We start from the raw sequence: 1096337 nt of genomic DNA, 5'->3' as shown, positions 1-1096337 counted from the left end.
CTTCTTTCCCATCCACCCCCCGCTCATGCCCTGTGTCTTCCTTCTTCCCCCCACCCCCGCTCATGCCCCGTGTCTCCCTTCTTCCCCCCCACCCCCCGCTCATGGCCCGTGTCTCCCTTCTTACCCCCCCACCACCCGCTCATGCCCCGTGTCTCCATTCTTTCCCCCCCACCCCCCGTTCATGCCCCGTGTCTCCCTTCTTTCCCATCCACCCCCCGCTCATGCCCCGTGTCTCCCTCTTTCCCCCCACCCCCCGCTCATGCCCCGTGTCTCCCTTCTTCCCCCGCACCCCCCCGCTCATGCCCTGTGTCTCCCTTCTTTCCCCCCACCCCCGCTCATGCCCGTGTCTCCCTCCTTTTTCCCCCACCCCCCCTCATGCCCCGTGTCTCCCTTATTTCCCCCCCACCCCCGCTCATGGCCTGTGTCTCCCTTCTTACCCCCCACCCCCCGCTCAAGGCCCGTGTCTCCCTTCTTCCCCCCACCCCCGGCTCCTGCCCCGTGTCTTCCTTCTTACCCTTCATGCCCCGTGTCTCCCTTCTTCCCCCTACCCCCCGCTCATGCGCCGTGTCTCCCTTCTTCCCCCCATCCCCCCGCTCATGGCCCATGTTTCCCTTCTTACCCCCCACCACCCGCTCGTGCCTCTCCCCTGTTCCCCCCGCTCATGCCCCGCCTGTGTCTCCCTTCTTTCTCCCCCAACCGCCGCTCATGCCCTGTGTCTCCCTTCTTTCTCCCCCACCCGCCGCTCATGCCCTGTGTCTCTCCCCTGTTCCCCCCACCCCCGCTCATGCCCCGTGTCTGCCCTGTTTCCCCCAACCACAGGCTCATGCCCCATGTCTGTCCTGCTCCCCGCACCCCTACACATGCCCCATGTCTCCCTCGTGTACCTTTCCCTGTTTGGGACCGGTATACCCAGATGTGGAGCCCAGGTTGCTGTGCAGAAGGGATGTGACCTAGCAGTTTGGGCTGCACTGCCCTTTTGGGGATGGGGCCATGCCTGAATTGCATATGGTTTTTCCCCGTTCTATAATGACTTGGCAGGTGAAAAACGATGGTCAGGGGGGTTGCCCAGAGCAATGCAAGTGGTTTAATATCAATTCTAAGCCTTCCAGCCATCACCTCTTTGTTTTTGCTTACATTATATAGCGCCATTGGCACACTCATGTGATATCATGATGTGAGCTGTTTGATGTCATGGCTTGCACTCTTTGTCACATATTTTATTTTAAAGGTCACTTGTTTCTAAGTTAAGGAGCAGGTCGAGCATGGCGACTGCTAATAACGTTGAACTGAACTTGCGCTATTATTATCACTCGAGTTAGCAGCTAGAGCACGATTTCGTTGTGTGTAGGTCTTGACACCCAAAACTTAAATATTTGTTCTAAGTAAAGCGTGGAAGAAATTGGCCATGCCCAAATTCAAAGTGTGGGTTAAAATCCCTGCTTCGCTGTTTAGCGTAAGTGTGTGATCCTGGGCAAATATTGTAATCTCACCCTAATTTCAACTGCAAAAATTGGAGTGCTTATGAATGATTACACATACACGGTACCGTTGTTAGGACCATCCTTTAGGGACTTTGACCCAACTACTGCAATAAAACTATGGCATGCAGGGAAGAAAAGACGTCCAGCCAGGCTTTCACAGCAATACACACCTAGACAAAAGAAAACTAAAATTAACTGATTTCTTGTAGGTTTTCTTCACCGTGGTACTTTGTTTCTGCCGTGATGCTTTCAAAAGCATTATAAACATTTGATGGGTGTGTGTGTATTAGCAAGGACACAGCAAGCCTGGAGTTTTGCATATTCAATCCTCTTAAGCATGGTTGTAGGAGTGAAAGTGGAGACTTTATTTGCCAGAGACTAAACTTCACCCCAAAACAGGGCAGTCATGTACTGTGTAGCCAGGAGTGTTAGTGGATGCAGATGTTTGCAACAATATATAAGATTGTCTTTTGAAATGTAGACTGATCCGTTTACCTCCATTCTCTAGGTGACAATCACACACACCTATAATCAGCTTGCTTTTTAAGTGTATCAGGCTGTTTTTTCATGTTTTAGTGTGTGATTGTGTAATGGGTGGCTCAGTTTACCTTGCTCTGAGCTACCATGTAAGCCAGTAAAAGTTGATTCTGGCTAGTGAGTAATGTGTGGAATACTTGGTGATCAAAACAGATTACCTTGGCTCTACGTAAGGGTAACACTTTTATTTGTGAAGCGTTGCATGTTATTTTCAGAATTTGTGAAGTCTGTTTTAAATTATAGGAAAGGAGACCACATGTAATCTTTCCAATGAGAACAACACACAGAACATGTTATAGAAATTGATTTTGAAGTTATATAGTTCCTAAACTCTAGCCTCGCACTGTTTTGTTGACTGCTTTCACTTCTTTCAAACTACGTAAGCAAGTTCTGTACTGTAACACTTGCTTACTCACGCTCCATCTGCAGGAAATGCATTAGTCTCATTCTATAGTTCTTAACAGAGTTTCTAGGCCCAGAATTTTGAAAATGAAGCTGCGTATGTAGCATGTACTCACAAGTTATTTTATGGCAGAATATTTTCCACAAGTGTAATAAAATGGTTAAAGGCAAGCCAGACAACTTTGATCTACAACTCTTTTTGTCTACGGGTCTGACTTTACGTATGCATTGGGTGTATATGTTGGATAGGTTTTACTCTCTTGCAGAGGAGAAAACTCATTTTTACTCTCTTAAAATTGCATTTACTCTCTAATTTCAAAAATCATGCGTAAAATACTCCCAACTCAAAATCCTATCTGGAGCACTGATTGTAATGTATTACTACTAGGCACCTCCAACACTAATATAGCCAAAATGCAACTCTTGCAAAACAAAGTCTTGAGGGCAGCTCTAGGCATAAAAAAATCAGACCAAACCTCAAGACTAGGAAAGACGCCAACTGGCTCCCCATCAAAGCCAGAATTATCTTCAAAACATTATGCATCACATACAAATGCCTGACCAAAAAGGACCTATCTCTCTCAACAATACTCTACACCCCAAAGTTGACAGGAGATCACTAAGATCTAATGACAAATTCCTCCTGGACCCCCCTCGATTCAAAACAACCAAAGCTGGGGGTAGTAGCTTCACCTCTCTAGCCCCCAAACACTGGAACACCCTACCCATTAATATCAAGAAAGAGTCTTCCTTCACGGCTTAAAAGAAACTGCTAAAACCTGGTTATTCAACCAATATTAGTCTCTATAGATAGGATCCCATTCAACTGTATATTGTTGTGAATATTTGTAAATTGTATCTCTGCACCAAATGCCCACTAATGTAACTATTGTATTGTTGACTTTTTACTAATTACCAAGCTGTCTTATTTCCACGCCGTGACACCTGAGGGTCTGGGCGTGTAACAAATAAAATAAATAAATCAATAAAAATAAATAAAATCCTTCTTTTCTAATCGAATCACTAGAGTTTTCTCACCCTTAGCCAACCCGATCCCGATACTCTGCAGGGATCCTCAGGGATCCTGCGTGTCACAAACGCTATACAATATATTCACGAAGCTCCTCTTCGAACGCTTGGATAACATGGGTGTCATCTACACCAACTACGCAGATGACACCCAGGTCCTCATCACGGTCACTGGCCGTTATGAGGAGGATTCCAAGTTAATCAATCCAATCTACCTAGAATTCCAGGCTAGGATGGCCACTAACAGTCTCTGTCTCAATTACGAAAAGACAAAGCTCCTGATTGTCGCCACCCAGGTACGCCTAAATAAACTAGACCAGAGGTACACAGCCTTTAATATTGACAGGAACATGATCAAAGTCGCCAAGGAAATAAAAACCTTGGGAGTCTATCTTGGCTCGACCTTGTCCCTAAAGAAACAAGTCAGCTCTGTGGCCTCCTCTACAGCCTACACCAACAAGTTAATCTACAGTTGTAAACCCTATCTTTCCACTAGCAGTTGCAAAATGCTAGCCAGAGCCCTAGCATTGTCAAAGATTGACTATTGTAACACACTTTTCCAAGGAAGCACTGAACAGAACCTAAATAGGCTACAGGTCCTACAAAATAATTCCTTGAGGGCAGCACTTAACCTTCCCAGATCCAGCCATATCTCAAGTTTCAGACAGGAAGCCAACTGGCTGTCAGTTCACGACAAAATTACTCTTCGCACATTGGCAATTACACACAAATGCCTGTCTAACACAGCTCCCAAACATCTGTCTGATAAATTCAGCATATACCAACCATCTCGGACCACCAGATCGGCCCATGCCCTTTGCCTATCAGTACCAAGGTTCAACCTAATAATTGCGGGAGTCGCCAGTTTCCCAGTCCAAGCAGCCTAATGCTGGAATTCCCTGCCTCTCTCCTACAGGCTAGAACCAGCTCTCGCTGCCTTCAAAGCTGGTGTAAAAACCTGGCTTATTTTTATTTTTATTTTTTTTTTATTTTTTTTTTTAATTCAAACCGTTATTTTATTAGTTCGATCAACAAACTTTTACAACTTGTATAATATATACATTTTCTTCCTTTTGCATATTTAAAAACAATGTTTTCTAAGTCATAAATTTCGTTTTATCTATAAATACATTATCTAAATCTAGTCAACCTAATTCCTGGTCTAATATTTTACTCATGTAACCATCAATTCATAAGCTGTATTTTGTTTGCCATCCTTACATTTGCATTTAGTTGTGGGATCCTAGTTGTACAATCATTCGTAACAGAGGTTCAAATGGAAAAAGCAAACAACTCATGCATAGCTTACAAGTTTAGTTATGTGGAGAGGCCTACGCGGTGCCTACATTAGAGGAGTATTCCAACAGTTTCCAAACTTCATGCTTTCAGGATGAAATATAATGGGGCCACATAAACTCATCTGTAGACTTCAAGTTTTATTATATTATAAGGACCTACATGATGCTTGCATTAGAGGAGTGTTACGACAGTTTTTCAAACTTCTTGGGTTCAGAACAACAGGTAATATGTAATTGTGTTGGGGTCACGTCAATAAGTTGTCTATCCGTTTTTCAATTTAAACAATTTCTCCAATTGATTATGTATGGAGTTTAAAAAACGACAAAGGGCTAAAATGAAGCTTGTTCGAGTCCCCCACATACAGGCTAGCCATAACCATTCCCTTGTTATATCAGTTTCCATACAATAAGGTGCGATTGTTAATGCTTGTTCTGCCTCAAAGTAAGGACAGAATAGAACCATATGTTTTAAGGTTTCCTGAATCGAACCATCCTTACACAATCTGCATCCTAGCCCTGCTTGTTGTTTCCATTGCGGGCTCCAGGCATATATTCGTTCTAGGGTATGGAATTGATTCATTTTAAAGCGCAAGTAGGTGTCCCTTGCCTTGCTACAAGGGAATTGAATTAGGTATGGTTTGTGTGGCCGTCTAGATGAACAAAAACGAGCTGCCTCTTTGTAGCCCTTAAGCGCCGCCATACCAGTTACCGTTTTACACAATCATTCTCAATAATGCGATATTTCACATAATTAGGTCTATGTTCTAAGTCAGCTGGTGCAAGTGCAATTTCGTCGAGAAGAGCAATCATTTTCGCATAGTAGGTCGTAAGGGACGATCTTTCGGATGTGATCATTAGTTGTCCCAAGTCTTCATAAAGACAATTAGCGGGTGGATATAGCATCCTAGCAAAGTTAGCCAGCATACGCCAATTCCTACGTGCAGACAAAGCAGTGATACCCAATTCCTGCCTTATCACAATATTAGGTGTGGACTTGGCTATCCTCATTTCCCCCTTCCACATACACCCTTGAAGTTGATCAAGGTAGCAATTGATATTCACTAAACACATATCTAAAGCAAAAAGAATAATAGACTCTACTTTCAGGATGTAAAATTGCAGTAAGGGAAGCAAGGAAAATTTACAAAACTTCAAATAGACTATCCGCATTTGCGTGGCGAGTGGAGCAGCTTTTTTATTAAGTACATCCCTCCACATTGCTAAGGACTGCGAGTCTGTTATATTATAGCCCAAATAGCGGATCTGGGGAACTATGGTTAGAGGGAAGTTGTCAATTCTCCAATTACGAGTGATGTTCTTCCTCTTGAAGTTTCTCAATACTACTATATTGGATTTACCAACATTACATTTTAGATTGTGCGCAAAACAGTAGGCTGAAAATAAATCTAATTTGATTTGCATGCCTTTTGGCGTCCGATCAAATATTACAATATCGTCCGCAAATGCCAGCCATTGAATTTTGAGATGACCGAGCCTTGCTGGATAAGAGATTTGTTGTTCCCAAATATCATTAATTCCGGATAGAGATTAAACAGCGTGGCAGCCAGATTACATCCCTGCTTAACACCAATATGTATCTGTATTGGGTGGGTCGTTGCACCTTCGTTGTTCACTCTTACTAAATAGGTAGTATTCGTGTGGAGCTTTGATAACAGTTGTATAACATACAAAGGGATATTCATTGCAATCATTTTTTTCCACAATAATGCTCGAATAACAGAATCGAAGGCAGAAGTGAGGTCTATAGAAGCCATGTATAGCGGTCCTGAATCTTTAATTTTGTGTTTTGCTATAAGATGCGCCATAATTGTTGCATTTAATGGCGTACCCATCCTTGCACGAAACCCAATCTGATATTTTGATAAAATATTACGCTCTTCAACTAACGCTTGTAACTCTCCCAACAGCAAGATGGCAAACACTTTGGCAGCAGTATCAATTAATGCTATTGGACGATAATTACATGGTTGTGATCTTAACCCTTTTTTATAAATTGGCACAACTATAGAGTTTAGCCATGACGGCGGAGTAAGTGGGGTTGTCAGCATGTTATGAAACAGTTTTACATAGTAACCAGCCCACATTGTTGGCTGCTGTTTGATAACACACGGGGGGATCCCATCTGGGCCTGCTGCCTTCGAGAATTTAAGTGCAGCTATCGTAGCCTCAATATGCGCAAAATCCCAAGGCGCGAAGGATGCAGGAGCCAGACAGGTCCATTTGAATTCGATTTCGTTATATATCAGGGGGAGGGCAAATTTGTGTTCGAAGTAGGTTCCCCAGGCCTGGGCCGAAATGGACAAGGCCTGGACAGAAGAGAGTACAGTGGTTCCGGCCCTAAGCAGACCCCAGGTAGAGCGTCTATCTCGATGACATAATGTACTAAACATTTTTAAATTCTCCTGAGTATGGAGAAAATGCCTGTGATCCCTGCATTTATTACGATAATTGTTCAGGACACTTTTTTTCTCAATCATATAATGCTCCCATGTCAGTGAAGTTTTAAGAAGTGTCCGCAAAGCTACCCTCTTAGCTCTTTTTGCTTCATGAATAAAACTTGAATGTTGCCCAGGCATGCACCCACGTGGATATATTGGTCTAGTCCTCAGCGATTTCATTATCTCAGTTATTAGATTATTTATAATGTAAACCTGTTGAGTCAGGGTGTTCTGAAGGAAGCAAGAACCGTAGCATGAATGTAATCGTGCAGCAATCATGTCATTTACCCTATTACAAAGTTTGGTATCCCATCGAAGTGACAATCCGGGGCGGTCCCCCATTAAAAACTCGTGCTGCGGATCAATTGGGAGGCGGGCCACGTATAGGTGTAAATTTAGATGTATCATATGGTGGTCGCTAGCCCCTGTATCATAGATTGAGATGGTATCAGCACATCCCTGAATACCGCGTGAGGTGGCAAAATAGTCAATACAGGTAACTCTATGCCCTCTTTGCCAGGTGTTACAACAATCACTATTAACGAAGGGGAGAATATCTAGTTCCCAAGACTTCAGGTATTCGTGCCATAAATTCCCTCTGTGGTGTGCTTGACTAAGTATCACAGGATTTGTGTGGGGTAAATTAACTTCCATCCAGTGGGCATTAAAGTCTCCTCCCAGAATAATTTCACATGTGGGATGTTGGGTCAGAACCTTATCAAAACCTGGCTTAAAGATAAGCCTATTCAATGAAACTACCATCGTTAAACGTTATGCTTTTGCTCCTCTAGGTTGTCCAATATATGTAAATAAGAATGTATCCCACCCAAAATCAAACGAAATCTGAAAATAAATTTTAGTCATCACTCAGTAGTACCTTTACGAGTGACATCTAGGTTCCATCAATCATCCAATTCAGTTATTTATCTAAGTCTTGGGATTATTGAGCTTATTAGAGAGGAAAGACAATTTTTTCACATGTGCTCTTTTAATTCACATTAGTAAAGTGCATAAAAATAAGGAGTGTGTGAACTCAACAGTAATGTCTGTGTAACATTTGATAATTAACATTTTGTGATGAAAAAAACATTTATCTTCATGATTCATGACAAAAAAAACATTGAACAGCATAAAAGATAAAAATAAAAATTACAGAATGTGACATTGAAAGTGAATTTAAGGGGGGGGGGGGCGTTGCTAACTGCCGAACGATGGAGACGTAAACCTCCATTGCTCCTGTGCCACCAGCCGAATCCTGCATCCATCCTGCGCATCTATCCACCCCAGATGGCTTAAAGTTCTCCTACAGCTGTGTGATTATATGCTGCATCGACCTCCGACTAAAACCGGAACGGAGGTGCTGTGAGATCCTGTAGAACTGTAGTTTTGTGGCCGCGGTCCCTGCGCCGGGCAGCGCTCCCAAGATGGCCACCATGAGACCGATGTAAGCAGTGGACGGAGAGATCAAACGCGGCAGCGGAAGGCGAGCTACAGTGAGGTGTACACAAGCCTGCCCCAGTGTCTGGGGACTGCCTGTGGCAGCGAGACACCGATCCTCCTGGTGCCTGTAAACACGAGGGACGGGCACCCTGTGCGAACTGGCACACGTGTTGTGGTGCCAGCGCTCCCGCCCCTGAGGTGACACTGCACGACCAACTGTGCCCTGGCTGCTCTGCGAGGCGAGGGGTGATACGGTGCTGATCCGACTTCTGCGACAGAGGGGATGCATTTGTGCACTGCTTACCCACCCCCGGCGGCGTCTTTCACACACTGAGATGCGTCGAGTCCTGCTCATTGGGTCGCCCACTACCTGATACACCGCCTGCAATGGCGCAGGCGCGCCGCATCGCGTACAGCGCCTGCGGAGTCATCTACGCCCTGCAGCCACTGACACCTGCTGCTCCGTTCCAGAGAACAACTGTGCGGTAAGGAGAGGGGGCCGGCATCGGGCCGGGGCTCGAGCTTCAAGACACTGTCGACCCCCCGAACCCCTCTTTTTTGCTCGTTGGAACGGCCCTGCTGAAGCCCTGGTGTTCCCCCTGGATCTACGAAGCGAACAGGGGCCTGGGACTGGGAGAACCCACAGGCCTGTCCCCGGAGCGCGGACTAACATCCTTGCCCCGACCGTCCCCCACCCAGTGAAAGGAACCACGACACAACAGACCCGGGTGGGTCCCAGTGACTGGTGGGCGCACTGATCACAAATGGCTCCTTGGGCCATCAACATCACAATTGGCGCAGTTCCCTGGGTGTTCCGCCCGCGCAACACCTGGACTCAGCGACAATACTCCTGGCCCAGCAGCACTACCAGCCTCTTGCCCCGCCGCTGTCCCCTCTCGCTCCACCCGGGATGAACCCCGGCCGGTGTCGGACCAGATACCCAGCAATGGGGAAGGATAAACCCAGGAAGACCTCTACGCAGAGCAGAATTGAACAATACGCTACCATGCCAGTGACTCGCTCCCCGGAGAGGTCGCAAATATCTGAGTCAGACTGCGTGGAAGAGGATATCTCCCTCAGAGATATAACGAGTGCCATTGCCAGCTCCAGAACTTCAATGGAAAAAAGATGGACAGTATCTGTGCGAACGTGTTCCTACTAAGACATGACCTGCAAAAACTGACCTCGCGCACTGGGGAGGCGGAGGCACGAATTTCGGAAACCGAAGACAGCCTACGAGGGATAAACCACAACGTGTCCTTCATGATGGCACGCATCAAGCTCCTGGAGGCTAGAGTGGACGATAGCGAAGGCAGATCCAGGTGAAACAATGTTCGCATACTTGGCCTTCCCGAGAAGGCGGAGGGGGATTGTATGGAACTATTCCTCGAGGAATGGCTTGTTGACACATACGACGCGCAATCCTTCTCGAAATTTTTCTCCATCGATCGGGCCCATTGCATTCCAACTGGCAGGCTCAACCGGGGAGCACCGCCATGCACAGTTATCGCAAGATTTCTAAACTATAGAGATAGGGATACGGTGCTGCAGTTGGCGAGATCGAAAGGGACAATCACGTATAATGGATCAAAAATCGCCTTCTTCCCTGACTTTACCAAGGAGGTGCAAAAGGTACGCCAGTCATTCGATCCGCTCAAGAGGCACCTCCACTCACTGGGTGTCAAATACGGACTAATCTTTCTGGCCCAGCTCAAGATTTACCATAAGGGGACATTGGTGCATTTTATAGATCCCAAGGAAGCGTGGAGTTGGACCGAGAGGCACAGAGATGGAGACTGGGGCCCTGGTGGAGGGGGAGGGGAGAAGAGAAAGCAATAGATCACATCCTGAGCACCCACCCGACATGGATTTGCAACAGCAACAACAAATTGAGAATCAGCACCAAGAAAACGCATAAGGAGCTATAACAGCCAGTGAAGATGCCTGAAACATCGCACAAGTAACGCAACGGAGCGCACGCTCCATAATGGAAACCGAACCATAAGGCATATCTAGGCTGGCGGCCGACCGTACAGCCGACCCCGATCAAGGCAACGAATCAAAAGTTAAAGATTTAATTGGTTGAATGTTTATATTGGGTCGACAGATGCTTCAGTTGGGGGTGGAGTATGTGGTGGGGGGAGTTGAGGATGACATTTTTTTCTGTTTTCAATGTTTAGCATCCAAGGGCAAGATGAGTACGCTGTACAGATCAAATGCGGTACAACTGCCGCGTATACAATCGAGGAAACACATGCGCAAATCTACACCCCAAACAGACAATGGCACCTGAGACTAATTCAGCCCAGAGAAGGCTCAAACTCCTGTCATGGAACGTGAATGGGCTGGGATCCAGCATCAAAAGAAGACTGGTACTGCAACACCTAAATAGACATTCCCCGGATATAGTCTTTCTGTCCGAAACACACTTTGCAGGAAATGTGTGCAAATTCTTCCAAAGATCAAACTACCGCACAGCAGTGCACGCTGGTTTCTCCATGGGTGCGAGAGGGGTGCTCATACTGATCCATAAAAGACTTCCGCTTGTGATCACGCACATGCTACAAGATAGAGGAGGCCGCTATGTACACATCCAAGCAACGCTATGGAGCCAAACCCTGGCACTCATGGCAGTATACTCCCCGCCACTTCTCCTTAATGACCTGCTAACCGAAATTACCCCCATCCTGGCAGCAAACCCCGCAGACACATGGGTGTTAGGAGGGGACTTCAATTAAGTCATGAACAATATCCTTGATCGCACGCACTTGAGAGCCAGGAATCCCGCCACCACCACCAAATTGGCTTCCTTCGCGTCAGCACTGGGCCTGTGTGACGCGTGGAGAGACCTGCACGCTGAGGTTCGACAATACTCTTTTCATTCTGGGGCACACGCCTCGATGTCCAGAATAGACTATTTCTTCTTACCATGCCAAAATATTCATAAAGTATCCAGCGCATTCTTCCTCCCGTGGGGGATCTCCGACCACCCCCCACTGGTACTCGAACTGGAAACGGCAAGACCATGACCGCCCCCCCTTGTGGAGTCTGAACACCTACTACTTGAGGTTCCCAGACCTTCAGGAAAAGATGGAGGCAGCTACTTCCAACTATTTTGAGTTGAATGCATTCTCGGTTGACGATCCCAATACACTATGGGAAGCGTACAAAACAGTCTTACGCGGTGAAATCATCTCATGGACCTCGGCAAAAAAGAAGTTACAACGCGAGAGAATCACCGAAGCCGAAAGCGAAGTCACGTCCAAGGAATTAGATCACATTGCCAGAGACACCCCAGAGACGAACAGAGCCCTTATAATGGCACAGCAGAAGCTCCACAATTTAGCCTTAGACTGTGCCAAAAAGGCACACATTGCTATGAAAGCACGGCTGTACGAGACGGGAGAAAAAGCAGGCAAAATGCTCACATGGCTGGAAAAGCGCGACGAAGGACAACAGAAGGTGAAGTGCATCAGAACCTTGAATACAGATCTTGTCTACTCCGATGCCGAGATTGCAGAGCGCTTTGCAGAATTCTATGAGGACCTTTACAAACCCCCTACCAACGCTGCAGTCAGCACCATACTGAACGACATTGACCTCCCAACACTTACCACAGAACAAGCTACCACTCTAGACAACAAAATTACAGCTGACGAAATATCAACAGCCATTGCCCAACTCCAAACAGGCAAGACCCCAGGTCCCAATGGGTTCCCACTTGACATCTGGAAAAAGCTGAACCATCTAGATATACCCACGCACTTGCTCAACATGTTCGAACACTCCCTGGCCAAGGGCGAACTCCCACCAGACCTCCGTAAAGCCACCATCGTAGTGATCCCCAAAAGGGCAAACCCCCGGAGGAATGCACCTCCTACCGACCCATCAACATTGAAGCCAAAATACTTGCCAAAATACTTCCCAACAGGCTAGAACACCCCTCTCCATGTCCACACAGAAGAGTTCCGTAGAATAGATGGAACAACACGTAAACTCCTTTGGGGTGGGAAACACCCGAGAATTGCCCTCAAAACTCTCCAACGCTCAGTCTGGGAGGGGGGAATAGGACTTCCAAACATCCAGATCTACTACTGGGCGACACAGATGGCGACAGTCAATGATATATTGCACAGAGACCCGTCCATTCCCCATATGAAAGCTGAATTAGCTGCACGACACGGCATGTCCCCGATTGAAAGCCTCTACTATAAACAGACTCGCCCTCCTGAACGCGCGATTGTGGCACATACAGCCCTGGTGTGGAAGGAAGTACACAAACACTTAGGATGGGAAAACAAAATTACCCCAGTCCAACCCATCTGGAACAATGCTCACCTCTCGAGCCTCAGCAATCTCCCGAAATGGCCAAACTGGGTAACAGCCGGCATACTGACCATTCAGCAGGTATTTGTGAACAATCAGTTGATACAGTTCCCCGAGCTCGTGGCAACATATGGTCTCCCGGACACTGAACACTTCCACTATGGACAATTACAACATGCCCTCGCCATACATAGGGCCCAAATGGCGGACATGGCGGAATGTACGCCCATGGAAAGGAATATATTCATAGACAGTGTGAACAACAAGGTCACGTCTACCATGTACAACGCTATCTCCTCATTTGCCACAAAAGAGCTGCTGAACCTGAGGATGAAATGGGAATGCGATGTGGGTCCAATATTACCTGAAGAATGGATCTCGACTCTGATGTATCCTAGAGACTCTGCCATCTCCGCAAGAATCAGACTCGTTCAATTGAAGATTCTTCATAGCATATATTATCCCAGAGTGGCTTTGTATAACTGGGGCAAAACGACCGACCCCAAATGCCTGCGCTGCAAACAGGAAGAAGGGACCTTCTATCATATCCTCTGGCAATGTACACATATACAAAACTTCTGGCATAAGTGTAACGAAAGACTCAATAAAGTAATGTGCCGTCCGATCCCAACAGACCCTAAACTCCTCCTTTTGGGTATTGAAGATGCAGTAGACATGTCTCGCTTTGAAAAGCTTCTTCTCTCGTCAGCAACAGGAATTGCCAAAAGGAACATTGTGCAATTGTGGGACTCAGAAGTTACCCCGAAATATGACCAATGGATGTCAGATGTGGACGCCATCATCCTAATGGAACGCCGAGTCTATCAAGCTAGAGGCTGTCCGGGCAAAGCAGATAGAATCTGGGGTAAATGGGAAAAGACATTATAACCCAGATCCAGAATGGACAACGAGCTTTGTTGCGCAATTCTGCCAAGGCCACGAACGATGACGTCACTTTTTGAGGCTGCTTTAGAAAGACTAATACGTAAACGGCCATTTGCTGACTTGTTTGCACCTATTTCTCACAACAACTGTGTCTCCACGTCTGCTTATATCCAGATCATATCAGAGTGTACTACTCTGCCTTCTGTATGCAAAGTTATATGGTTATGTTTTGTATGTTTTTGTATTATCGCACAAAATGCAATAAAATGTGTTATAAAAAAAAGAAAGTGAATTTAAAATAGGAAAGCTTGAATACAGTTTCCTTTTTTGTGAACCCTATTGCAGGTGTCCTGGAAAAATACCTGTAAATTTCCCTGCCGGTTGCTCTATTTGGTAAGGAAGCAGGAATTTCTAAGGGTTCAAAAAAATGTCCTGGGGGTTCAATGTAGCCTGGGTAACTGGGTCTTTAATGTTAAAGAATTCTTAGCCTACGTGGGGCTTGGTCTCCAACCAAGCTCTTCACGTTTCGGCAATTATTGGGCGTTTTGTTAGTCCGCCTTCATCAGGGCGTCTCGTTTGAAGACCCTGTGTGGATATGCAAAAAAAGAGAACAGACATTGTAATTCCCCATCTCAATACTGGTCAGATTGTATCAGACCCTCTACATTCTAAATGAAGTCTCAGATACATCGGCTATAAACTTACCTGCCGATGCTGTAATCCCAAGTCTTGGGTCGTGTCAGGTCTGGAGTTCTAGACCATCCCTAGACTTCCCGTGTGGTTGCTTCTATGTACCTTTATTGCAACAGGTAAAGTGTGTCTTTGAATGGCGCCCTTCACTAATGGTATTAGGTCGGATTCCCTGTTGGTATAAAACAAAATGGTGGAAACCTCCCATTAGTGAGGACAGTTGGTACATAGCATGTGGTCATGCAAATTATGGCACCATCTTTAAAAGTAAAAGGCCCCTAATTAATTACCTCGGTATGGCTCCCGAATTCTCTTTCCGTGGAATAGTCCAGAAAAAACTATTTGGGCATACCAGGAGGTGCAGAGGTGGTTTGCAGCCTTAATGTTTTCTGTGGCACTCAGATATAACTGAAAAGACAAGATACAGGACCATGTGTTCACTCTGACATCTAATGGTGAAGTCACTGGTGGTGAACAAAAATAGTTGTCCAATAGTCAAAGCATATCTACCTGTGAGATGCGATCTCCAAAGTAGATGCGGTGGGTCCCATGATATCCCCTATGGTCTGGGAGCCTGTAATAAATAAATAAAAATGTTTTTACAAAAATAAAAAATAATAAAAACTGTCATTACCTTCTGTGTAATGTTAGTTTGTTCTGTGCGTTGTGAGACGCTTGTGTTACATTAAACAGAAGAAGCGTTTGTTTGGGGCTGAGTGATAATGGGTCATAGCCCGTAATTTTAATGGCATTGAGCCATACAAAAAAATCCTTAAAGGCTTGCTCTTAGTGGGATGCTGGTATTGCACTGCTCAAGAGAAGCGTGTGTCTTGGGCTAGGTGATGATGGGTCATAGCCCGTGATTATGGTTGCCTGAATCCATGCGGGAAAAATCCATGGAGGCTTGCTCATAGTAGAGCAAAATACTGTGGGCGTCGCAATTGTAGGGGGCGTTTATAGGGCTTGTGACTAAACACTAAGCTTACCTGCATAGCCCTTGTCAGTACCACGGGGGTCCAGTCCAGTGCTGCTGTGTCTGTCTGCTGCACGAACCGCGTCTCTGTGAGTTGGGAGGCGTACTGGTTTTCAGGGAAGTTGCAGACGTAGGCTCTGCAGCAGGATTGGTGCACGTGACCCCGGAAGTCACGTCCCGGTTCTGACTACGTGCATCGTTGTGGATTGTAGTCTAGGCAACGGGGCTGCTACCCTGTATTGTGATAGTCCTAGATCCTGGCTGTGGATCTGTATTGGCTATAATCGAAGGAAATGCGACACAGAGCACGGCATTCCTGGCGTTGCCATGTCACTCCGCTGCAAGAGTGTGGAAATCAATCATGTGTTGCCGGTGAGAAGTCTGTAGCCTGCCGTGAGGTTTCATAGTGTCACGGGCAAATACAGAACGAGGCGAAAAGCCAGAAGGTTCAGCCTAAATTCACATATTGTAGATATGGCGTGTGGTGGGGGAGTACAAAGGAGGGGGCCCGCCCGATGTTTGGTGTGAGCCCTTCACGTTCCTAATCGCCGCTGGAGACCTAATGCTGTTGGAGTCCAGACTTAAAGCATATTATGTGTTCACACATGAGATCTTTCAGGGAGATATAGCCCTAATGTGGTGGTTCTGTCCACTATGTATTTCAGGTGGACCTGCAACCTATTGGGATCGGTATGTAAAAATGTTGCTCCCGTATTGTGTGCAGTCACGACTCAATGTACTACTGGTTGAAAGATTTCATTCAATCCCTGGTGGTACGAGTCTAATCGGTGAATCCATCTGGATTCCTTGTGTAACAAGCTGTGTGTTAAGTCAGCTCCACCCTTTACTTTCTCTAATACCCACCACATAATGGCCCTCGTTAGGACCCTGGCGTTAAGGGGTTAATGGCGCCGTAAAAGGTGTCAGTGCCGTTAAACCCTTAATGCCTTACTACGAGGTCCCTTTGCGGGACCCGACCCTAACGGCGGGTCTAGACCAGCCGTTAAAGTAGGGGCCCGCAAAGGGACTCTCGAGGTAAGTAATTTACCGCAATTTGCGGTACCGTACTTACCACCTTCCCCATTCCCAATATGCCCTATGGGGCAAAAATGGGAATGGGGAAGGGCCATGGTGGCATGGGGAATTACCGCCCCGCCAACCTTGGAATGGGGTGGTAATTCCCCCATTCCGCCATGGCGGACTCCGGCATCAACCATGGTGCTAGTAGCACCATGGTTTTCCGCCGGAGTCCTAATGAGAGCCAATGTCATTAGGGGAGTGTTTAGCCTCCATAAAGTGTGCCACCAAAGGTGCTGTCAAAGTTTTGCAACAGATTTTGGATCTGTGTTCGGAAATCCTTAGATGTACCGATCTCATTGTCTGTCCTACGTATCTCAAGCCTCAAGGGCATTCAATACAATAGATGACATGCAAACTCTTGCAATTGGTGAAGTCTTTCAGTGTCCATTCCCTCTGGCCAATCTTAAAGGTTTTCATTTTCCTCGTAAATTGACATGCCACGCAATTGCCACAGGGGTGGTGCCCTTGTATTGGGCGTAGCGTTCTTTGTCCTGTTTGGGAAGGTTCTGCTTGAAAAAGGGAAGGAAGCCGGCCCTTCCTAGAAAGGCCCTGAACAACTGTCCTGAGACTGTCCCGAGCAGACCAGAGCCCAGGGCCAGGCCCCCTGCCCATGCACATTGAGACTGTGAGTTACCCACCAGTGCCTTCTGTCCCATGCTAATACAATAACTGGGCACCTGTAACTTAAAGACCGAATCTACACAGAACCTCCCCTCACTATGTATACTTGCCCTTGCCTTCCAAACACTGTGACAACTTGTACATTTTCCTGCATGTGCACTCTTGACTAATCATTCTGATCGCTAAGCTCACACTGAATTTAGGTGAACCCCTCTGTCTATTTGCACATGCCACTTTTAGCCTGAGCGTGATTTCTGTATTTAGGTGAACCACTTTGTCTATTTGCACATGCCATCTTTACCCTGAGCGTGATTTCTGTATTTAGGTGAACCACTTTGTCCATTTGCACATGCCATTTTTAGCGTGATTTCTGAATTTAGGTGAACCCCTTTGTCCATTTGCACATGCCATTTTTAGCCTGAGCGTGATTTCTGTATTTAGGTGAACCCCTTTGTCCATTTGCACATGCCATTTTTAGCGTGATTTCTGAATCTAGGTGAACCCCTTTGTCCATTTGCACATGCCATTTTTAGCCTGAGCGTGATTTCTGATTTTAGGTGAACCGCTTTGTCTATTTGCACATGCCAAACCGCACAATATACCTTAGTAAGAGCCAAACAGCCACCCTACCGTACCTCCTCATACCTTTATTACACCTTAACATCTTTATTGCTGCCATAACCATGTACCCTGCAGAAAGTGCACCCTGTCCAACCCCAGAAAGAAACACCAGACTACGAGCCAGACTACCCTGCCTCTACAAGCCCATCTACCACAACAAGAGACCCACCTCGCAACACACTAAATTCCGTCCGAACCACACCCTGCTACAATTCAACCCAACCCAAACTCATCCCTACAACAATCCAGGACACACCCAATACTACCACTATATCCGGAGCTCTGATCAACGCTAGATCGCTAGTGGCCCACGCCACAGAAATAGCTGACACCTCCTCCTCAAACAACCTAGACCTCCTAGCTATCACTGAATCATGGCTGCACGAAGCAGCAGGCCCAGCACTTTCAATGGCCATTCCAGAAAATTACCAAATAATCAGAATGGACAGGCCCAACAACAGAGGAGGTGGCCTAGCCATTATAGCTAAAACAAACCTCGAGCTAAGACCACTGCCTCAAGCACCTCTCAAATCCTGCGAACTCCTAGTAGCCAAATTACTCATCTCCAACTGTCGCACCTTAACCATTTATCTAATATACAGGCCACCTGGCCCCATTGGCTCATACGAAGCAGACCTATCCAGCCTCCTAGGCAACAACATAAAAGACACCACCCAAATATTATTGCTAGGCAACTTGAATCTAGGGTTAAACGACCCTGACGACAAAACAGCACAAGCTATAGCTAACATGCTAGATGAACACGGCCTAATCCTTACCCCCACCCATAATAAAGGTAGGACCTTGGACTGGATCACCACTCTGAACTGCGACACCGTCATCACCAAAACCGCTCCCCATCACTGGACAGACCATCACCTCATTGACTTCACCTTATCTCTCAATAAAGAAGTCAACCAAGAAAAAATCATGGCACCACCACTGCCTACTAGAGCAAAAAGAAAACATAACCCCTGACAATCTCCTACCACTACTACTACCAACCCTCAATGCTCTTCCCGATAACCTAAATCCAGAGTGTCTAGTAGAAAACTATAACAATGCCATAAAGAAAGGACTAGACATCATTGCCCCTCTTAAACTGCAAAAGAGCAAACAGCAAGCCCACCTGAACACCTGGTTCACCCCACATCTGAAAGAACTTAGATTGCACAAAAGGAAACTCGAAAGCCAATGGCGCAATTCCCCTACAGAAGAGAACAAATCACAACTTAAACTTTGTGCAAACAACTATAAAAAAGAAATTCTTCTCACAAAAAAGAATCTCTTCAATGAAAGAATCGAAAAATCTAGCTCCAACACCAGAGAAGTATTTGCCATACTAAGGGAACTAGAATCCCCCATACTCCCACCAGACAATATAATTAAGGACAAAGTATGGTGCACCAGCGGCCAAAACGCCCTAACTAATAAAATCAAAACTCTCCAAGCTAAAATCGCATTGAAAAAAGACTCCTTCACCACCAATGAAGCATCTCACGGCAGCCACGTCAAAATAACCAACCCTCCAGGCCAGAATCTCTTCAGATTCACCAAAATATCTATCCAAGAAACAGAAAGAGTTATAGCCTCACTTAAACCATCTAACTGCAAAGGCGACAACTGCCCTCCCCAGATAATCAAGGATGCTACTAGGGACCCAGCCCCCTTTATGAGCAAGCTGATCAACGCATCCTTCTCCTCCAACACCATACCAAGTAACCTCAAAGAATCTTGGGTCCTGCCTCTCCTCAAGAAGCAAACCCTAGACCCTGCTATTCCCACCAATTACAGGCCCATCACCACAGTGCCATTCCTGTTAATGATAATAGACAGAGTAGCATACCTGCAAATTCAGCAATATCTTGAAACTCACAAACTATTAGGCACCCGCCAATCGTGCTTCAGACCGCAGCACGGTACCGAGACAGCCTTAATCGATCTTAAAACCCAGATCAATGAGATTAACGACAAAGGGAACACCGCCATGTTGCTCCTCCTCGACCTGTCGGCAGCATTCGACCTGGTGGATCACTCAGTCCTGTGCGAACACCTGGCCTCAGCTGCCCACTTCTCAAAAGAGGCCATAGCCTGGATCCAATCATTCTTGGACAACCGAACCATGAGGGTCTTCTCTACCCTAACCTCAGCAGACCCCATTAAAATAACTTGTGGGGTACCCCAGGGCTCCTGCGTCTCTCCCACCCTCTACAACATCTTTACCAAGCCCCTATTTGACAAGTTGGACAGACTGGGTGTCTCATATACCAATTATGCAGATGACACCCAGATCCTCATACCCCTTTCGGGCAACTTAGTTTCAGATTAGGCCTTGGTAAACAAAATATATCTCATCATTCAGGCATGGATGGCCACACACGGCTTATGCCTGAATGATGAGAAAACCGAAATCCTGCTCCTCGGATCCAATACCAATCTAAAAAAACTCAGTTCCAACTATAAGGCCTTCAACATTGATGGCAACACCATCACAGTGGCCAAAACAGTGAAAACGCTAGGCTTTCACCTTGATGCAACCATGTCACTAAAAAAACAAATCAACTCACTAGCATCCTCCACCGCCTACACATGCAAGCTAATCAGGGCAAGTAGAGCCTTCCTCACACAAGCTAGCTGCATCATCATAGCCAACGCCCTAATACTATCCAGACTGGACTATTGCAACGCCATGTACCTAGGAGCCAACAAATACATAACCAACAAACAACAGACACTACAAAATAACACTCTCAGAACAGCCCTCAACCTACCCTCTAAGGAACACATCTCCAACAGAAGGAGAGAACACAAATGGCTCAAAATCTCTGACCGCATCACTCTCAAAACAGCATCACTCACTTACAAATGCTTAAACAACGCAGCCCCCCCCCCCATCTGGCATCCAGAATAAAGAAAAAAACCTCCACCCGCCCCACCAGATTGATTAACTCTTACTGCCTGCAGGTACCCAATTTCAGACTAAAGAAAACCGGCAGCAGTAGCTTCCCTGTCTTGGCAGCCCAATACTGGAACGCCCTCCCACTCAACATTAGGACAGACCAATCCTACTATAGCTTCTGGCGAAACACCCTCACCTGGTTGCGGGCCAATGATCCTCATGACTAACCCTGCCATCTCATCTGCCCATGCCGTTGTTCTAACCTGACTGCCATGCACAGCTTTAAATATGTAAATATGTAAGTGCAACCAAACTGCCCCTATGCACAGCACTAAATATGTAAATATGTAAGCATTCGTTTAACTATATGTATATATGTACACTCCACGCAATGTAATGATATGCCTCTTTTTTTTTTGTTCTTTGCTCATGTGTGCCTTATCCTGCAACTAAGTTTTTATGTAATCCTATCTTCCAGCCCTCTGTTGCGCCCTGTTACCTCTGGGTTTTGCGCGCCATACTAAATAAATAAACAAAGAAATAAATAAATGGTCTTTCAGGTTTTTAGCCCTCTTATATGCGAATCGTGGCGGTAGGTCCTCTGGCAAATTTAGTTTGGCAATCTGCCAATATTTCTGTATAATCCTTTTGATTTTCGCTGTGTCTCTGCCATGCGTAACCACGCAAATGAGGTGGTCATCCTCCGGATCCGTCCGTGTATTTTTTGGCTGCAGGAGTAGTTCTCTGTTCGTATTGAGAGCTCTTCTGGCTGAATGATCCAGCAGTTTCTTTGGATAGCCTCTTTCCTGTAATCTCTCTGATAATATTTTGGAATGTGTGAGAAAGTCTTGTTTTAAGGTGCAGTTTCTCCGTATCCGCAGGTACTGTCCATAGGGCAGATTCTATTTGGTATGCATCGGGTGGTTACTGGTATGGTGTAGCAAAGTGTTTCTATCCGTTGATTTTCGATGGAGATCGCAAAGTAGTTTACCATTGAAATGTTGGTTCTCCAGCATGGGGTCTGGCATGAAGAAAAAAACAGTATCAGTTTCGTTTCTGATCTGTCTTTCGTAGTAATAACCAATCACTGGTCTCTGCGTCATACTGACCACAGCCAATGACTGCCCTCTACCTAAGCACCGCCTCTGGCAGCCATCTTCAGATTTTTACCGCACGTTCATGTGTTGGGATCCTCGTGCTATTGCTCTCGAGCGTTAGTGCTATTTTTCACGTTTTTTCTCAAAAACTTCGTTTTTTTCGGTCAAAAGAGCCTCAAGCTCCACCGACTCTCCATCCGATCAACGGGGACCCGTGTCGGATTCGTCTGCGCCCCTCAAGGGTGAAGATTTCGTCGAGCTACGCTTTTGGAGGACTCCAGAAGCTTCTCAGGCCCGGACATGGCCCAGGAGAAGGGAAGCTCGACGCCCGGAAAGCTGTTCAGGATCTGCCCTGGATGCCAGCTGCAGAACGTCTTTAAGGAGGACAAACACTCCTTTTGTCTCTACTGCTTACATGAGGACAAGACGCACGTGGAGAAGGACTGTGCATTTTGCGGCAATATGTCGGAGCGGACCATGAAGGACCGCCATCAACGTCTCGCCAACTGGCTGGAAGGGAAGAGCCCGTCAGGCGAGAAGAAGAGGAAGAAATCCGAGCGGTCTTCTAAGACCTTTGAGGACGCCCCGGCGACGGGGGTCCAACACAAGGCCAAGCACCGCGAGTCCGCTGGCACCGGGAGCACCGAACGGTCAGGCTCTACGGGCGCCAGGCAGGGCGCACCCTCCCCGGCACCTTCAGCCACGAGCCAACGCTCTGGGTCGGGTAAGAGGAAGGGCGAGCACCCGGCGAAGCTCCTGGAGAGGCCCCGGTCGAGCTCGAAGGCCCCATCGGAGGGGGAGCGAGGCAGTGTCCCCCCCCTCAAGGATAAGGCGGTGAGCGCACCTAAGGTGGTGAAGGCCTTAATCCATCCGGCCAAGCCCTCTATCGATACTGTCGCGGCGGCCCTGGCTCAGCCTGTGGAGGCTACACCAGTGGTGGCGACCTCGGGGCTCAGAGTCTCCCTGCCACCTCGGAGGGAGTCCTCTTTTGTGCCCATCGATAGGACCCCCGTGAAATCCCCGGCGGGGAAGAAAAAGGGGGGGCAGGGCGTCGTCGTAGATTCGGCTTCAACCTCGGAGGAAGAGCTGATCGAGGTCTTAAGCCACGGCCTTGGCGTGGAAGAAGACCGGCCCGTCGGGATGGATCCCGACGCAGGTGATGACGACATCGTCGAGGGTGCCGACGGGGCCCCTGATCGCCCGTCGGATTCCCCTCTGCCAGCGCCGCAAGACAACTCGGCGGCCATTTTGTTGGCTATACAGTCCTTATGCTCAGAGATAAGGACGAGACTACCGTTGCCGACGGAGGAACCTCTCCCGTCGGGGGATCCTGAACTGGGACCTTCTGGTGTTCCCCCGCCCAAGAAAAGAAGGATTCACCCTCCACCTCCTTTTCAGCCGTCGCGCCCCGTCCAGCCCTCCTCCCCGTCCACCCGAGGGGATGATACGGGGACTGACACGGCAGCGACGGGTACGGACGACGAGGTATACGACGAGGATCTACCGTCGTCACCTCCCACCAGGGCTTCTCCGCCCGACGAGATCGGATCGTTCCACTCCATGATCGCCAGGGCATCCGAGCTTTTCCAACTCTGCCCTGAGGAGAAGAAAAAGGAAGGATTCCTTTATCAACGGCGCGAGGCCAAGAGGAAGACGGTCCTCGCGGTGCCTCTACTGGACGACATTTGGGATGAGGGCCTCGCCTTCCTCAAGAACCCTTCCACGACGCCAGCTAGAAGAGACCGGTACGAGAAGAAGTACCGGGTCCCGGACGCGGCCCCCCTGTGCCTCCGGGCGCAGCCTACCCCGGACTCCGTCGTCTCCGCGGCGGCCAGGAAGAAAGCGGGGGGGGGGGTGCGGCCTCCACATCGACTTCCCCACCGAACGGCGAGGGAAAGAAATTGGACGCTATGGGACGCAGGGTCATCTCGTCTGCAGCGACGACGATTAAAGCGGCCAACGCCTTGGCTATCGTGGCCCGCTACGACAGGGAGCTATGGTTACAAACTGGCTCCCCTGCTGGACTTCCTACCGGACGACAAGAGGGCGGATGCCCTGGAGATCCTACAGGAGGATGAGGTGGCGTCGGACCACGCCATCACTATTGCGACGGACATCGCCGACACTGGGTTTCGCCAGTTGGGCAACGGCGTGTGCCTTAGGCAGCGTGGATGGCTCAAGGCTACGGACTTCCGTCAAGACGTACAGACCAGAGTCCTGGACATGCCGTTCGATGGGAACAACCTGTTTGGGAAAACAGTGGACGATTCCCTTCAGGCCATTAAAGCGGACACTGAGACGGCCCGGGCCCTTGGGGTTCTGCAGCAACGACGGACGCCCTTTCGGAGCAGCGGAGGCAAGGGCGCCTCCAAAGGTTCCGGCGGCGGTTTCTCCACCTACCGTCAAGCGGCCCGCTCGTCGTCTCAGGAGGCCTACAGAGGACGAGGCAAGTCTGGCGGACCCCGCCGTCGTCGCCAAGGAGATCAAGGCGGCAAAGCCTCGTCGAAACAGGATTGAACCGGCCGTGGGGTCGGGCCCCCACCGAAGCACCCCGGTGGGAGGCCGGCTGGCGAGCTTCGTCAGCGTGTGGGAGTCCATCTCCACCGACCGTTGGGTGCTGGACGCCTTAGCCCGGGGCCACGCGCTCGAGTTTCAAAGAAGGTGCCCGCGCGTCCCCCCCGTGGCCAGGAAAGAGCTTCACGTCCCTCAGCTTCTCCTGGAGGTAAAGGCGATGCTCAGGAAGGGCGCCATCGAACTCGTCCCAAAGAGGCTTCGGGGCTCCGGAGTTTACTCGAGATACTTCCTCGTGAAGAAGAAGACGGGAGGATGGCGCCCCATCCTAGACCTGCGACGTCTGAACAAGTTCATCAAGGCGCAGAAGTTCCGGATGGTCACCCTCCAGCACGTCCTGGGTCAGCTGGAGGAAGGAGACTTCCTGTCGTCGTTGGATTTGGAGGATGCCTACTTCCATATTCCCATCCTAAAGGGGCACCGAAAATTCCTCAGGTTTGTGGTCCAAGGGCGTCACTACCAGTTCAAAGCCCTCCCCTTCGGACTACGGTCGGCACCCAGGGTATTCACCAAGTGCCTTGCACCGGTGGCGGCGCAGCTGCGCCGCGAGGGGATCCACGTCTACCCCTACCTGGACGACTGGCTCATCCGAGCCAAGACGAGGGAGCTCACCGTGGAGCACACGGCAAGGACCGTCCAACTTCTCACGGACCTGGGATTCTCCGTGAACTACGCCAAGTCCCACCTGGTACCCGCGCAAAACGCACTGTTTCTGGGAGCGAAGCTCGACACAGTGTCCCTTCTGGCCTCCCCGTCGGAGGAGAGGACCAGGTCCATCCTGGGCAAGGTACAGCGGATGTTGGTTTCCGACGCGGCCAAGGTGAGGTCCATCAAGTCCCTCCTCGGAATAATGTCTTCTTGCATCTACCTCATTCCCATGTGCAGGCTCCGGATGCGCCCGTTGCAGGAGTTCCTGGACGCGCGCTGGATCCAAACGACGGGCGGCTTCGAGGAGAGGATCACACTCGACGAGAGTTTCCGCCGAGCGGTCCGGTGGTGGGGCACCCGCGCGCATCTGACGGCGGGCATGGACTTCCAGACCCCAGACCACCAGGAGACAGTGACCACGGATGCCTCCCTGGAAGGGTGGTGAGCGCACACCGAAAATCTGCACGCGAGAGGCCTTTGGCTCCCGACGCAGAAGTCCCTCCATATCAACGTCCTGGAGCTCCGTGCAGTGTTCTGGGCCCTCAGGTCCTTCCTTCCGTCCCTCAAGGGCAAGGTGGTGAGGATCTTCACCGACAACACCACCACCATGTTTTACATCAGGAAACAGGGCGGAACCAGGTCCCCAGCACTGTCCAAGGAGGCGCAGGACCTGTGGCATTGGGCCGTCGCCCAAAGGATGTTTCTGGTGCCGTTTCATCTGGCAGGGATAAAAAACACCATCGCCGACTCACTCAGCAGGGAGCTGCGCTCGTGCCACGAGTGGGAACTACGGCAGGATCTAGTGGATCGCCTCTTCTGACGGTGGGGCACACCCCAGATCGACCTGTTCGCGACGGCGATGAACTCCAAGTGCCGGAGGTTCGCCAGCAGGTTTCCCCAGGCGAGGAGCATGGGCGATGCTTTCTCATTCCCCTGGGAGGGCCTGTTCCTCTACGCGTTCCCTCCTTTGCCACTGCTAATCCGGCTCGTCAACCAGCTCAAGAGGTCACGGTGCAGGATGATCCTCGTCGCACCTGCGTGGCCGAGGCAGATATGGTTCCCGGACCTCCTGGACTTGTCAGCGTCCCCGCCAATCAAGCTGCCGGTGGACGCGGATCTACTCTCCAGGGAAAGAGGCGCCATCCTCCACCACGACCCGAAATCGCTGAACTTGCAGGCCTGGCTCCTGCAGCGCTAGAGTTTGGAGGATACGACATACCGGCCGACTGCAGAGAGGTTCTTGCAAAGGCCAGGGCGTCCTCGACTCTTAAATGCTACGGACACAAATGGAAGAGGTTCTCTGTCTGGTGCCATGCACAGAAGATTAACCCTCTACGGATTACGGCTCCCCAGGTACTGCCGTACCTGCTGACGCTGGCCAAAGCTGGACTGGCACACGCGTCCATCAAGATTCATCTTGCTGCGATCTCCCGATACACCAGAACCACGGGCCAGACGTCCTTGTGGTCTCATCGTCTGGTGAAAGAGTTCATGAAGGGACTGTTCAGATCGTTCCCGCCGGTGAAGGCTCCGGCCCCGGCGTGGGAGCTCAACGTGGTGCTGACCAAGCTCATGGGACCTCCGTTCGAGCCTCTGCACTCGGCCCCGTTGAAGTTTCTGTCGTGGAAAACAACGTTTCTTGTGGCCATCACCTCCGCACGACGGGTGGGAGAGATCCAGGCCCTTTCCTGCAAGGCCCCATACTTGACTTTTCACGACACGAGGGTAGTGCTCAGGACGCACCCCTCCTTCATGCCCAAGGTACCGTCGGACTTCCATCTCAACGAACCCTTGGTGTTGCCTGTGTTCTTCCCGTCGCCTTCGTCGCCGGCTGAGAGGACTTTGCACTCGCTGGATGTGGCTAGAGCGCTGAAGTTCTACGTGGACCGCACGAAGTGTTTTCGGAAGACGTCACAACTCTTTGTGAACTTTGGACCTGTCAATCAGGGGAAGGCTCTCTCGAAGGCTTCCATTTCCAGATTGTTCTCCGGCTGTATCATGTACTGTCATCGGTTGGCAAACCGACCGCTGCCTGGCCGTCCGAGAGCCCATTCCACCAGAGCGATCGCAGCTACCACGGCGTTCCTTTCTGGTGTGCCCCTGCTGGACATATGCAGGGCTGCTACGTGGAGGTCGACGCACACCTTCACGAAATTCTACTGCGTCGATCGGGATTCCAGGGAGGAGTCCAGGGTCGGCCAAGCAGTGCTGCGCAACCTGTTCGCCTGAGGTGAGCCTGGTGAGGAGGTAAGATGCTTAATGTTGAGTTTGATGTAATGCTTAATGTTGAGCCTTTGCCACCTCCTGTGGTTGTGCATGTGTGTACTGCTATGTATTCTTTATTCATGAGCATGTGAATCCATGCCAGACCCCATGCTGGAGAAGGAACAAGTTACTTACCTGTAACTGTTGTTCTCCAGCATGGGTCTGGCATGGATTCACATGCGAACCCTCCCGCCTACCCCTCTGCGGCTCTTCACTTGGTCATACTGCCACTTCACGTGCTTCCAAATCTGAAGATGGCTGCCAGAGGCGGTGCTTAGGTAGAGGGCAGTCATTGGTTGTGGTCAGTATGACGCAGAGACCAGTGATTGGTTATTACTACGAAAGACAGATCAGAAACGAAACTGATACTGGTTTTTTCTTTACCGAGGATTCCCAGCCTGACGACGGGGAATATTCATGAGCATGTGAATCCATGCCAGACCCATGCTGGAGAACAACAGTTACAGGTAAGTAACTTGTTCCATAGTCAGGTCCAAAAAGGGCACCAAGAATTTGCTATGCTCAATGGTAAACTGTATGTCAGAATTACAGGAATTCAACCATTCACAAAAGTGTAGAAGATGACTCAATTGACCTGTCTAGATGAAGATGACATCATCTATGTACCTGTACCAATGATTTATTTGTTGCCTCCAATGATTGAGTGGGGAAAACACGTATTCTTCCTCATATTTGGCCATAAATAGGATGGCCAAACTTGGGGCAAATGCTGCCCCCATCGCAGTTCCCTTGGTTTGGAGGCGCATTTGTTTGTCAAAAGTGAGAAAATTCTTTTGGAGGGCTATCGTCATGAGTTCTATGATAAAGTTTGTGGGAACCCGATCTTGTAAAGGGTTTCTGGTGAGCCACTCTCGAGTGCATTCTATTGCTGCTTCTTGAGAAATATTTGAGTAGAGACTTTATATCCATTGTGACAAGAATCTGGGTAGCTGGGTCGAAAAGTAACTCCTCAAAAATTGTGATGGTGTGGGTAGTGTCTCTCAGGTATGTACTTGTTTGCATACTGAGTGGCTGTAAAAAACTGTCCATGAATTTACACAAAGGTTCCAAGACCGACCCACAGCCTGAGATGATTGGTCTGCCTGGTGGGTTGATTGGATCCTTATGTATTTTCTGTAAGGCATAACAACATGGCGTTCTTCCCCCTGTAGTGGTGAGTAAATCAGCTTCTTTGGAAGATAGCCAGTCTCCCTAGTGCAAAGTTAACCACTTGTGATATTTCCATACTGAGGTCTTTTGTGGGGTCCTTCCGGAGAATAGAGTAACATTCACAGTCATTTAAAATGGCCAGCACCATGTCTTTGTATTGAGTGGTGGTCATGATCACAATTCCCCCTCCTTTGTCTGCCGATTTTATGATGATACCCTTGTTGTTTTGTAGGTCAGTGAATGCTCGTTTTTCATCCTTGGTTAAGTTGTGATAGACTCCTGTTTTATTTTTCTTGTTATTGTTTTTAACTTTAGCGAAGTCCTGTAGGATGCATTTCTCGAACATCAGAAGTTCATTAGGTATCTGACTATCCGATGGAGTGAAAGTCGATGGTCTATGAAACCCTGTATCTGTTTCTAGATTTTCTGAGACCATAGAATGTTCTTTAAAGAAAGTACAAAGTCTCACTTTCCTAAGAAATGTGCGGATCTCCATTTCAGAGTCGTACCAATCAGTGTCTACCCTGGGTACGAATGATAATCCCTTCATGAGTACAGATGTTTGGCCCTCTGTTAAATCAATGTCCGCTAGATTAAATATGGGTGTCAAGTGTTTGTTCCTATTAGAGCCAGCTATCTCTGTCTGCCTCTTCTGGGTCTGTAGCCCTGCCTTCCTCCTCTTTGTGCTGGTCCCCATTGGGGATCTCCCCAAGGGGGGGTTGCCAAAACCACCACCCCCTAAAAAAGGAAAAAACTGTGGTGGTGGATATGGAAAATTGGATTGTGGTGGACCTGTTGGTCGTTTTGATTGATCGTCCGAGGAGGATCCGCTACTAGATCCAGAGAAGGTCACCCCTCTGCGACGATTGCGTCTGGTAGACTGGGGATCCGACTGCCCTCCTTGATTCAGGTTTGCTAAGTAATTGTCAACAATGTACAGGTATACAATGTCTAATTGAAAGTCTTTAATATCCTTTTGCAGTTTTTTAGTCTTTCTGGATAGTGTGGTTGTTTTAAAGTCCTCGAATGATTTGTTGAGATCCAACAATTGTTTTTGGGCATCAGTAATGGTCGTGTTAGATTTGAATTTGTTTTCCTCTGTCTCTAGTTCTTTCTGCATCTGATGGCTAATTCTCTGTGCCATGGTGATTGTTAGGACCATTAGGTCCCGGCTGCATTGTGTTGCAATATTACTAAAATTGGTCACATATTCTTTGTCATCTAAGAAGAGACCTGGAGTATTTCTCACTATCAGGCCATTAGGAATGATGCTTGCTTTCAAATATTGCCTAAGAAAGTGGGCATGTAGTTCCGTTCTGAAAGTCTTCTTTCTTAGTCAAAGTATTTCATCCCCTATGTTGCTAGTCCCTCCTGTTGGGTCATTGCCTGTTATTGTATCAAAAAATGATGGCCCTTCTATGGTGTCCTGTATTTGCTGTTCAGCGAAACTGAGCGTTGCATGCTCTGCCATTCCCTTGTGTATGTGGGAGAAATATAATTTGTGATTAACCTGTTTTGTATAGGCGATGAAAATACACTGAAGTTATCAGGTTGTCAAGACTCCAGACCTGACACTGGGTGACGCAAGTTATATTTTACTTGGGAGAGGCAAAAATAATAAAAAGGTGATGGACTTGTTTCTTGTGAAAAAAGGCTCCCAATGAGGTCCTATCTAGTGCGGTTAGTCCTTAGCAATTTGGGTTGCCCGTGTTTGAACTCAAGGTAAACCCCCATGGGGGTGATAGGACGAGGCTATACGGGTGAGGATGCTAAGCCTCGAAATCCAAAATATGTAAATAAGAATGTATCCCACCCAAAATCAAACGAAATCTGAAAAGAAATTTTAGTCATCACTCAGTAGTACCTTTACGAGTGACATCTAGGTTCCATCAATCATCCAATTCAGTTATGTATCTAAGTCTTGGGATAATTGAGCTTATTAGAGAGGAAAGACAATTTTTTCACATGTGCTCTTTTAATTCACATTAGTAAATTGCATTAAATAAGGAGTGTATGAACTCAACAGTAATGTCTGTGTAACATTTGATAATTAACATTTTGTGATGAAAAAAACATTTATCTTCATGATTCATGACAAAAAAACCATTGAACAGCATAAAAGACAAAAATTTAAATTACAGAATTTGACGTTGAAAGTGAATTCAAAATAGGAAAGCTTGAATACAGTTTCCTTTTTTGTGAACCCTATTGTATGTGTCCTGGAAAAATCCCTGTAACTTTCCCTGCCGGCTGCTATATTTGGTAAGGAAGCAGGAATTTGTAAGGGTTCAAAAAAATGTCCTGGGGCTTCAAGGTTGTCCATCCTAGGATATTCTAAGTCACATGTTCTCACTTGTAATGTTTGTCCCCAGACCTAACTGTAACCACTGGTCTCTCCTGTTGCGCTCACTTGTAATGTTTGTCTGCTGACCGAGGTTCAGAGCGTGATCCAAATAATAAACAAATACAAATACACTCCCCGAACACCCCTCAACCAGGTGATCCTCCCGCACTGGTCCACCCCCAGGAACTGGATCAAAAGGTGATGGACGTGTCCTGGTCACCTGGATGACAGATCCCCGGGGGTTAGTGGGTGAGACACCTTCAGGTTTCTCATAAACCTCAATGACTTCTTCATCCAGCATACATTGTAGTTCAACCTCCACATCCTTTCTTAACGCAAGAGGAACTGAGCGCAACTTTCATACTGTGGGAACTGCACCTTTTTTCAATCTAATATTGTGTATAAACTCCTTCAAGCAACCTATCCTTTTCGCAACCAAACAAGGCACCCATTTCTGCACATCACAGTGCATCACATTTGACACATTAGCAACCTTGGAACCATCCATGTACACGTGTTCACTGGCATTGGGATTGAGTTTAATTCGTAGAGCTGCTTTTCCCTCCCAAAACTCTGCTGGTAATGTACTTTCCTTGAAATTCTACTTTAGCTTTCATATCTCCTAAAATCTCAAAGGACTTTTCTCCATAAGCATTGGCCTCAACAGTGGCCTCTTGTAAGACACAACGTCCCAGCTCAGATTCCCATGTATCCTTCCCAATGATTGTATAATCATCACCACTATCAATCAGCATCAGAATCTTCACATCATTCACTTGAACCATAGTTTTGTTTTGTGTGTTTACACAGACTCCTGAAACACCATTGACTAAATTCACAATCTTTAACCCTTCATACTCTTCATCATCAACCTCCTCTTGAAAACAATTTCCATTCACACCTCCACTCCTGACCACACTCACCCTGCAATATTGTGCTAAATTTCCTCTTTTCCCACACAACCGGCACTCAACATGTACTGCTGTACGCTCCTTACTCCTGGCAAAATACTGTCTGCTATCACACCTATAAAATCTCTTAATCTGTCTGTTAACCATCTGACCGAATGATCAGACATTCCCGCCAAGGATGCATCTGTTTTGGCTGTGGCACAATTGGTCGCGGCCAAATTGACCGTGGTCCAATCGGCCACAAAGCCAATTTTGCTGCGGTCAAAACCGGCCTGTTTAAAATTCCACCCCACACCCCCACTCACCCCCTACTTACCTTTTCACTGTCTGGGCCTTCAATGACCATTCGGCGTCGGATCCCAAATTGGTTGTTTCAAAACAACCAAATTGTACTGACTGAATTTGTCCAATTTGGACAATTGTACCAGTCACTCCGAAATTACCAATTTGGGTAATACCGCTTCCAATCCTTTGGCTATTGATAGACTTCGATTGATCCTTATTTCTCCAATCACCCTCCCTCTTCTATGATCTATTTGGTTGTCTTTTCCTAACAACCACATTGTTTTCCCCAGTCAACTTGTCTTCCTCTCTATTAAGTTCCTTATTGCAGGATGCTGTACTTGGTAAACTATCGCAATAGCCCTGTCCAGATCTGAATCTTTTTCTCTCCACAGTTCTTCCGGCAATTTATCATTGGCAGACTTTATCATCAGTTGGTCCCTGAGATGTTCATGGAACTGTGCAAAGTGGATTTTTGCAGTGCAAAGTCATTGCAAGTGTTCATTTTTGCAGTACAAAATGACTGCACTGGCTTTGCACTGCAGAAATACACTTTGCACAGTTCCATGAATCAGGGTTTGCATCAGCAGTGCAAAGTCACTTTGAACTGTGCAACCATTCCATGAATGTGGCCATTAATGGCTAATCACTGAAGCACTGTAACAAACTCTTCAATGGTCTCTCCTTTCTTCTGTTCTCTTGTGGTGAAGTGATTTCTTGACTGAATGTTATTTTCGTTCATCTCAAAATGTTTATCCAATTTAGCTATGCGACTTTCAAACATGTTCAACACAAACACACCGGGGTGCACTAGCTCTGGCAACCTCTGGTATATTTCATGTCCCCATGTCCTAAACAATGATATACCAGTGCATACGTTCTTTCAATAGAATAGTTTGGACCATAAACTGCTACTACAAATTTCTAAAAGTCTTCTTTTCAATCTTTCCACTCTATCAACGGCTCAGCAGCCTTTTGAAGAAACAGTGCTGGCCCTGGATTTTTGACATCTTGGCAGGCAAATGACTACTTCTCCAAGTGCATTGTATTCTCCTTATTACCCCTGCACACTTTACTTGTTCCACTGGTATCGTTTTCCTTTAAGTAAAAGGTAACCTTGTCAGATTCACAACCCAATCTCTCAAATCCAATTCTCGATTTCACCACTAGATGACAGTTTTCTCATCACCAATCCATCTAATTCACTCCTTGTAGATGCATGTGTATTGTCTTTTCCTTCACTGAACAGCACCTCTTCATGCTAGTGCTCGTGACCCTAGGAGTAATAAACACACTCGCCACACATAACCTGCACTTCAAAGTGCCACTACACCACAACAACCTTGGGCCCTGTAGCACTGTCCAGCAACCTCCAGACACTTCTGTTAGGCAAGCATGGCTGCATCCTTGCACATGATGTGCAGCAAAGTACAGACACTGATATCCTTGCAGAATGCTCTGAAGAGCGGCTTGATGAGCACATCTAGGTTCCATTGAGCCTATGCTACGCACTCCCCACATTCACAAAAGTGTGGTACCTTTGTCTCCTCTTGCACTGCTCCACATCTCCCTGTGTAATCATTGATGGCTCACCACCTGCTTCAGCAGCCACAGCTGGACTGATTGCACACTCCATCAACTTGGATCCGATGTGCCCCACTCACTCTCCTGCAGCCGCAAGGAGGGCCCCGCTCATCGCCAATATAATAAGTGCCAGCATTCATCAATTGGAGTGTAATTCGTTTACTGATAACATCATTGGTTGACGATACCTGGCTGCAGTCTCCCTACTCTCACCTTCTCAACCGCCCTCTCTCTCATTCTATTCACATCAACCTTCTAAGAACCTACACTCCTAACAAAACTATATTTGCAGAACATGAAATGCATTCCAGGATACCATAGTAGCCATAGTTAAATGGTTTGTCCACCAGCTCTTGCAAGACGAAGTCATCAGGGGAAATGCCATTGTTGCAGCACAATAAGCTGCCCTTTCTCTATGCACTTAGGCTCTACATATGTTACCCCAAATCAAAGTGCAGCAACCTCACTTGACTTCCCTCAAAGAACTTGCCAACATTCAAAGTGATGCCGCTGGTGTAGATAAGTGTGCATGGACTATGGCAGTGTGTTCCTTACATTCTAATAACATTTGTTGATTCACAGACGTCGTTTATTTCTGCCAAGGGTACTGTTAGATTACTTTGCCAGTGTACATCATTGTGTGGCACAGACAGGAAAGGGGGAATGGTTTCTGCTGTGAAACATGACTGGTATATTCCATGATTTACTTCTGTGATGCAACTATGTGCATTGTGAGTCAACAGCACAATGTTGGGAATACTATCAAAACCTATAGAAGAGCACACCTACACCTGTGTGGACCCTTAATTAACAGCCAGGTTGATTTCATCCCGATGCCAACATTTCAGGAGTCAGAATATGTTCTTGCCTTGGTGGATATGTTTCCAAGTTGGGTGGATGCTTACCCCATTTGGAAGGCGGATACCCAGACTGTGGATTTTGTCCCTTGATTTGTAGTGCCTGTTCCATTGACAGTGGTACACACATTTCAGGATCAGCTGTAAAAGAGCTTTGCTCCACCCAACAGCAGTAGGGACAGTCAAAAGATACAATGGGGTCCTGAAGAACAAACAGCAAAACTTTGAACGCCCTCATGTCATACCTCCTTCCTCGTACCGTCACGAGGGCGGATGGCTGACTATGCAAAACAGGGCCAGATTTAAATTTCTTCTCCTGGTTCCCAAATCTATCCACGGTATGGCACCACTGTATATATCCTCCTCTATCCAACTCTACAAGCCTTCTCGTAATCTCCTCTCTGCCTCCTTAACTACCCTTGTGGCTCCTCGCCCTTCCTGTGCTTCCAGTCTTTCCCTCTTCTTGCTCCACTTATGGAATTCTCTTCCACCGGACATCTGAGATACAGTCCACATGTATTTTTTCATAATCAAATTAAAAGCCTACCTCCTCGCCTGCACGTTACCTGCTTACCCTACCTCTCATCTGCCTGCTAGCTAACATTTTTTCTTGCCTCTAAACTGCCTTGTCCCTCACTTCCTCTGCCTCCACTCTAGCACTTCACACACCATGGTCACATCCTGCGCACATCTGGCCATACTGCCTACCTGCACTGTCCTTAATCTATAGATGTCCACTTATGTATTGTCCCCGGGGAATGTTCGATTTACTCCCCTCCACAACCTGGTCAGAATATCCCTCACACTCACCCCATTGTAAGAAGCTCAATGCTTCCCATCAAATCGGATTTCTTATCTATCGTATGTTCTTTTGTGATCAAAAGAACATTGTTCCTCCTGCATATATAAAAAATATAAAAACTGTGATCAAACTAACCTAAAATTGTCTGATGCTCTTACCTGGTCTTTGATGAGCATGAGATGTGTTTGCAATAAGGAAACCGGGTTGAACACACAGGAGGGTTCTATGTGATTACACACACCTCTTTTTGATGGTCTGCTGTTTGGTCGACTTTGTTTGATCAGCCTGTAGTTGTCCCTTTTTTTTGTTTTATGGGGCCCCCAAAATGTCCCTTTCTCCATCCCACACACTTTCCCCCACTCCTCTGTTAGCAATATACATGTCTCACTGTGTGTGTGTTTGTCAACTGAGTCAACCAAAAGTCTGACCTTTAAAAAGAGGTCTTTCTAATCAGTGCACACTGTGCATGAGATCCTGATGAGCTAGCCAATGCACCTGCCTGAGTCACCCCCACTGTCTCTAGCTAGAATGAATAAAGATTTGATTGACAATGCCGTTTTACTTATCAAAAACATCAGACTTATTCATTCACATGTAAAAGAAAAACACTCCTGAAGAAGGAAGAGCAACTGCCATCGACTGGAACCTGGAGGTTTTGTTTTTTTTGTCAAGGTATATCAAACCCAATGCCCACTGGCTCCCAGGTGGAGAGTACAGACCTCTTTGTATTGGCTTCAGACCCTGAAGTACCAGAATGTGCCTGAGTGGATTTATGTCAACCATTGAAGAGCAGATACTCACAAGGATGCTGCAGCTACATTACTAGTTAGTAGACCTGCTGTATTAATGGCTTTACAGGACCAGGTGAGAACATTTTAATTTACAAGGCTATTATGATCAGCATAAAGACTATAAGGAGCAGATAATCCAGATAACTCAAGAATACTGCAATGGTTACTACAGAGCAGGCCAGGGAGTGTCCAGGGCGGAAATGCCACTTAGTTGTGATCTAGCAAGGGGTACCTGTAAATCAACCTCCTGCGGCCAAATTATAGAACCTTTGCACCGGTCCAAGTGCAAAGTTGCACACTATTAGCAGTAGGGCAAACATTTGCCCTACTTTTAAAAGTACTGGGACATATTTCAAAACCATTGCAACATGATAAGTGCAGTTTGGCATGTTATAAGCATCAGGGCAAAAATTGCCCTAGTGCAAAAAAGGTACATTTCTGATGCACTTTTGCACCAGGGCAAACTTTGCCCTGATGTGAAAATGTATGTTTTTTGCACTACTGGAATTTTTACTCTGGTGCTCATAACATGCCAAACTGCACTTGTCATGGTGCAATGGTTTTCTAATATACCTCAGTGTTTTTAGAAATAGTGCTAATACCGTGCAGCTTTGCACTTGCGCTGGTACAAAGTTTCTGTAATCTGCCCCCTGGAGTGTATTACTGGGTATTATGTTGTTTCTCTTTGTAGAGCAGCCTCTTGTACATTTGAACAGGTGCCCTCTGAGTGAAATGCCCTTTCAAACTGATTTGCACAAATGGATTTCCCACGCTTCAAAATGGTAGCCACAAGTGCTGCTGTGAAGACGGCTGCCAGTGGAGGTGACAGTGCTGCAGCTTCTTGCAGTCCGGGATGCGCTGCTGTTCAGGCGGTGTTGTGGTCCGAGGGTGTTGCTGTCTGTTTGTCGGGCACGGTTGCAGAAGCCTTGCTGTGGTAGCAGATCAGGGTGGTCTGTCTTCTGGTGCTTGGGCTGCCCTGTTGGGGCCACAGAACTGGAGCTTGGTTGCTGGAGCTGCCCTGGTGTGGCTGCAGAGTTGGAGAGTGGTGGTTGAAAATACATTTTGTTTGTTGCAGGTGGCTGGATGTATGTCTTTTAACAATTCTTTATGTTGCTCGACTCTCAACCTGACCATGTTTCCGGATTATCATTGCATTTCATCTGTAAGGTTTCTCTTTACTCTTTCTTTTTTTTGTACCCTGTTGTTGTATACCATCATTGCTACTTTTGTACAAACTCATTACATTTTGTAAAGTGTACGCCAAGGCACAATAAAAGCAAATAAAATACAATGCAAACGGACTCCCTAATTTAGAGGAACAGGAAGCTCCTTCTGAAAAAATGCAGATAGTAAGCCGATTGGGCTCTGCAACGTAGAACTTGCTAAAATATGTATAAGCAAAAGTACTTCAGCATGAGTCTGGCATGGATTCACATGCTCATGAATATTCCCTACCGTCAGTCTGGGAATTCTCGGTAAAAGAAAAAACGGTTTCACTTTCACTTTAAAACTGTATTTCTCCTCTAAACCAATCACTGTCCTCTGGGTCATACTGCCCCATCCAATGACAGTCCTCCCCCTAAGCTCCGCCTCTGTCAGCTATCTTCAGAATATTACTGCACGCTTTAGTGTTGGGAGTCCTCAAGTTTGCTCTCTGAGCTATCTAGAATGTTTTTCCAGATTTTTTTATGGAAAAGTTACATTTTTGTGTACAAGAGCCTGTGCGCTCTTTTCCTCAACAGCCAACAACAGGGATCCATTGTCAGTGAAGTTTTACGCCCCTCAAGGGCCGAGGATTTGTCGAAGTTTCCAGAAGGCCACCCCTACTTTGCGCCATCCGACCATGTCAGAGGAGAAGACGGAGGGAAGGATCCTCTTCAGGCCCAGCAGCAAATGTGGGCTACAAAATGTCTTTGTGGAAGACAAACATGTGCAGTGTCTTTACTGCCTGCACATGGACCACATGTAGGTGGAGTGCAAGATATGCCTGGGCTTCTCGAAGAAGACGATGAAAGACAGGCACAGCAGGCTGGTGGCATAGCTTAACTCGAGCAAGGCCTCTGCCCTGTGCTCCGAGCAGGGGCATGCCACTCCCAGGACAGGCGGGTCCAAAGGGCACTTTTCTAAGTCCTCTGAGGTTGCCCCATCCATGAGGGTCGAAGATAAGGCCAAGAGACGCAAGTCTGAGTCCACTGGGTCCCAGGTTGGATACGCCACGATCACCATCCACCTCCATAGCCAGCCTGCAATCAAGCTCCTTCTCAAAGATGAAGTCATCCACCCAGCCACGTTGCGGGAGAAGTCACATAGGCCTAAGCTGGAGGAGGAGAAGGCGACCGCGCAGCCCAAACAGGCTCCACAGGCTCAGCCAAAGTCCTTGTCGACCGCTTGATTGACGACTACTGTGACGACCACTGCAGTGGTGAGAGTCGATCCTACGAGGTTTGCTCCTGCAACGCAGAGGGTGTCCCTGTCCATCGGCCAGACACGGCCGCAGAGGCATCAGCAAAGGCTGCAGGTACCCTTAGAGGGATTAAGACACCAGTCCAGGCCCTGGGGTGGAAAAAGGGGGGGGCATACGCTCATAAGGAACCCATTCACGGCTCCAGCCAAGCGAGACAGGTTGCAGAAAAAGTACAGGGTGGCCGATTCCACGACCAGGTGCCCGAGGTCTCAACCGTTGCTAGACTCGGTAGTGTCGACTGCCGCAAGGAAACGTTGGGCTAACCCGGTCTCATAGTCATCAGTCCCACCGGACAGCGAGGGAAAAAGGATGGTGTAACGCTCACCTGATTCCCATAGAGGCGCCGGTCTTGACTGGGCGTATACCGTATCTTCAAAGTTCAGTTCCGATCCAGGTAAGTGAACGCCATGCTCTCCATCTGCCTCGGGGCAGGGTGCTGTAACCAGTTTCTTCACTGGATAAGGGGAGCAGGCCTCTTGACTTCAGTGGACTGCTGTCCGTCGTTTACTGCACGAACGGTAAGTTTCGAGTAATTCTAATGTCTTTGAAAGTCTTTAGGAATGATGTCTCTTGTTTTGCAGGGTTCCGGCGATGGCGGATGACTGGCTGAAGTGAGTTGAAGATGGAGCCCGTGTGATGAATAGAAGCGCCTGGAAGCACGTAAGTAAGCGCTTGTTGCCTGCTTCACGATGCGCTCTAACTGTCTTTTTATTTTGCAGGTACAAGTTCGGAGCGGCTGCAGGGTGCCGGAATACCCACTGGGTTGGATGTGGAAAGGAGTAATGGCACGTGAGTATTAAAGTTCCCCAATGTCTTTAAACGCACCTTGTTTTGTCTTTCAGATGCGGGATGCAGCGCCGAAGGCCTCCGGAGCGTGCGAAGAGTTGGTAAGCTTTTGTCTTTCAGATGCCGGAATGCAGTGTGAAGACCTCCGGAGCGCACGAAGAGTAGGTAAGCCTTTGTCTTTCAGATGCCGGAATGCAGCGCGAGGCGTTGGTGACAGCCGATGGACCAGGTAAGTGAAGAACTGTCACTGAAGACCGTAATGCTAACCTGTTCTTTCTTGTCTTTATAGGTGTTGCTGAAGACTGGATTCAGGATGGTAAGCCTTTTTCCTTAGGCCCAGGATCAGATGCAGAAGACACGATGAGCGTTCTGCTGCAGAGGTTGCAGAATAACGCAAAGCAAGATTCATCCATCGGGTGTGGTTTAAATAGCCTCCTGTAGTGCTTAGGTGTATCCTTCCACAGCCACGCCTAGGTAAGAAAAGAGTTCCTGCTTTCCAGAAGAGTTCCAGTGTTCTGAATCTAGGGAGTGGCTCCTGCCCCACCCAACAGGAAAAGTAGTTCCAAACAGAAGAGGATCAGAGGCTCAACTGGCAGGCAAGTAAGCAGCATGGTCTGCTGCAGGTAAGTCCACCCAATCATTATGAGCCCGGCGCTTCCAGCGCTGGGACTGGGCATATTTATGAGCCTGGTGCCACTGGCGGCAGGACTGGGTCCAAAAGGTCCCAATTGGGACTGGTTGGCACTCGGAACCTGGGTTATGGATCTGCTTCCAAGGGAGTTGGGAAAACCCTGACCTTTTGGAAGCAGAGATCATGACAGATGGTCGCCATGGGGAAGAAGGTCATTTACAAAGTGGCATCCACAATCAAGGCGGCCAACGCCCTGGCTATCTTGGCCTGGTATGACAGGGAGCAGTGGTACAAGCCAGGGCCTATTCTGGAGTTCCTCGACAAGAAAATGGAAGCTATCATCCTCTTTCAGGAAGGGGAAGTGTCGTCATACCATGCCATTTCGGTGGCAGTGGACATCGCCAATACAGGTTTCCGGCAGATGGGGAACGGAGTCTGCCTTCATCGGCAGTGATGGTTGAAGGTGACTAACTTTCATCAGGACATTCATGCGAAGGTGCTGGACATGCCTTTTGACAGTGAGAATCTGTTCGGGAAGGCTGTCGATGAGTCCCTCCAAGCCATAAAACCAGATACGAGACGGCATGTTACCTTGGCACCCTTCAACAGCATCACTGGTCTTCTTTTCACTCCTCCAGGGGAATGTCAAACAGATCGTCCAAACGTATCTCCTCATCTTACTGGCAACCTCCACGATCCTCCACGCAGGAGGACTACAGGGGCCGCTCCCAGGCCTACGGTAATGGAGGCCAGCATCGCTGTCAGCCACAGGGCAGGGCCCCGGCACCCAAGCAGGCCTGAACCAGACAAGACGTTGGGCCTCCACTTTTGCACCCCGGTGGGAGGCCGGCAGACAAGGTTTGTCAGCGAGTGCAAGAAGATCACCACCGACAGTTGGATGCTGGATGCTCTCGCCCAGGGGCACCCCTTGGAGCTCCAACACAGGTGACCCCGCTTTCCACCAGTTCACCTGAAGAAACCACGCATTCCTCATCTCCTGGTGGAAGTGCGAGCCATGGTACAGAAAGGGGAGATAGAGCTCATTCCCCTGGGGCTCCGGAGCCTATTCCAGATACTTTCTGGTAAGAAAGAAACAGGGGGTTGGAGACCGATCTTGGACCTACGCCACCTGAACAAGCACCTGACGTCCCAAAAATTCAGGATGGTCACATTGCAGCACATGCTCGGCCAACTGGAAGAAGGGGATTTCTTAATGTTATTGGACCTGAAGGACGTTTACTTCCATGTCCCCATTCACAAGAAACATCTAAAGTTCCTACGGTTCGTGGTGCAAGGCCAGCACTACCAATTCAAGGCCATGCCATTTGGATTGAAATCAGCCCCAAGTATGTTTACAAAATCCCTTGCCCTGGTGGCGGCCCATCTGCTTCTGCAGGGCATACATATGTACCCATACCTGGACGACTGACTGATATGCGCCCGCTCTCGGGAGCTGGCCGACGAGCACACAAAGGAGACCATCCGACTACTGACGGAGCAGGGATTCTCTGTGAACTATCCGAAGTCCTGGTCCTCAGCACTAGACTCAGCACAGGGGCTTGTCTGGCGTCACCCTCGGAGGAGAAGCTAGCTGCCATTCAAGGGAAGGTGCGACGACTGTCAATGGTGAAGACGGACACGGTACGGACCATCAAGTCGCTGCTGGGCATGATGTCATCCTGCATCTACCTCGTCCATCTCTGCAGGTTGCAGATGGGACCCCTACAAGAAGATCCCTCTCAAAGAGTAGTTCCGGTGGGCTATAGTGTGGTGCGCTCCCACATCACCCAGGGAACAGAATTTCAAACCCTGCCATACCAAGAGACGATCACCACGCACGCCTCTCTAGAAGGATGGGGGCTCACACCGGGCATGTGAGAGGTCTGTGGCTTCCATAGGAGAAGGATCTGCACATCAACATCTGAAAGCTACGGCCGGTCTTCTGAGCCCTCAAGTCTTTCCTACCATCTCTGAAGTGCAAGGTGGTGCGGATAATAACAGACAACACCACCACCATATTCTACATCAGGAAGCAAGAGGGCACTCGGTCTCCAGCATTCTCCAAAGAAGCTCAGGACCTGTGATATGATATGGCATTTGTAAAACGCCTATACACAAGTGTTTCAAGGCGCGATGATGCAAGGAAGGGAGAACAGAGGGAGGGCAGAGACAATGATCTTACTAGGCCAAGTGACATTGATACTGCGCTAGTGCAGGGGAATCTGGGCCATCGTACAGGGGATGTTCCTTTGTCCCTCTCCACCTGGCAGGCATCAAGAACACCATTGCAGACTCCCTCAGCAGGGAACTGCGCTCCTGCCACGAGTGGCAACATCATGAGGATCATGTGGACCGCCTGTTCGTCGAATGGGGCAGACCCTGAATCGATCTCTTCGCCACTGCAGCAAAATCCAAATGCCAGAAGTTTGCCAGCAGATTTCATCAACCGAGGCGCTTGGTGACGTGTTCTCCTTCCCGGGTGAAGTCCTGTTTCTGTACACCTTTCCGGAACAAAGGAAATAGTGGTGCACACCAAATATTTCAAATGCAGGTTAATAGGAGTCTGCAATTCCTTAAATGAGTTAGTGGTGCAGGAGAGGAACTGTGATTGTTGCACAAACCAATTCATCTTATTTTGAAAAAAAACTTGGTTTAAGTCACAGTATTTTTGCTAATTAAATGAAGTTTTCAGGACACGCCAGTTTTTTATAAAGAAAATATATGTATATGTTCTGTACACTTTCCCCCCCGTTTCCTTTCCTGCTACGTGTCATCACCACACTCAGACAGTGTCGATGCAAATGATACTCATCGCCCTGGCGTGGCCCAGACAGATATGGTATACAGACCTGCTCAGCCTGTCAGCGTTGCTGCCAGTCAAGTTGTCGGGACTTCCAGATCTGATCATCAGAGAGGAAGGTGCAATCCTTCATCACGACCCAGGATCGCTGAACCTGAAGGGATGGCTCCTGCAGCCTTAGAGTTTGGAGGTTATGAGCTTCCGGTGGACTGCAGGGAAGTCCTCGCCAAGGCCAGGGCAATGTCTACTCTGAAGTTCTACGGCCATAAGTGGAAGCGTTTTGCTACGTGGTGCCGGTAACAGACGAATACCCGCCTGAGGGTCATGGTTTCACAGATCCTTCCATACTTACTGTCCTTGGAAAGAGCTGGGCTGACTCACGCATCCATCAAAGTACACCTGGCGGCCAGCTTCCGCTACACCCGGTCTCCAGGAAGATCCTTGCTGTGGTCTTTTCCGATCTTTCTCGCTGGTGAAGGTGCCTGCCCCGGCATGGGAACTCAACTTTGTTCTAACAAGGCTCATGGGGACACCTTTCGAACCTATGCATCAGGCCCTGCTCAGGTTTCTCTCATGAAAAACAGCTTTCCTCGTGGCCATCACCTCTGCCAGTTGTATGGGTAAGATCCAGGCCCTATCCTGCAAACAACCATACTTGACTTTCCACGAGTCAAGGGTGGTGCTGCCTACACATCGCTCTATCATGCCGAAGGTTCTGTCGGAATTCCACCTCAGCAAGCATTTGGGTTTGCCTGTTTTCTTCCTGAAACCTTTGTGTTCGGCGGAGAGGGCCTTGCATTCGCTGGATGTGGCTCGTGCTCTGAAATTCTACGTGGCACGCACAAAGATTTTCTGGAAGACTTCTCAATTGTTTGTGAACTTTGGTCCTGTGAACCATGGGAAGGCATTGTCCAAGGCCTCCATCTCAAGATGGCTCTCTGCCTACATCATGCAGTGTCATCGGCTGGCGAACCAGCTACTGCCGGGCCGTCCGAGAGCCTACTCCACCAAAGGGATCACTGCAACAACAGCATTCCTTTCTGTTGTGCCCATGCTGGACATTTGTAGGGCTTCGATTCGGAGGTCCACGCATACCTTCATGAAATTCTACTGCGTCAACGAGGATTCCATAGTCGGCCAAGCAGTGTTCATTGCTTCTGTTGAGCCTTGCCACCTCCTGTGGTTGTGTAATGTTGTCCTGCTGTTCATTTGTTATTCATGAGCATGTGAATCCATGCCAGACCCCATGCTGGAGAAGGTTTAAGTGACTTACCTGTAACTATTGTTCTCCAGCATGGGTTTGGCATGGATTCACATGTGAATCCTCCATCCAGCACCTCTGTGGCTCTTCTTGGTCATACTGCCACTTTAAGTGCTTACCAAATCTGAAGATGGCTGCCAGAGGCGAGGGTTAGGGAGTGGACTGTCATTGGATGGGGGCAGTATGACCCAGAGGACACTGATTGGTTCAGAGGAGAAATACAGTTTTAAAGTGAAAGTGAAACATTTTTCCTTTTACAGAACATTCCCAGCCTGACGACAGGGAATATGAGCATGTGAATCCATGCCAGACCCATGCTGCAGAACAATAGTTACAGGCAAATAACTTAAACCTTCTCTAATATCACATTTGCAGGACAGTGAACGAAATTTGACATTGCCTGTTTTCAGATGGAAGACTTTCTGAATGTTCAGGTAAGAACTATCCTTCATGACATCATGCATCTGTCCTAGCCAACAGCAAACATCTTTGGCGTACTGTATGACCTTTGGCCATGGTGAAACCTCTGGACTTTCTCTGGATGGTGATTAAAGTCCTCTCAATGCTCATTTCTTGCATATGATCTGATGCATGGAACATGGGCCTTTCTGCATCCTGCCCGGTCCTTGGTCAAGGTGTAATTGGGATTGGATAGTTCATCGGGATGTCTGGGAGGTGAAGACTCCTGTCGAGCAGAGCAGATTTGTCGTCAGCACCCCCAGCGTTACTCTTGATGGCTCGATAGGAGTTGGAACTGAAAAGAGACTCGGTCCTTTGGAGCCACCGCAGCCTCAGTGCATGGTGAAACTTAGACCAGGTCAAGTATTGACTATTGGTTAAAAAATCTGCTGGGAATATATAGCTGGCAATCTTTCCCTGGAGGGAAAGGAACTCTTTGAAGCTGATAATAGCTGCATCTGGCCCAATAATAAACTTGCACAGGACATATATTTCTCATTACCTACACAAAGTAAAATATACACTATTTATTAGCCAGCTCAGCAAGAAAAACAAGTACGCTTCAGTTTTGACTGTACTTCCTTAGTTTCCCAACATTTTCCCAACCTGGTAGAACTGTGGCCCCAAATACGGAACATTTCAGATATAGTCAAGCAGATCCATATCTTGCAAAATAATTATTACAATGATAAACCCTCTTTCCAAACAAATTGTAGAAAAGCCACTTTGCGTACCCCTAGCAATTTTCTCTGTACTCTCAACAGTTAATTACAACTCCCCATGTGGGATTGTCAACTTGCAGTAATATTGATAACCATTGTTATGTTTTTTTTGTTGAAATTCAGCCATATTTGATCAGGGTGGTGGGATCCCTTGCAGATAAATGGATTCCCTTAGTGGTGAACTTCAGATCCTAGCTCATGGGAATAAACTATCTCCACCCAGGGATAGTTCACTAAAAGGTCCCTGAGTTGGACCCATGTTTAGAATCATATAACCAACATAATAAATATGAATGTAAAGTAGTTGTGTGTGTTAGTTGTGCTTAGAAACACAAAAAGGGGGATTGTGAAAAATAGGTATTGTCCGAAACCCCTGTAGCCATGTTTGAATGCAACATCATAAGGAGCAGAGCAGAAAAGCCCTGTGATTGGCTTGTGTGCGATGTCTTGACCCACTTTTGCTCTGCCATGCAGCATCCCTGTGTTCTAATGGTGCCAGAAATATCAAAATGGCCACAAAACCCTTGTGCGTGCCAAACCCGATGGAAATCGTGCTTTGCAACACAAAAAGATGGCTGCCAAATCTACCATGCAGGTTGTCAGCGGTGGAACAGAGATCTCACTCCTGAAACATGTCACTGGGCTTCACAACAAGTAAAAAGCAGTGCTTTGCTGAAAGAAATCCAAAATCTTGCTTTTAAATCCTTTTTTCTTGGTTGCTGAAACTGCGGAATGCCGGTACAAAACACCCTCAAACATCCAATATTCTTGCTGGGTGCTACAATTCACTTAGTTCAAGAAATCATTGTGAACTTACAATATCCTGAAAAGCTGAATTTGTCAAAGAAACATCCACGGCAAAAGTTGCCTGCCTGTGGAATCTGTCAAAATCTGGGCGTAGTACCCTCGGCCGCCTGAATGACAGCTGTCAGAAGCCTGCATGATAAACCTTAAACTTGTACAAACTGAAATCAAATGGTTGAAAACTAAGTGGCCCCTTACTGAGAGTAACCTATGTTGTAACTGTTTAATCCTATGGTTTAGAATCTGGAATAAGTGTTCTAGCTGCTTGTTTTGAAATTACAAGTTGGTTTTAAGCAAAGAAAAAATGCAACAGAATTAACATTTGAATTTAAGCCTGACTAAAAGCAACCAAACCAGTAGAACAGCTTTCCCCACAGAGGCAGGGCCTCTCCCTTCTGCTTCCCTCCACCAGGAAATCACATCTAAGTGATGATTATAGCGTGGGAGGAGAATTTGGTCTACAGGGGGAAGGAGACAATGGACATCCTCCAGCTACAGGAGCTGCCAAGTGTGAAGGGTCGTAAAATGACCTGGGCCCAGGAGGAACTGGAAGGAGACTGTTTTTGAACTGCAGGGAGACAGGAGGAGGCGGAGACAAACAACCATTTGTTGCTTAACAAGGACCAAAGACACATTTTAAAAAGACTGATAACTTAATGTGTAAAATTGTGAAAAACACAAAAATAACAGCATTGTTAATGTAAATATTGGCTGCACATTTTAAAAAGGCGCCGGAACTCTGACATGTTCTAGGAAGATACGGCAGAAAATGTGATATTACACAAAATGTATTTTTGATAGAAGCATGAAACTTCATACACTTATGCCCATATTCAATGCACACATTTGTAGAAATATTCTCCTAAATTGGACATTGTGTTCCGGATAAAAAGGACCAAATTCTGTAAAAAGCAGACACTAGATTTTACAGCAACGGGGTTTGGAGGAGTATCTGCTACACACAATTTGTAATCTGTATATATGATTGTTATAGAGGTTGCACACATGGAAATATGTAATGTACCAAAAGTAGATTTTGTGTTCAAGAGGCTAGGGGTGGACTCTAGACCTCATAAACCCACATCATAAAGATATCACACTGTTTTTCTCCTCCTATCAAGGAAGAGAGGAGACCCTGACCAATCCCTGTCCAAGGGCGTGCTTAGGATAAACCAGCACACACACCCTTTTATCAAAAGCATAAATAGAGACAGCTCAGCACTCAGAAAAACACACAGATTCACCCCCTTACCGATTGCTGGCGGAGTACCCTGCAGCAGAGCCATCCATCTTACTTGCTTCAGACTCCAGAAACTTGGAAAAGCAGAAAGGCCCATTGCATAGCTGAACCATTTTCAGCTAGGCCTTAAAATTCCAGAACCAGAACCCCAGAAACCTAAGAGGAAATAGACAGCCGGGCTGTGCTGTACTGCTTGCCTGCTGAAAATAATTATCATCAGAACCAAGAGATCCAGGCCTGTGCCGAGCTGTGACCAGAGCCATTGCAGACCCAGTCCAATCCGGTGTGCCCAGCTGTCTGCCCTGACCAGAATCCCTGGCCAGAATCCTGATGGTTCCGTTTCAAAACATATCTATAAGTATCCATTTACCCAATCCATTCTCAAGATAACTTTAAAACCATTCTGACCGCTTGCCAATCAATTCTGTTTTTCTCTTGTGTTGCTGGGGGGAAATTGGGATTGATATCTTGTTTGAATTCTGCCATTCCTGAAAACCTGTTCTCTCCTCCTATCTCTTTACATTGTCTATTGGGGGGTTGAGGGGTGTGCAGGGGGAAATAATAACCACACTGCTATTTGATCTCAACACACACACAAAAGTATTATTTCTGTGCGGAATTGTTTTGCTCACTGTTACTCCTTGTGTATTAAAGACATTATTTATTGTTACATCACCCCATTGGTGATTATTGTATACCCATTATACATAGTGTGATTAATGTGTAACTACATAAATAAATATTTTAACTTTGCAAACCAGCCTGATTCCTGGTTCCAAGAGAGGGGCGTGATATGAGTGGTACATCGTTCAGAATAAAAGAACTTTTAGACACAAATAAATAAGGATTTCAGTTGTGCATTACACACTAGGTGTTGACTTAGGTGAAGTGCCGGATTGAAATCACTTACAGATTGGGGCCTCATCCCGAGATCCTGAATTAGACATACCACTTGTGACAGTCTAACACAGCGTGCTAACTGACGGGTTACATACACCTTGTTGGGCTACCACACTGTGCTACAATATAAAAACACCCGTCAATAGAAGCACTCAATGGAGTTGGGCCTGTTTTGCAAAGGTAAAAGTAACCCTGAGATAAGTCAGAAGGAAATTAATATTTCTGGAATGGCGACCCCAGTGTAAATTAATATGGCAAAAGAACACCTACTGCACAAATTGTTAGGGGTGAATGGGTTGATCAGGATCAGAATGTTTTGCCTGCAGAAAATCAAACAAGCCACTTCCACAGGATTAGCTATATGGCAGGACCAGGGTGCATTACACCAGGCACTTAGTGAGCTGTATATGGCCCCAAGGGTAAAAGAAGTGCAATGTAAAATTGCCAAAATAGCGGCGTACCTGTACCTCCACATTGGAGAAATACAGGAAAGATATGCCGAAAACCTAGACCTGGCAAAAAGGCAAGTACAATCCCTAGAGAAGGCCTAAACTGATCTGGACTCTGCAGGGCAAAGGCTACAAAAGAGCCGAGAATCAGAGAGTGAAACCAGACATTACCTGACAAAAGTAAAAGAAGATCTGGATCTCCTGTAGCAAGAGAAGGTAGAGCAGGATACCAAATTCCGGACACTGCAAAAAGAGTGCCAAGAAAAGTTAGATTCTCTACTACAGAGCCAACAAAAGCTGGAACAGCAATTAAATTATAATAGGGCCTGTGCAGGGCAGATAATAGCCGTGGAAAATCAGATTGATGAGATAAAAGAAGAAAATAATAAATTAATTCGTAAAGACCTTGAATCCCAAACAGAATTTGATGAAGAGCTCCAGAAAGCTGGTGCATTCAAAAACAAAGGGACGACCTGGCTGCACAGATGGGCACTCCAATTCTGGAAAGGGACACCTTAGGCCAGGAAGTCAGTTATTTAAAAACCAAGATGGAAGACAATCACCTGGCCCTTCAGGGACTGGGTGAGCTCAAAATATACTATGATAAGCTGTTACAGCACACCAGGAGGGTGGAAGATGCTCTGGCAAAGAATGACCAGGCCAGTAAGGATAGACCTCAGGAGGTGAACCTCCTGCAGCAAAAGGTGGCCCAGTACTCCCAAATCAGACAGGAAGCACAGAGAGGCAATGAGGCTCTCTGTGAGAAAAATGACAGGCTCCATAGACAAATAGCCATGCAGGAACAACTAATAGAGACCAGTAAGGCCTTAATAGAAGAACAAAAGGGTCAGATCCTTGCATGCCATCTGGGAGTAGGGGCTGAGAGAGATGAGGTCAGATGGGAGAGGGAAACCCCTGAGCATAACCTCAGGAACCCTGGCACCAGAGACTTTAATCTATTCCATTCCATGGACTCTGTCACCCCATGTCCACTGGCTCACATGAGCCAAGGGCCACGGGGATGGTAGACTTCAAGCCAATGGGAAATATGGGGCTAATAGGTCAGCGTCTCCCAGAAAGGGATGGGCAGGCATCTATGTTTGGGTTCCCAAGTGCTAGGGCCATCTTCTCTGATCAGGGAGACTCCAGTGAGGGGAGAAACAGAGAAATCTATCCTCAGAAATATAACTTACCCAGAGATCAGACGGTAACATTTGGTGGGGAATTCCATGAGAGTAGGCTTACTAAGAGCATACTAAAAACCTCTTCCAGCTAGGACAGTGTGGGGGGGGGGTACTCAGCCAATCCTGGGAGCAAGGAAGAGTCAAGAGACTCTTCTGAGCGCCACAGGTCCCTAGAAACTAGGCCCCCACAATCTGCCAGCCATTCCAAAGCTTGTCGAATCTGGGAGAGCCTAGAAGACCAAACAGCCACCTCTGGGAGCAGTGCCTCTGAGTCAGAGGACGAATGGACCAGGGTGACGAGGACTAAAAAGGCCAACAAAGTCAAGAGGGCCTTACTCAAGGATCCCCTGAAACAAATAAAAGCTATTAGGAGTGTCATTAGCCCTACCACAAGAATGCAAAATATTCGGTTTGGGAGCACATTGAGTTATTTGAACAGATGATGGAAAGTTTCCATCTGATGGACAGCCAAAGCTGTATTCAGTATGTAAAGTGGACATTTTCTCCTGAGTACTCCAGCTTCTTTGCAGGGCTGGAGGATCAGAACCATTCCAGATGGTCCAACTATAGGGCGGCCATCCTGAAACATTTTTCCATTGATAGGAACCCTAAGGAGGCTTGCAAGGCAGCCTACAACTTACAATGTGGGGAAGATCAGGCCCCACAAGAATGTATTTAGGAATTAAAACGCACCTTTGCGCAGACTACTAGAAGGGTGCGCACTGACAGTAAAGAATTTGTGAACACCTTCTTTCATGCTCTCCTTAAGTATATTATGACCCAGCTAGTGAGGGACATTCACAAGAAAAGATCACTAGACTGAGTCATTGAACACGCCATGCCCATCTATGAAGTGCAGAAGCCGTTGGAAAATAAAAATAGTAGTAAAAGCCCCAAAATAACCTACACCCCTGCTGCTGCTAAGGTGGCAGAGGTGAAGGTTGCCCCCATTTTAGATCTGGAGATGGGGGGCCTAAAATCTTTCCCGCACAGAATCCAAACAACCCCAAACCCAGAAGGCCCTTGGGCCAATCCCAAACAGGGAGCCAGGGAGGTAACCCCACAAGTGGGACCTCTAACTCCCCTGACTACATCAGCCCATGCTACAAGGGAAATAGACCCATCCTGGGTTATGTGTGGACTCTTCCAGCCCAAGGAGAGGGGGGTCCAACCAGACAGCAGGAAACCCAAGGAACTTCCCTCCTCACTTCCCCCAGGAGGGCAGTAATCCCCCAAATGCTGGATCAAATTTCTTTCTCAGGTACCCGCCAAACTTCCACCCCCAAAACAATCCATCCTTCTTTCCCCACTTTCCTGAGCTTAGGCAGCCCAATCCGGGAGAAGGGAGGCCAAGGGTGGAGGGGTACCCAAACTTTCCTAACCAGGGGTATTCTGCAAGAAGGGATAGTTACCCTTCCCGGGATCAACCCAGGGAGACCTGAGGACCCCGTACCAGCCAGAGCGGGTGTCCCAATTAGAGCGCCAGGTCCAGAACATGGCACAGGATCTGGGTCGCATGCTGAGGGCTAAACAGAACCCTCAAATGAGCATGGCGGCTCAGAACTCCTCGAATGCAGGGTCTGGTGCTCCACAGCAATGACAGGGGAAGAACCCCGACAATCCACCGGTTCCCAGGGAGGAGGCACAAGGGGAAGGGGGGTGTAAAGCCTTGGAGGAAGCTTCCTTCCCCACTTGTGGAAAGCCCCTGGAAACCCAGGAACCGGAACCAAAATCTCCTGCCCCCGAAAGTCTGCAACCCAAGGAGCAGAGAGCGGGTAGGAGGAAAAAAGAGCCCAAAGAGACCCATTTTGTGGAGGAGGTACAAATCTTCCAGTTTGAAGGAGAGGGGTCCTCAGAGGATTCTGGGAAAATGAACTTCTCCTTCAAGGATGGGGGAACTCCTCCCAAAGAAAAATGGGTCCCAAAGGATCCAAATCCAGACTGGGTAGATGTGGGGACCGAGTTAAAACTGCCCATCATCAAACCTCATAATAACCAGCACGAAAGTCCCCTGGTTCAAACCCATCCTGGTGACTGCCTCAAAAAAGGGGGGTGGGGGGGGGAAAGCCCAGAATCAGAACCAGGGGAACCCAAAACTTCTCCCATATCTAGCTGTCACCTTTTTCTTACAGGTTCCCAAGATCATAAACAGAATCATGCCCAAATCACCTCTCTGTCAGTATCCAAAGCAAGGAAATTAACCCACCAGTTGGCCAAAAATGTGCATTATCTTTGCCCTCTGAAGGAAAAGGAGGGAAGGTTTTATGCCCCAATCCAAATACAGGGGCAATGTACAATTTTGGCACTGGTGGACACTGGATCCCAAGCGACCCTTCTGTTAAAAAGGGCCTTTGATCAACTGAATTCGGGAAGGGGGGAGAAATACCAAATTCCTCTCACCCCTCTTCCTGGACACCTTCAGAACTTCGACGGGAAGGAAATTCCCATCGAGGGGACTGTGGATTTAGACATTAAAATTGGGCGACACAAGGTGAAGCACCCGGTCATAGTTGTGACTCCAGAGGGCACACCTTGTTTACTAGGGAATGACCTCCTGCGTAGATTGTCTCCCCTCATAGATTGTGTAAACAAGGTCCTCTGGACCCAGACTAGCTGACCAATAAAATTAAAACAGAGTGTCAACCATGTTAGTTTAAACGGCACATGCCACATGGTTGAACAAAAACCAGAGCAAATTAATTTTTACTTCCAGAATAATCAGATCCCAGACGTGACAGTAATTGCAGTAGGACAACAAACTGGTGATGGAGAGTCCTCTCTATTTCTGAAAATCAACCTTCCTTCCAGTCTAAGGTGGTATTCCACACTGGAAGGAAACACTCTGAAATTCTATACAAATGCACAATCAGAAAATCCCATTCCTATAGTCCTAAAATATAAAAAAAAATCAGCTCAAAGCTTGGCTGATATACAGAAAATTGGAGAGCAGTTGTTCATCCCTATTCAGTTAAATGAAGAAACGGACTCTGTTCTCGGCCGAGTATGTGTGAGCAACAGTAAGAGCTTCATCAGCGAGGCCATGTTCCGCAAACTCCCAAAAGATCCAGCCATTCCCACATTTAAACTGATAGACAAATTGGAAACTGACCTGGAAACACCCAATTCCAAACATCTCCTGCCTAGCAGGTGCATGCTCTAAATTTCCAAAGGCAACAAGAGCATAAACCATAATTGTTGGGTCGTGCAAGATGTCCCTGCTGCATTTTATTTAGGCAGTGACATTCTCAATCGTTTTTCCAATAGTTTGGACCTAATAAACCTCAAGGCTTGGTCCCGATTAGCGGGTAATCCCATGGACTTTGATGATCTACAGAAAGCATTTCGGTCAGCTCAATTGCTGCCATATGCAGTTGAAATTCAGATTGGAGAGGAAGTCACCATCCCAGAACAGACTCGACAATTCTCCCTTGAAATAAAAATGAAAAGAGGACAGAAACTGAAAAACCCTGACGCCTATGTCCATCCTAATGCTCGTTTCCAACAGCAAGGTTTGGGGGTAAACCCAACACCACTAGTCAACATAGAACACAACGCCATTCCAATAGAGGTGGATAACATCGACCTAAAGAGTATCACTCTGGCCGCAGACACCATTATTGGAATGGCTGTTGATGACCAACATGTTTCCATAGATTTAGATAATGAACTGTTGGGAACAATCCCCAAGGACTGTTTTGACCGTGATAGTGACAATGACACAGCACCAGACAGGATCTTCACCCGGTATGGGGGGAATTTCCTGGTGTACTCTTCCTGCCCTTATGGTAAGGAAGATGTGACCTGTGACTTCAGGCGGGATGAGGTGATCTTTCTAGTACAAAAGGACTGCCTCCCCCACCTGAAGCCATCAGTCCAAATCAGCACTTTGACCAGGGACTTCTCCACCCAGCTGGAGGAGGCACCAAGATAGCCCAACCAGAAGTCTTTCCAGGCTTCAGGCAGATGGTTTAAGAGAGTCAACCTAGCTGATGCCTGTGAGACTCTGGAGCAAAAGCAAAAATTGAAACAAGCTTTCTTAGATTTTCAAGATCTCTTTGCAGTGGACTCATATGACTGTGGTCGCACCGGCATCCACACAACAACAATTCCCACAGACCCTGGCATGACTCCAGTGTTTGTGAAGAAATATCGCTTGCCTCTCGCATCAATGGAGTCCCTTACTGAAATAACTAAGAACCTTGAGTCCCGTGGGATAATTCGTCCAGTCCACAGCACCGGATTGAATAATCCGGTGCTGGGAAACCCAACGGCCAGTGGAGACTCTGTGCTGACCTGAGGGAGCTCAACAAACGGGTCCATACTTCCAGATGGCCTCTTCCCTACATTGACCAAGGGCTGGCCCAGATCGAGGGGTCAAAAGTATTCACTACAATTGACCTGACTAATGGGTACTGGACTGTATCTGTCAGTAGGGAGGACAAATACAAGCTGGCCTTTACCTTCGGCGGGCAGCAGTACACGTGGACCTGGACACCCTTTGGATACAACAACTCCGGCAATGAATTTAACATCTTTCTACATAAGGCCATGCCCGACTTAGGTGAAAGGGGTAACCTGGCCTATGTAGATGATGATCTAGTCAAAAGCTCAACTGTGGAGGAACACATAGCGGAGATCCGTTATGTCTTGACACAATTGAGGCTGCCGGAGCAAAACTCTCCTTTCAAAAGGTACAATGGTGCAGAACCTGTGTCAATTTCTTGGGGCATGAGATAACTCCTCAGGGTCTCTGTCCCCAGGAAAAGAAAGTGGAAGCACACCAGAAATTGAAAGACCCCACAACTCTGCGGGAACTAAGGAGGCTCTTTGGACTAACTAATTACGTCAGAAAGTTCATTGAGGACTACGCAGAGATCACAAGACCCCTGATCCATCTTTTGAAAGTGGGGGGGTCAAGTGGGAGTGGGGTCCAGAACAAGCCGAGGCAGTAAGACCACTCAAAAGAAGCCTCTCACATGTGCCTTGCCTAGCTTACCCTGTCAAAAACAAGGAGTTCTTCTTGGAGACAGGTTTCTCTAATACATGCTTGACTGTTTTATTATATCAAAAGCATGACAAGGTCAATAAATTAATCTCCTATGCGAGTAAAACTTTATCCTCTGTGGAGGAAAAATTCAACGATTGTGAGAAGGCACTCCTGGCAACGGTGTGGGCATTGACAAATTACCGCCCGTTTATCCAGGAGGAACACATCATAGTGGAGACTCCACACCAACCTTTGCAATATCTTCAGAGTGACAGAATCCGGGCCGGAAATTCCAAATTACTTCCTGGATTCTGTCAATGCAAGGCTTTCCTGTGGAGGTCAGATAAGGCCAAAACAAGAAGAGTCCCCTTGCGCAAGGTCTAGCTGACTTGCATGATTGTGCCAGAGAAAACTGTCTTGAGGACGAAAGTCTTAAAATCAAGGACAACATGGAGGCATACCTTAATTCCCCCACACAAAGTCTATGAAGAAGACCAGTGTGAGGGAATGCCCACTGTCTATGTGGATGGGTGCTCCTACCATGTTGACAACGGGGAAAAGGAACTTGTGGCGGGCATAGGGAATGCATGGGTGAATGATGCCTCAGAACCCTCCACTGGGTACAAAATTGGTCCCTGAAGTAGTCACGTGACAGAGCTGATTGCTGTGCATCAAGCCATCCTCACTGCTGTCCAACACCAACTCCACGAACTGGTCATAATCACTGATTCAGATTATGTACGTAACGGGTTTGTGGAGCACCTGGTTAACTGTAAAACCAGAGGCATGCTATGTGCTAATAATAAACCATTGAAACATGGAAAATTAATCCAAAATATTGATGATCTGGTCACCTCAAATGGGATGACCATCTACTGGAAAAAGATCAAGGGTCATTCTAAAGTAGAGGGACCAGACAAAACTGGGAATGATCTAGCTGATCAGCTGGACAAAACCAGAGCCATCCAAGGGGATCTACTTGAGATCGAGTCCCTGTTGGGGGAAATCCAGGTCACTGCTATCACAAGGTCCCAGACAAATGCTCACAATGAACTCTCAACTGCCCAATGGAGTACGGAGACACCAGATGCTGATTTGATTACGGCTCAAAAAGGGGATCCAATAATTGGTACATTTTATCACTAAATGGGTGGAATGTCTCCCGGCCCCAAATTGCATGGCAGAAACAGCAGCTGACCTGATGATCAATCACATCTTCTCGCGTTTTGGACTACCCCAAAGGATTGAGTCAGACCGAGGTAGCCACTTTACTAGCGAAGTAATGACAAAGATGTGGGAGATCTTGGGGTCAAAAGGAAACTACACATTGCCTACCGGCAACCTCTAGTGGTGGATTTGAGAGATACAAAAAGACAATTGTGAGCATATTAAAAAAGTTTATGGCAGATTCTGTGCCAAGTTGGGACATTCGATTACCTCTTGTCCTGATGGCCATCAGATCTACCCCTTCTTCTGCAACAAAAATGTTGCTGTTTAAGCTGATGACTGGACGAAGGATGGTGCTTCTCCAGCATCTGCCCTACAGAACTCAAGAGCAGACCTTGATAAACGCCTCCACAACTCACGAGTATGTTGAGAATCTGAGAAGACACCTTCAACATGCTTTTGCCTATGCTCAGCAGAATCTAGAAAGATCTGCAGACGGTATGAAGACCCACTATGACCTTAAGACAACTAAAAAAGAATACCAAGTAGGAGACCGAGTCTACTTGTACAATTTCCAAAGGAACCAGGCCAAACAGCGCAAATTCCTCCCTACTTGGCGGGGTCCTTTTGAAATTGTAGACAGAATCTCACCAGTCGTCTACAAAATCCATATCCCCAAGGGCAGTTTGGCAGAAGGGGAAGACAAGTGTGACCACATCAACCAGCTGAAGTGTTGCCATCCTAGGCATACTCTGTGGCAAATAGAGGAGCCATCCGGAAACCCAGAGGGTGACATTCCGGATCCCTAGAAAAATTCCGACTGTTAAAACCATTTGACCTGTCAAAATCATTGGGAATTACAGATGGGGGTATTGTAAACAGTATTAAATGTATGCATATGCCCCACTACATGAATAGTGGTAGGGAAATGTCCATAACCATGCTCTGTTCTGTCTCATGGTACAGAAACCATGGACTCGGGGACCGGGAGGAAAGACCCAAGGAGCCCGGAGTATCGCTCCATACTCCCATCCGGAACCGGCGAGGAGAACCTGTCGATCCAACACTGAGGGGAGAAGCAGATGACTTTCTCCATCTGGACCAAAAGAAAGAACATCCCAATCTCCCGGCTTCCCCTTGACGGGCGGTCAACCTCAAGTCGTGAGGGGGGGCTCTGTGGGAATAATAAATATGAATGTAAAGTAGGTGTGTGTGTTAGTTGTGCTTAGAAACACAAAAAGGGGGATTGTGGAAAATAGGTATTGTCCGGAACTCCTGTAGCCATGTTTGAATGCAACATCATAAGTAGTAGAGCAGAAACGCCCTGTGATTGGCTTGTGTGCGATTTCTTGACCCACTTTTGCTCTGCCATGCGGCATCCCTGTGTTCTGATGGTTCCAGAAATATCAAAATGGCTGCAAAATCCTTGTGCGCACCAAAACCAATGGAAATCGTGCTTTGCAACACAAAAAGATGGCTGCCAAATTTACCATCCAGGTAGTCAGCGGTGGAACAGAGATCGCACTCTTGAAACATGTCACTGGGCTTCATGACAAGTAAAAATGGAGCACAAAGGGAAAAGCAGTGCTTTGCTGAAAGAAATCCAAAATCTTGCTTTTAAATCCTTTTTTCTTGGTTGCTGAAACTGCAGAATGCCAGTACAAAACACCCTCAAACATCCAATATTTTTGCTGGGTGCTACAATTCACTTAGTTCAAGAAATCATTGTGAACTTACAATATCCTGAAAAGCTGAATTTGTCAAAGAAACATCCACAGCAAAAGTTGCCTGCCTGTGGAATCTGTCAAAATCTGGGCGCAGTACCCTCGGCTGCCTGAATGACATCTTTCAGAAGCCTGCAACCTTAAACTTGTATAAACTGAAATCAAATGGTTGAAAACTAAGTGGCCTGTTACTGAGAGTAACCTATGTTGTAACTGTTTAATCCTATGGTTTAGAATCTGGTATAAGTGTTCTAGCTGCTTGTTTTGAAATTACAAGTTGGTTTTAAGCAAAGAAAAAATGCAACAGAATTAACATTTGAATTTAAGCCTGACTAAAAGCAACCAAACCAGTATAACAGCTTTCCCCACAGAGGCAGGGCCTCTCCCCTCTGCTTCCCTCCACCAGGAAATCACACCTAAGTGATGATTATAGGGTGGGAGGAGAATTTGTTCTGCTGAGGGAAGGAGACAATGGACATCCTCCAGCTACAGGAGCTGCCAAGTGTGAAGGGTCGTAAAATGGCCTGGGCCCAGGAGGAACTGGGAGGAGACTGTTTCTGAACTGCAGGGAGACAGGAGGAGGCGGAGACAAACAACCATTTGTTGCTTAACAAGGACCAAAGACACATTTTAAAAAGACTGATAACTTACTGTGTAAAAGTGTCAAAAACTCAAAAATAACAGCATTGTTAATGTAAATATTGGCTGCACATTTTAAAAAGGCACCGGAACTCTGACATGTTCTAGGAAGAAACGGCAGAAAATGTGAAATTACACAAAATGTATTTTTGATAGAAGCATGAAACTTCATACACTTATGCCCATATTCAATGCACACATTTGTAGAAATTTGCTCCTAAATTGGACATTGTGTTCTGGATAAAAAGGGCAAAATTCTGTAAGAAGCCGACACAAGATCTTACAGCGACGGGGTTTGGAGGAGTATCTGCTACACAAAATATGTAATCTGTATATATGATTGATATAGAGGTTGCACACATGGAAATATGTATTGTACCAAAAGTAGATTTTGTGCTCAAGAGGCTACGGGTGGACTCTATGCCTCATAAACCCACATCATAAAGATGACACAAAGTTTTCTCCTCATATCAAGGAAGAGAGGATACCCTGACCAATCACTGTCCAAGGGACACACTTAAGATAAACCAGCACACACCTCCCCCCTTATCATAAGCATAAATTGAGACAGCTCAGCACTCAGAAAAACACACAGATTCATCCACTAACCGATTGCTGGCGGAGCACCCTGCAGCAGAACCATCCATCTTACTTGCTCCAGACTCCAGAAACCTAGAAAAGCAGAAAGGCCCATTGCATAGCTGAACCATTTTCAGCTAGGCCTTAAAATTCCAGAACCCCAGAAACCTAAGGGGAAATAGTCAGCCGGGCTGTGCTGTACTGCTTGCCTGCTGAAAATAATTATCATCAGAACCAAGAGATCCAATGCAGTCCTGTGCCGAGTTGTGACCAGAGCCATTGCAGACCCAGTCCAATCCGGTGTGCCCAGCTGTCTGTCCTGACCAGAATCCCTGACAGTTCCGTTTCAAAACATATCTAGTGAGTATTTATAGAATAGAACTGTGTCACTAGCTTAAGTGACAATAGAAACAGTATTCCGATATTTCGGACAATTATCCTCCCCAAGGTAGCATTAATGGGGTTAGGAGTACACTTAAAAGATATATTACTTATAGAGTAGTATCCTTTAGTAATAGGGAACTAATGAGCTACCGACCATTTGGTCTCTTTAGAGTAAGTGGTCACCCTTAAGTTGTACACTATCAAGTTTTGTATAGGCAGGTGATGCAAGGGTGAACACCACATAGGTGATTAACACATGGGAATTGTTTTATTGGGATTTTTTTGTAAAAAGGATGTTATGTATTTTTGCAAATTTTAATCAATAATGTTTTATAAAATCAAGTGTTATGTTGTTTATGAAATTAAAAATGTGATTTATAAATTGTGACTGTGACTAAGTGCCTATTTGTTAAAAGCACTTGGTGTTGGTTGACTTGGGAGATACAAGATGTGAGAACAAGGTGACGTGGTTTGACCTTTGGTGTTAGGATTGTCCCGAATTTGTATTTAAGGAGTCTGGTCACCACGTCAGTAAATTGGCTCCATGTCTCTAGATGGTGATTGTATCAATAGCCTATGTACCTGGCTTAGTCCAATCCCTACCTGAAGTCCATCCTACTTTGTCTTCAGAGCCTGCATTGTTAGAAATATTTTTGAATTGCCTGAACTCTCTATCCTATCCCTTCCATCTTTCCTCCTATGTTAGTATTGTTAAAACTATCTTTTCCCTAATATTTTTCATCTGAAGTAGGGAGCTCCACTGCAGGCAGTCGCCCTGATCCAGTGGCTATGTTCCTGTGTGGTATTCGTTTATTCATAGTCATCCTCTAGTGTAAGAAATCCTTTTTGTAATTTTTAAGTGCATTCCTGCTTCCCATTCTTGCGCGCAACTCAAAAAACGACCTCCACTAAAACGTCCATAACTTCCTCAATTTTTGTGCTAGTATTAAATCATTGCTAGTGTTTGTCTGTAACTATCTAATGCGGCTCCCATAAGAATTTAAACAATTTCAGCAATTTAAACCATATTTAGTGTTTTTACCCAATCCGTTCTCAAGAAAACTTTAAAACCATTCTGACCGCTTGCCAATCAATTCTGTTTTTCTCTTGTGTTGCTGGGGGGAAATTGGGATTGATATTGTGTTTGAATTCTGCCATTCCTGAAAACCTGTTCTCTCCTCCTATCTTTTTACATTGTCTATTGGGGGGTTGAGGGGTGTGCAGGGGGGGAAATAGTAACCACACTGCTATTTGATCTGAACACAAACACAAAAGTATTATTTCTGTGCTGAATTGTTTTGCTCACTATTACTCCTTGTGTATTAAAGAGATTATTTATCGTTACATCACCCCATTGGTGATTATTGTATACCCATTAAACATAGTGTGATTAATTTGTAACTACATAAATAAATATTTTAACTTTGCAAACCAGCCTGATTCCTGGTTCAGTGTGACCGGGGGGGTAGGGGTTCCAAGAGAGGTGTGTGACATTACTGGTCCATCGTTCAGAATTAAAGAGCTTTTAGACACAAATAAATAAGGATTTCAGTTGTGCATTACACGCTAGGCGTTGACTTAGGTGAAGTGCCGGATTGAAATAACTTACAGATGTCACTCAGAAGTGCTAAATCCCGCCAGGCTGTGCAATTAGAAAGTGACAGGCCTCCAGAGCAAGGCCTGCCTCTGAAAGCATGAGAAATGTATAGCACATCCTATAGCAGTATTTGAGCAGGCAGATGTTTCCAGTCTGAACCATGTGATCCACTGGAGCCGCGATCCAAAGCGAAGAAGAGGCTGTCTGGGGAATATGTTGGATAGAACAGTGCAAGCGTGAGATGGGATGCTCCTCAGATAACATCTGCAAGAACGAACCACTGTGAGAATCATACTAGAATGTGATCTAATGTGTAACACCCCAAAATATATCAATTATCCTGCAGGGGAAAAGCCTGCAAAAGGGTGTTGAATCTTTGTTTGTTGTCGCTACTTTGTCAGATATGCTTACTTTGCCTGTTTCTTTCTTTCATTGCAATGAAATAAAGCTGATTCTATTATTGCTAAATACAATTACTTGGTCACTGTTTTGACAGGTTCTAACCCTTTGTGTTTGGTCAGAGAGGTGATCACCCCATTCCCTTGCACCCGGAATCCTCCTTTTACATTCTTTATATTCCTTGCGTCTTTCCCCACATTTTTCAATATTTGCAAGTCTAACAGTGGGGTTAGAACCCAGTCACAAACCTTTGCCAAGTGGCCCCGCCTCATTTCATCTATAATTACCCTCTTCCTCCCGACTACCACATTCCCTCGAAACCCTCTTCTTCCAACTTTTTTCCTCGTTTACCATTATCCTTTTCCTTTGTCAAAAACATTTGTGATCCTTGGGGGCATTTATCATTATGTTGATGTTTTGATGATTGTCAGAATCAACATAAAACACTCTTCTAAATGGCTGTATATGATTTATTTGCTTGGACAATGGAAGGTGTACTTCGACATATGGCAAAACGACTGTTTACCATGTTTGCTCTAGTGGAGAAAGAAGTCCCTCATAAGCAGCTCCCCTTCGGGGTCCGCTTTACCATGTAGACTGTGACGAATCCAGAGAATGTAGACCTCCCCAAGAGGGAGCCTCCCCCTTTGGGCCTAGGGCTGTGAGCCCGCTATTTAAAACATTATCTAGGGCACAGGGCGAGAAGGATCCCGCTGGGGGTAACACCCCACCTTTGGGGACAAGGCATCCACCAACAGAGATGCTTCCATACCTCCCTGGTATGTTGAATCCCAAATTTGTACAGTATAGATGGCAGTTTAGCCGTGTCATAATATACAGGGCCCTTTAAAGTGGATTGGCTTGGTTTCTGACCCACGTCGGTCGATGTCCTTAACTGAAACCCAGGACCAATGGCATCCTCACTCGTTCCAGGAAGGAAGTAAAGGCTCGGGCCCATGCAGAATCAGAAAGCACCAGCCCGTTGCTGAAGCCCATCAGTCTGCATCAGAGCACAGCAACCTGGAGGCAGGATCACATTGGAGGCGTGGTGGGCCCAAAGCTGCCTGACCAGAGGAGCAACTAACCATAAATGGAGCACTTTGCCAGCATCCAGCAAAACCGATGACGAGGTCCTGTCCATGGCCAACAGGATGAACCATTGAGGACCCGACTGTCATGACGTCGGAGTCATAGTTCTCCAGCATGGGGTCTGGCATGGATTCACATGTTCATGAATATTCCCCGTCAGGCCGGGAATCCTCGGTAAAAGAAAAAACTGTTTCACTTTCACGTACAAACTGTCTTTTGTTATAAACCAATCGCTGAGCTCTGGGTCATACTGCCCCCAACCAATGACTGCCCTCTGCCTAAGCCCCTCCTCTGCCAGCCATCTTCAGATTTTTACTGCACTTTCAAGTGTTGGTAGTCCTTGTGTTTTGCTCTGTGAGCGTATCTATAATTTTTCACGCTTTTGCAGCAATAAGTACAATTTTAGTCAAATAGAGCCTGTGTGCTCTTCCATTCCTTTGACCGGCAAGTGGTCATCAGTTTGTCGGCATCTTTCGTAGCACCTCAAGGGCAAGAATCATTGAGTTTTCATCGAAGATTCCAGAAGGCCAATTGGGCCTACACTGCACGCCGGACCATGTCGGAGGAGGAGGACAGAGGTTCCATCTTCAAGCTCTGCTCCAGCTGCAGATTGAGTAATGTGTTTGTGGAGGACAAACACTCCCAGTGCCTCTACTGTCTCCATCTGGGTCACAAGAAGGCCACAAGAAGGCGGATTGTGAGATCTGCCTGGGATTCACCAAACGCACTTTAAAGGATCGGCACAGCAGATTGGCGGCATGGCTCAACGCCAAGGCCTCTACCCCGTGCAGCAAGCAGAGGCATGCCTCACTCAGGCCGGCCAGTCTGAGGAGCGTGCTTCTAAGTCCTTTGAGGGCACTCCATCCGTGGGGGCCCAGGACAAGGCCAAGCACTGCAAGTCCATTTCCGTTGGGGTTGCCGCGGAAGCAGGTCCCGCAACAAGCAGGGCGCGATCATCCTCACCATCTGCATCCATCCCCAGCCATTGCTCCAGCTCCTCCTCGAAGAGGAAGTTGAACAACCCAAGGAAGCTGCGGGAGAATCCAAAAAGATCAAGGGTACGGGTAAGGTGGCCGACCTGGCCTTGAAGGCCCAGGTGGTCCAGGAGAAGTAATCCTCGACAATAGAGCTGGTGGCAACCGCCCTCTCGAAGGCAAAAGGAGTTGACCCCAGAGTGGCCCTTCCTCCCAGGAGGGAGACTTCAGCCAAGCCAGTGGAGAAAACACCAGAGAAGAGGATGCCAGCCCTGAGCCCAGGTCTGACCCCATAGGACACACATATTTCTTTGACGATGACGGCATTAACACCAAGGAGGACAGCGACGGTGAGATCGTAAAGGGGGGGGGTGACGACGATGGCGGTGCCGACGATGACATAGGCGCTGGGCCCAGCAAGCCCACTCCCCCTCCAACTCCCAGAGACGTCTCGCTGGACATGCTATCAACTCTCCACACGCTTGTGTCGGAGATCCAGAGGAAGATGCCAACGGAAGCCCTGGTGGCAGTACGGCACCAGGCCCACCGCCGGCAAAGAAGAGGAAACAGCAACCTACATTGCCTCACATGCCCTCCCACCCTAGAGATATGGGGACGAACATAGCGACGACGGACGACAATGGCAGTGTTTCCCCACCACTGAGAGCATCTCCACCGGACGAAGTGGGATCATTCCACTCCATGGTCACCCGCACGTCTGAGCTCTTCCAGCTGATGCCAGAAGAGACCAAAAAGGAATGGTTCCTGTACCAGCGCCGAGAGGCTAAAAGGAAGACCATTCTGGCAGTGCCTCTCCTGGATGGCGTTTGGGATGAGAGCCTGGCTCTGATGAAAAATCCCACCTCAGCACTTGTGAAAAAAGACCAGTTGGAGAAGAAGTACCGGGTGTGGGGGTCCGCACCCAGTTGCCGGCAATCACAGCCTTCCCCAGACTCAGTCGTCTTGGCGGCTGCAAGGAAGAAGTCCTCCACCCGTCAGTCTCCATTCCCCTGGACAGCAAGGGGAAGAAGTTGGACGCCATGGGCCGAAAGGTAATATACTCAGCGGCAACGATGGTCAAGGCAGCAAATGTTCTTGCGATCCTGGGCAGGCACGACAGGGAGCTGTGGTACAAGATGGCCCCGTTGTTGGAATTCCTCCTCGACGAAAAGTGGGTGGAGGTGTTGGAGATCCTCCAGGAGGGCGAAGTGGCATCTGACCATGCCATCACCATGGCCCTGGACATCGTGAACATGGGGTTATGCCAGATGGGGAACGGTGTCTGCCTCTGTCGTTGAGGCTGGTTGAAAGCCACCAACTTTCGTCAGGAAGTTCAGACGAGGGTCCTAGACATACCGTTCGACGGGGACAATCTCAGGGGGAGGCTGTCCATGAAAAGTTGCAAGCCATCAAGACCATCAGGGAGACGGCCCGGGCCCTAGGCACGCTTCAGCAACATCGCCCGTCCTTTCGTGCCTCAGGAGGTAAGTCCGGGCAGATCATCAAAGGTTTGCAATGGCTGATTGTCCTCTATCACCCTTCCCGTTCCACGACCCAGGAGGCCTACAGGGGTCGCTCCAAGGCTTTTGGAGGTGGCCACCATTGTTGGCGCACACAGGCCTTGAAGCAGGACTTAAAAGTCGAGCCCCCACCCATGCACCGTGGTGAGAGGCTGGCTGGCGGGCTTCGTCACCAAGTGGAAGAAGCTCTCCACTGACCGATGGGTGCCGGAGGCTTTCGTCCATGGACACACTCTAGAATAGCAGCAGAAGTGTCTGCAAATACCACAGGTGGCCCGACAGGAGCAACACATCCCTCAGCTCCTGCAGGAAGTACGAGCCATGCTAAGAAAAGGGGCAATAGAGCGGTTCAGAAGCGACTCCGGGGTGCCAGAGTTTACTCCAGATACTTCTTAGTAAAAAAAAGAAGACCAGGGGCTGGAGGCCCATTCTCGACCTGCGGCGACTAAACAAGTTCCTCAAGTCCCAGAAATTCCGGATGGTCATGCTCCAGCATGTACTCGGCCAACTGAAGGAAGGGTACTTTCTAACATTGCTGTATCTACAGGACGCTTACGTCCACGTCCCCAATCACGAGAAGCATCGGCAGTTCCTGCGCTTCGTTGTACAGGGAAAGGACTACCAATTCAAGGCCCTTCCCTTCAGACTAAAGACGGTGCCCAGGGGATTTACGAAGTGTTTGGCACCAGTGGTGACCCATCTATGTCTGCAAGGGATACATTTGTACCCATACCTCGAAGACTGGCTCATCCGGGCCAAGTGAAGGGAAATCACTGTCAACCACATGAACAGGACTGTCCGGATACTGATGGATTTGGGATTCTCCGTGAATTATGCAAAGCCCTGCTTGATTCCATCGCAGTACGCTCTGCTCCTGAGGTTCAGGTTCAACATGGTCTACTGCCTGGCAACCCCCTCAGAAGAGAGGATCGCTGCTATTTTGGGCAAGGCGCAACGGCTGTTGGCACTGAAGATCATCGCCACGGTGCGGGTCACCAAGTCGCTCCTCGGCATGATGTCATTGTGTATCTACCTGATAAGACTCTGCAGGTTGTGGATGCAACCCCTTCAGGAATTCGTCAACACTTGGTGGTTCCAAGTGTCCGGAAGCTTCATGGACAGGATTGCTCTTGACCAGGAGTCCCGTCGAGCTATAAGGTGATGGGCGTGCGCTCCAACATCACCGGCGACACAGATTTCCCCCATATCAGGAGACTGTCACCACGGACGCTTCCCTGGAGGGCTGGGGAGCCCACACCGGACGTCTCCACGCCAGAGGCCTGTGGCTGCTAGAGAGGGATCGCCTCATCAATGTCCTGGAATTGCAGTTAGTGTTCTGGGCCCTCAAGTCGTTCCTTCCATCCCTCAAGGGCAAGTTGGTGAGGGTCTTCATGGACAATACCACCACAATGTTATACATCAGGAAGCAGGAGGGCACCTGATCACCAGCGCTCTCCAGAGAGGTACAGGACTTTTGGCACTGCTCAGGGGATGTTTCTCGTTCCTTTTCACCTGGCGGTAGTCAAGAACACCATCACTGTTTCCCTCTGTAGGGAGATGCACTCTTGCCACGAGTGAAAGCTTAGACAGGATCAAGTGGACAGCCTCTTCCTCAGGTGGGGCAGACCCCAGATTGATCTGTTTGCGATGGTGATGAACTCCATATGCCAGAGATTCGCCAGCAGGTTCCACCAGCTGGGGAGCATGGGGGACGCATTCTCCTTCCCTTGGTAAGGTCTGTTCCTGTAAGCGTTCCCGCCGTTGCCTCTACTGCTATGAGTCAACCGTCAACTCAAAAGGTGCCGGTGCAGGATGATACTCGTTGCCCCGGTGTGGCCGAAGCAGATTTGGTACCCGGACCTTCTCAGCCTGTTGACGTCACCTCCAATCAAGCTGCCAGTGGTCACGGATCTGCTCACCAGAGAAGGGGGCACCATCCTGCACCACGACCCGGGATCGCTGAACCTGAAGGCCTGGCTCCTGCAGCCTTAGAGTTCAGTGGGTATGAGCTAACTACAGACTGTGGGGAGGTCCTTGCCAGGACCAGAGCATCTTTGACTCTTAAGTTCTATGGGCACAAGTGGAAGCGTTTCACGACTTGGTGCCGGTCACAGATTATGAAACCCCTGGGGTCACCGCCCCTCAGGTCCTTCCGTACCTGTTGTCATTGGCCAAGGCGGGGCTGGCCCACACCTCCATCAAAGTATATCTGGCAGCTATCTACCCCTACACCATGTCTCCAGGACGGTCTTCTCTTTGGTCACACTGTCTAGTCAATGAGTTCCTTAAAGGACTGTTTCAATCGTTCCTGCTGGTGAAGGCACCTGCCTGCCCGGCATGGGAACTCAACATGGTACTGACAAGGCTCATGAGGGCTGCCTTCGAGCCTATGCTTTAAGCTCCTCTCAAGTTCCTCTCGTGGAAGACAGCTTTTCTCATGGCCATCACCTCTGCCAGGAGAGTAAGTGAGATCTAGGCCCTGTTATGCAAGCAGCCTCATCTGACTTTCCATGAGACGATGGTGGTGCTCGGATTTCCACCTCAACAAACCTTTGATATTGCCTGTGTTTTTTTCACTTGCCTTCGCCATCGGCTGAAAGGACTCTGCACTCACTGGATGTGGCGCTTGCTCTGAATTTCTATGTGACACGCACAAAGAGTTTCTGGAGAAAGTCTCACCTTCTCGTGAACTTTGGTCCTGTGAACCATGGGAAACTTTTGTCCAAGGCTTCCATTTCCAGGTGGCTCTCCAGCTGTATCACACACTGTCACTGGTTGGCAAACAGGCCGCTGCCCGGCCTTCCGAGAGCCCACTCCACCAGAGCAATCGCTGTAACAACATCATTCCTGTCTGGTGTGCCCCTGCTGGACATCTGCAGGGCTGCTAGGTGGAGGTTTGCACACCTTCACAATATTCTACTGCATCAACAGGGATTCCAGTGAGGAGTCCAGGGTCGGCCAAGTAGTGCTGTGCAACCTGTTCACTTGAGGGTGAGTATGGTCCGGAGGTAAGAGTAATTGCTTCTGTTGAGTCTTGCCACCTCCCGTGGTTGTGTATGTATGTACTGCTATGTATTCTTTATTCATGAGCATGTAAATCCATGCCAGAGCCCATGCTGGAGGTGGAACAAGTTACTTACCTGTAACTGTTCTCCAGCATTGGTCTTGAATGGATTTGCATGCAAACCCTCCCTCCTGCCTCCATTTGGCTTTTCTTGGTCCTACTGCCACTTAACGTGCTACCAAATCTGAAGATGGCTGTCAGAGGAGGGGCTTAGGGAGAGGGCAGTCATTGGCTGGGGCAGTAATGTAAGGCTGAGTCTTGACTGATAATCTGCAGGAGATGCTGAACCCCAACAGACCCTCAAAGGCGTGAAGCACTCAACCAACTTAATTATAGCTGAGCACACAACACCCCAGCGGAAAGGGAAAGTGGATAAAATAAAAAATAACAGATTCCTACTGTGCCCTCAAGATTATCTGCAGTAAGGAAATAGAGTTAAACAGTTAACTTAACAGGCTACCTTTATCTGCCTTTTTACTTATGTTCAGAATTAAATAAGCGTATACCTGTTATTCCTCTGCTGTCTGCCTAGAGGAAGATCAATGTTTTTGCCACAGGAGATGAACTTGTAGTTTTCTTAAACTTGCTGGTGCTCGCCTCTTAGTCTTGTTTAACTTTACTTTAAGTATTAACCAAAAGGTCCATGCCTTTAAACAACACTTCTTATTTGCTTATAACCTTCCTTGAGAGAGACTAACTGATTGGATTTCACATTTTCTAAATCCTCCCTGGACAGGGCAACTGTTTAATTACTTTCGGTCCATTCCTAACCACACAGGATTAACTGTAAATTTTCATTAAAGTCCTTTAACCTAATCTCTGAGGTTACAGCTTCCCGCACTCTCCTGTCGCCACTGACAAAAAGGGGAAGTCACTGCGCAACCTACGTGGAAAAATAAAAAGTAGAAAATGAAACTGACATAGTTGCTGCTTCTGCAAGTTCAAGCAATGTCAGTATGTACATTCTAGAAGTGCGCCGCCACGTGAGGGAAGAGCTGACTTTGATAAGTTTTTACTGCGTATGAAAGCGGAAGGAGCTGACTTCTTTTGAAGTCAATCCGCTCTCTCCCTTCATTCAGGCTTCTGAGCGGCAAGAAAAAAAGAAGCTGTGTCGATGGAAACCAACAGAATAAACCTTTTGGGAGGTTAAAGAAACTGACACACTACTGGCAAGTGAGGGACGGTAAAAGGCACAATTCCGTCACCGTCAGTTTCCTTGCTGCGGAAACAAAGCGACAACCTCATCTGTTCCGCTAGCCTCTGTAGAGAAATAATAAAGTAAACATAACATTGTGAAAGACAAACGTAATGCGGATCACTGAAAACAATGCACGCAGTACTAGTCAGTTACATTTTGTCTCAAATTGAAAAGCGACCAAGGTATAAACACTTTTCCTTTTTCTGCAGTACATTAATTAATTAACTTATTTTTTCTTATGGAGGAGATTCTTAACTTGTAACAGGAAATGACATTGAATATTTCTACAAGTTCACTTCACTTTGAATTTGAAGAAAGCTACTCAGATTCTTCAGATAACCTGACATTCCTGGTGAATGTTCTTGTGCAGGTGAATTTCTTGACAGGGCCCAAGTGCATAGGCCTCAAATATTGGACTCTTCTTGATCCCGACCTACTCAGCTGCAACATAGGCAATGAAAGGCAGTTGAGAATGTTTCCCAACTGAGCTTGTAAAATCCCCAACCAATCAGGTCACCAATTGGCACCTCCATTTTGGCTTGGGCAGGTGTCTACACTCTAAACAAAGTAGTTAAGGCCCAACTTCTGTAAAAACATGAATACACACAACATTTCACTACCAAATTAATTTCTTTAGCCCAAACACACCAGAGAATAAACAAACATACTCTTTATTGTTAACCCAGACAGTATGGGCCAGAGCTCAGTGATTGGTTTATAGGAGAAAGATATTTTGTAAGTGAAAGAGAAATAGCTTTTTCTTTTACTGAGGATTCCCGGTTTGCACTGTAAGTGGTTTCAACCCAGCACTCCAACTAAGTCAATGCCTAGCGTGAGAACCCTTAATTTATATATTTTGATGTCAAAGTTTTTATTTCTGGATGATGTACCCCTCTCTTTGAATCCCCCCTCCCCAGTCTCACTGAACCAAAAAGTAGGTTGTTTTGCAAAGTTAAAAGATTTATTTGATGAATTGAACAATATATATATCACACTTTTGAATATGAACAATACCTAGATATCACACTTATTAATATTTATACACTGATCAGCAATGGGTGATATCACATCAACAATCTCTTTAATCAATTGGAGTATGGGTGAGAAGAATAATGTAGCAGAGAATAACTTTGTGTGGGTTCAATGAAATGCAATGATATGAAATTAATGCAGCACAGAAATAAAACTTGATATGAATTCAATCAAAGACAAAGTAATCACTCTTTCCCCCTGTTACTACTCAATCCCCCCTAATATGCAATATGAAGAGATGGATTGAGGGCACACAGATTTCAGGAATATACAATCAACAATGCAGTTCAATCCCAATTCCCCAGCAAGCTTAAAGAGAACAGGAATGATTTTAAAACGGGTCAAATGCTTTCGAATGTGATTTGAAATGAATGGGAAAAATGCTAAAAATGGATTTTAATTTGCTAGATGGGATTCAGAACTAGTGAGAGCCGCTTTGGATAGGTTCAGGTAGACACTAGCAATGATGTTGGAATGACTAATAGATAGGAAGCTGAATTCAGAGATTGCATGCAAGAAATAGCAATATTAAATGGAATGAAATTGAGCCAAATGCAGAATCGCGGCAAACTTTTCAGCGCACGAGAAATGCGATTATAGAATAACTGTAAGGTGTTGAAGTGCGGTTCTTAGTTTGTTTGAAAGCCGATGATGTTAGCTTCAATTTGACATTTAAATTCCGTTCCTAGCACGGTTCAGAAGTTACAGAGGTTTTAGTAAAGGTTGATTTTTCTCAGAAAAGAGTCAAGATTTCAACAGAAATATGTGCATTTGAAGATTAGGAACAAAGATTTCTTAACACTAGGGAGTCTATGGAGCCACAAGCTACACGACAGCACAGCCACCAATCCAGGGGCACCCCCGGATGGTTTCTATCTGCCGAGACGCTTGCCTTTCTCCAGCAAATATATATTAGCGCAAAGATGATTATCACTTCAATTATCACAGGATTATATGGATGAGAGAAGGAGTCAGGATAGAAAAAAGAGATTCTACAATGCAGTTCTGGATATGTTGGAATGGGTTGGATAGGATTACTGAAAACTAAGAGATGGCTATGGACAGTTCTATGCTAAATACTCACAACGATAGCTTTGGAATGGAATAGGCCCGTCACAATCTGGTCAAGGGTTTTGGAATGGAATCTGCTAGCCACCGGACAGGATTCCGGCACTTGGTTCTGCTCTCAGCAAGGCACTCTGGTCTGAACGGCTTCCTGGACTGGATCAGATGGGTTGGTTCTGAGTATAGCTCTGCTCTACTGATTTGATTCTCTGGGTTCTAGCAAGGGTTCTTGGCAAGAAGCAGCCAAAACAGCAGAGCCAGGCTGTTGGATTTGTGATGCCCCTTGGAAGTTTGGGGTTAAAATCAGGTTGCAAGATTTCAAAGGCCAGCTGAGAAGGGTTCAGCTTTTTGGATTGGGCCTTTTGCTTCAGGGTTCTGGAGTCTGGATAGTTCTGGATCTGGATTCTCCTTCAGAGCGCTTCGCCAGTAGATCAGTGGTGGGTGAATGTGTGTCTGTCTGTGCCCTCAGCAGTCCCTATTTATGTATTTCTCAAGGGGGTGGGTAGGCTGATTATACTATGCCCAACCCTCTAAGAAGCCGATAGGTCAGAAAATGTCCTCTCCCCTGATTTGAGAAGCAACAGTGTGTCGTGATGTGTCATGTTTATGGTTCAGGGAGAACTGACTTTGGCATCTGGTTTCAGCCTACACCTGAATTAGCATTTCCTTTGAGTCAAAGGGAGTCTTGTCTCCTAGCAGAGCAACAGGCCAAAGTGCTCCTCCCTTTTCCTTTCACACCTCCCTGCCAGTTCCTTAGCAGAGAGCAGGGGAAACGATTCCTTTGTTTGGGAGAAGGTGTGGAATGTCTTTGAAGCCCAGTGTAGCTGGCTTTAACTTTTAACACAATGTTTAAAATAGTCTTATCCTACAATACAAATTACATTTTTAACAAATATATCCACCAATCTCTTAATTCCAGCCTTTTTAAAATATAGTTTTGAATTGTATCTTCCTCTATTGCTTCTGATAGCAAGTCTTTCCTTTTCATACTATGATTTCAATGTATGTACTTAAATTGACAGGTTAAGTAATCACCAGCTTCTGACACAGGCGAGTAGCAGTACTGCGCCCATTTTTGACATTCTTCCAAGCAAGCATCTTTAAATGTGGATTTTCTTCTGATCAAATATGTTTCTGTTGACATTGTGCTTAGGTGAATTCTTTATATACAGTGATGTTTAACACCCAACAGGGATGTTGGATCTTTTGTGATGTTTGAGAACCAAGATTATTGCACTTTCCACAGCCAAGGTAAAACAGATGTTTAAACAGCTCTGCGTTTCTCTTGCAATGCAGGACTGCTTTTCAAATAGTTTCATTTTCCTCTGTGGGCAGCCAAAGGATAGGTTTTGGCAGTGGTCTCCTGTGTTGCCACAGACATAGGCAAAAGTGGATTGGCGGCCTATTTTTCGGGTTTTCCTGTGCACTTCTGGGTGATTTTAGTGTGCATAATGCTTTCCAGCGGCCATTCTGAGGTTCCTGATGCAAGCAGTGCACAGTAATGTTGCAGGGTATGGACTAGTGGGTTAAAACATCCCACAGCACGGGGGCCTGAGTAGCATTCCCCATGAGGAACAAAAGACCCAACTTTGAACATTGACATCAGGACGGGGCCATAGAGAGAGAAAAATAACTAAAAAACAGAAGTGGGTGGGGGTAAGAAACCAGCCTCCATAAGCCAGAGTATAGTGAAAACAACTTATTCAAGAAAAGTTACATTGTTTAGTTTTAGTTGTACAGTGAGCACAGGATAGAATAGGGTTTTGACAGAGGACATCATTTTAGACATCCTGGTGAGCACCCTTTTGGTTATTTTCTTTGAAGTTTTGGAACTTTCATTGTAGACATAGGGCTATTTTAGGTTTTCTTTTCTTTAATAAACACCCTTTAATTGTGTCTTTTGGTTCATATCATATGTCTGACTTACCACAAGACTCTCCAACCTAAGACCTTTCTAATGAGGATACTTTTGTACATGTGATAAAGCCGGCTTGAATATATTCGTTTGAACTTCAAATCTTGCACATTTTCACTCAACATGGAATTTGCCAAACCTTTAAGTGCATTGTATTAAATAGTTCAGTCAGCCAGAATCACCTGGCTATAGAAGACCCCTGCTTCTGGAGCTCTCTCCAGAAGTCAATGGCAATCTTTCAGAGAGGGTGTTCTCTGTTGTTTGAGAGCTGCTGGATTGTACTTTAGGCAGGACTTTCAAGCAGTTTAACAAAATGTCACATTTTTTTCATTGAATATATTTACAGCGTGTGGGACAGGGAAATGTAAATGAAAATAAAGCTTTAGTTTGGTGACGAAAAATTGGCTAGTGTGGCTTTAGTTTTCAAGAGAATAGAACTTCCACTCATCAAGAGTATGATTTGAATGCCTTGGTCACTCAATGGAGCTATGTTAATTGTGATGATGCTTAGATGGCTCACATTTACACCAATACCGTTCAGATGTACTTTAGTCTGGCTGTTGTGATGGTGTATAGAAAAGCTTGCTCTATCAATGAAGGACTCTTCTTCTTGTGAGATGAACTTTCTCACAACAAGTACTTTCGTTCAGCTTGATTCGGAAAACAAAGTCGTGAAACACTACTGATAGATGAGAATATGCTCGGTTTGGGTATTTTAGGACTAGTTCTGATTTATCCTGCAAACATTGAAATGTCACAATAATGTATTCTACACAGAAGTCTTTTCTGGTATCTTACAAAAAGAGGTAAGCTTTCACCCTGCAACAGCCTCTTCCTCAACCTGCCTCTTTCCTCGCTCTGCCCCTTCAACTAATCCAGAACAGGACTGTAAGACTTATCCGTGGCATCAAGCCCAGGGACTGCATCTCTCCAGCCCTAAAATCTCTCCATTGGCTCCCAGTGGATGCAAGGATCAAATTCAAGACCCTCTGCATCATCCATAAGGCCTTCTGGTGCATGGGACCCTGCTACATCCAACTCTCTCTCCATAAATACCTTCAGCTAGAGCCCTTTGGGCCTCTAACTCCAACTCTCTGCAGATCAGTTGTTTTTCCAAGCAGCATGGGGGTAGATCTCTCTCTTCGGCAGGTGCCTCCCTTTGGAATGGCCTCTCTGTCCCTCTCAGACTTGAGACGGACCAGCTTAAGTTCCAGAAGCTTCTCAAGACCCTGCTCTTCTCTAGCTACTTCCCTCTCACCCTCCCCTGTTAATCCCCCCATGAGCCACACAGATCACCAGGCCCCCTCTGAGAAGACCTTGCCCTCTCAGCCTCATTTGCTAATGCCCCCCTGCCACTGCGACTGGCAGCTTGGTTTCCCTCATGATCTCTACTGTGCACCAGGCCCCTCTGACACATCTACACCAGCACTCTCCCATACCAGCAATGCCTTCTGGGCCTCCTTCCCAGACTGCTGGGTGGGTTTGGCATCCCTCCCGCATCTGGTCGACCCCCCCAGCTGTCGCACTTAGATGATGGTCCTCCCCCGCCATCTCCTGGCACTTGCCCCTGGTGGGCTGGGCATCCCTTCCATGTCTTGTCAACCCCATCCTCGCACTTAACCAGTGGTCCACCCCCAGCCTCCACTGGCACTTGCCCTCCCTGGATTCCCCGCAGTACTTGCCCAGACCTTGGGACCTTCCTTCTTCCCTTACCCCTGCCTTATCCCACCTTGCCGGACCTTACACTTCCCCCCGGCACACCCTTCCCACCACTCCTCTCCCACCCCCCCTGCACTTCTTGTTACTGCACTTGCACAATCCAAATGTCACAAGGCCTAGTAGGATCATTATTTTTGTTTATCTCCCCTGTTCCCCTGCTCAATAAATAAAATAATCAAATACCTTGTTCTGAACTCTCCCTTGGATAAGCATAAGGAATGCTTGGAAAACATTCTATCATTGTCGTTTTGCTTTTGGTGCTTTTATACATTAATTCACCAATCTGCATTGCTTACTTTGAGATATTCACCCTTATTTAACCTATTCATATCTCAGAAGTTCACACTGACACAAGTTCCTAAGCAACTGTTGTGCCTTACAGAAACAAGGGCAACCACCATAGATTTTCAGTTTGCAACATTTTGCAGTGTACAATAGAATCCTGTTTGTTCCACCGGTGGAGTCTATCAAGGAATCACACAATTGGTTCCACATGCCATTGTTAATGATCATCTTGTGAAACTGAAACATTGCATGTTAGTGTAGAGGAGGAGCCAAAAGCCTCTGCAGGAAGTCCCGACCCTAAATTGCCTACGTGTTGAGAACCGGAAATAGTGACACCTGTAATGATGCCTATAACAGGAGCAGCCTTTGAAGCAAAGTATCCATTAAGGAAACCATTTTTTATGTATCTACAGAGAACTGACAGCCTCTTGGGAAAGATCCCTGAAGAGCTTGTGAAGACGGATGAAAGACGAGACTGGTAATGTCACATGAAGTAAAGTGACACACCTCAGAATACATGACAGAAAGGAAGATGAATAGACCATATAGAATCTGATGATGAAGTAAGAATCGAGTAAACTCATATATGGGATGATGATCATATGTGTGAAGAGTGCGAAGAAACAGACAACCATTTTATAATTGTACAGATACAGTAACACAAGAAGACAAAGTAATCAAAAGGCTGGCTATGTAGTGAATAGACTGGTATATATATGCATAGGAATCTGGAAGTTCCACATCATATTTGGGCTGGAAAAGTGTGGCACAGCAGAATAAGCCTGGCTGTAGAAGGAAGAAGAATCAAAGAGGTCTGCCTGACCCAGTGGCAAGGGATGAGGCAGCCAAGAAAATAGTTAATTATAATGAAAAGATACAATGGACGAGAAGGCGAGAGCTGAGCACCTGTTAAGGTGTGGCAGAAGGACATTGAGTACCAAGTTTTATTCATTTAACATTATTACATACAACAAAGAAGCTCAAAACGTTGTCTCCAGTAACATGATTGGATGAAAATAGACTTTGGGCAGGATACGCTGAGACCAGAAGATAAAGTCATGCTCACACTCCCTTTTATTCCCAGGAGCAGTGATATTCTGCAAGACCAAGTTCAAAGACTGGTCTCATGGCAGACAGCTTGAGTGATGATGGATGATGGACTAATTGGGTGGAGAGGCATGACCCGGCCGAAACCACCAGCACCTGGGGTTCCAGCTTGCATGCTGCTAACGAGTGGAATATTCCAGAATGGTACACGCATGCCAACCAATTATAAAGGGCTACGTCCCAAATGGCCAATGATACTTTGTGTATTTTATTATGCTTACAATGACTTGGCACTAGGGGTGTGCAGAGTTGCCCACCTGACAGTAGAGACCCAATCACAACACCAACCCTCATAGAAAGTATATCTAGATGTCCCATGTTACCCAATCATAGACACACGTTTTCTCAGTTTGCCACGTAGTGTGACGTCAATGATGACAAGATTTTAGTATATAAATGTGTTTATGTTTTTTGCTGAGATCTTGCTGTCAGACATCTGACTATGTCTGTTGTACGCCCTGTTTTAGATAATTGTTATTAAAAGTCTTTTGCCAACTTCCTGAGTAGGTTTTACTATTGATGTTGAGTAATTTCTCCGTCCCCATCCACCTTGTAGAGTGTTACCTCGTCTTAAAGAGCCTAAGGTTCATTAGATCACAGCACTCTTGGACCATCTTCTTGCTTGCTAAAACCTAAGATGGAAGAGTTTGAAATGAAAATTGGATCAGTCTTTGACTAATTTACAGTTTTTCCTACAGTGGCTAGACCTCGGAACACACCTTCTGTAATTTGTTTTCCAAATCATCTTCTTGGCCCCCTTGATCTCTGCCTTCACCTCGAACTTGCAGTGTTATGCAGATGAGACACAGATGAGAGACAGCTCTCTTTTAGGCTACCCTCAGCCTGCTCTTCCTCCTCGCTCATTCGAGACTGTCTGTCCACAATTCAGTCCTGGTGTGCTGCTAATGATCTCCGCCTTAATGCAAGCAAGAGAGAGATCGTCCTCATTGGGACACCCGCTCCCCCTTTCCACTCTCACTCTGGCCAGCCTCCCTTCGTTCTGCACCCCCACACACCGGTGAGTCAAACAATCTGGGGGTAATCTTCAACTCTACTCTCTCCTTCTCTTCTCACATCTGACATGTCCAAAAAAATCTCACTACCAGCTGCACCTCCTCAGAGGTATTCTACCTTTTCTCACCTACCCCAATAGGCTCACTATCTTCAGAGCACTGGTCCTCTCCAGACTGGACTACTGCAACAGTCTCTGTCAATCTTCCTACTTCTTCAATTTATCCAGAACAGAACCGCAAAACGTATCCTTGGCCTCAAGCCTACAGACCGCATCTCTCTGGTGCTGAAATCACTCCATTGGCTCCCTGTGGCTGCAAGGATCAAATTCAAGTCCCTCTGTATAGTCCACAAGTCTTTCTGGGGTCGGGGCCCTTACTATCTACAACGCTTTCTTCACAAATACTCTCCTTCTAGAGATCTCTGCTCGGCCTCCTCCAACTCTGCGGGTGGGATGTTTTTCCAAACAGAGATTTGGGGGTAGATCCTTATCCTCTGCAGGTGCCTGCCACTGGAACAGCCTCCCTGCCTCTCTCTGTCTTGAACCGGGCCTCCTTAAGTTCCGGTAACGTTCTCTTCCTCTTTCTCTCTGCCTCTTTCCTGCTAACCTCCTCTCTCCTTACTTCTTTCCCTTCCCCAATCTGCTCAGCTCGCTGGCTGGTCACCTGGTGCACCTCCAGAGTCCTAGAGGTCCCAGGCTCCCCCGCCAGTCCTGCACTTGTCTCCGGGCCTCTGCACTTTGCTGGCACTACTGCATTATGCTCCAGAAGAGGGGCAACCACTCTGCACTTAACCCTGGCCCCTGCTGGACTGGGTGCACTTGCCCCTCTCCCCCTGCCCCTCTCCCCCTGCCCCTCTCCCCCTGCCCCTCCCTCTCACTTCCAGTCTCTGTGCACATGACCTCGAATGTACTAGACCTAACAAGTCTGTCTGTCTGGTCCGCCCTCTGTCTCCCCTCCCTAGCCAGACCTAGCACTGTAGTTAATTGTACTTTACCTTCTCCTTCTCTCCACACTCCTTGTCATGCTCTTACACTAGTAGATATGCCTCTGGCCTCATATGCTAGTTATTGTTGTTTGATCATTCAGAATCTTCAAGGCCTAGGAATGACAACTGTAATCCCTTGTACCCTTCCGCCTTGAAGCGGTTTGAAGCACTTCACTTGTGTATAAGCCCTTTACAAATAAACAATTACAAAAATCAATCAAGGTATGATTAGCCTGTTCAGTCTCACAGTTCCTGGCCACTTTGAAAAGGGTCTGATTAACAGGCACATAACTGTGCTTTCGGGACCCTACTTGTCTAATGCTTCTCACTGTGTATGCCGTTGTTTACCACATGGTGTGTAAATTGGCACTGGGGGGCGGGCGCCGAAGCCTATTAGCTTGCTCATTTCACAGCCCGAATCAACAAATCCAAGTGCACGTTCCAATAGAACTGGGGGCACCTGCCTGGCATCATGCCTCTAACTTCCATTCCCTGTGGTCTCCCCCACCCCACTTACATGATCCATGTGGTTGCTGCCTACCGGTGCCAATGCACCCCTGCCACAATGAATGAATGAATGATTGTTTATTTGAATAGCGCCTATACCCAATGTGTTTCAAAGCACTGGAAATAGAAGAGGGAGCGCAGCTGTTCATTTCCATGGCAGCCATGTTAGGTAGGTATTTTTGAATAAACAGGACGCTGCAAGCTCATGTCCCGTTTATTCAAAGAGATTGCTATCAGCATCCCAGGTTTTTAGATTAGAAACCGGTGGTACTATTAGCAGTAACACCCGAGTTAGCAGGGCACATTGAGTAATAACAGCACTGAGGCCCATCATTATAACTTGTGCCCGGGCTGTTGCCACTCGATCCGGCCCGCCAACTCCGGTGTTATTGCCATACTGGAAAGTTGTAAATCATGCTGCATTCCTTTCAAGAACATCGTCGTCGAGTAGTCTTTATGTAAAGGTCACTCAATGGTCCAACTCCTGCACACCATGCTTGGGAATTAGTACCACATTGACAATCACTCTAAAATGTGACAAAGATACATGTGTATTAGGGAGAATTCTCTGTTAAGGCTAATTTCCCAAACCTAGTCCCCCAGCAGCTTTGCTGGATTTTTTGGGGTTTATTTTTTTCTCCTGCTAAGAGTGAGACTCTTTTTCTCCCACTCTTAGGCATGATTTTAGTATGTCCTTTGACTGTGAATGTTTTTTATGGGCTATGGGGTCTTTTACTCCATAGGGCTTCATGTGTTTTTTGGTATGTGTGTTACACAGCAACCTCAGTGCAGTAACACAGGGGTGTCATAGTGACCCCCAAACATAGACTCCATACCCTGGGACTGACTACTGACTCCCAGGGCATGTAAAGTCACCATTGGCTTTACTAGTCTCAAATTGTGAACAGAACCAGTACAAACCATCATATTGTGGAAGTACTGGTAGGGGTAATTCGATTGCCCCTGGGTCTGTTTTCCAAGGGGGCACTGTCCAGTCCCCCCTTGTCGAGTTTCTGGCTGGTGGCAGTGGATACCACGCAAAATATTCCAACTGAATATTTCCTATGGGATTTTCCCATTCATTTTAAACGCACCACTTTTTGGTGCAATGTTAAAGATACCGCTGGGTTATTTATTTAATATTTATTCCCGGTTGGGTCTTTTTGCCAGGACTCGGTTTTAAAATGGCATTTGTGTTCCCCTCTGAAACTCTAACCCAATTCGAGCCCTTTGTGGGGATTTTGCTGCATAAAACAGGGCTTTGGGGACTGGAACTTCAGAAGTCGCCACAGAACCTAAAGAATCTGAAGAGGGGAGAAGCTGAGCCATCTACGACACCACCGGTGGAGCCCTGCTGTACAAACTCACCACTTCCCAGACGACAGAGGAGATCTTCTTCCCTGAGAGTCTTCTTCCTCTGAGCTGGTGGGGATAACCAGTTCGCCCTCTTTTTCGCCTTCCTGGATCATCTCGTGGTCCAAATCGCCCGTGCCAAACACCCCGGCGGCCGGATAGCCACGCTTCACCCCTACCGCGAATAAAAGGGTCGTACCTTTTAAATCGGGAACTCCGCGGCTGGTTTCTTCCCTGGCAGTGCAACGACCTCCAGCTTTCTTCCTCGTCGAGATCATCTCTTCCCCTGGTCGAAGCCACCGCTGGAGCTTTCTCACCATTTCAGGTACTGTGTCCCGCCTGGTCTCCCTTGCAACAGATTGTCCAAGGTGTCCCGTAAATCCTTGACTTTCTATCTGGGTTGACCTCAGACCTGCTAACTTTGCCTTGCATTTCCACTGTGATCTTGGACACATTCCTCCTTGCTCTCTCCAAGAGTGGCCCTGGCCTATGAATTTTTTGCTCTACAGTAGACCCTGCCTTTCTTGACTTGCTGTGGTTTCTTAAAAGTGTTGGTACTGTGTTATTTTCCTACTTTGCCTTCTCTCTCCCTTTTTAAACAAAATATTGGAGTGCCATCTACGGTTACGCGCTCACCTCTGTTTTGCTAATTAAGTGGCATCTTAACCTAGACTTGTCAAATAATTAACTAGGGAGGTGTGTATACTTATAATGACTGTGTTTGAACTTGCTTGATATATTAGTGCCAGTGTATTTTCATAAGTGTGTTTTTAAATAAATAATTATATACTTTTATACCAAAGCTCTGGTCAGTGTTTGTTTGTTCTACTGTATTTTTAGCCCTATTGTGTATACTCTATATACTGCCTAACCCTTCTCGAGAGAAGTCTGGCTGCTCAGCCACAGCTACCAGGTAAATCTGGGTGGTGCAGACTGCTACCAATTGGGTTTACTGCTTACTCCTGTAGTCTTAAACTTTTTGCAGTGGTCCCTAAGGGAAGTGCACAGGTTTCTGCCCAACAATGTGTGCGTGAATGTGCTGCAACTAGAACACCTCCAGGAAAACAGTGATTGCAGAGTTACATTACCTTCACCTATACAGGTGGTGAAGACCAGGGCTTTGGAAAGTGAGCGCAAAGTGGGTTGGGGGGGTGTTTAGAGAATTTAGGAAAAGGAGCAGAAAAAGGAGCATTCCGGCAGTGGCAGTAATTGACAGCAGCATTATAACAGTGGCATAAAGCCTTATGCATGCATTCTCCTGCCAGGCTCAGCTCTGTTTACCTCACCGCATACAAGTGTGCCTGGTGAGGGGGTTCCCCAGGAGCTGCAACCCTTCAGCCATCTCATTTTACAGAGCACTCACTTACATGAGAAAGGGCCTCACAGTGTTGAGATCTGTGCCTGGCAGTACAGCGGGCCTTTGGTTGATGCCTCGTCGCTCTGTCCCTGCACCTACACGTTCCTTCCTTCAGGGGTTTGCTTTGGAAGCGAATCGGGCTCTGGCTTCCATTTACAGGAAGAAGGGGGCCCTGTCGTCATCGTGGTCTACCAGGAAGTGAGCTACTCTACCTGTTTGGTGCCTTTGCAGTCTTTTGGCACAGATCAACCATGGCCAATCTTACTCAAGTCTAGATCTATTCATATGCGTTTCTTGTAAATGAGTTCTCAATATCAGATTTTATTTTCAGCCCACAAGGCCCTTTCCTTTACATTCCAAAGGCATTTCAGTAATGAAAATATTCTCTCCATGAATCACAAGGCAATGCCCTTAGTTCCAATGCTCACAGGCAAATTTGCATTCTACTTAAAGTGTGGGTTTAAAAATGAAAAATGAGCAAACGCAATTAGTGTGACGTGAAAAGAGAACACTCGAGCCAAGGTGTTTGAGGAAATGGCGCCTTCAGCTTAGCACTAGAATGACTGGGTTTTAAAATGGCATCTACTGGCGGTAACCTTAAGGAAGCGAAGCTATAATGCTTTCCCCAACTTTTCAGAAAATACTAAGCATGCTTTTTTTTCAGTGCAGAAAATACAGACTTGCTTGATTTAAAGGAACGATGTTCTTTTGAACACAAAATGATGCGATGTTATCCTGATTGTCAACCAGACACCAACTGCTTTCTCAACCTACATTTCCATGGATGGACACTTTCTATCAACAGCACACGTCCAATGCGCTGAAATGTCACAGCACATGAACAAAGACAATCATCGAGATATGTGACTGTACTTGCTCTGGCAGTTAGGATTTAGCAGTGTACTGCTGCGCTTTAAAGCCTTATTCTCAAAGTGCAAGTCTCCACAAACGGCTTCCATTCGGAAGTGCGTGTGCTGAAAAGGACTTGGCAGGGCTGCCTATTGACACCTCGGTTATTTGGCAAAGTATTTTCACTTTGGCAAATTATTATGTTATTTATTGAGCGCAGACCTAGCTTCGAGCAGCAACAGAGCACTTTACAGAGGTATACACCAATAGAGATACATAATGGAGCCCTTACCAGAGGTGTACCACATTACAGATGCATAACTGAGTGCATTTTAGTGGCAACAACAGAACAGATCTACAACGGGGTTAGATACGGGTGGCATTTAGTGAATCAGGTTGCGCAAATCAGGTTGCGCGAGGAGTGACATGATGGTCTAGGTGTTGAGGAGAGACTCTGAAGGAGGTGGGTCTTAAGTTCTTTTCTGAATTGTAGTAGTGTTGGGGGGGGGGGGGGAGTCTGATGCCGACAGGGAGGAGGTTCCATAGTCTTCGGGCGTAGGCACAGAAGGCTTGTTTTCGGATCCTTTCCTTTTTACAGCATGCAGATTTCAAGTCTGCATGTGTCCTGCCTTCTGTTGGTGCACTGTCCACCGGAGATGCAGAGTTTCTCTGCGAGCTATCTGGGTGGCTTGAGGGCGACTGCCTTGTAGATGATGCAGCAAGACTTGAAGGTGATTTATGTATGCAGTGGGAGCCAGGGAAGGTCGATGTGGGCCAGAGTGATGTGGTTGAATCGGCATACACCCTTGATGAGGCGTGCAGCCGCATGTAGGCCTCTTCTCAGGGGTACAAGGGAGGATGACAGGAGGCCTTCAAGGAGTGCATTGCCCCCATACAGGTGACATAGTTCCAGTGCTTGAACTGTGGATCTTAAAGGGTATCTAGTCAATTCATCTAAAACCATTCCATTTAATACCATTCCATCAAAACGTTTCCATCTAAAAAACGTCCATCTAATGCATGTTTTTGGGGGGGTAAAGGGTTAATTTTTGTTCAGGTGTATTTTTAAGGGTAAAAAACAGGGGGTTGAGGAGGGGACCCCACCCCCCAAAAAAGAACAAAAAAAAAGAATAAAAATGCAGTAGATGGAAATTCTTTAGATGGAAAAGTTTTGATGGAATGGCATTAGATGCAATGGTTTTAGATGAAATGACCAATAACCATCTAAAGCTGTCCAAAGGGAGGGCTTGAATTGTCCCAGGAGGGAAAGCTGATACCAAGCTGTCTGAGTTTTCTTAGCTATGTGTGTCTTGAAGGAGAGGTGTTTGTCGATGTGAAACCCAAGGGACTTGGCGCAGGAGGTGAGTTTGGGAGTGAAGCCCTTAGAGTTTATGGTTGATAGACAGGTCTGTATGTCTGGTTGTTCAGTGTTGTTGGTGAGGAGTAGGAATTCGGTCTTGTAGGGGTTGAGATTCAAGTATGCACTGGACATCCAAGACTGGATCAGCGAAAGGCAGCTTTTAAGCCTGTGGATGTTCTTGATGGAGTCGATCTTGAGGTATAGCTGTGTGTTGTCGGCGTATTGGTGGATGGGGATGTTGTGTGTGGCTAGGAGCGCTCCCAGTGGTTCCATGTACAGATTGAAGATCACTGGGGAGAGGATGGAAGCCACAGGTGACGGGTAGCAGTGGCAATTGGCAGAAAGTAAAAGGTTCCAAAGGTATGACTCCATTTTTGATATATTAAGGCGTGCAAGAGAGTGTCTGTGCACACTGAATTGGGAATTGTGACATTTTGACAGTATCAAAAAGTGACTAGAGCAGTCCCTTTCAACACTGCAGACTAAAATAGCCAAGGGAAGGAGTTCAACACTTTGGTGTGAAAGCAGAAAGAGATATTAGTGAAATTAGGTCGAACTATCCAGAGGGTTATGGGGAGAACACAAGACATTAAGTGTTTAACTCACTCAAAGCCATAAAGCAGGTGAAACATCTGATAATCAAAATGTCTGTCCCACCTAAACCGTTTAATTTTAATGCAATGCCACCTCCCCTACTGGAAAAAGATGTGAAAAAATCTCATCAGGTGCTACGCGCATCCCTGTGGAGTGAGGGTAAGGGGCACAATTTGGTTTGCATGTTCCTCAAAGATTTGAGCCCACAGGACAGGTCAGTTTCCATATATTTAGCAATTTGCATAAGGCCTTTACCCTGAGAGCCACTAGATATTGGAGAAAAGCCAGTGAATGGGATGACCCTGGAAGGGGGGCGCACCAGATCCCATGAACTGGAATCCCACCGGTCAATGGATAGATTATAAACTGAACTTCCATCATTCCATTTCTCCACTGTTGGACTGATTGCAACCACATGCTACAGGACAACCCATCATTGTGGGATAATGCAGCAATAAAGATTCAAAATTAAACAAGTATTGAAAAAGATTGAACTCGCGGGTATTCATAAAGTGGAAGATTTGTGCCTTGGACATTCTATTTGTGATTGTGGACGCTTAAAATTCAAGTATGGGCCACACAACAGGGGCCAGCAAATGTATCGTGTGCTCTGCATTGCTTTCTTCTTTCCCACGTTGAGATGATCCAAAGTTTCTCTTCTTTACAAACTTTGCAGTCTGGTTGGGAAGCAGCAGCAGCACTTCAAAGAGCTCTTACTTCCGCCCAATGGTGTTGCAAAGCACAAACTATGACTTTGCAAAGTGCTATGAAGTCATAATTAACTAGTATGTTTAATTAGCACCCTGGGAGGGTGCAGAGCACCGCCAATCAGCTTGCTCGAATCGCAGGCTGAATCCCAAGTACAAGTCCGCATTGCGAGCAAGCTCGGAGCTGTAAGCGCCCGCACACCATCTTCCCCCACCTACCCTTCAGTACCCGCTCCTTCCCTTCCTCACCCCACTGCCGCGCAGTCACCCAGGCCACCATGGAAATGGAAGAGGGGCTCTGCATGGCTCTGCGCCTTCGATCTCCAGAGTGGCTACTTTAGGTAAGTATTTTGTTTGAATGAAAAGGACACCGCAAGCGGATCCCGTTCATTCAAACAGACTAGATCGCTGTTAGCAACCCGGGTGCTCGGGGTAGAAACCCAGGGTGCGAATAGCAATAAACAGGCCGGATCAGGATGGATTGCTATACTAGGATTTCTGTTTCAAACCCATTGATACGCTCAGTTTTAGGACTTCGCTATCTTGCCAAGTTGTGCCCTTCGTAATTTCTTGCCTTCTTTTGTCTTGCATGTTTTGAAACTATACCTGTGATCGGGGTGGCCTTTGCGACTGTTGCTTTTGATGAATATTTATACCTTTGATCTTGCAAAACGTGTCTTGTCTTGGCTCTCCATGGAAAAAAATAATACACGTTTTTAGAAATAATACTCGATCTCTCGTTGCACCACACGTGAAACGTTCGATTTAGGAAAGTCCACACACACACAGCCATACAGAAAACAATCCTAATATATTACATAGCACCTACTTTTTCATTAAGTCATCAGGCAAACTACCTCGCACATAGAATGCGTATTTGCTGACCTTACAATCTGTAGGAATTCATATCTTGTGAAATTGCCACCTCGAAAGCTCCACATACTTTTAATAAGGGCCTCCTCATAAGACACGGCTTTTCTGTGGCCTTCCAATGGTTCATAAGACCTTCACCAACCAAGAAGGTAAACAATGTGTCATCCCCTTCTCACAATGACACCAACATAATCCGCCATTTTGTACTTGGTAGGGTTCAATGGTTATAAAGTAGAGCATGGAATGCCAGTTCCGCTGTGGCTCACCAAGAATATGAGGTGGGACCCACATACGACCTTAGTCAGATATAAGTTATTGAGTTTGTACATGACAAACGAAACACTAAGAGAAATCTAACTGAGAACTAGTCTTTGCACATCCCCTGGGAAAATGCTGCCATGCAGGTTCAAATGAAGCATAACATTGTACAAGACTCGGTTTTCAATTCTGCATTTGACCCTGACGGGGGGGGGCTTCAACCCAATACAAATTCACAAACGTGGGGCATTTTGACTTCTATAAGCCGCGTTCCGAGTGGTTCCACGTCACACAAACACACTAGTCACCATCTACCAAGGATGTGCGAACTATACTTGTAGGGCCCGATTCATGGAATCTTTGCCTGGTTCAAAGTGAATTTGCACTGCAGAAAAGTGACTTTGCACTGCCGACACAAACCGTGATTCATGGGAACCGTGCAAAGTCAGCACGTAGTCATTTTTTCAGTACAGAATGACTTTGCATGGTTCCGTTAATCAAGGTTTGTGTCGGCAGTGCAATTTCGGCAGTGCAAATTCACTTTGAACAGGGCAAATATTCCATGAATCGGGCCCTTAACCTCTAACCAACACCTAATGTAAGAATCTACGGCGCCACTATATCAGCACTGCAACGTTTTTGCTACTTTCATAATCCTATCTCCTGAGGCCACAAAAACACAATTTAAAACCAGAGCTTACAGTGCTTCATGCTGCGGCATTTCTTCACAGCTCCAAGCAACGTTTTCCAGATGTTGAAAGTTCACACAACAGCTGTTTATTCAAAGCAACGCGTAAGAAAATGTAACCAGGGCCCCTGTCGTCACATTTAACGTCCTTGGAAACATTTCCTTTAAAAGGTGGCCGGAAGACGAAGAAACACACCAAGAGCAGTCTACCATGTTCCCACCAGGTGGCTCTCCACCCCCCAAAAGGCAAAACTGGATTTAGAAAGCAAACTTTGAACTAGAAAAGGAAAACATGAAATTACAACCCGCAATGGCACTAAATGCTCCATGCCTGTATTTAAATCTTGGCTTACGGAAAGAGGCATAAACAGTACATTTAATAATAAGTAGAACTTCAATTGGCAAATACATTAAAAAGATTTTCCCCTGAAGTTTGCACTATTACTGTGATGGCTGTTCTGATTTATCGATGCTATTTAATTCATTATTTGTTTTGCATTAGTAATACCCCTTGCTCTTGGATTTACTTATTTTTGTACTTTTTGTCTTTTCTAGTGTTAAACCTATAAGGTTTGCTTTTTAAACCAAATGCTACAAAGATTTCCCGCTGAACTTTGCACTATTAGTGGAGAAGAATGCCACCCCAAAGCCGGATATCCATTTGTTCAGATATCAATATATATTTGAACAGTGCACCCTTTTCCTGAAAAATCCATATCATGCATAATCCATGGTTTCAAAATGCCAATTACATTTTGACTGGAATAATCCAAAAAAGCAGATGTATTGCCAAAGACACTTCTATTTCAGCAAAATACATTACTGGTATAGATTTGCAACGTTTGAAAGAATCTTCACTCTTTTCCTTGCAACACCCTGAACCCCGTCAAAGAAAATTGTGGTTCGACATACAATAAAACATTGCATATCTTGCAAGGAAAGGATTACGAGAACTACCCGGAAGCGCCCTCATCATAGTTCCAGATAAAAACGATTGCAAATATTCAACATTAACCCTTAATAAAAAAAAACAAGATCCACTCCTCTCTTACAGAACTTTATTATCACTTCATAGATGTTCCATCAACAAGGAAATTCATGAAAATAATGTCTCCCAATGCACTCGCTCATAAATGTTCTTATTAACACAGTCCTGGTCCTGAAATATGAACGAGCTATCATTAAACTTCAAGTCAGGTGGCCTAGGTGAGCTTCACAAGCCACTACATGTGCAGGTTTCAATCTGATTGGATTGTCCTCATGACTCCTCCGGCGCGAGTCGGAGTGCTCACCTACTGTTGCAAGCCTTTCCAAGCTCTTGGCTTTGGCCAGGCTGCAGGGCACTCAGGAGACCCTCTAGAGGGGCTCTGAGTTTCCTCCACCCATCATGCCGTTTGCGTGGCTCTGCCGCCAGGCTCAGGCCTCCACTCTGCGCTCCATCGATGCCTCCGTTTTTTGCACCCTCATGCTGGCGCTCTCCCCCTCTCTGCATGGGCCTCGGCTCCTTTATGTTCCTCACTGGAAACATTGGCTGCGCTCTTCAGGTATGGATGTTAACAGAGTGGAGTTACAGACCAAACCATTCACTTTTAAAGGGCTCTGCACATTAATGTACACTTCATATCCCCATACAACCAACACACACTTGGGATTCTCCTTTCAAGGGAGGTCCAGTAAAATCGTTACCTGGCGATTCTTTGGCCCTCATTATGAGGTTGCCGGTAGGCCGCTGGTACCAGCAACCTCGGCTTACTGTTTCGGTTGGCCGATATTCCGGTAAGAACAGGATGTTACGGGCAACGGAGGAACGGTATGTTCCCATTCACATGGGTAGACTGAAGCACCGGTAACGTTAGTAACAGTGCCAGTGCTTCAGTGCAACATCTGCTGGTAGGGGGCTTGAACTACCGGCAGTTCAGGCCTGCCGGTACTTCACAACCACTAACGGCAGATTCTGAGTGACCCGGTCAAGAAAATATGCTGGTAACCGCTGTTACTGGCACTTTTTTCTGGACCCGGTCACTTATAGTGAGGCCGCTTGTCACCCAAGGGGGGGGTCGCCCCCAGTGGGATCCTACTTGCTCTACCCCCTAGGAGGTGTTAAGCAGTGTGGGCTCATCTCCCTAGCCACAAAGGGGGTGGCTCCCCTTGGGGAGAAGGCTGAATTCCCTGGATTTGGGATACGGCATAGGAAGTTTAGGAGATATTGGTAAAGGCTGAGAAGGTGAGGATGGATTAGGTTTATTTTATTTGTATTTTTATTGTATTTGTATAGCGCTGTATCCCAACATGCTTGACAAAAAGAATAACGGATGACAAATTTGCAAATGAATCAGTTACATACAGATCAAATGCATAGTAAATAGGCCGCTAAAGGGGAACGAAAGAGAGCGAGAAAGAACACAGAGATTGAAGATCAAGTGAGAGTTTAATGCAGAATGTAAGTGTCAGGAGGGAGAAAGAACGGAAATGGGAATGGGCACATGGAGGAAGGTAGGACAGACCGGAGAAATTGAGTCTGGGAATGAAGTGGACAGGCTGGTGAATAGAAAGAAATCCGAGAAGAGAGATCGGAAGGGGGCATGCCATGTAGACGTTCAAAAACAATACAAAGTGAAAGAGTAGATGGGATTTAGCGTAAAGCCATTAAAGAGATAACAGGAAAGCCACTGAAGAACGACAGACCAGGAAGTATGGAATCACAGGTAGAAAGGCAAAGGAGAAGGCGACTGGAAGAGTTATAGCCAGAGAGCGGCGAGCTGGTAATCAGGTAGACCAAGAAGAAGAGAAAAGCACTCAAATAGTCAGGGAAAAAAGTGAAGAAGCAAAATGTTGGTGCCATGAAAAGAAAGAAAAGGATGGTACCGAACAATAATAATAATAAAAGTGAATGTGAAAGGAGCTGGCCACAGACTCAATATGAGAGTAGAAGGATAGAGAAGAGGGTAAAATAACTCCAAGATTGCTAGCAGACTAAGACATTGGGAGAGAGGATGGAGGAAAGGAAATAGCAGGGGTAGGGGTGAGGGAAATGTAGTAGCAGGGAAGAAAAGAAATTCAGTTTTTGATGAATTAGGGTATAGAAAAATGATCCAGACTCTGGGTGCACACTGGGTTAATGCTCGTTTTTGTGTGCATGTAGGTTTGCAGATAGGAATGTGCTGGCTAGATTGTCTGGTGTTTTTGTGGGTGACAGTTTTCATTTTGTTGTGAAGAGAAGATGGGTTTTGAGGTGGATGACATTGAATACAATGCAGAGACCCTTGAAGGCAATTCTCTGGGGTACGGGGAGCCAGTGGAGCGGAATAAGAGCTGGAGTGAAGTGCAAGTGTTTGGGTAGGTGGATGATGAATATGGCTGCTGCGTTCTGTATAACTTGCAGGCTGCAAGAGTGGTTTGGGCAAGTCCAGTGAAGAGAGCATAACTGTAGCCTGGTTTGGAGAGATGCTTGGATAGTGATGCAGAAGTAAACAGGGGAGCGATGGGTCTTATCTTGAGGTCAAAGTGTAGTTGTAGATTGCATGTTTTGGTGACAGCGGCTATGTGGTGTTGTGAAGGAAAGTTGAGGGTCAAGGGTGAAGCCTAGGGATTTGACAAGTGTGGTTAGGGATGAATGTGGGTTGTCTATGGTGAGTTCTTTGATCCAAGGGGTGAGGTTGGATTTGTGTCTGGGGAGCAGAAGAGGAGGTATTCCATTTTGGAATGGTTGATTTTGAGGAAGTGGCTGGTAATGGTGGAGAGACAGCTTTGGAAGATGTGGTGTTGAGGGGATTGAGATTTGGAAGTATATTTGTTGGTCGTCAGCGTATTTGTCAAAATGGACCTTGTGGTTTCTAAGTGTCTGCCTGAGGGATTCCACATATAGGTTAAAGATGAGTAGGGAGAGAGAAGATCCCTGTGATATCCTATACTTGACAAGGCTGGGTCAGATCAACAAGGGGGCATGGAGACAAAGTGTCTCCAGTCAGTGACGAAGGAGGTGAACTATTCGAGGAAGGTGTCTGAGTTTCATCGTGTCGGATAAGATGTTGAGGACAATACCACGGTGTGGTCTGTAGTGTCGAAGGTAGGAGAGAGGTTGAGGCGTGTGAATAGGGCTGTGTGTCCTTTTTCAGTGATGTTGTGGTGGTTGTTGACGATGTGCAGTGTTGCTGTCTCAGTGCAGTGCGCAGATCCAAAGACAACTTTGGAGAGGTCCAGTTGGTCATAGGTGGTGCTGTGTTGTTGGAGTTAGGTTGTGATTCTGGAAAAGTATGGCAAGATTTTGAGGTGCCTGTAGTTTTCATGGAGCATCGGGTCGAGGGAGTGTTTTTGAATAGGGGGTATATTTATCCTGTTTTGAATATGAAGCAGATTGTACCATGTGTGAGACAGGAGTTGATGATGTGTAGCTGGGGTGGTGATGCAGTTGGATGCAGCCTGAGGTGAGAATGCATCATCCAGGAAGTGTGCAGGTTTTGTTATGTTGGTGATATTGATGAGGGTGTCTCTGGCCATGGGCTGGAAAGTGTCCCATCTTTTGGAAGGTTGGGGGTGGATCATGGTAGTAGGAGAGCAGAGAGGATGTAAATTGTCCGAAATTGTGTATTTAAGTGTTGTAGTCCATGAATGTGTTGTATACAGATGTGAAAGGTGTGGATGGTGGTTTGGAGCATGACATGATGATGTTGGAAATGTCTTTGTTCAATTGCTGTCAGATTGGAGTTTGTGGAGATATTTGGCAGCTTTAACATTGTGTATGGCTGTCGTTTATTGGTTGGGACAGTTTTTAAGGGGTGTCCTGGTGTTTGGGAGCATGGATCCTTTTGCCAGGCTCTTCAAGGTGCCAGGCCTCCTTTTTAATGGCGAGGAGGGAACAGTTGATCCATTGTTTATGGTGGTGGTTGTGGGCCTTCTGTGTTTTGAAAGAGGCTATTTTGTCGAGTGCCTGGACGATGCCAGTGTTGTAATTGTTGAGGAGTGTGAAGGGATGTGTGAGAGGAGTGGGAGTAATATGAGAGGTGCTGGGTTTTATTTGTCTGACTGGCGGTGAAGGAGATTTTGAGGTGGATGTTGCATAGCAAAGTGAGAGTACAGGGGATTGCAAAGTGGTGAAACCACTGTATCTAGATTCGATATTCCATAGAGATGTGATTTGTGCTATACATCTGAAAGAGCAAGATGTTGCCAGCTATGTGTGTAGGATAGGTGAAGTGCTGTGTGAGGTCATGGGGTGAGTGGGTCGAGAATAGTGTTCAGTATGACGTTGTTTGGGTGGAAGCTTCCTGGTTTCAAATCTCCAAGAAAAATGTTGGTGCAGGGGGAAACCCTATGATTGTTAGTGGTAAAGTCAGTCCAGTCAGCAAGTTGCCCCTCCTTATTCTATCTCATAAGTCACAGACTTCAGGCCACAAATACAACAAAAGCTGGAAAATGAATGCCCAGGTAAAGTCTGTCCACCTCATCAGTTTACCACCATCATAACTCTATTTTATTTCAGTATGTAGCAGGAGACATGGGGCATGTTAGTGACCGCAGAATGGGTGCTGCTGGCAATTGAGTTTAAAATAATATATTACTAATACTTGTTTTGATGTTGTTGAACACTTTTGTAGTACAACAGTGATGGAAAAGCGTCTAAAGAATACATTGAAATCAATTCGTGTTTATTTTAAGTCATGGAATTAATAGTATTTATATGTGCCCTGCTGTTTAAATGCAGATTTGAAAAGGAAACGGAGTAAAAAGGGGCGCTCCTAAAGGCAGTATACAGAATGCCTGGTGGATGCCCACTCTCATGACTGACAGATGCCAGAAGGCGGAGAAGTCTGCCTCGAGCTAAACCATGTAATTATGCTGCACGGCATTCTAATTATGTCCCAGAAGACTGCTATTTTGGTTTCCAGTTCAGGGTAAAGCGGGTCTGAAGGAAGAATGAGGTTTTGCTTCAAAGTTCGAGGATGGCGTCACAGGAAATCTCGTGGAATGGGAGGAAGCCCACTCGAAACCTGAGAAATGCGCCCATGTGTTATGTGGCATGACAACAACTAAGATTATACTGGACAAGCCAAGGTTATTATTACTTAACTTCTCTACCACAAACTTAATTGTACCCTTAAACCTGCAAAATGAGTTCCAGACATGACTGACTCTTAGCTCAAGTAATGTACATATTTTAAAGTGTTTAGTGTTGTAGGCTCCATTATTCTATCAAATAACATTATCATCAACTTAAAGGATTTAAGCCCCCTAAAGTATCAGGCATTATTGTATAAATATGACAAGAACAAAGTGTAGAATAGAAGTCCTTACTCACTGTTTACAAGTTATTTTCTGTTCGAAGTTCCAAAAAGCCCCAGCCAATGAAAGGCTGTGCGAAAGAACACACCCTTCAAGGGTCTGAAGGACGACAACATTGAGTTAATTCTGCAGGTCAACCTTGCCTGCCTCCTGTGAACACTACCCATCACCTTCACTGTAAATCAAGAAGCCAAGCGAATTGCCAAGGCTTGGGAACCTGCTTCTATGAACCGAACAGGCACGACCATCAGGAAATGTGCTCTCGAGAACGAGAACGTCACTTCCTCTCTGCTGCTGCTCCTTACAGACACTAAGGGCACTTACCTTGGCAGACTTGTTCTGTCAGTCAATCAGGGGCAAAGGGGTTATGTTTCAGTACATTGGTGATGGTTTCATGACAAGCATTATTTTAGGCAAAGTTTGTATGCAATACCCTTTGGGACAACTAGGGCTACAGGTGTAAGCAAAACCAACCTTTGGTATAATTCTGTACCACACAGTTTTTGGTAGCGAGCTGAGCAGCCAGGCTTATCTCAAGATGGAATGTGAGCTTCTAAGGATGTTACACAGAGGTCAACAATCACAAGTGTTCAGATAGACACTTAAAGTCAAGGTTTCTTGGTAAAACATTTCTTAATTTATTTACAGAGCCAGTTAGAAAACATTCACTAAAAGGAGGCAATCAATATCACACAAAAATATACTACAATACTTCACACTAACCGGTTCTGAAACATTTACACTACTTTGAAGGAGGAGCAAAATGGCATTCAGAGCAGTTGAAGTAGGAGCAAAAAGGCTTAAGTTAATAAAATGAATATCAGAGTTACTCTTAAACAGTACAAATAGTTTGCGTTCACCAGAGGAGTTGATTCAATGCAATAGTTAGGCCAAAGTAAATGGGCTAGTGTCTTGTATAGGTAAAAATGGTTCTGGTATTGAAACGGAAAAGTCTTTGGTTCTGGGAAGTAGTACACGGAAGAAAGATTCATATGTCGGGTCACAAGCTGACTAGGCGTGCAAGTTGCCAACGTTGTACGCACTTTCGCAGTGAGAGGTAAGTTCTCTCAGTTGGTTTTTCACAGTAGCTTATATTGAAGAAAAAGATGCAGCTGAAGACTTTTGTTCCTGCAGATCTCGTTGTTCATGAGCTTCAGTCGTGGGAACAAGAGGGAGGATGTTGGGGGGATTCCTGCACTGCATGGGGACTGGTCACAAAGCTGGCAAACAGGCAAATCTTCGATTCCTGTAGCTGTCCTAAAGCACACAAACTGTTGTCCTTCTCCCTGGTTATTCGGTTCCCTGCAGCACTCTGAGGAAAATACAACCAGCTCCGAGAATGGTGTCCAGGTGGCTTACGAGTTGATTAGTCCTACCAACTCAAAGGAAGAAGTTGTCCTTGAAAGACTTCTCTGTCGAGTTGAACTTAGCGATTCGGACCTGCAGCAGGGCTACACTGGGGAAACCAAAGGTCCAGTAGTTGCAGAAGCTGTCCTCTTCCAGCTCGTCTTCGGTTATTTCATTCCAGTGGTCGACTCTGCCTTTCAGTCCAAGAGACTCACCTTTTAAACAGTTTTCTCCCGTTCATTCCAGCCAAGCTGCCACTCACCCAGCAGGGTGGCTGTCCTTGCCGGACAGTCACCAAGCCAGTCACGCCAGAGTGCATTTGGGTCTCCTAGGAGACTAAGCACAGGGAGTTTCGGGCACCTCCCTCACTTCCTGCCCACCCCAGACACTCGGGCACCAGAGGCAGTCTTCAGTCCTGAAGCCCACTAAAGGCGTAGAAACAAATGGACCAAACCTAGTTTGGTGCGCAGAGACAAACTCCAGAAGGACATTTCCAAAAAGAAATTATGAAAAAAGAAGACCAGGACCTCTTTTTACAGAGGGGGCTCAGACGCCATCTTGAAAAACATGGCTCCCGTGATTAAACGCTAACGGTGTTCACGGTTGGGAAAAATCATGGTAGTTTGTTGTAAAACCACTGCCGCAAGCCATTTAGATAGGAAAGGGTACCATTTGACTGCTACATGAGTATCTAGACACAGGGGATACTAAGTAACCCCTCCAGCACTCTATTTTAAGATAGGGTGTGCTGGGTCTAGAAATTTAAAAAGACTAGTAAAGTTAATTTCACTTTACTTACTCTGGGAAACAGTAGTTTATCCCAGAGAAGGTATTTAAACCTTGGGAAAGCCTGAAAAGGTTTCCCTGTGCCACTGCACTGAGGGTGCTGTGTGACACACGTGAAAAGATGATGCCTATGGAGTTGTCTAAAACTCCATAACCAAAGAACACACAAGAGTAAAACACATAGAATTAAAAGTTCAAAATCACAAAGTTTAGCAAAAGAGCTGGAGGGCTCTAAGGTGGGAAGAATTGGCACATTTATGATAATTATCCCTAACACATTATGCCACTCTGCTTTCATGCAATCACCACCAACGTTATACTTGCCTGGACATATCTTATAAAACAAAAATCCATGTGTGGGCACAAGACACTCTGTTCCCTTCCCCAAGAGTTCAAATCTTCCAGCTTTTCCAAAACAACACAGTTCCTTGGGACACTTCACAGCTTTTTCGATATTGGTTCTTTTCACTATTTCACATAGACAGTTCAATGTTTCCACTTCAAAATTACATACGAGGTTGTTGCAAAACACAAGCTTCTTTATGGATACTTTAATTGGCTTCCCCATACAGTGGGGCATTTGGCCTAGGTGCAGTTGCCGGACCACACAGTCCACCCTTTACAGGTCACACAACCCATACCACTTTCTTGGCTGCTTTTCACCAACAATATGCCACTCTTCCATACACCTGTGTCACACTCTTCCAAAACTGTACAGTGGCTTGGTTGGTCACCATGCAGTTCCATGAACTCTTTTGGCTTTGGCCAATACTTGTGTTTCAGAAATACAGTTTGTGGTATCAGCTACCTTCACCATCTTTCTTTCACTCAACTCACGAGTGCTCAAAGCTTGCTTTTATTCTGTTCGGCATTCAAAAGTATTTATGATGACTTTCAGTTTGTTATTCAAAGGTGTTTATACTGGCTCTGTTCACTATTCAAAAGTAAGTGTAAAGATTTCCCTTTTGTTCAGTATTCAAAATAACGCTCATCACATATTCGCCTGCCTTACTAGGTTGCCTGCCAACCAGGTGTTTCACACACTCACTGGTCAGAGCTTATGGCGCTGCAAGGTCTCTGCCGCCATGGATGCTCGGCTTCCCGTGCAGTACCTCACTTCCTCTCCCAGCTGCTCCTTGTGGCGTGGCATCCCAGCGATACTCCACCAGCAGGTCAGGATTCTTGTGACCGCTTCGCTTGGTCACGCTGGCCTCCCTCTTGCAGACTGCTACTGATCTCCTGCCTTCCTTAGCTTTGCTACCTGCTGCTTGAGAGGTTCACGGTTCATTATGAAAAGGAAATAGGGGATACCACCTAAGGACATCCTCTCCCCACTCCCCGAGTCTCCTCCATCCAGGTGATCCTCACTCACATATCCACCCCCAGAGTCGGGATCCAAAAGCGATGGCCTTTCCCTGGGCAACCGAGAGAAGGCTACAGGGGAAAAAGAAGGGAGGAAATCCTCAGGTTTCTCACACTATGCAAAGGATATCATTTCCACAGAGATAGAAACAAGAAAAATGTGATACAGGTGCTTTAAAAAAAAGCAATTAAGCCGTGTATACTATGAGAGGCATTGACGCTTTGGTAGGATTCTTTTTTGAGAAGCAGTGGAGCTAAATTAGCACATATCGATTAGCTCTTAACATGAACACAAAGAAGTTAGATTTTTTTTCAAACATAAAAAGTTGAGATTTATTACATTTTCAAGAGTAGATATTTTTAAACATGAAATATGCCATCCTTGGCACAGAAAAACATTTTTTACACAAAGTTATACAATGATTGTGTATATAGGTGGGTTAGTACATCAATAGTGACAGTAATTACATGTACTGCTAGTGTTGCGGCAGTACGTAAAAATTGTCGACACACACAGAGTTCAGGTGTTTCTAGTTCGATGAGTAGATGGAGCGGCCAGCGGTTGAAAGTGTCGAACCTACTGGTGGATGCACCGGACTGTCTTCAGGACTGGGGGAACTTTTGAGCACAAGAGTGCTTGTTAAGTGCCAGGCACCTGAAAATGGTGGGACAAAGGATGGAGTGTTATAAGGGAAGATTTTAAACCATGGGGTGTTCAAAGGGAGACACTACGAAAAAAGAACCTGCCTAGGGTAGTTGGAGCGTCATGGCTAGCGTGGTTTGATAGGGGCCAGATTCTGGGTAAGTCACTGGTGAATGGTTAAGTCCAAAAATTGGACCGACGGTCTCTGAACAAGTTGGAAAACCGAGTTGGTTGCGATTTAATGAATTACAATGAGCAATAAAGGCAATGGTAGTATGTAAACAGTTACCTGCTCTGGTCAGAAAATGGAGTCCCAGGTGGTTCTAGATGAGGAGATGTCTCCATCTAGGGCGTGGGGTAATGCCGCGGTCTGTTGTAGACAAAAGAGAGAAGGGGAGTGGGCCTTTAAGCAGTTAGTTGCAGAGGTAAGAAGTAATTGGTGAGGCATACTGGTGCAAGCGTCGAAATGTCATGCTGTTGGTGCACACTTGTACAATCAATATCGAGTGCCTGTGATCGATGCAGTTGCCTGGGTAATGGTAAGACATGCTGGTGCAGGCATTAAGTATCTTGGTGCTAGTGTCCAGCGGTCTAATCAATATTGAGTGCCTTTGGTCGACTCGTTGTTTGTGATTTTTATTTTTATTGTTGCGTCCTGAATGTGAGACTAGAAAATTAACAAGATGCCGGTGCCCGTGTAGATGCAAGTTACGGTTTTGGAGCAAGAAAAGTCAAAGAAAAGGCCGATGTCCCGTGGGGGTTGGGGCTCCCGTGATGTAGATGCAGTGGGTAGTGGCAAACAGCTTGCAGGAACGCTATGGCTGGTGGATCCCATGCGTTAGTGGAAATGGGAGCAGTCTGAAGCAAAGCTTAACTCTGCAGTCGAGCTGTGTCGGCGACTGATGGTACAGTTTGATACGCGCGCATGCGTATATGGATCGAATTTGTTAAAGGCGCCCTCATGTAGCGCATGCGTGGAGCGGGTAGTGTTACTGTATCTGCGCATGCTCGTTGTAGGGAAAGAGGACCAGTAGTCTTTGGGATAGCCGGTAAACCTCGAAAGCATCAGGGAATGGGGCACGTAAAATGTGGTAGTGTCCATGACGATCAGTATCAAAAACATATAATAAATAATCAAATGGTGGTGCGAAAATGCAAAAACAGGCTGCAGATCCATACACTTCCTAGTTCGTAGTAACTGTGGTTTCTGAGAGAAACCTTTAGATATTTTAAGGTATTTTGAACACAGCATGAAGGAACAGGAAATTCTGTTAATTCTATAAATACTTCAAACATACATTTGCATGTGATTATTGTGGAATACAGGCAACATGTCAAACAGTGGTCCAGGGGGTATTGTAAACCCAGCATGGGCGAACAGAAAATTCTGTTAATTATATAAATACTTCAAACATAAAGTTGCATATGATCCATACAGGCAACATGTCAAACAGTGGTCCAAGGGGTCCTGTATGTACATACATTTGCTGGTTCACAGTAGGTAAGTTCTCAGAAAGTAGAACACAATAAACTTTTCAGGAAAGCATTGAAAAACGGACGTTTCTGCTAATCAAGGATGGTATGTAGATCTGTAGGTGGTTATACCTTAGATGGAAGTGGGTCTGGGAAGGCTAAACTCAGGTGGGAGATATACACAGCCCTTAAGTGAGGAAACTGTATAATTTTTTTAAGAAAAGGTTCCACTCGATGGACATTTTTAGACCGTTTTTGACTGAGTCAAGGCGGTATATCCACTTCTGCTCAAACTACTTCATTTTTGAAGAAACCTTTTATCAGCAGTGTCACGGTACGAGCATGGGGCCAAATTTCCCCCACACGTGGCAAATCTTTTTATGGACTCTTTTGAACAGCATTCCATTTACCATACCTCTAATCCCTTTAAAAAACTATCGGATGTTGGTGTAGATACATCAACGATGTCTTTATGACTTGGAAGGACACGTATGATCAACTGCTCAATTTTGTAGACTGGCTAAACAAACGCAATCCCTGTATCCAATTCACTTTCGAGCAAAACCAAAATAAGATACCTTTCCTAGATCTTCACATTTACAAAGACCCTAACAACGGTCTAGCCACGACCCTATACAGGAAACCCACATCCAAGAACACCCTTCTGGACTACAGCAGTTTCCACCCTAAAGACCTAAAGATGAACCTACCCTTCGGTCAGTTCCTTAGACTACGAAGAAACTGTAGCACCAACAACGAATAGGACTCCACGAGTAGCGATCTCAGCATACGTCTTAAAGAACGAGGTTACCCCGGTCACGCTATACGTCAAGCTCGCAGAAGAGCAAAACACACTGACAGAGAACAGTGCCTCACTCCAACAGCCAAAGAAATACAAACAACAAGGATGACATGCGTAACCACCTTCACGTCCTTTAGCAACTGTATCAAGAAGAGCATTCTCAGCCACTGGGATACATTGAACACTGATGTCTTCAAACCAGAAAGACCCAGATTTGGATTTAAACGCAATAGAAATCTAAAAGATCGCCCAGTGCACACATACGAAGACAAAACAAAAGACAAAGCAGACCACGCTGTGGGATATCCCCCTCGTAAAAGGCAATTTCAAATGTGGCAACTGCTCAGTGTGCTGTTTAACCAAAAACATCAAACACATCGACTTAAAAGAGACCAGATGGACATTTCCTAACTTCAGCAACTGCAAAACAAAATGGTCAGTATATGCCATCAAATGTCCCTGTGACCCGATTACCATCGGTAAATGTAAAAGGGAAATTAAACAATGAATCTGTGAACACCGCTCCTGTGTCAAGAATCTCGTTGAGGACAAACCCCTAGTAGCCCACTTCAAGCTGAAAAAACACAGCCATAACAAAATTTTCTGGGTCATCTTGCAGACCGTCAACAATCCCTTCCCCGGAGGTGATCGCGATTTGGCACTGCGAAAACTTGAGCAGACGTTTATATATCGCCTTGACTCAGTCAAAAACGGTCTAAACATATCCATTGAGTGGAACCTTTTCATTAACAAATGATACAGTTTCCTCACTTAAGGGCCGTGTATAGCTCCCACCTGAGTTTTGTCCAGACCATTAGCCTTCCCAGACCTGTCTTCCAACTAAGGTATAACCACCTACAGATCTACATACCATCCTTGATTAGCAGAAGCGTCTGTTTTTCAATGCTTTCTTGAAAAGTCTATTGTGTTCTACTTTCTGAGAACTTACTTACTGTGAACCAGCAAATGTGTGTACATACAGGACCCCTTGGACCACTGTTTGACATGTTGCCTGTATGCATCATATGCAATTTTATGTTTGAAGTATTTCTAGAAATAACAGAATTTCCTGTTCCTTCATGCTGTGTTCAAAATACCTTAAAAATATCTGAAGGTTTCTCTCAGAAACCACAGTTACTACGAACTAAGAAGTGTATGGATCTGCAGCTTGTTTTTGCATTTTCGCACCACCATTTGATTATTATATGTTTTTGATACTGATCGTCATGGACACTACCACATTTTACGTGCCCCATTCCCTGATGCTCTTGAGGTTTACCGGCTCTCCCAAAGACTACTAGTTCTCTTTCCCTACAACGAGCATGCGCAGATACAGTAACACTACCCGCTCCACGCATGCGCCACATGAGGGCGCCTTTAACAAATTCGATCCATATACGCATGCACGCGTATCAAACAGTACCATCAGTCGCCAACACAGCTCGACTGCAGAGTTAAGCTTTGCTTCAGACTGCTCCCATTTCCACTAACGCATGGGATCCACCAGCCATAGCGTTCCTGCAAGCTGTTTGCCACTACCCACTGCATCTACATCACGGGAGCCCCAACCCCCACGGGACATCGGCCTTTTCTTCGACTTTTCTTGCTCCAAAACCGTAACTTGCATCTACACGGGCACCGGCATCTTGTTAATTTCCTAGTCTCACATTCAGGCCACAACAATAAAAATAAAAATCACAAACAACGAGTCGACCACAGGAACTCAATATTGATTAGACCGCTGGCCACTAGCACCAAGATACTTAATGCCTGCACCAGCATGTCTTACCATTACCCAGGCAACTACCTCGATCACAGGCACTCGATATTGATTGTACAAGTGTGCACCAACAGCATGACATTTCGACACTTGCACCAGTATGCCTCACCAATTACTTCTTACCTCTGCAACTAACTGCTTAAAGGCCAACTCCCCTTCTCTCTTTTGTCTACAACAGACCGCGGCTTTACCCCGCGCCCTAGATGGAGACATCTTCTCATCTAGAACCACCTGGGACTCCATTTTCTGACCAGAGCAGGTAACTGTTTACATACTACCATTGCCTTTATTGCTCATTGTAATTCATTACATCCCGACCAACTCGGTTTTCCAACTTGTTCAGAGACCGTCAGTCCAATTTTTGGACTTAAACATTCCCCAGCGACTTACCCAGAATCTGGCGCCTATCAAACCACGCTAACCATGATGCTCCAACTACCCTAGATAGGTTCTTTTTTCGTAGTGTCTCCCTTTGAACACCCCATGTTTTTAAATCTTCCCTTATAACACTCCATCCTTTGTCTCACCATTTTCAGGTGCCTGGCACTTAACAAGCACTCTTGTGCTCAAATGTTCCCCCCAGTCCTGAAGACAGTCCGGTGCATCCACTAGTAGGTTCCACACTTTCAACCGCTGGCCGCTCCATCTACTCACCGAACTAGAAACACCTGAACTCTGTGTGTGTCGACAATTTTTACGTACAGCCGCAACACTAGCAGTACATGTAATTACTGTCACTATTGATGTACTAACCCACCTATATACACAATCATTGCATAACTTTGTGTAAAAAATGTTTTTTCTGTGCCAAGGATGGCATATTTCGTTTTTAAAAATATCTACTCTTGAAAATGTAATAAATCTCAACTTTTTATGTTTGAAAAAGGATCTAACTTCTTTGTGTTCATGTTAAGAGCTAATCGATATGTGCTAATTTAGCTCCAATGCTTCTCAAAAAAGAATCCTACCAAAGCTTCAATGACCAGGGTAGCTGTTGACTGCACCCTTTTCTCAAAACTTTCGCCTTAACCTCTGGAGTCAAGCCCCCTTATATAAAAATAGAGGGTTCCTTGCCTTACCTCATACATACTATGAGAGGCAAACAACTATATAAAATGCACTGGGAATAGGAACGCATAATTGTCAGGATTTCTAAGGTTTGCACAACATGTTCTTTGGCCACTGAGCAGAGGCATGCCGGCCTGTGGAGTATAGGGTGCCTCTGATTACTGCCAAGGCAAAATCTGTGAACATGTTCTACAGAAACGCATTGTGGATGTGCTCACATCAGAAGCATGCATTTGTGCAAAGTATTATTTTGTAACTCATTTACAGACTGCCAGTTCTGTGTGTAGTACAACAGTCAAGTGTGAAGTATAGTTCCTTGAAGTCAACGCAGTGCATTTCACTGATTACCCGGGTCTTCAATTAAAGTGGGACTCTTGCAGTACAACAGTACTGCCATAGAATTAAAATACCTTGCAGTGAGATACTGCCCCATGTGTTAACAAATATGAATTTAAAATACATCACCGTGCCTCACAGAGGATTGCTTTGGCTTAAAGTACAGTGGATGTCCTCCGAGTGATGTTCACTGCCTTCCATTGAATCACTTTGTGGTAACGTTTTTGTCCAGTTATGCAGAGGCCATTTGAGCAAAGTGGTGCGTCTTCCAAGACAGTATAGCACCTTGTATTAAACAATAGTTCTATTCTGGGATGGCCGGTGAAGTGCAGTGCATTTCGAACACAAGTGAAGTTGGCTTTTCTCTCTGCTGACATTGTAAATAAGAGTAACAGTTTGATCATCAGCTATGTTAAAGGAAGCTGTTGAAAACAGTTTAGGGGCAATCACTTTTGTGGTTTGGCAGGTGAAGCCCATTTGATTACAACCTGGGGCATTTTACAGGTGAGTAAAACTCGAATCATGATCACTACAATTGAAGCCACCAACCACTTATAAATACTAGGGCCTGGCAGGGTCCCAATAAAGCTGGTACATGGAAATACCCAGCTCTACTCTCTCTCACGAAGACTGCGTAGTTCTGAACACATTTGCCTTCATGGTGGCTTTGAACACTCAGTTTAACAGAGCAATCAGAGGTCTTATTTAAACAATAAGAGTAAATAATTAATTAACACTGAGTAGGCTTAGGAAACCAGCGTTCATATCCATAATGCTGTTGAAACTGTAAATGAAAAAGCTGTAATCGCACGAAGGATCTCTGTGACACTTAATGAACCACAGGACTGAGGTCGAGATCTTATGTAGACGTTAATTGTACTAAACTTACTCCATTGCAGGCCTTGCAAATTCTTTAAAATCCCACTAGACCTGCAGGGTAAGTTCCTTGGTGTACATACTCAACCTTAAAGAAATGCACGGGCCCCTTTGTGAAAGATGACAACATAATTATCAGTGCATACAATGTCCTCACCAATGTGAGTGTGCTAGTAGATTTTGCAAGTCCTTCATTGCATTTGGAAAAGTCTGAATAATGTACCATTATTGATACCTAAAAGCCGAATGCTGTTTAGGCAGTGCTGTGCAGTGCATTACACAGCTTAGAACCCACTTATCGTGGGTGTTCTTGGGGGGGAAACTCTCCGCAGATGCCCATATAAGTGGTTTTGCGTTTCTGGCAAATTTTTACACAAAACATTACCCACCCCCCCACCACTTTTCAAAGTCACCAGCTGTCACTGCCAGAAGGTCTTCCTGTGGCAGGTTAGCCTGACTGAACGCTCCCTCCCTCTCCTCTTTTCTTTATCTCACTTTCTTGTTTCTCATTTGTATTCGCCAGTCCCCACATTCTAGATTCTCCAACTCCCCCAAAACCGATTTAAAAACATGCCCCATTTTTCTGGCTTTTCCGTCCCATTCCTATCCTCTAGCATGTGCTTTGCCAAATCAAAAAGTACCATCCACAGGGAAGTGCCTGAATCCCGCAGCTCCATTTCTACATATAAAATGCTGATGTATCCTTATACGGGGCACCAGGGTCTTGACTGTCCCTTTCCCATTGAACCATTTAAGTTCTCCCTGATTACACAATCTGAACTCTCTCCATTAAACTAAGCCTTACATTTCTCCCGCTAGTTAGAAGTTCACTTTATGTTTTCTCCCATCCTCCGACAACAGAACTGCACAGGATAAATGTTTTCTAAAGAATGCTACCCTCTCGTTCGTCCTCATTTCCCTTCTAACCTTTCCCTTTGTGTAATCCAGACACCCACCAATGTATTTCTGCATTGTGTTTATCCCCTTCTCATATCCTATCCCATCCCATCATTTCTTTCCAATTCATTCCTCACCGTTTGATTAACCTCTCTGGCTCCCCATGCAGCCCATTTTGATGAAATAATGCATGCTTTTGTACAGTCCAAGAAGAAACCCCAACCGTCATGGGCAGCTCTCCTTTAAAAACCCTGTGAGGTTTTCATTAGGCCTCTGACCTATCCTTTGGATGCACAATGAGGTTCGAGGGAGAGTGGTCCACTGCCCCAATTACGATCTGAGCTGTGCATGACAAATCAGAGGCATGATTGCACCTATTATATTAACTAGAAAATCAATCATCAAGTAATCCAATGAGCAACCTAAGGCAGCAAAGGATCATTTCCATACAGCTGTATAGAAATCGACAGGGAAACTGGCAAAGTAGCCCCGTCCCAAAAACGTGGCCACTGAGCACAGAAACCACAGGGTTCTTGTAGGGTTTACTCAAAGTACTGCATACAGAAAAGCCAGTAAAACACATTTAGTCAGTTATATTAACACATACACTTCATAACAGAATATACTGTGACCTTGAAGGCATGGCTTTACAGCACCATGAAGGCTTGTACAATTCGGCTCACCCTACCCACATGAAACAGAGCACTACCTTCAGCAGATCTTTGCATTACACGTAAGACATAATCTGGCGTCTAACGGCCAAATGATCAAAGGTCTGGTTCTTAGGTCGTAAAACATACCTTCATTAGTGACATTTAGCACGTCACTGTTGGTACCTATGCCCCAGGCAGGGACTAACATCAGCACAACAGAAAGGTGGACCAGTGGATCGGGATGATACACTTCACTATTTCAATTCAAAGCAAACCATGTTTTATTCAATTCATCTACAAGATACGAATGTCTTTATATAAACATTAAAACATTAGAAAATAATACTCTAATCTTTCACAACGCAGGCATCCATAAACTCTGAATCCTTCATTCATGCTTCTATACATAAAACCATAGTGGCCAATTCAACAAAGTGTAGTCACAATCTAGTTCTACACAAATCCTTTCAATTACTTATTCAACTTCTATTCGTTCTGACCCTGTCCTTGTTGAGTGTGTCATTTACAGTTTGTTTTATCATTTACAAACAGATTGTCCGGTCGTCAACACGTGTTTCGGTCTCCATGGTCATACAATCTTGTCCTTCTTCTTTTGAAGACCTTTCTCAGGACGTGAGGCTCAGTCGAGTTGTCCTGCCTCTCTCATGGACTGGAGTAAGCCATATTGTAATCTAAAACATATATAGACAAATAAAACCTATCAGGGGTGTGTGCCATACCCATTTCTTCTAACAAATGACTCTTATTGTCAACACAAGCATCTCATATCAATGCATGCCAAACACCATACTCACCCCCGGATATAAACTTGGGGGATGCGGATGCATAAAGTGGAGCAGATCCTTCCACAGGATTATAGTATTCAGTTATGCTAGATCCTGTAGATAACATAAAAATGAACGTTTTTTGCTAACCACTCACTAATTCTCATATGTATTCAAGCATAGATCCTAGATTTAAAAAAAAAAACGATTGTGGGAGTATACTCACATAGGCAAATCCTTGCCAAATGTATTCTTAGTGTAGTTATACTTCTTAGCTGCCCATAACAGACTTGCGCTTCCAAATCTGGATCCCAAGGCTCAGATTCCTGACAATACAGGACAAAAGTGCCAACTGTAGTAACATAAGACCACATAATTGTAGACATCAATGCACTATTTAGATTTCATTGACAAGACACTTGCCGCCTTCCGGGTGACCTGCAATGGACAATGCCACAATACTCAAGATGTTCGGTCCAATGTAGTAGATACACAAACTCGATTTTGTTAGTGAGGGTCTCTGCAGTACAGGGAGAAAAAGTAGAGGAAGGAAATATCAGTCCCTCCATATTGGGCCAGACTAGTATGATATACTTATCCACATAAGCCGCAAGGTAGGAGTGTTGATATATATCCCACGGTCATACACTACTACTGAATCACCCTTGGTAAATCAGCTGCTCTAACGTACAGCCTCGTATTAGACTGCATTTTTTCACCGAACCCCAGTCGTGTTCATTTACAACTGGTGTCCATCCTAAACGCCCCACAATGCCCAGGCTATATTTCACTACATACAGACCACTGTGTCCAATATCACACTCTGTACATTTAGCTCTTCCAGAATGCCACCAGTGACTTGCGTCTATCTCGTGTCAATCATCATGCCCCCATGTGTATCAGCCATTTTCACTGCGGGATCCAATTCCCTTGTAACACATCAGGTATATATAAATATTTCAATATCTCCAAAACAGCAGCGCACAGCCACATTCCTTATGCGTACGAGCTTCTTGTGTACGTCGTCTTCAATTGGGGCAAAAAACAGACAGAGAACTCTTCCTTATATACATATATAGCACTCACATTAGCATAGAAAGGGGACTTACTAATGCTGCAGATCCAGTGCTACGCGCATGGTGTAGAGAATCTAAGTATATATTTGTAATATTGCCCGTTAGGCTCTAGACCCACTATATATTTATGGAAAAGTGAAACCACGCATATTCACAAATATTTGTGTGGGTAAAGTGTATGCATAATAGCTGATGTTACTCATACTAGAGGGACACTTGTAGTAAATGGCTCTAATTTGTCATACCCCAGACACAGAACTGGAGATAACCTACACCTGGTGTACCTCCCACAGCCGGCACAATGCTTGACGTGTGTCCCGGAGTAATATGGGGTACATCCCAATTGAGAATAGCTACTAACCATTTATTGTGGAATCTAGTCATCATTATGGAAGGTGTTAACATCTTCTCTTTTTCTGAAGATCATTACAAAAAGTTGTTGGAAGCACGCACTTTGCCCTTTGGGGAGGTCCCGATTGGAGACAAAGTGAGTGAAACAAATGATGTGGAAAAGATTTTAAAAAACATGAAAAAACGTACTCAAACTGACCTTCCTTGTCAGTTTATGCTACAATATTTAAAAGCCGGTATTATTCCGGAAGGCCTACAGGTGAAGAATGCCCCAAGGATATTTGTTGACAACCCCAAATTCCAAAAGAATTTTAGTGGGGTTGGCAACAAGTGATCTCGGGACTGGATTATCCCGATTGTTGAAACTGCCCAGGAAGAAACTAAAAAACAGGGTGAAGAACTAGAGGCCCTTGAAAAGGCATTCCTGGAGAGCACAACAGTGAGTGATGCCAAGAAACAATTAGAGGCCCTGGAAGATGAGATTAAAAAACTTAAACAGATTAATCTGGACCGGAAAATCAGCAAATTACGAAAGGATGTTGCAAACTACAGTGAGTAAAGGACCTATCCATATTTGAGACAAGGGTTTTTTACTGATCCACTTATTGGTGGGTATAACTATTGAAGAAATAACAGACATGCTACTTTCTCAAATACCTCTGGATCCTCAAGCGGGTCAGATCCTTCCCTTAATGTCCAAGCAGGACAAAGCACAGGGATAGGAGCAAGAGGCCAAAATCAACAACAGGTTTTTTTCATAGGAGGACAGAGGGGACGACCGAGATAGAGACAACCTCAATACGGACAGGGACAAGGGATGCATACCAGGCAGTGTTACCGAAACCAATAAAAGCAGTAGCACAGGACCAAATGCCTATCTTTAACCTGTCGAGTTACAAGTTAGATAGGTGGGAAATAGAACTATTATCTAAGGGTCTTTCCTATGTACCCATGACTAGAGCAGATGCATTCAACACAGAAATGGAATTGCATAAGTTCTTTAGAAATATTAGGTTGAAATATTTCTTTGAGATTTATCTTCCCGCCCACCAAGGAAAAAAAAAACAGCACGTCTGATGCTATACCAAATGTGAGTGGCCTGAAGCCAAGATCTACCTTCATGCCTCCGCCACATACTTGCCCACCTGAAATTGTGACGTTTGAAAATATAGTCACAAGAGAAGTGTTGGACGCAGTTAAGAAAAAGAATCACAAAGCTGACAATCTAAGCAGAGATCAACGAGAGAGTCTAAAAAAACAGTGTGGAGTTGAGGCCATTACCATCAAACCAGCTGACAAAGGTGGGGGGGATCGATATCCTTGATATGGTGGCATATGAAAGATAATTTATGCGCCTTCTCAATGATAGGACTTCCTACAGAAGACTGGAAAGAGATCCGACAACTAGACTACAAGACGAGATCAGGAGTCTTACCAACCACGCTATCCAAGAAGATTGCATTCGTTTGGACGAAGGTCGTTTTCTCAATAAACCATGGCATGAAAAGGCAGCATTTTACATCCTGCCATAAAAATCAGAAAGAACCCCCCCGTAGACCGATTGTGTTCGACATTGACTCTCTCCTCGAACCCCTGTCAGTATATTCAAAATTTTTCCTGAAGCAATTTGTGCTGAAAATGCCAAACTTTCGTTAAGGATTATACAGACATGATTAAGATTGTTTATAACATCTGTACAGTTGAGGAGGATATTTTAGTAACCATGGATGGGGAATCATTGTACACGGCTATTCCAAAGATGGATTGCTTAAAAGTTTTGGGCGATGTCCTGGACAAACATATGAGACTGTAAGTGATTTCAATCCGGCACACACCCAAGTCAACACCTAGCGTGTAATGCACAAATGAAATCCTTATTTTTAGCCAGGCTTGATTTAATTGTTAATTCTGTTGTATTTTCCCTTGGCTTAAAACAAACTTGTGATTTCAAAATAGCAGCTAGAATTATGAGTCAAGATTTTAAACCATGGGATCAAAACAATTACAACATAGGTTACCATCAGTCCAGGCCTCTTAGATTGCAAACATTTGATTTCAGTTTATACATGCTTAAGGTTTAATCAGGCGGGCTCCTGACAGCTGTCATCACAGCAGTCCACTGCTGCACAGAGATTTTTTTTACATCCACAGACAGGCCACCTTTGCTGTGGAAATCCCTTTATGATTTCAGCTTTTCAGGACCTTGCAAGTTCACAATGATTTCTTGAACCAAGTGAATTGTAGCACCCAGCAAGAATTTTGGATGTTTGAGGGTTTTTTGTACCGGCATTCTGCAGTTTCAGCACCAAAGAAAAGCGATTTAAAGAAAGATTTTGGGTTTTCATTTAGCAACACTGCTTTTTCCTTCTGTTCTCCATTTTACTTGTTGTGGATCCCAGTGACATATTTCAGGAGTGAGTTCTCTGTTCCACCACTGGCAACATGCGTGGCAGATTGGGCAGCCATCTTTTTGTGTGTTGCAAGGCGCGATTTTTAGATGTTTTGGCATGCACAAAGGTTTTGTGGCCATTTAGCCATTTCTGGCACCATCATAACACAGTGCTGCTGCATAGCAAAACAGAAGTGGGTTAAAACATCCCACAATACCACATTTACCACCAACTGGGTTTGTCCAAGAATGTATTCGCCTAGCCATGACCGAAAACGTTTTCCTCTTCAAGATTCAACTATATAACCAGGAGAAGGGGGTGAGCATGGGGGCAACCTTTGTCCCTGATGTTGCCAACCTCTATATATCTGACTTTGAGGGTAAACATATACTAGGAATCAATAATGGGCTAGAATGTCATTTCTTACTTAGCACACACTTGCGTGTGTGGTGAATGTACATTGATGATATTTTCCTCATCAGGAGGGGGTCAGTAGCAACTTTGATAGATTTTCATCAATGGGTTAATACTTGCGATACTAATATTAAGTTTACCATCGAATATAGTTATCGGCAGATAAGCTTCGTTGATCTGGTTATTAAGAAATCAGGAGAGAAATTGATCTCTACCCTCTACAAGAAGCCCACAGACAAAAACTCCCTTTTGCATTTTAACAGCCTTCATCTTGCGAGTCTATGTCAAAATACGCCCTACGGACAATTTTTATGGATTAGGCGCAACTGCACTGAAAAAGAGGAATTTAAAACACATGTAGACTTCTTACGAGAGAGGCTGGGTGAGAGAGGCTTCCAAAAAAAAAACTAGTGAGGGACCACCTTAAAAGGGCCGCAAACACAGCAAGACACACTTGTCTGACCACCCATGCGAAACGACAGAGTGACTGTTTAGTTTGTGTGTGCACATTCAATCCCATTAGTGTTGAGATTAAGAAGAGTATTAATACAATGGCATCTGATTAAACAGCCAGGCACTCTGTCCAACAAACCCATGTTTGCCTTTAAAAGGAATCAAAATCTCAGGCAGAAACCTGTGCATACATACAAGGCAGGTGATAAAGAACAATCAGTCCTCAACCAATAGGGGTTATCGCCCGTGACTGGCCACTATAAATGTGGTAAATGTGGTGCTTGCCCATTCACAGAAACAAAGTGTGAATTCAGATATGGCACTACTGTTTGGAAAATGAAACCCCATACGAATTGTTGGACGAAGAACGTCATACATGTGATTAGTTGTCCTTGTCAACTGGTATATGTGGGAAAGACTGTGAGAAGTCCGACAGCACATTTCTCAACACAGAAGCTGTATACGTAATAATGTGGCGGACAAACCCTGGTGGAACATTTCGCCAAGTTCAAACACAAGGACACGGACATGAAATGGTTTGTTTTACAACACATAATGGCTAATAACAGAGGGAGCGATATAGGCACTCTACTCCATGGCATTGAGCAACGTTGGATACATACCCTGGACACAGTGAAGCGGGGTTTAAATGTCTCTGTAGAATGAAACACTCTTGTTACATGCAATTAAATAACTGTGTGTATGGTGGCCCACATGAATTACCTGGCATGTTATCTTTGGGTTTTTATATTTATTTTTATCTTTGGTGTGGACCATGAATGTGTGCTCCAGTTTATCTACTATTAGTAGCTATTCTCAATTGGGACGTACTCCATATTTCTCCGGGACACACGTCAAACATTGTGCCGGCTGTGGGAGGTACACCAGGTGTAGATAACCACTGGCTAGACACATCAGTTATCTCCAGTTCCATGTCTGGGGTATGACAATTTAGAGCCATTGCCTATAAGTGCCCCTCTAGTATGAGTAACATTCAGCTATAATGCACACACTTTACCCACACGAAAATGTATGCGAGTATGGGTGGTTTCACTTATCCATAAATATATATAGTGGGTCAAGAGCCTAACAGGCAATATTACACCTATGTACGTAGATTCTCTACACTAGGCGCGTAGGACTGGATCTGCGGCATTAGTAAGTCCCCTTTCTATGCCTATGTGAGTGCTACACATGTATATAAGGAAGAGTCCTCTCTCTATGTCTATGTTTTTTGCCCCGATTGAAGACATAAACGAGAAGCTCGTACCGGTAAGGAATGCGGCTGTGTGCTGCTATTTTGGAGATATTGAAATATTTATATATACTTGATGTGTTACAAGAGAATTGGACCCCGCAGTAAAAACGTGGCGATACACATGGGGGCATGATGAGTGAGCTAATTGTATCACATGTGATATTGGACACAGCGGTCTGTATATAGTGAAATATAGCCTGGGCATTTAGGATGGTAGCCAGTTGTAGGTGGACACGACTGGGGTTCCGCGAAAAAATGCGGTCTAATACGTGGCTGCACGTTAGACCAGCTGAGTTACCAAGGGTGATTCAGTAGTAGCGTATGACCGTGGGGTATATATCAACACTCCTGCCTTGCGGCTTATGTGGATACGTATATCATACTAGTCTGGCCCAATATGGAGGGACTGATATTTCCTTCCTCTACTTTTCATCCCTGTACTGCAGAGACCCTCAATAACAAAATCGTGTTTGTGTATCTACTACATTGGACCGAACAGCTTGAGTATTGTGGCATTGTCCATTGCAGGTCACCCGGAAGGGAGGAATGTGTCTTGTTGATGAAATCTAAATAGTGCATTGATGTCTACAATTATGTGGTTTTATGTTACTACAGGTGGCACTTTTGTCCTGTATTGTCAGGAATCTGAGCCTTGGGATACAGATTTGGAAGCGCATGTCTGTTATGGGCAGCTAAGAAGTAAAACTACACTAAGAATACATTTGGCAAGGATTTGCCTATGTGAGTATACTCCCACAATCGTTTTTTAAAAAAAATCTAGGATCTATGCTTGAATATATGTGAGAAGTAGTGAGTGTTAGCAAAAACCGCTCATTTTTATGTTATCTACAGGATCTAGCATAACTTAATACTAGAATCCTGTGGAAGGATCTGCTCCATTTTATCCATCCGCATCCCACAAGTCTATATCCCGGGGGGCGGCAGTGGGGGCGGTATGGTGTTTGGCATGCATTGATGAGACATGCTTGTGTTGACAATAAGAGTCATTATTAGAAGAAATGGTTATGGCACACAACCCTGATAGGTTTTATTTGTCTAGGTATGTTTTAGATTATGATATGGCTTACTCCAATCCATGAGAGAGGCAGGACAACTCGACTGAGCCTCACGTCCTGATGAAGGTATTAGAAAGAAAAAGGACAAGATTGTATGTCCACGGGGACCAAAACAGGTTTCAACGACGACACAAACCGTTTGTAAATGATAAAAAAAACTGTAAATGACACTCTCAACAAGGACAGGGTCAGAACGAATAGCAGTTGAATAAGTAATTGAAAAGATTTGTGTAGAACTAGATTGTGACTACACTTTGTTAAGTTGGCCATTATGGTTTTATGTATGGTTTTATGTATAGAAGCATGAATGAAGGATTGAGAGTTTATGGATTCCTGAGTTGTGAAAGATTAGAGTATTGTTTTCTAATGTTTTAATGTTTATATACAGACATTTGTATCTTGTAGATGAATTGAATAAAAAATTGTTTACTTTGAATTGAAATAGTGAAGTGTGTCATCACGATCCACTGGTCCGCCTTTCTGCTGTGCTATGTATTATACCTGAAGGTCCAGGGTTCTGATTGCAGGTATCCCCTTTATTTAAAGAAGGGACTAACATCAGACCTGCACAGGCTCATGGGCCTCAGAGGGCCAACCAATCAGTTCCAACTGCACCACCTCCCCAAACATGGCTGTTTTTGCCACCTCATCCTCCCAGCCATGGGATTGGTCTTGCTCTGCCCATGGCTCACCTACATCCAGGGCCTCTCAGAAATAAAATGCTGTCTGGTTTGAAACATCACTTTTCACAAGGCCATACCTTCTTGCACTACTGGGTTAGACTCTTCTGAGACCATTGCTGGGGGTGAAGAGGACTGGTGCTGATGGGTAGAGGTTTACCTCATTCCTCGTGGTTGGGGGCCAGTGGGAGCAGGTACATGCTCCGTCCCTCCACTCACAAGTAGTAATATTTAAACTCATCACTAAAGTTTAGTATCACAGATGCGCACACAAGACACCAGGCTGGAATTTGGATGTTTGCAATTAGTTGGAAGTTCATTCTCGTCAAATGTGTAATCAGATTACAGCAGATCAGGTGTCATCATTAGGATCAAGGAGATACCACCCACCAGATATCCATTCACCAAACTCACAGGATCAACTGACACCCTGGGAACCCAGATACCTCGGACATGCCCAGGGTTCCATGCTCCCAGGCACTGTGTATGCATTCACTCAAGATGCAACCAGGTCCCATGTCATCCCACTGCACGTTGTTCCTCATCTACCCACCCTTAGTTCCTTTTAGCTATTCCCTTGTAATTATTCTCTATGTAATGTCACACGTCTTCAATAACAAATGGAACCCTATGGGAATTGTAGGTGTTTTATTTACAAGTTCAAAGGCTTGCTCAACAAATGACGTTAGGAAGGCCAGACTAAGGTGCTAAGGTGGTTCTCAACCTCCTTCTCCTGTGGGCTCAATCCACCATAGCACAGGCATCCCTATTTCCCAGCCGGATTGTATTAAAACTAGAGACCGTATATTTCTACTGTCTGGCTGAATCCTGGTTTGTCCGTTATGGCCTAAAGGCCATTGCCTTATCTACCTTACCCCTTTGAGGACTTTCTAAGGACCTCAAATTTTGATTCACACAGTTTCTAATTGATGTGATGATGGCACCTTCCCCCACTCCCACACACACTCGCTTGCTTTCCTTTCTCTGATCTTTATCCCTCTGACTTCCTTAGTTCTTCTACCGTCTTATCTACTTCTGTCCTCCTTCTTTCCCCTTCTCCCTACACAATCCTTTGGGGTTCTCTCAACATCTCTGATCTTTCTCTCCTTGTTCTTTTCTCCCTCTTTCCACTTCAGGACTCCTCCACCTCTACTTTCCTACCTTCTCTCTCTACTTCTACCTCCTATCCCCCAGCTCTATTTCTCACACATTCTCCCTGTACTAATCTCACCTCCCCCTATTACCCACAGCCTGTAGTCGAACACCCACCTCCCCCACTTCACTTCTTACAAACACTCACGCTCACACACATAGCAGTCATTAAAGTCTCTCAAACTGGGTAGCACTCTCACACCCCATACATCAACTGCACTCATATCCAATGCCTCCACAGACCGCTTAGCACTCAGCTCCACCTTCCTCTCTTTGCCTATTGTCTCTTTCCACCACCTCTCCACCTGACTGCACCCGAGCACCTTTCACCATCTTCTGCGATTCCAGGGCTTGTATACCCTATCCCTCCTGGTAACCACTTCCTCTTCCTCCCCTACCAATTGAACATTTTTATTACCTCTCTCTCTGCAGGCCAATGTTTCCCTGCTCTTTTCCCTGGGCTGCACTTTCCTGGGCAAATGTGTTTAAGTGTTTCTTTGACCCTGCCCTTTTCCATTGGCTTGCATTCTTTCCTGGCGTCGGGCTTGGTGAAGCTGGCTTTCTCTGCATGGACCCCTGCCCCTTGTCTGATCTGGCTGCTGGCCTCACCGTTACAAGTGTCCTGAAGGTTGCTTGCAGAGAGCGATTTAGAGCTGGCCTTTTGGCTTTCTTGTTTGACTTTTTCTGCACCGGTAGCTTTGGTTGCTGGATGTCATAACCCTGAAACAGAAGAAAAATCTGGCAAGCAGGTATGGTGTAACAGAGGGTGGTATCAATCTCTACACAATACATGGCACTTAAGGGGTTTAGGAGCTGCCACCCCCCACTCTCTCACCCAGGCTCTGGGATAGGATCAGCTCTGACATATGCCCTGGATGGCCGCATATCCCAGGTTGGGAGGGGTCCCCCTGTTTCCCTTTGACCGGGTCAAGCACCTGAGCCTATCACAGTACTATTTGAGACTATTGTAAATGCAAATGTATACCAATGTAATGCACTCCTAAAGTACAGGTGTATTTGGAACTACATACCAAATACGTTTCGAACCAGTATCTCTGCAGTTAATTTGGCTCAGTATGTATTTTACCTGAAAAAAATAGTGCGAAGAAATCATTCAGTATTATGAAACCTATTATTGCACTCATATACATGTATCAGCAACAACTCAAAACTCAGAAGAAACAGTTAAATAATATGAAGAAAATAATTCTATGGTTAGCTAGTCAAATTGTACCAGCAGCCTATTATGTCCATTATGAAATAGGTAGGTTCCTGAAATTTCACACAGGGATTTCTAAATAATGTTCATTAAAAATGAGTACTTGTGTAGCAGATCTAGGGTTACCTGAGTTTTTATATCAGCACCATGGACAAGGCTTTTGGAAAATGACTCCGGTTTTCAGGTTGAAACATATGGACATGATTGCCAGTTTGAAGAATAAAAACACCATGATGTTGTTTTAAAGTGCCACACCAGCTTGCGATTCATACATTTAAATAGAGACAAACAAATATTTGCAATGTCATTACAAATCCACTTCAGTTAGAATCCATCCATTTATGTGCAATGTTACTTGGAAAAAAGACAGGGGTTAATATATCTGGAATTACTTTCTTGGGACAAAAGGGGAGAAGCAAACCTGCTTTCTTTTTCCACTTTAATGAGTAGACAACTCTATTCAGGATGTTTTGTTTGGTAAACTATGGCTTGCACAGGTCAAGCAGTTTATCAATCTTTGCAAATCTGAGTTATACACTGCCGATATAATTTGCTCCTGTGAAATCCAAAAGAATTCTATATAGTCACAGGCAGCTGTACCTGGCAAAATAATAGGTTCTAGGCCACTTTTTAGATATACTTCAGTTACAAGACCTGTCTCACCTTCAGGGACTTAGCTTGTAAACAGGGTTCCCTCAAATACATTTCTTTCTTTCTTTCATAGGCTTTATTTTCGACAGTAAAAGTCATAAAAGCAACACTCCATAAATACATCACAAACAATATAATACTTACAAAATTCATCAATACATCGTAGATAGAATAATAAAAAAAGGCAGGGGTTTTACACAGAATCCCGGCAATATATCAAACAATTATTGCCAGGGGTGGCTGAGTTGGCTCTTTAGCCTTCTTCAAGTGGACTCTCCATGCACAGCTCAAATAATTACTTGTTGCAAAAACAGCTAAAACATATCTGGTATCCAAACATTTAGCCATGGCTTCGCCTATTGTCTTATAAGCACGGTTCAAAAATAGCGGCTTCAGGAAGATTTTCCTCAGCGGTTTAGTCCCGGGACAAGTAATAAATAGTGTTGGAGATCTTCAACAGCATCTCCACAGAGGATGCATGTTGGGGAAAGGGCAATATTCCATTTATGTAAGAGTGGAGCTGTGGGCAAAATCGCAAGACAGAACTTTAGATATACAATCTAAATACTCTTCACAGCCAACCTGCTTCTTAATTGCAAGGTACCAGGTCTAGATTTCGTCAGGATATCGTTCTCTGCCTTAACCCCTGCTGCGCTCTTTATCGCTTCCTTAGATGCAGATGTCATAACGGAAGGGTTCGACCAATATTCCCCAAGGACCAACTCACCAAAGGCTTTTTTACATGGGCAACCAATTTCAGGGAATTACTCCCTTGCTGAGACAGGACATCCAGAAGTGCCTCTTTATCATTATAAAGATCATTTGACCATAAGCGGGCCCAATACAGAACAAGTCAAAGTCTACAAATCGACTCAAACCCTTGCAAGCCAGTCTCGAGCAGCACTAGTATATTTGGTGCGCAGGTGGGCAGCCCAAGAATGTTTTCAAAGATGTATACTCTGCCACTACAAGGGGCGCAATATCCATTTGCCCCCAGAGTTCAGCCCCATATAGTGCGACCTGGCGAACCTGAGCTTTGTATGCCTCCAGCGAGACTTTTATCGCCCCGTTTCCATGCTCGTTTGTGAATCTCACAAGTGCCCTGCAGTACCTGGCCTGAGTAATCTTGGGCTTCTCGACCTAGAATGTCCACCCGCAGGATGCCATGATTCTTACGCCTAGGTAGTCATATAATACAACCTGCTCAATCACACTAACCTCCGGGGTAAGTCTAATAGCCCTCTGTTTCTTCCTAACATTAGCATTAAAAATCATAGTCTTAGTTTTGCTAATGTTCAGGGAGAGCCCATTCCTCTTGGGCACCTGAGGAGTTAAAGATAAAACTGCTGTGTCATCTACAAACAGCAATGCTGGCGTTTTATCGCTCGCCAGAGAAAGGGCATCAGTTTGCACACCCAGGAGTTTCTTCAAGACTTGGTTAATGAAGATGCTGAACAGTTTGGGTGCCGAAACACATCCCTGATGAACCCCCTTCTGAATATCAATACTGCTAGTAGTACTTCCATCAACTCCCCAACGTACCACCGCAGTATTTCCTGTATATAAACTCTAGACAGCTGAAAGCAATGCAGCTGGGATACCAATCTCCGCTAACATCTCCCAAAGCCGTTACCTTGGGACAGTATCAAAAGCAGTTTGTAAGTTGATGAACACTGCATATACATTGGCCTTCCTGAGTACAGCATATTTCGCACATTCCAGGCGCAGCCGTAGGCTTTGATCAAGTGTGCTTAAGCCCTCACAGAACCCTGGTGATCTATTACCCCATTACTCAAGGCCCATTCATCCAAATGGAACAGTAATGTCTGTGCAAATGTTTTCCCCCCAGCATCCAATAAGGCGATGGTCTAAAATTGGCAGGGTCATCACAAGCTCCCTTCTTGTAGATTCAGACAATTTCTGCAGTAGTCCAGGACTCAGAAACATGTTTCGCGCATCAAATAGTTTGGTCAGATAGGGTAACCAGACCGCAAGCTCATTTCTATAGAAGTCTGTTGGCCCCCTATCCAGGCCTGGCACCTTACTTATCTTTTGACGCGCCACCACCATCTCTACCTCATTAGGGGTGATTATCAGCGGAGTAGAATATGACTCCCCAGCTGAGGAAACACTCCCTGCTACAACCAGGTGGCCCCCCCAGCTGAGTCAACATACTCCCTCCTAGAAGCAGGTCCACCCCTTCCGCCCGGTACAAATTGCCATTGCACTCATCCCATACTTGTTCAACGATCGAGCCTGCAGTTGGTTAAGGCTCCCTCGTTGACCCACCCCCAACTTAGACCAAAAACCCTCAGAGTCCCTTCTTTCTATTGCCTCCAAGAGTGCCTTTTATAAATCTTCATGCCATTCCCCCTTCTTAATTCACCAGCCTCTGAGAGTCCATATAGTCCCCTCTTGCCCGCCTTACCTCAACTTTCCTCTGGGGCCCTGGGTTCTAAGCGGCTATAATAAGCTGTCCTTTGGCCTCCCTACAGTCCTTATCATACCATGGGATGACTCTCGGTGAGATTGAGAGCTGCTTTTGCGGGTTTAGAAAAATATTGTCCCACCTTGGCCATTATATCCTCATGCAGAGAAATCAATGCTATAGCATTGTACGGGTCAGACCTCACATGCTCATCTAGTAGATGGTGGATATTGTCAGACCTTTGAGAGAACTCCAACCATGTACATGCCACCCCACCTGAGATTTTTCCTAGCTTGAATCTCCCAGTCTCCCTCCAGGGCCCCCTCCCAAAGCTCCTCACACACCACCAAGGGCAAAGGGGGTTGGTTGCTCTCCACCATCTTTTTAACTGAGAAGGCTCTTATTGTTCCCCATGCGTCAAGAGTCTCAAAAATATAATCGATTATGCTTCAGAACAAGTTACTATCAAAAGTTGAGGCTGCTGGCGAGTCCCCGGGGGAAACGGCCATGTCATGCCCGAAGGTTGTCCGAAGCTATAAGAATCGATTTGTTCTCTGCTGACCTATGTTGTCTTGCTGGCAATGAGGAATTTGGTGGGGCCCAATCCACAATGACTGTCCCCTACTTCCATTTAATTACTATCTTGCAATTATTTCATTATTGGGGCATTTGTCTAAATGCTCAGGGATTGTTGTATCTGCTTCTGGTTTGTTTTACAAAGGCCCATGAAGAGTAGATTGATCAACTGACTACTGGTATCACTGCCAGATATGCTCTTCCTTTCAGTTTGTCAACCCACTTCCAACATCCCTCTCAGGAAATCTGGTCTGTCTTGGGAAAGGCCTCTCCATACAGCTCCATCTGGAAAAGGCCTTCTGAAAGATATGTTCCACCCCCAGCTTCCAGGTGCAACCCCAATCCACTTTTTGGCTGTCAAACAGCCTCTCTTCCTTTTATGTTTTCTCAAAACTCTCTTCTCTTACTGTGTGTTTGCGTTTAAACATACTGTAAACTTCACCCATGCATCATCATTTTATGCCGCATTTTTCGATTGGGCAGAGCTTGTGATAGCCTTCCTTCACTTACTTACCCCTAGGAGGATTATCCTGTTTCAATTGGCCCATTCAATTCTTTTTGTCAAGAAAGGGATGTGTTAACGATGAGTTAGCCCTATCGTAAGGAATGTAAAATTGAAATAGGACCGAAATATGTATTTCCCTTATAATTTTGGTTTGCACATGTGATATTAATGAGAACTATGTATTCAGATTGACAGGAATACTTGAAATCTAAAGACATGGTTTATATTGGTCTTACTAAATGCACAGTGTTATTGAAATACACAAATGTATTAGTATGTGATACCTTTTACTATATCCTTCATATATATGTGATTGGTTGTCTGCAGAATTTCTGAATTCAGATTATTTATATTTTTAAAACCAAACAAATAGTTCTAAAGTTAGAGCCAGAAGCCCAACATGTATTTCCCCACTGATCGCTTCCAAATACATGATTGCTGTGCAGCACATTACAATTTAGCTTGAATTGCAAGTGCTTCTTGGGTCCCGATATCAACAGAGATCTCTGTTGTTATGAAAGGCCCATTTAATACGCTATTTTAATGAAAGAGGCACATTCTCTTTAAGGCTTTATTGCTCTGCCAGAAAGGAATCTGGGGCTTATGCCGATATCTGCTTATTTGAAGCTGCATTAATGGCTGACAATGTATTAATCAATCAAGTACCAGGGTGACCTTTGAAATAAGGTTACAAAAGAGGACCATGAAAATCATCCTGGATTTGGAATTCATTTTGGCTTTTCATAGTTTTAACCCAGGCCTATGTCTCAAGTAAACAGAGGTGTTAGTCTTTTTAATGCCTGCATCAGAGTGATGGAAAATGGGTCCTGTGCATGCCTGGTTTCAATAAGGCCAAAACCTGCATTAACATGCAGTATAGGTGAATCAAAGTCCACAGTTTTGTTTCATAGTACATACAAGCTAGATGAGAGTTACACTCTGCTCCATTTGTGCTATTTCCCTTGTGTTTTCTACTAATACCATTCATGTAAATGGTTCTGGTCATAACAATGCTAGACCTTTCATGTGATATGCAATTGACTATAATTTCCGTGCAGAATACTGAAATATAATTTGTACAAGTCTGCATGTTCCCTTTTCACATGTCCGCTCCTTTGCATTAGCTAATTTTGTTTTCCGTAAAACATTTGGTCTTAATATGTTAACATCAAGTACATGATATTTCAGTGTGAAAGCCTTTGGAATTTAGATTATTTCTTGTAAAATATTTTATCAGTTCATATTTTACAATGCAGGTCCTAAAATGTCTCAATACTCACAATTCATTCCCGGTTATAAAATGAATTAAAAAGAAAATCTTTTTTTAACCGAAATAAAAATATAAAAGAAAGGAACTAAAATCCAATCCCAGGTAAACAGGTGATTTTCCAGGAAGAATTTGAAACCAGTGCAAGAATGAGTGATAGAGGAGAAGAACCAGACTAAAGGCTGAACAGAATAAGAAAAAAAGACAGATTAAGAGGGGCAGGGATCAGCATCCGGTCCTGGATGAGATGGAACAAGAATCACTAGTAGATGTGAACATGATAATTTATCCAGGAGAGTATGGAACTAACTGGTATCCTCAGCCTGGACTAGCTGGTCAGATTGTGCTAGCTGGCACCCTCAGATTGTATTTAAACAACCAAAAACACAAGAGAAGAAAACACTCTAGAAGCAAAAAGGGCAGGAAAAGATTACATAGAAATGTGCTCAAGGGAAAGCATAGACAGGATAATTGAATTGGGTGTTAAACTCAGGGATTGAAAATTGGGGACTGATAATAAAAGGAAAGGAAGGCACAGGGTATAAGCGGACTGACCAAACAGAACTGAAACAGTAGGGCTAGCTCTCACCAAGGAACTCAGAAGCCAGGAGGAACGGAACTCCCACTAGATCTAACAGGCAGTGAATAGCTATGGCAGCTATCCTAGCCTTGGGAACAACATTGGCATTGAGGATTTACAGGAGCGTAGTCTTTGCATGATCTGAGAAAGTAAATGGCTAGATCGATCACAAAGCATCACGGTTGCAAAATGAAATCTTGGAATGGATTGCAGATTTCAGTAGGTTCGGATGAAGATCAAGGAGGTTTGTAGATGCACCAGGAAATAGGGGATTCCTTAATCCCCATCTATTTCAGAATGCCAAATTTGTATTTCCGATTCCCAGAGACTGACACCGAAAACAGTCCCAAATGCCACCATGTCAGAGTCCTAAATAAAGAAATTGACCACCCAGCTTGCCCAAAATGCACATTACCTTTGCCCACTTGAGGAGAAAGAGGGGATATTTTATGCCCCCATTCAAGTGCAAGGGCAGTGTCCAATTTTAGCACTGGTGGACACTGGATCCCAAGCCACTCTTCTGTCAAAAAGGGCCTTTGATCAGTTAAATTCAGGAAGGGTGGAGAGATACCAAATCCCTCTCACCCCTATTCCTGGACAACTTCAGAACTTTGACTGGAATGAAATTCCTGTCGAGGGGAGAGCAGATTTGGAAATAAAAATAGGGTGACACAAGGTGAAACACCCGGTCATAGTCGTGACTCCAGAGGGCACACCCTGTATACTAGGGAATGACATCCTGCGCAGGTTGTCCCCCCTAACAGACTGTGTAAACAAGGTCCTCTGGACTCAGACTAACTGGCCAATAAAATTAAAACAGAGTGTCAACCATGTTAGTTTAAATGGCACATGCCACATGGTTGAGCAAAAATCTGATTATTGAATTTCATTTCCAGAATAATCAAACACCTGACGTGACAGTAATTGCTGTAGGACAACAAAATGGTGATGAAAAACATTCCTGAAAAACAACCATCCTTCCAGTTTTAAGTGGCATTCCACACTGGAAGGAAATACTTTGAAATTATATACCAATTCACAATCTGAAAATCCCAATTCTGCAGTCCAAAGTGGTGAGAAATCAACTCCAAGTTTAGCTGATATTCAGAAAATTTAAGAACAGTTGTTCATCCTTATTCAGTTAAATGAGGGGAAGGAGTCTGTTCTCGCCAGAGTGTGCGTGAACAACGGAAAGAGCTTCATCAGCAAAGCCATGTCCAGACAGCCCCCAAAAGATCCAGCCATTCCCACATTTAAATTGATCAATAAGTGGGAAATGGGCCTGGAAACTCAATTCCAAACATCTCCTGCCTAGAAGGTGTATGATAAAAACTTCTATCGGTAACAAAAGCATAGAACATAATTGTTGGGTTGTGCGAGATGTCCCTGCTACATTCTATTTCGGCAGTGACATTCTCAATCGGTTTGCAATTAATTTGGACCTGATAAATTACCAAGCCTGGTCCCGATTAGGGGGCAACCCCAGGGGCTTTGATGATTCTGAAAAAGCATTTTGGTCAGCCCAATTGCTGCTGTATGCAGTTGAAGTTCAAATTGGAGAGGTCACCATCCCAGGACAGACCCGACAATTCCCACTTGAATTTAAAATTAAAAGAGGACAGAAACTGCAAAATCCTGACGCATATGTACACTTCACTGCCCATCTCCAGCAGCAGGGGTTGGGGTTAAACCCAACCCCATTAGTAAATGTAGAACGCAACACCATTCCAATAGTGGTGGATGACAGCAACCTCAGGTGTATCACTCTGGGCGCAGGCACCATTATTGGAATGGCGGTTGATGACCAACATTTTTCCATGGATCTAGGAAATGAACTTATAGGACCAATCCCCAATGACTGTTTTGACAGTGACAATGACTTAACACCACACAGGATCTTCACCCGGCAAGGGGGGAATTTCCTGGTGTAATCTTCCTGCCCTTACGGGGAGGAAGAGGTGACCTGTGACATCAGTCAGTATGAGGTGATATTCCAGGTCCACAGTGACTGCCTCTCCTACCTGAAACCCTCTGTCCAGGTAAATACTCTAACCAGAGACCTCTCCACCCAGCTGGAGGAGGCCGCTGAGATAGCAAAACTGGAAGTCTTTCCAGGCTTCAGGCAAATGGTTGAAAAGCGGGTCAACCTAGCTGATACCTGAGAGACTCCGGAGCAAAAGCAAAAGTTGAAATGGGTGTTCTTAGATTTTCAAGATCTCTTTGCTGTGGACTCGTACTACTATGGTCACCCCGAAATCCATACTACATCAAGTCCTACGGACCCCTGACTTCTGTGTTTGTGAAGCAATATGCTTGCTTCTCGCATCCATGGAGTCCCTGACGGAAATCATCAAAAACCTTGAGTCCCATGGGATCATTTTTCCAGTCCACAGCACCTTTAATAATCTGATGCTGGCCCAGATCCAGGGGTCAAAGGTATACACTGCCATTGACCTGGCCAATGGGTACTGGACCGTGCCTGTCAGTAGGGCGGACCAATACAAGCTGGCCTTTACCTTTGGCGGGGCAGCAGTACACGTGGACCCGGACTTCCTTCGGATACATAAACTCCAGCAACAAATTCAACATCTTCCTACAAAAGGCCATGCCCCACTTGGGTGAAAGGGGTAACCTTGCCTATGTGGATGATGTCTTGATAAAAAGCTCAACTGTGGAGGAACACATAGTGGAAAACCGTTATGTTCTGACCCAGTTGAGGACTGCCGGAGGAAAGCTGTCCTTCCAAAAGGCACAGTGGTGCAGGACCCGTGTCAACTTCTTGGGGCATGAGAACTCCTGAGGGTCCCTGCCCCCAGGAAAGGAAAGTGGAAGCACTTCTAAAACTAAAAGACCCCACAAATCTGCGTGAGCTAAGAAGCCTCCTTGGACCAACTAATCATAGTAGGAAGTTCATTGAGGATTATGCAGAGATCACAAGACCCATGATCCATCTGTTGAAGAGGGGTCAGGTGGCAGTGGGGTCCTGAACAAGCCAAGGCAGTAAAATAATTCAAAAGAAGCGTCTCACAAGCGCTCTGTCTAGCTTACCCTGTCAAAAATAAGGAGTTCTTCTTGGAGACAGGGTTCTCGAATACCTGCTTGACAGCAGTATTATATCAAAAGCATTACAAAGTCAATAAAGTAATCTCGTATGCCAGCAAGACATTCAACGATTGTGAGAAGGCACTCCTGGCAACGGTGTGGGCATTGAAGAATTACCGCCCGTTCATCCAGGGGGAACACATCATAGTGGAAACTCCACACCAGCCGTTGCATTAACTCCAAAGTGACGGAATCTGGCCTGGAAATGTGAGTAATTCCAGAATTACTTCCTGGATTCGGTCCATGCAAGGCTTTCCTGTGGAGGCCAAATATGGCCAAAACAAGAAGAGGCCGCTCGCGCGAGGTCTGCCTGACTTGCATGATTGTGCCAGAGAAACCTGTCTCGAGGACAAAAGTCTTAAAATCCAGGACAACATGGAGGCGATCCTGAATTCCCAGCACAAAGTCTATGAAGAAGACAAGTGTGAGAGAATGCCCACAGTTTGTGTGTACGGGTGCTCCTACCATGTTGACAACAATGGGGAAAAGGAATTGGCATTGGGAATGCCTAGGTGAATGATGCCCGAAACCCTCAGATGGGTCGAAAATCGGTCCCCGCAGTAGTCAGGTGGCAGAGTTCATGGCAATTTATCAGGCCATCCTCACTGCTGTCCAACACCAACTCCATGAACTGGTCATAATCACCAATTCAGATTATGTCCAGAACGGGTTCATGGAGCACCTGGTTAGTTAGAAAACCAAAGGCATGCTGTGTGCTAATAACAAACCTCTCAAACATGGCCAGCTAATCCAAAATATTGATGATCTGGTCACCTCTAGTGGGATGACCATCTATTGGAAGAAGATCAAGGGTCATTCTAGAATAGAGGGGCCAGACAAAACTGGAAATGGCCTAGCTGATCAGCTGGCCAAAACCGGAGCCATTCAGGGGGACCTCGTTGAGATCGAGTCCCAGTTGGGGGAAATCCAGCTCATTGCTGTCACTAGGTCCCAGACAAATGCTCACAATGAACTCTCAACTGCCCAGTGGATAAGGAGATCCTAGATGCCGATTTAATTATGGCACAAAAAGGGGATCCAATTATCGGTTATCAACACATTGAGGACCCTGAGAACTTTCCTCTGGTGGATACAGGTTATATTGGGAAAGAGGACCTCAGAGTGTTGAAGTGTCCAAAAATGTTCCGAATCCAGACTGGTTTATTGGTCAGGAGATCCATCTCTGGCTGTGACCGGTGGGTGGTACCTACCTCATTCTGAAGCCTTATGCTTAGTCACGCCCATGATGCAGCCACAGCCGGTCATTGGGGGTTTCACACTACTTTAGAAATCTTGCGGGAGGTTGCATACTGGCCACACATTGGGCAGGACCTTGACTAATATTTGAAGAGGGTGTCTTGTGTGTGCACAATTTCAGCCAACTTCACTCATACCCCGCGCTCCCCTCCAGAAGAGGGGGATGACACTGCCGTGGTCAGATTTACAAGTAGATTTCATCGGGCCTGTGTTTCGCTCCTCTAGGGAAACAAGTACATGTTAACTGTAACATGCTTGTTTACCAAATAGGCGGAATGTCTCCTGGCCCCAAATTGCAAGGCAGAAACAGCAGCTGCCCTGATGATCAACCACATCTTCTCTCGTTTTGGCCTACCGCAACGGATTGAGTCAGACCGAGGTAGTCGCTTCACCAGCGAAGTGATGACAAAGATGTGGGAGATACTTGGGGTAAAAAGGAAACTTCACATTGCTTACCACCAGTCCTCTAGTGGGGGAGTTGAAAGGTACAATAAAACCATTGTGAGCATTCTAAAAAAGTTTTTGGCAGATTCTGGGCGAAGTTGGGACATCCGACTATCGCTAGTCCTGATGGCTATCAGATCTACACCTTCTTCTGCGACCAAGATGTCTCCATTTGAGTGAATGACTGGGCGAAGGATGGTACTACCTCAGCATCTGCTCTACAGAACACAAGAGCAGACACTGATAAACGGCTCCACAACACATGAGTGTGTTGAGAATCTAAGAAAACACTTTCAACATGCTTTTTTGTCAGCAGAATCTGGAAAAAGCTGCAGAGGGGATGAAGATGCAATATGATTTAAAAACAACCAAAAAGGAATACCAAGTAGGGGACAGGGTCTACTTGTGCAATTTCCAAATGAACCAGACCAAGGAGTGGACATTTCTCCCCAGCTGGCACGGATCTTTTGAAATTGTAGATAACAATTTCACCTGTTGCCTACAGAATCTGCATCCCCAAAGGAGAGCTGACCGAAGAGAAATGGGTCCATATTAACCAGTTAAAAAGTTGTCACCCTACGCACACTTTGCAGCTAATTGAGGAGCCCAGAGAAAATCAAATAGAAGAGACATCTGAAGAATGAGGTAGGTTTATAGGTATAATTATTTTAAGGGAGTATTTTTCTTAATTGTCAGGACGAAAGGGATTCTCAAAAATTCTAGTCAAAGCAGTAGTTATCTATGTCTTGTGAGTGATCATTTGTCTATCATCATCAAAGTACTGTCATTATTGCAATGCATGTGTGTCCGTGGGAAAATGTAGTAACCGGTTCTGATTTATTCTGTAGATTCGTACTGGTGGCGCTCTTCAAGACCAAGGATGACTTCCCTGAGGACCTGGAAAGGAAAGGCCAGAAGAAAAGCAGAGGGTGTTGTTCCACACCACAATGAAAGACCTAAGGGGTGACTGTGGGTGTTGCTCCACACTCCAACGAGAGAGAACGCGAGGAGTGTGGCGTACAACTCCCTGGCGGAAGAAGGACTCCACCTGATGAACCCCGCTTTGCTCTACCTATGAACCCCACACTTTGCCCTACTCTCCCTCAACAAGGATCTCAGAAGAGTCGGGGGGGGGGGGTTTGTGGGCTACATTGACCCACTCAGCTGAATCCCCATCCACATCACCAAGCTGCACTTCAGCGGAACCAGCAAAATGGCTGCGCTGGCCTAACGCCTGAAAGAAGGAGCCACCATAGATGCTAGGACACATGAGTGCTAATTGCTACCTTGGAAAACTTTGAATGGACCAAAAGCACTGAACAGCCTAGACATCAGACTTTTGTCTGGGCTGAGGCACTTACAATAGGGATTCTGGGACACGTACATGTGAAAAAGGAAATCACACGTCCCCGCGACTTCTACTGGGAGCTTCAAAGCCAACTCAAAAGCAGCCGTGGAACTATGCCCTTATATGGTGAACAATGCTGACCATTTTGGCCCTAAAGACTTATCTTTGAAACAGGAGACTTCGCAGGAATGTAAAAAGTTAACAGTTTAAATGTAATTTTGTGGTTTTTAATTTAAGACGTGGTAGCATTCACTGCCATATTTGGAATAGAAATGGCAGGGAATTGGACAGTTTGAAGAAAGTGTACATGATGGCAATGTGAAATTCAATACTTGCATGCCTTATGATAATCTATACCCACGTATAATGTTATAGAATTTTAGGTTGAATATTTATCACTGAAAATCCCGAAAAACTATTAAACGGGTGAAACAAAGTCCTACAACCGTGATAATTTGACTGCCATGCTCTGCATAAAATATGTAATCTGCCTATGTAATTCGTTAAGATGCCACAACTGTAAAAATGTGCCATTTATGTCAAAACTGGGTTGTGGCAAAATTAACTGTGGGAGGTTCTGGACATAGTAAACCCACATCATAAAACTGATGTCATGTCTCTAAAAGTCCAACCAGCTGACGGGAAGGCGGTAGCAATCACCCCTGACCAATCCAGTTTAGAGGTGTGCCCAGCTAAGCCTGCCCCACCATATAATCCTATGATGTCACCATGGCTTATAAATAAGGGCGGCTGACAGAACTCTAGACACACTCTCCTGAATTTTCAGCGCCTGCGTATCGCGACATTCCAGATCCATCTTTGCAAGGTTCCAGACTCTACTGCAAGGCCAAAATCCAGCAAGGCCTTGATTCAGAAATCCTACTAAAACCCCATAACAAAATCCCACTAACTTGAGGGAGAAAGGGGAAAGGTGGCTGAGCCCGCTTTGGTATTCTCCAGTGCCACCTGCCGGCCCTGCTTACCCGCTCCATCCCGCTGAGGCGTCGCTGTGCCGTGACCAGACCTTTGCCCAGCTGTCTTTTGCCAGGAGAGCCCGCCATCTGGTGACCCGGCTGTTCCTAATCCCAAATCCAAGAGTGGACTGAGTATTTCCCCCTCCCATAGCAACACATAGCCTACCCCATCTTGAACCCTTTGTCTTGCCCTATCTTCTAAGTGATCCTATCCATACCCTGTTAACTTGTCTAAACTATTCTAATTCTCTGTGCATGTTGTCCTTGTTTTTCTTGTGTTAGCGCAATTCTTTCATTCACCTCACCTTGTAACTCCTTAGCAATATTTGGAATAATTTAAATCATTTAAATTAATTCCCACATAGATCTGAACGCGGAGTGAAAGGGTTAAGTTGCAAATTAACCCGGGATCCTACCGTGTCTTTAACACTTTAGTCTGAATAATCTAGTTTAAGCAAAATTTGTACTTTTTCTCTCCAAACCGATTTCCTCCCTTAAACGGCTTTATTTTACCAAAACTGACCCTCCTTTTATCTTGCAAATCCCATCCAGTTCTTCAGCTAGAACCCTCCTTTCACTTCTATATCACCCCTGTGATGTGCATCTATCCCCCAGCCCAAAACCACATTCCAATTCAGAGTATTTCTACTGTTTTCTGAAAACAATGTTTTTGCATTTAAAACGGCAAACTAGAAAAAATACAACTTTTCCATGTGTGATTGACTGCACTGTGTTCTCAATTTCAACCGGCTTTGTGAACTGTGTGCCTTTTGTGATACCTTACCTTATAGTTACTAGTGATATGATAGCCCTGAGACTATGATAAAACATATGTACATTATTATTTAATTACACATAATTATTTGTTATATTCCAAGTGTCATTTCAGGGCATTGCAAAGGGTTTTTTGCCGCTTATTTTGTGAGGGAAGGTCGGATTTTGATTCCGTTTGCTGCCTAATATCCCTGTCTACATGCTGCTTCATTCTATCTACTCAGAATTAGATTAATTGTGGGTTGAGGGAACTTTTCAGCGGGAAACCTTAACTTGGGTGCTATCTATCCTAATTCAAAAAGTGCTCCTATTCATTTGTGCTTTGAATAGGTTCTTGTAGAAGGTTAACCAAGTGTATTTCAGGGGTTTTCATTGCAATTATCACCCCATTGGCGATTGTTGCCCAATATTAAAATGTGTGTGATTTCTTTGAATTTTAAAATGAATAAATATTGTATTTCCGCTCACCGGCCTGGTTCATGGTCCATTGTGACCCGGGGTATTTGTAAAAAGGGGGTGTGAGATGGGTCGGGTATCGGCTCAATTTGAATTTGTTGAAAATAAAGAGAAAGTATTCCAATTGTGTGCTACATCCTAGGCTAAGACCAAGGTGCGTCGCCCGATTGGAATCCTTTACAAAGGCGCCTACCCTCCTTCGACAGGTGAAAGATGCCTTATGGCCATGCTCACCTAGATGCTTTAACAATAAAACAGTTCGCTCCTTGTAAGCACTTTGAGTCAGCAGCAATAAGCAGGTCATCAATGTACTATATCTGTGCACAAGTAGAAGGCAAATCAAGCATATTGAGTTGTTCCTTGAGGGCTCTGCTGTAAATACTAGCACTCAGTGTATCCTTGCAGTATGCGTGTGAAAATGAAAGAGCGTCCACCAAGGGAAAATGCAAACAAGTATCTACTGTTCGGGTGTATGCGTATGTAAAAAAATGCATTCTTTAAATGAATGACAGAAAAATACACAGCTGTAGCAGGAATCAGTCAAGATGGTGGTGATGTCAGGGTAATGCATTGTCACCTTTCTTATAAATATGTATAACAGGACTATTACATGTGCTTCCAGAAATCTCTTCGATAACACCTTGATGAAACCAGAGACAATACTTTTAAGTACTTGTTCACCCTCAACAGATACTTCATTCTGAAGGATGCGTGGTAACGTAATACCAGACTTTAACACTATGCGTACTGGTTCAACATTCAGTATCCCTACATCATTGTGTACTGCCCACAAATGTGTAGGCACCTGGTGTAGTTCACTCGGTAAAGGCGAAGCCATAAATTGTCAGGTGGAATTCAGCTGGGGTGAAATGGTCAAATACACTCCATCTGGCGAGCAGTAAATTAGTGTGTGAAATTTCTTCAACAGTTCTAATCCCAGCAGATTTTCACCGCAATTCATAGTCTATAAAAATGGACATGAGTCAGTGAATGGACCCAAAGCTTGGCACCGGTCGAGAAACCGCACTCAATACTGGAGTACCAGAAAATACTATGTATACATTGTTTTGCCCTGACAGGGAAATATCTGGAACCAGCAGATGGTCAATGGAGCACTTCTGTGCTCCTGTGTTCACTAGAAAAGTGTGCGCCCGATTCCCGACATTAATTTCTATGTAGGGTCCTTTCTGACCTACAGAAATAGGAGTAGATTCCAGACTCTGCTTCGGGCTGTCCTAGCGAAGTAAAACCTTGTCGGCTGTAAAATCTTTGGTAAAATAAGAGCGTGTAGCCTTGTCAAGAGTGTTTGTATTCCCAGTATTTTGTTGCTGTCCCCCCCAATTACCCATATTATCATCATGTGGTTTGTTCTGAGTAAACGGATTCCTATTTGGTCCTGGCACGCCATTGCGTGCTCTCGATCTTCTACCGATCGTACCATTCGCTCTCTGCTGGAGGATTGGACACTGTGCCCTCCAGTGAGATTCTTGCTTACAATAGGCACATTGGTTCATATTAACAGGCACTGTTTGTGGTGAAAACTGTCCTCTCGTTGTGTATTCCTGCCCTGTGGTCCTCTCGCAATCTGCTGCAAAAGCACCCAAGCTTTTAAATCAATTTTCTCTTTCTCATAATACTGAGCCATATGGAGAACCTCAGATTGCGACTTAGCCTGCCATGCACTTTCAGAGGCAGTGATCTGCGACTGAAGGTCAGGCAATAACCCCTGCACAAACTTGTCAACAAACAATCTCTTCCCTGGTTCTGTACTGAAATCCTGGCCACTGAAATCTGAACATACCTGTTCAAATCGATTAAAAACATGGTTGCTCCCTCTGTCTTTCCTTGCATACATGCAGTTAATTTATCCCAAATAATTCTCTTTTCTGGCACTTGCAAGTTTAGTCACAATGTGGTTTGGTAACATTAATATGTTCTGAGGTGGCTTTTCCGCAGCTTTCTTAGACCTGTTGGCTAGTTCTAGTGCAACCCAAGTATCGTCCATAGCAGGTTGGTCATCTACGGTCCTAATCTGCTTCCATAAATCTGCTGGCAGAATCACAGGGGAATAATAAATCGATGTAACCTAAAGTGAAAACCGATTGAATTTAAAAATGATTCTCTCTCTTTGTAGAACCCTGAAGGATTCTTTCTAATGTCTGGGATAGACGGTTTAAGGGTATTTACTGCCTGGCGTGAAACTGGAACATGAACAAAAAGCAAAATATAATGTGCCGGAATAGTCGTAACAGCTGCTCCATCAGCATCAGGTATCTCTACTTTTGGTACAAGAGTCGGAGGAACCTCTCGCATAAGTAACTGTACACTGGGAAACTCTGAATGTTCATTAAGGAGTAAAGCCAAATCAAGGGACAATGAGGTTAGCGCAGCATCAGCAGAAAACGTGCGCTTAGAAATTACCATATCATCAGTGGGACAACATGATTTCCTCAAACATTCACCCTGTAAATATTCTACCATAACATGTAATACCTTTCTTTGCATAGGTGGAGAATATTGACTAAATGTGTCATGAACCTCTATAGGTGAATTGGAGGCATCTGAGATCCATCTTGTGCATGTGAGCTTTTCTTCACTAACCGTTTTCAGTGTAGGCAAAAATGTTTCCTGCATATATGTTGTTTGTCATGTACCTTGGTCCAATTCTATTTGGTGTAAGCGGTCAAGTTCATGTTTAAAGAAAATTAATTTCGATAAGTGTTTGTGCACTCAGTGTGGTATGTAGTACAGGACAGGAAATGGAAATCCTGGCATTCCTGTGGAACAGACAAATCAGTTAAATCACCCCAAAATTCGGCTAGGTATAGTCCCATTTGTTCTATCAATACTGTTAATTCAGGGATACCCCTGTGATCTATTAGAGAACCTGCAGTGGCTGCTTCGTCACCCCTGTCTATATATGTTTCTGCCCAATTTCACAACTCCTTCTTACGTTCAGGAGGTATCGTGCTACGCGTTACTATTCTTTGATCGCTAGGGATATTTATAGGTGTCAAAAGTGGAGTAGCAGAAGTAGTCAGTGAAAGTAGGAGTAAGTCGCGTGCACTAGGCAACAAAGGAAAATCAGAGTCTGTGGTTAGTGCAGGTAATGGTGGCTGTGCTTGTGGTTGGGGCGGTACATATGTAGGCCGTGGAGTAGGGGATGTTGGTCTGTCAGCAAGTAACATATTTATCAGCTTATCGGATGCATGCAATTCTTTCGCCGGGTATATATTCTGCACTTCTAATTGAAGCCCCCTATCCATACTCCCAATAGCTTCTTCTTGCTTTTGTTGGTCATGAGCTAAAGCTTTTCCAGCTTGATTAATGTGTCTATGCACGTATTCCTATCTGCTTTTGGGGCATTGGGTGGCTTCCTTTCTCCAATCCTTAACGGCATCAAAGGCAGCAGGCCTCGCTGTCTCAATCATCAATATGGACTCTAGATGCTGAATTCAAGCGGTCTCAAAACATCCCAATTCTGGCCATTGACGTTCTGGTTCATGTCTGGTTTGACGATGCCAAATACTATTAAACACAGAGAAACAAAAGAATGATAACAACAAGCTTCCTTTCGATATCCTCACCGGAGGTAACTTCAGGCTAGTTGCCGGGAGTGACCGTTGTAGCCTGAGTCGATCGAGAACGACGCCGCCGCTTTGCAAATAGAATCCACATAGCGCTGCTACACTTCTAAGGTTCAGGCGGCCATCCATATCAACCTACTGACTACATGAAATCTGTTGCTTTGGCCTATAGACCAGCAAAGTTGACCACACTTGTCAAAGTAATGACTGACTAAAAACAACGGCCCTTGGAATAATTGCTGTTCTAATTCACAAATGAATATATCGCTTATAAGGAACTGAAATAGATACCTTGAGACACTACACAACTGACCTTGTGACATTCTGTACCCTCTAACATGAGGCTTTGATTGTGTCCTGAAGAAAGCCTTACATATACGACTAACCAATATAAGAACAAGGATAAGTCGTTGTGGGATTAAAACATTAAGGCTGGAAACGAATTTGCTTACATCGACACAAGAAAAATGGGGATTGTTTAGCGCAAATACTAAAGGGCTAATTCAAAGTTCACCCATGTGCTACTAACATCACTTTTGCTATAACGTATTATGTGAATGAACACAAAGATCCAAATTGTTGATTAACTCTCTTTTTATGTTTTATGTTTGATGAGATTTGCAAATGTGACCAAATGGTCTGTTTTATTACAGAATATAATAACTATGAGATATTTTTGTTAAAACTGAGCCTTCCATCTCTTTATATTTGCTAAAAGATTGATGGTTTGTGAACACATGGACATGGTTTGAGAGCCAGGTTTGTTACCTCCGGTGAGGACATCGAAAGGTAGCTTGTTGTTAACCTTCTTTTGTTTCTCTTTGTATTCAGTCCTCCTTCAACAAGCCCCTAAAGGAAAAAAATGAGGACCCATGCTGTAATAGCCTGCTCATTGTTTATCATACTATTAAACACAACAGCTCCTAAACCAAACTTTAAGTATGTATCACATACCAGCGGCCATTTGGGTGGCGCAAGCCGACTATGTTCCAAACCATTTGGTTGTCTTCTCCTGCAACTAAGTATTGCCCAACAGGATGACAACTTAGCAGAACCAGGCATTCTGAAAAAGACAGTTTTACCTGTTCAATATGCTACGTGCAGTATATCTGTGGTGTCCAAAACAAAAATCAAGTATTGCCAGTTTTAAACAGATTCACCGGATTCCAAATCAAATTTCCCCCCATCATATCGAAGGAACCCCATTGTGACAGGTGCTATCCCCAAAAACGAAACCTCATTGTTGCGTACGGTTCAGTGCAATTGCCGTGACGACCTCTGGGCAAAGCGGGACGAACAGAGATCGTAAGTAACAGTCTGCGAGGAAGCATATCTCTAGGTGCAGGGGCCCCCAATACTCCCTGGTCTTGGTTCGTTAACTCCGTCCTCGCAAATCGCGATGGGTCATCATCGAAGATGCCCTACGTTGGGCGCCATCTGTTAGTCCCAAAAATGAGTTTACTGCAAATAAATGAAGACACCAGTCACGAGAACCAAATATATTACAACATTTTATTATTGCTTAAGCGGACCCAGATTCATCAATGCATGTGTACAGGCTTAGAGAAGATGAGCAAAGGCATGGGGGAGCGAACATACTTTATACAATCGCAGAACACTTCAAATTAGTTCTAGTCCATCATGCGATGATGGTTCATGACCTACACACTTGGGTATTTTTCATATGGCAACACATGGGGCAATGATCTGTGTCATCTTCAGCCAATTTACTGACTGGGAACAGAGAAGAGTGGGGTGTAGGAGTATATCTTGTTCCTAACACAAGGTAACATTCCTTACACTACACTATGTTTCTTGACTAAAAGGTCAGTCTGCATTTCGACTCAGTACCTCGGGCTCTCAGAAATACACATGGCATGAGTTGTGCTTCTTTTAATCATTTAGACGCACATTTACACAATTAGCCGCAGAAAGTCAGAAGTCGGGAAGATGGGAAGGCACCTAATTTATAGGTTAGCTACATTTGTGTCAGCTCTTCGAGGTCCTAAGCTAAAGACAAAACAATGTGTTCAACATTCCTTGAATTTCTGTTCAGGGGCATGTTAAAGAGCTTTCGGAGTGGTGATTTGGTGAATCTTTACCACGTGTGGCATGAAAACCTGGTAAAATGAGCAAAACGACCAAGATGGAGTTTGGAAGGCACGATTGCGTGATTCAATGTGTGCATGCTTAGGTCAATACAACACAATACAGAAAGGATGTACTTTTACAACCTCCTTCTTCTGCCACCTCTCCGTCACCCTCTGCTGCTTCTCTGGCCATTCTACCTTCTCCTCCTTCTGCCACCTCTCCGGTACTCCTCTTGCTCTACGAATACCCTTCCACCTCCTCCTTCCTCCCCTGCCCATTCCCGAGCATCTCTAACACTTCTGCAGGACGTATTTCATGCCTGTACCCCTCCACAGAAGTCTTTCAAAGGTGGCAATCTGTTCCATGTCGCTACTTTTAACTCTCGCTCCACTGTCAAACACTCCTCGGTCATCTGCCGTCTCCTGGAAGAGCAGGATTTGAATGTACTTGGTTTCACCGAGACTTGGTTCACGGCCAGCTCTGTTACAAGTTTTAACTCTCTCCTCCCTAATGGCTACAAGATCCTCTCTGAACCCAGAACCAACCGTCCTGGAGGGGGAATAGCCCTGATCTTCCCGAGTGGATACTTGCTTCTCTCATTCCTACGCAGGCCTACTTCTCCTTTGAATGCCTGGTCTGCAGGCTCTCTATCTCTCCTGGCCTCTCTCTCACTGTGGCCACCATCTACAGGCCGCCTGGCCAGGTTGCCCTCTTCCTCTCTGAGTGGGATGACCTCTCCTCCCTCCTTGCCTCTACCTCTCAACTTCTCCTTGGAGACCTTAACATCCACTTGGATGCTACTAGCCCTCCTCAGGTCGGTCGCTCTCTCCTTCTCCCTCCCTCCCTCCCTCTCCCTTTACCTCGACTCACTCTGCAGGGCACACCCTGGATGTTTTTATCTCCTCAGACCTTGCCCTCTCCAACCAACTCACCACACCTCTCTTGGGCTGACCACTTTCCTCTGTCCTCACACCTGTGGCTCACTGTCCCTCAGGCTAAGCCGTCCCCCACACTGCCACGAACCTTCTTGGTCATCCGGCCCATGAAGCATGTGCCAGTGGAGGCTTTCACCGCTATCTTCTCTCCTCCTCCTATACCTTCAGCTATCCAACCTTCATCTCTCTATCTCCAACACTCTTTATGTACTTACCCCTGTCCTGAGGATCCATTGAAGGCTGCATCCAAGTGCAACTCTTGGTACGATTCTGACCTTGCCACCCTTAAGCTCCTGAACACCCATGAAGACCTGTTCTCAAATCTTGACTCTAACCCTTTTCTGTACTCATTCTCGACATGGTCAACTATGCCATCCTGCTCAATCATCTCAGACAACCTGGGTATCTCGGGTCAGGCCCTTGCCTGGTTGACCTCCTTTGTCACTGATCGACACTCCTAGGTCCAAATTGGGTCTTTCCTCTCCTCCATCTCTCTTTACTTATGGTGTTCCACAGGGGTCTAACCTCTCTCCCTGGATTTATAACCACTACCTGCACCTCTGGCCCACCGCATCTCCAGCTTCTGCTCTAACTTTCCGTGTCATGCGGATGACACCCAGCACTCGTGCAAGCTCCCCTCAGTCCCTACTACTCCTTCTCTCATACCAGACTGTCCACAATTCATAAATGGTGTGCCGCCAATGATCTCTGACTTCATTAGGACTCCTGCTCCCGCCTTCCCTCTCTCACTCTGGCCGCCCACCCTGGGTCCTCTACCTGCTCCTTCCAGCGAGGCTGAGAACCTTGGGGTCACCTTCGACTCCACCCTCTTCTTCCCTTCTCCCATCTGACATCTCTAAGAAGTCACACTACCAGCTGCTTCTCCCCCAGAAGTATTCTCCCTTTTCTCACTTTCCCCCAGAAGCACACTGTCTTCAGAGCCCTGGTCCTCTCTAGGCTGGAATATTGAAATAGCCTCTTTATAAATCTGCCTGCCTCTACTCCTTGCTGTCTACAACTTATCCAGAACAGAACTGCAAGACTTGTCATTGGCCTAAAGCCCTGGGATCTTATCTCTCTATCCCTGACATTTTTCCACTGGCTCCCTGGGGCTGCAAGGATCAAATTCAAGACCCTCTGCATCGTCCACAAAGCTTTCTGGGGCTTGGGACCACACTACATTGAACCTTCTCTTCCTAAGCATCTTCCTTTTCAAGCCCTCCACTCATCCACCTCCAACTCTCTGAGGGTCAGACCTTTCTCCAGGCAGAGAGTTGGGGGTCGATTTCTGTCCACGGCTGAGACCTGCCTCTCTCAAACTTGAGCAGGACCACCTAAGGTTCTGGAAGCAACTCAAGACATTCCTTTTAGCTTACGCTTTATCTCTCCCTCTCCCTTGCTGATGTCCCTGTTGCTGTGTATAATGGTTACCTGGCCACCTACTGAACTTATGGGACCAGGCTCCTGCATTACATGGTTGCCCTTGTACTGCCTCCTGGCTTCCCAACTACTTAAGGGACTGTATCTGCAACCCTACAGTCCCCTGACTCTATGCACCTATGAGTCACCCGCCAGCTGGACTTACTAGTTGCTTTGCACTCTACCCTCCTCCAAACCCCCCCAGCACTTCTCCCCCTAAAGCCCCCTGCAATTGCGCAATCTGAATGACACAAGGCCTAGTAAGATTGTTGTTTTGTCCTCCTTCTGTCCTCCCTTCCTTGTCTTATCAACCCTAGAAACACTTGTGTATCGGCGCAGTATATATAACTTATCATATCATGTAAAGTGAAGCCAGTATTCATGAGACCATAAAGAAAAGTACCCTTGCACCTCCAGGAACTAAGTTCTATTGTCCTAAGAATCGGAAGAAATATGTGGGATGATGGATATTTTTTGCATCAGCAGGAGATTGTCATCTGATGACCTGGAGTGTGAATGAACATAAAAAATGCTGGTCAGATGAGGGGGGGTGACAAAGATATGGGTCCCCAATAAAAGAAAATATGATGAAATGAGAAGAAGAGAAAGCGGGAATTGCAGAAGAGCTGGTGAATAGTTTGGTCGAGAACTCAACCAGAGGGGGGAATGTAGATGAGCAAGTGGAAACCTTCTCCCTGGTCTCTGCCCCCTTAGCACCATCCCATTGAAATAAAGAGCCACAATTGGGAACCACAGAATGAATCCTTGTAATATTCCTGTACCACGTTGAGTATACGAGAGACAATATGCACTCGGGCAATTATTTAGAGTGTGCCCACAAGCTGACAAAGTGCAGAAATGCTAGCAAGAAAGATGCCCTTTACCAAGCTGTTGAAATGCAGCCATGAACAGAATGGATGTACCTTAAAACAAAGTTTAATGGCAGCAAAAGAATGTCAAAGAAAATATAAGGACATATGCTGAAACAATATGAAAATACTTAAGTATGACGATGTAACTGGAGCATTAACAGAAACCTCATTGGTAAATAACTGTAAATACACCTTAACGCAAGATAGAAATAACATACAGAAGCTTGCGCATAGAGGTCTATATTCAACGTTTAGGACGACAATTAGAAGAAGATGGACAGCGGCTTATGTCAATCAACCCAGCTACCTCAAAATACACGCCTAGGATCATGAAGTGAAAAGATGAAGAGGCTGTTTTTCCCTTGCAAAATAAAGGAGTACATTGGCTTGGGACCAAGGATGCTATTTCGAGAGATGAAGACAAAGTACGAAGGGAGTTCACCGAGCAGATCATGTGCGAAAGACATGTTTCTCAAGATTAAGAGAGCAAGAACATTTACAGATGCCAAGTATTGGACTATTTAAAGTGTATAAAGTTTATATGGGATAGAATGAGCAAGTCTCTAAAGGCCACAAGGATCAACTGCAACCAGTATAATTGAATCAAATAGTTTTAAATGCACTGTCGAAATGGACAATTTTGTGGTCTCTTAACATGTGACAAAGAGCTTGCAAACAAGGTATATTCATTAGGCTTGAAACTAAGATAATGGTGTGCCTATACTCCCTTGAATGTTCCAAGACAGTGCAGACTGGCAAGGTCAATCTTTTTTGTTTTAATTTCGGGTTTCACAGTTGTACAAACGAAAACATTTCAATACAATCTAAGTTACGAAACTCAAGTGTCAACAAAGAATAACAAAACAAACAACACATTACATAGTGCATAAGTAATCTTCCCACCCCAATTCAACAACCGGTATTCCCACCCAGATAACATTCAATCCTTACCATCAATATATCAACACAAATTACAGTCCTTCAGAATTAACATGACTTTTCTATAAAAAAAAAAAAAAAAAACATAATTAGGATAATACAAGACTCGTAAATAATCAGTGGCCTTAAAGCCTCCCCTTCATTCGCAGGATCCAAGCAAGCTGCGATAAAGGCCTTTAACCTCAATGCTCCCAAGGATTTCAAAATGAGTTAGCGAGTGTTTGGCCGATTCAAGTTGGTTGTCACCACCCAACCGACAAAAACGAAAGGTCCTTGCGATGTAATTCTAAGCGCATGTTATTGGCAGGGTCTTTACAGATTTTTTTTTAAGTTTTAAGGTAATCCCAAACCAAGGAATTACCCAAAAACTGGCCAATATAATTTGGAAAGTGTTCCCAATGAGGATGTATTCTGTGAATTTGATTTAGTGGCAAGATCCACTATATGATGTTCATGATAGCATGGGAGAACAACTGTCATGGCATAATTGAAAGAGCGATACAGTGCAGCTCAGAAGATCACTTGTAGCTTATGTCAACCATCTAGCAGCATCAGTGTTAATAAAGGATGTAAGCAGCCTTAGGCCGGGCTGCATTAAAGATGAGGAAGTTCAAAGTACCGACCTGAGGGTGAGGAGACTAATTCGGAAAACATGTGAAGAGCTGACGTATCTCAAAGCACCTGGGTTCCATTTCTATGTAGATGCTTCTAGCAAGCTGAATGTCCAAGGTTGGATTTGGGTTGCCAACCACTCAGAGAAGCATGTCATGCACTTTTACATACAATGTTGCAAGTTATTATTTCGCTGTCATATTCTTTGTTGTAATCAACATACTCTGTATGTAGAAGTAGCTTGGGGCATGTCCTACAGACAAGGGGCTGCCAATGAGAGATTAACTCATGCATTCTATATGTAGACATGTTCTCCCTTATCCAATCCCACCCCTCGATACATTTTTGTATTATGACACACAGGATGATGTCATAGATGATGCATCTAGCATTATATGAACTAAGTATAATCAAGAAGACGTTGTGATCCTGCATACATTAATTTGATGAATGACTATTAACCCTGCCTTCATTGAGATAAAAGCAATATTTTACCATATTTGGTCTGAGGCATTTTATCGGTAATTCTATCTAGCACAAAGATGCTTCAAGGAGCTAGAGCACAGTACAACCTTTAACACAAAGGATACATGCATACACTGTTAGTAAGACACTTAAAGGAAGAATCGTTATGGGGCCATATCTCAAACCAGGTACCATTATTCATGGGGTAACCCATGTCCACCTAGGACAACAACAGGAAGCCCATTGTCAGCAATACAACATGTTCCATATCAAAAGTGTTCATGAGTGAAAGTCCCCTCATCTAAAACTGCAAATTCATTTTATTAATAAGTATTAGAAATGTTACTAACAGACAGAAAATGTGCTAATGAACTCTAGACAATCATAACAGGTACCTATATATCAAAGTGCATTTGTGCTGTGCAAATATACAAGAAAACACAATACAGTACATTGATGATATACATTACACGGCATGATACAGCCAACCAATGGATAAAATTAGTAGTTGAAAATTGGTTCTTAGGATCCAGACAACTTGATGTTCTCCAATTATTATAAATCTAGGCCTTATAGCCGTGCTCTGCATGTTTCAATCCCTTGAACTTAATGGGAGGATTTTCTTCAGGGGCAAAAAACTTTAGTCCCACAAAGAAAATGCTAGTTAGTAGTATTGGTTATAGTGGGTATGTATGGTTCATTTTAATACATTCTGCAGGCCTCGAAACTAAGATGAACACCAACCAATGAGAGGTACTGTGGAGTTTGGGCTAGAAGGTAGAGTGCGTGATACGAGGGGGCCGAGTGCGATGGTACGTGTGGTCGCGACTGTATCGGTTGCTATACAGCCCAACCCAAGTCTACCTCCCAGCTGGCCATGTACATGCTTCTAACCGTCAGGAGATCCTTACCCATTAGTCTGCATAGCTTAGAAATTCTACCCCTATTTATGCCATCCTCAATGGTGCGTTCAAGTGCTGTCGAAGAACAAGTGGAAGCAACCCTACCCACCGGGTTGGTAGCCCAATGTCAAAGCTGGCTATATCTGTACCTTTCCTTTTCGCCCAAGTGGAAGGCAACTTTACAGTCAGCGAAGGATAGGGGGGAAGCACAATATTTCATCCAATACAGAGATCATTATTTAATCAACATTTTTAAAATGTCCTAATGGTACAGGGCTTAAATATAAAACTGTTTTGAAGTCACTTGATTAAGGGTTCACCACAGTATTTGGCAGATTCCCATTTAATTTCTAAAGATGCCTGCAACTCTAAACACTGAATGAACAATGAAGAAACTGAGTGCTATGTGCTTGACTTCTAATTACCCCCAAACATGTGTTTTGTACACATTTTCAGGAAATTAAATATACCAGGGGAGGACAGGAGTTCAAAGTCCAGACAATTTCCTTGCAATTGATGGTACATTTGTTTCCTGACGATGTGGGTGTTGCGTTTTGTACACAAAATGTCTGTTCTGACTGCAGGAATTAGTGCGGACACAAAGCCCTTTATTTTATTGACCAATGCCAAGAACTTTCAGGAGTTACAAAGAGCTCTGCAGATGCTTCATTATCAGAGTGTACACAAATTAGACTGTTTCAGCACAGACTATGCATTTTGGCCACATAATGATCTTGGATTTGTTTCAGTCACCTTAGCACTGGTGCATGGCTCATAGGGAACATGTTGGGTCACAAGTCTTGTTGGAGAGCAGGCAAGGGCGAAACATGGCTCGACCCATAACAGCTTGAAGGATCCCCAGCGGACACCATCAGCTTGTGTGCTTTACCCCGCCCCGGCCATCATGACCAAGACATGGACTGCTTCATTCCACCAACCAGTGATGATGGAATGGTCCAGAACAAAACTGAAACTTTAAAATGCTTTATCAGGAGTTTGTGGGTCTCAGTTTGCCAATTATTACCCCCAATTTTCTTTGGCCAAACTATTGTTAAAGTTTTTTTTACCACAACACCAGCATGCTTGTAGTACACAACTTGAATTTACATTAAATAAATAATGGGACAGGTTGGCATCTGAACTTCACACAAAAGACAGGCCTTTTGTCCAGATTTAGTCAAACGAGAAACTGTAGACTCAAAATGATTATATTGATTTAATTAGTCTCTGGCAACAGAGTTATGAAGTGAGAAAAAAAAGGAAAAGCCAGGCATTTTGAAGAAGTAGCTGCTGTGTTTTTTGGGATGAACACACCCTCACCATCTGATTGTAAGATAGTGAATATTAATATGACCATGGCCATCCAGTCCGAGTCACTGTGATTTCAAACACCCATATCCTTTAGATGTTACAGTTCCTCAAAGCCTTCCACTGCCATACTCAGAATTTTGGTTAAAATGTGGGATTGAAGTTGAACTTGGTAAACAGGCTCTGGTCAATCTCAAACACTTCTACAGGAAGAGGAATACATGTATTCAAATGGAAAAATCGGAAACAATCAGCAAATTTGATAGTAACACATTTGCTGGATTTCACGGTGGAAGCAGATGAACTGGTCTATCAGATTAAAGGGTGTGAAACACCACTATGTTAGGATGCATATCCAGGTGCCCTGCCCCCCACCCCCCAAAGCAATTTAGGTCTAGGAAAATGCATTAGGGGCATAAAGAAATGACCAAGCGTAACTGTAGTGGGAAGGAGTGAGCAAATAGGCACTATATAGGTAGGATGTTTGATGAATCCTATGGATCCCACTCTGTACCCCTGCCTAAAGTCTCCTCCCAGGTGGCCAAGGAAAGGCAGACGCTTTCTGATGCCGACCTTGAGGGCAGTGTACCATGGGAGATCACCTGGGAGGAGACAGGGCCCAGGGAGGTGAAGGGATCCCGTGGGATGAGTCACTGTGTCCGCCTTTTAAATGGAGCAACCTTTCCTATATACCAAAACATACAATGACTTATTGCATTATAAAATGTATGATCCCAATATTAAGTTTAGAAATATGGGCGAACGTGATGTAACACCTTTACATATCCCACTTAAGGAGTAACATGTTGTATCTGGTGTGGTTAAACATCCTCCTTACTCCCAAAGATATGGAGAGAGGAAATTTGTAAATGATGATATGTGAACTTCCTTTCCCTACAGTGATAAAACATGAAGTATTTTTTAAACAAAAACAGTTCTAAAGTCAAGAATAGTGAATTACTATCTTGAACTGATTTTGTTGCTTGGGACTCCAAGTCCCATAATCCCCAAGAATACTGGGACGAAGACGGCTGAAGAGAAATGCAGTCCTTAAGGTCAGGAATAAGCTTAAAAGCCCACCCGATGGAGGCTGAGAGGCTTAAAAAGCTCCAACACGTGAATGCAAGGAGTATGAGGCATGGTGGCAGAAGTAGCAGCAGAAGTACTTGAGGGGACAGAAGGAGGTTGCAGAAGCAAAAACACTGTTGGCGAAATCCACAGAAGTGGGAGAAAAGAAGGGGCACCACAATTCACCATCCACTTATTCCAGCTTCTAATCCCGAGTTGGCCCTTTTCCCACCAAATACTGCACTGCAGAAATTGTGCAGCGGGAAGCATAACGTCTGAAAACTTTTCCCACATGTGAACATGAATGCAGTGTTTTCCGGGCAGCAGACCGTGCCTGGAGGCTGGAGTGCTCCAGGGGGTTGTGGCGAGCCAAACCCCATGCCTGTGCGGTGGAACCAAAGGCAGCTTGCAGAGAGGAGCATGCCCAGTCAAGAAAACACTGTAGTAGAAGCCATGAAGCCTGTGACAGAGGTTGGGGAGCTGGTAACTGTTGCAGCGCGTTGCAAGCTCACAGGAAGTGCAGGCGGGTAACTGTAACCAGTTACCTTTCACTCGCGAAGGAGTGAAAATGAACAAAGATGCCCGGAGCGTGTCAGATAAGGGAGTGCAACAAATGTAGCACTCGTGTATAAGCGCATATGTTGTAGAAGGAAGTTTAAACTTTGTACATTCTTAAAACAGCATTTACAACGTTAATAGTGCTCGCATATGTTTAAAGGCGACTTTAACACAAAGACCAAGCCTCAGTCAAGACCTGACAACATTGTAAATTGTGAAGACCAAGTATTGACTTCCATAGGTTGAACAAGACAGAACAAACTAGCATTACCTTAAGTCAAGAGGTGAACACGCATTACTCTTAGCCAAAAGAGACTGAAATAACAGTTCCTTTGGGAATAACCATTATTACCAGAGGACAAGGGGCTGATATAACATCTTTAAAGGTGAAGCTTGTACATTAATAACTGTGGTGTGAAAGAACCAGATATTAGTCAAGAACTTGCACTGTCAACACCAATAGAGGTTGAATTGAAAGTACTTGGTTGGTGGCTTAAAAGACAAGAGTGGTTAAAAGGTGGCCCTACAAGGAAAGTGGTGTTAAAAAGGAGACAAAAAACATTGTTTGTCTAACAGAGCTAAAAGGGGCATTGATGAAGATCTTGTCTTTGCTCTAATGTTGTACAGAAATGTGACAGGCTGTTTTGAAGTGGAAGAAGTTGTGTTTAAATGCAGAAGAGTGAATACCGGATGGTTGGTTTGTTTGTTTTATTATTTATAGAGCGCGCCAGACCCTGGGGCATCAGGGCGCAGACAACAAGAATATGCACAGCTTAGTTTCAGGTACAAGTTAAATAGGATAGTGCAGGGGCATCAGACAAATTGCAGTAAAGGCAGATATATACAAGGCAGCGATATCAGATACACAATAATAAAAGACACAATAATATTATACATACATCAGGAACATTGCATTGCAGGAAAAGGCTAGTAATAGGGTGCACGTAAGACTTCACGTTAGTGCGTCAGCGGATACCATCATATCAGAGTGGTTAGGTGTCATTTGCTCTCAACCAGTTGGTCAGGTTCTGCCTGAAATTCACAAAGGGCTGTGGTTCTCTAATGCCATGGGGAAGGGGGTTCCACAGCTGCGCAGCCTTGACTGGGAAGCTGTGTCCTCCTATAGTAGCAAGTTTGAACCGCAGGACTTGTAGGCAGTTTGCGTTAGTTGTTCTTATGGGCCTGGTCGAGGTTCTTATATGTAGCCTATCCTTGAGGTAGGGGGGTGCTTTGTTGTTGAGGTACTTATGAGTGAGGGAGGCAATTTTGAGTTGAATTTTGGCCGAGGTGGATAGCCATTTGTATTCTCTTCTAGCCGATGAAATAGGCTCATTCCTGTTAATCTTAAGAGCTTCTCTTAAGGCATTATTCTGGAGGACCTGAATTTTATGGATGGTCTGTTTATTAGCCCCAATGTATAGTCCATTGCAATAATCCAGTTTGGAAAGTATGAGGGCTCTGGCAAGCGTGATGCAACTATCCGTAGAGAGGAATTGTTTGCTGGCTCTGATAAGTTTGCATGTGTATGCAGAAGCTGAGGCTAGAGAGTTGACTTGTTTAGAAAAGTTCAAGGTGGTATTCACTTGAAGTAGTTAGGTCTGGCAGGAGATAGTGGACCAGACAGAAGCAGAGGTAGAAGACTGGGAGTGGAACACCCAGTGAAAGTAGAAGCTGTTGTGTTTCATGGTGCCAAAAGAGAAGCACTGTGAAGCAAACCTGGTCGTTCATGGTGCCAAGAGAAAGGCACAGAGGAGAATTGTGCATTTCATGGTGCTAAGAAGAACCCACTGTGAGACTTTAAGTCAAGATGTTATTGTGTTTCATGACACTGCAAGAGAAGCAGCATATTTTGGTTTGAAGAACTTCTTGAACTAGATCGCCTAGAGGAGAAGGATTTTCTCTGATTGGAACTGTGCTGTTGTAGTTCATGGTGCCAAGAAGGAAACACGGATATTTTCTGAGTCCGGAAGTTATTCTGCTACGTGGCATTGCAAGAGAAACAAAACATTTTTTGTTTAAAGAACTTCTTGAACTATATTTCCTAGGCGAGAAGGATCTTCTCTGGGTGATACTGAAATGGTGGGCGGTTCATTCAATCCAAAAAGACTATCAGGGACTGTGTTGGAACTTTGTTTCAATCTTGGATTTCCTTGTTGTTTTGTATTAGATATGACTTAAAACCTTGGGAAGGTGAATTCTCGCAGGTTATGAACATCAAATTCAAAAGGTGTTACACATACAAGTGTATGATTTACCAATTGCCATATGCTTTTTTGTTTATGTTTTTGTATAAGTGTGAGGGATAGAAACGCTATGTTGGAGTGTTTTCCTTAGTTTATTTAGGCAGGGAAATTCCTGTTAGAGTAGGGCATACCATCTTGGTTTAATAAAAGGGCATTGTTTGAAAAAACACTCAAAAATGTGTCAGCCTCACATTTTGGACCCCTCACATAGGGGATGGTAGAGAGCAGGGGGTCAGGTGTCTTGAGGGGAACCTGGGCAGGAGGTGGAGAGCACTCCAGGGGTGAAGGAAATGTAGCAGTCCCTAGTATAAAGAGCATGTGCGATCCAGAACTGATCTGTGGTGGAAAGCACTGAACTGCTGCCATATTTAGATTGAGGCCTAGAAAGGCCCAGGTACCAGCAATAGCAGATCCTGGCATCCTGCAGTAATACATTTTTCCATCCTGTTATAGTAGTGTCACATAGTGCGTAATGCAAGCCTCATGGAATTCACATGTACATGGTTCGAGAATGTAGCCATTCTCGAACAATCCTGATGGTGTTGTTTCCCCGGCGGCGTTAGGTTCCAGGGGCTCATGAATAAAAAACTCCTTTTTATATATACATGCCTCGACATTGATTTCATGACATTTGGCGACTAGGTACCTTTACATGCCGAGCCCCAGAGTTTTGTCCAGCGCCGCAGCTGGGCATGAGAAGCTGTGCAGCCCGCTGAAATCAAGAAAGCGTCCAACGACAGCTACCAAACGAAAAGGGGCACCTGACATCCCACCGACCCTCGGAAAAAGCACAGGGTGAGAGTGAGCTGCATGTATAAAAAGAAAAGGGGAATAGAAAGCCAGTATTATGGGATCAAATAAGGCGCCGGCGCACAGCATTTTATAAGCCGAGGAAACTCCTGAAACGGCGACATACATTAGAGGAATGGACCCAAAAAGTATGCCATAACGTGATGGCCATTTTGGAAACAATATTGTGTATGTACATGTAACCGTGGTAGCTGTGTTACGGAGAAGATAGAGATAAATAGAGCAACGGATCAAACAAAAATGTATACAAACTAAGCAATCCTTTTGGAGAGAGTAAATAAACTGTAAGCCACACAAGAAAGCTGTGACAAGTGCGGAATACATAGAAGTAAACTAAGAACAATTAATGGCATATTATGAAAAGGATGTAAGCAGGAGATTACATTTGAATTTACGAAAATATCGTCTTATAGAAGATTTAAAGAAAGGGAGGAGAAAATAATATAACTGCAGCCACACCACATATCAAATACTAAAAAAAAAAATTAAAAAAAAGTGAATAAGCGACACAAACATTTAAACTTAACCGCTCTCACAATGCAATATGTTATAGCGCCTGTAAAATTTCTCCCACTCCCCGGAAATCCTACAAGTCCTTGGGAGCAGTGGATTGACGGCTTCCAGGTGTACCCGAGGGCTGTTGGAGGCAGCAAATATAATGACGATCTCAAAGAGGCCACCTTATTAAACTGCATAGGGGCTGAGACCTTAAGGATTTTCAGGGCACTCCCTGATTTAGATGGTGCAGAGGGTGGCTCTGGTGACAACAATCGCAAGTTTGAAAGTGCGCTGGGGAAGTTAGCCAAACATTTTGGCAACAAAACCAATGTGGTGCTGGAAAGTTCTTTTTGAGGCGACAACTGAAAGGTGAATCAATAGATGCTTCTATGGCATCCCTGAGGGGACTCATGTCCACATGGGGGCTCATGAAGAAAATATTGATATTATGTGTGCCCAGGAAACCTGGCTGACTACATGTCCGGTAATAGAAGGTTTTGAGATTGCTTTTAATCCTGCAACTAAGAAAAAACTTGGCAGACCAACTGTAGGATTAATGACTTTGGTTCGAAAAAGTTCGGGCTACAGAATATTCGAAACTTGTAATCACACTCCCTATATTCAGACAACTGTGCTTCAGTGTGGAAAATCTGGAAAACAGAATAAGAACTTCCTGTATATCCTCAATCTTTATTGGCAACATAAAGTTTCTCCTGCCGCAATTTTCATTGACCAAATAACAAATATTATTGATAATATTTATGAGGTAGATGGGGCAGCAAACATAGTGCTGTGTGGCGACCTAAACATAAATTGCTTACCAGTGCCATCAAAAAAACCTAAAACTTTTGTCTTGGAAAAGGTGGCCCAATTATGGTTAGGAGAAATGGAAAACAGAAACATGCTGAATGGTCATACCTACGGGGATATACCATCAAAAGTCACGTGGATGAGGGACGCACAAGAATCCATTTTGGATTATTTTTTTGTATCTGAGAGCGTGCATATTAATGTCTTGGAATTACAGGTTATGCAAATGAAGGAAAGTGATCATAACCTAGTGACGATTACGATTGCGGTTTCATCACAGAACCTTTCCGATAAATGGTCTTTTGATTTAACACTGGAATCAAATAGAGTTCGGCTACGCCTTTCGGAAAAAGAGGCTCGGAGCATAACCTATGCATATCAAGAAAACAAAGATAAATTTGAATACTCCGATTTATTGGAAACATATAAGGAAAAAAAACATGGATTGAAAAACAGATGCTTTAAGAACTTGCACGTTTTTGACTTAGAAATCTCCAAACGCAAGCGTAAAATGAGAAGCGACATACGCACGTGTAGTGGAATGTCTTCTAATGAAACTGTTAATAAGATCAAAAACATAAAACAAGCTTACAAAAACTGGATAAAACAACACAAAAAAATCATGCTGCAATCTGACGCTGAACTTATGTTATCAAAACTTGGAAGTAGTAATACACGCGACTTTTGGAGTCTAATAAATAATCTTTCTGGCTCTCAGGGTGCTGTACAGACTAACATGGTTAGTGAGAGCGTCTGGATAACCTACTATAAAAACTTGTATGGAAAAAAAGGCTCTACTATAGAATCTGGACTGGCAAAAATGGAGCACTGGGATCTGGAGTTTCAAGAAGAAGATATTTTAGAAACAATTAACAACTTAAGTACCTCACGTGCCCCTGGGCCTGATGGTCTTACCAACTTTACCTTGAAAGAAAACCCACAAATTTGGGCGAACTTTTGTAATACCTTATTCAAGAAAATTGTGTCAAGATGTGAGACACCAACATCTTGGAAGAGTGCTATAATTGTTCCTGTGTTTAAAAAAGGCGACAGACTAAACCCGGCACACTATCGCCCAATTGCGCTTCTCGACGTTTTAAGCAAAGTTTATGCTACCATGTTAAAAAATAAATTTCTAAAATGGTCCCAGCAAAACCATTTTGTTGATCAAAGACAAAGTGGCTTTGTGAAAGGAGTTGGATGCAGCCTGAATCTATTTATTGTCAATACCCTGAAAATGGAGGCAATAAGAACTGGGACCAAGATTTACTTAGCAGTAATTGACCTATCCCAAGCCTTCGACAGTATAAACAGGGATATACTTTGGGCAAAACTTGAAAAAACAATGTGTCCTCCAAGCCTTCTTGCTGCAGTAAAAGACCTGCACACTGAGACAAATGTCAGAATACGTCTTGATCGCCAAGGGAATTTGTCAACACCAATCCTGACTTTTCGAGGTGTAAAACAAGGATGTCCTCTTGCCGCCATTATTTTCAACTTCTTTCTTCATGACATTGACCAAACAATTAACGGAGAGGGATCATTTTCACCAAAAGTTAACGGATCACACGTGAGTCATCTACTTTATGCAGATGACTTAATTTTGTTAGACCTAACTCCAATTGGTCTACAACGGAAATTAACAGCATTGGTACGTTATGTTGAAAAAAATGAATTATGCATAAATGCTGCAAAATCGGAAATCCTTGTATTAAGAGATCTGCGTGGTCAAAAAATCATCACGCAACCCACCTTTAAATGGCATATAGGAAAAATACAACTTCATTCTATCACTGATACCAAATACCTAGGCATGAGGATTAGTTCCAGCTTGAACGATGCTCCATGGGTGGAACAAACAAAACTGAAGTGCCGACAACTGGCTACACAGGCTATGGTGTTACATAAGAAATATGGCCGGTATTCTATGCTTCCAGTTATATCCTTTTTCAAACAAAAAGCCACCCCAGCTTTAATCAATGGGGCAGAATGTGCTTTTGGCTGCTCAAGCGACTTGTGGAACTCGATCGAAAACATCTTTTGGACTAAAGTCCTTGGTTTACCTAGAAGCACTCCCTCTGCATGTATACGATATGAGCTGAGTCTAACATCTATTAATGCAAGAGTGATTTGGAATTCATTGACCTTGTTTCGAAAAATGTCTCTTAAAGATCTTACCTTGCAGTTTAAAATTCTTGCAAATCCAGGAGAAACCAATAAAAACTCTGTACTGTATTTATGGGTGCAACGATGTAAAAACGTGCTCATAGAACTAGACACAGACCTCGACACACTTCATATTAATCCTGATCATGTCAAAAACAAACTCTGGAGACGCGATTGGTGTGAGACCTGTGATCTTAGACGCACCTATAAACTTATGCAAGATGCTCCTGGTGAAAAACGAGCGTTAAACGAGATACACATTCCTTGGAAACAATTTCCTGATGAAAGGAAAAGAAGATTTTATATGATGTTTCGTTTCAATATTTTTAAAACTCGCGAAAGAATTAACTGTTGGGCAAAAAATGAGTTGCATTCTGATCTTTGTCGATTGTGTAATGAAACCAAAGAAACTTTAAAACATCTTGTTCTATTTTGCGTGGGTCTCACTGAGGATAGAACTCGACAATTTGGAAGTATCGCGTTGGAAAGAGCGACCTATCGTGTAAAAGACTGGTGGCAACTAATGTTTGATGCAACCGATCAAAGCCTAATTTTAGCGTTAACTTTTTTCTTGGAAGCTATGACATCACGACTTGAACAGCTTGAGGATGAGCGAACATACAACTTAGAAACTACGAGCGTGCCTCGTGTCTAATCACTGCTCCAAGTTCATGTCCCTGTGGTCGCATTTGATGTATGAAGTTGGGATCGATCGAGTGTGAAGCTTTGTAACTCGCTTGTGTTTGTCTGATGGGTTATATCTTCCTTTTCTGTTTTTAAAGGTTTATTATAAACCGTATAAAAAAAAAAAAAAAAAAAAAAAAAACTCCTTTTTATATATACATGCCTCAACATTGATTTCATGACACATCCCCATTCCCAGCTCAGGCCATAGGCCAAAAGGCCTTCACACCGAATAGATACAACCATCCATTGTCTCAGGTTGCTGGCCGATGCAATCTGAAAGGAATGCAAAAATGCAAGCGCGGGCAGGGCTGCACTTTTCTCTGAAGGATGATCACCTGGGAGCCAGGATAGAGGTCATGAGCTGCCAAAACAGCCCAGTCCAGATTTAAGGTCCCGACGCCCCCATGATATTGGTGACCCAATTTGAACTTCCAGATGCCCACCATTAGAACTTCTAAATCCGTCACTGGTTGACTGATTAGTGTTGTCCTGTAGGAGCTCAGGTGAAGGTCCAGGGAGGGGACAGATGCCAAGGTGGGATCATAGAGCAGAATTTTGCATGATTTGCACAACAAGGTGCACAGTGTGAGGCTAACAAATCCAGGTCAGTACAGGGGAGGCATGGTGGGGGTTCCTGGGGGTCTGGGATCAGAAGAAGGACCTTGCATTTCAGATGGCCAATTTGACCTTGAGAATATCCACTGAGCTCATGTCCAACTACCATGTGCACATTATGTGGAGAAAAGCACTCTCAAAGGATATTTCTGGAACCTAAAGTAGCAAGGCCAAAGACCATGTTGAAGGAGACTGACAAAGAAAAACCATAACCAATCATTCATTATCCCATAAGGAGCAAGCAGTATGTAAATAGGGGAAGACCAATGAGAGTGCAGAATGAGTACTGTATATTGCTTGCATCCTCTGTTATGACATTCTTTTAAAATGTATTGTCCTGCTTTGAATTAACCAGTGCATTCCATGGCAGTCGGGTTTGAATTCACCTACTGACATGTTATTTTCTTTATATGAGAAATAAAACCTTGTTAGCCTTGCAAGAGGTGCACCAAGCCTTGTCTTTTACTCGTCTGGTTGTCAGTGGTCGCCCTACAGATTTGGTGACCCCAACGTGATCCCTGATCTTCCGCAGAGACAGATGATTCCTGGCCACACATCCAGAGAGACTGCGCCTAGCTGCAGCAACCAGTCCCTATGTGCACGACCTGGAGTGGTTTACAGGAGCAGTGCTGCCAGAATTCCTGTCTGTTCTTTGGAGCGGGGCACTGCTCCAAGATTGTGCACGCTGTTGATGGGACCCCGTGACAGAGGAGCTTGTAAGAACATGCAGATGTAAGTGCACCTTTTGCGGGTGAGAACAACGTGGCAAAAGGGTATACTTGCAGTTGTTGAGTGTGGAATGACGAGGTGAGGAGGTGGATTGAGGGGTGTGTGTAGTGGAAAGACCATGTGGCGGTTTGGTTTTTTATATTTCTTTTATTGTTGTAGGTATTAATAGGATAATGGAATAATGGGATCCTTCCCGATTAGGGGGAAGAAGACAGTGCTGTATCATTAAAGAGGAAAAGGAAGAAGGGCGGTGGCTCTGTATATTGAGTGGGCCTGGGATCTCCCCGCCAGATGTAAGGAGGGGAGGTGGAAGGAAACGTAGTAGTTTGTTGTTTTTTTTTGGGACTTTGTTATTGTATTGATGTGCACAGGGGAGGGATCGAGACGTTGAAGTGCATGGATGTGTGTGCAGTGAGGGGGTGAGCAATTAGAGTGGGTGTGAGAGAGGGTGTGTGTTGGCATTTGAGAGAAGTGGGGAGAGAACAGGGGTAAGAGGGAGTGACAGATGGGGAAACAGGGTGATGGGGGTGTCGCTGGTTCAGGCCTCAGACAAAAGGAACATTTTGTGGTTAAAACAAATTGGAGGGGGCATGGTCACAATGGTGCATGTTACCCCATTAGAGTATATTTGCACCACTTTGCCACTGTATAAATAAATTATCATGAAATACCATAAAGAATAGACAAAGAGGATTGTTTCAATCTTGCCCCGAACAGGGAAGAAACAGCAAGTTGCTGGGCCATATATACACATTTCTGGCCTCCAAATATAAGGGGAGAAAGTTAAAGAGTAGAAAAGGTGTGTTAGAATTGTGGCAAATGGTAGATTTGGAGGAGGAGCACCCCCTAGAGCAGACAAAGGCAGTAATAAGACCTCCAACGGCTTGCGTCCCCACAGCTCCACCCAGTACAGAGACCCCTGTCCCGGTACCTCAGAAACCAAAGAGCAAACATCATCAAAATCTCTAAAGGCACTGCTAGATGTTATCCTACCAGAGAAGCATCAGGCTATACAGACACTACTTATATCCCTCCGTACACCACAACATCCCCCTAAGTACGCATTAGCCCAGTACCAGAATCTCCCCAATCCTAGGACGTCGACAGCTTTGCTGGGTTTGGAACACGGGGGGGGGGCAAGTTCAGAAACCCCCAAAAGAGTTAAAGGAGGTGTTGAAAAGGACACAAGGAGAGTTGGCAAGGTTGAGGAAGGACAGAAGGTGTCAAGCGGGTTGGACGAAGGGAGGGCGGGGGATATATTGTTCAGGATTGACTGTGCCGCCATTAGGGATGTACACATAGAGAAGGAAGACAGAGGGGCAGGAGGGCAGCGAGCGGTCAGCCTGGACTACGGGACAGTGCAGTCCGAGGATGAGATGGGAGGTGACAGGAGTGGAGGAATGGGACACAGTAGATGAAGTATGGGAAGGGGATACTCCTCCCTCGTTATTACCCCAAGTGGAAGGCCTATGGGGGCTCAGACTGAGGAACAGGTATGGGCATATTGCAGTGGTGAAGGGCAAACTGCCAGAGAAGAAAAAGATAAAGGCGGCAACTCTGACACAGTTCCTCTTATTGCATAAAGGACCAGGAAATGCTCAGTATGTTCCGTGGCCAAACATGAACAAGAATAACCTAATTAAAAAAAATCTGCTGGTAGTGGATCTACATGGTCGAAAAACAAACTGCTTGTATAACTTTGGCAGAGGGCAATTTGAAAAGTTTATCAGTTGCAATATTGGGAGACCAGGCTGATGACATATGGGTGAAAGCAGGGTATCCTGGTGTGCTATTGGGGGATGTACAGGCCGGGGCTCATTTTAATGACATCAGGGCACAGGTGTGGGCAGTTTTACATCGTGCCTACCCAGACACCCCTGACCTTCAATCCATCATGCAACTTACAATGAGGGATGAAGACCCTGTCCACTTTGTTTTACACATGCAAGAGATGTGGAGGGCAGAAAAAGGCGAACCTTTGAATCTGTCGATCCCATTCTTATTTTGTGATAAAAAGGGGCTTCCCAAAGAGGTACAGAAAGCACTTAAGATTGTGGGAATAGAGGCTAAGGGGTGGGAGGAGATTAAATCTATAATTATTCATCACTGTGAACAGCTGAGAGAAAAGGAGAAGTTAACAGCCCAAGGAGTACAAACAGTGGAAGCAAAACTGGAACAGAAGTTAGCAAAGATATCAGTAGAAGGGGTGGTAGTAGCGCCTTGCAAGTTATGCATACAGAACACATGGTGGTTCAGGAAGACATGAGAACTGCACTTGTGTGGGCAGGTGGATATGGATGGAATGGTGGGTTTCAGCCTCAGTATCAAGGCTGGCCCCAGGGAGGGTATTCGCGGGGAAGAGGGGGGATTCACAGGGCAGAGAGCGGGAAGAGGAGGATATGGCGGAATGGGCTGAGGGGTGGGGAAATATTGGATCTGCGGGAGGATGGGACATTTTTCATGGGAGTGTAGAAGCAGGCCAGGACATGGATATAATCAGATGCCTCCGTATTCCCTATAGCAACAGCCCTATGCCCCTGTCCCCACAAACCGGTCCTTCTGGTGCTCAGCAAACACATGATCAGTTGGCTCCTCCTTCAAAGTTCCCACAGCTGCAGTTGCCCGCCCCCATCCTGCCCCACCACAAGGGCCTTCAATATCCAAGGGGAACGCAGTTCCCAACAGCACTGTCACACAGTATCAGGGGGCCAGTGTGCTTGGAGGGTAACCTTTCATCTTTCCAGGGACAGACACATATCCAGATTAGGACAGCAAACAAGGAGCTCTAGCATGCCCAGTCCTGTCTGTTACTGCCAACTGTGAAGTGGAGATAGGTGGCACACCTTTATCTTCATGGTAGATACAAGTGCAAACAAATCAAGGAGGGATATTTTCCTTTGTCAGGTGAGATTATGGACACGCAGGGCTTCTCTGGGGCTGTGAAATTGGTTACTGTTATAGAAGAATTAGCCATCAAAGTGCGGGCCCCGTTATTGTTCTCAAAAACGTCCCCTGTCAATTTGCTAGGACGAGACGTGCTCAGAAAGTTGAACATGACTTAAAGCGGGTGGTGTGTTGAACTCCGGGTTGTGTCACTTAAGAGCCATGGTTGTCATCCATGGCTGCCCAAGGGATTCCAGTACACCCAGATGTGTTCATTTACAGGGTCACAGTGTTGTTAAATACAATCCCTCAAGTGGGAAATGACCATTGGAGAATACCCTTAGAGTTCATATTTAGGCCCGCTTTGCCCCAAGAACATGTTGAAGGGACGATTCTTATGTTGGACATTGAAGGGGTGGTAGTGTCGAAAATAAGGATAGCCTTGGTAGGGTTAAATACAGAGGGTAGACAGTGGTGCACAGTATTGTGTATAGAACCATCTAATCGGCTGAAGGAATTGATTGACTTTGACCTGTGAAGACCAGGACAATGATGGAGAAATAATGTTAGCACTGTGTGTTGCCTGTGAGATTATGATACAGTATCGCCATGTCCCGTACCCCATGTTTGTGGCCTGAAGTGTATCATTTGCTCACTAAGACCTGGCTCAGGCCCCTGAAATTGTGTGGACTACCAAACCCCACGATGTAGGGCTCTTGCAGAGCATTGTTCCAATATAAATTACAACTAAGCCAGGAGCAGTATTGCCCCCAAGTGAAGCAATACCCACTATTCAAGGAAACAAAATGCAGGAATAAATGACACCATCACTGCAATTTTACACCAAGGCATTATTGTACCCTCTAACCTTCTCTGCAACACGGCCATATACCCAATCAAAAATTCAATAGGCTTCAGTTGGACAACGATTCAGGATTTGCACCCTCCTAATTACATAGTGCAAGAGGACTTGGAAAATGCATTCTTCTCAGTTCTATTTCACACTGGCTCCCAATATCTTACTGCCTTTTACGCATGGTGGGAGGTGCTTTCAACACACCAGACTGGCCCAGGGGTATTGGGAGTCTCCCAGCATTTTTAACAGAGTACTACACATCAAACTTGGGGAACTATCATTCAGTACGTGGACGATCTGCTAGTGTGCAGTGTCAGCAAGCAATAATGTAGAGCTGATTCTATCACCTTACTGCAACTGCTAGCTGACAAAGGTTACAAAGTGGATAGGGTGAAGCTGCCGTATTGTCAACAGGAGTGTTATGCCCTGGTCAGCTTATCTCTGTTCATGGGAAGAAAATAACACCAGAATGCAATGCAGCAGTGCACAGCATGTCACCGCCAGTTGCAATAAATGACATGCAGGAATTCTTGGGTCTGTGTAACTATTGCAAGGCATGGATCTTAGACTACAAGGCTTACACACGACCACTGTTAGAGCCACTCAAAGATGCTCAGAAAGCAAAGAGCACAATCACATGGATGGAAGACATGTTTACTAGTTTCAAGGAATTGAAAGATGTAATTGACACAGCCTCTGTCCTAGCTAAACCTGCCTACCCAAGGTTTCCATCTCTTTTTGCATTCTGATGGACAAATGATGGCTGTGCTGACACAGACGAGCATGATGGGCCATAAGCCCATGGCCTATTAAAGCAGCACGTTTGACTCTATGATGCAGGGGCAGTTTTATTTTTGAGCAAGCACTTTCTTCTGCAGTGTTTGCTATAGAGAAACAGCCACTATTACGATGGGGGTGTTCAGTGATGCTGTACATAGAGCATGCAGTATTTGGCATTTTAGAGGGATCCACATCCACCTTGACAACAAAGCGAGCATCTGCCTATGAAGTTATATTGTCCAGCCCCAATATTCACATAGTATGGTGTAAAACTGTGAACCCAGACACCTTTTTGCCAGAAAGTGTTACTGATGACATACATGACGGCACCACTTATGAGGGTCCAGATGACATATCAATAGCGTGAAACTATGCCCTCTATGATAGGGAGGTGTTCTTTGTTGTTGGCTAAGCGACCATTGACAAGGAGACAGGGACGAGAGACACGAGGGGGTGCAGTGGTCCGCCTACTGGATGGAGAATATGAAACACTAGTGCAAAAGAGGTTACCCATGCATTACTCATCACAAGCAGCTGAGCTTATTGCATTAATTAAAGCATTGGAAGCATCGAGTGACCATCTATTTGGACTTGGCGTATGTTACTACCCCAGTGCATTCTGGGTTGTCCCAGTGGAAGCGGAAGGAATTCAGAAGAGCCGATGGGTCCCCTGTACAACATGCTGCTTTGTTAAACAGATAGATTTATGCCCTATCGTGGCAGACTCTAGTAGCAGTGGTGGAATGTACCACGCACACCAATAATACAGATGTTTCTCCCAGGAAATGCTGCAGCAGAGACAGCAGCCAAATACAGAGCATACCTCCCAGTACCAGAAATGTCTGAATACCCTGAGATTGCAAATATGCAGTTACAACTGACAGCTTTGTATACATCTTTGCCAATACGTGAAATAATTGAGATGCAGGGGTGTGCCCCACAAGAACAAAGCATTGTGGCAAAATAGGGGGGGGTTTGATTTGGATGCAGGGAACTACAGTTAGGGTGGTAATGCCTCATGAGGGTGTGATGGTTGCCTTTGAGCAACTGCACTACCCCAACTCATGTGTCGAAGAAGCATATTGCTGCAGACATACAAGAGCCCTGGTATGTGCTGAACATACAAGAACTATCAAATGTATTTGTCTCAAATTGTACTGTGTGTCAGACTTATAACACTGGGCAAACCCTGTGGATATTACGAGGCACGTTTCCACACCCTGCTGGGCCATTCCGTGAGCTGCATATCAACTACGCTGACATAGGAGAAACGTAAAACATACTTCAATATTTAATAATTGTTGTGCCGCACCTTCTCCGGTTGGGTTGAGGTTGGTCCATGTACACATCCGGATGCAAAATGTATGGCCAAATGTCTTCTGAGAAGTGTTTCCCCGATGGGGAGTGTGTAAAGTTTTAAGGTCAGACAATGGCACACACTTCCAAAAGCTGTTTAAAATAATTACAGCTCAATTAGGAATGAGGTATAAACTGTGTTCCATTTATCTCCCTCAAGTGAACTGCATGGTCAAATGGATGAATGGCCTGTTAAAGGCCAAACTTTCAAAGTTATGTGTTACACTCAAGAGGAATTGGGTCCACTGTTTGCCCTTGGCCCTTTTTGGCATGCAGACTCAACCCTGCATGCCAAATGGATGTACTGAAAACCCAAGTGACCAGCATTGTTACATAGAAATGGTGACAGAGCAAAGAGGGAGGTGGATGAAAGAAGGCGGTACAACGAATATAAAGGACTTGGATCAGACAATGGCAGATGTGCACCATCCAGAATTTAATAATGTGCGGTATAGCCACATGCACTCAATGGGGAAACAGAGGGCGAATGGGAGCTGCTATGTCTGCTCCTTGACCCCCCACGCATATGGAGCACCCAACACATTAGTACCCCAGGAAATGTTCGGTCTAGAAGCTCAGCGCTTAGTCCATTTAGCATTATGTTGGGTTTGCAGCTTGTTCCAGGGGCGCAGAGTACAACTTGTGGTGCAGGACAGAGATTAAGCAAAATGGGTCAAGAACATCAAAGATCCACAGTTCAACCACACCCACTTGTAAAGATGTGCTATTCGTATCAGGGAAATGGGAAGAAGCAGTAGTGAGCTGCTCAGCCGGGGGACTGCTGGGGTTTGATGAAGTAATATGGGAAGTGAATAATAAGTGCACCACAATATGGGACATGGCCCAAAGCTGACCTGGATCGAAACTAGAGAAACCCCTGCAAGCACTGGAAGAATATCAACTGTGTTTTCAAGGGCTTGGCAGCATTCCAGTGGGAACCAGCAATAGGTGCAACAAGACTCTTGACATTCCAGACATAAACAAAGGCACTGCAGCATTGATAAATGTGTACTAGGTGTGTGGCCAGCAGGCATACTTACACCTCCCACCATCATGAAGGGGCACGTGTCATTGGTAATGCTACATTCAGGCATACTTGTAGTTCCTGAAGCTCACCTTGCGATAGCACCAACTACTGTCACAGCCCAGTCAAGGCAAACCCCATCCCGGTCCCTACAGGTAAAAAGGAAGAAGGGGCCACTGCAAATACAGACGAGAAGATCGAATTATCTATCTCAAGATTCTTCTAAGCTATTGAAAGACAAACCTGGCACACCGGCTGTACAAGGCGGAGGTCTTCATTGCATCTATCTTGTTACCAGGGGTACAGGCCACAGCAAACTTGAAATGGCTCCAGATAGTGAGGTGGGAAATGATGCAGTTGGTGAATGATTCTGAGCAAGGACTGAATGCGATCAAGAGCAAGAAGCGGGCTATAAGGCTGATGGCTCTCCAAAACCGCTATGTCCTCGACTTATTGATGGCCATGGAAGGTGGGGTATGTAAACAAATATGACTGTCCTGTTGCACCTATATAACCTCAAATGATGCTGAAAACAGATCCGAGTCACACATCATAGGGGCTCTGCACAAGTTGAAGACTGACACAGAGTGAAGGAGTTGAAGCGGACAATTGGTCTGATTCAATTTTCTCATGGGCACCCTCATGGCTTGGAATACTAATGTCCAAGAGTGTCTTAATTGTCAAAGATGGCACACAAATTCCTCCAACCCAATGACAGCTCATCTTCTGGGGCTGAGCACACAGAGAGAAGGTGAGCTTTTGCCACCTGGTGACCTATCTTTTATAGTCTTCCCCTCCCTATACCCTTGTGTCCTTCCCTGCTCCCTCCCTCTGCCCGCCTGACCCCTACTCTGATTGGGCACTGGCCCGCTTCTCCTCGTACCTGGAAAACTACTGTGGTGCTTGGCACAGCTCATCATCTGCTGGACCTGAGCACACAGAAGGTGGGCTTTTTCAGATCTGCCCATGCACTCGCAGCAACTCCATCTGCTGGTAAAACTATTTTTGTGCATAATGCTTCCGCCGCCTTGCAGCCTGTTTTTGTTCGTCTTCCCCTATCCACCCCTTTCTGTCGTCCCATTGCCCACCCTCCCCTACCTTGATTGGGCACTAGGCCCTTAACTCTTGCTTACAGGGCATCCCCACTTCCCGTTGCAGCCCTCCTGCAGTGAAGTGACAAATGCAAAGGGTAACTCCTATTGAAGCAGCTCCAGATTGTGTCCACTGGCATCAGCTGGGGAAGCAAGAAGCCTGCAGCTGTCAACCTGCCGCGACCAATCAGGTAGGTGTCAGGCGGGGCAGCACTCACGCACCCCTCAAAAAACAGACCCACCCCCTTAATCATTCCTAGTTAGTTTACCGCACCACTCATCTCAGTAAATAGCACTGTTTAGCCTTCCATATAATCTCCCCTCTAGAATATCCACATTCTTTGCATTGCTGCTGTGTTTAAAAACTAGGCCTTTTTCCCGCCATTTAGAAAAGTTGAATCTGGGTGTTTTGCATTGCTACTGTGTTTAAAAACCTTGTTTCCCATTCTTAGGAAAGTCACATCTGGTTTTACTTGTGGTAACTGTGATACTGTTAACTATGTCTCAGTAGGTTCTTCCCACTCCCTAAGTCCATACCCCATGGGGAGTACCTTTGTACTGTTGAATGTACCAGTCTGCTGCTTCTATGTGTTCCCCACTGCCTGACCCCCCTTACCCCTGTGCATCCTGGGATGTGCATCCCTCTCTCTCTTTTGCTCCCTACTTCCTCCTCACACCCTCTATGGTGCTTTCCGTCTCTCCCATCTTATCTAACTGTTACTCTACCTCCTATCCTTTCCCTCTCACTAAGCCAGGAAGGAAGAAGTTCAAGAGGCACATCCTGGTCTCAAACCCAGTCCTCCCTATCACATCGCTGATAGCCACATCAGTGCTTCCTAAAGACAAACCCTCACTGACATCCTCTTTATTGTTCCCTCTCCAGACCTTTGGACCCCTCATATGGTCTCTGTTCTCTCTTTCTCCCCCTCTCCCATTAATGGTGGCACTCGGTGTGAGGTCCTCTTGGCCTCGTTTCACTCCAAGACCATCATTAATGTCTATCTGAATAGCACTGTCTTAGTCCAGGGCCAATAGCCCAATCTCCCCCTTTTTGAAAGGAGTCTCCTGTGTCTCATCAACATCCTTCCTTCTCCTGCTACTCCTATTAGCCAATCTATGGCTCCTCCGCCACCTCCTCTACCACCTCTTCCCACTCTCGGCCCACTCAACCACTTCCGCTGGGCGTTCCTCAAGCCTGTACCCCACCACAAAAGTTTTCAGATGTGGCAACCTGCTCCACGTCGTTACTATCAAATCTCACTCTGCTGTCAAACACTCCTCTGAAATCTGCCATCTCCTCAAAGAACTTGACCTGGATGTCCTCGCTCTCACTGAGATATGGCTCATGGCCAGCATTGTCACAAGTTTAGACACCCTCCTCTCTGATGGCTACAAGATCCTTTCTGAGAGTGGGTCCCTGCTTCTGTCATTCCTACGCAGACTAATTCCTCCTTTGAATGTTTGGTCTGCAGGCTCTCTCCCTCTCTGACTGTGGCCACCAACTACAGGCCACCTAACCAAGTAGCCCTCTTGCTCCCAGAGTGGGTTGACCTTTCCTCTTCTCACCTTGCCTCTACCTCTCACTTCCTCCTCAGAGACCTCAACATCCACCTGGATGCTTCTAATCCCTCAGGGCTCTTGCGCAACCTCAACTTTCACTCTCTCTCTTTCCATTCTACCCTCTAGTCGGACTCACACTGCTAGGCATACCTTGGATGTTCTCATCTCCTCAGACATCCCCCTCTCACCACTCATCTCTCTTGGACTGACCACTTTCTGCTCTCCTCTCCTCTCCCCTTAAACTCACTGTCCCCCAGGCTGAGCCCACCCCAGCTCTGCCACCAACCTTCTCGGTCATCCGGCCCATGAAGCGTGTGTCAGTGGAGGCTGTTGCCACTAATTTCTCTGTCCCTCCTAGGCCTGCAGCTGACTCACACTAAACAACCCTTTCTAAACTGCACCTTTCCATCTCCAACACCTTGGACATCCTTGCCCCTGTCATGAGAATCCGTCTGAAGCCTACCTTCAAGTGCAACTCTTGGTATGCCTCTGACCTCACCGCCCTGAAACACAAGTTCAGTGTGGCTGAGAGGAAATGGAGGCCATTGGACACATCCTCTGACAACCTGGCCTCCCGCCTGCTCCAAAGGTAATATAGACTATCTGTCCTGTCAAAGAAAAGAGCCCACATCCAAGCCTGCGACTCTGCGGCCTCTAACAACACGGCCAAACTCTTTAAAATCTTCAAGGAGCTGCAGTCTCCACCTCTTCTGTTCCCTCCCAGGCCCTCTGCACAGCTTTGGCTTCTCACTTCACCACTAAAACCGAGTACATCCCGTCCTCTTCTTCCCCCTCTTAATCTCTCGGCCCCCCTCCCTCTCCTCCTCCTTTCTCCTGTTTCTCTCCGATCACACCTGAAGATGTTTCTAGACAAGTCCAATCTATGAAAGTGTAGTGTAAACTGGTTCTCCACAGCTCCTCCAGAACCATCAAGGACCACATTGACTTCCTCGTTCCAGCCTTGGCCGATTCGTGAAATCACTCTGGCCACCCTTCTTGGGCTCTCTTCCCTTGCGTTCCAGTGAGGCAAAAAACATCTTCGACTCCACTCTCTCCTTCTATCCTCACATCACAGGCCTATCCAAGAAGGCCCACTACCAGCTGCACCTCTTCAGAAGTATTCTTCCTTTTCCCCAGAAGCTCACTTTCTCCAGAGCCCTGGTTCTCTCCAGGATGGACTTCTGCAACAGCCTCTTTCTCAATCTGCCTTCGTATACTCTCCGCCCTCTGCAACTAATCCAGATCAGGACTGTGAGACTTGTCCTCTGCCTCAAGCCCAGGGACTGAATGTCTCCAGCCCTGAAATCTCCCCACTGGCTACTGGGGGCTGCAAGGATCAAGTTCAAGACCCTCTGCATCGTCCACAAGGCGTACTGGGGCCAGCGCCCGCATTACATCCAACTCTCACTTCCAAAACATCTTCCTTCTCGAGCCCTTCACTCAGCCACTTCAAACTCTGAGGGTCAGACGCTTCTCCAAGCAGAAAGTGGGGGCGGAGGGTAGCTCTCTCTCCTCTGCATGTGCCACCCTCTGCAATGGCCTCCCTGCCCCTTTCAAACTTGAGCCGGACCACCTGCAGTTCCGGAAGCAGCTCAAGACCTTCCCTTTTGCCTCTGCTTTCCCTCTCCCCCTCTGGCCTACCTGTCTGCCGTGCTAACTGGTTGCCTGGCTACCCTCAGTCTCCCTCGGTATCAGGCTCCTCCATGACCAGTCGCCCCTGCACTGCCTGCGGGCCTACCATGCACTTAGGGGCTGTAACTGTAAGCCCACATGCCCCAATCTCCTTGCACTTACCCAGACCTGCGCTGCCCTCTCTGAACATACTGGCAGCACTGCTGCCCTGATTGCACTTCTCCCCCCCTGCACTTTGCATTATCGCACTTGCACGATCAGAATGACACAAGGCCTAGTAAGATTGCTTGTTTTGTCCTCCATCTGTCGCCCCTCCTTTGTCTTGTCACGCCTAGAAACTAATCTGTACAGGTGCATTATAAATGACATCACATCATATATCATATCATATTGACTTTTCAATGGCACTGATGGCTGCCCCCCTCTGCCTCGTCTTATGAAGTACCTCCTCCCTAACTGAGGCACCCTTAGCCCCGGGTTATTAAATAGCAATTGTTGACCCCTACTGGTTAAGACTTGACCTAAATGTTAGATGCCTTCTCGGGCTACCCTCCCTCAGGACTTCCCAACACTGTCCATACTCTACACAATTGTTAGTCATCTAAAGGGGATGTGCGACATGTGCTTTGCAGACATCCTGATTGAGTCAATCTTTCCCCTATGATGCTCATGCGTTCCTTTCCACCTTTGTCTTCTCTTCTCCAACACCTCTCGCCTCCATTTGCTCCTCAGACTACCCTTTTTCCCCTGCACCTCACTTGTTCTGGTCCATGCCTCCACCCTAGATTGTTACTACCTACTCTGATGATTTTACTCCCTCATCCACACCAGTACCCCCCCTCTTCCACACTACTACGCAGTCCCCCTCCTTTCACTCAGTAGCATACACTTTAGTCACTCCTTACTCAATCCTAAACTCACTTGTCACACTAACATCAAGACTCACACTCCTGTAACACTTGCACTCACTATTAAATACCTCACCTTCCCCGTTATTCGTCTGCTGCTCCTTCCTTTCTCCTGCTGCTCACTTGGTCCCAGATGACACACACATCTCCACCTCCTCTGACCTCACCAACTCACTTTTTTTGCTTCCTGTGGATCTTTTTTTATGCCCCTTGCTTCCCCCAAGGCCCTGCCTTCTCCACCTGGAATGTGTTGTATGCTGGCAAACTTACAGGTAGGGGGCTAAGCCTCGCCCACTTTTTCTGCGTGGGTCTACTACGAAACAACAATGGCGGCCTTGATGGCTGGCTGATCAAGTTAGTGTTTGGGCTCTGTTGGTCTTCTGTCCAGATTAAGTTGCAGTTTTAGTGGGGGCCAGCAGCCCTGGTTTTAGTCCATGGTGGGCTAGGGGGTAGACCACGAGTGTCTGTCTTTCTCCAGGTGCTGGGGAGCATTGCCCAGCTGGTTGCTGTGTTCGACCTGCTCCAACGGTGCGTTTTCTACACAGTGACTCGGGACACCAGTGCTACATTCATCTGGAGATTTGATTTCTCCAAGTCTTCTGAAGCATGGGAAGCACAGATGGTGCAAATTAAGATCTTGCTCTCGTCTGCCATCTTCCTCCGTAGTAATTTTGCAACGTCTGAAATAAACCAAAACAGACTGGTGAGCATTTGTTGTTTAAGGTATGTGTGGGAAAATTGTGAACTGCATGAAAACAGACTGGAAGAAGGGAGGAGTATAGAAATTGGGACCTGTTCACTGCCACACTCCTCCTCAGGGGTAGGATTGACACTGGGTCTCTCCCTGGTAGGCCTCACAACCCGAGCTGATAGAGTTTCCCGTGATCTTTAGACAATGCCATAGTACTGGCCTTGTCACATGGACATGGCAATGGCATGACCTAATGGTCATGGTCATGTGAGAATCATGTAATTCATGATGTATGGCTTATAAATGGGAATACAGACTCATGCTGAATGTCCTTGCACTACATTGCATACACAGAGGCTTTAGTTAAACATATTGTGACTTCCGGTGTTGACAGCAAGCAAAAGCTCCTACCACAATATATTTATATTATTTATAATAATTATAATTGTTCTTTTATAACAAGCTTAATACCAACGAGTGGTTTTTGAGTGCGGGATTCCAAGACAAAGGCATTGCCCCTCAGCTATCCTTCCTCCCCTAACGCTGCTAAGATACACCAGTACGGTAAGCACCCTCAGAAACCTACATGCAACGTGCCGCCACAAATCTAAATCCAATTAGGGACAACTCAACCCTTCCTCGCTATGAGCCTGAGAAGTAGAGTGCCCCTAAATTGGGGTAAAACACTTATAACACTACTGTCATGCGAGTAGGAAATGGGGAATGACAGGGGGGACAAATCCCCCCCCCACAATTTTAGGTGGGGGGATATAATGGCATTTATCCCCCCAGAATTGTGTCCCTGCAGCGTGTCAAAATACGTCTGCAGCCTGCAGGCTGCAGCTGTCATGTCAGCGTGCAAAGGTACAAGTTAAATTCTGCAGACTGCAGTGGACTAAAAGTCCTTCTGCTCGCTCATACGTGCCCTGTGCCTGCGCATTTGGAACATGCCCAGGCTGGGGAACAAACTGCATGTGCCCCTGCGCAGTGTACTGCTGCACAGCGTCAGTTTTCCAGAACGAAGGAGAAGCCAGGCAGCAACGAGTGCTCGTGCTGAGTGACTGACAGCGTTTGATTATCGAGGGAGAGAGACAGAGAGACTCCGACTCAACCTCCGCTACCGTACCCAAGGAAGGTGAAGGGTAAAGTGTCATATATTGTGTGTGTGTGTGAATATCGTGTAGGGCCCGTCGTTTCCTATTCTAACTTTCCTGTTTGAGAAGGAGATACAGGGGTCAGGTTGGGGTGACACTGATAGTCTATAGACAGTATTTTCGAGGATGTGGTCTCTGGAGCATGCCAACATCTGTTGCATGTGTTTACAATATTTAACTACATGTCAGATGTAATATGAAACATTCTTTCTTTGCTGTACAAGTCATGGAAACAACAAGTATGTGTTTGCATAAGAAGGTTTGTTTGAATGATGATGCTTGGTGGTGTGAATTAGCGGGCGTGTGTATGTGTTTTCATGTAATACGTTTAGAGGGAGTTTCAATGAGTGTGTGTGTGTGTGTCTGTGTGTAACATTCTCTGTAGCTCTCTCTCCCCCTCGTTCTGTGTTTGGCGGGGCAGGGGGTTTTGCTGCATGCCATGGAAATGTGTTTGTAGTGCACTACTTGCATATACGGACACACAGGCAAGAAGAGCCTGGTTTTACGACAGCATTGCCTGCAAACACTGGGCACCCCCAGCATGAAAATATGTTGCAGTGGCAAAAGTGCCAGTTTAAGGCCTAAGGTGCTTTTTCACAGAATCGAAAATGGCAAGATGGCATACATAAGGCCATGGGCGTAGAAAATGGAGGAATAGGGGGGACAAACCCCCCCAACAATTTTAAGTAGCGGGATATAATGCCATTTATCCCCCCCCCCCCATCCACAATATGAAGCAAGGTGAGGGAAAACAGGGGTTTTATTTTCCCAAGTGAAGTGATGAAGCAGCAGGGCCGCGTTAAGTAAAATCAGGGCTGGGCTGTAAACAAACATCCAGGCCAGCCTGGGTGGTTTTGTGTAAAGAACCGCACTGGCGGGGGGCATCTGTACTCCTGCTCTCTATATGGCAGAGGGGAGGCACAGAGGACCCCAGCCAAGATTCTTTATTATTGGTATTGTGGTCGAGCAATCAAGGCCTAGCTTCTCAGGAAGTGATGCTGGCTGGTTCTTAAGTACAGTCTAGTCCCCAAACACCCACAAAGGAATGTCCACACACTATTAGTTAAAACACAGTCTTTATATAAGGTTCAAGGTTATATACACAAGCACGATAATACACTTTGTGCTCCGACAATTCTAAAATGGTAAATATATACAGGTCTAGGTAGTACCACAATTACTCTGATTCCATTAAAATGCATCAACTGTACTCAGTTCAAATAGCATATGAATCAACACAGCAAACCATAGACTTAGGAGGAAGACAAGTTGGTTAGACAATTGGCAAAATACTGAGTCCCTACCAACCAGATAGTTCTGTATTAGGATCCCCCTACCTAGGCAACCTGTAAATGAAGATGCACTACAAGGCCAGTCCATAAAATGTCTACTAGAGTCTTATCTTCTTCTATAGTTCTGCAACCCAATGTACCTTGTGTTGTAGAGTTCTTTGTCTGGGAATCAACGGGCCCTTCTTGAGTGCGCTCCCTATCCGGCAGGAGCCATGGGTCGTTGAATTTCTGAGATGAAGAAAAGGGGAAGGTTGTCGTTGAGGCAGCAGCTTCGGTCCTTGCAGTGCTCTTTGACGAGCAATCGAAAACGTCCTGCAACAGGGGAGATGTTCAGTGCATCTCACGATGGTTTGTTGCCGCAAAGAGTTAGTGAAGAACTTTGGCCCCGCAAGGGCATTGAGTCATCGGTGTCTGGCGTGGGCGAATAGGACGTGACCACGGCTGGCTTCAGTAGCTTCGTCAGTGTGTCTGAGGTCTTCCGGTGGCGGGAAACCCAACGGCGGATTTCTCCTAGGTTGTCAACGACCTCAACTTTCTCCGGCAGGACGAAAGCAGTCGACGGTGATGAACAAGGGAGTCCTTGGATCAAATGTTGTTAAGCAAAGGAAGCACGGCGGCTCCGGTCGGCGATGGTGGTCACCGGCGGTAGACAGCTGTCCAGTGTTTCTCTTCGTTCTTCTCGGCGGTCCCTTTCTCAGGTCAGCAGTCTTTGGTAGGTCTGTCATCCAGGGAGCTTTGGCACAGATCAGCTGGTGCACGATGGTCCTTCATAGCCCAGGGAGAGGTCTCCTTACCAGGTCCTCTCTTGGATCAGTTCTTGAAGACACAGCAGCTTTCAGATTACACAGAAGGGAACAGCGGTTCACCTTCTTCCAGCTTGGCTTCGAGAGTAAGTATCAAGTATCAACTTCTGAACGATTTCTAGCAGTGAGAGGCCCCCAGATATAGTGTTGATCGCCCATTCATTCTGCTGTGTCACACTCAGGCAACCAATCACTCAGAAGGGCATTCAGGCAGTCAGCCAGCCAATCAGGCGCACAAAGCATTCAGGCCATTCTTCTACATCCAGACACTCACAACACAGAATGTGGATTCGGACAATTACCCAGCCATTCAGCACTACACACTGCATACATACAAGTTTCGGGCAGGGCTGTCTCAGTCATTGTGCGAAACACCAGATACTAGACACCCATAACACAGAATGCGTATTCGTCACACACTCCATTCACCCAGGTCCCACCCCACGGGCGTACCCACAACATACGGTCATTGGGAAGGCTCCAGCCAGTCTGGTCGGCACTTCCCCCACACTACCATATATGGAACTTCCACCCAACAGCCAGTCAGGGGGAAGGGACAAGGTCAGGGCTTCTTGGGACTTTGGGAAAACCAAGGTAACAGGTGATGGAAGGCGAGAGGCCACATGGGCCATCTTGTCTCCATCAGTAATCTACTGATTCCAATGACGGGGCCTGGGCATCCCAAAATAGAGGATGTGCAGGGCACCTGTCAATTCAGCACGGAGATGCCACCAGCCCGTACCCTGCTCTTTGGGCCACACACATGTGCCAAAAAACATACACTAGGAGTACAGGGTTGTACCCCCCCACCCATGGGCGCCATAAGGGTATCCCAAGGGTCTGTTCACCAAACCACATACAGGAAGAGCCGCACCACCAGGACAGGGACGTCATTTGTGGGTCGCCAGAGGTCGCAACTGCGATCTCTGAGGTCTCCCTTGTGACCTCTGTGGTCTCCCTTGCGTCCTCTCATGTTCAGGCCCTTTAAAAAAAAAAAAGAAGAAAAATAAGAACAGGAGTGCCACAAGTCTAACATTTTCAGCACTGACCCTAAATAAGAAAGAATAGGAAACCAAATAATGTGTCCTTCAGGAATTCTGTACAATAATTGCTAGACTCATTAAAGGTTTATTTCAGGCACACTTTAGGGGGTGAGTCACTGATTTAGTCTGTTCTTAAACGCCTCAACTCAGCCTTTCCTCCTTCTGAGGTCGATAAATGAGTACCAAGACAGGTTGGGTGATATTGGGTGTATATTTTTTCTATATAAGGCGCAAGTGCTATATAATAACATCATTTGGTCATGGACGTCTGCTTGCATTCACAGTAATTTGGTAATATGGGCCTATACACACTGATCTTAACGCTACATATGGCGATCCATTCTTGCATGAAATGTACATCACATTCTAGTGAGATCGTAACCATATTTTTCGTAGTGTGCAATGCTGTGATGTCACTTCCTGCTTTAGCAAGGGGTGAAAGGTCATGTTCCATCGCTTCCCACGATATCACTTTGGGGTGGGGTCAAATGACATCACTTCCTGTGATGTCATCAGGGGGTCAAGGGTCGTGTGATGTCACTTCTGCTACCCCTGGCATTTTGGTGAAATTACGTCCCTGCACCAGGAGTCCCACGTGAACTCCTGCACGGAAAACCAGACAGACTATACATGATGAAGCAATAAAGGACAAGGATTCAGAGGCCTTGTCCCTCTGATGCATTTCCAGCATCACAGTTCGCTCATCGTTCTACTGGCTGTAGCTGGCTGCCTGGAGCACAGCACATAATTCTTTAATGGCCGGGCTCACGCGCCTGCACATTTGAGGGATGATGCACACATATATTGTGTAAAGTGGCATCAATGGTCCACATTAGGGGGTGTACAAAGGGGTTGGGAGGGTGTGTGGTGCTCGTTTTGTTTATGGTGAGGAATGATGCACACAATGTGAGCAGCACGGTGGCATCGGTGGTGCCCACAATGCATTTGCATAGCTAGAGAGGTAGGTCGGGTGCATAATGTCTGTATAGAATGGTAGGTAAGATGCAAGTACAGTGTGGCAGGTATTGTATGTATTTGGTGTCTGCATAAATGTAGGTAGATGTCTGGTATGATAGCTCAGAGGATTGCGCACTCGCTGCTGAAATCTGTGTGGGATCTTTAGATCGCAGGCTGGAATCCCTGAAAGCCCAACTCAGTCTTTCATCCTTCCGAGATGGATCGATGAGTACCAACTTCGGTTGGGTGGTAGTAATTGCATGTAAATGATGTATGTGCAGCGCTTTGGCAAAAGCACAATATAAATAAAAAAGTTATATTTTTCTATTGTGAGCAGAGTAGGGATGGGTCATTTGATGTTTGCATTGTGGTAGGTATGATGCACACATGGTGAGTGTACAAATATAAATATGGTGCAATTTGTGTGTGCAGAGTAGTAGTTAGATATTAGGCACACAAGGTATACACAAAGGTGTAGACATGGTTCACACTTTGATTGCAGTGCCGCTGATGTGCTGCACATAATGTGTGCAGAGCGCTGAGTGTATTGCATGCACGCTGCTTGCAGGGCCGTTGGTGTGCTGCACACATAGTGTATGTACACACTGGTGGGTGTGGTACACACTAAATGTGGGGAATCATATGCATTGGTGCACATGATGATTGTTTAGAGAGCTCTATGTACCAATCACATAGGATCTGGCAGAGGTGAGCACTTTTCACAATAAGGAGTAGGAATCGTGCACAAGGTGTTTGTAGAGCAGTGGGTATAATGCATGCATGGTTTGTGCTGTGAAACAGATATGCGCACCCGATGTAGATAGCGCAGATGATACACCGTGTGTAGAATTGTAGTTGTGGTGCATAAAGGGGATGGGGGTGTAAATCAGTTATGCGGTACCAGTGTGTGAAGAGTTATAAGCTTTAACAACATGTGTGTGAAAAGCAGTTGGTTGTGGTGCACACATTGTGCATGCGCCATTCCAAAATGTCTGCACACACAATGTGTGAAGAGGCGTAAATATGGCATGCATAGGGTGTGTGCAAATTGTATGGTTGTGTAGTGTCCACAAAATCTGTGTACATAGAAATGAATAATGAACAAGTGACAGGACTAAGTACTAGTGAATTGGGCAATAGTAACACCTATTTTTTGTAGATCTACGAAAGCTTCGGCACTCGGCTGGCCTTGCCTTATGTTGGTTTGAATATGGGTTGATTTGCGTCTGTAGCAAAGTCCTCAACGTGTCCCCCCCAGATTTTGTGTGTCTCCTGCTCCCTTAACTACTGCTCCATTTCTCTGCAGACTGCATGCTCCCTGTGCACGTTTAACCCGATTCCGAGCTGGTTTATTGCATTTTGCTTTATTCTTGCTCACTTTGCCTTGCGCCTGTAGTGCGCATCCACCTTCAGATCAGCTGTGCCCCGATGATCGCTTGGGGCAGCGTTATCATAACCATCTAGCAAATGGCTGCCTGAGAGTTCGGATGCACTGTGAGCCTCTAAAGTTGCAGCTGTTCTGAAAGTTTCTTCCTGATGCCGCGCCAGATGGAGCATCTCTTTCAGCCTACGATTAGCTGACTGTGTAGGACCAGCTGGGAAGGCCTTTCCGACGCTGCGATCGAGAGCGTGTTTCTTTCACAGTTTGCCTGGCGGACACTGATCTTCCTTTTCACTTAATCTCTGGAGCGGTCTCATTACATTCGAGGTAAACCCTGTGGCACTCACTCTCCACAGGCCCCCCTTTTTCTGTAAATCGGGTGTAATGTTTTGTCTCCTTACTATCTTAAGGCATCCCGCTTTCTCCCCGGGGCCATGCCCCTCCATCTTCAATACCTGTTCCCCCCGAGTAGCCCGTTTGTGCAAACACCACCACCCCCATAATTTCCCACGCTATTCCACCATTGTGCTTCACTCCCCCCTCATCTAAAGGGGCCATGCCCCGGCAACAGAAAATCCCTCCACTGAGGTGTTCTTTCTGCCCCACCCCTACCAATTTCCTTCTACTTCCAACTTTCCAACTCCTTATTATCTCTTGCACCTGCAAAGTCAAATCCAAAAAGTAATAACTGTTCCCATAAATTGACAGGTGAACGCCATTCTATTGTTTCCTCATTTACCGCTCCCCTCCATACTATCCTAGACAACAGCTTTGTCCATACTACACTTGCCTTAGACCATATCTCCCCGGACGCATACCAAATCCCTCTTCATTTTTCTCAGCAGAGCCACACCTGTGTCTCAGACTAGGTCTGGTCCCTGCATGTATTATCACCCCCGCTGGAGACCCATAGCGCTCCTTCAACCCCGCCAACAAAGGCAGCAGCTTATCCCAACGAAGCCCCCCTAAACCGGACCACCTTACAAGTGCCACTTTGTAGCTGCACCCCCATTGGGTACCAAAAACCCTTTCCACCCCCTCCTTCCCCGGCCATTTAACAATAGAGTGGCCCACAATCCAAATCTGTGGCATCTCCCTCGTCCTCCACACTGCATCTGCAAAAGAAATTACAATGTCACTTTCCAGTCACGACCACCCCAAAACATTCAGCCCTCCCCTGCGCCCCCATCCCTATTTCAAACAGTCCCTTTTCCCAAGTCCCTGATATACCCTTTGTACTTCCCGGACCTCCACCGTCCCAAACTTTCACCTTATCGTCAGCTAAACTCAACAGACTACCTTAAGATGCCGCACCCATCCTAAACGAATGAGTTCCAAACTCCTCCCTCTTTACCCCCACCGCTACCAACACCTTCCTTAGAACCCCCAAAACTTGGGTTGCTGATACTGCCGCCCCATCCTCATGCCAAAAAGCCAAACCAGACCTTCCCACACATTGCTCCTTCCAGACCAAACCTGTCCCAACGGGGCACAGCTCCTCACTACCCCACCCCAGCAACACCCATTCCCTTTTTGATCGGTCTTTGACCTCTTAATTGTGATGTTCACCCCCAACTCCGAGAAATAAATATCTTCCCAACGCAGGCCACTTACTCCTCCCCTTTTCCCCACCAGTTCAGACACCCTAAAGGCCCCAAAAAACAACCATGTTGCAAACACCACTCCCTCCCAAGCTGACCAGCAGACCCCCTCCAAAACACGGCACAGCCTAACCAACAGAGCGGCCTATACAGGCCTCCTATCATTTCCCCTCTTATTCTCCCTTGCCCAGTCCTGACTACTGTAACAGACTCCTGGCAGGAGCACCGAGTAATCAAACCCATTGCCTTCAAAAAGCGGGAGTGAGACTGGTCTTCGATGACACACTCGATCTCACACACACACACACACACACACACACACACACACACACACACACACACACACACACACACACACACACACACACACACACACACACACACACACACACACACACACACACACACACACACACACACACACACACACACACACACACACACACACACACACACACACACACACACACACACACACACACACACACACACACACACACACACACACACACACACACACACGCACACGCACACACACACACACACACACACACACACGTTTTACCTACCTTGTGGGGACTATGTGTGGAAACCAGCCTTGTGGGGACTAACCTTTCCCAATGTTTTAAAAATATGCTAACAGCAGAAATATATTCAGAAAAAAATGCTAATATAGGATCCAGCTTCAAATGTGCAAAAATGCTAATTTTTAATCGCGTGTCCGGTACCATCTCTGTGGGGACCTGAACGCGTGTTACCATCCTTGTGAGGACTTAATTATTCTTATTTGGAATTGAATGTATCCCTATGCAAAAGCTAAATGTTTGTTTCATAGGCATCTTTGTAAATTGCACAATTCTATTTCTACATATGTGTACCTACCCACACCGTAGGTATACACAATAGATGGATTGTAATGGTGGTGTATTTTCCATAAGAACCTCACTAAACATTTCCTAAATCTGGCATGCGACCATATTACAAAAAACTCAGTGTGTCAGAAAGGAGAACTGGGGAACTGAAATATTAGGTGAATGGCTCAGCATCACACAATGTGGTCAGGTGGAGAAGCAGAGATTTGAATACAGGTTTCATTGTTTCACAGTCACCATCTTGTCCACTGAAACATCTCTCTATGATTGGTCTGATGACGAATATGTTACAGTCCCCATTAAAATGGTGTTTGATGTTGGTGATGTTGAAGTCTGAATAGAGATTGTCTGTCATGATACTGATTTCAGATCCTCACAGAGATGGTTTGTACGAATAATCGTGTTTAAGACAGCATTCCTATGTTGTTTTATAATACTGTTGTTAAAGACCACACAGAGTTGGTGTGTGATTAACATGATGATAAAGTACTAATACGCATGGTGTTTGATGTTGGTGATGGTGAAGTCCCAGCAGAGATTGTATTTTGTGATACTGATATCCAGGTCCTCACAAAGATGGTATGTGATATTTATGTTAAAGTCCCCACAGAACTGGTGTGTGTTTATAATAACTTTAAAGGCCCCACAGTGATGGTATGTGATAATAATGATATTAAAGTCCCCACAGAGATGGTGTGTGATTAGCATGATGCTAAAGTCCCCACAGAGATGGTGTGTGATTATCTTGATGTTAAAGTCCCCACAACGATGGTGTCTGATTATCTTGATGTTAAAGTCTCTATGGATGTGGTATTTGATGTTGGTGATGTTGAAGTCCCAATATATATTGTATGTCATGATACTGATAACCAGGTCCTCACAAAGACAGTTTGTGATATTTATGTTAAAGTCCCCACAGAACTGGTGTGTGTTTATAATAACTTTAAAGTCCCCACAGTGATGGTATGTGATAATAATGATATTAAAGTCCCCACAGAGATGGTGTGTGATTATCTTGATGCTAAGTCCCCACAGAGATGGTGTGTGATTATCTTGATGTTAAAGTCTCCAGATATGTTGTGTTTGATGTTGGTGATGTTGAAGTACCAATATATATTGTATGTCATGATACTGATCTCCAGGTGCTCACAGAGATGGTGTGTGATATTTAAGTTAACGTCCCCACAGAGATGGTGTGTGATTATCTTGATGCTAAAGTCCCCACAGAGATGGAATGTGATAATAATGATATTAATGTCCCCACAGAGATGGTGTGTGATTATCTTGATGTTAAAGTCTCCAGATATGTTGTGTTTGATGTTGGTGATGTTAAAGTATCAATATATATTGTATGCCATGATTCTGATCTCCAGGTGCTCACAGAGATGGTGTGTTATTTACGTTAAAGTCCCCACAGAGCTGTTGTGTGTTTATAATAACTTTAAAGTCCCCACAGTGATGGTATGTAGTAATAATGATATTAAAGTCCCCACTCAAATGATGTCTGATTTTCTTGATGTTAAAGTCCCCACAGAGATGGTGTGTGATTATCTTGATGTTAAAGTCTCCATAGATGTGGTGTTTGATGTTGGTGATGTTGAAGTACCAATATATATTGTATGTCATGATACTGATGTCCAGGTCCTCACATAGATGGTGTGTGAGGTTTATGTTAAAGTTCCCACAAAGGTGTGTGTGATAATGATGTTAGTTTCCTCACATAGACAGTGTGTTATTTTCATGATGTTAAGGTTCCCATAGACATTGTGTGAAGTTGGGGATGTTAAAGTCCCAATAGAGATTCTGTGTCCTTATACTGATATTCAGGTCCCCACAGAGATGGTGTGTGATAATGGTGATTCTAAAGTCTCCCTTAAAGGTAGTGTGTTAAAAATAGGACATACAAGTCTCCATAGAATTGTGTGGGTTTGGAAAAGGGGTGATGATGACATTGATGATGTTACAGCCTAGACAAAAAATGTTTTCTCTTGGTTATGTTGCAGTCCCAACCGAGATTGTGTTTGTTAATAAGGATGTTGAAATCCCCACAGTAATTCTTTGTGATGAAAATGGTGTTACAGTCCACGTTGGGATGGTATGTGGTTATGATGATGTGAAGGAACCCACAGAGAGGGTGTATCGGCCCTCACAGAGCCAGTGTGATTGAAAATGGCAATGTTGATATCCCCCCAGATACCTTGAATGTGATAATAATATTGTTAAAATTCCCTCTGAGATGGTGTGTGATAGTAATGGTGATCAGGTCCTCAAATGAATAGTGTGTGATAATGGTAATGTCAAAATCATTGCAAACATGGTGTTTTAAGTTTTGATTTCTCTGCATTGATAGCTTGTGATTATCTTGATGTTAAACTTTCAACAGAGATTTTGAGCGAGTTGAGGAGTTCTGTGTCACAAGAGGTATGGAGCGTAATAACAGGAAAGAAGAGAACAATGTAGTATAAGTCAAGATTCAGTGATCCACTATCATCAAATGAGCAAATAAACCATATCTACTACAGAAAGTAGACCACATATTTGTAGCACTTGTTTGATGTTAGTTACATTTCAAAATAGATATACTATGTCATATTAGTGATGTGAAAGGATTATGCACAAAGAGAAAGCACCAACACCTTGAGTTAAACTAAGTTTATTTACACAGCCAAAATATAAGGAAAATAACAACATATAAGTTAAGTCTCTTGAATCACAGTCTCGGGCTTAAGAGTTTCCAAGCACACTTCTTCACCTACCACAGGGTCAATGCCAAGGTTTATTCATCTGGCTTTAATGGGGTTCCCACATTCTGCCAGTAGGCAATTTTGTTCTCTGATCTTCTGTCTGTAATTGTTGCCCAAGTAAACAGGTACATGTGGAGTGTCTCAGATCAGATGTGGTCAAGAAACACGGGGTTGGAGCACCTCTCGGATGGCAAGCCTTATTCTCCTGCCCCTCATCGTTACTCCTCTGCTTAACCATTACCTCCTGATTACTGTGCAATGGTCTCATTCCCCCTTTCACCATGGGTTTAACCCCTTCAGACTGGGATTTGCCCCTACCTCCTGCCTTGGGCCAAGATCTCCCACTCTGTCCTTCATAGGCTGTATAACTATGCCCTTTGTTACCTCCTCCAATGTTTCACTTCTGCCTCCTCCTGATCACCAACTTCTTCCTCCATCTCCTGTTGTACACCTCCAACCACTTCTTGCTCTTCATCTTCAACCGCTTTCTTTTGTTCATCTCCAGCCATCTCATGCCGTACACCTCCAGCCAACTCCTGCTGTTCACCTCAAACCACACATGCTGTTATTTCTCCTCCTCTAGTGGCTCTCCCTCCTCCAATTTTTCCAAACACTATCCAATGGGTAATTGGCTGAAGTCCTGTGATTGGGTGTTAAATGATTGACCTGAGTCAAATGGGGACCTGGGAGATTGGGTAAAGTTTGAATATTACACAATACCCATCTTCAAAACCCTTTCGCTTTGTGTGCCACACTGCAGACATCCTGGATGTGGCTGTTCTCCAGAGACCAGGTTTATGAGCAGTGAACAGGCATATCAATGGCAAACAATGACTAAAAAAAACATTGGAGCATGGCACTGGTTTCCTGTCAGCTTGTGGCAACTTTGTGTTGCAGGAAACCATGTGTGGAGCCTCTTGAGTGAACAAGCTTTCTGGACAGATGTCAATGAGAACTGCAATATTGTAATGTTTACATTATTGGTCTGTGAACTGAGTGCATAGTGTCAAGACCTTGTGGTCCTTCATGTGTTATTTCCTGTCACACTATGTCAGAGCCTACAAAGTACTCTGGCGCTTGAGGCAAACATCTAAGAGCCCTTTCCGATCTGGATATCACCACACATGAACATGAGAGAAGTTCCTCTCTGGAAAAGGGATGCCATTGTCCGTTATTAATGGCATGAGGTCCTTTCCTTGAATAGAAGGATGCTTGTCTCATGCAGAAGGGTTGTGACCAAGCAGTTCAGGCTGGACTGACCCTTTTGGTGTGGGGCCAAGCCTGATTTTGCATTTGGCTTTCCCTTTTTGTAATGGCTTGGCAGGCGAAGAACGATGTTCTGGAGGGTTGCCCAGAGAAATGCCAGATGTTAAGATTAACTCTAAACCTTCCATCACCCCTTTTGTTCTGCTATAGTTACCGTGAGTGGGACAGGTACGCCCAGACATGGGTCTCGTGCCTGTTGGGCCTAGAGACCCAAACAACTCCTCGCTGATGAGACCCAACACGGCTGAAACATGTTTGCAGATGCTCGTGGTCTCGTGCAGAAGGGATGTGACCAAGCCGTTAAGGCTGGACTGCCCCCTTTGGGGTGGCACCAACCCCGATTTTGCATATGGTCTTTCCCCTTCTGTAATGGCTTGGCAGGCGAAGAAAGATGGTCTGGGGGGTTGCTCAGAGCAATGCCAGAGGTGAAGGTTAGTTCTAAACCTTCCAGCCATCACCCCTTTTATTTTGCCATGATGGGTGTGGGGCATGATTCATTACAACATACTTCAGACCAAGAGCAAGTGTTTGCTTCATCCTCAATCAGATCTTACTGTTTAAAATGTTATAGTTATGAGACAGTTAAGTTGTTCGTCTTTATTCCAATGGTGTTGTTGTGCTACATCTCACTCGGCCTGTGGTATTAAGACACCATGGTCCATTGGCCATGGAATGTGGCCACTTTGCAGCAATTAGTGATTGGGACTAATGTGTATGCTCCTCTGGCTGTGTTCTAGCAGACATTTAGAAAAGGGTTCCTTGTGTCCCGCTTTTTTATTCTGACAAGATTTACTCATGGAATTTAACCACAAGTAAATATCTCAAGATTATAATTGTGTTTTCCGATTGCTATGAGAATTGCCACAACCTGGCTTAATTATACTTTTTTACAAGACTCCTCAAACTTTACATGTGCACACATCCTCTTTTATTGTCTACCCAGATCCATCCTGAAGGCAAAGTGCCCCCAGGCTATCTGCCAATATCATTTTAAGAATGTTTAATCTTGTGATGCACATCCAATTCCTGTGAGAACCCGGCAGTTTTTGTGAAGTGGCAGTGGAAACAGTACATACAAAGCAACAAAAAAGTTAGGAACTAAACATATTTCATAATCCTCCTTAATTTCCTAACTCACCAATTAGACCGGTTTCACCCTCTCCTCATCCACCCTGAAAGAATACATTCCTTTACTTCATTCCTAGTAACATTGTAAGCACATTTCTTTTTCTGTCTTTGCAGGAATTCTTGCGAAAATTTCTCACACTGAAGGAACAAATGTGTGACTTTTCATTTCTGAAAAGTCTTTCTTGCTTCAACGCACCACGGGAGATATTCTGTTATGTTATGTTATTTTGCATTTATATAGCGCCTTATATACCATTGATATGGTCTGAAGGCGCTGGTAGGTTGAACGCCCTTGGGAACCGAAGTTCAGATCAGTAGAGAGAGAGAGAGTCAACGGTGCGTGTGAGCACCGGGTATGTGTGCAGCTGGTGCGGTATTCGTGTAGTAGCTGCTTCTTAGCGGTAGGTGCGGTGGTTGAGAGATCAGGAATATGTGATCGTTCTGGCAGGATTTATCCAGACCGAGTGTGGCTGCGTTAGGCCTGAGGAGAACGCCTGGCTGGGGGGTGCGTAACCAGCAGTGTTTACTTAGAATGATGTGTAGTAAGCGGCGGATGTTGGTATGAGAACAGTTATACCAAATGGTGTCATAGTATCTCTGTGTTCTAGTTGAGCGGTGGTGTAAAGAAGAGAGTAAGCATGGTGGTGAGATATGATGGGTTATATGCTTTTTCAAAACGATCTCTGCATTCCAAACCATACTATATACGTCACGCAATTCTATGCGCTCCAGTCTGTTCCATGCACTCCTATCCACTCCATGCATCCTAATCTGCTCCAGGAACTCTGGTTCGCTCGACGCACTCATGCACTCCAGTCCGCCCGCGCGCTCCAGTCTGCCCCGCGTGCTCCAGTCCGCCCCACGCATGCACTCTTGTCTGCTCCACGCATGCACTCCTGTCTGCCCCACGCATGCATTCTTGTCTGCCACATGCACTCCACTTCACTCGTTCCATCCGCTCTATGCATTCGGCTGCTCTATGTACTCATCCGCTCAACGCAACTCGTCCGCACTATCCGACACATCCGTTCCACTCTAGTCACTCGTTCCCTCTAGGCATCCGTTCGCTCCAGGCACTCGTCCTCTTTATGCCCTCACACGCATTCGGCTGCTCTATGTACTCATCCGCTCAATGCAACTCTTCCGCACTATCCGACACGTCCGTTCCACTCTAGGCATCCGTTCGCTCCAGGCACTCGTCCTCTTTATGCCGTCACACGCACTATGCTTTCACCTGTTTTGCTCACTCACCCGCTCTACGCACTCGTCCTCTCTACGTACTCGTCCCTTCTACGCACTCGCCCCCTCTACGCACTCAGCCCCCTCTACACTCTCAGCCCTCTCTACGCTCTCAGCCCTCTCTACGCACTCTGCCCCTCTGTGCACTCTGCCCCTCTGTGCACTCTGCCCCTCTGCGCACTCTGCCCCTCTGCGCACTCTGTGCACTCTGCCCCTCTGTGCACTCTGCCCCTCTGCGCACTCCGCCCCTCTGCGCATTCATCTGCTCTACGCACTCATCTCCTTCTACGCACCCCTTTTTCATATGCACTCTTTCGATCATATGCACTCGTCTGCTCTATATACTTGTCAGCCCTACATACTAGTCTGTTCTATGGAGTCCTCCACTCTATACGTTCTTCCGCTCAGCTCATCCATCCCGCTACGCTCATCCATCAGTTCCCGGCACTCATCTGTTCTATATACTCATCTACTATGCATGCATTCCGCACTCATCGGTTCTACATGCTTATCCGTTCTGCGCACTCACATGGTCTATGTAACTCCTCCGCTCTAGGCATTTGTTCGCTTTATCCCCTCGTATGCACCATACCTTCATCTGCTCTATGCATTCATCCACCCGACGCAATCACGTTCTCCTCGCACTCGCTCGCTCCCGGAACTCACCAGCTCTCCACGCACATTTGCGCTCCACGCGCGTCCGCCCTCGACACTCATCCGCTCCCCGCACTCATCCGCTCCCCGCGGTCATCTGCTCCCCGCGGTCATCCGCTCCCCGCACTCATCCGCTCCTCGCACTCATCCGTCTCCACGCATTCAATAGCAATATGCACCCATCTGCCTTATACAGTCATTCGCTAGTACGCAGTAATCCTGTTCTATCTATTCGTTTGCCCTCTACACTCATCTGCTCTATACTTCATCCGCTCTGTGCACTCATCCGCTCTGTACATTCATTAGCTCTGTACACTCATCCGCTCTGTACACTCATCCGCTCTGTAACACTCATCCGCTATCCGCTCCCCGCACTCATCCACTCCCCGGCACTCATCCACTCCCCGGCACTCACCCCCCCAGCACTCATCCGCTCCCCGTCGCTCATCCGCTCCCCGCGCATTCAACAGCAACATGCACTCATCGGCCTTATAAAGTCATTCGCTAGTAGGCAGTAATCCTGTTCTATCTATTCGTCTGCCCTCTACACTCATTCGCTCTATACCTTCATTTGTTTTTTATACTCATCCGCTCTGTACAGCCATCCGCTCTGTACACTCATCCTCTCTGTACACTCATCCGCTCTGTACACCCATGCGCTCTGTACATCCATCCGCTCTGTACACCCATCCGCTCTGTACACTCAGGCGCTCTGTACACTCAGGCGCTCTATACAGATATGTACAGATACAGGAGCACCCCAATATCCATATTTAAACAAAATACTGGATGGATTTGTACCAAACTACCACGAGGTACAACTGCATTGCTTCCTGCCCAACCTGTTTTGTATTTTAAGCAAATCCATGGAGCTCTTTGGGTTCTGAGACTGTTTAATGCAAAAGAGGAAAAGCACCCCTTTCTTCAATGCTTTACATCTTTTAAACCATTAGATGAATTTGTAAACAACTTTAGGGGGATGGTGGTAGGAAACATATTTGGAAAATTTCACACAGATACATCAAAAGAGACAAGCGTTATTAGCAATCTAAGCCGATGGATCTTAGAGTTCACCCTTATCTTAGGGCGACAAACATTGCTGTATAAAATATATACAGTTATGGTGAACCCTAAGATCCATCCACTTTGCAAAAATAATATTGCTAATAACTTTTAACTCCTATATAGTATTTGTGCACTTGTAGTTCCAGAGAGAGAGAGAATTTTTTAAAAAGCATTTAAATTAAATATACCATTACTCGCATACTTTTATATGACTTCTTTCTCGAAGATGTCCATAATTATTTATATACATATGTATAATGATGGGAGAATTGTGTGCATACCGTGATATTTCCTGCGTGTCCCGTGTCCACCCTGAAACACAAGAGAAGGTACTAATGCTGGAATAAGATCAAACATTGTTTGTTGGTAATATTCAGGGTTGTGAGTGACAGAAATAACCTCTTGTGGACTGTGCAACACACTGCCTCCTTGTTCCTTGTGCAGCTAGCATCACATGGGGTAAAATGTATTACAAAAGTATCTCCAAGGATGGTTTGTGACGGTACTGATTGGCATGCTGATTCAAATCTCTATATCTAGATATTAGAATCAATCAATGGGATTGGTTTCTCACATTTATCCACAGATATTGGCAGATACTTAAGTCCAAATTTAAAACATCTCTCACAACATAGAAATAGTAACTATTCTTGTGCCAGGTACTTATTTAACATATTCTGAAAGATGATAATATCAGAGCATGGGAAGTTTGATCCAAAGAAAGTGATCACATTTTCTGTCCCTATGTTTCAATAATTTAATTTTGAAATAGCACCTCCAACCATGTTAATCCAGCATCTGAGTGCTGCCCAACAGATGATATTATTTTACCCCAATCCCATTGGGCTCAATTTATCAACAGCAGTAATATGAAAGGTTAAATCTGTCCTGGTGGGATTCAAGCCAGTGACTGCACATTTTAAACAGATTTCAAAGACGAGTTCTTAATTCACTGAGCTTTATTCCCAGCTTACATAATAAATCAAAGTTTGTGAATATAATATGGAGGCTTCTAAGAAGTGTTTTTAGCAGCAGAATGAGATTAGGATTTGGATATACATATCAATGACCTTTGTTCTTTGAATACAGTTGCTCACGTATATCTATTACCCCAATGTTCTTTGTGAAGTGGTTTTAGGAGGTTTCTCATAAACCCATTTTTTTCACATGTGTCCATTCCCAAATGGACCTTTCTGGAAAAAAAGATGTCCTTTGTAATAAACTGACAATTGTCTTATTTTGACCGCTTAATTTAGTACATTTAAATGCTTGCTTCCTAATTCAGTCCTTTTGGCTATTGCTTCAGACTTACCTGCTGCTCTATTTATCATTAAGAGTCATTGAATATATGCATTATTGATGTTTATAAAGCACTAAGTACCAAATACCTCAGAAAGAATCAAAGAGGGGAAGATGAAAAGTAAATAATGAGAGCTCTTATCATAGTTAGAGGTCTACACTGAAAGAGGATGAATGTCATTTTGTGAGCTGAGTATATTGAGTTCCTTCCAAAAGATAGAAGAGTCTTGCTTATACGAAGTAGCTATCAATTTAGTAAGGCTGTAGGTGACATCGAGGAGAGCTGTTTCTGTGCTTCGTCCTGGACGTAAACCTGTCTGGCAATCTCCAGGCTAGTTTAACTGCGCTAAATGCTTTCTTAACTGAAGGGAGGCAATCTTGTTCATCATTTCCACAAGAAATTAATAGTTGAAGATAGGTCTGTAGCTCGCACAGTCAGTAGGAACTAAACTGTTTTTTTAGAAGGTTATACCAAGTCAAGGGTACTTTTTTTATTAGCCTTAGAAAAATTATAAACTGTCATTCTTTCCTTATCTGGACCTGTATGTATGTATGTAGGTCATTAATATAGTGTGTACCTATTTTAGGGAGTGGAGCATAGTGGAGTAGGATCATCTTGTCAGTCTATGGCACTCATTGGTTGGTTAAGTGTTCCTTGAAGAATAGGATTTTTAGATTTATACAGGAATGCAGGAGAGAGGGAGCCAGACTTATGTTAGCAAGAAAGTTGTTCCAGACTGTGGTAGCATTGCACGAGAATTCTTCTTATCTGGTCTTCTCGTTCCTACACCTCTTGTATTCCAGTCTGCTGATATCTTGGCTTCTGGTTTAACATTGACACCCTGAGAGGGGGATCTTTGTAGCGAAGTATAATGTTGTTTTGGAGGTTATAGCTTTGTAAGTGATGTAGGCTGTCTTGCAGGTGATGCAGGCTTCAGGGTAGACCAGTGTAGTTCCTTTAGAGTGGGGTAAATGTGGCTGAATTTCTTCAGTCCTGCAATGAGTCAAGCAGCAGCATGCTGGACGGCTTTCTGGAGCCAGAATAGCGGTTGGGACACGTGTGGGGGTGGGGCATGGCAACCATCCAGGTTGGTGAGCACTAGGGCCTGGAATTTGTAGCTGATGTCTGAAGCAGAGATGAAGGAGCTGATTTAATGTGAGCAATGCGGGATACATGACACACCCTTAATGTGACAGATTAGGTTCTTTGTAGATGTGTTTTTTACACTTGACTCCTTTCCTGAATATGACCTACCGTGGTCTGTGGGCCTTGATAGTTGGATTTTTCCATTGTGTTTGTGATTGCCAGCCATATTCTACAGGAAAACAGGCAGTGTAACATTCATTGTGGGATGTCCAACCTGCAAATGAACAATCATGTACTCATAAGCATGAACGTTGCTGCTTCACCCCGCGTGTAAGCCGTATTAAGGATACTGCTGAACGTCTCCTCCCAGTAAGTCACTTTAGTGGTCTCCTTGTGGTGGAGTGCCAAGAGATCACAGACCATGGCCTTAAGATAAATTCACTGTTTCTTGATCTCCTCTGTGTTAGGGAGAATTCTCCAGAACGGCTAATTTCCTTTACCTGTTGAGCCTCAGCAGCTTTGCTGGATTTCTAGGATACATTTTTTCACCTGGTCAGAGTGTGAGCCTTTTTCCCACTCATACATTTGTTTTGCTTTGTGTTTTACATTTTTGTTTTTTGTGTTCATAGACTCTGGAGTCTCCCCTACTCCATAGGCATCATCTTTTTACTGTGTGTCACACAGCACCTTTAGTGCAGTGACACAGGGTTGTCTTTTTCAGACTTCCCACTCTAAACTCCATTTTCTGGGACTGACTACTGTCTCCCAGAACATGTAAAGTTGCCATTGACTTTATTAGTCTTTTTATATTCACAGACCCAGTACAAACTATCTTACATAGAGTACTGGAAAGGGTTAATAGTTATCCCTTTTTGTCTGTTTCTCAGGGAACGTTATTTCGTTCCCCTTTCTTTAAGATTTGGCTGGTGGCAGTGGAATCTACCCTATTTTTCTATGTAAATAGCCTTGGTACTGTTTTAGGCTAAGTTAGTAGCCTCAAACTTAAATCCGCTGGACCCCTTTTATTTTATTTTGGTTCCAGCTGGGTTTATTCACCATTTCTTTTTGTAAAGGTCATTTACTCTGCGCGCCAAACCAGGTTTGGTTCCTTTGTTCGCAGTCCTTTGGTGGGCTTCAGCACAGAAGCCCTCCTTAGGCTTCTGAATGTCTGAGGGGGACAGGATGTGAGGGAGGGGTTTGCGACTCCCTGCACAGGGTCTCCTTGGAAACCCATGTCGCACTCTGTATGATTGGCTGTGGTGACTGTCCCACCAGGAAACCAACCGTGCTGTGTGATTGACAGCCAGGCTGTGTGAATGGGGGAAAACTGCATAAAAACCAGGTCTCTGGGACTGAAAGGCAGAGTCGCCACTGGATCGAGAGAACCGAAGAGAAGCTGAAGGAAGAGGACCACTACCATGACTGAACCTCCAGGTGAAGCCCTGCTGCGGTTCCGAATCGTCAAACTTCGACGACAGAGAAGATCTGCAATGAATCTTCTTCTCTTGTCTTCTTCCCTTGAGCTGGTGGGACCAACCAGTTCACCAAACTCCAAGCCAGGCCTCCTTCCTCAGGTCGAATTTTCTGTGCACAGCTACAGTGAACCGGATAGCCAGGAGGACCGGACCCTGCTTGGGTTTTAAAGAGCGCACCTTTTATTTGTTGCTTTGCCCTGCTGCTGGTTTCTTCCCTGGGCAGTGCAGGACCCTCCATTCTTCCTTCTTCGTGTCAGTCCGACAGTCGCTTCAGGAACCGTGAGCCTGCAGGATCTGCCAGGAACTTCTGCCTCAGCTACAACGTTTCATCCGACCGCTGTGAAAGTGTCTAAAATCTTTTGCCAATTCGAGGGCTTGTCCTTCTCTACTCTTTCAAGTAACTTTTCTTCTGACCAACTTCGTTTCGAACTTTTGGCAAAGACTTAACCGCAAACTACTCTGAACTGTGTGATCCTCTGCAAAGACCCTGAACCACAGACATTGGCCCAGGCCTATTGATTTGAATCCTCATTGTAGTAAGCCTTTTCTAGATTGCCCTGCCTACTCACTTGTTGGTGCTGCTTAATTGTGAATAACCTTGTCTTTCCCTCCCTTTTTAAATTACTGGAGTGCCATTTTGCTCACACTTCGTTTTGAGCTTAACTTGTCCAGCATTCATTGAGTGTGGTGTAGTGTATTAAGATTGTGATTTTCTACTACTTTACTTTAGTGAGCTGTTTTACAAATGAGGTGTACATAAATGTATATTCTTTTACTCAGAAACCTTGAGTCAGTATTTGCTTGAACCATAGTAACTGCTGTCCTTTGTGTAACTTCTGATACTGCTCACTTTCCTCTTGAGATAAGTCTGGCTGCTCAGCCATCGCTACCACTTTACTGTGTAGTACAGGCTTGTACCAAAGGTGAATTTGTACTGTCACTTGTAGTCTTAATTGTGTGTGGTGTTCCCAAAGGGTACTGCATATGATTCTGCCTAACACTCTGCACCCCTTGGCACCGTCCCAACTGCCACCACCTTTTCATGCAGCCATATTCAGATGGCAGACTTCCTCTGGTGTGTGCTTTTCCACCTTGTGCCACAAATACCTCTAGCACATGAGCCACATCTTCCTAAGTCATTACAGTGAGCTCTCATTCAGTAAACTTTGGCTTCCTCAGCCCAATTTCTGAGATTTTGGATTTGGTCTTGTCCCCTGACATGTTTGCTGTGGATTTCTCCCATAGATGGCATCAGAAAATGGGTGGTTATTCAATGGATTCTATTTTTAAAGATGTTTGCTGCTCAGCTTCCCGTTTCCAATGGAGGAATACCAAGGGTTAATGTTGAAAGTTCTTGGAGGAATTACCACTCAGTAATTCCTCCATGTACAGCTAGTGGTAATGGTAAATCTTCCAATTGATGCTTATTCCTCAAGAAGTAATTAAAGTTACTGCCAGGCCGATTGTTGCATGCCCATGGGCCTGTAAAACAATGGTAATTCCATTGGACACTTAGGTGGGTGGTAACAATAATTACATTTGGAAGAATTAACACCATAATTACTGCTAATATTGTAATTAAGTCCTATGTAACAATTTGCAGTCATTTGTACATTCCAAGTATCTAAGTAGATTGGGGGGAAGGGTACAAAATCCTGGGACCAAAGACAAGTAAAGTGTGGCAATAATAGCGAAAGTGCACAAGAGATTCTGGGAGAACAAAACAGGGAGAAGCAATTGGAGAATAGAAAAGATATTATGAAGCAATACGTTTGTCATGCATCTATAGATTTTATGTGTGAAATTACTAGTAAATAGGAGGACATAAGATGCCTGGCGATCAGGACACAAAAATCTTTATAAAAAGGTCTGTAGTTTTTACCTGATAAACAGGTAGTTTTCCACATCTCCAGGTGCCATGGGTAAATCTTTCACGGCGCTGGCAGCTCTACTGGCACCGTTAACCCCCTACCGCCTTCCTCGTAATGAGGCCTATAGGCTTGACCGTGCAGTGGCATAATGAGCCCCCACCAGGGGTATCCAGACCTTATTCTCCTGGAGGAATGGAAATTAGAGCGGGCAAGGAAAAGACGATGGGAACGTGTGAAGTAGATCTTTCACTTTGACAAAGTCGAATCAAGATACAAATCATGTTGTGTGCACTATTTAAATAGGCGTCTCTCCACATTATGCCCCTCCGTGGCCTCACTCGACCTCCATCCCCCACTGGCACCTACCAGCATTCGAGCGCTGCATCTACCATCCAGCAACCCGCTCCCACCACTGACCACAACACTAAGTTTTGATCAGGGTGGCCGCCACAAGACTGCATCGCCAAGCCTCCCCTGCTGGAATGTTCCAGAAAGCTGCTTCTGCCTCCCAGTATTGCCATTGGCCGCATCATCGACGTAAAACCAGCTTCCCAGTGGCCACATTGTTGCTGTGACCACACCAACTACCCCAGCCCCGACATGAGGCTCTCCCCTTTCTGCCCCTCAATGGCCTCACTCGACCTCCATCCCCCACTGGCACCTGCCAGCACATGGGTACTGCATCTTCCATCCAGTAGCCCGCAACCACCACCGACAGCAACCTTGTGAGCTTTGAGCAGGGCGGCCACCACAACAATCCATCTCCCTGCCTCCCCTGCTCTATCACACCAGACTGCTGCTCCTGACTCCCAGCACCGCCATTGGCCGCATCATAGCTGGAACCCCAGCACCACCATTGGCTACATTGTCACCGGCAAACCCAGCTCCCTGTTGGCTGCATTGTTGCTCTGACCCCCCCCCCCAACTACAACCAGCCCTGTGGTGAGGCTCTCCCCATTCTACCCCTCTGTGACCTCGCTCAACCTCCATCCCCCGCTGGCACTGCACATAGAGCAACCCACTCCCACCACCAACTGCAACACAATTAGTTTGAGCAGGAGAGCCGCCATAGGACTCCATAGGACCCCATCACCCAGTCTCACCTGCACTGTCACTCCAGACTGATGCTTCTGCCTTCCAGCACCGCCAGGGTCGCATTATTGCTGGAAACCCAGATCCCCATTGGCGGCTCCCCATCACTCCTACCATTTTACCTCCTACCTTTGGGGCAACCCTAGCCCTGGGGTGTTCCAGCAAAGGTCCAACATCTAAGGGACATTATTCCAGTCTTCCTGCAGCCTCTTTGCTTACGAGCTATTGCTATACTCTACCCTCCAACTGTTCTATAGGTTATACCTGCACCTCTCCCCTAACCCTACCATCACCATGTTCTGCTCTTCCTACCCATTCCTCTGCTTCCTACTTCTCTCCTCTGCCCATTACCAGTTTACCTCCCTCCGGATTCCCATCGCCACATTTGCTCGACATCACCCCCTCCTCTCTCTCCTCTGCTCTCCCTATCCACCACTCATCTCCTCCCTAATCCCAAGTACCCTCCCCTTCCCCATCTACCGGCATCATCTCTTCACCTCCCAATCTCAACATCTCTATGGTTCTATGTCTCACTCTCTTTCTATTCCTCTCTGAAATGCTCAATGTGTCTGCAACAAAACCTCCTTTAGCGCTGATTTCCTTCGTTCTCAATCCCACTCTCTTGACCTTATTACCCATCATTGAAACCTGGATCTCTCCCTCTGACTCTGCTACACTTTCTGCCCTTCATGACGCTGCATACACCGTCACCAATTCTCCTCGCCTTACTGGTAGGGTGGTGGCATAGGACTTTTCTCTTCTTACAAACTACCCATCTCCACCACTCCTCCATTGTCTGCTGTCTCTCCCTCTCTTGAATTCACATTATCCACTACCCCTATGGAATTCATGTTATCTCCCTTTTTTGGCCACCTGGCCCACCTGGTCTATTCTTTGATCACATCTCCTAGCTAATTGATTCCCTCCGCCTAACCACCACCTCAAACATTGGTGACTTCAACCTATCCTCTCTCTCCACTACTCTGTCCATGAAATTCAGCCTTGGCCTCTCCAGCCATGCACTAGTGTCTCCCCACAGCTTTCCTGCACTAGTGGCAACTCCCTCAACCTTATTCTCATCTCCTCCCAACTCTCTGCCTCCAATATCTCTGACCACTATCGTCTTTGCCTCTGTCTTCACTACCACCTTCTCCTCTCTCTCCCAACCCACTGTTATGATTACCAAGCATAGGTTTCCCTCCTCCAAACTCTCATCATACCTATCCGGCCTACAACACTCTCTCCTCTTTTAAGGACACCGACCACTGACAAAGCCTTCAATCATTTTAACGTGGCCCTCCATGCTCCCTTCTCCTCTCACTTCCCTCTATCAACAATTACTCCTAAAGCCTCCCTTCCTCGTCCTTGCATTACCCTTTCATTTGCATCTTGAAAACAACAATGAGAAAAAAAACCTTACACTTGGCAAAAGACTAGCATCCCATTTGATCTCCAACTCTATCTCATCTCTCTCCAAAGCTTCACCTCTACTCTCATCATGGTCAAACTTGATTTCATCCCAATCTGCTCAACCTAAGCTGCCCCAGAGATCACTAACATCTATTCTCTCTCCTCCCAAGCCCTGCTTCATCCTATCTACTCTATCTGCTACTGATCTTGCGACCTACTTTGCCTAGACAATTTCCACCATTCAAACTACCTAACTACGTATCTGGCCTCCTCCCCCACATGTACTTCTCTTCTACTCCCCTACCCTCCTCTCCCGCCATCATGTTGTTCTTCACCCCCACAAATGCAGAAGAAATTCCTACCCTCCTCTTCAGGTCTAATCCATCCTGCATCTCCATCTGGTCAAAATCATAGCACCAAATGTTACTCCACTATTTCCTTCCCTCTACAACACCTCTCTAAACCATGCCAGCTTTCCAGACTCGTACAAGTCTGCAACTGTCATCCACATCCTTAAGAAACCTGACCTTGATCCCAACTACTCTCAGAATGGAGAAGATTTCTCTGGTATTCAAATTCGCTTTTTTTGATTCTGTCATTAAAGGTCTCTTTTTTAGCCTGAATGATTTGTTTTTTGTAGCTGTTAGTGAGCCCAGTGAGAAGGTCTTTGTTATGGGGAGAGGGGTTTTTTCTCCAACAGGCTTCTGCATGTCGATTCTCTTTGCGTAAGGCTTTTAGGGCTGGGGTGAACCAGGTGTTCAGATGGGCAATAGGTTTTGATTTAGTGGGTTTCAGCGGCGCAATGGCGTCGATCGCCGAGTTGATGGTGTTGTTGTACAGGTCGACTAGATCGTTAGGGTAAGAGGACTGGCTAGAGTGATTAGTGATGGGTTGGAGCAGGGGGAGAAGATTAGTGAGTGTTATATTTTTTTTGCAGCGGGTGAGGGCCGGTGCAGTATGAGGGTGCGCGTACAGCACTAAATGCGTAATCGTAGCTTCAGGAGGAAGGGTTCGGAACACGGTAGTGTACTCACAGATTTTTTGCCAGTGATATTGGTCGACGGGCCGGAGCATGGTTATGTGAGTCCATCATGGCAGCGGGCAGGGACCTTGCAGCAAACTTCAGGGAGCAGGATCAAGGGAGCAGGCCACGCCGCGCCTCCCATGCGCCGAACAGGGCGCTAAACAGGGCCTTTGTATGGCCTTCGGGCTGGCCGCCGGCGACTGCGCCTGCCGGCAGATGTTTTCGGATCAAAACGAGGTTCAGCCTCGTTGTGGTGCCGCTCAGCACCCGGCATGAGCAAGTCAGGCACAGTATGGGGACAGCGTCAGGCAGGCCCTACTCGTCGAGGCAGCAACTTGCCTTGCAGCACGCTCGGTGCACGGATCCTCTTCTGGGCTGGGGGGGCTCCTGCCCTCACCCCTCTATGAGGATGGCTGAAGTGGGGGACCTGCGGCGCAAACAGGGCCTTTGTATGGCCTTCGGGCTGGCCGCCTGCGACTCCGCCTGCCGGCGGATGTTTTCGGATCAAAACAAGGTTTAGCCTCGTTGTGGTGCCGCTCAGCACCCGGCATGAGCCTTACCCTTGCACTATGGGCCTCATTATGACCCAGACGCTAAGTGTTTAACGGCGCCGTAAAAGGCTGAGGCGCCGTTAAACACTTAGCGCCTAATTACGAGGTCCCTTTGCGGGACCCGACCTTAACGGCTGGTTTTACCAGCCGTTAAAGTAGGGTGCCGCAAAGGGACCTTGGTGCTAAGTATGGTGCCGCAATTTGCGGCACCGTACTTAGCGCCTTCCCCATTCCCATTGAGCCCTCTGGGGCAAAAATGGGAATGGGGAAGGGCCCATGGTGAATGGGGAATTACCGCCCCGCCAACCTTGGAATGAGGCGGTAATTCCGCCATTCACCATGGCGGACCCCGGCATGGACCATGGTGCTAATAGCACCATGGTTTAGCGCCGGGGTCGTAATGAGGCCCTATGTGTCCAATCGTCACAAGGCAAAGTAACCAAAGCAGTCAACAAATGCACACACCAATGTAACAATGTAGCTCTGTTCTGACAGGCAGCACTCATGTATTCCATTGCTTGGACCACACACATCTCTTTCAATGCACCTCAACCTTGAAAAGCTTTGCCATCTAATTCTCTGAAAACATATCTTTTCTACTTGTCCTGTTTGTTACCTACAGCATCTGTACATTTTGACACTGAGAGCACACACAAACACAGCTCTAACAACGCACGCTGCTCGTCATACAGTGTTCCCCTTCCTGATATCCCACGCATGCTGAAAGGAGTCTATGCCAGATACATTTGTATAATGTTTTTAAATAGACAAACAAAAATGACAACTAAAGAGTTGTGTGTGATTACTCCCTGCAACTAAAAGCGTGTCATTACGATTCAGCGCTTTTCCTTTGAAGCAGGTCAGATTTCAGAAATGCTCTTCTGAAACTTCGGAAAACCTAATGAAAACATCGGCCGTTTTCAAACAAAAGCAAGATGCCTCATGTCTAGTAAAATCTGCAAGTACTGAAACTGGCAGGCCACTTCAGAGTGACCCTTCCTGCCCTTGATTGATCTGCTGGGTGTGCCTCCTTGGCAGCAGACAAACTCAAATTGTCATGGTTACCAGGCAGAGAGGTGCGAATGGTAGCCGGTCAAGTTCTACATGACAAAGGCTTTGAGCTTTGCGCATATCACGGCCCCATCACCCACCCTCAGCTTCTCCTGATTCTGCAAGCCAGAAAGCGCCATGAATGAACTTCATGAAAAGGATGTAAAACGATTGCGATGTACGGCATGAGTTTAAAAACAATGATTTAATTAAAAGTCAAGTACAGTATTTAAAGTATTCAAAACAAAACCACATTTCACATAACATACATTATGGTACGCAAAAGAAATTGATCTTTTTGCATCTTTTCAGAGATAATCATCTCCCAGCAGCAGCATTAAAGTTGTAATCCAATCCAGTGGTGAAATGATAAATAAATAACTAGGCATAAACATCATGAGTTGGGGGTAGCCCTTAAATGCTGCGGTAATGCTATTACCGCTGCATTTAAGGGTCCGCCCAAACATGAGTCTGGCAGCTTTTACCCGCAGCTATAAGCTGGGGGTAAATGCGCCCAAAAAATTCCTATTTCAGGCACATTTAGCGCTGCGCTATTTGCGCGGAAAATTGGGAATTACAGTTACCGCCCAACCCGTGATCCGGGAGTATTACAGACAGAGGGTTGGGCGGTAACACAAATACAGTTGGGCGGTATTCCATTTGGGATACCGCCCAGCTCGTGATGAGGCCCACACTCTGAATTTGCAATCCCACACTTCACATGTTCCTTAAGAAAGGCATGTTTTTTTTAAACGAAAGCCATAGCTCTCAAGCTTTTTAGTATCCTTGGCAGGTGAAAACACTTATGATATGACATTTATAACGCGCCTACACACAAGTGTTTTTGGTGCCTGAGAGTCCATTGAAGTGGCTTGGCAGGTAAGTGAACTGATTGAATGGTGGGTGACACCCGTCAAAAGCATGTGAGTTGAAAGCTATGTTAAAACATACCTTGCAACAGCATATTTGTTTAGTAAGTGGCAGTCTGAAATACACGTACCCAGCCCATTTGCGTGTGTGACTTCCCGCGCACCCCAGTAATACACGTACCCAGCCCATTCACGTGTGAAACTTCCCGCACACCCCTGAAATACACGTACCCAGCCCATTCGCGTGTGAAACTTCCCGCGCACCCCAGTAATACACGTACCCAGGCCATTCACGTGTAAAACTTCCCGCGCACCCTTGAAATAACCATACCCAGCCGATTCGCGTGTGAAACTTCCCGCGCACCCCTGAAATACACGTACCCAGCCCATTCGCGTGTGAAACTTCACGCGCACCCCTGAAATACACCTACCCCACTCGCCCATGGCCTAACGCGTGTGAAACTTCACGCGAACCCCAGGAATACACGTACCCCACTCGCCCCGGCCCTTTCACGTGTAAAACTTCACGCAAACCCCAGGAATACACGTACCCCATTCGCCCAGGCCCTTTTCACGTGTAAAACTTCCCGCGCACCCCTGAAATACACGTACCCAGCCCATTTGCGTGTGTGACTTCCCGCGCACCCCATTAATACACATACCCAGCCCATTTGCGTGTGAAACTTCCCGCGCACCCCTGAAATACACGTACCCAGCCCAATCGCGTGTGAAACTTCACGCGCACCCCTGAAATACACGTACCCCACTCGCCCAGGCCCTTTCGCGTGTGAAACTTCCCGCACACCCCTGAAATACACGTACCCAGCCCATTCGCGTGTGAAACTTCCCGCCCACCCCTGTAATACACGTACCCAGGCCATTCGCGTGTGAACTTCCTGCGCACCCCTGAAATACATGTACCCAGCCCATTCGCATGTGAAACTTCCCGCACACCCCTGAAATACACGTACCCAGCCCATTCGCGTGTGAAACTTCCCGCGCACCCCAGTAATACACGTACCCAGGCCATTTGCGTGTGTAACTTCCCGCGCACCCCTGAAATACATGTACCCAGCCCATTCGCGTGTGAGACTTCCCGCGCACCCCTGAAATACACGTACCCAGCCCATTCGCGTGTGAGACTTCCCGCGCACCCCTGAAATACACATACCCCACTCGCCCATGGCCTATCGCGTGTGAAACTTCACGCGAACCCCAGGAATACACGTACCCCACTCGCCCAGGCCCTTTCGCGTGTGTAACTTCCCGCGCACCCCTGAAATACACATACCCAGCCCATTCGTGTCTGAAACTTCCCGCGCACCCCTGAAATACACGTACCCAGGCCATTCGCATGTGAAACTTCCCGCGCACCCCTGAAATACACGTACCCAGGCCATTCGCGTGTGAAACTTCCGCGCACCCCTGTAATACACGTACCGAGGCCATTCGCGTGTAGAACTTCCCGGCGCACCCCTGAAATACACGTACCCAGCCCATTCACGTGTGAAACTTTACGCGCACCCCTGAAATACACGTACTCCACTCGCCCATGGCCAATCGCGTGTGAAACTTCACGCGAACCCCAGGAATACACGTACCCCACTCGCCCAGGCCCTTTCGAGTGTGTAACTTGCCGCGCACCCCTGAAATACACATATCCAGCCCATTCGCGTGTGAAACTTCCCGCGCACCCCTGAAAAACACGTACCCAGACCATTCGCGTGTGAAACTTCCCGCGCACCCCTGAAATACATGTACCCAGCCCATTCGCGTGTGAAACTTCCCGCACACCCCTGTAATACACGTACCCAAGCCATTCGCGTGTAGAACTTCCCGCGCACCCATGAAATACACGTACCCAGCCCATTTGCGTGTGAAACTTCCCGCGCACCCCTGAAATACACGTACCCAGCCCATTCGCGTGTGAAACTTCCCGCACACCCCAGGAGACAGATGGGATGTGAAGTGGGACAGACATGCTGTGGGTATTGTTTGGATTTTTATCCACATAATGACCACCTATACCCATGCTAGTTCGTATCACCATTCTCACCTACTACATTACCCTCCCCATCTAAAACACTCTTCACACAGGATCCACTAGCTTTGTGATTTTATGGCGAAGCCTATGTTATTATTTAGCCAACTTTTGTAAGGTAAATGCATATTGGCAAATGAAAATCAGCTCATGATATCATTAAAAATGTCTTAAACTAGTGTGCCTTCATAATCAATATGTGTGTCCTTGCATCTGTTCCTTACACTGAAGTCCTGTTGATGGCTCTTGTATGGGCATTAAATAGACATTTACCAGGCACTGTCATAATTTATACCGCACACTATCACCACCCGAGTGGTCCTCTGGCACTCTGGAGGATCTAAAAGATAAAAGGGGGTCAGTTGAGGTACGTTAGTAGGACAAAGTTAGGAGAAAGAACAGCGTGGTTTTAAGTACTTTACGGAAGGCGTGGTATGAGTTTTCGTTCCTTAGCGCGGTAGGGAGTGCGTTCCAATTTTTAGGTGCTAGGTGTTGAAAGCTAGACCCACTGGCTTTGCTTCTTTTGAATGTGGGTACATATATCTGGTTCGTCAAATGTGACCTGGTGGGTCTGATGGATGAGTTAAGAGTGATTCTTTCAGAAAGATAGGGGGGAGCCTTGGCGGAGAGGCATCTGTGGGTGATGGCCATGGATTTGAATAGTATCCTTTCTTTTATGGGTAGTAAGCTTCTTTTCTGGCTTGAGAGATGTGTTCCCTTTTTGGGATGCTTAGGGCTGCTCTTAGGGCATTGTTTTGTGTTACTTGCATTTTTTTTAGGTTTTGTGCAGACGTACCTAGGAAGAGAGCGTTGCAGTAATCCAATTTGGTGCCTACTGTGGCTCTAGCTATGGCCAGGCAGTTTTTAATGGATAGGAAGAGTTTGACAGCGTTGATTACTTTAGTGGTAAGTGCAGCAGAGGAGGATATGGCATTGACTTGTCGTGTCATGGAAAGAGTGGAGTCAAGGTATACTCCTAACGTTTTAACTGCAGTGGAGACTGTGATGGTGGAGTTGTCTATGTCGAAGGATTTGTACCGCGGTGGGAGTTTGTTTAGAGTTTCTTTGGTGCCAACTAGTAGGATCTCTGTTTTGTCCCCATTTAGGCAGAGGCCGTTGGCTGCCATCTAGGTTTGGATGGCTGTATAGATCTTGGTTAATGCTGCTGCGTCATGTTCATAGATCCCTGTGAGAGGGAGCAGGACTTGCGTGTCGTCAGCATAATTTGTGTAAGCTATGTGACGACGGTCCAAGTCATTGAACAGTGGGAGGGTGAAGATGTTGTATAAGGTAGGGGCGGTGCAGGACCCTTGTGGGACGCCACAATGGATAGTGGTAGGGTTAGCGCTGGCCGAGTCAGAAAAGACCTTCATGAGTCGACCCTCGAGGAATGATTTGACCCATGAGATGGCTTCTGGTGAGAAGTGGGCTTCATTTTTGAGTTGCGTGCCTAGAATATCGTGATTGACCAAGTCAAAGGCGGCAGATAGGTCTAGCAGGAGCAGGAGTGCAGGTTTGCCTTTGTCCATGATGTCATTTAGTTGGATTTTGAGTAGGGCCGATTCGGTCCCATGTCCCGGGCGGAAACCCGATTGCCTTTTTCATAATATGCGATTTTCTTCCAGGTATTGCTGTATTTGTGTGTACGCAATTTTGTCGAGGATCTTAAGCAGGAAGGGAACAGTTGTGATGGGTCTATAGTTGTTGGCGTTTTCAGGATCTAGAGTGGGTTTTTTGAGTTTTTTGAGAAGAGGGCGCACCCAGGCTTCTTTTAGGCTGGTCAGGACTGAGTTTGTATTGAAGGATGCATTGATGAAGGTTTTGAGAAATGGGGCTAATGTTTCTACGCAGTCTTTAATTAGTTTAGCGGGGCAGGCGTCGCCTTTGCAATTAGAGGGTTTGATTCTGTTAACAATATTGACTACCTCGTTTTCTGAGACTTCTCTAAATTTGAATGGAGTAATGGGATTTGTCTTTTTATTCTCAGTCATAGTTTCCGTATGGGAAGCTAATAAGATATGCTGAGTGAGATTTGTGTGATGGTCTAGGATTTTTTCTTGGAGGAGTTCAATTTTGTTTACGAGGGCGCACTGTATGGTGTTACACCAGGCTTGGTCCTTAACAATCTCTTGAGACTTGGTGGCCGGCGTGGATAGTTCCTTGAAGATGGCGAAACGTTGTGGATTTGGCTGCTATAATACTTTTTTTGTATTGGGTGGCCAGTGATTTGTAGGCGGATAGTGATGCTGCGTTAGGCGCACTTTGCCATAAGTTTAGGGCTTTGCGTTTTTTGGTATTTTTTGATTTTTGTAGAGGGGCAATGATGTCTAAGGCAGTGCTAATGGTTGATTTGTACTTATCCGCCAGAGCAGCAGGGTCTGGTGTGGCAAGGAGGTTGGTAGTGAGGGCCTCTAAGTAAGGAGCAATGTTTTCTTTGGTGAGGTTCTTGGCGCTTCTGGCTAAGGCTGGTGGTGCAGGCTTGAGTTTTTTTATCGAGTTGTTGGGTGTGGGGATGAGGAAATGAATGAGAAAGTGGTCGGACCAGGGGGTGGGTGTGACGGAGCTGATGTCAATGCCACAGTTATGGTCGGCTATCCAGTCAAGAGTACGTCCTTTGTTGTGGGTAGGATGGAGTACTTCTGTTCAAAGCCCATTTCTTGGAGAGCTTGTGCTAATGTAGTGGATGGTCTATCTTTCAGGTCGTGGAGTCCCAAATTAAGGTCTCCTAAGAGAATAGTCTTTGTAGTAGTTTTAAGGTTTTCCCCCAGCAGATGTGAGAGGTTATCCTGGAAGTCCAGTATAGGGCATGGCGGGCGATATACTAGATTAAAGGTGATGGTGGTATTGGGAGAGAGTGCGATCTTGGCCGATAGAGCGTCTACGTTCTCCCCTAGTTTGGGGGAGAGTTGTCTTATTTCTAGGTGATCTTTGACTATGGGGGCTACCCCCCCACCTATGGACAGTGTTCTGTCCTGTCTAAGGATGGAATATCCTGATGGGATCGCTAGGGAGATAGCTGGCCCTGCCGCATTGTGTAGCCAAGTTTCGGTGATGGCGAGAATGTCGAGGTTGGTAAGAAGGTCATGAATTTCTGTGGCGTGGGCAGGGAGGGATCTGGCATTAATTAGCGCACATTGTAGGTCTGGGCGTGGCGGTGGGGTGGTAATCCGCCCTTTGGCTGTCTTCTTGGTATTGTTCATTTTGTGGTGTTTGGAGGTAGGTTTGTTTTCAGTCTTTGCTGGTGGGGTTTGTGGTGCGGTTCTGGAGCGGAGGCCTAGTATTTGATTTCTGGAGTTAGTGGCTCTAGGGCGCGTCGTGCGAGGGCTAGGCTTGAGATAAGTGGGTTTGGTGAAGAAGGATGGAAGGAAAGGCGTGGGGGGGATGAGTGTGGAGGGTGGGGGTGTGGTGTTGGCCATGGTGAGAGGGCACCGGGCAGCAGTCAGCTATCAGTTTAGGGTAGGGCACCAATCATTTGGCTGGGCATGTGCGATACAGTGGCTATGAATGGGAAACACAGACAGTGGCTAGGCATGGGCAACACAGTGGCTAGGCATGGGCAACACAGTGGCTAGGTATAGGCAACAAAGGCTAGGCATGGGCAACACAGTGGCTAGGCATGGGCAACACAGTGGCTAGGTATAGGCAACAAAGGCTAGGCATGGGCAACACAGTGGCTAGGTATAGGCAACAATGGCTAGGCATGGGCAACACAGTGGCTAGGCATGGGCAACATAGTGGCTAGGCATGGGCAACACAGTGGCTAGATATAGGCAACAGTGGCTAGGCATGGGCAACACAGTGGCTAGGCATGGGCAACACAGTGGCTAGGTATAGGCAACAAAGGCTAGGCATGGGCAACACAGTGGCTAGGTATAGGCAACAATGGCTAGGCATGGGCAACACAGTGGCTAGGCATGGGCAACACAGTGGCTAGGCATGGGCAACACAGTGGCTAGGTATAGGCAACAAAGGCTAGGCATGGGCAACACAGTGGCTAGGCATGGGCAACACAGTGGCTAGGTATAGGAAACAAAGGCTAGGCATGGGCAACACAGTGGCTAGGTATAGGCAACAAAGGCATGGGCAACACAGTGGCTAGGCATGGGCAACACAGTGGCTAGGCATGGGCAAAACAGTGGCTAGGTATAGGCAACAAAGGCTAGGCATGGGCAACACAGTGGCTAGGCATGGGCAGCACAGTGGCTAGGTATAGGCAACAATGGCTAGGCATGGGCAACACAGTGGCTGGGCATGGGCAACACAGTGGCTAGGCATGGGCAACACAGTGGCTAGGCATGGGCAACACAGTCGCTAGGTATAGGCAACAATGGCTAGGCATGGGCAACACTGTTGAGTGATTAGCAGTGGCTAGGTGTAGTTTTTAAGTAATTATCAAGCATTGGTTTCCAGAGTGCACTCCAATCAGTTAACAGTGGAATAGCAGTCTATGCTGGTGTAGTTAATAGGGCAGTTATAGAGAAACTACCAGGGGTACCTCATTTTCTATGAATCCTTATGTTTGAGCATGTCAGGTGCACCAGTGGCACGTAGAGTGGCTCAGCAGTCTTTCTCCTGATTGACGGTGTGCATTTTACTTACAGTTCACGTCAAGGACTTCCTGGGGCTGGCGGTGAAATATGGTATGTTGCCTTCCAAAGTTTATTGCGGTTCCCTTGCGGGACCGCCGCGGACAGGCGCAGACAGGCCCTTAATGTTGCGGCCCTTGCTGGAGCGGCCGGCTTCCGCCTCCGGTTCGGGTCTGCAACAAAAATAATGGCGCTTGGCCAATCAGCTGTGCTGGGCGGGGAGTGGAGGGATCAGCTGTTCTCCGATGAGAACATGGCGGCCATCTTTGTATGGCTGCTGCGGGCCTCTTATCCGGGTGCTGGGGCCGTGGTGCACGGGATCGGGTCGAGGGAGAGTAGCTTTCCTGGATGAAGGGAAGGCTTCTTCCCGTGCTTGTTTTGAGGTGCACCGCTGCGAGGCTTCGTGCGCGGCGATGAGCGCACGTTGTTCCAGGTGGTGCCCCGGGTGGGGGGGCTCCTGCCCTGCCCTGGGTGGCTGCCTGAGTGACTGGGACAGGTGCAGACAGGCCCTTAATGTTGCGGCCCTTGCTGGAGCGGCCGGCTTAAAGGTGTCTTGTGCATGATACGTTACATTGTATATCCTATATTTAAAAGCATCCTAAATAGTTATTTAATTTCAGACTCGTGTAAAGGGAATGCAATGACTTCAATCCATAAAACATGCTGCTCACATGGATGATCTTTTTAGACCCTTTTATGAAACCTATCCTGGCAGAGTTGTAAGTGTGAAAAAGTAAGAATCTTATCCAAGTATAAAAGGCATGTTTGCAGAAGCGCTTTTCCACCATTAATTTTATTTTATTTTATTGTTTAAAGCACAGACCTAGCTCGAGAGCAGCACAAGGCTTCAGGACAGATTGCCCCGGAGCAGACAATGCAGGCTCATAGGGGTCTTCTAAACTGGTTTGCCAATGTATCATCAGAAATTCATAAAGTGGAGAGAGCCACTCCCTGGGCCAAGTTAGAATCTTGAAGTATCTTAAGGGATCGCTTTATAGCATAACTTTATCTCGCCACTTAAATAATTGCACCCAAATTAAAAATACAAAGCATGGATTTTTAAACATTTGTTTATCTGTCAGGTGTCCCTAATGAATTGGGTCAGGACTATATTTTGCCCCACATCGTGTCCTCTTTTCCTGGCAGGTTTGACAAAATATGTGCTACAGAAACATGCAATTAACTATAGTTTATGAAGGCTTATTATATGCGGATGCACCTATAGTCAATGTATACCTATTATCTTGCAGAGGCAACTATGAATATAGGTAGAAAGCATTCTAGAATATTGGGATCAGATGCTGCTCATTTAAGAACGTACCCTCAGATACCCTAGAACACAGTTTTGTAATACCAGCAGACTACAATGTTGACGCCTTATTATCAAACTTCAACCAAACCATGAAGGAATTGATAGACATAAGACACAGAAAAATGCTGCTGAAAAACACATAAACCCAAGGACCGCCTCCCTTTAATGGCATGATGTAGTGCATGCTGGGCATTCACCAATGAAGCTAAAACTCTGTTTGCCATGGCTATCATGGAAGCTGCTAACAGGAATCAAGCCCTTTTTGTGCCAGTCAAACACTGTTCCAAGACATTGACTTACACAGTAATTGCAGTTTCCACAGAAAAATGTAACAAAATTAACACATTTTCCATCACCAACATATATAAAATCAGGTAACATACCGCTCACGGTCAGCCTCATGCAACACAACCCCAGACATCCTTCACAACCCTTAATCACAAGGACTATACTGATACTCTTCCATCATCAATATTGGCCTCATACAAGGACCATCCTTACCACTTCCATCATGAACTAGTTCTCAAAATCTGCCCTTACCCCAGACTCCAAAAACACAATGCCTCACTTGAACTAGCCAATTTCCAGAGCACCTTAAACATAGGGTTAATGTGCCCAATCCTCAGAAACCCCACTCTAAACTCAGACAACCTTACTAAATACTGACCAATCAATATCCTTTGTGTCATTGGTAAAATCATAGAGCAGGCAGTTTCCAATCAACTCTCTAATTGGATTAACCAATATGGCCACGTACATGATTACCTATGTGGTTGTAGACCTAGTCGCAGCATGTAAACTGAGACATCCAGGTCATACAAGATGCTTCTCCAAATCATAAATAAATATGACTCCAGCCTCTTGGTTTTCCCTAACCTCTCTGCCACGTTGAACATGGTTGACTATTGCAAACGTACAAGCCTACTCTTAGATAGAATGTGGTTCATAGGTACAGTCCTCAACTGGTATGTCTCCTAGCTCTTGGAGAGATACATAGCAGTTCAGATGTGTAACTTCAGTCCAACCATCACCCAGTCACCTGAGGAGTTAGGAGGGCCCTAGTCGCTTCCACTCATATATATGCCTTGTTGCATCTGGAAGGTATGACTGTCAATCATCTAATGCCTGCTGTACCCTACTCTGGCCAGAATTCTATTATTTTTTCCAGGGTTATTTGACTAATTGCAGGTATTCGTCCCTTTGCCCCAAGGGGGAGCCCCCCTGTGAGGCTAGGGAGATGTTCCCACACTGCAAGACCCCCTAGGGGGTCGAGGCAAGTGCCCCCTTTGGGGACAAGGACTCTCATTCCTTTGAGGAACTCCCTAGGCCATCTAGCATGGCTGCATACATGTTAGATCAAATTGTGTGGCATCTTTACTGTTGGCTGAAGGCAATGCAAAAAAGAAACCCATTTGTAAGAGAAAAGGAAGATGTCTCTTTAACAAGAGACATATATTACCTGGACAAGTAGGAGAGAAGGAGGAGAGCCTTGTGCTCAGGGAAAGCCCCCTGACATCATTACGCCTTGTGGAGGTCAAGCAAAGGCATGTCGCGGAGCCTGCAACTTTCAACTTGGCAGATAACGCCAATAAAAGACGCCAGAGGCATGGCGTCTGCAGATGCAAGGAAAACATTGTGAAGAAGGAAGAGGAACAATCCAGTTTAATCCTTACTTAGAAAGAATTTTACAGAAACTGGTGGAATCCATTGGGCAAAATTGGGATACAATGATACCCAGGGCCCTATTCGCAGTCCAGAAGACCCGTCAGACTTCCCTGGGGTGTTTTCCCTTTGAGCTACTCTATTGAAGGGAACCCAGGATGTTTTGGAAATGTTGAAGAAACCTGGGAGGAGAGCGAGGAGGCCATCTTACCCATTTCCCAAATGGCCCAGAAATTAAAAGCGCATATGGCGTCAGTAAGGGAAATTGTAAAAAGACACTTAGGTCAAGCTCAAGAACAGCAAAAGGCAGTATATAATAAACATGATGTAACCCGATCCTTTTCTATCAGGCAATCAGTTTTAGTTCTCCTTCTGACAGTGGATAATAAGATAATTTCCTATGAAGTCCTAGAAAAAAAAGTCCCCTGTACTATCAAATCTCCCAAGCTGGTAGGCGTCAGAAAACTCAAGTCTATCTTGTTAATCTCCTGAAAGAATGGAAAGTAGATCCCAGTGAGAAAGCTACAGTCACTATGGCACCCCTCCTTACTGATCCAGAAATTGAGACCCAATTGATTTGACCTCAGTTGCCATTATCCCACGAAGAGGACCTAGGCGACTTACTGGCTCAATTCCCTTAAGTGTTTTCAGAACAACCAGGGAGGGTCGATAATTTGTTCCATTTCTTCCTCACACCAGCAGGGAAAACTATCAACCTAAAGCCTTACAGGATCCCTGAGGCCAGAAGAAACATTATTGAACAGGAGATAGAGGAGATGCACAAGGCTGATATCACCGAGCCCTCTGAGAGTCCTTAGTCCTCCCCTATTTTCCTAGTTGCCAAACCTGATAACTTGTGGCAATTCTGTATGGATTTTAGGAAGCTGAAATAAATCTCCATCTTTGACGATTATCAAATTTCATGCATTGACGATTTAATCGAGAAGTTATGGACAACCAAGTACATTTCTATTTTCGATTAAACAAAAGGATACTGTCTGGTCACCATAAATTTAGCACACATGGAAAAGACAGCATTTTCAACACCACAAGGCCTCTTCCAGTTCAAAGTCTTACCCTTTGGATTACACAGAGCTCCTGCCACCTTTCAACAGCTCATAGATAACATACTGAACCTATGCACTGCTTTCTGTGTGGGGTCTCCACTGTAAAATATCTCAGATACTTTGTGGGGAATATTCTAATCCAACCTCAAACTGAGAAAGTAAGTGGTGCAAAAAAACACCAACCCCTAAAACCAACCAGGATCTCCGATGGGTCTATCCAGATATAACAGAAGGTTTATCCCCAACTACTCCACCGTAGCTGCTAAACTGACAGACAAACTAATAAACTCACGCCCACAGAAATTGGATTGGAGTATGCAAGACCAAGCAAGTTTCGGAGGGCTGAAGACAATTCTATATCAGGAGGCTGTCCTTAAGACGCCATACTTTAATAAAGAATGTATTCTGCAATCAGATGCATAGAAAGTAGGCTTGGGTGCAGTGTTCTCTCAAGGGTATGAAATAGTTGAACCTCTGGTCTTATATACCAGCCAAAAACTCTTTTCCAGAGAGCAGTCCTATGCCACCGTGGAGCTCAAAACACTAGCTATAAATTGGGCCATCGCACATCTGAGGTACTACCTCAAAGGAAGGAATTTCAGGTTGCTTACTGACCACCCACCATTAACCTGGATGAGCCTGAGAAAAGACACTAACCCAAGAGTAATGAGATGGTTCCTGGAACTCCAAACATTTTGCTTCACCACAGAACATCGGAAGGGGAAAGAACAGTGGAATATGTATTTTCTAAATTGATTCTCTCAAGAGATGGGGGATCCACCACTGTAAGGGGAACGGTATGTGACAAATCACAGGTATTCATCCCTTTTCCCCAAGTGGGAGACCCCCCCACTCTGAGGCTAGTGATGTGAGCACACACTGCAAGGCCCTCCCTAGGGGTTGAGGCAAGTGGGACCTCAGTGTGAGAGACTTCTACAACACCACCAAACCAAGCCCATAGAGACTTCAATATTTTCGCACAACTTCACTGTGAAGATAATCCATATTATCACAAACTATCCCTGTAAGGTACTTCAAAATTACAAAATATTGGCAATTTAAATATCCTCACACACCATCACTACATTGACCTCTGTATCGCCATTGCACCATCCCTGTGGGGACTTTAATATCATGACACAGCAAACCTGCAGGGACTTCATTAGAATTGCACATAATGTTGGGACTATTCTCATTATAATCCCAACTCATTCAGTACGTAAATCAGTATCACACCCAATTCATGTGAAGTATATGAGGACATTAATATGACCATACACTCTGTGGAGACTTATCACACAACAGTGATGTGAAAACACACACCATCCATGTGGGGCCTTACATATCACAGCACACCATCTCTGTCGGGACTTCAATGTCATTCTGATTCCTACTGAATACTGTAGCATAACTGCATATGTTTGGTGGTTAAAGGGGGCATTTTCCCATCAAGGAAAGCAGCTTTTGATTTACAAACAAGATACTATTTTCAATGTAAGGAAAATAAATCCACATAACCCCAATTGCCTATTTGGGAGTGGCTCACCCTATTGAATTGTGGTTGTTTCGAATGAGTTGCTCTGTATCAATGGGGATAATTCAATATGTGCATCTGGCTGGCTGTGTGCCCGAGGCTTAAAAAGGCTGGGTGGCCATTTGGGCTCAGGAGAAAATTCTGCTTCCTCTCTGTGACTTTGTCTATGTCCCATTTGGCTCTGGTGGCTCTAGTAGCTCAATTGGTCAAGCGGTTCTCAGTCATTGATTCTGTCTACCTCTTCTGTGGTGAAACAGTGAGATGGCTTACTCAGGGAAATTCCAGGTTTGGGTCTATGTCTAACCTAAGCAGGAAGTGTCTCATGTGGAGCCTGAGTTTGATTGTGGTGAGATCAGTTGAAGCAGTTGTACCTATTGTGCCTTTCTCACCATACGTTGTTGTTACTGCCCTCATAAAACGTTTGGGAACCATACAAGGAGAGAATGAGGAAGCAACTTTGCAAGGGTATTGTCCCTAATGAATTTAGAAGGTGGTAGGTGGGTATGGGGAAGAGACCACTGACAAACCCTACTCAGTCTTCCTGCAGGTAACTAAATCCACTGGCCTAAGGGTCCTGGTAAGCTGGACTTCCTGGTCTCCATGCAGGTGTGGCTCAGATAATGAGCAGCATGGAACTGGCCCACCACAAATTATGGAGGATCAAAGCTAGCCCTGTGATAAGACTGAGTGCTTTCTCAGCTGCGGCAAGCCGCTCAGTAAGTAAACCAGGTCTGGATTTAACTGTCAAAGGGAAGCATAGTTTCCCTTTGACAGCTTTCAGTACCCTAGTAGGCATGCCCAATGGGCAAAACTTATAAGTGTTATTGTGTGGCTAGACTGGCCTGCATTGGTGCAGCCCACCTGAACATCTTTTCTTATTGTGGTATGGCATTTTGTGCCAGGCACCAAAGTTAAAGGATCATGATCAGTGTTATTATATGGCTAGATTTCCCTACATTCGTGCAACCAGTCTGCAAATAGAAATGCTGTGGCATGGCATTTCTTAGTGGCATAAGGAGGTAAGCCAACATGAGTGTTCTTAAGTTGACATAATAGCGTACATTGGTGAAGGCAGGCTGGATATAGTCTCTTATTGTGGCATTGCATTTTTTACTGTCACAGCTAACAGGAGTATGTTTTTTATCTGGTAATACTGGCATATATTTGTTCAGTCTGCATGGACTTGTATGGGCACAGCCAGCATGAACATTTTTTTAAACTTGCAAATATTGTGCACAATGGCATCATGGAAACGAATTGGAAAATGCTTCTGTTCATTGTTGGTGACTTGCAGTCATTGGAAGTGTTTGTGTGTTACTATACAACATCTATTGCAAACTGAGTGTCTTTTTACCCTATTTGTTACAGAAAGTGTGCTGTAAAATGCACTATTTTAGCCTATTATATAAAAAATGTTTTCAGGGAAGGAACTCACACGAGTCCCCCTTTGTTAGTTCATGCTCCATCGCTATACTCAGTCACTCCACCATATTCCAACATACACCTGTCCAATAAAAAATTCTTACAAGCCACCACTGTCCCTAGTGTACCCACTAGCTCAAGGAACAGGGTCAGGACCCAGACATTTTCACAGTATGAAGAAAACTGTTGACAAGCACCAATCTGAATAGTATTGTATTAGTTTATTACAAAAACATGATCACTGAGGATAGAATCAAAATATTTCATTGCAAAATCTAAAACGTAGATAACGCTGACATTTACTTGCAGCTTTCCCATCCCTTTATTTTACCTGTGCTCATGTTCTTTCTTCCAGCAGATTAAGGTCTGCATACATTTGATAGGTACATGGTACGCCACCCCATGGGCAAGCCTTTGTGTTCTACTGTGCATACCACTGTGCTGGCAATTTGGCACAGTATAAACCATGATAACATAACATAGCATATAATGCCAAAACCTTGCATGTTACAGTACATACCCATTCTGATGTGCACCCACCCGTGACATCCAGTGCATCCTTCCCTTCAGTGCTAGGATTCCCAAAGCTCTGTCATTGAGTGGATCCCCCATTTCTATAGTGGGGGGATAGTCTTACCACGCTGAATGGAAGACAGTTGTAGACGGGCTCAGCAATATACGTTTATGACACAACTTTTAACTTTAAAAATGTAACTCACCTCTTACCTGTCTACAGCAGCCCCCACTTGCCTAAGATCTGCCAACCAATTCTAGAAGGGGCCAGTTATCTTTTAATAGAATGGACAACTGTTTTGGTCAGAGTGGGCCAGTTTCATTACTACACTAGTCTTAACCAATGTTACTAAGCAAATATGATTTCAAACATGTTAGTTGCAGCATATCTTACCAAAAGGACCACCTTGGTTAATACACAAACAGTCTGTTCTGGATAGTGATGAATTGTAATGTGTGATTGTGGCTGACTTTTTCATTGGTGCCTGGACTAATTGTATGCCCCAGTTTGAACCTGCCTTGGTGCACCATGGTGGGAAGTGGACTTGAGATAATAATGCAAAGGTTAGGATGGGATTCCCCAAAAACCTATTGGTAAGAAACACAGGGATATGACTTTTAGCAGACAGAAAAGGAAACGCAGGCAGCAAAATGCTGGTGTACGGTTTGTTTAGTTGATCTTAAGCTTTTTCCCTTCTCCCAGTACACCAGCGGATTTTTACATTTGTATATACAAAGGGGTAATCACACAATACCATTTACATTATTAACCGACCTAAACAGCTGAATTACTAAAAACAGTACAGAAAAGAGTCCTTTTAAAATATAAACAGTTCTTCCAAAATATAAAAATCCTTAAGGATATATGTAAAAGTCTCCATACAGTGTGCTGTAACTATGTTTAAAACAACATTACTTGGGAGCCAGCCAGGCTAGGGCTGTCACAAGGTATTTTCTGCTGTGCGTATTTCTCTTCCTCTGTGGCTTATGCCAGGTGCAGCCCGGCATTGATGGCAGCCTGGGGGCGGGGGCCCAAACCAATGCTCCACCCAGGCTGCGTCTGCCAGATGCAGCCCCAGGAGTCTCAGAGGCCTGTCTTGGCAGGGAGCAGGCCTTAAATCATTACACAGCGCTCCCCTCTCTACCAGAGAGTGCCACGCCTGACAGAGGAGGGTGAGTGGGGGGCAATGACTGGGGGTGCTCCCCGCTCACAGAGCCATGTGGAGCCAGGCCACGGCAGTGACAGGAGTGCCAGGAGGCAGTGGTGGGTTCTGGCACTCCCCTAACTGTCTGGGGAGAATCACCCTTTCAGGTCGGGCCCGCAGAGGTGAAAAAGAACTATCAAAGGTGCAGGGAGGAGTGCTGCTCAACCCTCCTCAGTGAAGGTTGAGACCAACTGTCCCCAAGGCGCTCTGCTCACGCCGCACACCTATTCCTTTTTTAAAGAATCCCTGTGTGGCAACACATGTGGATGTCTTTTACTCTAATTTGTTGCATGCTTCCCCCCCATTAAAATATCCTCAACCTTGAGGATAGTCTTGACCTGAATTATGAATCTATCTAGCTAACAACTAGCTCCACACACCCTCCACTCTGCATCCAACCTGAGACTGGGTGATCTGCTCCTCACTGTTTCCTCCCCTGATAGTTTGGAGTTCCCTTTCCCACCCTCCCCCTCCGAATACCCTAACAATAATAATAATAATAATAATAATAATAATAATAATAATAATAATAATAATATAAAAATAATTGAGCCATGATTTATATCTACAGTCCACCTGCCACAGTACCCCTGAACGCGTAGACGCCTGCACTAAAGAAGGAAGAATGGAAAACTGAGGATCAGGCAATGGGAAACTCACATTGGACCCCTGGTGAATCCTAAGTTAGTTTCATGACAGTCCTGCTCTCCCTGGTGGCAGGACAAAGATCAGCCGGGGCCTCATCTAGGGTTTGTCCATGGCCTGGCGATCAACCCTGTACCAACTCAGGGTCCCTATATTCCAGTGGAGGAATGGGTAAGGGATCCCTACTGCATCCAACTTAGCAGGAGCGCAATGTGATCAGGAATAGTCTCAAATGAACACTCTCAGATTCAGGTTCACGTCCTCTCCTCTCACTGCTGGTGTCAGCTAAAACTCATCCTGGACTTGGAGCAGAAAACTCATCCTGGACTTGGAGCATATGGTTCCGGTGCAAGGTCTTGATGTTTCTTGGCTGTCCTCCTAACCACAGTCAGTAGACAGGCAGCACTCCCAATTGATGCTCAATGATGAATGGTTGAGACTCCCACGTGTGACTCATCTTCTTCTGTCCACTCTTTCCCAGGCTGTGGATCAACACACAATCACTAGGCAGAACACTTGCATCAATGTGCAAGATGAAAGGCAACTGAGGATCCGTGTAGCCCAGAATTGGTTTGAGGATTCGAGGAGCTCAAGTAGTGAGGGGCCGCTTCTCCTTGAATGCCTCCTGGCATTAGTCGGTCCACCTATCATCAAAGGGCTCATGTGGATTGTGTAAATGGTCTGCAGAGTTGATAGTAATCCTGCAGCTCATCTGGTTAGGCAGGTATCCTTTGATGAGGACAACAAGTGGTCGTGCGATGTTGGCAAATCCCACAGCAACTCTACATAGCAGTTAAAGAATTCAAGGAAACTCTGTGACTCCTTCAAGTTCTGAGGTCTTGACCAGGTGAGGAGGGCTTCCGTCTTTGAGGGATCTACAGGAATGCTGTCTACAGCGATAATGTTTCTGCTGCATTTGATGCTTGTCCAGCAACACTGGCATTTGTTCACACTGACCTTTAGCCTTTGCTCCCTTAGGCGATCAACACCTTCATGAGCCCCTTGTTGTGTTCCTCCAGGGTCCTTCTGAACAAAATAAAATCATTCATGTAAACCATTACCTTCAGGTGGTTCATGTGACTGACAGTCTTTTACATGAGGTGTTTCCTGAGGAATTTGTACAATCCAAGCAAGCAGGAGAATGCTGTTTTCTTAACATCCACCGGATGCATTGGGATTTGGTAGTACCCACTCCGCAGGTCCATGACCAAAATCGGTTTTCCCATCCTGATGTCCACCTAGAACGTCACATAGGACTACCATTTTAATACCAATATAGCTCAACATACGAAATATTTTCCATAGCCTTTATTGATGGAACTAATGACAAATGTTGCCAGTACTTGTAACATAACCATATGTGTTTATAGCTTGCTTGCCACTTCTTTGATATATGAAAATACATGCAATTATCAATCTAATATTGCAGCCGCGTTGAGCATAGAACTGGTATTTACTGCTTACTGTTATTTCTACGCCTTCCCACAATTGCTGATTCTTGTGCATGTGAATGTATACTTGCATGATCAATACTCAATTCTCATTAGGACACCCAATATCCAGCCATATGTATTGAGTGATCTTAGCCTTGGTCTCCACTTGCTAGGATTCTTTGCCAAGAAGGACCCTTTTTGGAATATTGACTTCTTTGCGCCTAATGGTTGCATTCACCATACTATAGCCAACCTCTTGATACCTATCCACCATGATCCTGATTGATCCTGATTGAGCCCTGCTTTTTGCCTACTGTACTGCTGTAATCCTGGGCGAGCCCCACATTTGCCTTTTGTATTACTGTATCCCTGGGAGAGCCCTGCATTTCCTTATTGCACTATTGTATTCCTTGGTATTCCTTGGTGAGCCCCGCATTTGCCCATTGCATTGCTGTATTCCATAGGGTGCCTCGGACTGAGCCACTGTATTATTGTACTATTTGGTGGGCCCCACATTTGCTTACTGTACTGCTGTATTCCTGGGTGAGCCCCACATTTGCCTATTGTATTATTGTACTAATGGGCGAACCCAGCATTCACCGAGTGTATTGCTATATGCCTGGGAGAGCCCCACAGCTGCCTATTGTATTATTGTATTCCCTAGTGAGCCTCGCATTTTGAGCCCTACATTCCTTTATTCTATGGTGAGCCCCGCATTCGTCCATTGCATTGCTGTATTCTATAGTTGCTTCGCATCGAGACACTGCATTGTGATACTCTATTGTGTGCCCAGCATCTACCTATTGTATTGCTGTATTCTATGGCTATTTCTAAAGGTTTTATACTGCCATTTGAACCGTGCCCCTGATTGTGGGACAGCTCTACTGGCACAGTAGCATACCAGATAGCATGTCATACACATCTGCTTCTGTATCGCTTTGAATTACACCTCAAATGCTGCGCTACTGCTTCTGCAAACTTTACTGAGCTGTATCTCACCTGCGTACTGTATACCCCATGTTATCACCCCATGGGGAACATCCCCCCCTCTTATATCTCCCAACCACAACATGCATGTTGCCTGCCTCCTCCTAGCCACCTTACTGTTCAGTCTAGCTCAGGCTCGCCATCACCTCACGCTGACCCATCATTCGACCTCAGAGCTTCCCAAAGTCACAACCATTATGACCCTGCCCCCTTCACTAGGGATCAAACCTTAGAAATTCCTACCTTCCCTTAACACCAACTCATGTCACCTCAACATCAGACCCACAACATTCTTACCTGAACTGTCCAAAACCCCCAACGCCTCTAAGGTCAACACCAAACCGGATACAGTAGCAACCCTAACTCCAGCACAATGAATTAATATATATGCCAGGAAATGCACTCCTAACCAACCTTGCTCTACTATGGTCAGAAATGACAGGCTCTGCTAGACTTAACAATAACATTGCCCAACAGTCTAACCTGCAAGACAAACCTTACACTCCTAACTTGATACATTTCACAACCTCAAAGACACCCAAGAAAAATAGAGAGTCTCTAGAAAAAATTTAAAACAACCCCCCCGCCCATGACTATCCCCCAGCTAAAAGGAGGTCTAATCAATACCATGCCACAGGCATAGTCTATCTAATCACCACAGGTGACCTAGACTTCCTAGCTGTATCCAAGTCCTGGCTACATGAAACAGCAGGCCCCTCCCTCGTGTTGGCCGTACCAGTCAACTTCACCATTGTGAGAGTCTCGTTGCAAAGGGGGTGGCATCGCCTTTATCACCAAATCTAGCCTACGGCTCAGAGCAACCCCCTCGCCCACTCTTAAGTCCTCTGAACTACTTACAGTTAAACTTCCCACGTCCAAGACTAGCACCCTTACGATTCACTTAATATACAGACCCACTGGCCCTATTGGTACCTTCGAAAAAGACGTCATGACATTACTTTCAGACAACATCAAGCCCTCATCCCGAATCTTGCTGCTAGGTGATTTCAATTTGGGTTCTTCATGACCCTAACCATACATGAACCAAGGCACTACACAACGTCTTAACTGAACTGGGCCTTACTCAAAGAGTCAATCAACCTACTCACGAGAAAGATAGAACTCTTGACTGGGTAGCGGACATAAATACATAGACCCCCATATCATCTATCCTACCCTTAACTTGGACAGATCACCTTCTCATCTCCTTCACCACTCAGACCAAACTGATAGTGCCTCCCCTCCCTACAAGGAGCAAACAAAATATAACTACCGACAGGCTCTTGCCTCTCCTACTACCAACCTTGAACACCGCTTCAGAATCAGCAGACCCAGCCGAACTAGTTGAAATGTACAACGCCACCATGACCTCTGCGCTAGACGCCATCGCGCCTCTCAAACTGCGTAAAGGCAAACCAAAAGCCCCTCTCAACACCTGATTCACCCCACAGTTAGAAATCATGCACGCAGAAAAAAGAAAACTCGAAGTTTATGGAGAAACCTCCCATGAAAAGAAAATAAACTCCATTTAACCGAATCAGCAAGTAAATACAAAGCTGAAATCCTTTCAGCTAAAAGAGAAACTTACAACAACCGGATCAGCAAAGCCAGTTCCAACGCCAAGGAAATCTTAACGATCCTAAGGGAACTGGAATCCCTCATAACCCCTGAAGATCCCTGTATCAAGGATAAAATATGGTGCAGAGACATACAAAATGCTCTGTAAAAAAAGACACCCTCCAAAAAAAGATTGTAGCCAAAAGTCTCAATTTTGCCAAACCTGACTCAGACCCAGAACCGGCAAAACCCCAAGTGAAATGCACTCCTGAATTCAAATTCTCACAAGTTACAATCATAGAGGTAGAAAAAATCATCACATCTCTCAAGCCTTCCAGATGCCAAGGTGACTTCTGCCCCCCCTCAAATAATTAAAGAAGCTACCAGAGACCTTGCCCCATTTATCACAAAATCAATAGACGCTTCATTTCGTACCTGCAAATTCCCAACCAACCTGAAGGACGTCTGGGTCATACCCTTGCTAAAGAAAGCCTCCCTACACCCAACCATCCCCACAAATTACAAGCCAATTACCACGGTCCCATTCCTCATTAAAATTTTAGATAAGGCGGCCTACCTTCAGATCCAGCACTTTCTGAAAACAAATAACCTCCTAGGACTCAGACAATCAGGCTTCAGACCACTTCATGGTACTGAAACCGCCCTGATCAACCTAAAAATGCAAATTGACTTACTCAAGGACAAAAGGCAATATGCCCTGCTCCTCCTACTTGATGGCCGCCTTCGACTTGGTGGACCACACTATTGTCTGCAAGCACCTTTCCACTGTGGCTAACGTCTCGCACAAAGCCACTGATTGGATCCAACCCTTCCTTAACAGGTCGATGAGGGTCTTCTCTCAGGCAGCTGCCGCTGACACCTCCCCGATCACATGCAGTGTGCCTCAGAGATCTTGTGTGTCCCCCATGTATAATATATTCACTAAACCGCTATTCGACAAACTGGACCGTCTACGGATCATCTACACCAATAATGCAGATGATACCCAGATACTACTCCCCCTATCAGGTGACTACGACCGAGATCTAGCCTTCCTAAACAACACCTACCAAGTCATGGATGGCGGTCCATGGATTATGCCTGAATGATGAAAAGACAGAAATCCTAATCCTAGGTGCTCCAGCCCAACTCAATAAACTCGATGCACAATACTCTGCATTTATTATTGATGGCATCACCATCAAAGTGGCTAAAGAGACTAAAACCCTAGGCTTCTACTTAGACTCCACACTGAACATGGGAAAACAAGTCAACGCCACTTCATCCACCACAGCGTACACTTGAAAGCCTATACATGCCTGCAAACCTTACTTATCCACTAAGAGCAGCAGCACCCTAGCGATAGCCCTAATTATGTCGAAACTCGACTACTGCAATGCCCTCAATGCCCGATATTCCTCTTCACATCTCGGGTCGGTTTCTCACCTGAGAAGGGTCTCAGGCAGATATAGGGTCCATGTTCTGCTGGTCTCATGATACCCTCATTCAACATATGCTTGAAAGCATTTGCCATGGAGGAAGAGTTCAGTATGGTGCCTCTATGCTCTGGTGTAGAACTGGTGCATGCTACACCCAGGTGAACTAGGGTTGCTTGTTGGTGCAGCTATGATGGCACCTACAGTGGTCACTGCAGGGTGAATGCATGCAGTGTTGGTCAAGGAAGGGCAGGGCAGGGCTTGAGCTAGGCATAGGTGGTGTGGATGGTAGGCTAGCCTTTAACACTGGCCAGATGTTTAATGCCCAAAGAGGATAGGACAATATTGAGTCACACCTGTGGATGGTAAGGGGCAATGTCTCAGCATCGACTTTCTTAGGGCCATGGCAGACCAGGATACTGGTCCTTGCTGGGCCAAGGTCTTTACCCAGGCACTTGACCTAGCCTCTGAGGGACTCTAGGGACACCGGCATTTTGAGCACCTGTTGTAGGGGTGTGCTCCATGCAACATCACCTATAATTTATTAATGGTCAGTCTTAAACCTCTCACGCTCAGCCCAGCTAGCTACTGGAACCCGATTTATGAAGATGGTGCCTGTCTATCTGCTGTGGTGGCAAATCACAATTATTACAAGAATATAATCAAATCCTTTTCCACAAATGTGCACACCTGGTGCCTTCCTGGTTGCCGCTCTTTTTCACCACTTAGCAAGCCCCGCCCACCTGGTGCCTTCCTGCTTGCCGCTCCTTTCCCTACTTAAGGAGCCCTCCAGCCTCTGTTCCTTTGCAGCTGGGGAGCAGGTGCAAGTGGATCTAGGTCACATGCCCTAAGCCCCGCCCACCTGGTGACTTCCTGGTTGCCGCTCTTTTTCACCACTTAGCAAGCCCTGCCCACCTGGTGCCTTCCTGCTTGCCGCTCTTTTCCCTACTTAAGGAGCCCTCCAGCCTCTTTTCCTTTGCAGCTGGGGAGCAGGTGTAAGTGGATCTAGGTCACCTGCCCTAAGCCCCGCCCACTTGGTGCCTTCCTGGTTGCCGCTCTTTTTCACAACATAGCAAGCCCCGCCCACCTGGTGCCTTCCTGCTTGCTGCTCTTTTCCCTACTTAAGGAGCCCTCCAGCCTCTTTTCCTTTGCAGCTGGGGAGCAGGTGTAAGTGGATCTAGGTCACCGGGCCTAAGACCCACCCACCTGGTGCCTTCCTGGTTGCCGCTCTTTTTCACAACTTAGCAAGCCCCGCCCACCTGGTGCCTTCCTGCTTGGTGCTCTTTTCCCTACTTAAGGAGCCCTCCAGCCTCTTTTTCTTTGCAGCTGGGGAGCAGGTGTAAGTGGATCTAGGTTACCGGGCCTAAGCCCCGTCCACCTGGTGTTCCTGGTTGCCACTCGTTTTCGCCACTTAGCAAGCCCCGCCCACCTGGTGCCTTCCCGCTTGCCACTCTTTCACCACTTAGCAAGCCCCGCCCACCTGGTGCCTTCCTGCTTGCTGCTTTTTTCCCTACTTAAGGAGCCCTCCAGCCTCTTTTCCTTTGTAGCTGGGAAGCAGGTGTAAGTGAACCTAGGTCATCTGCCCTAAGCCCCGCCCACCTGGTGCCTTCCTGCTTGCTGCTTTTTTCCCTACTTAAGGAGCCCTCCAGCCTCTTTTCCTTTGCAGCTGGGGAGCAGGTGTAAGTGGATCTAGGTCACCTGGCCTAAGTCCCGCCCACCTGGTGCCTTCCTGGTTGCCGCTCTTTTTCACCACTTATCAAGCCCCGCCCACCTGGTGCCTTCCTGCTTGCCACTCTTTTCCCTACTTAAGGAGCCCTCCAGCCTCTTTTCCTTTGCAGCTGGGGAGCAGGTGTAAGTGGATGTAGGTCACCTGCCCTAAGCCCCGCCCACCTGGTTGCTTCCTGGTTGCCGCTCTTTTTCACCACTTAGCAAGCCCTGCCCACCTGGTGCCTTCCTGCTTGCCGCTCTTTTCCCTACTTAAGGAGCCCTCCAACCTCTTTTCCTTTGTAGCTGGGGAGCAGGTGTAAGTGAACCTAGGTCACCTGCCCTAAGCCCCGCCCACCTGGTGCCTTCCTGCTTGCTGCTTTTTTCCCTACTTAAGGAGCCCTCCAGCCTCTTTTCCTTTGCAGCTGGGGAGCAGGTGTAAGTGGATCTAGGTCACCTGGCCTAAGTCCCGCCCACCTGGTGCCTTTCTGGTTGCCACTCTTTTTCACCACTTATCAAGCCCCGCCCACCTGGTGCCTTCCTGCTTGCCGCTCTTTTCCCTACTTAAGGAGCCCTCCAGCCTCTTTTCCTTTGCAGCTGGGGAGCAGGTGTAAGTGGATCTAGGTCACCTGCCCTAAGCCCCGCCCACCTGGTGCCTTCCTGGTTGCCGCTCTTTTTCACCACTTAGCAAGCCCTGCCCACCTGGTGCCTTCCTGCTTGCCGCTCTTTTCCCTACTTAAGGAGCCCACCAGCCTCTTTTCCTTTGCAGTTGGGGAGCAGGTGTAAGTGGATCTAGGTCACCGGGCCTAAGACCCGCCCACCTGGTGCCTTCCTGGTTGCCGCTCTTTTTCACAATTTAGCAAGCCCCGCCCACCTGGTGCCTTCCTGCTTGCCGCTCTTTTCCCTACTTAAGGAGCCCTCCAGCCTCTTTGCCTTTGCAGCTGGGGAGCAGGTGTAAGGGGATCTAGGTCACCTGGCCTAAGCACCACCCACCTTTTAAGCCCTGCCTCTTCTTTCCTGCTCTTAACTCTTGGATCAAGGGCATCTCTCGCCCGGGCGTCCAAAGTGAAGGGCAGTCAAAGAAAAGGTCAGTTCCTGTTTGGACCTGTTCGGACAAGGGGGATCCAGGGTCCGACCCCCTGCTAAGACAGCAGGTAAGCATGCACCAACATGTGTTTACACCCTCTGTCCCCATTTGCCATCCCCACCCTCTCTGGTCCCCCCGTGTTGTTCCCTTGTGCCCCCCCTTCCTGCACACAGGAGTCTGTCCTGATACATTCTAGTTTCACCATCACCGTCTTGTGGCCAATGCTGGATTTGACTTTTATGGCCTTCATTGATTCATGGTGTGTCACCCTTTCTCAGCTCTCATGCTGGACTTACTTTGCATCTTGTACTCATGGTGCCCCTGAATCATGCTGTTCCGTTCTTCATCTTGTATCCTGGCTTGCAACATTATGTGTTACTACTGACTTCTGCAATTGTATTCGCTCTCCCCTCTTGCTTCTCCACTCTTTTTGACTGCTTACTCTCTGTTCTCTCCTCCCCTCCCCTCTCCCTTTTCCTATCTCCTCCCCTCATCCCCTTACTTTCTTCTATGCACTTACTCTATCAGAATTGTTCCTGGACCTAGTATGATAGCAAACTCGCCTATCGCTCTCCCATCCCCTTACTGTCCCACCCCCTCCAGCACTATCTGAAACGTTGTTAGGCCTAGTATGATAGTCGCTTGTTTTGTTCCTCCCCTCCCTTCTGCACCCCTCTCCCTCACCTTTTGTTTTCCTCCGACTCTACCAGAAATGCTGTCAGGCCTAGTACGGTAGTCGCCTGTCTGTTTCCCTTTCCTTCCCACTCCCCCCTCCCTTCCTTATTTATGTCTTAGCACTATCTGAAATGTTGTCAGGCCGAGTACGATAGTTAATTTCACATCCTTACTTTTCATGGCCTGCAAGAATGTCGTCGTATTTTCCCTTGTTCACTCCCTTGCCTTGAAGCGCTTTGAAACACATTGTGTATAGGCACTATATAAATAAACTATCATATCATATCAAAAGAAAAATTTAAACTTACACTATAAATATGTACACTAACCCAGAGAAGAGAAAGAGTAGGTATGCCTAGGTTGGTAGGTAGGGTAGGATAGGTATAGGCACACGAGAGGTGAGCTCTGCAGTGCCTCCAAGAAATGTAAGGGGGGTGATCTTGCCGTGATCCACCCATGCATCCGCATAAGATTTGGTGGTGAAGGTCATGATGACTAGCTTCCAAACCACATTTTCCCCCTTTTGTCTCCTGACAGGGGGAGCAAGGGACTGGATGCTTAGGGGCACAAGATATTAACTACGGGCATCCTTGCCCTGAACGCACTAAATGCACCCTGCACCTTGGCCAAGTTATCTTTTGAATTTTGGGCCGTGGTCTCTGAAGCAACAACAAATCTCCTAAATGGAGTTGAGGGGCAGCTTCAACATGCCGGTAAATAAGGACAGTCGTGAATTTCATGTTAAATAAATGGGCACAGTGAAGTAGGTGAAATGTGGCAGACGTTTGGCAGAAATGTAAAGGATTCACCTCCAGCTATGAACTGGAGCTAAATCTGCTGACTTTCTACCCATTTTCAGTGAAATTACTGAGGCAGAATTACTGCTGCCAAAAATGCCCCATAGAGTCCAATGTGAAAAAATGGGAACATACTCCGCCACCACCACGTGTAATCCAGCGGTAAATCTTCCAGACCAAGTGAAAGTAACCGAAAGTCCAGTGGATTTACAGACAGAATACCGCCCAACTCGTAATGACCCCCATTGTCAGGTGAGATTTTATTCGATTTCTGATTTGGTCATGTACTAAGCAGAGTTTGATGTAACGTTACCATTACATGAGTTCAAATTAACATAAAACACACTCAGGCCTATGAATACGTTCTTAAATTATTACAACATCTTCACAAAACCTCTCTTTTACTTCCTTGAAGCATTATATATCTGTAAGGCATGTAATGTCAAAGAGCCCACATGAAAACTTTAATATCATTATACATCTTCATTAAGGAGACTTCAACATCATCACACACTATCCATGTGAGGACTTCAATATCATCACATATCAACCCTGTGGGGACCTCACCATCAGCACACACCATCCATGTGAGGACTTCAATATCATCACATATCATCCCTGTGGGGACCTCACCATCAGCACACACCATCCATGTGAGGACTTAAATATCATCACATATCAACCCTGTGGGGACCTCAACATCAGCACACGCCATCCAGTTGAGGACTTCAATATCATCACATATCAACCCTGTGGGGACCTCAACATCAGCACACACCATCCACGTGAGGACTTCAATATCATCACATATCATCCCTGTGGGGACCTCACCATCAGCACACACCATCCACGTGAGGACTTAAATATCATCACATATAAACCCTGTCGGGACCTCAACAACACACACCATCCATGTGAGGACTTAAATATCATCACATATCAACCCTGTGAGGACCTCAACATCAGCCCACACCATCCATGTGAGGACTTAAATATCATCACAGATCATCCTTGTGGGGACCTCACCATCAGCACACACCATCCATGTGAGGACTTAAATATCATCACATATCAACCCTGTGGGGACCTCAACATTAGCACACACCATCCATTTGAGGACTTAAATATGATCACATATCAACCCTGTGGGGACCTCAACATCAGCACACACCATCCAGTTGGAGGATTCAATATCATTGCATTCCATCTCTATGGGACCTTGAGCATAATTACACACTATTCTTATGGGGCCTAATATGCCATGACACACCATCCCTGTGAGGACCTCTTTGTCATCAAACAACATCCCAGTGGGGACCTGAACATGACCACGCACCATCCTTTTGGTGGACACAGTACCATCATATCAGCTCTATAGGGAGTTCAGCATCATTACATACTATTCGTATTCACATACCTTTGTATGGCCAATTGGGTGCATCTGTGGCTTCATTTGCATCACCTGAATGCATTTTCCTTCGCCTTTTGCGTATTTTTGGTTAAATCGGCCACTATTTTTGGCAGTGTTTCGTTCAGTATTTTAACCTGAAGATAAGATGGAATTAGCATTTTTATTTCCAGCTCTAATTTCACTGGAGGATTTAGCCCCGGGGGAATTATCACTGGTTTTCATTGCTTATTCCTCCAGTGCTAATTTCTTCAGGGTTAATTCCACCAGAGGAATTAGCGTCCATTTTCAATAACCCGTATATCAGCAGATTGATCAAAGTGGCGGCAATTCCACTACTGCCACTTTGACTCTTAGAGATGAACTTGTAATGAAACCAAATTAGTATCAATTAAACATTAACCCTGTGAATTGTTTGTATAATCAGATAAATTGTGATGCCAATATTCAATTAATTCACATATCAGACTATAGACAAGATGACATCAGTGCACATAATGCCTTGTCTTCACAGTGTAGAATTCAATATCACACACCACCCCTATGGGGACTTCAACAAAATCACAGAAAAATAAGGAAGTAAAGTAAGTCACATTGTGATTGGTTTGTTACAAAGTAGCCAATGCTTAAAATTAATCTGGAAGTGTGTTGTGCAATGAGGGAAGACTTATGTTGCGTATCAATTATATTCAATTCTGTAAACATACAAAATACACAAAAAATAGCTTAATTTCGTTATTTTACATTTAAACGCAGAGTTCAGGCCATTTAAAACATAATTGTATTTGTGTATAAATGGTTCCCATGAATCTGCTGTCTGCTGCCTAAGCATGTAGGGCATCTGATTTATCAAGTGTGTTTAAATTCCTGTCCGTGTGTTGATGACTGCAATACCACACCCAGCCTGCGGGGGCAGAGCTGAGTAAAAAATCAACACACCAAAATAAACACAGGTCCCCACAAAGCCATTTTTTTAAAAGTTCTAAAAATTGGCACAGATGTCTTTTAAGTTGTTTTAAGTCATTTGGAAGGCATTACCATGTGGGGACTTGGGTTTAGGTCCCCACAGTGAAATGAAGTCCCCACAGCGTGTGCATGTTTACACACCCAAGTCCCCACAAGGATAGTAACACACACACACACACACACACACACACACACACACACACACACACACACACACACACACACACACACACACACACACACACACACACACACACACACACACACACACACACACACACACACACACACACACACACACACACACACACACACACACACACACACACACACACACACACACACACACACACACACACACACACACACACACACACACACACACACACACACACACACACACACACACACACACACACACACACACACCCCCTTTTTCACATTATACAATTCTAGTTCTAACAATTGGTACCTCCCCACATCCTAGGGATGCTCAACAGATAGATGGTAGAGGTAGAGCATTTCTTATAAAATATTCACTTAAAGGCTCTTAATTCTGGTATTAAATCCTATATCAAATATTCCAAATGTGTCAGAAAAGAGAACTGCCACATAGAAGGATGACATGCATAACCCTGGATCACACACCATCGTCAAGGTGGGAAGCAGTGATTTGAATTCAGGTTTCATTGTTTCACCATCGCCATCTTGCCCAATGATCTGTATGATTGGTATGATGATACAGATTTCACTCAATACTTTGGGACTGTATGTGATGATTGTGAAGTTAATTTCCCCGATAGTGATGCTGCGTGACTGTGGTAAAGGGAATTACCACACAAAGATTGTGTGTGATAATATTGTTATTGAAGTCCCCATATAGATGGTGTGTGATTAATATTATGCTAAAGTCCTTACACAGATGGTGCATCATAACAGTGGTGTTACCGTCCCCCACAGAGATGGTGTGTGACAATAATGATGGTAAAGACCCCACAGTGATACTCTGCAGTAATACCAGTGTTGAAGTGCCCACAAAGATGATGTGTAATTATTGTGATGTTAAAGTCCCAATAGACATAGTATCTGACATTAGCGATGTAGAAGGGCCAATATAGATTGTGAGTCATGATAATGATGTGCAGGTCCTCACTGAGATGCTGTGTGATGATAATGATGTACAGGTCCTCACAGAGATGAGATGCTGTGTGATGATAATGATGTTCAGGTCCTCACAGAGATGCTGTGTGATGATAATGATGTTCAGGTCCTCACAGAGATGAGATGCTGTGTGATGATAATGATGTTCAGGTCCTCACAGAGATGCTGTGTGATGATAATGATGTTCAGGTCCCCACAGAGATGTTGTGTGATGATAATGATGTTCAGGTCCTCACAGAGATGCTGTGTGATTATAATGAAGTTCAGGTCCTTACAGAGATGCTGTGTGATGATAATGATGTTCCAGTCCCCACAGCGCTTCTGTGTGATGATAATGATGTTGAGGTCCTCACACAAATGCTTTATGATGATAATGATATTCAGGTCCCCACAGAGATGCTGTGTGATCATAGTAATGTCCAGGTCCTCACAGAGATGCTGTGTGATGATGATGATGTTCAGGTCCTCACAGCGATGCTGTGTGATAATAGTGATGTCCAGGTCCTCACAGCGATGCTGTGTGATGATAATGATGTTCAGGTCCTCACAGCGATGCTGTGTGATAATGATGTTCAGGTCCTCACAGAGATGTTGTGTGATGATAATGATGTTCAGGTCCCCACAGAGATGCTGTGTGATGATAATGATGTTAATGTGCTCACAAAGATATAGGGGGTCATTACAAGTTAGGAGGTAGCCATGCCACTATTAGCGGCATGGCTACCCCCTTACTGGGTACCGGGTCTGGGTTCCTGAATGAGGAATTACCGGGCCATTCCGACCTTGAAGGGCCCAGTAATTCCTCATTCAAGGAACCCATCCCCATTCGAGCCCCCATAGGGCTCAAAGGGAATAAGCCCGTTAGCACCCTGGTCTGCTCGCGGGACCAGCTAAGGGCGCCTGGTAAAACCAGGCGTCCTTAGCGGGTTCCCGCAAGAAGACTCGTAATGAGGCGGTAAGGGGTTGACGGCTCTGGCACCTTTACCGGCGCCATTAACCCCTGACCGCCTCACTCGTAATGACCCCCATCGTGTAATAAGGGCAATGTTAAAATCCCCCTCATAGATATTATGTGGAATGTGTGACATTAAAGTGCCCATAGAGATGTGTGATGATAATGCTTTTAAAGACCCCACAGAGCTTCACTGTGTCTTGATGATAGTAAAGTCCAAACAGAAATGTTTTGTCATAATAGTGATGCTGAAATACCCACAAAGATGGTATGTGATAGTAATGATATCACAGTCCCCAGAGTGATGGTGTGTAATTATGATAGTAAGGTCCCCACAGAGATGGTGTGTGATAGTAATGATATCACAGTCCCCACAGAATTGGTGTGTGATAGTAATGATATCACAGTCCCCAGAGTGATGGTGTGTAATTATGATATACCATACCAAAACCTATTGCTTATTCTTAGGGGATCATTTTCATCATTTGAGTAATTTGGCAGCAGCGAGTCCTAATGTTTGCACTGCAAGGTAAATGGCTCCCCGCCACCAAACTTTCACCATTTGCATGGCAGAATCCAAAGCTCAGTGCAAAAGTGCAGGGCAAAAGACGGCGTACATATGTGCATGCCATCTTTTGCCCTGCACTTTTGCACTGCTCCACGCAAATTGAGTAAATGCTGCCTGGCAAGCGAGCATGCCCGGCAGCGTTTACTTTTAATTGTGAGTGCTGCATGATATGCTTGAATGGCAAGCAGCGCTCACAATTACAATTAAGCAATGTCCAACATGGTTGCATGTTATGCAGCAAGCATGGTAAGCAGTGTACACAATTACAATTAAACTCTGTCCACATGTCTCCATGTTGGACAGCCTTTACAGTGGATCCCTATCAGGTCCGCCTGCTTTATGCTATTCCATAAGCATAAAGCAGGCAGACCACATAGGGATGAACAAAGGATTAAAGAGTGTTGGGTGTGATACCTTTACTGTGCGCTATTGACCATATTACAATAGAATTGAGAAGATAAATAATTGTAGGTGATATTCCGGCATCGAGGATCCCAAAAACAAAACCGACCCACTGGGGTTTGTATCGTGAAAATATCTAAATTGGGTTCTAGGGATATGTGCTCGTGCTCAGGAAAGAGTCCTAAAGTTATCAATGTCCATATATTGCATTCTTTAGATGCCAGAAATGGATTCCAAAAAAGGTGATTGATACAAAGTTCTCCCGGCTCAGGTTAGCCTATTTTATTGCTTATCAACGATAACAGCCGACACGAGTTTCGACCGGAATTGTAAGATCAGACCAAAAAAAAAGGTCTGACTGTACAAAATGTCCGAAAAATGCTACCACCAAAGGTTCGAACACCAAAACTTTGAACCTTTGGTGGTAGCATTGTAGGTAAGTTCAAAAAATAAAGGTGTAGGGCGTGCTCTTTCAGGTGAACATAGGTTTCCTTGTGCACATCCGTTTTGTCCAGTTTATGACTGGAACGCTCGGTTACCTCTACCGCACAATGTCTCGCTGCCAGCGGCATCTGCGCCCTTGATTTATGTAGACAACAGTGGGGCAGGGCCCTCTTGGCAACCCTCCCCTCTGCGCCCTTGGAATTACCCTCCTCATGAGAGGCCTCCTGTCACGCCTAAGTCATCGGCGGAGGACACATTTTCCGACAGGTTTCAGAAACGTATGCGTTCGGACCCCATGAAGAAGTATTTTAAGGGCCTGTTTAGGGAGATCTGCCCGCCTGTGCCAACGGTCCCGTCTACGGTGCCTGTGCCTCCGCCTGCGCCGCCTTTACCGGCTGGGCCTCCCCTAACTCTTCCACCCCCGCCTCCATTGTCCCCAGTGGACAAGGCGATTGTGGGGCTGGATGTGACTCAACCTGATCCGGATCTATCGGATGATATACAGGGCGATCAGGACAGCAAAGACCAGCCCCGCTCTATCAGAGCCTTTCACGTCCGGGTGCTGGACATGATGTGTCTGTTGGATGTTCCAGTACCCGAGGCACCCGCTCCGCAGGAGGGCGTGCTTTCGGGGGCGTTCACCTTGTCTCCTTCGGAGCGTACTGGCTTGTTCTTGCAGAAGGACGTTTTGGCCGAGGTCCATAGAGTCTGGGAGAGACCACACTCTGGACTCTTCATCAATAAGAAAATTAACGGGCGCTACAGGCTTCATTCTTCGGAAGAGGTGGCCTTAGAGTCAAGTCCACCCCCCCTCCACAGTGGTGGCTACGGCCACTTTGCAGTCCAGACCTGCGGCATCCTCCTCTACGACGGCTACACAGGTCCTGGGCAAAGAGGATAAGCTTCTTGACCCACTTGGGAGGAAGATTTTTGCTAACTCGCCCCTGCAATTGCGTCAGGCCAATGCAGAACTGGTGTTAGCAGGGACGAATATGAAAATGTGGAAAGGTCTGTCGGAGGTTGAGGAATTCATCCCCGCTGAAAAGCTTGAGGACTTCAAGGCAGGTATGTCGGATGCCAGGGTCCTGGCTCAAGATCTGCTGGAGGCAGCGGCTCACCATGTCGATACTTCGGCCCGAGGCCTTATGCTTGGAGTGGATACTTCTCGTCAGGCTTGGGTGCATGCCACCAAGTTCTCTAAGGAGGTGCAGGATAAGGTTTTGGATCTGCCGTTTGACGGCAAGGAGCTTTTTCATTCCACAACGGATGTGGAGCTGACCAAAACGAAGGATAGCACCCAGACCTCCAAGTCCTTGTCTGTCCTGGTGAAACCACCTTTTAGGACACAGAGACCATTGTCACAGCCCCGGCCTTCCTCTGGTTTTAGGGGTTTTCTGGACCAAAAATCCCGCAGAGTCGATACCCCTTCGGAAAATTCCCGCCGGAGGCAGCGACGGAGTCAATGTTTCTCCCGCTCCTCAGCCTCATCCTCAGGTTCAGGTGGTGCAGACATCGAAAAAACAGCCAAATGAGGGTTCTCTGCGCTCGCACGAGACCCCAGTGGGAGGACGCATTGCATCTCATTGGGAGGCGTAGCAGACTATTACCGAGGACCGGTGGGTCTTGTCAGTCGCTCGGGCGGGCTTCCGCGTCCCCCTTCGCCCTATCCCACCCATCAATCCTCCTTTCCAGCAGTCGGGGTTGCCTCCCTCAGGGCCGAGATCCAGAAGTTACTGGATCTCAGAGCGATGGAACCCGTTCCCCTAGGGGAACGAGGGGAGGGCTTCTACTCCCGACTGTTTACAGTGCCCAAATCCAACCAGGCTGGCCTGTGCACCATTCTAGACCTTTCCCAGTTCAATCTTTTCCTACCCCAAGAGAAATTCAAGATGATCACGCCTGGTCAGATAAAGTTCTCTTTACAGATGGGCGATTGACTCAGCGTGGTGGACCTTCAGGATGCGTACATGCATATTCTGATCTGGAATCCACACCGGAGATACCTGCGTTTCTCTGTGGGAGAGGAGAATTTCCAGTTCGAGTGCTTCCCTTTGGCCTCAGCTCGGCACTGCGTGTCTTTACGAAGAGTCGGTGATCGCAGCTTATCTTCGTCTGCAGGGTATCCATGTGTATCCTTATTTGGACGATTGGCTGTTGCGCAACCCTTGCCCGCTGAAAGCCGCGTACAATCTTCAGTCTCTCCTCCAGCTCCAGTTCCACCTTGGGCTGTCGGTGAACTGGCGGAAATCTTCCATGACGGTCTCTCAGGACTTGATCTTCCTGGGTTTTCGCTGGAACACGATAGACTGCAGAGTTTACCTAACCGGGGACAGAATGGCGGATCTGTTGGCCACGTGTCAGATGTTTGCGCAGTCGGAGACCATCTCGGCCTGGCAGTTCCAGAGGCTTCTTGGCCTCATGGCCTGTGTGTATTGGCTCTTCCTCTTGCTCGGCTCAAGATGAGGCGGACTCATACCGGTATTGACTGCGCTTTGAACATTCTGTCTTCAAAAGCAGACACAGCAACAAAAATGCAATTTCAAAGCAAAATATCTGTCAACATGACAATTCCTCCCTGACCGGACTTTCTTTTGGGCTGCAACATCCTATTTAACCCACGAAAGAGGAAGCTAAGCAAGAGGGAATTGCCTTCTCTTTCTTATTGAGAAACCATTTACTTTTACGTGACAGCAAATGCATGCTCATGTTAAACCTGTCTCAGTTCTTCCAAGTGTGCAATTAAAATGCTTACTTTATGAGGACAACTATTTTACTTCAATATTACAAAATAAAACTGCATATAATTTACTAACTCAGTTGCCTCTTTACATTACCCACTATTAAAGTACATTTTTTGACTATACCATCTAAACTCCAAAACTATGTGCTAATAACCCTATAGATTTTGGGAGGGGTCATTATCGCGTATCCCGTGATAACAAACCCTCCCTCAGTCTAAATCTATCTCTGCACCATTTTCTTTAAAAAGGAAACTTGTATATATAGTAAGCTACATTTGCATCCTAATGCAGACTCCTGGGTTCTGGAATCGATCAAGTCTGCCAGTCTCACAATTCCTATTTCAAATACTGCATTTTAATCCTGACTAAAGCCAACCCCATCTTAGACAGAGGCAACTAATTCATCAACACTGTTAAATCTCTCTCACAATGCAATCTTAGAACATTGATGTTCTTTTTCCAGCCTACCCTTTCCCTTGCTATCCTCGCCATTGGGGAGGTCATAAATCTGTGTTCGTTTTCAAAGGGCAGCATTTGGAAAAAGGTGCCAGGTGTGGTAACTCCAAACTAGGCAATAGTTTGTTCATCTTCTAACTGCTTTGTGTCCTTTTCTATTTGAACTGATTCTAGCTTCCATGTGTGCCATCTACACTTGAAAAGTACATCTCTGTTATTCAGCCTAGTGCTCTCATAGCCTACAATCCTTTCTTAGCCCATTCATAAAGATATACTTTAACTTCTCTGGTGCACAACAGGAAATTCATAGCAATAGCTCGTGTGTGGCTTTTCATCCCCATAATGCAGTCAATTCAATTTTAAACCTGTTGCATTGGTCCCATATGTTATATCCATTTTACATCTCTTGTGCTGTTAACCTAACCGTTTCCGGGTGATTCGCTCCTAGCTTACACCATGGATCTTGGTAAGGGTTCCACAAAAACAAGAGTATGATTCTGACCACAGCCAGTGCATTCTTATGGCCACATGTCTTATCATTGCAAGCAGGTGTACCTTTCTTCATTGATGGGGTTGAATGCCATAAGCATATTCATTTGCAGTCAATGCCAATTGTTTTAATGCATCATTAATGTTACTTCCCAAGTAAGGGGAGTTTTCACTTATTCACATAGAGGATGATCTGTGTTTCCCAGGAGATGAGGGTGGGGGAATGAGACCAAAACAGAGCTACCTGTTCACAGCTTTTGTCATGTAAAACTTGATGGCTAGCATTCACACCTCTGCTCTCTGGTATCCATGACAATCAGAATGTGTCTGAAAAGGAGGCAGATGCTCTGGGGAGGTTAACTCTTGGTTGTTAGTTTATAAGGCCTTACATTTTCAAGAAGTCAAAAAACCATTTTATTTCAATAAATGTTGCTTATTTACAGTAAGTTTCTGACATTAATTCACGAGTCCAGAGTTTCATAAAAAGCAAAGCGAGATATCATAGAAACTTCAGTTTGCAGTTGCAAGGTACTATTTGTTAGGCACCATGTAAAGGGAAGACTAGTGTTCCTTATAATTTTTGTTTGTGTCAGTGCACACAAAATCTATTCAAAGCTACTTTCTATTCATTCTGTGTGGAATCAGAGAGGAGAAACAGGTATTGCGATCAGGGCAGACGTGCATTGGTAAAGTTGTGTTTGTGCATGCTTTCAGTGCTGTAATATAGGCATGCTGCGGGAAATAAAAAAAAGGACCAAAACAGAGTGATATTTTCAGCTGAGCATTTGAAAACATAAGGTATACCACATCAGGACTGAGGTGCAGGTGTATTGATAGAGTTGCGCATATTTTGAGGAATGGAATTAATAGGGGGTTTATATGTCTGAATAGAGCTGCTTTGGCATAACAGTGGGCGATTCCCGTCAGATATCTCAGTGAGGTACGTTTTCACCAAAGACATTGGTGTGCAACCTGCAATCAAATGTTTGAATCATGACAGGGCTAGCCCAGCCTTTCATCCTTCAGAGACACATTTTGTACCATTAAACTGGACAGTAATATCCCCCTGTTATTACAATGCTTAGACCTGCAAGAGTCTGACATTAAGGGCGACATAAAAACCTGAAATTATCATAACCCTGCAACTGGAGACAGCAGTTGGGTGGAACTGCAAGATTAAAGTGCACTAGCAGACAAGTCTGTGGACCACAGAACAATGTGCTGGTAAGCCTTCACGTTTGAGGCGCAGCTTAAGACCCATCTTGACACAGCCACATTACTAATTGCACTCTTAATCACTTTTAATCAGGTTTGCTTTACTTGTTGTGGCACATTGCCAGCATGTCTCAAAACGCCTCTTATACCTTTAATGTGAGAGAATGAGCATTTGAAAAGGCATGGATACCCTTGAATTGTGACTTCTGCAGACATTCTTAGCATGTCTGCCATATTTTTTATTGTGGCAGTGCCTGCAGTCCAGATATTCTTTAAATGTGACTACAAGCACATTTGGGGGGGTCTTCTGCACTTTTTGTGGGGCATTACTAGCATTTTCTCAGAAGGGCCACATTACTTTTAACTGAACAGTGGTAGCAACACTGTAGTAAAGGTTGTGGGGTGCGCCTCTGTGACAGAGCTGTGTGAATCCCAACATTCTAAAGGATGCATATGTGTGAACTAGGGGCTCATATCAAGATTTGTGTGCATCTGTTTATGCCAGGTTTTTCATTATATGACAAGAAAGTCACACGAGTAGCCTAGTATTGGCATCATATGCCTAGGTATGGTATGCTAAAACATTTTCTAAAGTGCATGCACCTAGAAAAGACATCTTGGCGCTAGACCTGCTATCCCCAAACAAAATGACAGTATAACAACTAGTGAGCATGGGAAAAGATGGATTTAATATGACATCTCAATATCATATGTTATGATATCTGCAAAGATCTACTGGAAGAGAGTTCCAGCTGCTGGGACAGAGAAAGATATGATGTCCCATCTTGTTTGTTTAATACTAGGGACATTTACCAAGCCTAGTAATGCTGATCTTAGTGACTTGGTGGGAGCATACAGCGCACGGTGTACTAAGAAAAGGGACTTAAAACATGGTCTTTCCTTAACATCTTTCTTTAAATCCTTCTTGTTCTACATCCCGTCTTCCTTCTGTCCTGTGTTGATGTGCGCCCCAATTGCTGCGGGCTATGGCGCGTAACAAATAAATGAATCAGGAAGCCACTAGAAGGTGTAAAGAGCGGCAGAGAAATCCTCTACCCAATCCAAATTATTCTAGCTGTTGAGTTTTGAACCAGTTGAAATATTTCAGCCTCAGTAGTCCTAGGTAAATTGCAATACAGTCATCTAAATGGCTAGAAACAAAGGAACTGGCAAGTTGAATTTTCTGTGAGACGCAGTCTAAAGACATTATAAGTCCTCAGATGAAAAATGCTGGTGCTAGAAACATGGCTAATGTGCCGGGATAAAGATAATGAAGACTCAACCAATACCCCAGGTTTTGTACCTGTGTCACATAGACAGAGCTGTATCCTAGGGTTGAAGGCCAGGTATTGACAAGCTGTGCGTTCCATTTTTCAACAAAAGAATTTGACGTGCTTTTTGCTGTGCCAAGCAGAATATCTGTCTTTGAGGGATTAGTCTATTACTTTTCATCGCTGGCCAGTCTCCACAATGCATTTCCTAAAAAGATCATCCGTGGACACCAGGGCACCCCAAAGTCACTGCCAAGTCAGAAGACCACTTAGGTATCATTGGCACACATGAAAAAGGTAAGCCAGTGGGAATGGACAAGATCGGCCAGGGTTCTTAAATAACCACAAATCACTGACACTGGAGTCTGTGGAATAACCAAAATAGAGGATTCATTGATAAAAGAATGCAGCTGGGAGGAAGGGCAGTTAGGACATTGGCTTACTGTTAGGGTGAGTGCTGGGGTCCAAAGAAGGCCTTTTCAGCAATAGAATGGATACAGCGGATTTAAGACAGGTTAAGTGAAAAATGAAAATGTTACTAATGGTGCCAAAATCAGAGTCAACCAGGGCATGAGCATGCATCAAAATATGTGGATGGCATGGATCATGCAGCAATCCCTGGAGGCAACATAAGGATATACTTTTTTAGACTATGTGACTTCAACATATACTGAAAGTCTAGACCTGTTTTGTCTGAAACAAAAACTAAGAAAGATCACCACAAAGTTTGTTAAGTACTTTTAAAAGTTCCTTAGATGGATCAGATCTATGAAATATATGATCTGAATAATATTTCTCATTTGTCCTGGCCACAGCCTTTTTATAATATCTGAGAACTACGCAAAATGTGATTTTCTATCCTTCTCCAATGTGTCCAGCTTGTCTCAGAAGCCATTTCAATACATAAGATCTGAAGTAAGCCAAGGTTTACTAGTAGGCTGCCTTTTTCTGTGTCTTCAGAAGCTTGAATTGGTCTAAATGCACTTAACTGCATTTTGGGGGTAGGATATTTGTTGCACTTAGATGAATTGCTGGAGGCATGAAATATGTGACTGTAGCGGTATTTTGGGGATATGAAAGGTATTGCGTTTAGAGAATTCTATTATCCTAGGTCCAATAGTAGCCTGCCCGTTACGCCCAGTAGACGTACTAGGACAGCCAGTCCGTTGCGCTTAGTAGACTTGAGGGTAGCCTGCTCATAGTGCCTATAAGAGTCGACGATGGTAGCTGTTTTTTTCCCAGCAGACGATCTGATGACACAGCGACTTCAAAGATAAAACTCCATCGGGGCTCTAGGTACCTATAAACGCACCACTTCGGTGGGTATCTGCCACAGGCACGGCTATCCATCCACACACATTAGAATGTAGCTACGACCTATGACAAAATTCTGTCTGGCTGGACACTTAACGTTTTTAAGCCTACTGACCCCAGACTTGCCTCACACCTCTGCCACTAGGATACAGCAACAACCAGTGAAAAAAATTCAGTCAAGATGGACACATAACAGGTCTCTTGCACTCGCACACACCCTTGACCCCCCCTCAGCACCATCCCACATGCCTGACCTCTTGAGTTGCTTACTGGAGCCTAGCCAGCCCATCTAAACCCTAATATTGGCGAAATGCACACATGCATTCTAAGCCTTTTGAGCATTTTCCCATACCTGAGCTTTGGTCCCTAAGGGCGTTCCCACCACAAGCGCGTTGAGACCATAATAACAGGAAAAGGTGCTATATAAATGACTACTACTATTAAAGTATCAATAGCAGAGGACATTTTCTCATAGAACCTTTTTGGCATTATGTAAACGTTGGGATCTATTTCAAAATATAGTTTCAGACGGTCTGGGGTTACATTAGTGGCAATCCCCTACTGGAATGCCTTCAAGTGACAACCTTGGCACCCCTGAGACATTTCCTACATGCTGGATCATGCCTCATCAAAAGTCTCTGCAAATGTGACCACATCATTGAATATCCCCGGCTCCCACTGCAATTATGTATCACCTTCAAATCATGTTGCATCTTCTGCGATGCCGTAACCCTCAAGTCCCCACGATATCTCAATGGGAAGTTCAAGAATTTCAGATGGTTATGACCCACCAGAAGCAAGCACATGTGCAGACTTGATCTCTGCCAGTGCAGGAAGGAAAGAACAAGAAGACAGGCCTTAAATATCTATGCTCACAGACTCTAGAATCTCTTCCCGCTCAATACTAGATTCCTCCTCTTGCTTCTAAATTTCAGAAAGGAGCTCAAGGCCCTGCTCTTCAATCAATGGCTCCTACCTAACACCCAGGTCTGTACACAAATACCCCTAACCACTCTACCCCCACTCACCTACCCTCACTCTATCTACCCTGACTACCCTAGCCCCACATTCTGTACCTGACTCACCCACACTATCCCCACTCTCTCTACTCCACCCAGCCTACCCCCACTATCTTTACCCCTACTCACCCACCCCTCACTCTCTCTACCCCCACCCACCCACACAACTCCCACTCTCTCTAAACCCACTGACTCACCCTACCCCAAATCTGACCCCCACCCAACCCTCCTCTCTCTACCACCCTCACTCTTTCTACATCACCCCTCACCACCATGCTATATACCCTGACTCCCCCACTCTCTCTATACACCCACCCCCACTCTCTCTACCCCAACCCACCCACCCCATCCCCCATTATCTCTATCCCCAATGCACCCACTCACTCTACCCTCACCTATCCCACCCCCACAATTTTTACTCTCTCCCACCCCACCCCCACTCTCTTCCTCAGCCCACACCACCCCCACTCCCTCTACGCCCATCCACAATCACTCCATCTGTCCCCAACCACAACTCCCTCTATGCCCACCCACAATCACTCCCTCTACCCCAACCCCCACTCTAACCCCACCCACAATCACTCCCTCTACCCCCTTGCCCCAATCGCTCTACCCCGACCCACCCTCCCCAACCGCACTCGCTCTACCCCAACCCACTCACCCCGCCTGACCCCCTCAACCCCAACCCACCCACCCCACTCGCTCTACCCCATCTACCCCATACCAACTCGCTCTACCCCCCAACCACGCCATGTCCACTCGCTCTACCCCCAACCCCACTCTCTTTACTGGCACCCATCCCACCTCACACGCTCTCTACCCCCACTTTCTCTAACCTCCACACACCATACCCCACCCACTCATCCCCTTCTTTCTACCCCACCCACCCTAGACCCCTCTCTCTATGCCAACCCACCAACCTCCACTCTCTACCCCAATCTACCAAGCCAACCCCCACTCTACCCCCGCCCACCCTACCCCAATCTCTCTACCCTACCCGTCCAGCCTAACCCCACTTTCTCTACCCCAACAACCCGCCCTACTCACTCTCTCTCTCTCTCTAACCCACCCATTCTACCCCATATCTCTACTCCACCCACCCTACCCCTTCTCTCTCTACCCTACCCACATATCCTACACCGTTTCATCCTTCCCGTCACACTCTTGTTTGATTTCTTAACCTCTCACTTTCACCCTTTCTCACCAATTGCACCCTCTCCCAAAGGCTTCCTGTATTGCTCTATTCCCCTTCTCATTCACTTGCACACGTGCATCCCTTCTCGCATTCTCCTTAGAAACTTTGCTCTCCCCTCCCTGTACCCTGATGCCTCTAAATGTAAAATGTAACCAGCAGAAAACGCCAAAACTATTGGCTGTGCCAATGCTTGTGTTGTAAAGTATTCTTGCCACTTATTTGCCTAACAAAACAGGTTCCGCAATCACACTTATGTTTCCTTTTTTAGTATTAATATGGAGCTTTCAATTTCAGAGTTAATATGCTCACACTATATAGGGTATTCATTTATCATATGCGTTTTATTTTATTTTTTTACTTATAAGTGATTTATTACATTTGGCATATTATGTAGCATTTGGTGTGATGAAACACACTGCTATTTAACTATGAACATGTGTGGATACCATCTTAGCCACCACGTTTTTGTTAGTCTAACTATGTGTAATCATGCAAGTTTTACTTAAATGCAAAAGCATCAGGGCACAGAGGAAATAAGAAAATGCATTTAATTTTAACAGGGACAACTAACATGTTTGGTAACCAGAGGCATTTTCAAAACGCAGTTAGTGGCTCAGACCTGAGCTTCCCCCTCCCCCACCTCACTCCCAGCTCAATGCCTTCCAGGAGATGTGAAATTCCAATGCGCACAGAGTTCAAGCATGACAATGGCCCTGGCCATGGTGTAATCTGATCCCCAATCAAAGCCCATAGCATGCATTGGGAGACAAACAATTCGAGCGGCAGCCTCTATCTCTGCTGTTTCAGCAATGTGAACGAAGTAAGGACATGTACACAGATTTTAAACTCACAGGACGGGAATGTTTTCCTTCAGTTTAATTAAACATGTTCTGGTTTCCTTCTTAAATCAATCAACTTTGGTGTGATTTACAATTTAGTATTTTTTTATTTTGAGTGGTAAGATGCACAGATCTTTCAGGGTACATTTGTATCCATATTTACATGAAACTACGTGTCCTTTACACAGTTTCAGTATTAAAAAGAGTAAGCACATTTTTGAATCTCCCATCATTGTAACTAAAGAGAAACGCACAACGTGTTGAAATGGGCACCCAAAAGCCCTGAGACATCATCAGCGCTCCATGAGTGCTGCCAACCAGTTCCTGCTGCTATATTTGCATCAGCGTGCTTGTATGTGCCACAAGTTGCAATTTCACAGAGGCAAATCAAAAAACATTTTTTTTTTATCCCAGCCTTATGTTGACATTTTACAAGTACTATCACTGTAGAGTAGGAAAGCATGCGAAGAGGGGGGGATTTACACGAAATGCAAAAAAAAAAGCCCAACTTTTTAAATGAATGTGGTTTTTGGGACTAAATTAAAACTAATAAGGGGCATAGCAGATTGAACCCTTCAGCCAGAGTCGGCATAACAAATGGCGCTGGGTGTAAACAAACAAATGGATATGCTAAATTGCATCTCGAGGTTATTGTACTAGAATCGACAAGTATAAAGGGCTGCCAAGACCTACCAGTGACAGATGGACCCTACACAAAACTCCTGTGACATCAACAATGATGTTTCATTGCAGGGTGAAATACTTCCAATGGTCGTGGAACACTGTGCTGAGCTCATTTTTGTTTTAAATGACCGGTTGATACATTATTTTCCGATAGGCCTCGTGGGCCAGACCAGCTAAGCGGCTCTGTATTACAGGATGGCAAGCCTGGGCATGTGGCTGCTGCCCCAATGTCTCTCGGTACCTGGGAACGTGGCATGTTCAAAAGTGAAGCCTGGGGCCACTCCATCCTCAGCCGCATGGCACTGGCAATAGTATGATATGATATGATATGATCGTTTATTTATAAAGCGCCTATACACAATGTGTTTCAAAGCGCTTCAAGGCAAGGGAGGGAACAAGGGAAAATACAACCACATTCTTACAGGCCATGAACAGTGAGGATGTGAAATTAACTATCGTACTCAGCCTGACGACATTTCAGATAGTGCAAGAGCTAAGACATAGATAAGGAAGGGAGGGGGAGAGTGGGAAGGAAATGGAAACAGACAGGTGACTACTGTACTAGGCCTGACGACATTTCTGGTAGAGCCAGAGAAAAATAAAAGGTGAGGGAGAGGGGTGCAGAAAGGGAGGGGAGGAACAAAACAAGCGACTATCATACTAGGCCTGACGACGTTTCAGATAGTGCTGGAAGGGTGGTGGGGAGGAAAAATCCCATGCAATCCAGCCAGTTTGCTCTGCTCCTTGGTCTACTACCGTATACAGCCAGACTACCACCCTTTCATAGCCAGCCGAACAGCCTTAAAAACTAGGTTTGCATAGTATTGTGGTGGGTGTCAAGGCTGGTAGAGGAGATCTTTCAGTCAGAGGGAGAGACGAGAGAGACAGGGTCGAAGGGAAGGGAGGGACAAGTGCAGAGTGGAGAGACACAGTGGGAGTGGGCCCGCCAGGGGAGACAAAATGAGTGTGAATTGGACAAGTCAAGAACACAAGAAGACGCAGACATATGACTATTTAATCTGTTAACATTAGGCATATTCATTCATAGGAACAATAAGCTGCGCAAGAGCAATACTGACAAAGGAAACTATCACTCAGGGGTATTGTCACTAATTCTGAGGGTTAATGAAAGACTGGCATTCATCGTCATTAGCTCTCATTTTGGTGTGCACCAATCACAAGCATTTTACTATCCAGCTCAAGACACCTTTAGAAATCAAATTCACTTGCCAGATTCACTTGCTCCATGCCAAATGTGCGTCTATTTTCCCTTGTCATTTTTTCCAAAATTAATTTTGTATATAGGAAAGCTTAGTTAGTCTATAGTTGCTTAAAGCTCATCCTAAGTTTGGAAACACCACCAGCCAAGTAGGCTTTTTGAATGAACAATCTGAAACTTTCTTTGTACATGAAAAACTCCCCCAAAATTGTATTTAGATAACAACGGTTTATGTGAAATAAAGTGATCCAGTGTACTTTGAAAAACACCATTTTATCACTAATTTCCAAAACATCCATTACAATGTGTCATCTACACAAAAACCTACCAAAATATCACTAAACCGTATTGAACTTTCACCAACATTATTAATCCAGTTCACTTTAAAATAGAACATTCCTACAGCTTCTCCAGAATGTCAGACTCGGTTAGGCCAGGCAGGGTCATACTCTTAACGATTTAATGCAGCATATGGAAACATGAGAAGCAGGATTGAAGTGATAAAAACATTTTTTGATTTAGCCAAATCTTTGGAAACTCTGTTATGGCCGCACATTTGTTGTGAAATGGGCTCTGAAGAAAAATATTAGCCTCAAGTATGTGAATAGCATCACTTTTAAATAAAAACATCAAAAGTACTTATGTTATGTTACTTTGCATTTATATAGCGCCTTATGTATCATTGGTATGATCTCAAAGCGCTGGTAGGTTGAACGCCCTCGGGAACCGTAGTTCAAGTCAGTAGAGAGAGAGGAAGTCATAAGGTGCGTGGGTGCAACGGATATGAGTGCAGCTGGTGAGGCACTTGCATGATACCTGCTTCTTAGCGGTAGGTGAGGTGGTTGGGAGGTCAGGAATATGTGTTCATTCTGGAGGGTTGACACCCAGACTGATATCTGGCTGCGTTAGGCCTGAGGAGAAGCTTAGGCTAGCGGTGTGTGCTCCGCTAGCTGCGTTTAATTAGGATGATGAGGAGTATGTGGCTGGTGTTAGTATGAGAACAGCTATACCGAATGTGTCATAGTATCTCTGTGTTCTAGTTGAGTGGTGGTGTGTAGGAGAGAGTAAGCATGGTAGTGTGATATGGTGGTCTTCAGTAAGGCCGTTCCATCCACTCTATCCACTCCATCCGTTCCGTCCGTTCCATGCACTCCATCCGTTCCATGTACTCCATCCGTTCCATCCACTCTATCCGTTCCATCCACTCTATCCATTCCATCCACTCTATGCATTCCATCCGATCCATCCACTCCATCCGATCCATCCACTCCATCCGATCCATCCACTCCATCCACTCCATCCGATCCATCCGTTCCATGCACTCCATCCGTTCCATGTACTCCATCCGTTCCATGTACTCCATCCATTCCATCCACTCCAGATATGGTGGTTTTCAGTAAGGCCGTTCCATCCACTCTATCCGTTCCATCCACTCTATCCGTTACATCCGTTCCACTCACTCCATCCGATCCACCCGATCCATCCGATCCACCCGATCCATCCACTCCGTCCGATCCATCCACTCCGTCCGATCCATCCACTCCGTCCGATCCATCCACTCCGTCCGATCCATCCACTCCATCCATTCCATCCGATCCAACCACTATATTTATTCCATCTGCTCCATCCACTCCATCTGTTCCATCCGCTCGATCTGTTCCATCAGCTCTATTCATTCCATCTGCTCTATCCGTTCTATCCACTCCATCTGTTCTATCCACTTCACCTGATCCATCTACTCCATCTACTACATCTGTTCCATCCACTCCAATCCGCTCCATTCGTTCCATCTGCTCTATCCGTTCTATCCATTCCAACTTTTCATTCAACTCCATCAGTTCCATCCACTCCATCAGTTCCATCCATTCCATCAGTTCCATCCACTCCATCAGTTCCATCCATTCCATCTGTTCCATCCACTCCATCTGTTCCATCCACTCCATCTGTTCTATCCACTCTTTCTGTTCTATCCACTCCTTCTGTTCTATCCACTCCTTCTGTTCCATCCCCTCCATCTGTTCCATCCACTCCATCTGTTCATCCACTCCATCTGTTTCATCCATTCTACCTGTTTCATCCACTCCATCTGTTCATCTACTCCATCTGTTCCATCCACTCCATCTGTTTCATCCATTCTACCCGTTCTACCCGTTTCATCCACTCTACCTGTTCCATCCACTTGATCTGTTCCATCTACTCCATCAGATCGATCCATTCCATCTGTTCCCTCCGCCCCATTTGTTTCATCAACTCCATCTGTACTGTCTACTGCATCCGTTCCTCCGTTCCATCCACTTCCTCCGTTCCATCCACTTCCTCCGTTCCATCCACCTCCTCCGTTCCATCCACCTCCTCCGTTCCATCCACCTCATCCGTTCCATCCACCTCATCCGTTCCATCCACCTCATCCGTTCCATCCACCTCATCCGTTCCATCCACCTCATCCGTTCCATCCACTCCATCCGCTCCATCAGTTCATTCCACTTCATCCCTTCCATCTGCTTCATCCGTTACACCTACTGCATCCGATTCATCCACTTCATTCGTTTCATCCACTGCATCCATTTCATCTGTTTCATCCACTGCATCCGTTTCACCCATTTTATCCGTTTCATTCGTTTCATCCACTTCATTCCTTCTGTTCAGTTTATCCATTTTAATTTACACTGGCAGTTTTAGTTTTCCATTTTTCTCGATCGGGTCTCGATGCTGGATTGTTATTTTTGATTCAGCAACCTTGGGTTACTGTTTATTGTCACTGTTTATACTGTTTGTGTTAATAGTCGATTTTTAGGGGAAGAGCCACGTTTTCAGTAATTTGCAGAAAGACATGAGGTCTTCTGTGAGTCGGATGTGGGGTGGAAGTGAGTTCCACAGAGTGGGGGCCAGGGCTGAGAAAGATGCTCCACCTAACCTAACTGAGTTGGTTTTTGGTATCACTAGGAGGTGGGCAGAGCTTGATCTTAGAGTGCGTCGTGAATGGTAGGGTCTTAGGTTGTCCTGAAGATAATGAGGTCCGGTTTTGTGCATTGCTCTGTGCGAGATGCATAAGGTTTTGAAGGCCACCCTTCGGCCAACCGGGAGCCAGTGCAGAGTTTTGAGAGCAGGGGAGGTGTGATCTCTTGGGCCAAGTGCTAGTAGCAGTTTGGCTGCAGCATTTTGTGCTCTGTGTAGTTTAGTTAGGTGGTACGCATGGACTCCGAGGTAGAGGGAGTTAGCATAGTCTAGTCTTGACATTACAGTTGATTGGACCGCAGTGAGTCTGTTGGAAAAGGAGAGGTATGGAAAAATGTGCCTACGAATTTTGAGGTGGTAGTGGCAGGACTTAGAGACGTTGTTGACTTGGTGCGAGAGGGTTAGGTCAAAGTCGAGAGTGCATCCAAGGTTTTTTACTGAGGTTGAGTTTGTCGGGGTATTGCCCATGGCAGAGGGCCAGGGTAGACGGTGCGGAAGAAGTTTGGTGTTGCCACACACCATGATTTCAGTTTTGGAGGGGTTTAAAAGGAGGTGGTTTGTGGTCATCCAGTGATCAATGTCAAGGAGGCAGGCAGCGAGGTCGGGTTGGCAGCTGGGTTTTGAGTTAAGGAGTTTTAGGATTAGTTGGGTGTTGTTGGCATAGTTGTAGCACAGGATATTGTGCGAGCGGATTATTCGTGGGAGGGTGGACATATAGACGTTGAACAGGAGGGCTGATAGGCACGCTCCTTGAGGAACTCGGGTATTGACTGGTCGGACGGCAGAAGTAAAGGAGGAGAGTAGGGTTATTTGGTTCCTATTGTTGAGGAAGGATGCTATCCACTTGAGAGCGTTTCCACGGATTCCTAGGGAGTGGAGGTGGTCGAGGAGGATTGAATAGTTGATTGTGTCAAAGGTGGCGGATAGGTCAAGAAGCATTAGTGCAGCGCATCCCGCAGAGTTTGCAGTGTTTTTAAGGTCATCCCAGATTGAGGTTAGGGTGGTTTTGGTTTCATGTCGGGCTCTGAAACCTGATTGAGCGGGTTCTAGGAGATTGTTGGCTTCGACAAAGGCATTTAGTTGGGAGTAAGCGGTTTGGGCGATGAGTTTAGCAAGGAGCCTGGTGTTTGAGATGGGGCGTAGTTGTTTGGTTCGTGAGGGTCAAGGGAAGTTTTTTTTTAGAAGAGGCTTGACATGAGCAATTTTGAACACGTCAGGAAAAATTCCCGAGGATAGGGAGTCGTTTATGATGGTTCTTGCGTGTTCTGCGCAGGTAGATGCAAATATTTCTTTGAGGGTTGAGGCTGGGCAGGGGTCTAGCGGGGACCCGGATGGTTTGCAGGCGGAGAGAAGTTTGAGAAATTGGTCAGTTGATATTGGTGTGAGAGTGTCGAAAGTCGGGTGGGTTGCAGTTGCAGGTTGTGGGTTGGCAGGTGGCGTGGGTGGATTGAGTGGTGGGTGTAAGAGGGACAGTTTGTTGATTAGAGAATTTGTTCTTTCGGGAGCAGTCGTGTAGAAGTGGAGAGAGATTGAGTCACAGAGTGATTGAGAGGGGCTCGATTGGGTGTTGGTACAGGATGGTTTGGTGAATTCAGAGATGATTTTGTGGAGTTCTTTGCTGGGGTTTTCACAGTTCAGGATTCAGGAGTGGTTAATGGGCTTTTTTTGCTTTCCGGATTTCGGCTTTGTAGTGGCGATGGTGCTGGGCCAAGGTGGATCTGCTCAGGGTGGTTTTGTCTTTCTGCCATTTGCGTTTGAGGGATTTATATAGTTGTTTTGGGGTCTTCAGTTCTGGTGTAAAGCATCTTGGAAAGGGGCCATGGTGAGCGGATGATTTGCAAGTGGGGGTGAGCGGGATTAATGAGGTATTGAGCCATGAGTCAAAGGCGTCGGAGGTTAAGTGTTCATTGCGTGGGCAGGTAGGGGGAGGAGACTGAAGGAGCACATCAGCTAGGTCGGGAAGGATTTTTAGTTTCTTCCAGCATTTCCGTAGATTTGGAGGTTCTGGTTGGGGTACGGGGAGGGAGCCGGGTGAGCGAATGGAGAGAGAGACAATGAAGTGATCGGACCAGATGATAGGGGTGGGAGGGTTTTAGATGTATCTGTTCGTGGGAGCTGAAGATGGCATCAAGGGTGTGTCCTTTATAGTGAGTTGGCTCGTTTATGTGGGTATGGAGGTCAATCGCGTCTAGGCAGTCGACCAGAGAGTGGGTCATAGGGTTGGTGGGGATGTCAAGCCAGATATTGAAATCTCCTAGAAGGGTGCGGGTGGGATGGTTTAATTGGATGGTGGCTATCGTGTCGCATAGGTTGTTTGAGAATTGTCTGTCGTAGCCAGGTCTGTAGATGATTAGGAAGCTCTGGGAGAATGAAGGGGGGAGGGATAGTTTTATGAGAAGCGATTCACAGGAAGGGATGGTTGGCTGGCTGTCGAAGATTGAGGCGGAGAAGTGTGACTTGAAGGCGATTGCTACTCCTCCTCTAGAGGGTCAGTTTACTGGGATGAGGGAGTAGTCTGGGGGCAAGGCTTCATTGGCGATAGGGGCAAAGTCGTCGGAGAACCAGGTTTCCGTGATAAAGACTAGGTCGGGTTTGTCAGAGGCAAGAGGGCTCCCATGAGCCTCGTCAGAACCACATTGAGTTCCCACGCCGGGGCTTGAGCCTTCACCGGCAGGAAAAATCGAAAAAGTCCTTTGCGGAACTCCTTGACGAGTCAATGAGACCAAAGCAAAGACCTTCCTGGAGACCTGGTGTAGTGGGAGATAGCCGTCAGATGTACCTTGATCGAGGCGTGAGACAGTCCGGTCTTGGACAAGGATAAGTATGGAAGACAGTTCAGGCCGTGACCCTCAGAGGGGTGATCTTCTGCGACCAGCACCACGTATTGAAACACTTCCATTTAAAATTGGGTACACCGGTATATCCCATAGGTACCTCTGGATATATAGCGCTTGTGTTCTCATATGTTGGAACATTCCATGTCTTACCCAAGGGTTCCCTACTCTTCTTTTCCAAGGATCCCTCACCCAGGTGATCCTCCCTCACATGTCTGCCCCCAGGGCTAGGATTCAAAAGTGATGGCCCTTCCCTGGCCACCTGAATAAAGGATCCCTGTGATTTGCATGGGAGAAAACTCTCAGGTTTCTCACAACAAATGAACACAAGAGAAGGGGTGCCTCTCCGGAAAAGGGATGCTGATGTCCATTCTTGCTGGCACAAGGTCCTTTCCTTGAATGGAAGGATGGCGCATAGGTTCACCTACTTTCATCAGGAAGAAGAGAATAAAGGAACGCACAGTGCCGATATTGGCATTCTCACAGCAGTGATTTCAAGCCAAAGCCATTCACTGAGAGATGGTCTTTCAGGCATTCCTGATTATATGTTTTAGGTAATTAGAGTTTATTTCTATTATGTTCAGCTCCTACCCATGAGGTCTGTAACACAGACCCCTCTGATATTGAGATGCTCTCTGCATCAGTAGTATACCCCCTCAGGCCATGGAAGTAACTGACCTACAGGGCATCTCTTTCTAAATCCAGCACGTGAAGCTGAAACAACTACACATCCAAGGTCTCTCCTAAATTTCAAGCAAAGGGGCTATCCGTCCCATACCAATTTTCTCTAGCTCTGAGGGATCCAAACAGATTCCATTAGAAGGGGGTGTGGCAAGTAGGGCTCCTGCCTTGTCTCATGGGAACCCCTGCACTGGCTGTTTACTTCCTTGATGTGTCATATCTTTTTGGGTTCTAAGAGTGCCTCCTCATGGTTCTTAGTGCCTTGTACAAATCTGATGTGGTTCCTGACACATAGGTGAGCCTTTTTCTCTCGCATGTCCTATATGGGTGCTCCGCAGAGTGAAGAAGAATGTTCTGTTCAGCTGGTGTCTATGGAGCCTGCAGCGTGCCTCACTTAGAAATCTCTGTTGTGTCTCTGTGATCCAAGTGGGGCACTGCACATGGCCTGGAACCTGTACAGTATGGTTACTTACAGGGACAAAATGGCTTAAAGAGACAGTGGGCTTCATTACGAGGTTGGCGGTAACCCGCCGGTGTGAACGGCAGGTTGCTGCCGACCTCGTAACACCACATCTGCTGCCTGGTTTCCCGGTGCCACCGGGACATTACAAGTCTCGGCGGAGCAGGAAGTCAGGCGTCAGATCATGTAAGTCCCCATTCTCATGCAGTCCAGTATGGGAATGGGGAGTAGGAAGCACAGGCAATGTTGCTGTCGGTGCCAGTGCTTCCATGGCAAATCTGCCTGCCGAGGCTGCTGCACCTGGCAGGTTCCGACCAGGCAGACTTGTAGTGTGGAGGCCCGGAAACAAGGGTGCCGGTAAGCTTACAAGCAGCATTGTTTCCTGACTGCCACACTTGCAATGAGGCCTGGTGGGTCTATTTTGATTCATGTGTGAATTCCTTACTATGTGCTGGATACTCAGAGAGGTTCAACAGAAGTCCCCAGAGCCTAGCAGGGGTCTGGTGCCACAAGGAAGGAACTGTTTGTGGTGGCAGTGATTGTAAAGAGCCCACATAGATGCTAGGGAAGTAAAGGTCCTCACACAGATAATGTGTGATAATGGTGACATTGAAGGGCCAGATTAATCATGTGTGGTGACAGTGATGCTGATGCTTTTAGAGATGGTGTGTCATGATACTTACTTTAACCTTGGTCTGCCTAGATGTGGTGTAGGTTAATTGTAGTTTTGAGTTACCACAAAGATGCATACTCACTGCTGAAACACATGTACATCAACTGCTTGCTACAATACAGTATAAACCCACAGCCTAAATCAAGTTTTTAAGCACACGTGTGTAGCACTGTTGAAAGGAATTGCATGACAATCTTACATTCCTGTGTTTAACTGCTTTAGTAATAAGATACAACATCTGATAAAATACAAAGCTTTCCTGCAGCAAAAATATTGCACATACTCTTCTACAATACAGTACATGATCAATGTGGAAGAACTCATGCTTTTCTGAAATGCAGTGTACAGTTCGTGCTCATATACCGAATGCGTACACTGATATACAGTATATGCCAATTGTTAAAATGTAGCATCGACATACAGGGTAAACCCACTTCTATAAAACTGTGCATAACAACTACTATAATTTAGTACTTACCAGCTACTCAAACAAAAAAGCAAACCCACTGTTGAAATATGGCACATATTGAATTCTAAAATTATGAAATACAGCTGTATCAACTACTCAATTATGTACACACCACTGAGATAAACTTACAAGCCTTCATGAACTACCGTATTTACCCACTGCTAGTATGAAGCTCATACTCTCAGTTGAAATGCAACATACATTGCTAAACAGGAAACAGGACAGTAGCATGATTGGTGGATTGGGAATGCACTAGGAGGGCTGTCTCGCTGTTCATCAAGCCCTTTCACTTTTGGGTTGCTTTTTATAATGTTGTGGCGGGCAAAAAGCATATTTTCTAAGACAACAGAAATAAAGCTTATTTCCTATTGTCCCGCCAACGAACCGTATTCATTTCATTGGTGAAGGACTCCCACCCTGATCCTGTCAATTCACAAATAGGGGAACATATTGTGGATATTCCTCATTTGTGAAAAGTACAGTGAGCAAAAAGCGATGGCTGTGGACTCTCAAAGTGGATGAAAACCACTGAACAGGTTATCATGCCCTGTTCTTTCTGGAGAGGGGTGTGTGCTACCTTTTTTGTATTTTTGAAAGCAACTTGGGTTGAACAGGTTACCGTTCCGTGTTCTTTCTGGAGATGGGCGAGGGGCACCTGCTACCTTTTTGTATTTTTGAAAGGAATTTGGGGTTAGTAACCCTAAGTTACCTGGAGGAACCCAGATGTGGACCCCTTGCTCACAGTGCTCAGAGACGCACAGCTCCACCTCACTGATGAGGCCCAACATGGCTGACACATGTGTATGGGGTTGCTGTTGGTGCTCTTGTTCAAAGGAGGTTTGCCTGGCATTTCGGTGCTGGACTGCCCTTGTGGGAGAGACAAAGACTGATATGCAAATGGTTATTCTCCTTTGTGAAAAGTACAGTGAGCAAAAAGCAATGGCTGCGGACTCTCAAAGTGGATGAAAACCACTGAACAGCTTATCATGCTGTGTTTATTCTGAAGAGGAGCGCCTGCTACCTTTTTATAATGTGGATGTGTTTCATTGCCACCGCTGTCCAGAATACCATATTTAATGGATGTGCAATGACACACTGCAATATGAAATCTGTGAGGTGCGATCTATGCTGAAGAAACTATGCACAAAGATTAATTTCTTGAATGGCTACATAACTGCAATTGGATCGAAGTTGCAGAATGTAGAAGAACCCAAAAATAGACATACTAATAGAGGCAATTAATAGATTTAAATATCTTTAATTCCAACATATTTAAACATATGGGTATGTTGTTGGTAAGGCGGATCACTTTAAGAAATTGGTAGCTAATGATGTAGTGTCATCACATTCCACCCCCATAAATGTATCGGGTTCCAAGGTTTCGACCAAAAACAAAATCTCCTGAGCCCTTGGGCCTCCAGCCCCAGGTGGTTCAGAAGTCGGAAGGGGGGCAAGAGGAGGATCCACAATATAGTAGCTCGAACTCTGTTTACTTTGGGGGGGTAAGACATCTAAAAATCATAAGACTATTCCTAAACGATCTAGGAAAAGCTTGAGGACGTTTTTACGGGGTTTGAATAATGAGTCAAATTTGACACCGAAAGAAAGGTAATTACACTGAATGAGGTAGATGCTAGTAAAAATTAAGTGCAACATAAATACAGAGAACACAGTTTGTAATGTCCAACATTTGGCATCTATGACTACTAAAAAAGCCAAAAGTAAACCAACATTTGATACCTGTTAATGATAATAGTGCTGCTACATCTGCCTCGAAAGCAACTTCGGAACCTAATGACTCTATGAACTCTTGTTCACTGACTATACATTTCAGCTGGTCAGATGAAATTCACGAAAATAGGTGGTTAGACAAAAAGGTTTGTCAGGAGACTATAATTCGCCCTGAACCCTCAGACATGGTCATAGCTATGAGCGAGTCAAAGTGGCCAGGTTTGGGAGGGTCTTGTTTGGCACTTACAGCACCTATTTTTAACCTTCATTCAATGTGGTCTTCCCCAAGGAAAATCTTTACCCAAGTTTTCTTACCTTAGAGCAAAAAAGATCTCAAATGACCAAACAGTTGGAATACTGTGACATGGATGCCCCGGGAATTCCTTCACTAAACCTCAAAATATCTTTATTTTTTAACTAAGATTACAGATAGTGTTGTGGGAGATCCGGGAGGAATCAGGAACAAACCAAAAATACTACAGCACATGTGGATGATTTTGGTCCCGATCCACTCGATAGACAATATCTTAGCTCTGTTGGGAGAATGACCCAAACTGGCAACAACAGTGTCCTCGGACATGACCTGTGTATTTTCCGACAGTGCAAGAGTGGATAGAGTAAATGTGGGCTTCTCGTCTATAATGATTAGAGATATTATTTTGTCAGAATCACAACTTTTCAATCGATGGGGTACGACATTGGTGGGACTTATGATATTGTGGCACAAGCTGGTCCTTCGGGTGCAGCTCTCGGGAATTCTTAGTTTATTTATTGAAAACCTTTGGTAATGTGAAGAACAGTAATAACAATGAGAGATTCCCTCAGGCTAGTGCGAATTTGACTACCACTAATGTGAGATCATTGTCTTATGACTGGTCGCAGATAGTAAATCCTCTGCATACAAAGATCGGACAGCTTATTAATTGAAGCAAAACCTCTAACGGCATCCTCAGGATACTCTCTTGGAATATGCAGGGTTTTCCACATTTCTACAAGAGACATGGATTCTCGATGAACCAATCTTAGATAGTTTCACCATATATTTTACCACGACCTCCAGCAGTCCGAAGGGTCATCCATTTGAAAGGATTCTTTGCGCTTTGAATATACAGATGTGTTTCACTATGGAGAAGCTTAGTGAAAAGCAGTTGGATATATTAGCTGTTAAATTAAAATGGTGGGATGTACAGCGCTTAATTTATAGATGGTGTGTTATCTTGAATGTGTATTTTAATCCTGAAACTAACAATCTAATGACTTTTTTAAATGATGTTGCTGAAAGTCTAACAGCTGCTATCCTTGAGGAAGGTCCTTCCGCAATTGTTTTGGCGTGATTTTAACAGCGAGTGTCTGGATTAAGAATTTTACAATTGTATTGGTAGACAAAACTTCTCATTGTGTTTTTTATGCTATTGAGACACCAGATCCATGAACAAGTGGAGGGTACATCAATGTTAAGAAATCACAAAAGACTACTTTTGAGGATGGCGCCGATTCCAAGTGAGGCATTAACTATATATTGCATGGAACTGAGCACATAACCCCTTGAGCAAGCAGGATTGCTGTGCGGATGCTATTGGAAACTGTAGTGTGTTTCTGTTTACTTGGTTGTTCTGCAAACCAACCAGTGTAGAGGAGCAGTTGGTTGTTGTGGAAAGTGCGGAAGAATTTTCAGTTCACCCGATTACTGTATAAGCCTGAAGCATGCCATATGTAGAAATCTTTGTTGTGAGAACCAAGTAGATCTCAGCAATTTGGATCAGAGAAACAAGACTTGTACCTTGTATGTGGCTTGAGAAGCTGTAAGCTCTGGCCACTTATCCTTGTGTGAATTCATCCTGTACTACTTGTTGGAGACTCAGTTAGGGTGACAATGGAATCCTCACCACCCCCCCCCCGTAGATAACCCTAGAGCCAGGGCTTTGGCATAGGTCTGACAAGGAAGGGACTACATGTGATAGTGATTGTTATAGATGTTATCTGATGAATGGAAGTTAAGGCGTCCACGCAAATAATGTGTGATAATGGCGATTTTCAAGACCTGAAGTAAATGGTATGCGGTGATGGAGATGCTGCCATCATCATAGAGATGGTGTATGATGGTGCACATATTGAGGTTAATGTCTGCCTTGGGATGGTGAGCATTGATTAGGATGGTAAGTTCTTGCAAAGATGCATGCCTAGCCACTGTTGGAACACATGTATACCAACTGCTACATTACAGTTTAGACCCACTCTTCCTAAATCCATCATTTAAACACTTGTGTGTTGCACTGTTTTTTTTATTTGTATGTATTTATTTATTTTATTGGTCATTTATTATGCGCCTATACACGTGTGTCTCAAGGCACAACAATGCAAAGGGCGGTGGGGCACAAAATCACACAAGGGGGTTTGGTCAGAAAGATTTTAGCCACCCGTCAAACACATTGCATTTGCTAGTTTAAAATATGTGCTCATTGCAAAACGCCATACCTTGAAGTATGCTATTGATTTGTGTTATTCCATTTGAGGTACTTTTTATTAATATAGCACTTAGTTGGTCATGTAACTGGGGGTGCTCATGATGTGCAATAATTAGGGCGTTTAGGTTCATCAATAGCCAAGGTAAATGGTAGGTTTTATAAACCATTATATTATTTATGTGAAGCAATCTGTGTTACTGAGAGATTATTTTACTTCGTGAGGCTGCAGGGCCATTGCTTATGGCATCAACTAGAAAGTAATCCCTGTTTGTGTTGTTAATTTCACTGAACAGCGGCCTGCTATACTTTTAACATCCACTTTTTAAAAGCAAGTCTCAAATATTATGCCCTAAGTTTTGCCACGACATATGCAGCAGTACACACACTTTTGAAAAATTCAAAAACAAAAAATGCACCCAAATGTTTAAACTGTGTGGGCGGTGAAACAAAAACAAATGTTACACTCATTTAATCTTATCTGTCACGCGCCTACTTGAGAGGGTGTAATATCACGGACATTACAACATTTTTACATGAAACGGCATGTATTTGCTTAATGCAATTCTGTAAAGCAGCCCACAACACCAACTCTCTGTTAGCCTGCTGGGCAACAACTTCTCCACTGAAGAGAGAGCCTCCCTTTGTAATGCATCTGGGAAGGTCAGTAAGGTGTGAATGGAAGCCGAGCAGATTCACCATAACAAAGGCTCTGCCTTGCACTTTACTCTGCTTCCAAGGTAACCTGCTTTGCCCCACCCCCATCTCCTCCAGATTGTTGAACTCCACCCCATGAATAAGAACTTTGCTAGCTGGCGGGTTTGTTGGTATTTTCTATACTTGTATTTGATGTTTATCCCGTGAGCGCTGCAATGATGAAACAGAAAAGTCTGTTATTTTGTAACACGCACCAAGGTCAGTGGTCGAAGTCTACGAAAAGAAGTAGTGGAACTATGTTCCCTACAGGCCTGCACCTCCCCACAGACCCCATGGCCGCGCCCCCTCCCATGCACAATAAAACCCCCAAAAAACATGTGCCTGCTCGTTAAGGAAACGTCTTGTGCAGTGCACTGAAAGTGCAAGTTTCAACTTCTGCCTAAACTTTTATTTTAAAACGAAACCGTTCAGGAACGGTTTCTTTTTAAAAGAAATAGGAACGGTCAAACTTAATTAAAATAAGTATAATAGCTGTGCTGTGAACTCCATTAGCACACGTGGGTCTGCTCTGCAAGTACTCATTCAGATGAGCACACATTTCCACCTACTGTGCACTGTACGGCAAGCACCATGGAGATTGGTAATAGATAAGTAACATATTGCTTCATTTTCTCCTCAAATGGATCTCTACTTAAAGTGTGCCCAGTGAAGACGTAAGCTAAAATACTCCCGTAGAAAAACATGAACATAAGGGAAATAGAAGCTTTTCTTTCTTGAATATTTTTGCTTTTGTTCATCGTATGCAGGGAAGCAGTTTTGCATATGGTTTTAGACTTTCTGTAATCCCCCAGCTGGATGAAAACAAAAGGGCGCAGGGTTGCCCAGCTCAATGCCATTGTTTGTTACTGATTGAAAACATTCAATATATCCCTGGTTAGTGCTATGTGAATAGAACAACAACATATTGGGACTAATCCATGGATTTTCTGCCAAAATCGGTTACCTTTACTGCCACTCTGTCCCATAGCTCTCAACTCACATGCTTTTGGCGGGTGTCACCCGCCTTGTAAAAAGCTGACTCACCCGCCAAGCCTCCTGCATGCCCATTTGTTTCAATGGGCTCTCACCCGCCAAAAACAAAATCGGGTATTGTCACCCGCCCTTTCGACACAAATGGTTGAGAGCTATGCTGTCCCATGGCATTAACAGCATTGTGAGTGGGTTAAGGCAGTGTTAATGCCAATTTTAGCAGCCCATAAGACTCCATGGACCTATTCCATGAACTTAGCATGAGGGTTAATGCTGCAAGGTAACTCTGCTGAGTATTGGGTGTAAAGTGGAGGATGCACCCCTGCCAAATGCTCAAGGCATCTCCACTTTACCTTCAAATCTGTAGTGCAGTAGTTCCCTAATTCTGCTACAAAGTGGACGTTATTGTATTGTTTATTTATATAGCGCCTATACACAGGCAAGTGTTTCAAAGCGCTCAAGGAGGGTGGGAACATGGGGGAAAAAACAGTTGCTCAGAGCCCTTGAATTTCTGAGACAATAATTATATGATGTGATAGGTTATTTATAATGCCCTTAATACCCAGAGGTTTCTAAGTGCGGACCTGGGATTCGAACCTGTGTTGCTCAGTGTCGTCTTGTGTCCAAGGTGAGCACATTGCCACTGAGCTATCCTCCCGAGTCTGCACAGGCAGACCAAGTGCGTTAAAATACATTTACACAGTTCGGGAGACAGCAAATAGGCCTGGCAGCGATTCTGCAATCTTAACAGTGCAATTAAGGGGTGAAGACTATCGAGAATAGACAGACTGTTCAGGCCCGGTATATAAGAATCGAGTGAGTGCAGAGAGGGTTACGGGGGCAGCAGGCATCAAGTGCACCTGGTCGGTTGAGACTAGGGTAAGTGCAGAGAGAGCCATTCTCTAGGGTTGATTTCTCAAGTGCCTTGAGTGTGGGTGAGTAGGACTCTGAGGCAAGTGTGAAAGAGGACGGCCAGGGGCCGGTCAAATTCCGAGGAACACCTGGCAGCCAGTCAGCGTGCTGTAGGGAAGAGGAGGGAGAGAGGAAAAAAACAGAGAGCTGGGTTAGCAGGGTAGAGGGAGAGAGAAGGAAGAAGAGACGAGGAAAGTCTTTAGAAGTTTCCAGAAGTTAAGGAGATCCAGCTCACGACAGAGGCCAGCAGGGAGGCTATTCCAGAGGGAAGCACCTGCTGAGGATAAGGATCTCCCTTCAAATCTCTGGTTGGAGAACCGGCTCACTCAAAGAAGGTTGGAGGTAGATGAGCAGAGGGCTTGTGAGGGACAGTACTTAGGTAGGCAGCATTGCAGTTAGATAGGTCCCTGGCTGAAAAAAGCCTTGTGATCATTGCAAAGGGTCTTGAATTTGATACTTGCAGCCACTGGGAGCCAGTCAAGGGATATCTGCGCTGGAGAGATCCGGTCCCTGGGCTTGAGGCCAAGGATAAGTCTTGCAGTACTTTTCTGGATAAGTTGCAGAGGGCGCAGGGCAGAAGGGAGGTTGAGGAAGAGCCTGTTGCAATCCAGCGCAGAGAGAACCAGGGCTCTGCAGACAGTGAGGTGAAGCTCAAAGTTAGATTTTTTTTTAGAGATGTCTGAAATGTGAGAGGAGAAGGAAAGAATGGAGTCAAAGATGACCCCCAGGTTTCTTGCTTCGCAGGTGGGCGCATGGCCAAGGGAGACCGGCCAGAGCAAGAGTGGGAAAGCAGGAGTAGGGGTCCTAATGCGAATGATCTCAGTCTTATTGGCCTTGAGGCAGAGGTTGTTTGCAGCACACCAAGACTGAATAGCGGACAGACAGTCAGGTATGAGCGAAGAGGAGGAGGCAGCTGAGTGTAGCCTGAACGATAGTTGTGTATCATCGACGCAGCACTGAAAGTTAGAGGTCAAAGTGGCAATCACCCATGCCAGGGGGTGGGGGTGGTGGGAGACATGGGTGGGGGCCTGGTGGAGGGTGCCCCTGCACTGCTGGGGGGTGGGGGTGGTGGGGAACATGAGTTGGACATGGGTGGGGGCCTGCTGGCAGGTGCCCCACAGTGCTGGGGGTGGGGGTGGTGGAAGACATGGGTGGGGGCCTGGTGGAGGGTGCCCCTGCACTGCTGGGGGGTGGGGGCGGTGGGGAACATGAGTTGGACATGGGTGGGGGCCTGCTGGCAGGTGCCCCAGAGTGCTGGGGGTGGGGGTGGTGGGAGACATGGGTGGGGGCCTGGTGGAGGGTGCCCCTGCACTGCTGGGGGGTGGGGGGGTGGGGAACATGAGTTGGACATGGGTGGGGGCCTGCTGGCAGGTGCCCCACAGTGCTGGGGGGTGGGGGTGGTGGGGAACATGAGTTGGTGATTATTTGTGCAAGGAGACATGTGCCTTTGCTGGGGGGCATGCCCATGTTGGGTGGGCTGCCTGCGGGACATGACCAGGGATGCAGGGTAGTTCCCTGTGGTGTGGGCTGCCTGCAGGGGCCGTGCAGGGTGTACAGGGAACACCTGGGAGGACCCACACTGGCAAATCACATGTAGGACTCCCCGGCACCCCTGCAATACACGTACCCTGCTGAAATCACGTGTAAAACTTTCTGCGCACCCCTGGTATACACGCACACGCTCCCCCAGGCCAGATCGCGTGTGGAACTTCTCGCGCACCCCTGAAATACACGCACGCAGCCCAATCGCGTGTGAAACCACCCGCGAGCCCCTGAAATACACGCGCCCAGGCCAATCGCGTGTGGAACTTCTCGCGCACCTCTGATATACACGCGCCCAGGCCAATCGCGTGTGAAACCACCCGCGAGCCTCTGAAATACACGCGCCCAGGCCAATCGCGTGTTGAACTTCTCGCGCACCCCTGAAATACACGCACGCAGCCCAATCGCATGTGAAACCACCCGCGAGCCCCTGAAATAGACGCGCCCAGGCCAATCGCGTGTGGAACTTCTCGCGCACCCCTGAAATACACGCACGCAGCCCAATCGCGTGTGAAACCACCCGCGAGCCCCTGAAATACACGCGCCCAGGCCAATCGCGTGTGGAACTTCTCGCGCACCCCTGAATTACACGCACACGCTCCCCCAGGCCCGATCGCGTGTGGATCTTCCCGCGCACCCCTGAAATACACGCACGCAGCCCAATCGCGTGTGGAACTTCTCGCGCACACCTGAAATACACGCACACGCTCCCCCAGGCCCGATCGCGTGTGAAACCACCCGCGAGCCCCTGAAATACACGCGCCCAGGCCAATCGCGTGTGGAATCCTATCTCATCAAATTCCTTCCTTCTCCTGCCACTCCAGCTACCTCCTCTCTAGCTCCTCTGCCACCTCTGTCTATCATCTCTTTGGCTCCTCTGCCTCCTCCTTCTGCCACCTCTCTGGCGCCTATGCCACCTCTTTCTACCACCACTCTGGTTCCCATGCCACCTCCTTCTTCTACCTCTTTGTTACCTTTGCCATTTCTGTCCACCACCTCCCTGGCACCTTTGCCACTTCCAAAGGGTTTGCCTCACTCATGCACCCTCCCCAGAAGTCTTTCAAAAGTGGCAAACTGTACCACTTAGCGACACTCCACTCTCGCTCGGCCATCAAACACTCCTCTGATATCTGCCACCTCCTTGAAGACCTTGATCTGGATGTTTTCGCTCTCACCGATCTCTGAAATGCACGTGCAGAGTAGCTGAGTGGAAGTGTAGTGTTTCGGACACATACTCTGACAAACTGGCCTAACGCCTGCTCCAAAAGCAACACAGACTCCCCGTCTTCTCTAAGAAGAGGGTTAATATTCAAGCCTGTCTCTCTGCGGCCTCTAACAACACGGCCAAACTTTTCAAAATCTGCAAGGATCTGGCCAATCCTACTGCAGTCTAAACCTCTCCTATACCCTCCCAGGCCCTCTGCATGGCTCTTGCCTCTCATTTCACCACTAAAATTCAGGACATCCTGTCCTCACTTTCCTCCTCTCCTCATTGCCCACCCTCTATCACTCTCAGGCCCCCTTTGGCCTCTCTCCCCCTCTTCTCCTTCTTTCCTCCCTTTCTCCTATTACTACTGTTAATGTTTCTAGACAAGTCTGATCTGTGAAGGTTTCATCCAAACAGGTGCCCCCCTGCTCCTCCAGAACCATTAAGGACAACATTGTCTCCCTCTCTCCAGCCTTGCCGATTTCTGCAATAACTCCTTTGCCACTGGATCTTTCTCCAATCTTCTCAAGCACTCCCTTGTGCACTCCCTTGTGCACTCCCTTGTGTACCCTCTCCTAAAAAAGCTGTCTGCTGACCCTAACTGCCCGGCTAACTATCGCCCAATTTCTATCACTCCTTTCCTGGGCAAACTACCAGAGAAGCTGGCCATCTCCCAGTTAACCCTCCACACTGAATCTGTTGGTTTTCTCCATGACCATCAGTCTGGCTTCAGAGCAGCAAGAAGCATGGAAACTGCTGTCCTGAACACCGTGAAGATCTGCTCTCTAACCTCGATTCCAACTCTCCCTCTGTCCTCATCCTTTTGGACCTTTCCTCTGCTTTTGATACAGTCAATCATGGTCTCGGGAGGATAGCTCAGGGGCAACGTGCTCGCCTTGGAAGCAAGACGACACGGAGCAACACAGGTTTGATCCCCAGGTCCGCGCTTAGAAACCTCTGGGTATTAAGCCTGTTATAAATAACCAATCATATTATATCATATCATATATTATATCATATCATGCCACCCTGATTAAGCGACTCCGCAAGATCCTTGGCATCACAGATTAGGATCTGGCTTGGCCAACCTCCTTCCTTCTGGACCGACCCTCCCAGGTCCAGCTAGGTTCCTTTCTCTCTTCCACTGCTCTCTCCACATGTGCCTCTATCCTCTCACCCTGGTTCTTCTAACCCTTTGGCCAATCTGATCTGCACCTTCTCCTCTAACTTTCTGTGTTATGCAGAGGTCACCCATGTTTCTCTCTGGCTACCCTCGGCCTCTTCACCTTCTTCGCTCATTCCTGATTGTCTATCCACTATTCAGGCATGGTGCACCTCCATCAATCTCTGCCTTAAAGCCAGTAAGACAGATCTTCTCCTCATTGGGACCCCTGTTCCTGCTTTCACTCCCTCACTCTGGCCGTCCTAATTAGGCCTCCTCCCCGCACATTCTCGGAAGGCAAAAAAACGGTGGCATCATATTCGACTCCACTCTCTGCTTCTCTCCTCACATCAAAGACCTTGCCAAGAAGGCCCACTACAAGCTGCACCTCCTCAGAGGTATTCTCCCTTTCCTCACCTTCCCCCAGAAGCTCACTGTCTCCAGAGCTATGAGCCTCTCCAGGCTGGGCTACGGTAACAGCCTCTTTCTCATCCTTCCTACTGCTGCTCTTCACCCCCTCCAGCTAATCCAGAACAGGTCTGCAAGAATTATCCTTGGCATGAAGCCCAGAGACCGCATCTCTCCAGCATCAACATCCCTCCACTGGCTCCGGTTTGGCTGTGAGGATCAGGTTCAGATCCCTCAGCATCGTCCACAAGGCTTTCTGGGGCCATGGACAGCACTACATCCAAATCTCTCTGCCTAAATACCTGCCTTCTAGAGCCCTTTGCTCGTCTACTTCTAACTCTCTGCCTGTCAGACGCTTCTCCAAGCAGAGAGTGGGGGGTAGATCTCTCTCCTCTGCAGAAGTCTCCCTCTGAAATGGCTTCCCTAGCCCCTCCCAGACTTGCACGGACATCTTAAGTTCCAGAAGCTTCTGAAGACCTTCCTTTTCTCCTCTTCTTTGTTGCTACCTCTCCCCTGATAAGGTACCATCCTGTTCTACTGGATTGGTGGCTTGGTGCTCTGAGAGTCATACCGGGCACCAGTGACCCTCCTTGCTCAGTCCTCCTGCACACACCATTCCTGTGGGGACTTCAATATATCATCGCACACTATCCTTCAAGGCACTTCATGCCAGCCCACACCATGCTTGTGGCAGGCTGAAAATAAACAATCATCAACCTGCAACAGGATACGGCTTGGGTATAATAAATCTGCTCAACACTATTACACTGGCAACAAAGTGAAGATAACTAATTTTCTCAGCTCCTTACTATTTCAATGACATGAAGTACCAGATGTTAATATCCGAGCCTTCATGCTCTGTCCACACATAATGCCTCTCCCCAGTAACTACTGCTATTCCATAAGTCCATGCCATGTCTATGGTAATGTGACCCATTGGATTTACTGTCTCCCACTTAGACATGCTCATCAATCGGCCTCAGCCTCAGCTTTCTTTCAACCCTTTTAATGGTTCAGATCCAAGAATTAAGATTGCTCAAAAGCCTTTAAAATATTTACATTATGACAGTTTCATAATTGGATACCTTACTGTTTCAAAATATTAGGCTATAAGTCAACCAGGACTGTATAGTCAAATGCCTGGAACAGAATAGTCACACCTTTTCTCCAGACACTCCAATTATGAGAGTAGAATCTAGGATGTCAGCATAGGAGGGATCAACTAGTTGGACATTGCCATATGCCGTTCCCTTGGGGAATTTCAATTCTATCACAGAGCTTCACTGTGAAGAAGTAGATGTGATTACACACTGAGCCTCATTACGAGTTAGGCGGTAATTATGTGAGAAATCAGCGTAAAATGAATTACTCTTACTGCCACTTGGTCAGGTGGAATTTCTGCCTAATTACACGTGTTAGTGGTGTTGTAATTCCCCATTTATTTTGGGTTCATTGGACCCAATGGGACGTTTTTTTGGGAATTACTATAGTGGATTTACTGCTGCAGTAATTCTGGGAAATCTGCTGATTTTTGGGCATTGAGTGGGAAGATTTAGCTCCAGGGTTTTGCTGGAGGTAAATCCTCCACTCAAAGCCAAAACTCATAATTTGGCCTAGTGGTAAAATTGGCGAGAACTCAGTTACTGCACATTTTGCCACTTACCGCCAAAATCGTAATGAAGACCACTGTCCTGTGATGGACTTAAAACTCCCCAACGATTTACACTGCAGAGAGATCATTGTTACAGTTGCTATCTCTTTGAGAACTTTCACACACCATCCCTGCGGGGACTTCAGTATAATCACAAATTATTCCTGTGAGGACTTCAATTTGATCCCACACCATTCCTGTGGGGACCTCAACTTGATGACATACCATTCGCGTGGGGACCTCAATTTGATGACATACCATTGCTGTGGGGACTTCAATATCATCACACACTATCCCTCCGGGTACTTAATTCCATCCCACACCATGAAGGTGGCAGCATCAATATACGCTAGCATTAGCCTTGTGTTAAATTTAGTATCATCACACACAAGCCAGATAAGAAATTTCAATATATTCTCAATATATTCTTCAATGTTGCCAGGATTCTTTCAGTATAATCCTACACCTTCTTTATCATCACAAACTATTCCTTGTCAGACTTCAACATCATTTACTCTACAAATAATTTTGAAATATTAAAGTAATAGCACATCTCCTCACTTGCGCCGAATAAAGAAGCAGCCCAATTCACAAAGGGCATCGGAATGAATGCATCTTAAATGTGCTCATTCAGATGCCCTTTTAGAACCCCTTTCTGCATTAACAAACAGGAGGTGCTTTTAAATGCCATGAAACAAAGGCCTTCCACCTTTGCCATTTGAAACAGGCACAGGGGGAGGCAATAAGCATGGTAGGGTAATTTCTTACACTGTCATAATTTTTCTTTAGAAGTGTGATAGCCGAGGTTGAAACTGCAGCATTCACGCTAGCCTTTGAACCGCCAAAACTGGGACCAAACTGCTTTATTGTGTCTTTTCATTGTGAGAAAGCAAAGGGTGTCTAACTTTCTAAACCCCGGATGTCTCTTGCTCAGGTGGTCAGGGCGCGGCCATCGCCTTTGGATCCAGACACTGGGCGTGGGTCAGTGCGAGAGGATCACCTGGGTAGGGGTCCTCATGGAGCAGGGTTGAGTCATCCGATGGTGAGAAGCGGTATCCCCTTTTTCTTTTACCCCTAAGCAATCCTATTTTATTGGATATGCCAACCTCCCATGTGAGAAACCTGAAGGTCACTACCTGGTCCCCGGAGATCTGTCATCCAGGTGGCCAGGACACCACCATCGCTATTGGATCCAGTTCCTGGGGGTGGACCAGTAGGGGAGGATCACCTGGATGAGGGGTCTTCAGGGAATGGAAGTGGGACACCGGAGGGTGAGACGTGGAACCCCTTCCTTATACCTTTCCCCCATCCTACTCTATAGGATACTTAGAAGCCCTATCCCCCCTTTTCCAACACAAACACTTTCTTACACTGTGACAGAGCCGTTTACCTTACATGTCCCAACCCAAGGGTCAGGCAGAGTCAGGCAATTGCCACTAACGACACACACCTGACTGCCCTTTCCCTTCCCCACAGGGATAAAAGGCGGAGCAGGAGAACATACTTTGGAGCAAGGCCGTACGCATTAGGAAGCAGCTACCAGCCCTGCGAAACCTCTGACAGGAGAATCATAAGACCGCGAAGTCCAGCTGGCGTGTGACAGGTGTTAACGGTGCACAGGGCTCTGCCGCATTGATAGCGAAAACCGGGAGCAGTGCAGGCTACCATGGTGCTGTCCTTGACTCCCGAAATCAGAAACTGAAGCAAGTTCAGAGCAGCCGGTAACTCGGAGAAAAGTGATAATAAACCAAACTGTGCTAGGCCCAAGGTTGCAAGCGACAACACAGCGTGAACAAAACTTATGTTTATGAACTTTAAAGAAACCCCAGTAAAGGTCCAGGTACAGAGTGGTCTGGCAATATGTTGGCGCCCATTCGGCGGACTGTGGCTGGGACCTTTATGTGCTGAAACTACATATACCAAGAGACCTTGGGAAAGGCCGATGTGAGGTGTCAAGCTGGACATACAAGGGTTAAGCTAAACCGTTGTACTCTAGAAACTCTTTGACACCTGGAGAAGCCAAGTGAATTGTGTTAATAGAACTCTGTTTGAATGGGTATGTGAACCCGACGGAGGGATGACAGGAGAAAACCAAGGGAAGTGAATCCCGCATTGTGATAAAGCAAAGTGAACTGTGATATTGGCAAATGTGAACCCAGCTGATGGGTGCCTGCGAATTGGGGAAAACAGTGATACCCCGTGAATATTTTGTTGACAAAAGTGAACCCGGCTGAAGGATGTCTACAGTGAATGACTGTTTAAAAAGACATTGAGATTCTTCAATGTTACGTTTGAATGAAAGGCCATAGTGAACCCGACTGGGGGGGGCTAAGACAGAGAGGGATCAAACCCCAGCTGAGGGGGATCCAAAGGTGAAGCGTAATCACCCAATGTGAAGATTTATTAAAAGAACCTTTGTTTTTGTTGTTTGTCAGTTTGCTACACAGTTTAGGAAATGCCTCAAAACATTCCTTTTTGATGCCTAAACTGAACAATAAATATAACTACTGACATAACTGCTTTCTTTGCTATGCACAGCTGTCTGCATTTCGATCTCTCTTTCCATTCCCTCTTTTATGTTTTGCTATCTTGTTTGTTGTGTAAGCGCCCTGAGACCTTTGGGTTAGTGGTGCGCTATACAAGAATGTATTTAGTTAGTTAGGTCCTCTGAGGCAAGAGACTGTGTGTGAAAGAGACTTAGCCACAGAAGGCCCTGATTATTTGGAAACCAACTGATAATTTGGAAATGAACTGTAAGCTTGTGCTGGACAAGCCCAGGAGTGTGCTGTGTTCAAGAGTCCCTCCTTGCCCCGTGCTACCAACGTGGGGAAGGGATACCCTGGCTATACCATCCTGACTTATAATTTTGAGAACACTTCTTTCTTTTCTTGTGAACATTATGCCACAATATTTTGCAGCATAGCAGTAAGGATTGGCAATAGTTTTATTTTGTATAGGCCCTTTTTATTTGACTAAGACACCACTAGGACAGTATTATTATTATTTGATTGTTGGAGCTTGCGCCCATCTTAGATTTAGATTATGAGTTTATCTCACCCCTTTGTACAGTTTAATAAACACTCTTGAACTGTGATCACTTCTGTATGTCTTATCTTGATACAACGCATTCCTTGTTAGGCGGAAACCTGTGCAGTTCCCTCTGGGACCACTGCAAAAGATGTAGGACTACAGGCGTTTGGCAGTGAACCCACTTGGTAGCAGTCTGTACCACTCAGATTCACTTGGTAGCTGTGGCTGAGCAGTCAGACTTCCCTCAAGAAGAGTTGAGCAGTATGTGGAGTATACAAGATAGGACAATTCTTCCCAGTAAGACAAGCAAACACGCAACGAGGCTTAGTGTAAAGATATTAAGGCATTTATTTATAACGAAACATCTATGGAAAACACTATGCAAATTCACGGCAAACAAATCAAACACAATTACTCTACGAAGAAGAAACGATCAATCCCCCTAGTAATATTTTGACAAGTCTAGGTTCTACCGGTACCACTTATTTTCAGACAGAGGTGTATACCTCAACCTAGATGACACTCTAATATTTGTTTAGGACGGGAGAGAAAAAGTTAGGCAGGTTAAGAAATCAACACAGTTCAATCCTACGCGGATAAAATGCAAGGCAGGAAGGCAAGAATCACAATAGAGCGTAAAGTTCAGAGGCCAGGCCCACTCGGAGAGAGGCAAGGCGCGATGTCCCAAAAAGTCTCTAGTGGAGATGCATTCAAGTCTTTGTAGCAATTTGTTATCGGCAGATTGAACCAGTTCAGAACAATGAACGAGAAAAGCTTTGAGGCGACCCAACGGAACGTAGAGGATTAAGACACCTCACTCGAACCGATCGAAAGGGAAGCCAGGCGGACACGGTACCTTGTTGTGGAGGGCAGCTCCGGCGGGGGCAGTTGTTCCTGGTGGTGGATGCACGTCGGGTCTTTGCCAAGAGTAGAGATGTTCTCGTCGTCGAAGAAAAGTGAAGTCCGGTGCACCACCAGGGAAGAGACCAGCCGCGGAGTGCTCCGTCACAAGGCACCACCTTTTGGTCGCGGTACAGGGGTAGTGGCTATCCGGTTGCTGAGGTGCTCTGCACAGGCAATTCGACCACTGCGTCCTGAGGCGAATAAAAAGCAAAGGGGAATGGTTGTTCCCACCAGCCAGGGGAAGAGACTCTCCGGCAGGGAGATCTCCTCTGTCGTCGGGAAGTGGCGAGTCGGTTCCGCAGGGCTCCACCGGAGGTGTCGTCGTGCAGGTCGGCTCAGCGTTACCCTCGTCGGATTCTTAGGTCCTGTGGCGACTTCTGAAGATCCAGTCCCAAAAGCCCTGCTTTTATGCAGAAAAACCCCCATTCATTCAGCCTAGCTGTCAATCAACACATGCTAAGTGGTGAGCGGGAAGGCTCACCACTTGGGCCAATCACTCCAGAGGGCGACCGGAGTTGGCAAGGCAACTCGGTCAAGGGTGCCTAAACCCCCTCCCGCACCCCTGTGGTAACCCAGACAGAATGGCACCACTTTGAAGGGTCTCTGTACAGAGCCCGCCAAAAGTGGAACAAAAGGGCTCGACCTTTGGTTTAGGAGTCACAGAGACGAACACAGACGCCATTTTAAAAACCGAGTTCTGGCAGAAAATACCATCCGATAAACTTATTTAAGATAAGTAGACCGGTGGTACGTTAGAGATTAACGAGGAAAAGTATCAATCTCCAACAATGGGACGAATCCCATAGGGTTAGGTTCGGGGTCGAACATAACAAGTAGTTTCCACTGCCACCAGCCAAAACTCGATGAGGGGGGACGGGACAGTGCCCCCTCGAGTAACAGATCCAGGAGTAATCGAATTACCCCTACTAGTACGTCCACAATAAGATGGTTTGTACTAGTTCTGTTAGTAAATTTAGGTCTAGTAAAGCCAATGGTGACTTTACATGCCCGGGGAGACAGTAGTCAGTCCCCGGGTATGGAGTCCATGGTGGGGGTCCGCTAGGACGCCCCAGTGTTACGGCACGTAGGGTGCGGTGTAACACACATAGAAAAACATATGAGACCCTATGGAGTAAAAGACCCCATAGCCCATAGAACACATTGACATTTAAAGGAATTACACACATACATGTCCAAGAGTGGGAGGAAGAGTCTCACTCTTGGCAGGATGGAAAAAAGAAACTCCAGAAATCCAGCAAAGCTGCTGGGGGACTCACTAGGTTAGGAAATTCAGCCTAAACAGAGAATTCTCCCTAACATTCCTTAACACCCAACTCCCCCACCCATTTCTTACACGAACACTGAGCCGAGGTAGAGGAGATCTAAGAGCAAATATGCCCATACATTGCATTGGACATGTCCCACTAATACGGTCGGGCAACGTCAGGCACTTGTCTGTGATTGCATACACCTGAGGCCTATTAGCTCTCCCCACATGGTTAAGAGGTGGATCAAGGAGACATACTCTGAGCAATGCGAGGCACAAGAAGAAGCAGTGCTTCCAGGGTGATGGTGAGCCAGGTGGAAATGAACTACAGGCTGAGGGGCTGATTTAAGGAGTGAAGAAACCTTGGATATCCTGATGACAGATCGTCCCTCCCAAAGAACCTTGAGACTTACACCTGAAATGCCCCCAGAAGGAAAGGACATAGCCACCCTGCCGAGTGAATGGCAGAGTTGGGGAGGCGAAGCGGCACTTGTGGTAGCAAATTTAACTCCCAGATTATAAGATGTGAAGCAAGCAAAATTAAAACGGCCGGTGAGTAGCTGAAAGCTTTGAAAAACCAGTCTGTGTTGAGAAAGAATCGTGACGGCAACAGTGTGTCCAGCGAATGAAGATTGGCATGTGCCAATAAGGTGCGAGACAAAGCCTGCATTTGGTAAAGTGAACACACCACCTTTGTGAGCACTACACAATGATCATACAGCATCTGCTGTTGGGGTTTCAACATCATCCCTCCCTTCATTAGTATCACACAACTTTCCTGTACAAACTTCAATATCATCACAGATACACAGCAGACACCATATTTTCGCAGACTTTAGCATTACCCTTTTAGGGCTTCATTTTCATCTAATGACTAATACCATCCTTGTGGTGATTTGGAATTGCCAATTTAACTGAAAGAAATTACTGTATGGCCTAGTTGACCAAATTTAGGCTGTACGAAATGATTGTACAATCAGAAATTCGGTCAACTAGGCCATACGGTTCCATTATAGCAAACAAGGGGAATGGGGTTGCAGGAGCATCCCCCGCTCCCCTTGCTAACTGTAATGGGAACAGGGGTTGCGGGGGTGTCCCCCTCTTCTTGGACATTGCAGGGGGGGGGGCTAAAAAAAAGGGACCCTGCAGCGTCAGTTCCGACCCGCGTTGCAGGGACAGAACTGACGTCGCAGGGGAGTAAAAGGAGCTCCGGCAGACGGCACTAAGGTAAGTAGGGAAGGGGAGGTGGATAAAGGGCTGCTGGCAGGCCAGGGATTGCCTTGTTAGGCCAAAGGTCAAATAGATTTGCAGCAAAATCGACTATGGTCGATTCCGCCGTGAATATATTGATCTCGGTCAAACAACCCATATCTGGTTAATTCAATATCATCACACTTCTCATGGGAAATTCATTATTACATAACTCCATTCCATCAAGTCTTCAATGTCATCATAAAGCATACTTGTGAAGATTTAAATGTTCCACACACCATCTTGGACAATATATCTCACGCCATCCCTTTAGGGACTTTGAAATCATCAAAGATCATCCTGTAGGGACTTCATTATTGTTTTATCATCATAAACCATACTTCTGATGCTTGTTAATCTGCTTAGAATCACATACTGTGCATATGGTCCAACATCCAGTGCTAACCGCAGAGTATTGCATCTTGTCTTTCGGGGACCAAAAGGGGACGTCGGCATAGGCGTGTCTAGCCCTATCGTGATGTGTGTAGTACCCAAAATCCCTCACGCGCCGAGGTCCCTCAGATTGGTTTTTTCCGCACAGATAACTGGTCGCCCTAAGCGGAGCTCTTCATGAGACCTTGTTTATCTTACCGAATTGTCGGTTTTACTCCCCTTTAAGTCACTCACCTTCCAGAAGATCATCGACAATGACTACGGGAGATCGGCTGCGGCTGTGGGATCCGACGCCTAAGTTTCGGTGTTCGGCCTTCCACGTGGTCGGGCCTTCTGGCCGACCTACACAGTAGGGAGAGTGGGCTCGGGGTTCGCTATATTGTTTTACTATGTCTTTCCTCTTTTCCACTGCTTTCCTTTTTGGTCTGGTCACCCTTCCCTCCTGCTATGGAGAGGACTCCATTTAGATTCTGCCCTGTATGCAGGGTCAGGTATCCGTGGAAAGACGAGCACACGTCGTGTAACGCTTGTCTCCCCCAGAGCACGTCGAAAAAAGGTGTTCGGCGTGTAAACTCCTTAAACCTAAAACCCTTAGGGAGCACCGGTTGAAGCGGTGGGCTGCGTACGGAATGTCACGCGTGGAGCCTTCCTCCCCTGCCGCGACACCTGCCGAAAGTGACAGGGGTACGTCGGATGACCAAACGCCCAACGCAGACGTTATAGACCTTGAGGCGGACATTTCTGGTGCCGCCACGCCTGTCCCCGACCCTTCCAGGCTCGACTCCGGTCCTGCTACAGGGGCTATACCCGGTGACGGGCGTACAATCGCACTTCACAAAACACACAGCCCAAATGCCCTCCTCGACGCCTTCGTCGAAGAAGGCGAAAGCGCCAACAGGTCCGCCGAAGATTTCGACGGTGCCCACGGATCGTTCTGATCCGACGCCTTCCCCGCACCAGCGTGTGACGACTGGACAGAGTAAACATAACAAGGGCGCTACCCCCCAAACTTCACGCTCCGAAGTTTCTGCTCTAGAATCTTCGACGCCTTCTAAGGCCCGTAAGGGCCCGAAAACTACAAGTAGGCCTCTACCCGAGAAACCTTCCGCAGGCCCTGCTCTAGCCGCGGAAAAGGTTCCCGCTACCGGTACTTCTTCGGAGACCTTGTCTCTTGACGATTCGGAGACTATCCGTAAGAGTATCAACAGAATCGCTACGGCGGTAGGCCTAGTACCGGTTTCGTCAGAAGATATGGGCCAATCCGTTGAAGTTTTCCACGGATTTGGAAGACGATGCCGAGGATTCCTACGAAGAAAGCCAGGTGCCCCTCTCTAGTACTCTGAGGAGACCCTCTCAACGCCCTTGGCCTGAGGCCTCAGCGCCTACTTAGTTAGGTCCATTTGGGTCATCCAAGTGGACCACGGAACAGTTCGAGGGGTGCATGGCCGGCTGGAACAGTTTTTCAGAACTTCTGATCAACCTCCGCCGAAAAAGACTCGGGTGGACCCTAACCCAGCACAGGAAGATGTCCAACTACAAGTGGATTATCAAGAAGATACCCAGATGGACACATATAGAGACATATTTACAGAAGAGGAGGAGGCCTCTTTTCTGGACAACTACGGGGAAGATCAAGGTGTTACTGACAACTGGGAAGACACCCAGCAAGACGATTACAACTCCGATATCGTTTGCCTCGACTCTCCCCCATCCACACCGATTCGACAAGCCTCCCCGGTGGATGATCAAATGGCTTTCAACAACATGTTAAAGAAAGCAGCGGAGTTTTTCAAGATTGCCACGCTTGAAGCCTTGCCCGAACAAGATTTTGCGGAGGACATCATCAATGAAAAACCCCCGGCAAGCCAGTCCATACCCCTTTTGAGTTCAGTCACTACTCACACCCGCTCAAACTAGGGCTGTGAACCCGAGGGTCGAAAAGCTTTTCCGCCCTTCTCCCACCGACCCGTTGTACATCAAGGGACATGCGATCCCAGACTCGCTGGTAGTCACTAACACTTGCAAAAGAGCAGGGGGTGAATCCCCCCCGGACAAGGAGTCTAAACGGCTGTATGACTTAGGGAAACGGGTTACGTCTGCGGCGGCTTATACCGTCTGCATTGCCAATAACACGACACTGCTAGCTAGCTACGTCGACGCTCAATTGAACCTACTCAAGGAAGGCCTTCAAGAGGTTCCTGAACCTACCAGAGCCAAGCTTCTAGCTATTGTCTCGGAAGGTAAATTGGCCAATCAAAATGTGGTGAAGAATACCCTCGACTCCGCAGAGACAGAAGGCAGGTCTCTCACTCAGGGTACTCTCCTAAAACGGCATGCGTGGTTGTGTACGTCGGGCTTCAGGCCCGAAACCCAGGCATCCATTATCAACAAACCCATGGAAGAGGCCAACCTCTTCGGGAAGGCGGTGGACGATGCGTTGGAGACGGCCAAAAAGGAGCACGAAACTATTAAATCGCTGCACCAGATTTCCCAGAAACCCTCTTCGCAGAGGGGCAATCATTCTCGGTGGTCCTTTCGAGGACAAGCCCACGCAGCTCAGAACAATTTTGGCACGGGCACCTTCAACGCAAGTCAACCTTCTACAAGCTTCACCTACTACCCCCAAAGGGGTCAGAAGCGGGGTAGGAACAGGGGCAGAGGCTCCAATTCCAAGGGAGCGTCTACTGCCGGTCAGAAATGACCACCAAGTCCAGGTCTCCTCCCATGTCTCCCCGGTCGGGGGGCGATTAACATCTTTCCTCAAGGCATGGGAGGGGATAACTTCAGGCCAGTGGGTCTTAAAGACGGTCGCCCACGGTTACTGCGTGGAATTCGCCCGACCTCCACAGTTCAGACCGCCGAAACATCGACGCCTTTCACCGGAACATATTCCAGTGGAGGAATGGGTAAGGGATCCCTGCTGCATCCAACTTAACAGGAGCAATGTGATCAGGAATAGTCTCAAATGAACACTCTCAGATTCAGGTTCACGTCCTCTCCTCTCACTGCTGGTGTCAGCTAAAACTCATCCTGGACTTGGAGCAGATGGTTCCGGTGCAAGGTGTTGATGTTTCTTGGCTGTCCTCCTAACCACAGTCAGTAGACAGTCAGCACTCCCAATTGATGCTCAATGATGAATGGTTGGGACTCCCACGTGTGACTCAGCTTGTTCTGTCCACTCTTTCCCAGGCTGTGGATCAACACACAATCACTAGGCAGAATACTTGCATCAATGTGCAAGATGCAAGGCAACTGAGGATCCGTGTAGCCCAGAATTGGTTTGAGGATTCGAGGAGCTCAAGTAGTGAGGGGCCGCATCTCATTGAATGCCTCCTGGCATTAGACGGTCCGACTATCATCAAAGGGCTCTTGTGGATTGTGTAAATGATCTGCAGAGTTGATTGTAATCCTGCAGCTCATCTGGTTAGGCAGGTATCCTTTGATGAGGACAACAAGTGGTTGTGCGATGTTGGCAAATCCCACAGCAAATCTACATAGCAGTTAAAGAATTCAAGGAAACTCTGTGACTCCTTCAAGTTCTGAGGTCTTGACCAGGTGAGGAGGGCTTCCGTCTTTGCAGGATCTACAGGAATGCTGTCTACAGCGATAATGTTTCCGCTGCATTTGATGCTTGTCCAGCAACACTGGCATTTGTTCACACTGACCTTTAGCCTTTGCTCCCTTAGGCGATCAAACACCTTCATGAGCCTCTTGTTGTGTTCCTCCAGGGTCCTTCTGAACAAAATAAAATAATTCATGTAAACCATTACCTTCAGGTGGTTCATGTGACTGACAGTCTTTTACATGAGGTGTTGGAAATGTGCTGGTGCACCGGAAACCCCTTGTATCCTGATGAATTTGTACAATCCAAGCAAGCAGGAGAATGTCGTTTTCTCAACACCCACCGGATGCATTGGGATTTGGTAGTACCCACTACGCAGGTCCATGACCAAAATCGGTTTTCCCATCCTGATGTCCACCAAGAACGTCACATAGGACTACCATTTTAATACCAATATAGCTCAACATACGAAATATTTTCCATAGCCTTTATTGATGGAACTAATGACAAATGTTGCCAGTACTTGTAACATAACCATATGTGTTTACAGCTTGCTTGTTACCTCTTTGATATATGAAAGTACATGCAAATATCAATGTAATATTGCAGCCGCGTTGAGCATATAACTGGTATTTACTGCTTACTGTTATTTCTACGCCTTCCCACAATTGCCGATTCTTGTGCATGTGAATGTATACTTGCATGATCAATCCTTAGGGAGTCTACTTTACTCAATTCTCATTAGGACACCCAATGTCCAGCCATATGTATTGAGTGATCTTAGCCTTGGTCTCCACTTGCTAGGATTGTTTGCCAAGAAGGACCCTTTTTGGAATATTGACTTCTTTGTGCCTAATGGTTGCGTTCACCATATTATAGCCAACCTCTTGATACCTATCCACCGTGATCCTGATTGAGCCCCGCTTTTTGCCTACTGTACTGCTGTAATCCTGGGTGAGCCCCACATTTGCCTTTTGTATTACTGTATCCCTGGGAGAGCCCTGCATTTCCTTATTGCACTATTGTATTCCTTGGTATTCCTTGGTGAGCCCCGCATTTGCCCATTTCATTGCTGTATTCCTTAGGGTGCCTCAGACTGAGCCACTGTATTATTGTACAATATGAAGGGCCCCACATTTGCCTACTGTACTGCTGTATTCCTGGGTGAGCCCCACATTTGCCTATTGTATTATTGTACTAATGGGTGAACCCAGCATTCACCGAGTGTATTGCTGTATGCCTGGGAGAACCCCAAAGCTGTCTATTGTGTTATTGTATTCCCTAGTGAGCCTCGCATTTTGTGCCCTACATTCCTGTATTCTATGGTGAGCCCCGCATTCGTCCATTGCATTGCTGTATTCTATAGTTGCTTCGCATCGAGACACTGCATTGTGATACTCTATGGTGTGCCCAGCATCTACCTATTGTATTGCTGTATTCTATGGCCATTTCTAAAGGTTTTATACTGCCATTTGAACCGTGCCACTGATTGTTGGACAGCTCTACTGGCACAGTAGCATACCAGACAGCATGTCAGACACACCTGCTTCTGTATCGCTTTGAATTACGCCTCAAATGCCGCGCTACTGCTTCTGCAAACTTTACTGAGCTGTATCTCACCTGCGTACGGTATACCCCATGTTATCACCCCAGGGGGAACATCCCCCCTCTTATATCTCCCAACCACAACATGCATGTTGCCTGCCTCCTCCTAGCTACCTTACTGTTCAGTCTAGCTCAGGCTCGCCATCACCTCACGCTGACCCATCATTCGACCTCAGGGCTTCCCAAAGTCACAACCATTATGACCCTGCCCCCTTCACTAGGGATCAAACCATAGAAATTCCTACCTTCCCTTAACACCAACTCATGTCACCTCAACATCAGACCCACAACATTCTTACCTGGACTGTCCAAAACCCCCAACTCCTCTAAGGTCAACACCAAACCGGATACAGTAGCAACCCTAACTCCAGCACAATGAATTAATCTATATGCCAGGAAATGCACTCCTAACCAACCTTGCTCTACTATGGTCAGAAATGACCGGCTCTGCTAGACTTAACAATAATCTTGCCCTACAGTCTAACCCGCAAGACAAACCTTGCACTCCTAACTTGATACATTTCACAACCTCAAAGACACCCAAGAAAAATAGAGAGTCTCTAGAAAAAATGTAAACCAACCCCCCCGCCCATGACTATCCCCCAGCTAAAAGGAGGTCTAATCAATGCCATGCCACAGACATAGTCTATCTAATCACCACAGGTGACCTAGACTTCCTAGCTGTATCCAAGACCTGGCTACATGAAGCAGCAGGACCCTTCCTCGTGTTGGCCGTACCAGTCAACTTCACCATTGTGAGAGCTGACAGAGTCTCGTTGCAAAGGGGGTGGCATCGCCTTTATCACTAAATCTAGCCTACGGCTCAGAGCAACCCCCTCGCCCACTCTTAAGTCCTGTGAACTACTTACAGTTAAGCTTCCCACGTCCAAGACTAGCACCCTTACAATTCACTTAATATACAGACCCCCTGGCCTTATTGGTACCTTCGAAGAAGACGTCATGACATTACTTTCAGACAACATCAAGCCCTCATCCCAAATCTTGCTGCTAGGTGATTTCAATTTGGATTCTTCATGACCCTAACCATACACGAACCAAGGCACTACACAACGTCTTAACTGAACTGGGCCTTACTCAAAGAGTCAATCAACCTACTCACCAGAAAGATAGAACTCTTGACTGGGTAGCGGACATCAATACAGAGACCCCCATATCATCTATCCTACCCTTAACTTGGACAGATCACCTTCTCATCTCCTTCACCACTCAGACCAAACGAGTAGAAACCAAAACCAAACTGATAGTGCCGCCCCTCCCTACGAGGAGCAAACAAAATATAACTACTGACAGGCTCTTGCCTCTCCTACTACCCACCTTGAACACCGCTTCAGAATCAGCGGACCCAGCCGAACTAGTTGAAATGTACAACGCCACCATGACCTCTGCGCTAGACGCCATCGTGCCTCTCAAACTGCGTAAAGGCAAACCCAAAGCCCATCTCAACACCTGGTTCACCCCACAGTTACAAATCATGCACGCAGAAAAAAGAAAACTCAAAGTTTATGGAGAAATCTCCCATCAAAAGAAAATAAACTCAATTTAACCGAATCAGCAAGTAAATACAAAGCTGAAATCCTTTGAGCTAAAAGAGAAACTTACAACAACCGGATCAGCAAAGCCAGTTCCAACACTAAGGAAATCTTAACGATCCTGAGGGAACTGGAATCCCTCATAACCCCTGAAGATCCCTGTAACAAGGATAAAATATGTTGCAGAGACATTCAAAATGCTCTGTAAAAAAAAATAGACACCCTCCAAAAAAAGATTGTAGCCAAAAGTCTCAATTTTGCCAAACCTGACTCAGACCCAGAACCGGCAAATCCCCAATTGAAATGCACTCCTGAATTCAAATTCTCACACGTTACAATCATAGAGGTGGAAAAAATCATCACATCTCTCAAGCCTTCCAGATGCCAAGGCGACATCTGCTGCCCCCCTCAAATAATTAAAGAAGCTGCCAGAGACCTTGCCCCATTTATGACAAAATTAATAGACGCTTCATTTCGTACCTGCAAATTCCCAACCAACCTGAAGGACGCCTGGGTCATACCCTTGCTAAAGAAAGCCTCCCTAGACCCAACCATCCCCACAAATTACAGGCCAATTACACGGTCCCATTCCTCGTTAAAATTGTAGATAGGGTGGCCTACCTACAGATCCAGCACTTTCTGAAAACAAATAACCTCCTAGGACTCAGACAATCAGGCTTCAGACCACTTCATGGTACTGAAACTACCCTGAAAAACCTAAAAATGCAAATTGAAGTCAATACTCAAGGACAAAAGGCAATATGCCCTGCTCCTCCTACTTGATGGCCGCCTTCGACTTGGTGGACCACACTATTGTCTGCAAGCACCTTTCCACTGCGGCTAACGTCTCGCACGAAGCCACTGATTGGATCCAACCCTTTCTTAACAGGTCGATGAGCGTATTCTCTCAGGCAGCTGCGCTGACCCCTGCCCAATCACATGCAGTGTGCCTCAGAGATCTTGTATGTCCCCCATATATAATATATTCACTAAACCGCTATTCGACAAACTGGACCGTCTACGGATCATCTACACCAACAATGCAGATGATACCCAGATACTACTCCCCCTATCAGGCGACTACGACCGAGATCTAGCCTTCCTAAACAACACCTACCAAGTCATGGATGGCGGTCCATGGATTATGCCTGAATGACGAAAAGACAGAAATCCTAATCCTAGGTGCTCCAGCCCAACTCAATAAACTCGATGCACAATACTCTGCATTTATTATTGATGGCATCACCATCAAAGTGGCTCAAGAGACTAAAACCCTAGGCTTCTACTTAGACTCCACACTGAGCATGGGAAAACAAGCCAACGCCACTACATCCGCCACAGCGTACACTTGTAAGCCTATACATGCCTGCAAACCTTACCTATCCACTAAGAGCAGCAGCACCCTAGCGATAGCCCGAATTATGTCGAAACTCGACTACTGCAATGCCCGATATTCCTCTTCACATCTCGGGGTCAGTTTCTCACCTGAGTAGGGTCTCAGGCAGATATAGGGTCCATGTTCTGCTGGTGTCATGATACCCTCATTCAAAATATGCTTGAAAGCATTTGCCATGGAGGAAGAGTTCAGTATGGTGCCTCTATCCTCTGGTGTAGAACTGGTGCATGCTACTCCCAGGTGAACTAGGGTTGTTTGTTGGTGCAGCTATGATGGCACCTACAGTGGTCACTGCAGGGTGAATGCATGCAGTGTTGGTCAAGGAAGGGCAGGGCAGGGCCTGAGCTAGGCATAGGTGGTGTGGATGGTAGGCTAGCCTTTAACACTGGCCAGGTATTTAATGCCCAAAGAGGATAGGACAATATTGAGTAACACCTGTGGATGCTAAGGGGCAACGTCTCAGCGTCGACTTTCTAAGGGCCATGGCAGACCAGGATACTGGTCCTTGCTGGGCCAAGTTCTTTACCCAGGCACTTGACCTAGCCTGTGAGGGACTCGAGGGACTCTAGGGACACCGCCATTTTGAGCACATGTTGTAGGGGTGTGCTACATGCGACATCACCTATAAATAATTAATGGTCAGTCTTAAACCCCTCACGCTCAGCCCAGCTGGCTGCTGGAACCCCATTAATGAAGATGGTGCCTGTCTATCTGCTGTGGTGGCAAATCACAATTATTACAAGAATATAATCAAATCCTTTTCCACAAATGTGCACAAAAGAAAAATTGAAATTTACACTAGAAATATGTACACTAACCCAGAGAAGAGAAAGAGTAGGTATGCCTAGGTCGGTAGGTAGGGTCGGATAGGTATAGGCACACCAGAGGTGAGCTCAGCAGTGCCTCCAAGAAATGTAAGGGGGGTGGTCTTGCCGCGCTCCACCCATGCATCCGCATAAGGTTTGGTGGTGAAGGTCATGATGGCTAGCTTCCAAACCACATTTTCCCCCTTTTGTCTCCTGACAGGGGGAGCAAGAGACTGGATGCTCAGGGGCACACAATATTAACTACGGGCATCCTTGCCCTGAAAGCACTAAATTTTGATTTTGGATTTCTGCTCAGCTTATGTTTGTTCTAATACGATCCAGATGGGCTTGCCCTGCTCCCTTTTCACTGAATCCATTCCATCTGCGCCAGGATATGATTTAGTTCGCTGTGTGTGCATTTATAAATGTTTCAAAATTCAATTCTCTAACATCCTGCTCACCATTTCCCCCCACTCGGCTGGAAACCCCAAAACCATTTCCCATAGGAAGTGACCCCCGCCATCTTCCCGACTATAGTTGCCTTCAACCACCCCTTATCCATGCACCCCAAAAGGAAATTGACCACATCATCCCTTCTCCGCTCTTCAGCATCCTGTCAAGTGGCACAGCGAGTAGAGCGCTCGCTTTGACATTCGTGCAGAGCCTGTTAACGCAGGTTCGAATCCCGGCGGGGCCAAACTCAGCCCTTTCATCCTTCCAAGGTCAATAAATGAGCATCACAAACCATGGGTAATAATAAGCAGCGCTTAGATACCTGAGGGTTCGTAGCGCTATATAAAAGGCCTCATTATTATTATCCCCCCTACCCCTCCAACTACGCGCTCCCCTTTTATGAAATCCTCCCATGCCCTCCTGTATGCCGCCCTAGATGCCGGGGCAAGCGAACCCTCCACTAAAGTCAGCGCTCTCAACTTCCGATCTTACACAGCTCCTCCGGAATCTGCTGCCCTTTCTGTTCCGCTCCTGGTGCCAATCCACAGAATCTCTGCCATTGAAAACGAGATAATGCATCAGCAATGCCATTATCCTTCCCCGGCACATGGGTTGCCCTAAATACCACATTCCATGCAACGCAAAACAAACTCCCTCATTAACCTCGCCACCCTCTAGTCCCTTGCCGACTGCCTGTTCACTACGTGAACCACACATTCATTGTCAATATTGAAGTTCACCTTCCTGTTCTGCAACTCCTTCCCCCACAATTCCATTGCGACCACCAAAGGAAAAAATTCCAGAAACGCTATGCTTCTCCCTTCCTTCAACCAACACGGTGGCCGGCCACTTCTAGGCACACCATCTGCCCACCGAAAACACTCCAAACCCCCCTCGCATCTGCTGCATCTGAGAATATCTGCCCTTCCCATGAGACCGGATCCTCTTGTAGCCACATGGACACCCTGTTAAAACTCTCCAGAAAACACAACCAAATTCTACAGTCTTCCTGAACTGCCCCCGAAACCCTTACCCGATTGTGTGGGCACTTTGCTCCTGCCATAGACCGCGCCATGTTCCTACAAAAAGTAAGCCCTGGGGCCACCACCTTGTATGCAAAATTCAAATGCCCTACTAGCCTCTGCATCTCCACTAATGTCATCTTCCGAGCACCCACCGCTTTTCCCAGCAAACCTACTGTTAGAGCAGAAAAGTAACCCTATAGTCAAATGATAGGTATATGTTGGCCAGAAGCCAATCGCATCATGTGACAAACAGCACAAGAAAATAATCATCAATGTAACCAAAGGGTGTCCATTATGTGAAATGTCGGCTATTTGCTTTTTCTTTTGTCAAAACGCTTTGCAAAATGTATTCCATACTTTACTCGCAACAGTTCGAGGCCACGGCTTGAACGCTGAAACACTAACAGACAGGAATGTCAAACTGTGCAGAAATACATTGTTTTTCTCTTTCCTTGAAGTCGAGCAGAAGCTGCATCTAATCAGTAGACCAGGTGCCGGTTTGTCTTGCAAGCGCTGTTGTAAAAAAGGTAGTTAAACATGAATTATATTCTCCTAATGGTGCTCCTCCATGGAGAGTGGTATTTTCTGCTTCAGGACTATCTGACCCTTAGCTCATGAGCCGAAACACACAGATAACGTAGTAAAGAATGTTTCCCTGCTTAGAACACGATATCCTCGCTGAGCCACAAGCTCCATGTTCCCCATAACAGAAAGCTGTCTCTGCTTCCTTTGCTAAAATAACTGTTTAGACTGAATGAAGACTTGTCATAATTGTCAATCACTGAACCCTAGCCTGTATGACATGTATGTGGGCCGGTCGAACTGCCTTAGCAAAGGTTATGTCTAATGTATATGTATTGCTGCTTGAGGGCTGTTCGCTCTCTCTCGCATCTCACGGTGTTTGGGGACACACATCGTGAGGCGGTGAGACCCAGTCAGCTGACTGAGAATACTTTGAAATAAACCAGACTTGTTTGGAAAACTAACCTCGTGTCCGACGTGTCATTTTAGTTTATGGGTATTGTGCCTTAGTTTCCATATGCAGTCTTTATGGCCTAGCAAATATGGCGCCCAAATAGGGACCCTCCCACTAATGCTCCATCGTATACGTTGAAGTTGAAGAAGGCAAAAACGAGTCGAGGACGAAGCCATCGAGCAGGGATTGGAAGGTATTCGGGGCGCCCCTGTAGAAGTGATGACTCCTCTGCAAATCTGTACACAGCCGATCCCTGATCGACGAGCAGCACCCAGAGAGCATCGAGACGAGGGTCCTGGAACAAGGCAGATTGAGCCAGACATGCAGTCACAACGATTCTTGGTTGTGTCTGTATACAGGCAAATTGTGTCCTGATTGATGAATTGGTTGATCAGGTGAGTCGTGCCCCGATTCTTAAGCATCCTGATATTGGTTGAGTGTTGCTCTTGCAAGATCAAACGCCCAGGGTAAGAAAAGGGTAACAATTAACCATGCCTGGGAAAGTGTCTTCCTGTTTGGTGAGTTTTTTTCACTGCAGTCGACCATCTTTGGAAACTGGCCAGGTCGCGCCACCCAAAGGGTCGCCGGCACACGAAATGCATATCAAGTACGGTATAGGGGCAATAGTGTTTAATGCGATTTGGCATAGGCAGACCAGACGTGTATCAGACCTTCAGTGGCCTAATAATGGGAGCTTGGAATTAGCATGTATAGAACACCTAGAATCAGTATTGCTACGCAAAAAGGCCCGACCCGCAGCGTTCGACTTTGTAAGAGACTGGAGGAAGGAAGCTAACCTCTGTTTGAGAATTAGGGAGAAACACATGCGCAGACATAAAACAAATGTAGAAAAAGCGCTAGAGCATGACAAACATCAGCAGACAGCAGCCATTAGGAACATGGACAGGGCTTTCCAATTAGATGTACAGAAAATATATCCTCAGCAAGATTTGCATACATCAGATGAACCAATAAACAAAATATTAAATGAGCGAAGAAATGAACATCAAAGTGCTGACCCATTTGCACTTCCTCCTTATGTACCTCCCATTCCCGTTATTCCATCTGCACCTGCATTAAGCAGTTTGTCTCCCCCTGTGCCTGTGACATTATTTCCTCCACCGCTGCCAGAGCATGAGTTAGCTGCTTTAGCAAGCAGTTCTACCGAGATGGGGCCTGCGCAAGTAAGCATTAGACAGACTCGTAGCACGATTAGCAAAGGAAGGAAAGAAGAGCTGAAATAGGCCGAAAAGTATATGGCTGATGACAAAGAAGTGGCTATGCAAAGTTCCATATCTGATCATAGAGGCCTTGGTGAACAGCAGGTATTGTTAGAATGCATGGAGAAGTATCTTGTGAACATATGGGGTGATTTGACCGATACAGTGGTACCGCAAGAGTTGCGCGATTTGGTTGTTCTTTCGAATTTGCGAGATAATGCGACGAAAGTACGAGAACATGTAGGCAGAATATTTGTGTATAAGCGAGAACTTGATCAATTGCATAAAGAATTATTGAAAAAGATAAACCGCATACATCGTATGTCCAGCAGCGATTTTTGCCACCGTTGAAACTGGTTAGTGAAGAAATGCGGATTTGTACGCAAGATGCGCTTAGATGGATTACGGATGGCGCCATTTCCCCAACTGAAGTGCATGATACATTTAGTCAGTATACACCAGAAATGCAGAGAAAGTTATTGCAGGTTATGGTAGAGTACCTACAAGATGAATGTATTAAGAATAAGATATTTTGTCCCGCTGATTTAATGACAATTTATAAAAGAGCATTTTCGCCTGAAACCGGAAAGACCGTTTTTTCACTTGATTTAGCTTTGTTGCTTAATAGACAAACAAATGTAGAATCACCTAGTTTGCAATTACCCATGAGGGAGGTGCCTCCCACTTTTGTCCCGAAGGTAGAGGTTGCTGCCTCTGGAGGAACTCCAGTGGGAACGATAGACGCTCATTATATCGCACAGTTTGTACATGTCCATTTTTCTGGGCAAGAGGGAAATGCTTTAAAGCAAACAATCCCTGATATTAGGAAAAACCCAGCAGGATTCTATAAAGAAATTGAATCGTTTTTGAATTCATCCGTTTTTACATTGAGTGACATTGATTTATTGTTTCCCTGCGATTCTTCCTGTAGATATATAGAAACAGGTTAGAAATATAAGTGACGCGCCGATGTTAGGCGAAACATGGGAGAATTTGACTAGAATTGATAGTGAGAGAAAGGCTGGAGAGAAGCCACCGCAGGTAATGTTGGCTTTACCATTGCGAATAATATAAATGTTGAAAACTTTGGTGCCTGAGAAGAGAATAGTTTGGGATAAATTGACTGCTTGTTTGCAGGGCAAAGAGGACGGACCGATGGATTATTTTAATCAATTTGAAGAAGTATTTGCAGATTTTAGTGGTCAAGATCTAAGCACTGAACCAGGGAAGAGATTGTTGATAAGTTTGTGCAAGGGTTATTACCGAAGATTCAAAGTTTAATAATGACATCTGAAAGTGCATGGCAAGCAAGAGTGAAGTATTACATATGGCCCAGTATTATGAGAACAGAGTAAATTCAGAAAAGGATAAGGAACTAAGGGACAAAGGGAATTTGAAAACAAGAGTACTGTTACAGCAAGTAGCGGACAATAATAGGTGTCCAGAGTCCAATATGCATTAACGTCCAATATGCAAGGGGGTCCAATAGGGATCAATGTGCCTATTGTAGACAAGAAGGCCATTGGCGAGCACAGTGCCCGCATATATAGAATAGAAATGGAATTTTCCAGGAAGACAGAATAGAGGTCGTCTGGGAATGCAAGAACAGAATCGAAACCAAAGGGCACAACAATTACAGGAAAATCAGAATCAACAACGAAACAATACAAATTGTGGGAATATTTTTGACAATCAGTCCAATGCATATTACTCTGGCGACTTTACATCCGACGATGTACTCTTCTACTAGGACAGCCCGAGACAGGGCTTGGAACCAGTATCTATTCCCGTAGATCAGAAAGGGCCCTACGTAGAAATGAAGGTTGGGAATAGGGAGCACATTTTTTTTTAGTGGACACAGGTGCACAAAAATGTTCAATTGACCATCAGTGGGTTCCAGAAATACCCCTGTCGGGGCATAAGAATGTCTCAGTAGGGTACTGAGGTACGCCAGTAATTAGAGTCCAGTGTCACAACCAGTACCTATAACACTAGGTCCATTCACAGAGTCTTGCCCATTTCTTTTGACAAAAAAATTGCAGCAAAAATGTGTTGGGATTAAATGTATTGAAGAAATTGAATGCAGTCATTTATTGTGCTCCTGATGGATTGTATTTCACAATCTCGCCACAAAAGACTCCTGTATCACAATTTGTATGTAAGCCACTACCGACTGAATTGAGTAAAGTACCAGCTTGTATATGGGCAGTGAACAACAACAATGTTGGTTGTTTGAAAGTAGAGCCAGTAAAAATTGTGTTGAAAGAAGGAATTACATTGCAGCATATTCCACAATATAAAATTTCGGCCGATGGAGAAAAAGCGTTGAAATGTATTGTATCAGATTTGATTAAAAGAAACGTGTTTGAAGAAATATCTGGTAGTACTTGCAATAGTCTGATTCTTCCAGTTTAGAAGAAAGGAGGTAATGACATACCTTACCGTTTTATAATTGATTTACGCAGAGTAAATAAAGTGGTTGAGCCACAATTCCCATTAGTCCTGGATGTGACTACAATTTTGACTGATTTCAGCCTCTGCGTCATATTTTAGTGCGATTGAGCTGAAGAATGCATTTTTTAGTATCCCAGTGCATCCAGATATTAGATATAGTAGATATTTGTTTGCTTTTACTCTAGGAGGACGTTCATTTACATTCACACGAATTCCACAGGGCTACACAGAGTCCAAGTATTTACCGTAGGGCTTTGAACTAACAATTAGATATGCTTGAACTACTGCCAGGCTGCGTATTGTTACAGTACATAGACAATTTGTTGATAGCAGCTGACACAGAGGATATTTGTAAAGAGTACAGTTGTATTATTGACACATTTAGCAGCACATGGACACAAAGCTTTGCTAAAAAAATGCCAGTATTGTCGGAAGGAAGTGGCCTACTTGGGCTACCTCCTTTCAAAGGAGGGAAGGAGATTGACACCAGAAAGAATAGAAAGCATCTCTGATATGCCTATTCCAAATACGAAGAAAGACGTCAGGGCTTTAATTGGCATGGCTTCATATTGTAGACAGTGTATCGTTAACTTTTCTATGATCGTGAAACCAATAGTGGCATTGACAAGGAAAGAGGTTACCTTTCCTTTGCCATGGAACATGGAATGTCAAGAGCATTTGACCTGCTCAAAGCTGCATTATGTTTAACTCCAGTTCTGGGCATGCCAAATTACGACAATAATTTTAAGTTATTTGTGCATGAAAACAATGGATGTGCTTTTTATTTATTATTTATTCGTATTTGTTAAGCGCACAGAATCAGCCCTGAGGCATCGTGCCGCTGGTTACAGAGATAGCGCTGGTTACAGGAATAGCGCGACTTAGTTACAGCATAGAGGCATACAAGCATACAGGTTTAGACAATAACAATATTTAGCAATGTGTGCCTGTTTGGCTGTAGGTAGAGGAAATTTAGTTAAAGAGGTTTTGAGTTTTTTTCTAAACGCTGTGAGGGAGCCTTCTGCTCTTAGAGCGTGGGGGAGATTGTTCCAGAGTTTTGGTGCTATGTAGGGGAAACCCCGCCCTCCTGCTGTAGTCTTATTGATGCGTGGTACAGTGAGTTGGTTAGTGTAGCACAGTCTGGTAGGTCTGGATGAGGTTGGTCTGAGAATAGTGTCTGAGAGATATGATGGTGCAGTGTGGTGGATACATTTGTGGGTAGTAGTCAGTACCTTGAAGGTGATGCTTCTTTGACAGGGAGCCAGTGAACTGATTGTCTTGCCAGCGAGATGTGATCCCTTTTGGAGATGCTTAAGGATGCTCTTAGAGCGTTATTTTGAGTGACCTGAAGTTTGTTTAGGTTTTTTTCAGAGGTGCCGGCTAGGAGTGCATTGCAATAGTCTAGTTTAGCACCTATGGTAGCTCTTGCTATTGATAGGCAGTTTTCTTTGAAGAGGAATGGTTTGATGGCATTGATGAATTTAGTGCTTAGTGCAGATGCGGAGACAATGGCACTAACTTGTTTGTCCATAGACAAGGTTGCATCAATGTAGACCCCTAGCGTTTTCACAGAAGATGGGACTGGGATAGTGCAGTTGTCGATGTTGAAATTGGCATAGCGACTATCTAGCCTGGCCAGTGTGGATTTTTGGCCGTTTTGACCCAGGAACACGGGGGGAGAATAGACCATGTGGTTACTTCACTTCCACATTGGATCCTGTTGCATGTGCTTTGCCGCGTTGCTTGTGAGCTGTTGCTGCAGCCGCCACGTCAATAAAACAAACTGAGGGAATGGTTTTATGTCACGCTTTAACCGTAATGGTACCACACTCAGTCGACATTCTTTTAAATAGAACGCAGACGCAACACCTTACATCAGCCAGATTAACAAGGTATGAAATAGTTCTATTTGCACTGCATATCCAAATTAAAAGGTGTTGCGCTTTAAATCCAGCTGAGTTAATGCCCTCTCCAAATGAGAAAGGGGTGAAAAACAATTCCCCCATGATTGCTGAATGGTTACTGAACAAGAGACAAAAGGAAGAATTTACCTAACTGACACCCCACAGAAGGAGCCAGATGGAGAACTGTTTTGCGACAGTTCTTGTTTTTAATTACTAGATGGCACATCAACTGCTGCTTATGCCATCACTACACTGAAAAGTATTATAGAAAGCAAAAGAATCCCATATAACTCAGCAGAGGCTGCAGAAATAATAGCGTTGACAAGAGCATGTGAAATCTCTGCAAATCTTAATGTAAACATATATACTGACACTCAGTATGCCTTTGGGGTGGTACACAATTTTGGTCAATTTTGGGCTGAAAGGGGTTTCCCGACATCACACGGAACCAAAATCCATCATGGCACTTTGATAGTGAAACTGTTGTCAGCACTTGCGCTTCCCAAATGATTTGCGATAATGAAATGTGAAGCGCATAAAAAAGTGACATGTAATGTTGGGAAGGGAAACGCATTTGCAGACAAAATTGCGAAACAAACTGCCACTGACACACGAAAATGAATGTCAAAAAAATAGAAGTACCACCCTGCATGATAGAAAATGGAATTGCAACAGTTAAGGAAATGCAAGCAGAAGCTACTGTAGGTGAAATAAAAAACTGGTCTGAGGGCCTATCAGAATTAGATTCTGAAGGTTGTTGGATGGACAAGAAAAATAACCGATGGATGTTACCAAATGCCTATGTGATGGCAATGGTCACTATGGCCCACAGTCCGACACATATGTGCTAGAAAAATGATTCAACACCTGGATTCTGTATGGCAGAATCCACGCATTAGAAAAACTGCTGAAAGATTGGTTCAGAACTGCATGACTTGCTTACAGCATAACATTGGAAAGGGAACAGTGACGCTAGTAGGACATTTTGGCCCCTCGTCCATGCCATTTGAAGTCATCCATTTTGATTTCATAGACATGTAGAGGTGCCAGAACTATAAGTATGTCCTCGTGGTGGTCTGCGCATTCAGCAAATAGGTGGAGGCCTATCCCCTGAAAGATTGTACAGCTAGGTCCACAGCTAAAGCCATCCTAAAAGAGTACTTTCCCCGTTTTGGGCTGCCCCATGTCATATGGTCAGATAATGGCCCGCACTTTATTGCAGCCGTGATATTGCAAATTTGAGCAGATCTCCAAATTAATAAGCGATTCCATTCGGCCAGACACCGATGAGTGCCGGATTGGTAGAGCGTCAAAACGGTATGTTAAGTAAAATATGTGCAGGGAGCAATTTGAAATGGCCTGATGCACTACTGCTAGCTTTACTTTGCATGCGAACAACTGTGCAGGTGAGGACTGGTCTCTCCCGTTACAAGATCGTGATAGGGAGACCAGCAAGTGTTTGGAATGTCCCTCGGCCAAAACAGTTGAGGGATATAGAGTACCTATTACTTATTGATTACTACCAACAGTTGACTGAAAACTTGCGTTTAATACATCAGCACGTGCAGGAGGCTCTTCCGGTCAGATAGATCGGCCCAGGACATTGTCTGCAGCATGGATACTGGACGCTTCTGAAAAGGTTTGAGAGAAAGTCGTCACTTGCTCCACACTGGACATGGCCCTTCCAGGTGCTACTGGCTACGCAGACTGCAGTCTGAGTGAATGGCCGCAAGCATTGGATCCACGCAACACACAAGAAAAGAGTTCAGTTTCCTTTGCCACATGAGAAAGAGATTGATGATCCTGACATCGAAAGAAAGACAGCTGCACTTGATCACAAAGATATCATTGCCAGTTCTCTGTCAGAGGTGCTTCCTAAACCCGAGAAAGGGCCTGGGGAGATTGCACAAAGATCCAAAGGCCAAAGGTGCCTCAACTTTGTCCGACTGCTACCTCATCATCATCACACAGTGCATCTCAAGCTGGCACTGATCTTGTATCTGGAAATGAGAGTGCATTGTTCATCCACCATACTGTACCTGGAGCTGTGAGGTACAATCTACGTTCTCAAAATCGGAAATGATCAGCTTTGGTTTCACCTTTGTTCCTAGCTCACGGATGACACTGGGAACGGAGGCCTAGGGAAAAGGAGCGTATGAGCTGTATCAAGTTGAAGTTGAAAGCTCTGACCCACGGTTTCCCGGTGCTACCATTGAAAAGTGAAGGACCATTGCAATCTAGCACAGACAAGTCGGGGCATATGGTACGAACACTATAAAACTGATACTTGCTCCTGCCTTTTTGGAGCTCTGTGCAAATTCACATCAGCTTGCTATCATCAATAAGCAGGCTAGCCTGGACTGGCCTGAACATTTGTTGCTAACGTGTGTTGCAATGGAGAACTTTCCTCAATGGACACTGAAAAGCTTTTCCTGAGATAGACAGTACAGACAATGCCTATATTCACTCCTGCTCCCTCCTGCACCGATCCTGTTGATGATATTGAAATAGAGATTACTCCAAGAAAGACTTGGTTCAGAAAGAATAATATGCTAATGATGATACGCCTTGCATTTTAATTACGCTAGTCCCAATATTCTGGTATCTAGAAACTGTGCATCCTTTGAACTCTCTCTTTACTGCTACCAATGCTCCTACTATAAGCAGCCCAGTACATGTGCTCTCTTATACTCTCCCCTCACAAGAAGTGAAACATAGTAAAGGGTATGACAATACATTGGTACGGATTATGAATATGAACCATGCTTTCTTGAATAGGTCCAATTGTTGGGTCTGTTCCCATTTACCCCAGCACGGGGAACTAGGGATGGGTTGGTATGTACATCCTTTGCCACTTAATACCGCCTGTTATGCATCATTAAGAGCACTATTTTTCGGAAAATGGAATGATAGTGTCACTGGTCAGTTTGATGGAACAAAAATGAATTTGAAAGACTGGTATTGGAACCGTTAGGTTTTTCCATATTTACAAGCAAAAGCAAAGTAAATATGGTAACAATGAGTCCAGTAGATAGGGTCTCTAGGCCCTACAAGCCCCTAATCACTTTTAAAATGGCTACGGTTGGAAATAATGATGCTGTGCCTCCCTCCTATACTATTAATCATATTCCACGTTCTGTCCCATTTTGCTTACGGAAAAAGGGTTCCCACCCAGTGGGAACATTCACTAGATGCATGAACATTGCAGTGCTTGAGCAAGAAGAAAAACCATTATATATAGGAAGTTCTGTGTATTTTATATGCAGAGATCAGGCCTACCCATGGTTACCTAGAACGTGGGAAGGGACCGGTTATTTAGGTATACTTTTACCTGGTATATTTCTGTCCAAAACTTCTGAGATAGCAAAACTATCTAGATCTCGGTCACGACTAGATGATACCGCAGAACAGATCGTAGGGGGATATAGCGAAATCATTTATACCATTTTGGGGACAGGCAATACATTCATGGAATATAAGAAAACTGTCCAGGGTGTTAGAGAAAACAATACATGAGCAACATATATACTCTATAATATGACATTGGTACAAAAAGCAATCAGACTAATTGCACTTCAGAATAGAATGGTGCTCAATATCATTTTGGCTGATCGTGAAGGAGTATGCAAATTGGTGGGGTCAGCGTGCTGTGTATTCATAAATGACTCCTCCCCCACGATATTTGAAGCAATTAAAAAAATTGTATGTCCTAAGTTCTGAAATTCATGTTCCCACAGGTGGTTAGAATCTGAAAATAAGCTCTTGGTTTTGGGAACTGCTGTGATCATGGGGATGGAAACTAATTGAAATTCTGGTTATGATATTTGGAATCCTCATGTTCTGCTGTTGCATACAATGCCTGCCAGTCCTCTGCTCCCAAATTACAAATGAGTGTGCACATGCAATTAGAACGAAACCTCCTTGCAGTTTAAGTAAAGGTGCACAAAACGAAAATGAAATAATTAAAGAATTCATGGCAATTAGTATTTCTGGTGACGATTACAGCAGCATGGATAGTTCGGAATTGGACACGTGGTCCGATGAAGACGCAATGTATGATGCTATTGGCTTGCGGCCAAAAGGAGGGTTTGTTAGATCAGAAAAGTAACCCTATAGTTGAATGATACGTATAATATGTTGGCCAGAAATCAATCGCATCATGTGACAAACAGCGCGAGAAAAGAATCGTCAATGTAACCAAGGGGCGTCCATCTTGTGAAATGTCGGCCATTTGCTTTTTCTTTTCTGACAAACCGCTTTGCAAAATGTATTCCATGCTTTAGACTCGTACACGGTGCGAGGACGCGGCTTGAGTGCTGAAACACCAACAGACAGGAATGTCAAACTGTGCAGAAATACATTGTTTTTCTCTTTCACCAAGTCCTTGAAGTCGAGCAGAAGCTGCATCTAATCAGCAGAGCAGGTGCCGGTTTGTCTTGCAAGCGCTGTTGTAAAAAGCAGTTAAACATGAATTATATTCTCCTAGCAGTGCTCCTTCATGGAGAGTGGTATTTTCTGCTTCAGGACTATCTGACCCTTAGCTCACGAGCCGAAACACACAGATAACGTAGTAAGGAATGTTTCCCTGCTAAGAACACGATATCCTCGCAGAGCCACAAGCTCCATGTTCCCCATAACAGAAAGCGGTCTCTGCTTCCTTTGCTAAAATAACTATGTTTAGACTGAATGAAGACTTGTCATAACGTGTCATAATTGTCAATCACTGAACCCTAGCCTGTATGACATGTATGTGGGCGGGTCAAACTGCCTTAGCAAAGGTTATGTCTAATGTATATATATTGCTGCTTGAGGGCTGTTCGCTCTCTCTCGTATTTCACGGTGTTTGGGAACACACGTCGTGAGGCAGTGAGACCCAGTTGGCCGACTCAGAATACTTTGAAATAAACCAGACTTGTTTGGAAAACTATCCGCGTGTCTGACGTGTCATTTTAGTATATGGTTATTGTGTCTTAGTTTCCATATGTGGTCTTGATGGCCTACCACTACCAGCCTGCTCACTTTGTCGTGCGGCAAGCGTGAGGTCATGGCCACCGAGTCCAATTCGATCCCTAAAAAGGTCAACACCACTGCCGGACCTTCAGTTTTGTCTTCTGCCAATGGCACCCCCAACTCACGCATCAGCGCCTGAAACATCCCTAGTATCTCCCCACACTCCTTTCCTTTGCCCGCCCCACTAATGAACAGAAAATCGTCTAGGTAATGTAATACACTTTCCGAGTCAGAACTATATGAAAAAAAACACTGCAAAAATGAACTGAAATGCTCGAACAAGGCGCAAGAGATTGCGCAACCCATTGGCAAAGCCTTGTCTATGTAAATGCGGTCCTCAAATTGCATTCCCAGCAGCCAAAAATCCTCTGGGTGCACTGGCAGCAACCCGAAAGCCACCTTAATGTTGCACTTGGCCATGAAGGCCCAGCACCACGCCTTCCTCACCAAACCCACTGCCTGATCCACACTTGCGTATGCAACCCCACACTCCTCTGGGGCAATAAAATAATTTACCGACATGCCCTCTGGCAATGACAAATGGTGTATTAACCTGAATTCCCCTGGGACCTTCGTGGGTACAACACCCAGCGTGGATACCACTAAATCCTCTGGCAGATCAGCAGATGGCCCTACCACCCTACCTACTGCTATTTCCTTGCCCAATTTCTCTTACCACTTCCACATTTTCCCTGGCGGACTTCAAATTCTCCGCCCAACGATGCACCCTTGGACCCTGATAACCCAACCTAAAACCATAAGGAAAACCGTCTCCCAATACCTCCGATCCCTCCCTGTCCGGGTAAAATTCAAGCCACTTCTCCACCACCCCCACCTTAATTGGAGTAAAAGCCTTTTCCCACAACCCCCCGGCCTGCTCCTCGCCCTCTCCCCTTGCTGGAAACACTGAGTGATTGGGTGCCTCCCTGCACACCTGCTGCATTCGTGTCTAAACCTACATACCGTCCTTGTGCAGCCGTCCTTATTAAAGGCCCAGCATGCCACTGAGGGCTGCCCTCTGCCTCCTCTCCCTGCCCCCTCGTAGGTAGGGCGACCAAGAAAGGGCCAGAAAGGCACAGGCAAACCACTCGCTGTGTGTAAAGTTGGAGCGGGCCTAGTCGGTGCCATCCACTGCAGCCAGAGATCCATATCTATCTCACCCGACTGCCTGGCTGTCCTCTGCCATCCTCGCCCTAAATTCTTCATAACGCACCTACGCGAAACCCCCGAAGCTCGTAAATGCCTTTCTAATCACGTCCATGTACTTCAACAGAGCCACACATCTCTCTGGAAATTTCTCACAATAGACACTAAAAGCCGACGTCCAATTCCCGATCGTCAACTGCACCTTTGGACGCGAGGCCAGCTCCCTATCCTCCTCTATAGAACCCTCTTTGCCTCTCAGATCCCTATGTAGCAGCTTGAACACATCCACAAAATCCCCTGGCCATAACTTATCCTTTGTTGTTGTCATCAAATGTGCTCCCAGAGGTTTCGTAATGGTCATGTATGGCAGTTTTTTCTCCTTGCCCTTCACCTCTACCTCTTCCTTTGGAACCTGTACCTCGGGTGCTAAGGGCTCATCACCATGTCTGTCTGCACCTCCACCGAAGTTATCTCCTTCTCTGTCGCGCCTTTCTGCACCGCGACACCCCACCTTCACCCCTCACCCACCCTGCCCTCTTTTTCAAACTCCTCACGTCCCCTTCCTCCACATGGTCTCTGTCCCTAAAACCCCTTCCTGACCCCTCTCCTAACTCCACTCCCCCCCATTACGCTCTCCTGTCAATCTTCCTCCTCATCTTCCTACTCCTCAACTCCCAGACCTCCCCTCTACCAGCTGCGGGGCTACATGCCACCCTTGCTACGAGAGCCCCATCTGCCGCAGCTCTCCGCTGCGGCCTTTCTCCACCGCCCTCCCCTTCACCCGTAACCTCCCCAACAGCCCCCTCAAGCTGGGCTTTGGATGCCCTGCTAATAATCTCCAAAGCTTCCCTGAGCGCCTTGGCATCCACCAGTCCCTTCTTCTTAGACCCTTACCCCACCATTGCGTACCCTTGATACTCTAACAGGGTACAAAGAAATGCCCCTTGCTGCACTGCCCCTAAATAGACTAACCCCTGAGCCACAAAACCTACCCGTGGGAAACTAGTTGTACTGTAGAGGAAAAATAGCCCCCTTGGCTACCGCCTGCCCACCCTCCCACGCAGGGCTTAAAAAAACCCTCATCAATTTACTAATTAGCAATTACAACTCAATCGTTCTAATCATCATTATTTCTCTATTATTTTTTTTACAATCACAGCGCTACAAGGCAACACGTGCTGTAAAGGGGCACATGTGCTGCCCCTTGGCAGTACTGTAATGGCACCGCACTGTTTCCGACCTCAGGCAGCAGCCTACGCGAACTGGTTGCTGCGATGCTGCCTCTATGCCCTAAATGTGCTGGCCCTTTAACGCGGGAGCACCGCCCCCTGTATGTGCAGGGCGGGCACCGCACTCACACACGCCCCAGATGCCCACCCAAGTACACCAAACACAAATATATTCAGCTCCTCCTTCCCCTTTTAAAGACGTGTGTGTCCCTTTTAAGGGCACCACCCCCTAGTGTCCGCGGTACGACACTGTGCACAACAGCACAAAACCCCGGACGCCACCTAGCGGGGAAAAAAAAAATCCCGAAGCTCCTGCTTTCGGAAAACCTTCACATGCAAATATTCCCCACAAAAAATTGCCCTAATATTGTGCGACTCTGCCCCCCAGCCCGCTACTACAGCGTACCCATGGCCCGCTCAGATTCCGGTCCGCTCAGTCTCCGGAAAGAGACCCATTCCACCCAACCGAGACCTCCTATACCAGGAAACCGTTCGCCCTAAAGGCACCCGCCCTCGAACGGCTCCACGAAACCGACTGCCTGCAGACCTGCTACCCACCACGTTAAGGGGTGGCTTTATTTACAGCGCACCCGTATCCGTTCTATAAACCATGTAACAAAATATACTGCCGCTCCCACTAACCCAAACCCACTATAGTTACCTGTTCACACTAGACCTGCCTCACCTCCAAGAACACTGACTCTAGTTAGGCCCCACGCAGGGAAGGCTCGGGAGCAGGTGACCTGGACAAACGCTCATCCTCAACTGTCGCCTGCTCCCAAACCTTCCCTGCCCCCTTAAATGTCCCCGGAGGCAAGCTTTGTGCAGGCCAGCTAGTTAGCCTGTGCAGCGCCCAAAATAACCCAGGAGGGAAACGCTTTGCATTCACCCCAGGGCCCCCCTTCTTATCTCATTTGCCACAGTTTTGCAGTGGCCACTGACTCAGTCCAAAATGGTGTCCTTTTTTCCTCAAGTTTCTTCGGTGCCTGTCCCTGCCTACTGACCATTGGCTAACCTGCTCCTCATTTCCATTGGCTGGTCCGGGAGGCGAGAGCCGGCCCTTATTTCAAAGGCCCATTTCTAAGGCCCGTCAGCTTCCCGGTCTGATTTCACAAGCTACAACAGCCAAACCCTCAGTGAGGCTGCTACCCCTGGACTATTGGACTGCCATGATTCTCTTACCATATTCTTTTTGGGTTAGTTCCCTCCCTCTTGGTTTACTTGTACTTCCTTTTTAGATGGTACTCTCTACTCTCCCTGTTATGTACTCATTTGAAGCTTTATCTATACTCACCTTTACCATCTGACTACCATTCTAAATTCCATAACTACTGGTCTCCCATTTAACTTGAAAGTCAAACTTGGGTGTAATTTTGCATCCAACTTTGGCCATTGATTGTAACCTACTAGCCCAGTGACTGTTCAATACTGCTTGCCTTGCTTACTCCTCCCTCTGCCTCCTCTCTTTTCCAATCGTGACACTTTCTGTTTCTCCCTTGTATTCCAACTGCTTCTCTATCAACTATCCTTCCCTTCTCACTAAATCTGGAAAAAGTTCAAAAAGGATATCTTGGCCTCCAACTCTGATCTCCCTATCGCCGATACCCATACCAGCGCTTCTTCCAGACAGACCCTCACCGACATCCTCTTTTCCTTCACTGGATCTATGGACCCCCCATATGATCTCTGTGCTCTGTCCTGTCTCCTCCTCCTGGCTTCCTTCGACTCCTCCAGAGTCATCCTTAATGTCCACCTAAATGGCACTGGTATGGTCCAAGGTCCTCAGTCCAATCTCCTCTTGAATCGACGTTTCCATCACCTCATCAACTTCCTCTCATCTCCAGCTGTCCCCTCCTCTCACTCCTTGGCTACGATGCCCACTTTTTCCTCCTCCTCTGCCACTCTTCAGGATCCCTCCATAACTCCGCAGGGCGTATCTCTGATTTGTACCCCTCCCCGGAAGGTCTTTAAGGCTGGCAACCTTAATTTGGCCCCTCTCAACTCTCGCTCTGCTGTCAAATACTCCTCCGACATCGGCCACCTCCTTGAAGAACTGGAGCTTGATGTCCTTGGTCTTACTGAGACATGGTTCACGGCCAGCTCCGTCACAAGCTTTGACACTATTCCCTGATGGCTACAAGATCCTCTCCCCACCCAGATCTACTCGACCTGGAGGGGGCGTAGCCCTTATCTTTCCCGAGTGGATTCCTGCCACTATCATTCCCACTCAGATTTACTTCTCTTTTGAATGCCTTGTCTGCAGGCTCTCAATCTTTCCTAACCACTCTCTTACTGTTGCTACTCTCTACTTTCTCAGACATCTGACCTATGAAGCATGTGTCAGCTGAGGCTTTCACTGCCACCTTCTCTCCCCCTGTGGCTGACTCACACCCCGACACAACCCTGTCCCTTCTCTACTCTTATCTCCGATACTCTTGATGCTCTTTCCCCAGTCATGAGGATCTGCTTGAAGTCCAAAGCCAAGTGCAACTCCTGGTATGACTCCGACCTAGCTACACTTAAACTTAAGTGTAGGGCGGCTGAGAGGAAATGAAGGGCTTCTTGCTCAGCCTCGGACAAACTGGCCTGCCGCCTGCTCCAAAGGCAATACCAACTCTGTCCGCACTAAGAAGAGAGCCCACATTCAATCCTGTGTCTCTGCGGCATCTAACAACTCGGCTGAACTCTTTAAAATCTGCAAGGAGCTTGCCAACCCTGCAACAGTCTCCACCCCTCCTCTTGCCTCCCAGGCTCTCTGCAATGCCCTTGCCTCGCACTTTATCTCAAAAACCCAGGACATCCAGTCCACCCTCTCCTCCCCTGCCCCTCCTATTCCCTCTCAGTCTGTGCTTGCAGACACCCCCCTTTAAACACCCCCCACCATCCTTCTCTTCGTTTCTGATTTTCTTCCCTGACAAGGTCGCTAGACAAGTCCGATCTCTGAAAGCCTCGTCAAAACAGGTTCATCCCTGTTCCTCTAAAACACATTGACACCCTCGCTACGGCCCTTGCTGATTTTTGCAACCACTCCTTTGCCTCAAGATCCTTCCCCTCCCTTCTGTAGTACTCCCTTGTGCATCCTCTTCTCAAGAAACCCACAGCTGATCCCTCCCATCCGGCTAACTATTGCCTAATTTCCATTACCCCCTTTCTGGGCAAACTCCTGGAAAATCTGCGCATCTCTCAGTTTAACCTTCATTCAGATTCTGTTGGCTGTCTCCATGACCACCAGTCTGGCTTCAGAGCGGCATGAAGCACGGAAACTGCTCTGCTGAACATCCGTGAAGATCTGCTCTCCAATCTGGACTCTAACATTCCCTCTGTCCTCATCCTTTCTTGATCTCTCTTCTGCCTTCGACATGGTCAACCACACCATCCTGCTCAACTGTCTCTGTGATAACCTGGGTATCACTGATCAGGCTCTGGTCTGGCTGACCTCTTTCCTCCCTGATCGACCCTCCCAGGTCCAACTGGGGTCCTTCCCATCTTCCATCTTCCTCTCTACCTGTGGGGTTGCCCAGGGGTCTAACCTCTCACCCTGGCTCTTCAACCAATACCGGGCAACTCTTGCCCACTGCATTGCCATTTTCTGCTCAAATTTCCAGTGCTGTCCTGATGACACTCAACTCATTTTACGGCTGCTCTCAGACACCTCCTCACCCTCTCCCATCTCTCACTGCCTAACTGCCATCCAAGATTGGTGTGCCGCCAAAGATCTTTGTCTGAATGCCAGCAAGACTGAGATCCTCCTCATCGGCACACCATCTCCATCCTTTTCCCTCACTCTCTGGCCTGCCTCCCTTGGCCCCACTCCGACCCATACCTGCGAGGCTAAGAACCTCAGGGTCATCTTTGACACCACACTTTCCTTCTCCGCCCATATCTCGGAGGTCTCTAAAAAGTCAAACTTCCTACTCCACCTCCTCAGATGTACTCTGCATTTCCCCTCCTTCCCTCCGAAGCTCACTGTCTCTCAAGCTCTGGTTTTCTCTAGGTGGGACTATTGTAACAGCCTCTTTCTAAATCTACCTGCCTCCACTCTCCGCCCTGTGCAACTTATCCAGAACAGGACTGCAAGACTTGTCCTTGGCCTCAAGCCCTGGGATCATATCTATCCAGCTCTGAAATCTCTCCATTGGCTCGGAGTGGATGCAAGGATTAAATTCAAAACCCTCTGCATTGTCCACAAGGCTTTCAGGGTCCTGGGTCCAAAATACCTTCAGCTATCCCTCCGCAAATACCTTCCCTCTCGAGCTCTTCGCTGCTCTACCTCTAACTCCCACCGGGTCAACTGTATTTCAAAGAAACGAAATGGGGTAGATCTCTATATTCGGCTGGGGCCTCCCTCTGGAACAGCCTCCCTGCCACTCTAACACTTGGGGAGAACCATCTCCGGTTCCGGAAGCACCTCAAGACCTTCCTCCCTCGCTTCTGCCTTCTCTCTCCCTCTCCCCTGATGACCGGCACTCTTGGCACTGTGCACTTGGCCACCCTCTTTCCCCTGGGCCCAGGTACCTGCTCACCCTGCCGCCCTCCTGCACTGCCTCCTGGCCAACCCTTGCACTGGCTGACTATCTATACCCATACAGCACCCCCCTTTTCTTCTTTTCTGCACTTATTAACTTGCCCAGTCTGCTGGCTGCACTACCACCGTTTATTGCCTCCATTTTCTATTTATTTTGATTTATTATTTATCTGCTCTCCTCTGCACTTTCCACTCTCCGCCTTCCATGCACATGCACGTTCTCAATGTCACTGGGCCTAGTAAGATCGTATTCGTTTTGTGCTCTCCCGTTTCCCCTCCCTTGCCTAGTCACGCTCTGAAACGCTTGTGTACGAGCGCGATACAAATAAAATATATCAAACATCAAAAATTGCAGTGCTTAGAAGATGGTTGAATCTGGCATTAAGCACTGTCATCTACTGTGTGCAGCAGAATTGCGTATAGGTCTTTCTCTCACGCCAATGTTCCACCATGTTACCCTCCACATGGCTGATGCTTCAGACCAATCCATTTTCGCCATTCCTGTTACAACGCACAAAAAGAATGCCATAAAGCCTATATGCTACCATCCTTACACAACTAAGCTGCAACTACAGACATGAGCCTTTCTGCTTGCAAGCAACAAGTATTTAGCATTAGTTCATGGGATTGTTTTACTCCCCCTTCCTGGACTGCTGCGTATTTACCTTTCCTCTTAGAACTCTGAGGTGGCTACATAGTGGTGGGTAGCACTTGACCAAATACATAAATCTGCAATCCATAATTATGCAAGCGCGAAGACAAATACACAGACCTTTTACATGCATCTTTTTTTGTGATGAACAGTGGTCCTATATATTGGTGAAAAAGTTTAAGCCAGTCAAATTACTATTTTTGAAGTCATGGACATTCTAGAGCCATCAATAAATAAATGAAATAAACACCAAGTGAGAAAAGTAAACCCACTATTTAATGAAGTTTATTTAAAATTATGTAAAGTGTAGTAAAAAGTAAACCAGCCACACATATTAAGCTCTCCAAACATTCACAATAAGCATATGTTGCCCACAAGGCAAGATAACTGATATGCTCAGTCGTTTTAGAAAACCAAAAGACCAGCAATTAAAACCCTAACCTTAAACGACCCTACGTACAATCCACCCTACAAGGGTTTCCAAAGTTTATCTTTTACAATCCGACACACAAGTAATTGACTTAAAAATAAACTACTTTTACAATGTCAATCAATTTCTAGTTTAAAATAAATGTGACTTGCGCAGTCATTCTTGATTGTGCAACCAATGCCCCTAAACCCCACTTTCTAGTAGGAAGAAGACGACCTGAAAAAGGTATAATAATATCTACTGCTAGAGGACTGCAATAAAAGCCCACATGAAATAAGCTCCAACTACTTAAATAATTATTAAAGTAAGTAAGCATTTACACAAACAACGGACAAAACATTGAGAAGATGTCCACGCTGCAAGGATTTACCTGGTTCAAATCATTTGTAAAATATTCTAAGCAGACCATGATGCTTTTACAGCTTTTGCAGCCTTTTTTTTTTTTTCTTTATTATTGTATATGGTTTACAAGAAACCTTTACAAAAAAAATTGTCTTTAAAAGGTAGAAAAGCATTCATTACATTTAAATTTCAACTATACAAACAAGCGTTAAAACATAGATCCAATTTCCAGTTAAGATTTCCAGAGAATATGGGACAAATTTAAATTTAAATTTTAAAGAGTTCGGTGCCAAATACACTGCAGCATTAAAATTATAACGACACTAAACTTTAAAATTTACAAAATTCTAAAATAGAAAAGAAGCCTGCAGAGAATAAAGAGAAATTTCATAGAGTCAGGCATAGTCATAACAAGCATAATCATAACAGCGGGGCGTATAAATCTAAAGCTTTGATAAATCCAACCACAGCAAGTCCATCCTTAGTGTTTGAAATAGTGAGACACTGAGACCAGATCAAATGGGCCTCCCCCATTTGCCCCATTACATTAAAACGTCCTAGATATTTGTCCCTTAAAGCTGTCAAAGCAGTACAGTCTAAAAAGAGATGCCGAGCGGTTTCAATCACCCCCATAGTTTTGCAGAAACGGCAACTAGGATCTAAATCAGAGAACTCCTTCCTTTTATGTAGAACTTCCCAAGTAGGGAGGAGATTCCATCTGAGTTTAGTGAGAAGGGAGCGATAATATCTGTTGGGGAATTGGTTCAAAATAAAAGACAACAGGCCTCTTTTTTTATGATCAAATTGTAAATCTCTCAGAGAGGGGTACGAGTGTAATTTTTCAATAGTATTACTCCAGTCATGAGAAAAGAGACTCTCCTTGACCTTATTCGGATTCGTTAGTAGGGTGTCCCTATCGGAGGAAATATCCAACAGGGTCCTGTCACAGAGATCACTAAAAGCGTTGAGATATAGATTCTTGACTAAATGTCCCTGAGAAGAAATCATGTGGCCCACATCAGCATAAAGAGTGTCAGGTTTAGGAGAAAGCAAAGCTGAAAAAAGTGAGAGAATCCTCCAGAGAATCCTGGCTCGAAATGAGACTAACCCTAAGTCATACCTAATAGCCGCTATTGGAATGGAATTTGGTAGTTTTAGAATTTTCCTCCAATAGATACCCTCAAGAGAGTCCCAGAAAGTCAAAAGTGCCAAGTAGTGAAATTCCATTCCATACAAAAGTTTGGGAGTAACCTTACCCTTAAAAAAATCTACTACAGGCTTAAGGGAGAACAAACCATATTTATTATCTAATTTGAGGGATTGGGAGATGAGAGGGAGCAATTTGTGTCTGAGAAATCGTCTAAGTTCGACCGCCGAGGGACTAGCCAAAATCAAATAACCAAGATAGACGATTTTGTTTGCTCTAATTATATTTTCGCCACCTATTTTCCATACTTTATTATTCCCCATTCTCCCCTTTGAAAAGACCATAGTACGAGTTTTGCTCGGGTTAATCTTAAGGCCATTGAGAATACCATATTCTTCAAATTTACATATGAGTCTCTGCAGGCCCACTTTAGTTTTGTCAAAAAGAAGAAAGTCGTCGGCATAAGCCAACCATGAAAGCCTCAGATCCCCTAGTTTAGCACTCACCATGCCTGCATTTCTCAGGAAGTCATCCACATCGGCCATATAAAGGATAAAGAGACAGGGAGCTAACGAGCAACCTTGTCTCACCCCAATACGTGTCCTAATCCTTCTGGAGAGAGTTCCTGCCAAGTCGAGCCCGATATGGACCCCTGAATTTTCATACATGGCCATGATAAGAGATAAAAGCCCTGCCGGAATGCCCCATTTGGTTAGTTTTCCCCATAGTCTTGACCTGATAACCAGGTCAAAAGCATTTGACAGGTCAATAGATGCAACATAGAGAGGACCATCATATTTACCCCAAGAAGCGGATTGTAGGGCACTGAGAATAAGACCATTGAGATTAGTTGAGTGGCCTGCCCTAAAGCCTGTTTGTAGTTTGGGGAGAATATGATTTTCCCTGATCCAGATATTAAGGTGCGAGAGCAACAAGGAGGCAAAAAGCTTACAATCTGCATCTATAAGTGAGATAGGTCTATAATTTTTGACCTCGTTACGCAGGCCTCTTTTGAAAATTGGGACAATGTGAGCAGTTTGCCAACTAGTGGGTACCTTCCTGGAGTTAACGACATCTTCAAAGAGCAGAGAAAGGAGGTTAGCCCAGAGAACTGGCTCAGCTTTGAATGTGTTGTTAGTAAGGCCGTTAGGCCCAGGAGCCCTAGATTTCTTGGCTTTGGAGATGAGTCCAAGTATTGTCTCGGAATCAGTCAGAGGTTTCCATGAGTCCTTAGAGGGGTTGTTCCCCAGAAGACAGGGAACTGATCCCTCACCCCCAATGTCAAAGAGTTTGGTGTAGTGCTCAACCCATTGAACCTCAGGAATGGCATTTAGCTGGTCGGCGACCGCCGCATTATCTAGGCTAGCTACTGTAACCCAAAATGCCCTCAGATCTCGTTTTATGAGCACTGCAAGCATATGATCTGCATCATTTTGTAGCATAGAAGCTTTTCTAAACTTACAATAGTTTTTATATTTTTGGCGGATGGTTTTAATTTTTTTATTTTTGTCGGCCCATTCCATGTCTAGGGCTTGTACATCTCTAATGAGTTTCTTAGTGAGACCCTTTTCGTTAGCCAATTCTTGATCAAATCTATGAGGGTGAGATATTTTAATAACACCTTTCCTAAGCTGGCCGTGAATACTGCGCTGTAAGGCAGTGAGAAAGCTATCGAAATGAACTGTATTGAAAACTGCCAATTTCCAACAAAAAGAGGTATGGTTGAAAGAAGAGATCAGTTTACGATTCAGTAGGCTGATATTGAGAGGAGTCCAACGAACCCCTGTCCCACAGTTTGGAGATGGGTAGGTCCCCCCACGGGCAAAGACTTAGTTGGAAGGAGATAAAGAAATGAGACCCGAAGAATACCATGGTCACTCCATGAATTGAAGGAAACCTCGACATTAGACGAGAAAGGAGTGAGAGAGTGATCTACAAACACGTAGTCTAAGGTAGATGTTAATGAAGATCTACGCCATGTGGGTCGAGATAGATTGGTAGCGTCGTAGTAACCATTGAGACAAGTAAGACCCACTGAATCCATGGCGAGATTCCAACAACGACCACGTGCAAATTTCATGCCATTGCTAGTCCCAAGTCGTCATATTTGGATTCGGAAAAGATAGAGCAATCCGAATTAAGATCACCTGCCAGGATCAGTTTACCCCTGGGATGCACAGATCTCCAAGAAAGAAGCATATCCGTTAACTTTTGCAAAAACGGCTCAAGAGGAGAGATTCCCTTGTGCCAATATACATTAACCAGAAGTAGAGTAACCGTAAGATCAAGAGAGAACACCTCCAGGGCCAGGATACCAAAAGGCGTATCCAAAAGCACCTTAGACCTATAACCCAAGGAAGTTCTTAATCCCATGAGAAGACCCCCCGATGGCCTCCCTCCCAGGCTGGGTCTAGCATTTTGAGAAAAGATATTAAACCCATCTAGAATGGGAGTTGAGAGCATCCAGGTTTCTTGAAGAAAGAAGCAGTGTGAAGCCCTGATCATAGTAACAGTGTCTAAGTTCATAAAGAGGTGAAAGTTACCTCTAGAATTCCAAGAGAGAAACCCAAAGGAATTCACAGGAAGAGCATCTGGAGGTAGTTCTGGATTTATCAGGAGGGACTCATTTCCACAGACCTGCAGTGACCTGTGCCCAATTGCGAAAGTGTCCATTTGATTTGGGCATGAATTGCCTCCCATTGCAGCCTTTACAGATATATATATTGTCCGAAAGAACAGGCGTTACCATGTCGGAAATCATGTTTACATAAAAACCACGAAGCACCGATTAAAGCAAAACTCTTGGATCAAGATTGGTTTGGATCTACGAAAACACATTTAAGAAAAAAGTGTTTCAATATATGTTAAGTATCCAGACCAAGATAATAATTGAATCCCACACTAGTGAACAACCCTTTTCACTAACTGTCGTGAATTCTGTAAAGTAAAATTCCATATTTTAAGTTTCCAGGAAATGCATCATAAATGCAACGCTGTCAAACCACATTCCCCAGAAAATGTGTTCTTTCCAGCAAAAAACAGCGTTTGGTTTTCAACAATTATAAATTGAAGTGGGTGTATACTGCCCTAACTCTGCCATAGGAACCAGTGATGCTAATCTGGATCCAGCTTCAACGATTCCAAATCAAGTGGTGCTTCTTTCTCTACATTGTTGAAACAACACCAAACTGCCCAACTGCCAGTGAGATGAATGTAACCGTCATACATTCCCAAGAAACGTGTGCAATTACAAGGAAAGGCAGATATAAAGATGCTTGAAAATAATATTGTATACATTATGCCATTATCAGTTCGGTGGAAAAAATAAAACAAGGCTTAAACTCTAAGCATTCAAGTGCTAGTACATCAACTTAATAAAAGCAGAAGGACATTTCAGTTCACATATCGAACCAGAGACTAAGAGGGGCATAGGTGTAAAAAGTATGAATTACTTATTGTCCCTATGTTTAAACACAAAACCAACATACTGTTTACTCACCAAGAGAACACTGCAAAAATGATCTGTGCTTGCAGTGTGTGTTTTGGTTACATTCAAGTCTCAATCTTTGGGATATATACATATGAATATCCATTGCAACAGTATTTTCGGTAAACATTACTGCATTCATCTGTTGCGAAAATAGCTACATTATTAAAAAAAAAGCACACGTTTATTGCACAAAACCTTCTACATAACTGGCCAACATGCTTTTTGACGATCTATGTGCTCTTGTATGTGGATTTAATCCAGGAAGGCACTGAAACCCTGAGAGGTCAAATGTTTCTTTCTATGCTTTACATTCGGAAAACCTGGTCACTGGTTCAACAGGCTCAACTTTCTTAAGTCTCTGCTTTGTGCCAATGCTTCTCCAAAAACACCACTGGTCTGGAAATGTCCTTTGGTGATGCTAATGCACTTTGAGTGTGTTTGAAGAGGTTACTAATGTTGTACTACATTTGTCGAACAATTCCTGTAACAGTTTACCAGAGAAGATTGCTATCTGAAGTGTTATCCAAACAACTAGATACTTTGGTTTAAAGTCCATTGTTGGAACGTATCCTCTGGGTTACACGGTGCCAGAAAGGGATGCTCTCCATTTGCGGTAAGGCAAAGATTCATTGCTGCATTAAACACAAGTTGATCCTAGAAAACAACAATAATATAATCAGTAAGTCCTAATAATAAAGAATTAAAAACAAATACATTTTTATTTTATTTTGTTTTGGTTGCAATGCAACTTTTCCAAAGTCTTTCACATTTAAGACCAATTTTTCACATTGTGTGGCATGAACACTATAATATACAATGTTTGAGGTAAAACATAAATGATCCGCATTCATCACAAGTAGTAGTTCTTCTTGTAAGACAACACATTCAACACATAATTATCTCATCTGTAGACTACATAGTTAAACGTTGCAGTTTGAACAAATATCTGACCACGTCCAGGTTCAGGGATACTTTGAGCATCACCTATAAATAGCCACAGTTTATTCAATGAAAGGTTACAGAAATCACAAATGTTTGTAGAAATATTCTGTTTGCATCTCTTTCAGCGTTGAGCATTCTACCACCTCTGTTCCTGCTTCAGCCAAAATCTACGGGATGCGTCAATATAAGTTGGAGAGCAAATTGCTAAGAGAGACCTAGTGGGACATATATCAAATCTAATTCTCAATGTCAGCTCTAAAGTCCTGGTCCAGTAACCTGGTCAGATACTTGGGACATCAATGAGATTTTTGTAGGCAAAATTTCCATTCTTAAATACCTTATATTTCATACACTTGGCTCCGGTGTTAATCCAAACATAGGCCCACCATTTCGATTTTGCTTTCTCTGGGTTTCTGATTAATAGATCTAATTGTATGTCTGCTAGTTACATTAGCTCTTCGCAAACTTTGCTCCAAGTAGCTAGAGGTTTACTTGTTCCAAGCCCAGCTTCCACCGCTGTGAGCAAGGAGGCCTGGTATCTCTCCTTCGTTTTACACTTTACGTACAAGGTTATAGCATTCCAATTGAGTCTGGAATGAGTCCCATGATTTTAATCCCATTGAACACCATGTATAATATGCTAGGCCACTTCTACGGATTTTCCTTTAGGGCAGGGTTGGAAAGCACGTCCGGGCCAGGGCCTTCAGACATGCTCAAATCTTGTATTAGAATTTGTATATCTAATAGGTCAAATTTTGGGTCGGTCTGCCCTTCTGTGAGCGATGTAGCTGAAAATGTATGCTCAGGATCTACATCTGCATAGATCTCCAGTCTGCTGCGGAGACTGAATTCAGCATTAAACCTGCACAAGACTTCGATTGATAGTTTAACAGGCTCCAAATTGCACTACTTGATTTAGTGTCCAAAGCAGACCGCATGTTTTCATTGTATGCCTGGCTTTTTAGTGCTTTGTGCTGTCAAACAAAATGTCAGTGTTTTATGTGCAGATTAGCAATAGGGCTACATGCTTTTTTAGGTAGGTGACAGTGCCTTTTCTAGCCTGATGTCTTTTTGCAGATTTTTTTTTGCCTTTACAAGTGCTGGGTCAAAAGGATGTTTGTGTTGAACTTTGAATGCCGTTTTTTTGCGCGCATTGAACATTTTGTGTTCATGGGTGTAATCTAGCATACCGTCAGTTCGCAGGATGCTTTCATGGTTTTCAATTTAGCAGCAAGATTGTCGAGCATTGACGGATGCCATTTTATTCTATTATGACCCTGCTTGATGGATAATTGTTGGCCATAAGTTTGACGGGAAAAGTGTTCAGTTCTAGCAAACTCAATTTGAAGAATGTTATGGTCACTAAGGTTTGTATCAACAATTTTAAAGTGTCACTAGGGGCAACGGAGTGGCTGTAAGGAAGGCGTAATCTTTTATGGCTGTAGAATTTCTTCTTTTCCATGTTGGTCTGGATGGACTATCAGCTTTGCAAAATCCGTTTAGCATAACCAAGTTGCGTTCTTTCATCAGGGTTTTCCATCTTCTAGCTATAAGCCCATCTTTACCTTCTTTTTGGGTAAAATAAGACATGTTTAAATCCCCAACTATCAGGGTGATGTAGTTCTCTGGTGCTATCGTATCAAGCATTAGTATTATGTTATTAAAAAATACACCATACTCTTTATTGCCGGGTTACGATATATTTTCACAATAGCAAATTTGTTAGGCATTTCAGGACTTGCATTCTCTAACACTAGTTTGACCAGTTGTAAGCACGAGTGATGGGATATCCACGGGGTCAGATTGGCATTTATATATATTTTTTAATCGCAATTAGCAAAGCTGCCATGGGTCAGCCTTTTCGCCGTTTAGTCGCTGTTTAGTCGCTAAAATCCATTCGTGATTGGGCCATACTGGTTGGTCACATAACCAGGTTTCTTGTAAGATTAGGATGTCTTACAGTAGCAGGTGGTGGACATGTTTTGGGTCTAACAAATGCGCAAACCGCCGTGCGATTCCAGAATGCAATTCTGTGTGCGGGAGAATTTATTTCAGCTTGACTATAAAGGTTAAAAAGGTTTTTTTGCTCCTCTTCCAACGCTATCCGAAGTCAAGCTGATGATGCCTCGGGCTCTCTTTTTGGGTCTTGATCTTCCATAGAGTAGCTTTTAGCAGTACAAGACTTAGACGCAGGGCTATTGCCTTTTCTAGATCTTGTGCTATGTCCTGCTTTAACATAATTGAGAACAAAGGGCCCCACTTGAGTTTGTTTGGGAGCATGTTTCTTTTTTGCTCCAGAGTTTGGAAGGTGTCGCTGATCTCGAGAAGATCTACAGTTGGTTCAGCGAGACTTTGTTCTACCACCAGTATGTCAGTCTCGGCCGCCTCCTATATATCAGATAGCGCTGATATTGAATATGTTGAACAATTCATGCATTCAATCATGGGGGAGGATTCCAGGGCTTTATTAGAGGTGGAGTGTAATAAATGTTGTGCAAGGGTCTTTTGATGGTTGTCATTAAGGATCACAGCCTTTATCTTAGGAGGAGTGAGAGAGCATTGATAAACATCTTGGTATGGCTTTTAGGAACTTTACTGTTTGCATTTTGGTTTTTTTTATTTTTTATTTTGGGGAATCCTCATTTACACATTTTTTACATCAGCTGTTAGCCGTGATTTCCCCTTTTTGCCCCTACGGGGCCTTTGAAATACTTTGTACAAGTCATCAGCAGCAACAGCTGCCTGTGTACCATCTGCCTCATGTACCCTTATCACCCCAAGCAGCTCAGATGTAAAGTTGCTATCCAGTATATCATCATTATCCGTGCATAAAACACAAGCAATAAGGATTACATCATCCACTCCCTGCTCCCCCACAGGGACTGGGTTGGATTAACTGCATTGTGACTTCAGACAATACATCAGCAGCTGGGGTCAGATGAATATTTGTGTGATTAGATTCACGAGGTGAGAACGAGTTCTCATGTATCACTGCTGCTAGCAAATAGTCCAATTTTGCATCTGTTTGGCTCTGTTGTGAATTTTCAATTAACAGTTCCAATTTGGCATTGATCTTTGCCAGTAATTCATGATGGAGTTCAGTTTTTTTGTGTAAAAACTCACAGAGCATTATTAGTGTGTATACACTGTAATTCAGCGCACTGAGAACAGGTCAATTATTTGTGGGTTGCAAAGCTGCCAGCCCAAAGGATGGACAGGGAGTGGGCTGTGAAAACAACAGTTTAGTCACATGCGATAAATAAGCTAATGATGCAGAGGTGTCCGGGTAGAGTACAGGTGATTGTGACAAGTTTAGGATGTGAGCCGACATGTTCCTCAGGTTGAGTTTCAGGCACCACTTTCTCAGCTGATAAATTATGTTTGGATAGAAAAACGTATTTGTCAGCAGTAGCCCCTATCTTGAGCGGGACTGTAATGCCTTGGTCATTGCACAAAGGCAAAAGGTGAAGGGCACAAATATTGGTGTGTAAAGAAACTGGCAATTATCTGGCCTAAGCACTAAATGGCAGAGGTTAAGGAAGTGGTATCTCACGTCCACCAGCCAACATTTCCATTGACTGCATTTTCACTACTTGGGAGTATAGCAGGGGAGCCTTCTGGACATGCGCGGTATGTAATATCTCATTATGAACTATTTACGGCAGTTTGACAGTTTTTATAGTGATGGTTAGAGGCTCCGGGTGGAGGAGGAGCCATTGGCCAGAGTCACCGAGTTAGGAAATTGGGCAAGCATATCAGCATCTATAATCGCTGTCTAGCAAGCCGCTAAGCTGGCTTGCAGCGCGCAAATTGTATTTGCATGCTCGGGCTCCTCGTCAACATGATGTACCTTGATGGCAGAGATTGGTGTGTAGTAGGACCTAATGTCCTTGACTAGGGATTTCGACCTGTTTAATTTCTTAGAGGGTGCCATGCCTGTGCAGGAGTACACACTACTTGACGCGAGTAGCAGAGGGCCTGCCACAGTTGGCGCGTCAGCCCAGACTTCACTGTATACAGCAGTTACAATTGCTGGCATTCCAGTTTTCAGCGTGTAAAGTTATTTAATCAAAAACGCTTTACCGCGTGGGAGTAGGGACTGTATGCCAAGCAGTGTGGAATACAGGAGGCTGTCGGCTGCCCAGCTGAGCACTCCTAAAGCACTCTAACGATGCGTGCGCAAGCGAGTTGACCGTGTGCACGTGGATATGTAGTGCTTGATGGGAAACAAAGGCGCAGCTTGACAGACCTACGCAGCAAGAGAAAACATTTTCAAACACCCATCTGGAGGGCTCCGAATGCTAAACATTTGCTATGAGATGGTAAGTTTACCAAGCCAGCAAATCCAAAGTAATTCACAGAAAGCAGAACACTGGGGCAGGTCAGGCTACTGTTGATGGAGTATAGCAGCGTCTCTCGGCCGGACAGCACTCCCACGATGCGCGCATTTCAAGTTTATGCCTACTTTTCATACCGATTTTGCATGCTAAAACATCCGAATGTGGCCAGAAAAAAAGGGTCAAAGAACAAAAGCATCATTCAACCGGGTACATGAAATGTGTGACAGAATTGTGGTGGCACAAAGGTGTCCATGCAAAATGTCTCGGTTTGCTTTAAAAACTTCAATGGATAGCCCACCAAAGTTATGGAGATTTATGTGGCCTAAAGTGACTCAAACTACCACCTTTGCAAAGCACTCCAATTCATGGTCAAATACAAATTCCAACGGAAGGCAAGAATGTTTTCTCACAATGTGCATGGGTATGCCTTGATCAGAGCGGTCAGTATCATCCGTAAGATAGAAGTTACAATTGGCACACTGCTTTATGTTTCCAGGAGCCTCTCAGAAAAACAGGTAATAGGTAAGCAGTCCAGCTCATCTTTTCAACTAGGCTTCTCACCGGTCTGTGTTGCAAGTCAAATCCTTTATGATGTAATTTCAGCCATTGACCCGTTAACTTAAAAGTGCCCTTAGGTATTTACTGCAACAATCTATGGACAGCGCTCTGCTGCCCTATTCAGGCCTTCATCGTTGGGCTTCCACTAATATGAAGCAAACACAGTGATACAAAAGTGAAATAGATACTCACAGTAATGACTTGTGTACTCATTGTCCAAACTTATTGGACATGCATCCTCCAGTGACCAGAGATATTGCACAACGAATAAATCCACTAGACACTTGTATGTAGGGGTGAGATCAAACATTGCCCCCATCATGACACTAATTTCAGAAGCCAGCCCTCACCATCTACCTATGCCAGACTAATGGTGGTCTTTTTTTCTTCTACATTATTATCTTTATTAACAATGTATGCATTTTACAACAATCTACAGATACAAAATACATACAACATGTTTTAATAAACCCCAACCCAAAAGAAACCAAAATAAAACCCAGAAACAGTATAATCAGAGCTAGTACATGTCAAGGAATCTACCCCATACCTTCTCAAAATAGACTTGTTTTCTTCCGGCGACAAACAAATCTTTCCATATCTGCCAATTTCAACATTTCGTCTATCCAAACATTCACTTGTGGACACAATCTCGATTTCCATCCTCTTAATATCACCAATGGTGGTCTTGTTCTATATGCATTACCAGCATTGCCCTTGGGTTTCTTTTCATTAGGCCCTGCACTTATCTGGCCTTGTTTGATAATGCTGAATTGTATTGCCCGCTGTTGATCTTGTATTATTTGTATTTCAAGTGCAGTCTATTGGCTTATTTGTCTCTTGGCCTTTATTGGATTGCACTTATCCTGTACCCCCACTCTCTTCTTTGCACTTATTTTTCATCTTGCTCTTCTATCATGCCTGTTTCTTTCCACGTATACAATCTGAATGTTCCAAAGCCTGTGAATGATTGGTCACCCCCACTTTCCTTCCTTTACTTTGGAAGCACTATGAAGTGACTGTGCTCAGGGTTGGCACCTTATGAAACTCCGAAACAACAGTGGAATTAGGAATAATGACTCTGCCAACCCTCTCTTTAAAGGCCAGTTAGGATTTAACACAAACTGTTGGTTTTGTTGTATAATAAATTCAGAGATTACCTGGCGGGAGTTCAAGAAAAATATAGCAACAAAATACATTCCTAAATGTAATAAGCGATGCTTGAATATGAACAAAGGTTTACTGCAGATCCCGAGTTACCTCACTATGTTCCTTTTGGTAGAATGTATGCTTTGCACTGAACAGTGACATGTGCATGAGAAATGGTGAGTCCACTAACCCCTCCCCCTTCCCCCAAATGCCCCATTGAGTGCGAGGTGTATCCTTATCTACACTAAGTTTATCCATTATCAAATGTTAGTAGTTCACAATCTGAAACATCTAAAATTATACCCATTTACAAAATCGTTCAATCATGCATGCTATTAAATGGCAGAGACAGAGATGTAGTTATGTACATAGATTTTGTATACAGAGATGTACGTTGTTTTGTAAGAATTTTATATGCGTGTAATGTATGAATCCAACACTGAAATAATTCCAGCCCCATTAAATGCCATAAAGTTGAAGCGTAAACAGTGCTGATTTTAAATGTTGCCTCGTGTGAACTGTAGACATGCCATTCCTGGTGCAGACACATTTAAAACAAGCGAAGCTTATAATCGCCATGCACACCAGTTTAAGTATACAAGAAAAATCACTTTTAAAAGCAGACGCTTGCTAGGCCCAAATGTTATATTGGTAATTCAGTCATTTCATTGCAATTTTCTGTTTTTCATTGCACGGTTTGAAGGTATGCCTAGGTTATATTCGCCCTTGATGCTCAGCCAGAAACAGAATGGCACAGCAATAAACCAGAGGCGTCAGTGCAAAGGGGATCCATTATTTAGTTCAAAATAGATACAGCTTCAGCACTGAAATTCATGCCAAGAGACATTGCATATTAAGAAGTCAAAAAAAAAAGAAGGACTTCGGTTCTCTAAAAAGGTGACTAAAACAAAATATAAAGGCACCAATGATTTTATTTCCAGCAGTTGGCAAGGATTATAACATCGGACCCAGAGAAGAGACATTCATAAAGAGTTGTGCCTAGTTTTTGGTCGATAAAGGAGAATAAATTCTGGTGACAGAGCCGTGTGTTTGTGTGCCATGATAATAACGGAGCCTTAACTAAATGCACGACCATCCCTTAGAGTATAAGGGTGAATCGCACAGGATACAAGAAAAGACATTAAGGTTTCAAAGTAAAGACATTCAATGTTCATCCACTTTCTAAAACGCACCATTAGAAATGTATGCTACAGTAGTTTTCAATGCAATTAAAATGTAATTGTGTAAATGAGTTGCATGTTGTGCGTTGCAGAAGGAAAAAAATAATACCTTTACATGGATGAGAAAAATGCACAATCTTGACAATTCAGAAATACGTTAGGATTTAGCATATTTTTTAATTTGTACAAAATTGAGGCAAACCCACCACATATCGCCTCGACAATGCGTTTTAATGCGATTCTGTAACCATTTCTCCATAATAGATCTATACTTTTGACAAACTTTAAATGAAATGAGATTATTGTGAACCTGCCTCCTACAAAGGACAGACATATTTGCTTTTTTATGCTGGGACTCAAAATGAAGTATTTGTACACACTTGTAATGTGCACGTAACAGAACTAATTCTATGACAAGACAGGAGGCTCACATTATGCTTATACTTTCTTTAATGCTGCCATATCAGCATTTTAAAACTTTATGTTTTAGTTTTTCTTACATGTTACTTTGAAAAGAAAAACAAACATGTTACAAGTTTCGTATTTCAACAAAATTCAAACTGGGTTCTAGAAACCACGCTTCCCAAAATCCTGAGGCCTTTGTAGTCCTGACCTCTACCCTCGAACCAATCAGTGGCTACATCGGGGTATAAACACTCTTCCCCCCCCAGGTCCATTCCGCTTTCTTTTTGCTGCCATACAGAGATAAGTGTTATGTCTCATTATATGCTCTATAAAAGTTAGCAATTGCCTATTTGAATATAATAGATATTAGAATGCCGTTACTATCAATAATATTTTAGATGATAGAATGACAAGTGTTCATTTAACAGCGTTTGCAGCGTTCAGTGTATGAGGTGCGCGTGTGCGTGTATTACCCTTTACCCGTAGTAGTTGTAATTTCAAGAGGGAGGAGAAGCGGTGCAGAGCCGCGAGCAAAGCCGCTCGCCTCTGGCAGCCGACCCGTTCTCCTCCGGCGTATGCGCAAATTTGCGCATCCCAGCGAACATGAAAGCTCTAGGACCCTGTAGCGGCCTGCATACACACGTATAAGCGGAGGCAGCTTGTGCCGCCGAACGCGGAGTACATTAGGACCCAGCAAGGCAGATCCCGCCTCTGAACCTTCCCGTCATGCTCCACCTCCCTCTAACGCTCGTTTCCGCACGTATGTATAGCGAAATGGAGCGGGGAGGCATGCGAGTCAGTGCCTGAGAGGAATTTTTCCACAAAATAAAAATAAGAAAAATTATTTTGTTGGAATTTTGCATGAACTGCAGAAAACGTCGACCAGTTCACAGACAAGCTAAAAAGGCCCAGAGTGCAGTTAAAGCAAACTCTGATTCAGAGCCTTAATTTACGGCCGACTCCCAAGAAGTTAGCTCTGCTCACAACATTCAATGGCTCACTCATCGCACCCCAAAGATTCTCAGTCCACCACATCAGAGTGGAGTGAACAAGAGTGGGAAGAAGAGCCCACTTGGCAAGACACTGATTTATCCCTCAGCTTCAAGAGGGTACTGGGAGATTCACTTTCCGATCCTCATGCGATCAGAATGTCCATGCCCTGAGCTGCCTGGGAAGCTGGCGGATACACCAGACCTGGACCCAAAGATGGTCACTTTTGTTACCAAATCCGCACAAGACATTAGGAAAGGTGTCGATCGAGCATGGAAAGGGTGTCAGGACAAGCTCCTGGACTTAGCAGGACCACTGGCAAAAATTATGGACCTAGTGGAAAAGTCAAAAGACACTGGTATCCTAGTAGACAATCATGCCCTGGGTAACTGGGCACAAAGAGCAGTATGCTTATTGGGTAACAGCAACGGTGCTCTCTCTTCGGAGAGGAGAAGAGGCATCCTCCTAAAGATCGATAAAAAGCTCAGCGATTTAGCCACATATGAAGCGGGTTTAGGCGCCAAAGGCCTTTTCAGAGAGGCCTTCGCGAAGGAGATGTCCCAATTTGTTGGTACATACACAGCTCTCGAGAAAGCCCAGAGCTCTATAAAGGAAGATATTTCCAGGGTGTGTTTTTGCTTGGACCAGTCGATTCAGAGGTCCTCGTCCGGTCGCTACAACTATCAAAGAAGGCCTCAAGGTCCACGCGCGCAATATTGGGAAAACCGTCAGCAAGACACCTTTTTCCTGGCCAGAGGAAGACATCCAAGAGGCCGTAGAGGAAGAGGTTTGTTCCGTCAGCCCGGCGCAACAGGCGGTGAGAGTACATGAAATGTTCCGATCGGAGGGAGAACTCTCCGCTTTCTGAAAGAATGGCAAGCTTTATCAAGCGATGCTTGGGTTTTGCAAGCAGTAGCGGGTCTTCGCCTAGACTTCATAGGCATTCCGAGACAGGACAGAGAGCCCGCCCCCATGTGCATGCCGCGAGAAGAGAAAGTGCTTTTACACAGCGAACTAAGCAAATTAGTAGAGAAGAACGCAATAGGGCGCGAGAGCACAGAAGGAAAGGTTTTTCTCAGCAATAGGTTCCTAGTGCGCAGAGGGGAAAATATTCGTCCAGTCATAAACCTAAAAGATTTGAACAGTTGGCTGGAATACAACCATTTCAAGATGGAGGGCATACACCTCCTATGAGACCTATTGCGTTCAGGAGATTGGCTAGCCCGCCTAGATCTCAAGGACGCCTATCTAGCAATTCCGATAGCAGCAGCCTTTTGAAAGTACCTCCAGTTCCGATGGGAAGGAGAGATTTGTCGTTTTACATGCCTCCCGTTCGGGCTGGCGTCAGCCCCTTGGGCTTTCACGAAAGTGATGAAACCAGTAGCTGCAGCTATCAGGGAGAGAGGTATTCGTATGATCATTTATCTGGACGATATCCTAGTGATGGGTTGCAGCAAAGAGACCCTCACGAGAGATGTGCAGAGGATATTCAGTTTCCTATCATCTCTGGGGTTCTTAGTAAATTTAGAGAAGTCCCAATTAGCACCAGTTCAGAAATTGGAATTTTTAGGCTTCACCATAGATACAGTGAAAGCGATTCTAGAGCTTCCAGGTCACAAAGTAAGAGCGATAAAGAAAGAGCTCAGGACAGTGATTGCAAAGCGAGTTATTTCGCTTCGGAATCTGGCCAGAATAGTGGGTCTGCTAGCAGCTTCCATTCAAGCCATTTTCCCGGGACAGTTGCATTATCGAGCATTACAGAGGCTCAAAATCAGACATCTCCGTGGGGGTTTGAGATATCAGTTAGTGAACTTAGACCAAGAAGCCATGACAGAGCTACATTGGTGGCTGGAGAACATGGAAGCCTGGAACGGACGAGCGATTTTCGGAGACATTCTGGAACGGACCATAGAGTCAGACGCAAGCAGGTCAGGTTGGTGAGCCAGGTGGGAAATGGTCCGACGAGGAATTGAATCTCCATATAAACTGCCTCGAACTTCTAGCAGGCTCCTTCGCAGTTCAGGCATTCACAAAAGACAAAATAAGATGCTGCGTATTGCCCAAGATGGACAACATCTCAGCAGTCTGCTACTTCAACAAATTAGGAGGAACGAAATCCAGAATGTTAGCAGAACTAGCGAAGGATTTCTGGCATTATTGCCATCAGAACAACATTGCAGTAACCGCAGAAACCTTCCAGGGAGCCAGAACAGGATAGCAGACTGGAACTCTCGATATCTTGTACACTCCAGTGATTGGAGACTACACCCTCTAATTTTCAGGCGCTTGCAAGACATATGGGGACCCCTAGATATAGATCTATTTGCGTCCAGACTGAATGTGCAGACCCAGAAGTACTTCAGTTGGAGGATACACCCGGGAGCAGGGAGTACAGATGCCTTTCTGCACCCATGGACCGGAGCAGTCCACTATGCCTTCCCGCCATTCGCAATGATCACAAGAGCTCTAGCGAAAGTCCGCAAGGAGACAAAGCAGAAGTGGTGATGGTGCTGCCCTGTTGAAGAGCACAGGCCTGGTTTCCAGTAGCGATGGAACTTTCTACGGATTTTCCGAGGATAGTTCCGGACATCCCGGGCCTTCTACTCGACCCGACCGGCCGAGTCCACCCGCTGATAGAAGCGGGTTCCATGCAGCTGATTGCCTGCAGGGTTTCAGGAGAAGATGGAACTTGCCAGGAATTTCGGACCTCGCTGCAGATTGTATCTGAGATTCCTGGGCGCCTTCCACAGTTAGGAGCTATAACACGGCTTGGAACAGTTGGGCGCAGTGGTGTTCAGAACACAGTATGGATCCCATTTCAGCACCTCTAGTGAACATCCTACATTTTTTGGCTTCAAAGTTTAAGGATGGTTGTGCTTACATAACCATAGGTGTCTACAGATCCGCAATTTCAGCAGGTCATAACAAAGTGGAGAATAATCCAGTAGGAGAGCACCCTGCAGTCCTGCGTCTCCTCAAAGGTATAAAATTGAGAAGACCGCCAGAGCCATAATATGCAGTTTTATGGGACGTTAGAGACGTTTTTCAGCTATTCCTTAGGTGGCCAGAAAACAAAGCCTTGTCCCGTTCACAATTGTCAGGCAAATTGGCTATGCTCCTGTGTTTAGTAGTGTGCCGGAGAGTATCAGACGTAAAAGCATTGGAGATTGATAGAAAGATATTTTATCCAGAAAGAATGGCGTTTACTATCGCCAAAAGATCAAAGACCGACTCCAGAATAATTTCCTACTCTTATTTTATGGAGAACAAGAAGTTATGCGTAGCTCAATGTATTAAAGATTATGAAGCAGCCACAGCGAAGATTAGACTGCGCGGCGTAACCCAGTTGCTTATAGCGCGTAGGAAGCCTCACCATGCAGTAGCAACAGCAACCATTGCGAGATGGGTGAGGGAGACCACGCAATGGGCAGGAATAGACTTATCTTTATTTGGTGCACATTCCGCTAGGGGAGCAATGGCTTCTAGAGCATTTGCGACAGGAGTGCCCTTGCAAGATATTATGAAATCAGCAGATTGGTCTTCTGAATCCACCTTTAAGACTTTTTATTTTAAACCAGTATCGGATACACCGAATAGAGTGGTAGCAAGCTTTGAACAAGCATAATGCGAGCCTCCTGTCTTGTCAGAGTAAAGATTGCCCACGCTAATAGCTCAGGAAAGTCTTCATTCTATTAAAGACAAGGAGGCGAGCATTATATCCCACCCGAGATGACTAAAATGAATGAAAATTGTGCAGCATTGTGTAGCATTTGTAGTTCATTCCCGCCCTCATGTGAATTTTTCTGTTCTCATAGGAGACGATCAGAAGACTGCGTGAGCAAATTGAAGTAAGGACCAATGATCTTCTGGCAAGTTGTCCCCGTTGGACCGATCAGTCTCACCAGCTGCGGATCAAATGCAGAGCTTATGGATTGTCTGCAACATATTCTGGACTCTGTGGATCTAGAATTCTGATGGCAAAGAAAGAGGAATGGACCTAGGGGGGGAGAGTGTTTATACCCCGATCCAGCCACTGATTGGTGCAAGGGTAGAGGTCAGGACTACAGTGCCTCAGGATTATGGGAAGCGTGGTTTCTAGAACCCAGTTTGAATTTTGTTGAAATACGAAACTTGTAACTTGTTGATTTGTTTTTCTTTTCCAAGTAACATGTAAGAAAATCTAAAACAAAGTTACATTTTTAAAATGCTGATATGGCAGTATTAAAGAAAGTTTAAGTATAATGCTCGCCTCCTTGTCTTTAATAGAATGAAGACTTTCCTGAGCTATTAGCGTGGGCAATCTTTATTGTTAAATGCACTTAGCAGTTTTTGATCAAATTCACTGCCAATAGGAATATGGAGTGTATTCAAGAGAGTCTCTAGTGCACTCTTAGGAAAAAAAATAGAAAGATTATTATACACTTGCATGCAGCCAAAAGGATCAGTTCAAGTTATAAACTCACCCATAAGGTGCGGGGCCATAGGCTAATGAAAGCCGCCACACAAAGGGAGATGGTCAGAAGAAGAAAATCCAGATCCATATGTACAGAGGACTAAGTTAACCTTGGGAATGGAGGAAACTGGCCCAATCATATCTAGTGCTCAGGAGAGGGAGCACATTCCAAAGCAGCCAATGCCAGGCAGTATTTCCTAAAACTATGATTAGGGGTGGGGGCAATCCAGCTTAAGAGGGAAGGAACAGACAGCACAGAATTTCATCTACGTCTTGATTCAAAGTATGGGAACAGATACACACTTAGGAACTCGCAAAGACATTATATATTGATTGACTGCAGAGGATAACTACATCAGCAGGAAAAACTGGAAAATAAATAATTCCACCAGGCATTATGGGGGGAAACAGCTTAAATAATTTGAGCTGCTTGCAAGTATCCTACATTGAATACAAATGATCAATAGGGAAAGCAAGTGGGCCTAGGATACAATGTAGCATAACAAAACCATTGAAATTCAGTGCAAGAACCTTAGTTAAGAAAGTTAGTATAGACCAATATATAGCATCAAAACTCATGAAATTTCCCCACCATATATATCACCCATGATGTCATGGTCTGTCTCATTGTTGATCCCTAATGCGATCCCATGGATGTGCTCATGGGCTGAGCAAAGGGGTCAGGGAGCTTCAGTGCTGCAATGTACTCCTCCTCAGTAAATGTGTACAAAGACTATATGATGATTTACACTAAACTAAGCAAAGATATCTGCAAGGCTTTGTGCCCAACTTGTCTTCTTTTTCAGTGCATATCCGACAAGCATTTTTTGCTGTGCATTTGTTCAACGGAAGCACCTTTTTCACTATGGGAAAATGAATATAGGTAGTCTGAAAGCAAGTTTTTCTACGTTTAACTTTTGAGCTGGTGGACAAATTTGCTCCAACATTTGCATATTGGAGGGGCCTGTGCCAGACCTTTTGGAAAATGTCAGCTAGATCTATCCATTGACTCAAAAGTTATTAGGAATAGAATTTTGGCAAAAGGCAATACTAGTTGGTTTAGTCTTAATTAAAGGGTGGCAATCGTTGAGCTATATTATAGATCCATGTGTAACAAATATATATTGTACTTCTATTTTATACAACTGTTATTACACATGATTAATCTATGTATAAGTAATATATTATATACATATATACACTATGGGGGGAAATTGTGTTTTCTTTTATTGAGTCTTAAGTCACTTGACCAATTTGTCTCATAACATGCAGAACATTTGTCACTGCCCTTCATCACTTCAATTTGACCTTTCTTCCCTTCAGGTAAAATGAGACTCTTCTTGCTACAAAAACTGGTATAGAATGCCTAATGTTTTCCAAGTCTGTCCGTATTATCCTTATTACGTGAATAGGGCTACAGAATCAGCTAAAGAAACTGTTTAGTGGCCGTCAGAGGTCGCATGGTACAGAGCAAGTTGGCAAATGGACTAAAGGACATGATAATAAAATAATATCAGCAAGATTGCATTTCTAGCTATCTAGAATGAACAGGTCAGGTGATTTATTAACAGGCACATCTGCCTCAAAAACCTATTTTCTGGCTCATATTCAGGAACTGGACATTGAAGGGTAGGACTCCTCCTTAAGTATAATATTGAAGTTTCCTTTTCAAGAATGTTTCTAGGTAGCATTGTATGTGTAAAGCCAGCAGGGTCTGCAAAGTTTGAGATCTGGTGGGTAGGTCAGGTTGTTGCAGAATTTGTTCCAGTAGTGTTTACATGTTGTTCTGGTAGTTTTCCTGCAACATGCTATTCTGGTAGTTCTCTTGTAAGACAATAAACTGGTCTCTGACCTGGCTGCTATACAAGAATTATTTTGTGAGCCTCGTTTCACTGACAATTTGGTGCCAGAACTCTGACCTGTTGCAGTCCATGGGAGTACCACTGGCTTGTGGACTGCTTTCTCCGGAACTCCTATAGCATCCGACTGGGAAGGAGTCCTATCCAAAATTCCCATGTAGAGGCTGCCCCGAAGTGGTGCTTCTCCCTAGCTGCACAAGAAATACCGAATTAGCCCAGCAGCAAGTCCAGATAGGCGCAGTAATGTTGTAACTGGTAAGGGGGGGAGGGTTGTGCCCGTTTAATAGTGATGCATTTTTCATTGACTTGAAAGATTATCCAACCCACTTAAATAGGGCAAACATGGGGCAACAATAGGGCAAATACTAGTTACCATTTTATATGGTAACTAGTAAAAAGGTTAGCGTAAGAATTACACCTTAAGAAATAACAATCAGATGGGCAGGCATGTAAATAGAAGATGCCCTTAATTAATAAAAGGACACTACAAACAAGTACAACAAAAAGAATTGAACAAGAAGAGGAACTCACAGTCTGTGTAGGCCAACTCACAGAGGCACCGATGGCCCCAATTTCTAGAATCCAAAAAGGAATTTCCGAATAAATGCACCCCTCCCTAATGAGTCAGAACATCACACAGCCCCCTTTTTATACCTATCTACAAATGGAATACCAACAGATCACAGAGAAATGTAAACTACACTTGTTCTATTTGGGAAGTCAGTAGACAAACAGAAAGAGAACTGGAGCCAAAGAAAAAAAAAAATCAAAGTTCAAGGGGAAAAAACCTGCATAGTAAGGAACGGTGGTTGTAAAGAATCCTGGAATTTGTTGATAGTTTTCTATTGCCGACGAACCAATGCTTCCGCCTCCCCTAGAAAAACATGTTAACCATGGTAAATTATTTTTCAAAGATTTCTGAGATTTTCTCAAGCTCAAAACGAGAAGGGTTTTTGCATCTAGCAGAAATCTAAATGTTCCGCCATAGGATTCCACAGTTTAGGTTTATATAGACTTCAGACTTGGATATAGCAACCCCTCCAAATTGGAGGAGGGAGGTAGTGATTGTATATTTTGTTTTGATTCAACTTCACGTATTGTAGAGCATCAGGATAACTTGAAAATTAGAGGTCTGAATGTGATCCATGGGGGTGACAATACTTTTAGGAGCAATGCATTTCAGGAATGGACATGAATAGGGTTGGTGTTTAAATTCCCACTACCTTTCCCGTACTTAAATATAAATAACAAATCTACCTGGATATTGAATGAGGTCAATAAATAACTTCAAACATGTATCCCGAAAGTGGCAAATGTCACTGAATCCCTTAGTGAACCATCAAAAAAAAAAAAAAAAATACGATAGATAGAATACCCATCAGAAGAGGATAAGGGTTCAGAGATTCAAGAAGCACTTATTACAGAAGATACTCAAGAATATGTTACTGGGCTTTTGGATTGTGGGGAAAATGTTAGATGGGGAAAAAAGCACAGCATGTGCATGATGAGCTAGAGTGAGTCATGTACTAACAACTTGATGCCTATGTTTTCATGACCAAATTGGATTGTTTTTTGATGCAGGAAACATGGCATCAGTTGCCTTTGTAATTAGAGCACTATGCATCTTTTGCGGCTCAGGTTACACAAGCTCCAAGAGGACATACTAAAGGTGGCCATTTTTCTGCCATTTGAAACATGATTCAGGCTTGATCTCTTAAGTACTAATACCTCAACAAGGTAATCAAGTATCTCTTCCTGTTAAATGTAACTGCCTATTGGCATTCCAACCTGTCGGCCTGTGACTTTGAACATAGATTGGAGAGTAATATGGAAAATCATGGAGAAATTGTCACTCAGCATGCTGCATTAGGACTGTGGATTTTGATGCTTGATTATAATCCCCCAAAGTCCCCATCTGCAAGTGAAGGGTTACGTTTGATTGATTCTATATAATACACTCATTCTCCTACATTTAAAAAAAATGAACCGTTCAGATGAGAAGGTGTACAATTTGAGAATGTTGACAGAAGCAAGCAATAGATGACACCACAATGGTAGATTAGCGGTGACAACCCAAGAAAAATCCACATTTATCTCAAAAAGAGCAGGATCGAATATTGAATATGTATTTGGTTTTATAGATAGGTTTACCACATTTAACTCGGTCTTGCCCAGACTAGAGTAGGACCTCTGCAATACTGTTAAAATTCAAACTTGCATTTAGGACGAAAGAAAGAAGTTAATTTTAGGTTGTAAAACAATTAAGGTCATAACCGAAAACAACATTGTCTGGTAAGAGAAGAATCAAAATCACTTGAGGAATAGTATTTATACAGTAGTGTAATGCCGTCATTGAAATTATGAAACACAAAGGGCTATTAGATTATTTTAACCATCATGATAGCCTCCTAAAGAGCATAAATGAGAAGGACTGTACTGAACCATAAACCACAAGGAGTGTCTAAGTCCGTTTACCAAAAATAAAGATTGTGCCCCAGGAGCTTATCCATTGAAAAGGGATTCTAAATAGAGACATCCACGTAATGCTTACAAATTGGATGAACCTGTAAATTATATTAGAGCCTGGAGAAGAAAATGTAAACACATCCAGATGGATCCCGAGGCAAGAATCTTGAGAAAACTTGGCACAACTCCACCTAGATATGTCTTGCCATGATGACTACAGGAAAATAGTGTCTCGAAGCGCTGGCAAAAGAATAGAGGTCAATCCCCACCAGTCCTTGGGTCACTTTCTTTATAAAATCTTTTGCAGTGTCCGGCAAAGATTCGTGGCACAGATAAATGTTGTACATGCCACATTACCAATGTCTATCCTGCAAGTATGGTTGGCCAGAACCTACTTAAAAGCTTCAAAGACCTCTGGCCAGATGCACTCTTCACTGATAATGAGGAGAAGATGTGTTTGCCTTTATCGCCAAACATGGGCACATTTTGGGTACATGGAGAGGCAATATTCTATTCCCTATACACAACAAGCACTGATAAAGGAATAGTTTTGGCAGTTTTATGCTGAAACAATTTTTTGAGTTCAAGCACACAGACACACTTAGGCAGATGACACGTTGATGGAAAAGAAGAGTTGAGACAGGGTGCAGGAGGGGCGGGGGAAAGAAATTGAATGTGAGGATTTCTGAAAGAGAAGTAGGACATGTGAATGATTGATGAGGATAGATCAATGAGTATGCGTATGCCGCTAGTGAGATAAAGGTTTAAGGGCATATAATAGTGTGAGGATATACAGATGATGGCTAATGGATAGTGACAAATTGAAATGGAAACACATCCACTTTAGGAACGGGTCATCGTACCCTCCTTTTGTATGTGTTAGGCATTGTGATTTGCTGAAAGGAAACATTGTATGTGGACCTCAGTTGGAAATGGACATTGCTGCTGTCAATTTAATGGAAGGAGGCCTATATGTTGTAGATTTGACAGAATAGTGTTAATTTTAGCTTGGCCTTTTTTGTTTGTAGAGTTGGCCTGTTTTGTGTTGCTAACTTTAATGGCTTAGAGTATTGACCCACACCTGGCATGGATGCCTCCATGTTTTGCCCACACATGGAGTGAGCTGCCACAGATGATCACGATGTAGGGAAAGTAACCATGCTCATCTTGGCTATTCACACAGTGCGTTTTCTTGGCTTTATCACTAGATACACTGAAGTAAGTGGGGCAAGAAAACAGAATCACATGCTTACTTTGCATATTTAAAAAGGGGCGTTGACCCAAAAATAGTGTCAGTAATCAGAAGGAGGATACTGACGCAGGAGTGGCATACTGGTTGGCATAAACTTGCATTGATCAAAAAGAAAAGGAGAAACCTAACTTTGCATAATACTAAGAGGGGTTTCCCTGCCTCAACTAAAATTACGGATCCCGTCAGGATGTCTGTTCAAAGTATAATAGTACACCATTCTGTGTCCAAAACCTTATTCCGTCCCTTGCACTTTAACTAAAGCTGGTACCACTGTTCTTGGTCCAGGCGACTGGCTCTCTTCTCCCGGACAATGATTCAGTTCTTGTGGGTAAGGGGACCGTTGACTGAGGGAATGACTCCCCTTCCCCAGTTTATAGTTCTTTTTCAAGATGTAAATTAAGGATCCAAATGGTATAACAAAAGAAAGGTCCAAAGTGCACAAATCAAAGTTTCAAAGGATACAACGTTCTTAAAGAAAACAAAGTTGAGCCACTACACACTTTCCTACAAATCTACTTACCTGTTCTTGCAAGTTAGGGATAAACCAGTCCTTCTGGAGCTGTGCTGCAATTTGTTGTTGAGAAGTATGCAACAGGTAATATAGTTGCTCTTGAGCTAAAAGAAGCAGCTCTACAAGCATTACTAGCTTCCCCGTCACCTCCGGTCGCCAAAGCAAATATGTTGGTGAGAGAACACATCCTCTCTTTCCAGCACGCCTGTTCTGCTCTAGGGGCTTTCCCTTGCATTTCTATTATCTGGAGCACCAGGACTGTGGTGTACGGGCTAGTAACTGTACCTTTTGGGACACGGTTTCTTTTTTCTGGGAATCTGTGAAAGGAAAACACACAACTTCCTTCTAAGCCTCGTCTGCGGCATCATTTCCGAGAGCGAGTGAATTAGTGCGGTTAGTATGGGCAGCGTACTTTACTAAATCTCTCTCTGTTAAATGTATTTGTACCGTGCACCGTCACCAACGGAGTTGGTCACCAGGCGCTCTGACGGATCTGCAAACGAGTAGGTGGGATGGGTTAGTTGGTGAAGCGGGAGTAGGATAGTGAGAAGAGTGGTGTTCTATTGGCAGCTTCAACTCGGCATACACCGGGTGCTGAGCTTTGGTGTGGGTATTGGATCGATGTCAGCCCTCGTGTGCTGTTGGTGCGGCTTATGTGCTGTTGCGGTGTTGTGAAGTGCATGCGGGTTTGTTGTTGTGTGAGAGATGGTCGTGTGATATTTTTGAGTGAGATGTCTGCAGAAATGCTGAGGTTTTTTTTGTTAGTGGGTTGTATGAAGTTTAACATGCTAACTTTCAGAACTCTGTCCGAGAGTGATGCTCGCCAATCCTCCCAATCTCATCAGGGTGGGCGAAAGGGTTAAGCCTGGGAGGGTTCTAGGTATGTATGAGGCGCTCCTTGTACTGTTCTAACGCGCTCTGTAACTGTTCTAATTGGTCCTCGCCGTTCTATTCTAGATGGCTTTGTAGGAGTTCTAATGCTGATAGATTGGTGTGGGTTGGGTGCCTATTCTCCTCCTTGGGTGCTGGTGTTGTGGTCTCCTTTCACAAACTTTCTATCTAAATGTGTCTGCTAAGGTTTTGGATATGGTACGGCCGGGAGGCAAGGCAAGGTTAATGCCCAGTCTCTGTTGGCAAGGTTAATGCTTCAATTAACCATCAGACCTCCTAAACCCCCTTCTCTGCCATCTTGATAACCCAGAATGGTCAGTGGAGGCGGCGTAGGCAGAGTCGGAATAAACAGTGACTGCCTTCCCCTTAATAATTTCTAGCGCATCTGTAAGTGCCATCCAGTTCTACCGCTTTTGCAGAGCAATGAAAAGGCAACCGTCTTTAGTCTGACCCGGTACTCCCCATCCACAAGACCCACAAAAGCTGCACCCATATGCCTCCCCCCCGTCTCCTGGTTGATGGTCTAAGACCCATCAACCAAAATCAGCTCACTCCCTCCAGGGATTCCTCTCACATTCATCCTCTTGCTCTTCTCCCTCATGTGTGACACAATTGTGAACAATATCCTCAGGCTGCACTGGCTCTGATACAAATGTCTCAGGATTTACTAGGTGGCATTGCACGGAATGAATTCATTCATTCATTTGATAAAATGACCTCATACCCTGACAGACATTAATGTAGACTTTTCTAAAATCGCAAATATCGCATGCTCCATGTACAATGTCACTGGGCAACCCATAGTTATGGTCAGACTTTTGAAGCGTAACAGCCGCTGCCGCTAGAGCTTGCTCACAAGGAAACTGTCCCTGCATCACTGGGTCTAGGGGTCCACTATAATACACTAAAGGTTTGTGGCCTAGCAATGTTTGGTGGGACGGGACTGCTGTCATCACCTGCTCATTTGAATGGAAAAACAAAAAGAACGTCTTCTTGTAATTCGTGTTCGCCAAGACAGGAGCATTGCTGACCGTAGCCTTGAGTTCCCGAAAGCAAGTCCCCATTTCCTAAGACCACCATCAGGCCTTTCACCATCTGTGCTTCCTTTAGTCCTTGCAGGAAGGACCTCACATAACTAGAGTAATTGAAGATCCATGATCTACAATAGTTACACAGCCCCAAATCTGCTGCATCTGTTTCACTGTGTCTGTATTCTGAACTGCAGTGGCTCTCTCCAACATTGCCTTTCTTCTTGCAGGTGATATTACTTGCCCCAAATATACTACCTCTGACTGGCAGTACTGCAATGTTTCTTTGTCCACTTTGTACCCTTTCTCTGCGAGAAGGGCGGGGAGCGTATTGAGTCTCCTCGACACTGCTCCTCTGAAGTGCTGCAGACTAATAGATTGTTCATGTACTGAATTACGGTACTGGACATATGTAAATTCCCCAAATCCATCCGACCCACCCTGTTGAAACACTCAGATTCATGGTACCCCTGGGGCAATCTCATCTGCTCAAATGTCGGACCATGATACATAAATGCTGTGAGGTACTGAGAATTGGGGTGTAAGGGAAAAATGCATTTTTTAAATCAATTACCGTGAAGTGGGGCGACCTATTAGGGATGTTACAGAGAATGGTGGCAGAATTCGGTACTACTGGAAATTCCACATAAACATTATCCTGGGCTCCTGGACGATCTTCCAACTGGACCCCAGAAGGTTGTATTATGCCTTGCTTTAACAATGCCATAATGGCGTCATAAATCCGTTTGTCTGCTTCCTTAGACATGGAGTACTGCTTAACCCGTGGCAATATCGCACCGGTTTCAATTTAATCTTCAATGCTCCAACACTCGTTAGCCAGCCCCACATCATGGAGATTGCTGGCCCACAACTGGTTCAGCACTTTTCCCAAATCCTCCTTCCAAAATGGTGATGTACTTTTAATGATGAGCATGGTCTGTACTTCTCCCTTTGCTCTATTGCTACCTGGCAAGGCAACCTAATTTCAAAGACCATCTCTCCTGTGTCTTCCAACAATTGCATGTCAGGCACATCCATTAGCGATAAAGTAGGATTGAAACTTGAGCTGTGTGCCCCTCTCCGCCTTCCTCGCTGTGCCTGACCGAACCACCCTGTTTTTCTTCATCACTATGGCCTCTAAGAGAATCCTAACAATGGTGCCTGGTGTTACTTCCTGCAGCACATTAGGCCGAAATAAGAACTCAAATGGTACCCGCCAAGCCTATTTCTGATCTTCGGGAACCAACTCAACAAGACCATCAACCCATACAGAAACAATGGGAACCCCCCCTAATTGCACTGTTGCTACAATAGGTCTGAAAATGCAGTGCTTCCCTTACCGGATAAAGCCTGGGGTTGAGCATAAAAGCAATTAACTTCTGAAACTTGCTCAGGATGTTCCTTCCCAAAATATTTGCTGGGGTGTCCGTACAATACAACAAAGGGACTGATCTACATTGTGCTGGAACTCTTTGGGTAATCCCTTCTTCAGCATGTGATAAAAGAATTGCCACATTCTTATCCTACGCTCCTCCCATTTCTGCACTCCACATCTCCTGAGTTAACTTGCTGTGTTCAGCAGGTTCATCATGCGATTTCATCGTCTTGGCTAAAATTGAATTGATATTAGGCATATCGGGATACATGATCTGCAAGGCCCCCTATAGCTGTGCCTTGATTATTAAAATCTGCTTCATCATGGCTATTTGTATCCAACTGAACTCCCGGATACCCCGATCTCTTCCAAAGCTCGTCCGACTGCTCCCCATTAGGGGCTTGAACAAGCTCTTCATGTCCCCTTTGGCCAACATGACACTGGCAGCGTGTTTCTCTAATGCATACATCCACTTCCCCACCCCTGCATTGAGCAAAGGGAGTGTCTTCATCAAGTTACTCCAGTCCATGAGTGACCATGGGACATAATATGCCCTTCGCAGACCCTTCTGGAGCAACAGAAACGGAGGTAACCCTATTTTTTCTGGGGCTTTCTGTATCGCTCCCCTAGAGTTCTCGCACCCTCCTTTTATTACAGCCATGCGAGTACCCTGGCACATTCTATGGCTCTGTGGTGTGTTTTTTATCGCTGCTAGTGGAGCAGGAGGTAGAGTGACTATACCCTGCTCAACATCCCATACCTCTCCATCGTCTACTCCGACTACTACATCCCCTGACCCTTGAATAGGCATGGAAGCATAATTAGCACTACCATAGGGTGCCATCACCTATACTCCCTGATGAACCCCTTTACACATGGCAGCATCCCTGTTCTCCATATCCACCTCAACAGTTCTGATAACCGGGTTGTCCAATCTAACAAGAACCTGCTTCATCTCTTTGCCACCATGGCAGCACTACCTCTTCCTCTGCTAGTCTTAGTGTTTACTTCATTTGTTGCTCTTGTGTCTCTACCACTATCTTCTATCCTAGCAGGAAAAGGCCTAACCTATTCTTCCTCTCTCGTTTTCAATCCTTGGTCTACTCTTCTGACTGCCGGTCTCACCCTTCCCACTCTGTTTTCAACCTCTCTGTAACGCTAACCATTGAAGGAGTTATCCTTCCACCTTCCACTTTCCTCAAAATCCCAGTCTCTAAGAACCCCAGCCGTTTGAGGCACTACCAGTGTGTGTCTCGTAGCCACTTGAGTAGGTGCTGTGGAAAATGGAGCTACAAACTCAGGGTCTGCATACCCCTATGTGGGTGATAAAGGTTAGCACCCCTATCGAGGCGGTTTAGAAAGACTTCTCGCACCCTTTTTCAGCCCCTCATCACTGATTTTAAGACTATGGCCTTTCCAGACTTTTTCACATATCTGCCAGAGTGCTAAGATATTTAGCCGCTTTTCTGGTTTCGAGCACTTATGCTTCATAGTCAAGAAAGTATGTAAATTGTCAATTATCCAGTAACAGATCAAGAGTTGATCATTTTACCTTACTCTCCTGCTGTAACGCTCACCTGGCTCCCACAGAGGCGCTGACCTGGTCTGGAATGCTGTGACCTCTTCAAGCGTGATGCACAGGATTCGAAACACGACTGAACTGGACCTCCAAATCTGGCTTGTCTGGCCCGTAGAAAAATCTTTCTGTAGGTGGAGAAAGGGGATTAACTGTCTGCAGAGTATTGTGATTGCTTCCCACCTCCCCTTTGCTCTTCTCTGACCACCTCCGAAATCCCCAATCAAGGCTCACCTTAATGTTTGAATGGATGAGCTCTCCATCCTGCTTCTGGTGCAGGGGCGCGCGTATTTGACCAGTTACTTCACTGGTTTCGGAAGGCGAAATGCCGTAAGTATGCAGTTTAAAAAGTTCCAGATTAGAGTCTTCACTTTGTTGGCTTTTCTTAACCTGCAATCTGTCCTTATTTTCAGGTGCAGAGTGGAAGTGATGCTTCGAGGGATGTTGCCAGAGATAAACTCAGGTGAGTTTGTGATAAAATGATCCCTTCAAATGTCTTCGAATCCCTTTAGTAATGTCTTTCTTCTTTCCCCTTAGGGGCCGGGGTGCGGTACCAGGCCAAGAAGTGGCGCCGACCCGAAATGAGGATTGGTTCCGTCAAATATGGCCAAGTAAGTCTTGTGACGGAAAATCAGGCTTTCCTCATTTGTTCCTCCTGCTCACCTTTTGTCTCTTCTTCTCCCCTGCAGGTGCAGAGATGTGGCGGAATGCCCAGAAGGTTGCGGTGGATAGTGAAGAGCGGCGCTGCAACAAGTAGCGCAATGCTTTTAAAGAATGTCTATCTTCAGGATCGCTGGCGTGATGGTTCAGGACACAGGTAGGAAGTTAGATTAAGTTCTTGGTTTTCACCTTTTCTCTTCCCTTCCTTCCTTTCAGGTATCCCAAGATCGAGGCGGGCGTGGCTGGAGGCAAGATGCAGGAGCAGGCACGGTGAGCGTTCAGCTGCTAGATGCAGAGCAACGCGAAGCGCGTGTGGCAGTCCGGGCATGGTTTAAATAGCCTTGGTAAGCATTCTTCCACGGTCCCCACCCAAGTAAAATAGTTCCTTTGATAAAATAGTCCCTCCTAAGCCTCATTTGGCTTGAGGCTTCATGCAGCATGGCCTGCGTCAGGTAAGTGCACCAAACACCCTCTTTTATGAGCCTGGCGCCTATGGCGCCAGGACTGATGTCCAACATGAGCCTGGCACCAAAGGCGCCAGGACAAAGTCCAAAGAGCCCCTATTAGGGGCCGCTGGGCTTTTACCCAAGGGCATGATGCCTGCTCCCGGGGGTGCTGGGCCTGTCCTGGTGCTCCGGGGGTAGGCATCATGACACCTGCAAACATTCTGTATGATACTTTTAAATGTTCACCTTATAGTCGGGCAACACATGCCACAAATGATTCAAAAAAGTCTGCATACTCCAACCCAAGTTATCAAAAAATAGCTTCCCATAAAAATCTAATACCAAGCCAAAACCACGGCACAAAAAAAAATGTTTTACCCCAAAAACTCCTTTACCCTTACCAAATTCCTTCGTTGTACTTCACACTCATTCACCATACACGTCTATAGCGCAATTACCTCACTCAGCTACTTACCTCAATTCTACTTCTCACTTTTACACAAAAGACAGCATCTTATCAAAAACTCTTGATGGCCAATATTTTCAGGAATAGCCCACCATTCGAGCATAGGAGGGGTGCAATGCTTTGAGGTAGGTTGTACAATTCTCCGGGGAGCAGTTAAATGGTGTTGCAGGACCAAACTAACCCAAATCTCAACAAACCACATCACTTCACATCTTGTATACAGTTTTGCAACAGTTAAAACACTCCCAAATACTTTATCACAATCCAAACCCAGCCCTCCCAAACATGATTGGACAAAACACTTTTCAAAGAAATCCCATATTTTCCCATTTCCTACATTTTCATTGGCAAATTTAATCTCAAAAGTCACATTGAGGTCATATTCATGACTTCCTCCTCTTCGGATTTGTCTGTAGTAGGTCATGACATCCGCACATAGTTAAGCATTGGTTTTAAAACATAATTACTAGCAATAACTGGCCTAAGCTGTTTAAACCCCAATTCTTGATTTGCACATGGCGTGCATGAATATTCCCTGTGATATGAGGAAGGCTGACTGAATGATTTCTCTAGGAGTTAGTGATGCCATCTCATTCCCCAGGTCACAGTTCCATTGAAACTTTCCAGTTTCCAAAACTCCCACTGCATTACACAATTGAAACTCTTAAATAGCTTTAGGCACTGGCTTAACACTGGCTTACCCCGCGTTTTACTACTGATCAAATTAAATAACAAAACTCATGACACACTCTCAGGCATCAGGAGATTACATCTACTATCTACGATTCTTATCAGACCACAAAAACAAATGGCTATTTTCTACAGCTGTACTGACCGTGAAGTTTGGGACATTACTCATTCACCTGCCCTCTGCTTTCTGAAAACCTGGAAAAGTTAGTTTAAAAGTCAAAGTGCATTTTGCAAAAAGGGTCCCAACTACTGTGTTCCTGATTCATTTGCGAGATTTATAAATTTCCCATGTATTTGTTTTATGGGACATGTATGTTTTTACATTTGGTGGGTTCAACATTTTATCTTTCTGCATGCATGCTAATATTTATCAATTTCTAAACCAACAGGAACACTGAAGTGACATATCCCATCCATAATCAAGTACACTTTGATACCTATGAAATTGCAACATGACACCGACCTCGTCGCCACTCGCAGTTAGCAATATGGTGCATGTAACATGAACCCCGCCGTAATCGTAGAGACCTTTCCTGACCACCCCAACACATTTCATGATACCTACCGGGCCTGCTGCAGTGTCTCTATGTACCCAATCCAATATAATTCCAGGCATGTATAGAAGGGTACAGCTGTAGAAATATTTAGTGTATTGAAGCTGCCAGTCCATGTCCTTCGCTGTATTCTGCCAGCCCCTTAAGTTGAAAATGTACTCTCCTATGGTGATTTTCCAACTCCTCATTATGAACCAATACCATTTCATTGATCGCCTGGTGGTCTTCCAGCTGTTCCCTCATCTCCCACAATTTGTTCATTAGTGTTTGTCGAGGTCAGCCCTTGATCGAGCTCACTCACTGACAAATCAATGGACTTGAGTCACCTGAAGTTCGGAAGTGATCTTGTCCCCAAATGGTCTCTTAGTTCTGAAAGGCAATGTAGTAGATAATGTTTTCTAAGAGCTTCTGCCTTGGGGCCTGCCTTGGGTGCTGTGTGTATAGCCTCATTGTGTTCTTTGCTCCTGGAACGAGGCATTGTAACTCCTTTCCCCTCTACTTTGCCATTATCAAGGTAATTCACTCTTCTGCATCTATTGGCCATTTTGCCTGGTGTTACGCTGGATGAAGGTGGCAGGGATCTCTCATTCACCCGCAGAGCCACACTCATACAAAGAGACAACCAGAGCCACTGGGTCGGTGGACTTTTCTTTATTTCCCTTTCCACTTTCTGTACCTGGGCTCCAGCAGCCCCTCTTCTTCCTTGCTTCTCCCCCATGTCCTCACTTCCCCTTCATCTTGAAGGTCGTCCTAGGAAAAGTTGGATATCTGTAATTTCAGATACAACTGTGGCAGAGTTTACTTCTTTGCCATGGTACCCCTCTTCTTTTGTTCCCCAACATCTCAGGCTGGATAAGTAAAATGGGCCATGACTCTGCATCTGCTTGCTGCCAGATAACATACAATACCTGAAGACACTTAATATTCTGTTCATCCAAGCACAAAGAGTTGAAACAGTCACATGCTACAGTTAAATGATCCCAGCACTGTAAATAAGAAAAGATTGGATTCTGAGGGCTGCATTAATACTTGAATGCTTGAGGCAAGAGCTACCCTTTCATGAACTGATGCAGGTTACCTTTCTCTTCAAATCTATCGGCTAAACAGTCCTATGGGAACTTGTGATGTGAGACCAGATCTTCACGCTGTTACTTCAAATCTGTGCTGGTGCTCTGGGACCCTATGAAAACCCATTCAGACTTGCTGAGATTTGCAGCAGTGACTTTTATTGGTGGTGGGATAGCAATCCACTGTTAACACTTGGGCAATCACTAATTGTGCTGAACCTTGTTGGAGCACAAACAGGACACTGAAGCACTTTCTCAGGAACCCACTCCGACACCTCAGTCAGTGCTTATGTTCACAGGATCCTCCGACCAGCTCCATTGTCACCAAAGCATGCTGCAGCTATTCACTCCACAGTACAGGGCCTCATGGTCGCCAGGCATTGATGGACCTCTATGACGCAGAACCACCAAAGTTCTACCAACATTTCCTGCTGCCCATCTTGTGTGAGCCTCAACCATCATTTGAGAAGCCTCCCTGGGTGATATTTTTGATTCTGTTAGCAGCTATCGCCTGCAACATTCTTGGACTCTAAACCCCATATGCCTCCCAACACTGTCTCTGTCCGTGGAAGCATTAATTAATCTTGTCATTTGTTATAGCACCTCTCAACCCAATTATGGTCGCAATGTGCTTTTGGTTGAATGCCCTCAGGCGGACCGGGAACCAGAACATTTGGGAGTTGCTATTATGTGTGTGTGAATTTCAGCCATTATAGCTATGTTAGGGTGGCCAAGACCCTGTTAGTAACCCATGGCCAAATGGAGTGTGTATGGGCACAGCAGAGGATTACTATGAAGTGGATTGTGTTTAAGGTGATAGAGAGTTATGTGGGATGCTATCTTGTACATTTTTGGCGCGAAAAGTAGCTTCATTCTTATGGCAGTGGTGATGTGCACGAGTGTGTTGTATGTGTGTGGAGGGTGTGTGGGGTAACGCTGTGCCTTCAACTAAGTTGCAACAGTGTGGTGTGCAAGGGGAGAAATGGGTTAATTGTACAAACCACAATTACTTATTCCTGGGTTCCATCTATGTACAAGGAGCAATGCAGCATCTCACAGGTAATGTAAGTGGTTGATGGGTCCATCAATCTTGCCCTCTGAGAAGTTCTTAGAGAGATTGCCATCCCTAGTTCCTTTAGTGCGAGAACAATGACCACTTTTCATGATTACATACTGTGACCTGTCCTACAAACCTGTGCTTTAAAGTTACCTGCCATGCCAGCCCTGAGCTACGGGTCTGAGGTGCCTGGTTGCCCTCCTTTAGCACAATCAGCTCGATATTCTCAAGGAACAATTTAAGTGCAATGCATTGCCACCCTCTGCTCATATGGATCCAATACCTCACCCATTGTCATGGTTCATTCTAGGTGTAAATTGCTGGAGTGACTACCCGAGTCCTCCAAGTGTGCTTGGCGTTCCACAAGGAAGGAATGGGTGGCAGAAGTAGGCTGATTGAGGAAGAAGAGGCTAGTGGCTGAGAAGGGCCAGTGGGAGTTTGGGAGCAGGTGGGGGCAGGCTGAAGGGTGGGGGAGGATTGCTGGCTGAGATGGGTGTGTGATAGGTGGAGGGTGGGCGTGGGGAAGGCGGGTGATCATGAGGTTGGGGGAAGTGGGTAACATCCAGGTTTTGAGAGCTTTCCTAAAGGTTAGGTGATCCGCTATGAGGCGAAGCGCGAATGGGAGGGAGTTCCAGAAAGTAGGTGCGAGCACAAAGAAGCAGATGACTCTTAATCTGGAGAAATTGAAAGAAGGGACTACCAGGAGGTGTGCAGAGCTGACCTGAGGTTTCTGGTGGGGCGGGAGCGAGAGAGCTTTTTTTGGAGAAATTACAGGCCTTTCTTGTGAACTGCATGAGGGGTAAAGCACATGACCTTAAAAGAGGCCAGACGACTGATAGGCAGCCATCGGAGTGCAGTAGGGACGAGACCTAATGAATGCAGCCAAGGGATAGGTTGGGGAAGGAGAGCCGTTTTGCTTCAGATTAGGATTTCGTTTTTTCCAGGGTTGCGGAGCATGTGATTGTGCGTCATTCACAGGTCGAGCAGGTGATTCTGCATCATCCACAGGTCGATGTATATGGGGCAGGAAGCCTGCGTGGGGTGAGGAGGGAGAGTTAGAAATCTGGAGGATGATTTGGGAGATCCATCTAAGGGCAGAGTCCCTTGTGTCCAGGTCGAAAAGTCTTTCCGTGAGGATAGAGTTGTTAATCATATCGAAGGCTGCTGAGAGGTCAAGGAGGATGAGAGCAGCACAACCCTCAGAGTATGCTGTTCTTTTCAGGTCATCCGATATAGAGACCAGGGAGGATTCACTTCTGTGGAGGGGTCTAAAGCTAGACTTGTCAGTGTCAAGACGGCTGTGATCCTCAGTGAAGAGGCTGAGCTGGAGTATGAGGAGCCACTGCATTCTGCTGTTACTGATTGCAGTGATGCACAGGTCGTCAAAGCTCTTGGGTTAGGTGGTCATCTTGTTCTGCTGCCAGGCATATCCACCTGGCTCCCTTCCCAATATTCACATTGAACATTTCAGTCGTCTGCTCGGCCTCACTCAATTGTTACTGTTTGGAAGTGTGCAGCAGGATGAAAAATTGCCTTGACCAGTGGTGTCCCTGCAGCCGTTAAGGTTAATTTTCTGTGAATGTTGGGCTCTGGTGGTCTAGACCCAATTGAAAACCTTTTTGGAAAGACCAGTGTTAAGGGCTATATGTAGCAGCTTTCAGTAAATCATAACACCATTTGACTTGTAATCAGGCCTCACATCAGCTGATATGAAACGCATTTGGAGGATTGAACCCTGGGCTGCTGTGCCATAGTCCGACGCTAACCACTAAGACAAACATAGCTATCTGTGTATGGTTTCAAAGAAACATTATGCTCTTGATGTGATACGGTTGGGAGGAGCTCTCGTCTCGCCAGCCATCATGCAGCCTCTCTTTCCCTTGAGCACTGTGGAAGGAGCGCGGTACCTGCAGTGAATGGATCAAGTGCAACTTGCTTGACATAGGAACATCACTTTATCCACATACGGTCGATAAATTGAGTACAAAGATGTGAACAAATAATGACACCAATTATTGTAATCTGGCATGAAGCACCACAAGAATCACCAAATTATTACCTTAACATACTTCTTTACCCCATTATGGGATTGAGAGAGATTAGGAATCAGGGGGAAGTGTTATAAATGGAGTGAAATCAGTATTCATCCAAATTTTTGGCAAAGTTAGCTTGCCAACATTCAGTAAAAAAACAAATGGTACAGCCAGCAGATTGCCTGTTAGGAAATTGAATGAAAATAGTTATTACAGACCTTATGAGAGTTATGATAGTGTATGGCACTATGCAATGTAGCTAACAGAAAATTTGAAGACAAAATTGCCAGGTTTGTCAATTTCTCCAATGCTTTTGACTCCTTACAAGGGGACGTTTTGGAAGAAATTGTAGGCCTACAAACGAATTTACAATTACCTAACACTCGGACCTGGGTCCTGGTTAAATTAGCACACGATTGACAGTGCTTCACAAAAACTGCAACATAAAATGGATTTTAAAAGGATGATTATTAGCAAACATTCTGTTCCTTTTGTACTAGGGTAGACCTTCTGGCCAACTGAAATAAAGTTGTGACCTTCCCACCTCAAATGGGCTTGGAATGTGCTTAATTTGATGAGGCTTTCCGGTGTCCAGCCCCAGAACTTTTTTGTAGGTGGGACTGAGCACCAACACTATTCACTTGCTGCAATTAGGAGTGTGACAGTAACACCTGGCTCACGTGTCTTTGCAAGAGGAAGCGGATTCCCATTGTGGATTTGTGTAGAGTGTCATATCCTGCTGTTTGTGCAACCCACAGTTATTTAAAAAATAAAATAAGGAAGTTAGTCTGCAGCTTCCTTTTTCTCCCCAGCCTTGCTAGGATTGGAGTTTAGACTGTCAGGTGGGTGGAGTTTTTTGGGGGTCCGGCCGTTTGTTTTTCATGTGCCCTTGCTACAATGTGCTGCAGTGTGCTCAGCATCAAGTGGCCCTGTGCCATGCTTCATCTGAGGCCTGCAGTATTTATTATGCAGTTTTCCAGCCTGGAGTCATGGCTGACTGATCAGTGACCTTGGCTACCCTGGTATGCAGCCATTTCGGGACCCAGTGAATCTCAATCAGCATTCATTCAATGGATTACGCGGCAGTGCTACCCAGTATGCGACCTGCTCTCTCTCTCCGAAGTATGCGTATTGTATCACAATGATAATGTATATTTTTGGCAAATGCAGACAAAACATTTCAATATAGTAAAAAGTCTGTCTCATTCCCATAGAATCCTCTGGTAGTGTCATGTATATTTTAAAAGTATAGCGCTCTGAGATGACCCTTTACTATCTCTAGATGCAGATCTCCATTTGGTGAGGGCTGCACTTAGAACTGGTGCTTCTTTTTGCATCTTTATTAGAGCTCAATTAGCACCCGTTTCCACCATCATGAAATTCATTGACTATTTCAAACTTGTGTGTCCGTTACATTATAATTAATTTAATTAAACTGGCAATTGCTCTGAATGAGGTTTCAAATTCATTTTTAGGAACAAAAGTCCCTGAAAAAGATTGATTAACATGAGATGTGTGAAGGAAGCATCCAGTGCTCACAGGATGTAGCATTTGTCGAGACATTCTTTGATCGCTTTCTGTGTGTATGTATTAGGAGCCTAATAGCGCCTAAGAAATGCACAGTTGTTCGCTCACTACTCTCTGGGGATGGACACTTGTTATCTCTTCTCAGAGCCTCCATGACTTGGGCTACACTCGTCCAGCAAGTGGGCAGCAGTGTCAACTCTCCTTGCTTTGCTCTGAAGAGTAATTGTTTATTGAGGCCATTAGTAGGCAGGCACTGCATAAGGATTAGGTAGCCCTGGAGCTCATTTGCATCTCAAAGCAAAATTCACACGGGTTGTTTACAGGGCTGAAGTCCTAAAATAAAAGTGGTGAGGGGGGAGAAGGGGGGTGCTGTGACATACGCAATGGGAAGTGATGTCACAAAAGCTAAACGTATGGTAAAGTGATAAGCACATTTCTTTGTCGTTCCCAATTGAAGTGCACAGGAAAAATAAGCATTTGCCAAGAGAATAGATTTCCCTATAACATTGCTGGCTAAGTATAAAAAGGTACGCACCTTTGATGTCTAAGAATCTGTAAGAAAACATGCCATAAATAGCAGAATATGAATGTAAGACATTTGAAAGTTATATGGTAAGCAATTTGAGTGGAGTTATGGCTAAGCGTCTGGTCTCCCAGCTGCACAATCTAGTTTGAATCCTGACCCTGCACTGTTTGAGTGGGGGGAGATTTCTTTTAACTACATACATGGGGACGTCTGCCCACTGAAAAAAGCAGGTGGATGCTGTCCACCCATGTGGTCCCTTGCTTGTGGCCTGTGGTTGTAGCTGTAGCAGACAGCTGTCTAAAACTGACTGCTGATTACAACTTTATAAGATGAAATAAACACGATTACAAAGTGAAACGATTTTCTTAATAAACTTAAAACCACCAGTTCATGCCTAGAACTTGTTTTTAAATACTGGTGGGCCAATAATTAGCACTCATATGTGCATACCGGTTCCCTCCCATAAAGTGAACTAAATGATATAGTACAACGGTTAAGAGCACATATATTCTAATTGTATGTATAATTAATTACAAATGGGCACATATTTTACACTCAAGGTTTTGCCCACTCCAACAATATTGTATAGCGACATCTCTGAAGAAGGCCATACAAAGTTTGTGTTTCTTTTACTTTTCTCAGCAACTTCAATGCCTAACCTCGTATCTGAAGTATTGGACTAACTCATATGTTCAGAACTGTATATAATTCCTATGACTTTTTTTCTAATTTCATGTGAAAAATGTGTTCCAGAATGTCCCTTAGAGGGGCTAGACTCTTGCGCCTTGAACATCAAACGTTAGAATGCCATGTAGTTTCTGGCTATGTGAGGAGACTTACACCCATACTTGTTCTATGTGAGGGGAAACTTTCACTGCTGAAGGCCATATAGTTGTCGGCTTTGCATGAGATGAGCCATTTACTTTACCTTTGCCGAGAACGAGCCGTTTTTACTGAAGGAAAGTTTGTACTACTGTGGCTCTTGAATTACTTGCTTTTTCTGAGGACAGCTTGCACTGCTTTTATCCATGGTGACCTGTGTAAGGCGAGCTTTCATTACTCCAGCTCACGTGGTGTGCTCCCCCTTTAAGTAATAACGAGGCCATGCTAAGGGCTGATGCTGGTGTCACATGTTTGTGCACCATGCGACTAAACCAATGAAAGGGACGAGCAGTTTCCCGCTCGCCAATCAGTTCCAACGCCCTCCTGCGGCCATTGCCCCTCTGCGCCAGCGTCATGTGAGGCAGATCGGCCTGCCCTGCAGGGCCCATCCTGAAGACAGTGCCTCTGCGGGCAACGCTGTCCACCTGTATAAAATGTTTTGGATTTGTTCAAATTTCATTCTTGGTTTCATAATTCGATATAATCACATGTAACCGAAAGGGGTGCACAAGTGACTTTCTGGAAAGGAAAAAAGGTGATTTTTTGCTCTCGGGATCACTTGAAAAATGTGTCTGCCCTTGCTGCAAGAGGTTCTGAAAAAGGGAAAGGGAAAAGTGAACTAGCAAATGAGAGTTGCATCTCAGTGTGAGTGTGTGTGCGCCCTCCCATGCAGGCCATGTCATGCCAACAACCTCTGCTGGGGGGAGAGAACTTAGTGGCACAACACCCTGCTACCAGTGTTGGGTCGCTGTTCTTCCCCACCATCAATGGACTAGGCCGATGTGGCCCCCGGTGCCCCAGGGTGCAGCTTTGCCGGCTCCTGAACTGTGGTGTAACCTGTCCTGAACTGATACTAAAGCAAGTTTAAACTCGTCTCCTGCAGCCCTTCAAATGTTTAAAGAGGACTCGGTAAACATGTTTTTTGATGCTGTGAGCTTGCATGTCATGTATATGCTTAAAGTGGTTTCAGTAAGGATATTTATGTTAAGCTGTGCTCCCGCAGTTTCTCGGCATGATCTATATGGTGCCAGTAACTGACAATGGGGTCATTCAGTGAATAAAGTTTCCATCAGTGTCAGTCTAGAAAAATGGATCTCTCATATGTAACGGCAAACGTATTTTGATGGCCGTGGGCCAACCGTCGCATGCAAGATATGACAGACATATAGGTTTCCGAGTTTGAAAATGAATGGCCATTTTGATGTAACAAGAATCGCCATTTTGTTTTCTACCCATTGCTCATTGCTTTCTGTTCTTATTGCTTCGTAGTCCATTTTCAGCTTACACTGCTCGACTGTAAAAACATTGTTGTCTGCATGTAAAAGGACAAGGCCGCAGGGCCGCGAGGATAACAAGAGTTCGTTGAAACACAACGTAGGCAGCGCCAGGAAGAATGCCCGGCTCCCTCCTGAACGTAGCCTTGAAGCAGAGCTGCAGGGCATTTAATCATTTCGCAGCTGCCAGCCAGTCTCGTTATATGGTAGAATATGTTTAGAATAAAGCAGCTAAAGGCTTGAATTATGCTCTTCTTACGGCCCCCCTTTACTGAGCCCTGTTAGAGCGTGTCGGCTCCCAGGACACGAATAGCACCTCATAGATAGCAAGGTCTGGAATGCGACTCTTCCCCCGTATGTAGCTCGCTTTCAAGAACAGAAGCACTGTGTTCTGTTCAACAACTGAAAGATGCCTCTGCACTTACAAATTGCATATTGTTGCTAGAATAGATATTTGAAGGTGTCATAATTGTCGAACGTGTCCATCATCACACCGAGTTCAAAGAAACCCAATAAAGGGGGGTGTTAAACATGTCATAGCTGATTGTTTGATATGCATTTTGTATATATGTAACTGATGTACGTAATTCACTCTCTTGCGTCCCTCGAAGTCTAGAGATACACGTCGCGGGGCGTGAGACTGAGTTGGACAACTAAGACTTTTTGCTTTGCAATAAACCCTAGCTTTGGGAATACAACCTTGTGTCTGGCCCATCTATCGTGTGTGGTGACTTGCCTTGTTGCCATAGTCGTAAGGGACCCCTAGGGTCCCCTTTCATCAGGATGTGGTGGGACTGCAAATATACCACCAACCCCGACTGTCACCTGTCAAGTAGAGAGTGCCTGCCATATGTTTTGTGTTTGCCACGGTCCGAGTCCCAATGGATGTGGTCTTTGGGTGTACTCTTGATTTCAAGTATTGCTGTTTGTGACTTAATTTATTTTATGTCCAGTGATGCTTGTCATGATTTCAATATTGCTATGAAAAGGAGGAAGAGTGTGGTGTGCTCCCCCTTTAATAACGAGTCTCTGCTAAGGGCTCATGTTGGTGTCACATGTCTGTGCACCATGTGACTAAACCAATAAAAGGGTCGAGCGGTTTCCCCTTTTGCCAGTCCGTTCCAACGGCCTCCTGCGGTCATTGCCATGCCGCGCACACAGCATGTGAGGCAGATGGGCCCGCCCTGCAGGACCCAACCTGAAGAAAGTGCCCCTGCAAGGCAACGCTTTCCACCTGTAATAAGCAGAGCCCCTGCCGGGCCACTCTGCAGCAGTGTTCCAGAGTTCCTGCTTGGCAACTCTGGCTGTCCATACTGGAATGGCCTGAGTGCCAGGCCATGGTGCGCCAGTGTGACCACAGGCAAACAAGGAGATCCCTTTTTCTGTATGTCAGCTGGGTGCCCCCAGCAACCATAGGTCTGGACCCCTGTGCCATGGGGGCCCAGACAAAAACGCTGTCCTATTCTCTGTTTGATGGAGGTTTGTACTGCTGTGGCCCCTACTGTAACTGTTCCTTATGGGTGATTCTTCTTCTATGTATGGTAAGCTTTCACTGCTATGGTTCATGCTGTGTCTCTCTTTGTGAAACGGAAGCTTGTAGTGATGCTGCCCTGGCATGTTTGTTCCGTGTATGTGAGGAAAATGTGCACCGCAATTTCTCAAAGTGAGAGGTTCACTGTGAGCGCAGTATAAAAATGTTGCAGTGGTGAGTAATCTATTCGTTAGAAGCAGTCTGTAGTGACACAGTCAATGCTATATATGTTGTACGTGTGAGATTAAGGCTGTGCTTCACTTAACCTGTTCCTTGTGTGAGAAATCTGAAGGTGTCTCACCCGCTAGTCCCCGGGGATCTGTCATCCAGGTGGCCAGGACAGGGCCATCGCAATTGGATCCAGTTCCTAGGGGTGGACCAGTGCAGGAGGATCAACTGGATGGGAGTCTTTGGGCAGTGGAAGTGGGACACCGAAGGGTTGGACGCGGTATCCCCTTTCCCTGTTAACACCTTTACCCATCCTACCAGGTAGGATACCTAGAAGCTCAACCCCCCACCCCTCTTTCCCAACACGGACACTTTCTCACGGGCAGTTCATCAGGAGCGACAACGGACTAACATCAGAGTCGTATACCTGACATGTCCCAACACAAGGGTCAGGCAGAGTCAGGCAATTACTGATAATTATACACATCTGACTTCCATCACACTACCCCCCCCCCCCCACGGATAAAAGGCAGAGCACGACAGCACACTCTGGCAAGGCAAAACGCACAAGGGAGCAACAATTCTGAGATGGCAGTTTAAACTGAGGAGACAGGCGGCGAGACCAGAGAGGGATGGAAGGAGTGACCCAAGCTTGACCTTTTCAGAAGAGGACAGCTACTTTCAAGAAGCCTCAAAGAAAAGAAACATAAGACCAGGAATTCCAGCTGACAAGCGGTGTAGCGTGTGTCAAAGGTACCCGTTGCCCTCTCGCATTGAAAACCAAGGTGAGAAGCAATTGCCACTATGGTACAGTCCTTGACTTTGATAGTAAAGCAACACCAACAAGTTCAGCTCAGCCGGTGAGTCGTGAGAAACTGATAGCAGACCAGACTGTTATGCTCAAGGTTGCAAGCAGCAACATTGTAAGAACAAGGAACTTGTGTGCGATTGAATTTTAAGAAAACCCAGTTAAGTACCAGATACGGAGTGGTCCAGCACCACGTGGGTACTGACTCGAAAGTCTCTGTTTGGTACCCCAGAGCGTGTAAATATTGAACAGTGAAATCAAAGTGGTCCTTCAGCTGGTTAAGGTAAATCCTGTGCACAATCGAAAGACTTTGAATGCCTAAGAACTGAAATTAGTCTGAGCCCGGAAGAGGGGGACTAATTGCTTAAAAGAGGATCTGAGCCCGGAAGAGGGGGATCCTGGGTGAACAGTAAAACTTACACAAGAAGATATTGTTGGGGCAAAAGTGAACCTGACTGTGGGATGCCTATGAACTGAAAATGGTCTGAGAGTCCGGAAGAGGGGAAGTAATTGTTTAAAAGGCGATCTGAGCCCAGAGGTTGGGGATCTGGGGTGAACAGTAAAACTCAACCGCAAATATATTGTTGTGGCAAATGTGAACCCGACAGAAGGATGCCTGCAAATTAAAGTTGGTCCGAACCAGACTGTGAAAGAATTATCTGAGCCCGGCTGAGTGGGATCCCGGGCGAAGAGTAAATTGCCCGACTTGAATATTTGAGGAGGAACTTTTCTTTGTTGTTTCTGATACATCAGGCCCTCTGAAGCAAGAGACTTTGAATGAGAGAGACTTGGGCACAGAAGACCCTGATGTTGGTAAAAGGAACTGTGACCTCGTGCCGAAGAAGCTCAAGAGTGTGCTGTGTTCGAGTGACCCACCTTGTCCCCTGCGAAAAACGTGGGGAAGAGAGGCCAACATCCTAAACATCCTGACCTATCATTTTGTGAACACTTCTTTTTGTGAATGAGCATATGGCCCTTTGGGTATCGTGCATGATGGGGATGCAGAATAACTGACACCAAATAATTGAACCAACTCAGGAAGATGGAAAAGGTGCTGTTTTAATATCAATTATCTAAAACAGGAAGTTACAATGGACATCAATGGACGTTCGCTCAAGCTCTCAATGAATTTCTCATAGAAACAGCCTTTTATACAAAAAATACGTCAGACATGACGTCATACTACGTGGCAAATGAGAAAAACCTACAAGGGATTGAGATATGCTAAAGGGGAACACCTAAGTATACTTTCTGTATGGACTGGGATTTTGATTGGTTATCTGTCAGGTGGACAACTCATGCCTACTTCAACACTATTAAGTACACGGTAGATCATTGGCTCTCAAACTTATACAGCCTTTGTAATACGGCCCTCTATAATTGGTTGGCAGGCTTGTGCCATGTCTGGAACATTCAGTTCACATAGCAGCACGTAAGCTCACACCCAGGTGCCAGGAAGTGGACGTTACTTTACCTCCCCACCCAATTAGCCCATCATCTCTCATCACCCATGCCTTCTGCCATGAAAATTGTCTTTGAACTTGGCCTTGCAAAGTATTCTTGTCTCTGGGAATATATCAGCATGCAAGCTCGCACTATCGCTGTTCTAGAACTCCAAGCTCAACTCTATTTCCATCCTTGGCTCACGTGTCAGGAGACCATGATTTGGTCCATTTTGCAGCAATTAAATGTCTTAAATTAATAACACTTGGAATACTTGTTCTTTCTTTGTACCTTAACAAGGGATGATTCAGCTTCCCGCGTTCACCGCCTTCAAGTATAGATAACCGGCCTTGGCTGCCTCAGCTTTCTCACCTCGCCATTCATTTTCACAATCTCAGCTTATTCTTGCTGCGACACAGTTCTCGACCCTTCCTTTCCATGGGTCCTTACTAAATTCATGACACCTATGTCCAGTCTCAATACGATGGCGGCTTTGTCTACCATCTATTCACTATGAATAGCCAGCTTCTAAGATTACTTAATGTACTTGCGTTACTGCATCTGTACAGTTATTGAATGGCTTTCATTTTCTACAGAGATTCTCAGACGTTGTAAGCGATATTCAATCAACACTACAGCTAAGTCAATGCCTAGTCTGGGATGCTGAGGAAAACCCTTATTGATGTATTTTTATGTACAGTTCAGTACTCTGGATGACAACCCTTGTATAACACCCCCCTCTTAGAATCCCCCTGACCCCACTGAGCCAAGAGGTAGGTTTGTTTGGCAAATTTAAAAGCTTTATTTGTACAATTCAACAATATATATCTATCACACTTTATAAATAAATTGATAACTGATATCACACTTCAGAATATGACCGTGATCAACAATGGACAATGTTACAGGGGTACACTGATTTGGTTACTTAGGAGTAGTGTAGAGGATGAGGTAGCTGAAAATGCTTGATGGTTTCAAGGAAATGCAAGGTGGAATAAAATGCAGTACAGAAATAACTTGTTATGATTTTAGCAAAAGGTAATATGATCACTTTTTCTTTTGACAATTCACTCCCCCCCCCCATATGCAATACAAGAAATGGAAGGAGAGCACACAGTCTTCAAGAATCCCAACAAATCACACTTTATAATGCAATACACAGTTCCAGTTCCCCCAGCAAGCTTAGAGAAAACAGGGATGAGTTTTAAACACAGGCGAATTACTTTAATGTGGTTTGCAAGGAAGTGAAAAGGTGCTAAAATTGCTTTTAATTCCCTCTAGAGGTTCAGGGTGAGTGAGAGATGCTTGTTGGTATTAGTTCAGGCTCACTTTAGCAATGCTCTATGAGTTATTACCAGGTTGCAAACTGATTTTAACAAAGGAAAGAATGGAGCTGCTATTTTGACAAGTGGAGAAATTGAGCCAAATCGCAAATCGCGGTAAATTTCGCGAGTGCGTAAATCGCGATTGCGGAAAAAGTATAGGGAGTTGGAAGTTAAATTTCGTTCCTAGCCCAAACGGTTCAAGAGATACGGACGATTTAATAAAGGTAGATTTTCGGATTTAAAGTAAAACTCAAAATGACAGGCGACAGCTTGCAGCTGCAGAATTGACAGGTGACAGTTGTGCAGCTTTACAAATGACAGATGACACGATTTCTAGGAGGCAGTTCTACTTAGGTTAAAATAGTTTGGATTAGATTATTTTAACTAAGAGATTGGTTCTGCACAGTTCTGCTAGGTACTCACAATATAAATTTGAAATAGGCCTCGTCACGGATCTGGTCAACACGTCCGGCGGCGGTTCTCTCTGCTCGGCGGGTCAATCAGGCACCGGTTCTGCTCACAGCGATCCGGATCTCTGGTTCTGCTTACAGCGGTCTGGGTCTGGTCTGGATTAAGCGGCCTGTGGTTCTCTGGATCTCTGGTCTGGTCTCTGGCAATTGTTCTTGGCAAAGAATTCAAACAGCTCGCCCGGCTGTGGAATAGTTTGCAAATGATTTTAAGGATGCTGAGGCCTGCTGAGAAGAGTTCTCAGTTTGGGGGTTTAGGCCCTTGCTTTAAGTTCTGAAGTAAGGTTCTGGTCTTTGGAGATTGATGGATGCGAAGTCTGGAGTCTCCCGGCAGAGCGTCCCGCAGAAAATGGAATTGAATCTCTCTACCTGTCCCAGCAGTCTCTTTTTATGTGTTTTAAAAAGTGGGTGGAGAGGCTAGCATCACTAAGCCTGCCCCTCTCTTGATTTGATAGGTCAATAGATTCTTTGGTCCCTGATTTGGGAAGGGATGGTGTGTCAGAGTGATGACATTTTTATGACCTGCAGAAATGACACTCCCCTGGTCAATGTGCACACAAATCTATTCCTGATCCAAATACATATTTCCCAGGTACACAGTTGTTTGACATCACATACACACATCATATATTACTAAAGATAGATGTTCCGACTCTGGCGTTTCTAGGAGCTTGCATTCAAAAATGGCAAATTATTTTCGATGTTAGTGGGTTGTGCCATATGGGATTTTCATCAAAAATTATACAAAAATACATTTCCCTTCCACATATATCCCAGTAACTTTCCATGTCTCTAGCTTACATACATTGTCTACAATATTCATAATTAGCGGGGTTTTGCCCCAGAACATGGTACAAATTGGAGTTTGGACTCAAAACGTGAGGGCATTTTTCCAACTAAGACTCTCAAAGTTGTACATTCCTGTCATTTGGTTACAATAAGTTATCACTGTTTCTATAAAATATATATTTGTTGCAATTCAACTTCCCAAAGTGTTTGGGTCCGCCTCCAGAAGTCTGCGTGGGTCAGTGATCACATGTCTCTCCTTGCTGGCAGAGGGCTGTTGACAGGAAACACTCAAAATTAACATACCCCATTCAACAGAAAGGGGCTATTGTCTCTCTCCTCCAGGCTGAAGGGGAAACCCCCTCCCTCTCACTCAGAAGGGCCATGTGATATCCTGCCTCCTGTGGCGAGTCTCTGGGGTGTTAAGAGTTCTCAGCCTCTTGGCCTCTGGGAACAGCAGGTGGCTAAGATTTTCAATTAACCAACAAGCTTTGAAGTCCCTGCCCCTCTTGCAACTCCTAAATACAGTTTCCCTGTCAGAGTTTAGACCGCTAGCGCCGCCTTGGGGAATTTGTCAGTACTGCATCCATTTTTGAGTGGTCTTGAATTACTGCATTTCAATAGAGTGGTCTTTTGCTTGATAGTATAGGACCCTTGCTTAACATTGTTTTGATGGCATCCTTACAGTAGCGTGGTGATGTGGAACCCCCCACTAGAAGGTTGTATCTTTGGAGTGGTCTTGTGCCAACGGCACAGTTCTCCTGGATTCTGGCGTGAATGTGGGCGGCGACAGCTCATCCCCACATCTACCCAGTCTATTGATTCAACATGGGTCAAAACCCTTCACAACGTACAATCTAGTCTATTGATTCAACATGGGTCAAAACCCTTCACAACGTACAATCTTCTTTTCGCATATGAACGTTTACTTGAGTCTTAACTTCAACAGTTTCTGTAAACTCTATGCATTCTCTTCAGCCAGTATTCTCAGGTCTTTCGTGATGTCACCAGCTCCTCATTTTGCTCTTTTTCATATTCCTTCCGGGAGTTCCTCCCTCAGATTATCTTTCCTTCTGGGAAACATTTGATAGGGTTTTCTCAGTGGGTATCTTCCAATATTCACTGTGGTATGGTCACAGCTGCTGGTGTTAAGCAAGGCATAATCTCAGGCTTCCCACATACAGGAGGTAGGGGGGGGGCGGGATTTTCTGCAGAGGCATGTAACTGCTCCTCTACATTATCCCACACTATTTTGTAGCATAACAGTAAGGATTGGCAAAAGATTTTTGTAAGTATAGGCCCTTTTATTTGACTAGACTTCACTAGAACTGTATTATTTCATGGCCGTAGCCTGCTCCCATCTTAGATGTAGGTTAAGATGGGCATTTTTCACACCCATGATAAAGTTCAATAGACATCCTTGAACTGTGATCACTTGTGCCTGTCTTACATTGATACCATGCCTTCCTTACACGTGAGGGAAGAATGCACTGCTGACCTTTCTGCCCCTGTTCCATTCGCAAAAACAAGCTTGCTCTGTTGCTGCCAATGCTGTACCTTTTCAGTTTGAGAGGTTGTGTTTATCGTACTCCTGTATTCTATATTCAGAAATATATCAGAAATGCATTTATTTATTCAATGCTCAAGTGTAAGTACGAGCACAGATGAGCCACCTAAGAGAAATAGTGAGCCTTGGCACTCATTGTTTTTCAAATTAAGTATGCTGACGGTCTTGTGCACTTGGACACCATGTCAGTGGCTATACAGGGAGGTTTTAACTCCCTGGGTTCCAATTGTAAGTTGGATGAACAAATAGCAAGTAAAGCGCCTTGGTGTAAAGCGCTCTATAAATAAATAAATCAATCTAAAGGAAAACAGCATCTATGACCGTTTCTTTAAAGAAAAAAGCAAAGTGAGTGGTTCCTGTAGAGCCATAAACTGGACCACTATATGCATCTTGACATCCAGTTTGATCAACAATTACAGTGGGGTGGCTGCAGACAATATTGGGGTGAGCCATAGTGGCCAGGGGAGGAATAACCTAGATGGCATGGAATCAGGAAGTTGGGTTCCCTCTATGTTATTAAGGCAATACAGCATACAGTTATCACGATTATGCTTTATGGGAGACCAATCTGGAATTTCTTTCTGGTACCGACCTTGACCAAATTGAGGGGAAGATCTGGAAAGGCTTTCTAGGTCATCAAAAAACTCATACATTGGTGATGAGGCTCAATTTGGGACTCGCCACCTAAAAGGCATTTGCGAAATGTGCTTGCCTTAGGTATGCCATTTGTTTAACCTCAGACTGGATAGTCAAGTGAGAAAGTCAAAGTGGGTGGACACCTACATAAAGCTTATTGGAGATGATTGTTTCAATACTCTTGGAGGTAGAGACTGTAAGGAGCTCATGGTGGCAACAAGTAAGACACAAAAGTGATCACAGTTCAAGGGTGTTTATTGAACAATGAATGCTGTATGCAGGTTGGAAAAACACCTAATCTAATCCTAAATCTAAGATGGGAGCACGCGTCAACCATCAAATGAAAAATAAGGAAGTACTGGGGGTGTTGTGTCAAATAAAAGGGCCTATACTAAGAAAACTATTGTCAAACCTTACAACTAATACAAAAAGGGTGTGGGATAGTTCTCATGAAAAGGAAGAAGTGTTCTCAAATAATATGTTAGGATGCGGTAGCCTGGGTCTCTCCCTCCCCACATTTTGAGCACGGGGTGAGGTGGGATCGTGGAGCACAGCACACTCTCGAGCTTTCTCAGCACAAGATGACAGTTCAGCTTTCAGCTATCAGGGCCTTCGATGGCCAAGTCTCCTTTCACTTGAAGGTCTCTTGCCTTCGAGGCCCTGATGTTTTCCCAATAACAAAACTAAAAGTTTCTTTATCAACTGAAAGTCCCTTTCTTGGTTTTACTTAGGGTAAGGATTTTTCAACCCTTGAGTCCCCTTCTTCCGGGCGCTGACCCCTCTCGAATCTTAGCCTCCCTCGGTCGGGCTCACTATGGCGATTCCTTCTTCACAAATGTTAATGTCTTTTTAAACAATTCCAGCGGACATCCGTCGGGTGGGTTCACTTTTGTCGACACACTGTTTCCTGGAACTTAAGACTTTGGCCCTCTTGGGATTCCCTTCCCTTGTTTCCGCTTGCTGTGGGGCTAATTTCCCCTTCTTTCACTCAGCTTGTAGATCAAAGTCTCAATTGTACAGGAACTTTGCTTGACCCTCAGTATGACCACTTTGACCTATTTCGGTGGCACTGCTACAGCCTTCTTATATTTGTAGTTTCACTCAGATGGGGGATCGACCTGAGTCTTTGGCGTTAGCATCCAAGTGTTGCCTTTTTCCCTCTGCAGCTGGTCTCCCCGCAACACTTTTTACAGTTCTTTCACAGTTCATTGAACTTAGTTCAAACTTGCCACTTAGCGATTGTCAATGAACACAGCCTGGTTCTTATCGGTTCTCCCCTCGACTCACCGGCTGTGATGAACCGATTGGCTTTCCTCTTCATTGGAGTCAAGGCCGATACCAACGGCGTGGGAGCTTCCCTTGCTCCTGCTCATCAGCGCAGGCTTGCTCCGTGCACTGTTGACATCTGTTGCAAGACTATTGCGCTATTGTTCGTGGTTTTAGGTTCTCCTTCACGAAGGTTCTGCGGGTCTGGGAGGAAAAAGGCAAGGTCACTTCTCTCCTTGCCACCCTCTCGATTCCAGACGCCTTTCTCCTTCTCTTGAACTGCCACGCTTGATTAGCCGTCTCGTCGTGCGGTGTGCCGTGCTCTTACTGTGCTCTCGGGCGCCACCTTTTATCCCTGTGGGGAAGGGAAAGCGCTGTCAGGTGTGTGTGATTCTGATCAATTGTCTGACTTTGCCTGACCCTGGTATTGGGACATATCAGGTAAACGGCTCTGGTGTTAGTTCATTGTCCTTTGTGTTGTGCGAAAGTGTTTGTGTTGGAAAAGGAGGCGGGGCAGTGTTCTTCAAAGTCCTACGTGAGAGGATGGGGAAAAGGTGTCAAAGGAAGGGGATCCTGCATCCCACCCATCGGTGTCCTACTCCCAGAGGACTCCCCCCATCCAGGTAATCTTCCCTCCCTGTGCGTGTACCAGTAACTGGATCCAATAGCGATGGCCATGTCCTGGTTCCCCCCCCCGCCTCGTCGAGCCTTGAAACACTTGTGTATAGGCGCGTTACAAATGTCATATCATAACATATGACTAGCTAGAGAGACACCTTCAGGTTTCTCACAAGACCCACAAGAACTTTGTTTTAATAGGCTAATGTTTTACCAAAGGGGATGTGGAGCTATACAATAGATTAACAAGTTACCTACCCCGGGTAACGTTCTTTTGATTGGATGCTCCTCCCACGTATGCCTCATCTTTTGATATCTTCCTTCCAGATTCAGCTGCTTCCGGAGAAAAAGAATTTCATCACAGGGTGCTGTGCATTGATGCAATCAACACGATGTCCCTCGAGGGCTTCCATCTCGGAGTCGACGTCATCGTCAGTATACATAGCACGCGCAGCACCAGTTAGCTTCAGTTCTGTTTTTACGCCTTACTCTTGCAGAAAGACCAGCATCAGTAAGTCCCATACAGTACCAGACTCAGAAAGAGCGTAAAGTGTAATGCCTGGAAAAAAACAGTGGGGTAAGTGGGGGGAGGGGGGGGGGGAATACGTGGGAAGAACATCCAGTCGAAAGAATGTTACCAGGGGTAAGTAACTTGTTCTTCAAATGGATTATGTCCTCCCACGTATTCCTCATCTTTTGATAGACTCCCAAAGCAATGTTAGGTCTTGGAGGAGGGAGTAAGAATGTTCAGTATATAAGATTTGTCATGGATTGAATAAGGGGCAGCGTTGCCAAATTCTCCTTCCTGGCTAGAGGATGAATCCAGACAGTAATGTTTAGTAAATGTGTGAACTGTAGACCAAGTGGCTGCCACAGAAATGTCTTATCAGCTACCCCCTTTTCAGAGCAGAAGATGTTGTCATGGACCTTGTGGAATCAGCTCTCAGTCCTTCAGGGGGATCTTTCACCGCCAATCTGTAGCATTCTGTTATAGCGAGAATTATCCATCTGGACAAAGTTTGTTTTGTAACTGGAAAACCAGTTTGTGTCCAGTGTACTGTGAGAAACCTGAAGCTGTCTCACCCGCTAGTCCCTGGGGATCTGTCATCCAGGTGACCAGGACATGGCCATCGCTTTTGGATCCAGTTCCTGGGGGTGGACCAGTGTAGGAGGATCACCTGGATGAGGGGTCCTCAGGGAGTGGAAATGGGACACCGGAGTGTGAAACATGGTATCCCCTTCCCAATAACATCTTTTCCCCATCCTACCAGGTAGGATACAGAGGAATTCACCCCCTTTCTGACACAAACACTTTGTCATGGACTGTGAGCGACAAAGGACTAACACAAGCGCTGTATACCGGACATATCCCAACACCATGGATAGGCAAGGTCAGGCAATTATAGACACACACCTAACATCCATCACACAGATAAAAGGCAGAGCACAAAAACACACTCTGAGCAAGGCAAACCACACGTGGCGACAGCAGTTCTAAGATGGCAGTTTAATACAAGGAGAAAGACACTGATAGAGTTGCAAGGAGGGAAGTACCCATGACCTCTAAAGACTGTTACATTCGTGAGCCTTTGAAAGTAAGAAATCAAAGACCAGGATCCAAGGCTGATCAAACCTGCACAGTGTGTTGGAGGTACCCAGGGCTCTCCTGCGTCAATAATCAAGGTGGGAGGAGCGATTTCCACGGTAGTACTGTCCTTGGCTCCTACAACAAAGCAGCATCAGAAAAGATAGCACAGCCGGTGAGTCAGAGAGACTGATACAAAACAACTTGTGTTTTGAACCAAGGTTGAAATCGGCAACATTGTACAAAGAGACAAGTGTGTGAGGTGTTTGCAAAAAGCGATGCAGATATAATTGGAAACCAAAAGGAGTAGTTGAACTTATAATTGAACTTTGGGAGGCCAAAGATACCATACACAGAGTGGTCCGGCATCACGTGGGTGCTCATTTGAAAGTCTGTTAGCTATCCAACGGATTCTGAATTGTGTTGAAAAGGAATATTGAGATCGAAGTGGTCATGCAATGGGTCAAGGTAAACCCTGTGCAAATTCAGAAGTCTGATAGTTTAAAGTACATCACAATTGGTCTGAACCTGACTGAGGGAGACTGAGTGGTTGGAAGGGATCTGAACCCAGAAGAGGGGGATCCAACATTGACATTTTTGTTTTCAAAAGCATCTGAGCCCAGCTAAGGGAGATCCAGGGGGAACACCCAAATTGAATGCTGAAAAAGGAAAATAACGTTATCGTGTTGTTTTTGTATACCAGGCCCTCTGAGTCAAGACACTTGCAAGAAGTAAAGAGGCTTGGATATAGCAGGTCTTGGTCTGTGAGATTGGAACCGTATCTTGTGCCGCGGAAGCCAGAGTGTGTGCTTTGCTTGAGTGAACCACCTTGTCCCATGCTGAAAACATGGGGAAGGGAGACCAGTGGCTTGAACATCTTGACTTACCATTTTGTGAACACTTCTTTCTTTTTCATGAACATTACCTCACCTTATTTTGTGAATTAGTGGTTAGGATTGGCAATAGTTATTTTTTTTTTTAAGCATAGGCCCTTTTTATGTTGACAAGACTCCACTAGGACTGCATTATTATTATTATTTGATGGTCGTAGCTTGCTCCAATCTGTATATTTAGGTTTAGATAGGTGTTTATCTAACCCTTGTGAATGTTCAATAAACACCCTTGAACTGTGGTCACTTGTGTCTGTTTTACTGTTCTTACCATGCCTTCCTTACAGTACCCAAAAGCTGGTCATGTTTACATATATTCTCCATTCATGAAACGTAAAAAGTCAAAACCCTTTTGGGATCAAGCATTTGTAGTATTTCCTCTACCTTGCAAGGATGAGGAGCCAGAATGTAGCGAGCACAATTTTCTGGGATACATGAAAGTCTGAATGTTTGGCAAAAACGAAGGTTTAACCCCTAGGACATTGTCCTAGTAAAACAAATAGTAAATGGAGGCTTACTAGACCAGACCTGCAACAAATTCACTCTGCGGGCTGATGTTAACGCCACTAACAGAATAATTTTGAATGTTAGTAGTCTTAATAGATGTGAATAGAGTGGCTCAAACGGATCACACATCAAAAATGTCAATACAAGGTAAAGGTCCCAAATCGGTACTTCACATGGTATACGAAGGAACACATTAGTGAGCCCTTCAGGAAATTGAGTGATTACCGGCATATTGAACAAAAAAACCACCTCTTCCTATGTGCTTGAAGATTGAAAGTGCTGCCAAATAACCCTTTATTGTTCCAATCAGGACCCCCAGATTCTCTAAATGTAACAAAGAAGGGTCCACATCCTTTTCCCTGCACCAGCTGCAGAATTTGTTCCAATGGCAGCTTTAAAAGGATTTCATTGCTGGCCTCTTGGCCGAAAGCAAAATCTGCATTACGTCACCCGGAAGGTCCCCGACCCTTATATCGCAACCTCTCAGAAGCCATGCGTGAAGGTGGAGTGTCTTGACCTCTGGATGGAGAACCCAACCCACCTTTCGCAAGAGAAGGTCCTCTCTTTGCGGAAGACATATTGGAGGGCAGATGGACATATCCAGAAGGTCCAGGTACCACGTCCTCCTGGCTCAATACAGGGAAATTAGGATTATGGATTTCCTGAACTTTCTTAACCTCCTGATCAGGGGACTGGAGGAAATGCGCACAGCAGTAGAAACTCCCAGTCCACTACGAATGCATCCCCTAGACCTCTTCTTGGGGGACATTCCCTGGAGCAGAACAGTTTGCACTTCTGGTTGACACTGGTCACAAAGGGATCCACTTGAGGGGTTGCCCAAAGGGTGAAGATCTCTTGAAGGACTTCCTGAGCTAGTTCCCACTCGAGGGAGACTGTGCTCAACGTGCTCAGAGCATCCGTCGCCATGTTTGCTCTCCTCTCTGGCTAGGTGAACTGCAGATGGGGGAATTCCTTTCCGAATTGCCCTGAACCTGATCTGCATCACCTCTCTGCACAGTGGTAGTGAACCTATGCCCCCTTTTTTGTTGAGGTAATACATAGCAACTCTGAAGTCCGTCATTATCAGGCCATTCTTTCCCCATATAGAGGGCAGAAAGGACTTCAGCGCTTGTCTGGTTGCGCTTAGCTCCAAAAGGTTGATGTATAGTTTGGATTCGATGGAGACCAACGACTGCGGATTGTCAGACCGCTGGTGTGGTCTCCCCCCCTCGTGAGTGAGGCTTCCGTCACTACTGTTACCTCTGACCATGGTTGCCAAAAAGGTTCTCCTTTCAGAATGTTGTCCTTGCAGGCCCACCACAGGAGGTCCTGTGCGACTGTTCAGAACCTGAAGAAGCTCTGACATCTTGCCTGAGAATTGGAACCACTGAGTCCTGAGAGCCCATTGGAGGGATCTCATTCTCAGGTGAGCCTCTGGCACCAGGAAAATGCAGGATGCCATGAGGCCAAGCAACCTCAAAAAGTCAAAGGCCAGAAGACGCTGGGCATTCTGGAATTTGGTGACCATCTGCTGTATGTGGGGGGCAAGGCTTTTCACAAGGAGGCATCCAACACCGCTCCGATGAACTGGAGTCTCTGAGATGGTATCATGTGGGACTTCTTGTAATTGAGGGAGAAGCCCAGTCTGTGTAGAGCGTGGCAGGTGATGCTGAGATGTTACAGGGCTTGTTTGGAAGAAATAGCCCTGATCAGCCAGGTTGGGGTAGACGTGAATCCCTGCTCTCTGGAGACTCACTGCCACCACCGCCATCAGCTTAGTGAAAACCTGCAGGGCGGACATCAACGCTGACAGAATTCAAAATTGATCATGAGAACTGGCAACGGCAAACCTCAGGTACTTTGTGTGTTTGTGATTAATAGACACAGGAAAGTGAGCATCCTGAAGGTCCAATGACGGCATCCGATCTTGGAGGTGGAGGGCCTGGAGCATCTGAGAGTGTCACCATCCTGAACTTGTCCTTCCTGAGGAACTTGTTCAAGCATCTCAAGTCCAAAATGCGTCTCAATCCTCCGTCTTTTGTGGGGATTAGGAAATACGGCGAATACAACCCTTTGTTCCTCTCCGTTACAGGTACTGATTCTATAGCACCTTTTTCTAGCTGGCTCAAAATCTCCTGCACAAGGAACAGATGCAGAACTTTGTATGAGTGGCTCTACAGTGGATAGTCCTTTGGCCTTCTTAAAAAGGGGAAGCAGTAACCCGGGGGCTACTGTTTCCAACACCCACGCATCTGAAGTAATGCCTCGCCATTCTTGCAGATGCAGGGAGAGTCTGCCTCCCACAGCGGCTAAAGCAGCAGCTGAAGGAAAGGTAGCCGTTGCTTGGGTGGACTTCGCACCTCTACGTCGTCCACCATGAGGGAATCTTCTTTGGCCCCTTTGACTAGCTAGCCCTCTCACTCTTCCAACTGAGGAGTAGAAGCGAAAGGACTTACCCCTCCAAGATAATTCACTGGGGTGAGAAGGTTGTGGCTGTCTGATGGCAGCATCAAGGGATTTGGCTGCCGCTTTTGAGGTCTGCAGCTTCTCTAGGCTTTCATCAGCCTTGCTGCCAAACAGCTGAGTGCCATCAAAGAACATGTTGAGTTTGGATTGTACGTCCAGTGCCAAACCTGACTTCCTCAACCAAGCAAACCTACGTATAACAGTGCTTGGCGCCATGGCTCTGCTGATGCTATCAGCCAAGTCCAGTCCTGATTGTAGAGACTGACACATAGCTTCCTTGCCGTCTTACAATATTCAGGAAGCCATCTTGCTCTTCCCCTTTGGGAATATAGTCAGCTACCATAGCTACACAGTCCCACAGGGTGAATGTAAACTTTGCAAAGGCACAAGTGGCGTTTTCAGACTTGAGCGCCATGCTCTCGGCAGAAAACACTTTTGTAGCCCAAGTGTCAAAACTCATCATCCCTGTATGGTGGTGGGATGGTTGGATAAGCAGCCACTTTGATGTCGCTGCCTGAACTACCAGGCTCTCTGGTGTTGGGTGATTTGACAAATAAGTAGGGTCACTACTGGAGGGCCTGTTTTTCTTGGTGAGGTTCTCATTGACCACTGGGCTTGATTCAGGGACCTCCCAATTCGCCTGAACTCTTTTCAGAAGTGTGACATGAAATGAAAGAGTTCATTCTGTGGACCTTCATCGAGAATGTCTGTCAGGTCATCCTGCTCGAATGGTGGAGCCGGACTGCCCCATCCCAGAAAATCTATAACCTTGGTCATAAGGTTCCTTTAAGAGGCATCAGCATGGTCTGCCATGTCTGGCTTGCCAAACTCTAGGTCAGGTGATGTGTAAACACCACTAGCAGATTTTCATACAAATCCTTTAACCTGGACTCTTCTGAAATGCGGCTTTCTGGGGCATTAGGTGTGTTGAACACCAACCCAAATGGTTGAGTGTCCTGGTCCGAAGGCTCATATTCGTCATAAATGGAGGATAAAGACTTGAAAAAATTATTTTTTGGCATAGGCTTGTAGAATTTTTCAATCTGGGAAATTGTCGCAGGTTTAGTAGGCAAAGGTGTCGATGGCTTTGACCCCGATGGCGTTGATGGCTTTGACACCAATGGCGTTGACGACCTCGACACCAATGGTGTCGGCGATTTACGCAGATGGCATTGATGTTTTCTTAAACAGAGCCCTTGAAGGGCTTGGCCCTGGACCCGATGGAGTCTTCGATAATTTTTTATCATGTCGAGACCTCAGGGGTTTGAGGGGTCTGCGGCTTACGATCCAGGCTCGTGGGTGTTCGGGATTTAGCCTCAGCCCTTTCCTTGTCAGCTTTAGATGGCATGAGAGGAGCATGGCTTCTTTCATTCTCTTTCGAGGGGGCGGAAGGGGGTCGAGGCCTCCTTCTCAAAAATGTTTAACATTTCTTGCCTGAATTCTTCCCACTCTGCTGGAGTGGAGGATTTGGTTGGCCAAGTCATCATTCTCTCCAGAGAGGAATCGGATGAAGTCGAAGACGGCGATATATGGTGCATTTTCTTCGCTTTCTTTGATGAAGACTAGGAATGATGCAATCGGCTCCTGGAGGGCGAACATTTTTTTCAACCTTTTCCTTCAAGGAGAGTCGCCTCTCGACTCATCGGATGATCGTTTCTTCGACAGTGCCTTTGATGGGGATTTAGTAGGGGGGTACCTGCTGCTAATTTCCCTTTACGCTCTTTCAGAGCCTTCCCCGTCATGGACTTACATGACTTGCAGCCCGCGGTCCTATGCTCCAGGCCAGGGCACCACAGACACCCACACAATGAGAATTTGTGAGGGACATCTTGGCCCCACAGTCGTGACACGGTCTTCAGGGTTGATGGTGTCGAAGACAAGGCCATCTTGAAGTTTTTTTCCCAAAAAAAACAGTAGCGCCCCATATTTCTCAAAGAGTTAGCCCTCATGGGAAAACGGAACTGAAGCGAACGCATTACGCGTGTGCTATATATACAGACAATGACGACCCTGAGATGGAAGCCCTCGAGGTACATTGAGTCGATCGCATAGATGTACAGTGCCCTCGTACCCAAAAAAATGTTTTCCGAAGCAACTGAAGCTCAAAGGAAGATATCAGATGAGTAATACATGGGAGGACACAATCCATTCGAAGTTGACTATACTGGGTTTCTTCTTAGCCTCATTGAACTGTCCCCCCCCTTTACTGTAAAGCCATGTCTCAGCGAAACATCAGAGAGCCGATAGCAGAAGAACTCTGCCAGGGGTTTAGTTTTTCTTTGGGAATGGTGCCTGTATTAATGTAAATAGGAGCTAAACTAAAAATTATATATTTAGAATTTTATATTTTGCAAACTATGCAATGGAAAACTGGAAACAATTTTGAGCAAACTATCACTTTGCTTGAAAGGGCTTGGATCACCCTTAATGCGTCACCTCTAAGGATCAATGCATTTTAACATGCAGAGGTTCATTTTTGTATCTAAAAGATGCCCCCCCTCTAGTCTGACCTGTCCCGATATTGACAAATTCACTGAACAATGTATGAATATGTAAGCAATCCACCTCCCACAACAACTTGGTGGGATGTGCATGGGAAGTAAAATGTGAGGTAGTAGGAGCTTCCTCTCTGTTCACTAATGTTGAGATTCTTGCCGCAATACGTGATGGTCCCTTTGATGTGTTAATAACCATGTGCAATGGCAGTGGGTTTTAATAAAGTTATTACAATAATATTCATGACTTAACATTTTACCAATAAAGTATTGTTTGTATCAGTGGACAGAGATGAATACTAAGCAGGTACAACAAAGGCATAAGCAGTACATGTTTATCTTGCACGTCTGCACCAAATCACTTCGAATGTGTCCTTTTTCTAGGTTATGCACTGCTATCAGTTCAACTGTGATGCTGCAAACATTGCACCAGTGCGCAAATTCCTGATATTGCTTGTTGAACATTCAAATACATAAAAAGGGGCAGACAAATGTCAATATGCATGGTAGAATGTGCTCCAGGTAGTTGTACTGAGAAGCTTTTATTACAGTTGCAGATAGTAAGATTATGTACTACACACCTCAAAGGGAGCTGGCATCTTCTCACAGCAGCCACTGCCTTCTACCTGTCTGTTATTGACAGGGTACAACTAAATCTCTTGTACTGCTAAATCCACAGCAACAAAGCTCACAATATCACATTAACACAGTAAAATAGAAACAGTTACTCACTATAGTGACTACTGTGCTTCTATTCCACAGACCCCATTTGTCCGTAATGATGGGAGTCCGTCCCATGATGACTGGATTGGAGACTTTTGCACTGCAAATGAAAGAACATGCCCCCCCCTTTAATTTAGAGGAAGTAAGGGCGTGCTGGGCATGCCCACCCGTGCTGACTCCGCCCACAAGTCTTTCCCCACCAGTCCTTTATCCGCTTGTCGGCTACAAATCATTAAGGTAGCCATTTTCATGGGAGATGGAGCGAGGGACGTATGGAGAAAAAGAGGACTATGGCCTACATGTGCAGTAGTCACTATGCTGAGTAACTGTTTCTTGGTCCAAAACCCACTCAGCTGGTCACACACTTGATGTCTTGATCTCCTTTGACCTTCCCCTATCTACTCCCCTCACCACTCCGCTCTCCTGGAGTGATCACTATCTCCTCTCATCTTTCCATCTCCTCTCCTCAAGCCAAGCCTACCCCAAGATTGCCACCCACCTACTCGGACATCCGGCCCATGAAGCGTGCGTCAGTCAAGGCTTTCGCTGCCACCTTCTCTCCCACTCCTCCACTCCAGGCTGACTCACACACTGACACAGTCCTGTCTCAGCTATACTCCTATTTCTGCTACTCTTGATGCTCTTGCCCCTGTCATGAGGATCCGCTTGAAGTCCAAATCCAAGTGCAATTCTTGGCATGACTCTGACTAGCTACACTTAAACGTAAGTGTGGGCTGCGAAGAGTAAATGGAGGGCTTCTTGCTCATCCTCCGACAAACTGGCCTGCCGCCTGCTCCAAAGGCAATACAGACTCTCCGTACGCACCAAGAAGTGCATACACATTCAAGCCTGTGTCTCTGTGGCATCTAACAACTTGTCCGAACTCTTAAAATCTGCAAGGAGCTAGCCAACCCTGCTGCAATCTCCACCACTCTTCTCACCTCCAGGCTCTTTGCAATGCCTTTGCCTCTCACTTTATCTCTAAAACCCAGGACATCTTGTCCACCCTCTCCTCCTCTGCCCTCTCCTCCTCTGCCCGCTGACCCACCTTCAGCTACCCCCTCCCTCTTTCTCCTCCTTTCCTCTTTTCTCCCCTGATGAGGTCGCTAGACAAGTCCGATCTATAAAAGCCTCATCAAAACAGGCCCATCCCTGTTCCTCTAAAACCATTAAGGACCACATCGATATCCTCGCTCCAGCCCTTGCCGATTTCTGCAACCTCTCTTTTGCATCCTCTCCTCAAGAAACCCACCGCTGATCCTTCTTGTCCGTCTAACTATCACCCAATTTCCATTACTCCCTTTTTAGGTAAACTCCTGGAAAAGCTTGCCATCTTAGCTTAACATTCATTCTGATTCTGTTGGCTCCCTCCATTACCACCAATCTGGATTCAGAGCTGCCAGAAGCGCGGCAACTTCTCTCTTGAACATCCATGAAAAACTGCTCTCCAACCTTGACTCTAACATTCCTACTGTCCTCATCCTACTTCATCTCTCCTCTGCTTTCAACACGGTCAACCATACCACCCCTACTCAACCAGCTCAGTGACAACCTTGGCATCACCGATCTGGCTCTGGCTGGGCTGACGTCTTTCCTCTCTGATCGACCCTCCAAGGTACATCTTGGGTCCTTCTTATCCTTTATCTCCCTATCTACCTGTGGTGTTCCCCAGGGGGTCTAACCTCTCGCCCAGGCTTTTCAACCAATACCTGGCAATTCTCGCATACTGCATTTCCATTTTCTGCTCTAATTTCCAGTGCTATGCTGATGACACCGAACTCATTTTCAAGCTTCCTTCAGCCACCTCCTCTCCTTCCCTCATCTCTGACTGCCTAAATTACCATTCAAAATTGGTGTGCTGCCAATGATCTTTGCTTAAATGCCAACAAGACTGAGATCCTCCTCATTGGCACACCGTCACCATCCTTTCCCCTCTCTCTCTGGCCAGCCTCCCTTGGCCCTCCTCCTGCCCCTACATCTGAGGCTAAGATCTTGTGAACCCTGATGTGTTTTCAAGCGGAGGATTCTTGGATGCAAGCGTTTGAAATCTACGCAACATGACGTCACTGGCGATGACATATGGCTAATTTCAGAATCCGTTTGCCTTCATGATTTATCCATCAGATCGTCCGTGCATCAAACCAACCAAGGCTTTTTTCTCCCGCCATCGTCAATAGACCCATTTATTGCAATCTGTTCGCTACATGGTTGACACATCACTGTATTAACCTACATGATGCTGGCACCAGCATGCCTGGTTGAGAAAAGGGATTGACCATCCGTCTTGGGTACTTGCCTAATGTTGGTTTCAGAATTCCTGACTATTGAACCCACCCATACTCTGACGTCCAACATCAAGGGAGTGCTACCGTCCTGAAGAAGACAGGCATCAACTGAAGCACAGTTGGATGTGTTATCCCGTCGAAACTACCAATGTGATAAATCATTGTTCGGTTGACTCCAGACCATTCTGTAGTCCCAACATTAGGGTAGTCGACGAATGGCACCCCACTTCAATGATTTGTGCAATTCTTTTTTAGGACATTTTCTCTGTTCAAATGTATGCCACCGTGTTAGTGCTCCGCAGACACGCTTGTGTACACCGGCCTCTTTTTGAGCGATTCCCTTCACTCATTTGGGGTTCCAGGCATTTCAATCGCGTGCGCGTGGCTTGGACCACTTAGACGGTCCTCTGTAAGGGTGTGATTAGCACTTTATCTGTAATGCACAGTTGTATTATTATGAGCTAATATTTAGTATGGGCCTATGCAGATTTAATATGCATTTTTATCTTATTTGTGTAATAACAAAATTAAATATATATTTTTTTTAAACCCATTTCCTCCAGTTTTTCTTGATCTGTTGAGTCCTCCTCTGTGTTCCTTTCCACTGTAGTCTAATTTATACTCATGTATTAGTATAAATTTGTTCCGCTCGACATGACCACTGTTTGAACATTGTTTCCCCTCTGTCAGCGATGAAGGGGACACCCATCCTGTGCTTTACTGCTAAGAACCTTGAGGTCATCTTTAACTCCTCACTTTCCTTTTCTGCACACATCTCTGACGTCTCTAAAAAAGTCCAACTTCTCACTGCACCGCCTTAGAGGTACTCCTCTTTCCTCTCCTTCCCACAGAAGCTAACTGTCTCCCAAGTTCTCTCTAGGTTGGACTACTGTAAGAGCCTCTTTCTAAATCTACCTGCCTCCACTCTCTGCCCTTTACAACTAATCCAGAACAGGACTGCAAGACTTGTCCTTGGCCTCAAGCCCTGGGATCGTATCTCTCCAGCTCTGAAATCCCTTCATTGGCTCCAAATGGATGCAAGGATTACATTTTAAACCCTCTGCATTGTCCACAAGACTTTCTGGGGCCTGGGCCCAAATTACCTTCAACTATCCCTCCATAAATACCTCCTCCTCCTCTCGAGCCCGTCGCTCCTCTACCTCCAACTCCCTCAGGGTCAGTTGTTTTTCAAAGAAACAAGCCAGGGGTAGATCTTCACCTGGGTCCTCCCTTTGGAACTGCCTCCCTGCCACCTTGAAACTTGAGGAGAACCATCTTGTGTTCCGGAAGCACCTCAAGACCTTCCTCCTCTCTTCTGCCTTTGCCCCGCTTCTCCCCTGCTGATTTTGCTTTCTCCCTCGGCACTGTGCACTTGGCCAGCCTCTGTCCTTTTGCCCAGGTACCTTCCCACCCTGCCACCCTCCTGCACTGCCTCCGGGCCACTCCTTGCACTGGGGCCTGTATCTGTACCCATACAGTCCCCCACCCACTCTTCTGCACTTATCAGATACTCCATATCTGACCAACCTTGCACTCTGCCACTCGCCGGCTGCACTACCACTGCTCATCACCTTTATCTATTGATTTGACTTATTATTATTTATGTTGTACTCTATGTTACGCACTTTCCAATTTTCTCCCCCCTTCCATGCACATTCCCCCTTTTCCCTTCCCTATGCACTTGTGCATTCTCAATGTTACTGAGCCTAGTAAGTTTGTTGTTTTTGTTCTCCCCTGTTCCCCTGCCTTCATCTTGTCGCGCTCTGAAACACCTGTGTATGAGCGCGATATAAATAAAATATCATATCCCAGCCCCTTTCTTCCATACTGATGGAAAATATTGTAGCATGGGAAACTCACAGGTGGAGGCTGCTTACGGAGCAGCAAATACATTTCACAAAACTGCCCGTCTGAACACTGCATCAACTCAGGAGCTCGTATCAAGACAATAGCATCTGCAGAACGTGAACGGTGTGGCCCAAGTTGTCACTCTGCTGATGTCGTCCCATGGGACGGACCGCTTGAAAGCGACAGCTGTACCCCATGCGCATGCATACCCTTAGGTTGTGTCGGCTTTTGTAAAGAGTAACAATGATTTACATCTGAAACAAGACATCTTGCAATTGTGGCCTTGGATACTTGTGCTCCTGGATTTTGACTACCAAAGGTAAGAAAAAGAGTGTCAGACTTCCTGAACTATTTTGTTCCGTGTATATAGAATTTGCGTGGCCTGCGGACCTCCAGCAGGGGTGCAGCAAAGTGTCTGCTGAGAATTGAGGTTCTGGGAAAAAGATTTGAAGAACCACCTCCTTGTTAATGTGGAAAGATGACATTACCTTAGGTAAAAATGCAAGGTGCGTCCAGCGGACAACTTTATTGTCTTTATGAAAAAAGGTAAATGGCTCTGATGCTGAAAAGGCCTGTATCTCGCTCGCACTGTGGAAAAGGAAAAATCCTACACAGGGTGGAATCCCATACAAACCCCAGGACCATGAGCTTGAGTAGGGGTAAGGTCAGACTTGTCATAATTGAGTGAGAAACCCCAACTGGTATACAACTTTTACCAGAGTCTGAAGCTACAAGTGTCTCCTGTGCTGAAGGTTGGCCTTACCTTCCGATCCTCCAGGTAGGGACATACATGGATTCCCTGGAGGTGAAGGGAGCTGGCCAGGGCATTCATCAGCTTGGTGAATACTTGTGGGGCTGCTTTGAGATGAAAGAGCAGAGTTTGACATTAGGAGGGGTGTGTGTGCCGATCGAAAAACTAAGTAACCACCTGTGGGGATTGGTGAAGACAGGCATCCTTGAGGTCCACCGCACAAAACCAGTTGTTCTTCTGAACTGAGCCCAGTATTGGGGCCAGCGTAATCTTGAACCTCTTGTTGGGTAGATATATAGGTTGAAAGCAGAGGTGAAGGGCTGCCTTGGGAATAGAAAATATTCTCAAAGAAAACCTTTCACTGTGGAGGGAGGACATGTTCTACAAGTTGAATTGTGTGCAGTTTGCAGATCTCCTGCAAGAGAGGAGTCGACCCCAGTTGGATTAACAGGGAAGAGACTGGAGGAGGTGTTGATGAATGCCCAGCTGGAATCACTTGGACACAGAGGTCCCAGGGGTCTCTGGTGATGACCATCCACCTGTTCAAATGAAGAGAGAGCCTTCAACCAACTCATGTCTTGTGGACCAGGTGCAGTGCGTCACTGTTTTTTTTGCCCCTCAGTGATGTCATCAATGACATTTGTGATGTCATCTTTGATGTCCTGGGTGTTAGTCTTAGCAGTGCACGGTGGTGGCGCGAGTTATGGTTGCTTAGCTTACCATAACTGGCGAATTTCAAGGGTTTTTCGGTTTTACTTGGAACCATAACGTCCCTTTGACAAAGTTTTTTCACTGAATTTCATAGGTTTTTATTAGTGCAACTTAACCATAACGTCCTTTTCAATAGATGAAGACCACTAACATCTTATGTCCTCAAAGTGGGAACGCCGGGTGGTAAAAAAACCAAAGATTTTCCTTCCTACACCGGGACACCTGCGGCGTACGGTGTAGGAAGGAAAATCTTTTACCAAGATGGCCACCATGGAAAGGGAAGGCGGGGTGTATAAAGAACACAACAGGGCATGAGCGGGGGGGGGGTTAACAGGGGAGACACATGGGCATGAGCGGGGGGTGAGAGGGAACAGGGTACAAACGGGGCATGAGCAGGGAGTGGGGGGAAAAGGAAGGAAACACGGGGCATGAGCGGTGGGAGGGAACACGAGAGACACGGGGCATCAGCAGCGGGTGGGGAGGAACACGAGGGAGACACGGGGTATGAGCGGGGGGTGGGGAGGAACACGCGGGAGACACGGGGCATGAGCCGAGGGGAACAGGGCACACACGGGACATGAGCGGGGATGGGGGGAAAGGAGAGAGACAAAGGGCATGAGTGGGGGGTGGGGGCACACGAGGGAGACACTGGGCATGAGCGGGGGGGTGGGGGGTAACACGGGGCATGAGCGGGGGTGGGGGGAACACGAGGGAGACACGGGGTATGAGCGGGGGGTGGGGCCAACAGGAGAGAGACACGGGCAATGAGCGGGGGGTGGGAGGAACAGGAGACAGATACGGGGGATGAGCGGGGGTGGGGAGAACAGGAGACAGATACGGAGCATGAGCGGGAGTGGGGAGAACAGGAGACAGACAGGGCATGAGCAGAGGGGTGGGGGGCAACAGGAGAGAGAGACACGGGGCATGAGCGGGGGAGTGGGGGGCAACAGGAGAGAGACACGGGGCATGAGCGGGGGGTGGGGGGGTACAGGAGACAGACACGGGGCATGAGCAGGGGGTGGGGGCAACAGGAGAGACACGGGGCATGAGCAGGGGGTACAGAAGACAGACACGGGGGGTGGGGGGCAACAGGAGAGACACACGGACATGAGCGGGGGTGGGCGGGAGGGGAGACACACGGACATGAGCGGGGGTGGGCGGGAGGGGAGACACACGGACATGAGCGGGGGTGGGCGGGAGGGGAGAGACACACGGACATGAGCGGGGGTGGGCGGGAGGGGAGAGACACGGACATGAGCGGGGGTGAGCGGGAGGGGAGAGACACACGGACATGAGCGGGGGTGGGCGGGAGGGGAGAGACACACGGACATGAGCGGGGGTGGGCGGGAGGGGAGAGACACACGGACATGAGCGGGGGTGGGCGGGAGGGGAGAGACACGGACATGAGCGGGGGAGGGCGGGAGGGGAGAGACGGACATGGGGGAGGGCGGGAGGGGAGAGACACGGACATGGGGGAGGGCGGGAGAGGAGAGACGGACATGAGCGGGGGGTGGGCGGGAAGGGAGAGACACGGACATGAGCGGGGGGTGGGCGGGAAGGGAGAGACACGGACATGAGCGGGGGGGTGGGCAGGAGGGGAGAGACACGGACATGAGCGGGGGGGTGGGCAGGAGGGGAGAGACACGGACATGAGCAGGGGGTGGGCAGGAGGGGAGAGACACGGACATGAGCGGGGGGTGGGCGGGAGGGGAGCGACACGGACATGACCGGGGGGTGGGCGGGAGGGGAGAGACATGGACATGAGCGGGGGGTGGGCTGGAGGGGAGAGACATGGACATGAGCGGGGGGTGGGTTGGAGGGGAGAGACACACGGACATGAGCGGGGGGGCTGGGAGAGACACGGGGGTGGGAGAGACGAGCGGGACATGAGCGGGGGCTGGGCGGGAGGGAAGAGACACACAGACATGAGCGGGGGGTGGGCGGGAGGGAAGAGACACACGGACATGAGCGGGGGGTGGGCGGGAGGGAAGAGACACACGGACATGAGCGGGGGGTGGGCGGGAGGGAAGAGACACACGGACAAGAGCGGGGGTGGGCGGGAGGGAAGAGACACGGACAAGAGCGGGGGTGGGCGGGAGGGGAGAGACACGGACATGAGCGGGGGTGGGCGGGATGGGAGAGACACACGGACATGGGGGGAGGGCGGGAGGGGAGAGACACACGGACATGGGGGAGGGCGGGAGGGGAGAGACACACGGACATGGGGGAGGGCGGGAGGGGAGAGACACACGGACATGGGGGAGGGCGGGAGGGGAGAGACACGGACATGAGCGGGGGGTGGGCGGGAAGGGAGACACACGGACATGAGCGGGGGGGCTGGGAGAGACACAGGGGTGGGAGAGACACGGGGCATGAGCGGGGGGGTGGGCGGGTGGGAGAGACGAGCGGGACATGAGCGGGGGCTGGGCGGGAGGGAAGAGACACACGGACATGAGCGGGGGGTGGGCGGGAGGGGAGAGACACAGACATGAGCGGGGGGTGGGCGGGAGGGGAGAGACACAGACATGAGCGGGGGGTGGGCGGGAGGGGAGAGACACTGACATGAGCGGGGGTGGGCGGGAGGGGAGAGACACGGACATGAGCGGGGGTGGGCGGGAGGGGAGAGACACGGACATGAGCGGGGGTGGGCGGGAGGGGAGAGACACGGACATGAGCAGGGGTGGGCGGGAGGGGAGAGACACGGACATGAGCGGGGGTGGGCGGGAGGGGAGAGACACGGACATGAGCGGGGGTGGGCGGGAGGGGAGAGACACGGACATGAGCGGGGGTGGGCGGGAGGGGAGAGACACGGACATGAGCGGGGGTGGGCGGGAGGGGAGAGACACACGGACATGAGCGGGGGTGGGCGGGAGGGAGAAAGACACACGGACATGAGCGGGGGTGGGCGGGAGGGAGAAAGACACACGGACATGAGCGGGGGTGGGCGGGAGGGGAGAGACACACGGACATGAGCGGGGGTGGGCGGGAGGGGAGAGACACACGGACATGAGCGGGGGGTGGGCGGGAGGGAGAAAGACACACGGACATGAGCGGGGGTGGGCGGGAGGGGAGAGACACACGGACATGAGCGGGGGTGGGCGGGAGGGGAGAGACACACGGACATGAGCGGGGGTGGGCGGGAGGGGAGAGACACGGACATGAGCGGGGGAGGGCGGGAGGGGAGAGACAGACATGAGCGGGGGAGGGCGGGAGGGGAGAGACACGGACATGGGGGAGGGCGGGAGAGGAGAGACACGGACATGAGCGGGGGTGGGCGGGAGGGGAGAGACACGGACATGAGCGGGGGTGGGCGGGAGGGGAGAGACACGGACATGAGCGGGGGTGGGCGGGAGGGGAGAGACACGGACATGAGCGGGGGTGGGCGGGAGGGGAGAGACACGGACATGAGCGGGGGTGGGCGGGAGGGGAGAGACACGGACATGAGCCGGGGGTGGGCGGGAGGGGAGAGACACGGACATGAGCGGGGGTGGGCGGGAGGGGAGAGACACGGACATGAGCGGGGGTGGGCGGGAGGGGAGAGACACGGACATGAGCGGGGGTGGGCGGGAGGGGAGAGACACGGACATGAGCGGGGGTGGGCGGGAGGGGAGAGACACGGACATGAGCAGGGGTGGGCGGGAGGGGAGAGACACGGACATGAGCAGGGGTGGGCGGGAGGGGAGAGACACGGACATGAGCGGGGGTGGGCGGGAGGGGAGAGACACGGACATGAGCGGGGGTGGGCGGGAGGGGAGAGACACGGACATGAGCGGGGGTGGGCGGGAGGGGAGAGACACACGGACATGAGCGGGGGTGGGCGGGAGGGAGAAAGACACACGGACATGAGCGGGGGTGGGCGGGAGGGAGAAAGACACACGGACATGAGCGGGGGTGGGCGGGAGGGGAGAGACACACGGACATGAGCGGGGGTGGGCGGGAGGGGAGAGACACACGGACATGAGCGGGGGGTGGGCGGGAGGGAGAAAGACACACGGACATGAGCGGGGGGTGGGCGGGAGGGAGAAAGACACACGGACATGAGCGGGGGTGGGCGGGAGGGGAGAGACACACGGACATGAGCGGGGGTGGGCGGGAGGGGAGAGACACACGGACATGAGCGGGGGTGGGCGGGAGGGGAGAGACACGGACATGAGCGGGGGAGGGCGGGAGGGGAGAGACAGACATGAGCGGGGGAGGGCGGGAGGGGAGAGACACGGACATGGGGGAGGGCGGGAGAGGAGAGACACGGACATGAGCGGGGGTGGGCGGGAGGGGAGAGACACGGACATGAGCGGGGGTGGGCGGGAGGGGAGAGACACGGACATGAGCGGGGGTGGGCGGGAGGGGAGAGACACGGACATGAGCGGGGGTGGGCGGGAGGGGAGAGACACGGACATGAGCGGGGGTGGGCGGGAGGGGAGAGACACGGACATGAGCGGGGGTGGGCGGGAGGGGAGAGACACGGACATGAGCGGGGGTGGGCGGGAGGGGAGAGACACGGACATGAGCGGGGTGGGCAGGATGGGAGAGACACCGACATGAGCGGGGGTGGGCAGGATGGGAGAGACACCGACATAAGCGGGGGTGGGCAGGATGGGAGAGACACCGACATGAGCGGGGGTGGGCAGGATGGGAGAGACACCGACATGAGCGGGGGTGGGCAGGATGGGAGAGACACCGACATGAGCGGGGGTGGGCAGGATGGGAGAGACACCGACATGAGCGGGGGTGGGCGGGAGGGGAGAGACACGGACATGAGCGGGTGGGTGGGAGACACACGGGGGGTGGGAGAGACACACGGGGCATGAGTAGGGGTGGGCGGGTGGGAGAGACGAGCGGGCATGAGCGGGGGGTGGGCGGGAGGGAGAAAGACACACAGACATGAGCGGGGGGTGGGCGGGAGGGAGAAAGACACACAGACATGAGCGGGGGGTGGGCGGGAGGGAGAAAGACACACGGACATGAGCGGGGGGTGGGCGGGAGGGAGAAAGACACACGGACATGAGCGGGGGGTGGGCGGGAGGGAGAAAGACACACGGACATGAGCGGGGGGTGGGCGGGAGGGAGAAAGACACACGGACATGAGCGGGGGTGGGCGGGAGGGAGAAAGACACACGGACATGAGCGGGGGGTGGGCGGGAGGGAGAAAGGCACACGGACATGAGCGGGGGGTGGGCGGGAGGTTCGAAAGGCACACGGACATGAGCGGGGGTCAGGGGGAGGGGGAAAGACACGGGGCAAGAGCGGGGGTGGGGGGAGGGGGAAAGACTCATGGGGCAAGAGCGGGGGTGGGGGAGGGGGAAAGACACACGGGGCATGAGCGGGGTGTAGGGGAGGGAGAGAGACACACGGGGCATGAGTGGGGGTGGCGGGGAGGGAGAAAGACACACGGACATGAGCGGGGGTGGGCGGGAGGGAGAAAGACAGCGTTTGTGTGCAGGTGGCAGATCCCGCTCCTCGGCCCTCCGCTGGCCACCGTGTGCCGATGGCGTGCGCGGGGGGCTGGATGAAAAGGGAAGACACGGTGCATCAGTGGGGGGGTGGGTGGAACAGGAGACAGACACAGGCATGAACGGGGCTGGGGGACTTACTGTGCAGGCAGGATACTCTCATGCAAGGAACAAAGATGGCGGGCGTCTCTGAAGCCAGACGCACTGCACGCTTTCACCACATCCAATGAGAGAGCACGTCAGATGTCCGCGGACATCACGCAAGCTGCTTGCCCAATCACGGTCATGTCCGCGGAGCGAACAGGGAAGTGTGTCCGCGAAGCGAACACAGATATCACTAATTTTTTTCACTTACATTTTTGTCATTTTTTTTTAAAACTACTGGACGGATGTACACCAAATAAAGCAAAGCACGGTTTCGGGACCAAGCTGCCGCTCCTGCCGCAAATTTGGTATAAATCCGTCCAGCGGTTGGGGCTGCAGGCATGAGCAAAGTTTTTTCCCATTATGTCTATGGGAAAAAAAAAAGTTTTGGGACCCCCCTATAACTTTGCCCCCCCTGGAAGAATCCTCACCAAACTTTGCAAAAGAAAATTTAGAGTGACCCAAATACTTTTTTTGCAAAGTTTGGTGAGTATTCGTCCAGGGAGAGCGAAGTTATAAGCCACCCAAAAAGTGCTCTTCCTATGGAAACTGCAACTTAACCATAACTACATAGCCACTACCATGGCCATGTAATATATATATATCCACAGGATATTTTTAACCACGCCCTGAAGGCGGCGGCTTTGAACTACTGAACACCGCCGAAAATGTGACTTGAACTGGGGGTCCACCACAATTTCATCCAAGAGAATTACACCCCTAGATTGGAACAAGACCCTCCTACTGTCACATAGGTAGACCCATTGGTTCCTCCGCTATGGTTTATAAAAATCCCTTTTGAAATATAGAAGTGATGTAAATGGAAACTAGGTGGAAGTAATTATCCCCTACTAGCCAAAACAATGACTGAATATTTGTGATCCTCCACTGTGGTTTCATTATGATTGTACTACAAAGCCGTAAAAATTATTTTTACTGTACAATAAGAATATGGGGTTGTCATTTACGAAGCACCCAGAAAGTTTTGATGATCAATTTATGTGCCATTCTCATTTTGCTAAGAGTGTTGACCTTGACTTTTAGTTTGTCTCACTTTCTTACAGATTTCTGATCTCTTTGTTCGATACCTGCACTGGGTCTTTTTCTTTCTTTAACACCACCCTCTATCTCTTAATTCAACTGTTTTACCTATTTTACGAGTAGGTTTTGATGTACCAGTTCCGTTGATGTTTTTCACTGAGTACAAATAAGAATTATGGATTATTTAATACATTCCAGTGGTCTGGATAAAACTTTGTGAATATGAATACAAATTAAATGAATATTTTGTGATAAGATGTTGATACGCGAAGGTTAAAATCAATAACCAAACGAGTACCAACAACAGTAGCAGTCCCCCTCTTTTGTCCCGCAAGTGGTGGAGGAGGCACAAGAACAAACAATGATGCTGGTTGAAGCAGAGGCGCTGCTGTAAGAGTCTGCGGCGCCTGTGCAGGAGGAGAAGAACTGTCGGTATTTATTTATTTAATATGCACATAGCCAATTCTGGCTTTACATATACAACAATACACATACATTAACGGTATCGTAGGTGCTGGCTCTGTGGGCAGCAATTCCTTTATTAGGCCATTAAAATAATCTGCCATTGCCAGAGTCCTCATGAGGTTCTAAAATCTATCGAACATGTCTTCCTGTGCCTGAGAATGACCCGTAGCAGAAGGGGACACTGTAAGCGTCCATGTTGACGTCACTGGATGTGGGCGGGGGGCAGCAGGATGCAAAGCTGGAACCCAGTGAAGTTGATGGTGCTGCGAGCCCCATGTAGATGATGGAGCAGAGGAATCGGATGGGTATGTTGTGCCCCATAGCAATGTATTCCGATTGGTCCATGGAATAAAGGCTTTGTGGGGGACCATTAGGGGTAAGGAAATCGTTGAGTCTTGCCAACTGTAGATGGATCTAGCAGCCAAGAAGATGAAGATGAAGTGAGAAAATCCTCCCGTATCGCCAGTCCTTTGTCTAGGGGTGGAGGAGCATGCCCTGGTCGTGCACTCATTCGTCATAATTCTCTTGAGGTTGGCCATCTTGGTTCTGGTGGCCTGGTCATGATTGTTGGCCATTCCGCGCTTGTGAGCATGGCCCGGTCAGCGGGGATAGGTTTTTTTTTCTGCCGACGTGGTGTTCAACATGATAGGTCACCTGGTGACAAGAGCTCGCAGAGCCTCAAGTAACTGCCTGAAAGGTGCTGGAGTACCCTCAGTGGTCAGGCCACTGGTAACTCGCACCCCTCAGATGTCTGTCTGGCACAAGGCCCTGGAGAGCCCTCTATCTGGTAGTCAGTGTTGGGGGTCTCTGGGTGCCCCCACGCGTGCCTGTGAGCCCCTCCACCCACAGACTCAGACCAGACACGTCTGTGTGCTTCGGGCTCCCCGGTCGCTCTGACGCGGCCGGGAAAGCCCCGTTTATTTAAGACACACGCGGCGACGTGCAACGTCACGTCGCCGCGTGCGCGTCTTCCTCACGGGGCAACGCCACACTCCTCCTTTTTCCGGGAGGAACAACAACAACAGACACTTCCAAAAATTGCACTGCACACAACATAACAATTACAAACTCAGAGCCCATGCCCCTTTAATGTCAGCCTCCCGATTCCCCTTACTCCGGAACACAGTCAATCGGCCCCAGCACATAGTCTCCGAGATAGGCAGGTCTCCCTCGCCCAGCCCTCTGGGGGTACCTCCCGCCTACCTCAGCCGCAGGAGTCCCAGCTGCTCCAGTGCCTCGTTCTGGCGACCCCACGAGTTCCCCCCGGGGGGTATCTTCATCCGGGAGGACAGTCTCATCCGGGTCAGGCGGGAGCTCAGCTCGAGAGTCCCCCAGTTTCTTAAAGAAGCTCACATTCCGAGTGACAGCCGACTTCCCGTCCGAGGCCGTTACCATCGATCCCTTTACTGCCACCACGTCCAGCGGCTCCGGTTCATATGGGAGCGAGAGTTTTCCGTGGGGATGCCGATTCCTGATCAGCACTTCGTCGCCCGGTTCCAGCCGCTGCGGATGAAGACCCCGCCGTATGTTCTCTTGATGTGTCCTTGCCTGTCGCTCCGCTTCCACCCGTTGGTCATCTATTACGCCGGGTTCCTTTTCATGCACCTCCGGGAGGAGACCTCGGGGGCACCTTCGGAACAGGACTTCAGCCGGGGCCACCCCCGTTGAGGCGTGTGGGGTGGTGCGGTACACTCTCAAGAACTGGTATAGCGCCCGCTGGAGGGGCTGGCCCTGTCCCTGGGCTATCCGGAATGTTTTGTTCAATGTCCTCATCAGCCTCTCCGCGTCCCCGTTCGCACGGGGCCACAGCGGGGACACCTTCCGGTGCGCCACTCCACAGCTCTCCAGAAATTCCGAGAACCTAGCGCTCTGGAATGGGGACCCATTATCCGAGCACAGAGTCACAGGAAACCCATGGGTGGCAAAGATTTTCTCCACAGCGCCCACCACGTGCTCAAATGCCACCGACTCGACGAATTCCACCTCAGGGTATCGGGAGTATTCATCCACAATGGCCAGGAAGTGAGTGCCTACGGCCGTGGATCCGAAGTCCGCATGTACGACCTGCCACGGCCGGGTCCCTCGTGGCATTACTTCGATTTCAGGCTCCCGCTGGACTGGGGAGGCCGCCTGGCACCACATACAGGCCGCTACGAATTCGTCCACTTTTTTCTCTAGCTCGGGAAACCACACCTTCAGCCTCAGTCTCGCCTTCGTCTTGGCGGCCCCTTGGTGTCCCTGGTGTGCCAGGTTGATGACTTCATGGATCTTGGAGCCCGGCACCACCAGGCGATCGCCCCGCAGCAGCAGGCCCGACTCCGTGAAGGACAGTTCGTCCTTTACCTTCCAGAGTTGCTCGAGGGTCACTTTAGCTTCTTGAGTGCGCCCTGCCACCAATTCCAGCACGGACTTCCAGGACCCCGACCGCATCGAGCTCCTCAAGATGCGGAAACACTCGTCGTTGGCCGCAGCACTCTCCAGTTCGGGTAGCGGCATTGCGTTGGGGGTGGCACCCTCTACCACCATCCTGACGTGGTCATCGGCTTCCTCAGCACACGAGTCTTGTGCGGGTCCTCCACCGCCCACCGGGTGCCTGGACAGGTAGTCAGCCGCATTGTTGGTACCCGGCCGGTAGATCAGGGTGACGCTATACTCCAGAAGGGCCAACATCCACCTCTCGATTCTGGCTGGTGGTTTTGAAGATGATCCGGCCATGATCGGAAGCAGCGGCTTGTGGTCCGTTACCACTGTCATGGGTCTCCCCAGCACATAAAGCCGAAAATGCCGACAGCCCCACCAGACAGCCAGGGCCTCGCGTTCAATCTGCGAGTATCTCTGTTCGGTCTCGGAGAGGGCTTTGCTGGCATATGCCACTGGCCTTATCCCCCCATCTCTGCCCACTTGGGTGAGCACAGCACCGAGGCCAAACGGGCTGGCGTCCACCACAATCTCGGACTCCAGGGCGGGGTCAAAAAAAGCCACGGTATCATCTGCTGTCAGGGCGCCTTTGATGTCCTAGAACGCCGACTGTTCCAACGGGCCCCACTGCCAGGTGGTATCCTTTTTCGTCAGGGCCCTCAGAGGCTCCGACCTCGAGGCGAGATTCCTGATGAAGCGCCCACAGTATGTTACCATTCCCAGGAAGCTCCGCACATCTGACGCCGACTCAGGGGGGCGCGCGGTCCTGATGTCCTGGACCTTCCTGGGGTCCGGAGATACACCGCCCTCCTTGAAGATGAAACCAAAGAACTCAATGGTCGGGCGGAGGAACTCGCACTTGTCCTTGTGGAGAGTGAGCCCCAGCGACTGCAGCCTCTCGAGGGTCTTGGCCAGACGTTTCAGATGTTCAAGTTCCGTCCTGGCAAAGACCAGAATGTCGTCACTAATGTTTAGGACGCCCTCCAGGTCTGCGAGAGCGCCTCGGATCAAGTTCTGAAATACCTCGGCTGCTGACGACACTCCGAAACTCAGCCGCTTGTATCGGTAGAGCCCCCTGTGGGTAGTGAAGGTTGTAATATATCGGGACTCTGGGTGGAGGACAACTTGGTGGTATCCAGCTCGTAAGTCCAGCTTAGAGAAGAACCGGGCCCCCTGCACTTCAGCAATGATGTCATCGATTGTTGGGGTCAGGTGTCGTTCTCTCCTGATGGCCTTGTTGGGCAGCCTCATGTCCACACAGATCCGGATGGAGTCCGGGTGTTTTGGTTTCCTCGCCACTACGATAGGGGATACCCATGGTGTGGGGCCCTCCACCTTTTCGATTATATCCAGGTTCACCAGGTTGTCTAGTTCCCTGTCCACCTGGTCCCTTAGATGAAACGGGATCCGCCTGTGTTTCAGAGCCACGGGCTGCACCGACTCATCAATGTGGAGCCTCACGGGGTCACCCTTCATTCTCCCAATCCCTTTAAAGATGTCAGCATATTTGTCCAGCAGATCGTTGATGTCCTCTAAGTAGACTGAGTACGCGAAGCTCACTATGCCAAGAGCCTCCGCTGCCGCACAACTCAACAGGGTGTTGCTGCTCACCGGAGTCACGTAGAAGCGGGCCTTGATCTTCGACCCGTCATGCTCCACCTTGGCGACAAACGCACCGTCCAGCGGCAGGGGCTCCCGCCCACCAAATGCAAAAATGCGGGCTCTCGGCGTCGCCAGCCTCGGGGGTGGGTTGAGCGCGGCATAATGTCCTCTCGCCATTACGTTGACTGAGGCCCCCGTGTCGACCAGCACCGGGACCGGCGAGCAGTTCACCTCCACGACGCATCTCGGCTGTCTCCTGCTCCTCCCCTTGAGGACTTCCATGCTGGAGACGAAGAAGATATTCTCCTCATCCTCTTCCTCCGCTTCTTCCGCCGGCGTCTCCTCTCCCGCCTGTTCCACCTGAGCTACATTGGGCGGGCGGTTTTGGCGAGGGGTCCACAGACGGGGTTGTCCCCTCGGAATCAGTACAGGCAGGGTCGCCCTGCACACCCTCGAGAAGTGGTCGGGCACCCCACAGCGTCCGCAGATCTTTCCTATTGCCATGCACTCAGACGAGTGGGGGAGGTCATAGCCGCACTTCTGGCATGACTCCACTGGCTTACCAGCTCTGTCTCTGGGAGCCCCACCGGGCCTTCGCACCCCTCTGCCGCCTCGCCAGACAGCGCACACCTCTTCCGGCCTCGCTGCGCAGGATCCGGCCTCCATCTTGTTGGCACGGGCCTCCGTCACCTCATGGCACCGCCCGAGCTCCAGGATTCTGGGCAGGGTGAGTCCGGGCTCTCTCAGGACCTGTCGCCTCAGCTTGCCAGATGAACATGCCTGGATTAGCATGGTCCTCATCATATCCTCCGCATCCCCCCACGCACACCCTTGGGATAGGCGGCGCAGGCAGCCATAGAAGGTGTCGAGCGTTTCATCCTCCTTTTGTCTGGCCGAGAGCATGACGAACCTCTCATAGTCCACGTTGGCAAGGGGGATGAAATGCGCGAGGAGGGCGGCTTTGGCTTGGTCATAGGAGTTGTCCACCGGAGTTAACGACTCAAATATCTCCTGTACAGCTGCTCCGGCCGAATACAGCATCGTAGCCACCTTGCTGTCATTGTCCGTGACCTGGGCGGCCCGAAAGTACATGTCCAACCGTCCAATCCATCTTCTCCATCGGGGGCCCAGGCTGGACGGAGGACCCGTAGCGTCAAACTCCGGAATGGGCTGCAAGGCCGCTTGCGCCCTGGCTTGGGCCATGGCCAGGGGTGGTGGTTGGTTCGGGGGAAGAGCGGCACCAACCGTGGGTGTAGGCAGCCCAGACGTCGCAGGATGTGGGGTTGGCTGTGGTGGATTCTGTTGAAACAAATCTGCCAGGCTATCGTCCTGCGAATCCTCCGAGGCCGTGGCAGTCGCACCCTCCAGGGCGCCGAAATCACTCATGGGCCCAAGCGCACAGGCACCCTCGTTCTAGTCCTGAGGGCCGCAACTTGCACCTCTCCCCACACTGCCACCACCCTCGTGATGATGAAAGGGTTAAAGAAGCTACCTTGAGGCGTCTCGTTCCAACGTGGATCTCAGGAGCGGGCATGCCATCACCCACGTGATGATGAAGGGGTTGAAGAGGGTCCTTGAACCAAATGTTCCAAAAATTGAGCTTCAAAAATGGAGTGGGCTGAGAAGGCCCAGCCACCTCAGTCCATCTTCCAGCTACCACACGACGTTACAGACTGAAAATTGGCCAAAACATCAAAATTCAGGCATGGGCCTGCGGGTTAGGCTGCCCGCAGTCAGCAAATCCAAAAATTGGGCTTGGATGGCCTTCCGACTCCAAACCGGAGCTTTCGGAAGTTCCTCAGCCACGTGCGCAAGATGGCCGCCAGCCGCGTGTATGGTCCGCGGCCACAGCGTGAGACGAAACATCCGCGGATGTTTCGTCGTCGGAGAAAAATTATCCGGGATCGCTCTCACCGCCAGGCCCGGGCATCCAACACTCGTCGCCACTGTTGGGGGTCTCTGGGTGCCCCCACGCGTGCCCGTGAGCCCCTCCACCCACAGACTCAGACCAGACACGTCTGTGTGCTTCGGGCTCCCCGGTCGCTCTGACGCGGCCGGGAACGCCCCGTTTATTTAAGACGCACGCGGCGACGTGCAACGTCACGTCGCCGCGTGCGCGTCTCCCTCACGGGGCAACGCCACAGTCAGTAAGAGCCTTGACTGCCTCTGCCCACCCACAGTGAGTCTCAGAGGATCCAATGAACCCCTCCTGAACAAAGAGATCCCTAGGAAGGAGTTGCCCTGGGCGGGGTGCCTGGAAAAGAAGAGGACTTACTGGAGGGGCACTAGGGGCCTTGGCGCAGAGTGTCTCGGCAAAGTCCTTGACGGGATGAGAAGGAGAAGTATTGAAGAGGTCCTTCCAACGGCTCAACCAAAAATGCAGTGTCGAGGGCCTAGTGCGTTGCAGGCTGAACAAGCATCCCACTGCTGCGCAGTCCCCAGACACCCCAACCAGAGGATGTGCTTGTCAGATGAAGGAATTACCTGCTGCAGGAGGTGCAGGAACCAATCCCGGATATCACCGGCATATGCACATGGTATGATGGTTAGTGTTGCCGTGAAGCAATTTAATTAGAACAAAAAGAGGGAAAGTAAGCATAGTGAAAAATATCTCTGCAGCAGGTATTAAGGCACCCAGTCTCATCGAGCAGTAAAAAGATTGGTGGGTGAGGCACATGGGCGGAGTCAGCATGGGCAGGCACACCTACATTCCCTTGCATACTCTAAATTAAAGGGGGACGTGTTTTTTCTTTGCGGTGCAAGAAAGGCTCCAGTCCTGGCCCCATGGGACAGACTCCCTTACGTATGGAGGAAAGGCGACGGGACGTAGGAGTTTATATGTTATAACACTACTTTCCAAATGTTCCCCTCCCTCCACACACCCACTCAACTACAGAAAAGAAAACTTCAGATCAAAATGTACCTCACACAATACTCCCGCCAGCACATGAAGACATGTGCAAGCAACCTCTGCTGATGCAGTCCACACAACAGAATATCCCTCAATATACAGAGGTATCCTGCAACCCAACTCAAAGTACCCATATTTTCTTTTTCATTCGTCAGCTGCTGTATAATACCTGATATTGCAGTCTTTCAGAAGCGGCCTTCACTGCAGAATCGCAAACTCAATGCATTATAAAGAGTGCTTAAAGCCACCTACATTTTTTGTAATCTCTCAACTATATGACATAAGTACCTTTTGAAGCACCCACACTTCTTCTGCAGGGACGACAGTTGTTGCTCCTGTGTAGCTGCACTGCTGAAGGTGTACTGGCCCCTTACCAGCATGTAAGCACAGTTCCTTCTCTATGTTATGCCGAATTTCATGTTGTTTGGAGTACTCAAAATACTACAAAAAAAAGATTAAACACAAATGAACACATCAAGGTTAAAATATGAAACCCATAGAACTAGCTATTATGAAAATAGTATTAGTAGTGTACAGTTTCACATGTTCTCATTTGTGCAACAATCTAGAAATGTACACAAGTATGTTACAAATACCAGCTAGGCTTGATTTGCAATGAGCTCTTACACATGGGCACCTTCTTCCATTAGACTAAAAACAAAACAAAAAAAAATCACATTACAGTAGGTTTTGACGGAACGATTGTGTGCTCGTCTCCCAAGTCCCATACCTACGTTTATTTCTATATATATTTTGAATAAAGCGATTCACTTCCTTGAGAGCAGCTTGGTTTAATTGAATGTACATGTAACATGGTGGAATTTCTCAAATGTCTTTTAGAAATGCCCAGAAGCTTGGTATCTTATTTCATCCTTACTCCAAGGGAAAGCTTTCAACTGAATTTTAGTCTAGTCTGTGCAGCAGCACTACTGTACTAACAGAAAACAAAAGGCATAGAGCAATGATATGTGGTGTGACCGAGTGTCTCATTAGCCCAACTTGCAGATGAAGGTACCCAATTTTGGAGGTGCACACTTGGTAGCATCCCAGTACTGCATGAACACATCAACATGTGCCATGTGAAGCTGTAGCCACAGCTTCAGCCACAACCCATCTAGCCTCAAACCTTCGAATTGCACAACTTCTGGGCATGCTCCCAAATATCCGGCCAACAGTAAGAGGGAATCTACGAGTAGTGACTCGGGTAGTTCGGTGTTCTACAGACCATAGTGTCTAACTTTAGGCTTCAGTATGTTCTTCAATCCCAGCACTAATGCCAATATTAGTTGAAAACCTCAGACATTTTCAGGGGTGCATCGATTTAACAAAATATAGTAATCTGATGAAAGATATTCCACATTTAGATCACTTGAGGATAAAAAAAAGGCTAAGACACAAACAACTTTACTTTTGAACACCATATAGTACTGCTGCTGTACATAAACTAGTTTAGCAATGATTAAACAAGCTATTAGATTAAGTAATATACCTGGTTTCCTCCGAGTCCATGGCAAGTGTACATTATCAATGGATTACCATCTTGATAGTTTTGACCAACATCCAAACACAAATCTCTTCCTATATTTTTTAACTTTAAGAAGAAAAAGAAAACATGCAAGAATTATAACATGTCCTCATCCACAATGGTTACACCGCCAATTCCCTTTTGCCCTTCTGATTTGATGAGATGCCTAAACAGGTAAGTGAAAACGCACAGCATATTCAATTTATTATACCTGCAACCCAAATGGGCAATTAGTGTGTGCAGGAAACTCGGATGTGTGAACTAAATGTGCAAGTGTGGAAAGATGTGCCAGGGAAGGCGCATGATTGTCGATAGACTGATATAAATGTACAATGAAAAAGCAAATATTTAACACTTTACTAAGATTCAAATATCTTGCATCAATGGTAGTGGCATCATATTTAAGTGTTTGGGAGTGGACGTCACAATTCCAAGCCTAAAAATTGGGTAGTTTTTCTATGTTTCGGAAGTCAAAATACTTCAGTGTATTTTGAAAGTAAATGAGTTCTAGGACAAATGAATCTAAATTACATAATTCGGTAGAATTCAGCTGCCTTCTGCTTTTCAAGTTGGAGAATAACATGGCTGACAGTGACGCAAGTGGATTTGTATGACCATAATGAATGGCAGGGAAGATTTCATAGATGTGCAAAGAAATTATATATACCACCAGCAGGTTTAAGAATACTTCTGGGGCTTCACAACTGCACGTCATACTGTGAGAAAAATGCAAAAGATGGAAGTTTGACTTCATGGCCCCAGTTTTTTGGAGGTTTATGCTTTCTGGACTTAAAATTAAAAAAGGGCTTAACTGAAGCACTAATCACATTTTCGAAATGTGATCCATCAACTTATTTTTCTCCTTTTAATAGCACTTACTGTCTCTTTTGCTGTTGCTTCTCAATAACATAACATTTATTTTACATACTCTGAAGGATGAATAGCTGGTTTGGCCACCAAGGATTCGTACCCAAGACTGCCTTGTCACACACAGATCGCTACTACAAGAGCTCAATTCATGCAGTCATTCCACTAGTTATTCTCACACAGGATGGGCAAATATTGCATGATCTATCAGTAATGATCGTAGGTGACTTCTAATAGTAAATGACAGATCGGAACACAGGTCTTAAAATGCACTATGGCCAACATTGATCCCAGGACTAGCAAGGCAATCTCATCAACAAAGCAAGAAGACAACCCTCCAGTGCCACCTCCTACCAACCACCGTTGGACACAATTGCTGAGAACCCTTAATAGGTGAGGACACAGGACTTGAACAATGGAAATCTTGGGTGTCGAAGCTCCAATGGTTAGCAGCGAGTAATGCAAAAGAGGCAAAGTGAGATAACAGCAGACATTGCAGTATTAAAAATGAGTAAGGCATTTTGTATTTGCTGCACTGTAATCAATCCAGGAAACTATTATGAAGCTTCAGACATACAGAGGTAACATTGAAGAGTGAACCAGTTTAACCTTCAGAATATTTTGTATAATGTCATTGTGTATACCATTCAGAAAACCTTAGCAGATTAAAAGAAATTGCTTCCAAGAGGCTGCAAAACATTTTTAGATTCTGTGAGAAGAATGCAAACCATGTCCTTCTGTCCAATTTTGTGCGTTTAAAGCTTTCACTTCAATATGTTCAAAGAAGAGCAACAATAATTAAGAAATTACTGGGGTCCCCTTTTAACCCGTGCCTAACTAAGAATATATTATATTCAACAGTTAAATATGTATACGTATATTTTTTAATGCAAACATCGGCTAGAAACGTGAACTGTTTTCTTTGAAAACTGTTGCGTTATTCCATGCCTCCAGCAGTTTTATGGTTCTTTAGATAAGGCAGCAATTCCAGACCTCCATTCCATGCATGGATAACAAAAAATGTATTCTGAGAATGAACCGGTCAGTGGGCATTTAGTTTCCAATCATTTCACTATGCACCATCTGATGAAGAATCGATCAGACTTCAAGAGCTAATGCACTGTTCCATCTCTGCATAATATTTCCAGTTAATCAAATACAAGGTATCAGAACATGCAGTTTGTGTATTCTCCCAAAAGCTTCAATCTGCATTAAACTGAAAAGTACGTTTGTTTGTAATGCTGCGCAGACCCTCTGCACTGTAGCTGTACTGTTTATCAAAGAGTATGCAATTTTTCCATCTCAATATATCTCCTCATTCTCACCCTCAACGGATCCCCACATCACACTTTCAACAAAGATAAAACATTTTTTATCAACCAACAGTCCCACACAGAGAAATATGAATAGGAAGAGAATAGTCAAGATCCAAAAAGTTCAACACTGCAAGCCGAGAGGCATATTTCTCCATTGATGAACCCAGCACTACTTAATTCACTAGATGGACAAGGTAGTTTGGTAAGTTTGGATAGTAAGACAAAACCACTACATTTTCCAGTACTACAGATACACACCAAAAAGTCTGACAAATCAGTGACCCAACTCACCGAGGGCAAATTTATCAGCAGGTTCTCATCATTTAACAACACACATAAAAGGAAAATGTTGGACCATCAAATGATTAGACCCATCCAAGTCACTTGAAGAGGAAGTGTGATGAATCCTATGGATACCTCACTGAAACCCTACCAGTATCCCCCCGAGGGGCCAAGGAAAGGCAGACGCTTCCTGATCCTGACCTTGGGGGTGGTATATTGTGGGAGGATAACCCGGGCAGAGAAAAGGGTCAGGAGAGTGGGGGGATACCTGTGGGATGAGACACAGTATTTAACATCTTGCAGAGAGGACATCCAAACAGTACCACAGTAAGTAATGGCTTGTTGCTGACATAATTACAAGAAATGAAATTGGGCCCTAGAGTTGGAACCGTCCTGCACTAAGCTCTGGCGATTTAGTTCTGCTCTGGGCGGTGGTGCAAGGTCACAGGTTCTGCTTGAGGTGAAGCCCACACCTCCTTGTACGATTGGATAGGGGGGGGGGAATTACCTGGCCACCTCGCTATTTTGAAAAAGTAGATTTTCCATGCTCTTTGCATTAGTGGCAAATGCAGGTTTATGAGAGTGTGGACTCATAGTCCCATTTGTGGTCAGCCGACATGTGTTTCGACCTACTGGGTCTTTATCAAGGCTGATGCAATTTTAAAATTACACACATATCCAGCAGATTGTTAGAATTAGAGGACATGTGTGCCAGTGACATGTGAGTGCGAGGTGTGAGTTACAGTGATGATTTATTCAGTTGGTTGCAAAGCATAAGTACATAATTCGATTTTCAAACATTGAGTACACATTGAAATTGTGATACATATTATTTACACAGTAATGGTGTTATATATACAAAGGTCATGGCCAGCGGAGAAGGGGGAGAGGAGAGAGAGGGGGGTAAAAAGAACAGAGCTGTGTTAATTTGTACAGTTGGTACGTCGGATCCGTGTTGTTCATTTGCTTGGGTATCATCTTACCTGGTGATTGCCCCTGGTGGGGTGTTTTGTCTAGGCACGTCCTGTGTGTTCACAGCTGGGGGCCTCATAGGCCCCATTGGTAAGTAGTTGAAAAGTGTTACTGAAGGTATGAGAGGGGGTTCCATGGGTGGGGAAAGGAATTATTCGTAGGTGGTGGTATTCTTTCCCTATCTTGGTGCTGTAGGTGCCTTTCCCCGGCTTACTACCTGTGAGAGAAAAAATAACCAACCCAACCCCTTTCGGGGAAGAAGGCACAGAGACCCGGCTGCAAGAGTTCAAAGGATGGTTTATTTCTCCAGCTAGGAAATAACCCAAAAAACCCCTACCAAACATTTACATAATACTTGTGTATATATCAATTAAAGTAACTAACGAAAAATGCTAAATGGACCCGATTGGCCAGGCGGGGTGGTGCTGTAGGTGTGGGTGGCATCTCTTCCTTCTGATTGGCTGAGTGGCTGACGAGATGATGGACGTCAAATATCTTGTGCTCCACGGAGGTCAGGGTCCCGTCACTGTGGTCACTACCTAAACTAATATGTTGCATTCGAAAACACTAAAATAACAATTTATCTAAACATTTTATGCTACTTTTCATATTTATACACAAGTTACACATAGTAATTATTGTCAGTACAATTGGGTCATTCGTGGTTTTAATTGGAGGCCTTGACCTTTATTGTGCATGTAAAAAGAATCAAGCTGTGTTTCACATATCTAAGTAAACACGTATATTGTGGTAAGATGCTTAAGGTTAGTAGTGGGTGTGTTGGGTGGGTTTCGCAGCACAGGCGAGGGTCTGGCACTTGAAAGAAATACCTTACTGGGAGCGCAGGGTCAGGATGGCAATAAATTGCTCTAAATGGGGGTCGGTGGCGTCCACGTTTATGGGGACGAACGTGCAGAAAGTGCTTAGCTCATTCTGGTTCACATGCTGGTTCTCATGCTAGAAGTGATCTCAGAGGAAGAAAACTATCATATTGGTTGTTGCAACTTTCTCCGGCTTCAGCGTGAGAATGGGAGCGCAGAGCTTTCCTTCGCAGGGGGAGTGCAAGGGTGGGGGCCAGCCAGCTGCCTGCGCGCCTTGTGTGTGTGTGTGTCTCTGTCCTTGGCTGCTGCGGTGGAAGGGGAGCTGAGCATTGCTGTACTATCGCAGTGAGGCCCGTTTACCCAAGATGGAGTCGAAAGGGGGCAAAAAAGATGGATACCCCGTGTCCTGCTCAGTAGTCCCATCTATGTAGCAGTCAATCGTGGTTAACTTTACATAAGGGCAAGGGGCAATCCCACTACCAGAGGCAAGTGGTCCAAGCCTTGTACTGAGGAGTGTACGGCGTCAGGGGGGCTGGAGGCCCCTCACTCCCATACAGTGCATGTGGTGTGGCTATATTAGTGAGGAATAGTGCCGTTCCCGGATTAGTATCGTGGCTGGAGCTGGTTGTCGTTTGTGTTGGGCGGGGAAGTAGTATTGTGATTAGACATATAGGGGTCTAACGTGAACTGAGTGCCTGTATAGATCCCCCATCTTGATGCGCTTGGTTTGCCATTTTGTGAGGGTTAGTGCCGTGACTTGATTTGTATCGTGCCTGGACCTATTTTACATGTCGGTGCCGGCAGTGTCCAAGTTAGGGCAGCGCTTGCAACCGCTGTTAAAAGATATTCTATATATGCGGGCTGTCCCGCACTTGGTGGATTTGCGTACAGTTTCTAGGGCGTGTGCCAAGGGTTGTGAGGGTTACCTGCAGGGCGAGTTACAGAGTGAGTAATAAAGACCCATGAGGTTGAAACGCGTGTCGGCTGACCACAAATGCGTCTATGAGTCAACACTCTAATTGATAAATGAACCCGCACTTGCCACCAATGCAAAGAATGCGGGAAAATCTACTTTTTCAAAATTCAAATTTGCGAGGTAGCCAGGTAAATCCCCCTACTATCCAATGATAACAAAGTTACATTGTCCACCCCTAGTTCCAAAAAAAAGAATCAGAGGAAGTTGTATAATAAGGGAAGTCTTAAAAGTAAAGAACTATATTCCTCTTTTCAAAACAGCCTTATGTTTGTTTGAGCTAATAACCCTTGTTAAATGTTTTAGAAAGTGGAAATCAAATTTGTAATGGAAAAAAACAAGTAAAACAAACTCTTTGGGAATTCAAGTCCCATAATTCCCTCAGTACAAAGGCGAGGAAGAGGGATACAGAGGAACAAAGATGTAGAAGTGGTCAGTGTTAGAAACCTCATGGTGTTCTCCCACCTACTACCCTGGAAACCTCTATTCTGGTGGCCAGGGAAGGGTAATCGATTTTGGATCCTGACCCTGGGGGGTGGACAAGCAAGGGAGGATCTCCTGAGTCGAAGGCACAGGAGATTGGGAGGAGAGCTCCCAAGGGTGAGACATAGTATTCCCGCTTTCCCCAATACACCTTAAAACCCTCTGCCTCAGCTTTTATGGGAAATGTCCAGTCCCATTCCATCTCCCCCTCACCATTTCCAACATGTACTCGGACGAGGAAGAGGTGACCAGGAGTAGTAAGGATTACCCATAGGAATAACAATGCGAGCCAGGAAGAGGCTTACTACACAACCATCAGGCTGTCCCACTAATGGAGTCAGGCAAGGCCAGGCACTCCACCTTAACCACACACACCTGACTCCACTTGAGTCAATTCAGAAATAAAAGGAGTGGTTCTGCCAAGGAAAGAAAATGAGCATGCTCGGATTGCTTGTTGGAACGTGGAAGCCAGGGAGCAGGAAGATACAGCTAGAGAAGCCTGGAAGATGCAGAGGAGAGCGGGACACAAAGACGCTGACCCAGTGTGTTAGAGGGGTTGCAGGACCGTGACGGAGCTGTGTTTCCAGGGAGCCAGAGTGAGGCATGCTGCAGACTGTTGGTTGTGCCCAGGCCAGTGCTCATTCCCCTGGGACATGGGCCGGTCCCAGGGATATCTGAGGGGCAGGTGTTGAGACCCTGACCCCAATCTACAGATCCTGAGGACCAGCTCTCCAGCACCGCACTACCAGGGTAAGTTTCAGACAGCAATCAAGAGAAACTCAGTAGCGTGCGAGTGGCTGGAGTGGGAGGAGAAAGTAACGAAAGATGCGAGCAGCGTGTTAATCAGAAAGCAGCAAGGAAGTGAGAAAAAACGGAGAAACAGTGTGCTGGAGGTGCGAAGACCAGGAAAGAAGAAAGTGAATGAAAAGAGGCTGCGAGCAATCCGAAAGCAGGATAAACGAGAGTGAGAATCAAAGAGAGGGTGCAAGCGACCCGAAAGCAGGGAAAGAGTGTGAGCAACCCGAAACAGGACAGAGGGTTCGAGCGACCCGAAAGTAGTAAAAGGAAGGTACAAGAGTGTACAGCCAAGTTGGAAAAGTGTGCCAGGGGCACGGCAAAGCAGAAGGAGTGAGCAAGAGGTATGTTAAAAGAAAAAGAAGGTGCAAGTGTGGACTGCACAGTGGAAAGAGTGAAAGAAGGTGCAAGGGTGCACCAGCAAAAGTAAACAAAGCGGGAATAGAAACAAGAGCAGAGTGGAAAATGCACCGGAAGAGAAAAGGTGCCAGAAGAAAGATTCAAAGTGTAAAGATTGGTGTCAGAAGTCAGAGTGGTCGCGCGGGGGAGGAGCAAAAAGCCAGGGACTGCCCCATGAAAGAACTATGTGTTGAAAGGTACATCCTGACGAGGTGAACTTCTATTTGAGACCAGAGGGGCCTGAACCTGGGGAAGGGAAACCTGAGAGTCCTAACAGAAACTGTGTCCTTTTGCTTTGGAACTGGAAGGATTGAAGCTTGGAGAAGGGACCCCAAGAGACCCATAGACATTGGGCACTTTATTGACTTACTGAAAGAGCCCTATGTGGGAGGTTCAGTGGGCAACCCAACTTGAACTATTTTTGAAACTGGCAACTGCACCTGATGGGATGGTAAGGCTACCTTAAACCAGAAATAAAGGTTTGCATTTTCTTTTAGGCCACCATCTTGTCTTTAAGAAGACCCCCCTATAACATTTTATCTAAGAGTGAGGGCAAGCATAGTTTGTGACACAGACGGATTTTGCTTTTGTAAGCGTGGGCCGTGCAGGCTGCAGGAGAGAGGAGTAGAGAAGATGGAAGACTACAGGACTGCCGCAAGTCCTGAGAGGGTCTGTGATGATCATTCTAAACCAAACAAGGTCCAGAAATGAAAGTGGGAGTTTGTGCAAATATCAACTATTGGTGGCAAAGCTGAATTAGAAACCCAAGTATATCATGCGTACCCAAGCCAAGACACCTTGAGGACCGGGCAATACAAGTTCAATAAAGGTTGCCAAACACATGCGGGGAAGAGTGTGAAGCCCCAAAGTTGTAAAGGTTGCTATTCAGGTTCGGAGATACCCATCATTGTGGTTGATGTAGATTCGACATTGTTACAGCCAAGATAGAAGCAGGAGAAGACGTGATCCTGAACATTACTTTCACTATTAATGCAGAAGGGAAAGAAAGGTGGCAAACAGGCTGCCCTCCCAGAAATGGTTAGCCAAAGGAAGATGAGCATCATTTGTGGAGAGAGCCAGATATGGATCAATGTTAATGTTCTATTCCCTAAAAGCTGTTAACCTGCTGATGTTAAAGAAGGCCAGTGAAGTTATTGTTCTGCTGAGAAAGTTACCCTTGAAGCAAACCTTGGTTACGGTAGGCAGGCAAGATGACCCATAGGGCAAGAGGTGATTGCCCAGAAGATACCTGATGAAAGGTTAAGCCAGGTAGAAGAAATAAGTGCTAGAGAGTGGTACTCTTGGAAAGCAGCATACATTCTTGAAGCAGACTATTCTGACCAAACCATTTGTCGTTGCCAAAGTGCTGAAGGAGTTCTCATTCCAGGAAGTGTGCGAGCTTGTGCCTTTTCATTTTAAGATACTTTGGGTCAATTCTTATTCCAGGAGGAGTGAGAGCATTTGACTTTAGCAAGTTACCTCATTAAAACAGAACTTTGTGTTAAAGTAGGATTTTCTTGGTTTTATTTTGAACTGTGAAGAACACCCTTGTTTGGATCTGAGGATGGGGAGTTTGCCCGGTCCATGACAAAATACATTGACTACACTGTGAACCAGTTTATACGTTGTATAGAGTTGTGGAACTGAGTTGTCATATTATACCTTTTGTAGCAAATGTTGTATTTCTGTAAGGGGTAGAGATCCCTTGCTTATAGTGTTCCCTTTTAGTTTACTATAGGCAGGGAAATCCACATTAGGATAGGGAAAGTGAGACATTTATTTAACCTGTTTTATTTAATAAAATGGCAGGAGTTAAAAACTCTTTACTAAGTTGTCCACCTTACACATCAGTAATAATGCCCATGAAGTAGATGGGACATACCACTCAGGATAGTGAACACATGGACTACCTCGAGGAGACAAACTGAACACACCAAATAAGAAGTACATTACCTTTGAGGACACTGAAACCAGCACTTTTAAGTTCACCACCAGGCAAAAGCAAGCACCAAATAACAGCACAGACAACCCAACCACAGTGTATCACAGATTCAGCCACGGTCCCTCTCCCTGTCATGGCCCCAACCAGACAACACAATTGTCACAGACGTACCCACCAAGGGAACACCCTGATGACCACTGAAGAGGCCACTCTTTCCTGGAGAAAGAATGACAAATCCACAGACCACTGAGAGAAATATGCTGACACAGCAACGAAAGCAAGCACTATTGTGTATATGCTTACAATGCCAATCCACTGAAACTACGAGACAAACCTCACAAGAACAGATGATCAAATGCAATCTCCCATCATTCAAAATACATGCGAAAATCACACAAAGCAAGCACTGCATGAAGGAAACTGCATAGAGCAGTGGAAACTAAAGAAGGTATAGGCAAGATCACAAAAGTGAAATGCCGTCCAACAAGCAACAGAATGGGATGTTGCTTGGATATGGAGAGGAGAACAAACACCATGTGAATGAATCCAAATGGAGCTCACTCCATTCACCACAAACTAGTATCCACACTATAACCACAAAGTCCTAGTCACACACCACCAGGATCCTAAGAAACACCTTTTAGAAATGTTAGATGAAGACCCTATAATTTGTCTATTTTTGAAATGTACATAAACCTCAGAACCCCTGCATTCTCTATATGATCAGCAAGCGGTATACAGAATTCCTGTGTATTGAGCATTATGTAGAGCATATAATAGGCAACTAGCATGCGTTTTCACATGAATAGATTGGCAACGCCCATTTTGAACAATAGCGTTAATATACGTATCACTTCCATAGTGCTTATTATGCAGATTAATTGAGATTATGCATTCACTGCAAACAAGTACAACTAAATTATAGTGCCTGCATGCAGATTTATTTAGCTAAAGGATCACTGCAGAAAAGTATAGCTTCACTATAATTCCTACATGCAGATTTATGGAGCGTTATGCATTCATTGCAAACAAGTATAACTTTACTATAGCACTTAGAAAGCGATTGCCTATTGCATGTATCAGCTACAAAGAGAATATATTGGATTTATGATTAAGACATTAACATTGAACAAGTAAAAGGCCTATGGTCATTTTACACTGCATTTCATTTGAAAATCCCTTTTAAAATCTTCCCTTCTCTAAAATCAAGAAGCAATTAGAAGGTTAAAAAAAAAATCTAAACATTGTTCAGCAAATTGGATGTAGAAAAGGCATACTTACTTACAGGCACAATTGTGCAATGCGTAGGGCTAACTGCAGTGGAGTTAATTAACACAGGCAACAACCTAAAGCAATGGTCTGCACCACACATTAAGCCAAAGTGGTTTCCTTTGAGTTATTGTATTTTTAAAACATTTCAGTGGCCTACATGTATGTAATGGCATACTATCTGGCTTGGAAGGGCCTCATGGAACAAACACAATCCTGTGAAGTAGTGGCAGGCAAGAAGTCTGAAGATGTGAGCATAGCATCGAACATCAGCCAAGCCACAATGGAATGCCGGCAACAATAAGTGGGAAATGAAAACCACTTTCTAGCGCCATTTTTTAACACCAATGTGCTTACATTTTTTTTAAAGAGGCAGAGAGGCATTTGGGAATGTTAATTTGATTACGTGTCATGCTAAAGTAGCACAAAACAAACAAAGGGGTATTTGGTATCTTGTTTATGCCCTCCCCGTCTTTCTCATGCAAAAGAATAAAACCGACACACCCCAGACGGGGAATGAGGCAAAGAGAGCAGGCTGCGAGAGTTCAAGGCAAGGTTTATATAAGCAAGTGGCATTCAAAGATCTCTGCTGCCTCTGAGAGCGCTCTGACCAAAATTAATGTTACAATACATTTTATAGGACAAATGACGAAAGTAACATAGGGTACTACGTTGGTCCCGGATTGGACAGTCCATATGGTGCCCATGGTGTGGGTGGCATCTCTTCGTCTGGGTTGGTTGTTTGGTTGGTTGGTGGGTGGGTGGATGGACATCAGGCATCTGTGCTCCGAATGGGTGAAGGTCAGGTCGCTGTGAAGCAGAGTGGCCACTAGCTAATCTAACATGATATATTCTCAAAATACATGCACTAAATAGCAATCGTTTGTAGTGTTTGAATACTTCATCATGTCTCTATAAAAGGCACACGTATATCTATACTATCAATTACATTGGATTATAAAGGCTTTAGGTTAAGGGTCTTGACCATCAAAATAACACTGGTTGAAGTTAAGGTCTGCGTTCATAAGAATCTCTGGTATGTGACATTTGTTAGTGGTAGGCAACGATATACTGCAGCAGGGGTCTAGTGTTAGTTGGGGATCTGTTGGGTGGGCATCAAGGCTTGGTCAGTGGTCTGGCACATGAAAGGAATACCTTGCAGGGGCACAGGGTCACAACTGCAGTAAGTTTCCATTGGTGAGGGTGCGGGGGCAAGGACACGTTTGTGGAGAAGAACGAGCTATGTGCTTGGCTCATGCTGGTTCACATGCAGGACAGTGATCTCAGAGGAAGAGGGATGTGTTACATTTATTATTTGTTGCAAGTACCTCTGGCTTCGGCATGAGAATGGAGCCGTGGAGTTTTCCAGTTAGAGTGGGAAAGATGGTGGGGGGCATGTGTTCTGCGTGTCTGGCTGTTGCAAGAAAGGGAAGCAAAGCTTTTTGTACTATCGTATTGAGGCCTAGTCACCAAGATGGAGTCGAAAGGGAGTACAAAAATGGATGCCGTGTCCTGCCAAAGTTGACATTGCATAAGGGAGAGGGGCGAACCCACCACTGGAGGCACTGGAGGCACTTGGTCCAAGTCTTGTACTGAGAAGTAAAGGACGCGAGGGGCCTGATGGCCCCTCAATCTCACACATTCCCCCCTTTCGTTACATCTAAAGTAACAAATTATGACACCTTATTTCTTTCATTATCCCTTCGGTAGTACTCCACTTCAGCAACTGCTTCTTCCCAGGCTGGGGTACCCTTTATTGGCATCCACGCTCTGCATACACTTCTCAAGCTATTCCCTCTTCTTGCATATTCGTCTGGAGTGCATGTTAGATATATGCCACCATCCCCATCCAGATCTACCCATACCTCCTTATACCATTGTAATTCTGTTGGTTCCTTGATTGTGGTGTGGTATAAATTATCAAGCCTCTCCACATATTGCCTGTAGATGGCAGTCATCCTGTATTTTGGAGTGTTATGTGCCCCTGTTTGTATTTGTGCATCTATCATAGTTATTATCGTTGTCGGTCGGCCCATTGTTACCATCATCATAGTTGAGGTAGGCATACTTTTTGCACAACACCGGAGTCCTTATTGCCACACGCAGAAGAATAGTAACACAAAGACGATGATAGGAATAAGTATTTTCATCATCACATTTACCCCTGATGGTATCCAGCTGAACAAGTTGTCAAACCATGTGCTTTCTTCTGCTCCGCCCTCTGTTCTCATGCTCTGTCCTAAATTGTGAACTGCTGTTATCACATGCGAGTGTCCCGTTGTCTGCATCTTCAGATGGCACGAATGTGCAACACGCCCCCCGATTTTTCGGGAAACACCACCGTCCATCGCCGTGAGGAGATCTAGAACATATCGGTTTTGCATTGTCATTAGGCGCAAAGGAACGGAGCTCTATTTTTAGAACGTTGAATCCTTATTCAGTGTTATTGGCCAGTTGGATTAGCTCCCAGCGCACGATTTGTAACCATTTGCTCGTGTTTGGAGCCCTGGCGCTAGGAGCGATGCAAAAAATGTCTCTGCGGATGAGAAGAGCTTGTATTTTTGTGGGGTCTCAGCAAGGAGTTTTGATGATTCAGACGAAATATAGTTGGATGATCTTTTACTTCCTGATAACTTTGTTTTCAACTCGTGTTCTGACAACAGTTCATAAGTTGGAAGTTCTGTGTTTACTTGTTGGGGCGCTGACGATGTGTCAGCCTATTGCCCTGCTGCCGATTTGCCAGCCGATTCTCCTGCTGCCGATCTGCCAGCCGATTCTCCTGCTGCTCCTTGGATATGACTTTCGGGTATTACCATCAGGGCCGTATGGAGGGTGGCTAAGGCGCAAGTACCCTTCCAGGATGCAGGTAGATGCAGGCAGGCTTGTTTGCCGCAAATCCAGTACATGTCCATGAGGGCTGCGCTGCCTTTCTTCATATCAGGTATTATTACTGTCTTGTTGCATTTCCTTGCCTCCCCCATGTTCACTTTTCCTTCCCCATGGAAGCATATTTCGTGCAGTATTTGTATTTTTATAGGCTTTTCCAGTGCTGTGATCCATGTTAGCTTAGTGACGTGTTGTGACCAAATAGGGGCACACACTTCTTTTATCCATTGGAAGGTGTCCTCAGATAGTCCCCGGAGTGCTTCTGCTTTGCACTGGATGGTTTCATCGTGCCATTTGTTCTCTGCATACCTTGTTCCTTTTATGACAAGAAATGGCTCTCTGATGCAAATTACTCCTTGACGCCAGCTCGTGCACGTTCTCTCATTTTCCAGCCTTTCTAGGCTGACTGTGTGCCTGGAAGGTGCTTTTTATCCTACATAGAACTAAGTGAATCAAACATTGAGCCTCCGACAAGGGCACTTCCTGTGGTACCAACATTTTGAGTGTCCCTGATGCATGAGGAATGAGTCAGCAGACATAGCAGCTTTCATTTGTTACTTGCTTTGCCGTAGCACTCATGTCTGAATACCATTTGTTAGATTGATCAGGGTGGCGGGGGTCTTCTATTTCATCTAATCCCAGGTCATGATAAATGTTGTATATTTTCCTTCCCGTCCCCCTTTTTTCTCTCCTTTTCCCTTCCTTCTTATAGCTCCTGACTTTTTGATAATGTATTGGGAACATTCCAGCCCAGGAAGTATCATTGCTGTTGAATATGGCATGTGTATACTCGTTAGTAGCAGCAGCGTAATATGAGGTAGGTTCTATGGTTGTCTGTGCATGCATACTTGTGTTGGCTATGCTACTCGGCCAATAATAGTCACCATCATATTCATTTGATTCATAATCATTACTCATATTTATGCCAGGATGCAACAAGGAGACAATTGTTGGATCAGCTGGGGCATGCTCTGAAGGTTGTGTTACATTTGTATCGTTAATACTAATGATATATGTTTCTCCCCATATTGTCTTTACTCCAGTCCATATTAGGCTTGAACCTTCTCGTATCTCATTGCTTTCGTTACGGTTGCTGCACTTATTATTATTATGCATTTTTCTGTCGTTTGCTTCATCCTCTTTTTTGTAGCAAGAGTAAGATATAGTGATGAAAAGAGGGTGAAAGGAAAAAAGATAGAGACGTAGGGTGAGGCAAATCAGGACACACATTTTCTTTGCTCCTTACAACTTTCTTTTTATTTGATCATTTTGTCATTGCTGCTCAACCTCACTTGTAGTACCACTTGCACATTCCTGTTCGCTCTGAGGGAGTGTACTATCGCGTGCCCTCCTCACATCTGAGAGGTGCACCCAATATGTCAGTCCCTTTACCTTCAGTGCAGTGGGCGTACTATAAATCACTTCATAGGGGCCATGAAACCTTGGTGAATTCCATCTCCTGACAAAATTCCTCACATATACCTATGCTCCTGGCATCAGTGGCCCAGTTGGGCTGTCTGTAGCTGGCGTGGTAGTATCAGTTGCTACATTTTCAGTAAAAGGCGGTGCTATTTGTCGCGCTATGCTGTGTACTGCGCGCGTCAGCCGAGTCAAATATTTCTTGAATTCTTCCCCCAGCACTGTGGCAGCCCTGTGTGCATCTGATGCTCTCCTGATCGGGGAGAATGGTGTGTGTATTCGCCTCCCATCACAATTTCATGGGGGCTCAAATGGTGGTCCTTACATGGTTGCATTCTGAGTTGGAACAGTGCTAGGGGTAAGCAATATACCCAGTTTTTCTTCAATGTATTGCACAATTTCGATAACTTACTCTTGAGCAGGCCGTTGATCTTTTCCACCACTCCATTAGCCATCGGATGATAAATGGAACACAGTTTGTGCTTCACCCCCAAGAGTGATGTCCTTGAAGAGCTCATTCACAAAGTGTGTGCCATTGTCTGACCGTATCACATCACATATTCCCCACCGGGTAAACACTTCTCGTACTAGAAACTTCGCTGCGCCCTTGACGTCTGGGTGGGGACATGGACCCGCCTCCACCCACCTTGAAAAAGGACATACTACCACAATTAGATACCTTGCCCCGTTACAGCTCTCTCCCATGTCTGCGTAGTCTATATAGAGTTCCCTGAATGGCCCTGCTGGTCGTGACAAAGTACCTTGCAATGTCCTCAATGTCATCCCTGAATTGTATGTTTGACATGTTGTACACTCTATGATAAATTTGGACAAATGTTTCTGTAGGTTGGGGACAAACCAATATTCCTGGATGTCTGCGGCGATGTGTTGTTCTGCTACATGGGCTGGAAAGTGCAGCTGTTGAAATGCTAGCTCTAGTAATTCTACCGGCATCATTTACATCACCTATCGCCAACGGCACTCCTGCCGTGTTCTTCTCCAAGGCATGTATCCATTTCCCCGCCCCTCCCGCAAGTGGGGGGGGGGGGGGGGGGGAGTTTCAACAAGTTGTTTTTGTCCATCTGGGCCCACGGGATATAGTGTGGCCTACCTGCTCCTTTGTGTATCAACGGCATCTGCAACTTATGCTTCCTTCCTGTTTTACTTACCGTCCCTCTCTTTGTCTTACTTACCAGCATATTCCCCACTCGCTCCCTTAATCTACCCTGCCATCGTGGGGGTGATTGTGGATCTAAGTCATCAAAATGATGTGGCAGTGGGGATCCTACAGCTGCCACTCCTTCCTCGTAATCATAGAGATCACTCCACACCTCCTCTACTACTACTACTTCTTGCTTGCCATTCTCCTCTTGTCCTTCTCCTCGCTGGCTTTCCGGGGTGACTGGGTGTATGATTCTCACTGGTTTATCATTCAGATGGAACAGGAATTCTCCCGATCTCCATTCTTTTTCTCACCCTTGTGGTGTGGGTGTTCCCTGAGACAATACGGACTGCGCTGGCTCTTAAGCCGCTGGGGCTAACTCCCCTGTTGCACTTAGCGGGGGTGTGAGATCTGCTACGGACAACAGTGGTACTTCCCCCTCCCCCCGGTAGCGTTTGGCCCCTGTCACATAGTGCTCTTAGCCGTGTTATTTCCATTTGTGCATGCGCTAACTGGCGGTCTAAATCTCTGGTTAATCGCGCTAAATTTACAGGGGGTGCACTTGTCAGGCCGTAAAGGCCTCCTTTGTCGTATGGTGGTGGCGCTGTGGCTACCGCTCCATTTGAGGGAGTAGGGGTGGGGCACGCTGGTATATACAGAGGCTCGCTGTATCCTACTGCCGGTCTGGTCGTTAAGGGGTATATTTTGGTTGTATCTTTCTCAACCGTGGTCGTTGTGCATTCACTCTTTGGTGTTCCGCTTACCTCTCCCTGTGTTTTCTGTTTTTCGATTGTTTTTTCTGTATTTACCTCTGCTGTAGGGGTAACTTCCTCGAACATTCGCCACAGATCCAATACTTCTCTTCTGTTTTGCAAGTGTTTTCCTTTATATTTTTTCAATAAGTGTGTGGATACCAAATCTAACACCCTTTGTCACATGACCCTCCCTCTGGCCAAATTGGTGTCACGCTGTCCCCTTTTTCTCCCTCACCCACTGGTATTATTGTATCCTGTCACCATATAGTGGGAGGTGTTGGCAAATGTGAGCCAATGGTGTTATTCCCCCCATGATGGTGTTTCTCCCTTCGCTTGTGTGTGCACTTGCACCCGAGCCTCTCTTTAATCACACCTTTCAGTCACCCTTCCCTTTGTTATAGATCAACAATATATTAAGCGTTTCTCAATTATTGGCAGTTATTGTGCATCAATATTCAACGTTACCTTTGTAATCATTGCATTTCCAATGTCAACAGTTCACTTTTGAACATATAACCCCTTACCAACAAATCACAACATTTTGACATACGTGACAATAATGGACAAAAAGAAAAAGACATAACACAACATGCACATGCACTACCTGCGTGCTTTTATCTCTCCCTTGTTCCAGTTACTGAACACTTTTTACCCATTCCCGTTTTACCTACTCTTCTCATTCACTCCCCACCTCTTACATCCTCTTACTCTTTCCCAAAAATTCTTGCTTGCATGGAAAAAGAATATTCTAAATAACTACTCCGAGTCTACTCAATATACGAGACTCCTATTTTCTCTTTATCTCCACTTAATTATCTGCACTGGATGAGACAATGCTACGCGGCGCCGCCTTCTACCCCGTTCGGGCTTGGATACCTTTTTTCTTCTTCTTACTTCTCACAAAACCTAATGGCCATATAAAGGATAGATCAGAAAAGCCTCAGCATCACTCACACAGTCCCTACTCTTGGCTTTAATCCACTACCACATGTTCCCCTGTTCCCTTATTTTCCCTCTTACCTTTCCTTGGGAACTTTCGCAACCGGCACTCACGTGTTCAGTCAGGTAATCCGAGAGTCACTGTTCACGGTCTGACCCCAGCCAGGTCCGCACCCCAACCGAGCCGTGGCCTGCCTCGGCGAGCAGCTTTTTCAGTTGGGTATTCGTCAACCGGGAACCCTTGACCCTTTCTCGTAGTGCGCACAGGTGGGTCGGCCGCAGAGGCGATGCTTTTGCTGGGGGGCGTCCCGGATCTCGCCGCACGGTGCAGGCCTCGAGGCACCTCTCCAAATCACGTCGCAGGGAGTCACCAAATGTTTGTGCCCTCCCAGTCTTTCTCATGCAAAAGAATAAAACCGACACACCCCAGACGGGGAATGAGGCAAAGAGAGCAGGCTGCGAGAGTTCAAGGCAAGGTTTATATAAGTAAATGACATTCAAAGATCTCTGTTGCCTCCGAGAGCGCTCTGACCAAATTTAATGTTACAATACATTTTATAGGACAAATGACGCAACTAACATAGGGTACTACGTTGGTCCCGGATTGGACAGTCCATATGGTGCCCATATGCATCTCTTCCTCCGGGTTGGTTGCTTGGTTGGCGGGAGAATGGATGTCAGGCATCTCTGCTCCCAATTGATGAAGGTCAGGTCGCTGTGAAGCAGGGTGGTCACTAGCTAAGCTAACATGATATATTCCCAAAATACATGCACTAAATAACAATCTTTTGTAGTGTTTGAATACTTCATCAAGTCTCTATAAAAGTCACACGTATATCTATACTATCAATTACATTGGATTATAAAGGCTTTAGGTTAAGGGTCTTGACCATCATAACCACACTGGTTGAAGTTATGGTCTGCGTTCATAAGAACCTCTGGTATGTGACATTTGTTAGTGGTAGGCAACGATATACTGCAGCAGGGGTCTAGTGTTAGTTGGGGATCTGTTGGGTGGGCATAATGGCTTGGTCAGTGGTCTGCCCCATGAAAGGAATACCTTGCAGGGGCACAGGGTCACAATGGCAGTAAGTTTCCACTGTATGAGGGTGTGGGGGCAAGGACACGTTTGTGGAGAAGAACGAGCTATGTGCTTAGCTCATGCTGGTTCACATGCAGGACAGTGATCTCAGAGGAAGAGTGATGTGTTGCATTTATTATTTGTTGCAAGTACCTCCGGCTTCGGCGTGAGAATGGAGCCGCAGAGTTTTCCAGTTAGAGTGGGAAAGATGGTGGGGGCCATGTGTTCTGCTCGTCTGGCTGTTGCAAGAAAGGGAAGCAAAGCTTTTTGTACTATCGCAGTGAGGCCTAGTCACGAAGATGGAGTCGAAAGGGGGTACAAAAATGGATGCCCTGTGTCCTGCACAGTGGTCCCATCTACGCAAATGTCAACCAAAGTTGACATTGCATAAGGGCGAGGGGCGAACCCACCACTGGAGGCACTTGCTCCAAGTCTTGTACTGAGAAGGCAAGGACGCGAGGGGCCTGATGGCCCCTCACTCCCACACAATCTGCAAAAAGGCAGGATGTCCTGCAATTCTAATTGATGACCAGGTACACTAAATTAGTGCAAAGAATAAAGTTGAGGAGTATCAGCATGGATTCAGATTTAACATGTTATTTAAATTATTTCTGAACATTGTATCATGAACTGATTTGTTCAGCATTTAGTAACTGAACCCTTAATCAAATTATGTACAACAAGCAGAAATATTGTTTTTATTGTAATGGTTGAAAAACACCTGCAACACTGTTTTTAATAAATACTTTAAAGTGTACACCAACTTGATATACTCCCAATCTTTCCAGAATAAACACTGTCGGAAGGAGAACGGCCAACTTTTACATTCAATCCTTGATTGACCTGTCACTGAGCAAAGCTCTCAGATGTGTTAGACGGGATGAGAAATAAATAGCAAAGTCCTCTAGTTATAACAAGGATTTCTGTAATCTTCTCTCTGAAGAAAATCATTTTCTTTGGGGCAGAGGCCAAGATCGCCAGAGGTCAGAATACATGTCAACCCCACAGCTCCAATCTCAAACAGAAGTAAGTCACCATGCCCTCACATATATTCTGATTATCTGCTTAGATGTGCTCTCAATTAAAAAGGGAACAATCTCTATCCCATATTAAAAAATCTCATACTCCTATCTGGAAAAATATATAATCAATGTTTTAATATTCTTTATTGTTCATGGTAAAAGAAAATACCTTTACAATATGTCCACACAATATTGAACACAATTAGTTAAAGTACATAATTCTAAGAACATTTACATTGAAGTTATTCCACTCAGAGCAATTCTAAAATATCTAGTTATATTCAAGGATTTTAAATAGCCCAAAACCTCAAAGACTACTGAATTTGAATGTCTGTTCAATAAATAAGTCGATAACATTTCACAATCAATAAAATCAGATCTATAAATAAAACCTCTAAAATACAGCAGACGCTCATATTTTAAAAACTGACAATATAGCAATATATGTTTCAAGGTTTCAGTGTTGGTTAGATCAACACAAAACCTGCAACAGGCATTTTTTGGCCATAAATTCATTCCAGCCAAAATCTCATATGTAGGCCACAAATTCAAACGAAATCTCATGAACTGTACACAATCTTAATTGGAAATAATTTAAAAAATGATGGTAAACCACCAGCCTTCTTCTGATCATTTTTCAGATGGGCTATGGAGTCATAGGTATTCTTAGCTATAGTAAGCCTTTAATCCTCAGCATACAATGCCTTTTAATAATTAAATTATTCAAATGTCATCAGTAGTAAAACCAAATTTACACAGAATATCTAGCACAGCTTTACATAGTTATTAACCGTTGTTCCCCTCTCTACATGAATGAGGTATTGAATACCACAGTATAGTAATTTCACCAGAGGGCACAAAAACGTTTACATTAAACATAAATACTTCATATTTGCCCTAGCCACTAAGGACTTTAATCCCAATTCATAACTAAAAGCGCCTATGGGCAAACTGAAGGCAACTTCAGCACTTTTCTCCAGATCATGGCTTCCAAGTAACCAAGCTTCTCCCAAACCCATTTTTGCATTACATCAATTCCATATAAAGGTTTTGGAACGACTTTCCATTCATAAAAGCGTAGCAATGGCAAAATCAGTTGCCAAATGTATTAATAGAGCACATTTAACCCGTGAGACACTCAATTTTTTGTTTTAAAAACTCCAAAATATATTTTTTGCAAGGTTTATTAAAAATTGGAAACCCTGATAAATACAATCTACAAAACAATTTCATTATTTAAAACCCAAATAAAATTTGTTTCTAGCCGCGGTAAAGTACATAATTTTCATTTTGCCAGAATTAATGATCTGATGACCTTAATGTTCTTATCAGCATAAAGTGTAAATGCATTTAATAACACTGAAGGCCACATTGAGTAATGTCTAATAACAAATCTGCGTATGCCATCCAAAAATACATAAAAAAAAGCAATCCTAGGGGATGCAAAAGCTGATGGGAACAAATCTACCTCAATCTCAAACACTGCCTTCTGAAAAAAACTGAAAACCACCTTGTTCAACTTACTCCTCCAACTTTTGTCTTCTGACCCTCTCCTCTCTTCTCTCCTCCTCTCCTATAGCTACTACTTTTCTCTTGCAACTAAGTTATGACTTTTCTGTATGTATAACAAGTCATGTTCATATCTGTAACGAGCGCCACAATGCCCATGGGCTGCCTGTGCGCTTAACAAATGCGAATAAATAAATAAATAAATACAGTTTAAAGAGGCAAGGAGCTAAAATGCATCCCAGCCTCAATCCTGCATTAGTATATATTTTTTGGGTCAAAGAACCATGGCAATCTAATCGGACCTGTATATTTTGTTTTTCATGCGATAAAATGTTCAATCATAACGATACAGCTGGAATTACCCATTTCTTTAATTAGGACCACAGCACATTCCTATTAACGGAATCAAAAGCCACTGATTAATCAATGGTTGAATGAAAGACATGATCATGTTTTCTCCCAGGCTAGATCCTGCAGCCACCTTATAATAAATCCATTATTGGAGGTTCCTTGTTTTTTGAATCCCACTTGGGGTTTCTTTAGAATCACAGCTTCTACAGACCAAGCTTCCAGGTGTTTCAATAATGAAGACGCAAATATCTTTATGGGTTGATAATGAAATTAATTGTTATGATCTCCTTGTTTATAAATAGGTGGTACATAGGATGTCAGACAGGAATTTGGCAGATGATTAGATACCACAATGTGTACGAATAAAATACATATAGCCCACTTCTCCGGCAGAGCCTTAAAAATTTTATTGTGGCAATAAGACGTGAGGCAGTGGGCCAATACCGCCCCAGGTAATGCCCCCGGGGCCGTAGTTACAGGCCCGAGCATAGCCGGGCAAGGGAAAACGTAGTCCGTTTTCCCTTTCCATGGCGGCCATCTCGAGCAGACGTGCTGGGAACAGAAGTGTTCCCAGCGCGTTCTCTCCTGAGAAAAAAAAAAAAGAAGGTAAGTAGGGTTGGGAGGGCAGGGAGAGTATAGTTTGCAGGGGGGGTAGAGGGAAGAAAGAAAACATACCAGAGTCCCCGGCGGGGGACGAAGGCAGCTTCCAGCCTTGGGGAGACTCGGAGCGGGGATTGCCCCATTTCAAGCCTCCTCTTTGGCTAAGGGGCTGCCACGCCCCCCGTCGGGAACAAACGCTGGCACGCTCGTACGTTCACGGGAATACCGTGTGGTATGGCTCGGAAAAGAGCCAATCCACGTGTTGTATTTCCCGTGGACAGAGCATGCCGGGTACTAATAGTTAAGTTGTCCCGGGAGGATAGCTCAGCGGCAACGTGCGCGCCTTGGAAGCAAGACGACACGAAGCAACACAGGTTCGATCCCCAGGTCCGCGCTTAAAAACCTCTGGGTGTTTAAGCGCGTTATAAATTGCAACTAAGACAAAAAAAAAAAACCACACAATTACGCAACTAAAAAAATACAACATTTCTGCAACAGCGCCTCGATGCCTGCGGGCTGTATGAGCGCTTTAAAAATGCAAATAAATAAATAAGTTATTAGACCCAGACAGTCTGGTTGAGCTGGCTGACAATATAATATCCCCAATTACTATATGAGTAATGTTAGGAGTCCAATCACATGAATATGTATAATCAGAAATAATATCCGAACTCAAATCTGGCTTTTTACAAATATTCCCAAAAATGTATTAGATATCGGATGTAATTGCATCATAGCCTGGGAATCCTTCAACCAATCCCATCTGCCAAACATTCAAAGTATTCTTTTGGGCAAGGATTCCTAGCATTTTTTCATCATCATTTTGTAACATGGAGCAATGACTAATCATCTAACTCCTATAATTACCATTCTCCCTCTTCATTTCAAACAATTTTACCTGCATATCAACCTGACTACTTTTAATCACTAAAATTGCCCATCGCATTTATTTTTTCTGCATTGCTACAAGAATACCAAATTGATGCATATGCTTACAGGTACTAACGCTACACTCCTACCCAGAACCAATAAGGGATCAAGAGTCTTCCTAATATATGAATGGAAGCTATTAAGATCACATTTACATACCTTTCATTCATATGTACGTGTATTCCAATGATTGATTATCTCTGCATTAAATTTGGCTATCTGAAGATCATTCAACCTGACCTGACGAAATGTCCTCTATCCATACATTCACATGCTCCATATTTAAGCTCAAAATGAGCCCTAACCATGTTATGATCACTTAATACCAATTTCAGAATTTCAAAGCTAAAGAAATGATAGAGAATAAACAATGGTCTACAAAAACAGACTAAAATAGACTCCGAATTACCACGGTTGTAGGTACTTTGTGCAGGAATGTCACCCTCATATTACCATTCAACATTTGTAAACACAAATAGTTAATTTTAAACACCAATGTCTTCCATTCAATTCCTTTGGCACGGGCAAAATTCACATTTATTCGATCAGTCAAAATCCTGACGTGGGGTTAAAATCCCTGGCTATGACAATAACCATTCTGATCATTGTCAATCCAATTATGTATAAAATCGGGGAAAGAGTTCCATACTAGATTATATCTTTATGAGTGATCATGATGTATTGAGAGGCAATAAGTTAGTGGTGATACCCTCTATATATAGTAACCACACAATGCTTTGCCTAGAGCTTCCATGGGTGACAACTCAAGACAGTGACATATTTTCCTATACAGGTTACAACTAGCAATGATGGAAAATGTGTAAAATGGTCTAAAAATAATTTGAAATAATTTAACTGCATGCTATCTCAAGACTTCACATATGCTCCATATAAATTAAAATGTGCCAATTACTCAGTGGAACTGTACGCGGAGTATATAGAAGATACCTTAGAACGTAGTAAAGTTCTGAATAATCCTATACAACAAATATAAATCTCAAACATACATTCAGTGAAGCGGTAAAATTAAAGAAAAAGACGCTTAGGCAAATGATCAGACGGAAAAGCAATGATCAGAATATGTAAGCAAAATTACAAAAATTGGCACAAAAGTGTCAAGGCCCTCATTATTCAAGAGGACGGGGAATCAATGTTGAAAGCCATGCACACAAACAATCCACACAAATATTGGGCGATTATTAACAGTGACAAAGGCAATCAACATCAATTGCAAATGAATCCTATTGACGCTAATACATGGCAGGAGCACTTTAGCCTGATCTACACAAAATCATCAGTGTATTGGAACAAATGACAAAGATCTAGAGATTAATTGCAATCTAGATGTAACTGAATCAAACATTTTGAGACACATTAAAAAAGCTAAAACCATGTCCACACCAGGGCCAAACATGCTGTCGGTAGCAAATTTGAAAAGTGATCCACCTTTATGGGCAAATCTTATGACAGTGCTTTTCAAGGACATGTGTAATAAAAAGAAAAATCCCAGAAGCGTGGAAAATTTCTTATATACTTTTAATTTTCAAAAAAGGGGATAGGCTGTGCCCACTTAATTACAGACCTATTACCCTTTTGAATGTCGAATGCAAAATATTTACAGCTATTGTCTTAGAAAAACTCAATATGTGGATAGATGAAAAATCGGTCTTAGATGCGAGACAAATTGGATTTAGAAGAGGCATTGGTACTGACGTGGGGGGACTATTGATGCATCACATGCCGAAAGCGATGAAAGATAAAATGTACAATCATCTACATGTAGCGTCCATGGATCTGACGTCAGCGTTTGATTTAGTTGATAGACCCCCTTTGTGGAAAACAGAGGTTTTGGGTATTGATAATGGTTTGTTAAATATTATCAGCCTATACTCTGAAACTGTTATGCGGGTCAGACTTAATAATAAAGGACTTCTAACTGGTATTATGAACACCTCAAATGGCCTGAAACAAGGATGTAGGCTTGCAGCCACTTTATTCAATCTATATGTGGCTGAAGCTGGAAAAAAATTAAATACGAGTGGGCTAATCGGTTTAAAGATAGGCAGCCTCATGATACGATGGATCACATATGCTGATAATTATTTACTAATAGAGGGTTCTAAAATTGGCCTACAGAGACTAATAAATGATTTTGGTGACTACATATTAGAAAGAAAATTAAAAATCAACCCAACTAAAACAGTAATTTTCTATGCAGGAAGTAAAAAGAGGAAACATACATGGTCCTGCAGCGGTACTAAAATAAAGAGTCACGCAATATTAAGATTTTTGGGTTACTTGTTATATAAAACATATGTAAATGCGCCAGTAAGAAATACTATGATACTTAAAGCAAAAAAGGCCCTGTATCAAATCAAAGCTATAGAAAGAAGATTTGGAAAATTCACTCTAGCACCCTGCATACAATTCTACAGGCTGAAAATCATCCCAATTCTAATTTATGGGATAGAATGTCTGCCGGAATCTATGATGCACTTTCTGAAACAGCTCGAGGCCATAATATGGCATAACATTTTATTCTTTATTCCAAGCTGTACACCTTTTGAGATGATCCGGTATGAGTTAGGTCTAACTTCAATGACCTGTATTATGATGACCAAAAAACTACTTTTGTTGCGAAAAATGTCTAATGGCAAAAAATGATTCCCAGTATTATTACTTGTGTATTGAAAAAAAGAGCAAGTTTATGATGTCCTCGAATGATTACTGTGTTAAGATTCTGTTAAGTGTGGGATTGTCATTACAAACACTGATAAATAGCCCAATGAGAGTTAAGGAAACTGTAAAGGCATTCGATTGGATTGGATAGAGAATATCATCATATTGTTGAATTTGAAGTTATATACACAAGTGGTATCTTTTTGGAAATGGCATCCAACACATGAGAACTATCTGGTAAAGTATCCCTCAAGGCTGTTTAGAAATCAGGTGATGCGGTTTCGATTTAATGTGATGAACAGCAATGAAATCTTGGTAATTGGAGGACTCAATGTTAAAGATGTTGCTGGCTGTAGATTCTGTAAGCACCCTGAAATCAAAGAATCATTAATGCATCTGATCTTGGTGTGCCCCAATTTAAATTTACAAAGAATCGAATACTTCTCTAGGTATGTAAATGATATTTCACTTGTTACATGGTAATTCAATCTCGCTAAAATTGAAAGTACTCTCATTTTTAACAATTATTTATTTCATTGGAATTAATTTTTAGGACGAAGTAATCCATTTAGCTGGCTTTGATACAGGTGATCGGTGTTGTGAATAGAACCAGGTGGTTCGGTTTAAACATTTTTTTTCCCTTTTTGTTTTTATGGTCTTAAATATGTGAAAAGTATAGGTAAATATTAGTTGTTGTAAATATAGGTATTGTTTTATAAATATGTGAAACTTTGTAAGCAATTGCTGTTAATTTGTAAAAGGTTTATATAAACCAAACAATAAAGAATAATGTATAAAATCCCCTAATCTTGCTAAGAAGCCAACTGCATTGCAAATACCCACATGCAAATAAATATCGACAAACTAAAAGCCTACTGGGAGTTCCTTCCTTCTCTATTCAATGTTCTGAACTTTATGTAAATATGTGTAAATTGCCCCGGGGCAAGGTGTGCACTACAAATAAAACAAATACAAATAATTCCAAGACCACCCCCAGGGCGCATATTTGGTTCCCGGGTGTTCTTGCCCACAAAGTGTGATTTAACAGCCGTGAGCAGACCCTCAGAGGGCCTGCCCCCCCTTGCTAATTTCAGCAATTTGAAAAAGGTAGTAAATCCTTCCAATACCGGTCAAGTCAAACACCATATTTCTTGTGATAATATTATAGCATGGTTTAACAACATTGAACCCAAATCCGCATTGCTGAACCCTTGAGTTCCACGAAACCAACATCATAGAACCACCAAAGATGAGACGGATTCATGGTTGGATTAGCCACCCGGCTATTCAATGTTCTGGAGATCGATAGCCAATCTTTCACTGATATGGTATTATACTACAAAAGTGATAGCTTGCTTAGAATTCTGTGTTCCCTATAGGTTTACTCTGACTGGGAACGAAAGGAGTAATATCATATCCTGTCTTAATGGAGTAGATTCCCTTAAGATCACATCACAAACTATTCCAGAGGCTATATCCATGGTAATAAAATCAGTTATTGCGTCATCTGGAAATTCAAACCTTGCTATATCTCTAGTGGATATAGCTCTAAGGCCACGGGGGCCGGGGCAGTGAGAGGCCTTTAGATTGGAAGAAATGGGCAGGGGCGACTCACATGGTCGGGCTGAAGCAGGAGGGGGATAGAGGCGGGGACACATCTCTGATATTAAACATCTACCTGGAACGGTCATGTGTATACACATCAGTTGGTTTGGCTTGTACATGCATTATTTAGTTTGACCTATATATTGCTTGGTTTGGCCTGAATGTATATCCTTTTAGTTTGGCCTGTTGTACCTATGTGGTTTACCGTGTTTATACATCACTTGATGTACATATATGGTTTGTTGTGTTTACACATCACGTGGTCTGGCCAGACCGCTTACACTTCTGTGAGACCGTTATCTAAGCCAATGTGCTTCCTGTTCTCCCCCCGTCGCTACAGTATTCAGCAGACCTGCGCCTCCACTGATGGTGGCTCTGCGCTGTCCTGCTCCCAGAAGCAGTTACTTTGTACCTTTATTGCTGAGTTTGTTCCGTGCCGCGCTGAAGCCTGGAGGGTTGGGGAAAAGTCAATCCCTAGCATGTCCACGTTCTGCTGAAGCCGCCTCGGCTCCTGTCCTCAACGACACTCCAGATAAGTGCCAATGTTAATGAGTATCTTCCTCTTGCTGTGAGGATGGCGATGGCACTGCTCCTGCACGTGCTGGGGACAGCAGGGGAAAGACTGGGGGCTACCTGCCCTCCTCAGATAGAGGCCAGAATTGGCCTGAGGGCTGGTAGCCTCCTTTGAAGCATCAAAGGCCCTTTGTCCCCAATCCATTTGGATGGAAGCGAGGCCTTTGGTGTGGGGGTGTCGGGGCAGGGACTGCTTGCTGTCACCTGCCCCTGTCACCATCTGGCAGTTTGGGTGCCCAGAAGTCTGGGTCCCTTTTGTTACTGGGGCTAGTGGCTCACCCTGTACACCTGCATGCTGGTGGGGCAGTGACTGCTGTCTGCTGGCACTTCAGTGTCTGGAAGGTGAGCAGAGCAGAGGCAAAGAGGCCGGGGGCCTGGCTCCGGCTGGACTCATGCAGCAGCAACGTGTGTGCTGGGGTTGTACGGGATGGTTGATTTCCCAATTCCCATATGACTTTTTTTAGTAAATCGTTGGCCTGGGTTTCCAGTTTCTCTAACATTCAGGGGCAAAACAGCATGATTTGTTATTTATTCGGCCAGGTAAAAAATAAATGCATTCTCCAGGAATGCGCCCTGTGCTGCACATAGTCCAGGAGCAGAGGCCACGTTGACAAAACCGGCCTCTGCACATCCGTGTGTTTCTGCTGTCATGTGAGACCAATAGGTTGCGCAGTGTGGAGCGGGTGAAGGGTGGTGGGAGACACTAGTGCACGAGGCACAACTTGTGTTTGAACAGGACCTTAGCAAAGGACAAACAAACAGAGTGCTTATAAATCGGGTGCCTGAAGGGCTGCAGCAAATGAATGTGGTAATGTGAGCTCCGCAAAGCGCACATTTAAAGCCCCAGAATGAGGTAGGACAAATGTTGCATTAAGTGGTCAAAAAACAAAGTCATATTTTAGCTTAGTTTCCACCTTAGTAAGAGGATGAACGCATGTGAATGCCAGTAACAGCACGACAAACATATATGTTTCCATCATTACTGACTATATAATGAATTTCTTTATGCATACACCATAGTACCAGCTATTCTCAACAAAAGCCGCTGTAAAATACATCACACTTGCACACGTAAGAATAATGTACCACCATTAGTATGTAAAACCTAATGCTTTTTTCATATTTCGGTGCACATTTTGGAGGCCATTTCCCCAAAATGTTGCAGGGGAGAACCTCCCTCACCCCATTTGGGTGGTGTGGGCATGCGCACTGCGCATGCTCGCTCAAAAATTCCCCCTGGGAAAAGTATGCCCCACCAGCTTTCAAACTCACTAGCCGCCATTTAAAACAATCCAGTGTACTCGTGCATGGACATCACACATTTCGCAGCTATCTCTAAAAAAAAACACCACCACAGAGGGGAGGGGGATCCCGAACAATTTGTTTGCTCGGGGGACCTTGGTCTAAAAAGTTTGAAGACCACTGCTCTAAGGTTAGGTACTGCAACGAATAGTGTCAATATATTTGTACTATTTAGGGGTACTGGACAGGTGTCACCTAATATATACTCCAGTAATAAACTCAAAGATGGGGTACTGCAGGAGTTACACCTTTCTTTTCAAAAACACGATTAACTGCAAAACTTGCCCCCACAGTCCCTAAAACAGAAGCTTTCAGTATATCATTGGATGAAGAAAGTGCACTCTGAAAAACGCTAAAAGGTTTGCTCACCTTAAATGTAGCTCTATTTGCTTGTTGAATGGTACTGTCACATAAAGAAAAGGAACTTTTCACACCAATTTGTGCAGTATCACCAATCGATGTATCATTATAATCTGGTGATACAATTTTACACAGTCATGGTGTCCTGGCTCAGTGTTCCTGGTGCACAAACCTTACAGTGGGCATTTGCACCCATACCCAAATCTTTCATGGATTTGGATACATTTATGGTGATCATATTGACTCTGCAAAATCATTGTCAACTCAGATTGATATTCCCCCCGGCCCCCGAGATACAGAATCAATTACTATATTTCATCCACTAAAAAACTTAACCTGGAGGGAACATGTCCTCTGTGTTCATCCAACATAAGAGATACACATTCATGGTCATTATCACCATGTGTAGTCCCTACCTCCACCGTTTCAAAATCAAGCCCATCAACCCCTGTAGAAAGATTTACATTTTTCAAAAATGTCCTTGATCTATTGTCCTTAATTTGTTTCCCCTTGATTGTTTTTTTTATTTCTTTCACTGGAATCTTGTTTTTACAACAACAGAAAAAACACACAACAAACATGCCGAAACCGATAACTGAGACTTGTCCAAAGAATATCGTGTACAGCTCATATTTTGTGGTTCCCTCTAACCATTTGGTGAAGTGGTCAGGTCAATAATAGAGCTAGAATCCAATTGAATTTTGACACCTTCTCACCTTACTCTGCAAAACGGCAGAATTGCAAGTATACACACCTATACTGCATATGTTATATGTTGTGTTTTAAAATATTTTCATTGAGTGCAACATGTGTGTAATGGGCGATTACTGTTCCACACTAAATGCTTGATCCCAGCATTTACCATTCATGGAATGATCTCATAATTTCTATTACATGCCGTTGAGAGGCTAGCATTCCCATGTTGGATTTTGTGCGTCTGTTACTGCATCTCAAACAGCAATGCTGCAAGTGATCAGATCTGTCCCTGATATTGTTTATGCATGTGGGTGCCATGAGTTCATCTTGCATTAGAAGATTAGGGTTTGGTCATGATGAAGGCAGCTGCATAAATATGAGAGGACACGTGGGCTGTGTGTACCTTTACCAATATGGCCAAAACACAGTGTCGACATTTGTAATTACATGCATTCATCCCTACTGGCCATTAATAGGCCATAGAGGGTAAACCAAAGTTATAGGATGGGCAGCAGCATTCTATGTTGAATGATGGACACAGTGACAAGTAGCAGATGGAAGCTGATATTTATGTTTTATTGATCTAACTTGCCTTTATAAACTGAAAACAGAGAAGTGGCTAATTGTTTTTTGTTTCCTCCAGGTTGAGTCAAGTAAAACCAATGTGTGTGTGGTGGGTATTTGGGTACTTATACTAACATTGATGGACAACTAATTGTATTGGTACAATAATGCTGTTATGATATGATATGGTATTTGTAACGCGCCTATACACAAGTGTTTCAAGGCGCGACGAGGCAAGGAGGGGGGTACAAGGGGAGACAGAAAAACGATCCTACTAGGCCAGGTGTCATTCAGATCGCGCAAGTGCAGGGGTAGGGGAGGGTAAAAGTGCAAGGGGAAGGGGAGGGGGGGGAAGTGCAGTACAAGGTAAGAGGCGTACGTAATAAATAACTAAATAGGGCCAGCTGGTGGCAAGTGTGAGGTAAGTGCAGAACAAGTGCTGGGGGAGGGGGGGCTGTAGGGATACAGAGACAGACCCGCAGTGCAAAGGGGTTCCAGGGCATCAGTGCAAGTGGAGAGCGGCAGGGCCCAGGACCGCGGCCGTTTAGAGTGGTCCAATTGCAGCTTCAGTGAAATTTAATTAGCCGCTCAGCAGGGGAGAGGGAGAGGGAAAGCAGAAGCAAAGAGGAAGGTTTTGAGGTGCTTCCGGAACCGGAGATGGTTCTCCTCAAGTTTCAGGGAGGCAGGAAGGCTGTTCCAGAGGGAGGCCCCTGCCGCGGAGAGAGATCTACCCCCAGCTCGTTGCTTCGAGAAGCGGCTAACCCTGAGGGAGTTGGAGGCGGATGAGCGAAGGGCTCGGGAAGGAAGATATTTGGGAAGAGAGAGTTGAAGGTATTTAGGACCCAGGCCCCAGAAGGCCTTGTGGACAATGCAGAGGGTTTTGAACTTTATCCTCGCAGCCACTGGGAGCCAGTGTAGAGATTTCAGTCCTGGAGAGATACGGTCCCTGGGCTTGAGGCCAAGGACAAGTCTCGCAGTTCTGTTCTGGATGAGTTGCAGAGGGATGTTGCTGTTTGCAATGGTTTTTTATATAATGGCTTTAGTCGCATGCCATCAAAAAGGGAATGTAGATATGGAACATGTATTTTTGTACTGTTTTATATGAAGTGTTGAGTATGAATATAGAAGAATAAAATGTATTATATGTTTTCCAGATATGAGTGAGAATTTTAAATATTGGATACAGTTTGAGATTATATGCATTTCCCCCCTGGATTAGAGAAGGTCTCCTTTCGTTTAGATACAAAAGCGGGTTGACCCCTTTTGGGATACATAACCCTACACCACCTCCACAACAAATGATCACCGAATTCACAGCCACACAGCTAGAACAGCCAGGGAATGAGCAGCACAAGCACATACAGAGAAATGCTGCAGTACCTAAGACACAATTACACTCACAGCAATGGAATGAACCCAAATGAACAGAACATCAAACTACAAAAATACAGCACCAAAGAACAGTAAAAGCACTGAAGAGACATCTATGATCTCTTTCAAAGCATTTGCACTGACCTTCATTGTAGTGCATAAAGCAATCCCACCCAACATCAAGATTGTCATGGCAAACCACAAACAGGAGCAGAACTAGCTATCCATACAGACCACATTTCAACAAAAGTAACAGTCAATGAGAATACCATGTATTAAATATTTTATAGTTAATACCTTTTAGTCCACTGTATACACACACTTCAGACATGGTCACTAGCCGGATAGTGGAAAGCAAACAATCCTAGCCACCAGAATTCTCTATGTTGACTTGGATGCCATACACCTCAAAATAGTGGCAACACGAGCAACCCATTCAGCAAGACAACTACTTGTAGTCTTCCCATTTAGTAGTCTTCCCATTTAGTAGCCATACACCTGTGAGCACTCCTCCCAACCGCAAGAAAGATCCAATGGTATCCAGACCAAGGAATTACCTCAATTTAAATTATCCTAAAGGCACTAAAGTAATTCAGCCTTGCCCCAATATGAGAGCCAGAAAGAGGGCTGGACACGTTAGGTATTTAATGTGGCAGATACATTCATCCCCATAAAAGCAAGACCCTCTAACACTCAGCAAGATGGTTGACCCTGAGCTAAAGGAACTAAATCAAATCTACAACAGGACACACAAGGAAGTTTACCATATGACTCCATGTCATTTCTCCATCAATTACATTATAGGAGTTTTAGTTTCGGGTCATTTCAACTGAATACACATGTGCCAAGATAACCTAAAGCTAAGCCCAAGCACCTTCTCAGAAACTAAGCAGTGATATCACCTCAAATTTCAACTTCAAAGTCTTTGTTCCACAGCAACATGGACAAGAAACAGGAACACATTCCAGCTAGCAGCCTTTTGCTGAGTTTCAAATCATTGCTTCACAAAGTTATAGTCCCATCGGATAAAAGAAACAATCCTCCAGCCCCTTGTGATGAATAATGGGAATCCCCTTTCCTGACAAATGACTGGAGTGAAAAACATGTATCACCATCTTCTGAAGGACATAAAAAAGGACACTGGATCAAGCAAATGCAGTCAACTTTGCTACAAATCTAGGACTGGAAAAATGCACATATACAGATAACCTTTGTGCTTCCATCCTCATGCAAAACCCAACAGCATGTAATGAAATAAGCCACAAAATCCTCAAGGCAAGGAGTTCAAGAAGTGGGTCTGACTAGCATAGCACTCCAGTGGTTGACACCCTTCCTCCACAGAACATAGGCCACAAATTTAAGACTGAACCGGAGTGTGGGAGCTCCTCTAATGAGAACAAACATTAGTCAAATACCCTGTTCTATGGAATTTCTTCCACTCAGAGGGTCTACAACCACGTTTTAACTCTCTGCACCACTCACAGAGCAGAAATATTCATTTGCATATCAGTATTTATCCCACCCACATGAGCAGTCCACCACCGAAATGCTAGGCAATTCTCCTCTGAACAAGATTACCATAAGCAAACCCAGACACGTTTCAGCCTTGTTGAGCATCCTCAGTGAGGTGAAGGAGATTCACTAAAGCAGATTCACTAAAGCACAGTGAGCAAGGGGGCCATGTCCGGATTACCCTTGGCTACTTAGTATGAAACCCCAAGTTTTACAAAATTGAAAAGGAGTGTGGGAGCCCCTCACTGTGCTTTAAGAGGCACAGCTTCACCTCACTGATGAGACCCGGCTAGGCCGCAGCGCGTGTCTGGGGTTGCTATTGGTACTCTTGTTCAGAGGTGAATTGCCTAGCATTTCAGTGCTGGACTGCCCAAATAGGTGGGACCACACTGATATGCAAATGCATATTTCTCCTCTGTGAAAGGTACAGGGAGCTAAAACGTGGTTTAGACCCTCCTGAGTCGGCACCTTAGCAGAAAACAGGTTAATTTGGCCGTGTTCATTCATGGTTGAGGGGAACCCAGACCTCTTTTTTGCACATACTTAATACCTTTACAAATCCGACCCATAGACAAACACTTGCTATGTTTTACAAGTCCCCAGCCATGCTCTTCTCTTGTTCAAAATCAAAATAACTTGTGAGAATCAAATGAGAATACAATGTAAAATGCCTCAACTATGCATCACACTCAAACCATTTTAGGACTCAAAAGGGACAACCGGGATACAGAAGAGGGACTACATGGCTGATTAAGTCAAGCTTTGTCTTGTGTTTATGTTAATTATTTGATAATGCGCACAAAACCCAGGGGTAGCCGGGCCAAGAGGGTACAAGGTTACTTAAGCTTAGGTTACATACAGAGGATAAGAGACAAGTCAGTACAGTACATGTCAATACAAGCAGTGGAGATGAGATTTAGTATGTTATAATGTTGAACGTACATAAATACAAAAAAAGGTAAAAGCAAAATGGTCTTGGAACCGGATTACAGGAGTTATCACGGCAGTTAGGTAAAGTGAATTTTGTTGTCGTTGGACCAGAGCCAGTTTTTTACCTTACATATAAAACTAAAGTAGGGTAGGTTAGCTCTCAGTGCAATGGGCAATGCATTCCAATCCTGGGCAGCTTTAACAGGGAAGCTTACTTCGCCCGCTTTGGAACGTCTGAATCTGGGGGTTTCTAGCAGGAAGTGGTTAGTAGCCCTAGTGTGGTGGCTGGACGATTTTCTGGTCAGTCTGGCCGAGATGTAGGGGGGTGCCGTGTTGATAAGCCCTTTGTGGGTGAGAGATAGTGTCTTGAGAAGGACTCTGTCACTGATTTTTAACCAAAGGTGGTCTTTTTTAATGTTGGATATATGGGCTCTGCGGGGTATGTCCAGGGCTGATCTAAGAGCATTATTTTGAAGAATTTGCATTTTATTCATAATAGTTTTATTGGCCCCTGCATAGAGGGCATTACAATAGTCCAACTTCGACATTACTAAGGCGTTAGCTAGCGTGATACAGTTGGTTTTGGAGAGGTAGGGTCTACAGGTCCTGATTAATTTACAGGTGTACGCTGTAGAGGATGCCAAGGTATTAACTTGTTTTTTGAGAGACAGAGTGTCACTAAACATGAGTTACTTGGAAAAAAAGTGTTATGTAAAACATTCTTGCAACCGCACAACACTATGTCAAGTATTTTATGGTCAAACTTTAAAAGGTCTAAATCATTATCTGTATAAGCGTGAAATGTTATTGGACTCTATTGGTTGTTCTTCCACAATTTTAATACAAAAACCTGCCCTGCAAAAGAAAATAATGTGGCAGTGGGCCTAGTGTAACACTAACTTGGGGATAAAGAGCTACAAACGTTTCAAACAAATAAAATATGTATGTGAAAACCTTGGAACAGTGGCTCAATATCTTGTCAAGTTAAAAACACATTTTATGAAATTTACTGGTGATGGTCAAATTCATTCTATGCATAGGTATTGCACAAAAGATAGAGAAAACTTCAAACATGTAATATTATTTTGCCCGCTTTAAAAAAAATGTGCATATTTTGCACTTTGGTCATTTTTTACATGATTTTTGTTTCATTCTAAGTAATCTATGGGAACGATTGTGCAGTGGACGATCTACGTCCCAGACGTGAGCAGTGATACATATTTTATATATCCTAAACGTAATAAATCTTGAAAATTATTGTAATTAGGCTAATTCAGTGCTTCCATTTTAAATAGTGTACCATATTAGTGCTTAAACAAAATCTGTTATGAATTTTGGCAATTATGTAAGAAGTGTCTGTATAGTGTTAATTGTTGACTTTTAAGGTATCAAAAGTTATGTAGGATTTTATCATTTTTATTAGGATATTTGTGAAAGGTTTGTTTTCAAACCACAAATAAAATAGAAACAATAAAAACAAGTGAACAACTGAAGGACACTAAGTAGGCACAATCTCACTCCCAACAAATCCAGACTACTAATCTGCTGTACCAAAGAACACACACATCACCATCTCATTGCCAGAAAAAATGGATAACTTCCCCCAGATGTCCAGAGTCGTCAAGAACATCAGCCTCTTGATGAACAACTACCACACTCTGAAACCACAACTCAGTGACATTTTTATTTCAAATCAATTAGGGGAAGGTTAACTTACCTCACCTTCCCAACAAAGGAATTGTGCAGGATCATCTCTGTTATTCTCTCAAGGCTCCACTATGGAAACCGAATTTACACAGGACTTCGCAAATCTCTTTAGACATCTTCAAATAGTACAAATTGGTCCTGCTGACAGCTTTGCTGAATACTGTCCCCCAGAAAGATAAAGTTGCCATCAACTTTATAATCGTCACTTTAACCACAGACCCAGTACACCCCATCTTACATGTAGTATTAGAAAGGGTTCATTCTTATCCCTTTGTGTCTGTCTCTTGGAGCATTGTTTCGCTCCCTTTACACTAAGACTTGGCTGGTGGAAGTGATATCTACCATACTTTTTATGCCGCGGTTATCTTAAATAACCATGGTTTGTTTTAGGCTAGATTAGCCTCAAACATAAACCCGCTTGACCATATATATTTTATTACGGTTCCGGCTGGGTTTATTCACCATTTCTTTTTGTATATGTCTTTCTCGTGTTTTACTCTGCGCGCCAAATCAGGTTTGGTCCCTTTGTTCTTAGTCTTTTCGCAGGCTTCCACACAGAAGCCCTCCTTTAGGCGCCTGAGAGTCTGGGTAGGCAGGATGTGAGGGAGGGGTTTTAGGACCCCTGCCATGGGTTCCCTTGGTAACCCAAGTCGCACTCCTGTTTGATTGGCTGGGCGACTGTCCTTGCTAGGACAGCCACTCAGCTGTGTGATCGACAGCCAGGCTGTATGAATGGGGGGAAACTGCATAAAAAGCAGGACTCTGGGACTGGAAGAGCAGAGTCGCCACTGGAACGAAAGAACCTACGAGGAACTGACAGAAGAGGACCCCTATAATGACAACCACCCGGTGAAGCCCTACCGCCGGTCCGAATCTTCAGAATCTGACGACAGAAGATCCTCCAGGAAACTTCTTCCCTTGAGCTGATGGAACGAACCAGTTCACCCAAACTGCAAGCCAGAACCCCTCCTCTGGTCGAATTCGCTGTACAGAGCTACAGTGGGCCAGATAGCCAGGAAGGTCGGACCCTGATTGGGTTTTAAGGAGCGCACCTTTTATTTTTGCTACCACTTTAACAGTGTAGTACTGGCTTGTACCAAAGGTGAAATTGTACTGTCACTTGTAGTCTTAATTGTGTGTGGTGTTCCCAAAGGGTACTGCATTTAATTCTGCCTAACAGCCACTACCCACTGAACTCTCCCGCACATCGCCTGGCCCAGAAACCCCATGAACACCGACCCCCTGACGGCAACCAGGAACACAGTGGAGTACTGGAAGAGGGCAGCCCGGAAATAGAGTTGCAGGAACACGGTGGGCCCGTTGTCCCCGATCCGGGAGAACCCTGACTTCACCCCAGGGCTAGAACCGAACAACTTCAACAGGTGGAAGGCAGGAGGGTTGAAGCGCATGGTGGACTTCTTTACAGAAGGCACCCTACTCACGTTCGTGGGATGCAAGGAGAAGTTTCAGGTGCCAGAAAGCGAACGTTTTCGCTATGCCCAGCTTAGACACTGGCTGTCCCACGAACCAATGAAGACGCACAGAAGCAGCGAACTCACGGCGCTGGAGCGCACACTGATGGCAACCCCACCCAAGAGGAAAATCTCAACCTTGTACAAACTGCTGGACAGGGGGGCCCCCCACCCCCGATTGAAAAGAGCCCTACATGGCACGATGGGAGCGAGACATAGGCAGAGAACTGGACAAGGTAGCCTGGAACCGCATCTGGAAGAGAGCCCACAAGAGCTACAAATGCGTCACAAACGAGGAGGGAGCAATCAAGGTCTGCTACAATTGGTACTTGACACCGGAGATCCTACACAAATGTAACCCCGCCATCTCAGGACAGAGAGTCGGTATTGCCTTTGGAGCAGGCAACATGCCAGTTTGTCAGAGGATGTGCAAGAAGTCCTCCATTTTCTCTCAGCTGCCCTACACTTATGTTTAAGTGTAACTAGGTCAGAGTCATACCAGGAATTGCACTTGGCTTTAGACTTCAAACAGATCCTCATCACAGGGGCAAGAGCATTGAGGGTATCAGAAATAGAGTAGAGAAGGGACAGGGCTGTGTCTAGGTGTGAGTCAACCAGAGGTGATGGGGGTGGGGGGCGAGAAAGTGGCAGCAAAAGCCTCAACTGACACGTGCTTCATGGGATGGATGTCCGAGAAGGTAGGTGGCAATGTTGGGGTAGGCTTGACTTGGGGGAAGCGAGTGAGAGATGAGGAGGCGGCAGTGGTCACTCCAGGAGTGTGTAGTAGTCAGAGGGATAGAGAGGGGGAGGCCAGAGGAGATCAAGACATCAAGTGTGTGACCTGCAGAATAAGTGGGGCAGAGGGGAGGACAGACGGCGAGAGGGAGTCACAGAGGTTGCGAAAGAGCAAAAATGAGGGACAATCGAGGTGGATGTTGAAGTCACCAAGGAAGAGGAGTTGAGTGGTTGAGGACAGGTCAGCCCACTCGGAGAGAAGAGGTGATTTGACCAGGGGGCCGATAGAGAGTAGCAACAGTAAGAGTGGCTAGGAGAGATAGCGAGCCTGCAGACAAGGCATTCAAAGGAGGGGTAGATCCGAGTAGGAATGACGGTGGAAGAAATCCACTCAGGTAATATCAGGGCTACACCATCTACGGGCCGGGTGGATCTGGGTGCGGAGAGGATCTTGTAGCCATCAGGGAGGAGTGTGTCAAATCTCCTGACAGAGCTGGCCATGACCCATGTCTCAGTAAGACTGAGGACATCAAGGTCAAGTTCTTCAAGGAGGTGGCAGATGTCAGATGAGTGTTTGACAGCAGAGCGAGAGTTGCGAGTGGCAAGATGCAGAAGGTTGCCAGCCTTAAAGACCTTCCGGGGAGGGGTACAAATCAGAGGTACACCCTGCGGAGGAGTGGGGCAGAGGAGGAGGGAGGAGTGGGCAAGGTAGCCAAGAAATGAGAGGAAGGGACAGCCAGAGATGAAAGGAAGTTGATGAGGCGAGGGAAATGCCTATCGAAGAGGAGATTAGCCTGAGGACCTTGGACCATGACAGTGCCATTAAGCTAGACATTAAGGATGACTCTGGAGGAGTCGAAGTAACCCATGAGGTTCCACTCTAGTGGGGAGGGGGGTGGCAGGGGACCAAGAGAATGAACCTCGACTGATTGGGCCTTATATAGCCCACCCTTCTCTTGGTCCCGTGCCCCCTCCCCCTTTGTCGCCACTTTGTGATGCGCTACACCTCCATCCCCCAACCCTGGGCCCATGTGACCCTCATTTCTTTGGGGGATGGCTGGGTGGGAGCCCCCCACTAAGGGGCAGCGCCTGCCATTCACCTCTGGGGTCGGCACGTTTGCTCGCCATAACGGGTCCATCCGACAGCTGCGCCTCTTGGAATGGTAGTGTTTTGTTTGAACGGAAGGGCAGTGCTGGAAATAGTGACCAGAGGGGCGTGGAAAAGAATGACCGGTTGTATGCGGGTACGGCACAAGACTACAGAGGTTTTGGGAGAGACGGTTTCTGAAGGTGACTGGGTTTGATATCCTAGGGAACATGTTATATATAGAGGGGTCAGTGGATTTGGGTACGAGAGATTCAATAGGAAGAAGGGGGGGCAGATCTGGCACAGCCCATAAAGGTCTCAGGGATCTCACTCATCTTCTCCCCTGGTAACATACTGCGTCTCACCTGGGACACTCCCCTGAGCATAACCCTGAGTACACCTATCCAGGTGATCCTCCCTCACTCGTCCACCCCCAGGGTTGGGATCTGAGAGTGCTAGCCCTCCCCTGGCTCCCTGAATAAGGATTTCCCAAGGCCTACTTGGGAGAACACTCTCAGTTTTCTCACAAGGCCCTCACCCAAGTTAATAAATGGCACGTGGTACTAATTGCTAGTTGGGAAACCTGGGATTTAGGGGCTAGGGAGGTCAAAGCCTATGTGAGATAAGAGTGGAATGCATTCTGCTTCACTCGTTCCAGCACAGTGTGAGGTATTAAACAATAGCTTCATGGTCAATTTCAAGATGTCTTTGCAAATAAAAGCCCTTGAACTATCTCCCAGTTTTTGTGGATTGGGGTCATCCGTGACAATGAAAAGCCAAGGAAGACACTAAGGGCCTCATCACGAGTTTGGCTGTAACCCTTAAATCCGGCAGTAGCGCTGTTACCGCTGGATTTAAGGGTCCTCCAAATCAGGGCTTCGACGGATTTCTCCCCAGCTCTGAGCTCGGGGGAAATCCGCTGAAAATTCGCACTCATACCGCCGGCGGGAAATCTGCCGGCGGTATGAGCGCGAAATTTCCCCATTGAGCCCAGTGGGGAATGGGTCATTCCCGAATGGGCTCAATGGGGAACAGGGAATTCCAAATCCGCCAATAGCGCCGGTGGGTTTGGCGGTAGGGCAGATAGCGCCAGCGTTACCGCCCAAATCATGATGAGGCCCCAAGTGTTTTAATTTAAATGAATATGGAATGCTTAGAATGTGGTGGGTGGAATATGGAAGGGTAAAGGGCTCTAAAGAGTCAGTTGATGTGAGACATTAAACCAAGAAGCTATATGGTGTCATTAATGATATGATAATGAATATATGTAAATTAGCCCACAACATTTGGCAAAGAGGAGAATGACCCACAACAGCAACTGAAGAAGGTCCAAAGATATTAGCAGCCCGCGGAGGGGGCTGATTAAAAAAAAAATGCTTGTGGAGGTGGCTGATATAACAGAAAGGAAAGACAAGCGACCTAAGGGGGAGGTCGTGATCAGAAATCCGGAAAAAGTGAGGGAGAAAGAGACAACGTGCAGAGGCTGCCAGAGGAGAAAGCGAAAGTCGTTAAGACGGTAAGATGTGCAGAACGACCGGAGCGCTGCCCTCCCATATAACTATTCAAAGACGCTATACAAATAATTTAGTTGACACAAACTATATTGCCATATATGCAAACAGAAACAAAAGCAGCAAGTGAGCTGCCGCGAAAAAGTATTTTTCAAATATCTGAAAGCTACTCTACTCACTAAGGGACAAGGTCCAGAAATCCAGTGACTAAACTGCTGCGCAGTCCCAAAGAGTAGAGGAAAGGACCTAGAAGCGTAAGAAAATGTGTGCCCATATTAAATAAAATCATAAAATTTGCTATAACATGGCGCGCTATAACAATGCAGTGAGTGCAAGCAAAAACAAGTTTCTAACGTCGCATTACAAATGTTACAAAATGAAACGAACAAGGTTATGATATTGCTGCGATCTGAATATACGGCACAACCAGACAAATGTTGAAATGCTAAAAATACTGGAATCATTGAATGTACACTAACATTAAAGCTGGAAAACAACAATGAAGTGCAACAGACCTAATTAACAGAAATCACAACATAATGAATTTATGAATACAGTGTTCCTGCTGACTCAAACTGTGAATGAAGCAGAGTGGTTAAGCACAAAATGTCATGCGGGATCTGAACAAATAAAAGGATCTTCAAGTGAAAATAGAAGCAAAAGACAATTTAACAAAAGCATAAAGTATATCTATAAAAAGAAAATCAACTAATTTTAAAACAATACTCAAACATCGGCATACAACATAAAAAATTCAAAACAGTGAAACATAAGCAAGCATGTCTCTTGACAATTTAAGTCGAGACATAAACCCATCTCAAAGCATCTCTATCATCCATATCCGCAAACCCAGTCAACTATCTACACCGCCCAAACCTATTCAGTCTTAAGCCACAAGATGATCAAGAACAACGCTGGCAAGAGTGGGTAGCTGAATTTGAAGAGTATCCAATGGGAAATCAAGAGGCCCCAAATAAATTAGACTTCTTAATAAACCTAGTAGGAAAGGAGATAAAAAGTGTCATCAACACCATACCACTTGAAGAGAAAGCAACATACCAACTTCTAGTCACAACTATCAGCGGAAGATTTATAATTCCACCCAATAGAGACTATGAACGTTATACATTTAATCAATGTACACAAGCTCCACATGAAACTATAGCACAGTTTGTACTAAGTCTACAGAGAAAAGCAACATATTGCGAATTTGCAAACTTCAGTGACAATGAAGCAATAAGATTGAGAGTCATTGAAGGATGCATATGGTCACAATTCCGAAAACACCTCCTGAAGAAGCCTCTTCCCTTAAAAGATGTACTAGAGGATTCCAAGATGGCCGCAAGCCTGTGAGGACGCAAATCGCTGCTCCTCCACCCGAACGAGGAAATATAAAGGAGAAAATAACGCATAAAACAGCCATAAACTCCAAGACAGCAGCGAGATTCGGACACCTCACTCACCAAACACACTGAAAATTCAAACCCGGACGCATCCCGCCCCCTACAACTAACCAGACTACCAATGCGGCAAGAGCCCCGAACAGAGCCGAGAGCCCTCTATAGCCGACGGCACTGAAGGACCCGGCGGCGCACACCAGGTGGGCATAATAGCTGCGAACAGCTGGGGGAGGACACGCATCAGGCCCGCAACCCCCAGCGGAAGGTAAAAGCCCCTCTGGAGACCTCCTCGCTGAGCGCAGAAGAGCGTGAGAAAAGAGAAGAACCGGACCACGACCCGGAAGCTCTCTGGCAACGGGGAACCAAAGAAAGCTGAGGGGACACCTGGACAGGGGAAAATAGCGTGCCCCCCCCCACCGTACACCATACTGGAACCTGGCCCGCACCCTCGTGAAAGAATCGACTGCAAAGCCCCATTAATATCCGACGGCGGTCCCTGCATTGCGACGCCCTCGCAGAAGAGCGTACTGAACTACATGGGCAGACCCAGGGGGAACCCAACAACCAGCAAAGGCTGTGAGCAACTCCAACACGGGCGGCATAACTCCTGTAGACAATGGAAGGAACACACAGCGGGCCCGCAGCCCCCAACGAAGGGTGAAAGCCCAGCAGAACAAGAGAAGAACCTGTCGGAAACCTGAAAGCACCTCGGCAACGTGGAACACCGAACCGGAGAAAGCCACGAGGACAGCTGCACATACTGAACACAGTGCGCCCCCGGAAGGTATGTGAACCGGCCCACAGGGGGACAAAAAATATATTAAGCAAGCGGAAACAGCATGGTCCCCCTCGGATACGCTATACTGGAAAGTGGCTCGCACCCCCCAAGGAAGTGCCGACCGTCGGGCCAGACATCTGACAGCGGCCCCTGGCTCACAACGCCCCCGCACAAGAGCAAAGGGATAAGCGGGGAGACTAGAGCGGGCAGGCCCCGTGGGAACCCAGCGCCCTCCAACTGAGCCAGAAATCGAACTACCCAGGAGATTCCCCGTGCTGACCAACACAATTGGGGAGTGGAGACCGACTGCAGACCTCCAAGCAGAGACCTACCTTCAGGAGAGGCGGGCGGAACCCGCGTCCAGCAGAGCCAGAGGAACCCTTTTCTCCTCCCCGCCATCGCTGGGGCCCAAACCTGGGAAACAGAGCCCCCACCAACATGACTGCAACCACTGCGGGTGATGGCTAAAGGAACAAGGACAAGAGCCCCTGAAAGCAGGCCCAGAACCCACCTGATCCCAAACTAATAATGCCCCATGGAAGGGCCAACCGGTGAGGAGTAACTCCCAGGAATGCCATAGCCAAGATCACATACACTGGCCACAGACACCCCGTGACAATAAGAAGCCATACTACCACCCATACAACAGACGCACGACAGAGATGTCAGGCACCAAACCAAAGAACACCCCAGTAAGAACCAGATCCACAGCGAAAGGGCAAAAAGGACAGCTGGAACTATACTGGAAACAGCCTCAGGAGTGGAAACAATACAGGAATAAGACAGAAGACTCAAACACTGAAACAGACGTAGCGAATACCGACGCCATGGCGCTAAATAAGGAGGACCTACAGGAATGCCTGAGAGGCATGGAGAACAGAATGATGGAATCCCTCCAGACCCAACTGGGCATTATAATAATTAGGCATTTATATAGCGCTACGAACCCTCAGGTATCTGAGCGCTGCTTATTATTACCCACGGTGTGTGGTGCTCATTTATCGACCTCGGAAGGATGAAAGGCTGAGTTTGGCCCAGCCGGGATTCGAACCTGCGTTAACAGGCTCTGCACGGATGTTAAAGCGAGCTTCTACTCGCTGTGCCACTTGACCGGCTTCCGCGAAGAACTAAAATCCTCCATGCAGGAGGTGAGGAAGGACATCGAGGAACTGGGAGACAGAGTGGACACCACGGAGAAGGGCCTCTCAGAGACAACAGAAGACAAAACAGAACAGCATCCTCCTAGAAAAGATCTCCAGAGCCCCACACAATCTAGAACTGCAAGCGGAGGACCTTGAGAACCGCTCACGAAGGTCTAACATACAAGTCAAAGGCCTGGACGAAACGATTGGGGACAAAGACCTCAGAGACACATTCCAGCTGTGCTTCAGCAGCATGCTCAACGACACTCAACCACATACCATATCCATCGACAGTTACATAGAGTGGGACCCAAGCAAAACGACCCGGGAACCAGGCCAAGAGACGTGCTCATGGCAATGACTTCATATTTAATGAAGGAGGAAATATTACGAGCAGCCTGCAAGCAAAAGACAATCACCATCAACGGCAACCAGATCCAACTCTTTCAGGACTTAGCCCTATCCACACTGCACAAAAGAAGACTGATGCAACCAGTCACAAGAGCACTGAAAGTCCAAAACAACATATACAGATGGGCATACCCCTTCTGACTACAATTCACGTGGAAAGGCAAACCACAGCGGATCTCTACATGCGAAGAAGGGATAACTTTGCTGCAGCTAGAAGAGGAAGAGGAACCCCAGAAAGATAGGAAAACACGCCAAACAAGAAAGGGTGGGGACCCAGACGATGGTAATGGTCCACCAACACCAGGCGACGCCAAGAAAGAAAACCCATACCAGAGGGTTCCAAACCACGATGAACTAAGGGAACAGGCTGCACATAATAACAATGAACAAAACACTACAGAACCCGAAGACGAAATGGAGGAGAAATCAACGACCGTAAGATGTATAGAACGTAAGTTAAAATCAGAGAGGAGATTGAACTAAGCCTGGGCGGAGAGAGGGGGGGAATCTTGGAACCCACGACAAGCCCAGATACGCCGTGGCGAATGGGACGCTGGGGGAATCTAGGGACCCAACGCTCCGGGGGGATCCGGAGGAGGCACAAAGACTCCTTGGTCAAACCACCATGAGGGTGAAAACAAGTTTGCAAGTTTATAATGTTTTTGGTTTGGTTATGTTATGTTGGGATTTGTTCAAGGCATGGTCCGCGACTACACGCCGTACACCACTTTTTGCTGAAAGAGGGCACACAGACGATGAAGACTCCCCCACACAAGACTCATGCCCGAGTTAACGGTCATGACCCTGAATATAAAGGGCCTAAACTCGCCAGTGAAATACTTTGCCTCCAGAGAGAGGGGGGGGAGGGGTAACGAGAGGAGTCGCAATCCCACTACGCGCTAATTTACCATTTAAGAAAAAGTCTGCATATAGAGATACAGAGGGTAGATTCCCGTTACTTAAAGGGACCCTGCACGAACCAACATACACACTAATAGCACTACACGCCCCAAATGATAGACCAGACATCTTCCTGGGCAAAATCCTGCGGAACCTGGGTAGCCGCTGCGAGGGACAAATTATAATAGGGGGAGACTAACTGTGTAATGGATCCCACTCTAGATAAGACCCCCTCCGCCCCCCACTGCGGCAGAAACAGACAAGCATTAGGCAAACTGTTCAGGGACTTCGGGGTAATAGAAACATGGAGATTCTTTCATAACACAGAAAAGGAATTCACCCATTACTCACCCATACACAGGGGCTACTCAAGAATGGACATGATTCTGACCTCATCCACCCTCATCCCACAAATCGAAGACGTACAAATAGGAGTACAATACCTCACTGACCATGCCCCAGTCATACTAAAAATAATCCCGATAAAAGAGACACCCCGCCCTAACAGGACCTGGAAACTGAACAAGATCATACTCCGAGATGTTGCCCTTAGAGCCCACATGGAAACAGCATTGAATAATTATTTTCAGGATAACGCCAACGGAGACACAAACTGAGGGGTAATATGGGATGCAGGGAAAGCAGTAATGCGGGGGGAATTTATATCACAAACCACAGCGTATATACGGGAGAGAAAGCTACTCAAATAGAAACTTGAGCTAGAACTGAAGGAAGCAGAAACACAACATAAGGCTAAACAAACACCCAAAACAGTAAGAAACCTTCGAAAAGTGAGAGCCCAACTAGAAACCCACATGGCAGATCACACCGCACAATCCATACTACGCACTAAACAATCCTACTATGCCCACGGAGGCAAAGCTAACAAATTCCTAGCAGCTAAACTCAACAAACAAAAACCTGCAATCCCCCCTTTTGGGTTCTTCAGACTCACTACATAGTGAGTCTGAAGAACCCAAAAGGGGGGATAAGCACATCGGAGGATGAAAAATGAGACATTATGGAAAAGTTCCACCTAGAGCTCCTCGAACGGAACTATCCCCACAACTCCAGCTAGATTACATGGCCAAAATAGCCCTCTCCCAGATACCAGAAGAAGACAACATGAACCTTCTAGCTCCCATAACGGCCCAAGAAATAAGCGATGCCATAACATCTCCCACATAAGACACCTAGGCCAGATGGGTTCCGGAACGGGTACTACAAAACCTTCATGAACCAGCTACTGGGCCCACTCATGAACCTCTTCGACCACATCAGAGAAACCGGGGCAGTCACACCAGACATGGGGAAATCGACCACAGTACTCATCCTTAAACCAGGGAAAGACCCCACAGACTGCGCAAGCTACAGGCCAATATTATTACTTAATAGCGACGCCAAGTTATATGCAAAAATCCTGGCAAACAGGTTGGCGAAGGTCTTACCCCAAATAATCCACAAAGATAAAGCGGGATTTATCATGTGGAGACACACACAGGACATCAGGCGGGCGATGAACATCATAAAAATCGGGAACAAAACTGAACAGAAATTCTCCTTAGAGGCCTTAGACGCACGCAGAGCTTTCGACAGCCTAGACTGGGCGTACCTGAAACTAACCCTGAAGAAATATGGCTGCGACCCCACCTTTATAAGGATGATCCTTGCAAACTACAAACTCCCCTCAACAACATTCATAATCAATGGCAGACCCACCACAACAATATAAATTTGTAGAGGCACGCGGCAGGGCTGCCCACTATCCCCCCTTATATTTGCAATGGCAATGGAACCAGTGACACAAACCATAAGACAGGACCCAGAAATAAAAGGGGTATTAGCAGGAGGGATAGAACATAGAATAGCACTATACGCGGACGATATCCTACTGTTCCTGAGAGACACCGCCAAATCACTACCCAAAACCCTAGAAAGATTACAGGAATTCGCTAGCGTCTCGGGGTTCACGATTAACTACACAAAATCAAAAACCCTAAACATAACCGAAGAGTAGAAGATACCCCTAAAAATGACGGCACAGCACCTGCTAACCTGGGAACCCAAGGCCATAGACTACCTAGGCGTCCAACTAACACGGGAATATTGACTCCTATATGGGGGGAACATAGTGCCGCTATGGAAACAATTAAAGGACAACCTCTCGAGATGGGATGCCCAAGAACTCTCATGGTTTGCGCGTATAACCGCACTCAAGATGACCCTTCTACCCCACCTCCTATATGTAATTAGCTCCCTCCCGATAGAGATTCCCCCCAAAATGTGCAGAAAACTACAAAAGGACTTGGTATCCTTCGTATGGAAGGGGAAGAACACAGAATCCAAAAAAGAATCATAACTAGGCCACCCTAATGGGGGGGGGGGTTTGGGACTCCTCGATGTGGAAAGATATGCACTGGCAGCCCAGATAACCCCTATGCTGAAATGGATGGGAGGAACCCTACATAAGGGATGGGTGGGAATAGAACAGGGAGAAACCGGTATTCCTCTTGGGGTTTTACATGCCCTACGGACTGGGGCTAGAGTGGCGGAGGGACACCTACTAGAATCCACCCGCACTTCAATAAAAGCATGGGACATAGCACTCAACATCATATAGCCCCCGGACTGGGCCCCTTTGCCCCCAGTTTGCCCAAAATCTGTCCCGTTTACCCGGGGTGAAGTCCTGATTGTGTGCCATTGGTGTAAACAAATCCAATCCCCCTGAAAGAATTCTACCACGAAGGAACCCCACTACAATTCGAGGAATGCAAACAGAAATTCAGTATAGGGGAAAAGGAGAGGTACAAGTACATACAAATCAGGCACTTGATCTCCCAGGAAGGGGTTAAAAAGGCAGCCACCAGGACCCCTATAGGACTGGAACTCACTCTACAGGAAAGCCAGACCCACAAAGCAATATCAAGAATATATAAACTGCTAGATAACGCATAAATTGAGGATCAAATCTCATACAGAGACAATTGGGAGAAAGATCTGGGAACTATCACGGAGGAGGAATGGGGACAAATCTGGAAGAGGGCTCAGAAGCATCCAAATGCACCACAATTAAAGAGACCTCATATAAACTATACACAAGATGGTACCTAACCCCACACAGATAAAACAAAATGAACCCAGCCTACTCCCCCCCCCCCCAACTGCTGGAGACAATGCGGCATCAGAGGGGACCACATGTGGTGGACCTGCCCTAAAGCTGAAATATACTGGAAAGAAATATTGGGACACAAGAGAAATCACAGGGCTACAACTCCCACACGACCCAAAGGTAATACTGTTGGGAACTGCAGTTGAAGGGATCTACGCAGAGACAGGCAACAACGCAACCCTGATCACGCAGCTACTAAACGCGGTAAAAATAACTCTGGCCCAAGGATGGAAAAACTCTGAAAGCCCAGTGGTCACATGCTGGTGGGTCAAAATATGGCATATACTGGCAATGGAAAAGGTAGGGGCCATAAAAGACAACAAATACCTGAAATTCAGGGAGGTATGAGACCCATTTATAGACTATGTTGCAGATAGGGAAGCCTACTTCCACAGACCAAACCTCATGAGAACGATTCTGAACTAAAGACAGAAGCATGAAAGGGCCCACAGCAACCGCTAACACAGGCAGACAATGCCCGAACTGCAATTGCACTGGCTAATGGTGTAGAAAAACGGAACCAGCCCAGTTGGGGGGAGGGAGGAATGAAAGGGGATACATGTTATTTGCTCGACTGTAAAGAAAGGGGGGAGGGAGTTATAGATGTTAAAAACTAACAGACTTCCTATAGACTTGAAAAGCGAACCGAAAAAAAAGAACAATGATAATATTTCTGTATACTGTTTCTCACATGTATGCTTGTATCTTGAGTCCATGAAAAGAAAATAAATGTGGTAAAAAAAAAAAGATGTACTAGAACTGGCAAGAGTGTATGAAAGGGTTGGCACTCAAGCGGCAAACCTGGAGAACACAAGAGACTAGATACCATTGCTGCCACAGGACCAAATGTACATGGGCAAATACGATACCCTGGCACATCACCTCGACAAGAATGGTGGAATAATAGCCGTAGAAATGCAGCAGAAAGACAGTGCTATCGATGTGGATTTGAATTTCCACATAAGGGTCAATGCCCGTCTCTTGGCCAAATGTGTACGAGGTGTGGCCAAGAAAATCACTTTCAGACAATATGTAGGGAGAGAATACATTTGTTAACTGCGTATAGATCCAATGTACAAATATTGCCAAACAGAAGATAGGATATGCAAAAGACTTTCAACGCAAAGGCATATCAGGAAAAAGACTGTATAAGGCATAATGCAGTTGCCAGAACAACCTATCAAACACCACAACCTGGATTCATCAGGGCAGTGGAGGACTTGCAAATAGAGACAACTGAACAAGCCAGCCAAGAACATGATCAGACTATACAGTCACATCAAACTCCAAATCAAGAAAGAAAAATGCAATTAGAAGATCCTTATGAAAATCCATCAAATAAAGGAGAACGTCTAGATGCAGATCAGTATCAAGAATATGACAGATATAGCAAAGAATATGTTATGTTGATCTATGATACATGTGATGACAGGGTTGCCATAAAAGTGACAGTAAACATATGTGGGCAACACATACCTTTTCTGGTTGATACAGGAGCCACAGTAAACGTGAGGAGTGAAAAAGCTTATGAAGGAATAGCAAACATATTCCCTTTACGACCATCAGGAGCTCAAATATCCATTAGCTCTCAGACTGGGGTATTCAACCTCTGCTCCCTGTGACCAATGTACCCTGCTGTGCTCTGCTGACTTCTGTTTCAGCTTGCTTCGGCTTTCTTCTGTATGGTCTTGGCACGTGCATGCTGGTCTGATTTAGGAGCGTGACCCCCTCCCCCCCACAGTCCCCTTCTGCAGTTTTCTAGTGATTTATTTCTCACACCTGTGCTGGTTTCCACTGAAGGCATTGTATTGCAATCAGAGGCCTTTCTAACAAGTTTGTTTCTCAGCATTCATCAGCGTCAATAACAAACCCAAGGGTGGTTTCCGCAAACACCATTTACCAAAGCCTATAGTTCTGTACTGCGAATATGTATTTTTATGAACCCAAATATAGGCCCTAGGCAGTAGGGTCAGGATAGTGCCTACGCAACGAAAGGAGGACTTGTGTCAAGGTTGCAGATTATGTCACTCAAGTCAGGGTAGAGCTCTGCAGATGGAGGGGGGGGGTCACTGCAGCTCCTCCCTTGCGCACTCCACTTACCTCACAGTTCTGAATAGATTACCCAGGTAGACTGGCTTTCCTGTTCTGTACAGCCACCTCCAGGCCTTGGGGCAAAAGTAGATGTCTAATTTCCAAGAGAATCTGACCCCTGCAAAATCACCTCCCCTATAAAAAAGAACTTACAGGGTTATATAGTAAGGCAGCCAAATACAATAACCCTACTGAATGAAGAGGAAACCACAGCGCATAACCTGAAAAAGGACAATCGACTAAATGGGTGCTTGAGTAAAACTTACCTGTAAGAAACCTAATCGATGCGAAGCAAATAGGACAGACCTTGCTTCTAAATCAGTAACAAATGGAATTGTCCCATCTTCTGCCTGATACAGCAAGACTTCACAGTTCACCTTGACACATATACACACTGTGCGCAATCAAGCCCTCAAATGCTGCACTTACCAGATACTGCAGATAGATGAGCACATATTTCTTTGGTGCAGCTAATTATATAGTGACGTGATTTTTAAGTACACATGAGCCTGATGTACCCAGAAGTCAACACTAACTCCTGTGCCCTGGCCAGCCACGCCGATTGCAAACAGTGCTCTGAGACAATAAATAAGTAAACACCCTGCCCTGGGATTCAGTCATGTCCTGGTCCACTATTAACTTCAACATGCTCACAGATAACCATTTCCAACCAGCCACTCAAATACAACAAGAAAAACATGATAGAAATCCAGACATTTCACCAGCCTCACACTATGCAGACTGGTGACATCTAGCATCTGTCAAAATACAACATGCCCTCATGCAGTGCCCAGTCTGACCGTTATAAACAAACCCAGATAGACTAGTTACAAGTAATCAGCAAAAATCCTTGCACCAATTGCACTCAGACAGACATAATTGATATTGGGCACTGACCCCGGCCAGTCGGTGAGCTACACCCAGAGATAGGTCTCGCTGGAAAAGTGAACCTCACATAATACAATAGGATGCAATATGTTTGTGTTTAGGTCTGCTACTCCATACTGTTTTACCCTTTGTTTAGTCCAAGTCAAAATCTGCAAGGGATCCCACATGACGAGCCTTATTGTGATATGCCTCATAATGCTAACTAGGTCATACCCAGATTCAAGTGTTGCAATGTAAGATGCTATGCTGCAATTAAATGCAATGTGGTGTGCACACGAGCACTGACTCAAGACTGGAAATTGGTGTGACTTCACCAACCCATCATGTCATTTACACCTCTAATCTCTGAAGAACATTCAACTCCAATCCTTTACTCTACTCAACAACTAAATGACTTTATAAAGATGTCTATCTGTTCTCAAATAACTTACATCTTCAAACCCTTTTACCCCCTCTTGACACTTCACCATACCCCTACACCAACCACCATGCAGACAACAGGCCTGGCATTCTGAACACTAACATCCAGCAAAACCTCACTACATTATTGCCGACACAGGCAACTTTAATGACCAGACCAGCTTATACATAGGATATCATGCCAAGCTTTGATCTGCTCCTACTATCTCATCAAAAAACCCAGCATTTTACTGGTAGGACCTGAAGGCTATGCAAATGGAATTAGCTGTGGTATTTAAAAAACCCAGTAACAACATTGGTCTAGCATGCGCACAAGCAGGCAAACCTTGTGTAACCCTACCATTCAAAGAACTTAGGTTCAAAGAGCAGAGATGATAGTCGCTCAACTTGTTTATTTTTCCGGTAAGACTAAAGAACGAGGCTATGAGTAAATTATCAAATTACTGTTGTTTTAGAACAAAATCATGGTTGACTGAAACCACAAATCAAATTATGGAATGTTAATAACTAAAGTTTTAGGTTGTGATGGCAGACAAGACCTCAAAAACAAGATAGTGGCACGATAGTGAAATATTCAAACAGCACTGGGTATGTGCTCTATTAAATCCATTGAAAACTATGTAAATAGCTATCAGTTTCTAATGCACATAATTCTTAATTTAGCCAGGTGTATGGTCTCCATCTTCAGAATATTGCCATGCTACAAAATGTAGTAGACTTTACTAGTGTACAGTAAAAACGAAAGATCTAATCTATCCTTTGAGATTGTACTATTAATTGGATGAAAATGGGCACCCTGTGTGATAGCATTGAACTGTTTAATTAGATATAGTGATAATCACACCCTTTGTTCTAACTTGTCAATAACTCACCAGAGAGATGGTCCACTATTTGTTTTCTTTGAATCGCAACTTCAAAAGTTGTCTCTTTAAACATGGAAAAGCCTTCTTTAAACTTTGTTAGGAGATTCAGGGATTTAATGAAGCATGGCATTGGGTACGAGTTTCTTCGCACCAAAGATGGCGATTTCAACTTTGTGCATTGCATTGTGCAGGTGTACATGGATTTGTACAAGATACCATTTTCAAGGGTGTGACATAGTCTGCTGCATGGACTTGCAACTCCGAGGAAGTTATGCCTTCATCTCTGACTACAGTAAAGAAAATGTAGTAAAACAACGCATGGTTGCGACTTCTTCAAAAGTTCAGGAAAGTCTGTAAGATCAAGTGGAGACCAAACTTCTTCTGTTGTCCCACCTTTTAAGGAGACGGTATGCAATGACTATTCATGATGGAAACAGAAGGTAAAAAGAACAGTAATGATCTGTCAAGAGCAATGGGTCAAATTCAAAGCAAAACTAATTTTAGAATGTGACCGAATTATTATTTGGGACATTACTAAGTAGATCACCCAATTGTCTGGTAACCTAGTGGTGTTAGGACATGAGGGATGCTTGATCCAAATTTGTCCCCTATATTACAATGGAGACATTTTATACTTTATGTGGGTTTGTAACGAAGGGCACGATTGACCAACTCCCCCCCCCCCCCCGACACCCGCTTGAAGGTGATCAAAGAGAAGAGGGTTGGCAGGAAAATAAGCTGCGCGTTGGCACACAGCGGATGATCCAATGGCAATATTATCGATGGCGTTTACCATTTTTCATGAGCTTTCCAGAAAATGCCGTTTTCCCTCTATGCAGCACTGGCTCTGCCTTTAATCAACCATTCCCAAATAGCTACTAAATATGTCAGTACAAGCTCAAGGAGCATCCTTAATAGAAAAGAAAATGAAATAAGTTCGGAAGATACTCACATCTCCAGAGAAATCAGGATTCAAATCAGGAATATACATCTCTGGATATATATTGTTTAGATACCACGTAAAACTTTTACACTGAAGCTTCTTCTTTAATTCGAGCCTTTTCGTAACATCTCCAAAGGTTCCCTTTCCAAAAAAACAAAAAGGTAGATGTGTCATCAGGATATTATCTATTTTAAAATGTGTTCAACAACAACATTTTTCCATTCACGCCAGTGTTTACTCCATCTCAGTATTCTACAATCTATGACATCTGCCCAACAAATGCAAATTGGAGGATTTGAAATTGCTTGCTTCCCATACTACAAGCAAGTCAGAAAAGCTCAAAGTATGAATTTGGGGGCAAGGGTACAAACGGGCAGTATCTCAAGATGCCTATTTTTATTAACCACCAGAGTTACTTACCTAGATGTATTACTACTAATGGAGAGGTCTTTTGAAAAAACACTGCAACGAATCATTGCAGTTTGCAAACTTTTGAGGACAGGACCCCCCCCTCGTACAAAGTGTTAACATCTCCAGCAACCTGTATAGCCAAATGCCTGAATCCACCATCACCCCATAAATTCCTTTCTACATCAAAGGAGTTCCTATGATACAAGACTGAGATTGGGAAGATCAATGTTTTAGAGACATTAACCTTAAAATCTGAAACCCAATCCAAAGAAAAATGCAGCTGCGATGCCAATTCTCGAAAAGGAGCGTTCTGGTCTGAAATCGGCACCAAAAAGGTCCTCAACATACAGGAGTACTTTGAAAATACAGCTCCCAACCATAATAGCTTTAATGTCTGGGTGCTGTTGAAGTAGTATGTGATGAATCCAAGGTGATCATCCCAAAAACCCTCATCTGGCCCGCTTTCAAATGGGATAACATTGTAAACCACATTGTCACACCCAGAGAAAACCGATGCATAGACAGATTGGGCTAAACTCCCATAACCAGGAATACCTCTCTCTTGTGCAGGGACGTCATTTCACCAAAATGCCAGGGGTAGTGGAAGTGACCTCAAACACCCCTTGACCTCTGGTGACATCGCAGGTAGTGATGTAATTTGACCCCACCCGAAGTGACATTACAGGAAGCGATGGAACACAACCTTTCACAAACAGAAAATGGCATAACATAGCATTTAAGTACACTACGATATATATAGTTACGTTATCACTGTAATGTGATCTACATTTCATACAAGAATGGATTGTTAATATCTGTGTGTATAGGTCCCTTACTACCAAATTACTGTGAATGCAAGCAGACGTCCAGGCCAAATGATGTGTTCTTATATAGCGCTTATGCACTTTACATAGAACAAATATACATACAATAACACCCCACCTGTGTTGGTATTCCTTTATAGACCTCAGAAGCATGAAAGGCTGAGTTGGCCTTGCCGGAATTCGAACCTGCAACCTGCATAGCCATCTTAATGGCTATAGTGAAATGGGCAATTACATATCTGAATGTTCTCAAAGTCAAAAAGCAAATTACTCTCTGTAGTGGATACCAATAAATGGCAACTGAGATTTAACATCAGGCCAGTTCATCTGCAGGTCTGGTGCAAAGTTGGCAACATGTCAAGCCTGCTGTCATGATGCCTACCCCCGGGCATCCGGACCCAGCCCAGCAGCCTCGGGAGCAGGCATCCAGACATTTATTGAGACCCCCAGCAGCCCCAGCTGGAGGCTATCTGGGTTCAGTCCTGGCGCCTTAGGCACCAGGCTCATAATAGACCTCAGTCCTGGCGCCATAGGGGCCGGGGCCAGGCTCAGACATTACTTACCTCCTGCAGACCATGCTGCAAATGAATCAAAGCCCACGTGAGGCCTGGATGGGACTATTTTACAGGGATTAATTTTTACTCGGGTGTGGTTCTGGGGAACTTCTTACCTGGGACTACTTTGCAGGCTATTTAAACCACGCCCGAACAGCAGCCCATGCTTCGCATTATTCTGCAGTTCAGCAGCGTGACGCGCACCGTGCCTGCAGCATCCAGTCCCCTGCCACGCCCGCCTCGAACCTGGACACCATCCTAGAAGAAAGAGAAATAAGAACAAGAACTTACCTTTTAATCTTCATCTGTTCCTGAATTCGCTGCACTTCAGAATTGGAAAAGACACGTCGCATTGCATCGCTAGCAGGCGCGCCGCGCCATACTTACCCATTCTGCATTTCCACGGATCAGCGCTGCAGCCATCATTTCATCACTGCATCTGTGGAACCTGGAAGGGACAAAGAGAACAAGGTGACCCGGGTGCTAACAAAGACAATCAAAGCAACCATATTATACACACCAGAGTTACCGCTCCCCTAGGCATCTTTCATCGGCGTTCCACCTCTTTAACGCCACACCTGTGGGAGGAAAGAACACTTGTTAAAGACATTTATTTCGCTTTTACCGGACAACACTGGGTAATACAGACTCTTACCCACGCGCAACCTGCAGCACTTCAGGTGAACTCTTCTCGGATTAAGCTGCAATACAAAAGGGATAAAAACGAGTGAATAACAGACAATTGAACTCTATAGACATTATACTTACGTCTCCTTGCCATTTACCACGGAGTCCAACACGTCTGTAACTCGCCCAAAATCTTCAAACCAGTGAAGCAACTGGGATTCTACACGCCCCTGCGCTCGCTGCAGGATGGAGAGCTCATTATTACAAATAATAAGGTGAGACAACAAAAGGGGAATATCGGGATGCTTAGAGGGAAAGAATTAAACAAGTGTCTCCTTGCATCCACTGGGTGGCTAATTGCCCTCCTCCTGCTTTTAGGAAACCACTTTTACGAATCAAGCAGACGAAGCTAGGAAGGCCGGTCCAGTCAGCCGTCTCTGCACTACGAATAACGCTGGTGGGGACCTTAGCAGTCCAGTTCCGATCAACACCCCCGTGGGAATCAGGTGAGCGTTACACCTGCGTGGATCTACTTTTCAGGATTCAGAGGTTGGCAAAATACATACCATTGGGAGGGTTCCTAACTGTGTATTAAACAGTTTAGGGTAGATCAGGGAAAGCAGCACACTCACACAGCATCCCGTACTCTGGGCACTCGTTACCTCATACATGCAAATAAACATCCTGAACAGCATGCCACGGAGATAGGAAAGATAGACACATTACAAGAAAGCATTAATTGTGCCATAATGAAATCAAGGGCCACTTGCTATGGTTAAACATGTCTACACTGTACACACGCTTTTAGGATTTTGTGAAGTGACCGAGGACACCAAGATGGAATGTCTTGTGATGATCATAATAGAGACGGAGGCAGAAAAAAATATGCTATAACTGCAACTTGCAAAAAGCAAAATACATTTCGTTTGTGTCTGCATTGTAAATTTGAGGTGTTTGAACAGACAAAATCAGACAAAATCAGTGACTCAACCCTAAAGTGTGCCTAAAAGAAACCTTTGTTGAGTCCAGCAAATATTGTACAGAATTCCAGAAAGACTATTTGTTATTCATATTCTTTCCTATTTAGGGTCACTGCTCAAAGTCTTACACTTGTGGATCCCCCTGTTTTTTTTTTTATAAGAGGCCTGAACAAGAAAGCCAGCCACTCCAGAAACAAAGAGCCACATGGCGCTGGCCACAGCCCAGGAGCTTCCACTTAAAAAAAAAAAAAGAACAAGAAAATAATATATTTTTTTTAACAGTAGCAAGGGAGACCTCAGAGGTCGCAGTTGCAATCCCTGGCGACCCCCAAATGTCCCTGCTCTCGTGACCTACATTATCAAGTTAACCTAAGCATGATCTCAAGGCAATTTGGATTTGATACTCCTATAAAGAGAAGTCCAGAGGGAGAAAGTTGTAACCTGCATTGCCAGCAGCAAAAAGGATGTACAGGGAGAAGTCAAAGATTGCAGGCGCAAGGCCCTGCCTGTCAATGGAATCAAGGGTGAGACAACTGTGACCTTCATTGCCTATGGCAAACAGAAGAATCATTGTCCATGTGTGAAATATTAATTTGGAAGAAGATATAAGCCAATTGTGTTAGAAGTTAAAAGGCTGACCAGTTGTTGGTTCAAATCTCCCCATTGAGGATTATAGTGTGGAGAGTTTGGAACAAGCCTTACCATGGAGTACAAGTTGCAGTAGTGTAGTAGGAGTTTCATCCTGGCAGGCGAAAATCCAGGAAAGGGATACATTGCAGTTAGTCCTGGCAGGCAAGTGTACCAGGAAGATGATTTAAAGTACTGTGGCTGTGGTAAAAGATTGTGGTAGAAAAGCAGTCTTAATTCCACCACCTTGCTTTTATGGACTGCTGCGTAACCTAAAGCGATTGTTGAACCATCCTGACTAAAGCATTTCTTTTGAATGAGCCATCCTGATAAACGTATTTTCTATAAGGAAGCGGCATGATGTGCTAACAAGTGATTGACCTCTGGCTCTGGAAAATTGAAGTTTGGAGAAAAATACTTTTTGTTTAAAAAGCAAAATCTTTGAAAGTGAGAAAGTTACTTTATCCAGTGAAAGGATATATTGAATGGAAAATATTTGGGGCCGGATTCATGGAACGTTTTCCTATGGGATTGCCCCATTATAAACCACTTCCATGAATCAGGCCCGTAGTATCCTACATTGAGTGGACCTTTTTCACTAAATCAAACTTTATTGAAATTGAACTTGGGGAAGGGAATCTACCCTGGTCACAAGGATTAATGGTTATAACTTGAGTTTGAATGTATATGTTATTTTGTGGAGTTTAAAAGTGCCGAACAATTCCTATGATTGTGTTGTGTATTTTAGAGTGAGGGTCAGATACTTTTTGGACACTAGGTCATTTTTATTTAGCCTTAGTTTGTTAGGTAGGGGTATCCTTCTTAGGTCACCTCTTTTTTATTGAAATAAAATGGAAACTTGTGAGAAAACTATACCTGTGTGTCCAGCTTGCATTTCTGACCCCCTCCCATATGGTGTCAGGCGTAGGATCAGAATCAATTGACACCAGCTGGTAAACCCTTACATTTGAGACACTTGGTAAAAGAGCCTCCGATCCCGCCATTGCTACTGAACAGGCCATAGAATTTTATATCTATAGTAGTAGAGGAAGATTAATACATTCTGAGACAGAACATTGATATCCACAGACTTGGTCCTTGTTCCTCCCCTGGCACATACCTCAGACTCGCCTGCAAGTCAGGCTGAGCTTGGCGCTATGGCTTACACATAATGGCATGGGCATAGGCATAGGACATAGGAGGATACAATGGCATTTATCCCCCCAGTTTGTTTCCCCCAGTTTGTTTCCCCCAGTTTGTGTGTCTGAGTCTCTCTGGTCCTGGAGTCTGCTCTGCAGCATGTGCACGGATGCGTGCAAACTTCAGACTCTGAAGTGACTCTGAAGTTTAAATGCATCAGGTGCGGGCTGGGGGGATTCGATCCGATTCCTGTTACAACAACAGGAGGGGGAGGGGGAACGACACGACCACAAGCAAGAGTTGTTGACAACAACTCTTGCTCGTGCATTCAGACATTCCCCCTCCAGAACCCCTGCCGTGCCTGCGCATTGAGTGTCAGGTGCTGTAGCAGGCCGGCCTGGCCCAGGGAATACAGCACTTGTCAGACCTGGAGTGTGCAGTGCACTGCTGCGCAGCCTCTTCCTCCTCCTCACCTTCCAGAAGCCACTAGCAGCAGGCAGCGAGGCATGCTGCTAGTTCTGAGAGTGTGAGATCAGTACTACTAGACTGTCTGCTCCTGCCTCCTCAACGAGACTTCAGAGTAAGTGAAAGAAGTAAGTAGCCTCTGGCCCTGAGTGCAGGCCGCGGCGCCAGTGCATCAGGTTGGAATGGGGCAAGGTTGGAGCCTCGGGTGGGAGCCTGGGGGTTGCGGTGTGTCATCCGTCTTTAACAAACATCCCCACCCTGCATCTTGTGAAATTACCTATCGGGTCGCAATTTGAGTCTTAGACTAGTCAGAGGAAGATATGCAGTAGTTGTTGGTTGGCTAAAACTGTAGCTAAGTATCAATTCAGGAACTACGGCGCCTCTCTGCCCAGCTGGCAAAGGCCTACACCTGCACGTGTGCTTCAAAGAATCATTTTGTACTACATGCATGCTGTACTTCGCTCGGACGCCTGAAATATAATGTCCTACTGATTTATAGGGCAAACACCCCACTTCATAGTTGTGGGTATCAGCAACAATACCCATACTTTGCAGTGGTTCAACAAATCTCACTTGTGTAGTTGCCATTTTCTCCTCATCGAATCTTCCAGAAATATCGCAAAAAACTGTCTCCTGTCTGTGTGCCCTGCGTGAGTGGACACGCCCACCTCTCCTTCGGCCTCCTCTGAAGCCTCTGCAAAGTAGACCAGCAGAGAGAGAGACACACTCATAAAGGCAGGCTCCACTTGTGCTAATCAAAGGATGACCCTGAAAGAAGCACAGTCCTTCTTGGCACTAGTAAACAGCTCATGCACCTGTCCCAGAAACACTTGAAGTTTCAGAGGTGCGTGTTTGCATGCCCAGACAGGCGCGGACTGATCTATAGGGCATTAGGCCCATGGCCGAACCAAAAACACAAAATGCTGGTGCAGGCTGTTTTTCTGGGGTCAAATTGGGCCACTTTTTTGGGCCAGTTTGATGAGTTAATTCACTGTGCGGCTAGTAGTTTTGACCAGTGTTGCTGAAAAAACATTCTTTAAAATACAAAATTTGCATCACACCTAATCAAAACACTCCCCCTTGGTTACTATTCAAACAGTGTCACAAAAGGAATGAATAGCCATTTTCAACGGTGGGCCACTTTTTCATTGGTGCCCGAGACAATTGTATGGCCCAGTCCAACCCTGTGCCAAGAGGGTCTTTACAACCACAGAGTATTTTGCAGCCTTCAACTCAATGCACCTTTCACCCAGTAGTAACATATGGAAGACATTCTGTGAAATAGCTATTTAAAAAGTATTAACATTTCTGACAAAAGGTGAATGGGTCTCTACAAAGTATGATGTGGCCAGCTGATACCCATAGAGGCCCAGGGCACCGATGCTTTAAGGGGGGAGGATCTGCTGCTTACATGCTGATCAGCTGCTCAGAGATTAACTTCTAAGCTCAGACTGGCAGTGCCCTCTTCTTGGTGATCTGTTTTGCTCTGCATTTCAAGTGAACATTGAAAAACAGGACATCACATTGGTCTGTTGGATATCTTTTTATCAGGATTCTTTGATATGGGATATGGAGCAGCATTTAAAACAGTTGGTGATTAGTGGTAGACAGCTGCAGAAACATTCGCCAATGGGTAATTGAGAGTGACTATTGTCTGTGTCATGGCCCCTAAACAGTGTGAATGTTGGGAGATTAGAAGAGAGAGTGGTGCATTATCACAAATGAAACCAAATCTGATCCCATTTGCATTTTATTTGAGTAATGGAGGTATTTTGTGGACGTTGTATTTCAACAATATGTGTACATCATGTGCTGGAACAACTCTACCTAAAATCTATATAGTTATCAATATGAGCATAGATTAAATAATGCGTAGTCAGTCGAGAGTATTCCTGTAAGGTTTCAATGACCCACTGCTTTCTTTTAATGTTGCGAGTCTCACTAGTATGCCTGCTACGCTCTCTCGCTCTCATTTCTAGTCTACCATCTTTTATCTCAATCTTTTCCATTCCAGGCTTGCTTTTCCCCCTGTTCTCGTTCCTGAGTTTTTCCCTCCATCTCGCTTCAACTCCATCTCTCTCCTGCTATCTGTCTCACTATTGCACTACCCACCACCTCCTCTATTCTCCCCTTTTTTCAAATCTTAGTACATCTCTTGCCTTCTTCCCTCCCGACTCTTTGTCACTCTCTTTCTGTTATACCTTTTATTTTGCTGTCCCTTTTGCTCTCTCTCCTCTCTCTTTCTCTCTTTCTCTCTTTCGCTCTCTGTCTCTCTCGGTCTCTCTCAAGCTCGGTCGGTATCTCTCCCTCCGTCTCTTTCTCTGTACCTGTGCAGGGAAAGGATACAAGCTATGGCATAGCTGTGGGAGCCAATGGGTTGGAGAGGCATAGCTGGTGTCTGCTCCCGAAAGTAGTGAAATGGTATTGACTGATGCTCCACGAGGAACCCTTCCCCCTCTCTGGCACCACAGCCTCTCTGCCACTGGAGACAAGAGCATGAGGAACAAGCTACATGCTGCTTCAAACAATGACTGCAATCAATAAATAAATAAAAAAGCAAAGTCCCAAGGTGTCCCCTGTCCCACCCAGATTTTATGGGTCTCCTACGCCCTTGAGAATTGACCAGAGTAATTGACCATGAATATAGGGGAGCTGTTAAAATATTGATGCAAAACAATGGGAAAAAGCCCTATCAAGCAAAAGCGGGAGAAATAATAGTTCAAGGAATATTCAAGCAGACTGTTTCCAAAGCTCCAAGAAATTAAGAACAGTGACAAAACAGAGGGGAACTCAGGGTTTTGGCGAAGCAGATACAGAACCCCCTTTGCTGCCAGTAATGAAACCCAATTCCAGTATTAAAGAGGAGGAAGAGATTATTCTGGACTTAACTTTTACTCAAACAAATGACCACTTGATAGCAGAACATTTCATTCAGGTAATATCAGACGATTAAGACTGGACCATTTTTCTAAGGTCCAGATTATTGTATAGAGGAGATATAGGACCAACAGGTGTAGCTTGCTCACAAATTGTGGTTCCTAAAAGCCATACAAATATTGTTCTGGAAATAGCTAATTCTCATTTAACAGGAGGTAATTTGGGGACTGCAAATTGTCAACAGATTTTATTGGCCTGGAATTTATGTGGACAAAATGTTATTAACACATGAGCCTTATTTCAGAAAACCAGTATTCCAATTCCTCCTCCTGTTCCCTTACAACGTTTTCCCATTATTGATATCACTTTTTCCCCCAGATAGGAATGGATATAGAGGGTCCTTCACAAAACTCAAAGTTAGGGAACTGAAATGATGCAGCCTTCATCCTTCTTAAGTACACTTGTAAGGTTTATTACAGCTTCTTGAGTTCCTTTACAAGTAGTTGCATATAAGATAGATATAGGACAACACTACTGGCGGCCCATCACCCAGGCAGAGCGCTAACCAACTGACCATGTTAGAACCTTCACCCATACATTCTCACATTCAGGCATCAACACTCCACATGACATCACAACATTCCTGCTTGCCCAGGCAAGCCATACACAACACATCTCCCCCCTTGGTATTAGGGAGACTAAACAACATACACCTCCACACACACCTACACAACCCATTCACACCGACTATCACCAGGGCATGCACAGAACATGTGCACCAACACTCTTCCACTCACAACCCACCCGATGCGCTGGCCAGGCACACCGAGACCATCAACCAATGTCACTGAAACACTCTGGACCCTGATCTGATGAGGATGAAACGAGTCATAAATGAACACACAGTGCAGCCGAACACAACTGCCTGTGGCAAGAAAACAAAATGGACGCGGTATGAAAACCACTAACCAAGGTACACATTTGACCCTGCATGACTACTACCACAGTCACATCCACGCCATAACCGGGGGTGCTACCATCCAGCACACATACCTTGTTTAATCAAGTGAGACTACAACCACAGTCACGCCCTGACTACCACCCAGAAATAATAACCATTGACCCTGCGTGACCAACTACAGACACGCCCACACTACCGATGGTGGCTCTACCACCACTAACAAGCATACGTTGTTTAATCCTACATGACACCAACAATAGTCACACCCCACATAACCACACCATGCACATGCCATAGGAGTCACCACATCCCACAACACTTGGTGCTCACTCACGCAGAACCATTAATTCTAGGCTTACTTCCTTAAAGCTTGCATAGTTTGCAACAAAATTTTGCATTTCTGCATCTCTTTACCTAAAACTATCCTTAACAAGACGCTCACCAAAAAACAACACACGATATTGTTTAGAAACGTCCCATCAACGTAAAGGATGCATATTATGTACTTCATCTTTGTTTAACCCTACATGACACCAACAGTCACGCCCACACCTCAACTGGGAGCGCTACCACCCAGGACCAACGTACCTTTGTTTGACCCTGGGTAACTCAAATCCAGAGTCACCCCAAGGGACCCTGCCCGACATACCAAACTAGCACTTTCATACCAATAAGGTAACCAAAGATTTGGTTACAGCACACAACAACATATACTCTACATACTGACCTGGCACTTTTCCTGCCATCAACGTAACCAAACTAATAATTCCAGCCAGCACCAACACATGCTTTTACTTGCTGACCTGGCAAACTCATACCATTAACACAACCACACATGAATGTGACGATACAGCTACAAATTCCCTACAGTAGGGGCAGTCACGCACCATCATTTCACCCAACCCATACACCTGGCACAGCTTCAACAGAGTTTACCAAGCAACATTGGCGGCGCTACTACCTGGGCAACCTCGTAGAATCCACATCCATACTATATAAAGGACTGGAGGCGCTAACCCAAGTCTGACCCATCACACACGTCACATATACAGAACCATATCTAGCAAGTACCTCTGCGCACCATGCTAAAACAGTAAAACTGGCAACATTTTATGCTTTTGACATAACACTCCAAGTCCCATAAACCCAACCACAACAGCAACCAAACACGTTCCTTGCCAGCTTATGCTAAGAGTCCTTTGCCTGTGGAAGGCTCTAATGCACGCTTAGAATTCTTGTCCCTACAAGTCCATGTTGCCATAAAATAACCTATATGCTGAAAAGCCTCAAAGTGTTAAACTACATTTTTGTGTAACACTGCCTCCTAAACAGCTTTGCACCATAACAAAAATTGTACTTAATGCTAAAAGTTCATGTCACCTCCTGTGCCATACACAACACAAACCTATATATACTGGTAATCTTGCACTATGCAACCGATTACCTTGAGGCTTTTTCTTTAAGAAATAATACTTCACAACAGATCTTGAAACAGTTACTCCCTTTTTCCTCTGTAACTGGATTCCCAAAAGAAATGTTGACAGATCAAGGATCCACATTCATGAGCAAACTCATGGCAGAAGTTAAACTTTCAATACCTCTATTTATCATCTATTTATCATCCTCAAACCGACAGATTTGTTTAGATGTTCAATCAGACTTTAAAACACATCCTAAAGAAGCTAGTAGAAGCAGACGGGAAGAACTGGGACATTATGACACCTTGGGTCCTGTTTGCCATTAGAAAACTGCAGTCTTCTACTGGAGTCTCCCCATTTGAAATATTATATGGAAGAGAACCAAGAGATATGTTATGGGAAACATAGGGAGAGAGCTGCCATACAATTATCCCCAACTGGTAAGCGACTAAAAGAACACATGGCAGCAGTTTGAAATGCAGTTCAAGCTAATATGACCCGAACTCAAGAACAACAAATACTATAAGAAAGCAGTGATAAGATCTTTTTCTGTATGTCAAAATGTATTGGTTCTACTTGTATCCTCTGAAAATAAAATGCTTTTCAGATGACATGGGCCTTATGAAATCATAGAACGGACAGGGCCTTCCAACCATAAAGTCTCACAACCAGACAGAAAAATCAAACTCATGTTTACCATATTAATCTACTTAAAGAATGGAAAGAAGACCCTCTTCAAAAATACTTCAGTAATATTTACCAGTTTATTAACTGAAGAAAACTACACCAACAAGTTAATCTCTGCCGATTTGGCACACAACCAAAAACAAGATTTAATAGACCTCCTACAACAATTCCTTGATGTATTTAGAACTGAACTAGGAAGAGTTAAATGAATATATCATTATATTTGCACCCCTCCAGGGAAGGTTATTCATCAAAAGCCTTATTGAACTCCCTTAAAGTAGGAAGAGGATTATTCAAGAAGAACTAGAAGCAGTGTTAACTCTGGATCTCCCATCTTTGCATTCTATTGTTGCTTTTTCCCTCCTATATCTCGCTGTATCGGTGGATATAACTCATATTCCTCTCTCATGTCCTTACTCTGGCTATTTCTGTTTTTTCATTTTCTTGGGTGTGGTTGCTACTCCTTTTGATTATCTTTCTTGCACTGTCTCTTATGTTATTGGCCTGCCCTTCTCTAGTCTTGCTTTTCTATGTCCATCTCTTCCCACCTGCCGTTGATCTTTGTATTATTTTACTGTCTCCAAATGTCTCCTTTGCTCTGCTTCCATCCCTTACTCCTATTGTGTGTTGGTCCTATTATTAACTCTGTTTCCCGTCTCACTTTCGCTGTTGCCCTATTATGTAGCTCATTGCTCTCTCTTCCTGTTTCTCATTCCTGTTTTGGATTGTCTAGTATGTTCTGTCCCTTCACCCTCCCTCCCCACCACACCTTTGTTCTTCTGTATTGCTTAGGTTCAGAGTTGCTCTTGAGCTCCTCTTTTTCCATTTGTCTTTTAACATAGCACCAATAAATATCCCAACAACCTAAAATGCCTTTTCTATTTAAAAATCTAGTGCAGCTTTACCATTGGGTGCTCCTTTTTAGATGTGTGCAAGCCTTTCGGCCGTTAGGCTGGAAATTATAGAGTTAGAGGTTTGTCTGACCAGATGCAGCACATGCTTGAATGCAGATACTTTACCAACACTGTATGCCATTACAAGCACATATGAGATGTGTGTTCTGAGCCATTGCAGACATAGCAACCTCGACGAGGTGTGTATTCCGAGCCATTACAAGTATAGCAGCCCTGAATAGTTGTGTGTTCGGAGCCATTACACATATAGAGGTCATCATGGGATGTGCTTCTTCTGAGCCATTACAAGTATAGCAGCCCAAATGAGAGGTTTCTGTTCTGAGCCATCACAGGTATAGTAGCCCCAATGAGGTGTGTCTTCTAAACCATTGGAGGCACAGCAGCCCTGAAGAGTTGTATTCTAAGCAATCACAGGTATAGCAGCCCTGATGATTTGTGTGTTCTGAGCCATTACAAGTATAGCAGCCCTGAAGAGCTGTGTTCCGAGCCATCACACGTATGGCACAACTGATGAGGTGTGTGTGTTCTGAGCCATTACAAGCCTAGTAGCACTGAAGAGTTGTGTTCTGAGCAATCACAGGTATAGAAGCCCTGATGAATTGTGTGTTACGAGCCATTACAAGTAGAGCATCCCAGATAAAATGTGTGTGTTCTAATCACTGAACATTTAATAATCCTTTTGACAAGTCGAAAGTTTAGTCAACTGTTACAATTGAAGGTTACCTGCATCTTAAATCCAGCTCTCTGGTTCAGACTCATTAACTCATCTATTAACAGGATTTGAACTTACAGGTTACACAATCTCTGCAGCAGGGTTATTGACCCACTGAGCTGCCTTTACTAACAAGGTGATGACACTGAAAGACACATAGGGTTAGGGCGCTGGCAGTTCCATGTGAGGCTTGCCTAATATAAATGGCTTGTCAAAAGCTCTAAGCCTGTTTGGACTATTCTACATTAGTCAGGAGATTCATAATCAGGCTTTGAAATGTGCTAGGTTTTGACAGTGGGACTCAGTAATCGGACATGGGAGAAGTAGAAGTTTTGAAAAGTGCTAGACCGAGTAGAAGGGATTGAAGTTTATGATAGCAATGCCAGCTTTTCACACTGTCGCAGGTTGGTGGGAAGAGCTCAGACACTGTTCTTGCTCTGTACTTTAGCTTACTACAGAAAATGCCAACACATGTTCATGCTTTCTTAACAGCAGCTCTGTTAAGAGATTCAGGTACTGTCCCAAAACATAGCAGACCTGCTAAGAAATGTGGGCCTGATGCAATCATCCCTGCTGTGAATATTTGGCATTGTGCGATGGCATGCGTATGGCATAGCAGCTCCGTTGATAAATTATGCTTCCTTGCCTGAATATATAGCAATCCTGTTGAGGTACAAGTACAATCTGTGCCACTGAAAATATATACAGCACTACTTCTACCTGTATCCATTACACCTGCTTGCAGTGGGTGGTCAGAAAGGGAGTTAAAGTTCAGACAACATGCCTAGCTATGCAATTGGTGTGCTTCTGTGATGGAAAAAAAAATGTATAAAATGCCCATGCTGCTGCAACTGTGCTGCCTCCATTAATGCCAATTAAGCAGAAATACGTGCCTTGTTTAAGACAATTTTCATTTTACACAATACTACCTGTGTCATAAAGCAAAGTGAAAAGCATGTTCATGAATCAAAATGCTTTAATAGCACTGTAACCTACAAAATGCAGGCAGTTGAACAAAGTGAACAAGACACAAATTCCCTTTTACATTTCTCATAGTATTATCTTGATAGAACCATTAACAGAGGATAGTGTTAAAAAAAAAAACAGACCAGGACTCATCCCAGTTGCTTTTTTCAAGGAACTAGGTTGATTACTAAAGTAAAGAGTGGATTTGCAAGCTGCCGCTAGCCAATCTGTCACCAGTGAGCTCCATGATTTATAGGGGTGCTGCCATAAATAGCCTGTGGAAGTGGTACGCAAGGAAGAATCAAAAGGGCTTTGTTGACCAGATTTCTGTGCATAAAAAGGCCTTATACGCACCTTATGTGCAGGGCTGGTTTTAAGAGTCTCATTAAATCTTTCAACTAGGCCATCTGTCTGGGGATGATACTCTGATGTTCTAAGGGTAGCGATATGTAATAGTTCTTTAACCTTCCCCATAAGCTTTCTCATCAAAGTCAATCCTGACCCGTTACCATCCTCTTTGGAAACCCCACCCTGGCGAAAAAGGGGAGTAGATGTTTTAGGATCTGTTGTGTCGTGTTGGCTCTCAGGGGTAAGGTCTCTGGATAACGTGTGGTGTAATATACAATGAGTAAGATATATTTATTCCCCAGTTTAGAAGTCTCTAGGGGTCCCACAATATCCACACCAATCCTGGAAAAAAAAAACTCAATTATTGGTAATGGATTCAAGGGAGCTGGTGGTATCTGTGTGCTAATTTTCTGGCAGACCGCACATGCTTGATTGAAGGTTTCAATGTCAGTGTAAGTTCCGGGCCAATAGAACTTATTCGCCATATGTGCTTGAATCTTGAACTGCCAAATGACTTTCCGTCAGATGGAAATGGGAGATCTTCAACACCACCCACTTATGACTCTTGGGGACAACCAACTGCGTTTTTACTAGATATTCTGAAGTGCGATCTCCTCTATAAAGAAGTCCAGATTTAGAAAAAAAAGAAGGGTCCCCTTTCTCACGACCATCGGGTTCCAAAACTACCTGCAAGAATGCCTCAGGGGTCGTTTCTCTGAGTGAAAGCTAAATCAGGAAGTGTCTCAGGCTCTTCCTCTGTAGGTTTTCTAGTTTCTGTTTTGGGAGGGTCTTCACGTGTTTCAGCAGCCTCCCCAAAGCCTTGAGTCCCTCTGTCGATGCTTTCCTCCCTGGAAATGTTCCTTAACCCTAGGGAATCCTGCTTTTTCAAGCACTCCTTGAGCAATCTTATCTCCTTGGTGGATCTGGAAAGGATCCTTTCCGTGGTTCTGTAGTAAGACCTTATCACCTCAGAAGTCTGGGTCCATCACCCCTAGTAAGACATCAATCCCAAATCTCCATCCTAACCCGGACTTTGGCGTTAGTCTAATGTATGTATCAGAGGGTGGAACCAATATCAAGTCAGTCGGTATCAGTCTCCTTTCTCTTGGGGGAATTGTTTCATCCCTACTACTACAGATATCAAAGCCGATAGAGCCTTTAGTGGCTACTGAGAGGTCTGATGCTCTGGCACTCACCTTCTAAAATTTGAGGGTCCCCCAACTTGTATCGGTTGAGTCAGATCCCACTCCAGACACCATCATGAAGCAAAACAGACAGATTCAAAATTCAAAATAAACACTTATTAATTTGAATCTCAGGATGGAAAAAGGCCTAAATTGGCCTATTCTAAGGTGGGAGTTCCCTACTTAAAGAAAAGAAAACGAAGGAAAGTCTGAGTCAAAGAGTTCAACTGAAGAATCTGTCTATGTCCAAAACCTATACTTGCCTTCACAACTAAATCTGCACAATGTGTAGGGATGTCAGCAACCAAAATGAAAACAGTGTTTAACACAAAGTTCTGAACTTCTTCCAGCTTGCAGCTTCTTTTCAGCTCCCTTCCCCAAGTATAAAACAGTTCCACAAAAAGTCTCAAAATGACCTTCCTTGGATTTATGAAATAGTCTGAATCAGGACCTGGGGTTGCCCCCCCTTACCTGCCCAGGCATCTAAGCATTTCGCCCCTCCCTACCCCTGGCGACCACCCGCCCCTTTCCCCACCTCCCTCCTCTCCCAGGCTACCCTTATGTGTCATGGGCAGTACCACACGTTGCCTGCCACATGCAGGATGCCCCCAAGTGCTTACTGTGTGTTAGGACACACACACACACACACGCCTCTGACGCCTGCACGCGTCACTAGGATGCAAGCGCGCACGCGTTGCTGCCTTGTTTTAAGGCGATTGGGCTTTTCTCCCAATACACGCATTTGGAGCTGTACAATGCTGTACAGCACACGGAATCCACAGAGCTGCCATTGACGGACACAGAATCAGGTATTTACCAGGACCTTTGCTGCTAGCAGCCTTCAGTCCTTAGTGTATGGACCCAGTACTGACCTGTAGATAGCTTCATGTCCCCTCTTTTTCTAGCAGTTTGCCTGCCACAACACGACTTAAGAGCTGCCTCTTCTCCATGCTCTTGGACAGAGGTAACAATGGCCTTTTGGCCATGATTTTTTTCATCTGAGCATGCCCACACTAGGGAGTGGATTCCCAGCACACCCATTACTCAGCCTTCCCCACCACCTTTCACTTGCCCTTGTTGATGAGTCTTCTTTCACAGGTGATCAGGCACTAGTAATTTCTCCTGTAACTGCTCACTGATTTATTTGGTCAGTTTGCTCTAGTCAGTTCTAGATTAAGAACGCTCACCTCTCCCCCTAAGGCTAGTAACTTGAGCCTTTGTTCCCCTAATGCTTAGTAGTTTTCTACAACCCCCTTCCCTCTACTGTCTCCCCACAGGAGAAGTTTTATCAAGTTCAGCCACCCTGAACTTACCGATTTGGTCCGACACTTCAATCACGGTCCTGACGAAGATGGCCTGACTCATGGATGCCACTGAAACCGGTCGACCCCAGTGGCCATGAGGGCTCTCGTGATCAACAACAAATATCTCCAAAAATAGGAAAAAGATATTGTCCCACCAATCGCTCTTTGGCACACTCCTATGGATAGAGTGAGCACGTTTTAGAAGAGCCTTTTTAATGCCCCATAGCCTTTTGGCTTTTTTACTTCGCCTCTTTTTAGGCCTTTCCACCTTTTTGAACTAATCGTATTTCCCACTAATGTGACCCACGGGCATTATTAAAATTGACACATGGTATGGAATAAGCACAGTTGACCTGTCCTCAGGTTGTTTCGACTAAATCCAGGCAGCTACAGAATCTAATCCTCAGTTCTGGACACTGCTGCCAATACCAAATTGGAAATGCCTATGATATTGAGTATTATGAATGTATGTGTGTTATGTGATATTTGCTCCCAAATAGACGGATGCCACTAGTATAGAAGGTTAGGGCTAGTCCTCTCCTCTATCTCTATTAGATAGGCGTTACCACACACGATACCTAGAGACAGGCACCCCCGCTAGGGATAGGGTGTTCTTCCCCAGGGCAAGATAAGCATTGTTTGGTGACCCCCGTTGGTATCTTGAATCTGAGCAATTATATGCTTAGTTTTTGAATGTACAGTCACAGTGGAATCACCCTCTTCCTTTAAAACCGTTGTTTTTGTGCTACCATGTTCATCCTGTTAACGGTCAAAAGGATTACAACAGCTTGTCCGTGTTCTTTAGCTCTCACCAGCTTACCCTGTTTTTTTTATACGTTTCCTACCCCAAGTCAGGACTTAGGGTTCCCTTCCCCAAAATGTAAGTAGCAGTTAAAAAAGCAAGGTGTTCTTGTCTTCTAAATTTAACTTTCTAAAGGTCAAGTTTTTCAAGCATTAGTTCCTTTAGTTTGTACAAAGTATGCAGTGTATAACAAAGTTCACACACACACACACACCGCGCACCAGGGGTCATAGGTTGTGCAAGACACCCAGGTAGGTTTTGGGTGGCTGTGCTGATGTGAGGGGGCAGGTAAGTGCACAAAGCAGGAAGCTAAACAAGAATGAATAGGCAAGGTAATTCAGAACACAGAACAGGAAGAAAGGAGGGATCTCAATGGTGAGCAAAAGGGGATGGGAACCATGCAGTGGACAAACAATGAGGAATCCCACTAGGGGTGTATACACAGGTTGGACTAGAGACGGCCCACAGATATAAGGGAAGCTCAATGACTCGCTCCAAGTTACTTTTACAGGCATCACTCCTTGAAAGCCCATGAAAAGGGGAAGCAGGAGTGGCTTCTGTGTCTGGACTCTAGGGCACAAACAAAGAGTGTACTTACAAGCCGGTATCGGTCCAGCCGGAACCTACAGCGGATGCCCTATGAGGTAACAGAACACAACACACTTACAATAGACTACAAGTAAAACAAGACCAGGGAAACCCAGCAGGCAAACTCTGAACAAAGTAATAACAGAAGCACAAGTGAGGACAAGAACAGTAACATAAATAATGAGGGCCAACTAGGCAGTCAAGTAAGCAAGGTTTAGAAGGGGGAAAAGCAAGTAGAAAATAATCTATTTGCGTTAATACAGGAGACTGGAACTGCAGACTGGTAATCAGGAACTGCAAACCTGGACTGGAATAACCAGGGCAGGACTGAAGACAGATAACAGGGAAACTGTAGCTCTGAAGTGGGATAACAAGGGCAAGGCAGAAAACGGATAAAAGAAAACCCAGGACTGGAACTTGGAAGCTAAAACCAGGAAACACAGACTGAAGGAAAGGAAGAAGGAACACCACAGCAGGCAGGGAGACAGATAATAGGAGGTGGAGAGCAATGGGCTGCAGATAGGGAACAATGACTGCAACAGAGGAGCAGGGCTGCAATGCAGGAAACTCAGAAGAGCAGGGCAGAGGAGAGTAGCAGGCTGCAAGGCAGGGAGCACAGGAGCAGGGCAGAAGGCAGAGGAGAGTGTCAGGCTGCAAAGCAGGAAGCCTAGAGAAGCAGGGCAGAAAGAAGGGGAGAGTGGCAGGCTGCAAGGCAGGGGGCGCAGAGGAGCAGGGCAGAGGGAAGAGGAGAGTAGTCCTGGGAAGGTTAAAGTATCACTGATCTCTAGGGCTTCTGGGGATTGGGGTTCCAACACTGATGCATAGGAATAACCAGGAAAGGAGAACTGTCACAAGGTGCATTATGGGAATTGAAGTCCATGTTTTCGGAAATACAGATTTCGGAAAGGAAATGTCAATGATTTAGGGGTTTATCTGAAGATAGAAGAAAACACCCTGCGGGTCTGAAGACAGCGCCACCCAGAGGCAGAGATGCAGAAGCATGACAAAGGTTTCTCATTCATTAGAAACTCACTGGTTGCTTTGACTGTTCTTGTTGCAGCATGGATCACACAGCTTTCTGTTTTTAGTGTCAGGGCTCCAGCCCCTGCCCTTCAGACACCCCTGTGTTGGTCCTTTCACACAGGAGAATGAACATTTAAAACAAGGAAAGTGGCAGCCTTCCCACAGGGCTCTCATCACTGTGTTCAGCCAGTTCCAGGGAGTCTGAATCCAATAATAGGCGTGTGTTTAATATGCACTGCTTTCCCCCTTTCAAACACCTCCACAGACTTATCTATGGCCAGTTCAATAGTAGCATGATCAGAAATCACAACATTGCCTATACCAGCACTAGATACGTCTTCACAAACAACCCAACTAACCAAAAAAAAGTAAATTTGTGACTATTCAAATGAAAAGTATACTGCCTTCTTCCTTGATGCAAACCACGCCAGACATGTAGAGGCCATGTATGCAGAAGCTCCACTAGGCCTTTTCAAGTCAGGACATCAGCAAAATAATTTACTGCACTCTATTTGTCCAGTGCTACATCTGGGGTCAAGTTAAAATCTCCAAGTATGATCTGCGCATCACCCATGCCTCCTAGTACTACTACCAACTTTTTTTTAATAAAAGCTAGCCTGCGCCAGATTTCATGCACAGACATACTAAAGCACCAGGCTCTGATTTTCTACTTTAAATTTAACTGCAACATATCTACCTTCAAAATCCACATCCGCAACAGTACTAATACTTTATTTGGCTTTTGCCATTAAGATTTAATTACAAAGAACATTATTCAATAAAATACAACTATACATTACACCTTCATGTTAAAATATAAACCTTGTAAACAGACAAGTTAAAATGTACAGATAACTGGACTTCTAAAGATAATTTAAGATGTCCTGCTCAAGGGCTCAAAAGCGACATTAATATATTCACATAAGTTGGCAACAAAGCTTTGAGTACGGGAGAAGATAAACTGCATTGCCTCTGAAGTAGTCCTCACATTATTATGGATAAAACGCAACCACTACCTCCTTAAGTCCAACAACAGCATGCATATTAGGAGAAAGTGGGGCAAGTCTTCAACCCACTGTCACAAGGACATTACTTGTTCTTATAAAGCAGGGACATGCAGGCTCTCAGCGGCAGGATGTTTTGTTTTACCATCGCCATTATACCCCTGTGAGCCGGGGAGCGAATTGAGCATACTGACAACAGGTGGTGAACCGCGAGCAGAAGCTAGATATCTCGGGGAGCACAATTTCATAATGTTATTCATTTCCTGGCCAAATTCCAAATCCCTGGCTATCGTTTTAAGCTGTTTATTTGTTGTGCCAGTCTTGAGCTTGGGCATATATCTATGCCCCACTTTTTACATATAAAAGTACAATTCTTCAGCCAAGGATAATTATCCTGGGAGCCCTTTGACACCAATTCACCCATGACATTTTTAATGTTTGGATTTTCTGAAGAACCTAAAAATTATTTCCGGCAAACGTCCAAAAATCTTAAATCAATCAGCCCACTAATACATGGGGTGCCAATTTCCAACCTTAAAGCCACCCAGGGGGGCACTCTGGCCTCGACCCAGTACCTTCCTACAAAACACATGTTTGTGATCCAGGGCAAAACAATGAATACTACCCCAAATCTTGTTACTGTAGAGGACGGTCGAATGTACCTTGGCTGCCAGAACCTAAATGTATTTGTCAAGCTGGTGGCAGCCAAACTTGTGATAAAATCTCATCAGGTTGCACAAGCCTGTGTGAAGAGTACTTTCCACCAGCTCCAGGTGTGGAGACCAAGAATAATTACCTGAAAAAACCACCCCCAATTAGCGATAACTACTCACTACTTCTATCTTGACTTCCTTAATCAGCCAATTAAATTTGGGGTTTTTGCTACCTAAAGTCACTATTGGTTTTAGCAAGGTTTAAGTTCAAACCGTTTTCCTTGAAGTAGTTGGCTGCATAACTCAAGCTGCCACCAAGCCCCTAAAGAGTAAAATGAGGTAATCTAGTATTGTCTGCCTATAGAAGGGAGGGGCAGCCAACTCTGTTTAAAAAGGGTGAAAATGTTGCTCACAGCTAAGAGCAGGAATTAAAATCTGATACAAAGATGATAAAAAGCAGGGGGCCATTTGGCAGCCCTGTTTTACCCCTTTGTTAACTGTAAACTCTATGGATGCCCAAGTCCTGGCTGGGATCAGGGCTCAGCACACCCAATTTCTGGAGTTTATCCCACAGTAAAACATGATCCACAGAGTCAAATGCCTTAGCCAAATCTAAAAATGCAGCGTAAACACAACCACCTCTTAATAAAATGTACTTTTCAACTATAATTTTAAGAACAAAGGCATTATTGACTGTGGTGAAGCCTTTCTTGAATCCTGCTTGAAATGGAGGTAAAATATCGGTTTCCACTGCCATGAGGCGAGCCTAGCTACCAAGCAGCTCATGAAAATCATAGCGGCACAGACTAACAGAGAAATGGGACAATAGCAGTAGCGTCAATATGTAAATCGTTCTTGAAAACTCCTTTTCCAAGTAGCAGGAAGAACCAGGGAATGTGCAATAGCGTTAAAACGTTTCTGCAAGATGGGACCCACCAACCCGGAAACCATTCTTAGATGTCAGACCTGATACTGTCCAGGCCCGGGAGACTCACCCCGACTGGCAGTATTCAATGGCACATAAAACCTCTTGAAGTGAAAAGGTAAACCAGCTATTTGAACTACATTTTCAGGCAACAAGGGGAATCACTGCTTCGACATTATACAAGACAACCCTGTAGTAAGATACCCACTCAGATAATGCAATTGCGCTTCCATTCACATGGTGAAAGCTTAAAAACCCATGAGCTACAAGATTCCATTGACCCTTTGTGTTATTTTCCTCAATTGTCTTTTCCAGGATATTCCACTTCTTCTCTGTAAATGCTGTTTTATTAGCCTCTGGAAATTTGTATTCTCTTGTTTGAGAGTATGCAAATTTCCTACTAGCATTGTGTTATTCTTAGATGCGGCCCACAACTCAGTTTGTCCTACGACAGTCACCATCAAACCAGTCAGCATCTTTACGTTTGTTCTTCCAGCTGCCAGAAAAAGAACAAAAGCCCTGATGATAATTACCAGCTATAAAAGAGGATAATTCCTCATAAGCAAGAATTACCCCTGCTGGATCATCCAACTGGACCACAGTATAAAAGTATGGACTACCAGGCTCAGCCTCTTCTAAGATATAAACTAACTTCTCCTTCGATAGTTTCAATGTACAATAAAATGTCAATGGTAAAGGAGAAGAGGCAGGCAAGTTAGAGTATTGTGGGAGTGAGTCCCACAAAATAACTAATGAATTGGGGTCGCTTTCTGGGTGTTTGAAAACTTTGAAATGTATTAGCCGCCAAAAGGAGCAACAATCAACCAGATAGTAATCAATCAGTGAGGCTCTATTGCCAGATTGAAAGAAGCCTTCAGGGGGAACGTCTTCAGGGCACCTCCCGTTCCGCTTGACTAAAGAGAAATAAAGCAAAAAAGTATTAAGAGAAGTCCCTCGCAAGTCTGCTGTTTGTAAATCCAGGTTTCATTTTGGAATATCGCGAGCATCTTCCTGTAATTTCCTGTCCTGCGACCCCATTTGAGGCTTTTTGGTAATTTATTGTGGTCTCTTCGGCACACACCGCACTGCGTCCCCTTTCAACTACCCCTTCCTCCTCCTGCTTCCATCAAGCCCTCTCCAACCCTCTGTTTGGCTCCAGCCCATCCATTCATTTATTTATTCGAATTTGTAGAGCGTGCAGCAGCCTGGAGGCATCGGGGCGCTTGTTACAGACAGTTTTCTTAGTTACAGAGGATTCGAGAAACAGAAAACAGTTCACTTTACAAGAGAGAGAGCAAGGCATTCAAGGATTTAGATGAAGAGGGAGGTTTTGAGTTTTTTTCGGAAAGCAAGGAGTGAGTTTTCTGTTCGGATGTCAGTGGGTTGTACGTTACATAATTTGGTTGCAATGTAAGGGAAGCCTAGCCCACCAGCTTTAGACCTATGATGCGTGGGGTGTGAACCATTGTAGAACAGGATACACTCTGGTGCATCCGTGGGGTCCTGTCACTCGCAGCAACACCTTGAGGTGAGAAGCCTCTCCTGAAGCCTGCAACCCCATTTGTGGCTTTTTGTTAATTTATTGCGGTCTCTTCCGTGCACGCCACATTCTGTCCCCTCTCCCCTGCCCCTTCATCCTCCTGCTTCCCTTTAGTCCACCCCGGTCCACCCCCGGTAGCCTCTGATTGGGCATCAGCCCTTTTTCCTTGGGCCTCCTAGGGCAGCCCCACTGCCCATTGCAGCCCCCTGCGGCGAAGGACCCCTAAACAAAGGATGCAGTTTCTGAAGCAGTTCCAGATTGTGTCTGCCGGGAAGCACAAAGCTAGACTAGAACAAGAGAGTCCACACTGCTGTGGGTTTAATTAATTATCCGTTCAAGTAACAAGTTATTTGTTAAGGTGTACTACAAAGCTATCACTCAAATTTTTAGGCTGTAACAGACTCTGAAAGCAAGCAGGGCAAACAATAAAAGGCACCTGGTGCCCCTACCAGGCCCAGCATTAACATCAAAAAACAGCTTCTAAAGATCCAAAATGTAAGTAGATGCAAACTAATACATTCTCTAATCACCTCCCAATATATCATCCCTACCCCCGCTATGTCACACAGACTAACCATTTCCAAAAAACAAATCAGAATAAAAAGTGGTCAAAATGAAAATGAATAAAAGTCATAACAGTATGTAGAGTTTTAAACAAATTATAAAGGAAGAAGGTGTCAGCAGATAGCACAGGGTTGGTCGGAGCGTAGCTCAAATGCATTCCTGGTACAGCCTAATATAAAAACCTTTCAGGCTATTCGAGGACAGAGCCATACTAATAGCACTGAACTCAGTCCCTCAGGGAAGAGTCCAGCATTTTAGGTAAAACCTTTTGCAAGAAGTGTATTGGGTGACCATTTTCAACTCCTTCCGGTAAACCAGTAATCCTAATGTTATATCTCCTCAAGTCGTTTTCCTGCTCAGAGATCTTCTTATAGAAATTTAAAAGTAAAGTCAGATGTGACACATTCTCCTCCACGACCCAACTGATCTTCTGAATTAGAAACCCTAGTTTACAACTCTTCAGTATGCTTCTTTACCAGAGCCTATTCCTTTTTCATCTCCAACACAGTGCGTTTAATCTTTCCAATGGGTAATGCAACTCCATCCAAACACAGGAGGAAACCTGTCTATTTCAGATTCTTTAGATGGCCGATATTCTCTTTCTAAAGCTTCAGGAACTTCATTCTCATCTCCCCCCAGTCTGGAGCGTCTTGAGGATGGGGGGGATCCACCATTTCAACTGTATCTGCCATAATCAAGTATTTAAACGGGATCTGCAGGGCAGGAGCTGAGCCCACAAGCACAAAAAAGAAGAAAGGACCCATGGTTGGAGTCCTCCCGTCCCCTGCACACTCTTGGAAAACGCTTAAGAAGCATGAAATACTTTAGAATAAACAGTCGATATTAGATTAGGATATCCAAAAACATTTTCATTTCAAATATAACTTGCCAATGAAACAATTACTGTAAAAAGGAGAGAGAAAATAGTCTCCCATGTATTCATAAACAATAGTTGAAGCATGAAAAACACACACAATTCATCATTGTTGGTTATAGTCCATTGTTGCAGGCTGACGCGTCTCGAGGGAGATCCTCTTCTTCAAGAGCCTTTAGGACTATAGTTGACTACAGCATATATAAGACAAAAGTAAACAAAGCAACAGAAAATAGTATTAGACCTAACTCAAGCAAGTAAGTCAATCATCGTATATTCAATCCTAGGACATCTAACAGCGATCAACATGACAAGGCTGTAATGTCCAAAGGTCCATAATGTCAACAGGGGGTAACCTTACACTAGAGAATCAGACAGTGTATTAGTGTTTAGATATATAATTAGAGCTCAAATGACACAAACCAGGGGGTTTAAGGACTATGAATAATGAACTGTCATAATTGGAAACATGTGTAAAATAAAAAAAGGGCGCATGAATCTGTATAAGTTCGAAGTAAATGTTGAGAGAAAAACCCAGCCCCAATAGATATGTGAGAATCCAGGTAAAGCAGAGAAGAGGTAAAATGAGGAGATGAGGGATGGAATAGTGTGCAAATATCAGTCACTGTACCTCAATGATGTAGCAAGCAGGCGAAATGCTGCAGAAAACGCCATGTCCATGGCGGTCAAATATCTATGATTCCAAACAATGTAAGTATTAAAGGTGGTAAAAAATAAAGAAAATAAAGAAATGAGAGAGGGAATACATAATTAGTACCTCAACAGTTTGGCAGTTACACGTATACTGAAGGGCGATGTACAGATAGTAGGACAAAAGTGACGATGTGCTACAGGAGAAGCCGTGGCCACGGCGATCAACTGTCATAAGAGACAAGAAACTCTTATAAGTAAACCAGCACTGGACGCTATAAATGTAGGAACATTCCTAATGTATTAATTTAGAGGTATAAAAACCGGGAAGGCTAAAGTAAGTGTGCAAGAATACTCAAAACCGGCAAAGGTGTCGTGTTAGATGGAAAAGGTAGCCCTGGAACCGAGGAATGTCGTGTTCGTGAAGCTCTAATGGCAGACACGACAGGAGTACCGTCGTAGGAGGCAGATTCTATCTGTGAACAAGGAGAAGTATGCTTAGGGAGGTAAATCTGCGCATCCGCCCCATCTGGAATAAAGATTCAGCGTTTGGCAGTGGCAATCAGTAGGGAAATGGCGAGATGTCCGCATACCTCAATGTTAGGAAAAAAGCTGAAAAAAGCCTACAGAGCACAGCCAACACAGATAGATTAGTTTTCCAATTAGAAAAACTAATTAGACGACAAATAGCACAGAAACTCCATGCTACGACTTGTGGAGCATTACAAATCCCAAAGGATCCCTCGAGGCCTGAGGGTATACCTAAAACTGACTCTCTGCAGCGAAAGTAAGGCATTTGTTGCTAAATGAGATCAGATTTTAAACAAATGCTCACTCGATCTCATCCTATAACCATAGAGGAATTATCCAAATCATTGACCACCATCGACACCAAGATTGATGCATTGAAAACACAATTATCTGAATTCAAATCAGCTGAAGAACTCAAAAACCTCAGAGAAGAGATCAATGACAAATTGAACAAAGAAATTGAGAAAATGTAAACGAGACATTAGACTAACTGAATGACATTGCTTACACGTGGCAAGAATTTTACCATCATCACAATATCAATAGAAATAGACCAGCACATCCCAATTCTCCAAACTCCGGCAGTGACAGCAGCAGTGGAAGTATAGGAGATCCAAACCCACAAACACTGAGTCAACATCACCCTACAACTCAAGGAGAAACATCAGGAATCCCTACTGCAAGGTCGACCGATCATCAAACTGGGACCACACCAGTACCATCAGGGGCTTTTTTAGGTCTGAGAGACAAAGAGAAAGACAAGAGGCAAAAAGACCACCAAAAGGAAAGAAAAAATAACCGAGAATGTAGTGATCAACATCTCTAGTAAATCTCTCGAGTGACCAACTTTTTATTTTGAATAAAGGCCTCTCATTCGTCTCGACGTGCAATGCATCTGTATTTTAAGAACAAGTTTGCCTACATAGACTCTTAAGGAAAATCAGATTAAAGATGTTCTTTGAACTTGAACGAGGGAATGGTGATGAAAGTGGAGAAAATCTGGAACTACGACCAAAGAGTACATTTGATCTGCCAATACAGAATGCCATTCTGGATCTATTTGAGAAAAGGGTACTCCATGACCTTAAAAGGATCAACTACCAGAGAACATCTTCAGTTACTATGAAAAATAGCCAACTGTAACATATTGAAACATTGGCAAGAGATGAAGAATTGGTGATCAAACCGGCTGATAAAGGTGGGGCGATAGTGGTTATGGATACGAGCTACTACACCAACAGATGTCTGGAACAGTTGAATGACACTACGACTTGCACCGAACTAAATGGCGACCCTCTCCAAAGAATCAGAACCTTGATTGAAACATCAGTAGATGACGCATTGGATAATGAATGGATTAGTGTGAAAACCAGCCAATACCTCAACAAACACCCAATGACACCAGTGTTTTATGGCCTACCCAAAATCCACAAGACAACCAGAATCCACCTCTCAGACCCATAGTTGCAGGAACAGAGTATTTCTGACCTGCTAGCAATCTACGTGGATTGATTACTACAACCCCTCATCCAGAACATCCCCACGTACCTTAAAGACACTACTGATTTCCTGAATTGCCTTAAAGAAATCTCAGCAATAGGATCTGATGGTTTCCTCTTTAGTATGGATGTGTGTAGCCCCTACACCTCCATACCACATGAGGGTATTAATGCCGTTATATGGCTTCTCTCTAACTCTGATCACATAAGAGGTAACCCAGAATTTGTTATAGAATTGTTAAGCTTGATTTTACAAAATAGCTACTTTCGCTTTCAAGGCAAATTTAACAGTCAAATATCGGGAACATCTATGAGGGTCAGCAATGGCCCCTGTTTACGCAAATACTTATATGTTCAAATTTGGACTGGATTATGTTCTGAACAACCCAACGTGGTCTCCCAAAATCCTTTTGTGGAAACGCTTTATAGACTACATTTTTGGGATTTGGTGCGGTACAAGAGCTGAATTAGATTTTGTTTGCTTTACATTAACACGGTACACTCCAAGATTAAAATTACAATGGAGAACTGAGAACCCTAGCTACACTTTTTAGACATCAAATTGAACATTCACGAGGGCAACATCGTGACTACAATTTACCACAGACCAACAGATGCTAACAATTTGTTACATTTTACAAGCTTTCACCCTAAACCGATGCTAAAAACATCTTCCATACAGTCAGATACTCAGGTTAAAGAGAATCATCTCGGACCCAGCAGGTTTAGACGTTGAGTGTTCCCAACTTATTGATTGTTTCGAAAGGAGAGGATATCCAGATAATCTACTACAAGAAACTAGTAGAAGATCCAACTAGTTAACACAAGAACATCTTTTGATACCTAAAGTCAAAGACAGGACAACTCCTTTAGTGTTCATTTCGAATTTTTCACGACAAAGTTTTCAGATCTTTAAATCCATACGTAAACACTGGAACATACTTCCCAATAACCAACTGCTGAAGGAACTCTTTCCAAGAACGCCTATGATGGCGTTTAAAAGAGGTTGCAACCTTAGAGACAGACTGGTGATGGCAGAAAGACCCGCAAAAGAGAAACAGCAACTGTTACAAACCAAAAAAATGGCAACTTTCCCCTGCTTAAATTGCATAAATTGCAATAATGTGATCAAAGGTGATACTATTTCACAGCCCCAAACAGGGGGAAAAATTAAAATCAAACACTTTGCAACTTCTTTGTCTGCATGCGTAATATACGCATTGAAATGTCCTTGTGGAAAACTGTACATTGGTCAGACCACCAGACCCTTAAAAGAACGAATATCTGAACATAAATCAACTATCCGGAGCAAGAACCAAAAATCACCTGTAGCTAGACACTTTATGGAATAGAGACACAACATTGCTCAATTGAGATTCCAGGTTATTGAAATTAAGACCACAGAGAGGTGGGAATTATGCAACGCTCCTCGCACAGAGAGAAAAATATTGGATATACCTACTAGAAACCAGACATCCAATGGGCCTCAGTGAGGACGTATCTTTGAATTGCTTCATATAGTAGCCTCTCTCTCTTAGAACCAGACTTTTCCAACGACAACAGGTGCCCTTACACATCAGGGTTCCTATAAAGATATCACTACCATGAATCAGATACTTGGGCTATAATTTCTTCACTTACATTTACGGTTTGTCCATGATTGAGGGACTTTGTTGTACCTTTATAACTTAAGTGAGACTGTATCTAAGGGAAATCATAGAAACACTTTGGAAATTCATTATTACCTTTGTTCTACGTTCCCCTACTGAATATATTATGTTTGACCATTAGATTATACTGGACTCATGGAACAATTCTGTCTGTGTGTCACTGTGACTGGTCCACTTTATTAACAGAACCCCTGTATCCTCACACTGTAAAATATATGTATCATTGTGATACACTGGTAATCTCCCACATGAAGACAGGTTCAATTTACGATTAACTGATGTAGGCTATGGGGAATTTATGTCCCTATTAGGGTTGTTCTATTTATTTTTTGAGAACATTTATTGTGTTTTGACCAATATTATTGAGTTCACGTACATTGTGGTTTATTTGTAACCAGTGCTGAGAGATTCTTGTTGAAAACTGGATATGTAGCCAATACTGCCATTGAATTGAATGTTAACATAATGGGTAAACTCTGACTACACTAACTTCAGCACTCATCATTCTGACTTAATTCGAGGACCATGATATGCAACCAGACTATGGCATAATCTCTGATAAATTAATTATTAAATAGTCAGAGCACTAGATCTGTTTTTTTATTCCCTGATTGTTTTATTCCCTGGTTGTCTTGTTTATTTAACTACTCCATTCACTTTGCGCTTTCAACCACCAATAGCTAGTTCCCCAAACATACAAAACCCTTTTAAGATGGCCGTCGCCATATTAATGATGATACCGGTTAGTCCACCGATGATTTCAACTCCACACTATATGACTGGAAAGGCATAAGAGTTAACAATAGAAGGTCTCCCACACTCTTATTTATCTTGTCTCTAACAGTCCAGTATGAAATATTCAGAGCTCCTGATCTGTGAATTATTCGCCGTCTTTCTTTGCATATAATTATTTCACCACTCTTCCTTTCTCAACCACTGTCAAAGATAGCCGCCACTATACCCATTTCTACCTCAGTTAGTCAGTCGACGATCTTTACTCTACATAAAATGACTAGAAAGATATAAGAACTAACATTAGAGGGCCTCCACACTCTTGACTATCCTTGGTTTCCATGGATATCGACTAACTTTGTAGGATGCCCACGGCTCTGTGACACAGTGTTTCCTAACATTGAGGTATGCAGACATCTCGCCATTTCCCTACTGATTGCCACTGCCAAACGCTGAATCTTTTTTCCAGTTGGGGCAGATGCCCAGATTTACCTCCCCAAGCATATGTCTCCTTGTTCACATATAGAATCTGCCTCCTACGACAGTGGTCCTGTCGCGTCTTCCATTAGACCTTCACGAACACAGCGTTCCATGGTCTCCAGGGCTACCGTTTCCATCTAACACGATACCTTTGCCGATTGTTTGGAGGTTGTGAGTATTCTTGCACACTTGCTTTAGCCTTCCCAGTGTTTATACCTCTAAATCGATATATTATGAATGTTCATGCATTCATAGCGTCCAGTGCTGGTTTACTTATAAGAGTTTTTGTCTTTTATGGCAGACAGTTGATTGCCGTGGACACGGCTTCTCCTGTAGCACATCGTCACTTTTGTCCTACTATCTGTACATCGCCCTTTAGTATACGTGTACCTGCCAAACTGTTGAGGTACTAATTATGTATTCCCTCTCTCATTTCTTTATTTTCTTTATTTTTTACCACCTTTAATACTTGCATTGTTTGGAATCAGATATTTGACCGCCATGGACATGGCGTTTTCTGCAGCATTTCGCCTGCTTGCTACATCATTGAGGCAAGGTGACTGATATTTGCACATTATTTCCTCCCTCATCTCCTCATTTTACCTCTTCTCTACTTTACCTGGATTCTCATATCTATTGGGGTTGGGTTTTTCTCTCATTTACTTTGAACTTATATAGATTCATACGCCCTTTTTTTTGCATAGGTTTCCAATTATGACTGTTCATTATTCATAGTCCTTACACCCCCTGGTTTGTGTGTCATTTGAGCTCTAATTATATATCTAAACACTAATAAACGGTCTGATTTTCTAGTGTAAGGTTACCCCCTATTGACATTATGGACCTTTGGACATTACAGCCTTGTCATGTTGATCACTGTTAGATGACCCAAGATTGAATATATGATTGACTTACTTGTTAGAGTTAGGTCTAATACCATTTTTTGTTGCTTTGTTTACTTTTGTCTTATATATGCTGTATTCAACTATAGTCCTAAAGGCTCTTGAAGAAGAGGAACTCCCTCGAAACGCGTCAGCCTACAACATTGGACTATAACCAACAATGATGACTTGTGTGATGTGTTTTTCATGCTTCAACTATTGTTTATGAATAAATGGGAGACTATTTTCTCCCTCCTTTTTACAAGGATAATTGTTTCATTGGCAAGTTATATTTGAAATGAAGATGTTTTTGGATACCCTAATCTAATATCGACCGTTTATTCTAAAGTATTTCACGCTTCTTAAGCGTGTCCCGAGATTGTGCACGGGACGGGAGGGCTCCAACCTTGGGTCCTTTCTTCTTTTTGTGTATACTATAGGGTTTTGTGCCAAGACCCTCTTTTCCTCCTCTGGACACCCCCTAATGCCTAAATGCCAATTGTTTGGCTTCTTTAAGAATATACCCTCTAACCTCATTAACTTGTAGTGTGCACCTACTCTACCCACCTTTTCCCTTGCTGAGCCCACAAGCAGCCATTAAATCAACCGCCAGTTCTAGAATCTCCTTGCATTTCTTTACCACAAAGAGCTCCCAACACATTGTTGCGATAACTAAGACCCCTTGCCAACACTAAAGGATAAAACAATATTGATAGCCAGCTTTAAGTCACTGCTTGCTTTCCAAGGTTTCAAGCACAACTCCATGATCCTATGGAACAGCACTGGGACAGCATTCATGGGGTAACCGCCCAAGTGTGAGAATGCTGCAAAGTAAATGACTTTGGCATGCCTCCCACATTCCTCACAGTCGCCTGTTGTGAAGTGGTGTCAGTTAACAGTAATGCAGAGACACAAAGCAATGCAGTAACAGATCACTGTATGTGCAAAGGTACCGGTTTTGTAAAACATGCCTTTGTAACACCACATGCAATATCTATTTGATTTTAGAGGGGACTCTGGGCATCCTCTCCTGCCATGGTAATGTGCTCACATGACTAGGTAACAAGGTAACTGACATGATAGTATATTGCAGATTTCTTTGGGCGTGTATAACAGGGTTTGTGGAGACAAATGGCGTTTGCTTTAGGTTGTGGGCCCAGAACTGCTAGGCTATTCACATAGCATATAGAACATGTTTTAAGTTGAGGTTTCCATTTGAGTTGGGAGTTGAAGATGTTTATTTTCTGTATTCACTATGCGTTGCAAGGTACACAGGAGCACAGCGTCCAGTACAGAGACAATCATCCCCACTAATGGCCGGAGGGTCAGTGGTGTCTCACTGCTCCCTCCTGTGGCATTTGACTCACATCAGTGTTTCACTAACAGTCCGTGTGGTTGCGTGAGGTCATCGTTTGACTCTTTACACCATCCAGGTTTTAGTTGAAAATGGCAGAGGAGATTCCACCAGGGGGTGCTGAGATGAGTTAACTCGTCTCCGTTGGTCTCCTCCACTGGTATGGTAAAAGGGGATCTGAGCCCCCCCTCCTCGTCTCCCCAGGAACGTGAACCGGAACCCCTTCCCATTTCCCCCAGACGACTCTGGGTGCTCCAGAGCATCGAACGCAACAAACCCGACTTTTTTAAGCCCCTTTGTTCCAGAGATCTGGGCTTCGTAGTGGGGGAGGCAGAGCCCCGTCAACCCCGTTTCCCGCTTAGCGCATCGGAGAAGACTGGACTGTGCATCATGGAATGGAATCAGGCCCCCCCGCTATAACTTGTGGGCCCCTTGTAACACTTCCACGCCGGCCTCTGAGAGGCGGCCGGAGGGGAGTGCAGACAGCAGGCTCAGCGTCGGGAAGCATACGAGCAGGATACCTGCCGGCTGGCCCAGCCTACCCCCCCGGGGCCTCTAGCTTCTCCCACTGGTGCGCCAGAGGGGTGCGGAGCCCCCTAACGAAGATTGACCTGCTGGAGTGTGCGCCCGGAGCGAGTCCTCCACACCTCGCTTCCACAGAACTTGCCTTTGCGTGGCAGAATCCGCTCACTGCAGAGGAGCGGGGAGGAGAACCATCGCCGCCATTACTGTGAACTGCATCCGGAGGGCAGAAGCCCCAGATAAGTGACTGCTCTGTAGATTAGCTGGTGGGGAGTTAATGAACTGCACATCCCGTCCTCTCGGAGCCTCCGGCAGGGGAGGCGGACGAGGGGGGTCGCCATCACAGCTGTTCAGCTTTGTATCCATCCCTCCTCCAGTGACTTCTGTCTGCCCACGCTGAGTGCCTAGCCCCGGAGAGAGTGGCATGAACGTGCGCCCTTGAGCAGGGGGTTCCTGTGAACAATGAGCCGTCTGCTCCCCTGTGGATCCCGTTGCAGAAACCGGGGGACCTGCCATAGCTCTGTGGTCATCCCGGGGTGATCGCCCTCCCGAGAGGTGTAGTAAACGTCTTGTTGGATCTCGATCCGCCTCCAAGGTGCACCTAATTGCATTTGACTTCACCACTGCACTCCCTGTATAGCCTACGCCCAAGGAGTCCCACAGGCCGACGTAGCCACAGGTGGCTGTCCGATGCTGCACTAATCCCTCCCTGACTGTCCTTGCTTCCCGTGAGCTGCGGCGAGGCGGTCGCCCTTTTACAGCCTACCTGACAGGATCGCCTCAGTCTGGCGCCATAGCCAGGGACCCACAGATGGCATTGAGCCCTGCCTCTCTCCTCCTTAAACTTGCGGGTCTCCTGAGTGCTTCACTGGCGTCCCTGGCCAGAGCCTTTCGCCCCTGCCACCCAAGGGTGCCCTGTGGCGCAATCACTATATGGCCTAAATGCAGGAGTAATGGAACACAGATCTGCATCTGTCCTGATTGGGGGAGTTTGGTAAAGTCTGCTGCCAGAGCGGAGAAGGGGCATCTGTCCAATCACCACCCTTCCAGAGACTAGAACGATCCCCACATTTCACCTGCACAGACGGGTGATCGTGGTGACCCTGGTGCATCGCTCCGGTACCCCTGCACAAAGCCCTGACGGAGCCCTGCCCATGGGCACTGAGAGCGGTGCTTTGCCCAGGCAGGAGCAGGGATCAAGGCAAGACCCATCAGCTCCCTTGCAACATCTGCACACCTGTGGTCCACGAGAACTCACCCTGCAAGCAGCCCAAGGGATTCAGCTAAAGGCAGTGTCTTCTAGCAGTGGACGGCGCCTCCCGGGTGACCCCTAGATCTCAGCCAGAATCCCAGGGAACCTTTCTCAGTTCTCCCCCTGGTGAGCTTGCCCTCCCTTCTCATAGGTGCTAGCTTGTGGGTTGTCCCCGGATGAACTGGGCTCAATCATTACAAAAATTCCATCACTGCCCGACAGCCACAATGGAGTCCCCCCCCCCCCCCCCCCAACAGTTCCACTTCCGTACAACAATGTGCATTGGACGCTCAGGCAGTGAATAAGAACATGACGAGCCTTCTTGACGAGATCAGCGGCTTTCGAGCTGATATTAGCAAAAGACTGGACTCCCTAGATAAAAAGGTGAACGCTGTGGAAGATTGTGTTCAAGCCTTGGAAGTTAACCAGACCTCAGTTGACATCTTGGAGTCCCAAATAGACATGCGCCTGGCGGAAATAGATAGGCGGGAGGAGAAATGCATTCTAAAACTTGATGATGTATCAAACATGGAGCACTGTAGCAACTTGTGATTCCTGGCGATCCCGGAGCGAGAAGGTGAATCGCAAACTGACATTATTAGAATTGTCACTGAGGTGATCAACAAACTGTTCGATGATGCGAAGACGACCATAGACCGGGCCCATAGAGCGGGTGACCCTACTAGAGGTCACAGGTCGGTTCTAGTGCGGTTCCACTATTATGCGGAAAAAAATATTCTAGACCTGGCTAGGAAGAAGGGATTGATAGACTGGGAAGATGCGAAGGTCACGATTTATCAAGATCTCTCGGCTCTTACTTTGGTGAGGAGATGCCTTTGTGGCCCACTTACAAAATGGCTCCAATCCAAGGGAGTGCAGTAACCCATTCTCCGTATCTTTCGAATATGATGGCTACAAGTACTCCCTAATCACTGAAGATGACATACAAAGGATGACCCATTAACTCCTGGGCAAACAAGCCCCTGAAGACAACCACAAGATCAGAGGAAAGGGAATAATGAGCTCACAGAAAACCAACGGGCGAGCCGGCGAACCCTCGGAATGACATCGAGTTTGTGGCAACAGAAAATTCAGGCAAGAGATCCCGCCTTCCCCCAGGCCTGCTAACGAATAACTAAACTTTGTTTGCATGGTACGGCATCTTAAGAAGGGGTCGGATATTATCTCTGGCACTCACCTTGTTTGCGTTGTGGTGATTTTCACTTAGGGCTCTTGCGATGTGCCTCATTCCTAAGCAAATGGTGCTCTCTGCTGGCTACCCGGGGGGGGGGGACAGTAGAAAAGGTTATGCACTATGCTTTGGTTGAAGTCTGGGGGTTTGGGGGGCTCAGAACAACAGTGGTTTGTTGTTGCTTTTTGCCCTGGTGGAGGCAGACGTGGGTGGCCTTGTTGGATGACATCTATGTCACAGGCAGACCAGGCATTTAGGGAGGGGGGTAAGTTGGGGAGCTGGTTATTGCTGTTATGGGGCGATCATTGTTTGAAGTTGCCACATGGGGATTTGACTTGGCTGGGGACCACTCTTATAAAAGAAAGTATTAAGTTAACAGCCCAAAAGAGGGAGACTGGTTGCATCTGTCCCCTTAGAGGGGTATTGCGAACGAGCTATCCCTCTGATGGCTGAAGCACTTCTCTCGCGGACTCTGCGTTCGTTAAATGCTAGGGGACTGAATTATCTGAATAAGAGATCATTGATGTTGAAGGAATTTACTCGGTTGAAATTGCACTTTGTTTCTGCAGGAAACCCAAGGGGTAGGGAAATGGTGCTCAGATCCAGATCCATTCAGGAAGTCTTCCACGCCTCCTTTCCGTCAAAGAAAAGGGAAGTAGTGATTGTTGTGTCTCCCAAGGCTCATTTTACACCAAAAGCCCAGTGTAAGAACCCAAACGGTCGCTTTGTAATGGTGAAAGGGGAAATCAGGTGTAACAAAGTGACACTGGTATCAATTTATGCCCAAATGAAGCACAAGACCAATTTTGGGTGGGGGTAAAATGAAAGTTATGGCATTTTCGGAGGGAATCCTTTTGGTCGGCTGGGGGGATTTTAACATTGTGCTCAATCCTTAGTGGGACAGGAAATCTGAGCGCCTTCATATTGATCTGCAAACTCAGAGGAGAATGGCTTCCTCTTTCAACGCCACGAACGAGGAACTGGGTCTTCTAGACTGTCACTCAACACGTCAGGGACGAAACCCCCTTTTTACTTTTCTCTCCAACCCTCACTCCTCTTTTTTAAGGATTATGTCCTGATTGACAAGACATTGCGCGAAGGCATACAGGGTTTGGGGTGGAGTTGATCCCCGTGGTTGATCCATGATCTAGTCTGAGTCCAAGTGGGCATCTCCCGGGCCATTCCCGAGACCACAAGGTGGACTTGCAACAACCTCCTGTTGAAGGACAAGGAATCGGCCCAAACCCTCCTTGTTGCCATAAAGGAATACTTTGACATTAATGGTAATGGTCAGGTGGGGGAGGCGGGAATCTGTGAGGCCTTTAAGGCCACAATCCAAGAGGTCTTAATTGGAATGGGAGCAGCAAGAAAGCGGGCTAGAGCTAAAGAAGAGAAACTCCTCACAGACAAAATAGAGGCGATTCAGGCAGGGAGTAAACCTCGATCCCAGATGTTTCTGGGCAAATGGGCCAAGCGCCAACAACTCAAAACACGAAACTGTCCTCCCTCTTAATCAGGCAGACCGAAAGGAAGTTGTCCTTTATCAAACAAAGGTATATGGAGAGGGGGGAGAAGGCATATAGAATTCTGGCTTGGAGGCTATGTGAGCTCAGAAATAGTTGAATGGTTGATGCAGTGCACCTGCCTGGGGGCCCAAATGTTTAGACAACCCGGGGATAGCAGAGCAATTCCGCCTATATTATGCGCGTCTTTACACATCTGAATTCTCGGAAGGAGGGCTCGATGCCGACATTTTTCTAGACTCCCTTCCAGTTTCCCGCCTCTCTCCGGAGAAAGCTGACCCCCTAGAGAGGCCCAGAACTCCTCAAGAGATAGTGGATACTATTTGCTCCATGAAAGCGAGCACCACGCTAAGCGACAATGGCTTCACAATCCTTTTCTCTTTCGCTCCACTCTAGCCCCGCTCCTGTCCAAATTATTTAACATGGCCCTGGACTCCAGGACCCTCCCTCAGTCCATGTTGTCGGCCCGCATTGTGGTTATTCCGAAAGAGGGGAAGGATTCAGAGAATTGCCAATCCTATTGCCCCATATCCTTACTCAATACTGACGTTAAGGTTCTAGCTAAACTACTCGCGAACAGACTAATCCAGCATCTCCCCACTCTGGTCCATGGAGACCAGGTTGCATTTATCCCTGGTAGACCGGGGTCGGATAACATCAGGAAAACCCCGGATCTGATGCATGAAGCCGCCAGTAACAACACAGAAGCTTATCTGCTCTCGCTTGACTCAGAAAAATCCTTCAATCGTGTAGAATGGGCTTATATGGGTAAGGCTCTGCATAAAATGGGTCTGGGGGAAAGATTCTGTGGGTGGATTGCCACTCTGTAAAACGGCCCTTCTTCCAGGGTGTCAGTGAACGAGACAGTCTCTGCTCCATTCCTCCTCTCTAGAGGAACTCGACAGGGATGTCCCATTTCTCCCCTTCTATACGCCCTTGCAATGGAGCCTCTTGCTATAGCCATAAGACAACACCAGGGGATATTTGGGGTTCGGTGTGGAGACTTCGACATTAAGTTATCCATTTTTGCAGATGATATCCTCGCCTATTTAACTAACTTAAAAGAATCCCTCCCACATCTTCTAGACTTGATTCATTCATGTGGGGTCTTCTCCGGGCTGAAAATTAATCCATCTAAATCATGTCTCATGCCAATGCGGTAAGGTGTCACGGACATTGGGGAGAGGGAGGCAGTGAGGGGTATTAGGATTGAGCGCACGGACATTTCCTATTTGGGAGTCCTTCTCCCGAGAGACCCACAAAATCTCTTTGAAATGAACTCCCCCGCCCCCCATGCTTTCCAAAATCTATTCAGATCTCAATGGTGGGATCTCCTGACCCTCATGGTTCGGGCGCATGGTATCCCTGAAAATGAACATCCTCCCCCGTCTGCTATATCTCTTCACCTCTCTTCCGACTATTGGCCCTATGTTAGTTTGGAACAGTAAAAAGCCAAGGATTAAATTTGTCACCCAGACTCTCCCGAGGACCGAGGGAGGCTTTGGTCTCCCAGACTTCCGTCAGTACTATAACGCGGCCCAGGTCAGAGTCCTGCTGGAGCACATGAGAGATTAAATGCGGACCTACGGGACATATATTGAGGACACCTTTCATCACCCTAGGAAAGTAAGAGACCTCCTGTGGGCCCCGTCCAGTGTCCTTCCCAACTCAATTAGAAACCATCCGACGCTGTCAGTCCTATGGGCCCTATGTAAACAGGATAAGCTGAACGCATCCCTCTCCTCCTGGCCTTCCCCTATATCCTTCCTGTGGGGGTCCCCCTCTTGATTTAGGTAAAAAAGCTTTCAGAGATACACAGGGGTGGTCGGACATGGGGCTGGAGAGTGCTGCTCAACTATTCCACCTTTATCGAGTACAACGCTTTTGCAGAAGCTATGGGGGAGCGCCCGATGTCGATCTTGGATCATCTTCGAATAAAAGAGTACCTGACTAGCCCAAATTGGGGTGAGGCCTTCACTCGCCCACTTAAACCCCTGGAGAGAGTTATCGTAGACTCCACCTCGAGAAGGGCATCTCTCTCCAAGATATACAAAATCCTCATCACAGCGCAACTCGAAGGCATACAGGGATTCAAACAGTTTTGGGAGGAGAAGTTGGGGGCAGGTGGTTGATGATGCCATCTGGTCTAAACGGCGGCCATGGAGCACAACTTCAAGATCCTTCATGTGTGGCATCTGCCCCTTGATAGGTTATCAGAAATGTGTTGCAGTGTCTCCCCCCTTTGCCCCAGAGTGTGTGGCCAACGTGGGTCCTGGTATCACTTGTGGTGGGAGTGCCCCTTCTATTCAGATACACTGGTCAGAGCTCTTGAGCTGGATCAAAGACATAGTGGCTTATCTCTCGCCCTCCACCCTATTGTGATTCTGTTTGGTGCCCCCGGCTTCAGATTTGAAGGTTCTTGCCAAAGAATTCCAGGCGATGTTGAGAGCGGGGAGGCTGGCCTTAGCCCAGAAGTGGAAGTGTAACTTAGTGGCCTCCAGAGCAGAGTGGTGGGCAAAACGTTGTGCTATTTTTACTTATGAGAAATTAACAGCGCTGACTCACGACACAATGAAATCCTTCCTCCTTGGTTGGACAGTGGTGCTCCTGCATGAGGACTGTGGTACTATGCAACTTTGATGTTTCCTCTTCTGAAGTATCCCTTCGGAGTGTCTTTGCAAGGTTCACTCTTGAGTTCTCTCAGGATTTTACAGCTAGCGAGGCTGACTTTTTTAAAATCCCCAGCGCCCGATTGGGCCCTGTTAACTATGAGCGGGGAGGGCCAGGGAGGGGGGAATACAGTTGAAATTGCTGTGGTTATATGTGAATTATTGATATTACTGTTACTTGCAAAATGTTCAATAAAAATAAATGAAATAAAACAGAAAATGGCTGAGTAATAGTTCTGGTGCCACTTCACAGCTCATCTTTTTTCTTTACAAGAGACTTTAGAAGAACATCGCCAAAGCAGCAGGGTAGCTCATGGATGGTCTCGACGGGATGGCTGTAAAGAAATGGCAGATTGCAATGGCCTTCAACAGGATTCCTGTTTTCGCATGTATGTGGTAACGGTCAGTACATGCCTCATGTAGACATTTTACTGCATATGGTATTCCATCTCTGCAAGACCACCAATTATCTGCATACACAATTGACCCTTACCACAGGAAAAACAGTTCACTTAATTTGCTGATTTCAGTATTTGTTACCAGTAATTAACTCATGTGTCATGTTGGACAGTAACAGTCTACTAGTTCGGGAAGTCGGTGGGAGTGGGGAGGGAAGGGACACGAAAAGGAAGGGGCAGTGAGAGTTATGTGAAAGCCAGTAAAGACGCGTTTGTGAGTCTCCCGGTCTCTGCGTTCTTATTGAACTGCGCAGTGCCACAGTTTTGGCAATCGGCCTTGGGCCATGACACCGACAACGAGGGGAGTCGGCCCGCGTTGCTGCTGAAGGCAGCTGCAGAGGCGGTTCACGAACAGGCAGTAGAGGAACGTGCCTGCCGACTGGTACCGGTCCTCTGGTCGCTCCAAGGAGACCGAGCATGTCGGATGAGCCACCCAGTGCTGCGGCAGTGAGTGGGGCACAAGACATTGCGATCAATGGATCACAGAAGAGCAGTGCATGTGACCAATTAAGGCGCCCACCAAAGCAATCACACTCCTCATTGAGGTGGTGCTCGTGCCTGGTCAGGCAGCCGCAGGAAGCGTGGTGGGGCTCAGAGGATCACTGCTGGTGCACAGGGTCAATGGGAACAGGGTGTGGGGGGAGGTGACCTCGCACCTCAATCACAGAAGTAGCTCCCTTGAAGAGTGGATATCATGGGGTGAGACCAGGGGCGTGTGCCCAGAAGGGGTGGGGTAGAAAAGAACCTACCACCGACTTACGTCAGACCAGGACATCCCAGAGGCACTCCCTATATCACCCCAGGCACAAGGCCCCCATAAAGCGCAGGAGTCGCTGGCCGCCAAGTTACATGGGGATTTTGACATTTCTGACACTAGCAATATGGGGCCACAGTGGATGGAAATGGATTAGGGACTTTGATCTATATGTGGGGGCCACAGGACTGATGGAGGATGCCTATTAAAGTTGGCCATGGACTGCCACGAGGGACAACATTGACGAGTTGCCGTTGGACTCCATTGACACCATTCAAAGCTTGAAAGAGGTGCTGGCAACGTACTTCACTCCGCACACGAATGTGGATTATGAAAGACATATTCCACAGCACCAAAAAGCTGAAAGGGGAAAACATGGATGCGCAATTATTCCGATACCGAAAGGCTGAGATCTCAAATCATAGCAGGATGTAAGTCTCAAACATTTTGAAGAAAACTACTTCAAAAATCTAGAACGATAGAAGAAATCTTAATGTTGGCGACGGTGGAACTGGCCACAGCCTCTCAGGTAGAATGCTTTAACAATCGAAAATGCAGGAATGCCCGTCTTCACCCCCATGAACATGACAGGCCGAATGGCTAGACACACTCAAAGCTACAAATATTTTCTCTGACAAACCCCAAGTGCACCACTGGCTGACACGAATGCAGAAAGATCTCCCCTCAGACAGCCATTCCAACTATGTCCATTGGAGATCCTTCCAGATCCAGAGAACCAGATGGAGGTCGCAGACCCGACCACAATAATGGACTGCCTCGATTAAGCACCAAGAAGAGACTATGCTGACGTCATTAGTGAGACCACGAAGTAGCCGTGTTAGTCATGAAGCACACTCGCAGCCCTGCACGGCATTACACGAACACACATATACATGAAGAACATGCTTACACAGTTCTATAGATCGAGGATGGCTACATAGATTTTAAAAGCTTTCATTATTTTTCTCATTAGCCAAATGCAGTAATGCAGAAAAGCAAGGCAACAAGAGATCCTGAGCAAGCTTGCAGATGCTTATGCCGAATAACCCTATGGAACTACAAGAGTTAATATGAAGCCTGGCAGGACCATGTGTGACTAACTTGTAGGTAAAATAGCACAGTAAGAGCATGTAGAAATCAAATTACAGAAGACCTCAAGCCACAGAACACGAGACAAGAGGAGCTGGCTAAGGCTGCACGAAGCGTAGTTCATGCCCACAGCCAAGGTCAGAGATAAACAGTCACATTCCAAACGCTAAATCACAAAGGGACCAGCTGCAGCAAAAGGAAATAAATCCTCCTAAATGCAGACACAAGAGCTCGATTTTGTGGTCCACAACCACCTGATGCAGCTGAACTAAACAATGGGCATTCACCCGTGGTGGGAACGCCAACCTTTCTCAGCAACCCAGATGAGATGAAACAAGTGTTGCAACACGGAGAAGCACTCTCATAGACAAAGGTGGTGTACTAACAGATACAACTCAGACATACAGTCATTTCACATCACCTGGAAGAGGTGCACAGAGGGCTGAGAACCGAACTGGGTCCCAGGCCTGGGGAAACCAGCTCCAGCCAATCACGAAACAGAAACCCAGGGGAAGATGACAAGGGGCAAGAGCCAATGGGAAGCCCACTACTCTGCAACAATGTAATAGATAGTTTCTTGGGGATGGGGCGGGTTCGCCACCTGACATGCAAGGGCCAGTAGAATAACCTATATAGGGGATGGCTATATTGGTTACGACTCAGCACCCAATCAGGGTTGGGGATAGGTTTTTTGGGAAGGGCCCAGGTGATGACGACAAACAGCATCAAAACTGGGGAGCACACATTGAGGTGTACTGGAGAATCTCGATTGTCTTGTATGATCCCTGTTTTTGTTATTGTAATAAACCACAGTCCTAACTTGGCACTGGCTGAGAGTCAGCCGTTTATTCTGGGGAAGGTTTTGGGTCCCTTGGGAGTCGTACAGACTCCCAGACGACCTCTGGCATACCTGGAAATTACCCCAACAAGCTGGTAGCAGAGTTGATGGTTGGGCTACATTAGTCTGGCACAAAGCTGAGTCTCCCGTTGCAGTGCCTGGAGGGCTGCGGGACGCCCATGCGTTTCAAGACAATGGGCAAAGCATGCCCTGTTAAAGGAGTCAGGAGCCAGCCCGGGAAATATCCTGCCCGCGATCGGTGAGGAGTTCAGCAGACCAGAAGGGCGGAGTATCAGATTATTGTCAGGTATTGTCTAGCATTGGCAAGTTTAGTAGGGACAGGAGTGGAGGTAGATGTCATTTTCTGTGGTTAGGGCACATTCGTTTTCGAGGTAAGTTTCTGGTGAACAACCTAGACTATTGACTCAAGGGCACAGATGATGGAAGTTATGTAAATAGTGGTTTTCCTGTGGTTGGACGTTTTAGATTGGGTCATAGATGACGGCATCCCCTTAAGGTTTAGCAAAGGGAGCCGGCCTAGATTGTGGAATGTGATTTGACTGGTTAAGTCTCACTGAGGCAGTTACCTACAAGGCGACGCTGTAGGTACAGATCGAACACAAGAAAATATTGGTATACTATGCTAGGAGGCAGGATGATAGCTGTGGGGTTTGTGTTGATGTGTGTATTTTTGGGCAACAGGGTTCTAGCATTGTGCGTGCTGTTAAGTCATTTTTTAGCATTACCTTGCTTAGTGAATTGGTGATGTCACCCATAGGTTTGCACATAGGACTTGGAGGACACAAGGTAGTGAGGAACTTGAAATTAACAGAGGAGATTATCCAGTGGTGGTGCGCAGAAGGCGCATGCACGAGATTTGTGGGTGTGCCTGAGAAGGAGATTTGTGTTGGGGCAGTGCGTGGAGCACGGCTGAAAGGTAGTTGTGGAGCCAGCGAGGCTCAGAGAAAATAGAAAGAATTACCATTGCACTCTGTTTTTCCCATATCAGCGGATTGTCGAAAGCCTCGGCTTGAGGTCAAGTAAGAATAAACACAATGTATCATGGGAAGTGCAGGGGTGACATGCAGCTACAGCACCTATGTAAGACTCTTCCGCCCTATAAGGATAAGATTTGGAAATATAGCGCAGAATGGACCAAAAGAAATCATGATAAATTGACTAACCATGGTCACAATGCAGATGTTACTCCAAGGATGTGCAGCAAGCACTACTGACACACTTACATGGTACTTTTAGGGGAAGAAGCTAGCAAAACGCATGGCAATATTCGAGTTGTGAAGTATGTTGTAGGAGGGTGAGGGGGTGCAGCAAGCAGGGTCGAACTGGTACAAGAAATAGGGCTTGGCACCTAAATAAAAGTGGCCCACCCCTCACCTCAAAATAAGTGGCCATCAAAACATCATCCGTCAATCGCGCCAATGCACGACTTCACAGAAAATTCTACTTGTGGAGGGTTAATATTGTTTGTTGCATGTGATGTTTTACGTAAACACTTAAGAAAACAAGTGTACTTTTTGTAGAACCAAACTCAAGGCATGTCCACTATTAGCAGTAGACAGGACTCTGGCATTTGATGATGGTGATAATGATGTGTTATTTATATAGCAATTTTGCCAAAGCACTGTACATAGAGCATATTTACATACAATTAACAATCATCCCTACCGAAGTTGGTGCTCAGATAAAAGAAGGGCTCAGCAGGTCTTGCTCAGCAGGTTGCCAGGTTTCGGACCTATGACCTGACCTGCAGGTTACACAATCGCAGCAGCGTGTGCTCAACCTGCTGATCTATCATGCCTGAGTAAGCATAGGAGCAAGTGATTCCTTCATTATTTACTTCAATTTGTCCATGGTGAGTCTTTGCTTCCTTCCTTGACCCTTCGTTTCCCCCCCCCCCCACACTACCTTTTTTGCTTCCTGCCTTCCGCTTTTGATTTTCATCTTTTTTTCCTTTGTCCCCTTCTAATCTCTCCTGCCATCTCTACCCTTTCTTTCCTGGGCATCTTTCCTCCCCTCCTTTCCTTACTAACATGGTTTCTTTCCTGTCTCTCTACCATCTTTTCACTCAACTTTTTCCCCCCATTCTTCCACCCTCACTCTTTTTTCCTCTCTCCTGCCGTCCTCCCTCATTCCTTTCCTTCCTCGCTCTGACACTTTTTTCTTTATCAAAACTCTTTTTTGCTAAAATATATAAGAAACTACCAGTCTGCCAAACCACCTCTTCCCCTCTTGCTCTGCTGAACATTCTTTGTGGTGGTTCTCGGCCTATAAAACCCCGCAAGGGCATATTCCTGGCACTGCAGAAACCCTCTTGCAGGCGGCGGAAAGGGGAGAAGTGAAAATGATGGGTGCGTGAAAGGCAACAGACGGGAAGTAAGAAATCTGTTACGAGCCATGGGGAAATGCAGACAGGTTCGACGGTTGCTGCTAAACAGGCTTTTCAATGCTTTCTTTTAAAAAAGATTATATTAATATACATTTGTATTGTAGAGTAAACGGGTTGTTCCATCAGGAAGAATCGTAATTAATATTAGATATGAGGTTTGAAGATGAGGCATACGTGTGTTAATGGTCTATTTAAAAAAGTTTAGCGAAGTCGCACTCTACTGTTAAAATGAAGAAAAACAAACAGCACTGACGATTGTAGAAATAGTGATTAAAACAGTCCCACATTCGCCAATTAGTTTCTGAATGAGGGTCCCAGGTAATAAAAAGGTGTGTACATTTAATTTGAAAGCACTGTACAGTGAGCACAGCGTTATTCAAATTAACAGAATGTAGGACTGTAAGAAGGCACACAACGGTGCTGCAGGTGTGTGTTGTGGGCGCAGGGGTAGCCTAGGGGCACACTGAGAACATTTAGCTCCTTTCTCCATTTCAGCAGAGTAGAATCGAGATGGTTTGGAAAAAGTATTGGCAGTGTAATGTATGCATGCTTTACTTTCCGGTCAACATATTTTAGACATTTCAGAACAATCTCCCATACTGTGAATGCTACTTTAGAAAAATATATTTTTTTAAATAACTCACCATATAGGAAATATTGAATGAAGCCGAGCGCATGATGCCCAGACCTCGAGCTACCAAAATCTCATTGATTATAATAGTAATCTCACGTTTTAATATAGTGTTTTATGCCAAAAGCACCCACTCCCGAGCACTGTAAGCAATAATTATTATAAACTTCATGCAGAGCTAGCCTAAAAGTGTGATACGGCTAGACATAAGATAAATTAGGGGGGTAGACCAGTTACCCTGCAAGTGAAGAGTGCATTGTGTTCGTCACTGTACTCCTAGCTCTCCGAGGTCTCGCTAACACTGGGCTGTGGCAGGAGTAAGTGGCCTGTTTAAGTGCTCAAATAAGGGCTCTGCGGCATGCGGAGGTTATGTTCTTCGCCCAGGAACACATCATTTGGTGGTTGCCCAGCAGGGAATCTTGTTTAATGTTATGTGGCATGATATTTATGAATGAGTGTCAGATTTACGTTTGCATAACGCATTCTGCAAAGTGGTCTCCAGTGGCCCATGGGGCACTGATGCTATGGCATGAAGGGTGCATTTGATGCCACGGGCACGCCAGGATCTTTGCTCACATATGACATGAACCTTCAAAACCACACAAATGCCATAACACATGGTAAGGTCAGATGTGACTTTAATTAACCTCAATTATGAAACTACGTTGTATAATATGTATCTTCTTTCTAGTGCAATGCTGGGTGCGTATATTAATATAGGCATTAATATAGTCAGGCTTTATTAGAAAGCACAATTTAACATTTTAAGTAGGTGCCACTAAAACAATGGGAAGGTGGTGTTCCAAAACTGCTCCTGCTGCATTCACAGTCAACACAAAACAGGTGATCGAATGTGGTAACGTTAACAACGCACTCTCCAACTGCATCCTTTTCTGGAGTAAGCATATGAGGATATCACTGCAAAAACAATTGGATAAACGGGTGCAACCAAAAACCAAAGCTATGAATGCAAGTGCCATTTGTTTACCCTTTCATATGGATGCACCATACATTCAATTATGCTCCACCATTGTGTCCAAAATAAGCTAATGCCATAATAACGTGCTATGGTAATCCACATTGGTGCCCGAGAGCCACACAAACAATGATGGGCATCGATCAGAGGCATACAGTTTCTTTCCTCTGGTGGATGCGAACGCTTGCAATGCCCAGCCCTGGCGCTAACGAACCGCTTCAATACACTAACTTGAGTCTGTTCTCGTCAGGGGCGTTGCTGGGGGGGGGGGGGCTAAGGGGGCTATAGCCCCTGATCTTTTGGTTGTAGCCCCGGATAGAATCTCAGGAGCTACAGCCAAAAGACTAGCTATAGCCCCCGGTCCCAACAGTTCCGACATCAGCTTAGCCCCGGGTCTTTTCCAGACCTAGCAACTCCCCTGGTTCTCGTTCATATCTTCCCTGATTCCCCTCCACCCATTCCCTTCAATTTTATGTTTTTCTTTTTACTTTACTTACTCTGAGTGTGTGCGCAAATTCTTGGCATGCGGACCCACGTGCGTAAATTCTAAATTCTGCCCACCACTCGGCTGGACCAGGCTTCTGCAAGCAGCCTGCAGCGGAGTTTGAATAGGCCTTGTTGCACGTGCTTTTTTCCCCAGAGTCCTGCTCCATCTCTGTCAATCCGCAACACTTGTGCTCTCTCATGATTGGCTGCCTGACATAGCACCAGGCTCTCTGCCCCTAGGCTCAGGACGCGAGTCAGGCAGCCCCAGGCCAGCCCAGCAGCTGCCCCACCCACAAAGCAAACATGCACAAGCTCCATCAGCTCACAGGACCCACCCCTCCGCCCAAACAACAATTTGTAGTTGAGGGAGTGCAGCTGCCTCGGCTGGCACCACGCTGACTTATTCCTGGGGCATTGCCAGCATGGCCTCAGCTATTCATCAAAGCAAGTTAACACTTATTTGTGAAGTGTTAACTTTCTTTGATGAATGCATCTATCCACTGCTGCGAGCCTGGAGGCAGGCATGCAACGTTAAGTTACTTCAAATAACTTAAATTACAGATAAATACTGTATCTTAAAACCGGTCCCAGGGTGCCTTATAAAACCGGCCTCAGGGCCATCCAAAGTCGAATTCTATTCAGCCGGTGGCCAAATGCCTATTGGGCCAGTCTGCCCCTGGCATCAAGGCATCAATGGATGCTGACCCAGCAGGAGGGGCCCCGAGCCCACCCTCCACTCCCCCACCCTCTACTGCAAGTGAAAACTCAGGACACAAACGATGAGCAGGGAATGCACCCAGTACTGGAGCTAAAAGCGGCAGAGGGATATTCAAACTCAATATTTAAACCACCACCATATACCAGGGAGGAGGGACAGAAAGGAATAGGGTCAAATGATCAGCAAAAAGGGAGCGAGCAGTGAAGTGCAGAAGGGTACGAAGGAGGGGCTAGAGGGCATAGCCACAAATGAGTGGGTAGTGGGACCGATTATCATAAAACTGGAAGGGAAGATGACTGGAGAGGCAGCGGGAACTACCAAGGAAATGGAAGGCCTTAAGGGAAGCAAAGCAAAAGACTGAGAAGAGATAATGGAGGAAGCAGACAGGAGGAAGAGGGAAAGAGAAGAGGGACTAGAGAGGGAGCACAGAGAAAGGAAGAGGGAGAGAAAAAGCAGGAGCAGTGAGAAAGGGGGAGGAAGGAGCAAGAAGAGATTGAGAAACAAAGGGAAACAGATGAGAAGGAAAAACAAATGTTAGTGGACATAGAACAGAGGAAGTGGCAGGTAGAGTGGATTATGAGGTAACGCAATTGGAAGTAGGAGGAGGAGCAAGCAATCAGAGACATAAGAGCATGATGGGCAAAGGGCACAGGAGCCAATCAAGGGGGAGGAGCTAAGTGAGCCGAGCCAGACAGCACAACCTTACCGAGCGGGATCCCTACAGTATTAGAAGAAATGGGCAATGGGCATGGGATCTTATGGAGACATGGGTGGCATAGACTTGATCGTCTCCAGAGGGAAGTATGGGGAAGACGACCACAAGGAGAGAGTTCATGGACTATTTTTGCAGTGCTATGGAAACAGAGTCAGAAGATGACGCAGGGGGAAGTGGGGACAAGAAAAGACGGCGACCGAAGTATAGGTCTCTGGGGTACAGTGAGCAAAGGAGTGTGACATGGGAGGGGGGATGAAACACAGGGATGACTAAGGACAATGGGGGCAATCTGATGCCACTGACCAGAGCCGCATCACACAACACAAACATGCTCCCATACGTTGAGACTTCGGGATCTCCCAGGGCAAAGGAAGTGGAGATAGCAAAAACATGTTTTGGCACTAGGGACACAGGTGGGTCTGACAACTGTGTGCAAGAGACTCGAGGAGTGCCAGTAGACATACACCAACATTAGAGACGCTGACAAGCAGAATAGACTGACTAGAGGCGCGAGCAGGAAGTTAGGGTTCACACACTGCCCCTATTGGGCAACCTCAATATATACCATGGAAACACATTGAAAAGGAAAACGTGAGATGTAGACTACCTTTGTTTGTTAACCACGGGTGCAGGGAAATGGATATACAAAATAGAAAGAATGACAGCGGGACAGAGATCAGCAGTCATGCATGTAAAGAGACTATTAGTGGCAATTCTCGGGGAGGCTGCTGATGACGTATGGAAAAGGGCAAGGTTCCCAGGAGGGACCACCCATGACATGCACAAGATGGTTCACCGTTTGCAAACTGCAGAGCTGCCGTATGGCAAGCTCTAAGGATACAATACCCAGACACATCAGACATTAGTGCGATTATGGGCCGCAAGATGGGAGAAGACGAAGACCCCTTACACCATAATAAGCAATCCAAGAGCTTTGGCGCCTTGAAATGCGAGAACTGTGCAACACAACAGTGGCTTTATTTTACCACATATTGTGCCAAGGGTTGCCAGAACCGGTACAAAAGCAGTTTAAGAAATTAGCAGACATGGAGGCAAAACGTTGGCCAGAAATACAGCTCACGATAGTACAACATTGTAGGCAATTGCAAGAGAAGATGAGGAAAAAGAGCAAGGAAAGTACGTAAGAGGTAGCAAAGTAAGTACAGAAGAAATTATCCACGCATGCCTTGGAAGGGGTGGTACTGACAAGTGCAGGAGGAAAGGGGACATCACAACACTATGCACCGCTGCCCGTGGAGGGAGGATTCATGGGGTGGGAAACATGCAGCACGGGTTTCGAGGAAGAGGGGGGCCACCCAGGTGACGTGGGTATGGGCCACAGATTCAATGCAACCGGGGGGAGGGGGTTTGAGGAGGGTTTCCAGGTTATGGGCAGCAGGTGTAGCAGGGCTCAGGGGAGTATCTTGAGGGTTTCCAAGGGCTGGGGAGGTAGCCACCACAGTGCTGGTAGTGGGGACAGATAGGGCGCATTTCGAGAGTGTGCAGAAGCACAGGGATGCAACAGAATGGGGGGTGAAATACCAGCCAGCATACCAAGGGGAACAAGATTAGTATTGCACACAGGACCAAGCACAACAAGGACTGGCACCAGGCGCACACCCGCAACCACACCAGCCCATGACACAGATGCAAGCATCTATACCGCAGTATTTGCAGGCACCGCAAATGCCCCAGACACAGGGTAACACACAACTTGCGTACATGGTACAGCAGATGCAGAACAGCATACAGACAAGCCAAGGGACAGTGACACGCGCAGACTCCATAGCAACAACCCTCAATAGGAACCTGGGAGGGGTCACCATGGTGGGGAACAATGAAATGATGTGGCAACTATAACGTGCCTGTGCACAAGTGTTTCTAGGCGCAACAAGACAAGGAGGGAGAAACTAGGGAGGACAAAATAACCATCTTACTAAGCCTTGTGTGATTCAGATTGTGCAAGTGCGGGGAAGAGGGAAGGGGAGAAGTGCCAGGGGGAAGTGCAGTTAGCTCACAAGTGTAGCCAGCGTGTGGCACATAAGTGAAGAGGGAAGGGACTGTAGGGTTGCAGATACAGACCCTTAAGTGCTGGCGAGTCTGGAAGCAGTGCGAGGGACACTGGACATGCAGGAGCCTGAGTTCAGAGGGTGACCAGGTGACAAGTGGTCAGAGTAGTCAGGTGCATTAGCAGGGGAGAAGAAGAGAAAGAGGTAGTGAAAAGGAAGGTCTTGAGTTGCTTCCAGAACTGGAGGTGGTTCTTTCTAAGTCAGAGAGGCAGGGAGGCTGTTCCAGAGTGAGGCCCCAGCCGAGCAGATAGATCTGTGGGATATTTTGACCCATTCCAATGTGCCCCACCACATCACTGTACTAAAATAGTGAAGCAAACAGCCCAAAATGACTGCACTCGCTCCTGTGCATGCCATAATCTTCAAAACTGTGTTTGGGTCACAACCATAAAAAGGATGCACACCCTGCCACACAGTCGGGGGAGGGGGGTGGAAAACAAAGTTCTCACAGCAGCAGAATGCCAGTGGTCTCGGACACAGTCAGCATGGAGCAAAGTGAATGAATTGTGCTGAAAACCCGAAAATGCCTTTTAAAATGACATTTTCCTAACCTTAAGTACTGTTTTTGGTGCTAGATCCATTCATTTCTACTGAATCATTGAGATTAAAAGGGACCTGCAATGCCCAGGACCATCCAGTGTGGCTCAGAGGAACCGGGCCTCATTTAATGACAGCTGCTACAAAACTTATCTTTGAAAAAGCAAACCAGGAACCCTCGTTTTCATTTGCACAGGAAAAGCAGCTAACCTTTGCAAACAAGTATTAGAATCAGCTGTACAGAGAGAAACTCTAAACAAAGGCATGATACATGTATGCATACTGCAAACAATTCCAGCACTCAAAGGAAGAACTAATGCAGACTAAAATGTGTATTTTCTGCAGAGGAAAATCGGATTTAAAGAGATCAGTTTAATGTGCTTTTTCATGAATGAAAGGCAAAATCGCCTGTTTTTAAAATATGTTCTTGTGTAAAGGCTTAAATTGTTTAAGAATGTCCTAGGATTGCTAATGTTAAAATAATCCACCTATAAACTGTTAATTTTATATGTTTAAATGAAAGATGCATGTGAAACTTAAAGCTAAGCCTAGTACGAGTTAATCAATTATATAAAAAAAAAACCTTCTCTGAGCCTGAGAAAGGTTGACACCACCACTGCTGGCAGGAAAGGCTAATTGCTGCTGGGAGGCCTCGCATACTCGTGACAAAAGACTTCATTAGACATTTGTCTGTGCTTCAGGTGAAGACAATGGCAGGCCTGGACACTCTCCCTTCCAGGGGAGGGGCAAGAAGCTCCACTCTCCAGGGAGAGGCCCCTTATTCAACTTCAAAAGATTTGCCATTTGCTCACACATGGGAAGAAAGAAAAAAAAATGGACATGTGATTTTTGGGTTTAAAATGCTTATTTTGCCACTGAACTTCAAGACATTTAACTTGGCAGCAAGAATAAGAAAAAGAGTGAAAAGTACACACATCTAAATCTGAATTTCTTCTATTCATTTGAAAACTTGGTAGAATTTCTTACTGCATAAGGAACTGAAGTTATAAAGAATGACCAATTGTGCAGAAACTATTAATGTTGCAAATATAATATTATGTACCCATATTCTAGGGGAAATTGCGCCTATTTGTACAGAATTGGGAAATGTTAGGCCAAACCTTTTATGGTGAAAATTGCCAAAATTCAACAGAAATACTAAACCAGGTCCTACCGACTTGTGAGTTGGATTACAATGTGACCCACGAAATATGTAATTTATGTATCCGATTTTCTTAGAGGGCATAACGACAAATATGTATTTGTGGGAAAGTTAGATTTTGGACCCAATAACTATGGGAGGTTTCCAGGTCATCAGATAAAACATGACAGCCCTTTCAACTAGCAAAAAGCAAGGCGGGAACTGTGCTCTGGCCCAATCATAGCATTGTGAGTGTGGGTAGTAAGTCTGCCCCTACCATAAACTTAGGTGATGTCATTTGACATGATAAATAAGGAACCTCACAACACACAGGAAGACACCGATTCCGGACTCCATCCTGATTTCTGCGTGGCGTCCCGTTCCTGAATTCTCCATCTTGTTCCCGATTCCAGATTTCTTTGCAAAACTAAGGCCTCTGCATTGCTGAACTCCTTTTCAGCTAGGCCCAAATTCTGAAACCATCCCAAAACCTAAGGGAAGCAATCTGATCCAGTTTGGCTTGCTAACATTAATGCTTGCCTGCTTCAAACTCGCCATCCCACTGATCTCGAGTCTCCAGTAACCAGCGCACTCCAGTCAGAGGTGCCAGTCCAGGTGACCAGAACTGCCCAGCTGACCCAATTCCATCAGATGTGCCCTGCTGTCCTTTAGACCTGATCCATGTGATGACCAGAGCCCTTGACGGTCCAAAATCTTAACTTAAAGAGGACTGTAATTATCAACAGGAATCATAGCAAAGCATAGCATATATTGCCTTACCTTGTCCTATCCCAATCTATCAACCATCCTATCTTTACCTTAAGAACCTGTAATATTGTCAGAACCATTCTTGCAACCCTGTTTGTAATTCCTAGTGTCAGCGCCAATGTTTTCTTCATTTTTGTTTTACTAGACATAAGCCATTAGTGATTTTGATTAAATAAAGTAATTCCCATAAAGAAAACAGGGTATCCACCACATGAAGGGTTACAAGCGGCCATGTAACTAGAGATTCATGGGTGGCATTCTCTTTTTTAGCCAGTAAATCTAGTTTAAGTAAAATTAACCTGCCATTTTAAAACCGATTTTCTGTGTCTTGCGGTTCTATTTTTCTAAAAACACCTCTCATTCAACCTTGCATAGCTTCCTCAATTTAATAGCTAGAGACTTTATTTCAACTCTGACTTGTACCCAAGACCTGTAGCTACATCCCAACACAATCATCCGAAAACAGTGTATTTCACCCGTTTTTCTTAAAAATGGGTAGTGAATTTTAGGCGGTAATTCACATTTCTGCAAAGTTTTACACATGTGATTTTCAATTTCAATTATTTCCAAACTCCCATTAAGATTCAAAGTGTTTACTGTTACTCATACTATCGCTTATGTTTGTTAGGATCTTTTCCATGTTGCTCCCATAGGAATTTATATTGATTTAAGGACTTTTGCAACTTTTCATTGTTTTGCTCAGCCATTTTCGAATGTCATTTTAATAGTGTAAAATTTCCAAAACGTTTTTATCTCATCTCTCGTTTGTGGACGGAAGATTGTAATCAAATCCTGTACACTGTTCTTTATTCCTGAATACCTGCTGCTCCATTACATCTGTAATGAATTGCTTATTTTTGAGTATATCACTCAGAATATTGAACCTATAGACACAATAAAATATGTATTTCATTTGCACACTGCATACTAGGCTGAGACCAGGGTGTATTGCCGGATTGAAATCCTTAACAGGTTTGCCCCAACTCTCTGCTTGGAGAAGCGTCTGAGCCTCAGAGAGTTGGAGGTAGAGGAGTGGAGAGCTCGAGAATGAAGATGTTTTGGAAGAAAAAGTTGGAGGTAGAGTGGTCTCAAGCCCCAGGAAATCCTTATGGACAGTGCAGAGTTTCTTGAAGTTGATCCTTGCAGCCACAGGGAGTCAGTGAAAGATTTCAGAGCTGGAGAGATACTATCCCTGGGCTTGCGTCCAAGGACACGTCTTGCAGCCCTGTTCTGGATAAGTTGTAAAGGTTGAAGAGTATAGGCATAAAGATTTAGAAAGAAGCTATTGCAATAGTCCACCTCAAGTGGACCAGAGCTCTGGATACCATGAGATTCTGTGGGAAAGTGAGAAAAGGAAGAATACCTCTGAGGAGGTGCAGCTGATAGTTTGACTTCTTGGAGACGTCAGATGCAAGGAGAGAAGGAGACGGTGGAGTCAAAGATGAAACCAAGGTTCTTAGCTTCATAGAAAGGAGCAGTAAGAGGGCCCAGAGTGGGCAGCCAGAGAGAGGTAAGTGGGGAGTGGGTGTCCCAGGGAGGAGGATCTCAGTCTTACTGGCATTAAGGCAGAGACCATTGGCGGCACACCCTTCCAGAATTGTGACCAGACAGTTTGGTATGAGAAAAGCAGAAGAGGTGGCTGAGGGGAGCCTGAAAGAGAGCAGAGTGTCATCCGCATAACATTGAAAATTGGAGGCGAAAGTAGCGATGCGGTGAGCAAGAGGTACCAGGTAGTGGTTGAAGACCAGGGACAGAGGTTAGACCCCCGGCGAAGTAGAGAGAGATAGAAGAGAGTAAAAAAGACCCCAGTTGGACCTGAGTGTCGGTCGGTGAGAAAGGAGGTTAACCAGGCCAGGGCCTGATCAGTTACACCAAGGTTGTCCCAGAGACTATTGAGCAGGATGGTATGGTTGACTGTCAAAAACAGAGGATAGATCAAGGCAAATGAGGACAGAAGGAAGATTTGAGTCTAGATTGGAGAGCAAGTCTTCACATGTGTTGAGTGCAGTTCCGTGCTTCTGGCATCTCTGACGCCAAACTGGCGGTCATGGAGGCAAACAAACAGATTCAGTATGTAGATTAAGCTGGGAGATGGCCAGCTTTTCCAAGAGTTTGCCGAGGAAAGGAGTGATGGAGATCGGGTGATAGTAGGCCAGAGAGGAAGGATCGGCCAAGGGCTTCTTTAGAAGGGGATGCACAAGAGAGTGCTTAAGGGGGAGGGGAAGTTCCAGTGGCAAAGGAGTGATTGCAACAATCGGCCAAGGCTGGAGCAAGTGTGTTGATGTGGTCCTTGATTGTTCTGCATGAGCAGGGGAGAACCTGCTTTGATGAGACGTTCATAGATTGAAATATGTCTAGAAACATTGTATGGGGTGAACAGGGGAAAGGCGGTGAAAGGAAGAGGAAAGACGGCCTGAGACAGGCCAGGAGTGGTAAAAGAGGAGGCCGAGGAAGAGAGGGTGGACAGGATGTCCTGAGTTTTAGTAGTGAAATGAGAGGCCAAGGCCATGCAGAGGGCCTGTGAGGGAACATGAGAGGTAGAGACTGCAGCAGGATTGGCCAGCTCCTTGCAGATTTTGAAAAGTTCGGCCGAGTGTTAGATGCCGCTGATATGCAGTTTTGGATATAGGCTCTCTTAGAGATGACAGAGTCTGTACTGCCTTTGGATGAGGTGACAGGCCAGTATGTCAGGGGGTGTGCCCGAGGGCCTCCACTTTCTCTCTGCTGCTATACACTTGCGTTTAAGGGCGGCGAGTTCGGAATCGTACAAAGAGTTGGATTTGGGCTTCAAGCAGATCCTCATGACAGGGGCAAGGACATCCTAAATTTTAGATATAGAGAGCGAGATGGTTAGAGAGGGCTGTGTCAGGGTGTCAGTCAACCAAAGTGCAGGAGGAGGAGAGAAATTAGCAGCAAAATCCTCAACTGACAGACGCTTCATGGGTCGGATGACCAAGAAAGTAGGTGGCAGTGCTGGAGTCGGCTTGACCTGTGGGGAAGAGGGAGAGAGGTGGGAAGAAAGGAGAAAGTGATCACTCTAAGAGAGGAGTGGTGAGAGGGTTAGAGAAGGGGAGGTTTGAGGAGATCAGAACATCCAGGGTGTGCCCTGCAGAGTGAGTCGGGTCAGAGGGAAGAATATAGAGAGAATTGCAGAGGTTGCGAAAGAGTCCTGAAGAAGGCCTGGTAGCATCCAGGTGGATGTTGAGGTCCCCAGGGAGAAGTTGGGAGGTGGAGGCAAGGTGCGAGGAAGAGAGGTCAGCCCACTCAGAGAGGAAGAGGGCGACCTGGCCAGGCGGCCTGTAGATAGTGCCCACAGTGAGAGGCAGGAGAAATGGAGAGCCTGCAGACCAGGCCTTCAAAGGAGGAGTAGTGGTGCATTGGAATGATAGAAGCAGGGATCCACTCAGGGAAAATCAAGGCTACACCTTCACTGGGATGGATGGTTCTGGGTTTGGAAAGGATCTTGCAGCCATCAGGAAAGAGTGTCGAAACTCATGAGAGAGCTGGCCATGAACCAAGTCTCGGTGAGGCCATCCAAATCAATCAGTACATCCAAATCAAGCTCTTCGAGGAGATGGCAGATGTCAGAGGAGTGTTTAACAGCTGAACGAGAGCTGAGAGTAGCGATGTGTAGCGGGTTGCCACATTTGAAGGACTTCCAGGGAGTGGTACAGGCCAGAGGTACACCCTGCTGAAGTGTTGGAGGTGCCCAAGTATGGGCAGAGGAGGAAGGAAGAGAAGGCAGGGTAGTCACAGAGTGAAAAGAGTGCCAGAAAGGTGGGAGGGGGTAACAGGGTAGCCAGAGAAGCATCATAGGGTGCCGAAGAGGTGGCAGAGGAAGTAGGCAGCAGAGGAGCCAGAGGGGTAAGAAGAGATAGCAGGACAGGAAAGGAAGTTGATAAGACATGGGAAGCATCTATCAAAGAGGAGGAGATTGGCCCAAGGGCCCTGGACCAAGACGGTGCCATTTAAGCAGACATTAATGATGGTCTTAGAGGAGTAGAAGGGGGCCAGGAGGGCCTCCCACAGGGTGCTACCATTAATGGGAGAAGAGGAAAAAGGAGCGAGAACTGAGACCATATGAGGGGTTTGTAGGCCTGGAGAGGGAACAACAAAGTATGTCGGTAAGGGTCTGTCTGGAGGAAGAACTGGTATAGGTATCAGTGATGGGCAGGCCTGGATTGGAGACCAGGATGTCCCTTTTGAACTTCTTCCTGCCAGACTTAGTGAGAGGGATAGGATAGTCGATAGAAAAGCAGTTTGAAAAGATAGGTTAGACAGAGCACCACAGGGGGTGCTGGGAGGAAAGAGGGGGGTCGGCAGAGGGTAACGCAGGCAGGGGATGGGGTAGGGGATGTCATGCGGGGGCGGGCAGACAGGAGAGAGGCTCCGGGGGGACACGAAAGGGAGGTGGGCACAACAAAGAACAAGAACAAAGGACCTACAAATCTGATGAAGTACAGGACCATCAGAAAGAAAAGAGCACAACATGGAAACTAGAAGTAGTGAATGCAGATTTAGTATAGAACCAAGGCAAAGCACAAATCACAACAGGGAAAGCAGATGCAATACAGGACCAAAAGCAACATGCAGAGGGCAGCAGAGAACCTAGAAGTGAAGAATGCAGGCAATTGCAATGTGATACCACAAACCATGGATAGCAATACAATATCAAGAACCGTAGAGAGCAAACACCAAGTCAATACAGTCAACAAGGCACAGAACACAACAGGAACCTAGGAGAAGAATGTGTGCAATGCAAAATAATTCCATAAAAGCAGTGCAGCACGAGACAGTGTCAGAATAGTACACAATAGATTGAAGAGGGAAGGGCTGAGATGCAAGAGTAAGGAAGGGAAACACAGGAGGGGGTCGCTGGCTAAGTATTTGATCACAGCACAATACAACACACACAGATTCGACTTACCTGATAAGTCGCAGCATGTCGACGGCTGCAGAGTATGTCCTATCACGGCAGACACCAGCAGACACCACTGGAGCTGTTCTTGGCAAGGGGTGACTTTGGTGGCTGTTTTAAAGGGTCCGACACCCAATAGGTGCTTGGTGGGATGGAGAGAGGGGTGTGGGCCAACAAACAAGGAAGCAGCCAGGACAAAGGAGGGGGAGCGGGGGCACACGCTGCTGCGCGAGAACAAAACTTTTACAAATGCACAATTTACTGCGCCACAGAGCACCTGTCTTCACCCCAACACCGAAGAAGTTGATGTTGGCGTTGCCCGATGGTGGGGATGGCCTGTGGGAACAGAGAAAACACAAGTTGCTGCATGCTTACCTCCTGTCTGAGAAGCAGTTTGGGCCCTGGGTCCTCCTGGTCAAACAGGACTTGCCCTTTCTTCGTCTGCCCTTCACTTCAGAGGCTCGGGCGAGAGACGCCCTTGATCTAATTTCTGGCATTCATTTTCTGGGCACCGGATGCCCATATACCCTCAATAGGACAGCCCCCAGATGGACTTGATGTGTTCCATCCGGTCTATGACATCCAGCCCTGCTGAGGAACCACCCATAGGGGTATCGATAGGTGACCAGACTTTCTCCTTTCTTGTAGACACAGGGTGACCAAGTCTTGCATTAAGGAGGGAAACTATAGGTTGTCAGGCGATGCCATGAATACTCAAGGATTCTCTGTGGCTACAGAAGTGGTTCCTTTCACAGATAATATTTCCCTTTCTATAGGGGAACATGATTTATCTTTGTCTTTACTTTACTCTCAGACACACAAACATACTGGGGAGAGACATCATGAGCAGACTCAACAAGAAAATGTCATTCACTGACAAGGGGAATAGTGTGCTCCACACCAGGGATACATTTTATCAATGGAAGGGAAATCATTCTAACATGTCAAACATATTGTGGATGGAAGGTACAGGGGGGAAGGGAGGGAGGGGGGTGCCAGTCTGGAATGTATTAACCCACTTATCTTCTGCCCTGCAGCATCACCGTGTGCTGATGGTGCCAGAATTATCAAAATGGCCGCAAACCCCTATGCGCGCCAAAACCTATGGAAATCGCGCCTTACAACACAAAAAGATGGCTGCCAAATCTACCATGCATGTAGTCAGTGGTGGAACGGAGACCTCACTGCTGAAACATGTCACTGGGCTTCACAACAAGTAAAAATGGAGGCTGCATGAAAAGCAGTGCTTTGCTGAACGAAATCCAGAATCTTGCCTTTAAATCCTTTCCTTGGCTGCTAAAAATACAGAATGCCGGTCCAAAACACCATCAAACCTCCAATATTCTTGCTGGGTGTTACTAGTCACTTCATTCAAGAAATCATTATGAACATACAATGTCATGAAAAGCGGAATTTTTCATCAAAACCTTCACAGCAAATGTGCCTGCCTGTGAAATCTGTTAAAATCTGGACGCAGTACCAGCGGCCGCCTGTATGACAGCTGTCAGTAGATCGCATCATAAGGATTTAAACTTGTACCATTCAAATCAAATGTCTGAAAACTAAGTGACCTGTTATTGAGAGTAACCTAGGTTGTACCTATTTAAATCCCATGGTTTAGAGTTTGAAAATTGCAAGTTTGTTTTAAAGCAAGAAAATAAATGTAACAAAATGACATTGAATTTAAGCTGCCTCAAAGCCACCCAACCAGTATGATAGCTTCCCCCCATGAAGGCCAGGAAATCACAACACTGAGGATTAGATCAGGGGAGGAGATCTTGGGCTGCAGGGGAAGAGGACAATGGAATTCCTCTGGCTGAAAGGATATGCAGAGTGTGAAGAGTCATAAACAGCCTCTCCCAGAAGGAAGGGAATGGAGATTGCTTCTGAGCTGCCAGAAGGAGAAGGAGGCGATGACAGACAACCATTTGTTGACGCACAAGGAAAAAAAAGCACATTTTTAAAAAGACTGATAACTTACTGTGTAAAATTGTAAAAAATATGTACACCCCGGACTTGTGAACCTCATTTTTGACTGTACATTTTAAGAGGTGCCAGAACTATGCACACGCTCATGCCCCTATACAATGTGCACATTTGTGGAAATTTGCTCCGTAATTGGACCATGTGTTCCAGCCAAAAAGGCCGGAATTCTGTCAAAAGCAGACCCAATATCCTACAGCGACGGGGCTTGGAAGAGTATCTGCTTCACAAAATATGTGATCTAGATATGTTATTACATTTGTAAATATGTATTGTACTAAAAGTAGATTTTATGTTCAAAGGGACAAGGGGAGGATTCTCTGACTCAAATCCACATCATCATGGTGACACCCTGTTTTCTTCTCCATTCAAGGGGGGAGAAGAGATTCTAACCTATAGCCTGCCTAGGGGGCGCGCTTAGGGTAAACCAGCACACACCCCCTTTATCACATGCATAAAAAGAGACAGCGGAGGGCTTAGAAAGACACACAGATTCACCCACTATCCTGATCCTGGCGAAGCACCCTGAAACAGATCCATCCATATTCCTTGCTCCTGACTCCAGAAACTTGGCAAGCAGAAAGGCCCATTCCATTAGTTGAACCATTTTCAACTAGGCCTTGAATTTCAAGAACCAGAAATAACTCCACAAAACTAAAGGGGAACAAAAGAAACAGCCAGGCTGTGCTGTAACTGCTTTCCTGCTAAAGGAATTATTACCAGAACCTAAAGATCCAATGCAGATTGTGCTGTGCCATGCTGTGACCAGATAGCTGTGACCCATTGCAGACCCAGTCCAGTCCGGTGTGCCCAGCAGAATTCCTGTCCAGAAATCTTGACGGACCAGAATTCCTGATGGTTCTGTTCAAAACATATATAGTGAGTATCCATAGTATAGGACTGTGTCACTAGCATATGTTCTATCCATAGTCTATCCCTATCTAAATCCATCTGATCTTATATTCAGAACTGCATTGTTAGAAATATTTTTTAATTGCTTGAACTCTCTATATTATCCCTACTACCTCCTTCGGTACTAGTATTGTTAAATATCTTTGCGCTCATATATTTCATCTGAAGAAGGCAAGTTCCTCGGCAGGCAGTCGCCCAGATCCAGTGGCGCCCTGGTCCAGTGGCTGTGCTTCCGTGTGGCATTTGCTTCTTCATAGTCATCCCCTAGTGTAAAGAAATCCTGTGTCTTTTGAAAGCGCATCCCTGTTTTTACTTTCTTGCACCTATCTCATAAAAACGACCTCCACTAAAACGTCCATAACTTTCTCAAAGTTTATGCTAGAAACAACATTTAAAAGTCTGCTTGTAGCCAACATTCTGAGCTTTCCAGAGAACCAGAATTCCAAATCCTTATAGTTTTCCCGCAATCGTGATTACCGCACACAGAAAAGTTTGCCGCGAATTTTCATTTTGGTAAAACATTACACGTGTAAAACAGCTTCTGATTGCAACCAACCTCAATTTTAAGTCTGCACATTGCTTATTAGTGTCAAATCATTGCTAGTGTGTCTGCAACTATCCAATGCGGCTCCCATTAGAATTTAAACAATTTCAGCAATTTAAGCCATATCTAGTGTTTTACCCAATCCATTCTCAAGATCACTTTAAACTGTTTTGACAGTTTGCCAATCAATTCTGTTTCTCTCGTGTCTGCTGGAGGGAATTTGGGATATACATTTTGTTTGAATTCTGCATTCCTGAAACATGTTCTCTCTCCTATCTTTTTATATTGCATATTGGGGGGGATTGAGGGTTGTGCAGGGGGAAATAGTAACCACATTGATATTTGATTTGAACACACCCAAAAGTATTCTTTCTGTGCTGAATTGTTTTGCTCACTATTACTTCTTGTGATTAAAGAGATTGCTTAGTGTTACCTCACCCCAGTGGTGATTATTGTATAACCATTAAACATAGTGTGATTATATTGTGAAATACATAAATATTTTAACTTTGCAAACCAGCCTGATTCCTGGTTCAGTGTGACCGGGGGGGGGCTCCAAGAGAGGGTCGTGATATAAGTGGTACATCGTTCAGAATAAAATAACTTTTAGAGACAAAATAAATAAGGATTTCAGTTGTGCATTACACGCTAGGCATTGATTTAGGTAAAGTGCTGGATTGAAATTAATTACACAGTGGACAAGGAGCTGTTCCAATATGGGACTGAGAAAGCAATTGCACGGCTCCCATGGATTCAAGGAAAATGTGGCACATTCCAAATGAGTATTTCTTCAGACCAGAGATACCATTGGATGAGGCAGAAGGGACATTAGTGCCAATAGAGTTCAAGGCAGTGATTGTGGGAGACAAATGGATAGCAGTACATGGGATGGCCAACACAGGACGATCATGGGCAGCAGTGATCGCCGTAGCTGAGGGATACAGTTTGACCACAGTGACAGACGAAGAACTATTCATAGACAACAGATAAGACCATGAGATGGTGTTCGAAATGAGTGTGACATATTGGATAAAGATACGCTACAGAAAGGTACCACAGAGGATGGTGATGGCACTCAAAGTACTGCTGTCCTGCAAGGAGAATCTGGCCAAGGTATCCGGCCTCCTATGGACCACTAGTCCCATGATGTGGGGCTTTTGAAGGGGGTGGGAGGAGTGAAAAAGCAGAAACCAGGAGCAATTTTGCCACAAGTAAAACAATACCCACTCTCAAGGGAGGCAGACAAGGGCATTTACGAGACAATTGCAGCATTATTGAAACAGGGCATCCTAGTACCATCAGAATCGCCATGCAATATGGCTGTGTACCCAGTTAAGAAAGGAAAAGGGGGTCATGGTGTTTTATACAGGACTTGCACCCTCTTGATCATATTGTAGAAGCAGAATATCCTTTGGTTCCGAATCCAGCGACAATTTTGTGCAGCATTCCAGCAGAACCTGCCTGTTTCACAGTCCTAGACTTGAAGAATGCCTTCTTCCCTATACTACTACACCCAGACTCACAAGACTTGACCTACTTCATGTATAAAAATAAGAAGTGTAAACATACAAGACTTCCCCAAGGATACTGCTCCATATTCAATAGGGTCCTCCAGATGGACTTAGGCAATGCACAGATGGAGAGCATGATCCCAGTACGTAGATTACATTTTGATCTGTTGCACAACAGAAGAAGAGTTTAGAAATGACTCAGTGCACATGCTGAAAGTGCTAGGTGACAAGGGATACAAGGTGGACAAAGCCACACTCCAGTACTGTCAGTAAGAAGTGCTATACAATGGATAGATCTCCCAAAATGGTCAACAGGTGACACCAGAAAGGGGGGAGGCAATACTCAGGACAGGAGAACCCATGACAGTAAGTGAGATGTAGCAATTATTGGGGTTATGCAATTACTGCAGGTCATGGGTCTTTGACAATAGCACTTACACCAGGCTTCTACTGAGAGCACTAAAGGAAGCACAAAAAGGGGGCAAGATAATACAATGGACAACAGAAATGACTGAGGCATTCAATGAGCTAAAGGAAGCGAAATGCACAGCTCCAGTGTTCGGGATCCCAGACTATAAAACGGAATTCTTTTTTTTCCTCACACTCTGATGGAATAGTGATGACAGCAGTACTGACACAGAAGACAAGTTTGGGGCACAAGCCACTGGCATACTACAGTGTGAAGGTGGACCCAGTGATGAGAGGACACCATCTGTGCGAACAAGCTTGGACTCCAGCCACATTCTCAGTGGACAATTCAGCAAGTATTACTATGGGATGCAGCACCACACTTTACTTTATGAGCATGCCCTCTTTGCAATACTGGAAAGACCGAAGACCACACAGACAACACAGAGAGGTTTTACCATCAAACCCTTCACTTAAGGAAGTGAGGTGCAGACTTGTCAATGGGGTTACTTTCCTCGCCGATGTGCTACAGGAAGGTGACTATGTACATGACTGCACAGAGAACTTGCAAGAATTCAGTGACACGTGCAAGGTACAGGAGGATGCAGTTGAGGGGCAGACATGCTTTACATTGACAGTTCTTCAACAATTGATCAGACAGATGGGATCAGACATACAGGGACAGCAGTTGTGAGACTCAGGGAGGATGGAACCAGTGAGGTAGTGGCCAGCGCACAATTACTGTCACATTATTCAGTGCAGGCAGCAGAAATAGTGGCTTTAATAGTGGGATTGGAGCACAGCAGAAAAAAAGTGACAATTTACTCAGATTCCGCTTATGTGACATCCACAGTACACTCAGGACTACCACAATGGACGAGGAGGGGTTTCAGGAGGGCTGATGGGTTACCAGTACAGCATGTACTTCTATTGGGCAGGCTAGTAGAAGTCGTACATTACCCTGAGCATCTAGCTATAGTGAAGTGCCAAGCACACCCATGAGGGGAAGACCCGGTCTCAAGGGGAAATGGCGCAGGAGACGCAGAAGCAAAGTATGCTGCATATTTTGGTGAACGCCTGGAAATGAAGGCCTTGTTGCATGCCTGTGACTATGCAAAGACAATGATACTAAAGGAGGGGTATAATGTATTACCAGCAACACAAATAAGGGAGCTGCACTCAGGGAGGAGAAATACCCGTGGACTAAAAGAGGATGTACAGTATCTCCAACAGATGCCCTATGGCAGCAGAATAACCCAGGGAAAGTGGTTATGCCACTTTCTTTGATGCACACAGCATTGACCCAATTACAATATCCAACACACACAGGGAAGGAGGTGCTTGCCGCCCATATTGGAGAAACATGGTTCTGACCTAACTTGGCACAACACGCGGCTGAATGTATGAGTAACTACTTAGTTTTCAAGCAATTCACTGCTGGACATACATTGAGAGTTGTGAGAGGATCCATACCTCGCCGAGTCAGTCCATTTCGACACCTCCACGTCAACTATGTCGACATGATCTAAGTCTGCCAAGGATACTGCTAGATCATAGTGGTTGTTACCCATTCTCTTGATGGATTGAGCCAGGCACCTGTTCCCATCCTGACGCCCTCAGAGCGGCGACATTTCTGGTCTGGGAAGTGTTCCAACAATGGGGCGCATGCAAGGTCCTGGGTCTGACAACGGCCCTCACTTGGCCAATGAAATGTTCAAGCATATCCCAACGTTACTGGGCATTCAACACCAATTCTCCTGTGCATATCACCTGCAAGCAAACGGGATGTGTGAATACCTCAGTGGTCTTCTGAAAGAGTATTGCCAAGACTAAAAAGTCTACCAACAAGAATTGCCTGCCCCTCTTATTGTTTGCACTAAGCCCGGGTCCGACCATCATTTAACCCCACACGAGGTGCTGACAGGACGGTGCATGCAACTTCCCCAGGCTCCTTCCACTAGGGCACTCAAAGATGCAGTGAGTAGTGAGACTGTTTTAGGCCAGGAAATGTACAATTAAGTTACTTCCTCGATTGCTAGTGCCCCTTATCTCTCGCCAGATACGGCACCATGGAGGCCCTGAAGCCAACGGAGAAAACAGCAGTGCCAACGACCCAGGGGACTTAAACAGCTGCCTGTATTTCCAGGGCACAGCATGCTTTCGAGGACCTTTGCCCGCCACTGGGATGCACCCAAATTCACGGGCACTGAAGCAGTAACTGAACGTCGGTCTGGAACCGCATCACGGACATCAAGCACTACAAAGATGTGGCCTCAACTGGCAAAGAGATTGACAGGGTCAATGATCTTCAGCAAGAGGAGCAACGAGATAATTCGGAATCAGCACTGCCAAGTGGAGGACACCCAATAGCTACTCACTCACGGGCGGCAGAGTTATGGCAAGAACTTCTTACACATCCAGAGTGAGGATACACTGTATTTTTCCCTCTACATACATTCTTTGAAAAAGTGTAACTTATTTTATAACTGTTCATGTTGCCCAATGATTTACAACCTGATAACTTTTCAGGCCAATTTGTCCACTTCATTAGAAGGTTCAACAGATTTCGAACACATTCTCCTAGTATATATTACTAAGTTTTCATAGCATATTTGGCCCACGCTTACCCACAACTCGAGCAAGGAAACCCATCGGTCCTCGTGGTACTCAGACACTAGAATTAGAACTGCGTGGGAACAGTTATTTGTCTTTGCAATAACAGCACTGATCCATTAACGCACAATCTTTGCACATTTCAGGGGGGCAACTGATATCTTCAAGCTGCACAAGGATCCAGAAGCACAGGTAAATAGGTGAAATAATACAAAATATGCTTATTTTGTCATGTATTTTATTCCCAAGTGGGGGTTTTGCATTTATCTGTTGGCAAATATTGCTTGTGTCTAATGAAACCACTGTATCCTCTATTAACATTACCCCAACCCGAGTTGGTGGAACGAACATGTCAGGTGGACAAGGAAGTACAGTAAGGCGAGGTAAGCACAGTGCTGACACAGACATGGGGAGTGGACCTAAATCTCACCGACACTGTTCGAGTAATAACATTTGGTATAAACACGTTCAAAGTAGGTAAGGATACCACCGGGGAGAGCTGTTATGTCTACTGGCTATGCCATGAGTGCCTCCAAAATGTTCAAAGCAACTGAAGCACAAGCAGCAAGAGCCCAATGCCTCAGGTACCTATCCATGGTTACAACCCGAGGAAGATTCCAAAGGAAAACAGTGACACAGAGATGGATGTCTCAAACAACATTCCCCTATGAAGGCAGTTACATAAAGACTCTTTGACATGAACAATTATTGGCAGTTAGACCAAGCTATACAGTACATAACCAATGGCCCACAGAAAGGCGACATGACGACAATAACCCTGAAGAAGCTGCCCAAAGAGGGGGGTGAAAGAAATTGGAGAACCAGGATGTTGGGAAAGACCACAGATGGTTGTCTATGGCTAAGTGCACACTGAGGAAGGATGGAAAGATGGAGTAGTAGGAAGCCAAGCACACACCCTAGTACAATCACCAGTGAATACAGTACAAGGAGAAAATGACAAGTGCCTGAAGGAATGGAATGCGAGTGCCAAACTGCTCACCTGGGTATACAATGAAGCTAGGCCAAGGCCTATAATTTTATTTTTTTTTTATTTAAAAAAAACTACAGTTCAATAAATCAATATCAAACTTTTCTTACAATTAAGCCTCTTCCACATCACATCGATGTCCCCAAGTCCTTGATCACAGTCTATTCTTTTCTTTTATGGTGGCGATACGTGTAAATCACTATTGATTAATCTGTTGGTTTTTCCTATCACAAGCTGTATCACAGAGAATCATGTCTAGGTAGTCAATTATCCTACATGATAGCTTGATATTATGGCCGGCACTTACATATGACCACCATTCATTCATGTCATGGTTCTGCGGTTTAAAGCTATTCAAGTGCAGGGTCCGCTGGGTAGTTGTGCCTGTGCATTTAAGTATCAAATGTTTGATGGACTCTATTTCACCCGATTCACAGAATCGACATTTATTGTCTGCGGTGTCTTTGTTTCGTCTTACCCAAAGCATTTCTCGATTATTTAGGCCGTTTAGCCTGCATTTTAAAAACATGTTCCTGTGATATCGTGAAGGGCAGTCCTATAGGTATTTCGGTGGCTTATGTAGTTTGATTTCTCCTAGTCCTGATGGAAGGCCAGTTTTTAGTTTCATACGTTTTTGAAAGTTTTGCATCCAAACCCATTCTTCTAATTTTTTTTTAGCGTGTTGCGGGCGATTGATTAGCTCGAGTCGGCTTATATTTGCAGCTTCCATAATGGACTCAAGTTTTTGTTTCCAAATTTGGATTGATATGGATTGAGTGTCGTCGTTTCTGATCTTGAAGATTTCATATGCTGGTATTTTTTTTGCTACAATACATTTTCCTCATGGTGGAGAAAGATTTCCAAATTACTGTCATGTACAGGGAATTGAGTGCAAGTCCGTGTCTCAACGCCAATATCGGAACATAGTGGGGAAGCCTCAATGCACGTTTCCAGAAGATCCTCAGGCGATTTCCTGCTGCATTTGATGTGACTTGTAAGTCGTATGCCTATAATACATCTCAAGAAACCAGCATTGGGCAATAAGAATGAAGAAACGGTGAGAGTTTGAGATAATAAGAATTCAGGTACACAGAAAAGCATCCAGCAATGAAGGTCGGCAATGCAGTACTGATGCATCATTATTGGGCGTGTGGGTCCAAAGCATACGAAAAGCTGCCACCCAACTGGGGCGGAGTTTCCCATTTGCTGCACATCAATATGCCATCACTGGTAGTGCCCCAAAAGGACAAAGATCGATGACTTCCCGAAGATGGACACCAACATGAGGAAAAAAAGGTCTGTGGGAATAGAAGAAAAGGGTAGAAAGAAGCGATCTGTGGAGGGGAGTAGAGTGAAGAGAGACAAATATTTCTCATCAGAGTCAGAAGCAGCCCTGGATGATTTGCCATCTGAACGTAGGTTATTCAGCCGAACAGAAATGTTTCTCGCATCAGTGGTTCCAGCAGTTCAGACATATACAAACATGAAATGGTTACAAATAACCAGGTGGGAGCTGATGCAGACGATAAACTCTAAAGTAAATGGCTTCAATGCAATAAAAGACAGAGGATGGCACTCTGACAGAAGCAGTGACACAACTATCAAAGATGTATGCCGAAATGGAGGAAGAAGTCAAAGGGACTGAAAAAGAACAAAGCTGGATAGCATACCTCTTGTCATGGATGCCTTCATGGCTGGCAGATGGACTGAAAGTATTACTAGTGGCACTAATATTGGTACTAGTGGGACTATGTGTGAAAGATCTGCATGTCATGATGCCTACCCCCGGAGCACCAGGCCAGGCCCTCACCCCCAGGAGCAGGCATCACGCCCCCGGGTAAAGCCCAGCAGCCCTTTATAGGGGCTCTTTGGACTCTGTCCTGGCGCCGTTGGCGCCAGGCTCATGTTGGACATCAGTCCTGGCGCCATAAGCGCCAGGCTCATAAGGGGAAGTGTTTGGTGCACTTACCTGAAGCAGACCATGCTGCACACTCACCTGATGCAGACCATGCTGCATGAAGAACCAAGCCAAATGAGGCTTAGGAGGAACTATTTTTCTGATGGAACTATTTGTAACTTGGGTGGGGCTGTGGAAGAATACTCACCTGGAACTTCTTCCAAAGCTATTTAAGCCACGCCCGGACAGCCACACGTGCTTCGCGTTGTTCTGCATCCCAGCAGCTGAACGCTCACCGTGTCTGCTCCTGCACCTGGACTCCAGCCACGCCCGCCTCAAACCTGGAACACCTGTAAGGGAATAAGAGAAGAGAAAGGTGAAAACCAAGAACTTATTCAACCTTCTTACCTGCATCCAGAATCTTCACGCCAGCATTCCCTGAAGGAAGACTTCCATTTAAAAGCACTGCGTTGCTCGCTGCAGCGCCGTGCTTCACTCACCTGTTCCCGAGACGCCGCCCGGCTCCATCGCGGCTCTCAGCACCGGTCGCCACATCTCTGCACCTAGGGGAGAGAAGAAGAGACAAAAGGTGAGCAAGGGAACACAAGAGGAAAACTGAATTTTCAGCCATATTACTTACCAGCTTTTCTTGGTGAACCATTCCACATCTCGGGTCAGCGCCGCATCTTTGGCAGGTACCACACCCCGGCCCCTATGGGGAAAGGACAAAAGACATTACTGGGGAATTATAAAGACATTTAGAGGGGTCGCCCTCATCACTAACTCACCTGATTTTACCACCAGCAATTTAACCCCTCAACGCATCGCCTTTGTTCTGCACCTGAAATAAAGGTCAGGAAAGACAACATAAAAGGAAGCTCACACTTGAACTTTTGCATCTTCATACTTACGGCATATTACTCAGAAAAGTCAAGTGGATGTGACAGCGCCATTCTGAAAACCAGTGAAGTAACTGGACGAACGCGCGCCCCTGCACCAGAAGCAGGATGGAGAGTTCATCCTTCCAAACCATAAGGTGAGCTTAAACCGGGGGTATTGGAGGAATCAGAGAAGAACAAAGTGGGGAAGGGGGGAGCAAGCACACTATTCGGCAGCCAGTTAATCCCCTTTCTCATCTGCAGAAGGATAATCCTACAGGCCCGACAAGCAAGATTTGGGGGTCGTGTTCAATCGGTGGTCCCAATTCTGCGCATCACGCTTGAAAAGGCCACAGCAACCCAGACCAGACCAGCGCCTCCATGGGAGCCAGGTGAGCGTTACACTGCATTACTCAATGCCGCAAGACTACGGAGAAGTCGATAGGGATGAAGGTGATGATGGATCTGAATGTATGAGGTGAAAAGGACAAAACAGTGGATGAAAGAGAGAAGCTGAGAAAAAGAAAAAGGGAGTGTTCCTGTTTCCAAATGAGACAGTGAAGTTAGAGAACCTGCACAACAATAAAATGCATGGAGGAAAATGGGTATGGTGCAACCCAGAAGGAGACTGCACTTACATTACCTGGAGTTTTGACGACCAAGCAAATTACTATGGACACCTTGGAGGAGTGCTAAAAAGATGGCTACCAAGAATAAAAGTGGTAACATATAGTGGAGTGGTTGACGGGCTGATCAGAGGGGGGGCTGAAGGGAGGGACCACAGCCCCAGGAATGGCATTCCTCACCCCCATGAACATGACAGGCCGAGGGGCTAGGCATGCTCATAGCTACTCAACTTTTTTCGGACAAACCCCAGGTGCACCACTGGCTGACACGTATGTAGAAAGGTATCCCCTCAGCCATTACAACCATGTCCATTACAGATCCTTCCAGATCCAGAGAACCCAATGGAGGTTGCGGATCAGAACACAATGGACTGCCTCAATTAAGCGACAAGAAGCCGCTATGCTGACGTCATTCGTGACACCACGACATAGCAGCGTTAGTCATGAAGCACACTCGCAGTCCTGCACAGCACTACACTAACACTCACTCATATACATGAAGAACATGCTTACATAGTTCTATAGATAGAGGATGGCTACATATACATATTGTCAAAGCTTTCATTTTTCTCATTAGCCAAAAGCTGTAACGCAGAAACACAAGGCAACAAGAGATCCTGAGCAAGCTTTCAGATGCTTATGGCGAATAACCATATGGGACTACAGTAGTATACATGAAGCCTGGTAGGACCGCGTGTGACTAACCTATAGGTAACATAGCACAGTAAGAGCATGTATAAATCAAATTATAAGCCTAAGGAAAATTACAGAAGGCCTCAAGCCACAGAACACGAGACAAGAGGAGCTGGCTCAGATTGTATGAAGCTTAGTTCAAGCTCACAGTCAAGGTCCGAGATAAATGGTCACATTCCAAACTCTAGACTACAAAGGGACCAGCTGCTGGAAAATGGAATAAATCCTGATAAATACAGACCCACGAGCTCGATATTTTGGTCCACAACCACGTGATGTAGCTGAACTAGACAATGGGCATTCACCCGTGGTGGGAAGGCGAACAGTTCTCAGTAACCCAGAGAGAGATGAAACAAGTGTTGTAGTGGGGAGACGCACTCTCGTAGGCAAAGGTGGTGTACTACCAGATGCAACTCAGACACAGTGGTTTCATATCACCTTGAAGAGGTGCATAGAGGGGTGGGAACCAAACTGGGTCCCAGGCCTGGGGAGACCAGCTCCAGCCAATCACAAGACAGAAATCCAGTGGTGGATGGCAATGGGCAAGAGCCAATGGTAAACCCACTGCTCTGCAACAATGTAATAAATTGTTTCTTGGGGACGGAGCAGGTCCGCCACCTGATATGCAATGGCCAGTAGAAAAAAACTCTATAGGGGATGTCTATATGGGTTACCACTCAGCATCCAATCAGTATTGGGGATAGGTTTTTTGGGAAGGGCCCAGGTGATAACTACAACCAGCATCAAAACGGGGGAGCATGCATTGTAATTGAGATGTACTGGAGAATCTTTATTTTCTTGTATGATCCCGTTTTTTTTTGTGTAATATAGCACAGTCCTAACTTGCCGGTGGCTGAGTCCTCCGTTTATTCTGGGGAGAGGTGTTGGGCCCTGGGAGTCAGACAGACCCCCAAATGACCTCTGGCATACCTGGGAATTACTTCAACAAAAAGGTGCTACAGCGAATCACACAGAAGCAATTCACAGACCACAGACGGAACCCAGGAGACCGGTTGAACCATTCTGCTACAACTGTGGCTATGAGTATCCTCATGGTGGGAGGCAATTGGGTATAAATGTTCTGCACACGGAGAGGAAGGACACTTCAAATCTGTGTGGCGCATAGCCAGAGAGAGATGGGAAAAGATGGACGACGAGGACCATCTAGCAGATCCAGAATGAAGAACAACAGCAACTCAAGCATCTCAAATTGCTGCTCACACACAGCAGGCACAGAGAAGGAGGGACACACTTGCAAGGTGATGAAAAGCCCAGGAGAGAGAGAAGGGAGAGAAAAAGATACCAAGTTGCCCCATCAAGATCAGAACGTTGCACCAGAAGGCACGTGCATTACCTAGTTGAGCAGTCATCATCGGAGATGGAATCAAACTCCTCTAAGGACAAAGGAAAAACCTATATGCACGGCAACAGAACACAGCCTTATACTGTTGAACCTTAATGAAAAATCAACAGTATTTCTAATAGACAATGGCGCCACGGTTAACGTCATCAGTGAACAAGTTTACAAGACATTGTCACAGAGGCCCCGACTACAGGCAGACAGTTTGGACCTATACCCCTATGGAGCTAAAACACCACTAAAATGCCTTGGACAGTTCAAAGCAAAGTGTTGATATAGCACCCAGGAAAGAACAATACCCCTCCATGTCATCTCCACCTCGACAGAATGTCGGTGCATTCTAAGTTTCAGAACAGCGGTGGACATGGGGCTAATTAATGTGCTGTACAAACTAATGGTCCACAAATACACTGACACAGTAGACAAAATAAGTCAGTTATATCCAAATCTATTCAAGGGCATTGGAAGACTTTGTAACTGACAAATCAATCTACACATTGACGAAAATATCACACCAGTGGTGCAGCATTACAGAGGTATCCCCACAAACATGCAGGGCCAGGTGGAAGGGGAGATTCACAGACTCTTCGAGCAAGACAATTGAACCAGCTGTGGGACCGAAGACATGGTTATCTCCCTCATAGGACCCGTGCCAAAAAGGGAGACACCATTTGAATATACGTTGACATGCAAAGGCCCAACCAAGCCATCAAGAGAAAAAGAGATCTTGATTCCCGCATCACTGACATGATCCATCTCTTGAATGGGGCAAAATTATTCTCTAAACGTGATCTACAAAAAGGCTACCATCAACTGGTACTAAGCCTGGAGAGCCGATACATCACGACTTTCATAACACACCTGGGGCTCTACCAGTACAAGAGATTGAGTTTTGGTGTATCGTCAGCAGCTGAACTATTTCAAGCTGAGAATCACAATATAATGAAACACATCCCAAACTGTATAAACTACATTGATGACATTCTGGTTTTTGCAGCGTATGTAGAAAGACATGAGACACTATACAGAGTGTGTATGACGTTGGAGGTGGCAAATCTCACCTTAAATAAAGACAAATGTGAGTTCAGGAAAAGGGCTTTCTTTGGACACATTTTCTCAGAAAACGGCATGACGCCCGACCTGGAAAAGGTCACTGCGCTAAACGAAACCCCACTTCTTGCAAACATTTCAGAGCTCAGGTAATTTCTAGGACTTGCAAGTTATTGTACACGATACATCAAAGATTTTCCCACAACAGCGAGCCACTTTACGCGCTCACCAAGCACCAGACATATTTCAAGTAGACATCTGAATGTCAGCAGGCATTTACGGACATCAGAAATCACATCACACAGGCTGAAAACATGGCGTACTTTGACACTGACCGAGAATTGGAATTAACAGTGGATGCGAGCCCCGTAGGGCTTGGAGCTATACAAGCCCAAAAGGATAAGAACAACTCAACCCAGAGACACATCGTCTCTTATGCCAGCCGGAGCTTGTCTAAAACAGAGCAGGCCTATTCTCAGGCCGAGAAGGAGGGCTTGGCTGTAGTCTAGGCTTGCCAACATTTTGATTTATTTTTGTATGGGAAACCGTTCAAGATCGTTACCGACCACCAGATGTCAAAGACATAGTCTTGCAGTCTTAACCCCCACCTAGTGATGTGGGGTGGCATCACTAGGTGGGGGATAAGACTTCAAGACTATGTCTTTGACATCATCCACAGACCCAGGAAGGACGAGAACCCGGCAGAATTTTTGTGAAGGTACCCAAGTCCAGGTGATGCACCTGAGCCATCAGTGGCGGACAGATACATCAGGTACCTAATTCAACAAGCCCCCCATGTGGCATTGACCTTACACGCCGTACCCAGGAGTAGGATTTTGATCAGGCATGTCAGATTATCTGTGATGGAATACGGACGAGAAGATGGAAGAAGGCAAAATAAAGTGTTCACCAGGAAGCTGAAGAGGTGTGGGAAGACCTTGAATGTATAGTGCAGGTAAATGATGACCTAGCCCTGTCTGAAGACAACCTACTACTCAAAGGAAATAAACTGGGTGTGCCTGCTTGACTAAGGAAAGAGATACTGGACATTGCTCACGAAGGGCATGCATGTTCGTCTCTACCAAGAGGATTCAGAGACAAGAAGTGTGGTTCCCAAAGCTAGACTCAATGGTGGAGGAATTACTGTGTGAATGTCCCACATGTTGTCTTTTCACACCCAACAAGTACCCTGAACCATTGTACATGTCGGCACTTCCAAATGTTGCCTGGGAAGTCATGGCGGCTGACTTCTTCGGCCCTATCGAGGGTGGGAAGTATGTGCTCGCAATCATGGACGAATACTCGTGATTCCCGGAGGCACAAATAGTCTCATCCACAGCAGCGCATCATGTCATACCCGTGCAGTGTCGTATTTGTACGGGATATGGTATCCCGCAGCAAGTCAGGACGGATAATGGGCCCCCGTTCACAAGTCAGGACTTTAAAACCTTCAGGGAGTACATGCAGGGCCATCTTAAGCTTTGAGCCCCTGGGCATGGACATCTTTGGGACCACCCTCAATCAAACCAAAGAAATTAGGTGATCAAGTATATCTGGTGGCACCCCCCCTCCAAAGTGAGCAAAACCCTGCCTCGCTGCATTCAAAATATGCATGTTTACTCCCCATAAGTCCGCCTACCCTCTTCATTCTTGCTCTAGTCAGATTGATCAACAAGTAGCATTTGAAGGCCAACATTAGCAATCTACAAGAGGTAACTTATGTTCTAGTATAGAAACAGGATACATTTTATCAATAGCATCCAGGAAGGTATGCAGCCTGTAGTATTAATGCAGGAAGCTGTCTCAGAGAATGCACAAGTGTTCAAGCATGGATAGAGTAGACCAATTGTAAGGAAGGAGAAAGCTACACATACCATAGCATGGATGATGGAGGCAGATTAGAAGCTACCAGGAAGGTGCCTCGATCCAGACAGACAGATTAGAAGTGGGACATGGTTTTCAAATAGTGTTGCCATTAGAGATCAAGGGAACAAGTGCCTGTGGTGTGCAGTATATCCATGCTCACTATTCTAGTGGAAGCAACCCTATAGCCAGTGAAACCATGAGTGAGGCTTTTATGAAGATCATACCATGAGAAGGACATCACACTGAGGGGCTGACAATTTTGAAAGGTTTAGGGACTGGCAACACAGAGGTAAGGCAATACAAGATTAAATGAGATGCCCAGGATCACATATTGCTTAAGGGGTGAAGCTGGGAATTGTGCCAACTCTGCAATTTCTGCATTTGAACACTTTCTTTTCCAGCTCTTACCATGTACTAAAACAATCTCATTTTATAAAACTGACTTGCAAAGTATACAAATCACATTTCCAAACCTGACAATTTTTAAAACCAAAATATTACAGAAGGGTGTTATGCTAAATGGGAATGATTCTAGCTACATTCTAGCCATCATCAAGGGAAGTATATAAGTACCAGCATACCAATCAATGTGATTTAACAGATTTAATCTAGGTATGTCTTTTGTACTTTTAAGCTTTAAATACTTCCAAAACAATGGCTTGTGAAATTGTCATTCATAAACGTGCAGAAAAACCTTTCACTTGTATACAAAAAGCAAAACGTTTGTGTCAAACAAACAGACCTTAAAATATGCTTGCCCAATTCCTACACCATCTGGTTTGCTCTCTCCTGTCTACCACTCCTTCCACTCAAATGGCCTACATAATAAGAAAGATCAAGTAGTGAGCTAAACGATGCCATCAGCATGCAAGAAGGCAAACCTCACAGAAGACAGCACAGTAATGCAAGATATATATGATGTGACCAGGATCACTGTATCGTCTGCTGGCAAAGCCAGGATACAAGCATGAAAACTTTGGTACCACAGTGTTTTATTCACCTTTTGGACTAATCGTTTATGCTCATCTTTGGAGGGGATTGCCTAGGTTTTAGAACGCCCCATCCGAACAAACCAATTTCCAGACCTTCACCATATGAATGACATGTTTGTTTTTATAGCAACCCCTATCTGGTGCAGGAACATTGCTGATAAAAGCACCTCTTATGCTGCAAAACCAAGTACATATGCAGGTAGGTTTATAAACTTCAGACATAGGAAAGGTTCAGCCAGCCTTGCTGCAATCTGCTCTTCTAATCTTTCATATGAACACACATCTCTGCAACGCGTGTAACACACTGAGCTAACGTCTGAACCATTGTGGCACTCAATTTATCAATATGGATTTCAACTTTGGCTATTGCACATGATCAACATAATTCCCACAAGAAGGAGAGAATGCTACAGAAGTTGTGCAGTACAGAACACACAAACTATGTATTCCACAGTGAACACAGAAAGCATTACTGTTACGCTCACCTGGCCCCCACAGGGGCGTCGATCGGACCCGGACAGCTGCGGTCTCCTCCAGCGTGAAGCGTAGTGCAGAGATGACAGACTGGACTGGCCCACCTAATCTCATCTGCTTGACCCGTATATGTATTCTCCTGCAAGTGGAGAAAGGGATTTAGCCACCCGTGGATTCTAGAAATGGCACCCCACTGTTCTCCCCACTAATCACCTCCGATATTCCCTTTCAATAATCTCACCTCATGTTTTTGAAGGATGAGCTCTCCATCCTGCGTGGAATGCAGGGGCGCGTAGATACCAGTTACTTCACTGGTTCGAAGGTGTTGGAAGAGTTCCGGATGAATATTGACTCAGAGGTTCCTGGCGAGAACCTGTAAGTATAAAGTCCAAAGAGTTCAATATCTCAGATGTTCACTCTTGTCCCATTCCCTTCTTGTGTTGCAGCTAGGTCCAAGAGAAGATTGTCATGTGGCAGCTGATGGCGTTCAGGTAAGAGTCTGTATTACCCAGCACTGTCCAGTAAAAGATGCGTGTATTTAACTTGTTGTTTTCCCTCTCCTTACAGGTGCGGCGTAAGAAGTTGCTGGATGTTAAAGAATAATGCCCCGGTGGTAAATCGGGTAAGATTATGGTGGTTAAAAAGAGATTGTATTTGTTGGCTCTCTCGACTCACCTTATATTTCTTTTGTCCCCTAGATGCTGGAGTTTGGCGAAGAAAATTATGGAGGCAGCGCCGAATCGAAAGATGCTGTGAGGACTGGCGAGTATGGCGCAGCGCTGCAGCTGGCGATGCGACGCATGCAGAAATAATGTCCTTTCCAAGTTCGAAGACGTGATGGATCCGGAATCAGGTAAGGAATTAAAATAATGTCCGTTTTCTAACCTTTCCTTCTTCTTTCCTCTATTTCTAGGAGCTCTGGATTCGAGGCGGGCGTGGCAAAAGACTGGATGCTGACTGCAGGCACAGTGAGCGTTACGCTGCTGGATGCAGAATAACGCAAAGCATGTGCTGCTGTTCGGGCGTGGTTTAAATAGCCTGCAAAGTAGTCCCAGTAAGAAGTTCCCCCAGAACCACACCCGAGTAAAAAAATAGTCCCTGAAGTAAAGTAGTCCCATTCAGGCCTCACGTTGGCTTGACTTCATTGAAGCATGGTCTGCATGAGGTAAGTAATGTACAAAAGCCTGGCGCTCATTGGCACCAGGACTGATTTCCTCTATGAGCCTGGTGCCAATGGCGCCAGGACTGTACCCAGACAGCCCCTAGCCGGGGCTGCTGGGCTTTTAGTAAGCACCTGGATGCCTGGTCCCAGGGCTGATGGGCTTGTTCCGGAGGCCCGGGGGTAGGCATCATGACAATTACATGATTAATTGATCAAGGCAGAATGTACTTGTCAAAACATACAGACAATAAGTTTAGCGCCTCAGGAGCATGCCATAAAATCTCCTGGTGGTGTGTGCAATTTAAGTCTGGTGAACAATGGAATCTTAATTTAGATCAGGCAGCCTTGTGGGGGCCCCCTCCAAGGTGGGGGCCCTGGCAAGTGCCCCTTTTGCCCTCCCATAAAGACGTCTGAGTACATGGGGTTCCAACATCCATGAATAACCCCCTTCTGTGGCCTCAGGCCAACGGGATGACTGAACGTTTCATGGTGAATCTGCAGAGGGCACTTCAAATTGCACATATCAAACGACAGCCCTATGAGTAGGTACAGCATCAAATGTTGCAGGACTATCGCAACACACTGCATTGCGCAACAAGGAAATGCCCTGTGGTAGTGTTGTTTGGAACAAGCATCCGTACCCGGCTTCCACAGCATCACGAGGAGAGCAATTAATACAAGGGTGATGAAAACCTGTGGTGAAAGGACAAACAGGCCAAGGAGAAAATTAAAACTTAGGATGATGGCAAGAGAAGAGCTAAATACTGCTCTCTAAAAGTAGGGAAGGTAGTCATCGTCAAACAGCTGCAGAGCAACAAGCACACGGTTGCCTTTCATGAAGAATCACTTTTCATAACGGCAAGGAAAGGCTTGGTCACCACAGGAGATACCAGAAAGACTGCTCATGTGAAAGATAAGACAACTACTCTTCGGATGAGTCCTTCCAAGGTGATGGAGAACGATGTGGTGGAACCACATCACCAGTGTGGGAAGAATCACTGGTGATATTGGAAAGAGGAAGTGTCCGTCCTGTGAGAAACCTGAAGGTTTCTTACCAGCTAGTCCCTGCAGATCTGCCATTGCTATTGGATCCGTTCCCGGGGGTGGACAAGTGGGGGAGGATCACCTGGATTGGGGGGGGGGGGGGTCTTCAGGGAGTGGAAGTGGGGTACGTTGTGAAAGACCACCGACTAACAGCAGAGCCATTTATCTGACATGTCCAACACAACGGTCAGGCAGAGTCAGGCAATTGACAATAAAAAAAACACACACACACACACACACACACACACACACACACACACACACACACACCTGATGGCCGATTCCCTTCCTCACAGGGATAAAAAGGAGGAGCATGAGAGAACATTTTGAGCAAGGCAAAATGCACAATGAGGCAGCTATTCCAGGATGGGAGTTCAAACAGAGGAGAAAGACGGCGAGACTTGAAAGGATGACAAAGAGGGAAGCGCCCTTGCCCTTTTTCACCCAGACCCACTAAGCCTCCGTGAAAGGATCCATAAGACCGGGAACTACAGCGGACATGTAGTGTAACAGATGTCAATGGTGCACAGGATCCTCCCACTCTGATAACAAGGGGGGGGCGTGCTTGCTACTGCTGTACTGTCCTTGAGTCCAGAGACAAGCAACTCCAAGGAGTTCAGCACACCCGGTGAGTCGGAGGGAGAACCGATAGTAAACCGGATTGTGTTGAGCAAAGGTTGCAAATGGCAACATGATAGGAGTTGAAAGAACTTGTGAACAAAGAACTTTTATGTTACTGAACTTTAAAGAACAGGGAATATCCAGCTGCAGTGTGTTCCGGCTCCGTGTGGGTGCTTATTTGAAAGCCTCTGGCTGTTTTCCCCTTTTGTTGAAACTATAGATACCAGGAAGCCCTAGGAGAACCCGACGCAAGAGGTCAAAGCGGTCCTACAACTGTCAAGTAAAACCCCTTGTACAATTGAAAGTCTTTGACACATAGTCAAGAGAAATCTTGGGGAAGGGGGCCCTGATTACTGATGAACTATGTAAACTGGCAAATGTGAACCCGGCTGAGGAATGTCCATGGTGAACAAGTGTTCGAAAGGATATAGAGACTCTTGAATACTGCAGGTGATAATACTGGGAACGAAAGGCTGTAGTGAACCTGACTGAGGAAAGCCAGTGTTACAAAAGGATCGGAGCCTGGTTGAGGGGGATGCACGGGTGAAGGGAAATCACCAGACACGAAGAAAGACTGAAAGGAACTTATGTTTTGTTGTTTACAGCACATCTTTGAACAAAAGAGACAGAGGGTCATGATATTTTGGAAACGAACTGGAAGCTTGTGCTGGAGAAACCCCGAAGTGTGCTGTGCTCGAGAATCCCGCCTTGCCCCCTGCTAAAAACCTGAGGAAGGAAGACCCCAGTTGTACCATCCTGACTTATCATTTTGCGAACCCTTCTTTCTTTCTGGTGAACATTATCCCACACTATTTTGTATCCTAGCGGTAAGGATTGGCAATTGCTTTTCTTTTTAGTATAGGCCCTTTTTATTTGACAAGAGGCCACTAGGACTGCCTTATTTGATGGTCGTAGCTTGCTCCCATCTTAGATTTAGGTTTAGATTAGGTGTTTTTCTCAACCATTTACACTGTTTAATAAACACCTTTGAACTGTTATCACTTATGTCCATCTTTACTGTTGCCACCATGAGTACCTTACAGCCCACAAAGAGCAACACCCAGACCATGTAGACTGATTGAAAAGATAGAATAATAGTAGCATGCAAAAGTTTAATTTGGGGGGATGTCATGTTGGACAGTAACAGTCTAGTAGTTCAGGAGCTGGGGAGGGAAGTGGCACGAAAAAGAAGGAGCAGTACCAGTTATGTGAAACCCAGTAAAGATGTGTTTATGAGTCTCCCAGTCTCTGCGTTCTTATTGAACTGCGCAGCACCACAGATTCGACAAACAGCCTTGGGCCACGAAATCATGTAGATTCTTTATTGAAAATACCCCAAACTCATAATGCAGGTCATAGCGCAGCGCTATTAAAAGCACTTGCAGTTAGGAGAAACAGTATACCCAGAATTAATGCAATAGGGTTAGTAATACCTATCGGGCTCAAATGTGTCCAACGTCCCTAGATTCAGCTTTGGGTGATTTCTTCTTTGTTTTGCCCATTCAAAGCCACAAAATGGCTAATGTTTGTCAAATGTTTCATATTGCACAAAAACAAGCATTTGCAATGCCAAGAGTTTGGTATTTTTTTGTAGCCATGGCAAAGTCATTTGCCAGGCACACCCAAAGGGTTATTTACTGGCCATTGATGGTATCAGGTGGAACATGGTGTGAGTATCTGGGCACCTTATAGCAGTGCCTGACAAATGCACAATACGTATAAACACTGAAAAAGCACTAGCAGGCACTTTGAGCACACAGTTTGATGGTAAAGCTTGATTAAAGCAAGCCCAAAGAGTTCTCATGAGGAGTTGTTTTGGGTGGAAATGGCCATAGGGATTAGCATGAGCAGTCAATGGGTGGGGAAATGACCAAACACCTAAGAGTTGTCTGTCTGTCCTCATAGGACACTTCTCCCTATCTGTACTCTAATGCAACAGTTTCAGCTGATATGTGTCACTTGCAACACCTAATAGCCCAAAATAAAAAGATATGTTTCAAAATTGCATGGCACAAGTTGTGGATGAAAATAAGAGTAAATTATTATCCCACCAGCTATACCTGTGTTACCAAGAGGCCTAATGTACCAGATGTAAGCGGATTCAATTCAACACTACCGCTAAGTCAATGCCTAGTCTGGGATGCTGAGGGAAACCCTTATTGATATATTTTTCTGTCCAGTTCGTTTACTCTGGATGACTACCCTTATATAACACCCCTCTCTTAGAATCCCCCTGACCCCACTGAGCCAAGAAGTAGGTTTGTTTTGCAAATTAAAAGGTTTATTTGAAAATGAAAATATATATCAAACTTTTATAATAAATTAATGTTTGATAGCACACTTGTGAAGATGATAGTGATCAACAATGGATAATGTTACAGTGGTACACTCTTTTTGATGGCTTAGAAGTGATATAGAGAGGATAAAGTAGCTGAGAATGCTTCTATGGCTTCAAGGACAATGCAATGATGAATGAAAATGCAGTACAGAAAATAAACTTGATATGACTTCAACAAAAGACAATGTAATCACTTTCTTTGACAATTCACCCCCCCCCCCCTTTATGCAAGGGAAAGAGATGGAAGGAAAGCACACAGTTCTCAAGAAAGCAATCAAATATAATTCAGTTCCCCCCTTGCAAGCTTAGAGGAAAACCGGAAGGAGTTTTAAACACAGGCAAAATCCTTTTAAATGTGGTGGCAATGAAGTGAAAAATATAATCAAATTGCTTTTAATTCCCTATAGGAGGTTCAGGGTGAGTGAGAGATCACTTTAGCAATGCTCTATTAATGATTGTCAGGTTGCACATGAATTTCAGCAAGGAAAGCAAGGACAAATATTTTTACACATGGATGAAATTAAGCGAAATGTCAAATCGTGGCAAATTTAGCTGTGTGTGTCGAGCGAAATTACGGAGGCACTATAAGGAGTCGGTTCTAGGCTCGTTGGAAAGCTTAGAATCTTAGCTTTAAGATGACAGTTAAAACTCGCTCCTAGCACAAACGGTTCCGGAGATATGGCCGATTTAGTAAAGGTTGTTTTTCGGATATGAAATTTTAAAGCTCAGAATGACAGATGAATTTTCAGTTTTAAAAATGACAGAATGACACGATTCTAGGAGGCAGTTCTAATGGGCTAAAATAGTTTGGATTAGATTATTTTAAACTAAGAGATTGGTTTTGGCACAGTGCTAGCTGGGTACTCACACTAGATTTTGGACAGGAATGTGGCTTCGTCACTGATCAGGTCAGGATTGGCTGGACTTCTGCTAGCCGTTCTTCACAGCAATCTGGTCTCTGGTTCTCTGGTTCCTGATACAGCACTGCTTTCTGGATACTGCTACAGGTTCTTGCAAAAGTTCTTGTCAAAGAATTCAAACAGCTTGCACGGCTGTTGAATAGTTTGGTTGGTTTTGAGGCCTGCTGAAGAGGATTCAGCTTGTGGATTCAGGCCTCTCTGCTACAAATTCTGGAGTTAATTTCTGGTTTCTGGAGATTGATGGATTTGAAGTCTGGATCTCTGGATGTGAAGTCTGAAGTCTCCCGGCAAAGCGTCCTGCATGAAAGTGGAAAGTGAATCTCTCTACCTGGGTTTCAATGTTCCTTTTATGTGTTTTGAAAATGGGTGTGTGCCTGGGCCTAGCTAAGCCTGTCCCTCTCACTTATCATAGGCCAAGCTTTCCTCTCTCACTTGAATGGGGCAAAGAAATGGAGTGTCAGAGTGATGCTGTAGGTTTTATGGTCATAGGAACCTCCCCTTGTCAAATTGCACACAAATCTATTTCTGACCCAAATACATATTTATCTATGTACCATTTTTCTAATATTATAGGTCCAGTTAATTTATTTTCTGTAGCACCAAACCATCCGATCCCTGTCTTTGTACGATGTTGTGTCCACTTATGACAGAATTCTCCCCTTTTCATCCAGATAACGACCTCTAAACCTTTCCAGATTTTATACAAATGCACACCAGGGATATGGGTTTCAGATGATAAAGTGTCAGATTTTTAACATGCATACATTTGGAGTAACAACCTTTTTTCCGCTACTATCCCCAAGAACATCCCACAGGGTCCTAACACCTCTTAAAATGTGCACAGAAAAATCACAAACATGATGTTATTTATATAATTTTGACAAGTCCGCACTGTGAATTATCCATCTTTTTAAAATCATGCTCTGGCCCCAAAGGGGTGTGGTTTTCCAAAGCACATGGTGGAATTTCTGGTTTATCCACTTCTCCAAAGCTCAGCTAGCTCTCACAGGCACTGCCCCTCTCAGTTTCTCCCAAGAGGAAGCCATTTTAGGACCCCGCCAATATAACATTTGCCTGAGTCCAGGACAGGGCTTTGTTCAACTTCCTGCAGTCTGCAGGTACCACTCCCCTAATTCAATCAGAGAGGTGTCACCTCCTTTTTGGTGGGGGCAGCAGGATGCAGCCAGGCCTGGGAAGAGTTGTTGAGCCAGTTCAACTCCTGTCGGGGGTAGTTGTGAGGCAGAATTCAGCTAAATGTCACTTTAGTTCCCAGTTTTCTACATTCAAATCCAACTTACAATTTTTGCACATGCAGCTAGAATGCTGATTCTAAGTTCAATACTATGACATTTAAACAATTGCAACCTATGTGACACTCACAAGTAGGTCACTCATTTATTCTAAACATTTCGATTTTAGTGGCTTTAAACCCAAATTCACTTAAGCTGCTGACATCCCCAGCTATTTCTTATATATACATTAAATAATTACTTCCTTCAAGTCATTTCAGAATATAGTTTTACATTGTATCCACCTCTTAGCAAGTCTTTCCTTGGCCTGGTTTGGGTTCATTTGTTCAGTTTTACACAAAAGTCTGGTGGTTTTAAAAACGCCGGCTTTCTGATAGTGGTGAGCACCAGTATTGCATCCATTTTTGACATTAAGAAAATGAATTCCCCACAGTTGTGGGTTGCTTTTGGCAATCAGCATTGCCATTCCCAATGGTTTCAGGCTACTGTGTGTGTAGCCCAATGGTGGTTTTAGGCAGTGCCCTCAGGTGCTCACAACATAGGCAAAAATGGGTGGCAGCCTATTCTTCATGTTTTCCCTGTGCACTCTCTGGGGAGTTCTGGCCATCATGATGTTTTCAATGCCAGTAGTGCACAGTTTTATGGTAGGGCTTGGATGCATGGGTAAAAACATCCCACACAGAGTTGAGCCTAAGGTAGCCAGGAGGGTCTGCACTGGATCAGGACGTCTTTAAGCTGGACAAGGTGCGGAGGAAGCCATAAACAATTGGCAGGTGCCTGCTCAAATGTTAGTGTTGCTGTGTGCAGCATCCACTAATGCTGCACGTGGAGATCATGAGCTGCTGCTCTGTGGAGTTGGCGAATGTGGTTTAGTGCATGCTGCACACATGTAGCTTGAGCTGCCACTGGGGAATCTGGCTAGAAGGTGTGGCATTATTGGGAATCAATGGGCAGGAAATTGCAACTGTTGGTGGAATGCTAGACTGGTCCAAGTATCCTTCATCTCCATGATCCTGATTTGAGAAATAGTGGTGTGCCCTTTTCAGTTAGATGGCTGAGGGCATAACAGTGTACAGATAATAGGTCTAAGTAAAGAAAAGCAGGACCTTGAATGCTTTTGTTCTGGCAAAGTAAAAAAAATGGTCAAAAGTTATAAATTAGGTATTTACGCAATTTTGCTTGAGAATAGACCCTTTGATGGACAACGAGTGGGTGCATAAATAACGAAAGAAAAACACTAAACAGAAGGCAGCGAGTAGAATGCTAATTAAGGCGGTAGTATTGGGTTTAAGAGGCAGGTCATGAAGACTGACACAAAAACCAATGTCTGTGGAAAGGGTCAAACCAAACTCTTTAAACATGCCCTAAAACATTTGCCAAATATATTTCAATCTGCCAACCCACAAGCCACCCATGTGGATATAACTGAGGGGGGGGGGGGGTGAAGAAAGCAGTAACAGTCAATGACCTGACTGAACAAAGAAAGAGTTAAGTACCTTGTTTTTTTTTTATTATTTGTAATGTGCAACAGGGCGCAACAGTTACAAGTATCTACGAAGCGTGATTACACAAAGATATACAAAGTTTACATATAGGCAATAATTAATTACATTAAGAAGTATTCAATTTACAAGCAGGTAATAATTACAGTGACCTATATACATGGGATACTTATTTACAAAAATAGTATGCGAGAGGAGAGTGTACAGGCAGTCTCCAGTGAGGCATTGTGTTCAGAATAGGGTCAGAACGTGCAGAATATATGAGGTATACAGGAAAAAGAGAAGTAAGAGATAATTATATGATGCTGGCAGTGAGGTGAAGATGTCATGTGAAATGGTGGGTACCTTGGTAGTAGCCGGTCGATACCTCCCGCCCCTATCAATCAGGAGTGAAGATTACATTATTTGATAGTGCACAAAACCACAAAGGCTACAGACGCAGGTTCTCTGCATCTGGACGCAGATGTCTATTTAAGACTATGACACCAGGAATAGAGTGGAAAAGGTGGAAGCAAAATAGAAGGAATAAAAAAGAAAAGTTTTTAATTTATTCCAAAATGATATCAGTGATGTCACAGAGCAAAGTGGACTGGGAGCTTATTCCACAGGCAGGTCCTATACGCAATCTCTACAGTCTCAAGGGGGCTAATGGAGATACTCCAGCAGTAATCTCTCCTCTACCTCAACAGGCATTTGTGCGGGATCTAGCCAAAACGTTCTTTACATTGCAAATAATTGCAAAGTTGCTTGGCAAAGACCATTACGTTTTTTTTTTTTTTAAGACCTGTATTTCCTTTTCTAAAAATGTAAGTTGCCACATAATAAACAGTATTTCTCCTTTATTACACTGCAGTGTCTTTATTTCAGTAAAGTTTAGGTTAGTGTATCTTAATTTCATAGTGGCAACTAGATTTTTTCATTTTGTGGGGGAAGATGCATCCAGGCTATTGACAAGTGAACACTTCTGAAAATGTTCATGATCACAGGGCCAAATGCTTTTGGTTGAAAACCTAGTTCTTTGACCAGACTCTTGCATTCATCAGTGCAACTGATGCTCACCGCATGAACGGATTCCAAAATCCTTGACATTCTATCTCATCACCCTGTTGCTTTATACCTGCTACCCTGAAAGTTAGATTTCTTCAAACTACAATATTTCACATAGCTTACTCAGTTCATTGCGTGCTACTCCATCCACTATGCTCAGTCTCTTACTTGCTCTCTCCATACACAAAGCTAACTAGATGTTTCAGCAAGTACCGATCTACAGGCTTACTGCAATGCCATAAACTGTAGTTAGTCGCCAGAGCTCGCTGTGTGATTACAATTACATAATATTTAGCACCCAGGGAGACAGCTGGCCAATCATGAGGTTGGGAGCGCAAGTGCAACCCACAAGCAGCCGCCCACATTCCATACTGGCTGCGTCTTTGCCCAGTCTCCACCTTGTCCTTGGAGGAGGTGCCGAGGTCGAGTCTCAATTGGAGTGCTTCACCTTTGTAGTTCCCCAGCCTGTCCCCTGCGAAATCACCAGCGCACATCCTGGCCAACCCCCAGGTCCTGTAAATGGTTATTTCCAATTGAAGGCATAGGTGTAATTTAAGGGTGTTAGGCAGAATCCTGTGGAGTGCCCTTAGGGACCACTACACACAATTAAGACTATAGGTGGCAATACAAGTTTTACCTTTGGTACAAGCCTGTACTACTATGTCAGAGTGGTAGCAGTGGCGGAGCAGCCAGGCTTATCTCAAGAGTATATGAGCAGTAGCAGAGATTACACAAAGGGACCACAATTACTGTGACTCAAGCAAACACTGACTCAAGGTTTCAGGTAGAAAAATATAAGTACATTTATTTTTAAACCATTTGTTATAAACACAACACTTCTATTAACCTTCAATAAAAACCACACGTTAAATATACTACAACTAACCAATTCACTTTGTACAGTAAGTCTCAAGGTAAGTACCCTGTGTTTGAATGAACCAGTGTTATGAACAAAACATGTTACAGCGAATACGATTGCAAAAACTTTTTGACAGTTCGGTCTACTAAAAAAAAGCGTATCCGTGACATGAAATGCTACCGGGGCAAAAAAACACTTAGCACCTGAGATACCCAGGAGGGAGTTGGAGGCAAAAATCACAGGCAATATTTTGGTTAGGCAGGCAGAATCAAGAAACACTCAGACGGGAGGTCAAAAGTCGAAGGGCCGGAGCCAGGGTCGAAAGACACCGGGGCCAGTTGCCGAAGATCCCACGGTCAGACAGTTCACGATTCAACATAGCCAAAAGTACTTGGATATTGTCAATATTCGGAAGCAAAAGTTATAAGGAGGGAAGACAAGCATTGGAAATGAACAAACAGGGATTCACCCAGTTTCCTCAACAGAACACTGTACCTTGTTCCAGTGGTGCAGCTAGCGCCCTGGCAGTTGTTCCTGCTGGTTTCCCACAGACCCACGATTCCTGGAGCTTCGTTGTGAAGGACGACGTCTGAAGGGGGTCTGCTCCACACAGGGATGAAGCCAGCAGCAGCGATAAGGAATAAAAGGTGCACTCCTAAAAACAGGCGAGGCTCTTCAGGTGGCTATCCGGACCACTACAGCAGTGTGCAGCGATTTCGACCACGGAAGAGGATCCTCTGGCTGTAGAAGATGAGCTGGTTATTCCCACCAAGCTCAAGGGAAGACGACTCCGGACTGGATCTTCTCCGAGTCGTTGAAGGGCAGATGGCTCAGGACTGCAGCAGGGCTTCACCGGGACGGGGTAGTTGCAGCAGCCGTCATTCTCTCAGCTTCTCTTCGGTTCCTTGTAGTTCCAGTGGTGACTCTCTGACTTCTAGCCCAAGAGACCTGCCTTTTATGCGAAAACTCCCCATTCACGCAGCCTGGCTGTCAATCACCCAGCAGGGGGGTTGTCCAGCCCGGACAACTACCCTGGCCAATCATGATAAAGTGTGACTTGGGTTTCCTAGGATACCCTGTGCAGGGGGCGACTACACCCCTCCCTCACATCCAGCCCACCTAGACACCCAGGTGCCTTGAGGAGGGCTTCTGGGCAGAAGCCCGCCAAAAGACAGTGAACAAAGAAGGCGAACCTAGTTTGCCACGCAAAGTAAAACACAAGAGGGACTTTAATGAAAAGAAATGGTGAATAAACCCAACCGGAGCCAAGAGAGAATTTTGGTCAAGCGGGTTTATGTTCGAGACTAATATAATAGCCAAGAACAGTACCACGTTTAGCTAATATAATCGTGCTAGAAAAGTTAGGGTAGATACCACTGCCACCAGCCAAGTCTGAATGTGAAAAGAGCGAAACAATGCTCTAGGAGGTACAGATACAAAGGGATACGAGTTAACCCTATCCAGTACTCCATGGAAGATGGGGTGTACTGGATCTGTGGTAGATTGACCAAGTAAAGTTAATGGTTACTTTACCCTTTTCTGGGGGACAGTAGCCGCCTCAGAAATGGGGTCGAGGGAAGTCTCAAAGACAACCCTGTGCCACGCCACTGAAGGTGCTGTGTGACACAAAAAGAAGGGGGCTACTGAAGTGGTGTACTTCAGAGTCCACAATCACAAAAACAGGTAGAAACACATACCAAAACCCAGGTAAGGGTGGGGGAAAAGCTCTCTCTCTTACCAAGTGGAAAAAAATTAACTCCAGAAGTCCAGCAAAGGTGCTGGGGGACTCACTAGGTGAGGGAAATTAGCCATAAATGAGAATTCTCCCTAACAAAGGGAAGCAAGAACTGTACAAAACCTGGTTCATTTTAAAATAAAATAAAAATATCAGCACATAAGATGGCGGCTCATAGTGCTAATAGAGATAAATACCACTTTTGCAGGCACGCAGGGCTAGAATGCTGTTCTTAGGCCTATCTACCTCAGGCTTGAGGGCTGGTACCAGCCGGGCCCTCACCCAAACCTGGTATTAAACACTATATTGAAAACCGTTGATATCAATGATGGACAAGGGACATCTTGTCTATCTGAAGTTGACAACGATCTTGCCTGCTGCAACACCACACTATGTGTTTCGTCTCCAGCTAGGACTTTCTTTAACATTGTGAAGTTTTTGATTTATGAAACATTGCCCTGTGTAACACTGGCTGCACAGAGCCTTACACTGAAAACTATACACAGAGCCTTGCACCACCTTCTACCTAGCTGGCTTCCAGCTAACCTCTGCCATCTTCCTCAGTGCCAGTGTCAGTGCTGCTCTCTCCTCCAGAGTCAGAGGCCATGCCAGCCAGGGCTGTGACCATAGCACCCAGCTCATATACCTATTTGGGGATGTCTATTGAGTAACATTGGCACATGGCACCCTCTCTCCAGTTCCACTCTCGGTAACAGAATTGGTGGTGGTGGGAGTGGGCAGCACCCCCAGTTGCTGCATTTTGGCGAACATAGTTAGCATCTACCACCAGAAGGACTCCAAGTTCCCCAGTGCCACTGGCGCCTGTTATACCATGGCAGCTGTTACAGAAGACCAAACCTGGAGTCATCCATCTTTCTCTTCTTTCCTTTGGTCTTGTCCAAGTACCTGTGTTTGGAGGAGCAACAGGTGCTCCTTGAAAGTAAGCTCTTTTCAGGTCTCCTTTTGAAACCTGTAGAGGCAGTCTGGATGGAGTGACTTCCTCATGAGTGTAACTTCTCTGGTTCTGAGGATCCCCTGAACCCCTCTGGAGACGCATTCTTCTAATTGTTTCTCTCCTGGGACATCAGAAGGCAGTGTTCTCTGGACTGTCTGGCATTGGAGGTCATGCCTCACACTTCTGGCTGTTGTGTTGAGTGCCAACGCACCTCATGCTGTGGCCCTGGGTGTTTGCAATCGACATCCTTTGATACTTACTGCAGTCCTTAAACCCAGATGTTTTCTTATGCAGTGTCGGAAAAAAAGGAAATGTTGCAATTATATTTAAAGAGAATGTAAACTTACATAATAATGTGCATCGTGTAAACCTGTGGCTTCTTAAAAGTAACTGTTGGACTCAAGGCATGGGGTGTCACGTACACCCCAGGCACCATTTATTTTGGTGAAGTTGAGACTCGAGGCACGCCCAAGCAGTACAGTGGGTATGGCTGGTGATATGCAAGCGTGATTAAAATATTTGAGGTCCCAACCGGCAGAGTGGACATTTCAGAGATAAGAATTGTGCAGAAAAAGTAGTATCCATTATAAATCCAATTTTAGAATAGCATTTTGGAAAATTAAATTGCTACTCGGTTTCAAAGTACTCAAGCCTCTGAGGCCAGTACTATCGAGAGTGGTTCCCAAAAGCTGCTGCTATTATAAATCAAAACATGTGGAAATAAATTGTATGTTGTGTAGAAAAATATGCTTAAAGTATATAATCCAAATAAATGTAAAGGAATGGGTTTATTATAGGACTATTCTTTTAAACAACAACAAGACAATATTGAATAAGAAAAAAGTTTTAATAGGATGACATTTGAATGGCTTTCATTAGCATGTTTAATTATGAACTCTGGAACTCTCCCCTCTTCTCCTCCACTTTGAATCCAATTTATGTACCAGGGATGTGTGTTCTGTTCCACTTTTGGAATACACTGATATAGCAACAAAAAAAGGATCCGGCGGGCAAGATGAGGTTTTAAGGTTATGGGTAACAATGATGGGCCCTGGAGCCATTAACGATCCAGTCCACCGGAATAGTTTTTATTGCCATTAGCACCCTGTGTTTCCAATCAATCCAAAAACCAGCAAAAACCATCAATGTATTTTGTTTGAATAGAACTGGCGATGGTGTCGCCACCATAGGAATCAGTTAAGTGTGGTTGGAGGTGGGCGGGCAAGGGAAGAGAGACCAGAGGGAAGAGGAGGGTGGGGGAAAGATGGCGGGATGAGTGTGAGCAACCTTAACGCTGCTCAGAATGCAGGCTCGGATCATGAGATTCAGTCCATGATACAGCAACCTTATTGGCTGGCTCCTCTAACCCCCTTTAGTTCGGTTCTGCACCCCGATTACCCTGACAATCCTCCCTTTGCCCTACTCTATCCAAGCCTTGCCAAGGAGCCTTTGTGTCTCGAGTTTTATATAATCTAAACAAAAGTACATACATGTTGGTATTTGTGCACCGTAAAATACAGAATTGATATTTCCGAAGAGATACTGATTTAATTGCAAATATTTTTGGCGTGCATTGTCCTATTACACCTGCTCCAGTTATGCATTTTAGAGGTATTTTCTTAGCACTAATAACAGTAAATGATTATATTAAAGACATGGTTACAAAACACTTGGATAGGTGGTAAATATAGAAAGAAATAACTGGTCTTATGAATTGGTAGGATCATAAATGGTGCGTAAAACTGAAAAATGTGTTAGATATATAACTAAAAGCATTATAAGAAAGATAGCCTGCTGCTAGAAATTGTCCCATCAAAAATTACAAAAATACATTTCAATACAAAAAAATAACACTTACTTCTTTAGATATTTGTAAAGCTTCTCCGTTTCGCCGGTAAAATATTGCTTTATAGTCATCCATCCAAACTTCGGCAAGACGGACCAAATTGCGGGCAATAACTTGAGTACCTTTCGGAAAAGTGTGAGGACTCTTACTGCGAAACACATGGCCAACAACAGCACATGGTAAGATCTCCAACTGGCCGCCACATTGCCACACCTGGTAAAATTGAAAAACACCTTTAAAGAATGATGTTTCCCCTCCAAATATCACAAAAGGCCACTATAACTGTATAGCAATGCAGTACATGTCTCATTGAATTGCTGGCTCTTTTAACACCATGCTATTTCGAGGTTGAAAGTAATGCATAGTACCACCAGAAATGTATGTTTACCATGAGCGGAAGTGACACCAGTTGAAAGTGCTCTAAATACCTAATGGAGTGAGATGAAACTTCATGAACGGGGTTTAATATTGCCAAATTTCCAATAACAATCTAGAGGACAAAATACTGTCATACTCTTAATGACGCCCAATGTTTCCGAACATACAATGAAAAAGCTAACGGTTGAAGAAACTTAGTTGTTTTATGAAAGAGAAGTAAACTACAACTTCATAATATATTTGTATATTCCCCACACATACTATAATAGCAGACATGGACAACCGCCCATGGTCAATAAAACATTCAAAGTGAAGGGAGGATAGCTCTGTGGCAATGTGCGGATCTTGGAAGCAGGAGCATGCGGGGCAACACTGGTTCGAATCCCGGATCCATGCTTGAAGCAAAGCGCTTTATAAATAACCTGCACTTGCAAAATCTGAATGTACAAGGCCTAGTAGGATCGTTCCACATATGTGCATAATAAATTACCTATAGAAGTATTTTTAGTTAATAGTAGGACTATTTATTTTGCTAAGGGCCTGAAGGGGTATCATGCTGATCAGATTCCTTGTTCATAAGCTCCATGCCAAAAGCATAGTGTGTATCAGTATCCAGATTTGCAGCAACTGTTCTACCACTGGCACACAGCAGGCTCAGAGGCCACATTTGCCCATTTGACGGCTCCAGTGGCAGCCAAGCCTCTGCCTCGCAGTGGCTGCATTTAAGAGATATGTAACCATGTGCCAAAAATGATGATGATCCTGAGTAACCCAGGATGGTGGAAGGATAAGCTCCAAATATAAATCTATGCCCGAGTCAAAGGCATGGTGCATGCACTACTTGTAATCATAGCAGCCATAACTAATTTGATATCATATATGCGTCCGCTCCTGTGAGCCAGCTGAGATGTGGAAGGTGATGTGTATTCTGGAAAGACAGGCTGAGACTGCCAAATAACAGGACAGGAAGCTGCATGGCCATTCCTCCTTTTTGACCTCTGTTAAGGTAGGTAATTCACTCCTGCCAAAACAGCTGCAGAACAGGCAGCTGTCCTGGACCCAGGCTTCAAATGAGCACACCCATTCAAAGGGAGACACCTCACACCAGGGTGCTGAATTTCAAGAGACCTTTGATCCTAGTGAGAAGAGAAGGGAGCAGGGTTAGAGTAGGCAGGAGGCCTCTGTACAGTTGGGGAAGACGTCCACCATCTTGTTTCTCTCTGCCTCTCTCTAATTCCTGGCCCCTCCTCTTACTCTAGAGCACTTAGGATGTGATGTCAGAAGGGCAAAGTCCACTTCTTTCAAGAACAGGGATTGGACCAACAAGGTGGGATAGCTTTAGTCCAATAACCAGTCGACTTTTTTTCTAAAAGAAGGGGTCTCATCACTTATTTGCATCATCGTTTGGACTCCAACACTTGAAGATTTCATTTGGGCCCTGCTGGGAGAATAATCCTTTCCAGAGTCCTTCAGTTGTGTGGATAGACAGGTGTTCCAAGGCAGAGGTGAGCTAGGTCCGCTAACCATTGCATGGGACCACTGAGGGTGAACCCATTGCTTGAACAAGACCTGCCACTCTGCTAGCCACAGCGGTAACCAGGACTTCACTGTGTTGAAGAATCCATGCAGTTGTGTGCCAACCTGCCCAGTGATTTGGAGCCTGAAAACAAGTATCAAAACAAATGGGTAAATACCCTCTTTTTTGTTGACGTGGGGGCCTGACTCTTGACGGTTGGATCAGTTACACAAAGAAAAGAATAGAGTCACGGCTAGCCCTCCCTTAAACACATTGGTAGTGCTAACAAACTACAGGGGGCTAGGGTAGATTTTTCATTCGTGATCAAAACTGACAAGTTAAGGTACTGTTAAACAAGATGTATTCTAAATTGGTATTAAAAGCAACTTAAAACAATAATCAAGCATGTAGCTGAAATTGTTGTTCACAACACAACATAGGACAATTATCACTCTAAAAAGGTGAGGTTAGTAACTGAAAGTGATTGTATGGGCTGTAAACAATGACCGCACATTTCATCTGTCGATATTTTTGTGCGTTTCCAGTTCGGGGGTCTCACAGAAATAATTCTGGTGTGCACAGTTTGTAATAGTCTCCGAACTTTCCTCAGGACACTGGTGCTACCAGCAGTGTAAAGATGTTATCAGACACGTTCTTCAAATCTAATATTTCATCTTTGTGTCTTGGGCTCAAATAAGGGAAGAAAAAGCGGTGTGTACAGTGTTGTGTTACGAAAATGGCTCTGGTTGGTGCTGGTGTAGGGCTCTTGTCAGGCGAAATCCTGAAAGGACAGATATGACTCAGGGCCAGCAGAAATGGATGAGCTAATTGCAGAAAGTTATTTTATCGGCCTCTCCAGCGTGTAGTGGCTATGTGCTTGCCCATACGCGGCATATTTGTGTCCGCAGGTGGTGTTGGGCTTGTTCCATCCCCGAGGGACACTGCCTCACATATCCCCCCTCAGACTCCTGACTTTTGGCAAGGAAATCTGACCTAGAAAGATAGTCAGCCACCACTTGGAACCTAGCCGGGTGACGCAGCGTGAAGAATGCAAAGGGTTGAAGTAACAGAGACCATCACAACACCCTGTGATTCAGTCCATGTCTCGCCAATCATTGTAAAGGGTAATGATCAGTAAAAAGGGTGAAATGCTGACCCAAAAGGTAGTAGCGCAGCGATTCCACTGCCCATTTGATCGCAAGGCATTCATTCTCTATAGTGCAATAGGCAACTTCATGAGACAGCAATTTGAGACCGATTTAACAGACAGGATGGAGATTCTTGGTACTACAGACAAAATCGCACCCAATCCTCCTCCTAATGCATCGGTATGTAGGAAGAAAGGCTCAGTAAAGTCCAGGCAGTGCACAACCACCGGATCAGTGGAAATGCTGTTCTTCAGCACAAAAAAAAGTGTTTTGGTCACCCTCCCGTGGAATATATCACAAACCCAAAAAGGAGGCGCAATACAACCATTACTGTGAAGCAGATGCCACTGTGGGTCGGAGTACAACAATTTAACAAGAGAAGAGGAAAGTAACCAACCAAGGAGGTCACCCACCCATGGAATAGACTGCAATTCGATTCTGAAACCAAAACGAGGCTCCAAACACAGTGAGGCAGACAACACTATGTTGCAGCATATTCACATACCAATGACCTGAGGAAACAAAGCCACCCAAGAGGACATCCGCTCCCAGAATACACCGCAAACCCAAGACCAAGACACCCAGAAAACAAACAAAGAAACAAGAATGGAAAGCAGAAACAGGAAGGAAATTGTATCCCTGTGGAACGGGAACAACCTATCAGAATTCACAACACCTAAAAATCACCACCAGCCACCACTAAACAGATGGATACGGGCAAGAACAAAAACAGAATAAATTGGCCGCTACCTTCTCCACCTATAATCATACCTCAACGGAAAATGACCCACAAAGACTAAATCAATTCTGGACACCAAGAGACTACCAAACCACACACAGAACCAAGCAACTCTAAAGACGTTTTCAGAAAGACATCAAGAAAACAAATCAGAGCTAAGCTAGAATCCCTAACCATCCATACCCCTTACATAACAAAAGACTGGATAAAAAGACCACATGTACAAACAACACACTACTACTAAACAGAACAAACACAAAAATCCCTCAATTTAATTCAACTCCTCAACGAAGTAAGGATAGGATATGCAACAATAAACAATAAAATAAAGCACACCCTACGCTACAGCCTACTCGACACTATATCCATGGAAAAAAATGAAACAGAAATTTACAACCTAAGCGAGGACAGCACTAATGCACTCTTTTTCACAGAAGTATGGCTATTGGACAATTTAAAAAAAAAAAAAAACACCCAAAATATTTTTGTAAAAAATGATTTCCCTCCAAAAAATACCAGTCCACTTCAAACTAACACAATCCAATAGCGAAAAACCAAAGAGGTGGAATTGCATAGCGCATAAAGAGCACTCCCCCACCTGACACAGAAGACTGCAAATCACTCCTAATCAACATTAAGCTCAATGACTAAACCAACCTACTGTACCTCCTGATTTACAGACGACCATCCTACCACCACAACTTTGCAACAAAGCTCACTGATGCCATTTTCAACCTCTCCACTTAAAACAATAAGAATTGTTCTGGGGTACTTGAATGGTTTATAGTCAAAATCTCGAATACAAAATCTCGAAAAAAAAAATCTCGAATACAAAAGGCCGAAAAAAAAAATATCGAATTGTTTTTTCAATGTGTTTTTTTCAAAAATGGGGGGGTTCCTCCCCAACCCCCCTTTTCATTTTTTTTTTATTTTACCCCTTTTTTTACTTACCTGACCCCAAAAACATATATAAATAAATAAATAAAAAATTCGATATTTTTTTTTCGGCCTTTTGTATTCGAGATTTTTTTTTTCAAGATTTTTTTTTTTTCGAGATTTTGACTGACCACCACTTGAACATATGGTCCGAAGGAGAAAAAACTACAGCTAACTCCCTCAGCATCCTATTGGAGACCCACCACTTCAAAGAAATAATAGACAGACCCACCCACTGTGCAGGTTGGGTCAGGGTACCATTGCACTAATTGTGGTGGACAAAGATCTGGTCACTCTGACCCATTAGCCACTTTTCCCTCTGATCAAACCAGGACGAACGACAGGCCAACACTAATTTCTAGCCTGGGCAATACACACTACATCACATATTGACACAGATTAGTGATGTTTCGTATTGAGGTTCCCATGAATGTATCACTGCTCTTTTCAGTTTCTATCAGATGTCCATTTGTACATATTGGCCCTAACTCATGGAATGATTTGCACGGAAAATAGGGGACATGCGTGCAAAATGTTGTGTATTCATTGGAACACAATGCACTGGGCTTACCAGGGTCTTGTGAGGAATCCACGCCGGTCCAACATGTCACTGCGATACCATGAACACCTTGCGCGAGACTCGTACCGAAGTGGCATTGGGTTCTGCGCAGTCACCTCAAAAGGGGGCAGAACACGTGGAATGGGGAACAGCAAGCGAAAATATGGGCATAACGAGGGATGTACCAACGTAAAATCCTCGCAACGCCCATAACGCGTGCTAAAAACCCATATTGCTGGCGCATGGTAAAATATGTACAAATCCTAAAACACGTACGCCACGCGATAGCTGGCGGATACGTCAACACACAAAAACAAAAGCATATAAAGGCAGCACTCTCAACACACGTATACAGCTATGATGAATGTACCATTTGTTGAAGCCGTGATCGTGGGACACCGCAGGAGGAGGAGGAGGATAGCCAGGGCTGAGATTTTTCTACCTAGGACCAGCCTTTTGGGATGCCTGATGACCAGGTCTATGGCAGGAATAGGCTTCCACCTCATATCATATATTAGACCTGGTCAGTGAGTGGGAGGATGACCTTACATCACCCACCCTTGCTTCCAAGCACTGAGAGCCTTGGGAAAGGTGCTCAATGTCCTGCATATTTTGGCCACTGGGTCATTTCAGTGGAAAACTGCCATAGTTGGGGGCAATTCACAGCCCACGCAGTCACGCTGCCTAAAAAAAGGTGTTTGCAATAATGACTGCACGCCCCTCAGTCCGCAGGCACATCTACATGCCCAGAACACCTGCAGAAAGGCAGGCTGTGGTCAAGGATTTTTATGGGGTGGCGCAGTTCCCTAGAGTGCTCGGTGCCATCGATTTCACCCATGTGGTTCTACGTCCGCCTAGGGCCACAGAGCACATCTATCGCAATCAATGGCATTCCATCAACGTGCAGGTTGTATGTGATGCCAAGGGTATCATTACTTTTGTATATGCAAACTATCCAGGGTCCACCGATGATAGTTTCATATTAAGAATGTCACCCCTACACCGTGCCCTGGAAGCTGAGAGGCATGGCAACACATGGCACATTGGTGAGCACAAATGCCCGTGCACATGCATGCATGTCACACACACACACAAATACACACCAATGACAAACATCTTCACCTCTACAGGGAACAGTGCCTACCCTCTGAGCACATACATGATGACGCCAATATGGAACCCTGCCACACCACCCCAGGTATGATACAATGCCCATATTGCAACTCAGGGCATAGTGGAGCGCACATTCGGAGTGCTCAAGTCACGCTTCCGCACCTTTGACCATTCTGGTGGTGAGTTGCTATATGCACCACCACTAGTGTGCAGGATCATTGTAGTAGCATGTGTCCTGCACAATGTTGCAACACGACGTGGTGTACCGGTGGACATGGTGGTGCCCCCACACCTGCTATCACATGCATGCCACTTGCGCATGTCAGATCAAAGGGCACATGGCGAGGCTGCCCATAACCCAGCTTGTGGCTATATTGTACACCTACAATCCAACCCCTGTGGAGTTCACACAGCCCTGGCACATTCCAGGTGCCATTTAATGATGACAAAGGGCCAATCATCTGGGCTCACCAAACCACCCTCAGAATGTGTCCTTGGAAGTGCTACATTGTGTGCATCCCCTAAAACTAATTTCATTTTGGGTTTCCCAAAAAAAAAAAAACAGATGAGGGACTATGCCACTACCACCATGCCAAACTAGACATCCAATTGCCTGCGTGTCACATAACCATCCCATATTTATTTTCAAATTCATTTGCGTTCATAAAGCGCACAACATGCACTGGTCATCACAGCGCGGTTACAGAAGGCTTACTTAGTTACATAAGTGCTTGTCAAAACATATATTGTTTCTTAGCCCCATGTTGCAGGATGGCAGCAGCATACAAATGCAGAAAGTCATTTTAGGTGGCTGTGGCTAGGAGGAGAGGGAAGAGGGGAGTGGCAGCGTTCACACACATTACAGTTGACCATGGCGGGGGGTGGAGTGCACACACATCATCACAGGCAACCATAGGGGGTGGGGCCAGGAGACCATGGGGGTGGCCGGCACACAACATCACAGGCGGCCATGGGACACACACACAACATCACAGGTGACCATGGGGGGGTGGGGTGCACACATCACAGGTGACCATGGGGGTGGAGGGCAGCCAGTCATGAGGTGTGGGGGGCACACAACATCACAGGCGACCATGGGGGGGCAAACACAATATCACAGGTGACCATGGGGGGTGGGGAGCACACACAGCATCACAGGTGACCATGGTGGGGGCACACACAACATCACAGGCGACCAGGGTGGGGTAGTGGGGGATACATACACAGCCATCACAGGGGGTGAGGAGGACACACAGCAATTGCAGGGGGGGGGGAAGAGGGGTGAGGGGCACACAAACACAGCCATCACAGGGTGAGGGGAACACACAGTGCCCTGTTCCCATGCAAACACCACCGAAGTGTGAGCAAATGCCATGCACTCACCCGTCCGTGGAACTCACCTGCCTTGCATACGATGCACACCATCGGGAGACACTCTATCTACATGGAATGAAATGAAGAGTAACAGCACAAAATACATGCACGTACATGATCACAGTTGACACCAGGAGCAACACAGGGTGAATGGCCATTGGCATGTACAGGAGTACAGTGGGGGGGGGGGGGAGAGAGAACAAGGAAATGACAGATCAAGGAGTCCATGGCCTGGTTTACCAATGTACTATGACATGTTGCACAGCACAGTCTGTGCACCCATTGAGGTATCCAGAAAGGTAGCTTACACAGTGACATGAGCTTGAATGAAATTACCCAACGCCATGTGAGCATGCAAAGAACATAAGAGAACTGACACATGCAGCAAAGATGAACAATAAAGCATGCACAACATGCAAGACAGTGCAAATGCTTACCTAATAACTGTCTGAATGTTGTAAATGCCACATGACCTTCACCAGTAAGTGTGTTTCCCAATTTGTTAAAGGAACAACATTGTCTGGTGGAGGGAATGAGGAGTGTGGACTTCGAATGGTGCCGGATGTCTCAGCCGGGACAGCAATCACCGCCAGATCACGGATTACTGTAACAACAAGGGCGGACATATTAAAACACACATTGTGCAGTATAATTGACAACACACACGTACCATGGAAAAACAAAGCTATGATTACCTGCACATGCCAGCCGGTGCACCCCCATGCAAACATGCTAGAGGAGTTCACTAGGCATGTCTGCACGTATACCACTGCACATGTATAGTCCCTGAGGAGTTAATGGCACACCTCAAGGGCAATCAAAGCAAAATATAACAAAGACCATAACCAGGAAAGGGCAAAATAAAGTGTGAAATGCCAACATCTGGTCAGGGGGTTGGAAAAAAGAAAAGAAAATGTCCATCTTGGACCGGGGGGAGGGGCAGGGTGCATGTCAACACCCACATGTGTGGAAGTTGAAAAAAACAATTCCCTCCATCGGTACATGGACTGCACAGCTATCATGGATTGGGAGGGATGTCGCTGCTGTCGCCACCTTCCTGTGTAGAATGCAAAGGTGGTAGTGGTAAGGGAGGTTGACCACGCATGGCACTGGCCTGGTCCTCCATTGCAGCGGCCAGGTGAGACCCAGATAAATGCATCTGACCATGAAGTCTCGGAGGTCTGCATACAACACCACACAGGATGCACAGAGTTCCTCCGAGATGGTATGAGTCAACAGTTCCATCTGCTGTTGGCACGGTGTACTGCGGGCTGCCTCTCGCACTTCCATTGAACCACTGAGGGCCAGAAACTCTCGCCTCAGGTCTGCCCTTTTGGCCCGACCCTCTGCAAGCAAGGATACCTGCAGAGACCTCAGTTAGGCCCATCAGCTCCTCCTACTGGCCTCCATGTGCAGCCTGTGTGAGCAGCAGGTGGACCGCAATGCCTGCAGCTGGTGCGCTACCTGTGTTTCTCGTGAGAACGTGGAATTGGCCACCCTATCCATGCCCTGAGCCAACATCTCATAGGAAGCACCCTGCTGCTGTGTAACACGCAACGTTGACTGTTCCCACTCATTCGCCCAGCTACGACACGTCCACCACGTGTGCATGCCCCACGGCTGCCGGACCCAAGGGAGCATGGCCCTTGATGTGAAGCTGTCTGTGGTGCAGGACTGCATCCCTCCCTTGGCCATCCGTCCCAGGAACAGAAGACAATAGAGTGGAGTGTGGTAACCACCACAGACTGACATGGCAACACTGACTGGCCCTGGGAGGGGACTTTACCCCCTGCAGATGCATGGTCTACATCAGCACCATCATTTGATGCACTCGCCTCCGACAGCAGAGAGGAATGGACATCTGGTTCACCACCAGAGCCACTGGTATCATTGGAGGTGGACTTGTACTGATTCATGCCCTGTATGGACTGTAGCACCAGTGGATTCCCATGTTTTGCAACAACACGTCCTCCACTGGTGCTCTGTTGGGGCTCATCCTCCCATTCCTCCTCTACCTCCTCCCCTGATTCTGGTGGCTCATCACCTGCACATGGACACAGACATAAAGAATCATGTTAATTGCATCTACTAAATGCATTGTTATCACAATGCTGTTCTGCAACACATTTACATGTATGTTAACATGCCATAATTTGCATTCATACACCATGGACAAAAATCCCTGAAATCATGGCGTCTGCAGACTTGCCACCACATCCCATGTCCCTGACCATGTAAGCACTGCAGACATTGCCAACAGACGCCCCAGGTGCGTGATGTGGGGAGCGTGATGACATGTGCTGGAAGATAGGAAGAGGGGACAGTGACACAAGAGTGACAGGGCCATGCACCCATGGGGGTGTGTCGAGTGTGACAGGTCAACATGGATGACTCCAGACACATTTCTTACAAGGGGGTCTGTGCCATAGCTGGGTCAGAGATTGACAGTGTAGTAAAATGCTATGCCACTCATGGCACAATGTCACACCTGCTGCCAGTGAGCTTGGAAGGTATGGGTAGCATGAAACCACCTATGGACATGTGTGGGTGGAATTTGGACTACATGCAGTGCATGATGTGTAGCACATGCTTCAGAGACAAGCACTTGACTGGCATAGCTCAGTCACTGATATCACTGATGTACATAGCCAGATGCCACGTTGTGTTGGCATGCCTGGAATGTCTCATTATTTGACGGTTATGGATGACTACTGTTCCAAAGCCATGTACAGCTGATGTGCAGCACATGGGTTGTATGGACTCTGCAGTACACCAAGCACAGGTCAGTACACCATGAAATGGTTCACCCAGGTTAGTCATACAAATACAGGCAGAAGTGCTACACAATCATACATATTTATTTAATCTAAATGCACATAATCAGGATGCACACGCTTGATCACTCACCGGACGTTTCCCCTCGAAATTTTCCAGGCCTCCCACGCCTTGCAACTGATCCACATGAATACAATTGCTCATTGTCTCTTCATGTGGAGTGAGATCCTGCTCCTGTGGTGACCCACTTCCAGAAGGTGTTGACGAGATCCGTGACTCGCTGCCAGTGGACCATACGCTGAGCAGGTGTATGGGTGCTCACTGGCTGCATGCACATGTCCCAGTAGTGTTCGCGCATGTAGTACACGTGGATGTGGAGTTCTTTATTGAAGCTCCTCTTCCTCGAAGTGGCAGTCTCCTTTGCCATGCTTTGGGATTGAGCCTTGCCCTTTTCTGCACACTTTTGCCTCTTGGAAGGTGGCACAGACCCTAAGTGGCTGTGACCACTCAGGGCAGTAGGGGCTGAACCAATAGTGGCCTGGGACAGGCCACCACCCACTGATGTTGGGTCAGTATCTGGCCCTGCAGGTCCCTCAATTTGGGAGCTGGAGCCAGGTGCTTTGACTGTATGTTCCTTCCCCTTGGACACATGGACAGCAACTGCTCCTGCGTGTACGTGAACCGGAGGGCGGGGGGGCCACAGATCCTGTTCTAGCTCCCTGAACTGGGCAGCTGTGATCAGCAGCTGCCTCTGCAGGTGCCTCAACCTGGGTGCTTGGGAGAGCAGATGACCCTGCAGATCCCTGACCCAGGGAGCTGGTGCCAGGTGTTTGGCCTGGACGTCCCTTCACCTTGGATGCACAGCCATTAGCTGCACCTGCGCCTCGGTGTACCTGGATGTAACTACTACAGACGTTGCTGCAGATCCCTGACCCTGGGTGGGTCAGCAGCTAACCCTGCTGCTTCATGGCCCTGGTTGGTGGTGAGAGCAGAGGACTCTGCATCTCCCAGACCCTGTTGCTGGTGGGGCAAAGCTCCCTCTGTATGTCCCCGACCCCGGACATATCTGACACCTTTACCACCTTCCCCTCTTGTGCCCTTCCCAGTCAAGTTACAGTTGGATTTGTACAATGGGAGTCACACCAAGCAATTGTCCTGGGCAATTGGATTGAGGGGGCAGGGTACGTGATGTAAAACATACTAGTATGGTCCAGCAAGGCTCAATATTACCCCTGGTGATAAAATTAATGGGACTTGTAATGCACAGGCACCTCAAATATCAAAAAAGCGTGTATGCGACCCCTCAGTAGCTCTTGTGAAAAGAAAAAGCATTACGCGGTGGCACTTAGCAACACAAATAATGCATACACGAAAGCCACTGTGATGTTAAGAATGGGGGTATGCGATACACAGGGACACCCAGAGTATGAATAATGTGTACGCGACTCATCGTTAGCCTAAAAAAAGAAAAATACACGCACGTGTACCCGGAGGTAAATCCCCCACCAAAATAAGAAGTTTGCATCGTCACAGTAGTGAACAAAATGCATGGTATCCCAAAAATATCCACACGTATGTCCGCTCCAACTCACACAAGCGGTGCGATGTTCTCCTATGCACTCCTTTATCCCGAATCTGAATGCCAACGCCCAATGGCCAGCGCATGCCGACACAACCGCTAGCACATGTCACATAACTTATGCGATGAGAGCCTTTCCTCTGATTTCACGTGTATGTGTTAATTTTGCACGCACAAAGTAACCGTCACTCTGTGTCCGGCTGCCCACGTGAGTAACACGGAAGACCCACACGCTCCTGCCTATGAGCCATTTTACCTGCCTCCTACTGCCCTGAGCTGCCTCCTACGAGCCATCTGCTGCCTGCCCACTGTGTGTGCCTGCTGCCCACTTGCCCTGCAATTTGAGTGCCTGCTGTCAAGCCATTGCCAGTGCTCCTGCCCTCGGTCCTGTGACCACCTCAGTTGATTCAGAAGACTCCCAACATGCCAGAACATCACCACCGCTCCACAGCTCAGAGTCAGGACCACCTTGCCCACCCACACCTGCCTCGGGGGGTTGCCATGTCTGAGCAAACCTCTCCAGAGGCAAGTGGCAACCCCACGGCAGCGAGGCAAAGGGCTGTCAACTTCACAGCCAGGGAAGTTGACATCCTGGTGGAGCATGTCCTGGGGAATTATGATGCCCTTTTCAATGCCGCAATGCAAGTCAGCAAGGGAGGATGGAAGCTGAACTGGGACCAGATCGTGGGTTCCCTGTGACTACCAGCATGTGCGCAAGTGCTGGGAGGACCTGAAAGCCAGGATCCACAACAAGGCCTGGCGCTTCCTCCAGGCTGGTGCCAACCAAAGGGGGGTGCCGGAGCCGTTTAAACACCACCAACATGCGGGTACTGGAGAGGTTTTACCCAACGCTGCACGCCCAGTTCAGTGATTTGCAGCACTGTCTGAAGTCATCAGGTGAGTGTCCATGTGTTGCTGCCTCCACTGTGCATGTGCATGTTGATGTATGGTGGAAGTGTGCACCTTGGTCGTACAGCAAGTATGCCTCTTGTACGGATGTCTGTGTGCATGTCCCAGGCAGTGCTCCACATGTGTTCTATGAACCATGCATAATTTAAACAGCCTCATTTTTCCAATGTGTGTTGTACTGCAGCATAACACAACGTACACATGGTTCCTTACATGTGTCTTAGACGTGCCCGTGGGAGAGGTGTGACATGGGTGGTGTCGTCAACATCATGAACAGGCATGGTGTACATGTGTATGTGTCTGAGATGTGACTGTGTGACTGGCCACTCCTGGATGGATGTAACTGGTGCATTCCTACGTGTGCCCTAGTCTTGTTGCCTGATTGACATTGAGACTCTGATGTGATAGCTCAGTGCACTGCTTCAGGACTGTCAGGTGATGTGTGTGCATGACATGTGTATGTCCCATGACATGTGTGTGTAGAATGCAGTTTGTAGGTTGTGACAGTGCCATGTCCAAGGATGAGATTGTTGTGAAGGACATACATGTATGTACATTGGATGTACCTGTGTGTTGTGGAGGGTGATGATGGTTGTGATCTTTGGCAGTGTACTTCATGTACACATATTTTGTGCCAAACACACACAGGTACAGTACCCTGATTTTTGTGTTCTATGTCTCCTTATCCACAGCAGCGTTGGACGAAGAGGGCAGAGAAAGTGTTGTGGAGCAAGGCAGCAGGGATGCCTCCACCGGACAGAGATGCAAGGCCCAGCCACACCCCCTGGGAACAACATCAGGGAGCGAGGAGACTGGTTCCGTGTCTCAACCATCGACCACAGCTGCGGGGGGGAGGTCCAAGAGGGCGAAGGTGGACATGGACTTCTCGCAGTGGGGGGACAGGTAAGCTCACATAAGGGCAATCCACTGTCGAAGACGCTGGGGAGGCATCCATGTTGACAGGGGAGGAGGCCATATTAGCCCAGTGCATGGGGCTCAGCGGGGGTGGCGAGGTGGGTATGACTGGTGCAATCCTGACTCAGGGGCAGGAGGCAGTGCAGGTCACCGTGGAGGTGCCTGTGCCTAATCCTGTCCCTGGGCCAGTGCCTGCACCAGTATGCACCTGCTTGCATGCCCCAGGCCGGACCCATCCAATCTGGTCTTTTGAGACAGTGGAACCCTTGCTAGCTGGTATTGCGAGGCATACAGCCGTCATTCGTGATTATGTGTAGGCTTGCAACTGTGGGCCTGCACATGATCACAATGAGCTCTGGCGTCTCCTGAACTGGCTAGCAGCATTCCTTGTCTTTAAGTGGATGCGTGGGCTGGCCACTTATGCGACCCCCTCCTCGTCTTACTCTGTGCCCCAGTCATCCTCCCGAGCGCCTTCCGGCCCAGATACCACCAGGGCCCCTTGTGTACCTGTTCCACCCACGTTGGCCCATCTGGTGGAGATAACATCCCTGCCCGAGTTAAGAGTCGACATTGGATCAGCCGAGGTGGTCACCACACCAATCCAGGCTACGACATGTTGGATGTATTGACCCACGCTGATATACTATGCGGCATCACTCTGCTATCTATGGTGCAAGAAACATCAAAAATGGCGGTAAAACCCTTGTGCCCGCCAAAACCTCCAAAACCGCGTTTCAACACACAAAAAGTTGGCTGCACAACCTGCCACCCATGGTGCATGTGTGATGGAATAGAACACACGCTGCAGAAAAAGGGCCATTGGGCTCCATGACAAATAAACAGGGTGCAGAGGGAGCAGTAGCGCTTTGCAAGGGAAACTGCAGAATTTGCCTGTAAATGACATTTACTTTGCTGCTAAATTTCCAAAATGCCTGTACACAACATTTCAACACTCAAAATCTTGCTTGGCGCTAAAATCCATTTAACCTAAGGAAGCACTGTGAATGTACAAAGTCCGGAAATGTTAAGAGCAAAACCTCCTCAGCAAAACTGGATTGCCTGTGAATGACAATTCCTGTCAGAAATCTGAGTGCAGCACACTGGGCTACCTGTGAATGATAGTTCCCGTCAAATGGGCTCTCCTGATGAAACTTTTTTTTTTGTTTAATTTTTTATTTTGAAAACAAATAAACAATACAAACCAAACTTGCAGCATTATTTACAACAGACTCGTGAACATCAATTAACGCACGTTACTGCTCCCCAAATCCCTCCCCCCTCAAGAGCTTATTTGCGTTTCTCGTTCTGTATCCGCTGCGTGTGGCTGGGTATCGCTTCATTCCGAAGCTGTAGAATCCATTACTGTGCCAAACAGTCCTGTTATTAACATTCTCCAAGCCATCAGGTTACCCACTTCTTCCCCGCACTTGCTACATACCTCCTGCCACACCACCGTTTCAGCCTCCGCCCATTTTTGCAAGTCCCGCCACCATACCTCAACCCGTGGCTTGTGGTTCTGCTTCCAGCCCATGGCAATCCTTTTAGCAAGCACATATGCCAGGTCCCTCGGTTTCCCAAGATGTTTAGTATTCCGTGGTCTGGGAAACCCTCCCAACAGGCAGGCCCAGGCCGTATCTATGTTGAGCGTGACCCCTTTATCCGGTAGTTTCCGTGCCACTTCCCCCCCAAAAAGCTTCAATCACTGGGCAAGACCAGAACATGTGGGTCATATCAGCATCTTCTTCATCGCATTTTGGGCATGCTTGTCTTCCTGCGTTTACAAACTTAGATATTCTCTTCTGGGTCATATAGGCTCTATGTGTTATGTATAACTGTATCTGCTGCAATCTGGCGTTTCTGGACACATTCTTGTGGTATCCCATAGCACGTTCCCACATTCCATCGGTCATCTGTGCCCCCACCTCCGCTTCCCAGCCAGCCTCAAATTAGTCAAATCATTCCCCACCCGGGTCATCACCGTCTCGTACAGTCTAGAGATCTCGTGCCCTCCTTCTGATATGTCATATATTGTTCCCATTAGGATGCCTGGCTCCTCCGCCAGTACAGTCTCTGTCCAGGTTTTATGAATAGTCTGCACTAGCCTAAGATACGTGACATATTGGCCTCTATGCAAACCTGTCTCTTCTCCCAGTTCTTCGAAATCTTTAATAATCCCTTCTTGCCATACATCTCCCAATGTGACCAGCCCAACCGATTCCCAATAGGTCCTAAGTATCATTCTGAGTTGGTTGTCTCCCCCAGCTAGGGCGACTAGCGGCACCTGTGGGGAACACAGGTACGGGTTCTCCATCAGTTGGCATACTCTGTGCCACATCTTCCACCCAAGCAACAGCATACCCGGGCGTTCTTTCATTTCAAGTCTAGGCACCCAGATAATCTCCTTTAGGTAAAACGGGGTGCAGTCCTGCCCAAACAGCCTAGATTCAGGAGTTACTTCATCAGAGAGCCATTTGGTTACATATTGCAACTGACTAGCTACATAATAGGCCTCAAAATTCGGCAGCTTAATGCCCCCTCTATCATGGAAGTTTTGTAGCTTCCATAGCGCCACTCTATTGCGAGTGCCATGCCATAGGAAGTCCCTGCACATGCTGTTCAGTTTGACAAAAAACTTTTTGGGTATCAAGTATGGTATATTACTGAAGAAATGTAACAGCCTGGGCAGGACCACCATTTTGAGCATCGCCCCCCGTCCCATCATCGCCAGCGGCAGCTTCTCCCAAAACTTCATATTTGTTCGGATTTTTTTCACAGCCACCTCGGTATTATGCAAGTGTTCCCCCTCCACCGTATGATACACATCTATTCCGAGGTAGCGGAAGGAATCAGCCGCCCAAGGTACGGACAACACTGGCAACCGTTCTTGAGGGGCTCCTATGTAGCTCCCCAATGGGAACATGCTCGATTTTTGGGGGTTCACCGCTATGCCGGACAGTTCTGCATACTTTTCCATAACCTCTAGAATATACTGAAGATTTTCTTCCGGATATTTCAAATATAGTAGTAAATCGTCAGCATACAAGGATATTAGGTGTTTCTCTCCCCCTACCTCAATACCGACCATGTCATATTGTTGTCCGAGGTACGCTGCCAGGGGCTCCAGGGCTAGAATGTATAACATCGGGCACCAGGGGCACCCTTGTCTGGTGCCTCTACTGAGTTGCCACCTCTCAGATATTACCGATCCTGTGCGTACTCTGGCCAGTGGTTCACTGTACAGTAATTTTGCCCACCTAACATAACCCGGCCCCATCCCGTATTCTTCCAGGGCCACCAGCAACCATGGCCACGTCACTGAATCAAAAGCTTTGACTGCATCTAGGGACACCACCGCCATTTCCCCCTCGCTCCTGTTTCCCTCTTCAATCACCCGGTGGAGTCGCCTATGGTTGTGGGTTATATTTCTGTTGGGGACATAACCTGTCTGGTCCGGGTGTATCAGTTTGCTAATAACCCTTTGCAGCCTATCGGCCACGACCGCCGTCAATATCTTGCTATCCTGGTTCAACATTGACAATGGCCTATAGGAGCCGCAGCTATGCCCTGGCTTGTTGGGCTTAGGGAGCGGCACAATTAACATTTCTCTGAGCGATTCCGGCAGCCGACCCATCTTAAAAGACTCATTGAGCATCTCTAGCATAGGGGGGAGTACTTCCACTTTATATGTTTTGTAAAACTCGCCAGGGAATCCGTCCGCGACCGGGGTCTTGCAGGTGGGCAGCTGCTTCACCACCTCCTCCAATTCCTCTAAGGTAATCGGTGCGTCCAGCTCCTCCCTTTCTTCATCATTAATCTTAGGTAATGCCATGTCTTTTAGAGTTTCTCTAATCTCCTCCTGATTGTCCCCTCCTCTGTCCTCATATAATGTCCTATAATAGTCCAAGAATGCCTCGTTGACTCCCTCTTGGGTGTCAACCACCTCCCCGTCTTCTCTAGTTATTGTCCTAATCGGGGGTCTGGGGGTTTCGCTCTTATATAACCACGCCAACAAGCGGCCAGTTTTATCCCCACCTGCATGTTGCCTCTCGACATACTTCTTGTAGTTAAGGTTGCAGAGCCTTTCCCAAAGCTCTGCGCACCTTTGCTCCAACTCGAGTACAAGTTCCGCATCCCCTCCCGCCCTGTTTCTTTCGCGCTCCAGTTTCTCTTCTGCTTCCTCTAGTTCCGTTAGGACCCCACCCTGTAGGCCTTTTGACTTAGCAATAGCAGCACCCCGCAATACCACCTTAAAGGCTTCCCAGAGCGTGCACGCTGAATCTACGCTGCCTGCGTTTACCTCAAAGTACTGTGTGATCGCATCCCTGATATCTTCCCTGAAGACTGGGTCTCGGAGCGCCTCTGCCCAGAGGCGCCATGTCGGTATCCGCGCCCTGGGGCGGCAGTACTGCCAGCTCAGCACCAGAGGCGAGTGGTCCGACAGGACCCTCGCTCTATAGTCTATTTGGGTGGTCTCTATCACCACATCTGGTGTGGCAAAAAAGTAATCCAGCCTCGTGTGCAGGTGCTGCGGAGCTGAGTATTGCGAGTACTGTGTTTCATTAGGGTGTTTCAGTCTCCAAACATCTGCCAGCCCAAAGTCGTCTAGTAATGTCTGCAATACCCTGGCCGCTGGGGTGGGCCTATCAATCTTCCCATCAGATCTGTCTGCCTTTGGGTTGAGCACGCAGTTGAAATCCCCTCCCAGATAACCGCTGCTCCCATACACGCGCCCAGATGAGTACACAGGGTTCTAAAATACGTCGCTGTGTTTTGGTTGGGGGCATACGTATTTATAATGCACACCTCTCTATTCTCTACCAAAGCCTTTAACATGACCAACCTCCCCTCCGTATCCACCACCTCTTGTGTAAGTTGGAGCGGAACGTGCGGTGCCACCCAGACCAGCACTCCCCTAGCGTAGGCAGAGTACGGAGAGCCTACTACAGTACCTCTCCACTTCTTCCCCACCAGTTCCAATTTTTGCTGGGTCAAATGTGTTTCCTGCAACAACGCAATATCAATCTTCTGTCTTTTTAAGTACATCATGACTTTGTTTCTCTTTAAGTAACTGTTAAGTCCCCTGACATTCCATGTTACGATCTTAAGGTCCCCCATGGCTCATGAGTGTCTTCTTGCCTTCCGTGTAGCGACTCCCCTTTGCCCACGTGATACAGATACAGCTCTCCATCTTTGCTTGTAGCTTTTCGTACCAGCTCAAACTCCCCATAACTATGCACACAGCAAATTCCCAACTTCCCTCCCCTCCCCCCACCAGTCCCTTCCCCAACATCACACACCCCAACTGCTGCCCAGCTCCATTTTCAGAACTCAGGCACCCCCACATCTAGCCCTGCAAGCACCAAACAATGCACAGAGCTCAGTAGGGTGAAGTCGCCCTAATGGCCACTTAACTAAAATTGTTGTGGGGTAAAGAGAACCGCTCTGTAAGGCTCCCGTTAATTCAATAATAACTACAGTGCTTATAACATTTAGTGAAATAGTCTGACCTTCTCTACTGAAGGCTTCGCAAACGACTATATTCAAGTCCCACGTGCCGCGCCATCTTGTGGCACCTTCTTCGTGCATTACTTATCTCTTCCGTGCTCTTTCTCCGTCCGAACTTCTGACTCCTGGGGACATCCTTGCGCATCGAACCATCCCATGGCATCCTCCGGGGTCTCAAAAAACAAAGTTTTGTGTTTATGAATGACTTTCAATTTTGCCAGATACAGTAACATATTTGTGGCCCGCCTCTCTCAATCTCCGCTTTACCGTCCCAAAGTTCATGCGGCTACGCTGCACAGACAGGGCATAGTCCAGGTAGGCCGTGATGTTTGCCGCTCCTCGTGTAATCGTTCCTCCCTTACGAAAGTGTTCCAATATCCTCTCCCGATCTCGGCAATTAAGAATTTTGGCTATCACCGGCCTAGGCGGGTTCCCCGGCGGCGGCCTCCTTGTTAGAGCTCTATGTGCCCTTTCCACTGCAAATCCTTGGGATAGGGCTCCTCCGGGTATCTCTTGCAGTAGCATGGACTCAATGAATTCCGTGGGATTGTGGCACTCCAATACCTCCGGCAGGCCCACGATGCGGATCTTGTTTCGTCGGGCTCGTCCTTCCGCCTCCTCCGCTCTGCTCTCCAAGTTGCCCACTTTTTGTATCAGGGCATGCAATTCGGCCTTATGGGAGGCGCAATCCGCAGTATTCGGGCTAACTTCCTTCTCAAGGGAATCCGTGCGCTCCGCCAAGGCCCTGACATCCTGTCGGAGTAGATTAACGTCCTCCTGCACCTCTCCGACCTTGAGGTCCAGCGCCGTTTCCAGTTCAGTGACGTCTAGTTCGAGTTTAGATTCCCAGGCCGCCCTTAGGTCCGCAATCGCAGCTAGGACTTCTTGGTTAGCTCCCGAAGTCGTCATGCCGCTTGCAGGCGGCTTGTCCCTGCTCTTGGTAGTGTCTTGACCCGGGGACGTCTTAGCGAAGTCGTCTAAGGTGGGCTGTTTCGCCTTCGGCCTCACCGTTCTATTTGACATGACCCAGAGGACCTGTATTTTGCGCAAATGACAAATGCGCACTCAGTACGCCCCTTTCGCTCGGTCACCGTGCGGCCTGCTCCTTCCTTTGTTCCGAATATTGGTCGGCCATTTTGTGTCGTCTTTCGTCTCCGGTGCTCCTTATCTTTTCCGCACAGATCTCTGCCGCCGTTCTTCCTACACCATCCAGAAGTTCACTACGCGTGGCCTGTATTTTTCAGTGGTCGTCGGCCCATCATTATGCACTTTTTCGCCCGGATCATTACAGGATCTCCGGAGCTCCTCCAGATCACGTCCTCCTACATGGCCCTCGTAGCCATGCCCCCCTCCTGATGGAACTTTAAAGTTATTTAAACTAAAAGTCTGCCAGATTAGCAAACATAAAAGGATTGTTGCTGAAACAAACACAGATTTCAGTTGTTTTTGATCCCACGGGTTTATATCTAAGAAAGTAATTTATCTAGGTCATTTGATGCGAAAGTTTTTTTTCTGCTGGTTTTTAAGTCAAAAAATCCAGAATAAATTAGCCTGGCTGGGCTGCAAGAAGTGGAAAAACAGGTTTCTCCCAAGGGGAGGGCATTCCTCTCAGCAGATACTCACTGAGATATAATAATTGTGGGGTAGGACAGACTTTTGTCTGCAGCCAGAGACTGAACAATGGCAGATTCTCCAGGCCAGGAAATGGACGCATGAAGTGGTCGTAAATTTGGCTTGCAGAAGGTTCCCAAAGGTGGGGGCTACTCCTTGAGCGCCAGGGAAGAGACAAAAGGCGGAACATTCGCTGCTAAGAACATGTAATGAACAATTTTTCGAGACTCAACTTATCAGAAATGGTGAAAAATATCAAAAAGGCATATTTGTTAGTCCAAATTTTGGCACTACATTTCAAATTGTGGTGGAACTGTGTAGCATATTCTGAACAGGAATGGCGATATATGTGATTTTTTTTGGGAACTGTATTTATGCTAAAATTATTCAACTTCACACACACATCCCTATGATAAACACACATTTGTGCAAATTTGGAGAAAGTTTGAAAAAACTTTTCACGGAGAATGGACAAAATGCTGCAGAAAGGCGAAACAAGATCTCACAGCTGCGGGATTTTGATGAACAGATATTATATAACACATGGAATCCTTGTGTGTGATTTTTGTAGAGGTTACAAATGCATAAATATGTAGTTAGGACAAAATTTGATTTTGATACTAGTGGCTACGGGAGGTTTCCAAGGATTGTGAAAACCAAACCATAGACATCACCTGTGGTTGAGCCAATCACCTAGATGCAAGGCGGAGATGAGACTCTGATCCAATCCCAGTCCACAGGGGCAAGATTAGTTAAGCCAGCCCATACACTCATTCTTGTAATGTCATTTGAAAGGATACATAGAGACAGCTGACAACACATACGGACTCACTCTTCTGATTCCAGTGAAGCACTCCGATCCAGCATTCAACATCCAGCATTCAACATCCTTCCAGATGCCAAGGACCAGGCCAAGCAGTAGCTGAACCATTTTCAGTTAGGCCTCAATCCTCAAAATAAGCCTTACAACCCAGTGAAGTGCTGTGGTGTGAGAAAGCATCCTGAAACTAGCATCCTGAAACTATCTAGCTTGCTACCATAATGCTTGCCTGATGAACTAGCCATCCCGCTGATTTGAAATACCCAGAAACAAGAAGGGCAGATCCTGTGTATTTCCGGTGACCGGCCTAGCTGATCCACTCCCGCGCCTGAGGTGCTGTCTTTCCTTGATAGATCCAATCCATTGACCAGAGCCATGACTGTCCAAAAACCTTAAAATCCCAGTGGATTGTGAGTATTAATACGACGCTAGGGAGCTATTGTATACCTTGCATTATCTTGGTCCATTCTGATCTCTGAACTATCCCTACTTTCCTAACCAGTAACAGTGTCAAAATCTTTAGTGCTATCTTATTCTGTCTAGTTGCTAAAGCGCCATTTTTATAGTCATCTTTATTTGTGTAACTCTGATCCATAAATCCCACTTTGAGTGTTTGGACTGGTGCCGCCGGGGAAGGTGATGGGAATCTGTTACTGAAGTCATGAATCAGTCTCATAGCTTACTTCATCCCGACTTGGTTGCCCAGCCTGAACGCTCTAGCCTTGAATGAAAGCATAAGCCATATTTTCTGATTTTAAACTGAAGTCTGTGTCCAAATTCGTGTCTTTATTTTCGAAAAACACCTCTCACTAAAAGCTCCTTAAACCCTCCGGTTTTTAAGATAGAAGCGAAATTTCACTTCCTACTGATACCCAACATCCTCAGCTATCTCCACCACCCACATTGCAAAACATTGCGGTTGACCCGTTTTTATCAAAAATCGCATTGTAAAAGTTTGCAGATATTTTCCATTTGGCAAAGTTTTACACGTGTGAATTACATTTAAATTATTTCCTACCTTGCCTTTGAGATTTCAACTGTTTACTTTTGATTAAATCATTGCTTGTGTTTGCTTGCATCTGTTGAAAGCAGCGCCTGTAGGAATTTATAATTTAGGCATTTTGAACATATTTTTGTGTTTTTGCTCAGCCAATTTCAAAGCCATACTGACAGTTGAAAAGTCAAATCCGTGTTTCTCTTGTGTTTAAGGGTAGGAGTGATATTCTGTTTGGTCTGCATTATTCCTGAATACCTGCTCTCTCCTCACATCTATTTAAATTGCCTATTGGTGGGTTTAGGGGTGTTGCAAGGGGAACCCCTAACCATACTGCTATCTGTTCCAAATCAACTCAGAAGTATTCTTTTCTTTGCTGCATTCTTTTTGGGTTCATTACATCATTCCTAGTGCATTAAAGATATTATTCATTGCTCCCGTCACCCCATTGGTGATTGTTACCTATTAAAAATATATTGTGATTTTAAATTCTAAATAAACACCTTTACAACAAGCCTGATTCCTGGTTCAGTGTAACCTGGGGGGTATTTTGAGGAGGGTGTGATATGAGTGGTATATCATTCAGAATATTGAACTTATTGATAAAAAGAAATAAGGGTTTCATTTGCGCACTACATGCTGGGCGAGACTTGGGTGTGTGACTGATTGAAATCACTTACAGACAGGAGCCATGGCAATGGAGGGAGAGCAGGCACCAGGAGCAGGGCATGTGCCAGATGGTTGTCCATGCGACGCAGGCAGCGGGCAATATGGCAGAAGCAGGCTCTGAGTAGGAGGCTTCGTAACTCGGGGCATACCATCCAAAGGGGGCAGGTATCAGGCAGGATGCAAATGTGGACCTCCAATCTAGGATTTCTACCGTGTGGGAGCATTATGGGCAGCGAATCGGACAGAGAGGCAGCGGGATCTGGAGGCGAGACTCATCATGGCCAGGAGGTTGCACTGCGTCAGGCAAGGTGGTGTCGCCTCATCCTCAAGGAGGCTTGCAGGGACTTTGAGACGAGGGAGAGGGCCATGCTGGTGGACCTGCAAGCCCTCGAGGAGACAACAGAGGCACACATTGTGGAAGTGGACACAGTGCTCAATAATGCTCTGGCCCGGACATTGAGCGACATTGGTGAGGACTTGCTTGGTGAGGACTAGCTCGCTGCCTTTGTACATAGTTTTTTATATATAAGTTTCTGTTGATTTTATTTATTATTTGGAGCTTTTGGACATTACTCCATTTTTTTGTACATAGTTCTTCATGTGTGGTTTTCCTTTTATTAATTGGAGTGGACTTTGGGCATTACTCCATGTTTATTTTGTACATAGTTGTATTACTGTGTGTTTTAGTGTTCACCATGCGGAAATTGTATTTTTTTCTTCTTTTTGGTGATATTGTAAATAATTTTAATGGGCATGGACATTTTTACATTCTTTTTTTGGACAGATTTAAAACTTTTATTTACAGTCTGTTTGAATGCAATACAACTGTTTAATATAATTTATTTCCTTATCTCACAGTCATTGTTTCTCAGTTATTTTTGCAGTGTGCCGCTTGGTAGTCCGTTTTGTGGCCCTGGTTCTGGCAATCGTTGGCGATGTGTGTGGTTACATGCATGCATATGTCCATTTGCGTGGTGAATATACAAATGGCATTTGCTTTCATATGTGCAACATCACTGTGTATTAGCCCTCACTGTGTTTGTGAGGGAGGTGAGTGGGGTAACTGTGGGTGTGTTACATGTTCAGGATATTTGCACATGATTTGCTTGATGCCAGCATATGTTTGTGCAGTTATCTCTGGTGTTGGTCAACCTCTTGCACTGGCAAACAATATTGGCATGTCTTTGTATTTCTACATCGGCAGACCAATGCAGCTGTCTCATGCGTGGTGCACTGTCTGATTGCCATGTACTCAAACAGGCTTCAGAACATTCCTCTTTGGTTGTGCTTTCTCTCCTCCTCTCCTCTGCTGAACTTCTGACTGAATCTGCACTGGTCACCTGGCTACGCTCTGACCTCACGCCCAGGTCCCCTCCCCCGCCACTTGCACCCCCGCACTGCCACCCTGGCATCTCCCACACTTGGACAGTTTCTGTATTCCACAGCCCCCAGCCAGCAACTGACACCTGATGTCTGCACTTGCGACCAGCTGGCCGCACTTTAATTAATTGCTTTGTTATTATATTTATTTGAATGTCCTTCCCATGTGCTGCACTGCCCCAACTCTCCACACTTTTCCCCTTCCCCACTTCCCCTGCACTTGCGCCATCTCAATGTCACCTGGCCTAGTAAGATCGGTGCGTCTTCCCTCTGATCCCCCCCTCCCTTGCCTCACTGTGCCTTCAAACACTTGTGTATAGGCGCGTTAAATGGGAGGAACATTGATTGTTAATTAGGAAATCTATTCTAGAAATAGCAGCTCATTAAGGCTCAGGCTGTGAGACGCCTGGCTAGTGTATGTTCATGTGGCACACATTGAGGATGCTTTTTATTCTGTCATTGTAGGACTATTTGTCCCTGGGAATTTGTGACTGGACACTGTCACATGGCCAGCAGGGCCTCACTTTAACATTTACTTGTTACGTGTGTATGTTGGAAGATGGTTGCGGACAGCATTGTGTTTGAGCAGCTGCCACACTCGGATGTAGGCCAGGTGTATGCATTTATTTTGGTTTGCAGGATACATTTTCCGGTGGATATTTAGACTGGTTTCACAACACGGCAGTCGTGGTGCACAACACACCATCGGTGTAGTGTTGATATGTCACTGTGTTGGTGTCCATCACGCAGATGATGTCCAGTCTGGAGGGGGCTGCTTTCAGAGTGACATCACGGGGGATGGGTTCTGGGGTGTCCCATGTGGAGGGGGCTGTCTGCAGGGTGGCGTCACGGGGGATGGCAGCTGTGGTGTCCCATGTGGGGGTGCTGCCTGCACGGTGGCGTCACGGGTAATGGAAACTGGGGTATCCCATGTGGAGGGGGCTGCCTGCAGTGTGGCGTCACGGGTGATGGGGGCTGGGGTATCCCACGTGGAGGGGGCTGCCTGCAGGGTAGTGTCACAGGTGATGGGGGTGGGGAGTCCCATGTGGAAGTGTTAGGGATAATTCTCAATATGTGCTAATTTCCCTTACCTTTTGAGACCCAGACCAACTTTCCTGGATTTCTAGGATTTGATTTTTTACCTGGAAATAGTGTGAGCCTTTTTTTCCCACTCAAGTATTTTGATGTGCGTTTTACTTTTGTGTTCTTTGGTTATGGAGTTTAAAAAAAAAAATCCATAGGCATAATCTTTTTCTGTGTGTTACACAGCACCTTCAGGCAGTAACACAGGGTTGTCTTTCAGACTTCCCAAGGTTTAAATACCTTCTCTGGGACCGACTACCGTCTCCCAGAGCATGTAAAGTTAAATTGACTTTACTAGTCTCTTTAAATTTACTGACTCAGCACACACTATCTTACTATAAAGTGCTGGAGGGGTTGCCTAGCGCACCCTGAGTCAAAACACTCATGTAACAGGAAAATGTTACCCTTTCCTACTTTAAATGGCTGGTGGCAGTAGTTTAGATCAAACTACTATAATTTTTCCCGACCGCTAACAAAGGTAGATCAAAATTGGGTCAGCCATGTTTTTTTCAATATGGCGCCCAATACCCATCTGTAAAAACAGACTCTGGTCATCTTTTTTCACCATTTCTTTTAAGAAAGGTCCTTCTTGTGTTTGTCTCTGCGTGCCAAACCAGGTTTGGTCCCTTTGTTCATTGGCGGGTTTCAGTGCTGAAGCCCTCCTCTGGCGCCACAGTGTCTGGGGTGGACAGGATGTGAGGGAGGTGCCCGAAACTCCCTATGCTTAGTCTCCTAGGACACCTGAATGCACTCTGGCGTGATTGGCCAGCTGGCTGTCCGGCAAGGACAGCCACTCTGCTGTGTGAGTGACAGCCAGGCTGGAATGATTGGGGGAAAACTGTTTAAAAGCAGGTCTCTGGGACTTGGAAAGCAGAGTTGGCCTACTTGGATTGAAAGAACCGAAGAGGAGCTGAAGGAAGAGGACTGCCCCAACTTCTGGATGACCGGTGAAGCCCTGCTGCAGGTCCGAATTGCCTGAAACTCCATCCACAGAGAAGCCCTTCAAGGTTAACTTATTCCCTTGAGTTTGGTGGGAACAACCAACTCGCAAGCCACCTGGACACCGTCCCCATCTGGTCGAATGTTCATCAGAGTGCTGTTGAAAACCGGATAGCCAAAGGGAAGGAAACCAGCTTGTGGACTTTAAACTTTAAGGCACTCACACCTTAAACCGACGACTTGCTAAAGCTTTTGGCCTCATCCCTGGGCAGTGCAGGAACCTCCCAACGTCGTCCTTGTCCCCACGACTGAAGCACAGGAACAGCAAGATCTGCTTGAACTGCCAGGAACAATTGCCTCAGCGACAGCTCGTCTTCATTAACAAGGAACTATGCAAACACGATCCGGAAATCTTTGAAAGCTTGTCCTTCCCTTAACAATCGTCAAACTTTTCGCCTAGCCAAATTCTTCTAATCTCTGTGGCAAAGACTTAACCGTTATCTACCAGAACTGTGCTATCCTATACAAAAGCCTCTGAGCCATTGACTTTGGCCCAGGCCTATTAAGAAGAATTGCTAGTTGTATTTAACTGAACCCCTTTGCCCTGCCTATGAATGTATTTGGGCTGTTTATTCTAATAACCTTGTCTTTTTACCCCTTTATCAAGTATCTGAAGTGCCATTTTGCTCCCACTTCAGGGGAGCTAAACTTGTTCATTTACTTACCGGTTGTGTAACTGTGGTTTATTAGTGTGTGATATTCAGCTGCTTATGCTAGAGTAATGTTTTCTAAATGACGGAGTAAATAAATGTATATACTTTTACCAAGAAACCTTGAGTAAGTGTATATTTGAATCACTATTTGTTGGTACTTTGTGCAACTTCTTCTACTGCTCACGTAAAGTCTTGAGATAAGTCTGGCTGCTCAGCCATCACTACCACTTTACTGTGTAGTACAGGCTTGTACCAAAGGTGAAATTGTGCTTGCACTTGTAGTCCTAATTGCCTATAGTGTTCCCATAGGGTACTGCAGGTGATTCTGGTAACAGGGGGGGGAATGCCTGCAGGGTGGCATCACGGGTGATGGGGTGTCCCATGTGGAGGGGCTGCATGCAGAGTGAGGTGATGGGCAGTCCCCTGTGGAAGGGGATGCCTGCTGGGTGGCATCATGGCTGATGGGGGCTGGCGTGTCCCATGTGGAGGGGGCTGCCTGCAGGGTGGCATCATGGATGATGGGGGCTGGGTTGTCCATGTGGAGGGGGCTGCCTGCAGGGTGGAGGCACAGGTGATGGGGGCTGGGGTGTGGGTGTCCCATCAGGAAGGGTCTGTTTGCCGCGGATTGCAATTTGGCTGGTGTGCGGGCGAGGATTGCGGGGGTGTTTTTGTGCGATTAAGCTGGGGTGCGGCCAGGGATCACAGATCTCAATTTGGGAAAATCCTAAAGCTCAATTGACAAAAAACATTATCAAGGATATCCGACAGGGTGGCACTTAGTAAACTCCTTTGGCTTCTTAGATACAGCATATATGCAGGCTGCCCTAGATGGTTTGAGTATTCTGAAGCAACGCTGCCTAATGAGAACCCCACAATCGGGCTTTGAGTTCTGAGTGATTTTTTTAAAAGGTTGAAGCCCCATTGAGGAGGTTGACATTAGAAACCTGGCCCATAAATGTACCATATTATATTAGGTAGATATAGATACCAAGAACTGCCCTTATTGTATTTGGTGGGTCAGTGGAGAAATGACATGCCCTATAATAGGTTTACTTGTTGGTCAGGAGACACAGGAACATGAATGCGTTTTATTCAGTTTTGACCTCTTCAAACATTAGACAGGATTTTCTGCAGCCACTACTGAAGAAGAAAGGCTTTTGACAATGTAGACCAGCTTTATTCTTTATGTTGTTCTGACCAGATACAGACATGTTTCTGTTTGGCAAAGTTCCTTAGTGCTGCTTTACAGTATCAGATATGATTCTGTAACATGCATTGCATTCAGATGGCTGACCTTTAACTTTTTAGTGTGTGTGTGCTTGAATGTTTTAGCTATTTTTTGGTGTATTTGGTGGTACGCTAGCGCCACCTATTACCAAAACATTGGTATTGTTCAGTACTAGAGGGAAAGGAGTTCGGGAGCAGTCTCCCGCATTGGCATGGAAATTGTCCAACACTTATGGGATGAAATGGCCGAAACACTGGCCAGGCCTTAATTTCTTTCCAGGACGGCTATGCTTATGCTTCATTAAATAGTGTACAATATCCTGCACTTAATACTTTAACAGTAGCTACAAATTACTGTAATACCACATGTAATAAATCTGAACACGTCACTACTTCTCCCCTAAGGGTGAGACTTTTCCCATGGGGTCAGGGCAGTGCATCCACAGTAACATAATCCCCTTGGGGGTGGTGTACCGTGTGAGGATAGCACTGGAGAGGAAGTCCTTCATGGGATTAGGAACGACCCTCCAGAAAGAACGCAGTCCCTTCCAACAACCCTAAAAACAACCACTTCCCTAGTAGTCTCATGAAGTATTGTCAAACTACCGTTCCCCTAGAAAGTACTTGGACAAGGAAGAATAGGAGTTACCCAATTTTAGATCCCTTTCCCACTACTGTGACAAAGAAGAACCACAGTGACTCAAGAGAGCCAGAAGATCAGTACTATGAGGGAGAAGGGTGGAAGCAGGAAGATTACCTATGGGAACCAAATTAAACAGTTTAGTGTTACCGACTTCCTATTGGTCCAGCAGAGGAAGAAACCGAGGAAAGAAACCAGGAAGTGGTATCAAGCCTTCCCTGAAGGAGCAAGGAGCAGGAATGCTGTGCAGAATCAGATGGTGCTGTGGACCATTGTGCCTCCCAAAGAGACAGGGAACCCTAAAGCACCTGCAGGGTGTGAGGAATGCAGGAAGCTGGAGACTCCCTTACTGTGGGAACCAAGAGGAGAGCCATTTTCTAGAGAGGTAGTCTGTGAGACACTGAATCAGCGTGCAGGGGACTAGAGCAGGGGGTGACAAACACGGAAGTGAACGAGAAAGCAGGCACAGGAGGAGGAACTCCCTTGCACGCTGCCCGAACAAACCACTGGCGTCCCCAAGTCCAGCCAGATGCTGGAGAGCGAAATCCTATGAGAGAAGGCAGAAGGGATTGGCAGAGCAACCGCCAACGAGAAAGGATAACTGAAAAAAGATAGATTGGGGGGGGGGGACGCAGCCGACCTCACAGAACACCAGAACGCTGCTGGAGCATCAGAGGGAAGCATTATTGCCCAGAAGTCACGCACCAGAGAAGTAGGAACGCGGGCTGAGCGAAACGTGCTGGAGGTCTGGGAGGTCTTGGGGAACAACTGTAGAACCGTAAGAGAGTCTGGGACCCTGAAAATAGCAGAGAGTTCAAAAGGGAGCATACGCTTGGCAGCAGAGTAAACCAAGCTATTGAAATAGCACAGTGCAAGTCTGGGACCCACGCCCAAATGAGAACAAGCGAATAAGAGGGTCTGGGACCCTGAATGAAGTAGACAATACAGAAGGGAGCATATGCTTAGCAGGATATTAAACCAAATCATTTCAAAAGAGCATTGCGAGTCTGGGGCCCGCACCCACATAAGAGCCGACGAATAAGAGGGTCTGGCACCCTGAGAGAAACAGATATTCCATGAGAGGACATGTGCTTGGCAGGAGAGTAAACCAAGCTATTGCAATCACATCGCCAATCTGGGACTCACACCCACATGAGAGTTTAAGAAAAAGAGGGTAAAGAACCCTGGAAGTAAAAGACTGACCAGAAGAAAAGACATGCTTGACAGGGAAGTATACCGAGCTCCCTTCTCTTCCACCATTCAAATACTCCAACATTTGCAGCGGCATGGATTTTCATGCCGTCGCAAATGCTGGTGATTCCTAGGGCATCTGCTGGCTTTTTGCACTAGCAAAATGTAAGAAGCCTCCATAGGAATCTATTGTAAATGCTGCCAGCCATGTGTACATAGCAGCGTGCGTTTACTCAATTTGCACGGCAGAATGCAAATGTCCGGTGCACACGCATGTACGCTGCATTTTCGCCCTCCCCTCTTTGCGCTCCTCCGTGCAAATGAGGAAAATGTGTCAGCTGGGACCCGTGTATGTGAAAGTGTACATTGAACGGGTCCTTGCTGTCAAATTACAGGAACTACCAAAATAAGCCCCATTGTCTAGGTCAGGTCTAGCTGAGATGGTTTATGCAGGAAAGACTTCATTAAGGGGGCAACCTTCATAGAGTAGGCCGCTAGCAACAATCAAAGACGGAAAACAAGATAGACTAACAGCAAATCAGACAGCAGCCGTGTTAAGAATCAGTGTTTTGCATTGCTAAAACCTTACCTCGGTTTGACACCAATCAAGGGCCATTCAATGCCGTTGTATTTCTGTACCAAGTAAGAGCTGGACTTATTCTCAACTATCTGAAGAGCAAAGGGTGTGCAAATTAACAAAGAGGAAACAAAAGCAGGGGCCTGTGTAGGGCAGAAAAATAAAATCAAGTTAACAGTCAAACTGGAGGTAAAACGTTTGACCTGAGCCTGAAATTTACACAAACTGGATCTTGGTCTCAACAAATGAAAAGCGACATCCGAGGTTCCTTTCTAGCACAGCAATGCGTTTTTCAAAAACGAATGGCAACAAGACTAGATCTCCCTCAATAAAAATGTGCAACATGAAAGTTCAGCAAGCGAGCTTCTATGTGGGCGAAACGTGGGGCTACCCTGATGACAGTGCTTTGTCTACAAGTGAAAATAAATTCTTAAAATAACAGAACTTATTAAACTTTGTCCAATTCTATATTGGTTCATGCTCCAGTCAAAAACGCATCTACGATATTACAAAGGCACCATCAAAGAATTGAAGAAAACATTGTCCTTCCATGGCTCAGCCATGTCAGAAATACTTTGAAACAAATGGATCTAATCCACATTTGACATTCACCCAACTTTACTGACAAAAGTTAGGCAAACTGGTAAAAGGAAAATTCTCTGATCAGTGGTGCCAGCATGTCACTGCCCCTTATGGCCTCACTCCTAATAGACCCTTTGAATGAATGCCTATATCAAAGCTAAAACAAGGGGCTTTTCAAATGGTGCTTTGTACTTATAGCACTTCTTAGGGTGTCTCATATGCTCCCAATGTCGACACTTAAGTGCACTTCGGCATAAACAGGGAAGTTGGTTTCCCAGCATCACAACATTTTGCCCTTTTTCCAAATGATACATGCATGCCTTCAGTAGATTGACACATATGAACTGTCATATCAAGCACACTTACCAAGCCTCCCACACAAAAATATATTGTGCATTGGGCAGAAATGATTGTCAAAAGATTGTTTAACCTAGGGGCAGGATACATTATATATTTTGGAGACCCATCCCCAAACTTTGTAGCCTATCTTTTGGTAGATTCTTCTGTGAAACGAGAGAAAACAGCGCTCATAAATTAACCTGACACTATGCAAGAGTGTATACAAACATGTATGGGCAAAACAAGCATGGTTCAATACTGGAGGAGAAATTAGCACCACTGAATACAGAACTTGTATCACCCTTTGAAATGTGTTGTACGAACAGAACGCCTACACTGACTGTTCTTATGGCAATGTGCCAATACAGACATTCAGAAATCGCAGTCAGGCACGGCTTGCCCCAAGAGCAGGTGAAAAAGTAGCCATTTATGTAAGCAGTAATAGGTGTGTTTTCACATTATAATAAAGAGTGTACTTTAAATGAACATTGAACTATGTGGCCAGCAACGCCTTTGAATAGGCAGCCATGTTTTTCATTGGCCAATCGCTTGGCACAGCTGGAACTTTTTCAGCTCAGACTTCTTAAACCCCAAGAGCCAGTAATTCTTCTCGACCCATAACTTTTCCATTCAGTTTCCTTGTCAGCCCAGATGGAACCTTCACGTTGCAAACCAATTTTCCTGCAACTGGTGTTTTCCTATTCTTTACACTGAGTTGCTTTGAAGACCTTCAGGTACATTATGATTTTAGGCTGGTACTCCCTCCATCAACCTGATACTGCCCTGGAGGTGGGAATAGGCCAAATTATCCACACAGCAAGTTCCTACAATGCTAAAAGTTCGAAAATGCATGCAGCCAAAAGTTCGAAACTTTGGTGGTATGCATTTCAGGTAGGTAAATAAAAAAAAATAAAAAAGACGGTGGGGGTACGGTATAGTATAGTGAGCGGAGGTAAAAAAAAACAAACACAGGGGTTGCGTGGGTGTCCTCCGCAGCTGCCCAAATAAAATACAAAAATAAAATACAAAGGACCCTGCAGCGCCAGTTCCCGATCACAGAAGTGAAAGGGAACCGGCGCCACAGGGAGACAACGTGAAGGAAGGAAAGGTAAGTAGGGGGTATGTTGGGGGAGTGAGTTGGGGTGTGTTGTGGGTGTGGGGGTGTATATATGTACGGGTGTTGTAATGAAAATGTTTCCATGGAAATGTACGAAAATTTGTGGTGCGTACATTTCTCATGCAAACATTTCCGTCACAGACTTTTCCGCGACTGACAAATCACAGATTGTTGGCAGTGCACTTGGCATTTGTGGATGTTTAATTCCCTTCATTGTAATCATCAAACATACTCTAACAAATGTACCCATGTTCAGTTCTTCATTTTATCCCAGTCTCATCAGTTTCTCACCAGCATTCCAGCATGGGGGACTGCTCTATAGTTCACAAATCACACTAACAGTGAACGAAAACAAAGTTGACAAATATTTATAATTTCCTGGACCGCTTATCACTTCAGCTACCCCCACTATACCAGTGTCTCAACAATCAGTTCTCTGCTTTCTCCCCTTTGTTTCCACATGCACCCATCCTAAATGTTGTCCCATTTACGGCCCAACCTTTTCCCTTAGAATATCATCTCTTTAGTCCCTACTAATAGAACGGGAGAAATACATCTGCTTGCAACAAAGGATGAAGGTCGAGAATACTGTGTCACTCTGCCTTATAATCATCCTCCCACTCTCGAATTCTCGATCACTCACACCCCTGTCGTGCTAGTCTCTGATCGACTAATTGAATCAATGACTCCCTTCACGCTTTATCTCCGATTGGCCTCAGCCTGACATTTCTTTTTGGATGTTTTCATTCTCTGCCTGGAGATTTAGAGTTAGAGTCATGAAAGAGTTATGCAAATCTAAGAACAAAAAAAGAAAAATAATGAAGAAAAGGAAAGCGAGTGTGATTTCACCCAACATTGGCTCATAATAGAAGTTACATTATAGCTACACTTTCTGAACTCTTTAGACTCTACATCAAGTAACAATTTATTTTACAAGATACATTTCTGAATGTTTTAGTGTGGAAAAATATATGAACCTCTTAATGCAGTTTTGCTGACAATTCATAACTTTCATTCAAACTGTTGTATTGGCCCTTTGTGAACTACACAGCACAGCTAAGAGCATTTACATTGTTCTATCTCAAGGTCCCTTTTGCATGTCATTAGATAACCACCGTTTGCAAATAAAGACCCTCGAGTCTCCTCATTTACTTCTCTTACTTGCACCCCTCTATAACCCTCAGTTATGCCACTATGAAAACTAGTATACAAAGGGAATTGTTTTTTATAACATTTAAGGAACCAGGTTTGACCTCACAAGTTATGAGCCTTAAAAATAAATGTGTCATTTACAAGACAGGAAATCACAGGCAGCAGATGTCAAGCACACATGCACTCCTACAACTCCTTCTAGGTCATTGGACCAAGAAAATATGTACCTCCACAAAAAAAAAACATACCTGTGGACATTTGAAAGTTACTAAAAATGTTCAATGTTACATCCAACACTTTATGTTCATGTTGGACATTAGTTGTATTTCGTGCACATGTCAATTCATACAACCTCAAAATCCATCACTATTTAACACACAAAGCACAGACATCAATACATAGATCATACATATGGGATCCCACGCAAACTTACTCTGAAAGACATCTCTATGTTTTCTCCACCCCAGATTTGCATTTCTTCATCATAACTTCCAAGGAATTCAAAATACTTTTTTGAAATTGAAAAAAGACCTCCTGCAAAAGTCGGCGATCTGCAAAATAAAGACCACATTACATTATTTTGAATGGCTTACACGAAAGACGGGCACCTTTCCTTCAAACATCACATAGCAAGGAAGACACAAACCACTTGGCACCAACTTTCTCTATTGCAGAAAATCGTCATCCCAGAAACAGCTTCAGATCTGCTGTCCAAGCCTTGGTCCTCTCCCACCTGGAGGACAGCAATGCCCTTTTTCCAAGGTCTCCCGATGAATACCCAAGCACCCCTGAGATGTGTCATGTATGCTACAGCATGGCTCAAAAGGACTCTGCAAATTCGTCCACATCATGCCTCATCAAACAGCACTGGCTCCGGCTGCAGGCCTGTATCCTCTTCAAATCTTGCTGCATCATCTAAAATGCTGTCACCCCAAAGCTACCTTACTGAGAAACCCTCCATCTCTGGAGGCCCACAATCCACCAGAAGTAATGACATGTGCAGACAAACTCAGCCGGTGCAGGAAGGAAATAGCCAGAAGACAGGCCTTCTCGGTTTAAGCCTCAAGACTCTGGAACCTCTGCCACATCAGACTTGCCCTCTAGCGTCTATTGTTCAGGAAGGAGCTCAATATCCACCTCTTCAAGGATTGTCTCCACCCTAACACCTATATGCACATACCCTCCACTCCCCACCCAACCTGATACTGGGTGATCTGATCCCCCACTGTTTTCTCCCCTGGTTGCTTGTAGATCCCCTGCTGACAACTTTACCACCTTGCCCCTTCCATTCTGTTAGCACCCCACTCCCTTCTTTCTCAGTTCCCCTCATCATGATATTCCCCCTATGATTATCAAGTGCAATGTTGCTTCTCAAAACTATGTGTGCGCTCAGAAACTACCCCAATGATATAATACATTTATATTACACATTGTAAACATTTATTGCATTTAATTCATAAGGTTTTTTTTAGGCAGTTCATAAATAATATACTTTATTTCATATGTGATGAATCCCTAGATGTAGTCACTTCTCCCCAGGGTGGAGAACCTTCTCATGAGGCCAGTGAGGCGAGGCCACTAACCAACAGTCCCCCTGGCGGTGGTGCACAGAGGAAAGATCTCATGAGGAGAGACTCACACTGGACACAGGGACAGACATCTAGGGAGAACGCTGTATAATCAACTCACACCATCACCACTCACAGGCCCTCACACTGTACAAACTGACAATTACTAATGTCCAAATGTATGTGTGTAGGGCCATCAGTCTAACACCTACTCGGGAGGGCGCTAGAGAGCCACCCAAGATGGCCGCTTCCTAAGAGAGCTCCGTAGGGCTCTAATGAATCCTGTTCCATCGCAGCTCCTGTGGTTGTTAACCCGTTCCAGTTTGACGCTGAAGGCACTCGCTGCGTCCCGCAGATCATTTTGAGCCAACTCCCTTCTCTGTTGAGCAACCAGAGCCCACGCTACATATTCTGGGATTCGAGGCCTGCAGACCGCCTGACAGGAGCGAGGCCCCCCTGGGTATTCACGTGACCGTGCGGGGTGGACGCCCGGTGCTCGTGTGATCGGCAAGACGGCGCACCGGGCCGCTCAAGAAGGCGGGTCGACGTGTGCGAGGCGGCACTGGAGAGACCGAATGGTCTACGTCCCCGCAGCGGCCCGGTGGAGGACCGGCAGTGCAGTGGACTGGGGAGCCGAATTTCAGCGCTGCTCCAGGTAGGAGGACACCAGTGTGTACACGCAGAGCGACGAGCCCGCTGAACAGAGCGGCCCCACACCCCCTGCCTTGTACGAGCTCCTTGCGGACTCGACCAGCAAACCAGGGCTCCAGGCGCAGAGACGCCGAGGCGGGGGAGCGGTCCCCCGTGAGGTCTCCGGGCGGGGCATACCCGTCACCGCGAGGCCCCTCCAGTCCTTGCTACGGAGCGCGGGTGACCCGCGCCAGGCTCCCGGCTGCGACTCCACCATCCGCGCGAGCGGGGAAGACAAGAGAGACAGCGCCATACTGCAGACCGGACCCACGACGTGGCGGGGGTGCCCGCGCTTGGGTTTACAAACGGCCTCCCAGTCCGAGCCACGCAGCGCAGCGGAGCTGCCACAAGGGTCAACTCGGCCCACCCCATCCGTGACACCCCAGTGAACGTGCAGAGTGTCGAGAAGGAAGGTACTGGGCCTGACCACAGGCCCCTTTCAAAGAATGTGAGGGGGGGTGAAAAGCATCGCCTATAGCGCCGGCTGTGATCGTGGGTATCCCAATAAAAGTGCATCGGAGTACATCGCTCAATCCAGATCCAGCGAGGGAGTCCGTTGCCGCACTGTGCCCACCCAGTAACGTTTGCCGAACTGAGATTGCACACACCCGCCTCCAAAGACTTGTGGCACTTTTACTAGCCAGACCCGATCCAGCACCTTTACCATTCTGCCAAATAAGCCCCAGCCTCAACCACAAACATCTCCCCAAGCCATCATGGGGAAAATAGACAAAACCCAGAAGAAACTACACTTTGAATCGAACTCCCAGCATAAACCCGCAACCAGCAGTAGGCCTGTATCACCTACACCAGACACGCTACTATCGGAGGAACAGACACCATACATCAAGATATCAGGGAGATCCTGATGGATCTGAAAGCCGGCATCAGTGGCTTAGGGTGCAAGTTAGACACCCTATCAACAAAGGTAGACCAGCTCCAACATAGACTTGATAAGCATGCAGACAGGCTTGATAACGTAGAACAACGCGTATCTGACCTGGATGATGGAACGACAGCATTGACCTCTCGGGTCGCCACACTTGAAGCCCAGATGAAGGTAGTGAATGCTAAGAATGAAGATCACGGCGCCTATCCCATGTGTCCTTGATGACCCAAATCTTAAACTTGACTTGCTTCAGTGCCCCCGGTTGTCAGCCCCACCTTTACCCCCTATTGAGTAGGGAACTTGTGCGAACCCCTGAATGGCAACACCAACGCTTAGAATAGCCACCTGGAATATACGAGGCGGCAACCAGCCAGCAAAGAACAGGAGAATCTTCCAATACCTGCGCCGGCATAACGTCAATTTCGCCATACTCCAGGAAACACATCTCCTACCAACAACAGAATCTCAATGGGCCAAATACTGGGGTTGCCACAGGTATTTTTCTTCATACTCATCCTTTGCCAGAGGAGTCGCCATATTGATTGACAGGAGGGCAGGCTTCAGTCTCATTGAGTCCCAGAGAGACACTGAGGGCAGGGCTCTGTTGGTGAGGGGAAGAATCGCAGGGAGGGAGGTGGTGATTGTGAACTCCTATGCTCCAAATACTGATGGCCACGACAATTTCAACTGGGTGATGTCCCAACTCGGAAAGATCAACACTGAAACGATCATCTGGGGGGCCGATCTCAACACACCAATGGACCCAGCACTCGACAAATCCCATAATACAACCAAACACCCGTCTAAAGCAAGCATTCAAGTCTGTGAGATATGCCGCTCGTTCAATCTGACTGACACATGGCGGCTCTACAATCGTGATGCGAGGGACTTCACATTTCACTCACCAGTTCATAATACCAGCTCCCGAATTGATTACATCATGGCGTCCTCTCACTGCCCATTCTCCTGGGGAATGAGTCAAATTTGGCCACGTACATACTCCGACCACTCAATGGTCACATTGGATGTCTTTCTCGCAAGAGCAACAGTCCCAGGCCTACATTGGAGGTTCAAGCCAGGCTCACTTACTGATGCTGTTTTCGCAGATGAACTTCGCCAAGAAATAACGCCCTTCATCGAGATAAACCAAGGCACTGTAGGACTCCACCTGTGTCTTCTGGGAAGCACTAAAATGCTTTGTTCGAGGCGTATGCCTCGCCAAGGAAAATGGCATACTGAAACAGATCTGCAGAGAGCTGTCTGATAGTGAACATCGCTTAAAGGTGCTGGAACTTAGAGCTGCTTCAACATCGAACTCCCAAATACAGGCAGAGCTGAAGGAGGAACTCCAGAAATTCAGAGAAACAGCTGGAAGGGAACTAAAATTCCTAAGTGGCAAAAATCTGGTTCGGCAATACGGTGAGGGGCAGAAACCGGGCGCACTGCTCACTCGCCTATTATCTATAGACAAGACCCCGACCCATGTGGAATGCATCAGAGCCACACTTGGTCAGCAGGTATATTCAGAAAAGGACATCGCCACGGCATTCCGGGACTTTTATCAGAACCTGTACAGATCCAGAGACAGGCTAGACCCTACTTCCCTGAAGGAGTATCTTGATGACACTAGTCTGTATTGGGTAGAGGCAGCCCTGCGAGAACCACTGAATGCTCCGATAACAGTGGAAGAGATCCTAGATGCAATCAAATCCCTTCCAAACTCTAAAGCACCAGGACCCGACGGACTCACCGGAGAGTAAGGCCCATGTGGCTATCCTTGCCCCCATTTTGCTTCACGTATACGAGGAATCAATTGAGAAGGGTAGCCTTCCCCCCACACTCTGTGAAGCTAATATAATAGTGTTACACAAAGATGGCAAACCCGCCGATGAGTGCGCATCTTATAGACCAATCTCGCTGATCAACCTGGACAATAAAATTCTCGCAAGAATCCTAGCCTCCAGACTCCTCCCTCTGATGCCAGCTCTAGTGATTGGGGACCAAGCCGGATTTATCCCAGGCTGCTGCACCACCTATGGTATCAGACGCTTGTTTGGCGTCATCGAGGCCCTAAACCCAACACAGCAGGCAATTGCAGTATTTCTGGACGCCGAGAAGGCATTTGACTCTGTAGAATGGCCATTTATGCTGGCAACGCTGAGACAGATGGGCTTCGGCAACTTCTTCATTAAACTGGTGTCCCTGCTGTACAACGACCCTCGGTCATACGTCATAATAGGAAACACCAGGTCCTCGCCCTCAACGTTAGAACGTGGCACGAGACAGGGATGCCCACTCTCCGCCCTGATTTTCGCTCTTATCATGGAGCCCTTGGCTTCGAGATTGCGTGAATTTCAAATACATAGAGGCCTTAAGCTGGGTCCCCACAAATTAATAGTCTCCCTCTATGCTGATGACGTTGCATTGTTTGTCAGCGACCCTCAGGAGAACCTTAACCCGGTAATGAGCGAAGTCATACGATTTGGGCATATGTCGGGTCTAAAAATCAACTACTCCAAGTCTGTGATATTCCCCAGACCCCTAACACAGTAGAATTCGTGGATGATTACGGCTTTAAGTGGGAAAATTCAGGAGTACGATATTTAGGTAGATATATGTCACGAAATCACCACGAGATATATAAAGATAACTACATGTCCACACTCAACTCCATTCAAGACCGAGTACAAAGGTGGAAAACCCTCCCGCTAACACTCTGGGGCAGAGCCTCACTAACAAAGATGGTCATCTTGCCTAATCTATTATACTTGTTCACAAATATTCCGCTACTTCTCCCCAAATCCTTTCTACTGAAAGTGAAGTCTGCAGTCTTGGAAGTACGTGTGGGCAGGGAAACCCGCACCTGTGGCATACGAAACCCTGGTATTACCAACATCTAAAGGCGGCCTGGCGCTCCCAGACATAGAAAAATACTACTGGGCGGCTCAGGCACATTTTCTGAGCTACTGGTACACGTCCCACTTTATCCGCCCACATGTGCAGGTGGAACGCTCTTTAGCCTCACCTGACTTGCTCAGCGCCGTTATCATTAGCCAAATCCCAGTCCCATATAATACATTAAACACGGTCTTGGCCACATATACAATCTGGAAAAAAATGGCTGCAAAGTACGGTGTGAGCATAAGATATTCCCCCCTGCTACCGGTCAGGTTCATCCCAGGCATTTCGCTCACGAATGAAAAAGTATTCCTAATATGGGCCGATAAGATTAATATTCACTCCTTTGGAGACGTTTTCCCGGAGGGCACCTTCCTTACCCCGCAAATGGCCAAAGACAGAGGTGGGAACTCTTCCCTAGACATATTCCTATATTTTAGACTACGCCATACCCTGCAAAAATGGTTCCCTTCGTTCCCTCAACAACCACCTACTTGGGACCTACTGCACAACACCATTCAGGCGGAGGGAGAGGGGAGGTTGGTCTCACTGCTCTATAAATCCCTGGTGACAGACACAATGTCACCTAACGCTAAAACACAGCAAAAATGTGAATCCGCCCTTCAGGAGTCTATAAGCATCGAGGACTGGTCGTACATATTACGGCAAACCCAAAAAGTTGCAGTGAACACACAATATAAACTAATACATTTCAACTTTATACATCAAACATACTATACCCCCGTCAAGAAGCACCGTCATCACCCAGAGGCGTTGGCTCGATGCGAACGCTGTACAGCAGGGCAGGCTGATTTTTTTCCACCTAGCCCCGGCCTGCCCAGGTGTACAACGATTCTGGGTTTCGGTGTTACGAATGATTGCTGACATAATAGGTGAACAGGACGCCCCACTACCACTGGCACCCCTGCTGGGTCTCACCAAATACCTGCAACCTGCATCTCGTAAGCTGACAGGCCTCCTGCTGGTACTAGCACGTAGACGAATAGCCATGGCTTGGAGCCGCGGACTGCTGCCCAGATTCGAAGATTGAAAAAGAGACATAACGTACTGTCAAGGTGTGGAGAGCGAGTTTATAAAAACTCTTCCATTACATGCACGTCCTCCTGACATCTGGGGGCCATACATTGCATATTTGCTAAACTGTACAGTTTCGTCTGACACTGAAGACATTTGAACTTGATGGAGGTAACTGAGGCAGAAAGTCACTAGATACTCAGAACGCTATGTTTTTGGGCACTGATCAAGGAACATTCTAATGTCTGGAGATGTGGACGATGGGGTGGGGATACGAGGCAATGTAGTTGAACCGGTAAACGGGAAATGTTAAACTGTTTTCTGCTCTTTCCCCTCCTTTCCTCACCCTCTCTTCAACTGGTCTTACCCCTTTGCTACCTCCGACTGCTGTGTTGTCAGTGCACCAGGAAGGTGCACCTGTTATTTGATGTTTTGAAAACTTCAAAAATAAAGTTTTTAAAAACTCTAACACCTACTCGGATGAGGAAGAATCCAGACTACCCCAGAGACTCTGATGTATTAAGGACTGAGACAAGGAGGTGGTGCAGCACTATGAAGAATGCTTACAGGAACAGTGAGAGGATTCTATTTGTCCACGAAAGCACATTGAAGAAATGGAGATAAAAAGTGATGACAAAGCATGTTGTCAAGCCATCCCTGGAGGAGCCATGAGCCTAGGAACCATTCGGTGTGGAAGACAGAAGAGGCTGGTGACAAGGACTCTAGCATGAAGGCAGAGGCGTCCCTATCCAGTCGGCCATGGACAGACCAACTGGAAAGTTGGTGAAGCAGAGGTCGAGGCGTACAAGGAAGCTGGATCACATAATCGAGTGAAAACGTGCATCCTGTGAAAAACCACAGGTTGTGGAGCTGCAGCAGCTCACCCGAGAACAAGAGAAGATGCGAGAAGCCCAAAACAGAGGCCAAAATAGCCCAAGACCGACCAAAGGACACCAGAAAACGCCCTAAAGGTACATGGGTTGCTGGGACGTTTGGTGTGCTGCAACAGTCGTGGAGGACTCTAGACCCACAAAGCAGGGGTAAACAGGGAACCCCTGAGGGAGAAACAAATATTAAGAACACTAAAAACAGAAAGAAATGTTGGTCTAGCCCTGCACTAACAAAAGAAGATCCATAAAAGTTATTTGTGGCAGTACCTGGCAGTAGAGCGAACCAGATCTGTCAGAACAAAATAATGGAGAAACTCGGGTCTGGAACCCATAACCACAAAAAAAGAGCCCTACAAATGATCTCCTTTGTGACAGAATTTGGCAGGATAGTGAACCAGATCTGTCAAACCAGCTGAAGAGAGAAATATGGGTCTTGGACCTACAATTTGAAAAGGCAAGAGAGACCCCTCTCCCTCATAGCTGGACTTGGCAAGCCAGAAGACCAATTAGGCTGCGCTGGGGAAGCAAGGGTCGAGAATCATCCTTGTACATGAACCGTTGAGAAAGTAGTGAAAAAGTGAAAAAAGGATCATCAGGGGGTCATTCGCCCTGAGAATCACGGACAAAGTTAATGTGAAAACCAGGATACCAGGAGAAGGAAGTAATTCTCTTGGTAGTGTTACATCCACAGGAAAAAAGACAGGAAGCCTGGGAGTCATTCCCCCAGGTTGAAGAAAAGCCAGTGTCAAGAGAAGGGAGTCATTTGCTTGACAATTAAGAGAACTGAATACGGAATCTTGAGGAAGGGAGTCATTTCCCTGGAGTGAGGACATGGTGAACCTTTGGATACAGAGTGCCATAGGATTGGTAGTGATTTGTTTGTGAAGTACTGCGACCAGGGGAAGGGAGTAATTCCCCCTGGTTAAGAACTTGCAACCAGAACTGTGCCACCCAGTCCAGAAGAAGACTCATTCTCCTGGACCAAGAACATTGACGCAACTTTCTAGTTTAGTTACAAGTGTTAAGAGACAGAATAAGATATTTTGGCATAGGACGGTGCACACTTTAGTTTATAAGGAAATTCTGACAGAAATCTTTAGAATTTTAGTTGAGGCAGGAAAACCCCTCATAGAAGTAGGGAAAGTTAGATTTTCTCTTTATTTTCTTGGTGAATAAAAGTCTATAGCAACCACCATGTCACCTGTGTTTCATTGTCCTCCTCCTGCACTTTTACGCATATTTGCAGGATTTACTTATAAAAATTTTCCAATTTTCCATTAGCGGGATTCTTGCACATTCTAGAAGAAAAGGTGTAGGTACAGAGTTCAGAGTTAAGGTTCTTTTGTTGAGATAAAGGTCAATGACTTGGATGCAATCAAGTTGAGGTATACTCGTATGTAACGAGGTAACGTCAAGAGTGACCAAGATGTCCGTGTTCAAAGTTGATAGGTTGTCTATTATTTGAATCATGTTGGTAGTGTCTTTGACAAAAGATTTCATTTCTTTGATAAAAGGACGAAGAAACCAATCGACATAAATGGATAAAGGCTCAAGAATGAAATTCAAAGCTGAAACAATTGGTCTGCCGGGGGGCAGATGGCATTTTTATGTATCTTGGGTAATAAATGAAATGCCGGGATGATCGGATTTCTTGCGATCAATGAGCATCGTGGTCCACTTTCTAAAAATAGAAATCATTACAGCATTAAATATAGGTGAGTGTACCTAGCTGCCGTTACACCTAGTGTTTTAGATAAATACCAAATTAACCAGTGATAAAATAGACAAAACTAATCATAAATCTATTTTATTCACAGATCCCCCTTCTGCTTACTGGGATCAAAAGATAATTTCTCCTTGGCCAATTTCCGCTAAGCAGACCGTAATTCTCTTACTCTATCTAATACATAGGTGAGTGTATCACATTGCATAACTTCGAAAAATTTAAAAATCATTTCCTTCAGACACATGTTCTCTTTTTTGATTGTCTAGCTCTTTTTGGGTAATGTGTTCCAAATTGCCACCTGGAAGGTTTTATAAAAATGTGCCTTTCTCTTTTATGTATGAAAAAGTATTACATGCATATCTCTCGGCCACTATCAGTGTTGTTAATGGTGATGTGCGCTGTTATGGAGGACTCCGCTCCTGCAACACGTCTAATGTTTTTTCTATATGTATTATGTCAACCACTTCATATTTATGTGCCTATGTTTGTTTACTTTACAGTGTTTTTTTTGTCAAATAAGTACGATCATTAAGAAGTACTCAACACCACCAAGTTGTTCTATTGCCCTATTTTCCTGTGTCCTGAAGACGGCTACACCTGCATCAACAGACAACTGTTTTGTGCATTGCCTGGATTTTTTAGGATGCTTCTAGCCGAAACATATGTCGACTCTCACAAATAGAAACCTAAGACATCTAATAGGTTTTTCCTTTTGATAGAGCTGGTTCAACCAAACAGTGCTCTACTTCTAAATGCTTGATGTTGCACATTTAGTGCCTATACAGTACTACTCTTCACGTACTAACCCCACCAAACTTTAAGCTTTGAAAATAACATACCAATTGCTGTCATTACGTTTTCATGTATTGCGAATCATGTCTTCCACTTTTTCAAGTGGAATTTTTAGATTTGTTTTATCATGAAGATCAATTAAATTAGTTTTGTTATTATCTAGTGATTGTTTTTTGAGGTGCTTTTGTTAGATGTTTTTCCATTTGTACATCCCTGCCTTGATCAACTGAGTGTCACAATTACACTCACACATTTTCTATTAAGTGTTGCAGCGGCTTTGCCTTCTAACAGGCACATCACTTACCTGAGTGTGGCTGGAAGAGATAGGGTTACCACCCCCTTGTTTGCTCTTCTCATAGAGCATTCTATGTGGGCCTCACAATGAGAAAAGTAAAACTGCGTTGGACAGAACACAAATCTAACATATGTACAGAATGTACACATTCACCAGTAGGACAACATTTAAAATCATTTAACCATACAATAGCGCAGATGAAATTGGTTATTTTTGAACATGTGAAATGCCCTAGAAGAGTGGGACATCAATGTCCTATTATGACAGAAAGAAATTCAGTGGATTGAGGGATTGGAGTGTCTCAGCCCTAAATGTTTAAATCTCAAGTTTGATTTGACATATTTCTTATGAATATGACTTGAGCAATATCAAGTGGTGCACTGTGCAAAGAATTTGTGGAATTTCTCATGATGTGAGACTGGGAGGTATGCTAGTACCTTAATAAAGTAATTCATGATAGATTGAAGAAAATCAATAGTGGATGTTTTTCACACTTGGAGTGATCCACAGTCAAATTTAAATTCAGTATATAGTGCATAGAGTTGAGAGCACTGCACATTAGTAACAACAAGGATGATTTTAAATGTATTCTTGGGGCTGTATGAACATGGGTATTCTCAGTTTCTTTATAAGAGCACTAAGTTGACACAAATTATTTTATTGTAAAAATATATTAGTTTGTTACAAAGTTCAATTTTACATTTACGTTTCTCTAGTCAATTATCTCTACCAAAACCCATCCAACAAAACAAGAAACGTCCATACTTCTTCACAACCTAACCACAAGGATCAAAAATCTAACATCAAAATGTTAGGCACGGATCACCGACTATGCCGACTGATTATTATACTTGTGTGATGAGTAACAAAGACGGTCAATGAGAATTCATCTAAAATTGTAAGAATAATGATATATACTTGGCACTTCAATATGGCAGTTGTACATTTCTTTTTAAAGCATGTGATCTACAGGACCACTTGTCCGTGTCACGTGATTAAAACATTTAGAACTGGGATGATTGTATTGCTTAGCGGCATATCATTTTTGCAAACCGAAATATTATCGGCACAGCAATCAAGGCTGCCTGTTGAGCCGTCCTCATCCAGTCCGCAGTGAGAAGGATAAAAAATAAAGTGTTTTACAACTGTGATACAGAGGCTATCTATAAAACATGTGACGCGCGTTAGTTCCAATACGCAATCATGTGCCAAAAGCTGGGGGTCACCTGATATGACCATAATGTACGCATAAACCGATGCAGGACGGGAGGCTGTTTTTGCCGCCGTATCCCGATTCTCGCATTGAGCTTTTAACAGGAAATGATACCAGGTAAGACTCATTAACCAGGGATCTAAGGGACAAAAACCATGATAGATTTTCTGTGAGAGTTGGATATTTAAACTGATGTTAAACTCTTTTGATTCATAGTTTGAAGGAATTAAACAATAGTTGACAGTTGAACATTGAAACCGAGGGACATTTTCCATTCAAAATGTTAATACCTCTCCAAGTAGGTTAATTCTTTGATATACACACTCTGCCTTAACACTTAAGAATTTGCATTGTTAAGATAGATGAGATATGGGTATAAATAGATGTGTTATACATCTTGCAGCTATTTGAACTGATGACTCTATGGAAAGCTGAACAATGGAATTGGGACTACAAGAATCGACTGGTTAGTGCAAATGTTTGCGCACTTACCTCATTGACAGATGTACTTGGCAACATACTCTCAAACATTTTCTTTGTCTTCACACCCTGAATGGTTTTCAACTTATGATTAGGAGTTACACCTGAAGAAGGGGCCACAAGCCTAGAAACACATCTTGTGCTGTGCCTACAGGAAGCATTGCATTAGGAACTCCTTGTTTGCTGATGTGGTGTGGCCTTAACAGGACACAGAACTGTGATCATTTACATGTATAAATAGAGGGAACTGTCTCACAAAGCACATTGTGAATTGTTTAATTAATTGTTTGATCAATAATCGGATGTACATATGGACAGTAACAATACCCAGTTGGGTATTAAGTGAGACTTTCTTTTTGAAATTTTATACAATTTGTATTTTTTGAATGAACATTAGTGAAAACAATATGGAATGTCATTTTGAATCAAATGTGTTTAATTTGTTTTGTGAAAGTTAATAAATTGCTTTTACATTAATATATGAAGAGATTTCTTTCGGTCCTTGTGAAGTGTGACAGGGCCATTCATCACGGTTTCTGATGACTTGTGTGCATGTATAGTTTTCTCGCTTTGTGGCAAAAGATCAACCTGGAGAACATTAAAACTAGTTTTGTCAATTGAGTTTTCAGTTTGTACAAACACGTAGTGCACCTTAAACCATATATATGGCAGCATTCATTAACATAAGGCATTACGTGAGAGGGACAACAGTTCTTGGTTCAAACTGTAATCATTACTAGGTAACCTACAAAATGTACGTATTGTACCTATAAATCAGATTTCATATTCCAAATGTAAAATACAAGAATTGATTACCATCTATTTTAATAAACATATTATATTGACTGTAAAGTAACTAAGCATTGTATAGTTCAGAATACATGATAATTTACAATGGAAAATGTAAACTATTTCCTAACTTTTTTGTCATCCACAAACATGCACCAAATTTGGCATGGAACTGTTTTATCCTGATCTGAAAATTTGAGGTTTCCTCAATGTTTAAATGCCCATAATCACTGCTGATCAACATTTTTATATGCGATTTATATACTTGTTGAAAAATCCCAATTTTGACCTGCATTCTTCGAAATTCTCATCTTTGGCTTTGACTGAGGTTTTTGGCAAGCATCTAGGAACTATCCTGAAGTTAGGCATGCTGACAACATGTTAAAATGGAAAAGGCAAACTTGAGATGTTCACTTTTTAAAGAAAATAACAATATATATGTTATGTGCAGTGGTGGCAGAGGGACACAACTGAATAAAGAATATACAGCAAAATGCACAAAAACAAGTGCATCCCCCAAAACACACTATTCAGCAATGGGCAGTAGGGATAAAAGGGACACCAGTAAAACAATGTACATCAAAATGTTCAAGATTTGCTGCCTCAGCCCACATGAATTGGGGCCACCATACATGTACAGTATGGTCAGAGGGAGAAAATGAAGAGGAGAAAACACATTATGAATGACTGTACATGGTAGCTGGGTCTGAGGGCTAAATTAAATGAAAAATATTATGCAAAAATGAAAAATATACTGTGAAAGGCATAGAATATCTGCAAATCCCAAACAGACATGCACACACACACACAAGTACACGATAATTTCCTTCCCCCACATACACATCAATACATCACCAAAAGTCAACCTCTCCACCATGTTCTACAAACCAGATATATGTAGATCAATTGAAAAATATTTTACACACACTAACAAAACTACTTGTAGTGAATCATAGAAAAAGAAATATGCACATACGTCAATCTTTTCACTTCAAACAAATGAATTGACACAACTAACATACATATCACACAATACTCCTTTTAAAAAATACAAAGCTATCGGTGGGAAAAAATTACCATTACCTTAAAGTTACTATATATATGAAGTCAAACACTGGGAAACCCCAATGTAGGTTTCCCCTCTTAAACGCTAAACCTAAAAGACATAAAATACAAAAAAACACCCTTGTTCAAATTTCAACTCTCCCTGACAGATAAGTAAAAAAGAAACATACATAAATAAAATAAACAGCTACTTAGAATACATTCTAAAAACACATTACAATTTAAACCGTAGCCTTAATAAAACATGGAATTAAATAACAAAATATTATCATTATTAGTATTATTATTAGGACCTTTGAGCGCGGACCTAGCTTCTTTGGGGGTAGTACACAGCAAGGGAAGCAGCTTGTAAGGGATCAACACATGGAAGCATGGAGATAATGGAGGAGGAGGAGGGCAGCAATTAGGTAGCAAGCCAACAAGCAAACAGGGGAGGAAACAGGACTTAGATGATTTCCTAGTCTCCCAATCTCTGCCATAAATATATACTTTTATTATCTTCTTAATACAACAATAACACAACCAAGGCCAATATACAAAAACACTGAACAGTTTATCACATCAACATAAAACATTAAGACAGCACATTCACAACAGTCCAAAGTAAAAGAGTGAGTTAATATTCCAACAATTATGTTTATTCTTTATGTTAAGCGTTTAACAATAAGGTGAATACTAACAGTGGAATTCCTAAAATGTTTGATATTTACAGGTGGGAACATTATTTCTTAAAAGAAATCCAAAAATTATTTTAGTTTATAACACATTAAGTGCGTGCAAGCATATAAAACCTACACACAAAATCTAAAATCATACTAAAAAAAGTGCACTCCACACAACAAGCAACCTTAATTAGTATATGAAGCTGCACTTCCACTCAAAATCAATTTCAAATAAAATTACTTTAAAAACTACAATTTAAGAGAAGAGAAAATATGCCACAACGTCAAAGTCTCAATCCACATTCACTTCAAAGGATGTCGGTTTCTTTTAGGATTTATAAAAAAAAAAAAAAAAAGGTAGCTATAGAGACAAGACCGAACCAAACTGGCAGGCGATTTCACTCAGACTAGTGCTTCCTATACAGGTCTGATTTTGGCATCTGTACACCGATTACACAAACAGGAAATGGGCATCCATTTCCAGGCCTGTGCGCAGGTCCGAAGACATTCTTGATCTTCCTGCCTAACCCTGTTTGCATGTAATATCTTTAAATGCAAGATCCCTGGCCAGAACAGGCATCACATTATGGGGGGGGGCTCATTTCATTTAAGTAAGGTTCCTGTCACTCATAACATTTTAGCCCAAAATACTGCTCTAACCAAAGATTGGATTGAGCTAGATTTATTTTTTTCTGAGGCGACTATGTCCCAATATCATTGTTTAATGAGTTTTAGATCTGAAATCTGGAGAGAATTGGGTGAATTCCACAAGTTTATAAGTCATAGCAACCATAAGAGGTTCTTAATGCAAGTAAACCATGGAAAACCAAGCATCCCTCTCAAGGACTTCGATTCCTACAAGTGAACCTTTTCAATTGAATTAACATCTGCTGCCTCTACTCTAGCCCTAAGAGCTGGATTTAGTGCTACCTACTTATTGATTTGCATAAGGGCCAGTTCCTCTGCCGCCGGAACATTGAACAAAGAAATTGGGAGGCCTTGTAAGGTCTTGCAGAATTTATTATCAATGATTTGGAGTTTTTCACGTTGGCATATATGCCCAAAACTAGCTCCCATTAACAGTACTTTAAAAGGCCATGGATTTAACATCAGTTTCAACTAAGTGGCTTCCGAACAATTGGGTAAACCTTAGTACACACTCCTCAGTTTACTTAAGGCCCTATTTACTCTTTTCAATGTGTGCTTTCCAACTGCCTGATTATGAGAGAATAATCCAGAGGTAGTCAACCTCCCGGATAACATCTATAGTACTGCCCCCAACAGCAACTTGTGTTTCAGAGGGTAGTGGGCTCACTATCATTTTGCTTTCAGACGCATTTACCTCCAGACCATTCCTTTCACAGCATACCTAAAAAGGTTACCAACAAATAATCCCAACCTCAGTTTATGATCGGGAAACTGTCAGCAAATAGGATGCAGATTTTGCAAACAGGGATCAAGATTATTTACAAAATAGTTGGATTGGGCTTCAGGGGCTATGGCAAAAAGTTGGATTGGACTTCAGGGGATATGCACCACTGTCTAACATCCTTTATGGTGCAAAGGTCCTAAGACCTTCCTTCCAACAACTAATATTGACTCCTGCCCGGGTGTGGTTCTGCAGGGCCAGATTACCAATATGACCTCGGAAAAAATGTAATTTAATTTATTACAGAGAACAGGAGCCCATATCACGCCATCACAATTCACACAGATCAGCTGGTACGCAAATGGGAGCAGGAGCTTCAGTAGATTTCATAGATTTTATTCCTAAACATACCCAAGCTATTTTAATGGGAGGAATCCAAAAACCTTCAGGTGTACCCACCCTTAGGACTACCATGAACATACTATATAGCCACGCAGGTTGAGCCTTCCATGCTCCTGTTGTGATATAACTCCCCAATCTGTGGAGAATAATATTTGACCCCCGATGATTTGCGATCAGAAGGACAACGTGCTTAGATTTGTCTGCTGCTATGTCTTGTTCTTGCCATTTCCTTGCCCCCTTTTTTCTTCTCAGGACCAGAGCACAGTACTGTTTACTTATCTCATCGAGTTCTAGTAGGCCATATGTCCCCACTACTCGCCTTGTTATTATATATCTTTCCTCGCATACAGGGTTTGTTGATAAGAGGGTAAGAATGGTTCCATGTAATAATGTCCACGCAAAAATGTTCCCTGACAAAAATGTCACCTTTTTTTGCTGAGACATTATTATATTGAACATGCAGGGGACACCCCCGCCACCCCCACTTTTTTTTATTTTTTACAAAGCGAGCAGGGGACATACTTCCAAACCGTCCTCATACATAAGGTCACCATATATAATGTCTCCAATAGCTTTCCCCACGACATTATGTATGGGGACATTATGTATGGGAACATTATTACCCGATACCGTAAGAATATGCATCAATATGTTTCCCAGTATGCCAACATGGCCCATCAACTGCTCAAAGTCTGGCAAGACCACATTATATAGATGAGAGAGTAAGACCTCTTACTTTGCATGTGTCCACATGGAAGATTTACTCAATACTTTCAGCCTAAAGGCATCCTCTGCCCCTAAACCCCCCAGAGGGTACTAGACTCAGGGACAGGTAGCTTGATGAAGAGTGTGTCATGTTGCTTTCTACAAGTGTATCTACCACAAATGTCTCCTTCCAATACTCTACCTCTATGAAACAAAAGTCCAACAGGCTTCACCCTTAAATAACACAGGCCAACGTTTCACCCACACTGTTACAGGCTAAAAGTGATCTCTCTCTACTATCTCATCATCGTCTTGTTATCATACTATCTTCCTGTTAAAATTACCCATTACCAGGATGGGACCATTTCCTGTGGTTTGTCCTAGTCTTCCAGTCCTCACATCCATAAAAAACCCCTTGAGGTTTTGGACTGACCATCACTACCCAACCCCTCATTGCAAATATTAAATAGCAGCAGCACCCTATTATGAGAGACAAATAGTTTTTGAAGGTGTGCTTGCACCTTTTTCTGTGCCAATTTATCCATTCCTCCTATTATGATGTTTTCATTTACCAAAATAAAGATTCCAATTAAATTTTTACATAGGATGTTTATTTTTGGTTTTGCCCTTTTGGAGGACGCGTGTTTCGGCATTAAAACTGCTTTTTTCAAATCCGGGCTTTTCTATTTAACAACAAAAGAAAAAAGTAAAATTTGTTAAGAACTTGTGTCTTTGCTTCACAATTTTTAACACTCATTGTGATTTAAAGCACAATTTTGTAAAACTATGGTGAAATGAAGTAGGTTCTGTCAAAATCCTAAATCATACAGAGAGAGCAGATGTGAGGTTGGGATCTAGGGGGCATAATTTTCAAAAACACTTCCAAAAATTGTTGATACATGCATGATGTGCATTGAACTGGTGGATTCTTCCAAAGGACAACTCAATCAAAAATAAAAAAAAACTGGGAACCAGTTCAATGCACATCACGCATGTATATCAACATCTGCTCTCTCTGTATGATTTTGACAGAACCTACTTCATTTCACCATAGTTTTACTAAATTTTGCTTTACATCACCAGAAATTGTGAAAGGTTTTTTGATCAGCAAGGACACAAGTTCTTAACAAATGTGTAACTTTTTTCTTTTGTTGTTAAAGCCCGCATTGAAAAAGGCAGAATTTTAATGCTGAAACGCATGTCATCCAAAAGGGAAAAACCAAAAATAAACATCCTATGTAAAAATTGAATTGGAATATTTATTTTGGTAAGAGAAAACATCGTAATAGGAGGAATGGATGGATTGGTGCAGAAAAAGGTGTAAGCACACCCTCCAAAAGTATTTGTGTACCAATGGAGTGGAGGAACTCTAAGTCTCCGTAGATGCATACACCTATGCGACACACAGAAGGATATATGCCAAAATTGAACTGGTGGAAAATATCTAGGTTGCGAAGGTACAACCCAAAGATATCACCAGAAATTTCCTCAAGATCAAATATCATGACACATTGCCAGATGCAATGAACATTTGAAGAGCTGGACACAATTTTCAAACAGATAAATATAGGCTTTTGTTGAGACCCCAAAATGTTGCCCCTCCCTTACAGGAGATGGCAGGTACAAGAAATTAACATGATCAACTTTGTGTGGGGAGCTAGTGGTCTTGTCTTGTATCTTGGAGGACAATTATGTTGTAACCACCATGTAAGAATGGCAACTCATGTGGGAATATACCTAAGCAATGTTCCAACACATCATGCTAAGCAGGACTCCTCCCTCTGTTTTCACAATCCCTTATTTTCTGGCATGCCAGATGGATAGTCATGATGGGTTTCTCCCTTTTCTCTTGGAACACCCAACATGTCATTGGCAAGCTCTCCTGCTTCACAGAATCTGATCTCATAAGTAGTGGGTCCTTCTCTTCAACCTTCTCAAAGCCCCCCCCCCCCCTCAAAACAGTACCGGCTCCTAGAGCCATTCCAGATTTACCATTCCTTCATCAGCCCATCCCAAATCAATACTTTCCCTACTGGGGTGGCTGCCTCGAGGTTCACGTCTGTGCCTCAAGCTCACCCCTACTTTTCCAGTCACATTTCCACGTTGAATCTGTTGCTTGTACACATACCATTGCTGTCATTGGTAAAGCTGCCGTATATTTAAGGTTACACTAACATTTTCATAGGAAAATATATTTTTCTCTATAACTTGTTTTCCTCCATAAAAGTACAACATGTGTGAAATTAGACTTAATACATCCAACATACCACTTATTTCGTGAACTTTGTTCAAGATTTTCATACCTAAAATTATTGCTGAAACTTTCTGCATGGGACTTTCCATAGAAGCTGAAAAATGCCCATGATATTCAATGATGGTTTCCTGTGATTGTCCGATTTTGATACACACCGAGGCCTAATCTGCAGTAGTGCGTACCGCAAATGAAAAAATAAATAAAAAATAACAATTCCGAAAGTCCGAGATAATATTTTTTTAACCACTGAAAAAATGTGTGAATGTTTCTGTTCACGAACTGTAGACACAAATGAACAAAATAGGCTAAAATAATGTACTGCAAAACACAAACATGCACTACCCTCAACACTCACACACACCTATTCAGTAATGCATAATAGGAACGGCGGCAAAAAGAAAAATAAAATGTACGAAAATGCACACTAGGGCTGTAAGCAGAAAAATGACAAAACTATACCACAAAAAGAAAAACAATATTCTAATCTCACTGCCCCCAAAATACACACAAGAAACCAAATTCAAGAGACAAAACAAAAAAAACATCCACAAAATGATTTTTCGACAAAAAGTATAAGATTATCAGTAGCAACTAACATGTGGTTGGGTTGTTGTACATGTGAAGTATGGTTGGGGGGACAATATAAAATGATAAACTTTCAAGGAGTAGAAAATTATTCTCCCACATGCATACAATTATCTGCTGGACGCAAAACAAATCTGTCAACATAACGTTTTTACAAATTACACTATTATGTGTTAGGGAAATGCAGTGTGGCTGGTAAAAGGGGTGGATTTAAAAGGTTACGCATAATATCTAAAAGTTTGTATCATAAATGTTGGGGTTGCTCAACATTATGATTTAATTTATGAAACCCTGAACAGACAATGAAACCAATACGAAAACCTTGGAAACTTAACTCGCACACACAAAGTACAAAAGTAAAATCACCATGTATACTTTCAAAGCAACAACAACAAAGCAAATATCACTCATTATAAAAAGACATCACAATTTGGATATGAATATTATACACCACATAATATACAGCAAAGCAGATGCTCATAATTACACAAATAACTGTATTACAACAATAAAACATACTCTTACTAACATCTTCATAACAAAACTAACATTCAGATGCCAACTATAAACAAACACATACAACAACAATATACAAACTAAGCAGAAAATACGATTAGCACATTAACAATAATCAAAACAAGATGTGGGGTTGAGGTTTCAGCAATGTTGGCTTTGTTTGTTTTTACATTGTGTTTAATTATGTTTAACTATAAAGTTGGCATTCCAATTTGGATTACTTTTTATGGATGGTAGTAAATATCTTAAAACAATATACTCAATCGACAGTGTTTGTGGGGAGGTTTATGCATATATTCTGTGCAACAACATTAGTTAACACAGTTTAGTTCAGTGCAAAGAAAACGCTGCAGTTCAGTAAAAAAAACTAAAGAAAAAAAAACTTTTGTTGAGATTACATTGAGGTACAGATTTAGCACAACAAAAACCTTGGAATTTGGCAGGTGTTGGCATCTACACTACTTTAAATTCAAGCCTACATTTGCATTGCCCAAACACACAGAAGACATCACTGATGATGTCACTAGGGAGTACTCATAAGAGCCCCCAACCCTCTTAATTTCAAGACATATTACAAATACATTTTATGGATGTACATGAGAGAATACATTTGGAAGTAAAATCCATTAACCACTAATGAATAGAGCTAGTTAAAAACCTACTTACAACAGCCAATACACAACTATATCAACATGCAGCACAATAGAATAAAAATGCAATGACACAAAATGCAGCAGTGCTATTGCAAGAGTCCTTTTTCTAAAAATTTAATCTACATCATCCTTAATAAAAATCAGCTTCATCAAATAAAAATGTCACCGGCCACCTTGTCAGATTCGCTCCTTCCGGTCAGAGTGGGCGGACCTCTCCTCATCCCTCCTGGTCTCGACCACTCAACTCCTCCTTCTTGGAGACTTTAACATCTCTTTCGCAACTTTAACATCTATTTCGCAACCTCTGCAACTCTCTCTCACTCTCTATCCTCCCCTCTGGCCCACCTCACTCTGCAGGGCACACTCTGGATGTTCTGATCTCTATAGACCTTCCTCTTTCTATATCTCACACCACTCCTCTCTCCTGGAGTGATAACTTTCTCCTTTCTCCCAGCTCATACTTTCCACCCCTCAGGCCAAGCCAACTCCAGCACTGCCACCAACCTTCTCGGTTATCTGACCCACTAAGCGTGTGTCAGTTGAGGCTTTCACCGCCACTTTCTCACCGCCACTCCCCCTTCCGCTGAATCACACCCTGAGACAGCCCTTTCTATGCTCCACTCTGCTGTAGCTGATGCTCTTGATGTTCTTGCCCCTGTCACGAGGATCCGCTTTAAGCCCAAAGCCAAGTGCTGGTACGACTCAAACCTCGTCACCTTTAAACCCAAGTGCAGGGTGGCAGAGAGGAAATGGCGCGCTTCCTGTACATCCTTTGACAACTGGCCTGCCACCTGCTCCAAAGGCAATACCGTCTCTCTGTCCGCACCATGTAGAGAGCCCTCATCCAAGCCTGCATCTCTGCAGCATCCAACAACTCAGCTCAACTCTTTCAATCTGCAAGGAGCTGGTCAATCCTGCTGCAGTCTCTACCTCTCCTGTCCCTCCCAGGCCCTCTGCATGGCCCTGCCTTCTCATTTCATCTCTAAATCTCAGGACGTTCTCTCCCTCCCCTCCCTCCCTCCCTCCCTCCCTCCCTCCCTCCCCCCCTCCCTCCCTCCCTCCCTCCCTCCCTCCCGCCCTCCCTCCCTCCACTCCTCCCTCCCTCCCTCCCTCCCTCCCTCCCTCCCTCCCTCCCTCCCTCCCTCCCTCCCTCCCTCCCTCCCTCTCTCCCTCTCTCCTCCTCTCCCTCTCTCCCTCTCTCCTCCCTCCCTCCCTCTCTCCCTCTCTCCCTCTCTCCCTCTCTCCTCTCTCCCTCTCTCCCTCTCTCCCTCTCTCCCTCTCTCCCTCTCTCCCTCTCTCCTCTCTCCCTCTCTCCCTCTCCCTCTCTCCCTCTCTCCTCTCTCCCTCTCTCCCTCTCTCCTCTCTCCCTCTCTCCCTCTCTCCCTCTCTCCCTCTCTCCCTCTCTCCCTCTCTCCCTCTCTCCCTCTCTCCCTCTCTCCCTCTCTCCCTCTCTCCCTCTCTCCCTCTCTCCCTCTCTCCCTCTCTCCCTCTCTCCCCTCCTCCCTCCCCTCCCTCCTCCCTCCCTCCCTCCCTCCCTCCCTCCCTCCCTCCTCCCTCTCTCCCTCTCTCCCTCTCTCCCTCTCTCCCTCTCTCCCTCTCTCCCTCTCTCCCTCTCTCCCTCTCTCCCTCTCTCCCTCTCTCCCTCTCTCCCTCTCTCCCTCTCTCCCTCTCTCTCTCCCTCTCTCCCTCTCTCCCTCTCTCCCTCTCTCCCTCTCTCCCTCTCTCCCTCTCTCCCCTCCCTCCCTCCCTCCCTCCCTCCTCCCTCTCTCCCTCCTCCCTCTCTCCCTCTCTCCCTCTCTCCCTCTCTCCCTCTCTCCCTCTCTCCCTCTCTCCCTCTCTCCCTCTCTCCCTCTCTCCCTCTCTCCCTCTCTCCCTCTCTCCCTCTCTCCCTCTCTCCCTCTCTCCCTCTCTCCCTCTCTCCCTCTCTCCCTCTCTCCCTCTCTCCCTCTCTCCCTCTCTCCCTCTACTCCCTCTACTCCCTCTACTCCCTCTACTCCCTCTACTCCCTCTACTCCCTCTACTCCCTCTACTCCCTCTACTCCCTCTACTCCCTCTACTCCCTCTACTCCCTCTACTCCCTCTACTCCCTCTACTCCCTCTACTCCCTCTACTCCCTCTACTCCCTCTACTCCCTCTACTCCCTCTACTCCCTCTACTCCCTCTACTCCCTCTACTCCCTCTACTCCCTCTACTCCCTCTACTCCCTCTACTCCCTCTACTCCCTCTACTCCCTCTACTCCCTCTACTCCCTCTACTCCCTCTACTCCCTCTCTCCCTCTCTCCCTCTCTCCCTCTCTCCCTCTCTCCCTCTCTCCCTCTACTCCCTCTACTCCCTCTACTCCCTCTACTCCCTCTACTCCCTCTACTCCCTCTACTCCCTCTACTCCCTCTACTCCCTCTACTCCCTCTACTCCCTCTACTCCCTCTACTCCCTCTACTCCCTCTACTCCCTCTACTCCCCACTCTTCCTCTGGCCCTTCTGTGACCACCTGCCAACAGGTGTAATAACACGCTTCATCCAGACTCTGCCTTTGTCGAATGTACGTAATTAAGAGAAAAAGAGCTACATGTGCTCACCAATACAGAACATCATATTGATCACCAATAACTTACAATAAATATAAAAGTTTTATTACACATAAAATGTACAGAATTTGCTCCTTATTAATGCTTAAGCATTAACAGCACTCTAAGGGCCCAATTCATAGAAAAAGTGCAAATTCCTCACAAAGTACTTAGTGCCTAAAACAACTTTGCGCCTATGTGCGCACAAGAGTTTTTGTGTGTGTTCCGCGTATTCATAGATTCAAAAGTGCAAAGTAACCCGAGGCACAAACAAAATGGACTTGCGTATGGAACGTCCACAACATGCCCCCATGCAAACAAGCACATTTGGCAACAACAGCCTTTGCACCTACCTTTGCCCCACCATCCAGCACACCGGCACAACTGCATGCCGTTCCCACGCAACTCAAGGCAGCACTCTGGTGAAACTGCGTGCAGTCCACAGGCAAGGCAGCACCCCAGCAAAACTGTGTGCAGTCCCCATGCAATTTAAGGCAGCACCCCAGTGAAACTGTGGACCATCAACCCTAGTTACAAGGCACCTAAACTGCTGGCCCAGACCCATAAATCATAGCAGCCCCCTCAAGTCCTGACACCACCCCCCAAACCCCTGACCTCCGGCACAACCCCCAGGCAGCCTGCTGCCAGTACACCCCCCCTCCCTACACTCCCCTGACCTCCATCACAACCCAAGCAGCCCACTGCCAGTACTCCCCACCCCCACACCCGGCTGACCTCCACCACAAGCCCCAGGCATCCCCCTGCTAGTGCACTCACATCGGCCTGACCTCCACCACAACCTCCAGGCAGCCCCCTGCCAGTACACCCCTATTCCCAAACAACCCTGACCTCTGCCACAAACCCCAGACAAACCCTGCTAGTCTACCCTCCTCCACACACACCCATGACCACTATCCACCAAACCAGGCAGGCCCTGCTAGTCTACCCGCCTCCATGCACACCCCCCTGACTTCTGGCCAATAGCCCAGGTAGGCCCTGCTAGTCTACCCTCCTCCACCACTCTCACTCATCTCCACCCACTACCCAAAGCAGGCCCTGCTAGATTACACCCCTACCAGCTCAATGTTGACCAACAGCTTACCTCAACTCCTCTGGTCTGCCTCCAACATGAAGTACACCGACCAAAATTCCCCTTCCAACCTGAACAACTGGGAGTACTGCTGCAGAATCCATATCCGTAGCTCCTTACAGCACACCTTTGTACATGACACTCAGTTGCACATAAACAGCACGGCATAACGTAGCGCCAGCTAGACTTTGACCACACGTGTACCTGTGACATAGTAATGCAATGGAAAGCAATGTCCCGTATTATTGTGCCCATGTGCCATTGCAATGGCCTCAAAGCGCTGTACATGAATGCCCTTGGAAGACCCAAGTTCAAGACATCACAGATTGTACTGAGTCATATGTAATGACTGTGTGCACAGTAGCCTGTAGAAAGAAAGGAGGGTAGTCCGGTAGCTAGACAGGGGTGTCAAAGTCCCTGCAAGTGACACAAGTAGAACAAGCTTGTTGGGTGATGTGAAGGTTGTCAGAAGGTATGCGAGTCAAGGAGACTTATGTGCACAGCCATACAGAATAATCAATCTTGTGAATATGCAGCATTTGAGTGGCAGCTGTGCAGCATGAGGTGATTGCATATGTGTGCAGATGGGTGGCCATGCTTTGGGAGGGTAACATCTACCAAATAACAAGTGCACAAGTGATGAGCGTAGCACATACATCGACAATGAAGCCCCAACCCACGTGACCATCATAGAACTTGTATTGAAAATATTTACACTACAATGATGAAAAATGGGGAAGGGTAAAATGTTGAGGGATGAAAATAAAATAAAAGCCAAAAATGAAACCTAACACCAAGAACTACATACACAGGTAGCAGGCTCAAATGTATTTCAATGCTTCCACCAGGGCAGTCTCACTCTCCTCATCTTCTGCCTGGAGGCGGGCCTCTGTTCTTGCCTGAAGGGCTTGCAGGCCCTCAACCCACGCCCTCTCCTCCACCTATGCATCTGCACAAACATCCTCCAGGATGGCTGCCCACCTCATTGTCCACCTCTCTGCCACCTCTACTCTGGTTCTGGCAATGGTTGCCTCCCTAGCCCACTGCCTTCTCCACTATCAGCTGCCTCTTATACTGGGCTCTGACACACACCATCTGCCTCAGCCAGAGGTTTTCCATGTGTTGCCTGATTTACCTCCTCTGGGTGGAATGCCCCTTCATCAACTGCCTTATCACACTCCTCACCTGCAGCTGCTTGCCAGAGTGAAAGCTGAGTAGGTAACCCCTCTGAGTGGATGTTACTTGTTTGAGGGGCACAGCAGCTACACTGGCCGGAAGTGCCTGCTGTCCCTCCACTGCCTTTTCCTGTGTCAGTGCCTGGGCAGGCAAAGTGACCACCTCACATGGTGTACTTGGGTCTTTCCCTGAGGCAGGGACGTTGCAGAACCAGACTGGGCGGTTTTTGTGGGACGGGTGCAAAGTGGGCTGTGGTGGTATAGGGCACAGAAGGCACCCTGGAGGATGACTGGGACACAGAGGAGGACGTGGAGGAGGAAGAAAGTGCATGCTGTAGCGCACAGAGACCACCCGAGAGGAGTGCAGTTGCCAGATGGCCCAGGAAGAGGCTTATTGACTCAGGATGCTGAGCCAGCTCCTCGTGAATAGCTGATACAGAAGCACAAATTGATGAGGCCCGCCTCATGGGACCAGACAGCAGGAATGCATCACCTCTCATCTGGCCCACTTGGTCTCAAGGAGGGCCTCTGCTTGGGTGGAGTTATCCACGAAGGTGGTCACTGCTGCAGCAGATGGCCCAGGGACAGGAAGTTGGGCATACATCTTCACAGTGGACTGTATATCCTCCTGTCTTTGGGCCAGGGGTGCAGACTGAACACCCTCCTGGATGCCCCCACAAGACCCCATTGGCTGGACTGCAAACCACCTGTTCCACCTCCTCCTCCATCATCACCCCTGATGACTCCAGAGAATCTTCCCCCTCGATGGCCCTTGTGTCTCCACACCCTGTCCCACAGCTGCTGATGTGTCCCCCACCACAATCACTTCCTGGTACTTACCGTCATCAGCCTTGCCTGATGGTACTAGCGTTCCCCCAGTCAATTCACCCTCAGGATAGGCGGTGTCAATGGTGATTGTCTGGGGTGTGCACCTGAATCTGGTGACCCAGTCCCTGCCCTTCCACTCCACAGCTGCGCTTCTGCCCTCTTCACGAGGTGCAGCAACTGCAGAAAATGGGATAAAGAACACTGACATCAGTCAGTGTCAACACATATTAACAGTAACATTCAGTCAGCATGGGTGACCCAGCAACTGGCGCGCACACCCACACACACACGTGCGCCCAAGCAATCAGCATGAATACTTAAACACGAGTGTAGGGACATTGATGACCCACAGTCATGAAACACACACATGTCAAACTAGCACATTGCTGTGTTGCCACAAACACATTTCAAAATAGTCAATGGCACAAATTCCAAAGTGACACAAGTGTGACATTCAGCCAGGTTCATGGGAAGGGCTCCTGCGCCCCTATAGACCCAATTACATTTAGCACCACGCATCCCTGACAGCTTGACCTGTAAGCATGCAACATGAGGAACAATCACTAATGCCATTTCCCCCAGCATAAACATATGGCATGAACAAATGTCAACTCTGGCTCCAGATGCAGTGGGTTGGCACATCACATCCCAGTCCCTGAGGAGGTCAATGCACCAACAGGACATTTACAAACATCTATGCACATATGTCACTCAGCAGATGTAAGTGGCCTCACTTGCAGATGAGCAACACAGAGGTGCCCTGAATGCATATCCTTCACATGGCCACAACATCCTAACCCGACACCCATACTGTCTCATCACTTGTGATAAACTCACATTGCATGTGCATGAGTGCACCAAGTCACCAAGGACAAACAGTGCATATACCAATGCATCTCCAATCAACATATGTCTGCTATCACTTGCACCCAGCATTGGCAGGAGACTACATGATGCTGCAGATCACTGCAACACACAAGCTGTATACCTGCAATCATGCATGCCTATGCATACCACATACACTGTAGATCAGTGCACCACATGGGTACTCACCAGCAGCTTTCAGATGTCATTTCCACTCGCAGCTCTTGGAGTGAATTTCTGGGTAGAACCTCTCGAGGACCCACAGCGGATTAGGTGGCATCTGCTGGAAGTCTGCACAGTGCATTGTCATGGTGGGCTTTGTCGCAAGGGCTGCCACTGCTTGGACATGCCTCTGGATCTTCAGGGCCTCCCAGCATTTCTTTACAGTCTTGTGAGAATGGAATGCTACCAGTAAGGAACTCATGGTGGCAACGGTAAAGACAGTCACACGTCATCACAGTTGATGGGTGTTTATTAAGCTGCATAGGTGGGTTGGGAAAACACCTAATACAAACCTAAGATGTGAGCAAGCTACAACCATCAAATAATAAGGCATTCCTAGTGGCGTCTTGTCAAATAAAAGGCCTATACTAAGAAAAACCTATTGTCAATCCTTACAACTAAATACAAAAAGTGTGGGATAGGGTTCACAATAAAGAAGTGTTTACAAATGATAATTCAGGATGTGGTAGCCGGGGGTCTCCCTTCCCCACGTTTTGAGCACGGGAATAGGTGGCACTCCTAAGCACAGCACACGCTCAAGCTTTCCCAGCAAGAGACTAAAGTTCCATTCTCCGGTATCAGGACCTTCGGTGGGTACGTTTCTTTTCTACAAAAGTCTCTTGCCGCCGAAAACCTGATGTGTTCAAAATAACAAACAAAACGTTCCTTTTTATATGTTCGTTGGGTGATTACTTTTCACCCCTGGATCCCCCACTTCTGGGCTCAGACCCTTCTTGAATGTTTGCCTCCCTCCGTCTGGTTCACTACGGCTTTTCTTCCAAAACAATTTCACCTGTGGCATTCACAAGTCTTAATGTCCTTTTAGACAATCCACTGCGGACATCCCTCTATCGGGTTCACTCTTGTCAACACAATGTTCATTGGGGCATCATGCTTCGCCCCGCTTGGCAAGCATCCCTCCATTGGGTACATGTTTGCCAGCCTCGTAGTTCCTTCTACTTTTCCACTTTCACTTTGAGGATTCGCTTCCCTTCGTTATCTAATGGTTTGTCGGTCAAAGACTTTTGACTGTACAGAGGATTTTGCAAGACCCCTGTATGACCACTTTGACTGTTTCCTTGCGGCTCTCCTAAGGCCTTCTGGGATCGGTAGTTGCAACAAAAAGGGGAATCAACCAGTCTCTCTCGAGTGAACACCCACGTGGTGCCAGAGCCCCCTGCAGCTGGTTTTCCCTCAAGATGTTAGCAGTTCTTTGAACTTCACTTAATTTGCCATTTGCCACTTTCGTTCAACACAGTTCGGTTTCTAATCTGTTCTCCTCTCAACTCATCAGCTGATGAACCAATTGGCTTTTCTGTCACATGGCCCGATTTCTGCGAGGTGGATGTGTGATTTCCATGCATGGCACATGTACACAAGACTGTGCAGTGTTTTCATAGTCTGTGAATGCTCTTGATGTTGGCGTTAGAGGAAGGCGCATTTGACGTCCGGTCACCACCTCATGAGGAGTGAGGTGGTGGTCGGAGCCTGGTCTATTCCTCAGCTCAAATAGAGCTAGCGGAAGACAATACAACCAACTCTTCTTTGTTGTTTGCTGTATCTTTGCAATTGCCTCCTTCAGTAGGCCATTCAGGCGCTCGCATATACCGTTGGCCTGTGGGTGATATGCACATGCAAATTTATGCTTGATGTTCAGTAAGGATGTGAAGTGCTGGAACATTTCATTAGCGAAATGTGGGCCATTATCCGACCGCAGTACCTCGCACACTCCCCACCTGGGGAAAACCTCCCTCACTAGAAATTTAGCTGCTCTAAATGCATCTGGATGTGAGCAGGGTCCTGCCTCAATCCACCTGGAGAATGGGCATACTACTACAATCATATACCTATTTCCTTGACATACGTTGATCATATCAACGTAGTCAATATGGATGTGAAGGAAGGGTCCCTCTGGCCGGGGTATAGTACCTTTTATCACTTTCAGCGTGTGACCGGCCGTAAACTGTTGACATGTGAGACAATTGCTGATAAAATTTGTCACATGGGAATTTAACTCGGGACAGAACCAATCTTCCCTAATTCGTGCTGCAATAACTTCCTTGCCTGTGTGGGCTGGTCGGTGGAGTTGGCTCAGGGCGGTGTTCAATAGTGCCAATGGCATTACCATCTTTCCAGTGTTACCCTGGCGCCATAGTGCGTCAGTTGGCGACATTGTACATCCTCTTTTTACCCATATTTATTTTTCTGCCATTGGTGCAGCCGCTTGTAACTCCATTATCTGTGTGGCTGGGAGATGGGTGTACCCTTCTCTTATCAACATCTCTTTAGCTATCCCCCTCCCTCTCCCTCTCTTTGACTCTGGGGGGTTCCATATCTCGCCAAAATATGCAGCATACTTCGCATGTGTGTCTGCTGCTGCATTTCCTTTTGAGATATGATCTTCTCCATTAGTGTGGGCGGTACATTTGACCAAAGCTAATTCTTGGGGGTCATTTATTACTTCAATTAATTCAGCTAATAAGAGAGCATGTTGCACTGGGGTGCCATCAGCTCTCCTAAACCCTCTTCTTCTCCATTTGGACAATCCTGAGCGGACAGTAGACGTGACATATGCGCTGTCAGAATATATAGTCACTCTTTTGTCAAAGCTTTCCTTTAACGCCAAGATCAGTGCAACCAATTCTGCTGCTTGAGCAGAGTAATGTTGTGGTAATTGTACGCATTTCACCGCCACACACACCAATTCCTCTGTCATTTTTACCACTGCTGCCCCAGTTCTCCTTATCCCATCACTTTGGTCTATTGTTGATGACCCATCAATGAACAAGAGCTCTCCTCCATCTAGTGCGTTCTCTTCAACTTTTCTAGTACACGAGTACATTTCGGTAGTCTGCGTACAATCATGTGCATAGTCTCCTTCCTCAATTGCTTCCGCTATAAACCTTGCAGGATTAACTGTGCTGCATCTAACAATTGATAATTCTGGTCTAGATAAGATGATCTCATAACCTGACGCCCTCTGCGTGGTTAGTGTGGACTTAGGCTTGTTCAATATTGCAAATAGTGCATGTTCCACAAATAGTGTGGTTGGGCACCCCATTGTAATTGATGATGCTTTCTCTACCGCGAAGGCAGCTGCAGCGAGAACTTGTTCGCAAGGGAAATGTCCTAACATTACAAGATCCAAGTGACCACTGTAAAATGCTACTGGTTTGTAACCCATGCTTGTTTTTTGAGCCAACACTGCTTTCATTACTGCTGAGTCACAATGTGAAAATATAAAGAATTGTCGTTCATAATCTGGGGTGGCCAGTAACGGAGCAGTTGATATTGCATCTTTCAGTTCATCAAAGGCCTCTTTCATTTCCATTGTCCACCCCAATTTTTTCTCCCCTTTGTTAGCTTCTCTTAATGCCTCAAGTAGGGGTCCTATGTATGAGCTGTAATCAAATACCCATGCTCTACAGTAGTTGCAGTCCCAGGAACTGCTGCAGTTCCCTCACTGTTTGTGGCAATGGCGTTTTTGATATGGCCTGTGCTCTTTGTGGTGCACGGGATGATGAGGGTGTAGCTGCACGTGTCTGCCTTCCCGCCATTCCTCGCTCTTCCCCCTCACTTCCCTCCAGTTCTTCCATTCTCCTGCAGGCCCATGGTGATTCTCTATTTGTCCGGGTGATGTATAATTTATCTAGGATTTCCCTTTCACTATTTCTTCCTTCCTTCTCCATTCCTTCTTCTTCCTCACTACAAAAGCCATCCAGGAGTGACAACCCCCAATCTGTCTTTTTCCCCCCGATCGTTACTGTTTTTAAGTCTATTAGATTCGTTCCTCCCGTTTCTTCTTTGCCAATTGTTCCCCTATGTGCTGATGTTGTTGCTACTTCTGTGTCTCTGCGTACATACCTCCTTACTTCACTCTCCCCTCTCCTATCTTCTTTTTCCCCTTCTTTTTTCTCCTCTATTTCTCTACCAATTTCCTCTCTTTTCTTTATTAATTCCTCCATTACTTCACTACTCATCTGTTCCAATATCCTTTCTTCTTCTCTTCCTTTCCCATCTCACTCTTTCCCGCTCTAATATACTCTCTATCACCCTCCCTTCTTTGTATTTCTTTGTCGTTTGATAGTAATCTCCTCTTCCATATTTCCATTTCTTTTTCTTTCTCTTCTTCTTCTCTTTTCTTGTCACGCAGTGCTGCTCTGGATACCCTTTCTGCTACTGACTTTACCCTTTCGGCTTCTCTCTTTTGCACCTCAGTTCGTTCCCTCATTTTTTCCAACTCATTCTTACTTTCTTTCCTTTCCCGTGCTCTCTCTCTTTCCTCTCTCTCAAGCTGCTTGATCAGTGCATTCTGCTCATCCCTTAATTCTGCTAATCGTTCCTCCAAAATCTCTTCCTTTTGTCGTAACAGCTCTTCCTCCTTTCTTTTCCCCTCTTCCCCTTTCATTTCACTCTTCCTGGTATTATCCTCGTCCATTTTCCTTACTACCTCCTTCTCTTCTCCAGTTAATGAACCTCGTAATTTTAATAATACCCACTCATCATGTCCTATTCCTGCGATTTGTTCTTCGCCAATCCTCCCCTCCCCTGCGGGCATCTTCGTACGAGCTGATCCCGTTGTACTAGTCTGCTCCCCTCCCGTGTGGCCACCTGTAGCTGTTTATGGTGGCGGGCTGTATGCTGGGTTCGAGTACCCCTCAGCCGCCCTTAATTTTTCTCTTACTATTTCTCGTAGTTCTGTCAAAGGATATAACCCCCCCTTCCTCCGTTTTCACTACCTTCGCTAGGGGCATATCGTCGCTCTGTTACTTTATTTCCTTTTTGTTTAGGTTGTTACTCTTTTCTCCTCACTCTTGTCCGTTCCCCGTGTTCTGTGTGCCTTCACTCTCTTTTTCCCCATTCTCTCCTTCCTCCTTAATCTTCTTCTCTTCCGTTGTTTCCCCCATAGTGAACATTCCGTTTGGTCCTGGTCGGGACCCTTGGAACATCCTCCATAAGCTAAACACCTCCACGTGGTGTGTCAACTTCTTCCCCTTGTATGCGTTATGCAGGTGGGTTAATAGTGAATGTTGGGTATATGGATCGAAACTGCCATTAGGCGGCCATGGTGTCGTCATTTTGTTGTCCGTCCCCTGTGTCCATTCTATGCTGTATTTGATCAGTTTCTGCCTATGGGGTGACAGTGTTTTACATATGTGCTGTAGCGGGGTAGTGAGGGTGTTCCCCCACCCTCCCGATCCTGTCCTGTATGACATAGTAGCACTTCACTTGTTATCCTACCCCTATTTGGTAGCGGTTATCTTGCTAATAGTGTATGCTATACAATCTTAGATCTTTACCTGGCCCCGTAATTTTGGGGACTTGCGATTGTCCGCTAAGGAAAAAAAGTAAAATATAGCATTTGCATTTATATATTCTTTTCTTTCTTTTCTTCCTTTACCGAACACCTTTACGGCCCCCTACGGCCGAGGCGCACATAGCCCCCTGCGGGTGCGTGCCCCGTGTGACGTTCTTATACAGCCGTCACACTTTATTTTACCCCTCCTCCTCTTTCTTCACTTGTCGTGGCCGGCGTTCTCCGTGCGCGGCCACGTCCCCCTTTTCACCTTGCCCCGATCTACTCGTTACCGTTTATCTCCGTCTCCACTCCCTTACCATTATTCTCTTCCCCACCACTCTCCAAAAAATGCCTTGTGTTCGAGACATCCTATGACGGTCCTACTGGTGACGTCACTGATCTCTTCCAAAACTACTGGTAAATTCTTTACATGTTTTTAAAAGTTCGAAATACGCTTGCAATCTACCCCTGTTAACCCCACAGCTGTCCTCTTGTCACGCCTGGAACAAGGTAATCAACAATATAATCAGACTGCGTACACTGCGTCACCTCGCGTGTGATACGCCCCTCGACAGGAGGGCTTAACCAGCCAATTATCTTCCGTATTAGGCAACCAGCTAGCTACCGCCTACAGGGAAACGTCATCTATCTATCGAGTTTTCTGCTCGATCAATAGGGATCCTCATCTACTCATTGATCAATAATCACCAAATCGTAGGAAATCGCACACACACACACCCTTACACGTGGTCGTGACCTAGGCCAATCAGTGTCTACGAGCGGCCGCACGTGATGTTTTCGTGCTCCGCCCCCTCCTCTTCCGTAAAGTAGCGCACTGCTCTCGCACTTGTCCAGCTACCATTCACTTCACCGTCAACACGATTTTATCAAACCTTCGCCGCGCACCTGTGTAACACCTCCCACCTCCCGTATTCTATTCCCTCCCCCTCCCTCACAATTTCACATTGCTTGTTGGGCGTGGCATACTCACCAAGTTCTCTTAATGCGGGGCCGCTCGACTGCATGCACCCCTCCAAGCGGCTCGCCACCTCCCCTCGTCTGGACCACGTCTGGACACTCGCCAACCGCGGGCGGGATACTTCTCAACCGGCTCCCGAAGGCCAATATCCGGATTGCGTTGTCTGGTCTTCTCGCAGTTCCGCGATGGTCCTGTAGTCCTCAAAAAGGGGGCTAGACTCCTTGAGGCAGATGCTATACAAGCAAATTGATGTGCCATGAGTGAGGGCACATGCAGACTCTGTGGCCACTCAGGAGGAAGTTCACTGTGACCTCTTTGCCATTGGGATGCTGTTGCATGCATCTGTGTCATGGGTGGCCCTAGCCAATGAAGACAAGGCTTTGGCACTGCATGGGTAGGATGCACCATAGGTTTGCAGTCCCAGTCCACCAACACCACCTCAACCACTTGTGCCCTGATGTCCATGAGCCCATTTCTTTTTTTTTTCATGTGGACATGGACACCCCCCTCCCTTGACCCCTTCCAGGGTGGACATTTGGTTTCCCCCCTGTCCAGGTTTCTTTTTTCTTTTATTTAGGCTGTCCAGGATGGACCCATTTTGATATTCTTTTCAGCCCTGTTCCGGATGGACACATTTTGGGTTTTTTTCACCCCGGATTTTGCTTTTTTCCATTAAAACCATGAGATGTGTTGTTGCCTCTTAATGCCTTTATGAGTGAAGGACTGGACATGCAGCCATGCACAGCGGTGTCAACTGCCATGGTTCACTTGACTGCAACAGGATCACACATACAGGTCCATATCAGACTAAACATTTTTCATATATGCAGTCTGCACAATTTACTAATAGCTGGTGAAATACAATGTCCCATGTTACATGGATCCTGACTCATCCAGTGACTGCACTCATGGTGAAGTCCACCCAGCACCCTTTCACCTCCCTAGTCCCCATGCCCTCTGCCAGACACTGCCCCTCCATTCACAAATGAGGAGGAACAGTGTTAGGTGAAGGTGATGAGGGAATCGCATCAGGACAGCTTTTCCGGCAGGTAAGGCTGTGCACAGTCAATCATGTCAATGGCTGGTTAAGTGTGCACCACAATATTGGCATGCAGTGGCAAACATATGGTTTGCATGGGTCATGTGATTTTGGGATGGTAACTGTCAGTCTAGATGTGATTTTGTCCACATGTCTGTGTGTGTACGTCCCGTTCATCATCCATGCATGTGTATTGGGTATCTGGTTGCACTTCCACAAGGTACAGCAGACTCAGGAGACTGTAGCCCACTCACCCCCCTTGAGCCATTGACAGTGACACATTCGAGGACGGCATCCTCATCCACAGACTCCAATCTCTGGGCTCCATGGACTCTGCATTCTGATTGTTAACCTCTTGCCTCATTGACCATTCTAAATTCTTTCTACTGCCCCTCTCCTCTGCCCCCCCCCTGTGTCTCCTACAGGGTCCTGAAGGGTCCTACAGGTGTACTCCTGTCCACCCTACTCTTCAACCTGTGCCTGAGCCCATTTCACAACCTTTTCCTCTCGCATGACCTGTCGGGCTACAAATATAGATCTTATACACAAATCCATTCATAGATCAACAAGACCTCGGGTGCTCCTCATCGGGACCTTCCCTCATGAAACACAGATTTCGAAACACTGCCTGGTAGCTAGCCACCTCCTCATGTATACTGTTGGGAGTGGAATCATGTTTGCAGTGACACTGCACTCTTCCACCAAGCCACCTCATGGCTGCGCTCCCACCGCATTCAAATCAGTGAAGTAACTGATGCACCATGGATTATGACTGAACACACTGTCACCGCATGGACACTGCTCATAAACCCTGTCATCTACACCTTCAGATCCTTGAATGAACCTTCCCATGGCTATCGCAACCTCAGTCACATCAATGCTGGCAATTATCCACTCCTGAATAGACTGCTCTTATTCCATTTATGTTTACCGCCCTGCCTATCATCTCAGTGAGCTACTACAGATCCTGAACAACGCAGCCTTCTTCATCCTTGCACTCACCTACAGGGTGCACATGACCCATGCACTCTGTGCGCTCCACTGGCTTCCCATTTCCAACGCACCAACTTCATGGTCATTTGCATCAACAATTGGGCCCTCCACGAGTTGAGACTTGGCCTCGTCCAACACTGGCTTGCAGCCTAATGACACCACAGATTACTCCCATCAGGCTGTGCACTAGTCCTTGTGATCCCTTCATTCAATTCAACTTGGATTTGACATGCCTCTTTTTCCGTCAAGGCTACCACACTCTGATATGCCCTCCCACTCAGTATCCACTACGTGATGGGCCACCTGTCATTACATATGGTACAAGGAACCAGGTTCTTTCCTTCCCGCAGGCAGGACATAGGCCACAACCCATGCAATGTCCCAGCCAAGAATTCCCTGCTGAGGGCACCCTGCCGGCCCATGGGATTGTTGCACTGCAAGTCATGGCTGTATTGGTTTTCGAAGTCTGGGTTGTTTATGCCAGCAGGGTGCCTGGCCAAGGGGTGTACACCAGCTCGCTTGCACACAGATGGCAAGGCGTCCTGGCTGTATAGTTTGCACTGGTTTGCACACGTGGACCCCTGACAGCATTTACCTTTGCTTTCCATACAAGTCACTTGTTTAGTGGTTTTTTTTTTAGTATGTTCTCTCCTCTTCAATGTATTGCATGACTTTTGTTACCATGACTTGGTGTACAAATACAGCACTGCGAGCAACTGCACTGTATGTGTCTGTACATTGTGGCCATGTGCATGTGGAATAACATTCCATCCCCACAGCTTCTGTTCATCTGCTGTCCCTGCAAGTGTTTGAACTGCACACCATGATCGCCACACCTTCCTGGCAACGGCTCATCCAGGGTGTGAGATCTTTTTGAGGGGGAAGCAACAGTTCGGGAGTGATGGCATGTCCATGAACCTTGGTGTCCAACTGGAGGGGTAGGGGTTGGTGGGTGGTGCGGAGTCTGGAGTGGGGAGTGGTACAGCCTTATTTGCCTGGATGTTGAGGACATGGGTCTCTTTCTGGACTGCATGCCATGGTGTTGACCATGTTTTGTTGATTAAACGCTCTCTCCTTCTCATTTTGCTTCTGCCTCTGTTGTGAGAAGCCACGTCCCCCGCAGGTGGAGAGGAAGAGGAGCGGCATAAATCTTCCTGGAGGGCACCCTGGTGGCAAAGTCAGCTGCAGGAAAGGGTGCTGTGCTGCTATTGAAATGCTGTTGGAAATTCTGGTTTTCATAGGAAGAGATCTGAAGAGATCTGAACAGCGAGTTCTGCTGCTTAGCTGCGTGACAAACTCTGCAGAGGCTGGCAGGATGCGGGTGAGTGAGCTATTTAGCATCACCTGATTAGACCCACAATTGCTGCTGTAATGACTGATAGCTCTGTGTTTGAAAAGAACTCAGCATGTGGTAGTGTGCTGTTGAAAGCATGCAACAAGTGGCCAACGGATGTGACAAAGACTTGGGAGTGGCAGTGTGTAAGAACGCGTGAATAGTGTGACACAGACATGGTATCAAGAGACAGACTCAAAAGTATTCATTTTAAAAACCTTTATTTACTAAGGTTCCTGCGTTGCTGAAATGCCCGATTGGCCCCAACTCTAAAGGGATGGTTCTCTGATGTTTCTAATGGCCTTCCTCGTCTATTGGTCCAAAAAAAAAAAAGTCTGTGTCTAAATATACGCTTGCCGTCGCGCTTTACAAAATTGTGATAGAAGTCTTTTTGAAAAAGGAAAACTTGTGATTAAACAAAAATGGCAAAAACCAGAGTTGGATTCAAGAGGTCTTCTCACCGGGTGCAATTTGGTCGATGTCAAGAAGATGTGCTCACTTTATACGGCAGTTCGAAAGACCTTTTCACAGGGCCCTTATATTGAATTCCAATACCTTCAATGTCTTTGAGTTCCTTGGGGTTCCCTTCCCCAAGCTTCAGCTTGCTCACATTACTTTCTTCAATGGGCCTCTCAGAGTTCCCTTCCCCAAGCTCAGGCCTCTATAAGCTTTCAAAACACAAAGCAATATGTATCAAAGCTCCTTCTTGAACTCGTCTCGGAAGGTTAGCTCAGGGGCAATGCGCTCGCCTTAGAAGCAAGACGAGACGGAACACCACAGGTTCGATCCCCGGGTACGCGCTTAGAAACCTCTGGGTATTAAGCGCATTATAAATAACCCATCATATATCATAACTCTCAAGGCGCCCTTCCTCAAGCTTAGGCCCCTCTAGTTGCAAACACCAATTTATTTGTTCAGGATGTGTCTTTTTCATATATATACACCCTTTTTTACATGCCATCCTCTAATGGGGTAGAATCAGAGGCTTTAGAAAATACCTGACTCTCTGCTTTTCCTCGTTGCAACCACTCTGACCCTCTTTCCCCTCTGTTTCGTTTGCTCCTTTCCTTTTTTCGTGCACATCTGCACTGTCCTTTACTCCTTTTGTATGCTGGGCCTCTTGCACACTTCTTCTACTTTACCTTGCACTTATGTGCTTGTTTCGGACTTACTGGGTCACTCGCACCCTCTTTGCATTATTCTTTCCTTTTGTTCCTCTTGCACATAATCCTTCATGCCTCTTGCACATTTTCCATGGGTTTCTAGCCGCCTTTGCATTGGCATTACTTCACTGTCCAATTTTTCTTTCCTTACTCTTGCACACACACGCGTTTTCCCAGTTCCGCGCTTATATTTCACACTTACTTGTATCAATGTCTTTGCACGCTTTGAAATCTTCCCGTGAACTTCAATTGAAGACTCCCACAAACATGGTCCTCTTTCTTACGTGTTCACGCACTTCACAACCCGGCTCAGTAATGCATTCAGACTCACCGGGCTGACTTCTGCACTTCAACTTCACGGGGCACTTCGTTCCGAGATCAGGTTCTCACCGCCTGCCCCTCTGACACTCCTCGGCTGTCTCACCGGCTCAGGGGAAAGGAGCATAAACAGGTTCTGAAGGGTACCAGAAAACCCTTCGGTTCCAATTCACAGACCCTTCTTGGCACCTGGAGACATGGCTGACTCGCCAGGCTTCTGCTTTCTCACACTGCAGTTCCTCAATGCCTCGGCTTCCCGGAAAATTGGCCTCTGGTCCTGGACAACTCTGGTGTCTCGGTTCTCCTCTCAGATCAGCTGGCTCTCCTACTCGCTCATACTTCTGTGTCAGACCGCACCTTTTATAGTTAAAAGACCAGTCAAGTGAAGTCAGGTGTGAAGGGTTATTATCAAATGCCTGACCCTGCCCGACTATTAGTGGGACACTTGGAGTTGTTTCTATGATAGATTTCCCTCATTCCCCCCCCCCCCGCCCCATGTTATTCCTATGGGTAATCTTAACTGGTTTTAGTTGTCTCTTCCTCGTCTCAGTATTTGTTGGAAATGGGGAGGGGGATTTGGGGCAAGATTGAAAATGCCCCATAAAGGATGGGGGGGTGAGAGGGGTGGAGTAGGTTGGGGTGTTGAGACCGGGGCAATACCATGTCTCATCCTCCGGTATCCTCCTCCCAATCCCCCCCCCCCATGTGACCCTCCACTCAGGTGATCTTCCCTCACATGTCCACCCCCAGGTTCGGGATCCAACAGCGATGTCCCTTCTCTGGCCACCTGAATAGAATATCCCAAGGGAATGGGCAGTAGAATACCATCAGGTTTCTCACAATAGGCACTGAGTAAATACTGATTTAACACAGTAATCTCTTTGATGAAACGCCCAAGCTGGATGTAGCAACTTGTGGCACCTGGTGGACTGCGGCGGACTATAAGGACAATGAACAAGGAAGGCAGTAGTATTCTGGGTTAGATATTTTATACTGTACCAACAGAGGGGCAAAGAGGAGGAGTCGTCGATTCTTAGCCCTCTGACTCTGTTCAATGTGTCTAAGATTATTGGTGACATCATTTTAACGATTTTCATATTCAGCTGGTTTTCTCTTTTCTGCACAAGGATTGTTAAAGGCTGATTATGGAATGTTAAGGATAGCTAAAGCCACTGGACTAAGAAGGGAGGGACCCAGTGCACGCTTACGATTTGTATATTTTTCCTTCCCACTGTATATGCAAGCTATATTAAAAGTGATTTTTTTATATTTTAAATATGTCTAAGAGGAAAGCTACTTCTTCGTTTTCACCAGAGGCTCAGCAGGGGAAAATTTCCAAAATGTTTGGCCCTATCAAGGATGTCAATGATTACCGAAGTTAGGCATCTAATACTGGACATTCACTTCCTTGATTCTAGTGGCACGGGAACAAAGTGGGTTAAAGATATAGGCTTGGAGAGCACCATTTTTTAAAATCCTGCCTCTAGTTGTGTATCTAATTGTGCTGTAGAGGGCGATGGTGAAATTAGTGCATGCCCTGAGGAGGGAAGGGAGGTTGTGGAAGTGGGTTAATCCAACAGAGGCTTGCATGGAAAGGAGCAGTTAGTGATCCACTTAAGTTATTTGAAGTTGGTAAAAGGGATGGGCAAGAAGGGGGGGGGGGGGGCGAAACATCTTTCTCCCTGCTATGGTAGCAGAGGGAAAGGAGGGTCAGGTGTGATATGCATCGTGCGGTATAATTTAAGTATATCCCAAGCAGGAATTTGACCAACTGAGAGAAGTCTGGATGTTCTGGCCTGGTTGCTCTTACTCTCCAAGATAATATTCTTCAAGCTGATGTCAAAATGCACCACCTCAAGATCAGGAGTGTAGTCTTAGAAATGCAACGTACTGTTATTAATCCAGATAACCTGTTGCATAATATATATGTGGCACTGAGCCCACAGAGCTCTTGTAATTTTGAAGAAACGTCCAATCCAAAAAAAGGAAAAGTGGCCGCAATCATATTTTAAATGCACCAGGGAAAAAGCACAGGGTAAAAGATGCTGAGCCCAGGAAGGGCACGAAACCAATACATACTGGTAAACGGGGGATATTTTGGAGAATAAATATCATTTGCCCCAGAAATGGGGAGTTCATAGTCGTTTATTCAACCTGCAGGAATTATCCTACAAAAAGAGGGTGTATGGGACTCTAGGGGCGACAAATTGGAACAAATTGCAGCAATGTTACGAGAGCTGAGCGCTGAGGTTAGGGTTCTGAATGATGTCAGTAATCTGGGCAAGAAGATGGATCTCATGGCCAAAATTGATCACACTAATCCCCCAATAGAAATCAATAGCGTAAAAGGTCCATGTATTGAACCAAGCTCTGGTTTAGCCCCTGATCCTCTATCTTGGGCTGTGGCTAAGCATCTGCCTATGACCCTTAAACGGGTAAATAATGAAAACAAGGTGCTAGGACGGCCTCTGCATTATCTGAAGAAAAGCAATCTATAAATACCCTGAGACCATTATTGGAAGTGATAGATTCCTGTGTACAAAGCAATACTAATAACTTCTGAATACAAGACACATTTAGGACATTAAGGCCCCTTAGGCGAGAGGTGGGACTTGCAAGATCTGAGGGGAAGGGAAAAAGACTGGCCCTTCGTTGTGATGCACAACGTACCTAGGTTAACTGCTGGATCCTTTGAAAATCAGGATTCCCCAAAAAATAAATGTATTTTTTGGATTAGAAATGTGAAAGGATGCACCTTGATAATCTGCAATGATATTGTAAAATGCATCAGGAAGAGAGGGGTGGACGAACGGATAGACTATTCAAATATTTCTATCAAACACCTTCCTGGTAGAAGGCCTCCATCGATTATAGAGCTTAGCCACCACAGGGCACAGCAATATTATTGAGGGGCTATCTTCCAATACAGGATGGGGCTGTTACCAGCGTGGAGAGAAAGAGGCAGGAAAAAGGGGATTTCACAAGTGTCCAACATTCTGTGAGCAGGTTGATCATGGACAACACTTTGCCAACAAAAATGTATGATGTGCCCGAGGAAGGCGGTCTGGAGGGTGTGGACAGGCCATCAAGGAATATTGCAGGTCTGAGCAGGCATCTATACAAGCTGAGTCGGGTTGCATTAACTAGGCAATTACAGATTGTCTGATTCCAAGAAACTAAGGCCTTAGGCCCAGTGGATAAACAGATGTTACCAGAGTTACAGTGTGCCGGCCAGTAAAGGCTCAAGTGGGCACCCTAGTGGTGGACAATTGATTGGGATAGACTCAAGATTGAATTACAGGATATTAAGCTGTGTAGTGAGTTCCGTAGATTTGCAGCACTTGATACTAGCAACTTAGGACGGGCTATGTAGGTCTATATTTAATGTCTATATTAAGCCGAAATCGCTGTCCGTTTTTCCAGAAATCTATAACCATGTTATGCAAGGACGGGGAACAGATTCTGAATCTAGATTTATAGTTGTTGCTGGGGACTTAAGCATGCAGCTGGAGCCACTTCGGGAACTCAAGGATAGATGGGATGAGCAAGACTAGGCATGGAACATTCCATCAGTGTCGGCATCATACCCTAAAACAGTGGTCTTCAAACTTTTTTGGCCTGGGCCACCCTGAGCAAAGTTTGGGCAGGCCGGGCCCCCCCCAAAAGTGCCAGATGGACAGTATGTAGAAATCGCTATGAACTTTTGCACGCCGTCACCGCACCCTATCACCAGTACAGACCCTGGGTTCGCCCCACCATACTCCCACCACTATCCCAGTGCTGCTGCCCATCCTGCTCCCACCACAGTCCCATTACACAAGCATAAACACATCCATACACATTTAAATAAAAAATAAATCACCACAAACGTACATTCTGCAGTGGCCTGCGTGTGGTTGCTAAAATGCCCCGCTCCAGGTTGCTCTGCCCGTATGTGCGAGGAGGTGCAGGAGCCCCCCTCGCACATACATACATACATACATACATGCAGTGCCCCAGACAGCATTTCCAAAGAGCTATGCAAGGCTGGCGAAGCAAAACACCCCCAGCGTTGCATAGCTCAGTGATCATGTGCGGCTGGGGAAAATGAACTGTTAAAGGCAAGCAGTGTTTCCCTTTGACAGTTCAGTCAGCCCAGGAGCACTCCCTCAGCTGGAAAAAGCAGCTGAGGGTTGTGCTCAGTATTTTACTGGGCTTGTTCCTCAGCTCCTCCATAATGGGTGAGGTGGCCAGTGGGTGGACGCCCCCTCACCCATTATGGATGAGCCAGCAGGCTTGGACTGGCCAATAGGGCGAGGACCATACCAAAAATGCAAAATGCTAGTGTAGGCCAGTCAAAATGTGCCACTTTTTTGGCCAATGTGGGCCAGTTTGAGGAGTTACAGCTAGTAGTTTTGACCATTGTTGATGAATAAATATTCTTTAAACATCACAATTTGTTTACATTTGAACAAAAAACAACCCCTTGGGTACTATTCAAACAGTCTGTGACTGAAGGACTGAATATCCATTTGCAACTGCTGGCCATTTTTTCATTGGTGCCTAAGACCGTTTTATGGTCCAGGCTGACCATGTGAGCTGCCCCTTCCCATTTCCTCCAATCTAAAAAACAAAAAAATAAAACAAGTTTTTTTTTTTTTTTACATTTCATGCCGTGCTCTGGCACCCCCCTGTGATGCGGCGTGCCCCCCTGGGGGGCGCACCCCACAGTTTGCAGGCCTCTGCCCTAAGACGTCATGCACGGCGGCCATCAATGTAATTAAAATGTTTTACAAGATGGAGCTAAGAGCTTGTAATGGATGTTTTTCCAGTGATCAAACACTGCCAAGATTTATGAGAGGCCTTTCGTCTCCTATTTCATTGATTATATGTTTGTGTCGGTAGGGGCATGGTGCAAGATCGTCAATTTCAAAGTTTTAAGTGAGCTTGATAGTGACCATAGACTGCTGACAGTAATGTTCAAGCTAGATCGACTGATAGTGGCCACACAGAGGAGGTATTAAACCAACCTGTGAAAATAAAGGGCCATGGCCGTAAGTGCGTCAAATGGACTAATTGAACCAGAGTGAGGACACATCTATATGATACAATCTTTCCGCTTCTACAGAAGGTATGTTCAAATTAGATTAATGGGATTGAGGTTATAGACTCCTTTAAGAAGGTGGTCGAAGGACTGTTTCCCTTTGTTACTCAAACTGCCAAGCAACTATGATCTAAGGTTGTGCAAAGGACTGAATGGTACGATCTATAGTGTGACTTAGCCAAAAGAGTTAACTCGTGTCTTAAAACAGGGTTGATAGATCTGTGTTACGCCTGAAATGTCATAGGTATAAGTTGATTATCAAACAGAAGAAAGAAACTTTTTTAAGTCTAATTGGGAAGCCCTCGCTACTGCCCTTAACGCTAAGGATTATATAACTTATTGGAAGTTGGTTTTGGTCGCAGAAGTTTGTGAGGACACAGGCATTCCGTGTTCATAGTGGCAGGGGAATGGTTAGTTCACTTCTCTGCCTTATATAATGGAGGGGGGTGGGGGCAGACAGAGGCCTTGGGAGAAATGGACGACCGTGCCAGTGAAAATAAGGAGGAATACCTGTTTAGCATTGGAGACTTGGAAAATGTAATTGCAAAACAGAAGTCAGGGAAGGCTGCTGGCTTTGATAAAGTGCCTATAGACATTTTTAAGGAAGATCCTTCCATTTGGGCACTGATACTATGGAAACTATTCAGGGCCTGCATCACTACCAAGATTGTCCTGTATTCTTGGCGATTGGCAGAATATTGTACCAATTTATAAGAAGGGTCGTAAGGAGAGCCCGGGAAAACTACTGTTCAATATCATTGCTAGATAGTTCTGGCAAAATATTTACGAAGGTAGTTATGGAATATATCCAGACCTGGGTATCACAAAATAGGGGGATCAGTACGCTACAGGCATACTTCCTATGTAGGAAGGGCACAGTTGATCAGAGCTTCCGCCTCTTTAATATTATAAAAAAAATACACCGCCCTGAGAAAGATGAAATTGTATGCTATTTTTGTGGATCTGAGGATGCATTTGATAGCGTCCCGAGGGACCTTCTCCGGCAAGTTTTGGAAAGGAAAAAGATACCCAATGGATTATCATCTATGGTACAAATGTTGTACTGGGAAAATAAGGCCACTGTTCGAGTTGGTTTGGGCGGAGAAGTAACAGAACAGTTTAATGTTTAAAAAAAGGAGTGGGACAAGGATGCGTCTAGGCGCCACTCTTATTTTGGATCTTTGGAAATCACCAATGCATTGCTTGCTGAGGGCAAAGATCCTCCAGAATTGACCCAGAGAAGGTACCCCAGGCTTTTCTTTGCTGACAATGCAGTTATCATGTCTTGCACCCCACAAGGTCTTAGATCAACGTTATTTTTATTCACAAATACAAAATGTAACCCAGTTTGTCTCTATCATAGACAAAAGTAAAACTGATTCTTAAGCCCCGATTTCAGAAACAGTGTAATTTGAATGTTAGTGTCCGGGCATGCCCTTAAACCAAGTAAAGTGGTATGATTATCTCAGTATATTCTTTTCTGAGAGTGGGTCCTGGGTCACCCAACCTGTGAAGGCTGCGGCTTCGTTGGAAAAATACAGCAGTGGGATACACAGCTTTTTCAATAAGCATGGGAGGAGAGGTGCGATATTGCCAGCTTTGGATTTGTATAAAAAAAACAGGCCACATCTGCTGCTCTCTACTGAGCAGAGATTCGGGGGTATGCAGATTTAAACTCCCTGTGTGTTGCGGAGAATACATTCCTCAAGAGTATTTTATGGTTACCCCAGGGCATGCATAATGCTATTTTACACCTTGAGCTAGATGTATGCCCAATTGATTTGTTGACAGCATCAAAGCCTTTAAGGTATTGGATTTGATGATGGGATACCCCATAATTGGGAGGACCTTGCTTATTTATTAAAGCTTGAGGGGGGCTTCGTATTTGCCTTGGGTAGCCCATTTCAGGAAAGGGTTTTATGAATTGAATGAGCAGGATGCTTGGTTAAATCCCTCTTTGATCAAGAAGGTAAAGTCTAATAGCATTAAGAGGAAATTACAAGAAGAGTATTACTAAAAGAAAATGGTGATTGCCTGTAAATTGGAATAGGAATATGTGAGAATTAAGCTTAACTTTGGTTTGGAGAAATATTTGCACTTAATTGATCCTCCGTTTACTTGAACTTTGCACATGTGTTTTAGGGTTGGTACACTGAAGGTGGCAAGGTTCACTATGTCATGGGCCCAGGGGAATTTGGGTCATTGCCCTTTATGTAACAATCTTGAGGAATCTGTGATCCATTTTATGTTGTTCTGCCGCGCAACCCGAGACCTTAGAACGTTGTATCTGAAACCCCTACTAAGATCTTCAGGTGTTCGAACCACTAGAGAGGCTTTGGTCTGTGTAAAAGAATTGAAGATCTGGTAACAGTATACAGAGTTGCAAAGTGTATCTATCGTGCCTGGCTCCTTAGAATAACAGAAACTTTAATGAGAACTATCAAGATAATTCTTATGGTTTTAGTATGAAATTGTTTTACTTTATCTTATTATACCTGTTGAAGGGGGCCGCAAGTAATTCGCCTCCCACCTCTCTCCCCGTGTCTTCAATGAAATCCTTGTTGTTAGACTCTTATTTGAAGTTATTTTATGAGTCTCTGTGTTCACTGATAGATTTCATCAAATGTATTTGTGTGTGTCTCATGTGATCAAGTTTGTTTTTATCGTCCGGTTTTATATCAGTTTCCTAGTGCATTGTTTAAAAAGTATCATGATCTCCTTTTATGGCTTTGACCTGAATAAAGGTCATCATTGATTGTTTTGTTTATGGGAAGCTGAGGAGTCCCCTTTAGAAGGTGTTAGCGATGGCAGCTAGCCTAATGGTCTCAGAAGCATGAAGAAAGGACACTTTCAACCAGCTGGAATACAATACACTGGCAGGGTTTACACCGTATAGTGGACTGCTTTCCCTCTGGCGGAAGCAATATCTGACACACCTATCAGCAATAGTTCTATGGGGGTATAGGAGCTGTGGAGGATGACAATGATATAACATGAGAAATCAGATAATAGATAGAAGTAGATTAAATGCAAAGAACAGTTCAAAGTAGTTCAATATATTGCACTGGGAGGTTTTAGGATAAGAGCAATGAAGATTGCAAGAATATTGATCCAGTCCAATAATGTATAATCCATGAAGTACCCCAGACTGTTCTGAAAGATGGTCCTAACAAACTACCTGCGTAACTAACAAGTTAAAGCAAGATACTTTACATATCCTGGGTTTGGGATCCATAGGCAATTGTAACTGTTGCAAGAACGCTGGCACTGCATCTCGTACTGGCTGAAATAGTGAATTGATGATGCAGAGGTCACGCGAGCGCAGCACCTTAAAGGACATTTCCCTGGTGCGTAACATGCAACTACATGTCTGCCATATAATCACTGAAGAATGATGCCACCGTGATCAGGCTCGCCATGCAAGCCGCAATCTCCATGGGAGCTTAATAAGCCGGGAAAGGTGCTTTCCTACAAGATGAGTTCTTAACATCAGGTGGCCTGTATTTCCCCGTCTGCCCTTCACCCTCACCCCCCATTGTCCTTTGCCACCAACCTGTGATATTTTTCAATCAGTGTGCCTCCCGTGCTCTCTGCCCCTGCTGCCTTCTTTCACTGTCCATCTGTTTCTCTCTTCAACACCTTCTCTCAGCCCTCAACCACTCCAACGGCTCCCATCTCTCTCCTCATCTCCCAACCAGCCAAACTCATTCTTGCTCCTCAATTTATCTCTCTCCACTCTGCAGCTAAGAATTCTTCACTGTCTCCTCTCTCCCTCTTGCCCTCTTTCATCCTTCACATAAGTTCCCCTACTTGTAATTCCACTACCCAAACCTTCACCTTCTCACTTGGTGTCCCTTTCCCTCCCCTGCATCCAAGGGTAACCCAAAGGCACATGTGACACCAGATAGTGGGTGTGCACAACTTGTATGCCTGCACTTGATAGCCCAGTTTGTGCCCGCATTCCAGGGTAGGCTAACCCCTGCGTCCAGAGTGCATAAAGTGCTCAGGTGGAAATTTGTTTGCTTCACTGCTAGTGGATTACTCAGTCAATGAGTTCATATTCATTGCTACTCAAGCTCTATAATGTGGCCTTCCGGTTGTTGGAACTAGGTGAACCATGGCTTTCATTTGACCTTGTTCCATACGCAACACCTCAAGTCTGTCCCGTTTGTGTTCTTATATGCACTGCATGTCTTTGTAAGTTGAGAATGTTCTTTCTGGTGAAATGCTATGGATGAGGGCCAGGTGTGTACCTTGTGCAGGGAAGTTCAGGGCACTCAGAGGGACAAAGGGTGTGGTGTCATTAGGTGCAGGGATGCTGTCAATGTGTGGGGTGTTTTGCATTGCGCTGGCCTGAGGAGAGCAGGTCACGCTAGATGGGTGCAGGGGAGACATGGTGATGGGAGGCTGGCAAGTCATTGTTTGCAGTTTTTGCATGCATTATGCCTGCAGCGTGGCATCCCGTTCACTCACCATTTCCTGGCATGTCTACCCACGCAGGCAGTCCACCCCAGGTGCTTCTGCTCCGTCTGGGATGCACTCCCCAGACAACTCCACACCTAGCACGGTATTGCAGGCCATGTGGGAGATGCCATGTTCGTACAACCTCAAAAGGGTGGAGATCCTGCTCCCGGAAACCAGCCACATGCAATTGGCCAGGTGTTTGGCAGGGTGACGCATACCATGCACACTAAACTGGCAGCTATTTAGACACCAATTGACAGCTGCTCAGTGCATATCAATGCTCTCTTCAGTTCCGAGCTCATTGTGCCCCGTTCAGTCCCGTCCTTCTGTGCTCTGCCTTCCCTTCCTCTTGCGTGCTCACTTTTGTCAACTAGTCTCCTTGATCTCCATTTCTCCTTCTTTTCTCTTGTCTGCTTGCTTCTTTTCTGCCTGTTGCCTCTGTGCCCTGCCTTCCTATCTGGCTGCTGCCTGTTTGCCCAGCTGCCTTCTGCTGGAACCTGTCTTCCCTGCAATTGGTGAGAGGTTTGCCTTCATTCATCTTGGGCATCCCATCATCGGCTCCCCTGCCAGTGTTTCCTACACTGCCCTGATGCCACGTTAATCAGGTGAAGCCAAATCGTGGCATTGGGAGGGCTTGCAAGGAGATCTTGGGTTTCCAAGCTCTCATGAGCTCTATTCAGGAGTTCTCGCAGTGTCATTCTGACAAAAGTCAGTTCTGAAGGATCACAAAGACACCTTACCGTAACAAGGGGTAAAGGGGTAAGAAAGACCTGGTCCTTCACAGTATGGCACTCAGGGGGGAAAGGCAGTGGTGGTGTCGTGGGTTAGGATGCTGTCACTGTGGGTGGCGGGGGGGCGGAGAGGGGATTCATTGCATTGGCCTGAGGTGAACAGGTCTGGCTACATGGGTGCGGAGGAAACATGGTGATGGGAGGCTGGTGAGTCATTGCTTGCAGTTGTTGCATGACACTGGGTACACATTGGTTGCATGGATATGTTACCTGCTCTGACATTGTGTTATTTTTCTCTGCTGAGGCATTCTGCTAGGGGAGATGGTTGTTGCTATGAAAGTACACCGGTCTGTGGGATGCCTGCATGCGACACATTGGCAGTGTAGGCTGGTTTGGACACCTACAAAGGGGAGCCTGGATATATTACTGGGTACAGCTGGAGCAGGCTCACAAGGGGAAAGATCTGAGGTAAAATGGGCATCTTTTTTAAGCTGAACTTGCAATATTGTCTGTATGACTAAATGTAGATGTGTATTTTGAATTACATTTGTGTCATGGGATGCGGTGGCCACTCCACCTGTATATTGTTGTGAGACACATATACGGTGGAAAAGGCAGTCCTCACATGTGTTAGTTACTGCTTCCTTCATATGCTGTATCTTCTGACTTGTGTTCCCCTGTGTGTGCAATTGTAGGTGGTGAGCAGGTGAAGGTGGTAGGGGATTGATTATGTGGATTGTTTTTGTGTGCTTTTGTGTGAGCAACATGCATACTGTTTACACTTGCTGTGAATGTGTCAGTGGTTGATGCAGTTTCATTTATGGCTATGGAGACACAGTGTTCCTCTCTCAGACACACATTCTCAGGGTGTTATGGGTAAGGTGGATTGGCCCAGATTCATCATTGAAGGGCACCAGGGATGTGGTGTCCCTGTGTGCTCGACAGGGGCTGGTATTCATCTGAAGTAGGTTTGCACAAGATGATTGCGTGCATCCTGTCCTTTTGCCCTTTGGCCAGCCAAGGGTATGGGTGGTACATGTGGCTGAGGACGATGCCCCTCCTGCATCTCTACTAGTATGCAACGCCATGTGGCACCATTGTGCAGGACACAAGCTGCCACAATGATTTTGCAGGCTACTGCTGGGTCATACAGCAGTATGCCACTATAGTGGTCAAGGGAGCAGAAACGTGACTTGAGCACCCCGAATATGCTCTCTACTATGCCCCTAGTGGCTATGTGTGCTACATTGTACCTTACATCGGCTGGTGTGGCGGGATTCCAGAATGGCACGAGCATGAATGGTGAGAGCAGGTAAGCACTGTACCCTGCAAACGTGTAAATGGTTGTTGGTAGCATTAATTGTCATGGTCTGTTATTCAGTGTGTCACGTGAATGCATGTATGTGCATGACAGTTCATACTCACCGATGAGCCAAGAGTTGCCAAAGGTTTCCGATGCCAGGGCCTGATAAAGTAGTGAGTGGCAGTAAATATAGCAGTCATGTGTGCTTCGAGCGACATTTGGATTGACATGAACATTGATTGAATGCCAATGCTTCTGGGGGCAGTAAATGTGCTTGGTCGCTTGGGAAGGGGGCGGGGAAGGGCTGTAGCACGATATGCCTCCAAGTACCTGTGGGAAATGTGCTATGGCATTGACATGTAATTTGACCTAGTCTAACCCAAAGAGGGAGGAGTGATTAGCACATGAGGAGCAATGCCTGTATTCCTTCCCCTCTTCCTGCGACTATTTCGGCTTGAAAGTTGTTCATATGAATAACAATGGTGTATAAATCCTTGTCATTGAAATATAATTTATACACACCAAGCACCTAATAAGTAGCATAGTGCCCTGCAGACAGGTAAACCCTGAAAGCTCTATACTCTGAAACTGAGCTTCACACACTGAGATAGCCTAAGACTTTAAATATTCTTCAATCTGAATGCCCATTCTGCACTGCAATATTAAAACATGTACTGTGAAGCCCAATTGTCAAACCGGAAAATATGAATGTATTCCCTTCTAAAACGAAACTCTATGGTAGGTCATAAGAGGGATCAGTGTGCCCTAGACTTGGCCTTGTGTACAAGAAAATTTAGTGGAGGGGATCTCATGTAACCTCTAAAATCACCCAAAGGGGACATGGACAAAAACACGTTCCTTGGTGTCATCTCTAGCTGAAAATGCAGACAGAACTGGCATCAGCTGATGGGACATCAGTGAGAGAATCATACAACAAACCAATAAATTAAGTGGGCAACTATTAGGATTGGGGGTGTGACAGTTTGGACAAGGCAGGGCATCAGGGTCTCTGCCAGATAGGTCTGCATTGGAATACCAGCAGCTATCGGTCACAGCCAATCAGAAATACAGTTTGGGGGGGGGAGGGTACTTCCTTGAAGAAGGCATAAAACTGGGCAGCAACTTCATTCAGAAGACAGGCAGTCGAGCAGATTGGAGAAAGACTCATAAGTTGAGAAGCCATCCTACGGAAGAAGCAGTCCTAAGGGCCCTATCCCCAGACAGACCCCAGGGGGCATCTCTGCTACAAGGTATCTCAGTATCTCTTGCAGTTTGCTGCAGGGCTGTAATGACCCTCTCTTCCGCAAATCGTTCTCTTGCTTAGATCAGCACTGTGCTTCTATGAAATAATTGATCTCATCCTTTAGTCCCCTCCTTCTGTTCATCTCATCTTCCCTTCTCATCTGTTTTCTCTTCATCCTTACAACCGGCATACTTGCATTCAGTATTTCCATCTCCTCTTGCTTCTTCTCTTCCAGTCCCTTTCTTTCCTTGCCTCGTATCCTTCTTTGTTCTTCCTTTCGCATCCTCTTTTTCCTTCTCTTTGTATGCTTGTGTTCTTCTTTCTTTTCCCGCTCTTCTTCCCTTTCTTGCACCCCATCAATGCCCTTATCTAACGTAATATCTGGACTCCCATCCAGTCATTCTGTACTATTGTTACTCCCCTAGCCTCATCTTTCACTTTCCTTTGTATCCTCGCCTCTTCCTCCATCTCAGTCTGTTATTTCTCTCATCACTCTGTTTACTTTCATCACGTGTTGGCATATATTTGCCTTCTGTGCTTCTGTTCTCTTCCGCATTATCCTCACTGCTATAAGCGAGGGGTTTGTATGTTGAATTAACATACCCTGCTGCTGCTTTCAATTCCTTTAAAGGATACAATCCCTGTTACTCAGTATCTGTGCTCCCTTTTCAGAAGGGAAGAGGAGTTTTTCAGGAGTGGAGGGAGGAGCCGAAGGAATTATATCCTCCTCCTTATGCTGAATAAGCATCTACTCCTTCTCAGGCCGATCTTTCTTGCTCTGATGCATTTTCCACGACTCTAAAATTGACAATCTTTTCTTTAACTTCTACCCTTTGTATGTAGCATGCAACTATGTCATCATATGCCACAATACTGTTCGACAACTAACCCTCTTGAGGCCACGGCCTGAGTTTTATTAGTTGCGCCTCTGGCCCACTCCACATGAAACAGTCTCATCTTGGGTGTGCATCTTGGTAGTGTCCTGCATCAGTGTAGAAGTGGAGTGTCTCCCATGATGACAAGTCGAGCTTGACTAATACTTAACAGATATATTTTTATTTTATCTAGTACACCACACTGATTAATTTGAACAGGCACCAGCAATTGGCGCTTATTACCAAAAAACATTTTTTTACCACTTCAAAAATCTATGCAATGATGGTCTTTGTTCCTTCGTTTACACTTTCTATCAATTGTAACCTTTTTGTTGTTTTATTATTGAGGTTTACAGGTCTTTTTTTATTATTCTTGTTTGATTTTTACCCTCCTGATTGATGCCAATCTCCCGATTTAAAAATCTGGTGATCACCTTCATTTTGTACTATTGTTTCATATATTCTAATCTAAACACAATAAAAGTTTTATACGGACATATTTTATAACTTCATACACATGCGCACTTTACATTTTCTGCATACACCTTCCTTTACTATCCTAAGTAAATGTATCTCGTCTCACTTTTTACTCCATTTTGGAGTAGGATACTCTTTTCCATTTGGCCTTGCCTCAAGAATACCTAAATACCCATATTTGGAGTTTAGAGTGTACCCTTCCGCCCCTCTTGGAACAAGGAATTGAGGCATCTATTTTTCATCTTTCTAATCCCCAAAAAACCTGTTATTTCTATACATATACTATACAGACCCTTCCCCTATTTTTGCCACCTCTGATGTTCTACTTACATCCATGGCTCAGCTAGAGTCCCTCAGCATCGACTCTTCCCCAATCGACCAGTTTGCCTTCAGTGTGCAGGGCACCGGTGGGGACCGGATAGGAATTTCGTCGAAAGGGCATCTGCCGACCGATTCTTCTCACACGTGTGCATTTGCGTGCCGATCTCCACAGTCGTCTGGCGGAATGAAGAGTCCAAGAGTCTAGATCTGGGCCTAGGTCGATTAGGATCAGAACAATCCGCTGCTACCAAAATGTGCTCGAGCACCATGAAGAGTCATGTGCTAGATGGAATTACCAATAATGATCTCTGACCCAAATAACTGGACAGACTCAAATAACATGGCAGAGTAGAACTTTATTATAAACATAGAAATAAAGTAGACCAATTTGGCGAATAACAGGCAGTAATTCACTCACAACCAAATGTGATTATACAAAAAATTTGAAACCTTGATATGCGTGATCCATGACATCATCCTACGTGGCAAACAGGAGGAGGGAGGGATTGGGTAAGGGAACATATGTACCTATAGTGTATACAAGTGTAAATAACTTCATTAGCTACCACTTATCTGGTGGGCACACCTCAAACCACCTCTAAATACATACAATAATGATTATAGCAGAGAAATTACAGCGGGCTGGTTCATGCAGGTTGCGCCATAGCCCCTCTCATTGTTTGGCCTGCTTTCCCAACCTTGGACATTCATCTCGTTACTAGCATGTAAGCAAAATTGAAACTCAGGTGCCACGAGCAACATCAGACTACTCCCCACTTTCCCACTTAGTCCATCATCTCAGTCAGGCATCAAGCCAAGGCTTCTACCTTGTAGTTGACCTCTAAGCCTGCTCTCTGTTCTGGGTCATTCAAGGGAGTGTAGGCACACTATTATCTTTCTTTTGGCTTTATGAATAGCCCTTGTTTTCAACTTCTGAATGATGTGTGAGGATGCCACACTTATCAATGTTGGCCTTCTAGTTACTGCTGTTTGATTCAATTGAATTGGGTGTCATTACCCTTCTTGGCCTGTAGAGACTGGCTCACTCCATCCTACATGGGTTTTCAGCATCTTTAATTGTCTAATACTTGTTTCTTGCAGAAATTTTCTCCTTCATTTAATCTAAGAGAAATATGTCTGACATACATGGCTTATCCTTTTGACTCCTTGTGTTTTGCAATTATTCATTGAAGTAGAATCATTGATCCGAGGCCAATAGACGCCTCTGTATTCCTCACACAAAGCTGTTTTTCCAGCATCTCCTGACTCTGCAGCCCTGGTCTGTGTCTGAGGTAGCCCGATTGGTTTTAATATGAGTCTGAAGCCCATCTTTACATCATAGCCGCTCTAGCCACATTATATTTTCCTCTGCAGCAAGATTCTATACGTCTCATCTACCTTGCATTTCCTGTGTATATTCATTTAATGATCATCAGGTTACTTTATCTTCTTTGCATATACGATTCAATTACATATTTCTCTTGTTACTTCCGTTAAAGATTTATTCTTTGAGTATTTTCATACTGTTTCAGTGAGTCTCTGTATCTTTCCTCTATGACGTCACGCTGCTCGTCAGATTCCAATTCTAGCTCTATGATGTCCAATGGTGTGTGCAGACATCCGTCCACCCTCTCAGTGCAAGGGTACATTCAATACAGTTGTCCGAGTACATATCGTCTCATATACTTCATGCGGAATTGGGATGACACCTGGTGTCCCACATAGGGCTCTTCTCCTACTGTTCCAGTATGATCAAGGTTTAGGGGGTGGAGCTAAGGATATCCACCTGCTCGTCTACATAGCTGTTGCTTGGGCAGACTTGGCACCTCTTCCCCGTCCACCCTGATGGAAATTTCTTTGCCCCCTTTTGACTGGCCAGTCCTCTCGCTCTACCAAAAGGGGAGTAGTAATGAAAGGACCTACCCCTACAAGCTCGTCCACTGGAGTGTGATGGTTGGGGCTGTCCGATATCGGCACCAAGTGATTTCACTGCCACCTTTGAGGTCTGCAGCTTCTCCAGACTCTCGTCAGCAGGGCTGACAAACTGTTGAATGCCGTTAAAGGGCATGTTGAGCAGACTGGACTGCAAGGCCGGTGCACATTCTGACATCAATGACGCAGACCTGCGTATTTCTGTCCACGCCACCATAGATCTGCTGATGCTGTCTTTAGAGTCCAATCCTGACTGGAGAGACTCACACATTGCTTCCTTTACATCTCTTAAGATGTTCAGGAAGCTGTCTCTTTCTTCCCCTTAGGGAATCTTTTCAGCTGCCATCGAGATACAGTCCCATAAGGTGAACGAGAAGTGCACAAGTGGCACTGGCTGATTTTAGCACCATGCTTCTTGCTGAAAACACCTTTTTGCCATTGCATCAAAATGCTTATCCCTATCTGGCAGTATCACGGGGTAAGCCGCTTGCTAGGACATGGTAGCTGCCTGAACTACCAGGCTGTCCGGTGTCCGGAAAAATAATCCAGATCACTACTTAGTCCATATTTCTTGGTGAGGTTCTCCTTCACAACTCTGTGCACAGTGGTACAGGCACTCATCCTTTGCAAGCTGGACTACTTATTGGACTCCCCCCAACCACACCTTCTCCCTGCAAGCTATACATAAAACAGCAGCAAGACCTATTCTGCAATCGCTCTACTGACTCCACATAACTTATTTCAAAAGGCTCTGCATCTTATAATAAACCAACCACCTCAAAACCCACTCCTACCTTCACAACAAACTGAAAACTATCACACAGTCACCTACACATTCCACTCTGCAAGCTAAACTGCACACAAGCAATGGGCACCATAAGCCTGCACTGCCCTCTCAACCGCATCTGCAACATCCCTTTCACCACCTTCTGCAAAATACTCTAAATGTACACCTCTTTACTCCACCCTACCCAGCCAAGCCTTTCACTATCCTCTATGCTGATCTTCCAATCCTGTTCTGAAAAATATTGTAACTTATTTTTCACCTCTTCTCTTTGAACTGAGTAAAGCACTAGAAGGATCTGGGTAATACCTGCACTTTATAGACGTTTAAAGTAAATAAGAGCACATTGAAGCAGAATTGCGTACACTCTGATTTTCCTGAAAACAGGTAATTTCTTATTGCACGCATACTTTGCTTGCAGTAAACTCAGCTATGCGTACCATCTATGAAAATGTTTCAGAAAGACTGCCAGCTATCAGATGCCAAAGTGGAATTTCTGGTAACATTGTTCCCACAATCAAAAGGATGATGCAAGCATTCAAAATCTCAATTTGGTTAATGCCTTATTTTGAAAGAGTGCTGCCCTTCAAACTCTCCCCAAAACACATTTCTCTTGACCTCTCAGACTTACACTGTAAAATGTGATAATATTGCTGACTTGTCAGCTCTAGCAACCAATGATAGTGGGAAAAGTGATTCCAACACCTTTATAAGCTTCACCACCTTAACACTCTTGTGGAACAACGGATGAAGAAACTTACAGAAACAGCCCGTTTCATCCAGTGCATGGCATATTTAAAGAAGAACTACTGCTAACAAGATAGGTATTTGTTAATCTGTTTCTATATACTATTCTCGAGCTTGAACATTGCAACATTGAATACAGACTGCAGTTTTCAAACATTGCTTATCTATTGAATGAGGTGAACAGTAGTTTTACAAAGAATTTGGAAATATGGTGGCAGACAATGCACATGTTTCTCTTTGCTGCCCACACTTAAGTGCCACCGCCTGCTGACAGTACTGCATCAGCCATTGAGCTACTGCCATATGAAGTGTAGGGAATTATAAAGCATTTTTGTATTCGCTCAATTTGCAAAACAGCTGGACTGTAATTGAGAAATTATTTCAAAAACAAAAAGAAAAAGGTTATTGACCAAGTCAATTTAACTCAACATGATTACCTTCTACAATATCCTCCTACAAATCAAGAAATTACAGTGATGAAATACACAATTGGTCTTTTTTCTAGGAGTATTCCAGTATACAACAGCCTGTCAATTATGATTTTGTTAGATAAAGATGGTGGTATTTGGAAATCTGACTCCAGGTTATTTGCAATAAAAGTAAATGTGGTTATTGCGGAAAAATTGCCTTTCAGAATCTGACAAAGCAAAGTCAGAGTGTGAATAATCTGGAGGTAACATAGGCTCATTGCTTACCTTATAGGGTATGTTTCATCTTTCCTTCTTTTATTTTCATACGGAGGTAGGGATTCCCATCCAAAGGTCAAACTCCAATCCACAATTCCCCGATTATGGTTATTTCCATAAGGAGAAGGCTTGCTGAACGAAAAGGTATTTAGGTCGATTGCTACAATATCAGGACTTGGAACAACTGTGTAGTTCTCTGCGATCCGTGCCAGCAAAGGTTCTAACCAACCATAAAAGCATTCACCTAAATTAAAAGAAAGCAGTGTACACACATTATCTGATTTGCCCCCTTCTGCTAGAGAGATCTGTTTTTAAAGTCAGTGCTTGGATTCATTCACAGCATCAATAACATGTAACCTAAAGATATTGGACACTAAATTCTTCCATTCTTTGTCATGGCATGATTTTCTCAAAAAGTTCATACTTTCAAATGTTAACCTATAGCCACTTTAGTTCCAAAAACATACACTTTGTCCAATGGATCTCTTTTAGCTAACTTTTTTAAAAAGCAGATTATCACCATCAAGTTAGGCTATATGATATTAAAGAAGGTCTACAAATAAATTGGTTTTATTTCTCCAGTTTATACATTTTTGGATTCAATATATACTCAGATTTGAGAAAACTGATTTAACATTTTTACAAACATGATTAAACAAACCAGGATATTGCATTTCTAAAAAGGAACCGACAATGAAATATCAATTACAAGTCAAAACAAAAACAAACAACTGATACAAAACACTCCAAATGTGAACCCATTAAAAAAATGCACACTATAGTAAAACTAATTCTAGGTTACAACACAGGATTAGATTATCTCATATTGCAAAGTACATGCCTTTAAATGCCATTTTCACAGTAAATAGTCATTGACCTATACTTACAGTGCGCATCTAAAAAAGTCAATGTTTCACCGGTTGCAAAAGAAGCTCCCAATAACCGGGCTGTAATTAGCCCTTTTCTTTCCTTTTGTCGTAGAACTTTCACAATTTTAAATTGCTTAACATATTCATCAAGTTCTGCGTGCAGGTATTCTAGAAAGAACACCAAAAAGAAATACCTAGTTAATATTAGGAACTCACAGAGGATACATTTGACATGCAAGTGAATTTTGTCTGGACAATGGTAAGGATGCAAGAGTGCCCACACAAACAGGTAGTATAGCTCAGTGGCAACGCACTCGTCTTGGCAGCAAGACGCAGAGCAACACAGGTTCAAATCCCGGCCCATCGCTTAGAAACCTCTTCGATATTAAGTGCGTTATAAATAACCAATTATAAAAAAAGAAGGTGAACTTCTCCTTGAATACATAACTGGAGAACATGCAATAAACATAGGTATGGCTAGGTAATTCAAATATAGGGCAGCCAAATCAGTTTGGAGCTTCAACTGTAAAAGAAAATGTTTACCAATAACCTTGTATTTGCCATGTTACCTGCAAACCCCATGTGATAATTTTTTAATAATGTTTAAATTGTGTTACGAGGTAGCTCCTTCCACATTGCACACATAGAAAGAAAATGTCAGCATACCACACATGCTCAAAGTCAAAATGTGTCATCATACTGAACATAAATGTATGGTCTCCATGTATTTAACAAAATTAATACATTTGCACAGTATTGTGTTATGCTACTCACACAAACTAACATCAATTAAAGAATGTGAACCGGTTTTATTGACTACCCAGATAATTCATATATCAAATTGATATTTTTATAAGTTATGGCAGGGCCACAGTAGTATCCTGAACACATTTATTTTTGGGTCTGTGACTTTCTTGGTAGCTAGAAGTTATTTGGGTGTCAAGGTGGTCTTCCTAGACTATTAGGCACGCCTACCTGGTCGCCCAAGAACTTCCAATAGGGTGAGGCATTTGGGAATGCACAAGCTGTTTGACCCCCAGGGCACATTCATGGGTGTCCTAGTGTTTGGTCTCGGCAATATCTTTACAGTTTCAAGTATGACCTAGTTTGGTACCCCCTCCATCACTTTTCAAGCACATTCCTGACCCAGGATTTAAATGCTCCTCCTCCCTTGCTCTTTAGGAAGGGCTGACTTGCACAGCTTCTCTCATATCTGGCTTGAGGTGTGGCATCATTCTACTTACTGACTTCCACAACTGCAGACATGCAACTTGTAGGGCTCCCCAGGTTCCACTGCTTTTCCCTTACTGACTGCACATATTGTATCTTGTCGACATGAGGGTTTCAGGGAGCACATTGGACAATAACATGGGGCTGGAGATTAGGTGGAGGCCCAGAGGAATTCCTTATATATCATCTCCAGGGTCAGAACTTATGATCCTGCCTCTAGGATCTCCTAGAGCACAACCTGCCGCCTCACAACTGTGACCTCACTGCAATAGTCTAAAGTCTTATTGGTAGATGGTAAACTTCCCACACCCTGCATGCCTACCCAGGACACCATCCACAATTATATTTTGCATGTTTTCATGACATCTTTATAAGGTGGTACTTCTGAAGAGTTCAATCTTAGAAAATCAGCGAAATAAACTAGAAGAAATAGACACCAATATGAAAGGATTTTGAGAGTTAAATTTGCACAAAACTGTTAAACAAAAAAACTAAAAAAAGTTATTCATGCACATGAAAAGATATACCCCTATAGAATGAAGAAGCAATATTAAGGAGATGCAGACTGCCACACTTGGGGTTTCAAAAAGAAACTCAGGTTTTCAGGCAAAGAACATAGCCCGGAATAGGTCTGCCCAACGACTGGAATTCTACTGCAACTAGTTCAGATTATGATTTGAGAGCAGGCCTTTGTAACACACGTACGGCCACTAGACAAACTGAATGACCAAGTACAATTTCAGGACGAACACAATGGGCAAGCCCCATACGTAGTCTTTTTTACTCCGACAATGGCAGACTAACTCCCCCTGCATTATGAGAAGCAGGGAATGGGACAGACATGCTCCACAAACACTAGTCATTAATCTTTCAGACACCCATTTAGGAGAAGTAGAACTATGTGTACTGCAGAAAAGACTCTAGTTTGTCCCGAAAGCTTTATTTGACTCCTTAAAGACACAGATACAATTGACCAGTTGGTTAACGTTCATTTAAAACAGCACTTCGGACACCAAGCAAATTCTGTATCCAAGGACACTACTGGCCTGCACAAAACATCACATTTCTATCTTTGACATATAAAATTGGTCACTTTTGAAAAAAAAATCCTTGTTAAAAACCTGGATGAATTACAAAATGCTATTCCCAATGTGCATAGCAAACTTCACCAAGAGTGAAACGTTATGCATTTTAGCATTACAAAACAAAAATAGTCATGAAACTGGCAGATAAAGGAGGCGCTATTGTGGTGATGAACACAGACAAAAAAAACACCATGGCGGCTGTCCTCAATGATTACACTAGCTATCAACAACCAGGGACAGACCCTACTGACCATTATCAGTCAATGATGAGGTTGGTCCTAAAAGAATCTTTTATAGAGGGATTTATTAGTCATAAGGGGGCAGAATTTCTCAGAATGGATTCTCCTAAGACACCAGTCATATATGCACTCCCAAAAATCCACAAAGGACGAACACCTCCACCAGGACACCGGATAGTGTCAGGTATCGGATTGATCCTTCACTCATTAACCCAATGTGCTTTTTTTAAACCATCATCAAGGATGATATACCTACAATGCACATCTTCATAAAAGACTGCACAGCAATTATGACATTTATTAAAAATGATATTCAACAAACATATCTTGGTTACCATCGATATCGAGTCTCTATATAATAAAATTCACCAACTTGCCATACTATTAGTAATCCAAAATATATTACAAGAGTGACAAAAGCAATTGGATTTACAGACATATTTCATCCCACAACTTTCTGAGATAGCCCTGACAAACAACTTTCTGGTTAAAGGATTTTATTATGCACAAATATCGGGCACTGCAATGGGAGCTATGTTTGCACCCAGTCTTGGAAATGTATATGTGGAAGACTTTGAAATGGACACAAACCCTTTACAAATATACTAGAGATGTGGAGAAGATGCATCAATGGCGTGTTTGTGATATGTAATCGTAATTATTCTAGAGTGGGTGATTTGATTACATGGCTCAATCAGCAAAATACATTTTCTAATTTCACACACAATCTTTATAGTGATCAGATTAATTTCCTAGACTTGAAAATCAAAGCCCAAGAAGATTGCTTGAGCACTTCTGTGTTCAAGAAACCCACTGACCAGAACAGTCTCCTGATGTTCAAAAGCTATCATCCTAGGACATTGTGTGAAAATCTTCCACTTGGGCAATCCTTAAGATACAGGCGCAATTGTTCCAAACGTCAGGAATACCAGGAAGCACAACACCTGACAGATCACCTATTCGTAAGAGATTACCCAAATAAACCTCTGAGACAGGCCTCAAATAGAGCACCAAATGTACCTAGCATTGTTGCACTTTCACAGTGGCAACAGACTGAAAATTATCCAAACAGAACAAGCACCATTTGGAGTTATTCACCCCTATTCAATAGAATAAAGATGAAAATCAAGAAGCTATGGCCGATTACAAATGTAGAAGGTTTGGAGATTTCTTCTCCCAGATTTGCAGTTAAACGCAGAAGAAATATGCAGGAACATTTGTATCATGCATATGACACTTCAGAGGCCAACACCCGTGTAGAGGATGAAGAGAATTATGGTCAAATCCACGCGCAATGGGACACGCTCCATGTGGGGCATGCTCTGTATGTGCACAAACCGACAGAACGAGCAAAACAATAGACATTGGTCTGAGACACAGAGAGGCTTTACCAACTGTAACCCCAAGAATGTTGTTTGTGATCACATGTCCAGGCAATCTCAGATACATCAGCATGATAAACAGACCGATTAAAAGGAGAACTACAGATCACAAATCTTGTACAAGAACTAAAATGATGAGCTGGTCTAACATGGAATATTTAGGAATAAGTTAAAAAACAAATATGGATGGCAATCTATCATGGTTGCTATTACTCTGAGAACAAAAATTGATTTTCAGGATACATACATACAAGATTGTACTACATGAGGAATTCCAGTGGCATTTACTAGCAACTAGATACATGATTGAGTTTCTAATAATTTAACTTCTAACTTTTGAACTTCTTGTACTGTTTGTAACTTTGATCAAGTCCAAATTTTACATTTGCTGTGATATTCACACACTGTAATCCACCTGCTTCTGGTACTCCTTAGTTAATGATGTACAACAATTCTGTTTTTTATAAGGATATCCCATCAGACACGAATGGTACGTCATGACGTCATGCTCTTGCTTGAAAAATCTGTTATTATAAGTGCCCAAAATGGCAGTGCAATGTCAATGACGTGATTAGTCTAAGCAAAGATTTCGATAGGTAAATGTTTCCTCAACCACTGCAAACATTCATTGTTATAAATATCTTTTTTACTGAAATATGAGAATTAGGGACTTTCAAGTCACCAAGAGCTCTGGCCTAGGCATGATCAGAAGTGTTGTTTCTATGTTTAGAAAAAGAAGGATGTCTGCACAAACGGCAACCCTTCTAATGCACCATCATAAAATACAAGCACACAGAAGCGGATTAAGTACAGAGGTAATTCTTTGACATATTTTGAAGACAACATTATAATTTAGGGTATTTCTGATCTTAGAGGGATTTACACAGTGTTTGTGTATTTATGTTCCCTCACTACAGAAATGCAAAGAAACCCCATAGATGTGGAAGACACATGTGGTTTACTGCCAGTAGCTTTCTTTACGGTCCTGATGAATGCTATATCATTGAATCCATTGCAGGAACCAGTCAACCATACCTTGATGGGATATCCTTTAACTATGTTGTCGATAACCTGCGCCGATTTTAGTATTCATTAATTTTCAAAAATTCACTGCACCATACATATTCATGGGATGAATACATGCCCAAAATCCCTTTCTGAAAGTATTCAGATATGGAGGATTAATGGCAACCCAGTTGCTAGTTATATTGGAGTAGCTTTTGTAGTTACATGTCCTATACACAAATGATAATCTTTTGAATGTGTTCTATGCTTTCCTTCTAGCCCTTTTAGACCGGCGCCACACAACCTTCACTTAAGGAAAGTTTCCTCCATCAGGGATAGTTTAGTTCTTCATTAGGGACATTTTGCACTTAACCAAAAATTATATAAAAAGTGTTCCTTTTTTTGTGGTATATGTTGCTTCTATCCCAAGTTCAAAGAAACAGGTCAGTAAGGAAGAAGAACTCCAATGTGTTTTACTTCCCACAACTTCATGACACCCAGGTCTACAGGTTTTCAATGAATGTGGCATTACAGCACAAACCAAGCCAAAAACATTGCAGGCAAGCAATTTCTAAATTGAGTCTCAAATAAATGTTGGTTTGGGGCTAATTTTTTTTGCTGGACTATATGTACCTTTGGGTGAGGTGGAATACAATAAATAAATTGTACAATTGTCAGCATGCCAACAAATCTGTATGTGATTGGCACACCTCCCTTACCTAACTGGCTGGCCAGGAGCCCTCACAAATTAGTCTGGATTTTCAAAAATTATGGGATTTTGCAAAGAATATCACTTTTCTCTTCCTATGTGCAGGAACATACCAGTGAGGAAGACAGATTTCATTTTTCTCCAGTTGTTCCAGAGAGTTTGGGGATAACAAACTACATGTGACTATCAAACAATTAATCTTGTTCCAAAAAGTATACAGGCATTGCATTCTCTCTCGAAATGATGATGCCTGATTTTGTAGCAATAACTTGTTGCTTCCTAAACAATTGTACTTCTGTGTCTGCCCTGAAGTTGAAATATTCCAACAAGTCTTAAAATTGTTTATGAAGGATGCGTCAAGTACGGTTGATTAGACAGTGTCAATTTTAATTGGTAATTCCATTAAGAAATTTGCTTCACATAGTTTCCATTGAGATACAAAATGAAATGCCTCAAAAGCCTCTAGACATGTTTTTGGCAGATCTTCAGGAGGTCTTAGTTATCTAAAAGAAGTGTTAAAGAAAAAATATAAAAATAAATCTATGTTCACGATTCAAAATTAGTCAATATTTGTAATTCTGAATGGACGCCTTGATGTGTCAGTCAAACGCTTCATTCTTATTCTTTTCTAAAAAGAATACATGCTTTTTACAACAGGAATGCTGATTTACATAGTCCAAGTATATGTAAATTCATACATTTAAGTATACACTTCAGTTATTTTGCTTCAGAGGACCTGTGTTGAAACCAGTTGCTAACATTCTAGTACTTTTATCATAATGGGAGTGAAGGATGTCCTACCTTCATTCGTTTATCTGGAAGTATGTCTGGAAGTTAAAGATATCTTATGTGGCGAGCGGGCAAGGATTCTCCCTTTATTTGAGCCAAAAGACAACAAAAATCAGTTATGTGTCAAAAGTTTTAAGAAAGGGTCCTCAAAGGATTCAATTGTAGTTCTTAACTCAATTTTCTGTACAAATGGGGGTTTCAAAAGAGAAACTGGATATGATAGTCCAGAGTTCGTATCTTGCATTTTCCAGTGATATCATCATGTTAACTGGGTATGTGATGTTGCCGCAGGTTTCAGAAAAGGCTACAAAAATTGTTATTGACATTAAAAAAGAAAAAAAACGATTATGAAGATAAGAAAACTAAAGGAAATAAAGTACAAATCCATCTTTGTGGAAACAATAACCATTGGTTCTCAGAAAGAGCTGTTCGACACACAGCATATGTATGATTGCATTGATTTCTCTTGACGTATGCATCAGACTGAAAGTTTCTTCGTGACCTTTTCATGGGTGGAATGTCCAACATATGGTGCATTCATAGACAATAAACTGTTGATCTTCCACTATTGTTCTTTTTCATTGATTTCTTATCCTCCTAATTGCATTGTTGATATAGACATGACCAGAGTTTATTTTCCAGATTTAAACCTAGAGAACAGCTGTGCATATATACAATCCATTTGGCTTCTTCCTGTCAGAGTTAGAGTTCTTTATTTCCTCCTCTTTTGGCTGCTTGGACTGTTGTAATCCCCATGAATTTAAAATGTTGGTTTGGTACTCCTGGATGATGTTCTTGGCAATGGACGGCCATGGGATTTTTTTGTCTCCATTTTGGATTGCCCTTAGATGTTCTAGAATTCTAATTTTAAAGTTTCCTTAGTGTACTGCCAATGTACCATTACTTGCAGTATTTGGTGTCACAATTTATACAGTCATTGATTGAGTTTTACCGGTGGGGAGTGAAATGGTTTGTGTTTTGTTCATACCTTACATTTCCCATATTTGTAGTTGCCATTTTTTGCTGGCATCTGCTATTGTGATTGTAATGTTCCTTTTCAGGTTCCAGAAAACTTGGACTTAAACTTTCTTTCAATATCTTCACTTTTATATAAGTGGTGGTGGGACTGTCCACCAAATCATTTGCTATTGTAGTGTCCAATTTCAAAATGTGCCCATGTTTTGGATGGTAATGATCAGAACTGTATGTGGTTATGACTCGTAGTCTAGATTATGTCTGTTCCTTCTCTTTGCATATACCCAGCAGAGGTTCTGCCCTATCTTTAGTTGCTGCTTTTCTCATGGCCATTTGTAATGTTTATTTTCTCAAATATTCTCTTTCCTTGAAATGGTCTATGCGTATCTATAAATGGTTGGCCATGTTCATTTCCATACAACAATTTGTTTTATTCCACAGGAATTCTCCATACGGAATATTGTTTTTTATATGCATTGGGTGATTGCTCATCCAGCTGATTATTTTTGGTACATTGTAGTCTTTATTTGATCACCATGTACATAGATTTCCAGATCCAGAAAATGTATTTTTTTTTTGATGTATTCCATTCTTAGTATTATGTTGTAGTCGTTTTCAGTAAGGTAATGTTAGTAATCTCTCAGTGACTTAAGATATTCTTTCCAAATTAGTATGTTGTCTATATAATGTCCCCCAAAAAATATTTTGGCTTCTTCTGTAAATGCTGTGTGTCTCCAAGCGTATTCTATTTAAAAATTGCCCATAAATAGGTTTGCATATGATGGAACGTAATTTTCACCCATTGCAGGCCCCTGTTTTTGACAATATATTTGATTGTTTAAAATGAAGATGTTATTGTGAAGAGTACATTTTAACATATCCAAAAACATTTTTCTATGTTCATAGTATGAGAGTGATTTATTTTTTTTAGAAATCATCTTTTAAACCTGTATTGTGATGTATGGCAGTGTAGAGTGAAGTGACATCCATTGTTGTTTAGATAAGATGATATAGTTTGTGCCAAGGGATTACGATAAATATCTATGTATCCTGAAATCCTTTCCATTATGGAACCTATTCCATTTATGATTGGTCTACTTTTTTGGAAACTTCTGTATTTTTGGTAAGAGGTAAATGGTAGCCATTATGGGATGTTCAAGTAACTGTATTCATTGTCATTCAACAATCCTAATGTATGCCAGTTCTTACTTGGTATGTTCCAATTGGTCAGTATTGATAAGAGGGTTAGAGTCTGATTTCTGGTAGCACCAAGTGTTGTTTAGTTGGTTATTTGCTTCTGATATATAGTCCTTTTTGTTCATGAGGACACATTTGCCTCCCTTGTCTGCGCTCTTGATGACAATATCTTTATTTTGTCTCAATTCTCTTATGGTTTGTCATTCCTCAAATTTTAAATTATGATTTTTGTGGTGAGGGTAGATAGATCAGCCTTAAATCTTGAACAACGGCTTTGTTAAACAGATCTATGGCATTATTTTCTGCCAAAGAATGCACACCTCAATTTAAGCTGCTGGCTGGTCACCAACCTGTAAAACCCAAGAACAGAAGGATAATCCCACGTACAGAGATACATCCCTATTACACAATTCTGTCTAAGCATGTTAAGATAAACATTGCATGTACATGCTTTTAATGAGCTTGGTAAACAGGGAGCTTGTGAAAGAGACAGTATAAGAGAGTTGTTCCAGACAACAGTCTGTAGCCATTTATAGAAGAAACAGAAAGGTAGGACCAGCAACCAAAAGACTAGCAGGACCATATTATTTTCTGCAGTTAAAGTACATAATTTCTTCCTAACAGACAATCACGTTCAAAAGAGTGAGAGCAGAAACATAATTTAGCTTTGTATCTCCAGGTGTCTGCTCCTTAGCACATGAATAAATCCCTGGAAAAGGTGTACCTATATACCTACTCAAAGACTTCCCCAGATTGGGTAATAAAACAGGTTTTGTTGGTAAAGAGTAATGTTAAACTCTTCGGGCAGGAGTTTCTCTGGAAAAGATCATTTTCTTGCCATTTTTCTAAATAACTTTTAGCACAAAGCCTCTTATCCAGGTAGCTAAAAAAAGGGAGTGGTGCTGCCACCTACCAACAGATTCTTTGGGTGGGAAGAATTAGAAAGTGTATTGCTTTACAACCTTTAAGGAAACAGATTTGTCGCCGACAAGGACAAGAAACCATTTTTCCTTCACGTGTAGGTCAGAAACCCCTTGTGTACTTGTGAGAATGGGGGCACTACAGGTCTTGGATCGGGGGAATGGGATGTGCTGTGGTCTCGGGAGCTACTGGGGAAACAATGGCATGCCAACAGTCACAGACAGCAGTTTGCCTGATATCGCCACCTGAGCCGGCTGCGCTGTCACCGCGCCGGCTGCTCTCGGATCAGTCCAGGCCTCTGACTCTGCGGCAGCACAGGCTGGGCTCGGCAACCTGCAGGCACCAAGTAAAACCCTTCCCTTCTGACATGCATAGGCAGCCGGCCCCAGGAACCCAACTTCCATGCATGGCCTGCCCGTCCGACATCAGAGGGGGGGTGGGATCAGGGGAACCACCGCCATGAGCCCCATTGGCTCTCCTCACCCGCACGGCCTACAGGCCCCGGACCATCAGCACAGCAACTCAGCCGAAAAACCTCCAAGGTGGCGGTGCTAGACCGACTGGGTCTAGATGAAGAGGCCTACAGAGTGAAATTAAGAGACACAATGTTGAAACCCGGAGAAAATCCACACCAACTCTTATCGGGTTGAGGATCTCGTGCAGAAGTGGCTGCAGGTGCCTGGCCCAGGTCTACAAGACATACTGGACAAAATCACCTTGGAGCAATTTGTAGAGGGCCTTCCCCCTCCGATGCAAAGATGGGTCCGTCAGCACCACCGACCCACTTTAACAGAAGCCGTTGACATCGCCTCAGCATATCAGAAGGCCGGGGGAATAAACCCTACTTAACAGGCCCATCTACACGTAGCATGATGCCCCTCCATGAGTTACCTGTATCCAAGAGCCCTAGACCCCTGTTACCAAGGTAGAGGCCAACCGAGGAATGCCCCCCTCGGCCAGAAGATAGAGAAACCAGCACCGAAGGCCGATCACCTACATTGGCTATTGGATTACACCAGCCTCAGTGCTATGACTGTGGGGAATGGGGCCACATAGCCCGCTTTTGCCCCCGAAGAAGTGGAACGGAGCCTATGGAGATTGGGTATATGAAAGCAGAACCAGGAACCCCGTTCGAGCGACCATATGCCAAGGACATCAGGGTGGATGGGATACCAGCCTGGGCATTACTGGACAGCGGAAGCAGACAGATCGCCATACTGCCAACCGTAAATGATTTGCGTTACTTACCTTATGTACATGTACCTATACATTGTATACATGGGGACGTGAAAGCCTATCCCATGAAAACTATCCAAGTAGACGTAGGCCCTAATATCACAAAACTGCAAGCTGCTGTCCTACCCCGGTTGTCATCAGGACAGATCTACCCCTCTTCCACCAGGCAATAAATGCCCTGGACCAGGACTGGTGGGGTGAAGCACCATTCGCCCAAGAACCATTAAAACCTGGTACCAAGGGTCATAAGAAAACCAGTACTGAAAGAAGGGAAAACCGTCTTGCTCGGTGCAAATCTATGTATGCCACCCAGCGAATAGCCTGGAATCCCGAGGATCATGAGGAATCCATCCAGGAAGAGACCTTGACGGACCCCACCCTTAGAGTTGCCTGAGAAAGGGCTCTGCAAGAAAAACATCCCGACATGACTAAGGGACCAGGTTTTATATCCAGGCAGGGTCTACTATCCCGGGTCTACCTGGCTGAGGAAAGCACCCGAAGGGAACAATTGCTTCTACCCAAACCCCATTGCCTGATCATACTCCAACTGGCCCACAACCACCCATGCATGGGCCATATGGCCTCCCGAAAACCCAACAAAATATCTTAAAGAGGTTTTACTGGCCAGGGATTTATGGAGACGTCGCCAAATTCTGCAGGGAAATGCGAAACCTGTCAGCTGAAAAGCGGGGAGAAACCAGCCAAGGCTCCGCTACAACGTATGCCTTTGATTACCATACCCTTCCAGCACATCGGTATGGATTTAGTAGGACCAATGCAGCTGGTAAGAAGGGGGTACAAGTACTTTTTAGTTATCATGGATTATGCCACCAATTATCCTGGGGCCTTTCCCCTAAAGGGGGCGTCAGCAAGACCAATATGTGATCAGCTAATCCCCTTCTTTTCACGGGTAGGCCTGCCGACAGAAATTACTGATTAAGGAACAAACTTCATGTCAACAATCATGCGCCAGGTCTGTGAAAGACTACAGATAAAACAATTACGCACCTCAGTCTACCATCCCCAGATGGATGGACTGGTAGAGAGGTACAATAAGACTATAAAGAAAATGCTCAGGAAGGTGGCGGGACCAGAAGGAAGAGACTGTGACCGAGAAGTACCCCTAATCCTGATGGTGTTGAGACAAACCTCAATCCTCCACCTGGTTCTCGCCTTTTGAGCTACCATTCGCGAGACAGCCCCAAACGGTTCTGTATCTGGTCAAAGTAGACTGGGAAAACAACCAGGAAATCTCCTTAACCAAATATGCAGAAAAACTGAAAACACCTAACCACACTGCGAACAATGGCCGAAGCCAATCTAGGGTAAGCCCAAGATAACCAATAAAGAACATAATAAAGGGAGCCGTTTAATTAAGTTTCAACCAGAGCAACGTGTACTGGTCTTGTTACCCACCAGCACCAACAAACTTTTGGCGTGGTGGATGGGACCATATGTAGTGAAAAACGTCCTGGGACCAGTCAACTATCATATCTATCAACCCGACCGGACTCCTGCCAAGGTATATCATATCAACCTCCTAAAAAAATGGGCAGAAACTGCCCCTGTAGCCATCATGGCCTCATATGGGATGAAGGAGGAAACCCCTCAGTCGACAATGCCACACAACTACCTGGAGAGTGTACAGTGGGGAGAAACCCTGATGGACCTACTGAACGAAATACGGAAAACATTTAAAGCCCACATAGAAGCGTTCTCTCCCCTACCTGGTAGGACCAAGGTTATGGAGCACCGCATTGAGACCCTGCCCGGACAGACAGTCAGGCTCCGACCTTACCGGATCCCAGTGGCCTGAAGACGGGTAATAAAGAACGAAGTAGCAGAAATGGTCCGGTTGGACATCATAAAACCATCTACTAGCACTTGGTGCTCACCGATTGTACTCGTGCCCAAACCAGATGGGTTGATGATCCGGTTTTGTATGGATTACAGACAGCTCAACGCAATTTCCCAATACAAAGCCTACCCCATGCCTAGGATGGATGAACTTCTGGAAAAGCTAAGTTCTGCCTGTTACCTCAGCACTTTAGACCTCACCAAGGGGTATTGGCAGATCACACTACAATCATTGGATAAAGAGAAAACAGCTTTCTCTACTCCCCAGGGGCTCTTCCAGTACAAGGTATTACCCTTCAGGTTACATGGGGCCCCGGCTACCTTTCAGAAATTGATGGACATCCTTTTATAACCCCACGATAACTATGCGGCTGCATACCTGGACAATATTGTGGTATATAGTGCTTCGTGGAGAGAACATCTAGTACATCTCAGAGAAGTGGTTGACACCTTAAACCATGCAGGTCTGCACATCAATCCTAAGACGACTGTTCTAGGAGCCCAGGAAACCAAATACTTGGGTCATACCATTGGGGTGTGTTATCAGAACCCAGGGCTCCAAAATTGAGGCAATACAGACCATACCTATTCCCACCACCAGGAAGCAAATAAGAGTGTTTTGGGGGTTTATTATTACACGCACTTCATTCTCGACTTCTCAATGCTGGCAGCCCCTCTGACCGACGCTCTGAAGAATGGAGGATCTGCCGACTTATCTGCCAACATCGCTGCACTGCAAGCCATCGAGAGGCTGAATCCCAGCATTACCTCACATTCTGGGCTGAAATGTCCCGATTTCCTGAAACATTTTTACTTTTAGACAGACGCCTCAGGCCAAGGGTTGGGCACTGTCATTTTGCAGGAATATGATGGCGTCCTGCATGCTTTGTGAGCCGGAAGCTTCTGGCACATGAGGTTGTGTACTCGAAAATTGAAAAGGAGTGCTTAGCCATTAAGTGGGCGGTCGACTCCTTGCGTTATTTAATGGGGAGGCAGTTCACGCTGTACACCGATCACATCCCTTTGCAATGGCTCACCAGACACAAGGACGCCAACCAGCGGGTGTTGCATTGGTTCTTATCCTTCCAGCCTTTCGACTTTATCACCCTGCATAAACCTGCCAGGTTTCAGTTGGTGGCTGATTACCTGTCCAGATGCACAAACCCGCCCGACCGCTCCCTGTGGAATGGGATAAATTGAGAACGGTATGGTCGATGATATAAACATGAACTTCACGGATATAGAATGGAGGGGTATATTTAGGGTGAGTGCCAATGTCGGTGCTGATTTGAACCTGTGTCTGATTAGACAGAAAGTAGTGGGTAGAGTGTACTGGACACCAGTTAGAATGTATAAACTGGGACTACAAACTGATAATTTATGTTGGGGGTGCGGAACTGAAAGTGGTACCCTTCTACATCTTCTCTGGAGTTGTTCTAGAGTTCCAGATTTTTGCAATGATGTAGTTTATAGGATTAATTTGATTTTAGATGTAGTTTTACAGAGATGGGATGGGAATATTATTCTACTTCTACATCGCGATAGATGTAGCCGGTCTTTGAAATACAGCAATTGGATAGATAAGGCTTTATTAATAGCGATAAGGCTAATCCTTCGGGTTTGGAAAACTAGGAAGAAGCCAAATGTTGAAGATTGGTTAGTAGAATTGCGTACTCTATCGAATTTTGAGAAGCTTTCGTTTAAATCAAAAGAAAAGGATGAGGTGTATAATTTATTTTGGGGACGTTCAATACCTTATGATTGATTTTGTGGGTTGTGGTTAAATATAGGGTGTGGGTACATTCTATAAAATAGACGAAAATAAAAACCCTTTTTTTAAAAAAAAAATGTCTCTTCTTTCTTTGGGGGGTTTGGTCTGGTGTTTTTGTGATGTTGGTGTGTGTGTGTGTCCTATATTGGATGTTTTTTTAATGTATTTTGATCTTTTATTGTCAACATTAATTAAAAGGTTTCTTAGTATGTCTGGGGGGTTACTTGAATGGGATGTTTGAATATTGATATGCACAGTTCTTCATACTTTCGTTGTTCCCTTTGGTGCAACCCAAACCTCCCCGGTATTTCTTCAAACATCAAAAGACGATCTCCTTCTGACAGATCACCCAGTGTCAAAAACCCCTTCCGCACCCAACTCTGTCATATCAGACATCTGTTGTCAAATTGCAACACTTCATTATGCCAGAGAGAAGCATCCTCACTAAAGCCATATGGTTGACTATTCTCTTCAAACCATAACTGCATGGTCCGCCTGGTTGCCACCATTGACTTTAACTTTAATCTATTGACAGACATATTACCCATAGTATAAAGATTATTCAAACGATACGGACGGCAGACCTCCCTCTCCATGCGCAGCCAGATAGCACCTTTAAAATCATAATTTGCATAATAAGTTCCCTTCTTGAGAAGAAACGCCTTACAGTACTTATTCAAATCCGGATAGCCAAAACCACCTTCTTCCACACTCTGCATCAACATATATCTCGGCATCCGCTGCCTTTTGCCCAACCCCAACAGGAAACATTGAAAAATGTTCTCAATTTGCAAAACTTGCTTTTAGGAAATCAAAAACGGAATCGACTGTATTATATATAAGATTTTTGGCAACAAAATCATCTTTATCACATTTATCTTTGCCCACAATGATAAATGAAGCCTTTCCCATCTCATAGGATACACAATTTTATCCATGCGTTTATCAATATTATATTGCATAATTTTCTTCAAATCACCAATGATGTAAAAACCGAGATATTTAACCCATTCAGGGGACCATTTGCACTTCGATACCTCCAGAATGTCCTTACTACATTCTTTAGACAGTGGGAAAATCTTAGTCTTGTCCCAGTTGATCTTATGACCCAAAAGTTCCCCCACTTCCTCAAACATCTGCTTCAGAACTACACCACATTGTTCTGGGTTAGATAATAGGACCAACATGTCACCCGCACAAGACAAAACTTTAACTTCTACTCCTCCAACACATAAACCGTTGATTCCTCCACATTGCCTAATATAAACAGCCAGCATTTCAAGTGCCAAGTCAAACAAAAAAGGCGACAGAGGACACCCTTGGATAATGAAAAAGGCTGACATTAATCCAGTCACAGTCACCCTCGCTTTAACCTCATAATGAATACATTTTATCATTTGCATAAAGGTTGGTCCAAAGCCCATTTTTAATCAGGTGTATTCCAAAAACATCCAATTAACCCTATCGAATGCTTTCTCCGCATCAAAAAACCCAATGACCCTTTGATTTTTTATTATGATGCATCCCAATGACATTCAAAACAGTCCTGATGTTATCATATCCATATCTTCCCGGAATGAAACCCACCCGAGATTCACGCACTTAAACGCCCATATTTACCATAAGCCTATTCGCCCATATTTTCGTAAAGCTCAGCAATGAAATTGGTCTGTAATTACTGCATTTTTTGTGATCTTTATCAGGCTTAAGAAGGACAATAATCACAGCATCAGTCATTGATTCACATACAGATCCGGAATCTAAAAAATCATTAAAGAGAACACACAAAATTGGTGATATTTGCTCAACAAACTTTTTATAAAATTCTGAGCCAATCCCATCCGGTCCTGGTGACTTACCATCTTTTAATTGCAATATAGCGTTCGTAACCTCAGCTACATCTATCCTAGATTCAAGAATCAACTTTGTCACCCTGCAGCCCTGAAAGGTTAATTTTACTCAAAAAAGACTGCAAATCTGATTCATTAGGATGTAACTGCTCCTTATATAACTCTTTATAAAATAGTCTAAACACCTCACAAATATCATCACTTTTATGAAAAACTTCACCTACATAATTTTCAATTGATGAAATACACTTGTCCGCCATCTGTCCTCCAAGCTTATTTGCCAGAAGGCTTCAATTTTTGTCTCCAAATTCCCAAAAACTTGATTTGTATAAAATATGCTCTTCCATGCTTTTGATTGCAGAAGTATCTTTAATTCTTCTTCCAATTTATGTTTCATGCAATCCTTTTCTACTTGCGCATAACACCTCTGTAGGGCCACAATTTGCTTTAACCATTAAATCCTTTCTTTTCTACCTTTTTTAGCATGCAAAGTTCTACAAATCAATTCCCCCAGCAAAACAGCCTTAAAACAGTCCCATACAATCTTAATGTCTGCTGATCCAGTATTTTCCTCAAAATATTTTTGAACAAAGACATCTAGTCCTTCATTAATCAACGAGTCACTAAGAGAATTGGCTTGCATTCTCCATCTATTATTCTTCCTACTAACAGTATGCAAATTAACTTTCAAATCTATTATCGCATGATCAGAAATACATCACTCCTCAATACTGGAACACAACGTCTGATCCACTAATTTATCACTAATTAAAAAGGAATCTATCCTTGAATACGAAATATGTACCGTCGAATAAAATGAATATTCTCTGACTCCTAGATGAACCCTCCAAATATCAACCAAATCATATTTAAAAGCAAATTGTTTCAATTCTTCACTTCGCCTCCCACTAGTATACCTGCAATCTGACTTCCTGTCCAGGTCACTATCCATCACCAGGTTAAAGACTCCACCCAAAATAACCTCCTCTCCCTCCATTTCCTCTAAAAGATCTAATTTCCTAAAAAAATAACCATATTCCTAGCACATGGAGCATATACAGTCCCAATAGTAAGTTTACTTCCATTATATAATACATCTAAAAGTAAAATACGACCTTCCTTATCTTTTACTATTATTTCAATTTTGATAGACAACCCCCTCCTAAACAATGTACTATCTCCCCTAGTTTTAGTATCATAATAATTCGATATCACCTGTGGATATTTATGAGTAAATAAATAACTACCAATTTGCTCATTCAAGTGAGTCTCCTGAAGAAACACAACATCTCCTCTACTTCTCCATATTCTTGTCAAAACTTTCCTTCTTTTAAACTTCCATCCAATAACTCTAACATTCCATGAAACAAAGTTTAAAAGATCAATCTCTCGCCACTAAAATTACATGCATTTTTACATATGAAGATTTCCATCTGCAGATACATAAATGTTTTACTAAATCCATTCGTGACAGATAGATAAAAGTTTCCAACCTAAGAGTGTGAAAAGTATGAAAGATGAAAACAATAAGAAAATGATTTTAAAACAGAAAAAAAAACATCAACACACACACACAAACAACAACACAAAACATACATACCTATCTTTTCCAGAAGCCCCACAACCATCAGGCTTATGATAAGCAAAATTATGTACACTCCAACATCCATTCAGAACTATACTCACCAGTCATCCTAGGCCAATTAATACATGACATAAAAAATTAGAGTCCTACCTCACTTTAAAGCCTTAACAATCCCAAGTAGCTCAGTAATCCCAAGCATGTGTATACTACAAAGACTCTATAGCATACCACCACAAACTATAATTTCAAATACCTAACAATATCATCATAAACCTATGTGAACAAACACTACTTCTCACCTCCCCCAAAATATTGCCATGACCTGCAAACCCCTAATTCTATACTATTGGACCTAAAAACTGATAGTCCCTCAACATTCAACACTGCCTATACATATCTTTATATAACATACAGCTTAATAACCCACTGAACTACTACACCATGTATCCAGCCTATATTTTCAAGATAACACCCAATCCAAAATAGACAAGAACAATCCGTCCTAATCTAAATATGTTGCCATTTGTGAACCTTACCAAACCAAATTATATATCATATATGATGGTTTCAACTAGCATTCCATTATGGTGCCCATCACAAACAATAGATTGCCAGTCACCACAATCAACTTAACACCTTCAATAGTACAGTGGACACAAAGCCAGTTACGCCGCAACAGATTTTCAAAGTACGAAAACTTACACCCACTAAAATAACTTTCAAGCCTAACTATGAGAGACTTCACAAACCACCCACGAATCATAAGTAACTAAAGCAACGAAAGTACAATTATATTCAGAAACTATTTGTTTTGCCAGTTCCCACTAAGACAGGGAGAGCCCCTTTGTTTCAACTCAGCACATTTTAGGCAATACATTAAAAATCCAGCCAACACTGAGATGAACGAGTAAGACACCAGAATAGAGAAAGTAGAGCAGTGAACCACTAACAAACAAAGATATTTTGTCTGAGGTGAGCACAGTAGCAAAGTATCATACCTCCTAATACACATACCCTTCCATGTATTCATTCTTGAATCCAATAGTGCCAACAGTTCAGCACCACAAAATGGTTCCCGACACTTGTACAATTGTTAAACAATCATAAAACCAGCATTATACATAAGAGACAAGGAATAGTTGGATTTGTATCTTGTTGATTCTACAAGGACCCTAATATCCCCATCTAATCCTCCGACATCCAAAGTATCGATGAATAACATTAACGCACAGGGGGAATAAATAATAAAAAAAATAAAGATGCTCATAGTTATACTAACACACGAAATCCAGAACTATACACAACCAAGCCAGGGTGACACTGGCCACATATAGTTTTCCATGTTTCGCCTAAAGTCAGCTAAGATAAATACTATAGTATAATAGAGTGGTGGGCCTATCATTAACTCCTGTCTCAACTCAAGAAAAATGGTCCACAACTAGTACCAATGTCCAGTGTCCAACATCCAAGAAGATGAATGACAATACAGGGAAGTAGGCCTCATTATCCTCAAGAGGAATCAGACAGAAATACAAATAAAGTGCCAGCTGTTGTCAAGTCAAGGACAAATGTAAAGCCCAGCTTATAATCATAGACAAAAGGCATGGTAACATTTGCATGGTTGCCATTGTATGAAACGTACATATAAATCTATTTCTCAGCATATTGACAATTGAACTAGACACTACACTGTCATACATGAGAATTGCCTCTGCAACACACTCGACAATCCAACTGAAAGCAGTTTCAAAACCCACACTCTTATGCGCAGTTATTACAAATGGAGTAGATGCAACATGAATTACAGAGTCAGATCCCGTAAAATGTTACAGTAAATCTCGAGTTCCAGCAATATGTTTGACAAATGTGGCGAAGTGAATGGAGCATGTTCATAAAGCCTCAACATATACAAATCAATGCCTCAACTCCCACAATCCGATCAATAGTGATCGCACTTTGCACTTTGTTTAATGTAGAACTGCAACAGGGCTGAGTACAAAGTTGCCTCCCAAATTAAAGTACTTAATTTGGGAGGCAACTTAAACAAAATGTTCACTACAGTGACCATCAAAAAAAAAACTCAAATCTGCATACATGTTGATCTCAGGCACCTGAATGGTACGGTGAAATTCAGGATGACAAACCTGGAGCTAGCATCATGTGTGACCCTCCCCATTCCTATGACCCGACTATTTGAAGGGTTATATTACTTCCATATGCAAAGATGCACATATGAATGGTTTCGTGGTTTTCCCCATTTTTTCTTTTCGTGTTCACTTCTGCTTTCAGGTGCCAGTGCCATGGATAGAAACAGCCAGTTCTAACATTCCCTAGAGTTCCAGTTTCCACAGTTAGGCATAAATAACACTCTTGAATTAATGGAGATTTTTACAGGATGTACCTGCGTTTTACCTGGTGTGCCAATTCCCACGAGTGCATTTTGGCCTTATTCAGTATATATTATCCAATTAAAAGAGTAATGGACGACGGACAGATACACTTCATATGTGTGGGAGAGGAGTTCCGTTTAGGATACATTTTTATTCTTTCATTAGGCAGTAGTAATGGTTCCACTACATTAAGCCGTGAGGGTGGGGGCAGGCGTACAGTTTGTTTGTAATATTCCTACTCCTGGTTTGGAAACTCTGCAGACTCGCAGTCGGTACTTGACAGCACAGATAATAACACATTTACCCCCCCTGCGCTCCTCCATCAAGCGAATGTGTAACATTGCATGCAGGGATCCAGCAGCTCACACAGTGCCCCTCTTTGCCACTGGAACGGCGGTCTCTATTCAGGGGCGGCACCCCTCGAGTCCCGCAGTGGAGTGGCATCCTCTGCATGGATTGCATCCATGGTATTTTCCAAGCGGTGCCATTCCCACATTCCTACCCTTTAGTTTCCACACCTTATGCATTGACTGAGTGTGTACAGTGGGGGAAAGACGTAGCCGCATCGGCAGCGCTGCGTGTGCACACCCCAACTATCATCTGTCCTTAAAGTTCACCATTGTGCGATAGTGCCCATTCTAGGCTCTGCATCCATATCTCACCCACCTGGGCCTGCTGTCATTTTGGCCAACGGCCCTTTTCTTTAAATCTGCCCTTGAGCATGGGATGGTGAGGTGGAAGAAAAGGAAGGGGGGACGGATTCCATCTATAGGAGAAAAGCCAGCCAAGAAACGAAGCACTGAAACAGGAAACCTGCCGATGGTGAGATGGATGTCTTGATCTGCATACAGTGATCAATGGTTCATTTTCCAGAGCCAGGATTAGCAAAACACGCAGTTTATATTGTGGTAAACTGCGCCCATAAAGACAGTGTAGTCAAGTGTCAAGTGAGAGCATGGCATCGTGCCTGTGTCTTATTACAGGCCTGCATAGCTAAAATCATTTACGTGCACTGGGTCTCTGCATAGTCCAACCAAAGATGCACTCCAGCGCTGCTTGGGCGGCATTTCCGAGTGAGATGTCATATGCATTGTTTCCAGGATAACCGACATCATGTTACAAACTGCCTCCCTCAAACCCGTCCTTAGTTTGTTCCCCAACCATGTTAAGCCTGAATGTCCCACTGTCACGAACTGAAAAACAGGCAATTTTACTTCAGCCAATTCATGCATCTTGCTGCAGTTACGTCATTCAGGCCATAGGATGAAGATCCACCGGCAGCGCAATGTGTGCACCTCATTACCCAGACAAATCCGTTTACATCTATCATATGCTCACTCACCAACAATGCATCCGTTCGTGGTGCCAAGTGTCCAAAGATTCAAAACGTTGGATAGGGTGGAGAAAGGGGCATGTTATTGTATCACTTACATTCCATGAGTCCAGTCTGATCTCGCTCTCGTACATTGTGCTACGAGCCGACCATCATCATGATCATCTTCTTCTTAATTACTGAAAGCGTGGGCGGACCCACGCAGGCGCTTCCCCATCCAATAGGATGATGTGCACCAATCAACACATAGCCCACAAACTCAACTCCTCCCACCGCCCCGTCTGCCTCACAAAATCCAACAACACACTGCTCCTCCTCCTGCCTCTCACCCCGTCACCTCCCAGCAAAGCCTTCCCACTCATCTCAGCCACACCCAGCGCTAACAACCGAACCCTCATCAATTCTCTCTCTACAACAGGTCTCTCGCACCTGAGCAAAAAATGCCCCACAGTCTCAGGCACCCCACACACTGCACAGTCCCTCGACTCACGCTTCCCCACACGATACAGTCATTCAGCCCCACATGTCCTATTATCAACCGATTCAGCATCACCTCCTCCCCCCTCCTCCATTCCAGACTCCCCACATCCACCTTCACTGACTTTCCGACGGACACCAAACATCCACCTGCCCTTCACCCCACTCACCCACCTCTCCTGCCACTCATTCATGACCCGTCTCACCACCACAGCCTTCACCTCATCCACACTCAAAGGCAACCTCACATCAACCGCTCCCTTCCTCATACCCTCACCCGCCACCAGATCCACCAACTCTTTACCCAAAATGCCACTGTGACTGGGGACCCACGCCAACTCCAAATCCATTCCTCCACGCACACACCGATCAATCTTCCTCCTGATGTCCAAAATCACATCCTTCCTATCACCATTCCCTGCCACAATCGCCTGCAACCCACTCAATGAATCTGAGAACACCACCACTTTCACATACCCCAACTTGCACACCCTATCAATCGCCAATGCAATCGCCACCAACTCAGCCGTACAAATAGACGACATTCGTCAGTCGCCCCACTTTATGCTCCCCCAGTGCTTTCCACATAATATGCTATACCCACTCTCTCAGACACAGGATCTTTCAAACCATCCGTGAACACCTTACATCCTTCCTTCCCTGCGACATAAGCCTTTCCCAAAGATCTCACCCTGCAAACCCCGCTTCTTCGACACCACACTCGCCAACCCCAAACACACCTTTGGAGACCCCATCATCCACATCGGCCATCTCACCAAATCCGTGCCCGTCACAGCCAACAACTCGCCCACACCCCACTGCACCCCCTTCTCCCACATGTGAAACCCCAAAGTGCCCCCCTTCCTCCTCCACCGGTGCCTATAGTAGTCAAACCTCCAATTATACTTCAAACATTCACGCATCGGATGAGCCACACTCTTCGCACTGCACTTCACCCACCACCTCATATTCAACGCATCCCTCCTCAACCCCAACGGCATTTCCCCCACAAGCACCTGCACCGCATTCACTGGAGAGGACCTCATCACACCCGAACACACCCTCAATGCCTTCACCTGCACCCTATCCAACCTTCTGATTCACTGTGAAACCCACTGCCACCTGACATCCAAAATCCATCACACTCAAAATCAACCCCTTATACAACATTCGTAAACACTTCTGCTGCGCACCCCATTCTTTCCCAGACATCGCCCGCAACAAATTCAACCTACGTTTACACTTATCCACCACACCATCCACCTGCAAATTCCAGTTCAACTTCCTATCCAAAATCACCCCCAAGTACCGAAACTCTTCTACGCTCTTCACCCTCACACCTTTCAAAACCAATTCTAACTCCTGCTGCACCCTTTTCCTCGAGAAAACCATACTCGCACTTTTATCCACAGACACCGAAAAGCCCCATTTCCCACACCACTCCTCCATACGCACTATCGCAGCTTGCAACCGACTCTGCACCAACAACAAACTCTGCCCTCCTACCCATACCACATCATCTGCAAAGAAATCCAGCTGACATCCGATTCCTGCCAAAGCCCGAATCAACCCATCCACCATCACATTAAACAGCATTGCACTAATCACACTCCCCTGCGGCGTCCCGTTCTCCATCTTCCAAACGTCAGACAGCACCCCCCTCACTCTCACCTAAAAGGTCCCATCAGCCAAAAACGCCCTAATCCACCGAAACATCCTCCCTTTCACACCCATCTCCAACAGTCTCACCAACAACCCATTCTTCCACACCATATCATACGCCTTTTCCAAATCCAAAAAGAATGCTCCCACCAACTCCCCATCACACAACGCCTCCTCCACACCAGTCACCAACCTCACTAACGGGTCAGCCACAGACCGATTCCTCCTGAAGCCACTCTGAAAATCACTCAAACACCCATTCGACTCCAAATAAAACCCCAATTGCTCAACCACCATCCGTTCGATAACCTTACAGAGCACAACAGTCAACGCAATCGGCCTATACGACTTACCCTCCGTAGGAACCTTGCCACCCTTCAAAATCGCCACCACAATCGCTCTCTTCCACAACTTCGGCAAAACTCCACTCTTCCAGATCTCATTAAACAGTGCCAATACCTCCAATTTACATTCTACTGGCAACTTCTCCAAAAATACACACATGACCCCATCCACCCCTGGGCTAGACCACTTCCCCTTCCGAATTGCCCCATCCAACTCTACCATAGAAAACAGAACCTCATGCCGCTCCTCCCAAGGCCCAACATCCGCCAACAACTCCCGCATCTCCTCCTCAACCACACCCATACCTAGCTTCACCGCTTCTGGGAAGTTCCCTGAACTGTGCACTCCCGCAAAATATTCCCCCAACAATTTTGCCTTCTCCCCATCCTCACGGACCACCTCTTCCCCTTTCAACAACACTGACATACCACCCTGCGGCCTCATCAATCCGGACATCTGCTTGAACTGTTTCCAAACCTCACCCACACCAGAATCACTCCCCAGGGATCCACAGTAGCCCCTCCAATACCCACGCTTCCTTTCCCTAATCACCCTCTGCACCACCGCCTTAGCCTTCTTATATGCCACCAAATCCACCAACATTCCCGATCTCACCGCCCTGGCCCTAGCCTTCTTACGCGCCGCCACAGCCATCGAACATCCCACCGACCACCAATGAATCTCGACCTTCCCCTTCTCAATCTCCGAACTGCCGCCACAGACGCTGCTCTCATTCCCTGCGCCAGATGCTCATTCCATTCATCCACCCCACATCCCTACCCCGAGGAACAATCAATTCCCGACACACTCCCTTATACACCTCCCAATCAGCCTTCCTAAAATTGAACCGACTCCCAGACATCTGTGGCCTGATCCCTACCTCTCCCCTCAGAGTCACCGAAATACCAGAGTGATCGCTCCCCATATCCTCATCCTCACGCACCTCCCAATCACATTCACCCGCAATCGCAGCAGACACCCAGGTTAAATCCAAACACGACAACTTCCCAGTCCTCACATCTAACCATGTACCTGAACCAGCATTCAGCAAAAGCAGACTCAATTCATCCGCCATGTCCTCCAACAGTTCTCCATTCGCATCTGTCCGGTCACTACCCCACAACGTATTGGCACTATTAAAATCGCCACACAAAACTCAAGGTCCCACATGTCCCCTAATCACTCCAGACAACACGCCCCCCTCCACCACCTCACACAGATTATAATAATTCAATACCAATACTTCCGACCCTCCTACCCGAATCCCCGCCCCGATTGCTTCTACTTCTCCATCCACCACAATCTCCCTCGCAATCAACCCCTTCCGAACTGCCAAAGCCACACACCCCCCTCTCCCCACCAGCCTATTGTCATGATCTCTGCTTCCAAAAGATCAGGACTTGCCCGACTCCCTTGGAAGCAGACCCATAACCCCGGTTCCGAGTGCCAGCCAGTCCCAATTGGGACCTTTTGGACCATGTCCTGGCGCCAGTGGCACCAGGCTCATAAAGATGCCCAGTCCCAGCGCTGGAAGCGCCGGGCTCATAATGCTTGGGTGGACTTACCTGCAGCAGACCTTGCTGCTTACTTACCTGCCAGTTGAACCCCTGATCCTCTTCTGTTTGGGACTACTTTTCCTGTTGGGTGGGGCAGGAGCCACTCCCTAGGTTCAGAACACTGGAACTCTTCTGGAAAGCAGGAACTCTTTTCTTACCTAGGCGTGGCTGTGGAAGGAGGGACCTAAGCACTACAGGAGGCCATTTAAACCACACCCGATGGATGAATCTTGCTTTGCGTTATTCTGCATTCTCTGCAGCAGAACGCTCATCGTGTCTTCTGCTTCTGATCCTGGGCCTAAGGGAACAAAGGCTTACCATCCTGGAATCCAGTCTTCAGCAGCACCTGTAAAGACAAAGAAAGAACAGGTTAGCACTACGGTCTTCAGTGGCAGCGCATCTCTTACCTGGTCCATCGGCTGTCACCAACGCCTCGCGCTGCATTACGGCATCTGAAAGACAAAGGCTTACCTACTCTTCGCATGCTCCGGAGGTCTTCGCACTGCATTCCGGCATCTGAAAGACAAAAGCTTACCAGCTCTTCGCACGCTCCGGAGGCCTTCGGCGCTGCAACCCGCAACTGAAAGACAAAAGAAGGTGCATTTAAAGACATTGGGCAACTTTATTACTCACGTGCCATTACTCCTTCCCACGCCGAATCCAGTGGGTATTCCAGCACCCTTCAGCTTCTCTAAAGCTCCGAACTTGTACCTGCAATATAAAAGGGACAGTTAGTGCGCATCGTAAAGCAGGCCACAAGCGCTTACTTACGAGCTTCCAGGCGCTTCTATTCCTCACGCGGGCTCGATCCTCAACTCTCATCAGCCCGCCATCGCCGGAACCCTGCAAAACAAGAGATATCATTACAAAAGACTTTTAAAGACATTTGAAGTGCCCAGAACTTACCGTTCGTGCAGTTAACGACGGACAGCAGTCCTCTGAGGTCAAGAGGCCTGCACCCTTATCCAGTGAAGAAACTGGTTACGGCACCCTGCCCCGAGGCAGATGGAGAGCTCGGCGTTCACTTACCTAAGGTGAGGGCGTTAACCTTTGGGAATTCTACAGGAGAAGAGAAAGGGAAGAGGAGAGAGGCACCCAATAACCCCAGTTCATTAATCCCATATTTTCTATCTGCAGATATCTTACTCTTCGAGTCAGACATACAGTGCACAGAGGTCCAGCCCAAAGAGCCAACCGTGTGTTACACATCACCCTTGAAGATACAGCATTCACCCAGTCAAGACTGGCGCCTCTGCGGGAATCAGGTGAGCGTTACACCTATCCTTCCGAAACAACTCAAAACCCGGAATCACAAACCTCAGATCATCCCTCAGCCATGTCTCCTGAATACAAACCACATCAACACTCAATTCTCCACACAACACCCCTTTCAACTCCTTCCCATTCCTCAACAAACTCCTCAGGTTCCACTGCAAAATCCTCAGGCCGACACCACACTCTGCTTCCGCACTTTAGCAACCATCTTGAACACATCCTCTTCCTTCACATCCACAACATTCAAAAACCTCCTCCCTGCTTCCACCACTCCTTTTGTAAGATCTGACATATTGATAGAAAAATTTCCCTGAACCAGCTCCAGCACACACCATAAAACACAAACTCAGTTTTCGGGGCAACCACCATTTCCACGCCTTTCACTGCCCCACCACACTTTTCTTTTCCACCGCCTCACCCACCACCGGATCACTCCTACACACCTCACTCACCACCCGCACTGATTTCACCTTTGACACAGCCTCTGCATAAAACAATCCTTCCGCCGCTCTCACCTGCACCACCTCTCGCCACCCTGTGACTCTCACACCCCCTAAATGCAGCAGGATGCCCCCCTCCACAATTCACACACTTCTCCGGGGTCTCTACCTTGCATTCTTTGATGTCAGGATCCCCACCACACCTCCCACAGTGCCTCTCATTCCTGCACACACTCGCCACATGCCCAAACTGTTGACACTTATAACATCTCAAAGGCAACACCACAAACTTTCACACGAAACCTCTGATAACCCAACATCACCACCTCCGGACACTCTGCCCTTGTAAACCGCACCGCCACAGTTGTAGACATCACCTTCCCATGTTCCTCTGCTCCTCCCCAACCTCCATGCCTCCACCACCCCCCACCCCCGCCAGCTGCTCTTCCACCTCAGACAGATCCATAGACATCGAAACTCCATACAGCACTCCCTTACACGACACACCGCTCTGGTCAAACACTCGCACCTCAAGCTCGCCCAGACAATGCACCTCCAGAATCTTAGCCTTACTGCCAGCATCCGTTCCCTCCACCAACAACCGGCCCCCAGCCACCACTTGGCACCCGAGTGACATCCCCCACAGCCACCTTCACCCACCCTGCAATCACCAACAGATTCTCCCCCTGAAACGTCTTTTCATGACTAACCAATTTCAACACCACCTTCCACACACTGTCACACTGCATCTTCTCCTCCCCAGGCACACTGCTCCCTGAGGCCTCCAGCCCCTTCAAAGTGCACTTTTCCTGGTCCCCCGACCCAGAGTTGCCCCGATCCAGCCCCCCTTCATCATCCCTCTGTGGAGACCTGCTGCGATGCTGCCCCTCACTTCCCTCCTTCCCCCTCCACAGATATAGATTTCACAATCAGCGTCCTCTCCCTCTTCGCCCCCTCCTCCATCTTTGCCCCCTCCTCCTCCACCCTCTCTTCTTTCCAACCTTCCCTTTCCCCATCCTTACCACCTCCTCCAAACACACTCACCCCTTGCACCCGCCTCGAGAGTCCACTCCGCCGCCTCGGGTCCAGCACCCTCCACCCAGACACCACTCCGCCCTGCCTGAGTCCGCCTCACCAACGTCATTCCCTGTGCGCCACCCAACCAGGATGAACGAGTGCGAACGAGCCGACCATATTCCCACGTCCTCATTAGTTCTTCACGTTACTGCCACGTTTTTACAGGGTGCCTTACTCTAAATACGACGGTGGAGAAGGACCATAAGGAAAATACACAGGCAAGCTAATCTGTATATTTTCAATTGTACTTTAGGTTCTAAAGAGTTGCAAAAATGGCAAAAAAGCCGGCGCCCATCTTAATTAAAAAAATGAAAAATAAAACAAACAATTGGCAATATTATTATGAAAGCAAACTTGATCTTCAGTCAGCATAGTTTGGTCTCCCTTTCTTCTTTCTCAGCAGATTTTATTTCACGTGAGGTACCTTCCATCGGGTCCACATCTAAATCAGTTAGAAAACCCTCTGCAGTTTTGCAATCATTAAAAGTATGCAAATGCCCTTCAACTACAACTTTTATGATGGCTGGGTAGACCATATAGTAGTTCAATCCTTTTTCACAAGCTTTAACCGTCGCTTCGTCAAATGCCTTCCTTCTCTCCAAGACATCCTTACTTAAATCCACAAAAATCATAATCTTGTTTCCTCCCCAAGCAAGGTCTTTGAGTTCACTTGCTTTCTTCAAGATAATTTCCTTAACTGGGAACCTTAAGAACTTCACAATGATGTGTCTTGGTCTCTCACCTAATGAAGGTTTAGGTCCAAGTGTTCGAAGTGCCCTTTCAATTTCCAAATTAACAGGTGCATCTAATTTCAGTATTTTTGATAGATTATTAAGCAGAAAGTCCATCACGTTACCTCGCTCTGCATTTTCAGGAAAACCAACCACTCCCTAATTTGATCCATCAGTTTCAAAGTCCTTTCATCCACAATAGTAAGATGTTCCTCAGCTGAATCCACCCTTCTGGTCATAGCTTCAAACCTCTCTTCTGACTTAACAAGGGCCAATTTAATCTCCGCCATATCTTGTTTCAATTCTCCCAGCAAATCCAAAAGTTTGTCTTCTCTGCATTCCTCGTGTGAAACACCTTTCTGTCTCTTAACTGGCTGAGCTGGTTCAGGAGTACTTGGCACAGACATTTCCAAGTGAGGTTGTCAATTGAGGCTTAGGACAGGAGCACAGCAGTCAAGCTGCCATTGTCATGATGCATACCCCCGGGCATCCAGACCACGTCCATCAGCCCCGGGGGGAGCAGGCATCATGTCGCCTTGAGAAAACCCAGCAACCCCTGCTAGGGGCTGTCTGGGTTCAGTCCTGGCACCTATGGCGCCAGGCTCATAGGTGCACACCTACTTGATGCAGACCATGCTGCAAGAAGATCCAAGTCCATGTGAGGCCTGGAAGGGACTACTTTACCCTAGGGACTATTTTGTTACTCAGTGTGGTCGGGGAGGAATACCTACCTGGGACTACTTTGGAGGCTATTTAAACCACACCCGAAGAGCAGCACACGCTTCGCGTTATTCTGCATCCAGCAGTGTAACGCTCACCGTGCCAGCAGCAGCATCCAGCCTTCTGCCACGCCCGCCTCGAACCTGGAGCACCTAGAAAGAAGGAAAGAAGCAAAGGTTAGAACAAGAGTATTACCTGATTTCTTACCCGATTCCGGATTCATCGCTTCTTCAAACCAGAGAAAAGACTTTGTTTTAAACGTGTCGCATTGCCAGCAGCAGCATCGCCCTATACTCACCGTTCCACGCAGCATCTCTTCGATCCGGCGCTGTCTCCATCTTTACAACGCCAAATCCCGGCACCTAAGGGGGACAAGAAACAACAAGGTGAGCAGAGAGAACAGACCAAGACAATCTCTTTAGCCGCCATATGCTTACCTGATTTTACCGCCGGAGGTATAATTCTTCAGCACGCCACATCTTCTAATGCCGCACCTGTAAGATAAGGAGAAAGCAGCAAGTTTAACCCTTGGCATTATTTACTTGACAGTTTTGGGTAACACAGACTTTTACCAGAGCGCTTTCAGCTGTCAATCTTCTTATTGGGTCAAAGCTGCAAGATAAAAGAGGAATTGGACAGGAGTGAATTCCAGACATTTTGAACTCTTACGAACTATATACTTACGGCTCTTCGCCAGGACCTTTTGGAGTCAGGATTCGTCTACGACTCTTCCAATAACTTCAGGCCAGTGAAGTAACTGGTCATCAACGTGCCCCTGCATGTTCGCAGGATGGAGAGCTCTTGCTTCAAGAATATAAGGTGAGATTGCTGAGAGGGTGATTAGTGGGGAGGACAGTGGGGGTGCTATCACTTGAATCCACAAGTGGCTAAATCTATCTCTTCACTTGTAGGAGAATATTTCTACGGGCAAAGCAGACAAGATTAGGAGGGCAGATCCAGTCAGTCATCGCTGCACTACGCATCACGTAGGTGGAGGCCGCAGCAGTCCGGGTCCGACCAACGCCCCTGTGGGAGCCAGGTGAGCGTAACAGCCATTCCCTGGGCTGATAGTTCCAGAATCTCATTTTTGTCCATTGTTAACATACAGATTAGAAGTCTCAGAGTGATTGTTTGGACTACATGTGTGGGTTGACGTGGAGACTCTATAATGGTCACTTAGTCCCTTGTCTAGTATCTGGACTTATTCGCAGGACATAAGTCACCTAAGAGAAAAAGATAGTCTAAAATAGATCTTGATAAACCTCAAGACCAGTTAGATGCTGCGGGTATGTCACCTTTGCCAGATCCATTAAGCATTTTTAAATTGAAACTTTGCACAAAATAATCAAATTTTTCAGCATTTGCAATAGTTTGTTTAACCAGGAATTGCAGGCCTTCAGTTAACAAGGGAATCCACTGGGATTTGAAATCACCTGACCAGAGTATTCCTGCTGTAGTACACTTCGAAATTGTTGTTGCTTAGAAGTCAGATATCTATTCCATAAAATCAGATAGGTTGGAAGAGGCGGGGTTCCAGTAAAGATTAATCACTGATTAATTGAGGATAATTAGTACTGTTAAAAGTTAAGAGGGCAACAAGCAGACCTTGAATAGTGGTAGAAATTGGTTCGAGTGATACTATGTTAGAGGCATGTGCTGAAATCAAAAGCCCGCCCACCGTCCGACCAAGATCACCTCTGATAGGTGGTTGATCTATTGTGATGAAGCCATTTAGCGTTACGCATTCTATTAGCCATATCTCTTGGAATAGGAGTAGATCATAGTTTTTAAGATCTCTTCCTTCTTAGCTTTAATTTTGAAAGAACAGGAACCTCGCATATTCCAACCCAAGAATTTCAGGTCCCTTTTTGCTAGAGTGATTTCCCGTTCCCTTTCATTCTTTCACAGATTTGTCCAATCATTTCAGGAAAGAGTTCCCACATTGTGGATGTTACAGGCAATTAGTGGCCCTTTCTTTCCATCGTTAACACATTTGAATTGTTCACTGAGGTTAGACCAGCGGTTCTAAAGGTAGAACTATTATCACATTAAATTTTCCCCTCAATAGTTTTGATGCTCTCCTGTGACAATCTGTTGGGTCAAGATTTCAACGCCCAGGTGGTTCAAGTCTCTCCTTGCAGGGAGTATTGCTTGCGCGCTTAATCTAGTTTTCAAGGCTAGTTCAGCTATATAAGTGCAATTTTTGTTTTGTGACTCAAACAAATTCAACGTCATTAGACGACACTAGATAAAGATCAGGGATCTTTTTGAAGATAATTATGATGGTGCCTCTATTCATAGATTTAAAACCCGTTCCTCTTTTGAACTGATAGAGCCAAATCATTGGAACTGCAAATGGAGATACATCAATAGGAACATTGATAATGTTAGTCACTGAAGATCTGACTTTGTCATCTGCTAGGACTATGGTTTGTGCTGTATTAGAACAGCGATTCACGCAGGAGGCACCTCTGCTGGCTTTGCAGATTATAGTTGTTGGATGAGTATTGCTTTGAGAGGATATAGATATCAGTGAGGATGTTGTCAGGCAAGCAGTATTAGAGATCATAATGTCCTTATGTCCAGAGGAAAAGATTGATTCTAGCTTTCTTTCATTGTTTATTTGGACATCAGAAGCAGCAGAAGTTCCAATGAGCTCACAATTGTTGATTTTATCTTCCATCCCTGGGTTTAAATTTGACTTTTTTACATTAATAAAATATTGGCTTGTAAGACAGAGGTAAAGGAGATTGAAGTGTTTGTAAGGCAGCAGTAAACCATCCATCAGTCTAGACGGCAGAAGTAACTGACTTTCTATGGAGAGATTTTTTGGTTTGAAATGTCAGAGGTATTTACTCTGAGTAGAAGTCCCTGCTGAAACACTGTTTGGAAGCGATATAGCTTGAATAAAGCTTGCTTTGACAGAATTTTGTATTTTTATATTTCTTTTGTTTTTGTTTTTCCTTTCAGACTAGTTTTGGTTTTAAGGCGCAACATCATTAGCAAGCTTTTTTTTTGTTTTTCTGTCGACTGTTAGATTTGGGTTCAATTAAGGGAGTAACCTCTCCTGTCGCAGTTAGATTAGGGTCACACAGATCTATTGTTGCCACTTCTTGTTCAGCGAAAGCGTCTTCCATATTCGCTAATCATCTGAATTATTCCAACACTGATTCGGAAAGTGGAGTGTCTTCAAAGAGATCAATACATCTGTGAGTGACAGGGGAGCTCACAGCCACTTCGGATCCTGCAGTTAGGTCTTTGTTAGATGATATTGGAGGGAGGTTCGTTCTCAGTAAAGCATCAATCTGATTGATTGAATTTTCAGTACTTATGTGAAAATTGGTGGTATTCATTTCCAGTCTCTTCATGGAATCCTTTAAATCCATGATGGACCTGGATATTATTTAGTCTTAGGTGATACTGGAAACGGAGGAAAAAGGCGTTTGATCATTTTTAGAAGTTTCCAGGCAGAGAGCTTGCACGAGTTGCATGCGATCAGCATCGGTATTATGCATGATTTTTGATTGTGTCAGAAGTATTCATTTGTTCATGTAGAGCAATGGGAGCTGTCTATAAAGTCTCCAGATTATGCACATCACCGACACTCCCATCTTTTATTTGGAAAATATCAATTAATTCTCCTTTTAATGTTTTTAGCAGTTGCATTGAAATCTAGACCATTAGCCCACAGAGAGTGTGCATTTAAAATAGTTCTTGGAGGAGAAAATGTGAAGACAATGAGGAGTGCAATGACGATTCACAACTTCATGAACAAAGATTGACATAGCCTGATCTGAGAAGTCATTTTCATGGGAAGTTGTGTTATAAGCCGGCCATGTCCCATTATCAAGTCGTGCAGCTCTAAGATCGATCATTATGCTACTGCGTAGGTTGTGTGATCTGGGGGAGCATGTTTTTTTTTTCTGGCTGGGTATGTCAGGGGCTGTGATTTTCTTTTCAGTAACGGGTTGAAAAAAGGTTTCACAAAGATTGCAGCTAATGTCTTACCTTGCAACTCTCAGTCACAGCTTCACAGCCAACCAGTCCACTTCGCAAGTCACTTCACAAAGCATGCACACACAAGGTGCGTGGCCAGCAGTTTTTGTAGAAGAATTTAAAAAAAGACAGAGCTACAAGTCTGTTGCAGGAGATTTGCTTTCCTGAGAGGAGCAGCAGTGTCACAGGTTTCCCCCTTTCTCACCTGTTTTTGCTGCTTTATGGACTCTTTAGGAGGAGTTTTCTGCCATACGGTACGGGTCTTGTACAAGTCCGCGCGGCCGTCTTCGGCTTCCAGTGTTTGTTCAGCTTCAATGTCCAGGATCAATAGGAAACTCCAGGAAGTCCAGGATAAGGAGAAGGTGCACTCGGAGGCGGGTGCACGGAATACGGGAAGAAGGCTGAATAAGGAGGAGAAAGGATAGTAGGGGAAAGCGGAGGATCCGGGAACCAGGAAACAACGGAGTTCCGCGAAGGCAAACTACATAGCACACGTCTAGCCACAGCTAAAAGTAGCGTTGAGAGCGCGGGGGTGTGGCTAATTTATAGAACGTGCTGCATCGGACGTGAAGGCTGGTAAGCAGCGTTCTGTGCTTACGGCCATGTTGGAAGTACAACAGAGTGTAAGCCCCGACATTAAAAAAACCACGAGGCCCAGAAGGGGCGTGTCCGATGGTTCACGACAAGCAGTTCAGAACAGCCCAACACCCTCTTTGCAAGCCATTTCAAGTGTTTGCATAGCCAGTTCAAAGGCTTTCTGCTCTTGATTATATTTTGCTTCTACATTGGCTACTTCATAGAATTCTGGCAACAACTTCTTTAAATTCTCAAAACGAAATGGGACCATATTAATCCAATCATCTATCTTATCTCTCAGTTGCATGTTTTACCCAATACCTGCAGGCCAGTTGATGGCATGCTGCGCAATGTGAGGAGGGTGAATGCTAAATCATGTTGGAGCTCATCTTTAGGATACATAAAACTATAATACAAAAGGAACATGCAGGTACCATGTGGCATCAAACCTCTTACTGGACCTTCCGAGCACACTTTTCCTTCAATAGTCATCACTATGGCAGTCTTTTGCTTCTCCATACAATAGGCATCTTAGGGTCCTCTGGACCATAGAGTCCACAAGATACCCAGACCAATCCATTTGTCTAGCTTTAATTCTGGCATGCTCAATAACTATTTTCCTCTCCTGGAATATGAACTTTGCAGAACCTTGGTGAACACCACAATACCAGACAGAGCGCGCCTACATTCCAGTAGTCTGCTTATATTTTGTAGCAGTACACCTCGAACTGGCCCAAACGGGCACATTCCTTCCTCGACATTACACTGCCAATTGGTGTACCTTTCCCTGTTCGTCTCAATGGCCACAGCTGGTTTGGGACTCCTGTGTCCTCACTAAGGGCCTCCGACCAGGACTGGTGAATCTCAAATGGACCTCAGCTAATCGGTAAGGTAATCTTGCACTTCTTTACAAGCAATGTCCCACTCCATCTTCTTTCCTACATCTGTGATGTTGAATGTAAGATTTTTAAAATGCTCTGTACAATACTTGTCAAATGCTAGATCTTGAATCCCCCTAGTATCGCATCAAACTCAAGAGCTGGAAACCAGTTACTGAATATATTTTCTTCCCTACTCCACCACTTTCTCTAGAATTTCCTTTTTCCTATAAATCGATGATACAGAGGCCACCGAGTTCAGTCCAATCCAACCTGGCTCCCAGACTCCAATTCTGTCTCTTGTTCGACAGCATGTCCTTCTGCTGGGCCGGTCTGAACGATGCACCTGTTGAGTAGTTGGGAAAATGAGAAATGCACCTGGAAACTCAAAATCAGCAATACAAAATGCACTGTGCTAAACATTGCATTCAAAAAGTTCTGCTTTTACAGACCTGTTCCATTGTGCACATTTTGTTACCATGACATTTTGTGGATGGACAACAATTGCTTTGATATAGTCTCTTGGTTTGGGAATTCGGAACAGTATTTGTTTGTACAACTGTACAAATCAGGGTTTTCATGAAAGGCATCCTAAGCAGGCAGTCTTGAAGTCTTTCTTGCAAATAATACTCATGATGGAGCTGCATTTATGTGCTTCTATGATAACATAGTACTGCTTCCTGCTGTTTGACCTCATTGGATCTACTCTGACAAAGTTCAATCCAAGCACAACTCACCTCCCAGTCGTACGTTCAACTATACTGGTTTTCGACTGGTCATCCTCATTCTGTTAACCAGCCACTGTACCAAGCTGCTCTACACTTGTCTGCATATATATATACTGTAAATGCACATAATTAGCACAAAACTCTGTTAGGTTAGTTTTCTAAGTTAGTCTTTCTGTTTTCATCATTAATGGTATAGGGTTAGCCTTAGGCTTTTGAATTCATTTTGGGGTAGGCTTGCTCTTTGCCCATTTCGAATCTGATACTGCATCAGCAAACATCTCTCTCTCCCAGTCTTCTGGGACTCATTCTGGCAAGTTGTTACACACCGAGTAAACTTATCCAAACCCCCACTGCTTTGCACTCTGGATACACCAGAAATAGTAATCAATACCACAGTCCCATCAATGAGATGCACAACTTCGGCCTTGTCAGGTGATTATATTTCTACATTTCTTAAAACCAGAATAAACAATGTCTGCAATAAATGGGATGCAAGGGGCATGTGCAAGTCAAAGAGACAGGAACACATTATGGACTGTTGCTACATTTTGTTAAGGGCATGGCTGAGAAGGATAGGTTTAATGAAAAGTTATGTGAAGGTTCAGTAATGAGAGATGTACAACTGCTTGTAGTTTTCTCAATACTTGACATTTTATTCCAAAGAAAAAAGTATACATAAAACCTAACTAAGCCTACTCTACCAGGGGATACCCTACCTAGTCTAGGATCAAAGGGAAAACTTGTAGCATGTGCAAAATTGGCCCACACACTGAACAACAGAACAATGAGGAAAAAAAGCAAACCAAAATAAATTTAAGATGCCCACATGACCAGTGTCTAGAATGGCATCTACTTGTCCTGGCTAGATGCAATTCCCCCAGAAAGGTCAAAAGTCAATTTCTTCCAGGAAATAAAATGAAGTTCCAAATCAGTTTGTGCAAGGTCCAAAGAAAAGTGTTCACCCAAACAAAAATACACTGGTAACCGTTCCTTCTTTGGTTATTGAAAAGATCCCCTCTCCAAGTCCCACCCAAAGAACACAGTACCAATGCTGATCCTGGATAACCTCTACCAGATAAGAATGGAAAAAGACAAAAGTACCACTTCAACTTGGATAACAATTCCTCTTTTGTAACCCTTGCAGTGTTATGCATACATTTGGTCAGGATGCTTCTAAGAAGGTTGCTTTTCCCGAGCAACTTTCTTGTACAAATGGTACCATGAAAGCAGATTTGCTTCACAGTCCACTACTGCTTCAACTGAAAATAGTCTGACAAAATTATAGACAACCACAGTTCCACTGCTTTTGCTGCAACTTTCTTAAAAAAAAAAAGAAAAATGTATTAGGCAACTTCATACAAGACTCTTCGACCTCTATAGGTTGGCCAGGCTCCCTTCTCTCTATTTTAAGAAAGGGCAACCTCTTTGCCTTTCCTCTCTATCTTGCAGCTACAACAAATCTGTCCGAGCTCTTAGACAGTTTTTCCTCTCTGCTTCACCAGTCTCAGATTCACAGATTTAATTCGATTAACAAGTGCCCAACTCGCTTCCCCAGTTTCAGATACACCTTTCTGCTTCCAGAAATTACCCAAAGCTGTACTACCTCTCTTCCATCCTTGGATAACCTTGTCACCCTTATTTTAGAGGACCTTGGGTTTATAGCAGCTTCAACGTCAAATCCCTGGTGATCAGTAGTCAATTGTTCCGGTTTACCTTTAAGAAGGGTCTGTCTCCTGGCTTGGGTAATGCGGGTTAGTTCTGTGACTTCAATAACTTCTGAAATTATTAAAAAACTTGTTCTGAGTGTTACAAGATTCAGGTTTCTCTTCAGCATTAGATTAAGGTATGCACAATCTTTTGAAGAAAAAATTCAATGTAGAAACTCGCATTCCCTTTGAATTCCCACATGTACTGGGAAACAAAATATCTGATGCATGACCTCTGATTAAATATTCTTGTAGCCCTGAGGGAAAGTCGACTACTGCTTTGTAAACCATTCCTCACAAAGCTCTCCACCTTAATGGGAGACATGCCACCTCTATAGTAATGAATATTGGATAACAATAGGGAAAGGAAATCTTTCTTCTTACAAGAGCACTTTGCTTAATGCTGAACAAGCATGTGCTACAATTCTCTTTTTTAAATCAGGAATTCCCACAGTTTTGAATTATTCCACTCTGTTTCACTTCTATGTGAGTATAAACAATGCTGTTTACAGTTACCGTCAAGGCATTTAAAAGTGATTCGGAGTACAGAGCTTCACTCACCAGCTCCAAAATCACGATTGCGGACTGCTTACACCTCCCAACTTTCTGACTTCTGCTACTGCTGCTACAAGCTCTCTTGGGACCCAAACCCAAGAAACACTTGTGTACGGGTGCATTATAAATGACTTACCATATATCACATCCCCCCTCTACACTATTGGTGTCTCCGATCTGGCCTTGATTGGGGAAGAGTCTCCTTTTCTCTGGCTTGTCTTTGCACAAGTCTTCAGCTCTGCATTCACACCAATTAGGTGTACCTGGAAGGTCTGCCAATTGCTTCCAGTCTCTTCCAATGCGGCCACAGCGAAACAGGGTTTGTGAGCACAGGACCAACTAGGAGCCTAGAGGTGAAATCTGCTCTTCCTTTGCTTCGGCGTCCCTTCTGTGCTCACACTTCCTAGTGAACTGTCAGCCTCGTGCTCCGCTTCTTCTGGTACTGCTTTCGTCTTTCCAGCACCTGCTCCAGCCTCTTTCAGATGCTCTGTCCTGCAGCAGCCTTTTATTATTAGCATCAGGTGCAGGCCCATCATCTTAATTGCCTGACCCTTCAAAAGGCTGTTAGGCTTGCCTGCCTGTTCTTTAGATCTACATGCCTCCTCATCCCTCTCGTTCACCACATTTTCAGTAGGATTATGGGACATCTGGTCCTTTTTAGGGAAACTATTTTCTTATTCCCTTTCTACTTTTGACAGAAGTTTCATTTTCCCTAATAGTGTTGGAAAAAGGATTGTGGGATTTAATCGTTATTAGGATAGATGGAACATGAAGGGTTGCAATTGTGTTATCCTTTTTGGTGTACCTTTGGCATTGGGGAGGATATATAATTTTAGGGAGGCAAAAGACCTGTTCTTCACATATGGTATTTTGTTGGATTACATCCTGGAAGTTTATCTTTCCCTCTCTCACTGTCACACTCACCTGTGTCTCTGCAGGAGCGATGGACTAGCCTCCCTTGACCCAGAGTCTTCACTTCCCCTGTTTCACCCTGAGGAATACCTGTCAAATACAAGGTGTACACTCAGATCTGAATTCACCTGATTCCCCTGGGCCCTTCCTATCTCTTTACTGTGTGCTGTGATGTCCCCCCTATGGGCTTACCTTGATCTTTAGCAGGGTGTGCACTCCATCCTACATTCGCAGGGGCGCGATTCACTCATATGATTGGTGTCAATGTCTGTAGGCTGAGTTCACATGCCAAAAGCTGTTTTATGCCTTCACAGAGAGGCAGTGTTTTCAAGGCACCAGTTTCTTCACTGGCTAGAAAGTCCTTCCCACAAGTGAACGTTGCAGAGAATTTTGAGTGTCTGAAATTGTCTGTATTGTCTTTGTTTGCTGGGACTTTCGTGGGTGAGTAGCGCTGCGTGTAGAAGCTAGCTGCTGGTAGATTTGCGCCTTCAATTCGAGCGCGCCTGGCAATCTCTCCCTTTCCCTTGCAGGAGGAATTATGTGGTATTAGCGCCTCAAGTCCGGGTTTAGCGCTACTGGAGACTTAGTGGTTGGGTAAGTATTCACGGAGGCGTTTGGTAAGTATGCACCACGAGCGCAGTGAAATAAGTGTCTGCGTTATTGGGGCGAGCGCAATGAAAAATGCCTCTCCTTTCTTTTGCAGGGGTTTGTGCGCTCCTACAACTGACCTGGATTCCAGCGTCGTGGGAAGAGTCGGTGAGTATGGGCAGCATTACTGATGTGCGCGCAATTCTTCTTTGTTCATACAGGTGCCGGTGTAGAAGTCCCCTCTTGACTGGAGTTAGCTGCGGTGTGGAGTAAGAACAGAGGTTCTTCCGGAGCAGGTAAGCAGAAGCAGGATGATCCGTAGCAGGTAAGCAGAAGCTTGTTGATCCACAGCACGGTAAGTGTGTTGCTGATACAACTCACAGTAAGCAACACGAAGCACTGGAAGAATCTTGTGTGTGGCTTATGTAGCCAGCCACACCCAAACACTAGAGAGCTCATGAATCATCATGCACTTCCTGTTTGGCAACAGGAAATGGTAACCAGGAAGTTGCTACAAACAGTAGGAAGGGATTTGCTATGGGTTCTTTGTGTGCCTATGCCAGGCCTGCCAAGCCTCCACCCAGCTTTCCCCAACTACCTGCCTTATACCCATGACACTCACAGGAGGTTGACATTCTAAATTGACAATAAGTCAATTCTTCTTTTAACCCAATCAGGGTTATCCCACTCAAAGGACAAATACTGTGCCTCATCCTGTGGAATTAACCCAGCGCCATGAGCCATTTCTCCACCCAGCTGATCCTCCTGCAGCACATCAGCCCCAGGATTGGGATCTGGAAGGGGCTGCCCTCTTCTGGCCACCTGGGAGGAGACTATAGAGGGGTGGCAACTCCTCCCCTCCCAACTGAGTATAGGCAACATGATAGGCTGTTCAATGGTTCCAGTATTTCAGAAATCAGAAATATAGCGTTTTTATTTTAAGGTAAAAAAGTGCATTTGGGGTGATGCATATTTTGGGTCATAATTACCCAGGAAGTGAAGAGTGCCTCAAGTATTACACATGTATAATGAATATGTAAAAATATATTCTGAAAATGAGATATGCTTAAAAGTCAATATTGACTCACCATTTGGTAGCACAGACTGACAGATATTTTAAAATGGATGCCAAAAACAAAATGGTATCTTAAAGGACAGGTGTGAGAAAAGCCTGACTCATGCTTATACAGTAGAAGGTCTTTGGCAGCATCTCGCTGTGAAATAATTGAGTCTGGAGATTAAATTTGGAATTTGGCAAGGAAAGCAGACAAGAATCAGATAAGGGTAAAGAAAGCTACCAATTTGAACAGAACCGATGCAGTACTTGGCAGCATAACTGAGTTTATATGTATTTTTTAAACGGTATGAGCGACCGAAAATCTTGGCAGGACCTATAGAAGCAGATAAGAATTGCTTTTGGCAGGAGTTGAAGGATGTAATTGTGTTCGACTGGGTCTAGAATAAGCTCATAAGTCTATGGGCCTCATTACAACCATGTCGGTCCAGTAACAGCGGTGCTGGTAAGCCTCCTGGCACTTTTACCAGAACCGGCATATCACGACCCTGCGGGCGGGAGCCGTCCCGCCTACCAGGGTCAGACCTGGCGCGGGGGACCGGGACCTGCCTGCAGAGTTTCACAGAAGTACCGGCAGCATGATCCCCATTCCCACTGAGTCCTATGGGACTCAATGGGAATGGGGATTAACAATGGGGATTAACAATGTACCGGCGCCTGACTTCCCGGAACTCCGGGGTCGTAATCCTCCAGTGTTTCCAGCAAGCCAGGTGCCAGTAAATATTGCAGGTCTGGCGGCAACCAGCCAGTTGTACCGGCAGGGTTACCGCCGGACTTGTAATGAGGCCATGTGTGTCAGTCAACATGTGGTTGCCAATAATGAGCTAATGTGGACTTGGTGAGTTACAGATAAGCCACCCAATCAAAGGATAGGGAGGACTTTTCCCTGGCTAAGAGGACCCATCAGAAATGTGCCCTGAATTTACATGAAGCTATTGCATCATTCAAAAAGGCCTATATGTGGAGGGAAAGGCCGAATGACCGGGTGTGCCTTTCCAGTGTGTCTAGTGAACCTGTAAATAAAGATGGCTGTGAATTGCATCCAGCCATCCGTTCCTTTTTTCCTGTCTCAGAGTCACAGATGCCAGTGAGCTTGATGGGATGCAGTAGTACACCCTGTTCAAGACTTTGGGCAGGGTTTTAGTGGGGGATCCACAGGAGTCTCCACAGTTCACTGTGGCATTTGTATTTTATTTGGAATGTATTAAGCACTTTACAACAAAGCGCTGAACAAAACCACTTACAGTACAATACAATGTGAACAATATCAACAGTAACAAGATTTAAGAATGAAGATGATTCTTCAGGGCAGAATAGAAAACAGAACAAGAGGTAAATGTGCAACGAGGAAAAGTAAGGGCATTACAATGAAGAGTCACCAGCAAAGAAAAAGAACAAAAATTGGGTTGAGCACAAGGACCAACAGTGGCAGAAAAAGTGAATTTTCTCTTTACGTTTCTTGCGCTCTCAAAGACTAGAGATTAAACATCGAAGGCACAAGACCATAAATGGATTTAAAAAATTTAATTTGAGACTAGAATGGAAAGACAGCCACCCAAGCTAAAGAAAAACAGACGAAGGTCACGAGGCATAAGCAAACATAATAATCAAATAAATGAGCCAAACATGAAACAAATTCCAAAGAGGGTATAAGAGCAATACAACAGAAGATCAGGAGTTTAGTTGCTTCAAATGTAAGAAAAGGCCCTTCAAATATTGTAGAGATGGAAACGACAAGAACGTGAAAGTAAAGAAATATGAGAAAATAAGATTAGATTCAAAGACCAAGATTACGAGCAGTACTAGAAATAGGATGTAACGAGGGTGGAAAAGAAATTGAGGCAGGAGAAGAAGGGGAGAAATAGTTGCAGGGGAAAAGTGGACTTCAGTCTTAGCAGAATGCAAAACCAAAAAGTGATCAGTCATCCAGGACTTAATAGCCAGAAGACAAGAAGAAAGACCATCTTGGGTAGAAGACGTAAAAGAAGAAAAAGAAAGAAAAATCTGGGTATCAACAGCATAAAAGTGATGCGATATCCCAGAAGAAATAAAAGGCAAGAGTAGAGGTATAGAGAGAAAAAAGAAAAGGACCTAACACAGAAGCTTGAGGAACGCCATGAGGCAAAGTATCAGAGGACTTCCCAGCCCAAGGTACAGAAGTGTAATTAGAGAGACGAACAAAACAGACAGAACAGACCCAGAAAAATCAAAAGAGAGGGAAGCCGAGAGTAGAGTATGATCCAGTGTCAAAAGCATTGGATAGATCCAGTAGAATTGAGAGAGATGAGTGTTTAGAATAGCGAGCAGATATAAGTTAGTCACAGACTGAGAACAAAGCAGTATTCGTATAATGAAGAGACTAAAAACTAGGTTGAAGGCGAGGAAGAATAGAATTATCAGCCACGAAAGAAGAAACCTGTGAACAAACAAGGCTCTCAAGAAGCTTAGAAAGATAAGGGAGAAGAGCGATGAATCTGAAATTCAAAGGAAGAGCCGGTTCCAAGGAAGGCTTTATCAAGATTGCAAGAACAGAAGCATACTTAAAAGGAAAAGTCAGAAAGAAGAGAAATATTAAAAAGAGAAATAAAACCAAGGAAGGGTAGACCTTAGACATGAGTGAAGTTATAGGATCAGATAGGACAGCCGTAGGATAACCACAGGCTAACAAAGACGAGGTATCAGAAATAGAAACCAGAGAAAAAGATTACAGAACCAAAAGCGGAGAACAAAAGGAAGAGAAGTAGAAGGAACAATAACACTGAAGAGTGGCCATTCTGAAGCGAAATTAGAAGCAAAATCAGAAGCAGAGAGTGAAGAGTGATCAAGAGATGGGGAAAGATCAGCGCAAAAGAGACGCATAGGAGGAGAAGATTGAAAAAAAAGAAGATCACAGTAAAATTAACAAATGGCTGAGAGAAGCGCCTCATCATATAGTGCACAATATGAAAAAAAAGAGGCACAATATGAGTCGGAGTGGGATTTACACCATCGACTTGGCAAAGTGCACATCACATGGTGCGGAGCTGTGGCATAACCCACTGTTGCGGTGGTTTCCGCAAAGGTGAAAAGGAAGACACAGGATGCAAAGAATCAAGCAATGAGGAAAGAAGAAAAAATAGAAGCCACATCATTGCCAGAAAGAACACAAAATGATGGGGGGGTGGGAAGACCAGAAGGACAATTAGAGACAAATAGAGGTGTGTTAAAGGTATGAATATCATATCAAGAATATGTTGGAGAACAAGAAGAACCAGATGTAGCAGGCAGGGAGGGAGATGGAAGACTAGAAACAAAGAGGTGATGATACCAGGAAGAGTTTGGAACAGCCGAGAAAGAGGACATGGATAATAGAGAGGAAAAAATAAGATCACAACAAGATCCAGAGACATGAAAAGGAGTAGAGATAGGTAAAAGATGATAAAAATCAAGAGTCAAAAGAAAAGGAATAGAAGCAAATGTAGAAGACAGATGAAGGTTGAAGTCACCCAAGAGAATAGTAGAGAAAGGCAAAACACAACAGAGAAGAGCATCCAAGTCATCACAAAAGGTGCCAATAGGACCAGGACAACAGACACGCAAAAAAGTAAAAGCATGAAGTTTAATAAAGGTAAAAAAGGAAAATTCAAATGAGGAAAAAGAAGGAAGAGGCAGACACTGGAGCACGAACAAAGGAAGAATGGTAAAGTATACCAGTCCCATCTCCATGGCCAGAGGGACGGGGTGGGTGTAAAAAAGATGTAGAGGGAAGCAGGAGTAGCGGTATTGAAAAAAGAAAACAGTCTCAGGAACACACAAAAAATGAAGACTAAGATGTCAAAAAATATACAAGACAGAATGGGATTTTTTACAGAGGGTACACACATTCCAAAGGGCAAGATTAATTGGAGGAAAACGAGAAAACAAGGTGTGAACAACCAGGGAGTGTTTCACAACCTAATCACCGGGGATGCTGAACTCAGGTGGCCAGGGAAGGGCCATCGCTTTTGGATCCCGACCCTGGGGGCGGACAAGTGAGGGAGGATAACCTGTAACGTCACAGGCCCCTGGCTGGCTCATTTTGAATTCTGCATATGTAACCTCAGAGGCAGTTTGGATTTTTGTACCATTTCAAATTTTCTTCAGCACATGGAAGGCTGTGTGCAGAGTGCATTTAAAACTAAAATACAGAAATAAAACTTTAGGGGGGGCACTGTTGAACACTGAGGAGGATCTCTCCTAGAGCTTCCACACCCGGTGCTGTTTTCGGCTGGATAAATGCAATTCCAACTGCTGCCAATTTGGAACAACGCTACTGAAGGGGTCTACAAGTGCTGTACTACCATGGGGGTTCTCTCCCGACCTCGCTACGCTTGTGGGTGCCTGAGATTGGACGGCCGTGCCTTTCTGTGCCCGGTGAGGGACGATGGCCACCTGGAGGGCTGCAACACCTGGCCGCCTGCCTGCAGGTACTGTTGCGGCGGGCACAGGCTGGAGCCTGTGACATGCACCACCAGGAGCGGGGTGAAATCGATGCTCTCTCCTTGGAGTGGTGCTTTTCTCCCGTCTGCAGCGGCACTTTGAGCCGAATCATCTTCTAAGTGATTTCAATCCAGCACTTCACCCAAGTCAATGCCCAGCGTGGAATGCACAACTGAAACCCTTATTTGTGTCTAAAAGTTCTTTTATTCTGAACGATGTACCACTTATATCACGCCCCTCTCTTTAAACCCCCCCCCTATTCAAACCGAACTAAGGAATCAGGCTGGTTTGCAAAGTTACAATATTTATTTAGATATTTCAAAAGATAATCACACTATTTTTAATGGTTATGCAATAATCACCAATGGGGTGATGTCACACTAAACAATCTCTTTATCTCTTTAATCATAAGGAGTACTAATGAGCACAAACAATGCAGCACAGAAATATCTTTGGGTGTACATTCAAATCAAATATCAGTGTGCTTACTATTTCCCCGTGCTCACCCCTCAACCCCCCCCCCCCAATATGCAATGTAGAGAGATAGGAGGGGAGGGAACAGGTTTCAGGAATGCAGAATTCAAGCAAATATATCAATCTCAAATTCCCCCCCAGCAAACACAAGAGAGAAATAGAACTAATTGGCAAACTGACAAAATGGTTTTAAAGTTGGCTTTGAATGGAATAGGTAAAACACTAAATATGGGCTAAATCACTGAAATTGTTGAAATACTAATGGGAGCCACTTTATATGGTTGTAGACAAACACTAGCAATGATTTGAGAGCAATAAGCAATGAGAAAACTTAATTTTGAGTTTGGGTGCAATATCTTTTTTTTAATTATTTTTTTTATAGATTTTGCCCAAACGAAAATTCGCAGCAAACTTTTCTGCACGCAGTAATCGAATGAGATGTGGTTTTGGGTTCTCTGGAAAGCTTAAGATGTTAGCTACAAGCAGACACAAATTTCGTTTCTAGCATGAAAATTGAAGAAGTTATGGACGTTTTCGTGGAGGTTGTTTTTTTTTCAGATAGAGGCAAATTGTAAAACAAAGATGCGCTTTTAAAAAGACAAACAGGATTTCTTTATACTAGGGATGGACTATGAAGATGCAAACTACACGACAGCACAGCCACCAGCCCAGGACGTCTCTGGATCAGGTTTTTTGCCGAGACGCTCACCTTCTTCAGAAAAATGTATATCGGCGCAAAGATCGGTTTAACACTACTAGTACAGAAGATAATAGGGATGAGATAGAGAGTTCAGGCAGTTCAAAAATATTCAAACAATGCTGTTCTGGATATAATAGAGGATGGGTTTGGATTGGGATGACTATGGACAGTACATGGCTAGTGACAGTCCTATACTAAGGATACTCACTATATAGGTGTGGACAGAACCGTCCGGGATCCAGGTCAGTCAAGATTTCTGGAGAGGAATTCTGCTAGGCACAGCGGACTGAACAGGAAGGTGCTCTGGTCTGCAATCAGCAAGGTGCTCTGGTCACCGCACGGTAGGACTGGACTGGATCGGCAATGGCTCTAGTTCACAGCTATCTGGTCACAGCATGGCTCTACTGGGTTGGGTCTTTGGATTCTGGCAATAATTCTTAGCAGGAAAGCAGTACAGCACAGCCAAGCTGTTTTTTTGGTTCCCCTTAGAGGTCTGGGGTAAATTCTGGTTTCTGGAATTTTCAAGGCCTAGCTGAGAGTGGTTCAGCTATGGAAATGGGCCTTTCTGCTTGCCAAGTTTCTGGAGTCTGGAATCTGGATAGTTCTCTTGCAAAGTGCTCCGCCAGCAATCGGTTGGTGGGTGATGGTGTGTCTCTCTAAGTCCTCAGCTGTCTCTATTTATGTATTTTATAAATGGGTGTGTATGCATGCTGGATTATCCCAAGTGCGCCCCCTAGGTTGGCTATAGGTTAGAATCTTTCCTCTCCCTTGACTGGAGGAGAAAACAGTATCACCATGATGATGTGGTTTTATGAGTCAGGGAATCCTCCCCTTGGGTTTTGAACATGAAATCTACTTTTCATATAATACATAATTACAATTTTACAAACGTTATAACAATAGCATATCTAGTTCACATCTTTTGTGGAGCAAGTGCTCTTCCAAGTCCCATCGCGGTAGGATCTTGCGTCTGGATTTGACAGAATTTCGCACTTTTTGTCCGGGACACAATCTCTAGTTTGTCCAAAATTGGTACACATGTGTGCACTGTATATGGGCATAAGTGTGTTGCTTCTGACAGAGATGCATTTGGTATAAAACCACAATTTGTACCATTATTTCCCAGAACATAGCACAGAGTTCTGGCTCCTCTTAAAAGGTGCAGCAAATATTTTGGTTCAGAAGTCCGGGGTTTATACATTTTTTACAATTGTCCACAGTAAATTATCAGTCTTATTAGAAATCTGCTTTTTGTCCATTGTGAATTAACAAAATTGTCTGTCCCCGCCTCCTTTTCCTTCCTGCAGCTTCAGCAGCAATCTCTGCCCACTTCCTTCTGGCAGATGCCCTTTACAATCCTTCCTGATTAGCATCTCCATGCCTGGGAGGAAGACCATTGTGCTCTTCTCAGAGCAGCCCCAGTGCCCCTTCCCCTCTTAATTAACACTTGAATGTCAGTTCCTGGCCCAGAGAGCAGAAGGGAGGTGACTTGCCCAGTGGGGGAAATTGTTTGTAGTTTTGGCTTGAATCAGGCTTACTTTAAAAGTCACTTTGTGACATTTTTCTTTGTTGAAAATAAACTTGCAATTTTAAAACAAACATCTAGAACACTGATTCCAGGCTCTGAACCATGAAGTTTAAATAGTGACAACATATATTACTCTTGATGACAGGTCACTTAGATTTTAGACATTAGATCTTAATGGTACAAGTTTACAGTTTTAAAACAGGCTTTTAAAATAGTCCTTCAGGCAGCCGCTGGTACTGCGCCCAGATTCTGACAGCTTTCACAGGCAGGAAACTGGCTGTGGATGTTTTTTTGGGACCAATTCAGCTTTCCAGGTTATTGCAATTCCATAATGCTTTCTTGACTTCAGTAAAATGTGACACCCTGCAAGAAGATTGGATGTTTGCGGGTGTTTAGCACCAGCATTTTGTATTTTCAGCAACCAAGAAAAAGATTTAACTGGAAGATTTCGGATTTCTTTCAGCAAACACTGCTTTTCCTCTGTGCTCCATTTTTACATGTTGGGCAGCCCAATTACATGTTTCAGAAGTGCGGTCTCCATTCCACCACTGACAACATGCATGGTAGATTTGGCAGCCATCTTTTTGTGCTTGGTAGAGCGCAATTTCCTTACGTTTTGAAGGGCATGGGATGTTCGCTGCCATTTTGATGATTCTGGTGCCACCCGCACACAGTGATGCCGCAGGGCAGAGCAGAGTGGGTTAAAACATCCCACAGCCAAGGGGCCACCCTGCTGGATTTTGCCTGCCTTGTGGCGTGAGAGATGACCACGTTTCATGCCCGAGGTGGGGACCTGAAGGCGGTGACCCTTCCCGGTCATGCTCCTTGGGCGGGATCACCTGAAGTCATGGCACTGTAGTCTCTCTCCCAGAGCCTACACTACTCCTTTCCTATATGCAACAATGCATTGAGAGCTGGAGCGGACACACCTTGGTCTACTCTGGCTGGGGCGAGACAGTGAGAGGCCGTACCACTGCTCTAGCGAGATAAAACCTATCTGATGCCGTGCCCTTCCATGTGATCAGTTCCCTGCACTCCCTTCAGGTATCCTAATCTGAAAAGCCCTGGTGCCCTATTTAAAGCTGCCCTATCCTTCCACACGCCTACTTCAAGGCCAGCTTCAATCTGGGGCACCCCAATATCTAGACATTAAAAGAATACCAGAAGCCTGCAGATATCACCTCACATTCTGCCCAGCGGTGCCCATGGGCTGCCAGCTATAGCCTGTCCTGGAAAGGCCATAAACACAATTGAGTCTGCCTGGAGTGCAGGAGTGGACATACCTCCTTGGGAGCCCCTTCGGTTGTGGTGGGATGGGGTGTCTGTACTGCACCTCCTGCAGCCAGGCCCTGACTGTGATCACTCCCTCCCATGTTTTCTGCTCCCGGACCACACTTCAGGTATCCTGACCTGAAAGATCCAAACACCCACACTGAAGCTACCCTGTGCAACTTGTATACACAACAGGGATTGCCAGGTGGCCAACCATTCTGACCCTCCGATCTTCTATTCAGTGCCTCGCCTGGCTGCCACCCGGCTGTCACACTATATCACGAGGTACATATTGCATAGTGGAAGTTTGCTGACTGAGGAGCCTGTTACCCTGGGGTTACCACCCTCCACTGCCCTACAAACACTGCTTTACCACACAGGATGACCAAGGAGGGTCCAAAACCAGCAATCAATGAGCCACTGTACTACGGCTGCGTCTAAATCCTCCACCTTGGACTGAGCATCTGCCATTGCGGATCCGGAACCTGTCATGATGGAACTTACCGAGAACTAGCGCATGATGGCGTGCATGCAGGAAGGGTTTGCTAAGGTCCAAAACAAGCTGAATGACATGACCAGCACCATTGACTCAAAACACGCATTGATAAAACTGATATATGCCTGTCTGAAGCCGAGCCAAGGATGGGAACAGTGAAAGATGGCATGTCATCCATATGATATGATATTTATAACGCGCTTAATAACCACAGGTTTCTAAGCACGGACCCGGGCATCGAACCTGTGTTGCTCTGCGTCATCTTAATTCCAAGGCGAGCACATTGCCCCTGAGCTATCCTCCTGAGACTAAGGGGCTGAGCTAGCTACACTTTCCAGGCGGGTACTCCAGGTGGAGAAGAACAACGATCTGGAATCTCGCTCTCGCTGCAACAATATCTGCATTATTGGAGTCCCAGAGAGCAGTTCCGAATCCATCCTAGAACAACGGACAGAATGCAACCTACCGCCATTCCTGGGGAACCCCACATTTGTCACTGCAATTTGCAGTTGAACAGACCCACAGATCCCCAGCTCTTAAACCCAAACCCGGAGCCCCCCCGCGGCCCATTATCGCTGTATACTCAATTACTGTGACTGCAATGCAATTCTTTGGGCGGCACGGGATCAAGGCAACCTTATTCTGGGCTCTACTAAGATGCAAATATATCTGGATTTCTCAGTGGCCGTCCAGCAGGAGAGGAAGTCCTTTCCTGTGTTAAAGCGTCAACGCGAGAACATAAAATACACTATGCTGTACTCTGCCAAATTGTGGATTGAATGGAGCAACAAAACCTTCACTATACCGGATGAAACTATGACATTTTTGGATGAATCCTTAGACTCCTTAGTACCGAACTATGTAACTCAACTACTGTACCAGTCTATGGGGACTATCCACATCAGGCCTGGCACTTTTGCAGATCCTGCTTAATAGCTAAACTTAACACCCTGTACTAATACTACACCACCGTCCTAACCACTTCTATGTATTCCTTCTAATTGACTGCTGTGTGACAGACAGGGTCACACCACCAATTCGAAATGTATTGATCAATAGCTTGCTGGTACATATCCATTTTTATTTCTACTGGTACTAAGTCTGGAGACGGCCGGGGTGAGCCCGTGCATCAGCCTCCCAAAGCAATGTTGCATTTATAGTTGTGGGTGTTACTTACGGGGTAACATTGCCCCTGTTCAGGGGGCAGTGCATGTGGGGATAGGGGAGAAGTTGGGGTTGTCTTATAAATGTCAAAATCACTTGTTACTCACTATACACATGGGCCAGTAAGAAGTGGCCAATACGCAGAACACAATCGCTATGCAGGTTGGTTCAAGGTATCGGGGCAATGCTAATAGATGATACGCATTGGGATGGAAGAGTTGACCCTCCTTAGTTAGAATGTACATGGCCTGGGCAACCCAATTAAGCATCGTAAGATGCAGCTTTATGTAGATGGACACAAGACCAAAATCCTTTTCCTGCAGGAGACTCATGCTATCTCCACAAACTGCGAGGGGTTTGCTAAAAACTGAGGCAACAACTCTTTTACACAACTTACTCTTCGCAATCTAGAGGTGTCATGACCCTGGTGTATAAGTACCTTCCATTTCAGTGTAAATACGCAAATGTTAGACCCTTTGGGTAGTTATGTCCTAGTGTACGGGTCTCTTGCGGGGAGGGAGCTGGTACTAATGAATGTATACAGCCCCAACGTAGATGACCCCCAATTCTACAAAGAGGTGATTGATGAACTTGACCGGTACCCATTTGTTCCTGTGCTATTGGGCGGAGATTTTAACACCATCCTAGTCCCACACTTGGATAGATCCAGAGGGCCCTTACGTGCGCAGCTATCACTATAAAGAAGGGCATGCAGTCACAAAAGTGTAGATGCTTGGAGGACATTACATGCAGGGGAACAGCGTTACTCGTTTTTACTTGTCGGTTCATGATTCCTCCTCCCGAATCGACTTGTGGCTCATTTTGTAGACGCTCCTCGGAGGTGTCTTAGAAGCATATATGCTGCCTCACACCTACTCAGATCACGCCCCGGTCTTCATCTCTCCAACACTACCATCACTGTCTAGACCACAGAATACCTGGAGATTAAAATCATTGGCTCTGCAGGACGCTGTGTTTGCATCTATCATAGATGAACAAGTATGACTATTTTTTGAGGAAAATATGGTTTCTGTGTCTTCACCTGATAGACTATGGGAAACGTTTCAAGTCCATATTGGGGGAACAGCATTGTGTTCTGAGTTCAGAGTACTTAAAACTATCCAACACAATATACGGCAGTGTGAAGATAAACTTGGAGAACTGGAACGTGGTCTGTCAACTGACCCCCCCTTCAGCCACACTAACACAAATTGAAGAGATCGACTCATTTAGGGCAAGTACTGAGCGTGAGGTGAAGTACTTTGATGCCCCAATGGTGGCTAGATAGTATGGTGAGGGAGATAGACCAGGCAAACTATTGGCTCAGATGGTCTGCTATGAAAATGGCACCGGTGGTATCCCTGCTTCCGGTAACATAGCATACATTCCCACTGCCATGAATGAGGTATTTGCTAACCTCTACACCGATCTATACACCAATAAGAACTCATGCACGGTGGAGGAGAAAGAATCGTTTCTCAACACTGTCGGTTAGTCAACTTTCCTGCAAGGCTAGGGGATCAACTGAACCTTCCGGTTTCCCTTGCTGATATTCACGCTATAGACCAATTACCCACTGTGAAGGCACCAGGCTCTGATGGCCTCGTGGCAGAACTATATAAAAACGGTACAAAGATATGTTAGCCCCCACCTTTTAAATGTATGGCAGGAATCAATTCAGTACTGTTCACTCTGTCACCATGTGGGAGGTAGTCGTTCTGGTCCTATTGAAACCAGTGAAACCTGCAGACCAATGTAGATCCTACCACCCCCTCTCCCTAATTAAACACCAACGTGAAAGTGTTTGCCAAAATCCTTGCCACCCGGCTAATGCCAATCATATCACATATCATTCATCTGGATCAATCGGGATTTATCCCAGGCAAGTACACAACGCTAAACATAAGACGCCTATTCAACATCCAAACACAAATAGATTCTGGGGCCCAAGCCGTGGCTGCCACCCTGGATATCCAAAAGACATTTGACTCGGTTTCCTGGCAGTTCACGTACGCTGCACTGTCTGGATGCGGCTTTGGCTGTGGATTTCTAGACGCTCTCTCCCTTCTTTATGCATCACTGTTGGCCCGAGTTAATACTAATGGTCTGCTCTCTCCACAGTTTAAGATCGAGGCACTCGCCAGGGGTGCCCCTTGCCCCCCCTGATATTTGCTATTGTCATTGAACCACTGGTGGACATGAATTGCCTCAGACACAAACACCGGGTGATTAGAATGGTGGGGGACCCACAGATAATCTCCCTGTACGCAGATGACGCCCTGCTGTACATTTGCAACCCCCAGAAACACTTAGGCCTGAAATTTCCCCAAAGTCTGAGATGTTTGGCATAATGGGCTCTATGAGTAAACTGCACCAAATCAGAGCTCTTCTCCCCTCACCGGCACACCAACCAGCCTCAGGATCTTCAAGGGTTTAGATGGGCTTGATATTTGGGGGTGACTGCTCCTCTTTACATGATCACAACTACACATCGTATATGACGCTACTTCAAACTAAACTTGCACACTGGACTCACCTACCCATCACAATCACCGGAAGAATAGCGCTTATCAAAGTGTCAATACTCCCCAAGCTCCTCTATTTGTTTTTAAACCTCCCACTTGGGAGGGTGTTTTCCCAAGGATTAGACCGTGAAATGTGCCGATTCGTATGGCATTCTGCCGCTGTACGGTTGAAATGGAAACGCTGACTCGACCATGCGACAGGGGATGGTCCGCTGCATCTAACTTCAGGCTATATTGGATGGCTGCAGAGGCACAGTTTGTGGTTTTCTGGTTCAAGGAAAAAAAGTTATGGGCCCCCACTTTTACCTACACGGACACTTCAAATTACAGTGGCTGACATATGTTGTTAATAGTAGTTTGTCATCTTGTCCCTGTAGCAATTTTACTTGACTGTGATGACTTATTTCATAGATTTTCAGTATAGATATTTAATATGGTCGTTGATAAACTATGTTTTGAAAATCCATTTATTATTAGTACATATGAATTTGTGTTTTTAGGTTTTTAGAAACATTTTGTTTTTTGGTGAAAAATAATGATTAAAATATGAATTGTTATGTTCTATTTGACTAAGACCATTCTCCCAGTATGTGTGGTCTGTTACACCTGGTGCATGTGAAGGAGGGTAGCTGTACAGTGGAATTTGTGTACATATGACCAGTATTTTGTCCTCATACACACAGCCCCCGATAAAAGAGGACCTTTCAAGCTCACTTAGAGATTTTACCATTCAGCTTCAGCCAGTTGTCACCCATCCAACACCCAGCCGCCTCCAGTCAAACCCTAAATTGAAATGAATAACTCTGATCCCTCCGATTAAGCTGGACAATAATCGGAGTGTCATCTGCGTAGGAGTAGCACTGGAAGCCGTAGGAATGGATAAGGCTGACAAGAGGCTGGGTTTAAATATTAAACAGAGTTGGCGACCAGGCAGAACTTTGAGGGATGCCACACGAGTGAGTTCAGAACATGACGAAAAGGGAGGGCGAGAAAAAATGTGAGATCAGACAGAAAGGATGAAACCAGACAAACAGTGCCTGAGCGACCTGCCATGGCTAGGCAGGCTAATAAAGTATGATCAGCATGTCGAAGGTGGCTGAAAGATCGAACAAAACCATGCCACCCACTTCACCAAGGTCTGCCATCTATGCCAGGTCATCGCACAGCTTGCACAAGGTCACTCTTGGTACCCCGGCCAGGTCTAAACCCTGACTGAACCCGATAAAAATTAAGAAAATAACTCAATAGTGGGGGGCAAAGGTCAAAAAGGCCCCCGCTGATCCGTACCTACCCGATACGTGGGATGAGCACCGGACCCACTCCACATGCAGCGTTTCAAAGGCTGCAGACCTGTGCTTTGTACGGGTCGCCATGGCGATTGACTAAACAATCAGACCGAAAAGCACGCGTCCACACTCTGACCGCACAGCACGCCCTGGTCTCACGGGATTGGCCCGCGCATTGGAGCTAAAAATCAATTGTCATTCCCAATCATCCGATTGGGCATCACGTGCGCACTCCACAATCTAGGTCATACTTAGATACATATATATGTGTACAAGATTTCTTTCTGCTGATCCATACCTACCCGACATGTGGGATGAGCACCGGACCGTGCTATGGCGATTGATTAAACAATCAGACGAAAAAAGCGCGCGGCCGCACTCTGACCACACAGCACTTCATGGTCTCACCGGATTGGGATTGGCCCGCGCACTGCAGCTACCCGCTCCACACATGCGCGTTTGCTAAGAACGCAGTCATTTAGACCCTGGCTCCCAGCGCTCATGGTCGTCCTGAGTACGCTTAGCAGCAGTCCACCGCAGCTAGCCAGCACGCTACCTGACGTGGAGACATACACGGGTGCTCATCCTACGAAAGGTATTCCACCCGCCTCCGTGATACGCTTGCAGATGAAATCTAATGCACACCAGGGGTCACTATAACACGAATTAACTAAAAGATTTTTCTTGCCACAAACTATATGACGGCACCGCGTGGTAAGTGTCTATTTGTATGGTGGCCTACTTCTTACTCGACACACTACTAATGCTATTTGTGCCATCTACACATGTCCACACTAATCTCTTGACAGTGTACCCTCACGGAGTTCTTTATATCTCTTCTCCCGTACCACCTCTTTAAGTGTCACTCTCTACAATCACAGATGTATGTTTTGCAGCCAGATTACTATAGGCTTACATTGACTGCCCGGTTCATTCATGTTTTCCTCTCTTTTCCTTCTTTTCCACTCCCTAGTTACCTTGACCTTTCCAGGAACCGATTACAGCAATCTGTTGGCTGTTTCGAAGTAAAGAGGAATAATTTCACTATCATGTCCAACCCTCTATCCCTGCAGTGAATCATTCTTACTTGTTCAGCAGGTACCCCGCCTTTTCGTCTTTAAATATATTCTTGTAGCATTACTGCGAAATTTAATTTCCTGTCTATGCACTGCCTTCAAGTTTCTCCACCACAAACAATGTGGTCTAGGCACCCGTTTCTCATGTACTACCCAGTCTCTCTGCTTTTACCCTCTACACAGCACCATGATGTAGAGCCTATCCTCCACTGCAAGGGTCCACATCTCCCAGCAGGACCAAACCAGAAGATAACCTAATGCTCAGCCCCTGGCCCCTCTGTGATTCAGAACCGAGTACTTGGGATCTAAAGCACCGGCAGGTAAACTGCCAGCACGGTGTTTTGAGAATGTGTTTTATGCTTTACTATGCTCTACTGAGTATTGGCACCTCACAATTATACTCACTGGAGTTCTCTCTATATACATTACAGGGTCGCCCCTACGGAGCCCTGATGAAGGTGGACGCAATTTGATGCAAATCCGCCGAAACATGATTCGAAGTGGGAACACTTGTTTGTTTGTTTGTTTCCTTTTTGTACGAGATTCTGTACCTTCAGTCTCTGCCACGTTGGCCTAAAAGATATCTTGTTTTCCCCCAAGACCCTGGAACGTTTATTGTCATAATTGGAAGAAATATTAACGATAAAAAGGAATTACCCATAAATTAGGAAATTTAATGAGATTTGGGAAGCCATTTAGTCCCTCCTGTCTCTCTCAAGCCGTTTACTTTGGATTTATTTAGAAAAACACTTACTCACCTATATCAGCATGTATATTGTTAAACAATAATTATATTATTTAAACCTATCTGTATACTAATCATACAGGATTTTATGTTTATTTGGTTGTATATATTACATTTGTCTTCTGTTAAGTGATGTCATTATGAACTAGTATTGTTTTTGAACATGTATGCTGTACTCTACAGCACTTTTTTTAAAAATCTATGCACTATGTGTTAGTCCGTATGAGAAAATAAGTCTGTTTTTTGCATTTATGCATTTCAGAACACAGTGAATGGTTTGTACATGTCTTTGACCCCCCGATTGGATCTGCTATTTAGCAACCAACCACTTTACTAAAACAAGTTTTTGGACCAGCTTTAATACTTGCTGATCCACCACAATTATTACCTTGAGTATTGTTCACTAGCAAGGGTACATCTATTTATCTGTATGCTCTGCAAAAAGGCCCCCAAGACAGAGTGACACCAAACCCAGGGTGAGAGAAGCCATAGCCAAAGGTAGGCCAGAATAGTCCCTAGCACAAAAGTAACACAAAACCATACCCCTGGGCAGGGTGAGAGCAACCGTACCCAAGGGTGGGGTAAGGGTAACCAAACTCCCATATCCGGCCCAGAGCAACCAAAACCCAGAGCAGACTAAGCAAATCCAAAGCCCCTCTCGCACCCCTTGAGCAAGGTAAGAGACACCAAACCCCAAGAGAAACCAGAGTCCAAGTTGGGCTGAGAAATACAAAACCCCTGAAAAGGATAACCATCATTGGAGAGTCTCAAACAAAATTACTGGGTGGGGAATTCATGGACAATGCATGGTAGGGACTAACTAATCAGAAATTCATAGACCAGAGACTGAGACAAAGTATCTGATACATATTAACGAGGAAGAGACTTATGAGATTATAATACAACCTGAAGAGTGGGGGCGATTATCAAGAGACTTGCTGTTCTGACTAGAAAACTGTCAAAGGGCAGGGAGCCCTTTTCTGCCTGTAATCAGGAGGCATCACGGTGGGGGTCAGACGCCAGTCACCATGCCTTTGGTTGGGGCAGAGACATTATAGTGTAGGGACAGAACTCACTGTATGACGGGCTGACGTTAATTTGCAGGACATCCTAACAAGCACCCTTTAGACTTCTTTTCTGTAGGGAAGAGTTCAGCATATTTGGGATAGATTAGGGTTTTGAGATACTTAAGAACCCTTAAAGCAAATCGACAGAGGGCCTCATTAAGAGTTTGGCCGCAAATCCACTATATTACTGCCAAACAGAATTACTGGTACCGCCACTTGGCCCCATGCGATTACAATTGGTGCTAGGCGGTGCAAATCCCCATGTTATGGACCCCATTGGGGATTTTTGGCAGAATTACCACCGTCAGAATTACTGAGTGGCAATTCCACAGATTATTGGAGTTTAAGTGGAGGAGCTGGTGATAGCTCCTCCATTTTAACTCCAAATAAATCGGTGGAATTACCACTCTGTAATTCCGCCAGGGGTAAATCCGCCAAACTCTTAATTTGAAAATAAAGGTAATGGCATTGCCTGCAGGACCAAACTCATAATAATGCCCAGTTTCCTTCTCCGGATTCTTGCTTGCCAAACTGTGGCCTGCCTTTCTACTGACTTAAACTATGCACCCTCAGACCTTAACCAGAAATACACTGTTGTGAAGGTATGTGACATATCAGCTCATTGAAGAACAATCAAAATGTACAAAATTACTGGGAGCAAAGATTACTAGCAGGGCTGAAGCTATGCCTAGCAAACCAGAAATTCATTGGGATACCGGTCTTAGGCTGAAGGGAGCCCCCATCAATTGGGCACCTGAAAAGTATGTCAGCTGACACTACAATTAACTGTGTCCCAGCCATAGATGTCCATGGTGGCTACTTTTGAAGTATGGATTAATTTAAATGAAATGCTATTAGATTCATTTTTAAATGGGAGAGAAACACTTTTTTTCTTGCAGCTCTCACTGGCCTGCAAGTGTTGACATTTGCGGATTTAATAAAGATGTTAAATTGGAGAAAACATGAAGTAATTATCGGTAGTGGCCTTGAGATCCCATGGCCCCAGATAATGAAAAACTTAGGATGTGAGGGAGGGTAGAAAATCGTGAAAATGCATTAAAAAAATATAACCAGGGCTATTCACAATGCACTTATTTTAATTACAAGAATAAGAAAAAAGGGAAAATCTATATGTTGCTTCATCAGTGAAAAGCTACAGAGCTGGTGAGAGATGAAAGAAAATGTAATTGATAGCTGTGCTGTGAGCCTGGACCGTTTCACATCGTGTCGCAATTCCTGGCAATGCCACAGGACATATTCAAAATAATGATTATTTTTTTTTTTTTAAAAAGGATAGAAAGCAGTTTAGGTTGTGTATGATTTCTTATGGGGCTAGAGGGGGCAAGGAGGGTTCCATGGGCTAACTGCTTTTATTAAAAACATTTTAGTCTCTGACAGATGCTGTTTGCAAAATGTGAACAAGTGACTTAACTTTTTTAGTGAATTTTCCGGCACACACCATTGCACATGTTGATTAAACTGTCTAAAGCGGGACCACCAAATACTAAAATCACTGCTGAATGCCAGAAGTCTGCCACTAATTGATGATGTCAATCTGGCCATTTGCCTAGTACAACCATCTGCAAAATACTGCAATACTTTAATGTAGAGGAAGATTAAGGAAATTAATTTACAACAGATTGCCCAATATTTCAGGAAGTCGTGCTTAAGGTTATGCACTCGCACACTTTTGTAGGTAATTAAACCTACACACGTCCACTATAGGTTATGTTATGAACAGATACAAACATTTACAAGTCAGAGGAATTCTGGCTCGAACAAAAATTAACATACAAAATATGCAATGTTTTTCTTACCATCTGTGCTTGCATCATCCACTAAAAGTATTTCCTTCAAAAGAATAGAAGGGGAAGTATACATAACACTGTAAACAGTTCGAAGTAGAGTCGACCATGCTTCATTGTGAAAAACAATGATGATGCTGGTGGTAGGAAGAGGTGGGCAACGCTTGAACTTTTGTTCAATACACCTAGAAACAAACATTTTAGCAGGTTAGCCGTGGGCAACAGGGAAATTCCAAGATTTTAGCCGAAATGAAAACTTTTTACATTGCCATTAGCCACACATTCAACCTTTGAGGGTGGAGAAGTGAAATACATTGCTGCTTAAAAGAATGCAGCCAGAGATACACAGAGATCCAGACTTAATGTAACAGTACAACATTTCTGATCAAAGCCATCCATAAGGTATACTTGTGGCGAAGGGATATAATGTTTGATCACAACAAGGATCCCTCACAACATTGCAAACGGGTGGAACCAGTCAACAGTCAAGAAGACTTAATGAAGGATGGCATGGTCATTATGAATTCTAGTTCTCCAACTGCTGTGAACCCAAATGTAGCTGGTCTACAATGGACATTGCGCCCACCACCCACTGAACAGTAGCAATGAACAGAACAGGCTGCTCAACCTCATAGGAGCCTGTTCAGAGCAGGCACTATGAGGCAGAGTGGCATACTATTCAGTGCTTAGACCAGGAAGCCTGCATTTGTAGATTAAAATGGTCTAAGCGCCCATGGATGGTAGGGCAACACTGATGCAATCACACATGAGCATGTAAGTTATGCATCTAGGCACAAACATGCAAATCTCATTACAAATGGCCAGCGGGCCGAAGGGTGCTCCTGATAGCCACCAGTGCTTGGTTGACACAGACCGAACATCTACATATGGCGTGCTACTGCATTGCATGGGTGTTCGGGTGTTGAAGATTTGGAACTACCTGGCATTTGATTGGGGCAGAAGAGTACTTTATCAAACAATTTCAAGGGCCAAGGCTAAACTGACATGGGAAAATGTCTTTGGGCTAGATTAAAGGGGCATTTCTCATTATCTGAAGCAATGCAATACTGACATTGTTCCCCTGGGAAAACACGCAGCATGATTTTTCCCAGCACAAAGTGAAACAAACATTTTAATTTCATGGAGCCAATGACGGAACATAATGTGCGTAACTGCCATTCCAATTTCAGCATGATCATGCCAGATTCAAATTACTACAATGTGAGGATGGACCTGCTGAACGTGGGCATATTTCAGAGCTCAATGGCACATTTTAGCAAAACCACTGGTAGAGACGCCCTTTGAGCATGTTAGCAGCACCCTGGAGACACCCATGTGCTGACACAATCCTGCTTTATTGGCAAAACACAGGTGTACTTTAAGTAGCCTTATGATTGAACGCTGGTAAACAATGTCAACTTGTGGTACATGTAGTTTTCAGGTAAATGCATTGCATCTTCTGCAACGTCTTTAAAATTGGTGATTTTTTATTGTGGAACAATATTTCAAAGTGGAATAAAAATCCGTTAATGTAATTGCAAGGTCAATCTAGTATCTCCAGATATCTCTGAATAGGCCTCCTGGACTTTCAATGTGCAAGTCAATTGTAGCGGGGCACATGTTGTGGCAGGGCAAGGTTTGTGAGGTCCGATATCCATTCTTCAAATGTTACGATGGCTTTGCTCTTCCAGTTTCGTAAAATACTTTTGGCAGAAATCAAGCCTGTTTTGACAGGCATATTTCAGTGCACATGTTTGGAAGCAGAAACGTACAACCTGAAACACTGCTAGAGCTGGGCCGGGGAAAGACTGCTAGAATTGGGCTGGTTGGACCTGCCTGTAGATGTTGCAATCCTCGTTAGGACTTTTATTGAGCGCACTCCTAGCTTTGGGAAGCAATGGAGGGCTTTGCAGTCATAGCCAGAAGAACACAGTGAATGATGATGAAAATCTAGGGAGCTGAAAACAAGGGAGGGAAAAGGTGGGCAATTTGGGAGCAAAGGAGCTACAAGGAGCCAGTGGGGAGCAGATTACCCACTCTTGGGTATGGTGGTGAGTAGGCCTAGGAGTAAGGTAGGAGACTTTTCTTAAAAAGGAGGGTCTTGAGATCCTTTCTGAACTGCAGATGGGTGGAGTGAGCGATATTGATGGGGAGTTGCATAGTTTTGGAGTGCAGTTAGAGAAAGCCTGTCATTTGGTCCTTTCCACCCTGCACCGGCACAGTTCAAGTCTGCACATGTGCTTACTTCTGGTGGATCATAGGCCTCCAGAGATGCTAAGTTTCTCAGTGAGCCAGCTTGGCGATACCATAGTGACAGCCTTGTAGATGATACAGCAGGATTTGAAGATGATAAAGGCTTGCAGCGGGAGCCAGTGCATTTGGTCACATTTGTGGAGTCCTTTCATGAGTCATGCTGCAGCATGCAGGACACTGCAGAGCAGTACCAGGGTACAACAGTTACAGGTCAGTAACTAGTTCCTTCTCCAGCATGGGGTCTGGCATGGATTGACCTGCTCATAAATACAAGAATATATAGCAGTACACACATGCACAACCACGGGAGGCGGCACGGCTCAACATTAAGCATTTCAACAACTCAACCTTAAGCATCGCTTCCCTCCTCACCAGGCTCACCTTCAGGCGAACACTTTGCACAGCACTGCCTGGCCGACTCTGGATTCCTCCCTGGAATCCCGGACGACGCAGTAGAATCTAGTAAAGGTGTGCATCGACCTCCATATAACAGCCCTGAAGATGTCCAGCAGGGGCACACCAGACAGGAACGCCGTGATCGCTCTGGTTGAATGGGCTCTCGGACGGCTGGGCAACCGTCTGCCAACCAGTAACAGTGCATGATGCAGCCGGAGAGCCATCTGGAAATAGAAGCCTTCGAGAGGGCCTTCCCTTGGTTCACAGGTCCAAAGTTCACAAGCCGCTGTGATGTTTTCCAAAAACTCTTCGTGCGGTCCACGTAGAACTTCAGCACTCTAGACACATCCAACGAGTGCAAAGTCCTCTCAGCCGGCGACAGGAAGAAAACAGGTAACAAGGGCTCGTTGAGATGGAAGTCCAACGGCACCTTGGGCATGAATGGGGGGGGGTGCGTCCTCAGCACCACCCTCATCTCATGGAATGTCAGGTATGGAGGTTTAAGGGAGAGGGCCTGGATCTCTACCACTCGTCGTTCGGAGGTGATGGACACAAGAAATGCTGTCTTCCATGGCAGGAACTTCAACGGTGCCGAATGCAGAGACTTGGTGGCCCCATGAGGCTGGTCAGCACCACGTTGAGCTCCCACGCCGGGGCTGGAGCATTCACCGGCGGGAATGATCGGAACAGCCCTTTCATGAAATCCTTCACCAGGCGATGAGACCACAGAGATGACCGCCCCCGAGTTCTGGTGTAGCGGGCGATAGCTGCCAGATAGAGGCATGCGCCAGCCCTGCCTTGGCCAGCGACAGTAGGTATGGCAGGACTTGAGGGGCCGTAATCCTCAGAGGGTTAATCTTCTGTGCACGGCACCAGACAGAGAACCTCTTCCATTTGTGTCCATAGCACTTGAAAGTCGAGGACGCTATGGCCTTTGCAATATCGTACCCTCAACTCTATTGCTGCAGGAACCAGGCCTGCAGGTTCAGCGATCCTGGGTCGTGATGGAGGATGGCGCCTCCTTCCCTGGTGAGAAGATCTGCATCTGTCGGTAGTTTGACCAGGGAGGACGCTGACAAGTCCAGAAGGTCTGGAATCCAGATCTTCCTCGGCCATGCCGGTGCAACGAAGATCATCCTGCACCGGGACCGTCTGAGTTGACTGATGAGTTGCAGCAGCAACGGCAAAGGGGCGGAACGCATACAGGAATAGGCCGTCCCAGGGGAATGAGAAGGCATCGCCCATGCTCCCCGGCTGGGGAAACCTGCTGGCGAACCTCCGGCACTTGGCGTTCGTCGCCGTCGCGAATAGGTCAATCTGGGGATTGCCCCATCGTCGGAATAGGAGATCCACTTGATCCTGCCACAGTTCCCACTCGTGGCATGAGCGCAGCTCCCTGCTGAGTGAGTCGGCGAAGGTGTTCTTTATTCCTGCCAGATGGGGGTACCAGGAACCTCCCTTGGGCGACGGCCCAGTGCCACAGATCCCGTGCTTCTTTGGATAGGGCTGGTGATCTGGTGCCCCCCTGCACAGATTTATTTTTCTACAAAAAGCGCTGCAATGTGTAGCTGACGCCTGCCACATCTACCACACAGAAAAATTAGCACAGCTCGGCTGCTAATACCACCACAAAGCACATTGTTTACTGTGCTCCCCCACCGGGCTGCACAGGGCACCCCGCTCCAAGATGGATGCCTGGAGTCGCTAGGTTCCATTCACTGCCTCCTCCCCACCCAGCACCACCAGCCACTGCCATTGGCCCTCACCGCCCTCATATCAGCCAATAGCACGCCAGGCCATGCCAGGCCATGCATGCAAAGGCCATCGATCCAAGGCCAATTTCTGTCTCAGCCTGTCTATGCCTGACTCTGCCTCCTGCCAAGAACTCTACACAACAAAACCTTGCCACCTTTGCACACCTTCGGCATAAGGTAATGTGTCACCTGAACCCTGACTATTCTCTGCCCACCTATAAGAAACTTCCACTTTGCAGTTTCTGACACTTAACGTTAACATTAAGGCACCTCATATCAGCAGCTTTCTACAGCCAACATTCATCCCCTCTGGCTGCCGCTACACTGCCAACGAGACTCAGTCCCAAATGGCCACTAGCACATGTTTTAAAAATACTCTTTGCTTACTGTGAGATATTGTCTTCAACTGAAATTTTATTTACTTGTGACCTGCCCACAAGCATGTGGACTGCTAGCACCCACCCATGCTATAACTTCCTAAACCCAGTCTGCATTAACCTATTGCTGGAATTGCTAGTATTGATCTTAGTCCCCAGCCTACCCACATCATGAATGCTACTCCCAGCCTTAACTATCACAACAACTGAATACTGTACCTAGCCATAGCCACCGCCTCAAAACTGCATCAGCCCCTCGCTACCCCAGCACATGAATGTCGCATCTAGTTTATGCTTGCCTACTACTTTGTTGCTGGACTAGCCCTGTTTTGCCCTATTAATTGAATGTCGCATCTGGTATATGCTTGCCTGCTACTTTGTTGCTGGACTAGCCCTGATTTGCCCTATCAATTGAATGCTGCATCTAGCATACGTTTGACTGCTTGATGCTGGACTAGACCTAACTTGCCGTATCACCCGAATATCGCATCTAGCATATACGCCCACTACCAGCCACCAGTGGCCTCTCTAGGTATCCATCATCAGCCCACCTCAAAACTGTGAAATGTGCCGTAGCAAAAATCAGACGGCCACCCTACTATACCTCCTCATACCTTTATTTTACCTCACCATTCCTGCTGCTGCATTAACCATGTACCCAGCAGAAAATGCACCCTGCCCGACCCCAGAAAGAAACATTAGGCTCCGCGCCAGGCTACCCAGTCTCTTTGAGCCCAGTTGCCACAATAAGATACCCAACCCTCTCTCAAGATCTACCGCACAACACCCCAAAGTATGCCCCAACCCAACTACACACTGTAATATCTCCACCCAACCCAAACTCATCTCTATAACAATCCAGGATACACCCAACACAACTAATCTATATGGAGCCTTGATAAACGCCAGATAATTAGTGGCCCACACCATGGAAATAGCAGACACCTTATCCAACAACAAACTCAACCTCCTGGCAATTACCGAATCATGGCTGCACGAAGCAGCAGGCCCAGCACTCTCAATCGTCATCCCTAAAAATGATCAAATAATCAAAATGGACAGACCGAACACCAGAGGAGGCGGACTGGCCATCATAGCAAAGACTAATCTTGAGCTAAGACCTTCGACCCAATCACCTCTCACATCCTGCAAACTCCTCACAGCCAAATTGCCCATCTCCAACTGTCATACCTTAACCATTTACCTAATTTATAGGCCACCCGGCCCCATTGGTTCATTCGAGGCAGATTTATCCAGCCTCCTAGCCAACAACACAAAAGAAACCTCTCAAATACTTTTACTAGACGGCCTAAATCTTGGTTTGAACGATCCTGATGACAAACCAGCACAAGCTATAGCCAACATGCTTGCTCAACAGGACCTAATCCAAAAAGTGCTTACCCCTACCCACAACAAAGGTAGGACCTTGGATTGGATCGCCACCCTGAACTGCGATACCACCATCACCAAAACTACTCCAACACTGGACAGACCACTACCTCATTGGCTTCACATTATCACTCCACAAAGAAGTCAGTGAAAAAAATCATGTCAAAAAAATATATAACTCCTGACAAACTCATACCAATATTGCTGCCTACCCTTAATGCTCTCCCTGACAACCTACCTCCAGAGCGCCTACTAGAAAGTTACAACAATGCTATGAAGAAAGGACTAGACACCATCGCCTCCTAAAATTGCAAAAAAGCAAAACAAGCTAGAACTAAGAATGCAAAAAAGGAAACTAGAAACTCAATGGCGCAATACCCCCACAGAAGTGAACAAACTACAACTTAAACTGTTTGCAAACAAATACAAAAAAGAAATCCTACTCACAAAAAAGAACCTATTCAATGAAAGAATTGAAAAATCCAGCTCCAATACTAGGGAACTATTCCTAAGGGAACTGGGATCCCCCATAACCCCAGCAGATAACATAACCAAAGAAACAATGATGTACCAGCGTCCAAAATGCCCCAACTAACTAAATCGAAACTCTACAAACCAAAATAGCTCTAAAAAAAGACTAACTACCAACGATACATCTAGCAACCAGGCCAAAATAGCTAACCCACCATGCCTGAATCTCTTCAGATTCGCTAAAATTTCCATTCCAGAAAAAGAAAGGGTCATCGCCTCACTCAAACCATCCAACTGTAAATGCGACAACTGCCCACCCCAGATAATAAAGGATGTGGCCAGGGACTTAGCCCCCTTTATAACCAAACTGATCAACGCTTCCTTCTCCTCCAACACCATACCAAGCAATCTTAAAGAATCCTAGGTTCTGCCGCTCCTCAAGAAGCAAACCCTAGACCCCACTATCCCCACTAATTACAGGCCCATCACCACGGTGCCATTCATGCTAAAGATAATAGAGTAGCATACCTGCAAATCCAGCAATATCTAGACACTCTCAAACTCCTAGGTACCCGCCAATCTGGATTCAGACCGCAGCACGGCACGGAGACCACCTTTATCGATCTTAAATCCCAGATCAATGAGATTAATGACAAAGGAAATACCGCCATGCTACTCCTCCTCGATCTGTCGGCAGCCTTCAACCTGGTAGATCACATAGTCCCGTGCGAACACCTGGCCTCAGCTGTCCACTTCTCAAAAGAGGCCATAGCCTGGATCCAATCATTCTTGGACAAACTATGAGCGTCTTCTCATCAGCCTCAGCAGACCATATCAAAATAACCTGCGGTATACCCCAGGGCTCCTGCGCCTCCCCGAACCTCTACAACATCTTTTCCAAGCCCTTATTTGACAAGCTGGAGAGACTGGATGTCACATACACTAATTATGCAGATGACACCCAGATCCTCATACTCCTTTCGGGCAACTTTGACTCAGATACGGCCTTGGTAAACAAAATATACCTCATCATTCAGGCATGGATGGCCACACATGGCCTATGCCTGAATGATGAGAATACCGAAATTCTGCTCCTCGGCTCCAACGCCAATCTAAAGAAACTCAGTGTTGCCATCAATGTTTAATGCCTTGTAGTCGGAGCCATCACTGTTGCCAAAACAGTGAAAACCCTAGGCTTTCACCTTGACCTCAGCCTTGTCACTAAAAAAAGTAAACTCACTAGCATCCTCTACCGTCTATACGTGCAATCTCATCAGGGCAAGTAGAGCATTCCTCTCCCAAGCAAGCTGCATCATCATCGCCAATGCTCCAATACTATCCAGACTCGACTATTGTAATGCTATGTACCTAGGAGCCAACAAATACATAACCGACAAACTTCAAACACTGCAAAACAACGCACTCAGGACAGCCCTTAACCTACCATACAAGGAACACATATCCAACAAAAGAAGAGAACACAAATGGCTCAAAATCTGCGACCGCATCTCACTTAAAACGGCATCACTCACCTTCAAATGCTTAAACAACGCAGCCCGCCCCATACCTCGCAACCAGAATAGTAAGAACCACCTCCACCCGCCCCACCAGAAAAACAAACTCTTACTGCCTACAGGTACCCAAATTCGGCGGCAGTAGCTTCCCCGTCATGGCAGCCCAACACTGGAATGCTCTCCCACTCATCAGAACCGACCAATCCTACTACAGCTTTAGGCGAAACACTCACCTGGTTACGATACAACGACCCCCATGACTGAACCATGCCCCTGCATACTAACAGTCCCTAGCCAATCTAACTGTATATATGTACATAAACTGACCTGCTGAAATGTAAATTACTATATGTATATCTGTATATATGCCCTTTCAACAGATTCTGTGCAACGTAATGATCTGCTCTCTACATAAAAGCTTAGTTACAAGGTAAAGCACGATTGAGTAATCTTATCTTCCTGTTCTCTGTTGCGCCCTGTTACCTCTGGGTTTTGCATGCCATATCAAATAAACAAACAGAACATCGTGGTGGTGTTGTCGGTGAAGATCCTTACCACTTTGCCCTTGAGGGACGGAAGGAACGACCTGCAGGCCCAGAACACTGCTCGGAGCTCCAGGACATTGATGTGTAGTAATCTCTCCTCCGGGAGCCAAAGGCCTCTTGCGTGGAGATCTCTGGTGTGCGCCCCCCCATCCCTCCAGGGAGGCGTCAGTCATCACCGTCTCCGGATGTGCCAGGGTCTGGAAGTCCATGCCTGCCGTTAGATATGCGCGGACGCCCCACCACCGGATCGCTTGGCGGAAAGTCTCGTTGAGTGAGATCCTGTCTTCGAAGATGCCCGCCGCTTGCCTCCAACGGGCGTCGAGGAACTCCTGCAGTGGTCTCATCTGTAGCCTGCATAGGCGCATGAGGTAGATGCTGGAGGTCCTCATTCCGAGTAGGGACTTGATGGATCTCACCCTAGCCACATCCATGTTCAACAGCCGTTGTACCTTGCCGAGGATGGCCTTCGTCCTTTCCTCCGACGGCAAAGCCAATCATGCCAGTGTGTCGAGTCTGGCTCCCAGGAACAGGGCGTCTTGTGATGGTACCAAGTGTGATTTCACGAAGTTGATCGAGAATCCCAGAACGTGAGCAGTTGGACGGTCTTCGATGTGTGATCGACAGTGAGTTCCCTTAACTTTGCTCAGATGAGCCAATCGTCCAGGTAGGAGTAGACGTGGATCCCCTGCAGGCGCAGCTGCGCCGCCACTGGTGCTAGGCACTTGGTGAACACCCTGGGCGCCGACTTCAATCCGAAGGGAAGGGCCTTGAACTGATAATGTCACCCTTGGACCACAAATCGTAGGAATTTTCTATGTCCTTTTAGAATGGGGATGTGGAATTAGGCATCCTCCAAGTCCAGCGACGATAGGGAGTCGCCTTCCTCGAGCTGTCCCAGCATTTGCTGGAGGGTGAACATCTGAAATTTCTGGGACTTGATGTACTTGTTTAGACGATGAAGGTCCAGGATGGGTCGCCAACCGCCGGTGGTCTTCGAGACGAGGAAGTACCGCGAGTATGCCTCGGAGCCTCTTTGGGACAAGTTCGATGGCTCCCTTTCTTAGCACTGCTTGTACCTCCATAAGCAATTGAGGGATGTGGTTTTCCTTCCTGGTCACGTGTGGAATACGGGGCCACCTTTTTGGAAATTCCAGAGTGTGCCCGGGCATCCAGCACCCAATGGTCGGTGGAGATGGACTCCCACACACTGACGAATTTTGCCAGCCGGCCTCCCACCGAGGTGCTCGGGTGGTGGCCCGACGCCACGGCCAGTTCAATCCTGTTTCGTCACAGCCTTGCCGCCGCCGAAGGGATCCTCCGGTCTTGCCGCATCCTCTGTAGGCTTCCTGCGATGAGGAGCGGGCCGCTTGGCGGTACGAGGAACCGCCGCCAAATCCTTTGGAGGCACCTTGCTTGCCTCTGGAGTTTCAAAAGGACGGCCGTCGTCGAAGAACGCCCAAGCCCCGAGCCGTTGGTGTCTGCCTTGATGGCCTGCAGTGACTCATCCACTGTCTTGCCGAACAGGTTGTTGCCGTCGAAGGGCATGTCCAGAACCCTGGTCTGCACGTCCTGGCGGAAATCGGTGGCCTTGAGCCAACCGCGCCGGCGAAGGCAAACGCTGTTGCCCATCTGGCGAAACCCAGTGTTGGCGATGTCCGTGGCCACTGTTATGGCGTGTTTTGAAGCCACCTCGTCTTCCTGTAGGATTTCCAGGGCCTCAGCCCTCTTGTCATCCGGGAGGAAGTCCAGGAGCGGAGCGATCTTGAACCAAAGCTCCTTGTTTTAGCGTGCCAAGATCGCGAGGGCATTGGCCACTTTAATCGTCATCGCTGCTGACGAGATGACCCCATCGTCCCATGGTGTCCAGCTTCTTCCCATCGACGTCCGGGGGGCAAGGGGGTGTAGAAGTTGAGGCCATCGCTCCCACCGATTTCTTCTTGGCCGCCATGGAGACCACTAAATTCAGGGACGGCTGTGCTCTGAGGCACATAGGGACAGAGTCCAGGACCAGATACTACTACTTGTACCTGTTACTCTTAGCGGGAGCTGTGGCCAGGTTCTTCAGGAGTGCCAGCCCCTCGTCCCATATGTCGTCCAGTAACGGGAATGAGAGGACAGTCTTCCTCTTGGCCTCCTGTCGTTGGCAGAGGAAGCCTTCTGTTCTTCGGGGCAGAGCTGGAAGAGCTCAGATGCCCTAGCAATCATGGTGTGGAAGGAGCCAATTTCGTCGGGGGGGTGGGGTGGGGGATGGGAGGCCCAGGGATGTGGTGATGGGAGGTCCATCCCATCGTCACCACCGTCGTCCGTCCCCGTCGTCGCCTTCTCCGTTCCAGTCTCATCCCTCACAGGAGGGGATGGGGGTGAAGGCTGGAATGGGGGAGGAGGATGGACTCATCTCTGCTTGTTAGGTGGGCTCCCCGACAGTCCAGGCTCTGCTGGGTCATCGGTGGGGGATAAGGGCATCCTTGCCCTTATCTCCGTACACAGGGCCTGTATAGCCATCAAGATAGCTCCTGAATTGTCCCCTGGTACGGGTACCGGCTGCAACGGGAGCGATGGCTGGAGCATAGGGCCTTCCGCAGCCTTATCTTCCTAATCGGCTCCCCCAATGCTCTTCGTCGGCCTCGTCGGGATCCTTCCCGTGGGCCCTGGATTTGTTGGACTTCTTGTCCAGGATCCTTTGGACGCTAGCCAACTCATCCTCAGAGGTGGTATCCGTGTCAGTTATGGCTACCGTGCCACCCCCTCTTTCTCCTGCTGGGGTTTCATGGGGGTCTTCTTGATAGGCAGAAGAGAAGATTCCCTCCGGAGTGGCAGGGAAAATAGCCCATGGAGCCGTCTCCAGTGGGGAAGCCTCCATAGGTTTCGCCAGGGCCGCCACGACTCCTTCAATCGAGTCCTTAGCCGGGTGAATCAGGGCCTTCATGATCTTGGGCGTGCCTAAGGCCTTCACCTTGGGGGGTAGGGTCATTGCCTCGCTCCCCCTCGGCTGTCTCCGTCGGGATCGACCAGGGCTTCTCCGACTTTCTCTTCACCGAGCCAGAGCATTGGCTCATGGTTGATGGCGTCTGCAATAATGCACCCTGCCTCGCAGCTGACGAGCCCGACTGATCGGCGCTCGTAGTGCTTTGCCTTTTGTTGGGCCCCCGTCACCGGAGCGCCCTCAAAGGTCTTAGAAGAGTGCTCTGACTTCTTCCTCTTCCCACCTGCTGCTGGGCTCTTCCCCTCCAGCCAGTTGGTGAGCCGAGTAAGACGATCCTTCATTGTCTGTTCGGACACCTTCTTACAAAACGCACAGTCCTTCTCCACGTGCGATTTGTCTTTGTGAAGGCAGTAGAGGCACCAAGAGTGCTCATCCTCCTTAAAGACGTTCTGTAGCCCGTATCCGGGGCAGCACCTGAACAGCTTGGATCCAACAGGCGTCATGCTTCCTTTGTCCTGGGCCATGTCCACACAGGGTAGGCCTCAAAGATCTTCTGGAATCCTCTGAGGTGGAAACTCGATGAAAAGATTCCCTTGAGGGGCGTTGAAAATTCCGAAAACGGGTCCCCGATGATCGGAAGTAGATTTGGTGGAGCTTGAGGCTCGATTGACCAAAAATAAAAGAGTAAACTCTTCGAAAAAACGCAAAATGCAGTAAAAGCTCAAAAGCTACAGCACGAGGACTCCGAACACTTGAACGTGCTGTAAAAATCTGAGGATAGCTGCCAGAGGAGGGGCTTAGGCAGAGGGCAGTCGTTGGCTGGGGGCAGTACGACCCAGAGACCAGTGATTGGTTACACAGAAACACAGTTCAGAAACAAAATCAAAACTGATTTTTTCTTTACTGAGGATTCCCAGCCCGACAACGGAATATTCATGAGCATGTGAAGCCATGCCAGACCCTATGCTGGAGAAAAGCATTTGCCACCAGCGAAGTCATGGCTTGCAGAAATATGCATCCCACTAGCCATTCCCCTTCCTTCTCTCGCCCCTGGCGGTTGCCATGTCACCTTTACCAACACCTTAGTCACAGGAGGCGAATGTGAGAATGCCCTATGCGTCTCTATGGCAACCATGACTGATCATCACATGATGCCGTTTACAACAGATTTAAGCGCTGTATTCATCCAGTGCTACTGATTAATGTGGTACGTGCTCCAATCGTACTTTCCATTGAAGTTGCTAACCTTTTTCTACTGTTCATAGTTCCTTCCTTGTTGTGAAACTGACCTTGGACTGCCCACAGACTTCCTGGCTGTTATCCTGCTTTCACAACCTGCCTCCGGTTCTTCTGTGCTCGTTCAAGCCATTCAGAGCGTCTTCTGGACGTGTCTCATTGTACTTGACCACCTGCAAGGTAACAACTACGGTCTGCATAACGGATTGCCTTTGGATTTGATTTTGTACCTTATTTTCTTGCAAGGTAATGAGCTCAGTCTGATTAACGGATTGCCTGTGATATTACATTACCATTTATTTCTTATTTGTTATTTGTTTGCTGTTTTGTTTAATTGTTGTGAAGAGCATTAAGTGCTTATGAGAGGTAGTGCTTCTAGATTAAATAAAGGATTCTTATCTGCCTTCAGCTGTCCCAATGCTTGGTATATGACTTTGAACGCTATGCCGCTGAAATACCAAGTGTTTTCATTCTACGTTAGTGCATCCTCGTTTCGTCGGGCGCAGTTCGCACCAACCACCACCCAATTCATTCCTGTCCTTTCCTTCTATGGAATCCTCCTCTTGTAAAAATCTACTTCACTCCAAGTCCATCTTCTGACAAAAGAGGTTAGTTCTATTCAGGCTGCAATTACACTGTTTTCAGTTCTTGTAAACAACTAAATTGTAATGATTTTCTTTTCGCCTTCTCCCAGCGGATGTACTGGTTAGTACACTGCTCTTTCATTTGAAACACAGTGGTGCCTGTTTTTGTTCTATAGGCAGCACAGTATCTCAAAGGGAAGGGGCGCCCTCTTGAGCACAATCCTAAAAGCATGCTTCCCACCAAAATCACTCCCCAAATGGGAAGAGACCCTCTGTAGTACAGTGTCAGGCTTTGCAGGATGAAAGCATGGCACTTGGAATACTTGCTAAGTGCCAGGACATCGTGGACAGATATCCATGTTACCTCATCAACGCCATACCCATTCCAATGAATCAAATACTGTAACTTGTATCTGTGATATCAGGATTCCACGATACATTAAACCTCATACTCTTGTGGACCCACAGCCAGATGTTTTTATGCCACAGAGTGTGGATATAGCAAGGACTAAGTACTGGAAACATGGAACCCTCATGGATCTTGTACTGGGGAGGAAGTGTCACTTCTACAGCCACTGGACTGATGATTCGACTCACTTGAAAAGGGTTGATGGTAACAGAATCGTGAGATTTTCCATATTTTGGTCTCTTCTTGGACGGTATCTTTAGTCTTGAAAAAGACCTAGAATAGGTCTAAACATGTGTTGGCTGTAGTGTTTCTATCTAGTTTCCCAGATTTATGTAGAGACTTCTTTTGAATGTCTGCTTTATAAACAATTATTAATGTATGGCAATCTTTATCCAATTCATGAAGTCGTGTACAGACACAAACACTGTTGATATATTCATGATGTGTAAAGAGATTGAGAAAAACAAAAAATGTAAACAAACTGTTGGATTAACAATTCATTGAGAGATTTGTTAAAACGTTTTGTGAATATTCTCAAATGCTTCTAATTTAAGTGTGTAATAATCAGGAACAAGGAGTGCAAGTGAGGAAGACGTTTATTAATGAAAACATGGTTCTCAAACCGGTGTTGCAAGGCAGACTAAACTGTACTAAAACAATCAGTTTAATTGGTTGTTTTCTAATAACTCGCAACCTGAACAGATACAGGGTCGCTGGCAGCTTGAGTAGGGATTGCAAAACAGACCAAAACACAGTGGATGCATATAACCCATGAATGCCATCTTCTCCCCACTATCCACACAAAGCATTAATTCTGACTTGTATTAGATGGGACTATGACACAAAAGTACTTCTGAGGCATTACTCCCTCCACCCTACCCAATATATTCAATTATCTAATTACAGTAAATCAGGGCTCCTAAAGTTGGTGATATCAATGATGAAAAAAATACAGCAATTTGCATGGTCTATAGTCTTCTCCTAGTGTTTATCAATCAAAATAAACATTTAATGGATTATTTACTTGAAAATGGTCAATTAAACAATTAACCAACTTCCATCTGATGGGTACTGTGAGGGGATACAAGGAGACTGACAAGGAGTGGTCATGTTTTGGACTATAAACCTATTATTTAAGAAAATACCTCTCTCCCTACTTCTAAGAGGCTTGTCCTGCCTCAACATAGGAAACTTTAATGACCTGTCAAGAATATCTGTCCAAAAGTAATATGCTACCCATCCTCTGTCAGACACCTAGCAATCTACTTTTGTTATAGACTTTTGGTTTAAGTGTTAGGGTCAAAAGTTCCTTCACTAGGACTCCCCGCCCCCCCTGCCCCCCAGCTTCTGTTGGCTTGCTTCAGTCTTCTTGTAATAGTCATTCTTTCAGTGTCCCTTCAAAACAGGGCCAGGAGAGATACTCCCTTCCCCTATTTCCTTAATCAAAGTTCTCCACAGCGATCCTTGAGCACTTCCACATTAAGCTTGCATCAGTCCCTTCAACTATTTACAGTAAGTAGAAAAGCTCACGGCTGTATGTGGCATCCCTTTAATGTCTGGATGATTTGAATCTTTTCTAGGCTCCTCTGTGTCCTTCTTGTAAACCTTTTGCAAATCTATCCGAGTAGTGGTATCGGCTTGGCCACTGCAACGAGGGAGATGACCCCTGATGCACTCTGCTGGAGCAGTGGTATCGGCTTGGCCACTGCGACGAGGTAGATGATCCCTGATGCACTGTGCTGAAGCAGTGGTATCGGCTTGGCCACTGCGACGAGGTAGATGATCCCTGATGCACTGTGCTGAAGCAGTGGTATTGGCTTGGCCATGACGACAAGGGAGATGTCTCCCGATGCACTCTAAGTGAGCGGGGCCTCTTCCCGGACGCCACCCAGTCTTCCTGTGCCGTCTTTGCGAAGTGGTAGCGATGGCTGAGCAGCCAGACTTATCTCAAGAGTAAAGTGAGCAGTACCAGAAGTTACACAAAGGACACAATTGAATTGGTTCAAAAACACTGACTCAAGGTTTCTGAGCAAAAGAAAATACATTTATTTACACCATCATTTGCAAAACAGTTCACTAAAGTAAAGCATCAGAGAATCACAATCTTAATACACTACACACCCCCCAATAAATTATGGACAAGTTAAGCTCAAAATGAAGTGTAAGCAAAATGGCACTCCAGCAGTTTAAAAATGGAGGGAAAGTCAAGGTTGTTCACAATCAAGCAGCACCAACAAGTAGGCAGGGCAATCTAGAAAAGGCTTACTACAACTAGGATTCAAATCAATAGGCCTGGGCCAATGTTATTGGTTCAGAGTCTTTGCAGAGGATCACAGAGTTCAGAGTAGTTCGCGGTTAAGTCTTTGCCAAGAGTTCGAAACAAAGTTGGTCGGAAGAAAAGTTATTTAAAAGAGTAGAGCAGGACAAGCCCTCGGATTAGTAAAAGATTTCAAACTATTTTACCGCGGTCGGACGGAATGAATGACCGGATTTAAACCTTAGTAGAACAAGAATGCTGTAGCTGAGGCAGAAGTTCCTGGCAGATCCTGCAGGCTCACGGTTCCTGAAGCGACTGTCGGACTGACACGAAGAAGGAAGACTGGAGGGTCCTGCACTTCCCAGGGAAGAAACCAGCAGCAAAGCAACGAATAAAAAGGTGCGCTCTTTAAAACCCAAACAGGGCCCGGTCCTCCTGGCTATATGGTTCACTGCAACAATGCACAGCAAACTTGACGAGGGGAGGGAGGCCTTGCTTGGTATTTGGCGAACTAGTTGGTCCCACCAGCTCAGGGGAAGAAGATTCCTTGCAGATCTTCTCTGTCGTCTAAGTGTAGGAGATTTGGAACCGCAGCAGGGCTTCACCGGGAGGTTCAGTAGTTGCACGAGTCCTTTTCCTTCAGCTTCTCTCGATCCAGTGGCAGCTCTGCCTTCCAAGTCCCAGAGACCTGCTTTTTATGCAGTTTCCCCCCCATTCACACAGCCTGGCTGTCAATCCCACAGCAGGGTGGCTGTCCTGGCAGGACAGTCACCTAGCCAATCAAACAAAGGTGCGACTTGGGTCTCCAAGGAGACCCTGTGCAGGGGGCCTAAAACCGCTCCCTCACATCCGGTCTACCTAGACTCTCAGGCGCCTAAGGAGGGCTTCTGTGCAGAAGCCCGCCAAAGGATGGCGAACAAAGGACCAAACCTCGTTTGGCGCGCAGAGTAAAACACGAGAAAGACCTTTACAAAAAGAAATTGCGAATAAACCCAGCCGGAACCAAATAAAAGTAAATGGGCTCCAACGGATTAAAGTTTGAGGCTGCTCACATAGCCTAAAGCAGTACCAACGCTATTTTCATAGACCGCGGTGGGAAGAATATGGTAGATACCACTGCCACCAGCCAAATCTTAAAGAAAGGGGAACAAAATAATGTTCCATGAGAAACAGACAAAAGGGGATAACTATTAACCCTTTCTAGTACTCTATGGAAGATAGTTTGTACTGGGTCTGTGAATTTAAAAATAATAAAGTCAATGGCAACTTTACATGTTTCTGGGAGACAGTAGTCAGTCCCAGAAAATGGAGTTTAAAGTGGGAAGTCTGAAAAATACAAGCCTGTGTCACTGCAGTAAAGGTGCTGTGTGACACACAGTAAAAAGATGGTGCCTATGGAGTAGGTGAGGCTCCACAGCCTATGAACACAAAAATGTAAAACACATGTAAGAGTGGGGAAAAAAGGCTCACACTCTTACCAGATGAAAAAAATAAACCCTAGAAATCCAGCAAAGCCGCTGAGGGACTCAGTAGGTAAGCGAAATTAGCCATTCGGGAAAATTCTCACCAACATCGGGGGCCTTTCCTCCTTCTCATTTCTGCACAGCTCTGCGATGGGCTCGTGGTCTCGCATAGTTTCTGGATCCGACGGTCCATCTTCCATCAGTAACGCCACCAAAAAAGGGGAGTCAGCCCCTGTCGGCTCCCAGGACGCTCCAGCAACATCCTGCCTTTCCTCTCTCACTCCCGGAGAGATGCAATTGCTCCAACTGCAACGTTCAGACTTTGAACTTCCTGGGCTTCATTCACATACTCCTTCTGCAATGAGGTCTCTGTCCGTTCTCGCTTTCAAGTTTATACTGTTGACGCTGCCCTCGTGTAACATTAACACAATTTGTGAAAGCCCCCTTGGTACTCTTCATGCCTCCAGTGAGCTGCCTCGTTACAGTACTTGGCTGACTTCATATGGTCACTCAATATGCCTCTCATGCTCTCTTCGTCTCAGTAGGTCTATACTTGTCACATTCATGGGCTTACAGTAGCACATGCTTCTACTATCAAGGGTAGATGAAAAGTGGGACCATGAGGGTAGGGGCATATGTGCTGTGGTGGTGGGGGTATGTAGGTGTTTTCACAGCAGGGTGAGTGCCTCCCTATGAGGTACTACCACATATTACCACCCATAGGGGGAATAATGGGTAGCAGCCTCACCTCCCTAGCCTCATAGGAAAGGGCTCCCCGGCATGATCAGAGGCACTGTACACCTATTTTCTGCACAGGGTTGGTTTAACCAAGGGCTAAAAATTGTATACAGTCTACTTGTGGAGATACATGAGAAAGAAATCAGTTATGGTGGGATGTTTTTTTCTGGAGCGGTTGATCAAACCGGCCCAATTTATTGTTTTATTCTGGCTGTTGCAGAATCAACAGTCACCTTTGGAGGGAAAAGTCCATCTTAGTCCAAGAACAGATAGATTGATGCAGATACTGTGCATTGCATAAGTGGCCCATAGGAAAACAAGGGACTTGCGGTCAAGCATACTCACAAGCTAGGTGAAGGGCTACCCAACAGTTATATACAACAGATCCCTCGTAGTCCTACCCCAAATCCCAAACATTTGTGCCTTTTGAAGTCAGGAATACATGCATTATTCCATTTTACTAATTCAGAACCGAAGTAGGGATGGGTTTCCATGTGCTGTATACATACCTAGCCCCATCTAGATCAACCCTGTGCACATTATACAGTCCTCCATCACATTGTGCCAGAATTACCCATTGGCATTCCTCCAAGCATCCTTTACGATCACTCTCTTCATTGCTATGTAAACTGTTTTATACAGGATGCTTTTCTGTTTCTGCATTCTACCAGTCACGAAAGCCAATGAGTCAAAAGTATAAATAAAATCCAATCTGTTCATTTCTCATACATATACATGGTTACAGTGACCAGCAGAAAGCATATCACAAGCACATATAAAGCTTGGCTGGGAATTACCAGGTTACTCACCGTAGTGACCACCTTACTCCTAGTCCATAGTCCCCTTTCCTCCATACTTGTGGGACATCTCTCCGTCCTGTGGGACGGGACCGGAGCACTTTGTAAAAAGCATCCAAATTTTTCCAAAAATGTGTCCTTCCTCTCTTTCCTGCATCGCCCCTCAGGCCTTTTCTTTGCCAGGTCAGAGACCCATTAGCAATGCAGAGGAACCTTATTAGAGGGGACGGCGGGCGGGCGTATGGACGAAAGGGGACTATGGACTAGGAGTAAGGTGGTCACTACGGTGAGTAACCTGGTAATACTCCTACGTCCCGTCCCCTTTCCTCCATACTTGTGGGAGATTCCCAAGCACTCCTTAAAGGAACTACGGGTGGATAGAAATACTGAAAAAGGTTCTTCAGCACAGCCCTACCAAACTGAGCATCAGCTCTAGAACTCATATCGAGGCAGTAATGCTTACAGAAAGCAGATGGAGAGGCCCAAGTAGCTGCCCTAGCGATGGACTCCCAGGGAACATACTTCTGGAAAGCAACCGCAGCTCCCTTGCCCTGCACCAGGTGTGCATGAATACCTTCAGGAGGTTTCAGCTTTTGGACAGTGAAAGACTCCGTTATACAGGCAGCAATCCACCTAGAAATAGTTGCCTTAGATGCCTGTTTGCCTTGAGGGTTGCCAAAAGTCACAAAAACTTGAGAAGAACTTCTAAGCTCGGAAGTCCTATCCAGGTAGAACTTAAGAGCTCTTCGACATCAAGACAGTGTAGAACCCCCTCCGCCTCAGAGGCGGGGTTCGGAAAAAAGACCGGTAGGGAGATCGATTGATTCAAATGGAATTCGGTCACTATCTTCCACAGAAAAGCCAGATTAGTTCGAAGGACTACCTTGTCCTTGTGAAAGACCAAGAAAGGATGCTCCACCGACAATGCCTGGAGCTCACTCACTCTCCTTGCCGATGTGATGGCGACCAAAAAGGACACTTTCCAAGACAATTACTTGAGGTCCACAGTAGCCATCGGCTCAAAGGGTTTATGGCACAGCGCCATCAGGAGAACATTCAGATCCCATGGCGGGTGCGGATTACGAACTGGAGGGTAAAGGCGTGTTAAACCAGCGAAATGCCTCTTTACCACTGGGTTAGCCAGAGAGTACGGATACTGATCCGTAGAAAGATAAGCAGAGACCGCTGAAAGGTAAGTCCTGCATGACAGAACATGAACCCCCTGACTCTGCTAGGGAGGAAACGACGGACAACACCATGTCAACCGTGGCCCTCCTTGGATCCAATTTCTTCTCTAGACACCAATGACAGAACCTGAGCCATTTACTCTTGTACTGAGACCTGGTCGAGGGTTTTCTAGCTGCCTGGATAATACGCATGTTATCCGCAGACAAATTCAGATGCTCTAAAGACCTGAACTCAGGCACCAAGCCGCCAAGCTGAGCGATTGTGGGGAAGGGTGCCACAGCTGCTGTTCCCCCTGTTGGAGAAGATCAGGAGTTACTGGTAACCTGATCGGCGGATAAACCGACAGGTGTTGGAGTTCTGAGAACCAAAACCTGGCCGGCCACCACGGGGCTATCAGTAGAAGAGAACAATTCACTGAGTTCTTCAACTTCCAAATTGCCCGGTGAACCAGAGGCAGAGGCGGGAAGGCGTAAACTCTCATGTTGTGCCATGGAATCTCTAGAGCATCCCCCAGAGAGGAGACTCCCAGCCCCCCTCTGGAGGCATACAGAGGAAGCTTCGTGTTCGCCGCCATCGCGAAGAGGTCCACCTACGGTGTGCCCCAGCGCGAGAAAATCCCTGAGGGGACCTCCGCCTTCAACTCCCACTCGTAGCTGACCACTGTCCGCCGGCTGAGGGCATCTGCTGTGACATTCAGCTGGCCCGGGATGTGCACTGCAAGCAGCCAGACACCATGAAGCACGGCCCACTCCCAAATCTGGATGGACAGGTCCACGAGGGGGGAAGACTTCGTTACCCCCTGCTTGTTGATGTAATACATTGACACCACATTGTCCGTTCTTATGAGGACCACTTTGTTGACAATGACCGGTCTGAACGCCTTGAACGCCAAGAAAATCGCCAGAAGCTCCAAATGGTTTATGTGCAGGAGCTTGCCCTGAGGTGACCAGAGGTCCGAAACCTGAAGGAGATCTAACGTCGCACCCCACCCTAGGAGGGAGGAGTCCGTCGTGATCGTCACCATAGGGACTGGGTCCTGAAACCCCGCGCCCACAGGCAGATTGCTGAGAGATGACCACCAGTCCAGGTCCACTCTCATGGAATCCGGAATCATTATCCGCATGGAGTCTGGGTCCACTGCCTGACACCATGAATTCCGAAAGGGCCCTCTGGGTCCGTCTCATTTTGAGACGAGTAAGAGGAAGAGCCAGCACACAGGAGGCCATGAGGCCCAGAAGCCTCTGGAACCACGAGGCCGACATACTCTCCGACTGCGCAAACATCTGACACGTGGCCAACAGATCTGCGATTCTGTCCCCGGTCAGGTATACTCTGCAGTCGATCGTGTTCCAACGAAAACCCAGAAAAATCAGGTCCTGAGAGACCGTCATGGAGGATTTCTGCTAGTTCACCGACAGCCCAAGACGGAACAGGAGCTGAAGGAGAGAGTGGAGGTTGCCCGCTGCCGCCAGCGGACAAGGGCTGCGTAGAAGCCAATCATCCAAATAAGGATACACATGGATACCCTGAAGACGAAGATAGGCCGCAATCACCGACATCTTCGTGAAGACACGCAGCGCCGAGCTGAGGCCAAAAGGAAGCACCCGAAACTGGAAGTGCTCCTCTCCCAATGAGAAACGGAGGTACCTCCTGTGTGGAGCCCAAATCAGGATATGCATGTACGCATCCTGAAGGTCCACCACGCTGAGCCAATCGCCCGCCTACGACGAGGGGCGAATCTGGCCGGGCGTGATCTTTTTGAATTGTCTTGGGGTAAGGAAAGATTGAACTGGGAAAGGTTAAGGATGGTGCGCAGGCCAGCCTGGTTGGGTTTGGGCACCGTAAACAGCCGTGAGTAGAAGCCCTCCCCTCGCTCCCCAAGGGGAATGGGTTCCACAGCTCTGAGGAGCAGAAGTTTCTGAACCTCGGCCTTGAGGGAGGGTGAGCCCGACAGCTGAAAAGGAGGGTTGAGGGGTGGGGTAGGGGGTAAAGGTAAGCGGAAGCCCGCCTGAGCGCCTGACAAGACCCATATGTCTTCTGTGATGGTCTGCCACGCCTCCCAATGAGACGCAATGCGTCCTCCCACCGGGGTCTCGTACGAGCACGGAAAAACCTCATTTGGCAGGTACAACCTGAACCTGATAAGGAAGCTGAGGAGCGGGAGAAATACTGCATACGCTGTTGTCTACGGCGGTTATTCCCCGCAGGAGTATCCACTCTGCGATTCTTACGATCGAGGAATCCCCTAAAACCAGAGGAAGGTCGCCCTTGCGACAACTGCCTTTGAGCCTTGAAGGGAGGTTTAACCAGAACAGACAATGATTTAGCCGTCTGAGTGCTATCCTTGGTTTTGGTGAGCTCTACATCAGTAGACGAATGAAAAAGCTCCTTACCATCGAATGGAAGGTCCAATACTTTGTCTTGCACTTCCTTTGAAAACTTGGTGTCATGCAAACACGCTTGCCTCGAGGTATCAACCCCGAGCATCATGCCCCGAGCCGAGGTGAGTGCGTCTGGCCCCGATCGAGCGGAGAATAGGACTGGGGGGCGGTGCACGGGGCGGAGCCAAGGTGGGCGGGGTTACGGCCGTGTGCCGGGCCCCGCGCAGGAAAGAGGAAGGACACATTTTTGGAAAAATGTGGATGCTCCAGTCCCGTCCCACAGGACGGAGAGATGTCCCACAAGTATGGAGGAAAGGGGACGGGATGTAGGAGTATCCTCAAAAAAGTCCTTACCCTGGTTCACAGAAAACAAAGAAAAAAAAAACACACTTCATTGCCACAGCAGTACGGCTTATATTACAGCAACAAGCGGAGGGAATCAAATAACCAAGGAAAAAAGTGAACAAAACCGGTGGGAGGCCGGTAACAGCACAGTAAAGCATGCAAGGAATCAAAGCAGGGACAATCAAGAGATGAACAGGGATTGACACAGGATGGGTACCAATCAGAAGATTTAGAGGATAGAAAGGGCAATCAGGAACATTGAAAAGTACTAGCGAACTCAAGGTACTGACATCCGGACTACCAATCTGAGGCAGGAGAAGGAGTCAGAGAGAAAGCTGTGTTACTGAGATCTATTACTCAGACTCTGGCACAGACAAGATTAAGGAAAGCAATGAGCTTGCTGAGGATTATACACTAGACACTCGCTGAGACCAGGACTAAAGGCAATACGAGTGGGACAAGTTTAAGAGGGGATGCGGACCCCCTCTCAGCCTGGAGCCATTCATACTCCAGAGTGGGGAAGGTTCTAGTTGCAATGGCCCCAGCTCTTTTCCCCATCCCAAGTGCCTATAGGCATCTCACCAGTACCACTGTGGATCACCCCATACGTCCTGAACACAATGCAGGCCATATCTGGTTTTCTTTTACACAGTGAACACATGGCTCCAAGGTCTGGGAAGACTGTTCACAAGACAACAACCCACCAGAGCATCTCAGCAAAAGACTCCTGTCAAAGTGTTGTGGCCAGCAGGAAGTGGCAGAACTTTTTAACCAAAGAGCAGAAAGCCTGCACAACCGCTAGGGACACCATGAACAACTCTGAAGCTCCAGCGTGTGCCACACTCCACAACTGCAACCGAGCATCCCGATATAAGACAACATTAAACTTGCTAGGAAGCAGCTTCCAGAAAAGACGAATATTTACCCAAGACTTTGCTGCAACATAGCCCCCAAACACGAACCAGAATACTTCAGTTCAAGCTGCAATTGTTCCAGCACAACAAAGGTGTGGGGCCTAGCCCCTTTTTATGTATTTTGACCATTATAACACCTCTCGGGTGGGGAAGTTGGGGAGGGATGGGAGGAGGAGTAGAAGGAGGAGAGTGAGGGGGAGAATAAGGAAGGGATATAAAACACAAAGACATGGGCTGTTTTGGTGATGTCAGAGGAGAAGGCAACCAGAAGGCAGAAGGATGGTTGACTGGAGTGTGGAAGCATTTGAGAAAAAGTGAGCCATTGGTTGGTGAGTGCAAGTGGGACTGTGTGATGTGTGTGTGTAAGGTGGGTGATTGAGAAGATTAGAGAACATATAGAGTTAATACCGATGATGAAAGGAGTGAAAGTTGTGTCTGAGCAGTGGGTGAGGTGGAGAAGTTGTGGTGAGGAGAGTAGTAGTGGTGTTGAGAAGAGTAGCAGTGGGGTGGAGAAGATGTAGCAGTTGTTGGGAGGAGCAAAAGTGGTGGGCATGGCGAGTGTAGTAGTGGAGTGGGGAGAAAAGTAGTGTTAACAAGAGCAGATATTAGCAGTTTTGAGGAGGGTGGTATGTAGTAAGATCAGAGGGTGGAGGTAGAGAAGAGGGAGGATCAGCGGGATGAAAAGTAAGGGAGAGAGAGACAGTGGGTGAAGTAATAGGGAGGCGCGTTTGAGGAGGAAAGGTAGAGTGACAGTGAGGGAATATCAGGTTGGGAAGGACAAAGACAGAGTGGTTCTTGATCAGACAGATAAGGCGATTGCCTTCAGGCCCTCACTACTTACAAAGCAGAAATTAAGAAAGGGTGTCAATAAGCACTAGAAAACTTACCTGCGAGTAGGGACGCCTTAGTTAGGGAGGAAACTGCTCATTATTGATGAAATGGATGGCCCTTAGTGCCCTGCCGAAAAAATGAAAACCCTTAAACCATCTCTGGGAGGCATATTAGATCTCAGGCCATAGCTGGAGCCAGAGACCAACATATTAGGGCCAAAAGAATGTGGATGACTGTATGTGGCCCAGGAGTGTGACCCAGAGGCTAGTGGTTGAAAATATAGCTTGACAAAAGCCCCAAGTAACAAATGGTGGGGAGAAATGCTTTCTCGTAGGTGTGCGTTTCAAGTAATTCTCCAAGCAAGGGGGACAGGTTATACCTGCTGCTAAATATTGCCAAGAAACCAGCAGGGTGATAAAGCCCTGGAATTTACAAAAAGCAAGCAGTGCACTAGAACCTTAAGACTGAGGCTGCGCCAAGATGCAAACTAGCAGTATATGCCAAAAACGATATAGTATCCCAGAGATTCCAAGAAGGAAAAACAGTGATTTCTAACTAGCTCTTGGCAACCTTTTAGTTGATCATCCTGACCATTTTAGTTTGTGTGTATTCCTGAAGACAAAGGAGATATAGGGCCGAGCATGTTTTAGAACAGCTGTCCCTTTTGAATTTTATTCAAACCCACAGGCCCCATTAGCACTGCTCCAACACAGTGTATGAATAGAGGGGCTGCATTTCATTTCTGGCGTGTGTGTTCTGTTGATCCTTTGTGCAGTATCATACATTTTCTTCAAAATTGTCTTTTTCTGAAAGGTCTACCACCATTGAGTTAACAGTGACCAAAACCAGTATTAAAAATGTTTTTTTGTTTTCAAAGCTCACTTTCACCAAAGTACTCCCAATGAATGCCTATGTAAAAGAACATACTGTTTAATACTGATGTTGAAAAAGCTATAAAATGCTATTTCACATAACATTGAACGCAATAATTAACATTACCCGTATAAGTTAATGAAACATCACTAATAACTGGAGAACTGAATTCCACTTGTGAATTGTTTTAAAAGTACGTACTCTGGAGGTCGTGTATCTGGCCCAAGATCTCGATGAAGAGATATGCGGTCACTAGCGAAAACATTAAAGCAATGTTTTGCTTCTCCAAGCTCTTGTTCCTTCTTTTCTTCTGGGTTTAATTTATCAGTTTGGAATGATCGACCAGAGGCTCCAGGAGCATTTGGGTCTTGGCTGGGACGATCCAAGTATGTCTTCAGCTCTGCTGCTGTATAGTATCCAGGCAAACAGATTTTTTTCAAATCTTGGCGAGGTTGTTTGACAGGTGCATTAATCTGCATTATTTGTATTGGTTTATGATCATTGTTCACATCATACATATCCGGGGCCGCACTCGGATCAATTTCAGAAAATTCATCGGCATCATCCACAAAATTGTGATCAAATACTGCTCTTTGCAATAAAAACAAACAGGTTAAGAAAACAAGAATAACTGTCCCGAACTGCCAGTGGAAAAAACGTCTTTTGAAGATGAGCCTTAGTAAGTTAGCCATGTTTGCATAAATAGCTGATGAGACCAAACCTGGCAGAGTTGTATCTTCTGACCGTTGGTGCCTGTTTTAAAAACGTGCCTGAAAAAGAAAAATCACAGGTCATTCAAATCTTTTGACAAAACTTTTAAATCTAAAACTCAACCATAAAACTCAAATTGCAGTACTACTTTTAATCGGGGTAATCACCATAGAAGAATAGGTTCCTTATGTTTTGTGGATTTCTAGATCTTGAATTTAAAAACAAAACTTACTATTAGATCAGTACATTTCAGTACAAAGCTAGCACAAATGTTGACTAAAAAAGGTTTGTAGGTCCTTCTGATCTACTGTCTTGCATGTCTTCACCGCCGTTCTTACAGTTTTTATGCTTTTAGATGAAAATCTCAGATGTAGCTATGAGCCAGAAATGCATGCGAGTACATTTAAAACATGAAGGATGTTGGGGTCAATTGTGTTAGCTCAGGTAGCTTGCTGGTTTAAGTGGGCATTCACCGACATTTCCACTGATCTAAAGTGGACTGAGCGTTCCTCCAATATTGAGCCCCAGGGATACTTTGGAATTTGAATGTGCTTTCTGCTCTGATCATCTGCCACTTTTCACAAGCTATGTCAGTTGCCGTGTGGCCATAATGAAGCGTAATTAAAAACCAGAGCTTGGCTCGAGGGAAATCCCCCCCCCCCACACTGTGCCCAAAAAATGAGACGACCAGAAATGTGACAAGTTACTGCTTTTATTAATTCAAAGCAAGGGCTAGGCAGACAGAGGTCTGCAGCGTCCAAATACACTCTCAATTCATTACAGGCTGGTAGCAAGGTTTTGTTCCACTGTTACATCACAATCAAAAAGTTACATTTCTGGACCTTGGGTGAACAGTATAGCCAGGCGTACATCCTATAGGGCAAAGACAATATGATTGGCCTAGCACCACCCACAGGAAGCCAATGTGAGCCTTCTCAACTTGGGAAATTTACCATGATGTGAGGATACTAAAGGGTGGAGAGAATGGCTTCAGGGTTCCACCTGTTTCCCCACCAACGTTACCACCTGTCTTGACTCCTCTGGCCCTGAGCAAGGACATTCCAGCCTCTAGCTTCATGCCGTATCACATTTTTGTATCTTCTGTCTGATGGGAACAACAGTTTATGCCTGCCTCAGATGAATGGACCTTCTTCTCCAGGGTTAGATCACGTGTGTAGGGACCACAGAATTGAACGCTCTGCTCTGTAGTTATAAAGAATATCAGCTCCCAATCCTTGCAGGTGTTCTATCTTTTCTGTTGATTTGAAAACCTCTCTCCCAGTGTCCATGACAAGGTTGGGCACAGTGACTGCACTGCCAGCTCTGCTTTGGGTTTCTAGGGAAATCAGCATGTGAGGCCTTTCCCTGTGTTTTGGGCCTTTCCAATGTCTTTCATTCATTTCAAATGCAGCTGTGGCTTCCATCTTGATTTTCATTGCATTAGGTTTCTGCAAGAAGTTCAGGTGTGTTCTTTTACACCTGGCTAATGCCTCGACATGTGTGTTAAGCCATGTCGCCTCTTCATGATTACTTGGGTGATGTCATCCAGTTATGATCTGTGGGGCTGATTCATTGGGTGGCATCTGTCATCTTGGGGGTATGCTGGGGTGGGAGCTTTTGGCATCCTCAACAACAATGTTCACAGTTTCAGGGAATTACTCCCTTCCGAGTTTTCTCTCCAGCAAAATAAAAGTTCAAAAGAATAACCAAATTATTTGTAGCCCAAGAGGATAACCACCTCTTCTTGGTGTTGCAATTCACTCCGGGGGGGAAAAATTACTCCTTTCCCCAGGTCGTTTCCACATTCAATGCAGCTAAAAATCCTTTGGGCATGAATCTTCCTTCGGATTCTCTGACACACAAAACACCTGGTATAATCTCCTGCCAGGACAATATCTCTACGGGTAGGATTCTTCCTTGAGACAGTATACTTCAACTATTGCACTTATGGGTGCGAGTCCCAGACCTGTACAACACCTAGTATACTCTCCTGACAGGTTGCAATTGCACTCTTCACTCTTGCTGTCATTCTCATGTACTCTCCTGCCAGGACAACCTCTCTTTCACCATATCCAATCATGGGTGCAGGTCTCAGACTCAACACTTGGTTTTCCCAAATTCACTTTTGTTCACTTGGTGGTTTTCACAACATCTCAGCACCCTTGTTTACTGCCTCTGAACGGGGCCACCCCTTCTGGGTTTCTTTGCGGTCCAACCCCGCAAAGCACCCAGAGATTCCTTCCTTCTTTCTCTGGCTCCCCAGTATTATTCACCAGCTCTGGCGTCCTCCAACACTTGCCAGTCCTCTCCTCGCTTTGGTGTATGTGGCTGAGCTTTTTCCATTCCGTGTCTGCTATCAGCGGGCTACTCGGTCTCCTGTCCCTTCTTTGCTCATGTGTCCACCTGGCAGCTCTGGTCTACCGGCAATCACTAGCCAGTCAGGTCTCTCTCCAGTTCTGTACAGCTTCATCTTTAAACTCCCATGGTAATGAAGGAAGATGTAGACAATTGGATTCCTCCAACAGCTAGACTATTGACTTTGGTCTAGCGGAGTAATCTTCATTTTGGGTGCTCTCTGCCTCGTGTCAGTCTCTGTTACTGATAACACTGCATGGTGTTTGAGATCTCTCTGACTAAGTTTTAAGGAGCATTGAGGATTACTGCCACAAGGGCCTCAGGTACTGAAGGGATATCCCTAAAAGGAAATGGGGGATACCATGACTCACCAAATGACGTTGCTTCACCCCCTGAGGGTCACCTCCCCCAAGGTTAGGATCAGGTAGCAGATGCAATCCCCTGGCCACATGAGGAGAGGCTACATCTGGGGAAGGGGTGGTGACATTGGATTGATCACAATACCCACAGCTCTTCTTGTCTGTAAATGTACGCTTAAGGGCCATCATAATGACCAGCATAAGATGGCACTTGATGTCCATTGCTTAATTGATGCAATATTATTCAAAAACCTGAAACAAAATACACATTACAAAAATATTTGGGGCAACAGCTTTGTTGCAACTAACTTTAGCATGTGTGAGCACATAACCTCCCCTTTTCTAAGCAGCTGTAGAGATAAACCAGAATAACACCACTTCCTGTCTACTTGATCTAATGCATTCTACCCAAAACAAGCGATGACAAACAAATTACCTAAATGCAGCACTGCAAGCTTCCTATAAGTTACTTATGAAAATATATCCCTGTACACAAGCATTTTTACATCAGCGGACCTGGAAGGCAGTGGAAAACTGCATCAGGAGGCATGGCAAAAGAATGTGGAAGTGTTTTAACTGCTTATATGCTAATGAATTACCATACAAATGCTGGTTTACAAGTTTCATATGGTTGCAGTAGAGGCTATTGATTTGAAACTGTTTTCATTACACTTCTTAAGCAGTTGATATTTTACTTTGGTGGGAGACTTGTTTGTATAACCCTTAGTCCTCGAGATGATACGATACTGAACCAGAGAGCTAAGCCGATGCACATAACTACAGTATCCCAAGTCAAACAAGTTGAAGATGCATTGGATTTCACCCAGACTGCTGCTTTGCAGAACATATGAGGGCTTGATTTTTGGACCATGGAAAGAACAATAACCCCCAACGGAAAACACCATGAAACATTTCAAAGGATATGTGAATGAAGAGGATCCAAATGAAATGGGTTTTGGAAACATGATTGAAAGTCGAGATCCATTCATTTCTTTTATGATCAACAAATTTAGTAGACCGATGTTTATCTGTCACTCATTTATAATAGTTCACATCTGACCAAAGGTTCTAAAGGCCAAAAAGGCACATTTTAGGAACAAGATAATGATGTGTTATTTATATAGTGTATTAATCCAAAGCGCTTTACAGGGCACATATTTACATACAATATCACCCAACCGAAATTGGTACTCATTTATCGGCCTTGGAAGGATGAAAGGCTGAGTTGGCCTTGTCGGGATTCGAACCTGCAACCGGCAGATCACGCTCAGATCGCAGCAGCGAGCACTCAACCCGCTGACACAATGACCCGATTTATCTAAAGAACTTTTCTCAATAATTAAAGAACTGAGCAATCTTTTAATCTCAGATTCTATATTGACGTCATCTCAATACCTAGTTGATCGGTCTAGTAGCTTTATTCAAGTTTTAGACCTTAATTTTGTATCTGCTCCCTTCCTTGTTGCAGTGCCTTTTCAGACTCCGGTGGTACCCTCGGCTGATTGATTTTTTCAGATTTCTACCGCTCTCTCCCTTGCATCTTTACCACTTTGTCACTCTTCACTCTTCTTTGCCATGAAAGCTAAACTCTGGTTCCTTTCATTTCAACTTACAAAGTGAAGATCAGTAGACCAGAGTTGAGAAGAGATTGTGTCAGAGGGAGTAGTAGGGAGTAAGATAAGACGGAGCAGCGATGGATTAGTAAGGGAGGGAGAGTAGAGACAGTGGATGGAGTAGTAGGGATCACCTCTCCTAAGTTCCACACCATTTGCATAGTGAGCTTCTGTGCTCTGCTGAATCAGCATCCTGATCTGCAGCACCTACTCCACCAGTGGCACTGAGCAGATCCAGAGGACATAAGTGCCCACTTCACACCTCCAGTGACAACAAGGTCTCTCCATCACAGGGGCTGCATTTAAGACATGAACCCCTGTACCCAAAACACATAATTATGAGTATACTGTTCTGGTGAGAGAATAACCTTTAAAAATAAGCCATACCTGAATTATGGTATGGTGAATGGGATTTCTCATAATTACAGCCACAGCAATTTGATATCACAAGTCAACCCTGTGAGCCCAGCACAGCTGTGAAGGGATTACGTGTATTCTACCCAGACAAGGCTAACCTTGCAAATGCTGGATGACTGTAGCCGTGTGAATTTCCTGTTCCTTTTGTGGGTGCAGGCAAAACCCTCCTCAGAGACAGCCACTCCAGAGGAAGTTGGCCTGAGAGCAGAAATCAAAGGCCACACCCATTCACAAAAGGCTTGGCTTCACACCTGTGTGCTACATATCTAATGTCCTTTGATTCTATTGAGAAGGAAAGGGAGTAGGTTTTTGTAGGCAGAGGGAGCTATTTAAAGTTGTAGGAAGCTTCCACCATCTTATTTTTCTCTGACTCTAGTCTTCTGCAAGGGTCTAAAAGTCAGAGATCGACACAATGGTGGCATGTTTATTGCTATAAACATTAACTAAATGAGGGTTTGGGGGCAAACCTAAGTATCCCTAATCATAAGAGGGGGTTTCCCTGCCTCAAAGCTGCATCTACAGAGTCGTGTCAGGATGTCCAAAGAAAAAGTCCAGTCTCGTGTCAAACCCATTTCTAGCCCTAATACTAGGAACTTAAATTAGGTGCAAGGTGATTATCTTTGGCTTAAAAAGAATGTATTTCTTCTTTTGGATGTGGGTTTTAAAAGTTCCTTCCCAGCTTATTAAACAGTTCAAATTGTTTTTGCACAAACTTCCCAAGGATATGCAACCTTGCGCCAAAAAGGTTGCTGGGTCCTCATAAGGCCAAGAGAGTGTCTCCCTTCCCTTAGCTTTCCCAAAGTGTTCCCAAACATCAGGGGGAATTGCACCATTCCCCCGATCTCTCTTTAGCGTCTTCAAAGTGCCAAGATTATGCCTCCCTTCTCTTGGCTTGGTAGAAGGATCACAGGGAGAATGCTTCCCTACCCCCGGTTCCAGCTTCTCTCTCAGCCAACCTGGCTCACTAACCTGCCAGGTACTATGAAGATGTTCAGATGAGTGCGAGTCCCATACTCGCCTTTCTGACTTATATTCTGTTTTCTGCAATACTTTGTATACTCCTGTGCCAAGTATCATAGGGTGGTTTTGGAAATGTTAAAGTTCTCTTGCCTCTGTCCTGGTCCCAGGCCCCATCTTCTGGATTTTCTTCACCCTTCTGGGTTTTCCACCAACTTCTTGGGGCACCTCCCAGACAACCAGTGTACCTTTTTCCCCCCAGTCAGTGGTGGTCTTGGTTCTTCGTGGGCACCTGCGGTCTGCCATGGAGCTTCCCAGACATTTGTGGTCAGTGTGTGGCTTCTCTGCATTCTAAATCTTCCTGTAGGGAATGAGAAGTGTCCCTCTAATGTTATCAAGTCTGCTGCAATGCCAGGAGTTTCTCCTCAGAGGTTTGTGGAGCGGTCCTTCCACTCGGGACCTGCTTTGCTACTCCTTGCCCCTGCTGTGGCATCTTGGTCAGAGTTCTTGCTTCTCTCCGGTCTCCGCTTGCTGACGTAGCTCGTCCATGGAGGACTCAATGCCATTGCCTGTCCTTCCACTGTTTTTATACTCTGCTGTACTTCAGATTGTCTAAATTGACTAGTGTGTGCTGTTTGGACTTGCACTGTAGTCAGTTTTACTTCACGCCTCTTTGTCTCAGTTTCCCAGTCACAATATTCGCATGGGTAGTCAGAGTTCACCCTCGTCTCAGGAATTGGTATTTTCTACCTTACAATAATACATAGAGGCAGGAGAGACTGGGTTGACCTGAATAGTGTAAGTGGATAAGGGAGTGCTCAATGCAGAATTTACATACTGTGTTCTCCCTGCATCATCCCTCGTCCCATAAGGGATTTCCCCAGCCATGTTATCCTCCCACAGTTAACCACCCTAGGGGGACTATTGGACTGTGGCCATATTGCCCTGCACCAATGAGGGAGGGGGCCCTCCCAGCCATGACGGAAGAAGCAAAGAGATCAAAAGACTAATCACATTGCCATCCTGTCCCCTTCCCTTACTGTAGCACAAAGCATTTTGGGTGTGATGTCACAAGGCAAAGTCCACTTATTGCAAGAACAGGATTTGGACACCTGAAGCAGGCAAGCTTCATTCAAATCGGCTGTGGGTTTTTTCTTTAAGAAGGGGTCACACCACTTTGAATCATCTCTGGACTTTAACCTTCAAGCAGATTTCATTTGGACCCATGTTGAGAGTTCAGCTTTCCAAAGTCCTCCATCAGCAAGATGAAAATGGAGTGTCCATGCGAGAGGCCAGCTCTATCTCCTAACCATCCGCAGTGACCATTGGAGGTGACAATATTGGGACAAGACCTGCCTCTCTGCCAGCCAGAACAGCAACTAGGACTGCACCTTGATGTAGGACACCTGCAGTTGTGAGCCAGCCACGTAGTGCTTGGGAGAACCATAACAAGGACTCAAATGTATCCTTGAGCCCCAGGACTGTAACTCGCAGCAAACCAAGAATCGCAAATGCCAGGAAGCCCTTATTCTCCAGTCAAACTGCTTTGAACTTCAATCTATGCATGTTCAATGACCTCAAACCTACAGGACACCCTGGAGCTACTGTTGGCACTCTACCACGCAGAACCGCTGCACCATGCCAGCTGATCACATCTTTGCCTTGGCTTGAAAAAGAAGAACTATATTGCAGCTACTGTCTTCAAACTGTGAGCATCTTCGTTGTCAATCGACAGTTGACCAAACCCTGGCGGACACCTTCAACTGGTGATCTCTGAACACTGCAATGAACCGCTCAAACCAATCTGTGCATCCAGTCACCAGCATCCTCCGTCACCTGGATAGTGGGACACTGGTGGCCCACACAATTTGCACTCCTTCAAGCAGTTTTCATTCTGCAACGTACTTATGCTCAACGTGGCTGGGCAACCATGCAGCAACCCCACATATATACATGAGTGTAAGAATCATTCAAGAAGTGTTCATTACTGAGTTTTGTCAGAAGCATTTAAAAATGAACATTGTGTAAGAGGCATCTATTTGAAATGCTCTGTTGATATGTTATAAATGGTGCATGTATTTAATACACATACAACGGGTTTCTGGAAGGCTTGAGCAGTGGACCATCAACAGTATATATGTGAAATTAGTAAGCCACTCCTGTGCAGATGACCTGGAAGCAGCCGCCCACTGCAGGGGGTTGATTTCCTGATCTCTTTACTGCTGCACAGTGACAGATATATGCTTTTCCTTGCCTCTATTCCTACCACAGCCCCCGCTTGGTCCGATTACCTTTTAAAAAAATTCAACCCAGGGAAAAGGGCAAAAGTTCTGGAGGACTGAATATCATGGACTCTGCCTCCTAGGAGTTTAATTTTGATAGAGATGACAATCATGGTGATCGAGAAAGTAAATAACTCGAGCCTCTGGACCAGATGGGGTCTCGAACCAGCGCTTTAAAGACAATGCCCTTCCATGGGCAGATATCCGGTTTACATTATTTTCCAATATTGCGTCTGGTGCAAGTTGTTCTAGCTCTTGGAATAAAGCTATCATAGTCCCAATTTTTAAATCAGTGTCCAGAGCTGACCCTGCGAACTACCGACCCATAGCCTTAATCAGCTCTAAAGCCACTGCCATTAAAACAGAAGTACCAACTCTGAAGGAGCAGGTCTCTACCCTTTCACTTAAGACTCAACATCAGGTTTGTGGGCCTACAAGGGGGGGCACCAAATTATTCCTAAAACAATGGCTACAAGTCATTTGGATCCAAGCCCCTCACAAACTGGTTTGCAGTTGGACGAGTGCAGTGATGCCTTATTTGAGGCATCAAGATGAAATGGTCCAATCCTCATGGATGAGTCTGGTAATGGTGTTTTCTGGCTTATAGTAAGCAGGTGTCAGACAGGCCTTTCCTGCACTTGTTTTGATCAGAGTCATGGAGATCGGGTCAGTCCTTCCAAAAAGCCACCCTGACTGCTGCATGAAGAAGCTCTGCAGGGGACTAATGTGAATTGCAGACAGAGAAAAACCTACTGAGGGAAAAAATACTCAGATTCTTGCACCAGAGATTGGGTAGGTAAAGATCCAAGGCAGTATTTAGTCCGATGTTTAATGGATGGAAGAGGAGCGGTAAGGAATCTTTGAGAGCAGGACCAGAAGAGAATAGAACTGGAGCCCGGTGGTGTCAGGTGCAAGAGATAAGGGCGGGAGACTAGAAACAGGGCAAGAGGAGGAATGGAATGTCTAGCAGGCGGGAAAGGCAGTACCTGCAGTTGCGATGCGTCGGGCTCATCTCCGCTGATGAAGAATGTGGGAACTAGAAGTGATGCTGTAGGAACTAGACTGCCATCTTGCAGTGGGCAATGCTGCCCAACAGGCTCCACAGTATGGGAGAGGCACAGCCACCTTTTTGAGGTGGGCAAATGGTGTCTGGCGCACTCCCTGTACACGCTACAGTTGCCATAGTGACTAGTGTTGGTCACTATGGTGGGGATAGCGCAGAATACAACACTTGAGAGCGGGTCCAGGAGAAGCTCCAGGGTTTCCAGGAGGTGAAACAGACCCGGAATGATCATGTAAGTAAACACTGCTGTACCCAGCCAGACGCATGATGAAATGAAGTGATTAGTCACAAGCAATGTTCCCTCTAATTATTTTTCTCTATGTGCGCAACCGGTTGGCTGTTGTGCGCACATTATTTTCCATGTACGCAACTGACTACTGAGGAAAGCCACTTTATGAGCTACCGTCGCAGAACAAAGTTTCGAAAGGAATTTTCTCTTCCCAGCCACTGTAATTCTTAAAAAATCTTACAACACTTTTTTCAAACACAAACTAAAATAAAATAGGTCATATGTGATTATACAGAAAACTCATCAACCGGTCCAAGCCTTCAATATCTGCCACAGTACCTTGCAAACATTCATCTGTGCAGAGAAAAATGTGTATGTTTTATGCCACTGGAAAAATCACTCATTTGTATTTCAAAACACAAATATCTCTTGTCATAACCGATGTGGCTGTCAAGAAACTCAGAATACATTCACTGATGGATTAATGCCAATTAAAAGCACCAGGAGAACATGCTTCTAATAGTTTGTGTAAGGATGATAATTGTATCAGAATAACTGCACCTTAGAAAATGATTATCCAAAATTCCTGGGCCTCGGTTTACTATCCACAGTACGTTTGCAGTAGGTAGTGATAACACCATCCTTGGAGGTAAGAGACATATGCACCATGCATTTTTACTTCCTAAAAAAGCAAAATGTGCCTAACAAAAAAGAGAAACACTGAACATATCATTGCTTCAACCCACAAAGCTCCACTGATATTTTTTCGAATTAGTGAACTGTAGAGCAGTGGCATAGGAAGGAAGGAACTCTAACAATATTAATGCCAGATCTCAAGAGGACCTTTATGGGGAAAGAACATCTTATTAATAAGCAGAAAGTAACCCTATTAGCAAAGCTAATTACTTTTTTACTCCCTGAAAAATCATTTGACTCCAAGTAGGAAGCAAAATCTGATTACAGTCCTGCTTGTAACCCTGACATAGGGAGTGAAATGACAGGGCACATAATAAAGTGTATAGTTTTTCCCACCCTTCTGCACCACAGCCTAGATAAAATTAAACAAGAGCCTTACTGAGGTTTATTATGGAGCCATGTTGAAGAAAATCACATATATATGACTTTTTAAGGCAATTGCATCAATTCATCAGAGATACAACTGATTGAGTGCCTTCTTCTGTAACTATGGATCCCTCTTCTGTAATTCTTTTTGATCAGTTAGATAAGATGCATGGATATGCTAGAAACTGCAAAAACAGAACACATGGCTATATTTCAAAGCCCACAGCAGTTGAGCATAGAAAGAAAAAGAAAGTGCGGTTGTCTAGATGGGAACTAAAATGTCCTATCCTTTAGCAAACATGCAACACATTTCCTTCAGTGTACTGCCGAAACGTCGGACTTGGTCTTTGGAATTTGCTGCTTTGTTCATCACCCGCAAGGAGTGATGCATCCACTCATACCCTTCCCGTCCCCTGTGCTTGCCTCCAATACTAGTTGATAGACCAGACGGTCCGTTAGCACAGTGAGTAGAGCGCTCGCTTTGCCATCTGTGCAGAGCCTGCTGATGCAGGTTCAAATCCCGGCAGGGCCAAACTCAGCCTTTCATCCTTCTGAGGTCGATAAATGAGCACCACACACCATGGGTAATAATAAGCAGAGCTCCGATGCCTGAGAGTTCGCAGTGCTATATAAATGCTAAATTATTATTATTATAGAGCACTGTAAAAAAGTAAAGGGTTGTAGCAGTAAACACTCACTGGGATATTTGCAGACCCACCATACTTTGCAAGCAAGGCATATTTAAATAACATATGATGTGAATTTTAAGAATGTCATGACTCTGCATGTACACAATTCCTTCGCAGTGCATACAAGATTGTTTGCAACACACCCCACGCTTATATCATTGTGTAGAATTACACAAGGGCTCAGTGAAACTATGTTTGTATAGAAGCAAGTTAGCATATAATGTGTGACGGTCTATGCCCAAAGAACTCTGAATACCTGCAAATGATGCAGATTGTGTGAAAAGCATTCTTCTGTCTGAATATCCGGTGCACTGATAATATGGTTGAGTAATCCCAGGCATAGTCCGTACTCATTATCCCTTGTAGGGTAAGTAAATGATATTGCAATGTCGCTCTCTACTTATAGGGTAATGGTAGTAATGCTGAAGTAGTAGACACTGAGCAACACATTTGTCTTTTCAAAGTCTATATAGGGCAAAATAATATTGGAGTTTTATAATGCGTTAACTTAGAAGGGGCCACTTCAAAGCAGTTGCGTGACAGATGTACAAAGAAGAGGAAGTATGAGATTTGGTTAGACATCCAAGTAGCCTGCTTACTTACAGCCAGTATCCGATATTTGAGCTGGTAGTTCGATTATGTAGTGGGGGTGACGCTTTTCATAAGGCACAATGAGTAACAGACATTCTGGCACGTGAATGTTCTTCATGTTACAACAAACATAAAACAAGTGGAGATAGGTATGCGTCTGCTCACCATTTGCAGAGCCAAGAGAGGAAGAGTCAAGGTTGTCCAGTAGTATCTTAATGTACTCTGGGGCAGAAGTTAGAGTCATAGGGGTGTGGTAGAGTCAGGTTTAGGAGTCTTAGGTGGGTAGCGAAAACCTTTGGTTAATGTGTGCAGGCATATCTTGGTTAGATTCTTCTGTTCATGGAGCCAGTTTTTCATATTAGTTTTTAACCCCTTGTGTTGTATTTTACAGTTAGGTATTGTAGGTGCATAGTAGTCCTAATTCAAATTGGGAAAATATGAAGACTAGTTGCTTATTTTAAGAGAAATAAACTGTCAGGTAATTGCTGTGGCTTGTGCCTTATTAAATCTTTTTGTATAGGTGAGAATTGTCTGTGTGCGCCACTAAAAATCTTCTGAGCGGCACCCATAAGGAAGCTGGGCAAGCGCACATGCGCACAGATTAGAGGGAACATTGGTAACGGGTTCTGTAATTCACCACAGGAAGCCTGGGAATGGTGCAAAGTGGAAGGCAGCTGCAGAGCTAGTGCTAACACAAAGTCAAAAAGCAGGAAGAAATAAAAAGCTCACCAAGGCAATGGGAAGTTCGACCTACAGTCTGTGGTGGGCACATCAACAGAGCCTCATCAGGCGTCCAGGAAGATTTTTGTGGCGGAAGATGGAACTTTGATGTTGGCAGACATCGATGAAGTGGACGATCCAACAATGGAACAGAAAGAATACACTACGGGTGGGTGTAGTCCATCTGAGTAACCCCACTGGTCCATGGGAGACCGGAGGATGCTCCCACTTTGGTTTTACCTGTGCTACTGGGAAATGACTACTGTACTCCGGTCCAAGATGTTGATGTTAGGTGGGGTGGGAAGTTCAACCCTCTCTGAACACTGAGGTGTGACACTTCCCACCTGCAGAAGGTAGTCACTTATGCCATGTAGATGGATGGGGCAGTGGGCCATCACATGCACAGACTACTGTTATTTGACCGTGGAAGGTTGCATGTTCATGGGGCTCTAAGGTTTGGGGTAGGGAGGGAGGTTGTTGTGGTTGCGGGAGGGTTTGGGGAGTGAAGGAAATTTTGGTTGAGAGCTGGAGTACATATGCGGGGCATGGAAAGACGAGATCAGTTGGGGCTCAGGAGGGTGGAGGTACGGTTGGTTTGTTGGAAGGGGATGACTGCTGTGGGGGGGGGGGAAACGGTAGCACAATGGGGCTGGGGATGTTCAAATATTAACCTGAATGTCCGGGGCATGGGTAATCTGTCAAAATGGAAGAAAGTAGGGGCATTCATCATGGGATGTAATGGCCAAATAGCCTTTATTCAAGAGACGCACATGACAGCCTCAGATCTCCAGAAGATTAAAGCGAATTGCTGGAGGGGTTCTTAAATGGGTGGCTGGGGGAGTTCTGCTAGAAGTATTGTGATTACTGAAAGACGAGGAGGGCAGGATGTTACTACTGGAGGAAGTGCAACATGGCAGGGAGGTGAGCTAAACTATAACGCCCTTAACATAAATGGATTATATTTTAACACAGGTTTTGGAAATGATGGGGCCAACAGATCTGGGAACATTGTTTTGGGGGGAGGGGATTTCAATTGCATACTGGACCCACACCTAGATAGATCAAAGCCATCTACTCCTGATAAATTACGAGCATCAAAATCTTTAAATCAGATGGTATATGGTGGGAGTATGGTGGAAGTGTGGCCAGAGTAGAATACTATGGGGTTTTCTTTTTCCTCCCACTCACACAACACACATTCTAGAATGGATTACATTTTCACGGGGAACAACTCGTTCCCTGATTTCACAGATATTGAATACATGTGAATGATCCTTTCAGATCATTGTCCATTAATGGCCACGCTCAAGTGGGCCAGGTATGTGGCTAGGATACCAACCTGGAAACAGAGCAAAGTAGTTGTTGGATACTGATTATAGGACCATGATCCGGCAGCCAAATCGTAGACTTCTTTGATCTCATTACTGTGTCGGTTGAAGATATTGGTGTGCTGTTGGAGCCCTTCAAGGTTACAGTTAGAGGGCAATGCATTGCTACCTCGGCTGGGGTTAAATATCTCTTTAAGATGCTCCAGGACTCAAATGGGGTTATATCAAACAAATAGGGAAGGTAATAGCTTTTGGGATGTAACAAGGAGCTGAATTAATTGCGGAATGCACCATAAGCAGACATTGGAGACATTAGGCCACCACGATTATGGCCATTAGACCGGTAGAATTCATGAGGAAGGACACACAGCAGGCAGACTGTTGTCTTGGCTCTTAGGAAGAGAGGTTCATCAAAGCCATTACTTCGATTGCAAGAGGTGATGGGTCCCTTGCTGTTACGCAGACAGACATCAATAAAGTCTATGATTACTATCAATTACTGTATGGTAGGGAAGGAGGGGCTCATTTGGAAGATAGTGGAATTTCTTAATCAGGCTGATGTCCCCAGGTTATCTAAAGCAGCAAAACTGGAATTCATTAAATCCAAAAACCAATTGGAGATACGGTTAACCATAGGCTTCCTGCATGGTAGTAGGACGCCCAGCACAGATGGCCTGCCGGCAGAATTTTAAAAGATGTTTTCTGGCATCTTGCTGCCTTGATTAAAACAATTCTACGATTACGCCTTTCGGTTGGGGACTCTACCACAATCAATGAGAGAGACAAGTATAGTGGTTTTATTAAAACCGGGTAAGGAGTCCAGGAGCTGTAGCTCATACCGCCCAATAGTTCTATTAAATCTGGATATAAAATGTTGGGCAAAGTTCACATGACGAAAGCAATGCAGCATGTTGAAGAGGAAATGGCTCTGGTCTCACTGGACGCCCCAAATGCATTCAATTCACTGGAATGGGATTGGTTGTTTGGATATGTATGGGGTGAGGGGCAACTTCATGAAATCAGATTTCTCTATAATGCACAGAGGGCCCGAGTGAAGACTGGACAGGTGATTTCACCAAGCTGGCAGATCGAAAGGGCATGCAACAGGGATGTCCTTAATCGCTGCTGCTTTTTGCACTGGCACTTGAGCCACTTGCCTGCATTTTCTGCAGGGAATGTACGGCGGTAAGCATAACGGTGAAGGGCATACTCGCGTCTCATCTTTCTACAAATGTTCCTTATATGATGGAGGTTCACAGGAGCTTTGGTATTATGTCGGGATATACAGTGAATGAAGGGAAATCGATTCCTCTAGCAAGACTTAAGGCTAGACCGAGGGGCAGGGGGCTCACGATGGTGGGGGTCCGGTGTGAATTGGAATTTTCCATTATTTGGACATACAGGTTCACCACATGATGGCAGAGACATTCTAATACAACAGTGGCAGGACGCTAAGGGGGATAGAAGATAGAGTCCATTTTTAGAAAACACGACTGCTCCTCAATATATTTGTAAATATCCCATATAGGACCAGGGCGCCCTCTGTTAATGTTTCCTAAAGCATGATCGTCAAACTTTGTGCAGGAGGTTGGAGGCAGGAGCTAGGAGACAGGTAGTGATCGCTATGCTGAGCAGGAAATACAAGGATAGAGGGACCACAATCCCCGATTTTTAACTGTATTTTATGGTCACACAATTACAATTGGGTGGAGTCAGTTGCAGGAAGGCATGAATGGGACTCTGTTGGGGAGACTGCTCCTTCTAGGTAATGGTTGGAACCACTCAGGGGCCAATCGGGGAAGTGGGAACTTCCTGTATTTTTGGAGGTAGTCCAGCAAGCATGGTGGCACACATGTACAAGGCTTAGTTAAGGCATGGCATATAGCCTGAACAGTCCTCAGAGAGCATTTACAGAGGTGGCTGCATTGCTTTAAAACATGGGGGAGGCAAGACGCACTGGGCAGTGATTCACATCATTAGAGGACCTATTTGAAGGTGGTTATCCCATGACCTTAACTCATTGATGTGGGAAATTTGGACTGCCACAGGGGCAATTCCTGAATTATGCATTACTGGTTGCGATATTGGTGTCCATATGGGAATAGATACTGGATGAGCCTCTGACTTTGCAGTATTTGCAGATAAAATTAAATATGGGGGGCAACAGGGCACAAAGTTACTCGCTTATTCCAGAACTTGCAAGACCGGGTAGAGTTACCTCAGCTTAAAGTGAAAGATCAATGGGAGATCGATCTGGTTGAACCGCAGAGCGAAGGGGATTGGATTATGATAGGCACCCAGGTAAGACCGGCATCACAAAATGCAAGGTTCATGTTGATTAGATTCAACATTATACATAGGGTTTACATGACCCCAAAAATGTGCATCTACTCAATCATGGGATTATCTTCGGTGTCAACAAGAACAGCCTGGGTTTTGGTATATGATGTGGGACTCTCCAGTTACAACTTGCTACTGGCAAAGGGTGGTGGATAGAATTAACAAACCGTTACAACTGTCTCCTTAGTGTGGGCCTGTTGGGTCTACTGCCAGGGGATGTAAGAAGAGGATTATGAAAAGCATGGCTGGGTTTCTTCTAGTGGTGGCAGTTAGGAGCATGGCCAGCTCATGGTAGCGTCAGAAAGGGCCGCTGATAGTACAATGGATGTGGGATGTGAAAACGTGGGTGGTGCACAAACAGTGGTGCTACAATGTGAAGTGAGAGAGGAGGAACAAGAAGATGTGATCATGGACTGGGGATTGCTCCTGAATGAACTCTCCTCTCTGGATGACATCACCAAACCAGGTCTTCTTGAGTCAGGTACAGTGAAGTAGAGATTGACTCCACCCTTTGATCTCATGTGGGTGGCCCGACAGAAATCCGAGACCAGATGGCATATGTGGAAGAAGAAAAGTTAAGATGGTTTAAGTCACTTTTTTGTATGCACCTCTCTAATCTGTTGATGTGCTGATGTTACAGATATTTCAACATACCCGACGATATGTCCAAGCTTACAAGGTATCATGATCAATCTCAGGAGAAGGGAAGGGAGGGATGGGAAAGAAGTTAGTTTGTATGTTGTGTTTTTGCTACTGTAAAAACATTTAAAATGTTTACAGTATTAAGAAAATACTGTAAACATTTTACAGTAATTTGTTACCTTTTTCCTCTGCAAACTATTTTATCTCACCTTAACTATTGTTGTTCCTTTTACGTGGGTCTCCTTTATTAGGCACTTCTGTTGGTTTGCTCAGTTTGGCCCTTGGCATTCAGGATTCATTTGTTTTATAATTATTCATCTAGTATCTCCCTTTAAGGCTGATTGCGTGGCCTTCCAATTTCTTCGAGTTTAATTTGCTTTGTATTATTTTTAGATGTGTAAATAGACAAGTCATAAATTGTGCTTCCACCTTTATATTAGTTGATGCAATAAACAAAAAATGGATGACTGAAGGTGTCACTTAACTATTTATTGGTTGTTCCACAAAAAAAAAAAAAAAAAAAAAGGAAAAGACACTTGAATTAACTTCATTCCATTCAAAAGAATAGTTATTGTGCTTTCATTAATCCTGGGTTGTTTGCTCCCCTAATAGCAATTGAATTAGCTTTATTCAATAGTATAGTTACAATGCTTTAATTGTTCCTGGTTGTTTGCTCGCCAGCACGTGTTTCCCCACTAATTTATGTCTAGCGGTTCTTCAGGAGGCGCAATTTTAGAAATTAATGTTTCAATGCAAGTCTTTTCATTACAGACACAATTTTTGTTGTGCAATAGCTTTTCAGTTTATGATGAAAAGAGGATTATCACTTTACCCTAGTGTTACTTACAGTTGAGTAGCTATGCTTCTGTGCATGAATAGCTGTACTTGCTACTTCAGGTCAAAGTGTTTAAAATTATTCTTCTGGGTCATTATTTACCCTAAATTGAGAACATAAATGGAGGTCATGAACAAAAAATTGTCAAACTAATATGGACTTGGCTTGTTATCAAATTTAAAATCCTCCAAGTACGTTGTAGCTGGTTTGGTCTTACCAGCAAGCTGTTTAGCTTTATCGTGAATAGTTCAAGATCCACATGGTGCGATTGCCATGTTTGTGAAAGGCGGAATGGCCGCTATTTGAACTATGCGATGACATCACTGTTAGGGAGAATTCTCTGTTTAGGCTGAATTTCCTATCCTAGTCAGTCCCCCAGCAGCTTTGCTGGATTTCTGGAGTTTGTTGTTTTCTCCTGCCAAGAGTGAGACTTTCTCCCACTCCTGGACATGATTTGTGGTGTTCCTTTGACTGTTAATGTGTTTTATGGGCTATGGGGTCCTTTACTCCATAGGGTCTCATGTGTTCTTACCATGTGTGTTACACAGCACCCTCCGTGCAGTGACACCGGGGTGTCAGTGACACCCCACCATAGACTCCATACCCTGGGACTGACTACTGTCTCCCAGGGCATGTAAAGTCACCATTGGCTTTACTAGTCCCAAATTATGAACAGAAACCAGTACAAACCATCATATTGTGGACGTACTGATCGGGGCAATTCGATTGCCCCGGGGTTTGTTAGTCGAGGGGGCACATCTCCGTCCCCCCTGATCGAGTTTTGGCTGGTGGCAGTGGAGACTACTTTTTATATTCGACCGCGAATAAGGAATATAAGGAACATTTGTAGAAATTTCCCTATGGGCTTTACCCATTGTTCCCATTGTTCGAGGCTACCAACTTTATTTAATTCTCATATCCTCGAACATACCGCCGGTTTATTTAATTAATATTAATTCGCCGGTTGGTATTTTTTGCCAGGACTCAATTCTAAAATGGCGTTCGTGTTCTCTTCTGTGACACCAACCCAAGTCGAGCACTTTGTTGCACTTTTTGGCGAGCTTCTCCACAGAAGCCTCCAAAAGTGGTGCCACTCTGTCTGGGTACCACAGGGGGTGCGGGAGGGGGGTTTAGGCACCCTGGACTGAGTTACCTTGGTAACTCAAGTCGCACTCTTGTGTGATTGGCCCAAGTGGTGGCCGGCCGGCTGACCACTTAACATGTTTGATTGACAGCTAGGCTGAGTGAATGGGGTGTGCTGCATAAAAGCAGGGCTTTGGGGACTGGAACTTCAGAAGTCACCACAGGACCAGAGAATCCGATGAGGGAGAAGCTGAGCTGACCTACCATGACGACACCACCGGTGGAGCCCTGCGGAACCGACTCCCCACTTCCCGACGACAGAAGATCTCCCGACTGGAGAGGCTTCTTCCCCTTACTGGTGGGCACAACCAGTTTACCTTCTTCTTTTCGCATCCCAGGCCGTCTTGTGGTCGAGTTGCCCGTGCCAAGCACCCCGGCAACCGGATACCCACTTACCACTGGACCGCAAATAAAAGGACCGCTCCTTTTACCTGAGAACTCCGCGGCTGGTTTCTTCCCTGGCAGTGCAACAGACTCCTTGCTTCCTCCCCGACGAGATCCTCTCTTCCCCGGATGAAGCACCGACTTGCACCCACTGCCAGGAACAACTGTCCCCGCTGGAGTCTTCTCACCACTTTAAGGTACCGTGTCCTCCAGGCCTCCCTTTCTAAAGATTGCTACAAGGTAATAATAATCCCTTAACCTTCTGGACTGGGTTGCCGCCTTGACCTTCTGACGGGTCCCTTTCTTTTGGTCCAACTTTTTTTGAACATTTGCAAGACTTTTGTGCACTTCAACCGTGCGACCTTGGACACATTTCGTTCTGATCCTCTTAAAGTGGATCCGACCTCCTGAACTCTAACTTCACAGTTTTACTTGCCTCCCTCTCTTGTTTTGTTATTATGAAAAGGGTTGGGATCTGTTTCATATTATACTCTGATTTTCTCTCCCTTTTAAAAACGAATTATTAGAGTGCCATCTGCGGTAAGCACTCACCGCTGTCTGAAAATAAGTGGGGCTTTACTTAATACTTGTCCAAAATTCCTCTAAGAGATTGTATATCTTTTAGTGACCGTGTTTTTGAATTGCTTACTATTAGTGCCTGTGTATTTTTCTAAATGTGGTTTTAAATAAATAATTATATCTCTTTTACATGCTCTTCTGACCTATTGTTAATACTCTGTATGCTGCCTAACTCTTCTTGAGGGAAGTCTGACTGCTCAGCCACAGCTACCAAGTGAATCTGTGTGGTACAGACTGCTACTAAGTGGGTTTACTGCCAAACACTTGTAGGGAACTGCACAGGTTTCTGCCTAACAATCACCGCGCTTGAGTAAGTGGGGACGTCATGCGTTGCCCTTTTACAAATGCCATTTTGGTTTGGGATAACGAACCTAGTGGCTTATACTATTGGTAGTAGTCGTTTTCTTTTGCCGTTTTGGTCCATATTTTTTAATGGTATATTTTATTAAAATTTAAGTGCTGGTGTGCAGTGGCTGGAACGATTTAGCCACTATTTGGACTAAGCAATAATGACATCTAGCTTGTATGCGTGGTGACGTTATGTGTTGTCTACATTTAATCGCCATTTTGGGACGGGATGGTAATCCTAATGCTTATATTGTTAAGTTTCATATTCTCAATGGGATACTTGATTCAAGTTTAACATATTTGTTTACAATAGCTTATTTTTAAAGACCATTTTAGAACTTGGTTTGTCTTGGTTAGTATCAAAAACACGATCTATAACAAAATACTTTGGAAATCACTTGTAAAAGAGGTACGTGGCTGAAATTAACGAACTTGGAAGTATAGAAAAGATGAAACGTTGGTGCAGATTTCCTATTTTCTAGTAAACTAATGTCAATTGATAAAGTACATATTTATACAAGGTAGACAGACAGAAATTATATAGATAACCGTTATAGAAAGTGGTGTAGCTCCTGGTCTGTTCCGAGACCGGAGTGACACTGTCCATGGTACAGATCCAGTAGGCTTCTCGTTTTCTCAGTAGTTTTTCTAGGTTGCCGCCTCTCGGTGGTCTGGATACCTTTTATATCCAGAAGAATGTTGATTGGGAAAGATGTTGGTTTCAAATTTTCTTTTAGTTACTTCTTGACAACCTCTTGACTGCTGGCAGTGTGGGTTACAAGTAGCATACATGGAGAGTATGGAGAAAGGAACTTTAGGGACAGCATAGTTTCTTAAAGCGATAATGGATTAATATGTGCAGAGTTACCCTTTTACTTGCTCCATGCACTCCATGTGTGCTACCAGTCTATGATGTTTATAATGTTGGAGAAGGCATTTGTATGTTATTTTGAATAATCTTACCTTTCTGTCTTTTTTGAGTGTGGGTTACAAGCCTCCCCAAGTTGATATCCCAAAAGGGAACAGCTGCACCCTTGTCACCACTGTATGGTTTCAGTCTCTCAGCAGTTGACAATGTTGGTTATAAGCTTTCCCCAAATTATATCAGCTGCTCTCTCTCTCCCCCTCCCCATTCCATTTTGTTTTTCCACCGGACCAACTAAACCCCCCAACACAAGCTGGGAAATGACAGCAGCATCGGGTGTTTACCTGGTTGCCTAGCAACCCCACACGCCGCTTGCCATCCATTGGCTGGGGGCATCCACATCCGGCCAGACAACGCCGGAAGGCAGAAGCCGGCACATCCCTCGAATGCACACTAAAAAAACACCTACCTGTCTTTACCAGTCCCTGAATGGACGCGAGCCATCGCCCGGATCAACTAGCCTATCCAATAAGTACTGTTCACAGGTCACAATTACTGTCTCCTCACTACATTCCGACAACCTTGTACTGAAGCACTTGCGCAATACTCTAGGGTGAACACTACCACTTGAACTCAGCACCATATACCCAGACATACTGAAACTTGCCATTTCTAGCTCCTACTACTCTCTGAATCAGCCGCTGCACCTACAACTACAAAGAATACCCCGAGTACCTATAACCACATGTAATACTTTCGCTATGATGTCTACAACTGCACTGCCTACCTCAGGAGCAACTAGGCCTCTTACTACCTCTATATTTCGTTGATTGTATATGCATATTCCCATGCCATACTAGCCTATCTTGTGGTCTATATTACCCCAGGCCCACTCCATTGATTGCGCCTGCTAAATGTTGGACTAGCCTACTCTGTTGCCCATATTAGCCTATGTCCTCTCCATTTGATTGCGTCTGCTAATTGTCGAACTAGCCTGTTTCTATTGCCTATATTAGTCCATGCTCATTCCACTGACTGTGCCTGCCTATGCTAACAGCTGGACTAACCTATTCTGTGCCTATATTAGTCTAGGCCTATCCCATTGATTGCGCCCGCCCCTGTTCACTGTTGGTCTAGCCTACCGGCCTATGCTATTAGACTAGCTTACATGCTACCGTGGCTTCTAGTGCTGAATTATGCACACTAAAAAGATCCTGATGTACATTCTTCTGTTGATCTCATCTAATATCTATATAAGGATGTCCCAAGTTAGGTACCTACCTTGTCCTGTATCTGACAGAAACAACAGACTCTGAGCCAGATTACCCAGCCTCTACAAGTCTAGAATTAACAGTAACATGATCCTAAACCCCCACCCTAACCCCAAAACCACTGCCCCACGCCTAGAATCAACACTCAGATTTGATCCCCTGCCCAATATTTACTGAACGTTGGCACCTCCTGCCTTCGAAATCCCACGCCAGAACTAATCAATCCAAATCAGGTCCTACCAAACCCCAAGACCACAACAACACGACTAATATCTGTGGAGCCCTTATCAACGCAAGATCTCTAGTGGCACATGCCACTGAAATAGCAGACCTATCCGCGAAAGATTTGGCCATCCTAGCAGTTACTGAATCATGGCTGCATGATGCAGCAAGCCCTGCTCTCTTGCTAGCCATAATAGACAATTATCAGATACTTAGAGTGGACAGACCTAATGTGAGAGGGGGTGGTATAGCCATTATAGCGAAAACAAAACTCGCCATAAGACTTTTAACGCCTCCACCACCAAAATCCTGTGAAATGCTCACATTCAAATGGCACATATCCAATTGCCGTACTGTAACCATCCACCTGCTATATAGACCGCCAGGGCCTATCAGCACCTTTGTGGAGGACCTATCCAGCCTGCTATCTAACAACACTAACAACTCCTCACAGATACTAATGCTGGGTGATTTCAATTTGGGATTCAATGACCCAGAGGATAAACATGCTCAGTCACTAGCAACTAGACTGTCTACTGATCACGGACTTACCCAAAAAGTCTTTGCCCCAACTCATGTCAAAGGAAGGACCCTTGACTGGGTTGCGGGCCTGAATTGCATGGCCTCCATTGCTAAAATAACCCCACAACTGGGGACCGACCACCACCTGATTGACTTCTTTATAGCCATAGACAAACAAATTATCAAAATCCCAGTTAGGGCTCCACCACTCCCAACTAGATGTAAAAAAGACATCACACCAGACAAACTACTACCCCATCTACTACCCAATCTTCTCCCATCCTTAAACTCACTGCCAAGCAATTCTGACCCCAAATTCCTCGTGGAGGCCTTTAACACTATGCCTAAAGCACTAGATATCATTGCGCCAGTCAAGATGTGCAAAAGTAAACAGAAGGCCCACCTCAATGCTTGGTTTACTCCCCATCTTAAAGAATTGAGACTACAAAAAAAGGAAACTGCAAGCCCTATGGCGACACATCCCTTGAGATGAAAATAAAATAAAACTTACCCACTTCGCTAACTACAAAAAAGAAATTTGAACCAAAAAAGACCTTTTCAATGAAAGAATATCCAAGGCTAGCGCCAATACTAAGGAACTCTTCATGATCCTCCGGGAACTGGAATCCTCCATTCCACTTAAGATAATGCACCCAAAGATAAACAATGGTGCACCAGCATTCAGACTAACAAAATAACATCACTACAAATCAAAATTGCCAATAAAAGTCCTTATTGATCCCCACCGAGACGCAACCTACTACCTCCATTTAAGACACCCATACCACAGCACCATTCATTTTCACTGAAGTCTCTATCCTGGAAACTGAGAATCATTTTATCTTTGAAGCCATCCAACTGTCAGAGCGACAATTGCCCTGCACAAATAATTAAAGATGCTGCAAGAGACTTAGCGCCGTTCATCTCAAAACTTTCAAGACTAACACCAGCCCAAGTAACTTAAAAGAATCCTGGGTTCTATCTTTGCTCAAAACAGACCCTAGACCTGTCTATCCCCACCAACTACAAACCCATCACCACAGTGCCCTTCCTTCTTAAAATAATTGACAGAGTAGCTTACTTGCAAATTCAGAACTACCTAGAAGTAAACCACCGACTTAGCTCCCGCCAATCTGGATTCAGGCCACATGGCACGGAAACGGATTTAATAGACCTCAAAAACCAAATTGATGAGCTCAAACACAAAGGCAAAACAGCTATGCTACTCTTTGATTTGTCAGCAGCCTTCAATCTGGTGGACCATTTGGTCCTGTGCAAACACCTGGAGTCGGCAGGCCACTGAGTGATGCAATAGCCTGAGTCCAGTCCTTCTTAGAAAATAGAAAAATGATCTCCCCCTCAGCTTCAGCAGACCCAATCCAGAGCAACTGCGGATTTCCACAAGGTTCATGCATCTCGCCCACTATGTATAATATATTTACCAAGCTCCTCTTTGACAAATTGGATAGACTGGGTGTCACCTACACAAATTATGCAGCTGACACCCAGATCCTCATTCCCCTTTCGGGCAATTTTTACAATGACACAGCCTTGGTAAATAGAACGTACCTCCTCATTCAGGCATAGATGGTATCCCATGGCCCCTGCCTGGACGACGATAAAACAGAGATCCTGATACTCAGCTCCAACGCCAACCTAAAAAGAAATCGGAACTCCATATCTGCATTCAATATAGACGGGAACACAATCAAAGTAGTTAAAGAGGTAAAGGCGCTAGGTTTCTACCTTGATTACCCTAAAAAAACAGGTAAATTCCATGGCATCCTCTATCGCCTACACCTACAAGCTCATCAGGGCCTGCAACCCATTTCTAACTAAAGCTAGCTGCCTCACTATCGCCAAATGCCCTAATACTTTCAAAACTGGACTATGGTAACGCCCTATACAAATATATACTCAACAAAATGCAAACGCTACAAAACAATGCCCTCAGAACTGCCCTTAACATACCAAATTGAGAACACATCTCCAATATTGAGAAGAGAGCACCACTGGTTAAAGATGAGCAATAGGATCCTACTTAAAACAGTCTCACTCACATTTAAATGCCTCAACAATGCAGCACCACCATACCTTACAGAGAGAATGGTTAGAAGAATTTCAACGCACCCCTCCAGAACGGTCAACTCCCACTGCCTAGAGATACCTAGATTCAAGCTCTCAAAAGCGGGAGGAGCAGTTTCCCAGTGAAAGCTGCGCAATCCTGGAACGCACTGCCCCTAGCCCTCAAAATGAACCAGTCCTACTTCCGCTTTAGAAGCAAGACTCTAAATTGGCTGCGAGCCAATGACATTTGATCCCCTGGAAACTCTGCCTACACACCTATGTACCTACCTATGTATGTATGTATTTTTCACTGTGCCCGACTGCATCCTGTGCCTAATTGTATGCTCTTGATTACATTACTGCACTTATGCCATTATGTAACCAAGCCTCAAGTATTCTTGTACCTGTTGCACCCAGCTACCTAAGGGTTTGGCCCGCATTACCAAATAAATAAACATATCGCTTGTTGTTTTAGGGGGGTTTTCCCACAAAATCTAGGCTGTTGGTTGTACTGGTTATCATCTTTACCCAATAGTAGTCCCATACGAAAGGGGCTTACATTCTTTCCACTCCTGTTCTGTTCTGCTCCTTTAAACTATACAGTGTTCAAATATATAGATTCTGATTAAGTTCTTTAACTGTTCAGTATTCGAAATTGTGTGCTTTTAGCATTTGCCTCATGTGGAGCGCACCGGTACCAGCGTTAGTATTGTGCCGACTCTCTGGCTTTCTTTGGCATCTCCTCACCGTCAATGGTTGCGGCAGACCTTGGGCGTCCCTACCATTCGCCAGCTTCCACGTCCCTTCGGTGAGCTACCCGTCTCACACGCTGCTCCTTGCTCACTAACACGCCATGTGTTGCATCAGGGACCACGTCGTCTTCTCAGATGGGCTTTTATTCACACCGCTTTCCACTGCACATCCTCTGCAAAGCCATTTGCCTGCAATCTTCACAAATGGCGTTCTGTTGGGGGCCGTTTCCACACCTCAGACAGCCTCTCGTACAGCAACACCATCCACACTGCCTTCCAAATCTAGTCTCCTTCACCTTCTCCCCTCAGCTGGCTCACATTTTGGGACTTAAATGCCCCGCTGAGGTGCTCTGGGCCCCAACTAAACCGCACCTTTTGGTTAATGGAAGTCTCAATCTTCATTGCCTCTGAGCCCTTCTTCCTCGTCCCAGTACCTAAAGCTTTATGGGTACTGAAGTCCACAACAGTATTAATCATTTAACACTCACTTAAAGGTGACTGTTTTGTATACTGAGTGTTATCAGGGTTAGGGGAGGTTGTAAGCAGGGGTTGTAGTCCTATATTGGAGTAAGGACTTCTACCCATGGCAGAGTCATGCTCATTAAAGGATTTCACAATTGATTCTTGAGCCTCCAAGGTGCCATCCTTATTCCGTCTAAATGATTTTCCATGACAGGTTCTTTGAGTAGTTATATGGGAGTGACTTGTACATTGATAACTTGCCTTTAGGTATCTGGGGATGGTATGACTGTCTCAGAAGAACCACGTCCCCTTGATACCCATCTCCTCCCATGTGATCCTCCCCCCTGATACCACCTCTAGGGTTAGGATTAGTTAGAGGCGGCCTTCCTCTGACCACATGGGAGGAGCCTTTAGGCTGCGGTTTGGCGAGGACTCTGCAGGATTCATCACATAAGACAATCGGTTTAGTGATGTTGCTAGTCACCCAAGACTTAATAGTTGTATAAAAGGGACCCATGATGGTAACTTCGGGTCATATTTCTGTGCTTTTGGGGATGGAATATGGGTTTGTGGATGGTGAAATGTACTAGGTTATGCTATTGGCATAGGTGCCTGGGTAACATAAGCTTTGAGCACATAATTGCATTGAACCATTAGATTCAAACTATTTTCTTTAAATATTAGAGGACTGAACACACCTTCCAACAGGATACATTTACTAAATCCCTTGGAAGAACAAAGAGTGGACATTGCCTGCATACAAATAAACAAATGTATTGAAGAGAAATGTTAAAAGGTTCACCTTGGGAGACCACTAGGGGCGCGGACAGCAATGGCCACCTGATTCAAGGCTCCTGTCTCAACCGAGTGAAAAGAGATAATGAGCGGATTTCAACACCCTTTGGTAGTAAAAGCAGTTTGAAAGTGCAGATGATCACCTGTGCTGTGGTTTGCTGAAGTAAGCGGCTGATATAAGCAGGGTTTGGAGAAGAAACGGCTGCCAACGAAGATATGGGCCCCTCCCCCACCGTACATGCAAGCATCGAGCCCGCAAATTGAAAGTGCAGGGCTGACGAAGGCGAGACCGAAGAATGGATGAAGGCGGTGCAGAGGGGAACAAGCTGTCGCTGAGCCTGGATGGCCGCCCAGGTTGATCTGAGAGGCCCCCACAAAATGAAGGATTTCTGCAGCGGGTTGAGAGCGGTAGCGGAGACAGGGGAAACCCTGCTCGTCCCCGGGCCCTGCCGTGACAGAGGGCCGGCCCCCTCAGACTGCCTGAAGGCAGCCCGAAGAGCAGGTGGGGGCCTGGCAGCATGCCCGGGTCCGCGTATGTATGAACCCGTGTGAGCTGACAGCAGTGGAATGAAGGTGTGATCCGAACACCAGACAGTATAAGTGGAGGAGTGCTTGGGGGGTGGGAGAGGTAATGTCCGCGCTGCATTACCTCATAGGCCCAACGAAAGCTGGGGCCATGGAAGGCGCGGCGGAAGTTGCCTGAGCGGAGCCCGTGGCTGCTCTGAATTCGTAAAAGAAAGGCTGGTAGCAGAGATCTCTGTATCCCAGCAGAGAGCCCGGGCCAGGACAGGGTTGGAAGCGGAGGCGGCAGCCGTAAGGGCGCTGCGGGCAGTTGAGGTACCTGGCATTGAGAAACAAAGGAGAAAAGGTTGGACGCTGCCATCTGCCCAAGTGTGTTGCGGGCACAGCTAACGAACCCCCAAAACCAGCAACAAAGTGGCACACAATGACCTGGGGGATATAAACATTTCATGAACCCCCAGCACAAGCCCAGGAACGAAGCATAGCCTCTACAGAGTGAGAGGGCACAGGGAGAGCTACAAGCGGGTGGTAGCACAGCACCTGCCCTCCAAGGGACCAGATATTACCACCAAAGTGACGGGTCCAGGGCCCCTGACTAATTTGAGGAATAGACTGTACTGGAAGAGAAAAGGCAAATTCGGAGGGTGTAATAGCAGGGAGGAGGGGGTAGCCACAGGTGCCTCTAGTCCTGAGGAGTGCCGCCGGAGAGGGGCAGCAGTGCTGAGTCCATCTACGCAGCACTGGGGATCCCCTCCACCACCTGGAACGAAGAAAGCCTGTGTGCCTTCCCCCCCACACCATCCTAAAAGGAGGGTGATAAGAAAAGAAAATACGCTGCCAACGTGCCCAGAAACACCCAGAAACTACAAGGGGAAACCTGGAAGCAACAGGGGGAACCCTGGGAACTCTGCCCCAGAACCCAACGAGAACCCCAACCAAAATCAGGCAAAGAAGAGCAAAGCAACATTCTGGGAGAAGCCTGGACAAACTTCAACAATTTAGGAGGGACCAGACACTGGCGGAGCATACAGACCTGATGAATATTCAAGCGACAAAAGGAGGATACCGCTAGTATTATGTCGGAGATACACGCGCTGCGGGCAGACATACAAGTATCCATAGCAGAAATCAGGGGGAAAGTGGAGACAATTGAGAGCAAGATGGAAAATTTAGAGCATAACCAAATCAATACCGACCTAATGGAAATGAAGTTGAATGCCCAAATGACAGATATAGATATTAAAGAGGAAGAACTTACTCTTAAAATGGATGATATGGAGAACAGGGAGAGAAGGTCCAGTCTGAGAATTATGGACCTTCCAGAATCGGACGGGGAAACGCCAACCATGGTCAAGAAGAAAGTCCAGGAAATAATAAACCACATATTCTCAGCAGAAGGGGGCAAAATGGTGCGCATTGAAAGAGCCCACAGAGGAGGCTGGGCTTTTGCAGGAGGCCCAAGGCCAAAAGTGGTGAAATTCCTAAACTATAAGGAAAAAGCTGAAATGCTCCTTAAAGCGAAGCAAACTTCAGAAATTCTGTCCAAGGGGAGAAACTTAAGCTATTTCAAGACCTATCGAACCTCACACTCAGCAGGATGAGAGCATGCAAACCCCTCACCGTCTCGCTAATGGAAAGATCCGTGTGATATCGGTGGGGATACCCCTTTGACCTCACCTTCGAGTGGAAAGGAGAAGACTACCGAGTTGTCACGCCAGAGGAGGCTAAGCAGGCGCTCCAACACCTCACAGAGCACAATGATGGATCCCCGACTGGGCCCAGTAAGAGCCAGGGGCTGCGAGAGCAAGAGACAGACAAGCCCCCTCAGTAGCGGAAGAAATCCAAAGTAGGTACAAAGTATGCCAAGTTAAGTCCGGAGTCCCCAGCAAAACCCTCATGAGAGCACAGAATTTCATGAATTGCAATAATAGTCAAAGTTCACATATAAACAGATACAGAAGGGAGTCGTAATAAAGTGCCTCCATTGAGGTCGGGTCGAAACCTAGTGGCCCTCGAGTTTGAGGGCATCTCCACATAATGAACCTAGGTCAGGCACAATGACGACCGTGGTTCAGTTGGCTGTTTATTTGTTTGATTCTGGAGGGGAGGGTTTCAAGGGGGCTGGGGGGAAGGGTGACACAAAGTGAGACAGGCAAATGGGGCACCTCAAATCAGTAAGCGAAAGGTGGAACCCTGGGTGGGCGGGGGAGGAAGTCGCAAGCGAGGTGGAAAGAAGCCTAAGAACGAGACTGATGGATGAGTATAGACTGGATGTGGGGACCCTGAAAATTGGCACCCTCAATATCAAGGGGCTTAATTCCCCCACTAAAAGGTCCCTTTTAGCATGGGAATTCAATAGAGCTAACCTGGATTTACCCTTTATTCAGTAAACTAGGCTGCGAGATGGGGAAGAAAGACCTTTGAAGGGGAAAGGCATAGGGCAAACGTATTGGCCTTCAGTGGCCCACAAGAGGGGGTGGAGGGTGATCATAATGTGGGATAAGAGAATAAAGCTAAAAAACCTAGAAGTGCGGTCTCACATGGAGGGTAGGCTTCTGGTGGTGTGAGGAGACTGGGGAGATCCCCAGTTACATTAGCAGCCATATACACACCCAATCAAGGTCAAGGTAAATTCAATAGGGAAGCCCTCCTAAAGGTAACAGGAGTAGCCAGAAGCTGTCTAATATTGGGCGGGGGGACTTAATGCATGGGCGGTCCCGCAAATAGACAGGCAAACCACGCAAGTGTTACTAAACTCCTCCCAAAGGAGGAAATGGGGGAACTCCAGAGGGACAGAAGGGATGCAATCCTGGTAGATGTCTGGAGTGTGGTAAGCCCAGGTGGTAAAAGGGTACACATTCAGGTCAGCGGTCCATGGTACATTCACCAAGATTGACTACTTGTGGGTGGAAAAGGGGAACACATCCGCGATCAGGAGCAGTGCGATCGCCCAATAGGTTGGTCCGACCAGGATATGGTCCTGGCAACATTGGAGACGGAGTGGATCAGTGGGCGGACATCCAGGTGGCGATGCAACGAGTTAGTCTTGCAGGATAAAATATATTCCCAAGACCTAGATAAGGAGACTCAAGAGTACTTTCAGATGAATGGAGGTGGAGAGGTGGGGATCACAACAGTCTGGGAAGCGGGGAAAGCAGTCTGGAGGGTACATCTAATGAGACATAGGGCACTGCGAAAGAGAGAAAGTAAATTACAGAAAGAAAAAAATTAGGAAGGACATTTCCGGCCTGAAAGAAAGACTCCACACACTGGGCTCATATAGGGGGGAGAATCTAGTAGCGCTCACTCAGAAAAGGGAAGAACAGAGCGTTAGGACAGGATGACGTTTTGAGAAAATTACCGTTTTCGAGGCAAACATTCTATGAAAAGGCAGATAAGGCGGACAAGATGCTGGCCAATAGATTAAGAGCTCAAAGGGCAGAGAGGTGGGTAGATAGGATCAGAACGGATGAGGGGGGTGGGGTATGGTGCAATCCCCGCTCGAGATAGCTGACCAGTTTGCGGAATACTATGCCAAGCTGTACACTTCAGAAGGGGGAAGGGACGATCATGGAATGAGGGAATATAAAAGTAGAGCTGGACTGACACACATTACAAAGGTGGAACATGTGCCCTCTTGGAGTACCCGATTTCTCCCCAAGAAGTTGAAGCTGCAATCAAGCGCCTCCCGGCCGGAGGAGCACCGGGTGAGGACGGGTATACGATGGTCTTCTACAAACACTTTGCCAAAACCCTGTCCCCTCATTTGGCCTAACTGTTTAACTATATACAGAACACTGGACAGGCCCCACCATCTTCTCAATAGCGCAAATAGTAGTGCTACCGAAAGCAGAAAAAGACCCCACCATGTGCAAATCATACAGACCGATCTCGCTTCGGAACACTGATGCAAAGATCTACGCACAAGTGCTGGCCTCACGAATGGAGGACTTAATGCCACGCCTAAACCATCCAGATCAGGTGGGTTTTATTAAAGGGAGGAAAGGGTCAGATGCAATGAGAAAAACCCTGCGCATCAAGGACCACGCCAAAAGAATTACAGGGAAACACGTTCTCCTGAGCATTGACTCAGAAAAGGCCTTTGATCGGGGGGAGTGGGCCTTTACCTGGGCCACCTTGGAAAACATGGGATTCGGGAAGCGATTTATATCAGGAATACAAGCAATGTACAATAATCCCAAAGGAAGAGTGGCCGTTAGCAATAGACTCTAGAGACTTCACTTTAACCAGGGGTACCAGGTGTTGGGGGGTTCGTCCTTTGCGCCATGCGTGCCCGCAAGCTCCCACCCTGAAAGGACCACACAGTTCACACGTCCTTTCAGTTCGGGCTTCCCGGTCGCTCTGCCGCGGCCGGGAACACCCCGTTTATTTATGCAGCATGCGGTGGCGTGCAACGTCACGCAGCCGCATGCGGGTCCCACACGGGGCAGCGCCAAACTCCTCCTTTTTCGGGAGGACACACAATTGCTTTTATTACTAAACACTACACACCACACACCACACACCAAAATAACAGCAACATTTTTACACCCACGCCCCTTTAATGTCAGCCGCCCGGGTCCCCTTATTCTGGCAGACTGTCCAAATGTCCCAGCATGTATTCGCTGAGGTAACCGGGTTTCCCTCACCCAGCCCTCTGGGGGTACCTCCCGTTTACCTTCGGCACAGGAAGTCCTTCCGCAGCAGTTCCCCGGACAGGGGAATGCGGTGTGCCCAAGGGAACTCCGGCGTCCTCCGGGTCCAGTGGTGGTTCAGTTCGTGGATCACCCAGTTTCTTAAAGAAACTGACGTTTCGGGTGACGGCAGATCTTCCATCCGAGGCCGTCACCATGGACCCCTTTATGGCTACTACGTCCAATGGCTCCGGCTCATAGGGGAGCGAGAACTTCCCATGGGGGCGTCTGTTGCGAATGAGCACCTCGTCTCCCGGTTCCAGCCGCTGGGGGCGAAGACCCCTTCGCAAGTTCTCCTGGTCAATCCTGACCCGCCTGTCTGCCTCAACCTGCTGGTTGTCGATCACTCCCGGCTCCTTCTCCCGGACCTCTGGCAGTAGGCCCCGGGGACATCACCTGAACAGAGCCTCCGCAGGGGCTACCCCCATGGAGGCATGTGGGGTGGTGCGGTACACCCGCAGGAATTGGTATAGGGCTCGTTGGAGTGGCTGCCCTTGTCCCTGGGCGATCCTGAAGGTCTTATTGAGTGTCCGCATCAGTCTTTCAGCGTCACCATTAGCTCGGGGCCACAACGGGGATATCTTCCTGTGCTGAATCCCACAGTTCTCCATGAACTCTGAGAACCACTCACTTTGGAATGGCGACCCATTGTCCGAGCACAGAGTGAGGGGAAAACCATGGGCCGCAAACACCTTCTCCACGGCCACGTGCTCGAAGGCCACCGACTCTACAAACTCCACCTCCGAGTATCGTGTGTACTCAACGATTACGAGAAAGTGGGTGCCTACGGACGTTGAGCCAAAGTCCGCATGGACGACCTCCCAGGGCCGCGTCCCCCGGGGCATCGCCTCCATGGCCGGTTCTCGTTGTACAGGAGAAGCCGCCTGGCACCACACACAAGCCGCCACAAAGTCATCCACCCTTCTCTCCAGTTCTGGGAACCAGACCTTCAGCTGCAGCCTCGCCTTGGTCTTGGCGGCACCCTGATGTCCATGGTGGGCCAGGGTGATTACCTCCTTTATCTTGGATTGGGGGACCACTATGCGATCACCTCGGAGCAGGAGACCCGATTCCGAGAAGGACAGCTCGCCCTTGACCTTCCACAATTGCTCGAGCCCTATCCTGGCCTCCTGGGTCAGCCCCGCCAGAGCCTCCAAGATGGACTTCCAGGAGCCATGCTGCATTGAGTGCTTTAGGATCTGGAAGCACTCATCCTCGGCAGCCTCCAGCTCCAACAGGGGCATTGCATTCTGCACCCCCTCCACCACCATTCGAACGTGGTTGTCGGCCCTCCTCCGCACAGGTGTCATACTCCTCTCCCCTGCGCACTCCAGGATTCCGGGAGAGGTAGTCCGCTGCATTGTTGGCCCCTGGCCAATACACCAGGGTAACTCCATACTCAAGCAAGGCAAGCATCCACCTCTCAATCCTAGGCGGGGGCTTCGAGGATGACCCAGCCAGAATGGGAAGCAGGGGCTTGTGGTCTGTTACCACGAGCACTGGACGCCCCACGAAAGAGTCGAAAATGTCTGCAACCCCAGAGGACCGCCAGTGCCTCCCGCTCGATCTGGGAGTATCTTTGCTCCGTTTTCCTTGCTGGCGTATGCCAATGGGCGGACACTCCCGTCCCGGTCCACCTGAGTCAATACAGCCCCCAGGCCGAACGGACTAGCGTCCACAATGATTGGACGCCAGCGCCGGGTCAAAAAACGCCATGGTGTCCTCTGCTGTTAAGGCGCTCTTAATGTCCTCAAATGCCGACTGCTCAAGTGGGCCCCACTGCCAGATTGACTCCTTCGTCAACGCCCTGAGCGGCTCGGACATTGAAGCGAGATTTTGAATGAAGCGCCCACAGTAGGTCACCATACCAAGGAAGCTCCTCACGTCGGACACCAACTCGGGGGGCTGCGCCTTCTTAATGTCCTGGACCTTCCTCGGATCGGGCGACACCCCCTCCTCCTTGAACACAAACCCGAAGAATTCGATGGAGGGGGTGCAGGAACTCACATTTGTCCCTATGAAGGGTGAGGCCCAGCGACTGCAAAAGACTCTCAAAAGTCTTTCCAAGCCTCCTCAGATGGTCCACCTCTGTCCTAGCGAACACCAGAATATCATCGCTGATATTAAGGACACCCTCCAGATCTGCTAGGGCGCCCCGTATAATGTTCTGAAATACCTCTGCAGCCGATGACACCCCAAAACTCAACCTCTTGTACCTGTATAGCCCACGGTGGGTGACAAACGTTATGTACCGGGACTCGGGGTGGAGGACAACCTGATCATATCCTGCTCATAGGTCTAACTTGGAGAAGAAACGGGCCCCTTGTACTTCAGCGATAATGTCATCGATGGTAGGGGTGAGATGCCGCTCCCTCTTGATGGCCTTGTTGGGCAGCCTCATGTCCACACAAATCCGGACACAGTCAGGTTGTTTAGGTTTTCTAGCCACAATAATAGGGGACACCCAGGGCGTCGGGCCCTCGACCTTCTCGATAATGTCCAGACTCACCAGGTTGTCTAACTCCTTGTCCACCTGCTCCCTCAGATGGAACGGTACCCTGCAGTGCTTCAGGGCAATGGGCTGTACAGAGTCATCAATGTGCAGCCTGACCGGGTCACCGGTCACCTTTCCAATGCCGTTGAAGAGGGCAGCGTACTTGTCAAGGAGGTCATTGATGTCCCCCAAGTACACCGAGTACGCGAAACTGACAATTCCGAGAGCCTCGGCAGCAGCACAGTTTAGGAGATTGTTGTTACTCACAGGGGTCACATAGAACCGGGCCCTGATCAGGGAGCCCTCATGATCCACACTTGCCACAAAGGCACCGTCCAGCGGTATTGGTTGTAGTCCTCCAAAAGCAAATATGCGGGCTCTCAGCGTAGCCAAGTCCAGGGGCAGGTCAAGGGCGTCGGTGTCCCCTAGCCATTACATTGACCGAAGCCCCCGTGTCCACCGGGACCGGAGATTGGTTAACCACCACCACACACCTCGGCTGCCTCCTGCTTTTCCCCTTCAGGACTCCCACACTCGAAACAAAGAAGATGTTCTCTTCCTCTTCATCTGCCTCGTCCACCTGGGCCTCCTCTTCACCTTGGTCTACCTGGGCCACATTTGGTGGTCGGCTCTGGCGCGGAGTCCACGTCCAGGCCAGACCTCTCGGTACCATCACGGGCAGGGCCGCCTTGCACACTCTAGAGAAATGGTCAGGCAGGCCGCACATGCCACATGTTCTTCCCGCTGCCGGGCACTCCGTCAGGTGGGGAAGGTCATAGCCACACTTCTGGCCTGACTCCCCTGATCTTCCTGCTCTGTCCCGGGGTCCTCCGCCAGGCCTTCTCATTCCTCTGCCGCCTCGCCACACAGCACACACCTCCTCTGACTTTATTGAGCGGGACCCCGCCTCCATCTTGCTTGCGCGAGCCTCTGCCACCTCATGACATCGGCCCAATTCCAATATGCGGGGCAGAGTGATGCCCGGCTCTCTCAGGACCTGCCTCCTGAGCTTGCCAGAGGAACACGCCTGAATCAGCATCGTGCGCATCATGTCCTCCGCGTCCCCCCATGCACAACCCAGGGAGAGGCGGCGCAGGCGACCATAAAAGGTGTCCAGTGTCTCATCATCCTTTTGTTTGGCCGACAGCATAACAAATCTCTCATAGACCACGTTGGTAAGGAGCAGAAAGTGCGCAAGGAGCAAGGCCTTGGCCGCATCATAGGATTGGTCCACTGGAGTAGGCGACTCAAAAATTTCCTGGATCACAGGCCCCGCCGAGTACAGCATAGTGGCCACCATGCTGTCATCGTTCGTCACCTGAGCAGCCCTGAAATACATGTCAAGGCGGCTAACCCACCTCCTCCACTGGGGCCCCATGCTGGAAGGTGGGCCCAATGCATCAAATTCGGGGATGGGTTGCAGGGCAGCCTGGGCTCGTGCCTGAGCCATGACGGGGAGTCCTTGCTGAGCACCTGGCTGTGCCACCGGTAGCACCTGGGGTACAGGAGCCTGAACACCTACTTGCAGGGGCAGCTGTAGAGCCGCCGCTGGTTGTTGAACTGGAAGCACTGGGGGCTGCAAGGCCTGCTGATGTTGTGCTGCTTGGCCACCGTCCTGAGAAAGCTGTGCGGCTACGGCAGCCACACCCTCCTGATCATCAATGTCGCTCATGGGCTTGAGCGCACAGGCACCCCCACCTAGTGTCCTGAGGGCCGCAACTCAGCCACCCACCACCATGCAGACAAACCCCCCCCCCCCTCTTCCAGGCACAGCAACAGTCCAACTTGGGGGAGAGGCGGTGGTGACTTGTCCCTCGCTCACCTGGGTCAGCTTCCAGCCACAAGACATGGAAGAGAAGAAGACACCCACTACAGCCATCCTCGTGATGATGAAGGGGACAAAGAGGAAGCCACAGCATCCTGATGATGAAGGGGTCAAAGAAAAACGCTGTGTTTCCACCTTGCCGTAGTCCACAGGGGTGTGGATGTTCCAAAAATTAAGCTACAACTGTGGAGTGGACTAAACAGGCCCTGCCATGTTAGTCCTTCCCCTAGCTTTCACTCGACATACGAGTCCCAAACTGGAGTAAAATTCACAAACCAGGCATGGGCGTGCAGGTTAGTCTGCCTGCAAGCAGAATATCAAAAAATTAGAACTGGATCACCTTCACCCTCCAAACCTGAGCCTGATGAAGTTCCACGGCCTCGGAGACAAAACGGCCGCCAGCCGCGTGTACGATCCGCAGCCACGGCGTGAAACGAAACATCCGAACGTTTAGTTTCAAGGAAAAATTCCGGAATACCTTCACTGCCGGGCCGGGCATCCGTTAACACTCGTCGCCACTGTTGGGGGTTCGTCCTTTGCCCCATGCGTGCCCGCAAGCCCCCACCCTGAAAGGACCACACAGCTCACACGTCCTTTCAGTTCGGGCTTCCCGGTCGCTCTGCCGCGGCCGGGAACGCCCCGTTTATTTATGCAGCACGCCGCTGCGTGCGCGTCCCACACGGGGCAGCAGCACGCCAGGCAGGGCTGCCCCTGTCCCCGCTTCTTTATGCCCCATCAATTGAACCAATGGCCAATATGGTAAGGAGCAACCAATCCATCAAGGGAGTTCAGATTGGTGACACAGAGCATAAATTAGCCCTGTTTGCCAACATTATGCTTTACATCTCGGACCCCCGCACATCAATACCCAGTCTTATAGCCCCGATGAAGGAATTTGGTAAATGGGCAGGACTTGAGGTGAATGTCGAAAAATCTTCCATCTTAGAGTATAAATCCTCGATGATCCCCGGGAATGAAATGGTATTGGCAGGGGAAATCCCACCTGGCAAGAACTGAGATATCTGGGAATTAGAATCACTAAAAACCTGGAGGACCTCTATACTGCTAACCTACCTCCGCTTTGATGTGAACTAAGGAAAGAATTGGTAAGGTGGAACAAACTTACTGTATCTTGGTTAGGCCGCCTGAACGCCATAAAAATGGTGGTACTGCCCAAGATCTTATACTACTACCATATGCTACAATTGCTACCCCCAAAGCGCACTTCACAGAGCTGTGAGAAATGTTCACGCAATTTCCGTGGCAAGGAAAGAAACAGCTCATCGCGTACAGCACCTTAATCCAGCCAAAGGAAAAAGGAGGAGTTGGCTTGCCAGACCCCTATACGTACTACCGGGCAGCGCAATACCATGCTCTTACCCCACACCTAAGAAATGACAAGTAATGGGTAGCTATTGATAACTACAGGCTTAGACCAGTGTCTCTCGGCGAATGGCTATGGGCCCCGGAAAAAGTCTTCCCTAAGAGTGTGCTGAACCATGTGGCAATGGGCCCCCTTATGAAGATCTGGTGGAATAAGAATGAAATGAGAGGTCTGAGAACCTGGCCCTCGCAGCTGAGGTGTATCTGCCCCCCCCCCAGTCAGAGACAAAATCCAGGACCCAAATAGATACCAGACATGGTACGAGGATGGGCTAGAAAGAGTGGGACAACTCGTAAAAGTGGGAGGATGTATAACAATCCAGGAGTTAAAAACAGGACTACGACAAGGGCCACTTCAACGCGTTTCAATTTCTTCAACTAAAGGGGGTACTCACTGCAGCAGTATGGAAAGACAAAATACAAAGGAATCTCACCACCTTTGAACGTATACTCAATGAAACGCAAACAAGATAAGGCCTCACTGCATGCTTCTACGGCTCTATGATAGAGAAACGAAACAATCTCGAATGCCTAAGGAAGAGGTGGGAGAAAGACATGGGCCCACTAATGACAGAGCAGCTCTGGGGAGGGATGTGTTCTAAAGCGCAAAAATCTCAATCTTAGCGCACTATAAATTACATAGTATTAAACTGTTCCATAGGTGGCAGTACGACCCACTGAGACTTTCCAAGATGTTTGATCAGACAAGCCCGCTATGTTAGAGGGAATGCGGGGTGCTGCAGATTACTGGCACATGTGGTGGTTCTGCCAGAAAATACAAACTTTCTGGAGCGAGGTGTAGGCATGGATCAGGAGCAGACAAGGAGTCACCAGGAGTCTAGACCTGAGGCTGGTGCTTTTCGGACTGAAGAGGAAGAAGGGAGATTTACGCAAGTGCCGCACATGACTCAATTCTTGCGGCCAGGGTCTGCCTCACAATACAGTGGAAGGCCAAGAACCTCCCCTCTGAACAGACTTGGGTCAGGAAGGCCAGAGAGCTTTATGAAATGGAAAACATTACAGGAGCCCTTCACGGTCTGTCACAGAGAAAAGAAATGGAATGGTCGTCATTCTGGAATCATATAAGAGCCCACAAAGTTCTTTCACGGGTGCTCCACAATGTCTCACAAGGGGGGTGAGAGGACGAGGGGGCTATACAGTAGTAATTATGGTTTAAGTCTTTATATGCTCATGGGTGGACTCAAGTTTGAGACGCTGCATGTGTTGCTTTAAACATGTCTGCTATGGCATTTTAAAAAGTTCAATAAAAGTAATTTTGAAAAAGGTTAACCTCAGTTTCCATTCCAGGTTTATTCCACCTCTGAAGAGAAACCACAGGATGTGGTTATTTTACTTGCAAGAGATCTCCCCTTTGTATTGGAATACAACATCTTTAATGAGGAGAGAAGTAAAGCTATTCTATAGGAGAAGGTACATGTGGAAGCATTGCCTTTGGGCATGGTTTATGTCCCAATCGAAGTCAAAATTTATATTGGAAAGATGCATTTCTTAGCATGCAAACAGCCACTAGTCTCCTAATAAAGGATACAATGTTTAACCAGACAATGGATGGAGTGCTGGATAGATAAGATAGAAAAAGGTGCAATAAGGATGTTTCTTCTAGGGCATTAAAAGAATTGGACTTTAGGGATGTCTGCAAAGATGAAAACCCTAGGCCAAAATACTTGTTTTTCACATGTGCATAGGAGTTACTTCTGCATTGAATACATATTGCAAGATAAAATACTTGGAGATGGAATGGGACACTACGAGATAAGGCAGATAACCCATTCAGATCATGTTCTGGTGTAGTCCTTTTGGGTGGTGGGTGGGAAGAGGGTGAAGGGAGGACAAAAACTTGTGGCTACTCCGGTATCCAGTTGTCTATCTGTTTAGCTCCAAGTCTTGCAGACACTTAATAATGCAGATGAAACATCAATTTAGCATTCAATTGAAAAGCAAAGGGAAATGGATTGCACAATTACAATGCCAAAAGGCACATTAGAGAAAATTCTAACTGAAGATTGCTTAGACATTTCTTCGCCTCAGATATGAAAAATGATGTAGACCCAGCTAACAATGCAAACCTTCCTAGATCAAATAAGCCTCCTTCAACACACACCCCACCCCATGTGGGAAACGTTTTGCGGTTCAAATGACCAAAGAGGAAGTTTTCATGCAACTAGGTCACTAAAATGGAACAGTTCCCAGAGTATGGATGGCTTTAACCCATTCTTGCAAAAGTCACTTTACAGATTTCTGATAGCCCCATTGCCAAACCTGTTTAATTGTACTAAAACTCAAGTTTGTTACCCCATTGATAGGGGAGTCTATAAGCAGTGTGCTTCCAAATGATCCCTACCCTTATACACCCTATAGGCTTGTGTCACACTCCATAACACTGATGCTTAACCAAGTTGTCAGAATCCTAGCATGTAGGGGGTGCTGTTGCGTGGCTTCCAAGATGGCTGCACTTACTATAAACGCTACTTCGGCACCAAAGAGATCACCGTGAAAAATCACTCACCTCCTTCCTGCAGTGATGTGATTGACCTAGAAGCCCACCTGCGATTGTGCAGACTCAGAGCGTAAGGTGGTGTGCCAGGATAGGCTCCAACATAGGCCTGCCAATGTGATCCAGTGACTGGCACAATCTGCTCCTCATCCCTTGCCATGGGCACAGCCGAGAGCCAGACACACCGTGATCGCTGCTAGATACGGGCATCGCCAGTGAATGCCTCACTGTTGCCTGCGATGAACATCCTTGCCCCTAGTTAAACTGAATGGGCGTGGCGTGGGCCGGTGGCCAGATTCAAGGGCCCAACGTGGCCTCGGAGCTGGCACCCCACCACCGCTAATGAAAAAACCTGGCTAACTACTCATGCTAGCTAGACTTGGGGGTGCTGCAATGCACCGGGATGCTTCCGGGACCAGCTGATGCGATCATGTGCCTTGCCAGACCTTCTGAGCAGAGTGGCAACACTGGATCTTCCTGCACCTGAAACACTGCTCCTTTCCTGCCCCCCCCACCTGCTCGAGTGAGTAAACATTTAAGGTCTGCAGTGCGGCAGATTCCCACGAGTATGTGTAGTGGTAGACATCTTTGTCCCCAGCCATGCAGTTTGAAGAAGCCGAGGCCGCTGATCAGGGCAGATGGTCATGTGCTGCTTGAGGTGGAGTGCAAGGCTGTGCAGCGACTGTGGATCTGGCCCCTGTGCTCCTAGGTGATAAATCTGGCTGCAAATCTGGGTGAATCCCTTTACCTTCAGTGTGGGTGAACGTGGGTGCAAAGTACCTTGTGTGTTGTGAACCACGCGGGGAGTAAGGAGCTATGGTCCACAGCTTAAAGATCAGCCACTACTGCATCAACTACTGGGGCGTGCCCCTATTCCCTTATACACTTGTGGTCCTAGCACAACACAGTACCCACTTTGCAGCCTAATCCTAAGTGGCCACTGTAGCTGGTTTATAAGGCTTGTCCATGCCTTTTTGCCCACTGCTTTGGTAGGCACAACAATGATCAAAGTGGAAAAAAGAATCAAGGTAGTATGGACATTTTTGCAAAGACACTGCAAAAAGCACACAGCCTAAGCGCCCAGTCCTGGGAGGGTGGGACCTCTTCAGTGATGGTTGAACCTACAGAGCTTCAAATAATTCCTGCTATTATGGCAGGGTGGTTCTCTTCAGGTCAATATGAAACTATGACATAACATCCTGTAAAGAGGCTGAAAACAGGATACAGCTAACCGATGATGAAGTCACTTCCCTGAGGAGTAAACTCCCCAGCCTTTCCAAAACAGTCAAAAGTATCCAGACGAAGTGTGAGGAGTTAGAATCCCAATCTCGCAGAAATAACATTTGTCTTCTGGGTATTCCTGAGGGTCCAATTTCTGGCAGCATGGAATTTCTTGTCGAGAACTCCATTGACACGTTGCTCGATAAAGCAAATTTAATGCCATACTGCACTGTGGAGCATGCTCACAGAACCCCTGCCATTCCTCCCAAGCCAGGCAAAGCACTGAGACCCACAATCGTCAGGATCTTTCATTACAGAGACAGGGATGTCATCTTGCGCCTGTTCAGGAAAAGGGGCAAGCTCAGGATTGGGTCTGGCAGAATGCATCATTTCCCTGACTTCTCAACATCGATGCAACTGAAACTCAAGAAACTCTTATGGGAGAGAGAACTAACCTGCTCAAAGCTATATGCAGAAAAGGTATGGTTTATGTTATGGAACAAAGCATATATATATATATATATATATATATATATATATATATATATATTTATGTTCAGTGAACAAACTTTGTTAAAAGGGACGTTATGGTTCAAAGCAAAACCCCATAAAAACTGAAATTCGCCAGTTATGGTAAGCTAAGCAACCATAACTTGCGCCACCACCGTGCACTGCTAAGACTAACACCCAGGACATCAAAGACGACATCACAAATGTCAATGATGACATCACATGTGCATTTTCCTTTCTGGAAAAGTCTGTACAAGGGATTCTTATTGTAATGTTAATAAAAAAGTGTCAAGGATCATTGGAATAAATATCATGAGGTAAGTAGTGTATTCATCCAAATAGCATTGTATTATGAAGTTTTTTCCAATATACTAAGGTACACATGTAGTAACATAGGTATAGTGTGCAGCAGACATGATGGAGATGCAATATTAATAACCTTGCCATGTTAAATACTAAAATTAAATGCTTTATTAGAGCCTTGCACACTGTGAAATATTTAATAAGTACTTAGTCAAACCCACTTACTATATTATTCGATTACTGCACACAAAACACAGACAACACCACATATAAATAGAGCATATCCAGGGAAAGTGAAGTAAACAAAAAAACAGCAGTATTACCCAACAATCTTCATAACCTAACTGATCATCTTCATGCACAGAAATGATTGCTTTACTTCAAAGCTACTACTTCCCTATGTATAACTATCACATATTGTGACTAGACCCTAAGGAAAGTAGTGTAAGTGCAATTTGTAAAAATATGACCATATCCAGGGAAAGTACAGTGATAAAAACAGAACTATAAGACAATGTTGATAACCTTACTAATCATCTTCATACATAGAAAGCATTGCTGTCTTCCAAGTCTGTTTTCCCCTTCGTATATGTTTCATATGTTTTGAGTGAACCCTAAGTGAATTACTGTAAGAACATATTTGAAGTACAAGTCTGCAAATATAGTACTTTGTACTATAATATAGTGAATATTTAGTTTGACTGTTACTGGCTTAGATATATCAGTAAAGGAAAAAAGAGTGAGCCAGACATGTGATGTCACCAATGACATTTGTGATGTCATCTTTGATGTCCTGGTTGTTAGTCTTAGCAGTGCATGGTGGTGCCGCGAGTTATGGTTGCTTAGCTTACCATAACTGGCGAATTTCAGGTTTTATTTGGTTTAACTTGAAACCATAACATCCCTTTAACAACGTTTTTTTACTGAATTTCATACGTTTTTATTAACGCAACTTAACCATAACATCCCTTCATCAAACTTTTTTTTTCCTGAATACACATATACATAGTGTGAATTTGATAGATGTTTACTAGGATTCCCTTACTTTATATACATATAACATTCTGAATCCCCTGCTAGTGATGTTGAGGACAGTGCGAATGTCCGCAGACATCAACACTACCCAAAAAACTCAGGGGGTATCTTAGATTGTTCCATCAAGCTATATAAACACTGGGAAAGTTTGAAAAGCAGCACAAACACTTTGCATGTAATAATAAATAAGAAATTGAACCTATGTATATAACACATCAACCAGCCATTTAAATACCATATGTACTAAGATGGAATATACCACAACAAAAAAGATATGCCTCCAACATAATAACCTGACAGAAAATGCACAGCTAAGAGCAACAGCAGACCTACACAACAGTAAGAACACAATTTACCAGAAACTAGTAAGTAAACTACATTTTTGTTATATATTTCTAAACTTTCTGTATTTGATACACTAAAAGAAATATATTTTGTTTTTTCCACCGAAATGTCTAGTACTATGGAATGGCCTGAGGAACATTTCCAACGTGAGGATATGTCTAAAGACAGTGATACTAATGGTAGACACTTTTCTATATAAGCAAATTAATAACCATTACTATGTGTATTTAACATATATTTTCTTTTAACAGACCATTCAAACATTGAAAATAATAGACCAAAAGAGACATTAGAAAATATTTTGCAGCGCATCAAACAAAAAATGAACATGCTTATGGAAAATTTCAATCTTCTGAAACATTTTTTGGAGGACCACATAAAAGAAAAAAATAAATATTGTCCCACATGCACCTGTTCCCCCTCTCCATGTCCCAGTCAACTATCCCCAAACCCTGAACACCAAGAAAAACGTTTTAATGAGACATCCATCCTTTCACCCCCTCCCATCCATCCTCTCCAAACCCCTAATTCCCCTGTGTTTTTGTCAGTTTCTGCTTGCCTGTCTTTCATAAATTTTATATCTGTATATAATAAAAAAATAGTGTGTTTTAATTTAGTCCTTTGTGTCTTTTTTTGAAATTTTTTTAAAAGGGCAGTTAAGGTGTCTGGACAGCGTGGGTGTCCGAAATGTACGTAAATTAACCAAAATGGAGGTGCCCTAAGGACACTATACCGGTCCGTTCTGTCTATAGAACATATACACACATGCGCACCACACCCAATTGTCCTACGGACATCGTGCCTGTCTGTAGCTGTCCATATTACTTGCGTCACACTTTTAATTAGTTTGAGGACCCGAACACTGTCCGTAGAACATCCGCGCGCATGATCGTTCATGTGCATTTGGTGTCCTGCGGACTTGTTTGTGATGTCATCACGGACTTGTTTGTGATGTCATCACGTGACCGCACCCACGCTGAGCGTGTGTCCTACTAATCCAGAAAAAATAATTTGGCATTGGAAGGATGTTCATTACTGCTTGAACCAAGTGTTCCAAATCTGCCAACAAAGTAGGGGCACTGACATAGCCCAAATGGAAAGCACCATAGTGCAAAACGACCACATGGGACTATTTATCCTGCCCATATCTTCACAAACGTGTACAATTCCATGTACATTGCAATCAGGCACAGTGCTCCACGAGACCGCCACTCCTTTAACATCAAAATGGTTTGCCACATGCCTACATTGAGCATACTGCTGTAAACCATACACAGACATATCCCCAAGCACCAACACCCTTGATTTCTCCACCTCTGCCATCTTAACTACACACAGTCTCTTTCAACACAAATCCACAACCTCAACAACTGATTGGCTGATCCCTACAGTCCCCTTTCCATGCTGGATTTGCAGGAAAACCCCAGATGTGGCACGCCGTGTCCGCGGACAGCCGCGGTGTCCGTGGACAGTAACACTTGGACAGCTCTTCTACCCTTTCCACTTCACTCTCTGTGCCATTCCCTCATTGGATACAGCTAAGCAGTCACACAACCATCCACCAATCCCATCCAAGACATCTACATCTACATCTACATCTACATCTAATTCCATCATCAGAGTTCAACACTTCAAATGTACTGTTGATCACTCTGAGTACAAGTCTCATATCATTGGAAAGCACCTACTACAAAAACTACTGTGCAAGTTTCCAAGATTCCTACTTGCAGCTACAGACATATCCACATGCAAGAATACAAACTACAGGTATGCATATTTTCTAAACAATACATGAACAACTCTTATGAATGCATATAAACAGAGTAACTACCACTTAACCTGTATAACCTATAAAAAAACATACTGTCATTTCCCCCATCTGCTATAATCAACTCACTTCCAAACATATACACATACATACATATATACATATACATATACATATATAAATTCCATAGGAAGAGCACTTTTTGGGCGGCTTATAACTTTGCTCTCCCTGGACGGATCCTCACCAAACTTTGCAAAAAAAAGTATTTGGGTCACTGAATTTTTTTGCAAAGTTTGGTGAGGATTCGTCCGGGGGGCGGGGGGGGGTGCAAAGTTATAGGGGGGTCCCAAAACTTTTTTTTCCCATAGACTGAATGGGAAACATTTTTTGCTCGCGTCGTCTACAGCCCAAACCGCTGGACGGATTTTCACCAAATTTGGACCAGGAGCAGCGGCTTGGTCCCGAAAGCGTGCTTTTGCAAATTTGGTGAAAATCCGTCCACTATTTTTTTTTAAATGACCAAAAAGTAGGTAAAAAAAAAAATTGTGATATCTGTGTTCGGTCCGCGGACGCACTTCCCTGTTCGCTTCCCGGACAGTGTCCTGATTGGCCAATCGGCTTGCGTGATGTTCGCGGACAAGCAACGTGTTCGCTGATTGGATGGCGTGGAGCATGAAGCGTGAAGTGCGTCAGATTTTCGGTAGCGCCCGCCATCTTGGATTCGCGGTCGTCCGCGGACAGCGCAGTGAAACTTTGTTCAAAATTTGTATTTAGTAGAGTGTGTAGGAGTGTTTGGGGAGGGTGGGAGTGTATGAGATAGGATGAAAGTTGTGTTTTTTATGTGTTAGACTTTCTTTTTGTGTTCGATTTGTCTGCGGACATCACGGGTGTTCTGAAAAGTTCTAAATAAACTGAATGGGGGATGTTCTGAGGACTCAATATGTGTCTGTTTTGTTCGCAAGCAAACTGAAACTGTTCTAATACACTCACAGTGTCCTGAAATGTTCGCAAATAAACAAAATGGGTGCGTCCTGAAGACGCTTTCCATATTGTTCGCTGGCAAGTTGAAAGTGTTCTAAGAACACTCATAATGTCCGCGGGCATTAAAAGTTTCCATACACCATAGTTGAAATGTTTGACTCTATGGATGTGATATGCTGCGGTGGTTGTTGCCAGGGCATAGAGTATTGGGTGCATGGCCAATTGGCCATGCACCCAATACTCTATGCCCTGGCAACAACCACCGCAGCATATCACATTCATATTTGCTTCTAACTTTGGGTGAAAAACAAATGTATAAGGAACAAAGGTATTAGATACTATGGATGTGATATGCTGCTATGGTTCGCATTATTGTATACTTAGTGTTTGGTCTAGTAACCGGAGTACATGTATTTCTTGTTAATTTCTGTGATAAAAGAAAATAGCATGTTAGTATTAGTATTTTGTAATGACTTATTACATTGTATAATCAACATACTTTTTTTTGGGACCCTCATATTTAGTAGATTACAAATCAGAGTACTGTGCAATTTGCTCAGTTTCTGTATTTGTTGCTAAAATCATTGGGTCTGTGGGAGAAAAAAAAATCCATGTTGGATTAAAAAAAACCTTTTTCTGTCATGCTGCAGTTTATTTGTTTGTTTTCAGTGTTCACTTGTTGTTTCTGGCTAATGCTTTATACTTTGTCTTGTTGCATTTTTTTGGAGCAGTAACATTTATTTGTTTTGATATTATAAAATTTTGGAGCAGTTAGATACCAATTGGCATATTCTAACTGTATTTTCTGGTCTAATGTAGTGGTATTGATTAATCTGATTAGTTGTTGTAGAATCTTTGAGCAGTTAGATAGCTTTTGGAGTATTCTAACAGTTTATATTTTTTTAACACAAGTTTACTTAGGGTTTAAATACAGTTTAGTTATCAAATTTTGGTTTTAAAAACATCAAATAAGCGTTTGTAAGATGTACTGGTAATCTCTGCTTTAGAGTAATGGTACTATCATTACATTCAAACCATCCACATTTCTTTTTTATATATGCAGTGTAGAGCCCTGAATTGGTCGTGGCTCCTGCGTGGTAGATTATACCTATTGTTGTGAAGGTTTTCTTACCAAGTGATATTTGACCATGTGTGAATCCAGTCAGCTTGCAGTCGTTTTTGGTACCATCTGCATTGTAACGTAGAAGCATTAGTATTATGTATTTACTATGTGTTTGTATTACTAACGTGGAGCGATTATCTGAATTGCAGGTAGAGCATAATCTTTGACAAGTTGCTGAAATGGAATGAATTCACAATTTGGTATTGATATATATTTGAAGCGTTCATTGGGGATTTCTTGTGTCACATTTACATTAGAAATTCTTGTGGATCTTGCTGTGAGTTTATAGTGAATTTCACCATTCCAGCACAGTAGTCCAATTCTTGTCTTATTCCATAAACACTATACGTGTTGTCAGGATTGTTTGCTGCATTTCGGTGAAGTACTAACATTTGCAAACATAATGGGTCTGTACTGTTTAAGTAAATGTCAACAATTGGTGGTAATTGAAATAGAATATTCATTGTTACATTTGCGTAGCAATTTATACCAACTATATTTGAGAATTTAAATGGTCCCGATAGTTCTGTATCTAACTGCTTTTTTTGGAGTTTGTCTTCCTTCTTTAAAGAAGTACCTGGTTTACTTTCCCTAATTGATTCTTTTTTGCTTGTGGTACTTGATGAAGTATTCGTTTTTTACTCTCTTTGGAGGATTTGCAGTGACATCCTGTTGCATTTTTGTTTGATTTATTTTTCTTTTATAACGTTTTACTTTTTGTGGAACAGAATATGTGTTTAGGTGGGGGGTGTATAGTGAGTGAAGTCTATTGTATTCTAAAATGCAAGGAATATTGGCGTTTATTTTACTTGCATCAAAGTTGATTAGAAATAGACCGTCAAGTGTAGGTAAGCGTGATAGTGCTACATAGCTCATGCCTACTTTAAAGACTGTTACCATTATCTATCATTGCTTTGTCTAGGGTAAAACCTTGTGATTTATGAATCGTGACTGCGTATGCAAGAGTTAGAGAAAATTGTTCTCTGCGTACATAAATATCTTTGAAAAGAAGGAATCTAGCTGTTGAGCATCCTATCCTTTTTACTTCTGAAAGTTTGTCAAAGAGTACATTGACAAACTGAATTTTGTTGTTGCGTGGGTATGTTTGAAAGCCAACAACTGTACCCAGTGCTCCATTAACTAGTCCTTGGTCCACGTCAAGGTTACGTTTAATTATTACTCTGCAATTTAAGGATAATTTTAATATCTTTTAGTCTTGTTGTGGCTTGGTCACACATGGGTATTGTCATACCATGTACATCTAGTTTGTCTGTGGCGCTAATTTCCATGATTGGTTGCATTTCTTTACTTAGCATGATTTCATTGAATTTGAAACAGCTTGCAAGAGTTGGCATTAAGTCCATACAATTGACATTTTTGTGGGCTAATTGTTCCATAACATCTGTAGCACATGCATTATCGCCATAAAGTGCATTAATGTGCCGGGTTTTCAATATTGCTTCTGCTTCTTTAGAAAGTATACCAACTCTGATACTTTTTAAAATGTTGGCATAAGTGAAATCTGCAGATTGCCGCATGTTTTCTGTTAATTCTCTGTATTGGAAATGTTGCCAAAGGTTCACATTTCCAATGCTGCCAACAGTGTTATGGCAGAGTTTGTGTCCTAATGTTTTAAAAATAGGCTACTGGTGTTAATTAAAGCAGATCTCCAAAAACAATAATGTGTTTTCCTGCAAAGAGCTCTTCATAGTCTGTTTTGAGTACTTCTTGTAATCTGAGGTGAATGAAAGCTAACATCAGGTTGGAGACCATGCTCACTTCATCTATTAGTAGCATTTTCATTTGTTTCAATACTCTGCGTAGTTCCACTGCAGCTTCTGCAGAAAGTTTGCAATAATCTAATTTGTTCTGGTGTTCTAGTGTTAATAGTAGTAATCTGAGTAATGTAACACCACCTATGTTGTAGGCAGCTAAACCTGTGGGGGCAGTGACAACAGCTGACAGTTTGTTGTTTGTCAATTGTTGAAGGAGCTTACTAATGATTTTGATAAGGAATGTTTTGCCAGAACCAGCTTCACCACTGATGTACAGTAGTATAGGTTTATAATTATGGCAGGAACATTCTTTATTTTCATGTTTTACACCATGTGCAATTTATTTTGTTACTTCTTGAAAAATGCTACTTTGCTCATTGTTTAGTTTTGATTGTAGTATAGTTAAGTCTTCCTTATCTTCATACTGACACATGGTGTTTTCTACTTCTATCATAGCTAATTCTGCCTCATTTATTATTAGTGGTTCTCCCAGTGGTTCTTGGCTTCCTGTTACAGAAGGTTGACTACTGTCAGGAGTATCCTTATCTAGTTGGGCTTGGAGTTCTTCGTGTTGCTGTTCATTGTGCAACATTGTTTTGTACTGTGTAAAGTTTACATCAGTTATAGTGCTTTCATTTACTTTGAAAGCATCCTCATATGAGTCATAGTTATCTAGTAATTGTTCTTCTTTTCTCCATGGTTTGAAGAGTTGTAGCAGGGACATGTAATATACTTCTTTCTGTTGAGGAGTCTTTAATGACAATTTGATATGATTAATTAAATTTGGTTTAGTGAGTTTAACTAAGATGGCTTCACAGTTTGTCACTCTATATTTACCTTTTTTTTCATCAGGTTTCATATTTTGTATGTGTAGTTTTGGGCTATGTGGTATAGACACAGGTTTTCCAAAGTTTTACTTCTGTTTGGGTAGTGTGTGTCCAATAAATTGTTTTTTAAAATGTCTTGGCTGTTGGGATCATGTTTGGCTATTGTTTCTATATCTTCATATGATTTTAGAACTATTTTTCTAGATTTAGCTGGACCAAGCTATGGACTCAGCCATACTATATTTTCAGATTTACCATACAATGCAGTACCAGTTAAACAATCAGCTGCTTCATATGATCCACATTCTCTATCGGCGAGCATTTTTATGCCCAAGCTGTATAATTTCTGAGATACTGTTTTATCTGATGACAGGTCGTTCCAGAGGTCTTGGAGCTCTGTCTTTTCTGCTTTAGTTAAGTATGCTCTGACATATCGTGCAACTGCAGTAGAATTGTCTGCAATGTACTGCACATCTATGTTTGCATTCCATAAGTGGGCAATGATTGCATTATAATCATTGATATATTTTTCTTCTTCTTATCTTTTTATGTAACAGGTAACTTCTTAGTTCTTCTTTGTTCTTCGAATTTTTAGGTGACTTACCTTTAACACTATGTCTAACTGAAGACATGAGGTTGTTCACTTGACTTGTATTTGTAACTGGTCTAGGGAAACCAAATCGGCATTTGGTGTAGTATTTCCTTTTGTTTTTTTTGTAACTTCTTAGTTCTTCTTTGTTCTTCGAATTCGGCTGCTTCTTTTCAGGAGACTGGTCTTCACTGCAATTGTAAAAGCTTCAAATTAGTAACTTTGTTTGTATATAGCGATGTTTTTAATTTAGATATTTATTTTTTTAATTGAAATACTCAGTGCCTTCTTTAAAACCATTAAACTAATTTATTTACATAAGATACATTTCATCAGTTCAGTACATATGATATGTTCTTCATGAACAAATTGTATTGAATGACTAACTGTAGCAAAAAAAATATCTTTACTATGTCTTGTGAAATTTATAATATACCAGTGAATACCACTATTTCTGTAAGTAAGCTGTTCTAGGTAATAGCGCCTCAATGTCATGTCTAAATTAAAATAATTAAGTAAATAAATAAATACAAAAAAATATGTAATTGTATAAGTATTTTTTTAAAGATTTAAACATAGATTGTGCTTGCATGCAATTGTGTTTGAATATATGTAGTCTATATATTTCATTTAAAAAAATGTTAGTTTAACATGATTTGAGTGTGTGTGTGTATAAAGAAAGTAAATAGTATAAAGGTTTATAAGTGATAATCGATTTTAGGAAATTGAAAAAATACAGTAAATTCATTTTACAGATTGCACAAGCTAAAAGTCTGTTTGAAAATGTGTTCATCTACTGTACAGAAAATATGCATACCTGAAGTTTGTGTTCATGCATATGGATATGCATAGAGCTGCAAGTAGACATCTTGGAGACTTCTACAGTATTTCTGGTAGATGGTGCTTGCCAATGATATGACACTTGTACTCAGAGAGATTCACAGTACATTTGCAGTGCTGATCTATGATGATGCAGTTAGATGTAGAGGTCTTGAATGTGATTGGTGCATGGTCATGTGACTTCTTAGCTACATCCAATGAGGGATGGCAGAGAGAGTGAAGTGGAAACGGTAGAAAGGCTGTTCATGTTACGATATGTCCGCGGACATGGCGGTAGTTCACGGACATCAGGAGTTACATCCGGGGATTTATGGGTTCAGAAGTCATGCAAATGAGAATAAGCACTGAAGGGGATTGGTCAGGAAAGTTTAGTGGGTGTGTTGTGCCAGGAGAGAGTTTCTCAGATACTCTTTTTGCTGAGAGAACAAAAGATAGCTATGGCTGTGTGTTTCAGAAAACAGATTGTTTGGATTTTGGGAGATTCGTGGATACATTGATTGAAGGTGCATGCAGAAAGCTGTGGATTAGCTGTAGATCATGGATTCCCACATGTGGAAGTACAAAGGCATGGAGTACGTGGAATGAAGTGGTTGGACTTGCTACCTCTCTGTGCTACATTGGAGACAGAGCAACATCCAGACATAATTGTAATTCATTGTGGAGGGAACAGTTTAGGACATGTGACTGGAATTTTTTTGCAATTTGCTATGAAAGAAGGACTTGGGAAGGTTATGGACATGTTTCCTAATTTTCAAGTGATATTTTCACGGATTGCGCAGAGACAAATGTTGCTTCGTTTTTCTTCATTTGGTCCACAAATGGAAAAAGCAAGGCGCAATGTTAATAAGGCTGTTTGTGCCTTTCTAAGAGATTTTGGCATGTCCTCTTTTCACAATGAAAATATTATGTTTTGTAGTACATACATTTTCCGCAGAGATGGAGTCCATCTTACTTATGCTGGCAATCAGATTTTTCTGAGAAATGTACAAAATGCATTGCGACCTTTTTTGGAATTACAACATCCATTTTGAAGTATGTGTTAAGCATTTATAATTTTTGACACAAACACCTCCCAAAGGCTCTTTTCAGAGCCACCACTTCCTCCCAGAGAAAATTGCAATGTTTGTGATGGGGTAGCAACCCAATTTTTTAAATGTACGCGAACTGTCCGTGGACTTCTAAAAAATACAAAGGGCCCTGCTTCATTTATTTTCACTTCTATTTTTTAACTGTGAAAGGCGGCTCTGAAAAGAGCCTTATTTTTTTTGATTTTTGATATTTTGTATTTTTTTGGTTTTTTATACACAACACACTAGGAGAGGAGGGGAAAGGAAGGTAAAGGGGGGGACACCAACCACAGGGATAAGAAAGGACGAGCTGAGAGAGGAAGATGTAGAGTGGGTTTTATTTGGGTAGTGAGCAGATCTTCTCGTGCTCTGAGACAATAGTCTCGAAAGCACTACGAAGTCGCTCCCCCCTGCAGAGTACTGGGTCACAGTACATACATACAACTGTGACCCTCGAAAGGTAAGGGTCATCAGTATTCTGTATGGCCTGTGAGGCAGCTTGAGGAAGACGCTGTCCCACAGAGGTGGTCCTTGTGGTGACAGGATCAGAAACAGAGGATGAAGTAGAGGAAATCAACCTGCTACGTACTTCGCAAGGTACAACCCTGCGAATAGCCCCAGAGTGAAATGACCTCAGGTGTCGCTTCATAGTACTGGTCCCAAAGCTGTACTTACCGTGCTTCCCGCGACTGAGTATCATTTTGCACTCATTGCAGGTAACACGGTTCGCACGAGCCTTAGGAACATTCCCATGAATGGTAAATAACCGCCACACCCAAGACTCACGCCTAGTGCGGGTAGTAGGGTTTTCCTCTACCTCATTCTCATCATCCTCTTCTTCCTCCTCCGCATCCTCACTCCTGTCCCCCTCTTCAGGCCCTTGGTGAGGTGGTGGAGATGGTGGGGGTGGCGCTGAAGCAGGTGCAGCACCAGGTGGCAGTTCAGCAGTCAAGGATGCCATCTCGATGATGATGTAATCTGCAGGTGGCAGCAAAATTCGCTGTGTTTCGAAGAATAGCCAGAAACACAATGAGAATAAGCTCTAGGGCATGGTCTTTTATAGGGGTGCTTGTGCCCGGTCCGCAGACATACGTGCTGTCCACGGACAAATCGAACACAAAAAAAGTTTGAAAAGTTTCAAAAGGTATGTAGAAACTCAGGATTACTATGTGGGACTTGTGCCATGGTGAGATTTTATTGAAAAAAACAGTGTCCGCATTCAGAACACGCGATCAGCGTGGGTGCGGTCATATGATCCGTTCGCGAACAAGTCCGCGAAGGAAGCGCATGTCCATAGGACACCAAATACACAGAGATTGGCTAGCACATGCATGTTGATGTTCTACGGACACTGTTCGGTCCTGAACTAATTAAAATTGCGTCACACGTGAAACGAACATTTCAGGACACTGCGTTTGCTAGCGAACTGTAAGGACAGATATAGTGTTCTTCAGGACACGTTCAATTTCGTTTATGTACGAACATTTCAGGACACCAATTGTGTTCTTAGAACATTATCAACTCGCTAGAGAACAGTACGGACAGGTATAGTGTTCTTTAAGACACCTCCATTTTCGTTTAATTACGAACAATTCAGGACACCGCGTGTGTTCCTAGAACAGTTTGAACTTGCTAGCGAACACTACGGACAGATATACTGTTCTTTAGGACACTTTAATTTTGACAACGTCCCTTCGACAAAGTTTTTTCACTGAATTTCATAGGTTTTTAGTAGCGCAACTTAACCATAACGTCCCTTTAACAAAGTTTTTTCACTGAATATATATATATATATATATATTTTTTTACACATCTATCTAAAAAATTATAATATTAAAAGATGGGGGAAAGAACAAGTATAATTATAGAAAAACATTTAGTAGTGTATTATAAAATTACACACACATTCAGGGTAAGATTATGCATCTTCATACACACACAGATACAGTATCATTGAAAAGCTCCCAGCTCAAATAACACCACTGCCTATAAATCGCATTCTTCTACTTTATTAACGATACCTTCACAAATGCATACATTCCATGCTTTTCTATACAATTTGCCATTTGCCTTATAAAAATTTCAAAATAAGTACATCATTATTTCTTCTATCTCCAAGTGAGTTTCATACACTTAGTATTCTACTCATTTGCAAAGCATATTGAACTAACATTGTAAGTAAAATATAAAGCCTACACAGTCAAAGGAAACTGCATTCACACACTATGTTCACTTATCAAACAAGAATACTACTACAAAAACAAAAATACACGTCTAAATTAACAGTGCTATAAACACACAAAATTATTAACTTCTTTCATTTACAATTGCAGTGAAGACCACTCTCCTGAAAAGCAGCAACATCTGAAGTACAAACAACTCAGAAGAAACCTGCTCATTCCAAACAAAAAAAGTAAGTACAATACTACCATAATATTCTTACTGTTACTCAAACTCACTGTGCAGTTGATTCATGAAATTTGTGTGCAAAAAACAGACATTTGTACACCGTTCTGCCCACAAATCCCCATCTGTTAAAGAGGGATTAACAGGCAGAATAGCACACAAATCCCCGTTTTTAGATGCACAAATTACTTAACTCAGCCCCTAGAATGTTAGTATCACAGAACAAAACTCTTAATTCTATACCATTAGATTTAGTATTAGTACTTCTCCTCACCACTAGCTTACTTTGTACTGTCATCTGAACCCAAGCATAGTAACACAAATACTAGAATAGCCTTCCCAACTAGTTGTAGCTGCCCAATGCACAATCACACACCACCACGTACATCCTTACCATCATACTCACACACTCATGCACACAGCACACATGCATTGCACAACAGCCCAACCCATACCACCTTTTTTTTTCACCAGACCCCAAAGAATGCCTACCAAGAACCAAGTCCGTAGAAAACAACACAGAAGTAGAAGTAGAGCAAATAAAAATAAAAGTGTCCAAAATAAGATTAGGATACGCAAGCATCTATTCACCATTTCCAACCAGGATTCCAAATATCCACTTGCCATACATTGGCAGAAAATCCATCAATTAGACAACAAGTCACAGATCAAATTTGCTGGCATGGCAAAAGTAACTTTACCACAACGTGGTGGCAATCTCACCCTTAAATTGAGACAATTTGTCAATATCGAACTGTGTCTGACGGACTCAACAGTGAACATGAACTATCTGTTTCTCTCTGAAGTCCTGCTGAATAAATGCATTACACCAGTATGGGTTTCCATACATTGTTAGTATACATTATGTAAAGAAATTGTCTTGTATATCCAACACTGGTCACCTTTATTGTCCGATTGGATAAGCATCCACTTTATTTATACCATGGTGCAACATAATCAGACTCAATTGAACGGCATGGAGGTGACAATTGTTAGGAGGGAGAGCAGAGTTTTTTTCAACACATGTCAAGTCACTTTCACCCCTAATTGGTTTTTCACACCAGTCCTCACAGCTTAACTGCTTTCCGATCTTAAATGGTTCAATCCTTCTTGCCCTGGGTGTCTGCATGGGGCAGCAAATTAATGATGCTGTTACTGCGGCACCTTCCTGTAGATAGCTCAGCATATAAGCAATTAACTGTATAGAGCAATTCCGCCAGCTAAGAAGCTCTCAATATTTTGCCAATCCCGAGGATTTACAGTCTAAGATTTGCTCTTAATAAGTATATTCTTTCGAGTATTCACTCTTTTAGAATAGTTTCTTGTTTAGTATATTCATCAGCACCACCACTAAACTGATTACTATTACTTAAATCGCTCGAAATATGTTTGCTTCTCATGCATCCTTGGTGTTGGGTACACACCCAACATGACTGCCTTGATGCGACGCACGCATCCGGCTCCAAAGTGAAGCTTACAGCATTACGCCAAATGTAAAACAGGAGTCAGCCAACATGCGCAAGGCTCCTGTTACATTCAGTGCAGGCGGATATGCCGGTAAGCATAGGTCTTTCGCACAGACCCCTTCGGGCTTGCTAAGACCTGTAGGCATGCGCACGTGATCGTCTCCTCGATGCAAGGACTAATTACTTTTACTAATAAGGACTGTTCTTTCCTGTCTCCCGTTTACTTTTTCTCACGCGATGCCGGTTGCTATGGACATCTTCACCCACTGTTATTGAATTGACTACGGCTAGTTTCACTTCGCAATTGCAGTTATATAGGTATGTAAACTGCACATTTAATGCCCTAATTGCGTTCAGTATAATGGAATTCTAATTGTGTGTAACAGAAATGTTCCGCTTACAGTGGAGCCCTGAATTGAATTCTATACAGCAGTATTAATACAACTACACAGGTACGGAATTCTGATTATTCACCATCACTCTTAGGTAGGAAATTAGGCACAATTCCTAAGCCTTCAACAATAATTCATTTTTTTTAGTGCCAGATCTATTTTCAAGCATCTTAAAAAATAAACTTTATTTTAGCATCCCTATTTAGCAGTAAAACTAATGAATAGGATACATGTGTGACCAGTTTTGAGATTGCAGGACAATTGTTATCACCTATTGTCTTTTCGTTTTTCTTTTCTTCCCATGAATGGCACTTGCAATTATTTTACAATCAACCTAAATGACCACTCATCTTAATATCCTTTCATGGAATGTGATAATAATGCCATGTCATGGTCTTGGACTTTGACTTTATTTTATTTTTGCACAATTTGTATTGTTTAATTGCAATTCATGTTGGGCTATTATGTTCTGTTGAAAACACCACCCTCTGTCCTATTTGTGTTTTTGGTTTGGATGGTTAATTTATATGTGTTTGTCCAATTCATAACAAACATGTACATATTGATCTAAACAACCTTGGAAGAAGAGCATTGCAGCTCGAAACACGTGTCGGCTGTCTTGATATGAATTAAAAATACGCTTAATTGAGCACTTTAAATTGTTTTTGTGTGCGCAGTTAATGGAAGCAAACCAACCCTCATCATAGTCCAAAATAAGCATCCATCTCTAGCAGAATTTGTAAAAAAAATGTAAAAACAAAAAAGATCTAATAGAGTCATGAAGTGAAACAAAACAAACTTCCAGTACAAAAACTTTCCCTCTTTCAAAATGTAATGTAAAACAAATCAAAAAGTGATGAAAAATTCAGGTACCACTACTGCTAACACTGCTCCTATAAATCTTGATGTAGAAATAACCATACCAAAAAAAGTATATTAGAAAAAATGATCTGCCACAGAGTCCTTCAAAATATTATAAAAACAGGAGAGAAATCATGCACAGCCCTTAAAACCTACTGTAGAAAATTAATTTTAGAAGCTTTGATACTGCAATCCTTCTCAAAAGGAAGTTATTTATTGTAGTGTTAAACAGAATGAAACCACTAACAAAACAAACTACCAAATTACAAAAAAAGACTTCTCAAACGGAATGTCAACAAACATAACGTCTTAAATATCTGTGGAGGTGAATGGAGTCACACCACCAGCACAGAACCATATTGCAATGAAGAAGCATACAAACAAACCTAACTCCCATATATAGCAGTGGAAGAGGCTATAAAAAAAACTTAATACCATTATGGAACAAGAAATACTGCTTACAAAAATGTCCCCAGAACATTCAGTATTACCTCTCCATTCAACTGAACCAGAATGTTCAATATACAAATGGCCATGAACGTCAATGTGTAACATTGCCAAAAAATCTTTCAAATGTTTACGCCAGTTCCTCAATTAGTATGTGAAAGGCAAAGGCAAAGACAAAATCAAAATGAAGCTACTACAAAATATGGATACCTGTCCAGTGCGCAAACACACAGGACTATAAGGACATTCATTAGCCTGCATTTCAGGACCTATTTGCAAAAGCACCTTCCATCATATCAAAATGATATCAACACATCATTCAACTATAAGAAATCTAGTCTATAAACTGTAGTAGGCTAAAAGTCCTGCTTTAGCACTAGCCAATTTGAATAACAATCTTCTACATGGTACAACCAAAGATCTACTTGAAGAAATAGAGCATATTCAGAGAAAATATTTTGGAAGTGAAAGGCACTTACAAAATGCAATACCTATACAACAGACTAGCAACGATTCTACACATGGCAACCTTCTACTACACGCATACAAAAAAGAAATAGTAAAATGTAAAAGTACATCCGCTGAAGTACAAACCATGTGTGTGTGTTGCCGCAGAACTTTTTATAAAAGTAACACACAAACTCTAGACGTAACATACAAAACAGAAGACCATGAAGATTCCAAATGGTTTGAATTAGCTCTGTACCTTATAGCAGAAATCAAATATGAAATAAATGACCCCTTAATACTTTGCAATTACTGCACTACAAAACTTGACAACAACCAAACTCCTTCACGTGCTATCACAAATAACTTTGAATTATTCCCACTACCAAAACCCCTGAAACAACTTAATTTATGTGAGAGCATGATAATTCAAACAGTGCACCTCCCTCTGAATTAGTGAAAGGCATTTTTGGCAAATTTGTTTATTTACCATTAGATCTGAAAGAACATGTGAACACTCTGGGACTACAACGTCCAATAGAGCAATCTTTAATTGTCTTAGTAAATGGTGTACCTACAAAAGACAAAATAATTTGGCAACAACTCGTAGACTTACATAAGGTTGGACAAGCCTTGCAATATCTAAAAGACAATGAATACTACAAAGAAATGAATATTGAAGAAAACTTGAAGGAAACCACTAAAATAATTAAAGAGTCACCAGAAACTGGTTATTCTGAACTTCAAGATCCTGCTACACTAGCCAATATTTTAGACCATTAGACAATTCATCCATTACAATCTAGTGACACCATAGATGATACACTAGAAACATACCAAATGTGGCAAACCAAAGGATCACCAATAAGCATATGGGAAAAAAGTCGAGAAGCACGTGCTTTTCCTCTACTCTTTCCTACTGGAAAAGGAGGAAGGTACGATGATAGACCCATTCAGATAACAGCATCAGAATACCACTCATTACGAATGTATTCTGAAGATCCACATTTTGTCTAAATCTGGGAATACATATTCCACCTACTCTGAAAGTGAACTAGCAACTGTGCTACGGAGTTGCACAAGCATTGAAATCAGGTACCTAATTTCAAAATATGTCAGCTACGCAATTACTACAAAAAGTGCAAGAAAAAGATGAGGTTCTACAATCAAGCATAACAAATCTGTTAGGAAACATGCGTGGTACTAAAGAGTACTGGTTCAGACGTCACAGAGATGTACATTGTATGATAAGAAAACTTGGCCCGCCCACTTGGTTTGTTACATTAAGTTAGGCAGAATATGCTTGGGAAGATTTACATGATTTCATATGCATAGCAAACAAAAACAAAACAAACAGATATACTAACACCTGGAGAACTTTGCTCTCTAGATCCTGCAAATGTTTCAAGATATTTCCATCATCGCTTCATTGATATGCTACACTTTATTTGTAATAAAACTGTTCCTCCCCTCAGAGAAGTGCAACACTTTTGGAGAAATGAATACCAAGCCAGAGGAGCACCACATATCCACATGCTTTATCGATTAAAGATGCTCCAAAATTTGGTGAAGACAGTGATTACACTGTTTTACATTTTATCGAAAAATATGCACAAATTGTACAATTTCAAAGACACAAATGTGGGAAATATTGTCGTCGCAAATACAAAAACAAAGGGAAATACTACACCAAATGCCGCCACAATGAACACCAAAACAAATAAGAAAATTACAAACGTTCTACAGAAGCTGTAATGGAATTACGCAGAGTGTTAAAACAAATGAAAATGCAGCTAATAGATGAGGTGAGCATGGTCTCCAATCTAATGTTGGCTTTGATTCACCTCAGATTACAAGAAGTACTCAAAACAAATTACGAATAGCTCTTTGGAGGAAAACACATTGTTTTCGGGGATCTTCAATTGACACCAGTGAAAGGTGAACGTATTTTAAAACCTTAGGACACAAACTCTGCCGTAAAACTGTTGGCAGCATAGGACATGTTAACCTTTGGCAACATTTTCAATACAGAGGATTAACAGAAAACATGCACCAGTCTGCAGACCTCACCTAGGCCAACATATTAAAAAGTGTTAGAGTTGGTGTACTATCTCAGGAAGCACAAGCAACATGAAAAACCCAGCATATCCACGCACTTTATGGCCATAACTTATGTGCTACTATCATCATGGAACAATTAGCACACCAAAATGTCACTTGTATGTCCTTGATGTCAACTCTTGCAAGCTGTTCCAAGTTCAATGAAACAATGTTGAAAAAATACAACCAATAATTGAAATTTGCTCTACAGACAAACTGGACATACATGGTATGACACTACCCATGTGTCAACAATAAGATTAAATACCTTAGAAAACTATCTCCAACACAGCTGGTTTGGAGAAAATATAAAAATTATCTTTAAACTGTAGAGGAATGCTTAAAAGTAACCTTGACGTGGAGCAAGGACTAGTTAATGGAGCACTTGGTACAGTTGTTGGCTTTCAAACATACCCACGTGACAACATTCAGTTTGTCAATATTCTCTTTTACAAACTATCAGAAGTAAAAAGAATAGGACGCTCAACAGCACAATTCCTTCTTTTCATATATGTACGCAGAGAGCAATTTTCTCTACTCTAGCATACGCAGTCACCATTCACAAAGTCTTACCCTAGATAAAGCATTGATAGATATTGGGAACACAGTCTTTAAAGAAGGCATGAGCTATGTAGCACTATCACGCTTACGTACACTTGACGGTCTATTTCTAATCAACTTTGAGTAAAGTAAACACCGATATTCCTTGCATTTTAGAATACAATAGACTACATTCACTATACACCCACCCCATTTAAAAACCTTTCCTGTTCCACAAAAAGCAAAACGTTATAAAAGAAAACTACTTCACACAGAAATGCAACAGGATCTCACTGCAAATCCTCCAAAGAGAGTACAAGAAGCTAAAACTTCATCAATTACTACAACCAAAGAAGAATGTACTACTCAAAGTAACTCAGATACTTCTTCAAAGAAGCAACACACACTCCAAAGAAATGACTTGGACACAGAACTATCTAGAACTATCTGGTCCATTCAAATTTTCAAATGTAAATGGTGTAAATTGCTATGCAAATGTAGCAATAAATATTCTATTTCAATTGCCACCAATTATTGACAACATTTGCTTGCCCAATACGGGCCAATTGTGTTTGCAAATGTCAGTCCTTCATAGAAATGAAATCAACAACCCTGACAACACTTGCAGTGTTCATGGAATAAGACAAGAATTGGACTACTGTGCTGGAATGGTGAAATTCACTATAAACTCACAAGAATGTATCATGTACTTACTACGAGTACTGGAAAACAAAAATATACCTTTAAGTGAAATCTTCCAGATTTCATACATGTGGAAACATACATGCACTCTCTGCAACAATGTGTCACAGGAACAAATCCCTAATTAACCCTTCGTGTATGTATCAATACCTAACTGTGAATCCATTCAATTTCAGCAACTTGTACAAAATGCAAACCATGGCAGATTATGTACTACCTGCAATTCAGATAATCGCTCCACCTTACAAATACAAACACATAGTAAATACGTAATACTAATGCTTTTACGTTACAATGCAGCTGGTACCAAAAACAACTGCAAGCTGACTGGATTCACACATGGTCAAGCATCACTTGGAAAGAAAACCTTCAAAACAGGTATAATCTACCATGCAGGAGCCACAACCAATGCAGGTCACTACACTGCATATATAAAAAAGAATTGTGGATGGTTGAATGTAATGATAATACCATTACTGTAAAACCAAAGATTACCAGCAAATCTTATAAACTCATTTAATATTCTTAAAACCAAAATGTAATAACTAATCTGTGCATAAACATTAATACAACTTCAATTAGAAAACTATAAACAGTTACAATATGCCAACATACCAATACATTATAAGTAGCCCCAAGATTTTGCAACAAACCAACAGGTCTATTAGCAAACTTAATATAAATAAAAAACTATAATCAGTCACAATTTGACATCACGTATCCAACAATCTGCAACAGTCAATAGATAGAACATTAGCCAGAAACAAGTAAACACTAAAAACAAAGAAGAAAATGTACTATACCATAACAAGAAAAGGATTTTTTTAATCCAACATGGATTTCTTTTTCCCACAGACCCAATGATTTAAGAAAACAAACACAAACTGAGCAAATTGCACAGTACATTGGTTTGTAAACTACTAAATATGAGGGTCGAAATAAAGCAGAAATGTCTATTATGCAATGTAATAAGTCTTTCTAAACTACCTACACTAACATGATCTTTTCTTTTATCACAGAAATTGAAAAAGAATCTGCTCCAATTACCCACGTCATAAAAAAATATATCCAATCACAAAAAATCAAACAGTAAGTATATTATAATAAATACAACTCATAAATACAGCTCCATAACACAACCATCGAAGCAAACATCTAACCATACACCACAATACAAAATGTTTACTTCCATGGATATGTTATACTGCAGTGCTTGTAACCAAACTCTACAATCTGAATGACATGACATAGCCAAAACATCACATACAAACTATGCAAATCAAACAGTACACAAACTGTATATTTGCAAATATTTGATAGAGGTGTGATCTATGGGTGTGATATGCTGCGGTGGTTGTGGCCAGGGCCTAGAGTCTTGGGTGCATGGCCTACTGCCTTAGGGCTCTGCTATATGGGCTACTTATACAGTATATTAATTACAATGAACACTCTACTAACAACCCAAAACCAATATCATACTAAAGTAAAATAGCCAGAAGCGCATTTTTTTAATGTCCGCGGCAGCCGCGGTGTCCACGGACATGACAAACACACCAGGGGTGCCTGACACCTAAACTAATACAACATTTGACCCATCTCTTACTCCCCCACCCTCCCCAAGCACTCCTGTACACCAACACACTTGCCAAAGGTGTATTTCTCCCCCGTTCATCGCTGCACTGTCCGCGGATGTCCACGGATCCAATATGGTGGATGCATCAAGACAATACGACGCACCTCATGCTTCATTCCAGCCAATCAGCGAACATGTCACATGTCCGCAGACATAACGCAAGCCGATTAGTCAATCAGTGTCCTGTCCACAGAGCGAACAGGGAAATCTGTCCGCGGAGCGGACATAGATATCAAATTTTCGGTGACCTACTTTTTGGTCTTTTAAAAAAAATTACTGGATGGATTTTCACCAAGTTTACAAAAGCATGCTTTTGGGACCAAGCCGCTGCTCCTGCCACAAATTTGGTAAAAATCCATCCAGCGGTCTGGGCTGTAGACGTGAGCAAAGTTTTTTTCCCATTCAGTCTATGGAAAAAAAAAAATTGGGACCCCCTTATAACTTTGCCCCCCCTGAACCAAACCTCACCAAACTTTGCAAAAAAATTCAGAGTGGGCCATATACTTTTTTGCACAGTTTGGTGAGGATTCGTCCACGGGGAGCGAAGTTGTAAGCTGCCGAAAAGAGCTCCTCCTATGGGATTAGCAATTTAACCATAACTACACGGCCACTACCGTGGCGCGTAATACATACATACAACCCCAAGGGCTCCATCCAATCCGTAGAATTTTAGGACAGTGCATGATGACGCATACAGATTTCTTTAATCCGATTTATGGTGTGTAAGAAGCGGTTCCATGTTCATTCTTCACCAAATAACAGCTTTTTTTTATTTGGGGAGGTCCCCCAATCCCTGTTCCCTATTACTTAACACCCTACCCCTTGTCTGCCCTCCTCCCCACACCCCCATATTTTTCTATGTGTTTTCTCAGGCAAAAAGTGGAGGAAAAAAAAACAGGAATGAATGAACCTTGTACCATAACAAGCTGTGGTGTGCTAACCAACATACAGCCAACCCCAGGCCAAAGTAGTGTAGTTTTAATGGTTTGGTGTTCAGGTTTCTCTACAATCCCTGTTTTTTTAGGGTAGTGCCGGTGGCAGGGTTCTTGGTTGGGGTTGTTTGGGGGGAAAAAACAGCATATGGCATTTGATGTTCTTTACATTACATAGTGGACAAAATGGTCAGAATGGATGAGAGTTTGTGGCTATTCAATACTTAGAAAGTTTAAAATGGAGGAGATAACATATGACCTGGAACATTCGGGGACGGGGTATCACATTAAGGCATGTAAACTCAAAGCTGAGTGACATACAGTGAAAATCCTCTCTTCAGGAAACCCATGCCAGCACCAGCACTGGAATTTTTTTTTCCTGCGACGAACAGGTTACTTACCGGTGGAAACGTTCTTTCGACTGGATGTTCTTCTCACATATTCCCCATCTTTGATTTTCAAGTCTTCTTGTAGCTTGCTTCTGATTTTATTTTCCATAGTGTTGAGCGATGTGCAGTGTTGAGCCATGGCCCTCGACGGCCTCCGTCCTGTCCTCAGCCGTGATGCCGACGCTGGTATAAGAAGCACGCGCTTTAACTGTTGCCTCAGTTCTAGTTTTTTTCTTACTTTGCATGCTTTGCCATGGATGGAGACGAGCTTGACATTGCGAGAAACTAAGGTGTAACACGGAAATTCTTGGCAAGCAAGAGGGGGAAGGATAGGAGGGCGATGAGTAATACATGAGAGGAACATCCAGTTGAAAGAATTTTACCATGGGTAAGTAACTTGTTCTTCAAATGGATTGTGTCCTATTTGTAGATGCTATGAAGAACATCCTTGGAAACAGGGAGGTGGCATCTTGCCACATACATTTTATCTCTTTACATGCACATTTTCTGTAAAGATTTAACCATTTAGCAGAAGAACATCCTTGCCAAATTTAGCCTCCTCCCCTGATGTAGTATAGGCAATAAAACCTACTAAAGGTATGAAGGGACGACCAAGTTGTCGCTTTGCAGATGTCCTGCACCAGCACCCCTCTTTCCAGACAAACAAATCAGCCACTCCTCTAATGGAATGCACCCTCAAGCCATCAGGCGAGTCTTTCCCTGCTAGAGAGTAGCGTTCAGTAATGCACAGAACTATCCAAAGAGAAATGGTTTGCTCCGTCACAGCCAAACCTAAACTTTGTCCTGAGTATCCTATAAAAAGTTTGTCATGTTGTCTAACATTTGTCATACATGAAATGTGATAACCCAACGCCATTCTAGGGTCTAGTCGGTAAAGCCTCTCCTCCCCTTTGGATAACAAAAGAAAAACATACATAGGACTATCCTCTGCGCCGGGTTGAACTCTCACAACACTTTTGGGAGAAAGGATGAACGCACCATCAATGCTACTTTGTCTCTGAAAAAGATAAAAAAAGATAACTTTGAAAAATAGGACTTGCAGTTCACTCACCCTGCGTGCAGGCATGATAGCTAGCAAAAAAGCAGTCTTGAGTGTTAATATTCTTAAGGGGCGCGAATATAAGGGTTGGAAAGGAGCTCCGATGAGCTGCTTTAACACTAGGTTCAAATCCCGTGTTGGTACGATGACAGGAATCGGTTGGAAACCGGTTAGACCCCTTAGAAAATGTATTACAATTGGCTTCTTAAAGATCCCTTATCAGGTGATCGCTTAAAGATTGATAGAGTTGCTAAGTAGCCCTTGACTGTGGTCACTTGTAACCGTGAATGGGCTAAATAAAGTAAAAAAAAGCAAAACTTGTTCCAACAGGAATGGTACAGGAACTTTGTTGCTGGCCTTCTGGCCGAAAGTAACACCTCCATCATGTCTTCCTGAAGTCCCAATGTTTGTATCTCACCCTCTCAGGAACCAGGCATGAAGGCTCAGAATACTGATTTCTAGATGGAGACCCCCCTCTTCTGAGAGCAAGTCCTCTCTTTGGGGAAGACTAATTGGAGGGCAGATAGCCATTTCCAGAAAGTCTGGGTACCACGCTCCCCTGACCCAATCTGGAGCAATCAGGATCATGGATTTCCCAAACTTACTCAGTCCCCGTCATTCCTCATGTCATCAGGAGGTTGGTGGAAATGCGTACAGGAATGGAAGTTCCCAGTCCACCACGAAAGCATCCCCCAGAGCTCCTCTTTGGAGAAATTCCCCAGAGCAGAAATGCTTGCACTTCCGATTTATACTGGTAGCAAACAGATCCACTTGAGGGTTTCCCCAAAGGGCGAAGATCTCCAGAAGGACTTCCTGAGCTAACTCCCGCCCGTGGGAGATCATGTTCTGCCGCTCAGAGCTTCCACTGCTGTATTTCCTTCTCTGGCTAATTTAACTGCCAGAAGAGAGATTTCATCTTTTAGTGCTCAGAACTAGAGCTGCATTGCCTCTCTGCACAGGTGCAGTGACCCCACACTCCCTCTCGTTGAGGTAGTGTACAACCACTGTGTTGTCCATCATTATCAGCGCTGAGTCCAATTGCCCTCAGCTCTAAAAGGATGATGTGATGTCTGGACTCTGACGAAGACCAGGGTCCGCTGACTGAAAGATCCTTCATGTGGGCTCCCCATCGGGAAAGGGAGGCGTCTGTCACACTGTCGTCTCCGGCCATGGTTGCCAAAAGGGTTCTCCTCTTTATATTCTCCCGGCAGGCCCACCACAGAAGATCATGGACAACCTTTCTTGGGACCTGAATAAGGTCAGCCTTTCTGCCAGAGAATTGAGACCTTTGTGATCCGAGAGCCCACTAAAGGGATCTCATTCTCAGACATGCCTCTGGCACCAGAAACATTCAGGATGCCATGAGGCTGAGCAACCTTAGGAAAATCAAAGTCAGGGAAATGTCGGACACTGACATTTTTGAACCATCTTTGAGAGATGTTTAGCCCTCAACGTGAGTGGTGGGTTGTTCAAGCGTCTCAAGCCCAAGATGGGTTGCACTCCTCCATCCTTCTTTGAGATTAGGAAATAAGGAGAATACCATCCCCGATTCCCTTCTGCTGCAGGTACCAATTCTCGCACCTTTCTCCAATACAGTAAGAATTTTCTGTTGGAAGAGCAGATCTGGATCTAATATAGATTGCTATTTTGGAGGGCAATCCGGGGGTTATAAGAATGGGAGGCAGTAACCGCAGGCCACTGTAGCATCCATGCATCCAAGGTTATGCCACGCCTGCTCAGAAGATGCATTGATAGCCTGCCTCCCACCGCAGTTTTATGGGTAAGTGAGTCAGAGAGGTTTTGCTGATCCAGTCGCAGCTGAGGGCAAGCAGGAAAATGATGCACAGGGAGTCCTACCGCCTCTAACTTTGGACCCAAGTGGTGCCCTCCTCTGACCTCTGAGAAACACGTCCTCTCCCCCTTGAGACTGAAGAATAGAAGTTAAAAGACGCCCTCTCCACCCCTGTGCAGAAGATTGGGAAGGTTTGTCATGGCGCACAGTTTCAGTCCTTTCTGGACTGCTTGGAGAAGCCGTTGCATCATTGCAGCAGCCATTTTTCCCTCCAAGATGGCTGGCACAAGCCTCTGCAACTGTGCCGAGCCGCGGTCTAGTGGTCCGGATTTCTCCGGCTGTCGCACTTATGCACCAGAGAACACTGCGACCGCTCGTCTCAACGCTTGGTAGCCTTGCCACCGATTTGTGCACCTAGCTCAGTGCAGTTTCCTTGTTTCTGTTCCTTGTTCCTCCTGCCCTTGACTCCTGGTTCTCTGTTCCTTCTGTCTTGTATTTTCTCTGCCTTGCTTACCTGTTGTGAACATGGAATCCCTGTGTTGTCTGCTGCTGTATTCTACAGTCCTCTCTACTCTGCTGTGGACACAGATTCCCGCGTGGTCTGTTCCCTCCACAGACATCTTTATCCTGCTTTGGACACAGATTCCACTCAGCGTGCTGCCCTTCATCGCAACACCTTCAGGTTGTTTCCCCTTTCAGGGGTTTTTCACCAGTTATGGGCAGTTTCCCCATTGTCAGCCTGCTCAGACTTTTAGTGCTAGCAAGGTGGTGTTGGAGGAGGCTCGCACCTTTCTGCACTCCACCCCAAGAAGAAGTCTTCGTCTAAGTCTCCTCAGGTGAGACTGCGCTCCATCTATTGAGCCTGACAAGGTTGTTGGATTGCCACCCCAAGAGATTTTGCTGCTGCCCTAGAAGCTTGCAGTTTTTTCAAGTGGTCATCAGCTTTCTCTCCGAACAACTGGGCACCATCAAAAGGCATGTCCAACAAGCGTGCTTGGACATCCGGTGCAAAGCATGATTTTCTGAGCAATGTCAACCATTTTAACACTGTGCTGGCCGCCATTGCCCTGCTCACTGAGTCAACTATATCGGGGCTGGATGCAGTGATTGCATAATGGGCTCCTGGATTAGGTTCAGGAACCATTCTCTCTCCTCACCTTCCAGGATGTGTTCTGCTGCCAAAGCCGCGACTCCCCATATCATATAAGTGTATTTGGCAATGGCACTGGTGGCATTGGCAGATTTAAGGGCCAGGCTGCCAGCACTGAACATTCTCTTTTTCATGGCATCTATTTTCCTGTCATCCTGGTCTGCTGGGGCATAAGGGTATGCTGAAGTACCAGAGGAAGCTACATCTTGAACCACCAGACGTTCTGGTGTCGGGTGCTTTGCTAGACAAGAAGGATCGATGGAGACAGGTCTATATTTCTTTAAGGTTTTGTTCACTGCCGGAATAGAATCCGGCATTAGCCAATTTGCCATTACCCTTACTCTCAACGCAATGTGGAATGGCAGTACTGCTTCTCTCATTGGTCCACTGTCTACTACATCTGTAAGATCATATCTCTCTACTATGGCAACTGGTTTAGCCCAACCAAGATACCCATACACATTATCTATTCCTGACCTATATGATGGGTCAGAGTGAACAGACACCTCTGGAGTTCCAAAGTCAGTTTCAGGAGAGGTTTCCCAGCTGCTGGCCTCTTTCAGAGTATCAACTCGATTTTTCATCTTGGACTCCTCTGAAATGTGCTCCTCTGGTACATTGGGAGTTCCATACTCATAGCCAAAAGGGACATCCTTGCCCTCCTCTTCTTCCTCAAAGATGAAACCCATGGACCTGAAGAAATCCAGTCTAGGTAAGAGTTTAAACATCTTCGAAGGCTCGACTGGAGCCTTCCACAGAGTTACCAAAGGCGTCAATGGCGCTGAGGCCTATGGTTGTATCGAGGACTTTGGCTTAGGTGAATGCTTTGGCGACTTAAATTAATGCCTCCACAGCTTAGTCGAATGCCATGATACAGGTGTCAAGTAACCAGAGCCCTTAACCTTCGAAGAGGAGGTCAGTGACTCGATTCTATGGGTTCAGGAAAACTTCTTCGACTTATGTCAAGGAGCCTCTCTTCCCAGGGTCTTAGGCGCGTAAGAAGGAGACACATCAGGTGGCCTGCTGGTCTTGAGAGACGTGGAGGGACGGCAAGACTTCAACTCTTTCAGAGGTGCACTCGGAGGAGCTGTGCTCCAAAACAACTCTAACATCTTTAAATTGAAATTCTCCCATTCTGGTGCAGCCGATGACTTTCTTGGAAAGGAGACCCTCCTGTCAGGAGAGGAGAAAGACATGGCGTTGCTTCTTGCTTTTCCTGTGGGAAGAGGACAGCGAGCATCGAGACCTTCAGCGCTTCTGGTGTCTGGAGCTCTTTCTCTCCGGGGACACGTCCTTTGAGTCATCAGAAGATTTTCATTTTGAGGGGGCAATGGAGAAAGCCTACCTGCTTTGAGTTTACCCTTCCTCTCACGCAAGGCCTTGACCATCATAGATTGGCTATACCCCCAGTCATCAACTTTGTGGTCTACCCCCAAGCACCACAAACAGACTCAGTGAGGGTCTGTTATGAACATTTCTGCCCCACATTCAGCACACCGCTTAAAAACTGGTTTTAGGTATTTCATACATTGTCAAAGATGAAGTACGCAGAAGAAAATGTGCTGAGGAATATCGTCCCAAATCTCGCTAGTATGGGGAAAAACAGAACTGAGGTAACAGTCATGCGTGCTATTTATACCAGTGTCAATGTCACGGCTGAAGACAGGACAGAGACTGTTGAGGGCCACGACTCTAACCCACACGCTGCCCGTATTCCGAAGCAAGCTGCAAGCAGACTGAATATCAAAGACGAGGAATACGTGGGAGGACACAATCCATTCGAACAAGTATTTGCTTACTTTCCCATTACACTCAGATAAAGGTCTGAAAACTCAAAACGGGAATGATAATGCCTTTCTAACAATTTAAAAAATAAATGCATGGAAGTGTGGTGATACAACACCAGCCAGTTTAACAGCTTTAGAAAGGATTAGCTACTGGCCGCCGCCATGGGGCGCACGGATGAGCTCCACTACCGTGTGAGCTCCCAGATCGATGGTCCCAACAGTGGTCTGAGCCCCCACTGGATGACGCCCCCACCTCATTATAAATAGTACCAAGTGAAGATAAAGGGGAGCTCTCCCACCTGCAAAAAATTGAGAGAATCGGTGCCAGGGACCCAAAAGGTATTGCTAGTCTCGTGCTGCCGGGGAGAAGCTTGGCGGACTAACCCTTCTGTCCCGAAACAGAAAGCGATTCCAAGCCGTGTGCGTGGCAGGAACTCTTTGAAGAGAATCCCGGGGAGAAAAGGACAGAAGGACCAGGCCTGCTGTCAATATACCCCTTCTGCACTTGTGGTTGGCGGACACAGCACTTGTGGTTGGCGGTTGGCGGGAGGTGCAAGCCTGAAATCCGCCCCACCCGTCAAAATTTGAGGAGAAGGGATGGAGCAGCAGAGGAAATGACATGCCCCAACAACGGAGTAGCATGGGCAGCGTTGCGCCTGAAAAGCCTCCTGGGGGGAGTGGAGGTGAGCCGGACAACAACCCCTCCCCCTGTGGTCTTGTGCTCCGGCGGCTGCCCCTACCCTGCGGGGGATCCTCCAACCCCCTTTGGAGTGGAGCACAGGGTGGGGGGGCACCAGTCGGGACCACTGCACACTGACAGGATCACCATATGCTGCGGCCCGTGGCCGTGCTTGCTGCGAGACACCATCGTGGGCCGCAGAGAGGGACAGGACTCCGCTCCAGACACGAAGCGGTTCACAGGCTGTGGGCAACACACAAACAGTGTACCACAGGCAGCCCAGAATGGACCGCTCTGTCAAGCACCTTCCACGAGCGTGGATAGCCTCACCCTCTCCTCTCTCACCTACTACGTTACTGGAGGAAGGACCCTCCAGGGAGACTCTAAGAACTTACTTTCACTCTCCAGGAGCAGGATCATTGTTTCAGGCCCTGAGGTGTACTGAGGCCCTGCTGGCAAATGAAATACCCTCATATACCCCTGCTGACAACACGAACATGAACGCAGCCCCCATATGCTGTGCTATGCCTGATCTTAGGGCAGTGTGGCAATACAGGTCCTCACTCGCAGTATTGAGCTGGTGTGGACAGCGAGCAGAGGGTACGCTGACCGGCTAGAAGATTTGACATTGCTGGAGACTGAACTCCTGGAATCACTCTGAAGACCCCCGGATCCGGGGCTAATGGAGCTAGGTCCCATTTAACATCCTTTGCATTACTGTGTCCAATAAGGTAACGCCACAGAGACACCCAGGGATAACCTTAAAATCTGGTGGAGATAACACTCACAACCAATGTGGCCTTGAGGTAACACGCCCCACTGGTGCTTCGGGGAGGCTTCTGCACCACCAAAAGAGAGTCAGAGTGGGTAAAGCCTACAGGAGAGCAGACAAACCCATATACTTCAAGCAAGGACCCAGCACACTCGAGCATTGCCACCCGCTGCTCAGATTCATGATTTAAAGAACCTAGCAGAGGGTTGGGCCCCTGACACAGGGGCGTGTGCTCTCCTGTTGGTAGCAGTGGTACATGCATCGGGAGGTGCTGACCCTCCACAATGTCACAACAGGTCTACAAATCAGCGCCAAAGGACTACATATAATGAACAGCAATTGAATCCTGGCGAAAGCCAATCGGTGTACCCTCTCTTCTCCACAAACCTTATTTGACGCTGGTGCCAATCTTTGGTGGAGCAGATCCTCAGAGGGTTGGGCCCCCTGCTAAGGAGCGTGTGCCCTCCTCGACAGTCAACACACCCCAGAACCGTGGCTCCATGGCAACAACAAAGGAACTGAACCAACCCAGGCCATACCTAAGGAGGGGGTGAACTTGACCTAGCGGAATACACGTGGTAACATACTCAATACAACACACTGCTCCCTACCAATGGGGGATCTGCTGAGGGACCTATGGACATAAGGCAGAAATGTGCAACATATCGATTTGTCCGGCCATGCATCGGCTCCAACCACCCTCCGGACTCCAAGATGACATCAACTGGAACAGAGTCGGCTGCCACAAAGAGTGATGTAGCGGCCGTACTGACCGAAATCAAGAGAATGAGGGCCGACATTGGGAGTAAGGTGGACAGGATAACTAGAAGAATCGACAAGATGGAAGAAAGACTGGATAAGGTGGAGCATAACCACACCTCCCTAGGCACGCTCGAGTCCCAAATAGACAAAAGGATCGCAGAGATAGAAGCTAGGGATGAAGAATTTTGATTAAAGATGGACGATTTAGAAAACTGATAAAGACGGAACAGCCTATACATCTTTTGTTTCCTGGACAAAGAGGGAGAGATGGAACGTTGCAAAGATGACCCTACACACAATGAAAAAACTGAGGATGAGTCCATTGATGAGCCCAAAATCGACCGCATCCACAGGGCCGGAGGAACAGCAGGAGGTACGAAGACAATTCTAGCACGATTCCACAACTATGCGGACAAAGCTAGGGTCCTTAAGAAAGCCGTCCGCACCCCACAAAATCTACTGGACACAGCGAGGGTGTCAGTCTTTCAGGACCTGTCATCCCTGACCCTTGCGATGAGGAGGATGTGTATGCCACACACCAAATGGTTGAACGAGAAAAAAAAGGTGTCCGGTACCGTTGGGGCTACCCATTCTCGCTCACGTCTGAGTGGGAGGAGGAGGGAACCACGATAAGGCTGCGCATGAAGGAAGACATCCAAACCTGCATAACTGATCTTCTGGGAGGTCAAGAGGACGAGGCAAATGACGGCGACAGACAGAATGAGGACAGGCAGTGGCGTATTCAAGGCCCGAGGGGTGGGCGAATACGAGGATCCAGAAAGGTTAGGAGGATGAATGATTCACCAAGAGCAGATCACTGAAGGCACTAGGAGAGCTGACCGAACATCATGGGAACACCTAGATCCCTTTTGCACTCGCTCAGGCCCACTGCTGTAATTGGCAAACACCTACGAGATGACACGCTGGCAGATGCCAAGCAGAGCGAAGAGGACTGGGAACGCCCAGTCTACGGCTCTAAGATTAAAGGTACTTGTGGGCACCCCCCCCACCCCAAGTGTTGAAACGCTGTTGTAGAAAACTGACAGCCGGGAGAAAAGGGTGGGGGGGAGATAGCAAATGGGGGCTCTATGTTTAGTTGAAAGTTCTATGATGGGACCGGGACAACTCTGGTTCTCACTGGTGGTCCGAGTCCAGCTGGGAGAAGTTAACCAAGCTGGTTTGGATGCCGCAAAGTAATAAGGGGTGAATGAGGGGTAAATGGAGGGGGGGGGGGCAGAGGGCAGGCACGAACTGCTACATAGATATGTGATATGAGAAACATTGGGTTCCTCCAGTGACCCAGATTTGTTAAGGTCTATCATGCACACACTACAGAATCCAGAGGTTTAATGGCAGTTACACCCAATACATCAAAAAGGGTGCTCTCTAGCATCTGCATGCTTAATGTCAAGGAACTTAACTCCCCCACCAAGAGATCTCTAGTTGGCATCGAATTCGGCAGGACTGATGTGTGAAGTATGCCCGGAGAGGAGCGAACGATAGTTCACCCAAGGATGGGGACGGAATAATGGGGATCGGGCCCTCTTAAAAAAGCGGGTGTGGGGATACTGGTTAGAAAAGGGTTGAATTTAAAGTTCTCAAAGGTATGGATGGATGTGAAAGGGAGGGCTCTGATGGTTGTAGGATCTATGAGCGGTTTAACGGTTACACTAGCAAAAATGTACGCACCTAATGTAAGACAAGCTAAGTTCTTACACCGCACAATATAAAAAATAATGCTAGAAGCCACAGGCCATGTGATATTGGGAGGGGACTTCAACCTATGTGCAGACACTAAATGGGACAGACGCACGACTGCCCCGGACCTGCTTGAACCGCTGTACGCTGCCCGGAGGGCGGTGGTGGCGATGATGCAAACATACGGACTGCAAGATATATGTAGAGAACTACATCCGGACACCGCGGGTTATACCTTTTATTCCACACCCCATGGCACATACACAAGAATAGACTATAGATGCACATCGCAAAGGAACTAGCGGAAGTGACGACACGCTGAGAGATAGAGCCTATCATCTGGTCAGACCAGGTTTCTGTGGAACTAGATCTGAGCACACTTCCACGTAAAGGGAACAAGTGGCGCTGCAAGGAGACCCTGTGGAAAGAACCAGTCTTTCGCACAGAGATGGTAACTGAGATGGAAGAATATCTCAAGGCCATTAATACCAGTGAAGTAAAGAAGAGAGTGGTGTAAGATGCAGGGGAAGCAACCTGGCGTGGGATATTGATTAGAGACGGGGCCAACAAGAAGAGAGGGCTCTGATAGAGAATAAATAGAAGGAAATATCACATCTAGACTGGGTAGCACGGACCGCCACACCGAGGACAGGGCGGAGAAGTCAGCTCTGACCAGGCAGAAACAGGACGAACTTTGCCTCCTGGAGGAGGCGCAGATAGTCCGTAAACTCCAATTCCTCAACCAGAAGACTATGAGAAGGGTGACAAGGCTGATGCTCTGTTGGCAGCCAGGTTGAGGGGCAAAGAGAAGAGAGGTGGGTGGCAACCATAGATGAAGGGCATGGGAACACTCATGACCCATATGGCAAAAACATCCCTGAAGCATTTGCGTGATTCTATGAACATTTATATGAATCCAAAGTGAACCAAGACGGTGATGAAAAAACAAATATCTAGAAGGTGTAGACATGCTGTGTCTCACTAATGAGGAGACGGACGCAATTGATTCCCGATCACGGCTGAGGAAGTAGAAAATGCAGTTAAGAGGCTACCACTGGAAAAGGCCCCCCGGGAACAATGGCAATACAGCAGTGTTTTATAAAACCTTTCTACCCCCCCTTCTCCGCTTCCTGATCGAACTCTAACATTCTAGACAGGTGTAGCCCCGCAGTCCTTCTCGGAGGCATTGATCTCCGTGATACTGAAGGAAGGGAGAGACCCCATATACTGTGGATCATACCACCCAATCTCTCTGCTAAACATCGATGCAGAGATATATACAAGAATTCTAGCAGCACGGTTAGAAATGCATATGCCCAGACTCATACATTCAGACCAGGTGGGATTTATTCTGGGGAGGCAGGGATCGGACACGATGCGCAAAACGTTACAAGAATCAAAGACTGGTGGGGAAACCTGCTCTCATGTCTGTTGATGCAGAGAAGGCTTTTGACAGAATGGAATGGGGATTACTTGAGGCGGTGTTAAGAAAGGTGCAGCTAGGTGAGAGGTTTAGGAGAGAGGTGAAAGCGGTCTACACATCCCACAAGGCTTCGCTGGCAGTTAACTCTGAATATTCATGATGGTTTAACCTCGGGAGAGGTACTAATCAGGGCTTCCCTCTGTCTGCAATGCTATTCACTCTGTCGCTTGAACCTCACGCTCAAGAAATCAGATCTGATGGATTGGTGGAAGGGATAAAGGTCCAAGGGAGAGAATAAGATAGCGATATATGCAGATGACCTACTATTACATGTCACAAACCCACTGACATCCATACCCAGGGCAGTACAGTTGATTGAACGTTACGGTCTCCTCTCTGGTTTCAAAATTAACAAGAATAAATCCATCCTCTTCCCCCTCAACGAACCCACCCAATAAGACATGGAGAGGTAGGCGACCCTAGGCCTTGCCATTGGAGCGACCACATTGCGGTACCTAGGGATAAACCTGGTGAGCCACCTGGACACCCTGTATGAAGCCAACTCCCCCCACCCCCGCACTAGACAAATTTAAAACTGGCCTAACTAAGTGGCAGAGACTCACCATCTCATGGATGGGGAGGTTAAATGCAACCAAAATGGTGTGCCTCCCAAGGTTTCTATACCCATTTCAGATGCTCCCGATTACAATGCCAAAATCATTCTTTGGAGAGGCGAAGAAGGCCATTCTGAGATTCATATGGCAGGGTGAAAAACCAAGGATTGCATATGAAGTATTAACACTGCCCAAAGACAAAGGGGGGTGGGTTTACCAGATCTCAAAAAGTATTATATAGCACCGCAACTGAGGATCCTAATACCACATTTGAGAAACCAATTACATCTGCAGTGAGTAAGCCTTGACAACTATAGTTTCTCCCCGGCCACCCAATCTGAATGGCTATGGGTACCAAGGGACAAACTGACCTGCAGAATCCACCAACACGACCAATCCTGGGTACTATCTGGGCAATCTGGAGGGAGAGCGCAGACATGCAGGGTACCACAACGTGGCCATCCCCTTTGAGCCACATCTGGGCACCAGGAATTCGGGAAGAGATTCCGGACCAAGGTAGGTTTCAACTGTGGTTCGAGGCGGGGCTAGAGGGAGGGCCAGCTCTGGAAGGGGGGTAACTTCATTAAGATCACAGACCTTGAGCGCTCACTGGGCATAGGAACATTATCGGTCTTCCACTTCATTCAACTTAAGGGTACATTACTGAGGGAACCAGGGAAGGAGAAAATACAAAGATCTCACCTCATTTGAGTCACTCCTCGATAGCCTCATTGGAAACAAGGGGCTGATCTCAACCATGTACAGAACCCTACTAGAAGCTGGGAAGAGATCACGTCTAAACTCAAGAACAAATGGGAGGGGGATATGAACATAGAAATTGATTCAGAATTATGGTCAAAGATGTGTAAGGGAACCTCTGTGGTGTCAATCGGCGCTCAGTATAAGCTATATACTACTAAACTTCGCCACAGATGGAAATGTGACCCACAGAGTCTGTTCTAGATCTTTCAATCTGTGGGCCCTCTATGCAGGCACCAATGTGATAACAGAGCAGACTATTGGCACATGTGGTGGGGGTGCCCCCGGATAAGAATGTACAGGGATGAAGTCCTAGGTTGGATCAGCCACATAGAAGGGATCCAACGTGAGTGTACACCTCTTCTTGTATTATTTGGGTTAGAAAAAAATGAAGACGATTATGTAAGAGTGACAGGCTTGATTGGCCCCCTACTATTGGCGGCGCAGGCATGTATAGTGATTAAATAGAAAGCAGCACAGCCCCAAGCAAGAATGAGTGGGTACTTGTCTCTATAAGCATTTGCCTAATGGAAAGGGTTACTGCGGCTCTACATGGAAGGTCCGCCCAATATGAAACACTATGGATTGACTTCATTGACAAATACATAACCCGTTCCTAACAATATGTGAAACGGAACCCTTACACGAGCACATCACAATGCATAGAAATCCGGAACAGAGGATACAGCGCGATGCAAAGAAGGGCACCCCCGACATGAAAAAGAAAGCACTCAGGAGAGCATTTTTGACTGCAATTCGTTAATAAGTGACCTAAATCTGGTTATGATAGACCAGTTAATGATAAAGACCGAAAAGGAGTGAGAATTGGTTGTAAGTAAAGGTGTTAAAATATGCGGAAGTGAAGGGCACATTTGTCCTCCTGTCTATGTTGTGAGAACATATAGTAGAAGTTGCCTGTACGTTGTTAAATCTCTTATGTTTAAAACCTAATAAAAAAAATCATACCTCTGAGAAATTGGAGGTTCATATCCCAATCTCAACAAGGTTTTATACCAAAAACATAACCAAGGTAAAATTGCATATGCTAGCGATACACTTCATCAGAAATGAGATTCAGCCAATGTTAAAAGGCACTTAGTACAACACTGGGTTGGCCAATATTTCAGACCCCTTATGGTGACTGACTAAAATGTAGAGTTAAGAACGATTCCGTGCGAATGACACAATCTTCAAAGTATATGGAAATCACTAGCTGTGAGGTAGTATCTGAAAAACAAAGGCAGTCCAGGCTGCCAATAATTCGTTAATTTGTCACGGATTTAATCCACACTTTCATAATTGTGCATTGCCCAAACACCCTCATTTTAGTCAGTGCATTAACAGGCTGATTAATGGAATGAATGTGGCTGACATTTTCAGCGAAAGCGTGCAAATCGCAGTGCCAGTGCGAAAATCACAGCGAAACCTGCACACAGCGATTCATGGAAGTCCGTGCGCATGTAAATCCCAGGATGTGCGTCAAAATACTGCGTGGCGCACGATGGCGCACACATCTCAAAACAGCGTGCGCTATGCGCACAGCAAAATCGCACATAGCGCGGCGCACACAACAAAAGCAGGAGGAACAGGGGGCATGACACCCGGAATGGGGAACAATGCATGGAAATGTGGGCGTCACGGGGGAAGTACAGGAGGCAAATGTGCGGAACACCCACACGCATGTTCAAAACACGTATTCATGGAATCGAACAGGGCTAACGCCTGTGCCAAAAAAGACACGCTAATCCGGAAACACGTACGCCAGCAGAAAGCAGGCGTACGTGGACCCGCGCAGCATAAAAGTGTGTGCAAACAACAAACAAGCTCAGACGCCAGGATGAATATACCATTCCTAGCAGCAGTGGTCGTGGGACACCGTGGGAGGAGGAGGATAGTCAGGCCCAGAATTTTTACGCCCAGAACCAGCCTTTTTGGGATGCCTGATGACCAGGTGTATAGGAGGTACAGGTTTCCACCTCACATAATACTCGACCTGGTCAGTGTGTGGGAGGATTACCTCACATCACCCACCCTGTTCTCCCAAGCACTCAGCCCCCTGCAGAAAGTCCTCAATGTACTGCACTTCTTGGCCACTGGATCATTTCAGCGGACAACTGCTATAATGGGGAGGTGTCACAGGCCACGCAGTCACGCTGCCTACACCAGGTGTTGGCCATTATGACTGCACGCCCATCAGTCCCCAGGCACATATACCTGCCCAGAACACCTGCAGAAAGGCAGGCTGCCGTCCAGGATTTTTACGGGGTGGCACAATTCCCCAAAGTGCTAGGTGCCATTGATTGTACCCATGTGGCTCTACGTCCCACCCCCCCGGGCATCTGAGCACATCTACAGAAACCGCAAGCACTGGCATTCTATCAACGTCCAGGTAGTATGTGATGCCAAGGGAATCACCACCTGAGTATATTCCAACTATCCAGGGTCTACCCACAACAGTTTTATTTACAGAATGTCAACCCTAAACCGGGAGCTAGAAGCTGGGCATCACAGCGATACATGGCTGCTCGGTGAGTATAAATGCCTCTGCACATGCATGCATGTCAGATACTGAGTAATGTCACAACCCCACTAATGATACCCATCATCACCTCCCCAGGGGACAGTGCCTACCCTCTGAGCACCCACATGATGACGCCAATTCAGAACCCCACCACGCCACCCGAAGTAAGATGCAACACAGCCCATATTGCAACCCGGAGCATAGTGGAGCGCACATTCGGAGTGCTCAAGTCACGCTTTCGCTCCGTTGACCGTTCTGGTGGGCAGCTACCATACGCTCCCCCAGTAGTGTGCAGGATCATAGTGGCAGCATGTGTCCTGCACAACTTTGCAACACGCTGGGGCCTGCCGGTGGACATGGTGGTGCCCCCACATCCCCAACCACATGCACGCCCGCTGCGCATGGGCGGGGAAAGGGCAGGTGGTGAGGCAGCCCGTACGCAGCTGGTGGCTAATTACTTCTCCTAAAATCACACCCCTGTGGAGTGCACACAGCCCTGGCACATACCAGTGGACAATCGATGATGACATAAGGGACAGTCAACTGTCACTACCATACCAGCCTGATATTTGTCACCTGGAAGTGCTACATTGTGTGCATCCATACCTACTTAAACACAACCAATGATGTGTGATAAAAAGACATTCATGCTGCATGAATGACTACCCCCTTGCAAAATACAACATGAAAATAGTGCTTTGTCACCCAACCCCTCCCCATCTCAGCTACCCAACACACCATGGCATGTCATGCAATGTGAAAGCAACCAAATGAAAGCACAACACATGACACAAATGTCACAAAGTGCACTGTCTGAAATGGAAACGGGCCACAGACAAAATGCTCCCAGTAATCAATAAGAAACGGCACACATGAACAAATACTTACCAGCAACACAATACAGAAACACAGGATGAAACAGTGGCAAAATATGAGAGTACAAAATCAAAGCAGTGCAAGTCTTACAACCTGAATACGCCAGCACATCGACCCCTTCCAACTGTACAGTGTTACTGCCACGCAAATGTCTCAGAGTACTGCATACAACATGAACTCCATCTGCAAAGTAGATGGCCTTATGAAGACATGAGGAAGGAACCTGCAAATTAGGAGGAAGACACGGAAGCACAAGCACATATCAATACACCATGCAGTGTACAAGACAACAACAATATCCACTAGGAATGTCTACACAGTATTGACTACAGACTGCCCACACAGCTCATGGGAGCCCAATGTCACTGTGTGATTCACTGTCACTTGGGCACACCCTTTGCAAGCCCATGGAAATGGGAAGCAGGAGGGGTGTGTGTCTCACGAACCCAAGCATCTAACCCAAACTAAGGACAAGCCTGCATGTGCCCAGCCGGAATACAGTGGATGCCCATGGGCATACATGGAGCCACACAAGGCCACACACTGTAAAAAAAAATAAAAGGCCATGTGGGGGTCAGGGGGGAGGCCACCCAGGAGGTTCAAGGACAGGGTGCACACCAACACCCACCTGCGTGGATGTTGTAAAAAAAATACCTCCTTGGGCTCATGGCCTGCACGGCTATGCCATTGTGGGAGAACTGCTGTCGCTCTCCTCAGCCTCTGCTGCTGCATCAGGAGGTGGTGGCACTATGGGAGGCAGCCCACGCAAAGCCCGGGTATGGTCCTCCATGGCAGCAAGCATGCGGGTCTGGAAGGTCTCTCCCTGTCTGCAGCGTCAACTGAAGAAGAGGGCAGAGAGGGTGCTATGGAGCACAGCGGCAGGAATCGTCCCGCCAGCCGGAGACGCAAGGCCCGGCTCCCCTCCCAGGTTGTCATCTTGTCGGGGAGTGAGAAGTCTGGTGCCGCGTCCGAGGCCGCAGCTGCCGAGGGAAGGTCCAAGAGGCAGAGGTCGGAGTTGGACTCCTCGGCAGCAGAAGGGGCAGCTGAGACCCCACAGGGTCCGACGGAGGAAGATGGCACAGAGTCATCCAGGTTGGTGGGGGGTTTGGTGGAGGAGGCCGTGCGAGGGACAAACACGGGGTCTGGAGGTGGGGATTCCACTGGTGCTAGTGGTGCAGTGCAGGGGTAGGGACAGGAGGCAGCACAGGCCACCGCGGAGGTACCTGTGTGTAATCCTGTCCCCGATCCTGTGACTGCATCATCCCGCACCAGCAGGGATGCCTACATCCAGACCCGTTTTCAGGGAGGGGATCCGCTTACAACAACTGGCCTTCCTCTCACTGCGGACATGGCTATCCGGGACCGGGTTGAGCCTGTCCTGGGTGGGGTGGCATTGCGTCAACGAGCCATGCGAGATGACCTGCAGTCTTTTCATGAGGAGACTGCACGTCATCTCGAATGGTTTGTTGACCGCGTTAACCTACTGGGACAGCTCACCAGGGATGGATTCCTCCGTTTGCTGGACCTTGTTCCAACCCCCTCCTCAACTGAACCCCCTATGCGCCAGTCATACTCCATGCCATCTTCCCACCCATGTATCACCTGGGTACCCTGTGCAGCTGCCTCTGACCCTGCGGCCAGGCTGGTGGAGGACACATCCCTGCCACAGTCGGGAGTCGGACATCCAGCATCAACAACTGCACCCCAGCTGGAGGAGGAGGATGTGCAGGCAGCAAGAGCCAGGGCACAGGCAGAGGCACAGCAGCAGCAACAAGGTGGGAGCCATGATGGCTCGGGGCCTTCATCATCGGAGGGGCAGGCATCGGCCAGAGGGCAGGAGGACCCAGGACTGGAAGTGTCTTCCGTGTGGCAGCGGTTAGGCCATGCTATAGATGCAGAGCGGCAGCGGGCAGAAGAGGCACGGCTCACGATGGTCAGGGTGGAGAACTCCATGCAGAGGGCCCTGAGGCGGGAAGAGTGCCTCGGGGCAATTCGCAGGGAGTTGGAGGAGAACATGTCATCGTCCCTGCGAACCCTCGGGGCCATGGAAGAGGACCGCTTCTAGGACATTGAGCAGGAGTTCGATGATGCCCTGGCCCATGACATCCAAAAGTGAGCCGTCGGACTAGCCCGCTGCCATTGTAAATCGTTTTTAGAGTTAGGTTTCCTTTTCGTTTTCCTTTTATTTGTGGTCAATGGACAATGACACACACATTTGTATATAGTTATATTTTTAGGTAGTTTCTTAGGTAGGTTTCATTTGTTTTGTTGGGCTCATGGACCCTTTACATTGTTGGACAATGGATTGATTTATTTTTGGGATTTTTGCACATGGATTAATGGATTTTTATTTTGGACAATGGATTGTATATAGTTACATCATGGATTCATTTGGATTTTTTTCTTCATTATGGACATGGAGTAATGTATTTTTTTTTTAGGACAATGTATTGTAAAATAGTTCAACTATGGATTGATTTAGCATTTTTATTTTTCATTAAGAACATGAAACAATGGATATCTTTTTTTTAACCTTTTTTTGGATTTGCGTTGGTGGAGGGAGATTTTGCACTGTTTTTCTTTCAAATTTTTTTGCATTGCTTATCATTTTCATCCATTCATCTTTTTCACATGCTTTTCATTTCAGTATGCTTTCATTTCATTTATGTACATAATACATTTTCATATTTTAGGTCCATGTGTGGGATTTGCCATTTGGGTTGATGCATGTGAAATTGTGGGTTTACACAAGCCATTCCAACCAGTGTATGTGTGTGATGGACATGTGTTGAAGTACATAGTTGAGTTTTGGTTTGTGTCTTGAGATAGGCATGTCAGTGTGGGGTGGATTGGGAAATTATTGCGTCTCAAGAATGGGGTGGCGTGATGTGTTATTTTTTGGTGTAGAAGTGGGCCATGATTGTGCATCTTTATTTCGTGTAGGGGGGGGACATGAGTGGGGGCCTGCTGGCAGGTGCCCCGCACTGCTGGGGGGTGGGGGTGCAGGGGAACATGAGTGGGGGCCTGATGGCAGGTGCCCCGCACTGCTGGGGGGTGGGGGTGCAGGGGAACATGAGTGGGGGCCTGCTGGCAGGTGCCCCTGACTGCTGGAGGATGGGGGTGCAGGGGGACATGAGCAAGGGCCTGCTGGCAGGTGCCCCTGACTGCTGGGGGTTGGGGGTGCAGGGGGACATGAGTGGGGCCCTGATGGCAGGTGCCCCGCACTGCTGGGGGTGCAGGGGGACATGAGTGGGGGCCTGATGGGAGGTTCCCCGCACTGCTGGGGGGTGAGGGTGCAGGGGGACATGAGTGGGGGCCTGCTGGCAGGTGCCCCTGACTGCTGGGGGGTGGGGGTGCAGGGGGACATGAGTGAGGGCCTGCTGGCAGGTGCCCCTGACTGCTGGGGGGTGGGGGTGCAGGGGGACATGAGTGGGGGCCTGAGGGCAGGTGCCCCTGACTGCTGGGGGTTGGGGGTGCAGGGGGACATGAGTGGGGGCCTGCTGGCAGGTGCCCCTGACTGCTGGGGGGTGGGGGTGCAGGGGGACATGAGTGGGGGCCTCATGGCAGGAGCCCCACACTGCTGGGGGGTGGGGGTGCAGAGGGACACGAGTGGGGGCCTGATGGCAGGTGCCCCGAGCCCCACACTGCTGGGGGGTGGGGGTGCAGAGGGACACGAGTGGGGGCCTGATGGCAGGTGCCCCACACTGCTGGGGGGTGGGGGTGCAGGGGGACACGAGTGAGTGATCAGTAGTGCAAGCTGACATGTGGCTTGGCTGGGGGGCATGGCCATGGTAGATGGGCTGCCTGCGGGACATGACCAGGGGTGCAGGGTAGTCCCCTGTGGTGTGGGCTGCCTGCAGGGGCCGTGGAGGGTGTAGAGCGAACACCTGGGAGGACCCACACTGCCAATTCACGTGTAGGACTCCCCGCGCCCCCCCCGAAATACACGTATACTGCTCAAATCACGTATGAAACTTCTTGCCCACCCCAGTTATCCACGTACCCCACTCGCACAGGGCCAATCGCGTGTGAAACTTCCCGCGCACCCACGAAATACACGTACCCTGCTCAAATCACGTGCGAGACTTCACGCGCACCCCCGTTATCCATGTACCCCACTCGCACAGGGCCAATCGTGTGTGAAACTTCCCGCACACCCCCGAAATACACTAACCCTTCTCAAATCGTATATGAAACTTCCTGCACACCCCAGTTATCCACGTACCCCACTCGCACAGGGCCAATCGCGTGTGAAACTTCACGCGAACCCCAGTAATACCCGTTCCCCGCTTGGCATTTGCTGTTTGGCAGCCCTGTAAACTGGTCCAGGGTTAGCGCAGCCCTTTGCGCTGGATTGGGGATTTTGATGGCTTTTCCTTGTGCTAGTAGCGTTCTTGGGTGCGTAACTGGCGCTGCTGCAGGGTCGCTGCGCCACTCTGCGCCACGGCTGGTTTGGGAGGCTAAAATCCATGAATACGCTGTGCACGGAAATGGATTTTAGCGTACGCAGCTGGCGCAGACATTCGCACGCGCACATTGTGCGCCAGCCGCGTGCGCCACTTGTGCGCGAAATTCTATGAATGATCCCCTTAGTTTCTTCCTCCAATACATTGAACACATAATTGGATAAGTAGCTTAGTTTGTCTACATCTTTTGATTGTATTGCTTTATACAAGTGTTTCTATAAGTCAAAGACTATTTCCTTATGCAGACACATGCTTCAAGCTAGTCACTTTTTCAAGGCATAAAATTGAAAGTAATACTTTTTTTAAATGATTTTATCCATCATTTTCAAGCAAACAAGTGCACATATTACACAATATTATCAAAGCATAATACAAAAAGCTATAAAATGGGGATGAAATATTCAGTGGAGGAAAATCTATAAAATCAACAATTGAATAAGCATTACAAAGTATCCCAAAATTATCACAAATAATCACAGCATCCCCTCCCTACATAACCTATTCAACCATCAATATAAGTAACCGCATAATTGCACAACACAAAGAAAACCGGACAGACAACAAATCACAAAACAAGGGTGGGCATAGAATAAGAAATAAGGATGAGCCAGACTTTCATTTTCTAAGTCCCAGACATACTATAACAAAAATACTTGTTGGCGAGCCTATACAATCTAAATAACTCTGCACTCTACAACTGTTAAACAAAGATTTGATTGTAAACAACTTTGTACTGCGTTTTTGCAAAGAGGTATATCAGAGGTCACAACATAAGGATTCACAGTCATACATTGACACCCATATCCCTGGCTCGAGGCTTCCCCTCCACTCTGCCCATCCCCTTCCCGATCTCCTCCCACTCAAATTTATGAACTCCTACTCTTTCTCCCTCAGCCCCATTTACCCCAGATTTGTTTGCATTTCTGTGGGCAGCCCCCATGTTTGTACACTACTCGGTCCTATCTCTTTAGAACATCCATCCCTGCCCTCCATGCACCAACTGTTGGGGTATCCGGACTCATCCATTTCTCCGCTATCATTCAGTTGGCCACTATATACGCTGTGTTGAGAAAGCTCCTATCATATCTATTAATTTGCTCCTCCCCCCAAATCCTCACTAGTGTCCCTTTGGGGTTCAAGTGGAACGTTCTCTCCCAGGTCCTGTATTTCTGCAACTTTGGGCACTGCCACACCATGTGGATGAAAGTTCCTACTTGGGTGTTACATTTGGGGCAAGCGTCGTCCTCCCCCATTCCAATTCTCCTTGGTTTGTCCCTGGAATAATAGATCCCATGCAGGCATTATAATTCTATCAGCTGTGGTCGGGCCACGATGGCCACCTCCCTGGGGTACTGAAGGGCCTCCCCCACTCCTCCTCTTCGTCCTCCTCCTACACAATCATTTTTTTTTAACAGGATACTCTTTCCCTAGCTAACAGTTGCATCCTCGATTTGGAGTTTCTGACTAGATTTCCATTTCAAAACAATCTGCTTCTTAACCATTAATAAAGCTTTGTAAGTGCAGATTTTGGCTCCAGTGGGTAGTTTTAAATTGCTCGGAAATAAACCCAGAACACAGAACAGCATGATCTGTGTTAAGACTGACAGTCACTAACTCCATTTGGGAGTGGACTCCCTCCCAATACTGACAGATTCTTCCACAAGGCCAAAGCATGAGTGTATTGGAGCCTGTTTCCTTTTTACAGGACCAACACACATCTGGTAGTAGAAGTTTACAAACTTTCATTATCAACGGAGACCAGTACAGACAGTCAATTATTCTCTGCTGTGTATAACGCATGTCTAGATCCAACTTGAATCTTCTCATATGTTTCCATATATTCAAACAGTCAGACACATATCACCATTCTCATCACAGATACCCAGGATTTCCTTTCCGGTCGCTGTATGGGTAGTTCAGAGTTTCCAGAGAGCAATTTGTAAACTACAGATACAGGTAGAGGCTAATTCTTTCCCATAATATATAGGAAAGAAGGGTCATGAATTATGGCATTTAGTGGAGAGAGAGAGGATGGAAGATGAGGTGATTTTAGCACACCAAACATTGACCTTCCAATGTTTTGTAATTTGTATTTCAAGAATCAAAAGTCCACAACGTATCACCTTCAAGAACAGGTTTCAGTTTACAAATACCTAGGCATTGCCAAGAACACCACTGCAACTACTTGCTGTCAAGGGTAATAGCTAGGTTCATCCAAACGCATGACTCCAAAGACAACACGTATTTTGACACAGAATTGCGATGTGCATATCTGCACTCTACACAGCTACACAACATGGCACACTATATGGGAAACTTTATCCATTCAAAGTTGACAATTCATTTTCAGGAGGCAATACAGCAGTATTGGTCCCTTTCAATACCACACGGGATACTTTCTGATGTGTCATTAATCCATTGGTACAGGCACCTCAAAGTAAAGGCAGTATGAGGTTTTCTTACATCTGGAAAGCCGGACCATCCTTCCTCTATTGTCCGCAAAAGAATGCACATAGGAATTTTCGGGCATAAGCCCCTCCTCAATAAAAAGTCTCTAAACACTTTCTCAATTTCCTTTAGCAAGGTCAGTGAAATTGGGAAAGGCAGCATGCTCAACAGGTGTAGAAATGTTAGGAAGCAAAACAATCTTAATCATGCCAACTTTCCCCCAAATGGTGAGATTTATCTTTGAACACATTGTACAGTCACAAATCATGTCTTTGAGCTTAATAAGAATATAACATCCCAGCATATGCACAGTGTCCGGAGAGACGGCGATTCCCAAGTGTATAAATCCATCCTTGGCCCAGCGGAATTCATGATTGGGAATATGTTTGTGACACGTTTGGCCAATAGGAAAAATGTCCATCTTAGATTTACCTTAAAATTCGATATCTTACCAAAATCGATTAAATAGCTCCATCGCAGTCTGAAATTAGTGCTCCAGATTTGAATACAACAAAAGCAAATCATATGCATACAGTAATACCATAGATACATAAGTGCACCATTGAATACCTTGAATGTTATCATGTGTTCTAAATGTCACTGCCACAGGCTCAATATATTAATTAAAAGAGGAGACCAGGGCAGAGTTGACAGGTTCCATGTTGAAACCAGTAGACCTAGACCCATTCACCAAAATATGTGCTTTTGCCGTAAAGTGTAGAACGTGAAAGAACCGCATAAAAATAGTTAAAATGTACATTGGATAAGCTCCACTTTGGCCCCAAGTGTAGTTAACGTGACTTGACACTTTTTCTGCTTCTACACTCACAGCCCTTAATAGTTCTTGCAGGTTCTTATTTGAAAGCACATCTAGAATTTCACACGTGTTTTCATAGCTAAACTGGCCCACCATAAAAATAATATCAAACTCAGTCTATAATGAGTGCATTTTGTATTCTCTACCCGATTTAGGTATGCGTGTAATCAAGGTCAATTGCCTAGACTACGGTAACAAACCCGGTTCTACAATTGCAAAAAAGACACCTGATAGGATGGGCATAATGGGTCACCAAATGTGCTATAAAACTCAATTGGGAACCAGGTGGGGATGAAGCTTTAATTCCTTGAGGTTTTCTTTATTGCCCGCAGCAGATCCTCCTCACTCTATTTTGCAGCTAAGGTTTCAATTTCAATATCACAAAACATCAAGTCAATCCCTTTCTTAAACTCCAATTTGTCAACTTCAGTACCTGTGTACTCGGCCTCATACAACTTCAATGTCTAAAAGCCTCCATAATTGCCACATTTTCTGTCAAGACTACTAGTCTCCACCCTTTTTAGCCTATTGGCCTACTGCGATGATGCCTTCATGCCAAATTCCCAGTATGATGGTCTGATATAAAACAATGCTCCGTCAGCTTTTTCAGCAAGCCAGCAATCTAAATTCTGCCTACCTGAAAGAACTTTTTCTGATATTCTCCGATGGACTCTCTCACTATTATTTTTCTACTTTTCAAGGAACACACCTAGTTCTCCTCTTCCCACGGCCTAACCTTGAGATGGGAGGAGAGACTGATGATGTTCCTTTTAATAGTACATTTCAGTGCCTCCCAAAAAACAAAGATGTCTTCTGCCGAGTTTTTATTTTTAGCAATATAACAAACAAGTTCCTCTCCGGTGGTCTCCCTAACGGCAGTCTCAGACAGCAAGGTGATATTGAACCGCTAACCTACATCTCTCTTCACATAAACCAATGAACAGACCAGGGACAAACTAATATCTGCATGATCAGCGATAACTATACTCCCAATTGAGGAGTCCAACATATTAGGGACTAGTCTCTTAGAAACCAAAAGTCAATATGAGAGGAGTTGGGTCAATCTGAATAAATGTAAACTCTCTAGTACTAAGATTCATAATTCACCATCGATCAACCAAGTCCCAAGTGTGTAATACATCCTTAAACTCCTGAATTGCCCCCTTCTCTCTGATAAGTACTATCAGGAAATATATCTAACCCCACATCAAGTAATTTGTTAAAGCCCCCCCCACTCCTCCAGTATAATACCCTCTGCCTGAAGTTACCCTGATCTGCATTCGAAGCATAAACATTTATCAGGATGAGCAAAGTCCCCTCCAAATGAACCTATATTGCAGCATATCTACCCATGGGGTCTACAATTTTCTTACCAGTATACAAATGTTACGTCGGAAAAGAAGAGATGATAGCTAGATATTTCAACTGTATACTTCTGTAAGTAAGTCATAGCATCAAAGTAAGACAGACAAGTGCACACAGTGTAAGGGTGTTTAGTAAACAGTAAAATGGGTGCGATAAATGCCTAAACTAAACCTAACTGTAAGATGGAAGCAAGCTACGACCATCAAATAATAGTACAGTCCTAGTGGAGTCTAGTCAAATAAAGGGCCTATGCTAAAAACTACTGCCAATCCTTACCACTATGCTACAAAGGTGTGTGGGATAATGTTCACAAGAAAAGAAAGAAGTGTTCACAAAATGATAAATCAGGATGTTATAGCCGGGGTCTCCCTCCCCCATGTTTTTATCACGGGACAAGGCGGGACTCTCGAGCACAGCATACTCCTGGGCTTCTCCAGCACAAGGTTACAGTTCCCTTTCCAATATCAGGGCCTTCTGTGCTCAAGTCTCCTCGGATGCAAAGTCTCTTGCTTCAGATGGCCCGATATGCCAAAACAAAGGTTTCTCCTGGTAATCTTTACAGGGGTGAATAACTGTCACCCTTGGAGCGCCCTCATCTGGGGTCCGATCCCTTCCTCAATCATCAGACTCCCTCAGTCGGGCTCAGACCAACCAGAGCACTTGCCAATTCAAACAGACTTCCGAAGGGCGATCTAGTCTCACTGGGTCACGGTTAACCTACGGCAAGTGCAGGGTTTACACCATCACAGTTTGCACGGCGTTCCCCTCAGCTGGGCGCAAACGCCAGTTCCACAATAGTGTCACGGTCTTTCGATTGTGACAAGGGATTCTACAAGGGATTTGACTTGACCACCTTGACATTTTACACTGCCTTCCCTATGGCCTCTTGGTACTTGTGGTTTCTTTTGCTTTCAATGTTCAACACAATCTCTTTGTTCAGGAAGGGGGTACCAACCAGAGACATTTGACTGAGCGCCCACGTGGCGCCCGACCTCCCCGACTCTGGTACCAAGTATGTTCATAATAGACCTTTTGTCTACTTTATCTTCTTACTGTTGCAACCTTGAGCCGAACACAAGCTAGTTGACTATCATGAGCTTCCGACTTATCGGCTGTGTTGAAGTCGCTCTGTTCCTTTTGCTGCTGGAGTCAAGGACGGTACTTTGATGGTCACCACGCCTCCCCTCCCTAGCAATCAATGTGGGAGGGTGCCATGTACCACTAACATATGACCCACCAGCTGCCAGCTGTGATTTCTTGGGAGGCTTTGCGCGTCTGGGTTGAAAAGGGCAAGGGTAATTCCCTCCTTGAATGGCTGCTTCCTCGTGCGTTTAGCCTTGCTCGGAGTGTGCACTTGTGTGCCACCTTTTATCCCCATGAGGATTGGAAGGGTAGTCAGATGTGTGCAGCTGTCGGTAATTGCCTGACTCTGCCTGACCCTTGTGTTGGGACAGGTCAGGTGAATGGCTCGGGATTGGTCTGTTGTCTTTCACGCTGTGAGAAAGTGTTTGTGTTGGAAAAGCGGGGTGGGGGTAGAGTTTCTAAGTATCCTACTGGGCAGGATGGGGAAAAGGTATTATAGGCAAGTGGATACCGCCGCTCACCCTTCGGTGTCCCACTTCCACTCCCCGAAGACCCCCCCATCCAGGTGATCCTCCCCCACTGGTTCACCACTGGTCCACCCCCAGGACCTGGATCCAATAGCGATGGCTGTGTCCTGGCCACCTGAATGACAGATCCCCGGGGATTCGGGGGTGGTGGGGTGAGACACCTTAAGTGCAATTATTTCAAATATAATCCTCATTCTCAAGCATGTGGCTTTCTTGCAACAAAAAAATGATGTCAGCTCTCATCTGGTTTATATGTGTTAGAATGTCCCTTATTTTGACTGGGTTATATATACCCTTCACATTCCAGAACAAAGATGTCGGTTCCGAAGCTTAGATTGTTATTTCAATTATGAACCAACCATAATATCCCCATAGTCAACATATTGGAGATGGCTCAAAATGAGAAAATAGGAAAACACAGAATACATTTTTCTGTTGACACCTATACAATTGCAATTCCTATTTTTTCTTAGGTCTGGTTCATGGAAAAGAATGGTTTTACATTTTAATTTGATGTACATAAAAAGGAGTGTTAAAAAAATAATACAAAGCAGTAGGGCATTTAATAAACCAGTATGGCCTGCAAGAAGTCACACGCATATGCTCTATATTAAATAAAGATAGCATCTCAAAGTGCAGTCAGCTCCCTAGAACACAAAGGGATATACAACCGTGCCTTTGCCTGTTCATTCAGGTTGACATGACACACAAGGTTTTACATGCAGAAATTTAACCAGTGTGATTTGCTGCTAGGATGGCCATGACAGGGCCGGTCTTTCTTGGGAGATATTGATACATTTTAAAAGTGTGGTATACCAGCTACTTGATTGGCACCATTTGGGAGCCATTGCCATGAGAAGATGATTTAGCAAACACATAGGTTTATCAGACATTAAGTAACCAAGGGAAGAATGTATTACATGAAATTGACGACACATGGAAACCCTTGCACAAGGGTCCCAAGTTACATTAGTGAAAGATATGATACAAAGAGACAGAATTCTGGTCAATTTTAAAGGCATTTTGTAAAGTGAATATGTAAGCTGAATTCTCCGATTTTTCACCAGCAGGTTCCAAATCACTCATATATTGGTTAATTAGCTTGGGGAGAGGACGTGGGACAGGGTTTTAAAATATAAGGAAAGCATGCAGATGAAGTAATGTGAAACGAAGCCTAAAAGCAAGGATTACAACATCAAATGCAGTCCTTTAGCACATCCAGTGGTCAACTGAGAAAATGCCCCTTTCGTTTGGAATAATGGAGTGCATAACAGTGGGAATCCGATAGACTGGAGGATCGAATGGTATGCCTTTTCAGAATGTACCATCTAGTGCAAAAATGAACACAAAAAAAAAAAACCTCAAGGTCTTATCCAAAACCAGGTTACCTAAATATCAGGAGAAAATCTGGGATTTAATATTGAGTAGATGTTCCATTGTGCTAGGAACATGCAGAGCCATTCTCTGAAATCATTTGTATCTATTTGCGTCTTAAAGAAAATTTTAATGAGTTTGAACTCGAATATACATACAAAAAATGTCGATCCTAGAGATTGTGAGAAATCGTGAATGTTAACTATAATAATTGGTGTACACAGAAGAGGGTGGCTTGAAAGGATGATGATGATGATGATGCCCTCAACATTATGGAACAGAGGGGATGCTTGACTCCAATATCCTGATGCCTGATAAAAGAGACCGCTTCATATCAGGCAAAATAGCTGTTTTGTAAGCACAAGAGAGGAAACTACCAGAAAAACCCTGTCAGCTGCAGGTACATGGAACTGGAGCAGGAGAGCAAACCTTGCCAGAGCAGAGCAAAATGGAAAAGAGAAGCTTTCTCCCAACTGACAAGCAATGAGAGGGCAGAGTGAGGACGTGAACAATGGGCCCCATCCAGGAGGAGCCGGGAAGAATCCATAGCTAGAAATCCAAAGACTAAAAGGCTAGGGGACAAAGAACCATGTGAGACCAAGTAGTAACAATGGAAATCAGAGAGAGATTCAGCATCTTGGTGAGGCCCAGTCAGTAAACCCATTGAAATAGTGTGCGTAAAATGCTACATGCTGGGAAATTGGGTCACAAAGCCCAATATAAACTGAGGAAAGTAATTTCTTAAAATGCTGCAGGTTGGAAAATAGTTTTAAAGTAAAGTCTAAACTGAGAAGAAATCACTTCTTGATTCAAGCACTGCTTACTTAAAAACAGAGCATGAACTCCCAGAATGACATAAGTAATTACTTGCTGCAGTAATGCTCATATACTATGAAAAATGTGTTTTACACCCAAAAGGAACAGAAGGCATTCCTCATTCGAAATATGGCATGTTTTGAGACTAAACACCAATTGATGTGGATATCAGGAACCAGTGAAGTCTCAGCAAAGTTGAATGCTAAGACAGACCCTCTGAGAAACTATGCAAAATAGTTTTGGGAACGTACTCTTTTGTATGGTGCTTGCATCATTGAGGATCCCACCATCAACTTAAGACCTGACAGCATGACATGGACAATATAAATGACCTTTCATGGAGGTAGAATATGAACACAGACCTGAAAATAGCCTAACCCCATGAGCCAGAAGTTTGTATTAATTAATGGTACTCCAAATCGTGAGTTTCTTGAGCCAAGGAAGAAGCGTGTAGCATTTGAACTGGAGACACGGCAACAAACATGAGAGCACAGGAAGACAAGTCATCCTTGGAAAGGAACTGCCGGGATTCACTGCCATCCTTTTAGTAGTCCTCTCTTAAACAGGGTTAGAAAGCTTCACTTTCTGGGATTGCAAAGCATGGGATCTAGATTCTCCCTTGCAGTAGCGTTAAGACAAGACACTGGAAAAAACTAAGTAAAAACACAATCTAAATAATGCATATGAACAAATTAGATGAGTCTTACCGATGTAAAATCGTACTCCCTTTCCAAATTAGCTAGTGAGTAGACCATTATAACAAGACTAAACAAAATGAAGAGTAATGCAAGCTGGTGTCAATTATACCAGGAAAATGGAAGAGGGCTAAATATTAAGAGTGGCAAGTAAATGTTTCGTCAACATGGGAATCTGCAGTGCGACAATGTCGAGGCATTGGTAACAATGTAACAAACCCATCGATCCAAGCAGATGGATAATTTAAATTTAGCATGCAACGGCAATACAAGTAAATGAGGACAAGTGTTGTATACTGAAGTTCTTAGAAATCAAGATTCAAGTTGAAGGAAAAATATATTATTTTGAGAATGGCTTCAATAATTTTAAACTATGTGCATTATTGCACAAGTACTTCGTAACAAACAACTTATGCCCTGCAGCACATCAGTAATAAGTTTTTTTTTTTTTTACATATCTACAAAGATGGCTACTCATTTGTTTTACCTGCAAGCAACTTCGATTTTCATGTATATATCATTTTTCCAAGCTGTCAATCTTTTTTACCCACACGTTGTTAGTTGTTTTGAGATGTTGACCATGTTCACCTTGAACTGAAAAAAAAAATGATTTACAATAATAGCCTTGAATTCTGTTATAACAAACATTGTCCATACAAAAGGAGGCAAAAAAACTTCACATGGCAAAGAATTAAGAAAGCCTAGTGATTTTGAAGATTGCATGTATTGGGATTAACCAGACGTTTTCATTTGAAATTGACTTTTGTAAAATTGATACACATAAAGGGCAATAGGATTACTGCAGACAATTCCGCAAAAGAAAAAAAAAGTTTGGTTTCACGTAGTGCAGATGGATACCCACCATAATAATCAAGACAGTAGGCAAGCGATAGGAGAAATCAGCATAGAAACCTGGCGCTGACATCTTTTAGGTTATGGTGGGTTCTGAAGTAGTTGCTAAAAGGGCACTCCCATGCATAATTTCTTTCCAAACATTGAAGTAATCACCAGGAGCAATGTGAAGAACAGAAAAGCATGCCTAAATATCTTAACTAGACCCAAAGGTGAACCCTCCAAATACAGTGGGGTGCCATTTCACAGCCACTTCCTCACTCTCCGGTTTGTTTCCAAAGCAAAGATTACAGTGCAGAGGTTCTTGTCTAAAAGTGTCAAGAACACATGACTGCAGGAAACACATTAGTCAACTCTAAAAAGCAGACATATAGAAGATTTTACACAAATAGTTCATATGAATGGTATTTCACACAGACTTGGCACTATTGGTCTTGCACTTCAACCTCATCTCTGTCTCTGCTCAGTGTGCCTGCCTCACTTAGTCCTTTCTTCTTATCCTTCTCTACCTCACTCCCGTACATGTTCCTTCCATCTTGCTGAAGCTTCAAAGAATGTTTAATTTGCAGGAAATGTTCTGTAAAATGGTCACTATTCAATCAGCCTGTGATCCTTATGTTTTTCACTGGTCTTTTTGGACGCCTTCTATGGCTGGCCTTGAATTTATGTCTATGGTATTAAATGGCTTCGTGCCTTACACAAGTAGGCAAAGCAACAGAGTGAAGTTGAACCTAAGGTTTCTTTTTCCACACATACCACAGTAAGGGTGCAGACCTCAGTTTATGCAGTGATTAGCTGGTGGCATATGGTGAGCTAGAGCAGAACCAACTGAGCCACAAAATGGATTGAAACATGTCCATCCCATGAGACTGGTAAAGGACTAAAAATAGGGAATGCTTTCGATACATTGCACCAAATAAAAAAGGCTCCCTGCATTATTTTCTTCTTTAAACCTATGTACAGGGCAAGTACCACAATGTCGAATTTTCTTTGAATTGCCAGATATGCATTTATCTAGTAGAGCCATGAGAAGATTTGACAAATAGAACTAAAAAATGTGCGGATAAAAATGTAAGAAAAATATTACTTCCTGTTCCTATAGATCATTGTTTTTCCTGTGCTGGGCAACACACGTCACCAATGATTATGGTGATGATGACAAAGTAACCCCTACACCACGTTCTAGATCTAGTGTAGGTTATCAAGTCATTGGGCAAACCGACAGGAATGGGGCTAAAAGCCGAGTCCCATTAAAACAGGTGTCTGCAACCTTTGGATCTCTAGATGATGTTAACTGCAGTTCTCATCAGGGTTAGCCAATATGGTATTAGCCAAACTAAAAGTACAGACTATGAATTTGAACGCAGTTAAATAAAAATGTGGTCATGCTTTTATGTTTCCATTAAGAAATCTACAAGAAGCCAAAGACCAAGTGGGATGCAAGGTCACACAGCCGCTCTCTTAGAAGACCCAATCAGGGTATGTAAGTTATGTAAACTCTACAAAGCTTGATAGACTCCAAAGTAAAATTGTTTACATATTCAAAAAATAATTATAATAATGAAAGTTCAGTGGTATTTCATAAAGATTTTTATCAATCACTGGTTTTGTGAAAAAATACGTCTCTTGGTATGAGGCGTCACTAATATCTTCTTAGTGAGGAAGAAAAAAGCCAATAGCATTTTATGTCAGACCAAAAACAATCTTTTGCCAATGCATTTCGGATTTACAAATCCTTCGTCAGGGCAAGTTTGTAGTTAACATGTATGTTTACATAACATCCAAAGGAAAGTGTATTACAATGCACATTCACAAAAAAATATATAAACAACATACCAATCATTGTAGTAGTAGAAAGATCGGTTGATACATAAAAGAAAAAATAGAAAAAGAGAAAGAATAAGCAATAAGAAGGCTGTAAGTAATAAGGTTAGCGATGACAAGAAATGCAGCACGTGTTTACCTGAGAAAATGGCAGAATGCTTGCATGAACAGTGGCTTGGAGAACCAGAACCATGTGGTGGGCAGAAATCTGCCCGGACAAAATCAGCGCCAAGGCGCAGATAAGCTGAAATGTAAGAGAGACATTGTAAGGAACCCGGGTGGGATCCGTGTAAGCAGTACGTGTCATAACATCAGGGGAGCTTACCATGAGACCAGCAAGGAGTCGGACTGTTCCTCTCGCTTGCCGGCGTGTAACTGCGTTGTTCTCATCGGAGCGTTGCCCGGACAACGCTCCTTTAATAAACCACGTGATCACGGCCTGGCGAGGCGCGCGCTCTGGGACAAATGACAGCAAATAGGTTTCTAAGTGATTGTTTAGAGCTATAAACTAGTTATACGCCTAAATTGGAGTATGTCAAGAATTGCGGAAACAAAAAAATGTAAAAACAAGGAAACTGAAAGCATAGAGATAAAAGAAATACTCCAATGCAAGACAAGAGAGTCATAAAAGAGAAATAGCAAATACAAAAGAGCCCTAAAGAATGCTGGGCTAATAAAAGAAAGTTGCAAAGTAAATACATAGTAATAACATCTATATCAACATTATTAAATATATATACATATATATGTCCACACTGGATCATGTCATCAAACGGCGGCATCTGAGGCTATTTTATGTAGTACTAGGAAAAATCAAAGGAGAAATCAGATGCATGAGTCATGCTGCAAGTACCAACCCACTGTAATGGTGTCGTCACCAGACGGCACCTTGGGTCCCAGACCGAAGTCCAGGAAACACAGCGGGGTGGTCTCAGTCCATAACACATAGGATATAACACAGTAAATAGTTGCTAGAAATTATGCCTTGAAAGCAAAGAGATTACAAAATTAAAGAGAACAGTGATAATTAATCTCCTCGTTAATCCCATTGGGAACCAGACTCCCAAGTTTGTCAATCCAGAACGACTCCCTGCGTGTCAACCGCTGGTTAAGGTCTTCATGTGGGTTGTTCCTTGTGAGTACCTCTAAAACCACAAATCTAATCTGAGTCAAATTATGTCCATTCTCCAACCAGTGCCGTGCTACGGCAGAGTTGGTGTTAGCATTACGAATACATGAACGATGCTCATTCCACCTTGTTTTGGCCATTCTTGTGGATTGGCCCACATAGAATTTTCCACACGGGCATTTAATGCCATAAATTATGTTGGTGCTGTCACAGGTTCCATAGTTTTTGAGCACAATCTTTTTCCCTGTTCTGGGATGGTTAATGGAATCTCCCTTGATAACTAAGTTGCAGTTAGTACAGTTCAGACAGGGGTATGTACCCGTCCGTTGGGTTATCGGTTCCTTAAGGGGTGGTCTTGTGTGTACAAGTTCATCTCTCAGATTCCTGCTACGTTGGTAAGCAAACACCGGTAATTCTGTGAATAAATTTTGTACTCTGATGTCATTTTTAAAGATCCCCCAATGCTTACTGATGGTCTTCTTAATTCTGTTGCTCTGGATTGAGAATTTTGATACAAAGACAGGTGTTTTTAGTTCTCTCTTTTTTATAGGATTTTGGGTAGATAACAAGGTCTCTCGTGTCAGGCTGTTGACCCTAGCTGATGCTGTGTCCAGTTCTGCTTGTTTGTAGCCCCGGGCTAAAAACTTATCTTTCATAATCTGTTGTTGGGCTAAACAATCATTGGGGTCGCTGACAATCCTCTTAACCCTTAGGAGTGGACTATATGGGAGATTTTTGAGTAAACTGGGCTTGTGAAAACTCAGACGATGTAGAAGGTTGTTGCGATCAGTAGGTTTACGGAAGATTGAAGTTCTGTAACACGTGGTCTCTTTTTTGATGGAAACATGCAAGAAGGTGATAGTGTCATAAGAAATTTCTCTCGTGAATTGGATCCGTTTATCTATGTTGTTTAGATATTCAAAGAAAGTATCGAAGGATATCTTGTGTATTTTTGAATTAGGGTGTCTCCTTATTCGTCACAGCCAGCTCCTTTTTATAATTTGACAACAAGGAATCTTCAGAGCAACGAAACTTCTACACAGAAACAATTATTTGAGAAATGTGAATATCGTATAGTGGTGCCCACTCTTTTTGCTTTCTCCATTAAGCATTTCCGCTTAGCTTTCACACATTTGTTATGACAACTCGCCCTTTCAAAAGGAAGAACATTTTTCAAAGGTAATTTCTAAAGAGTACAGAATGACGACAGATCCTTAGTATCATGCTACCTTTGACTCGCTGGAGAGATTTGACTGACATTTTACAAACCAATGGGACACCCCAGACTCTACATTTTAGGGAAAATTGGTTATGCGGTTCAAAAGATATTAAAACAAAAAAAGTGTTTTCGGCCTACTCCCATTCATTTTGCCATAAAGAAAAAGGTGCTTCCTGTGAACACCTGTATCGCCATTACCACTGGATAATTTGCACCATGAAAAGCAGTCTAATTTCACTCGATGCAGCAGATTCCTGCAGTAATCCTGCAGGAAACCGAAAAAGAGAGGGCTCAAACTAATACTTGGAAGCGGGGTTGTTATGTTAGGTTATAGATGGAAAGGAGGAAAGAGGACCAGAAGGGTGGCTGTAGAGTTTCGTGAAGGATGGAGAGTGTTTTATGGCAGATTATTTTCATCTTAACTTTGCGATTCCACTGGAAACACCACAAGATGCTCCCTGGAAAAGAAAACATGTCATGCAAACCTGAGGGTTAAAGGGGAGTATAGAAGAGGGTCAGAGTATTTACACAGTGGTGGAGGGGCTGGACACCTAGAAAGGAAGAGGGGTACACATGAGGTAGACCTAAATTGTCACGAGTTTTCCCATAGCTGTGGTAATCAAACGTTGCATTAACCTGGGAGCGGATTACCGTTGCAATACCAGGCAACATTGAGGTGAGTAACTGCAATGAAAGGGGGTGGAGGAGAGCGAGAGTATGGAACTGTGTCCCAGGATCTTTTAGTTGGATTTGTGGTACATGAACAGCGAACACTGGACATAGCCAAAGGCCATGGCCGGTGAGATCTGATTATTTACCGAGTGGGATATGGGCCATTGCCAGTGGGAGATGCTCTGAGTAATTGATGCATCCTGGGGAAGCAGATATGGCTGAAAGTCATTGCTGTAGTGATCTGGGCCTTCATTAGTGAGCGGGATAGGAGCTGTAGTAACTGCCCATGACCAGTCTGTCAGGGTATTTATTACTAATTGGTGCAACATATAGGATAACAAAAACCTTTAAACCCCTTTAGTTAAACGAGGATCTAATTAATCGCAACAAAATCAATTAACTTTAGCAGTGTGAGGAGTTCAGATAAACTTAACTGGTTGTTTCCCCTTGCTCAACTCATGAGCACATACACGAGATCAAAGCAGGGATGAACCATGAGAAAACATGACATCATGGGGGACATCTGGGAGGAAGGCAGGGGTATAGCACTCACCCATAGCTGCTGAACTGCATGGGTTATGTTCTGAATCAGGCATCTTAACTCTGGTTAACTAAAGTTTCCTATGTATGTATATATATATACTGATTCATGATTAGACACTACACTCTGAAAAACACCACAAGAATCTCTCCAATGGGATAAGATGTAGGTAATTGGGAAATATAAGGCAAGGTTGTAGCATCGGAATAAAGCTTTCTTGAATAGTTAGTCACAGGACGGGATACATGGGTCTGCACAAATGTGTATCTGACAGTTTATATGTGGCATGGCTCTGGTTTAACACCTTTGGTAAGGGACCCAACAGTACACATTATAACACATAGCAAAGTTATTTTCTGACTTATTTTCTGGAGAAAATAAATCTTTGGTGGGGTACAGGAGTAAAGCAAAATTGTAAAATTGGCTTTGGGGTACACATTCACATTGATGGAGAAATTGTCCTAGAAGGTGTTGTGAGTGCCTGGTGAAGACACAATATCCTGCATCGGTAGAAATTGCTGGCTAAAGGTTATGTCCAAACATGGGCTCAGGAATGGATATTCAACATGCTGTGCCGATGAAGCAATTCCCTTTAAAATGTTGATGCTTAGTATTTGTGGTTTAAATCTTTCTTTTGAATTATTCAGTGTGGAGGACCACACGAATTTCTTGTGCCCAAATCATAGAAATGCAACGAGACAAAAGCAATGCTGGTATACACTCAAAGGAGGATTACTGCAACAGGTTCACTCTGGCTGATGGTGACACTTAGGCAAATAAAAGGAGGGATGGCTGGAAGGTTTTGAATTAATCTTAACCTCTTGGACTGCGCTGGGAACCTATCTAGACTATGTTTCATGAGCCTACCAAGCTATTACTGGAAGAGGAAAGACTATGTGCAAAACAGGCTTGGCGTTGAAGGTTGCACAGAGCAATGCCACAGGTGAGGATTGATGTAAAACCTTCCATAAAGCACACTTTGCTGATCGTCACACTTGGCAGCCAAAATAAAGTTTGCAATCGGAACTTACCCAAAATAAACAATTTCCACAAGAGATCCACTAGTGAACACTTAGCCAGCACTTCATGCTTCTATTTGAAAGGCTTCAAGGAGCCACACCACAATACACTTCTTACTCGTACAACATAGGAGACATAATTAATATTCCCATCCATTTCTAACCTTTTGGCCCTTCATGAAGCGAATTGTCAATGGACCTTATTCCAGCAAAGCTACCCTGGCTTGAAGCAGTCCTATTTAACGCATTCTGTAGATTTTGTCTCACCCTGAAAATCTTGGACTTGACGAGGATTGCTAGAGGCGAGTCAAAACTTAAAAAAGTAATGTTTTGAAAGATACTATGCATTCATAGATGAACGGGCCCTAATACATATTGATGGAAAATGTCACATGGAAGGGAAGAAATCTGTGTCGCTCCTGATGGGGTCAACAAATCTTCACGACAGTCATCGCCTCCCATGTGATCCTCCCTCAGAATACCACAACCAGAGTCAGGATCAGGTAGCGTCTGCCTGTCCCCTGGCCACACGGGAGGAGATCTTAGGCTCGGGATCAGTGATGCCACCACAGGATTAATCACAAAAGCTAAAAGTTCATGTATTTTTAGTTCTTGTATTCATCTAAATGTACAATAGATCAATGAGGAAAGCATTCATGGATACAACTTCACCTCCAAATTACTTTGCTCGAAATCAACAAAACAAGAGCTTTATTTGTGGTTGCTAAAATGCTACTACTCCCACACAAACTCTTTCTCCTACAGCCAAGTTTGTTATGACCTATGACTCATTTGGCAAACCTTGGAACAAATGTCATTGTTAACTGGAGTTAAAAGTACATAATCTGTTCCTAAAATATGGAATGGACGATAGGGGGGTCCCTTTGTAGGGCCATTCCGACTTCTAAAGGACTCAAAACAAAGATATGTCCTTGCTCGGCTTCCTTTTAATCTTTATACTGCAGATCTTGGGAATGCACTCAAACTAGTTCAGACTTTTCCTGCTAGTATTGGTGCTTTAAATTTCTCGTGGCTAGCATATGCAGTGATTTGCTGTTAATTGTCAGAAGCCCTATTGGCCATCACAGGGCCATAAAAGCAGTCTGTAGTAACTCCAAGGAGCATAGTCTTACCATTAACAAGGAAAAGTCTTGTGATGCAATTTTCAAAAGCCTGAGTAGCGAAAAACGTGCAGTAGTGTGTTTTGTGGAGGACCTTTGCATGGAGGAGGTAGGTTGCTGTAAGTATTTGGCTACAAAATCGACTCCTTTGACAAAAAATTAATTTTTACTGCAAGGGAGGGTTTGATTACTCCATTGGTGTGTCTGGGTATTAGATTCCATTTTAGATAGGAGGAGCACTTTAAATACCTGCCCAACTAAATCGTATTCTCGAAAACGTGTGCCACCCTTGCTGTATGGGATCGAAACCACAGTATTGCACATGGCTCATCACCTGGATAGATGGAATGGTAGAATCAGGGAAAGACTCTACTGTGAAGGCATCATGAAGTAAGACACAGAACAGAAAGTTCAAACAAAAGATACTTATTAACTTAAATGTCAGGATAGCTGAAGGCCTAACTTGTCCTATGTTAAGGAGGGTTTCCCTACCTAGACGAAACTAAGGAAAATCTGAGCCAATGAGTTCAACTTAAAAGTCTGTGTCCAAAACCTATCCTTGTCCTCACAACTACAATTAACAAATGTGTACGGATATCAAAGTTAAAGGAAATAGTGTTCAACTCAAAGTTCCGAGCCTCTTCCAGCTCACCTTCCCCAAGCATAAGAAAGTTCCATGAAAAAAGTCTAAAAGTTGACCTTTTCCCAGTTCAAGTTGATCTAGTTCTGAACCAATCCTTGGAGCTCCCTTCCCCAAGTTTCAAGAAACACAATCTTGGCTTAGTTTGCCTCTTGGCTTAGTGTGTCATATTGCACTCCTCTGGCTTTTCCTTGATCGCCTTGTGGCTCTACCAGCACATGTCACACACCCTTTGCCAAACCGTGGCCTCGCCACACTGCATTCATTCAGAAATGTTGACGGTTTGGCTTTCTTCAGCCCTCAATGTACTTAACTTTAAGGTTTGTGTTAAATTGCTGTGCAACATATATTCTGAATTGATTACTTTCAATTCGGTGATCAATAGGCACTTACGTTGTTTAATTATGTTCTGGAATTCATATGCACTTATTTGCTTAAATGTTAAAGTTTCATTTAGTTCAGTATTCAATGTGCATTGGTTCAATTCAATATTGAGTTGCCATATAGTTCTGGATTCAACAAGCATTTGTTTACTTCAATATTAAATTTCCATTTAGTTTGGTATTCAATATACATTTATTGGCTCCCTTCTGCAGACCGTAACTCAAACGTGGCACCTTTGGAGTGCCCAGGCACTCGTCCGACACTCACCAGCCTTCTAGGTTTCTCTCAGAGGCTCTTACGACTGCCTCCCAGCTTCTGAAGCCTGTGAAACCACTGGTGCGAGCACTGCGCGCCCGGCGCATGTTTCTCTCACACTATGGCACCGCCAATGAACACGGACGCCATCCTCTGAGGTCCCAGCCTCCATAGCAGCTACTGCTGCATGCACTGGATAATGGAGGCCCCAGGCTTGTGGGAAACACACAGCCCCTTCACTTTGGGTCCCAAAAGTCCTCTGGGGTTGTTGTTGGCATCCAAGCTCAATCTCTGATCCCACCACAGCGGCCTTCTCTCAAGGGTATCCTGCTGTCCTCGCTGTGCCGCACTACACAGGTCTCCCTATTTCACCCTTATTTGCTAGGCTGGTCTCCTTTTATACAACAGCAGCCCCTGGACAGGCTGCAGGTGTGGATGTCCAATTAGCCCTGCCTGACCGCAATCAAAGGGACATGCCTGACCCTCACCTATTAGCAGGCATGTTCCTCTTCCCAGTAACAGTGGGGAAAAAGTGCAGTCTTCATTACTCCTAGTTGCCTCTTTGTCCCAGTGCTGTCAAGGGTTACATGTGGGAAAATTAGGGGAACTGGCTTATAATAGTCCATAAATGATTTTCAACAGGGAAAGGGGGATACCAGCTCTCGCCCAAGGGCACCCCACTCCCACTCAAGGACCCTACACCCAGTTTATTCTCCCATGCTTCTCCACTCCCACAGTTGGGATGCAAGAGCGATGGCCTTTCCCTGGCCACCTGTGCAGAGGATCCCAGTGGAGACGGAGTGAGAATAACCTCAGATTTCTCACATTACCCCAAGACGTCTCCCCATCCACGTGATCAGAGCCAAATTGGGAATCACCTCTTTGTATTGGAGGGCCATATTCAGGTTGCTGAATTTTTATATGAGGATTTTTATGGCTCATTCAAAGTCTCTCAATTTTCAATTAGAATTGATTTAGAGTAACAATAATGCCTAAGGCATTACTAGCAAGTGAGTACTAATCTTCAGGCTTTACCTTTCTCCCTCTTTTCTGGCCAGTATCTCTCCAGCAGTAAATACTTTGTGGGACCGACTGAGGAGTTCTGATCACGTATGCCAAAATAATTTGCCCATAGCGTACATTTGATGTTACTCTGGTCCATTTAATAAGCAGACACACATTTGCAAGTTTCCTGCAAGACACGCAGGTTGGTCCTGCATTTACTTTCGAATGAATCCATTCCCCACACAAGAAATTCTGGGGGCCAGAAATGTTATTGAGAGAGGACAGTCGATGCAACTTCTAGTGGAAATAGTGTCAGAGACACTTTAAAATCTATTGTAGGCCCGAAACTAAGCCAACTCAGGTTTCATCACTTTATGTCATTTTTGCTTGAAATGGAATTCCTGCCAACTGAGCATTTCTGGGCTCGTTTGATGGCAGGAAAGCAAGTTTCACAAACACTGGCCCTCTTGTGCCTTTACAAATCAATGTATTCTTTGTTAGAGGTTTTATCTGGTTTTATTGAAGGTACTGATGAGACAAGTGTTTAATGTTTAGTCGTTATATGCAACATCTATTTATTGTGTCTATACTTGTTATCGGATGTATGTGCAAGGTTTAATATAAACAAAATGAATATAGATAAAATGTATGTGTAAATAAAAATATGGGCCTAATATAAAAACGAAACCACTCATTTTTACTCTGTTTCCTTTTAGAGTATTTCCTAGAAGCATACAGTATAGCAATATTTTCTTCAGAAAGCCTGAGGTGCGCAAACAGCATGGACTAACTTTTTAGGAATCAAACGCTCAAGTTCAGCAATGCAAGGGATAGGTGAAGACTGCACCACCAGCTGGACTAGGAGGTCTAACTCTCAGAATGATGGCAAAATGTAAGGAAGGAAGGAAGGGTCTCACAAGCCACAGGCAGACTGGACGGATTCCCCTTAGAGGAAAGCCTTTATTAGCCATTTAGAAGGATGACCAATTTACTTACCCATGGAAACGTTCTTTCAACTGAATGTTCCTCCCATGTATTCCTCATCTTCAGATATCTCCCTTTCAGATCCAGCTGCTTTGGAATTCATTTTTTTGGCAGAGGGCGCTGTGCATCATCGTTGGCATTATGCCCTTTGAAAGCCTATGTCTTCCTTCGAGGAAGACGTCATCGATAGTATAAATAGCATGCACCGCACCAGTTACTTCAGTTCTTTCACCTTCTTCACACAGGATAACTGGCATTAAGTAAAGTCAAAAAATGTCAGACGCTCTAGGAACACCAGGTGTAAAATACGGGAATTCTACTGCAGGGTAGACTGGGAGGGGTGATGAGGAATACGTGGGAGGAACATCCAGTCGAAAGAATGTTAACAGGCAAGTGTGTTTTCCCACATATTCCTCATCTTTCGATAAACTCCCAAAGCAGTATGAAATTGGAGGAGGAAGAATTTACGGGGAAGAATAATCAGTGTTCATCATGAATGGAGTGAAGGACAGCCTTTCCAAAGCACGTCTCCTGGCCTGAAGCAGAGTCTAAGCAATAGTGTGAAGGTATGAACAGACCAAGTGGCTGCCACACAGATATCCTGAATCAACACCCCTTTTTGTAAGGCAGAAGAATTAGCCATGCCCCTTGTGGCGTGAGCTCATAAACCTACCGGAACAATGTGGCGTCAGCTCATAAACCTACTGGAACAAAGGGGGGTCTCTCTACCAGCACGAACACAGCCCAATGACCTGTTCTTGGGTGAATAACCCCTGGGAGAGACTCTACCAAGTCTTTAGCTCACTGTCCCTTTCACAGAGAAGAAATTTCCCCGCATATCAGCCTTTGTCCTGCCCAGGGGCAGTCCAGCGCCGAAATGCTAGGCAATTCTCCTCTGAACAAGAGTACCATCAGTAAACCCATACACGTGTTTCAGCCTTGTTGGGCATCATCAGTGAGGTGAAACTGGTGCCTCTCTAAGAACAGTGAGCAAGGGGTCCACGTCTGGATCGCCCTGTTAACTTAGGGTGAAACCCAAAGTTAATTTATTCAAAACAAAGGGGAGTCTGGGAATCTCTCTACCAGCACGAACACAGCCCAATAACCTGTTCTTGGGTGAATAACCCCTGGGAGAGACTCTACCAAGTCTTTAGCTCACTGTCCCTTTCACAGAGAAGAAATGTCCCCGCATATCAGCCTTTGTCCTGCCCAGGGGCAGTCCAGCGCCGAAATGCTAGGCAATTCTCCTCTGAACAAGAGTACCATCAGGGGCTGCGTTCCCTGCTTGTCTAGAACATTCTGTGATGCATAGAATTATCCACCTGGCTAACGTCTTTTAGTAACTGCCAAACACAATTTATGTCCGGTGTAACCGACAAAATGTTGGTCATCCTGTTTTAATTTAGCAAGATGTGAGATGTAGAAGCTCAGAGCTCTTTAGAATCCAGTCTGTGCAGTCTTTCTTCCTCCTTACTAGGGTGTGGAGGAGGGTAAAAGGTTGACCAAACTATTTTCTGTGAAATATGAAAATCAGAAACTACTTTCGGCAGAAAGGTAGGTCTAAATCTCAACTTCGTCTTTGTAAAATGTTGTAAATGGTGGCTTACATGATAAAGCTTGTAATTTGCTCACCTTGTGGGCAGATGTTAAAGCCGTTAACAGGATGATTTTCAGTGTCAGTAGCCTTAACGGGCAAGAGTGAAGAGGCTCAAAAGAAGCACACATGAGGAACTTTAATACGAGGTTTAAGTCCCAAACATTGACTACAAATAGGACTGGAGGGAACACATTTGTGAGTCCCTTTAAAAGTTGAAAAATCAGTGGCATTTTAAAGTAAGAAGTTTCTTCAGACGTCTGCTTAAAAGTCGAAAGCACTGACAAGTAACCCTCGACAGTGCCAATCCGGAGCCCCAGATTAGCCAGATGCAGTAGGAATGACAGCACCATAGGTTTGTCGCTTTGAAAAGCATCCACATTCTTTTCCCTTTAACAGCTGCAGAACTTGTTCCAAAGGCAGCGATTCACAGACTTTGTTGCTCGCCTTCTGGCCAAAAGCAAACTCTCCATCACGTATTCCAGGAGGTCCCAATCCTTGTATCTCAACCGCTCAGTAACCATGCATGAATGAATTAATGTTGAGGGTCTTCACCTCTGGATGGAGAACACAACCCTCCCCTTGCAACAGGATTTCCTCTCTTTGTGGAAAACACATTGGAGAGCAGATGTACCTGTCCAGAAGGTCTGGTTACCATGTCCTCTTGGCCCAGTCCTGAGCAATTAGGATAATGGATTTCTCGAACTTTCTCAACCTCCTGATGACTTGAGGAATGACGGGGACTGGAGGAAATGCATACAGGAGTGGAAACTCCCAGTCCACTATGAGCGCGTCCCCTAGAGCTCGTCTAGGGGGAAATTCCCTAGGACAGAACAGCTCGCACTTACGGTTGATACTGGAGGCAAACAGATCCACTTGAGGGGTTCCCAAAAGGGCAAATAACCACTCGTGGGAGACTGCTCTGCCTGCTCAGAGTGGCCGTCACTGTGTTCTCCTCTCCAGCTAGGTGAACAGTTGTTAGGTAGATTGATTCTTGAATTGCCCAGAACCAGGGCTGCATTTCCTCTCTGCACAGTGGTAGTGACTTTACACCTCTTTTGCTGAGGTAGTACATGGCCACTGTATTTCCCTTCATTATCAGGGCATTCTTTCCCCGTACAGAGGGCAGAAAGTCCTTCAGCGCTAGTCTGATTACCCTTAGCTCTAAATGATTGATGTGTAAATTGGACTCTGATGGAGACCAAAGACTGCTAACAGTCAGATCATTGGTGCAAACTCCCCACCCTGTGAGTGAGGCATCCATAACTACTGTTATCTCAGGCCACGCTTGCCAAAAAGGTTCCCCCTTCAGGATTTTGTCATTGCAGGCCCACCCCAGGAGCTCCTCTGTGACCCTGCTTGAAACCTGAAGTAGATCTGACATCTTGCCCAAATACTGAGACCACTGGGATGTGCGCGCTCATTGGAGGGTTCTCATTCTCAGACGATCCTCTGGCACCAGAAAAATGCAGAATGTCATGAGGCGGAGCAATCTCAAAAAGTCAAAAGCCAGAAGACGTTGGGCATTCTGGAATTTGCCGACCATCTGCAGAATATATTGAGGCCTCACGTTGGGTGGCAAGACTAGCATCCAGGACCGCTGCTATGAAATTGAGCTTTTGGGTAGGTATCATGTGGGACTTCTTGAAATTGAGGGAGAAACCCAGTCTGTGGAGACAGTGGCAGGTTATGCTGAGATGTCCCAGGGCCTGTTCAGTAGAACAGGCCCTGACCCGTCAATCGTCCAGGAAAGGGTATTCCTGAATCCCCCCCTCCCTCTCCGGAGACTCGCTGCCACCACCAACATCAACTTGGTGAAAACTCTTAGGGCGGAGATCAGCCTGAATGGCAGAACTCAAAACTGATGAGAACTTCCAACGGCAAACCTCATGTACTTTCTGTGCTTTTGATGGATAGTTAAATGACCTTAAGCATCCTGAAGGTCCAATGACACCATCCAATCCCAAATCTGGAGGGCATAAAGGATCTGAGGAAGGTTAACCATTTTGAACTTGTCCTTCCCCGAGGAACTTGCTCAAGTATCTCAAGTCCAAAATGGGTCTCAATCCTCTGTCCTTATTGGGGATCACAAAGGGGAGTACCACCCCTTGTTCCTCTTCATGAAAGGTACTGGTTCTATAGCATCTTTCTCCATCTCTAGCAGACTCAACATTTCCCACAAGAGAAATGGTTCCAGAGTTTTGTAAGAGTGGCTGCCTGGTGAATTATCCCGAGGCCTTCTCAAAAAGGGGAGTCAGTAACCCTGGGCCACTATTTGCAATGCCCAAACATCTGAAGTAATGCCCTGCCATTATTGCAGATGCTAACTGAGTTTGTCTCCCACTGGGGTCTTGTGGATTAAGGCCTGAGAGGGGTTTTGAGGCGGCTGAAGCAGTAGTAAAAATCCGTTGCTTGGGTGGGCTTGTTACCTCTTTCTCGTCCAACACAAGGGAATTTCCTTTGACAAGACAGTCAACCCACTCTTTCAAATGAGCAGTTGTAGCGAAAGGACCTCCCCTGCAAGCCGGTGCTGTGGGATGCAAGGGTTGTTGCTGTCTGATGGTGGCGCTAAGTGACTTGGCTGCTGCTTTTGAGGTCTGTACATTTTCTAAGCTGTCGTCAGCTTTACAGCCAAATAGTTGAGTGCAGTCAAAGGGAATGTTGAGAAGTCTAGACTGCACATCCAGCGCAAACCCAGACTTCAACAAAGCAAATCTGCACACAACAGTGCTCACCGCCATGGCTCTGTTAATACTGTCAGCAGAGTCTTAACCTGATTGGAGAGACTTATTCACTGAGAAAGAGGTCAAGCAGCAGACAATTGTAACATGCATTGCCAGCAGCCAAGAGGTTGCACAGCCCGACAACAAAGGCTGCAGGAGCAAATCCTTCCTTGTATAAGAGACCACAGGGGAGAGAACTGTAACCTGAATTAATTGCCTAAGGCCAAAAGATAAGCAAGAGAACAATTCTCCTTTTGTGGAATATTAATTTGGGTACAAATGTAACACATTCTGTTAAAAGTCAAAAGACTATTCAAGGAAGCAGTTGTTGGTTCAATAACCTGATGTATGGTTCTAGTGTGGAGAGTTTAGAACAAGCATTGCCACACAGTACACATTGTAGTAGAAGGATTTTTATCCTGGCAGGCAAGTGAACCAGGAAAGGGACCAATTGTAGTTAGTCATGGCAGACAAGTATACCAGGAAGATGATGATGATTTAAAGTATTGTGGCAAAAGGTTGTGGTGGAAATGAAGTGTTGATTCCATCACCTTGTCTTGATAAACACTTGCATTTCAGAAAGAGATTGTTGAACCATCCCGACTAAAGTGATTCTTTTGCAGTCGAAGTAGGATGGGATAACAAGTGCTTGGCATTTTGGGAAAACACTTGCATTTGATTTATGAATTTATGTTTGGAGGAGAACACTTTTGTTTCACCAAGCAGGTGGTTTTGGAAACATGTTTTGATTTGTAAGCAAGCCTTTGGAAGAGAGATGATCACTTTGCTAATTGAAAGGATATATTGAATGGAAAAGAGTTTGTATTCTACATTGAATAGAACTTTGTTAATGCATAGAACTTTCTTGAAACTGAACTTTGTTCCAAATATTCAAGAATTGATCTAGGGGAAGGGAATACAACCCTGGTCACAAGGATTATTGTTTATAACTTTTTAATTCAAATTGATATATGTTGTGGTATTTCAGACAGCCAAACAAACCTTCTATTATTCTGTTGTGTATATTAGTGTGATGGTCAGATACTTGGACACTAGGTCATTTTTCTGAAGACTTAGTTTGTTTTAGGGCATGGATATCCTTGTTAGGTTGGGGAAAGACAGGTGTTGGTCTCACCCCTTTTAATTTAATGAAAATGGCAACGTGTGATAAAAAAAAAAACTCTACCTAGGTGCAACAATGGCAGCCAGAGTTGCAGTGTTCCAGTTTGTGATGGGGGCTGTCGTGCGGTGCTCCACAAAGTAAAGTAAGTGAAAAACAATCAGTTGGAAGTTATTCCATGGCAAATACTTCAGACGCACCACTCATGGAGGCTGCATAGGCTTCCAATTTTTCCAATCACTGGCTCTCTCGCTGTTGGCAATTTAGTGTGGGGCGCTGGTCGGTTGCAGTCCTGTGGGTGGTCTTACTTCAGCTGCCTCATTTCTGGTTCTAACTGGCCAACATGGTGCTTAAGAAGTACGAGTGATGCAAGCTGGTACTGTTTGTATATTTTGTATTTATTTTATATTTATTTTATATTTATTATTTATTTTATATAGCGCTTTAATCCAAAGCGCTTTACAAGATGAACAAGTAATACAACAAGCAATACATGACAATGAATCTAAACCAGAAAACAGTACAAAGAACAATTTACATTAATGATGAGGTTAAGCACAAATGGAGAGGGACCAAAGTGAGAGAGGGGGTAGGAGGAGTGGGGGGAGGTGGCTTCAGTAGGGAGAGAGGAAGCAAAGGGTGCTAGGTGGGAGAGTGGAAGAGATAGGATTTTAGAGAATTGCAAAATTAGGGGTAGGATGTAATAGAGCAGATGGGGAGGGGAAAGCGGTTCCAATAGAAAGGAGCGAGAAGTTGGAAGGAGTGGAAACGGGAAGGGGCACAGGGTGGAGGAGGATGAGAGAGAAGGAAGTGTTCCGCAGAACGGACAGAATGAGAAGGAGTATAGAAAGTGAGAAGGGAGGATAGGTAAGGAGGGGCAAGACAATAGAGGGCTTTGAAGACTAGGCAGAGGAAGTTAAATTTGAGCTGGGAGTGAAATGTGAGCCAACCTAGTATATAAGCAGACACTTGAATTGGGGTACTCCGGAATGCTACCATTCCCTTCTGGTGTAGGATTGGCTATGGCTTCCATTCAGGTAGGTTTCCCACCCCAGGTTGGGAAGTGTGTCTATCACCTCTTGAAAAGGTCAAATTACTGGCACTGGCAGAATCTACACCCAACAGATTGGGGCTTATGCATGCCAACCGAGGACCCACCACAAACCTTGCTAAGAATTTGTTTTTAAAAAGCAGGATGGCTGAATGCGGGCTGGCCATCAAAACACCATGGGTCATGGTATATATTTTACAGAAGACTGAGATCCTGACAATTTATTTAAAAGACATACATCCAACTTCAAAATCCATGAAAGTAGCACTGGACTACATAAACCCAAAATGACTACTTAAACCCAATAGAGTGAGTGACCTTTTCCCCCACCACAACAAAGGGAGAAGGACTGAGTAAGGACAGCAGTCCTAGGAAAAAGATTGATTTCTTTAGGTTTATTGACCTACTCACATAGCTGTTTAAATTAAGACCCTTGAACATCAGACCCCAGATTAGCAAGGTCTGTTGAACTCTGGTCATGACACTAGCAAATGCCTCCACAGTTCGCATCAGGGGTTATAAGATGACACCCTTTTATTTTTTTTATTTATTTTTTTGTTATGTGCCGAGAGCCCGCAGGTATCAGAGCGCAACAAGAACACAAAAGGACAACAGAATAACGGGACAGTGGATAACAGATAAGCTACCAGAGAAAATTATCTGGGGTCACTGGTCATGACTGAAACGCCATGGGTTTAACTGAGAAGGTAGTATTTTATCATGCAAGGTTTCTAATCCTGTTTGCAATGGTCAGTGATGAGGGCATGGAAGAGAATCAAGAAAGTACACATGGTTAGCCATAGATGTTAGAACTAAGATGTGAGATGGAGAGTAGCGGGCGATGCCAGGTTAAAAGTTGCTAGCCTGTGAATAGATCTAAAGACCATAAGTAAAAACGTGCAGATAGACTGGTTGGGCATGGGAGCTATAAACCAACATGAACGAGGTGGGAGAGGGATATGGGATATACTACAGATGAATATCTGTCTGCGGAGAAAGCTATTGAAAGAAGACCCAAGAGGAGGCTCAAGCAATAGTCTTTGTCAAATGAAGATTAGAGAGGAGATGAGAGTTTTGGGGGAATGACGACAGGTAAGAGGAGGGCATATCTTTTCAATGATCCATAGGTTGAGCCTAGCAGGAGTAGCATTAGAGGTGATGAAACAATGAAGCTTCAGATCGCTGTCAAAGAGGACCCCCACATTTGGAATACTTTGCCAGTATAATTTCTTCATGAATATGTCATACCATCTGCAAAGAGAAGTGTGTTTGGGCATTCTGGGCAGAGGACTACCATCTAAGAGTAGCTGAGCATAAGACAGTGAAATATCATCCAGTGGCTAATGGCAGGAAGAAGATATCCTGAGGAGAAGTCCAAGGGAGAAGGTAGGAAATTGAGATTGTTTTATGGGCATCATCAGGAAAGAGGTGTAAGGGAAATTCAAAAATGAGATCTTAAGTTTAGTAGTAAACAGAAAGGATCCTCAAGGCATGGCCACTGGGAGATGGTTGGCATCAGGTCTCTAGCTTCCAGGAGAGAGAAAATGACCCATCAGAGGTAGTAGGCAATCCAGTCTAAGGCAGTGTTCAGAATATTGGGATGGAGTGGTGGAGAATTTAAGGAGATTGGTGAAAAGTGTGGAGTCATGGGCCAGGGAAGTTTCAGTATAGACACTGCTGTCGATCCCAGATTCAAAGGTGGGGGGGACCACAGGCTGCTTTCGTTTACCAGGCACTTGGTGATCCTGATGAAAGCCACACACTCTAGGATTTGGGAGTAGTCAGTCTGAAGGCTTCTTAAGGATAAGTAAAAGAGCTATTTTGAAACAAGAAGGAAGAACACATTGAGAGAAAATCTGGTGGGTAGAGAAGAAGGAGTAGGTTATGGGTATCATTTCTTTGGTAAGTTGGTGAACAAACTGGTCCAGTGGAGCCATGACTAGGGGGCAGTGGGGAGTTTAGGAGAAGGTGGCATGGCTGGATTGAGTTCAGGTAGAAGGGGGTGATTAAAAGGAAAAGGGAGGGAGCAAAGGTCAGTAATAGAATTCTAAAGAAATAAAAACTCTTTGGATTCTTCACTCCACTCGAGCTGTTACCCCATTTCTCCTCTTCACTTTCTTTCCAACCTCTTTGAACGGGTTGTCCATTCCCAACTATCCTTACATCTTTACTCTCTTCTACGCACATCCCCTTTATTCTGGCTTTAGTCTTGCTCACTCTGCTGAAACCGCTCTTGGAGATTTTGCAACGTTCTCACGTCCTCTCATCACTTATCTGTTATTCCTTTGGACTTATTATGGCTCTTGATATAGTGGATCACTACTCAATTCTTCTCTCAACTTCTTTTATTGTTAACTCTTGAATTTCATTTGATCTTTCTAACTGCTCTGTCTTGGGCAGGTGGCACATTTCTCAACCTTTTCCTTGTCCCACAGGTTCAGCTCTTGGACCTCTACTATTCTTTTCTGAACTAACCCTGTTTCTTCAATTATTCAATCTTTTGACATGAACATTGATGTGTATGTGAATGATACAAATCTGTTTTTTTTTTTCCTTCCTTCACTGATCAAATCAATACCTCCATTCCCAACTGGCTTTGCTCTATTGAGTTATTGATGCTGGCTCATTTTTCAACTCCAACAACACGAAAATTATTTTCTTTCATGTTTATTTCTATACTATTCATTTTTCTCTTGACTCTCTCCCTATGGTCTTTAAGAAAGATGATGTGAAGTTGAAAACTACATGAAGAATCAAGAGAAGAAATGTGAGAAGAAAATCTAGACAGCAAACGCAAGATTCATCCTTTACGGACCTCTGCAAAAAAGATTAGTTGCACCATAGCTTTTCCCCAATTGGAATACTATTCCATATTTCACATGACCTCGTAACCTAAGCAATCTCCATTGAACTCAGTTTTTAATTCTGATATCTGCCATATTTTCCCTGCCCATTCCCTTCTCTTCCCTCTCCTAGCTTTGCCCACATAGCTTCCAAATGTTTACCTGGCTTAGCTCATCTCATAGTATTTCACTCTACTCCTCCCATTGCTCTTAAGTCGTACCACACCCACTGTCCCCATTTTTACTCATTGATCTTTAACTCTGGAATTCTCTTCCCTATTCACTTTGCTCAGTTCCCACTTGTGTTTCCTTTTGTTCTTCTCTTAAAGACAACCTTCTCAGCTTTTCATCCAAACCATTAAAAATGTAATACTATTCAGATAGCTTCCAATTTACTCTTATTTCATTGTTCCTGTTATTTTGTAATTCTTGTGCAGCACTTTCAAAATGCTTATAAGTACAATAAGTAATGTCACAAATCAGATATCTTAGGTGGGAAGGAGAGAGCAAAGTAATGAGTAGGAGGAGAACAGAAAACTAAGGAAGCATGGTTTGAAGGGTAGTGGAGAGTTTGAAGGGACAAGAGCAGATAGGAAACGGGTCTGGTAGTTTAACAGGAGGTTAGTGTCCAGGTTCATAGCATGCATTAAGAGAGCATTCTTTTAGGAGGTTAGGAAAGGAGAGAAGGATTTCCATCAGTGGAACAATGGTAGACACATGTTGGTGTTGAGCTACTCACTGAAACCAGAAGCAGCCCAGCCTAGCACCAACTACCCCAAGAATACAGACCACTGCAACTAGTGAATTTCTGGTGTCTTGTCATCTACAAGCCAAGCCACCCATATGCGTTGCTCCCTGTTGAATGGCACTCTAGGCACTGGTTTAACATGCTTTGTGAACTAAAGCAGCTCTACAAAGTTGCAGGATGAAAAGTGCCCCAACAGAACTCGGAAACAAAATCATTTCTCATCCATATGGCCACTTTCCTCACTTGTCAGTAGTACGCAGTGTAGAAAGGATGTTTAGCCTGAGCAGGTGGTGAGGGCACAAAGTGCTGGATTTAAGGTTTAACTAATTTCACATTGGTGAACGTCTTTACCGTGAATGACTCGATGATGGTCCCAATGAAGACCAACACAAGCAGATCTCCACACCACGCAAGATACATACATGGGCAGTAAGGACTTTAAAAGGACTGAAATTGGCAGAGGATTGCCATTGCCCATGAAAGCAAGGTGCCAGCTTTATTACCACACCACCTTTTGTAAGGACATCCATGCCCGAGTTTTGATGTTTGGGATTCTGCTAGTTTTCGTTCCGTTGCTAGCTCTGAGAGGATCATCCAAGTCAAACATTGGATGGTAGGTATCCAGAAGTAATACATGCATGTTGTGACATAACGTTGGTACTGGTCGTTGCTGAAAGCAGCAAGCCATGTTGTTGAGCAGAACATCCTTTGGAAACAGGACTTAAAACAATTTGGGAATACTAGAGAATAGCATAGATATGGGACAGCAGGTCAAAGGAAGCTCAGAAACCGTTATGAAACAAGCCACAGAGACCATTTCCTAATTAGAGGTGGTCTAGTGCGTGGACCATTTAGGTTCAGTTCACACAGAAACATTCTATGCTGACAGCACAACCCAGTCCACACATCAGATCTCTGACAAATCAGGGGAATCCTAGTGTGGGTGGGCAGCAGCTGTGGAATTGTGTCCACCTAGAGTAGCACAGATAGTTCACTTGCTATCGTTTCAACCTTCTCCTAACCTATTTTCTGTTGCACATGCTCCATTCTCTCCAGACCCATCATACCTCCATCTGCATTGGCTCTTCACCCCCATCCAAAGCGGTTTCACAAGTACTCTCATGACTAAGGTCAGTGAAAGAAAACTCAGTTATCTAGTGCAACAAAGCATGGTGAGAGTACCAGACAAGGCATATTATATGAAGGCACTGGCCTTAAGGACAATGGATTGTGCATCAAGTTGGAGGAGGTGACATCTCTAGGTGCCGCTAGAGGGCCATTAAGTTCTGGACATTCCGATATCCAAATAGTGGCAATGTCAATGCTGGTGAGCAAAAGGGCCTAAATAAAAAGGATGTGCAGGCTGTTTCCAGACAGCGTGGCAAAAATGGGTTTGCATTCGAAGCCATAGGTGGAGTGTTGAAGACAATTCTTGCATGTATGTATAATTGCTACACATTATCACTCCCAAACCATAATATATTTATTCTATCAAGAGTAAGACTCCCCATATTCCATGCACAGAGCCCAATTGATAATGGTCAAGGAAGGAATGCCACTGCAGAATATAGGACATGGAAAACAGCCATGTTACACAAATGTAGTATTTTGAGCGCGTTCAATTAATGACATCCCTCATCACACAAACGTTCTCTATTCCTAAACCCAGAAAATAAACATGTAACTACAACACTGCAAAATAGAAACCATACATGACATAAAATAAATGTGATTGGAATATCACACCAATGGAGTATTGTTGCTTCAGGAAATCCACAAATCATTTAGCGAGCAATCTTCTGTCTTCTCGTTATACTCCAGAACGACCACTTTATTATTGTTGGCCTTTCTAGCTTCACATTAGATTTCCAAGTACTTTGCCGTGATCAGGATCACCACCACCTCAGACTTTTCTTCTCACACTTAACTCTTCACAGGAGTGAAACTGGAATCAATCGGCTTCATAAATGGAATTTTGGACTTGGATGGTATCACCAACTTGATATTTCATCTGCTTGAGCATTGCATGCCTAACGCTATTTGTATTTCTCCTGGCTCAACTTGGTCCTCCCCGATCATCACTACATTGTTCCCTTCAGATATCATTCATACTAGATTCAACACTGTAGTTGATTTCTTGTTTTCATTAAAACCTAAGATGACCCATAAGTGACAGAATGCAGTTCTGACCTTTAAGCAATAACTGCTTCACTTTAGGACAGATATAAATCTACATTACGAGAAAGCAGCAACTGCATTCAGTCTTTTAAAAACAGATTCAATTTGTCCACAAAACCAACCAAGCAAGGAAGGAAGGATTATAAAGGACTTTAACAGTATTACCTATGAGGAAAATTGTACCCATGTATTAGGTGATGTCTTCACCATTAATCATAGTTAGGAATTTTGGAACCCTTGATGTGGTTATATGGCAGACATGGCCTTTATTGGACCGCCAGCCCAACTTAAGGCAGGCGCAAGCGAAGCAAGGCCCTCAGCTCGAGCCGTGGGCCGTTAAAGGCCATGTCCGCCTGACTGGCAGGGCATGAAAGCCATTTGCAGTTTGTCCGGGGTGCGAATGGCCTTCACAATTTTTCATCAAGAAATCTGCACTGCCTGCGCAGCCGATCTTCCTGTGGAAAAAAAGATGGCCATCACTCTATGGAAAAGGGACACAGTCCCTTTTCCATGTCTATGGCAGCAGCCGGATGCGAGGATTGCTTGAACTGGAGCACAATGCTCTGGTTCCACAGGTAAGTGGAGGGGGTGGGGAAGGGAATCCGGTCATTTTGGCCAGTTAGGGGGGGCAACAGGGAGATGCTACCTGTTGAATCCCCACATTGAAAGACAAAAGAAAAACACCACCAGTAGAAGGGCCTCGGGTGGCTGGGTCAGCAGGCAGGGGTTGTGTATTCTCGCCCACTGTTCCAACCACCCGATTGGCTGAGCACCTTTGCCCATCTGCGAATGACTGATCTACTTCTCCATTCCATTCATTTGGAGATACTATTTGATAGGATAGTCAGATTCATGTGGGAACTACTTAATGTTTCAAACAGACACAATAGCCATTGCTCCTTGGTCCTGCATGGCGAGGGGGAGAAATGGGCAACTCAAAGTCAAGCCTCAGCTTCACAACAGAAAGTAAGGGATTAGATTGAAGTCAGATCAGAGAAGGGGGTTTCTCAAAACATATTGTCTCCCTTACATCGATTGCTCCTCACAGTCCTTCCCTCTCCCACACAACTGAGACTGGTGAGAAAAGAGTCACTTACAGTTTTGGGGGGTTAAGTAGCCCACATGCCTTTCTTTTTCTTGGGTGAAGACATTCAATTAGTCAGGATGCCACTTCTCCTTGCCCTCTGAATACCAGGCACCACCGGTATACAGCGATTTTACTGAAAATGTAATAAATGCATTTTACAACAAAACATTATTAATGAAAAAAATGTTTTTGTAAAGATGTATGTGGGGGTGGTGACCAGGATAAAAACAGCTGGGGAGGGGTTTGAGGTGGGGCGCCACACATAAGGAAACAGGGGGTTGAAGGGGACCCCCGAACCCTCAAAATAGTGAAAGAAATGTGATTTTTTTACTCATTAAAATTTTTACATTGATAACATTTCCGTTATAAAACTTTTCTGTAAAATCACCAGGTACTGGCACCACCTACTGTGGCTAGTTGAGTCTAATGCTGGACCCCTTGTTTGACTAAAGCTTGGTGACCCCTGTCTCAACACATTCCTAACTCCTTTATGATGGCCCACACATGGGTTCTATTCCTGTGCTATCCCTGAAGGCCCTAAGCAGTCCTTTCTTCCTGGCCATTTCTTGTACCACTTATCACTTCCTCCTACCTCCCTTCTATTATTCACCTTCTTAGCCACTCTTTCTTCCCTGCTCGATATTCTTTCACCCTCTACACAGCTTCTCTGCTCCACTCTCTCCTTCCCTCCAGTCTCAACCCCCCTCCTACTTGATGCATTCAACCTCCTTCTCCTAAACTCATGACTACACCCTTCTTCTCACTGCATACTATTATTCGCCTCATCCTCAGTACTTCAGGTTCCCACACTTTCCACTGACCTCTGCCACCTTTCATCCAGATACTGGATGGGCCATGTGACTTCTAATTGTTCAACAGCTACCATGTGCAGGTAACATAAGAATTCTAATAGATGTTTGAGCAAAGGAACTATCCCCATGTCTGTCTGCTTAATACGCTAGCAGAACATGTCCCAGCTCCATCAGCCTAAGCTATTTCACATGGGTCCGCCAGTTTTAATAGACATCACAAACCCCTTTAGTGGCCATATCCCACAGTTTCTCTCTGCCAAGACATAGATGTTGACTTCCTGATCCAAGTGGAATTTTATGAATGTAAGCAGACTGGGCTTGTGATTGAATGTGCACACGAGAACTGCAAACTTAAGTGTCAGCCTTTTGCTGTTATTTTCACTATTACAGGTCCCAGACACCCACGGCCGTGGTTATGTAGACCACCAGAGTCTTTGGCCGATTGTCTCTTGAATGTTCAAGGGGCAACTTCTTTAAATATGACAAATGGTTATCCTAGATAATAGGGTGGATGACAAGAAGAGATGGACGACAGAGGTCCTGAGGAATCCACTATATACAGGTATATTAGAAAGACTGTCAATTTTACTATGTCTGTTGGTGTCTGGTTTATGTGCGTGGTAAATTCTAGCCATTTAGGGCCTATAAGTAATGCAGGTGACTTGACAACACCTTTTGCAATCTCACAATCTCAAAACACATTGTCAATTCACTAGGATTACATAGGCCCTACAGATCAATTAATTACTTCCAAAGGACCTAAATCATGTGCAAGCTATTAGCAAATAGAACACTAATGTGCATTAGAATGTGCTCCTAAACCCCCACAAAAGGTTGTCCAGTCTGCTGTGTGTTCTTCTACACAACACTAAGTGGCAATCATCCACTTCTGGATACCGTACTCAAGCCCTCTGAGCAAGCCTCATCTCGCTGGTGGCCCACACGTCACTTTTGTTGATGTATGGAGAGGCACAATTAAATTTGTTTTGGTCTACAGTGATATCCTGCCCAGATGTGCATGTAGCACAAGAGAGAAGAAGAATCCTCAAGGTACAGGCAACAACACCAAGGAGAGCACAGCCACAAGGTGAGAAACACAGCCACCTGAAAAGCTCCGATATTGGGCAACGGTCCTGGATCGAGAGGTCTGATCCTACAATACGCCCCATCTGCGGTAAACCGTAACACCCCACGTGAGACCCAGTATTATACAGGCGAGAGGGACGAGGAAGACTAGGTCTATTGAGCCTTTATAGGCTGTTCCAAATCAACCGCCCTTCAATCCAATAAATAAATGTAGTCTTCTGAAAGCCAACAACCCTCCTGTGTATAAACAATCCCCTGGGATCCCAACTTCCATTGCTGCCGAAAGCTTAACTCCCAGAATCCTTGTTTCACTGGTCTCCATTCCAATACTCCACATCCTTCTTCCAGTCTGTCTGCTTCTTACTTTCCGCAATCCCAACCTGACCAGACAAACACTATGATTCCCAGAATCCCTGTTGTGTATTTCATAATTCTGGTTCTTCCAGTTTACCCCGCAAACCCTACCAATCCCATCCCTCCGATTGTCACTTTCTGAACTCCCAGACGAATGTGACCGACAATTACAATTCCCACCATCTTTTCTTCATCCCGGTCTTTCTAGTCTATTTCGCGAACCTTCTACGTCCCGTCCCATAGGATACTAAGTCAGGCAATTAACCTGAACCACACACACCCAACAGCCCTTCCTTTTCCCCACAGGGATAAAAGGCAGAGCAAGAGAACGCAGTACGAGCAAGGTGAAACCTGCAGACAGCACAACAAGATGGCTACCGCGCAGCAGTGCAAGAGAAGGAAAAAGGCAGCAGGAATTCAGAGGGCGGCGGGGAAAGAAGTGGCCTTGCCCTTTTCGTCCCAGACCCAAGGAACCGTCGTGCAAGAGAGCCTGAAGACAGTGAATAATAGCACAAGTGTCCTGCATCAGATGTCAATGGTACACGGGGAAAGTCTATGCCGCTAAGCAGGAGTGAAGGAAGCTCCCGCAGTACCGGCCTTGACTCCAGAGAAGCCAAAAGCCAAGCGATTCTTCACAGCCGGTGAGTCGAGGGGAGAACTGATAAGAACCGGGCTGTGTTGAGTGAGAATCTCAAAGAGGCAAGTTTTGAACTAAAGCTGATGAACTTTGAATGAACTGGAAAAAGTGTGAAGGGGAGACCAGCTGTAGAGGGAAACCGGCACCATGTGAGTGCTAACTCAAGAGATTCTGGTCGAGCCCCATATGAGAGAAAACTACAATTAACAGTGGTCATACAGAGGGTCAAGCAAAATCACTGTACAATCGAAAGACTGATCTACAAGCAGTGTGAAAGAACGGCAGGTGAATCCCACAAACATTGAACTGTGTAAAAGGAGAACATTGAAAGTAAAGAGGGGTCAGTGCCCGGAAGAGGGGGACCCAGGGTTGAGCCACTATCACCCTGATCGAGAGCCACAGTAAACCCGGTGAGGGGAGAATAAGAATCGAGAGGGTTCCTAGTCCGGCAGAGGGGGATCCAAAGGTGTAAAGTTGTCACCCCAAGAGTGAGAAAAGGGAAAGCAAGAGTAAGAAGAAATGGCAAGAGTGAACCCGAAGATGAGATGCCAAAGACAAGGCCATCACCCAAGTACTAGCAGTCCAGAGGTCTGAGACCGACCAAGGGCGATCAAGGGAAAAGTTATGATCCAAAAATCAAGTAAGAAAGAAATAAGATATGTGAAGGGTCTGCCCAGAAGAGGGGGACCAAGGGGTGAAACCATCACCCTACCTGAACTCTGGATTACAATTGAGACGGGTTAGCACCCAGAAGAGGGGGATCCAAGGGGTGAATCATTATCATCCGAGCAAACTTTCATTTGGTTAAAGGAACTTTGTTTTTGTTGTGTGAACACATCAGGCTCTGAAGGCAAGAGAGTTTCTAGGGAAACGAGATTTGGCCATCAACGGTCCTGAGAACTGCCATTGGAACTGTTATCTTGTGCTAGAGAAGCCCGAGACTGTACTGTGCTCCAAGCTCCCATTTTACGCTGTACAAAACGTGGGGAAGGGAGACCCAGGCCATCGCATCCTGACCTATTAATTGAGAACACCTTTCTTTTCTTGAGAACTATCCCACACCCTTTTCTGTATTAGTTGTAAGATTTAGCAATAGGTTTCTTAGTATAGACCTTTTTATTTGACACCACCACTAGGACTACCTTATTTTTCATTTGATGGTTGACGCTTGCTCCCATCTTAGATTTAGGTTTAGATTAAGCATTTTTCCAACCTGCATACAACTTGCATTGTTCAATGAACATCCTTGAACTGTGATCACTTGTGTCTGTCTTACATGGTTTCACCATGAGTTTCTCACAGTATCCAGCATTTGAGCTGACATCTTTTTAACAGTAGTGCAGTACTGTGCGTTGGTGAGTGCGGCAGTGTGTGCATCAATTGAGATTAGTACTTGGTTAGGTGGTGTTGAAAAGGATATACTTTGTCTACTCCGCACAGGCAGTACTTCAGTTTGAGCTGATGAACAGTTAGCCAGGAAGCAAGAAAACAAGAGTGGGAAAACTTGGGAGTTTGTAGCTTTAGTTCAAGCCGAGACTATAGTGTTCACAAGAATTTAGCACTTGGTTTACAGGTATGTAATAGTGCCCTTCCCCCACCCCACCATCCTTGACATGTCCTTGTGTCTTTTAAGAGTAGAAGTGAACAAATTGCTTACAGGGGCTTGATTTTAAAGTGTCTACATGCTCCATATGGAGTTGGATATAAATAATGCCATTGGGGAGTTTTATTCATGAAACCTTTTGAGCAGAAATTCAGTGTGTTATAAGAAATAGACTAGAGGAAGAATGTTGTATTCCCTAGTTGGCAGTTTATGTGGAGCTATTGGTGAAGAATGCTATGTAGCTTGGTGCTGTAATCAATAAATACTAGACCGATGAAAAGGTAGGTCTTAAGGGCCTGGTGAAACAAGAAATGGTCCTCCATGGCACGCAACGACAGAGGGGCAGCGTTCCACAGCGTGGCCGCAGCGACCAACGAAGAACAGCCACCCATATGAGCAAATTTGAAGCGGGGGACTGTGATCCTCGGGGAAGAGGCAGAGTGCAAGGACCTGGCAGAAATATAAGATCGAAATTTAGCCTGCACAGATTCCAGCCCGCTCCCACAAAACACTTGATGGATCACGCAGAGGGCCTTAAATTTGATAAGCTTCGCCACTGGGAGCAAATGCAATTTGAGCAAAATCGAAGTAGCCAGGCAAAACCAAGGAGCCCCTACTGCTAGTCAGGCTGCTGAATTTATTAGCTCTTGCAGTCGCTGAAGAAAGTACGCAGGCTGGGGCAGATTTAGCCCATTACAATAATATAGGGAGCCGGAAGTGAGAGGACACACCAAAGACCGCAGGTGAGTAGGAAGGTAAGGGAGACCGTTCCGCAATATTCAGCGTTTAAAATGAACTGACAGACCACTCTGATTTGATTCTGCATGGCTAGTGAGTAGGAGAGCTTTACACCCAAGTTCTTAACCACTGTAGAAGGCATGGGCAAAGGACCAGGTCCAGCTGGCCAAAGAGCTGAAGACCGGACAGAAGAAGCTGAAGGGAAGCCAACTACCATCACCTCACTTATCTCCATTGAGGCAAAACCAGTTCCTACCCATTCACCAATGAGCGCCAGAAGGCAGGACTGGCAGTGTTCAACAGAAGCAGGAAGAGAGAGAGATCTAACTACACCAGCAGAATCTGTGGGTCATTGGCATAAGGGAAGCACTGAAACCCAAGAGAGTGATTCAGATTAGCAATATACAGATTGAAGAGGAGAAAATAGCAGAACCTTGAGGAACACCACATGAGAGGCTCCGCAACACAAATAAAAGGAAGAAAAAGAGACTGTTTGACCAGTAAGGAAAGAGGCAAACCAATCCAGGGCCTGGCCCGAGAAACCGGCTGCGGACAATCTCCCCATCAGAATGTCATCATCCACTGTGTCAAACATGGTGTTGAGATCCAGCAGATCAGGGCAGCAGCACCACCCTGAGCCACAATCTGGGCCAGGACCGGCCGAAACTCGAATTAGAAAGCATCAAGGTACCAGACTACTCAAGAAAAGAACAAGAAAGGAGCATGACCAGAGCTTCCAACAGTTTTATGGGGAACGTGAGAAAGGACAGAAATTAGACAGAGTAGAGGAGTCAAGACTAGGTTTTTTTGAGAGGACGAATGAGGGCTTTTAGTAGGACTAGAAACTGACGTAAAAGAGGCATTAACCACAGCTGTAAGTAGATGCAAGATGCTTGGGCAGCTGTCCTTAAAACTACTAAGTGGGATAGGATCATCCAGAAAGGCTGATTTGAGAGTAAGCATAGCTGAGATCACAGCAGGCTCTGGAATGACTGGAAAAGAGGAACAGCCAGGAGAGGACAAGTTTGAGGCACTAGTGCCCAAAGCCGATGAAAATGGGGCAGCCGTGGCAGACATTTTCTGACGAATGAGGGAAATGTTTTCATTGAAATAGGTGACAGCAAATCACAGAGCCTTTGAGAAGGTGCCACCACATTGGTGGCAGAAGGTGAAGCAAGGGAACGGACAACCTTCAATAACTCCTTAGAGGAGTTAACAAAGGCTTCCACACAGACAGCAAAAAAACCACACTTAGCTTGCGTGATAGCCAATTGATAGGAAGTGGTAGCCCGACATAGGGCAAGGCGGGGCAGGGCGCAATAAGAAATGCACCACTTTCGTTCAGCTTTCCTTCATGCCAGTCGCAGTTTGGCCAGATCGGCAGAGAACCAAGGTTTGGAAGGGTGGGCACAAGGTCGACAGACTTTAAGGGGTGCCAGGGTATCCGCGACGGTGTACAAAACCTAAGCAGGAGTCTGGAAATTACAAAGGGCCCTACTCGGATGATGCTCAATGATAGCCAAAGTGATAGAGTGTTTAATCTTGCCCCATTGTCTTTTAGGAAGGCAGGGTAATGTAGGAGGACATAAAATGGAGGGGTGAATTCACCAAAAACTGAATGGCATGGACAGACCGCAAAACAGGTAGATGAACAAAACTAGCAGCAAGAGAGGAGGGGGATATAGAAGATCAAGGTATTCCCAAGGCTATGGATAAGGCCAGCACCAGCTGGGTAAGATGCAACTCTGCAAAAGCGGCAATAGGGTGAGCCGCCTCTGTCGTGGGATCATTAGGATGGAAATTAAAATTCCCCCCCCCCCCGCACACCCAAAGACAATCAAAGCCCCAAACTGGAGTCTAAGGTCAGCCACTAATTCAGATAAGGCAGAACAGACAAGGGGGTCGGGTCCAGGAGGGTGATGATCAATAAAAAGTGAAGAGTACTGGTAGGGGAAATCGAAAAGCAGAGTAGAAGATCCTCCATGTTGGCAGTGTGCTGAAAGGGCAAAATAGAGCATGTCAGATTAACATGATGAATCATGACAATCCTACCTCCAGTTCTGGGGGGAGCCCTAGCCAGGTTGAGTATCCGGTATTAAGAAGGGCATGGACCAACAAGGGAGCCGGCAAGGCTTTGAGCCATGTCTCTAACATATGCAAGAACAGGGGAGTGATCCTGTAGAAGAGTGACAATCAGCAGCATGCACGGGTGTGAGCGTGCATTAAAAAGCAAACATTTCACCTGGCAATCAACTGATTCAGCCACAGTTAACTTACCCTGACTAACATGACACCAGCCGAAGGTGAAACAGTGTTAGGGGGAGCCACCTTGAGAACGCTGCACAAATAGTGAAATGCACCATCAGAGGGGGTTGCCCACAGCCCGTCTGCAGCACAGATGGGCAAGACTTGGCCAGGTGGAGGCGCTTCCACTTCAGCCATCTGCTGCGCTTCCGGTGAGCAGGAAATTTAAATCTGCACATACAACTGGCCGTCTGAGGCGAGAGAGTGACAGCTGCCGCTGATGTGTGCGTGTAGGAGAAAAAGAAAAGACAGACTTGCAGCGGGAAGGAGCCCTGTGCGTGTAAAGAGGCCAGGCAACCTCGCACTGACTGCAGCGGAAATGCTGCAGTTAGTTTATTTCATTTCCGTATACTGTCAAGATTATTAAAATTAAATTACAAAGTGGAATGCTGAATGCAAACACAAGAGTGAGTAAAAGCGTCCAGTCAGACGCAGATGGACCGGAATTAACACAGAGCCAATTAAAAGAACCAATTATAAAGAAGTACGTTTTAAAAAAATATGTAGAAATAATCACATCACACTAAACTGGGCTGCAAGCACAGTCCCAAAACCCACAACAGTTGTCTAGTCCAGTATGGGGGTGCTATTTTGCTGGAGTGGTGATCTTGAATAGAGTGTAAAAAAGCCACCCTGCAGCTGTTGCTAAAGGTGGTTTTAAACCAGCATCAATAAGGAAGTACAGAAAAGTAGAAAAAGAGATCTTTTGACACACAGTATTAGGTTACAATGAGGGCAAAACTGATGGGTGGAATGTTTTGAACCAATTGTCACTGGCAATACCGCTGGGCGACCCACCCAAAGAAACATTTTCCACACATTTTATGCGATTGTTGGGAGGAGGATTATGCAAATCATCATTGCTCACACCAAAGGGCGCATGGCAGCCTGTGCAAGTAGGTAACATCCGTCCTGCATAACGTTGGATCCGACTAGAAAGAGCTTGCTTTCTCAGATCATAAAGCAATAAGTAGAGAGATTCTGATGTCAGTCATCTGGTCCCTGATGAATGCATTATGTTGAAAGTTGTTAGTGTTGCCCATTTTGTGGGTGCAAATCAAAATTGCTACAATTGAGGGAGTGCACCCAAATGCTGCTTTCAACAGTTTTGATTCTATATGTATTCTTGTACATTCATGTGCCTTCCACTTTTGCAGTGTAATTGCATTATTGTCTAAGAGTGCCAGTATTTGTATTTTTAAAAAAGCATATCAATGATTTTCCTGAGGTACACATCCTTATTTCCTGCGAGTTCTGTTGGAGCCCACAACCACTGTCTCAAGTCTGTACAACCAGCCATGTTGTGCCCAAACTCCTCCTTGCAGGCACACAGAGAACCGCTGATTGGGCATGAGGAATTGTTGGTACCTATGCCAAAACCGACAATTGGCTGATGGCAGTAGATCTCCCTTGCTGCCAAAACTCCTTTTGCCTCAGTGTCACAGTTCCATCCTCCCGTATTATCACAAAGGTTATGGGAGGTGGGGCTTTGCACTGCCTAGTGTTGAGTTACTCTTTTGAGCAGAGCATTGCCTAACTCCTCTGCTGGATTGAGAACTGTTAGGGAGAATTCTCAGAAATGTGCCAATTCCTCTCTACCTTAGAGACCCCCAGCAACATTGCTGGATTTTGACGACTTGAATTTTTAACCTGGAGAGAGTTCGACCCTTTTTCCAACTCTGTCATGTATTTTAATGTGATTTTGAACACGGTTTCTTTTTGTTGTGGAGTGTGAAAACTCCATAGCCATCATCTTTTACATTGTGTGTCACAGCACATTCAGCGCAGTGGCACAGGCAAATCTTTCAGATTTCCAAAAGGTTTAGATACCTTCTCTTGGGTAAACTACTGTTTCCCTCTGGCAAAGTTCCATTGATAGTCTCTCGCATTTTCTCACAAGATTCATTAACCCCCCCAATAAGTTTTTCCACATTAAATTCTGCCATTTTTCTTAGATCCTGTATTTAATACATTCCCAAATATTTCACCTCCGTTTCTGACCTCTTACAATCCCACGTTGCAAAGCCTCCCCTCTGACAGGTAGAGAAAGTGGAAACATTTCTGTCTCATCCCAATTGATTGTGTGTCCCGATAGCCTGTCCACCTTTTCAAAAGCTTTAAGTGCTACATCCTCCTCCTTCTGGGTTAGAAAGGACAATAGCCATGTCATCCGCACAGGATAGCACTTTCATTTCCTTATAACCAAATTTTAAACTTCGAATACCTCAATCCCTGTGAATGTAAGCCGCCAAAGACTAAAGCGATGTTGAACAAAAAGGGGGACAATAAACAACCTTGTCTTGTGCCTCGCATGGGTGAAAAAGAATCAGAAATCTCATTGTTCACCCAAACCTTTGTCATAACTGTATTATTAAAACTACTCCCGCATTCAGGAATCTCGTCCCAAACCCAATTTTCTGCATAATATTCCTCACAAATTCCCAATGAACCCTGTCAAATGCCTTCTCAGCATCCATGAATACCAAAACTGTGTCCAAAACAAACTCCTTTCCAAGACCTTATACATTGATTATTGCTCCAATATATCCAAACCTATCTTTCATAAAACCAACTTGGCAATCATGAATTAAAGAAACAATTTTATGTCCACGTTGAGCAATGAAATCATCCTATAATTCCCACATTTTCTATGATCCCTTCCCAGTTTCGTTATTAGATTAATCACGGCTTCTCATTTATTTTTTTATTTTTTTGTGGCGTTTGTCTTGTCCCATCTCGTTTGCGTGTGAAGTGACATATGAGACATTTATGATATTCCAGATTTTAGGATCAGGGTTTGAAGAATTTCAACAACTCATTGGTTTAAACCTATGGTTTTGTTTGTTCAAAATAGAGCTTCCTTGGCAGACTGCCATTATAACTAATTAGAAGGGTTGATAAGAAACATATGTTTGAGTCAATGACAAATGGTTGATTTGTCTTTTGTAACGTGGAACGTAAAGGGATTCAATTACATATGGAAGATAAAGAAGGTAATGGCAAGGATTTGGAGGGAGAGAGAAGGTGTGTTTTTTTAAATTACATTTTTTACAAGAAACACATTTACTTGATGAAAATAAAAGCTTCCTGACAAAGTCTAGATATTCGAGAGAATTATTGAATTGCTATTGTTTATAATCAAGGCGAGTTGGTATGCTATTTAGAACAGGCTTAAATATGAACATTGAAAAAGTAGTTTTGGACTGCAAAGGTTAAATTATTTTTGCAGATCTAGTTTATGGTGGAGAAGTGCTTACTTTGGGGTTTATCTACTGTCCATGTCTACCGGGGGAAATCATTTTTTGATGCACTTACAAGAATCTTTGAGATTGCAGCATAGAAAAAGAAGGTTCTCACTGGGTAACTCAGCGATTTACGCGTGGTACCGAGAATGCAAAGCAACTCTACAAAGACGATTTATAAATGGAAAAAGAAAACATTAAGAAAAAGGAACATCATTAATATAGGAAAGCCATTGGGAGAGTAAGTGTGTATCTCAAAGAAATATTCATTCATCTGCCCTGGGGGGGACACAGAAATAGAGGGTGCATATCTGTTTACTCGTTGGAAGTGTACAGACCTGGAGAAGAACATATTATGGGATATATGCATGGCCTCTTACAGTGTAACTCACTTGATTGAACAGGCTACTCCGGGTACCAGTGAGGGATTTATTCCATAACATCTTCTACATCTCCAAATTTGAATTACGGAGAGATGAAGGCTCCCTCCAGTCCATGAAAATCAAGACATTTGATCTTGGCTTCACATCCTGATGAAGGTCTAGAAAATAGAAAAGGACATGTTTGTCAGTCCTATGACCGAAACATGTGTCGACTATACAAACCATTGGGAATAACAAACTGTGAATGACACCTGTATCAAGGATAGGGTCAAAAAATGTTGTAAAGCACTTGCCAAAAACGTGTATTAAGTTGTATTTACATGGAAAAATGGAAAGCCATTTTATGATACAAGAGTGTGTGTGTGTGAATGATTATGATCGATTGTGGGCTTGACAGAATAATTGTGATTGAATTATTGATGTTTGATTTCAGGTTAGTGATATGTATTATTAGAATGTATATAACATTTTTGTATTGATTAAATAAAATTCAGATATATGTGTTGAGTTAATAAGTCTGGTCATTCTTCATCCACCGGTCCACCCCTTTATATTTGCTGTTTCTTGACCTAAGGGACCAGGGATATAGTGAAGGTTACCCCCTTCTAGTGTTTGATTCTCTCATACTTGGGCACAGGGACCCCTCCAGTACAAAACGATTATATAACCTACACAAAACTGGAGCCAAACTCCTCTGAAAGTCCTATAAAACTCTACCAGCAATTCAACTTGGCCCAGTGATTTACCCACTTTAGTTGTTATATAGCTTTCAGGACTTCTATCTGAGCATCTAAAACGTTCTTTTCCTCAGGGGATAGTTCAGGAATCTCAATCATTTAAAAACTCTACATCCGTTCTTAAAGGAAGGGTATCCTCAGTATAAATTGACTCTTCGAATGAAAAAAAAACCTACAAATATCAAACTTTTTCATTGCCATATTTTTACATTCATTCACACTGTGTACATATGTTCTTTCAACCGATTAGCTTACAGCTTACCTCTCGTCACCACATTCCCAATATTTGTTTTACAAAGAAAAAGCCCCTTTCTGCCAACAAATCAGTCTTATTACTCAGCTCATCCCGAGCCCGAACCATCTATAGTTTATCTGAATTTTTCTTGGCTATTGAATATTTGTTGCAAGCATGTAAGTAATGTCTAATTCTTTCAGTTCTTTTAAACTAGTCTTCCTCGAGTATGAAGTCTTATTAATCAACTCTCCCCGTATTGTTCACTTGACACTATCCCAAACTATTAGACTATCTGCTGAGCCCTCATTTTCTCTAAAGAATATGTCAACAAAAGTCTGAATACCAGAGACTCCCTCTGAATCTTGCAAAAGACCCTGTTTGAGTCGCCATCTTAGAAAGGTTGAGTTCCCAACACCCAAACCCAACTGCATGTCCACCAGAGCATGGTCTGAAATCCCACGTTCCCCAATATCCACACAAATACCCCAATTCATAAGTTTGTCAGATACCACCATATAAATCGATCCTTAAAAAAGAATTATGAACAGATTAATAAAAAGTATATTCTCTTGCTGACACATGAATTACTCGCCATATATCCACCACATCAAACCTCTGTAAAAAGAGGTCAAATGCATTGCTTGCCCCTAAACTCGTAAATCTGCACGATGCTGAAGGATCCAATTTGTGATCAATGACAATTGAAGCCTAAAATTATATTCTCCCCACATATATCTTACAATAAACTCGTAAGTGCATCAAAAAAGGATTTCCCCAGAGGACATGGACAGTAGATAAAGCCCAGAGTAAGCACTAGTACACCATAAACTGCATTTGCAAAAATTATTTGACCTTTGTAGTCCAAAACGACTTTTTCAATGTTCATATTTAAGCCTGTTCTAAATAGTATACCAACTCCACTTGATTTTGAACAATAGCAATTCAATAATTCCCTCGAATATCTAGACTTTGTCAGGAAGCTTTTATTTTCATCTAGTAAATGGGATTCTGGTAAAAAAAAAATACAAAAAAACACACATCTTCCCTTTCCCTCCAAATCCTCGCCATTACCTTCTTTCTCTTCCATATGCAATTGAATCCCTTTACGTTCAAAATCACCCATTTGTCATTGACTCAAACATCTGTTTTTTATCAACCTTTATAATTAGTTATAATGGCAGTCTGCCAAGGAAGCTCTATTTTGAGCCAACACAACCATAGAAGGTTTAAACCAATGAGTTGTTGAAATTCTTCAACCCCTGATCCTAAAATATGGAATATCATAAATGCATCACATATGTCACTCCACACGCAAACAAGACAGAAAAGACACCCAATAAAAATATATATAATAATAATATTAACACAGCAGTCCAGGTAAAAACACATCCCTTTCCAAACCATTTCCTCCAACCACTCCTGCCCATTCTTAAATTACCCGAATTAGTTCACCCCACTCAAATACATCTCAGAAATAGTGCCTTGTTCAAAACCAGCAGTTAATTTAATTTTCCTAGATAACTAATAAAACATTCAACATCTCCATTACCAATGTGCATGGTCAAACAAAACAGTTATAGCAAATAAAATGCAGTATCAGACATTTCTAAACATCGCCCAAAAGATGGTCACATCAGTCAGCGATACAATTTATACATGACTTCCAAACACAATTCTTTAATAACAGATCTCTGAACTCATTAACCTGACTTAAGTGTGGTAGGTGAGGCTTCAACAAATTTAAGAACATATCAACCAGCATTCACGACTCAAAAGCAGTGCAAATCCTCCAATTATAGTAATCAAACATTAGAAGTCACCTATGCTAAATGGTTCTCCCCATTAACAATGTAACATTCAATTGCAACTATATACTTATTAATTCCACGACATCCCACATGACAAAGACATGTTACAAGTTATTTTGTGGTAAATGTCTACTTTGTCAGTAGATTCTGCGATTAACAATATAGTTTCATTACATCACATTTAATCCCATTCTAAAATATGGGGATATCCTTTTATAATTGTCTCCTCCCCAGTGCTGCCCACCAGCCCAGTCGTTCTTGATGAACTCTATATAAGGTACGAAAAGTTGAAGCCTTAAAATAGTGGTATACTATAAGTAATCACAACGAACAGAGTTCATTGTATTAAACATCTCATCGTTGAGTATTATGTCAAGCCTTGGGTGCACACCACAGATTATCAATCACCTTCATTCATGTTTCGTATCCCTGGTATTCTTTAATAAATAAGAACGTTGTGCAGACTAGCGGTTAATATAAATCATTGCAGATGTATAGTGTATACATTTAGTTATTGTTTGTTCGCTGCAATCAGTCTGTCAAACACAGACCTAATTATTCTATGTTAAATGAACCCTTCCTTTTAAGTTCGGTAAACCTTGAAGAATTTCAAGATATACGCCAGTCTTGGCCTATGGAACTGATTACACTCTTAGTCTCAGAGGGTCAGCATAACAGAATCCAGCACGATGCATCCAATATAAGTCACCTGTTAGCATCTGACTTGAGGGTTGCATTGCCATATAGTCACTTCCTCTGGTATGCACAAGATCATCTCTGCAACTACTGCGTTAACAGCACCATATCATTCCCTCCACAGCTCCTCTGCACCATTACATCTATGTTGCTCCTTATTTCCAATCCACTACTCATCATGCTCTACAGCACAGCGTCACAATGCTGAAAGGAGCTTTCCTCTAATATGTTCCTTTTGTGACGGCTACGAATGAACAAATGAACAAAAACAAACTCAAAAACCATTTTTACGGTCACTGCGCCGCTAGTTCCTGGCAATTTATATATACATTAAAATAAAACGGTAAGAAAGTATTTCCTAATTTGCAAATACCAATTTACCAAGAACAGATACCATTATATTAAAGCAAATAAAATAGCAAATATAACCCAAAGCGTTGCATCTCTATTTCCTGCAATCATCCCTCTTTGTGTAGTTGTGAATTCCTCCATATGTTCTTGATTCAGATCGGTTAAAAACGCCTCTGCACAATACAGTGATCAGTGAATGAATGAACTTGACCATCTAAACTCAAACAATTGCAGGGTACACTATATAGTACTTTAAATTCTTGCTTCTTTTGCCACAAAGAAAGCCCTCATTTTCTCCAGGACATCTCTACTCAAGGCACCAAAAAACATTGTGTTCTCCCCATGCAAGATCTGCCAGTTCACGTGCCTTCTTCAAAATCGTTTCCTTTACTGGAAATCTCAAAAATGTCACGACAAAATGCCTTGGTCTCTGCCCAAGCATACGTTTTGGACCTAGAGATCTAGGTGCTCTCTCCATTTCCAGGGGTATTTTAGGATCCAACTGAGTAATTTGTCCAAGCTCTTCTCCAATAAGTCCATTGGGCAACCCTTTTCAACATTTTCTGGAAATCCAGCAATGGGAATGTTGTTCCTTCTGGAGAATGTTACTGTTCAGAGATTTTGAGAGACAATGCTTATTTTCATATTTGTAAGTCTTTCATTTGCTCAGTCATCCTCTGTGTGTCTTCATCCACTGAGTTCAAGTGACCCTCCACAGAGTCAATCTTTGTAGACCAGTCCACATATTTCTCCTCTGAAGCAAACTGTTTTGTTTTGATCTTCACAATGTCAGATGTCACCTTGGTCATAAGCTCTAACAGTTTGCCTTCCCTTCTTTCACCTTCTTTTGCCTTTTAGCAAGTTGAGATGTTTTAGAAAGGCTGGTGTCAGACATGAATATAGATGGTGAGCACAGGTGTGAGAAATCAGAAGGTGCCTCACCCACTGGTGCCAGGGGATCTGTCATCCAGGTGGCCAGGACACTGCCATCACTTTTGGATCCACTTCATCCGGGTGGACCAGTGCGGTAGGATCACCTGCGTGAGAGGTCTTTGGGGAGTGGGACACCGGATGGCGAGACACGGTATCCCCTTCCTTATAACACCTTTACCCAATCCTAGCAGATAGTATATATAGGACCTCTACCCTGTACACAGGCAGCCCCCTCTGGGAGAAAATGACTAACACCCAAGCAGTATACCGAACATGTCCCAACACAATGGTCAGGCAAGGTCAGGCAATTAGTGACCAGCACTCACACCCGACTCCATTAAACTTCCTCACACAGATAAAAGGCAGAGCATGAACACGCACTCGTGTGTTTTGCCTCGCTCAAAGGAAACAGCAGTTTCGAGACAGCAGCTGGACGAGAGAAGATAGCAAACCAGGAGTAGATCGCAAGGAGGGAAGTTCCCTTGACTTTTCCGACAGGAAAGCGTTACTTTCAAAAGCACTCGAGATTAGAAAGCGTAAGAACAGGAAACTTGGCTGAAAAATCCTGTATTGTGTGTCGGAGATACTCAGGGTCCTCCCGGGCCATGGATTTGAGGCAGGGAGAAGCATCAGCCGCCGTGGTACCATCCTCGTCTCCAAAAACAAAGCAGCGTCAGTGAAATCAACAAAGGTGGTAAATTGGGGCGACCGATACAAGACTGGTCTGTGTTGAAGCCAAGGTTACAAGCAGCAACATTGTATGGTGAGCGCTGGAATGAACATTGATAAAGGTGTATGGTAAAACATAGAAGTAAAGTTGAACTGCTGATGAGTGTTTGAACTGTGGTCCAGCACCACGTGGGTGCTCAATCTAAGGTCTCTGTAAGGTATCCAAGCTGAGAAGTGGCAGAAGTGAAAGTTATTGGGTTACATTATTAAGAGAACAAACAATTGTGTATCGAAGTGGTCCTGCGACACGTCAAGCAAGATCCAGCACACAGTCAAAAGTCTTTGATTTTGATATAGTAAAGAAACTTTGCAAATGAGATAAATTTGGTCCGAGCCCAGTGGAGGGAGACCAATTGAAGGTTTTGTGTTAAAGTGGGTCTGAGCCTAGTGCAGGGGGACCTATACTGATATATTTCTTGAACACTTTTCTTTTGTAGACCATTGTTTCCCACACCATTTGTATTTCGAAGTATTGGCAATGGGTTTATTAGTAAAGGGCCTTTTATTTTGGCAAGACTCTACTAGGACTGTATTATTATTATTTGATGGTCGTAGCTTGCTCCCATCTTTAGATTTAGGAAACCAACGTTTTTCAAACCCAACTGAAGTTCAATAAACACCCTTGAACTGTGATCACTTGTGTCGGTATTCACTGTTTGATACCATGCCTTCCTTACACAGGGCACATGAGCAAAGCCTTTAAGCTGACATCTCTGGAGATGCCAGTCCTAGAATCCCCAAGATCCTACATTTCTAATATGGCTTTCTCACCTTATACTCTAGCTTCCTGCAGCCCTTCATCACAACCAGGACCCAAAACACATGCTTGCCCAGGCCTACAGCACCACGGAATGCTGAGGAGGACATTGAAAGTGCAGCAACAGCCAGGCTCGGGCTGATGAGCAGAAAGGATGGTTGTGGACAAGCCACAGTAGAGGAATATTCGCATATGTTTATGTGGCAGAGTGGGGTTCAAGGTAGAGAAGGGTGGGTGGTTGTAGAGCGGGGTGGGAGGAAGTAGGGTGGAATGGTGTAAAGTGAGAGGTAGAGTTGAGTTTGGGAGGGGTGGAAGAGGTAGAAAGGAGTAATGGGGGTGGGGGTATAATGGGAAGCAATGGGCGGCCGGGTGAGATGGAGGCAGAGTGGGTGGGGCTGAGTAGTGGGTGGGGTAGAGTAGCAGGAGGGCTAGAGCTGAGATGGGATAGAGTGGTGGGGTGGGAAGAACAGAGTGGTGGGGACAGCAGGGGGAGAAGAGTGGACGGAGTAGGTTGAGGTAGCCCAGTTAGAGTGGTATGGAGCTGTGGGATTACAGTAGAGTGGTGTTGGAGCGGTAGGGTGTGTTAGAGTGGTTTTGCAGTGTTAGTTCTGAGTGGGTGGTAGAGTGGGGTGAAGCGTGATGTGTCAGGGTAGACTTGAGGAGGGATAGAGTAGGTTAGGGGTAGAATAGTGGGATTTGGTGAGGAAGAGAGGAGTGTGGATGAGGTAAGGTGGGGGTAGGTAGAGAGGATTGGTGTAGAGTGGGTGAGGGCAGAGATAGATGGGGTGATTAGGGTATAGTGGAAGGGCTAGAGCAGTGAGAAAGTAGAGGGGTAGGCTTGTGGAATGACTAGAGTAGTAGGGCGGAAAAAGTAGTGGCCTAAGAGTGGGGTGGACTAGGGTAGAATGGGATAGAGGATGTGGTAGCGTAGTAGGTTGGAGTGGGGTGTGTGGGGTAGACAGGGTGTGGAAGCTGTGACTGGGGCATGTCTGTCAGGGAAATTGGGGGCCCTGCCAGATGTGGAGGGGGGTCATTTCCTGCCCCCCTCTCTCCAAGAATGCTTGGTCTATGACTGCTGGTATCCCTGTCCCTTCCACAATGCCCATCAGCCTCTCTTCTGGCCATAGTTTTCTTTTTCAGAACCACAACTCCCAAAATGCAACCAAGAAAAACCCAGGCTGGAATGAGGAGAATGGAATCAAGAGCCTTCTCTTCTGCCACCTTAAGCATGCTGGTTGCTTGCCTCCCCCTCCCCCATCCCACCCAGCACCATGCTCCGAGCACCGGCAATCCTGGAAAGCCTTTACTGAAGGTAAGCCCATCTAGGTGAGAGCATTTATTGCAGCACGCTTTTTTGATCTGTGTGTTTTTTTCACATAATTGGTGCAGCAGTGATCCAAAACTACCATGCTGCTAAACATGCTGTTTTAGCCATCTTATCTTCCTGCAACGGGCGTGTGCGGAGCGAACTTAGGTGCTGATTTACTTTTCCATCATGGCATCCTCTTCTTCTGCACCAGATGCCTCCAAGGTTTGCCATGGCAATTGAGTCGCACCGAAGCCAATTGGACGAACGCTTGCTGTATTTGGCCTAATGGGAGCTGGCAGACGGGAGCTGGCCCCCGGCACCAAGGCCCCACACGAAGGCTCCTGTCTGGACCTGTCCAGGCCTTGGGAGGGCTCAGAGGGTCTCCCATCTCCTCCTCTGCATCACTTCATGCTCCACCACCTCTCACCTTCATTGAACAGTTCACTAGCATGCAGCCAGCTACTCCACAAACCTGTGCCTCACATGGAGCTCTGTTCTCCCATTCTACAGTACTTGTGAGTCATGTTATGAACTACCCAATTCATAATCACTAACTCACAAATGTTGAACCTAGCTGTGTCTTAAGCCAATTTCTGCTGTTTTTCCTATGCCTTACTATACCCCCTTTTCTGCATTGGTTTGCTTTTTGGTAATTTTAAACCTACAACTCTACACCCCAATTTTGCAATGCATTTGTGTGCTTTTGGTAATTTCGAACCTATGTGTGTTTTTTTTCAACCCTACATCTTCAATTTTGCACCAAAGTATTTCTATTGCATCCGTTTGCTCTACTTTTCGGCTAATAGGCCGACTGGTGAGCTTGTGCTGTACAGTATCTATCTGCCATCCTAATCTCTGCGCAACCCCTATGGTAGTCGCCATCTCACCTACCTATTCTAACTGCTTTACTATCACCTATACTCCTCACGAAATCTGGGAGGAAAATGTTTCAAAAAATACTTCCTAACCACTAACCCTGGTCTACCCATTGCAGACACCTAGGTCAGTGCAACTTCCAGAAGATCGTAACTGATATCATCTTTTCTGTCCCATCTCTAGAACTCTTGACTCCTCACTGCATCTATACTCTATCCTCATCAATTAATGGTGGCACTATATGGGAAGTACTCTTGGCAGGCATGCAGGTGTATCATTAATGTCGATCATAATGGCAGCATCATGGCTCAGGGTCTTCAACCCAATCTCCTCCTTCTTGAGTGGCACTTGCCACTCCTTATCAACTTCCTTCCTGCTCATGTTACTGCTCTCTCTGTCCCCCCTCCTCCTCCTCCTCCGACTGGTGCACCACGCCCACATACCCCTCATTGTAAAATCTTTAAAAGGCAGAGACCTACTCCATCTAGCCACGCTTAATGCACGCTCTGCTATCAAACACTTTGATGACATCTGCCTCCTTCTCGAAGACCTTGATCTCCAATATCCTCACTCTTACCGAGAAGTGGTTCAATGCCATATCAGTCACTGCTTTTGACTCCCTTCTCCCCGACGGCTACGAGATCATATATAACCTTACACTAACTGTACTGGCAGTGGGGTTGCCCTGATCTTCCTTGAGCGGGTCCCTTCTTCCCTCGTACCCACTCAGCCATACTCTTCCTTCGAGAGCCTGGTCTGCAAGCTGGTCATCTCTCCTACCTACTCCATGACCATCGCCACTATCTATAGGCCACCTGGCTCTATCACCCTGTTCCTCTCAGAATGGGCTGATGTCTCCTCGATCCTGACATCTTACTCTAAAATCAGAGGATCAGCCTGAAACACGCAACCAAACGTAACATGTGGTACCTCTCTGATCTAGCAGCACTGAAGCGCAAATGCAGAGCTGCAGAATAGAACTGGCAGACCTCAAGCTGGCCTTTTGCCTTCTCCAAAGGCAATATCGTCCCTCCACTCATTCCAAGAAGAGGGCCAACATCCAGACTCACGTCTCTGGAGCATCCAACACCACAGCTGAACTCTTTAACATCGGCAAGGAACTAGCCAATCCTTCAGTCTCCACCTTGCTTCTTCCCTCTCAGGCCCTCTGCGCTGCATTGGCCACCCACTTCACTGCAAAAACTCAGGACATCATAAGCACCTCCCTTCCTCCCATACCCCTGCAATCCCTGGCCTCCCATCCTCCATCAGTCTTTCCCTCCTATCACATCGGTCATGAAGGTCGCCTCCAAATAGGTCTCCCCCTGTTCTTCCAGAACTATTAAGGATAGCATTGCCTCCCTTGCCCCTGCACTTGCTGATTTTGGCAATCACCCTCTTGCTACCGGGTCTTTCCACTCTGCTGTCAAGCACTCTAGTGCACCACCTCCTGAAAAAGCCTTCTGCTGACCACTCATCTCTGGCTAACTACCGCCCCATCTCTATCACTCCCTTCCTTGGCGAACTCTTGGAGAAGCTGGTCTTCCCCCAACTGAGCCAGCATACTGAGCTCATTAGTTGCCTACATGACCATCAATCTGGATTCTGAGCATCCAGAGGCATGGAAACTGCTCTTCTAAAACCCTGTGAAGAACTGCTTGCATCTCTTGACTCGAACTCTCCCGCTGTTCTCATTCTACTTGACCTCTCCTGTGTATTTCATTCGCTCAACCACTCCATCCTAATAAAAATGCTCCAGGACACCTTTGCATCTTGGAGCGGGCACTGGACTGGCTGACCTCCTTCCTCACCCTCTTCCCTCTCAGGTTATCCTGTGCTCTTTCTCCTCTCCCACCTCTATCTCCACCTGTGGCTTTCCCCAGGGCTCTAACCATTCACCTAGCCTCTTTAACGCCTATCTCGCTCCGCTTGCTCACCTTTTTTCACTTTCTCCCCTGACTTCCACTGTTCTGCAGATGACACCCAACTTGTCTTCAAACTTCCCTCTGATCCTCTCTCTACTTCCTCTGCCATTCCTGCCCATCTGCTTTCCAGTCCAGGTGTGCCTCTAATGATCTCAGTCTCAATGCCAGCAAGACTGAGATCCTTCCTATTGTGACTCATGCTCCCTCTATCCTACCTTCACTCTGGCTACCCTCTATGGGCTCTCCCCAGTCTCCTTCATCTGAAGCCATAAACCTTAGTCATCTTGGACTCCTCTCCCTTTCCTCCCTCAGATCCTGGACCTTGCAAAGAAGGCCCCCTTTCAACTCCACCACCTCAGAGGTATCCTACCACTCCTCACGTTTCAATGTCTCTAGCGCACTGGTACCCTCTAGGCTGGACTATTGAAACAGCATCTTCCTTAATCTATCCTCTTCCTCTCTCCACCCACTCCAGCCTATCAAGAATAGGGCTGCATGCCTTATCCTTGGCCCCGGGCTCAGGGACTGCATCTCTCCAGCTCTAAATTCTCTCCACTTGCTCCCAGTTTGTATAGGGTGTGCCAACCTCGCCCTCCTCAAATGAATTTAAATAACATGATAGGCAGATCAAATAAGTGCTCTCCTATCCACCATTGCAGAAATCAGGATTAGAGTGCCTTTATTGAAAGTAAAAAGTGCACATGGCATTGTGCATATTTGGGTTGGGATGGCTGAGGAAATTAAGGGTACTTTTAATGGCACACACTCACTCTCACTCCATAAGTGACAAGGATACAAAGTGAGAGATGCTTAAATAATAGCTCCCTGAAGGAAAACACAGTCTCAGACAAATAGATACTCAAGTGCAAAATGGTTTCCAGTCCAAAGCCAGGTGTGGAGGACTGTGACCCATGCCAAGAGTATTCAGACAAGCAACAGAGCCTGATACATTGAAGATAGTCTTTGGCAGCATCTCGCAGTGAGGCAATTAGGTTTAAGTTAAAAATGGAAATTGGCAGAAAAAGCAGACAAGCTTGTGATGAGGCCAGATAAGTAAGGGAAGTTTAGATACATTTATCTATGTTCTTATTGAAGAGGGCACAACGTGCGTCTCGCATACTATTCTGAAAGACCCAGTGTATTATTTTGGCACCATAAAAGAGAATATAACATTTCTCCACCAGTATAAGGCACTAACTAACTTGGCAGGACCGCTGCAATCAGAGAAGGAGTAGATATTAGTGCGTGGAAATGTTCTTGGCAAGAGTTGAGCACTGTCATAGTGGTGTCCAGCCAATTCTAAAATAGGCTCATCAGTTTCATGCGTCAGAGAAAATTGTGGATGCCAGCTATGCTAATGTGGGCTTGGTGTACACAGAAGATAAGCCATCCAATGATATTGAAGGAATTTTTTTTTCTGACTAAGGGGACCTATCAGAAGCACACCATGTACAACATGTTGCATCATCTAAAAAGACTATAAAGCAGGTTACAGGCAAAAATGTCTAAGTGCGTGTGCTGTTATTACAGCAAATAACGGCTATGATGAAATGCTGCCAGGCGTCTGAGTGTTCATAGAAGTTTGGTGCTTGATGGAAAATGGGGAGCAGGGCCTTCAGTTCAGGTTGCTGCAAGGATCAAATTCAAATCCCACTGCATCATCCATAAGAATGTCTGCGGCCAGGGACTACGCTATCTACAACTTGCTCTCACCAAATACTCTCCCTCCAGATCTTTACGCTCCACTGGCTCCAATTCCCTGCTTGTCAAGTGCTTCTCTAAACAGCGAGCTGGTAGCCGATCACTTTCCTCAGATGGCTCCCTCCTCTGAAACAGCCTCATCCATCCTCGGTCTTGAGCCAGATCTCCTAACATTTCAGAGGCTCCTCAAATCTTTCCTCTTCACCTCCTCCTACCCTCTCTCCCTCCTGTGCTAAACCGGGCAGTCACAGATTGGTGGCCTCGGCACTTAGGTGTCCTTCTGGGTCCTAGCCTTCTGCCCAATCGCCTTCAGCCTTCAGCTCTCCCTCCCTCTGCATCATTTGCCTTTGGGCACCCACAGGCCTGTGCTGTAGCACAGGCCTCCATTTATTGTATTGGCAAGTGATCACTCATTACCAAGCGATCTCTGCCAGGCACTTAACTGTTGCTCGCAACGGACTCCATGGCGCTTCCCTTTGTGGAACTCCTAGCACTTACCCCCATACCTTCTCACTTCACTCTGCCTGCACTTGCACATTCCATAATGCTCACAAGGCCTAGTAAGACAGCCTTCTTCTTGTTCATCAGTTTTATTGCATTTGCCTTTGTAGAAGCCACTTATGATCTCTTTCTCCTATATTCATTACTGAACTTGTAACCAAGACAAAGCGTGTTTCTACTTTCTACATACCTGGGTCAGCCTGGTTCCTTCTCCTTGTTGTTACTGGCCCAGGGCAGATCCTGCAGGAGGCAGGATACATCAGCCTTCTGTTCCCATGTTCCCTCCCCGTTTGCCCTGCAAGCAATTTGAACAATTTCTTGATGTATACGTGCCATACAAATGCACAATCAATAACTAGGATTGGAATAGATTTCTTCCTGCCAAACAGAATTTAGACATCCAAATTACTGACCCCAGGGGAACGGCAGGGCAACAGAAAACAGAATGAGAAGGCACTGCAGGGTAACCTGGGAGACATGGATCCTCAACAATCCTAATTGAAAACGAAATTCATCAGCCAATGGAGAAAGTCACAAGGAAAACCAGTGGCAGGAGCACTTAGTGGTCACTCTTCAAATGGAGACTGAAAAGGTGCAAAGGCTAAAACCCTTAAGAAGAAAACAGGCTGGGCCTAAAAAGTCTAGCCAGCAAATAAGAGGCTGAAAAGTGTTCAGGTGACACCCGGTGAAGCGGTGGTCGATCAAACGAGAAGGCGGAGGATGGATGAGGGGGCGAAGAGCTGAGGAGACTGTGCCAGTATTTTGTGAGAGTGCAGGTAAGGTATTGTGTGTGAGAGTGGTGGCAGATGGATTTAGTGCAATGAGGCAGGGGTATACAAAGAGTGAAAGATAGAGGAAATTAAAGAGTGTAAGTGATAGAGTGAATTGTAAAAAGGTGTGGAGAGTGCAAGTCGGTAGGAGTAGTGGTGAAGGTGGAGTGAAGCAGGAGGGAGGTAGTTGGGAGAGACAGGCATAGAGTGATAAAATCAAGACACAGAGGCATATATAAGGGGAATTCAGAGTAGAGGGGGAAGACTAGAATGAGACCAGGGAGAATAAGGCAGCTACTGAAGGAAGACTAGAGCGCACCGTGCATTGAAATTAAGCAATTAGTCTTTCTTCCACATCGCCCATCTTCTCCATAGCTTCCATGGGTGATATGTGACACTTAGTTTTAAACATCCCAGCCCTGTCCCACAACTTGCTTAAAAATGTCAATAAAACATCTAATAGCTTTGCCTAGATTTCTGATGCCCTGGGGAACAGCGTAGTTATGTGGGGTACCGGGGTGTGGTAGAATGGGTGTGATGTGGTTTAGTAGTTTAGTAGTGGGTTTAGGGTAGAGTGGAGTTTAAAAAAGGAGGACATCAGGCATGAAACACTATATAAAAGAGTCGGACATTACTATTACATATGCTGGGACGTGTGTCATGCATTTCATTAGATAAATGATCTTGTAAGCCCCAGCATGCAAAGCTGTGTTTGCTAAAAAAGTGAAGCCTGACTGGAGCAGTCATCCATTTTGACGCGATACCATTTGGTAGGTTGACTGCTCTATGGATCAAAGTAAGATTGCTGGATTCATTGGAACCACTGTGCTGTCTGACAGACCAAAACACTGCAGGTAACCATGCCAACCAGGACCTGCTCCTAAACACTGCTTCTTCTTTTGTTAGCAATGAGGTGCCACATAGTTGGCAGTAGAGCCACCAAACGTGCCAAAACCAACAAGGGGGCATCTCCTTTGGAGCTTTAGTCCCTGTGAGGTGCCACATAGTTGGCAGTAGAGCCACCAAATGTGCCAAAACCAACAAGGGGGCATCTCCTTTGGAGCTTTAGTCACTGTATACAGTAAAACAATAAAAATTCACAGACCAGATTAACATAGCTCTCAACCATTTGTGTTGGAAAGGCGGGTGAAATCACCCGATTTTGTTTTTGGCGGGTGAGACGCCCATTGGAATGAATGGGCGTGCAGGAGGCTTGGCGGGTGAGTCAGCCCTTTACAAAGCGGGTGACACCCGCTAAAAACGTGTGAGTTGAGAGCTATGGATTAAAAATGGTATTGGCTGCTTTTTCAGAACCTTCAAATAATATTGAAAAGCTCATTCTCCTGGTGAAGGCAGAGTGTTTCAATTATAATGAGGCACCAGAACAAACATTAAGATACCTTGTGTGATTCCCCCCTTAAAGTTAGGCAGAATATGTATAATTTATGGTCTTAAATATCCAGGGAGGACATGTTGGTGAGGTTGTATTGGCTGCCTGGGAAAGCACCAGGCAAAGAGAGCTTGGAACTACTGCTGCTTCTGAGCCCCCGTTTGAAGTGTCTTCTACTCAGGCCATGGTCAAGGAATTCACTGCTCAATCTTAATCTATCTGGGCATCCCCAGCAATGGCTTGCAGCACTGGAATTGAGGTAATTGAAGCAGAGCTAGAGACTTCAACAGTCAATCTAAGACACAACAAGATCACACCACTGGCCATATTAAAGTGGATCAATGTAGTGGTCCCACACCAAACACTATTCTGCAGGGTTCACTCCAGTGCAACAAATGCAGGAAAAGCTCACTGCCTTCGACAGCCTCCTTGTTGTCCTGCCTGCCTCATGTATAGGGCTTGGTAGGCATGAAAGGCCAGGGTGGGCAACTGTTCGTACCTGAGGAGTAAGTAAAAAGAATCAGTGAGGAACAATTCGATGTCCGCTCTGCTTAGGAGCATGCACAACAGAGTGAAGCAAATATGTTGTGAACCACATATTTAAAACAAACATTGGCAAAACAAACATTGGCAAAGCCAACATTTCTGTTTGTGGTTGTTTATTGAATTTTACATTTATAGCTATAATGGAGTAAACACTTGGGCTTTGCTTAACCAGTAATTCCTAACAGGTCTGCAAAGAACTGCATATAGAAAAATAACATTAGTAATGGACATATGCGGCAGTTTGCTCCAGGAATCCCACAACAATGACTCATTTTAACTTGTAAGAAAAGAAAAACTATTTGCAAATCATTTGTGGTTCTCAGATTAAGGGTGGTACCTGTAGTTTACCTTGACCTACAAGTGGGTTAAGACCTCTCTATCCCAGGCTTCAATATTTCTCAAAGGGATTCTCAAATGTTAGCAGACTATCCCTTACCCTTTGTAGGGTGGCCTAAAGCCTGGGGCCTCACCTAGCTCTCCCGCAGGGAACTCTTAAGGGACTCAATAGGTTGCCTAGTTGTTCAGTCTCTTTTTCAATAGTTGACTCTAAAGAGTCTCCCCACTCTCTTGTCTCCTCTTCCTTCCACTCTCTCACTTTCACTCTATCAACACTTTCACATATCACTGGTTTCTCCCACTTATACCAATTCCACACTCCAATTCATCTCTCTTCTCTGTTCTCCCTGTGCTCTACTTTTCAGTCTTACCTCTCTCGCTCTTCCTCCACACACTGTCACCTGTGCTTGTCACTCTACTTAATTCTTCTGTCTCCATACTACAGCTCCCTCTTGGTCTTCCCTCTTTACCACTCCGCCTGCCTACCCCAACATCCATCTCTTTCATATGCATGGACACACACACAGCCTGTCTCACACCTACTCTAACAACATTTCTGTCTATGCTTCCACCAGTCAATCTCTCACTCAGAAATAAAGAGCTCAATTGGTAGCACCCTCTAAAACCCAACACTATATCTTCACTCTGGTGGTAGATCTTTGTCTTCTACGGGGGCTTCCCTCTGGAACTGCCTACCTGCCACTTTGAAACTTGAGAACCATCTACGGTTTTGGAAGCTCCTCAAGACCTTCCTCTTCGCCTCTGCCCCTCTTCTCCCCTGCTCATCTGCTTTCTCGCTCAGCAATGCTGCACCTGGCCAACCTCTGCCCTTTGGGCCCAGGTACCTGCTCACCCTGCCACCCTCCTGCACTGCCCCCTTGGCACCCCTTGCACTGGGGCCTGTATCTGTACCCATACAGGTCCCCCACGCTTTGCACTGATCAGTTAATCCCCATCTGACTAACCTTGCACTTGGTCCTCACAGGCTGCACTACCACCGTTTTGATTCACCGTATTTATTTATCCACTTACTATTTATCTTGTCCTCTTATGTTCTGCACTTTCCAATTTCTCCCCCTTCCCATGCACTTCCCCCTTTTCCCTTCCCCCATGCACTTGTGTGTTCTCATTGTCACTGGGCCTAGTATGATCGTTGTTTGTTCTCTCCACTGTATCCCTCCCATTGTCTGGTCGCGCTCTTAAACACCTGTGTATGAGCACGATATAAATAAAATATATCACTCGACAACACTCCAACAGTGTCCTTAAAATCCTTTACCTAAATTGCTCCCATCTCTTGGTCCACCTTCTCTGCTCCCACCTTGATTTAACTCCTTTCAACCAGTGGCGGCTGGTGACTTTGAAAGGTGGTGGGGCGTAAATTCCTGGGGGCAAATTAGGGAGCGAGCACACCCAACCCACACCAAGGGAGGAGCGGGAGGGTTCTCCCCCTTCTAGAAATTCTTTGAAAAATGGCTTTCAAAATGTGCAATTTGCTGTCCAAACCCACAGAAATATAACATAAAAGGCATTAGGTTTTACATTCTAATGGTGGTACATTGTTCTTACGTGTGCAAGTGTGATGATGTATTTTACAGCGGCTAGTATTTGAGAATAGCTGGTACTATGAAGTTTGATACAACATAGTACCAGCTATTCTCAAATACAAGCTTGTATGCATAAAGAAATTGATTATATAGATATCCAGTAAGGATGGAAAAATATCATTTTGTCATGCTGTTACTGGCATTCATATGCGTTCATCCTCTTATTAAGGTGGGATTTTAGGCATTATTTGAAAGGTGAGAAACTAAGCTAAAAATGTACTTGTTTACCACTTAATTAATGAAACATTTGTTCTACCTCTTATGGCTGTCTGCCTCGCACAGTCGCCATTGCTTCAGTTGCTCAAAGTTAGAAACACGTGGAATGCACAGGTCACAGAAATAGCACATACATATTGCATGGAGAAAAATGCAACAGAAATAGTTTACTACGTTTATTATTTTCAGTGGGAAAATGAGAGACTTGCGAGGAGTGGTATGTGGGAGCTGGGTGGCTAGTGGCATGTAGAGTACTAGGGAGAGATAGAAGCCTCAAGAAGCAAGAGTTTAAGAATGGACTGTGTCGGACGAGCGCAAGAGGAAGATGGATGCAGACTAGCAGCATTAGGTGTCTACGTTTATATGATCACCACACATCACAAAAGGTACCATGTGGAGGTAGGAGTCAGAAAAGGCACGTGGTGGATGCTCAATGCAGCACGGCAGAGGAAAAAACAGTGCTCACTGCCCAAGTACACATTTCAGCGGTGTGATGTTGGTAGAAGTACTGCAGGAGTCAATTTTAAAAGGTGCACATAGATCATGGAGGCGCCATCCCGAAAATCACAAACTGAATAGAATGTATTTGAGGCTAATTTCATACTGGTAAAAATAAAGACCACCTTTTTCAAAGGTTTGGCTAGTGGCAGATACCCTTGTCTCACACAAATTAACAAACACGAGTTAGACATTTATATGCCTAACTGAGCATTTCACATAATAAGTCTCCCAGGGTGACTGCACATGGACTCCACGCCAGTCTCAGTAAAAAGCGTCTGCTAATGCAGCTGTTGATTAATAATCCATCCGTCCCTTCAAATTCCATCTTAACCTTATGTGTTGCTGATCTCAACTAATGCCAACATTATTGATAATGGCAATGGCATCCGTTGAGAACAGAAGTTGTTAAACAGGACTCCTCCTGGCCCACACCCCTCAATGTCTGACTCACATGCACCAGGCCCTTGATTCTCCACCATTGAGTTATTTGCTATAAAATCATAAGCCAGAAAATCCATAACAAGTCACATGTTTGAATCCCGGCAAGGACAACTCAGAATTTCATTTGTCCAATGTTGCTAAATGAGCACCAACGTCGGTTGGGCTGACAATGATATATGTAAATAGGTTATGTGTACAGCGCTTGGGCATAAGCCTATATGAATAACTGATATTAAATGAAAAAGGAAGTGTGTGCTAGAGGTCAAATAAATGCAAAATGACATGTCGACCGTTTTCTGTCCCTGCCTCGAGACAGGTATGTCAACCGTGTGTCAGGTAGACACTTAGGTGCAGCAGCAAAAACATATTGCCAACCACTCTGTGCCTGGCTAAAAACCTACAATATTCTAAATCCTCAAAGTTTGGTGAATTGCCCAGAGTATGCAAAACCGTTAACATGGTTGTTGCAAGCATGGCAATGTAGGCCACATCGAATCATGCACTGATCACATGGATCAGGTGTTTCATCTTGTGGATTGAGATGCCAATAACTGGGGGAAAAAGGCATTTTGCATAGCGTGTCTATATACAATTTCACTGTTTCAACTGGCTGATTTGGAATCTGGCTACACAATTTCAGGCGAAATACGTGACTCCTTACGGGCACTAGCAGTCTGACTGCCTACGATGGCCTAAAGTAGCTAATATGTAAAGCGCGGAATAAGAGCTACTTTACGCAGCCAAAGTGAATACGATGAGTGCCGGCGTGATAAGTGTTCACTTGTTCACCTTCACCACAGTGTCGAAACTGTGTCACGGCCAGTGGGATGTGAAAATATGTACAGTGAATTAACTTGTTTTCATGACATTCAATGCACATTTGTTCATTAATACAAAATAATATAAAGTGAAAAACATAAATATTCAAGAAAACCTGTTCGTTAGATGAAGCCATTGCAAAGTGTGAACAACCATATATGTGGATGAACATGCATCAGGTAACAGTGCCTGCCAGCAGAGAGGCCAAGAAATGAATGGGCAGGTCTGCCTGCAAGGGTCACACAGCGTTGTCCTTCATTCCTGCTCATGCATTCACTCGTAGCATTATTATGGAAAGGGACTCCAACAACCCCCCTTTTCCCCCCCAAGGGAGAAAGCGAAGCCTGCCCTGTCTACAGACGTGTATTGATATCCACAGGATGAGCTGGAAAGGACAAACTGATCTCACTTTTTTTAAAAGTTAGTTAACTGCAATCGGAAAAAAAAGGAGTGCCGTTTAATTCATGCAGAAAACACACGATTAGACACAGGGTAGGCTCTGCATCGGCGCAAACAACCAGGCCCTGCATCCCCCAGGGCAGGGCTCCAGCAGGACGGTGCTGCCGGAGCACTGTCCTGGGGAATGAAGGGCCAGGGCATTCACAAAGAAGTTAGTTTAACTTCACTTGCCTGGCAGAGTTGCTAGAAAGGTAGGCCATTCACGTGGTGGGCATGTTGGGCAGCTCTTCGCAGTCCACACTCAGCAGCACCGTCCACGAAGTGAGTGGCACGCACGCACCGTCACTACGCAGACGCCGAATGCCCATCATCATCACCACCCATCTACACTCAAATGTCATTGGCTGCTAAGCAGCCAATAACATTCAGTAAATATTTGTTGCTATGGGCTCTCTGATCAGATCTGGTGCGCTGTTTGCGCGCAGAGGTTAATAATGGCAGGGCCACCCCTCTAGCGCCCCGCCAGTAATGCAGATTGTGATGGGTTACGTAAAGTGCGTGGAGCTACGTTCTCCACGCACTTTACAGTAACAAAAGCTTCGTAAAATGGGACGCGCCCCTCTGTGTCAGCCAGCCCCGTGCCCAGTCATGAAGATGCAGATCGGGCAGCTGATAATTATTTTATTAGAGTGAATACAATGCCACCGCGCCGCGTAGCTTCTCACAATGATGCAGAGCAGAACAGATTCAGAACTTCTGAATTTGTTCTGCAGAAGGGAACTTGTTCAACAATAATCTCGCACACTGGGGGTCAGCTGGGGGGGGCGGCGCCCCCCCGCCCTATGAAAGCGGCCGCCACTGCTTTCAACATCCTCTGCACTTGCCAATTGTTTTCTAGCACAGCTGTCCCTGTAGTGGAGTTGCTCTGGGCTCCCATTGGCCCTTTATGTCCACTGTTCCATTGGCCATCTTTATCCAAGCTAATCACATGGATTTGCCCGCAAAGCCCTCCGCCCCTCGACACTTAAGAAAGCTCCTGGCTTAGCCCTCCTTCTGCAGGCAGCTACCTGCTCAGGCTGCTAGTCTTTCTTGGGACTTTCTGCAAGCTCTGGCGAGTTTTGCTTACTACTGAGAGACTCTCTGGATCTTGCACATGCTACTCATGCTCCTTTCATTGGCTGAAATCCATCCACACCCCTAGGGTCCATCTGGGATGGTGTGTTGCATGTCTCTTTCCTGTTGGGAAGAGAAAATTCCAGTCCATTCCAAATCTGGTGAATTTCATTCCTCTGGTCCCAGTCTTTGTTTTCCCTGTTACTACGTTTTCTTGTTTCCTTCACTCGGGTGTCCTTGACCAGCTTCAAAGGGGCTAGCTGTTCACAGGTCCTTGTGGGTTCTGAAAAGGGAGACCTGGCCAGGACGGAGGTGGATTGGTATTGATGCAGGGACCGTCCCTGTCAACTTATCTATGCCACCCCTGATGGAGTAGAGCCTCTGGCTATACCCGGATAGGCTGCATACCCCCTATTGTCGTACATATGCCCTCCTGCCAGGATCATGTCAATGGCCCTGTCACACATAGCAGAAAGACTTTGGTTCACTGCAGTGTACAGAAGTCTTTTAACTATGTGTATTACTAATGTTATTTGTCTGCAAACACGGTTTGGACATTTTACGGTAAGCATGGTGATTTGAAGGGTGAGCTAAGGTGGTGTGGGTACCTGTGAGCAAATGTGGAAGGGAGAAGGGTTAAGCTAAGGTGGGAGGTATTATGCAGGGATGAACATGCTTAGCATGGATGTGCTAGAATGAGTGAGGGTAGGCAGAGGTGCGATGGGGAGGGTGGGTTGGTGAAGATTAGCAGGGGAGAGGGAGGGTAGGTGGATAGGGAGGTTGTAAGTAAGGCAGGCGTAGAGTGGGGTGAGGTAGTATGGGGATGAGCCAGCAGTGATGTAGGAAGAGCTGAGCTAAAATGGGTATGGTAGGTTGGTTATGGCTATCGTAGGTAGGCAGGGGCAGGGGGGAAGGTGGGGTTGTGCAGAGCGAGGTCAGATGCGAGATGGTAGAGTGAGGTGAGGTGATCGGGATAGAGAGGGTATGGTATAGAGGCATGACATAGGGTGAGAGTAGAGAAGTGAGATATTTTCAGTGGGGGGGGGGAGAGTGGGGTGGGAGTGGATGTGTGTATAGAGTAGAGGTTGAGGGTAGAGTAAGGTAAGGGGGTATAGCAGGGTTTTGGGGTTAGAGTGAGGATATGGTGCTAGAGTAGAGTGGTGTGAGGTAGTGTGAGTGGGGTAGGGGTGTGAGTATAGAGTGGGGTTTGAGGGTAAAGGGAAGAGGTAGAGTAGGGTTTGGCAGATATAGTGGGGGCAAGGTGCTAGAGTAGAGCAGGTTTAGACTAGTGTTGTTGAGTGGGGGAGGAATGATTGACTGGTGAGGGTGTGGAAAAACCCCTTTTTCTTATAACTGATGTGGGATATTTCCACCCATGCCAATGCGCCCTATTACACCCCTTTGCCAATGGGGAAAGAAAGCTGCCAAAAATGGATGCACCAACTCCTGTGTGCGCCAAATCTGCAAAACTGTGCATGGTTCATAAACCACAAAAGAGCTGCACACCCTGACACACACAGGCAAAGTTGATGTCAAAGCAAGAACTCTGAGAGAATGCCAGAGGGTGCTGTTACCCGTCACATGAATGAAGGCCCCAGAAGTGGGCTGAAATCTGAAAATGCCCTTAAATACAGCTTCCTAATCAAAGGCAACCTTCAAAGTGCTGTTTTGTCGCTAAATTCAGTCATTTTCCCAGTGAATTATTGAAAGAAAAAGTGTGCTGAAATCATAGATTCTCCAGGCAGTCGAGGCATCTAGGCCTCACTGACTGACAGCTGCATAAGAAAATTAGCTGTCAAACCCAGTTCAAAAGTATTTCTTTTTCCTGAAGAGATTGCAAAATGCGCCTATTTAAAGCATGTTTGTGAAGGGTTTAATTCTTTTAAATGTCCAAATCCTGTGCTTATTTTTATATGCGACACAAAAGAATCTATTGTGAATTTTAAAAGCAACCCGTATTGGAGCCAAGTAACTGCTTAATTCTGATTGGGCAGTGACCAGCCGGGGAAAGTTTCACATCTAAGTTTGACACTCCCTTGCCACAGGAAGGCTAATGGCTGCTTAATGGTTACCGCATATTGATAACAAGGAGCACAATGAGACTTCATTAGATATTCGTCTTGAGGCTGAGCCAAGAACAAAGGACAGGCTCTGCTGGGGAGGGACAGGATGCTTCCCTCTACACCCCACCCTGATCAAAGGGATCTGACAGCTGTTTGTTGAAAGGAGAGAAAAAAAACTGAACTTCTTGGTGTTAAAATCTGTATTTGTGGTTAGGTTTTACACTCTTTAACTGTGCAACCTAAAGAAGGATAAGTCTGAAAATTGGTAGATGTTAACCTAAGTTTAGGCTTTTGCTTTGAAGACATTGATGAAACCTGTATCACTTAAGGAACCAAAGTTACAAAAAAACTCTCTTTAACAGAACTATTAATGTTGCAAGCTTAAGATTGTATGTACATGATCCACTGATAAGCGCCCAGAGATTTACCGAATTAGAAATTATTAATCCAAACTGTTCCTCCGACGTATTCCTCATCTTAGATATCTCCTTCCAGCTCTGCTGGCCTCGGAAATTTTTTCTCTCTAGAGGGCGCTGCGCGTCGACGTCCTCCGAGTCGATGTCCCTCGACAGCCGCCGTATCCACGTCATCCTGCCTATAAAGGCCACGCGCAGCGTCCGTTGCTCAGTTCCGTTTTGTAGCCCACAATAATACTTTCTGGACTAAACTAATCACCCTGAAGGAGCGTAAGCTGCAACAACAAGGGAAGTAGAACTGCGGGGATGGATGGGAGGGTCGATGAGGAATACGTCGGAGGAACATCCCGTCGAAAGAACGTTACAAGGTAAGAAGTAACTTGTTCTTCGAAGGGATTGTGTCCTCCGACGTATTCCTCATCTTAGATAGGCTCCCATAGCAGTATTCTATTATTGGAGGAGGGAGTACTGACTTCACGCTGTCTTCTATTGATGAATAGAATGCAGTACAGCCCTTCCAAACCTAGTCTCTTGACTGGAGGAGGAATCCAAATTGTAAAAACGTGCAAAGGTATGGACAGACGACCATGTAGCGGCCGCACAGATGTCTTTAACCAGCACGCCTCTTGAGGGCCGATGAAGCTGCAATACCTCTGGACGAATGAGCCCTAAGGTTTTGAGGGGGCTCTTTCCCTGCCAGTTTATAACATTCCAGAATGGCTAGAATGATCCATCTGGAAATGGTCTGCTTAGTTATTGGTAACCCCAGCTTGTGACCTGCGTAACCTACAAACAGCTGGTCTGCCTGTCTTATCCCGGCTAGTCTACTGATGTAAAAACTTAAAGCCCTCCTATGGTCTAGCCAGTGTAACCTCTCTTCCTCTTTCCCCGGGTGAGGAGGAGGATAGAAAGATGGTAGGGTAATCTTCTGAGTGATATGGAATTCAGAAACCACCTTTGGGAGGAAATTAGGCTTCACTTGCAGGACAACTTTGTCTTTGTGATATATTGTGTGAGGGGGTTTACAAGAAAGAGCTTGTAATTCGCTCACCCTTCTAGCAGATGTAAGTGCTATTAATAAAACAGTTTTAAGGGTAAGGAATCTTAACGAACAAGAATGGAGCGGTTCGAAAGGTGTGCCCATCAGGAAAGTTAGTACTAAGTTTAAATCCCATAGGGGAACTTGGAATGGTCTTGGGGGATAAACATTGGTTAACCCTTTTAGAAACTGTATAACCAAGGGTAATTTGAAAAAGGATGGTTCTTCCGCAGTGCGCTTAAAGATGGATAGCGCTGCGAGATAGCCCTTAATGGTGCCAACTTGAAGGCCTGAATTTGCCAAATACAGTAGGAAGGACAAAACCATTGGTGTACCACATGAAAAAGGGTCGATATTCTGTTCTCTACACCAGCTGCAAAATCTGTTCCAAGGGCAGCGGTATAAAGACTTTGTTGCTGGCCTCCTTGCCGAAAGCAACACCTCCATAACAGAATCAGGGAGGTCCCAATCCTTGTACCTCAGCCTTTCAGAAGCCAAGCGTGAAGGTTGAGGGTTTTGATTTCTGGATGGAGAACCTGACCTCCCTTCTGTGAGAGTAGGTTCTCTCTGAGTGGAAGTCGAATTGGAGGGCAGATGGACAAGTCTAGAAGGTCCGGGTACCACGTTCTCCTGACCCAATCCGGGGCAATTAGGATCATGGTTCTCCGGAATCTTCTCAACATCCTGATCATTTGAGGAATGACAGGGACCGGTGGGAACGCGTACAGAAGCGGAAACTCCCAGTCCACTATGAACGCATCTCCCAGAGCTCCTCTCGGGGGAAATTCCCTTGAGCAGAACAGGTCGCATTTCCTGTTTAGGCTGGTGGCGAACAGATCTACCTGAGGGGTTCCCCAAAGGGCGAAGATCTCTTTAAGGACTTCCTGAGCTAGTTCCCACTCGTGGGAGACTGTGCTCTGCCTGCTCAGAGCGTCCGCTGTCAAGTTCTTCTCTCCGGCTAGGTGAACTGCCGATAGAGAGATTCCTTCTTGGATTGCCCAAAACCAGAGCTGCATCGCCTCTCTGCACAGGGGTAGTGATCCTACGCCTCCTCTTTTGTTGAGGTAATGCATGGCCACCGTGTTGTCCATCATTATCAGGACGTTCTTCCCTTGTACAGCTGGCAGGAACGCCTTCAGCGCAAGTCTGATGGCTCTCAGCTCTAACAGGTTGATATGTACGACCGCTGATGGTCAAGTCGTTGGCGTGGGCTCCCCACCCCGTGAGTGAGGCATCTGTGACTACTGTTATCTCCGGCCAGGGTTGCCAAAACTGTTCTCCTTTCAGAATGTTCTCCTGACAGGCCCACCACTGAAGGTCTCGAGCCACCCTGCCGGGAACCTGAAGAAGATCTGTCATTCTCCCTGAGAATTGTGACCACTGAGTCCTCAGTGCCCACTGGAGGGATCTCATTCTCAGGCGAGCCTCTGGCACTAGGAAAATGCAGGATGCCATGAGGCCTAGCAACCTCAAAAAGTCGAAGGCTGTGAGACGTTGGGCATGTTGGAACTTGGTAACCATCTGTAAAATATCTTGAGCCCTCACCTCTGGTGGCGAGGCTTTTCCCAGGGAAGTGTCCAGGATCGCTTCTATGAACTGGAGTCTCTGCGATGGTATCATTTGTGACTTCTTTAAATTGAGGGAGAAGCCCAGTCTGTGAAGGAAGTGGCACACGTGATTTAGCTGGATCTGAGCTTGTTCCGAAGAAACAGCCCTGATCAACCAATCGTCCAGGTAGGGGTAGACGTGAATCCCTTCCCTCCTTAGACTTGCAGCCACTACCGACATTAACTTGGTGAAGACCCTCGGGGCGGAGGTCAGCCCAAATGGCAGCACTCGAAATTGATAGTGAGAGTTGCCAATTGCGAACCTCAGGTATTTCCTGTGTTTGAGATGGATAGGCACATGGAAATAAGCGTCCTGAAGGTCCAGAGATACCAACCAGTCCTGGAACTGAAGGGCCTGGAGGATCTGAGAAAGAGTGACCATCTTGAATTTGTCTTTTCTGAGGAATTTGTTCAATTCCTCAGAAAAGTCCAAGATGGGTCTCAGTCCTCCGTCTTTCTTTGGAATGAGAAAGTAAGGGGAGTACCAGCCCTTGTTCCTCTCCGCTACAGGTACCGGTTCTATGGCACCTTTCTCTAGCAGGTCCAAAATTTCCTGCAAGAGGAGCGGATCTGGAGCTTTCTGAGAGCTGATCCCCGGTGGATGACTCTGAGGTATACGTAGGAAATGCAGGCAGTAACCTTGGGCAACTGTTTCCAATGCCCAAGCATCTGACGTGATAGCCTGCCATACCGCCAGATGTTGAGTCAACCTGCCTCCTACAGGTGTCCTGTGAGGGAAGTCCTCAGAATGGTTTTGGGGCGGCTGATGCCGATGCCGATGGTAAAGAGGCACCTGCTGTTGCTGCGGCTTTTGAATATCTACCCCGTCCACCTCGGGTAGTTCTTCTTTGTCCCCTTTGAACCGGACGTCCTCTACCTCTTCCGAATGCGGAGTAGAAGCGAAAGGACTTGCCCCTCGCAGAGGTTCCTGTTGGATGAAAAGGAGTCTGACGGATTGCAGCTCCTAGGGATTTAGCTGCTGCTTTTGAAGTTTGCATTTTCTCTAAACTGTCATCCACCTTTTTCCAGAACAAAGAAGAGTCATCGAATGGCATGTTCAAGAGCTTGGCTTGTACATCTGGGGCAAAACCAGACTCTCAACCAAGCGAATCTCCTGGTTGATGTACTTGCCGCCATTGCTCTGCTGATACTATCAGCCAAATCAATGGCCGTCTGGAGGGATTCGCACATAGCGTCTTTACCGTCCTGTATAATATTCAGGAACGCATCCCTTTCTTCTCCCTCCGGGATGCAGTCAGCCGCTGTAGAAGCACACTCCCAAAGTGTATGGCTGAACCTAGCAAGGGTGCAGGTAGCATTAACAGATTTTAATGCCATGCTACATGCAGAAATACTTTCTTTGCCATAGCATCATATTTTTTATCGTCCCTGTCCTATGGGACGGTAGGATAAGCCGTCTTGACATCGGTAGAGGATGCTGCCTGTACCACCAGACTTTCTGGGGATGGGCGTTTAGACAAAAACTCCGGGTCTGTAGAAGATACCCTGTACTTTGTAGACAGTTTTTTATTTACTGCTGGTACGACATCTGGGGTTTCCCAGTTTGTCATGATCTTCCTCTGAAGAGCTTTATGAAAAGGCACCACTGGATCCTCCTCTGGGCCTTTGTCAAGAATATCCGTGAGGTCATCTTGTTGGAAAGATTGTGAAGGTGCAGACCACCCCATGAACTCTGTGATCCTGGCCATTAAGGCTCTATAGGGGGTTTCAGCATGCTCCCCCGGGTCTGGCCTAGCAAACTCCACCTCAGGGGAAGTGTCTAACCCACTTGCCTCATGTAAGGAATCATGAAGATCCTTTAACCTGCGTTCTTCAGAGGAAAATTCCTCTCTAATTGGGATTACAGGTCCCTGCAACTCAAATGTGTCTTCCTGTTCAGACAATTCTCCCTCTTCCAAAATTGAGGACATAGTTCTCAATTGTTCTGAACTCATAAAGGGAGTAAATCCCATTTCCAAGGCAGAGGGTGCCGAACTTGTCATTATCGGCCTCGAAAAAGTCGATGTCGTCGACGTCGAAGGCTTCGAGCGTGGCATCGAAAACAAAGGCGGAGGCCTCGAAGACCTCGACAGAATTGGAATTCTACTCGACAATCTCGAAGCCATCGACGTCGAGGACCTGGGGATAGTCACTGGGTGTGTCGTAACCGTGACTTTTCTTGGCGTCGACGCCGGTGTCGAAGCTGGCGTCGAGTCGACAGACCCGTGTGTCGAAGGTCCCTTCGACAACGGCGAAGACACCGACATCGGCGTCGACGGAACCTTCGAGGAAGGTTTGGAGGTCATAGTCCTACTCGAGGCTTCGAGACGCGCTCCAGAGGTTTCCTTCGCCGGGTACTGCGACACGTGGCGTTTTTGACCTTTGGGTCTTTCGACCAGAGCATCGCTCTCGGCAGTCTTCGAGGGGGTCAAGGCCGCTTTCTCGAAGAAGCTCATCATATTTTTGCGGAATTCCTCCCATTCAGCCCGGGAACTGTGTTTCATGGGGCAAGGGATTCTTTTTGGCGAAACAGAGGAAGAGGAAGACGGAGATGGGGGATCTTCGACGTCTCCTCTTCGAGTGCTTCGATCTCGAGGAGTGATGGGACCCACTCCGAGACCTGGAGCGCGAATGGTGACGAGGAGACGAGTGTCTCGACTTCGTCGACGAAGAAGAAGCTTTAAAACTCTTACCTTTCTCCAGCTTCCCACTACGCTCCTTCAGGGCCTTAGCAGTCATGGACATACAGTCCTCGCATTCCGAACAATGGTGTTCAGCTCCCAAACACCACAGACAAACTCTGAGGGTCAGTCAGCGACATCTTTTTCCCACAATCTCGGCATTTTTTGAAGCCGGGTCGAGGAGTTGTTGGTTCCGACGAGGAAGCCATCGAGTACGGATCGAATAACTCGAGGTAAATATGGATTAATCTGACAAGAACTGAGCAACGGTATTCCGAGGCACTGAGTAAGCGCGGAAAAACAGAACTGAGCAACGGACGCTGCGCGTGGCCTTTATAGGCAGGATGACGTCGACGTTGATACGGCGGCTGTCGAGGGACATCGACTCGGAGGACGTCAACGCGCAGCGCCCTCTAGAGAGAAAACATTTTCCGAGGCCAGCAGAGCTGGAAGGAGATATCTAAGATGAGGAATACGTCGGAGGACACAATCCCTTCAAAAGACAGCTCTCACAGAGATGGGAATTGGACACCAGGATAAACCATAAAAAATATAATGCATGTGTTTGATTTTAGTAAAGGGCATAATTGTAAAAATGTGTATTTATGGAAAAGCTAAATTGTGGTCAAAATCAATGTGGGAGTTCCTAAATCCCATCGTAAAGATGACAGCTCTGTTCTGACTGCCAACCAAAACAAGGCAAGTGCCTGTGGCCACTCACAGCCATGGGGGTGTGTTTTTGAAATTCTGCCCACACCATAAACTTGGTGATGTAATTTGGTAGCATAAATATAGGAACTACACAACAGATAGGACACACTGCTTCCAGAACATATCCTGATCTTGTAGCTGACACCAGACTTCTTTGAAGATCCCAATTTCTTTGCAGAATCCAGACTTTAGCATTGCTGAACTCTTTCTAGCTAGACTCAATTTCAAACATCCCAAACTTGAAGGGATTGAATACTGATCCATTTTGGCTTGCTACCATAAAGGCTTGCCCACTGAAACTCGCATCCTGCTAATCTGCCATGTCCAGTGACCAGAAGAGCCCATCCAAATCCAGTCTGAGGTGCAGTCCAAAATTGACCAGAACTGCGCCGCTGATCCAATCCCTCCAGAAGGGCCCTGCTGCCGGTAGACCTGACCCGATCCAATGACCAGAACCCTGACGGTCCATTTTAATCACAAGGAACTGTAAGTATTAATAGGAGGAACAGTGACCCATAGTATATTTGAATCGTCTTATCCTATCTCAAACCATCCCATCTTCAATTTCAGAACCCTAGTATTGTTAGAACCATTCTTGCACTAATTTTTTATCAATTGTTTTGCATAACCATAAGTCATTAGTGATTTTGAGTAACTAAAGTAACTCCCAAAAAGGAATTAGAGTATCCATCATGTGAAGGGTTACGCTGGCCACGTAACTGAAGATTCCCAGGTGGCATTCTCTTTTTCATAGTCCTTAATATAGTGTAATGAAACTAATCTGTCATTTTTAAAACCGAATTTCTGTTTCCATTTCGCGCCTATTTTGCAAAAAAACTTCTCACTAAATCCTCCATAACTTCGTCAAACGTATAGAAATGAAATTTCAACTCTCACTGATATCTAAGACCCTTAGTTACATCCACAACTATTGCGGAATAGTGTATTTGACCCATTTTTTTGCAAATATCACATAGTCAAATTTTGACATGAAAGCTTACACGTGTCTTTTTACCAGTTAAAGGGTTTCTTAAACTCCCATCCTGATATAAAATATATACTGTTGTTTAGCTTGTAGCTCATGTGCGTTAGGTCCTTTTTAGTGTTGCTTTCCTCAGAATTGTTCTCCATTTAAGCAATTTCACAACCTTTTGCATTGTTTTACAAAGCCATTTTTCACCTGTCATTTTCAAAGTGTCAATTTCTAAAACCGGTTCTCTCTCATTTGGGGAGGGAAGATTGCATTTAAACTCTAGACATTGTCTTTTATTCCCGAATACCTGCTGATTATTGACATCTGTGTAGGATTGCTCATTTGTACCTTCAGGACTTTGCAGGGGGAACTATTAACCTAAACGCTATCTGCTCACAACCCAAAACTGTTTTCCTTGTGTTTTACCTTCTGCATTGGTATAAGTGAATTCAATTGCTTTGCTTATTTTCTGAATTTTGTCGTCACCGTTAGGTGATTTCTGCCCTATATATTACACGGCCACGATAGTGGCCGTGTAGTTATGGTTAAGTTGCTGTTTCCATAGGAAGAGCACTTTTTGGGCGGCCTACAACTCCGCTCCCCCTGGACGAATCCTCAGAAAACTTTCCAAAAAAAAGTATATGGGCCACTCTGAATTTTTCTGCAAAGTTTGGTGATGTTTGGTCCAGGGGGATGGGGGGGCAGTGTTATAGGGGGGCCCCAAAATGTCTTTTTCCCGTAGACTGAAAGGGGGGGGGACTTTGCGCACGGCTACAGGCCAAACCGCTGGATGGATTTTCACCAAATTTGCGGCAGGGGCTTGGTCCCGAAAGCGTGCTTTTGTAAATTTGGTGACAATCCGTGCAGTACTTTTCTTTAAAATGACCAAAAAGTAGGTCTCACAAAATTAGTGATATCTATGTCTGCTCCGCAGTCACACTTCCCTGTTCGCTCCGCGGACAAGATACCGATTGGCTAAGGGGCCGGCGTCATGACCGCGGACACGCTACATCTCTGTCCATTGGCTGCAGTGAAACGTGTTGTGCGTCAGATTGTTTGGATGCGTCCGACATCTTGGATCCGCCAACAGCGCAGCAGCAACATGCTATTTCGAAACCTATTTTGCTGTGTCAGTGCTGGGGGTGGTTCACACTAAGAGATGGGTAAAAAATGTATTTGTTCAGGCGGTAGGTGTTAATATTGTATTCTCTATGCACGCCTTGTTCGGAATGTTTCTGCGTACAGAAAATGAGGGTTTTAATGAATGTATTATTTCAGTCCGTACTGTGCCCAGGCATCTTGAAACTGTTGTAAGGACTCGCGTGGTGTTAGCGGAAATTGCAATTGAGTACATGTCGTTATTACATTATTTTCTCCTATGGGTGTGCTATTGATTAGTACGCCGGCATGGGTGTGACATGCTGCAGTGGTTGTGGCCAGGGCCTAGAGTCTTGGATGCATGGCCGTAGGCCATACTTGCAAGACTGTAGGCCCTGTCCACAACCACCGCAGCAGGTCACACCCATGGATACACCTGTAGTATTGATTATCGATAAGATGGTTGTGGGGAGTGTGTACAGTTTTGGCTGCATGGCCGCAGGCCATGCACCTAAGAACAAAATTATAAGCACTGGAGTTATTAGCCACTGCACACCCATAAATTGTAATAGGTGTGGATATGCAGGTAGGAGTCTAGCCTCTGGCTAGAACCACTGAAGCATACTACAACTATTGCTGCACCTCTACTTCCGCACATCACTCAGGTGGTTGTGGGGAGGGTCTGTAGTCTTTGGTGTATGGCCGAAGGCTGTAGGCCATACACCGAAGTGTGTAGACCCTGCCCACAAGCAGTGCAGGATATCGCAGTCATTCATCTCAGCCACACATTCCATTATGCATCTGGCAGGTGTGAGTACATGCTACACTTATGTTTCATTACACTCTTGTGTAAGCGACCATGGTTGTAATATGCTGCGGTGATTGTGGCCAGGGTGTACAGTCTTGGATGCATGGCCGTAGGCCATACTTCCAAGATTCTAGGCCCTGCTCACAACCACTGCAGCATATTAGAGAAATTGATACAATTGTAGTTTTGCTTATGGGTCAAATGGTTGTGGAGAGTGTGTAGATACTTGGCTGCATGGCCGAAGTGTTGTTACAAGCCACAATGGCTGTGATATGGTGTGGTAGTTGTGGCGAGGACTTAGTGTTTTGTGCATGCCCAAAGGCCATGCACCCAAAAACAAAGTTATAAGCACTGCAGTTGTAAACGACTATGGATTTCATACACTGCATACCCATACATTCAAAAATGTATGGGCTTACACCCAAGTCTGTAGCTTGTGGCCACAACTACTGCAGCATATAACAGGCTTAGGTACACTCATACTATGAAACAGTCAGGCAGTTGTGGGGAGGACGTAGTGTTTTTGCTCCCAAAAACAACTTTATAAGTAGTGAAATTAGAAGCCACAATGATTGCCATATGCTTTACTGTTTCTGGCAGGACCCTGAGTCTTGGGTGCACGGCCACAAGCTATGCACCCAAGCCTGCAGTGATAAGGAGTGAGGGTATAAGTGAACATGGCCGTGGTGTGGTGTTGTGTTTGTGTGCATGTTCTAGTGTCTTGGTTGCATGGCTGCAGACCACACACGCAAAACTAACCTTAAAAGTAGTGAAATTAGAAGCACCATGGTTTTGATGTGTAGCAATGTTTGTGGTTAGGATCTAGAGTGTGGGTTGCTTGCCCATAGGGTGTAGGTGCTGGGCTATACATCAAAAAAGCTAGTTCCTGCTATTAGTCACTGTACCATATTACTGCTATAGATTAGCCGTATTGCTTGGCATGTGTATGAAATGACTATAATTTTACTTACTGATTAATTTGTGTAGAATCCACATATGTTTTACATGACTGGAGTACTTGGCGCACCTAGCCTTTTTTACTTTCTGTGATAAAAGAAAAAAGCAGGTTAGTGTTTGCATTTGATGAAGACTTCTTACATTGTATAATAGATAGTTTAGGTTTTTTTTTACCTTCATACTTAGTTTACAAACCAGTGTACTGTGCATTGTGCTCAGTTTGTTTTTGAAATCCTTGGGTCTGGGAGAAAAGAAATCCTTGTCGGATTTCAAAAAACCTTCATTTGCTATGCTACTAACTATTTCTTTGCTTTATTTGAGTGTTTCCTTGTTATTTCTGATTTATGTTATGCTTGTAGCCTTGTTGCTATTTTTAACACCAGTTAGATACCTGTTGGCGTATTCTAACTGTATGTAGGCTTTCACTTCATTTTTTGGTAATGTTGAAGTAGACATTAGTCATGAAATGTTGGCTTTAAAAAGATTAAATACGCATTTGTAAGATTAGCTGGCAATCTCTGCTTCAGAGTAATGGTGCTATCATTACATTCCATCCATCCACATTTATTCTTAATGTATGCAGTGTAGTGACCTGCATTGGTTGTAGCTCCTGCATGGTAGATTATACCTACTGTTGTAAAGGTTTCATTTCCCAGTGACACTTGACCGTGTGTGAATCCGGTGAGCTTGCAGTTGTTTTTGATACCATCTGCATTATAACGTAGGTACTTACTATGAGTTTGTATCACTAAGGGGAAGCGATTTTCTGAATTGCACATAGTACATAATGTGCCAAGGTTTGCATTCTGTACTAGTTGCTGAAATGGAATGGATTCACAATTAGGTATGGATACATACACAAATCTCTAATTTGGGATTTGTTCCTGTATGACATTGCTACAGAGTGCATGTATGTTTCCACATGTATGAAATCTTCCAGATTTCATTTATAGGTATGCTTTTGTTTTGCAGTACTTGTAGTAAGTACATTAGACATTATTGTCGATCTTCCTGTGTGTTTACAGTAAATCTCACCATTCCAGCACAGTAGTCTAATTCTTGTCTTATTCCATGAACACTGTACGTGTTGTCAGGATTATTTGTTGCGTTTCTATGAAGGACTAACATTTGCAAACACAATTGGTCTGTACTGTGTAAGTAAATATTGTTAACCATTGGTGGCAATTGAAATAGAATATTCATTGCTACATTTGCATAGCAACTTACACCACTTTCATTTGAAAATTTGAATGGACCAGCTAGTTCCGTTTCAGAGTCCTTCTTTGAAGTAGTACCTGGTTTACTTTCCCTAATAGGTTCTTCTTTGTTTGTGGTAATTGATTAACCTTTTCCTTATTTTCTTTTCTTTGAAGGATTTGCAATCAGATTCTATTGCATTTCTGATAGAATCACTTTTCTTTTACCACGTTTTAATTTTTCTGGAACAGGATATTGTTTCAGATGGGGGTGTACCGTGATCGCAGTCTATTGTATTCGAAGATGCAAGGAATATCAACGGTCACTTTATTTGCATCAAAGTTGATTAGAAATAGACTGTCAATTGTACGTAAGCGTGATAGAGCTACGTAGCTCATGCCTTCTTTAAAGACTGTTTCCCATATCTATTAATGCTTTGTCTAGGGTAAAACCTTGGCATTTATGAATGGTGACTGCATATGCAAGAATAGAGAAAATTGTTCTCTACGTACATATATGTCTTTGAACAGAAGGAATCGAGCAGTTGAGCGCCCTATCCTTTTCACTTCTGAAAGTTTGTCAAAGCGATTATTGACAAACTGAATGTTGCCGTCACGTGGGTATGATTGAAAGCCTACAACTGTACCCAGTGGCCCATTAACTAGCCCTTGCTCCACGTCAAGGTTATGTTTCAGCATTACTCTACAATTTAAGGATAATTTCAGCTGTGTTGGATATTGAATTTTCTAAACTACTTGGTCTTGTTGTGGCTTGCTCACACATGGGTAGTGTCATACCATGTAGGTCTAGTTTGTCTGTGGCGCAAATTTCAATTATTGGTTGCATTTCTTTATTTAACATTGTTTCATTGAATTTGATCAGCTTGTAAGAGTTGGCATTAAGGCCATACAATTGACATTTTTGTCCGCTAATTGTTCCATAACATCAGTAGCACATGCATCATTGCCGTAAAGTGCATGAATGTGTCACTTTTTCAATACTGCTTGTGCTTTCTGAGATAGTACACCAACTTTAATACTTTTTAGGATGTTGGCATAAGTGAGATCTGCAGATTGCTGCATGTTTTCTGTTAATTCTCTGTATTGGAAATGTTGCCAAAGGTTGACATGTCCTATACTGCCAACAGTTTTACGGCAGAGTTTGTGTTCTACGGTTTAAAAAATAGGTTCCCCTTTCACTGGTGTCAATTGTAGAAGATCTCCGAAAACGATAATGCGTTTCCCTGCAAAGCGTTCTTCGTAGTTTGTTTTAAGTACTTCTTGCAATCGGAGGTGAATCAATGTCAACATTAGGTTGGAGACCATGCTCACTTCATCTATTAGTAGCATTTCATTTGCTTTAATACTCTGCATAGTTCCATTGCAGCTTCTGCAGAAAGTTTGTAGCAGTCTAATTTGTTTTGGTGTTCTACTGGAAGAAGTAGTAATCGGTGTAAAGTGACACCGCCTATGTTGTAGGCAGCTACACCTGTGGGGGCAGTTACAACAGCTGATAGTTTGTTGTTTGTCAATTGCTGAAGGAACTTGCTGATGATTTTGATTAAGAATGTTTCCTGACCGAGCTTCGCCACCGATGTACAGCAGTATTGGTTTGTAATTTTTGCAGGTACATTCTTTATTTTCGTGTTGTGCACCATGTGCAATCTGTTTTGTTACATCGTCAAAAATGGTGCGCTGCTCTTTGTTAAGTTTTGCTTGTTGTGCAGTTAAATCTTCTATATTTTATTGATAGTGACACATGGTGTTTTCCACTTCTGTCATAGCTAATTCTGACTCATTTGCTATTAGTGGCTGTCCTAGTGGTTCTCAACTTCCTGTTACTGAAGGTTGACTACTGTCGGAAGAGTCCTTATCTTGTTGGGCCTGAAGTTCTTCTTCGTGTTGCTGTTCATTGTGTAACATTGCTTTGTACTGCGTGAAGTTCACATCGATGATGGCACTTTCATTTGCTTTGAAAGGATCTTCATAGCAGTCATAGTTATCTAGTATCTCTTACTCTTTTCTCCATGGTTTCAAAAGTTGTAGTAGAGACATGTAATACAGTTCTTTCTGTTGATGACTTTTTAATGACAATTTAACATGATTAAGCATCATTTAAGTTTCAGTAAGCTGCCTTCACAATCTGTGACTGTACATCTGTTTTTGCTTTCATCGGGCTTTATATTATTTTTGTATGCAAAGTTTTGAGCGATGTGGTATAGACACATGCTCTCCAAAGTGCTACTCCTGTTTGGATAGTATGTGTCCAGTAAATTGTTTTTTAAAATGTCTTAGCTGTTGGGATCATTTCTGGCAATTGTTTCTATGTCCTCATATGATTTCAGAACTTTCTAGATTTAGCAGGACCAAGACTTAGCCATTCTATGTTGTCTGATTTTCCATACATAGCAGTACCAGTTAAACGATCTGCCGCATCATAGGCGCCACATTCTCTATGAGAGCATTTTTATGCCTAGGCTGTACAGTTTCTGGGATAGTGTTTCGTCTGATAAGTCATCCCAGAGGTCTTGAAGCTCTGTTTTTTCAGCTTTTGTTAAGTAGGCTGGAACATATCGTGCAACAGCAGTGGAATTGTCTGCAATGTACTGCACATCTATGTTTGCATTCCATAAGATGGCAATGATTGCATTGTAATCATTGATATATTTACATTCTTTGGTTCTTTTTATGTAGTACGTGTTCTTAGGTGATTTACTTTTCACACTGTCAGACTGAAGACATGAATTTGTTCACTTCACCTATTTCTGTAACTGGTCTAGGGAAACCAAACCGGCATTTGGTGTAGTATTTCCCTTTGTTTTTGTATTTGCGGCGACAAAATTTGCCACATTTGTGTCTTTGAAATTGTAAATCTGCCTGTGTAGGTCACTATGTGTCCGTTGTGAAGGGATTTCACAAGTGACATTTTTGTATGAACTGCAAAACAGTGGAATCAGTGTCCTGACCAAATTTAGGTGCACCTTTGATCCATAAAGCCATGTCAATATGTGGTGCTCCTCTCGCTTGGTATTCTTTTCTCCAAAAAAAGTGCTGCACTTCTCCGAGGGGAGGAACAGTTTTATTGCAAATAAAGTGTAGCATAGCAATGAAACGATGATGGAAATATCTTGACACATTAACTGGATCTAGAGAGCAAAGTTCTCTAGGTGTTAATATATGTATGTTGGTTTTGTTGTTGTTTGATATGCGTAGGAACTCATGTAAATCTTCCCATGCATATTCTGCACAACTTAGTGTAACAAACCAAGTCGGTGGTCCAAGGTTTCTGATCATACAACGTACGTCTCTGTGCTGTCGGAACCAGTATTCTTTTGTACCACGCATGTTTGCAAACAAATTTGTTATACTTAATTGTAAAACCTCATCTTTTTCCTGTACTTTTTGTATTAACTGCGTAGCCGACATTTTGAAAGTGTGTTCCAGATTTCAAAATGTGCACAACTACGTAACATAGGGTTGCTAATTCACTTTCAAAGAGAAGCTGGAATATGTATTCCACATTTTGTCTAAACCTGGGATCTTGCGAATACATTCGTAATGAACGGTATTCTGAGGCTCCAATCTGAGTGGGTCTATCATCGTACCTTCCACCTTTGCCAGTAGGAAATAGCAGTGGAAAAGCACGTGCTTCTATACGTTTTTCCCATATGCTCATTGGTGAACCTTTGGTTTGTCGCATTTGGTAAGTTTCTAGTGCATCATCTATGCTTTCATTGGAATGTAATGGATGAATTGTGTACTGGTCGAAAAGAGTGGATACTGCAGCAGGATCCAGAAGTTCAAATTGTCCAGTTTCTGGTGACTGTTCAATTATTGCTGTTGTTTCCCTTAAGCTTTCTTCAATATTTATTTCCTTGTAGTATTCGTTATAGTCTTTTAGATATTGCAAGGCTTGAATAACTTTATGTAAGTCCACCAGTTGTTGCCACATTTTTTTCGTCTTTTGTTGGTACACCATTTACCAACGTCAATTAAAGAATGCTCTATTGAACATTGCACTCCTACAGTGTGCACATTTTCTGTAAGACCTAATGGCACATAAAATACTAAAATTACCCCCCCCTTTTTTTCTAACATTGGTGCCTCCTAATTCTTCAAATGTGCCGGGCGCTCTGTTTACATGTGACGTCACCCGCGCGTGAGTGTGATGACGTCACTAGATAAACAGAGACAGCCGGTATCTACACACAAGTCAACAGTTGATGGCCTCATATATTACTGGTACTAACCAGGTTAACTAAGTCCCTATCTACAAACAATGTACCCCTGACGCCTAACCAATTTTTAATATATTTTTTAATGTAATCCTGTTCATGACGCCGTTCACGCATGCGCGCAATTACGTCATGGACATACCCCATCATAAATTCGCCGCCGCTGCTCAGGGTGGAGAAGGATGAACGTGTCTCATCCTGACTCCACGCTGATGCGACGGTGAACTGAGGTAAGTGTAGGATCCATGCCAGCTTAAGACTTCATTACCTTGCCCCTTCCACAACCACTGGGAATCACATTAAACTGTGTTCTCTTTATTTTTGCTTGTAGAAATTGTGATTCTACAGCCACTCTTTAAGAACTGGGATCCCTCCAAAGATAGTGGTGAAGACACCCATTGACCCCTATAATCGCTGCCTACCAGCTGCTATCATATACTTCAGCTTCCTGGACACATGCAAGTGGCAGTTATTCATGCGCTGCCTTTTCTTATTTAAATTACACCCAGGAGCTTGTGTGGTGAACCACTGCACTATCCTTTCTCTTGCAGATTAAATAACGGTCCCCCTGCCTACCCATTTGCTCCTAGTAGCTTAAACTGGAGAGTCCTGCGCCTATTGCAGACACCCTCCCACTCATTTTCATGAAAACCACGATCACAAGGTTAGTCCGTGTTTTATCAGCTCTCCCTTTTTTTCGCTTTCTATAATTGCCTGCAAAGAGGTATTTGCAGTAAAAAACTTTTTGGGGAAATTGGTAAATGATCATTATTCAGTTGATCTGTATTTAATGGACATTAATTTGATGTTAATGGAGAATGGGAGTCTTTATAACATTGATAATTTTGCAAGTCAGTATAATATGTGCTCTTCCAACAACTGCCATGATGCTTCCATAAAGATCATAATCAAAAAAGCACTTGAGATAAAAATGCTGTTTAACACATTGATCTAAAAAGTATTATACATATGTTTTTTTTAGAACCCTGATCTTCCCCTGATGAAGAGTGCTGTTTTACTCGAAACGTGTTGGGCCTTCCACAGCTTCTGCATGATGAATAAATTGAAGATTGGTTCTTGTGATCTCATTTTTTTAATAATTACCTTTCCTAATCAAGCTAACCTGAAATCTTTTGTTTTTTTAAAAAACATTACAAATTTTGTAAACTACCTATGAATTATTGATCTGGTCTATCCAGATATTAGAAAGTGGGGGGTAATTTTGCTGGTTTTGGGTGAAGGCGTATAATTGCTTGACATGGATGAACTGTTTGAATTATGATGCTCTCGTACAAATTGAGTCATTGCAAGGTTTTTGGTAGTGGGAACAATTCCAAATTATTTGTAGTGCAGTAACTACAACATATTAGGGGTTCACTTATTTCATATTTGTTTTTGGCTATAAGGTACAGAGCCAATTCAAACCACTTGGAATCTTCATTGTCTTCTATTTTGTATGCTATGTCTACATTTTTTGTGTTCCTTTTGTAAAACGTTCAGCGGCAAAAACTCACACACATGGTTTGGTATTTCAGCCGATGCACTTTTAAATTTTAGTATTTCTTTTTTGTATGTGTGTAATAGAAGGTTGCTATGTGCAGAAATGTTGGTAGTCTGTTCTAAAACTATTGCATTTTGTAAGTGACTCACTTCCAAAATATTCTCTGGATACGGTCAATTTCTTCTTATAGATACTTGGGTGTACCATGCAGAAGAGTTATTTAAATTGGCTAATTCTGAAGCTGGACTTTTAGCATTGTATATTTTATACACTAGATTTCTTACATTTGAATGATGTATTGATATCCGTTTGATATCATGGAAGGTGCTTTTGCAAATAGGTCCAGAAATGCAGGCTAATGAATGTCCCTGCAGTCCTGTATATTTGCGCACTGGATAGGTATCCATATTTTGCAGCACTTTCATTTTATTTTTGTCTTTACCTTTCATATACTGATTGAGGAACTAAAGTAAAGATTTGTTAGGAATGGCACACATTGACGTGCATGGCCATTTGTATACTGGACGGTCTGATTCGGTCGAATCAAGAGGTAATTATGAGTTTTCAGGGGATACTTTTCTAAGCAGTGTTTCTTGTTCCATGATGGTATTATTGATTTTTTTCATATCTTCTTCCACTGCTATGGATGGCAATTGTTTGTTTGATTTTGTTTGTATGCTTCTTCATTAAATTATGGTTCTGATGGTTCTGTGGTTGTAGTGCGACTCCATTCACCTCCACAAATATGCAAGAAGTTATTTTTGTTGACATTCCATTTATTGATAAGTTTTTTGCAGTTTGGTACTTAGTTTTGTTAGTGGTTTCATTCTATTTAACACCAATATAAACAACTTCCTTTTGAGAATGATTGCACTGTCCACGAGAGCTTGTAGGATTATTTTTTACGGTAGGTTTTAAGAGTTGAGGATGATTTCAGTCCTCTTCTTATTAGATTCTGAAGGACGCTATGGCGAAACAGTTTGGCTAAAATACTTTTTTTACTATAGTTTCTTGTCACTATATCTGGATTAATAGTAGCATTGTTAGGAGTACTGGTAGCCGATTTTTTGCGAGGAGTTTTGTCTTTCGTGCCACATTTTGTTGGAGGAGGTAAAGTTTTGGTAGTTGAAGCTTCCTTTGTTTTGCTAAATGACTGCTAGCTACATTGTTCCAACATTTAGTTACAGATGGATGGTTAGGTTGGATGGTTAGGTTGGACACTTATTTGTATTGGCTATTTCTGCGTTCCTTTCTACGGACTTGCTTTTTGGTAGGCATTCTTTGGGGTCTGTAGAAAAAAAGAAGGCATTGTTTGGTGTGTTGAACAATATATTTGTGCTATGTGCATGAATTTAACGGGGAAGCTCTTTGTGGTGGTGTGTGAATGTGTATTGGTCTCTTACAATGATTTGGGGAGGGTATTTTTCAGTTTGTATACTACTAAAATGTGCATCAGATGAGAATACAAAGAGGTCTAGTGGTGAGGAGATGCATTAATAGTAAATGTAATGGCATTAAATTGAAACAGCTATTTCTTTTCTAGTACTAACATTGTAAGGCGTTTGTATGTTATTTGGGTTCCAAACAGACAGGGATTTGGGAGCCATTCTGCCTGTTTATCTGTGTTTAATAAATGGGAATTTGAGGGTAGAATGGTTCAGAAAACACTGGTTTGGTGCGCAAATTAAGATTTCTTTTTACATTTTCCATTGTTCACTCTTATTGCCTTTGAGAGATCGTTTCTGTTTCCTAACCCATTTGAGCAAGCTCCATGATGTTACTCCAGTATGAAACAACCGCATATATCAATTTTTTTTCTTTTCCAGCTAGAATTGATGCCCATCGGTCTTCTTGCGAGAGCGGTATGTAGTTTTGAATAAACCATCCTACAGCTAATTTCTTTTCTCGCTTAGGGCGGGGCATATTATTATGTGGTACAAGGTTTCTATTGTCGCTTCATCTCCGCAGAACCTACAGTATTTTTCTTGGGCAGGTATTTTTTTCTGGCAGCCATGATTTCTCTTGTATGAAGGATGTTCAATCTCATTCGCATGAAAGTATCTCTGATTTTCGCTGACGGGAAAAAATTTGAGGTAGTCTGGTAGTTTGTTGATTGGTCTTATGTCTCGTATACATGGGACGTCCAATACGTATGTGGACTTGATCTCATTTGTCTTTATCCAATCGTTTTCTATCAGTCTCTTTTTTGCCCTCTGAGGTCGTTTCATGAGCTCGTCTCCAGATATGCCTTCAGCTTCGCATTTTGCTTTGATACATTTTTTCCAGATTTCGAGTGGTTGTGCTTTTATCTCATTTGTTGTTTTTTGGAAGACTTCTAACAGGGGGAGCATAGTTTTCATTCAAGATCTTTCTGTAGAGATCCATTTGTTTCCAGGTGACGAGAGATTGCAATGACTAACGCTAGTTCTGCACGTAAACGTGGCATTGGAAATGATGTTGGTAAATTTAAGACTTTCCTCCAGAACTGTCCTTCAATCTGTAGCCAAATGTTGTTTTCTATGTTTAGTAGAGCTTCTGAACCATATGTGAGTATTGCCGTCACTTTTTGTTTATAGAAATGTATGACCGGTATCAAAGAAAAATTTCCGTATTTTGCATGTAGCACTTTAGCTTGCCGTGCTAATGCCAGAGCTTTTTCTTTGAGAAGCTGTATCGTGCCAGTCTCAACTGCAGATTGATTCAGCCATACTCCAAAGTACTTGACTTTGGTTACTACCTCAATTTTTTCTTTTCCAATTCTGAAGTTGTTTGCAGGCCCCTTCTTGCATCTTTGCTTCATCAGTGTCATGATTTTGGTTTTCTTTACATTTATTTCGAGTTGATTTTTGACCGTGTTTGTCTGTATGTTTTCTAGAGCTATCTGTAAATCCTGCGGTGTTTTCGCGAGTACGACGATATCGTCTGCATACAGAATGCATGTCAATATTGTGCCATTCAGTTTTGGTGGATTGATCCGGGGTGAATATATGCATTCTTCTAAATCAGCTGTGTAAAGGTGAAAAAGCGTGGCAGCCAAGGGGCATCCCTGTTTCAGTCCTTTGGTTGTTTTTATCAAGTCTGTTAGTGTGCCTTCTTTGGACATTCTTATTCTTATGGTGGTGTTCTGGTACAATAACATGATCGGTTCCAGGATGTAGCTTGGACAATCCCAATCTCTCAGTTTCTTCCAGGGAAGGTTTCTGTTGACTGAGTCGAATGAAAGTTTGAGGTCTATAAATCCTGCATAGATTTGCGTCTTCGATTGTATCGCTTGCTGTTTGAGCAAGTTCAAAATGAAAAGGTTGATGTTCGTTCTCATGTTTTTTATGAATCCCGTTTGCCTTGTGGCAATTTTTTTTTCCTTAGTAGCCCAGTTGTTCAAGCTCCTCAGTAGGATTTTTGCGAAAACATTCCCCAACGGGTCCAGTGAGGCCAGTGGGCGGTAGTTGCTTGGTTCTTCAGTTTTTTCACTTTTATATATAGGAATTATGGTGGCTTGCTGCCACTTTTCTGGTATATTTTTCGTTTTCTCTATAAGGTCAAAGATGCTGTTACATATTAGGCCCCAGGGCTCTGGATTTTGTTTGATGATCATGTTGGTTAGTCCTTTAGGCCCTGGTGCTCTTGACGCGTTCCAGCTCTTTATTGCGTCAGTAATATCATCTAGATCCCAAACAAGGTGCCATGAGTGAGAGACTGCGCACTTTTTGATCTCCTTCCGCCGTGTCTTTTCACCATACAGGTCCATGAAATATTTTGTCCAACTTGCCTCCGGGACATTTGCCATCATGACATCTTGTGTCTGTGGCTTTGCATTCAGCAGTGACCATAATTGTCTTGTGTTCTAGTTTCTTGTGGCATAAATCATGTTCTCCACATCATCTTGCAGAATCATTGCTTTGTTGTTTTTCATCCAGTTTCTGTGTTGACGCTTGACCCACTTCACTTTTTTTACTAAGTCTCGTGAATTCTCTTTCTTTAGTGCATTTATTGCATGTCTCAGATCTTTCTTCTTTTGAACTACCTTGTGGTTGTAGGCATGTTGGTGTCTCTGTTGATTTTTGAGTTCTTTTCATTTCTTTCCTGTATGGAAATAGGAGCCACGCATAGTTCAGTTTTTGCTTGTCCTCCAGGTTTGTTTTGGACATTATGCTTGGTAGCTTTCCAACTTTATGCTGGCTGATCCCTAGTCTGGTCATTCCTTCATTTATCTCCATATCAGGTAGGGAACAGGTGAGTTTCTTATTAGACATGGTATTCAGAACCCTTTTCAATATGTAATGGTCGCTGTTGAAGTTTTTAAAGGTTGGTAGCAAACTTTGTCTCTTCGTATGGTCCTTTGGACATATAAATATAGTCTATTGCAGTTTTGTTGCCGTTTGCCCAGGTTTCAATCATTCGACTTCCTGTAGTGTCCCAGCAGTCTGATCTGAATAGTTGTCTATTAGCTGTCTCTTCCATTTTCTCGCCCGATTTTCTAGTGCAAGATCGTTTAATTCGATACCCTCTTTATTGCATAAATGTATGTTTAGGTGACCGCAAATTATACATTCTGAGTCTAGGTATTTGATTTTGGCTTGGTCAATTGTTGTGAAGACATTGTCTATGAAAGTTTCTTCTTTTATTGCTTTGGGGTTCCAGTATACGTTTAAAATACACCATATCGGATCTTTCTCGGCATCCTTGTTGGAATTGGTCCTGGCTTGTGTATTCCTTAATTTGAGCATGGTAACTTAAACCCAAGGGGTGATGTTTTCCCACTCAATTATTTCTATGTTTGCTGTGCACTTTATCATAGTCATGAGTCCTGCTGATGGCCGACCCTTTTTCCTTTTTATCGCCGGGTTCATCAGCACACTGTATCCATCGCATATGGGTTGTTCTGTCCGCCAGGATTCTTGTATACAGACAATGTCTCTGCCATGTAGCATTTGCCATGTTTCTCTAAAAAGATGACTGACTGCGGGTATTCCAGGAACATATTGTGAGTGATGTCGTCTTCACATTCTTTAGTTATCTTTGTTTGGTGTCGTAGTCCTGTTCACTTATGTCTGAATCTTCGAGTTGTCGCCATATTCCTTGTTCACTCTGCGATTCCTGCCACTTTCTCTGTATTTCTTTCTCTATCGGTTCATGCCACTGTGCTTCTTTCTCTAGTCTTTTCCCCTCTATCTCTTGATGTCTGGCCTAGCTCTTTGGGTTTGTTATGGATTTCATTTCTTTGATTCTGATCTTTGTCGTGTCATTTCTTGAGTGTCAGGTTTCAGTCTTTGTTCTCTATTCCTTGTTTCTTCCAGGTCAGGAGACATTAGGCTGAATCCCAGTTCTTTTAATATCATGTTGTCAGTCATCCTTGTTAGTGCCTCTTTGTTGGAGAAATCAATCATGACTTGATCTGTTATTTCATCCAAGAATTCTATCGTGTTGATGTCTTTAGTCGTTATTTCTTTCAAATCCGGTATTGCATGTAGCAGTTTTAGGACATTTGTTCGATTCAATATCAAGTTATCATTTTTTCTTCGTTATTCTTTTCAGTTTTATCTTGTATTGCTGTCTTTATGTTTTCAAGTGGGTCAATGAATACCGGCAGTTGAGGTTTGGCTTTCACTTCTAGTTCCGACAGCTCTCGCTGTTCCTTTTTCTTTCTATTTTTCTCAATCGGGATTTCATTTTCCTTAGGTCTATTTTTTCTATGTGACTTTTCATTCCTTTCGTCCGTTCTTTATTCTTCTGAATCTTCTTGAGTGTATGTTGTGTCCTGTGTTTCTTCATTTGATACATCTTCAAGTGAAAAATAATATCGAGTAGACTCCTGCAAATGGATTTCTTCGTAGTTATCTAAAGTGATCATTGAGGCTTGGCTCATTTGGATTTGTGCCTCTTCTGATAGATCAATAACTTCCTCTTCATGTACTGACATCTCCATCAGTTCTTCCATTAATCTTTCTTCTGAATCGCCTTCACATCTTGGGGGTTCTATTTTCTCCTTATTTTCGTCCTTTAAGGATGTTTTTACCATCTGTGGTTTGTTTTTAGTTTTTTCAGCACTTTCTTTTTCTGGAATTCTTAAATTTCTCAGAAATGCTCGTGAGCCAGTTTTCCTTTTGTTTTTCCCATTAGTGCCGTTTTTTGTTTTTCCTCTTCAGCCTTCGTTTTATAACCTTTGCTAAAGATGTTATCGTTTTCTGATTTTTCTAAGTTTTTTTTTGTCGGAATCACCAGAGGATTCAAAGGCTCAGTTAGATCAATTAAATTATCCACTGGGGTTTTGTGCATTGTTTTATGTGCAGCATGTTCCATCTCTTCAGCAGCATCATTCTCTACCCTTTTTTGCTCTTTATTGCTCAGATGATTGTTTATTTTCCCTTTTGTCATGTCTGTCTTGGGCTGGTTTCTCTGGTAATTTCTTTGTCATCATTGTGATCAGCGCGTGCATTAGATCTGATTTTTCAGCACGTTCGCTTCTTGCAATGTCAATCAGTCTTGTTTGCCACAAGTGGCTGGCCGTTGCTTCTGTATCTAGACGTTCCTGCAGTTTCTTCATGTATGCATCTTGATAGGTTTGTTTTGAGTGTATTAATGCTAATAAGGTGGCTTGATCTTTTATTGTTTCGATTAGGGCTTCTTGCAATTTCATATATGGAATGAGAGATTGTGATGTCGTGATTAACATATTTTGAAAATCCAGCATCAATGTGGGTATTGATGCCATTTCGTGGTTATATCCTCTCGCATCCACATATATTTGGTGCCGATGAATCTTCTGGATGGAATGATTTGGGTTTTTTTTTAGCCGATTCGTCTACAAAGAAGTTGCCTTTGCTTGTCCTCTGCTGTCTTTCTTTGTATTCTCTCTCGATTGATTTTCTGCTTTCCTGTATATCTGGGGATTGCTGTATTTCGCGTCCGTTGCATTCTGTGGTGGTTTGTTGCCAAATAGCTCTTTCCTTTTTTCGTGGCTTTTCATAAGGTTTTCAATTTCGGTTATATCAATCAATAGACGTGCTGCCTTGGGGTTTACTTGGTGGTCCATTTTGTTTGATGGCGCGTGTGATTGTTTTATACTCAGAGTGATTGCCATTTTCTTCTTGCCTTTTTGGCTTTCTGCTGCTGGGTTAATTCCTTTTCTTCTTCCTCATGTGCTATCTGGTACTTCCATATTTCATTTTCATGCCTCAGTTCGTTTGGTGTATTTGTTTCGCTTGTTTGTCTATCACTTTTGCGTCCATTTCAGTTGCATTGCTTTTTTCCATTGGCTTATTTTGTTCATCGGTTGTTCTGGGGCTAGTGCTTTTCTCACTTTTCTTGTATTCTGTCGCTATTTCATCTCATTTCCGTCACTTTTTTCCTTAATATTTGCTTCAACTTGTTCCTTGTCCTTAGTTTTTTGTTGATTTAAAGCGCTGTCATTTTTTCCTGGGGATGTTGGGCGAGGAAGGGCTTTCGCTACCTTGTATTGTGCGCTATTGTCATCATGTTCCTTTGATGAATCCTTTCCCAACTCCTTACCACATGTTTTGGTTGCTTCAATTTGTTTTGTGTCTAAGCTTCCACCTTCATTTTGGATTTCGCCATTTTCTGTTATTCGATTGTCACTTTCTGCTGAGCTGTTTGCGCCCTGCTTCTTTGGTCCTTTGATCTGAATATTGGGTGTGCCTGTATTCTTTGTCTGAAGTCTTGTTTGTGGTGGAGTCATTTCCGAAGTTATTGTTGGTCGAGGTGCTATTTTAGATGCTACTAGTTATTTTTGCGGTGCAATACTATCCACAGGCTCTGCCAGGGAGCTTGTCTGCTGTATGGTCAGGTATACAGGTATTGGCTCGCGTGTTGCTTGTGATTGCTGATTGCAAAAACAGGAGGATCAAAGGCCAGGGGGCCCGCAGTCTCCACCAATATGCAGGCGAGGAAGGGAGCAGTCTAGGTCTATGCTAGAGCGCACTTGGTAAGGTGGATCAAAGGCCAAGGGGCCTGCAGTCTCCACCAGTATGCAGCCATAGAAGTCAGCAGGTCAGTGCTAGCACACACTTGGTGTATGTTCTTCTTGGAGTACGGTGTATCAAGGGGCAGAGCGCCCACAGTACTCACCGATGCTCAGATGTAATACTTTGCTCGTTGGGGCGGGTAATATCCAGCCGTGAAAGTGTGCACCGTTTGGGGGGCTATGGATGACGGGCCAGCAGGGCATTCTCCGCTTCAGAATTCGGTCTTTTTTTTTTTTTAAACTGTTTAACAGGTGCTACGAAATGGGGATTACTAAATGCCAGCAGATCTACCTATGATGCTGGTCTCAGGAGGGCAGGCCTTGCGTTTTGTACTGATGTTTCTCACGTGCCTTTGCACTTTTTATCGTGCAGTCGTGATTTTGAGTTGTTACGTTCAGTTTTGGCACTCGTTATGTTCAATCTTGTGCACAGTGGAGCGTGCAATGTATATACAATTCAGTAGGGTATCAATACAGGTACTCTCTTTCGGGACGCCTCCGGGTGCAAGTCGTGATGTTTATGAGGAAATGTATATTTCCCTACCTCCGGAGCCGGCCTCCAGGCAAACAGCGAAAACAGCAGCGTGCCCTTCACTTGCTGCGGGTTTAACGCCGCAAGGGCGGGTTGATGCTGGTTTAGTAGCGAACTTCCTGGTGGGGCGGAGTTCAGCTTCTTCAACTCCTTAAAGTTGCAGGAGCTGGTATGAACGGCAGTAAGAGCAGTCTTTAACGTGATTTAACACGGGATGCACGGGATGCAAAAAGAAATCTTCATTGATTTTCAACCACTCCACGGCAAAAACAGCTGCGTGTCCTTCACTTGCTGTGGGCTTAACAAATTAAATAATTAACCCACACACTCTGTTTCAGGAATAGCTCGAATATAAAGGTTGTGCTGTACTTAATTTTTTGCAGAATGATCAGGTTTCTTCAGATATGTCGTTTGCAATGTAGATGCTGTTGATTTTCAGGACAGTAGTCTTCACTGTGATTGTGAAAAGAAAAAGTTAGTAACTGTTTAAAGCAGTGATGTTACTGTACACGTTAACTTTGCATCTGTCGGAGTATTCTTCTTTGATATTTAACAGTGCATGTGTGCATTTCACTTCACTATGTGCTGCCTTTGTATGTTACTTTCAATATGTTAGTTGCAAGTGCTTTAGAAATGAGTTCAATTTTAAGATAATGAAAATGCCTTGTTTCTTTTCTGCTCCGTAATGTACAGCAGAGTGGTTTGTAAGCGATAGCTCATAGTTGCTGGGAAAAATGTCAGTACTTTCTTATTATAAGTACGATTTCGAAAAATCGGGAGACCCTCAGAGGGCCATGTCACCACAGCAATCAGGAGCGTTTATTTTTCTCATACGACTGTATTGGAAGTAGCATTGATGTAGGCGGCATACAGTAAAAAATTGTGCCATTTTCTAATGGAAAAATCGAATTTCGCACTACACAGGGAAGGTTGTAACATATGTCTAGGTTATGCAGGAGACAGTAAGAAGTAGTGTGGTTTGTTAATGTACAATCAGACATCTTGCACTTAAAGGGGGAGCATTGGTATGTATTGGCTATGCAGATTTAGTGGCATTAATTTGTTTAAATGAAATCACACGGGTTGTACATGTTCTCCGATTAAAATATGGATACCTGTACTTTATACGCATGCATGTGCGCATCGATGGAGCTGTACGTAGAAATCCACGACACTTGTACAGTACTTTTCGAAGTAGGTGTTTTGCAATGATATGCGCCTTTTACTTCGAGTGATCAATAGTACATTTGAAGTGCGCAATTTTGATGACGGAGTTAGATGTACGGATGTTTAATCTGATTGGTGGATGGTTGTGTGACTGCTTAGCTGTGGCCAATGAGGGAATGGATTTGTGAGTGATGTGGAAAGGGTAGAAGGACTAGTTAAGAGTTACGTGCTGAACGTACACAACGCTTGTGCGCGGGTAGGGCGTGTCACATACGGGTTTCTACAGCAAATCTAGCATGGAAAGGGAACTGTAGGCATCAGCCAATCAGATGTTCCCATTGCTCTTGTGTCGAAAGACGGTGCGTATACTGAAGATGGCAGAGGTGCAGAGGGTGAAGGTTTTGGTAGTTGGGAGATATTTTTGTGCATGGTTTACAGCACTATGCCGAAAGTAGGAATGTAGCGCACCATTTCGATGTGAGGGGAGCAGAGGTGGTGTGGAGCGCTGAAACAGATTGTAATGTTGCAGCAATTCTACGAGTTTGCACCGAGATGCATGCAATGACCACTCCTCATGTGGTGATTTTGCACTACGGTGCTTGTCATCTGGGCTATGTCAGTGCACGTAATTTGTTGGACGATTTGGAGCAGTATGTGCAAGCAATCATGAACATATTTCCAACTGCGAAATTCCCTAGAGGAAAATGGGACAACAGTTCTGTTTTCTGTCCTGATCAAGGAATTGGGAGGTGTATCATAAATGGCGGCATGCGTGCTTTTATGTTACACGCTGGTATGTTTTTCTGCAGCCACGAGAACATTGTTCCCAGTAATGCGGCTTATTTTGAAGCAGATGGTGTTGCGTTATCTTCTTTGGGAAATGCCATGTTCTTTCGGAGTGTGTGGCTTGCTTTGGAGAAGGTTCTGTAATGGTTGTACGAATATAGTAAGAAGAAAAAATATTAAAAAAATACAAAATAACAGATGTCTGTAAGGCATCTGCTCAAAATTATTTCAAAAACGGCTCTTTTCAGAGCCCACCCTAAAGAGGAAAAAGGGAATAATATTTAAATGTACAGTCCTCACGCTCTCATCCTGTACGTGTCCGTGAACATGACGGTAGTTTGCAGACGGCGCCGATTGTGGGGCGGAGACGCATGCAAATGAGAATGTGCGAAGCTAGGGATTGGTCAGTAAAGTTCAGTGGGTGTGTTTTGTACAGAGACATTTAGTGAGAACGTGTTTCCCCTGACACGAGACCCGACGGCCATGGCTCTGTGTGGCCGAAACAGATTATCTGGATTTTGGGAGACTCATGGATACATTGGTTGAAGGTGCATGCTGAAAGTTGCGGTCTATGTGCATATTCTGGATTTCCTAATGTAGAAGTGCACTGGCATGACGTGCGTGGAATGAGGTGGCTGGACTTGAGACCGCTCTGTGCAAATTTACAGACAGAGCGTCATCAGGACATACTTATTATTCATTGCGGTGGAAACAGTTTAGGCCATGTGTCTGGAATTTCTTTGCAATTTGCAATGAAAGAAGGACTTGCGAAGGTCATGGACATGTTTCCAAATTGCCAAATTGTTTTTTCCTGTATAGCACAAAGACAGATATGGTTGTGTTCATCTGCATTTGGTCCACAAATGGAGAAAGCGAGGCGCAATGTGAATAAGGCTGTTTGTGCCTTTCTGAGAGATGTTGGCATGTCCTCATTCCACAATGAAAACATTTTGTTTCGTAGTTCTTTACTTTTTCGTACAAATGGAGTCCATCTCACATATGCAGGCAATCAGATCATTCTTCGCAAAGTACAAAATGCTTTGCAATTTTTTTTTACATCATAGTTACCTATTTCACAAGGGATACACACCACCACCGAAAGGCTCTTTTCAGAGCCACCACTTATTCCCAGCAAAACGTCCATTTGATTTGTTATGCTTACCCTGTGTGTCCTACGACTGTCCACAGACTTTTAAAAAAAATGCACGGGGGCCTACAAAGGTCACTTGATAGTTCTATTGTTTAACTGAGAAAGGCGGCTCTGAAAAGATCCTTTTTATTAATTTTTGTATTTTTCCACTTTACTACTTTTGACGACACGAGACACTAGGAGAGGAAGGTAAGGAAGGGACACCAACCACTGGGATAAGAAGGGGCAGTTGGAGAAAGATATAGGGTGGCCTTTACTTGGGTATGGAGCAGTTTTTCTGGCGCTCCGTGACCGTAGCCTCAAAAGCACTTCGAAAACTCTCCCCCCTGCAGAGTACTGCGTCACAATACACACACAATATTGTGACCCTCGAAAGGTAAGGGTCAACAGCATTGCAAATGGCTTGTGAGGCAGCTGTAGGGATGCACTCTCCCAAAGGAGTGTGTCTTGTGGTGAGAGGATCAGAAACGGAGGATGCTGTGGAGGAACTCCATCTACTAAGTTCTTCGCATGGCACCACCTTGTGAATGTCCACACTGTGGAACGAAGTTAGGTGGCGCTTCATGGTTGTCGTACCAAAGCTGTACGCACTAGGTCTCTCGCAACTGAGCACCAACTGGCAGCGATTACACTTGACAAAGTTTGCACATGCTTTCGGTACATTCCCTAAAATGGAAAACAAGCGCCACACCCACGACTCTCGCAAGTGTTAGTAGTGCAGATTTCCTCCGCCTCATTCACTTCTTCCTCTTCTTCCTTGATTTCTACATCCTCACCCGTATATCCCTCTGCAGGCCCTTGGGGAGGTGGTGGCGGTGGAGGGTTTGGGGGTGGTGCTGAGGCTAATGCAGCAACAGCAGCCATGGATGCCATAACGATTATTTACCTAATGGTCGCTACAGTAGTAAAGGCAGCACACCTCTAACTGCTATAAGCAGAAGCACAATGAAGATCCACTCGGGGGTGTGCCCATTTATTGGGGTCCAAGGATGCGGCTCATGTCCATATTGCTCGCTGAAAAGCGCTGCAAAAATTGCAAACGACACTCACAGGTGGAGCTATTGTATGGGAAATGTCAAATGGTGATTTTATACTGAAAAATAATTTCACGGGTATGTGCAAGTTATTTTTCAATGTTGCGGAGGCAGATAAAGTGTGCAAATTAGTCCACACGCTCAGTGAGGGTGCGGTCACATGATGACGTCCCGAACACATCCGCGAGGGAAAAGCATGCCTGCACGACAGCAAATGCAGACTAACAAACGTGCGCATGCGCACCAGTGTTCTACGGACAGTGTTCGGGTCCTGCAACTAATTAAAAGTGTGACACAAGTGAGATGGACATTTAGAGACAGGGGGGATGTTCCAAGTACTTATGGGTGTACTGCGCATGTGCGTACCTCATCTGATGATTGCAGGGACAGGTCCAGTGTCCTTAGGACACCTCCATTTTGTTTGACAACAAACATTCCGGCCACCATGCCTGTTCTACGGACGGTTCCATCTTGTTGCGGACGATATGGACAGATATAGTGTCCTTAGGACACTTCCAAAACATCCCGCCCACCTAGTATGTTCTAGGAACATGTTTTATCTCGTTTGTGAGCCGTACGGAGAGCAATAACGTCCCAAGCACGCCCCATTCTTTTCATTTACACAGAACTTGCACAGATGGTGCATTCTAAGATCAGTTCCATCTTGGTTGGCATTGGTACGGGTAGGTGTATTGCCGTTAGAACATCCACATTGAATTGCTTACGGCTAGCTAGAACAGGTGCGCTGTTCACGAACATTTTAAGTCTTTTAAAAAAAAAAAACATTCTCAACCCCTTACTCTACAACAAATATACAAACACTTTCTAAAAAACTACACGCAATTTAATCAACAGAAACACAGGGGGATGCAGACACTTACACGAATATAGGGGAATTAGCGTTCAAGACGGGCTGATTCTGAGGAGATGATTTGTGTGGGGAAGAAGGGATGAATGTTTCATCAAAACTTATTTTCTTGCTCAAGGTTTGGGGATGATTCACTAGGGAATGGAGAAGGGGGGCAGGTACAGGTGGGACAGTTATACCGTATTTTTCCTCTAACAAATTCTTCCAGAAATTCCCTTAAACTATTAAAATGGACATTCAGTGAGTCCATTTTAAGTTCTATTCTTTTTAGCCCGTCTTCCTCTGTGTCGTTTGTTGGCATTTCTTCTTTTTTTTCTGGTCTGCTACAAATAAATATATACATGTTAAATGGCCATAAAACACTGAACATTATTTTGCTTATGCAGAGCACTGCGTACCATTACTGTTGCTATCTTCGGACATTTCCCCATATGGAAAATTCGCCTCCAGCCACTCCAAAGTACTGTCCATTTCTGTATGAAAAGGACAGAAAGAAATTATTTTTTCAGGCCCTTATACCAAAAAAAGTACACACATAAGAAAAATGAAGTTAAGTTACTTTTTTGCTGTAATTTGTCTTTGTTGAAGTGCGTGCTTCTACTGTCGGACCTGGCTGCAGAGTTTCTGTGAGGTACTTACGTTGGAGTCATACTTTCTTTTTTTTTTTAATGGTACAATCCATTTCATTCTACATGGTCATTAAATGCATGGTTTTTGTTTGACGTTTAGGTTTCCCCATTTATTTACTAGTAATTATAATGTCTTTATGTGTCCTTTCTCCAAGTTGCGCATTTTTTGTGTAAAACAATAGTACAATCTCAGATGGTCCCCGACTGTTTCGGTAGTACTGACCTCGTCTGCATCCGTCCGCAGACAGGCGCTCAGTTCGTGCCTTCATAATATCGATCGCGAGGAGCATCTGTATGGTCTACTTTATATGTTTGTAAATTAATCAAATTAAACTACACATCTCCCAAGATCACATGATGATAGTGTATATTCAGCATAAAAACTTTATTAACGCAATGTCATGATTAGGTTCCCCTTCAGAAAATCTGTCAAATTCAGTTACAATACACATTTTGTTAAAGGGACGTTATGGTTAACTTGCCCAACCAAAAACCTGTGCTCTTCACTAAAAAACCTATTCAAACGTGCCATTATGGTTCAAAGTAAAACCGAAAAACTCTTGAAATTCACCAGTTATGGTAGGCTAAGCAACCATAACTGGCCGCACCATTGTGCACTGCTACCACTAACACCCAGGGCATCAAAGATGACATCACAAATGCACTTGCGCTTTCAGATTTACTCTTCGACATTTTAACTTATCTTTGATCTATTTCATGTTCGCACCTTTTTGGGCCGCCACAGACCTCTGAAATGTGGGGCTGGCTAGGGAAATTAGTGCTTGCTCCTGATCATCATTTTAGTACCACATGTGGGAACTCTTTGCTGGTTTTTAGCATAGGCATGCGTTAAATCTTGTAAAATTATATATAATTTTTAACCTTTACTTTTCTGAAGGGAATCTAAAAGTGATTACTTAATATGTGTGTAATGAATTCAAAGAACAATGAGGTTTTGGCTCTTCCATATTAAAGAACATTGGGAAGATAAGAATGACCAAAGAGCTTTATATCTGTCATATATGTCTGTGAGAGTTGTACCACTGAGTTACTAAATGCCTAAAGCACACTGGGGTTGGTACACCTTTTCTTTTAAAAAATATTTTTTTAAAACAAAAGTCACCCACCAATAAAGCTTTTGCAAATATCAAGCATATATACAACGTTTGGCCATCAAAGAACTTAGCTGTCAGGTTAGAATGATTAATTACTCTCAGCGTTGTAGATCAGCCAGACTCAAACAAAATGTGGCTTTATATTTAAAATAAAAATATACTGAAATATAATGCTGCTCCTTTGACAATCTGGCGTAATTCCATGCTTGGTGTTCATTAATAACCAGCCTGACTGCTTTCACTGAATGCTCCGCACGTGCTGTGGTCTGCGTTCCTGCTTGTGTTGCTAAGTGTGAAAGAAAACTCTCAAAGTACCTTCGAAAACAAATGCCAAAATAACCCGTTTCCCATGCAAGTGCACACACGCATCCTTATCTTATTCCATGACCATCAACACTCTGGATTTCGGGCCTCTGAGGAAGTTCCCACTAACAGCACATTGAGGCTATATCAATGGTAAAATGTGCAAGTAAATTACAATACAAATAAACCCCAAAAATAAGCCACACAATGGTAGAAACTGGTTTAGAGACCAACTCAAATAAATATGAAATTCGAAACTTGAATTAAAAGAAAGTGCACACATTACTAGGTTTTAAACCTACACTCATTGCAAGAACACAGATCATTCAGTCGACCACAGTGCACGCTCATATGGCTACATTAAGTTGCTGCATAAGACAGGCTAAATGGGAAACAGATGTGTTCGCACAGTAGGTATTCATCTGATAGCTAAAATACATCTGCAAATTGGTCTTTGTTTTTCTGTCTTGGAATAGAGGGTTGATTGCTATGTAATTTCTTGTGAGGACAACCACCTCATCAGTGTTCGTGGTAGTTAACCCTTTCTTCATTGTTCACAATCTCTTTTTATGGCTGAAAGTCTGCAGTTCTCCTGGGGCAAACGGATATCACCATATCATTCCTGTGCAGCAGCATCACAGGGGTAGATTTGAACCCATCCCCCCCCCACCGTGAGTGGGAAATCGGAATGAACAGAGGCCTGCCCCAAAGCAACACCCTGCATCAGTAAATGGCCTTCTCTTGCTCACAGATCGCCATGAGAAGTAGAAAGAGGGAGCTCAGTTTACTGCAGCTGGTGTCACTGCCAAATAACTGCACCGCTGGCGCTTAAGCCACTTCGTGCCACAAGCATTGGGAGTTGCCACGCCAAACAGAATCCGCTTCCCAACACAATTTTCTATCTGTAGCATTGTGTATGTAGGTGGCGCTAGCACCACTAAAAGTGCCACAACGAAAACATGCTCATTAAAGAAAATACTAACTTAAGTATTCAATTGTAATGGGTGAAGCACACCAGGCTCGCTCTGCTCTGAGCAAGATTATATAACAAAATGGAAGAGAACCTCAGCCTCCCTGCACAGAACATAACCATGGCCGATCCTTGGTTGACGGCTCTGGGGTCAAAGTTCTGATAGGAGCTACCAAACAACCACAGATTGTACCCGGGTGACTCCTAGAGGACACCCAGGCATCTAGCACTGAAGTCCTTGCTATTTGTAGCATAGCAGCCCCATGCTATTATAGTGATATTTAAGTACAGTTTAAAACATGCTGCCTTTTCACTTGCAAACTAATCCTAATGAAATGCATCTACATAGACAACTAAAACTAGAAAAGATTAGTCGAGTGTTCCTTTAAATTGGTGGAAACAAAACATGGCTGACAGTTTGAACTGGATAGAGAAAACAGGAAAGTTTTGGCTCGATTACCAGGTAGGCATGCCTTACGAGTATTCGCTCATATTTGTTTATAGGGTGAATACAAAGCTTAGCTTGTTTGCAAACGGTCAAGTTAAATGAGAAACTAGCACTACAATAAAATACTCCACAGCTGTTATAAGTTATAGCAATTCTTCGTAAACACATTTTCTTTTGTAGTTTTAAAATGTGAAACTAAAAACACGGTATTAAGCATCACGAACGTTCCTGCAGAAGTGTCATGAAACAAAAATGGGCCTCTCTTGAACCTGCAAAGCGCACGTATCTCATCTTGAAATAATTGCTTCACAATAGTTAAAACGTATATTCAGAGATAACGTATCGTGCCACCCAACTCACACCCGGAAGAAAGAATCCTGGAAAAAGAGGCGTTCCATTCTCACACCAAGAATTTACTCACCTTAATCAAAGGGTGTGTGCACATCCGGACAAACCGTTTACACAGTCCACATTCTTTTCCCTAATGCTATTCCTTCAGATTCCAAAACAAACGTGGATTTTACAATTCACAATACATGAGAAATAGAATTCTTTCTTCCAGGTTTTGTCAATTCAGTAAAACCTATTTACTTTTAATCTGAAAAGTACACGCCCTTACAGCAGTGTGACAACCTCCAGATAACTAATGTAGCAGGTTAAGTTTAAAGGAGAAGTATAACATAATTATTGAATATAAGGAAACTTCTAGACCAAGTTAGGAGAGTACAGTGTCCTATCAAACACCGAGTCAATTTACTTAGATTTGGTATAAAAAAAATATATACATCACACACACCTTACTGGCCACTACAACTCAGACGCTTTTTATGATATATAACAGAGTGCTTCACACACCATATTACAAAAAACAGGAGCGGACCAGGGGGAGGTCCACGATTTGTTGGTTGTGTCTGGTGGACGTGGGCTCTTTGTCGCACATGTTTGGGTGCATGTTCAAGCACATTCTGGGCAGGGATCTGGCCGTACATGCTTTGCATACATGGTATTGACATACCCTTCTCTCCAGTAGCTGTGCTTCTTGGGAATAGTCACCCTTCATTTAGGGGTAGGTATTCTATAGGGAAAGTAAGGGACCTCAGCAGTGGCAGTCAAGTATTTATGTTGAACTGGAAGGAGTTATCCAAATTGTCGGTAGGCTCTTGGTGGAACAAGGTGGTGTTTTCACACAGGATGGAAATATGTATTCTCAGGAAACAGAGTTGGGGAAGGAGGGTGCCATTAGTGGGCTCTGGAGGAATTTCTCTGCTCTTAAGGGGGGGTGGCTCTTTGCACTGATACCTTAAATTGTGATCCCCCAATAATGTTCTTGTGTAGACGGATTATGCAAGTGGGCCTGCATGTGATATGGGAAATAAGGATACTTCTACCGCCGGCAAGTACGCTCATGATGTATGCTTCACTCTGTGCCATGCCTGTGTGTTTTCTGTGTCCTTTGTTTTATGCCCCTTTTCTGTTTTTCCCTTTGTGTTTGTGTCTCGTGCTTTGTTTACCTTCTCTCTGCTCTCAACTTTTCTTTATAGTACGGATTGGATGGACTGTGGAGTTCATCCTTGGACTACAAGAGGTAGGCTGAGGATGGGTCAAGACCTATTTTTAATTGGGATGTACACACATGTACAGTGAGTTAGGGCGCTCACTGTGGTCTTAACATCTAAATGAATTGGATTTGCCATCCCTTTATCCATTAGAGGCCCCATTTCTTGGCTGGGGCTTGTTTACAGATGGTATGCTATTAGATTGTACACTTGCAGGTCTATTGTTCGGCATGGGCTAGGGGTGGTGGGTTTGGGGCAGGGGTTGTGTTACAAGAGATATGTACTTGTGATGGATTGTGTACTGTTATTTAGGTGGCTTCTGATGTTTGATGTATGGATGACTTGTCAGATGGTTTTGTAATGGACATAATCAATTTAGAGGGTTTTGGGGTGTGTATGTTGAATGGAGTTCCCTCCCAGGCTTATATTCGCCTTTCATTTGTTATATCTTTCTAGATACTAAGATTAGGAAGAGGTCGCCATAAGCAAGTATTTAATGAGGTTATTGTTGTTGTGAACCCGTGTTTTTCATTAAGTCGTTATAAAACCCCTTATGACTTTAAAAAGGTATTGTACTACTTCCAAAATAACTAAGATCATTTAACAAAATAACAAAAAATCAAAGTCTGATTAATTTTCAGGTCCAGCCGCCAATAGAGTTACATTTAAATATAACAGGGCATTTCGAACTTACAGAATGCCGTGGGTGTGCCAAAATCAATGCGCTTGTCAACCGTTAATTTCCCCAACAAAATATTATAGTAGGAAAGGTGCCAAATATTCAATTCTCACTTTCATAATCTTAAAGAGGTGGCCTCTGTGTTGGTACGTGGAGAGAGGTGTGGCTTGATTCACGGTGCTGCTCACGCCTAGAGGTCCTTTCCTCTAACATTGCTCCCTTCGTCGTGTTGCCGTCTGTTGCTCTCTGCTGGGTCACTGCTACGCGGGTCCCTCGATTCCCTTCCCGGAGATAGGAGTCAGCCTTGAGGGGAACAGTGAAAGGCGAGCGACTGATAACTGGATCTGAGCCTTGTACCCCCAGAGCATGGGTAAAGGCTGAAAGGGTAAGGCTAAGGCCAACATAACCGACATAATAGGACGCTCTTGGGCTCTATCATTACTTTCTTTTCCCTTTTTGCTCTTGCACCTCTGCTCCTGGTGTGACAGGAGCTGTGGGCGCTTAGAGCACAGAGTTCCCGGTGGTGCTGCTGGTAGAGAGGCGGGGGCGCCGGTGACTGCTGTGGCTGGACGCTTGCCCTGGGGGCAAGGTGGAGTGATCCTCTACGCTGCTGCATACTGCTGTGTGCACGCGCAGACTGTGAGGGGTGCCATTGTGCTGTACTGGGCAGCGGGTGGAGGCCAATACAGTAAAGGAATAGGGGTATCTGGGACACATTGTAGTTGGGCGCATGAACTGGAGCAGCTTGGGTTCTCACTGCTGTGCTGTGTAGCTGGGTACCCCGTTGTTGCTGACAGAAAGCGCTAAGGAGGTTGGACTCAGCACCATATGTGGAGACAGTGGACAACACTGCACTAAAAGGAGACTGTGGGCCTTGGTGCCTTTGATCCTGTCTGGGAGACGCGACCCCCTACACGATTATAGCTGCCATGACAGCACTCAGAAGCGGACGGATAGTGTGATCCATAAAGCAAATAAGTGTGCCTTGATCACCTAACTTTCCTGTTGAGGGAGAGGCATTGACTGAGTCATCTAAATGCCACCAGGGAAAGGGTCTACACATTCTAAGTATAATTTAAGGAAAACAAAGGAGATGACGAAAATCAGTAACTCACTAAATGAGGAGTAGGAGAGGGTGAAACCTAAAACAAAAAAGAAAGTTAAGAACACCATCCCTGCAGATCAAGGTGCGATTACTGGATTTTTTCCTCCAAACCCACTCCCTGAAACTAATTCAACTATTATTGAGGAAATAATAGCCCCGGGACCTTGTGACAACGGCCTACTGAGCTCAACTAATTTCCAAGACATAGATAATAACTCACTGCTGGAATTGTGTGAATATTCAAAGGAGCATACTGGCATAACGACAACCAGCAGCCGTGGAACTCAAGCAGAACGGCAGACAAATACACCCCTTGGGACACCCAGACCAGTTGGGGCCACAGGCAGATTATCAGCCTCACCAAACTTAGCACTGACTTCAATGGAGGATGCCCCAGACATTGAAACAGAAAGCTATCCCTACCCAGGGGCAACAGAGACTGCTGTTGCATCCTTGCAATTCGCTCTTAAGATCTTACTACAAATGTCTGGGCGGATATTGGCTAACACTAATGCTCTGGCTGTGGATAACAAACTGAGGGAGAAAGGCTGTGAAGAAGTAGAATGCAATCTCTCTGAAGCTATACATATTGTGCAAGAGATTGAAGAACAACAAGACTCGGAGATAGACCCAGATCAGGAACAGAGTGCTGAGCCATTCTTCTCACGCAAGCAGCGCAGAATGGCGAGAAGGGCAGAAATGAGTAAAAGACCAAGCTCTATGGCCTTTCCTCTGACTGAGTCGGGGCTCCCAGGGCCACGCACTAAGAAAGCTAAGAAAAGAGCAGCTAGAGCTCAGAGAAAGAAGGCAACTGTTGATGGCTGCTTGACTAGCTGGCCATTACCTGACAAGCGAAAGCAGATGGTCTAGAAGAGGAGGTTGAAATGTTGGAGGTAGACATTGTGGGGGATGACGTCATGATAACAGCAAGCATGGACAAGTCCTCAAGCCCACTATCAGATCAGAAAGAACTTGCGATCATACCCTCTCCGACGGTAGGAGCTACAGGGGCGGCTTCAGGAAACGGAATCTGCCCGATTAAGAATCTCTATCAAAGTGGGGAACACAAGTGGCTATCCTGCTCAGAATTCCTAACAAGACTGAATTCAGTTCCACAACTCCAGGTTCTTAAATCCGATGACTTCCAATTTGTGGAACCTCTGAAAGGACCAAACCCTAAAGTTTCAGCGTTACACTGTACATTTCTGTCTACAGCGAAATTGATAAGAAATTATAAAGATGAACTAAAAGCAGTGGACGTTGAGATTGATGCCGACCTGAATGAAGTGGACCCCAGTTGCCCGGGGCAAGAGCTGGATAGTCCCTCTAAGAAGGAAATGAATGTCCAAGTCTACCAAAGGAAAGAAGGTGAAAGTATCAGATGTTCAACAGGTCCTAAAATGGCTGGTGGATTCACTACCAGAGATATTATCAAAACAATGAGACTGTACCATTTTCACATGGAACTGTCGTGGCTTCACACATCTGCTATCATCAGAGGGTTCAACTAAAATGTTTGATAAGCATAGTTGTATTTGCCTACAAGAGACATGGACTATGGCCCCTTTGATACTGGATGGATATGTAATTTACCATTCTGAGGCCATGAAAGGGGGGAAAAAAGGCAGACCCCATGGAGGTCTTATCACGGGGGTGGCTAACACTTTAGGCTTGAGGCGAATTAGTTCCAAATTAGATAACGATCACTGTAGAAGTCGCATATGGCAGTAATGGAATCAATGAAAGATTCCTACTTGCGAGTCTGTATAATCCCCCTGGGGCAGTGTTAAGAGAGCAATTGCAAGACACTCTTCATGATTTATTAGCGACCTGGCTGATAAAGTTTGAAAATACTGGGGTAATAGTAGTTAGTGACTTTAGTTGCCATATATTGGGGAGGGGTGGGAAAACTCAGAACCCCAAGTTAAAAGAGAAGTGTTCCATGCAACACACAAAGAAGGACCTAGAGGGGCTGGGATGGGAACATCCGTTTGAGTCCTGGGATTTAGAAATGTTAAATGGCCGAACTGCCAGCGATCATCCAGGTAATTTACACATGGTCGAATGGAATCTCTCGCAGAACCTTAAATTATATTTTTGTGTGCCCTAAAATGCAGATACAAGTTGAATTATATGTTAGTCATACCCAATGAGGGACGTGATCATGCTGCCTTAGTATGTGAGCTTAACATTTTCAGAGGGGATGTTGTTGAGGTGTATGTGTAACGTGAATGTTAAAGTGGGTACAAGGATTAGCTGGTCAGATAAAAATGTAACACGTGCTATGGAAGCACTTGCAATTGATAGATCCCATAATCTCCCCAATTTTAATGAGATGACAATCAATGCAATAGAAGACTAGGTTTCTACTTTTGCTGGTAAACATGCAGCTGCCGCCATGGGAATTATGATTAGAACTGAGGGCAAAAAATACACCTATGACAAGGCGATTAGAGATGCCAAGAGGAAACTCAGAGTGGAGCTTTGGTGTGCCAAAAAAACGACTGCCCCTTGGGAGACGTACTATGCAAACGTGTGAAGTATTAGGAACAGATACAGAGCAGTCATCAAAGCCAAAAGAGGGGCCGAGAAAAATGCATCTTGACCAGGATAAGTACAGACGATTTGTGAAGTAAAGGCCCGTAGTATCTGGACGCTGCTGGGTGAGGCACGTGGTGCGGTAAAGGGTCCTTTAGTAAACCCTATTGGGGCGGATGAATGGATACAATTTCTGGAAATTCAGAACGCCCAGTTGGATATGAAGGATCCAGTGCTATTGAGTAGTGCCCCTTTGATTCCACCCATAGAGGTATCCTACAAAGTTATTCCGGAGCAAGATTAAGGAGTTCAAATCTTCGCGAGCACCAGGACCTAATGGTTTGGCCAATATTGTCATCAAATGCCAACCCGAGTTCTGGGCTAGCTTATTGGTTATCTTGTTCAAGAAAATTCTAAGCACAGGCAAAATACCCCGAACCTGGCAAACGGCGGTGCTAATCCCCGTTTTTAAAAAGGGAAATCAATTAGATACCAGCAACTATAGGTTGTTATCAATGTTGGATACTACGGGGAAGTTATTTGCCTCATTCATACTAAAAGAGTTACAGTGATGGGTGGAGCGTTCAGGCACTCTATGTAAATTCCAAAGTGGGTTCAGACATGGATATTCCACCACCCATAACATCATGGTAATGGACTTATTACACACTAGAGCGAGGAAAGGGGGCAGCCCCCCTTATATGCCTTATACGTATACTTCAATACTGCGTTTGACTCAATACCTAGAAGTCGTTTGTGGCAGAAACTAAAAACCCTGGGTTGCCCGGAAGGAGCGTTATACTATCTTAGATTACTACATATGGAAACCTCAGTAAAACTGAAACTGGACCAGGAAGGTCGCACAACAGGAAAGGTTCTCCAAAATAGGGAGGTTAAGCAATGGTGTGTCACAGCGCCATTAATTGACATACCAGCAGTAATAACCACAGTGGAAAACTGTTCCCCCTAAAAATCGGTGAGGCCTTATGTCCGGTTTTAGCTTGTGTGGATGACCTGGTAATTGTCGACTTACTACTATTGGAATTCAACGTTCTGCTACAGCCCTTTGGGTTTATGTGGAAAAAAATGGTCCAAGAGTTAACCTGGAAAAGATGAAGGTTGTGAGGTATACCAGTAAGAAAACAGCATGTGTGCTGCTCATGGTAGGCAAAGTGATAATTTTATATGCCCCTCAATATCGGTACCTGGGAATCGATTTCAAACTCATTGGTGATTACGCTGTATGTAAAACAAACTCGTGCAATTGACTGCTATGTATCGAAGCTTCACCATTAAGCAGGGAGGCTTTACATTATGGGGTACACGCCAATTATACATGCAAGTTCTCTCCCCGATGATAACACATGGGCTAGAAGCATTGTTAGATCTTGACATAGTATCATCAGCCTACCCTCTTGTATACCAATGGCACTTATAAGGCAACAGCTAGGGCGGATTTTCTTAAAAGCTGTAGCCTCGAAGAAGCGGGCTGCGTTCTATCTGAAAATGACTAGTGACGTAAAAACTTAACAGCAGTCCATCAGGAAATGTAAAAAATAAAAACGACCTGTACAGCTAATGGGCAGATGGTTAAACTCTTGGCCGAAATCAGATGGCACTCTAGAGGAGGAGGGAGCTACTCGTATGAGGTACAGAGGGCTCTGGGAAAACGCATTGATTTATGGGATTGGCTGGAGAATTCCGACCATCTCAACGGGTTAAAAAGCTATCAGTTTGTGCACGAGAGACTGTTTACTTTCAAGAAGCCCCAGAGTTACCTGAAATGATGTCCATCTACTAGGCTAAGACGCTTCATTTTGCTATTTAGATTGGAGCAGCTCCCAACAATGATGGTCACAGGGAGAAAAGATAAGATCGCTGTGGAATTGAGATCATGCCGACTGTGTAAAGAGCGAGAACTGTTTGAGACAGCCAAACATTTACTTCGGAATGCCGTGCAATGGCTAGTACAATCAAACATTTCCTGGGCATTTATGTGCATAATTATGACTACATCAGGGAGAGATCATTCTGGCACCATTGTACCAACTCCAACTGTATGCGGCTGCTGACTGCTCTATACAATATCTGGTTGAAAATTGACGTTACCTTGTGAATAACAATATAAGCAATTGGCAAAGGAAATAAACTACTGTAATTTAGTCGAAAGCAATGTATTCTATGCTCCTGTTAGCGAAGTCCATTATATAATCCAAAAGCTTCTGTGAAGAATTCTCTCCTCTTTAGGGATCAAGATCTCTCTATATGCCATAACGATGATATGTAGACATTAGTGATGTATGTGTTTAACTAATATTTTATAGCCTCTGTTAAGATTTAAGGGAGACTATTGTCTCATATTGGTTTTATATTGTATGTTATGATTATATATATTATTTTTATGTTTTCTAAAGTTTTTGTAAAGTTTATCATGTAAACTAAATCACAATAAATATTATTTAGCAAATTAAATCACATGGACAGAATCAGCCTTGGGGATGTCTCCGATTATCTTTGGTTATGGGGTTGCCCCATGGTTGACATTGGTAAGGTGCTAGGTCTCCAGTTCATCAGATTCTCCCCAACCTCATAGGATCAGGCCAAGTGCCCTCTGCTATAGTCCCTTTCTGGCTCAGCTAGGAAATCCTTTTCCTCACAGTCCTCCTTCTCGTCTGCAAATATTGGCATAATGTACATCATACCCTGCATGCCAGAGCCTTTCGTCCACCCAGGAGGTGTGGCAGTTTATAGCAGCTGAGAATAATAATGCTGGACCCAAAGCAAGGCTCTGGAGAAAATGGGTATCTGCTCTTTAGTGCAAGAGAAACTACTACCCCATACCACCAGACAGGCTTACTATTATACAGCAAAGTTTTAGTGGTGCTATCCATGTATCAATGCATTTTACCCGTTTGTGCAACACGAAGATGCTATAAATATCTTCCCTACATAGTTTTATCACCAATTGTTTACCCTTGCAATATACAGTGTCTTTCATACTCCCGTACAAACACATTAATATTGCCCTCACTCTCTTGGTTCACATTTATGCAAATTGATTCCACTGGAGAGACAACATACAAGTCTTAAAAACAGTATAGTCAAACAATATGGAACTTGAACGAACATGGTCAAAATGGAGGAAATCTGAATGCTCCAGTGTGAGATTGAATCAAGGTCGATTATCCTCTAATTTCGACATGCCGAATTCATGTTATAACTATCTTGATCCCCTTTTCCATTATGATGTATATATTCATCCACTTGTTGGGCAAATAGTTTAAAAATGGGGTTTTCCCTTTTCTCCTTTTCCTCCTTATTTTATCCTTCATTATCAGTTGCAAATTGGATGAATATTCATATTTATTTTACTTTTGTCATTTTTAAGAAATAGGTAATTTATTGTTTTGTTCAAAATTGATCATTGAAAGTTAGTTATTGAAAAGTTGTTTATTCAACTATAACAATACAAAAATAGTCAATATACAGATCTTAATATCAACAATAAAGTAGTTGTGTAGGTACTCTGCATCCTATTCTTCTATTCAATTAAAACCTACCTACAACCAAACAATGGGTGTGCAGCCATTGTGGCCCCATAGAACCTACGATCATACTCGCAATTGTGATGAGGATTGGCAAGCCAGGGGACAGATGAGGTTGTACAGATATACATCTAGACAGCCCATTCGGTGGAAAGGGCTAAGAATTTCAAAAAGTAATGTCGTCTATGGGCAGTTATCTAAGGAAGGATTTGTAAGTGCTATGCAGACTGACTGGCTAGCCCATGCAATACGTTTGGGCCATGGACTTTGGTTGGAACGCAGTGGGGAGTGGAGTTCAGCCTAGGTAAAAGTGGTTGCATGAAGGTGGTGGGCAATGAAAGGGTGGGGGGCAATAAAGGGAGTGGATTGTTAAAGACGTTAGTCTGTAAGGCACCAAGTCCAGGTTAGCAGTTTCATGTGAGCATATACACTTCCCATTAAAGCAACCTGTTCCACACTATTCATAGGTACAGTTCCTATTGTCGTCCTGTCTCTTAAATCTCAACATCTCAGCCAATAGCAGACCTGAAAGGAGTGGTCGGTGGTGAGAAGCACTCCTATAGGATAATTACAAGTGCCAGGGCTCTAGCAGTGGACTAATGAATTCCAGCAGAATCCATGAACGAGAATCTGTGCCCATTAGAGCTCTGAAAAGCACTTTAATTATTGCTGAAACAAAGTTATGATGCAATGTTAGAACCCTAGTAGCTACGCGTTTGACAAATCTCGTCACTCATTGATAAAAACCTTACAGTTGGTATCACCTTCTTTGCAAATCAGTTTGCATAAAATGACACCGAGCAAGTGAAACATTGTGTAAAAAGATTCTTTGTAAATAAAAATGGTAGTGCTTGACTGAGGGCTTAATATTTTGATGCTATTAGAAGTAAAGCAGGCAATATGCCTTGCATGTTGCAGCACTTATGGAAATCCATATTTAAATGAACATGCTAGTATGTAATGATGCATACCTTTAGTGTGTGCTTCATAATGGATAGTTGTATCAGCCAAGGGAATCGCACTTCGCATGTTGTAGATAAGTTCCCTCACTTGGGGGTGGAGTGGTGGAGCCTAGCCTCCCCTCCTCACCTCACCTCACTCATCCAGTCCAGCTAAAGAGGCAGGTCCTGTGCAAGACTGAAACGAGGTTTTCTGCTGATGGAGGCCTGACCCTGCTGAGAAGAGTGTCGAGAGTCTGTTGAGAACCAACCCCCCCCCCATCCACAGGTTCTTAATCTGCAGAACACCCCCGACTTCGGGTAATACACCAAATCTTGAGGCACTGCCTAATTCTTTACTGTTACCTTATCAAATCTATTTTTACACCATACTCATAAAATGCCCATTTCCCTGCTACAGCCCATCACAATGGACCAATCACTTCAATGCTACATACACAATCCCCTTGACATTTCAGTTCTATGAACAGGCCACTGTTCTGATCTTAATATAAAATATTCCTTTCTATTTCACTGAAATACACCATTACATCTCAATTCTGGCACTCAGTAAACCATGCTGTTCCAGTACCAAGACCTAAAAACAATCGCAGTTCAGCCAGGACCTGATCTGCAGATTGTACCCCGCCTCCCAACACACCATTGCAGGTCTGGGACACTCACCCAGTTCTTCCAACCCACAAATAGACTTAGCAACACTTTCTCATTCTAGCACATAATACTCCAAAGCTTTTTCCAGGCATCACAATTGTGAAGTGAAGCTAGAAGATTATTTTGGTGCTGCAACAAGAATGTATCTTGAGCAAGCACTATTTTTTTATTTACATAGAAATAGTTCCAGATTCCATATCGATAGATTTAAACAATGAAACAAGATTAACATTACACAACGTTATTTCAGAAGAAGGTAAACGAGATGGCCTTTTACAGTTAATTTGTGCGATATCAGCATCGATTGCTGGCATTTGATAGATATGCATGCCCATGTAGTATTTACAACCGCTCTGGTGTGAACAACTGTTGCTTGACTTGAGACATTTTTATTTAAACAGATTTTGGCTGATCAGCCTTTACAGCACATATATACATTTGTGGATGGTGTAAGGATGTCGAAGAAGGAAGCTGACACAAGGGTGGCATAGTTTTGGCTGTAAACCTTTATTTCTTGTGTATAAAAGGTCTTCACTATCCCCATCTTCTAAGAGGGGATTCCCTGCAGTGTCTGTCAGAATGTCTATCAAATAAATAGCCGTCCTGTCTCTATCCCTCACACTACGACTAAAAGAAACTAACAAAAAAGTTCCTTTTTCAGGAGAATGGCTCCCTTCTCCTGCTTCTTGGATAGTGCACAAAGAAGGTTCTCTTACGATGGCAATGGCAGAGGGAATGACTTCCTCCGTCTTACAGGTTTTACCTAGTCTTTACGCAATCTTCCCTCCAGGAGAATGGCTCCCTTCTCCTGGTATTACTTGGTATAGTTCCTCACGAGGTCAGGGGGAATGGCTCCCTTCACCTAGTGTCCTTGTCACAACTTAGTTCGGTACCAGGAGAGTGACTCCCTTCTCCTGGTATTACTGGGCACAGTTCTTTCGCATTGTTCGGGTAACGGACCCTTCTCTGGTGGCCAGTGGTTCCCTAGTTACCACTGCGCCAAGGAACATTTCCTCTGATGCTTACGCTCTCTTAATTGGTGTTCTCGTGTACCTCCCCTTACCTCTTCCAGGGCTTCCGTAGGTTAGCAGAACTTCATGGGACAAAGGCACCAGCTACATTTGCTTCTCTCCTCTGAACTTCTGGCTTTGTGGCATCTTCCTGGCTTTGGGATTCAGTCCGCCTCCCCTAAGCGCACAGAACTTCTTCAGCATCATCTTGATTCTCTTCACGTCTCCTTAGTTTCTGGTCCTCCATGGAAATTGCCGCGCAGGAGAATTCAGATGCCAGCTGCTTTCCCCACCAGGACTCAATACTGCACTGCCTGCCACTACTGTGCTTCTTACGGCTGTGTTCGGCTCTGTGGCCGGGCTTGACACATCCAATAGTCCTTTGTTCCCTTTTATACATTGGAGACAGTTCCTCCCATGCGGGGTTCATAAGTCCTTCTTTGTTACGGACTTATTCCTCATGGGGCCACCTCATTCTAGTGTTCTCCGGGTCAATTAACTTTGTCTCCTGTGCTCTTCCTCGTCAAACTACTTTTGGCTTTGGATCCTATGTTACAACAATACATAGGTTGTCTTTCTATGTAGTGGCTCTGGACATTAGGGAATGCTGGGGAGTCCCAAAATTCAATGGACGGTAAAACAGGGGGTCGGACTTATCCCCAGAGTGGAAGTCTATTGGGCAGCAGCCATTTCCCTAGCATCATGAAAAACAGCTCCCTCATGGGGAGAACTGACAACACCTTGTGAATCTTCACAATAGAAGAGATTAAAATCATTGACCAGAAAACTGGAGAATATGGGTTGGTAGGATTGGATGAGGAGAAAATGTGTGAATAAATAAGAAAAAGGCAAGGATAACAATGCAAGTTACCAATCAAATAATGGGGTTGTGCGACATTGAAAGGGGACAAAGAGAATCAGTATATGATTGAGCTGATTTAGGTACAACCTTCTGTTCTCAAGAATATGGTCTCATGGGACTGGAAAGTCATTTTTAGACTACAATTATAGGTGGGAAACTTACTTTAACCATTTACAGCACCATCCCTGCTAGGGAGATTGCATGTTTGCAGGTGGCAGACTCCGCAATCTGCGACTTTAATTAGTCCCATTCATCAATAGGGGTTCTGTACAAACCTACAACATGAGGTCAGATGGTCCTGGGCACACTTTACTCCGTATGCACAGGAACATTAATGCAATAAATCCAAGGGTTACTTTTTGATGGCTGAAGTTCCTTTTGCCAATAATCAAGCAGGCAGTTGGGAGATAACATCATGTGAGTTTTCCAACCCAATATCCCCGACTTGCAGGAGAATTCCCCTGGTTTTCTTCCACACATTCTCTCCATTTCCAAATGTTTTTTGTGACTATCAAGTAAAGCTTCCTTGTGGGTCTGTAACCAATGCTCACAAAATCATCTGCATGCCTAAGAGCTGGCCCAAACCAGTCCTGTTGTAGAAGTTAGTGTAGTTAAGCTTTCGTTTTTACTGTACCACGTCTTGTCACAAAATGATCCTTCCATTGTATTCTCGTGAGGAGATGTTTGTAAAGTCATACCTCTCAAGATTTGCTATTTGATCACAAGCCAGTAATATGAGGGGAGAGATCAGAAGTGAGTGAGAAAGGAGAAGAGATGGGCAAACAAGCGAGAGAAGTAGCTAGAGAGTGGGAGGGAAGGAAGAGAAGAAGGGAGGAAAGAACAGAATGCAGGGGGTGGGAGGACCTAGCACCAGAGAGGGGGAGAATAATTACCAGTCTCTTATTTCTGGAAATGGTATCATCAAAGACAGAGGGGGATAAGAACTGAAGTAGGTTCAGCATGACATTCTGCCTTCAGGGCATTGGAGTACCAGAGCTGAAGACATAAATAAGTACTGTAAACTGATTAAACGCTGTTTATTGGGAAAAGGTGAAGCATTTCGAAGAGCATATTGAAGTAAACAGTTAAGAAACCTAGAACACAGACCAGGGGGCAGTCTTACGTGTACTCTAAAGAAAGGAGAACTGTTGAATGAGTTCTAGACATAGTAAAATGAGGACATTGTGTGTGGGGGTAGGGGAGAATATCAGACAAGAAGACTGAAGGGAGTGGAGATATACAAAAAGGAAAAGTTGACTCAAACATAGTGGCTAATAACAAGGAATGCTGTGTTCAAAAATACTAAAAGAGCAATATAAGTGAACCACTTGGAGTTTAAGTAATTTAATCAGGCAAGACGTTTGCCAAAAGAAGTGCATTCTAAGTTGGCCAACGCTACGCGACCCTCCAACCTCCATTTTATCCTGGTAAAAAACAGTTTCTAGCTATTACTGTTGTAAAAGACACTCCACCACCACACAGGTATGTCTTTAAGTTCTTCATTAAAGTTAGAGCTATCTCAGCAAATCCGTAAAATATTACATTGAGGCCCACGGGTGCTCACCACCCAGGTCACATCTCTCCAACTGACTGGTTATGGAACACTGAATAGGGCATTATGTCATTCACAGTAATATACATTCTACAAGTGACATCACACACACCAACATCAGACCCTTCTACACTCACCTATACAGAAAGACAGATACAACACGCCTCTCTTCTTTCCCAAGCAACCTTACACAGTCACCCAACGAACACTTACTCAATTAGGCGCTCACCCAACCATACCCATTTACCCTGCAAATGGATGCAAGTCAAAACTCACAATTTCCACATTAAACATCCATCGCAATCTCTTAATCTTAAAAAAAACATCTCCCAATCACCAACAGCATACACCGAGACACTGCACTTACCATCACCATATTTCCAATAGTGTGCACTCTAGCACCACATTTACCATTACCAAATCCCCAACAGCGTGATCATTGCACAGCATTTACCAGCACCAAAACCCCTAGAGCATGCACCCTAGCATCGCACCCATTTCATTATATCAACAACGGCGTTAACACTGGCATTGCACTTCTTAGCACTGAATCAATGTTAAACCAAATACCTCCCTTCTCACTCCTCATCACCACGAAAATACAACATACTCTGTGGTTCTTCCATAGTAGCATCACCTCATCCGGACTGCTGTCTAGGTCTCACTATAGAACATACAGCATGCATCATCCACACTCACACGTTGAATTGCACGAGTCTCCTTGTGTCACAACCATTAACATGTTAACATGAGCCCTTGCCACTCTTCTGCAGCCCAAGCGTAACCTATAACAACTCAGTCACTCATGTTGAGTATATACCAAAAATAACAAAACACGCCACATTGACATCAACCTTCCCATCCTCAAATCACAGAATGTTTCCCCTTTCCCAGCATAGTACAAACATTTGAGTGTAGGGTAGTTTCAAAGAATAAACTATGCTTCGAAGAACACTACATCTCCCTTGCGTCACACACATTACCCCAAAATTAACATCTAGTCACCGCCTCTTCCATTGTCCATGACTCTGCACTTCCCAAGTGTAAATCCCCCTGCACATAAGTGCTCTCCACCTCCATGCCAGTCTTTTGCAGCATGATTCCCATGGTTCCCTCACAATGAAGATTCCATTGTTTACTAACCATGAAGTCTGATGACACGTGAAGAAGCTTATAGGCTTATATGTCCTCTTTTTTTCTGGTCCCACTCACTGCCGATGACATCACTTGCATTCCAACTCACACAGAGGACGGAGGAGCAGAGCTACGGGTACTTAACAGCTTACGGAGTGTATCACAGATATGTTGTAGGCATGTTCACTTGATAACGTTCCAGAAACATAAATAAAGGACATCACATTGCAGACCATCGTTCAGCGTCTGCATACATGACTCTCTGCTCTCCAACAAATGGCATTACCATCCTTGGGTATCAGAATTGACAGCAGCAAGTTTCATATGTTCCCAGCTGCTTGCCTAGCCACAGAAGTTTTGCTCATCCACCAATTGTTCTCCAACTGTGGCAGTGCCCCCCTTTCCTCACTGACCACTAAATATTAGTGGTTGCTTGCCTACCTCCCTTTAACTGCCCTGCACATGGCCTCACACTGGCTCAGCTCAGCCTTCAGCACTGGTCATAGATTATCTTTAGATCAGCTTATCTAGCTCCACTCCAATTTTCCATTGTCAGCACTTCCCCACAATATCTCTCAAAGCCAACCTGATTCTATGTGGTGCTCCTGGGCGTATCCAGTGTTTCACCCATCTTCCTTCATCTCGACTTCCCCAATCTCAGTTAAGCTTTATTTCGCTGTGCACCATAAAATCAAACATACAGCAGCATAATAAAATCACATTTCATAGACATTTTGATAAAAACAATTATTTTTTTATTTGTTTATTTGTATTGCGCTGAACAGCCCACAGACATCGGGGTGAACAATAAAACAGTTGAGGGGAGTGTCAATTACTCAGAATACCATTAACATTTTCACTCACAGTTTATAATTTCGGTATAATCACAGAAAAACATTGCTGTAAATTACATCAAGCTATTCTCTAGCAGTTTTTTAGAAAGCTTTCCCTTTTTTTTTTAAGGGCAACAAATAAGAATATCAATACTACATTAAAATTATTATAAGAACATAATTTCATGACAATAAGAGCCTCTCTCCTGGTATTGATCGCCTGCTTCAGCTTTTTGGATCTCAGGTTTTTGTACAGGGGACAGAACAACATGAAGTGCAAATCGTCTTCAACTGAAGTGGGACATACTGAACAGTATGGAGACAATGCCTTTCCCCAGTGTCTCGTAAATTTCGCAAGCGAAAGGATACCCAAGCAAAACTTTTTAAGCAAACATTTCTTCTTGCTTCCTGCTGGGTAATCAAGGTAAAGCTCCATAGCCATATCGGATTTAACCACCATATAGTAGCTGCCCAATCTTATCCCTAGGATCCAATCATTGAATTTCATCTTCATCACTTTTTTCGATTGGCGATTTATACTCACACTATCATGCCACAAGGCGCCAAGGTCTAGCATCACAGAGAACAGCTTAACATGCTTCAACCACGGTATAGGGTTTACACTTTCCATTGCTTGGACCTCTACAAGGGACTCTCTATTTGACTCAAGTTCCGCCATACTCCAGGTCAATCCAGTACAACAGGGGTTTCAGCATCACCTCATTTATTTTCCATATGCCTAGCTCTAGGGCCAGTAGCGCACTGGCCGGGAGGCCTAGGAGATGTTTCAGAAATGTATTTTCCATTCTCTGTAGAGAAGCAGTTGGCATGTGGCCCCATAGTTCTGCACCATAGACTATGGCTGGGACTGGCTGGGTCCTATATACCACCATTGCTAGGGGGGCACTGACCTCCCTTCAAAACGCACTGAAAAGCTGGCCACCATGCCAGTTTGACTGCCTGCTGTAAAGTTACCTTTTTCCAACCGTTTATATTGTTTAAACATTTTCGCCAATGTTATCCCCAAATACTCAAAGCTCTCTATAGAAACTAATGGACAGTTCAAGTGGAATTTTTGTTTAGTCCGAAACAGACCAGTTGGGGGACAACAAACCATGGTCTTCGTTTTAGATTAATTCATGGTCAAACCTTAGGCTGAGCACAGCAGCCAAAATGTCGTCCATTGTTTTTGTAGGCCTTTGGGGGATTTGGAGAAAAGTATGGCATAATCTGCAAATAGCAGAAGGCTCCATTTGATGGAAATCAGTTTTGGGGCATCCAATGATGACGCCAACAAATCAGCAGCCAAACTATTAATGAATAGGGGAAATAAGAGGGGGGCCAGGACGGAGCGCTGTCTTACCCCTATGTTGAATGCAAGTGGGTTTGTTAGTTCACCCCCTTCTTCCCATCTTACACATGCACGATTGCTGGAATACAGAGCCATAATAGGCTTAATAAGTGACACAGGGACCTGGAGGTCGCTCAAAGCCTTCATTAGTGTGTTTCTAGGTACAGAGTCGAATGCTGTCTGGAGGTCGATGAACACCTGGAAGATGGGCTTGGATTGCAGTGACACAAATCATTGCAGGATAAGGTCCAGACTAAAGGCCTGGCCGACAGTCGATACTCCTTTTCTAATGCCTGCCTGTACATTGGACTAGATGTTATGTTCCTCCACCCAGCTGTCAAGATAATTAAGTAGTGCTTTTGCATAGATTTTAGCAACTGAGTCAATTAGGGATATGCATCTGTAATTTGACAGAAGTCTGCTTTTTTGTGAATTGGGATCTATATCGCTTCCTTCCAACTGTAAGGGAGGACAAACAAGCTATTTTGGCTTCATTGAAACATTTGGTTTAAAAAGGGACACCTATAGCTAAATTTCTCTTGAAGGCCGGAATGAAGTCGGGTCCAAGGGCCTTGCCAAATCTCTGAAAGAATGGCTGTTTCAACTTCGGTAGTAGCCTGGGCAGCAGAGCCAGGGACTTCATGTGTCTCAATCTCAATGCTGCTCATAACCTCTTCTTCCAGCTTGTTTATGCTTTGTGTTGGCAAATATAATGATCCACAATTGTCTACCCATGCCTCTGGAGGGATGCGGCCCATACTTGATTTCTCCTTGGAGATTGAGCCAGATCTCACCAGATGCCAAACCTCGTTGGTGTTATGTCTGACAATTCACTTCCCTGGCTCTCCCAATACCTGTTATATTAACGAGTCGTAATACCTTTTTTAACAGTTCTTCAGGCTTCGTTCCAGATTGTCGGCTTCCCTCTTCCGGGTTCACTCTCGCCAACTTTTACAACACACTGTTCATGCACTCATTTCACCAAGCAGGATTCGTTTCCCTTCACTTCTCGATCATCTGTAGGTCAAGGACTTGACAGTACATAGGATTTTACAAGACCCCTGTATGACCACTTTGACGTCTTTCCGCCTCTTCCCAAGGGCTTCTGGTTCCGGTAGTTTCTGCCATTGGGTAATCGCCCAGATTTTTCTGCCTGAGGACCCACATGGTGCCGGACATTGCTGGTTATCCCCCCTACCCCGTTTCCTCAATCATAGCTTTAAGTCTTTCAGAGTTCAAATTACCCGTTAGCTACTTTTCTCAACACAGTTCAGTTTCTTATCGATTCTCTCCTCGACTCACCGGCTGTAATGAACTGATTGCCTTTGATTATTCGTGGAGTCAAGATTGGTAACCCCGAGACTAACGTCCTTCCCCAGCTTGGTTATCAGCAGAGAAGGGTCTTGCGTACCGTAGACATCTGCTGCAACACACACTGGCTATTGTTCACGGTCTTAAGTTTCCATCTGTGGAAGTTTCACAGGCCTTGATCAGAGAGGGCAACGTTACTTCTCTTTGTCACCATCTCAGTATTTGCCGACTTTTGCCTCCTTTTGAACTGCCATGCTGAGTTAGCTCTCATGTCTTGCTGTCTGTCTTGCTCGCCTTGTATAGGATGATGTCAAGAAGTTCTGCCATTTCTTTTAAAGGAGATAGCTGAGCTCCTATTGGTAGAATGAGGTCTTCCAGTGTATGTAGGCCTGTGTCCATTGGTCCGAATGACTCACTTTCTTTGGAGGGCTTGTCAGTGATATCCGTGGATGGTGCCTTGGACTTGTTTTTCTCCGTTGAAGAGAGGTCAGTAGTCGTCGACTGCATCTTCGTGCCGTCACAACATGCTGTTGTGACGTCAAATATCCTCATTATCTCCAATGCACTCCCCATCCCCCAATGCAGGCTCTCTGCACTGACTGAAATATGATCATCCCCTGTGCACATAACCACCAGTGCAGTACATGTCAGTAGCTGTGTGAATGGTCCATATGGCAAAGATGTGCTGGCATAAAATCCTTCCATTTCTCAATGTCGTAGTGGCCTTCCTAGAAGCAAGGGTGTGAGCAAGCCCTAGCCTCTTGGGTACATGCGGAGGCCTCTGCTGATGTACCCAAAAGCCTAGTCCTTGCACACCTGCTAGACGGCAATGGTGCGTACACTAACGGATCCACACATGACAACTTCCTCACACCTACTTCCAACCACTACCCGCACTGTTAGGTGCAAGGCCCCTAACCATGCGCACAAGCCAGTAGGGGACTTACAGGCACAGCACAACATAGTACATAGACTGGAAATATCCTCATAGTATATCCAATGCACATCCCATCCCCACTGCAGCCTGCCTGCACTGACCAAATTATCAGTCGTCTGTGCTGGTACCCGCCAATAAAGTATATGCGAGTAGCTGCATGTATGGAAGCATTGCATTGCGGGGTTGGTGCCCAAGCCCTGGGTTCTTGGGTACAAGGGGAGCCCTGCCGCCCCTGCCCATGCACAGAAAAGCCTACGCCTTACCCACAATAACTACAAGGCAAGGCAGCCAAGCATGGGAACATTTTGTCATAAACCCACCACCATAAAATAATGCACATGCACAAAGACAACATAACCACCAGCAGCCCTGGGCTACAGCACAACACATGGGCAATGTCTTTGCTTCGCCCTCTTTCATCAACCGAGCCTGCAAACCATGTTTTGCAACCCCTTCCGGGGCGGCACTATCCTCCGATACACGATGGCAGCATTTCCCAAAATCTTTGACGCACAGCAAGCTTTCCTCCAGCCACCCACCGGCCGCGTCCAGCATTTATTGGACCGGTTGAAATATTACTATCTGCATCCACAAGTCATTTAAAATGTAAACTGGACTGGCTGACCTCCTTCCTCAATGACTGGCCCTCACAAGTTATACTGTGCTCTACCTGTGGCGTTCCCCCAGGGCTCCAACATTTCTCTCTGGCTCTTTAACATCTATCTTGCTCCACTTTTACACCTAATCTCCACTTTCTCCCCATACTTCCAGTGTTATGCAGACGGCACACAACTCTTCTTCAAACTACTCTCTGATCCTCTCCTTACTTCCTCCATTTCGGACTGCCAATCTGCCATCCAGTCCTGGTGTGCCTCCAATGATATCTGCCTTAACACCAGCAAGACTTGCATCCTACCCACTAGGATTCCTGTTCCTTCCTTCTTCCCCCTCACTCTGGCCACCCTCTACACGCTCCCCCCTTCTCCTTCATCTGAAGGCAGAAACCTTCAGAGTCATGATGACTCCTCTCTTTCCTTCCTCCCTCACATCCATTACCTTGCCAAGAAGACAAACCTCCTCAAAGGAATCCTTCCTTTCCTCACTTTGGCCCAGAAGCTCAGTTTTCAGAGCTCTGGTATGCTCTAGGCTGGAATACTGCAACAGCCGCTTACTTAACGTTCTCTCTACGCCCCCTTAAGCTTATCCAGAATAGTGCTGCAAGATTTATCTTTGGCCTCAAGTCAGGGGCTGCATCACACCAGCCATAAAATCTCTCCACTGGCTCGCGGTTGCTGCAATGATCAAATTCAAATCCCTCTGCATCATCCATGACACTGCCTGCTGCCAGTTACCATGCTACCTACAACTGTCTCTCACTAAATACTCCCCCCTCCAGATCTTTACGCTCCTCCGGTGCCATCTCGCTGCATGTCAATCGCTTCTCTAAATAGCAGGCTGGTGGCCAAGCTCTTTCCTCTGCTGGCTACCTCCTGTGAAACAGCCTCCCCCATCCTCTCCGTTTTGAGCCAGATCTCCTCACATTCTGGAAGCTCCTCAAGATTTTGCTTTTCACGTCCTCCTTCCCCCTCTCCCTCCCTCTCTAAAACCCCACAGTTGCCGATATTGGTGACCAGGGCCCTAATGTGTCCTTCTGGGTCCTGCCCCCCCACCCCACATAGCCTTCAGCCTCCACCCACCCCCAGCACTTGCCATTAGGCTCCCACTGGCCTGTGCCATCTCACAGGCCTGCACTTATTTATTTCTTGTCAGTTGACCACCCTCACCAAGTGATCTCTGCCAGGCACTTAACAGCTGCTTGCAACTTCCTTCCATGGCACCCCAGCACTTAACCACCCCCACACCCCTATCCCGTCCGTCTCTCTGCACGTGCAGAATGCTCACAAGGCCTAGCAGGACCGCCTCTCTTTTTATTATTTTATTTGCCTTTCTTTCCCATGCTCCCTCCCGACTGCCCTGTGGGTGCTTTGAAACATAATTTACTTGCTGTATAATCGCCTTACAAATGCACAATAAATACCTGCGAAGGGGATACCAGTTATGAGTGGGTTGGAACGCACTGCTTCAAGGAATGGTTCCAGATGAAGGGCATACAATATTGGGGACAGAGGGCATCCCTGCTTGGTGCCCCTCTCGACTAGCACCGGCTCAGACAGTTGTCCGTTCACCGCCAGTCTGAGGGTAGGGTATCTATAATTGGCTCCAATGTCATCCATAAATTTGGGGCCAAAACCCATTCTGACCATGGTTGCGAAGAGGAACCCCTATTCCACCCGATTGAACGCCTTTGCCGCGTCAATTGCCATCAGGAGAGCAGGGAGTCCCGGCTCCCTTCTTTTTGATATGCTCCACAAGACTTGGTACTTCATAATGGCGATTGTCTGATGTACGAATACACTGCAGCAGTAGCATGCAGTGTTGGGATTGGTTTTCTTGTATGGCTGGTTGAGATTGGGACAGCAATAAAAACATATGGACTCAGCAGTGCCAACAGTGAAAATAATTGCATTGGTGGAGCGGATTGAAAGCTAGTGCCCAGATGGAGCATTGGGGTGTCGGGACTTGAGTGTGGGGGGACAATATGGGACAACCGGTCACTAGATTGGTTTGCCAGGATCAAGCAATGGCTCAATCATTTACGGCTACACAAGACCGACAGTCACTCACGTCCACTGTTGAGAACAATTGGCACTTAAATGTCTATGTGCTTGAAAGGACCTATACAACACCTCTCGCCTCGGTGCATTTGTGAGCAGGGCATGCATGTGTTAAAACAAAAAGTAGAATGTGCTTTCGAGTGCAGCCTGTAGTTCCAAAGCAGCATTAGTTCTGGGAATGACGGCACAGAAGGGCCAATTTTTGCATGTGGAAAGAGCATGCGACAAGATGTGTTTGTGCCATTCGAAAAAGGTAAACAGCACACAGCTCCCTTTCAGAAAATAAAACCAGATATGCCTCGACTCGCAAACAGAATTTTTGCAAACATAAAATGAAACGCTTTTAAGGCAGTCTTGCTTTGTCAGCATGTAATAGGACAAGTTCAGGCAGAAAGGGATGGATCACATGGAAAGATACGGGCGTGGAGCATTTGCATCAATTACACAGACAATGCAGCTTGAAACGCAAACATGACTAACACCGTAATAACTTTGTGCTACGAGCACAAGTCAAAAGTATCAAAATAAACCCATGGCAATGGTTGAGACTACAACGCTCAAGTCATGAGCTAGGGACAAGAACACCCATGCAGGGCACAGCAAACAGAGTTCTAGTCAGAGGCCATGCCAAGAACCCAGCAGCAAAACATATTTCTCATCTGTCCACCCATGCCATGCTTCATTGGTGAAGAAAGGGAATACGTTGCCCCATTGCTACATAGAAGGGTTAGATTGGCCTCACTAAACATGCAATAATATCTCAATTTGCTATCCAGTGTAAAAAACAAATTCCCCCATTATTGTGAATAATGCTAGTATACCTTTAGAGCAGGGGTCTGCAACCTGTGGCTCTACTCGTTTTAAATTAGACATACCATCGTCCTGGCCAGCATAATCAATGGTGTGGAAACATGGGAGCCATAATCTAAAACATCTGAAGATCCAGAGTTTGCATTCCCTGCAATAGACAGATTACAATTTAGAGTAAGAAAAAGTAACCTACTGTATTGCTCTGTGTCCTGTATACATGTAACCATTTCCTCATAACCGATCTTTTCAAGCCACCGGCCATAACCTTCAACCTTTGACACATAAATGGCCTGCCCATTGGCTGCTTATATTGACAGTTGTGATACGAAAAAGAACGTTTTGGGAATCAATTTCTCCCTTCATGTTACTAAACTTTTCTAGACTGCTGCTAAGCCACAAATGCACGATTTGCAGGTCTACTTTGTTTTTTGTATGCTCTCACAGACCAATGTTGCCTTTTTCACATTTGACGGCACCCATTCAGACAACCTTTCTGCATATCCTGAAAGCCAGAATTACCTGGAGAATTCCAGCGACTGGTTGTCACGCAAAGGGGATGAATTTATGGGCAGGGTGATAAAGTCACTATCTGCTGCTTGGAAATACTCGTTCAATACTTTGACTCCAGTCTGTCGAATATTATGCTTGTAAATTAACAGGTTTTTTTTTTCAATGTTAACCGATACAAACTTTCACTTGGCCCATACACCATTTCAGATGCAGCAAAATTTGTTATAAAAGTTTGCATCTCTTGCTTTCAAGAAATATCCACTGTACTCGGATGTAATTCTTGTGCTTTACTTCCCAGTGATGCCAGTGTGTTTATGGGCTGCACCACATGGGGGTGGGGAGGTGGTGAGTAAGACTTGCGGTGGCATAGCTTCCAACACCTCCAGAATTTCAGGAGTCTTGATGCGTTAAACTGGTACCTTCGCATCACTTCAACAAACTATTTTTTCTTCTGACAACTATGCATATGACATCACTTATGCTATAAATGTTTACTCTTAGACTACACACCATGAGTGCTCACCCACCTCCCATTCGAGGGTGTGAGGGTTAATACATTTGAGACTGACACAAAAGGTACAATGTTCTCAGTAAGGGCCATTTTATTAAACAAAAAGGGGTGAGACAAACATCTTTCCATAACAAGAAGGTCCACAGCTATCAAACTAAAGCTAAATAAAAATGGCCTTGTGTTCAAAAAGCATCTGACCCTCATACTAAAATATACAACAACATTATACACGGTTGGTTTGTCAGACTTAAATCCCACAAAACAACATATCAGTTCAAACTCAAAAGCTGTGACCCGGGTGGATTTCATTTCCCATGGATCAATTCAGGAATCTCTAGGGCAAAGTTCAAGAACGTTCTGTGCAATAATAAAGTTCCACTCAGCGTAGCATACAAAGTCTTTGCCATTCAATATCACTTCACTTGGAAAAGTGAATATGTCCCTTCCAACTGCTTGCCAAATGATTGTTCATAAATCAAAGCAACTGTCGATATTCCTCAATTTCCTGCTTTGCAAAACTAAAGTCTCTCAAGCCACAATTTCATAAACCATAAATTTTCTTTGCTCAAAAACCAAGCAATTGTTAGCACATCACATGTCTTCCTCCAAAAAATACTAGTCAGGATGGCTCAATGAATAATTACTGTCTGTAATGACTTCTTCAAATGAAACACTTTCTGAAATCTAACAGTTCATCGGGACAAGGTGGTGGAGTCAACATTTCCTTTTCCACCACACCTTTTTACCACAATCACAGTACTTTAAATCATCTTTTATGGTACACTCGCCTGCCCGGACTAACCACAATGGGTGCCTTTCTTGGTTTACTCACCCGCCTGATAAAACTCCTACTACAATTCTACTTTGTGGTAATGCTTGTTCCCAAAACTCTGCACACCAGAATCATAAATGAAGCGGTTGAAAACAACAACTGTCTCTCTTGACTTTCAACAAAGTGTGTTACATATCTTCCCAAAGTGGTATCTCTTAAAAGGATAGTTGTTCACCTGTTCGCCTTTTGGCTGTAAGCAATGCAGGTTACAGTTCTCTCCCCCTTGGTCGCTCATACAAAGGGGGGTGAGGGGGATTTGCTCCTGCAGCCTTTGTTTTCAGATTATGCAACCTCTTGGCTGCTGGTAATGCGGGTTACAAATTTCCCTGGCCACTTCAGACGAGGCCCATGTCGGGATTAAGGATTTTCTCACTAGAATCACCACAAGGGGCTGTGGAAAGCAGCAGATGAGACCCTTGACACCCCCCCCCCCTCCTGCTGATGAAGAGGGTGTTTGTTTTGGGGTAAGGGGAACAAGGAAATTTGAAGAGGAAGTGGAATGCTGGGGTAATGAAGTATTGAGGACAAGCAATGACGGAATAAGGTAACAAGGGACTGAGATGAGCAGGGATATCAGATAAGGGTAATTCGGGGCTGTGATGAAGAGAGTTGGGACGCAAGGGTGAACTATGACAAGGATGAGGCATGCAGGGCTAATGATGGACTGTGACAAGGATGAGGCATGTGGAAATAATGGGTGACTGGTGAGATAAGGGTAGTGAAGGAAAGTGAAGAGAATGTCATTAATAACAACTGTAAATATTGTAATTGTAAACTTACACCAACAACTGTAAATATTGTATAAATGTACCAATCTGTTCCAATTATTTGTATCACTATCCTTTTATGTACTTGTAATCATGTATTCAAGCCGTCTGTAAAAACGCTGCGATACCCCAGGGTCTGGGCGTTTAACAAATTTAATATAATAAAAATTAAAAAAAATAAGGGAGCCATTGCATGTACAAAAAATATCTTTGCACCACTCCGATATACATATGTGACATTTTTTGTTGGATATTTTTCAAGGTATGGAAGACTGGGACCTACTAAAAATAAAAAAAAAATAAAAAAGAAATTATCAGAACTCATGGAACTCTAACCTACAAGCACGAGAGAGCAGGACCTTGTGGTTGCCGTAGCCGAGCTAGGGCTCCAGAAGAGCAAATACAATAACTAGTTGGACCAGGTCTTCCCCAAACAGATTTCCATTTATGAACATTCTATGGCCCCCAACAACCAGTGCATCATGTCACAATATATAAACATACATTTTAACACAAGTAACCAGTTCTTTGCCAAATTTCTTAAAAGCAAGTGGATATATATTCACCAAATCAGCAAAAAGGATTTCCTTCGCGCGCTTTTTGCCATTTGAATAAGTGGGGGGGGGGGCATAGTTAAGGGACAGTTTGACTTAAGTTTAAAGCAACAAAACCCTTGAAATAAAGTGTAAAAAAAAAAACTACTTTAGTTGAAGTGATGTTAAGGTGCTGATTTAATGCATCAAAACCTCTTGTAGTTCATTACGTGTTGAAACTATGCCACCTTAACTATGAGCCTCCACTGCACAGCCCCTAAACAGACATTTGAACAAACATACAAAATATTACTTGAAACTAGGAGATTCGGTCTGCACAAAGAACAGAATATGTGTCAGAGGGATAGATTCGATTTTGCGAGATTTGTGGTCTACAAGCATACTTACTATGAAGTGGTTTATGCTCAAGAAAAAGGAATGTTTCCAAACTACTAGGTGGAAAGTAAAACACCAGTACCTACCTCATATGCATAAAAACAGAATATATTTTAAACACTTTAAAATGAAAAATACATTATTAAATGTACGGTGAGTTAAGATTACACTTTTGGTGGTTTTAAAGTAAAATTGTAGTTTGTTAAAATCCGGTCATGTCTTGTCAGCAGCTTTTTTTTTTTTAAAACTGCAATGTTTGGTAGTTCCAATGTTTGTAGTCAGTAAATTCAAATGTATACATGCCCACACCACTGGTGTAGCGGTGGGCCTCCCTCCATGCCAGGTTTAGGGGGGGCCAGTCTTCACCCATCAGGCTGGGTGCAAGGTGCGCGGTGCAAGGAGGCAATCCGGAACGCATAACAAGTCAGGTTCAGTTCCGACCCCTTTTCCTCTGGCGTCCTAGCGCTGTCATTTATAAGAACCAGGAAGCTCAAGCAGGAAAAATAGGCAAGAAGGCATTTTAAAGCAAGAATGATCAAAGTTCTTGCGTGTCTAGACTGGCCTACATTGGAACCACTTTTAACCTGTTTTCTTATTGTGGCACATTTTAATGGCCAATCCAGCAAGTAGCAGAGCCAGCTTTGACTTTTTTACAGCATTATTACTGGCCTTATGCGCAAAGCGAACACGGAGTATATTCTTATATGGGAATACTGCCATATGTCATTGAAGCCAGCATGGAAATATATGGACACAGCCAGCGTGAAAATATTCTTTTGTACTGGCATATATTGGTGGTTGTGGGTTGATGCGTGGGGCTATGAAAGTGCATTGGGAAATGCTCCCGTCTACTTTTGGTGACTTGCAGCTATTGTATTTTTTCCATGGGTTACCCAACAAAACTGATTACAAACGGTCTGGCCTTTTACCCAATTTTTCCACAGAAAGTGTGTTGCATAGTGCTCCATTTGAAACCATTAGTCAAAACATTTTCTCAGGGTGGGGTGATAGATCGCTCAATCACAATCGCATAATTGTGGCAAATATTTACACCCTCCAATAAAACAGCTCACCGCCTCCTTTCTACACAAGATGAAACATTTAAGCTTTGATTAAAAAGCATACTTGCATCTTTAACCTGGAGCAATGCGTTCCCCTACAGCCGCACAATCATCTTGGAATTTGCACATACATTGTGGTCTGGGAAGGCCTGGAGTGTGGCGTGCCCTGCGCTTTGTCAAGGAGCTTTGGGGAGCAGCATTGCTCACAGGGGGGGACCCCAAAATATTGTGCTACGCCACTGGACCACACAGTTACCTTCTGATCACTCATGTGTAACTAATCGAGGCGCAGAGTTAAACTATCGCGAGGCAAGGGAAAGTTTGTCATGCCTAAGAGTATGCGCAACAGAGATAAAGACGGCCAAATTGAGTTCAGAACAGTCTGACCCCACACTGCCAAATACATGTAGAATATTCCCTATTTATCCAATGGATGGACAGAGGCTCAGTAGGGTATCCCCATGTCTTAGATGCCATATATGATTTATTCTTTTAGTACATTACTGGGTTCATGCAGTTACCTCATTTTAAGTGGCTATGATGCCCAGCTCCCATGGATTATTAGCTCCGATTATTAGCTTCAGAGCATTATTTGTTAAGCACGGTAGACCCGAGAGGGTTAGAGGGGGGAAACAACCACCATTGTGTTAAAAATCAAACACTATCTCAGCATCTATAGCAGGCATTTTTCCATAGGAATCATTGGGCATGTATTGTACAAAACTTCATTTTGAATCACTAGAAATGTGCAATATAGCCAGAAATGCATTATTTAAGCAATAAACCTCAACAAGGGCATGCATTACCAGGTTAGGTAATGGCCAAGGGCAGAGTTACAGGCCCTTCGCGAGGGCCTTAACCTCGGTCCCCGGCCATTTACAGAACCTGTAATGCCAGCCCACAGAGGGGTTTGTTATTTGTTAGTCACACAGAAAGCATGCTGTGGTGCTAATAACGGGTTTTTTTTTTATTTAAAATAATAGCCCTGTTGTCTTTTCTCAAGTTAAATGAAACTGCAAAAGAAAATGACCACCATGGATGTAGGGAAAAGGGGATCCCAGTTGTACACCATAATTTGTGAGGACACCAACACTTGTGGAGTAGTCTAATAGATCATTTCAGCTACCAAAACAGCACCAATTAGTAGCCATCCTTCACATCCAATTCAGAGCCACTGAGCAACGTACTATGAAAAAAGCAGCCATTAGAAGGAAAGCTTGCAGTTTTGCTCCATAGGAGGTCTGAGTAATGCAAAGCTTAAGCATGGTAATCACAATTACACAGGGTCTCCCCCAATACTAATCCCAATACTTGATTTATGTATCCAGATCAAGCCTGCCTGAAGCACTGCATTGCCAACTGACCTTTCCCTGGTTATTTGCAACTTGTAATGGGGAATTAAAGCAGAAGAGGCGGACCTTCCTGCAGCAATTAAGTGAACCTGCAAGGCTTCTGCCCAAGAGACACCAATTTCCCCCAGCAAGATGGCCTTGAATGGTTGAGGGTGGGGATGTTTTAAGAGACCCCTTGAGGTTCTGATGTCTTGGGAATGATAATTCAGATACATTTGCTCAGAGGAGACATGGAGGGCTTCGGGACCCTCTGATTGCTAGAGGAAGCAGATATTTCATGAAAATCAATGCAGCTCTACCTACATTCAATGAACGGCTATCTCCCTGAGTGAGATAGATTTTTCCTGAGTTAGGGTTGGAATAACACCACCCTGGAAAAGAATAAAGGCAGAGTAGATGTTTGGAAGCAAACCTAGACTCACCCTTCTGACAAGAAAGAGAACCCTGGAATAGGTAGGAGAACAAACCAGAGCCCCCAAAAGCTCCCATGGGTAGGAATAATGAGACTATTCTGTGTGCTTTACATGCTTCCAACCATCAATCAGTTTTTACACAGTAGCATATTGTCCTAAAAATGTACACCTTCACAATTTTTTGTGGTTTATTACATTTTTAGTTTAAGCTATTAGGTGGCTACATTTAAGCCAAACCGATTGCCATTAAAATAAGGGCTTTAACATAAGATCTTCAATTATGGGCTTTGAAAGAAGGTCTGTATTGCTTTTCCACTGGAGATGACAATTGAGGAGGGATACACAGTTGTTCAGTTATTGAATCCCTCCCATTCACTGTGTAAAAGTATATTTTGCATGACTACCGCCCGATAGTTAACATTGGCCTAAGCACATTCATTCAATGCGATTTATAGTGCGATGCGAATGAAACAGGCTGACTATGCCGCCATTTTGATCGCCTCTTGCTTTCTGTCCCATGTTGAGAATGGTGTTTTCGTAGATAAGAATGTTAAAGCTGCTATAGTGGATTGTATGTCCTACATTGAGAAACCTTGGAGTTTAAAAAAAGCAGTACTAATCAGTAATTTAGATACCATCTGTTCCAATAGTGCCTTCCCTGTTCAAACAGCAAAGTAGAATGATGAATCGTTGAATGTGCTCTTCTTGCAGAAATCTTTGTTTTTGCTCTTTGATACTAATATGACTTTTAACTCAAGAATAAATGATAGACAAATATAAGCTAGCAAAATAAGGAATGTTACCTTTGTGTCTTATGTTGGGAAAACAACGAACTATGTAACGATGTTTAAACAGGAATTAGTTATGTGGAAACGCTATGAACCCTAGGTAAATGTATTACACGAAGAGGGGCTGGACGATGTGTCCGGGATTGTGGAAAACTTGTATAAATACTTGTGTTTTTGAAATGTCCAGCTCTTTCATCTCACGGTGTCGGCTTGCACACATTGTGGGGTGTTGGGAGTCAGACAGCTGCCTGTTAATAAATCGTACATTTCGACTTGTGACTGGTATATTTCTATTATGTGGTACTAATCCTCGATATTCTTTAATTTTTCAACTGCCCCTAGCCATTCTAATCCCCATGTCTAATTCCACCCATTCCTGCCCATCTTGGAACTCCTTGAGCTCTTCCATGGAGACAGCCATCCTGGATGACTGTCTCCAAGGAAGCGGTCTGGAAACAAGCCAAAGCTAGCGGCCATCTTTGAATGGGAAAGATACCATGCATCTTACAAATAACAGCCTCAGGGAGTCGGACGGGTGCACTCCTAGAAGAAAACTTAGCAAAAAACCAAAATGAAGCAATCCTAAAATAATGTATTTTATTGTGCATTTGTATGGCGCTTATCCATCAAGTAAATAGTGTTTCAAAGCGCTCACAAGTTAACAGGGAGGGAACATGGGAATGAAAGGCAAATATAATAATGACAGAGAGAGGTGGTCCTACTAGGCCGTGTGAGCATTCAGAACGTGCAAGTGCAGAGACAGAGGGGTGAGGAAGGGGATGTAAGTGCTAGGAGTAACAAGGAAGGAAGTGCTAGGGAATAAATTGCAAACAGTTAAGTGACTGGCATAGATCAGCCTTTATGTATATGCTGTGCAAAGTATTTCAACATACTAGCAGATAAGCAGTGAGGTAAGAATTAAATTAGACTGCTGCTTAGATGTTGCATTGTATTATTGAGCATTAGAAGTTTAGACACATCAATAACTCTGGAATCCATGGGTGTATTGCATTTTAGGGAGATATTTAAACAGTTTGGCTGCCTGTAAACCAGCTGCCTATATTTATTTTATACATTGTGGGGACTTCCTAACAATGTTCGGGGACAGATTATTTCAATAAAACAAAATGTTGATTACTAATACGGCCTATTTCTTGTCCCAGAATTGTGGGGTGTGACTGTGTACCAGGGGGTGTTAAATCAGGAGGTTCCCATTTAGTGAACCGAAAAAATATAAGCACACCAGAACATCACTGCAGAGCAAGGAACTGTCCTTAGCGCCATGCCAAAACATTTAATAAAAACCCTTGAACAATGTCTGCGAGTTGACGTGTTCTTTAGGCCATCTCTGAAGCTCCTTAGTTTGTGGCAACGCATAAGGAAGTTTCCCCTTTCAGTCCTATCTGAGCCCATATTTATGGAGGTTGAACATGGGGTTTTGAACCAGACCCAATGAGTTTAGGTTCAGCCAGATTCTGGCACAATCCATTATGCCAAAGGTTTATGAGAAATCATTGATGCAACATCAGTTTCACCTTGTATGGTAATTCTATATGGGGGTAAAACGTGTTTATGCTTGTGGGGCTTTCTCGGAATCCTCCCCAGTGATATATGTATTATTCAAGATCCAATATTCTCTTACCCAAATGGGTATGTTTGCCAAGATGATGGTTACAAAGAGGTTTTGATCAAGGCCTCTTTGAGTTGAGAGCTTGGTGGAGATTTGAGGAGGTCTACGTAATGTGAAAACTGCAGCCGTTTTGCAAATTACCAGAGTACCTCGTCTGAGCTGTTAACATACAAAGCCACATATTCAACTAAGCTCATGCAAGGCAAATCACATTTGGCATACAGTTATGTAAAATGTCACTTCTAGTTTTCAATATTTCTGAGAATTCAATTGCTTTTCTTTTACATGGGTAAGAAAGGTGAAATTAGCTTTTACGTATGAAAATACTATATTTGGAAAGGGAAAAAAAAAAAAGCCGAAAAGGGCAGAGGCAAAATTTGTCATTTTGCCCACACTTTTAGTGATAACTTTAAAGCAAGGTTTTCACAGTTATTAGATGAATTAGCAACTTTGCCCATTCATTGATCAAGTAAAGCCTACACCAGTGTTGCATTGAACAGGATGGGGAGGCCAAGGAGTGCTAGACCATCATAGGCAACAGTGTGACTCGCCACCCATTATGGATGAGCCAATCAAGCCCAGTGAAAACACTGAGCACTCCCCTCAGATGATGCAAGCAGATTATGGAGAATTCCTGGACTGGCGGGAACTCTACTGACAAAGGAAAACATGGTTTCCCTTTGACAATTCAGTAGTACCCCAGTGAGCATGCCCAATGAGCCATGCAAAGCAGGGGACTTTTTCTTCTGCAGGGCTGAATGCATCATGCATCAGGGGGTGTTATTACATGTCCTGCACATCCAGGGCACAAGGGTCGGTGTGATGCATGCACACTACACATGCATACTTTGCAGCAACTGAAGGGTCCTCCGTGGCAACAGACACCGCGAGGCAGTCTCCAATTGAGCTGGGCTACACGTGAAAGAGTATATGACGGCTGGAAATCTGTGAATGTAGAATGACTGCCGATGCATGTGTGTGAATTGGACAGTGAACGAAGAATGAATGCAGTATGAACTTCACACAGAATTCATACTTCGTTCACTGTCACACTGATAATGCCGATGTGTGTGTGCCAAGCAGCAGGACTCTGAGCGGAGAAGGGGGGCCTGGGAAGCACTACCAAGAAGACATTTCTTTGTTGTGGCTTGGTATCTTTTACCGGGCATCCAGAACGAAGGCAGCAACATAAGAATACTACTAATGAGGATTTCATCCATGATGCACTGTAAAAAAAATGCTTTCTAACAGTAAAGAATTGTGTCAAGACTGAGCCCACCAATGTGGGTCAGTACCACATAAGAATAATCATGTGTTACTGGCAGACATTGGTGGGGTCCAGTCTGGACGCATTTCTGAAGCATGGCATTTGTTGCTGGCCATCGTGGGTGTAGCCAACCAGAGTATTATTACCGGACTAGACTGGCAAACATTTGTGCAGCCAACCATGACATTTCCTTAGTGGGTCATGGTATATTATACTGATAAACCCAACAGGCGCATGTTATTGCATGACAACACTGCCATATATCGGTGCATTCTCAGTGGACAAGTATGAGAACAGCCAGCATGAAAATGTTTTTCGTAGTGTCACATATTGTGGGCAAAGGCACTGTGAATATGCAAATCAAATGCTCACAAGGGGGGGCGCACATGTAAGATAAAGCAGTAGCGCAGTATCACCAAATTTAAAGTGTAGCGTGACGTTACGACACAAGTAGTTTACACCTAGTGCACCACACATTAGGGAATAGGGTGCTGTACAGGGAAGGACACGCAAAAACACAGAACCTATATGTAGTTTTTACTAGCAGATAACTAGAGATAGATTACATGTGCAGCAAAGTGCAATATTTTACAGTTGGTTTTAGAAGTATGTTGAGTTTAAAGGTAAGGTATATTTATGAACAACAGTTTGGTTTTATTTTAATAGGCCCAGGGCAGACTGAACATAAATGATTTTTTTTTTAGTCGTTTTGAAAGGCCACAGCTCACTGCAAAATTGAAGTTCATCTGGCACTTGCAGAAATGATATTTCAGCTCACGAAGTGTGAGACACCACGTATCCCACAGTAGCTCATTAATTGTTGCAGAAGGACAAGGTGCAGGCCCACACGGTAATTTGAAGGTCATTGGCCTGGGTACCAAGGGCCCAGCTAGCGAGTACAGCAGTGAAAGAGAATTAAATACGAGAAATTCGGTCTCACCAATGGTGTCCTGCACAGTTCTTTTATCTACAGCTGGCACGATGCAAGAGAGGAGACGGGGACCGAATAGGTGCAGGAGTGCGAGGGAAGTGAGGAACCGATCCAGGGACAGGTCATTATCAAGACTTGATGTAACAGCAATAAAAGTGAAGGGGGTTGGGGGGTCATGCAAGATGATCCAGGACCTCCGTCCATTGAATGAAAGTGGAAGCAGATTTTCCAGAGGTACCAAATCCGGCCACCATCTTGTGTAACATACCCAGTGAAGCAGGCTATTTTACAGTGACTGACTTAAATAATGCATTCTTTTTGATTCCATTACAACCAGACTCGCAGTATCTCACCCAGTTTACCCAACGCTGCACCAGGTTCCAACACTCCTGTTTATCAGAATTGTATTAAGAATCCAGAGTGTTTGTAACAGGATATTACAAATGAACTTGAGTAGCTTACAGATGCATAGCACAGCTATACAGTATGTTGATAATCTTGGTGTGCAGTTACGAATGTAGGGAGGATTCAATTACACTACTCACATTATGGGCAGAAAAGAGATACAAGGTGGACAAGGAAAAGCTGCAATATTGTCAATAAGAAGTTGTGTAGAGTAGCAAATGAGCACACCCCACAACAAAGCGCAGTAGATGAAATGCTGCAATTCCTGGGATTGTGCAACTATTGTAGGTTGCAGATATGTGATTATTCCATGTATACTAAGCTCCCTCTTCAGGGATTGAAGGAAGCACAAAAAGGCCCTTTGGTCTGGACCCAAGGGATTATTGATTAATTCAGGGAATTAAAAGAGGCACTTAGCATTGCCCCTGTTCTGGCAACGCCAGTTTATAAACATAGGTTTTATTTGTTTGCACACGTTAATGGCCAAGTGATGACGGCGGTCCTCACTCAGAAGAAACCACAAAGCCACAAACATGTGGCCTATAATAGCAGTCCTCTAGATTTATTAATGCAGGGACACTATCCATGTTAACGGTTGCTCGCAGCAGCCACATTCACAATACATAAATAATCCATGATTACAATTAGATGCGCAATGATGCTCTTTGTAGAGCATGCAGTGTTTGCCATATTGGACAAGTCAAAATCTGCCCGGACCACCCAATGAGTTCATACTGAGAAATCCTGCTGGCCAAATTGTGAGGAGTCATCTCGTGAATACAGTAACATTCATAGCACTATCACTTAATGAAGGACATTATGCGCATGATTGAGCTACATACATGAATAAAATAGAGGGGGACACAGAGCTTCAGGAAGAGCACCTCGAGTAGAGGGAGACATACTTTTCATTGACGGGTCGTCAATGACGGATCTAAACATGGAGCACAGCAGTAGTGTTTACCATGAGGGAGAATTTAAGATTGGGGCACAAATGAGGTTGCCAATGCACTTTTTTGGCGCAAGCAGAAGCGCTTGTGGCACCAATAACTGCAGTGGAAATGTCAGAGGGTCACTGCAAGACCATTTACTCTGACATTGCGTAAGTCACATCCACAGTGCATTCAGGACTCGCAAGGTGGAAAAGGAGGGGATTCAGGAGGAGTGATGGATCCCAACATGCTGGATTATTGTCAAGGCTGATCGAAGCATGGAGCATTAGCAGAGGTGAAATGTACCCCCTATACCGACAGGATTGATCTAATTTCCAAAGAAAATGACAGAGCAGAGGCTGCGAACAAAGAAGCAGTATATATGCCATTGGGAACCACAGAATATATGGCTCACTGCACAAAGTACCCATGCTCGCACATACGAGATGCCCACCAACATCACACACGAGCACTACAACTCTTTGTCTGTGCTAGGGGTGCTCCCCCAGAGGAGCAGGAGCTGTGGACTAGGACAGCGTGCTCCTTAATGCCCACAGATGTTATATGGCACCAGAAAAGCATAGGGAAACCAGTGATTCCCCTGCGCGATGTAGAACTGGGTCGAGTGTATTACCCAGTGTACACCTCCAAGGAATGTGCTGCTGCAGAAATAAAAAAAGGGTTCATACCCTACTTATAGGAGCACATGACTGAATATGTGAACAAATGTCTGACGTGCCAGCGTTATGTGGGTAACACTCAAGACAATAAAAGCTACGTTCCCTCGTTCATCAGGGCTGTTTCGACATTGGCGCATAGATTATATAGAATTGACACCCAGGTGTAATTCTTATCATTAGGTCATTGTATGCGCATGCAGCTACCTCAAGCCACAGTGAAAACTGACATGCAACTACAATGATGCCAAATCTGCAGTCACATTTTGATTGCAAGAAATATTTCCAAGGTGGGGAGTGTGTGAAGAACTAAGATCTGATAATGGACCACACTTGGCCAATGAATGGTTCTGGGAAATAACATACTTATTGGGCAACAAGCACAAGTTGTGTTCTGCGTATCACCCTCAGGCCAAAAATGTTGTAGAGCACTTTAATGTTCTGCTCAAGGAGCATGCGGAGAAACTTTTTGATTCACTTTACAGGAGATGGTTTCATGGTCTGCCGCTCACTTGGTTTGCATTACGTGACATGCCGGGCATCTCACTGCACACTTTTACTCCTACGCGTACTATTTCTGATGCACAGGGCACTGTGCAGTTTTTGAGGGATGAGTTTCAAGGGAATCTTACTAACTCCCTCAAATATATTTCAAGGTAGTTGCAGCCTCAAGAGTAGACGGCCATCTCCTCAGGAGGAGTACCGTTCCCACAAGAGGAAAAGGACTTCTAATCGCAGCCTCTCCTCCATCCACTAGATCAAATATGTATAAGGAACTTCACAAGTAAATGGCCCAACCCCATGGTTTGAATGTCCCTTCAGAGTTCCATAGTTTCATACTGCACACCATCAGCTGTAAAGTTAGAGGCCAGGCGAGCATGGATCCATTCATCAGACGTCCGCATCGTCAAGAGCACTGGCCCTCTCTCAGTGTTTCGAACAAAGAGGGAAGCATTTAATCCAGGCCTCTTCAAAGAAGGCGTGAGGAAGCAGCTTTCAACTGATTCCTATGACATTTGGTATAACATGAAGGATGTGGGCGAAGGGAGGGCAAATGGCAGGTTACGTGTGCGCTCTCATCCCACACGCCACAGGTTTACAAACATTTTTCCTCCCAGAGGAAATTCCAGTAGAAATGGCATGTTGTATACACCTGCCATTTTGCAAGCTTTGAGGATAAGTTCAAGGACACTAGGTGCAAGCAAAATGAGTGGAGGTAGACACCATCTATGGGGACAATTATATAAAGATTAAAAATATGTCGGAGGCAGAAGAAACAAAGCATGTCCTAGAATACTAGAATACCAAACAGAAGACCAGAGGAGAGGGAGCAGCTCATTACCACTCAGCGCACTCATGTGTGATTGATACAGGGCACCCGTTACTGCGGTGCAGGATGCTGCCCCAGCTATAAATAGTGGGTTCAGTGTTCTACAATGAGCAGTGGGCGGGGTGGGCTAAGTGTGCAAGGCAGAGGGATTGGTGGTATTCTAGTAACAGTGATGATGAATGAGACATTTCACACTAATTGGAATGTTTATGTCCAGGCCCTCACCTGGATAATGATAGACAGTGGCCATTACACATAAAGGTACTCACACGATATTCTTTGTGTGTCAGATTCACAGGAATAAAAGGTTTGATCAAATTGGGGGACCAATCTTGCCTGCCAAAGGACATTTGAGTTGGAAAATATACAGCTTGGAAGTGTGCCCCTTATGAACTATTTCTGGACCAGTGGATCCAAAGCATATGCTCAATTACCACTGAACTGGAGTGGCTGGTGCTCCCCGATAACCCTACACTCCCCACCCCTAGTAGTGCCCCATAGTGAGATTTTGCCATTGAATGGTCATTCGTCCCAACCAAAAGGGGTATTCACCGGTGTTAAGAGAAATATGGACACAGCGAATCTGAATCCACACCTCACTGCAAATATTACAAAGGACAGGCTTCCACATGTCAGACGACCAATGACTTTCCAGAGGAGGAGGAGAAGAACCAACAATTACTTGTGCCAACAGAGTGCAGACAGACTGGACCCTATCCAAATGGAATTTAGACTCTTCAGTAAAACCACCATTTTGTTTACATGGTTGCTCGCCTCTAGTATTCAAATTGCAGCCAACCCGGTCGATCTGCAGAACTAGTATCTACTAGATTCATTAACTGCCATGGAGGGCATATTTTGCACCAAAATAGGGAGTAGCTGCTGCACATATGTTCCTGCAAAAAAGCCTCAAACAACACTGTCAGAAGCAGTAGAAGCCTTGCATGCCCCAATGATCTGAAAGAATATTTGCTTGGGTACCCACGTGGCTATCAGTGCTGAGGAAAATTGTTCTTCCAATCCTCGTATTGGCCCTCCGTGCCTTTTGTGCATGTCATTTGGAATGGAGGTGGTGCCAAGGGGGCGGGAACAGGAGGAAATATAGGAAATGGGGACGGTCAAAGTAAGGGAAGCTATGCCACCTACCAGACACATTCAAACACAAGATTCCTGAATGTTGTATGGTACCAGGGGATTAGGGGAGGAGCTTAGTGGCCTCACAGTTTCCATACCACCTTCAGATTCTGAAAATTATACCGCACACTAGGTTGATTGTAATGGAGATGGAGGGTGCTGCTTTCTGGGGTGCACTCCGGATAAATATGGTGCTGCGGGAGGGAGTTTTCAGGGGGTGTCTAGAATTTGGATACACCAGGAGAAGTGTTGATCAATAATTTGATCGAAGGGGGGCACGTGGTCATGCAAAGCCAAAGCTCAAAGGGGCGTGCACGTATAAAATAAAGTAGTAACACAGTAGCGCCATTGGGCTAGGTACCAAGGGTCCAGGCAGAAAGTACAACAGTAAAAGAGAATGAAATACAATAAATTCAGCTTCAACAATGATATCCCGCAGTTTTTCTTTATCTAGAGCTGGCACGATGCAAGAGAGGAGACAAGGAGTGAACAGGTGGAGTGGGGTGAGGAAAGTAGGGAACCAATCCGGATGTAAAAGCAAGGAAATATCGAGGCTGAGTACCACAAAAGGTAATCCACCAAACACGGGCTATGAAGATTCACAGATCTTTAATACTGCGCAGTTACAAAGAAACACAGATCTGATACAGTTAGCTATCTGGCTGTCGACTCCCAGCAATGAGTACCAGCCAGTCAGAGTGAGGAGGGAGAGTGCTGGACATCTAAACATTTGCATTTTTATATATTTCCTACAATATTGTCCAGCCCCTCTGCAGGTTAATAATCTGCGGTCTAGAGTTCGTGCCGAATTCACATATAGCTCATACAATAATATGCACATGGATTACATAGGTTTATGTTTCCAACAAGTTACAATGGCGAAGTGTATTCCTGGAGTTGATATTGATATTTTATTTATTTGCGCTCATACACAAGTGTTTCAGAGCGCGAATTTCTAGCAGTGAGCCTTAGTACATATCCCTTCACAATGTAGTTCTGCCAGTGTCCACGCTTGATATTTGTATAACATTGTCCTCGATGTGTATTCGGGGATGAGGCTTGTTAGTGCAGACAATCCTAGGACAACAAGTCATGCTTGGGGCAAGGTCTCATTACCTAGTCTAAACAGTCGGCCCTCGAACAGTCTAACCATTAACAAAAACTCAAAGGTCGGGAAGGCTTGGTTACAAGTTAAAAAAACAGTCCAACATTTTAGGACAGAGAATCACATACGAACAAAATCAAAATGGCGGACAATTCTAAAATGGCAGCAAAGTCGATCTAAAATCAAACTTTGCAACGCGGTTTTCTTCGCAGAGCGACTAGGCTTAGGCCAATATAAAGAGAAAGGAGGCACGATGTGATTTCCCGTTTAACACAGAGACTGGGATATGTTGCAGATGCTATAAAAATGCCCCTGACCTTGTTGATGTTTACTCAGAAGTCTTTTGGATAGAGTCGGTGGGATGCTGTGGCTCCTCAGATCTCCAATGAAGGGGTCCAATCCAAATTGAGGGATTCAACCTGTACCTCAGCAGATGCCAACCAATGCCATGCCAGTGTTTCTTCAAGTCATCAGATAATTATGTAATTGAGGGGAGGGATGCTTAACGGTCATGACATCGCAAAGGGGAGTGGAGGCTGATGTTCCAGAAAATGCTCATATCCAATCAGGACACACACAATGTATATAAACCTATAGGGATACCTGTGACAACTGCATACAATAGCGGGCATTGAAGACCAAACCATGGCTAAGATGCTTTCTAAACACTTTTTGTTTTTGCAACCACGCCACATAAATTTCTAAAATAATGCAGATTGTAAAATAATGAAGTCAGCGACAAACAGATTTATGGAAGGCGAAAATACTATAGTTCAATTGCAATAGTATCTACCATTTAATTTTTGGATATTAGGTGGTGCATTGATTGCTGCTTCCGAGCCAAAACCCTGGTGATTGGAAATGAAGATAAGAGATACGAGAATATCATAGAAATGGGTGAGGAGAAAGTAAACAGTCTGTAGGCATTTGTTTTTTACCGACCCATTAACTGCCCATGGCCATGACCATGCTAGTCCCCCAACCCATTCCCACTCAATACCTGCACAATGCACAGCGTGTGGGATAATTTCATCCCAGGAAAATTAACAGAAAAGCCATATAGGCCTGAGATGTGCTGAAATATCTTTTGTCATGGAAAGGCACACTGTCAGAATGAAAAGACAGCCTCAAACTTTAAACACAGCCAAGGTGCCTAGGGAGTGCAGAGTGTGTGTCTTTCTACAAGTGAAACTATCAGTACGGAGAAAATAAATTCAAACTGTAGAAAGGAATTGAAAATGCACATTGTGAATGACGAAGCGAACAGCAGTGTTTCACTTTCAGTTGCCCCATTGGAATAAATGCTGTGCGCAAGAAAATAAGATTAAAAAAGGGCCTTGCATGTGCATTTCACAGTGGGGAATAAAGACATGGAGAAAAATGTTACCTTGCTAAAATGAACATATTACGAGAAGGGCCTGGGCAGTGATAGCGAAAGGTGATTAAGGAATTTATTGGAGCTCTGGTCTCTAAGATAAACTGGCGGATGACCCTTAGCCATGAGAGAACAAAAGCTGATGGGATAATTACAGGCAAAGTTAATGGACACACGTTTCAAGAAAATGTCAACCTAGAGGACGAAGGAACTAAAGGAACTGTGCATATACTCATGCAGAATCATACTTTAGGGATTTTCTCAGCAATGATGAGTAATTTAGTTTAGTCATTTGTATTGCGCACTAGACCCGAGGGTATGAGGGCGCATGAGCAGCAAGGTGATTCAAGCCTTACACACATTCTGGTGTAAGGCTTGTTACGAGTCCGTTACGTTGATGTCAGTTGTATTTAAGTTTGATTTTTGGAAACCATGTAACAATCATAAATGTGTTTCTCACGCCCCAAATATGTGAAATTAGATATCTGGGTAGAAGATTTCATGCTCATAACTTATATTTGTTGTGCAAAGGGTGAAAAACCACAGTTCGCACAAGCAATATCCTGCTGAAAATGGGAGTCATTTTGATAAACCTGCCATGATTAGTGGAATATATATTTCAGTGAATAGTTAAATTGTACTAATAAAAACTGGAATATTATGATTACAAGTAAAATCGAAAACCCCCAGAAATTCATTAGTTATGGTAAGCTAAGCAACCATAACTCGCGCTACCACCATGCACTGCTAAGACTAACACCCAGGACATCACTGATGACATCACATGTGAAATTAATGTTGATGAAAAGTCCCTACAACGGGGTTGTGTTTATAATGTTGGTAACAAGTTATCAGGGATGATCAGGAGACCTATAATGAACTACTTAATCCATTAACGAATGTGTTAATCTAAACAAAATTCTATTGGAGTGTTGTTCTTAATACAGGAAACAAATCATATATAAACATAGCCAATGGCTGCTGCATGCACCATAGAAGTACAATATGTATAATCTTGTAAGGTTGGATAGTAAAATTATGAATGCTACATCAGAGTTTTGAGTAATGTTAGACATGTAATAACTATATAACAATTCGAAACTTACTACACACTTGTGCTAGTACAAACAATACATATGAAGACTACAACGCGTACAAATCAAAAGGCACAGACAGGAAAACTAAAGTAAGCAAGAAACCAACAGCATCATCAGAAAATGTTAATAACAAAGGTTTATCTTCATGTATTAAAATGATTTGTGCATTTGAGGCCTGCTTATTGGCCCATGTATATGCACCATGAGCCGAGACCAAACCCTAAGGAAAGTTCTGTAAGAACATAAGACAAGATTAACGTCTAGATAAATAGCACCTTTTGAATTTTAATATTTTGACTGTCACTGAACAAAACCACCTTGCCTAGATAGGTCAGTAAACAAAAACAAGTGGCCCAGATGTGATGTCATCATGGACATTTGCGATGTCATTTCTGATGTCCTGGATGTTCGTGTTAGCAGTGCACGGTGGTGGCACGAGTTATGGTTGCTTAGCTTACCATAACTGGTACATTTCTGGGGATTTTCAATTTTACTTGTAACCATAAGATTCCTTTAACAAAGTTTTTCCACTGAATTCCATGGGTTTTTACCAGGATACCCTTAATTTTTCTACATGTCCCTTACATCATACTGACCCTCCTGCAGCATGGTAGCCACAGAGTCCATGAACTGTGCGACTGTACGCAGACTTTGGACAGCATTCACACTGCCCAAAAGCACAGGGGTTACATTACATTATTATATCCTGCAGCAACTTTAAAGTACAACAGATATATTAAAAAATTAAATATGTATACAAATTCTGTACTTATGAAATCAGAAGTAGGTAGCGCAACATAACGGAATGCACCAAGCACAAAAGTGAACCGTGCATCTAATAATATTACCTCAGTGACACCTTGCATACACACTCGGAAGCAAATCTCAGAAACAACTCCAAGCTATTTAGAAGAAATATTTAAAAGAAAATAGTAAGTACACTATTTCTTCCAGTAACAGAGTTTTTTGTATCTATATGACTTGTAAGTAATAGCAGCATTGTTTTTTTTATACAGAAACGGCAAGCACCCTGAAGCGATTAGAACATTTCCGCCATGATGAAATGAGTGAAGGAAAACTCTAAATGGTACAGAATACAATTTTTCACATGCCACAAAAACATGGTTTTCTGTTTACAGTACATAGTGCAAATGAAGAAAGTGTCCCCGAATTACCACTAAATGAGCAAGAAGATGGCAACAGACAGCCCCAAGCTCCGAATGGACTATTAAGTCGGTCTGCAAAAATGGATCAACTGAACACTCATTTTGTACAGTTAATGACATTTGTTAAGTCATATTACAGAGAATATTCAATACCACTGCCCCACTTGTACCTGTGCCCCTTCCCCCTGCCCCAGCCATTCATCCCCAGAAAATTCCTTCAACCAACAACGCTACGATGAAACCTCAATCCCTCCCTCCCATCATGAACAAGCTGTAGAAAACCCCAATTCCCCGATATAGGTTTCCCATTCTGCTACCCATTACCTTTCCGAATTGAGTGTATTTCTGTGTCTTAATTAATATCTATGTATGTACTGTTTGTATGTATTTTTTTTTAAGCCCCGTTTGGAGTCGGCGGACAGCGCGCCTTTCTAGGCTGTCCGTAAAGTCATGACAGCACCTTTATTTCGTTCGGGGGCCCTGAATATGTCCTGCAGACACCTGGGCGCATGGGCATCTCATCCCCTGTGCCGCACGAACACTGCTCCTGTCCTAAGATGTCCGTAAAGTCGTGATGTACTTTTAATCAGTTTGGGGGCCCCACGCCTGTCCTGCAGGTGATTGGGCGCATGCGCATCTTATCTCGCTGTGCCCCCAAATACTGTGCCTGTCCGCTCGCACGTGTCACACTTTTAATTAGTTTGGTTGGGTGTCCTGCGGACACCTGCTTGAGGTGAAGTTTGTTATTTCACAGATCTTGCCTGACACAGCCCGTCAATCAATGAGACCTGCCCCCTTTTTGCTGGAGCACAACCTAAATATGGAGGGACCTAGCTGGGTCTCACTGGATCAGAACTGTGTACTGTTGAACAGATGAAAGAGTATCAAGGTGCAGACATTTTAAAAAGGCAGCATATTTTCTTTCTCAGTGAAAAGGTTTTGAGCTGGCAGCATAGCAGTGCTGCCTTTGAATTATTTTGTTTTTGGTGCAAATGAACTTTTCTCAGGCCCACTGAAGAAAATAGTGACAATTCTCAGGGTATTTGGTGTTTCATCTCGCCCCATGTGTGGCTGGTAAGACAGCACACCCATTATTTTGGTAACTGCAAAATGCAATTTTAAGGCAAGGCGATAGTGCTCAGCAGCGCTGTGTGTGCACGTGACAAGGGTCATGTGGACGAGTAAATAAATGGGAGGCGGAGTGCGCCAACATGCATGGTGGCGTGCGTGCATGTCCTTGCTCCGCGCGCAGCACCAGAAGCCTGCCACATGACCCAGCTCCGCCGGAGCCTACATCAAACTGGCGACCACCCGCACAGCATGTCCCCGGCCCCACACTAACACAGTGTGGGAAGCCCTTCTTCCGTGCCCCCAGGCTACCCTATGCCGGCTGCGATACTCACACCTGTAATACGGGGAGAGCCGTGGAAGTTGTGAAAATAAAATTAAATAAAACCCCCCGCGAGCGGCTGCCACATGAGAGCAGCAATGGGCTGCTGCAAGTCCAAGTCTGCCTGCTGGCAGACTTCACAGTAAGTGGACAACAACCATAGGCACTGCGCACAGACCTGACACGCGCACATTGCAGCCCTAAGCCTATAGGCTGACCGGCGCCCCTCCAACCCAGCACTCAGGAAGAGCAGCACAGTGGCACAAAGCAGTACACCCTGCACACACTAGCCCTGCAGGCCACATAAAAGATTATCAAAAAGGAAAACAGAGTGCCTCACATCTCCCTGTCACCACTGCAGCCAACAGCCACACGCCGAGCACGGCAAGGCCACCACACACTAACCCCAGCCGCAGGAGCAGAAGGGCCATGGCCAAGAGAAGAGTGCAAAGCTGCCAAGCCACTGCCTAGCCCATACACATCAACAGAGACACCGCCATGTGCCAGCTCACGCGACCAGCAAAGCAACCACCAACTTGAGACCACCACAACATGACAGACGATGTTGCAACCCTGCAGAGGCTACAGGGCCGCAATCCTCACACCAGCATGTGGCTAGACACAATGCAAGGGACATTTATGCAGCCTTTCCAACTCTTTTGACCACGCACTGGCCTTTGATGGGAGCTGTGGATGCAACTATTCGAGCTCTGCCTCCTCAAACGAAAAATTGACAGTGAAGACATGAAGAGAGCATTCCTCATGCTCAACCCGGGCACAATGGCACTCCACATATTCAACGCCCTACCAAACCGTGGCAGGTCGAATGAGACAGCGAAAGATGTACTCACAAAGAAATTCAAGCCCAAGGTCAGCGCTGACACAGATTTAAAATGAGCCAGGCCAGGCAACGCCCGCAGGAGAGCATAGATGACTTCCACAGCCGCCTGAGAGAAAGGGCACTAGCCTGCGACTTCCTTAAGGAAGAATTCTCAGCAAGAGAGCATGTCATACATGGTTGGTCATCGGAAAAATTCAGACGCACCATTCTTGCTGAAACAGCCTTCCACTGGACACCATCCTGTCCATGTGTCGACTACGGGAGCAGACTGGTGAACGCGCAACCAATATGGAGAAAATCATAAGCCGCCTGCCACTGGATACAGAGCTGACAAGGAGCGACACCATGACGATCAATAACCTAAAGCAACAGAGACCCCGACAAAGCCAACCCACAACCCGGCCGAAGGACTACATGTGGTGCGGAGGACAGCACGGCAGGAGCAACCCATGTCCAGCATATGGCACCACATGCCACAAATGTGGTAAACTTAACCACTACACATCGGCATGCCTGAGCTGCAGACAACTGAAAGACTACTCATGGCGAGAAATCCCCCCCCCGCACCCTAAAGGCGATGCGGGATCCCGTAGGCCGCCCTGAGCGACGCGATCACCAACACAAAGAACCGCCAGGCAGGCTGCGCAACGGCAGACGTGGACGGGCCTGAGCCATCGACGGCGACAACACCGACAGTTTCAGCAGCGATGAGGAGCAGTCCAGCAGGGAACAATCTCCGAACCAGACGGACAAACACCGCAACCACAGAAGAGAGAAAGTACACAATCTCTGCAGTCAAGCCCGGACGCGAGAATCAGCCAAGCGGGACCCGGTCACGATCATGCACCGTACTAGTAGGGGAAGTTCCAATAACGATGATGATTGACACAGGGTTTACTTTAAATGTCATCCAAATTCAGCAAACTTGACCCGAAACCTATGCTTCAATGGCGTTCAGTCCTACTCTCAGATTCAGAAGCCCCTCCCCATGGCGGGCTACTTCAAGACAACCCTCTCCCACCGGGGTGAGGGGGTGGGGAAAATCAGCTGCAGAACCCGCATCCACGTCAGAGGCCAGCATAGAGACACTACTCAGCTGTGCCACAGCAGAACGCCTGGAGGTCATCCAGTTCAACCTCGCAGTACAATCAGAAGACATAGAACAACTGGTGGCGAAGCACAAAAACCTCTTCACAGGTATCGGCTGTCTCAAAGGCAGAACAGTGAAGCTTCATATCGACCCCACCATCAAGTCACGGGCGGTGCATCACAGGAGAGTATGCAGTAGAAGCAGAGCTCAAGAAACGCAAGGATCTGAGAATCATTGAGAAAACTTCAGGGCCCACCCCGTGGGTCTCACCAATGCTTGTCACAGCCAAACCAAAGCAACCTAATGCCATCCGCATATGCATTGACATGCGACTCCCTAACGCTGCAATAGGGCAATAGAGACATCACACCAACTATAGATTAACTGATTGTTCATCTAACGGGGGCAACCATCTTCAGCAAGCTCGACCTCTGATCGGGGTACCACCAGATCCGCCTGTCAAAAGACTCACAGTATATTACCATGTTTTCCTCCCACCTGGATCTCTGATGCTACAGCCGCCTCAACTTCAGCATCTCGGCTGCGGCGGTCTTTTCAACACGAAATACGGAAGGTCCTACAAGACCTACCAGGAGTGACGAACGTCAGCAATGATATCCTGGTCTACGGTAAGACGGAAGCCGAACACACCAAACGACTTACAGCCACCCTTCAACGACTAGAGGACAGGGCTCACGCTCCACATGCATATTTGGGAAATAATCGCTGAGCTTCTTTGGCTGTGTTTTCAACGAGCATGGAGTGTCACCCAACCCAAGCAAAGTCAGCGCCATCAAGAATGTGCAGGCCCCAACCACAGCGACAGTCAGCTTTCTGGGCATGGCATTCCAGACATAGCCACCTCTGCCGCCCCCCCGCACGAATTTACGAAAGCCGAGGCCCACTGGGAATGGGGCATGGGGCATGGAACAAGAACAAGCGTTCACAAAGATCAAGGACTCCCTCTCCGGTGAGGCCACCATGGCATGACAGAACTACTTGTCGATGCTAGCCCAGTGGGGTTGAGAGCGGTGTTAACACAGAAGGACAAAGAGGGAACAGTCTTCACCATCGCCTTTGCGTGCAGGGTGCTCACACAAAGAGAAAGAAGCTACATCCACATTGAAAAGGAGGCATTCGTCATCTGGGGGGTGCAAACGCATCCATGTGTACATCCTAGGGCACCCGGTGAAGGCGATGACAGACCACAAGCCACTCATCCCTATCTATCTTCGGAGGATCTGCACCACACCCCCCTGCCAGGATCGAGCGCTGGCTACTGCAACTACAACAATTTGACCTGGACGTCCAGTACCAAGCAGGTGCTGACAATCCGGCAGACTACCTATCACGACACCCTCGCCAGGCCACCCCCACCGTACATGAAGCTGTGAAAGTGATGGAGTAATGTGTGCCAAATTATCGCATGCGCCAGTCCCAGAACCATGAAAGTCGAAGAAATCCAGGTCGAAACCGACAAAGATCTGTGTCTACAACTCGCAAAGGCAGCAATCCTGTCAGGCGAAAAAACTTTTCTGACTGTGGTTACAAGGAAAACAGCCCCAGCTCAAGAGCTCATACAAGCTCTTTTTGGGATACACCACGAACTATCCATATCACTAGACGGCCTAATTCTGAAAGGACATCGAATTGTACTGCCCGCCTCCCTCCATGAGAGAACCCTCAGACTGGCGCATGAGGGGCACCAGCATTCCTCAAGTCCTGCATATGGCTTCCGCACATACAACACAAAGTAATAGCATTCATAGAATCATGCACGGCTTGTTTGTCAACACGCTGACGAAGGCCACCAGAACCCATGGAATGTCCCTCCGGAGTGACCACGGATGGGACACCATAAGTATCGACTTCTGCACAATTGCAAATTAAACATACCTACTGGTAGCAATCGATGAACACACCCAATACCCAGAAGTCGAACCGGTCGCCTCCACAGATGCCACATCTGTGACCACGGCTCTGGAAAATATGTTTGCGACACATGGCATACCAGCCTCGATCCGAAGCGACAATGGACCTCCTTTCACAAGCAAAGGGTTCAGAAGTTTGATAGAAAGTCTAGAAATACGCCATTACCACATCACCCCATACTTTCCACAAGCCAACGGGGACGTCGAAAGATTCATGGCATCAATCAACAAAACTGTAAGAATTGCAAAGGATAAAAGTCGGCCATGGCTCCCGGAGCTCTACAGATTCCTCCGGGCCTACCGGCTGACCCCTCATTCAACCACCCATGCCAGCCTAGCAGCCATGATGTTTGGGGTACCCAAGGAAGTTTGCCCCCAACACCACTCCTGGAAGACTCCACAGGTAGACCTGGAGGAGGTAGAAACTAGAAGACGCAGACATAACGCCAAGGAAGATGAAGTCAGGAGAGCTGCACCCAGTGAGCTCCAGATAGGAGACATGGTACTTGTGGAAAACGGGACCCAAAAGGGAAAGATGTCCCTGCCCTTCGAGTCAGCAGCGTAGACAATATCGCACCAGGAACATGGTCTTGCCTCAGCCACCCGAGGACAAAAGATAGTGACTAGAAATGTCTCATACTTCCAAAAAGTCCTGCCAGCTCTGTGGGAAGAAGGGAACATAGAAGACCTCCCTACCGGAGCCGAGCCCTCACAGGAAGACAGCCCCAGCTCAAAAGAAAGGCCAGGCGAGAAGGAAAGGTCCAGACCAACAAGAAGAGAGTAACACAGCCACACCTCCAACTCCCCACAGGGACAGAGGAGAACACTACTCACTCCGGAAGAGACTAGTGCCGTCCACCAGACTGCAATGATATGTACTGAATGGCATCTACATGTGCAAGGGAGGCTGAACAATGAGGAAAGATCCACTGGACTGTGAGACAACTTTGTCTCCAAAGCCCCATGGGCAACTTGTGTTAATTATCTGATGTTCAAATGTTTGATTTGTTTATCCAAAGTTGAAGGGGATGTGATGTCTACATGACAAGGATCACGTGGATGACTAAAGAAATGGGAGGCGGAGCGCGTCAACATGGCAGTTCCCAGTCTGGACCGTGACCAAGCTGCCTCTGCGTGTCCTTGCTCAGCGTGCAGCGCCCTGCCACATGGCCCAGTTCCGCCGGAGCCTACATTGCAAGCGCCAGCGCAGCCATTCTGCTGGTGACTGCTGAGATGTGGTTTAGTGGTGTACGGGAGTTCTGCTGGGCTGGTCAATGTACCCCACACTAATGTACAAACTGTTATTTTCTTCTTTCATTCCGTCACTTTTAAAACCACTTCTCCCACTAACAAAGCTGCACTAAAACTCCCACTATGCACACTCAAAACAAAAACTGGATGTAGGTTACTAAAGCATGGAATGCAAATTGACAAAATACAATGCATTTAAAACTATTCATTTCAGCACAATTTGAAGGTAACCAAATAAATGATTGCGGAAATTTAGAGCATTGCTGTGTAATTTTTAATAAATTAAACGAAATGGAAACGATTTCTCCAACATATTGCAATAGCACTCAAGTACCAAGCATGCATGTGTGGGAATGTTTTTCTCCTTTCTAATCTGTACATGCTTCTTGACTTCTCAATGTTTCTCTGCATACTAGGACTCGTTGCACGCACCATTTCTAATACAAATAGTGCAACAACTCCTCTCGCATTTTCAAAACTCCAGCCCTATAGCGCATACTTAACACAGGACCATCAGCCCCATTACCACACATTTTCTACTTTCCCAATTTCAGTGAAACAGCCTCCTGAAAGACAACCTCTCTCCTAGAAGATAACTGGAAGAAAACTACTCTTCACATCCTACAATGTAAGTGTACTAGTGTATTAGTATTCTTTCTGTTGCTCATACAGTGCAGTGTAGCAATATAGTAGCCTACAAAATTCTATCAAAACCAACAGCATTTACTTCACTCTTACTCTTTGCACCTCAACAGGTAAACTCGTTGTATGGTCATCTGAACACGAGTATCGTAACACCCACTAGTATTGTCAAAACATTTATAATGTCCTTAGTTATTCATGCACAGTACACCATCTTACGCACTGAACCAAGCCCACCACACAGCTACTCTTCCGTCCCAACTAGAAGTAACAGCCCATTGCACAAATCACACAGCCCTCTATTTATGCCTTCCCTGATATTCACACCCTCATTCACAATGCACGCAAATACATTGCACAACTTTCAAACCCCACACTTTCCTTTTCATCTCCAACAGACAGGACAGAATGCCTACTAAAAAGCAACTCCATAGAAAACAATGAAAAATTAGAGCAGATAAAATTAAATGCATGCAAAATACTCATCCTCCTCTAGCAGAATTTATAGCAAATGTTCAAACAAGACTGCAAATACAGTCAGCTAACAAAACTGACCCAGCTAGCAGTCAAAAAAAAGAAACACACAACAGTGGCCCCTCTTCCAAAAAGTCTAAAAAGAAAGCTATTAAGAAAAATAAAACTACCAATAACACTAACACTACATCTACCAATGTTAACAGCTACAGTTAAGCATTCCAAAACATTTTTACAAAAAATGTTCCACCGTAAAGTACTTCACAATCTTATAAAAACAGCTGAAAAAATTACTTAAACTACTAATCCTGCAAGATCTCATCGACAGCGGAATGCTCCTCAAAAGAACATCGATTTTATATTAATTTTAACCAGAATGAAACCACTAGCAAAATGAATCAGTAAACTACAAAACATACTTCTAAACATAGATACCTTTGCACATTTCTGTGCAGGTGACTGGATTCACACCAGCAGCACAGAGCCATATTTCAATGAAGAGGCATATAAACATAGCAGTTGCCAAGGCTATGAAGTCGTAGACAACGCCACTATGGCGCAAGAAACTCACTGAAAAAACTTCCAACATCAACTCTTCATTCCACCGAACCAATCCGTCCAGTCTACAAATGGCCCTGCACCTCAATGTGTAACGTACGGAAACAATCCTTCAAATCTTTATGCCAATTCTTCAAACATTATGTGAAAGTAAAAGAAAATTTGAATAAAAGCTTTGCAAAACATGGACTCTTGTCCAGTGTGCAATTACACTGGACTGCGAGGCATCATTAGCCTGCATTTCAGGACGTGCTTTCAAAAGCACTTTCCACCACATCAAAATTTTAGCAACACCTTTCTACTATATTGAATCTTGACCAGAGACTGTACTATGCAAAAAGTCCTGCTTTAGAACAGCAACATTTTATTACAGTTCTCCTACATGGCACACACAAATAACTCCAACAAATAGACCACATCCAAGTAAATAATTTGGAAGTGAAGATCACTTAGTAAACCCAGTAAATTTAAAGAGTAGCGAAAACCTTACAAATGCCAATCTTCTAATAAACACGTACAAAAAAGAAAAAGCAAAGTTTAAAAGCACATCTGAAATACCAAACAAAGTATGTATGTTGTCACGGAACATTTTTATAAAAAAAAGGAGCACCAAAACTGTAGATATAAATTACAAAATAGAAGACAATGAGGAATCCCAATGGTTCCAATTAGCTCTGTATTTTATAGCATAAAACAATACAAAATTACTAATCTCTCAATACTTTGCACATACTGCAATACAAAGCATGATAATAACCAAATGACTTAACGGGCTATCACCTGGAACTTGGATATGTTCCCACCTTAAACCTTTCCAACAGCTTAATTTGTATGAGAGCATTATAATCCAAACAGCACACCCATTTCAAGCTATGATACGACGTCAATCCAAAACAGCCAAATTTCCTACTTCTGAATTACTAAAAGGCATTTGTGGCAAAGTAGGTAATTTGCCATTAGATCTTAAAGAAAATGTAGACACCTAGGAGTGCAACGGCCAATAGATCAATCTTTGATTATCCTAGTGAATGGTGTATCAATGAAAGACAAAAGAATTTGGCAACAACTATTAGACTTAAAGTTAGAGAAGCCCTACAATATCTTAAAAGAGAACAATGAGTATTACAAAGAAATAAACGTTGAACACATTCTAAGAGAAACCACCGAAATAATTCAGGATTCTGCACCAATTGGCCAATTTGAACTTGTAGATCCTATGAAGGCATCCAATATTTTAGACCAGTATACAATTTGCTGATGCAGATATAAAAACAAAGGTAAATATTAAACCAAATGCTGCTTTGGTTTCCCCTAGACCAGTTTCAGCAAAAGGACAAGTAAACAGCTTCATGTCTTCTGTGTGAAAGACAAATCGCCTAAAAACATACTGCATTAAAAGAAACGAAGCTTCAAAGTACATCTATGATTACAAAGCAATAACTGCCCTCTTGTGGAACGCAAACATAGATGCACAATACATTGCAGACAATTCCACTGCTGTTGCAAGATATGTCACAGCCCACCTAACCTCTGGGATGACCTATCATCTGACAAAACACCGTCCCAATAATTGTACTACTTTGGCATAGAATTGCTCTCCCATACAGAATGTGGATGCTAGAAAGCTGCAGACCGTTTAACAGGCACAGCCTTGTATGGTAAATCTGAACACGGTCTGGCTAAGCATTGGTCCTGCTGCATCTAGAAAAATAAATAAATAAAATCACACCAAGAGAAACAATAGCCAAAAATGATCCCAATGGCCAGGATATTTTGAAAAACAATTAGACACATACTACCCAAACAGAAGTACTGCTTTGGAAAACATGTGCCTATACCACATAGCCCAGAATTGCTCCTATAAGAATATGAAAAAATTGAAAATACATAGTCAAAACTTGTGAACGCAGCCTTGTTAAAATTACCAAACCCAGCCCAATTAAATCATATAATGTTATTTAACCCTTTAAGTTCCAAGGACGAGGTCCTTTTCGGCACCTTGTAATCCAACCCCCGGGCTATGTGAGGGGGAGGTCCTCCCTCACTGCCAGGGGGCTGGATTACCTTCAGTTTCACGTCATCGTGCGTAACGCACGTCGGTGTGAAACTGAAAGTAAATTCCCCGCAGCAGCCATTTTCGGCTGCTGCGGGGAATAGAGAAGGTAAGAGACCTTTGTCTGCCTCGATCTCCGGCTGTATTTCAAGCCGGAGATCGAGGCGGGTATCGTTGGAAAGGGGAGATTTCTCCCCTTTCCAACGATACCCATTGTGTGGCATTGCTGTCCGCGGATCGGGCGCAGGGCGCGCAATCCTTGGGCAGCAATGCCACCGGATCAATACAGATCCGTTTGTGACGCAGGGGGAGGAGGGGGCTGCTTACTAGGTAAGCGCCCCCCCTCCCCTGTGGCCCCAAGGCATGGGGCCACAGCGGCAGAGACCCCTGGGGGAAGATGATCACTGCCCCCAGGGGTGAATACGGGTGGGGAGGGGAAAAAAAAAATCAGAGGGAAGGGGGAGGTGGGAGTGGGTTTGGGGCCCTGGGGCACACTAGACCACCAGGGATGGAACAAAAGTGGTGTCCCTGGAAAGGGGACTCTCTCCCCTTTCCAAGGACACCACATATGAGGCATTGCTGCCCGCGGATCGGGCGCAGGGCGCACGATCCGCGGGCAGCAATGCCAGTGGATCAATGAAGATCCATTTGTGACGCAGGGGGAGGGGGGGCTGCTTACTAGGTAAGCACCCCCTCTCCCCCGTGGCCCCAAGGCATGGGGCCACAGCGGCAGAGACCCCTGGGGGCAGATGATCACTGCCCCCAGGGGTGAATACGGGTGGGGAGGGGAAAAAAAAAAAATCAGAGGGAAGGGGGAGGTGGGAGTGGGTTTGGGGCCCTGGGGCACACTAGACCACCAGGGATTTTGTAAAAAATGGTGTCCTTGGAAGGGGGGGGTTCCCCCCTTTCCAAGGACACCACATATATGAGGCATTGCTGGTCACGGATCGGCGCAGAGCGCTCGATCCGTGACCAGCAACCCACTAGACCACCATGGATCCGTTTCTGAGGGGGGAGGGAGGGGGCTGCCTCAAGTAAGCAGCCCTCTCCCCCTCCCAGCCCCCAAAGCATGGGGGCACATGCATGGGAACCCTGGGGCAGATGGCTGACCATCTGCCCCAGGGGAATGAAAAAGAAAAAAATTGAAAGTATGTGGAAAGGGGGTGGGGGAAGGGGGCCACTAGCCACCATGGATTTTTATTGAATGAAAGGGGGGTATGCCCCCCCACCAAAGTAGAAAGGGACACCCCTTGTAACCCTCCCTGGGGGCAGATATCTGCTCCTAGGAAGGGGCATCTGCCCCCTGGGAGGGATGCATGAGGTGACCCCCCCTATCTGCCCCCAGGGTGGGTTGCATGAGGTGGGGCCCTCCATTTGGGGTGGGGGGGGGGTTGAGGGCCACCTGTGAATTTGTATTTTGTTTTTTGTTTACCCTACTTTGCTTGGTGCAGATGGCCACACTAATGTGGCCATCTGCCCCCAGGGTGCCCAAACCCTACTGCCCCATCTATTGGGGGCCCTGCCCCACCTTTTGGGGTGGCCCTCTCCCCCCTCACACCAAATGGAGGTGGGATGTACCTCACGCAGCCGTTTGGAGGAGGCCCAGGGAGGCCTGCATGAGGTGTGTCCCCCGCCATTTGGTGTGAGGGGGGAGAGGGCCCCCAAAAATGGTGGGACAGGCCCCCCCAGTGGGTGGGGCAGTAAGGTTTGGGCACCCCGGCGCCAGATTGGCACACCAATGTGACCCTCTGCACCAAGGGGAGTTGGTTTACCAAAGGAAAAAAATGAAAATGGTGGAATGCTTTTTAGGGGGGGCGTTGGGGCACCCCAAATGGTCAGGGAATTTTCTAATGGGATGGGGCATTGACCCCCTCCCCCCCACCCGCAATGGAGTGGGTGCCAAGTCATGCAGCCCTTCCTGGGACCAGATATCTGCTCCTAGGAACGGACGCCTGAGCCCAGAGAGGAGTGCAGGACAGCCCCCCCTTATCTGCCCCCGGGGAGGGCTACATTTTTCTGGTGTGACCGTAGGTAACACATGTTCTTCGTTTTGTTTACAGCTTTTTCTACCCGAGCAGCTGCAACGTTATGCGAGTACTGTTTTTTATTATTCTATGGTTAGGGCCCACTGTCAGTGGGGTGGGTGAGACTGGGGCTGGATTGTTGGTGGTGTGGGTGGGAATGGCCCGTCTGGGCAGATCACCTCCAACTGTCCTGGAGTTGCGGCTGGGCTGCATTACAGCTTTTCCCTTCGGGGAGGTATTGGCACACTGCCGAGACTCCCTGGTGGGGAGAAGCTGTAACGCAGGGCAGCCAGGGCTCCAGCAAAGTCGGCGGTAATATCCCTGGCCTTGGGCACCCTTCTCCCATGTGGGTCTTTGCTGGTGGTTCTGGGTATTACATTCTGGGCCGATTTGCGTAAGTCAGACCTCTGTGGATTCCCACGGGTGTCCTCTTTCGGGAAATGCATGGGGTTCCCCGTTTCCCTTGCTGGCTGCGACACCCTAGGCCCAAATCTGTAGGTTGCCCACATGAACAAAATGGGCAGTGGCGAATGGCTTGGGGTTCCCAGTCGGTTACCCTTTTCCTTTTGCGCCCCCGGTAGGTGCACCCACACATGAGGTACCGTTTTCATCGGGACACGTGTGGGGACACGGGAAGGTAGGCCACATGTTGTTGGCAGTGTGTTTCGGTGGGTGGCCAGAGCGAAATGTCTGAGAATTGTCTTCATTTCCGGCCAATTTCAGAGACATTTCCCTGTGTCCACTCACCGAAACACGTCACCAACAGCAGATGTCATACCTTCTCATGTTCCCACAGGTGTCCCGACGAAAAAGGTACCTCGCATTTGTGGGTGCACCTCTGTGGATTCCCACGGGTGTCCTCTTTTGGGAAATGCATGGGGTTCCCTGTTTCCCTTGCTGGCTACGACACCCTAGGCCCAAATCTGTAGGTTGCCCACATGAACAATATGGGCAGTGGCGAATGGCTTGGGGTTCCCAGTCGGTTACCCTTTTCCTTTTGCGCCCCCGGTAGGTGCACCCACACATGTGAGGTACTGTTTTCATCGGGACACGTGTGGGGACACGGGAAGGTAGGCCACGTGTTGTTGGCGGTGTGTTTCGGTGGGTGGCCAGAGCGAAATGTCTGAGAATTGTCTTCATTTCCGGCCAATTTCAGAGACATTTCCCTGTGTCCACTCAACGAAACACATCGCCAACAGCAGATGTCATACCTTCTCGTGTTCCCACAGGTGTCCCGATGAAAACGGTACCTCACATGCGTGGGTGCACCTACTTGGCCGCCAAGGGGAAAGCCTAAAACACAAGTAACCCCAAGTCTGTTTTCAGAGGGAAATCTCAGACATTCTGCCGACCGGCACAACGTACAGATATGGGCCGCGGGTGTCCAAGCCACCGAGGAAAACAGGGAACCCCATGCATTTCCAAAAAGAGGACACCCGTGGGAATCCGTAGAGGTATGATATGCCCAAATTGCCCCAGAATTTATTACCCAGACACCCCCGCAAAGTCCGAAATGTGCCCCGGACTTTGCAGGGGTGTCTGGGTAATAAATTCTGGGGCGATGTGCGCAAATCACACCTCTGCGGATTCCCACGGGTGTCCTCTTTTTGGAAATGCATGGGGCTCCCTGTTTTCCTTGGTGGCTTGAACACCCGAGGCCCATATCTGTATGATGTGAGAGTGTGACATTTCCGGTGTGAAAACAGACTTGGGGTTACTTGTGTTTTAGGCTTTCCCCTTGGCGGCCAGGTAGGTGCACCCACACATGTAAGGTACTGTTTTCATCGGGACACCTGCGGGAACATGTGACGGTAGGCCATGTGTTGTTGGGGGCGTGTTTCGATGGGTGCGTTGAGTGAAATGTGCGGAAAAAGCGTTTTTTCCCCACATTTCGGACTTTGCAGGGGTGTCTGGGTAAAAAAAATCTGGGGCGATGTGCGCAAATCATACCTCTGCGGATTCCCACGGATGTCCTCTTTTTGGAAATGCATGGGGTTCCCTGTTTTCCTCGGTGGCTTGGACACCCGCGGCCCATATCTGTACGTTGTGCCGGTCGGCAGAATGTCTGAGATTTCCCTCTGAAAACAGACTTGGGGTTACTTGTGTTTTAGGCTTTCCCCTTGGCGGCCAAGTAGGTGCACCCACACATGTGGGGTACCGTTTTCATCGGGACACCTGTGGGAACGCGGGACGGTAGGCCATGTGTTGTGTTTGTGTGGTTTTCATAACGTTTTGACCCATTTGCTGGAGCCCTTTGTCTCACAACCCTTTCTTTTCCCAAATGTGACCTACATTTAGTCGCTGCTTTAGCCACCATACACTTTTGTAACCTGCACAAGTCACATACCCTTGAAAAGGTCTGCTTGTGCTCTTTCAGAAAATGTATGGCTGCCGTTCCTCACCACATTGGTTTTCCCAATTTACACATGCTAAGTGCGTCTGGTCAGGCCGTGAGCGTAAAACTCCTGTGTACCATGGCTCAGTGTTTGGCTTGTGGTATTGCTTGTTTTGTACAAACACTACAAAAATGGTATGCTATCCTAACTGCAAGAGTCGGGGGAATGTAGCAGAGCATTGCTTTTCTCAAAATTCATAGAAGCCATTGCCGTACCAAGCCAACCATGTCCAACACATACCTTTTTTTTCAGTCATTTACCCGCTTTTCCCCCATTCGATGGCAGTTTCCCCTACCTAGTTGTTGCCTGACCTATGCAAATCACCCCTTCCTAAACTTGGAATTTTGTCTACTTTTCAGAAATATATGCCTTTCTGTCCTCCAATTTGGCTTGCCTGCCCTTTTCTTCCATTCCGTCCATGCATGTCCAATTGGCAAAAATGGCAAAAATCGCCTACCTCTCACAAAACGGTTGATAACCCCATCAAAATATTTTTTTTCCATTTCCACTCAACCTGTTCCTGAAAGCCAACACATTGGGGAACTCAGCACAGCAAACCATTTGTTCCTAGCTCTTACAAGGAAAAACCACAGGCTTCTTTGTACATCATTTTATTGGCATTTTTTGAAAAAACCCATATTTTCGCACATTTTCTTTATTTTCTCTCACCCCCCTACAGCAACCCGGGATTCCTGGGTGGCGTTACGACCGCCCACATGTGGGAAAAAAAAGGAGCCAAATTTGGCTGAGATATCTCATGTAACGAAAAAGTTACAAGCCATTGAATGGCCACATACCAAAATCACCAAAAAAGGCTCTGGCACTGGGGAGAAATACCCATGGCACTTAAAGGGTTAAAACTCCTCAAAATAGAGAACTTTACTAGATGTGCCTACTCCAACTTTTCAAACCATAGAGAAAAGAAGATTTATTGGGCACCCATGACTCATTTGAAGCTGGTTTCAAAGCAAATGAAATCAGTATAACAAGTGTAAATTTCAAGCAATATAAAAACATGTTAGACAGAACGCGAACAAGAGGAAGAAGTTCAAGCACAACTAAATGAAGACACTCCTAAGGGCAGTCAACCTTCTGTTACAGGAAGCCAAGAACTACTTGGAGAGCCACTCATAGTAAATGAAGTAGAATTAGCTAGGACTGAAGTAGAAAACACCATGTATCAATATGAGCAATTAGAAGAAAACTTGGCACTGCTCAAATCAACTCAATGATGCGCAATTTAACATTTTCCTAGAAGTGACTAAAGAAATTGAACATGGTTTGCAGCATGAAAGTAAAACTTGTAGTTGTCAAAATTATAAACCTGTACTCCTCTATGTAAGTGGTGAAGTTGGTTCAGGCAAAACATTAATATAAATCAGCAAATTCCTCCAAAAGTTAAACAACAAGCTTTCCGCTGTTGTAGCAGCGCTCACTGGTTTAACTTCCAACAACATAGGAGGTGTTACTTTACACCGACTACTGCTCCTTCCTGTAGAACACCAAAACAAAAGAGTACTGCCAACTATCAACAGAAGCTGCTACTGAACTACGTAGAGTTCTGAAACAAATTAAAACGCTCCTAGATGAGGCGAGCACAGTCTCCAACCTAAAGTTGGCTTTAATTCACCTCAGATTACAAAAAGTCCTTATAAACTGACTACGAATAACTCTTTGCAGGAAAATGCATTGTTTTGGGAGCTCTCCTACAATTAACACCAGTGAAAGGTGGACCTATTTTTAAAACCTTAGGACAGAAACAATGCTGCAACACACTTGGCAGCATAGGAAATTTTAATCTCCGTCAATATTTCCAATACAGAGAACTAACTCAAAACATGTGTCAGTCTTCAGACCTCAACTATGCTAACATTTTAAAAAGCATTAGGACTAGTCTTCTTTCTAAAGATGCACACTATCTTAAATAGGAGACTCATCCATGAGCTATATGGGCATGACACATCTGCTTCTGATGCCATGGAACAATTAGCAATTCAACAAGAACATTTAAAAAAAAAAGAAATTCAACCAATAGTGCATATTAGCTCCACAGACAAACTAGAAGTGCACAACATGACACACCCTATGTGTCAACAAGCAACAGCACGACTGAATAGCTTAGAAAAATGTATCTTCCACACAGCTGGTTTGGAGAAAATGTTAACGTTGTGTTTAAACCGTAGAGTAATTCTGAAACATTACCTTGACGTGGAGCAAGGTTTAGTTAATGGAGCAATTGGAACAGTTATTAGCTTCCAGACGTATCCACATGACAACATTCAGTTTCTCAACATTCACTTTGACAAACTTTCAGAAGTTAAAAGGCTAGGACGCTCAACAGCACGATTCCTCCTTTTCAAAGACAGGTATGTACACAGAGAACAATTCTCTCTGTCTCTTGCATTATGCAGTCACTATTCACAAATCGCACGGTCTAACCCTAGATCAGGCACTGATTGACATGGCAGCACAGTCTTTAAAGATGATATGACTTATGTAGCACTGTCACATCTACATACACTTGAAGGACTATGTCTAGTCAATTTTGATGCAAACAAATTCAAGGCTGACATTCCTTACATTGTATAGTACAACAAACTACATGTACTGTACACGCTCTGTTCCTCAAAAAAGTAAACTTGTTACAAGCAAAGTAATGCAAAACAGAACTTCTAAAGAGATCTCCAAACAGTTCCACCAAAGAAACTAAAAATAACTACTCCATCAAGTAGCACAAACACAACACTACCTAGTGCAAATGCAAGTGCACAACCAACAGCACAAAGAATAGACCAACTGGTATCACTCTGCAGCCATACAACTAGCACTTTCGAAGAGCAAAACATGTACCCCATTACAATTCTTCCTACTGCAACACTGCTTATAACAAATACACTTAATTGTGCATCGTAGACATTACTTTAAATACTGCACATTTCAAACAAACATAGTGGGACACGTAATGTCAAATATACTAGGTTTTTTTTTAATCCTACATGGTTTTTTCCCCCCCAATGATTATGCAACCAAACACAGCAACTATGCAAAACACGCAGTAATGTTGTTTGAAGCATACTACTTGGAATGTACTAATCACGAAGGTCTAAAAGTACATGAATACATGAGATAGTATGCAAACATTATGAACTATCTGACCTAATATATTATGCTATGTTTTTTTCAGAGAAATAAGCAAATATTTCTCCTGCATTACCATGTAAAACACAGTCAACATGTACCCTCAATGCTACATCAATGAAAAGTACAATTTCCGCTTGAATGGTATTGTGTCACTATCTTCCAAAAATGATACACCGCATATACAGTATGTATAATTACCATACACATTATAATGGTTGTTTCCAATGGTCGAATTCCATTTCTGTACACATTACAATGGTTGTGGCCAGATTCTTGGGTGCATGGGCGTATTATGCTATGGTGGTTGTGGCCAGTGTCTAGATTCTTGGGTGTATAGTAGAGAGAAATTATTATCTACACTATACAATAAACACCATAATCCATTGCCCTTTATGACTATCCACAGTCTCTGCATTCTCCTCTATAGCCCATGCTTTATTAGAAAACTGGGATCGCACATGCACACATCACACAAGATGACCTTTCTACGGTTATGTTCATAACACTCCCTCATTGCCTACGTTTAACCATTCACACATGTATCCACCTAACACTTAAAGTTCAACATAGCCTATCAACATATTAATCTTCTACACATCTTTTGCATCTGCATTTCCCATACTTATACCAAAAGATTATGCATAGTGCTCCTATAAATGCCCACATGCATTGTGCAATGAGAGAACTCCATGAATAAAAGGGGCAATATGGATAGGCAAGTGTTCATGGGAGCCCAGGAGGAAAGTGCCATGTGATGCCAAGGTGGCAGGCCACTAGCTCACTGCTGGGGCACGAGTCCTAAGGGAGGGGTACATCTTAACCGTAACGTCCCTTTAACAAAGTTTCTTCTGTCAATTGAAAAGGTTTTTATAAGTGAAAATGTTTCATAATGTTACATCACTATATGTAAGTTATTAATAATGCCTCAACAAATTAAACTATAAACCTACTTTAACAAATATTTTTTGCAAGGCATACTTATGTGCCACGTTATCAGCAGAACATGCTGGGGATGTAAGTCATTGTTCAATTTCAATGGGCACGAGTCTCAACCATGACCCAAACCCCACCAAACCACCCCTATTATCCACTGCACCTACCCAGCATCCTAGTTCAGGGTCCACTATACCCCGATAATGTAACCAATGGCCAGCGCTCATCGCTTGCGTGCCCATTCTCCACAATACACGGGGCATGGACTTCATCCATGCCACATACCCCAATAAGAAAATCAGAGTACACATTTGTCCTTGCCGAGGGCTAGGCCCACTGCCCACAGCTGAAAGGTTATATCACAAGTTTGTGTACTTATGTTTCCACACTTTCAAAGTAAAACACAGGACAGGTTTGCAAAAGCATCCTTTCAGGTTTGTTGCAATCCTGTCCAGCATTCGAGGCAGCAGCCGCAAGCAGAATTATTTCCCAAACCCCCACCCCCCGTTTAAACAGAGCTTTGCCAATACCCCAAAAAGTAAATCAGAGTAGCCATTCGGCCTTGCCGAGGGCCTGGCCCATTGTCCATGCACCAAACCTATATCACTATTTTTTTTTTGTTTTCATTTGGAACAATAAAACCCAAAACAGATTTGCAAAAGCATACTTTCAGGTCCTTACTGATTTTGCTAGTGTAGTGTTGTAATTCAATACAGCCCTTCAGGCTGTAGCCGCAAGCAAAATATTTGTTCCCATTCAAACGTAGGGCTTTGGTCATGCTACATACCCCAATAATCAAAATCACAGTACATGATTATCAAGTCATTGAAGGGCTGTAGAATTGGTAGATCACTGCGCTTTGTCTAGTAATTTAAACGGATTACCCTGCTGCTAGTAATGGGGTGCTTTTGTGAAGGTGCCCTTCCTTCTTCAAGTGTTAGGTTTCAAACATGAGAATGAGCCCTGTTCACCTTAGAGCTGGGTTATTCAGTAACTATTGTCGCAATAAAGAAGTCTTAAAAACAATTGTTGGTGCTGTATTTATTGTTATAAGTCAGCCGACACATGTTTCGATTCTCTACGGTCTTTCTCAATGCGTGTGGATTGTAGGCCAGTCATTGCTGCTAGGTTGTGGAAATGTGTCCGGCATGCAATCCCAATATCTTGTTCCCGGTATGGTCGCAAATAAAGGTGGTTAATGATTTGAAATGGTGGCCTGGTGACCATGTGGGCACCTGATTTGGCAACCTCAGTAATGATCTGCGGATTAGCATGGTCTCGGAGTGTATCCAGCGGCAGTTGCAGCAATCTGTTGATGCAATCCTGTGCAGCACTTGCCACAAGCAGAATTTTAGCCAAGGGTAAAACATTTTCCCATTCAAATCTATCCCAATTTTGAAAAACTTAACACATAGCCATTCCCTGATGGCCAGGTCTACTTTCACCCAATTCCTAGTCCCTCGTGGACAAAGCCAGTAGCCAGATTGTCTGAAAATCTGGCCACTGCCCATGGCCTCAGTCACCAAAAGTAAATCACAATTTTTTGTACCTACATGACGCACCTGACGTTTTAATTGAGCAATCAGCAGGCACTGACATCACGCGGACCCAGATTGGTCCAAGGGGATGTCTGCGGACCGAACAGGGAAGCAAGACCACAAACCGTACCCAGATATCACTAGAAAATGTGTACATACTTTCTGGCGGTAAACAAAAAAAAAAAACACTGGATGAATGTAAAACCAAATTTACAAAAGCATGCTTTTGGAACCAAGCCGCTGCTCTTGCCGCAAATTTGGCGACAATCCATCCAGCGGTTTGGGCTGTAGGTGTGAACAAACATTTGTTTCCATTGCATCTATGTGGAAAACCACAACTATTGGGATCCACCTACAACTTTGCTCCCGAGAACAAAAACTCACCAAACATACTAGAATCAATTCGTGGGGGCCATACACATTTTTTTTGCAAAGTTTGGTGAGGATTCGTCCAGGGGTGGGGGGGCAAAGTTATAAGATGCACAATTAGTGCTCTTGCAATGGGTTGAGCAACTTAACCATAGCTACACAGCTGCTACTACAGCCCGTATATTATATATCAGTGAAAAAACGTAAAGGGACATTATGCTTCAGTTGCCGTACGAAAAACCTATCAAATTCAGTGCAAAAACTTTCTTGAAGGGACATTATAGTTACTTTGGACTAAGAACAACCTATCCATATTATGGTTGCAAGTAAAAACCAAAATAATCTCAGCAACTCGCCAATTATGGTAAGCTAAGCAACCATAACCCGCGCCACGATTGTGCACTGCAAGGCCTAACATCCATGACAAAGATGACATCACATGTCTGGCGCCCTCTGTTTTTGTTCACTGTGATATATCTAGGCCAGGTGGTTTTGTTCACTGACAATAAGGAACTGAAAATTCAAAAAGGTACTGTATTTGTAGACCTTACCCTTCTCATATGTTCTTACACTACTTTCCTTCGGGTTCAGGCACGTCATATGATACATATACATAAGGGAAGAAGCAATACACAGCAATCATTTCTCTGCATGAAGATAAATCAGTTAGGTTATGAACACTTTCTGGTAATACTGCTGCTGTTTTGCTTACTTTAGCTATATATGCTCATATTTGTATGTGTTGTGGGCTCTATGTTTTGTGTGCAGTACTACACTTTTATAGTACGTGAGGCATTGTTAGCTTCTTATTACAGGTTTCATAGTATGCAAAACTTTGAAACAAAAGCATTTATCATGTTACTATACAAGATGTCAAGATTTTGACTATTGCACGTCTATGGTGCATGCTGCAGACAATGCCTACGTGTGTACATGACTAGGTTCATGTACTGTAAAGAACTCTGTAATGCAATGGTGTTTATAGCAATGTGTTGCTTAATGAACCATATATCTCATGATAGTTCTCCCAATGAACTCTGATAGTTTCTGCCAACAGTATGACAATCCCTTGTGGAGGCTTTTCATGAAAGTAAACGCACATGTGATGTCATCAGTGATGTCATCTTTGATTTCATGGGTGTTAGTCCTTGCATTGCACAGTCGTGGCACGAGTTATGGTTGCTTACCTTACCATAACTGGCGAATTTCTGGGGGGTTTTGGTTTTACTGTTAACCATAATATGGATAGGTTGTTCTTAGTGCAAAGTAACTATAATGTCCCTTCAAAATGGTTTTTGCATTGAATTTGATAGGTTTCTCTTACGGCAACTGAGCCATAACGTCCCTTTAACAACGGTTTTTGACTGAATTTAAAAGGTTTTTACCAGGATACCCTTAGTTTGTATAGATGTACCACACAGCATACCAAATGAGTGTCGGCATACTGATGGGCACAGTAACCGCAGACTATGCATCTGTGCGCGGATGGCAATCAAACTTCAAGGCAGGGGTTCTCTTACACAGTAGTACCATTCAGCAAAGACAAGGAAAGACAAGGAACATATACAAATAGTACCATGTACGTGCATTGCAAGGTAAAATAGAGGCCTGCCAAGTTGGTATTAAGGAAAACAAAGCAAATGCATAGGTACACACCATAATGGAATGTACCAATAAGGGAAATAACGTCTGTGTGGAATAATATTACAGGACTGCAGCTGTACATGGGAACGAAGAAGCAAATGACAGAGTAAGGACTGTAAAGTATTGGCAGCAGAACATCACTACAATGCAGTAAGTACACTGACATTTCTTCTATAATTACACAGCTCATGTAGTGCACAATAGTGGAACCCATGAGTTTTTGTACGCAGCAATAACAAGCACCTTGGAATGGCTGGAAGAGAATTTCCCTCATGACAAAGTGAGTAACAATAGTAACCCCATTGGTACGCAGCAAAGTCTGAAAAGTTAGACAGTATTGCTTCATATATACCGAACACACATTTTTATCTTTAAGAGGACATAGTGGAAATAAAATGTATGCACCGCAAGCAGCACCTCTTCCACAACATATGGCAACACGAAAGGAAGTAAAGTCTAGGTAACAGTCTCCACAGACTGTACACCAAAATGGAGCAATTGCTAAACAATTTAGTCGCCTTAAAATATTTTCTGCAAGGACATACTATGGGAAAAATGAAATACTAATGCCCCACCTGCACATGTACCCCTTTCCCCATTTCCCAGCCCACCATCCCCAACAACCTCCCTGTGAGCACAGACGTTACAATGAGACCTCAATGCTTGCCTCCCCTCATGGTGACCTTGTACAAATCCCGAATTCCACTGTATGTATCCATTTCAGGTACCCCTTCCTTTTCATAATAGTGTATGTATGTCAGAAATTAAAGGTGTAGATTTAAAGTGTTGCTGGGTGTGTGAGTGGCTTTTCCTTTTATTTTAAAATTCCATTATAAGTCTGTAGCGCACAGTACTGTCCGGGATGGCTGCAGTTAAGCAAAATGGAGGTTTCCCACCGACACCGCACCTGCTGAGCGTATGCGCAATCACAATGCAGGTATCCATGGCAAGCCAGTACTGGCCTCATAGCCATATTTTGTGATGTACCTTTAATTAGTTGTAGGAGCGCACGTCTGTCCGTCCCACAACTATGATCATGCATAGGTCATGCTCAGTGTCCTGGTAACACCAGCCCTGTGCAGCACGGTAGGAAAAAGTTGTGGTATACTTTCAATACTTTGAAGTGTGAACTCACATCCCACAGACAGCTGTGCACACTAAAATTGCACTAGTTGTACCCTACAAACAACCAGCTTGTGCGGAAATAGTCCCCGGACATGTGTCACACTTTTAGTTAAGTCCAGGGAGGCCAATCCTGTTCGTAGGACACCTATGCACAAGCGCAGAAAGTATTCTGCTCTATACAGGTCCTGTGACCAGCTGTCCCAGTGGAGAACATTCATGACATCAGTATGTGACCTCATCGACGATGCGCATAGACCCTTATTTGCCGGACACACTGAGCCCCCGGGCATTGGAAAAGTAGTGTTTTCTGCAATATAAGGAGTGTTCTTTTTTGAACGATTAAGGTCCGCTTTCCGGCTCCAAGTGCTGCACAGCAGTCCTACAAAAAGCCACACCTCCACACCTCAGATGTGCGCCACATTCAGTTTGTGCCCTTGCAGAGCAGAGTAGGAGGCCACGTTGGTTTGTGCTGGAATTACTTTCTCATCAATTTTACTATGCTATATTACCTTTACAACTAATGCCAACCATTACAGCTGCTACTGCCTCCAAATTACAAGCACCCACAACCTGACCCTTACCACCACCACCACCACCACCTCCTTCTGAAGGGCCTGCACAAGGGAACAGATGTGGTGTGTACATATACATCAAGAGGACGAGAATGAAGTAAAGCAAATCCCCAATACCTGCAGGCAGTGTGAGTGTTGGGTGTGCAAATTGTTTAGCAGTGTAGGAGATGTGCCGAAATGTTGTGCTAACCAAGTAAGATCCACTCACTCAGTTGCAGAAAACCTGGCGTGTACAGTTACGGCACCACCTCAATGCAACAAGATCTCAAAGCGAACCAGAAGGCAGCAGATCAGACGGTAGTGCCCTTCAAACAAGGCAGTAGGTTACAGTCTTCTATAGCATCCTCTGCTTCTGCTCCTGCCACCACCAGGGACACTCATGTGGGGCAACGCATCCCTAAAGCAGCCTTGCAGGTTATATGCACCAAAACAGACCCTTATCTTTCAAAGGTCATTGGATTGTGCATGTACTGTGATGCGCTACTCTGCAAGGGGGAGCAACTTCGAAGTGTGTTCGAGGGGTTGGTCCAGGAGAATGCAAATGAGTGTCCCCTACCTAACTGAAGGCCACCCAACATCTTCCTCTCTGTGCAAGTGCCTTATCTTATCCCTGTGGTTGGTTCCACTTCCCTACCCTCCCTTCCCTTCCGTGTCGTGTCTTACAAGACCAAGAAAGATACAAAAGAACCAAAAAAGAAAAAAAGTAACTGAAAAAAAGCTCTTTTTAGAGCCACCTTTCACAGTTCACAAATAGAATTGCCAATGAAATGATGCAGGCTGACATGCTGCCGATAAACTGTACAGATTGCATGATGAATAATGGGAGTGGTAGTCAGTCAAAAACATTGTAGTCATTTCCGGGAGAAAGTCCTGGTTCTAAAAAGGAGGCTTTTTCTGGTGTTTGAGTGAGTTTCGGAGGGTTGAAATGAGCAACACTACTAGAAAAATACTTGCTGTACTTGCAAAATGGGCAGCAATGCATTTGTCATATTTCGCAAAGCAGATTACCAGCATCAGTAAGATAAAGTCCATCTGTGAGAAAAATTGTTGTGCTACTAAATGCAATGTTGGCATTGTGGAAGTACGACATGGCAACATCTTGCAAAAAGGCACAAACAACCTTCTTGACATTGCATTTTGTTTTCTCCATTTATGCACCAGAGCAAGAAGGCAGCAGCCACACGTCTGCGCAATGTGAGAAAAATGTGCATAATTGGCCATGTAAATAATGGTTAATTACTGAGGGCACAGTTGTTTTAGCCTCCGATTCAATTTTTCACCCAGCTAGCTGCCTAAGTACAAGTGGGGCGTGGTCTGAGTACCTACAGATGACAGTACATAACAATGCATAAGTGCAGTACAGCATGCATGTCGATATGGCATAGCCAGAAGTAAATACCTATTAGAAATAGTAAGAACTATATTTTCCTTCTTTAGGATTTGCAGGAAAAATGTAAAAACATGTAAAATTCCTATGCAGGGCCCTTGTCTCCCAACAATGCAGAAACTATTTCAGTTCTAAATAGCTCCACAGGTTTCAGCACTGTAGGAACCTCAAAGCACCCGAAAGTTCACAATTCCAGTACTGACAATGCACTGCTCCACCAAAGCACCTCACTTACCTGCTTCTGATGTGGAACAACTCCTACTAGATCAGCATCACGGTTGGACTGGGGCATAAAATTGTCTTGGGTACCAATAAAAAAGTAGGCCACAGCTGCAAATGGCTCTTTGTTCTTTTTGTGGCACACTTTTTTATTAAAGAGTACGCAACTGAGTTTTTCATGACATGTGATGCAAAGTGTGCACTTTACAGAGTATTTATTCAGAAACAATGGGCAACTACTAGCCGCATGGCTAGCAAGAAATGTAGCACTTTTTTTCAATTGGATTGGAAACCAATAGATAAAAGTTAAGTTTCCAAACCAATGGAAGAAAGTAGGTAGATTTCGCACTAGCCACTTTTACAATACAAAGTCGCTAGGGGCGTGATTTCTTGCTAAATATATTGAGAAAGTTGCTAGCTTCACAACACTGCACTCTCTCCTTACACACCACACCGAGAAACCTTACTGGCCAATCTGTTAGCCTCCACAGTCCCATTTCCATGCCTGGCATCCTCAAAAGCCCTGGGTGTGGCACGGGCGATCCTGCAAATATCGCAATATCCAGGGACACATCGTGCTGTGTACGGTAGTGGGTGAACACATTTCAACCACACTAGGGGATTTTGTCTTTAGTGGTAGCTCTGAAAATAGTCTTTTTTTGGTGCTTGTAAACAAACATCTTTTTTCGGTTTTTATAGGAGTATGTGTTTTCTTTTTCTCCTCACATTCTTACAATAACCTCTTCAACACATCCTGTAGATGGTGAAAGAAAATACAATTTCCAATGGCGGAAAAAGAAAATGCTATTTGAATCAAAAAGGTTCACACATCGAGAATCAATGATGTCATTGTTACAGAAGAACATCCCACATGCCTCTGTTCATAAAACACCTTCCGACCTCTGGCTGGGGAAAATGCATATTGGTATAGTCCCATACTCTTCTTGGTGGTATGGAAGATAAAACCACCTTGGCAGTGGGAAAAAGGCACTTCACTGCTTTCATCAACCTCTTTATTTGATGGAACAAATGTGAACAAGGCACGTAACCCAAATACTGACCGCTATAGTGCACCATCAACATCAACATTTGCAAAAGTGGCCACTTCTCTGCAAAGTGCTAGCACAACGCCGAAACTGCACACATCGGCACTGCACCACAAAAGCCTGCACACCTTCCAAATCGAAAATTGCCATCAAAGTCTCTTTCCAGGGCATACCTACGCAGATCTAGCACAAAAGGCATCACCCACTATCTCTCCATCTCTGCCACCCTCACCACACAGAGTAATGGAAAAAATATATATTACTGCCCCTTACTGTAAAGCACACCCTCATCTCCCGATTGGATAATCCCCACAGTCCCATTCCCATGGCCAGCATGCTGAGAAGGTCAGGATGTGGCACGTGCACAAGTACCGCGCCCCAATAAAGCAGTAGCAGTCCTCCTTCCCTTTCCACTATCTTTTTTCCAGCACTCCCTAATTGGGTACTGTTAAATAATCACACACGCATCCATCAATCACTCACAAAGACCTCTGCATGTAACACTAACAGTTCTGTACAACACTCCATATGTACCGTTAAACTTTCAGAGTACAAGCCTCATGTCATCCCAGTAAAAACTTCTGTGAAACTAACCAATATTTCTTCATCCAGATTCATCCACATCGCCACCCATCACCACAAACTACAGGTATAAATATTGTTACTACACTATTTTTACAACTATGTTATAAGTGCCTGTAAACAGGTCATCTACCGCTGAACCTCCATAACATTCTCAAAAAGCATACTGTCATTTCTCCCATCACCTACCATCAAGTGCCAGTATGTGCTTTCAAAGTTTTCATTTACCCATAGCAACCATTGCAATATCCAAACAGGAACTCTTCTTTCCTTCCGACAATCATACACATTTTTTTCCGCACCAACGCATCTCCTAGAAAATTCTTAAAATGATTGTACAAAAACAGCACTGCATGTATCTTACCAACCTAAACCAAGTAGATAGATTGCATGCATAAAAACAGGGTGCCTGCCACTTATGTTGCACACTTCACAGAATGTAACATTAGTTAGAAGGCAAACAAATGCATGTGTGCATTGACAACAGTGCCAAGTGTAAATGTGTATAGATAATCCAAGAAGTGTTATAATTGCTGTACTCATGTAGGAAGCATGTTTGTGCAGAAAGGTTAATGGAATTTCACACATGGACACATTGTCCTTTCCAAGTGGTACATCTTTCCCAACCTTTTTCTCACCCTTCCACAACTAGGACTAATCCATTTGAAAAGTAATTAATCCTACTCCAATGCACACACTTGCTAAATGGCACATCATACGGTACATTTACAAATCAACCATGTGCCCCCTTACCAACAATGCTACTGCTCCAAAATCCCCAATCATACACAAAGCCATTGAATTAAAGACACACAGTAAGTGTTCCTGCCAACACACCCCCCCCTCCAACTTGTCATGTAATGCATTCTCAAAATGCAGTCAGTATGCCATTAACAAACACATTGTCATAGGGTCTTCTTAAACAGTTGCAGTAACCATCTCTGCTCTAAAAGCCAGTGGCATGTCAACTTCAAAAAGCAACCCAGAGGAAGCCTACTGTCGACAGACAAAAAAGCAAGTGCAATGTTATCGTGGAGGTGCACCTCTTACTAAGACATTGCAGTGTTCTTGTATATTAAAAAGGTACACAATAGCAGCAACCCACTGGTATTTGCTGCATGTCAGCATTTGCTCACGTTGTGTTATGTTGCCAGCATAATAGTAACTCCCAAATAGCAATATTGCATTACCACCGTACACAAACACACCATCACACAATCACACAATCTCACACCTCCATCTGTATTCCCACCCTAATATTCATCCATTCATGCACGGATGCACACAAACATCACAAAATTCGCAGACCTAAAGGTCTTTTTTTTCTCCAGCAGCTGTTACAGAATGCCTAGCAAAAGTAAATCAGTAGAAAACACAAATATAGGCCAGCTGTACCTAAAAGCATAGAAAGTAGTCATGCACACCTAGCAGATTTTGTACATAAAGTTGGAAGAGAACAGCGAATACAGGCACAAAGGAAAACGAAAGTACCTACCAATAAGGAGAATGTAATGCCTCTATCAAAATGTAGAAATAAAAATAAAGGTACTGAAAGCAGTGCAACTGTCACTACTGGTAATGGAGTATGTGCAAATGCTAATGATACAACATGTAAGCATTAAAAAAATATATATTTTTACAAAATAAAAGATACACCACAGAGTCCTTTAGACCCTTACAAGTAGAGAGGAGAAATCAAGTGCAACCCTTAAACCTCAACACACAAAACTAATCCTGGAAACTGTTGTAGACAGTGCAATGCTCTTAAAACAAAAAATCATTCAATTAAATTTAATGAGAATGAAGGCACTAACAAAATTACTCTGTAAAGTACCACCATTAGTTGTCAGTGGAGGCGCACCACCAGCACAGAGGCATACTTCAATTACAAATCATACAAAGAAGAGCAAAGAAAGTAAATTGCCATTCATAACACTGTACCAGGTTATGAAACGGTACACAATAGCATAATGTAAGAACAAACACTGCTTTCAGAAATATCCCCAGCAAAGTTAGATGCCACTGTCTATAGTACCGAACCAATGTGTTGGAGCTTCAAATCGCCTTGCACATCAATTTTTAACGGTCGCAACAACTCTATTAAGTCGTTGCAGCAGTTACTCAAGCACCATGTAAAAAACAATAACGGAAAAAGTAAAATATTACAAACTGAACACCTGTCCAGTGCGCAAATACACAGGAGAATAAGGACATTCTGGACCTGCTAGCAAAAGCACCTTCCACCATCTCCAAATGTTAGCAACACACCTTTGTAATGTAAGAAATCTTGTTTACAAAGTGTATTAAACAAATAGTACTCACACACAAAAGTGCCTGGTCCATTCAAATGTTCCTACACAAGTACTGGAAATTTGTGTGCACATGCAGCAAGTAGTGGTTTATTGCAAATTGCACTAATTGTTTAAAACATTTATTAAAACGGCTCACACCAGTTGTGTTTACAAGTAATAGGGCTGTGAAAAAAATGCTGCACACAATCCTGGAAACAGTTAGAGGCTCAGGTAAGGCAGGGATTGGACTATTGTACTGGAATGAAAAATGTACGTTAAATAGACAAGTAAATCCACAGGAAGTTGTAATGTACGTACTGTAGGTATTGGAAATCAAAGACATACCCATGAATTAAATCTTTCCAATTTCCTACATGTGGAAACATACATGCACTCTCTGCAATCATGCCATACAGGAAGAAGTCCCTCACAAACGCTTTCTCTCTGTATGTATACCTAACTGTGATTCCATTCCAACAGGTGGTACAAAATGCAAACCATAGCATATCATGTAGGCCTTCCAATTCCTATAATCGTTCGAATATATATATATATACACACACACACATTCGCATAGGCAATACATAAATATGAATGCTGTCAACGTACAATGAAGATGGGAAAAAAAGTAGCTGCAACGTTACTACCTTCACACACCGACAGGTATCATTTGACAACAAAAGGTTCACACCAATAGCCGTAATGTACCACACAGGCGACACAACCAGTTCAGGTCACTGTTCTTCGTACATTAGAAAGCACGTACAATCTTTGAAGTACATTAATGTTTCCTTTCATGAAGGAGAGCCCCAAAAAAGTCCTTCCCCAAAGGCACTACAGTGCGTAATATGTCCCTGACAACTACGTATGCGCAGCCATTGCACACAAAGTCTGCCAACACACACCGTTGATTTGCAACTCATTGCACATATAAATAGGTAGGGGCTGTAAATGTACATTTATATATTGTGTCAGCGGTACATTCATTGCACCGTGCATAAGGTACCAACATTTCAAAGGAAGTTCTACATAACTGGAGTGCTTAGCATTGGAAATGCACAATGAAATGGTAACACAATGCCGCCCGATTTCGTTTTTGTAGCTTCATGGTGGCCGGAAATGCAAACCTGTCATACCGCTCTATCAACACGGGAAAAGGTCATTGTAAAATATGTTTCAGTTGTACACACAAATTGCGCCAAATGTATCGGTTCCATACAACTGAAAAACAAAATCCATATACCAGTATCACAGTGTTGGCATGCATGGCTGCGTAACGTTGCGGTGCATGTCGCCAAGGCCTACCGTCTTCGGTGCATGGACTACAGCCTTCAGCCTTTGCCCATGCACCCAAAAGCCTAGGCCTTGGCCACACCCACCTTAACATTATGCAGCCATGCATTCGAACATGTGGCCAGGTACCAGAACCTACAAATGTAATAGAGCCAACGGCACTCCTACCCAACCCTCCTGCCATAATACAGCTATGCATGCAAACATGTAGGTAGTTAGTAAAATCCACAAACATAACAGCCTCCGGCACCTCTATCCACTTCCACTCATAGTATTTTTGTAATGACAACCAAACCACAAACTCTTCCGAACATTGCCCCTGCTCCTAGCACTCTATGAAGTACACAGACTCAACACATCATAGTTCAGTGCAGTACTATGTAATCTGCGCAATGGGCACAACCCAACGACATAAAACATGCACTGGAACCCTATGCACTTCCATACACACACAGTATTCCAACACATCACCCAGTGGACACACTGCAGAACTGTTGACTCCAGCAAGTGCAGCCATGGACCTGAAACTGTAGGATGGAACGAATCACCACACCCTTTCTACCAACAATATATACAATGCTGTCACACTACACATACAAGGCAACAATGTGAAACCGATTTGCAACTAGTGGACAGGGCAGTTGTACGTAACTGGAGTACTTCACATCGGACATGCACAATGACATAGTAACACGTTGCCATCTGATTTTGTAGTCGCATGGTGGCAGGAAATGGAAACCTGCCATACCTCTATCAACAGGGGAAGAGCTTATTGTAAAATAGGCTTCTTTGGAACGCATGAAATTGTGCCAAATGTAGAGCTCCTATGCAATTGTAAAAGAAAATCCATAAAGCAGTATCAGAGTGTTGGCATGCATGGCTGCATAATGTTGTGGTGGGTGTGGCCAAGGCCTAGGCTCTTGGGTGCATGGCCTATGGCCTTTGGCCATGCACCCAAATTCAGAGCGGCCCATATACTTTTTCTGCAAAGTTTGGTAAGGATTCGTCCACGGGAAGCAAAGTTAAGCCACCCAAAAAGTGCTCTTCCTATGAGTTGAGCAACTTAACCAAAACTACACGGCCACTACCCGACGCACATCTACTAATAAAGAAACTTTGTGCTGCCTGGATTTAAAGTGGTGTTTTTTCCTCTTTCTGCTGAAAGGACATTAGCACTTTACAGCTGCTCTCAGGAGTGCATTCCACTTGTTGCACTTTTAACAAAGGCTTCCTTTTGGAAAAAAAAAGTAAAATGACAACTCAGTGTGTTCCTCTGTCCCATCAATTCTACTTCAGAACTCAAGAGCCTTTCAGCAAGAGATGGGCTCGGCCTTGGGAAAGGAAAAGGGATTATACCTCCAATAAAAAGTAATAACCAATAAACTTGCACTTCCTAATTTTAATATTTTGGGGGCTCCGGGGTGACTTGGGGGTAAATAAGTGGCTGCACAAGCCAGAGGGGGAGAGCTGCCTACAAATCTGGGAAAAACCTGCATACAAACATCAGTGAATTCTGAGCAAGACTTGCCTGTACATCATCTGGGGAAATACTGAAGAGAGGAGGCATAATTTAACCTACATTTATATTTGAATGCAACTATTTAAAGCTGAATGGAGATATAACATTGCATGGGAGACAGCAATTGAGGAATACCAAAGAAGCTAGGATGTTTGCAACGAGAGCAGGAACAGAGGAATGCATGTTGATGGCTATCTTTGACTGAAGTCCCTGACGAGATCTCTGTGCTTCTCCAAGAGAGGGTCCTGAAACCAGTGGTCGAAGTGTACGAAAAGAAGTAGTGGAACTATGTTCCCTGATGGGCTGCACCCACTCCCCACAAGCCCGATCACCACGTTACCTCCCACACATAAAATACACACCCCCAAACACGTGCACCTGCTGTTTAAGGGAATGTTCAGTGCAGCGCACTGAAAGTGCATGTTTCAACACCTTCCTACACTTTTCTTTTCAAACAAAACCATTCTGTAATGGTTCCTTTTTAAAATAAAAGTATAGAAGCTGTAAAAGATCATTTAAAAAAGTAATGGAGCACCGCTTCCGACCGCTACCGCTCACTTCGACCACTGCCTGAAACACTGGTGTCTCTTTCAGAGTGCCATATCCAGAGGTTTCTAATGTAAGTAGCTTGTACAACAAAAAAAAGTCTGCGGGATTTGTTTATTTAATGCCTTAGTGAATGGGGGTATGGAAGTAGAACCTTAATATATTTTGAATAATATTGTAATTAATCCCCCTATACCCAAATAACATGGCGTGATTTTGTTAACCTTCGAAACAGATCTTCAGCACAGTGTACTTTAGAAACTATAGTCTGTTAATGTAGTTGGGTATTCCTATTTTTCTTGTCAACCCCAGACTTCCCTAAAGGGAAAGGTGTGTGTTTGTTCAAGAACCAAATTCCTAACTGTCCCCATTCCCCAGAATTGGCCTTTAAAGAGACAGGTGCTGAATATAGCTGCAGCCAGGGTTTTTGGTGCTCGTGAGAGAAGTACTTTGCCAAGTGAAGCCAAGTGTAACTTTCCATTGAAAAATACACACTCTCCCCTGAGTGTAAGGGACCTTGATAGAAGATTTTGTAGTGCTTTCAGGTGAAGTAGGAAGGAGGTGTCTATCAATCCATTGTTCTCAAAGGTCTGTGTGATATCAAAAGTGCTAGCATTTTCAAATGTGCAGGCAAATCATACCAAATGCTGCTGTGAAATTACTTTGAAAATCGAAAATGTGTATGTGATTTAAAATTAACCCTCATCAAGATGTGCAAATGCTCATGATCTCATAATGTTCCAAGGTATTATTTAATTTTGACATCAAAGGGGTTTGTGGGACAAGAGGATTTAACTGTTTATTTAGCCTGTGTTTCATATACCCAAGACAAAAAGGAAAAAGTGTGTTTTGTATTTAAGCTTTGTTTTCTGCCACAGAGAAAGTGGTGTGTGTAATCATTTAGTGCAACTATTCATTGAACCTACAATTTAAATTAATATATATTCTTTCTGTACACTGGCCTGGTTCTTGGCTCACGTTGGCACAGGGGGAGGGATCTACGTGGATCTAATTGAATCATAGATAGAACTAGCTTGGACTAAATAAATTATTAATTGCGTGGCACCTTCATTTGGGGGGAGAGACTCGCCAGGTTAAGGGTGGTCTCTCAATATATCGTTACAATACCCCTAGAAGCTCTGTACTAATACCTGGGCATAGGAATAAAGAAACCCATAGCACAATTTGTAGGATTTGTTACATTATATGGTTAATTTAAATCTTTCACAAATTTTGATTAGGTAACAGACATATCATCACAATTGCCATATATACATTCTCACAATTAAAAAAGGTTTCTGAGAATACAATCATATAATAAAATACTGGTAATGCAATACAAGAAAACTCATGCAATAAAAAGGATTATGAAAGTAGCAGTGGCATGAGACTATTAACAAAGGGTTAGACAAATAAGGTCTCATGAAACCTCCAGTGACGCTAAATTAGGCATGTCGCCCCAGGGGCATCGAAGAGCGTTCGTCAAAGATATGGAGCTACCAGACTACAAGAAGACCAAACCTGTTGTGAGATATGTAAATGGTACAGTGTTTATAATCCCCAAGACGATTTACAGAGAGCTTGGAGATGTAAGGACTGAGTTAAGAGATGTTGGCTCCTTTCCAAAATATCAATGTATCTACACGCCCGGCAAGTTCTTAACTCTACAAACTACACTTGCCAAGATCTCATAATGAGTCAGGAGGGAAAAGACTGCTTTATATAAAGTTATTTTCACAGCACAATACTCAAGGTTGTAGCACCAGTCGCAGACTTTCTTTCAACTGAGATCCAGTTGGGTTCCCAATCAATTGGTGCATGAAAATCGGTACAAGATTTGATGAACTTGTACAACCTTGTTTGTGCCACTGCTGAGAAGCTCGCCCAGCATACCCTGCATAGAGAGTTTCCATGGAATTTTAATAAAGTTATATATGCTACGCGCAAGGACAGAGGTCCCAACACACTGAGGAGGCCCTAAAATAATATGCCATAACCTTCACTGCAATCTATCAAGTCTGTCTAGCTTGCAGGCCACGTGAGTTTAAGCGTATAGGATGCTAGCCACAGTATAAATGTTAAGAGGACTTCCAAAGAGAAACCCTGTGTGGGACAGGTGAAAGACGTAATGAAGGAAAATGTAGTAATAAATGTAGTGCTGATGCTCTCGCACATATATCCATCAGTTTTGGTATTACTCGAAACAAGGCCTTGGTATTTGACTCTTGTTTGGTCCTAGCACCACAGATAATCCAGCAGGGATATAAAGTATTTGCCTTTCCATAGTTTATTACAAGAAAATGATCATGCAAGTATTGAATCAGGGCTTAAATAGATCCTCTAAGGCCATTTTGTTTATGATCAAATAAGATCATACCCCATCCAAGGGGTATGCACAGAACCAATTTTAGGCGGGAAATTATTTATTCTAGCAAATATTTCCAGCATATCAGTGATATACAAATTAAAAAGCAAGGGTGAAAGGATGCACACTTAAATACATTGTTAAAAAGGGTCTTAAGAGTGCATTCAGCCAGGTGATGTATAAGCATTGTGCGACTGAATTCCTGATCATAATTCATGACAAACATTGGCAATATAACAGTTTTGGCACTTGAATAGGCATTAGACATGAACTTGCCAGGCACTGCCATAGTAAACCCATCCATTAATACAATTTTCCAGCTGCTACCATCTTTTGGAAAGGCAATGCCATAATGGCAGTGCCTGGAAAATACCGCCATCACTCCTCCAAGCCTACACAAAACAGAACTGCTGGCTTTGTCAATGCCTGTTTTGGAAGTTACTCACCCTTGAGCCCGACCTATTTCACTGCAGCTGTGTGTGCTATTAAAACCTTCTCCCTCTAACATTACCACACACCCCAAAGCCATAGGCACACTGTAGTAGCAGCTTTACTAAACTTGTAGTTTAAATCTTGGTTTCAGGCATGTAAACCGTCTCTTTGCACACCCCAGTGCCGTTATGTACACGTGTGCAGTCTTCACTAAGCATTTGCAGTGCAGGGGACATTTTCTTCAGCCAAAGAGATGCTTTGAAATCGTCCAACACCTAGTAGCAATAAAGCTGAAGGAGGTCAGTGGAGCCATGTTTAGTTTTGGCACGTCTTTGATCCTATTTCATTGGAGTACAGATAGGAGGGAAGTGGTGGGATGCGAGGAGGCACACAGAGCTTGTGGGTGTTATTTAACCACCCATTGATTGCTTGTCGCCAGGGGCCCGGCCAACTGCCATCTAGCCCTCCCTTCCCAAAACACATCCACCTGGGACCTCTGAGCCAACTATCAACCATTAATATCATACTTCATATTAATCCTACCAGAATTATTTCCAAGAAGTCTTGTGTTAATGCCTTAATTGGGGCTGTGAATGTGCTACTGGTAAATAAAAAATAATAATAATAAAGTAACCATTGTGGCTTCGGCAACTTGATTTTTGGCAGAACTAGAATACATTTTTTAAATGCGACTTTGTACTACCATGTTAAGAGTAAAAGAAGGCACATGTTTTTTTAAAAACGTGTTTAAAAACAGTATTATACACACACAACTATTGAAATTTGTGCTGTATAAAGCACTACTTAAAGCCATTTTACACGTTATTGAGGCTAGAACACCCTCGAGCTCACCTAAGAAGGTTCTCTCCTCTTTAGAAATTCACCAGCTTCCACTGTAGTGTGGATCTTGTGCATGCAGTGTTACCTGGTCACGAGGCAGTGGTATGGTGGTCTGTGCACTAAATCTATTCGGGGTGGGGTGTAGATTATTATACTGGTTGTCGTGGCAAGCTCTAGACAAACTAGGGCATCGGACATGGCTGGGTGCGGGGGACGACAATTAGAGTGCCTTCCTTTATCCAGACATGGATAAACAGGTAGCTGGTTGACCCGATGCCAGCGTGCTGCAGGAAGCCTCAATGTGTTAGGAAAAGTCCTCAAAACCCCTGAACATCCAGCAGGCGTGACCAGGGGCGTTGCTAGGGGGTGGGTAAGGGGGCTATAGCCCCTAATCTTTTGGTTGTAGCCCCGGATAGAATCTCAAGAGCTACAGCCAAAAGACTAGCTAGCCCCCAGTCCCAAGAGTTCCAACATCAGCGTAGCCCTGGGTCTTTTCCAGACCTAGCAACTCCTCTGGGCGTGACCCAGTCTGGCGTGCAGCAGTGCCAGAGAGTCTGGCTGGATACGGTTGCCATTCTAGTACCCTGGGCTAGGAGTGCTGGAGAGTCAGACGTACAGAACAAAAATATTTGCCTTAACACAGCAGGAGCAGGTTCGGATGGGCCCGGGCATAAAATTGGCTCGAGCACCAATGGGGGAGTGGAGGGGGGGAGGCTCCCAAAGTCACAAATAGCAATGTGTTCCTTTTGGGAACGACTGAGTAGTACCCAAGTGTTTTTCCGATAAAAGTAGTTGCGAATTGTGCATTGCGAATTGTGCATTGGAAAGAACACGTGTTCAAGCAACGCTGGTTAAAGCTACTAGATGCACGTCAAGTGATATGTCAAACTGGCCCACTTTGGCAAAAGAAACTGACGCAAACTAGCACGCTGGGCCTGCACTTTGGTATTGCCCGAGAGCAGTCGACCTCTGAGCAGGAGGGAACTGCACTAGGCCATTCATCCCAGGAAGATGACAAGCTGCCCGGCAAGCTTTGTCTGGAGCTGCAGCATTTGGAGGTCTTCTAAAGAGCGCGAGCCTAGGTAGCAAGCGCCAGCAGTGGTAGATGGGTTGGGGTGGGGAGGGGTACAGGGGAAAATGGAGCGATGCAGACACTGGTAGCCGGGATTGGCCATGCCCAGTCTCAAAATGGGGAGAAGGAGGTAATCTAGACCCATCATGGGTTCGTTTAGTCCTGAACATGTACACGTTGTATTTGTGTGGCAACATTTCCAGCAATGCTGTGCATAGTTGCCTTTCGAGGCGCCAGTATTTGTACTTTCCTGCAGCGTCTATTCTAGAAATAGTAATGCACGTTTAAAACTACTGCATACAGAAATAGACGTTATTTTGTGTGCAAATGGCAGCACTTCAGTTACCAACGTTGTCTAGCATTTACTTTGAAAATCTGCCATTACTGAAATCAGCGCCGGCTCACTGGTCTCTTCTCAGTCAGCGTGTGTGAACGAGGACTAGAACTTCCTAAGCAGACGTGTTTAAGGGCTTGTCCTGGGATTCTGTGCGCAAATGCTCCTGCAAAACCCCAACATGTATATTTGCAGTAGCATTCACTCCCGTTATTGCATTAATAGAATTTTAACACATATCGGAATAAATAAAAACACTAATTTTAGGAGCAATCACTATTTCCAATCTGAAATCATTTCAAAATATAGCCTGGGAAAATGTACAAGTGCCAGAAATAGATGGTCTTTAGGTCAGAGACCAGACACCTTTTCTATGCTCAATATTCATAACTTGCATTCAAAAAGTCTAGGATCCGAGTAGCAAACAACACAAATGAAGATTTGTTTTTATTCTTGGCCATCATTTGGCGAAGTGTGCAGTTCACTGCGTTCTGCAGGGGCAGAGCATGGAAGGAGTATGTACAAAAAAATAGACGACTGCTCTCACAAAGACTGAGTGCAGGTGCTTTTGAGTGGTGGTCGGGGACTAAAAAGAGCAGCACGTTTTTGCACTGGTTATCGCCATGTCCTCACCCTACCCACCCCTGAAGACCTTTGGTGTTGTGTACCTCTTTCGGTGCGTCACTCTACTGCCAGCACCATTCCACGGGAGCTTGTACAGCTGCTGCAGGGGCTCTTTAGATCCACTATGTCCACTTAAAGAGGGGTGGGGGGATTGGGAGGGAAGAGGGATAGGACAGAGGTTGTGCTCTTCTGTTGATGCTTGCAGACCAGGCAAAACTGGCATCTGTGTGTTGGCTTTCTAAGTGTGCTTTGATTGTGTGCACTGGCTTGTGTCCAGAAAGGTTAAAGCCCAGTGTGAGTCGCTTTGTTGTTTGTGGATGGTTGTAGTGGATGTGTGGTTTGTGTGTTGTGGGTAGTGTGGCTGGCCCTTTAGGGCGAGCGTGGTACTTGGGAGGAATGTAGGAGAGCAGCATGAGCTAGGGTAGTTAGTGCAGTGGCAAGCTTCAGAGTGTAGTATGCTTTCAACACAGAGGCAGGATTCAGAGGGAAGCAGTACCCCATCTACATTTCAAAATTAATCTAGGTCCCATACACCCGCTACCCTCAAAATTCATCTAAGTTCAATACATGGCTATGCTCAAATTTCATCTAGGTGCAGTACATTGGTTACCCTAAGAATTCATCTAAGTGTAATAGATGGCTACCCTCAAAATTCATCTAACTGCAATACAAGCACCTTGGATCAGATGGGAGAAGCACAGCAAAGCTTGGTGGGTCAGACTCAGCTCTCTGAAATATTTTTTTAATTTTTTTTTTTACATTAATTTAGAAAAAGAAAAACTTTGTCAACACAGGTTTCCATCAATATCATACAATTTTTCCTAGAACTAAAGAACCCAAAGAAACCCAAAGAAATCCTAAAACAGTTACTATTGTGCATTTAGTAGAATCAGGTCTATAAAATTCATGGTGGCACAAGTTAATTGAACATTGGTTCCAGAAATAAGATAACGCCACCAATGGTTCACGTTGCCATTTTTCGGTGCAAACCGGCCTAAATGTAAGGAGCGCTGTCCAGCGATTTAGGAACACTCGATCACTATATGTTTTATTGATTCCACAGCACTCATACAGAATCGACAAAGATTAGACAGTCGCCGGATCTCTTCTCATCAAAACCTCGTTCGTTTTATAAAGGTTTAAACGTACCCTTATAAATTGATCGTGATGATATCGCGATGGAAATTTGGACAAGTATTTTGGAAGTTCACCCATTTTTTGCGTCGAGGTTCCCAAGTCTATTGCTGAAGCCAACATCCTTCACTTTTCAAGGTTGATAATCCAGTTCCATTGACGGAACTTTTTTTTTTGGCAACTTGCGGAATTTGGAGAACTTGCAGCATGGCCGTATCTGCCTCTCTCAATATCGATAACAATTTTTCTTCCCAGCTATTAAGTAAGTTCACTGATAAATCTTTGCTCTTTTCATTCAAAATCAAATAGGGCTTCGCTGCAGGGGTAAGGTGCATTTTTCGCAGTACAGCAATCGATTTCCAAAGAACTGTGGTGTACAAGGAGTCCAAACCAAGTTCATGCCAAATGGCAACAACAGACATTTTGTGGAAATTTAAGGACCTTACGCCAAAATATCCCCTCCAATCGGCACCAAAAACCTGTGTCGATGTTCCAGCCAGCTTCGCTTCCAAAAGATACGCCAGGAATCACTTTTTGCAAATAGAAAGTTATTACTGTCAATAAAGTGAATTTACCATACTTTGTGTGTAGTTTGGCTTAACACCTGATGACGCAGGGTGGGTTTTTTCAGCAAGGGTGTAAGGACCGATTTCTTTAATTCTTTTGGCACCATCCCCTGTGTTAGGGAAGCATTGACAAAATCCACCAAAAAAGGTTTGAGAGATGACGCATGTTGTACTGCCAGATAAACGGAGATTGGGTCATAAACATGATTAGTAGGTTTCAAATTAAGAATCAAGGCCTCAATTTCCTCTGAGCCTACCGGTGAGAATGAGAAGGTAGATGGCGCATAAGTAGGAGTCTTTGGACAATCTTTGTTCAGGTCAGGCATTACTGTGGTAATGGTTTGAGAGTCAGTCAATGGTTTGAACATTATTAAAAAAAGCATTAAACTCTTTAGCAACGGTGCAGAAAGGAGATAATTTAAAAGAAACAAGATGGAAGGGAGAGTTTCTTAATTATAGCAAATCATTCCTTTGACCGATTTTCTGAGGAAGTAATTTAACTTTGAAAAAACTGATTTTGCCTGGACAATTCCTTGTTTGCAAGTAACCAGTGCCTCTTTGGCATCAAAGCGGGAAAATAAATCTTTCATTTTCTGCCCGATTTTTTCTTTACTTTCGATAATTTTGCTTTAGCTATCTCAAGGCTTCTGAAAACCAGGCACTGTTTCCATTTTTATTTTGCTTCCTAGGTTTGCTTCCTGCATGACCCAGTCATTGAGGTACGGGTAAAGGCATACACCCTCCTGGTATTAACAAGCCCACCCAGGGTGCCAAGACCTTTGTAAAGACCCTTGGTGTGGATTGCAGACCAAAAGACAAAACCTGGAAGTGGGCTTGGCAACTGCAGATCTTGGGTACAGGAAATGGTCCAGTGAATTGGAAGATGGAGGTAAGCATCCAATAGGTGCAGGGGCAGTAGCCAGTCCCCTGTGGCAATCAGAGGAATAACCTTCAGCAGCATCGCCATTTTGAAGCGGGCCTTCTGGATGGTGACTTTCACCAGTTTGAGATTTATGACAAGCCTGAATCCTCCGAAAACTGTATGGACCAGGCAGACATGCGAATACCAGTACCTGCTGTTCTGCCGACAACTTCTGAACAGCCCTTTTGTGCAACAGCAGCTTTATCTTGGGGAGCAGGGCCTCCCTCTTTGCCACTTTCGAGGACCATGGAGTTACTACTGTTCCAGTCTCTGGAGAGGGACTGGTGAATTCCAAGTGGTAACCCTGTTGAACAACTTGCAGGACCAAAGGATCTGCTGTTCTTCAAATAAGTGTGCAAACTGTTGGATCCTGGCACATCAGGATAGTCAAATAACAGCACCTATTGAAGTACCGACACCTAAGCAAACCTGGACAGTAAGGTACCCACTGAGAAATCCATATCTACAGAGATGACAAAAGAACGTTTGTCAGAATGGAATACCTGAAGAAACCAAAAAAATACTAAAAGACGACTGGTGACATGAGAAATCAGACTGACGCACATACAGAATATAATGACCTAAGAATGCTGATAAAGAGACTAAAGACCATGGATAAGTAACATCTTGAGCCTAAGCTGAAACAGTTGATTTCAAAAAGAACCTTATGCCATAGGCCCGATGGAGACATTAAGTCAGTTAAAATGTGGACATATGCAACAAACCGCAAGAAGCAAAGAAATTGTGGAGCTTGCTTATGCTTAGTAGAAAAATAGATTGCGGCAGGCGCCAACTATACATATATCTACCTCAAAAGCACTTTATAGATGAGTGAAAAATCCACTATGCACATGAGCAGAATTGAATAGAGGTTACTAAAAGTTTCACGAGGAAAATGCAGCAACAAATCAAAAAGTAAAGACAGAGACAAACCCCGCTGAAGGTAACCCTGCAAAGAGGCCAAGGTCGTATCAGGCTGGAATAGGCTGGCGATGCCTGCAACTAGAGATAGGAAGAACAAAAGTCTCCTGTTAAGAAAGGTCGAGATAAGCTGCAGATGGTATCCAACTGACAGAACTAAATCAAATAGACAAAACTGCATGAAGAAGAGGCCGATTTCATGTGTCCCAGTCACGTGGCAAGGCGGCAGAAAGGGACGAGACTTTCCTACGCATTAAGCCTTGTCGTATCCATCCTCAAACTTTATCAGACCAAGAGGCAGACCCAAGGACAAACTACAAGGAAGTAATTAACACACGGCCACTGAGGTGATGTATGGTTGTAACATAAATTGAAGGAAAGCTGGGGTGCAGACTTACTCCCTGCACCTGGCCAACTATTCTGCATGCTGCTAAGCGCAAGTGGAAAAGAATGTGTGGGATCCATGTCAACCCAATCAAAGCGGACCATGTAATCTAGGGACCTATAGAGAGTAGAGCCAATGGGACGTCATCATTTTAGTGACGTTTACAGTAGCCAGTTCGAAGGAAGGGCTTAGTTGCCCCACCTGACATTATTACCCAATCCCTTCTCCACCGTTACCATATACAGATATAGAACCTATGTTAACGTTAGCTTCCTATAACCAATCAAGTTGCATGTTAGGTTTATAAGATTACACGTCAATGATGATGAGTTTTTGGTATATAGGTTGTGGTTTTTCTGAAATTAATCGGACTTTAAGCAAGAAGGAAAAAAAAAAAAAAAAAACCCGAGCGGTTGCTGATGTTCATTGAACTCCCCGTTGTTTGTACTTGTCATTAAACGGACTCCCTTTGCCAAACTATTGAGTTGTCATTATTATTTGATGCAAGAGTACGAAACTGCCTCCCCATCTATCTCAAGGGTGCTGCTGCTCGTCTTAAAGGGCTGTTTGGAGACCCTCAGTCTTATGGGCTGGCTGCGGTCCATCCAGTTCACACCGTTCTGCCACCTCCCACCTTTACTCTATAACAGGTCCTGGCAGTCGATTCCTGTTTCTCTCTGGGTGGATGCAAACTGGGGCATTTCCTGAGTGTTCCAGTGTTTATCCTGTTTATGCACTCAGTGGACCTTTTCCTCCAGTTCATCACCAAAGAGATTTTCCCCTTGAAAGGGTAGATGGAGTACCAACGACTTCTGAGCGTTACCAGTCCTCCATTCCTTAATGTGGATATGCCTGTGGTGCCACTGTATGTTTGTCTTTAAACCCCATCATGTTTTCACCCCGAGACTATGCAACCTCCTCCCCGTCAGCATCAGATTCGCCCCAGCGCTCCAACATCCACCTCTTCAAGGAATCTCTCCTTCTCAACACCTAGGCCATCGCGTTGCCCCACGACTCGCCAGATGCTGCCCGCTTCTCTACTCCCCACCGCCCGCTACAACTGTACTCCTCTGGTATGCCCCTCTCTATCCTACCCCCTCCCCCACTGTATATATGTTCTGTTATTACCTCTGAAAAGCGCTCCGTTACATATTTGTATACATCTGGAAGGCGCTCTGTTGATTCTCGAAGCTAGGTCCGCACTCAAATACTATATTATTATTATGGTAATTTGGGTAATGTCGCTGACCCAATCGACAAAAAAAACGCATGGTTTCCTGGAAGTCTGACACTAGGTCTCCAAACATTTCTTGGGCGGAAGGGGGGGGGGGGGTTTAATTGGGAAAGAGCCACACGCAAGTAGGCACATTTCAAGCATTTGCCCCCTTGTTTCAGTCTAATTTCGCGGACGATACACAGAACACACTGCGTACCATTCATAAAAATAAAAGAGTTTAAGACAGAAAGTATGAAGGTTCATCCCTCCTCTCCTTTATGAGGGCTTATGAACAGAAGGTGGTTTCAGCAGTGAACTATGCACCGAAATGCGATTGGGCTCGTCGGTTTACACAAACTGGGGAGATGCATTTGAAAGCCAACTTTTTTTAAATTTTATTTTCAATTTTAACAATACAACAATACATTAAAAACATCAAGGTGATACAAAAATAAACTATATACAAGATTACAAATCACTGAACACAAATTCCACCCCACCCCCCAATCGTAGAATTCACATCCGAACATATTCAATTGTCATTTTCAGTATATTGAAAGAAATCTCCCCCATATCTTATTAAATAGCATTTTCTTGTCTTGTCTTAAAGCCAACTCTTGTGTTCAAGTTCCGGTACTATCAAGCCCAAGTCTTTCTACCTAATCTCAAAATCAGGAAAGTGTCTCGGTTCCTAAAATCAAAACTGCAGAGAAAAATGCAATATTGTTTGCATTGAATGAGGCGCTCCAGCAAGGACATTGTAAAATATTGTTCAGGTAAGAATTTTTCAGAAATAAAAACAAAAAATAAATAAAAAGGAGGTGGATTGTTTAACGACTTGTTTAAATAAGGATTAGAGATATAAAATTTAAAATTCTACATAAGGACTGGCTCTCCGAGTCTGAATAAAAAGGAGGAAGAGGAAAAGACTATACTTATGTGTTTTCCGTTAACCAGCTGCGAACACGCAAGCGGCTGTAAAAACGCGCGTGCACGGGGGAGGGAGAGAGAATATATAATGAAGACTTGTGGGTCTATTTAGAGCATTTTGTGAGAGACATTGGTATGAGAATACCTGTGGTCAAAAGCTCAGATCTCTTAGATATTGTCATTAGTAGAGTCATGGAAATGATACATCTCCGTGAATAAAGGATCATACTTGAATTATGAAGAACTCAAACTAGGTCCTTTTCCTAATATTGCGGTTTTAATTATTGTGAAGAAGAAGTATGAAAAGTTAGTTTTCTTAAATGTAGTTGGTGAAAAAAACTGTTCCACATGGATCGGTGTAAATCCAGAAGACGCAACATTAAATGAACACCATACAAACCCCATAATTACGTACGTCCCTTTGATGGGAATATCTTGCGTTACAGCAAGCACCTTAAATTCTCTCGACTCGAGAGCTCATTGGTAGAGGTCAACTTTTCTTTCTGGACTCATGTAGCATGAGCAACATGGCACCGTTAGATCTCATGAACTCTCCCCATCTAGTGCTTGCAGAGCCGGATAGATCAGAGCTAGCGCTTCTCAGAAAAGTGCACGAACAGAACGGAATGCTCAAAAGCATCCCCACAACAAGTCCTTTCTGGTGTACTGTGCGCCGAATATTTCACTTCAGGTCCACACATGCCAGACTTTGGGAATGCTGAATGGGCAGAATTATTTATTGGTATGAATGATAAAGAAATACAATAAAAGCAAAAGGGGAAGACGTGCCCGGCATATAACCACACCTGTATGAGCTATGCTGCTTTCTGTATCGCTCCGTGCCACTCGCTGCCCCTTTTCCCGCGGGCCGTTCCTAGTGCCAGCTTGAGTTTTACCTCATCATCTGAGGACTGTCAGTTGACAGAGGATTACGCACACCGCCAGGTACTCTAACCCCACTCACACGCCACGCTACATCAGTTGCAATGCAGACACATATTTAACAGACTGTACCCCTTCGGCGCTTCTTGCAGCGACTCGCCCCTGTGTTAACTGCAATGACTATAGCCGCCGCCTGACCCCTCTTCGCACCAGACAGGGTGGGTTGCAGGTCCTACCTGCAGAAGAGTCCAGAAGCTGAGAGGTGAAACGTGGGTAAAGGCGGGCGCCTGCGAAACGTTTCAGCACCGGGAGAGCAGCCGCCAGGCTCTAAGGCTGCGAGCGTTCACCCTCAAGGGACCGGCGCCCAGGTGATGCTCGGAGGGAGGTCAGGGGAGGCGGGGCTCGGCCACTTCTTCTTCTGCAGCAGCGGCCGCTCCCTCTTCCGCCTCTCGGGAGCCTGCAGGTGAGCAACATGCTGCGACGTCTAGCACGCCCCGCCTCGTGCGCCTGCGCGTCACGCCCATCACCTGCTCGCCACCTCAGGTGAAAGCTAAACAAGAAAGCGAGAAGAGCGCGTCCGCTTTGCGCATGGGCGATAATAGCTCTACGGCCCTGTGCCCGGGTAAGAAGACACGCGTTCCGATTTGCGCACCCAAAGTGCCAGTGCAGGAAACGCCTTAATTACACACAACCATAAGGGCGAACCGTAGAGGACGTATCACGCTCGCCCTTCTATGAAGCTCAATATACACTACAGGCAGCCAACAAGGGGAGTATCCAGCATTGCTAGGGGGAGAGCCACGAAACAAGTCCTGCTACCCCACCAAACCTCCCAACGCAATTCCAAACGGTCTCATTCGTGCCCCCACACCGCCTGCCACAATCTACTTTTATTTTGGTAACATTAGTGGCAGATGGCATTTTAACACGTAACCAAAAAAAATAAAACTGCAGAATCATTACAGATGCAGGAAACTCATCTATTAGAACTATGTCCATACGCTCTGGGCTAAAATACACGCAAACTTAATTTGCATATGGATTGCACCACAGAAATGACTTTACAGAAAAGGACATCCAAGGAGCACCATCAGTCTTTGATACTTGGAGAACCAATGGAAGAATAAGTTGCCATAAGCAAGCCAAGTGGCAAATAACTTTCTGGTGCAAAATTCCTAAATTGCACTATTATTATATATAGAGCAACGCTATAGTCATTAGGCTTTTTTAAATAACAGCATGATATATTAACATGAGTTATGAAGTGAATCACTTACAGAGCTGCAGATTAGAGACAGTGCGATTAAATGATTTGCCCAGGATCACACACTTGCCCTAGAGATTACTAGGAGAGAAGGACACGACAGTGAAAGAGAGAAACTAGAGGAAAGGGGCTGTTACCTCTGTACTAATATGAGGCCAGCGAAGCACAACACAAAGTTGTCCGGTGGTACTATCAAGGAGATTTAGGATAACCACTAAGGAAGCTCGACCAAAAAACAGGGAGAAAGAATTTGTCATAAGACCTATGATTTTTTAATTGCCCCTGATGAATGTCCGGCATAGTGGAGCCAATAGGATAGAAACTTGGACAAGTTAGGCAATCAGTGTGAGCATATTACTGATGTTAAGGATAACATGCAATTGAGCAGCATATGCTGATTGTGACATTATTTTGAAGTGTCATTAAGAATTGATGTTAACTTTTTAAGCAATATGACCCGAGCAGCGGGGGCATTACTGACTCTTTTTTTGAGGGTCATATTGCTTTTAGTACCCCGGCCCGCATTATATGCGTGACCGGGGCACTAAAAGCATTTTTTTCTGTCCCGAAAAGCCACAGCATTTCGGGACAGAAAAAAAAAAAATAACGACCAAGAAAATGGCCACCGGGAAAGGGAAAACGGGAGTCTGTTTTCTCTTTCCATGGCGGCCCTTGGGAGCGGACGCGCTGGGAACACAAGTGTTCCCAGCGCGTCCGGTCCCGAAAAAAAGAAGCAGAAGGTAAGTGGGGTTGGGAGGGCGGGAGGGAGGGGAAGGGGGGAGGAAAAAAAAAAACGTACCTTTGTCCCTGCCAGGGGATGATGGAAGCCTCCAGCTGTGTGGAGGCGCGGAGTCTCCACACTGCTGGAGGCTGCCATCGTCCCCCACCAGGGACGCAGGAGCAAGAAGGTAAGTGGGGTGGGGTAGGGAGGAGGGAGGGAAGGGGGAAAAAAAAAACTTACCCGAATCCCCAGCAGGGGGCAGAGGCAGCCTCTCAGCCGCGGGGAGGCTCGGAGCGGGGATGGCCCCGCTTCGAGCCTCCTCATTGGCTGAGGGGCTGCCACGCCCCCCCCTGCCGAGGACAAGGCAACTGGAGTCCCGGCAAAGAATCAAAGGATTCACGGCCGGGTAAGGACCCGGCGAGAGCCAATCAGAATGCTTGTTGCATTCTGCTTGACTCTCGCCGGGTACTAATAATGTATATTTACCCTTGTGAACACACCTCATTTTGTGTTGATAGGTTATTATGAATGATTATGAATGTATTTTTTATATTTTTGTATGAGCATCTAGGTACATAAACTTTAAACATATTGATTTGTATTAAATTAGGTTAAGCAGAATCCTGTGCAGTGCCCTTAGGGACCACTACACACAATTAAGACTACAAGTGGTAGTACAATGTCACCTTTGGTACAGGCCTGTACTACACAGAAAAAGTGGTAGCAAAGACTGAGCAGCCAGACTTATCTCAAGAGCAAATGAGCAGTAGTAGAGATTACGCAAAGGACTCCAATCACTGTGACTCAAGCAAACACTGAATCATGGTTTCTGGTTAAAAAGTAAAAAGTACATTTATTCTTAGACCATCTGTTCACAAAACACTTCACTTCTATTAAATTAAAACCAAACTTCAAATATACTACACACAACCAATTCCCCTTGTGCAGAGCAATTCAAAGTAAGTACCTTTGGATTTGGCAGACCAGTGTTGTGAAACGACGACGTTACCGTGGGTTAATACGCAATCACTTTTTGACAGTAATGACAGTTCGGTCTTACCAAAGAAAGGCGTACCCGCGAGAAGAAATGTTACCGTAGTCAAACATACTTAGCACATGAATTAACACAAGCGAATAGGGGATACAAATCATAGGCAATACTTTTGTCAAGACAGTTAGAATCCTAGGACAGTTTCTAAAACGTAGATAAAAGTCAATAGGCCTGCGCCAGTGTCAAATAGGACAGGGTCCTGTTGTCGAGGTTCACAAGGTTAGAACAGTTCACGATTCGAGATGCCAGGAGTACTTGGATATTGTCACAAGGGAAGCAAAAGTTATAAGAGGGAAGGAAGACAAGGGCAAGCCTTGGGTGAGGAGAAAGGGTTCACCCCAATTCCTCGAAGTCGGACACAGTACCTTATTCGTTTGAAGAAAAGCTGGTGCTACGGCAGTTGTTCCTGGTAGTTCCTGCAGACTCACGGTTCCTGGAGCTTCTGTCATGGGGACAAGAAGGACGACGTCTGGAGTGATCTGCACTACCCAGGGATGAGGCCAGCTGTTATCTTACTTACTCAGTAGAGCTAAGATAAGCACACTACCACCTCCACATATGATACACAAGTGTAAAGATACGAAATCCTACCTGGTCTTCAACAGCCGATTGTGGATAGGAGTGATTCACCTGGCGTCTTTCCACCATGCAGGTTAAGTCAGCACCGATTGAAAACACCAGGGAAACCCTCGAGGGGAAGAAAACCCTGATGATGGTTTTCGTCGAAAGTAGGACGCGGGGTGTTTCAGGTGGACGTCTTCAGGGGGAGCCTAGTCACCGTCGAGTCGTCCTTGAGATGTCAAAGTGTCTTTCCGGTCCCGGAAATGGCTATAATGCGAAGGGACAGTTAATTTAGAAACAAGGAAACAGGTAAGTTAAATAACTGTATGTAAATACTACCCTTGATGTTTAGTTGTAGTAGGAGCTATTGTCGGTTGTACTTTCAAAGGCGGGAGAGAGCGGGTAACTAAATGGAAAGACAAACACTTAAACAAATTCAGTAAGGACAAAGTAGGAAAGAAAAGAGTGAGGGAGATTTTCGTACCAAAATCCTAAATGGAGGACGGAAAGAGAGACTCTGGGAAAATTTCCACGATCGGGTTGAAGTGGCGGCTGGGAGTTGTAGTTCGATACTGCCCGAATCTCGTGAGTTGCTGAATAGCGGCAGGAAAGAGATTAGTAAATGGTGTTCTAACATACGATGATGTTGAATAGGAAAGAGTAAAGATTGTACGTCTACGTCTAAGGTACTTCCTGGGAATGCGAACAGTGATACTCGTGCGAAGTGTTTGAAATCCTAAGAATGGGAAGAAAGACAAAGGAGACGTGATTAAAGGGTAGCGAGTTTGTTAAGATCTAGGAGCTCCTAGTAGCGATACTCACGGAGTGTAGCTTCTGTGAACAGTAGCAACGCGATGCAGTACTGTGTTTGATGGGAAATACTTTCGCGGTGTGGATGGGCGGAGCTAGTTCTACTGCTTTCAGAACCTCTGTACCTTCACCCTGTGGTATAGCGGCCATCTAGGGAGTAGGGATCTGGATGCTTGAGATATGACGCCAACGGCACCACAAGGAATACTTTCGAAAAATCCTGTGAGGGTTCGTAACACCAGCAGCAGCGAAGCAACGGTGAATAAAAGGTGTGCTCCTTTAAAACAGGAGATGCTCTTCAGACGGCTATCCGGACTACTACAGCGGTGTTCATGGATTTCGACCAAGAAGAGGATCCTCTGGCTGTGGAAAGTGAGCTGGTTGATCCCACCAGGCTCAAGGGAAGAAGACTCCAGACTGGATCTTCTCTTGTTGGTGAAGGCTAGACAGCTCAGGACTGCAGCAGGGCTTCACCGGGACTCGGGAGTTGCAGCAGCCGTCTTCTTCTCCGCTTCTCTTCGGTTCTTTGCAGTTCTAGTGGCGACTCTGACTTCCAGCCAAGAGTCCTGCCTTTTATGCCAAAATCCCCCATTCACACAGCCTGGCTGTCAATCCCTCAGCAGGACTAAACCCTTCCCTCACATTCAGCCCACCTAGACACCCAGACGCCAAAGGAGGGCTTCTGGACAGAAGCCCGCCAAAGGTTGGCGAACAAAGAAGCCAAACCTGGTTTGCCACGCAAAGTAAAACACAAGAAGGACTTTAACAAAAAGAAATGGCATTAAAACACGACTAGTGCCAAAATAAAAAGTATTTGGCAAGCGAGTTTAAGTTCCAGGCTAATACAATAGCCTAAAACAGTACCACGTTTATATAGTATAATCGCGGTAGAAAAGTTTGGGTAGATACCACTGCCACCAGCCAAGTCTTAGTGTTAAGAGAGCAAAATAAAGCTCCAAGAGGCACAAACAAAAAGGAGTAGGAATTAACCCCTTCCAATACTTCCATGTAAGATGGGGTGTATTGGGTCTTTAGTTTGAATGTCTCCATAAAAATAATGGCAACTTTACATGTTTTTGGGGGCCAGTAGTCAGCCCCAGAAAAATGGAGTCAGTGGGAAGTCTCAAAGACAACCCTGTGTCACTGCACTGAAGGTGCTGTGTAACACACACAAAAAGTGGGGCTCATGGAGTGGTGTAGCTCCAGAGCCCAAGATCACACAAACAGTAGAAATACACATGGCAAAAAACATGTAAGAGTGGGAAAGAGATTCACACTATTACAAGGTGGAAACAATAAACCCCAGAAATCCAGCAAAGCTGCTGAGGGACTCACTAGGTGAGGGAAATTAGCCATAAATAAGAATTCTCCCTAAAACATTGTATTATGTATACACTGTGAAATTGGGGTCTGTTTTATTTAAGGCTCCTTAGTTTCTTTGGAAATTTGGATGAACTTCTGGGGGATGCGCTTTGGTATACCTTCCTTTGGTCATATTATTTGCAGTTAATGCCCAATAAGTAGGAAGGTGTGGAGTCCACAGGCGGAGTATCGTTGTGAGACATATGCTGCCCATCGCTAGGCATCCCTTTAGCTAAGAGATGCAGCGATAATTCCTGCATTTCTTAGCTAAAGGGATGTCTGGCAAGGGACATTGCCACCATTAAGACTGAAAGGTGAGGCTGCTGGAAGCAGAGACCTAAAGCCTGAAGCTCCTGCAAAGAAGCGGGAGCTTCAAGCTTTAGCAACAAAAAGGCCTTGGCTTCCAGCAGCCTCACCTTTTCTTCCATAATGGTGGTGCCGGCCCACAAGCATCTCATCATTAAAGAGATGCCTCACAATTCCTGGCACCACGATTATAGAGAAAATGATTTTTTTTTAAAGCCTCAACCTCTCGCACATGAGCGAAAGCTTCAAGGTTTGGGAAAAAAAGCCTTGCCATCTAGCGGCCAGGGGACATTTGGGAGCCCCAGCCAGGCCCCGTCTCAGAACCATATTTGTGAGCCTGCCGGGGCACCACCCTGGATATGCCTGAGCCCACTTAAAGCCATGCCAGTTACCTGTGTGCTGATATGAAAGGGTTTGGCACAGACTACGCAGGTTAGCCATATGGACAGCCCTTATATTGGGAAGTGCACAAATTAACAGAATGGTTGTTGATAGCAGATGGGTAGGGTCTGAGTCTTTTAAATGCACTAGACCTGGTCAGTCATCTGAAGGAGTGTGGGTAATATAACGATGCAAGATTTTAGTAGTGAGGAGTTAGTTGATGGAGGAGAGGGGATGGAGGAGGAGATTGGGAGTTAGGGCATGCTTCCTGGCCCTTGGTTGTAGATTTCACTGAGATTCAGATGCAGACCGGTATCACGCTGTAGAGTATCAATGAATCAAATTGGATTCCTACAGATGGTAGTGAGAAGAGCTTAGAAATTGCTCATCTAAAAATACTGCATGTTTTGAGTGCGGAGTCTTAGTTGCTATTATCTTTAATTTCTTTCAGAGTGGTTAATCGAAAAGCAAAGTTCTTAGCTGTTTCCTGAAAGTCAGGCGGTTCACTTCCAGGTAGAGAGATTTGGATAGTGTGTTCCACTGTTTTGTGGCCAGAACTGAAAAAGCGGTTCCTCCTTGCCATTTCTTGTAGAAGTTGGGGACTAATACTAGTGCAGCATTGCTGGACCTAAAATGGGAGTGTACTGTTTAGCCTACCTCTAAAGGAGGATGGCCCTCCCCCTGATATGAATGATCAGCAATACTCAAGGTCTTTTGATGGGTAGCCAGTGGAGAAAATGTGATGCTGGGGTGATACGTTCAAATTGCTTAATCCTGCGAAGTAGTCTTGCTGCTTCATTTTGAACTCTTAAGTTTGCTCATTGGGTAATCTGGGAGTCCGAGAAAGAGGCTGTTGGTATAGTCTAATTTGGATAGCATTAGAGAAATTCTGGCCATGGGCCTGTGGGTGTATGGTAGGTAAGGTGTATGTAGCATAGACAGCTGGGAAAAACAACATCTGACAATGACTTTAACCAGTGGATCAAGAGTGAGGGTGTTGTCCATTGTGGTTCCAAGATTCCTTACCATGGTTGTCTGGATTGGGCAAGAGCCCATCTCGTCAAGCCAAGGGATTGTGGTGGAGGTAGAACCTGTAGTATTGCAGAGCATCAGTTCTGTTTTGCTAGGGTTGAATGTTGGTCTGTTTGCAGTCTTCCACGCGTCCACCTGTGCAAGGCATTTTTTTTTATTTCTGGAGCATTTGGTGACGAGTGGTTCACACATTTGTAGAATAGTGTGTCATCTGTGAAGTTATAGCAGGCGATACCAGATCTTTTGATGATATCTACTAGGGGTGTAGATGTTAAAAAGTAAAGGTCCTTGTGTGGATTCTTAGGGTACTCCTCGGGGAAGTGGGCAAAGCTGGAATTGAAGGGGCCCAGGATAGTAGTTTCTGTTCCACCCGTGTTGAAGGAGGTGATCCCTTTTGTAAAGCTGTTTCTTTAATACCAATATCATCCAGTCTTTTACGGAGTATCTCGTGACTGATGGTGTCAAAAGCGACTGAGAAGTCTAGCACTGTGAGCACACCATCAGAGTTTTCATCCACATTTTTTTTAAGTGTATCTCAGATGGAGCAAAGAGAAGACTCTGCACTCCTAGTAGGTCTAAATCCATGCTAGGAGGTGGTTTGTTTTGATTAAATCCCAGGATTGACCATAAACACATGTTTTCAGAAGTTTCCCATTGCAATGGGTGTGTGAGATAGGGCTGGATCAAATGGGTCAGCATAGGTCTGATGTATGCAGATTTCAAATGAGCTGGGACGCTTCTGGTGCTGATGGAATCATTAAGGAGGAATAGCAAGATTGTGGCTGGAATTTTCATGATGTATTTGTAAAGATTGGGGGGACATGGATCCTCAGGAGATCCTGGTGGGTCATATGAGTCAATGGTAGCTTGTAAGTCCTCTGTAGACAGAAGGCGGAAAAACGACAGAGAGGACATAATGGGAACAGTCGGTGGAATCTTGTTGATGGTGTGCGAGTGTGAGTGTCCTTTATTGTTGAGGTGATCCTGTATGTCAAGGATCTTTTGGTTGAAGTGTGCAACAATCTGGTCACAGAGCTCTTGTCTAGGGTTAGGGGTTGCCCTACAGGCTATTGGGTTCTTGAATTCTCTGATGATTAAATACATTTCACTTTCGCTGCGATGCGCCAAATCAATGCACTTTTTACAGTAGTGTGATTTCTTTGCTTTCACTATTTCAGCTCTGTAAAGGCATAACTATTAATGGTATGCGAATTTGCTAGTCTGTAGATTGTTTTGCCAATTTTATTTTAAGTAATTTGGTCTTCTGGTGAACCATTTAGCTTGTTTCTTTGGTTGAGCGTGTTTGAAAGCTTTCTTAGGGGTTGGGGGTGTAGAGAGGCAGACATACATGCCATCTCTAGTGCCCACCCTCTCAGCTCTGTCCTATTGGAATAGTGGTAAGAGAGCACTGTGTGTGACACCAGGTATCGTCCCAATACCGCATCATAGATACGAAAAATGTTATGCACTCAGACAACCATACCAAATGTACCCTTGCTCTGAAATGGTTGAAGGATGTCTGCATACACCACTGGAAAGAGAAGAGCTGTAAGAAACATCAGAGCAGAGAAGATAGTGATGTACTTTGTGAGAAACCAAAGGGTGTCTCACCCGCTAGTCCTCAGGGACTTGTCATCCAGGTGGCCAGGACACATCCATCATTTTTGGATCCAGTTCCTGGGGGTGGACTAGTGTGGGAGGATCACCTGGGTGAGGGGTCTTCAGGGAGTGGGGGTTAAGCAGCCGATGGCGAGACACGCTATACCCCCCCCCTTTCACACATGCACTGGGCAGAGGAAGAGTAACTAGACTAACTCTGATACATCATACTGGACCTGTCCCGCTAATCGGGTTAGGCAAAGTCAGGCACTTGACTTTAAGTGCATACACCTGATACCAATTAGCTCTCCTCACACGGATAAAAGGCAGAACCTAGAGACACACTCTGAGCAAGGCAGAACACGAGTCAAAGCAAAACCTCTGGGGTACAGGCAAACCTACTGGAGCAGAGCGACAGACCAAGGGATGAGAGCAGCGGGTCGAAAACCCCAAGAGTTCCATACCGGAGGTTGTTGCCCCCAACAGGCCACGCAAGACACGTGGAGAAGGCCATATGCCACATCAGAAGGCTGCATTTTGTTTCAAGGATGCCAGTGACCCTTCTGGTTGAACAGCAGAGTTGGGGAGGCGAGGCCAAGCCTGTGGTACTAACCTTGACTCGTGATTGGGAAAATGTAAAACTAAGAAAGTAATGCACATAACTGGTGAGTTGGCAAGTGACCTGGTGTGTGTTAAAGAAAGTTTGAAGTGGCAGCATTATATTGAAAGTAAAGTCTGCACATGTGTGGATGAGATGCCAAGAAAGGCAGACCTGTGAATTAACTTTGAAGAAAGGACACCTGTGAAATCAGCGATACTGAATAACGGTACGGTCCAGCGAAAGGAAGTAGCCCACTTGAAAGCCTCAGTGAAAGGTACATTGCAACAATAAAGTGAATGAACTGCAAAAGCGAAGTAAGGAAAATTATCTCCTAGAGATGGGGAAAGTGAAAGTTGAACCTTGAACTTTTAGTCTAAGTGGTCCTGCGGACTTCTGTAAAGAAAGCCACGCACATTTGAAAATATTCGACATCCGAAAGCGGTCTGAGCCTGACTGAGGGAGACATGAAGTATAATTAGCTTGGGAAAGGGAGCCCCTTGCAAGCTTTGTTGAGCTTTGTTGTGAAAGGTCCGAGCCCGACAGAAGGGGACCCACATGAATTTTTTGTTGAAACATTATTTGGACTTGGAAAGAGAGAGAGACTTTAACGTGGAAGGCCAGGCGGGCCTCGATCCATGTTTTTAACTTTTTATTGGGTTGAAAACCCGAGTCAGAGTGTGTCATCCTGCCTACAGGGACCGCCTTACTCTGTGTGGATTAACGTGGGGAGGAGAACGGATTCGAACAGATTATTTTGAACACTGATTTTTCCTTTACATACATTTCTCCTTTATACACCTTTTGTACAAGAGATAAGGCAGGCATTAGCTTTTTTTAGCATAGACGATTTTGATTTGACGGACTCCACTAGGACTGTTTTGTTTATTGTTTGATGGTCGAGACTACTCCCATCTTCGTTATAGGGCAAAGTATGAGATTTTCCAACCCCAGAAACTTCATTAAAGGTTTTACAAACTGTACCTATTGTTTCAGTATCATATGTGTGATACCATGCCTCACCTACAATCTACACTCCCTTAAAAGTCCCAGAGAAGGGAACAGTCAGCAAGATCAACTATAAAGACCAGATATTCCTTATTCTCTGTATTTGGATCATGGTCTCTGCCTTTTGATCCTATTGCTCGTCCCTCACTTTGTCTCTCTGTCGCCTTTTGATCTTTTCTCTTATTTGTGCACACTGAGGCCTCGGCCAAGTTGCACCTTACAAGAATTGCTTAATAATAATAATAATAATAATAAAGGAGAAGCCTTGGCTGAAGGCTTGGCCGATGAGAGATGGTAGACTAATTGGGCAAGTGGGTAGTAGTCTGACGTTCTCTGTACCTTGGTTTAATTTTTGCTTACGTGCTGCTAACAAGCCGAATGTCCAAGGTTGGGAAAGAATGCCAACCAATCACAAGGGCCGATGCAATAGTGAGTATAAATTGTTGCAATCCGCTATTGTTATACTGCCATAACCTGTATTATACGTAGTTAGGGAGTTCAAGGCATGCCTGCCAGATAAAGGCAGCCAATGATGTTACTAACACTTGTAGAAACTATAAGTAGATAGATTCCCTTAACCAATCCCTCCATCCGATAGGTTTTATTATTTGCCACATAGGACGATGTCATAGATGACGCACATAGAGGTATAAAACCTTTGTGTAACCAAAAATGTAATTGAGAGTGTGTGGACTACCATTTGTTATTCGCCAGGTTTCCCTACTTTATTGAGTTGATAATAAAGTAGTATTTTGCCAAATTCTTTGAGTCTGCCCGGTTTTTTGGTTCCGAGATCATTTATTATGGAAGTCCCATTATTCACATAAGAACACTCAAAGGTGCTGCTGCACATTTTGGTACCAGAGGATGGTTCAGATCCAGACCCTCGGATGCTCGACGTCTTCCACCATCAGCCGTAAAACTGCATAGTATCCTGTGGAGAGCGGGAGTACAACACGTGTGACCTGAGACGGTTGGCAGCTTCCCCTTTTGTAGAAATTCCTGTCCAGTCCCTGCAAGCGTCCTGTGGATTGAAGGTAAAGTGGTCAAAGCGGGAAGAATTGATACTGAAGGGCTCGAACTGAATAACTGATGTAAGTAGAAGCAATGAAATGTGGCATATAAAAGGGGAGGGGCTCTATTGCATATATATATATATTATTGAAGGCAAGATGATTTATTAGGGAAATGGAAATCCCTCGATACCCGTCCTCAAGGATGGAGAAAGGACTGCACCAAACTCCGGAACAAAGTATTATTGACGGGATTCCTGCAGCTACACCCAAAGAAGGGTGCGCAACACACTTCACAATGAAGTAAAAAAGAGATGAGATATGTCTATCAGGAGCATATGACAATACAATCGTAGAAAGTGTGTTTGAGGGTTTTTGAAAAAATATTAGTGTAAAAAATATATTTGTGTATTTTGTAAAGTGGTGATAAAAATAGGATGAAAGCTTAAAAACTATGACAATGATAGCAATACAATTTGACAAGGTGATACCCTTGAAAAGTATGCGATTGGTGTCAATCAATCCTAGGAGAACAGTATTTGAGGAAAAATAAGAATAAAATAATATCCTCAAATTATCAAAAATAATAACAGGATAGTACGCACTGATAAAAACATATATAAACAAAGATAAAATGGATATTATTGTATAGGCTTGGAAATTGTTTGAAGAAATTGATTTTTGGAAATAGGCGGTGATTGATGGTGCTGGCCTGAAGTGGGTATTGCAGTGTGATTAAATAAATAATAAACGAAAAAACCTGGTAAGTATTGACAGTTAAAAACAACGTGTCACTATGGGACACTCTCCTTATACATATATGCAGGACGATACCAAGATATACACCTAAGATTAGAAAGTATCACGCTGAGTGGGTAAAAAGCACGACTAATAAAACAATCATGCCGTGGCCTCAAGAAGGCTCATTATCAAAAACAGTGCAATGACACTTGACAATATATTTGCATGATACATATACAGGGAAGAAGCTACAGAAATGTTTAGCTGTTTTAGAACTATGGAAGATGTATCATAGTGAGAGAGAAGACCCGCCTGAGAATGAGTGGATGATTAATCAGCACAAGGAGGACGACAAAATGCCCTCAGCTCCTCTTTCTGCTCCTAAAAAGGATAGTACAACCTAAGATAAACAGGGAATCTATCCTTTAAAGGAATTAAAAGCAGCGGCGTATTATGTGAATCCAACATACTAACCTCCCGCTTACAATAGTGAAGATAGCATGGAAGAAAGTAAGAATAAAGAACGTAAATATATGTATACACGCGACAAACAAAGAGCGTAATGAGAGAAAGGACAGACAGATAGAAATAGAAGAAGAAGTCAGGAGACAAAGCAAGCAGAATGACAATAGTACAAAGCAAGTGAATTGGAGTACAGATATTACTTAAAGTAGACAGAAAGGGCATGGACGAGGTTAAGGAGAAAGAGGAAAGAGAAAAGAAGGAAAAAACAAATGAGAAAGGGCATACAAGGAAGAGAAAGAAAGAGATAGGAAATGAAAGTAAGAACAAAGAAGGTACAAGGAACAGAATAAAGAGAGAGTAGAAGAGAAGAAACCTGAAGAATTAGAAGCCCAAAGATTAAAATAGCAAAGGGTACAAAGGCGGCGAGAGGAAGACGAGAGAGAAGGGAAGAAGAAATGAGAAGGTGTAAGGGACACAAAGATGATAAAATAGGTCATATTATTAATATAAGTATGATACCCATTGAAGCACGAAAGCGATGGGGAGTAGAGAGAGTATCACAACAGCCCCACGCGGAGCTGCAAGGGATACCGAGATTACAGACATGGGCAGATGAGCATGAGGCAGAAGGCGTAGGGAAAAGGATTGGGGATTTATATAGACATATGAAAGAGAATGGTGATTTTATATAGACATATGAAAGAGAATGGTGATTATAAAGCTATGGGGAGCATCGCAGGATCTCCACCAAAGGAAACGGGAGATAGAGCGGATAACGCATTGATGGACGAGCATAGAAAGCTGTCCCTAAGTAGACTAGATCTTGATGATGAGGAAAATGATAATTGCCATACCAGTTGGGGTATAATGATGCCAAATGAAGAGAGGGAGGAGAATGAGAAAGGGCGAAGAGAAGGCACATGAGTTTTTTTAATGGATCCCAACATACAGAGGGGGGTCAAATGGTCATACTTAAAAGATCCGAAAGAAAAAACAGTAGAACCTATACCATATTCTGAACGACCACCGGCACGGTCGCGTAGTGCAGGGGATATGTCCCCACCTTATGTAAGCAGGTTAAGTTCCCTACCAGGAAGACGAACCGGCTAAACAAGCCCAACATGGAAGACACAGAGTGAAGGGGGATATGATTTTGGAACAGGATTTATGCAATTCCAGTTATTAGGTAAAGAGGGAGGACGACCACAATACATTCTAAGGCTGCAAATGGATAAAGACAATTTGAAATGTAAATTACTTAGTTTAAATACAGGTGAAGTAAAATGGTTTAATGACAGCGGGAATGACGCTAGCAGTGGGCGACTGTCAGGGTTAATTTCTGACTCCAATAACCCCAGTTGTATATGCCAACTGGGGTCTCCTTTCCCGCCTCCCCCCCGAAAGCACAGCTTGCAGTGATGTGAACACAACCTGACAGGCTAGGGGCTCAGATGAAAAGGCAAGAGGAACCAGAAGAGCTAGAGAGAGAGGGAAAAAGAATAAATGACCCGTATCAATACCTCAGTTAACCCACAGACATTTGTTAATGACACCACCCTCTCAACAGTACCCAATTCCTACCTGAAGTTGCAAGGAAGAAGACAAAGAACCTACTTACGTATTTTCAGCCAGAATGTTTGCAAAGTCATGTGTTCCAAAACGGTGATGTCCGGGTGAGTGTGATTTAACAGATTCCAGAGGAAAGGACACCTGACCCGTACGGCACGAGGGCGCAATCTAGGGAGAGCAAAAACAAGCAAAAAGTACTGTTCACTCCTTGGAGAGAGGTCCTTGAGGCTTGAAGGAAGAATCCGTAGAAAGTTCAGGAGCCAAAAGAAAATCACATAACTAAAGAAAAGTCCATGAAAGAGTTCCATCAGGCAAGGTAAAAAATGGGTGGAGCAGAACGAGAAACCAGGTAATCCAAGAGAAGCAAATAGACAATCCAGGGCCAAAACGTTAACCAGTCCGGGATGCAAGAACCAAGGTCACAGGAAGCCAAAAGATCAGTCTGAAATCAGAACAACAATGCGTCAGAACCAGCAGGGGCACAGCGCAGCAATCCAATTACACAAAGCAACAGTCAGGATTCCAGAAGTGGGTAAGAAGGAAAGAAACAGGAAGGGCGGCTCAGCAGCAATACACAACGGTTAAGGAGCGCCACACAGCTGGATAGACCTGCTTAAATACAAAAGCTGATGTGACGAAACATACTTCCGGGCGCATTGGCAGGAACATACACGTGACCAGTCATGTGTGCAAAGCCCCGGGCTGTCTGGGTATTGAAGTCCGCAACACACGCCGCAGCGCTTCTCTCCTAGCCACCATAGCAGGTGCCACTGTCGGTGAAAGGGCAGGACAAGGGGAGTTAACGGCAGACGGACCATGACAGGGACGTAAAAGGCCTACTGGCAGCTATTATAGGGGAGTGAGCTGATGACATTTGGAAACAGGCGGGATATGCAAGTGTAAAAGCACAGAACAGGACGGAGCAACATTTAATAATTGTAGGGTAGATATCTGGATGGCGCTTAGATTACAGTATCCTGACATCAGACATGGGTGCAATTATGACAAGAAAAATGGGAGAGGATGAAGATACTGTTGCTTTTATTCAGGAGACTTAGGAACATTGGCACCTCAAGATGAGAGAACTGTGGGATAAAACAGTGCCATTATCTTATCATATTTTGTATCAGGGACTGCCTGAGCTAGTGCAATGGCAGATGAAGAAACAGGTAGGAATGGAAGCAAAGCTATGGCCAGAAATACAGTTGACTATTGTACATCATTGTCGATTGTTGGATGAGAAAAATAAGAAGAAAGCTGAGAGTAGAAAGCAGGAGGAAGCAAAGTTAGTCCAAAATAAATGGTCAAAGTTTGCTATAGAAGGAGCAGTATTGACATGTAGTGAAGGCGATGCCCACACAAGGAGCACAGTCAGCACAGCAAGATAATGTTGTGCATTCTATGGATCAGAGTGGGTACAATCCTTTGGGCCACGAAGTTGAGGGAATGGACTTGTAGGACAAGGTGAATTTCAAAACCCTCAAGATGGAGGAGGATTTAATGGGGGACAACCACAACAATGTTGGAATTGTGGGAGAACAGGACACATAGCACGAATGTGTAGAAGTAAAGGGGGAGGCATGCAACAACATTGGCAAGCTCCAAGAGGTGGGATGAGCTATTCTCCACAGTACAATAAAGAACCACAGGAATAGTATGCCCAAGATCACATGCAGTATCGGACAGGCGTGCCACAAACACAGCAAGCACAGCAGATGCCAAAGCAAGCACAGTCACCATAAGGGCAACAACAGCAGGCACAGCAGATACACACACAGCAATCACAATGTGCACCGGTTGAACAAGCGACGGTCCCACAATGGAAGGTGAATACAGGAACCCCACAAATATCCACACCCAGGATAGGGAGTGTGCCAGTAGTGGGCGGGAATCCTTTTATCGGTACAGGGATGAATTTATATCAACAATAGGAAAGCTCACAGAGCAACGTGATTTGTTCAGTACTATCAGTAACACCACACCCACAAGAGGAACTAAGGGTCAGGGTAAAAATGAGGCAAGACATTGTTCCTTGTGGAAACAGTATCAACTCATTCCTGTGTTTGACAGGGAAAATACCCAATGTCTGGGATCGCCAAGAATGTGAAGGGATTCTCTGGGGCCACAAGTTTGGTTCCTTTTACTGACCAATTACCACTTTCTATAGGTGAACATGATGTGTCAATGCCACTATTGTACTCCATCAGTTGATATATAATGGTGATGATGACATTAAACATAGTGATATCTTTTACTGGCAAAGGGGTAGTGTGTGCATCTCCAGAGATGCATTATATAAATGTGAGAGAGTTTATACCAGCTTTTACAGGCCAAAAAGCATTACGGGAGTCCCTTTAGGTCCAGAAATATGTTTGTATGGAGTAAATATTTTGTTGACATGGCTTCCTGGACTGACAGGGAAAATATTGAGAATACCTGATTGATTTTTGCTTAGACCGGGAATACCTATGGATGATGAGGAGGGACAGGTAATTCCCATAGAATTAGAAGCAGCAGCTGTAAATCAAGAAATTGTGGTTTCTCATGGGACCGCTGATGAGGGAAGAGCATGATATATGATATGATATGGTATTTATAACGCGCCTATACACAAGTGTTTCAAGGCGCGACGAGGCAAGGGAGGGGAACAAAGGGAAGACAGACAATGATCCTACTACCCCAGGTGTCATTCAGATCGTGCAAGTGCATGTGAAGGGGGTAAGGGAAAAGTGTGAGGGGGAAGGAAGAGGGGGGAAGTGCAGTACAAGGGATAGTACAATAAATAAGATAAATAAAAACGGCCAGCAAGTGTATGGTAAGTGCAGAACATAAGTGCTGGTACGGGGACTGTAAGGATACAGAAAACAGTCCCCAGGTGCAGGGGTTACCAGGGAGGCAGTGCAGGTGGGCAACTGGCGGGCCTGGGCCCAAGGTCAGAGGGAGGCCAGGTATCCAGTGCAGTATCTGTTCGGAAAATCAACAGGGGAGAGGGGGAGTGAAAGCAGAAGCAAAGAGGAAGGTTTTGAGGTGCTTCCGGAACCAGAGATGGTTCTCCTCAAGTATGGAGAACAGTAATAGCCCTTAAGGAAGGATACAGACTGATAGATGAAAACTTGTTCAGAGATTAATATTCAGATGATGAATTAGTATTTTTCATAAGTCTCACTTATTGGATGAAAATTGAGAATAGAGAAATACCACAGAGAACGGCAAAGGTAAAAAAGAAAACGTCATTTTTTTTGTTGGACGATTTCGATAAAAGGACCAGGCATTGTTTGGACCACTAGTCCATACGACATGAGTTTATTGAGTGGAACAGGAGCAGTTAAAATCAAGCTTAAACCAGGAACACTTACCATGAGCAGAACAGTATCCTATGTCCAGAAAAGCAGATGAAGACATATTTTCGACCATTTCCACTTAGATGAAGAAGGGAATATTGGTGTCATCAGAGTCCCATGTGATACAGCTGTGTATCCAGTGAAGAAATCAACTGGGGGGCCTTGGAGATTTATTCAGGATCTCCACCCCTTAAACAACCTTATTGAAGCAGAGTTCCAGCTACGATATTATGTAACAACACAGCTAAATATTTTACAGTAATAGATTTAAAGAATGCTTTCTTTTCCATTCCCCTTCATGACTCACAGGATTTGACTTCATTTTTGTATAGAAATCAGCTTTCTAAAACAGACAAGACTGCCTCAGGGGTACTGTGAGTCTCCCTCAAACTTTAATAGAGTCCTCCAAATGGACCAAGGTAGTATACAATTCCAGAGCACAGTAATACAGTATGTAGATGATATATTAGTGTGCAGTGAGACCGAGGAAAGATGCAGAGAATATTCAGTTAGACTAATGTCAATATTATGTCAGTACTAGCAGAAAAAGGATATAAAGTAAACAAACAAAAACTACAATATTGTCAGGAAGAGGTCCTGTACATAGGGCAATTTATCTCTCAAGAGGGGAGAAAAGTGACACCTGAGAGAACAGAAGCAATCATGAAAACTCCAAAACCTGAGACAGTGAGAGAAATACAACAGTTCTTAGGCCTATGTAATTATTGTACGGCCTGGGTTTTTTATTACAGTACATATATGCGACCACTCTTGAAAGGACTCAAGGAAGCACAGGTAGGTAAAAATAAGATAACATGGGCAATGACATGATTGAATAATTCTGAGTTGAAAATGGTGATTTGCACAGCCCCTGTGTTAAGAATACCAGATTATAATCAAGAGTTTTACTTATTCTCGCATTCAAATGGAGAAATGATGACAGCAGTACAACACAGAAGACGATATTAGGACATGGACACAAACCATTAGCCTATTATAGTGGAATTCTAGACCCAGTAATGAAAGGGCATTGCAAACAAGTGTTAGTTGCTGCTGCTGCTTTCGCAATTGAAAAAGCTACCAGTATTACAATGAGAGGTTCAATAACATTGGGCCTCATTACGAGGACGGCGGTAACCCACTGGTGCTACCGGCAGGTTGCCGCTTTCTTTTTAAGACTGAAACCGCCACCTGATATCCTGGTCCCACCGAGACATTACAAGTCCTGGTGGCCCAGGATATCAGGCGGTGGATTCGGGAAGTTCCCATTCCCGTGGAGTCCCATAAGTCTCCTCAGGAATGATGGGTTCACGGAAACCCCAGCACCATTGTTAACAGTGATGGTTCTTCCATTAAAACTCTGCTGTCTGGGGCCATTGAGCCCGGCAGGTCAGACCAGCTGGGCACAACCGCCTCGGAAGGGCCAGTTGGAGTGTGTTGGTCCGGAAAGGGTGCCGGTACGGTGAGACTGGCACCCTTGTTTCTGGACCGCCACACCTAGAATTTGCTGAGCACTCCCCATTTGCCATTTTGGAAAAATCTAAATGTCCATTGATTGCACAAAGAGCGTCTGGATACAAAGTGATTATTTCAAATCCAGCAATCAAATTGTTAGATGTAGAATAGTGAGTCCATTGACATTTATAGCAGAGCCAGGAGGGAAGGACGAACATGTACATGACTGCGCAATGACTGCGCAATGTATACTGAATTGTATGATGATGTTCCCCATGTTAGAGAAAATGCTCTCGGGGGGGTGGCAGGGTATCTTTATTGATGGTTCTTAAAAAATGTATCAAACGACTGGTGAAGGGCATACTGGGACGGCAGTAGTGAATTATAAAACAGAATGGTGAATTTGAAGTAGTTACAAGCGTGAGACTGTCTTCACATTGTTCAGCACAGGCTGCAGAATTAGTGGCGCTCATCGCTGAACTTCAGAGATTTGAAGATGAGGAAGTGATGGTGCATTCTGACTCCGCCTACATGATGACAACCGCACATGCAGGGCGGTCACATTGGAAAAGCAAAGGTTTCTTCCACGCAGATGGCACTCCAGTGCAACATTGGGCAAGCTCATCAAAGTACTAACGCTCCCATTGGCTATAGCCTTCGAGAAATGCACAGCCCATACTAAAGGGGCAGACTTGATTTCTCACAGTAACATAGCCACAAAGGAAGAAGCCAAAAGAGCAGCATATTTTTCCAAAATTATTTCTGATTTTGAATTAGAAGATGTTAAGCAAGGGTCAGAAAAATGTATGAAAATGGAGGAAGGATTTCATGTGTTATCCATTGTACAGTTGCAAGGTCAAGCCCCACCGGTAGAACAGGGTTTATGGAAGAAACAGGGATATTCTTTATCCCCCTTGAGGCTATATGGAGACAGGACAGCACTGGAAAGCCAGTTATACCTCTAGCATTATTGAAGGTGGCACTATCCCACACACACCACTAGAGTCTTGCTGCAATGATTGCAGAAAATGAGTTCACACCAAATTTGTTAGACCATGTTGCACAGTTTATTGTGAATTGCATTGTGTGCCAGAAATGTACAGCAGGGCACACCTTGTGAACAGTGTGAGTAGCAATCCCGAGACCCAATGGTCCATTTCAGCATCTACATGTAGATTATGTGGATATGTTACAAGTATGAAATGGTTACAGGTACATGCTAGTGGTAGTATGTCCATTTCCCAGATGGATCGAGGCAGGTCTATGCATGCACCCCGATGCCACATGCACTGCCAAGTTTTTTGTGCCAAGGTGTTTCCCAGATCGGGTGTGTGCGAAGTCCGGCGGTCAGATAATGGGCTGTATTCTATAATTGAATTATTTTAACAGATAGTTCTTCTATTAGGCATAACAAATATGTGTTCCTCCACGTATTACCCACAGGTGAATGCTATCTGTGAGAGGCTAAATGGACATCTTAAAGAAAGGATAGCAAACATCAAAATCACTCTGAAGAAGGGATGGTTACATTGCCTAGCCCTTGTTTGCCCTGAGAAATCAGCCTGGCTCAGATCACCACCTAACTCCTCATGAGTTGGTGACTCGATGCCGTATGAGGGTACCACTTGCTCCTCCCACCTGGATAAAAACTGAGGGCCACAGTGTAGCAAAAACGTTTGGTGATAAGATGCACGATTACTTAACAAATATCACAGCTAGTATTTCTTTTATTTCTCAATAGATCAAAAACCAGAGGGAGAGGGTCAAAGAAGATTGAAGAAGACAGCCAAACAGTGGATTGCAGCAATCTGAAAAGCCTAGTTTATCTCAAGGGGACCAGGTGCTAGTAAAAAGTGTTGTCCGCACTTGGAATAAGCCCTGCTTTGAAGGATCATAGATAGAAGAGGAAATCACTCCTACAGCTGTAAAGTTACAGGGATGAAGAGCCTCAATACATCTGCATGACATAAAGCCATATAAAGGAGAAACTCTGACCCCTCCTGCAGCCGATGACAGCAAAGCAAGAGATGAAAATCCATGGATGATGATGAGATCGGCTACCAAGAAACAAATTAAAGATTCATCAAAATAAGGACACTTTGAAATTTAAAGAGTTCTCAAAGCAGAGGAGAAAAAGAATGAATAGCTCTTGAAAAACAATTTCAGAACTTTAGATAGGAACAATGTATTGATGAACCGGATCCAAAAGAACAAGAGCACACTGAACCTTTATGCTACCCATAACAATAATGTTGCACACATTCTGGAAGGCAGTGTGTGCGCTAAGATCGGGCCTTCCTGCTGTACATCTACCTGCCCATGATGGAGAAAAATGGAACCTTGTCAGAGGAAATAACTGTGCTGTCAACCCTACATACAAAAATGGAGGAAGAAGTAGATGAGACAGAGGAGGATGACTGGTTCTGATCTTTATTCTCGTGTGTTCCAAACTAGTTGGCAAATGCCTCCAAGTTGCTTGGAGCAATACTAGTGTTGGCATTGCTGGGCTTCTGTCTTGTAAGATTAATTATAGGACAATGCAAGAAGACAGCAAATAAATCTATTGGGATGAAGAGAATGATTGATGTGAATGTTGTGACTGATGAGTACACACAGACTGAAAGCACCACTCATGAGCACCTGAAAGGAAGTCTCCTGGCACCCCAGGAACAAAGCTTTACTACCCCAAGGATCACAAGAACTATGTGGGACGTTGGGTATTCTGTCAACCAACTGGAGAGTTTTGCCACATGACCTGGAGTGTGGATGAAAATGTTTCACCATGTTGTGGCCCTAAACCCAAATCGAAATGCCTAGGCACCCAGTGTTAGCTAACCCAACATGTTGCATTATCCACTGCCCTGCAGAGAAGGCACTCATTGCCATTCCCAAGATGACAAAAACATGTTGTGATGTGCTGAGCCTTAATCTTTTGTTGTGCTTCATTAGATCTTCATTGGTATTGTAGAGGTTTAAAAACATGACTTGAAAAAGGGAGCAGCCATGGGAGCTGGTTTGCAACCTCTCGTTCAATATCTTTCTTTTAAATGTGAAGTTAAGGCTCAAAATGGGCCAAGATGGCCTAAATTTAAATAAAAAAACAATATTGACATGGCTAGTTGTATCAAGTATACTTTTCCATATTAAATAAAGGGACCATTTAATTTAAAATAACCCTACTCTCGCTCACTAATTTATGTGTCTTAGGTTTACATGAAACCTTCACATTTACATATTAAAAGGAAATACAATATTTTTCTAACTTCTAAAAAAAGAAAAAAGTACTAATAATAAAATAATGTACACACAAATATAATGCTTCCATATCTGCAATTCATCATTAAACATATATTGCACTATTTCCGATCCATTATCACTGTTCTTCTGCCATTCCTTTTTGATCTACTGGTATCCAATACTTGACCAAAGCTATAATCAAACTCAGTTGTGTCCCATTCATACTCCATAAAGTAACATTATTCATAAATCTCCCTTGATAGAATAAGTTCCATTAGTTTTGCACATTGAAGTACAACATGTCAAATTGTTTTGATTGTGCCATTCGCCTTACTAAATCTGCATATTCTGTTTATACATGGTATAGTACTCTGGGCACCCAGTAACTCACCAGATTCCCACATAATAAATCAAAACAACAATTAATCTCCTCGCGCCATGGTTCAGGAAGTGGCAAATATACTGCTGCTGCCTACCATAAAGTGGGATGAATCTAATGTATTCCCAAACTCAGAGACCTTTATTGATATTCTAAACATTGTTAATCCTATCCCATACTTGTGGCTTCTTTTGTAGGCTTCCACTCAGGGTATCTTATGAACAGGTGATATCTAATTGCCAGCCAATTGCATCAGTACATTCTTGTACATTTTCTTCAAGTTGTTTCATAAAAGTGTTCTGGACTCTCCATTTCAGTCTTCTAATGCAATAATATATCTCATGTTCAGTAAAATGGAGTTTTCCGAATGTTTGTTAAAATAATTAATAAAGTTTTATCTAGCTCCAGCTGAATAAAATGTATCATAGTACAGAAAGGCACACCTAAAACATGTCTCTATTTTATCAAGCCAGCTTAGGAAACCCCTTGGTCTAGCTTTGGTTCCATACAAAAATATAGGGGTAATTGTTTGTAAATATGCTTTATCGGTATCAAGGAAAACCCTCTAAGATTTCTGTCAAACCCTCTAAGGACGCTCACATAAGGAATTGATTTTGCCTCTAATTTCTTGTAAAGCAGACATGGCAATGGGGATGCATTGGCTCTAATTGTCCGCACCTGGATACTTACAGCCAATCCGAAGCCAGCAGGCTTTAAGCCGCCCCCAACATCTAAGGCCCACATCAAGGCCCTGCAGCTCCACAAACAATGCTGCAGCCTCTTGTGCACGTCTTGCTCCAGCACATCACCCCAGGGCCTGATTTCTGCACAAACGTGAGTGATGGCTGAATTGTCCTATTGGCTCCTCCTGCTATCTCCAAGAACTGTATCTGCGCCAATCCTATTCTGCCTTGACCTCCTCTGTTTGTCACGGCACTCTGTGTTTGACAATTGGTAACTTAATTTCACATTGTGTTTCTACTTTCTTCTCGCATCCCTTTGTGCACTGCATTGTGATTTTGCTTGTCATCTTGCACTCTCGCTGTGCATTGTATTCCATTTTTAAAAAAAAAAAATCGAATCTAGCTGGGTGTGCTTTACATCTTGCATCCATTTTGTGCACAGCATTGTAATTCTTTTTCAAAATCGAATCCTGCACCTGCCCTTTTGCTCTGCATTTGTATTTGTGCCCTCAACTACTAGGCCACCTGTGAGTAAGGAAAAGGACTGTGCAGGGCAGCCCCCCTTTTTCTTTTTCCTTCTCTCAACTGTCCTCTGCCACAGAGATGGCACTCACCATCTCTCCAATCTTTTCTAACTGCCACACTTTCACCTAACCTCCCTCTCTCATGGAATCTGATGGAAAAAGCACAAAAAGATATCCTGGGTGCAAATCCTGGCCTTCCCATCGGAGACACCCATGTCAGTGCATCATCCAGAGAGATCTTCACTGATATCCACCTCTCTGTCCCCTCTCCAGACCTATGGACTTCTCATCTCATCTGTACTCCCTCCCCTTTCACATCCTCTCCCATTAATGGTGGCACCAAGTGGGAAGTCCTCTTGGCGGGATTCATCTCAGCACGCTGCATCATTAATGTCTACAACACTGGCACTATCCTGGTTCAGGGTCCTCAGGCTAATCTCCTTCTGTCTGGGGCCGGCGACCACACTATCTGCAACTCTCTCTTACAAAATATTCCCCCTTCAGACCTCTACGCTCCTCTGGAACCAACTCTTAATGTGTAAGGCACTTCGCTAAACAGAGAGCAGGAGGTTGATCGCTATCCTCAGCTTGCTCCCTTCTTTGGAACAGCCTCTCCATGCCTCTTTGTCTTGAGCAGGACTTGCCTAAATTCTGGAAGTCCTCAAGACTTTCCTCTACCTCCTCCTCCCCCCTTATCTCCTCTGCTAATCTCACAGTTGCTTGTTTGGTGTTCAGGGCCCTTATGCATCTTTGGCCCTGACCTAACACGCCGAATCGCCCCCATCTTCTGTCTATTCTCAGCACTTGCCTCGGCTCACCAACCACCCTGGAGAGTCGCACTCACCGTAAATAGTATTTCACCTGTTGCTCACTCAAGAGCACCCCAGCACCTATCCCATTCCCCCTTCTTTCTGTACTTGCATGTTCTGAACACTCATAAGGCATAGTAGGTTCGCCCCCCCAACACCCACTGTATTTAATATTTTCTATGTATTTTAATTGTTTCACATCCCCTTATCCCCTTCCTGTTACCCTGTGGGTGATTTTAAATAGTCTGTACTTCCTGTATAAGCACCTTACAAGCGAACAATAAATGAATGCGGGAATTATTTAGTCTATTATGAACGCCAAGGCTGGTAAAAGAAGATAAACCATTTGATTCCCACCTTTTTCTTTATTTCAAAGTAAAAATGCATGATTTTTTAATTGTGTGGATGTTGTTTTCTTTAATAAATAGTTTGTTTCTATCAAGTGCTCTCTGTAGGCCTGTCTGTGTATTTTCCAGAAATAATATATCGTCACCATATCCCATCCACTTGACGTATGTACCGCCTATCTTAGATGGAAAAGTATTTAAATCCTTCAGGGGGGGTGTCTGTAGCTGACATATACAGATTAAATAACAAAGGCGCTAAAATGCATCCTTGTTTTAAACCACCAGTTGTTCTCATTGATTTGGACAACCTCCAACTGTTTCTCAACCTTAGTTTGGAAATCATGTTATAATGGAAGGGTATTACCAAATTGAGTAAGCCATGATCAAGTCCCCATCAATCCAGCTTAAACCATTACCTATTCCTATCTACTTGATCAAAGGCCATGGTTAGGCTGAGAATTGCAACATACAAAGGCAGGTGATCCCACCATAATTTTCTAATGTTGACTTTCTTGCTGGAAAACCTGTTTGCCAGGGTGATACAACGTCTTTTTCTTCAACCCACTTAGTTAGCTTTTGCAATATTACAGTACACATTATTTTAGACGTGTCGACCAAAGCAAGCTAACCATACTTTTATGGAACCATTTGGTCTCCCTTTTTGTAAAGAGGAACAATACACTTTCAATCCAACTTTTAATTATTTAATTAGATGTCTTTAGTCTGTTAGAGACAATAATGCTGGATTGTTTTTAATATCTACATTAGGGAGTCCATCTGGGTCAAGGGCACAGGAAGATTTCATTTTATTGATTAGCCCAACCAAAGAATCCAGGGTCACATTAAGGGATGAGTGAGCATGGAGTAGATGAAGGGCCTATGGAGGCATATCATTGCATGATATGCCCCCAATCTCTCCACCCCTCAAGCCAACTCCAGCACTACCACCTACATTCTCGGTTATCCAACCCATGAAGCGTGTGTCAATTGAGGCTTTCACCACCACTTTCTCACCCCCCGCCCCATTTAGCTGACTCACACCCTGACACAGCCCTCTCCATGCTCCACTCTGCTATATCTGTTACTCTCAATGTTCTTGCCCCTGTCATGAGGATCTGTTTGAAGCCCACACCCAAGTGCAACTCCTTCTACGACTCAAACCTCACCACCCTTAAACACAAGTGCAGGGTGGCCGAGAGGAAATGGCGTGCTTCCTGTACATCCTCTGACAAACTGGCCTGCCGCCTGCTCCAAAGGTAATACCAGCTCTCTGTCCTCACCAAGAAGAGAGCCCACATCCAGGTCTGCATCTCTGCAGCATCTAACGACTCAGCCAAACTCATTAAAATCTGCAAGGACTGGCCAATCCTGCTGCAGTCTCTACCTCTCCTTTCCCCTCCCAAGCCCACTGCACGGCCCTGGCTTCTCATTTCATCTCTAAAACTCAGGACATCCTGTCCTCTCTCTTCCTCTCCCCTAGCCCCTCTACTCCCTGAACTTCCTCTGGCCCTTCTTCGACCACCTCTCCTCCTCCCCACTCTGCCTTTCCTCTGTTCACCCCTGACGAGGTTTCTAGACAAGTCTGATCTATGAAATTCTTATCAAAACAGATGTACCCCTGTTCCTCCATAACCATCAAGGACCACATTGACACCTTGGCGCCTGCTCTGACTGACTCCTGCAACCACTCTTCACCACTGGAGTCTACCCTTCCCCCCTGAAGCACTCCCTTGTGCACCCTCTTCTTAAGAAACCCTCTGCCAACCCGTCCTGCCCAGCTAACTATCGCCCAATCTCCATCACTCGTTTCCTGGGCAAACTCCTGGAAAAGCTGGCTATCTCCCAGATTAATCTTCACACTGAATTAGTTGGTTGTCCCGTGGCCATCAGTCTGGCTTCAGAGCTGCCAGAAGCATGGAAACTGCTCTCCTGAACATCTGTGGAGACCTGCTCTCCAACCTCGATTCCAACAACTCCTGTCTCCTCATTTTACTTGCTCTCTCTTCTCCCTTTGACACCGTCAACCATGCCATCCTGCTCAACCGTCTCCGTGATAACCAGGCCCTGGCTTGGCTGACCTCTTTCCTCTCCGAATGACCCTCCCAGGTCCAACTTAAGTACTTCCTCACCTCCATCTCTACCTGTGGTGTTCTCCAGGGGTCCAACCTCTCTCCCTGGCTGTTAAACCAATACCTGTTACTTCTTGCCCACGCAATTTCCACTCTCTGCCCCAACTTTCAGTGCTATGCGAATGACACAACTTATTGTCAGGCTCCCTTCCACCACTTCTTCTCCTCCTCTCATCTCTGACTGTCTGTCTGCTATCCAGGAGTGGTGTGCCCCCAATGACCTCTGCCTCAATGCCAGTAAGACTGCAATTCTCCTCATCAGCACACCTGATCCCTCCTTTCCTGTCACTCTCTGGCCGACCTCTCTTGGCCCTCTTCCTGCTCCCATCTGTGAGGCTAAAAACCGCAGGGTCATCTTCGACTCCACACTCTCCTCCTCTCCTCACATCTCTGATGCCTTGAAGAAGTAACACTACCAGCTGCACCTCCTCAGAGGTATTCTTCCTTTCCTCTCCTTCCCCCCGAAGCTCACTGTTTCCAGAGCTCTGGTTTGCTCTAGGCTGGCTACTGCAACAGCCTCTTTCTGAACCTGCCTGCCTCTACTCTCCGCCTTCTGCAACTCATCCAGAACAGGACTGCAAGACTTGCCCTTGGCCTCAAACCCAGGGATCGTATCTCTCCAGGACTCAAATCTTTGCACTGGCTCCCAGTGGCTGTGAGGATTAAGTTCAAAACCCTCTGCATTGCCCACAAGGCCTTCTGGGTTCTCAATACCTTCAACTCTCTCTTCCTAAATATCTTCCTTCTCGAGCTCTTCGCTCATCCGCCTCCAACTCCCTCAGGGTCAGTCGCTTCTCCAAGCAATGAGTTGGTGGTAGATCTCTTTCTCTGGCTGGGGCCTCACTCTGGAACAGCCTTCCTGCCTCCCTGAAACTTGAGGAGAACCATCTCTGGTTCCGGAAGCAGCTCAAAACCTTCCTCTTTGCTTATGCTTTCTCTCCTCCTCTCCCCTGCTGAACCCTGGATGAAACTGAAACTGCACTGGTCACCTGGCTACCCTCTGGTCTCAGGCCCAGGACCCCTCCCCCACCAGTTGCACACGGGCACTGCCTCCCTGGTAACCCCCACACTTGGGGACTGTTTTCTGTATCCCTACAGTCCCCTACCAGCACTTGACACCTGAAGTCTGTACTTACCCTTGCACTTGCCACAAGCTGGCCGCACTTTTGCTTATTGCTTTTATTTATTCTATTTATTTGTACTGTTTATCCCATGTTCTGCACTGCCCTCTCTCCTTTCCCTCCTGCACTTTTCCCCTTCCCCCTTCTCCTGCACTTGCACAATCTCAATGTCACCTGGCCTAGTAAGATCGTTTGTTTCTTTATTATTTATAATGCGCGCCAGACCGCAGGGTATCAGGGCGCAGCAGTTACAGGACAGTGCGAAGCTTAGTTACAAAGAATCAACAATGTGATACATTACTTACAAAGCAGGGTATATCACTATTTACAGATATTACAATGCATTATGTACAAAGTTATAGTTGCCTCCACAGGGTAGCATATGGTGAATCATGAGTGAAATACATTACTTACAATGGCAGAATATACAAATATTTACAAATGTTATAGACAAAGTACACGAGGTAGAGGTTGCAAACTTGGGGGTAGCCAGTGGGCGTTATTAGTTACAATTCAGTTGCACAGCAGAGGGTTATACATAATGTGAATTAATGGTCATTGGATTTCAGCCACAGGATAGTGTTGGTTCTGAAGTTAAGTTAGGACTGGTCTATTCTCAGTGTAGGAGGCAAGGAGTTCCATAGTTTAGCCGCTTTAGCGGGGAAACTGTTAGCTCCAATCATGGATAGTTTAAATCTACGGATGGACAAGCAATCCCCGTTTGCTGATCTGGTGGGTCTTAGGGATGTCGGTTTATGGAATCTCTCAGAGAGGTAGATAGGGGCGGCATTATTAAGAGATTTATGGGTAAGCGACAACGTTTTTACGAGGATTTTGTTGTTGGTTCGGAGCCAGTTATTCTGTCGTCTACTCTCAGAGATGTGGTTTCTTATGGAAATAGCTAATGCCACTCTAAGGGCATTGTTTTGTAAGGTTTGGATTCTTCTAATGATGGATTTGTTGGAAGCTATGTACACGGCGTTGCAATAATACAAGCGGGACAGGATGAGGGCTCTGGCCAGGATGGTACAGCTGTTATTAGAGAGAAATGGCTTACCTGTTCTGATAAGTTTGCACGTATAGGCCGTAGAGGAAGCTAACGTGTTGACCTGTTTGGAGAATGAGAGCGTAGAGTCGAGATAAAACCCTAATGTTTTTACCTCCTGTGCTACCTTAATGAGGTTGCTGTCGATTATAAATGAGGAGTAGTCCGGTACCAGTTTTTTAAGTTAGTAAGGGTACCCAGGATGATGAGTTCTGTTTTATCATCATTCAGGCATAGACCGTGCGTGGCCATCCATGCCTGGATGATGATGTACACTGTGTTCACCAAGGCCAAATCCTTGTCATAATCCCCTGAAAGTGGGAGGAGGATCTGGGTATCATCTGCATAATTATTGTAGGTGATACCAAGGTGGTCCAGATCATCGAAAAGCGGCTTGGAGAAGATATTGTACAGTGTGGGCAAAACGCACAACCCGGGTGGTACGCCACAAGTGAGGGGTATTTGGTCTGCCGCTGCAGAGGGCGAGAAGACCCTCATAGTTCTGCCACTTAAGAAAGATCTAATCCAAGTTATGGCGTCTTTAGAGAAGTGTGCTGCTGTATCGAGATGGTTACATAGGATTGTATGATCCACCAAATCGAACGCAGCTGAGAGGTCCAGGAGGAGGAGCAAGGCTGATTTGCCACCGTCTCTAAGCTCATCGACTTGGGTCTTGAGATCAATGAGGGCAGTCTCCCTTCCGTGTTGTAGGCGGAATCCTGATTGTCTAGCTCCTAGCAGGTGGTGTAATTCCAAATATTTTTGTATTTGCGTGTAGGCCACCTTGTCTAATATTTTTAGAAGAAAAGGGACTGTTGTGATTGGCCTATAGTTGGTAGGTGTTGAGGGATCTAAAGTCGTTTTTTTTAAGAGCGGGAGTACCCATGATTGTTTGAGGCTAGTGGGGATAGTGCCGGTGGCAAAGGAAGCGTTGATAAGCTTGGATAGGAAGGGTGATGGGTTTTTTGCCACATCCTTAATGCGCTGTGCAGGGCAGAGATCGCCCTGACAATTCAATGGTTTAAGGGACAGAATAATTCTTTCCACCTCAAGGATAGATACTTTGGAGAAGTTGAATCGAGTAGGTTGGGCTTCGGATGTGTTCCCAGTTATTTTGGTGATGGTGGGTTCTTTAAATAATCTTTTTTTTGGGATATTTTATTTTGTAAGATAGATACTTTATTAGCAAGTGCATGTTGGATGTCTGAGCACCATTTTTTATCTTTATTACAAGTGTCTGTTATAGCGATGGGAGTCTCTAATTGTTTGAGAATAGTAAATAATTCTTTCATACTGGAGTTAGCTTGGGAGATACGAGTGTCGTGGGATGTCCGTTTAGCTAGACAGCTTTCTTTTTTGTAGAGGGATGAGAGTTTGGTGAGCTTTAATTTGTTGGTTTCCGAGGGTAGTATTTTCCAGACAGCCTCGCAGTTTGGTTTTTGTTGTCTTGGGTCTTTTAGGAATGGTGTGAACCATTTGTTCAGATGGTTTTTTGGCTTACTTGGTCTGAGTTTAGGGGGGCGATCTGGTCCAGGGAGGAGGCCATAATTTTGTTATATTCCTCAACCAGGCTCTCTGGGTCAGCGCTGTCAGGAAGAGAGTTAAGGGTAGGGAGTAAGGCAGGGATATCCGCTGTGATACTCTATTCCTGGTTAGTGTAGGTGGAGCCATGGGGGCAGGTGCGGGCAGGGGTCTATTGGTGGAGAGCGTAAATGAGAGAAGGTAGTGGTTGGTCCAGGGTAGCGGTGAGATGGAGAGGATGTTGGCATGGCAACTGTAGTCTGCCACCCAGTCTAGTATTCTACCTTTGTTGTGGGAGGGGGTTGTGCTTCTTTGGATGAAGCCTAATTCTAATAGAATATTCACTGTTGCCAGGGCAGGCTGATCCAAAGGGCCATTGAAACTCAGATTAAGGTCACCTAATAGTAATACTTGCGTTGAGCTTTTGAGGTTATTAGCTAAAATCGTATTAATGTCTTCCTCAAATGTCCCAGTTGGGCCCGGGGGGTTATACATCAAGTGGATATAAAGGTTTGAGAGTTAATCAAAGGTACTTTGACCGGCAATACTTCACATGATTGAATGTTGTAAGGGGGGCTAATCGCATAGAGAGGCTGCATTTACAAATAATGGCAATACCTCCTCCTCTAGTCCCTAGATTGTCTTGTCTCAAGATAGTGTAACTGTCGGGTACTGCTAGCATAAGCAAAGGGCCTGCTGCGGCATGTAGCCATGTCTCGGTGATGGCGAGGAAGTCTAGGTTATACCTTAGATTCAGGTCGGCAATCTCCGTGGCATGAGATACTAGGGATCTAGAATTTATTAGAGCTCCTTTAATAGGCGGACTAGTGAGAGCTGTAGCTACTGAGTGGGAAGTTGACTGGTCTTTAGGATTCAAGTGCTGGACTATGCAGCTTTCTGTCTTAGTAGGGCAGTTATGTGCTAACTCAGTACTTACGGGCATTAGGCCGGGTAAGGTTTTAGGTGTCCTTTTTCCTATAGGGATGGGTAGCGGGCATCTAGGGGGTTCATATATTTTGGCTAGTCTGGCTCCAAGACGAGTATTCCTAGATTCCGTTGTACAAGGGTTACTCGGAGTTCGGTGTGGAGAGTCATCCATAACTAAAGGCTGCTTAGTTATCGTGTTGTTGGGCAGGTCGGGGGGTGTTGTGATAGGTAAGTCCCCAAAGGCCAGTGTGTGACGTCTGAAGGCATAGTGTGAAACTCAATATAAGTAATGACATGCAAATAATTTGGCTGGTAGCTGTAGTGAACATGCTGAAGCTTAGTGAGAAAGTTGCTTTTTAAGAAGCGTGGTTCATGTAAAGCAGTGGTGACCGAATAAATATGCGTAATACATAATTATGACGATATAAAGGTACACACTGTTGAACATATTTGAATATACAAGGTGATAGGCATGGAATAACAGGCAGGGAGTTGTGTGCAGGGATAGAAATTGCTCTAGCAATGTTGATTAGAGGCAATAGATCTTCACAAATGTCTACGGTTGCAAACAAGCCACTCAGAGTAAGGTAGGCAGTTGATAGTAGCAGCGGTGTGATCAGAGAGGCAGTTAACAATAACATTAAAGTAATCGCGATTCCTGGGAACTAATAGTAATAGAGCATTTAGTATTATCATAGGCAGAATATTATCAGTTGCATACATGCGCAATAAAGTACTTCAAGGCACCATTAGGAAGTGTGCGCAGATGAGTAAAGTAGTGTCGCTAGGGCTCAAAGAGAGGAGCTGTACATGTAGCATGTATGATATTGGCAATGTACTTGAGTGGCATGCAAAGGCTGGCACTGTTAGTTACTGTGAGAACTTATTTCAGCAGAAGCTCGTCTCTGTCTTCCCTTTGTTCCCCCCTCCCTTGCCTCGTCGCGCCTTTAAACGTGTGTATAGGCACGTTATAAATGCCATATCATATCATATAACATTACATGGCTCAACCATTCAGCCTCGCAGATTGGATCTATATTGACTGTCTTAGGATAAAATGTTTTATTTATTAGTTCCCATAATTGCCTCACATCATTGAGGCCATTGTTTTGATATAGAATTTCTTTTGTGAAACTCAAAAATTGATTAGCAGAGTTTGCGCATTAAAATGTTCTTGATTAGTAAACAAACCCATATGATTAGCAATGTCATACACATATTTTCAATGCCACTAGACGTTATTTGTACTCAAATCATAAAAGGAGCATCAACACAGCATTTTTGTCTACCACTGAAGTAAGACATTAGTGAGAAGAATCAGGCCTTGCAAGTTCTTTAAAATTCCACTAGACCTGCAGGTCGAATAACTTATTTTACCTACTCGACCTAAAAGAAATGCACTCGACCCATAGCAACTGGTGACAAAAATGTAAACGTAATTTCTGTGAAATAGTGCATGTTACCACAAACTGTTATGAATCCTACTGAGCCATCACTGATCCCCAGCCTAAAGCATCCTCCCATGTGTCCAGGGGAAGGTAGTCGCTACATGATCCCGACCCTGGGGGTGGTAGTCTGAGGATCACATGGGAGGAGACGGCTGTCCAGGAGAAGTGGTGGCTCCCTTAGGAGAGATGCAGTATTATTCTTTTTGTGAAGATGAAGATACTATAATCCCCAAATGCCTGATGGCATGCTGTCACTTTGCAATTCCCTCCCATGTTAAACCCCAAAGAACATTATATGAAAACTCACCTATGCAGAATAAGCTTTACACTTAAAAAGTAAATGGGTCACATTCAGCATCCCTTGATTCTAATGGTTCTGTCCTGGCTAAGGGCCCTTAACACAATATCACTACACATAATCTTCATATAACATCTTCTTGTTCTGATAAATTCAAGTTCAACAAACAATTGAAACAATATAGCCTTGGACAGTTTAAGAACAATATGGACTTGAACTCGCATAACACCAATATTACTGAGTCGAGGAAGAGGATGGAGTATTCAATGTGGAACAGGAACAACCTTAAGCTAAAGGTACAGACCAGTTTAAAAAATCATCAGCTGTGTGGGAGATTTTAAATGGTGCATCTTGTCATGAATGCAAGGGAAGGAGAGCAGGAGATGTTAGTAGCCTGAACGCAAAAAAGGAGCAAAAGGCTATGGAGGACACGGAGCAGGTGACTAACTCTGAGGCAGAGTCACAGAGGCGAGCCGTGCTGAAGGAGGAGGATGCTCACAAGCGCCCGCCTGCAGGCATCACATACGGGGGGAGTAAGACTTCACTGAAAGTCAGCTGCTGCAGGAATGGATGAGATGAGGTCTTGCAGACTGGCAAAGGTTCCATTGGCAGAGGAGTGAGAGACCAACGCGGGAACCAAGAAAGACTCTGTGCAGCTGGGGAAACTGACCCGGTGACAGTTCTTCATTGCAGACACACGTTAAACAGTTGAGTCAATCAAAATGGAATTGGGCCCTGGGACATGTTATAAAGTTGACCACCACTTTGGGAGTCAATTTGAATACCGACCAAGTAGAAAGGAAGCCCAAAAAGGATTCTCCTTGCATGGGATGTCAATTTGGGGAAACCCAGAACCTGCATTGCCACCAGCCATGAGACTTTAAACAGAGACAGGAGGGCAAAAAGGGTGCAATTCTCCTCACATGCGATGTCAGTTCGGGGAAACCTGGAAATCACACTACCATAAGGCAAGAAGCGGCCAAATATTGTACAATTCTCCTCATATGAGACGTTGGTGTGGCGAAACCTGGGACAAATATTGACTCAAGCTGGGCAAACATTGTACAATTCCCCTTTCAAAAAACGTCAGTTTGGGGAAAAGCTGGAACAAGCATTGTCAAAGCCAAAAGGGCACTGAGAGGGAAGTTGATAGACAATCCTTGAACACGCCCCCATATGTTGAACTCCAATAAGGAGGGAGTTGGAAAAAGTAATACCTGCCGTCAACTGAGTTTAAATTGTAAGGAAGTACAGCTAGATTGTGCTTGGAGGGAAAGTTAACAATTGAGTTAAGTAGAAATAATGCCTGGCAGGAGAGTAAATCAGAAAAGGAACATTTGGGTGAAGTAGAAATAATTCTTGGCAGGAGAGTACATCAGGAAAGTAACAATTATATAAAGGAGAAAACGGTGCCACTATAAAACAGTGCTTTACAAAGAAAACCATTTGCTTCATCATCCTAATATTATACAAAAAGAGACATTTGTTTTACCATTTTGACAAAAGTACTCCATGAAAGAAACATCTTGAGAAAATTATTCTACCGAAAAGACTTTTGTTACATCCTCCTAAGTAATCATCTTGACATCTTGAGAAGAGTATTCTATGAACAAGTGTTGTATAGAAGAGACATTTGCTTTGCCAATTTGAGAGGTGTGTTGGATGAAACAAAAATGTTATTTTCCATGGTACTAAATAGAATATTATGGGAACCAAAGCCTCTGCAAAGTCTTCCTGGATTGATTCAGGGGAAGGGAGTCAAACCCTGGGCACAAGGATTACATTTGCTGAGTTATAATTTTGAACGTTTGCACATTTATTTTGTTTAACTGGAAACAGACACATTTAACTTGCACATTTTGGTTGTATATGTTAGTGTGAGGGTCGGATTGTTTTTTCTAACTCTATGAGGGGTGAGATAAACGCCTTATCTAAACCTAAATCTAAGATGGGAACAAGCTACGACCATCAAATAATACATTCCAAGTAGAGTCTCGTCAAATAATAAGGACCTATACTAAAAGAAATTATTGCAAGTCCTTACCGCTACGCTACAAAATAGTGTGGGATAATGTTCACAAGAAAAGAAAGAAGTGTTCTCAAAACGATAAGTCAGGATGGTATAGCTGGGGTCTCCCTTCCCCACGTTTTTAGCGCAGGACAAAGCGGCACTGTTGAGCACAGCACACTCCTGGGTTTCTTCAGCACAAGCTCACAGTATGTTGCCAAATTATCAGGGCCTTCTGTGGCCAAGTCTCTTTCACACAAAGTCTCTTGCCTCAAAGGAACTGATGTGCTATAAACAACAAAAGGATCCTTCAAAAAATCTTCATGGGGCAATTACTCTTCACATTAGGATCCCCCTCTGCTGGGCTCTGATCCTTCTTGCAACGTGGGCCTCCCTCGATCGGGTTCACTACGGCCTTCTTTTCACAATATCACCATCCGCAAGATTCGAGAGTCTAATGTCTTTTTAAAACAGTCATTCACTGTGGACATCCCTCGATCGGGTTCACACTTGCCGACACAATGTTCATGAGTGTATTATGCTTCACCCCAATTCGCAGGCATCCTTCAGCCGTGTTCATGTTTGCCAAATACACAGTTCACACTACTTTGTCACAATGCGGGATTCACTTCCCTTTACCTTCCTTCTTGTCAACGTGTCTGAGACTTTCACTTGAACAAGGGGTTTGACTGGACCCTTGTATGACCCCTCTGACTCCTCACGCCAGCCTCTACTAGGGCCTCTTGGTACTTGTAGTTTCAACAAAGGGAACCAGCCAGAGTCCTTCCAATGAGCGCCCATGTGGCGCTTGACCACTCTGCAGCTGGTCTTTCAGTGACTTCCTTTCAAGCTTAAACACACACAAGTTCTTTGTTCACAAGTTCACAATATGCTCAACACAGTCCTGTTTACTATCAGCTCTCTCCGACTCACCGGATGTGCTGAACCCGTTGGCTTTTCTTGCTTCCAGAGTCAAGGACATTACCATGGTAACACGCGTGCCTCCCCACTTGCGTTATCAGTGCGGGAGGCCCCTGTGCACCATTGACATCTGCTACACCACACGCCAGCTGTAAATCCCGGTCTTATGATTCTTTTCACTGAGGCTTCGCTGGTCTGGGTTGAAATGGCCAAGGCACCTCACTCCTTGTCGTTCTTTCTTTACTTTACTTTACTTTATTCATATTACCCGGAGGCGTGAGGGTGCAGAACAGGGGGTATACCAAGAAAACATCTATTTTAGTATGAGTTTCAACATTGGGAAGTATTTATTAAACAAGAACTTTTTAATTCCTTTTTTAAATGATTCTAATGAATCAATGTTTCTGAGGTCAAGATGAATATGGTTCCATGCTCTTGGTGCTGCGACATAAAAAGCACCTTTCATCACTTGGCTGAGATTACATTTTGGTATTTTCAGTTGAATTTTCTTTTCTATGGAGCACTTCCGTTAGGTAATAGGGTCCATTACCCTTTAAGCATTTGAATGTGATGGTCAGTAGCCGATACTGGATCCTGGTAGATACAAGGAGCCAGTGTAAATTGTGTCTGGCCTCTGTGACGTGATCTCTCTTTCTCAATTCATCAATAGTCCTGACCATAGAATTCTGGAGAGTTTGTAAACGTGCAATATCACATTTTGCTACCACCACCAATAAACTACCACAATAATCTATCTTAGAGCCAACAATGGCTCTGGCCACCGTCTCACAGTTATTTTGCGAGATGAATGGTCTGAGTTGAGTCAGTAGTTTAATGTGATAGGAAGTAGATGACATAAGGCTACTTTTGTGGGCCTTCATATCCAAGTTTTGATCCAAAACTACTCCTGAGGTTTTCACCTTTTGTTTTGTTTCTATGGTGCAGCCTGCTCTTTCAAAGTGTTTGGATTTATCATCTAATTTGTTGATTTTATTTTTCGTGCCTATTACCATACGCTGCGTCTTTTCCTTGTTTATTGCTAGGCCGTTTTCCCTCATCCAGTTTCATAGACTTCATTTATCCTTCTTTCATCTTCTTCATGTTGACCTGCCATAGGGATGACACATTGCGTGTCATCTGCAAAGTTGGTAACGCCTATATTCAGTTTTCCAAGTAAATCGAAGAATGGTGCTGTAAATATATTGTATAATGATGGTGATAAGCAAGCACCTGGTGGTACCCCACATTTGAGTATTATAGGGGTTGCTTTAGCATCCTCACTCTAAACTCTACAACTCCGGTTACTTAAAAATTATTCGACCCACATGAGAAGCCTGCTACCTCATTCAATCTGGTGACTAGTTGAGTGTGATCCACCAGATCGAAGGTGGCAGAAAGATCCAACAACGTTAGTGTCACGCCTTGTCCCCTGTCCATGTCTTGCAATATTTGTGATTTTAAAACCAAAAATGCTGACTCTTTACTATGTTCTTGCCTAAAACCTGATTGCCATTTATTCAGGATATTATTTTACTTCAGAAATGTCGACAGCTGTAGATACGCAACCCGATCAAGGATCTTGGGTAGAAATGGTGTGTTTGTGATGGGTCGGTAATTTAGTGCCGTTTTAGGACATAAACCTGTTTTCTAAATCAGTGGGGTAATCTAAGCCTCTTTGAGAGTACCTGGGATGTGATTCTCTAAGGAAGAAGTGTTTATAAATGTACAGATTACACCAATCAGTTGTGGGGTGCATTCTTTTATAGCCATAGCTGGACATGCATCTCCTTTAAAAATTGTAGACTTGAGTGCAGCAATGATTTTCCCCAGTTCAGCTTCAGTCACTGTCGTAAAGCTGAACTGGTGTTGTGTGGTTTAGTGTCTTGTATAGTCTCCTCTATATGACTAGTCTCCTTAGTCAGAGGGATGCCCTTTTTAGTTTCAATCCTTTTTTTATAGTGTCAATTTTTTCCATCATGGCATTCTGGATAATATTGCACCAATTGTCATTTTTTTCAATGATGTCTACATTTTCTCTCCAGGGTTTTTCTGAATCTTAATATTTTAAAAAGTTCTTTGGAACTAGATTGGCATTTAAAGTGTTTTGATTATAAAAATCTTTCTGGTCTCGCCGCCTTTCTTCTCCGTTTGAACTGCGGGTCTGGAATAGCTGCTGCCTCGTGCGTTTGGTATTGCTCATAGTGTGCCCTCATGCTCCGCCTTTTATCCCTGTGGGCAAGGGAAAGGGTAGTCAAGTGTGTGAAATTATGCCTGACTCTGTCTGACCATAGTATTGTGACATGTCAGGTAAATAGCTCTGGTGTTAGTCCATTGTCTTTCACAATGTAAGAAAGTGTTTGTATTGGAAAAGGGGGGGTAGAGCTTCTGAATATCCTACGGGGTAGGATGGGGAAAAGAGGTTACAAGGGGGTATCGCATCTCATCCTTGGGTGTCCCACTTGCAATCCCCCAAGACCCCCATCCAGGTGATCCTCCCCCACTGGTCCACCCCCAGGAACTGGCTCCAATAGCGATGCCCACGTCCTGGCCACCTGGATGACAGATCTCCGAGGATTAGCGGGTGAGACACCTTCAGGTTTGTCACAGAGGAAAGGGAGAGGCGGCTCGAGAGAGCTAGAGGCAGAGGAGTATGAGAGCGAGGACAGGATGTCCTGAGTTTTAGTAGTGAAGTGAGAGGCCAGAGAGGTGGAGACTGCAGGAGGACTGGCCAGCTGCTTGCAGATTTTAAAGAGTTCAGCAGTGTTGTTAGGGGCCGCAGAGAGGCAGGATTGGTTGTGGACTCTATTCTTGAACACGACATAGTCTGTATTGCCTTTGGAGCAGGTGGCAGGCCAGTTTGTCAGAGGATGTGCCCAAAGCCCTCCATTTCCTCTCAGCCACCCTTCCCTTGAATTCCAAAATGTAGGTGTGTATCAAGTCTTGGTTTTTGTCTTTGTATTGTGGGGTTTGTAGTTGCACTTTTTCCATTAGGAACTTGGCTACAAGCCCTAGAATGCAGGAAACGAAATAGCATTGGATAGGCACCTACAGATTGTAATCATTCATGTTAGCGAGTATGCATGTACTGCTAAATTGTTAAACTTCCACACACTAAGAGGCACTTAAAAATGTTGTACAAATCTTTTGCATTTGCTTTTTCCTTTTTTTTAACGCAGCAGTTGCACACAGTGCTGTTATAAATGTGTACATGCATTTCTTAACTTTCATGAAAATGTTCCTAAAAATATATATTTTTTAAGGCACTGCATTTTCCATTTTTCATCCCATATAAATGTCACACTTTTGAAGCTTCCAGTCCTGTTTTTTATTTAGCATTTTGGGACTTGCAGTCCAAGTTGTGTAATGGGAGAAGTGGTATTACAAGACAAAGAATGCAGAGAAACAAAACAATACTTGATAAGCACCTTTAGATTGGAATGGGTCATGTGGCCAGTATGCATATACTGCCAACATATTAAACTTCCACACACCAAGTTCCATTTAAAAATGTTGAACATATCTTCTCAATCTGCTTTTCCTATCTTTTACAAAAAAGTTACACACATTGCTGCTATAAATGGACGTATGCATTTTTTAACTTTCATGAAAATACTCCTAAAAAGAAACATGTTTAAACGCACAGCATTGTAAGTAACTGCCACTTGATGTGAGCAGGTGCTGAATTCTGCACTACATGGCATTTGCTAGAGTCGTTAAAAAAGAGAATATGATATGATAAGGCATTTATAACACACCTATACACAAGTGTTATGGTTATTGAGAAGCTTATTACAAAGTAAGTGGCAGGAACCCTGTGTATATAGATTTGTAAAACAGTTGAAAAAATACATTAAAAAATATAAGCATACATGTACTATGTCTTTTTAGATGCAGATGTTGTTGAATATGCTAATAGAAATCTTGGAGAGTTTTACAGTAGTTTCTGATGCAGGTGGCTGTGAGTAACAGGAGACATGTACTGTAAGAGTTTAAGAGTACATCTGAAGTGTTGAACTGAGATGACAGGGTTGCATGTAGAGTTTTTGGATGTGATTGGTGGATGGATGTGTGACTGTTTGAAACCATCGAATGAGGGAGTGTTACAAACATAAATGTTAAAAGTGTCCGTGGTCACAGCGGTAGTCCATGGACAATGCACGTGCCATCCAGGTCTTTTGAAAATGCGAGACATGTAAAGGGGACTGTGGAGACCGCAGACATTTGCTTATGTCCCCGGACTTCGGGGGATCAGCCAATTAGGTTTTGTGGGTGTGGTGTGCAGGAATACTGGGTAGCAAGCGTTATCTTTGTTGTGTGCAGTGGAGATGGCCATGGCTATGGTTTTGAGGAAGCAGACTGATTGTGAGCGATTCTTGGGTGCATTGGTTGAAAGTTTGTGAGCAGTGTGAATTATCTGCAAATCTTGGATTTTAAGAATTTGCAATTTTTTGGTATTGAGTTTGAGGAATGAAGTGCACAGACTTGCTCCCGTTTTGTGAGAATATGGTTACTTTCAAGCATCCAGACATCATTGTTGTTCACTGTGGAGGCAACAGTTTGCACTATGTGACTGGAATTTCAAAGTTGTATGTGCGATATTAGCATGACATTTTTTCACAATAAAAATACCAAATTTGATATTGTCAACATTTTCTGAAGAGATGGATTGCATCCGACTAGTGTGAGCAATCAGATTTTTCATGAAAACATTCAAAATGCATTGAAGCAATTTTTGTGAACACATAAAATATGGATTCAAGTCTTTTTTAGTAGTTGTAGTAAACAAAAAGGAAAAACAGAACAAAAAGGAAAAGCTCTTTTTGTTAAAGTTAGAAAAAATAATTAGTACAAAATGCAAATTATCAAATATATATATATATAAAAGCCAGACAATTAAAAAAGGTTCTTTTAAAAGCCACCATGTTTGAACGAAAACCAATTGAAATGATTTTAATTCCCCCAGCCCACGCTTGGAATTTTCCAGGTCTCCGCGGTCTACCACATTCTACAGACTATGCAGGCCGCAAAGGGTCCTGTGATTTCTTTTTTCAGTTCTATTTTTTGGCTGTGAAAGGTGGCTCCTAAGGGAACTGTTTTTTTTGTGTTTTGTGATTTTGTATTTCTTTTTGGCTTTTTTGTTCTTTCTCAGTAGAGGCAGGGTAAGGTTGGGGGCGGAAAGGGGCACCAACCGCAGTGATGGAGTGGCAGGTGGACAGAGGAAGATGTTGGGCATGCCTTACATTTGAGTTAGGTAGCAGTGTTTCTTGTGCTGCTTGACCACCACCTCGAAAGCACTTTGAAATTGTTCCCCATGCAGATTGGTTTGTTGCAGTAAAAACATAGTACAGTGACCCTCGAAAGGTAATGGTTAACAGCGTTCTGTATGACCTGTGAGGCAACCACCAGGATCATCTGCCCCACATGAGTAGCCTGTGTGGTGGCAGGAGCGGTCGAAGAAGATGCGGTAGAGGCCATCAACTTGCTTCTCCCCGAGAAAGGGACAGGCTTTCTCAGAGCACCTGAGTGGTTGGATCTGCTGTGGCGGTGCATGGAGGTGGTCCCGTAGGAGTACAAGGTAGGTTTTCTGTGACTGAGTACGACCCCACACTCAGTGCATCCCCCCTGGCTGCCCGAGCCTTTGGTACACACCCCAATGGTGGGAAAAAAACACCATCCCCAGGTGTCACTTTGCCCACTGGAGGTAGGCACTTCATCTACCTCATGTTGATCTTCCTCCTCATGCTCTTCTGCATCTATGCGCCTGTTCGCCTGTCAAAGCCCTCCAGGTGGTGTTGCTGGTGGCCCCTGGAAAGGAGGAGGGATGGCCATGAGTGATGCCATTAGAGCAGATTGCAAAGTTTGAGAAGCAGTTGCTCTGAGGTACTCTCCTGAATTGCCAGATTGATATTGACTAAAAGGTAATGGGTGGGGCCCTTCAGAGAAACCGTCTGTGGACCATGCGACTGTCTGCAGACTGTTGAGTTAGAAATAGGCCGTAGAAAGTTGTAAGAAGTTGTCAGATCAACTAAGTTTGGGTCTAGGAGCTTCTGAAGGTCCAACTTGAAACACCCTACCTTGGTCAAAAATGCATTTTTAAACTTTCCGCTCTGATGAACACTGTTCGTGGGCACATCGTCACGCCGAACATGTTCAGTCACATGACATCCTGGGACATCCGCGGCGCTGACGGCTGTCCACGGACACGATCAGGCAGGAGACCGCTGGCCGCGTGCGCATGGGCATCCGCAACCAGGCGGTTTCCGTGGACTAATGAAAAGTGCGTCATGCGAAACGGACATGTCCGGGGCATGGCACGCTGTCCGCGGACACCGCATTTTAGAAACAGACACCACCCGACAGTTGTATAATATGCAGACTATTCATTGGATTTAACAAAAAAATGATGACAGAACAATATACAACATATTTATAGTATAACAAATAAATGTATTTAGGAAAGGGATAGGGTCAGAATGGGAAACAAATGGGACAATTTGTATTTTCTACACAATGGTCATCAAGGAGGGAGAGTGTGAAGTTTCATCAAAGCGTCTTTCATTTATGTTTTGGGAATTTGATGGGGTGATTGTTGGGTTACAGGAACAGGTGCAAGGACAGATTTCTAATAACATGATTTTTAAAGTCATTACTAAGTTCATCCAATTTTGCAGACAAGATCAGGATTTCATTATGGACAGTTGGGGACAGAGATTGTCTTTGTGATTTTCCATAATTAAATTGTGTTGTTGTTTCTTCATGTAAAGTATGTGCTATAAGAAAAGAAGACATTATTTCACTGAGCTCTGCATAAATTACATTATTTATTTATATTGAAAGATGTATTATTTACTATTAGAGACATTGGGCCTCATTCCGAGTTTGGAGGTAGCCCGGGCACTACCTCCAAAATCGGTCCGACTCTGGTCTGGTGAAGGGAGTAATTATCGGTCCAGTCCGAGGTCGGCGGGACCGGTAATTCCCCATTCACCAGAGCCATTCCCCATTCCCATTTGAGCCCCCATAGGGCTCAATGGGAAGCCGCCAATAACGGTACCGCAAATTGCGGTACCGTTATTAACCCTGGATTCCCTTAACAGGTCCCGTCCATAACGCCTTGTAAAACCAGGCGTTAAGGGAGGGACCCACTAAGGGAACTCAGAATAGGGCACAAAGGGATTACCGGCACCGGTGTCCTTACCGGTGCCAGTAATCCCTTTGCACCACCCTCGTAATGAGGCTCATTCTCATCACTCATTTCTTCTTTTGGGAAGTTTTCTTCCAACCACTAAAGTATGTTTGCCATTTCTGTGAAAAGAAAAAAAAAACAGTGCTTGTTGCTTATACGAAATGTTTATATCATGAATGGTAATAATAAAGAAATAAATACTGTGTACTTACTATTTGGTAAGAAGTTGTTTTGGAATTAGCGCCTGGTGTATGTGAGTCTGTATGAAGAGTTGTACTAAAGTGATAATATGAGGTGTACAGTTATGGTTTGGGCTTGGTGCATTCCATTTCATTGTGTGCTAAATGAAAGAATTATGTGTACATTTTCAAATGATGATTTTGAACAAAAAAGTAGATTTGGGTGTAGTAAATATAAGTAATGTCATCTGAACAAAACATTATATTGGAGTGTTGTTATTAATACAGGAACCTAACAATACATACACATAGGCAGTGGGTGCAGCATGCACCATAGAAGTACAGTATTTTGTATCTGGAATATTGGCCGATGAAAAAATAAATGCAAACCTATCAGAATGTTGACTAACATTAAACTTGGAATTAAAAGCTAGCGATACTAGAATCACTACACACTTGGTGTTAGTACAAACAATACATATGCAGAGTGTGAGAAATCAAAGGGTTGTCTCAACTACCAGTCCTCAGGGAACTCTCTCTCAGGTGGCAAGGGCACAGCCATTGCCTTTGTATCCAGACCCTAGGGGAGGGTGCTGGTCTTCCGGGAGTGGGGGTGATGCAACCAATGGTGAGATGTGGTATTCCCCCCTTTCCTGTACCACATCCTATGTTATACAATGCTCCAATGTCCGAACTCCCACCACCCGTTTAACAAACCCAGAGACAAGAAAGAGGGCGACAGAGTAAAGAGGCTAACCCTCACAAATCTCATTGGACATGTCCCGCTAATCGGGTCAGGCAAAGCTCCAACCCAGGCCTCTCTATCGCTGACACCTATACCAGTGCCTCCTCTAAGCAAACACTCACCGACATATTCTTTGTCGTTCCCTCACCAGACCTATGGACTCCTCATATGGTCTCTGTGCTTTCTCCTCACTCTTGTTCTCGCATTAATGGTGGCACCCAGTGGGATGCCCTCCTGGTCTCCTTCGACTCCTCTAAGGTCATCATTAATGTCTATCTCAATGGTACCATCCTGGTACAAGGCCCTCAGGCCAATCTTCTCCTCTTTGATAGGCGCTTCCCGCACCTCATCAATTTCCTTCCTTCTCCTGCAGTCCCCTCACTTCTCCCCATGGCTTCCTTGCCTCCCCCTGCTGTCTCCTCCTTGGCCACCTTGCCCTCTCCTCCTTACTCATCTGCCCCCCCCCCCCCTCGGGCTCCTTCTACACCTCCGCAGGGCGTATCTCTATCTGTACCCCTCCCCGGAAGACTTTAAAGGACGCAGCCTTCTCCACATTGCCACTCTGAACTCTCGCTCAGCTGGCAAACATTCCTCAGACATCTGCCGCCTCCTGGAAGAACTTGACCTTGATGTCCTCTGTGTCACCGTGACATGGTTAACTGCCAGCTCTGTCACGAGCTTTGACACTCTCCTCCCCGACGGCTACAACACATCTCCGTGCCCAGGTCCAATCGTTCCGGTGGTGGAGTAGACCTGATCTTCCCCGAGTGGATTCCTGCCTCTGTCATTCCTACTCAGGCCTATTCATCTTTTGAATGCCTTGTCTGCAGAATCTCTCTCTCTCCTAGCCATTCCCTTACTGTGGCTACCATCTATCGGCCACCTGGTCAGATCTCCTCCTTCCTCTCTGAGTGGGCGGATCTCTCCTCTTCCCTCCTGGTCTCGACCACTGAACTCCTCTCTCTTGGAGACTTTAACATCGACCTGGATGTTTCCTGTCCTTCCTCTGTACTCTTTTGTGACCTCTGCGACTCTCTCTCACTCTCTATCCTCCCCTCTGGCCCGACTCACTCTGCAGGGCACACTCTGGATGCTCTGATCTCCACTGACCTTCCCCTTTCTGTCCCTCTCACCACTCCTCTCTCCTGGAGTGATCACTTTCTCCTTTCCTCCCAGCTCACCCTCTCCACCCCACAGGTCAAGCCAACTCCAGAACTGCCACCTACCTTCTCGGTTATCTGACCCATGAAGCGTGTGTTAGTTGAGGCTTTTGCCGCCACCTTCTCACCCCTCCTCCTCCTTTGGCTGACTCACACCCTGACACAGCCCTCTCCGTGCTCCACTCTGCAATCTCTGATACTCTTGATGTCCTTGCCCCTGTTAGGAGGATCCGCTTGAAGCCCAAAGCGGAGTGCAACTCCTGGTATGACTCAGCCACCCTGCACTTGCGTTTAAGGGTGGCAAGGTCTGAGAGAAACTGGCATGCTTCTGGTACATCCTCTGACAAACTGGTGTGCCGCCTGCTCCAAAGCCAATATCGGCTCTCTGTCCGCACCAAGAAGAGAGCCCACACCCAAGTCTGTGTCTCTGCAGCATCAAACCATTCGGCCAAACTCTTTAAAATCTGAAAGGAACTAGCCAATTCTGCCACAGTCTCTACCTCTCCTATCTCCTCCCAGTCCCTCTGCACAGCCCTGGCTTCTCATTCCATCTCTAAAACTCAGGAGATCCTGTCCTCCCTCTCTTCCTCTCACCCTGCCCCCTCTACTCTCAACTCTTCTTCCAGCCCTTCTTCGGCCACCTTTCCTCCCTCATTTTCTTCCTTTCTCCTGTTCTCCCCAGATGAGGATTCTAGACAAGTCCGATCTATGAAAGCCTCATCGAAACAGGTCCACCTCTGTTGCTCCAAAACCATCAAGGACCATATTGACACCTTGGCCCCTGCTCTGGTGGACTTCTGCAACCACTCCTTTCGCTACAGGGGTCTTCCCTTCCCCCCCTTAAGCACTCCCTTGTGCACCCTCTTAAGAAACCCTCTGCTGACCCATCCTGCACAGCTATCACCCAATCTCCATCACTCCTTTCCTGGGCAAACTCCTTGAAAAGCTGGCCATCTCCCAGCTTAATCTCCACACTGAATCTGTTGGCTGTCTTCATGATCATCAGTCTGGGTTCAGAACTGCCAGAAGCACGGAAACTGCTCTCCTGAACATCCGTGAAGACCTGCTCTCCAACCTTGATTCCAACAACCCCTGTGTACTCATCTTGCTTGATCTCTCCTCTGCCTTTGGCACAGTCAACCATGCCATCCTGCTCAACCGTCTCCGTGATAACCTGGGTATCACTGGTCAGGCCCTGGCGTGGCTGGTCTCCTTGCTCTCTGATCTACCCCCCCAGATACAACTTGGATCTTTCCTCTCCTCTATCTTTATCACTACCTGTGGTGTTCCCCAGGGGTCTAACCTCTCTCCCTGGCTGTTCAACCAATACCTGGCACTCCTTGCCCACCGCATTGCTGCTCTCTGCCCCAACTTCCAGTGCTATGCGGATGACACTCAGCTCATTTTCGGGCTCCCTTCAGCCACCTCTTCTCCCTCACTCATCTCCGACTGTCTGTCTGCTATCCAGGAGTGGTGCGCCGCCAATGATCTCTGCCTTAATGAAAGTAAGACTGAGATTCTCCTCATCGGCACACCCGCTCCCTCCTTTCCTGCCACTCTCTGGCCGACCTCTCTTGGCCCTCCTCCTACCCCCACCTTCAAGGCTAAAAACCTTGGGGTCATCTTCAACTCCACACTCTCCTTCTCTCCACACATCTCTGACGTCTCTAAGAAGTCACACTACCAGCTGCATCTCCTCAGAGGTATTCTTCCTTTCCTCTCCTTCCCCCAGAAGATCACTGTATCCAGAGCTCTGGTTCTCTCTATGTTGGACTATTGCAACAGCCTCTTTCTGAATCTGCCTGCTTCTACTCCCCGCCCTCTGCAACTCATCCAGAACAGGACTGCAAGACTTGTCCTTGGCCTCAAGCCCAGGGATCGGATCTCTCCAGGACTGAAATCTCTGCACTGGCTCCCAGTGACTACAAGGATTAAGTTCAAAGCCCTCTGCATTGTCCACACGGCCATCTGGGGCCTGGGGCCTCAATACCTTTCAACTGTCTCTTCCTAGATATCTTCCTCCTCGAGCTCTTCGCTCAACCACCTCCAACTCCATCAGGGTCAGCCGCTTCTCCAAGCAACAAGTTGGTGGTAGATCTCTCTCTTTGGAGAAGGCCTCCCTCTGGAACAGTGTCAGGTTTCCCTGCCGTCCTGGTACGGTAGTAGGGAAAGTGCGGGCAGTAGCGAAATACAAGTGTAGGCACGCCCGTAATCGCATGCTTTTTCACAAGGATGCGGGCCGCATGAATAACACTTTCTGCTTACCTGGAACGCAGCCTGGCGCCTGGAAGGTCGCTTGGCAACGCTGGCTTCCTCTACACCGCAGGTTGGCCCGCCCTGCGCTGACAGCAGCACACAATGCAGTCACATGATTCATCCTTCTTAAGCCCTTCCCACTGAAGTTGCCGGCGCTTCTGAACAACCTTCGGTGGCATTACGGACCTTGCTTCTTGTGTTTCTGTAAACTTTCCTTCTTGCCTTCCTCGCTATGAGCACGGACCGCTAATAGTTTTGCATTTCTGGATTCTGATTCTGCTTTTGTCGCCTGCACCCTGCCTGACCACGGACCGCTGCTGTTTTGCCTTTGGATTTCGACTCAACTCATCGTTGCCTGCCTCCTGCCTGATCACGGTCCGACTTTGGGTTTATCTTTGGACACGTTTGAGTACCTTGCCGCCTGCACGTTGCCTGACCTGGAAAACTCATAGGATTGTCTTTGGATTTCGTCTTCTTTACCTTGCTCACCTTGCTTCACGGAACTTTGCACAGTGCCTGAAAATAACTTTGTATTTGGGGACTAAGTACACGGACTAGAGACTTCTGGGTGTACGTTATTGCCATCAAAAGGAACTTGCCACGCATGTCAGTTGCTCTTGAACTCTGTTTTTTCCGGCGGACAGGAGTCCAATACGCTATGACTGTTATTCTGCTGATTTGACTCTTTCATGTTTCTGCCTTAGCCAATTCCTAATTCCTGGTTCCCCTCCCTGTGAATTCACTTGGCTGCATATCATTTTATTAGGTACATTGTGTAGTGTTTTCCTGATAACACAATATTGACTATTGCCTTGTCTTCAGCTGGGGGTGTGTACTTCAGCCTACATTGTGTCCAGTTCTACGACGCCAGTGGTGTGTACTCCTGCCTACCTTGTGTCCAGTTTTACGACGCCAGTGTCATCGGTCTCCTGTCTTTCCATTAATAGACCATTCTGGTTGTGAATTCTAACAATCAGACAGGTACATTATTTGGAAGACTTCTTCGTCTACACTACGAGGCACTTCGCTCCATTTCAAGTATTCAGTTGCTCTGACAAACAGCCTCCCTGCCTCCTTGAAACTTGAGGAGAACCATCTACGGTTCCAGAAGCACCTTAAAACCTTCCTCTTTTCTTCTGGTTTCTCTCCCCCTCTCCCCTGGTGAATTCCTGGTTGAAACTGAGATTGCACTGGTTGCCTGGCCACCCTTTTGATCTTGGGCCCTGGTCCCGCCAGTTGCACACCTTCACTGCCTCCCTGGCAACCACTGCTCTTGGTGACTGTTTCTGTATCCCTACAGTCCCCCTACCATGACTTAGGTCTGCACTTACCTTGCCCCAGTTGGCCGTATTTGTAGTTCTCTATTTATTCTTTTATCCCGTGTACTGCACTGTCCCCTCCCCCATCCCCCTCGCTCTTTTCCGCTTCCCCCTTCCTATGCACTTGCGCGATCTGAATGACACTGGGCCTAGTAAGATTGTTTTCCGTCTTCCCTCTGTTCCCCCTCCCTTGCCCCGTCGCGCCTTGAAACACTTGTGTATAGGCGCGTTATAAATGCCATATCATATCATCATTTCATAGGGCAAAGCAGGAGTTTTCCCAAACCCTGAACATTGAATAAATGTTTTGAAACTAGGACCTCTTGTCTCAGTGTCATACTTGTGATATCATGCCTCCCTTACACGAGCCACAATGCTTAGAAATCTGAGGCATATACAGGGAAACTGCGATAAGGAGGAAAGAAACATCATCAGAAAATGACAACATTATAGTTGATTATCATGTACACAAATGCGTTGTATGTTTGAGGCCTGCTTATTGGCCCATGTATGTACCATGAGCTGAGTTTAAACTCTAAGGAAAGTACCTTATGAACATACGAGAAGGTTAATGTCTAGATATATAGCACCTTTTCAATTTTTGAAATTCTCACTTTCAGTGGCCCAGATATATGATGTCATCAATGACATTTGTGATGTGTTCTTTGATGTCAGGGGTGTTAATCTTAGTGCACAATGTGTTTAGTTTTGTTAAAGGGACGTTATGGTTAAGTTGCACTAATAAAAACCTATGAAACTAAGTGAAAAACGTTGTTGAAGGAACGTTATGGTTACAAGTAAAACCGAAACCCCCCAGAAATTTGCCAGTTATGGTGAGCTAAGTAACGTTAACTCACGCCACCACTGTGCACTGCTAGGCCACCCAAGAGATCAAAGATGACATCACAAATGTCACTGATGACATCACTGATATCACATATGAAATTATTTTGATGAAAAGTCCCTACAAGGAGTTGTGTTTCCAATGTTGGTAGCAAGATGGCAGGGGTGATCGGGAGACCTCTCATGAACTACTTCAAGTATCAAAAAATGTTCTCATCTAAACAAAACATTATGTCATCAGTGATGTCATGAATGAGATTTGTGATGCCATCTTTGATGTCATGGGTGTTGGTCCTTTCAGTGCACACTGGTTGCGCAAGTTATTATTGCTTAGCTTACCATAACTTGCGAATTTCTGGGGTTTTTAGGTTTTACCTGTAACCATAACGTCCTGTAGCAAAATTTTTCCATTGAATTTCATAGGTTTTTGCTAGTGCAACTTAACTATAAGGTCCCTTTAACAACGTTTTTGTTAGTGAATTTCATAGGTTTTTAGTAGAGCACTGTAAGCAGAACGTTGCTTTATCGTAGTGTATTTAGAAATGATGCTATGTTTGTGGTACCGCAGCTGAACCATAACGTCCCTTTAGCAATATTTTGTCTGGCTTATTATTATATAAAGCTCCTTGCAGAGTGTCAAAATGTAAGTGGCAATGAAAAGAGGCAGTGTGACGAGCATCCTATACCCTCCACACAATTGTGTGCTAAATGGAAGGAACCATGGTACTGTGGAAAACACTGCAATGGAAACAGGTAGAAATGGGTGGCTGTTGATGGTTGAGCGTGTTGCACTGCCTTTTAAAGAGCGCAAGTGCGCAACAGCAACAATAAACCATATTCCTATTCTACCAAAAAGGGCAGCAAGGCAGTGTGTGTAGAGCGTGTAGAATTCGAAAATGCTGTAATATCAACATGAACGCTATTAGTGGGGAAAACTGTTCATGCTGTGAAACGATAGATTCCCATTTGTGCAGTACCACAATGGCACAAGTTGTGAAAAGACACAAACACACCTCTTCACCATGTACCGCGCTTTCTCCATTTCCGGGCCAAATAAAAAATAACGCGCCTACATAGGTGTCTGCATAATGGGATACACATTTATGTAGGCTATCGGAAACAGAAGCATTACCTGGCCTACTGCCTCCCTCACACAAACGGCACAGAAAATCATGTTACATGGTGTTCAGTTTTCCCTCCACAGTCAACAACAATATCATCGTGATTGAGCATCACCAAAGTCTCACACAGACAAACCAAAAGCAATCACTTCAGTGTAGCTGCTCCATACACATACATACCCACATGATAACCTTCATGCATAACTCCCACCAGACTCTGTTTTCCATTCACTGTCAAGTAATGTATGTGCAATTCACCAACAAAGCATACGCTGAGGCTCCTACAACACACAGGCATAAGCTCACCCTTTGCATTTAGGTCGACAAATATACTGTATACCCCAGTCTGTGCGTGCACTCCACACCCAGAAAGCTTATTGCGCAATCTTGTGTCCTCCACAGTCCCAAATGTAAGGTGGCCATGTGCAAAAGGGGTGTATGTTACACATACAACCCTGCAGCGATTGCGATTTGCACTAATTTTTCCAGGTGTCTGCACGCGGGAACAGGGGAATAAATGTCAACCAGGGTAAGAGGTGTCCTTTGTGGCTCTGTGGCTCTTAAAAAACAACTCCCACAGTAATAACTCTTTTTTCAGGCTTTTATTATTGTTTTTATTTGTTGCACTGTGCCTCACATTCTTACAATACCATCTTCATTGCAGCCTGTAGATTGGAAAACCAAATGTCATTGCCACTGGACGACAATGAAATGCCATTTCCATTGAGAAGGTGCACATATAGATCACCAATGTTGTCATTGTCACAGCAGTACATGCCAGCAGCATGCAAAAAGTTACACATGCTTCTGTTGATAAGACGCCTTCCCACCTCTGGCTGCCAACAACATTAATTAGGACAGTTATATAGTGGGCTTGGTGGTATAAATGAGAAAAGCACCTTCGCAGTGGCAAAAATTCACTGCATTTTTTTCATCATCTTTTTGAGTTGACGGTACACACTTGCACAAGCTATGGAACCGAAAAGCAATGCTCCAAAGTGCACTACTACAACGTGTACAGTACCTAAACTGGCCACTCGTCGACATTCTGCAAGCAAATTGTCGAAAGTAAAGACAGCGACACCGCACCACAAAGTCTCCACTTCGTCCAAATTCAAATTTCCATTAAGGCCTCTTTCCACAGCATACTGAAGCAGATCTAGCACAAAGCGATCACCCTCTATGAAAAGTGGACGTCTGGCCATCTCTGCCAGCCTCACTACACACAGTAATTAAACAAAATATGGCTGCTCTTTCCTGTGACGCACACTCTAACCACCTGATTGGACAACTGCAACAATCACATTTCCATTGGCCAGCATGGTAAAAGCGCAGAATGTAGCACGTGCGCCACGCAAAGTATCGTAATGGCTGCGCCCCAGTAAATCATAACTAGTCCTTCTTCCTTGTCCACTAACCTCTTCCCACCACGTCCTTATTAGGTATTGCCAAGTACTCATACACGCATCTACCAATGCCCTCCAAGACTTCAGCATTTTACAATGTCAGTTCTTAACAAGACTTCATATATACCATTACAAAATCAGCCTGCACGTGTGCTGTTATTGGAAAGCACGTCCAGTGGAAAGTTCAGTGAAACATTGCATGAGTTATACATGCACATTTATCCACATAAGCACCCATCACCACAAAAGAAAGGTATCATTTGTTTTGCAGTATGGTCGCAACTGTCCTATAAGTGCCTCTGCGCACGATATCTGCCTCTAAGCATCCACTATGTGTTTAAAAAGCATACTGATGTTCCTCCCATCTCTTTCCATAAATTGCCAATTAATTTGTATGTGCTTGCAATGTTTTCATTTACGCATATCATACAATATATTAGCGAAACAGGACCTCTTATTTCCTTCCGCCAAAGCTACGAAAATTGTTCCCCACTTTCTACTACATAACTTGTAAAAAGAAGGCAGTAAAGCCACCACTAAATGTATCTTCGCAACCTACAGTCACTTTCCAAAAGGTCAGTGTCTGCACGGCTGTGGTGGTTTGTACGTTGCACTGTTGCCACAGGCTTTTTTTTAAATCTCCCAGCTTCCACTCTGCGCCCTCAGCAACTCATCTGTAATAGGCGTGCACCACTTGTCCTTGGCCATGAATGGCATGGATCGTATCTCTGCTGGACTAAAATGTCTGCAATACCTCACAGTGGCTGCGAACAATAAACTAAAAGCCCTGTGCATTATGCAAAAGGCCTTCTGGTCCCTGCAACCTCAATACCTTGCACTGTCACTTCCTAGATATCTGCTTGCTCCAGCTCTTCCCTCATCCGCCTCGTACTCCCTCAGGGTCAGTTGCTTCTACACGCAACCACATGTTGGTAGATGTGGTTCCTCTGCTGCGGCCTCCCTGTGGAACACGCTCTCTGTCTCCCTGGACCTTGACGAGAAGCAACGTAGAGTCTAGAAACACCTGAAAACCTTTCCATGTGCTGCTTCTTTTTCCCCTCCTCTCCCCTACTCACTTTCTAGCTAAAAAGTATTGTGCACTGCTTTCCTACCCACCCTTTAATCTGTGCTCCAGGCCACATCCCTCCCTACTGTTCCACCCCTGCACTGGCTTTCTACCAACCCCCATACTTGGGGACTGTTTTCTATAACCCTAACAGTGCAGCCACCACTTCATGTGTACACTTATCCTTGCACTTGCCAGCACCGGCCGTAGTTGCATATATTTATATTGTGTATTGTTCCCATGTACTGCACTTTGCACTCCCACTTCCCATTCACTTGCACACTCTCAATGTCAGCTGGCCTAGAGGAATAAATGTCTCTTTGTGGCCTCCGTTCTGCCTCCCTTTCCTCGGCGCGCCTTCACACACTTGTATGTATGAGCGACACAAATGGCACAAAAAACCATAACACATCATATCATATAATGCACACACTGCATTCATAACATGATGCCTGCCAAGTACCTTGTAAACTTCATAATATGGTCTTCCCATTGTAAGGCATGTACTACAAATGTCGGAAAAGTGAACCCACAAAAGCAGCAGGGAATCTACATTAGCAACCTTAAGCAAGTGCGTGCAGTGCATGCATACAAAGAGGATGCATGCCCCTTACCTTGCACACTTTCACCATAGCCTCCTACATTTATCAGTACAAACAAACCTCCTGTAATAGTGTTTATGTACACACCACAACCAGCCACCACATTGCCCAATGGCTTAGCCTCCACATGGCCAATGTCATAGGTGCCATCCTAAAAACAGCTGGATGTGCCACGTCTAATCCTCAAAGTGCCGCGTGCAGCATTACCGTGCTAGAAACTGGACGGTAAGTGGGTTCAGGGGGTGTTTGGGTGGGGGGTGGTTCGGAATGTGAAACAGGGGTGGGGATTGTGTCTCTATGATTGTGTCTAAAAGCACTTATATTTTCTTTTGTTTTTGTTGTGTTTTTCTTATGTACGTGCATTAATACAGTTTCTTTTCCTTGTTTATCTCTCTTTTGCTCACTGTCGGTTTGCTTCTGCTCCTCACATTTTTCTCGATTTAAGATGAACGCTTATGTCAAATTTCTACAGAATGCTCTGCAACGCTTCGTGCAGCGTGGCAAACAGAAAAGCATTGCCAATGGAGGTAAAAAAATGCCATTTCCTTGAAACCATTGGAAATCTGGCTGGTTAGTAATGCTTTCATAGTCGGTGCAGAACATCCCAGCACTGCACATAAAGTCGCACATGCTTCTGTTTATCCAACATCTCCCGACCTCTGGCTGTGGACAATTTACACCGGCATTCTCCCATTGTCCTCTTGGTGTCATTGATAAGAAAATCACCTTTGCAGTAGGAAACATCTGTATCACAGCTGTCAACTTCTTTAAGTGCGTGACCAACGAGAGCACAACATGTGCGCCAAATGTAGACCTCCAAAATGCACGACCACCACATCTACAGTACCAACAGAGGCCACACATTTGCAAAGAAGATCCATGCATCAGAAACCCCACTCAAACTGTGCCCCAAAAAGACGGCACTCCTTCCAACTCAAAGTCAGTATCGAGGCCTCTTCCCATGGCATACCTGTGTAGATCATGCACAAAGGTATCACCAACTATAAGCACTCGCCGTCTGTCCATCTCTGCCAACCTCACTGCATCAAACTTTGGGTGAATATGTCACCGCCCCTTCGGGTGAACTACACCCTCGAATCCTCACTGGACAATCTCCACAGTTCCATTTGCGAAGCCGCCATGCTATAGCTAGGGCCATGCCCCAGTAAAGCAGACACAATACTTCTTCCCTTTGCACCCCAATTTTCCAACGCTAACTAAGTGCCACCTACTGACGAATATAAAATTTCAAAAACGCCTGCACCAATCACATACTTAACCTCGCCATTCCACACTATCATTTCTGTACACAACTCCATAAACACTCTGAGAGCACGTTCCCTTTCCTTCCAAAGCCCCTCCAACAGAAACATTTCCTACAGGATGCCCTATTTCAGCATCCACAATGATCCTGTAGCGCACCCAGCACACCTTTCGCCATGCACACAACACTCCACCCTTACCCACAACCAGCACAAGACTTTGGGCCTCATTCCGAGGTGGGCGCAAAGGGATACCAGGCACCGTTAAGGACATTGGTGCCGGAAATCCCTTTGTGCCCTATTCCGAGGTCCCTTAGCGGGTCCCGCAATGGGCACCTGGTTTTACCAGGCGCCCTTAGCGGGAGCCGCTAAGGGACCAGAGAGATAATAACGGTACCGCAAATTGCGGTACCGTTATTAGCTACTTCCCCATTCCCATTGAGCCCTATGGGGGCTCAATGGGAATGGGGAATGGATTTTTCAATGGGGACTTACCGGTCCCTCCTCAGGGTCAGAATGGACAGGTAAGTCCCCATTGAACCAGGTCGGACCCGGACCCGGTATGGGAGGTAGTCATGGTGCAAATAGTGCCATGACTACCTCCATTCTCGGAATGTGGCCCTATGAATCCATTCATGCGACCATTTGGGCAGCTAACATTGTGCACAAACGTGACATATGTAGCGGCACTGCAACCGAACTCCCTCACACCATAAAACACCCATTCACGAAAACAGGTCACAATTAGCAACATCCAGAAACATACCAGAGCCTCCTTCACCCCTACCCGCTGCCATTCGCAAAGTATTGTGTCACTACCAACCTAACCACAACATTTTCACAACATTGGTCCTACTTCAACAAATCTGCACACAGCATACTGAAGAACCCATACAAGCTAGACTTCAATCATACCCTCTGCCATACTGCCAGTATACACACGCTGCATCCATTGCCCACACTGCATGCCTTTTCGTTGCACCATCTCCAATCACACATCCAAAACTTTACCATGTTCTACCAGCGACCTCACCAGCGGAACCAAACATACGCACCTGTCAGCTCACTGCTGCTGCTCTATGGCGTCTGAAATGTACTCCATAACCATTCTTTACAGGTCACCACCCTCTACCAGATACAAAATCAAAATTGCATTAGTGGTGTGGGTTTCCTCAAGTGCTAGACTCTTCAATGCATTGCCTATGGCCTTTGGCCATTCACCCAATAAGCTAAGTCTTTAACACATTAACACAGGTACCGCAACATAATGCCAGCATGCATGTGACCATATCACCAACTACGCCTATGCACATACACACCACTGCCACCAGCACTCTTACCCAACCTGTACACGCACCCACCAATCACACACTGGACCTCTGCATTGCACCCAATCACGAAAACAAGTCGCGATCTGGAAAATCCACAAGCATACCACAGCCTCCACCACCCCTACCCATACACAAAGTATTTTGTCACTACCAACCTACCCACAACCTTTTGCACAACATTGGCCATACTTCAACATATCAGCACACAGCATAATAACCAACCACATTTAAGGTGCACGTCTACCATATCCTCTTCCATACTGACAGTATGTAAACCCAGGACCCAGTGCCCACACTGCATGACTTTTTCACCTCACCATTGCCAAGTGCACATCAAAAACTTTAGCATCTTGTAACAGTGTCCTCACCTACTAAAGAAAACATGCTTGCATGACAGCACACTTGTACTGCTGCAATGCACCCAATAGGCTAGGTCTTGAACACATGCTCTGCAACATAATGGCACCATGCATTTCACTATATCACCAACTACGCTAATCAACATACACGCCACAGCCACGAGCACTCCTACCCAACCTACACACGCTTCCACCAATCACAATGAACCTCTGCATTGCACACATTCACAAAAACAGGTCCCTATCACCAGAATCCACTAACATATCACAGCCTCCTCCACCCCTACCCACACCCATTCACAAAGTACTGTGTCACTACCAACCTAACTGCAACTTTTTCAACAATTCAGCACAAACCATAATAAGCAACCACATTCAAGGTGCACTTCTACCATATCCTCTTCCATATTAACAGTATGCAAACCCATCACCCAATTCCCACACTGCATTACTTTTCCCAGCACTATGGGCGTAGGACATGGAGGTGGATGGGGGGACAAATCCCCCCCACAATATTAAGTGGGGGATATAATAGCTTTTATCCCCCCCAGAATTTGTTTCTCTTAGTGCAGCGGTTTATACCAAAAAATAATTTTACTGAAGAAAGTGTTTATTTAATGGTGTGTTTTGTGGCTATTTTCCGTGTTCAGGATCTGAACCCTGGCTGTCTCAAGTGCAGGCGGGGAGCTTGGCTGCTGTGCCATGTGGAGCTGCTTGTAAATTTGCTGACAGATGTCAGTATCACGTTCTGCTTCTGCAGGCCGCCTGTAGTACCACAGTTGGCTTTATGCGCCCCACCACACTGTCTTGCTTAAGCAAGCTGCTCTTGTTTGCCAGAGATGTTGGAGGGGCTGGGACAGTATCAGGATCATTGTGACCACGCAAAGAAAATATCGCAGTAGCACTGCCGCTCGCCTGGAAATGTTCAAAATAATATTTAAAAAATGGTCAATTTCTTTCATGTGGCTTCTTTCCAAACTCCACACTGTACATTTCCTCTTTAAATCATCACTTCCATGACACATGTACACCCACTTTTAGTACATTAAGTGATCCATAGACACGCTGTACAGTAGGAGCCTACCAGGGTAGCTCGGTAGTTTGACAGACCAATGCTGAGATGTTATATATTCAAAAATGCAAGTTGTTAATCGTATGACTTTTTGCAATGCCTTATAAAAAAATGTGTTATAAAATGTGTCTGGCCAGGGTATGGGTTGGGCTGGTTGCTTGCTTATATTCAGGGCAGAGGTGGGGATATGTTTGCCCCTGTAGTGAAAATCAAAAGTTGGCACCCATGAACCTACTGTTTAATTTCCTAATAACTGCTGTCAGCACAACAGAAGCATTTATTTGTGATTCACCAGTTTGACAAGCGTCCCCGCCCCTTGCCCACAGTAACAGAGCCCGCCGGGTGTTCTCCCTACTGCCCAGTACACGCAGTGCCAGAACACACACACCTTTTCATCCAGTGTCTTTGTCGCTGTAGTCCTGGGTCAAGGGCTGTGGCGAGGAAGGTGGCGCATTGCTGACTGCCCCCCATTCACATTCGCATATCTCCCTTGCTCGCATGTAGTGGCAGACCACACCATATTTTTACCACCGGATTCAGTGCCCCAACAAAACCGATCTTTCATTCCACAGTGCCAGCACACACACCATATAACGTTCTTCCCCCAATGCATGCTGTGTTAGATCACCCCCACTGCCCAACATAATGTATGCAACGCATAAAGAGAGCACCCCCAGAACCCACACACCCTAGCTCATTTTAACACTTACATGCAGTGACCAAACACAGCCCATCTATTTCACTGCACCCCACTACACGCATTGTGTGAAGACACACTCTTTCTCTCCCCCCATCAAGTGCATGTAATGCCAGAACACACACTCCTCTGACTCCTTTTACCCTAATGTCCAACTGCGGGCCCTGCCTCCTCCCTTCACCCCTTGGCCACAATGCATGCACTGCCACACAAGGTGACTCACGCACCGCTCCCCGCTGTATGCAGTGGCACCCGTGTGCCCTCCATCCCCCTTCCACTGCAGTGGTGCCACCCTTGCCCCTCCCCAGGCGCTCCATTGCCTCTGCATGGAGAGCTGCATGTGCCACTGCCAGAATGCCCCCACTCCCTCGGCCGGTCAATGCCAGGGTACACTCTTTGTTGCCAGGCCGCTGTGTCAGTGTTGTCCCTTCTTGGCTTCTTGGCCACATCAGTCACCATGCCGAAATTCTGTGTCGCCTCCTGTGAGATGTTTTTGGAAGCATTTTGATAACAAATTATCAACCTTGAAAGATGAGTCTAGTCCCAAAAGACAACATCTTCCCCTTGTGGCAATATTTTAGCGCTCTTGTATATTCCTGGCACTATACAATACTCAGTCCAATATTTAGAGAACCAGCATACGTTGCCTCATACAAACTGGGGGCGATACACGGCCGGGAGAGAGAAGGGGGGAGGGGATAATAGAACTACAGCACAGTGCTGGTAGGTGGAGGGGGTGTCGCATAAAATTGAAATGCATGCATTTCTTATGCTGTCGTTGAAAGGTGGAACTGGGGGAGTAGAGGCAGTCACATGTCAGGTGGGTCGGGTGCGTCCATGTATCTTTATGCGGGCATTGAAGAAAAACGGATTCATAATATTCCAGACGTATTATAGATGCTGGTACTGCAGAGACTGTGCTAGGGCTGGGGCAGTTATATGTTGGTTGTGCCTACATAACCTTCTGTTCCTCTAACGGCCATCAAATGTCTTCCACGGAATTGTGTAATGCATGAATGCATGGGTTTTATAAAGCGTAAACCTATGTGGAAAGCAGCCCCTGTACATAGGTGATGCACCCAGGTGGCCATTATTAAGCACTGGTCCCTCTTAAAGACCAGTAGAGAAGAGGAGTCAATCACATGTCACATGTGCCCAACAGAGCCCTATATCTCACTTAGAACAGTAAAATGAGAGACATTGAAATGGGGAAGATTAACATCTGGTGGCTTCCAAAAAGGTAGTACTTAAGGCCAATCTCAAATGGTGCTGACTAGAATGGCTTCATTGCGCCCCTGACAAACTGGTCAAAATATTATAAAGATTTCTCCAAAATGTGTTTACGCAAAGCGCAAAAAGGAAGCCCCACACCTCTCACATCACATTACTCGTTTGAGGGATACCACCCTCTTTGGGATCAGTGTCACCCTCACGAAAAAACCAAAGGTTTTTCATAATCTAGAATAGGGTGGGTGGACTAGTAATCCCTCATTACCGCCAGAATATATGTGATCTAATTCGGTTTTAATGGGATCACCACTGACCCATCTTGAAGGGTCAGGTGGTTTAGCTGTCCCTGGAACACCAGGCAAGCATCTGCAGCGTGTAAAATACGATGTCAGCTTGCAAAGGTTAAAGTAGACTGTCAGCAACTTCTGCTGCGGTGCCCCTCGCCTGTGCATAATGAACGTGCCCAGGCTGGGGGACAAACTGCACATGCCCTGCCTGCGCAGCCTCAGTCTTTGTTTTTCCTGAACAAAGGAGAAGCTAGGCAGCGACATGTGCTCCAATGACTCTGTGACAGCATGTGTTATTGAAGGAGACAGAGTGAGAGAGAGAGAGAGTCCTAGTCCGACTGCTACTCGACCTCCACCTGAGTCCTCAGCTACCGTAAGGAAAGTCAAGTGCCGTGGTCCCCCTCTCCCAGGTGCAGGGCGGCATGGGGAGGATTTATTAGAGGCAAAGTGCCATTGCCAATGCCAGGTGTACAGTTTCTAAGCATGTGTGGCGTGTTGCAAAACTGATCAGGGCATCCTGGCCTCTTAATGTTTCATCATGAAACAAGAGGTCAGGATACCTGATCCGTTTGCAATGCGCTGCGCTTGTTTAGAAACTGTATAGAAGATGTTGTCACACTTTCATGAAATGAAAAACCTGTGCCCATGCCAAAGAGGAACATCACATTGGAATGGCTCTTTCTTACTGATGAGCAGCTGGCTCATATTTAAGCTCCAAGCATTGGCCAACACAGGCTTGCAAGGCTGCACAAACAAAATACAGAGGCCATTCACTGATACAGCGGAGGATCAAGGGTGCACAATGGGAGCCGGTATTGACATGTACATGCAGTTTCTATACAAATGCCAGACACAACACTGTTTAATATGTTATGTATTGCCTTTTTTAAGGAGAAGGGCATGATGATTATTTTTGCTGCTAACACTGGTGCCCCTAAACTGTCAGGTTACTTTGGGATTGATTCTATGACAAGACTGGAGGCAAGCATTATTCTTCAACTTCTTTATTTACTACCCTTCAGCAGTTTCAACAAACTATATCAATCAACAACAACGAAATGTCCATATGACTTTCACTTTAAAACTACAAATCCCCGAATTCTCTGTAGTCCTTCTTCCTCCAGCTCAGCTATGACCACATCCTGTTCCTGAGCTCCTCTCTCTTCTTTTACTGCTCTTCAAGCAGATAAGTGACTTTCTCTTTACCTCCCAGATTATGTGTGTTCTGATAGCATTTGAGTAGGATTTAAATAGGTCGGAGATTAGAATGCCTTTGCATCAAGTTTATACAACTTTTCAAGTGCTTATTGATAGTGTTTGCGGCGTGTGAGGCGTATTAGACATAGGAAAAGAGTGCTTACAGGACTCCGATCCGGGGAAGGAGCGGCATCCGCCGCATTCGCGAGCCGAGTTATCGCGGACGAATTAGCCGGCTCATCAAGCAGCGGGAGCTCCAGAGGCCGCCTGAGCCCCGTGCCGTATTCCTGGCACGTCAGGGGTGCGCACCTGGCCGCGGAACTCCCACGGCCCCACGCACCCTCCCCAGCGGGAGAGCGGACTTGCTGTGGCGAGCCCCCTCCTTTGTGGCACCGATCACAGCAAGCCCTCACTGAGGGCCGTTGTGGAAGAATCCGGCCCCCACGAGGGGGCAGAGCTTACGGGTGCCCGTGCCGCATTCACTACGCAACGCGGCCCGAGGAGTGAGAGAGCTCGTACGGAGCTCTGTTGTATTTAAATTGCCTATTTCTCCTCGCGCGCTCACCGAGCGAGGGTTAGCACAGCCTCAGAGGGAAGAGGCAGCAAGCGAGAGCATCTCGCAGCATTTAAAAAAGAAAACAAAAAAAAGAAGAAAAGAACAGCAGCGTGCCAGCTGGCACCCACGCACGAGGCTACTGCCTCCAAAATACACCAGAGAATCACAATCCACCACAGGCACAATATATTAAGAGTCCAGTGCAGCCACAAGAAAGCATTAATAAAAAAAAAAAAAATGTAAGAGAAGCATCTACTAGGAAGTGGCCAGCAAGATACACCTATATTCAGGTAACAAGGCACGCAAGACCCCTATAATGTCGGAATTCGAATGGAGTGGGGAGGAGCAGTCCCTAGACTTGGCTGCAAGTTTCAAGGAGGTGCTGGGGAATTCCCTAGTAGATGCTGTGGCTCAAGGGGTAAGGCCCCTACAAGAAAGGCTAGAGACTCTAGAAGCAATGCTTCATCAGCCTAAAGTAAGCACCAAGAAGACTTGCAGCTTGCCCTTTGAACCCTCTGGAGCAGGGTCTAAGGGGAGTATTCAGGCCCGCAAGAGAAAAGCCTCTGCAGACCCCCAGGGCCCTTCGGATGGGGCGGATGATAAGGCCCCGGAGGTCGCTGATGCCTTCGCAAAGCTTAAGAAAGCATATTTGCAGCGTCAGGCCGTGCCGGACCTCATGACCCCCTCTCCTGGGGAAGAAGATGAAGGAGATGATAACCCAGGCTCGGAAGAAGAGCCAGAGTTAGGGGACTTGACCCCTCAAGAGCCAGAGGAGCCAGTCGAGTAAGAATGGGCGAAGCCGAGAGGGGGTAAGAAAGCCCGCAAAGAAAAGCACCTCGAAGAGGAGCAGGACGATATGTTCGACCCGGGCACCATTAGGAATCCAAGGTCTTCCGACTGGCAGCCCTCACCAAGAGTGGCTCAATATATGACAGCAATGCTGAGGAAAGCGTTGGATAAGGAGGTGCGCCAGCGTCTCCGAGCAGAATGCCCTGACCAGACTTGCCGGGGAAGGTAGCGGAAGCCCCCGAATTGGACCCGAAGATGCTCACCTTTGTCTCAAAGACCAATAAGGACCCCCGTAAGGGGATAGATAGGTCATGGAAGAGTTGCCAGGAGAAGGTCATGGACTTAGCCGGCCCTCTCGCGAAGATCATGGACTTGGCAGAAAGGGCGAGAGACACAGGCGAAGAGGTGGACCCAGAGGCCCTAGCTGGATGGGCGCAAAGGGCGGTTTGCCTCCTAGGGAACGCGAATTGCACTATAGCCTCCAAGAGATGAAGGGGGTTGCTTCTGAAGATAGACTCGAAGCTCAGTGACCTAGCTTCCTACGAGGCCCGGGAGGCAGCCCAAGGCCTCTTGTTTGGCGAGACTTTCGGGAAGGAAATGGGCCGCTTTGTAGGCACATACACTTCGCTGGAGAAAGCGCAAGCATCCATACGAAAGATCTTCTCTCAGAGAGTTTTTGCCGGGACCGGTCGTTACAGGGGTCGCTCGGCCGGTCTCCAACAAGGAGGTAGAAGACCCCCGAATCACAGAGCCCAGTTCTGGGAGAACAGGCAACAAGACACGTTCTTCCCAGCCAGAGGTCGCAATTCCAGAGGGCGACGAGGAAGAGGTTTCGGACGAGGCCAGGGGTTCACACCAGGTAAGAGTAATATCCTTCCCTCCAGTGGGAGGGAGGACAAGTATGTTATGGGGAAGCTGGCACGCACTTTCCAGCGATGCCTGGATTTTGCAAACCGTCAGAGGTCAGCAGCTAGAGTTCATTCAGGAGCCAGTGCAGACAAGAGTACCCCAGCGCCCGCACATAGCGAAAGTGGAGCAGGCGGCCCTCAACACAGAATTAGAGCATTTAGTGAAGAAAAGAGCCATAGAAAGATGCCCCGGGGTCCCGAGTTTCCCCAGCAACATGTTTCTCGTTCACAGGAAGGAGAAGGTTTGCCCTGTAATTAATTTAAAGGAATTGAACGGATGGATAGTTTACCATCATTTCAAGATGGAAGGAATCCATCAGCTCAGCGACTCCCTGAGAGAGGGAGACTGGCTAACCAGGTTAGATCTAAAGGACGCCTACCTTACGGTACCGCTACAGAAGTATTTCAGGCAATTCCTGGCTTTTCGCTGGAAAGGACAGTTCTGGCAATTCAGAACAATGCCATTCGGGCTTGCGTCAGCGCCTTGGGTGTTCACGAAATTGATGAAACCAGTAGCCGCAGCCATCCGAGAGAAAGGGATTCGACTGATTATATATTTGGACGATCTGTTGCTTCTGGCAGAAGATCGAGGGGCACTGGAGTATCAGACGGAGTGGGTACTAGACCTGTTGCAGTCGCTGGGGTTTCTAGTAAACACGGAGAAGTCAGATACAAAGCCGGCGCAGAGGCTGGATTTCCTCGGCTTAGTCCTGGATACAAGGAAAGCCACCCTGGAGCTTCCAGCAAGAAAGATACGAGATATCAAGAGAGAGATCAGAGCATGCTTGGGGAAGAAAGTGATTTCTCTGAGAGTTCTGGCGAGAATTGTGGGCCTCCTAGCAGCCTCCATACAAGCCATTTTTCCGGGTCCCTTACATTATCGAGCCTTGCAAAGATTGAAGATCAGACACCTACAACAAGGGTTGACATATCATCAATCGATACCGCTAGATCAGGAGTCTATCACAGAGCTGGAATGGTGGTTGCAGAATATGGATGCCTGTAATGGGCGTGCCATATTCGGGGACCGGCCGGACCTCGTGATAGAGTCAGACGCCAGTCGTCTAGGATGGGGAGCGTGATGCGGAGAATTGCAAACCGGAGGGAAATGGAGCACAGAGGAGTTGAGCCTGCACATAAACTGCCTAAAGCTTCTAGCAGGCTCCTTCGCGATAAAGACATTCACGAGAGACAGGGTGAAGTCTTGCGTCCTGCTAAAAATGGACAACATTTCGGCAGTACGTTACATAAATAACTTAGGAGGAACGAAGTCCAGGATGCTAGCCGAACTAGCGAAGGACTTCTGGCATAACTGCCGGAAGACAGGGATGTCAGTGACAGTGGAATACTTACCCGGGGCACTGAACGTAATAGCAGATTGGATTTCCCGATACCTCACGGACTCCAGCGATTGCAGGCTGGATCCAGCAGTGTTTCAGAAGTGGGGTCCACTACACACGGATCTGTTTGTGTCTCGCCTCAATGCTCAGATACCCAGCTACTTTAGCTGGAGGCTAGACCCAGATGCAAAAGGTACGGACGCATTCCTGCAGGATTGGGCAGGCGGCACGCATTACGCATTCCCTCCGTTCATGATGCTGAACAGAGTGTTGGCGAAGTGTCGGAGGGAGAGAGCGGAGCTGGTGCTGATAGCACCATTGTGGAATGCTCAGGTTTGGTTCCCGACGCTAATAGAACGCTTGATAGATCTGCTGAGAGTCCTCCCGGAAGGGGAGCGATTGCTCACGGACCTAACTGGGCAGTATCATCCTCTGAGAGTGAGAGGGACACTCCCGCTCATCACGTGCAGGATATCAGGAGACGATGGGAACTGCCGGGCATTTCGATGCAGGCAGCAGAACTCATTGCCGAATTCTGGGCTCCATCGACTAGGAGGAGCTACGATGCGGCTTGGGCCAGGTGGACGAATTGGTGTAGAGAGAGGTTTTCATCCCATTTCTGCACCTGTAGTAGCCATACTAAATTTTCTAGCACAACTGCTGCAGGATGGGAAAGCATTCCACACTATAGGAGTGTATAGATCGGAGATTTACGCAGGCCACGTACCGATGGAAGGTGTGCCAGCGGGTGAACACCCAGCAGTGTGTAGGCACATTAGAGGAGCTAAGTTTAAAGTGCCAACTGTGCCCAGGTATACAGTATTATGGGACATGACGAGAGTATTGAGATTATTAGAAAGTTGGCCGGTTAATAGATATTTGTCTCTCAAGCAGTTATCGGGCAAATTAGTAATGCTGCTATGTCTCATATCCTGTAAGAGAGTATCGGATGTTAAAGCATTAGAGATTAATAGAAGGACATTTGGACCAGAAGGAATAACCTTCGTGGTAGTACAGAGGACTAAATCGAGCACATCCACAGTGCACTATCCCTATTTTCCAAATAATACCAAATGGTGCGTAGCTAGTTGCATCAAAGAATACGAGGCCAGGACGGCAGAGAATAGGGCAATGAGTACAAATCAGTTGCTAATAGCGCGCAGGAAGCCCTTTCAAGCAGTAAAGACAGCTACTATAGCGAGATGGGGCAGAAGTAATTCTAGCGGCAGGTATTGATTTGAAGCAGTATGGTGCGCATTCAGTGAGAGGGGCCATGGCGTCCAAAGCATATAGGACAGGGGTTCCTTTGCAAGATATTATGGCAGCAGCAGACTGGGCAAATGATTGTACCTTCAGGGAATTTTATTTTAAACCAACTGAGAGTATTGCGAGTGCAGTGTTGGGACAGCTTTGAACAAGCATAATGCTCGCCTCTAGTCTTGTCATAGAAAAAAGATTACCCCTGCTAACTGCGCAGGGAGTATTAATTCTATTAAAGACTAGGAGGCAAGCAATAGTTCCCACCTGTGACTGTTTGATAATCATATGATATGTAATTGTGTAAGGATATGATGACAAACTAGATTCCGCCCTGATATTATGTTTATGTTTTCCCAAGGGGAAGACCAGAACAACAATTGAGGGAATGGGCTAGAAAGGAAGGCATGAGTTCAGCCAGTGTGAAGTGGCTATTGTTGGAGTTCAAGAAGTCCTTGCTTGGTTGGCAGGACGAGAAAGTTTGTTTACAGGACATTCAGAGCACGTAAAAGAGAGGAGCAGCTCAGGAGCAGGATGTGGTCATAGCTGAGCTGGAGTGAGAAGGACTACACATACTTTGGGGATTTGTAGTTTTAAAGTGAAAGTCATATGGACATTTCTTTGTTGTTGATTGATATAGTTTGTTGAAACTGCTGAAGGGTAGTAAATAAAGAAGTTGAAGCATAATGCTCGCCTCCTAGTCTTTAATAGAATTAATACTCCCTGCGCAGTTAGCAGGGGTAATCTTTATTATAGTTTATTTCCTTGGATCAAGCTGACTGCACATGACACGTTTCTTTGCAATTTTTTTTACAAATTCTATTAATGTATCTATAACTGCTTCCCAAAATGAGACCCAGTCCCCCAGCTGGAGGTGACATCCATTGCTGTGACACCTTTTCCCTCTTCGCACTCACTCAATATGCTAAGCATGCATGGAGCAACAAGAAACTCTGTTAGAACATTTGCGATTGAGGCATTTAGTTATAGTGTACACTGCCAACTGAGTCACTTCTAGGTGATCCCAAGTAAACACATAGAGAAAAGAAATGCACATTGGGGAGGTCACATTATTCGACCAGGATCACACAATCTGGCAACGACTGAATTCTCTCCAAGATGTCCCTGTACCACAGGCCTGGCTTACAAAGTACAGACACTGCCTGAGATATCAGCCTGACATAGCATACGAAATCCTCATGAAACCATATAAAGTAAAATGAGGATGAGCCAATCTCAAGAAGGGATGCTACGTGGGATGTGTGCTCTTTTCCATAGTAATGTCTACGATAGGCAAGGGAAAACACTTGATGTATAATCTAATATCAGTAGGCCTCACTTAAGGCACACCCCTTCACCTCTCCCCACCAAACCACACCTGCTTGAAGTTTGTATGGTGCCACACCTAAAGCTTGGTCTCTGACATGAGGGCTACCTGCATTTCGCTAGTTCAAACCCAGCAGCAGGGTCCATTTAACTTTACATAAGTTCAGTACTGTTCAAATGAGGGTAATAATATCTGTTATTACATTGCCTAGAAGCTGAAAGCATCTAGAATGAAGCGTTATGACCAAACTTTTATTACATTCCATAAAACAAACTATTACCAGCACAGACCTGAACTCTGTCCCTGCCCAAAATAAACCATTTGTTGGTGTCCATCCTGCGCATCTCTCAAAAGAAATCAATCGCTAATCTTCTGTGGGTCTTGGCTAAGCTTCACCCTGTTTTATTCAGCCTGGCTGTTTCCGTCAGCGTATTTGAGTGGTCACAGTGCGATCAGATTTTGGGGATAGAGCCTTGGCAGTACGTGGATTTAGTGACTTCTCGGTCTGTCCTCCCTTCCAAATATTCATGCTCCTGACAGAACCAACCCATTCAGGCCCTACCCAACTCCAAAACCATCAATGTTCCCAAATTCTCATTTAAGGAAATCTCATAAACAGAAGTCATAGGCATCCTCAAAAATCTTAAACCATCGCAATGCAATGGCAATGTGTGTCCCCCCCGAAGATCATAAAGGAGTGTGCTGAGCCACTTGATCCTCTCCTGACCACCTTCATTAACTCTTCATTTAAAACAGGCATAGTCCCTGGCAGCCTTAAAGAGGCATGGGTGCGTCCCCTCTTAAAACCTACGCTAGACCCTTCTCAACCCAACAACTACCGGCCCATAACGAACGTCTCATTTCTTCTGAAAATATTAGACAAGGCCACCCACAGTCAAATCCAACTATACTTTGAAACCAACTCAATTCTAGGAAAAAGAGTCTGGTTTTCGCAAAGGGCACGGAACTGAAACTGCCTTATTAGACTTAAAAAATCAAATCACCCATATCATGGACAAGGGCAAGCCTGTCCTTCTCCTCCTAGAACTCTCAGCGGCATTTGATTTGGTTGACCACAGTACTCTCACCAATCATCTCACACACGCAGTGCACTTCTCCAACCAAGCAACTTCTTGGATTACCTCCTTCTTAGAAGGCAGAGCCATGAAAGTCTTATCTAATACAGCAAATGCAGCTCCCATGATCATTCACTGTGGTGTCCCACAAGTATATTGTACTGCCCCTACCTACACTATACAATCTTTTCACAAAGCCACTTTTTTGATAAATTGGTTGCACTTTGATCACATATACCAATTATGCTGATGATACCCAAGTGCTCCTTCCTCTAACAGGAATTTATCACCAAGACGCTACAGCCCTTAGGCAAATTTACTCCACCATTCAAGCATGCATGGCCACAAATGGCCTCTGCCTCAATGAGGACAATACCGAAATTCTTATTCTTGGCCAGAGGTCCACTCTAGCTAAACTAGACTCCCTACGCTAACTTCCACATCGACAACTGCATCATCCCGGTCTTATCCTCTGTTAAAACCTTAGGGATACGCATCGTCTCTGCCTCCTCTCTGAGTACTAAGCCCATCAACGCCATAAAACCTTTCCTAACAAAAGACAACTGTCCATTGCCAGAGTTACTATAGGGGCCAAGCTTGATTACTGCAATGCGCTACCTCTAAAAAAAAACATAAGCAGACTCAAGACTACTCAAAATAACTTGCTCAGAGCAGCCCTAAGTATACCAAAAAGAGACCACATCACACAAGTAAGAAAGACGATTCACTGGCTCCCAGTCAAAGACCGCATCACATTCAAAATCCTCTCTACCACACACAAATGCATACACTTCACAGCACCATCCTACCTCTCAGACACACTATCTAGATCACTCTCAATTAGGCCCACCAGATCATATTACTCCAACCAACTCATTGTACCGCGCATTAATAGGGCTAAGGCTGGAGGGTTCGGCTTCCCTTATCTTGCCCCTAAGCTATGGAATGCGCTCCCTATCGCACTCAGGGCTGAAACTTTTCTACATGCCTTCTGGAAAAACCTCAAAACTACTCTCTTCAACTAACTACTTTAACTACCTTCCCCTGCCACTCCCATCCTCATGCTTCCCTAGCTGCTCTTTACTATTTGTACACATCATGATTGTCTGTTCTTTTTTCATGCAACTAAGCTATGATCGCCTATTGTAACAAGCGCCACGAAGCCTCAGAACTGTTGTGCACTTTACAAATGTGAATAAATAAATATGTAGCAACAAAGTGCACCAGTTACCACAATGTATGAAGAAAACACACTGCCCTTTCATTCACATACCATGCCCGTCCTCACTCGTAACACTGCCCTACTGCAACCAATGGGCACACACCGCACTATGCAAGCAGCACCCTGTACCGGATGCACACCCACACTTGCGTTAATGCGGTGGGTATGCTAAAGCCGTACACTCTTCAGTGCATGCCCTGCTCTCTACGACCTTCGCCCATGCACTCAACAGCCTAATCCTTCCACAGACCCAATGCAACTTCCTGCACCCATGCATGCCCCATATGCCCTATGGGCCCCATATGCCCTATCCGCATAGCACAGCCACTTGCACTCAAATCCAACCTATGTCATGTGCACTTCATTCCCCTTTTAAAATTGCTATACCACCACGGCAAAAGTTTGTCACAAACAGGTCGCGACACAAGCTATCGGGCCGTTACGACACCTGCCTCCAATCACCAGATAAAGTACTCGCCGGTCTAGCTACCCACGACTTGGCCATTAAGCGCGAACACTGCAGGCACTCCTCCGTCTTCTTCCACCTACCTACGTCACATGAAACACTTCTCCCTCCCCCACCCGTTCCCTCCCTTAGTGCCGCCAATGCATTCCGTACGGTACATTTTCCAGACCCTTCTGCCGCCGCACTGTCCTCCGATACACTATGCCGGCTTCCCCAAAAAATGTTGACGCACACCAAGCTTTCCTCCTGACAACCAGGGGCTGCATCCAAACTTCTCCGACAGCATGCCGTACCGCCAGCCAATTACACTTCAGTCCACGGAGCAAACAGGGAAATGGGTCAGCAGAGCGGACCCAGATATCACTAATTTTTTGGGACGTGCATTTCAGTTCTTTGCAGCAAAAGTACTGGTCGGATTTCCACCGAACACACAAAAGCACGCTTTCGGAACCAAGTCCCCGCTCCTGCCGTAAATTTGGTGAAAATCCGTCCAGCCATTCGGCCTTTAGCCGTGCGCAAAGTTTTTCCCCCTTCAGTCTATGGAGAAAAAAAAAGAATTTGGGACCCCCATAGCTTTGCACCCCCACACGAAACCTCCCCCAACTTGGCGAAAAAATTCAAAGCCGACCATATACTTTTTTTGCAAAGTTTGGTGAGGATTCATCCAGGGGGAGTGAAGTTATAAGCCGCTGAAAAAGTGCTCTTCCTATGGGTTTAGCAACTTAACCATAAGTACACGGCCGCTACCGCGGGCCGTGTAATATATATGCATATTACACCACTGGACGGATTTTTACCAAATTTGCAGCAGGAGCAGCGGTTTCGTCCCAAAAGCGTGGTTTTGAAATTTGGTGAAAATCCGTCCAGTACTTTTTTTTTAAACAATCAAAAAGTAGGTCTAAAAAAAATTGCGATATCTATGTCCGCTCCGCGGTCACACTTCCCTGTTCGCTCCGCGGACATGATAACGATTGGCTAATCAGGCGCTTCATGTCCGCGGACATGTGACGCGTTCGCTCATTGGATGGTGAAGAGCGTGAAGTGCGTCAGATTGCTCCGATGCGCCCTCCATCTTTCCTCCGTGTTTTGATGTCCACAGACATCGCCGCAAAAACATATAAGAAAACACAACATTGCACTTGTTAAACTTATCAAATACTGTCTCAGAAGGTGAGGGTTGATGAGGCTGGGATGGGATGTGGCAGCAAGAAGTAAAAAAGTGTTTTTTTTTTTGTCACAAAAGTTATACCGTATATTTGGAGGTGTTCCTCAATATAATGTGCGTAAAGTACAGGCGAAGGACTAATGTGTCTGTGTTACAATGTATTTAAAATAATATTGGAGTCAGAATGTCGCCCCCTAGAGTTTGGCATCCGAAGCAGCCAGCTGCAGTGTTTGATGGAAACAGCGGCTCTGCATGTGTATGCGAGTACCAGTTCTCATGAATGCATTGAGCCATGTTGTTGCAAAGTGAGAATGTATTTGGATTCTGAGTGAAGGTCACCAGTTTGATTTTTTGGTTGCGAGCTAAGGAAGCCCACGCATGGGAAAGAAAGTATAAGGGTCAATTGTTTTTTCACCTTGAGGGAAAGGGAATATTCAGTAAGAATGCAGTGAGAGGAAGTTTGGAATAAGGAACATTTGATAAGGTTATGCATTCCAAAGGTTAGTAAGGAACATGTAAAATCAGTTCATGAAGATTCTTTGGTGCGAGCGCATTGAGCATTGCAGTCTAAGTTAGGCGAAGAGAATGGAGATGGTTAATATCATGTAAGTTTGCTTTTGACGACGGCACACCGGAACAAGCTTTAATTTATTATTATCTAAACATTAATTGTGGCAATCTAACTGAAGTACTATCTTTCTGTGTGGTTGTCATTTTTTTGTGGTTATGGGGGGTGCAGAATCTAGCTGTATGTAGACTGTCAGTAGATTCACCCAGGTTCAACACTAATATTTCTTTAAAATGTCATGTATCACCATATCGATTTGTGTATCAGTTTCCATGTTCTTTTTGTCTTTTTGAGATTGTTTGCTGTGCGTGCTAATCGTCAGTTTAAACTGTATGCCGAATTAAGAAATTAATATATGTATTGTAATAAAGGTTGGGTATTGATACATATTTTCTGTTAGGTTTTCCAAATAGCTACATGCTGCCTCACTGCGATTGTCATAGATTCCAGATGCCAATGACTGGATCACCGTGACTGTTTTGTGGGACGATCACCCAGGGCTCATGTGCCCGTACGCTGCACTAGCAATTAGGAGTAACATAACATCTTTTATGGTGGTCTAGGCCCAAGTTCATGCAGACGCCCTGGAATTCACTGTGCGACCCAAACGGTTCCTTTATCGAAAACGAACACTTTGTGTAGGGGAAAAGAACAACGTGTGCCCCACGATTAACATTTTCGATCACGAGCGAAGAAACAAATTTGCAATTTGATTGAATATGGGTATAGTCAGATGTTCTCAGAGAGATTATTGTGAAATAAAAGTACTTTACAAATTGTACAGTGTTATTGTTTTCTTTTAAAGACCGGTTTAATATTTCGAATTGGGACGTGCTATGTTGTTAGTCGATGTGTGTTTATTTTCGGTTTCTGCGTCACGGCACGCAGGTGATTATGGGCGCCTTTGGCTACGCTGAAGAGGAACGTCACTGAGAAAGGTGTTGAATATCACTAGGGTTGGTTATGTGAGGGTCAGGGATGGAGCATATGATTTAGTGACGTCAGGGCAGTTTACCTTAGGCAGATGCAGCAATGGATAAGAATAGCAAAAGATCGACGCGCCCTGCTGTCAGATTTCTTATGTTTGTAAAAGAGGAAAAATGAGGTAAGGTGCATTGGAAATGTTTGCAATAGATGAACGTATGTACAAAAATTTCTGAGCGTTGCACTTGTGAAACTTATGAAATAATGTTTGGGGAGGTGAGGGGTAATGTTGATGGGTGGAATATTTTTGACATGATTTCGAATGGGTTTACAAAGTTTGTTGGGATTTTGTGCACACCTTATATGACGAATCATTTGTGTATTCTTTTGACAGTTTTGAAAAAATAAAACGTGGGTGGATTTCCAGCAAATTTGCATAAGGCTGATTGGCAACGATCAAAAAGCATGGTTTTGCAAATGTGGCAGTATTTTCTTATTTGACAAGTGTCATAATGTAGTTAAAAAAAAATAGCGGTATAGCTTTAGTGACTGAGGGGTAGGCTGTAGCCATGGGCAGAGGCCTGAATGTCAGGGTCATGCTATAAGGTCATGATCCGGACAATGTGGCTACTGGTCATGACCAGAAGGGACAAAACATAGGATTAATGTGGCCATGTCCACCTGGGACTGGCTTTGTGGTAAAGTTATTCGAAATTAGGGAATTAGGGATTTGAAAGGGAAGAAAAATGTGCTCATGGTAATATGGTCACAGGGTTTTGTTTTTGCCTTTTGCCGGCTGCCATGGAAAGCTAAGAGGGGCCCTGTATGGAATCCCTGCCTTCCCTTTCCATGGTGGCCATCTTGGAAAACGATTTTCCTTCCTAAACCGGGACGCCAAAGACGTCCCGGTATAGGACGAAAAATCCTCTTTTTTAGTAGCACGGGTTACCGCTTTGGAAACCTAGCCTGCAAATGACATTCATCCCCCATTTTAGGGGGTGGAATGGGGGTAATGGTCCAGAGACCTCGTTATCCACTCTCATTTCGATTGGGCTGATAACCTGGCCTGCTGGCCTTTTATGAACGCCACAATATTCCCATTAGCATAACACAAAATGCAAATGGAAATGTTGGAAAATCTTATTGCGTCTATGTACTGTACTGAGAAATATAAAGTAGATGGAGTCTATGCGGGTTTTCTTTAGTTCTATTTTTTAACTGTGAAAGGTGGTTCCTAAAGGAACATTTATTTTTTGGCAGGAGAGCTAAAAACGAAAGTTGGGGAGGGAACTGAGGGAAGAGGCATCAAACAGTAATATGGAGGGCCAGGTGGACGGGGGAAAATGTTGCGCGTGTGTTATTTCTAAGGTAGGGCGCAGTGTTTCTCATGCTCCTTGATTACAGCAGTGGTGGTGTCTCTTGGGGAGGAGGGATGGCTTTAGCTGATGTCATTTTAAGATAAATAGCAGTTTTGCTAAAAGTATGTACTGTGTACTAGATTGTTAATGGCGGAGTACGAATAGGTGTTGGAATAGGTGTTGGAGCTGTGCAAGGGAAATGTTGAAGTTGCAAGTTCCTACATCAGTAGAAAATGCAGTTCCGAACTGTCTGCCAAGCAGAGATCTTATCGTGAAGTGTGGGCGGGTTCTCAGACACGTCATCATGCCGCGCGCCAGCGTATGGTCATGTGGCACTGTCCGGAAGGTCCGCTATGAAGTCAGATGTTCGTAGACGTCTATGTATGCAAAACTAGTTGAAATAGTTGCAAGAAGTGTTTTAAGGTGAAACTTTGGAAATTGGACACAAATATTGCTATATCGGGTAAGTATGATATTAGTAAATCGTAGGAAAATAGCATGCACTGGTAAAAACCTATGAAATTCAGTGAAAAACTTTGTCAAAGAGACGTTATGGTTAAGTTGCACTAATAAAAACCTTTGAAATTCACTGAAAAAACTTTGTTAAAGGGACGTTATAATTAAGTTGGACTAATAAAAACCTATGAAATTCAAAGAAAAAAACTTAGTTAAACAGACGTTATGGTTCCAAGTAAAACCGAAAAACCCCTGAAATTCGCCAGTTATGGTAAGCTAAGCAACCATAACTCGCACCACCGCCGTGCATTGCTAAGACTAACACCTGGGACATCAAAGATGACATCACAAATGTCATTGATGACATCACTGATGGCGTCACATATCTAGACCACTTGTACAACTTGGGAAACTATTAAGGAGGAAACAAATACCATGACCAGAAAATGACACTAAGATTAGAGTTCATCATCAAGTGTAAAAAATGTATTGTCAGTCTGGGGCCTGCTGATTGTTCCTTGTATGTACACCATGAGCTCAGGCCAAACTGTAAGGAAAGTACAGTAAGAACATAGCACAAGGTTACGGTCTGCATATGCAGCACCTTTAGATTATGTGTATCATGTTTTCAATGCAGTATAAGCAGATAAAATCCTCTGCTTAAAATTCTCACTGTCACTGCGCAAAATCTACCACCCCGGATATGTGATGTCATCAGTGATGCCATTTGTGATGTCATCTTTGATGTCCTCAGTGTTCGTCTCATCAGTGCATGGTAGTGGTGCAAGTAATGATTGCATAGCTTACAAAAGTGGCAAATTTATTGGGTTTTTCGAGTTTACTTTCGAACCATAATGTCCCTTCAACAATGTTTTTTCACTGAAATTCATAGGTTTTTACCAGTATAACCTAATTTCTTGTAACTTCCTCATTTCTATATTTAATCTATAAACCTAAAAATCATTCTCCCCTGCCATATAACAATTATGAAGTCTGCAGACAGTATCGCCAGTCCATTGACATACACAGGAACATGCTGCATCTATATTACTAAAAATCACAGGGGACAACACATTCTTTTTTTTAATTAAAAAATGATACATAAAGCAACACTACAAACAATACAACCCGAATGTAGATGTATATAAAAGTATACCTTTCACAATACAAAAACGAATTTATAAAAAATGACACAATATTATGGATTAAACCAAGTACAGCACATAACTGTACACATTATGTCAACAATTCACTTCAACGCCTCACATGCACTGAAATCTAACAGAACTGAAAATTGTCTCAGAACTTAGTAAGTAAATAATACCTTCTATTTTATTCTAAACATTATTAACTATTCAAATGTAGTAAATGTGTAACACGTTTTTATATAGCACCTATTATATATTTTCAAAGACATGTCAAGCACACTTTAGTGGCTGGAGGAGTACTTTCCCACAAAAGGATATAAATGTTGAAAAATGTACTAATGGTATAAATGTACATCTCAGTGAAATAATGCACGTTATAAATAATTTATTTAAATAAGTCTTTCTCATATATCTTAGTGTAGAACAAGAAGAAACACAGGAAAATAATCACAAGGAACAAAGTAGAAAACAGCAACCAGAAATTGTACAACCTTCAAGATCAGATGACGAAATTATCTGTACAGATGACTGAATTTACAAATCAAATTACAGAACTGTCCACAAATGTCAATATCATGCAAGACAAAATATTGATATTCACTGCCCCACCTGTACTTGTGAGCCATTCCCCGAACAATCATCCCAATCCTTCCCAGAAAATATTTATAATAACTGAGATGAATCAGATGGGGTCATCACTTTTCCGGGGGATGACCTTCACCCATGTGGCCACGGATGGCAGCCACTACCTAATCCGGACCGTGGGGTGGCTTTATGAGGGAGGATCACATAGGGGAAACAACCTACGGGGAAGTGTCATGGCCTCATTGGATGAGACATGGTATTCCACCTTCTCCTCTGTGGATCTCCCACCCATACCCAATTCCTTAATGGCGTATAGTTTCCCCTTCCCCCACCAACCTAAGAAGAGTGTTGAAAAGCTTTTCACCAGATTGGTATACAAACCATCAAAAACTAGCTTGCCTTTGAAAACCAATAAGAACTTTTGCTCAAACTTCATATGCAAGTCGCCAAGAATGGACTTCCATAACCATAAGCAATACTGGGACGAGGAAGAGTAAGCGAGTAGTACTTTTCTCCCAAGAGCACAAGCCGCGCCCTATTTGTTACGAGTGCATATCTACAGCAGGGGAAATTTAAATGGAGGCAGCTAACCAAGCAGAGCTGCTGGTGGAAGAAGACTGCATCTCTCGGAAGTGATCGAGGGACTGAGGGAGCAGAAGGCGTTCCGTGGAGCCAACCGGCTCATGAAGAAGGAGCAGGGAAGCGCACAGTGAAAAAGAATACACTCCAGGGATGCCAGAAGCTGGGAGATGACCTCTCGGCATTTGCAGGTGTTAGGAGATCGCTTCCACCTTAATGGAGCTCGGAAAGACACCAGAGAGCCCAGTAGGAACCACGAAGAGCAGGTAAACCGAGAAACAGAAGCAGCGACCAGGACGCTGAATGCTTCCTGTGGGCTTGCCGCGAGAGAGACTGAATATGCAAGGAAGAACCGGTGAGTCCACGGAAATCAAAGTGGAGGCACCAGGGCATATTGGCAGACATGACAAACACTGTTAATGAACAAAAGAGCCCCTGAAAGAATATGTGTAAGTGAACATTATAAAAGGAGAAAAGTAATTAGAACAAGAGACTTACAATCGTGTGGGTGTATGCAATACATTTGTGAACAAAGTCCTGGCAGAGTAGTATACCAATCGGACATAAAAACCAAAAACAAGCGCATGTAAGAGACTATTAATATTGGAAGTATGTGCAGAGCCCACACAAGGAAGCCCTGGTAGAAGAGAATATCAGACAATTGCAAATGTGTTCAAGGAAGCCCTGGCAAAAGAAAATACCGAGCAATTTGAAATGTGTATAAGGAAGCCCTGGCAGAAGAGGATACCAGGCAATTGCAAATGTGTACATGGAAGCACTGACAGAAGAGGATACCAGGCAGTTGCAAGTGTGTTTTGAAAAAAGCCCTGGCAGGGGAGTGTACGAGGCAGTTATAAGTTTGTTTAAGGAAATCCCCAGCAGAGAGAATATCAGGCAATTTGAAAGTATGAAGAAATCCCTTTGTAAGAAAGCCCTGGCAGGAGAGTATGCTAGGAAAATGCAAATTGCAAGAGTGTTTATAAAAGAAAGTCCCCGGCAGGAGAGTATACCAGGTGGATGCTGATTATGAACGTGTGTCTTTATGAGAAAGCCCTGAAAGGAAGGCAGATCAGGCATTAAGATGAGCAAAGTGTAAAATGAGATTGATTCAAGAAATCCTGATCAGAGCACATCAGGAAAAGGCAGAGGAAATATATTAAAGGAGAAAAGAAACCTGTCTGGAAAGGACACCAGGTATCCTAAAACAACAAAGTCCAAGAGTCAAGTTGTTTTGTGCGCCAGTTGTGTTTTTTTTAAATTGATTTTTTATTTCTATCGCGCTCGTACACAAGTGTTTCAGAGCGCGACAAGGCAAGGGAGGGAAACAGGGAAGAACAAAACAGCGATCTTACTAGGCCCAGTGACATTGAGAATGCGCAAGTGCATGGGAGAGGGGGGAGGGGAAAAGTGCATGGAAGGGGGGAGAGGTGGAAAGTGCGAAGCAGAGGAGAAACAGATAAATAACAATACATAAATAATAAAGGCAACAAACAGTGGTAATGCAGCCAGCAATTTGCAAGTGCTAGGTGTAAGGCAGCAGACAGGGTAGGTCTGATAAGTGCAGGAAGAAAAAGGGGGGATGTATGGGTACAGATACAGACCCCAGTGCAAGGGGTGGCCCGGAGGCAGTGCGGGATGGTTGCAGGATGAGCAGGTACCTGGGCCCAAAAGACAGAGGGTGGCCCGGTGCACAGTGCCAAGAGAGAACAGATCAGCAGGGGAGAGGGGGAGCGAAGGCAGAAGAAAAGAGGAAGGTCTTGAGGTGCTTCCAGAACCGGAGATGGTTCTCCTCAAGTTTTAGAGTGGCAGGGAGGCTGTTCCAGAGGGAGGCCCCAGCCAAAGACAGAGATCTACCCCCAGCTCGTTTCTTAGAAAAACGACTGGCCCTGAGTGAGTTGGAGGTAGAGGAGCGAAGAGCTCGAGAGGGGAGGTATTTGCGGATGGGTAGCTGAAGGTATTTTGGAACCAGGCCCCAGAAAGCCTTGTGGACAATGCAGAGGATTTTGAATTTAATCCTTGCATCCACTGGGAGCCAGTGGAGAGATTTCAGAGCTGGAGAGATACGATCCCAGGGCTTGAGGCCAAGGACAAGTCTCGCAGTCCTGATCTGGATTAGTTGCAGAGAGCGGAGAGTAGAGGCAGGTTGATTTAGATAGAGGCTGTTACAATAGTCCAAGCTAGAGAGAACCAGAGCTTGAGATACCATGAGCTTCTGGGGGAAGGAGAGGAAAGGTAGAGTACCTCTGAGGAGGTGCAGTCAGAAATGTGACTTTTTAGAGACCTCAGAGATGTGATACTCAAGAGACTGATAATCCTGAACTGAAACCAGAGTGAACAGAAATCCAGGGGAAGGGAATCACCCTCTAGAGCAAGGAACTCTATCCTTTGGAACTTTTTGTGTCGGGGTTAAGCATTTTCTTTTTGAACATTTATACATCACTTAAGGCTAAAGGCATTTTCCCTTTCCGTTTTAGAATTGCATTGTTAGAATGTGATGGTCAGAAAAGAACTTTGGACACAGGATCTTTTGTTTTGGACCCTCTGACCAATGACAGATCCTTAGTTTTGTTTTAGGTAGGGAAACTCCTCTAGTGCAGGGACAGAGGCATTTTCCCAGCCCCTTTTATTTTAATAAAAGTCTTTGACCAAAACTATCAACCCCTTATGTCAGAGTTTCATTCCTGACTCCTCACAATGCATTGTGTCTTTCTAAAGTGCTGTTAAAAAGAGGCATAGCTGAATGCTACAGTTTTACTTATGTATACGGTTATAGTATTTTCCAGGCACTGCTATCAGATGCCATGTAGTGCCAAAATTGTACACCTCGTCATACCAAGTGCAGTTAATACTACAATACAAATGTTTCGCAAGTGCATCTTCCTTGTTTCAATAAATGTAAAAGTACTACTACTAATGCACCAATATGGGCCTCATTACAAGATTTGCGCTCCGGTAATAACGGTACCGGTAAGTTAATACCGGCATCCATTACCGGGCTGTTGCATTAGGACCCTGGAGGCCAGTACTACCGGCATCGACGGGGAACCTGTTGTGGCCGTGCACCAACATACTGGCGTACGCACGAGCACTCAGGCGCTGTGCCAGTAACACCGGCATGCCACAAGGAAGAGGACATTACAAGTAGCACAGACATGCAAATAACGACATCCAGATGCCGGTAAGAAAGGTCACCATGATGCCGGCATCGCGGATCACCCGTTAACAGCAATCTGCTGTGTTCCCAACTGCCACAGGTGCACACAATTAGCAATAGGTGGAGGCAATGGAGTCTGGGCCAGCACAGAAGGAGCACACCCACACACCACACCCCTTCCCACACCAAAATGATTTCAATTGCTGTTGCGATTCTGGGGCTGGAGGACATGCCTGCACTGCTACTCCATGAGCAGCAACTACAACAGGCACTACAGAAGAAAACGCAGGAGGAGAAGGAGGGTCAGACAGGCCCAGCAAGTCCCACCAGTGCAGGCAGTGGTTTCACAGAGGCAGGCACCAATCCCTCGCATCAGGGCAAGTCCATTCAACCTAATCCCTGTACAGACACACATACAGTGTCCATACTGCAAAACACTGTGCACCTAAACATCCCAACCAGAACATGACACTGAATATGTCATCCACCTTCCTCTGGCGGCACACCAATGCCAAAATGTCAGACTAGCAAGCAACCCACACCCCTCATCATGCCCACTGCACATCAAACCAGACCCTCAGCAACACAATTCAGCCACATGCAGTCAGTAAGCAAAATAGACATGACCGCATCAAAGCACCACACAGGTCATGCATTCATGAGTGCGCATGGATAAATCCCACACAGGGAATCCACTGATTGTCACTGTCCCTCCACCACAGTAGCTCTGCATGCCACCATGGCCAAATGAACAGATGAATGACAGCACTATGACAAACCTGTGACAAGACAGCTAGTAGACCTACCTACCAAGTAGTCAACATCACCTATGTGAGTGTGATTTCAGTGGAAGGCATCCACAGTACATGAGTACCACCATGCAAGCGGACACCCTGCATCATTATAGGAAGGCAAGCCTACACCTGTGTACCATACCACACAACACATTGTGGCATATTCACATGTGTGCAGATGTCCCGGGACATGTGCATGGCGTCATCAGCCTAAAGCACCAAACATTGGCCAACATGACATTTGTCACATCACCCGACACACATCCCTCACTGGTGCCTACATCATGGTCCCTCTCACACCATCTGGTTGAGTGGTGAGTCCGATGTCAAGGACCCTCAGTCCTCTATGTCACACATGCCCTCCACCATGTCCTGGCCAAGTCGTAAACAGGCCAGTCCATTGCGCATATGTGTAGTCAATGGCTGCCATCGGAGATGTCCTGCGTACCAACCTGAACAATGAACTGGCTAAGTACGGGTGTCATAGAAGAAATACCCTCACTCATACCTTATTGTGCTCCCATGCATGTGATGCTGGCTATCCCCTGAAGCCGTAGCTCCTCACCTCTGTCAGGAATCCACAGAACAGGCGCGAACAAAGAGGACTACAATCAGGCTCATACCCGTACCTGTGTTGTGACTGAGCAGACCTTTCGCCTATTGAAGTCACGGTTCTGCTGCCTCAGCTGGTCTGGTGGCCCACTCCTATACAGGCCTGAGAAGGTGGGAAAGATTATCATGGTCTGTGCCATGCTGCACAACATGTGCATCCGGCGGAACGTACCTCTGCCCGGCCCGGTCGCGATGAACCAGATAGATGTGCAGTGCGTCAATCAGTGATAGACGGTTATTACTGAGACACTGGGATGCAGAGGGTGCAATGAATGCTGTACACTGGGATGGTGTGCAGATGGGCACAGGGTGTGGGGGTAGATAGCCACCGTGCACTGTCATGCATTGAATAAACCCATTCCAAAGAACCAATGTCCACTCATGACATTTCTTTGCACACAGCGGATGTATTTAAATGTAAACATCAATTTCAAATGACACTCCACCACCCACACACTCCTCCCCCCAACACCCTCACTCACCCCCTCCCCTCCACCCCTCAAACACCCCACACATGATGTTCAATAAATGTTTTTGGGTGCAAATGGAATCAGCACATGCTGGGTGCCCCTGCTACTGGCGGTCTCCCTTTGGATCTGGGGGCTGGATTTCTGAGCGCCGTGTGCTGCGCCTGGTCGACCTCACAGGGCTGGTTTTGGTCGAGCTGGCTGGTGTGGCAGATGATGTGGATGTGCCTTGTTGTGACTCTGTCGGTGCAGGATGCCGTTGCTCATAGTTATCTGCAATCCTGCCCAAGACCTGGCTACTGCTGCTAACCCCTCACTGATCAGCTGTGTGTTCCTGTTCATTGCCTCTACAATTGACGCAGTGTTCTCACGGAATTGACGCCGGGTCAACTCCCCCTCTGCCACATACTGCCAAACAAGCTCGGTCATCTGCTCCTGGCGCCCCTCCATATGCGTCATGCGCCCCTCAATGTCACGAATGGCTGCGGAGGTGGACGGGGCACTTCCAGTGGGGCCCAATGCAGGGCTGTCCTCTGATGGGGACCAGACCCCTCGACTCCCCTGTCCTCTGGACTGGTGCTGAAGGGTGCCGTCCGGGGCTCTGCTTGTGGTGCCCTGTGTGGTGTGCTGGGGGTGGCCTGGGGGCTTGGGGTATGTGCACCATCCCCATACAGGTTGTCGTCCCCGTGTGTGTGCTCCTCAATGTGACACACTCCCTCGGCATCACTATGGGGCGCTGAGGAAGCTGCCTCCCCGATGGAGCTGGTGGAGGCTGACTGTGTCCCGCCTGCCTCTGCTTCCACTACAGTGGACACCTCCTGTGTTGCAGTTTCCTCATTTGGTGTCTCAGGTGCTGTTTGGCTGTCCTGTAGCTTAGCCTGTGTTGATGGTGGTGTTTTGTGTGGCAGTTTGGGCATCGGAATGGCCCTCGATGTTGAGCCCTGGTGCCATCATCCCTGGGCCTGGATTTTTTAACAGGTGTCCTGGCCTGTGCGGCTGCTACCTGTCCGTCTATCAGCATCCGTGCCTCTGGGGCACCAAGAGAGGCAGGACATCAGTGATGGTAGTACATGCATCATGCATACATTGGTGTTAGTGCAGTTATTCCCATTTTATGCATTGCATTCTTGTAGTTGTGGTGGACAGGGTGCTTGCAATAGGGGGGAGTTATATTGGCATATGTCGGGTTCTCACATTTTTGCAGCGGTGTCTGCTGTGGGGCCTACTGTTGAGTTTTGGTTTGCGTGCTGTGTGACACATGCAGTTTTGCTGTTTGTAGGGTGTCTATTGGGTATGGAATTGGCATGCAGCATACATGTTAATGTGATAGTGGTTGGGCCACCATCTGAACATGGATATGTCCATGTGTGTATGATAGGTCATGCATTGCCTTTCTTCACTATCACATTAGTTGGCCTACATCATTCTATGGTTTGTGGGAACACTCAACTTCATCTGCCGATGGCGGTACTCCCACCTCAACATCTCAGAATCCTTGGATTCCTTCCATATTTATGGTCATGCTGCATGTCTCTTCCCATGTGGTGAGTTTGGTGGGAGAGTGGTCGCTGCCTCCTGTTGCCAGCCCCTGACTGTGGTTGGCAGTTGGCAAACAAAATATTTTTGACGCGGAGGCATAGGTCGTCCCACTGCTTCTTTACATCTTTGATAGTGCAAGCGGTGGTGCCGACCGCACTGACCTTCCTGGCCATTTCCTCCCATATTTCCTTCTTGCGGATTTGCGGATTTGGGCAGGACACCTCAGGTCTGCAGGAAACACTTCATCCGCATGCTCAAACAGTGTGTTCGCTAACATGTTGAGCTCATCATCTGAGAATCACTTCTTGCGCAGCCGGGGGGTGCCTTTCCTGGTAGCATTTGCCATTGTATACAGATTGTGTGTGCTCTGTAATCAGTCCAGGTCCTGTGTTTGGAGGATTGCAATGGATTGTGTTTTTAAAGATGGCCGCTGGTGCATTTCCCGTTCCAGCGTGATGATGTTACTTCCGGGTCCGCTATTGACCGACCCGGTAATACCATTAATGGTATTGCCGGGTCCGTTGTTTAGGGGTGGTCAGAGGCGGCATAAGCGCATTAAATGATGCCGCTATCCGGGTTTGAGGGTCGTTAGCGGCATGGCGGTACAGACGTTACCAGCATGCCGCCAGGCGCATGCACGCACTCTCATAATCGCCCGCTATTTGCGGCGTCAAGGCTCCTCAGACGCTGTAATGGCTGTTTTTTACTGCAAATCGCGTAATGAGGCCCACATAGCTGAAGACAACAGTTTTGCTTGTGTAAGGGTGCAGGAGTACGGGAGGAGGAGCCCGACATACAGGTGGCATGCTTCTTGGCATAAACATTTAGTTAGGCAAAAGTGATGGAGTCCTGTCTCTCCCGAACTCTAAGAGGGGTTTCTCTGCCTCTACTGAGGAACTGAAGGATCGGTCAGAATGTCCAAGTAAATTAAAAGAGTCCACAGTCATGTCAAAATGCCTACTTCTGCCCCTCTCACTTGTAACTAATAAAGAAAAGGTAGTAGGTCTTCCTAGTCTAGAAGAATTACTTCCTTCTTCTGGACAATGAACCACAGTTTCAATTGTAGGTGGGAACTTCGATTGAGAGAATGACTCCCTTCCCCAGGTCTCAGTTCCTTTCCGAGGAAATTAACAAAGTTCCACCTTGTGATACTGTAAAGTTCTCAAATTCAATTCAAAAGAAAAAGTTCCAAATCAAACATCATTCCTTATTGGTCATAGTTTGCTTCTTTTTTGGGTTCCTAGAGAATGCCCCCTTCACCAGGTATTTTGGTTCTTAATGTCTCCACAGTGCAAGAGGAATGACTCGCGTCCCCGGTCCTTCTCCCGTTTGGCTTCATGATGCACAATCTGCACTATTTGAGGTCCTGGAGAATGCCTCCCTTCTCCGGGCCTTCTTCTGTTTGGCTTAATGATATATATATATATATATATCATCAGCTGGTAGGGCTTCCTTCCCCTGATATTTCTTGGTTTCAATGGGTAAAACACTGGGAATTGTTGCTGCCTTCTTCTAATGTCTCTAGTCTTCGCGGTTCACAAAGCATGGGCAGAATTGCTCCTTTCCCCCATGTCCTTCTCAGCCTTTAGTATACAGTTCACACTGCCAGCTGGCATGCCTCCATTCTCCTAGCTTCTTTGCCCTTTTTTGCTTTCAGAACTCACTGTTCAATATTACCTGGGGCAATGCCTCCCTTCCCTTGGCTTGGTTTTGTGGGATGTTTTTACCCATGCATCCAAGCCCTACCACAAAACTGTGCATTACTGGCATTGAAAACATCATGATGGCCAGAACTCCCCAGAAAGTGCACAGGGAAAACATGAAGAATAGGCTGCCACCCTTTTTTGCCTATGTTTGTGAGCACAGGAGGGCACTGCCTAAAACCACCATTGGGCTACACACACAGTAGCCTGAAACCATTGGGAATGGCAATGCTGATTGCCAAAAGCAACCCAGAACAGTTGGGAATTCATTTTCTTGATGTCCAAAATTTGCTAAAATCATGGGCATGAAACCACCAAACAAAAATTCAACCCTGGTTGAGTGTTCTACTTTATTCTATTGTAAGGATTCCCATCAAAACAATGTTAAGCAAGGATCATATACTATCAAGCAAAATCCCCTTTTTGAAATGCATTAATTCAAGACAGAACCCAAAAATGGGTGCAGTACCGGCATTTTCCACAAACCGGCGCTAGCGTTCTAAACTCTGACAGTAGAACTGTACTTCAGGAGTTGCCAAAGGATCCTGAGCCAGCTGGAAACTTCAAAGCCTTTTGGTTAATTAAAAATCATAAACACCTGCTGTTCACAGAAGACAGGCTGATTCAATTAACAGTCCAAGAGGCTGGGAAACCTTCTCACCTCAGAACTCCACACATGACCTCAGCCGACACAATAGACTCTTTCCATTGAATAGGATATGCTGATTTGGGTGTTGACTGTAAACAGAGCTCTGCCTGGTAGGAGAGACATGTGATCCCTGACTCTCCCAGTTCCTAGGGGCGGGCCAGACTGGAGTGTGAATTCATATTGCAGCAAATGTATGTTTGATTAAATTGCTTATAAAATCTTGTATTAAGCTCACAGAAATGTGCAATTTGGGGGTCCACAAAAAGGAAAAAGGCCCTCACGATTTGAGACCAAACTCCAATTTGTGCAGTGTCCTAGGACTGAACCCTGCTAATTATTAATACTGCAGACACTGTGCTTATGCTAGAGACCTAGTAAATTACTGGAATATGTGTAGAAGGGTGGTGTACATTTGTGTAATTTTGGGTAAAGATTTAACATTGGTAAACCAACTAAAAACGAAAATAAGTTGCCATTTTTGAATGCAAGCCCCCAGGAAGATCAGAGTTGGGCCAGAGTCGTCTGCAATCTGTACATGTAATGTCAACCACTTGTGCGTTTGGGAAATATGTTTAGTTATGAGAATGAATTCTAAAGCAAAAGCAAAGGCGCGTTTCTTCAATAGATTGTAAATGGCAGTATCACCCTGACTCACAGCTCAGTTCCCCCAATCAAGGGAGAGAGGAGGAACTGGCCAATGATAAGTTGAGAGGGTAGGGCATGCAGAATGAGCCGACCCACCCACTTTCTAAACACATAAAAAGAGACTGTGCAGGACAGGTAGGGACATTCAATTTCCATTTCCTTGCGGAGCACGCTGACAGACGACTTCACATCCAGAGATCCGGACTGACTCCAGCAAGACAGATACCAGAACTTAGAACTCTGATTCCAGAACTCAAAGCAAAGGTGTAACGCTCACCTGGTTCCCTCCGAGGCGCGGGTCTTGACTGGGCGGTGAAACCGTCTTCAATGTCAGGCGTAGGATTCGTTTGGCTCCTGGATTTGGCCCCTTTCTCACCGAAAGTTTGACCTGAAGGGTGAGGTGTCTGCAAGTGGAAAATCAAGGTATTAGTGGCTGGAAGGTTGGGATGCCGGACGAGATATGCAGAAAAAACGCCTTGAATGCTGCCGATGGATCGGGTAAGTTGAACCGCTAACTTTGCCTTTGCCTAACCTGTGCCTTTTGTTTTGCAGGAGCTGCTGAAGACTGAGGATTGGTTCCCAGCAGGTAATTTTCGTGTTCACAGGATCCGGAACTGAAGATTCGCTGGAGCTGACACGGTGAGCGTCCTGCTGCAGATGCAGAATAACGCGAAGCACATTGCACCAATCGGGTGTGGTTTAAATAGTCCATAGGAGTGCTTAGGTGTCTTCTTCCACAGCCTCGCCCAGGCAAAAGAGTTCCTGCTTCCAGAAGGGGTCCAGCATCAATGATCCAGGGAGTGGTGCCTGCCCCACCCAGAAGGAAAAGTAGTCCCTGCCAGAAGAGAGTGAAACATCATCTTGCTGGTAAGTAAGCAGCATGGTCTGCTGCAGGCAGGTCCACCCAAGCACTTTCACACTTGTTATGAGCCTGGCGCTTCCTGTGCCGGGACGGGTCCATGCTATGAGCCTGGCACCACTGGTGCCAGGACAAGGTCCAAAAGGTCCCTATTGGGACTTGCTGGTGCCGATAGTATATGTTATGAGCCTGCTTCCAAGGATGTTGGGTAGGTCCTGACTCTTTGGAAGCAGTGGTCATGACAAAAGGCCTAACCCACAAGCTGAGTTCTCTTCAGCAGGCCTCAAAACCTAACCAAACTATTCACACCCGGGCGAGCTGTTTGAATTCTTTGGCAAGAACTTTTGCCAGAACCGGCAGCAGGCCCAGAAAGCAGCGCTGTATCCAGAGAGACCAGAGGTCCAGAGATCCGTACAGTGCCGAGTGCCATACCAGGCCAGCAGAGCAGAGCTGACCCAGATCGCTGTGTGCAGAACCAGTACCAAGTGGCGAGAGAACCGCAGCCAATCCTGACCCGATCCGTGACGAAGTCGCATTCCTGTCCAAAATATAGTGTGAGTACTCAGCCAGAACTGTGCAAAACCCATCCTCTTAGTTTAATATAATCTAATTCAAACTATTTTAACCTATTGAGAACTGCATGCTAGAAATCGTGTCATTCTGTCATTCTAAAGCTGCAAAACTGTCATTTGTCGTTCTGAGCTTTATTTTAATTTCGAGAATCTACCTTCATAAAATCGTCCGTATCTCCGGAACCGTTTGTCCTAGAAACAAAATTTAACTTTCTACTCCTTATACTTCCCCCGTAATTGCGCTCGACGTACGCGACTAAATTGCCACGATTTGACATTTTGCTTCATTTCAGCCACGTGTAAAAATATTTGCCTTTTGCTTCCATTACAGAATTCCGTTTTCAACCTGGTAACCATCCCTGAATCAATGATAGGGCTGGCCTGAACTGATTTAAAGTATCTCTCACTCACCCTGAACCTCTAGAGGAAATTCAAATCATTTTTAGCATATTTTTCCCTTCTTTGCATACCACCTTTAAAGTACTTTGCCTGTGTTTAAAATCATCCCTGTTTCTCTAAGCTTGCTGGGGGGGGGTACTGAATTCGTATTGTATTGTGATTGTATTCCTGAAGACTGTGTGTGTTACTTCCATCTCCTTACATTGCATAGGGGGGGGAGTGAATTGTCAGAGAAAAAGTGATTCTATTATCTTTTGCTGAAATCATATCAAGTTTATCCCTATGTTGCTTATTTTCCACCTTGCATTTCCTTGAACCATATAAAGCATTCTCTGCTACCTTAGTCCTCTGTTCTTATTCATAAGTAACCAAGAACTGTGCCACTGTAGGATTACCTATTACTGATTACTGCTCATATTCACAAGTGTGTTATCAATTATCAATTTATTTATAAAAGTGTGATATATATCTATTGTTTAATTTTTCAAATAAACCTTTTTAATTTGCAAAACAAACCTACTTCTTGGCTCAGTGGGGTCAGGGGGATTCTCAGAGAGGGGCGTGATACAGGGGTTCATCATCCAGATTATAACTTGTCATAAAAATATATAAATAAGGGCTTCCCTTGAGCAATCCGACAAGGCACTGACCTAGTGGGAATGCTTGATTGGAGTCTTTAACAGTTTGCTCCTGTAATGGTCACAGTTCACATGAGCTCCCAATCGTATGGGTGCGGGTCCCAGACCTGTGTATTTCTCTTGGCTTTTTGCAGTAACCCTGCTTCACTATCCTACCAGGTACTATGACTATGAAGATTACTTGGGATGCTCTTCATAAAAGGGTGCTAATCCCTGACCCGTGTTAGGACACTTATCAGCTCTTCTGAAGGCCCACCAACCGTCCTGCCAACCCAGGCACTTGCCAGTATTCTTCAGTCGATCGTGGGACCTCCTCTGTGTCCTTTTGGACCACGCGCAGCCCTACTGGTTTCTAGTGCTGCAGCGGCTCCGCAGTGTTTGGTTTCTTGCAGACAGGTGTCTCCCATCGACTGTGCATTCCAGCTGCCTTTTGTGCCTGGATGCCTGTTGCTCCACGGCTCTGATTGGTCACTCCACAGAGGACCAGATGGGGATAGCTCTGCCTGCAGGACAGCGTCCCCAGCAACGACTCTCTGTTCTCCGCTCCGGCGTGCTTCCCATCTGGCGGTTCCTCAAGGGAGGGCTTCTCTCCCCTTCCTGGTTTCCCTCTTCAGTTTTGAATGGGTTCTGCCTAATCAGGTTTAGGGAACAAACTAGACCATTCATTCAAGTGCTCATGAGTGCTCTCTATGCTTCCGCACTTCTTCTTCATCCCTGTATTGATCATGAGGTCTTCCAGTGAGTCAATTGGTCTCTCCCTTGTCTCAGTACTTAAGGGAGACATGTCCCTTGAGGAGGCCATACTCTTCCTCGTCCCAGTACTTACTATATTGGTGGTATGGCAAAAACATATAGGAACACTAAGGAAAGTGTTGGTGGGAGGGGAGTAGGAAGGTGTGTTGGGATTAGGTGGGCTGTGGTGACCATGGGCTTCATTATGAGTCCGCTGGTCTGGACTTAACATTGCCGATATAACCATATCGGCACCATTGACCGGATTGGCGAATTCTAACCATCGAACCTGGAAATACCACCACCAGAAACCACCACCGCGGAGTCAATGCACCCGAAAACTGCGTCAGCACAGAAACCCCCTGTTACCGGCAATACGTAACACTGTGCGCATTACAAGCAGCAGAGACATGGAAACTCTGCCATAAAAATGGCAGAAACTCAGTGGACACGGTGGCGGTATCGGTGCCACCGCAGACATTACGTTAAACACTGCCTGGTGAGCTGAAACAGTCCACAGGTGCACCAAATGAGCCCGGCCGGACCCAGAAGGCCACTGGGAGTCTACAAAAGGGCCACACCCACACCCAGGGGAACTCCAAACACAACTAGGCAGGCAGCTGCAGTAGCAGCATTGGGACTGGGGCTATTGAACCTACAGGCAGCACTGCACATGGTGGCAGTAATGGTGCAGAGGAGGAGGCGGAGGCTGCGCAGGTGGCAGTTAGCAAACCCTGCACCCATGCCAATCCCAATTGTGCAGGCGGCACGACCCCGCAGGCAGCCTGCAATACCCTGCATCAGGGCCTCACCCTGGCACGTGACTCCAGGACAGATCCACACATTATACCGTCCAACAATCATGTACATCACCACCATGACTGAGGACATCAGCAGCCGCAGTGGCATTTCTACCGCAATCCTCCCCCCTTCTGAAAGTGGCGTCAGTACTGCGTTTTCTTGGCACTGGAATGTATCAGCACACAGTTGGTGAGCTGCACGGGCTCTCACAACCCTGTTTTTCAAGAATATTGGGCCAGGTACTGGATGCCCTGCTGCGCCATGTGTCAGAACACATCGCCCTACCCCGTACCCTTGCCCAGGTCATTGCCACCAAGTTGGCCTTCCATGCCATTGCAGCCATGCCAAATTGCATTGGTGCAGTAGACTGCACCCACATAGAGCTCACAGTACCACGTGCAATGGATATGGTGTACCGCAATAGGAAACTGTACCACTCACTGAATGTACAGATGGTATGTGATGCTGGACAAGTGATAACCTATTGCTGCTCACGTTTCCCGGGGTCAACACATGACTCAATGGTCCTGCGGAATTCGACATTGCCACAGTACATGGAACGCTATGCTGGACAAAGCACATGGCTACTGGGTGAGTACAACTGCCAATGCACGGGCCCTTTGAAAGGGGGGTTTGAGGGTGCCCAGGGCAATGACCTGTGTGACTGGCCTGCTACAACTGCAAATGCATCACCCCTTGTCCCATGTAATGGACAGTCACCACAAACCACATGTCACAAAGCTAGACATGACAGGTGTTCACAGTGTGCCAATACACACCCTGGCAAAATAGATGCACAACCAAGACTAGTACAAGCTCATACAACTTCATCCACTTGAGACAGCCACCCACACTACGCATCACTGCCTCCCCAATGCACATGATGTGTGCACATGAGACATACTGCACCTACCACTACATCACAGTCTATTGAGTGACTCCTCCATGTGTGTACATCACTGTACAATGCCATACTTGCCACCCACTACTGGGCGCAAGGGCAACTCCATATGCACAGCAAGTTGTTGGGAAAGTCCAAAAGCCAATGTCGACAACAATGAACCAGGAATGGTAATCACCCACTGGTCAGACCACTGCCTGGCCCATATGGATAATTGACTAATGACACATGATTGCACTGCATCTGATGAAGACATGTATACCATAAACACTGACATGTCCCCTCCATTTACATCCCATGTAGGTGATGCAGGATATGCACTCACGCCATGGCTGATGACGCCCGTACGGAGGCCAAGGAACAGGCATGAGGAGGCGTACAACAGGGCACACGTCCGCACACGTGGCATGATCGAAGGACATTTGGCCTACTGAAGGGCAGGTTCCGCTGCTTGAGCAGAACTGGCGGATCACTGCTGTACAACCCAGTAAAGACGGGTAAAAAAGTGCTTGTGTGTGCCATGCTGCAAAATCTGTGCATGCGCAGGAACATTCCGCTGCCCCCAGACACAGAGGAGGATGATGATGATGGGCTTGATGATGAAGATGGGGATGGGATGGCTGCACTCCCTGGGGTGGGGGGGGCACAAGATGGAAAACATACACGGGAAACACTCATTCGTATTTACTTTTGAGAGACTGCACATGAACAGCATTGCATGTATATGAAGATGCAGGTAAATAAATGGATTGATTGCAAATGAAATTACGGATGTCCATTCGTGAAATAGTTTTCAGAGGTGATTTATTTTTAACAAAGAAGGAAAGAAGGTGTATTGATAGGAAAGTTGTACACCCGTGCCCACCCACCACCCAAACGTACCGACCCCCAACCAGGCTCCAAAACACTAACCCCATAATGGACCTCCCCCACCACCCAAATGTACCCACCCAGGCCCCAAAACACTAACCCCATACTGGACCTCCCCCACTACCCAAACGTACCCACCCCCATACACCCATTGTGTCCCTGAATGTCTTCTGGACAGCCATTCCCACATGGCACTATTTCCGGGGGCGCTTGTGCGCATGAGCGTATTTGCCGGAGGGTCCAGTCCGCCCACTAAAGTGCCTCCATGGGCTGGCAGTGGTGGAGCTTGATGGGGTGGTGATGGTGGACGGCACTGGTGGTGTTACTGTTGGCACACGTCCAAGAAACGCCAGCTGGGCAACCATCATGGACTCTGCAATGGTGGATGTGACACTGTTGCCTTCCTGGACATGGCGTGCCAGGTGACGATGGTGGTGGCGAAACGTCCAATGGCCCTGGAGAGCCGACGCACCTATGTGGCATTGCTCTCTCGCTGCAGCCTGGCCTCCTCCCGCTGCAGCCTGGCCTCCTCCCGCTGCAGCCTGGCCTCCTCCAGCTGCCTTTCCACAAGCTGCGTTAGGGTGGTCTGCTGTTCCTCCATCCGCTGCATGCGGGCACTTAGCTCTGCCATGGAGGTCGTTGGTGACCTCATGGGGCTGTGTATTGAGGTGGGGCTGAACTGTAGGTTGTGGAGGGATGACAGGTCATCCATGTTGCCGCCTCCCCTGTCCTCCTACTTCAGCCTGCATGGCTGAGGCACTGCCGTCACTGCATGCAGCCTCCTCCGCAGTGCAGATGGTCTCCAGGATGGGATCTGTGGCCATGGTGGGTGTGTGTGCCACTTGTGTGGTGGCAGGCTGCATGGGGATTTTGGTGTCGGCTTGTGCATCGTGCCAGATGCAGCTGGTGCCTGTGTTCCGGAGCAGCTTGCCTCGTCCTCCTGGGCAGGAGTGCTGCATTGGCTACGTGCAGGTGGATGTTGCGTCGCCTGTTGGGCATTGTCGCTGTCACTTGATAATGCTGTGGGGGTACTGAGGGCATGCTGTTAGTTGTGTGGTGGTACTTGATGGGTCCAACACATGCATCAAACTGGACAATCTGTGAGCACTTGCATGTACACACATATGAGTGTGGATGCACTCAGGTGTATGTGTGTCTGCTTGTACTCAGTCATGCACTGTGTGCATGTCCAGGGGCCATGTATTGGGGGTGTGTTGCTTCTCATGTGGGTTATCAGTAGGTCCATTGCGTCACTCCTGCCCTGGCTGGGGGTGGGGGGGTTATCAGTGCGTCCATTGGGTCACTCCTGTCCTGGCTGGGGGGGCCGGTTATCAGTGGGTCCATTGGGTCACTCCTGCCCTGGTTGGGGGTGGTGTGGAATCAGAAAAATACAATATTAAGGCTTTTACACCATGCAAAGAGAAATACACCGACACAGGCTTGTAAAGATTCCCAGAATCTTTATTACAAAACTGAACAGTTACAAAACAAAGTACACAAATAGCTATTTGACCGACAATACATCACAGAGACCACCAGCAGGGTTCAATGTGAGCAGTGAGCAGGATTTGCTAGCTGGACATCAGTGTATTTATACATTTCCGTTATAACGATGTCCAGCCTCTTTTAAGTTAATCATGTACTGGGCTAGGGTCACGCCAGGTTCGTTCCTAATTTACATATCTTGTGCATGCGGTTTACTTTTTAATACATTTACTGACAAACATTATTATTCTCTAAGTTTTACTTTACACTTTTTACACATTGCTTTAATACAGGTCAAACAAATGTCTCGTATGTCGTATTTGGATAGCGTTATTGTTCTTGTATACTTGTAGGTTAACATCGCCAATTCAAGTAATCCCCTGATCCCGAGGTCAACAAAGGACAATGTCTACATGACCCTAACATGTAGCCTGAAGGCAGGTTGGACATTAACTCTCCTTCGGAGGTTGAAAACGTTAAAGCAAGAACAAGAGAACACAAGACGGCCATTTTAGGCCACAGGGTGACTTTGTACAATTAACTAAAATGGCGGCTCTAACCTAAAATGGAGGTTTGATTCACTTAAGGTCACAACCTTGTAATACGGATTTCCTCACAAAGCGACTGGGCATAGGCCAACATATACAATGAGGACGAAACAATATTATATCAGTTCTAACAAACCCTCCTTTTGGCCTATGCCAAGCGCTAAACTACCTTCAATCATTTTGCGATTAACTCCACATTTCAACGTCTATACACCCCGAATCATTGTCAGACATATCTATTGCCATTAGATCAGACACTAGAGTTTATTTCAACACATACTCTTTGGAAACCTCATCTGGGGTGTATATTTTATGCCCTAATACACTTGTTGCTTGCGCGCAAATCCCCCCTAATACTGAACATATACCAGGGAGACACTGTATACAACAACAAAGGCTTAGAAAACTTCCCAAGATAATCAGTAGGGCCGAAAACAACTTCCATCCCCACGACAGTAGGAGGACGCAAAACCCTGCACTAATTTCCCAGTTTCCCTCGGGAACATACACTTCTGAACTAAGAACATGTAGATTTTGGATAGCCCTAAAGATCGTTGGAGAGGAGTCTGGTACGTAAACACAGCAAGCGGACCCCACTAATTTACATACTCCTCCACGCTCAGCCAGAATGACATCTAATGCCATCCGGTTCTGAAGAGCCACTAATCTTATCGCTTTCTGTTCTAACGTTATATAATAGAGTATGTCAGTGGTCCGGTTGATGGTTCTCTCCAATACTCTCGCTAGTCCGCTGATATCTTCTGAATTCGTAATCTGCCCAAAAAATGGCACAAATGATTTCAAGATGTCTCCTAGAGTTTGCGCTGGAGTATCCCCTTTCACACCTCGTCGTGGACGAGTTTTCGAAATTTCTGCAGTACTGGCAATAAATACCCCAGGTAATAGGATCCCTAAATAGCAGGTTCCTTGCCAATCCCTGGGCAACCATGGAAATGCCACATTACCACAAACAAAATAGACAGGTTCGTCTACGTACAGAGGTCTGTTCCCACTAGTCAAATTTGCAACGTTGGCGCATTTTCTAAAATTACCCATTGACTGTGTTCCATTCCTCTGTATGCAGAAGGATACTGAATCGGGGCTATGATTAACAGAATAAGATGGAGGCGTGGCATCCTTATTGCCTATAGGAGCCATTTTGAAAGAGATTAAAGACTGAAAAGGATGAGACAATCTATCAGAGGGCCTAACAGAAGCAACGTTTGGTTTACTCCTATTTGCAAAAAGCGAGCATCCCAGGGGCATTAAAACATGTTTTTCAAAACTATTCAGATTTGTACCATCAAAGTTCGCTGAGATACACCCCGAGATACACCCAGAGTATGATAATTTGCAAGAAATACAAAGACTGAGACAGGTGATCAGTAGAAAGAAAAAAGGAACTTATGCAGCATATTTTTTTTCACACAAAAATTTGACACATAAAAAAGATTGCAATTTATGTCACACATAAGAATGTATGTACATATTTCGATTATCCTTCTGCCAAGACAAGCTTTTGGGACATTGTGCACTCATTCGTCACATCAGTAAGAAGGGGGGCTTTCAAGATTAAATCAAGGAATGGACACTTAGGCTCCAGGAACCCAAGTACCACTTGGTTGGGCACCCAGACAGCAGCGCCTGGCCTCAGATGTGCTGGTAATCCACTTATGGGGCAATTCCATCACGTCACTAGGCCAGAGCATCTTGTAAACATGGCATGTAGGGTGACATGTCATTTAATTGAGGGTGGTGAAAGTGTGTGATCAGAGAGAATGTCATTTGGAGAGCTAAGGTGGAGTTCAAATCTTTGGCAGCATTTAAATATTTCAGGCACAGGATAACCTGCTCCATGAAAAATGTAGGACGATTCAGTGGTCGACCTGTATTAAACACAGTTTGCTCAGGTAGAGGTACCCTTGTCATTATTTTTAAAGGCCTACCTTTCTATGGAGGGCAAAAACTAGTTTCTGTTGAACATTTTAGGGCTCTTAAGAGAGTAGAGTGTTGCTAAGAAAAGAGATGTAGGTGTGAGCGAGCCATGTGGGTCCGTAGGTGCCACCCACAATGCAAGGCAGAGTGACCGTGTGATCCCAGCCGAGGAGGATAAATCCTGTGACTGACAGCAGCCAAGATGGTTACACTAAGGACACAAAGGCTGGGGGGTGGTACGACAGGCACACTCCCCCGGAAGGACATTGAAATTCCTCAACAAACGTGACTTGGTCCAGGCTGTGCTGCATACGCCGTACGAGAGTGGAAGGAGAGTTCCTAATGGTAAGCGAAAGGTCGATTCTCCCATTGCTATGGATACCCTCTACAATGACTTCACCAACTTTGCACATTCCCTTCAACTAATCGTAAAAAGAAGTGTTGTTGGCTTGATTATTAGTGAAGACTTCCTATTCTTTGGAACCTATCTCCTTCCAACGTCTTGCTCACACTTCTCTCATTATCATATTCATTACCACCAAATTAATAAATGTGTCTAAATGCATAAAGTGCTGCACACATTCATTCTAGCACACTGCTTCTGTCCATTGCTTCCAGAACTGTGACGCATCACCCTAAAAAAGTATTCCTATTGGGGTGATCAAAACCTGGTTGGTGCATTAAGGTAACTAGGGTACCCATACAGCCCTAGTTCACTACCAAAATGTGTCTTCTATCAAAACAAAACTGGTTTACAATATCACCAAAACCCCTTCTAAACACTACTTCATTTCCATTTACGCCAATGTAACATGCACACATAAGTTATTTTTAGGAACGTCACATTATTGTACACGATGTATAATCATGATAAGCAGCAGGTGTCAAACTGTCAGGGTAACTAACTAAAATAAGGAAGACTCACAAGGACGGCTTCGGATCCTGGCAATGTACTGAAACCTTGCTTGCCCTGATTGAAGGCCCTGGACTAAGACAGTAAAAATACATTACCAGCGATGCACCCCACTATCTATTAAGTATCAAGAGGAGCGGATCAATTGGAAGGGCAGATAATCTACGTTAACTGGTTACACGCCAGACTGAAACAGAGGGGCAGAGATCAGTAATGATCCTTTAGATGCAGCAAGAATACCCCCAATCGTGTAGAACTAACCTGATAATAACTGTTGGGGGTGTGTCCTGACCCCCAGCGATCCCTGTAAGCCCCCCAGCACACAAGGACTCGCACAGCACACGTCCTTCTGGCTCGGGCTTCCCGGTCGCACTGTCGCGGCTGGGAACGGTCCGTTTATTTATGCTGCACATGGCGGCGTGCAACGTCACGCCGCCGCGTGCATGCCCAGTCATCGGGCAGCACCACACTCCTCCTTTTTCGGGAGGACAACAACAAACACTTAAAGACTACACACTGCAAACCAACTAACACTACAACGATGACCACATCTAAGACCCAGTTCCAAAACACCCCTTTTATTGACATCCACCCGGGTCCCTTTATTTAACAGTTCTCACCATCAGGATGCTCAGACAAATGTCCCAATACGTAGTCGCTGAGGTGAGCGGGTTTCCCTCGCCCAGCCCTCTGGGGGTACCTCCTGCTCACCTCTGGCACGGGTGATCTGTCCATATGCGTCGTTCGGGCCGGGGACTCAGGCAGGCAGGGTGTCTCTCCTTGGTCCTCAGGAACCACCCTTAAGTCCGGATCAGGGACGGGTCAGGTCTCGGATTGTTAGGGAGAATTCTCTGTTTAGGCTGAATTTCCTAATCTAGCGAGTCCCCCAGCAGCTTTGCTGGATTTTTGGGGTTTATTTTTTTCTCCTGCCAAGAGTGAGACTCTTTTACCCTCACTCTTGGGCATGATTTGAGTGTGTTTCTTTGAATCTAGATGTGTTTAATGGGCTATGGGGTCTTTTACTCCATAGGGCTTCATGTGTTTTTGTGATGTGTGTTACACAGCACCCTCAGTGCAGTAACACAGGGGTGTCATAGTGACCCCCCAGTATAGACTCCATACCCTGGGACTGACTACTGTCTCCCAGGGCATGTAAAGTCACCATTGACTTTACTAGTCTTAAATTCTGAACAGAACAAGTACAAACCATCATATTGTGGACGTACTGGCTGGGGCAATTCAATTGCCCCGGGGTCTGTTAGTCGATGGGGCATGTCTCCGTCCCCCCTGATTGAGTTTTGGCTGGTGGCAGTGGATACTTTTTATATTCAACCACAAATATTTTCCTATGGGATTTGCCATTGTTTTAGGCTATCATCTTTATTTAATTATTTACGGTAGCCTCGAACATACCGCCGGTTTATTTAATTAATATTAATTCTCCGATTGGTATTTTTTGCCAAAACCTGATTCTAAAATGGCGTTTGTGTTCTCTTCTGTGACTCCAACCCAAGTCGAGCCCTTTGTTCCACTTTTTGGCGGGCTTCTCCACAGAAGCCTCCAAAGTGGTGCCACTCTGTCTGGGGTACTTAGGAGGGGTGGAGGGGGATTTAGGCACCCTGGACTGAGTTGCCTAGGCAACTCAAGTTGCACCCCGTCCTGATTGGCCCAAGTGGTGAGCCGGCCGGCTCACCACTTAGCATGTTTGAGTGACAGCTAGGCTGAGTGAATGGGGGTTTTCTGCATAAAAGCAGGGCTTTGGGGACTGGAACTTCAGAAGTCGCCACAGGACCTAAGAATCTGACGAGGGAGAAGCTGAGCCGACCTGCCACAACGCCCCCACCGGTGGAGCCCTGCTGGACCGCCTCACCACTTTTCCCAACGACAGAGGAGATCTCCCGCCGGAGAGTCTTCTTCCTTTGACTGGTGAGGATAACCAGTTTCACCGTCTTTTCGCCTTCCCGACGTACCTCGTGGCCGCCTTGCCTGTGCCAAGCACCCCGGCAACCGGGATACCACGTTTTACCACGACCGCGAACAAAGGTACCACCTTTAACCGGAAAAACTCAGCAGCTGGTTTCTTCCCTGGTAGTGCAACAACCTTCATCTTTCCTCCAATTCGAGATCTTTTCTTCCCCTGGACGACGACGCAACTTGCACCCACTGCCAGGAACAACTGCCACCGCTGGAGGATCCTTCCCACTTAAGGTACCGTGTCCCGCCAGGCTTCCCTTGCTACCGACTGTACGGGGTAGATTTAGCCCCCGGCTTTCGAACCTGGGTTAGCCTGGGACACCCTGGCTAAACTTTCCTAAGCCTCTCTAAACTCTTTTTGAACTCTCTGCAAGACTTTCTAAGCCTAGTGTAACTGTGTGATCTTGGGCGCATTTGTGCTCTGCTCTCTCCAAGAGTGGGCCCAGCCTTTGGACTTTGGCTCACCAGTGACTTTTGCTCTTCTGCCTTGCTAACAGTGTTCCTAAATCTTAGAGTGGTGTACTGTAAGGATATTTGGCGTGTTACAGTACAGAGTACAGCACTACTGCACAGGTAGCAAACAGCACAGAGTACAGCACTACTACCAGGTAGCAAACAGTACAGAGTACAGCACTACTGCACAGGTAGCAAACAGCACAGAGTACAGCACTACTACACAGGTAGCAAACAGCACAGAGTACAGTACTACTGCACAGGTAGCAATTTTTTTCGCAGCACCACCACAAGGGTGCGGTGCATTGCTATATGGGTTACCAGATTAACAAGGAAAGACAGACTATTCAGTCAAAAACGATTTTAACATATAAGATGCAAATCTATTTTTACAGTTAAAAGCACACGTGCTCATTTAAAAATGCACACTATTTTCACCTGAAATGCCTATGGTGCGAGAGACACATTTGAAAATTAACAGCTAACCTATTAACCATTAACCTGACTAATAAAACCTTATTTAACATAACCCACTAATAAAATGTGTTCTCCACTGCAGAATTAGGCATACTCTGAAAACCATTTAAATGTGTGTGCAGATTTTTTTTTCTTCTCTTCTCTGCCTGATTCTCCGTGTTTTTGTGCACAGTAACTGCAGGAAGAAGGAAGTCAGATTTGCAACAATTGCAAATGTATAAGCGAAGCTATTGTTGAGAGTAGGAGGATGAGAGATGATGGATTTCATTGGGACACGTCATACAGAGGGCTGAGATGAAAGTTTTAGTGGGCAGTATCGGGGAAAAAGACAGGCAGACATTTTCTGCACTACTGGGGAGAAGACCTGGCTGTGGGACTCCTGACTGAATGCAGATCCCTGCGTCCTGCTACAGTCAAGATTTGGCAGTCGAGAGTGGGGAGAGCTGAAAGAAAAACCTTTCCACTGACTGAGGCGTTCCTATCTGAAAAAGCTGAGAATTCCAGGCAATGACCCCGGTTTGAGAAGGAAAGGCGATCCTTTTACTGGGGTTAATCTTCAAGGGAGCTACATTCAGAAAGAGAACAGCTGAAGAAAACTCAGATAAGGTAATTACATAAGCGTGGGAGCCGTGTGTGTGCACGAAAATATGCAGTCAGTGTAGGAAAGGGGATTCCTGTGCGTGTCTTAATCAAGTGCTAATGTTGCAATTTGAGTTCTGTTCTCCGCCACTCTCTTTGCAGTGTGTCACAGACAATGCTTTGACTGTACCATTTTATTTCTGTAAAGAATGAGATCGTGTTTAAATACAACTTTTATAATACAGAAAAATATTTGAAAACAGACGGGTGATGTTTATTGTTTACCATTACAATGCTGATGATGTGGGGAGATTTTTAAACAGTGCAATGGTCATTTTAAGACAGATGTGTGCATGTCAGAATCAGTATGAATAATTGTGAGTGACTGTAGCATAGCTCGTTGGAGGTACATGAGCCAACGGGAAGAGAGACTCTCTGAACATAGCTCCCTACCGTATATAAGATAGTGGAAATTACCACAAGACTACCATATATAGCTCTCTGTCGTAAATAAGTCAGTGAGTTCGCCCATGGTGGCACACCAACACTATCACTGGAAAATGTGGTATTCCTAGAATGCAGGTCTGAGGTCTCTCTAGTGATCACACGAAAAATCTAAGCAAAGATAAGGGATTCTGGACATTGGGGCCACAAATAAAACAAGGGAATTATGCTCACCAAAATACCACCAACCACGTATACCAAATATGCAGGTCTGGGTGCTGAAATAATGCATGTCCATTGTATTATTGTTGCACATGGCCAAATCTGAATACAAAGAGTGATTATTGCTAAGTTATTTTTCGGCGGTAATAAAATACCGTCAGGCCCCAAATCTCCACAAAATACCCTACAGTACCTTTCCATATTCTGTCTTTTTCCCTCCCTTTCTCACAAACTTATTGGAGTGCCATCTAGTTAAGCGCTCACCTCTGTATGAAAATAAGTGGTGTTTTACTGAGACTTATCTGATAAGGAAAAGGAGTGTGTATATTACAATAGTAACTGTGTTTAGAATATTTTACAACAAGAGTGCTGGAGTGTTTCAAACAGTGTGTTTTTAAATAAATAATGATATACTGTGATACCAAAGCTCTGGTCAGTGTTTGCTTGTATTGGTGTGTCTGAGTGCCTATTGTGTATACTTTGCATACTGCCTAACTCTTCTTGAGAGAAGTCTGACTGCTCAGCCACAGCTACCAAGTAAATCTGGGTGGTACAGACTGCTACCAAGTGGGTTTACTGCTAACACCTGTAGTCCTAAATCTTTTGCAGTGTTCCCTAAGGGAACTGCACAGGTTTCCGCCTAACACGGATCCCCTAGCTTCTTGAAGCTCACATTGCGGGTTACCGCAGACCTTCCGTCCGATGCAGTCACCATGGATCCCTTGACTGCAACGACGTCCAGCGGATCAGGCTCATACGGAAGGGAGAGCTTTCCATGGGGGTGTCTATTTCGAATAAGGACCTCATCGCCCGGCTCCAGCTGCTGCGGGCGAAGTCCTCGCCGGATGTTTTCCTGCTCGATCCTCACTCGCCGGTCTGCTTCGACCTGTTGATTGTCGATTACCCCCGGTTCTTTCTCCCCACCTCCGGTAACAGCCCCTGAGGGCACCGTTTGAATAACGCCTCTGCCGGGGTCACTCCGGTGGAGGCATGCGGGGTGGTGCGGCACACCCTCAGGAATTGATAGAGAGCTCTTTGGAGGGATTGCCCCGGCACTGGGCGATTCTAAAGGTCTTGTTCAGAGTCCTCATCAGCCTTTCGGCTTTGCCGTTTGCCCTTGACCATAGGGGTGTGATCTTCCTGTGTAGCACCCTGCAGCTCTCCATTAGCTCCAAGAATCGCTCGCTCTGGAACGGCGCCCCATTGTCCGAGCACAGTGTGTGAGGGAAACCATGGGCCGCAAACACCTTTTCCATGGCCACCACCACATGCTCAAACGCCACCGACTCCACAAACTCCACTTCCGGGTATCTTGAGTATTCGTCAACCAGCACCAGGAAGTGGGTGCCCATCGTGGTGGAGCCAAAGTCTGCATGAACAACTTCCCAGGGTCGCGTCCCCCGAGGCATCGCTTCTATGGCAGGCTCACGCTGCAGGGGAGACGCTGCCTGACACCAGACGCAGGCCGCCATGAAGTAGTCCACTTTGCGTTCCAGTTCCGGGAACCACACTTTCAGTCTTAGGCGGGCCTTAGTCTTGGCAGCGCCCTGGTGTCCACGGTGGGCAAGGGTGATCACCTCCCTCACCTTGGATTTGGGCACGACAATGCGATCTCCCCTGAGCAGAAGACCGGATGCTGAAAGAGAGAGCTCCTCCCGGACCTTCCACAGCTGCTCCAGTCCGGTTCTGGCCTCCTGAGTGCGCACCGCCAAGGCTTCCAGCACCGACTTCCAGGAGCCATGCTGCATGGAGTGCCTCAGGATTTGGAAACACTCATCTTCCGCTGCAGCGGCCTCAAGCTCCTCCAGGGGCATTGCATTCGACGTGGCCGCCTCCACCACTACACGTACATGTGCATCGGTTCTTCCGCACATGTGTCATGGTCTTCCTTCCCAGGCGCACCCGGGTGTCTTGAGAGATAGTCCGCCGCATTGTTCCCCCCCGGCAGATACACCGAGGTGACTCCGTATTCCATGAGAGCGAGCATCCACTGCTCAATCCTTGCCGGCGGCTTGGATGATGACCCGGCCAAGATAGGAAGCAGTGGCTTGTGGTCCGTCACCACTGTCACCAGGCGTCCGAGGACGTAGAGCCGGAAGTGCCTGCAGCCCCAGAGCACTGCCAGCGCCTCGCGCTCAATCTGTGAATACCTTTGCTCCGCATCCGACAGCGCTTTGCTGGCGTAAGCCACCAGGCGGACACCCCCATCACGGTCAATCTGCGTCAACACGGCGCCCAGGCCGAACGGGCTGGCGTCAACAATGATCTCCGACAGCAACGCTGGGTCGAAGAAGGCCATGGTATCCTCTGCTGCCAGGGCACCCCTGATGTCATCGAATGCCGCCTGTTCAAGCGGACCCCAGTTCCAGGTGGTATCTTTCCTTGTCAGTGCTCTGAGCGGTTCCAACCTGGAGGCAAGATTCTGGATGAACCGTCCAGAGTATGTAACCATACCTAGGAAGCTCCGCACATCGGACACGGATTCCAGAGGCTGCGCCTTTTTAATGTCCTGGACCTTCTTGGGATCCGGTGATACACCCCCTTCTTTAAAAACAAAGCCAAATAACTCTGTCGATGGTCTCAGAAACTCACATTTCTCCTTGTGGAGGGTGAGGCCCAGGGACTGCAGGGCTTGATCCGTTTCTTTAATGACCTCCCTTGTTGACATTTGGATATTTGAGTATGTATTTTATATTTCTATCATTACCAATGATTTTACAAAAATATTTGATATTTATTTTTCTCACTAGTGCACCTTTGGACAAATTCAATGACGGTTTTGATGTGCTGATCTTTATGTATACTTATACCTAATGTCAGCCTTGAGGACAACCTAGAGTGGGTCCAAACACGTGTCGGCTGGCTGAAGGACTCAATGACTATTAAATTGGATACTTTGAATTGATCTTCATCTATACTTAGATTGTCTGTTACTCTTGTTGTGGAATATGTCCCTATGAAGTTTGTGATTGACTGGGGAGAGCGCTAACACTTGATGCCCATCCATATCCTTACTGTTTCCTAGTACAGACCCTTCGGATGGTCTTTTGGGTACCATTATAGTATGCAGCTTCCCACAAATACATCATTTGAAGTACTTTGGTGGACCTTAGCGCCTCCCACAGGATCATACCCATGACTGCCTCCTTTACTTTCTCACTTATGGATCCAAGGGATTCTTTGTTCATGTGGCCAGGGCATGGCCATTGCCTTTGGAATCAGACCCTGTGGGTGGACCAGTGCGGGAGGATCACCTGAGCAGGGGGTCCATGGGGACAGTTGGAGGAATGCCCTCGGGAGGGACGCAGTATTCCCCGCTTTCTGACAAACCCTGACACTTCCTCCACCTTTAAATGGTATGAATCCTGTCCTGTTGCCCCCTCCCCAATTCGAACATGTACCAACATTAAAGGGAGGCGTAGGAGAAGAAATATATCCCTATTAGACATCCCCACAGTCACTATGGGATATTATCATCTAAAACCCATTCACCTACAACCACACAGCTGCCCCCTTCACCCTGACAAACACTTACAGAAGTTTCCCTCCATCATTAGGGAAAACTACAACTCCCATACTTCTCCCCATTGCATTCTTTTAAAACCACTGGGACGAAGAAGATGGGTACAGAGCTATGAAGATTGCCCATAGGAACCCCTGTACCAAGGATTCCTATGGGCAGTCTTCATTTTGTCCCATTTACGAGGACAGGCCGGGCCAGGCCTCCCTTTTCAACCACCCATACCTGACTCCAATGAACACTCCCTGTCAGTTTAAAACATGGAGCACTGAGACACACTTTGACAAGCTGGTTGATGCAGTGTGGACCAGAGGAGCTGAAGAGCAGAGGAGAGTGTTGAAACAACCCTGGAGAGCCTGGAAGGGAGCTGAGGGCCAAGCCATTGATCATGTGTTGTTGAAGAGCTGCAGCAGGCCTGAGGAGCTGTGCCTTCCAAGAGCCAGAGAGGGCTGATCATATCCGGCTGACTCTGTCGACAGAAGTACTTGTTTGCCCTGGGCATATGAAGGGAAGCCCCGGTACCCAGAGAGCTCAAGAGAAGTTGCTTGCCAGAGCCAGGCTAACCGGGTGGCTCTCTGTTACGCTCACCCGGTCTCCACAAGGGCGCCGGGCAGTCTGGGCGTGGTCTCTGCTGGATGTCTCGTCGGGTCACTCTGGTGGTCAGCTTACTTGCGGGCTGCTCCTAGACAGGCGAGGGAGAGAGTTAAGGAGTTGCCTATATTCAATGGAACCCTTGGCTCCCTCTCGTGCCCTTTTCCCAAGGGTTTGTTTCTCACCCTAGTTCCTCACCTGGTGTCTGCGTTTGGTGGGCTCTCTGTCCTGCAAGTCTGTGCAGGGGTGCCGTTGCGGGCTCTAGCACTGAAGGACTGAGTTACTTCACTGGTCCTTGGATCTTTGAGGCGTGTCCGGGCCAGTGGTGGCAAGACTTCCTGTCTTGCTGCTTCAGTTCGTTCTTGTCCGTGAGTATTATTAGTTTGTCTTTCCTTTACGTGTTTTTGTCCTTGCATGAGCAATCTCCTCTGTGCTTTCTAGAGTCTGTCTTGCATGCGCTTTCTCATCTATTTTCAAGTGTCTTTCTTGCAAGCGCTTCCTTTCAGTATTCTTCTAACGCTCGGTTTGATCTTGCATGCGCTTTCTCAATATGCCTGTTGGTTAATGTTTTGTCTCTCTCTCCTGCAAGTGTCGGGTTGAGGTCGGGACGGCCAGAGGACTCGTACGCAAAGACCCGCTGCATGGATCCATTGTGTGAAGAGAAGAGCGGGACCGCAGGCAGCACAGTGCAGGTAAGTGTTCGATGTGCAGAGCGCTAAACCAGTGCCTTATGGACTTTTCTAACCTGTTGTCTCCTTTTGCAGGTGTTGTGGGGTCGCGATTCCTAGGAGAAGTGGAAGTGGTCCGGACGTCGCCGAGGATCAGGTCCAGAGCAGAACTCGGGTAAGTGCTTGTTCTAATGTTCTCCTGTGTTTGTCTCTCTGCAGGTCAGAGCCTCGGTTCGGCAATTCGTAGATGCAGGGAGCCTATGAGTCTTCAAACTCCTCCATGTTAAGTTGTTCCGATGCAATGTTTGTTTAATGGGGTTGCTGCCATTTGCTGATGATGAGCCTGGTGCCAAAGGCACCAGGACAAGGACCAGGGGGTCCGTTCAGTTTGTTAGAGATCGCTGAAATTGACTTCTGGTGTAGTGTACCCGATATGGGCTGGAGGCAGTGTCGCAAGTGTCTACCATGTCCACTGACCATGACACTCTCATGGCAAGAAAGGAAATCCGGGTGGGCGTATGTGTGGCTGGAGCGGGAACCTGAGCATTCAATTTGAGAAAAAAAGCAGGAAACAAAAAGGTCTATGAAAGGCATTGTGGGATTTGAAGTTCTTTTTTTAAATGACGTGAAATTGAACTGTAAAATAAACAACAGAGTGGTCCGGAGGAAATTGAAATTACGCCCATTCTAAAGACTCTGTGCACTTTGTTTAGGCCCAAACCCAAACAATGGAATCCTAAAGGAATTGAGCTGTGATTACCTTTTGGGAGCCAAACGGGTCTGAGCCCGAATGAGGGAGACCCAGAAATTGTGTTTGGAAGGGGTCCAAGGCAAAACGAGGGAGACCCAGATTTTGTGTTTGAAACGGGTCCGAGCCCGAATGAGGGAGACCTGGAAATTGTGTTTAAAGAGAGACATTTTTTGTTAAATCCAGGGCTAAAGAGAGCCTGAGAAGATTGTGCAAACTGTTGAATCTTGTCAAATATTTGAACTGTGTCAATACCTTCGAGTGCCATAAGGCATAGCAAATGCTAAAGAATAAAGCTTGGGAAGGTACCCTGAGAAAGTAAAGTGAAACCGTTTGAGCCCAAAAGAGGGGAACCAAGGAAAGAAATTTAAATTGAGAGGCTGGGGCCCAGTTGAGAGGGCCTATAGAGATTTAAAATACATTTATTTACGTTTGTGTTTGTGCTGAAGAGCTTGGAACATTTGTGTTGATGCTGTAAAACGCAGAGGATTGACCTGGACTTGGAGTTAGGGAGACCCGAGAGGTCAAAACCCTGAACTTTGAGACAGAGAACGTGAATCACAAGCAGGCTATGGAGGGCGAAGCAGCTACCCCAGGTGTACTCGCATAGCAGAGTGTGCCCATACGTCAAGTGCTCCACCCCACCCATGTGTTCTACAACGTGGGCAAGAATCTTTTGATGTCATTCTGTCATCCTTTTGTTTCCCACTGATTTTCTGTTTGTGTTACATTTCCCTATTTCACTAGTATGGTATTAGAGTGAGGGCAGCCGATAGGCTTTCTAGTTTAATTGCTATTCTTCTGGACTAACGACAGACTAGGACTGTTTTCTTTTTATTTAGATGGTAGTGTGCTCTCAACTTTAGTGTTAGTGCAAGACAGGAGTTCTTCTAACCCACTTTTGAAGTAAATAAAACTGGTGATTTGTATCTTTTGTGTCCTCTTCCTTGTTGGGATACTATGTCTGCCTCACAAAGGACACGGGAGGAGGGATGGTCATCTCTACATGATACAATGCCACAAGCAGGAGGGCACAGTCCTCCGACCCCCACCAGTCCCAATCTTAAATTAGTACCCGGCGAGGGCTCGATCAGAATGAAACAAGCATTTTGATTGGCCACCGCCAGGGCATTACTTGGCTGGGAATCCCTCGGCTGGGATTCCACAGCCCTTGTTCCCGGCGGTGGGGGTGGCAGCCCCTCAGCCAATGAGAAGGTTCAAAACGGGGCTATCCTTGCTCCGCGCCTCCACATGGCTGAGAAGCTGCCTTCGCCCCCCGCCGGGGACTCGGGTATGTGTTTTGTTTCTTCCCTTTCTTGCCACCTCCCCACCCCACTTATCTTCTGCCTCATTTCTCCACGGCGGGCGGCGCAGCAGCCTCCAGCCGTGTAGAGGCTCGGAGCATGGCCATCCCCGCTCCGAGCCTCCACACGGCTGGAGGCTGCATTCGTCCCCAGCGGGGGATTCAGGTATGTCTATTTTTTGCTTCGCTCTGGCCTATAACTATGGGCCTTGAGGCATTACCTGACTCGGTAATGCCCCCGCCGCTCGGGGCATATTGCTCAATTATAGCACCCAAATGCCATAGCCCTACAAACCCTGAATTCCAAGGTGCCAGAAAGTCCCAGACCACCAATCGTAAAATGGCTAGACCCCTGATTGATCAGGAAGGATCAGAAGGCAAGGTGTCCTTGCCTTCACTTCTGATTCACATGATTTATGCTGCAATATGCAGGAAGGGATAAAATGATATCCCAAAAACCATGGAGGAAGACGTTGGAGACATGCTGCCGTGCCTGGGAGCAAGTGAAGTGTGCGAGTTAGAGGGACCTCAGTACTCACCCACGGGCCCCGGTCTGCTCTGTTACAGAGATAGAAATACATTGTTCAGTTTTGAAAATAATTGCCAATTACTCAGCCTTGCACCAATGACAGATGAACATCGCCCACATGAAGGAAGATGGAAGGACAGACGTACAGACGGGGCTGGGACCAATGGCCTGGCATCCCCTATGGAGCAGGCTGACCATGTATAGGGTCTCACTAACCAGCCACGTGGATTTTCACTGTATGTAATGATGTCACTGATGACGACTTGTACCTTCATAAGGTTCTGCTTGTGCAGATTTTGGCAGAACATTCTGCGGCAGCAGAGTTCTTTGTTGATGCATCTAATTTTGTGGCAATAAACCTTGTTATCCTTGCAAGGGGTGTATTGGACCATTTTCCATAGCGGGTTCTATTTTTTCCTGGTTTGAGCGTCTGGGGGGCATTCCTACATTTTGCGACTGCGACATGATCCCAGCTACCCCCCGCAATGATGGAGGCTTCCAGACCACTTCTCTGAAGGGGCCGCACCCACCTACAGCGACCAGTCCCAAGCATGCAAACCGCAGCAGTATGCTGGAGCCGTTTTTACAGAATTCCTGTCTGCTCTTTGAAGCGGGGCGCAGTTCCTGGAAGAGTGCAGGCTGTTATTGGGACCCTGTGATGGAGGAGCTTGGGTGAACATGCAGACATGAGTACACCTCTTGCAAGGGATAACAACGAGGGGTATGGTGTGAGTGTGGTGTGTGTATGAATGTAGGAGGTGTGTGTTAAGGCCACGTGGCGAAAACTATTATCATTATAATTTTTTGGTAAGGCAAAATGATTTTACGGAGGAAAAACAGGAGTGTAGGGAGCCTGAGTGACGAAAGATGATGGCGCCATTTACTTTGTGACCGTGAGATAAAGGAAAAAATAGGAACTCTGTATAATTCGAGTGCTCGGTGAAAGTAGTGATTGTTTTTATTTTTTAGATTGTTGTTTTAAGTTTGTTGTTTTAGTGTATTATGATTTTTGTATAAGAGGAGGGGGCCAGAGGTGGGCCAGGGTTGACAATTCTTTATTTTTTAGAGCGTTAAGTGTGGTAGCATGTGTTTGCGCGTGGAAAGGAGAGAGGATGGAGAGTTGCTAGGGGGTGATGGGGAGGCGGGGACAGCAGACTGGTAGTGGCTTTGGTGACAAAAGTGTGCGCAGCGCAGAATTATAAACGTTGGGGGTGTTGAGCATGCAATTTCCAAGATGAGGGGTGGGGGACGCCTTTGGAAAACATGTACAGTGCATTGCCATTGTACAGGGACAAGTTAGAGAAGTATCACAAACAGAGGATAGTAGAGACACAAGGGGGGATGCCCCGCTCCTGGCCAGAGCAGGGTACCCACATTAGAGACATATTAGACAAATGAGTACGCTTCTAGCTTCTAAATATAAAAGGCAAACAATTGCAAAAGAGTAAAGATATACTGGGTTTGTGGAAGATGATAGATGATGTGGAGGATCATGATGGGGGCGGGGTTCAGAACATTGAAGGGGCCATCCTAGATACAAGGCGATAACGGTACAGGGGAATGGGGCTGCACTCCCACACACAGGGCTTTATCAACTCACCACTTGCACAGCCACGAGGCATACAAACCCGACATACGTGCCCATCCCAGCGTCTGCACCACCACCTTAAATATCATCAGCGAGTTCTATCCCACCCCAAGACAGTAAGGTCCAGAAGGAGCTATAAAAAGCATTGGAAGCAACACAGGTAGAATTGGCTCAATTGAGAGCATCTCAAGAGGGAAGGGGAAGAAAAGGGAGTGGGTTGGACGAATGGAGAGCAGGAGACATTCTGTTTCGATTAGATAGTACGGACATAAAAGATGTGCACATTGAGAGGAAGGAGGTGGTAAATGGGTGACCTGAAATTACAGGGTACAGGATAGTAAGGTCTGACAGAGGTAAAGACAGGGAACTGCGGCATGATGAATGGGACACAGTTGATGAGGTTAAGGATGATGAAGGGGATGAGCAGCAGGCGCTAGATGTCATGCCACGGGTAGAGACTTTGTGAGGATTGCGGCTAAGGAATAGATATGGCCGGGTGGCAGTAGCAAGGAAAAAAGGAAGTGCAGGACATAAATAAGGGAAGAGTAAGGGAACCCAGATGTCGTTAGTGCACATCGGCCTAGGGAGAACACATTACATGCCTTGGGCACAAATAGATCAGAACAATTTGATGAACTTGCTCCCGCCCCTTACTTCCAGGGCCGGAAAATGGATTTATGCATTTGAAAAGCAGACGGCAGGGATTTTCTTAGCAGTGGGGGACCGGAAAAGCATACTGGTTGCAATTGTAGGGGACCAGGCCGGAGATGTGTGGGTTAAAGCCAGGAGTGAAGTTGGACGATGACGACCACAATGGTGCGCCCTTTAATAATATAAGGGCGCAGGTGTGGGACACACTGTGGTGAACATACCCTGATACACCAGATCTGCAGTCTATCAGTTTACCATGGGGGACGATGAAGACCCTGCGCAATACATTAAGGTTCAGGAGATGTGGCGGGCAGAGACGGGGCACCAGTGGGACAGATCAGTTACTCTTTTATTTTTTCATTAAAAGGGGTTTACAGAAGGAAGTGCAAAAGGCGCTTGACATAATAGTGGGCATTGAAGCGAAGGAGTGGGCGGAGATTCAAACCATAATAATACACCACTGTAAGAGAATTGAAGAGCGCGAGAAGGAAGCGGCCCAAAAGGCAGCAGGCTGAGGAAGCGAAACTCATGCAGAAAAAGCTAGTACAAATAGCAGTAGAGGGGGCAGCGCCATCACACACCCACCCACATACAGAGGTGGCCGAGCACACAACGGCACCTACGGAGGTGAGCATAGCAGGATTTTGGCCAGGAGGAGAACAAGGCAGTGGGGGGGTGGACCGCAGTACCCCTTCCTTGAGTGGCAGCAAGGAGGTCAGCAGTGGGGAAGGGGTAGTTTACAAGGAGGAAGGGGGGAATATGGAGGTATGGGACCCCAGGCGCAGGCATGAGTCCCTTGCAATGCTGGAGCTGCAGGAAGTGGGGACATTTTGCAAGGGAGTGCAGAAGCAGGCAGAAGGCGGATATGGCTTTCATACCCATTATCATCCACTGACCCCAGCCCAGATCACAGGTGCAGCTCCCATGGCCAACACCCTATGAAATATATGAAGCTTACACTCAACTACCACCCCAACCACCAGGCACATAAGGACGTAACCCACAGATGTAACAGCCACCAATGCCCCAACAGAATGCCATGTATGGGAGTAACATGCAAACAACCAACGCGGTTCCCAACAGCACCGTCATACTCTATGGAGGAGTGTGTGTGATAGGGAACAACTCTTTCATGTTCCCACGCACAAATACATACCCTGACTAGGACAGCCTATAGAGAACTCTTGTGTGTTCAGTACTATACATGAGAGTCTGCCCTGATGAGGAAACCTTGGTGGGCACTGAGATAGGTAACAAGCAATTTATCTTCATGGTTGACACATGCACCTCTAAGTCATGCATCAGTGATCGAGGCTTCCCACTATCAGGTGAAACTCTTGACAGGCAGAGCTTCTATAGGGCTGTCGTGACAGTTCCTTATACAAAATAAGTGGATATCAAAATAGGAGGGAATTTGATAGGCACACCCCTATTGTATCCTGTAGGCTCCCCTACCGACTTGCTCAGACGAGGCCTGCTAAGCAAGTTGAACATGACCATTTCCTTCACATACAGTGGGGTAGTTTGTGCCAACCCTGGTATATGTGTCATATGAGCAATGATCATTATCCATGCATGGGGAGGAGAGGCCATGGTTCGTTCGTGGTATTCCTGTGAACCCATATATGTTTGTGTATGGTATAACTGTGCTTCTTGAGGCTGTGCCCCAAATTGGCCTGACCTGCTGGCGAGTACCATTCGACTTCATTTTCCGGCCAAATATTATGAATGAACCCTACTGTGGCTGTTAGAAAAGTTACTGAGATAGATTTGTTTAAGGACCGACCAGAAGATGGTGAGATTGTACTAGCAATTTCCATCCCTTGTGAAATTATGGTGACTCGATGGCTCTTGTAGCTCCGCCCACCTTTACTGCACAGATTTAGAGCAGGTCCCGAAAAATTATGGACAAATGCACATGATCTAGGGCTCCTACAATGAGTGCCCCAGGTCAAATAACATTGAAGCCAGGTGCCATGCTACCTCGGGTGAATCAGTACCCCTTATCAAGAGAGTATGGAGAGGGCATTATCGTCAACTTAATAAATCAGGGTATAATTGTACCATCCACCCCCCTATGTAACATGGCGATCTATCCGATAAAGAAGGCAAAGGGGGTGCGTTGGAGGATGATTCAGGATTTGCACCTCCTTAATGACATTGTACAGGCAGAATATCCATTCGTTGCAAATCATGCAACGAAACTTCGCAACATTCCTAAAGAGGCCGCCCATTTTACAGTGGTCAATGTCAAGAATGCCTTGTTTTCTGTACCCCTGCACCCTGACTCACAATATCTCACCGCGTTTACACATTTGAAATGCGCTTTGAACACACAAGATTGCCTCAAGGGTACTGCGAACGCCCCAGTATTTTCAATAGGATCCTACACGCTGATTTAGGAAGCATCCAGGTGCCCAGCACGATTATTTAATACGTTGATGATTTACTACTGTGTAGCATCAGTGAGCACCAGTGCAGACAAGGTTCAATACCACTCTTAAAGCTTTTAGCACATAAGGGATACAAAGTTGACAAGGCTAAATTACGGTATTGCAATTATTGCAGGGCATGGATACTTCATTATGCAGCATACACCAGGCCCCTCATCCATGCCATCAAGGAAGCACAGAAAGAAGGCAACAGGATATTGTGGACAGAAGACATGCTCACAAATTTCAACTGTCATATCAACAGCACCCATTCTAGCAACCCCAGATTACACGCAGGAGTTCAACTTATTCCCCCACTCCAATGGGCAACTAATGACCACAGTACTGACACAAAAGAGCACCATGGGCGGGTTCCAGAAATGCTAGCTCAGGAGATGGCAGCATAGTGGCTGTGCTCCTGTGCCCTGAGTGTACCTTCTTTCATAATGGCTGATCAGAAGACAGAAGAGACCTCCCAAACGGCAAAACGACAAAAGGCAAGGGAAGACACCGATTCAAGAGATAAGCTTCTGGATCTGCTTACCAAAGTGACTCTTGATATTGCTGAGATTAAGGCTAAGGTGATCAACACTGAAGAGAGGTTTTCTGATCTGTCTACAAAGGTTTCTGAGATTGAGGATCATCTTACAGTTACTGATGAAAAAACTGTGAAGCTCTATGATAAAATCAGGGAACTGGAAATACAAAATGGAAAACTAATGCTTAAACTTTTGGAACAAGAACATTTTTCTAGGAGAAACAACATCAGGCTGGCTGGTTTTCCGGAAAATGTGGAACGTGGAAATCCAATGAGCTTTTTGGAGAAGGCACTGGTTTCAGTTCTGAAATTGGATCCAAGCACCCCCTTGGAAATAGAAAGGGCTCATAGGTCACTGGGTCAAAAACCAGCACTGGGTCAAAGACCAAGGCACTTTATAGTGAAATTCCTGAGATTCCCAATGAGAGAACAGGTTTTGAAGAAATCACGTGAGTTGGGGGATCTACAGTGGGGTGGCAACAAAATTATGATCTTTGGAGATCTGAGTAGATATGTTTTGGACAAGAGAAGACTGTTTAATGCGGCAAAAGAAAAAGCCAGGATCAGAAAATTGCAGAATTACATGGTGTATCCGCAATTTTGAGGGTGATTGTTGATGGCCAGACACACTCTTTCTCAGATCATACGCTTGCAGAAACCTTTCTATCTGGTACAGAGACTATACCCATGGACACTGCATCTGGGTCCCAGAGGACCGTTTCAACAAAGAAAAAAAGATGACTGTCTGGTGAGGATCTGGTGTTTTGTTGAGTAGCTTTTGTTTTATTGCCTGTTTTAATATTCATTTTTTTCATTTTACAATATATATTTTTTTCAGTAAAATGTGTTTTTACTACGAG

At 45.2% G+C, this 1096337-nt stretch overlaps 1 protein-coding gene across 9 annotated transcripts; it reads right to left on the bottom strand.

Annotated features, from left to right (window-relative positions):
- Positions 1 to 296756: 296756 nt before the first annotated feature.
- Positions 296757 to 981320, bottom strand: GALNT3 (polypeptide N-acetylgalactosaminyltransferase 3). 9 transcript variants are annotated; one of them, XM_069616285.1, is made up of 18 exons: positions 981065 to 981320; positions 888564 to 888638; positions 834676 to 834824; positions 823518 to 823640; positions 801520 to 801650; positions 801334 to 801438; positions 799006 to 799112; positions 703501 to 704069; positions 677674 to 677846; positions 618233 to 618382; positions 617355 to 617589; positions 559789 to 559906; positions 524888 to 525088; positions 432378 to 432509; positions 378451 to 378552; positions 377250 to 377402; positions 301113 to 302550; positions 296757 to 297349 (listed from the first exon to the last, which is right to left on the bottom strand). In XM_069616285.1, exons 8-17 carry the CDS (start codon positions 703989 to 703991, stop codon positions 302428 to 302430), a joined length of 1878 nt encoding a protein of 625 aa, XP_069472386.1. In that variant the 5' UTR covers positions 703992 to 704069; positions 799006 to 799112; positions 801334 to 801438; positions 801520 to 801650; positions 823518 to 823640; positions 834676 to 834824; positions 888564 to 888638; positions 981065 to 981320; the 3' UTR covers positions 296757 to 297349; positions 301113 to 302427. The 9 variants fall into 9 exon arrangements, with proteins under 9 accessions (XP_069472386.1, XP_069472387.1, XP_069472388.1 ...); XM_069616286.1 differs by having other exon boundaries at positions 799006 to 799106; XM_069616287.1 differs by lacking the exon at positions 888564 to 888638.
- Positions 981321 to 1096337: the final 115017 nt, after the last annotated feature.

Source organism: Ambystoma mexicanum, chromosome 9, assembly GCF_040938575.1.
Source record: "Ambystoma mexicanum isolate Mex_15411 chromosome 9, UKY_AmexF1_1, whole genome shotgun sequence".
Lineage (NCBI taxonomy): Eukaryota > Metazoa > Chordata > Amphibia > Caudata > Ambystomatidae > Ambystoma > Ambystoma mexicanum.
The sequence above is the reverse complement of the archived record's forward strand: the minus strand, read 5'-3'. Positions and strand labels throughout refer to the sequence as shown.

Excerpts from the sequence above, each read along its gene's own strand:
- GALNT3 (XM_069616285.1), bottom strand. The coding sequence starts at position 703,991 with ATGGCTAACTTACTAAGGCTCATCTTCAAAAGACGTTTTTTCCACTGG. Across the intron at positions 378,553-432,377 it reads ATCCTGATTTCTCTGGAGAT|TTAAAAAATATAGGAAGAGA; the intron begins GTGAGTATCTTC and ends TTCTTCTTAAAG. Across the intron at positions 302,551-377,249 it reads AAGTGTGGGTGCTTCAAAAG|GATCAACTTGTGTTTAATGC; the intron begins GTACTTATGTCA and ends GTTGTTTTCTAG.